General features: G+C 39.0%; 3 protein-coding genes and 1 long non-coding RNA gene across 7 annotated transcripts in view; 1 reads left to right on the top strand and 3 right to left on the bottom strand.

Annotated features, from left to right (window-relative positions):
- Nucleotides 1–16644, top strand: part of bcor (BCL6 corepressor) — a 105394-nt gene extending 88750 nt beyond the window's left edge. Inside the window, exons 11-15 of the mRNA XM_039746298.1 lie at nt 6545–6711; nt 7986–8131; nt 12725–12802; nt 13810–13960; nt 15699–16644. Of these exons, the coding sequence (XP_039602232.1) occupies nt 6545–6711; nt 7986–8131; nt 12725–12802; nt 13810–13960; nt 15699–15993 (837 nt within the window). The 3' untranslated portion in view covers nt 15994–16644. The remainder of the gene's footprint in view (nt 1–6544; nt 6712–7985; nt 8132–12724; nt 12803–13809; nt 13961–15698) is intronic.
- Nucleotides 16645–18346: 1702 nt separating this feature from the next.
- LOC120524653 lies at nt 18347–29058 on the bottom strand. Its single transcript, XR_005632805.1, has 3 exons — nt 28878–29058; nt 18938–19090; nt 18347–18496 (listed from the first exon to the last, which is right to left on the bottom strand). It is a non-coding gene; the product is annotated as an uncharacterized LOC120524653 (long non-coding RNA).
- A 170234-nt stretch (nt 29059–199292) lies between these two features.
- On the bottom strand, nt 199293–875861 carry si:dkey-100n23.5 (cyclic AMP receptor 3). Of its 4 annotated transcripts, XM_039745092.1 has the most exons (14): nt 875697–875735; nt 854564–854616; nt 850015–850061; nt 849645–849699; nt 800055–800111; nt 787815–787875; nt 758648–758735; nt 701460–701549; nt 686842–686880; nt 645010–645088; nt 531903–531950; nt 409111–409193; nt 251104–251251; nt 199293–202159 (listed from the first exon to the last, which is right to left on the bottom strand). In XM_039745092.1, the coding sequence occupies exons 4-14, from the start codon at nt 849690–849692 to the stop codon at nt 201992–201994; spliced, it is 909 nt and encodes a 302-aa protein (XP_039601026.1). In that variant the 5' UTR covers nt 849693–849699; nt 850015–850061; nt 854564–854616; nt 875697–875735; the 3' UTR covers nt 199293–201991. The 4 variants fall into 4 exon arrangements, with proteins under 4 accessions (XP_039601026.1, XP_039601024.1, XP_039601025.1 ...); XM_039745090.1 differs by lacking the exon at nt 850015–850061 and having other exon boundaries at nt 875697–875861; XM_039745093.1 differs by lacking the exons at nt 199293–202159; nt 251104–251251; nt 850015–850061 and adding an exon at nt 294470–294587 and having other exon boundaries at nt 875697–875861.
- A 96030-nt stretch (nt 875862–971891) lies between these two features.
- Nucleotides 971892–972972, bottom strand: mid1ip1a (MID1 interacting protein 1a). The gene has a single exon (XM_039745089.1). It carries the CDS (start codon nt 972434–972436, stop codon nt 971975–971977), a length of 462 nt encoding a protein of 153 aa, XP_039601023.1. The 5' UTR covers nt 972437–972972; the 3' UTR covers nt 971892–971974.
- Nucleotides 972973–1153433: the final 180461 nt, after the last annotated feature.

Genomic DNA, 1153433 nt, shown 5'->3' with positions numbered 1-1153433 from the left:
TGATATTGAGGACCCAAACGAGCATGTCCGCACTACACAGGTTCCCAAGAAGAGCTTTATTATTGTAATGACAGCAGATTCATCCACAGACAAAAACAATGACCATATAATAAAGTATATGGTTTTGTTTACATTCAAGAATATTTCTCACACAGATAATAAAGTGGAAAGCAAATATATTGACAATAAAATAATACTAATTCAAAACTCAATGGATTCTGAAGGTGTATTACTGTCTGTATAAATACTTAGAGTAAACTTTAGTAAACCAGGTAGAAATAGTCTTTATAACAGGTGGTATGATATGAGGATATTATTTTTGAAAGATTAATATGAATGGCCACTTTTACTTAATCATTTGACCCATGGTGCCAAGTTAGGAATAAAACACTCAAAAAAACTTACCTTGTCTTAAATAAGATTTTTTTTTTTTTTAATAATGCTTTCAAATGAGAAACATTCTTTAAATGAGTTCAAAGGTTGTTCAGCATATCCCTGTTATTTTGTGATGGAGAACAAAAGTTGAGTCGTGGCTATTTCAAAAAGATTGTGTGATGTAAAGGCAAACATGCACTGTGGCACAGTTGACTATGATCACTAAAACTGCATTTAGCATGCAGTGCTGGCATGGCACTATATAATCCCCAGCCTGACTTGCCCCCACAACACCGCCAAAATCATCATCATTCTTGTGCTGCATCCATTATTTAATTTTGACATTTGAAACTAGTGCCATGATGCCTTCAGTTCTCTCGCATGTCTGTCTCCTTTTATCTTTTATGTGCATTCTCAGTTTGATTGTTACATGGGTTGTGTGAACGGTGGTGTTGTCATAGGGAATATTAATTAGATGTTGTTTGCATAGAAATGAAGCTCACTGTTATGTGTCACGATACTGTATAGACTAAGTCTCGGATTGCATGCAACCGCAGTAAATAGTACTCTAAACAGAGGGTGGTGTATCACTCATCGCAGATTTTGCATTTGGACAGACTTTGTTAATTTTATTGCACAATCATGTGGACACCCATCACAAATAAGTCAACAACCCAGAGTTCAAGAAATACTCTTGGGTTGAGCAGTGGAGGTAAGCACATGGCAAAAGAAAAGTAACCAGTGATACTGCGGCCAATGCCTGAAGTTCTGCATCAGTCAGTTTCAGACATTTTAAAGAGTGCAAACTGTAGTGGTTAGTGGGGTAGCCAGTAGTTTTTGTATGGTGGCTATGACTGCCCTTTGCCACCACTTAGTGGTGCCATTGGTGGTAGTGCTGCTGCACATCTTCAGGTTTCAGGGAAATTAGCAGTATACATATTTATTTTAGGCAGTAAGGTCAAAAGACAAAGATATGCCCAAAGCATATCTAACTACATTTGCACATTCCCTTTATCTCGTTGCTTGCTGTACGTTTGCTAGGACAAGAGTACTGATTTCTGTAGTTCCCTAACATCTGGAAAAAATCCATTGATTTTTGAACATGCAAAGTTAGTCAATCAGTATTTAAAATGTATAACTTGACGTTAAAAATTAAAAATTTATGGAAACATGTTGCTTAACTGGGGCTGCCTAATACTCTGTCCAGGGTTAGTTTTTGTCTTGCATCTAATGATGTTTGGATCAGTTCTGCCTGCCTGTGGCCCTTAATTAGGTTTGAAAATGTTGCGTTGTTATTAGTTCATTATTTTTATTTATTTATTTATTTTTAACTATTAGCTAGTTTAGAAATGATTTGTTAACTTATTTACATTAATATGAATTTCTGTGTGTCTAATCCTGGTGTCAAAAACATTAAGAATGCAGTTAGTAGTTACACAAATTGATTGTTTAAACAAAAAAAAAAAGATGGCCAGGCTCCACACTTTACCACCCTTGATCAGTGTTGTGCCCAGTTGTCCCCTTCAATCCACTTGCACACTCTCCCGTCAACAAGCATTAAGTGGCTGTTGTGTTGTACACATGATCCTTGCGGTCATATGGCTCAGGTTATTTTCATGTCTTGGACAGACATCTCATTACCTTCAGCTGCTCTCCACGCTAGCCTGGTTAGTGCATGCATAGTAACAAAGCAGCTTCATGCTGTATCCTAGAGACCAAACTGTGAGTCCGTGAAAAGGGAAGAAGCAGGCATCTCAAATGTGAGGTTGCACCTTGAACTTGAAGGACAAGGTGCCTTAAAATTCAGACTCTGCTTCCTGTCACATGCCATAATTGTGTAACCCCCCCAAAAAAAAAACATTGATTAGAACTAAGGTATTGTTACTAATAAAACCTAAATGCACATGTGGCAAAATTTAATTTTACTTACCAGTTTTGCTTCTGGTCAATGTGTACATATACCTTTTATTTCTACCAGTCACTATGTTTTTATATTTGTGATTTCATATTCAGAGTTAGGTGAAACTTATTATTTTTCTGTTATTCATATTACTTATTCTCTAGATCATGATATTACCCTAGAGGACTCCAGTTCAGGAAAAGAATTTTTTTTCAGAGGTTCAGACATTTGCGTCTTTTTTTTTTTTTTACAGTTCTGCAATGAAACTGGTTGGACTCTCATAGCAACAGAATGTTACGTAGTCTCAGTGCTGCAAATCATGAACGTTTGGTATTCAAATAGTAACTAAAATGTGTCTTGCTTCTCATTTTAACTCTTGTGACCTTGCAGGTGTAAAGGAAAATTATTTGTTCTTACTGTATGCCAATGATTTTTTCCCTTTGAAAATGCCCTACATTTGTTATGTTTGATTGAGATAACTGGAAATAAAGTTACAGATTGTTAGTTGCTTAATAGGAAAACACTCTAAGTCAACATGGTGTATAGTTGCTATTATCTGGTCCTAGGGTTAAGACTTCAATACATTTAGATGCATCCTTTTTTTGCAATGGACTTGCACTGCATTTTGATGAGTCAAAAAGCCCTGTGACATTACACGAGTTTTAGAGTGATTTTCAGTCAGACATCATCTACATAATCTTGGCAAGTCGGAGGAGGCTGTGGTACACTTCCATGACAGACAGTCGTGTAGCTTGACATCCCCAGTGACTTGGTCTGATACTACTTAGTTGTAGTAATGATTTTTACAGCAATACTCTAAATTAACCGAAGGCTATAAATAGAATAATTTGAACAGGCTTTGCATAACACATGAGAGTAGTGTAGGGTTGCATAGCATAGTGGTTAAGACTGTGGACTTCAAACCCTGAATTTATGGGTTGAAATCCTGCTACTGACACTGACCAAGAGCAAGTCACTTTCACCGGCCTAAGCTCCAATTTGGAAACAAAAGAAATGCAAACAATTGTATCTCTGATGATGTTAGCTACCTTGGATAAAGGCACCTGGCAAATCAGTCAAATGTAAATGTAGTCCATTCTACTGCAAAGAATGCATTAATTAACTTCTCTTTATTCTCCATAGATGATTATATATATTTCAGCAAGTTTTTTGGTGTTGGTTTAATGTATATGGTAAATAATAGACTAGCGTCTAACACCTAAGCTGCATGCTTTTTGATTGCCTTCAGTACCTTTTTAAAAAGGCCATGTTACTGGAAAGACCTCTCGTCTTGTAAACATTTATCCTGGGACTGCGTGCAGGTCTTTGTGTGCATGAAAGTCTTTTAATCTCTGTCAAGCCATCCATGTTCCCTCTCTGTTTCTCTCTGTAAGAGGGCAAGCATTCATAGCTTATTTTGGTCTGCCATCTCTCAAACATATTGCGGGAAAATTACACACTTCTACCCAGGCCTGTATCATCTTCTCCATTTCCCTAGTTTTTCTGCCTCGCACTTTCTCAGGTCATCTTCTGCAGTTAAATGGATTACTGCCCTTTGGTGGTCTCTTTTCTCCCCCACTGGTACATCGTCATTCTGTTAGAATGTTTTCTCTTCTCTACTAGGGTCTTTTGGAGCCTTGTACTTGGTCTGTGCCACACATTCTAAAATAGATATCCACCAGGTCATCCATTGCCTATGGTATAAAATGTAAAACCTACTTGATGAATGTTTAAATCAATAATTCTAAACAAAGTTGTCCCAATATAATTTGCATACATTGTAAATTTTTAGCCTTATTTAGGGGGACAACTGGTCTATTGTGTGCTTTTTTAAAATAATATTCTTCTAAATAAAAAATGTACCACTGGTATTTCGTCAACCCCCAAGCCTAGCAATGCTATGTGGAAACAGATGATGCAGAAATACAATGTCCATTGAAAACTTTCAAAAATAATTTAGAGGAAGTGGTGGCTGTATTACCTATTAAACTGGAAAAGGATTTTCTTTCTGAATGTCCAAGGAATTAATAAAACTGTTGTGGACAGATGGGATGAGCTATTCTAGGGTTGCCAATCTGCAAAGAAGGAAAGAAATTATGAAAGCTCAGGTCGAGACTGGCAAATTTGCATAGAAATGGGAATTTTAAAGGATTGTGGAAGTTCAAAATGAGATGTTTTTGGCTCCAGAGTCTTTAATGTAGCCCTGCTCAGTATTTCTGTTACTGCTAAGTCAAAGGAGGGAATGAATCTGACCCTAGAACTTTGTGTTTGTTTAAATCTGGTGCAAAGACTGCTGAATTATACTAAACTATCTAATTAGAAGGTTTAATAGTTGTCTCAAAATATAGTGTATATAAAAATTGACAAAATCATAATTTGCAAGTTGGTTGTATAGGCAGATGGGACAGTTCTTTAGATATAGGCATCTTCTGACTTAAAAATAAGTAGAAACTGACAAGCAAGTAGACAGAACATAATTTTCACTTGTGTTGTGTAACGAATGCAAAGTTCAGAATTCCATTTTATTAACACAAAAGTAGTAGAATTCAGGTTCCTAGTACTTCTAACCGTAAAACTGTCAGAAAAGGTTTATGTGTAAAACATGCTCACCCTCTTCTTTCAAATCTATTGGAAGAAAGTGCTGGTCTTCTTCCTGTCCATTTCATGGCTGTTCATTAGCATGGTGTGTTGAACTACAGGGGGGCGGTGGGCACATTTTGTGATAAGTTGAAAATTACTTTTTGCAAACTCTACAAAGCTGGATAGTTGAATTTACAAATGGGAGTACACATGTGTAGTTTCAAGTGGGAGGATGATACTATATTCTTTTGTTAACCAAGTACTAGCATGAGGACAAAACCCGTCTCTTGTTAGTGAAGTGTTAAGGGGTTTTGCATACAGAGACAAGTATCAACAAGCAGTAGAATAGTAAAGTGCTTATGGATAAATTACTTATAAACCTTAAGAGATTAACTGGTTTGGGAAGGGAAAGTCTTGGATGAACTGTAATTTATGAGAAGACAAAAACCCTATATGTAAAAATAAGATGTGTTTCGTATTAATGTCATATTTCAATTGCTGTTATAATTTAAACACACAAACCATGACTAAAGACCAAGAATAGCAATGGAAAAAGAAGCCTCCAGTACATGCTTCTTTGAATTACATAAATAAACAGGTGCCACTTGCTTTCAAATAAATGATTGTAAAATATATTTTAAGGTATCTATTAATGCTATGAATTTTTTATACGTTGTAATTATAGTTTACTCATTAGTTTTGCCATTGTTTTAGTTTATTTGAATGGTGAACATTAAGTTCTTGACTTTAAGAAAGCCTTTCTTTCTTTCTTATATAAATGTATCCGCATTAATTCTGAGAAAAGCTCATACTTTCAGTTTTCTTTTTTTTTTTATTTTTTATAATCATTAGCCAGGATGAGACTGGTGCCATGGTATGACTGTTTGGACGGCTGCAGCAAACCTACTGGGTTTCTTTTTGTGTGCCCTCATTTTTCTTGTTTACTGTCAGGTTGATCCCCAGTGTTTGTGTCAGTGCTCCATGAAGTACTGGCATTCCTGCACAGTTGGCTCCTTCTATTTTCTGTCTTTTCTCATCTCCTGCGCTTTGCAAATATGAATAATTAGACATTGTTTATCTGGATACAAGGCACTTAAGAGTAAACTGAAAAGATTTAATAAGCTACACTGAGATGTTTAAATTACATCAAACATATGTGTTTGATATGTTAAGAATGTAAAATTTAAATGGGTCATAACTGAACATTCAGCTATATATGTTATACAGCTTTTTAAACGTTTTAAAAATACACAAGGAATTTTCATTTAGTCCAGATTAGGTTGTTTTTAGTATTCGGTGCACGAAGAGAAAGCAGTACTCAAACCCATTAAGTGAGGAGTTGTTTTGTAGTCTGTCAAATATGGTATCTGGGGTGATCATTTGTATGGTGCCCATCATAAACTGTGACCTATTGAATTCATTACATTTTTCATTGTAAGTGAGTTTGTCATAGTATCTTAAGGTTTTTACAATCCATTTATTTAAAAAAAAAAAAAGGTGGCAGCAAGTACTGACCTTTGTTTTTTGTTTAACTGTGAAATGAAACACTCAATTATTAACATTTAGTTGAAATTATTATTTTGAGTGAGGGAATTGCATTTCACACTGATTTTAGTGGAGTCAGGTGTGTCGTTATTTATGACACTTAATATTAATGATCCATTTCTGTCTTTTTTTGTTCTTTTCTAGGAAGTTGTCTTGTACTGTTTGGAGAACAAGGTTTGTGATGTAAATCACCGAGACAATGCTGGATACTGTGCACTCCATGAGGCTTGTGCCAGGGGCTGGCTGACAATTGCACAGCACCTACTGGAGTACGGGGCTGATGTGAACTGCAGCGCACAGGATGGGACCAGGTAAAATTATTTTGTACTGCTTTGTTATCCAGTAATAACATCATGTTTCCATAGTTGCACAAATTCTCAAAGTGTGTGACATGGTGTTGAATAATAAACTTATTCATACAATACACTATCGTCGTACAAAACAATAAGACAAAATGTCAGATTAAATTGTAAACTGAAATGATCTATGTAAAAAGGATCCTTTGCTGATTTAAGCTGTGGCTTTTAATATTGATACATAAAGATTAAGGAGTCCTTCCTCTCAAGTTTTGTATACTCAGATGAACTTTTAAGAACAAAATTTGAATAAGGTTACAAACATAATGAGGTTAAATTCGCAATTAATTATAATTATGATCTATAGAACATTTGTATAATTTAATTGAAATGATTATGCTAGTGTGGTATTACTGTATATTAATAGCTGCTTAATAATGTACTCCTTGGAAAATGTAAATTTGTTCCCAACATCTGCTGAAAGCATCACATCAGGAGTAAAGGGTTTTGTAATTTTTGTTTTTGACACTTTGCAGTCTTTAGCTGAATGTTGATATTAAAAAATGCATCTTGTACACCCAGTGACACAAAACTACAGAGCCTGAACAAAGGCTTTGGAAGATTAAATAAATAAATAATAAAGGGTTAAATCTTCTATAAAGCACACGGAGAAAAATAAGGCCTCGGGCATAGCAATCAGGAATCAGAATCTCTCTGTGAGGAAGAAAGGAAATGCATCCTCTATTAGTTCATTTTTCACTCCAGCTAAGTCCTGTAATTCAACAACCTATGGGCACTCACTTTATGGCAATTTCTCAAAAAGAGCATTGCGCAGACATGTTTCAAGAAGTGAAAGAAAAAACGGAAAATTTGTTGATTACTTGCATCTGGCAATAAGACAAACACCTTTAGTGTGCAATGTATTTACACATTTGAAAATATAAGTTAAATGTAGAAACGCAAGGCAGATGGATTTTTGAGTGGAATATCTCAAAGTGCCTCGATAATTCTGATTTACAGAATTTCTTATAGATCTGTCTGATCAAGCTGACATTTAGTTAATATCAGTCCTTGTGCAATATAAGGAAGCTAAAATGGATCCAAGGGCCCAGCCATAGTAGGCTATCAAAGCTGGCCTAAATCTATAGGAGAGCTTTTGATTCAGTTAGAAAGTCATGTCTGTAATTTTAAGAGCCTAAAGATGTTATGATTTCCCATGTATCACCTGAAAGCTCTGCTTTGTCAAGAATCAGCATCCACCTTATTTTCCCCTTCCTCTTTGTATTCAGACCTCTGCATGATGCTGTGGAAAATGATCATTTAGACATTGTTCGTCTACTGCTATCCTACGGGGCTGATCCCACACTTGCAACCTACTCTGGACGTAGTATCTTAAAGATGACTCACAGTGAGCTGATGGAAAAGTTTCTTACAGGTAAGAATCTCACTGGAATTTTCTTTTGTATTTTCAATTCTTCTTAATATCAGTTTAGCATTGTTCCACATTGAATGGTTATAGAAGCGGTCTTTTCTTAAGATTGTCTCTTTAGATGAGCATTTAATGTGCTTTAGGCTTTTTCTGTAGCTTAGCCAACTTTCATGATATTTGGAAGAGTAACGTTTTCCTTTTTGACAGATTATTGCATTTTTTTTAATCTTAGAAATCCAATGTTTGGCCTATTGCGTTGTTACTTAGTAAAACAGGAGAGACATGATTTTTGAAAATCTTTTCAAAATTTCACTACAGTTCACTTTGAATTTGCCCATTCAGGAGTTAAAGCTGTTTGACTAGTTCGCTAGTTATTGTCTGTTTTAAACTGTAGTCCTGCTCCAATCTAATAAAGTATAAAAAATGTGAGCAGGATTGGCAGCCATGGTTGGCAAGGCATAAGACTGGATGTGACTTAGTATGTATGCTTCTAGAGACCGGAGTTGACCTCGCTGTGCTTTTCCCCTCAACCAGCTCTTTTGTGTCTTAATCAGGATACGCTTCATTGAGCTAATGCTGTCAGTAGCTTCCATCTCCTCCTGTCTCAACAAGTAGCTCTCTGTTATTTCTATAAAAATAGGCAGGCCATTAGCCTACATGTCTTGATCCTTGGACAGAATCTACAACTGGTTTAGTCACAAGTAGTGTCAGCTGTGTACTTATTTCACAAGCAGATACTTACACTGCTGTCTCTTTCACAGCTTTGAATGTGATTAGTCCTACGAGCAACTTGCATTTCAGTATGCAGTAGTGTTTGAATTATGCAGCCTCTCACGAGTTACACTGTAGTCTTTTTTTTTTTTTTTTTTTAAAGTTATGGACTATCTGGAAATAACTTTTTAGTTTCTCTTGAACTGCGTTCTTCATTATGTTAACTGCTTTCCCAAAAACACTGATTAGAGTATAATCATTATTTTGATAGTTGCGTGCTAAATTCAGGCTGTTAAAAATGATCATTCTGTCCTCTTAGAACATCACTTAACTGTTCATCTCTATTGCTTTTGCTTACTAAAATTTGGAAGTATAAAAGTATTCAGAACTATATCCCCTTTTCTGCTGCTGGTAGAGTGTGAAACAAAAATTTAGCTCTTCAGAACAGCTTCCTGTTTCTTCCTTCCATCTAATAAGTGACCTAAACAGAGAGCAAGACAGACCTTGTGACACAAAAGCGCCTGACAGGATCACGGTCTCTGGTGCTCCAAGGCTAACATCGTGCTGCTAAAATGACATTTGTGTGTGCCTGCCGAAAAGATCGCTGGGTTGCTTGCGTGACCTACATTAGATAATGAGAAAGCAAGCAATCATGTTCAGGCAGCAAGAGAGCAGGCAGCAAAGTGCTAACGTTTGGCACCATGAGAGCCCATTCCCTGCGTCTACAATTAGGCCCCTCGTGCCATTCATTCCTTAATCATTATTTGCTATTTAGCATTTAAAATGCTAGCTTCCTGCTCTCTGGTTGCCTTAGTAACAGAGAACAACAGGATACGCGTGTGGCGCTTTTCCCCCCCCTCGCTTTCTTTTTTTCTTTACTACACTACTGCCAGGGAACATCATTATTTCTCATAGTTTGAATCAGGCAACATACGTTAAAAAAATTAATATACTTTGTAAATTGAGAAAAGAATAAGCAGCATCTGGAGAATGTGTGAATAAACAGTTATGCAAAGTTGAAAAAATGAATCCTTTATCTGTATCCTTTATCTGTATAGTTTTTCATGCATTTTAAATACATTCAATAGTTAGGTTTTTTGTTTTTGAAACTGAGTGTATTCGTTTTGGTATAGGAATTTTAGTGTTTTGCTATTCGTGTTAACTTTCATATTCCAGAGCTAGTTTTTAAACTTCATATAATGCCCATTGTTTTTAATGATGGCCTTTCATATGGGACTCCAATTCAGGACTCTTCAGGGTACTGTTAATGTTATAATCTGTAACGCTGCCTATATACAAACACAAATGGCTTTAAAGATGTGCATTTTAGATGTTCATTCACTATACTGACCTAGTCCTCAGTTTTCAGTTTTTTCACCTTTATTTGAGGCATGCAAGTGATGTTTGTTCTACATTTATATTAAGTGATATATAATTTGATCTATATGTGCAACATTAATTAGTTCTTAGGAGTACATAGAATCCACATTGAGGCATTCCTAAATTAATTGTCAGTTTCTTTGATGCTGTTCGAAACTCCTGTCCAGCAACTGTGATTATGCGGTGCTATAGATAAGGCCCAATGTCACAGTACTGGAGGAAAAATGAATTCATTCTTTTTTCAAACCTTCATATTCCAAAACCGAGTCATAGGGAAACATAAAAACAAAGACTGTTTTTTTGTTGTCTGATTAGATGAGTGTAGCCCATTTCTGCATAATCTACATGAAAACTAAAAGATAGGGGAAATTCCTTATTGCACCACAGAGAATCATTGTTTTACACTTCCCTTGCTTTATGCTATGCATAATATGTATTCTTCAACTTTGCTCTTTCTGTGAACGTATTTAATACATGAGAAGAAAAGTTCACAATATTATATAGCTCTCAACTACCTTTTCTGAAGCACCCTAATAACAGCCATTACGCTGCCTTCTGCTTCTGTGTTAATTAGTCAGCTCCCCACTGTGAGCTTGAACTCTGTGGTGTTCCTCATTTATATCTTTCTTGAGAGTGGTTATGAACGCTTTTGCATCTGCTTTTTTAAAAGCATTGTTTCCATATTGGAAGCTTTCTCCTGGTGTCCTCTCTGCATGCTTTTGCCTAAGCTCACAGTATGTCCTACCTTTGCACCTTTACTTGGCCAGCTTCCATCCCACTGCAAAGGTTGATTGCTCGTCTTTTGTTCCTTCTCTTTTGTGTATACACTTTTTTCCTGCGTACATTGCATTCTTCTTCTCCTCTTTTCATCTGAACTGCTTTATCAATATTCTCTTTGTGTTTATATCTATCCTCTATGGTCCTGCTGTTTCCTGTTCTGTTCACTGGTTATATATCTAGACCCTGTACTTTATGAATTTGCATGTGGTTTTCAAACATGGTGTATCTTGTTTATACATGTATGTGGACCTGTGTATGTTGTATAGAAGCACTGTAGTGATCTCCAATTTAAACAAAACAGTCATTTTGCTTAAATACAAATAGAATATTTTTTGCAATCATACATGTTTACCCTATTTGCGACTTATTTACCAACCATATATTTGATAGAACATCTTGTGACTGAGTGTATGTTTGTGTGCTTGAGTTCAAGGCTGGTTAGATATGCACTGGCTAGCGATGAGCAAAACAATTTGCACAGCATTGAAAATGCAGCAAAACTAATTGTGGTTTGCGACAGATGAAATTTCTGCACATTTTATGTCATCTGCAACCTTCCAAAGGCATGGGAAAACCATTTTATTCTATTACAGAGTGTGGAAAGAGTAGCACAGCTAGACAGCCCTTACTTACTTAACCTTCAAGCACTTTGAACATTTTTCTTCACTGTTAAAATCCATTTAGCATGGGTCATTGGCCATCTCCACCAAGTCAAAGGAAGAGTCCACACTTGCATTGGCTTGCAGAAGTTGGGGGAACTTGAGTATCAATGTTGTTACCACAGACACAAAGTAAGCTGTGTGAGGTGGAACTGAATATGCAGGCAGGCTGGCAGTCCATGTAACCGATTAGTCACCGGGAAGGAGCCCTGGCAGACGGAGGTGGCAGTGGTCGTAGCAGCAGCATTAGAGGGCAGCTAAATAGATAGTGATTCTGTCAGCAGAATATCCTTCCAGAAACAATATTCCTTGCTTTCTATTGCAAAAAATGTTCTAGTGATTTGCACATTTTAGGGACAATTTTGCGAAACTGTGCACAAAACCAATCTTGGCATTTTTACTCATTACTAGGCCCCATGGTCCTGAACTGGAATTAGTAGGCTTCAGAATGTTGTTATCTTCCATAGTGGATATTGGTTCCAGACCCTCTACAAAGCAGCTGTTAACAGTACATTGAAAGTTGAACGATGTCTAGATCTTTTTATGTGTGTGTGTGTGTATATATGTAATAAAATATATATATATATATATATATATATATATATATATATATATATATATATATAATAGTTTGTGTACATGTTAGCATATATGGAAAGATATTTTGAAGAAGAATACAAGTTATTTGTCTGTAACATTTGTAGCTCTGTGGACCCAGTTTTGTATCTTTATATGGCCTCTACGTTCTGTTAAGATTAAATAAATACTATTCTCCTCCAGGACCATTGCCTCAATAAGCTTTGTGAAGATTTCTAGCATTTTGATTTAACTATTGTGTAATCCTACAATCTGCATTTATATCATGTTTGGCCTTTTGAAACCAGATTGTTGCACATTTTTAATAAGGTGCTCAGAATTTATTTTCACAATTTTTGCTGAGTATATATCATGAATTACAAAGAGTATCCTTTAATCTTTCAGTGTAAAATGATTGATTTGAGAACCAAACCTTGATGTGAAGGCTTACAAACAGACTTTACCTCCTGCTTTTCTTGTTCATTTTTTGCAGAGTACTTTGCTGACTTGCAGGGCCGTTCTGACGATGATCCAGGTCTATACTGGGATTTCTATGGCAGCTGTGTTTGTGGTGAGTAAGGCTTGTAAACTTTTAGTAAACAATTCTAAACAACTGTGCTCAACCAATGTGTGTGTTTGTTTTTTTTCTTTTTTCAAATTTTTCTATAAAATATCTGTTAAAGATGTCTCATGCTTAAGAATTGTACCATGCCATTTTCTAAGCCCACTTCATCCTGAGCAAGGTTGTGGGGGCTGGAGACTATACCAAAAAGCATAACGCACAGGACCGAATCAAGCCCCTGTCCATAAGATAAAATTCACTATATCAAAACATTGAAAGCTGTCCAGTGCAGGAGAGGGATAGGGTTAAATAAGTAAAAAAAAAAAGTTCTCTCTAATGATTCAGATTTATGAGAGACCATGTTTCTTTAATTTGATAGCCTCTGACAAAGCAAAAAAGGATTCTTTCCTTGAGGAGAAAATTTTAAAATGTTAAAGAAGAAAAGGCTATTTCTTTAGTGGATGATGTATACATAACTTAATATTCTTGGATATATTTGAAAGGCAGTTTTATAGTTTTGGCACTCAATGTCTATATGGTTGCATTCCCTTTATTAATTCATAGTAAGCTACTGTGTGTGCTGAATAGAGGAGGAATGTTTTTGAAATGTGCACTAGTTGCATAAAATCTGTAGTAACTAGTGTAACAATAGATATGGGAATACCTAGATCTCATTCTGTGGACATGTAATAAACCGTTTTCATTTCTACTCTGAGCTTTGTTAGAATAAATGTTTTTAGGGATAGGCACATACAGTTTCTGCTGCAGGCATAAACAATAAATGAAGATATTAGTATAATTAAGAATAAGTTATTTTATCATATTATGAGAAAGGGGTTGCACTGCCATGTTTTCTAATGGAAATAAATGTTTTCATAAATTAGTTGTGTTTTTCCAGTAGAGTATCACTGGAAGATGGAGCTTATCTCAAGAGCAAACTGCATAAATAACTAGCTGTGTTTGACACGATAGTTCATTTTAGGATCTAGAATAAGAGTTTTTTTTTCTTTTTACAGAGCCATCTGATGATGCTTCTGCTTTTGATATTTTGGCTGACCCACCAGGCCCCAGTGATGATGAAGACAACTTAAAAGATGTCTTTGAATTTGAGTTTTCAGATCGGCCACTTTTGCCATGCTACAACATCCAGGTGTCCCTTTCACAAGGGTAAGATGCTCTTTTTTATATTTCATCTAACTGTACAAAAATGACAACTGCCTCATAATACCAGTCCTTGCTGTCGCCCCAGATGGTGCAGCCATTTGTAAATATTATAGGTTTAAGAAGGAAATCAACCCATTACTCTAAAATGTGTATACTACCATCTAGACAGAGTATATAAAATGTAAATTATTTAGGTAATAGCTGCAGTCTTTTTTTGTAGAATTTGACTTTTGATTGAATCTTCTGTAAGAAATACACTTTTTTTTTTTTTTTGCATCATAAAGTTTGTGTTGAGAGTTTTAAGGTGTAGGATATGCAAGAAGCAATGAAAGGCACTGAAGAATGCAACTAGTTCACAATATACATTGAATTTGATTGTTGGTTTGACAAATTACCCCTTTGAGTAATAATCAGATAATCCCATCAAAGACGACGACAAAAGTTAACATTTCACCCTCGTTATGGATCTGTTTTCTAAAGTTACATTTGCTGACTAGGCCCTTTTTTAATGAATATAAAGTATATGTTTTGCTTTACTTAATTTTTATTGGAGGGTGGAGATAGAAGGATGCCAACTCTGTTTCTGCTCCTTAACTTTACAGAGTTGACATCCCAAGGGAGCTGACGGTATATGCAGTTCATAGTGGGAATAGAAGCTAGAAGTTTTGCTTTTTAGAACAATGTGAGACAAGCAATGAGGACTTCAAAATACAAGGAAAGTGTTGTTTTTGGGCATATACCTCATAAATCTATTCTGTATAAAAATTCATGAACTTTGCTCTTTTTGTTTTTTGCCTAACATATCTTCAAATATATGTAATTATTCATTTGTATTGCACATGTGTTTGTATTGGTCAATATGTGTCTGGTAACACAAACCATAGTGAATAGCAATCCAGCTCAGCTTTTGCCATGCTCTCAAAGGTATTGCTTTTTTGACCAGCAAGACTTGAGCCATTTATCACCAAAATGCCATGCTTCCATTTCCATCATTTTCACCATGCTGCTAAGGCATAGCGCTGCCTACTATGCAGAGTTGAAGTGTCATATTGCTTGGCTAACTGTCATTGCTTAGTGGCAGTGCTCATTTAGACATTGATGGCAGGTACTATTGTCGACATAAGTGAAGTAACTTAAGACAAGAGGAAGACACTTGTTATTACTGAAGTGTATTTGAAAAGTTTAATTCTCAACCTGTTGTGGGCTGTGCAGGATTATGCTTGCTTCTAACTACCTTGTTTTGGACAGTAATGAACTAGACATTCCTTTCTAGTTTCTAAGTTTCATTGTTTTAGTTTTGCATACTGAATGTGCACATTGCTTTCTCGAATCCTTTCATAGATGTAAATCTGTCTTTTGCCAAGATAAGCATAACCATAAATGCAAAACAATAAAATTTCCATATAAAGAAATTTGGTACAGTGGGAGGTGATAGCACTTTTGCGCACAAAGTGTTAGCTACGTCACATTATAGATATATGAATAAGTTATTCAAATGCAAAATGGCATATTTACAATATGTGATGTATACTTCTATATTATGATTTTAGCAATAGGTTGAAGTTTCTCAAAAGAATTAGGATCATATTTTTGTAATAATGGGGACATGTCAGAATGGCTGTAGCTGGAGAATAAACAAATGGAAAAAAGAAAATCCTCAGTGATAGGAAGGGAAGATGTTCTGATGTACAGAATTCCAGAAGTTATCATTCTTATATGTATTTTTGTTTCCCTTTTACAGGCCCCGGAACTGGTTGCTGCTGTCGGATGTTTTGAAGCGGCTTAAGATGACTCCACGTGCATTCCGCTCAAGTTTCTCACATATTGAAGTGGCAACAATTTCTGAAGCAGAATTCTACAAACAAGCTTCTCTCAGTCAGCTTTTCTCTTGTACGGAGGATCTGGAGCCATTTGTGCCTGACAGCAAAGAACTTTTAGATTTGGTGGAATTTTCATCTGAGCTCAGTGGACTGCTTGGATCAACACTGGAGTGTTTGGACAATAAATGGGAGTGTATGCGGGTGAAACGGTCGTGACCTTCAAGAGACTTATTGACATGAACTCTTCAAAGAAAATGGAGCTTTTATTGTTATAAAGATTGCACATAGTGTATATAAATGTTACATATTGGAGAAAAATGACTTAGATAAAATCCTGCTATTTGGACAATTGAGATGATATTAGAAATGACATTTCATTTTATTTTTGGTGTTATTTTTTTTAATCTGTTTATAGATTTATTTCTTTTCTACTGGGTATTTCATAATCTTTTTTCCTTTAAAAATCTACACTATCTGGGGAGAGTTTTATGAACTTTTAAAATTTTATTTAAAAAGGAAAAACACAAAATAGGCACTAATTTTCAAAGGTGGTGCCCACAAAGGTTGTGTGATCTTAGTTCACTGTTCTGTGGTGTGTGCTTTACTGTGTTTGTTTACAGACTTACCTGCCTTTTAGGCAGCTTGAAATCAGAATATTTTTAATATGAATGGAGTTATTTTCCATACTAACCAGATTACCCTCCCTTTTTTGTTTTGCTGTTTTATTTTTGTTTGTCTCTCAAAACTCTGCCTTCAAAATAATTCTTTTATACCTGTGTTTTAGAATTTGTTTTTACTTTAACTCTTATTTAAAGATGAAAATTTTAAATATTTTTTCATGTGTTTTTTTTGTAAGATATTAAAAGTTTTAAAAAAAGGATTACTAATGAAAGCAGTTATACTGAAAAAAACTTGCTTCAGTTTGTAAATAGAAAAACAAAACACAGGAAGGTAATTACATTAAATGTTTCTGACTAGTGTGTGTCTTGTTTTTGAAAATGTGATCAGACTTTGTAATTAAAAAAAAAAGATCCCCCTTCATTTGTATTTATATTTTACAAAAAATTTCCTTTAAAAATTAAAATGGCAATAAAACATGTAAAGAGAATTTCAAACGGTATTGGAGGACTTGTATTTCACTTTGTTAAACCTCATTAATTGAAATCACGTTTTTATTATCTTCAAATGTGAATTGGTGTTTTATGATGCATTGTATAGTGACTTGTAAAAACTTTTTAAACTTAAGTTAGCTCTAAGGAAAAAAACATTTTCTATTACATTTGCTCAAATACTGTTGAAAGCATTTTAACAAGAGTTCAGGCAGATTTTTTTTTTTTTAATAAAGTAGATTGGCACAGAAAAATTATTTTGTATAAAAACACTGAGCAATAGCTTTTTCCAGAGTATATATTCCTTTAGATATTTAACAATGTAACATTGTGTTGAATTTTAGTGGCCACATACTAAAGTTTTCTGTAGGGTAAGCATTAATTGTTCAGCCATGGAAGCTGTGCATGCACTAGTTTGTGTTTTGGTGTCTAACAAGAAGTAGTAGTAATAATAAAAAAAAAATTCAAGACTGAATTGGACTTGCAACTATCTATAGGTCAGTGCAAGAGGATAGAGAGTTGCTAGTCAGGCTCTGGGTCCAGACTTCAGTAATGCCATACTTGGTTAAATCTGTATTATGTCTAAAATCTAAATCAGCTGGTGCAAATTTTCATTTAATTCCCATCAAATCCCCAAGTTGGTGGAGATGGCTTGGGATCTGTGCCATGTCACACACAAGATCCTGGGACCTCAGATTGAACTATTGCCATCTTTTCAGTCTGAGACTTCCCTCTAGGACAACCTCATCTTTGTATCATCACCACAAATACCATTTCAGTAGTAAGTTGTTTACTTTGAATACATTGATCAAACCTGCAGAGGCAACTTTGTCCTCTCACCAAGTCTTGCATCCAATCACTCCATTAGAGCTTCCATCTTTGGCTATATGGTGATATTTCAGCATTAAGACTCTTTATGACCCGAAAGAGGATTTGCTTCAGGCCATCTCAATCCAAGTCCCATGTGTTGAAAAAGAAGTTTCTCCGTTGTAGGGACACTGATTCTTGGCTTCACACAGCAACCGACAAAAGCCTCTGTACCCTTTGATTAATACCCTAAAAGATGCAGCATCCATTATTTTAGAAGTTATGGGTTTGGCTTGAATTAGTGTATAAAGTCTGGGCTGCCATTAAAATCCCAAACCTGGATTAACCAGCATGGCATTCTGCCCCAAATCTATGTCCCATATTGGTCTGTGAAGCCTCTTGGTCCACTGCGGAGACCTTGGTGAAAAAGATTTGTCATTTACACACAGGGCAGGGCTTACCACAAAGTTTAAACTATGAGGGGGAGTCAACCTGAAAGTTAGAAAATGGAACCTTTTATTCTGCTGGAATCCAGGTACTTCCAGACAGGTGGCACAAGTGCATTGAGAAGGGAGGAGACAACTTTGAGAAATTACATTATCAGTTTTATTAAGGTTTGTTCCATTTTCTAATAAATCCCATTTTCCAACTTCAGCTTGACTCCCCCTTGTACATTATTTTTTCATTGGGTGAGCAACAGGCCAAAGCTCCATACTAATTACATAAATGAGTTCAGCATTATATGGATTCATCCTTCTTGATGAAAAGAGATTCCAAACATCCAAATTTTTCACAGTCTGATACTGAAAGAAAAAAAATAGGAGTGAGTGCAAGCTAAGGAATAACTGTGGTACCAGGATAGGCACATCTTGGCAGTTTCAGAACAATATACTATGAGAGATGGGGTATGATCAGGGAGAGAAGTGGAGGAGTGCATCAGTTAGATGTTACAAAAAGTAACAACTGGGTGCATGGATGGGATGAGTATAGGCTATGTTCATTTAAATGTCATGGCCTGATCTCTGGTAGGCCAGACCTCATAATTTCATGATATGGTTAAGTATATAACATTCACCAAAATCCACAAACTGTTTTTTGTTAAAATGAGACAGACTCATTATGCCTCAATGGAGGAATGCTACTACTGGCACCTTAAACAGGTGCTGAAAATGTTAGCAGGCACATCCATGGAGGAAGACAAAAAGTTGTTTTCATCAGAATGGGGAAGAAGTTCCAGCCCATACCCCAGTTAGGAGGAGTTCTTGGGGCAGCAACAGACTGGCAGCTGAGCTAAATCCTTTTGTCAATCTTCATGTTTCCAGATACTGCTGTTGAGCCCTCCCTCTTGTGGAACCTGAGACATCAATGCAGTTGATCATGCTCAAGTTGACTTTTACCTGAGGAGAATCAATGGAGAAGGCCACATGAGAAAAAAAAGGGATAACAAAGTGGTCAATGTGTACTATAGACAGGAATGACATGCATGGTGTGTACCAATCAGGTTGGCTACAGCAGTTTTTCAGGCCACTGTCTCTGCATGTACATGATTTTCTTGCTATTATAGGAGGCACAGAAGATAAGTCAATGAATCAACTGTGAACTTGAACACAAGATCTAGGACACATTGTCTGATGCTAAAAGGCTCAAAACATCCAGTGACCCCACGTTATATCACTCATGATATGTCCAGATGAATAAGATATACTGTATGCCTTTAACCTATTAAAAGAAGGCCTACTCTCTTTTAGACATTCCCTCTGATGAATGTGCAGTAATACTGCTTTTATATGTGATACAAAAATTGTGCTGCCATTTGCATGAAAACTAGCATAGGAGATTGCAGTGGTCATCTATGCATCTCTTTAATATCAGCCATTGGCATATCTGGTCAACTGTCTAATAATGATATCCACACAGTACTGGACTGTGGTGACCTTGGAAGGATTATACTGCTCTGATAGCACATCAAAATTGCCATAATAAGGTTTTTGTCTTCCATGTGAACCACTAAATATCATATAGAATAAATGGTTGATCTTTACAAGGCTGTCTGCTGTATCACAGATTATACTGCTTGTATAGATACAGCAATGATATGATGCTAGCAATAATGGCTACAGGAAGTTTGTCAGGCTTGCTAGAGCGGTTCTGGAACATGCCAAAGAACATTTTGATAGGATGACTAATGAATTATGCAAAAGGCTGTGGCAGGCCCAATGCAAATACGTTCCATCTATGACACTGATGCGTTACCCTCTATAGAATGCCAGGAAATCCCTGAGACATGCGCTGATGACTTCTAAACATGGAACTCCATTATGATGCCTACTTCTGTTACCATGCCTGTTCTGGTGCTGGTTTGAACAACTTTCTTGGCCATTAGCTATCATCAGTTAATGCTTGTCAATGCAATTTCTTTCTCTAATGAAACAGAAAACTAATGGATTAGCACGTGGAGATTTAGTTAATAGTGTAATATGAACGACATTCTTTAGCTGCACATCACTGTTTGTCTCTTCAATTTTTGGGGCACATTAAAGTTTGTCATGTGCACTTAGTACAGTAAAAATTCTTAAATTCATATCTCTAAAATTACTAGTGGCGATAGAATAATACCATCAATGCACAAAAGACAACAACATCATATGTAAAATATATACACACAAAGAAGAAACTATATACTTCTTTGAGCATAAATGGAGATATCCAGGCTTCACTCCAGCATTTAAAGAAAGAATGGTATTGGTGAGCGTTCTTGACTTCAGCTAAGAGGAGATTTGTTCATTTAGGTCATCAGTGATGGACACTCCAAGAAAGTTAAAGCTCCTGACCCACTCAACACATTATCCTCTTCTGAAGATGGTAGGGTGGTCTAAGTGCTATTTCTTAATTAATATGACCATCTCCTTGCTTTTGCGGACTTGAACAGAAGGTTTATTTTCTTGGCGCCAGTGTATCTCTGTAAGTTGTTCTTCCAGTATATCCCAGCAATGGTGGCACAACATAACGAGAAATGAGATTACCATTTTATCAGAGTATTGATTCAAAGACTACACAAAGTATATTTTATTAAAGGGCGGTTTTGAATGTTGTCTTTATAAAGCACATTTCATTCCCATCCTTTAACCACAAACAATCATAAAAGAAATGTAGACGGGTCTACTGTACAAGCCTGTGTATTCTATTTTATTGGAGTATGAACCCATCAGTTTATCCTGAATTAAATACTCAAACTGTTAAATAGTGTCTTTTCATGGGTCAAAACAACCCTAACATTGCCTAGGAGTATAGTATTTCAATTTTAAACCAAAGCATATGTCTGTGATGCAATTGATCAGGCACACACCACTAGTTAGTGGTGGGAACTGACCCGATAACTGCATGGAATAAAGGCTATTGCCAATTACCTGCTGGCATACTCACTTCTTTTCCCATACTGTTGTGTAGTGCACTTTTTATAATAAATTATAAAACTGCTTAACTGGTCATTTACAAAAATGTGGCAGGAGTCCTAATACAAATACAAATTCATTGCCTAAGCGGAGGAGGTTTTCAAATATTCTTTGTCACATAAGGGTCAGCAGTTGGTTAAATGGTATTTACTTGCTAAAGAAAGACCTTAAACCCAATTTATCCTAGTCATTATTTTCAGTCTCATTTTCCAGAGCGACAATACAGTATATGTGACAGTACAAGATGGAAAAAATCTTCTAAAGCATACAAGCATCCCTGCAAGCCTCTGCTAGTTTTTGTTGTAATACCATTAGTTAGGAATAAGTTATTCCATCCAAATTAAGAAATTTGCTTGAGGATGACTCTGCAAATTGGATTAAAAATTCCTGTAATTTGAAGTAGTCTGCTTTAGAGTGTAAAAAAAAGTTAGATTTGTCTCAGAAAGCTTTCTTGTTCGATGTAGAATTCATAGTGGATTCTATGATGGTGAGCTGCCAAGGCCCTGATGGAGCAAAGCAGCCCCAAATCATAACATTTTCACCACCATGGTTTACAGTGGGTATCAGTATCTTCTGATCAAATGCTCTCTTTGGTTTTCCCCAAACACATCTTTTGGTATTACAGCCAAACAAGTCTATCTAGGCCTTGACTGTTCAGAGTACGTTGTTCCAGAAGCCCTCATCTTTGCAAAAAACTACAAAATCCCAGAAAGAAAGAGAGGAACCACCAAACCTTTTACACAAAATGGGCCAACAAAACTTCCAAAATCAATGGGAAAAGGAGGGAAGCACAAAAGTATAATCAAACAAAAAGAGCAAAGAAAAACTATTTCCTTAGCAAAGACTGGAGACAGTCACGTGGAATACAGTAAATATGCATAATTATAAATGAATATGATGAGAGTATTGGGGGAAATTACAAATGCAAAAAACCATGAACAGAGAACTAGTAAGGAAGCTGGGAATAATATGGTTTTACAGTAAACAAAACACACCAAAACAAAAACAATCCTAAAAAATGAATAACACCATTGCAATTCAAGAACTGCCAATGCACATATTTTTAAGCCAGTGTTTTCTGCTATTTTTTTTAAAACACAAAACATATCTATCCATCTTCAAAGCTGCTTAACCTTACCTAGCCAACAACATCAAATGCCAGGACATAATTGAATGTAAAGGGAGTATAAAAATATTGGACAAAATTGAGCGCCAACTAACTATATAATTATTTTTTTATATTACTATTTTTCTTCTCATTTTTTTTTTTGTTTTGTTTTAAAGTAGTGTCATCCATTACAGAACCATGAGGTCAAAGCTATCCTAGGTATAAAGGCAATTCATGGTGTAGGTACAGTAACAGATATGGGTAAATCAGGCAGCACCTTTACTGTGACTGGTTACAATGGAGCGGAAGAAAAGAAAGTGAATCAGAACATGAAACACAAAAGTTTTAAATAATTTATTCAGCAGCAGCAAATGCACTGGTGTAGAGTGAGGAAAAACTTTAGGAACATGGTGTTAACATCCACAGTTTAATAAGACAATTTCATAGGTTTACAAACTTCTCTGTGATTTTAATTGAAAATAGGCAATATTCTCAGTTTTGTTCAGTGGTAGTGCTGCTGCCTCACAGTAAGGAGACCCAGGATCGCTTCCCTGCGTGGAGTTTCCATGTTCTCCCCGTGTCTGCGTGGCTTTCCTCTGGGTGCTTCGGCTTCCTCCCACAGTCCAAAGACATGCAGGTTAGGTGGATTGGCGATTCTAAATTGTCCCTAGTGTGTGTGCTTGGTGTGTGTGTCCTGAAGTGGGTTGGCGCCCTACTCTGAATTGGTTTCTGCCATGTGCCCTGTGTTGGCTGGGATTGGCTCCAGCAGACCCCTGTGACCCTGTGTTTGGATTCAGTGGGTTGGAAAATGGATGGATCGATATTTTACAATATGTCAATTTTTAAATACATATGAATTTGGGTAAAAATTAACCATCCACAAATAGAGGTTTACTTATGGTTAAAACCTAAGTTTGCAACTGTTGTAGGCCCTTGCATATTCTTAATTTTGTGTCAAAGTTCACTTCTGTGGAGGATCAGCAGCACACAGCTTGTGAGAGGCATGATGACAACAGAGATGCAGGAGGTTTAGAGAGTCATGAGAAATTTGTATTATGATTTGGAGCCTCTGAAGCAAAATGGTGTGAGGTCCCAACAATGCTACATAAAGGCTTCACTGACCTGACCAGGCCAGGCCTTTATTGCCTGCCTGAAATAGACCTCACCCTCACCCTCACCCTCACTAGATACAAGAGTAGGGTAAAAAAACAATTTGGCTTGTGCACAGATGGGCCAAATAAAGAATCTTAAAAAAAAAGGATTTATTTTCAAAATACCCTAAAAATGCATCAAAAAATTTCCACAGAGCAAAGAGAGGCATAAAAGGAGTCACATACAAACCCACCATGAACAAGACCCAAAAAATACAATCCAGCAATCACAATACTTACACAAAGCAAAAGTAATCAGAACTGAAGAAAATCCACCAACAAACAGTAATAAAAGTCCAATGATTGATTCCCATTGACCTGCCTGTCTCTGTAGCATTTAAAGGGCAGATGGCCCCACCTCTTGGGGTTCCACAAACGTAGATCATGGAACATATTCACATTTAAAGAAACATTATACCAATACATAATCACATATGAAGCCAATACAAATATAGACATGAAAAATAACACAAAATGAGCAAAAACAAAATACACATAACTTAATCTCAATACATGACAAAGTGCAACATTATAAATATTAGAGAAATTGACAAAAATAGGCCATCAGCCTAAGAAAACTTGCCAATCCTATCCACCTAATTCCTCCAAAATAACATCAAGTCGAGCTTTGAAGGTCTGAAGTCCTACCGTCTACCACACTATGTAGTAAATTTATTCCTTGTGTCTATGGTTTTCTGTGTGAAGAAAAACGTCCTAATGTTTGTGTGAAATTTACCCTGCAAACGTTTCAAACTGTGTCATTCCTGTTCTTGTTGAACTCATTTTAAAGTAACAGACTTGATCTACTGGACTAACTTCTTTTATAATCATTTCAGTAATGTCACCTCTTAATCTTTGAATTAAACAGAAACAGCTCAGGGGCCTCGTGTATGAATGGTGTGTACGCACAGAAATGTTGCATGTATAAAACCTACATTTGGCGTAAAGCTACACACATTTCCACGGTACCTCATACCCTGTCGTACTCAAGTTCTCCGCTCGGTTTTGCAGACTGGCGGCACCCAGCGTCAAAGCAGTGCTACTGTTTCTATGTGGTTACTCTTTATTTTCCTGACGTGGCTTTATAAATACACTGAAATTAACCGCATATAATTTACTATCAAAATACCTGCGCTTCGCAGCAGCGAAGTACTGCCTTAATATTTTTATTAAGAAGAAAAGTAAACCTTTTTAAACTAAGATATTTCAGAGGCATTAGCGGTTGTCCAAAGGTGTAAAATATTTGGCCATTTCTGTACACTGGAAAGCGACAACTGAACAATTCAGTGGCAGCCATCAACTCACATGCAGAACCATAGGTGATGGGCTTAAGCATTTCACTCTTCTAGTGCTCCTGTGTAGTATAATTATCTCCTGTACTGTTATCAGTCCACACCTTGAACCTGTCCCAGTCGTTCAATACATAAGACACAATGTTCCTCCGGATATCAAGAGTGAGCCTGATATGGCCATGCAATATGTAACACAAAGAATGTAAAAGACAGGCGCCATCTCCGGGCATAAAAACCACTCGGTAATGACAGTTCTTTGATCGATGGTGATCACCTTGATAGACATGTTAATGGGGGTATGGTTGGAACGATAAAGGAAATGGGTTCCTGAACAGTAAACTAAGTCTAAAATACCTAAACAATAACTATAATCGTAATAAACAAACAACAGTGGAGAAGCTGTGGATTAAATAAAAAGGCTGCAGTTATCAGCAGGGAGACGTGAATACCGAGGCGAAGCAAGGAAGGGAATGAAGAGACCATAGCGACAGATGTCCTTATATAGGCAAGCAGCCAACAACGTGGGAGGCGTGGGGATGGGGGACCCAACGGCGCCTCACACAGCGACTGAGCTGCAGACTATGGACATACATATGTTCGTAAGTAGTATTCAGTTAGTATTGGGAACCCGCGTACCAAATTTCTTGAAGATGGGCCCATAGGTAACAAAGACTGTTGGAAAGTTCAATATGGAGGCCAACAGTGGTGTCATACCACCGAAAAAAGTACGTACATCAGTTTCGGTTAGCGCAGGGAAGCCGCCTACCAAATTTCGTGAAATTTCAGTGGACGTTGTCGACCGTTACGCGTAGAATTTCGAAATGAAACCTGCTTAACTTTTGTAAGTAACCTGTAAGGAATGAGTCTGCCAAATTTCAGCCTTCTACCTACACGGGAAGTTGGAGAATTAGTGATGAGTGAGTCAGTCAATCAGTGAGTCAGTGAGGGTTTTGCCTTTAATTAGTATAGATTACTGTAATGCATCTGATTGTAATTAACTTGTAACAATATAATGGTCCAGGGAATAGCCATAGTATTCCAAATACCATAACTGCTTTAGCGTTGTTACTCTCAATGCTCCTTCTTCTTTCAGCTGCTCCTCCCTTTAAGGATTGCCACAGCAGATCATCTTTTTCCATATTACTCTCACTACACCACTCAGAGTATTTATATCACTGTATCCGAGTGGGAATCACAGCAGCAGCTGATCGGAAAGAGAATTATCGGTATACAGCATCAAGCCCACGCTGCCTTAACCACGGCAAAACGTTTCAAAACCTTTCCTGAATGGACCTCACGGTTCTGAAACAGTTTCATCCCAAGAACTATAAACTCACTCAATCAATTGCTCCTTGTACAACTGTTTGTACTTAAGTACAATTACCCCACTGTAAACTTGCACTACAGTTATAATATTGCACAACCTGAGTCACTTTATAAAGCACATATTGTATTTACTGTACATATGATGACGGTATCATTTGTAAGATGAAATGCAGCAAAATATGTTGATTATAATATACAGATAAAACTTTAACTTAATTTAAATAATCTGTATTGTTAATAATTAAACATGTGAGGACACGGTGCCGCAGCGCATGCATGTTCACGTATTGTTCCTGCCTCGCGCTGTATGTTTGCTGAGACTGGCGCGACACTGGAAGGATAGATGGATAGAATAATTAAACACTTACTATGAAGATATTTCAATGTTCCTTAAAAGTTTTGAAGAATTGTCGGTGTAAGCTTACAGATGCCTTAACGTCTATTACAGAGCTAATTGTGTGGTGATTGGGTATTTGGGGAAAGAAAAGTAAGGACAAGAATTGAAGGTTAGTACTTTTGAAAGAGACAGTACTGCTACAATAAATTATTTCATCGAAGGTCGTGCATGGCACAGCAGCATCGCACCATCATGTTCTTAATAACATGCTTTCATTCCAATCATCATGAAAATTATATCATGTATACATCTCAGTATTTTAATTATTCAGAGAGCTGTAATATCACGAATGTAATGGATTCGGTGTCCTGTCAGAGAAAGAGAAAGAACGGAAGCACGTAGTGAATCACACACATACAGCACATTGAAAATCAAATACAAAAAGCATTTAATGTGCTACTTTAGTTACGGTGGGATTTGAGAAACTAGTAAATTAAATGATTTTAAGATGAAGTTTATGTTCTACTTTAATGACAAAATAAACTACGTGATTAAAGTGAATATTTCGAGATTGAAGTTAACATTTCATGCTTTTTTCCTACTCTGTGCCTTTTTTTCTAGCTGTACCCTAATAAGCTTCCATATGACACTCAGACGGTGGGCTATGTCTCGCCTTTTCACAGCGACTTTGATATATGACAACTTCCTTTTTATGTCGGGCACTGTGTGACTTTGTGAACTTGAGCTTGTTTCTCCAACACGCTATGTCACTCGATCAACTTCCTTTTGTTAATTATACCACTGTATAAAACAACAAATAGTATGTTTTTCTTTGCCTCCACTTGGTATTTGCTGAAAGTCTTATATTTTCTCTCTTGCTTTTGCCATTGCCTTTTCACAGAACACTGAGATTAAGGTCTATTTATATTGATTTGCATATTCAAAAAGGTGTAATTCTGGGAGGAGACGGGGTGGGACAGAAGGCACGTGCACTAGTTTTCACGCTGATCGGGATTTATGGAGTGGAAGAATGCGGAAGTTGGAGTTTGCACAGATGCCTGCATCTGGAATTTTCTGTGCGTAAGCACATTTCGGCTTTTGTGCTTACATCATGTTATAGTGCGAATTGTACGCACGGCGTTATACATGAGGCCCCAGCGCTTTTCATCTTTCCTCATAACTCATCCCCTGTAGCCCTGGAATCAGCCTACTTGCTCTTCCCTGGAATTCTTCTAGCACTGCTATGTCTTTTTTTGTAGCTTTTAGACCAAAACTAAACACAGTACTCCAGATGCATCCAAACTAGTGCATTACGAACCTTAAGTACATCCAAAGAGTTGTGCTCAACACATTGTATAACCTAACATTCTCTGAACACCATCTGGAAGTTGATAGCAAGGAGTCCACTATGACTCCTAAAACCTTCTCATAAAGGTATGCTTTTCAATTTTCAGACCTTCTCACTGTGTAGTTAAATCTAACATTTTTATTTCCTACATGTAATATCTTACATTTACTTAGATTAAATTTCATCTGCCACAAACTTGTATGCTGTCCAACTACCACTGTAATGAATCAATGGAGGTTAGCATATCTGCCAGTCCACCTAGCTTAATATTATATGCAAACTCAACCAGCTTGTTATTTATATGCCTATCCAAATTATTTACGAATTTAAAACTAACATCAAACCCTAGCACCAGTCCCTGAGGGTCAACACTCCTTACATCACCCAATTCTGATAAGTGCACCATCACCCTTTGCTTCCTGTGTTTTAGCCAATTTCACATCCACCTGCATTCTATACACTGAAGTCCCAATTCTTTTAGTTTAATGCCTACCCTCTTTAGGATCTTATAATTTATCTTAATTTCCAGAAAGTATTTCATATCATAAGCACCACTGCTATTCTATCCTCTTGAAAGAATCCCAGCAGGTTTGTAAAACATGACCTCCCCATCTGAAACCATGTTGTCTGTTGCGTAAACCTTCCATTCTTCTCCTGGAATCTTCACACCCTGAGCTTTACGTCGATCAGGATAATGAACATATGGTAATATGCAAGGATGATTAGATGCCAGACAATTTTGGTGGGCCAGTCAGGGTCAGTACCTCCATTAAGGAGAATTAGGAATTCACTTTGGGCACAGATCATAAGTTGGGGGGCTTGACCAGCCACATGGATTAGCTACCAAGGAGTCAGCTGGCACACTAATAAGCTTGGTCTAGGGTATAAAAGTACCAGCACTGGGGTCAGTCTTGACTAAAGTCCTTTTTTGTCCTTGTGCATACCCAGTTCATTTCTGTCTTCCCTCCTTAGGTAGAATGTCCTGACCGCTTTTCCCGAACAAGATGCCAGCCCACTGAACTACTTCAGAACACAAGATGATTCAAATGTAACATTCACAGATCTGTATAATACAGTTCAGGAAAGGTCTGGTGCATGGCAGGAACCAACTCTAAAGGCTCCAGTCGTTTACCAATTCTAAGTAAAAGGAAGTAAATTGAGGAAAAGTACCTGTTTGAAGAAGCTCATTCACAAGACACTTTTGCGCCAAGGGCTCGTGACTAGGTGTCGTCATTCACAATTACAGGATGACTAAAGTGTATTTTGTAAGATGCCTCGCTATATGGGATCCAAACCAGGAGGCAGACACATCTGTCTGGAAACACACATTCTTTAACAACCCCAACCCCCTAAGCTCAGCACAGTCTCAAGTCCCAGGGACTAAAGCAAATAAAAGCGTCTTAAGAGCACACACGTGAGAAGTCCCAGTCGGCGCAGACGCGCGAACTAAACAGCACACACGTGCAGAACGAGGATCATCTGCCGGCGAGCGCTAATCAGCTTACACGTGCGACATTCAGTCAAGTGTGGCTAAGGCGTTCAGACACACGTGTTACAGGTATCACCTTAAAGAGGCGCGTACTCGCTGGAACCGACCGTCTCGTGATCTTGCTGGTTTGGTAAAGAGAAACGGGCTTCTGGTGTCCTTCACATGTAGCAAACGATAAATCAATGCAGGCGTTCCGGCTGGCAAGTCTCTTCGTATTTCTGTCACCTAATCCCTCCCTCCCCCACCCGCCGAGGGTGAAAATGTGAGAACGCTGTCTAAGTGGCCTTGAAATCGGAACCTCCAAATTGCTAGCCCGTATTCTACCAGCCCGCACCGATGCTCTTATTCCCATATGCAACTCGTTCTGGTTTTTTTTTCCCCTCCTCCTTTTCGTGTGCGATCTCAAGTTCTGTCTCGCCCAGATGGTTATGCCGGGGCACAGCTGGGAGGATTTTATGCTTCCGTCTGCCATACTGACCTCAAGTAATCTGGCGAAAGAAAAAAAAGGAAGCTTGGACATTTTCGGATTGCTGGTAGCAGTTTCCAAGCTCTGACACACAGGCTGCGAGCGACTTGAAAACGCTGCAGTTTTGTCTGAGGCGTACTTGACGCATGTTATCCTTATTTGGACCATACAAGATATGATCAGCCGCTAAATTCTGTTTTCCCTGAACATTCCAAAAGAAACCCCCGAGCCTGCATGCCGCCAAAACGGCGGAAACAACTCTACTCCACGGTGTCCCCTGAGCTGCATTGCTGACAGTGGGACCACACGGGCCTTATTAGCCAAATCATACAATGACGCCATTTCACAGCCTATTCCCTAGTGGCCTTGCTTAAGTCAAGACCTACCTGGCACTGGAAGCTTTTACTAAATTAGTGCTTGCACTACCTACTCTGCCATATATCCTCTGGCCCCTCCGTAATGGGTGGGATGGAAGACGAGCTGCAGTAATGATTGAACAGCGCCTTCAGGGTCAGGCTAGGCCCTGACTGTTGGCAGTGTTTGTGGATGACTTACCAACCACATAGGTTGAGCAATTTCTTAAACATTTGTTTTTTTTTTAATTAGACATTCTAAGAATTGCTAACAGGAATGTTTCAGGAGTGCCTTGTTGTGTGTGTTTTTTTGTAGAAGTGGAATTTCTTCTGCGGTTGTGCACAAGTGATGAAGTGGATGAGTTTCCAAAATGAAATGGTTGGTCGGATAACAGACCTTTTCCATTCTACTTATACAGAAAATGTCATATTTACAGCATCACATATAAATTACAAAAAAAAATGCATACTGTTGCTGCTTTTACTTTCTGTGGAAGATATAAGTCGGGGTGTTGTACATTTATCAACCATTTCTTGTGATAGCACAATTGGTGGACCAAAGGCAGGGTAGCCAGGTCTCCAAAAATTCCCTATAGAATCTAGTCCAATACATGGACATAACCTCGAAGAAAAGGAGCAGTTGCGTTTAACTCTTGTTTCAAGAGAGATGGATGTGGCTGGGGATAAATACGCAAATATTTATCACCTCGTTCTGGAACTGTATGTGCCTTTGTAGCAGATGTGTTCTTTTGCACTTACTGGTCTTAAACTATGTAAAAACTTAGTTTAACACAATTGTACAGATGTTATGTTTTCTTTTAAAAATAGACAAAAAAAAAACTGTTTCTTTTTGAAAGCAAAATTGCAGCTCACAAAAATCCATTTTTTCCTGAGGAAACCAATCAAAAATATCCTGTGTGAGTGGAAAAAAAAAAACACAGACCCAGCAATAGTGGCCAAAGTGACTCTAGTAAATTCATAAGATTAGCGATTTACTAACAGTTGAGGTAGTAGCTCATTGTATATAGGCTTGTACCATGATGTCATAGATTCCACAAATATTCATTAGCCTTATCAAGTAACTCTCATTAGGAGCAAAGTCACCGTTTTATGTGTACGACATTAACAGTATCTGTGAATACCGGTAGTGAGAGGCATTGCCTAAGGATTCCATTTGAGCAGAAAATTTCAATGTTTAGTGTGAAAGAAATCGAGTAACAGTTATTTCCCATTTTTCTGCTGTTTAGGTATCACATGGCATGAAGGTTGCCTCATTTCCCAAGACGATTTGCCAAGTTTCATTTGTCAAATGGGCTATATTGAGAAAAATATGTATATTTTTTTTTTTTTTTGCATTACATACTCATGGATCTGAATCTTGAAATCTAGCTGAATCCTATCATTCCCAACTTGTGAACCATCTAGATAACTTTGTCAATCCTGTCTTCACATGACAGGAGTAAACGCTAACCAGTAACTGGGATTTGAACGGGACTTGTGAAAGGGTGCAAATGCTCAGTCAAATTTCAGGTGTGGTTCTAAGATCCTCGTGAAGTGAAAAGGAAAACCTGGTTTTGCCATTTCCAGGTATGCAAATGGATGGAAGAAACATTACCAAGAGTTTCATAAACTGAAGAGTTGTCCACTTTTCTAAACAGAATAGTAAGTTGCTTTTGTGTGCTTCTCAGAATTGATTGAGATGAACAGAGTGTGCAGGAGTGGTGGCGGCAAGCATGTTTGAAGTTGATGCACCGAAGTAAGGAACATGTTACCGGACTGGACAGGTAGACTTCCAGGTAAAATTCCAGGTAAAATTCCAGGTGCTTTATCTCAAACCCATAATTTTACTGTGACCTTTTAGTAGCAATGTCAGATTAACACCTGGTATATAAAAATGTGTTAATAGCTGTTGGCAGAGTAAACCTGCCAAGCCACACCTGGAGGATATGGCAGAGATCTGGAACTTGGTATTCCCATTGTGTGCATGCGTGCTGTGTTAATTGGTCTTCAAAGGTCAAGGATACCAAAGAAGATCTTACCAGCAGAGTAACTGCAAACCAGACTGTCACAGGTTCAGTCTCCATGACTCAACTACTGTGTGACCCTGGCAAGTCATTTCACTTACCTAAGTGTAGCAGTTTAGAAGTTTTGTCATTTGTGTTCACAAGAGTTACTTATTTTATAAACAGGTGTTTATATTTTTGATACTTCAGTTTTTTACCAGTAGGCTTAGCCTTCTAAGAGCCACTCCCAGAAGATTTTTTAAACATAAGTAGCTGTGTTAATGTTAGCTGGTGCATACTGTAAAGAACCATGGGATGGAGTTCATTTTGAAAGATGCTATAAATTTACATTTATACATGTTCCATCATAATTGTTATTGGACTGCATTTGTCTTTATCATAGTTGTTTAGGTCATAAGAGACAAAAAACGGCACCTCACCACAGGACTTACTAAGGATTATGGATCACTGTGGCACTTCAGCATAATTAGCCAACATATCTGCAATCCTCTTTGCACTGGGTCATTTGACTTCACTAGCAGCTGGGCAGTCTCTTTTTGTTATGACTGTAACCTCCTGCTCATCTTGTGTTCTTCTTGTTTCTCCAATGCATTTATCTTAGTCTCTGATCAAAAAAAAAAAACTATTGTGGGAAATGCAGCTTCGTGGTTAAGATGGGCTAAGTACAGCTGAAAAGGCCTCAGGCATTAAAACACATCTTATTATCCTTTTGGAGCAAGGATCATTATACATTTTGCTCAGGAGAGGAGACTAAAAATCTTCTGTGCTACACTTTTCCGTAGTGTATTGTAGCTGTAGTGGATTTGATTGGCCATGAAGTCCTGTATGCAGATGCATCCTTCAAAGTTTGGCTTCCCTCTATTAATACACATTTGGTCAATGGATTCATTTTTAGACATCCTTCATCACTATTCCAGTCTTGAAAATTAGGGACCTACTCCAGCACTCAACCCAGTTTCCATCTGTTCTTTTGCTCATTATAGCTTCCTCCCCTTGGTGATGAATTGAGGGACACCCTATTGCAGGTTAGCCACTTGGCACAAGGAAATCTACTACCCCAGCTGAGAGGTTATCAGTCATATTGATTGGATAACTGAAAGACCTTGCCATCTAACCATGAATAGTCTAAACTTTTTAAGGTTAGCAATAGTGAATGTTTTGTTTCTAGATGTCTATTCCTGTAGAATTATGGAAGAACTTGAGTCATGATAGAAACCGCTGCTCTATTTGATATGTCACCCAGAAAACCTTAGATGGCAGACCTGCATACTAAACAAGTAATGGCCACTTGAAATATAATTATATATGGGATAATTGCTATGAGTGGTTTTTGGGAAGCTATAGGTAGGGAGCCAGCACACTGCATTTTTTAACTGTTCAGTAGTGAGATGATTTGCATTTTGGTGACTTGACCTTTGCAGAGCCCATTCTCTTAAAATTTGTTAAAAAACATTTTCAAAGTTGAATTAGTTAAATAACTCCATCTATTCTGTATAATTAGTGCCTGATGTAAGCTCTTTCACACTTTTAAGAAGTTGTGTTAATGAGGAAGCTAATTGGACCAGCAGCACTATGACCTCCACTTGACCTCTGAAAGGTCAGACTAAACATGTCCCAGATAACAACATGTTAGCTATCAGGAGGGCGGATTTACCAAGTGCTTGTCCAGATATCTGAAAGCATGATTGCTTTTGGCTTTTTAATCTAAGGGGGTCTTTTTTCTTAATTGATTTACCTTTGCATCTTTAGAAACATTCCTTAATGGAAGGGGGAACATTGCTAACTGTTCGAGGTAGCCAACAAGCAAGGGATCTTTGATCTGTGCAATCTTAAATCTTATTACTTTGCTTATTGAAAGAATGCAGGCTGTCAGATTCATAGGACTGGTTGTTTTCCCCTAGCATTCAAAGTGTTCATTTAATATAACTGAGCATTTTTAGCAAATTTGAATCACAGTAAAATCTAGAATGCTTGGGTAAGATTCATCATTGCATTCTTTCCCCCAGATTTCTTGTTTAAACCGTTTAATTGTTAATTGTTATTAAAGGGTATCTTGTTGGTGCAATGCTTAATGTTTATACTAACAGACTGTTCATTTTATTCTTGGAGACAATCTTTTTGCGTATGTATAGATTTTCAACTCATATGCTAAAAAAGTGCTATTAGGTGATTTGGCAACTCTAACCCATTGAGAATGACTGTGGGTTTGTGAGAAAGTGTGCAATGTAATATGCCAAAGTGCTGGATTTTGACATTTATTTTTTTAAGGCACCTGTGGTACAATATTTTCCATATCATATGCCCATCTGACTCATGAGAAGCCTACATGCAGTTTAACATGTCCAAGCATGGAAGCTGGCAAAAAAAGCCAGCTTTTATAAGGTATGTCCTTGTGTCTTCTTCATAGTCGTGGAAAATATAGGTTTCACAGGAAACAGTCTGCATCTTAATCTGGAAGGTAGATCTATATCAGAAGGTGACAAGTCAATTCTGGTTATTAAGACATACTGCAATCATCATTTTCATTTGGATCATAATTTAGGCTGCTGTTTCACTTTCACTTTGCTCCGTGCTTCTTCATCAGTTACATTTGTTCTCTTTGTATGGTTTGCTGCAGCTTTTCTTTTTAAACTTGCTTTTCACTCCTTTTTGGCGATTCATGTTTTTCAGCTTTGCTAACTCTCTCAGCAGTACTTTTACATATCTTTTTGTTCTTATTGTACATCACTGACTGTTTAAATATACTCAACAACGCATTAAGAGTATTAATGTGAAAGGTCTTTTCCTTTAATTTCTGAAAAACAATGAAGTGCATTCACCTGCAAGTGAGCATCCTGTAATTGTAGCTGCCAGATGGACAGAAATTTTATATAGACCGCGGGACGAAAGATGGCTTCCTTACTATTTGCTTCTATAAACTTTGCTAACAATAATGGTACTATCTGAGTTGAAAACATTTTATAAACATCTACAAGAGAGCAATCCACACCTGCAAACTCTTCTGCAGAAAGAGAATTTAACCATATTTGTATTTTATTAAAAAAAATCCTTAATTTGAGAAAAATCTTCTTTACAAAGTGAGAAATATAAGGATTTCTTAAATATGTCAATTGTATTCATAAGAATTACTTATTTTATGTATTTATATTTTTGATATTTGATTCTTTACCAGTAGTCCTAGCCTTCTAAGAACTACTCCCAGAAGTTAAAAAAGACAAATTTTAAACATAAACATGTGGGGTATTGTTTTAGATTATTTCAAGGTCAATGATTGCCAGTATGATGGTATTTTTGATTTCTGATGTTTTACTTGGGATCCAGGCCTCTATGGACCACTTACAACCTAGTGACACAACTTTTCTTGCTTATTATGTAATTCGGTCTCATTAAGTAAATCATTACATTTTTATGAACACCCCCAACTTAGGAAAGCTTACTCTATTATGGACTTTTTATTTCTTTGTGCTCCCTAATTTTATTTCCTGCTACATTTGTAATCTTGATTATTGTAATACAAATGTTCTGTTTTGGTGTTTGATAGGTTGAATTTTATATTTTCTCCATGTGCTTAATGTTCATGGTGTAGACTGAATATTTCATTGACAGCACAAGTGCTGACATCAGGTCTCTGGAAGAGTTGCCCATGGCAGCGAGTTCATTGTGGAAATTACAGCAAATGAAATGAAAGAGCACAAAGTGGTAAAGGATGTTTTCCTTACTATTTCATGTTGCTTTGATTGGTGCATGAACAGGCATTACATATTAATGGCTTCCAAACTAGAATCAACTGATAAAATTCCCATTTCTCTGTACAACTTTCTTGTAGGAGTTGCTTTTATGAAGTTTGTCCTGGGATTAAGACTGTTTAGCAAGTGACTAAAAATCCCCAGTACACATGGTGTCTTTCGATGTGAATAAGAAGTCCTTAGCTTTTCTCCATGTTATTTTGACTATATCTATTAATTTAAGGGCGGTACAGTGGCGCAGTGGGTAGCGCTTCTGCCTCGCAGCTCTGTTTCCTCCCACAGTCCAAAGACATGCAGGTTAGGTGGATTTGGCGATTCTAAATTGTCCTTAGTGTGTGCTTGGTGTTTGGGTGGGTGTGTGTGCGCGCCCCCTGCACTGGGCTGGCGCCCTTCCCGGGATTTATTCCTGCCTTGTGCCCTGTGCTGGCTGGGATTGGCTCCAGCGGACCCCTGGGGCCCTGTAGTTGGGATGTAGCGGGTTGGATAATGGATGGATATTCATTTAAATTGTTTTTTTTTAAAGAGAAATGTATGTGTTGTATAGCAAGCACATTCATTGTAGATGTTGCTTCACAATCCTTGGTAACTAAGTTCAGATCCAAGCCTATTTCATTGCCAGTGTGGAGTCTGCATATTCTCATGTGAATCCATGTCATATACCCTATTAAATATTTTAAACTCCTCAAACAACAGGTCTAACCTTGACCAACTGTGAGTGCAAAGGTTGGTCACTGCCTTGCTACTCGAATAGTCACTGCTCCATCCACATCTGCATTAAATTATTCATAAACGGAACAAATATGTATAACTTGTAGTAAACCTAGATGCCCATTGCAAAAAAATCATTCAGTAGACAGATCTCCAAAAGCTACAATACATGTTATGGTGCTGTGAGGAAAAATAGGCCTAGATATCAAAACATTTAATAAGAAATTGCACTATGATCAAGGGATATCTAGAAGAGGTGGCGGTAGGATGCTATAGGGCAAGTGGTGGAACTCGTTAATTGATTGAATGGACCATTAGATGAATTTGTGATTTATGTGTGCATTGGTGACCATACACACATTTTATATTCACGTAAAATATCATGTTTATAACAAAAAATTATAAAGTAATGTAACTAGTGTTTCCTCTAATTTTATTTGCTGAGGACTGGATGTGAATAATATACAAACTGGTACTGACTGTACAGCAGAGCAAAGCATCCTTGGGGATTCCTTCATGGAACACTGAGTGTTGCAAATCACTAACACATGAACAACAAGCTATGAACCCCATGGAATACTGAGCCTCATGAATCACCAGCACAAGAATGATGACCCTTTGGGTCCCCCATGGAATTTCAGGAGTGGTGGCTGCTTTCAAACTGCTGCTTGGGTGGGGCGGTGAGCAGCTGTGCAGCAGTTCAAAATTGGCACCCAGAGAAAATCCATGCGACTGCGCAGTTTAGAGGGAATATAGAATGCAACCTTTGCGTTTTAGAAGAAAGGCAAGGTATAAAGCAGCACTTGTTGCTGGAACACCAGTCAATACAGGCATAGCTTGAAGATGCTAAATAACCAAACACATACATCTTTGGAATGAGGGAGCGAACTGGAGTGCATGAAAGAAAGTCCGTGAAATACAAAGGAGAACATGCAATGTGCACACAGAGTGCGAAAATGATATAAGGGAAAATTATTAAGCTGGGGCGCCATTGGGCTAGTTTTCATTTGGAAAAGCTTTTTTAAATTATGCTGCCTTCTCATTCTCTATTTTGTGAGAGGTTTGTTTAATGGTCCACAGCCAATAACATTTTTTGTTTTTAATATAAAGTGCATTGATTTCATATCTCTTTTCTCATTAAGTAACAGTTATAGGTTGCCTCCCAATTGCCTAAGATGTTGGCCAAAATGTTTGACAAGCTGAAATTACAAACATTTGTTATTTGTAACTGCAGTGCACTTAAGAATTCTTCTTAAAAAAGAAGATTATCACAGAATCCAGAGATTCTCTGCGGCAATCCAGCTTGGATAAGTGATTTTCTCAAAAACAATACACAAACTTAAACTACAAGTCAGCAGACTTAGACACCTCATGACACTGTTCAATAGGGTGAACCCTTTACAAGGCATTATACCCATGAGAACTGATCATTTCTGCAACCTGTTCTCTTCCATCCACTTACTTGGCAATGCATAAAAGCAGCTGTGCCCAATTATCAACGCCACTCTTGAAGAGTCTGAAACATACTTCAGTTGCAGCATTCAAAAGACTCAAGAGAAAAGGCTTTCCATAAAGAGTGGAACCTTGTGACATTTTCATGAATCTCCTCCACCCACGCTCAGTCAGTAATATGCAGCATTCATAGTCCAGTGCTGGCACAGTTGATCAGCACAGCTATACAAGCAATCCTTGTAATGACCATGGCCTGGTGCCTATTGAGTCGAAACTAGATGCTAATGGATTATTCAGAATCCTCTCATCCCATCTGTGTTCTTCTACTGGTGCTAATTTTATTTGACTACCCATTTGTTTTGGGGTGTCATGGTGGTGAAGCATTCAGTTCTGTTCCTAATTTCTTCCCAAAAATGTGTATGTTAATTAAATAGCAACTTCAATTTGGCATTATATGAATGAGTGCTCCCAGTGATGATGGACTTGCACCCTTAAGCAACTTCAAAAATGGACAAATGTTTGATCAACATAAGACAGCATGTAAAATACAGATAGATTGTTGCATATCTGCACAGTCTCATAATTATTGTGGGCAAAGTAAGCTAGATAGTGCTGTGAACCTTTTGATGGCACCCTGGTACAGGATCCAACATTCCATTACATCTCCATATACCTGGTTTGATCTTACTCTTCATGTTCAGTTTCGTTCAATTATTGTTCCAAAAGCCAGTCATATTTTTAACCTGACATTACTTAAAATGAAGGCAGGAAAAAAAGGAAATACGAATACCAAGCACAGGGAAACTGAATGAGACTAGACATTTATAAGCACAAGGAGGAAAAACTAATGCGCTTTACCCCAGGTTTCAGCTGCTCCCAGTTGGATGTCACCTGAATAACTAATAGGCACAGGTCCTTGATTGTGCCTGAGGCCATCTGTCTAGTCAATAAAACTGTAAAGGATGTGTTTAGGCTCCTATGGAAATAGCTCAGATGGGATAGCCTATTTGAATGATGCTCACTTTATACAGACTATCCATTCAACTGTTTACTGAACCAGCTTATCCAGTTTAGAGTTGTGGAGAACAACAGTCTAAACCAAAAGCAAACAAGTGAAAGGTAGAAAATAATGCTTAAATATTATACCAATTTAGATTCACCAATAAATCTAAACTTTAAAGTTTTTATGATGTGAGAGGGGCATCAAAGTAGCTGGTGAATGGAAGACAAGTCAAGCATTAACCACTGCGCCACTGTACAGTCTGTTTAGAATGGAGTTATATACAATAAAGGTTACTATTTTTAAGGGTGCTTTATTGTTATTTATTTTTATTTTTTGCATGCATGTTCTAGCATTTTGTCCGGTTAGAAATATTTTGCACTGCTCTGACCTCAGCCCAAGAGGACAGTGTATTGCATTATAATGATTAAGAAACAAAGAAAATGCCTGGCAAGAGACAATGTGTATCATGGCAAACTAGTGCATTGGTTCTGGACAGTGTGTCCATGTACAGGGACCTGTGCTTTCATTAATTTTTTTACATTCATTGCCATCTTCACTGCAGACACTGAACTTATAGCAGAATCAGGGGATCAAGGTAGAATCAAAAGGACCGAAAAAGGCATTATTTCACACCTATTGGAGAAATATTTTGCCAAAGCATAATGTTAACCATACAGATTTATGTGAATCTCATGTCTGCCAAATGGAAATCGTCCCATTCCAGCCCATCTACCACTATTGCCTGTCTACATAATAAGTTGCTTCAGCATATATTGAAAAAACGGAAAACAAGATGTTAATCCTGTCAAAAATGACATCTTGTTGAAACAATTTAAATGAAGAATTGGTTTAAATGAGAGGGCAAAAAAGAAACGAGAGCATGTTTCTTAAATTAAAAGTGGATGGGGGAGGGGTATAGCCTGTCCCTGTGAAACCATTACTCACGCCAGCCTGGGTCAAAGAGCAAGCCACAGGTAATTGCATTGGCAGTCTACTGCTGAGGAAGCATCCATTTGTTCCTTCACAGTTTTTGGTGGATGGATTTTCCTGGTGGTTGCAATAACAGAATGAAATAGTGAAGATGAGAGATTTGCACGTGTGTTGAAGGCTGCAGGTAACTAGAGTTGAAAGAGCCTACACAAGATAAAAAAAGACGAGGAGCTCAACAACATTATTATATCCATTATCTGGATGGCAGTAATTCGGTTTGATATTTTATCATTAGCTTTAGCAGGAGGATGCCTTGGTAGAAACTCCTGTCTTCTCTACGTAAAGCCTGTGTGATTTATAGGCTCCAGATTATTCATAGCAGATGCACATCTGTAAGGAAATGATGCATCCATTTTTCTTTACCTTTTGAGGGTTGGTGTTGTGCTGTTTTTTTTTCCAATGTTAACTGAATATGCAGGGCACTTTTTGATGCAGAGGTAAAAATTATTTCAGGTGAAAGACAGAGGCAATCCTTCATTTACTTAAAACTAGTTTAGCATGTTCCCATTCAGGTCCATCAGCATTACCCACATTCCTGGTAGGCAAACCCAAGAAGAAACAATCTTAGTATAATATGGTGGTGATCAGCCCACCCTAAAGTGTTTTGAAAACATTGTACAGGACATTGTTTTCAATGTTTAAAAAAGTTGAATAAATTAGATGGATATATTAACATAGTCTCAATTCTTCCTTAAAACAATGGTAGTTTTGGAACCTGCACTTATCCTGTTATATCATATGCAAACCCCGCCAACTCCCCTAGCCTCCCCCCCAAAACGCCCACCCCAAATCTATCAAGAATCAAAGGAACTAATATATTTTTATTCTAAAGCCAATGAACTTGAGGGGATTAATAAATTCTGGTAACAAATTAAATTGCTTGACAGTGTATTTTAAGATAGTAATGTTTTTAGTATGGGTTGGTGTATTGGTACCGCTGACCCACATCTCACGATATCTTGAATATTGGCACAAGCATTTCCAGAATGGACTTTGCATGTTCTCTTGGTATCAATGCTGTTTTTCCTATAGACTTTCTAGTTTTTCATCCCAATCCCAAAAATAGACATGAATTAAACTGTTGTCTCGAATTTGGTTGTGTGCAGATAAGAATGAGTTTGTGTGTGAGTGTGTGTGTGTGTGTGTGTGGTATGCAATGACCCTGTTCCTAATCTACGACTGGTTCCTATCATGTGCTCCATGTCACTACCACACTAAACTCAATACAGCAGATAAGATAAAGGATAGATGGATGATTGGACATCATTAGATTAGGAAACTTATTAATTTGGTTCTTGGAACTTGGGCTTTCCTGGAAAACAAATGTTTTGTCACTGGAAGTCTGCTAAATGTTTTAGAACATTGGCCTCAGTGACTAATAGTAGTATTGTCATTGTGTAGGTATGACAGGGAATAGAATGAACCTGAGTTACAGTCAACCTTATACACATTAGGACTTGAATAGAACAGAAGTTTTTTTTAGAACATAACATTTTCCTGGGCTTATTTGGATGAACACCCCTTGAATCCAAGTCCCAGTTTGGGAGTCACTTGCAGGCCTGCCTGCAAACAATCTACTGACAGTAACAACCCTGTTGCCTTCCTGCTGGTAAAATGGAACAAGTGGCACAAAAATCTTAGCTGTGGATATCACAGATAATTTGTTTCTGTGGTGTTATAGCTTATTAACTAGCACTTAAAGAGTAATTTCAGCGTGATGCATATTGTCTAGTTCTTGCCTGTTCAACTTGGTCCATAGAGTGCAATATTAGGGAAAGGTTTTCATTGCTGCCAGTGTCTTCCTGAACTGTTAAATCTGGCATCTTGTGTAACAATTCACACTGAGGATTCTTAATAAGCTCTCCATTTGAGTTTTGTCTTGGATTGCTTTTATATTTTGCAAACAGTAGTTCTATATGAGTTTTTTTTTCAGTCTAATTGAATTACCAATGTTACATGGCATTCATGCACAACAGCTTGGATAAAGGTAGGTTTTAAGAAAATACATTTATAAATTGGGATGCTTAGGAATTCAAGGAGATACAGTGGAGTGGTGTTCTAGTCGGACTTGGTTCCTGCCTTCCACATTATGTTTTTATGATAGCTTCCATCTTCTCACAACCCTGGGGCAAACTGTATAAAGTTACTGTATGTGTGCAACATTTAATAAAATACATTTAAATTTGTTGAAGGATGTTGAGAAACGTATAGGTGGCTTTTTGTTGTCTCTTGATTATGTTTCACAGGAGTTGCTTTTGCATTATGCTGAGTATGTTAATACCACTGATGAAACTCTGGAAGACCTAAGTGGTTCAAATTTAGAGTTTCATGTTTTCTAGCCATGGTAATTGGAGCTAAGACACCTTTGCAGGAGGGGTGCAGGGGAAATTTGAGAATGATTGCTACTGTGACACAATTGAATATGGCTTCATAACTTTTCTTTTTTTCCTAGTTCTGTTTAGAAAGTATGCAAGATAACAAACACTAACTAGGTTACATCCCTGTAAAACAATAATAAATATATTACACCATTAAGAAGAACTGACTTCTCTTTAAAAGAATATGTGAAAAGATTCAATCCTGTGCTAGCCATCCATTTTTATTGCATCTTTCTGATCAAGTATCTTCACATCTTTTCTTTACAAAGCAAATACTTCAAAACAATAATCGTCTGCATTACATGTTCAATTTTAAGATTGCATACATAATGTCTTTACAATTATCACATGTACTTGAGGAAGGGGAGGAGGAAGTGGAAATCTATAAAAAGACAGAAATGATTCAAGAGGCCCAGACCACCCTCACAGCATTACTTATGTGCCCATTCAGTGAAGATCCTTGCAACCCTGCCATGCTGTGTTGACAGAAGTAGTTGAGGAATTTGCACAGAATAGTGTTGTCTCTCACATGCCTCAGTTCTTAGGACTAGGAGGAGAAGAAACCACACATTTCAGAGGAAAGTCAGGATATTCACAACTAGGTGAGAGTGTGGAGCAATAAATCAACTGAGTTAATGTCTTTGAAGCCTTGTCCCAACGACTTTCAATGTCTAGGTCAGTTATTATGTACATCACATATTATTTAAATTGTCTTGTTCAGTGCATGAATAGTCTGAAGCAAGGGTCTGTAGGTCTTCTCCTAGATGACCACAAGCTCAGCATCCAGCCACGTTATTAAAATGAGGCCATTTTTCACCTTAAATAACTTTTTGCCTCATTAGACTTCTTAGTTCTGTATTTAAATGGTTGATAAAGTGCTTCATCTCCTTCAAAAAGCTGTATAACATAGCTTTATGACTTAATTTACCTGTACATTAAATATTATATGCTTTTTAAAAGCTTATTAAGAAATTGTTAAAATTTGAAATAATTAAACAAACAGGTGGAATTTTTCCCAAACTATAATCCCATTAGTTCATGAATATTTTTGGTAAAGTTCTGTACATATGTACCAAATCTGTACATGTGTAAACAGGTAGAGCTAGACAAGGTGCTTTATGGCAATGTTCATTAACAGATGTGCTGCACTGAAGGTCCAGAGACATTCATGGAAACTTCTGGTATGTTACAAATGTCTAGTAATACAACCCAAAATTTAAGTGAATGCAGGAGAAATATATTCAAAAAAAATATTGGGAGGGCAGTTTGGATGCGATGTTCTTCTCTCACAAGCTCAGTTGGATTTCCATCTGTATTGGGGAAATGAAAGAAAACAGCAGGACTACCCAGTGTGACCAAGCACTTTGCAAAATATGGGATAGTATAAGTACAGTACAGTCAATGTAACAGAAACGAAAAGGATAAACAGGACATATAAAAACACTGCTTTGTTGTATAATCTAATATGTTGTATATTCCTCATTATATTTTACCCATATTTAAATACCAAGATTATTGCAGTAGATTTTTCCAATTTGGTTATTTTTTGTGATAAGATATCTGGAAGAGGTGTTTTTGTGGCCATCAGGAGACACTTATCTCATGGTCTGTGTGTAGATTTCAAAGCCCCAGAACAGTGATGGTGCATTGTGCTGTAAAAGATCACATCATCTTTTGGATGAAACCTGAAACTGAGTTCCTAACTCTCTGTGGTCATAAAAGATCACTGGGAATCTACTGAAAAGCACAGAGTGATTTCCAATGTCCTAACTAAATTCTCCACCCCTTAGACATTCATTGTCCATCACTGGCTAACTACCCAACTCACCTTTTCTCTACCTAATAGCTAATATGTTTTGAGTGTAATGATGCATAAATGACTGCTGTTGATACAGCCACGTGGATGTTATGTATTTGTGGCAGTTGAAGTTGTTCCCCAAAGTTTATGTAAAGCACTTTGAGTAGGTTAGAACACTGCTATAAAAGTGACTACATTGTTTATTCAGTTATTATTATTATTATACTAGGGGGCTTACCCCCTGCTCGCTTTGCTCGCCAACAAACCCCCAAGGTCTGAGCTATGCACCAGCCACTTCACATCTCTGCATTGTGAAGAGGGGGGCTGAACGCACGCCAAGGAGATGTGGTCGCTCCTCCAAAACCCCCTCTTAAACGGTGATACAATGGGAAACAAATACAGTTTTTCTTTTTATCTCCTTTTTGCTCGATTAGCTGCTGGCTTGCTGCTGCCGTGCCACGTGATCTGCATCTCTTGCAGCGCTTTGAACATTTAACAGCCTGTACAGCAGCTGTCTTTGTCATCTACTCTTTGTCTTTTATTTCTGACCCCGGGAGTGGTTAAATCTTTTGGCACAATGTCTTGTCTCGTGAGATGTGAGTTCTTGATATTTTAGTTTATAATTTAAAAACAGAATAAGAATCTGAAAATCTAACAACACCACATTAAAATTCGATAAATTCTCAAAAGAATGATACTAAACATATATATGTAAGTTTTTAAATAAGCGCAATTTAAAGTGTGACAAAAAATGTGACATAAAAACATCACATAAAATCATTGCACTTTTAGGCTTAGGATTTTATATAGAGAATAGATTACTCAGTTTAAATCTGGAGCCTGACCACTGTTTATGTGGAGTTTACAAATTATACATCGGCTCTGAGGGTGAGTGGGCCCTGCAAAGGATGCCACCCAGTTCAGGGCTATTTCTTGCATTGTGCCCAGTACTGATCGAAAAAGCATCATCCACATCCACCTCCTCCAGTTAAATTGGACTGGATGAAAGTGATGGAACAATGCTTTGCCGGATTACATCAATTGGTTAATTTTTGTAATATGCTGGCTGTAAGGCTTATCATGCCAATAACTCAAACTTGAACCTGAATGATGGGATTGTTTGGTAGTCTATTTTATAAAATAGTAAACTCTTAAAAATAACGGTTCTTTAATAGCACTTTACTGGATTGTATGGTTCCTTGTACAACCATTTCTTGGCAAAGAAGTGTTTCTGTGAAGAATTGTTTTGCATAAAAAAGGTTTCGTTGGACTTTGAAAAGATCTCTAATACAGTATGTGGACAAATCAGAAGTCTTTAAAGTATAGTAGACTACCAAGCAGGATACAACAGATCAAGAAAACCTGAAAGTAGCCTGTGTTATTGTATGTAGCAGTCCTTTTAAATGATGAATTCACTGGGATTTCACAAACCTGTTATAATCACTTCTTTGCTATTTATGGTGGCTGGGATGGATCTAAATAAATAAAGGTTCTTCCTGGGACCTGCATGTGGATGATTCTTTTTTGAACCAAAAATGGCATAGTTCTGAAGAACCGTGTTAGCATTTTTATATTTAAGAGTTTAGATACTGTTACAGAGGACACCATTGCATTGCACTTTTCATAGCACTCAACAGTTAAATGCAAAGCTGAGCAAGCTATTAGGGGAGAGTAAAAATTAATCTCCAAAGCGTGATTCTGTGACTTTGTAGCACAGAGGGAAAGCAAAATTCTCAGCATATTATTTTTTCCTCCCACGGTTTCAAAAGGCGAATCAGAGAATTAACTGCAGTCCTTACAATCAGATGTAAAGTAAAAGTAATCAGAGGAAGAACATGAAGACAAAAAAAAAAACACTTGGAAACACTTCACTTGATTGTATAAATACCAAACATCACACATAGTACTGTGAACAATGGATGAGGACACATGACTACCAGCTTTCACATTCCTAATTGAGGATAAATTACTGGTTATAACGTAACACCTTGTTCAGTTAGGCCTCTTGCTTTACTGCTCCTGTTTTCAGTCAACAATAAAAATCTAAGAAACTGAAGATTCTCTATCATCGTTGTGACTTTAATGTATATATTCTTTATATATTTATTACAGAAGAAGGAGTGGAGAATGTTTAGGGAGTTCAAGAAGATATGGTTTCAGATCCCTGCCTATGTGAAGTCTGCATGTTCTCCCCTTCACTATTCTATTCTGGTAACATGCCTTCTTTCTTCTGTATTAAGTTTGAGCGTTTGGCACAGCGTGCTTATGTGGACATCTTGCCATCTTGCTCAGGACTGATAGATAGATAGATAGATAGATAGATAGATAGATAGATAGATAGATAGATAGATAGATAGATACTTTATTAATCCCAAGGGGAAATTCACATAATCCAGCAGCAGTATACTGATACAAAGAAACAATATTAAATTAAATAGTAATAAAAATGAAAAAAAATTAAAATAAAATTAATGTTCGCATTTACTCCCCCGGGTGGAATTGAAGAGTCGCATAGTGTTGGGGAGGAACGATCTCCTCAGTCTGTCAGTGGAGCAGGACAGTGACAAAAGTCTGTCACTGAAGCTACTCCTCTGCCTGGAGATGACTGTTAAGTGGATGCAGTGGATTATTCATGATTGACAGGAGTTTGCTTAATGCCCGTCGCTCTGCCACAGATGTTAAACTGTCCAACTTTAATCCTACAATGGAGCCTGCCTTCTTAACAAGTTTGTCCAGGCGTGAGGCGTCTTTCATCTTTATGCTGCCACCCCAGCACACCACCGTGTAGAAGAGGGCACTCGCCACAACCGTCTGGTAGAACATCTGCAGCATCTTACTGCAGATGTTGAAGGATGCCAACCTTCTCAGAAAGTATAGTCTGCTTTGACCTTTCTTACATAGAGCATCAGTATTGGCAGTCCAGTCCAATGCGGCTTTCTAGGGTTAAATGGGCACTGGTCACATTTGAGCTAACCAGGAACTCTCCTTCCAAAAGCCAACCACATACATGTTAAATTAGATTTAAAGAAAGAATTATTTTTATACAGACTACAAAAAGACACACATTGCTGTAGGGTGTGAACGGGAAGAGAATACAGGTAAAGTACTTAGCTGCATTGACCTCAAATTTTGACTCATATGAGGTTCAATACAAAGGTTAAGGGTGTCGGACTCAAGTAAAACTATGTGTTTCTTCTTTGTCATTTAAGTAAAGCCCACTGTTTTAATTAACCTAATGATCTGATTAATTACATGCGTTTAGCGTTTACGCAAAGTACTTCGCGCATGGCTCTGCACGGTTCATTTCATCAAACGTGGTGCCAAATGATCATCCGTTAAAAGTCCACAAAAATGATTAAATGCGGACAAACACACGATCAATTAAATTATTCGAAAGCCGCCGGTGGCTCTGAAGTTCAAGACCCTCTGGGGGCATAGGGTTTCTTTATTCTCTTGAAGCACCTCCCAGGCACACTTTAAACGAGTCCATGCTGTTTGCGATACGATTCATAATATTGTAGCGTCTGCAAATGGGCCCTCGCGATCGGAGGATAAGAGGCTGCACGCTGTCCTCGGCACGTCGAGCCTGCCGAAGGGACTGACTGGACACGACAGCTGCCAGATTTGGTTCAGCGCGCTGACGAACACGCAGAAAGACTGGGATTACAGTGTCCGAAAATTAACCTTGTTTTTCTCTCTGAAAAGACAGTGCTCCCTCCTCCCTCGGGGCTCTTTCAGAGCCGATTAGTCCCCAAACCAGTACAGTGGCGCTTTATGGTTTGTTCTAGGCATTTTTTCTTAACACTATCAATTACCTTTATAACACATATAAAATCAGCCATCGTTTAATTTTGCGTTTTCTTTTCTTAGACGGGCGGCAGCGCTTTCGTCTTTCTCACAGCTATTAAATCTCCAAGAGTAAGATCATTTTTAAAAGACAGACCATCCCACGTATGAGTATATAGCGCAATCGTACACAGCTTGATATTGGCATTTTAAATTCTTATTGTCCATCTGCTCTTTCCCATAATTGATTCTGAGCTTTACAATATTAGCTCCTATGCTAGACCGCGCTGTCGTATGCTGCTAATGAGGAGCACGTGTTTTGCCTATTTAAAGCGCAGCCAATTAATAACTAACGGCTCTTATTAGACTGATTGATCTTCGGGAATTCTCCGCACGCTCGGCTACGTAAGAAGGGGCTGCATTTAAGCAGATCACACATGGAAGCGCGAGTGTGCAATGCAACGCACTGTCCAGAGTTAGCTAAGTGTTCTGTTCTATGATACAGGGTTAGTCTCCGACTTCTCGACACCCTGATATGGCATAAGCATGTCTTTAAAATGAATGACAACTCGATGTATCCATTAATAAATTGGTGAACGTGAGATCACTCGGGAACGTTGATCATTTCAAGTTTTAACATCCTAAACCGAGTGCAGACTTCCACTATTCCTGCTGATGAAAATTACCGTTATATCTTTATCCATTACTCGATATAATATTTCTACATTGCAAAGACTGCAGCTGTGTTTCTTAAACTATGGGTCGCGACTCGCGTGATGTCTGACATTGTGTAGTGCTGGTTCATGAATTACAATAGTACTGAATGAATGAAACAAAATAAATAAAATATATACACAAATAAAATCATTGTGAAATGTGACAATAAATAAATGCAACACGAAACATGAGCACAAATAACTGAATATTTTCCTGAATATTTTCATTTGAATTATTTATGCAATTATTTATTTCAGTGACACCGCATGCAACATGAAGTTAGCCCTGAAATTAAAACTGTCCTTTCACTCGCCAAAGCTGAGAGAGCAGGTTCTAATGACTGCTGTGTTTTTTGATTGGTAAATCGTTGGTAGGACTGACGTAAACCTTCGGCCATAATGTACCAGCAGACATTTCAGATGCAAAATCTAAATGATGAATTCGGATCTTCATGAATTAAAGTTTTCGCTTCGCACAGTCAGTGTGGGCAACGTTTTCTTGCACGTATTGCATTGTCGAGGCGCACAGTCACAACTTTGAGCATGTGCATGACTCCCTGGATTCACCAGTCCAGCAAAGCAACACGTCCACTCTGCAGACGATACACCAGTCAAAAAACAGTATAGGATACAGCTGAGCCAGCTTGTGTGTGTGCATCTGCTGACAACCAAGGAGCACTGAGGTACAATGTATTGAATGCCATTCCAGAGAAAGAAGGAAGACCTGCGTTTTGGATCTCTCAAACAGAAGAGACACTTGTCTGTGGTATGTCTTTTGAATCAAGAAAAAATTGACAAAGGAAAGTAATAGGGTATAGACTGTATGCGGACATTCTATACCTGTAAAGTCCTCCTACAAACACAGGCACGGCCAGGCAGGAGACTATTGGCTGTCAAAATAAGGCAAACTTACAATATTTTGGAAATGTGAAACTGCTGAAAAGTTATGGAGCTATATAATTTGTCATCCCATATGTTAACTAGTTGTGTAATCTGACATCCTTAAGACAAGGAGACCAAGCAATAGGAGTCGTTAAATTAGACATCCAGAGGCATTTCTGGGATTGGATGGTATCGCCTTAGCCCCCTTTTATGCGTATATAGGAGCATTCAAAGGTGGTGGCAGAATTGCAGTATTTTGGAAATGTGCAACTACTGAAAAGTTGTTATGGAGTGATGTAATTTGTCATTCCATATGTTTTACTGGTCATGTAATCTGACATCCTCAAGACAAGGAGACCAAGAAGCAGGAGTTGTTAAGTTAGACATCCAGGGACATTTCTAGTATTTGATGGTATCAGGGTCTTAGACCCCTTTTATGGGTATCTAGGGGCATACTTCTTTGAGCTCCTGCACTCTCATTTAACTTTAAAGCATATCTTAATCACTAGTTGAACTGGAACCAGATTACTTCTGGGACAATTTTTGACACCTTCTACCTCATCCCAAAGCATTTTCAAGTAACATATAAACTTCTTTAAACTTTGTATTCGAGCACGTGGCCCCTTTATATTTGAGCATGTTGATATACGAATTTAACATGGTGTGGGCCTGGTTTTGGCCCTATTATGGTTTTAGAGTTTGCTGCTCAACATATTTTGTGATGAAAAAGTGGAGTGGAGGGAAGGATGATTTTTTCCCTGTGGCTCGATTTGGGTATGAATACCAATCCTAATGTGATGTGGGAGACCTTCCATGACAAGACCCTGAAGGTTACTGAGGGTTGTGTTGGTGTTAATGGTGTTCTCAGAAGGAGGTGTTTCATCTTGCAGGGCACCCTGGATATCATTGAGAGGAGTTGCAGCGCACGGCTCAATGGCAACTCTGGTCTGTACCGGGAACTGAGAGGGATGGCTGTGAGGGCTCTGAGGACAGATAAAGAGGCGTTTGTTAGAGGAATCTGTGAGCAAGTGACACACCATCTGTGGTCTAGCAACCCACGTCCTCCTTACAGAGGAATCGAAGCATATTGCACATCTGAATCTGTTCCTCTAAGAGTCGCAGTCAGGACGGCTGATGGAATGGTCCTTACGGATGACACTGCAGTTGTGACCCGCTGGGCTGGCTACTTTGAGCAGTTGTTCAAAGCTGATCCTCCAGCTAGGATGTTGGATATCTCTGGGTTCACGGTTCTTGAGGCTGATCCTCCAATTAGGGTGGTGAGTCAGCTGGGGGGAGGGGTGGGGGTGGACTGCAGGGATCTGGGGAATCTGGGGGTGAATTTCTCCAGGCTGGTGGTAAGGCTATCCTCCTGGCATTGCAAGCAATCTTTGCTTCCATTTGGGAGACTGGCATCATCCCAACTGACTGGGAAACAGGACTTGTTGTCCCTATCTGGAAAGGGAAGGTTGATCGCCTAGATTGCAGCAACTACAGGGGGATAACACTGCTCTCTGTGCTGGGTAAGGTCCTTGCTAGGGTCGTCTTCAATAGGATCCGTGATCACTTGCTCATTTACCAGCGACCAGAACAGTCTGGTTTTTTGCCTAAGAAGTTTACCATCAACCGCATCCTGGCACTGAGGGTTATAATGGAGTGCAAACGTGAATATCGGCAGAGTTTCTTTGCAGCCTTTGTTGATTTTCGCAAAGCGTTCGACACAGTTGATCAAACTGCCCTGTGGGACATCCTGAGAGTTCACAGGATCCCCTCGAAGTTGCTGGATATCATGGCCGACCTGTACACTGGTACTGTGAGTGCTGTGGAAATTAGAGGCAGGACTTCTGCGTTTTTCCCAGTTGATTCTGGGGTTCGTCAGGGTTTTGTTCTTGCTCTCTGTGCAATGCTTGTATGGACTGGGTGTTGGGCAAGGTCGTGGGGTCCAGCGGGTGTGGGGCATCTGTGTTGGTGAAGAAAAATTCATGGATTTGGACTTTGCTGATGACGCTGTGATCTTCGTGCAGTCAAGGGAGGCTCTGATTGGGACACTCGAGACACTGAGTGAGGAGTCTGAGTGTCTGGGCTTGCGAGTGTCCTGGATAAAAACCAAGATCCAGGCCTTTAATGATCTCTTGGACACAGCCATCAGCAGTGTGTCTGTTTACAGAGAGTGTTGACCTTGTCAAGAGGTTTACTTACCTTGGCAGTGATATTCATGTCTCTGGTTACTCTTCCTATGAAGACAGTAGACAGATTGGGAGAGCATGGGGGGTAATGAGGTTGTTGGAAAGGGGTGTGTGGTGCTCCTGATATCTATGCAAAAGGACGAAGGTCCAAGTCTTTAGAGTCCTGGTGCTTCCTGTCTTGCTATATGGCTACGATACATGGACACTATCCAGTGACCTGAGACAAAGACTGGACTCCTTTGGTACTGTGTCTCTCCGGAAAATCCTTGGGTACTGTTGGTTTGACTTTGTGTCGAATAAGCGGTTGCTCCTGGAGTCCCAAATGAGGCACATTACCTGCATTGTGAGGGAGCATCAGTTACGGCACTACAGCCATGTGGCGTGTTTCCCCGAGGGTGATCCAGCTTGTAAGATCCTCATTGTTGTGGACCTGAGTAGCTGGACCAGGCCAAGGGGTCACCCACGTAACACCTGGCTGCGGCAGATAGAGGGTCATTTCCTGAGGGTGGGACTGGACCACGTGTCTGCCTGGGGGATTGCCAACCAGGATCCCAAGTTGTTTCATTGTGTAGTGGGTGCAGCAATGCATTGTAGCAGTGCATGCTCCCCCAACTTGACTTGGTTCTTCGACAGTGGTTAAAATAAATGCACTCTTTTGGAGAGAAAGGAGGGGGGTCTGGCGATTTGTCCTCTTTGGGTTTTCAGGTTCTCTGATATTCATATATTGTTCAGACTAGTGTCTTTGCTCAATATGTCAGGGGATTAAGCCTCTGAAGTCCCCAAAACCCCCGCAGCTGAAAATCCCCTCCAATTAGAAGTAGTGTAAAATTACCTCTGGTATTGCGTATAACTTTAAGGTAAAATATTAGTATGAAAACCGAACACAAACAAGTAGCCACTTTAAAGACGTTGGTTTTTAACGTTCATTATAGCGTATTTTTCAATTAGGGCCACCCAAGGCAAACTGGTCCTAGGTGAGGGATGAGACAAAGAGCGGTTCAATAAACCTCCAATGAAAAATAAAAACTGTGGACAACGTTTTCCCTTGCCCGGACGCGGGTCACCGGGGCCCCCCTCTGGAGCCAGGCCTGGAGGTGGGGCTCGATGGCGAGCGCCTGGTGGCCGGGCCTGCACCCATGGGGCTCGGCCGGGCACAGCCCGAAGAGGTAAGGTGGGTCCTCCTCCCCATGGGCTCACCACCTATGGGAGGGGTCAAGGAGGTTGGGTGCAGTGTGAGTTGGGTGGTGGCCGAAGGCGGGGACCTTGGCGGTCTGATCCTCGGCTACAGTGATAAAGTAAAATATCTTAATTATGGTATGTAGTGGCCACTGGGCTATTGTTCCGAACAATATTTTCATTTTTTGACGCATAGGTTACTGTTGCATTTCAATCTGCAGGGCATATAAAAGGAATTTTACAACTGCTTGCCTGCAATTACCGAGATTACGGTCTCCCTAAAGTTATATATTTGAAAAGCAGCAGATGCTTGTTCAGCTCGTACCAGTACAAATGACACTGATTTGGTCGTTGCTTGTTAGGATGCTTTGATATTTTTAACCGATGTCTGTATTCTGCGACCTTTTAGCATTGTAATAAGAAAACTATCAATAAGAAAATAAAGAAATAGAGAAAGTACTGCAATACTCAAAGACAGAATATAACGCTTTCTGTGTTTCCACACTAAATCGCACACTACAGTAATGGAGCAGATTATTAGCCATCAAATCCAAAGTACGCAATTAAAAAGCCTTCGTTAGCTTTTAAACAGGGTGGCTCGTTTTTCAGTGCTGCTACCTGACAACCTAGGAACCCGATCTCGATTTGCAGCCTGGTAATTGTCTGGGTAGAGTCTTCACATTCGTACTGACTTTTTACCTTCTGCTTTATAAAAGTGCCCGGGTGTGCGAACCCAATAATCAGTTGTCAACCCATCCAGGGCTCGTTCTTGCATTTTACCCGACATCCACGCCACCAAGTAATTGACAAAACAAGTTAGTAAAAGAAACAGATGAATGATTGCGCAGATTCCTCGCTCTGTACTATGCGTTCTAAATTTAGAACCTCGTATTTGTTCGAGCGCGATCCTTACTGAGATGTATTTCACCCTGCACTGCTACTTGGAAGCCTTGTAATTTCTGTTCAGTTCGCAGCCTTGTTCATTTGCCTTTTACTCTGATCGTTTCGTTCAAGATTCTTCACTGGAAGCACATGAGGAGCTGCCTATTTATCTTTGTTTATTCTCCATTTTCATATGTCCACTGCATCCTTTCAGGGTAATTCCTTTTATTGGGTCATTAATTTATAGATCTACTTCTGTATGTACGATGGGTACAGAGGCCTTCCTAGTTTAGACACAAAAAGTTTCGTGGTTTTCTCAATTGTTAAGAGTCGGTATCTATAAATCACGGTGCGTTTGCTTGCCTTGTGAAACGCAACGTGAGTAGTGTAATAAACGTTAATTTATCGAAAAGGCCAGGATTATCACAGTCTGCAGTGCTCTCCCCCAAAATCGAGAATCAAAGAAGGAAAATCTGTGTAAACAAGTGCGAAGCGCCGCTCTCGCACGTCGGAAATGCGCCAGGGTTTGATTTGCAGAACACCTCCGCCCGCTCCAGACGTGACTTCCCATTGCGCTCCTGCTACTGGAGAACAGTCGGCTCAGGAGATTGATATTTAGCCGGATAATGCTCATCGCAGCATCTGGGCTTAATGGGATACAGATTCGCCGCGGAGATTAGTTTACCTTGAGAGAAAAAAAATGAGGCGGAATTTCGATCTAGCTTGTTAGGTGTATCTCTAGAGAGACAGAGAGGGAGAGAGACACACAGAAAAAAGCAGTACGTTGCAAATGAATGCACAGAAGCGCCGACAAAACGGGTCTGGGTTCAAGATCGAGAATCTGCAGCAATCCGTCAAACAGCGGGGATTAGCAACCAAAAGATGATCGCCCCGGAGAATACTTGGGGAGGTAAAGACAGCAACCATGAGATACGGCTGAGACAGCGCGTCTGACACAAACACAATCAGAAAAGGCAGGCCTAATCAGAGCAAAGTGCTGAATGCAGAGGTCGGGGAATTCTAGCCAGCGTAAGGGGAATAAAAGGAGCACGAAAATTCAGATTGATTTCATTGTGGCTCTCTCCTGCTGCACGGCTTACTCACACGCACGCCAGGGTTGACAGCTACTTCATTATCCGCATTTCAGGTCCCGCGTCTACGGCGCTTCCAATTGAGCGCTGGCAGCACGTTGTCTCGCGCCGAAAAAAGGTCGGAATCGGTGAAGAGGCATTTTAAAGAGCCGTTACGCTCGACATCAAGGCTCCCTTGGATACCCTTCGGATTGCTCGGTCTTATTACTCGCAGTCAACCTCCCCTGCACCCCAGGGTTCGGGATGACAACTCGGCCATTCACTCGAGTCTTTGATTGATTTATTTATTTGTATACAGTCGCTGTTTCATACCGGGGATACTCGAATTCAGGGGACGGCTGCAGTTGCTGCAGGTTTTCGTTCCAGCTACTCGTTAGTAAGCAGTTAATGGTATATAGCACAACAGAGTGTCCTTAATGTTAGTTAAATTGCTTTCAAAACCCAGAACTCCTCTTTATTACCTTTTTTCTTTAACCAGCAGTCATACAATAATGAGATGCACAGTGAGCCAATAGATGAGCTGATCTTTTTTCACCTGTATGTCCATCATATAATTTATCCATCCATCCATTTTCCCACCCACTGAATCCGAACACAGGGTCACGGGGGTCTGCTGGAGCCAATCCCAGCCAACACAGGGCACGGCAGGAACCAATCCCGGGGAAGGTGCCAACCCACCGCAGGACACACACAAACACACCCACACACCAAGCACACACTAGGGCCAATTTAGAATCGCCAATCCACCTAACTTGCATGTCTTTGGACTGTGGGAGGAAACCGGAGCGCCCAGAGGAAACCCACACAGACACAGGGAGATCATGCAAACTCCTCGCAGGGAGGAACCAGGAAGCGAACCCAGGTCTCCTAACTGCATAATATATCCATCCATCCATCCTCTTCCGCTTATCCGAGGTCGGGTCGCGGGGGCAGCAGCTTAAGCAGAGAGGCCCAGACTTCCCTCTCCCCGGCCACTTCTTCCAGCTCTTCCGGGAGAATCCCAAAGGCGTTCCCAGGCCAGCCGGAGACATAGTCCCTCCAGCGTGTCCTGGGTCTTCCCCGGGCCTCCTCCCGGTTGGGCGTGCCGGAACACCTCACCAGGGAGGCGTCCAGGAGGCATCCTGATCAGATGCCCGAGCCACCTCATCTGACTCCTCTCGAGGCGGAGGAGCAGCGGCTCTACTCTGAGCCCCTCCCGGATGACTGAGCTTCTCACCCTATCTTTAAGGGAAAGCCCAGACACCCTGCGGAGGAAACTCATTTCAGCCACTTGTATTCGCGATCTCGTTCTTTCAGTCACTACCCATAGCTCATGACCATAGGTGAGGGTAGGAGCGTAGATTGACTGGTAAATTGAAAGCTTTGCCTTACGGCTCAGCTCCTTTTCACCGCAACAGACCGATGCAGAGCCGCATCACTGCGGATGCCGCACCATCCGCCTGTCGATCTCACGCCCATTCTTCCCTCACTCGTGAACAAGACCCGAGATACTTGAACTCCTCCACTTGGGGCAGGATCTCTCCCCAACCCTGAGAGGGCACTCCACCCTTTTCCGCTGAGGACCATGCTCTGGATTTGGAGGTGCTGATTCTCATCCCAGCCGCTTCACACTCAGCTGCGAACCGATCCAGAGAGAGCTGAAGATCACGGCCTGATGAAGCAAACAGGACAACATCATCTGCAAAAGCAGTGACCCAATCCTGAGTCCACCAAACCGACCCCTTCAACACCCTGGCTGCGCCTTAGAAATTCTGTCCATAAAAGTTATGAACAGAATCGGTGACAAAGGGCAGCCCTGGCGGAGTCCAACTCTCACTGGAAACGGGCTCGACTTACTGCCGGCAATGCGGACCAAGCTCTGACACCGTTGTACAGAGACCGAACAGCTCTTATCAGGGGTCCGTACCCCATACTCCCGAGCACCCCCACAGGATTCCCGAGGGACACGGTCAATGCCTTTTCCAAGTCCACAAAACACATGTAGAACGGTCGGGCAAACTCCCATGCACCCTCCAGGACTCTGCTAAGGGTGAAGAGCTAGTCCACTGTTCCGCGACCAGGACTAAAACCACACTGTTCCTCCTGAATCCGAGGTTGACTATCCGACGGACCCTCCTCTCCAGAACCCCGAATAGACTTTTCCAGGGAGGCTGAGGAGTGTGATCCCTCTATAGTTGGAACACACCCTCCGTCCCCTTTTAAAGAGGGGACCACCACCCCGTCTGCCAATCCAGAGGCACTGTCCCGATGTCCATGCGATGTTGCAGAGACGTGTCAACCAAGACAGTCCTACAACATCCAGAGCCTTAAGGAACTCCGGCGATCTCATCCACCCCGGGCCCTGCCACCAAGGAGTTTTTGACCACCTCGGTGACTTCAGTCCCAGAGATGGGAGAGCCCACCTCAGAGTCCCCAGGCTCTGCTTCCTCATTGGAAGGCATGTTAGTGGGATTGAGGAGGTCTTGAAGTACTCCTCCCACCGACCCTAACGCCCGAAGTCGAGGTCAGCAGCGCACCATCCCCACCATATACGGTGTTGACACTGCACTGCTTCCCTCCTGAGACGCCGGACGGTGGACCAGAATCTCCTCGAAGCCGTCCAAAGTCGCTCTCCATGGCTCTCCAAACTCCTCCCATGCCCGAAGTTTTGCCTCAGCAACAACGAAGCCGCTCCGCTTGGCCTGCCGGTACCTATCAGCTGCCTCCAGAGACCCACAGGACAAAAAGTCCTATAGGACTCTTCTTCAGCTTGACGGCATCCCTCACGCGGTGTCCACCAACGGGTTCGGGATTGCCGCCACGACAGGCACCGACCACCTTGCGGCCACAGCTCCGTCAGCCGCCTCAACAATAGAGGCACGGAACATGGCCCATTCGACTCAATGTCCCCACCTCCCTCGGACGGGTTGAAGTTCTGCCGGAGGTGGGAGTTGAAGCTACTTCTGACAGGGGACTCTGCCAGCCGTTCCCAGCAGACCCTCACAACACGCTTGGGCCTACCAGGTCTGACCGGCATCTTCCCCCACCATCGAAGCCAACTCACCACCAGGTGGTGATCAGTTGACAGCTCCGCCCCTCTCTTCACCCGAGTGTCCAAGACATATGGCCGCAAGTCCACGACACGACCACAAAGTCGATCATCGACCTGAGGCCTAGGGTGTCCTGGTGCCAAGTGCACATATGAACACCCTTATGCTTGAACATGGTGTTCGTTATGGACAATCCGTGACGAGCACAGAAGTCCAATAACAAAACACCGCTCTGGCTCAAATCGGGGCCATTCCTCCCAATCACGCCCTTCCAGGTCTCACTGTCATTGCCCACGTGAGCATTGAAGTCTCCCAGGAAAACGAGGGAATCCCCAGAAGGTATGCCCTCTAGCAACCCCTCCAGAGACTCCAAAAGGGTGGATACTCCAAACTGCTGTTCGGCATACGCACAAACAACAGTCAGGACCCTTCCCCACCCGGCGGAGGGAGGCCACCCTCTCGCCCACGGGGTAAACCCCAATGCACAGGCTCCGAGTCGGGGGGCAATAAGTATGCCCACACCTGCTCGGCGCCTCTCACCGGGGGCAACTCCAGAGTGGTAGAGAGTCCAGCCCCTCTCAAGGAGATTGGTTCCAGAGTCCAAGCTGTGCGTCGAGGTGGGAAAACGTCGTCCAAGGTTTTTATTCTTCATCAGAGGTTTATTGAACCGCTCTTTGTCTCATCCATCACCTAGGACCAGTTTGCCTTGGGTGGCCCTACCAGGGGCATAAAGCCCCGGACAACATAGCTCCTAGGATCATTGGGACACGCAAACCCCTCCACCACGATAAGGTGACGGTTCAAGGAGGGGTGCATAATATATGTTTCTATAAAATATTAAAAAAAAAAAAGTGAAGGTTTGAAGAATAATGAAAAATGGATAAAAATATACCATGTGGTATATATATATATATATATATATATATATATATATATATATATATATATATATATATATATATATATATATTTATATAAATAAATATAATTTTTTTTTTATTTATTTAAATAATTAAGGGTCATTGAATCTTAAGAATCAAGTCAATTCAAATCAAGGCGAAATAAGTATGTTACATTAGAAGACATAATTAGCTATTAATGAAGAAAGTGGCTCAGCAGAAAACCTGCAGCCACTGCCACCCTCCAGGATGCGAGTTTGGCACCCTTTCTCTAATTAAAAATGTAATTTTTCCACTTAATTTTGCCTAATGTTTCTGTACCAAGTGATACTCACTTCACATAAAGTATTAAACATGTGCACACAGTTAGAACATAGGGGGATATGAATGCATATTTATAGTGTGTATAAATATCCACACATTCAATGTGGAGTCAAATTGTGGCATGTTTGCAGGGAGATTGTACTCCAGTGCCAAATAGTGCTTTGAACATTGAAAGGTGCTATGTGAATATGTCTTATTGCTATTATTACAAAGCATATCAGTAAAAGCTGGACGGTATGGAAAATGCAAATAAAACTTGGGTTTTCCACCCTCAATAGCAGATGCTATAATTAAAAGATTCAAGGAATCTGGAGATACGTCAGAGAGTAAAGGGCAAAGGGCACAATTCTAAGCTGACTGCCCATGATCTCTGATCCTTCTTTCAGCACTACATCAAGAACTGCCATTCATCAATAAGTGATATAACCACATGGGCTCAGGAGTACTTCAGCAGGTCTTTATCAAGTAACATAATACATAGTTACATTCACAAATGCCAGTTACAACTCTACTGTGCAAAAAGAAAGCTGTATATTAACAGGGTCCAGAAGTGCCATTGACTTCTCTGGGATGGACCATCACACAGGGGAAATGTGTATTTCATTCAGATAAATCAATATTTCAGGTCTTTTCAGGAAGAAAGGCATGTCATATCGCCTAAACACAAAGGTTGTAAGTACCACTCTGGACTTTTATCAGCTACATGTCCAAAAGCCAGCATTTGTGATGGTGTGGGGTTGTGTCCGTGCCATGGACATGGGTAACTTGCTCATATGTGAAGACAGCATTAATTCCAAAAAGTATGTAAAGATTTTGGAGCAACATATGTCGCCTCCAAGATGATATATCATCCTTGGATTCCCATGCATATTTAATAAAGACAACAGAAAAACACATTCTGCACAAATTACAAAGGCATGGCTGCATAAATAAAGGTGCCAAAGTGCTTCTTCAGAGCGATGGCATAGGAGAACCATTTTTGGTTCCCAAAAGAACCATTCATATGAAGGTGGACGAACGAACCTTTATTTATTTAGATCCATAACAGGTAAAAAATGATGATAACAAGATTTGTCAAATACCAATGAGCTGCTGATTTTTAACAACCTGTGTTATTATTTGAAGAATCAGGTTTCTGAATCAGTTAGTTTTCTTCTACATAACCCACTACACATTAAAGATTTTTGTTTTGTCTATATATTAGGAACTTATTCGAAGCCCAAAGAACTAACTTTATACGCAAAGAACCGTTCCCAGATTTAAATAGCTCTTTGTTAAGAAATGGCTCTACAAAAAACTACACAGCTTAGTAAAATGCCAGTGTAGGAAGAGGGTGCGGGTGCTCAACTGACCTGCCTGCAGTCCTGACCTGACCCAGAATGAGAGGGTGTGGCAGATTTTGAAGTGCAAAAGGGGGCAATGAAGTCTCCGTGCTGTTACACACCTTAACACTTGAGCTGGACAAAAATACACATGAAACACTCAATAAATTCATGACTTAAGTACTTGAATGTTTATTAAGGGTTGCCTAACTGACCCCTACTCTCTCTTGTTTTTTTTTCCGGTTTCTCTGTGGTGGCGGCCTGCGCCACCACCAACCTACTCAAAGCACCATGATGCCCCAGCATTGATGGACTAAAAGCCAGAAGTCCACATGATCATCATCATCATCATCAAGTCCTTCCGAGAAAACCATAAATACAAAGAGGACTGTTTCATTTATGTTAGGTAGATTGCCCAGAGGGGACTGGGCGGTCTCATGGCCTGGAATCCCTGCAGATTTTATTTTTTCTCCGGCCGTCTGGAGTTTTTTTGGTTTTTTCTGTCCCCCCTGGCCATTGGACCTTACTCTTATTCTATGTTAATTAATGTTGACTTGTTTTATTTTCTTACTGTGTCTCTTATTTTTCTATTCTTCATTATGTAAAGCACTTTGAGCTACTTTTTGTATGAAAATGTGCTATATAAATAAATGTTGTTGTTGTTGTGAGAAGGATATGCAATGTTACAAAGTAGTAAATTCTTTACTGTTGAAACATTTTTTTGGAATATTTGTTTATATTTGGAAAAAAAATACAATTAATTAGTTGTAACATAAATGACAGGCTGCTATGCTGTTTTCAGGTCAAATATCATTTACTAATCACTGCTTTTTGTTTTTATTTACATTTTCCAGACTGTGCCAAGTTTTTCCATTTTGAAGTTGTACTTTTATTACAGATCCTTTGCAAAAACGTGAAACTGTCATAGACACCTATACATCCATTTAACCCACTATCAGAAAAGCTTAATAAAAGACTGTAAAACTAATAGAATCCGTTTATTATTCAAAACTGGAGTGGCACAGATGTTAACCTTACTGCTTCACAGCTCAAGTAGAAAAGTTTTTTTCTTTCTGCCAGATGTCTGTGTGAAAGTTTTTCCAGGGAATTTCCTTTCCTCCAACATCCCAAAGACATTCATGTTAAGTTAACTAGACACTCAAAAGTGATGAAGTGTTAAGTGTGCCTGGTGATGAGCTGCCATCCTGTCCTGGGTTTGTTCTTGCCTAACTGACATTGCATTTAGGATGTTCTCCCCTCTCATCTTGACTCTTGAAATGGTTTAATGAATGGATATTTATATTAGGCGGAGTGGTGGCTCTGAGGCTAGAGATCTGCACTGGCAATCGGAAGGTTGCCGGTTCGAATCTCATAAAATGCCATAAAGGGACTCAGCTCTGTTGGGCCCTTCAGCAAGTCCCTTAACCTGCAATTGCTGAGCGCTTTGAGTAACTGATAAAAAAGCGCTATGTAATGTATTATTATTATATTTAGAATGAATTATTTAAAGGCCCACAAGTGACATTATATAACAGTACAATTCTACCAACCTCATCCTATGACTGGACAATAAGCAACTTCTCAGTTTTAGTATGCTTTATATGTGAGATGGCTAAATAGGCTTTTAAAACGCTTTTAGCGCTACCATCCTTGGGGGCTGAAAACTCAACAGCAGCTATTAGGCTTCTCAAAAGCATAAGAAGAAACCCCAGTTACCTGATGAAATATATGAAGGAGGTGTACACACTGTTTACAGTATAGTTCCTTTTTGGGATATGAGAGCAAGGACTGTCTGGTAGCATTGCTACTTGTCACCAGGGCATCAGAATGAGAACAAGAAGAAACATGTGGCACCAGGTACAGCAATTAACCTTACTTTAGGGAGACCAAACTGACAAAGGTTAAGAGTCTGCTTTGAGGACAAGTCTGTTGCAGCCCCTGCATCATTCAAAATCCTGCTGCTATCAAGACTGTGGAAGGACTGAAGAAGAGATGTAAAAAATGCAAATGAATATGGGAAGAGTTTCAATAGATTTCAATATAACGGACATTAGAAGGTGATCACTTTAATCTTGTATAGAGATTACTACTTGGGGACCTATTTTGGTCTTGAAAATTCTAGATTCTGACATTGATGTAGTTCCTCTAGCAGAATGAATTCTTCCATTAATTTATTTGCCTTCTGCATCGCCTTAACCTGCTTACATAAGATAGCGTGGGGGGCTCTGCACCTGTCCTATAGTATAGGTAAAAAACATTGTAAGATAGAATGGTAGGCACCCACAATCACAGGGCCCACACAATCCCATTCACTCTGGGCCATCTCATATCTTTGAGGAATCAGCTAAATAGTAAATCCAAACTCAAAAACACCAGTGGGAATTAAAAGGAAACAAGTTCAAGACACAAGAATGTCTTTACATAAATGGGTCATGGGAATCTGCAACAAACTATAGGGTCACATGGTGGAAGATTGAAGTAAAACCTTACTGTCTATTGCCAAATGTCCATGGGTTATTGAGACCCTTTGTATATAAGCTTACCAAATGATCTTGATGAACTAAAGAGCCTCTTACCTGTAAAAATTCCCTAAGTTTCAGTATATTTAAATGTGTTTTGTCACTCATCTTAAAGCATGTTGCTGTTCAAAATGCAGCTGTCCTGGGACTCTCTTGTGGGGAACAAAATGCGGAGAGCCAGATGTGGTTTACAGAAATATCAGGTCAGAGAACTACTGTACCTGACAATGTCAAACAAGGCCACAATCCTACCTAGAGACCGCATATGCAACAAATAGCCCAAATGCAGATGATGGAACCTTTGTGAACTTTCTTTATTTAAACAAAAGCAAAAGGTCAGAACATTAGAAGATTCCAAGCGCCAAAGTAACATCACTGCTTCCTCTGTGGTGTTGAGATTTACTGGAAAAGAAGAAGAACTCACCAGAGAATTGGAGTGTTTTTTCATTAAAGAAAGCAGACTTCCATGGTGGTGCTGATGGTTTCTAAATGTAGGTTAGTTGTTCCCGGAATAATTAGGAAACCATGTGGTGCTTAGTCCGACCCACTGGGGCAGCTGAGGGGTATGTGTCCATGCACTATATACTTTTTTTCACTCTTCTATGGCTTTCCCAGATATGCCAGATATACACTATAAAAATAAGCATGATTTCATGCATTTGGTTTGCATCAGAAAATAAGGATTTGTGATGACACTGAAAGGCCAATAAAGTTGCAGTTTTTCTCAATAACTGATGGCTCATATTTTTGCTTGTTTTTGAGATTGCTTAGTCAATATGGGGACTTAATTGCTGGTTGTCAATAATAAAAAAAAAAGAGGCCGCCTAGCCTCTGTGCCGTGCTTGTGTTATAAAAGACATATTGAACAAAAAAATGACTAATGACAGACAGATGTAGATATCCTGTAATCTTTATTCTGTATGACCATTGGTCTGGAATGTTCTTCCTCATATACACCAGAAGTCAATCTAGTTCTGAGTAAAGACTATTATGTCATCCATATGGAAATTCAGGCTTTAGGACGTAGTGTCAAGTGCTGTCAAACAAAGTAGTTTGGCATGAGCTCCTGTCAATACGGCGACAACTATCTTGTAAAATCAGGAGAGGTTTTATTCATTTATGACTAACACTGCTTTGAAATCAATGCAGACAATCATGGAAAGCTTGGTTTATTTTCAGTATAGATGGCCTTTCCACTGTAAATGCTTGCTGTCAGCAGGAAGCCAGGCACACTTTTGATGTTTTAGATTGTGACAGTGGGGAAAACTTGTAGCAAGCATTTGTCCCTCACCACCAAAAAAAAAAAGCCACAAAAACTATGAAAATGGTGTATTTTGTAATGCACATCTAGAAAACAGCAGGTGCCTATGCTTGTAGTAGAGCCCAGAAAAGCCAGGAAATGGATTCACACTTGTAGGAGCAGGCTGAAATTGTAGTAAGGAGGCATGTTAAAGTTAAACTAACCCAAAAATAGTTATCAGAACCACATACTGAAACACAAAACCAAGAGTAGTCAAATAACTGTTGTAAATATATTAGCATTAAAGAAACATAGTTGGAAAATTTGAAAAAGAGATTCCTTACTCAGATGCACATTTCTGGGTGTTGCCATTTTTTATACATGGAATAGCATAACACAAATGTGTTGCATGATCTCTGCAGCATGTGACCAACAACACGCACAATAGCCATAAACAACATGGCTGTGGGTAATAGTGGTGGCCATTCAAAAAGCAAATACAAAATGGCGTCACCAGAAAAATCATAAAGTATAGAAACACATAACAATAAAAACATGAATATTTTTAAAACTGAGCTAACAAGCTTAGGGATGTCTGCAAAACCATTTCACAACACATTTATTATAGAAAACCATAGATACTGATGACTGAATGGAGAGTATAAATGGAAAAGACTGCTACCTGTCTGAATCTACCTCTACAAGAGTTAACACTCCAGTCAACTGTTGGAGTTGCTCAGTTATAATATCTCTCCCTTTTCTCATGTCCAACTTCCTTCTCTCTCAAAACTGCCCTCTTTTTGTTCTTCTAGTAAGGCTTTGCCCCAACACACCTGCTGACTCAATGTACCTTCTGGCAGAAGAAACAGTAGCTTCAAACTTATTCCCATTGCCATTCCCAATGAAACATTAAAATTACTTCCACAGTTAGGGATGGAAGTGAGGAAACTTGGCTAGAACTCTCCATTACAGTTCATACACTCCTTTCTTCCTCTGGTCTACTGTAATCCTTAGGATCAGATCTATAAAGAAGCTCCTTAGATGCTTGCTCTAAACATGCAACACAGTCCCACTCATTTAAATCTATGAATGTGTGACCAGTTTTTGGTTTCCTAATCACTCTGCAAACCCTCAGTTTCTTTCACTTTCTCTTGCACGTTCTCTCTGGAAGAGGTGGATTGAATGTACCCAACAGATGCTGGCCCTCTTGCCCTTCAAAGTAATCGATAAACATTACAAATTTCTCCTTGAGTTGCAATTCTCTCTCCCCCTCTTTCTTTCCCTCTCTGCCTTTCGCTCCCTCATTCTACTTTGTTTTTGTATAAATTTCACTACATTGTCTTTCCAGGATACCCACTACACTTATACCCTCTTAACAGTGCCTGTCTTCCTACACTGACAAGTTTTTTGACCACCATTTATGACAGTACAGTTTTTTTCTATCTCATAGGGCATGACAGTGCCCTGTCTTCATCCTGTGACACCCAATTATATATGGTGTATTGTTACAGGGTGTCAGCCTGACAAGGTGGTGTCATTGTAAATAGGGGCAGAAAACAGAAGGAAACTGGACAGATGAGGAATTGTCTGTACTTTATTAAATGTACCCAGATTAGTAGTGATGTAGGTAAGTAGCCCTTAGAGAGCTGTATACCCTGTAGGTCACTATTCTATGGTGTAGGATATGGCCGGCCATGTACCCCGGCCAATACCCCCAAGCCGCCAGGTGGAGCCCTCCTTACAGCATGGAGGTCCCCAGAAGACCAGCAGGGCATTATGGACCATGTAGTTTTTATGCACCGCCCTGCTGGATGCCATGGGGGCCACGAGAGGGAGCTGCAGGGAGGACCGAAGAGTTCTTCATGCCCTATGACCCGGAAGTTCGTCATAGGAAGAGCGACGGGCTTCTGGGGTGAGAAAAAACATTATTTACCCTGACCCGGAAGGAATAAGGACTTGTGGACTGTTGGGAAGGAACACCTCCGGGTCAGGGAATATAAAAGTACTGTGGGAGCTCCCAGACGATGAGCTGAGTTGGGAGGCAGGGTGGCTAAGCGTCTGGGAGTGGAGGATTGGTTTATTGTATTTGTGATTATCATTGAGAATTGTGGAGAGGAGCGTGCTTTGTGCACTTTATTATTATAATAAATATCATCATGGATTTTACCTGGTGTCTGACGTATAGTCTGAGGGTACAAGGGTGCGAGAAGCATCTTATTCTATTACAATGGGTACTAATCTAACTGGAAGAATTTAGGAGATGGACAGAAGACCACAACAATTCCTCCATAACTGAGAGCACAGAGTGCATATTTGGAACAGTTGAGGCCTGTGCCCTGTTAAATGGAACAGTCAAGGCCAGAAATGGTAAAAAAGCAACTGGGCTCAGTAAAGACAGAAGTCTGTGGCTATCATTAGGAACGTGTCCAGCTGTCCAGTGCTTTTATTCCTTAGTCTTTTGTAAGTGCATCTTTTTTCTCATAACAGTGCGATAACACATGTCTGATAAGATCAAATTGTGTCATCTGATGTATTTCATTTATCATTACTTTTGTACTTGGTTAGTAGATGACCACAGTATCTGTTACTCTGTACAAGGTGTGTGTGTTTTTTCTTCAGTGCTCTTTTTGTGACAGCAGAACTTCCAATAATTTGATTTTGTTTGAGTGTTAGCCCAAGACTTTATAGAACATGAAAGTCCGAAGAGGGTTGATGTTCCTAATAGACGTATTCCATGGCATGTGGCAGTAACAGTTCCACTTAATTCTTTAGTTTTGCTTTCTTCCTCCTTGAATTAGGGTTACGGTTAGACACCCAAACTATTGTTGGTATGTGGCTACCTGTTTTAAACAGCCTTATCTGCAGATATGTTGTCCGTGACCAGACAGTCAATAATGTGTGGCAAGTGGAGATGGACCTAATAAAATGGACACTGAGCACACACACATACACTTACCAGTATGTGTACTGTCAAATTATCTCCCTCAGTTGTATTGATATGCATATTTTTGCAGATGCCACGTGAACTAAATCACCGGATGCTAAGAAACAAAGGAGATACAGAAAGCAGCAGGAAGACTACTTAATTGACAACAATGTTACTGAGCAGGTTAGATTACTGACTTACTATTATTAAATGCCTAGGAAAAATATTAATTTTTTTTCAGATACAACAGTATTTTTCTTTTGCTTGATTTCTTATTTTAATTGCAAATGATCTGTTATTTGTTATTGTACCAGCCGGATGGTATATCATTTTTTTATTGTGTCTACAAATTCTGTGCTGTTTAAAATATTTTGCCCCTTTCTGGATTTCAGGATTAATAAATATTTTCCATAGTGAATTTGCCAGATATTTCTTGGGGTGTATTAACACAAAGGGAACAGTGTGAAAGAAAATGAAACAAAATGCAATGTGGTGCTTTTTTACTTTTTTCAGTGTGCAAAGTTATGAATATGTACTATCTACCCAATGAACACGCTAATATAAAAAGAAGTATTAAGGTCAGCTCCGTTAATGCTTTAGATGGGAAATGTAAGGAATCTTCTGGCTCAAGGAAGCATAGTTCTGGTACTACACCCTATTTGGTTGTAGCTGCTGGAAGACAACATATGTGGCCCTACAAGCCGCATTTCTAGCCTTATGCACATGTTCCCTGTATGCCTCGCCAGGGAAAGCTAATGGGTGTCGTACAAAGTGACCAACAAGAATAGCTGTTCCCAAGTGTAGGTGACTGCTTGGGATCCTAACTAATTTAGAACAGGGTTAGGAGTATTATGGGGGTGTGGGTAATGGGAGGGCTCCTAAACAGTCATACTGCTTAGTGCCACAAAAAGATCAGTAATGGATTTGCTCACAAGGGTCTTCATCACTTACTCAGCACTTATGAAGCCAGAATTGGACCTCATACTATCTTGCTCTAAGAAGTAGACAGACATCATGTATAAATAAATCAGGACAAAAATGGAAAGGATAAAATGTGAGGTAACGCGAGTAAATGACAAGCAGGAGGAACAAGTTAGAATGCAGTAATCTTTAAGAAAAGTCAGCAAGGAAAGTCTTGCATGGTGCCTAGGAGTTTCTGGAAAGATCAGAGAAAAGATGATATCTCCTCTGCCACAGATCTGACTCTTTTAAACATTCATTGCTGCAATGGTACACACAGAGTATAATGGTTTCATCTGTGTATACATGATCTCAGATACTATATTGTAATAAGCCTTGAAACAAACCAACAATTACTACAGTGATGCTAAGCAAATACAAGGGTCAGCAGATAAATCAAAAATAGATAGATAGATAGATAGATAGATAGATAGATAGATAGATAGATAGATAGATAGATAGATAGATAGATAGATAGATAGATAGTGTCACACACGTGTGACTAGGAAGGAGGTGAGTGGACCAAGTGGAGGTAATACCAAACCAGGGGATGGCGGGATCCACTAAACCTACCTCTGTTATCTCTGCAGGCCAAATGCAGGAAAACCTATCCGATTTAACAACACCTCCGTTTCTGGCGTGCCAGACTGATGCCACTTCCAGTTCAGGTGCACAGTCTGACGTCACTTTCGGTTCCAGACAGATTACATCACTTCTGGTTCATGGCTTATAAAACCACCATCTTTCAAAACCTCATCAGTTCAGTCCTGGAACCTAAACATAGCAACTTTGTTTTCGTCACCCTTTTGCAGCCAGGGTCAATATACGGGTGGCTACCCCAAACCTTTATCGTGTGTTGAAATTACTTCTTTCACAATAGATAGATAGATAGATAGATAGATAGATAGATAGATAGATAGATAGATAGATAGATAGATAGATAGATAGATAGATTTGGCAAATGTAACTACCTGTGAAATCATACAGCAACTAGGCCTGATACTGATTACCTTTGTCGAATTCATATTTGGCCTTGCCATCACAGTAAAGTTTTCAATACACAGGTTCAAAAGCCACAATGCACCATAATCAAAAGAAATTTCTGAAAAACATTGGAAGAAATTGCTATCTTCCAGTTTCGAAAGGGTTATAAAGCCATTTCTAAAGGTCAGGGACCTCATGATATCCAACACTGAGTAACTGTCTAAAGTCTGGAAAAAAAGTCAGTTTTCCCAGGTGTGACCATCCTGCACAAGATCAATGTGACAAATGTACATAAAATGGCATTCAGGGTAAGGTATTAATGCTCAAAAATAAGGTCATGAGAACTCCTCTCTGGTTTACCAAAATGCAACTTAATGTTCCTCAAGGTTTCTAGAGTAATGTGTTATGGACAGACAAGTCAAAAGCTTAACTTTGCTGACAACCTCTATGATTCTTGTGAACAATTTCTCTCATCATAATTGATTGCATAGGGTGCGAGGGGATGTTTTTTGTTGTTAATTTATTCTGAGTGTTATTTCTGAGTTTTATATTTATACTGTTTTTGTTTTGCACTTCAGATTAATAAACATTTGATCATCCCCCTCCCAAAAAAGAAAAAAAATCTTTTGTCAGATATGATGGTGATAATACCATGACTTAAGGATGTTTTACTATATTAGGACCTAGATGACTTGTCATAATATAAGGAAATTTAATTTGTGTTCTGTATTAGAAGATGCTTCAGGAGAATGTCACTGCATTAATCCATTAATACATGAGCTGAAGCACATACATATGATGTAAGGACATACATACTATATGAAGCAAAACAATGTTCTGAAAAAGAAAAAAAAAACATAAACTTAATTTCAAAGCTGTAGGAGGACCAGAAATTAAAAGTTTCAGGCTCAAAAGTCACTTGGCTGAAGCAATGTTGTAAACAGAAGGGAAAGGAAATGTTTGGTGAGAGCCAGTCAATCTAAGGATAAGTGACACAGGTGGCCACTTAGGGCGGCGTCACCCAAGGGGTGCCATTTATGTAACTCAAGGGGTGCACGTTCTGGACTCCCTTTCCCCGTGGAATTCAAGGGGTGTACATCCCCTGCCTAATGCAGTCATCACTGTGTTTGGTAACATTTATTGCCGCTAAAATAACCAGTTCTTGAGTCCAAGCGCAAAATTGCTTTATTAGTCTGGACATTGGGTGTTGCCAAGTTTCTTTATGAAATAAGGGGGCTAATAATCACATTTCTGGTTATTTGTTCAGTAAGAGTTCTATTTTGCTAACATTAACTTTTGGTTAAATGCATTGTAGTATCCACTTTGAAAAAGAGGTGAAAAACTTTTTACTATTGCTGTACACACATGAAGTTTTGCGCTATAGGATGTTTTGTCATACAAGAGATTCTCAGGTTAATGGACATATTTTAAAAATACTATGTTCATTGCATCTTCAGTTAACTAAGTCATGCTATTGTAAGCCACTTTGACCCTTTTCAAAGATGCTTGTGATGTTCTAGTTTTATTTTGTACTTTCTTATAGTGTCACTACACTTGCCATTACACATACAAATATTTAATGAAATGTTGAGCAATTTTGTGATAAACTCTTCACCATGACTGCAAGAAAACATAAAAAGAGGGCATTGAATATGTAAAGCATTAGTATGTGAATTGCAGCTCTTTAACCCTTTAGTCAACACTGGCATTGTTCTCAGACTAACCATCACAGAGTTTCAGCTCTCCATTAGTTCAGTGATTCTTTTTCAGTATGGTAATTCAGCATTAAATTATGTGTATGATTCAAAGAATGTGAACATTAATTTTTATGCATTACAACATTTGTTATGAAATCTACCTAATCTGGTTCAGGGTTTTGGAGGAAGGAGCCAATCACAAAAGCACTGGGTGAGTTGTATAAACTAGCCCTGAATTGGACACTAGTGTATTACAGGGCACACTCACACACAAACACACTCACATTGAGCAAATTTTAAGTCACCTAATAACCTGACATAACTGGAGTATTCACAGACAAATTAATGTAGATGTGGGAAAATTGTGCAAATAATACAGAAATAGTGAGCAGGCTCTGGGTTTGAACCTAGAGCACATAAGCTTTGAGACCGCTACAGTTTCTACTGTTCTATAGTGCTACACCAATTCTAATGAAGCAACATTTTAAAAAATAAAGGCATTGTATAATGTGAAAAACCTAAATGTAAAATATACACCTCATGTAACTCTATGTGCAATTGCATTTTTAAATCTGTGTCATACCAGGTGTGACAGATAGGGGGCGCTATCGTTCCCTTGAACCCTTGTCCAAGACGCCAGACACCAGATAAAAGTCCAAAAGTAGACTTTATTCATACAGCACACTGCACAAAGCACCCTCCTCTCCACAATACTCATTAAATAATAACAATAACAATAAACAATCCTCCACTCCCAGACGCTTTGCCACCCTTCTACCCAGCTCAACTCGCCGTCTGGCAGTTCCCACAATCCTTTTATATTCCCTGACCCGGAAGTGTTTCACTCCCCAGTCCATGTGATCTCCTATCACTTCCAGATCAGATAAAAAGTCCTTTTCTTCACCCCGGAAGCACGTCATTCCCCTTGTCCATGTGACTCGGACGTACTTCCGGGACATAAGGAAAATAGTCACTGCTCCTCCCTGTAGCAACGTCTATCGGCCCCCATGGTATCCAGCAGGGCTGTAAAGGAAAACTCCAACGTCCATGATTCACTGCTGGCATTCGGGGACACTCCATGTTGCAGGGAGGGCTTCACCTGGCGTCGTGGGGGTATTGGCCGGGATGAATGGCCGGCAATCTATCACACAGGTTACAGAGCAGTTCAGTGGAAGGCCAGTTTTCAGGAAGCTGTTAGTCTAACTTCAACTTTTTTGTGAGGAAGATGTATATTTTTTAATGTTGTGGGATTTTATATTACTGTATTTTGACATCAATGCATACTTGGATATGAGTGGAGAGAGCTGACTGAACATTGCCTTACTCACAGGGCTGCCTGAATGGAATGCAACATTAATAGCATCCTGAAATTGATAATATTCACTAAAAATAATACCATTGCTTGCCAGAAGTGAGAATTATTTTTTTTCGTATGAAATTAAGCAACAAATGTCTCAAATGTACGAATATATTAGCCACCAAAATCCCAGGAAACGTTATTGATCGTTTATCTGGTACTACTCTTTTTAGGTCAAAATGAACCCTTTGCCATTAGATGTTAGCTCAGAGAGTAAAAAAGAAGTCCTTCTCCCTTGTTTGGTTAGCAAATTGCTAATCTGACATGTTATCTCATCTAATTATCTCCTAAAAACTGCTGTCTGATGTGAAGTGAGCAGGTGGTAAATCAAGTAAACAATAAGTAAACTACTCATTCCTGGATAAGTGCCATCAGCTATGCCAAAATAATTTCAAGGTTTCATGATGACCTTTCACTATTATTCCATGTCTCATTATTTTACCAATTTGTATTTATAAGGAAATTTATTTAATGAGTAATCTATATACAGTAAAAAGTGTCAGTAAAGTATATTTCAAGAATCCCAGTACATTTTTCATATTAGCATTTATCAATGAAAGTCCCTGAGCCCTTTCTTTAATTGTGATGTCCCATTCATGATCATTTAAATACTTGAGCTGCCTTGTATGACACAACATTTCTAGGTAGGTTTCTGTGCTTATTTACAGAAACATTGCCTTGTATTGGATCTAAGGCCCTGTTTCTGTGTTTTATGCATATGCTGTACTGTTTATGGTACAAACCTTCCACAAATGTGCAGGCTCCTTTATCATTCATAATGTAGCAACAAAGACCATTTATCACATTCTTTTATGAATCATTTCTTTATTATAACAAATAAAAAAGGTGGGAATGATTCCAAAATATAGTATCTTGTCAAAATAAGGAACAAAGCAACATTATTACTTTAATTTAAAAAGATCATACTTTAATAGGTGTTGTTTTTCAGTTTTGATGTCCAAAACAGATTTAGTTTTTAATTTTATGGAGCGAAAATTGCCTTGGTGTTGTAGGTTTTGGGAATTTTTCATAATTCTTGTTTGAAGTCATTGTTTAAGGTGAAATGGTTACCATTAAAGCATGACCATGTTACAGTTTAAATTAGCAAAGTTTCAGAAAGGTTGTTCTTTTATGCTTACAATGTGTTAAGGAGAAAGGGTCCCTTGATCATCTAGTGTATTGCAATATTAGCATAAAGTAATGCACAGCTGAAGAATGAGGAGGTGGCTGCCTCTCAAGTTTTTTTTCTTCAGTACTAAGTATTGTGAGCAGTTTGATCTTTGGGATGTTTTCATTTGACAGTTTAACATTCAAGGTTATGATTCTATGAAAAGCAAGGCAATGATGCTGAGTTTTCATTGTAGAATGTAATCTAATGTGACAGATGGGGGGCGCTGTCATCCCCTTGAACTCTCAGACTATACGCCAGACACGAGATAAAAGTACAATAATTTGTTCTATTTCGACTATACAGTGCACAAAGCACCCTACACTCTACAATACTCATCCAATAAACACTAATCAATAAACAATCCTCCTCTCCCAGATGCATTGCCACCCTTCCTCCCGACTCAGCTTGTCCATCTGGGATCTCTCACAGTCCTTTATAGTCCATGACCCGGAAGTGCTTCTGAACCCTCAGTTTATGTGACTTCCTAGCACTTCCGGGTCAAAACTTTTCTTCTTCATCCCGGAAGTATGTCTTTTCCCCTGTCACTGTGACTACTTCCGGGTTATAGGGCAAATTACAGTCCCAGGGCCTCCCTGCAGCGTCCTCTGGTGGCCCCCAGGGTATCCAGCAGGGCTGTGAAGGAAAACTCCAATGTCCATGATTCCCTGCTGGCATTCGGGGCACCTCCATGCTGCAGGGAGGGCTCCATCTGGCAGCCTGGGGGTATTGGCTAGGATGACTGGCCGGCCATACTCCACACTACATTATTTGTACACAGTGATCATTTGGGCATGGAGAAGATTGATCTAAAGCATCTCATAACAGCACTAATACAGTATCTAAACACAGGCTGCATAAGTTTAATGGCAGTAGGGATGACTCAACCAAAATGTGCATTAGTTTTAGGCAAATGACAAAAAAAAAATCTAAAAATGTGTTTTCATAATTGATTGCAGTATAAGAATGCCGGGCTTGCTGCTGCTGTATTAGATTCCTATATAATATGCCACTCTTTACTGTATAAGTGGCTCCAGGAAATAATGAATAAATGGACATATATTAAGAAATAATATGATTTCTCTGTCCTGTCCTGTTTCTCAGCTCCAGTGAGCTGAACTCAAACAGCTCACCCTGTTACTCCTGCCGCTGTCCATACTTTGCATCCCCTTATTTTTTGAGAGCCTTTTCATGCTATCATCTCTTCAGCTGTCCTTGTGATTTATGCTTTTTAATCTCAGCTGATTTTTCCTTTATACTTTCTTTCTCCCTTTTTTTTGCAAAAGCATCACCAGCCACCTCAAGAGACTATTCTTTGCTCCATGTAATTCTACCCTCATATCATGTCGTTCACTAATCTTCTCCTTATCATCTACTGCTGGGGAAGCTGTCTAAATGTACAAATCCACTTTGACACTTACCACCAATCTGGCTGCCCTAGTCTAAACTAGATTACTTCCAAGTAATGACTTGTGTCACTGGTGGCCTGAAGAACAAGTGTTCAAGTCTCTTATTTGAAGACTGAGCTATAACTGGAGATTGACCTCAGTGTCCATAAAGAAATCTCCAACATTATATAAACACAACCATTGCAGCTATATTAAATGACTTCTGTCAGATGATCAATAAGAAGCAATACAATAAATTATGTCCTCTGTACTGAACAAAAATGTTTTGTTATGAATTATCAATTGCCACAATTTCACCTCCTTCTTATAAGTAAAGAGTAATATTTTCCAGTGGCACCATAAAAAGTTTGAAAAGATGTGACACCACAGGAGAAAGAATCGATTCATCACTAAACACCAACAGATTGCATGTATGTACAGGTAGAAAGATGGCAACACGTCCTGTTTTGGTAATTCCAGAATTAGTTCTTCTGGTGTTTCAGTAAACTGGTATGGTCAAAAGTATCAAGCAATGAGAAGAGAAAAGGTAGTGTACAGGGAGATTCAGCATCAGTACTAAAGTGCCAGTAATTCAAAATGTGTACAACAACTGTTTGAAGGACATAGTGAGGCTAAAATCCTGACTGGAAAATTCAGACAGGTACAGTAGATGTCAAACAGGTGACGAAAAGATTAAATACTGGACATAAGTTAAGCTTGTCTCTGCTGGAACACAAGATATTTGCATGCCTATATGTTGCACAGGCGGAACTAGGCTGAAGGGACAGATTAATTATGTGTGTGATGAATGGAGTGACATTTATAAGACGTGAGCAGAGATGTGGGCAGATTATCCAGAGAGCAGGTGGACACTCTGGAATAAACGAGAAGGTCAGATTCATCAGATTTAGAAACAAGTGAGAAAGTAGAAAGGGGAGTTGCTGGGGACGGGGGTGTGGGGGTATGGCGGCTGGGATTAAATGATAAGATGGTTGATAGTGAGAAGTGGCCAGTCAGTATATGAAAATAATTAATATCTAGGAGATGTGACAAACTCATTGAATATCAATATAAAATCAGCACATCACAATGCTACATTTTTCAAGCTGTGTGTGAACGTAACTGACCTGCTTTCTATGGGCTAAGAGCAATGTTTGCTGTTATATACTTCAGGGTGCTAAGATCCAGCAAGAGGTTCTGAAAGGAGGAATGTGCACAGAATTAGTTAAACTGTTCCAGTGATGAGGTGCTTAATTATGCTACGCAGTGCATTGGTAAGGGCATGAAAAGTTGTAGGTTTATAAAGTCATTATTTTCACATTATATATAGAGTACAATGAAGTTCTCAATTGCATGTGCTCAACATGCTGCCACTCTCCACCACTAACTCAGATTTTATGTACCCCTTTCCATAAATAGCTATAGTACCTCGAAACATTTGTCTTCCTTACCTGTTGATATCTAAATAAGGTTGTTCCCCCAGTCTTCAGGGTGAAATGTTTTAACACTAAATGACTGAAATAATAAATGATTTCTCATTTAATTTGTCCCCTTGATTTGCAAGAATGTCCAATATTGTGGTAAATAAGACAACGATTTCCAGTTTTTCAAATTATGGTGCTAATAAAGTATCTATCTATCTATCTATCTATCTATCTATCTATCTATCTATCTATCTATCTATCTATCTATCTATCTATCTAATTAAGTTCACATACAGATAAGATATCACGTGTGAGTGTATTTACGTGTGAGTGTGCGTGCTTGTATGCGTGTGTGTGTGTTTGTATGAGTGTGTTCACTCTCCAATGGCCTTGAGCCCTATGTTTTCTAGGATAGGCTCCAGCTTCCCTGTGATTCTGTGGGTTAAGAAAATAGATGGATGAATGGATGGATGGATGGATAGGTGGATGCAAACTTAAGAAAGACACAACCAAACTTGTTTCCACATTACAAATTATATAGTATTTATCATGAAAATTTTAACTTCAACTGCTATATAAATAATGGTCCACTAGGGTCAAGTTTAAAAATAGATGGTAAGTAATTCCTATTTATAATTGATAATTGGCCAAGAATTCATATTTATTTTTTCATATACAGTATAAGGCTCCCAAAAAATCCAAATAATTCCATGATTTCACAACATGTATCTTTCACAGAATACTGTATATACCATGGAACTGCTATCATCTGCTTTGTTTGATTGAATACTTTTAACATGTTTTAATTAGTTAGTAATAATTAAAGATAAAATAGAAAAAAATAAAATTATACACTTTGCCTTTTTTAAATAATTCATGCATATCCTGATATCAAGTTTAAAAAAAAGGTTATGTGTCACTGACACATAATATACTGGAACCAAAAATTGGAATTTTCGTAATATGACTATTTTTTGTAATATCTGGGACGTACACCCTTGCTAATTCATGCATAATTTAGAAGTGCCCTTTCCACAAACGGGCACAAGGAGAAATAAGGATAGTAATCATACAAACACGTTTTTCTGAGGAACTATGGTAGTCGGAAGTAAGAAGTCTGTCACCATGGAAACACAACTACCGTTGGAACCTTTCTGAAAGTATTTGTGCACTTTCCACAAAAAGCTGATATTTTAAAAGGCTCTTTTAAACAGCATCCTGATGGGGACAGCATCGAAGGAGTCATTATTACAAAGTACCCCTTTGGAGGTGCTCAAATGAACACAGAGAAAGACAGCATTGTGACAAAGCAGAGCAAGCTGGATTTTGATGTTCAGGACCTAACAAGTGCTAGCACTGTTTTAAAAGCTGATACAAACAGCAAAATGAAAACTGGAAATATTGCCATGTGTATGGTTGTGGGACCAGATGCCTAATCATTTTGGTCACTAAGGAACACTGGGGACATTGGAAGGCTGAGCTGTACCCTGTAAGCAGATGAAAAAGGAATTCCATCTAAAGCACACAGATATCTATCCACAAAACTTCAAAAACACTTATTCCGTTCTAGATCAAAGGGAGCCTACTGGGACCTCTGTAAGCAGATCACAAAAATCAAAACAAAATCAAATGCAAAAACAAAAGCAATAAGCGTTCAGCTGTGAAGCAAGGCCCACAGAAAGGACACTGGGTCAGGCATTACAACAATATGAGGAAGTCAGACTTCCGCTCCCAAGCTAGTCTGTACGGTCGTGAAGGATTTACAAAGTGTTTGCTGTATACTTGCTTCACCTTTCCATTAGAGAATCCAGTTTCAAAACCAACAGAAATGCTGTATAATGGACAGCTTTAGGTCTGGCAGACTTCCATAGCTGTACAGATTAATTGACATCACTTTCTTAATGGTCATTGTAGTCCCAAAGTCAACTCTAGGATTCTTGTCTATTTATTTTTACATTCAAAAGAAGAAGATAGCGTGTTTTTTTCTTTTCTGCTTTCTATAAAATAAAATTGTATTGCTTTTCCTAAAGAATTAATGAATTAATGAATAAATGAATGAATACGTTAAAAGAAGTCATATTGCAAATGATAGTACATTTTTCCATCACCCAACAGCCAAAACTGACATTTTCATCAGTACCTTACCTTCAGACACTGAATTAAGTACTGAAATACACTGAACAATGGAATATGACTCTGCCACCAAATATGCCAAAAAATAACAAATAAGCCACTATTTTCAAGAAAACACCATAGTATTTCCCATTTAAATGTACTGTAAATATTAGCTGAGATGCAACCATCTTTAGTCCCATATTTATTTAGGTCATAATAGGAGATGCATTAATGTAACAAGCCTCCGCTTGTTTGGTCTCCACTTAGGAAACCAAATCTGTCATAAATGGTGTATTAATCAAATATAAATGACACAAGGCATGTAAAAGAAATTATACAAAAGGGAAAACAAAAACTAAAAAAAAATACAGTACACACTAACAGAAAAGAGAAAATAATTCTGTCATTCTAAAGCTTCCTAAACAGGTGTTTACCTTTTACCTGGTGGATCAACTCATCTGCTTCCCACCTTTAAAGTACTCTCTTTCTCATCCCCCATCTCTCTCTCCTTCTCAGTCTTATAATCATCACCTCCTCCCACCAGTATGTCATTGCCGAAAGCTCTCCTCTTGGTTTCAACAGGTTTTCTAAAGATGTTCTGCCTTAAAGAGACTTTTAACTCTCTGCCAATGTCATCTTCAGGTTCAGGGCCTCCCTGTCGATGCTGCAAGGATGCAAGGCTGGATCTGCACATTGTGACCCCTAGTGCCCCTGCATCCTGAATAACTCAGTTGTAATTAAAGGTGCTAGTCTCCAAGGTAATGTCCCTATCTATACCCTAAATAGCTGGAACACAGTCCTTCTTCTTTAAGTTAGGACTGTGTGATATATCCAAATGATTAAACACAACAGTAATAGCCTCCTGTTAACCCTTTTCTGAGCTTACCTTTGAATGGACAACATGACTAATCTTCCCCAGCTAAAGGGCACATACTATCAACTGTCGGCCAGGAAGTCTAGTGGCCTTTTGACTGCTCTTTTTGGCCACATTCTCTCCATCCCCTTCCTTCATCTCCTCCTTCTCAGGTCATCTAGATGGATGCCAGGGCACCTGATACATTGGTATCCTCAAGCTACATGACATGTGACACTTCACGATGGGCTGCTCTTTCTGGCTCTCTCTGTCAATACTGTTTTAAGTTCTGTCAACCCCTCATAGCTCCAGATTTACAGATTTCTCTCTCTATCTCTCTTCTTGGGTGGTATCGTGTAGGATCCTGACAATTCTGTACAATTCCAGTGTTGACCTTGTCCACAACAACCATTATATAAAAACTTGAATAAAGTGATTAAAAGACTGATACCACCAAAGCTGCCCACCCATGTGGAATATTACTTGCTGTGCTTGTTTCCAATGCAAAGGAGTAACATTTTAGTTTTAAATCTGTTACACAGTATCTATCATCTATTTCACTGAAATGTTTTCTTTTTTTGATGTGTGGTTAGAGATTGCTGCTGGTTGTCAAACACAGCTTACTGTTTCAAGTTTTTTTTCTCCCTTATATTCATGAACAACTACCTTCAGCGGTTGTTCAAAGCTGATCCTCCGGCTAGGACGTTGGATATCTCTGGGTCCATGGTTCTTGAAGCTGATCCTCCAATTAGCTGTGAACCATCCAATCTCACTGAGATTGCACAGGTGGTAAACCAGTTGAGGAAAGGAAAAGCTTCAGGGATCCAGGGTGAACTTCTCCAGGCTGGTGGTAAGGCTATCCTCCTGACATTGCAAACAATCTTTGCTTCCATTGGGGAGACTGGCATCATCCCAACTGACTGGAAAACAGGACTTGTTGTCCCTATCTGGAAAGGGAAGGGTGATCGCCTGGATTTCCGCAACTACATGGGAATAGCACTGATCTCGGTGCCGGGTAAGGTCCTTGCTAGGGTCATTCTCAATAAGATCCGTGATCACTTGCTTACCTACCAGCGACCAGAACAGTCTGGTTTTACGCCTAAGAGGTCTACCATTGACCGCATCCTGGCACTGAGGATTCTTATGGAGCGCAAACGTGAATATCGGCAGAGTTTCTTTGCAGCCTTTGTCAATTTTCATAAAGTGTTCGATTCAGTTGATCGAACTGCCTTGTGGGACATCCTGAGGGTTCATGGGATCCCCTCAAGGTTGCTGGATATCATGGCCGACCTATACACTGGTACTGTGAGTGGTGTGCAGAGTGGAGGCAGAACCTCTGTGTTTTTCCCAGTTGATTCTGGGGTTCATCAGGGGTGTGTTCTTGCTCCTACTCTGTTCAATACTTGTATGGACTGGGTGTTGGGCAAGGTCGTGGGGTCCATCAGCTGTGGGGCATCTGTTAATGAAGAAAGATTCACGGATCTTGACTTTGCTGAAGATGATGTGATCTTTGTGGAGTCAATGGAGGCTCTGATTGGGGCGATAGAGAGACTGAGCGAGGAGTCCGAGTGTCTTGGCTTACGAGTGTCCTGGATAAAAACCAAGATCCAGGCCTTTAGTGACCTATTGGGCACAGCTATCAGTAATGTGTCTGTCTGCGAAGAGAGTGAAGACCTTGTTGAGAGGTTTACTTACCTTGGCAGTGACATTCATGTCTCTGGTTACTCTTCCTTTGAAGTCAGTAGACAGATTGGGAGAGCATGGGGGGTCATGAGGTCGCTAGAAAGGGGTGTGTGGCGCTCCTGATATCTATACAAAAGGACGAAGGTCCAAGTCTTTAGAGTCCTGGTGCTTCCTGTCTTGCTATATGACCTGAGACAAAGACTGGACTGCTTTGGCACTGTGTCTCTCCGGAAAATCCTTGGGTACCGTTGGTTTGACTTTGTGTAATGGAGTCATTGTGAGGGAGCATCAGTTACGGCACTTACGGCCATGTGGCACGTTTCCTTGAGGGTGATCCAGCTCGTAAGATCCTCATTGTTGGGGACCCGAGTGGCTGGACCAGGCCAAGGGGTCAACCATGTGACACCTGGCTGCAGCAGATAGAAGGTCATTTCTGGAGGGTGTGACTGGACCGCATGTCTGCCTGGGGGGTTGCCAACCAGGATCACGAGTTGTTTTGTGGTGTAGTGGGTGTGGCAACGCACTGTACCAGTGCATGCTCCCCAACTTGACTTTACTTATATTAATATTCTAACTCTTTGTAGTGTAATAGGAAGGTAGTTGACTAGTCTAACCACTGTTGTCCATTTATATTCTATCTCTGTGATACTGTTCAAATCCTCACTAAGCAGGTCTCGGTCTACAAGAAAACAGCCTTTTTCCTTGAAATATCTTGCATGTGCTGGAACGTATTGGACATTTCACCAGGCAAAATGCTCTTAGAAAAAATGTTTGCCTATTCAGAGAAGCTGCAATGATGAAGCAAAGGTTATCTTGCCAGCAAATCGATAAGAAATTGGGTTTAGTATTTTAAATACTGTTGCCATTTACATATCACAATGCATGAACCATTCATATTCAAGCATAGTTTTAACTGGCTAGGCTAAACTGCTTCATTATAATATGTTTCAAGACTTCCGATGGGAAACAATTTAGATAAATACCACTGTACAACACTACTAAAAATATCTGTTAGTGTTTCGCTAGGATGATGAACATTTGGACGATATTAGGTAACAATTTGTTTTATTTTCGGCTGAAAAACCATTTTAATTCTGGCAAACCTGTATAACATGGGAATACAAGTATAAGCAGAAAAAAGGACATTTCTGTTTCGCTCCAAAAATCAATTGATAAAAACAAAAAAAAAAATTCTGTCTTGCTTATGAAATCAGTTGACAAAAACACAAGTTAGGCAAATTTTTTTTTTAAGAAATACAAAATCAACGTTCAAACAGAGAGGTGTCTAAGAGAGTATCAATGCTGGCTCACAGCTCCAGGAGAGTGGGTTTACATCTCAGTTTAAATCTGTAGTTTGCTTTTTCTCCCCATTAGTCTGTATCAGTTATTCTCCTACAGACATAACATGTGCAGATTTGTTAACTGGTCACTAGACATTGGTCTGTATGTGCATAAACATAACCTGTGACAGACTAGTGGGGTGACTAGAGCTATTTTCTGACTTTTCTTTGATTCTGCCAGTATAGGCTTTTACCCACATTCTACTGTATATTGGAAAAATCAGGTTTCGTTTAATAGATATTGAGACAGAGATAGAGACTCATGGTGACAAAAACAAATCTTGAGATGCCAGCTGGGTCACCCCTTTTAATAAGTTCTTAAATTATAATGAGAACAGTGCTGAGGGCACAAAGGAAAAGGGCTCTTGTAAGCCCAACTCTGAAATCACAAAAATAATGTTTCTTTGACAGCTTTGCCCACGGTGATGCAAGGTCCAGATCCTTTGGGTCTTGTCTGTCTTTATGCCATCTAGCCTAAAGGAGCATGGACACTCTATGCAAAGCAAAGGTGTTAGGTAATCTCTTTGGACTTTGGATCTAGACTGGGGTAAAAGAGAAGACATTGTTAGAGACAGCACCCTGAGGAGGTATGGCTTACCTCATCAGTGCCAAAAAGGTGGTCTCCTATTTTCCTTCCGGTTAAGATTGAGGTGACTCTTTTTCTCCTCCAACTTCCTCAGTCAAAATGGCGTTCCCCTTCAGCCAGTCAACTTTCAAGATAAACTGTGAAATTGTAAAGTAGGGACTTAATATTCGACAAGAGAAACCTGAGAAAATTAGTTAACCCCCCAACATTGGAAACTGGATTGTACCAGAGTTAATTTCAAGAATTCATGAAAATATGTACAGACTTGTTTAAAATGATGGTAGAAAAAATATATAAAAGTACATACAAGCATACAATAAGTCAGCTTGCCATGTACAGTATATATATACTGTAGATGTGTTTAAACTTTGCCTATATATTATTTCAATAGTCCACTGTAAATGGGAAATATTATTACTTTGTTATGAGATTTGACACAGCTATGGGTTATGGCTACAGATTAGCAGAATACAGCTTCAAATACAACAGAGACCTTTTCCTTCATTGGCCCAATTGCCCCTTTTCTCCCGTTAAGGGTGCATGCCTTTTTTGTTGTAAGAAATGGAAAAAAGGCATGTTAAGCAATGTTTTTATGCATTACATTTAAGTCATAGTGTTTTGCTATGATGTGAACAATTATTGTTAAGGTCCCAGGTCCTAGTAACTACAATCTTAAAAATAATGGTTCTAAAATGGTACTACTGGGTTTAGTGGTTCCTCATTGAAACATTTGTTGAGAAAGAACCATTGCATTCTGGGAAATGTCTATGCATATTGTGGCAAAGGCGCTTTCTAGGAGTTGACCCGACACAGACTGACAGCAGAGGTACATTTAAAAATTAACAAAAAGATTTATTTTCTTCACGGGGAAGATGTGCCCCACAGACACAACATAGTCCCCAAAGAAAAGAAAAACCTCACCACAAAACACTCTTCTTGCTCATCCACTCCTCCAAGGCAGCTTTTTTTTTTTTCGTCGTCATCATCATCGCCGCCGCCGTGCCGCCGCGCCGCCGCCGTCCTCATCCTGACTCTGGCGCGCGGAGTGGTGACTGTCAGCCCCTTTTATAGCCCACCTGGAAGTATTGCAGGTGCTCATTGACCTATTTCCGGCTGCACCCCCGAGTGTGGCTGCGTTCCCGCCCAGACAGGTTTGTTAGACCATGCATCTCCCCCTGGCGGTGGCCACAGAGCCCAACAGGAATGAGCTCTGGTGTTCCAAACTATTGGCCCCGATGCAACCCGGGGGGCTTCCAACAAGTGTTCTGGGGGACGTAGTGTGCATCCCATGACTGCTCCCCTGGATCCAGTGTCAAATGGGTGTCCCGACCGGGCATGGGTCCAGGCCATCTGCCACAATATGAAATTTTTTTTTGGGGGGCTTTGATAAGATTCCTAATATGTGGGCAAAAAAATCTTTGGTGCATACTAGGCTAAATAACAAAATACTAACAGATTAAGAAAGCCTCGTCTTAGCCTGTGTTATTGTATGCAGCAAGAATCCTTTTAAAATCAGGAACCCACTGTTATTTTACAAATCTGTCTTTATATATTCATTTCGCCTTATTCTTCCTTTACTTTTATACTTTTTACCAATGTCCAACATTCCCCCAGCCTCTTTTAATGTTTTTAAAGGAGTCAGATAGGGCTGTCCTCCTTCCTTGCTTTTTGTTATTCTCTCATTAGAGTCCCTGGAAGTAACTCTCCACAACTTAGACAATATCAGTTCCATATGGATTAAAAATACACCCAAAAACTTTCATTGTATATTGATGATGTTTTACTCTCCTTTGGTAATGCCCCTACTGATCATCTCCATGTCCTTGACCTGTTAAACATCTTTGAAGCCTTGTATGGTAATAAGATTAACTGATGTAAATCTGATCATTTCCCTTTGAATTATTTCTGTCAGTTCTCTGCATTGCTCTTCTTCATTCCTTGGATGGTGTTTGCAGAAACCTGGATGTGTAGATCTATGCTATAGTTCAGGAGCTTGTAGATGACAACTTTCACCTCATTATGAAGGGTTTCAGAGACTCCATTTTCTCTTAGTCATACCTTCTTCTTTCATTCCAGTCCAGACTGGCAATTATTAAAACGAATTTCCTCCCTAGAATTAACTTTGTAAGCTCATTATTTCCTCTTTCTCCACTGCGTAAGTTCTGGCAATATGTTAAGTCTCTGGTGTCTTCATTCCTTCATTTGTGACAGGTAGAATGGAGGTGTCCTCCTCCCAGATTTTTACCACCTTGCCTTTATTCTAAGACCAGTCTGGAGCTGGAACTGCCTTCTCTACCATTCTCCTTCCTGGTTTCCGATAAAAACAAAATATATTTTTCCCCAAATACTCAACTTAATTTCCATTTATTTCTAATAAAATACAATCCCTTTCTCCTACTGTTTATGTCATTGTAGCTTAGTCCCTTTAGATGTGGAGAAGTGCTGAAAAATTTATGGGTCTGCTGCCAAGATGACACCTCCACACTCCTTTATTCTACAATTCTGCCCTAAATATCAGAGGCTGTCCAATCTTACTCCTCCCCTGGGTGTCAGTCTGCTATATCTGTGCTAGGAGACACATTTAATGAGTCAACACTGGAAATGTTTCTTTCTCATCAGTCTAGGCATCCTATGTTTGACACTTCCTACTTTTTCAGTTTGCAGCTGAGGACTTGTGGAACACATGCACTCTTCTCCACTTCCAATTTACCCCTGCACACATTTGCTTCAACCCTTTCTCCTAAGTCCAAACCAGAGTATAGTCCCTACTACATCCTCTGCATCTCAAAACTCACAGAATCATGGTTATGGTGATCGACTATCAGACCATTCCCCACCCTCTGCGTTGTTTTGGCAAACAATCTTTCTAAATATCACAAATTGCTCACTAGCACTCACAATTTAAATTTGCCCACCGACTGTACCCTACCCCTGGTGACATTATCTTAGAACTAGATCCCCTATGTTATCTTTTCCCTCTTGAAGTCCCTGGCACTTTCCTCCACATGTTCTGGGAATGTCATCTGGCTCCGGCTCTCTGGTGCAATGTAGCTGAATCCATCACCATAATTCTTTCCCTCCCCATTGCCTTACATCCTCCAGTTCTTCTTCTCCAGGATATTTGTTCCCTTTCCTCATTTTCCTTTTCTCTCTACCAGCAGAGACTTTAAATGACTGCAAGCACTGCAGCTAAGTTGGTTTTAGGCTCTTGAAGGAAATCACCTGCAATCTGAAAGTCTTCATTTTACAGTTTTACTGTTCTTGATCTCAGACCAACAACTCTACCAACTCTAATATCCATAACTGGCTTCAAGGTGTTCAGTTGGTAAAGAAGTGCTTGGGGTTACTCTATGAGGCAGTTCCTCCTGTCCACATTTCCTTATTCTTTTTTTCCATTCTTCGCCACATGCTCTTGCATAGGGTGTGTGTGCCAGTTTATCTGTTGATTTTTTTTTATTGTATTTCTATTTATATAGCCATCTCAGGTGGAATATGGATTCTCCATTACTCTTTTTTCATTAAAAAATGCTATTGGAACCTGTAATTTCTGGAATCTTCATGTGGACGGTTCTTTAGGAAACCAATAATGGTTCCTTTATGGCATTGCCCTGAAGAACCACTGTAACACCTTTAAGAGTGCAGATGGGCATTACTTTATTTGCTTGTTTGTCTTAAGATGTGCTATGTTAGGAAAATGTAGTATATGCACAGTAGAGGGGGTATTTTATGATAATCTGAAATAATCATGAATTAGGAAAACCTTTTTTTTTTTTTTGCCAAGTTCCTAAATATTGCAGCGTTCGTAACGTCCCGACTCTACAGGGACCAACTCATCTGGAGGACAGGAATAACTGGAGAAGCCAGCTGTAAAGCAGCCACACGAGTAGAAGGTGTGTGCAGCCACATAACTTGCAGAGCATTTCAATCGCATCTCCCGACAGCTAAAGCCCATCGGCCTCAATGCCCAGTGGCCGGCGAGACTTGGATTTGGACTCTGGGTTTTGGTCGGCTCAGATTTAGGAATAGTGTGGCATACGGACTGCCCCTGACCCCCAGTCAGTGAGTGTGTGAGGCGACGTTGGGCAGCGTGTGTGTCGCCGCATAAAATAAAGGAGGCTCGGTGAATGCGCGGTGAACTAACCAACGGTCCTTTTCAAGTGTCACTGACCAGCAATCGGAGTAAAGTGGTTAATTCAATTTATCTGTCTTTCACGCCCCTGGGTTGTTGCAATGTTATAGTGTCGCTGAACTGACATCCAAATGTCCCATGGAATTAACATCTAAGAAGTAAATTTGGCAAAAGTCTGTGCCCAGGATTAAAATGTTAAGAAGTTCTGCTTCATAAACTACTCATTCTCCTCGTATGGTGTAAACGGTAAAGAGTGGCGACGTGTTTCTAGTTTATCAGCACGTGAAACATATGCACATGTGACAATAAAGACCTTATAATGACCATAAAAACACAACGAAGATCTGTTCTTTGTTGATTTAAGTCCCAGGTACCTTTACAGAGTTTTGAAAACAGCAAATGAATATAAAGTTTCAATAATTTTTTTGGCTCAAGTTAAAACAGAGCACAGCTCCCTGGTTTGTTCTAGGATCTTTAAATATAATAATAAAAAAAAACGTCCTGCTTACTGGTTGCAAACACTGATGGCCTTTTATTAATTAGCATGAGTTTTCAGCTTCAATTGTGCGGATTGGCATATCACGAGACGTTAGGGGGTCACAAGGGACACGCCCACCTCTCCTCCAAAGGCGCCCGTACAACAGATTAAAAAAAGGCGAGACGGATCGGCTCCATTTATCTAATCACGAAGCTGGCTAGCGCTCAAAAGAAGTTGGGCAGGCCATTTCCAAAGAGCGAGTGTGCCGCGCGAATCAGACAAATGCGTTCTGTTCGTTCTTCTTCCGCGAAGCGAGCGGGCTTTGGGTTTCATTTACGCACACACGCGAGCCCTCAGATTGTGTGGCTGGAGCCTTTCCAGGGCCCCTCGGGTAATGAGGCATAGGCCTTACAGTGTGGTTGCTTAACCTTTCATCAAGCAAGCACGCACTTGAGCAGCGGCTGGTGAGCTGCAAATGAGCTGTGACGACATGGCGCTAATAATGCTAAAGGGTTAATATTCTTTTAGGTTTTCTATTTAACAACAGAATTTACTGAAATCCGCAATGCAAAACTGGGTGCGACGCACTACAGTCGCTGCTTCCTTCTTCTATTTGTTTAAACAAATAAGCCTGCGCTTTCCGGGAGGACGCGCTTTGTTGTGGAGCGTGCGCTTGAATGGGAGGGGTGGAAGGCTAGACCCCGGGCCGATCCGACTCCGGGCGCTGGGCAGCCGGTCGCTCAATGGCGCCCCGTGACGCGATCAGAAAGGCAGACGAAGCTGCCTGCCCGCGGTTCACGCTCAGTCGGGCGGATGGTTCGAGCCAACTCGAGACTTTTTTTTTTCTCTGGCCAGGGAAGTCTGGACGGAGGCCAAAGCAAACCTTTACAGTCTAAAACAAAAAAAGCACTTTGTTTACCGTGATCGCCATTCAAACGGCGCACTGTTTGGTGTAAACTGCAGGGCGGATAAAAGCCAAGGGCACACTCGATTGGAGACGGCCCAAGGGGGGGGAGGGATTGCTGGGGGATGGAATAAACACACCCGTGTCAAAACCAACATTTCAAAGAAACCACCATCAACGGGAGGGTTTGCATGGATCGCCGAGCTGATGTTATCGAGCCTGTTTTTTTTTTTTTTTGGGTGGGGTCACTAACAGGTCATAGGATTTAATGCCCCACCCTGTCTCTACCACCTGCAATTAGTTCCCATTTTTGCTGTGTGTTCTCATCCGGCAAGCCTTTTCTTGGCTTCATCTGGCACTGTTACCATAACCTGTTTTTTGTCTGGTTTAACAGCACACAACCGCTGCACCACTGACGCACTGGAGGCAGCAGACAAGGGATGTAAAGAAATGTGATGGACAGTCGACACCCTGTGAGCTGTTGCTCTGGGAAAACAGTGAAGTTTTAGATGGGCATGCTAAATGTTAATAGCTGCTGTTTCATCATCGTTTAGTATGTCACACTTGATTTTCTTGTCTGGCATTTCATTACATTAAACCTTTTTCTAATGTAGGTTTCATTGTAACCATTTGGCCTTTCTCTTCTACCTGTAGTTGCTTCTTTTCCCGATTGAGTGTGTTTAAATGTTTTTTAATAATCTGGTTATTCAGAGAAATTCCATTTCAAAAATGCCATCTGTGCCATTATTCCCGTTGGAGAAACTGGGATATTGGTCTTTGATAAGCTGGGTTAACACACAGATTTTTGGAGGAGAAACTCAGGTATGTGGTCTTATAAACCCTTAACTGGGTTGTGGTTAGTGATTTCATAGTCTGCGCATGTCCGTTGCACTCTGTTAGCCCGTGCAGGTCTTTTCTCCACACACACTTCAAGGAGACAAATGTATACTGTAAACAGTGGAAGTGTCCACAAAGGTAAATTTCCTGAAATAAATGCTTGGGCAATCACATTATTTCTTCTTCTAGTTGACACATGTATGTCATTATTTTGAAAATTGTTGGATTTATGTTGATGATCTCAGCGGGACAATCTTTGTAGTTTACATACTTGTTTTCAGGTTCATTGTGGCCATTGATGGTGTTCAGTTTTTTTTTAGCACAGTTATCCGGGTGGTTTATTGTGTGGTGGGTGTGACCCTCCTCCTCATTTATGACATCAGAGGAATTTGCCTAAGGAGAATGCCACATAAAATTCAGGGTTTTTAAGTTTGTTTTTTTTTGTGCATGTAAACAGACTCATTTTCTGAGCATGCTTTAACAATACTATATTAATACTTCTTACTGAAGATGTTGACACAAGATGGAAGTTTGCTCTGGTAGGGATGACATTCCATACGCATACTGGTTTGTTAATTCAGTCAGCAGTTTATCAACACATTATTTTGTTGGACTGTGTGAGGAAACACAAATGGAAATTTCACAAACGGGGCCGGAAATTTAGGTAAGTTCCAGGCATTAGATTTACAGAAGTTCCATATGCACAAAATGACACCTAAAACGTGCATTCGCTACTTTCCTTGCAAAAGTCAAGATTTCTAAAAGAAAACATGATGGGAAAAGTTGTGTATATTTATGGCAACTCTGATTCATCTGTGCAGCACATTCTGAAGAAAGTGGGAAATGCAAACACCCTTGATCAAATAGGGAAATGCAGCCAAACCAGCTAATTAACGACTCATGCATATAATAATTCATATCACCAAGCAGTTCTTATAATGTGCATTAATGTGACCAAACATCTTAAACCTCTAAAGTAACGAATATAATGTATAGACTCTATTTTGGTTCCCTGTTAAGAATGCCAGTGCTGCAAATTTTGCACTGAAGAACTGTTTTTGTTTTTTTTTTTAGTTTATGTTGTCAAATCTCAGGATTATAAATCAGTACAATCGTTTGTTGTCAATAATTGCATCAAGTAAAAACCCAAGTCTGATTCACTCCCTGTGTACAAAAGCTGTAAAACTCCTGCCCTATAGCCTATTCATAGCCTAATGGTTTGACACGACATGGCCTGTTTGGTGCTGCTTCAAGACTATCCAAGTGGTCATATGTGATGGGAATCATTTCTGAGGAACTGGCAAGATTTTTTTTTTGCCCCTGGTGATGACTGGCTTATGTGCTGATTTAGGCTTCCAGGAGGCGTTGTCTGGGAACTTTGTGTCTAGTTGGCCCAACATTAGAAAGGCAGACTGCCCAAAATTGGGCTACACCTGTTCATATTCAGGTTTTAATAACGGTTGGCTTTCTGGCAACAGACACATGACAGAGGGAACTGGCAGACAGGTCAGGAATATCTCAGCCAAGGTTCATCTCCATCATGCCTGCTGTGCCGGAAGCCATAATCTGAGTGACGAGGCGCTACATTCATTTTCCGTGTGATTTGGTTGTACAGGCCAACATAAACAGGCAATTTGCAGCAATGTCTGTTTTTCCTAACGTCACCTTGGCAATTGGCGGTACTGGTATTGAAATAAGGACACTTGCCAAGAATGAAGCTGCTGTTGTTAACCATAAGCAGTATCGTTCAATTAACATACAAGTGATATACAAGTCATCTGTGCTGCTAAAATGAGACTAACACACATTGTGGCTCAGTGGGTCGACCCACCATTTATTTATTTTGAGGCAAAGTAACATTTGCTTGCTGATGGTGCTGTACATTATGGCTGGATGCACCAGGTAGGAGGCTGCTCAACCAGTCAAAGAATGCCAGCAGAATCATGACTGCATATGAAACAGATTGATTACCATGATCCACATATGTATCAGGATAACAACCGGACATGGTTTCAGATTCATTCATGTATGCTATTTTACAAGATTTACACAAGTAAGGTTTTATAAATTAACATTTTTTGGCATGCAGTCCTGTTTTTTTTGGTGTTCACATACTTTAACACTTGACTCAATGCAAAGTTTTACAAACGAGACCCTGAGAGTTTAAAAGTTGGCAGCACTTTCCACATAAAACTGAAGCATTGTAATGTTATTGCAAACCAATCTGGTATTATTATTTTAATTTCTCAGCTAAATATTGATAACAGGTGGTGCTGAGATCTTCATAGTGTTTGAATCTAAAGCATAGTCCACAGTAACATGGTTAAATTTGAAAATTCACTTTATCCCTCTATCCACCTCAACAACCTGAGAAGAAAAATTTTGGAAAATAAACTGCAAAGTGTATAAATTGGGTAAAACACCGGGTCTTATGCAGCAGTGTGGATGAAGAAAATGCAGCTATTTGAAAAATTTAATGTATAGTTACTCCATGCATTCACTCCATTTTTTTTTTTGTGATAATGCTGTTTGTGATCTCATCTTTACTGTGGGGGTAGTCATTTACTAATGTCTTTGCATCAGCCACCATGTACTGTGCTTTAAAACACTCAGATATTTCCCCTTATACTGTATATGTTATCGGAACTCCCAGTCTGATTTTTTCCATTCTGTTGGCTATGTGATGTTTGTTTGTATCCTTTAAAATCAGTTATGCCTTGTCTGTCCAGAGAGAGAGGTCTGGGTTGGTGTTTTCTTCAGGTGCCCTTTGTTTTCCTCATACTTTTGACATCTTGATTTATTTTGCATTTGCTACATAAACGCAGATATTGATATTGGCCGACAAACTGTTAATGCCCAATACCAAAGATTAATGCTTTTTTACTATTTCAGTAATGGTCTGAAAACACAATGCTTGAAACGAAAAAAGTAATTTTGAAATTTATCTGTGTAGTGCAAACTAAATCCTAGTTATTGCACCTTTTAAATCCTCTTGTTTTCACTGGGTGTTCATTCTGGGCACTCTGGTTTACACCCATAACCACAAAAACCTTCTTACAACTCAATAAATAACTGTAAATTGTTCAGGCACTGGACTGTACACAGGCAGACTGTGTTAGTGTGTGCCTTGCAGTAGACTGCTGTTGGACACTGAGTGGGTCCCTGCATTGTTCTATTGCTGCAGGGATATCCTGTGAATTTTTGAATTTCAGATTTAGGTAATAGAGTTGGAAAATGACTTTAATATTGTCTGGAGTAAATGGCTTGGTTATGAATAAAGTTGCAAATCTTTTGTCACCAAATATTGCTTATAAATTGTGATTGTACCACTGGTAAATGTTAAGTGGAGTATGTTTCCAAATGTCAGTTTTACTTTATATAGACTTACCTGATGAGCAGTTTGTGCTTTGTTTCATATCTTCAGTTAGATGAATAAAGCTGAGGCAGGTTTGTTAAGCAAGGAGGATTCAAGCTGTACAGAACGCAAACTTGTGTTGCATAATACTTTTAAGAGTATATTTAATCTTAGTGGACTTCTGACTTTGAAAACGCTATGATGACATTGGCTGACCTCCCAGTCTTTTGCTCATCTTTCTTTACACAGGTATATCATTGATCAGCCAAACGCACCGAAAATTGTCTATAGAATGTTGGGAAACAAGTTGGAAACCCATCACAGATCTCCATATACTCTGCATGTAAGGCCATAGTAGCAACTTCAAAGATTGTGAAGGAGTGGGATGTAATCCTGGATAGTGAGGAATGATCCTAGGAAGGTTGAGCAGACCATGGACACAAGTTCAAAAATATTTAATATTGGTACAGTTCAATTTATGGTGGTTCATCAAAGATTCAGAAGTTAAGGGTGCCCTGCTTTGTCTAAAGAAACTATTTTTTTTTTATTCACACCTTTGTTTTCAATATGAGCAGGAACATTTTTAGATTTAAACTTTCAGACAGGCTTTCTTTGCCTGAAGTGGAATGTGAAACCAAAGCTTTTATTGATGGTAAAACACTGGGATTCTATAGCCAGCCCACTCAAATCTCTTTTTTCCCCTCTGTAAATATTCCATAGTGAAGATCATTCATCAAATTGTACCTTGTATCCCTCAGCACAGATGTAGTGGCCAAAACGGTGGAAACATTTGGATGGATGTTGACAGAGTTTAATGAAAATGGATGCTTCCACGGTAACTTCAGTCCCCAAGATAAGACAATGCCTCAAAGCTATATAGAAATACAGTAGCTTAAATGGGCTGCTTGGACAATGACAAGACTGTTGTGACTTTAAAAGAAGGATAGTTATTAGAACCCTTGGCAGGAATTTCAGTGAGGAAAATGGTTCACCTGATGATATTTCATGAAGAACTTTGCGAAAGGTGGTTCTGATGTGGAAATCAGGGGTGGGAGGGGGTATTATTAAGACAAAAACGGGCAAAACAAGGAGTGGATTGGCACATGCCAAAGGAAGCCAGAGAGCATGAGTGTATTAGTGAATGGTTCTGGCTATCCAGTAAAGGCAGTAGTTGTATTTTCCTGATCCGGTTTAGTTTTATTAGTTGCTGTGGAATGACTGATGCAAGAACATTCTCCATGGGTAGATGAGCATGACAGTACAACTATCATGAAGCTATGGCCTCTTCAGTTATTAGACCTGAGCCTAGATAAGCATTTTTGGGAGGTTTTGAGACAACGCAGTGTTTCCTGCCTCCCTCAAAAATGTATGAGTGGGCCAGCTTTCTCATGGAAGAATTCTGCCACATCTCTCCTGCAGCATTCCAAATGCATGCTGCATACTAGCAGGTCTGGTGATAAGTAGTGCCATATTGCCCTATTATGATTGCATCATTTTGGTATTTCCACCTTTTATGGTCAAACAAGATATATAATTAGTGACTTCTTGAGGGCCACAAATTGTGTCAGTAATAAAATGAAAGCCTACTTAGCTTACTTTAGGCTTTTAGCTTCAAACTCTCTTTTACATTTCTTTCAAATGAGGAGATATAGACAGAACTTTATTTTTCCCTAGTGAGATATTTAGCTTTTCCAGTGGCTCAATTTCATAATAAATGAATGAATAAATAAATATAACAAACAACAACCTCCCTTAAATACATACCAGAAACACTAAAAAGAAAGGAAAACTCCTGACTTGGTTAAAGATAAAAAAGAGCTAACACAATCGCAGTGAGATATTATGCAGGCATATGGCCAAAGGTATAAAGGAGCCCCAAAAGTGTTTCTTCACATTCTTCTGCTAAAAAATCCATGAACTGAAAGTTCTCAGTGTCAGCGTGTCAGAGAGAGTGTGCAACATTGTTCATAATGGCACTCAGTTTTGTTTTAATTCTTTCCTTTGCTGCTACCCTCAGGGGGTTCAACATGTACCCCATAACTGGACCTGCCAGTTTAATTAGCTTGTTAATTCAGTGGGCCTCTTTTGAAGTGATGTTAGCAGCCCAGCACACCACAGTGTAAAAAATCACACTAGCCATCACAGAGTTCTAAGACATGTAGAAGATGTTACTGCTGACATTAAAGGAATACAGTCCCCTAATTAACATACTTCTCTGCCCCTTCGTGTATACAGTAGTTTCTCTTTATTATTAGCGTAGGCCAGCCTGTCATTGACGTGAACTCTCAAGTACTTGTAGCAGTGCACCACATCTGTATCCACTGACTAGACATAGAAGCTCTTTATTGTAATAAAAGTCAATGACCAGTTCCTTGGTTTTGTTGATGTTAAGTTGCTAACAATTTTTTCCACCACTGAACAAATTTCTCCATCTGTCTCCTATCCTCTTGTCCATACACCCCATTAGTGCTGAATTATCTGAGAATTTCTGCAAGTGACATAATCTGGTGCTACATCTACATCTGAGGTGTACAGAGTAAAGAGGAAAGGAGACCTGACTGTTCCACATGGTGTTCCAGTGTTGCTCACATCCATAGAAACACAGTCTTTGAGTCTCTCAAACTGCAGTTTGCCTGACAGGATATGAAACTGTAGATGCGTATTACTACACAATTCTTTAATGTGTGGCAGTGCTACTGACAGAAGTGAAACCAAATAATATATGTACCCTTGTCATGCCTTTCAAACTAATAGCACCCTAGATGAGGAACATGGGATTATTGGTTATGAGAGTATCACATCCCCAGTGAGAGTATGTATATAAGAATTTTATATTTTTGTTATTCCTGAGCTTCAGGATTTTTCAGTTGGAATCACCATTAATTTTGCTGAATCAGCCCGCAATCTAGGAGTTATCTTTGACTCTAGCATGTAATTTAAAGCGCATATTACAAAGTTATCCAAATCATGTTTCTTCCATCTTAAAAATGTTGGGAAATTAAATAAACAGAATTATGAAAAATTAATTCATGCATTTATTTCTAGTAAGATTGACTACTGCAATGCGGTGTTAACTGGATGTTCCAACTGTTCTTTTTACAGCCTCCAGTTAATCCAAAATGCTGCTGCAACAATTATTACAAGAACAAGAAAGTATAAACATATAACTCCAGTTCTTAAATCCTTACACTGGCTCCCAGTTAAGTTTAGGGCAGATTTCAAAATCCTCCTTTTAACATATACAGCATTAAATGGCCAAGGTCTGACTTACTTGTCTGAACTTATCATGACTTACAAACCAGAGAGCACATTAAGATCTCAAGATTCCAGTCTGTTTAAGATTCCAAGGATTAATAAAATAACAGTGGGAGGTCGAACTTTTAGTTACAGGGCCCCTAAGCTGTGGAATGGTCCGCCTGCTACTATAAGAGATGCCCCTTCAGTCTCAGCTTTTAAATCCCAGCTGAAAACTCACTACTTCAGTTTAGCATATCCTGACTAGAGCTGCTGATTAACTGTACAGACTGCATCTCTGTTGTTAGTCATTAGCACTAAAACATAAGTAACATGATAGTTATAATTTGTTACTAGCCCTCACCTATTCTGTTTCTTTTCTTTGTACTCAAATGTGGCACTCTGTGCCACGTCCCACCTGCCAAGTTGTTTTGCCTGCCTAAGGTAAAGTTATCCCTGATGGAGGATCGCAGGAATCATGGGGTAGAGGGGTATTTTCATCAGATTGGCTGGCAAGCAATGTTTCAGCTGTGGAATGGCCAATTGGGGGAGGCAGATTGATGGATGAGGTCTCCAGGATTCTAAACAAATCCAAATCATATTATGTGATATCATCTACTGCTAAATTCTGGTCCGTACTTGAAAAATTTTTATTTTTATACTGTGTCGAGGATTTGTTCTGATCTTTGTATTGTATTGTATCTTTTTGACACCCACTGCATGCCCAACCTACCTGGAAAGGGGTCTCTTTTTGAACTGCCTTTTCCAAGGTTTCTTCCATTTTTTCCCTACAAGGGTTTTTTTGGGAGTTTTTCCTTGTCTTCTTAGAGAGTCAAGGCTCAGGGGCTGTCAAGAGGCAGGGCCTGCTAAAGCCCATTATGGCATTTCTTTTGTGATTTTGGGCTATACAAAAATAAATTGTATTGTATTGTATGTTAGGTAACTTGCATAGCAATATCACTGCACAATTATAATTTGTTACTTCTAAGTAACTGGGGATCCATCCATTCACTGCCTGAACCTTTGTAATAAATATTTAGGATTTTGGACACAGATCCTATCCTAAAATTATCAAAAGTAGACACTAACACACCAAAGCCCAGTCAGTTTTAAGCTGATGTTCACCTAACATATACACACATTGTTGTAATGTGTGAGAAAAAACCCACACAAGCAGCTGTCAAGCTGACATTGAACCCAGTCTATCGGGACCTGTGGGCTGTAGCACCAGCCACTTTCCCACCATACCTCCCATGCTTACACTTCTGCTGTATTCCTTGATAGTAATGATGATATAAGATCTATTTCAGTCTCCTTAAAAATGCAGTTAACTATAACTACTAAATGTCTTTGGACCAATGTTTGTGGTGTGCAATGATTATTACTTATTACTGTCATTGCACCATTAGTCTGCCAAAGCATCATTAAACAGATTGCTGTAGCCAGGCTGGTGAGGCCCATTAATGGACCTTGAACTGTCCTGGCTGTGCTGATGCAGAAGAAGAATGGTGGCCTCACTTTTGTGCAGAATAAAGGAAATTGAATGCGGTGACCCGTAAAAGATTCTCATTCTGTTGCACTCATCGATAAGGCATTGGAATACATTAAATGCTCACATTGCTTCAACTCCCTGGATTAAAACATTGGCTACCTGCAGGTCAAAATGGCTCCAGAGACTTGCCCCAAGACTGATTTCTTAATTGGGTATGGGCTTTAGCAGTTTAAAGTAATGTCCCTCAAACTGAATAATATATCCCTCATATTTCAATGGATTATGGGCTGAACAACATTCTACAGACCCTCCCAAAAAGCAATTTTGTTTTACAGTGTTTTGATGGCTTTTGTTTATATTTTAAAAAGTCTGCACTGGCAAATGCTGTTTGTGCAGTAGAAAAAAACAATTCATGATGCATTACTGCATGCCAGATTTTCACCTACCATGCATGTTTAACCATTTCTGATTACCAGAATGGCACTTGAGTACACTTTTCTTAATATGTAACCAAAATTTAAAGCTGGATAGAATTTTATTTAAATTGAAATTAAGAAATAATTTAGAATTAACTCTAGAATTAACTGGAGGGTAGTTTCTTTTCTAAGACTCTTTTGCTTATCTGGACAAGATCACAGAGGGCAATATAAGCCTTTTAACAAGTTCTCCTAAGCAACAATGCTTGCAGCTTTAAGCCCTGGACTTATTCCTTCATACTTACTGAAGTTAGAATGTTGAATCAATAGGAAAAAATTGAGATAACCTAGAAATTGGCAACCAACATAGACCAGAACCCATGCAACCCATGTTGCATTTCTGATGTCAAAATCTCAGGATATATACTTAACAGAACATTTTTTACAAGGTAAATACAAAGTATTTATTGTTATTGTGATTTTTTTAAATCTAGTTGCTATGTTATTTTATAGGCTCCTCTTGTGTCTAAATGTCTGTTTACCAGGTGCTCAAAACAACGTTTGAATTGGTCTTTCTTATTTGGACTAATGTAAGTGTGGGTGTGAGCAAGAGTTGGCCGTGCAGTAGCCCCCCATCCCATCTAGAGTGGGTTTCTGCCATTTACCTGATGCTGCTTTGATAAAATCTGACCTAATGTCACTCTAAACTGAAGTGATCTGTTCTGAGAATGTTAAGTACATTGTGATTCTATTGCAGTCTTCCCTTACGTAGAGTGTGGCAGTTAGAGTTTGGAAGGTATCTTCTATTTCTTGTTTGTGAAATGTGGACTCTTTCTGTTAGACAATTTATGTTTAAAGTTTGTTTTATGAAAAGATGTATGATTTTATGTTTGTGTTTTAGACATATAAGGAGTTTAAATTGGATTTTTTGCAATGTGAATATACTTTTTTTTGGAACATTAAAGTGTTCAGATATTTTATTTGGGACTTGGATTGTGTGTACCTCACCTGCCTGTATAGAGAGAGAGAGGTTAGGAGCACATGCTGATACAGCACATTGTCACACCCAACAGAAGACAAACCAACTCAGGATCCCATATTAGGACCCAAGTGCAGCTATGCAATGGGTGACACCTCAGCACCACACTAGTTCAGATGGAGTGGAACAGTGTGAGGTTTTTTATGGTGGCAGAAGTGCCAATTCTGCAAGTTGGATTGCCTACATGCAGGGCTGGATGCTGATTAACGTCATACCCAGGATGGAGCAATTGCAGGTTAAGGGCCTTGCTCAAGGGCCCAACAAAGTAGAGTCACTTTTGGCATTTATGATATTCGAACCGGCAACCTTCCGATTGCCAGTGCAAATCCCTAGCCTCAGAACCACCACTCTGCCAAATTGCTATACTGCTAGTATAGTTATACTTTATTTTTTTTCTGATTAAACTTTACAGTTGTGCAGCTTTTTTTATAAAATTACTAGCTACAGTACCGGTCCAAAACAGGTAATAGAATGATAATGTTTGCTATCCCTTGCCCTACATCTACTTTCAGCGTCTTTCCTATTTATTTGTGTGTGCCTTAAACTCTCTTCAATAGTGCTCCCTTCCTTGAGCGTGTTCCCATAAATGTTGCTTCTTAGACCCTGTCATTTGTTTTTGAGGTGCCTGCCTCGCTTCCCGTCCAGTTTTATACTTCCTGTCTTGCAACTCTGTCAGCATGGCTGTTACACCTTTTACTCCTCCTCATGTGTCTCTTTCTTTGAATCACCAAAGCCAAACTGACCAGTCAGATTGCTTTGGGGGACTGGTCATACAGACCTTAGAGTTTCATTATACAGTAGATTGACAATATACAAGTTTAGTCTCCATATGTATTTTGAGTAATGCATATTCAAATGCTAGTTCATATATTATTAGTTTATTTTGGTTGTGTTATCTGACCACCCAGCAGATGTACTCACTGAAAGCTCCCAACTAGTAGGCAATTATACATAAATGGGCTTCATAAACTGGAAATGTGTTGTGTTTGGATTAGTGCTTTTGAATCTTCATACAGTAGCACAGTATGATCCTGTTAAGGTTTTGTATAATACCACTGATTTGTCATAGGTAAGTTTTCCAGCACTTGTATTTTTGTTTGCAATTAACGGAATTGTTGTATACATGCAAGATGATTTTTTCTTGTTTTTGTAGAGTGAACAAGAAGAGAGGTGGCCATTTGGTAAATTGCCAGGGTTGACAAGTTATTGAAATAAGAATTTCCACCAGACTAAGTCTTTATCAGCATTAGGTAAATATTCATATATACAGATAATTGAACATCTGAATAGAAATCTGCATGGAGTTGAAACAGCTCAAAAGGAAACCCAGAGAGCAAAGAAAAAGAAAACCTATATGGCTTAAACTTCTAATAAAGATACAAAAATAAAGCCTTGTTTTCACTTATGATTAGATGAGAGTTTGTGACGAGGATAGGTAATTGGTTGCAGTTATCTAAAATTATCTATGAAAAGAATGCTTAACAAGGTTTTACCCTTCTGAAACATTTAGAAGGACATGTGACGAATGCACAAATATAGTCATGATCTGACTCAAATATGTATTTTTACAGATTTTCACAGAATATGATAAAGAAAAAATATTAAAGTTTTGTCATGTTATATAGGTTTTATCATGCAAACTGGTGCTAATACACAATTTAACCAAAAGAAAGCCTGTCAAATCTTTTTGCATTTTCCTGGTGCATGACCTACTAAATAGTGAGAAATGTGCAGTGAGGTCTGAATATTCTGAAACTAGAAGGTAGTAATGGAGAAATTCAAATAAATAAATACTAGATTGAGCCATTTGAAATTACAGAAAGGAGAAAGAAAAAGGCAGGTCATTGGATTTGACTGCTGATAGGCACATAATGACAAAATGAAGCACATTAATTCTGCCTGAATCCAGGTAAAAGCACTGACAGATGCCTTATCTTAAGGTAAACACTGCTGAAGGTGATCGTTTTTGGGCTAAGACTTTTCAGTGAAGCAATGAAAAATTTTTGTTTTTAACATTGTGAATGGAATATTCATATAATTTATTTCTGATATACTCACATCAGGGGTTACTTGTATTATCCAGAGTAATACTCCAGTGCTTCCAGAGAATGGACGGAGAGTCAGACACTTGGTGGATCATGGGTAACCATCAGTTTCAGTCACAGCTAAAATCATGATTCAAAGTATGACTGAGCTCAATCAGATCCACCTTGATGTTTGTCATAGTCCCTCATCTTCCCAAGAACACACCTCTCAATTACATCCCATTACCAACAGCTTGCTCTCCACCTCTTATTCACTCAAGAGCAGCTAATTTAGCAGTTTGCCAGCTGCAGGCCAGACATCTGAAAACAGCTTGCCAACAGAAGCAATGACAATAACATCACCAGCTGCATTCTCTCTGTATGCTCCCTGCTTGCCTGCTAGTCACCTCCAGCTCCACCTGATACCTTGGACCCCTACGAAGTTGGACTTCCCATTATTCATTTTGGTGCTCAGAGTATCCTTGAAATTTGCCCCAGTAGACTAGGAGATACTATTCTTTTAGGGGGTCAGTGACATGTTTAACACTTAGCTAAGTTCAGCATAGCCTGCATGCTTAAAGATCCCATTTCCACCTTGATTAATTGACATGTTGAAATAACCTGAAGCTGTCTGCATATACTGCTATGTAGAGTCTGTCTATCTATCTATCTATCTATCTATCTATCTATCTATCTATCTATCTATCTATCTATCCATTGTGAGGTTTTCCCTTGAAAAAACAAGTCTTGACAAATATAAAGGTTTGGGGACCGTCCCCGTATATTGCCCTTGGACAGTATATAAGAAAAAGGAGATTAAAAGTCTTTGTTTGCAAAGGAACATTTGATAATTTACTCAGATTAAAATGTAGGTTTTATACAGTAAGGATTATGGGAAACAGGAAATGGTTGGCATGAAGTGACGTCAGATAGGAACCAGAACTAACGTCATTAGGATGAGCCGGAAGAGATGCCATTGGTGATGGCTGGAAGTGATGTCATTGGAGATGGACGGAAGTGATGTTGCGTCGGCCATTTTGTATACCCTGAAGTAGAGGTAATTAAATTCCTTCTGGCTTTCTGTGGAGAGAAGAGATTCAGGTAAGTACCACGTGACCACTCCATATCTCTCGATAGTTCACTCACCTTTAGGCTCTTTGACTGCCTCCTAATCGCACGTGTGTGACACTATCTATTTGGCCTGTAGGGGAGTCAACAGAGCCTCAAACTCTGGACACACCTTCATCCACACAAGTCCCAGTATCAAATAAATATTTTTATTAAATAAAAAGTCTTTCTTACAGGCTTTCCATTCAAAAATATGTACAAACACAATTTGTTGTCTCTTTTCTTTCTCTATTTCTCCCAGGTGAGCTTTGTCAACTTTCACCCGACTGATTCCCTGAGTGAGTAGAGACAGCTGCTTTTATTTTGGACCAGGCTTACTTCTGATGCTACAACATGGCATGGAAGAACCACTTCTGGGTCAAGTGGAAGCTTCTCAAAGTAGGGATAATTCTTCTCTGCAAATCCTTCAGATTACACTCATGGCACTCCACAGGGCTGTCCAACAGGACTACAATTTTCAGGTTGCCCTTTAGATATGTGCATGAGCGATCTAACAAAGGGACACCATTGCCTGGGGGAGTCAGTAGACCTGATAAGCAGTCTTCCTCTGTCCTTCCATTATATGAGTGTACTAGACATATAAAGGCCAATTCATACCATTTAGGAAGCCCATCCAACCCTGTCTGCTGTTACTCTATCTATCTATCTATCTATCTATCTATCTATCTATCTATCTATCTATCTATCTATCTATCTATCTATCTATAATTAGTCATTCCTTATCTATCTATCTATCTATCTATCTATCTATCTATCTATCTATCTATCTATCTATCTATCTATCTATCTGACATTTTTTTAAGTAAACTGTGGAAAAGTACATATCAGAAACACTAATAAATAACACTAAAATGTTTATTTCACTTCCTTTTTCATATGTATAGTGAATTTCCTGTCTTCTCACCATCCTTTTTTTGTTTTTCCTAAATTATTCAGAAGAGCTGATATCCAGCCTTGATTTCAGACTGCTTAGTGTACTTCCACAACTTTCTTTAAATAATACTGACAATACTGTGTTACCTATTACCTGCAATACTTCCTGTTCCTTACACCATTACTTATCTAAAAATTCAGAATTTTTTAGTTGTTTCCTTTAAAACAATATTGTTTTTATAGCTCTTTTTATCCATTGAAATATTTCCTTCATTATGTTACTGCTAATGGTTAGCTGAAGCACACCAAGTGTTATACTGTACACCAACTTTCTGCATAAGCAACATGGATGTGAACAACATGATATGTGTGTTAAAAAGCTGCTATAACAGAAAATAAGAAATTGAGGACCTAACCAAGGATCTCCATCTTTTTACTAAAGAATACAAAGCAAGAAGATATGAGAGCATAATTGTGCAATGTTAGCAGTTACTAAAGCACAATCAATATTCCCATTGTAGTATGTGATTGTTTCTTGTGTTTTCTTTCTTTCTCCCTCTCAATGAGTCTGTCATATTACCTAATGGATCTTCAGGCACCATCATCTTTTGGAGGCTTTTTATTGATGGATTGGTGGAAGTAGAGTCGGGCAATGCTTTAGGGTTTTTCTTGTATTTGATAAGGAATTTCTATAAGGAGAAAATTGGCAAAATAGTTAGCTCATTGACGAGGTTTCACCATTTCAATGCAGTCCATTGTTGTAATGCCACACAAAAGCAAAGGAGGAACTTATCCATCTTTTGTCATGTTCAAGTCTATATGTAGATTCATAGTTGTTTCCAGAAAGAAACTGCTCAGAATCTCATACACCCCACCCATTTCTATTCTCCTCTTGGATTATCCAGTCATGAAGGTAGAGCCTCCATACCTGAGCTAAGGGAAAACATCACTTCCCCCAACTAAACAAAAAGGGGTATGACTCCTAATCTGCAGCTGGAAGCATGTCACATTGCACAGTAACAGACACTCTCTCTCTCAGTCTTTATGTCACCTCCCTGTAATCATCCAGATTGCCGATGACTTTCCTCACTTTAGTTGAGATAGGCAGGTTGACCTCAGTTTTTGATAAATACTAGCATCAAAGCAATAACTTGAATTTATATCTTAAAAATATTCATCTGTATAACATATTGGTGTGTGTCTTCCTTGTAGCAATCCACACTTCAGATTGAGCACTTCTCCTCTCCTTACATTAATCGTACATGCACCAGTACAACTAACTACTTGTAGCAGTAAGGAGTGTTGAAATTGATATCAAAAATATAACTTGAAATAAAGAATGAGTTGTAGTTAACTGACTAGAATTAAGATAAATACCAACATCAAAGTTGAAAATACCAAGATCTGGTGTTTATGATATCAAACAGAGCTTCAAAGTAATGTTATCTCCTTATGCAAAGTGCTTTATCAGAACTAGAAATCATGTTACAGGGGACCTATGTCCAGTAAAGAAGATGACAAAGTTGCCAAAGTACTATAGCAATGACTTACAAGGCCCGATCTCACCCACTGGGATTATCAGGGTAAAAAAACAATAAAAAAATGTACAAGACGCCAAGAGTATGAAGGTCAACAGCTATCAATTTCCCCCATTTTTAAAACCCATGTATCCAAAGCAGGGCTGCAAAAAAAGCTGGAGCCTATCCCAGCAAACATCAAAAGCAAGGCAGGAGTAATCCCTGGAAAGAGTGCCAGCCTATTGTAGGGTGAACATACACAGACATTGGGGACCAATTTAGCATGATCAGTTCAACTAGCCTACATGTTTTGTTGATGTTCCTTATTATATACATATACCCTGCAGTTGTTCCTTGCGCCCATTAATAACTCAAAAGTGAATATGATTTGGTTGTTTCTATATGTTATTGAGAAACAAATAAATGTGAGAGGAAACCCATGTGGAAATGGGGAAGTCAGTGCTACCATTGAGCTGCTATGCTACCCTAAGGTAAACATTGTGCTCCATAATCGTTCTTCAGACCCAAAGCCTTTCTGGTAAACAATATATTGAACACAGCCACTGGCCTGGTGGAAATTAAATATTTTCTGAACTTTGTACTAAGGTTAATCCTTTAAAAGAAAAAATGATGGTGCATGTCCACAAGATGAAAAAGAACAAGAAACCAAAGGTATATGCAAAAAAGCTAGAAATGAGTTCATTTGGCCAAAGGCATCTGAAAGTGAAGATTTCTGGCAGACAACTCAATACAATAATGAGAGGAACTTAAATATTCCAATTCAGTCTTGTTCTTATAATAGGTCACAACATTTACTGTATATGATTAAAATGTACTGTTATCCAAATAATTCTCAAATGCCAAAAAAACAAAAATATTTGCATTGGTCAGCTCAGAAAGAATTCGATTTGACAGCAGTATCTTCCTATTAAAAACACACTGAGTTGGAGAAACGCCAGTACTGTAGATTAATTCTTTCAGAGAGTCCTTTGAAAATTGTACCCAAGGCTGTAATTTACCCCAGTTGTCTTTGAATTAGAAGACAGGAGGCACTGAAGGTAACTCTGCAGGTCCAATTAACACATTGAGTTAGGCTATTAGTCTCTGGGTGATAACCAGAAGAGACACTACGGACAATTCCCACATGACAACAAAATGTATCGGAGGAGTTCAAAATAAATCGTGAATGATGATGAGAGACATGTCCTTTAAAAATGTTTTACCTTTTTTCGTTGCACTGGATAGCTCCTTAAATAGTACCCAAAAAGTAGCCTGAAGGTTGTGTGTCCTCTTTAAGATGGCAGCACTGTAATAAAATCTGTAGAAATTTTGAACATAGTCTTTTAGAAACTGGTGGAGGACACTGTGACCTAGTATTGAAACTACCTATAGTATCTACAACCAATTTCAGTCATTCTTTTTGCCCTGTTTTATTTTGTACATACGTAATATTACTTTGTATTTTTAAACAAGGAATTGATCAGAAAGCTAGCCCCTCATTGTGTACAAATGATAACAAACACACTTGGGTCCACTCCTGTCATCTTTCTGATCAACTGCAGCACTGTGTGTGGATTGATTGCCACCAGTCTTAAACTTGTATGAATCATATCAAATGCAGTTGTCACAATACAGCTATAAGTATTCAATTTGACAGTATTGGGACACTCACTAATACTCCCAATCCCCCCTTTTTCACTCTAAAATCTCTAAGAAGAATGCAATTCTTAAGTCTTTTTTGCACACAGAAGGAAACTGGCAAAATGACTACCAATTTGGGGAACAAAACATTCCTTTTACCTCACACTTTGCTTGTTCTTCAAACTTTTTCTCTACTGGGAGCACTCACTCTGGTCAAGTGAGCAGATTTATCACTTCAATGACACTTATCCGTTATTGCTAACTTCAGTCAGTGCAAATGTGTTTATTTTACTGTGCAAATTGTGATTTACGGTACGTCAAACAGCTGCACTATAATGCATTCAATCTTATTGCGGTTTTCAAATATTATTAAAAAATAGTCATTTAGTTTTTGCAGACTTCACTCAGCTCAGGTATGTTAAGGACCTTCTAGATTTCAAGTTCTACTGCACTATTCCATATGTGTAACACTTAAGTCTCTAAATTTTATTATTTACCGTACATAAAAATGCACCTGTTCACCTTAAATGTTTCTCTCTTTCTATACAGTACATAGCACATTGATCAGGAGTTACTGGGTAATACTGACGGGCTCATAGTGGTTACATGACATTCCCTCTTCTACCTTACACATGTCTGTATACTTGTTTCCAGCACCATATGGTAACACCTTGGGTCCTTCTCAGGGTTTAGGAATAATATATCAAACCTCAAGACCTTCTTAATGATGCAGTGTACATAAGGAGAATGAAGTTAGACGCTGTTGGGGTTCCATTTCAGAAACAATGTGACAGTCTTTGGAGAGGGTTGTGGTACCAGGCCAGCAGTGTTTTGTATAATTTTGCTTTTTATGCTGACTGAGTAGGGGTGTAATGATTGCAAGGCTTTAACTACAACAAGTTTGATAGGTGTTGGGTTGTTGGACAATGGTTCAGTGAGTGGACCAAAAGGCAATGTGACCTTTGTTTTGTTGATGTTCCATATTATGTGCATATACACTGTAGTTGTTCCTTGTGTCCATTAATAACTCACAATTGAAAATGATTTGGTTGTTTCCATATGTTATTGAGAAACAAATAAATTAGATTTTACTATTTGTTGATTTGCAATCTTCTTGTATTCATATAAATTAAAGTTACTGGGAAAAGTTTGTCTGTAGAGGCAATGAACCCAAAGCAGAGCTTATCACATCCATAGTGTAAGGTTTTGCAATGAAAACCTAATTCAATACATGTTTAGAGCCACAAACCCTCATACCGAAATATTCTACCTTCTGAAGAGGTACACGGCCAAAAAATCACATAGAATAGGAAAGAAAACAATATGAAACAATGTATGACAATATACTGTGGTATACTAGTGCAGTCTTAACTACCAGGATGAAGCAGGGCATGACATTATGTACATATATAGAAGGACAGTATCTTCTCACACTTTGCCTGCTGTCAGCAGTCAGGACTGCCCTGAAAAAGCTGACAAATATTATAAGTGGTGATGGTTTTGTTCTTGAAGTATAGTTTTTTCTGTTTCAAAGCATGGATTGATCTGATTTTCTACTAATAAACCTCTCACTAAGGATGAGGCTAGTGCTGTTTTGTGTTCACAACCTCACAAGCTCTTCCTAGCACTCTTTTTTTTCAGACAATTTCAATAATGCACAAACTAAAGGTGGTAAAGTACATTTATCTCCTACTGTATTTTTATGAATGCAAATGAATGTTGAATATGCCTTAATATCTACCTTAATGTTTACAAATATCGTGTATTTTTCTGTGGCCCTGTTTGTACACTTAATTTTCTCAGATTTTATGGAATGTTTTTGTTAAAGTGTGGATGCATCTGTTGGGAATGTCTGAGCAACCAAATCGGGAGGATTTCTGAGTTCACCTTCCGCTCCTTAATACTGTATATAAGCTGAGACAAAAACCTAAACTAGAATTCTGCTTGGGCAGGAAAGTGACTAAACTCTTCCTATGGCTTGAAGTAACTGGACATTGTAACATCAGGACACAACCCAAAGACAGTTTCTACCTTTACACAGTATATATTATTATATTTCTATGGGTATATATGTGTTTTATTGTTGTTTTTTTGTTAATTTTGAATGATCATTTCTCTTATGTATACTTTTTTTCTGTTATTTGGTTAAATATTCACTATGTCTTTCAATTTAAGTGTGTTCCTTGTGTTATGTGGGTGGAGCCCACTATTTAAGGCAAGAGATGAGGAAGCTGAAATCAGGAGAACATTCTGGGGGTGAAGGAGTTTTGTGAGTACTGCAATTTCTTTGTTTTTGCTGTAGGATTGCCTTTTAGCGGCTCCTTTTTGCCTACTTTTGCTCTATTTTTCTATTTTTTTCCCCTTTATTTATGAAGATTCCTTGCTGCCCTTTTCATACAATTTGAAGACTTTCAGTTATCCTTCTTCTGGTGGGGCTTTTTCTATATTTTGGAACATTTTTAATTATTTTGCCAACTTCCCATTTTTGGAGTCTGCTATGCATGGAAGCCTCCAGTTAGCAGTTTTGAGGATAGCTGGATTTTGGGTGTGTCTCCTTGAGCAGGCTGTTTAAGTTAAGGCCCTGCCTTTATGGTCCTTTTAGGAGGCTACACAACTGTTTTGCTGTGTTTGCCACTCACGATGTTAATCACGATATATGTTTTAAACAAAAAATGGCACTAATAATATTAAAATTTTACATTCCATTGTCTGTTTTTTGTTTTGTTTTTCCCTGGCAGTCACAATATTGATACATTAGTTAATGCAGGTGTATTTTCTTTTAGCAGTATTGGGGGTGCAGAATTCAATCGAAGTTAACTCTTTAGTCTGCAAGAGGATATGGCTTTCGTTGCTGAAATGTACCTGTTGTAGGAGGACATTGCGATAAAAGGTCTGTGATGAAGAGTAATTTTAAATAAATTGTCTTGAAACCCAGAGTGTGCAGGCTCTGAATGGGTGCACGTGTAAATGTGCACTCGCTGCTCTGAGGTTGATTGGGGTGTTTGACTGATCATGCATTCATGTGCAAATGTGAGCGGATCAGTTAGGTGCTTCATTCACACCCCAGAGCTGGTGGAGGAGAGCATCTGCACCCAATCAGGGTTATAAAGGGAGCCTGCACAACAGAGATGGGAGACCATTGGAAAAGAAGGAGGAAAAAATGACAGCCCAGGGGATAACTAGAGAGGTGAACTGTCAGGAGTAAATCAGATGGCAACAGCAGCATCAGTGCATCAGGGGAGACACAGCGACCAGGCCCCGCAAGCAGAGCAATTAACACATCTTGGGGCGCCCCTGTTGATCCATGGCAGGAGTGGGGGTGGCGAACGAACTTCCCAAGCATCCAGGTAGTGCTGTGCTGGCATATGGGATGACAGAGGTCTGGCTGTGTGTGTCCCAGAAGATGCCAGTCGAGACAGACTAGACTGTAGTAGGAGAGATAGACATGTGGTGGAAGACCCACTAGGCTGGTTGAGAAGGAACTTACGGCAAATATGGCTTTACCTGGAACCGAACAACTGTTTTGTCTGGATTTTGTTTTAATTTTTCACAAGATACTTGGGACTTCATGGATTATTTATTGACATACAGCACTTTCTGGATACTTTCTCCGTTTGCTGTTTTAATAAAACCAACCCCTTACTGACTGTGTATGTCAGTTTGGCAGTTCATCCTCATTATCAATAGTTCTGGGTTCAAGAGGCAACCAGGGAGTGTGGAGTCAACTTGGACCATCACAGACAGCCCCTTTGGCATTGTGCCTATCAGTAGAATGTAAGTGAACTTAAACATACTCATATTTTATGCATAGTTCTCCCAAAGATTTAGAACTCTATTTTCTAAAAATCTATTTTCAAACCTGCTTAATTGAATTTACATTTTGGGGGGCAAACCCTTCCTGACAGCATTGGGCACAAGGCATGTGCAGGGTTACAGTTCATTGGAGGGCATTGACACTTGCACTAGGCCTGTTTGGAGCCAAAAATTAACTTAATCTGCAAGTTTTTGGGATGTGAGAGCAAAATTGGAAGGTACAGAAAAATAAAAACATACACAAGGAAAACATGTGGGTGCAGCGTATACAGGGACCAGTCAATATTATAACATAAAACTAATACTCTCATTGCAAATGTATGTGTGGACAGTGGACCTTGGTTTGATTCTTGGTTTCCTCTATGTACTGTATAGCTTACATATTTATCCTGTGTTTATGTATGTTTTGTCCCAGTGTCTGAAGACATGGTATTAGAATAGCTTTCAATTGACCATATGTTGGTGTTTGAGAAAGTGAACCCAGAGATGGGCTGACTTCCCTTTTTGTTCCAAACAGTTTCATTTATTTCATGTTTTGCTGCTGGTATAGGCACCTGCTCCCCAGATTTTCAAAAAGTTGTTAAATACCTGTTGTATTATTAAATGAACAAAGACAAATATGAATGATTGTTTAATGGAATGCTTTTACAGCTTCATTTTTCACACATATACTACATATTCAGGTTGCATAGTGTAAAATGAAAAATGTTTAATATATGATCAAAATTATTTATTACAACCTATTCTGGGATACCTAAAGTTAAGATGGCTGAATGCTTAAATTCAAAGAGGTGAGGAATGAAAATAAAGGGAGAAAGTACTTTAGACTGCTTGCAGAATCGTTCAAAGGATTCTGTATAAGCCAGAATAATAAATTTAATAGGCAATTAAAGCCATTTTTTATGAGATAAAGTAAAGTGCAACATTTCACTATTGAGACTCCAAAACAGCAGACAAAAAAAAAGATATGAGAAAGCAAATCTGAGCAAAGCATTGACTCTTCTTCATAATTTAAAATGGAACCAATCAGCCTTTGTTAATGTGGCCCTATCAGCTTCTTGCCGACCCACTTTTCTGTCTGAATGGTTTGTCCAGAAGGCTGTCAGGACACCAGCAAAAACAAATGACAATTAATCACGGGAAGTGCAGGAGGCAGAGAAATGAAAGTGATGTATCTGCAAAAGGAACGCCTCAGATATCACGCTGGACATTGAGGAGAGAGAGATTGATAGAAAGATAGATGGTAGGGGGAAGGGGGGTGTCGCAGTCTACCTTTGGTCCTTCTCTACTATTTTATTCATAAGATCAAATTCATGGACGTTTTTAGGATTAGTGCAGCTGCAGACTGATAAAAGCCTTGATTGTTTGAATCCATGAAGGTTCTGCATTTAGCCTACCCTGATGGTCACAAGGAGATGTGATTCACTCGTGGGGTGCTTCAGTTAATAAGATGAGTGGTAAGACATCTTGCTCAGTCAGAGTGCATAAGTGTGAATCTATGTGTGTTTATAGTCCCTTACTACTACTAGGGTGTAGGAATTCCAAAATATGAAGTAGACTGCCTGTTGGGAATGTCTAGAAATATATGCAACTGACATTTAAACACAGTGGAATATTTCTCATCTGTGCACAAAAGCCCCACAAGTCACTTTCAGCTAACAACAAAAATCTGAATGTGTGTCCATTAAAACAACAACTAAAAGAGATGCATTTGACTCACTTGCTACAATACCCGATTTTACTGCTCTCCTGCCAAAGAATTAAAACTTGAGATTCCAACTAAGAGAGTTGTCTGAGGACACAGTTTTATGATGTTAATGGAAACAGGGATGCACACGTACACATTACCATCTTATGTCTAAATTCATCCAGGTGGCAAATGAAAATAAGAGAAATTGCAAGTTTCAAATTAGTAATGATAGAGACAGTGTATCCCACTGCCATGGAATGTCCTGCCACATTGTTTTCTACCCACCTCATACCTGCAGGTAGCAATCAAGACACAATGCTTTGGAAAAATAAGTCATGCCTTTGGCAGGAATGGTTGTGTGGTCAGGCTACCTAGTGTGTTATTTTCTTTCTTTGCTGCCTCATAGGCTTTCCTAGGTTTTTTTTTGTGTGTGTGTGATGGGGGAGCATGCAGCTGATATAATAATAATAAATAATTAATTACATTTATATAGTGTATTTTCTGCGGTGGGCTAGCGCCCTGCCTGGGGTTTGTTTCCTGCCTTGCGCCCTGTGTTGGCTGGGATTTGCTCCAGCAGACCCCCGTGACCCTGTAGTTAGAATATAGCGGGTTGGATAATGGATGGATGGATGGTGTATTTTTAATCTATGAAAATTGCTTTACATAGACAGTGGGGAAACACTTCAACCACCACCAATGTGTAGCTTCTGCCCCATGATGGCTCTTACAGGGGACAATGACTCACGGCAAGAGTACTCTTAAAAATAATGGTTCTTTAATAACACTTTATGGTTCTTCATTAGTTAGTGTGGTTCCTCATAGGTCAGTTGCTTGACCGGCACCATTTCATTCTGGAAAAGGTTCTTTGCATATGTAGTTTGTTCTTTGTGTTTAGAAAAAACATCTTAAAGAAAAGAGCTAAAATCTTTAGTGCATGGTAGGCTACCAAGCAGGACACTAATAGATAAAGAAAATCTGGACTTTCCTTGTGTTATTGTATGCACTAAGAAACCTTTTAAAATCATGACCCATTGGTATTTTACAAATTCATTGACATCTTTTCATGTTTTTTATTGTATGGCACCTACTATGGTTCTAAATAAATAAACGCTCTTCCTGGGATCTTCATGGGGATGGGTGTTTCAGGAACCAAGAATAGTTTCCCTATGGCATTGCTATGAAAAACCCACTCTGGCATCTTTATTTTTAACAGTGTGGTGTCCTGCTATCTTAGACCCATAAGGTTGCCATCCTATGGAATCAGTTGTGCCATGAGTTCCAGAGCACAATGCCTCATGTTCTCTGGGCCCCAGCTGTAATAAACAGGGCTTTTCTAGGCAACTAAAGATGCTGGTGGTGCTAGTCATCCCTGCTCCTTCTTTACCATTATCTATTGTGCTTCTTAGTGCAGGACTTTCGTTCTGAAACACAGAAATGTTAGCACAGTAATACTGTATACCCATAATTAAGACCCTTTGAGTAGATACCATTGGTGCATTTCTTTCCCAAACCCTTTATGTTTGACCCGTTGAATTTAATTTAAGTAATCCTGCTAAAGGGTTAAAGCCAAACTTTGGAATACATAGAATAGAGCAACAACTAACATGGAGCATTGCATTTGCCAGTCACTGGGGAATCTCATACATTCAGACATATCTCACAAATACTAGAGCTACCTAGAGCAAAGCAATTAATTACATTTATATAGCGCTTTTGCAACCGGCTTTACATAGACAGTGGGAAACCACTTCAACCACTGTCAATTTGTAACATCCACCTGGATGATGTGACAGCAGCCATTATTGTGCCAGTACATTCACAACATTAGCTATTAGGTGGTGAAGGGGTGAGAGAGAAAGTCAGTTAGAGACAACGGATGATTAATGGGGCTAGAATGACCAGGCCATTAGTGAAGACATCGGGGAACATCATACTCTTTTTGAAACATGCTCAGGAATCTTTTATGACCACAGAGAGTCAGGACCTGAGTTATTAGTCTCATCTAAAGGATGGTGCCAGTTTTATAGCTCAATGGAACTTGGGGATCCACACACAAACCACAGAGAAAGCACCGCCTGATGGTCTCACCAGCAGTAGCCAAACGTTTTCCTAGATGATCTCTCATCCAAGTACTGCCCAGGCGCTAACATGCTTAGCTTTAGGTGAAATACTTGTTGTGAACTGCAGGTGGTACAGCTGCTGGCTGATATGGTAGTAGAACACGTGACTCTGGAACAGCGAGGCAGCAGCACCAACTGCTGTTCCACCAAGCCTCCCACATTGGAAGCAGGGCATAAATAGATTAATAATGGCCACTTTTGGCTCACATCTTCAAGCCAGCCTGCACACTGCCTGTATTGAGTTTGTAAGCTTCTATTGTGTCTGACTGGACAACTTTTTTCTGTTTCCCCAGAGACATGTGAGTCAAGTGTGGGTGGGCCCTGTGAAGAATTAGTACCCTGCCCCATGAAAGGACCTATTTCAAGTTCTAAATTCTCTGGCCCCCAGTGACCCTTTAACTGGACTATAAACTTTTGAAAGTGAATGAATACATGATTGGGGTGACGGGTTATTTTTCTAAATCGACTACCTCGACACCACAAAGGCAGTTGCTCTCGAAGTTCCGTTGTATATTAACGGCTGAAAGGCAGCGGCAGAAACCAAGCATTTCACGATAAAGCAAATCCAGATAGAACTGACAGCGCGCATGCAGCGAAAGAAACGACCTCAATTGTTCCTCTACAGGGCGACTGCTGAGCGAAGGCCCTGGCTCGGGCTTTGTCAGGCCTATCACTGTGTGTGTACCAGAGTAACACAAAGGGCCCCTTATTCCCGAAGTCTGAGGTCGGCAGGGCAACCATTGGCGTCAGCAGAGGTAGACGTGGCTTATCGCTTATCAATCTGCTTGTACAGAAGCTGGGGCGTGAAGTGGCAGTTGGGGATTCGCTTATGACAAAGATAAAAACTATCTTAAACTGCACGACGCTCTTTTCTTGCTGTGTGAGAAAAAGGCTCTTCGTATGAACGCGAATGAATCCGCCAGCCAGAGGTACGTTACAATATGTCATGTGAATGCGTGAGCTGCTTGCCAACGTAGTTCACCACTGATGCCGCACTGCACGATTCCGCGTGAGGATTTCGTGTGCCTGTGCCAAGAGCCAGAGACCCGAACGATCTTTGGGGTGTCTGGGCTTTTCGCCTTCTCATTCATTTTGCTTGAAGAGTTTAAAATGAAAGTGTGTAGGAAAGATCTCTCCGTGACTTCTAGATGCTCTCAGATCCTCGTCTTCCTATACGCACCCGACGCGTTTTATTCATCAGGTAAAAGGTGCCACTTTGGGATTTATTGTCTAAACCAGGAAGCCTTTTAATCACGAGCCTCCTGCTGCGAGACGGCACTGTAACTGGAGTAACTGATTTGCGCCCTCCCCCCACTAGCATATGCCCGCCCCTGAAGCGTTCGTGGCTTGTCGTAGACAGAAACAAAAAAAAAAGCACTCCATCGCTAAATGGTGTTGCACTTCTTGCTTGGTCTTTGAGAAATTTCTGCACTTAATCTTCCTTTTTCGCACCTCATGTATTCTCTCAGTCCTCATTAACACGTCCCTGCTCAAGCGCTATTACCGCCTTTTGGGTTTCATACGACTGTACGCGGAAATCCATTAAAAAGACCTTCATTAAAATCTGTAGACTGGTGGCTCCCAAGGACAGGACGGCGGCCTAATGAAGGTCCGGCCCTGACAGCTTAATTAAAACTGTGAAGGCTGCATTTGCAGTCACTAATCCCACCCTTCTCTATTTAGTGCCATCGGCATTAGTGCATTACAGTAAACAAAATATAGGCAGTATACAAAAATAGAGTTCTTGTACTCCTTGCATATTAACTCTGTAACCCTCGTAAACAATGTAAATTTATCCGTGTTCCAAGCCCTTTTTTTATTTCAGTATAGGTTCAACTATTTATAAAAAATAAGCAAAATTACATATATATGAAATACAGAGACTTTTTCCTTTGATGACTGCTCTGTTCATTAACTGGACCAGCCGAGGTTGGTACACAGCCTGATAAGACCTTATTAACTTTCCTCTTGCCCTATGGGTGTCATTGTAAATAAATGAATCCCTCCAACACCCCAGTCACGGAGGCTTTGGCTCTCAGTTTGTTTAGAAGTCTGGGCTCAAGCTTTCCTCACTGTGGCCTTGTCTCATTACCAGGGCTGCTTCCAGCATTGCCCTGAAGCCCTTCCTAATTTCCTATTTTGGAATTTCACAGCAAAGTGGGGTGAGGGGGGCGAAAAGGAATGGAGCTGGCAATTATGCAGCTCCACATCACTTTCGGCTTCTTAACAGCTCGTTGCAGCCGTTCTGGATTCGCTGATGTCAGCTCTCACTGTTGACATCCCGTGTGATTCTGATGAATCTGGAAAGCCAAATACGTGGAGCTACTGCAAAAAGTCCATCAGGATATTTAACATCCTCCCAGGAAGAGCAGGTGGGGCATCGATTTAATGCTTCATTCACAGGAAGGCACCTCTAACAGATGCAGACGGATGCTTCTAGCGTGAACGCGGGCCTGATATTTCGATTAGAGGCGAGTGCTCTCTAGAGAGCCCTCAGCCCTGCTCCTCGCAGCCGCCTAACTTCTGTCCAGACTTGACCTTGCTTAGCAGCGAAGGCTACAAGGTGATAAAACTGCTGACAACAGAAAGCTGAGACACAATGAACTGTGCTGTATGTCTCAAGTGTCAGTAGCAGGCAATGTGAAATATTCTATTAAAAAAAAAAAGACAAACTTGAAGTGGTAATCTCCATCTCTGAAGCAACAGAGAGCTCTCATATCAATCACCGTATAAGGGCTCTGCCCTGGTTTAGACTTCAAACGCTTGGCTGTCAGCCATAACGTCGTGCAGGAAGAACAGTAAAAGTCCTCAATGCCACCTCAGAACTGTCTTGGCTGGTCTGCACACTTGTGAACTAAATAGGAGCCATATATATATATATATATATATATATATATATATATATATATATATATATATATATATATATATATATATATATATATATATATATATATATATATATATATATATAATAATCTAATACACTTTCCGGCTTAGGGCACACCCTCTGTGCCTGCCAGTACCAACACAGACTCAGTGACGCCAGAGCATTTGAAATTTTGCGTGTCACAAACACACACACACACACACACAGGGGAAGGAAACAAACACAGCCAAGTTACTTTGAAGATGCCCATCTCACTAGGAGGTGCATCTGAACAGTCTTTCTGGGCTTCTCTTTCTTCATTGTGGACCATCTCAATCCTACTGGCAAGTATCTTACTACACTATTGAACTCCAAGCTCTGAGTGTGCCCTGTTCTCTATCTTCTACCTAGGGACACATGTCTAAGGTCATGGGTTAATTGAAGTGAACAGGCCAACGCTGCATTGAACTCAGACTGGTCCCCTTATGACCCTTAATATAACAAAAAGTGGGGGAAGACTGGTGTCTGCTTGTCACATTTAAACCCATCCAACTTAAGGAACCTTCTGCTTTAGCATCCAAGAAGGTGAATGTAGACTGAGGATAAACAGAAGGACATTTCCATCAGACTGGCTTCTACTGGATATTGTCAGGCTTTACTTAATACCATACATGGCCATCCTAGCTACTGAGTTTCGAAGATTTTAAGTGTGCACCCATGGTCAGCTTAAGAAATAAAACAAGAATGTGAAATAAGAATAGAAAAAATAGATTAACCACAAAATAAATGAAGTGCCCCATACAGCACCTGCATGCAGTAGCATTTCACAGATAAACACCCTTCTCACTTCTTGGCTTTTTTGTGCAGCTGGTGGTCCTACCAGCCAGTAGTCTTTTTCCTGCTGTTAAACTGCAATTTTCAAAAGATTATCCCAAACGAGTCTCTCACTGCTTCTGCCCCTTGGTGGCTCTAAACCATTCCCATACTGGTGATCTTACAGGGTACAAGGAGACAGAGCAAGTTGTGTTCTGCTACTTCAGACTCTTAAGGTAGCCACCCCATAGAGTCAGTTGTCTTGTGACTTACAAAGCTCAATCCCACATGTTCTCTGGACCTTTGGTGCAATAAACAGGGCTTTTTTAGCAGACTAGTGAAGCTGATGGTGCTGGTCATCCCTGTCCCTTCTTTTTCATTATCTATTGTGTCTCTTAGTGGAGTTTCTTCGTATTGGATTAAAGAAAGAGAAACAAAACATTATACCATCATTTGAAAACATGATGTTACTTAAAAGGGAGGTACCCTCTGAGTAGATACCACTGGCTCATTTTTTCCATACACTGCATGTTTGACCCATTTATTTTATTTGAATAATTATCCTAAACGGTTACAGCCTAATTTGGAACCTGTAACAGGGCTCTTGCCAGTCACTGGGGAAACTCATCCATCCATCCATCCATTATCCATACAGAAAACAATTCACAAATACTGGGGTCCATCTAGAGACAATGAATTGATTACTTAGCAGGATGATGCGATGGCAGCCATTTTTGCACCATTATGCTCGCTACACATTAGCTAATAGTGGTGAGGGGTGAGAGGAGATAGCTGGCCAATAAGGGACATGGGATGACTGGGGTGCAGAATGTCCAGGCAATTATAGGAAATTTAGCCAGGACATTGGGAATATCTCCCCCAGGGAAGATGCCCAGGGATCTTTTATGACCACAGAGAGTTAGGGTCTAATATGTTCATTTCCTCCCAAGGACGGTGCCAATTTGTGCAGCACAGTGTGCCTGTCACTGCACTGGGGCATTGGGATCCACACACAGACCACGGCGTAAGCATTACCAGATGGCCTCACCAACACCTCTTTAAGCAGCAAAACAAGCTTTTCCTAAAGGGTCTCCTACTCATGTACAGGCCAGGCCAAAATAAGCTTAACTTCAGGTGCATTACCTGTTTTGATGTGCAGGTGGTATAGCTTAACATATGAGACTTTGGGAGGTGGAAGACATATTTTTGTACCCTGTGAAAAACACAATAAAATTACAGCAAAAACAGATGGAAATGTGATACTAAAAAGCAGGACTGCTGAGCACTGTGCCACCATGCTACTGGCACAGTACTCCACAGAATTGTGGAGGCAGCACTCAGCAGTAACCTTTTAATAGCCTAAGGGGTGTACTACAGCCAAAATTAAAGAGATGGCATACAATGGTAGGTAATTTCGAGCTACATCTAATTGTCCAGCATTGACAAGTGTTCATCATCACCGTTACGTCGGGAAAGTACCGCAAATTCTAGCTATTATAAAAATAGAGTCCTTGTGTCCCCCACCCCCACAATGAAACACAGCGCTTTTCGCCGGAGAAGAAAACCACGCTCTCTTTTCTCTCAAAAATGGCCTTATGGAAACAGGACTGATCGTCAAAACTGTATAGGCTTCTTCAGGAACTAAAAACACGACATCATGTTAACAATTTAAAACCAAACATGTACCCCTGCCTTGAGGAAACCGTTTTTATTTCTCATTCTGCGGAATAAAGAGGCAATCTGAAGTCAGGATGCCGACTTCTGCTTTCGCAGCCGCCCGAGTTACGCGGCACAAGCACAGCTGCTGTATCGGAGCATCGCGCTGCTCAAATCCCAGCTCTCCGCGTAGTGGCAGCAGAGGCACGTAGGGGGTTAATATTCTAACCCACCCACCTCCCCACCCCCCCGCTGCAGCAGATCAGTATGCGACTGGCAGAGCTTCGCTCGCTGAAGTGCCAGTTTGGCCGCTCTTGGCACAGCCTCCGTCACTGAGAAATGTCACGCGGAGGAGGCGGCGATGTCGCTAAGCCGCCAGCGGGAGGCGAGCCCCCTTGCGCCGGATATTAAAGAGGATATCTCCCAAATGAAAATCGCCAGCCGCTGAAAAGAGACACCGTGCTGTACGGCTTCACCTCAGGTGATCAGATTTCCACCGCCGATCAGCGGCACAAAAGGAAATGAGATTTCGCCCCCTCCCCAACCCTCAGTGGAGGCAGGTCGCGCAGTAGGAAGCCAACTCTCCGGCACATTTAAAAAAAAAAAAGACAGGAGTCGGCTGACACACGTTTTCCTGTTCTCCCTTTGCCATTTAACATGTAAAATGTACATTTCTTGCTCAGTGACCTCTTGTGCTCCTCCACTGGCAGAGTCGGCCAGTCGCCACCATCTGCTGCTCAAGTTTTTTTTTTTCCGCTCCGCAGACACGGCTGCCTGAGCCGGCGCGGGAACTGCTGTCGCGCAGTCAGTGACCCCCTCCCTCCCCCGGGGCAGCACCTGTCAAGTCTGGCGTCCTCCTAGTGGACTCCTCCGCTCCTGTGGGAGGGGAACACCGACAGGACTTCAAAGACGGAACCCACGTTCAATGCCTTCCTTCACTAAGTGAGCCTTCTGCGTGCGAGCGAGGCCCCAAACGCTGGGAATTAATCCAAAAAAAAAAAAAATAGCAAAAAGCCGGGCGGCAGAGACTCTTTCATCATTCAAACGCCTCGCTCTCCAGACCCTTGTGGCGAAAACATACGAAGGATCAGAAAGCACCCAGAGCTACGTGTGGGCTGAGAGAAATGGGGCAGCACCTGTCACCCCCAATCTCCTCCACCCAACATCTGTGCAAACAATTAGCAGAAGCCAAGTCGAGTCCCCTCAAGGTAGATTGCACACTGAACCCGCCCAAAATTACACGACGGTGCGGGGGCTTGCACAAAGACGAACGTTTTTTTAAAAAAAAAAAAAAAACACAACGGTCTACTTACGCTCAATCATTAACTACTAGATTGCCAGGTGTTAGAGCGTTCTAGAACTCTCTAAATCAGTACCACAAAGTGGGCTTGGCGGGACAGAGGAACCCCTTTTAGCATGCTGACCTTAAAGACTGTGACCCCGGGCAGACGGAACTTGCGATAGTGGTGTATGATACGTAGTAAAATTCCCACCAATTCACCATCACTCACACTTTACTTATACACGTTTACCACCTTAAGGGATGACCGGCTCTCGGCTTTTGAAGGACAGATCTGATTTTAAGCTGCGAGTGTTCCGGTTTTAGTACTACACAATATTATTACCAACAACTGGAAAAACAACTGCACTCAAGGTTTGCTGTTGCACGATGAACGTTTTACGTGCACTAGCGGGCTTTCAGATATCCATCCATTTATTCAACCAGCTTCTTTCCTCGAGGTATGCACACGTAAGAAGGCTGAAATGCCCTCATAAAAAACCCACGGGATCTGAAATAATTTTAAAATAAGTACTCAAAAGCCTCAAGAGCAGCGGCACTAGCTACTGCGACACCCGGTGCCTCCGTATGTCCGGGTTTAAATAACCTAAAGCCCTTCTAAACCTCATACAAAACTAACATAACAGAGGCGCAGTGGAGGGTCCGATTAAAGCGTCTTGAACTCTTTTCACTGTCTTTAATCCTTCGCTCGTCCGTTGTATGGGGGAGGGGAATAAAAGGGTCAACCGTGCTATCTGTAGAAAGGGGTGGGGCCAGACTAACTAGGGCATTTTCTTTTTAACCATAAAAATGGCTCAACATTGACAAAACTAACAGACTGTAAAACACCCTAGCGTGTATTCTCACGGAAAAGACGCCCAATCGGGGAGTGGGGAGCACTGGTCCTGTCATGACGTACGAGAAATAACGGCCCTCAGGGCAGTTACTTGACAAGCCGCGGCTTTCCGAGCCGTCAGTCATCGTTGTGTCCTTTCTCCTTCCCTTTCGCGAGTTTGCATGTGTGTGTAGTTAGTTCAGAGGCACTGGTACGTTATTGATGCCACATTAATCATTGTCACACTCGCACACTATCATTCACGTACACAGAACTGTGCTGTCGGACGCTCCCTCTTCTTCTTCTTCTGCTTTTTTTTAATAAAGAATGCTCATCGGCTCTAAAGTGACTCATCCCCCAACTGACTCTCAGTAGCAGTTGTCACCTTTGAGAGTCCCTGTGTCAGGGACAGCCCCCCTTCACAACCGATGTGCTCCGGATAGAATTTAAAGGAGGGGGTTTTATGATTTGTTTTTCGGATTTACAGAAAATGCGAAAGCTGGTTTCTGAGTGGTAGCTACACTGTATGACTGTTAGAGTTTTGTTTTATTTCAAATCTATTTTTGTTAAACCCAATCTATCCACCTTTTAACACGCTTATCTATTTCAGAGAGCCGATGTACGCCTTGTAATGGAGGCACAACAAATCTTAATACAAACGTCTTGGGCACAAACTATCTTATTGTAAACGTATTTAGGTTATGGGGAGGAAACAAGAGTCAACCTACTCACACGCACAGATGAAACTTCGCCGGGAGGAGAATTTCCCCGGAGCAATGAAGACATAACGTTAACCACTGCGCGATCCTCTGATTGTCTTTAACCCATTTACTTAAAACTCATTACTCAACCAATTCTAAGGTCGCGGAAGGTCGGCGCCTATCGCGGACTGAAGCCGAGAACCGATCCTGGACGTGCGCCAGTTCATCGCAGCTCACACTCTGGCATGTACCCACACCCCAGGTGACCTAACACGTGTGCCTTTGGCATATGGAAAGAAGTCTGAATACCCATGGCATTAGGTTTGGAAAGGGGGGAGGATGGGGGTATCATATCAAACCGAAGAAATTTGCTGAACCTGGACTCGAATCCAGGTCCCGTGCATCCATCCATCCTTTATCCAACCCATCCATCCATCCATTTTCCAACCCGCTGAATCCGAACACAGGGTCACGGGGGTCTGCTGGAGCCAATCCCAGCCAACACAGTGCGCAAGGCAGGAAACAAACCACGGGCAGGGCGCCAGCCCACCGCAGGGCGAAGTCCCGTGCAATCTTAAAAATACTGGTACTTTGATGGCACTTTATCGAGTTGCATGGTTCATAGTTGAATCATTACGTGACGAAGAACCACTTAATTCTAGGAAGAATTCAAAGATATTACATCCCTGGGCTTTTTAAAAGATTCATATCTGGACACAACAAAAATCTTTAGCGTAGGCTGCCTGGCCGGATACTGACAGATCAAGAAAAACAGATCTTAGCCTGTGTTATTGTTGTTTTAAAATCATGAGCCCGTTTGAATTGTATAAATCAATTGTTATCTAATCATGATTATTTATGGACCCTGTTATGAATCTAAAGGTTCTTTCTGGAACCTTCACGAGTGAACCAAAAATGGCTTCCCTTTGTCATCACTCTGAGGAGCCACTTCGGCACATTTATTTTTAGGAGAGGTTCTGTTGAAGCAGCATTAATCAATATCATTACAATTTGCAATAGTAGTTTAGTGTTTTATTATTATTTATTATTATTATTCATACATACACTACAGAAATTCGCGTAATATGTTGGACTTGAAAAGACCATTTCTGCGTCTGCGCCGAGTAACCCTGAACAAATTTGCCTCATCGGGCATGGGGTCGGTGGTCCCACATTTTCACTTTGCTTCCGTCGCCTCCAATAATAATGATTAATAATTAAGTACATTTATATAGTGCTTTTCTCGCTACTCAAAGCGATGGTTCTCCTACTCCGTAACTGAAATCCACGGGTGAACACAACTAACGGACAATCTATCACTCTTTATTGTATACAGCGACATTCCTTGATATTTATACCCAGCCTCGGCAAAAAAACTAAGATGGGCGTCTGAAATACTACGTGGGACATGTTATGATAAAATACAAGAAGTAACAGCATGGGTCAGGAGTTTTGACAGGATATATGGGGGTGGGTTCATCCCGCTAAATGACCCACTGAATCAGGGCCTATGCACACCTTACATATCAGTAACACACATGATTACCACTAATTCCATAATACCATTCTTCGTGATCAAGACAAGAGCCAATCATTAGTTCCTCCTCGGGCACACTGACACAAACACACACTTGGGGTCAATTTGCAGTCAGCAGTCATCTAGACAAGAGAGTCTCTGTGATTCTGAATTACTCTGCTATGAATGCATGTGACCCGCCATGAAGCGGCGCCTGGTGCAGGTTGGCTCTTGCTTTACAGAGGCTGGTGCCGAACCCCCCACCATCCCGATTTTTTTTTCTCACATTATTTTGTTCTTTTTCGAACCGGTTTATTCCGATCAATTGCCACAGGAAACGGACGCCTTAATCGTCATCATCTTGCGCAAGGGAGGAACCATCTCTAGTCGGGATGCCAGGGCAAGTCATTCTACGTTTTCTAATGATCACCAAGGGAGCCTTTTATCTAATCCCATATTTGTCTCAGTTTTACAGAGTACCCTATCTCCACGTGTTGTTCTGAAATTATAAATGGATTTCTTTGCGATTACTCTGTATACGATAAGTATTGATTGATTATTTGTGCAACCGCGCATTTCAATAACAGGTGTGTTTGGACATTACTTTGTAGAGAGAAACTCCGGGACAACGCACAAGCGCTACGCAGCTGCCACCCTGGAATCCAAACGTGGCCCTCAGCAATTAAGGCGAAAATCGTTCTAAATATTCTCGCGAAGTCGCATCGTAATGCGGAAATCGAGTGCCCACGCTTGTTAAAAAAGACTTGAGAATGTAGGCTTAATTAGTTCACTCGCGGGTTCTCCCAATGCAAAAAACGTACTGACGAAGGCGCTATATATCCGGAGGATTAATTGATTGACACATATTAGCATTGATTGACTGAGGAAACAAGCCGTGAACTTTAGCTTTCAAGCCATCTGGCGTTTGCTTAGCTGGTATTGAGCAGATCCATGGCTTTTTTTCCCTCCAGCTGTTTCTTGAAAGACTGCAAGTTATCCGCTTCAGCGGCACCACTGGGCAGTTTGTTCCAAGCGCAGATGATGAAGGTGATCGGCTCTAGGTTATTGAGAAGAGGTGGGGGTAAGCTGAGCAGCCACTCGGCAACCTCATTTATCTGAGGTTTGGCGCTTTTTACCCACTCCACTCAAGAGGAACAGGAGCAGGAGCCTGGTCTGACGTCTTTAGCACGACCGGTGTTTTATGCTTAAGTGGATAACAGTTCAATTAAGATCTAATTGAATTAGAAGTGAGAACAGGATAGACGAGACCGCTCAGAACGAATGGATGATAGTGAGTGTCGAATTTTGAGAAACCTGTCACCGAATTGACGAGGTATTGCTCGTGTTCCAGAACAAAAAAGAGTGTTTCAACGGAGGCTGGTGATCCGCGAGTAGGTGGCCTCACCGGGGACACGGAGCGTTCTCGAGAATGACATCCGTCTGCACGCACGCACACGCTCGCTGTCTTTTCTTCCTGTCAGTTGCGAAAGGGGCCGTAATGACGCCAGTCACTTCTCAGCTGCACTTCTCACCTCTTTGCCAACTGGCAGCCGGGCCGCCCCCCTCCCTTCTCCCCCGCAGAGCGCTGCGCCGCTTTCGACGGCTGTCTTCCAAGTGCACAGACTTTGATAGATTATAATGGCTCCGGCATTTTTTTTTTTTTGCATGTCCCCAGTGCTGCCACCTCATCATTCCTGGCGTGCAAATCGCAGATCTGTGAGTGAGCACCTACAGAGCGTGGCAGGCGGTGAACGGCGCTCCTCCGGCTGACAGATTAAATGCGCTGCCTTGACTAACCGCGCTCAACAGCCCGGAAGGTCTCCGTGTCCTCGAGGTGGATGTCTTCTTCCCACCAGAGAGGTGACACGGGAGGAGACCGATTCCGTTTCGCGGAGGTGCCATCTTTTCTCGGCTGACACCAGCCTACAAGAATGTGCCCTACAGATCAGTTTCTCGGTCGGCAAACAAACACGCCTTCGTCTTAAAAGCGCTGCGCCAGTTCCTGGGGCCGAGACGATCCCCTCGGAGAGCTCTGATGGCAGGGTGAAAGGTGAAGCAGATATATTGAGCAGCGGCATTCAGGAGAGCCGTGTGAGGGGCGAAACACGATCTCGCTTCAGAGACGTGCGCAGCGGCCGCCAGCGATCTGAGCCTCGGCAGGTAATCGGGGCTGAGGAACGATAAGTAGAACAGGGTAGGGGCGCTGCAGGGCTCCATATTTGACAAGAAGCTGCTCTAAAATATGGAGCTGCTTCTTAGCCATTGATGCTACCATGAAATTAAGTATGCCACCGTCAAATGAATTTCCCATGTCAATGGATGCGTGTAGTAAAAACGAGAACCTCATACAATGTGTCATAACGTACCACACTGCGGTGTGTTTTTTATTCCTTGGTAATGGTAACCCACCCCACTTGAATTCCTATTAATACATCAGCCTGGGGTGGGGCTTAACCGGTTGCAGTGTACCGGGTTCAGATCTCAGGCATGTCACTTTTGTGTGGAGACTACACTTTCTTTCCATGTTCATAATCGATGGACTGGCATCCCAACAGTAACAGAGTTATCCTTTACCTGGCGCGGAAGCCATTATGGAAGGACAGTATGGATGGATGCACATTCGGGGAGGGATGTTATATCTTTTTCCACTTAGTAGGATGTTATAATGGATGGACTGGAGGAGACTGCCGGTCATGGCTCCTGTTTGGAAATCCCCACCAAAAGAATACTTCTGAAGGGCAGCCCTGTTAGGTCCCGTAGTTGACACCAGGGGGTGCTGCTGGCAGAAGATTCCATTATTTTATGGCGGTTCTACCTGACCCAGAAGTGCCTCTTGGTTGAAATGTTCTGGCACTGAAAGTATTCCCATGTCCAGCAAGAAGCCACCTCATCATACTCTGGGAAGAGGTGGACAGAAATTAGCTGGAAGGAGTAAATGAAAAAGAGAAAGTATTGTGCTTATTGTGGAGGTGAATCTGTAAAGGTCCTGTGAAGTAAAAGGTCTTTTAAATCTGGGACTGGTGTCTGTTTTTTTTTGTGTGTGTTTTTTTTTTTTTGTTATCGTTGGTGCTGGAAGAGAAAAAGTCTACTTAGATCCTTCTGGGAGAGACTACACATTGTCTTTAGAAAGCCTGTCAATGCAACTGGAAAAGTAAAGATACTGTTAGTGTCTCTGCCCCTCTTGTCCCTGGGTGGGACTGCTTACCTCATCACAGCCAGGAAGGAGATCCCCAGGCACATACGCTTGAAACAGGGGTCAATTTCCAGACCTTATATTTTGTTGAGTATCCTTAACTTGAGACTTTCAACAATGGGGTACGTTGTACTCGTCTGCAGCAGAACAATATCAAGTTCAGGTTCAAGAAGGCCGTGTTGTAAATTAAAAGCTCCCACTTCAGGCTTCTTTCTGCATTATGGCGATTATAATGTACATTATATACACTGCACTGTATGATCTCCTGGCACACAATAATGCTGTCAATGTACTGTGTGACTGCTAGATAAAAACAGTCTAACATGACTCATTTGTCTAGACATTTCCATTGACATTCAATTCATTTATATAGAGTATACAGCCAATATATCAATTTTCTAACCCACCTAACCTGGTTGCAACCACCTCAAAACATAGAGTAATCTGGCAGGACTTGCCCTGTATGGGATACCAGTCATGAATTTCTGTGGGCACAACTCAGCTGAAGGAGTGGTCATTTTTAAAACTGATTAATATATTTGTGTTTTGTGGTCTTTACTGAGCTCTGAGACAGTCTTCTTGGAGAGTGATGTATAAAAAGTAAATTGTTGTAAGAAACGCCTTTACAGGTCAGTAAACCTGTCTCTCGTATCATCTTCTTCTGCAGCTTACATCATGATGCACCGCACTGCCAAGTATCCCTGGGGGGTGCACCATGCTGGAATCAAGGCAGTACCAACATCACATCTAATCTGGCCTATTATGATATAATAAAGGAGACTGCGGTCAGGGTGACAGTGAACGTACCACTGGGTTCAAGCAACAGCTCCTAAAAGCTGACTTTAGAGCTAGAACATTCAGGGGTATCAATGGGTAATAGCTTTGAGACAGATGAATCGGAGAGGAGAGAACTATACAATGTCACATAGACGAGCAAGACATATTCCATCAAAATACTGGAATTTTGTACAAAAACAGGGAGGCATGCAAAGTCTGAGGTGCAGCCATCAGGTATGGAACTTCCTGACTTGGCACTGAATGTGAAATGCAGTTTTTAAATATTAATACCCTCTTATAGTATGGAAATTTAAGCTAATTCATTGATTAATCGATCTTTGATTTGTATGCAAATCAAGTATATCTACATAATGATTGTGTGTTAGGCTCAGGTAAAAGGCTAAATCAGACACTTCATTCCAAACTCTGTAAAGCTCATTAAAATCTGATTAGTTTCAGCCTTCCTTTTATATAGCATCTTTCACAAAAAACACCCACACAAGGTTTTTTATACAACATAAATGTTAAAAACACTATTCAACATAAGAGTTTCTTTAACAATGGGGGTTACAAGATGTTAGTGTAACATAACCAGAGCAGGGTTTACAATAATACTTCCATTTATGGATTCTGGCCTGAAGTGTTGGTGATGTGGGGGTTTCTTCAGTAATGCCTCACCACTTGGATCCTATTTCAGTGACTACCTGAGGTGCCTTCTGTGTGGAGTTTGGATGCTCTCCCTTTGTTAGCATTGGTTTCCTCCCACAGTCCATTGACATCCTGTTATGCCAACTGCATGGTGAAGGGCCTATTGCAATTTTATTAATAAAGCATAATGAATTACATTTTTAATATAGCGCTTTTGTAGATACTCATAGACAATGTAGAACCACTTCAACCACCACCAATGTGTAGTATCTACATGGATGATGTGACAGCAGCCATTCTTGTACTAGGTAATATGTGGTGAGTGAACTATCAAGTGGTAAAGGGGTGAGAGAGATAGTGATTTAACAAGGGATTGGGGATGATTAGGGAGCTAGAATTGACAAGGGTGAGATGGACAATGTAGCTGAGATATTGGGAAACACTGTGATCCTTCAAAAGGTACCCAGGGATCTTTTATAACCGGTTTTCATCAGGACCTTGGTTTTACATATCACTTAAAGGATGGTGCCAATTTTACAGCACCGTATCCATGTCACTGTACTCGGGCTATGGGATCCACACATAGATCACAGGGTAAGTTTCCCCTGACAGCCTTGCCAGCAGCAATCAAGCTTTCCTGGTTGGTCTCCCATCTGGCCAAGTCCAAATATACTTAGCTTCAGATGGATTGCTTATTCTGAAGGTCAGGTAGTATGTGTTTCCATAATCTGCCATGTGTCTGCTACTACCAGGATAGACTCCTGCCGGCTGTAGCACTTTGCTTGGCACAGCAGGTCCAAAAAAAAAACACCAAAATGATGGGATTGATCACAATTTTTGTCATTTTCAAAGAAGTATTTTTTTGTATGAAGGAATTTTAGATGGAGATGCTGCACCTCTGGAATGGCAAAGTGACACAGATGCTTCTCTAGGAGAGGTTGTGGCAGCACGTCTGTTTTTATTATCTGCTAGGTAGGACTTCCAGGCTCTCATTCTAACCATTTAGTTATGTTGTGCACCATCTTTCAAATTATCAGGTGCCTTGTTTTAGTGAGAACTATACAAAGATACATATATAAGGAGCTACTGAGAAAAAAAAAATCTGAATTAGGGCAAGCCGCCTAAAGTGGGGTGTTCATATGAAACGATTTACTTTATGAGGTAGAAATACATACAAAAATAGTTTCATTAAATAAATGAAACATTAAGATGTGTGCTTTCATTTAGATGTTTAAAGTCTTAAATATTCTCGATCACTGCAGAAATTTCTCATTCTTTTTAACCTTTTAACCTTACCTCTTAGGGGGCTAAAGGATCAAATACCAAAACTACTATCATATAGCTGATCAGAAACATCAAAATAGCATAAAATGACACTTTGTATTCCTATGCTTCGAATTCCCATTTTTTCGACGTTTCATAAAAAGGAGTAGCTTTACACACTGGTATTCCATTAGGGGGTTGAAACCCCAATAGCATCATTTCATGTGGCATGCACAACTTCAAGTACTTCTGATCCTTTTTACTGAAGACACCCGATGGTTTATTCTTTATTATGAGAGTGTAATTTCTTGTGGAAAATATGGTCCAAAAGAGCTAAAAATGAGGGGTTTTTTTGGGTCTAGAGGGCCAATTTTAGGGAGGAGGACCCCAAAAAGCTCGACATCATGCATAGATAAACATCAACACGAGTCGAAAGATACATTATGTATGGGGCTCGGACAATAAAATGAACTGATTTCAGAGCGTTCATAAGTCATTCGTATGAACAGAAAATTCTTTGAATCTAAGCCTGGGCAGGATGAGAGGTTTGTTCAGGGTCACATTGTGAGTCAACAGCGGAACTAAAATTGGCCAGTGACTTCAAATCTTGGTTTAATGTGTCGCCGAGACACTTAGCCTGTCTCGTCTCACTTTGACCTGTCATGGAAAGCGCTATACGGAGTAATTGTCCTTGGCTTTCTTCTTTTGAGCATCCAGGTGTCCGGGCTCTAGGCAGCCTCAAGCGTCGAGGCGAGCGCAGGCGGCTCTGTTTCTCCAAGGCTTGTGGTTAGCTTGCATGAATTGAGTTGAAGTGCGGCTTGGCAATCAGAAGCATAAATCAGCCGAACGAGCTTCCTGCCACAGCGGCGCGTCCTGCTCCGCACGCACCCTCCTTTATTTCTCCTCCGCGCGTCCCGCTCCTCTGGAAATAAAAACATCGCATCTGCGACGGCGAAGGCTGGGCGGATCCTTCCAGGGTTCATTGCCTCCCTGACGATAAGCAGGTTAATGAGCACTGATCGACCCGCTCCCTGCCCTGCTGGCTCAGGCTCAGTGGGCCCTCTCCTCGACATTCCCCATCGCCCTCATTTTACGACAGGAAGCACCAGGAGACTGGCTTCCAAACTGAAAACACAGATGAGCCCCAGGCCGCTAGCGGCCTAATAATTCAAGGGCTGCGTCTGGGGCCGTCTGATTATCTGCCATTTCTGCTGATAAAGACGGCGGCGGGTCGCGTCTGCTTGAGTGCCTGGGCCACCGACGGTGTCTGAGACCCGGTGGATCTGACATTCACTGGAGACACGGTGACCGCTTCACATGGCGGCTCGACGCCGCCTTTCAGAAGATGCCTATTCTGCTATTTATTTTCCTTTTATTTATGCCTCCGGTGGGCTGTGTCAACCCCTCGCACGGCAATCTGCAGGGCTCGCTCGGCGCTCTCACCACACAATAGGCCTTAATTAGGTTTTACAGCCTCTGCCTGCACTGCGGAGGGAGGACGGCTCAAAGACACACTCCTACAAGTTGCCTAGCTGGCGAAGTGCCAGCCTGGCAATATGAGCGGCGGCGCTGCGTTCTTCTCGGAAGCGCTGTGCCTGGAAATATGGGGCCGCATAACCTCTCCTGCACCGGCACCAGCTCACACGCGCACGCCCCTAGGGCGAACACACAACTTCAAATGCATTTTTTGTTTAGGGCCCAGGGCGCTTGCACAAGATTCTAGCTATAAGGCAATGACAGAAATAATTAAACACACGGGCAATCACGCACGCCCCAAGGCAGGCACCGACTTATTAACACGCACTCTCGCTCGCCCGAAACTCGATCAAGCACACCACACACGCCGATTAACACCCCCAAACCCGCACAAAGACTGGCACGTTCACTTTAGACATCAGAGGATGACAAACGAAGACACGCTGAATCACACATTCGTGCAAAGCATATTCCCAGACACACACACTCCCTAGGGCTACCACACAAACTGAATGCACTTTTGTATAGGGCTCTACACTGAAGCCAGAGGCGCACAGCATTTGCACACATTTCTAGTACTAACGCGATGGCAGACATAATTAAAACACAAGGGCACTCACACACGCCTTAAGCTAGACGCCGAATTATACAAACACGCACTCTCGCTCGCCCAAAACACAATCATGCACGTTACATACGCCGATTAATATCCCCAAACCCGCACAAACACTGGCACGTACACTTTAGACATCAGAGGATGACAAACAAAGACACACAGAACAACACACTCGTGCAAAGCACATCCTCAACACACACACACATTCCCTTGGGCTACCACATAAACTGAATGCACTTCTGCATACGGCTCTTCACTAAAGCCAGGGGTTCAGAGCGCTTGCACAACTTTGTAGTTATAACGACAAAATAATTAAACCACGTGGGCTCTCACGCACGCCCTAAGGCAGGCACCAGCTCACAAACACGCATTCAGACTAATGCACTCTCGCTTCCGCGAAACACAATCAAGCATCATGCATGCCGATTAATACTCACGAACCCGCACTAAGCCTGGCGCATATTTTAGATATCAGAGGCTGACAAACGCAGAATCACACACTCGTGCAAAGCACAAACTCACACACACACACATGCGCGGGCGCGCGCGCTCCGTAAGGCTGACACATCCTTGCCAATGCGCACACACAGCTGACACAGACTCACACTCGCACGCGGTGTCTGCTGATACAAATGAGGCGCAGCGGCACAACAGCGAGGCTGAATCAGATCTTCCCGAACTTCTGAGGCTTCAGCTCTCTCAAATGCAACGCCATGTCGCCAACTGGCAGCTCCCTTCCCGGAAATCGCATTAAAGAGAAAAGGGTTAGCGGGTGTCCCGCCGCCCTGAGAGTCCCCAAATTACAGTCCTTCTTGATTTACGTTCAAAGGGTTTTTTTTCCTAAAAGCATACACTGTACGTTTGTGTAGGTGGTGTACTTTGAGGTGTTTTTTTGTCACATTGCCACACGCACAGCCTTGAAAGCAAACTCTGTCCATCCATCATCGATCCGGCTGAGTCTATCTAGTTCAGGGTCGCCGGAGCTGCAGCGCTTCCCGTTGGCATCGTGTGCAAGGCACGAATCAGCCCTGGACGACTGCCAGTCACGCACACGCCCACACCCACTCCTACAATACGGGGCCAACTTCCAGTCGCCTGTAAAGCTAACCTGAGACCTTTTGGCATACGGGAACAAGAATGTGCAGAATGCATGCATACGAAGTCTTTAATTCAGGCCCATAAATTATCTGTCAAAGAAGGAAAAAATTGAATCTCTTATAGCAAAAAAGATTATAGACCTTTAATCTGTATTAAAAAGATTATAGTTTCTAATCGTCTATTATGAAAATTACAGAATCTGGTTCGATTATTAAATTCAAATCCATGTTTAAGACATAGATGTATATACAAATAATAGCGGGCACAATTCTAGAATTGAGCTCAATGTATGAAGGATGAGAGAACCGCAGTGGTTTTATGGCTGTTACAGAACTGTAATCTTCTTGAATGCGTTTGGAGAAAGTGAGCGAGGTAACATGATGGCGCAGTAGTTAGCGCTGCCACCTCAATTCCGTTACACTGTAATAGTGTAGAATTCACGCTTTTCCGCTGTGTGTGTGTGTTTTCTCTAGGTGCTCGAAGTTCACAAAAACGCGACTTTTAGGCTAACTAGCGTTTTTAAATTTATGTTGCATGTAAGAGTGATTGTGGGGGGCACGGAGGCGCAGTGGGAGCGCTGCTGCCTCGCAGTTTGGAAACCTGGGTTCGCTTCCCGGGTCCTCCCTGCGTGGAGTTTGCATGTTCTTCCCGTGTCTGCGTGGGTTGCCTCCTGGTGCACCGGTTTCCTCCCACAGTCCAAAGACATGCAGGTTAGGAGCATTGGCGATCCTAAATTGTCCCTAGTGTGTGCTTGGAGTGTGTTTGTGTGCCCTGCGGTGGGCTGGCGCTCTACCCGGGATTTGTTCCTGCCTTGCTCCCTGTGCTGGCTGGGACTGGCTCCAGCAGACACCCTCTATACCTGTGTTAGGATATAGCAGGTTGGAAACTGACTGTGAGCGTGATTGTGCCGGAGGGAGCCTGCATCCTGTCCAGGGTTGGTATTTGTGTCTTGTGTCTGTTGCTACCGGAAAACGCTTTGGGTCCTTGTGAATATGGCAGAATTGGAAAGCACGGTGGCTCAGTGCTCAGCGCAGCTGTGCTTAGGTGGTCTTGAAATCTACATGTTCTTCCAATTCGCAGGTGGGTTTTCCTCCAGGTATTGAGGATTTCTTTCAAAATCAACAGATGTGTCAAGTTAACTGGTGCCTTTGTAGATTAATCAAATGAGGTTGTGACTGGGTGAGCATGCCCTGGCATGCGCTGGCATCCACTCAAAGGCTGGCTGCCGCTTTTCGCTCTCGTGCCGTGGCATTTGTCTGGATATGTCGGTTAGAAAATGGATGAGTCGAAAAAAGTGAATATACTGTACAGTGTAAAGGTTATAGAAGTGAAACAATCTGCACATTCTAATTCTTATTAGGTCTTGATTATACATTGTAAATGTTAAAACGTTGTAAAAATCGAACATATGTCATTTTAATACATTAGAATTTAAACTTCTAAAAACTATTGAACTGTATTTTTATTGATAAAACAAACGTTTATTTTGAAAGATCACTTCTAAACCGAACTTAATCCGAATGCGTTTTACACAGACAAAAAAAATGGCCAGAGTGGCAAAGTGGTTTAGGGGCAGAAACTGAATCATCAAGCCTTAATGTTTAAGGTTTCATTTCATGACACTTTAAGCCTCACTGTAATTATTTGTGACTATCTGTTCTTGATTTCCTTTTCAGCCGGCTGATTTAGAAGCCACCGTGTATCCCTGGAGTAAATGTACGAAATACAGGTAGCTGCCTGGACTGGACGCCAGTATGTCACACGGCTAATTTGGAATCATTGGAATAAACGGAAGACGTTTGGAATGTTGGAGGAAGATCACTGAGGCAGTGAAGTCAATAGCCTAAAAAGGTGGCTGGGGAATTGAACAAGAGTTCAAGGTCATTGCGCTATTACAGTACGAACGTTATATGTACATGTTTTAATGGATGCAAAGAGATTAGTCGTTGTGTAGATTTTAATATTCAAAGCGTTAGTATTCGGGTGGTTGTTTATATAGTATACGTGATGGATCCGTCGAATCAAATGTATTATATTCTGACAGTCACTAGACGTCTCTTGGGGTTGCTGACATGTGCCGAGGGGTCGGTGGCTTAAGTGTTACGAGATACCCCTGTCTCCTTTTCCTAAGTTTAAAGTCTCCCTCCGGGTTTTCGCGATGCAGTTGGCAGCGGTCACGTTGCTTTCAACAGACCGGGTCCTTGACTTTGTTCCCTGCTGTTAAAGCCTCATTTGAAAAGAGATCCGAGGCAGGGCGAGACGCGATCGGCGGCCCAAGGAGGTAATAAGGTTGGAGCCAAATGACAAACAGCGGGCGGCGGCGGCGGCGGCGCTGCTTTTCTCTTAACTGCCGACGCGCATCTGAGAGACGCCGCGGAAGCTCATTCATTAAAATCTTAAGAGAGCGCAGTTCACGGCGTGGAGGACGAGGGGATCCTTCATTCCCGGACTCCCCTGGGATTTTTCCCCTCTCTCTGCATGGAGCGCTGTTATGTTTCATCCCCTCTTTTGTCGCTCCACAGGAATAAAAGCCTCTGAATAAAAGACCAAGAGATAGCGGAGAGCTGGCACAGACCACACCGCCTGAGATAACGGGGCCAAACAGCGAAACACGTTCTCGAATCTGTCATTTTTATCGCCTTTTTAATGAGATTTCCATCTAAGCAATCATTTTCTCATTAAAAAAATTACGTGCAAATATCTACACTACGTTTCATCCCCGTGGTATTTTGGCATTTTACAACACGAAGTGTCAGCCTCACAGCCAGAGAGCTGCGCGACCAGAGGCGGCCGAGATGAATTGGGAATTTCCAAGTGCAGACTACAAATTCAAATAAGAGAAGAGAAAGAGTAACTGGATTAGCAATTTGGTGTATGCTGGTTTTGGATGCTTTTATGCAAATCTATTCTTCACTAAGCCCGACCACTGTTGACGGACTATAGGTAGGAAACGGACCTGGACGGGACGTCAAGTCCGCATCCATAACGAACCAATTTAGAGTCGCCAGTTACAGCTTTGTGTTCTGGGATGAAGTCCTAGGAAGTGACTGGGACCTGAATCCGGGTCTTAACAGAAGTGACGCACCAGCGGTAATCACTGCGCCATCGTACAGCCCAGCTGCCATTTCAATTACACAATTTCTCAATCATGCGAAGTGAATTGTAGTTTGCGCATTACTTACTAACATGTCTGCCCTATTTACTATGGAAATACGTATTTTAAAAATCTTCCTTATTGATTAATAAATGGAACTTCATGACGCTCAGCCTTAGGGACCGTGGCACTGCAGGTAGCGCTAACATATCGGGCGCCTTGGGTCCGAAAGCCGTATCCTCTTGTTCTCCGCCTCCTACATCCCAAAGACATACGGATTGTGTTCACTGGTGATTCAATGCTGCGTCCAAGTCTGTTTGCTGTCTCGTACCCATTACCCAGTGGTGTATCCAGAATTCAGTTGGCCTTAGTGCAATGTCCTCGGCTGGACCGCCTATAGCTACGCAACTAAATGTCACCTTGACATGGATTAGGCGGGTTGGGGAATGCTGTGTTATGAATGTCCGCCATTGAGCTCAATGTCAAACAGCGCATTTCACAGTAACCTCGGCCCGTGTGTTCGAGCCAAGGATCATTACAGCCTGCGATATATTCTAAGAATGTCAAACAAACATTCTTTGTTTTATGTAGAAAGGCAGTGTGGTGTAGTGGTTAAGGCTTTGGATTTCAACCCCCCCTAAGGCTGTGGATTCAAGCCCAGTTGCTGACATTGTGTGCACATGAGCAAGTCACTTCACCTACCTGTGTTCCAGGTGGAAAATTAAGAAGAAATGTCACTTTTTGTGTCTCAATGGGTGCAAATTGCCTTGAATAATGCTGTCAGCCTAATAATGTATAGTGCCTTTCATCATCGAAATCTGCAGAGGTCAAATAACATTACAGTGCACTGCACTACCTAACATTGTGTGCTAAATACATTGCCTCCCAAAAAGAAAAAAAAAAAAAAAGGATATTATCTTTCATTCCAGACAGCCCTGTAACACAGTAGTTTATATTAAGGCTTCATGGATCCAGCTTCCTTAGTTTGAAACCTGCCCCTATAGATATTGTTGGTGTGGAGTCTGCACGTTTTTCCCATGTGTGTGGATTTTCCTCTGGGCATTCTGGTTTTCCTCTCACATCAGCAAACATGTGCTTGTTAGTTTAATTGGTAATTATGTCCAGTGATGGTCTTGCTTTGTGGTGGGCTGGCAACCTGCCCGGGGTTTATTTCCTGCCTTGTGCCCTGTTTTGGCCGGGATTGGCTCCAGCAGACCACCTATAGTTAGATTACAGCGAGATGGATAATGGATGGATGGTCTTGCTGCTTCCTGCCAGGGGCCCAGTACTGCTGGGATACTCTCTGGCTTTCGGTGACCCTGAATTGGATTAAGAATATGTCTTTCATTTTCAACAAATGCCACAAAACACTCCATTACCCCTGCAGGACATTGTATTTCTAGGGAATTCTGTTTTCATTGGCCCTACAGTAAACTGAGAGCCTGAGCGTAGCTCTTGATTTGCACCCATTGCTGCTAAAGTAGACCCAGTTCCCAGCAGTATTGTAATGGTTAAGAAAATATGTGGCATAGTTATAAAAGTTTTGGATATCAGATCTTGAGGTTGTGGGTTCAAATCTTGCTATGCTGAAACTGTATGGCCATGAACAAACCACTTCATTTGCCTGTTTCAAGTGGGAAAAAAACAAGCCTAAAAAAAACAAAAAAACAAAAGAGTTACAGCCAATTGTGCAACATTGTAAGACTGCTTGGATAAAGGTGTCCGACAAATAAGTAAATGGAAGGGTGGATGGATAGTGCAAATGTCACTGAGCATGTCATTTTATCTTATATAGCATCTTTCACTGTGTCACATCATATTATCTATTGATTGGGCTACATTCCAGAGCTGCTTCCTTTTGTTAACTGCTGGTCTCGGGTGTTATAGCAGCAGCTTGTTGGCCAACTCACATCATGCCTCAAAAAAAAAGGGAACAAAAAAAAAAATGAAATTTAGGTGGGAATGTGCAAGGAGTGGTGCTGGATGTGTCTCTCTTCATGAATTGAAACAAACAGGCAGAGGACATCTGGAGGTCAGGGAACAGAGAATAACATTGAAGCAAACAGGCCACCCAGCATTCAGTGAAGCGTAAGACAGTACGCGTGAAGACCCACTGTGATGTTTTTTTAGCTTTTTTTTTAAGTGCTTTGTTACTGCCCTTTGTTCTTTCTTCATGGCACTCAGCACAAGTGGACTGCATGAGCTACACAATTGTGTTTATCTGCTGTCTGATTTGTAGCTGCATAGGTGTGGCATGGCTGCCAGGGTAGCAGTTTATACAATGAATAAATGTTTGGAGAACCCCCATCCTCTGAACTGGTGCCAGTATACCAGAGATGATTGCAATGAGTACTGATAATCCAAGGCTTCATTATTCTTTGAGTCCCGGGCAGCACCAAAGCGATGTGGAAGAGGGCGGTTGAGACAGAAAACCTATCGAAAGAACCAGCTTTACTTTCCTTGCTATGCTTGTCCCAGTGCAGTCCTTTAGATTATAGATGGTGGTACTTATCCCTGTACCAGAGAATGACCACAATAATGCAATGTGGACTTGGCAGGGAATTGAAGGAGCTTAAAACGAAAAAGTTAAAGTGAGTCAGATTGGTGAACCTGCTCAGTGTCGAGGTCTACTTTGCGGAGGATGAAAGGCTTCTCTGCTCTCTCCTTGAAGCTGGCATTTGCTTCACCTCCTCCTCCCTGTTTTCGCGGCTGTAGGCAGGGATCCCCCAGACAGTGACATATCTTGGCCTGAACATGTTTTCTTTTTGGCCTAAACCATTGCCTGCTCGCGGGCTAAATACCTCTGAGCCGGTTGAATAATTCAGTCGTGTTATTAGTCAACTCAGACTCCTGCTTGAACTGGAAAAGGCTGCTCCCCTCCAGGGTGCTGGCAGGTTAGACGTGCCCTGCAGAAGGAAACTACAGAGCGTGCAGCTGCCAAGGATGGAGCTATGAAATTCATATTTAATGGCTCTCCTTGAACCCACAGAAGTAGCTTTTGAGAAGGATGAAGAAGGAGACCAGGGATTTTAGTATGACTCCTTATCTGGGCGTTTGACTTATCTCATTCTTTTCTTCAATGAGGAAGTCAGAAGCCTTTGTTTGCTTTATTTGATGAAGCTGGAGTCTTTCCTCGTATATATTTTATTTCCAGTCACTTAAGCGTGTGTCAGGGTGGTACTGACATTATGGAGGGGTTCATCATAGGGCATCACACTATGATAATCTCTAAAGACAAGGTTCAAGCTGAGTTGTGCCAGAATAGGGGCTCCAGCTAAATAAGTGGCGTGCCCACTTCACTCAGCAATGCATTAGTTATGTAAGGATATCATGCAGGTGCAGGCTATTTTGTATTCGGTGGCCCATTAAAAATCTTGCAAAGAGTGTAATAGAAAAGTACAGCTTCCTTCCATTTCCCAGTTGCTTCCTTTTAAACCACATGTGCAAACACACAGTGCTGCCACCTAGTAATGTGGTATGACCTTCCCCCAGGAGGCAGCAGTATTGATGTCCATCCCACCAGAGAGACCACATCTGTGTATTCAATTGTACATGAAGTGCCTCAGTGATGCCTAGTGGTTTGGGTAGTGGGCTGTACACCACTAAATCATTGATTGAACTAATGCCCTGATAACTTTACAAAGCCAGTTACCCAAATGAAAAAAAAAAAATGGGAGCAATAAAAAAAACCCTATAATGTGCATGGAGCTATATAAAATAAAGTTTGTTTGCTATTCATCGTGATCTAGTGGCTGAGGCCTTGAATGGTAAATAACAGTGCTGTCAGTTCCATTCCTCACCCTAATTCACTGTGTAGCTATAACACAGTCATCCTGTGAGCGCCTCCATCTGGTAAGATATATAAACTGCTCAAGTCTAATTTTAGGTTGTTATGGATAATACCCTATGTCAGCGTCATAATAAAACGTGAATTGTATAGTTTGACCTATTCATGCGGCTCAGTGGGCTTTCCATCTGTACCCAGTTATGGTTAAAAAATACCATACTATTCTCAAGCCCACTTAAACCCATGTCATATTAGACGACTTTTCCAATGATTTTCAGCCGCAGCCTTCATTTATGTAGTCTTAGCCAGTTGGTGTTATGCTCCTGGGAAGACAATCACCTAATGTGACATACCCAACCACTGAGAGCAATTAGTCTGCGACTGGCTCGGATAAAATCAAACCACACTTTAATCGGAGGGGCAGGCTGAATGTGCAAGAGAGCCGACAACCAATGAATGCACATATGGAATTTCATTAAACAGAATGTAGTGACCAGGAATACAGAACATATGTGTTTTGAACCTCACAAATAGAAGAGAAGCTTGTCTGTCTGATGTTTCAGGTTTCACGTATTAAATCAGAATGGGGCAAAAGTGCCAATACTGCAGCTCATCTCGCCGTGTGCTGTTAACCCTTTGCATAGCACCGCTCCATCAGGCAGTACATAGGTTTATCTGGACCTCACAGATGGACCTGAGACTACTCTGTCTGATATACTGGTATTTAAGTACCATGACAAAATGTAGGCAGTTGTTAAAACTGCACAGTGGCAGCTCTGTCAGGCAGCATAGTGGCTGTCAGAAAAAGGAGCAAGTATGGCTCTGTGGGAACGTTACAACCTGGTAGGTGAAGTAGACATGCCCAGAGAGTTTCAGTTGTGTAATCTGGCATGGTTCAGAGACGAGATCAGTAACTGCAGTTGGCATATTTGACATGCCACATGACAAAAAGTCTTCTATGTGACATCGGCTTTAATCTAATTCAGGACTGTGGGTAGTCTGTCCCAGCAGCACAGGGTGCAAGGCAGGAAATAACCTAGGCATGATGCCAATCCAATACAGGGCTTTTCTTTGTCTTTTTCTCTGTCACACACGCATGCACACTATGTGGAATTCCCCATTGATTTTACGTCTTTGGTAATGTGGGAGGAAAACTGGAGTCAGAGAAAGCTAATGCAGACACAGGGAGAACACGTAGGCTACAAAAAGACTGGAGCTTGTGGTTCAGCCTAACTTACAGTGGACCGATGTTTAGATTCAGTGTTGATCGAAGCTAATTAGTCGGGATGGACAAACGTCGCCCCTCGTCGTCCATAGCCTGTAGTTGGTATCAGACTTGGACAACCGGTGGTGAGAATGGGTGTCCAGTGCTCGTGCCCCTTGGTGTACAGAATAGGCGCACTTTCACTTTTATAAACAGCGTCCAAGGGTAACAGCCGCCACCCTGTATTATTAACGATTAATCTCCGGGGGTAGAGGTAGTTGATGTTTTGGGGGTGTGGGTGGAATGGGGGACAATTTCTGTTTGGAACTTCAGCTTGGTCCCCATTGGTGTTCGAAGTGCGCGCCCCTTAACTTTCATAAATGGCGCCCCTCTCTTGATGGCGCCCTGCCCGCACGCCTACGTCGCCTAATGGATTGGCTCTGTTAAGATTGCTACCCCGGTAATGTGCGCATTTTCCTCGTGTCTGCGTGCCCTTTCTCTTGTTACCACGGGGTTTCTGCATGATGCCTAATTAAAAGAAAAAAAATGCAGGCTCGAACAACTGGTGATGTAAAAATAGAATCGTGGCAGTGTGCCCATCGATAAGCGTGCGTCCCGTCTGGGGGTGGACTCGGAAAGATGCTACAGTTGAATATGTTGCTTCGGGAAATCGATAGAAGGACGTGTTAAGAGCAGACCATTTTCTTTATTGGTTTTATAATATTTTCTCCTCATTAGTATTTGCGGTGTTTGATGGGCTGCGTAATACTAACGTGCGTTCTATATTTAAAAAAAATGCCGCCGAAGAGCCACACATTTGGAGCCAGTCGTCCATGCAGAAGACCTCGTTGACTCAGCCAAACGACACACCTCATAAACATCCGCTGACCGTCAGCTCGTGAAGCCTGGCCGCAGCTGTTTTCCGCTGTCCCGTCCGTCACTCGCACGCACACAGAAAGGTCGGCGCGATCCGCCCTCGGCCAGGTCTTGTGACAGCCTGTGAGGCGCGGGGCGGACGTCCCATGACAGCCTCACCGCTCGTCTCGCCAGCTGGCACTGCTGCCCGCCTGTCTAGCCGAGCGTATAAACCCGAGGGGATAGCAGCAAACCCGGGTGGGGGTGTTAGAGAGAGAGAGAGACGGGGAATTGGCGGTGTGTGTGTGGGTTTGGGGGGGATTCTGGCTGCTCGCGGCTCACGGTGTTGGCTCGGGGCTTGTTCAGTTATCTTCACCGCAGGCTCGGAGTTTCGTTCTTGCCATTCTCGCTTTTCACATTTATTTCTCTTTAACACCAGAAGATAGCAACGCTTTTTTTTAACATATTCACGCTGAAAGCAAAGTGCTCCCTTGGAGCTCACGTTCGGAAAAAAAAAGCTTCTAGCTGGCAGAGATTTAAAACAGAGCGCTCAGATTTTATTTCTCTTTCCGATCCGTCCTTGGCAATTATGCTTTCCGTTTTCAGCAGTGTTTTGGTGAGTCATTTGTGGGGACACATTTTTACTGCGGGTTTGGGGTTAGTGCTGCCAGGCCAGAGCAGAGATTGCAAAAAGACGATAGCTATAGGAATAATGGCCAAGCTACCCAAATCAGAATAATAAAGGAGTTCAGAGATCTGACCTCGCCACCCGGCATTGGCTCACTTTCAAATCAAGCTCTTGTAGCACCATTCATAATCTACAGAAAAAAAAAGTACGCTACCCTTGAAATGCCACATTTCTTGCATTTTTGTCATACTCTCCCAGCATTTCATTCTTTTTGACAGACTCTTTCTTTGCTCCCTGTGTGCTGGTACTCATATCAGCTCTCACTAACAGCCCCTTCTTTTGTCCTTCCACCCTTTGTGTTTAGGGTGACTTGGAGGCAGAACCCATACCATTAGAGACAGGTGCAAGGAAGGAAACAGCAATGGAACTCCATTCCTTTGCAGGGCACATTTTTACCTGACAAGCTAAAGAAAAGTCTACAACATTATAGAATGTCCTCACGTTGTTCTAAACAAGTAATGGCAATGGAAGAGAGTAATCTGCAAGCTCCTGCCTGGTGTGAAGAATGAAAAAATAAACAGCCTTCATGCAGAAAGCTCCCAGAGGAAGAAAAACTCCAGCAGTCTGGTATGTCCCTGGGCATTTAAAAGTCAGCATGAGTGGCATATGAACCCTTCAGAGATGGCGGTATACAAGTGCACCAGGTCAACCTTCATGACTGTCACTTAAATTTGTACATTTAGATGAATTTGATTAGCAGGTGCTTTTATCCAAAGGTATCAACATAATCAGGAAAGTATCATTCTGTTACAGGACAAGATTACAAAAGTGAACAGTTCAGAGCCAAATGCAAGTGAGTTACAATTCCTTGGTTGCAAAAACCTTACAGCTAATATCAGTTAGACCCACGAGAGGGGGTTTACATTTTGAGTGCTTTCTTCAATCAATACAATCTTTATATTGTCTTTCATTGTGAGGAATATCCTGAAGTGTTTCAGAAACCTATTCAAAATTCAAATCATTCATTTGTTTCTCGATCTGATTATTCCATTGCAGAGCTGTGAGTGTCCGGCACCTATCCTTTCAATGCTGGGCACATAGCAGGAATTAGCCAACAGTGCTGTGCCAGTCTTTCGCAGGCCAAACCGGGTTATGTGTGGCAAATCAAATTAAGCAGTGTGTCTCTGTCTAACTGCATAAAAAAGAGTTGGTTGGGAGCAAATGGGGGCATTGGAGTACAGCCAGCAGAAGAGCAGATCACTGGGGACAAGGACAGATGTGTGCGAGGGATAACGCAGAGACAGAAAATTAAGCACCACAGATTTAGGATCATGAATGATTAAATCAAATGAAGGGAGGGCTGTCAGTTTTGATTGGAATGTACGGTGAAGACAGCATGAGGCAAGTAGCCTCACTGCAGGATACAGGGTGGGGCTGGGTTAATGTCCCAGTGTCACTATATAAGGAAGGTAAGACATTAGATGTACTGTATATTTATTTATTCAACTCGCTTGTAATGCTATTCTTTATTTATTCATTTAGCTAGTATTGATATTGTTTATTTTAATGGCGATTGCATGGTAATGTACCTGAATGCAGAGGTAAATTTAATTTTATGCTAATTAGTGTCGCATCCTCTGCTCCCTTATGCATCTTGCAGAGAAGACCCTCTGGCATAAGGGCTAATATCGGAGGCACTTGCAGTCAGCAGGAGAGAAAAGGTCGCTATTATGCAAAATAATTCATTTAACAGTCTTTCTAGTGATGACATAGCAGGAAAAAAATGGATGGATGGGTAGATTAGCATTCTTAACATTATTGTCTCAAAATGACAAGAACTACACAGACTGTAATGCTTGTCATACACACGTGCTTGGGAAACAATGTCAGGGCTTGTTAACTTGTAATTCCACCACAAACCAAGGGTAGGCACTGTCTTGTAATCCTTCTGCTCTCCTTCCTTCTGCAACCAATATGTAACCAGTCCATCACTTCCTGTTCCTAGGCTCCTAGACCTGACTATTCTGCCTCACCAAGTTCATAATTGGTCAGGCCGCCATCTTTTTCTAGTATGATTAGAGACTCGTCTGGAAAGGCATTTCTTTCAAGACACATTAATTCATATTTACTGTTTTGACACCATAATGTACAGGGGTTGCCTGAGGGTGACCCTACTCTTTTTCTGTGTCTCTGTGCTTTGTTTACATACTGCATGTCATGATTTTGGTGTTCAGTATAAGGACTATCCATCCATCCATTTTCTAACCTGCTAAAGCCAAATACAGGGTCACGGGGGAATGCTGGAGCCAATCCCAGCCAACACAGGGCACAAGGCAGGAACCAATCCTGGGCAGGGTGCCAACCCACCGCAGGACACACACAAACACACACTAGGGCCAATTTAGAATCGCCAATCCACCTAACCTGCATGTCTTTGGATTGTGGGAGGAAACCGGAGTGCCCGGAGGAAACGCACGCAGACACGGGAGAACATGCAAACTCCACGCAGGGAGGACCCGAGAAGCGAACCCGGGTCTCCTAACTGCGAGGCAGCAGCGCTACCACTGCGCCACCGTGCCGCCCGTATAAGGGCTAGATGTTCTTTTCTCCATCCAATAAAATGACAGAGTGCAATTCTTTCTGGATGAAACGGTGACATTTTCTCAGCAACCCACCCCCAAACCAGTTACACTAGTAATACTTTTGCCTTGTATTCTGAGCACCTTTTCATTTTTCTTGTGAAACGTGTAACACAGTTACGATGATAGTATATTGAGGAACAGAGAAATGTATAGATTTATATTGCAATATTTTGGAACTGGGTTATAACTTTGAGTTCTCAGCTAAATGATTTTCCGGGAGCAAGTCAGACATGTGAAGTAATGAAGAACAATGAAGGACAGACAGAGATAGTAACAGTTTTGGTAGAATAATCAACTTAAATTTCAGAATACAAAGGATGGCAGTTGAAAACTCATTGGAAATCAAAAGATATCATTATGCATACAGACAAAAAAATAATACAGCATAAATGAATATCTTGATACATAAGGAAAGGAAGTAGGACTGAACATTGCGGATATCTTAATGTTTTGAGAAAATGTGTAGCAATATTTATTGTTTGATAAGAAAGAATTTTGAAGCACTTAAGTATATTTGATATCATGTACTGCTGGTTTTTGTTTTTCTGCATATATTTTTGTGTACAAAACATAAATATGATCAAAATAAAAAAGAAAATCAGATACAGGTGGAACTTGAACCATGATGCCACTTAATTGCACACTTGATCGTCTGACTTATTTTGCCAAAAGTGTGTTGAATACTGGCCATTACACCTATATGAGCTTGTTGGTCATCCCATTCCAAAACTATGGGCATTAATACTGAGTTGCCCCACCACCTTTGTGCCTATAATATATTCATGCTGAACAGAAGAGGGCCTTCCCCAAACTGTTTCCTCCAAGTTAGAAGCTCATAATTATCTAAAATGTTGTTGTAGCATTAACAGTACCCATTACTGGAACCAAAAGGTTTAGCCCAAACCATGAAAAATAGCCCCAGACTATTGTCCATCCTCCATTGTAGAAACAGTATAGTCCTCAAGGTACTCTTCTCCTGGCATCTGCCAAAACATAGATTTGTCCATCAGACTGCCAGATAGTGAAGCGTGTTTCACCACTCCAGAGACCCCATTTTTACTGCTCCAGGGTCAAATGGTGACATGTTTTACATCAGTCCAGCTTACGCTTGGCATTGTGCAAAGTGATCTTAGATTTGTGTGCAGCTGCCCAGCCGTAGAAACCCTCATGTGACGCTTCAACCACACATTTCTTGTGCTGATGATGCTTATAGCAGCAGTTTGGAGCTCTCTTGTGAATAAAGCAACAGATAATTGGCAATTTTTACATGCTATGTGCTTTAGCAAATGGCACCTCTGCTCTTTAAGTTTGCATGGTCTACCACTATGTGGCTGAGCTGTTGATGCTCCCACTTCACAATAATAGCACTTTCAGTTAACCAGGGTAGATCTAACAGAGCAGAAACTTTACTCGCTGACTTGTGGTAAAGATGGCATCTGCATGACAAAGCCATGTTTAAAGTCACAGAGTTCTTAAGTACGACCCATTTCACTGCCAATGTTTGACAATGGAGTTTGCATGGTGACGCACTTGATTTATGCACCTGTTCACAATAAAACACTTGAACTGAATAATTTGGTGGTATGTTGAAATACTTTTGGCAATAAAGTATACCTTGTGGTCTATCTATGGTCTAGGATCATGTGCTGCTAACCCTACAATATGTTTATGTTAATATTAATCTTTACATTTATATAACACTTTTCTCAATACTCTAAGCAATTCCATGCAGCGAGGACCCAGGACACGAACCCATGATCTTCTGCTGCACTAACACTACACCACCTGCATAGTACGTTACGTTTCACTTGATTGTGGTGCCTGACTTAAAGCAGATCTTAAGCGCCTAATATCTAGCCCCATCTCCCTTTATAGGATATTTACATATATTTAGGCAATAGGTGGATGGGAAGGTTGGGCTGATGGGGCCTGAACATTCATTGGTACCTTAAAAGAGATAGGTGGAAAGGAAAGATAGACCAGTTCTCTTCTTCCTCTGATATGTATAGGATGGAATGGTCTTTGTGCATGTTGAGAACATACCTGTGGTAATTGTGACCCAGCATTCTCACACATCTCAGCATGAGGCAGTTTCAGACAAGGCAAAGAGTGTCCTTCACTGCACCATATGAGTCCCCAAGCCTTCTAGATTTCCTCATGCATATTAATTACCCTGAGGATCCCAAAAAGTTTTGAATGATGTGAAAGGCTGTTTCTGGGTATGGTAGCTTCTCAGTTCTTTTTCCAGGGCACTCCTAGAAGATGTGCAAGGATGTTTCCTCCTATGTTGTTCACCCTGGACAGTGATTGTATCTGTGTCTGTTAGCCATTTTTGCACAGACGTCCATTTTCACTGGTTCCTTTTTGCTAGGGGCAGAGTGCTGGCTCTAAGGCTAGGGACTTGCACTGGCAATTGAGGCTACACTCGGGTCCCAATCTGGGATCCTGAGTTGGTTTGTCATGTGGCGGGTGCAGCAATGCACTGTATCAGTGTGTGCTCCTAACCTCTCTCCTCTCTCTTTTTCCTAGGAGAAACTATTCCGTTGTATATTTTGTGCATTTTTGTAATCCCCATTTTGAGTGGGAACTGTGAAATACGACATGTCCTCTTTGATCATCCTGATCTTAAATAATTTTGATTATGTAAAATATGCATGGTTCACTATATGGTTAAGGGTCTAACAAGGACAAGATTTGAATGTGCAAGACCTGCAGACAGCCTTGATGTGGGACTTGTGGAAAGGCCTTCAGTGGCTTTTATTCAAGACCTTGATTTGATTTAGACGAACAAGTTGCCAGCTCGCCTGTGGCGTACAACTAAACAAAGTCTGTTGCCTCTGACTTACCCTCATCTTTGCGTTTGTTCCTTTTATTTTTATCCATTTAACCGACTCTCCTATGCAAACAAATTATAAAGCTCAAATGCCAGTACAATATTTTCCATAGTTCTATGCTCAGAGCGCTGGCAGACTAAGTGACTCAGTGAGGCTCAAACACTGACTCAGAGGTGGAGAGTCAATGTGTGTACCAGACAGACAACTTGGATTTTATATAGTGCCTTTTCAACAGTGAACACATTCCAAGATGGTATGCTTGTAAAAATCTTTAGTACAAGTGAGATGCCTGCAGGTCATACAGAGATGTGGGGGCTAAATTGCCACTGCTGTGCTTTATGCCTCCACTTCTATTCTGCACTGCCTGACTTGATTCCAGCCATGCTGGAAAATTAGAGGATGCCTGCACGCAGAAAGTTTGGCCTTGAGTCACTAAAACGTCAGGCGCTTTTGAATCTGCTGCTACATTCAGACTGAGATGCTGATGGCTGCTTTATTCTGTGGGCATACAAGTGCTGCTTTCAACGACTGACAAACACATTAATGTCTGGAGTCTTTTAGGAGAGTTCCATCCATCCGTCCACTTTAAAAGCCAACTTGTCCAATTTAAGTTGTTAGAGAAACCAGTCTGTATGATTGCAAGTCTTTGAAACACCAGCATAACACACAAAATTTACAAAGAAGATCCCCCAACTGGGAATCAAGTGCCCAAACATACGAAAGCACAACATAAGCAAGGAATAAAGAACTTTAGATTCGCTCAGTTAGCTAAATGCTGATTTTCCTGTTACCTGCATGCCCACCAAAACAACAGCTATTATGAATTGTTTAGATATCTAAGGAATCTCTCACTGACGGTAACTGATGGTTAAAGATTTTCCTGGATGTGTTTTTTCTTCCTTTCCAAGTTCAGTGTCTGGTATGCTGTTCCTTCATTTGTCGCATACCATACTGGTTTCGTAAATTGTTTCTTTCATTTTCCTTGTAAAAATGCTGACATTATATACAAGGGGGCAAGACAGAGGTTACATCTTAAGGCAGAATACTGAAGGAGGAATAACTACAGGCAAAAGTGTTCAGAAGGCAACATTTTAAGCAAATAGAACCACCCTGTTTCCAGCCCGACAACCTGAGTGATTAGTAATTTTCATTTCATCTTTATGTCAGCTTTCAATGGCCATTTTTTATGCTTGGATCTCCCCTATCCAGGGTAGTGTGCTAGTGCAGTGATGACCGCTTCTTCATTTCATTTCCTGACTTTAAACCCTGGCTGGTCATTCTCTGGGTGGAGTTTGCATATTCTTTGCATGTTTGGGTGGGTTTTTTCTCCAAAACTCCAATATTTCTTGTATATCCTACAGATGTGCTGGTTAGTTAGATTGCTAACCCTAAATTGTTAATGTGTGGATTTTGCCCTGTGATTGACTTGTAGGGTCTGCCTTGCACCCGATTCTGCCAGGATAGGCTCATGAATTGGATAAGTGGATTGTGAAAATGACAAAAAGTCCTTGCCAATGTCCTCTTAACATGATACCACCACTGTCCTCAGCCACACAAACACACACACACAAACATCAGTGGTGTGAGGGGGCTGCAGTTTAACTCAGCAAACTTGGCTTGTGGTTTCACTGATCAGTGGGAGGTAATTGCACTATGTATTGGGTCACAGTCTAGAGGCCACCCTGCCAAATAACCCCTAGGTGATAACATGGATGAGGAAACACTTGGTTACTAAGCCTCCAACTCTTTGTGTCTTTTGCATTCTGGTCAGACAGGCTCCTTTTAGCAAAATGTCCTTGTTTACTTCACCCTTACAGTTCATATCAGGACTACAAAGGATTTAGCCTGCCTGCTTCTGTTTAATAAATGGAGATCTGGTAATGATGACGCCTTTGTGAACGAGACACTGATTGAACAGACTACTGATTGCCAAGCGAAATCATATAAAAGTGAAGTAATAAACGCGCCGAGTTTCAACCCATTAGCGTTGCTCCTTTAAATGAGTCATTCGGAAGAATTTATGGCTCCCTTAACCGGTTCGCATTTGTGTTTTTGTTGTGCAGCCTCTCTGTTTTCTAGCAGCTGCTTGCCACAGTTCACAGGCTGCGAAACTTTAGATGGGATTTGTTAAATATCTCCTGTAAGTGGCAGTATTTTAATGGCCTCAATAAAGCACAAGTTAGTCTGAGTTAAACCCGGCCCCATCACTCTGACAGTTTACCTTCTCTTTGTTTCTTCTTGCCCTTCATTGCTTTAGAATGATTAACTGCTCCAGTTTGATTAATACATTCAGACTCTTCTGTAGATGAGTCTTCACACCAATATCTGAAATTTGTGGGAGCACTGAAAAAATGGAGTGCGTTATATAAATATAGTTACTACTGACAGATATTATCTGTAGAGTTATTAAAACAATTACATTGTCACAACTATGAATAGTCTTTCCAACCATCTATTTTTATGAACCCATTTTTTCAATTTAGGGTTGGAGGGATCATTACTTAAAAGTCAGGGATTATCCCTGTTTGGGGTAGCAGTCCATCACAGAGTCCATCCAAGCATTTGGGATCAATTCCACATTATTCATTAACCTAATGGCTTTGGGATGTGGGATGAAAAATGAAACCCCCTGAAAAAAACTCCATACTGCCAATGGCAGAATGAGCAGGAAAGACCATGAGGGTAGTAATAGTCATTGTTCTGTCATTTGTACAGAGAACTACAGCGAAACTCTTACTTGCATGTCCAAGTAAAATGGAAAACATCGGCATTGTCCAGTTCAAGAATGCATTAAAAAACAGAACTTCATTTAATTTAATGGAAAGAGCTAATTAGCTTATATGATTTACTCTTTATATACAGTACAAAGGAAAACTAGACTATGGGAGCATGCAGGAATAAATCCATCCATCCATCCATTTCCTAACCCGCTGAATCCGAATAGGGTCACGGGGGTCTGCTGGAGCCAATCCCAGCCAACACAGGGCACAAGGTAGGAACCAATCCCGGGCAGGGTGCCAACCCACCGCAGGACACACACAAACACACCCACACACCAAGCACACACTAGGGCCAATTTAGAATCGCCAATCCACCTAACCTGCATGTCTTTGGATTGTGGGAGGAAACCGGAGCGCCCGGAGGAAACCCTCGCAGACCCGGGGAGAACATGCAAACTCCACGCAGGGAGGACCCGGGAAGTGAACCCAGGTCTCCTAACTGCGAGGCAGCAGCGCTACCACTGCGCCACCGTGCCGCCCCAGGAATAAATCACACAAGCAAAATTTACAGATAGGTTTTAGATAGAGGTTATGTTTTCTTTTTAATTTTTTGAAAAAGAGACAGAAGAATATCTCTGTTAGAGACAGGAATAATAATTTTCTTACTTTCAGGATTTGCTTAATCACTAAATTACTTTTTCAAGCACAGCCCAAACTCTTTCTCTGTTGCTTAAAGTGGATGTTACATTATATAACTTCTAGTCATGGGTTGAACTTGCTGACTGCAGTTGCTGACCTCGTCAGCAGACCATGTCAATTAAAAAGACTCAAAATTGCCAGCCATATCAAATTCGATGATTGCGTGCCAGCCTTCCAGCATAGTCGTGTTCTCCCCTTCGGGTTAACCAGCATGGCAAGTTCAGCTGCAGTCTCAGTCCTTTTTTCTTTTCTTCCATTCTGTTGTTGTACATACAACATGCATGATCATTTTTGATATGCCTGTTTGTATGTTTTGTGTATGCTGAGCAGTCCACAAATCATGATTGCTCTCTTTTGACATAGGGTAGCTGAAATTGTGATTATCTGCTGCTGAATGAGCACAAAACCTGAGGTAATTTTTGGCAAACAAACAGTTGTGGTTTTTCATTTTACTACCAATTAATTATTGTGACCAAATGTACAGCTGCTATCATGACAATGAAATAGGAATGCAAGCAGAAATCACACTGATCCGTAACTGAGTTAAAAAATAAATGAATACAGTCAGGTACGGCTTGAAAGCAGAAGAGTGAAAAGTGCAAAGCCAGCAGGGAATGGCGTTATAGGGGTTGTATTGATAGGCTAAAGATCTCCAGCCAAGAAAATGGATACAAAGGTTTTTCTTATTGAATTTGGCTTGATGGAGTATGTTAGCTAGTTTACAATGAACAATGTAAAACAGTGTCAGTTGGGAGCTTATCCAGAAAACGTAAGAAGAGTCTAACGACATTTGAGTTCTTGGCTAGTAGCCTCATTGTACTTGGGGATAACGGCAACATAGCTACTAATGTGCTGGGTTTAAGACACAACTTTATGATTTCAAGAAATTCTTTGTTTTGGGTGATAAATTCTCATAAGAGATGCAAACTTTGGTTGATAGAACTATCTGTATATTTTGTTACAGGGAGAATGATCATTAATAAACCTGGAGTACATTAATATGATTTGGATTTTTGAAGCTCAACAGTGAAACCTGTAGTCATAGACATTGCTGTAAACTATTCAGGGTAGAAATCAGGAAACACTTCTTTACGCCCAGGGAAGTGGTGTGTGCATTTATGAATACTTGCTTAGCACTTACAAAGGAAATTATTTTGGATGTATTTGTCTATAGAGAGTATGCTTACAAACATATAAATCAGTTTTATGGATATTCATATACAAATTGTATCCTACTATTATAGAAAAAACAAGCTTCCCCTAGCCTAACCTAAAAGAGGAATAGATATGATGATGTAATAAGTTGTGTCATTTAAGTTTTTAATTTTCCTAGTAACATTCCACAGTCTATAGGATGATTGACTGCATTTTAGCTGTCTTTATCTTCTATATGCCTATTTAAGCTTAGGAATCTCTGTCTAGTCAGTGTGGTTCAAGTAGAACAGAAGGTTCACTTGCCTCTCTTCAATAGATACATGGAATTAAAAGTAAACATGTCAGTACTGTAGGTCAGAAGTGCTCTATTTATGGTAGGACTTTGTTTTTTTTATTTTTTAGTCTATAGAGGTTTTTTCTGCAATACATTTTATTATAATTTACTTTTAAGGTTATTATTTTTTATTGGTTTGCCACACACAAGCAGTTAGGAGACAACTTCAAGGCTTGTTTGATGGTAATTACCCTCTGAACCAGGGGTTGGCGCTGTCATCTAATGCCTTTCTTCTACCTTCCTCTGCAAAAAGAATGATTGACGGGTTGCCCTTCTGAGGTCAATTCTGGCCTGCGGTCTACCGAACTTGCCTGTTCCTCTACAGTACCTCCATTCTGAAACAGTCAAGACAATAGCCATCTGAAGAAGACCTAGTTTTGTTTCCAACATCATAATATATGAGAATCACTTTGGTGGCCCAAACCTTAATGTTCTTCTATTGTCATTTATTTTACACATCATTTTTGCACTGCTATTTTGCATATTGTTTTGAATCTCAGCCATTTTTGGATGGCCACAACCGTATCATTGGTACCAGCAGCACCTCAATGCTACCACATGATGACTGAAAGTTCCAACACATAAAGCCATCTGACAAACAATGACTAAAATTGCAGCACGCTAATCCTCTCATCTAAGTTCCTAGTTAGCTGCTTGAGCCTATCTAGGACTTTTTACCTGTTTTTTGTCTTTTTTGAATTTCTGGTTAGAATTTTGGGTCTTGCTGATTTCTGCTTCATTGTTTTTTCTGACTTTTGTTACAGGCTACAAGTCTCTGTATTCATTTCCTTGTTCTTTCACCTTTCTTGTCTTTTTTTCGGCCTGCCAGTTTCCATCTGGAGAAGAGTTTCTTTTTCCACCTGGTGTATGTGGATGCCTAACAGAAAGAAAGAATATTGTTCTACCTCAAGCTCACCCACACCAATGTAGATAGATATTTCTATCTAGTTTTGTTGCAACTCTGTGAGTCTCTTCAGAGTTATTTCCACAAACCTTTGGCCACCTCACATTGCTGACTTCTGATGATACTTTGGTCTACTGTCTTCCTAATCACTAACTCCTTAATTTAAATGACTTCTCTGAGCCTTTTACTTCCCTGATGGATCACTTTTATCCCAGAGCACCTTTGAGTGGGAGGCAGAAAATTAATCCAAGGTGGACAATAAAGCAATGTGATTTGTACAGTGTGGGGAGTTAAGTCTTAGGTGTTTTAAGTTGCTTGCTGTGGGTCAGGTCTCCAGCAGCAGTTATTTATGTCATCTGTTGGTTATATAAACACTTGCCTTCAGAAACACCAGGTTTGCTCAGTTTGTATTAACAGTGAAAAAATAAATAGAAAATAGACTAGTTTTGCATCTGTAAAAAAGAAGCAATGATGGACTCCAGCTTTCTTATATAATGGAAGAGAACAGTTTTAACAGAAAGAATCTGAAGATTTTCACTGAAAATGCTAGATGGAATTGTTAGGATGCAAGATTCAAGGTGAAGGAAACAAGCCTCTTCAGTTCTTGAGATTTGTAAGAAATGCTCCTGTTTTGTTGGCATTTTCTTTGTTAATATCTGTATGGCAGAAAGTGATCTGGTCAACAACTGACAGGGATCCACAAGCGATGTTCACGTAGAGGAGGGTGAAAATAGAAAAGTGTAAATATAGAAGATGATTAGGTTCGAGAGTCAAGACACTCTGAGGAAATTGGGCAGGCACTGACCATTGAGAGACACTGCAATGAAAAGTATGTACCAAAGAGACTTGTTTAGATCAGAATAGCACAAGGCAGTCTAGTCTAGTCTGAGAGTTAAGGTCAGCAGCATCAGAGATGACAAACAGGAGATAACCAAAGAAGGGGAGAGTATTCATCTATTTAGCCATACATTTACTGAATAGTTATTTGAATTGCTGCATTATGAAAGGACAGAATCTATCTTGGCTGCACTGGATTTAAGGTGGGAATCTTCTCAAGATTGCAAATTAGACATAGACCATCCTGACCTACTTGTTTTGAACCATGGAAGAAACTTGAACTATCTGGAGACATGTCACATGGATTGTGCAAATTTCACGAAGAAAGGGACTAGGGTGGGATTTGGAAGCAGAATTGTGGGGACATCAAAGTGTAGCCAACATGCTGTCCAAAAAGAACAAGGCAACTCTCCATTCACTGGTTCTTCTAGCTAGCAGCACAAAAACAGGAAAGGAGTGGAAAGTCTAATTTAAATACAGGTTGAATTGGGGTAAGTATAGTGCAAAGATGTCCACTGGCATTGTCAAAGGCAAATTACATAAATTATGAACCTTCTTCCACTTGTGGTCATCTGAGGTCCATCTGAGCTGCTTTCAATGGAGGGTGAATTGGCAGACTTGGAGAAGTAGATGGAGTTAACCAGGGGTTCACAGGTCTTCTTACAAGTCAATGACTTCCGAACTAGGGGGGTGCAAGTCCCCTGGCCTTTTCAACAATGCTCTCCTGTTATCTTTGTTGGAATTAAGTGAATAATCATGCCCTTAACAGCTATCAAAATAAACCCCAACAAAATCAAACTGGACGGGGTTATGCCTTGACCTGAACATGGCTTCTAGGCGTTCCTCACATATGCTAATTGTCTCCAGCCCTAAGTTCTTCTCACTGTTCCTTTCTGATCAGGCCTGTTAGGTGTGGTTTGCCTCTGGCTACACCTCTCTCCAAAATGATCAGAAAGTTGCTTATCTGCTGCTGTGTTTAAACAGGCTAACCTTCATTCTTTTCACATCCATTGTTCATGTCTTTAAATTGTCTTTTTTACACCCTGCAGCTCTGGTTTTGTTTGTATTTGCATTTAGTTTACTTGGATTTTAAGTATAATGAACATATTTATAGATGGAGTCCAAGCTTGCTCCTTTTATTTACTTACTTTTTTACTGATCATCTTCTGACCTTTTCATTTTGCTGAAGTGTCCTTGTCCTCTTGCTGCCAGTCTCAGTAATTTTAATCCATCCTATAATAATGTAGCTGGCCGTTCTTGTTCCCTTAAGCTTGTCTGAATCTGTCTTTATGAACTGAGCCATTCTCAAAACTGAGTTGACATTTAGTGCATACATTGGGTGAAGACACATTAAGGGTTGAGTTGTCATGAATTTAAGGGTTTGACATGTGTAGAATAAATTTTACACTAATTTTCTCTTCATTTTGGCATTGTTGTTATTTTGTAGTGTTATTTTTATTTAGTGCTACCATTTTGTGTGTTTCTTTATGGCTGAAGCCTGTGGACTTGACCCGGACACAGACAGGCGGACATGTTGTTCTTCAACCATCACACGTTTATTATACAAATATTTACAATATTTTGGTCACTCAGACCCAATTCAAATAAGTGCACACACCCCAATACTCAGTCCTGGCCTCACAATGCCTTTCTTCGGGTCGCCTCCACACCTCTCTCGTGCCTTGTCCTGCTTCCACCCAACTCCAGCCTTGAATGAAGGGAGACAGCCCCTTTTATATACTCCCGGGCGAGCTCCAGGTGGTTCCCGGCATTCCCCTTTTGGCCACGCCCCAGCGTGGCGGAAGTGCCGGCTGTTCTCCCGGCAGCTCTCCAGGTGTCCTCCTAAATCTTCCCCCCAGCACTTCCTGGTGTGGCGGAAGTGCTGAGGTCACAAGTCCCCAAGGCATTGGGGCGCCTCCTGGCGGTGACCACGGGCCCCTACAGGGTGGGGCTTCCATGCCTTGAACCCGTGCCCCCCAAAGCAACCAGGAAGGCGGCCCCCACGTGATCCCAGATGGGCACACGCCCACTTCCGGTCCTCCAAGGCGTCCCGGCCTGGTCGTCGCCCCTGGCATCCGTGACACTGCCCCACAGCCAGCGAAGACAACTCGGGAGGAGCGGCCCATCCAGCGAGGGCAGCATACCACCGAAGCGGGTCCTACTCCTGGGTCGCCGAGGTCCAGCCCTGTTCTCCCAACAGGGACAGGGGCAGAGACGCCACCTGGACACCACCAGTTGGTGTCCCCCTGTGCCTCGCACAGGTTGCGCTCCCCCTTCTTACCGGCACCCCGGCACCCCCTCCAAGGTCTTCACGCCCCTTTGGTTGGAGCCACTCGCTCCTCCGTAGCCTCCGTCAGCCGTGGCGGCAGCCCCTCGCCAGCAGAGAGTCCTGCAAGCAGACAGCCCATCCTCTGAGGGCAGGTTCCCAACACAGAGGGTCCTACTGCTTGTCCGGGGTCCGGTCCTGAAACACATAGAAACAAAAGGGCAGAGCCGCTGCCTGGACACCCTTCCCTGGCGTCCCCTTGTGCCATACACTGGCAGCGCTCACCCCTGTTTGGCACCCCCTCCGTGGGTTCCATGTCCCTCCTGTTGATGTAACAGACGGGACCGCCTTCCGTCCTTTCCTCCCCACCGACTTCGCGGGTTCCCTCTGCCCCTGCAGAGGGCGGCCAGCAATCGGACGTGAGCACCCAGCACCACGTCCTCCCATATCGGAGGAACCGGCACTCAGCCTGCCATTCCTCCTGACTCTCTGGGACGCCCTGATGGTTTGAGACTCCTTATTACAAAGAAAGAGCCTCTTTCCCGTCTGTGTCCCTACAGTGCGGCGCGAGGCCGCAGCCGACTCGGGGCGGAGAGCGCTAGGACCCGGGGGCACTTAGCAGCCCGTGTCCACTCAGCGTCCTCGCAGACTCCCCCCTCGCCACGCGTACAGCTTGCGGCGCCACACCTACTGTCAGAGGGCTGCTTACTTGAAGCTGATCTTTAGAATCACAGCCATGTTCAGCAGACCCTCCCTCATGCTGTACGGGGATGGCGAAACCTACCTTCCCCGGCATGTCGCTCCTGCTGGTGAATCCAGCGCCGCACCATCGGATCACCATCCGCAGGTCCTCTATGGACGCGACTGCCTTCCTCTCCAGTACCCGCATCTCTGCCTGGAGGGCACGTAGCACCTGGAATAACCGCTGCTCCACGGGCTGAAGGCACGCCTCCAGCTCCGACAGAGCAGCCGGCAAAGACAGGGAGTTAACCGACGCGGAGCCTACCTGTCTGTCAGCCTCCGACGCCGGCAACTTCCTGTGGGCCTCCTCCTCTGGCCCAATCGGGTCTCCCCCCTGCACGCGATGGACGTTCCTTGGTCCCGCCTCTCTGCAGTCATTGGCGGACACACAAGACACACCATCCAACCGCGTGCCTGTGAGGGGGAGGGACTTCTGGTCCGCAGCCATCTTGCCATCCCTTCCACGGCGGCGACGTGCATGCCGGCAGACTTGTTGTTGCCGGCGCCTCTCGAGCTGCAGCGTCTCGCTCTCCTCCTCCGAAGCTCTCGCGGATGCCATGCCGTCCCGGGCGCCTCCAGCAACGGCGTGCTTGTCGGAGCCCGCTGCATTCCTTCCATGCACGCCGCCCGCCGCAGCAGGGGAAAACAGCCCCCCTGCAGACCCCTGGTAGTCTGTGGGGTTTCTTTACCCCATGGGTGGGGTCCCCTGCTGCGCCGGGCCGGCCACAACAAAATTTTTTGATTCAGGTCCCCGCCTTGAAACAGGCGGAGCATCCTGCTGACTACGCCAGATGTGGACTTCACCCGGACACAGACAGGCGGACATGTTTTTCTTCAACCACCACACGTTTATTATACAAATATTTACAATATTTTGGTCACTCAGACCCAGTTCAAATAAGTGAACACACCCCAATACTCAGTCCTGGCCTCACAATGCCTTTCTTCGGGCCGCCTCCACACCTCTCTTGTGCCTTGTCCTGCTTCCACCCGACTCCAGCTTTGAATGAAGGGAGACGGCCCCTTTTATATATTCCTGGACAAGCTCCAGGTGGTTCCCGGCATTCCCCTCTTGGCCACGCCCCACCGTGGTGGAAGTGCCGGCTGTTCTCCCGGCAGCTCTCCGGGTGTCCTCCTAAATCTTCCCCCCAGCACTTCCTGGTGTGGCGGAAGTGCTGAGGTCACAAGTCCCCAAGGCATCCATGCCCTGAACCCGTGGCCCCCAAAGCAACCAGGAAGGCGGCCCCCACGTGATCCCAGATGGGCACACGCCCACTTCCGGTCCTCCAAGGCGTCCCGGCCAGGTCGTCGCCCCTGGCATCCGCGACAAGCCATATTTTGTGTGTTATTTTTGGCAGTTGCTGCTATGTAATCAGAAGTTGTGGTGTGTGGCCATTTCCTATATAAGATGGTGGAAGGTGCCGACAGTGTTCAAGTGCCTGCACCAAATGCTCGTATTCAACTAGAAAACGTTTTGTTATGTCAGCAAACATTTCCCATATAAGATGGTCGTAGTTTTCAAGTGTCTATAATTAACTAAAAAACCTTTTGTTAGAGAGGGTCTAAACCAGCAGCTCAAAGACACAAGCACCAATGCCAAAATGAGAGATAAAAATTGTGGTCAAAAATACAGAAAAAACATGGAAAACCTTCATAAAGAGGAATTATAAAAATGATTTTATATCTATTGCTCATATAAAGAAGTGCATTGCTAAATTACCTTTGATTCCTGGGGGTCCAGACCTCTGAGGATAAGCCACTAACATAGCATGAAGTGGTTCTGATATGAGAACAGAACATAGCGGAAATCAAAAGAAATTTAAAATGGTTGACGAAACTGTCCAAAAAGTTAGGTAACTTTTTCTGTAATTGAAATATCCTAAATTAAATGATATAATTACAATCAGAAGGTCAAAAATGACTGTTTGATTTCAAAAGCCCATGCAAAAAAGTGTATAAACAATAAAAACAGAACAAAAGACTTTTAGGGGACTAAGATTTTGGAATGTCTTCTGATTTTTAGTTTACATTTTGAGCCTTGGCAATTCAGTTTCTTTGATATTATGGTGTTTGATCCCAGTTTGTTTTTGGTTTTTTGGTTTACGTGTTTCCTTTTCATCTCCTGGTCATTGCCTGTCATTTTTTCAGTTTTGGCAGAATACAACCTTAGCATTGCAGATTTGTAAGCTAAATGGTTCCATAGTGCTTTTATGTGTTGGACATTCTGTGTGGCAATGACTTTTATTCAGCAGTCAGATCATCTCTTGACACCATTCTTCTTCTCATCCAAACTCACTTCAGCAAAACCCATGAATTTATTTAGAGTCTGCAACTAGACCCTTTTCAAAATTTTAATCGGGACTTTTTTGTAATATAAGACACCATTTTATGCAACAAACTGACAGAGGTATTTTAAATGAGCACTGCACTTTTGAGTTTTAATCAACAAGATCATAAAGGCACAGTAAGCAAACATGCGCAGCACATGCGCAAGCAAAATATGCTACACAGGTGCAGCTTAGTGAGTTACAAAGGCCTTTCCTGCACATCTGAATTTTATTCTTTTATTGAAAAAGATCATTTGGAAACATTTAGCCTGGCAATAAGCAACAGATATATTTTACAGTTTTAATACAAGAAACAAAAAAGATGTCTTTGAAGCGAGCACAGTTAATGGCACCTCTTGAACTTGGAATTAATGCAAGAATAAGCAGTTTTCATGTTCTTTCAATTCATGCTGGTCTTTCTGACTAGCCCTGCTGAAGCGTAATATGGCGTCCCAAAGCTGGCCCTGACAGAAGTATTTGTGGCTGCTTGTTTAACTAAAGGCCAGTTCTTTGCTTAAGCATTGTTGAATGAGCTGGTTTCGTCATGTTCTCAGTCTGTGGTGCCGCAAGTCTCTCCTAGTGACGATTACCAGGCTGTTCTGCAGTTTCGCAAAGACAGGCGTGGTTGGCAGGCCTAGGTGGATAAGCACACTTTCACTTTTTATTTTGTCTTATTACTATTTTTACTCATCTGCTTAAGCATCCTGTTATTGCCAAGTACACCCTGGTGCACCGAATTAGCTACTCACTTCTTGCTTGCCTTGTTCTTTGTACCCATGAATGCTCTGCCGCTGATGTTTGGAAGAAGAGAGGCAGAGAAATAATGAAGGAAAAAAAGAAAACTAACAAAGAAGTGAAATAATCAAAAAGAAAATGCTGAGCATGGCACTTTTACCTTAAATCTTAAACATCTGTATCCAACCACTTTTTGAACATGCATATTCCATATTAGAGTGTGAAGGGCAGGAATCAGCCACGGAGCAGACGCCAGTCCATCAATTTAACCATATTTGATCATCTTAGATATGCCAACTACTGTAACTTGGCAGCATGTCTTTGGGGTATTACAGCATGCAAAGCAAACCCACAATGACAAAACTGAACTGTGGTCCCATGAGGCAGCAGTACTGTGCCACCCTTATTTTCCCCTCAAAGTCATGTATGTTTTAAGCCACTTATAAAGTTTCAATAGGAGTGAAGTAGCTTTGCTTTGGTACTGTAAACCAATTTAATTATCTGAGCTATCTCCTTGTCCACATTGGAGGTGGGCGATGAAGAAATAAAAGAACCGTAAGAACTGCTAAATCAACAATAGCCATGACCATGAAAATACTGAAAGACTTAGCTATCATTAAACAGACCTAACTAAAACAAATTAATTTGCTTAATTCCTCTTCGCCACTTATGTGGCTCAACCCTGGACCATAAAGCAAGCATATGTGCATCAAAGAAATGCCTTGGAAATGTGGGTATGTAGGCACATTTGAGAATACCTTCGATAGCTCACCACACAGTTCAAAGCTTCTACACTAGAAGAACCTGATGGCCAGACAAAGCTGTCTATCTCAGCCAATGTCACACCACATGACTATGAGTCGTAGGGTATTTCAGACTTGCCAACTGCAGTTTCTGACCTTATTACTGGACCACGACAATTTACATTACTGAGAATTACTGGGTATGTCAAATTTGATGACAACGTGAATACCTTCCAGCAAAGTCAGGCTTGTATTTTTTTTAACAGCCAATAGCATTCTGCCCAATGGAGATGGTGCTGTAGAAAGCTTTATCAGATTCCATTCTGTTGTATGTATGTAAAAAACAAGACAGACAGAATAGCTTCTGTTTTGTTTGGGAGGTTCAAAAACACCTACATTCCTTATTCCTCTTTGCTGCATTATGTGAATTGTAGTTCCAGATAAGCATTCATTGGTTGTCAGCTCTCAAGCACACAAGCCCACCCCTATGGCTAAAGACAAAATGAAGCCATTTTGATGTTGTTAGGGTGAGTCGTCATGACTCATATTACACAATTAGTCTTCACAGGACGATGCTGTCGACTTTATCCGACTCGTTGACATTATGTAAATAAAGGCTACGACTGAAAAGTCAGCTAATGTGACATGGCCTTAAGGAAAACCAATCCCTCCTGTGATATTTTGGAAATTTGTCCAAAAGGAAGGATTCAGCAGAGAGATTCATTGGGCAAGGAAAAATCAAAGGTCAACAACCTAGAAGAGGAACTTCCAAATGTTGGATAGACCAAATGAATATCTTAGTTAACTCTCATTATTTTCATTACAAGAGGTTATATGCCTTGCTGAGGAACATGGATTATGGGCAAGAAAAGTCCAAAATGCAGTAGCATATTGATGATGTCATCAAACCATCATGTTAGGGTAATAGAATGATGAGGAAATTATGTTGGAGTAGTGTTCTGTCCAGGACCGGTCCTTCTTGTGCCTGTGTCTAAATCTGTTTAAACAGGCATTGTCTTTCTACAGCCCTTTAGTTCATAAATTAGGTTCAGAAGATAGATGAACAAAGACACACTGAGATAAAAAAAAAACATGGCAGACAAGTCATCCTTCCATCCATTTACTGAGCCCACGTAATCCACTCAAATGATCCTGCAGGACTGGAGTCTATCTCAGCAGCTCTGGCTGCATGATGCTAGTCTGTCGCAGGACACACTCATATCACTCCCAACTTTAGAGTCATCATCTCATGAAATGATAGAGGTCAGCCTGTTTAGTTTGAAATGGAAGGGAATGAAAACAAGAAGCTGTCTCAAGGTTCCAACTGCAGAGTTAAATTTGGAGTTCTTTGAGTCTGAGCTTACCAAACAGCCTCAAGGAAAAGCTATAAAGATCCGATCAGGTGGGCCAAGAAGCAGCCAGCAACCAGCTTCACTTTGGAAAAGGAGGGCAGAGCATTTTCTTGAGACCCAGTCAGCCACATGAAAAAACACCATTACTGCCAGGAAGAGAAGTGTAGACTTTAAAAGGTGTGAAGGGCTCTTTGACTGAGGCCACAGACAAAGCCGCCTTTAGGAAATCCTTTTTTTTTTTTTTCCTCCAGGAGTTTGTGGTGCAATTAAAGCGGATCAGGAATGTTTTTGGATCATTTTGGCTTTGTTTAGAAGGTCTCATTTCATTAGCGTGCTGGTTGTGTCAAAGCGTTCCACAGGCGCCCCTTCTGCAGCTGATACGTGTGAAACGCTGGCTCACGACACTTTTTTCCGCAAGTTAATTCCCATTTTTTTTTTATAGTACTACCCCCTTTCGTGAGGGCCATATACCTGTTTCCAAGGAGATAGTCTGCAGTGCGTGAGCAATTAGTTTCTTTCGCCTTTAGCTGAGCACTCGTCATATCAGTGCCATAGTATAACCTTCAAGAGAAATGAACAAGTAAAGATTTTCTGAACAACAGTCATCAGAAAAAGTGATCACTTAGTGTACATCCTTTTTACCTATTTTCTTTTTAAACATTTTTCCTCTGTGTGGATTTCTTTCAAAGCTTCTAGTTTCACTCATTAATGAAAAGTCCATTCCTGAACAGATATCTTGGCTATCCATATTAAAAAAAGAATAGCATTTTCCTCAAATTGATTTTCTTCACTCTGACTACCCCCTGCACCGTTCTGTTGATATTTCCCCTTCTCATGACTTTGTTACGGAGACTGTGTTCCTATAGTAAAAAAAAAACAAGTTTGGGACGAAAGTTTGACCTTTAAAGAGTTGTTTAGTTTGGGGCAAAACACCAACAGAAAAAAACGCAGCATCAAAGAAAACCTTTGGGAATGTTGCTTTCTGCAGGAAGCTGGAGGCAAACCGTTTCTCTTTTCTGAAAATGGCACGGTTCAGCAGCACAGGTCAATGGACTGTCAGGGCCGGAAAGGTGCCCTTTGATTAACACAGACAGCTACATACTAACAATAAGCAAAATGATTGGTTTGGATTCTTTCTGGCAAGCAGCCCATCCCGACTTGTTTGGACACTTATGCATCTGAACAGCTGCCACCAGATATAAAGCAGCCTTTGGGTGAAAAGGGCTAATATGAATGCACCTTGGCAGGGCATCAGTTTTGCCTTCTTCTTTGCATACGCTATTTGTATACTCCGCATCACTTATCGAGTCATTGAAAAGGAAGATGTAAGGGAAGAGCTGTTGGCAGAGCTGCAAAGCCCTCTTTGAATATAATCAGGCCGTAATATTACCTGAAAATGTCGGCGCTGTGGCGTAGCGAGATAAATCCAGGGCCAGGGCCTTGGAACGGATCTGCACCTTTTGCAGTTGGGTTTTATTCAAGGGCAGATCGTAATGGCTTTGCATTATCTTAAAAAAAAAAAAAGAAAAAGCCTGAAGAACAGCTTGATTTGAATGGACCAGCCGCAATTCTAAAGGCCCTCTCGTGACATTTCCTTCTGAATGAATCCCATCGTCTGCTAGAATGAAATGCTACAGAAAGCAGAAATTGTTTGCACAATGAGTTAGCTAGGAGGATCGAGATAAAATAAAAACATTGTATAAAATTACAGGAAACTGGAGCTGAGTGACCAACCTCAAAATGGTTCTTAAGAAAGGAGTGAATTTAGCATCCATCTAATCCGCTTACACAGTTCAGGGTTGCGGAGAGTAAAAGGATATCTGTACAACACTTGTGCAAAACAGGTGTCAGTCCACTCACTCAGAATCACTCATACTGGGCCAATGTGCTGCGTTTTCATTTAAAAACTGAATTGTTTTAAAATGAAATCGATCTCTGTCCACACTAACATTTTCACATCTTTACAAAAGTATTTTCATCCATACTAAAAGAGCAGAAAACACATGCGATGTAAGCTTTTGCATATACTGGACATTTTCGCAACATAAATGACTTAAACCAGGCATACACTGTGTGATTTTGGCACAGTTTCAACCCTGATTTGTAGTGGCTTGAATTTCAGCTTCATCTGCCATTGCTACACATGAAGTATGAGAGTGGTTTCTGCGCCTCATTTTTTCTCATGATTGGGCTATTGCATCATCAGAAAAATTTCAGTCATGATAGAATTTTTAAATGGCTGTCTTGTAGTGTGAGCTGTCTCATAGATGATTTTCTTATACAACTGTCAAATTTCCCAAAATTCATAGAGCAGCAACCACATTGAGTGTACCTAGTATACGTATAGTCCGAGCACTACTGTTGTGGCATATCAAACAGTTTGAATGTGTTCGTGCAGTTTGCTCACATAAATGACTGCCGACTTTATTGTGCAATATAAATTGTAACTTGACTTTGATTTCTAAAAAATGCACAAAACAATATTTAGAGTGCCACAGGATTATTTTATGTCCACTATGTAGGAATATGTTTTTGTTTCATAACAGAGTGACCAGTCAGAAATGAGACTTTGTAGTGAGCAGGATCCAATCAGGTAAGAGCTACATTATAAACATGACCCCACCAAAACACAATAGAGTCTGCATTTTCAGAAATCAATTTTAATCTGTCCACACTGAAATGTTTGCCGGTGCTTTCACCAGTCTCTGGCTCTGGTGAGCTTTTCAAAAGTATTAGTGCTTGTTGGTTGAAAACACTGGGGTAGTGTGGAAAAAAGGCAAGTACAGAGACTAATGTCTGCATTTTTAAATGGAAATATACTGGTAAGAATTAGGGCCTTGGAGTCATCATTAGTCTAACGTGCAGATATTTATGGTGCTGGAGGAAAGCTGAAGAACAAACATGTGCATGAGTAAAATGTACCAACCGTAAGTAGTCAGTAATAGGCTAGCGTTTTAATCAGGGAGCTTGGAGTTGTTAGGCAACAGAGCTACCAATGTGAAGGAGGTTACAGTTGAGCTGGGGACCTCACTGTGGTGGTTGGCAGTACCGTTACTGGAAGACAAGCCAGAATGACAGATGGGCAGTAAAAGGGTGTATGGCTGGGCAATATGTTCCCCTGGCATACTGGGTGTCAGAAGTGTAGTTTGAGCTGGTAGCTTTGGAAGGGGAAGGGAACCAGAGAGAATCGGCTTGACCCAGAAGTGCTTCTGGGGACACTTCTGATGTACAGAAGAAATATTCCTGGCTCTTGCGTTAAATAAAGCCTCTCCTTACCTTGCCAGTTGAGTCTGGAGTTGAGAGGTAAGTAGAGACTTAGAATAGCCTGGAATAAAGAAGGAAAGGCAGAAAACAATTAAACATATGTACCCTGGAGCAGTTTTAAAAGACCAGAAAGAGTAATTTTCCACACCTGAGGCTTGGTCAGTTGTACCCTGGGTCAAGGTGAGCAACCTCAGTGAGATTATAACAATTTCAGACAAAATTTTATTTTTTCATTTTAATTTGTATTTTTGGGTAACATTTATTGGTTTTAAAAATGATATTAAAATAAATGGCTCACCACTCTGCAATGTTACATTTTATTCAGATCGATGGTGACTCAGTGGTTAGTGTTGCTAACTCAAGGCTTTAAGAAACTTGGTTTAATTCCCATTTCTATGTAGAGCTCATGCATTACTTGCGCACTCAGAAGCTACACATCTTTAGTTGAATGACAAATCTGATTTTGGCTCAATGTGCACCTGGTAGTGGACTAGCAACTCGTCCAAGTTTGGTTACTACCTTATGCCCCATAATACTGTTCTTGGCTCAGACACCTTGGGACCAACCCTAGATTAAATTAAGTTGGTTCAGAAAATTACTTAATGGAAGGATTCTTTTATAGTTATTTTCTAACTTTAAAAAGAAAAGAGGACCTGTAGAAGTAGATAGATCCAGTCAAGACTGGTGATGCAGGTATTGTTATGGGGTTTAGGAAAGGAGTCCAGCTGTAAACCTCCTACCTAAAGACTGTTCTGGCAGTGACTATTTGAATTGCTGTGCCACTGTAGTCAAAACATCTACATGGGGTCCTAAAACAATGGCAGGACTGTAGTTAATGAAACCGAATTACCCTGATACAACAGAGGTCAGGGGGAGGTATGCTGTCTTATATGTGACAGTGTGCTACACATTTTATGGCTTGGAACAGACCTGTATGGACATATGGGGCCACTAGATGGTTTGCTAGGAGGACAGACCTTCCTTTCAAAACCCAATCCTAACCCCAAGGTATTCACAAAGACACTTCTTACCCATGGCCCCCATGCCCCTTCCAGTCATAACCCAATTGAACTTGGAGTCAGGAGGATGGCTTGATGAAGATTCATCTGGAGGGAGGAACTGAGGCCAGCACTTAGTGATGACTTTTGCAGTGGTATCAGATTGGAAAAATATGATAGGCATCATGCCAGACAGGCAATGGATTAAAGTCTGGCGTGCATTTCCCAAAAATCATTTTAAAGCTAGCAACATTATAAAGCTGTTTTTAAAGGTTGTCATAGGTTATCATAACTAAAGTAACATGTTAAACACTTTGTAATCTAAGTGTTTCTTGACTGACTCATTAATCAGTAATTACTTCTTAAACTAACTAACTCAGCCCAAACTACTCTATACAAGTCCAGAAATCTTAGTTTGTATTAACAACATTTTTTCAGACTACTTTAAACAAGAACGTGGTACTCAAAAAGGATGTCCCCTATCACCATTGCTCTTTGCAATAGCTATTGAACCACTGGCTGTCTACTTTTAAAATACATCTATACTAATAAAAGGCAAAGCCCTCACTGACTGACAGACTGACTCACTGACTCACTCATCACTAATTCTCCAATTTCCCGTGTAGGTAGAAGGCTGAAATTTGGCAGGCTTATTCCTTACAGCTTACTTACAAATGTTAAGCAGGTTTCATTTCCAAACTCTACGCATAACAGTCCCTGTGCTAACCAAAACCGATGTATGTACTTATTTCGGTGGTATGACTCCACTGTCAGCCGTCATATTGAACGTCCCAACGGTCTTTGTTACTTATGGGCCCATCTTCAAGAAATTTGGTACGCTGGTTTCCCAACGCTAACTGAATCCTACTTACGTACATATATACTTCCATAGCCTGCAGCTCGGTCGCCATGTGAGGTGCCGTTGGGACCCCATCCCAACGCCTCCCACGTTGTTGGCTGCCTGCCTATATAAGGCAGTCCGTCGCTCCGGTCACTACATTCCCTTCCTTACTTCACCACGGGATTCACGTCTCCCTGCTGATAACTGCAGCCTTTTTATTTAATCCACGGCTTCTCCACTGTTTTATTGTGTCTTATGTATTGAATGACTGGGACAGGTTCAAGGTGTGGACTGATGATGGTACAGGAGATAATTATACTACACAGGAGCACTAGAAGAGTGAAATGCTTAAGCCCTTCACCTATGGATCTGCATGTGAGCTGATGGCTGCTGCTGAATTGTTCGGTTGTCGCTTTCAAGTGTATTGAAATGGCCAAATATTTTACACCTTTTGACAACCGCCAATGCCTCTTAAGCATCTTAGATTCACAGGTGATGATATCAGTAGTGGACACTTTGATGTTTATGAATGTTTAAACTCTCAAAAGCTGGATGCGAAGTTATCGATGAAACCGGTTGTATGCTTACAAAGCTTGACAGATGCTGAATGTCACTTCAAAACAACAAGTCCTGCAAATACTGTCGTAATTGAAACAAACCATGAAACTCAAACCGATTATGACAGCAGCAATCCAAGCTGTGAGATTTGAAACAAGATTACTGTTCACATGGCCAACTGTACGTTGCATGCTCAAGAGTAAGCTCAGCGCACAGCTTGGTCATATTACAACCAGAGGGCCGAACTGACAATGTGGTATACAAAGAGATCCTTAACAAATAATTATTGGCATATTTTCCCTCAGTTTAAAAAGGTTTACTTTTCTTCTTAATAAAAATTTGAAGGCAGTACTTCGCCGCTGCGAAGCGCGGGTATTTTGCTAGTCAGAGATAAATGATAAATGGGGGTTTTAGAGAAGGACTTGGACCAGTGGCGTAGCGTAGTGGGGGCGACGGGGCGGCCTGCCCCGGACAGCACTTTTAGGGGGCGGCAAAATTTCACAATAAATAATAATTTAAATTGAAATACCTAAATTTTCCTCCACCCCGGGTGGCTGACACCCACGCTACACCACTGACTTGGGCAGAAAATATCACTATATGCAGATGATGTGGTACTGTATATATCTGACTCACAAAATTCCGTGCCAGCAGTCCAACAAGCACTAGCAGATTTTCAAAAGATATCCGGACTCAAAATCATTTTGAATAAAAGTGTTCCAGTGAACTCTCTAGCACACAATACTAGACTGGACATCCTCCCATTTATCTTAGCAGAGCATTTTAAATATCTAGGGGTAAATATCACAAGTAAATATAAATCTCTTTTTCAACAAAATTGTGCTGCCTGCTTGGAAAAAAGACGTGAACAGATGGTCCACACTCCATCTCACATTATCAGGGAGAATCAACACTGTTAAGATGGACATCCTTCCCAAGCTTCTTTTTCTATTTCAAGGTATCCCCATATACATTAAAAAATATAAAAAAAAAAATAGATTCAATCATAACCTTATTTATTTGGAATTAAAACATACATGCATCCAAAGGGCGACTCTGCAACGACCTAAAGCAGAAGGGGGTATGGCACTACCTAACTTTCTATTTTATTACTGGGCCGCAAATATACAAGCAATAAAGACCTGGACATCGACACAAATTGATGAACATACACAGGCCTGGTCTAAAATAGAGTTAAAATCTTCCAGTTCTTCTTTATATTCCCTGCTCTGCGCTCCAGTAAATACAAACTGTCGTCAATACACAAAGAACCCAATTGCCCTTCATTCACTCAGAATATGGAACCAATGTAGGAAGCACTTTAAGACAGAGAAGCTCTTATCTGTTGCCCCTTTACATGACAACCACTTTTATACACCCTCTCCAAAAAATACAGAGTATTTCATTTTTGGAAAATGTCTGAGATTAAAACATTTAGAGACTTGTCCATAGATAATGTTTTTACATCCTATAAGCAATTAAGCTTCAAATGTAAGTTCTCATCACACAATAATTCCACTACTTTCAAGCTAGAAACTTTTCTAAACAGAACCTGCCCATTTTTCCTCATCTTCCACCTATTTATTAAATTCCAGAAGAAATATTGATCAGTCTTGAAGACTCAGATAGCACCTCTACAATTTATACAAATATTTTAAAGTCCCTTCCTTTCAAAGTTCGCAGATTAGAATGGGAAAAGAATCTTTCACTTAATATTTTAGAAAAGGAGTAGAAGGCAGCCATGCACAGAATACACTCTAGCTCCAGATACGCAAATCATTCAATTTCATATCCAACTTAAAATTTTCTATTGAGCATATTTATCTCATTTAAATTGTTCAAAATGTATCCAGGGCAAGATTCTAGCATCAGCCCCACTGGGCCACATGTTTTGGGTGTACACCAAATCAAGATCATTTTGGACAAGTTTTTCAGTGCCTATCAGATAGCCTTGGTGTCACAGTCACTCCTAATCCATTAACAGCAGTGTTTGGTGATGGTCTTAAACGGAGAAGGACAAACCAACTGTAATTGCCTTTACTTTACTACTAGCATGTGGACTTATCTTGCTCAACTGGAAGAATCCCGCAGCACCTGTTTTAAGTCAGTGGTTAACTGATATTCTATAATATTTGAAATTGGAAAAAATCAAATTCTCACACAGATGATCTGTTCAAAACTTTATTAAAATATGTCAAGGTCTAATCAATAACATTTCAGAATAAGCTTCTATATCGGAGAAAAGCATAATCTTCTTTCCTTGCTGTTTCTTTTCAGAAGTTTTGGCTTTGTTCGTTGGCTCTCCTGTCTTCCTTTGGAGTGGGATTGAACTTCGGTTTGTTAAGTGATTTGATTGTATGGGTTATTATGTGCTTTTAATTAAAATAAATAAATAAAAACTAACTCATGCGCCAATTGTCATAGCAGACAATGGTGACCAGACACCATTTTCATGTCATACATTTTCACAGAAAATTTTGAAGATTTAAGCTAGATGATATATGCCACTTTCATGATGAAAAGATGTAATTCATTTGAGGAATTTTACATTGTAAACACTATAGGGCTGTGGGGGAGAAGAAAGGAATAGCACTCACACTATGTTGATGTAGGTGGCCCTTAAAAGGAACTTTAGTTATTCAGCAGCTAAAACCCAACTTCATTCTCCTCTTCTGTGTCCATTGCCCACACCAATCAAGAATCTCTACTGCTCACAAGTAAGCTCTTAGTCTCCACCACCTTGAGCTGATCCATGTGGGGATCAAGACCCTACTGATAACCTCATGCCAAGATTGAAGGATTTTAGCAGTAAGGAAATGCTCCCTAAGTGCTTCTGTCTCACTGGCACATGCTTTCTGTCCACTCCTCTGTTCACTGACTGAAATCTTCTTCTCATACACAGGCCAGAGGCATACACCCCTCTCATCTCTTCACCTCTGTGACTTCAACCTTTTCTTATTTATGGTGCTAGTTGGGTTATGGTGCCTAAGGCTGAAAAGGCTTGCATAATGATGAATTGCTCTTTGAGGGTGTCATCCATCCAAGATTACTCTTGGTCTTCTGTGCCTTCTTTAACTTGACTCAAAACTTCTCCATGCACTTTTTTCCAAGTTCAACTGAAGCATTAACAATATTTTTAGTTGCTACAACAGGTTTTACATTCAGATACCCCTAGGCTTTCAGGGAGTGTTGTTGGGTCCTCCTGCCTTATGGATCTTTGTCTTCTTGAGTATTTTCTTGGTTTCATTTTGTTTAGTAAAATCTATTTTTGTCTTTGTGCATCTTGTAACGATTTTGATGAGTGCTTTTATGTATTTGTGCAATGTAAGGTAGATTTGTTTCCTGAAATTTAGGTGGCACACTGAAGTTCAGCCTGTCTGTATTAACTTCCTAGCAGGTGAAAACTAAATCATTAGGTCCAAGAATAGCAGGCATGAGGTTCATTTGAATCCGAGGACTTTGGTGCCTTTCCATTTGATGTTTTGGTGGTTTTCCGTTTCTGCAATGATTTGGATCCATCTATGCACAAGCTCATTTTACAGCCAACAGCTCCCCCATTGCTCCATCCCTTCTACCGCTCATGGACACCTGGTCAGTGTACTATCTCACTCAGGTCTGGCATGTTGATGTTACTATATTTCATAGGTACATTTTAAAGTTCACTTAAATAATTATAACTGTTCATAATTACATATCAATCAGCTGAAAATAATCTATAGAATCTGTACTCTAAGGTAGCATGTAGCTTTACTTTGATGGAGATGTTTCATTTATTGCAATTGATTATGGAGAACAGTAGAAAAAAAGAAAATGGATACACAAGATTTGGGTGTTGGTTCATTTTGGGAAAGATAGTACAGCTTTAAATTAAGAAAACCTCAGGAGACTATAAAGATGAATTCTATATCAGTGTCTCTGATGAGCAGACAGAAACAGCACTCACAATTTATTTAAGTTAGATCAGTGGGTTGTATGATGACCAGCTTCTTGGAGCCCAGTTACACCTGCCTCAGTTTTGAATGTACAATCACCAAACACTTTTTAAGGATATTGTAGCAAAGTGGCTGAGGAATACAAAGACTTCATCTGGGGGCTACTTCAGCAGTGTTATGATGACAAGAATGGTGGGTTTCAAGGTGGACGTCTCGGTGAGAATGGATCTGTTTACTTACACATGCAGCTAACCTCTACACATCAGCTGCAGCATATTAGCACCATGTGGTGGAATTTCAAAAAAGTTTATAGATACTGTAAATACGCTTCAGCGGTTTTCAAACTGTTATGTTGTCGGGTGGCATCAGATTTTCACCTCAGTGGTGCTGTGCTGTATTGGTTGTATACAAAACACTGCTGTATATTGCAGTTAGAGCAGGGGTACTTCTGAAGAAAAGGGAGAAGGGATGGAGGTAGAAAATGTTAAAATCCATAATCTTATTGTAGAGGGTATATACTGGGATAGGCAAGCCATCATTACTATCATCTTTATATAATTATTTTGTTTTGTTCATTATTGATTGAACCTCATTGTTCTGGTGATACTGCATACATATTTGAGGAAATAAACACGCCATGCACAGTCTGAAGGAGTGTGGGAATTTCAAATACATTATGGAATTTACTGTATTTAGTCATGTTAATTTAAGAACTGTTGAAAAATAGCTGATAATAAAGAAATATCTTCACAAACAAATTACACATTGCCATCGGGCTCTCCAGGTAGTGTCCGAGTGTCTGAGCAGAGAATAAAGTTAGGTTCTGATGTGCGGACACTTCTTCTTTTCCCTATCTCATCCCACCTGTGTGCTGCTGAAAAGGTCTCTGTGTCTCTCAGTAAACAATAACACTGTGCTGTAATCTATAAAGAACAATCTTTTGTTTGGAAATGTGTAGGTTTTTTTTTAAATGCAAGTGTCTGTCATTTTTAATTGCGTTTGTCTTAGAAACAATAGGTGTCTGATTTTGTGCCAGTGTACTGTATATGCTTTGTCTTAATTGTTTATTAAATTGCTAGCTGTGCCACCCGTCTAAGATGGATTGAAGTCTAAGTAATCAACATACACCTCAGTGTTAATGTTTGCAGTGCACCATCTATTGAAATGTATCTTGTAATGCACAAAGTAGTAAAATGCATTGCATTTTTCATTCCAACCGATGGAGCATCACAAACATTTGCAGTAATAAAATATCTTCATATAAATGTATCTGTTTCTGATACCTGCCACCTGGTAAGAGATTCATAAAAGCAGTATCAATGTTTGTGATGCGCCATCTGCTGAAATTACAAATACAATATATATGTCTCTGTTATATGCCACTTGTTATGGAATTTATAAAAAAATAATAATAAATTACATTTATTTATCACTTCTCTCATTAATCAAAGCAATAAGATGTCAACCATTTCAACCACCACCAATGTGTAGCACCCACCTGAATGATGAAATAGTAGCCATTATTGCACCAGTATGCTTACCACGCATTAGCTATTAGGTGGTAAAGGGGCGAGAGATATAGCCAATTACAGACAGGAGATGATTAGGGGGCCAAAATGGACAAGACCATTATGGGTAATTTAGCCAGGGCATTGGGATCAACCCTACTCTTTTCAAAAGATGCCTAGTGAGCTTTAATGACCACAGAGAACCAGGGCCTTAGTTTTATATTTCATCCAAAGGACAACACCATATTTACAGCACAGTGTACCTGTCACTGCACCGAGCCATTGGGATCCATAAACAGACCACAGGGTAAGCACCCCTTGCTGGTCTCACCAACACCTCTTCCTGCAGCAATGTAAAGTTTTCCAAAATGGTCCCCCATCCAAGTACTGGATTGGCCCAAGCATGATTAGGTTCAGGGGGATGGCATGTTCTGAAGTACACATGGTATGGCTGCCCATTGTATTAATGTTTGGGATGCTCCATCTGTTGAAAGTATAAATGCAATGCTTATGTCTCTGTTATATGCCACTTGGTTAGGGATTATTAAAAGTAGTATTAATGTTTGTGATGTGCCATCCGTTAGAATGACAAATGCAATGCATTTTAAGACTACAAATGTTTGTGATGCACTATGTTTTAGAATGACAGAGACATAGCAGCCAGAGAGACACACAGATGAACAGACACACAGACAGTTATCCTTTTTGTTAAAGTGGATAATGCCACACTTACATATTTTGCTCTATTTCATTTCACCAAAACTGTTTAATTTAATGAAAGTCTAGTCAATTGATGGGTTTTAGTTGACTTTTGATCATTTATTTTTTTACATTTACACATAAAGCACCCACTTTTGAGTACAAAAATGTAACTCATACTTTATGCGGAGTATATAAAGTTGTTTGTTAATCTCTAAGATGATAATTTGTTTTACTCCTTGAACTCTTCTCCTGACTGTATTATTGTTTTTTTCTTTAATTATGCACTGTTTTTGTACTTTGGGTTTTATGGATGTTCATTCCGAATGTAGGTATTGCACTTCTGTAAGTCATACAGTATTTCATTAAACAGTAAAATCAACAGTAAATAAAAACTGAATATAAGTAAAACAGTCAGATAATATACATCCACTAGCTACTTTATTAGGTACACCTTGCTAGTATCAGTTGAGACCTTGTTTTGCCTTCAGAACTGCCGTAATTCTTTATGGAATAAATTCAGCAAGGTACTGGAAACATCTCTCAGTGATTATGGTCCATTTTGACATGATAGCATCACACAGTGGCTGCACATTTGTCAGCTGCACATCCATGATGCAAATCTCCTGTTCCACCATATCCCAAAGGTTCTCTATTGGATTGAGAGCTGGTGACTGTGGAGGCCATCTGAGTACAGTGAACTAATTTTCATGTTCAAGAAACCAGTTTCAAATGATCTGAACTTTGTGACATGGTGCATTATCCTGCTGGAAGTAGCCATCAGAAGATGGGTACAACTGCGGTCATAAAGAGATGGGCATAGCTAGCAGCAATACTCAGGTAGGCTGTGGCACTTATACAACGCTCAGCTGGGCCCAAAGTGTGCCAAGAAAATATACGCCACACCATTACACCACTGCCACCAGCCAGCACCATTGATACAAGGCAAAATGGATCCATGCTTTTATGTTATTGACGCCACATTCTGACCCTACCATCTGAAAGTCGGAAAAAAAATCGAGACTCATCAAAGCAAGCAATGTTTTTCCAGTCTTCTGTTGTCCAGTTTGGTGAACCCTGTGAATTGCAGCCTCAGTTGCCTGTTCTTAGCTGGCAGCAGTAGCACTATTTCAAGGTTCAACTTGTTGGCTCTTCTGCATAACTCAGTTGTACCAAGTGGTTATATGAGTTACTGCTGCTCACTGGACATTTTCCACTTATTGGGCCATTCTCTGTAAACCCTAGAGATGGTTGTGTGTGAAAATCTAAGTAGATCAACAGTTTCTGAAATATTCAGACCTGGCCATCCAGCACCAACAACCATCTGGGATCTGCACTGGTAATCGGTAGGTTGGCGGGTCCAATCCCATAAACACCAGATGTGACTCTACTTCCTTGGGCCCTTGAGCAAGGCCCATAATCTGCAATTGCTCTGTCCTGGGCATGACGTTAATCTGCATCCAGCCCTGCATGTAGGCCCTCCAACGTGCAGTGAAAAACCTGGGGGTTGGTGGCAGAATTATCACTCCAGCCTCCATAAAAAACCTCACACTGCTCCATTCCATCTGAACTACCGTAGTGTGGTGCTGAGGTGTCACTCGTTGCATGGCTGCACTCAGAACCTAATCTGGGATCCTGAGTTGATTAATCATGTGGTGGGTAGCTGTATCAGCACATGTTCCTAACCTCTCTCTTGTTTAACACAGTGGTAGAGAGTCGCGACATGTTGCTTAGATGGACTGGCAAGTAAGAATTTTATTGTATACTCTGTACTTGACAATACTGGTACTTTTATTGCAGCAGTACAAAACAATATGAAGCATTCATTACAAAACTACAACACTCAAGAAGCATAGTGGACAGCACCCAGTCAAGGCAGGAGTCCATGTTAAATGTAACGATGAGGAAAGATGGCATATGAGATCGCTGAAGTCATCCAGGGTTTGGTGGGGTAGGTCAGATTCTTTGATATTTTGAGCAGATGTCATAATGTTTCACATAGCCATTTCAAGGTTATGTGGGTAAAGAGGCCGCTAGACACTTGCAATCCAATACCACTTCCAGGCCTGCGTCCAAGCGGAGCATTGCCACCCTGGTTTACTTAATATAACACTGAAGGAGGTCAACTGTAAATAATTTTTTGCCCAGCTCCTCACCTCAGGCCTGTTTACTGTGGATGATCCTTCCTGAAGCAAGGGACTCCCATTTAAAATTACATGGGAGGCATTAGTCACTCCATCACAATATGGAGCAGGACATAAAAAAGAGAAATACAGAACACTCCCACAGTGTCATCACGTTACAATTAAAAAAAAGGACTGGAATTATGGCTAACCAAAGCAAAGCATATTCTGAAAAGCAGGATTTTGTATGGGTAGTTGTGTAAAAATTCAGATCTTTATAGAAAAAAGATGTATATTTTTCCCAATGAGCTACTGTTCTGTTTATCTGCACTGATTTGTTGCTCTCCAACACCTTCTGTTCCCATTTGGTTGACACCAGATTGAAGCAGCTTGCCTGCAGCTCAGGTACTAATACCAAGAAGTAAGAAAATGCCTGCAGCTGCCAGACACGACAACGGAGGAGTATATCAAAGGAAAAGCACTGCAAAACACAAGGAGCAAAACGAGGTAGTTATGGAGCGTGACATGCCATTTTCTGACGAGCCATTTACAGTGTTCATTTAGCTTCTATCATTTTAAGCGGTAATTCTGTTGCGCCTTGGTGTAATAATTGTCTAAGTCCAAGCAGACGTCTGGAATTTGATGACATCATTTAAAGAGATTAGGCGGAGATGACCACCTTCTTCTACCAATGGGTCTAAGCGACAGCTTTTAACTCACCTAATGGATTACTTACTGCAACTTAATGCACTGTGGCAAAACAAGCCTTGGAAGTTGACCTGTTTCATATTTAATAATTAATGCTGGCAGACAGCACTACGGAAGAAAATAAAAACTCTTGACACCTGAGTGCCAGCATGTACTGTCAAAGGTCACACAGTAGGGAACATTCGGGAACACTCCGTCTACACAGAGTCGGCATGTTTGGCCCCAAGCCTCCTGGCTAGACAATGAGGAAGGGAGGGATAGTCCATGCTGCTGTGAGCTTCTCATGGAGGTTAATACGATAGACGGGTGTGGATCCCATCGACATAAAGTATCCCTCCCTTCCTCATTGACTAGCCAGAGCAAGCCACAGGGAGATGGCTGTCATGCTCTTTGTATTCTTCAGATATACAGTCGGAGACCTAAAGGAGGACAGTCTCAGAGAAGAGGGACAAGGCAAGTGGGTGTTTACAGTCTGACTCACCTTGGCAAGTCACTTCCAGACTTGGGAAGGAGGGATTTTCTATCCTTTCCAAAACCAGAGAAGTCTGTTTTTGAGGATTAAGTGAAAGAAATGGGCATTAGTTATAATTCCAAGTTGTCATGGTTCCCTAAAGGTATTACCATACCAGTCATGATATTATGTGGCCTGTAGCCAATTAGAGTTTTGACTCGGGCCACTGAGCCATTTTGTTGAATTTGTTGAAAAGCATTAGTTATTTACACTTAATCAATAATCCCATTAGTATAATGTCTTTGGAAAAATTTGGCCTAAATTGCAGCTTCCTCAGGTAGGCACAGCAGCACTATGGTTAATGGTGCTACCTCACATCTTCAGAAGAAACCAAATCTCACTATTGTTGGTTCAGGTTATCCTCTCACATCCCAAAGGTGTGTGTGTTAGCCTGCGTTGGAGATTGTAAGCTGGCCTTATATGACTTAGCAGAGTGGTTGTGTAAATATTCCCTGTGATGGAGTAGTGTTGGGCTGGGTCCTGTCCTGTTTCTGGTGTCCCTGAATGTTCATGATCTGGAGTAAGAAGGTTCACCAAATGAGCAAAAGGGATAGTTCATTCATGTCCCCCCTTCTTTTTTTCTTTGTACAAAACTAATCTTTTAGTAGATGGACAACTGAATAATACATGTTCATTACAAATATTTATCAGAAATAATATACGGATGAAGAATATAAATGAAAATGTTGTGTGCAATGAATAGGCATCACAGGGTCTATTCACGCATGCACCAATGGGGCCAATTTAGAGTTGCAAATTAACCTAAGCTGAATGTCTTTGGGAGGTGTGAGGGAAAAAGGAGGACTCGGAGAAAATGCCACACAGAAAAGCAGACAACATACAAATCTCCCTCCAGACAATGACCAGGATGTTCTGGTCACCAGGGGCTACCCATACAGCAAGTCAGCACAAATGAATCAAAGGGAGAAGTTCAGCTACAAAGAGACGAAGAAAAAAAGCTAACAAAAAACAACTAATGCCGCTCATCACTTGAGGCCACAGGATTTCAACTCACAACACTCAATCAATCAAAAACAGTCTACGCATAAAGCAAATCTTTTGATGTCAAACCAAACGAGCTGGATGGAATGAATGGTCTTCTCCTGTTTGTCAGATTTTTTCAGTAAGAACTAAGAAAGTGGACTTAATTGGTGGAAATACTGTAATTGTGTTAGAAATTAGACATTCGAATAGCCATCATCTCATCCCTTCCATCTGCCATAGAAGTAGAGGGATCCTTTTTTTCATATAGAGGAGAGTCAGTCAGTCAGTCATTATCCAACCCATTACATCCTAACACAGGGTCACGGGGGTCTGCTGGAGCCAATCCCAGCCACCAGAGAGCGCAAGGCAGGAACAAATCCCAGGCAGGGCGTCTGCCCACGCAGAACGCATACACCCACACACCAAACACACACTAGGGGCAATTTAGAATTGCCAATGTACCTAACCTGCACGTCTTTGGACCGCGGGAGGAAACCCACGCAGACACGGGGAGAACATGCAGATTTCACGCAGGCAGGACCCAGGAAGCAAACCCAGGTCTCCTAACTGCGAGGCAGCAGCGCTACCACTGCAACTCCCTATAGAGGAGAGGTTTATTATAATTCAGCCAAGTGGTACATCCATCCACTTTTTATAGATATTGCAAGAAAGAGAGAGTGAGAGCCTAAGGCTACATAAGAGGCATTCTTGCAGAAAGAAACCCGACTGGCTTTTGGGCAGAGGGAGATCTCCTTTAACTCCACTTCTGATTTGAACACCTTGGGTATGTGGCCAGCATCTTTGCGTTAGGACATGAATTGGGGAGGGCTGGGGCCCTGAAGAATGATTTCTTGCCAGAGGAAGAAAGAAAATATACACACCCCTACAGTAGTGGAAAAGGACATTTTCAGAAAGCAAACAAAGCCAGTTCTGGACAGGTGCCAGTCCATTGCAAGGCCCATATTCAGATAATAATAAGCTACTCAACCTAACGCCCATGTTTCTGGGGTGTGGGAATTCACTGGAATATCTGGTGTCAGGAATGTGACCACCTGAGTGTGTTTACAGGAACTAAAATAACAGAACATTGCTGGGGGGTTTACAGCTGGTTCTAGGGGTGTGACACATTTGTCTGCTTCCTTCTTGGACAAGGGAGAAGAACTGTGACTCCTGCCAGACTCCTCCCACTGATCTGTGTTCTAAATTAATTCCTGCAATCCAACGCTTGTTGACTGTTGACAAGATGGCAACAACTTCACACCACACTTATCGCGCACATATTCCCTGGTGGAAGTGTGTTGTACACACTCCAACTAACTTCAACATGTCTTATACATTAAAAAATGTTTTTTTCAACCTCAGACCCCAACTGTTATTCATTTTTATTGCCTTTATTAACACCTGACAATATTAGGTGTAAATGTTATGCACACAATACCAACCAAAAAGCATTTGTAATTCCTGTCAGGTCTGCATCCACTCCTTCAGTCCTCTTCCTTATCTTCATTTTCCCATTTCTTATTACCAGTAAGAATGGAAGCTCAAAGCTCTTTGTACCCTGAATGTAGCCCATCCCAATAGTATACTTCCAGGCCCAGAGGCTTCGTTTGTTGGTGCCCACTTCCCCAGGACCACCGAGAACTTCTGCTTAGCTGTACTCCTTCACCAGTACACAGCAGCTACCAGTCAGGTAATAAAAGATAGGACTGGCTTTGATAAGATGCAGGAACCCTCCAGACTAACATAACACCAAGTCTATTATGTAACCCAATGGGTTCCTTGCCCACCTGTAATATAGGGTCTATTTCCCCCTAATTTTATAATTTATCAGACTTTATCTAGGAGCATTCTGAAGGCTGGTGGAGGAGTGAATAGTGTTACAGCCAATAATCTCTTCCACTTTTAGAGTCGCAGGGCTTTACGTGTGCGTTAATTTCACTATACTCTATACAGCAACACTATTACTACTACTACTACTACAGTACCAGAAGCCATTCCATCTTTACTTCAGAACAGCTAAGTAACTTTGGGCCTGGAAAATCTTGGGATGCTGCTGAGAAAGGTGTTGGTGTAGGCAGACGACAGGTGTTTACAATGTGGTCTTTGTGTGAAACCCAAAGTCCCAATGTAGTGACAGCGACACTGTGGATGAGATGTAAAACTAAAATCCTGTCTCACTTTGTTCATAAAACTCAGAAAGAGTAGGGTGTTTCCTGATTCCTTGGCTAAACTGCCCATTATTGTCTTGTCCATTTTGCCTTCACCTTTCTCTAACTGGCTAACCATCTCACTCCATAATCACCTAATACTTTACGTCTACTGAACATACTGACTCAAAAATGGCTGCTAACGCATCACCCAAATGGATGCTACACTTTAGTGGAGGTTGAAGTTGTTCCCCACTCTCTGTGTAAAGCATTTTGGAGTAGGTTAGAAAAGTGTTACGTACATGTAATTAATTATTATTATTACTACTGAGCCACCTAGTGACACTCAGGACAGGTTAACAGTGAACACTCAATATGGACCTGAGATAGCCTATAAATCGGTCAGCTTTTAACCAGACAGCCCTTCCTTTAGCGCTGGTTTAGCTTCCTGCACTCCGTTCTATTTTTGGGGGTCTCCCCCTTTGGGAAGTTCAGCCCCTGTCTGACAGATTATATGGCTGAGAAAGAGCAGGCCTGTGCAATTATGGGATATGGGGCCTAGTTACACACTAAGGACAGCTGGGCTCAGTTAGAGGGGACAGGCATATTCATAGCTGATTTTCATGGTAAACACAAAACTTATTGAAATACCTGATAAAGAATATGAATTCAGACAACTTTAGGGTTCCACACAAAGCCAGTGTCTCGGCAGCTCCAGATGACAAGCGCCGGTCGCTGTGGGCTCAGCACGGTCAACGCAGAGCTGTGTGGAGAAGAACGCAAAGTCTGTTGCTGAGCACGCTGCAGGCTTTACAGATTAACAGCGGTAGGAACAGCTGCTAAAAATCTGTCCTTGTGGCTAAATCCTGACCCCCTTTTTTTTTTTTTTGAAACTCGCTCATCTGCGTCCTTCTGCCCGCTGGAACCATCCCAGCGCACAGCGTTTGGCTTAATCTGTCAGAAATTTCAATCTTGCAAGGCTTGAAATTCAATACTCTGCGGCTGTGCCACCCAAAACCCGTTGCGCGTTGTCTCTCAGATATGCTGAATTGGCCACACTTTCTTTTATGCTAATACACTTGTCAGTATCAGATGTTCTTTTTTTTTCCCCCCCCCACTTTCCAGCAGCCATTCCTGCCCTGTTAGGCACTTGGCCCAAATTGGGGAGTGTAAGACATTAAGAATAAATGAGGAACTGCTGAGAAATGCAAGATCATACAATATTCATACTCACCAGTACAGATCGATCTGGTTACCTTGACACATACAATGCATTATATTGCAAATCAGACTTTACCTAAGAGCATTCCGAATGGGAAGGGGGCCGGGGGATATTGTTACAGCCAATAATCATCTCTTCCATTTTTAAAGGCGCAAGGCTTTAGGTGTGTGCTAATAATCTGGGGGACTTGATTTTAAATGTCAACTCCATTAGAAGCTGATTGGAAGTTACTTGGAGGCATTTCATGTAGATTTTACAATCAAAGGGCTTTAGACTCGTACTGAATAAATGGTTTGTTTTGAAATTGTGCCTGGCGCTTCTGTGATGCAGGTGAAAATCTGTCAGTGGGGTTGGAGTGGGTGTTCATCTTGTTGAAAAAAAGAAACATTTCAGAAAAAACTAAAACCACAGGTTCTGGGCATATTTTGCTACACTCTTAGCCCATAAAACTGCCTCTATCCATTTGCTGAGCTCACTTACTAATGGGTTATGGGGGGCTGGTGTCTATCTTTATGGCATCTTTAGCAAGGCAGCTCCCTATTCTGGATGGGGTGCCAGTCTATTACAGGACACACACACCACTTTAGCTAACCAGCAGGCAATGTGGTGTTGGGCTGAAGGCTTTGGACTGCAAACCCTGAGGTGTAGGTTCAAACTGACACTGCATGACCATGAGCAAGTCACTTCACCTGCCTGGATTCCAACTGGGAAAAGATTGCGGATGTTAGGAAGGCATCAGCCAAAGGGATAACATCCATTGATTTGGAATGTAAGTGGTACCAGATAAAGCTCACAGGGAGAGGATGCAAACTCAGCACAGCCAGTGACTGGGCCAGCTAGAGCTATGAGAAAGAATTACTAACTACCATGCCAGTCTAGCACCTCCTCTGCCTAAAATCTGTCTTAGAAAATAGTTTCTAATTAGCTCAAGAAAATGACGCCCCGTGCAGAATCCCTCATGACCGTGTCACCTGAAACTAAAATAAAAGAACTTTAACTTACGCCAGCTCCTTTCATTTTTTTGAGGACTTCCAAATGTAAGCCTCTAATTCTAATCATGTATTAGAGTATATAATTTTCAGACCTGCTTAATCCAGTTCAAGCTCACAGAGACGCAGGACTGGGTGCAAAGCAGAAAATGGACAAGGACTGTCTGCCCGTCTATCACAGGGCCAATTTGGAATTGCCACTTAACCTAACCTGCACATCATTGGAGACATTCGTGAGAACCCATAATACCTGCATGAAACCCCACAGAGACACAGGGAGAACATGCGGACTCCACATGAGCAACGTCTAGGCATAGGAATCAAACCCAGACCACTGGATCTGTAATGGAGTGGCACTAAGCTCTGCTCTACTGTGCCACCATCATGCCAGAAATCATACATTTGCTTAGAGGAACCATTTTGTCTTGCCAGCATTTGGTATGAAGAATATCTGGTGGTAATGCCATGCTTGTTCATGTGCCCAGGTGAAAGTTAATGCCATGCTGACAGATAATTTAAATCTTTGCATTTATATAGCGCTTTTTCTCACTACTCAAAGCGCTCAGCAATTGCAGGTTAAGGGCCTTGCTCAAGGGCCCAACAGAGCAGAGTCCCTTTTGGCATTTGCGGGATTCGAACCGGCAACCTTCCGAACGACAAAACATGGTGTTGAATTGGTTAATGAGGACTCAGTGGTCATCAAAGGAAGATTACAAGACAACCGTTCGCTTTTCAGACGAGAATTTGATTTTCCTACTTTACTTTTTGCAAATTCATGTTCACACAGGGCTGCTTCAGCTCCACCATGTTTTCCAAGATATAGGAACTAACTTCATTTCTTCAACAGTTCTTTTGGCAACTCATAATTTACAGCTTATTGCACAGAATAATTTGTAGCTCTGCATAGAACTACTTAGGGTGCATAGGGGGCTCCTAAGACAAATAGTTTCAGGGCACAGTGTGGAGAGAGAATTCAATCAGTTTAGGGGGAAAACGCTAGACTATTTCCCCAGTGTGTTAATTGGCAGTAGAGAAGCCCCCAAATTGTTTTCATAAGGGCAGTTGGCCTGAGAGCTAATATTACTCCTCAAGTGCTTATCATAGCTGAGCCATCAGATGACTAAAGATGTACAGGCTGACCTGCAGTAGTCATCATATGGTGACGTGCACATTCTTACTGACGTGTCTGATCAACTTGCAGCTCATCACCACTCTCCAGTGCCGAATGATAAAAAAAAGAATCTATTAAAATACAGAACTCCATGTTAGTTAATTAAACACCCACAAACTGAGTTACCTGATATAAACTGACAACCCTTTATGGTTTTACCAGGATGCAAATACATCCTTTAGAAGAAAGGTGCAAAAGTAGTTATTCAAAGCAATGCCATAGGGGCAACCCTCTTTGGTCCCCAAAAGAACCATCCATTTGATTTGTGACAGATCCTGTAGATAGCGGGTCTAACACACTTGTACTTGGGAGGGGGTATCATCAGGGCTCTGTGGTGGGTTGGCGCCCTGCCCGGGGTTTGTTTCCTGCCTTGCGTCCTGTGTTGGCTGGAATTGGCACCAGCAGACCTCCGTGACCCTGTAGTTAGGATATAGCGGGTTGGATAATGGATGGATGGATCTTCAGGGTTTCGATGTTTTCTGTAGTTCCACTCTGAACCACAGGTTGGCGCTGTAACTCAGATCTCTCCCTCTCCGTTCACAGAGTCATCGCACGCTGATGTCACTTCCAGCCACCCTCCAGAAGCCCCGCCTCTTCTGCCGATGAAGTATTTAAACTGGCAAGTCACCAGAACCAGGCATTCGTCGTTGACTTTCTTGTTTTGTTTGTAGCAAAAGATCTGCTATTAAAGAGGGTTCACGCTGTGGTGTCGCTGCCCCTCTTACGTCTCTTTTGGTATTCTTTTGCACCACGATTTCATGATAACAGATTTGTGAAACACTAATGGTTCCCCGATTTTCAAAGGATTTTTGCCACACGCAATAACGTAGGCTAAGTTCAGATGTTCTTGATCTGTTAGTGTCCTGCTAGGTAGCCTACTATACATTAAAGATGTCTGTTCGTCCATATATTAAGAACGTTGTCAGCATTCCTTTCATATGTAAAGCACCCTTAATAGAATGAAAATGGCCCTTCATCTAGTAATGATTCTATGAGAAACCACACAACCCAGCAAAGAGCCATTTTAGAACTGTCATTTTTACGAATGTGGGCTGCGTGCCCATATTTATCTTCACTTATGTCAAATGTCCAGAATGCACACATACTGTATCATTTATCAATGTTATTCGATCTAGGGCTGCTTTTCAAATTCAGTGTTTGAATATGGGGGGGCGTTGGTCCTGAGCTTTATATCGGCAGCATTGGATTAAGACATGGTGACAGACCATCATTATCAAAATGCTGTTTTTTTTTTGTAGCAAGTTCTTATATTTAGATGCAACCAAGCACCCAGTTCTACAGAAGATGCTATTTTTTCCTTCAAAAATTGAAGGCGATAAAACAAAACGTAAAAGAAAAACAATTATGACTCAGCTGGATGCAAATGTGATGCCAGTGACACAGCTGAGCAGCACCCAACCTTCTGTTTTTTGGATAATAGGCCCATTTATTTAGAAATGTTTTTGCAATAGAGCAAAGGCCAAAAATAGTGTCATAACGGAATCGGCGATTATTGTGTTTTGGGCTATTTTTGGACAAGGAAAGGCCGGATGGAGTTCTGGGGGAAAGCTGGGAGGTGAAGAATTTATCTAAAAGGGAAACGAGCTTCCTTTAGCAGCAACACACGCGCTTCCATTTGCCAGGTTTTTAATGGAACAGAACGTCTAGAAGTCCAACGAATGCCCGAAAAGAAAAAAAAAAAACGGCCTCTTGCGAATCTGTAGCAACGAGCACATTTTCTACTCCTAAATCTGCAAACGGCGATGTATAAAGTGGAGGCCTGTTGTAAATTTTCGAGATTTATGGGATGAGGAACAGCCCATTTTTCAACTTTATTACACGCCTGGCTTCCCAGGGAGGCGCCGCGCACCCTTTTCGCAGCTGTTTTCCTGCTCACCTTCTAGCGGAGCTGCTTTAGCGCTGCGGGGCGGCGGAGGAGCGCAAAGAGGACGCCCTCCGTGCTGGCCGGAAAAACACGAGGGAGTGGGGGGCGGACTGGGGGAGCTTGTTGGGGGGTGTCATTATTCCGTTACGTTTGCTTTCAGCTGAAACGAGACCAAGAAATCCAGGAACAGGCTTGAGTAAACAGCCAGCTTGTTTCTCTCTTTAGTCCTTTCTTTCCCAGCCCTTTTCAGGCAGACCGCAAGATTTATTACAGTCTGAAGTTATGGAAGAATTATCCGCTGGGAGAACTTCAAAAGAGCGCAGCTGCGATGCAGGCAGCACGGGGAGCTGCGTCCGCTTGGAAAGCGACTGGTCAAGGAAATGCTTGGGATTGTGAACATATGGGCACGGTTTTTCCCCTTGTAATTAATTTAAAGAAGAAACAACCGATTAATGAAGATAGATAGATAGATAGATAGATAGATAGATAGATAGATAGATAGATAGATAGATGGGCCACCCAACTGTGACGGCGCTATGTTACAAAGGGTTAATTGAGCTTTTCAGTGGTCTTCTCATCTCCTCAGTCTCCGTACACTGTGTGTATGCATCTCGATGCCCCTTCGGCCGCTGCTGCCTAACAACTTCCCGATGCAGGTTTAAATCCCGGTCCATTCATTGCCCGTGTTGAGCCGACACGTCCCCTGCTCTGGTTTACGTTCTGCATCCCTAAAGACACGGAACTCAAGTTATCCAGCGCTTCTGAATTGGCGCCCGGCTCGCGAGTTGCCTCTTCTTTGCGCCCAATCCTGTCAGGAATGGCTCAGACCACTAACGACTTAAAAAAAAAACGATCGAGTAGGTATGACAAATGGACGGATGAAAACAATTTCTAGACAGCTCGCACACCGGCAAGTGCTACTCAGTTATTATTCCGCACGTCCTAAAGCTGCGCTGGAAACACTTTTTTCATCTAATTCATAATGCAATATTCAAACCAGAAATAGTTATCGATTTATACATTGCCACACATGCTAGCTCTATCAATCAAATTCGGGGCAGGAGCTTATCCCGTCAGGAAACAACCGTGGAGAGCATGGCAGTCCATTGTTGCACCAGTTCACACAAACATCCACATACACACTGGAGCAGTTAAATAAACCATCACGTTTTTGGGCAGGTGGTAGAAAATCGGAATGCCCGAAGGGCACCCACGAACACATAAGGCGAGCGTGCTTTGTTTACACAGAGAATAACCTGAAGTGATACTCTGTGGGGAAGCGGTGCTAACCACTACGCCACCGTGCCGCTCACTCGTTTGTACGTATTTGTGACACTCTTGCGTAACAAGCCTCGGCTGATGATTCGACGTGTATAATTTTTATCAGGTAAATGAGCCTGAACTAAATGATCTGCCGTGTCTTGGTCCGATTCTTCCTACTGATTTTGTTCGTTTTTGCTGTCAGACCGCACACGCGGCTTTCGCCGCGCCGTTAAACGCCAGAGCCATTCCTTAGCCAGAGCGTACGAGACGCTGCGCTAATTGCTGGATGTCGGCACATTCAATCAATTAGTCACGGCAGTTCGTCTAAGATCCCCCAATACGGGTGAGACTGCAGCGCGTTTGGGCTTTCCGTTGTGTTTAATTGCTTTTTTTTTTGCGGAGCAGACGCCTGTGGTTCGCCGCCAGCCGTCATGCTCGACTCTCCCTCCAGCGGCAGCGCGTCTCTCGCCCGCACGATCCGTCAGCTTCAATGCGCACAGACGAAAGGGCTGCTGCAGCGGGGGACGCTCGCGCCTGCCGGCGATCTCGCGAACAGTCTCAGTGCTTGCTTAGTCGAGGTCAATAATCCCCTTCTGTGGCTCTCACCACACTTCTGAGCGCATCTGGCTCACCACCACGATACAGCAAAGGGCGGCGAGGTGGCACAGCGGTTACTCCCCAAGTCCTGCGTTCAAATCCCGACTCGAGCTCTGTCTGCAGGAACTTTTATACGTTCCGTTCGTGTTTATGAGATTTCGCCTCGCACATCCCAAATACGTTTGTCTTAAATTAATTAGCAGCTCGACTGGATTGTAACGGGGAGTCTGCCCTGCAATGGATCAATAATCTCTGGCTTGCACCCAGAATATTTTTGGGTAACGTTTTAAATTACTGGCGGAGTGCATGATATGATAATGTCCCAAAAATCCAAATAAGGGACATTATACCCTAAAGTATGGATGTGGGAGCTTTGGCCTTAATTTTTTGGGGGCCTAGCCAAACTAAATTACCCCCTAGAGCCTGGCCTAAATGGATTGTTTCCCAGCTAGGCTTGTCCCTGATGCTGCTGGCACAGACTCTGGATCAAACTGGTTTAAGAATGGAAAGACAGATGGACTACACAGTGATTGTCATCTTTGCCACTCCAGTCTCTTCCACAGTGACCTTTAAGACATTTTATTGCCATTTCTCTGCCCAGTAGCCCACTTTTCCATGTGCTTCAAACATATGGCAAGCTTCTACTAAAGACTATTAGCCAAGAGAGTAGGCTGCGTCGGCCAGACATGGCTGTTTAGTGCCAGAGCAGTGGGAATCTTGTGGTTAAAGTAATTCAAGCACATAAACTGTCAGGGGCCTAAAGAAGTAATTTCTTCCTGAGTTAAGGGCTCCCCAAAATACACAAATGTCTGCAGCACTGGGTTAAGTTACGGTGCAGCACACAGCATGGACATTGTGCACTATCAAAGTCTTCAATATCTCTCAAGGTTCCTCATGGTTTCGCTCCAGTTTGACATAGAAACAGAAACACGATTTTCTGGTGTGCCGAAAAGCTCCACATTCTAATATATCTTCATCTACACATATACAAAGCATAAATATTTTACACGCAATTTCAGAATAGGCCTCTGGACAGGCTATAGTTACAACACATATATAATGTTTAAGGATGTCAACGGGAAATTTGCATCACTTCTCGTATGACCCATTTTGTGCTCAGCTTATCCAGCAGGAATGGGTGAGTTTTAGGAGACATTTTGCTCTATTGCTGGGCACAGGTGCGATACTAGCTAACCAGAAAAATAATCTTTACACTACAACCTGACCCACATCTGTTCTGAGTACGCCCAATGGCTCCCCAATGCACAGTTTAATTCCCTTATGTCCTCAAACTCCTAGCACTTTGTTTTTATTCCTCTGATTTATTTCTCAGTATGACTGTTCTGATCCCTTACACCTCCAGGGATCTGGGTTCAGCTGACAACCTGACCACCATCCATGTGGCGTTTGCATATTTTTCCTTTATAGACTTTGGTTTCTTCCCACATCCCCTATTAGGCTAACTGTTGTATTGGTCCCCCTTGAGACTCTGTGCCCCTCTGTCTTCTTCCGAAATGGTTGTTGCTGTCACTAAGACATCGTCTGAATGCATAGTAATGGACTGAAAACACTCAAAGTTACCTTCTTTGGTTTGCTTCATGGAGAACACATCCGGTCAGCAGAAGACTGGTGGATAAGTACAAGTTGCTAATTGTTTATTCAGTCACTGGATGTTTTTTACTTTGTGCCCTGAGCTTGTGGGTCATGCTAGGATATGAACGAATAGGGAGTTTAAACTGTCATCTAAGGTAGAAGAAACTGGAACACATTGGTTTGATAAGGAAATGTACTGCCATGAGAGAAGGTAAAACTTCTTGGCATGAATATGACTGTAAGCTCACCCAGCAAAGGGCATTGCAGGGAACATGAAGGCACACATTTCCTGTTCTAAAGCAGGCCAGGCTTCCTCGTTTAACCTTATTGTTGTCATTCAATGTACACAAAACAAAATCTTTCTCAGAAGGGCCATGTCAGTGCTTAAAAAAAGTGAAAGATTCATAAAAAACGCTTGCTTATATGTAAGAGGTCATAAGACCTCCATGCCATTAGGTGGCAGCACATGATCCTGGGGGAGGATGGGCCCCCTTTATGGTTAAGGTCAGGGAGGACAGCCGTGGGCAAAGACTTTCTCCACAAAGTATTAGAGGACCAAGTACCTTTCACGACTGGTGTCAAGTCCCAAATCTAAAAGCCATCAAAGCCTGTGTGCAGGAGTGAAGGGGCATCACAGACAATTCTTGCCAGGTATTTCTGCAGTCACATCAATCTGCCCATGACTAGTACTGCCAGATACCTGAACATCCAAAGGAGCACACAGAAAGCAGGAAAGGAGGACAAAGGAAGACGCATCTGAAGTTTCCCTCCAGGGCTCATTCTAAGAGAGTGAGGTGGGGAGCATGCGCTGATAGTGCGTTGCTACACCCACCATGTGATGAACCACCTGAAATCATTACTAGAAAAACTGGCAGTATGTCTATTGTTGTTGACTTCAATGTTCTCCTCACAATGAGTAGATTTCAGTGCCTATTTATATGTATAAAACATTTGGGGGGGGGGCTGGATGGGGGGGTCTCCCTTGGAGTTTTGATACAGCTCGGTTCCCCTTTTGGAGATTCAAGCACACAGATATACCCTCTGTACATTAGACTAAAGAGCAGGGGATGTAGGATCTCCCACGGTTTCAAGTGAACTGATAGATGCAACCACTTACTGACGGTAAATTCAGTACCAGTGCTACTGGCCTGCCAGATGGAGGACGTGGTCAAAAAGGGGGACTTCAGGAAACCCTACCCAAGTTTCCAGTTCACTAATATGTTTATAAATGGATTTTGCACACGGGGCACAGTAAGAGAGAGTAAATAAGAGTGAGGTACTTTGGGAAGTGGACAAGCCATCCCAGTTTGAGGGACTGATGGCAAGACTCCTTCCACCCACCCCCAACACCATGGATCTCCGAGTCAGTTGGTTTTAAACATGACACTTTGACCTCTCCCTTACTTGTTCCTCCCTTGTGTGTGCTTTATCACCACAAATACACACACCCATTTTGACATTCTGGGATGCCCTGGATTTATTTCAGGTGTGGCCGGATGCCAAGCTGGTGCTTTCATAACTACGTACATCAACTGCCAAATCCCACATACCCTACGGCGCGCTGATGGCTGGCATTTTACTTTTCTATTATAAGGAACAAAAGCTGCCGCAAATGCTAGCGCTAAATGTATTAAATGAGTGACAAGTAGAGGTCAGTGGCATCTGTCACCACCTGTCTGACATTCACTCCATGGATCACGTCTAGGAAATGGCATTCACCCTGGGCTGATGATGAAAGCCAAAGCGTGACCGCCTTAAAGTGCTCGAATCACTCTCGGCTCCGTTCATCATTCTCTTGTGTTCTAGAAAGGAAAAAAAAAAAAGTTTCAAATTGCCCCTCTGCTTGTGTGAGGCTGTTATATTTTACGGTTTGTGTAGTAGCCTTCGAGCCCTAAATTCAGCGCAATCAGTAAGCCGAAGCCAAGCGCCGCTAATGGGCTCACCGCGGATCACGATAAGCCGGAGCTGGGCGACAGCGCTGGAAACAGTGAGATCATCATTTAGGACGGAAGACGCCTAACGATGCGAGTGCTTTCCCGTGTTTTGGCCGTTGGATGGAATGGAATGATTTGGCAGACGTGTTCCACAGTTTTCTCTGTCTTGTTTTTTAAACGAATCGGGGGTTCATTGCGTATTCGTAATATAACTGATTCTATCCTCTTTCGCTGATCTCTCTCTAAAATAAACACGTCTCTCCGTCTAAGAAAAAAAAAATAAATGAAATGTCTCTCGGGTCTTTCAGTAAGCGCCGGTCTTCCTGCCGTCTCCGCTCGCTGATGGCTCCGACTACTGCCGGCTGGCCTTCACAAGTGCTGTCTGCCCCCTGGGTACTGTTGAGAAGGAGATTACCGGGCTTAATGCGGACGCGCACCCGGGACAGTAAGCAGACAGGCGAGGAAATGTGGCGGCGCTTCACATCTACCGCAGGCACATGCGCATAATGAGCAGAGGCGGCGTGAAATATGGCTTCGAGCGCCCGGACCTCCGCACAACAGCGCTCCGCTCCACTAAATCCGGGGGGGTGGATCCGTGGGGGGGCTGCTCCGAAGTCTCGCGGACCTCCGCTTGACAGCACGCCGCTCGAGGTGGGGCTCAATCGAGCGAGCAAAGGAGGGGGAGGAGGGAGAGGGCGTGTGGTTGCGATCGAATGCGAGAGAGAGTGAGTGTGTGTGTGTGTGTGTGCGTGCGCGAGCGAATGAGTAATAGACAGGGCATATTAGCCGTAGCGATGAAGGGAGGGGGAAAAGGAAAGACAGGGCAAATCAAGAGTGGGCAACTCGGTAAATTGGACGTGCAGAGGGGGTCATCGTGGTTAAATTATAGGAGGTCAGAAGGGCTTAGAGAACAGAGTGACGGACTGGGGAAGAGATCGCTGGGGAACAGGGAACAAAAAATAAAATAAATAAAAAACGAGGGGGTCTCCAAGCTCCCGGACTCCGATCACACAATAGAGATTAAGCGAGGGTGGGAGAAAGGTCAAAGAAGGCGGAGTGGGAGACCGGGCACATCAAATGAGTTATGGGGATTAAGTGGGTCAGACTGATCGGGGGAGGTAGTGGTGGGGGAGATCAGACACAACAGCGAAAGCGAGATAGGACAAAGACCAGAGACGGAGAGTGCCGTCGCGAGAGATCGACAACGTTTTAATAGGTTTTAGCGATAGGGAGCGGGGCAGATCGGTGCGGGATGGATCAAGTGCAGCTAGGGGAGAGCGAAAAAAAAGGTCGAAGCAGTTGACTCTGGTTCTTGGCATCAGAAAAAGCACGAAGGGTAAAATGAGAAGTCACGGGACACAGGAGATGTGGAGGGCGGCCACGGCTAGTCAGATCAAAGGGGGCGGATAAACGTACCGGCGAGACAGACACTCCAGTGCACAGAGGACGAGCGCACTGGCACGAAGCGCCGAGCCTGGTGTGCCAGAAAGATCAAAGACTGAAGGCGAAGGGCTGGGGAGGTCAATGGTGCATTATAAGCTCGGTGAAAACCGAGTAATGAAGAAAAAAATATATAAGCCCGATTAGGTACTGCCCCCCAAAGTGCACACACATCAGTTAAGTATAATAGTCGAGCGGTTTAATGTATAACGAAATGCCACCGGTAAATAGAATGATTGATAATTACGGGTGCGTGCGGCGTCGCAAAGTACACGGCGCGCAGCTTAGCGAGCTGACAGATAAGCCTCCCACTTGAAAGCAAACACAAAAGGGACAGCGCACAGAGTGCGCGGGATGGGGACGTGAGGTGCTGCGGTAAAACGCGGCTCGATCGCAGCAAGAAAAACGTCTCTCCACCAAACGACTCATATATATATATATATATATTTATTTTCTTTCGGATAGAACCCACCCGCCGATGCGCGCTGCGTGGGCTAGGTCCCTAGTTCGAGCCGAGCTCTCCGGGGTACGCGACACTGGAGCTCCGCGCGGCGCTCCGCTTTGTTTGGAGACTCGCCTGTCGCTGTGGCTCGGGGGGGAGGGACGGTTTTATGAGGTGGCGTTCTCGCCTACGAGTTTTTTTGAGGAGCGCCGGGAGGTTTCGCACAATTGCAGTCAAGGCCCTCAAAGCATTAAATTTAATGCTTCCTGCTCAGTCTGCGCGTCTTTCATATCCAGCCAGCTGTGGGCTTCAATTAAAAAGAAAAAAAAAGAAGAAGAAAAAGGGAAAAAAAGGCTCGCTGCGTCGCCACTGCCAGTTGTCTGTTAACCTGCAGCGCACCGGGTCCTGGCCGCGTCCCAGCGCCTGACGTGCCTCTCCACAGACCTCCTATTAATCCTCTTGTCATGCGAGGGCGTGCTCCTCGGCTTTTACGAGCTCTGAAAAATAATTCACGGCCACGGCCCGTCCGCCGCGAGAGCGCAGTGCCGTACCGGGGGGCCGCGAGCGCTAAACTGGATCTAATTACGAGACAGGAAATCAGTCTCTCCACACGACAGGCGCAGGACTCGATCAGACAAAGCAAGCCATGCAAAGTTAATTACATATTAGCGAAAATTAAAATCCATCTGATTGTACATCGCCCTTTTTTTAAGCCCTCCTTTTATTCACAGCAGCAGGCAAACAACATTATCAAGCGCGGAGCGCGACAGAAATCGGCACGGGAGGGGTGCGGACGGCTTGCTTACTAAATGTCTAACCGTCTCCAGCTGGATAATTGCCCCTCATTGAAATATAAGCGAGGGGATTTTAATAAAAGTGTCATTTTCACGCACCCCTTTAGATAAAAAAGCGGAGCCGCGATGGGGGCTTTTATTATCCGCTTTAACCTTGCTACCACCCCACCCCGCGGCTCATTCATTTACTGTCTTGGCATTTCTGAATACCTAATTGTACCCTCTTTGAACACGTATAAAAGATTTTAACGAGCAAATCAAGTCCCATAAACACGGAGATGTCATAAATAATGTTTGTGCACTTAGGCCAGCTTTGATTTTTTTTCCCCAATGCGCAGTCTGGGGTTTGTTCCGTGCTGGATGCTACAGTTCAATTGCGTTCTTACCACAAAGGAAGAGCCGTAGACTGCGAAATAATATGGAAGACTACATTAAAATAGAAGAAGAAAAAGGAGAAAGGTAAATTATTGCTCGAGCTATTTATCATTTTAAAAGACCCACAATCTCGAGTTAGTAGTCGTCTTTGTGTGTATCCCTAGACTTGCCCGTGGGCGGTGAAGCCCTAGGTTCAAATCCGGGCTAGGATGCCTCCCGCATAGAGGTTTCTATTTTCTCCCCCTTCTTTTCTGCAGTTGCCCCCCTGTAGTGCGGAGTTCTGCTCTCGAGATGATCGACAGCGTTGAATTGCTCTGGTGCGAGTGTCATGTGATGTGGTAATCACCCTGTTGCTTTGACAGTCTGTCGCATTCTGCGGGGCGCTATATAAAATATTTTATAGGTTGGCCTCCCTTCTGGGGGGTACAGAGTAAAAGTGTAGTGGGGCAATCCGAATGTATAAACCATCCGTGAAAAGCAGAATGTGAGCTGGTCTACAACAAACTTTGAACCCAATTACTTTCAGAGGCCCCTTTCTTCTCTGAGAGCCGGAGCCTAACCTGCCAGCACTAGTTGTTAAAGCAAGCTTGACAGGACGCGCACACCCCCTCCCTTCCTAAATATAAAGGCGCTAACCTGATCCTTCACAGTGTTGACATAGGGAAACCCAAAAGAGCCATCCACATGGTGGTTCCAGAAAGATCCCTTATTTATTTGTCTAGATAAATAACGTGTTCCATAAATAGATTTGTGAAGCAATGGGGTTTCCACTTGCTGCATACAATAACAACGGCTAAGTTCAGGTTTTCTTCATTTGGTAGTGTACTGCTCGGTAGCCTATTATACATTAGAAATCTGTTTTGTCCACATATTAGCTGGCTGTTCCAAGCCCAAAGAACCCGTTTCAGATGCAAAGACAAGGGATGGAATGGCTCTTTTCAAGCAACAGTTTAATGGGGGGTTAACGTGGAACCACACGACCCAGTAAAGTACTATTTTTAACAATTACTTTTGAGAGAATACAGGTTCGGTTTCAGAGTGGACCCGCCATTGGGACATGGGAGGACAGTCCTCAGGATAAGCAGGTAGATAGATAGATACTTTATTAATCCCAAGGGGAAATTCACAAAATACCTCGGTGGGACCGCTGTCTGCGGCAACGGGCACGAGGCAGAGACCAGCGTTATTGTGCCTTGCCTGTCGCTCTGCGGGCACACTGACAGACACACCCTTGTGACATTACCGCAGCAAGGGTGTCAAGCGGGATGCTTTCTGACCACACCCGTCATCGTGCTCTCATGCCTCGAGGGCTTTATCTTTGACCTTGCAGCTTATAGAATGTGTGCGTCAGGAATTCGAAAGGAATAAACACGCAGCCTACACCCCCGCCCACCCCCATGAGCTCTCCACACTCATTTAGTCTTCAGGAAAGGGTTCCCGTTGAAAGGCCAGCATATTAGTCAAGTCAAAATGTGGAATCGGATCAGACAGGTTCAGTAATGGATGGGTGGCTTTCCGTTTCTTATTCAACTGTGTGATCATGATTGTCCCCAAAAAGGGGCCACATTGGTAAGGGATGCTCACTTCTGAATGTGAAACATTCTTGCTGTTTTTGACTAGCACCTTTCATGCCGCGTGAGTGACATTTTAAAGTCATAAAGCTTAATTACACTTCTTACAATTGACATTTTTAATATTTACCGTTGAAGCCAAGTGCAGAGGCATATGTAGTGAGTCAGTGTTAAGGAGGATAATGCTTACGTGTCCCCCGTGCTTTTCAATACTCCTTGTATGCTTCATTACACAAAACCTCAAAGCTGATTTACTCGTTTAGTTTAGCCACTCCTTTAAATTGTATTTTCTTTTCTTTTAAACCCTCGACTTAAGGACGGAAGGGAAGGAGAGGGTGGGTGCTCTGCAGCCCCACACACTGAGAAATGCAACAGTTTGCCAACATTTAAATGGTCTTCACTTATCCTTCAGGTTAAACTGGAACAGTGGCACTAGTTTGCCACCAAGTCGTGATAGGGAGGAAGCAACCAAACTGACTGTATAAAGCACATTGTGTTTGGATCAAAGATTAGATTTTAACACAACATTCAGCCATAAAAGTGCGATGTGCCAAAGTCCACTTCTCCATATTTACACACAACCTGCCACTCGTACTGCCTAAAATGACACGGAACGGCTGAGAAGTGACGAATGCATTGGTCTTGCTTGCAGCGCCATCTACTGGCACAAGAGCTGTTAGAATGAATTAAAAAAAAAAACACCAGCTTCCGTCGCTGCAATCCTTTGCTTGAGATTTACACCTTCCATTTTTTTAAGAGCTCCTTTTTCAGTGCAGGGCAATGGGGAGCAGGAGATTATCCCGGCAGCAGTGGCTACAAAGCAGGACCGCCAGTCCATTAGGGGCTGCACTCACCCACATTCACATGAATTCATGCCTTTGGAAGGGCAGCTGGAATGCCTGGAGCAAATACACTATTTGGCTGATAACTTTAGCCAAGATGACTTACAACATTTCAGCTACAATTGGTTACATTCGTTTCGTTGTCCCAAATGGAGTACAGGCAGGTGAAGTGACTTGCTCATGGTCACAGAACCTTAGGGTCTGAAGTCCAAAGCCTCAACCACTATTTGAAATAATACAAAGTATCCCATTATCTCAGATTGTGATCCTCTGTTGACACGTGCAGTATTTTATAAAGTGCAATACTGTAGTTGTCATACACATAGTTACATGTACAGAGCACTGTGAATTTTTTGTTTGGCTGACAGAAATGAATTGATTATAATGCAGAGCTTCAGTTTTAATAGAAAACACAAATCAGCTTAATTGCATGTAGATTTACAAGTCAGTTAATTTTTAGTTATTGTAAAACACATGATACTGCACTCGTGAGAAGGCACTATATGGAACACAGGATGGCTGATCAGTACTGAGTGGATGCTAAATGTATCCTCCCTTCCCATGTATTTGACTTCTCAGACTGTGATTATATTCAGATAAGGCTACTGGGAGAAACAAAGAATGACGTGGTTTGGAGCCCAGTGTTCTAGACAGAGAAAACCTGTAACAGAGACTTTTAGTGGGAGCATAACAATCTGGGTTGTGCTTTCCTAGAACTCACTGGGACTCTACAATAAGATGAGTAACGTTGCTGCTGAATGGGGTCTTTGCTTCATGACAGCAATAAATCCATCTGCAAATGAGCCTTTTCAGCAGATTATATTCTAGAAGAAACATGTTCAAGAAACATGACAGTGAATTGAGCTTACTGCAATAGCCTCCCCAGTCACGAGATCTCTTTAAAAATAAATGCAACAAGCAATTTGGAGTACAGATGTAACCAGACCAGGGCACACTGAAGTTGTCTTGGGCCAGTATCACTTCAGACACCTTCTTAACATTTGCCAATGGTTAAAAATATGTCTGCTGAAGCACATAGACACATGGTCATTGATGTCACCTTCTTGGGGTCTTTGGTTGTTTCTTGTCATTTAACTTTACACAAAACCTTTGCCCAGGTGACCCTGGTGACATGTGTTTAAGTAACATTTGTCTGCAGATCGCTCCTTCTGATCCATTTTGAGATGTTCTGTGCTGCCTGTGTGGTAGATCTCTTTCCACTTGCATGATCCACTGATACCCAGAAGATTGAGGGCCTTACAGAAGGACTGAGCAGCAAATCCCTCGCAGCCCCCTTCAGTTGGCAGGCACTGTGCATGTCACCCCTGTTTGCAATCCTGATATTGGCTAGTCTTCTTTCATACACCTCTTCCATTCTGTATTCCCAGGCCCTGTAAGTCCTAACATGCTTTGTTGCTTCTGAGAGCAGTACAATGTCTGGCCTGACTTGACTCAACATGGTACACCTAGGTCAGCTTCTAGCTGCCAGTCCACCACCATCCCGAGGAGGAAGAGTTTAGCTGCCTTTGCTGAACTTTTCACCTTCACTGATGAAACATTTGTACTGTCAAGCTGGGTGGTAGTGCCTGTATGGAAGATGGTAGTGGAGGTGGCCTCATCTATTGCTTTCATAATCTGCTCATAGCGCCAACAGTAGTAACCTTCCCCCAGTGCTGCTTGGCAGAAGCTGAGGATGTGCTTCTGTGTTTCTCAATTACCACACAGAGGACAATTCTGAGTCTTGGTTTTGTCCCAACAGATGAAGTTGGATGGACTGATGAGGATGACTTAGCCTGCCAGAGATTTTTTCAGTCCAGAACCTTTCCTCCTGCTGTCTTATCTGCACCAGTTACTGCAGCACATCTCCTCCACTATTGCTCTTCTATTTGACGAGTTGAAACCATTCTCTGTCTTAGGCCCTATCATAAGGAGGTATTTTAAATCTTCCAAGCCCTGATATTATTGGCCCCTTCAGTACATTGTGACACTGTCATACTTCAGTCTGCTCCATGCCTTCTCCTGCTCTCCACTTCCTCACCTTTACACTGTCCAGGCTGACCTGGAGTCAGTAGATTCTTTGTTCTGTAGCGCCTTAAACTCCTCATTGAACCGACTGTTGGGGAGCTTCAGCCTTTGCTCGGGCTACAAGAAAAGCATGGACAAGGACTGATTTAATAGCTGATCCTTCTGTCACAGCCCTTGACTACTGATGGCGGGACAGCAGGGGCTGCAGGATACCATCTTGGTAAATCTGGACCTTAAATTTTTCTGGCAGACCTGACTTGTTTACTCTTTCCAGTCACAACCCTGCCAAGTTACCTGGTTGGATGGTGTGTTCTTTAGGTTGCAGTGAAAGTCTTTAGTTTAAAATAAATGTGAATCCTCACTAAGTTTGCCAAAATGAAAGCATACCGGTTGTACATTATTTTCCTTTTATTCAAAACTAGCTGTGCTATCCATCTAAGACAGGTAATCAGCATAGACCTCGGTGTTAATGTTTGCAGTGCACCATCTATTGGACTGTATTTTGTAATGCATGTAGTAATTCAATGCATTGCATTTGTCAATCAAACAGTAATGTATTTGTTGTAAATGCATTACTGCAAATTTCTGTAATGCACCATCTGTTGGAACAACCAATGCAATGAATGTGTCTCTGTTATGCATCATTTAGTATGCGATTTGTAAAAGTAATGCTAATGTTTGTGATGCAGCATCTGTTGAAATGACAAGTGCAAAGCATTTTATTAGTAGAAATGTATGTGATGTCTGCGGTTGGCTGGTGCCCTGCCTGGGGTTTGTTCCTGCCTTGTGCTGGCTGAGATTGGCTCCAGCAGACCCCCGTGACCCTGTGTTAGAATATAGCAGGTTGGATAATGGATGGATGGATGGTATATGATGTGCCAACTGTTGGAATAACAGAGTCATAACAACCAGATGGAAATACAGATACACCAATACATACTGTTATCAAGGTGAATTTTTTATCGAGTTAGAATTATGGTTCACAGTAAGTTATTCATTGTATCTAAGCATGTTAAAAGGAAAAAGAAATCCTCAGGTCTGATGATCTTAGGCATTTTACCAGTGAAATCTTTACTTTTAAAGGAGTTTGCCTTCACTTTTTATAATTGGAGAAACAATGCATTGTTATTAGCTGTACACATTGTCTTATATTTGCATTTTTTGTTGAGTATTCAGCTCCATGAGATTGGATTTAAATCTGGCACTGTGTGGAGTATGCATGTCTTTTTTTATGTCTGGGGAGCTTTTTCTCCCAAAGTGTTATTTTAACTCGTGAATTTAGTCTGGCCTAGTGTAGTTGTCTGTATGAGTGTGCTCTGAAATCTTGCCCAAGGTTTGTCATTTCTTTTTGCCTAATGTTGCCAGGATAGACTCTCTGCAATTGTTGATATGGGTAAACCAGAATAGAAAATGGATGAACAGAGAGTTTTATTGCAGAAACAAATGACCTTAACAGTCCAGGGCAGAGAGAGGTGTTGCATTGGTCTCCCTGTGTTCTGCATATTCCTTGGGGCCACTTGTTCTCTCAGTGCTGTTCAAAGACATGCAGTCGGGCTGATTTGTGGCTCTCAGCCAAGAATAAGTGACGTGAGTATGGCCTGCCTGTGATGGTTTATTGTCCTGTCCAGGGCTCATTCTGGCCTTACAGCCTGATATAGACACACTCTCTCCTTGACTCTGTACCAGAAACATGAACTCTGGAAATGAATAGACAAATTAAAAATATATAGAGAAAACACAGAGTTGGAGGTGCAGTGTATGTCGACATCAATAAATTAAGTAAAAATTTCTATTTGAATGTCCTAACCGTGTGCATAGTAATCCCCACAAGTAGCTTTAAGTGCCAGTCCAGAAACATATGATATGATATGACCCAGATATTAAAAGCTGTTGACATTTTTGAAAAAGAAGGAAATTAACATTTTTCAGATATTCTAAACTTTATTATTTCATTGTGTTATATAAAAAGTAATACATTAACTAATGGAAGTTGGAAGACAAAGCAACATGGAAAATGCTACGGCTGCTGGACTGAAATGTTCTTCCTGCATTAACAAATAAAAGTATATTTAACTTGAGGATTCGAGTTTGGCAATACTAGTTTAAATGATGCAATTCAGGCAGATCTTAGAAATTACTTGAAAATATCTGGGAGATTTGAAATCAAGAATATTTACTCATACATGGTTCAGATTTCATGAATGCATCAATGAAAGTGGTAATTTGAATGACATTGTAAAAACAACACGCTTTGTCATCCGTGGTATTGGTATTGATTATCTTTTTTCATGGACATTTCAATTCAGATATGGAAAAGCAACGTGTGAAAAAGTGAGCTCTCCTGAGAATCTGCAGCAAAGTTCTGGAAGAAGCACAAGCAGACACGTTCAGACTATTTAAACTCAATCAGTTCTCTCCTAGTGAGTAATGGACTGACACGTGAAAGTGTTAAGTGTAAATTAAGAATGCAATGAGGTGTGAGGCCAAAGAGGTGGCTTCTGTAGATGAACCACTTGCCTTCATTTACGCTGCAGTTTTGTATCGGCTAGTGGATTTTTTAAAAATTAATTTCCTTTACCGTTATGAGCTTTTAGAACTTACCTTTGTGGTAGATAGTGTGCTGGCCATCTCTCTAATTCTAAGCTGCCACAATATACAACCAATGATAGTACCAAGTGTGGTGTTGCCCACAGTCTTTATTTCACAGAATTCATATGGCTAGCATACTAAACATTGATGACCAGTGTAGCAAAGACAAGTTTGAAAATGAAGCTTCAGGGTAAAAATCAGGTCAGGCCGCTGTGGGTCAACGCCCTTGCTGACAGATACAAGATGAATCAGTATGCGTAACTGTTGTTTGTGAATTTAACAAGCTCACAAATAGCAGAGGCTAAAAAATTTGGAAGATCATTGTCTGCACTGGATGGACTGTTAGTGCTGAGCACCTGAAATCCATCCAGAAAAGAGGGGTCAGGAGGTGTAATTAGAAAGATTTGATTTCTTTGACTTATCCAGCACTGCAAGGGGAACAAGAACCAACAATAGAAGGATAGGAAGAAAAAAAACGTGGACTTGTTAGAAGATTAAGCACGCTCTCAAAATTCAGCAGTTATCTGAAGGACAAGCCATTCGAAAATGCAACTACCACCATTAAAAAAGGTATCACAAATAATTAGGAAGCATGCTTCATGTGTTTGCTTCTTTTCATACTGATAAATGCTCAAAATGTATTTTTAAATCTTTGACCACAAAAAATTCTTATTGCACGTTTCAGGGTCTTAAACAATGTGTCTGAAAAATACTGAATACCCACACAGGAACAGGTCAAGCGTCCCTCATCCAGAAGCCAGCAAGTCCCGGCCTTCACACTCCCTCTCGTTTGCTCGCAATCGCTCTGTTCCAATCTAGCCAAACCCACCCCCACCCTCCGCCTCCCGCCTCCGGAACTCAGCTTGATATGTCCTCTGAATGTCTGATGACTCTGCAGCGGCATGGGGGGCTGCAGTTCTCTGACATTAAATATTAAGAGCTGGGAATTAATAATGAAGGCTGACAGCTCGTCTCCAGTGTCTCCCAGGCTGTCCTCTCCGCCTCACACAGGCAGCTCGCACTCTCGCTGGTGGAGCGGTGCCACCAATCACGCATCACGGCCCCCTGTCCTTAAGAGTCATCGCTGGGGAGTAGAAGAGCACAGCAGTATCGTCGTCTCCTGAATCTGAGGAATCTCCTTCAGCCCGGGGCATGTAGCGCACTGACCCAGGTCGGTACTCCTTTATCAGAGTCCTGTCACAGAAACGGGAGTGAAGAGCCAGCTGTAGTGAAACAAGGGAAAATAAATAAATAAATAAATAAATCGTACTCTTCCTGTGCCAGTATGGCCACTGCTTTCCTTGTGTGACCTACCTTTCCTTACACCCTTGGGATTTTCCACTCTTCTGCATACAGAATAGAATTTCAGCGAGGAATCAACACTGTCTCTCTCTGTGTTTCTACCTACTGCAGTGACAATGTGATTTGCCAACTCTTGCATAAAAGCCATATGTTTCATAAGATAACCTGAATTGCAACTTACTTTGTGAAGTGGATCTTTTTTTTTTTTTTCATTTATACGCAATAAGCAAAATGATGAAAGAATCCCTAAGTACAGAGTATAAATGTTGCACAGGCTCACTGCCATCTTTCCTTTCAAGAACAAGGCTGTGCAAAAGTATGACTTGTGCAAGGAAAAAAAAAAAAAAAACAATTAACCAAACTGTGCCCTATCACTTTTATTCTTTAAAGCAAAAATTCTCAAAACTAAAAGAAATGATACTTAGTGAAAGTGATACAAGCACAAAAGCAGGGAAACACAGGGAGAGAGAAGAGGTTCAGGAAGCTGATAATTTCAAAGTAATTGTGTGTCTTTGAGGAAAAAAGCAACTTCTCCATTTACAGAAATTAAATATTATTACATCTCCTAAAAAGTCTGCATATTTAGTTTTACTATATCCTGCTGCTACCATATGGGTTCAACAAAGCCCTACTAACAAGAGGTTGCTGCGAAACTAACAGCTAGTGTTCTATAGCCATCACACATAGCCTTCTCAGCCTCTGATGAATGGAAATTTATGTGGACCTAGAGGAACTCCATAATCAGAATTCACATCTAAGACCTATCCAGAGCCTCGGCATTTGATAGCATTTGAAATGAAACGTGAGAATTGAAAGTAGCAGTTTCTCACCAGTCTCTGCATTCTTACACAGTAATCTGCTCCCATGTCACAGTTTCCTGTCCTTTAGAACAGAGTGACCTTGCCTTCCCATTATTCTCTGCACTAAATGATACCAGTTGAATTTGAGGCCAATTATCTGGAATTGAGCAAGCTACTATATTGTCTCAAAAAAAAATTTTAAATCTACTACACTATAAACTTGTGTCACCCTCAGTAGTCGCTTAGCATCCAGACGGCCCACATTAACTTTGGTTAGGGTGTAATGGGGAAATTTTCATCACCTATTCACACAAATAACTCTTTGTTTTAGTAGCTGTGTAGGTCACTGTTGTCATCATATAACTTGGGCCCACCACTCATACTATATAGTAGGTACTAAAGCAAAGTGACAGTGGCCTTGCATGGAAAATTAGAGAAAAGGCAACGGATCTTAGCAAGGGCAGAGAAAGGAGGAGGAAGAGTGAGAGCATGAAACACCAGATGCTTTATCCAAAAACCTGGGTCCCACTTCAGAACCAGAGACTGAAACAGTATGTGTTCAAATGCCTGCATTCTTGCTAGTTTCATACTAATTCTTAAAACTGAAGTATAGAGTATTTCTACATACTTTTCATTCTAGCTCAGGAGCAAATTATTTGAGTGTGAATAGGAGATCATGGTTGGAAGATGTGAAATGGACTTTATGATTTGCATTTACATTTAATCAATTACCAGATGCTTTTATACAAAGTGACTTACAAAGAAGGTCAACATAATTGTGTAAACATCAGTTCAGTCTAGGAAAAGTGCTAAAGGGTAAGGATACAAAATTGACTATCACAAGTAAGGAGCTCTAAACCAAATGGACACCTACAAGACTATTGCTATTTTCTTAGCTACTAAGAACATAGCATCAAAAACTATTATCCGTTCCACAGATATGCACAGAACAAGAGTCTTCAAGTGCTATTATTATTTAGCAGATGCATTTATCCAAGGCAACGTATAACATTTGATATCCAATTTGTTATTTTTTTTTTTTTTTCCAATTAGCTTCCAAAGCCTTAACCAGAACTCCATATTAGAATCCTTATATAACTGGCTACAGTTTGACAAGACACACTTATGAGAGCAATGCCCACTCTTAATATCATGTGCATGGGTATAACCATTAATATGTTGTGATAAGAATTAAACCAAGACATCATAAAGATTTGGGGCAGCCATCCATATATTGTTTTCCCGGCTGCACAAATGTGCATAGTCCAGAGTCCACAACAGAACTGATTAAGTGGAGGTAAGATGGTGGTTTTAGGGGCTAGAAAAGGAAATGATGTCATCTATGCCGGAACCGGAAGTGACATCATCAGCGACGCTGGAACCTGGCAGGATTTCCCTGGAATGGTCTGTAAGAGACTGAGAGAGACAGTCAGCACACTGTCAGTCAGTATTACAGTTACTCAAGCCCTTTAGCTGCCTCTTACTCGCACGTGTGTGACAACGTGTAAATATGGTCCCTGCAGCACTTTGGCTGCCATATTAATAAAGTTTTTCCAGTATACATGACATGCCACACAGTCATATATTTTTACTAGGTTTACCACCAGACATGTTGTCTAAATTAACAGACTCCTACGAAACACCTCATACATTTTTGAGGGAAGACAACTGTTATTACTCATTTTTAGTTGGGCTAGTGGTCAGAGTGTTCACTGAAGTACCCCATCATAGGCATTCAAAAAGAGGCTGAGGTACAGAAAGTATGAAAATTATTCACCCTCTTGGACTTGGTAAGACTTTATAGTATTTTATCAGTATGAAACCATTATGTTTTTAACTGAATTTTTTTGCAACTATCAGTGTAAAGTACTCTATAATGCCTAAGTGAATAATATCCAGACATTTAAAAAAAAACAAAAAAAAAAACAAACCACATAATCGATGGCATACATATTCACACATCCCTGTGAGCAATGCATAAGTTGACACTGGGGATTTTTGCCCATTTATTCATGGTAGAATTGCTCAAGCTCCATCATGCTGGATGAGGATCATTTGTGAAAAGCAATTTTAAGTCATCTCACTTATGCTCAGTTGGACTTAGGTTTGGGCTTTGACTGGTACACTCCATGACATTAATGTTTGGTTTTAAGCAGCTCCAGTGTAGCATTTGCTGTATGTCATTGTCCAGCAGATCATCTACCAAATCTCAGTGCTCTTGTATACTTCAGCAGCTTTTACCTAAAATTAAAACTTAAGAAGTGTGCATGTGTAGGCAAACATTTTAAGTGTGCCATAAGTGTGATCTATTTTCCTGTCATCTTTAGCCAACTCACTTCTGTCTCTGAAGACTTGCCCACTTTGGATGACAGAACTAACTGCAGAATTCTTAGAAGTGTTGATTAACCTTAATCCATAAGAAAGAGTAGGACATTACTTGTTTTAATGGAGTACGTTTACTGGGTAATGGATTGACTCAAAACAGTCCTTCCACCTCCTAAAAATGTTTTCCCATCTTTTCAAAAAACAGTCTGAACAAGGCTCAATTTCCCCTCCTGAATGATATGTACGAAGAACTGGAGGCCACTCAGTAGTGTTATCTATAGTCTTTGAAACATTTTCCCAGTATGAATTGTTGCCTAGGTAGCTGCTTATATTTGATCGATTCTTTCAACACTGGAGTCAATCCAAGACTGACAATCTACAACCACCCTCTGGCCACCATCAGTTGAAGCCTTGAATATGGCCTATGCTGAATGTAAGGATTAGACCTTGCTATAAAGGCTCTATAGGTACAGTAGCTAGCATATGCTGATTTTAGTCGTATGTTTCTAAGAAACCTCATCAATTAAACGTTTTATAGTACCGTGCACTTTGAACAACAGCAGTTTATAGTACATGGTAGATAGATAGATAGATAGAGAGTACTTTATTTGAAAATTTGGATGTCACAAGTCACAGTGATGTATTACTGTAAAAGGTCTAAATAAGAAGGAGCCCAAGTTACATTTTTTCACATAAGTCTGCTGAATAATTTGTTTGCTGAAAGTATTTGCATAGATTGGATTGTTCCTAATGACTATCAATTTTGTCTTCATTCTCTGCCTTTGCTAATACCTCCAAAGGGTTGTGAGTACATCCGATAACTGTCTTCTTAATCAGCTTCTTGATTCGGTGGGCATAATAAATTGCACTAGACTTTACAGAGTTATAGAACATGTAAAGGATGTCATTGCCCATATTAAACATGCGTAGTCAACTCTGAGGTCACCTGGAAGATGGTTTCATGGTCTAAAGAGACTAAGAAAAAACAGTCTACTCTGGCCTTTCTTATATAGTTCCTCTGTGTTACTAGGCCATTTGTGTTGTACATAACAGGTGTGGCATACTGCCGGGACGCCTGTACATGGGAAGAACCAGAGCATTACCTACCTGGGAGTGCTAGGTAGCAGCCCCCCTATCTTGCAGTGGTGCCTTGGACTCCTGCAGGGCTCCATGGGAGCTGGACTTTGTTGTAGCCCTGCTGGGTTCCATGGGCACTGCCAGGGGGTGGTGCTGCTGCAGCTGCTGCTGAGACCTTAATTCCACTACTTCCACCACACCCAGAAGTGCTGCCAGAACTAGGTCAACAAGCACCTGGAGGGCTTCCGGGTGCCTTATAAAAGGAGCCAGCAGCCACTACTCTGGGAGCCTGGAGTGGAAGAAAAGACAGAAGTGTGCTTTGTATTTTCTGCTGCACTGGAACTGAGCTTTACATGTGGGAAACGGGGGAAGGCATTTCCCATGGGTAAAAAATAAAAAATAAAAATGTGTGTCCTGAACTTGTTTCCCATGTCTGCCTTTGTCGGGTTTGGACGGTGGTGTGCCCCCTGGTGATTCATACAGTATACACAACTAGTATAATAATCATAAAAAAATAGCAAAAGAATAAGGAAAAGCTTCGATATACAGGAGATCCAAAAATAAAAAAGATCTGACCACTGAGCCACTGTCTGTAAAGCTTGTTTAATTAGTTAATTCAGTTCCTATAAAAAATATTCACTCCCTTGGAAATTTTCTGTTTTTTTTACTGTACAACATTGAATAACAGCAGTTTAAAAAGTATTTTTTGACATTGATCAATAGAAAAAGACTCCTTAATGTCAAAGTGTAACTAGATTTCATTAAAAAAGGTCTAAATTAATTATAAATATAAAACAGAAAATGATAGATTGCATTGTTATCATTACTTTTAATATGATACACCTAAATCCTCACTGGAGCCAATTGGTTTTAGAAGTCATATAATTAGTTCAGTAGAGATCACATGTCTATAGGCAAGGGATTTCAGCTGATTGTGGTAGAAATGTACCTTATCTGGAAGGTCCAACTTGTGGTCAATCAGTATTGTGGCCTAACCTACGTAATGAAGACAAATGAACACTCCAAGCAATTCTGCAAAAAGGTGATTGAAAAACACAAGTTAGGAGATGGATATCAGAAAATGTCCAAGTCACTAAATATCCCATGGAATCCCATTAAATCAATCATTAGGAAGTTGAAAGAGTGTGGCACAGCTGTAAATCTGCTGACAGCAGATTGTCCACAAAAGCAGAGTGACTGTTGAACAAGACTAGTGAAGGAGGACACATATGAGAACTCTGAAGGAGTTACAACCTACAGTGGATAAGATTGGAGACTGTTGTGCATACACCAAGTGTTGCTTGGGTTTTTTTTTTTACCATTTGCAGCTTTACTGAAGAGTGGGAAAGAGGAATACATGGTTTAAAAAATGCACAAGACATCTCAGCTAGAGTTTGCACATGTGTAACTCTGAAGTCACCTGGAAGAAGGTAATAAAGACTGATGAGACCAACATTGAGACGTTTGGTAATCAGACTAAGGTTAGGTCCACACTACTGCTTTTGTTTAAATACAAAGACATTAGTCTCCACTTTCACCTACTGTCCACAGGACCCTGGAGTTATTAAAACCCGATATTGCAGAATTTTGAAAACGCTCTCAAGGGCTGTGTATTTCTGAAAATGCTGTCTCAGCATTGCAGTGGGGTGGGTGAAAACAAACAGATTTGAAAACTCAGACTCTATTCGCACTAGGAAAAGTTCATGCATATTATGTGTCCCTTCCCTGATTGGATCCTCCTCATTGCATCTTTTCAGTCACTTTGCTTGCCTTATTAAAATGTGTTACCCTTGTCTTTATGTAAATGCAAGCTGCAAACGAATGTCTAGTGTGGAGGGTACTGCTACTTCTCGTTTCTGTCAAATATGCACATGCTTAGTGTAGGCAAATGGTTAGGTTATAAGCATTTTTGATAATGTTATTGTGGGTGGAAATATGTTTGTGAACACTGTGAAAACGCTAGTATGGCCAGAGATCAATTTGGTTTAAAAATGCCATTTTTAATTGAAAACACAACAGTGTGGACATACCCTAAATGCCATGTCTGACATCAGCCAAACACATCACCTCATCAAAAACACATTGTTTTCACAGGTCCTAGAAGGCTTGTGAAGGTGGAAAGTAAAATGAATGTAGAAAAATACAGATAAATCCTGGAGGAAAAATCTGTTGCAGTCTGCAAGAAACCTGCACCTTAGGAGGAGATTTGTCTTCCAGCCAAAGCTGCACTGGAAAGACTTAATTAAAAACTATGATGTAGTGGGTGAGAAAGAATCCAGATCTCAATTTAATTAAAAATTAGTGGTTGGATATTGAGAAAGGTTGCTCACTCCCGATCCTCATGCAACCTGACAGAATTTAAGCAATTTTGTAAAGAAGAATGAGGAAAAATTGCAGTGTCCAGATGTGAAAAGGCGATAGAGACCTGTGTATACAGATTTAGGGCTGTTGAATGTGCGTCTACTAAATAATGACTTGAAGAGGGTGAACACTTGCTTGGTCATTTATTTTGTGTTTTATATTTGTAATTAATTTAGAACACTTTTTAGAAATGTGTTTGTACCGAGATAGAATCTTTTTCTGTTGATCAATGTAAAATAAAATTAGATTCACTTTGATTCAATATTATATAACAATAAAATGAGAAAACTCTTAAGGGGGTGAATCATTTTTATAGGCTCTGTAATTAAGTTCAAATTCATCATCCAGACAGTGGTTACTGCTGATGCCACATCATCCAGACAGTGGTTACTGCTGATGCCTTACAAGTCCAGAGGTCAGAGTTTTATTTCTGTCCAAGTAACTTTGTAGTTTTCATGTTTTTTTTCCTAAAGGTTTCCTATCACATTCCAGAAATGTGGTTACACTGATTCAGAGTAAATGAAAGTTGCTATATGTGTCTCAGTTTGGTTTGAGATAGACTGGCATCCCTCCCAGGACTGACTCTTACTTTGCACTACTGGCTTCAGGTTTAGATTCCAGCTCTGTTACACTCAAGTGGTGGAATGGGTTGGTAAAGAAAATCAATGGATAGACAAGCATTTATGTTTTCTCATTCGGTACATAAATCAGTTATTGTTACTAGATGAAACAAAACCTTCTTCATATGAAAAAGTCCTTTCTTCATTTAATGAACTCTACCTAATCACTAATGATGTTCACAAGTGCACTAATGGTTGGAGATTTGATAGATTAGGTTAATCAAAGTATCGATACCTATGAAGACCTGGAACTTGCCCCCATGTATCCTTCTATGTTCAGTTTCATTCGTCTGTTAAATTAGGACATACTCTTTAGTTATAGATGCAGGTGTAAGTTATTATCTTCACAGTTTCTACAGCCTCTATGTATTTTTTGCATTGTGGTGACCAGAAGTACTCCAAATACACAGTCGGCATGGGGTTTTATCATTATGTTCTCCAATTCGAGTTTTTATGATATAACTCTAAAATTTTATTTGCCTATTTAATTGCTTCTGAACATTGCCTGGAGGTTGTGAATACTGCATCAACGTAAACCACTAAATCCTTTTCAGAGATTACTTCTTGTAAATCTCCATTGCTCATTTTCTATTTATAATTAATTTTCATTTTATTTGCATGTAGCATCTTGCACTGGTCTATATTAAACTGCATTTTCCAGATTTGTTTTCAATTTTGAAGACTTAAATTGTTTGCCTTTCTCTTTATTTTACTTTACATCAGTTTTGTAAATTCTGCACATTTCAGAAGTTTTCTTATATATCTCAACATAACACATCATTGTTAATCTTAAAATGTAATGGTTCTCACAAAGATCTGTGAGGTACTCCCATCACGACCTCTTCCCATCTATATCTCTTTCTCTCTTTTTTGTCCTCTGTTAACCAACCTGAAATTAAGTATATATCAAAGTCATATGTCAATGGCTTTGATACTGAACTGTTCAAAAATTTTTTTGAAAGGAGAAATAAAAAAAATTTGTTGAATGTTTGCTTTTGTCTACTACTGTTATTGTCTATTCAAACATTAGGATTCAGATCCGCAAAGTTCCACAAGCACTGACTAAATGGCTTTGGAGTAGCAAAAAGGCTTGCTTAAAAACATCTCTGGTTCCACACAGGTTTACATATGACAAACTGTATGAATGGTTATTCCAGACTGTTCAGGTTCAGAGTTTTATAGTTCAGGGGTAAAATCTATACAAAAATTCTATAATGAACTGGAAACCAGTATACTGAAGCCAGCTGAGGGGTATTTAGTTTTTTTTAATTGTCTCTAAAATCAAACTAGTCCCAAAGGTAGATGACAGGGATTCAGGATGCTGTTGCAACATTCATATGATTCTTCAAAGTGAATGTTCACTCACAAGTGTCAAGAGAGCCAACAACACACTGTTTGTAATTCAAGAAACAACAAAAAAAATGGACTAGGATTTGTTTACTGGAAGTACAATACTAGTTCTGCTGTTTAGTTGATGGCAAATGTTAGCTATCAGCATGAGCGCCTATAGACATTTTTCACATTACAATATGACATTCACATTGTCCAGTAGGCTAGCAGCTACGTCATTCCAGGTACTAATCTGTAAATTCCTATGTCAAAAGCTTAAATGATCCAAGCAGGCTTCTTAGGTGTTGTGACCCTTGTGGTTTTTCCATTTAATTCTCAATGGATGATAGATAGATAGATAGATAGATAGATAGATAGATAGATAGATAGATACTTTATTAATCCCCAAGGGGAAATTCACATACTCCAGCAGCAGCATACTGATAAAAACAATATTAATTAAACAGTGATAAAAATGCACTGCAAGTTAAAAAATGCAAGGTGGAGAGTGTGAGGCAGGTATAACAGTCTATAATCTTGTATAATGTTAACGTTTACCCCCCTGGGTGGAATTGAAGACTCGCATAGTGTGGGGGAGGAATGATCTCCTCAGTCTGCCAGTGGAGCAGGACAGTGACAGTAGTCTGTTGCTGGAGCTGCTCCTCTGTCTGGAGATGATACTGTTCAGTGGATTCTTCATGATTGACAGGAGCCTGCTCAGTGCCCGTCGCTCTGCCACAGATATCAAACTGTCCAGCTCCATGCCTACAATAGAGCCTGCCTTCCTCACCAGTTTGTCCAGGCGTGAGGTGTCCCTGATCTTTATGCTGCCTCCCCAGCACACCACTGCGTAGAAGAGGGCGCTCGCCACAACCATCTGATAGAACATCTGCAGCATCTTATTGCAGATGTTGAAGGATGCCAGCTTTCTAAGGAAGTATAGTCGGCTCTGTCCTCTCTTGCACAGAGCATCAGTATTGGCAGTCCAGTCCAATTTGTCATCCAGCTGGACTCCCAGGTATTTATATGTCTGCACCCTCTGCACACAGGCACCTCTGATAATCACGGGGTCTGGGAGGGGCCTGGGCCTCCTAATATCCATCACCAGCTCCTTGGTTTTGCTGGTGTTCAGTTGTAGGTGGTTTGAGTCACACCATTTAACAAAGTCCTTGATTAGGTTCCTAAAGTCCTTGTTATACCAAGCCAAGGAATTGATCACGAGATTCAGTTTAGCATAATCCATTTAAAGTCAGTAACAAAAAAAGAACAATTTTCCTGACAAAATTAGAAGAGGATTTTACAATATCTTTTTTATGTTGTATTTCTATAAAGTCCACAAGTGGTATAAAGCAGGTGTTCACAAGGTCAGTCCTGGTGTATTACTGTGGCCACAGGCTACTATTTCAAACAGATACACAGATCAGTGGGTCACTTGTATGTTTCAGTAATCTTTTCTTATTCTGTATTTAAGGATCAATAACAGCAAGGAGCAAGTTCCAGAAAAACAAGTGATCCTATTTGATACAGCAAGGGAGAAGTCACAGCCACAAGATAGCGCCTCATTTGGGCTGCTCGTATCAGAATGGGACTGGCAGCTGAAGGTCATCCTTGGGAGCCAGATAAAATCTTTAAGAAACATTGCAGTAACCACTGTCAGGCCAGATTTGGTCCTGTGGTCTGAGTCAAACTAGAAATAACTGTTCCCTGGGAAGATTGGATGGAAGAGGCCTTTGAGTGAAAGGAAGCCAAGTATGAGTGTCAGAATGGTGGATGGTAAGCCCAATGTGAGCCTAACGAAGTGGGCTGTAGAGGTTTTGCAGGCCAGTCTCTATACTAGGCCCTCAAGATCCTTGGAATTGCAGGACTGCACAACAGGAAGGCCATCAAGAACATCATAGAAGCTGCTGAGAAGGCTTAATGATGGCTTTGGATTAAGAAGGGGGTCTCCGTGGAGCACACAGGCCACCTAGACACAAACTGGAGTTTGATCATCTCTCACTGGGTCATCCGAGCAAGGGTGTATGATGTTTGAAAGGCCCAAAACACCCGATGACCCCAGGAATCATCACTGATGATGTGTCCAGTCTTGCATCGGAAGGTGTTTGGAAATGCCTGTGTAAAAGTGCTATGATATTTGCATTTAGAAGAAATTGAGAAAGGTGTTTACTCTGTAATAATTTTAAACACTTAACTTCTTATACCATTTTTATTTCAATTCACTTTATTTTGTGGAAGCTGCTCCTTAAATTGTATTCAAATGCAGACAATGAGTGATAAGCAGTACAGATACAGGTGCAGATAGAACTGAATGTTAAAGCAGAGAAGCTAGTTCAATGTTATATTGATTTGTGTGCTAATTAGTAAGAAAAGAAAAGTGGTCCTCAAGTTCATTCCTGTGGACCACCTTAACTGCAGGTATTCATTTCAATCACCTTCTGCTTTTAACTGGATTCTTGCCTTTATTATGCAAGCTATTGTTTTCCAGTTTCTGCCTTTTTCTGCATCAAACCAGAAGTGACAAAATGGGATTGCTACATTTTGAGATGAATATACTGTAGCAAGCATGTGTGTGTGTGAAATTAATTTTTGTTCTTTTTCTTGCCATTTAAGCTTTTGTTCATTTTTATGTTCTGGTCATTTAGACATTTTCTTAGTAAGTAGCTCGCAAGTGAATTTTATACTGAAGTAGCTGCTTCAGTATCATTTGCATCTTTGTCTGCACGCTTCATCAAAAATTATCAGGACAGTATTTGTATGCAATTAAGGGAGTAAACTCCATAGGAAAAGGTGAGTTAAATACGATATGGTAAAATAAAGTTAACATTCAAAGATATGGCAAAAATGCAAATTTCTCAATTGTGTGTACATGTACCTATATTAACATATATTTCTGAATGCAAAATAAGAGAAGAAAAAAAAAACTAATTCAGTTTTACAAGTTGTAAAAAAAAGTTTCAAAATTGCATGGATTCTGAGATAAGGGACCTCTTTTCTGTCGTTATTAGTAGGAAATGTTTGACTCTGCTGTATATCAGACTGGTCTATAGCTGCTGTTTAATTCAAGCAAATGGAGCAACATACATGGGTGACAGGGAAGCAGCCCTGAAGACAGCATCTGACTTTTGTGAAAATGCAACAGTGTATCAGATTTTTTGTTTTTCAATTTCCCACCCATATTATGATGTATGGAATGAGTTTTCGTGATTTAATAAAGTTATACAAGAAATAAATAGACACAAAAATAGCACATTAATCCTCAACCTCTGCACCTGGTATATTGGGACGAGACTTCCACATGTGAATTCTATTGACCTAAGAAATTACCAGGCCATCCTGACATGTGTGAACAAGCAAATCCCAGCAAATTCCTGGGATTCTTAGCACATGTAAAATGGGCTAATGTCTGCATCGTCTGTTTGTAATCCTGAGCAAGCATTCTCCATTTAAGAAGAAGTTTAAGGTTCAGTAACTAGAGGCTCTGTGTTGACTACTGCCGGATGAATGACAAACAGACACTTGTCTTACTATACACAAGGTATATAGTATTTTAAGCTTCAATATTATCGGCATTAAATACTATAGAATTATATGTGCAACAACAGCATATTCCAGAAGGCACCAGAGAACTCACAATTTACTTTATTGTGACTTTATTAATCTTTCTGAACAAACAGTTATCTGCTAAATTTATATATGGAGAAAGAGAAGGTTGGGAGCATGCACTGATATAGCACCCACCACATGACAAACCACTGAGATTGGGACACTTCAGCACCAAACTGGAACAGTGTGAGGTTTTTATGGTGTCAGAAGTGCCAATTCTGCCACCAAACCCAAGTGTTCCCTGTAAATTGGAGTACCTGCTTGCAGGGGTGGATGCTGATTAACGTCAAACCCAGGATGAAGCGATTGCAAGTTAAAGCCCTTGCTGAATGGTCCAATAGAGTAGAGTCACTTCTGGCATTTACAGGATTTGAACTGGAAACCTTCAGATCCCTAGCCTCAGAGCCACCACTCCACCCGTATATACATATCTGACTAAGTTTTTTACAGCTAACTAGGTCTGATTCCTTGTCAAATCACTGGTTAGTGAAGTAGAGAACTGTGGAGGGTTATATGTCCTTGCATTTAATTATTTTTTTAAGTTTTTATTTTTTCCAGGGTATTCTAGTTTTGTAATTGATCCAAAAGACAGGCTAATTCTGTAAACTACTGATTCTAATTTGACCATGTATGATAGAGTGCTGGGTCAGTTGTCTTGTGAATTCTAAAAATCCCTTTCCATTTTTATCATCTATTATACTTAGATTAGAGGACCTCAAGAAAGGAAAAGAAAAAACAATTCTGTCATTGAAAGTGTGTTTAGTGTACCAAAGGGAGTGATTGTAAATAGTATGCTGCATCTTTTGGATGAGATGTTAAATCAGGGAGTTGGCTCTTTGCAGTCTCTATGGTACTATTATAAAGCGTGGGGACTGCTGTTTCCTGTCTTGCATTCACACCTTGTGTAAACCATGCCTTCCAGTTTACCTGTATGGTACAAACAGAATTATTTATTACATATGCACTCACACGCACACGTAATATATATATATATATATATATATATATATATATATATATATATATATATATATATATATATATATATATATATATATATATATATATATATATATATATATATATATATATATATATGTGTATATGTTACATGTGGTTGTAGCTGCTCATGAAACCGGTTGCTTTATTCTGACTCAACATTCACAATATGGGAGTTTATAAACCTTTGATCTTTTCTCATTTGTTATACTATCTCTTTTGCTGCTATTGTGGCTGCTTCCATTATTTCATCGGATGTCCTCTTAATGAATATGCAGGTTCATATTTGGAAGGACTGAGTGCAAATAGTGGCTTACTGCCAGTTGCGCTATGCTGGGCAGTTCAGGTTGCTGGCCTGCATTTGGGGTATTCCAGGAGACTTGGTTATGGTTCTTTCTGGATGTAGTTTTGTATTTCCTGTTGAGTTCAAGATACATGCTGTGGATGTCCATAACGATCTTATTACTTACTGTATTACAAAATATGTCATTTGAAGGATAGTACAAGAGATAAGTGTAAAATGTTCTTATCACAGCCTGAAAGTTCTTGCACATTCCAGACCAAAGTGTGGTAAAATGGATACTGTTTTCCATACCCTGATAAATGTCATGAATACCTGACAAGATGTTTGCACTGAGGGAGAATTCAAAAGATGGTTTACAGTAATCCCTCCTCGATCGCGGGGGTTGCGTTCCAGAACCGCGGGGGGCGACAGGTGAAAATCCGCGAAGTAGAAACCATATGTTTCTATGGTTATTTTTATTTATTTTAAGCCCTTATAAACTCTCCCACACTGTTTATAAATATTCCCTGCACAGTTATACAGCATAAACCCTTTGTATTCTCTTAGATATTAGGTAAGATTCATTGAAACTATGTATGTAAACACACTGTTTATATACAGTAAAACCTAAATATTGTTGTAAAGATATTGAGTGTCTCCGATATCACGTATGTTACAGCCATTACGATAGACAGGCCACCAGCAATAAATACGTACAATGCAAGAAAAATAGTATACAGTAAATGTGTGTACAGGGACACTAAACGTACATTCATGTACTAAGTACTGTAAGCAGAAAATTAATTATGGTTACTCACCAACAATGATACGACGACTTGTCCGATAACAATGAGTTTAATTTTACTGCACAACAAAGGAGAGCGTTACAGCCCTTCTAAAAGAGCCTCTTCAGACAACTGTATAGCACCGCCGTTGTTCTTCTTCCGGCAGTCTTCAATCCAAATCCCTAAAGCAGATTCCATCCGGACTACTGCCTTATTACGTCCAATTACAACTCATTTTGCACCCTGGTTAAAGGACACTGCGGCCATAGATCTTATATTCTTTTCCTCCTTTTTAAATAAAAAGAATCGTGAACTCATTGATGCCGTAATGGCGTCCTACAGCGGTGTAGCTTTTCCCTTCCTTCAACATATCCAAAACTTTTACCTTTTCGGCAATCGTTAGCATCTTCCGTTGGCGCTTGGGCACGGCCTATGAAGCAGTAGCAGGAGCAGATTGTTTTGGAGCCATAACGAAGGGCTTGACTATGCACAAAGATAAACACAAAAGAGCACAAAAGTTAACTCTTTACACAGTGAAACATGTTGATGCTGAATGAGCGAGACGAGACTTCCTGGTTATGCCGCGGAATCGAAATATGGCGCTCCGTCGCTGAGCCAGTCAGCAAACAGGAACTTAACTGCATGCTCTGATTGTTTAGCTTCTACACCATCCGCCAGTAGTGTCCCTTGTATGAAATCAACTGGGCAAACCAACTGAGGAAGCATGTACCGGAAGTAAAAAGACCCATTGTCCGTAGAACCCGCAAAGCAGCGAAAAATCCACGTTATATATTTAGATATGCTTACATATAATATCTGCGATAGAGTGAAGCCGCGAAAGTCGAAGCGTGATATAGCGAGGGATTACTGTAATCATTTTTTTATGTGATACAATCACAATTACTAATTGACATTATTCTCCTTTAATTAGACCATACATTACTTATAGAGTTTCTCTTAAGTTTTTTTTTTTGGTATTTAAGTTTAATTTGATAGATGATCATGAGATTGTGAAAGATGGACTGCAAGGTTATCTGGTGTTTCCCCATAATGTCATGTCTTTTGATATACTGGTGAAAATGCTTTCATACAGTCAAGATAGCACATTGTTTTTTTTTTTTATTTTGAACATAATAAATTGACTTCCCTAAGAGGAATTTGAATGTGTAACCAATGAATGTAATATGCAGAAGAAAAATACATAATTCAGATTAAAATACATTTACCTTCATTTTGTGTTGGGCATGGCTAGTAACTGGCTAGGTTGCTCTGTAACAGCATCTGCCATCCCTTAGAATGATTCCACATGCTGAACATCAGTAGCTACTGCAGGGGAATGTTGACTTTCAAAAGGCTGGTTTCAGACACCTACTACAGTATATCATGCCTAGCACTGTTTTAAGGTATTTTATGCTTTAGTAGCTGTATGTTATTTACGATATGTAGCAAACTTTAATTGATTTAGTCTCTGCTGAGACAATATTCAAAGCAACTGAGACCAGTGAAGTCAATGGTGACCTTTTATGGTGCTGAGTTAGACTTCTCACTCACAAGAAAGTAGTAATATGGAGGAAATGTTTATCTCATGCCTCTTTTTCACCTTTATGCTAGTCAGAATTTTGGTCTTAATCACTTTGATTACATAATATGCTTCATACACTTTTTCAAGGGCGGCACGGTGGCGCAGTGGTAGCGCTGCTGCCTCGCAGTTAGGAGACCCGGGTTCGCTTCCCGGGTCCTCCCTGCGTGGAGTTTGCATGTTCTCCCCGTGTCTGCGTGGGTTTCCTCCGGGCACTCCGGTTTCCTCCCACAATCCAAAGACATGCAGGTTAGGTGGTTTGGCAATTCTGAATTGGCCCTAGTGTGTGCTTGGTGTGTGGGTGTGTTTGTGTGTGTCCTGCGGTGGGTTGGCACCCTGCCCAGGATTGGTTCCTGCCTTGTGCCCTGTGTTGGCTGGGATTGGCTCCAGCAGACCCCCGTGACCCTGTATTCGGATTCAGCGGGTTAGGAAATGGATGGATGGATGGACGGATGGACACTTTTTCAAATAAGTCAGTGTCCTGGTTAGCCTTGGTGTTACATAATCAACCATTAGTAAGCTATACTGGAGACAAATAATAGAGTTGTTTAAATTTCTTAGATTGGGGCAAATTGAGTTTTTCTATTTGTAGCATTTCTACCACAACTTACTCAATGACACAATCCATTTCTTTATGTGGCTGTAATGACGTCTGCCTTACAAAATGCAGTGTTTTCTTTCAAGTTTCTGTGTAGTGTGAATAGTGGGTATACTACGGACTCTACTTTAGAGGCAAAGGTCCAATTTCTGTGGAAACATCTGCATATGTTTCCGAAATTCTCTTTATTTGTCTGATTGGGAGAACACAAGTAACACAAGCTTAACAAAGGACAGGAGTAAAGGCAGACACTGTATGTAGATACAGGTAAAATTCTGTTACAATGAACTGCCAGGGACCTAAAAATATTTTGTTGTAATGAAAATTTTGTAGTAATGAGATTATATATTTGTCACTATAGTGCTTTCTTTAACTTGCGTCTAGGCGTTTGCAATCATTTCAATAGCTTCTTTCCCGTTAATTTTAATCTCCTCCTGTCTACAAGTTATACTGATGATAATGTTTCTCAGCATTTCCTTGCGATAATACACTTTCAGGGTGTGAATGATGCCTAAATCCAATGGCTGAAGCACTGCTGTGCAATTGGGTAGGAGGAATTCAACGTGAACATTATCTAAATGCGGAAGCATGTTGTGGCCACCACAGTTATCAATCAGAAGCCGAATCATCCCTTTCTTCTTCATATTGTAAGGTTTCTGAACTCTTTTGGGATCATCCCCCACCCCCGACCCAACGGAACGACACACCGAAGTGCGTCCCAAAGCACAATTGCCGCGTCTGTGGAAGATTGTTTGCCCATTGCTGGGGCAGGGCAACAGCAAGCTCACAGCGGTGCACTGAGGCACCACAGAAGCAAATCCTAAAAGATCATGGTCGCACTATAACTCCCTGTCTTGCACCCCAAAAATGAGGCTAAGTCTCAGTACTTTAGCAAAACCAGCCTAATTCAGCTTGAAACAGGAACAGCAAGGTTATTTATTGTTGTGTGATCTGCCACTCTCCTATACACAGACACAGCAGTCAGGCAGGATTGTGGCCAAGTTAGTGGCCAAGTAATACTGTTCCCCGCATCATCCATCGACAGCAAGCGTTTATAGCGTGACTGCGATCGACTCGGATCTGCTTTAGCTGCGAGCTGCTGCAGTGTTGGGAGCCCACGATTGCCCCAGCAACTGATAAACTGTCTTCCATAGACCGGCGATCATGCTTCGGGGAACTATTCTTCTGTTGGCTGCTGTCTCTCAAGTGGGACAACACACCCTTTCAAACTTGTTAATTTTCCCTCCTTTCAAGCAATAATTTCCTTTGCTGGGTGATATTTCTGCTTTGCCATAATCCTTTTTTTCAACAGTAATGGCATCCTCTGAAGCATTTATTTTCTCTGTATGGCCTGGTGTCACTCATTGCATGACTAATTTTTAAAGTTTTTATCATGAAATGTTACTTGAGTTATAGTTAGGTCCATAAATAGACCTAGATGCAGTTGAAGTGCAGACTTTCAGCTTTAACTCAGTGGGTTGAACAAAAAGATTGCATAAAAATATGAGGCAACTAAAGCATTTTTTTTAACACAATCCCCTCATTTCAGGGGCTCAAAAGTAATTGGACAATTGACTCAAAAGCTATTACATGGGCAGGTGTGGGCAAGTCCGTCGTTATGTCATTATCAATTAAGCACATAAAAGGCCTGGAGTTGATTTGAGGTGTGGTGCTTGCATGTGGAAGATTTTGCTGTGAACAGACAACATGTGGACAAAGGAGCGCTCCATGCAGGTGAAAGAAGCCATCCTTAAGCTGCGAAAACAGAAAAAACCCATCTGAGAAATTGCTACAATATTGTGAGTGGCAAAATCTACAGTTTGGTACATCCTGAGAAAGAAAGCAAGCAATGGTGAACTCAGCAACGCAAAAAGACCTGGACGTCCACAGAAGACAACAGTGGTGGATGATTGCAGAATCATTTCCATTGTGAACAGAAACCCCTTCACAACAGCCAACCAAGTGAACAGCACTCTCCAGGGGGTAGGCGTATCGATATTAAAGTTTACCATAAAGAGAAGACTGCATGAAAGTAAATACAGAGGGTGCACTGCAAGGTGTAAGTCACTCATAAGCCTCAAGAATAGAAAGGCTAGATTGGACTTTGCTAAAGAACATCTAAAAAAGCCAGCACAGTTCTGGAAAAACATTCTTTGGACAGATGAAACCAAGATCAACCTCTACCAGAATGATGGCAAGAAAAAAGTATGGAGAAAACGTGGAAGAGCTCATTATCCAAAGCATACCACATCATCTGTAAAACACAGTGGAGGCAGTGTGATGGCTTGGGTGTGCATGGCTGCCAGTGGCACTGGGACACAAGTGTTTATTGATGATGTGACACAGGACAGAAGCAGCTGAATGAATTCTGAGGTGTTCAGAGACATACTGTCTGCTCAAATCCAGCTAAATGCAGTCAAATTGATTATGCGGCGTTTCATGATACAGATGGACAATGACCCAAAACATACAGCCAAAGCAACCCAGGAGTTTATTAAAGCAAAGAAGTGGAAACTTCTTGAATGGCCAAGTCAGTTACTTGATCTTAACCCAATTGAGCATGCATTTCACTTGTTGAAGACTAAACTTCAGACAGAAAGGCCCACAAACAAACAGCAATACTATGTCTAACAAGCAGAACTGCAGTATTTTAAAATAAAGCAAGAAGAAACAAATGAGGTAGAAAGTCTTATGGAGTTATGAGTCCAAATTTTTATTTTGTGCTTCACAAAAATACCAGTATAACAGAAGAGTCATCACAGAGAAGTACATTAATGCCAGTCTCTTGTTTTATATAAAGCAGTGGTGAACAGTGGTAGCACTGTCATGGTCTGAGGAGTAAATGATGACTTTTGAGAAATACAAACAGATTTAGATTCCTTATGCTGTACCTTCTGGGAAATTACTGAAAAAAATGTTTTCAGTCCAGAAACACACAACTTAGACCTACTTGGAGTAGAAGTCTGGACATAGAAAATTAACAGTGAAGACTGGCCACCTCAGAGTTCTGACCTAGACGCAACTGATGCTGTATGGGGTCACTTGGGCAGGAAATTGAGTAAAAACAGTGAAAGGAACAGTTATGGCAAATCCTGCTAGAAATTTGGAAGAATTTACCTCAGGACTATTTGAACATTTTAAACAGCAGTGTTTCATAGCTAGCTGCTTCACCTTTGCTTTTAAGGGCAGACCAAACAAAATATTGACTTGTTTAAAACACAAAACATTTGCAACTGTTATTTTAATGTTATATTGTATTTTCACACATAATTACATACTGCAGAGACAACCTGCATTAACAATATTTTTCTTGGGTGGCCTAAAACTTTAGCCTAGTACTACATGCCTGTTATCGACAGGAGCAACTCTTCATTATCCACACCAGATAGATAGATAGATAGATAGATAGATAGATAGATAGATAGATAGATAGATAGATAGATAGATAGATACAGTAGATAGATAGAGATAGTTTTAATGTTCCCTAGAAACTAATAAAGTATACTTTATTTATGTATGCAAGTATGAACGTATATGTCTGTCCTTCTACCCTTATGTGTTTTTCGGCTGAACCAATACTGTGTTAATTCACGTAATATGAACAACAGAACTACATGATTTATAAACCTCTGACTCCTCTACTGTCCTTCAGTTCTGAGGCATAGCATTTGCATATGAATATTATATGGTCTTTATAAAGTTGCACACAAAAGTAATTTCTTATTGAGTACGATACATAAAAAAGGAGAACTGCTTACTATAATTTGTTACATGATGGAAGTTTAAATAATTTGTGTCCACTTTTCAATAAATATAAAGAATCACAGCAAGATCTACTCTAGTTTAGTTTACAGCCAGGTTCAGAATACTCCTTCTAACTTTTTGAAGCTGTGAACCTAACAAACCACTTGAACAGTGGTCAAGCTTATACACAAAAGCATACTCTGCAATCAAAAGTTGTAGATTATCTTAAAACAATCCTATGGCCAACCAAAACCATCTTAGGCACTAGTATATTTATTTATAGGGTCCCCCATCTTAAAAATGTCCTCATGATAAGCTGGTCTCAGTATGCAAAGATGAAGACTCTATCGCAGCACAGTCCACTCATGATACAGATTCAGGTACTTCATCTTTTAGTATATCTGTGTACCTCGTTACTGCTATACTATATTCTAAAAAATGGACAAGATTTGCCATGTTCCAAAATACTTTTACAAACCAAAAAACAAAGCATATGGTTTTAACTTTGTTTATATTTTTACAATTCTTAATTGTTTCATATTAGATAAAGCCTTGGGACAGTCCACTGTCAATAATGCTTTATAAATTAATTGTCAGACTTTTTATTAAATTTTTATATGAGGAATGTTGTGTTGAATGATGTGTGCTTTACATATGCCTTCAGTGAGGTCAGAAATAGAACAGAAAAAAAAAACAGATTTTATTATAATTTGTAGGGGTACAATTAGACCATTGCCAAAGCAACTCATCAGCATACAATAATGCATAAAAGGATATCAGCAGTCTGTGGTGCAGAAATGCCTGTATAAGCCTAAACTGGAAGTGCACTTTACCACACACAGGACCCAATTCAGAAGACTGTTCAACATGATACGAGCCCAAGGTCAGCCCTACTGTAAAGTAATAATTTGACTGCTGCATAAAACCATGGCCAATTTATCAATAAGGAACTCTTACCATCTTCGGTACATAAAGCCAGGAGTGAGTCGTTAAATGAGATTATTGTATAAAACAAATACTCCACTTGTTGCTTTAAGTTTTAGTTGGGTTCCCCAAACTAACACAAAACATTATGACATACAGGAATTAAGTCATTTGTTAAACGCAGTAGGGATGTGAGCAAAAAAGGTGATGGGACCAAAACTCTGGGAAGGGAGGCAGCCTGGCTTGGATATTTTCCACTTGGGTTGGATTCAGAACAACAAGAGTGTGATCTTTTGGTGGCATGGGAAAGTTATGAGGAGAAAGCAGTATAGATAAGAGAGCAAAAGCAGAAGAATGAAGGAAGATGTGGTTAAATTGCTGAACAGGTGTTAAGAGTTAAGCAAATTTGGGAAAAAAACAATCTGAATCTAGTGTTTCATTCATTAAAATTATTGACCCACACTTTGAACTGACTGCTCCTTTATCCATACCTAAATTGTCAGGATTGCATAAATAATATTCAATTTTTATTTGTTTGTTTACGGTTTTGTTGTTTCTTTGTTGATATCATGATTGCCACCATTATGTGTGATTATTTTTCATGTACAGGACCATTATGTGTGTTTATTTTTTGTGGGTGCAAGAATTTTGGAGTTTATGGTTCTCAGGATACCCTCATGTGCTACGTGATGTATTAGGTCATTGCAATCATGTTAGTAAGTAAAATGTGTTGGAAATTTTTTGTAAAATAAATGAAAGACTTTGTGAGAAAACCTGAGTTTTGGAGCACTTTTTTTACCATTGAATTTTCAGTTTTGACTCTCGTTTTGTTACCAACTTTACTTTAAATGAACCGCCATAAACTTGACAAAACGTTTTGACATTTAGTGTTTCTGACCTTGGCTACATCTGGGGACACTTCTGAAATGTTTCTAAATTTCTGACAGTGCTTCACTCTTCTGTTTTACTGTCCCACAGTTTTGCAAAGGTGACGGTCATATTTACTGCAATTGCGCCTATGTCAGGATATGTATTTTTATTGTTTTTTTTGTTTATTTTTTCTTGTTTCTTTGTTGATGTCACATGGTTTTCTTTTATAGATCCCACCATACTGTGCATTTATTCTTAAGGGACAAGACCATTTTGTGTATTTGCTTTTCACGGGAACTTCCTTTTTGGTTACTAGACATACGGTGCATATAATCTGTGATGTATGAGGATCACAAGATGGGTGGGTGATTGGAAATACATCTGAAGTTTGCAAGAAAAATAAATGGAAGACAGTGAGAAAAGTACATTTTAAAAATTTAGCCTTGTAGCATACAATTTCCGGCTGTGACTCTAGTTTTCTTATCAACTAAATTTTGTGAAATGCTTAACACTTGATGTATAATCTTTTTGACTTTTAGTTTTTCTGACCTTGGCTATGTCTGGCCACACTTCTACAATGTCCGTAAATCTCCAACACTTAATTAATTAATTCAGTTCATATGGACTTTTTATGGAAAACTCCTGCTGTTAATAGCATGAATAAACTGGAACATAAATCATAACAGCACACAAAGATACATAACAAGATTAACTTCAGAATGAATTTAGAAAGACAGCTATTTTAGGCCAATTAACATTGCAAAGATCATGTATTATGTGTCAAAATAAATTAGACTTTGTAAACTTCAGTCATCATGTTTTCTTTCAGTTCTAGATGGTTCCACACTGGAACCAGCTGCATGGTAGTTGAAGTTTGGTTGTTTCCCCTTGAAGAATTCATTATGAGATGACAAGTAAACAGCACAATTAAATATAAGGATATCTTCAAAGAAAAAAGACTGGGGAGAGGTGTTTGGCTTTTACATTAGACACAAAATGTGCCAAATAGAAGGAACTGGCTCAGCAAGGCAAAATATCTGTAAGTGACATGGACGGATTCTATAATGTCTAGTGTAAATCAAAACAAGTTTGGTGTTTTCTCTTGTGAGAATTAAACCCTAATGAGATTGATAATTGCTCTAGTCAGAGCCTTGAGCATAAGTATGAACCATGTAGTTATTTCACTTCTACACATTTTAAAACAGGGTTCTCAAACTCTGGTCCTGGAGGGCTGCAGGTTTTGATTCTAACCCTTTTCTTAATTAATGACCTGTTTTTGCTGATAATTAACTTTCTCTTTTCTTTTAATAATCAATAAACAATTCATGTTGCTTGTCAGCCCATCTAGAGGTGGTTCTAGGCTTGCCAGTGTTGAAAGTCCATTTCCCACAATACTGACCAGGGTATGTGAGTAGGAAGATCTATGGATTCTTTGTGTTAATCAGTAGCATGGCTCGGAACACTGTAAGTATGAAGGAAAAGCTTAGTGATCACTGATACAATCTGGGTATACTGTTAAGTTGAAATGAAAATGTGTTTAACATATTTCTATGAGTTACATATTGTGATTGTTATGCTTTGTTTACATTTTCAAGTACAGACTATTGGGTACCAAGGTCATTGCACTGGAATTACCATCGTAGCATCCATCCTGAGAATTGTAGGAATATATTTGCCCACTGGAAAATAGAAAGCAAGGCCCAGTTAGGGGTGGTTTGGTATACATTTCCAACTTACAATTTGGTAAAGCTCTTTCTGTGGTTGCTTCATGGATCCAGTCTTATGGATTCAAGCCCCAAGACTGGTTGCTGTCTGTTTGCCTACGTTAGGGCTCATTTATACTTCACGCTCAGAACGCGTACGCGTCCGCATCATGGCTGCCACGCGTTCCCAGCGTTCATTTCACGCGTCCTCTGAGCAGGTCCTCAGAAATTAACGCGACGCGTTCGCGAGAAGCAGTACCAGCAAAAGTCGGGGGGCGCAGTGTGCTAAAAGTCGGAACGTGACGTCAGAGTCTCTGTTTACTATCTACATGTCACAGCAAGCCTCTATGGAGATCCTTCGGGGATCGATGTGCGCGCTTTGCTGTTTGATGAATGGTTCAAAGTGTTGAAGCAAAATGCCGACATACAGATGCATTCGTGGTGCTTTTATATTCAAGCGTCGCATATTCCCGATCGTAATGATACGATACATTTTAAAAGTCTCACATACCATCTTTTGTGTCGTCTTTTTTAATTTTTTTATTTTTGCAACTTAACAACAGCAACATAATGTATAGCGTTATATTTGAACTACTGAGAAAAAAATAAAGGACATGGTGAAAACGTGTATTTTGTGATTAAAGTGGAAATTTCGGCTTTAATCTCGAATTGTCCACTTTAACCCCGTAGGTTACTTTATCATTAAAGCAGGCCGTCGTAAACGTCATCCCAGTTTTTAATCGCTTCGAGCTTCTTGGACCTGACAGCTGCGGCAAGCAGCAAAAGATCACCATACAGAGCAAATTAAATGTATGTTATTCCAACTCTCTGCACATTTACAATCTTTAGATTCATACTTGATATCACTTTCATGATGAAATGCATTAAAGTGTGTATGTTACATTTTACATATAATTTCATTTAAATAATGAATACTGTTAATAATTACACACATGGGGGTGACACGGTGGCGGAGCAATAGCACTGCTGTCTCGCAGGGAGTTACGCTGCTGGTATTTCCTGCTTGGATTCCACACTGTGCTCCGGTTTCCTTCCAAAGATAAGCAGATTTGGGGATTTGGTGCCGCTAAAATGACGCTAGTGTATGTGTGTGCTTGTATTCACCTTGCGATGAGCGGAGACCTCGTCCAGGGATTTTTTCTCAGTCGTGCCCAATGCTTGTTGGAATGGACACATCCCTGGATTGATGGATTTAATCAATAAACATCCTTTTCACAGATATTGCGGTAAGGTGTTATCGGAATTTAATAGGTGTTTTAGGCAATTCACAACACAGAGAAGCCAAACATGTTCTCACCGTGATAATATCTCACACTGCCACCTGGTGGACTCCTCCAGATTTACGTAAAAGCACGCGCAAGTATAAACACTTCAACGCTTGCGTAGCAGGAGCGTCCGCTGCAGCATGCGTCGCGTCGCGTGAAGTATAAATGAGCCCTAATTCTCTGGATAGTCCTGGTTACTCTTCACGTCACAAAGAAGTGCATCCTAGGTTGACTAGTGATTCTAAATTAGTCCCATGTAGTTATGCCCACAAGGGAAACCCCAACGACAGCCCATGATAGCGGTGTTATATTATTCTACTTTTTCAACGTGGCTTTTATGAATCCCATAACAAATTACATATAACAGAGACATATGCATTGCATGGTGCACTGCAAACACTGAGGTCTATGTTGATTGCTTAGATTTCAAACTGTCAAGGATAGGGAGCACAGCTACTACAGTAAATATAAAATAATTACCTATTGAGAGACAATTTCAAAGAATAAATATGGATTATCTTTCAAAAGTGCAAAAGATGCCTAAAAAAGATAGATCTTTTTCTAATTGTTTTATACATATATGTATATTATACATAATAAAGTCTGGTACCTATATAAATTCACATTACAGTCCACAAAAAATAAAATAATGTGAAAAATATAAAGCAGCTACAAGTACATACCTCTAACTGGTGAGATAATTAACATCCTGATTTGATCTTTCCTGTCTTCCACTTCAACAAACTACATGTAGGATACAATATTCACTTTCATTTGAGGATATCATATAGTCTGAGATTAGATTATCATTGAATACACAGGGGCTACTCCCCCATGAACTGGTCAAAATTGTGTTTATTTCAAACAATTTATAAAGAAAGATGATTTGTTCTCCCCAACAACTATTCAATTTACAGACCATTTTACTGGGGACCTGTGAAGTTTTTCTTAATTTTGGGAAAACAAATACACATGGCTCATCATTTTATCTCTTTGCATGAGGTGTAGAAATCCACATTTGACTTCAAGTCTTGCCTTTGTAGGAATTTGGCTTATGCTACTGTGGCATGTCTTAAAGCGATTACAATGGAAAAGAGACTCAAGGCAGAATCCTAAAACCTAGGTATCTATGTATTCTGGGGCACCTATTCAGTATTGAGTGGGGAAAAAAGAATACTTTAGGTATTCAAAAAGAACAAATGATTTCTAATGAAAAAGGACAGTGTGGACTCTTTGATCTTCCCTCAAAAATAACAGGCAGTAGAAATCACATTAATGCAGGGAGAACTTAACCCTGAAGACAAACTAACCTTCAAAGGGAACTCTGTGAAGAAACCAGTTACTTCTTTGCTGAAATGATCTCTGTGGGCAGAAGTAGCATTTGATTTGGAAGAGCAGTGTGGGGATTTCATTTTTATATAACTGCTTTCAACATGCAAGAACCTCTGGGTTTTTTTTTTCCTGTTTTGTTATTATGTAAAGGAATGTCACTTTAATAGTTGCAAGAGATCATTGTTTCCTTTTTTCCCCACCTTTGGTTATATTATATATTGAACCCATACATTAGTAATTATTAATAAAAATGTTACTTTTGGTTTAAGAATCTCTGTGTGGAGTAGGTGGTTCTAAAGATTGCAGTTTTAAAATACTTTCTAAAAACAATTTTATAACAAGGTGACAAATTGTGATAAGGAGAATTAGGTGCAAACAGTAATGCATTTTTACAGGTACATTAATTGAGGGTAACACCTGAGCTTGTTAACTACAAAATCAGACAAATTTTAAAAGGCATTTAGAAAAAACAAAAATACTTTAAAAAGGATATTATAGGAAAAATATTAATTTATGTGGACATCATTTCATAATTATATTGCACATTCTGGCTAAGTGTCACACAGAAGGTTATATTGGAATGGACGAACAAGGCAAAAAAAATATTAAAATAAATGCAACTTTTTAGTGTGAAATAATACAAAATGACTTGCAAAGCAGTGGTTGTTAAGACAAAAAAAATGCCTTCTTAAGCTATGTATTTCATGAGAAAAAGGAATTAGTTGTCATTTACCGAATTATATAGGCTAAAATCCTGGTGATCCCGACCACAAAAAGCAGTTTCGATACAGACTAAACAGAAATCTTGGCACTGAAAGAAGCAAGGCTGATGTTTACCTCAGATACTATAATACAGAAGTTCAGAGAGCATTTAGTTTGAGTAAATCCTTAAATATATATCCCACTTGTCCTGAGAAGTGCATGGATTACATAGGTAGGCATTGGAAAAACCTGTTTTGTTTATTTCATGTGATTTTTATATGTTTTTTGGTGATGAATTCAAAAACGAAAACCATTTTTCTCCACCATGTTACATTTTTTCACGAAACGCAATTTTTGTCTGTCAGCTATAAGGTTTTGCTTTGCGCCCTCCCACACCATAACCTATTGTCTATGGGAGAGGAGCAAAAGCTTTAGATTTGTCAAAATTTTCAATTTCTGGTTTTCAACGAATGTCAGTGTTTTAGGGTCTCCTGATACCAAAAACACTGATATCTTGATGATGGGTGTGTGTCTGTGTCTTTTTCTCTCAGTTTCTTGAGGGTGGTCTAGAGTTAAAACAGCTGGCCAGAAAGATACCAAGCTCGAAACTTAAGCCTGTTATGAGATAACAATGTGCTGATTAGTTTTTGAGCCAAATTGTGCAAAAGTAAGAGGCACTCTAGAGGAACCCTCAAATACCGTAATTCTGTAGTTAATTATGAATTCTCATCAAATGCTATCGTAATGATATTTTAAGATCAAAAAGATCAGGATCAGAATGGTAAACAATTACTAAAATGTTGTAGTATAGTTTGGGTAACTTGGTTCCTAGGGCGCAAAGCCTACTGACGCTTATGTCCAAATTTGTTTTATATCATAGAATTTTACCACATTATGAATAACTAAATATCAGTTTTTTATTTTTATGTTAACTTATTTGAATTTTATACTAACATTAAAATCTATGTATGAAGCAAAACTGTTATTTTAATTCAATAATAAGATCAAAATATAGCTAGAATTGAACACGGTAGGGTGAGTTACAGAATCAGGTATCAGCATAAGAAGTCATTAGAGATAAAAAAAAAATGTGGCACCCAGAAACAACGTTCTCTTGGTACTGAAACAGAGAAGAGTTTGAAACTTATTTCAGGAAAGATGGATCCTTACTTCATTGCACTGACATAAACATCTTAGTATAGAAACTTGGCGGAAACTACAATTCAGAAGACTGGAGACTATTTAAAGAGTCATGTAAAAGAAGCCTAAAAGGAATGCGCCTTCAAAATGGTAATAAATATGCATCAATACCTGCTGCTCATTCTGTGCATTTGAAAGAAATATATGAGAAGTATGAAAATCTTGAGAAATCCTATTACAATGGGCACTTTTGGTTAATATTTGGGGAACTGAAAGTGGATAATACTGAGTTTGCAGTCAGGACATACACAATTCTCATGTTTTCTCTGTGAGTAGGACAGTAGAGCCAAGTATTGACATTGGGTTCAAAAGGAATGGGTGTTTAGATAAAAAGCTAAAACTTTGTTTCGAAAATATCATTAGACCTAGTTTAGTGGATTCAGATATAAAGTGTTCCTACCACTGCTTCATATTAAGCTTGGTTCAATGGAGAAGCTTGTTAAAATCCTATTAAAAGATGGAGCTTGTTTTTTGTATTTGTGTAGAAACTTTCTGGGTTTGTCTGCGGCTAAATTGAGAGGGCATTTTTGCTGGTGTGATACCAGCTATCCACCAGTCAGTGTGATACCACCTGATGAGAGATCAGGACACTTTTGGTTGATAGAGGGCAGTACAAGGTTCCAGGTTGCCCTTTAAAAGTAAAAATTGATTGGAAGCCACTTTCTTCTCCACAGTAAGTTATAAAAATCACAAGAAGATCCCCATACAAGAGGAGTGGATCATGTTGCTGAAAAATCTGCATAAGAGATTCAGCTCTATAAGACTCAGGGAATGCAGTGATCTTAGAGGCCAACACAGGGTCCTGAGACTTTAAAAACTTTCTCATTGCCCATTGCCTGACAAAAAGAGGAAACTTAGTAAAGAGGTAAGTCAATATAAGAATGGAATTCGAGAAATAAGGAGTTGATACAAGGGAGAGTTTTGCAGTTTTTGACAACTGTGGAGCTGCTTCCCTGGCTGGAACTATGTGCTGATACATAAAAGTAAGCCCAGAGGGACATCATGACATTGCTTTCATTAATGTTTCTTTTTCTTTGTATTTTAAATGATTTTATCCTTGCCTTGTGTATCAAGGAACACACACCATTTTTCATAGTCACTGCCCTAAATGGCATTTGTTCTGGAAATCATTGTGGGTGCAGAAGCAAGCCATGCTGCCTCCCAACTATCACAATACATTTTGAAGTGGAGGGAAGGTTGCATAAGTGTATCTGTTGTCACACACGTGCGCATGGGAGGCAGCTAAAGGGCTTGAGGAAGGGCAGTTCCGAATCATACCGGGTTGTGGCAGAGTGCCTGCAGACCATTCATGGGAGATTCCACCTGGCCATCTTGACATCACTTCCAGGACCGAGCATATGGAAGAAGACCTTGCCGGCTCTGGCCCCTGTGATGTCATGTCCGAGCTCAAACCTATGACTGAAGACCTTCCTATGCCCGACCCCTTTGATCTCACTTCCTGTCTTCCCCTTTAAAAGCCTCCACCTTTTCCTTATTCCCTCAGTTCTGTTTTGGACTCCGTTTTGTGCACAGCAGTGCTATCATTTAAAATGACAATTTGCAGCCAGAAAACCAAATATATACGGGTGGCTGCCCAAACCTTGCTATGGCTCTTTGTGGCTTTTGTGACAGTGTATATACTTGTGTTTACTTGTTCCCGATTTATTTATGGATATGAAAGTGCATTAAATGTAGGTAAATGTAAAGTGCTTTGTGCAAATAAAAGAAACAGCAAATACAAGATAAAAGATTCTATGCTACAGGAAGCACACCTTCCAAAGGATTTAGTTGTTTATGTTAGTGCAATATTATCCTCCAGGCATTGCTCAGAAGCAGTTACAATAAAATGTTAGTCTTTATCATAAAAACCGTAGAATAATATAAATCAAAGAGAGTTCGGCTGCAGTGAGACTGAATTTGGAAAACTGAATGCAATTCCAGTTACAATGTTATAAAAAAAATTGCAAAAAAAAAAAAAAGATTTGACTGTGATGCAGAGTGTAAGAAAACAGATTCAAGATGGAAACCAAGAAACTAAAAAAAAAACAAAAAGCAAAAACTTCATGTATTAAAGTACTTACACCCGCATCTTGCATTAGATCACTGGATGTGACACTGGAACAATACTGATATTAGTTAAACATAAAGGACAATTTCAAGTGATACTCCAAACTCAGCTACAAGTTTTCTTTTACAAAATTTTACTGCATGTTTCAGATGTTATTGTATTATTTTAGAAGAATGTAAAACTGGGTAACAAAATGTGAAGAACTGAGCTGTGTTATACAAGGAATGTATGTTCTGGCCAAACAAAGTCAGACAATGGCGTAAGTGGTGAGAAGCAAGAACAAAGCTTAAAGAAGATGGGAGTCACTGATATATTAAAGATACTGACTCGATAAACACATCTTGGAAAGTATTAAAGCAGGAGAATTAAGTACATTCATTTCAAATACATAAGAAATGGAGCAGACACATTTGTTAGCAAACAAACAAAATTTTGTAGCCAAATTTTATAGCTTAATGTTATCACCAGCAAAGGTTTACAATACTTGTTTCTCTTCATTTTCAGACTTTTAGCCTCATACTGATGTTTTATAAAATGTAAAAAGATTGGAGTTTCTATTTTGCAGTTCATCTCTCATATTCAAAAATGATAATGTTGTTAGTATTTTTAATTTGAACCATTTTGCTCACTTGTAAACCTGAATGCTGTATTGAAAAGAGACACCCAGATTGCTGATTTCTTTAAAATGAAGGATCATTAATGATTACCATAGAAAATGAGAGGTCAAGACTTGGTGGAAATTTGATAAGAGAACTGACTGGAAAATGAACAAGTTTAAAAGAAACCAATAAAGTTGTAGCCAGAAGGCAGACCAGAAAGTACAAAAGCATACTGAACATCAAAAATAAAAATGAGGCTAAAAATTCAGAAGTCAACAAAATGTCAAAGCAACATTAAAAATGATTTGAACAAGACGAAGTCTTTAACCAAAAATATTTGAAGATTTTTAGTAATCATTTTGGGTTTTTTTTAACTTATCCAAAAGCTTGGAAATAAAAAATGTAGTCCCGCTGTCTTCAAGTGATCAGGCACATAATCAACGTCCTCACTAGCCAAAACCATGAAAACTGAGTGCAAAAGGGTGGCAGGCACAATGAAGTCCTAATCCAAAATGGTGGAGAGGAGATACTATCATTTAAAAGATGACAATAAATAAATAAGAGAAAAACAACATTTTTTAACTCAAAAGAATGAAAAATGGTAGACAACAGAAAAATAATGAGAATCATGATGATCTCTGTCTACCAAATATGAAAAATGTCTAAATCTGAGATGGTACAAGTGAACTAAATTCCTTTGCACATATCAGTACTCTTTATCACAGTGTCCCGTAAATTAAAATATTTACTTGTGATTTCAACCACCAAGCTTAAGGATACCATACATTTTGATTGTTGAACATTAGCATTGGAGTTGAAGCAGTCGACTCTATGCCATTCAACTTCTTTTGAAAAATTTTTGGGAAAGACGCCATTGGTCAAATAACTAGACGGCCTTTTTGAGAAAGTGCTAAGAAAACAAAAACATTTCAGTGTTCTTTCATCAGCCAGTTTTGCACTATACTTAGAAAATCTAGTTCTGAGGAATGAATGATTATCAAGGTGCTCATGCTGCCTCATCTCAATGACTTTTAAAAACATGAACATGACAAATGAGAGTAGGCCATTCAGTCTATCAAACTTGTTAGGTTAGCAAACAGGTAAGTTGCCTACGTAGCCCACCCAAATAAGTTTTAAAAATTGTCAGAATATCTGTTTAAACCACAAGATTCAATATTTCCCATATTACTTTTTTATGAAAAAGAGTCTCCTGGCTTCTGTCTTAAATGCACTTCTCCTTAAATTTCATTAATGTCCACAAGTACATCATTCACTGTTTAACTAAAGAATTCTGATGAATGGATATTAAAAATTTTGCATGCATGTGGTTTTATTAAGCAACTGTTCTAGACTGATTCATATCAACTACTCTTTATTTTGTAATAGTTTCATGGATTTCTAGTACTTAATTACATTAACTTGGTACTGATCCATCTTAAAACAAGTTTGAAGTGTTATCTTGGATACTAAAGGTCCTGTGTTCACTAAGATAGAATGTTAGTCACTATGATAGTTCCTCAGGATCAAAAATCTTTAAAAGGCTACTTAAACAACAAAAAAAAAACAACATACTAATTCAAAATATGCAGGTAAAATGCATGCATATTTACAAATAGCTTTACTATCATTTAAAAGCTTTAAATGTTTTATTAATCATAGCACATACTGTATGTATAGTGCCTTGCCAAATTATATAGTCTTCAGTATGAGATTTCAGCTGATGGTGAATTACAAATAATAATTAAACACTATGTTGCAGACTCTATTTTCAATTCAAATAAAATGAAATATAAAATTAGATTTTTGTCATCAAACATCTTAATGATATAAATAAATAAATAACCTGAAACATGCTGTGTGTGTAATATTCAGCTCCCTGTGCCATGGTAATCATTTACGCATGAAAGAGATTTCCCTAATGAGTATATTATTGTTGTACCTTCATCCTTTTCCTGCATATTCACCACCTTTTCTGGAAGAAAACTGCAGTCTGTTTAGAAATCAAAAGTTTAAAAGAAAGCAGAAGACCCATTTCCCCCAGCCCACTCATTCATCAACACAGTATGCTTCTATTAAGCTGTGTGTCAGGCTTTATTGTTCACCTGACCAGGCTCCAATATCTTTTCCAAGTTAATGCACTTGCAGTCAGCTGCCAGTCTTTAGCACTTTTTGTCATTTGTTTCTTTATATTTCCAGGTTATTTTTTGATGAAATCACTTTTGGTAGAATACACAGGTTTTAAGATAAGGACTATATTGAACTAGCAATGTTTGCTGCTCATGGTGCTGGAGAGGGGCAATGTGTTGCATGTGGGTCAGGGAGCAAGTAATAAACTCTACACACATCACATTAATTTAACTTCAAACTTGAATCATTGGGTACACAGTTCATTTGGGAGAACAAAATGTGAAATTTAAGGCTAAAGAACATTTGAGACACTCCAAGATAAAAACATACAAACACATAGATGATGTGAAGTGAATGGAACAAAAATGACAGAATGCATTTGAAAGGCACTGTATATAAAAATCATCTTCTTTTCTCTTTTTTCTTTTTACAACAATACCATTTATAAGAAAAAATATTTGCATAGCTCCCTAAATTTCTTGTGGTGTATTAAATAAAAAAAAATGTAAAAACACAGGATTTTTCTAAATTTGTTTTTTGGCCTATAGGAAGCATATTTCTTTTTTCCTAGCTCTAGAAAAGATCCCACTTTGCGTATAAAAAAATTTAATCTAGTCCAATATCTCCTGACATTTCTAATAAAGGTCACTAGGCTCTGCAACAATGAGGAAAGAGCTAAAGCAAATAGATTCTTTTGTCTGCCACCCAAACCACATGTAACACCCACAAAATCTACTAAACATTTTTGCTGCTTTACCTTGAATGGTTTAAGTTAAATATGAATATTCAGTTACAGCTGCTAACTATACAGATAACAAAATAAAAAATAATATGTACTGACATATTGAGACATACAATTCAAAACATATTGTTTAAAAATTGCATACAAAATATTGAAATTTAGCAAATAAGACTTTGTAACTTTACATTAAATGCCCGTTAAAGCAATTCATACTATAACATTTTTAAACCGCTTAATCCAATTTAGGAGATGTGGAAGGTCAGAGCCCATCCTGGCAATAGAAAGCAGCCGTGAACGTGGCGGGGAGCTGGTCTTTTACAGAGCCCACATCCACGCATGTATTTTGGAAATCTAGAATACCAAAATAAAATCCCAAACAGATGTGGGCAGGAGGTGAAAACTTGCCATAGTTACAGAAAACAACTGGGGGTGGAATTCCAACTCAGGAGGCTGGATTGGAGAGGCAGCAGTGCTAACCACTGCACCACCAAGAAGCCCACTTAAATAATAAAAGAATAAAGATCAAATAGAGCCAGAACCTGACAGTATAATGTTTGAACATTCTTAACATGTCTGTGTGAATATTCTTCTGTAGCCCAAAAACTGCATGGTAAATAGCATGGGCTCAATGTCAGTGAGTCCACCCTGCTATGGACTGGTGGTTCATCCAGGGCTGATTAATGTCTTGGGCCTTATACTACCATGATAAGCCCTTGTGATCCTTAAAGATAGACTATATTGTTCAAGTAAACCGATGGATATAAAGTCTTTTGAAGTGATGAAGTTTGTGGATTGTCCTACCTGCTTGCTGATCTGGATGGGATGTCAGGTTTCTGCATACACACTCCTGTCAGACCTGACCTCTAAGTTGAATTAACTTAACAGTTGTTGTTTTGCTGAGCATCAGGTCTATCAGGGAATCAATGCTAATATCATAACAAACACATCTCTTGATTACTGTTTATCCTGACTCACATTGCATTGTCCCTTCTACCAAAGTGCTAAAGATGTTTTGTCTGAATGCAAGCATTATTGGCTGCTGTATTGCTATCAATGCTTCTGTAAAGAAATTAATGTTTCTTCCGAAATCAAACTCAATCAAACCATAACTATCTGCTCATCCGGTAGTTTTTCATTCTGCATGTTTCGGATTCAAAAATGTACTGAATCTAAACTCACAAGAGTAATTTAGTTTAATTTATTTTTTTTGTTTCAAATTCATGCAAAGAAATAAAGATTTAGTATTATATGGGTAAAAATAACATATGGCAGTGTGATGATTTTACAAATTATCCTAAAATAATATATTTCAATGAGCTTATATCACCAATCACCCCATTAAAATGGTAAGTGGAAAAATCTCCTCAGAAATAACAGGTCTACTGTGTCCTTTGGTTTTTGAGATGTGTTACAAATATAATCTCTTTAGCAGCTACACTTGAATTACTGCAATGGTTATGTCCTCTAATGCACAATCCAAGCAATGAAAGCTAGAATACCCTTATCAAAAAAGAACTGAATGTACTCTTACAACAATAGACTGCATTTCTGCAACTCAGGGCCTACATAAGATACTACAATACAGGAGTGGACTCCACACATTTTCTTGAATTGTGTTTACATTATCAGTATAGTAACAGTTTTTCCAAAGATCTGAAGGCAGTGAACTTAGAATTCTTTCATTCCTATTCCATACTCCCCTTGGCTGATCACACAACACCTCATAATTTCTAATGATTTCAAACCACTTATCTTTATCGGAAGTCCTCTTCACTGACTACCCTTTGCTCCATAATGAAGGGTGAACCAATACCATTGTTATCTTCATATTATCAAGTCTCTTTCTTGAGTAAAACTAGAATCATGCTGTCAGAACTTTTGTTGGACATTACAGTGTTTTCCAGGTCTGACCAAAAGGTTTCCCCACTCCCCTGAGCATTTTAAAATATTGTACACACAGTATTGTTATTGAAGTCAAGTGCACCTGATTAGTCAATGGTAAGTTTTTGCGGTTTACAGACTTATCTGACTAAAATTTTGCACTAGGTAAGATGTTGCATCAACTTTCTTTAGGCTTATTGTCACCTTAAACTCCAATTAACATCCAGCATGTTTTTTCATGAACCAGTGACAGTGATCCTCGCATCACTTGATGTCAGAATGAGGTGTGTCAGTCTAACCAATCTGTGTGAGTTTATGTAATAACAGTAGTATTGTTATACATGCAGAGTACAGTGCAATTCTTACTTGTATATCAAACCAACAAAGGCCTCATCACACTACAAAATTTTTCCTTTGATTTTCACTCACAGATTTATTTACATAATCTTAATTTGCCAGTCACCATGTAGTTTGACTGGTCTGTCAGTATGACCATGACAAAGTCAAATACATCTGATTTTTTCTTAAGTGGTAGTGGTGGGATCATTTGTATGCAAGAGCTGACAACAAATGAGCCCTCACCTAGAGGTACAATGCATACAGTGTGATCCAAACGAAATAAGAAACGTGAGTGTTTTGGACCACGCAAACAGAAGAGAAGTTTGTCTGTCTGGTTTCTCACGTTTGTTGTATCACCTTAGAATTGACTGTATCATCAGAGAAGCCTTGGCTTGTTTATGGGAAAGGGACAGTGCCCTACCACAGTCTAGTGTACTGTATCTTATGTGGAGAGCAGTCTGTATTGGGGTTGCTCTAAGGATGGCACTATAACAATTACCTTAACTCATCCTTGTGTACTTTGATTAACACTATGGGTAAATATAGCAAGACATATATTGCAGTTTTCAGCTCCAGTGGATATTTTGCCTTTTAATACAAACAAAACAGGTAATCAAAATAATATTCTTAAATCAGAAACGTAAGTTATATGGTGCATCACATTCAAAAAATACAATCAAAGCAAGGAGGTAAAGGTAATGTATCTGGACTGCATAATTCCCTTATATTATTATTTTTGGAGCTATTCAATAATAGTTGCATGGTGTTCTTTGTTAAGAGTCAGTGAAAGTGTTGGAGCACATTCTAATTTAATAGTATATCTACAGATTGTTTTATGCAACAAGGGTTTCTAGATGTCTTTTAACAAATCCAGGTACTAGGGTGTTGTACCATGTTAGCCATTATGATTAAAAGGAGTCATTTTGCTTGGCTTTTCTCAGCAAATCCAAGGAGATGTATGCCACACGTTCATCTATTCAGAAGGCTAGAGCAAACATTAGAATCTCTTCATCTTGTAGCACAAATACTTTTCTTTCCTTTGTTGATTGGTTGAGTTGTCCACGATGGAGTATCGCTTATTGTTTTGACAGTGACATGAATTTTTTGGAGTCAGTGGGAATTATTGTTTTCACTAGTCTTTAAACAGACCATTAAAGAGAGTTAATGTGTTTTTACTTAACACTCTAATAGCCTAGATGATGTCACATATAATAAGACTGATAAAAATGCCTTTCACTGCACTGCAAGCTCTATTTCTGCTAGTTTCTTTTCCCAGGTGATCACTACTTTCTGTGTTGCAAAATCCATTTTTTTTCAAATCGGGCCCTGATTATTTCTTTTAGTTTTATTTCCTTATAACTTGAGTAGCAAAGATATTTAGTTATGCATCAAATGCACAATACTCTGTATAACTTTAATGATTTCTGGGGGCCATAATATTTTCAAAAAGAGCATAAGACCCAGTGTTTGTGAGCACAGACTGTATTGCCTTACATTGAATTCCAAGGCATCTGAGTTTGTGCCAGCTTGTCAGGATGAGTAACGGATACCAGTGGCACAGGAAAACCCTTTGCTATCTGCAGAAATGCCCATCAGTTTGTTCCAAATGAAAGAGTTAGGTATGGGCAAACGCAACTAGAAGGAGATGAAGGTGGGCTAAACATTATAGCTGATGTGGAAGAATCAGTATTTAATGCTGCTTGGTTGAGGCATTTGAAGTTGCTATGGTGTTTGCAGATACTAATGTGACTTTAGCTCTTTTTTCAGGAAATGCACAGCAGTTCTTATCCATATCTCAGTGTTAGGGATGTTCATGTCATTCCAGTGTATAGAGACCCAGCTACTTTAGACTAAAAGAATACCTGATATTTTCAATGTCTTACTATGTGTTTAACAGTGACAGGAAACTGAGACTGTTTGCAGACAAACACTTTTTGAGCCAGGCTGCAGTGAATTACATGAAGCTGATGGATGTCTGCCTGCTAGTTAGTTGTTGCAAGACCCTTAGGAAATGCAGTATATTATACATACTTGACTATGGCTGGCACTGAGGAACTATTTGATGGAATATACCAGGCTATATTTGGGAAATCCTGAAGGCACACATAAGGTGGAAGTGTGCTTTTCAGCAATGGTGGAGGAATAACCAAACAGACTTTAAATCTAGGATGTGTGTGTTTGGCCAATTTCACCAACCATTCCTCATCTCTATCAGGGTTATCATTAATTAGGTTACGTCAGTTTTATGACAGAATCCAACTACTGGCTGTGATGACTTATGGGAAGTCTGTAACAAAGGTGACTTGTTGAACACAGCACTTGTTGAGTTATCATATGATCCTGGGTGTTGAGTAGAGGTTAATGTGTTTCTAGCAGTGCAACCAGTGATATCAGCTGGGGAAAGTGAATCTTCAAAAGAGGGATGAAGGACAATCATAAGTCTTTTCCACCACATGTTTGAGGCACAAATGTTATGCTATAAGCCAGCCCAAATCAACAGAATATCAAAGATGTCGAACTAGCTGGCAATGAACTGTAGGCAAGTAACCCATAGTGCAGGATTTCAATTTAGATGGATGAAAGCAGTAAGTTTGCTTTTCAGAAGGTGCTTTTGTAACTATTTTGGAATGACACAAAGATGTAGAGGGACAAATTCACAAATAAGGCAACACTGTTCACACCAATAGGAATAAAATGCAGAGGGGATGAAATGATTTGGATTGGCAGCAAGTAAAATGTAATGCAGGCTTCAGTACATGTTAAAGGAAATGAAATTGCTTACCTTCTACTTTGGATAACATGTTCTGTTTAACTTGAAGTTATTCCCATTACTTCCAAATGGCAATTTATAATAGAAATAACCTTCTAAAATCTTTTAACACTGTGCATGTTGCAAGGTTTTCACTTATACTTTCATCTCACTTTCTTCTATTTATTGTATTATCTTCTGATTTGTGCGGCCTTTAAAACTTAAGGCGCATCTACTATGTACTTATACGTCTTTCATTCACATCCTGATTATGTCCACTCCTTCCTTGCAAGGGTCCTGTCTTTGCCATATACAGTATTTTCTATTGCATTAGCCCTACTATAAGCTAGTTTTCATAACTGGAATTTTGGAAACATAACTTGTTTTCTCCCTCTAGTTATCTTGAAAAAGACTAATAATGCTTTTAACCATGCAAGGCAAGGGCTAGTTCAAATCTAAATTGTAGTGGTAAATGATAAAAGATATCCTTACCTGGTAACCTTAAAAGGCCATGGAGGTCGTTCCAGGTTGGACCAAAATTATGTTATTGCTGGCTATTCCAATCCACATGCTATGCACGTGGCAGTTGCAGATATTCATCATACCTTTCGAAATAAATTCTTTAACTAATTTGCAAGAGTGAATCAGCATCAGGTCTGGGCAATCCTAAGTAAGTGTTTTTACATGGAGGCTATAACCCAAGGTAATATACAGTGTATTTCACACTAGGCTGGATTTCTACTGGCAATGGGTTTTATGCACATTAAATGTAATGACTGCAGTTGCTAGATTTTTTCACCTTGAGAATGTCAGATTGCACGCCTAGAAATTGCAGGGATGACAGATTACATGACTTCTCGGCCCAGTTTCTGGTTTCAAATGTGTCACAAGCTTACCACATTTTGACAGCCAATAAATGTTCTGCCTGATAGTGTGTTTTCCAGGTATGGGGAGTTCAGCCACAGTCAATGCCCATCTTTTTTGTTTTTCTTTTCTATCATGGTACAAAAAATTGGACAGACAAGCCTCTGTTCCATTTTTTTCTTTCCAAAACAACAGTCTTTCTCCTTTCCCTGTGGTCGCATTGTTTGCATTGTACTTTCTGGTGAGATCTTGTTAGTTGTCATCTGTGAATGCCTGTGAATTTCCCCTAGGGATTAATAAAGTATCTATCTATCTATCTCTCTCATACACAGGAGCCATACCTACAACTTAAGTTGTGTTTGAGTTTGTTGAGATAAACATGACTGATGGTCACAGGTGAAAACTGTGATCTTGCCAGCTCACTAATATTATGTAAATGAAATCTATGACTGAACAATCCCTGAAAAAACTAAGTGATCCATTTAAAACTTTTCACCACTAGAATAAACCATGCTTCCAGGAGGACTATGTATTGATGATTACACTAAAAGTCCTTTTTTATGGGTGGTGGTATGGTATGTTAATTAAGATTTTCTTTACATTTACTGCTTCTCATATGGATTGTATGGAAGTTTGTGTATTTACAGGTGTGTCTATAGTTTTTTGCGATTGTCCTTTTTTATTTTTGTTTAGTATTACCTTGATATAAACTAGGTTACATTGTGTTGTGACCTCTTCCTTTCAGCTCACCACTATAACCCACTGAGAAGAAGGGCAATGCCTGCATGAGGCTGTTTGTTTAGTGCTGCTGGGCAGTGGGGGGAGCAGGTGTGCTGTAAATAAATTAGCAGTGCACACTAGACCAGGGCATCTATTCTTCTCTTTGTTTCTTGTCTGTAACAATGCTGAATTTTCACAGACAGACAGCTAGAGGCTCAGACATTAATGTGAAGAAGTTGGTATCATCTACATGGAAACCTCTGAGGGAACACAATATTTTTCTCTGTGCCTCACAAAACAGACATTTTTGCTGCTGCTGTTGTTGTTTCTGATGCGCTATGTACTTTAAAACTACACCTGCAGTGATATTAAGGGTATTACCACATTTACTGCTGTTAAAATATCAAGGATAATCACAGAAACAGAATTGATGCCTCCTTTGGCTCTTGGAGCACGAAGCCTCAAAAGCTTAATGTTTGATCAATGCAATATTTTAATGCTATGCATCAAAGATTCTCAAAATGGAAGCGCCTGAGAAAAGGTTCAATCTAATAGTTAATGAAGAATCACCACTGTGACTGTGGATGACAGAAAAGCAAAAATTATTTGAAAAATCCCTATCTCCATCTTTAAAGTGATATATTTACTTTTGTCATTATGTCTTAAATTCAAAAAGTCAGAAGGGCATTAGGGATGAGTTTTTAAAATGTTAGCTCTGTAAAGGCAAAAGAACAACAAAGGAAACAACATTAGAATTAAGAAGGTGTCATCTAGTAAAGCTTAATTTATTCAGTAGTGGTTGTGAGGATTACAAAGATGTTCAGTAAAATAAAAATCATTAAAATTATTAAAATAAACTTTAACTAAATAAAACTGAGAGGAGGCCCTTTAAAAACTGATCATGAAACAAACCCATTCTTCTCTTTTTAAAAGTCACTTTACTTTAGGGCTTAAGCTAATGGCTTGAACTTTAGGTCAAGGGGTTTGTCCACTAGTGAGGCCGAGGCCAAACGGGGGCTTAACACAAGACTTCTTATGAGAATGGAGAATCGTGAGGTCTGTGAAGTAACAGGGCTGCAAGTCGGGGTTAAATGTGTCATCCATATATTTATTCCTCTTTTAAAATGCTTTAAAGATATAATTGATTACTCTTTCTGATGGTGAAAGGTGCTTCATTTGATATCTAACTTGGAAAATTAAATTATTTGGCCTAGAATTTGTACCTTACTTTACTGCTTCAACAGTGCCAGAATGACTGACTTGAGAAATTTTGAAAAAGTTATTTTGATGTTGGAAATCAATATTGGGCTTTCTAGCAGTTTAGAAAATGATTCATTTTATTGTGTCAGACCATATTTACAACTAAAAAGTGAAAAATCGGGAGTGATGTCGCCTAGACTTTATACTCGGATATATGAGGAGTAAACTGCAAGAAAATGACTATATTTTTATATTATGTACATTAAAGAACCACCAATAACAAATCAAATCAAATTAATAATATATAGAACAATTATTATAAAAGTAAAGTTTAATAAATCAGACTCTGCATAAAAAAAGAAAATTTAGCATTTCATCAGGTAAAGTACCACTTCCAGTTAGCAGAAATAGCCCAAAAGTTGATAGAAATCTATGTTTTGTACCTAATATTTGTTTGCAAAACTTGGTTGACCTAAGTGAAAGCGTACTCAAGTTATCATATTTACATACACAGACACACAGACATAATTCCAAAAATTGTACTTTCGGACTCAGTTAGGTCTAAACCTTAGAGATTCATCAAAATCTTGAAATAGAATTTTTTGGAAGATTCCAATACTTTGCCCATATTTTGTATATGAGAAAGTCAGGGAGGTCTAAAATGTTGAGATTCATCAAAATCTTGATGTCGAATTTTTGGACGATTACAATACTTTCCCTATACTTCGTATATGAGAAACTAAAAATGTTAGGTCCAGTCAGGCGAAGTAGTTTGTGTGAAGGTTAAATCCAAGCCTGTCTATAGCTGGTATAGTTAAACCCAAATCCCCCAGTGCCCGTGGCAATTTATATCCAAATCCAATTGTATCTGTGGTAATTAATTAGGGTTCATTAATTAACGCTATAGCCAGTTTACTGTACATTTCATAACACTGTCCAATAATATGCAAAATTTTAGCCTTCAGTTAAGTATTGATGGTTGTTTCCAAATAGACCTTATTTACAACATCTTGAAAGCCATTTGTTGAGATCCCAGCACAGGTACTAACTACGTATAGAATTCACATGAGTTATATTCCATAACCTAGTACACATTAGGGGTGAATTGTAGCTATAATGTGTCCTGTGATGAGCAAGTATGTGTACCCTGTAGACTGGTACCGATCCAGATATGCTTATTGTATGGTGCTTATTGCCTCTGCATACCTGCACTTGGAAAAATAGGGAGCTATAAAGAAAAGAGAACCAAAGATAAACATAATAATATCAATAAACCCACCTTAATATAAAAATAACAGAACCCTTAATATAAAAAGAAAATTACATTAGCCAGACATGCATCCCTCAGAAATTAGTCATTTCCTAATTCATCCAGTATGTATGCCAGTACAGCATCTTACATTGAGCTGGAGTTCAGTGTACCGTCAGCAGTGTTTCAACATTATTTGTTCATTATATTTGATAGTTTTGTTGCAGATGTTTCCCTACACCTTAGTAAAGGTTCTTCTGTTAAAATTACAAAACAAGCAGACTACCTTCAGTAGTCTGTATTCCAGTATTCTGTCTCTTCACTACAGCTTATGCCAACAGCAATACATGGAAAATCATGCATCATTGGAATTAGTAGGAATTAAAAAAACAAAATGGGTTCACAAAAAAGCTGCAAAGTAAAAAACAGGTGTATAAGTCATATAAGACTACTCATGCCATTATGAATCAGAGGGCCTATGACAGCATGAGGGTAGCCATTAAGAAGGATACTGGGTAAGCTAAAAGGCAGTTTGAGAGTAATATAACATAGGGTGAAAAATGACTCAAACAGACTCTTCACATGTGAGGAAGTAGATAACCTTGCAGCAGTAAAAAGGACAACTAAGGAGGATTTGAGAGATTTGTAAATTGTAGAAGGAGAAGTACTGCTTAGATTACATAGGCTGAAATAACACAAATCACCAGTATCAGATAATATTTATCCTTATGTATAAAAAAAAGTAGTGAATACGTATAGAAACTCTTGACTCATATTTTTATGAAGTCATTGCAAACTGGAGAAATTCCAAAAGACTGGAAAATGGCAAATATTATCTTGTTATATAAAAGGGATGATTGGGTAGATCCAAGTAACTATAGACCAGCAAGCTTAATGTGTATAACAGGTAAACTAATTGAAGGGATTATTAAGGAAAAGACTGAAAAACACATGGCCAGAACAGGAGTTTTACTGAACAGTTAGCATGGGTTCAGAAGATGGAGGTCATGTTTTACTAAAATGCTGGAATACAGTGAGGAAGCAACAAAATGATAAGACCAAAGTGGTGCATGTGGTATTATTTATTTTGACTTTCAGAAAGTATTTGATAAGAGACCACATGAAAAGTTGGCAAACAAACTAAAAGATGTGCAAGGTTTAGGGTGTAGTGTGTGGATGAGTGTAGAATTAGCTAAAACACAGGAAGCAGAGGGTTACGGTGTGAGGAACTTTATTAACATTAGGCCATGTTAAAGAGTGGCGTGTCACAGGGGGCAGTGCTAGGACAACTGCTGTTAATATATACACACTACAATTCAGAAGTTTTAGAACGCCTCAGATTTTATGGATATGCACAGTTTAATGTCTTAATTTTTCAGGAAATCATAGAACAAATGAACAATGACAAATAAAAAATAAGTCAAGGAATCATTAAGTGTACAAAATTTTTGATTCATCAAAGTAGCCACTTTTTGCTGATATAACAGACAAACTGTGGTAACCCTTTTGATTCAGAATGCCAGTCAGTCAGTACAAGTCAGCAACTCTGCTTCCAGCAAAAGAACACCAGACCATCACACTTCTTCTTCCATGTTTGACAGTTGGTGTCACACACTGAGGAACCATCCTTTCACCAACTCAACGGTATGCAAACACCTTGCGTGAAGAACAAAATATTTCAAATTTTGATTCATCAATCCATAAAACATTCTTCCAGCATGCAGCAGTCCACAGATAGTATTTCAAAGCTCTATTCTGACCTTTAAGGAATGGCCAGTCAAACCTGCAGCACAAAGTCTCCTCTTCATAATAGAAACTGAGACTTTCTTTTTTCGACCACTATTAAGCAGTGCTTGAAGCTGTTGTGCTGTGAGGTGCCTGTCATACAAACTGGTGACCCTCAGAAACTTATCTTCTGAATGTGTTTTGACTTTGGGTTGGCCAGATATTTTCCTATCAGAGTTTCTTTCAGTTTCCAATTACCGTTGGATTGTGTAGGACACCTTACTCACTGGCATTTTTTTTTGCAATTTCTCTACATGAAAGGCCTACACTTCCTAGGGTAATAATACTATGTTTCAAACAGGTCCTCCAACTTGCAGGGAAAACTCTGGGGGATGGTGGTACAAATTGGTACTCCAGCCATTGTAAAAAACCTCACACTGTTCCAGTGTGGTGCTAAGGTGCCACCCACTGCATGGCTGCACTCTGGTCCCAATCCAGGTGGACTGTCTTCCTTATTTCTTTTGTTAAGTGCCATTTTCTTGTCATTATCAATGGAATTTACAACTTTCTACATTGTAATATTGTCCAAGTAGTACTTCAGAAGGTGTAGTAACACAGTCTGTTCCAACTCTGCTTGAAGACAGACACAAGGTTTTTAAGTAATCAATAGAACTTGGGACACCTGTGGAAATTGTTTGCTTCTACTTGCAATACTTAATTTACTTCAATTGCTGCAGAACATCTGTAGGTTGTAACCTATTCAACTTATTACATTTGAAAAAAAAAACTGGAAAAATTGTGGTCTTCTAAACCTTTTGACTGGAAGTGTAAGTGATTTGGATAGGAATATAAATTACATGTTGGATAAGTCCATAGATGATACCAAACTAGAAGAGTTAGCAGATAACCTAGAATCTGTTGAATCATTACAGTGGGACTTAGCATACAGGCTAGGGCAGATTTGCGGCAGATGAAATGTAAGTTAATATAAAATGTTACACATAAGAAGTAAAAATGTTAGGTTTGAACACACAATAGGGGGGTTTGAAAATTTAAAGTTCACCATATAAGAAGGATTTAGGAGTCTTAGTGGATTGTCTCTTTCTACTTCCAGACATAATATATAGCATAATTGTAGAATACGACGCCAAGGAGGTTATGCTCAACCTTTATAACACACTGGTGAGGCTTCATCTGGAGTACTGTGTACAATTATGGTCTCCAGACTGCAAAAAGGACATAGTGGTGCTATAAAAAGTCCAGAGGGGAGTAACTAGGCCGATTCCAGGGCTACAGGGGATGAGTTATCAGGAAAGAGTTAAAGAGTTGAGGCATTTCAATCTAAGCAAAAAGAAGATTAAGAGATGACATGATTGTGTTTAAAATTATGATCTTAATACAGTGTATCGAGACTATTACTTTAAAATGAGTCCAGCAACAACACAGGGACACAGTTGGAAACTTGTTAATGGTAAAATTTGCACAAACATTAGGAAGTTCTTCTTCACATAGAGAACCACACACACAGTTACCAAGTAGTGTGGCAGAAGGTAGAACTTTAGGGACCTTCAAAACTAGACCATTTTATTTTGGAGGGATTAAGTGGATAGGACTGGTGAGCTTTGTTGGGCAAAATGGCCTGTTCTAGTCTACATTTGTCTAAAGTTCTAAAGATAAGTATCCAGGCTTAGACTGGCTGCCAGTCCATCAAATGTTTTCTGTCTTCCTAGCACCAAAGCTTAATACCATAGCAGACCAGTAGAAGAGACTGAGATGGAGAGAGCCAGCAAATTCCATCAAGTAAAAAAAAAAAAAACAGTAATATAAAGAGCACACATAGTGATTAAAATATTGGGATTCAAGAAGAAAGGAAACTGTTCTGCTTCTTATTACACTGTCTAAGACACAGTGCTCAGAATGGGAAAGGTGGCCATCTCCTTTGCTGTCACCTGGCCATACATTGAATCAAAGATAATGTTCATGCATTTTATATTGCCATGATTTATTTATGTGAATCATAGAAATTATTTGTTTTCTGTGTGTAATTTGTGTGTTACATATGCAAGTGTTGCACGGTTTGCATCTTACTGTTAATACATTAAGAGCTTTGAGCATGAGTCCATGACAAGTACTATATACAAATCAAATTAACACCTGCAATAGTGAAACGTAGCAATACAGTGATTTGCAAAGTCAGACGGTTGGGTTATTAGGCCATAAATTAGACGTTGTAAAGCAAGTTATTCAAACCTCTTTTCGTCACTTTCAGCTGATTAATTAAAAGGTGTTTTTTCAAGCCAGTGTGTGGGAACAATTTTTAATGTAACGTCCCTACTGGCCAACTGCTGCCAGTTTCCTCAAATCCTAGTCACTTTTTTTCAAACGGCCTACTCTAGCTAATACACAGACAGGGGAGACAGACGGCATCTTAAAACTAAGCTCAAGAAAAGGCTTGTTTAATTAATCTTTCAGTGAGAAGGTATGGTACACTGCTAATTAAAGTAAAACAATGGATTTCCACTTGCAGCTGGTATCTTCTTAACAAAAAAGCTTGAGGTTTAAGTTAATAATTGCTAGATTATAAAGAAAAAAAGAAACTGCTGGTCATGACTTTACATAAAATTGTGGCCAACCTTAAAACTCTAAAATCAGAAAAAAAAATATGAGTGTACACTAAGAATTCATAGTATCATAAAAGTCAATTAAAAGTGTATCCTTTCTATGAGTGCAATGCATCACACGTCAGTATCAAAACTGCACAAGTGAAACACGATTAAAGATGTAGGCTTTATACCAGGGTGTGCAATTAAAACCAGGTTTCTGTCTCTTCAGATTTTTTTTCACATAGTATTGCAAATTGGCTTTTAACCCAACACCGCCAAATTATGAAACAATCAACATCTGATGGATATATTCACATTACAGTTTTAAAAAATAATAACCACAACACTGAGAAAACATAATGTCGACTGAAACAACATGCAAACCAATTTCCTACTGTACGTGTAAGTCTGATTTACTTTCCAAATGTTTCCTTCTGCATTACAATTTATTTTATAGCTATGCTAAATGACACAAAAAATATCAGACTCCAGTTTGCAGTGACAAGCAGTGTTTTAGATTGCATCTCTCTCTTTTAAAGATAGCATAGCTTGGTGAATGTGACATAGGACTATTTACCATAAAGATGTTAGTTTAATAACATCCATCAATGTGTGACCCTGACTAAACCTACCACGGCCGTACTTGTAAAAAAAAAAAAAAATTCAAATGGTAATTGTCAAGCTGTTTTGGATAAATAAGACCATAAATTTAGTTGTATCGAACTATCCAGAGAGAGCAGATTATTTTTCATTTATGCATAAAACTCTAAAAAAAATTGTGTTTCTAGGAAAATGTTAAAATGTAAAGTATAATAATCACTTAATCAAACATTACATAATAATTTACAGCCGTCTGGAGTTTTTTTTTTTTTTATTTTGTTTTTTCTGTCCACCCTGGCCATTGGACCTTACTCTGATTCTATGTTAATTAATGTTGACTTATTTTCTTTTCTTACTATGTCTTTTATTTTTCCATTCTTCATTATGTGAAGCACTTTGAGCTACTTTTTGTATGAAAATGTGCTATATAAATAATTGTTGTTGTTGTTGTTATATAGCACTATTCAGAACACAGCAGCATGCTGGTGCAGTGGTTTTCTTTGCTGCCTCCCAGATCTAGAGTCTTGGATTTAAATCCCTGCTAGAGCACTGCATTTCCTCTGGATACCCTGTTTTTCATCATCTAGTTCATGCATTACACCTAAACCTAACAGGATAGGCTACGCTCCAGCCCCCCATAGCCCTAATATGGATTAAGTGGGCTTCAACAATGCAGTGATAACAAGGCAAAACAAAATGTGGAAAAGGGCCACCAATGATCTTTATAATATATAGGCATATAATTGAATATATCATTACCAGGAATTTCTCATTTCTAATATTTAAAATCTCCTGAAATCTTCAGAAAATGAAGAACATCATATCAATAGGTGATAAAACATACTGAATATTAAAACAATAATGGTCAATAAGAGCATCTCATCTTGAAAGTAAAGAACAAAAATGCAACCTAAAGAGGTACAAGACCTATAAAGTACTCTTAAGGAATGGATAAAAACTCAGCTCTGCCTTTTTAGGGAATCAAAAAGTCACAATAAGCCAAAAAAGAGCAGAACGAAAAATAAATATATGAAACCTCAACAAGGCAATTTTCTTTCATTTAGATTCCCCCAATCTGTGAATTTCTTTTAACATCAGTGCCCCTTCTTCCAACCAATGTAGGCACTTTTGTATTATGCACAGTTGTACCCCAGGCTAAAAAATGATAGATTTCACCTTTAGCTGCAGTGCTAGTGTGAAAGGTGCTTAACTTGCTTGTTTGCTCATACTTCAGTAGGTGGCCATTTGTAAATCAATCATTAAGATAAGGTAATATTACCTGCAGGCTGTTGACACTAAGTTGGCTCCAGGTGTCTTTGTCCAAGCCAAACACAAAAGCATTGGCCAGACCGTGTAGAGGAGCAGAAATAACATGCAAAAGTGTCAATGTGAAGACAGGCTGGCTGGGGTAGAAAGCATTGTGGAGTCTGAGGGAAGAGAAGAAAGAAAAAAAAATACACACACAAAATGAGACATTTAATTTCACATCTGTTTCCCTCTTCATGTATAGCTAAAGCAGTGCCTATGAGAATCACAAACATGCTATATCTGGAGACGGGGTCCCCAGCATATTTCACAGGTAGTATTAAGGCAGACAGGCCTGTCATTTTGCTTCAGCCTTTAAATGACTGCCAGCGAAGGTGGCAAGGCGTGAGAGAACTGGTTTTAGTACCAAGGCTCCCTGTCACTATGAGACTGCCTGTGAACATTCCAATTAAATCCATTTATAATTTGTAAACCTGCCAACATAGAGTGTCTGCAGTTCTCAGGTAGGCCTCTACACGCCAGAAACAGATTCTATGGTATTTAATAGACTATTTAATGCATATCTTTAGCTATTTTGATATCTAATGACGATGCATTTACACTGTAAAATAGTGTTTTTTTAAACTGTTGTAAAAATATTTTAAATCCATGCACATATTTACACTTTATACTTTACAAAAATAAAATACAGCTGTTACAGATTAACTGACACAAAAATAGCAAAAAATAAATAATCTTAAAATAAATAATGTTTCAAACAGATGAGCAATTGCTTGTTTTCCATGAGTAGGAAAGGCAAAAGCCTTGCCATTTGTATATTTGACCTTTATTTCACACTACTCTGCTTGAGTGCATTTGCATCTTTCTGCACTGGTAGGATTCCTTAGAATTATACAAGATGGTATACAATGTCAAAAAGAATTGTAGCCCACTTATTTTTTATTGCTTTAAACAGAAATACATGGAAGTAACCACTACTATACAAAACACACACACAAAAGCACGGAAATGTATAAAATATCCACATGGTGTAACATTCAGGTGCATTTGGGGATGGAGGTAACAGTGCTGAAAGATGAAGCATTTTTTAATTTTGCCTATGTCATTAAAAAAGACAGATACATCACATTTTTTTTTTGCTTACAATTATAACATTTTTGAAAATATGATTCCAATGGAGAGTTATAATCTATCCAAACGTAACTCTACTACCATGTCAAACACTTGAATTGGGAGATTTATTTTGGCATCAGCAGTACCAAACAAAGATGAAAAAAGGAAAATATATCAGTCAAATATATTCTAAACTGAATTCTGAAATAGTACATTAATCAGTAATTAAACCCATAGGATGCTTTTGTTTTAAGATCCCTAAAGAATCCCTTTACAATGGGAAGTTTTCAAATTTCAAAAATGTATCCAGTATGTTCTACTCGAAATATTACAAAAAAAGAAACTTTTCCAGCAAACTTTCCTGAAGAAAAGTGTACCAAATTTGAGTGAAATTAATCCACTGGAAGCCAACTTGTTTCATACATATGGTCTGACGGACATGTTCAAGAATGTAGGTGCTATTGCATTTTACAGTAATTTACCTAAAAAGGTCAACAGAGCATGGAAAAGATAACATCATGCCACCACAGACAATTTTAAACACATGTACAGTGTTACAGGAAGTGTGACACAAGCCCTGGAGTACTGAAGGTAAGACAGGAAAACACTCTGGGAGTGATGTCTCACTAACACACACACACAGATGAAAATTACATCTGACAGTTGACAGCACAGCACATCTTGAAGTAAATAACATTTCAAAGTGAGAACTCACAAGACAACAAAAGGATTATCTGAAATGTGGATAGATTAATTGTATTAGACAGTGGTCAATTAATAAGTAAGGTGGTACCACTTAAATTTTGCAAAATGTGTTAAGCCAAGGGTAAACATAATTCAAGCACTCCCATTATAAAAAATGAAAAAAGAGCTTCAAATTGGCACTATAATTCAGTGATCTGAATGTATATGCTTTGCTTCTACTGAATAAGGTTCTTTTTTATAGACATGATTCAATATTTTAACCTCATTTAAGCTTAACATTCATAAACGTCTGTAAATATGAATCAAATATTCCCTTAACACGTCAGAGGATACACAAAATACATCAAAGCTTAAGACATTGTATAAATCAGGTTAATCAGGTACAGGGAGTGAAAAGGTGCAACGACAGTTCCACTAATACTACTGCTTTTTTTGCAAATAAGAATGAGTAACAGACATCCAGACTGCTGGGTCTGAAATTACGTCTCTCTAAAATGATCCCATGGGTGGCACAGTCTAGCTGGGAGATACCCATGAGGTTGAAAATGGTGAGTTAAAAAGCATGTTGACTAACTTCACACCAATGAAACTGGTGCGCTAGCAAGATGACTTGTGAATGTGCCACTGACAAGTGAAACTAGTGCATATTGGGAGCCTGAAATTGTCAAATGCAATCTGGCTTTCCCCTCTCAGTAGTAGCTCTCTTATTGGTGCTAAAAAAAGGACTATCTTACTGACTCAAAAAGATTCCTTCTGTTTAGCATATTCTGCCATAACACAGAATCTACAATATCTAGCTTTTTATATTCTAATACAATCCTACTTGTCCAATGAAAATTCTAAGCTGAGTGTCATGCCAGCACTGATAACAGTTTTATATGTGAAGATAGAGGAATTAATTTTTGATGAAAGGCTGTAGGATCAATGCCACTTAGCAAGACATTTGATTGGTTCAAAGCAAGTGCACTGGTACTGGATAGACCAAATGATTAAGATGAAGAAAGGCAAATTCAAAAGCACAACAGAATTTCTTCAGGCAAAATGTGACTAACTAGTGAAATTTTCCACCAGGGCATATCACTGGAGTAGGCACACTGGATGTTTAAAAAAAAAAAAAGAGCTTCAGCTTATGGTTCATGGCCATGCCAAGCAGCAGGTGATCTGTCGAGCACTTAGAGAGTTTTTCCTTTTCTGAATTCCTTCTATGGCTATATCAAAACTTGGGAAGCTGAACTTAACCTTAATAATACCCGGTAAATTTATGTGAGCTAAACTGAGTCCACTCAACCAAACCCTCGAAGTCAAACTGCTAATATTTTATAGTAATCACAATCTAATGATCTCAGAAGATCACAAGATGCAGACCTTATATTGCTTAAATTGCAAATAAAGTTATTTAAGGGGGAAGAGTTTGTACATTTTTCTAAAATCTGCCATAAATGCATGGAATATGTCACCTTTCTCAAGGTTTACAAATGTCTTTTTAAGATTAATTGTTTTGATGTAGGCTGCTTTAGGAAGAACAGCTGTTAAACAATGATATTTCAATACATGGAGATCTAATGTAGTTATGGCTATCATACCCACTTTATTTGTGTTATTCTCCCTGTCTTCTGGATGCTATGGCATTGCAATACACTGGTGAAGCTGCATTCACACTGCATGTACTCCTATTACAGGGTTGAACAATTACATGGGCAATACTGTCTGTTTTAACAGGAAAGGACACCCTTGTGTCATCTCTCCAAACTCAGAATAATCCCAAGGAAGCCAAAGTTTGAAATGTATTTGTTATAAATGACAAAACACACAAGGGAAAGAATAAATAGGGAGGATTCTTAGTAAAACAAAAAATAACAAACAAAACTCTGCCACTCTGGGTCTTTCTTCACAGGTATTTGAATCTGTGTTTAGCTAGATCAGTCTCCATGTTAACTCCAATCTCCCTCTCCCCTTCTCTCTTATGACTATGACCTTCTTTCTTTCTACACATGAGTATGTATCTCCTTGTTCTCCTAAATCCCGACTCAAATGGACTTGTGGCATGAGGTGGCTTTAAATGTACCTTGAGATTTCTAAAGGCAAAAATCTGAAATCACTTTAAGGATTACATTTGACCATTTTCTGGCTACAGGAATACTACCGTAAAACTTCATAAAGCGGTTTGTAGTGTTTCAGCACTTTTTAAAAAATGATTGTTGTTTTAAATGTCATAGGTTCAATACACAAAACAGAATCTGGAATTTTCTGATTAGTGGGGCTCAGATAAACGTTTGTGATGGGAAGAAACAAGAATGAGAATCAATGTGTGCATTAATCAGGAGCCTAATTTTAGTTGAATTCTTGGTTAAGCCACTCTTTTACTTTTTTCAAAAAAGAAAGTTTTTTCTCTGTTTTTAGGTTAGGTAAGGTTATACACCAGTTACTGCAGTACCACTGTTTTAAGTAAAATGTCATCTTATAAGTCACCAAGCTGAAGTGTGTGCAATAAACCCTTTCACTCCTGGAAGCCACCCATACAGTAGCAGTCAGCGCAATGGCAGCAGTGGATGATGTTATTAAAAGTGCAACACATAGATAGTACAATTTAAATCATCATAAAAATAACAAATGATCAAAAATATTCCAATCATGCCAAACACACACTGGGGATCAAGGCATCTGCTAACTGCCTATTGTCATGTTCTGCCCCATAGTATTTAGACGACAGATTGCTTCCTTAAGCCAGTTAATACCTAGTTGTTCAGGAGGTGACCTCTGAATTTCCTACCTAGGGACAGTGTGGTGTCTCCTAAGAGCCATGAAGCCTGTCAGTCCTCCATGCAGTCTCTCTCTCTCTCTCTCTCTCTCTCTCTCCCCCTTTCTGTTTAGGTGGAGGGTCAGGCATCTCTGGTATCTGCTGTGACACCTGCTCTCTGGTGCCTTTAGAAATACCATGTGCTTCCTACCTGGATGTTACTCTATCTCTCTCTCCAGCTTTGACATGCCTTCCATACTGGCATACCACGCGGTTCCCTGCACTGCAGTGCATGTCACTGTCTTTGGGGATTCCTGCAGGGCTACTGTTTGTCCATCAGCACTCTTGTCTCATAAGGTATTTTTTCACATTGATTACATGAAGAACCGGGACTGCACATTTTTGTGGTGAAATCTTTGGTCTACATACCTTTGCTTTTCTCTAGGAGACAAAGCTTTGTAGCTAAGCATTTTAAATTGTTAGGTATTTATATCATTTGGTTCTGAGAAAACAAAAAATGACAGCATGAAGTTTTCAAAAACACAGTTAGAAGAATACAATTTTGCTCAGTATTACAAAATGAATCACAAATATACTTCAACTCATTTGCATTTGCTTATTTGTATGATGCCTTTATCCAAGGCAACTTGTAACATGTATGATGCAACTGGTTACATTTCTTTTAGTTTTCCTATTGATGCAGGGGCAGGTCAAGTGATTTGCTCTTGGTCTCAAAGTGTAAAAAGCGGGATTTGAATCCACAGTCTTGGGGTTTGAAGTCTGAATCCTTAACCACTACACAACACTGCCTGAACAGTTCAAATTACAGCAAAGGGGAAAACATCTTGTACTTTGACTATAACTTAATGTTCTCCTGTGAATTTAGCGTCTCAATTTTTCTGTCAGAAAAGAACACTTTCAGAATAATCCAGTACACCACTATGACATAACAGTGGAAATCAAATACTTTTTGTCCAGGTTCACATTTTGTTTTAATGAATTTGCAGCTGCATCTGCAAAAAGCCCTGTTTCATTCTCACCTGGGGGTGTCTTTTATGTGACTCTGTGTGTCCTGCTCATGCTCCTCAGATTTTTCGCCTACAGTTCCAGGGCACGCCATTAGATTAATTTAGGGTCTTAATTAGACCAGTGTGAGGTAAGGTAAATACATGTCTTTTACCCAATTCTATCCTGACCAAACTTTTCTGAAAAGAACACTGAGAGCAGCATTTAATGCTCCTGTATAAGGACTGTTTATTGCAGACAAACTACTATCTAGAGTAGGGATTCCCAGTTTCAGTCTTAAATGTCTCAGTGAACTGAGTTTTTCACTCTATTCAGTTTCACAACTAGAAGCTAATCCTTCTTGGAAAAGAAACATATTATTTAATTATACTAGGGGGCACTGCCCCCTGCTCGCTTCGCTCGCCAACCCCTGTGTTTGGTTAATCAGATATACAATATAAATTTTTTTTTTCTTTCGAATTGTTTCAATTTCATTATTTGCACTTTTACATTTAAAGCTTCATTAAAAACATTATGTTTTGGAGACACATTGTGACAATGCAACGTATAACTACCAGTGAGTGAATATTGTTTCTGTTTCTCTAATAAATAATCCGACTTTTTCTAATGTTTGTCCCTGTGATTTATTGATTGTCATAGCAAAAGCTATTCTCACGGTAAACTGTAAACATTTTAATACAAATGGCATATCACGATCTCCTTTGGTGTGTAATGTTATTCGTGGAATATATACATTGCCTTTCTTTTTGCCTGTTAAAATTTGCATCGCTTCTCAGTGATCATCAATACACACCTGACCGAATTGTGTATTCTTTGAAATTCAACTTGCCGTTGCTTTAACTGTTGCGGGACCACAGATTCTCATAGCGTTTTGTGCATTAAATGATGTGAATGCGAAAAGACTTTGTTGTCTACTCTTTGCCTTTTATTTCTGACCTTGATTTGTCCTTCTCTTTTTTCAAATACACCTGGTTCCGATAATTTTGATTCTGATAATAAAAACCTTTTGTTTTGCGGTGATGCGATCTTTTCTATCTTTTCTTTGATACTGTAGTGACTGACATGATAAAGTGTCACAAAAGTTTTACTTGAACACTCGCTGACTTCATAACCCCTGTTAGGGATGCCAGGGGCCATGACCCGGCCGGGACGCCAGGAGGGACCGGAAGAGGGTCAGAGCCCTGCCTGGATCACGTGGGGTTCGCCTTCCGGGTTGCTTTGGGGCCACGGGTCAAGGGCATGGAAGCCTTTCCCTGTAGGGGCCCGTGGTCACCGCCAGGAGGCGCCCTGATGTCTTGGAGACTTGTTGCCCCAGCACTTCCGCCACACCAGGAAGTGCTGGGGGGAAGACCTTGGGTGTTACCCGGAGGGCTGACAGGAGGACAGCTGGCACTTCCGCCACGCTGGGGCGTGGCCAACAGAGGAATGCCGGGAACACCTGCTGCTCATCCGGGCACTCTATAAAAGGGGCCGTCCTTCATACATTCGAGGCTGGAGTCAGGTGGAAGTAGGACAAGGCAGGAGCAGAGAGGATGAAGGCGGCCCGAAGCAAGGCATCGTGAGGCCAGGACTTTGGGAAGGGGTTTGTGCACTTGTGTGGGTCTGTGTGACCAAAGGACTGGGGTCTTTGTGACCAAACAATTGTATATAGTGTAAATAAACGTGTGGTGGTTTGTGCAAAACAAGATGTCTGCCGGTCTGTGCCCGGGTGCCGTTGACACCCCAAACACAACTTTCTAGCACCTTCTCCAACCCCTCATCCCCCGTGTCTTGCACCCCCCTTACCGCATCAATCAATACCCCGCTATCAGTCTTCCGTGCTGTACTCCGCCCTCCCTCGATCGGACTGAACAGTCACTTAAAATCAAAAAGGCCTCAACCTGGCTGGGACGCTGCAATACTTTTAATTTTACTGGTTTCATTATTTCTTATCTGCCTTTTCTTTCTCTCCAACGACTTTGGGTCTCTATTCTCTGTATTGTCCTTATATGCTTTATACGTGTTGAGAGCATAGGATCTGTGTGAATTACGTGCTTTTACACAACTGACTGTTTTTTGATGGATTTGCGCTTATATGATATCTTTTGTAAGTAGGGCGTGTCTTGCAAAAATCTTATGTTCCACGTCCCCGCTAGACGGCCCTGGCACAGTCTCTTGGCACCAAGTCTCATGTTTACAAGATGCTCTGTGGCAAGTGGCTTTTGTTTCGCGGGTCTTTCAAAATGTCTTTCAAGAACTCCCGAGAAGATCACGTATCGTCGCCTTGCTTTTGATTTCCAGGATTTCTTTTTATAATAGATACTTTGAGAGAGCTCCCATCTACTGTGCCAGACTATTTTTAATATTGTACATTTTCCTTTTGTGAGGACACCATCAACATATTTAGTGGACTAAACTGATTAGTACTTTTCAGTCTTTCACTTTTATCGCTTTAATTTTTCCCCCTCAAATATTTACAGTCATATGAAAAAGTTTTGGAACCCCTCTTAATTTTTTGGATTTTTCTTTATCATTGGCTGAGCTTTCAAAATGGCAACTTCCTTTTAATATATGACATGCCCTATGGAAACAGTAGTAATTTCCGCAGTGACATTAAGTTTATTGGATTAACAGAAAACATGTAATATGCATCATATCAAAATTAGACAGGTGCATAAATTTGGGCACCCCAATAGAGATATTACATCAATACTTAGTTGAGCCTCCTATTGCAAATATAACAGCCTCTAGATGCATCCTATAGCCTTTGATGTGTGTCTGGATTCTGGATAGAGGTATTTTTGACCATTCTTCCATACAAAATCTCTCTAGTTCAGTTAAATTTCATGTCTGCCGAGCATGGACAGCATGCTCCACAGATTTTCGATGATATTCAAGTCAGGGTACTGTGATGGCCATTCCAGAACATTATACTTCTCCCTCTGCATGAATGCCTTTGTAGATTTCAAACTGTATTTTGGCTCATTGTCTTGGAATATCCAGCCCCTGTGTAACTTCAACTTTGTGACTGATGCTTAAACATTATCCTGAAGAATTTGTTGATATTGGGTTGAATTCATCCAACCCTCGACTTTAACAAGGGCCCCAGTCCTTGAACTAGCCACACAGCCCCAAAGCATGATGGAACCTCCACCAAATTTAACAATAGGTAGCTGGTGTTTTTCTTGGAATGCGGTGTTCTTCTTCTGCCATGCAAAAGTGCTTTTTGTTATGACCAAATAACTAAATTTTTGTCTCATCAGTCCAAAGCACTTTGTTCCAAAATGAATCTCGCTGGTCTAAATGAGCATTTGCATACAAGTGACTCTGTTTGTGGCGTGAGTGCAGAAAGGGCTTCTTTCTCATCACCCTGCCATACAGATATTTTTTGTGCAAATTGCACTGAATTGTAGAACAATGTATAGATGCACCATCTGCAGCAAGATGTTCTTGCAGGACTTTGGAGGTGATCTGTGGGTTGTCTGTAACCATTCTCATAATCATGTGCATATGCCGCTCCTGCATTTTTCTTGGCCTGCCAGACCTGGGTTTAACAGCAACTGTGCCTGTGGCCTTCCATTTCCTGATTACATTCTTTACAGTTGAAACTGACAGTTTAAGCCTCTGAGATAGCTTTTTGTACATGTTGTGATGTGAGATTTTGCATATAACTTGATAAATGTTCTGTATGTCTTTATTTATAATTTAGGCAAACCAATGTAATTTAGAGGTATTCGTGTTTGCCCCTGACCCCCCCTTTTACAACTGTCTCTTTATAATTTTATGACTGGATTTGGGGGGATGTGTCTTAAACCAGTTTGATGAATATTTCTCTGCTAAAGTCTTTGAACCCCCTGCAAGGAAGTCAGGATGTTTAACATAAGATTTTGGGGCAGGAGATAGGATGATCTATTCCACCCATTGGTCTGAGATATGGCTGTCTGGATTGGCTGGAGGGTTTGGACAGAAAACCTATAAATTTGCTTGCTCAACTACATTCTCTTTCTCTCTAACCAACATATGATGAAGAAACAACTCTCTTGCTAACCTGTGATGATGAAGACAACACAATGAAGAGCACAGCTCAGCAGCCATATTGAACAGGTGTAATGGAAGGATTTTTCTAAAGAGAGGGGGGGATCAAGAGAGCAGATGGGCGTTGGTCGCTCAGCGCAAAAACCAGCTTCAAGAAGGAAAAGTACTGGGAATATGGCCAGAGGGTCATGCTGACTTGTTTTTCACTTCAAGGGGCTTCACTACGCAATTCTTATTTTTGTGTGCCTCCTGGTACCAGGTGTTGTCATCATCAGGACCAAGTGCAAAACAACACCGCGTCCCGTGGAAAGGTGTGTGTGCTGAAACTAATCACTTCTGTATACACTGCTTACACGTAAGCCGCTTTGGGCAAGGACGCTCAATTAGTATATAAGGGAAGGTTCCGCCCTCAGTTTCTTTGGAGGCTCAACCGTGGGGACAGCGCGCACCGCCCGGTAAATTGGAAGGGCAAATAATAAGTTGATCCTCTGACAAGACTGACAAGCGGGCCCCCTCAGTCTACTGGTCTGGGATGATGGCTCTGTGCCTTTTCATATGTTTGTAAGTATTGTTTTGCTTTTGTATGTCTGCATTATATTGCATTATATGTGTTTAAATATTATAATTGAGTAAATAAAATAGAAGTATTGGACCTCTTCTCTCTGATTCTTTGCCTACTTATGTTCTAATCCCTGGAACCATTTTCCCGTAACAAAACAACAGGCATGCGGCTGAAAGCTGAGCACCAACAATGCCTTAACTAGAGACATTTTAAGTAACTACAAGTCTGTGTGCCACCTGAATTACACATCACCATTTTATCAGGTTGTATGGTTGCCAATATTTAAATATACTTTGCATTTTGTTATTATTTATGAATATTATCAGTAATACATTATATTATGTGTAACTTAACTCCTGCTTATCTTTTTACTACATCTAATTGCCTGAGGTTATAGATATAGAGGGGAAGGTAGGGTTAAGTTATATACAATAATACCTTATAAACAGTGGTAAGTTTGTGAGTTTAGGCATTCTAAGGCTACATATTAATAATACAATAGGGGAAAGTAGAGCAATATATATTACTCTACCAAGATAAAACAATACCCTTCCCCTACACCATGATACTGAACAATCTTTGTTTTCAGATCTTTTGAGAGTTGCTTTGAGGATCCCATGCTGTCACTCTTCAGAAGAGAGTCAAAGGGAAGCACAACTTGCAACTGACCACCTTAAATACTTTTTCTCATGACTGGACACACCTGTTTCTAAACCTCAAGGCTTAATGAGCTAATCCAACCAATTTGGTGTTGCAACTAATCAGTATTGAGCAGTTACATGCATTCAAATCAGCAAAATTACAAGGGGACCCAAATTTTTGCACAGCCAGTTTTTTTAACTAAATACTGCTTCACTAAAAACCTTTGTTTGGAAAACACCCCAGTTCTCAGATGTTCCTAGGAAAGGAAAGACATACCATGTTATCTTTTTTGCTGAAAGTAGAGATAATTATTATGCAGGCTGAGAGGGGTTCCCAAACTTTTTCATATGACTGTAACTAAAACAGATACATTGCTATGAACACACACTGGTGCTAACTAACTGTTGTCTCTGTTGTTTTTTGCATCTCTCTGTTAACTAGCAGTTAACTAGGTTAAAAATGCAATTAAAGACTCTGTATGCTATTTAATAGTCAAAGAAATGATTAGGGCTCTGAATTTTAACATGTGAGTGAAGTAATATTAAACTAAAAATGATGCTCCATTAGCAGGATAACTGATTTTAGTGAAGAAACTTGCAGCAAGGAAACCCTGCAAAGCTAAAGGTCCTCCAACACTGAGACTCAGAACCCTGGTATATAAAGAAATATACTCATTACATCATCATTTAATTGATATACAGTACAAACGTATATTCTTTAAATTATTTTTAACCATTTTTCACCAAACACTGAGAAAAACCACCAATATTCCTAACATCACGTTAGCATTGCGACGTTCTGTATGACATGAGGCTGCCATTTTCTGTAAGGACCGGTACACACTTCACACATGCCTTGAGAACTGACACTCATTTCTTGCATGGTGCATTTGAGGTGAGTTAATAATTGTCAAGCTTGGTGCAAACACAGATTACACAGATGAGTCATTTATGAAAGAAAGGTACAGTATCTCCATTTAGAGATATGAAAAAAGCTTTCAACATGACCACTCTGATATAGACAGAAACACTTTGACATCAAAACTCTTTAGAATACAAACTATTACAACACTGTAAATCCTCTCTTCTTTTAAACTGGAGACAGTGACCTTTCAAACACATTCTTACAGAACACGAGACTCTCCAAATATACTCTTCTTTGGCTGTTCAAATTGGCTTCAAATTCTGAAAGTGGGCGAAGCTATTATTTTTATAATTAGTCATTTCATAGGGATTTGCCTTTGTACCCAGTTTCACGTTTAGTGTATAATAAGGTTCTCAAGATGAAATGAACGAAAAATAAAGTACAGGACTAAAAAACAAAGAAGAAACCATTAGAGCACCAATATACCACCAGGCATTCCAAGGGTAAAGGAACACATTTTAGGGGAGGAAGAGGAGACATTAGTTGGTAGTATTTAAAAACATGACACACAAGAGAGACGAGGACCCCTTGAGAATCACTTGGTGATAATAATGCTGATAAAGGGTGAGCCACCCTAGGTGTTAAGGGAGTGAAATGCATGTGTTCAGGCAGGCACAAGGCCCGGGGTGGGTGGAAACTGACTTTCCTCCTATTTCATTTGAGCTTCGCATTTATGCTTGTTTTTCTTAAATACGTTGTTGTGAACCAAACCCCATCTGCTTGCTGATGGATACAAACACTTAATACCTTTTCATATATCTCGAGGGGATGATAAATAAAATTTATAACAAAAATTTGAAATATAGAAAAAGCTTACCACTGTGCTATGGTGGTAGCTGTTCTGCAGCTCTGTGAGCCTTACAAAATTAGCAGTATGACAGATTTAAAACTACCAACTGCTATGTCAGCCAAGCATCACAGTACGGTTGTAAAGTAAGTGATAGTTATTTTAAAACAGTTTTAGGAGTTTTCATGGCTGCAAACGCAGAAAAAGTTGTAAAAAAAAAACAAAAAAACAACACAACACAAAATGTTTGTTATGTAGTGTTGTGGACATTGCAACATCACCTGTTTTCTCTGCTGTTATACTTATTGCCACTATTTCAGCAGCAACACATCATATCAGCTATGACCATTTTATTCTGATGCGTTAAGTGGACATACATGCTGGCAAGAAACCTTCTGCTTGATCTTTCCCAGTCAGATGCTTCATCATAATGACAGCCAGAGGGTGGGCTCAGCCTACATGCTTTGTGTCAGCCTTTCCCTTACTATCCATTATTAATGAGATCATGCTTTCCAGATATTCTGAAGGACTTGAAAGGAATATGCTGGCAAAGAACAGACTTTTGCTTCAATAGAAAATACTAAGTTGTTACGGCAAGAGGTCATAAATATAGCATTATATTCTCATGTCCTAAAAGGCATTCTTGTCTCAGAAATGTACTTAATTTGCACATATTTATAAAGTAAAAAAGATGATTGAGACTATGGACCTCAATTATCCTTTAGATTTTAAAATCAACAGGCAGTACTAAATGCTGCAGCTTTACTCAGATTACTAGAAATCCTGTGTGATAACAATCAAATGCGAAATCTACCAAAAAGAGAACTACAGTAATACTGTAACTGCCAACAAGCACTAAGTAAGAGAGCCAATCAGAAGAAACTAAAGAGAAAAAGTAACTTTTCAGGGTGGATTTGAAAGTTGAATGTTGACAAGGAAAGTGGGTGCTATAAAATTGAATGAACAGTTGCTGAGAAGATCCCAGAAAGGCTTGAAATCTAGTCCAGTATAAGTTCTGTATCTTGTGTTTTTAAATATGGAAAGCAAGATGGGAAAATGATTTTCATTATGAGTCACAAAAGAAGTTTTTGTTTTAGAAATATGTTTAATCATCTCAAAGGACTCAATCCTATTTTCATCAATCATTTTTTATTTGGTCATCTGGTTTTTATTGGTGACACTAATTGTGTGGTCTGCAGAAATTGGACAAACAGGCAAAAATAATCATAAAGATTTATTTTACAAAGTTGAAAACCAAAAGCCTAAGGACAAAGATACTGGGAAGCTCCCTTCAACTGGCACAGTAAGTATCCCATTAAGAAGACTTTGGGTTGGGCAGTTACCAATGCAGTGAAATAAATAATGTTGAAAAACAAAGAGAAATTCTTTATTGTTTGATGGATTACAGAAGTAAAATAGAAAACAGCATTAGGCTGAACTCTTTGGAGTATGACATAATATTGTTTAAAAAGTTTAAAAATAGGCTTTTTTTTTAAAAAAGGAAATACATGTATTAAGTCCTGCAATTACCTACAGTATTTACTTCAGTAAGAACAATAATTATATTTCATCTACTACAGATTTCCGTTTCAGAAAAGACCACACAAAGCCCATCCATGCATTTCCTAGCTCTCTTATCCAGTTCAGCATCAGCCAAGAGGCAGAAATCAACCCTGGATGGAGCGCCAGTGTATCATATGGCAGACTCAAACATATTCACCACCCACACACACTTCTTCAAGGCTAATTTAGAGATGCCAGCAGTTCTAACCTGTGAGAAGAAAACTAACACAGACATGGGGAGAAAGTGCTGACTCCAAACATGAAGATGTAGTCAAAGAAATTTACTTAGGTAGAATACAAGCATTAGCTATAGGGAAAGGCAAATAAATTGCATTTTTAAAAGACAATATATTTTATTTTACTTAAGTATTAATCATTACCCTGTGATGGACTGGTGTCCTGTCCAGACATTGTTTCTGCTTTGAGCCCTGTGATTGCTGGGACAGGCTTCAGCAGCTCCTAAGCCCTTGAAATGGATAAGTGGGTTAGGAGAATGGATGGATGGATAAGTATTAATCATATTTCCCTTCAACAGCTACATACCTGTAAGCCAGAACTCCTTTTATTTGACACCATCAAGTGTACATTTTCTTTTTTTGCACATCACAAAATGAGGTGCTTATGCACTTTGTCTAGAAACACTATTATAAACCAGCCTGGGAAGCTTAAACATTTCTTTCCAGTCATTAGTTCAGTCCCTTGAGGGGTCAAAGGTTGAAGGTCTGACCTTTGGTGTAATTGATAATTAGTGGGTCAGACTGACAATAAACATGAGGGGGTATGTAAGAGGATGTGTGTGAATGGAAGATGTGGAAAGCTTCCATGGAGTGGCAAGGTGCTAGAGAAAGGTAATGTTATTGGCTCTCAAGCATAGCACGTCTCTGGAAGAGTGATGACAGTTTGTGAATTTAATTTCTTTAGTACAGGATTTGTTTAGCTTCCTTTCTTTAACGTTGTGTCTCATGTGCACTATCCTGAGCCCTCTGCAGTCTTATAAACCATTTTGGCAGCACTGGGATAAAATCCACTTGGATGCCAAGAGAGCAGATGTCTTAATCCTAAGGGATAAATTGAATATAAAAGTGGCATGCCATCAATGAGCATAATCTAACTTGCTGTATTTTATTTGTTATACAGTTATGCACACTGAAGGAGGCCTACTGCATAATTTTGGGCACCATCTCTCTTTGTATGAAGTGAATGCCATTTTGTGAACATTCAGTTAAGTGCACTAGCATGTCTGAAGTTGACTGTCAATAGTTGTTTAAAATAAGCTGATGTGCTTTGGAAACATACATCCATCAATTTCTAAACCTGCTTAATCTAACTACAGAAAAACAGGTTTCTGGCAGCATCAGGCACTTGGCAACAACCCACCCTGAATAAAATGTTAATCTTGATAAGCAAATGCATGTATATATTTTACTTAATTTGTCAATGAAGGCACAAGTCAAAATCATTTTGTCCCTTCAGTTATTTTCATTAGTGATCCTGTATCCTGGGTTTGAATATCCTGCGTTCGGACATTGTTCTTGTTGAACCTGCACATTTTCTGGCTATTCCTACCTTTCTCCCACATTCTCAAAGACTCAAAAATTAAGTTAACTAAACTGGCATGACTGTGATTGTGTGCTTTTGTTTCCTAGGCAATGGATTGACACAGTGTCCATGCTGTTTCCTTTCTTGTGCCCTCTCTTGACAGAATATGCTCTGCTCTTCAGAATTTTTATTATTACTTATTATTTGGCTGCCACTTTTATCCAAGGTGACTTACAACATTTGAGATACAATTTGTTACATTTCTTTTATTTTTCCGATTGGAGCACAGGCAGGTGAAGTGTCTTGCTCATGGTTACACACAGTATCAGTAGTGGGATTTGGACCCACAATCTCAGGATTTAAAGACCTAAATCTTAACCCCTACAACATACTATTTAATCTGAACCTGCTTAATCTGAACTGGTTAAAGCAGGTTTGAGTATATATGTTTGTCTATATTAGTTAACCTGCTTGTATGCATATACTTTTCTAATACATAGTCAAAGAAATATGGAGTATATTCACGGCACAACAGATGCAACATCAAGACAGGAAACAACCTGGTTGGGACACCAGACAACAATCACCCACATACTAGACCATTTTATCGTCACCAGCTAAACTAAAATACACATTTTGGGGAATATGAGAGGAAAAGCAGTGTACCTGGACGGGGTAAACCTATTCAAACATGGAGAAAGCAAGTAAGCTCCATAAATACATGCTGACCAGCCATGAATGTAAACTTAGTCTCCTGCAGTTGTTCATTAATACATTTGAAATTAGCAAACATATGTAAATAATATGAGGAAATATTTTACAAAATTATTGCTTAACCAATTGTTACTTACCTAGTAAGATAAGGAATCAGAAGATTTTTTTGTAAATTAAAAATGTTCTCAAATTCCAAAAGCAGGCAGGCCCAACTCACATTTGACAACTACCAACATAATTTCAGACCAAGCTGAAAATAACTGAAAGGTAATGATGGTAAACTTTTTAAAGACTGTACTTTACTCTTTAAATGTCTACAGTTTGCAAACACTATAGGATTTGTATGCAACGTGGATTCATAATTTTCTTATCAACTCAATTCATTTCCATACTTTTCAAGTATGAACAGATGGAAATCTTCAAGACTCATTTAATTTTACAGCAAAGAAAACTGAAGTGTACAATGTTTGCCTCGCTACTAAGGTGCAAAGGGAAATATTCATCATTGGAGCATGTCATCTGACTTTCCAAAAGGGTTTTCAGCCAGTGTTTGAAAAATAATTGTTTCTGCGGGTCAGTAAAATGTACATCATATGCGGACAGACAAACAGGTCAAACAGCTAAGCCATTTTCTACCAATCACGAAATCTTACCAGCACAAATGAACACTTTTCAATCAAGACTTGAGGCATGATTGGAGAGATAAGCCCTAAAAAAAGGAAGGAATCATTCATCTGGTTCTAATTAATATTGAAAGATGGCTCTGGCACATGAAGACACGGGTAAGGCTTACAATAGATGTAATTAAATTTCACACAAACTGCTGCCTCCTTCACCAGTGCACTTTTTGTAAAGTTGCGAGACTGTTTACTTCTCTTTTAATGAATTTTGTAAAATGAACGGCATGGTAAACTGCAGTCTGTTTAGGTCTGCTCTGCTGGACATATGGTTTGGGGACAAGTAACAACAATATATTCCATAACATGGCACTCTGAAATCCATTTAATCCAGATCAGACTCATGCACACACACCCAGACCCCCAATTCAAAATCACCAATTTGTGATCACACATGTAGTTGAGGATGTGAGAGGAAAGTCAGAGTGGTGGAAACCTTATACACATGAGGAGAGAGAGCAAACTACACATGGACAGTAACTGGGTGCAGGACGTGAACCCAGGATAATGGACCTGTGAAGCAACAACACTAACAAGAACCACATACTTTCAACTTGTAGGTGTTAAGTTGAGGAAAAATACATTTTCTTAATAGCATATGGTTGAATTAAATAACTCTTTCCAAAGTTATTGAAACATAATACTTTTTACCAGCATTTTTTAAACTAATAATTTCAACAATAAACAGCAATCATTTCATGCAAATAAGACAGCATACTACAGTTTACATAAATAAAACAGTTCTATCTATTTACTTATTTTTTCTCTCTAGGGATTTAAATTTCATAAAATGATGAATTTTCCTAAAGCTGCAAACACCTAAGGACAACATCTACCTCTAATTGCAGTTTTAAATGCAAGAATCATTACTACTATGATCTGCTATTCAGAAAAATAAATAAATAAGAAACCTTCAGGGAATTAACCTTACAGTGTTTTGTGGGCTCATGATTTTTCTTCTGTTCATTTCTAAACTAATATTTACGAGGAATAATGTTCTAATTGAAAGGGGTGTGTTTTTGAAAAATGAATTATATGCCAAATTGGCATCAATGTTAACCATGAGATGCAATTCTAGCATTTTCCTTTGCTGTTTTTAAATGAAAACCTTTAACAATGCAGAGGTATTGCATTTATAAAATCACAAATTACCTCTAGATTATAAATAAACTTTGATGGATTATCTTTTAAATATGGGTAGGCCAAGCAGGAAGGTTGGTAGAAAATACAGACGCAGAAAGAAAGAGGAAATCTTACACTGGTAGTGGAGATGCTGGGGACCTCTAAACCTTGTAGTTGAACTAATTTTCCCATAATGTTATTGGGCAGGGTTGCTATTAAAATAGAAAAATACAATTTTGACCTGGGAGGAATAGTATCATGTTCAACCAGAACACTAAAAGGAGAAGATGATTCCTGACACACCTTGTAGAGGTAGGTAAAGGCTATAGAAAATAGAGAGCAGAAAGCCTGGAGAGTATTAAAAGGCCACATATTGTAGTAGTATGCTGCAGTATGCTGTCCTTCTTGTTGTGAATATGCATGATGGACATCGCTGAGACTAATTGCTCCATTTTTAGAATGCTAATACATATTTTTGTGTATTTACAGTCATATGAAAAAGTTTGGGAACCTCTCAGCCTGCATAATAATTTACTCTACTTTCAACAAATAAGATAACATGGTATGTCTTTCACTTCCTAGGAACATCTGAGTGCTGGGGTGTTTTCCAAACAAATATTTTTAGTGAAGCAGTATTTAGTTGTATGAAATTAAATCAAATGTGAAAAACTGGCTGTGCACAAATGTAGGTCCCCTTGTAATGCTGATTTGAATGCATGTAACTGCTCAATACTGATTACTTGCAACACCAAATTGGTTGGATTAGCTCATTAAGCCTTGAACGTCATAGACAGGTGTGTCCAATCATGAGAAAAGGTATTTAAGGTGGTCAATTGCAAGTTGTGCTTCCCTTTGACTCTCTTCTGAAGAGAGCATGGGATACTCAAAGCAACTCTCAAAAGATCTGAAAACCAAGATTGTTCAGTAACATGGTTTAGGGGAAGGCTACAAAAAGTTGTAGAATGGTTACAGACAACCCACAGATCACCTCCAAAGACCTGCAAGAACATCTTGCTGCAGATGGTGCATCTATACATTGTTCTACAATTCAGTGCAATTTGCACAAAAAATAACTGTATGGCAGGGTGATGAGAAAGAAGCCCTTTCTGCACTCACGCCACAAACAGAGTCACTTGTATGCAAATGCTCATTTAGACCAGCAAGATTCATTTTGGAACAAAGTGCTTTGGACTGATGAGACAAAAATTGAGTTATTTGGTCATAACAAAAAGCACTTTTGCATGGCATAAGAAGAACACCGCATTCCAAGAAAAACACCAGCTACCTATTGTTAAATTTGGTGGAGGTTCCATCATGCTTTGGGGCTGCGTGGCTAGTTCAAGGACTGGGGCCCTTGTTAAAGTTGAGGGTTGGATGAATTCAACCCAATATCATCAAAATCTTCAGGATAATGTTTAAGCATCAGTCACAAAGTTGAAGTTACACAGGGGCTGGATATTCCAAGACAATGAGCCAAAACACAGTTTGAAATCTACAAAGGCATTCATGCAGAGGGAGAAGTATAATGTTCTGGAATGGCCATCACAGTACCCTGACTTGAATATCATCGAAAATCTGTGGAGCATGCTGTCCATGCTCGTCAGACATGAAATTTAACTGAACTAGAGAGATTTTGTATGGAAGAATGGTCAAAAATACCTCTATCCAGAATCCAGACACACATCAAAGGCTATAGGATGCATCTAGAGGCTGTTATATTCGCAAAAGGAGGCTCAACTAAGTATTGATGTAATATCTCTATTGGGGTGCCCAAATTTATGCACCTGTCTAATTTTGTTATGATGCATATTACATGTTTTCTGTTAATCCAATAAACTTAATGTCACTGCGGAAATTACTACTGTTTCCATAGGGCATGTCATATATTAAAAGAAAGTTGCCATTTTGAAAGCTCAGCCAATGATAAAGAAAAATCCAAAGAATTAAGAGGAGTTCCAAAACTTTTTCATATGACTGTAAATATTTGAGGGGGAAAAATTAAAGCGATAAAAGTGAAAGACTGAAAAGTACTAATCAGTTTAGTCCACTAAATATGTTGATGGTGTCCTCACAAAAGGAAAATGTACAATATTAAAAATAGTAGAAGCCCTTTCTGCACTCACGCCACAAACAGAGTCACTTGTATGCAAATGCTCATTTAGACCAGCGAGATTCATTTTGGAACAAAGTGCTTTGGACTGATGAGGCAAAAATTGAGTTATTTGGTCATAACAAAAGGAGCTTTGCATGGCAGAAAAAAACACCACATTCCAAGAGAAACACCTGCTACCTACTGTCAAATTTGGTAGCGGTTCCATCATGCTGTGGGGCTGTGTGGCTAGTTCAGGGACTGGGGCCCTTGTTAAAGTTGAGGGTCGGATGAATTCAACCCAGTTTTAACAAATTCTTCAGGATAATATTCAAGCATCAGTCACAAAGTTGAAGTTACGCAGGGGTTGAATATTCCAACAAGACAATGACTCAAAACACAGTTCGAAATCTACACAGGCATTCATGCAGAGGGAGAAGTACAATGTTCTGGCATGGCCGTCACAGTCCCCTGACTTGAATACCATTGAACATCTATGGGATGATTTGAAGCAGGCTGTCCATGCTCGGCAGCCATCAAATTTAACTGAACTGGAGAGATTTTGTATGGAAGAATGGTCAAAAATCCCTCTATCCAGAATCCAGACACTCATCAAAGCCTATAGGAGGTGTCTAGAGGTTGTTATATTTGCAAAAAGAGGCTCAACTAAGTATTGATGTAATATCTCTGTTGGGGTGCCTAAATTTATGAACCTGTCTAATTTTGTTATGATGCATATTGCATATTTTCTGTTAATCCAATAAACTTAATGTCACTGCTGAAATACTATTGTTTCTAAAAGGCATGTCATATATTAAAAGGAAGTTGCTACTTTGAAAGCTCAGGCAATGATAAACAAAAATGCAAAGAATTAAGAGGGGTTCCCAAACATTTTCATATGACTATAAATATTTGGAGAAGCCATTTTCTTTATTTTTATTTTGTATTTCTTCCACAGTTTTGTATGTATCTGCATAGGTGCACCCATGTTATTTACAGTTGCTGTGCATGCAAAATCACCACATAGGTGAAAAAAGGGGCTAAGGGTTTGTAGCTGTACTTGAATGTAGTGAGAAGTCAAGTAAAATGACACATTTTATTAGCCAACTAAAAAGATTACAATATGCAAGCTTTTGAGGCAACTCAGGATTACATCTTGCCCGAAGAAGGTGCCTGTGTTGCCTCAAAAGCTTGAATATTGTAGTCTTTATAGTTAGCCAATAAAAGGTGTCATTTTACTTGACTTCTCACTACATTCAAGTACAGCTACAAACCCTTAGCCCCTTTTTTCACCTATGTGGTGATTATGCATGCCCTCCAAGCTTTAAGATTATTTCTAACAGCTATACATTTTTCTGTATTAATTATTTTGGTTAGGAAAAATGTTTCGTTAGTCTGGTTTAGTACTCCTGCATTGTGTTTTGACCTATGATGTGTGTGTTATTCAGTATTTCTGGAAATAAAACTTTATCTTGTCCTCAATGATTCTTTCTGTTTATTCCTCCACAATGCCATCTATTATGTACACCTGACTCAAAGATCGCACTTACTTTTTTCAGTTCTCATAGTATCAGTTCGTCCAGAGTTGAGTGAGTAATAGGGCAAAGGCTTCCTGATGGTGGACAGCCCAGGTTTGTGAGTGAATGACTGACAGAAAGAGACGAGAGGGAGGCAAATGGAGAGTGTGAGAAAAAAGGGAGCAGTGGGAAAGTGGGTAAGTCATCCAAAACAAGCAAGCAAGCAAGCTTTCAAAACTGCTCCCTTTTTTCTCACACTCTCCATTTTCCAAATATTTTCCAAAAATCAAATTTTGCCATGTTTTTGGTGCTACCAGTAAGATGGCCTTGCCACTGTACAAAATATCTATATAACTTACACATGCTGGATGAATAGAATATTTTTTTTAATTCCTTACCACTGAATCCTTTCCAGGAAATGCTCATAAGGCTGATGTATTGGTTTTATCACAGAATCAACACAATGCCACCAATTTATTTAGAAACCCAATCCAAGAAATAAATAAAGCAACGCATTAGTCAGCTGAAGGCACCCGGCACAGCTGCTTTTAGAGAGCTCTTTTCAATTGTAGTGAGCTTGCAGCTCAGGGAGAGAATTAGCACAGCCAGATGCTAGTCAGATTTGTTTCACTTCTTATTAGCGTAAAAATAAATCAGCGCTACTGTATGTGCTCTTCTGCTCCAAGTAAAGGTCTACAGATGTACAGTGCAATTTCAAGGCTTAGGAGCAAAGGGCTTCACAGAAAATGAAATAAATGAACAAGGTATGTGTCAACTACTGAGATTCATGGCTACAAATGCACAATTTTATACTGTATTTATTTATTTTTGTAAAAAAGCAAAGCATTAAACACACTAGACATTTCAAAACCCCACCTTTCACAGCACTAAATTTCTGGTAAGAAAATGGTTTCCTGGGAACACCATGCACAAAGCTGGGACCCATCCTGTAGCAGTTGCCAGGTTCACCCATAATACACGAGGACCAAGCACTTAACTGCATGTCTTTGGGATGCGGCAAGAGAACAGTTTCACCATAAGAAACTCATTTGAACATGGCAAGTTACACACAAAAGGCAACACGGCCATCAATCAGACTAGTATACATGTTGAGACGGCAATGTTAAATGCTTTACTTCCATGTGATCAGCAAGATCAGGTAATCTTAAACAAGATTCAGCTGTTCCTTGGCAGTAGAATGAACATTCATGCAGGTTAGATAATTTATTAACTATTCTTTTAATTACAAAATCTGAGGCAAGCAAGTGGTACCTTGTTAATTAAAGATGCAGACAGCAGAAAGACTAAAATTAAAATATGCTCTTACAATGTGAACAAAATAATCTATATATATACATAATTCACTAAGGGCACGCAAGACAGAGAGCCACGCCCGCCAACTCTAAGACCATGGGATATGCTCGACAGAGCTTCGCCCGCCAACTGTAACCCTCCTCCTGCGACCACTGTCACTCTCGAGGCATGTGCACTGCCTGCTCATGTGCCCGCACGCAACAACTCACCAAACACAGCCTCAGTCGCTTTCGACTGTGCTACAGTCCATATGAGAGAGACACACACACAGGCGCGTGAGAGAGAGACACACACACAGGCGCGCGAGAGAGAGACACACACACAGGCACGCGAGGGAGAGACACACACACACACACAGGCATGTGCGTGCATTATTGCAATGTTACTTTTCTTGGTTGTTTATTAAATTATGGATTTTTCAAATGTTCATTTTTTTTCCTGTGCTTAAAACTCATTAAAAAAAGTGTCTTTAGCGAGCGGTTCGTAGCGCTATAGCGCAAACTCTTGCAGTGTTAGTTTTCTCTGTTGTTCAAGGTTTTCTCAGTGTTATTCAATGTTTTTACATTTAGTTTACTATTATGCTGTGCATTCTATGGTTTAATTAACTATATTTGTGCTTAAAAACTAAAAAAAAATATATATTTACATACAGTTAGTACGGTCTGGAATGGATTAATTGTATTTACATACAATCCTATGGAGGAAATTACTTCGGTTCATGACCAAATCGGTTTATGACCAGAGTTTTGGAACGCATTATGGTCGTGAACTGAGGTTCCACTGTATATATAATCGACCAAGTCGCCCAACCATGGAGTACACACGACAGAACCCCGACCGCCCACTCTAACCCTCCTGCCAAGTCATGGGGAACGCACGACAGAGCCCCGCCCGCCAACTCTCACCCTCCTCCCGCGTCCACCCTTGCTCTCAAGGCATGCACACTGCTTGCTCATGTGACCGCCCCCAAAATGTCACCAAACACATCCTCACACGCTTTGGTCTGTGCTACAGTTCACATGCAGCTGTGAGCCATGTTGACTGTTCAAGTAGATAATGATACGGCATATGCTAACGCCGCGGGTTGGCTAGTATAAAATAATGTAGATTCTCCATTGTTCAGGCATGTTAAAGTAACTGGAGATTATTCTGAGCATACCAGGCAATGACAACTGGAAAAACACATGGTCAGGTAAAGTAAGAGTCAGAACTGTGAGATCAAAACTAAACTGGGGCTATCAAGAACAAAAGGACAAGAAGAAAAATCAAGAGTCAAAGATAAAGTGAAAGTCAAAAACAAAAAACAAAATCCTAACCATAGGGCCTACTTGGAGATTAAGCTATTGGATGCTAAAGATTTTCCTGAAGATGTTTTTATCCACCAAGGGATAACATGCACTCCAAGTTGAGGCGATAACTAACAAGTAATGCCTGTGATGACATTGGCATGACGATTGAGAACCTGCAAAAAGTGTTGCATAAATAAAGAAAGCCAATATGTTGAAGTTAATTGTGAAAATAAGCACAGAAATGGATTTCTCGCATTTCAAAACCCCAGAATATGTAGAAAATATACGTATAAAAGGTTGTCCAATACTACACCTATAAAAAGACTGGCAAGTGTGTGAAATAAAGCATATCAATTATATATTGTTCCACTCAACCTTTAAATTTAAAAAGATAACTCCTTGAGCAGTTTAAACCTTGGCTTGAGCTTGGCTTCCTCCAAAATAGACCAAAGATGACATCTGTCAGTGATGACTCCCCCAGGTATTGCTTTTTGAACTTTATTTTTAGAGCAGCTCTTAAATAGTCTTTTTGGGAACATCCTTTCTCATTACTCCTCTCAAAGATTACTCCTTTAACCTGTGATCACATCAAAACTCCCCTCCCTTCTTAAAAATGTACTGTAACCTCTCTGGGAACTCCACTTTCAATTTCACTTGCAGAAGAATACACACTGGTCTCCATGGGAACCCAATGACCTATCTCCCCTGCTAAAGATCACGCTCTGTCATCCTAATAAATTTATTATCAGCCCTCCATGGAATGCTGTGCACTCACACTGAATATAAGGCTGCATTCTTTCTAACAAACACTAAAACTTTGTTCCACCCCAGATCTACTGAATGCAATAGTATGACTGTCTTCTTAGGACAGAAAATATTAGTTAAGGCATGTCCCATTCTTCACAGATATTTTCTAGGTGAAAGCTTTTCCACAAAAGCTCCAAAAGTGTAGTCTTCAGTGATGATGAAGTGCCTACTTTAATGTAACTGAAATATGAAAAGTCATAGAAAGAAGATGCAAAAGTATAAAGCCAAGATAAATGTATTTATAATTGACTGATAGTAACAGGGAACTGGAAATTATTTTTGTGGGATGAAAACTAAACAAAGTTTTCCATTTGTAACTGCAAGACAGGTTCATTTAAAATGAAAAATTCCAGACAGTCAAAACATATCCCTAGAAATGTCATCATTTTCACATGTACATTTACTAAATTTACATTAAATCAACAAGTCTCATTCTCATCCTTCCTACGTCATCCTCAGCTGCAAGCTGCGCCAGTATATGCTGAAGATTACAGCTACAGGAGGCCAGTAGAGATGTGGAAAGATTGAAGACAGAAGGAGCAAAAATTTGTAAATCGAACCAGCCAAGAAGCCAAAACCAGAAGTTTTAGTTTATAAACTGTTACTTCTGTACAACCTTGTAAGAGTGCCATGTTTCGTACGGTCTTTTGCATCCGTTAATGAATCACACACTTTTTTTTTAAAGAACAGAGATACTGTTGATATCAAGTTGTTGTATGCATACTGGCCATTGTGTTATCTTCATTTTGGAAATATAACATTTGCAACAACAATAGTGCTTTCGTTCCCATCACTTTCCTAATTCATTGTACTGTTGGGCAAGCCTCCAGTGCCATAGACTCGCTGGACCAAATCTTTTGAGACATATTTAACAGCTGTTAATCCGGACGAGGTGAGCGATGCTTGTAAAACTGACATACTCATACATTGCCTAGGTACCAAAGGTCAACACATCTTTAAAACCCTCAGAACTGCAGCTGGATATTCTGCATCAGTAATAATTCTGGCATCTCATTTCTTTATACCTCAAAGTGTCATCATTCGACAAATCCTCCAGTTAATGCCATCAGCAGCCGGGTAAGTCAGTTCATCAGTTTGTGGTTGACTTGCGGGGTCAGAGAGTCATGTGACAAATTTATCAGGGACCAACTCACAGAATATGGCAGTAACTCTAAAGTTCATGAAAGACTACTGATGGCAGCAGATGATATGTCTCTTGCGAATTGACAATGCATTTCAAAGTAAATTAGCCAAACTCATGTCATTACTTGATGTTTCTCGATTTCAGCACCACCCTGCCAACACAACAAGTAAATGACACATTTTAATTTTGGGACAGTTCTGAAAACAGCACTACAGGAACTATGGCCCTACCAGTCATAAATCCAGAGCTTTGAGCTATCCTTCAAAGGACAAACTAGCCAGAATTGTGGGAAACTTAAGCACTTTGCTAAAGTCTGTTGTTTGGCTCCTGCTTCATCTGCACAAATGGAACAATCGTCTACTACTGTTGGACACTGGGACAGCACTATGTCTGCTTAATTTGGAGATTGAGAAACAGTTATTCTCTCACCTGTCTCTCACTGGTCCTTTTGTTGTTCCTTGTGGTAATGGCCATGTTAAAACTGAAATAGCAGACACACTCTCCCTGCCTTTATGCTATGGTCATAAGTACTTGCCTGACTTCATATTTCATGTCACACACCATGGTGCCAACGTGTTAGCCCTGGACTTATTTAATGCACTGTGTTGTCTCTCAACTTTTAACCACCAGCCTCTGCTTGATCCTTCTATACGCCCTATAATCCAACCTCTCCGTTGAGTTCCCCTGGCTCTCCATGAGGGTGTTGCCATTGAACCATGCAGCCTGTAGGAGGCAGGCATCATAGAACCAGTTAATGCCTTGCCGTGGGTCTCAAATCTATAGAGAGCCCAAAACAAAAGACGAGAACTTGCGTCTGTGCATTGACCTCAAAGCTGTGAACAAAGCAGTAATACTAAGTAAACACCCACTGATAACTGGGGAGGAGCTCACCACCCAGTTTCGTAGCTCTAAATTATTCCATGAATTGGACCTTTGCCAAGGGCTCCTGCTTGTTTAGAGGCTGTCAGTTTCCTGAAGGTACAGTTCACATCTCCAACTGCCCTAGTTTATTTAGACGTCTCTTTGCCAAACATTGTTATGTGTGATGGTTCCAGTGTAGCACTAGGAGCAGTGTTGTCCAAGCAAAAGAAGAATACTGAAATACACATTGCCTTTGACTTCCAGGCTCTATGTCCAGCTGAACAAAAGTACTTTATGGGTAAGTATGAAGCTCTAGCTTGTGTCAGAGCTTCTGAATGGTGGCACATGTTTCTTTTTGTGAGGGCATTCATGTTATGCATTGATTATCAGACACTTAAAGCCCTATTGTCAGTATCAAGCACTGGACACAAGCCCCTTAGGATTTACAGTTGCTCAGAGAGACTCCAGCAGTATAATTTCACACTGCAGTTCACCCCTGCCCATAAAAATGTGGTGGCACATATGCTATCTTGTGCTTCCCCCTACTCCACCACAAACACAGGACCTGATATCAGCGAACCAGAACTTGTTCAAATATTATAGTCTCCACTGCAAGCCACTGGCTCCTTGCAGGAGCTACAACAGGCCTATAAACATGACCCTGCTTTCTCTCAGCTGCTGATTTGCATTCATACAGGAAGGCCCTCAGAGAAGGTGTTTCCATGCTACAGAATACTGGCTGAGCTGCACTGTTGGAATGAATTTTGTTAAGCCTGTTGGAATCATACAGTAATTCCTAGCTACTTCTGATCATTCATCCTGACCATGGCTCATGAAGGATATTTGGAAACTGTGGAAGTTTAACAGCTTTTTTGCGATCTGGAGTGGTGGCCTGGGATAGATAAGGATGTTGAACATCTTGTTGGTGACTGCATGCCTTGTAAGTCGGAAGACTGGTTCTCCTATTCCAACCATCTACAGCCTATAGTGTGCCCAGATTGGCCTTAGGAACTGTGACGATGTGGGTTCTGGCTCCACACTCCCTTTGATGTTGGAAGCACTTGAACCCAACACCGTCGATAATGTTGCCGAATGAGCTAGTCAATGGAGGCAAATTAAGCATCTGAGCAAGGGGATAGGTAGAAAGTGCAAAAGTGCTTTTATTTAAAATAGTCAACAAAAACAAAGTTCATAAATAGTGCAGTTCTTCAAATTCATTAAATAAATAATCCATAAAAAGAACGTGGAGTAAAACCAATAAATAAACACAACAATCCTTTAAAAACGAAGGTTAAAATCTTCTCCTGGAAGCAGTCTTTAAAACAACAAACAAATCCGGTGCTTTTCTGTATGCGTCTCACCTGCTTATCCCGTATGGGCCAAGCAGCAGGCAAGACGCTCTCTACAGCTGCCCTCCTCAAACACACGCAAGACTGGAGACCTCCCGATCCCTGGCTTCGGTTTGGCTCTCATCCCAGCCTCGAGACTTGGACTCCTTGGTCTCCAGGACGCTCACACCAAGGACTGCCACTCCAAGCCTCCCGACTTCCGCTGCCTTTCTGCGGCCTTCTGCGGCTCGTCGCTTTCACCTTGGTCACTCCCGCTACCTGCTCGCTCAGCGGGAGCGACATCAACACAAACACGTGGGTGTCGGCCTAACACCCAGCTTCCATGCAGCTGTCCACGGCTCATTCGCGCGCCGTCCGCTCGCTCTTCGCGGCTCTCTCCCTCTCACCGACCTGCTTCCTCTCCTGCTCCCGGTAACCTCCGTCCTCTCCTTTCCTTTCTCTCTCCGATCGTTTCTTTCTCTGTTCGATCGTTTCCTTTCCACCTCTCCGAACGTTTCTTTCTTCCCGATCGTTTCTTACACTACCCCACAACCGACTCGCGTCTTTTAAAACGTGAGGGGCCATCACAGCTGCAGCATTAGCCACGGGAGCAATCACGAATGTGGGCAGTTCCTCACCTGTGCACACGGTGAGAAACGCCCACATCGACGACGCCGCGCTGCTCTAACAACGCCCCCTCACGAAGCCGCCTCGGGTGCGATGATTATTTATTTAAAATCAATGGCCTTTTCTCCACGAGCTGTGGACCCATAACACCACAGGAACACCTGCAGCTGCATAAATGTGGGGAGTTCCACATCACACCAATGCTTTGTCATTGTGGTCTAAAGTTTGTACTCCAAGTGTTGTCTATAGGGTTTGTTACAACACGTAAAGAGAATGATTTTTTGGATTCTCTGTTTGCCCACTGGGTTCTTCACTCTGCAATCACCACTGACAATGGACCCCAGTCCGTATCATCAGAGTTCTCTTATTTCCTAGCCACCTGGATCATTCATCACATTCAGGAAGTTCTGCATCAACCCCAGGCAATGGGGGAGTAGAAATACTGAACCAGACTTCATTAATGGCATCCAAGCTCACTTGGTTGAGCTGTTCAGCTACTTCTAGATCATTTATGGCCTTAGGTTTCACACAATTCCTCAATGTCTCAGCAAAATACAGCCTTCAAAGACCAGGAAAGATGAAGTCACACCCTAATCAGAAGCATAGGGTGAGAGTTCCAAAATTCATGGCCCTTGAGTGGTTAAGAGTTTGTTGTCTCCACTGTGACCACAAACTGCAGTCTTTCTGGTCCTCACCTTTACAGTTTCCTGAGCAACTTGGCCCTGTGACTTTCTGCCTTTCTGATCACGATGCCACACAAGTAACCTCTGAAAACTGTCCCCATCAGTCAATACAGAGATAGAGAGTAATTTAGACCTGGACTGCCTAGAGGCCGTGTGCTCACTCCCCTTCAGCTCTGTCATACCTTAGGCTACAGCAAGCACCTGCACCTTGTCCTCGACTTGTTACAAATCGGTCTCAACCAGACTAACTATGGGACCATGTCACTTTTAACAGTAAAAATAATCCCTCTGAATGATTACAATAAAAGAGATGGCTGTTGTAGTTCTCTTGCTCCTGCATTGCATTTTATGATATTTTGGGGAGGCAACAAGTTTTTATTTGGGGGGGGGTTTGATTGTTACATCTGTAGAGCCTTGCAACAGTGCCACGTTTTATGCTGTCATTTCCATGCATTAGTTATGTTTTTCAAAAAATGGAGACACTGTGTCAAGTAAAGAGCTGTTGCACGTTCATTTTGGATATATATATATATATATATATATATATATATACACAGTGATCCCTCGCTATATCACGCTTCGACTTTCACGGCTTCACTCTATCGCGATTTTTCTCTCATACACACTTACGTCACTACGCATGCACTTTCTGAGAACTTTTATTTAAGCCCTACGATGGCACCTAAACGTGCTGCTATCTCTAAGCCTTCTGACAATAAAACTAAGCGCCGGAGGAAGATGCTTACTATCCAGGAGAAGGTGAAACTCTTGGATATGATTAAAGATGGCAATACCCTACAAAAGCCTCCTCACGCATATGAAAAGACAGCGCCAGCAACTGTCTATCAAGATGTTCTTCAGCCGCGCACCCAGATACCCACTGCCTACTCCTAGTACTCCTTCAGCGGAAGAAGACAACAACGCACCTGCTGAAGATACTGCACCACCTCTGAAGACTCTCCTACTGAGGTCATGCCTTCATAGGTTAGCGGTTGTGTGTAAGAACTGTGTGTTTGTGTGCAATTAAATGTACAGTACAATAGTCTACTATATAAAAGCGTTCGGGATTGTCCTTCCGCACCCGTGAGTGCAAAGCGTAGCGGTATTCCGCTTATTACAGACTTACTACTTGCGGCATGAGGTACGAAGCGACGCGATGTGAGCAGAGTTCTGGTGCTCTCATCGTTTCCTTGCTTTTGTGCGTGATGCGCTGGATAAATAGACAAAATTATGTCTCTGGAAATAATTAATGTTGATGGAGTACAAATGCCTCACTGCGTAGTAAATATCAGGGGAGATGGTGCTTGCTTATTCTCATCTATAGCTTATTTAGTGCATGAAACTGTCTTTAGTGGTACAGATTCGGGCTGACATTGTACGAATCCTACTTCGCGAAAATTCATTTATCACGGTAGAGTCTGGAACGGATTAACCGTGATAAACGAGGGTTCACTGTGTATATATATATATATATATATATATATATATATATTGTGACAGTAGGGGGCACTGTTGCTCCCTTGAACCCTCAGGTACCACACCAAACACCAGGTAAAAGTCCAATAATTATTATTTATTTTGATAATAATGTGCATCAAGCACCCTCCACTCCACACTATTCATTAAATAATCAATACAATAATAATCAATCCTCCAGCTCCCAGACACTTAGCCACCCTTCCTCCCAGTTCAGCACACTCGTCTGGGTTTCCCATCGTCCTTTTATATCTCCTGACCCGGAAGTGAATCCACCATACAGTCCATGAGTTTCTCTATCACTTCCGGGTCAGATACAAAGTCCTTTTCTTCACCCCAGAAGCACGTCATTCCTACTGCTCATGTGACCAGGACGTACTTCCGGGTTATAGGGTACATAGCACTCCCCAAGCCTCCCTACAGCGACTCCTGGTGATCCCCATGGTATCCAGCAAGGCTGTTTATAAAAACTCCAAGGTCCATGATGCTCTGCTGGAACCCGGGGCATCTCCACGTTGCAGGGAGGACTCCCTCTGGCGGCCTGGGTGTATTGGCCGGGATAAATGGCCGGCCATGGACCACAATAAATAAATAAATAAATATATATATATATACATATACACACATACAGTGCATCCAGAAAGTATTCATAGCGCATCACTTTTTCCACATTTTGTTATGTTACAGCCTTATTCCAAAATGGATTAAATTAATTTTTTTAATCAGAATTCTACACACAACACCCATAATGAAAATTTGAAAAAAAGTTTACTTGAGGTTATTGCAAATTTATTAAAAATAAAAAAATGAGAAAGCACATGTACATAAGTATTCACAGCCTTTGCCATGAAGCTCATAATTGAGCTCAGGTGCATCCTGTTTCCCCTGATCATCCTTGAGATGTTTCTTCAGCTTAATTGGAGTCCACCTGTGGTAAATTCAGTTGATTGCACATGATCTGGAAAGGCAAACACCTGTCTATATAAGGTCCCACAGCTGACAGTTCATGTCAGAGCACAAACCAAGCATGAAGTCAAAGGAATTGTCTGTAGACATCTGAGACAGGGTTGTCTCGAATTACAAATCTGGGGAAGGTTACAGAAAAATTTCTGCTGCTTTGAAGGTTCCAATGAGCACAGTGGCCTCCCTCATCCGTAAGTGGAAGAAGTTTGAAACCACTAGGACTCTTCCTAGAGTCATCTAAACTGAGCGATCCGGGGAGAAGGGTCTTAGTCATGGAGGTGACAAAGAACCCGATGGTCACTCTGTCAGAGCTCCAGAGGTCCTTTGTGGAGAAAGGAGAACCTTCCAGAAGGACAACCATCTCTGCAGCAATCCACCAATCAGGCCTATATGGTAGAGTGGCCAGACAGAAACCACTCCTTAATAAAAGGCACATGGCAGTCCACCAGGAGTTTTCCAAAAGGCACCTGAAGGACTCTCAGACCATGAGAAACAAAATTCTCTGGTCTGATGAGACAAAGATTGAACTCTTTGGTGTGAATGCCAGGCATCATGTTTGGAGGAAACCAGGCACCGCTCATTACCAGGCCAATAACATCCCTACAGTGAAGCATGGTGGTGGCAGCATCATGCTGTGGGGATGTTTTTCAGCAGCAGGAACTGGGAGACTAGTCAGGATAAAGGGAAAGATGACTGCAGCAGTGTACAGAGACATCCTGGATGAAAACCTGCTCCAGAGCACTCTTGACCTCAGACTGGGGCGACGGTTCATCTTTCAGCAAGACAACTACCATAAGCACACAGCCACAATATCAAAGGAGTGGCTTCAGGACAACTCTGTGAATGTCCTTGAGTGGCCCAGCCAGAGCCCAGACTTGAATCCGACTGAACATCTCTGGAGAGACCTTAAAATGGCTGTGTACCAACGCTTCCCATCCAACCTGATGGAGCTTGAGAGGTGCTGCAAAGAGGAATGGGCGAAACTGGCCAAGGATTGGTGTGCCAAGCTTGTGGCATCATATTCAAAAAGACTTGTGGCTGTAATTGCTGCCAAAGGTGCATCGGCAAAGTATTGAGCAGAGGCCATGAATGCTTATGTACATGTGATTTCTCAGTTTTTAACAAATTTGCAAAAACCTCAAGTAAACTTTTTTCACGTTGTCATTATGGAGTGTTGTGTGTAGAATTCTGAAGAAGAAAATGAATTTAATCCATTTTGAAATAAGTCTGTAACATAACAAAATGTGGAGAAAGTGATGCGCTGTGAATACTTTCCGGATATATATATAAGGTATACCACAATAGACAACACAGTCTTTAGTACTTTCTCCAGAGGTGAAATAAAAACACAACAAAACATAATTGAACTGCAAGGATGCAAACTTTAAGTCTCCAAATAGATTAATAGATCATATTGTACATGAAAATTACAAATAAGAATGGATGCATGACACATAAACATGTAAGAAATTTGGAGACTATACAAAAATATTGTTAAATAAAACACCTGTGGAAAATCCCTTCACGATCAAAAGTGGAACGTGCAGAAACAAAAATGACCTTTTGAACCTTCTGAAGACCCACTTCTTCCCCAGTAACAACTCATTTATTGGCTCATGCATAACTAGAGATTGAAAGTTAAAGAAAAGATAGTGAAAACATTATCAAGTAGAAAATATGCCTCACATTTGTGCATATTCAAAGTGTTTCAAGAAACTGAAGATTAATTCACTGTTGTATTTTCATAAATAGTTGATGAAAAACTGGAAGTACTGAATTTGTGGCTTAACAACCAATGAATGAAGAGAAAAATGGGTCTTTGATTCGGAAGCTCATTTCTGTTAAACATTTACATTTTTTTGTGTAGCATACCATTTTATCCAAAGCAACTTACAAAACAGGCTAACAATTGAGTACCATCAGACTGTTTAGGAACAAGTATTACAGGACAAGGTTACAAAAATAGTTGAAGTGAAGATATCAGAAAAAAGAACACACAAGTGAGTTACAATTCCTAAATAATAAAACCTAATATACAGTACGTTAGAAAGAAATTAATTGAACACAAGAGTCTTCAAATGCTTCTTAAACACATTGATGGGAGTCAGAATCAGGAATGGAGGTGGTCAGCTTGTTCTAGCAAGGAAATCTACATCTAGGTAATCTGGATTGAAAGTTGATAGCATACAGAGGTGGCATCACCAGACACCTCCTCTCAACAGCAGACCTGAGAGGTTGAAAAGAAGCATAGGACCTCACAAGAGTCTCCATATATAAAGGTGCAGATCCATTGACTACTCTGTAGGCAGTTATCAAGTATTTGAACGTCATATATGCCGCTGCAGGGAGCTAATGAGGAGAGGAGTGCCATGTGCCTGTCTCAGCTGTTTGAGCACTAGACATCCCTCTGTATTTTGAATCATCTGCAGCAGCCTGGTGACACATTCCAGTACTCCTGCCAGCAGTGAGTTGCAGTGGTCCAGATATAACAAGATCAAAGCCTGGACCAGGAGTTGGGCTGATCTTGCAGATATTGCACAGAGAGAATCTGTAAGACAAAGAGAACGTAGCAACATGGTCCTTCAAGGACAGCTGGTCATCAACCACCATCCTACAGTTGTATACGTACCGAACAAAGATGGGGTGCTGAACCGACAGGCCAGATGGAATGACAAGAAGTATGGAAGTATGTAGCGATATCAGTGAGACATGCAAAGATTCTAGCTGGTACCATGTGGTCCTCTGGAGGGAGTGAAAGGTATAGCTATGTATCATCAGCCAAGCCCTGATAAAAGAAGCCAAGGGATGAAATGATGGGGCCCAGTGAGGAAGTACACAGGTAGATGAGGGTAGTGTCCATCACTGATACATGTGGCACCACTGTACTTGTCTGATGCACCCTTGACATCTCAACATGCAAAAACACATGGCAGGATCTTTCCAATATGTGGGACTCAAAGCACCTAAGGACAGTCCCAGTGATATCAGCAAAGGTCAGACAGCATGGCAAGGAGGATCTGATGGTTGACTGTGTCAAAGGCAGAGGAGAGACCTAGCAGGATGAGGACAAATGACATGTTGGTAGCTCTAGCCTGGTGTAATGAATTGACAATGGTAAGTACAGCTGTCTCAGTGAAATTGTCTTTCCTGAAGCCTGACTGATTAGTGCAGTCCTGTTGTGTATGAGCAAATTTTCTGAAAATGGTTAATGAAGCAATATTTTAGCCCAAATTCACATTTTAGATGTTGACAGCTATTGTTCAGTGTTGATCTCCATTGAAACTTATTCTGTCAGTAGTTTTGTTACCTTCTTTTTCCATAGAAGCATGAGTTTAACATATTTTGTTGGCAATAAATAAATAAAAAAAAAAAAGTAACAAATAAAACAACTATTATTTTTGGGTGGAGTATTTCTGTACTGCTCTGCGCTCTGTCATCTCCAAACAATGCATGTCACCTGTTGGCTAACCTTTGCCACATGGAGGCTCCATATGTGGCATCGTCAAGATGAGCACCAACATGGATCACATGTTTACCAGCAGCTCCACAGTAAATAAAACTACCAGTCCAGGCTTCAGCAGTGGTTCCCAGAACCCAGGTATCCAAGATTTACTTTGTTTTCATTTTGAACCATCAAGGAGATCTATATTTTGATTTGTTTTTGTCTGACACCTCTACACAGACTAATATTCCTGGATAAGCTATCCAGAAGTTCTGGACTCCTTACAACATGTTTCCCATGGTAAGGTCATCATCCTAAATGGGAACTAAATTATTAATATGCATTTGTTGCATTTTCTGTTTGCTACCTTAGATGTTAGATTTTGAAGAATATCTATAATTAAATTTTTTTTTGATTTATAAGCAAACACTTACTTGAACCTCCAAGGAGATGTTGTGTAAAATCTATTTTATGTGACAAGTGTTGATCACCTAGTTAGTTAGGCATCCTGCTGAAATCACTGGATATTAGAAGCAGCTGTGGGACATACTAGGCTACTATGTGTAATTAGGTTGATTAAATCCAATTAAACAGATTATTTTAATCCCACCCGTGAAATCTTTGTTGAACCTGTGGTAGTATGCTCTTCTCTTTCAACTGGGTTTAAACATACACTTTCACAATGACAGAGGGGGCCACTTTAAAATTGATATAAATATCTCAATGGTTTGTGAAATCATCTTAAGTAATTCATAGTCAAAAATGTATAAGTATGTATGCTCTCAAACTGGCGATTAAGAAACCATTTATTTGTTATCTTTACAAGTGACCAAAAGTTTTCTTTGTACCACGACAAATTTGAAAGTCAGTCTGTGAGTGCCACAGCAATGAACACCTGAGACACTCTAGGGCTGGTGGGAAATCAGCATAGCTCCTTCAGGCTGACAGCTCCCTCCTGTTAAAAGTGGGAATTTGCTGCTTTAAATAAAGAGCAGGAACAGTAGAAGCTTCTTTATGGGTCTGTTCTTCCAAATAATGCTCTAAACAGATGGCTCTTCAGCTTTAAAGGGACAATGTTCCTCCTAAAAGTTAATCCAGGGCTCAGGATGGTATGTAAAGGGTGCTCCTTGATAGTGCTATGGTGAATGTAAGGTAGTATGAGGAAGAAAGTTCATTTTCTGTAGAACCAGAGAAAGACACAGAAAGAGGAATGGGATTTGACCAATGAGAATGCTTGGTAGAAGTTTGGGAGTTAGGAAAGTGAGGAAGCCACCCTATTTACAAATAGTAATCAAAGACATGTAAAGGCAGGCTCTGTGGAGCTGGAGGATTTTCTTTGCCTTGTCATTTCTCTTTTACAGCATTTCATGTTATCCCTATAATCATCCCTCCCCTGTTGTGTGTTATTCAATAAATATACCTTTTTCATAAATCCTTGGTGGTCTTGGCATTACTTCAGGTTTGGAGGGATGCCAGGCATTGCACGCCTGTTGCATTACAAAGACATGCCCACTAAGATTTGAAAAGGGAAAGCAGGGCCCCACAGATATAACAAAGCAGCATTAGAAATGGCCACAATACAGTGTCACTAGCAGAAGACTTTTTGTTACTGTCTATTATTTAAAAATGTGTACTGATTCCAACCTGAATGATTTAAAATGTATGCATAAGTACACAAAGTTTCAAGTCTCTTTTAAATATTTCTATAAAAACATAGTTAACACTATGTATTAAACTAGGATGTCGAATCTAGGTTTGCAGAAATGAATTTACACGACAGGATTGACAAGGACATTTAAGGCAGGAAATTGCCACTGGCGTTGAAAATGACCTACAGTACCTTAGGAGCTGAGAGATGGTAGGACAAAGATGGATGAAAAAAATCCATGCTAAATCTGAAGGGCTTTCAAAAGAGTCAATGAACACTGAAGTGAGAACACCAGCTCTCCAAACAGTGCCTGAGATTGAAAGAACTCATTGTCTCTGATGACCTGATGCATGGAGCCACAGATTTATAAATCGGTCAACTGTTGCAAAAATTCCCAGACCTAAAAGTCAGACATGTTTACAGCATGCGAAACAGATCAGATTTCCTTACTTGGGACGGCTAATTCTAATATTGCTTAAAAGAGATTTTAAAATAAAAAAGCACTGCAGTTTAGTTCAAACAAAAGCGGGAAAATTACTAATCACAAAAATACTGCAAAGCGTTTTGGCAAATTTCGCTAAGATTTGGCATTATGGAGTTATATGAAGTCTTTTTAACTTTGTTGACAGCAGGCCCTTTTTCTTTCTTATTCTTTTTTTGTTCATTTCAACAACTACCACTAGTCCGATCCTCAAGGATCTGCACTTGTTTGCTTGCTGCTCCGTGTTAAAACTACATAAAGGAGTGAGGATTTTCTACCTGAGGCTGCTTTGTAAATTGAGCAGCACACAATGAAATAGGGAGATCTTCTTTTTTCCTTTTCATAGCAAAGAGAGAAACAACAGGCTAGCAAATGCGACTGAGAATCCAAGCCCCCTCCCAACCCCCTAGCCCATTTTTTTCACGTCTGTGGGATGAGATCAGACCCTTGCCGCCGCCCAGAGCCACACTGGCAGAACAGCTGGATTGAACTAACAACACAGAGGCGGCCAAGGCTGACTGACGACACTCACAGTGCTGCAGTCTGCACTATAATCCCCTTTGATCACTAAAGCTGGGGTCACTGCAAGGTCAGCACTGACAGGCGGCTGTCCAACCCAAGGACAGACAGGGAGAAATTTATTAGATAGCAAGCATTTCATTTGCTCATCTTTGTGTTTTTTCTCTTTCTTTGTCTGTCTCTCCTCTATCTTCCCCCACACAAGGCACATCTGCATATGGTGGGAGAACAGCATGAATTATTTTGCATTCTAGTAGCTCTTCCTGGCTTTTAAGCAGTCAGCAGCATATAAGGATGCTGGGCTGGAAAGAGATTGAGCTAACGCCATAAGTAGCCAGCACGCAAAGCTGTGTGGTAACTAAGCATCTTACAGCCTGTACCTTACTGAGCCCTGACAAAAACTGATGGGATTAGCAGCACATTGGGTTCCATGTGTAGGAAGCAGCACAGACATAACACTTAGCCTTAAAGAACATGTAGCATTTCTCGTGTGTGGTTTCCCTTAAACATACTGTACCTGTTATGCACCTAAATCAAGTGTATAGGAAAGGCCTTTACTCATGATATTATTTATTGTATAATTCAATAAAGATATGAATTGGGAATTACCATATCTTGGTGCCTTTCAATAGAAAATCCCTTTTTCAATTAAAGCTTCTTTGCCATTGTCCTAAAACTTTAAAGATCCTGTTGTAGCAGGACTCTGTTTCAGATGTGCTTAAACAGGTGGACATTATGATGCCCTATTCCATTCTCTGCTCCCCTTTCTCTGTCATGGATGAGCTCAGTTGAGGCTGTTCACAGGTTACCATTAAGAGGCTGAATGATGATGTCTCTTTTCTATTGTTATGAAGAAGGAAGATTGAATGAGGTGGTGAACTCAGAAGATAAACCATCTGGGTGGACAGGATAAAACAGAGACAAATGGGCCTAGCAGGTATAAATTCCTAAAGGGGAGAGGATATGGTGAGCAAACAAAAAACCTGTGTTGAAAAGTGAACGTGCTCTAGATATACAAGTAAGAATGCCATACAATGATTTCTACTTGGAAGTATATTTCTGCTTCCTCTATTCAAAAGAAACAAACAATGCCTCGGAGTCATAGCAGAACAGGGGCTAAGTCAGAGAAAGGCAGGAAGTTTGAAATAATAGAAGCCAGATAGAAGACCAAAAGACTAGGCAAAAATCAAGGTCAAGAAACCAAATAAAGGTACTTTCACAATGTTGTTCTATAATCCCCTCTAATTTAAACTAAAAATGCTTTTGAATTTAAAGAGATGCCAGGAACAAGTGAGCTGCCATATTTCATAGGCTAGGAATAATGATTCAATATGTCATGTGATCATCATATACTGATATCATAATATATCATGATAGTAAACACATATATAGCCACACATAGAAAGTTACAAAAGGGTACCAAGTTTCTAAAAACAGAACACAAAATGTAAGTTATTGCTTTATGGTAAGATGGCAAAAAGAGAGCAACTTTCAAAAAAATGCACAAAACATCTTGGCTAGAGTTTAGTAGAAGCCAGATAGGTGACTCTCAAGTCAGCTGGAAGAAGGCTTTTGGAACTTATTGGCCTTCAGTCTAAACAACATGTATGGCATAAGCCACACACTGCATACTATCAAAACATATAGCATGGTGGTAGCTGTATCATGCTGTTGGGTTGCTTCTCTGATGCAGAACCAGGAAGGCTTGTGAGGGCAAAGGGCAAATGAATACAGCAAGATAAAAGAAAATCCTGGAGGAAAATTGAGGCAGTCTGTAAGAAACCTGTGTCTTGGGAAAACGTTAGCTTTCTACCAAGACAAAAACCCCAAAAATAAAATCAATGCTACCCAGGAATGGCTTAAATACAGTATATTATATTACAATTACTTATTTGGCTGATGTCTTTTATCAAGACAACTTACCACATTTGAGTTATACTGTACGTATTTACATGTTTTTTGTTTTTCCAGTTGGAGTAGATGGTGACACAGTGGCAGGTTTTGATGTCTAAAGCCTTAACTACTACAAGACACTGCTTGATAAAAACGACAATGTCAATGTCCTAGAGTAGCAGAGTCAAAGTCCACATTTTAATCCAAATGAGGATTTGTGACTGAACTTGAAAAAGGCTGGTCAGTCATGTTTGCCATGCAACCTGAAAAAGCCTGGACAGTTTAGCTTATAAGAATGGAGAAAAATGGCCATGTCTAGATGTGCAAAGCTGATAGAGGCTTGTCCACACAGACAGAAGACGGCCATGGCTGCCAAAGATACATCTACTAAATGCTGACTTAAAGGGGGTGAATAATTACGCTGATTTATGTTTCATATTTGTATTAAGTTTAGACCACTTTGCTGAGAAAAATTTTTACTCTGATATTAAAGTGTCTTTTTTATGGGTCATTATCAGAAAAGACAAATGAAATGATTCAATGTTGTACAAGAAAATGTGAGAACCTCCAAGGGGGTGAATATAAGGGAGTACCAAAAAATAACCAGTGTGACAGATAGAGGGCGCTATCGTCCTCTTGAACCCTCAGACAATACGTTAGACACCAGGTAAAAGTCCAATAATACGACTTTTTATTAATCAACAGTGCACAAAACAACCTCCTCTCCACAATACTCATATAATTACACAATACTCAATAACAATAAACCAATCCACCACTCCCAGACGCGTTGCCACCCTTCCACCCAGCTCAGCTCAACCCTCTGGGTGTCCCACAATTCTTTACAGTCCTTGACTCAGAAGTGTTTCGCTCTATCTGTCCATGTGGTTGGGTCAGATAAAAACTCCTTTTTCTTCAACTCGGAAGCATGTAATTTCCTCTGTCCACGTGACTAGGACGCACTTCCGGGTTGTAGGGAAAATACTCCTTGTTCCTCCCTGCAGCGTCCTCTAGCGGCCCCCATGGTATCCAGCAGGGCTGTGGATAAAAACTCCATTGTCCAGGATTCCTTGCTGGCTTTCGGGGAACCGCCATGCTGCAGGGAGGTCTCCATCTGGCGGTCTGGGGGTATTCGCCGGGATGAACGACTGGCCATATATCACACCAGATTTGATAAAAATATATATATATTTTAATACTTTTTACTTAATAATAATAATACTAATAATAATAATAATACATTTTATTTATATAGTGCCTTTCCCATGCTCAAAGCACTTAGAGAATTTAAAAAATAATGGCAGGGGATACAATATATAGCATTGTACAAATCAGATAAATAAATAAAGAAGATTAAGACAGTAAATTCCGAGAAAAAACCTAACAGAGAACACAATTGATGGTCTAGCACACACATACAGGTTACATGAGCATCTTGACAGAGAGGTAAACTGAGAGAAGGGTAATAAAGTCAGGTAGAGCTAAAAGCCTTCCTGAACAGATGAGTTTTGAGTTGTTTTTTAAAAGAATTCATGGAGTCAGCTGATCTGATTAATTTCGGTAAGTCATTCCAGAGTCTGGGCGCTATACAGCTGAAGGCCCTGTCACCCATGGAGTGTAGATTAGTGTGGGGCACAGCAAGATTGCCAGAATCAGAGGACCTTAGTGGGTGGGCAGGCACACAGTGATGGAGAAGGTTTGGCGCAAGCTCATTTAAGGCTTTGTAGATTATTAGTAGGATTTTATATTCAATTCTGTAAGACACAGGGAGCCAGTGAAGGCAGAGCAGGATGGGTGTTATGTACTCGCTGCTGCTGGTTCAAGTAAGGACTCTTACAGCCAAGATTTGAATAAGCTGGAGCTGAGATATAAGATTAGAAGGGGCACCTGCCAGTAGGGAATTACAATAATCAATGTGGGATGTAATAAAAGCATGGACAAGTTTCTCAGCATTAGAACAGGAGAGGAAGGAGCAAACACGAGATATGTTATGGAGGTGAAAGTAAGAAAGTTTCTTAATGTGATTTATGTGGGCTGAATAAGAAAGGGAGGAATCAAAAATGACACCAAAATTCTTTGCAGTAGAGGCAGGTCTGATGAGATCACCTCCAAGATTGACTGAAACTTTACTCTCCTTCAAAGTACTCTCCATGTGAATGAATGCACTTGTCCCAACGGTTTTTCCCACTGGTGGACACATTTTTGGAACTGACAAAGAGGAATGTTGTCCAATGCCGGCAGCGATTTTTCTTTGGCTTCCGCCATGGTACAAAAACACTTTCCTCTGATTTCTTTTTTCATACGCGGGAACAAGAAAAAGTCACACGGAGTAAGATCAAGTGACATTTCCCCTCGTTTGAAACACGAAAACCACTCATCACAAAGAATAGCGAGTCTATGTTAAATTTTGTTTTGTCTTGGGGAAAACTGCTACTGAAACTATAGTGATGCTTGAAACTGCTTTTAAAGAGGAAGCTTTAAGTAAAACACAGGTCTATGAGTGGTTTTCATGTTTCAAATGATGGAAAATGTCACTTGATCTTGCTCCTTGCAGCTTTTTCTTGTTCCAGCATATGAAAAAAGAACTCAAAGGAAAACGATTTTGTACCGTGGAGTAAGTCGAAGAAACATTGCTGCAGGCATTGGACAATGTTAATCTTCAGTAATTCCAAAAATGTTTCCGCCAGTGGGAAAACCGTTGGGACAAATGCATTCATTCACATGGAGAGTACTTTGAAGGAGACTAAAGTTTCAGTAAGTAAAAATGATTAAAACTATCTTTTTCCAATTCCGGTTATTTTTGGGTACTCCCTCATATATTTATAGGCAATGTATGTAGTGGAGAGTGAAACAGGCAAGTTTCCTTTTGCATAGTTTCATAAAATTGATACTAAATTTTATTTTGCAAACACCTTAACGTGTTTTGGTAACTATAATGAAAAGAACATTGCTCTTAAGAGTTTTAAAAAACTGAACCCTCTTTTGGACCCATATGCTTTATTTCTCAGAAAAGGATCCAAATGAAAATAAACAGGTAAAATTGTCCGAAATTCAACATGGCTAACCACAACCCACAATGAAACAAAAAGGTACTCTTAAACAAAAGCAGCAATTCAGTGAGGCAACGAAATCATTAAACAAATCAGTTGAGTAGAAAATGATGTACCTGCATTCTCAGATGAGATTTTTCTTTGGCTGGTGCAAAACTTTGTGCACTGTGATAAAGACTTCCTCTTAATAGCCCCAAAGAATTCCTACTGCCTGATGGGAACTGTCACCCCCACTTTGGCACTGCCACAAGGTTGTAGGTGAGATGAAAATATAAGGAGAAAGAACCCTTGGTGAAATTTTTGAAATGGCATACAACCTATACTTTTAGATGAACCAATGGCAACAGCCATTCAAAGTTTACTGAAAATCAGTGCATGTGATCATTGTGTCATTTGGTTAGCAAACAAAAAGACAAACATATTACAATTTTATGTATGCAGAAGCAATTTTTCTATCTTAACAGTTTTTCATGGAATGTTATTCAACAGGACAAGACTATGGGGTACAGAGAAAGTTTAATTCATCTTATTCTACACTCATACTGTCATTTGGAGACCTTACTGGTTGCATCCCTGATTTTAATACTTGCAGCTGAACAGTTTTTAAAAATCCATGGAGGCAAATAAAATATAGAATGTTTATTAAAAGTAAAAAAAAAAATATAAATGAATGCTATATTTTTAATCCCATTTGAAAATTAACCTCTAACATAAAAAAATTATTATATTAATAATTAATTAAATTTTGTAATCTGGAACATTAAAGGTCTCAATCATGAAGTCAAGAGGAAATAAATTCTCTCATATCTCAGCTCTTTGAGATCATATGTAGTACTTTTGCAGGAGACTCATTAATTAGTAAGGATCAACGTAGGCTGAAAGGAAATTGGGTGGGCCAAGTCTATCTATTTCTCAATAGTAAGAAGACTAGAAAAATTGAATTTTTGACAAACAAAGCAATGATTTTTGCCAGCAGGGAGATAATGTTGGATCCTGATGGGCACTATATTATGGTGATTGAAAAAAACTGAACAAAACTATATTAATTCTGATGAATATATACACCAAGGCTGAATTATGAAGAATTCATGGATATAGTTCTTGCATTAATTCCCACCTGGGTTTCTTAAAAGGTAGTAATAGATTTTAAAGATATATTAAACTCTGTTGTAGATAAATCCTTTACAACTGCTACTCTCTCAGTTTTCTTTGCATCATCTGTTTCTTGAGGCGATGACAAGAGACCTCCACCTAGGTCTACCTCCTGCTGCTGCTTTTGGGTGCTGTTTTGAGAGTGAGCCTTTTGCGCCTCAGTTCTTTAACTATTGCCCTACACCAGATCTCTTTAGGTCACCCTCTGTTTTTTTCCTGGGGTGTCCATCAAAGAGCTGTTCTTGATAATGAGTTGGAAGGCATACAGCATACATGTCCCAGCCAACTCCAGATATGCTTCTGGACTGCCTCTGCCATTGGAGCCATCCTCATCTTGTTTAGCAGTTCTTCTTTGGAGATGGTGTTTGGCCAAAAGATCTTCAGGATATACCACAGACATTTGGTCTGGATCACCTCCAAGTGGTCTTCCAGCAGTCAGGGCCATACAAAATAATGCTGAGGATATTGTTCTTGAAGATTCTGAGCTTTGTGTGGACAATGAGGCTAGTAGATATCCAAATGGACTTGGGCAATATGAAAGATTAGTTGGATTTGCTGATTTTGGTATTAACCCCTTTCTTCGAGTTGCTTTCTGTTGCCATCTTACTGCTTAGGGAGATAAATTCCTCTACATACTCCTGTGGCTTGTTATGTACTGTGATTGGGAGGGTGGTTATGGTGCTCCTCCTTAAAACCTGCATCTTCTTGTTGTTGACCCTGAGTCCAATGATGCTGGGTATTTCATTGAGGTCCTCTGCCTTTTGTTGGATGCCTTAGTATCTGTTTGACAGTAGCTCCAGGTCATCTGTACAGTCTAGATCCATTAAGAAAGAGGTCAGGGTCCATTGAATGCCCTGTCCCTTTTCCTGGGTTATGCTCTGCATGATTCAGTTGATGGCCAAGGAGAACAGTATTGGTGACAGGACACATCCTTGTTTGATCCCAGTGCTCACACTGAATGGCTCTCTTAGTTTATTGTTGTGGATAACTCAGCATTCAAAATTCTCATGAAGGGACTGAATGATGTTGACCAGTTTCTAAGGAATGCTGCAGTATCACAGGATTTTCCAATGCAGACTGTCAAAAGCTTTCTCAAAGATATTGTAAACCACATAGAGGGGGCTGATCCATTCATGGGTCAGTGCAGGATCTCCATTTTCTGAAACTAAGTTGTTCCTGGTGCAGAATAGTGTCTATTGCTGTCAATAATATACAGTAGGTTAAGACCTTGCTAGTAAGGGGCAGAAGGGTAATGCTTCTCCAGTTGTTACAAACCCTTAGGTCTCCCTTCTTTGGCAGCTTGATAATGATGACATTTCTCTGGTTGTCTGCAGTCGACTCCTTTTTTCAGACGTCTTGCTAGATGTGCTGTTGAATGTCTGGTGTCTCTCGTTCTTCTGACTTTAGCATCTCAGGGCACATGTCTTCTTCTTCTGTAGCCTTGCCATTCTTAAGTTTGTGGATGGCTTCCATCACATCTTTTACTGTAGTGTGTCCAGTTCCTCTTTTGTCTCAGTGTCTCAGTGATATCAGAAAGTGGTGGTTGACCTGGTTGGTTGAGGACAACTGCAACTACAACATCTAAACTGCCTGATAATCTCAGATTTTATTAAGGATGACTTTCTGCCAGAACCCTGGAAGTTTCTTTAACTATATTTAAGAGAGTATTTATTTTTCAATAGTACATTACAGTTACTCACAGAGTACTGTTTAATTGGTATAACTTGCTGTCCTTTCTTAAATCAATCATTGTTATGTTAGTCAATGCTTCTCTTACTCTAGAGCTTAAATCATTATTCTCTGCTAATGAAACTTACGTGTGACAACTTAACCCATGAATATTATCTGACAAAAATGTTACTAATTAATTTCTATAAAAATTTATTATTTAATAATTTATTATTTATTATTAATTACTGAAATGCCTTAAACTAATCAAGTATTTTTTAAAAATTGCTTGATGCTGCACCCTACAAAAAAAGATTGCAATTTACAAACAATATTCAATTTTTGTCTACAAAGGAAATAGAGCAACTAATTCTTAAGTAATGCCATTTTCATTATGAACATTGTAAAAATAAGTGTTACCAATAAGAAGGAAGTCTGAAATGTAAATGTAAAGATTAACAAATACACAGAAAAGCAGAAATGCAGCAAGGTAGGTAAATGCTATTTATTTCCAAAATAAAATAGAAATGACACAGCTCAAGCCATACTATATAGAGGAACTTTAAGGTTTGCAGGAATCCATAAAGCTACAAAAATCATACAAAAAAGGAATTTCACAGGTCTAGAACTTTAGAATATATATCTGCTGAATTAGCTCTGTTAATATTAAGGGCTAAGCCTGCTGTCAGTTATTGTTTTTTCAAAGTAGAATAAAAACCTCTTTGAGTGTGCGTCCAACAGACCAATCTCCCTGTAAACAATGATGTTAAGATCCTGGTGAAACTTTCAGGAATAGGAAAACAGAAGTACTCCTTTTCTGTAAAAGCAGACATCTATTATTATTAAACCTTTGATGATTGTTTAGTGTAATATACTACAGTACCTCATCTTCCGGAAGTAATGTTATATCTAGATTCAGGTTATTGATAGATCTATATGGGAACAACTCTTTGCTGTGCTACACAAATTGCATTTACATCCAGCATATGTGCATGGATTAAATTGTCATACTCCAAACCATAAGGCTCTGGTCCTATACACAATACAAATTAAAACGGTTTTACTCAAAAAGGAAAGTGTTTTTTCCAGCTATTGAACCCCTGACTACCCACCTCTGCAAACAGTCAGAGATTATGGGGGTTATAAGGTAAGGATCTGAACACATAAACAAAAACTATCTATTTATTCTAATGATGTTTTTTGTGCTCCAATTTACTGATTCACACTCAACACTGGCAGATGCATTGAATCTTAAAAGAAATCTTTTGCATCTTTGGCTTCAGAATTAACTTTAGTAAGGATTGTCCTGCACAACTGATATTAAACTGGATCTCTTTCCTCTTATTATCTCATAACCTTTTAAATACACAGTAGTTAAAATCACAAAAAACTTCAGGATCTATGGAAATTAATTTTTGTCAATTTGATGGAAAGCACTGAAGAAAGCATTTCTTAGACAACATCTCATGTTTTATATTAACTGGTGTGACAGATTAGGATTTTCTCGCACCCCTGTACCCTCAGACCACTCGTCAGACACCAGGTAAAGGTCCAAATAATTATTATTTATTATAATAATAAGTGCACAAAGCACGCTCCTCTCCACAATTCTCCAATAACCATAAACCAAATCACAAATAAACCAATCCTCCTCTCCCAGACGCTTAGCCACCCTGCCTCCCAACTCAGCTCGTCCGTCTGGGATTTCCCACAGTCCTTTATAGTCCTTGACCCGGAAGCGTTTCACCCTCTCTGTCCATGTGACCTGGAACACTTCCGGGTCAGATAAAAATCCTTCTTTTCTTCATGCAAGGAAGCACATCGTTCCCATTGTCCACGTGACTATGACGTACTTCCTGTGAGTACGGCAAATAGTCTCTGGGCCTCCCTGCAGCGACTCCTGTTGGCCCCCATGGTATCCAGCAGGGCTGTGCATTAAGTCCATTGTCCATAATTCCCTGCTGGCATTCGGGGCACCTCTAGGCTGCAAGGAGGGCTCAATCTGACGGCCTGGTGGTACTGGCCGGGATGAACGGCCGGCCATGTACCACACTGGCAAAATTAATATTATTAAAAAGAATATCCTCTTAACGTTTCTATATGCTTTTCAGACCATCCCTACATGTACTGTATATACAAAAATAAATCATGGATAATTCCATGTCAAATCAAACAATTTTACAGAAACATCATGCACTTCGGTCTCAAAAAATTCTAAAAAAAAATATCAGCTGTACCCGGGTTATCCAAGAGACACCCTGTAAAATTATTTTGATGTAAGATCAATACTTTCCAAGACACAGCCAATTCTGTGAGAGGAGAGGGGTGTCAAATTTGACACAGCTTTATTTTTTCATCAATTTCACAAGACCATATCTCAAGAACTAACCAACCTAGCAGGCTTAAATTATGGATACTGGTACATTAATAGGTATAGTACACAACAAAATCCAAATGTTTGATCCAGATGACACCACTTGGTAAGTGCAGACCTTCAAAAATGGAAAAAAAATATTTTGTGTCTTTGGCTTTGCCATGTTTAGGCTTTCAAAGTATGATTCTAACTGATACAGCCTGCTGAAATTTTTTCCATGTTTAAATACCTACACATGGCTTCTCAAAAGATTATAAAAAACAGTAAACCACATCAGGGTTTGACCAGCTCACCACTCAATTGTGAAACAAATCATTTTGGATGTAATTTTAAGACCAGCTTAATGCACTGTGGAAATGTCCAGATATTTTAAAAATTATATTTTCTGTATTCCTGGTTCCCTTCTTTCTTAAAAATTTGTCTTACTTTTCTTAAGCAAATCTTTAATTTTTACTTTCTATTCTAAACATGGGTTTAATTCACCATTTGTCAGTGATGATAATCATCAAGTTTTTCATCACTAACGTGGGTACAGGATTAATGGAAAAATAAATCACCAAAGGCACATTAAGCACAACACATGAAGTACACCTGCTTGATTTATCATTAAATACAACACTAGTTATAATTAAATGTTAACATCGTGGTATTGCAGCAGCAGGAATGTGAACCATTTCATTTCTGTTTCAATCAAAGTGCAGAGTGCAGGGCATCTTTGTTTTTGAGATCAAGATGGTACTGCCTCCCACTGCCCATTGTAAGTGCATTAAGAAGTGCAATGACACACTGTAATGGCTCTCAACCAATGGAAAGACTGTACAGGATAGTTTGAATGCAAGAAACATATCAGGATGTCTGATTCCACTTTACTCTTGTCACGAATCACACCAATCCAACATTTTCCATCATACATGTACCCAACATAGCCTCCAATAGGACATCAGGATTGTGATCGTGAGAGGACAGGATCTCAGCTGCTACTTCAGTGGTGACTATCTTCACCAGACCCCTGGCTGACTTTGAGTTTACTATCTTCTGTAGGGATGTAACAGTGGTATTCTCGAGTACTAGGTATTCTTTTGGCCATGCAGAATTGCATTCTCTGGTCAGCAATATGAAAAAAGTTCATATGAACCTGATATGATAAAAAGTTTGATATTTTTGATAACTTACTGATTGAAAACTTAATGATTATCATTATTGACACATGGCACATTCAGCTTATGTTTAAGGTGGAAAATAAATATATAAGATTTACATAATAAAAGTAAGGTTTGTGTTTTGAGAAAGAAGGGACAATGTAGAATAAATGAAAAATATTTTTTTTAAATCTCTGCAAATCCTTACATATCGTTAGAGTGCTCTAAAAATTAAATCCAAAATGATTTTTTGGATTTGAGAGGTCTGCTGTTCAAACCTGTTTATTGCTTTTTCTGCTGAGAAAAAAAAAATCAAAAGTCTGTGTTGGTTAAAAATATGTGTTTCTGAGGCTTAAACATTGCTAGGTCAAAAATTCTAATTCAATTTTGGTCAATTTCAAGGGGTAAAGCGTGTACCAGCGTGTACAGTCTAAGCCTGCTCAGTGGTTTAGTTCTTGAGCTATTGACTTGTGAAATTTCACGAAAAAAATGAGTCCGGATTAAATTGATACCCCGCTCTCCTTGGCAAACTAGCTGTATCTTGGAAAGAACTTATCTTACATCAAAAAACTTTTACAGTTTGTCTCCTTACTAACATGTATACACCTGGTAATTTTTCCAGAATTTGTTTTTTTTTTTGAGTCAGAAGTGCATGGGCCATTGGTTGATTTGATATACAATGACCCTCATATTTTTTTTATAAAAATTGACACAATTGTTGTGTTTGTTAATTTGGAAGACAAAGAGGCCACTAATAAAAAAGTTGGTCCTGTAAAGACTAAAGTATAGTGAGTGATAAAACTACCCAATTTGAAATTTTATTACTGGGGCACAAATATATGTACTTATCATATAATGATAACCCTGTCCAAACTCTTCTCTATATGCTTTACCCTGGGCTTGTGCATTTACTAAGTGATGCCAATTTACCTGTATTGGGGCAGCAACATTCATGCAAAATATGGTATCAATGTAAGAAGCACTTGAAAGCTGAGATGTTATTGTCAGTTGGCAGTACTGCACGATTACTATTTATTCCAGTCATCCTTACCCTACACCATGTACATATCACCCAGAAAAGTGACCTGGCATCCAAACTTTTAAAGCTTCAGACTGAAAATATATTTAAACAATTACATTGTAAATACAGTCTAGAAACAGTTGAAAACGTCCTTAAAATAAACCTGCTCAACTTTCCTAATTCTTTAAATATCCAATGATTGTATTATCTAGTGATAAAGAAGATTTAGATAGCATGTCCACATTTTACCAGTTTATCTGAAACAGTGCACCCTTAGACCCATGGAAACATTTGGAATATTATCTTTCAGTTACACCTAGCAGGGGAATATCCATTTCTGACCTTGGTGGGGCACCAGCTCAATTGCAGAATGAAACATAGCCAACGTCTTTCTTTTTTTTTTTTTTTAGAAATGCAGTCACAGTAAGGCATTATGCAGGGATACTGCTGTTTGAATAAAGGAGCCCCAGTAGCATTTCCTGACACACTTCTGCTGAATAATTCATTGGCTAAAAGTACTCAGTGTTAGTTTATCAGAGAGAAGACGTAGAGCATTGTTCATAATGGCACTCAGTTTTGTTTTAACTCTCCCTTTTTTTGCTAACTCAAGGGGGTCTGGACTGTTTCCCATAACCAAGGCTACCCTTTCAATTAGCTTGGGGATTTAGTTGGCCTCTCCTGAAGTGATGTTACCAGCCCAGCACACCACACTGCAGAAAATCACAGAGTGATAGAAGATGTCACTTTCCATATTAAAGAAACACAGTCTTTTAAGAAATTGTCGCCTGCTCTGCCCTCTATATCCACCTCTGTATCCATTCCCTAAACAGTGAATGGACATAGAGCATAGAGACTCTCTAGTGCAGGGAAAGTCAATAACCAGTTCCTTTGTTTTGCTGATGTTTAGTTGCAGATCACTCTTTCTGCACCAATAAACAAAGTTCTCCATCTGACTACACTATTCTCTGTCTCATCCCCTTACCAATACACCCCAAATGCAGAGTCGTCTGAGAATGTTATGCAAGTGACATGACCAGGCCTTAACATTTATAATCTGAGGTGTACAGAGTAAAGAGAAAAGGAGACAGGGCTGTTCTTTGTGGTTTTCCAGTGTTTCTCACATCCGTATAAGACAGTGTCTGAATCACCCAAACTAGCTCCTGACCAACAGAGAGGCCATTATCCAGGACACCATAGGGTCATCCACCTGCATATCTCTGAGCTTACCCCTTAACAGGGATGGCATTGCAGGCACTGGAGATATCAGAAAAAAAAACATCATCCTCACAATACTGCCATCATTATCCCGGTAACAATAATCCTCATGGAGCAGATATATAATTGCATATTCCACCTTATATATCCAGGTCCAGGTGGTCTACCACAAGAGGATTCTTATAGTCCAGGGTGAGCCTTTCAAAGGTCTTCATGTTGTGAGATTGTTTAGATAGCACTCTGTATTAAGTAGGAGTGGGATGGCAATAGTAATTTGATTTATTTTGATATAATATCGAATAGAAATGCATACAAATAGTATTGACTAAACTTTTTTCATATTCTGCATTTAATTCATTGCAATGCAATTCTTACAATTAATAGCATTTCAGAACATTAAATCCACACAAACTTTTGCTGAATGCTTTATACACTGTTTCTTGTTTCTGCATTAATGCTGGGACACTTTCACACTTTTACCAGAGTCTGAATATTTCTCTGCAATTTACAACATTAGAACAATCTAGATGAGAACAGGCCATTCAGCCAAACAAAGCTGGTCAGTCCTATCCACTTAATTCTTCTAAAAAAACCATCAAGTCTAGTTGAAATTCCCTCATTTAGGCTGCATTTGAATTATTTTGTCAATTTACTTCATCATTACTGGAGTCCACATTGCTATACTGCACTGTTTCATACTGTAGTTTTTTCTTAATTTTAAAGTAATTTAAGGTGGTAATCAATATAAAATACGATGTAAAAAATAAATATCAAATAAAATACATGTACAATATAAAACACATTCTTAACTGAGAAAATGTGTTTTAGAAAGAGGAGAACTACTACTTTAATTATATCAAACAAAAGGCAGGTACTGATTTACAATAAAGGAAACCAGCAGTCACAGAGGAACCCTTAAGGTTGGAAAGCCCTGTCATAAACTGTATCAGGAAAAGCAAAAATAAGAGCACTCCATTACAAAAAGAAAAATGCAAGAATGATATATTTTTACATTGTAAACATAAACTACTGCAACCCAATAAATACTTTTGATTTTAATCTATTATTGCAGGGAGGTTATCACATAATTCATAGCTGCATATTTTGTTCAGTCAATAAAAAATTAGAATATCTGTGAGTAATAGCCGGAAAATAATCTAATACATAAAACGTCAAGTTAAACGTAGAGGTAAAATATGAACATCCAACAAAAGCACTTTTTTGATTGGCACCTTTTAATATACAGAAGAGTATTCTGCAGCCCCAACCTTTTTGCTTTAAATCTTGGCTTGACGCATATTAATAGCTCAAAAGGAAAAGCCACAAAAAGCATACTAGGAAGTTGGTGCAGCATTTGGAGTTTTACACCATTCATTAAAGTAACCTGTTTTAAATATATGCTCAGGAGAATTTTAATACTATAAAAAAGTAAAAAGGAACATGTTTTGAAAATGCACAAAATGTCCAATAATACCACCTTACTCAGAACAGTCAGTAGTCAGTATTAGCAACCTTGTAAAAGTGACGAAGAGAAAATCTGTACTTGATGCAGTTTTGAGCAGTGAACCCTTTCTTCATTTTATTTTTTAATATGTTTTCATAAGGCATCTAGTAAAACTGGTAATTCAAAAGCAAAACAGCTCTGATCCACACTGACACAAAGGCGCTTTCATTGTGACCCTGTTAAAGACACATGATTGGATATTGGGTATCTTGTGTGTACAGCTGCTTCATCTTGTGAGGGAAAAATGACCATCAAACAAAGTAGGAAAAAAGGCTACAGTTTTGAAAACAACATCATAAAACCACTGAACTAGAAAAAACATCACTAAAGTCAGCAGATGCAATATTTGCTACAAAAGTATTCAATTCAAGTGTATTATATTCTTTCTTCCTCACTCAAATGACTCTTCTACTGTACTTCTTACGGATCCCTAGAGTTTAAAACTAACCTGAAACAGGAAGAAAGGTTTTGTAATGTTGTCAGCAAGGAAAGAAAAGACTGATTTCCATTTTTTGGATATTTAATTTTAAACAAGGCCATTCTTAATTTTTATTAGGACAGTATGCATTAGGAAAATTAACATTTTTCTTCAGAGTAACCCTGTAAAAGTTTGATCAAGACCTATTCTTTTTCCTTTCTTTCTCCAATGAACACATTTTAAAGAGTCATGAAATATAACAAAATATTATCAAACTCACACAAACCAGTTCATAGTTGTGGGGCCCCAGAGTCTATCGCAGCAACATCAGATGCAAAGCGAGAACAAGCCCTGGACAGGGCAGCAGACTTTAGCTATTATTCAAGACAATTCTCTTAAAATTACAAATATAAATTAAAAGAACTAAAAATGTAAATTTACGTAATGTTAAAAAGCAATTCATTCTTCACAAGGGATCAAAATTAAATTAAAAAAAGATTAAACAATCTATCTTTAAACACAGATTTCCATATTGCTGTTCAATGTAGCAAGCTGACATGAACGTTTTTCTATTTAGTCCTCAGACATTCCAAGACAAATTGAAAAAAAGAAGAAGAGAGAACTGTGTGCTGTGTTTTCAGGATTTAGTATGTGTTTAATGGAAAACAACCAGTAGCACTCCAAAGACACTCACCTTGGTAGCATTCTAATTAGGGTCCTCTAATTCTCCCCTTTAACTGACAATAACACATGGCTATTGATCGTTCTAAGCATTTTCCTGGTTCTCATCTTTCTCTTGGTCTGTTAAAGTCTAATACAACTCCCACCGACTGAACTGACTACATGGCCAAGTCTTTAGTAACAACTTATAGATGTCTGACAATCAAAAACCTTAAGGTCCTTAAATTAAAATTAGAGGGATTTATTCTTGTATCTTATGGAGAATTGCCTAGATGTTTCTGTAATAGAAATTCATATTGTAAAATATAAAAAAGAGCCTCATCTTAAATGAATCAGTATTCACTAATAATATGAAAGCTTAACAATGTGATCTTCTCATTATGGCATACACCAGATAACATGGGTCTACACAATGATGAAGTAACAAAAATTCTTTGTGTGGGAGATTAAAGATGAAGACATCTGAACTAGTGGTACATGTTGTTATAGATGAGTTTATTCTTGTTAAGTTCACTGCAGTACCATACCTCCTCCACTGTTTTTGTTTTTCCCTACATTCATCATTTTGTTTCCTTTTTCTTTTTCACATTTTATTTTATATTTTTTTATTTTTTCTTCAATCCCTTGTGTTTCCAGATATAGGGGCCTGCAGAAAATGGCCACTCTCATGTGCTGCAATTACCCTAGAAGCTATTTAAGACAACAGGCTTCCACTAACTATTTGCTGTGGCATTAGCAACCTTAGTTGCTATGTTCGTCTGCTTCTTTCTTGATGTTGAGATTCTTTTAGGGTAGATTATTGCTCCATTTCTTGTCCTTTTGAGATGTTAAGCTTTTGAATTTTAGCTTAGGTTTAGGTTTGATGTTTGGATTTTGGTAAAGTAGTCTAATCAAATCAATTTTTTCCACATATAAATTATACACACAGTACAATCTGTAATGCTTAGTTGGCTCCAATGATTGTGCCTTTAAGAAGAATATAAAAGGACAATAAAAATAATATGTGATTTTCTAATGGCAAAAATCTTTAATAGAATTACAAGTATGTAGAGCTGAAACGGCATTATCGTCAATAATCGATTATTAAAAACGTTGCCAACGATCACTTTCATCGATTAGTTGATTACGTTATTTGGCTTAAAACGTTTCGGCGTGCAATTGTGTCACTACTTCTCTCAGCTGTGAACGCACTTGAAAAAAGATGAATGGTAAGCAAGTGGCAGCAAAGAAGGCTACCTAAGACTTAACTCGGAAAGCAGAAAAAAAAAACATCGCGAGCTGCAAAATGTATAGGTCTGACTTCGTATGGCACAAGAACACATCGGAGATGCACTAACATTTGAACGGCAAACATACCGTTATAGGTTCTATGGAGGAGGAAGACTTGGCGTCATCCCGGTAAGTTGAATGTCACTTCAGCGTTATGTCATGTGATACCGGTATATGAGCACAGTGTTTGCTAGGCTAGGCATAATGACATGACTTTCGGTTTGTAGTGAGGAATAATTTGAGTCATCGTCCAGTCCACTACAATGCACTAGCAATTAAAACAGTAGCACATTCAACGGAGCTACTTTTACAGGCAAACTAAACGAATAAAAAAATGTGCCACTAGCGACAACACGTTCACATTTTCACTTGCCATATTTGGGCGGTTTTTTTTCTGCCCTGGTCATTCTTCTAAATGATGGTACTGCATTACAAACTTCCATTCACGTCTAACGTTTGTTCGTGTGTGTGGTCACAAAAAACGGCTGCGTAGAAACTTAAGCATCAGTCCAAGCAGAAAACCTTTTTTAGTCTAGTGTGCAAAGGAAATCAAAAATTCAGCGAAAGTTCAGCCAACGGCACATCCACCGCGACTGGAAGGCGTAGCGCTCATTCCGAGTCAAAAGGTAGGAACAGGGTGGAAAAGTGAAACTTAATGACTAGTTGGCTATCGGGATTTAACTGGCTTTTATACAGTCTGGAGGAATATGCGATAATGTGCAAGTGCTGCTGCAGCTAGTCTAGTTTAGCCGGTAAAACTGATTTTGTGCAAGATTACGCAGTTCACACTCTCGACAGCAAATCGCATGCGACAGGCTGCAGGTAACAGTGTGTTGGCTGAAAGCAAACGTGCTAAAGAATATATGGTGGTAAAGATTTCCAGACACAAAAAAGATCGAATGGTGATGCAAAAAGAAATTAACTTTCAGTTAAAATGAACTTGGCATATTACATAGCAAAGGGGAGAACTGAGTTTCATATACATGAAATCACTTGCTTTGCTGCAAATGGAAAATAGTCTGGACATTTCCCCAGCATATGACAACTAATTTCAAACATTACTACGGACTAAAAAAAAGGCTAATTTAGTCATGATGGTACAACAAATTCTTATGTGGTGGAATATTGTGGTGATCAGATATTTACACAATGCTTTGCCAGTAAAACTTCTTTTTCACAGAAACTGAAAAAAAGGTAACAACTTAAATGAATTTTAGAATTTCTATAGTAATTGGGAGGGCAGCCTGAAATCCCTGATGCGTCTGAAGTGGTAAAAACATTTTTGTGCCTTCTTCAGCAAGGTGTTGGTGTGTTTGGACCAGGTTAGGTCTACTGTGACGTGAACACCTCTTTGTTTTGTTTCTCCTAGTTTCTGATTGTTTATTTTTTCTGTTAATTTCTACTTAATTATTTTCTCAGTTTAATATTATTTTATTTATTATGTCTTTTTATGAGGTAATTATTGCTATTATTTGAATCAGCTTCCTGGTTCCTTTGGTTACTTTCTAGTTAAATTTAGCTTGTTGATCAATTAAAGACTTTTCTTGTAGCTTTTTTGAGTGTATTTTTACTTAGTTTCAGCCTTCCCATTGTAAGGTAATCATAACAATTACATTTTGTAGTATATATTTATGTTTAATTTCTTAAAATGCATTTTTGTTTATTCTTTGCATTCTTTTTTGTCGACTTGTTGAAGATATTGTGCTTCATTGAGGCCTGCATTTAGAAACTCCTGTTTCTGCGGTACAAAGGTGAATGTGTCAATTGATAGGATGTCTGATGACATTTTATTTAATAATGAATGACTACAGTGTTCTTTTTAGAACTTTACTTGTGAATTAATTTAGATATGACTTTAATAATTATGAGTTCGCTATCTACATCTCCTGACTACAATTTCTGCATTTGTCCAAATAGGACATTTCTCTGGATTGACTGATCCCAGCTTGTTCTGAGGTTATGGTTCCTATTTGTGTCCAAATTTCTGCCAGCTCAGCAACTACTTAAAGAAAATTACCAGCGATATATACTCTTGTTTAAGAAGAAGGTTTCATGGTTACAATAATCAAGTTGCTTAGAACTGGTGAGAATGAAGTGCAAAGCCTACAAAGCACTAAGCAAACACCAGAAGGCTTCAAGATTAAGCAGGGTAAGTTTCCTCTTAAAGAACTCTCCAAATAAGTAACAAAGAGTAACACGATCAATCATTGCTAGTAAAATACAATAAACAGGCACATCATGACAGCCTCTCATTCAGTAAAAAAGTCAAGTGTGAACTGATGATCAGGAGAGTAGATAAGACACATTTTTGATTCAAGCTATTGCTTATCATTATTGGGCGGCTCTCTGGCTAAAGGATCTGGGCTAATAAGGATCTGGTTCGAATCTTGGCAGTGACAGAAGGATTGTTACTGCATTAGACCCATGAGCAAGGCCCTTAACCAGCAATTGCTCCAAGGATGCTGTACAAATAGCTGACCCTGTGCTCAGACCCCCCAAAAAACTGTGTGTGCCTCTGGAGAGTAACTTAGGGTATGAGAAAAAAGACAAATTCCTAATACAAAAAAAATTGTATATGGCAAACAAAGGATTAAAAAAGATAGATAGATAGATAGATAGATAGATAGATAGATAGATAGATAGATAGATAGATAGATAGATAGAAACTTTATTAATCCCCAAGGGGAAATTCACATACTCCAGCAGCAGCATACTGATAAAAACAATATTAATTAAAGAGCAATAAAAGCATAGTGCAAGTTAAAAAATGCAAGGTGGAGAGTGTGAGGAAGGTATAATCTAGTCTATAATCTTGTGTAGTGTTAACGTTTACCCCCCTGGGTGGAATTGAAGAGTCGCATAGTGTGGGGGAGGAATAATCTCCTCAGTCTGTCAGTGGAGCAGGACAGTGACAGCAGTCTGTCGCTGAAGCTGCTCCTCTGTCTGGTGATGATACTGTTCAGTGGATTCTTCATGATTGACAGGAGCCTGCTCAGTGCCCGTCGCTCTGCCACAGATGTCAAACTGTCCAGCTCTGTGTCTACAATAGTGCCTGCCTTTCTCACCAGTTTGTCCAGGAGTGAGGTGTCCCTCTTCTTTATGCTGCCTCCCCAGCACACCACCGCATAGAAGAGAGCGCTTGCTGCAACCGTCTGATAGAACATCTGCAGCATCTTATTGCAGATTTTGAAGGACATTAGACTTCTAAGGAAGTATTGTCGGCTCCGTCCTCTCTTGCACAGAGCATCAGTATTGGCAGTCCAGTCCAATTTATCATCTAGCTGCACTCCCAGGTATTTTATAGGTTTGTACCCTCTGCACACAGTCACCTCTGATATCACAGGGTCCGGGAGGGGCCTGGGCCTCCTAAAATCCACCACCAACTCCTTGGTTTTGCTGGTGTTCAGGTGTAGGTGGTTTGAGTCGCACCATTTAACAAAGACCTTGATTAGGTTTCTATACTCCTCCTCCTGTCCACTCCTGATGCAGCCCATGATAGCAGTGTCGTCTGCGAACTTTTGCATGTGGCTGGACTCCGAGTTGTATTGGAAGTCCCATGTATATAGGCTGAACATGTCCGGAGAAAGTACAGTCCCCTGCAGCGCTCCTGTGTTGCTGACCACAATGTCAGATCTGCAGTTCCCGAGACACACATACTGAGGTCTGTCTGTAAGATAGTCCACGATCCATGCCACCAGGTATGAACCTACTTCCATCTCTGTCAGCTTGTCCCTAAGGAGCAGAGGTTGGATGGTGTTGCAAGCGCTAGAGAAGTTCAGAAACACAATTCTTACTGCAATATTGCTTCTGTCCAAGTGGGAGAGGGATCGGTGTAGCATATAGATGATGGCATCCTCTGCTCCCACCTTCTCCTGGTATGCAAAATGCAGAGGGTCGAGGGTGTGGTGGACCTGTGGCCTCAGGTGGTGAAACAGCAGCCGCTCCATGGTCTTCATCACATGGAACATCAGAGCGACAGGCCGGAAGTCATTCAGCTCACCAGGACGTGATACCTTTGGGACTGGGGTGATGCAAAATGTTTTCCAAAGCCTCGGGACTCTCCCCTGTTTTAGGCTCAGGTTGAAGATGCGCTGTAGAGGACTCCCCAGCTCCAACGCACAGGCCTTCAGCAGTCATGGTGATACTCCATCTGGACCCGCTGCTTTGCTGGCACAAAGTCTCCACAGCTCTCTGCTTACCTGGGCTGCTTTAATTGTGGGTGGGGATGTCTCTCCTATGCTGGTATCACCAGAAGGATGGATGGAGGGTGCAATACTCCAAGGTGAGAGTGGGTTAGGGTGGTCAAACCTGTTAAAGAAGTTGTTCATCAGATTTTTTCTCTACACATCTTTCTCGATGGTGGCACCCTGCTTCGAGCTGTAGCCAGTGATGATCTTCATCCTATCCCACACTTCCTTCATGCTGTTATTCTACAACTTCTGCTGCAGCTTTCTCCTGTACTGCTCCTTCGCCTCCCTGAGCTGGACTTGGAGTTCCTTCTGCATGCGCTTGAGCTCATGCTGATCACCGCCTTTAAATGCTGTTTTCTTTTGGTTCAAAAGGCTCTTGATGTCACTTGTAATCCATGGCTTGTTGTTAGCATAGCAGAGTACTGTTCTTACTGGAACTACAATGTCCATACAGATGTTGATGTAGTCTGTAGTTATATGGTTAAATATTTTTGGTTCACTGCTCAAAATTTGGTAATAGGTTAAAAGAGTGTAATAATGGTTCATCAAATGACATATCAATCTTTTATTAAAGAATACAGTATGCTGCCATGCGCATTATATTTTATTTCCAAATAGTAATGCAATGCAAAGGCACAATGGTTTATTTAGATATGCTTAGATATGTTTTAAAAGCAAAGACTTTACTGCTTCTCTTGTTATGCAGCACATAACCAGTACTATGTGGTTATTTACTGAACTAATGTCACAATTTTTATGTAAGACACACATTTATGTGCCCATATGGATTGCAAACACAGTGCATAAAAATATTTTTATATAGAATATTTTAATTCTGTGAAATACAGCACGAAAGCAATTATTTTAGTAACACTACTGGTCGCATGGTGAAAAAGATTCCTTGTTTGCTTCTGTCTATCTATCCATTGCATTGTAGATCCTACAAATAAGACTATATCACCCCTTCATGATATTTTTTAAGTAACAAAAATAATACAGCATACCTTAGAATCATACAGGTTTTCCATTTTCAGGACAGTTTCAAACTCATTTCAGTATAGCTGGGCAGCATGGTGAGAAATTTGCTGCAGCTGCAGAGTCCTGCGTTCTAATCACAGCCCAGGCATTTCCAGTGTGGAGTTTGCATGTTCTCCCTGTGTCTGTCAAAAAGTGACCCCAGGTACTACACTCTTCCTTACATATCCAAAAGATGCATTTGATGGTGGGCATTTGAATTGGAAACTGCAAATTGGTTAAATATGACTGAATGTTGGTCTGCCTGTGAGTGTGTCCTGCAGAAGATTAGCACCTTTACCAGGGTTGTGTGCCATCTTATGCTCAAATGTTATTAGGTTGACCTCTGGTTCTTTGTGGAAAAAATGAAGAAGGTCATAAAATAGATATATAGATTTTAATTTTACTGACATATTACTTATTTTCCTAAGTATGCACATCACTATTGCATTCATTTCAGTTTATTAGTAATTTATACAAATTAAAATGGCATTTGAAAAGATTCATTTTGTGAACTGTTCCACATGAAAAGATTCTACAATTGTTGGGAAACTGTTCCAGATACTCTTTCAGTTAGATAGATAGATAGATAGATAGATAGATAGATAGATAGATAGATAGATAGATAGATAGATAGATACTCAGCCATTCACCCATGGTTTGTAGGTCAATGGTCATAACTGAAATAACTTGATTATGAAGCTCTTCTAGGGCAATGTTTCTCATCAATAAAAAAAAAAAATCTGTACATTTAGCAGAGTCTCAATACTCAGATTATCCTCTGGATTTACATTACTAAGAGCTAGCATGCAATTCTTTGTTCTGCTTGCCTAGGAGTCTTGGACCAAATTTAGTGATTACCTTGAGATGTACATTAAGGACAAATTGCTGCCTGGCAAGCAAGGTTTAGTATAATATTAAGTCAATAGATATTTAGGACGAATGCTAAATTAAATGTTGAGGAAACAAATGTCTAAACACAGAGATTTGTAGAGAGGTTTTCTGATACCACTAAATTGATTGATCTGAGAAGTAAGTCAGAGCAAGACCAGTGCCTAACGACTTCCATTTTTAATGAATATTGTCCAAGGCTAGTGGTTCTTTCATGGCACGAGGGCATACTGGGAAACTGCATTATAATAGCATAGTTATTACAGTGGAAGAGCACAAAGAGCAAAGCTCCCAAAAAAGACAGAAAAATGTAAATGTTATATCAGAAATGGTGTTTTCTTGATACAACATAATCAATATAGCCATGAGTTTCCTCTACCTATGTTTGGAACACCAAAGTGCCAGAACATTCAGTAAGTGCATCAAAAGACAAAAAGAAGGGAAAAAAATAAATAACAAGAAATTGAGGAATCAAATAGATAAACAGGCTGCATTCAAAAACATGCTAGGGTCAGATAACAAACAAAACTGATCAAAAATGACTGAAGCTCTAAATAAAACTTAAGGTCATTTAGGTTTCTTTTCCATAACTATCCGTAATGATTGTGTTTATTCAAGAATATCTTCTAATGCTTAGATAAAGTAACCTAGTATGCTGCTATCTTACACAGGTGAAAAAAGATAATTTACTACATCATGGCAATGGGAATAACTAACATAAACAACATGGCTGCTACCATACAAAGCCTCACAAAATGGCCATGCCAGCAACTAAACAATTGAAAATGGCGTTGAATTGATATGATTGGTAAGACATTAAAAAAAATAAATAGTGTTTGAAACATCCAAAAACATGAAATACACAGGTTCCTTTGGTACCATAGTCAAGATACATGACAAACAGACAAAATGGCAAATATTATCCCGTTATATAAAAAGGATGACCAGGCAGACCCAAGCAACTATAGGTCAGCAAACTTAACGTGCATCACACACAAATCAATGGAAGAAATTATTAAGGATAAGATTGGGCAGCACATGTCAAGTACAGGGGTTTTTCTGAACAGTCAGCATGGGATCAGAAGAGGAAGGTCCTGTTTTACCAGCATGGTGGAATTCTATGAGGAAGCAACAAAGCTTGAAGTGGAGCATATGATATTGTTTATCATGACTTTCAAAAAGTATTTGATAAGGTCCCACTTGAGTAGTTGGGCATCAAATTAAAACTAGTGGGAGTTCAGGGTGATGTTTGTAGATGGGGGCAAAATTAGGTCAAACATAGGAAGCAGAGGGTTATGGTACAAAGGACCTTATCAGAATTGGCTGATGTTAACAGTGGTGTTCCACAGGGGTCACTTCTATGGCCACTGCTACTTTTAATATACTGTATATAAATGATTTGGATAGGAATATAAGGAACAAACTGGTTACATTTGCAGATGATATCAAGATAGGTGGACTGACAGATCATTTGGAATCTGTTAAATCTGACTTAGACAGCACACAAGCTTCAGGAGATTTGTGGCAGATAAAATTTTAATATAACTAAATGTAAGGTATTACACATAGGAAGTAAAATGTTAGGTTTGAATACACAATGGGAGGTTTGAAAATTGAGAAGGATATGAGAAGGATTTAGGAGATGTAGTGGACACTATGCTATCAACTTCCAGACTTCCAGTGTTCAGAAGCCATTAAGAAGGCTAAGAGAATGTTAGGTTATATAGAGTACAAGTCCAAGGAGATTATTCTCAAGGTTTACAATGCACTGTTAAGGGAGTTTTGGTCTTCAGGTTACAAAAAAGGACATAGCTGCATTAGAAAAGGTCTAGTGAAGAGTGACCAGGCTCATTCCAGAGGTAATGGGGATCAATTATGAAGAAAGATTAAAAGAGCTGAGCATTTTCAGTTTAAGCAAGAAGATTAAGAGGTGACATGAGTAAAGGTTTTAAAATTATGAAGGGAATTAGTACAGTGGGTTGAGACTGTTATTTTAAAATGAGTTCATCAAGAACACAGGGACACAGTTGGAAACTTGTTAAGGGTAAATTGTGCATAAACATTAGGAAGTTTTTCTTTACACATTGAACCATAGACACTTGGAGTAAGCTACCAGGTAGTGTGGTAAACAGTAAAACTTTAGAGACTTTCAAAACTAGATTTGATGTTTTTTTTAGAAGAATAAAGTGCATAGGACCGGCGAGATTTGTTAGGCTGAATGCCCTGTTCTCATCTAGATTGTTCTAATGTTCTAAAGAAAATGCACTTCAAATGTGCATTGTTACACTCCAATCCAGCAAGCTAACACAGACTGATAAAGAGCAGTGTCCTTTAAGAGCAAAAATCAATTTTTTATTTTAAAGAGAACTTCAGTAGTGAGCACAGTCACAAAATATTTAGTAAAATTATCCACAACAGGAGAGTATTAAAAGGACCAAGGCATAAAACAATGCAATGAATATTCATGCCATTTCCTTTTAACATCATATTTACAGAAAGCACACTTCTGCTCCAGACCCCCGTGACCCTGTATTCGGATTCAGCGGGTTAGAAAATGGATGGGTGGACACTTCTGCTCCTACTTTTCCTTAAACTACATGTATACTTTGATTATTGTACTTGTCGTAGGCTGATAAGAGATGATTTAATATATTTTTATTCATCTTTGCTTCAAGAATACTTCCTGAAATTCATAAAATAATAGAATTCAGTTGCTTCTTTAAGAATCAGGATAGATAACATCTAACACATACATTTTATATAGTGTCATGTAAACATCACTATATATATATATATATATATATATATAGTGAACATTGCCCCGGACACAGACAGGCAGACACTCTCGGGTCACCCAAGATACATTTATTTTTCATTCCTTTACAAAAGTCCATGCTCACCAGCCCAAATACCCTTCAGTCAAGGCCAATCCAATGCCTTCTCTTCTCTGTCTCTCTCTCTCTTTTCTTCAGACCGCCTCCTGCCTTCTCCAGACCTTGTCACTCTTCCACCCGACTCTTGTCTCTTCTGCAGGGAGGCGGCCCCTTTAAATAAGCACCTAGATGTGCTCCAGGTGTGTTCCCGGCAATCTCCCACCGACATGTCCCAGTGTGGCGGAAGTGCCGGCTGTCTCCTTAAAAGCACTCCGGGTGTCCCCGTTTTCCTGGTGTGGCAGAAGTGCTGAGGTCTGGGGTCTTCCTGGTATTGGGGTCCCCCTGGCGGTAACCCCCAGCTCTTTACCCGAGGCCTCCAGGGCGGTCGCCCCCTCGAGGTCTGGAGGAGGCACCAGCCCTCCTCCTGTCGTCTCAGGCGTCCCGGCTGGGTACCACCTCCATCCGGTTGTGACTATATATATACACTGTGTGCACAATTATTAGGCAAGTGAGTATTTTGACCATATCATCATTTTTATGTGTATATTCCAACTCCAAGCTGTATTAACTTGAATGCTTATTGGATTTAAGCACGTCAGGTGATGTGTATTTGTGTAATGAGGGAGGGTGTGGCCTAAGGAGATCAACACCTATATCAAGGTGTGCAGAATTATTAGGCAGCTAGTTTTCCTCAGGCAAAATGGGCCAAAAAAGAGATTTAACTGACTCTGAAAAGTCAAAAATTGTAAAAAGTCTTTCAGAGGGATGCAGCACTTTTGGAATTGCTAAGATATTGGTGTGTGATCACAGAACCATCAAACATTTTGTTGCAAATAGTCAACAGGGTCGCAAGAAACGTGTTGAGAACAAAAAGCATAAATTAGCTGCCAAAGATTTGAGAAGAATCAAACGTGAAGCTACCAGGAACCCATTATCCTCCAGTACTTTCATATTCCAGAGCTGCAACCTACCTGGAGTGCCCAGAAGTACAAGGTGTTCAGTGCTCAAAGACATGGCCAAGGTAAGGAGGGCTGAAACCCAACCACCACTGAACAAGAAACATAAGTTGAAACGTCAAAACTGGGCCAAGAAATATCTGAAGACAGATTTTTTTCAAAGGTTTTATGGACCGATGAGATGAGAGTGACTCTTGATGGACCAGATGGATGGACCTGTGGATCAGTAATGGGCACAGAGCTCCACTCCAACGTGGAGGTGGGGTACTGGTATGAGCTGGTATTTTTAAAGATGAGCTAGTTGGACCTTTTGCATTGAAGATGAACTCAAAATCAACTCCCAAACCTACTGCCAGTTTTTGAAGACACTTTCTTCAAACAGTGATACAGGAAAAGACCATGATTTTTATGCAGGCCAATGCTCCATCACTTGCATCGAAGTTCTCCACTGCGTGGCCAGCAAGTAAAGGCCTTAAAGATAAAGGAATAATGACATGGCCCCTTCCTCATCTGACCTAAACCCTATCGAGAACTTGTGGGCACTTCTTAAGCGCTAGATTTACGGGGAGAAAAACAATACACCTCTCTGAAGAGTGTCTGGGAGGCTGTAGTCACTGCTCCACAAAAGCTGATCGTCAACAGATCAAGAAACTGACAGACTCCATGAATGGAAAGGCTTATGACTGTTATTGGAAAGAAGGGTGGCTATATTGGTCATTGATTGATTGATTTATTTTTTGAAATGTCAGAGATGTTTATTTGTAAATTTTGAGGTGTTTGTTTATTATTCTCACTATAACAGATGAAAATAAACAAGTGAGATGGGAAAATTTTCATTTTCCTTTAGTTGCATAATAAATCTGCACACTAATAGTTGCCTAATAATTGTGCACATATGTATTCCCTGATGATGTTCACACTCACATTTCCGTTGTGAAACATTCAGGTTTCAGGTTTATTAACATTTTGGATTGACTGATAGCACTGTGTTTGTTCCATATTAAAATTAATCCTCAAAAATACAACTTGCCTAATAATTGTGCACACAGTGTATATATATATATATATATATATATATATATATATATATATATATATATATATATATATATATATATATATATATATATATATATATATATATATATATACTAGCAAAATACCTGCCCTTCGCAGCGGCAAAGTACTGCCTTAAAATGTTTATTAAGAAGAAAATTTAAACCTTTTTAAACTGAGGGAAAATATACCAATAATTATTTGTTAAGGATCTCTTTGTATACCACATTGTCAGTTCGGCCCTCCGGTTGTAATATGACCAAGCTGTGCGCTGAGCTTACTCTTGAGCATGCAATATACATTTGGCCATGTGAAAAGTAATCTTGTCTCAAATCTCACAGCTTGGATTGCTGCTGTCATAATCGGTTTGAGTTTCATGGTTTGTTTCAATTACGTTAGTATTTGCAGGACTTGTGTTGAAGTGACATTCAGCATCTGTCAAGCATTGTAAGCATACAACCGGTTTCATCGATAACTTCGCATCCAGCTTTTGAGAGTTTAAACATTCATAAACATCAAAGTGTCCACTACTCAAATCGTCACCTGTGAATCTAAGATGTTTAAGAGGCATTGGCGGTTATTGAAAGGTGTAAAATATTTGGCCATTTCTGTACACTTGAAAGCAACAACCAAACAATTCAGCGGCAGCCATCAGCTCACATGCAGAACCATAGGTGAAGGGTTTAAGCATTTCACTCTTATAGTGCTCCTGTGTAATATACTTATCTCCTGTACCATCATCAGTCCACACCTTGAACCTGTCCCAGTCATTCAATACATAAGACACAATGTTCCTCCGGATATCAAGAGTGAGCCTGATATGGCCGTGCAATATGTAACAAAGAGAATGGAAAAGGCAGGTGCCATCTTTGGGCATGGAAACCACTCGGTAAGTGACAGTTCTTTGATCGATGGTGATCACCTTGATAGACATGTTAATGGGGGTACGGTTGGAATGATAAAGGAAGTGGGTACCTGGACAATGTAAAGTAAGTCTAAAATACCTACACAATAACTATAATCATAATAAATGAACAATAAAACAGCGGAGAAGCCGTGAATGAAATAAAAAGGCTGTAGTTATCAGCAGGGAGACGTGAATCTCGTGGCGAAGCCAGTAAGGGAATGTAGAGACTGGAGAGACGGACGGCCTTATATAGGCAGGCAGCCAACGACGTGGGAGGCGTTGGGATGGGGGACCCAATGCCGCCTCACACGGCTATATGTACGTAAATAGGATTCAGTTAGCGTTGGGAACCTGTGTACCAAATTTCTTGAAGATGGGCCCATAAGTAACAAAGACCATTAGAAAGTTCAATATGGCGACTGACAATGGCGTCATACCACCGAAATAAGTACTGTGAACTTGAACCCAGACACACACAGACAGACATCGTTGGCTTCACCACACACTTGTTTATTTTACAATATTTACAATATAAAGTCAGTGCACTTCCCAGTGCCTCCAGCACCGTTCCCCCAAATGTCCAGGCCACACAGTCAAAATGCCTTTCTCCTGGCCGCCTTAAATAGGAACCTGGATGGGCTCCAGCTGCTTCCCGGCACTCCTCCGTAGCCATGCCCTAGTGTGGCGGAAGTGCCGGCTGCACACCCGGAAGCCGTCCGGGTGTCCCCTGTCGTCTTCCCCCCAGCACTTCCTGGTGTGGCGGAAGTGCTGGGCTCCAGGAATATTCAGGCACTGGGGCGCTGCCTGGCGGTGGCCACGGGTCCCTACAGGGCTGGGCTTCTAAGCCCTTTACCAGTGGCCCCCAACATAACCAGGGCGGACGCCCCCTCGCGGTCTGGAGGAGGCACAAGCCCTCCTCCCGTCCTCCTGGGCATCCCGGCCGGGCTCCAGCCCCGGCTGGATACCACAGTACATACATCGATTTCAGTTAGCGCAGGGAAGCCGCCTACCAAATTTCGTGAAGACAGGGCCATAATCCAACAGGGAAGTTGGAGAATTAGTGACGTTGGAAAGTTCAATATGGCGGCCGACAGTGGCGTTATACCATCGAAATAAGTACGTGCATCGGTTTCGGTTAGCGCAGGGAAGCCGCCTACCAAATTTCGTGAAGATGGGGCCGTAAATAAGAAAGTTCAACATGGCAGATGTTGTCGACCATTATGACTGTTACGTGTAGAATTTCGAAATGAAACCTGCTTAACTTTTGTAAGTAAGCTGTTAGGAATAAGCCTGCCAAATTACAGCCTTCTACCTACACGGGAAGTTGGAGAATTAGTGATGAGTGAGTGAGTGAGTGAATGAGTCAGTGAGGGCTTTTCTTTTTATTAGTATAGGTATATATATACTAGCAAAATACCAGCACTTCGCAGCAGAGAAGTAGTGTGTTAAAGAAGTTATGAAAAAGAAAAGGAAACATTTTAAAAATAACGTAACACGATTGTCAATGTAATTGTTTTGTCACTGTTATGAGTATTGCTGTCATCAAGGATTTGATTGTCACTAGGCTCACCCGCCTTTTAAGTTTTAAGTTGACTACTTCTTAAGGCAATTCAATACGTAGATCAATTTGATATTTTATACAAACTCATTAATTTGGTTATATTGCATTTGAGCGGTATTACTTTAATGCTCATAGTTTCTGTTATTTTTGTGATGAAATTTAAACTTTTTTTCAATATTGAGGTCGCCCTTTTGAACCCCCCTGATATTTACTACGCGGTGAGGCATTTGTACTCCATCAACATTACTTATTTCCAGAGACACAATTTTTTCTATATTTCCAGTGCATCGCGCACAAAAGCAAGAGAACGATGGGAGCACCAGAACTCTGCTCACATAATGTCGCTTCATACCGCAAGCTGCAAGTAGTAAGTCTGTGATAAGCGGAATACCGCTACGCTTTCCACTCACAGGACAGAAGGACAATCCCGACCATTTTTATATAGTAAGAAAGAAGAAGAAGATATCGCACAGTCTGGAGTATAAAATCATCTTTTACCTGGAAAAACGAAACTACAAATCCCATCGTGCATTGCAAAATGGACGGGGCGTGTGTGAAACTGCGTAGCACTCACGGGACGGAAGAACATTCCCGACCGCTTTTATATAGAAGGATTATTTCTTTCAATCAGGTTCGTATTTGGATGATGTGTTGTGTTCAAGATATTTCCGTGTTTGTGAACCGTTGTAAAGATAACTTTCCCAGTCCTGCAAAGTCAGTTCACATGAGCTACTCGGAGTAAATGCATCAAAGCTTCTCAGCTGTGCTTGTGCTAATTCGTGCAATCTCGCAATGTCCACAGCTTTATTTAATGTTAGCTTAGACCCGGCACTTAAAAGTTTCTCTCTCACTTTTGTTGAGTTTGTGCCAAACACTATTCTATCCCTGACCATCTCATCTTCGTTTGCATAAGCACAGTCCTTCACCAGCAATTTTAACTCCGCTACAAAGTGATGAAAAGTCTCGTTTATACCCTGCGTCCTCACATTAAACTTGTATCTCGTGAATATCGTATTCGTCTTAGGCATGACAAACGCCAGCAGCAGTGTGTCTATGAACTTAATTTAAAGTTAAGCTTTACACCCTGCTTTCCTATTCGTTTGCATAATCACAGTCCTTCACCAGCAATTTTAACTCCGTTACAGCAATTTTAACTCTGTTACAAAGTGATCAAAAATCTCGTTTTATACCCTGAGTCTTCTCATTAAAGTTGTATCTCGCGAATATCGTATTCGTCGTAGGCATGACAAACCCCAGCGGCAGCCTGTCTATGAACCTAATTTAAACTTTAGGTTTACACCGTGCTTTGTTCCCGCAGTAGCTGCACTTATGAATATGCTTGTATGAGTCACTCGTTTCATATTCTTTTGCTGCCTTCTCAATTGTGTAATGCGTTTTTTACACAGGTTTAATTCATCGAAGTGATCAGTACCCAAATCAGTACTCGTGAATCTAAGATGTTTAACAGGCATTCCCGGTATTAAGTTGTGGATTTGCCTGCGAATATTTAGCGGCAGCTTGTCTATGAATGTAATTTAAACTTAAGCTTTACACCTTGCTTTCCTATTGATATGTGTACAAAGGCTTGTTCAGCGTCAGAGGGTTTCCGCAGTAGCTGCACTTATGAATATGCTAAGCACAGTCCTTCACCCGCGAATATTTAGCGGCAGCATGTCTCCCTGACCATCTCATCTTCGTTTGCATAAGCACAGTCCTTCACCCACGAATATTTAGTGGCAGCGTGTCTCCCTGACCATCTCATCTTCGTTTACATAAGCACAGTCTTTCACCCGCAAATATTTTCCTTATATGGACAGGCACTCAATTACATGGGAGGTGTGATGATGCGGGACGCAACGCCGCCTCACACGGCGACCGAGTTGCAGGCTATGGCCGTATATATGGACATAAGTAGGTTCCATCCAGTTATGACCGTTACGCGTACAATTTCGAAATGAAACCTGCCTAACTTTTGTAAGTAAGCTGTAAGGAATGAGAATGCCAAATTTCAGCCTTCCACCTACATGGGAAGTTGGAGAATTAGTGATGAGTCAGTCAGTGAGTGAGTCAGTGAGTGAGTGAGTCAGTTAGTGAGGGCTTTGCCTTTTATTAGTATATATATATATATATATACATATATATATATATATATAGATATAGATATATATATATATACAGGTATAATACAAAATCCAACGTCTGGCTGTCTGTATGTCTGTCTGCTTTTCACAAGAGAACTACTTAACTGAATTTGGATTGGGTTTTTTTTCTATAATTTGTTTGAACATTCCAGTTGATTTTGCGACTTCTCTCATTGCACTAAATATCATAGTTTGCTTGTGGTACCAATTTATTTGTGTGAATCCGAGAGAGCAGCTGCATGCTGAGGGGAGGGGGACGGGGCACTCCTCACTCACACGTCAGCCTCCGTTTGACTCTGTGTACCTCTTGCCACGTGTTGCAGTGTACCTTGTCTCAGCTTAGCTAACAATTACCTGTTTTTTCAACAGACACTATCATCTGCATATTGTTAAGGGGTAACGTTTGACGTTTTTGAGAGATCAGAGCTACGTGTGTTTTAGAGGGTAGCCACTGATTTCCAGAAATATCACAGCCACATTCTTTTCACTACAAACAGGAGATGCTCCCCCATCAGAGCTGAACACGATTAAATACAGTGCCAATGTTTGATGTTTGAGGTACCTGCCTTTTAAAGTTTGTTCTGTTTCATTACTACATGGGTGGAGCTGCGGGGGACGGCTAGTGTATGTGTGTGTGTGTATATATATAAACTGCTCAAAAAAATTAAAGAAACACTTTGAAAACACATCAGATCTCAATGGGAAAAAGAAATCCTCCTGGATATCTATACTGATATAGACTGGGTAATGTGTTAGGAACAAAAGGATGCCACATCGTTTGATGGAAATGAAAATGATCAAGCTACAGAGCCCTGAATTCAAAGACGCCCCAAAAATCAGAGTGAAACAATTATGTGGCAGGCTAGTCCATTTTGCCAAAATTTAATGGCAGCAACTCAAAATTGTACGCAGCACTTTGTATGGCCCCTGTGTTCTTGTATACATGCCTGACAACATCGGTGCATGCTTCTAATGAGATGACAGATGGTGTTGTGGGGATCTCCTCCCAGATCTGGACCAGGGCATCACTGAGCTCCTGGACAGTCTGAGGTGCAACCTGGTGGCATTGGATGGACCAAAACATAATGTCCCAGAGGTGTTCTATTGGATTTAGGTCAGGAAAGTGTGGTGGCCAGTCAATGGTATCAATTCCTTCATCCTCCAGGAACTGCCTGCATACTCTCACCACATGAGGCCAGGAATTGTCGTGCACCAGGAGCCACTGTACCAGCATAGGGTCTGACAGTGGGTCCAAGGATTTCATCCTGATACCTAATGGCAGCCAAGGTGCCTTTGTCAAGCCTGTAGCGGTCTGTGTGACCCTCCATGGATATGCCTCTCCAGACAATCATTAACCCACCACCAAACTGCTCATGCTGAATGATGTTACAGGCAGCATAATGTTCTCCATGGCTTCTCCAGACCCTTTCACTTCTGTCACGTGCTCAGGGTGAACCTGCTCTCATCTGTAAAAGCACAGGGCACCAGTGGTGCATCTGCCAATTCTGGTATTCTATGGCGAATGCCAATCGAGCTGCATGCTGCTGGGCAGTGAGCTCAGGGCCCATTAGAGGACATGGGGCCCTTGGGTCACCCTCAGGAAGTCTTTCTGGTTGTTTGGTCAGAGACATTCACACCAGTGGCCTGCTGGAGGTCATTTTGTAGGGCTCTGGCAGTGCTCATCCTGTTCCTCCTTGCCCAAAGGAGCAGATACTGGTCCTGCTGATGGGTTATGGACCTTCTATGGCCCTCTCCAGCTCTCCTAGAGTAACTGCTTGTCTCCTAGAATCTCCTCCATGCCCTTGAGACTGTGCAGGGAGTCACAGCAAACCTTCTGGCAATGACACGTATTGATGTGCCATCCTGGAGAAGTTGGACTACCTGTGCAACCTCTGTAGGGTCCAGGTATCGCCTCATGCTACCAGTAGTGACACTGACTGTAGCCAAATGCAAAACTAGTGAAGAAACAGTCAGAAAAGATGAGGAGGGAAAAATGTCAGTGGCCTCCACCTGTTAAACCATTCCTGTTTTGGGGTCATCTCATTGTTGCCCCTCTAGTGCATCTGTTGTTAATTTCATTAACACCACAGCAGCTGAAACTGATTAACAACCCCTCTGCTACTTAACTGACCAGATTAATATCCCATAAGTTTCATTGACTTTATGCTATACTCTGATTAAAAGTGTTCCTTTAATTCTTTTGAGCATATATATATATATATATATATATATATATATATATATATATATATATATATATATATATATAGAGAGAGAGAGAGAGAGAGAGAGAGAGAGAGAGAGAGAGAGAGAGAGAGAGTTACCAAATAACTTCACTGAAAATTCTTCCTCAGAATCAAGCTTTAATTATTTTCTTTGAATGAGGATGCCTTTTTTGCTCTTTTTATATAATCTATTTTGTTTTACCATTAAACTTTGGTTAAAAAATACAAGATAGGATATGAAATGTATATACTTAGTGACAACTCTGCACAAGTTAACACAGATTTCAATAGCACGTCTTTCATGTAATGTGCCTGGTCTAAATACATCAACATTTGCAAGAGATGGGATTCACTTGCCTTGCTTCACTTTTAAACTTGTTTCCATAATGATAGTTCAAAATGCCAATTAATCCCTTCACTTGTGTTTTGACAGATTTTTTAAATTTACCAGCATCAAACAAAACATTTTTCTTTTAAATCTCAGAAGCTTTTCATCCATTCTGTTTCTAGGTGTGTGTTTATCACCAGCAGTGGCAACTCATGCTTTAGGTTGGGCTCTAAGGGTTGAGGATTACCTCATGAAATCACAGTAGAATTAGAGATAGCAGGACAACTAGCTATTTACAGCACAAACAAGTACAGTACTGTACTGCCTTCTGACAGGATTTTCAGATTTTGCTATCTCAGATCTAGTGGTTATTTAGTATGCAGCTTAATGCTGAATTCTGTTAATTGCATTGCTTCTCCTCTATTTCAGTGATGGTCAAGCACAAAAGATTAGTACCCTCCAACCAATGTCTCCATTTTTCTAAAGCTAATTTAAAAGCTAGTAACTGCTGATTTCACTATCCCACCCTCAATCTACCATGTGTGTTGTAAATGTGTTTGTGCTGAACTGTAATAAACTCAGTAATCTGAAAGAAGTCATTACGTTTTTTCTTGGATTTGTCCAAACCTTCAGTCTTAATTTGCATGGAGATATTAGAAGACTTGCAAAGCAAGCAAACTATCCTGAACAGAATAGTTCTGATTTATTTCAGACAACTGCAAAGGCATTTAGTATTCCACAAAGTATTAATTAACATCAGGAAACAGAGAAAATTTAAAGTAATTTCCTTTAAATAATACTCACAATATACAGAGATGAAACTGTGACAGGCCAAGGTTGGCCAACACCTCCTGGATATTCTAACATTACAGTATGTAGTAAAAACATTATTCAGTTCATTCAATGTTCAATGCCATGGTGGTTTTATGGGATGGGGCCTATGTGAGCTACCTCAAAGGTGAATTTATAATAATTCCTATCCTACCACTTAGCACTGAAGGTACATTTGGCTCAGAGAGATCATTTTGTTGAACAATTTTGTAACTCTTCATCACCTAATAATTTAAGAAGACACAGGATAAAATCTCTGGATCAGTCATCAGTCAGATGAAACAGTCAGATGAAACTGTTAATACGTAAGATTTTTAAATCCTTTCATATTTTTTATATATAGTATCAATTTAATAAATACTACAGACAAAATGTCCTTTATTATGTTTACTATTGTAGGGAAAATTTGCTGGAATCTTATAAATAAAGCTTTGTGTCTGTGGCAGTAATAACCAAGAAAATGCTAAAGATAATGATATAAAAATCATAGTTATATTCAGGTAGACTGAATGCAGTGCAGTTAAAAGTTTAAATAAATGGGCACATCTAAAGAATTTTGTCAAAGCAATGCAAACTCTGACGGAAGTGGACATATCCATGGAAAGCTAATGTCATCTTGGACATTGCTGATGATGTACTGTTAGACACGGAGTGTTCTTCAGACGTGGCAATTGGACATGACTAGTTTACCTGAGCATGCCAGAAGATATATATTTATATGGAATAGTAATATTGCAATATTTAGTGATTCAGAGCATCGTCAGGCATTTCTACTAACAAGGAAAAATAAGGAGCATAAAAAACTATAGTTTTGGCTTATTTATTTCTTAAAATATTTATCAAGGCTTTTTCATCACTCTGTATATGAAAATTAAATAAGATAATATCAAATAATAATACTTTTTCATTTCACAATACTACACTATATATATATATATGAATTTGCTACAATATTACTCTCCTAAGCAAATAAGCATACATCATCTTTAAAGTGCTAGCACTAATATCAATTGTTCTAACAAGAATTCTTGTGGCTTACAGAGAAAATACATTCTGGGATACTGTGAAAGGTAGCACAATGTTTAGCATATCCAGTTTCTAGGTTTGCCTATCCTGCCTGGTGGCTTTGTGTTTTTAGAGTTTCCACATTCTCCCAATGTCTGCATGAGTTTTGCTCCGGTTGAGCTTTTCTCTTACATTCCTAGAAAAGTGCTAGATAAGTTAAATGGTGCTTCCATATTGACATTGTGTGTTTAGTTGTGAGTGGACCCAATGATGGACTTGTGCCTAGTCTGTTTCTTGTCTTGTGTCCAGTGCTGCCAGAAAAGGCTTTGGTTGCAACAAGTTTGAGAAAGTTGTTATTATATAGATGACACTGAGATATTTACTATACCAGAGAATTTCTAAAATCTGTTTTGGGGATTCATGGTCAAAGCAACATTTTATATATTCCTCACATTAAAATGCCCCATCACAACAAGGATAATAATTGAAAACCTTGAATGCGGGAACAGCCACTGGATAAAAAGGCAACTGTTATAACTATACAGTGGGTGGAGTGGTAGGTCTGAGGCTAGGGATCTGCACTGGCAATCAGAAGGTTGTTGGTTCATATCCCGTAAAATGGCAAAAGGGTCTCTGCTCTGTTGGGCCCTTGAGCAAGACCCTTAACCTGCAATTGCTCCGTCCTGGGTAGGACGTTAATCTGCATCAATCCCTGCATGTAGGCCCTCCAACTTGCAGGGAAAAACTTTGGGGTTGGTGGCAGAATTGACCTCACACTGTTCCAGTCCATCTGAAAAAGTGTGGTGCTGAGGTATCACCCATTGCATGGCTGCACTCGGGTCCTAATCTGGATTCAGAGTTGGTTTGTCATGTGGTGGGGGCAGCAATGCACTGTATCAGTGTGTGTTCCTAACCTTTTTTTTATAACTATAAAATCCCCTGGACAGAATCCCAAGATACCTGTCATACCGGCAAAACTCACATCCCAAATGAAAGCATTTAATAAGAATAAATACAAATAAGGCAAACATTACTGTAGACACAGTGGCCACTCCTTTCTTATGGACAGCTATACAGTGCCTAGGTTGCATCAGAGTGAAAATAAAAGTAATTCATGCATTTTATGTTTGAAATGGACAAACAAAGCTATGTCTAAATCTAGTAAGTAAACTTGCTCTTACATACTGAATTAGCTGTATCTTTTTTTTTTATTTATATCTTTACCCAGGACTAAAGACAAATGCTCCTTTGACATTGCTGGGTATTTTTGTTAGTTTCACAACAATATTTGCCAGTTAATGAAAATTTCCCATCCTTTACTAGATGTTTACTTCAAATCATGTAACCAACTTTAATGAAGATAAATATCATTCTTAATTCTTATGATGGAAGAACAGTCAGGATTTAGTTACTTTCTGTCAGAATTGATGAACTGTAACTTCATGGTTTGTCTGTGGAGTGACTATACTGTTGGGACTAGGTATGTGAAAACTGGGGCTAGATTTGTTGTTGTTGTTTTTTGGATGCTTTAAGAATAAATAGTATAAAAATCTATACTGTATACTATAAGTACATATGTATTGTTAGGGATGCCGGGGCGACGACCCGGCCGGGACGCCCTGAAGGACCGGAAGAGGGTCTACGCCCGCCCTGGATCACGTAGGGGCCGCCACCCTGGTTGCTTTGGTGGCCATAGGTAGAGGGCTTGGAAGCCCAACCCTGTAGGGGCCCCAATGCCTTGGGAACCCTGGACCTCAGCACTTCCACCACACCAGGAAGTTCTGGGGGGAAGAGAAGCAGGGACACCCGGAGAGCTTCCGGGAGAACAGCCGGCACTTCCGCCACACGGGGGCGTGTCAGCGGGAGATTGCTGGGGAGCACCTGGAGCACATCCGGGTGCGGATAAAAGGAGCCGCCTCCGTTCATTCGAGGCTGGAGTCGGGTGGAAGCAGGATGAAGCAGAGGAGAGTGTGGAGGCGGCCCGAAGAAAGGCGTGTGGCCAGGACTTTGGGGGGTTTGTGTGCACTTTTGGACTTTGTAAATAGGATATTTGTAAATAAACGTGTGGTGGTGGAAAAAGAACATGTCTGCCTGTCTGTGTCTGGGTAAAGTTCACAGTATATATCTATTTGAATATTCCATGGCATTTTTGTATTCAGCATAGAAAGAGCTTTTTATCTTAAACATTGCAGTCATCCGGCACTGATTATACTGAAATACTGAAATTATTTATTTTCCTCCCATAGCCTGTTTTTTGTGGTTGTTAGACATACCTTTAAAATACCAATAATGATCACCTTCATACTCTTCACTCTATAACTCACTTTTTCTTATTACCTGATTTCCTCCATTTAAATGTCAGTCTTTTCTTGACTTGTTTCATGGCTGCCTATCCCCTTTTCTATGACCTTATTCTAAGTGTGTCCCCTTCACATTTGTAAATTATTTAAGCTAAGTGTCAACAATCAATCAATCAACATTTATTTATATAGCACATATTCATACAAAAAATGTAGCTCAAAGTGCTTTACAAAATGAATAGAAAAATAAAAGACACAATAAAAAATAAACATAAGTCAACATTAATTAACATAGAAGTGTGACCTCTTGTAAAAGATAGGCACCTCCTAACATGCAGCAGGCAGATAACTTCTTTAAATCCTTTCTTCCAAAACTCCATTAAGTCATCTTGATTGACCACAAAATCCAAGAAATAGCAGCAAAGCATGACTTTTTCACAGTAGCCACACTGTAACTCACAGTTATATTCTGGACTTGGATATGGAAAATGTAAGTCAGGTGGGAAACCATAATTAAGCACAGTAGAGGTTTTGATCTCCCTTTCCAATAATAAAATGGCAGATGAGCATCCCATAGAGTATTGGGCAGCAGAATAGTATGCTAAGAAAATTAGGGGCAGCTGGCCATGCCATTTGGACACTGAGAATATGATTAAACTGCTCCACTGATCCATTGTTTTGTGGATGCATCAAGGTAATATAAATATTCTGACTTCCCATCTGCAGGAAAATCTGATGCTTAATATTATGTGCCTGATTAGAAAGAAGTTTTACTAGAACTGAAAAATGAGTGAACAAATCTTAAGTTAAGGGCTTTCACTGATACATTTTCCGGGACAGATAGATGCATAGACTTAGGGGCACTTCATGAAATGGTCTATCACAACAATAACATATTGATCCTTTCTTTAAGATAATTAAAGTCGACCAGTGAATGAGTAGAAACACTCTCCATGTATGTGCCCTTTTGGTATTAGTATAAATGTTGTTAGGATAATCCTGGAGAACTTTACTGTGGTGTACACACATCACAGTCCCTGTAGTGATCCTCGGTATATCTCTGCCAATGGCGCTATTAAGGATTTAATGTGTCTGGAAATAAGATGTGCTCAGAGCCCACAATTATTCTGGAGGACTTGTTCCCTGGGGGATTTGGAGATCACTACTTGCCAGTGTAATTCACCAGTGGTAGATATGTACTAGGATCATTTTAGGAAATTTTCTTAAAAAGAAAGTAGGTTCCATTTTCCCAATATACCCTTAAGCTTTTTAATATGATGAGGTTATCATCTGCCCAGCTTGATATTTGTTGAGATTCACTGAATTAGGGGTGGATCTTCCCTCAGCCAAACCTGTCAAATCACAGCCCAGTCTAGTAAACTTAAAGCTCGTCTCTACAGTCTTGACTCATTTGCCTTCTCAACATCATGGACTCCCTGATTATCATATAGTTCATATCTCTTAGCTGCACATGGTCTTAAGGAATGGGCATCTGCGATGGACTGATACAGCCATTACCCATGGAAATTATAGGCATGGAGATCTTAATTCTCCTAGCTACTTTCTCCTTTAGATCTCAGACCACCATCCACATCATCATCATTCAGAGCAGAACAGTCATCTGTTTAAATGAAAACGTGCAGCTAATAAAGCAAATATTTTAAATTCTGGGCCATTACAGGAAGAATTCCCTGATTGGTCCCATAATTTCTCTCAGGTTTTGACAATTCTTGACTTTAACAAGCCATATGCCAAAAGGATGCCTCTGAGTAAAAACTGTTTTACACCTATATTCAAGTATGAATAAGGTGATAGAAGCACAAGAGTGTGACTGAAGTCCTATTTAAAACTATTAAAGGTTTACTGGCTGTCTTTTGGAAGCCCACCACAATGCATAGCTGATTATTCAAGGGAACTGCAATGGTGGCAAACCTGTGAAAACTGATCATAATAAAATTTCAAACCCAGGAACTCTGTGATTTAATTATGAGCACCAGGCTCAGACTACATTTATGTAAGTTATTTTAGTGTTGCTGGCTGACTCTATGACTCTGGAAGGCCACACATCTTTTAGCATCAGAAGTTGTTTCTCAGGAAGAAACTCTGGCCCAGATCCCTGTAATATGATGCTGTCTGCAAAGCTTCACATGCATTAATCATTTTAATCACTTAAATTATGTGTTGCTATCTTACACCTTCACCAGTTCTTATTAATTTGTGGACTGTACATGGAGCTCTGTGGAACTCAGTATGCTAAGGAACAGAAGCACTCGGCAGCAAAGCTTTTGTTTTACTAAAGCACCTCTTTAATTCTGCAGAATTTCTTTTTTTATTTATTAAAGATGGATCACCAAACTAGTGTCCTAACCTTTTTTGGCATCTGTACGTCCACACAGACTTCAGTTGTACTGTATGTTTTAATCTATTGTCTAATATTGTACTTTAGTTGGCATCTTTGGATATCTAATCTAATTATCAAAAGTCTTCCTATTTATCAGGGGATCATGCATGTACAGTACACCAAAGGAATTCCTGTTCTTGTGTTTTCTAATGAATCATTCTGGTCAAGTGTATTGACTACCTTGCTTGTGTTTGCCTGCATTTTGTATTTTGCCTTCTTTGTCTGTTATTGAATGCTGCCTTTTACTTGACATTTTTGTCACTTTTATATTTCTGGTTTACTTCTTGTGTCATGTTTGCTCCATTTTGGGTTTTGTTTTAGGAATATCCATCCATTATCCAACCAACTATATCCTAACTACACTATAATTAGTAACTTTTGCTTTACACTTCACTGTGTCTGTTTCCAGGTCAAAATTTATTGATCTACAATAAAATTTTTCTGTTTATGCTCAGCTACGCTTTGCAGAATACAGTGTCAGGCAGCCCACTCTTACCAGCTGTAGTGGCTATGCTGGGTGCCATGCTGTGTGCACTCTGACCTGTGTGAGGGCAGCAAGCCATTTCAAGCCTGACACTCTATTATTTTAGCTAAAATTTTCACCAGAAATGTAACATTTTTATTCAGTAGTCAAACTGGTATATACAATTTAAAGCAATGATTGCCATCAGGTTTAGTGTTTTTACTAAAATGTTATCCTTTCTAGTTGCAGTAAAAAATAGTAAAACATTAATGGAGCTAATTTAATTGATAGCTCTTCATAAACTTCTGCAGCATAGCGCCCAGGATCTGTAGCTTTTTCACTTTGTGGGAATGTATAGCAAATTTAATTCAGTGAAGCCTCAACAGGTTGTCCAGCTCCTACAGCATATTAATCTTTGGCATTTATATTTTATAAAAGCAGATATTCACAAGAGACACACCTTCATTAAATACCAATGTGTGCAAAGCCTTATAGTATTCCTTAAAGGTATTAGTTGGTTTTTTTTTTGTATTCTCTAACTTTAGCTGTTTCTGCAATAAAAATATCTGCAATTGCATTACAACTTTCCTTTTAGTGTGTTTTTTGAGTTATTTTCTCCAAGTTCATAATATGAATGGTTTGATGTAAAAATAGTTGCCCTGAGTTCTGCCTGATGGAAGGTACAGCAAGACAGAATGTAAAAGATGGCAAGAACAAGGAAACAAAGTTAAAAATAATTTTCAAAAAACTGTGTAAAGATCAAAAGCCTGGCAACAAAATAATCATCTAAACTGAATACCTAACCCAACATCTTACAGTAAGTCAAAAAACAGGCAGCCGTTTAAAATCCCTAAAGACTGAAAGCCATTACAACATTGTCTCAAAAGATCGATTTAATGTGTTATTGCTTTAGGAGATTATGTGAAAAAAAAACAAAACGGCCATGGGCAATAGAAAAAACACAAAATGGTGATGATCATGACCCATAAGAAAAAAGTGGAGCATAGCAATGGGAGATCTTGTATATTCTTGGTCAATCTCTTAAACCTCATTCATTAGCTCTCCTAGTTTGCAATATAGTTTTATGCAAACTGTACGAAAATGTTTACCCCTTCAAAATATTTAAATGCTCCTAGAGTATATCAGCAAATATTAAGGAAGGGCAATAAATTATTACCAATGAAGAAGTAATAAGAAGTCAAGCAAAATGGCACCTTTTATTGGCTAGCTAAAAAGATTACAATATGCAAGCTTTCAAGGCAGTTTAGGCCCATTAAGGTGACACGAAAGCTTGCATAGTGTAATCTTTTTAGTTAGCCAATGAAAGGAGTCATTTTGCTTGACTTCTCACTACATTCATAATGGCTAGCATGGTACAACACCCTAGTACTAATGAAGAAGTAATAATTTCAATAGATACTATGATGCACAGATGGGAAAAAAGGAAAATGAATACAGTAATCCCTCCTCGATCGCGGGGGTTGCGTTCCACAACCCCCGTGATAGGTGAAAATCAGCAGTAGAAACCATATGTTTGTATGGTTATTTTTATATATTTTAAGCCCTTATAAACTCTCCCACACTGTTTATAAATATTCTCCGCACAGTTATACAGTAAACCCTCGTTTATCACGGTTAATCCGTTCCAGACTATACCGCGATAAATGAATTTCCACGAAGTAGGATTCTTTATTTATAAATGTAATATTTTCGCATTTAGAGCATAGAAAACCTGTTTACCTTCTAAATACATTTTTTAACATTATTAGAGCCCTCTAGACATGAAAGAACATCCTTTAGTCAAAAGTTTAAACTGTGCTCCATGACAAGACAGAGATGACAGTTCTTTCTCACAATTAAAAGAATGCAAACATATCTTCCTCTTCAATGGAGTGCGTGTCAGGAGCAAAGAATGTCAGCGACAGAGAGAAAAGCAAACAATCAAAAATCAATACAAGCTGTTGGGCTATTAAGTATGCGAAGCACCGCATAAAGCGGCTGCAAGAAAAGGGGAGCAATGTGAAGGTAGTCTTTCAGCATTTTTGAGAGGAGCCTCCATATCCTCTAGGCAAACAGCCTCTTTGCAAACTGCCCCTCTGCTCACACCCCTTCCGTCAGGATCAGAGAATGTCAGAGAGAGTGAGAGAGACAGAGAAAAGCAAACAATCAAAAATCAATACGTGCTGCCAGAGCTTTTAAGTGTGCAAAGCACCGCATGGGAAGCATATTGTATATCATTGAGGAGTTTTATTTAATACGTAATACGTGCTCTGATTGAGTAGCTTTTCAGCCATCCGCCAATAGCGTCCCTTGTATGAAATCAACTGGGTAAACAAACTGAGGAAGCATGTAACATACATTAAAAGACCCAATGTCCGCAGAAATCCGTGAACCAGCAAAAAATCCATGATATATATTTAGATACTAGCCAACCCGCGGCGTACCATATGCCGCAAAATCAGGCCGGTTTTTAAATATTTTTTAAGCACTGGGAGAAAATTAATATTTGAAAAATCGGTAATGTAATAAATCAGCAAGAAAAGCAACATTGTAACAATGCACAGAACGAACCAACACACAATCGTCTGTGACTGAAAACTGGCGGACCGCAATCGGAAGAATGATCAATTGTCCAGGGCGGAGGTTATGGTGATGTGCTTTCGCAGTGACAGCATCCATAAGTCCCCTGTATTGCTCTACACGCAAATCTTGTTGATGTGAGCGAAGGTAATGTAGATGCGCGCCTTCTGTTCTGACATATGTGTCAACGATGTATTGCTGGAACAGTTTGCCACTGGAATGCAAGACACTAAATGAAGATCTCATGGCAAGCCTGAAAGCATAAAATTGGAGCTGTGTGACTCGCGTTCTTTTCGCGCTTCGCTTTTCCTCAACATGGGTTAATTGTATGTGCCAGCGTGGATCTCCGTAAGGGAATAGCAGTGGATAAACTATGGGGTCACAGTTCATATTGAGAACAGAGATACGCTTGCAAGCATCTCCCCTTGGATATATGCAAATGTCACGTTGTGCAGGACGTTCCCCGTCTTCACCTACAAACATAGCTGCAACATCAGTTTGACGGGATGGGGCGTTATACCTTCTCATATCCAGACGTGGATTTTCCATGAACACCATTTGTACAGCAGTAACAGGGTTACCGTGAGTGATAATGTCATGCATTTGCATGTAAGACTTTGTGAACGGATTAAACTGTTATATCATGTTGTCTAGTTGAAGCAACAAAATATCACTGCAAGCACAATTACATTGATTTTGCAAATGGTGACTGGTAGCCTCAGCAGAATCGAAGATATATAGCTGACCGTATTGTGGTGATGTGTCAGGATTGTTATATAAAGGAGAGACCTGGTGATAAATTTGACCGTGGATTCTGAAAGCATACGGCCCTTGTCCAGATGGTTGAGCGATGTGTGCGCCCATTGACGCGAAAGCTAAAGTAGTTGTATTTCCTGATATGATCACAGTAATTTCGGGACAGTGGCTTCTTGCCAGTTATGAGGTCTTCTAATAAAAGAGGGGATTTGGATAGCGGTGGCAAAGACACCTTGCCGGCATGACAGCACTTAGTGTAATGTCCGGATTTGTTGCCCTCTGCTGGCCAATGAAGAGCATTGCAAGAAGCACATAGTGCGGTAGGAAGGCCAATGTTACTGTATGTTCTTGGACGTGAAAGGCGGTATCTTCTTGAAAAGCTGCAGAAAAGTGAATGTGATGTTTGTGCATGAACGATTTAGTGCTGTGTTGACAATGATGGGAATTGGAATGAGTTGTGTCGAAGCATTGCTGGCAATGTTCACATTGCATAATTCGTTCAGTGGAGTGTGTTTTTAACTGCATGTTGAGAAATCTCTGCACTCGGAACGTTTTTGAACAAATCGTGCATTCAAAGATCTGTTTGGAACGCGTTTGCTCAGTGGAGTGTGTCTTTAAATGTGCTTTGAGATATTTCTGCCGTGTGAAGGTTTTGGAGCAGTGTTGACACTGAAAAGAATTCATCAGGGAATGTGTTTTGAGATGGTTAGTAAGGTATGTATCTGCGTGTGTGAAAGTGTTTTTTCGCAAATTTTGCATACACATCTTTGTGTTGAATGGATCTGCATATGGTTGTGGAGATCCATCTCACCCGTGAAGTCCTCGGTACAAAATGTGCAATTGAAGGTGAGAGTGGAATGAGTTCGTAAGTGTTTATTGAGAGCGCGAGTTGTCTCGAAGCATTGTTGGCAATGTTCACATTGCATCATTCGGTTAGTGTTGTGTTTTTTCAAATGTGCGTTCAGATATCTGTGCACTCTGAAGCTTTTGGAACAAAAGATGCATTGAAAGTCCTGTGTGGAATGTGTGTGTTCAGGGGAGGGTGTCCTTAAATGATTTTCAGGAAGAGGAGAGTGGGCAGGTGACGTCACATTAGTGTGGCGAGCGAGTGGGTGTGCACGCTGTGTGCACATACCGACAGAGTCAAAAGATGTCACCAGAAGGTTATCACGTGGGTATTTGAGAGGCATGAGAACCTCGTAATGCTCATGATCCAAAGGACCGCTAAAGAGCAGGGATATGAAGAGACGCTGGGCCGGATTGTAAACTCGAGGAGAGGCATTAAGATGTTCTTGGAAGTAAAAGCTGATAGTAGCTGGAAGGATTTGGGACATTGCCACAATTTCTGCCTCGCCACCATAGACTCTGGACGTATTCATGTAATCAGCGTATTGTTGAGCAGACTGTATAACAATGCCTCTGTGACTAAGAACAACGGACACCACGTCACCGAAGTTATCCCAGTGTTGGGAAACAAAGCTAACAGCCATGTTACGAAGTTTGAGAACAACAGTTTCGTCAATGACATTTCTCCAAAAAAACCTGACTGACAGAAACAAACAGTTACCTGAAGCAGGAAATTTCTATAACATTGAAAGAAGTGTTGTTTCCATGAAATACATTTGAAGCAGTAGCCATGGATGGCAAAAGAATAGTCAACGTGGCTCACAGCTGGGTTTGGACCGCAGCACAGACCAAATGGAGTGAGTATGTGTTTGATTAGCTGTTTGATTTGGCGGGCAGTGGTCTGAGGAGCGTTTCTGAGCACATGGGAGGAGGAGTAGAGTTTATGGGCGGGGCTTCGTTGTTCCTTTCGCATGGTTTTTCATGGTGGACGCGGTTGGGTGTCGAAACTGAAAAGAATAATGAAAAGTCAACGTGGCTTAGACGTGCATGTGGACTCCTAGTACAGATGAAAGGGGCTAACTGGGTGGTCGGTGAGTTTTTGCGTCCGGGCACATGGGCAGGCAGTGTGAATGCCTAGACAGCGAGGGTAGACGCAGACCGGTTAAAAAGGAGTGTTGGTGGGCAGGGAAATGTGTTCCGTATTTCTGCAGAAGCATCTAAGAAGACGCATGTTTGTCGCGGATGCGAATTGCTGTATGTAGCGTGTAAAACAGTTTGCTATGGTGCACACGGTTGTGCGTCGTAACCGAAAACTCGGTTTTTAAAGACTACTTACTTCATTGTGTTTTAACCTCAGTTGTAAAGGATTGTTTTAAAGATCCCATGGGATACTCCTCGCAAACTGTTTTACACGCTGCATATGGCGATATACCTCTGTGAGAAACATGCCTCTATGAACAGTCAACGTGCAGGTGCATGTGGCCTCTACGACAGACGAATATAAATAACGCTGTTTCTTCTGTGTCGTCGCGTCCGAGTTCGTGGGCATGGCTCTGCGAGTTGTTGTCGTATCCAATGGTCTTGGAGTTGGTGGGCGTGGCTCCATCCTGCGTGCGCCATAGGTGTCTTACTTGTCGGCGGCTCAGTGAATCCACGCCCCTTCCAGCGTGCTTTCCATGGTTGTCTTGCCTTAGAGAATTATATATATAGATGCTTACATTTAAAATCCGCGATGGAGTGAAGCCTCGAAAGTCGAAGCGCGATATAACGAGGGATCACTGTATTCTTATGATTGATTTTGAATATTGTCAGGATCCCTGCACCTCTTTTCTGACCTTAACAAGCATTTCTTTGTTAATATTTTTTTCATTTGCTTTGGTTTGGAACCATGAGAATTCGGGTGAAATCTGTCAAAATGGTTTTTGCAGCAAATATACTTTGTTTGCCATGACGTTGCACACTGAATATGTTTCTGGAAATTCACATTGCAGCCAGCTTAGGTGAACATTTTTTCCCAAACACCTCATGATGCTTTGCGAGCTTAGTGTGACATCACAGAACAGTAGCAGCTATCTGCAAAACTTTTATGCTTGCTTACTGTGATACCAGGCATGCACAGTGCGATTTTTAGAAATCATTGGGCTGTGTGAGCATGTTTAGTCTGACTGGCATGCCACGATGTGGGTGCTCAAGTTATATGTATACATTGGCCAGCGGGACAGTTTTACCTAATCATAAATTGCCATACTCTGCACTGAAAGTACAAAGAAAAGAAACAGGTGTAACTGGAGATATTAATGATTGAAGTGCGGACAATACACTCTTTTTATTTTACAGAGAGAAATGGAGCTTTGTAATCTTTGTAATTTGTTGTGTGTTTTTTCCAGGTTCTTCCTGTAAAATTTCCCAAGACTCTTTTGTCATTGGTCATTTAGTTTTATGTGTGTTGTTGTATGATATTTAAATTTTTGAAATCAAAAATGTGCAAATGAGCATGACAACAGTAATACCCAATGTACAATATACTGTGATCAATGCAAAATGAATTTTCGTAGTGACTTGGCCATCACTGGGTCGCAAGCACATGAGGAAAAATAAATGCCAGTTTACTGAGGTTGGTAGCGTGTTGCCGTACCCATTACACGGCACTACAAGGATTGGGTGACACCTCAGCACCACACTGGAACAGTGTCAGTTTTTTCTTTTTTCTTTTATCTATTTATCCTGCCACCAACCCCCACGTTGTGCTAAAACCACCCCCTGATCCTACCGAATCTTTTGACAGTGCTGGGTGTTATTCTTCTCCATCTTTAATCTCACATGTTTTACTAAGGAGAAACCCCCACTCTTCCATTTCAGTTGTTTTAACCTCCCAAACTCCCTTTTAGACTTTGTTGCTGTATGTGTGTCATCAGTGAGCTTAAAAAGGTAAAAATGGGTCCTGAAGCCACAAAGAATGAGAGACACTGCTGGATTTCCATCCCACATGCATTTAAAAAAATAAACACAACTTTTCATTATTGTCATTTGAGGGGCACATTAGCTGACTATAATGAGAATATTAAATGTATTGCTCTCAAACACATAACACTGATACCTGAGCACTGTACTACAATGCAAGTTATGTATGCAAATCAGCCATGTGCGCAGCCTTCCCAAAACAAGCCTTAAAGGAGCCCTCCCCCTTTCCCTCACCTTATCAGAAAACACAGGACATGTTGTGAAATAATAAAAACAACAAAACTATTACAAACTATATTACAAACTGCAACTACTACTTTTACTATTTACACAACATTTCTTTCTTGTTGATAAAAGAAGAAACTGTGAAGCACAGATACATCACAAACAAAAAAGACATTCTCACTGTGCAAGAAGACATTGCTTCAAACAATGGAATGGGCCAGTCCAAAGCCCCAGCTTTGTGGAACTCTATGAGCGCAATGATCTATATTTCATTTACTTATAGCTAATTTGTGGCTGTTTGTTGTATTTTGTTTGTGATATTCATTACATCTGTGGCATTTGTTGTTTGAAGTATAGCAGCACTGTGGTCAGCATAGCACATATTTGGCCACAATGATTCGTCCAGCATAGTTGGCAGTGACACAAAACAATTGCACCAGTATAATCTACTCAAAACTTGTCCAGTTCCTCCTTTCCCATTCACTTAAATGCATTTTGCAGAGTTTGGCAAATATTGCAATTTTTTGTAATTTTACCAAACTCATGGTGAAGTGAACTCTGCAATGTTCGCTCATCACTATTCAAGAAATATGATTATTTTCCTAACTGAAACTTGTTTTCACAATGTTGTTTTTTTTTTACCATCTTATCATTGTAATTCTCCCATGACACCATTTTGTTTAGCAGGTGCCGCCATTTTGGTTGACTGCTGCTAAGACAGGTCAGGTTACTAGGAGTGTTTCCCAAGGAGTCACCCTGAATTCTGTTATTACTGGTATTTAAATCTGCATTTTGCAGTTTGCTTTGTCCAAGTTTGTGGATATTTTGATAAATGACTATCACTTTGGTTGATTGTGTTCTATGGCATTTTGAACTTGGATTTTCCTCTCACTGTGATTTTGGCATTCCTCAATAACTAAATGTTTTAAGATTATTGACTTCCTGGTTTTACCCTTTGCTTTCACTTCTTTGAGTGTAATTCATCTTCTGGTCCAGCTCTTTAGTTGTGTCCGTACCACCTGGAGTGATGTTAGTAAATTTGACTGGATTGTGATCCTTGATAAAAATGTGAAATTACTGAGGCAGTTTTATATATTGTTGTAGTAGGAGATGTTGCTGGTCTAAAAGCAAGATTCAACGCACAATTAAAATGCCCCACTATTATAAGCTTATGAGGACTCATATGGGGAATTATTGTCATAAAACTTTAGTTTATCCAAATTATCCTGGAGCTGTATATACACTATCCTGCACAATGACACTGAATACTCTTTTGCAATAGCAGAGGTCATAACCGTTTCAAAAGATATATAAAGAAATGAAAAGTATGACTACAAACATAGATTGAGAAACACTCAGAATTTTCCTCAGGCTTTTACAGCGACAAGCCAGCAGGTATTCTCTGATATCATGTAAGACAGAGCATATGAACACATTCTAACCTAAAATATTTCATTTATGACATTATTAATAATAGTAATAGATTTTATTTATATAGCACCTTTCCCAGAGTCTCAGAAAGAACAACTGGATGTATGTAACACTGGATACAAATATGTTCTGCCTGGAACACTAAAACAGATAAATATAGTACATATAAAGCATTAAATAGTATAAAAGATAATGAACCAGAATAAAATACTAAATTTAGTACTAAAACGAAAAGCCTGAACAAATAAAATCTTTTGTGATATAACACACACACAAATTTTCCTAAGCATCTACACAGAGAGGTAAACTGAAAAAAGGGGAAGAATGTTAGGTTAAGTTAAATGCCTTCATGAAGAGATGAGTCATAAGTTGTTTTTTAAAAGAATGGTCTGAATCAGATGATCTAATTAATTTCAGGAGATCATTCCAAAGTCTGGGCTCTGTACAGCTGAGATCCCTGTCACCCATAGAGTGCAGGTTAGTGAGAGGCACAACAAGAAAGCCAGAACCAAAGGACCTCAGTGGGCGAATAGGAGCATAGTGATGTAGAAGATCACTGATGTAGTCCGGTGCAAAGCCATTTAGAGCTTTGTAGGTTAATAATAGAATTTTATATTCAATCCTGTAAGACACAGGAAGGCAGTGAAGGTGAAGCAGAATTGGTGTTATGTGCTTACTGTTGTTGTTTCGTGTAAGGAGTCTTATAGAGAGTTTTGAATCAACTGCAGCTGCGATAGAAGATTTGAAGGGGCACCTGCCAATAGGGAGTTATGATAATCGATGCAGAATGTGATAAAAGCATGGACAAGTTTCTCAGCATTAGAAAAGGAGAGGAATCAGCAAACATAGGATATGTTATGGAGGTGGAAGTAGCAAAGTTTCTTAATGTAGTTTATGTGGTCAGAATAAGAAAGGCAGGAATCAAAAAGGACACCAAGATTCCTTGCATTAGAAGATCTAATGAGATTACCGTCAAGAGTGATTGAAATGGACCTAATTTATTATGTTGCACTTCAGTGCTAATTTGCAGGAGTATAGATTTTTTGCAATTTAATTTTAAGGAGTTGTGCTCCATCCAGGTTTTAATTCCACTGATTATTACATTATTATTAATAAAATTGTTATGCTAAGCTGTAGTTGGAATCTGGAAAGTAAAGTTCCTGATTATTGTTACAAAGGTGGCCTTCAATCACCCATATTTAGCAGGTTCTATGTTTTCTATATACATTTTGATGATGTATGGTTATAATCTGACCTACTGATGATGAAGTGGAAGGATCTGAGAGTGTTAATGGAAAACATTACCCCCACCATCAAACTGTTTGTTATCCTTGCTGGCTTCAGAAGATGAATAATTACAAGCCTCCGATTGTCATTTTTCATAGTGCAAAATTTTGAGAGGAATATGAGCATTTCAGAATAAAATCATTTTCAGAGGAATTTACACTTTGAACATTTTCAAACAACTTAAGTGTAAATGGAGCTGCAAATAAATAAATAAATGAAAACTAAGACAAAAAACAGCAAAACATGACTAAATTATGCTTTAGAAAATGTCAGCATAAGGGTTAATCTGAAATCTCCACAGAAGAAAACAATGTAATAAACAGCTGTCACAGTAGGTGGGTTGGACAGACAGTGGGATGAGACAAAACCAAAATAAAGAAGTACAGAAAACATTCAGTAATGAAGGAAGAAGTTTAAATGCAGATGACTAAGAGCTGGTGTCAAATTTACACTTTTTCATGAATGCAGAGTTCCAGCCAGTGCTCCCTTAACTTGAGGTACCAAAGTCCTGCTCTGTTCAGAAGACCTTTCAGCTACAAGGGCACCCTAAGGACTCCAAAGCTAAAGTATAAGAATTATTAGGTTTATACACATATGATGCAATGGCAATCATTCCTTAGACTGACAAGAGTGCTTATGAAGCTTTTTTTTACTAGTTTTACATAAAAAGAAAGATAATGATGCAGGTTTGCATCAAGTATAACATGCTAGTCGAATCAAATGCAGTTGGCATTAGCTGGAAGGCTCAACCTCAGGGCGGAAATGACTTGGCGATGCAAGCCTGTATTCATCCTGGCGGATGAGCAGCATGTGTGCGGGAGGTCAACAGAACTCTCCTCATTAAAAACGTAGCAACAGGGCCAGGCACCAGCTGCTTCTGCTAAAGAGCAGGCTCCGAGGATAAAACGGCAGGATGTCTGTGCATCGAAAAGGCTGCACAGCGCACAAACAGAGGGGGACCAAAGAGGATTCATCTTGTCATAATCCTTTGTCATCAATCTTAGGCCTGGATCCATTCCAAATAATGGTGTCACTTTTTGTCGCTCAAATAGTGAACAGAGGACACTTGATTTGCACTAAATAACATTTTTTTGGTTTTATTTTTGTGTGTAATTTTACTAGTGATACTACATAGCTTGACATTCTGCAGAATTCAAAATGAGCCTTTTACCTCATCTGTACGGCTATGAATGTGGCAAGTGGGCTTATGTGCTTTGTGTGTAAAGCTCAGCTTATGGGGTCTGTGTTTGCTGTGCTGTGTGCTTGAGATTTTTCATGTATCTGTTTAACTGTGTATATATTTATTTTTAGATTAAACAAACCAGCTTACTCCTAAGAACTAGCTTTTGGCTGATGGTTAACAAGTTGTGCAAAACATTTTGCAGTGATTTTTTTCCATTAGCACATTTCTCACTGTGGGAACAGCTTGTGTCAGATTATCAGATGAGAGTTGAGAGGAACTGATAAAACAATACAATCAAATAAAAAAATAAATTTACAAAATAAGTTAGCATATCCCAAAACTTACAGTTCTATGTAAGAGAATTTTAGGAGCAGGTTACTTCCTTGTACCAAACTACAACATTTGATAAGTTGACTGTTTTGTTTGGATAGACGACAGTGCAGAAATTTAGTTTAAACAAATAGTGAAGCATGGCTAAAAGTGCCAGTACTGTTCACATAACTGAGACAACTCAAGGGCAAGCATTTATACTGCAGTATATATCAGCAATACTCGGGTGTAGAATCATTTAAACAGGGTTTGGAAAAGCTATAGTTGTTGCCATTGCTACCTGAACATTTCTCATTGTTTTTCATTGGCATTATAAAGTGTCAAGAATGGGTCACAAAGATGTACCGAAGAGTTCAAGGGGTAGAAACTTTATTGCTGTTCTGCCAGTTACAAACACAAGTCTCTTGCAAAGGTGAACCGGTCTCACAGGGAACAGCAACCAAACATGAGGCACCAACCCCAACTCCTGCTCAAAAGAACACAAAATCTTCTTAATCAAGGGGATCCAGTGGGCCAGCGGCAACGGCCGGAATGGCGGAAGTCTGGGGGAAGCCCCACGCGAGGTGCAAGTCACGCGGCAAGCCAGCAAGCAGGCAGCTGATCCCGCAAAGAGGTACTGAAAGAGTGTGTTTCTTTACCATTGAAAAACTGTTTAAAAGGGGGGGGGGTTTCTGAAGGGCCAGCGGCAGCAGTTACACCCCCATCCCCAGCTTTGTTCACTCCTTTGTGAACCAAGCGATCCGCAAAACTGACCCTGCCAGGTGAGAGAGGTCATCGGCATTAGCATGCATGACGGACAATACAATCCAACGACTATAAGCTTAAGAACCACAGTGTAAGACGAGAATTTGTATCCTTCTGTCTGTAGAGCCATTGAAGGGAAGCATGATCGGTTACCAAAGTAAACTTACGGCCCCACAAATAGTAACGGAGTGCTCCCACGGCCCATTTGATCATCAACACTCTTTTTGAGTCGGGTAACTATGCTCCCTGGGTAGCAGCTTTCTGTTTAAAAACGTGATTGGGTGCTTCTCACCATCAAAAACCTGACAGGATAGCACCTAAACCAAATGTACTAGTGTCTGTCTGCATAAAGATCTCATGAGAGAAGTCCGAAATCCAAACCTCTGCCCATAGAATAACCTAAATAGTGCATCTCAGACATACCCAGCTTACATTTCTTAGGGATAGCTGTCAATCCAGCCTGTGTCAAGCTATCTAGGACAGCCTGAAGCTACTCTAAATGTGAGTGCCAATCATTACTGAAAATGTTGACACCATCAAGATACGCCCTGGAATATTCGGAATGGGGACACAAAATCTGATCCATCATAAGCTGCAAGGTAAGAGGGGTACCATGCAGAATGAATGGGAGCCTAGTAAATTCATATAATCTACCAGGGGTAGCAAATATTGTCTTTTCACAACTGTAAGCTTCAAGAGGCAGCTGCCAGTACTCTTTCGTATGATCAAGAGTGGAGATGTACAAAGCCTGTCCAAATTTCTCCAATAGCTCATGAACATGATGCATAGGATAAACATCAAATTTGGAAACCTTATTTAAGCGTCTGAAATCAACACAGAACCGAATGGAACCATCAGGTTTTGGGACTAAAACGATCAGACTGCACCAGTCGATTTTACTTTCACGAATAACACCCAATTGAAGCATCTGTCTGACTCCATCACGCACCACACTCCATTTCGCCTCAGGTATCTGAAAAGGACGCATCTGCACCTTAACAACAGGCTTAACAACATGTAGTAATATTATGTTCCGCAAGAGTAGTAAAGCCCGGCAAGGCGGAAAAAACATCAGTGTTCCGACTTATCAGAGAGAGCAGCTCCACTTTCTGTGAGTCAGTTAAATCGGCACCAATGGCAACATCTGTCTATGACACAGCATCCTGGTGTTCATGCCACTCTTTCAAGAGATTAACATATAAAACCTGCATGGCTTTCCATCTGCCAGGTATCCTGACTTTGTACAGTAATTCACAGGCCCCAAAAGTTCCTCAACGACTGCAGGACCCTGCCATTTTGAGAGGGACATGTGCGGATTAGAAGGAATTAGAACTAGGACGCGATCACCAGGCTTAAATTTGCTCCATCTACTATAATGATGTTTTTAGGCATCCTGTTCACGCCACTGGTGCTCCACAGCAAAAGAAGAAAGCCTAGAAATTTGATCCTGCAGGAAAACAACCTGGTCAGCAAAACTATGTCCACTAGCATTAAAATGTACACCCGTCCATTCCTCATGAATAACATCCAAGACGCCCCATGGACGCCTACCAAACAGCAACTCAAAGGGATTCAAGCCCGTGGAAGCCTGAGGGAATTCCTGAACAGCGAACAGCGAGTCCGAGGACGTCGGGTCTTTATGAGCAACTCGCCTGATCATCTGCTTTAAAGTCTTGTTAAACCGCTCCTTCAGGCCATTTGTCTGCAGATGATAAACAGTAGTACTCACCTTTTTAATGGCAAGGCTGTCACACAGCTGCTTCATGACACGTGAAGTAAAAGGCATGCCCTGGTCAGTCAGAATCTCATGGGGAATGCCAATACGGGTAAAGATCTTACACAGAGCCTTAGCAACAGACGTAGAGTTGGCTTTCCAGAGAGCGGCCACTTCAAGATACCATGTCGTGTAATCAATCAGCATGAGAATATATTGATACCCATTTTTACTCTTAGGCAGAGGGCCAACAATATCCAACCCAAACTGCAGAAAGGGACCATCTAAAATAGGTATCAGAGAAAGAGGAGCCTCCTTGAGCAGAGACCAGCTGACAGTCAGAGCAAGAGTTACAAAACTGTTCGATATCTATGCCCATATTCAGCCAATAGAACAGTTTTCTGATGTGCTCCCTAGTCTTTTCAGTGCCCAGATGACTGGCCAAGACGTGTGCATGAGCCATCGAACAATACTATTTCCTTACGGACAGCCGGGACAACCAGCTGTTCAATCAGACTGCCCCCAATGCGATCAGAGATACCCCGATAAAGGAAGCTGCTTTTAACAAGAAAATGCAGAGTTTTGAAGCTGGGGGTCTCACAGTCCGTATAATAGGAGTCATTGGCGGCGTAAGCCTGCCTGAATGCAAACTTCAAGGAGCTGTCAACTTGCTACAAGCACGCAAAATCCACCTGCATGCTAGCCGATGCTTCTGGGGAGGCTGGGGCAGTGTCCGCCTCTGAAGCGGCAGAAGGACTGGGCAGTCACTCGAGAAAATCTGAGGATTCCCCCTCACTGAAGAGATCGGGTTCAATTTCCAGGTCAGTACCCTGGTCAATTCTGTTAGCCACCAGCCCATCCCCTACATCCAAATATCCTGGAAGAGTCGGCAACAGCATTTTGTCAGCCAAGACCCGAGGAACCTGGGTATTCCTCTTCCCAGCCAGCAAGGGCCAGGGGCAGGAATTAGATTTAGCAGTCTAGACTTTAAAGTTTCGTCCCTTTATAATTCAAAGGAAGCAACACAGTCTTGTAGTCCTTAACATCTCCATGAACACATCGTATGCTCACTCGCTCCTTGCCAGAGGAGAATGTGTGTCGCACAGCCAGTCACGACGAATCACACAGAAGTCACTACCTGTGTCCAACAATGTGGGGATCTGCCAGCTGGCCAACATAATAGACTCCCTGCAACTGTCTTTCTTTAGAGACTTAGAGGGGGCCTGAGAGCATCACATGTCAACCAAGCTGACTTCCATGGATTGAGCTGGGGTGAGTTGACATTCCCTAGCCACATGTCTGGTCTGACCACAGTGGAAACATCTGTACTCGGTCCCAGCGCCAGAATTCCCGTGACAGTGTCTTCTATTCGGAATACCCTCAGGAGGGCTCTCAACAGCAAGGTCAGCAGCCCTGGGTGCTTGTGCGAGGGAAGGGTGCCTGGCAGGGGCTGGCTGCTCCCGCCATGGCTGTGGCATGCATGAATGGCGATTGCCTGCAGGAAGTGTCTTGGGGGGCTGAGGGGGGCTCGGAGCGGGACAAGAGCATCCCCATTGCTTCCAGGCAGTCTGGGTGCCTTCCAATCTACGAGCCAAGACATCTCACGAGTCAATATTGTGCCACAGCAATTCATCTCGAAGTTCTTCAGCTATCCTGGACAGCACTGCATTGATGGTGACCTTTTCCACTATGCGCTCGAAGGTGTCTCCTCGGAACCAGACTTGGAACAGAGGAAGCTGGTCCTGCAGCTAAGTGTGGACGAGGGCGATCAGGGTCAAAGTGCTAAAGCCGGACCAAACATTCCTTTGCAGAGGAGCTTGAAGCTGTATGGATTAGTATTTGCTGCTTCACAAAGTCATATTCCCCAATTCTGTCAAGAAGGAGATTTCGCAAGTCTAGCAGGGCATCTCTAGATAAATACGGGGTGACGATGCAAGCCCAGTTTCGTCTGTCCCAGCCCACCAACACCGCCATAAACTTAAAGCTGAGGAGGAAACCTCCAGATCATCCTTGGGGCCCATCTTCACAAGCATGTCCCTGGGGTGAGAAGCTGGAAGAGGCGGCTGACCCTCCAGGTCCGGATGTAGGGGAACGTTCAGAGGGTCCAACCCTGGAGCGTTCTGAGGATCCATTTGTGGAACACCCCACCTGGTACCACTTGTCAAGCGTGGGTCACAAAGTTGCACAGAAGAGTTCGAGTAGAAACTTTATTGCTGTTATGCCAGTTACAAACACAAGTCTCTTCCAGAGGTGAACCAGTCTCACAGGGACAGCTGTTAAATGAGAGGCAATGGCCCAACTCCTGCTCAAAAGAACAAAAATCTTTTTCATCAAGGGGATCCAGTGGGCCGGCGGCAATGGTTGGAGTGGAGGACTTCTGGGGGAAAAGAGAAAGAGACAGGAGAGTGAGAGAGCACAGGATGGCAGCGGCTCGATCTTTTAAATGTTCATAGCCCTGCGTGTGGACCAAGATGCGTGGCAAGCCAGCAGCTGATCTCGCAAAGAGGTACTGAAAGAATGTGTTTCTTCTTCAGCAGCAGTGGTCACAAAAGTTACACTTACTGATAAAATTATTAGAAACACTATACTAATACTAGCCACAGCCTCCTTTTACTCTCAAAACAGCCTCAATTCTACATTGCATGGATTCCACAAGAACTTAGAAACATTCCCTTGAGATTCTGGTCCACGTTGACGTGACTGCAACTTGCAGTTTCTGTAGATTTGTCAGCTGTAAATCTCCTGTTCAACCACATCCCAATATTGTTCTATTAGATTCATATCTAGTGAGTAGAAAGGACACTGAAGATCACTGAACATATTGTCATGTTCATGAAACCAGTTTGAGAGAACTATTCATGCTAGAAGTCACCATTAAAAGGTTAAATTGTGGCCATGAAAAGATGTACATGGTCAGCAATGATACTCAAATAGACTGTGGTATTCAAGAGATGATTGATTGGTATTAGCAGGCCCAATGTGTGCCAAGAAAATAATCCTCACACCGTTACATTACCACAACCAGCCTGGAGTGGACAAAAGGCAGGTTGGGTGAATGGCTTCATAGAGTTGGGCACCAAATTTTGACCCTACCATCTGTGTGCCTCTACAGAAATGAAGATTCTTCAGACCAGGCCATGTTTTTTAAGTCTTCAGCTGTCCAGTTATAGTAAACCTGTGCCCACTGCAGAGCTATTCTTTGCTGACAGGAGAGGAACTCGACATGCTATTCAGCTGTTGAAGTACTCTGGTCATTCCCTTCTGACCTCTCCCATCAACAAAGCATTTCTATCCTTAGAACTGTCACTCACCAGATGTTTTTTGTTTTTCTCACAATTTTGAGTAAGCTCTAGAGATTGTTGTGCATTAAAATCCTAGGAGATCAGCAGTTATAGAAATACTCAGACCAGCCCATCTACCACCAGTAATCATGCCATGGTGTTTGATGTGACCATTAACTGAAGCTCCAGAGCTGCTCCCACGTGACTGGCTGATTAGATAATTACATATAAGTAGGTATACAAATTCTCTTAATAATTTGCTCAATGAGCATAGTTTTGCTAAGTAAATCCCGTATGTACGAAACTTTCTATTTTTAAGTCACATAAAGATGGAAAGAAATTTGTAACACCATACCATAAGAATAAATAAACACATATAGCAGTAATTGAAGAAGTCAGTAAATACTTGTGGAATACTGTGACCCATAGACCTTCTGCGGAAATGACATCATTGAATATGTCTCGTCACGTCACAAATGCAGACTGATACATTGCCTGCTGCCCGTGGACACGCTGAGATGCTATCTGCATAAGCTTTTTGAGCAAACTGCCTTTAAGAAACTGGCAGCTTTAACAGGATGTACAATTGATAGGTTATTTAGCAAATGCACAATTTAACAAATATGGAAGAAAAATATTATTTTTAAATGCTTAATTGCTAATATAAATGTAACACGTATTGTATTGTAACTGGATTTTATGCATGAAAAATAAAGTTAATATTGATCTTAACCTGACAGAATGCAAATTCAGTTACATATTCTGAACAAATTGATTAAACCACTTATAAAGGACAATATTACAAAGCAATTAATACATTACACCATAGTGTATACAGTACTAATATATGAGAAGTACTGGAGTAAGTAGTTGAGCATATCAGAGAAAAGAAGAGTACAAGGTAAAATTTTTATAAATTGAATGGCTTCAGCTTGATTTCAGCGAAATTTACGCTCTTCACAGACCTACACACTGTGCTAGTGAGAATATGAACAGCACAAGGCTAAAAGAGTGATTGACGAGAAATGTAGAGCTAGGCTTTCCGATAGTGACAAGGTCGGCTTCAGATGCTTTCATCTGTCTAACGGATTGTAATGAGGTCAGGAGCAGAGAAAGGTATTCTGGAGTGTTCGATGTCAGTGCTCAGGAGGTGAGCAGTAGATTCTTCAAAACGATTTGGAATGGGCAGAAAGCCAATTTAGCATCACCATTTAAAGCTGTATGTGATGTTACTGGCTAGAACACTAATGTGTAACATGCTAGATAGATAGACAGACAGATAGATACTTTATTAATCCCAAGGGGAAATTTACATACTCCAGCAGCAGTATACTGATAAAAACAATATAAAATTAAAGATTGATAACAATGAAAGTATAACAGACAGACAATAATTTTGTATAATATTAACGTTTATCCCCCCCCCCGGGTGGAATTGAAGAGTCGCATAGTGTGGGGGAGGAAAGATCTCCTCAGTCTGTCAGTGAAGCTGCTCCTCTGTCTGGAGATGATCCTGTTCAGTGGATGCAGTGGATTTTCCATTATTGACAGGAGCTTGCTCAGCACCCGTCGCTCTGCCACTGATGTCAAACTGTCCAGCTCTGTGCCTACAATAGAGCCTGCCTTCCTCACCAGTTTGTCCAGGCGTGAGGCATCCCTCTTCTTTATGCTGCCTCCCCAGCACACCACCGCATAGAAGAGGGCGCGCGCCACAACCGTCTGATAGAGCATCTGCAGCATGTTATTGCAGATGTTGAAAGATGCCAGCCTTCTAAGGAAGTATAGTCGGCTATGTCCTTTCTTACACAGCGCATCAGTATTGGCAGTCCAGTCCAATTTATCATCCAGCTGCACTCCTAGGTATGTATGGGTCTGCACCCTCTGCACACAGTCACCTCTGATGATCACAGGGTCCATGAGGGGCCTGGTCCTCCTAAAATCTACCACCAGCTCCTTGGTTTTGCTGGTGTTTAGTTGTAGGTGGTTTGAGTCGCACCATTTAACAAAGTCTTTGATTAGTTTCCTATACTCCTCCTCCTGCCCACTCCTGATGCAGCCCACGATAGCAGTGTTTATGCTGCTGCTTATGCATGGGTGCAGCATAAACAATGGAAATCCTTCATAAAAGCATGTCTTGGTTTTGGGCTGGGTTAAAAACTGGGAATATGGTTGTCATTTTAGTTTATGCAAAATTCACTTTTGGGTCTACTAAGACATTGGCCTTTTTGTGCCTTTTCCATAAAGAGTTGATTAAAAAAGCATATATTGTAGGCAGTTCTAGTGTTTGTATCAGAAACAACATGAGAAAGGTAAGGAAAGTTTAATATTCCAGTGTAAAAGATCAGGGGAGACTTAAGGCATTTTGCCACTGCTCAGTAAAAACAAAATGAGAAGTAGTTATGCTGGCAGATATCAACAATTGCTTTCTCTCTGGACTCTTGATTGAAAAATAGCTTGCTGGCTTAGTCCCATACAGTAAAAGGATTCAGCCTTTCTGTTTAAAGATGAAGACATAAATTTCCTTTCCACAGCCTGTGAGAGAAAGAGAGATGCACTATGAGTGGCCCACCGTGTATCCAGTGTACCACTCCAATCACACTAACCTGAAAAAAACAGAAAGACTTTTATAAAGGACCAGAGAAGAATGCAGTCAGAGTCACACAAAGCTCATTAACCAGAAGGCAATCTGATCTTTACTCAAAAGAAAAAGGGCAAAACTTAAATAGTCATCAAAATTCAGAAAGTGGTACAGTAAATACTAATTTTCGACAATAATCAAATTGTACATAAATCTCTCTGAATATGAAACCAATGCAGGGTACACTTCAAGGAAAAGAAGCTTTTATCTGTTGCACCTCTACATGATAGTTACCTTTTTTATCCCTCTCAAACCTACATAGCATTTAATCTTTAGAAAATGTCCGGGAATAAAACATTTAGAGAATTGTAAATAGATTTATGGTTTTGCATCTTATGAACAATTATATTATGCTGCACATCTGATCACCAGGGGCTCCAGGGTATTTAGTCCTAGTATTCCTGGTCTCCAGAACTCACTACCACAAAACATTTGAGACACAGATTCCCTACTCATTTTCAAATTCCATTTTAAGACTTATCTGTTTAGATTAGCTTACACTACATGACCTTAGGCTGTATTCTTATTTCTTTATTTTCTGTTCCAGAGATATCCAGTATATGTTGTGCATGGTTTTTTTTGTTGGTTATATGATTTTATTGTGTGTATGGTGTCTTTGTGTGTTAGAAAGGTGCCTTGAATTGAAATGTATTATTATTATTATTATTATTATTATTATTTAATTTAACCTTGAAGACTCGGACAGCATCTCAACAATGTATAAAAACATATTAAAGTCTCTCCATTTAAAGATCCTAGGTCACAGTGTGAAAATTTAATATCTCAGAGAAGTAGTGGAAAGCAGCCATGCATAGAATACACTCTAGCTCCTTGTGCAGAAAGCACTCAATCATTCAACTTAAAATCTTTCATCAATCACTTTTATCTCATTTACAATTGTCCAAAATGTATCCAGGGCAAGATCCAACCTGCAAACTTTACAGTCTAGCTCCAGGCTCACTGCGCCACATGTTTTGAGAGCGCACCAAATTAACATCATTTTGGAGAAAAATCTTTGAATGCCTCTTGGACAGCCTTGGCTGTGTTTGGTGTACTCCCAGACAGGCTTAAAATGAAGAAGGACAAATTGATTGTAACTGCTTTACTAGCATGTAGACTTATTTTGTTCAAATGGAAAAATCCCCACCCACATTTTATAAGTAAGTGGGAATCTAATGTTACATACAATTTGAAATTAGAATACATCAAATTCTCATTTAAAGGATCTGTTTAAAACTTTTTTAACTAATAAAATTTTAGAATAAGCATTTATATCGGGAAAAAGGACATTCTCCCTTTTCTGTTATTATTTTTCAAAAATTCCCCCCTGTTTTTCTCTTGGTGGGGGTTGAATTCTGCTTTATTAAGTTCAACTTGATTGTATGGAATGTTTTTTTCTTTGTTGTATAAGTTTGATTTGATTGTATGGAATGTTATTTTTCTCCAATAAAATAAAAAAAGACAGAAAGAAAGAGATCTTTTAAAGCCAGAGAATTCAAGGAAATGATTGCCAAAGAGTTCACAGTTCAACCAAGCAGCCTCTTTACTATAACTAATTTATTTACAATGGAATGCAAACCAAAACAGTTCATCAGAATTCTCAAATTAATATAAGTTGTGATAAAGGCTAAGCTGAGGGGTTGAGAAGGTTTGTCCAAGGTTAAACAAAACAGCAGCATAGTTAGAAGACTACTTTTTGATTTGTTTTTGTCTAGTTTAAGGTTACAAATGGTTTAAACTGTTGCATGTTTTATTTTAAAAGAATGCCCACTTATAAACACATGAAGTACAGTTATCATAACTAGCAAGCAGTGAACAGATGTTTTGGTATGATTACAACTTAACTTTGTACCAATGGTAGGCACTAATTTGAACAGAATCCACTTCCAAGCTTTCGTGGTGGTAAAGTCATCAATAACATCTGCAAAATCCACTTGAAAATCAACCTCTTGTTCCAATGGCCAGGATCACAAGTCTATTCAAGCCATTTTTAATTAAGATTAGTTTACTAAAACATTGTTTTACTCTGGCCACAGAGTAAAGTGCAAAAAGATACAGTGCAACACACACATCTGGGTAAATTCTTTGAAGCTTCATTGCAGGTACAGCATTAAGCAACTCAAGAGGTGTTACTTCATCTTTAAAACTGGTGCAGTGCACTGTATCTTCTTCAGGGGCTTCATTTGAATTCAAAGGCGGTTGTCAAAACACCAGATATTGTTACTAATGTCGTCATTACAGAAACAATGAATTTGTGTACAGACCTTTCTATCCCACAAAAAGCCCAGGGGCTGGGACAAATATTCTTATAAACCCCCCACATGGTTGGCACCCCGATCGGTATACTATACTACTTCACTTAAAATATTCTTTATAGTGCCATGTGCATGCACAGCTTAAGGGTTCTGGTGATTGTAATTCCCTGCCATTTCAGGTATACTGCATGCTAATGTCTTTTCTCTTCCTCCTGCAGTCCATAAGATTGATGGCTATACCACTGACGTCACTTCCGGCATCTGTCCACATGGACTTGCCTCTTTCTGCCAGAAGGACCTAACACTGGAAGATCCACCATCTTTAGTCAGTTCAGTAGAGAACCTGTTCTTGAGAAGTTGTCTCTGCAATTACATGTTTTTTTCTTTATTTTCAAATTTTCAATTATATGGGGTCTTAAGGGTGATGTCCCAATTCTTTACTGTAGTCTGTCTGATCTCTTGCAATAGTTAACAGTTACTGGTATCGCTCTCAAGTCCTCTTTTTTGACATACCATGCTGTCAACAGACAATGAGCTATGCATTGCTGCCACTGTACAAAGCTACTGTAGCTGGATTCTGCTGATCACGTTCTGTGGTGACTTTCTAGTTGCAACAATTGTCAGAATACTAACATCCTAACATCTTTAAAAATAGTAGGTTGACTTACAATCGGTACTGAAGAAGCACAAGACTGAAAGTGTGCACCAATCATTTTCATTATATAGTTTGCCCTTATAAATAAATTTAAAAACTGTGGTCATGTTGTCTTATAAGCAATCCTTCACTGGTGACTTTTCAGCCCATGTTGTCTGCTTTAATTTAGATGCCAACCACTTCACATATTATGAAGTGCCAGCCACTGCATGTATGATGCCCTGTACCTGGGTATAATCAACTTTAGCTAAAAATGAAAGCAGAAGTCATAACATAGACAAGTCATTATTAGCTGAATGTTAAAGTTGTGACTTTGCACAGTGAAAAAAGGCTATTAATAATATAACAGTTAGTTTATATAAGTAAAGATTTGCATTTTATAAGCATACACCACTTGGAACAGACATTGCATCCAAGTGTAATTTTGAAATCAGACCTTAAAAGGAAGAAAAAAAAAACATGAACATTCGCAAAGCTTTATAATTTACAGATAAATACTACAAAAAAAGAAAAATAATTTCTGGATAAAATTAAACAGTTATCTAGCAGTCAGGTGTAAGGTAGCACATAAGTGGATTTTTAAACGTTAGCCTGGCTCCTCTTGATCTGTAGACATATATGAAACCAATCAGCTCCATTTGAAGTGTGGTTTTATTTAAACCATAAACCATGCAGCTTTTCATTGTCTTATGGTTAAATACTCAGTAAAGACAGGCATTGATTGATATTTAGAACAGATACAGTAGGTAGGCACTATTGGCTAATATGTGTACAACTCAAAGGTCAAATGAGCTGTGGTCCATGGCCGGCCATTCATCCCGGCCAATATCCCCAGGTCGCCAGAGGGAGCCCTCCCTGCGACATGGAGATGCCCCAAATTCCAGCAGGGCATCATGGACTATGGAGTTTTCCTGTACAGCCCTGCTGGATAATGTCGGGACCACCAGGGGTCGCTGCAGGGAGAACCAGGGACTACTATTTGCCCTATGCCCCGGAAGTACGTCCGAGTCACATGGACAGGAGGAACAACATACTTCCGGGGTGAAGAAAAGGACTTTTTATCTGACCCAGAAGTGATAAGGAATCATGGACTGAAGGCTGGAAACACTTCCGAGTCAGGAACTACAAAAGGACTCTGGGAACTCCCAGATGACAAGCCGAGCTGGGTGGAAGGGTGGCAACACGTCTGGGAGTGTGGAGTATTGGTGTATTGTGTATTTGATAGTGTTTAATGAGTATTGTGAAGAGGAGGGTGCTTTGTGCACTGTTGATTAATAAAAAGTCAAACTTTTGGACTTTTACCTTGTGTCTGACGTCTTGGTCAAGTGTTCAAGGGAGCGATAGCGCCCCCTATCTATCACAGAGCACAACTAAAGGTTTATGGCAAGCATCTTTGAATATGGCATGGTCGTGGGTTCCACGGACACCTTCATTAATCCACCACAAAAACCATTCACTTCTGAGATTTATTTGTATGACACTATTGTGGGTATGTCAAGATTGGACAATCTTTCAAAATACCTCAACCCAAAGTAAGTTCTGGGGTAAGGTAAACAATGCTGATGAAAAGAGTCCAAGAGAGGCAGTTGTGACTTATATAGACTAGACTTAGTCAGCTAATAGTTGAGTGCAACAGTGAAGCAGAAAGAGCATAAGAGAGAATTTAAGGATATGCAACTTGTCCCATATAGTGTACAGCACCTAAGAAACCATCTACTTGCAGAAAAAAAAGATGTTGTAACTGCCTTGTGGTAAAGAGCACAATACTAGATGCTGGAAGATGAAACATACCACCTGGTCTGATGATTGGTGTTGATTTATGTTGACAGGATTACCATTACATGGAGAAAATCACATGATCTGATGGATTCATCCTTCAAGGTGTCAACAGACAGGCTGTTGATGACAGTGTAATGATGTGGGGTTTGTTACCTGATAAGAGAGGAGCAACATCTGATTGCCACAGGACACCTGAAGATCATTGTAGATCAAGTCCATCCTCTCATGGCAGAAGTGTAGATTTCCATTTTTTTAACTTGGAGTATATTCAATGCCACAAGGCAAACAAGAGATTGGAATAACTATAGAAACATGACTGTGAATTAAGGTTAACATTTTGGTAGTCTCCCCAGTCAGCAGATTTTAATCCAAAGAGATGGAACAAATAAATTTTGCAACTTTTAATTTGCACACACTGTAGTTTTGTGGTATCATCTCTATATTGCACTTTTGACACCTGACTGGTGCCATGTCTTCATGAATTCATATTGACTTGACACGAAATAGGGTCCAACTGGCTATAAAAGTATATGTGCCTAATAAAGTGAGATGTCAATGATTACTGTACTTCTGAAGTCTATCCTTTATTTGTCTAAGTGATTTCACTCAGTTTTCTTATAGGACCAAACTAGAATCAGTTTAAGCAAAATAGTTGTTATGCTAGTCTACTGAGGCAGTATGATTTTTAAGGAATGTATTAGAGGATACATTTGGAATTTAATCAATTTTACTAGCTTTTAACTTTGCATTTTGAGCTTTGCTCAACCATTTGATCCCTTGTTTTGATACTTTGCCTTGGTTTTTGACTACTGCTTTAAAAATTGCCTTTTCCATCTTTGCTTTTTTATATGGCATGTATCTTTGCTTTTTTGTAAATTTCCCCTTGGGATTAATAAAGTATGTATGTATGTATGTATGTATGTATCTATCTATCTATCATTAGACATTCTTTATATATCAGTCTGCTCAGATACTCCTTATCTATCTATCTATCTATCTTCTGTTTTTCGAATAATGGATTTGTTTAAATACTTTTTACACTTTATATTTTTTCAACATGTCTGCAAGTGAGCTGTGGGTCTGCCAAACTGCTTTTATGGTTGGGCTAGGGTTTTGTCCCCTGGCTTTATTTTCTTTTTCTGCATTTTTATTAGTTTATTTTATGAATTCTGTTAGATTGTATGTAATTGAATATATTTTTCTTTCTTTTTGTATTGTATTATTCTTTAATATTGTCTAGTTTATTCATTATTTTCTGTTTTATGTTAATTCTATCAATTATTATCCTTGGTTACGTATTTTAAATCTGATGTTGCAGCTGAGGCCCCAATTTTGGGAATATTCCTGATTTAGTAATTGCTATTTTTTTGCTTCTATGGCTTTTGGTCTAACACTCATGTCTGGTTTTGAATTTTATTGATTTTAGACTTGGTGCTGTTAGTTTTTATATGTTTTGCTCTTAGTATGCTTTTTTGAACATTTTGAAAAGAAAAAAAAATGTTAAGAATAATTTTTTTGTAATTTTGAACGAGGGGTTTTCAGAGTTCTCCTCTTATTGCATGTTGCTTCTCAAGTAATCATTGAATAATACTATAATAATTTCTAATAAATATAAGCATAATAAATACAAAATCAAACAGGTGCTGCTTAAGCAAAATGTAACCACTAAAGTGCAACAAACCTTCACTCTTACCAGAAAAAAGTTTTCTAATTAAAATATTTCTAGATTAAGGTTGACAATAGAACAACCAGATCTAATTCATATATATAAAAATAAATATACACAGTATATACCTACATTTTACCTAAACAGATGTACATAGCAACCTATTTAGTAGAAACAGTTTGATGTTATTAAAGTTAATGAAAACATACAAAAGCAAATAAAACAGTCCATAGCGAGTTTGGTTATGGTTTGGAGGAACAGATACAAAAGCTTTGCACTTGCTATAGACACCTGAGCGCAGGGCATTCTGATCTGGCTCCTCTTTCCGGCCATTGCTTTCCGCTTTGTCAACATACCAGCAGCGTCTGAAGCCAGTGAGTATCTGTTCTACCCCTGCATCCACTAAGGATGAAGTGTGGGAAAGCCAACAATAAAGGGGCCCTCCACCTCAAGGACACAAAGAAGCGCTGATGTTGCAGTTGAGCAACCATTTTGAAACTCTCAGGCTTTTGCCAGCTGTCTGCCAAAGTGCTGTTGTCATTTTTGGGGACTACCTTGTAGAAAAACCTGGACTATTCACCGTCTGTCCAGAAGAATGTTGTCTCCTCCTTTCCCAGGGTACATGCTTGGAACATTGTAAAATAAAAAAAATCTCTGTTTGTCCTTGCTAAGTATAAAGATGTGAATGCTATGGTTTTCCACATAGGAACAAATGATATTCACAGTCACCTGTCAGAGGTGCTGACAGAGAACTTTGGATAACTTCTGCACATGGCTTGTGAGGGGACTTGGTAGTCAACTGCTTGGATTGTCATCCCTGGACCATTTTCGATGCTCTGACATAAAGTCACAGTCGATTGTTTTCCCTCAATGCCTAGTTGAAGACTTTCTGTGCCAAGCACAGTTTTTCCTTCATCGGCAATTTTGATTTGTTCTATGGTGCAACAGAGTTTTTCTGAAGAGATGGGCTACATCTGAACATGAAAGGCATCCAGGTCCTCTCAGACAATTTTGCTAAGGTAATTAATTAGCTCTGACTATATGACATAAATCTTAATAATAAATGTACGTTATATTTTGAACCTAGTCAAGCCAGTTGTTGAATTATCTAAACAAATGTTTTATATCAAGTCACATTTAATCAGTCATGAACACATTTAAAACAGTATACAATGAAGGATTAATGTCCAGAATTTAATAAACATGCCTGTTATTAGTTGTTTGATGAAATCATGCCAAACCATGAATTATAAAATGACCTTACATAGCAGTGCTCTAACTAGTAAATTATTCTATGCAAAGAATAATGATAATAATGGTGCTGATTTAAAATATCTACATAGCTCTAGTATTGTTAACTATAAACCCTTGTTATGATAAGATCATTCTGCAGTGGCTTCACCTATAGATCTGCGCTAGATCAGCACTGCAGAAACACACCATGGTCTAAGCGTGATAAATGCAAATAATTTAATTGCTATTTCAAGATGCCCCAATACTCCGATATGGCTGTGTTCTTCTGAGACTTTAAATGTGGCTTTACTAAACATTAGTGTTTTAAAGTGTAAGAGTTTTCACATTAACAGTGTTATTAGTAAAATAGACATTTCTACATTGACGGTGACGGTGCAGCAGTGTTAATTGAAGCAGCACCTCCAAATTACAATTTTGTTTATTTGATTTGACAAGGTAAATAAGGCAGCAGTTTAGTGAGTATTTTCTTGAGGTGATTAAACTGTAAAGATACTATAATGTAAAGATTTCAGAATTATTCAAGGAATGATGCAGTCTTTCATATTGACTGTTTATAGGTGTCCAAAATATACTGCATCGTTTATTGAGGAATTCTCACAATTGTTATCCATAATCTATATATATATAATTCACTAAGGCAAAACACCCATGAAAAGCACGCCGGAAATGGCGTGGATTCACTAAGCCGCCAACAAGTAAGACACCTATGGCGCACTCAGGAAGGAGCCACGGCCACCAACTCCAAGACCATTGGATACGACGACAACTCGCAGAGCCACGCCCACCAACTCGGATGCGACGACACAGAAAAAACGGCATCATTTATATTCGTCTGTCGTAGAGGCCACATGCACCTCCAAACTACGTTGACTGTCCATAGAGGCATGTTTCTCGCGGAGGTGAATCGCCATATGCAGCGTGTAAAACGGTTTGCGAGGGGTATCCCATGGGATTCTTAAAACAATCCTTTACAACTGAGGTTAAAACACAATAAAGTAAGCAGTCTTTAAAAACCGAGTTTTCGGTTACGACGCACGACCGCATGCACCGTAGCAAACTGTTTTACACACTACATACAACAATTCACATCCGCGACAAACATGCGTCTTCTTCACTCACGGACAATTATATGTTGCTCTCTCCAGAGTTCCATATTTTTATATATAGAAAAGCAGCCAAAACCGCACAGAGCAATGAAAAGTCTACGTGAGTCGCAGGTGCATCTGGACTGTGCAAAGATGACAACGACTCAAGTGATGAGTTGGAGGTGGGCACATGAGCAGGCAGTGCATACTGAATGAGAAATCAGCAGACTAGCATGACGGAGGGAGCGGAATGGACGTCCTTCTCCTCTCCTCCCGTTCCACCCTCCGCACCTAAGCGCCGTCCACCCCCATCCCTCCTTCTGGCAGGAGAAGGCGCAATGGCGGTCCACCAGTTTTCAGTCACGGACGATTGTGTGTTGGTTTGTTCCGTGCATTGTTACAATGTTGCTTTTCTTGCTGATTTATTACATTACCGATTTTTCAAATGTTAATTTTCTCCCTGTGCTTAAAAATCATTAAAAAACTGGCCTGATTATGCGGCGTATGGTACGCCGCGGGTTGGCTAGTAATAAATAATTACGATAGGTTCTTATTTATAGGGGATTTTAGTTTTCATTTGGATATTCACTGAAATCCTAAACCAACAGAATTTATTAACTTGTTGCACTCAATTTATCATAGCTAGCACGTCAGTCAGCTTATGGATAATGGAGGTCACATGCTGGACTTAGTAATGTCAAAAGGATTAAAAATTGACGAGAGGCAGGTTGTGGATATCGGTATATCTGGCCATTTCTGCATTGTATTTAATGCAGAAATATTCATAACTAGAACTAAAGAGTACCATATTGTTAAAAAACCTTATTTTAACACATCTTCAGCATCTACGTTTTCTAATAATCTGTACGAATTTAGTACTTGTCCTAGAACAGCAAGCAGTATTACCAGTATAGTGGAATATTTCTTTTCAAAGGTGAGAGCTACAGTCAACATAGTGACCCCTGTTAAGAAATCATCTAGCACTAAAATATCTTGGAAAACTTGTAGATTGTTGGATCTTAAGAGAAAATGCCACAGGGCTGAGCATAAATGGAAGAAAACTAAATAAACAGTCCACTGTGAAATATTAAAGGCACATACAGTATTGCTGAATATAACAAAGTAGTCTGTCTTGAGAGGCAATCCTACTTTTCTAAAATTATAAATGATAATGCTGGAAATCCAGGAGTTTTATTCTCAAAGATTGATTGACATCTACACCTAGCTCATTCAGTGGAATGCCTCCTGGAAACTTCTAGTGAAACATGTGAGGCTTGTGCTACATTTTTAAACACAAAATAAAGAAACAGTATAGACATAATATATCCCTTAGAAATAATATAATACTTCCTTCCAAAATGAATCCTGTTGAACCTCAGCATGCTCTTTTCAGACAATTAAATTCCTTCACTGAAATGTTTTCCTGAAGCCCATTGAATAATCTCTCAACTAAAACCCTCCACTTGTGTCCTTAACCCAGTCCCTAAAAGATTTTTCAAAGATGTCCTGGATATGCTAATTGATACAGTACTTGACATTGTGAACTGAACATTAGATACCAGGGTCTTCCCAGTTTGACTAAAGACTGCAGTAGTTAAACCCCTGCATATGTAATAATCTCAACTCCCTTGTACTTGACAACTTTAGACCTTTTTCAATCCTCCCTTTTTAAGTAAAATTCTAGAAAACATTCTGTTCTTGATAAGTTTCAGTCAGGCTTTAGAACAAATCCATCCATCCATCCATTTCCCAACCCGCTGAATCCGAACACAGGGTCACGGGGGTCTGCTGGAGCCAATCCCAGCCAACACAGGGCACAAGGCAGGAACCAATCCCGGGCAGGGTGCCAACCCACCGCAGGACACACACAAACACACCAAGCACACACTAGGGCCAATTTAGAATCGCCAATTCACCTAGCCTGCATGTCTTTGGACAGTGGGAGGAAACCGGAGCGCCCGGAGGAAACCCACACAGACACGGGGAGAACATGCAAACTCCACGCAGGGAGGACCCTGGAAGCGAACCCAGGTCTCCTAACTGCGAGGCAGCAGCGCTACCACTGCGCCACCGTGCCGCCCCTTAGAACAAATCATAGAACAGAAACTGTACTGTTTAAAAATAGTAAATAAATTACAGGTTAATGCAGATAGAGGCCACATTGTCTGTTTTGTTCTTTTAGATCTGATTGCAGCATTTGACACCATAGACCATAGTATTCCAATAAAGTGCCTTAGTCAATAGGTGGGCTTCTCAGGCAGTTTCTAAAATGTGCTTTAGTTTTTTAAACATGTGGAAAATGCTTTGTTAGTTGTGGTGATTGTAGTTCAGAGGTTTATGATATTGTACATTGCGTATCACAAAGATCTATTCTGGGCCCATTCTTAAATTCAATCTACTATATTCTCCCTTAGGCCAGATTATCTCAAAACACAAGAAGAACTACCACAGCTATGCAGATGACAAACAACTTTACCTATATATAGCATTATACCTTGGAAGACACAAAGAGTGTCTGATTCAAAGAGAACATGTTGGAGAGCTTAACACAAATGGAGAAAAAATAAACTGATAGTCCACTATGAAATACAGAAGGCAAATATAACTGAATAAAACAACACAGTCCATCTTGAGAAGCAGTCCTATTTCTCTAAATGTATAAATGATAATGATGGAAATCTAAGACATTTATTCTTAACTATTGAACATCTTCTATACCCAGCTCACTCAATGAAATGCTTCCTAAAAACTACTAATGAAACTTGTGAGGCTTTGCTATATTTTTAAACAAAAAATAAATATTAAAAATAATACAGGACATCCCTCTGAAATTGATGTAATTGAATCCAAGCATGCCCCTTTATACGAATTAGATTCTTTCAATAGAACAGATCTACCCAAACTATGTAGAGTAATTTCTTAGCTGAAGCCCTCCACAAGCCTCTTTGACCCAGTACTAACTAGTGTTTTTAAAAAAAGTCTCCAATGTCCTTAATGATAGTGTACTTGACAAAGTAAACTCCTTATTAGGTATGGGGGTCTTCCCTGACTGTCTAAAGACTGCAGGTTTTAAACCCTTGCTCAAGAAACATAATCTTGACTCCTCTGTCTTTGATAACTTTAGATCAATTTCTAAGTTGCCATTCTTAAATAAAATTGTAGAAAAGGTAGTAATTAAGCCGCTAAGTGATTACTTGAATAGGCAGTCTATTCTTGAGAAGTTTCAGTCAGGTTTTAGAACAAACCATAGTACAGAAACTGCACTGGTTAAAGTAGTAAATGATCTGTGGGTTAAAGTGGGCAGAGGCCATATACTTATTCTCTTAGACTTGAGTGCAGCATTTGACACCATAGACATAAGATAGTATTCTTATAAATTGCTATGACTTAACTTAGTTTCAGTCATATTTAACAAGTACAAAACTCTTTGTTTGTTGTAGTAATTGTACTTCGAAGACCCATGACATTGTATGTGTTATACCACAAGGACCCATTCTGGTTCCACTTCTTTTTTCAATTTACATGCTTCCATTAGGTCAGATTATCTCAAAGCACAAGGTGAGCTACTGCAGCTATGCAGACTATACACAACTCTATTTATCTTTAGTACCTGATGACCCTGATGCTCATGCCTTGCTGGTACAATGTCTTAGCAGTATTTCTGATTGGATGAGTATTAACTTTCTCAAACTAAATAAGGAGAAAAAATTGTAGTGATATGCAAACATGGATATAGTGAGGATTTTAGAAATAAACTTGATCCCTCATGTTTAAAAGTGAAGGCGGCAATAAAGAATTTAGTGGTAATATTTGACTCTAAACTAAACTTTAAATCACAAATTAACCAGATTACTAGATCTGCATTTTTTCACTTAAGGAATATAATAAAAGTTAAACTTCTTATAACTTTACAAGATGTTGAAAAATTAATTTACACTTTTGTTCTTAGTCGATTGGATTACTGTAATGCACTCCTAACAGTACTATCTAAGAAAGATATCAATTTGTTGCAATTAGTGCAGAATGCAGCAGCAAGCATATTAACTAGGAAAAGAAGCGCATCTAACTAGTTTTAGCGTTGTCAGTTACTCGTGTCATTTAGAACTTTAAAATACTATTAATGGTTTATAAAGCATTAAATAATCTTGTCCCTTCCTATATTTTGGAATGCCGGTCCCCCTACACCCCCAAGTATCTTTAGATCTTCAAAATTCACTTCCTAAGAAACTACATGATCATAGAACTATGATATTCTTCAGGGATCTGTAATCTGTACTAATCTCCAGTTTTCTCTGCTGTCTTTTTTGGTTCCACCACCTGATCAAGGTACTATGCAGCCGCCTGTGATAACATAATGAAGGCGGGTATCTCAGCTGTCCACAAGATCAACTTCATCATGTGAAGCATAAAAACTAAGAGGACTTTGTTAGAAACACTGATGTTAGATAGAGTTCTCAATGCAGGCTGGGCAGTCTTTTGACCTTGGAACCCCTATAGATTTAGTTTTTTTTTATTTTTCCCCACCCTAACTTGTAATTGCTTAATCATGGGTATGATGTTAATCTGCATCCAACCATCCAATTTACAGGGAAAACTTGGGAGTTGGTGGCAGGATTGGCCACCGTAAAAAACCTTGCACTGTTTCTTTTGATACTGAGGTGTCTCCCGCTGCACTTGGGTAACAACCCAGGTGGTTTGTCACGCAGTGGGTGTTCATGCTCCCCACCTGTCCCAGTCTCTCTCTTTTTTTTATTTCTATCTTCCCGGCCATCTGACCTGACCTTTACTTTTTTGTACTTTTTTTTGTGTATATATATATATATATATATTGTCACAAGAACGAGACATTGACAGATAAAGAGTTGGGGCAGCCACCCGTATATTGTGGTATCCTGGCTGCAAAAGTCGTTTTCTTTCAGCACAATACAGAGCACTGAAGTGCACACAACCGAGTCCAAAACAAGACTAAAGAAACAAAGGAAAAGGGGCAGGTTTTAAAGGGGGAGACAGGAAGTGAGGTCGTATGGATCCGCACGTGGTCTTCCACCATTGGCTCGAGCGGAGGTGACATCAGAGGGACTGGAGCTGGTGTGGCCGACTTCCATTGGCTCAGTCCCGAAGTGATGTCAGGTGATCCAGGTGAAATCCCGGGATGGTCTACAGGCAAGGGAGAAAAGAGTCAGTGCACTCTGCCACACCCCGGCATGCCTCCGAACTGCCTTCACTCAAGCCCTTTAGCTGCCTCCCATGCGCACGTGTGTGACAAGATATATATATATATATATATATATATATATATATATATATATATATATATTATTGCCTTTCCTGAATTGGTTTTCTTTTCTTTTATCGTTTCTTGTAGAACTTTGAGATACATTGTTGTATGAAAATGTGCTATATAAATAAATGATATTGTTGCTGTGATGACCCTGACCTGTATTTCTGAATGGATGAGTAATAATTTATTCACACTACATAAGGGAAAAATACATCATAATTGTTAGTAAAAAGGGAAATAATGAGGGTATTAGAAAAAAACCTTGATTCCTTAGTATTAAAGTCAAGGTGGAAGTAAATACTTTAGGTGTAAACATGGACTCTGACCTAAACTTTAAATTACATATTAATCATATTACTAAGTCTGTATTTTTCCATTTAAGGAGTTTAGGAGCACGCGCTGATACAGTTTGCATTGCCGCACCCTCCACACGACAAACCAACTCAGGATCCCAGATTAGGACCTGAGTGCAGCCATGCAACGGGTGATACCTCACCACTACACTAGTTCAGATGGAACATTGCATAAATTAGACCTTCCATAACACTGCAAGATACTAAGAAATTAGTTCACGCTTTTGTTTTTAGTCGGCTAGATTACTGTAACATACACCTAACTGGTCTACCTAAGAAACACATCAATTGGTTGCAACTGGGCCAAAATGTAGTAGCAAGATTCTTGGCCAGAAAAATAAATTCTCAGCATGTGTCACCAGTTTTGGCATCATTATATTGGCTGCCCATGTCCTTTAGAACTACTACCAATGGTATTTATTAAGCTTTAAATAATCTTGCTCCTTCCTATGTTTTGGATTGCCTGTTCCACTACATTCCAAGTCGCAACCTTAGATCTTCAAATAGATGTCTGCTTATTATTCCAAGAGCCAAGCATAAAAGAAGTGGAGAGGCAGCCTTTTTCCTCTGAACACTAAAAATCTGAAATACTTTGTCATTAGTGATATGCCAGGCTAACACTAGATCATTTTGAAAAACTTCTAAAAACCCTTTTTTTTAATTTGGCTCTTTGAATTTGATTTGATATACTTTATTAATCCCCGAGGGGAAACTGTCTTTTCACATCACCTTGGAGGTCAGAGCGCAGAGTCAGACATTATACAGCGCCCCTGGAGCATTTTATAGCTACATTTTAATTCTACCTTTTATAAACTAGATATGCATAGAATTATCATACTCTTTGGTGAACCTGCGATCATTATTATTCTTCTCTGTCTTCCTTTCTGGTTCATCTGTGGTGGCATTTTGAGCCACCACCACATAATCAATGTCCAGTTCAGGCTCGTGTGATGTTTGAATGAAAGCACAAAACCCAAACTGTCATGAGTTCCACAACACTGAATCCTCTAAGATGAAAACAAACAAACAAAAAAAAAATAAATAAATAAATAAACAAATACTTAAGAACATTTATGTTTGGTAGCATGCCCAGTGGGGGCTTGGGGTCTTTTGATCTGGAAACCCTAAAGATTTAGTTTTTACTTTAGCTTTACCACATTTTTTTTTTTTACTTTTTCAGTCCACCCTGGCTGGCCAAATCACTAACTGTCATTTAGAGACTTATAAAAATAATTCCATACTTAAAGACTCTATTTCTGTTAATTTTTTATGAAACATACTGTATGTATGTGTACATAATTTATTTTTTATACTATTTATGCATTAATATTCTTATCTAATTTTAATTTATTTTTCTTTGAATTTAACTACTTCTTTGACATTTTATATTTACCTTTTGTATGAAAATGTGCTAGAAAAAAAAATGGTCTTGTTCTTGTTGTTGGTACCAGTTGGCCATACTGTGTGCACGCCTGCTTCAGTGAGCATGCTAAAAATATAGATTTTAATATCTGTGCATATAAAGGAAATAAAACATATCTTTTAGTGGAACCAGTCAACACAGGGTTGTATACCAAGTCAGTTTGGTACAGAACTGTGGTGACTACAGAATCTAATGTTTTTGTGTAACATGTAGTAGAACTTACATTATTAAAGTTACAGATAGTTTGCTTTTAACATCAGGATTTCTGATTAGTACAGTTGTACTCTTTTGTTTATTTAAAAAAAATATTGGCATGGAATTTATGTCATCTGTTCTTATTGCCATCATAGATTATTAAAAAGCATAATATCTATACATTATTAGTTCCACTTGAAATAAATTAACTAATACAATAACTTACAGAAGTCTGAAAGGTTTTATGTACATTGCATGTCCCAGTGGTGGTGTTGCCATGGTGATTTTATGCCAAGAATAAAAGCTTTTTTTATATATGCCAATTCATCTCCTACATTTGCTGTATATCTTGGAAGGTGTTTGTAGAGTCTGTAAGCACAGGTATGTTAGAATATCTTGGAGTGTACAGTACACAGTTGTTGTGCTAAGGCCGCTTTTCAAAGAATTTCAGGATGTGACAATGCAAACCTAGCATCCTGACTGCTGTCCAATGTGGCTTTATTAATGCAAAAGTAAAAAAAAATAACCACAGGAAAAAGTCACAGAAAGACTAAAATCAGACTTCTGTTACATATGAGGGTGACAATAATTAATGCTAAACATTAATAATCAACAAAGATTAGATAGATATATGATGACGCTGTAACCCCCAAGGCAATTTTAAGTCAAAGCTATAAATTTTATTTCTTCTAACAGCAGATATTTTCAACTTATACTTCATTAAATTTCTTTTTACGCTTTCATCACATTGATCACTAATGATGACCGAACTCCGCTGAATTCACTTCACCTTGAGTTCAGCAAAATCACAGAAATGTTCAGGAACTTCGCTGAATTCTGTGAAATGCATTGGATTCAATGGGGAAGGAGGAACTAAAGTAGCTTTGAGTAGATTATAATGGTGCAATGGTGTTTTAATTGTCCCGAGGGCTTGGGCAAAGTCTGTCAACAATTCTGAACTGATCCTTATGGCCAAATATGTCATATGAGTTGTGATAACCACTGCGCCACCCTACATCAAACAACAAAAGACACAGATGAAAAGAATACCACTAATAAAATACAACAAATGGCCACAAACTAGCAATAAGTAAATAGAATATAGATCATTACACTAAGAGAGTGCCAATCTTGGGGCACACATTAGCCATGCTCCAAAGCTGGGGGACTGGTTTATTCCATTGTTTAAAGTTATGGCTCCAGGCACAGCGGAAATATCTTTTTTGTTTCCCATGCTTCTGAGCAGATGCTTCACACTTTCTTCTTCTATCAGAAATAAAGAAATGGCTTGTAAACAGTCATAAATCTTCTGTTTTTATTGTTTCACAGCATGTCATGTGTTTTCTGATAAGGAGAAGGGGAGAGTACCTTTAAGGTTTGGTTCAAGATGGTTGTTGAACACATGGCTAATTTGCATGCATAACTTAGTCATGCATTGTTGTGTTTTTAGCGCCCAGTGATCAGTGTTATACGTATCTGTACTGCAAGTTTTTTATTTACTTTTTTTTAAAAAACCTGGCAGATTTTCTCAACTTTTGTGGCTTTGGGACACATTATTGCCTTTTTACATTCACTGATGACACCACATATGAGAACTGAAAAGCCCGGGCAGTTGAATCAACTGCGAGTGAAAGAAATGAGAAATGTGTGCGGTTAGAAATGGAGAAAAATATTGAGCAGCACTGTTTGGTGGATAGAGTGGGAGAGAATGGTTTTTCAACGAATCTCAGAAGCTGAAATCACATTTTTTGTTTTCCTCGTGTGCTTGCGACATAGCGATGGCTAAGTTGGCAATGACCTTACAGTAGGCTTATGTGAACGTTCTGTGCTTGGGTGTTACAGCTCTGTGCTTCATGTTGGCCATGCAAAGCATCGTGTGGTGTTTGGAAAAAAAAATGTTTGCTCTCCAGTCACAAAGCAAATTTTCAGGAAAGTGACTGGTGAACACAGCATATTAGCTACAAAAACTGATTTGCCAAATTTCACAGATCAACACTATTAATCACGTTCTTCTTTGTAAGCACGGTAATTGCACCTTTTACAACAAAAAGGAAGGGAACTCTAAGCTTCTTCGTTTGTTGTATGTTGATTACAGTTCAAGTTTCATTTCTACTTATCTGAAACATAGTGATAGCAATAGTATTGCCAGTTAGAGTACAGAGATATTACTACTTTAATGCCCTACCATGCAACAAATTGCCACCCTCTGACACAAAGATAAACAAGAATAAATTAAAATACAAGACCTAATTTTATTTATTTGAAAACTCAAACCATCTTACCTGATGTAATCCTCACCCCTATTTCCATAGCACTTGTTCAGTTGTGCTCCCAGTTTATGCTGCATGTTGTTTTCTGTCTTGTCAGTTTTGCATTCTATGACCTTACCTTTTATGTACTGTTGCTTCACACTCATTTCATTTAATGCTGTTTGAACTATAGGAGGTGTAACATACACCAACGCTATACTTATTTAAATATGTTCCATTTATACAAGGTGAAAAATATACCAAAAAAAGTATAAAGTATTAAAAATAAATAAGTGCTTACAGATAGTACGATAATACAATATATAGTGTAATTATGCACCATACAGTACTGAAAAAAATCTACATCAAATAACAGAACACTGTACAAGATGAAGTGTTTTAAATTATTAACGGTTATTCAAGTTTGGGTTTAAAATTGAATCGAAACCAAGCAACTTCAGTTATTATGCTACAGCTGGGATATGAAAAGTTTAATCTCATGTATCATGGCACAAGTTTTATCATGGTGGCAATTAATACAAACAAACTGTAGAATTTGGATTCTGTAATTTTATTTATTCATTTCGTTCAGAGATTATCTGAAATGTTTGAATGGGTTTTCCATTCTGCATCGTAGTGTTACCAAAGCAGAGAGTGATAGCACAAATTATAATATTTATAGTATTAAAGTAAAACATGTACTGTATACAAGTAACATCTTAGTCATTCTGAATTTCATCAAGCTTTTTAAAAGTAATGGCATTATTAGCATGATCTCACTGTTGTGGGTTCAAGTCATTTCAATGATATCTGTAACTAAAGAAATCTGAAATAGTTAACAACTTTAGACCCCAGGGCTTAGAGGGACCAAGACCAGTGGAACAGTAAGAGAGGGAGACAAAGAGGTGGAATTTGGAAAAAGAAGAAAAAAAAGTGCAATTTATTCGGCAATAGATACTTCAATCAATAGATAAAAAACACTTTCTAAAAATGTGAAAACAATAAACAGCTGGTAAAACATGCTATAAAAATGCACAATAAATATCTCAAATAAAATTGTGAAAAAAGCACACACTTCCATTTTGGGCATTTACATCAGAGCATACGCAGTCCGAACAAGCTTTCTCTTAATTCAGCCTTTAGTTTTGTTTTGACATCCCTCTCACTAAGGCTCAGAGGGTCACTAAGCCTTTTGTTACAACAGAATTCCAGAACATCTCATGCAGCAAAACAAGCTTTGTGCCCTTCGAGGAGACATCTACAATGGCAACCAAAATCCTCCAAAGACACATCATTCCTTCGCTGCTGACATAGACCCACATCCTTTCATGTGTATCTGAAAGGGCACATTTATTTATATGCAACAGGACACCACAGACAGAAACTATACTGTCCTGCAGAAAATCTGGTGAGGGCACATATAAAACTAAACTGTTTTGAAGCGAGTTGCATTCTCATAGTGCAGTTCATCAATCCAGTTTCACATGTTAGGTAAGCTTGGACAGAGCAAGCAAGGAAGATGAAACAAAGTCTAAATACCAGGCTAGCTCATTAAGAGCAGGTCATATTGATCTTTTGTCACCACAAAAATATAATCAGAAACTCATAATTGTTTAATCCTAGCCAATAATTTGTTTACTAGAAAATTATTTATTCAAAAACGCATACAGATTCTTATCTTGGTATCGGTATAGCACAATAAATTTGGCATCCATCCCCCCTTACCTATGTTCCTTAAATAGACTCTAGGATCTACTATATGTGATGAACTGTGCATTCTGTACAGAAATTATTTGGATTCTGCCAAGTCTTTGAAAAACATTAGCTGCAGCACTTAAATCTGAAACCTTACTAAAGAATGTATAAAAATATAAAGGAAATGTAATGTTTTAGCTTGAATTGTCATACACAGGCTTTGTTTCTTTCTCAAAGACAAGTCTTCCCCTTAGCATACAATTCATTGCACTTTCACTTGCTCTGAGGCACATTTGTTTGATTTTACTCTTTAACAATATCATCATCAATTGATGTATTGTATAAAGTATAATCTTACATTTTGTAAAAATATAGATCTAAATGTTATGAAATGTATACAGTTTCACTGAATCTTTAGCTCAGTTAATGTATTCAGTAATGCATGCAAAAAAACAAGAGGAATAAATTATTTTGATGACACACACTAATTCTTTTTGCTAATTATTTTAGCAAGAAATATATTTCTTATTTTTGATCAGTGAATGAATAGAAGCAATGATTATTCAAAGCTAAAAAAAATAATTCACTAAAATCTCTTTCTGGGTGGTGAGAAGAGCAACTCTAATGGGCTAGATAAGCATTTATTGTGGTCATGCTCATTCGGTATAACCCGTACAGCTCTCAATCTTCACAGCAGTTTGAATGAGACGTTAAGCTATTTATCTCTATTCTCCTGACCAGATAATTCAGTAGGCAGCATCATCCCACAAGCCATTCTGCTTGTTCACCTTGCAAAGGCACACTGGCTCACTGAACAGTGAGCACACTATGCTGTGTGTGCACGCAGTCATTATCAACCCATGCCTGCTTACGGCAGCTTTTGCCAGCTGGAGCAATAGTGACAGCTTTTCAAGCAAAAAAGGCATAGAGAAGAATGATGGAGCCTGTCTGCCCTGTCATGCAAGTCACCTGTCTTGTAGCATGCGCAGCTGTAACAAGAACACTTGCATGTGTGTTGGCCTGGTATGGCACTGGGTTTATAAATCATTCACACCATAGTCCTTTAGTATTTGCAACTGCTTGACTATAATAAAAGATATATATTTAAAATGTGAATATATTTTCAAAAAAGGAAACTCAATAGAGTACACTAAAAACTGATCATTACTCTATTGCTCTCAAAGACAATATGGAATTTGTTCATTTTTTTACCTTTATATTGCTTTAAATATTTTTTTATTTTGGTATATAGTATTTTAACTCAGAGCATTTAAAATGTTCTCCAATCAAAACACGACACATGCTATGCTAATTTAAAACAAATAAGTTGTTCGCTACCAGAGCACAAACCTGTCTGGAGGAGAAAACCCAAAACTGAAAAAAATACTGACTCAAGTGTAGTTGTGTTAATCTACTGCATATCAGTCCATCCATTTTTTTTAAATCAGTTCACTCTGATTGAGTGTTATGGGAAGTCAGAACCAAATTCAGCAGAATCTGGTGCAAAACTGGAACCAGCCTAAGATGAGTAGCCAATCTGTAGTGTGGCATCTTCACATACAGACACTCACCCCAGGCCAAAGAGCTCAAATTAAATTCTGAAAAAAATATAAGTGGAAGCATTCCATAAAAACAAATATTAACTCCTATGTTATATATGGAACAATATATTTAAAGATAGAGAGAGGTAATAATTTAATGCTACTTGGTAAAGATGTTTGTCACCAGCCTCTACCTAAAACTACCCTGATAAGCTTCTAGAGATTTTCATGGATAAACTTCACATTTCACTTTAATTTATTCTTCCAGCCACTATGTGAGAAACCGGACCTAAGTTAGGTAACTGGGAAAACAAAAGCCAGAAGCAGCATTTTTTCAAGTGGGTCACTAATTAAAGACCACAGACTTTAGATCTAAGTCATGGTGGAAATGTTCTGTTTGTAGTAGACAGGGCAGCAGATTTACTTTATTCACTGCTTTCATGAACTGGGTGTTGGGAAGGGTTGTGGGGTCCAGAAGCTGGGCATCTATCGGTAAAGAAAGATTCACTGATCTTGACTCTGCGAACGATGCTGTGATTGGGGCTCTGGAAATGCTTAATGAGATTCTGAGCGTCTGGGCTTGCGAGTGCTCTGGATAAAAACCAAGATCCAGGCCTTTAATGAGTGTGTCTGTTTGCGGAGAGAGTGTTGACCTTGTCGTGAGGTTTACTTACCCTGGCAGTGACATTTATATCTCTGGTGACTCTTCCTTTAAAGTTACTAGACGAATTGGGAGAGTATGGAGGGTCATGAAGTCGCTGGAAAGGGGTGTGTGGCGCTCCCGATGTCTATGCAAAAGGACAAAGGTCCAAGTCTTTAGAGTCCTGTTGTTTCCTGTTTTGTTATATGGCTGCGAGACACGGATGCTATGCAGTGACCTGAGATGAAGACTGGACTCCTTCAGTACTGTGTCTGTTTGGAGAATCCTTGGGTACCACTGGTTTGACTTTGTGTCAAACAGGCGGTTGCTTATGGAGTCCCAAATGAAGCACATTACCTGCATTGTGAGGAAGCGTCAGTTACAGCACTATGGCCGTGTGGCCCAATTCCTCGAGGTTGATCTGGCTCACAGGATCCTCATTGTTAAGAACCCGATGAAGCAGTATTTTAAAATTTTTGTTGCAGATCTACATTGTTTATTCAGATGATGCAGCATGTCCACCAAAAATATGAAATCCACTTCATCTAGCTCACGATAGTCCTTATTTTTCTCTTCCAGAAACAGCTTTACTGGGTTCAAAAATTCAAAAAATGGGAAAGCATGTTTCCTCTTTAAAGTCATCTCAAAGTGCAGTGGGGATGCAGATTACTGGGAAAGTCTTCAGTTCTGCTATCAGATTTTGAATTGTCTGTGATTGAGCGCATGAGTCCAAATAAAATTCACAATTTCTAGCATGGGTTTCATGATGTGGTCCAAGTTGAGCTTTTTAGACACCAGGGACCTCATTTAGGAGTGCGTAAAATTCGCATTAAAACATGGCATATGGACAAAGGTGGAGATCATGCACTTCTGCTCCATAAATCCTGGTCAGTATGAGGGCACACTCCCACAATTTTGCAAATATTAATATGCAAATAAATATAAATATCACCTTCCGTTCAGTGTTTAGTTAAAAGACAATGGCAAAAGCACATGAAAAAATCAAGAATTTCAGCCAATGTAAAATGGAGGCAAGGTAAAACATGCTATTTGCTGGCTTAAGCAGTGGTATAAGGAACAAAAGTGTGGCAGAGACACTGGAAAAATTTAAGTTCAGAAAGTTGCACCGTGCCTGAAATAAAAAAAGAAGTGGTCAGATATCACAGTTGACGCGTAAATGCAAGTTGCAGCCTGCCATTTGTTTATTCTGTTTCAGACAGTATACAAAAGCTGACTCCTGTGCGATAGTCAGGTGGTCATTGTGCTGTTGTGCCAAACTCGTTTTCGGGATCTGGCTGTGCATACACCTGTGCCTCATAAATTTCTGGGTGACCCTCTGGCTGTCTGCAGATGAATGCTGTTCTGCGTCACAAAATACAATATTGAATGCTGTAAAAGATGTGACCAATGAACTAAGGAATATAAGGGCTGTACTATGTGATATTGACCACAAATTAAATGAACTGGTTGAAAATAAATGTTGCATCTGATTACCTGTTTTTACATTCTAATTACATTCAAACGAAGTTGTAATGCTGTCCAGTTTGACTGATCATTTGGTGGGTCAGGGTCAGCTTCATCATACAGCGTCTCTTAAGGTACAGGCAAGCCACGATTGTGTGCCAAATTATATATACACCACTCTACATGCTTACACAGTGCAACACAAGAGCACTATAGAGCAGCACATTAATAGAGCAGAAATGCTTTCTATTTACATAAGCAAATGAATTGTCTGAAATCGCCTTTATAGTGTAGCGTTGGTACCGAGCGCCACAACGGATCGATTCTCTGCCCGTTATCCTTAAAAGGACTGCTTGCCTTTTGCTGCACTAGTTGGAAAATGCAACTGCGGCTATGTGGCATTGCCATTTTTTTTTTTATAAGCTCCCCTGCTATAGATGATGTAATGCCATCTCATTGTGTTGGTGATTCATCCCTGGCTGATGTAACTTGTCCGGCGTTGTTGCAATAGCGATGTGCAGCAGTTGATTGCTACAATTACATCTGAAAAAATGGACATTGCTGCAAATTACTCCAGTTCAACTACAGTGTAAGGAAATCTTATGTATCTGAAAGACAAGCGGATAATACCATCCTATACAGCTTGCATGAAGTGACGAAGTGATGACTGAGAAATACCCAATCATTCAGCAAGTTCATGACAAAAAGCTCCTGTGGCTAAAAACCCAAGAGTGGATAGAACTTGCAAAGGAGCAGGTAGAGCACAAATCCTTAAAGTCTGCACCAGTTCAGCACAAAGCCCCAAGGGGATAGCTCTTGGAAATCAAAATCAACTCAGAAGCCAGTCATCATCATCTATAAATAAGTGCATTCTTCTAATTCTTCCATTTGCGATGTCTTCTTACAACGTTAAAGCACCCATGGTAGTCGGAATAGTTTGGCCATTCTGTTCACCATTATATTGTTGCAGAATGATTACAATTGAATGAACTAAATTTGTAAACTGTATGCAATTAATTTTGGTGTATTTGATAAAACCCACATCATAGATGTGAATCTAAAAAAGAAATGGAGACCACAGAACCAGTAGCACTGTTTTGATGCTGGGTGCAGCCAGTTTGCAAAACCAAGCAGAAAATTATGTAGGCAAATAGGGAGGCTACCGCAAAAACGTGCGTGGCTTTACGGCAAGTTTAGTTTTTATATATATCAAAATGAGTGAAGAAATGATTGTGCGCAACATTTTTGTGTGTAGGCACCATTTATTCATGAGACCCCAGGTGCTTTTGATGGATGATGCATTGAAATTTTCAAAAAATCTAGGAAATGGTTTTCAGCTTTACATGGCCCCAAAAGTCCATTTGCAGATACCAACACAGATGGTACACCTTCTATAGCTATTGCTGTTCCTTTTTTTGTGCGAATTTCCCTTCTCAACTACAGTCATGAGTGTCTCTTTCAGGTTGATGCCACAGCTCCTGTCTTTTAACAGTATAATGTCAAGCAACCTTTCCTTAATTGTGCAGTCTTCTGACACAAAACACACAAATACTGCCAACTGTGGCTTATTTTGAATGTTGCAGGACTCATCTAAATCAATGATAAAATACATGCAAGGATGCAAGTGGGTTGAAGTATAAATCAGAAACCAATACCTAAACCAAATCACAAAACTGTGTAAATCTCTGTTAGATTCATAACTTTAAACTATTACCAATAACACTGTTTTTTCTTAGTACTTCTTAATTACAAACACTAACAGCATTTGGCACCAGCTTTTGAAACCACTGCACCAGTGACATCACATGGTACAAACACTGATGACCACAATGAAAGTGAAAACTTAACAACCAAAATATCATTACCCTTTCAAAGAACACATTTAGCAAAAATAGTAAGTGGGAGTCCTTAATGCTTAAAATACCCATAAATAAATAATATTCTCCCAATAAAAAATTATTCAGAGCAGGAAAAATTCATAATGCTTCCAGAATTGTAACAGGGAACAAATGAGGGTACTGATCAGGAGTACCTATGCAAAATAAAGCAAACAAAATAATAAATACAAGTAAGCAAAATAAATAAGAAAAAAAAACACTGAGTCAAAAGGCGAAAGAGGTTAGGAGTACAATGAGATAAGACTAGAAAAAACACCTCTATGAGAGATTCGAGTTGATACTCTATGAACAAGTGACTTGAGACAAAGAGGCTTGTTTAAATACTTGGCTGATCGATGAAACTAACCCCAAGTGTAAGCTCCATGGCAGGCAAAGTGGAAAGCAATGTGGCAGCAATGAAAAAAATCCTAAATTAGCATTAACTGCCATAATTCAGGGTGTTCATGAGTAATATAAGATTTACTTCATGAGGTAGTAGTACATAATAAACAAGAATAGTTGCGTTACATATTTGAAATATTAAAATATGTGTTTCAATTTAAATGTTTACAATGTGAATATCGTTGACTATAATGCAAATCTGTCATTTTCGCCCAGTGATAGAGGTTAAGTGCATACATTTTTGGCAACTGCATAGTAATTTCTGACATTCCACTTAATAATAATAATTCTTTACAATTATATAGTGCTTTTCTCATTACTCAAAGCACTTTACATGAAGGGGTGATAGCTAATTAGAGACAGGGGAAGATTAGGGGGGCAGAATGCCCAGGTTGTGATGGGCAGTTTACCCAGGAGTTTGGGATACACTATATTCTTTACATGAAGGATGCCCAGTGATATTTAATGAACACAGAGAGTCATATGTGGTATGGCTGCTGTAAATCTCACACAATCCAGCATTAGTTGTGATGTTCCAATTTTCCAGGTTTCATCAGTTCTTCCAGAAGCTGCACTATGGGAACCTCACTGAATCTTGAAACACATAGCTCATAAAATCCTTCTGTTTGTGGTTATCGTAATGCCTCTTAGAAATTCAACATTCCAGTTATATTGGTAGTTCAGTAAGATCATTTATGTCTGAACCTGGGTCACAACATGTTAATCCACTTTAAATTTCATCAGAAAATCTTTTTAAAAGCTGGAAGTCAAACTTTTATTCTTTCAGTGTCTAAAGATTTGAAATATGTGGCATATTCTTTTTCCTAAGACTGAAACCTAATACTAAAATGGATGGAATCATTATTTTTCATTACTATTGCTATAAATTAGAAAAGATACTCAAAACAGCATGAATGTCTACTATTTTAGACAGCAAAAAATACAGTGAGAGCCCTTTCTGTTAAACGAGAAATGATGTAAATGATCTTGATCCTTGCAGCTCCAATACAATATACAGCAATGAGGATTGCCCTCAACTTTTCTCTGAACAAATCTGAACCTCCCAGATCCAGAGTTGCAACTGCAATAATTTAACAAGTAACTTTGCCATTATTAAACTTTGACAAAACAAGTGAAACTATACAGGCTAACACTAACAAAGAGTATCACAGACTTACTACACTTTTTATTTATGTTCTTAGCTCACCACATTGCCTAAGTTTACAACTTTGTGGTAATCTGATGTGTCTAGTGTGTAAAACTGTAAAAGGTGAAAGGAGAGGTGCTTACTGATCTGGCAGTAACGTCCTCCTTAGATTGTTCTTGCCACTAAACATCCCCTGACAGAGAAACCCACTGTAAAAGTCAGTAAGGGAATTTACACCACTTCACACTGATGGTGCATCAAATGGAGAGTCTTGCCTGCTTTGGGTTCCTTGGATTACTGACTACACTTGGAGCTATTAACATCCGACTAAGGAGGAAGCAAAGCAGTAGATTCAAACCTTGGACACAGTTACATGTTTTGGTCATTGTCCTAAATGTTACTATATTAAGGAACTAAATTCTTTTACATAATATAAATGGCATGTTTCTGATAACCATTTAGTTACAAAGAGAATAAATCTTTTATGATTGGGCTTTATGCTATTACTAACAAAATACCCACGCTTTGCAGCGGAAAAGAAGTGTGTTAAATAAGTTATGAAAAAGAAAAGGAAACATTTTAAAAATAATGTAACATGATTGTCAATGTAATTGCTTTGTCACTGTTATGAGAGTTGCTGTCATCAAGGATTTGATTATCATTATTTCTTTTAATCAGGTTCGTATTTGGAGGACGTGTTGTGTTCAAGTTACATTCCGTGTCTGTCAACCGTTGTAAAGATAACAGGTTTCATTCATCGAAGTGTTCACTACCCAAATCGCTACTCGTGAATCTAAGATGTTTAACAGGCATTCCCGGTATTAAGTTGTGGAATTGCCTGCGAGTATTTAGCGACAGCATCTTTATGAACTTGTGGATTTGCCTGCGAGTATTTAGCGGCAGCGTCTCTATTAAGTTGTGGATTTGCCAGCGAGCATTTAGCGACAGCATGTCTATTAACTTGTGGATTTTTCTGCGAGTATTTGGCGGCAGCGTCACAAAGTTGTTTCCGTCTAGCTGCATCAGAAAATGTACCACGATGTCTGACATGCCTCCTTTTTACCGTTTTCTCACAGCTTGGATAGCTGCTGTCATAATCGGGTTGAGTTTCATGGTTTGTTTCAATTACGTTAGTATTTGCAGGACTTGTGTTGAAGTGACATTTGGCATCTGTTAAGCGTTGTAAGCACACAACCATCTTCATCGATAACTTCGCATCATAATAAACGAACAATAAAACAGCGGAGAAGCCGTGCATTAAATAAAAAGGCTGCAGTTATCAGCAGGGAGACGTGAATACCGTGGCGAAGCAAAGAAGGGAAAGAAGAGACCGGAGTGATGGACGGCTTTGTATGGGCAGGCAGTCAATTACGTGGGAGGCGTGGGGATGGGGGACGCAACGCCGCCTCACACGGCAACCGAGCTGCAGGCTATGGACGTATATATGTACGTAAGTAGGATTCAATTATGATCGTTATGCATAGAATTTCGAAATGAAACCTGCTTAACTTTTGTAAGTAACCTGTAAGGAATGAGCCTGCCAAATTTCAGCCTTCTACCTACACGGGAAGTTGGAGAATTAGTGATGAGTGAGTAAGTGAGTCAGTGAGGGCTTTGCCTTTTATTAGTATAGATTTAGTATAGTTTTGTACCTGTATTAGGGGATATTGAGGTCAAGGATACTGTTAATTTCATTATTTGCTTGAGAGAAAGATAGAAATAAGAAGCATGCACTGATACAGAGCACTGCAGAACCCACCACATGATGAACACCTCAGGATACCAAATCAGCTCCACACTAGTTCAAATGGAATGGAACAGTGTGAGGTTTTTCACAGTGGCTGGAGTTATTTGCTTGAATTTTGCAATAATTTCGATGTTGTGCTTTGTTTTGCAATGTCTTGGAAGCCACCTTAGGTCCTCAATTACTGCCATTTTGTAATCCCGTTGTTAGGTCAGCTTTCCCACGTTCCTAGAGTCATGACCTCTGAGGAGATGAACTGTGCTTAATCAACAAAATAGGATAAAAGGATGACTGGGAAGTAATTTTAACTCTTAAAAAAGACGTACAAAAATTTTCACTTGTTAACATTCGGTTTTGAGCTCTTGGTTGTTCTCTTGACATTGAATTTCATCTCTCATTTTGGCTTTGGTTTCCTTTTCCTCTCATACCTTTCTTATTTTCCTATTTCGCATCTTCTGGTTATGCCAGAAAAGTTTATCTGACAGTGTGCTGACAAAACAAAATAAAAATAAGCATTCCAGTGTAGTTATTGACACTAGAAAACAAACTGGAACTGAACCTGTGGGTTGAAGTCGCCTTGCATATTGACGAATGACTCATTCACTCTCTCAAATCACTGTGGAAAAAATGTTGACATGAATTGGTTTTGGGCGACTTTCATAAACTGTCCTACTGTTTCACTTTCTCAGTTATTATGAAAGCATGTAGAAACATGTCAAGATAAATATTAGCCCGTGAACTTGTTTAAAGTGGATCGTCTGAAACTAGAAGACAGGCAGCACACAGCTTGACTGGAATAGGTGAAGGTCAGAATATTTTTGAGCATAAACAGAAAAATTGGCAAAGCAAGATAGGGACTTTAGAAAGAAAAAAAAACTAAAAGAGTGATAGATTCTGATAGAACTTAACAAATGGGTTAATAAAGATACAGCCAACAGCATGGCATCATAATATTCTTTGCAAAATCAATGTCCCGATTATAAAACCTAAGGCTGCAGAAGGATTACAGGAAAGAGTTAAGGTTAACAGATATCTATAAAGTCATTCACCAGAATGTTGTATCTGCAAATGGTTAATGACAGTGAAGCAGAACTAGAGAGGCCAATGAACAGTCTGAATGATACGACTCAAGATTTCCAAATGAGAACTGGCACAAAGGTTTAAAAGGAACACAGTCTCATAAGCAAAAAAGTGTAAAAATAAACTACAGAGACACAGTGCAAGATGAAACTGATTGGTACTACTTATCAAGCAGTCGTCACAGGAAATAGATGATGTGAAGCCAAAACTACACATGGAAATTTCAATAGAAAGCATTCACCACAAACTTCAAGTTAGTGACAAAGTACAATGAAAATGGGCAAAAATGTATTATTCCTAATCAGTCATAAGCAAAACATGAAAATAAAAAGTTTGCTAATCTGAATTGTTTTCTTTATACAACTATGCATCATTTTAGACTAGGGGAACACATTTCAACGTTAATTATATAGATAAAAATTTATATTAAAATGTTTAACTTTTATTCTGATAATAATGATAATTTCTCCAAATATTACTGTTAAGAGGTTGGGGGTTGATTTTAGATCTCATGCTCTCTGAAAGATATGCAAAACTGTTTGTCCAAAATAGCCTGAGTATAGAGCACTCTCAAAATATCAGACATAGTGGGGTAGGCATCTGTTGACCATGGTCACAATTCAGATCTTGTCTTGTACAAGTTTCAGGCAGTTTAAATTAGATATATGTGCCTTTCCCACTCTGAAATTATAATTGAAGGATCCTTTTTGCATTGTACCCCAAGATCATTTAGTGGTAAATTACTTATAATTTGTAGATAAAACCTAGAAATGATACCCGGTGTGAGGCAGAGCCAGCAACATGAATGTGTTGACATGTGACATATCAAAAAAGATCACTGGGGCCACATGAAAGAAAATATGGAAGACTACAGCAGTGGCAGTGCCATGGGAGGGCAGCTGAGGAAAGAGATGTCCTCCAGTAAACGTCAAGTGAGAAGTAATGGAGGACAACACATTTCTTAATGTATTAGGCTGCCAATACCAGTGATGATAAAATGTCAGCCAAATAATGCCGTAAAGATCACACAAAATAAAGGTCTGTCAATATATTGTCATATAGTACAATCACAAAATTACAGTATTAAAAGATATGTCAAATTAACATCAAATATTTAATACAAAAAGCAGAAATGCAAATTGAATATTACTGATTATTACCTGTTCTTATCCTTCTTGACCCTTCATCAGCTTTCAATACTTTTAACTACTCCCTGCATCCGACCCTCTTGTGTCTTCTGATCTAACTCCTTGCCTTCTACATAGACTCATTCTACAGGTGTACCTCAAAAATCAGTGTTAGGTCCTCTTCTGTTTTCTTTAGGCAATGCCATTTCTTCTCACAGCTTTTCCTGCTACCTCTGTGCTGATAAAGTAAAGATCTTCCTCTCATCTCCCTCTTTTAACTCACAGGTTTCAGTCCAGATCTCCAACAATGGATTAATGGACATCACCTTAAAATTAACCTTTCAAAGCCAAATATCTTGCACTTTCCCTCTGATTCTCCTTCCTCAGTCTCATAAGCAAAAGAGTGTAAAAATAAACTACAGAGACACAGTGCAAGATGAAACTGATTGGTACTACTTATATTGTCTCTGTGCATTGCCCTTGAGGATGTCACCCTTTCACAATCAGTCTCATCGCTTTCATTCACCAAACATATACCTTCAATAACCAAGTTCTGTTGTTTCTTTCTATATAATGTTCAGAAGTTTTGACCTTTCCTCGCTAATCATACAACTCCTTCTTCGGGCACTGATTGTTTCTTGGCTGGACTATTGTAACTTTGTTCTGGTGGGACTTCCTTCAGATGCTATCAGACCTCAAAGGCTTCTCCAAAATGCAGCTGCTCGACTGGTGTTTTCTGTTTATTGTTTCACTTTTTAGTACTCCTCTGCTTCAGTCTCCCGAATGGCTTGCTGTTGGATCCAGTTTAAAACTCTTGTCCTGCCATTAAATTCTTAGATGGGTTCTGCTCCTCAGTATTCCTAATAAGTTGTTTTACCATATGTCCCTTTAAAAAGTCTCCATTCTGCCTCTGTCTGTCTGCTGACTGCACCTCCTCACGCCATACACGCCAAGATTGGGCAATATTTCTCCATTGTTGCTCCAAAGTTGTAGAATGATCTCCCTTTAGATATTCAAACTGACCCCTATTTTACTTGTGTTCAAGTGTCTTATGACAACACACCATTTCATTAAATATCATGGATCTGCTTAGATTCTCTCCTACAGAATACTGGCAGAGAGTTTAGGATACTGATTTTTGTCTTAATGCAGTTATCGCTATAATTATTTAGTAGTTCTGCTCCCTCAGGGTTGCTTTTTTTGTTTTCTTTTGCTTTGATGGTTGCACTTTCATTCTTGTATGTCTTATAACTTGCTCTGTAAGTCACCTTGGATAAAGGTGTCTGCTACATAAATAATAATAATTAATGATTTCCAATTTTTATTCAGTGGGTAAAGTGGTAAATTGTAATGACAATAAACTACTCCAAAATTGTGAGATGTACAAGTTCATATACCCTTTAAATTGCTTCACAAAAAATCAACCAATGGCTAACCTAAAAAGAGCTCTAACCTTCAAGCTCCAAGGTTAAACTGAAAAGTTCAGGTTTCAATTGCACATGCAGGAGCAAAGGCATGATGAGGCGAGTGGGAAGGCCTCTCCAAGGAACCCAGAGACAGGCTAGCAGACGAGACACTTGAATTATGAAGAGATCTATGAAATTTATGAACAAAGTTCATAAGTTGGTGAAAGTCTATATTAAACCACTTTCACTTTCTCTGTTTGTTGTTTGGATGTGGTGATAGACTAGTTTTCAACAAAAAACCCAAAGAAGCCTGCTGCAATAAACCAAATACGCTCATAACACAAGGAAAATGGAAGATGGATATATGCAAGTATATATTGTATAGATATACACATGTTTAAATAGATACAGAGGCAGGACAATAAAACAACACAAACAATATAGTTGTGCTAGCTTAGTTTGAACTTTTTCTCTTATATATAAAAAGGCACATAACTTATGAATGATATTTCTCAGCTTAGTTTGATCTTTTTTTCTTTTATGAAAAAGGTCACATGACTTATAAATTCTGATCTGATTCTGATTAGGTAGTTATTAAGTTTCTAGCACCTGCACTGTGATGGTGGCATTTATTAATTGGCTCACAACTTGCCTGCGCTGCTTTACCCATCCACACACAGGTCCTCTGTGTGTGTGTGTGCATGTGTGTGTAAGAAGCCGCTCTTGACTTTTTTTACTGAATTTTGGAAGAAAAACTCACTATGTAACAGCCAAAAACTATATCCTTCACAAAGGTTATTTTTCATTTACAGTAATACCAATAACCAGAATACATTAACTGTGCTTTATTTTAACTACTAAGTTATAACCAACAGTTTTCGGAAACAAAGTGGGTGTACTTATAGTCTGGTTCCTGTTTGCTCTGGGTACTTTGTTCCAAACATTCTGGTCAGGTTTCATAGGCACATGTGGAAGAATATTCAGCACTCTTTTCCATTCTTTGTTCAGGAATTCTTCTCCTTCTTCACCTTGGTGGCAGCCTTGGGTTGTGGGATGGTACTGCCATTTTTTCTGAAGGTTTATACACAGTGGCCTTGTTTACTAGCATAAAATTTACGTCTACTGGTTAATCAGTAAAGAGTTGACTCCCACCCTTAGCAATAAGAATGTATGGCTTTACGTATGGTCTCTCTCTCTCTTGCTTATGCACTTGCTTCACTTTTGCAAGGATTAAACTCATGGCGCCCTCGATGTAGACAGCCTTTCACTTTTTTGTCCAGCAGCAGTTTCACTGTATCTAAATTTGCTTCAGCCTTTGTTATTGACACATCCTAGGTGCCCTGCTATGGAGCAGAAGTTACGGGCAAGCCGAAAGCTGGGAGAACATATATAAAGCAAAGATTTAGTGCTTGCTAATGGATATAAATGTAGGAGTTGACATTTTGTCATTGGCCTTCTGGGATGCACATACAGTACGCCCAACCTTCTGGTTGACAATTGGTGCAAAATGTGTACATTTTGTATAAGAGACAAAGTCTTCTAGTACATGCACTCTATGAAAATTTTAAGTTACCTTATGTCAGATGTTATAATAAATTAAAAATCCTTTCAGGTGGTCCTTATGATATTAGTTACTGATTGTTGTACATCTCTGCACTTTACCTTCAAAATGGTACTGGATGCTTTGAACTTTCTATTTGTCTAGTGTAACAGCTGGGTATGGCAGACAAATTGCTAAATTGCTATCTCCCAGCTGCGTGTCTTTAGCCATTGAATCTACGGTTGACCTACTGCATGGGCCTATAAACAGTGAGGTGCTAAAGCTTATTATTCAGCTTCCGATTCTCCCAATATTCAGACTGCCTGAAGGGAACCGGAAAGGAATTGCATTTGCTGAAAGTTATTAATATTAAATGGCAATAGTGCAGCACCTATTTCTAATCAGCAATGAGAAAAGAGCATCTGCTGCATGCTGTCAGCTACTCCTCAGATTGCCAGTTAGACATCTGAAATTTCCAGCTGCATGCAAAATGAGCAAACTACGTAACTATAACACCTGTGATTAGGCCTTCTTGCCTCTGGCAAGTCAGGTGCTGAGCACTGCCAAACCTGCACAATATGTCAGTATTATGATACCAGTGACCTGAACTGTAATAGTAGGTTAGAGTGGAGTAGGGTAAGTGTGCTTGTTGAGGTGTGCATCTAATGAAGTTTGGAACTTTGTAAATGTGAAACTGTGTTGTCACACCAACATGTCACATGCCCTGTGATTTCTAGTTATTTAAATTGATATACTGCAGAGATGATCAGGAACTGCAGTCATCAAGGCTGATATCCCCTCCAACTAGAGGTCATGTAACGTGCCATCGATTTTATAGGTCTTTGTGCTAAGTTCAAAGCCAATTTGTGTGCAGTTTCAATGTGCTTTTGAGTGTTCAGATTAATTTTACTCCAAAGACAGTCGGGTCTAAATGGTTTGTGATACACGGCTAGGGACCTTGCCCGGTTGGGATGCCCTTTTGAGGAGAGGACTGAGGGAGTGGACATGTCAACAACAGTACCTCTCCCGGGACACGAGAGGGCAGCCCCCTTGGTTTAAATCAGGGCCTTCCGCCACACCTGGAAGTGCTGCCAGATGTCAATTAGGAAGCACCTGGAGCACTTCCGGGTGCAGTATAAAGGAGGCTGTCTCACTCAACTTGGGGAGCCAGAGTCGGGAGAAGTAAGGCGGCGCTTGCAAGTGAGGAGTGGAGGTGGCAGAAGAAAGGACTGAGTTTATTGGGGTTTGTGCATGGTTTTTGTGCCAAAAAGAAATAACGTCTATGCTCTAGACATTGTTGGTCTGTTTGTCTGTCTGTAGCCGGGCTGATCTTCTACAGGTTCTAATGCGAGTTAAAGATTCCTTCTGACGTCTTATACCAGTGACAGCTATTTAAAAAAAATAGGTGAGGCAATGAGGAAAAGACAGTGTGCTGCAGTGATGCACAAAAAGTGACATTAGTGACAGAGAATATCACTGCAATGATAACAAAGAAGCACTATGGAAGGCCATTAAGTGGCACGTTGTTTTGGGTCATGCCTTGTGCCCAATGCTACTGGAAGCACAATCTTTAATTAGCTTTAAGGGGGTCTGAAGATGGGTGGATAAATGATCATCTTATTGGTTGGCTATGCATATATTAAAAACTAGCCGGAGCCCGCTGTAGCATACGGCGGTGTAAGAAAAGGAACGGAAAACAGTGAGAAAGGAATTCAGTATAACAAAGGCTTAGGAAACCACCATCGCAGTATAACGAAAATAGCAAGGAGCGAAACCAATGCCAATGGTCAAGAGAGTACCTTCCTGTAGCAGGCTATGGAAAACATAGACATATATAGATAGACGCTGCATTCACTGTGTTGCCCTGTCGACACGATAAGTCAGTGCATCCGCACTATTGCGAGTGGTAAAAGTGCCATTTAAACTAATGCAGGTAGACGTGGAAACTGGGTTTTCTGATGAAAAAACAATAATGTTTTAAACAGTATCATTTACATACAACAGATTTTGTCAAATCGTTTACATGCAATTATTTAAATCCATTTATACACTAATACAGTAATCCCTCGCTATATCGCGCTTCGACTTTCGCGGCTTCACTCTATCGCGGATTTTATATGAAAGCATAACTAAATACAAACCGGATTCCAAAAAAGTTGGGACACTAAACAAATTGTGAATAAAAACTGAATGCAATGATGTGGAGATGGCAAATGTCAATATTTTATTTGTAATAGAACGTAGATGACAGATCAAACGTTTAATCCGAGTAAATGTATCATTTTAAAGGAAAAATATGTTGATTCAAAATTTCACGGTGTCAACAAATCCCAAAAAAGTTGGCTGGAAAAAGTAAATTTGAGCATAACGAAGAGCTGGAAGACCAATAAAAACTAATTAGGTCAATTGGCAACATGATTGGGTATAAAAAGAGCTTCTCAGAGTGGCAGTGTCTCTCAGAAGTGAAGATGGGTAGAGGATCACCAATTCCCACAATGTTGCGCAGAAAGATAGTGGAGCAATATCAGAAAGGTGTTACCCAGCGAAAAATTGCAAAGACTTTGCATCTATCATCATCAACTGTGCATAACATCATCCGAAGATTCAGAGAATCTGGAACAATCTCTGTGCATAAGGGTCAAGGCCGTAAAACCATACTGGATGCCCGTGATCTCCGGGCCCTTAAACGACACTGCACCACAAACAGGAATGCTACTGAAAAGGAAATCACAGAATGGGCTCAGGAATACTTCCAGAAACCATTGTCAGTGAACACAATCCACCGTGCCATCCGCCGTTGCCAGCTGAAACTCTACAGTGCAAAGAAGAAGCCATTTCTAAGCAAGATCCACAAGCTCAGGCGTTGTCACTGGGCCAGGGATCATTTAAAATGGAGTGTGGCAAAATGGAAGACTGTTCTGTGGTCAGGCGAGTCACGATTCAAGTTCTTTTGGAAATCTGGGGCGCCATGTCATCCGGACCAAAGAGGACAAGGACAACCCAAGTTGTTATCAACGCTCAGTTCAGAAGCCTGCATCTCTGATGGTATGGGGTTGCATGAGTGTGTGTGGCATGGGCAGCTTGCATGTCTGGAAAGGCACCATCAATGCAGAAAAATATATTCAGGTTCTAGAACAACATATGCTCCCATCCAGGCGTCATCTCTTTCAGGGAAGACCCTGCATTTTTCAACAAGATAATGCCAGACCACATTCTGCATCAATCACAACATCATGGCTGCGTAGGAGAAGGATCCGGGTACTGAAATGGCCAGTCTGCAGTCCAGATCTTTCACCTATAGAGAACATTTGGCGCATCATAAAGAGGAAGGTGGGACAAAGAAGGCCCAAGACGATTGAACAGTTAGAGGCCTGTATTAGACAAGAATGGGAGAGCATTCCTATTTCTAAACTTGAGAAACTGGTCTCCTCGGTCCCCAGGCGTCTGTTGAGTGTTGTAAGAAGAAGGGGAGATGCCACACAGTGGTGAAAATGGCCTTGTCCCAACTTTTTTGGGATTTGTTGACACCATGAAATTCTGAATCAACATATTTTTCCCTTAAAATGATACATTTTCTCAGTTTAAACTTTTGTTCCGTGATTTATGTTCTATTCTGAATAAAATATTAGAAGTTGGCACCTCCACATCATTGCATTCAGTTTTTATTCACGATTTGTATAGTGTCCCAACTTTTTTGGAATCCGGTTTGTATATAACGCAGATTTTTCGCTGCTTCGCGGGTTCTGCAGACAATGTGTCTTTTTACTTCCTGTACATGCTTCCTCAGTTGGTTTGCCCAGTTGATTTCATACAAGGGACGCTATTGGCGGATGACTGAGAAGCTAACCAATCAGAGCACGCAGTTAAGTTCCTGCGTGCTGAATGCAGTGTTAACCAGGAAGTCTCGTCTCGCTCATTCAGCATCAACGTGTTTCGCTGTGTAAAGAGTTGTGCTCTTTTGTGTTTATCTTTGTGCATAGTCAAGCCCTTCATTATGGCTCCAAAGATCTGCTACTGCTTCAGAGGCTGTGCCCAAGCGCAAACGGAAGATGTTAACGATTGCCGAAAAGGTAAACGTTTTGGATTTGTTGAAGTCTACGATTCTTTTTATTTAAAAAGTAGGAAAGGAATATAAGATCTACGGCCGCAGTGTCCTTTTAACCAGGGTGCAAAACGAGTTGTAAGTGGATGTAATAAGGCAGTAGTCTAGATGGAATCTGCTTTAGGGATTTGGATTGAAGACTGCCAGAAGAAGAACAACGGCAGTGCTACACAATCGCCTGAAGTGGCTCCTTTGGAAGAGCTGTAACACTCTCCTTTGTTGTGCAGTAAAATTAAACTCATTGTTATCGGACAAGTCATCGTGTCATTGTTGGTGAGTAACCATAAATAATTTTCTACTTACAGTACTTAGTACATGTACGTACGTTTAGTGTCACTGTACACACATTTACTGTATACTATTTTTCATGCATTGTACGTATTTATTGCTGGTGGTCTGTCTATCGTAATGGCTGTAACATATGTGATATTAGAGACACTCAATATCTTTAAAATAATATTTAGGTTTTATTGTATATAAACACTGTGTTTATATACATAATTTCAATGAATCTTACCTAATATCTAAGAGAATACAAAGGGATTATGCTGTATAACTCTGCGGGGAATATTTATAAACAGTGTGGGAGAGTTTATAAGGGCTTAAAATATATAAAAATAACCATACAAACATATGGTTTCTAGTTAGTGAAATTTCACCTATCGCTTGGGGGGTCTGGAATGCAACCCCCGCAATCGAGGAGGGATTACTATAATGGCAATTATTAATTAATTATAATAATAATAATAATTATTATTATTAAATAATTCCTCCTGTATAAGTAACATTTCTCGGACTCCTTTCTTCCATCTCCGAAACATTTCTAGACTTCGTCCTGTTCTTACTCAACACAGTACTAAAGTATTGGTTAATGCCCGAGTCACCTCACGTATAGATTACTGTAATGCTATTCTATCTGTCATCCCACAAAACATATCCATAAACACAATTCATTCAAAATTCTGCTGCCAGGATAGTAACCTGCTGTTCTAAATCCACTGAACATACTACACCTATTCTCTCTCAACTTCACTGGCTCCCTCTTAACTACAGAATACAATACTAAATACCGCTCTTAACATTTAAAGCTCTCCACAATCTCACTGATCTCCTACAGACTGAAACTCCTCTCGCTCACTCAGATTCTTATCTGCAGCTGTATTTTCTGTACCACACATCAAACTCTGTGCTATGGGAGCTCAAGCGTCTCTCATAGTGCTCCTCAACTCGGGAATTCTCTTCTCTCTCATATACATCAGCTCGATTCAAAACACATTTTAAAACTACCCTCAAAACTTAAGTTTTCTAACTGGCATACCAATTGTGAATTTTGCACTGTTACTGTCAGTTATCTTTCTTAGTTTGCTAATTATTGCTGTTTGATTTAGCCTTCTCTTTACCTTTGAGAGCGACGGTGGACGCAGAAGGAGGATTAGAGATGGCGGGCGGGGCTCTGTCGTGCGTTCCACATGACGCGAGAGGATGGTTAGAGTGGGCGGGCGGGGCTCTGTCATGCGTACCTCATGGTCAGGTGACTTGGTTGATTATATACAGTACAGTATATAGAAAAGCAGCCGGTATCGAAAAGAACAATGAAAGGTCAACGTGGCTCTGAGGTTCATATGGACAATAGCAGAGAAGAAATCGACTGAGGCTGTGTTTGGTGTGGTGTTCCGTGCGGGCACATTAGCAGGCAGTACGCATGCCTCGAGAGCGGGGGTCGACACGGCAGGAGAGTTGGAGTTGGCGGGCGGGGCTCTGTTGTGCGTATCCCATGATGCGGGAGGAGGGTTAAAGTTGGCGGGTGGGGCTCTGTCGTGTGTATCCTATGGTTTTAGAGTTGGTGGGCGGGACACTGTGAGTTGGCAGGCGTGGCTCTCTGGTTTGCGCTCACTGTCTTGCATGCCCGTAGTGAATTATATTTATTGATATGTGGAGGAGAGAAAATAAAAGCTGACCGACCCGGTAGCAATTTTAGTAGGGCATCCATTGAACTTAAAAGTATTTGTCTAGAAACAGAAACCAAACATTTTTTATCTGTAAAATACAGATAAAAAAAATCCAGTTGTCCACCAATCACTCAAAATATGGAACCAATGCAAGATGCACTTCAAGGCAGAGAAGCTTTTATCTGTTGGTCCTCTCAACAATAATCACCACTTTCAACCCTCTGAAACCTACACAGTATTTAATCGTTGGAAAACATCTGGCATTAAAACACTTAGAGAACTAAATATAATGTTTTTGCACTTTATGAATAATTACACTTCAAATGTAACTTCCTAACAACACAAATTTTCCAATATTTTCAAATTAGAAATTTTGCTAAAACCAAATTTCTACACCTCCTACACATTTTTATACTAGAAGTAATACTGATCAGTCTTGAAGACTCAGACAGCATTTCTACAATACATAAAAGCTCAAAAATATTTCTGTTAAAGATCCAAGGGGAAAGTGTGAAAAGGATATTGCAATTAACATCTCATGCAGCCATGCATAGAAGACACTCTAGCTCTATATACAGTGCATCCGGAAAGCATTCACAGCGCATCACTTTTTTCACATTTTGTTATGTTACAGCCTTATTCCAAAATGGATTAAATTCATTTTTTCCTCAGAATTCTACACGCAACACCCCATAATGACAATGTGAAAAAAGTTTACTTGTCGTTTTTGCAAATTTATTAAAAATAAAAAAACTGAGAAATCACATGTACATAAGTATTCACAGCCTTTGCCATGAAGCTCAAAATTGAGCTCAGGTGCATCCTGTTTCCCCTGATCATCCTTGATATGTTTCTGCAGCTTAATTGGAGTCCACCTGTGGTAAATTCAGTTGATTGGACATGATTTGGAAAGGCACACACCTGTATATAAGGTCCCACAGTTGACAGTTCATGTCAGAGCACAAACCAAGCATGAAGTAAAAGGAATTGTCTGTAGCCTTCCGAGACAGGATTGTGTTGAGGCACAAATCTGGGGAAGGTTACAGAAAAATTTCTGCTGCTTTGAAGGTCCCAATGAGCACAGTGGCCTCCATTATCCATAAGTGGAAGAAGTTCGAAACCACCAGGACTCTTCCTAGAGCTGGCCGGCCATCTAAACTGAGTGATCGGAGGAGAAGGGTCTTAGTCAGGGAGGTGACCAAGAACCCGATGGTCACTCTGTCAGAGCTCCAGAGGTCCTCTGTGGAGAGAGGAGAACCTTCTAGAAGGACAACCATCTCTGCAGCAATCCACCAATCAGGCCTGTATGGTAGAGCGGCCAGACGGAAGCCACTCCTTAGTAAAAGGCACATGGCAGCCCGCCTGAAGTTTGCCAAAAGGCACCTGAAGGACTCTCAGATCATGAGAAACAAAATTCTCTGGTCTGATGAGACAAAGATTGAACTCTTTGGTGTGAATGCCAGGCGTCACATTTGGAGGAAATCAGACACCGTGCATCACCAGGCCAATACCATCCCTACAGTGAAGCATGGTGGTGGCAGCATCATGATGTGGGGATGTTTTTCAGTGGCAGGAACTGGAAGACTAGTCAGGATAAAGGGAAAGATGACTGCATCAATGTACAGAGACATCCTGGATGAAAACCCGCTCCAGAGCGCTCTTGACCTCACACTGGGGCGACGGTTCATCTTTCAGCAGGACAACGACCCTAAGCACACAGCCAAGATATCAAAGGAGTGGCTTCAGGACAACTCTGTGAATGTCCTTGAGTGGCCCAGCCAGAGCCCAGACTTGAATCCGATTGAACATCTCTGGAGAGATCTTAAAATGGCTGTGCACCGATGCTTCCCATCCAACCTGATGGAGCTTGAGAGGTGCTGCAAACAGGAATGGGCTAAACTGGCCAAGGATAGGTGTGCCAAGCTTGTGGCATCATATTCAAAAAGTCTTGAGACTGTAATTCCTGCCAAAGATGCATTGACAAAGTATTGAGCAAAGGCTGTGATTACTTATGTACATGTGATTTCTCAGTTTTTTTTATTTTTAATAAATTTGCAAAAACCTCAAGTAAACTTTTTTCACGTTGTCATTATGGGGTGTTGTATGTAGAATTCTGAGGAAAAAAATTAATTTAATCCATTTTGGAATAAGGCTGTAACATAACAAATTGTGGAAAAAGTGATGCGCTGTGAATACTTTCCAGATGCACTGTATGCAAAAAATTCAATAATTCAACTTAAAATCTTTTATTGATCACACTTAATCTTGTTTAAAATTTTCCAAAATAAATGCAGGGCAAGATCCAGCCTGTAAGCGTTGCAATCAAGCTCCAGCCTCACTGGCCAACATGTTTTAGAAGACTTTTTTATCAAAAATTGTAGAATGCTTATAGGACACCCTTGGTGTTACAATCACTCATAACCCATTAACAGCCATTTGGTGGACTCCCAAATGGGTTCAAAGTGAAGGACAAATTGATTGTAATTGCCTACACCACTCTAATAGCACATATATTTATCTTGCTTAACTGGAAGAATCCCAGGCCACCTTTTAGTATACTATTTGAAATAGAAAAAAATCAAACTCTCACTTAGAGGATGTGTTCAAATCTTTTTTAATTAATAACATTTTAGAGTAAACAATCATTATTGGGGAGAAAAGACATAATTTTCATTTAAGAGTACTTTTTAGCATGATTTATATTTGCAGAAGCAGTCTGTAATGTGTTTTGCGACAATGAGATCCAGCCTTGAATGCCCTGTGGCAGTCTGAACAAACAGCAATACATACCTAAGGTAGCTCAACTAATCGGCCCACAGCTTAGGTGCATTTAAATGGAGTGCTGGTGGCACTTGGGTGTCTCAACTCAGTAACTGCCATATCTAAAAGCAATCTTGTGCCTAATGCTGATGTACCCAGTGATGAACTGACGCTCTGTCCAGGGTGGGTTTTTGTTGCTGGGATGATCTCCAGTCTCCTGCAACCTTAAATAGGATTAGGCAAGTTTGAGAATGTTTTGCTACCTTAAACATATGCACAGTTATTTCCATGTATAGCTTGTTTCTGGTTTGGTGCGGTTAAGGCTCTGGGAGCCTGTGTGATACTGAATTCTCTACAAACATCTTGATTGGATTAAGACAAACTATAAATTTATCCTGTCATCTTTGGTAGAACTGATTTGTTTGCTATTAACGCTGATCATATTGTGCATTGTCTAAAGTTTATTCATGATGCCAAAATTGACTTTAATGTGTACAAAGTCTGAAAGACTGTGCATACTGTGATGGATTTAGCAGCTGTTAAGAAACAAAAGGTCAACTTAATAGCATGGGGCAGACTAAGGGTCTGTGAAAATGTACATTGGAGAGCAACTCAAACTAGTAACAGACCACTATGAATGGTATTGGTATGTAACAGGGTACCAGCATGCAGAAATATAACCATCATGTACGGCTGGGTCTCTGGTGGAGAAGAGTTTGAGGATCCTGTGTTAAAGAAAGCACAGAGGATGTACTGCAAAGGAGGAGATTTATTCACTCCAGACACTTGGGTGCAGCTGAGAATCCATGAATGCACCCAGTAGGGTCCTGTTGAACTAAAAACAATGCTTTCAGATGTATGTGGTACCCAGCCACCTAGTTGACTTATGAACAGCAACTAGCAGTTTCTGTATATCAAAAACTGAAAGTATGGCATAATAAGACAAAAGACTTACTCGGGAGTTCAGTGCTGTTGGCTCCATTCATCAATTAGGGTCTTCATGTGACCCTAAGCCAGTCAGCTAATCTGTCTGTAACATATGGAATATCAGTGGCAGAGCAAGTGTGTTTGTGTCTGGAATTAGACATCTGAAGGAGTGTCACAATCCAAAATTTGTAGGTAGACACTTGGATAAGCTAAAATTCTTTAAAGTTGGAATATAAATGTTCTTAGAAAGCCCAGTTATGTCAGAATGCCTTTCTTTATTCTTATTCTCTTGCTTTTGACTTTTTCTAATTGTCTATACCTTTTCCATTAATAAACAGTATTAAGTACAATTTGATTTTAAAAAAATCAAATAAATACTACAAAGAAAATGTGTAGTATAGTGATAAGTTAACAACTTGTCACACTATAATACAAATAGTTAAATTTATGTCTGATAAATCTTGAATCACTTGAACCACTCTAAATTGGCAACAAAATTATTTCATTTTTTGTATAGCTTTAATCCATGCAAAGGACTGTTACCCTGCCCATGGGTTGGTTACTTACAAATGCTGCCAGAATAGGCTGTGACCTCCTGTGACCCTGAATTATATAAAGTGGGCTGCAGATTGTATATTATAATTAATACTAGACATGGAGGACGTTCCAGACACTAAAGAAGTCAATTTTTGTCTTTCATTTGAAAATATTTTTGAATTATTCAAACAATACTGGATAAATGGCTTACTATTAAATTATCTTGGTCTTTCAGGGGGAGCAACAAAGAGGAAGGCTGTGCCTGTAATTTGCCAAATTTTGGTGAGGTGCATTGTCTGACTTTATCATGGTGCAATCAGTCTTTTGCAGTGTGCCATCATATGCAGATCTTTAATTAGTTAGTGGTCCTGTTCTATAATAGGAAAAGAATCAATCATTGCATGTGCAAATGTCACCTGTGAATGAGCTGCAGAAATGTGATATTCTTGCGGGTTCCTTGCTGCGGGCAGAGTATTCGTAAAGTCAAATACATTTTTTAAGAGAATGGAATTTGAACCTTGCAATGATCCATAGAGAAGGGTGAGGTCTAGCATTGAATTCTATGCAAACCCTGATGGTGAAACATCACTATTTCCAGGTTTGATTGGCATTTTTGCCAGGGGGAGAAATGGGGGACTGAATTGGATGCAACACCTGCTGCTTACACTCAACCCATCTCTTCTGCCGTGGTCCTGGCAGTAGTGTGGCAATTTTAACTGTGTGGCACTGTTTTTGAACTTCAATACAGGTGCTGTTGGGAGACAAAGCTTGTTGACTGTTTCAGTGCTTAGTGCGCTCCATAGGAGTCTCCAATCCCAAAAACTACTTGATCATTGATTGTTTGTTAATTCCTCATGGCACTTGATGCTTCACAGTATGCCCAACTCCAGGACCATCAATCAAGTGTTTTAGCTTCATGGGCGACACATTTACAAAATTGCTGCGATTTATAAAGGTTAATCTCTTAATTTATATTTAACTTTTATGCAATGAGTTAAAACATATTTTTTTTGTTCAATTTGTTCACCAGCAGTACTGTATATGGTTCAAAAATCAGCAATTTAACTTCATCTTCAAATGTGATATTACTTTTGCAGGGGGTACGAATATAAATCAAACACTTCTTAGACGTGTTGGGCATAGAAAAGGTTGGGAACCACTGCCTTACTGGGAGAATTATGATGAATTAAAATAGTACCAATCTACATGCTATTGGCACCACCTGACAATATGCTCACCCATGTCATTAAAGCTTATTTGTTGTCTTAAAATAAGGCATTTGAGCAGTTGGTTTACTGTCTAATTCACAGTTTTGCCATCTAATTATTTGTCTTCATGCAAAGCACAACGGAAAGTCAGTTGATTGATCTTTGTGCAAATTGTCTATTAGTATTTTTCTTCCGATAAATCTTTAAAAACTCATAATACAAGATTTTTAATCCCACTTAATCCAATTCAGGGTTACAAACTGAAGTCTATCTAAGTTCAAGGCAGGAAAGTACTCCTTGATCAGGTTCCATGGAGTCCACTTACAAATGCTCATTTATAAAGACATGCATATCTTTAGGATATCAAAAGAGTACCAGTAATTTGGGCCCATGACACAGAAAGCCTAACCACTGTACCATTTTTGTAAAATGGATTTCAGGTTCTTCTGGTTAAGAATTCATCAAATGCAGATTGAGGGTTTTTTTATTTAATAGTTATACAAACCCCAATGTAGCGAACACAGCAACAAATTGTTATACTTTAGAAAAGTATTATTTCATAAAAAGGATTACATTTAAAAACTGCAAAGTAGAACATTAGAACAATCTAGATGAGAATAGGCCATTCAGCCCAACAAAGCCTGTTAGTCCTATCCACTTAATTCTTCTAAAAAAACATCAAGTCTAGTTGAAATTTCCTAAAGTCTTGCTCCCAACCTCTCTTACTGTCTACCACACTACTTGGTAGCTTATTCCAAGTGTCTATGGTTCTTTGTGTAAAGAAAAACTTCCTAATATTTGTGTGAAGTTAATGCTTAACAAGTTTCCAACTGTATCTCTGTGCTCTTGATGAACTCATCCTCTTTAATAAAACCCATGTGTGTGTCCAGGTGTCCGTGTGTGTGTATCTTCTGGTGAAGTGCGCATGCGCGGGGCTTGGTGCGATCTGCACGGCACCGTGGACGCACACACTGGGAGCTGGGCACACAGTGAATCGCATAGCCGTGGCCGCACATGATTAACAAATAAAGGACATCATTGCTGGGGAGACCATGGACGCACACACACTGGAAGCTGGGCACACAGTGAATGGCGTAGCCGCGGCCACGCATGATAAGCAAATAAAGGATAGCATTGCTGGGGTGCGTGCTGATTGGGTAGTTGCGGCCACGCACATAAAATCCATTGCTGGGGAGACGCCACACATACTGCCCCGCGTATGTTTACTAACTAACTATCTACTAACAACATGTCACCCAAAAAAAAGGACACGTCAAGTAGGACAAAAGACACAGACAGTCAAATCGTATATAAGCAACGTCTCACGGAAGAACGGTCACGTCAGCAAGTAAACATCAACAAAAGAAAGGCTGAAAGACAAAGAAAAATACGAGCAAATAGATCGATTGAAGAAAAAGAAAATAAGCGTCAGAATATTCCCCGTATTGATTTGGCTCCATCCTCTACTAATTTACCCTTTACCTTAAGAAGGCGACAATTTCCAGTTACATTAGCCTTTGCCATAACAATTAATAAAGCTGAAGGGCAAACCTTAGAAAAAGTTGGCATTTACTTGCCAGAACCAGTATTCAGCCACGGTCAGTTATATGTTGCATTATCAAGAGTTAAAAGTTTTACAGATGTTGTTGTCAACGTTGTAGATGGTCCTGAACAAGGCAAACTGTTGCCAAACTCAGACAGAGTATTTACAAAAAAATGTTGTCTATAATGAAATTTTATTGAAAAATTTCATGAGGTAAAAAAATAAAAACTTTTCCTAAATATCTTCTTCAGATATTGTGTATTACAGATTGTTACAAAGTTTTACACTAAGGCAATATTAATTATACTTACTGTATTGCCATATACGTTTCTATTTTACTTTTAATATTATTTTACTTTAGGCTTCTTGCAAAAATATTTTTAACAAAAAAAATTAAGACAATAAACAGAATGAGGTCAAGGTCCCTTGCCATTTAATATAGACTGTTCCTACTAATGTTTATGTAATACTGTTCTAGTGCCCATTATTGTAACGGGCTTAATGTCTAGTTTGAAAATAATAGTCTTGATCCAATGTATTAATTTCCTTCATAATTTTAAACACTTCAATCATGTCACCTCTTTCTTTTGCTTAAACTGAAAAGGCTCAGCTCTTTTAATCTTTTTTCATAATTCATCCTATATATCCCTGGAATCAGCCTAGTCACTCTTCTCTGGACCTCTTCTAGCACTACTATGTCCTTTTTGTTGCACACAGTACTCCAGATGAGTCCTCACCAGTGCATTATAAAACTTGAGCACAACCTCATTGGACTTGTACTCCACACATTGTGCTATATAACCTGACTTCTTAATGGCTTTTGAACATTGTCTATAAGATGATAGAGCAGAGTTCACTACAACTTCTAAATCCTTCTCATAAGGTGAACTCTCGATTTTCAGACCTTCCATTGTGTATTCAAACCTAACAATTTTAATTTCTATTTGTAATATCTTACATTTACTGACATTAAATTTCATCTGCCACAAATCTGCCCAAGCCTATATGCTGTCTAAGTCCTCCTATAATGATTTAATGTTTTCCAAATTATCTGCCAATCCACCTATCTTGGCATCATCTGTAAACATAACCAGCTTGTTACTTATATTCCTCTCCAAGTCATTTATATATATATTAAAAATAGGAGCAGCCCTAGCACTGACCCCTGTGGAACACCTCTCTTAACATCAGCCAAATCTGATAAGGTTCTTTGCACCATAATCCTCTGCTTCCTGTGCCTAAGCCAATTCTACACCCATCCACAAAAACTTCACCCTGAACTCCCACTTCTTTGATGAAAGGTTGGATATCAAACTAAAAGATGTGGACCTTATCAAATGCTTTTTGAAAGTCCAGTTAAATACCATACCATATGCTCCACTTATATCCTTTTTATTTGCTTCCTCATATAATTCCAGCTTGCTAGTAAAACATGACCTCCCTCTTCTGAACCCATGCTGACTGTTCAGAAAAAAACTCCTGTACTTGCTATGTGCTCCTTAATCTTATCCTTAATAATGCCTTTGATTAATTTTCCAGTGATGCACTTTACTTACTGGCTTACTGGCCTATAGTTGCTTGGATCTGCCTGGTCACCGTTTTATATAATGGGATAATATTTGCCAGTTTCCAGTCTTTCGGAATGTACCCAGTGTGCAGTGATTTCCTAAAAATATGTGTCAAGGGTTTATATATGTACTTGCTAGCCTCTTTAAGAACTGTAGGACAAATATTCTCTGGTCCTGATGATTTGTATGATTTCAGCCTATTTAATCTGAGCAGTACTTCTCCCTCAACCTTTTCCAAGTCACTCAGCACCTCCTTAAAAGTCCTGTTTACCACTGAGAGGTTATCCACTTCCTCACTTGTGAAGACCTCAGAAAAATGCAACTTTAGAGCATCTGCTATTTCACTGTCTATATCTATTAATTCCCCTTTACTATTCTTTGACTGTTCTTTTACTACTCAAATACTGAAAGAATCTCATCTTGTCTTCTTTTGCCTTATCTGCTATATTCCTCTCCAACTGTCTTTCAACCTCCCTGATATCCTTCTTAATGGTTGCCCTCATGTACTCATATGCCCTACGATTCACTTTGGAGTTATTAGTCTTATACACCTTATACAGAAGTTTTTTTCCTTTGCAGCTTCTTTTTTAAATCATTATTAACCTATTGCAGAGTTTTTTTTAGTTTCCTATTAATTCCAAATTTAGGTATGTATCTGTCCTGCATTACATGTAAAACATTTTTAAACCTGTTCCACTGCTCCTCGACTGTCTCCACACTTAAAAGCTTAACCCAGTCGATCCCCTTTAGACTTTGCAGCATCTGCTCAAAATATGCCCTACCAAACTTAAACTTAATAATTTTAGTCTTTGCATCTGCACTCTTTCAAAACACTGAGAACTGAATTATATTACGGTTTCTTGACCCTAGTGGTTCAATCACCTCTACAACCTCAATTCTAATTATTATTCTGATTATTACAAAATACTAAACCTTGACAGGCTTCACCCCGCGTTGCTGCTTTAACATACTGTCTTAAAAAACAGTCACTGATTACGTCTAAAAACTCCTGCTCTTGTATTCTGTCATTTGCAAGATTATCCCAGTTAATATTTGGATAGTTAAAGTCCCCATGACTATGATATCCTCCTGTAAACTTGCTTTTTTAATATTAGTAAAAAGATGTGTGTTGAAATTACTGTCTGCATTGGGTGGTCTATAACGCACTCCTAAAATAAGGCCTCTTTCCCTAATGCTTTCCAGGCGAAACCACGTTTCCTTACTAAGATGGGGCTCATCATCCAACTGAACAAGAGTTGCATTTAAATTCTGTTTGACATAAACAATAACCCCACCTCATTTTCTGTTTTGTTTATCCTTCCTAAAAATGTGTATTCCTCTGTGTTATACTCATCCCCATCTTTGTTATTTAGCCAGGTTTCTGTTATTACTATAATATAATAATTATGCTCTGCTACATACAACTCCAACTCACTTGCCTTATTTTTGATACTTATAACATCCTAGCATTAAGGCAAGATATTTGTATTACTCCTTTTATATTTAAACATTGGGTTAAAATTTACATTACTATGCATTTTTATTTTTGCACTATTGTTTCTTCCTCCATGTATATAGTTCTAAACCTGGTCTGTTCTAAACTCCCTGCAGTCCCCCCATTCCCTAGTTTAAACAATCCTAGACTAACCAACTCATACACCTCCTCCCCAATACATTGGTGACCCTCCGGTTCAGATGTAACCTGTTGTGGCTGAACAGGCTGTTCCAAAAGGAATCCCAATGCCATATAAACCTATTCCCTTCTAACTTGCACCAAGATTTTTAGCCAGGTCTCACCTGGACTGGTGTGTGGCACAGGTAGACTTTCAGAGAAGACTACTTTGTCAGTTCTGCTCCTCAGCCTGGTACCTAACTCTTTGAATTTGGATTGCAGAACTTACTACCCTTATGTATGTCATTTGTTCCAACATGGACAATGACAACTGGATCCACCCCCACTCTGGCCATGAGCCAATCCACCCTTCCACGGAGGTCTCCCTTCTGTGCACCCAGAAGGCTACACACCATATGAGACTCTCTGTCTCTGGAGCAAACATGTGCTTCAATCCCCCTAATGATTGAGTCCCCAACTATGACTACCTCTCTCTTTCTAGTTTTGAGGTGGCCTGTTGGGGTTCCTCATCCCTGCCTACCACCTCTGAATCTTCAGACACCATCCAGCTCCACAAGGACCTCAAAACAGTTTGACACTTCTGATTCTGGGGTTGATGTCCCCAGACAGTGTGCACCATTTACCTTGTGCCTTGTGACTGTGACCCAACTATCTCTACCTCTCTGGTCTGGAATCTCCTCCCTTGCCACCTTAGGGGTTCACACTATCTCACTAAAGGACTCCTGGGCCAGGTCTGCCAATTCTCTATTACAATGTTGACTAGCTAACCCCCCCTTCAGTTCAGTGACCCTGAGCTCGTGGTCCTGGATCAACTGGCATCTCCTCCAAGCTGTTATCTAAAGCGCCCAACATCCAACAGGACTAGCATTGCACTGGCCTCATTATTAAAGATTGATTTAGGATTGCCACAACTGCCTTAACTTTTTCTTTAAAATAATTTAACTTAAATGGTAAAACTAAAAAAAATTAAGCCAAAGAAATTAGATTATAGAACTGCTGCAGCTATTTTACACCTTCTGGCCCCTTAAGCTCCTGTAATATTGTCTCTCTCAACAGCCCGCTGTCTGTCCTTCTGTTAGGTTAACTTTACTTTTCTCTGTCTGTTCTACTAAAGTGCTATAAATAAGTTGGCTGCAACAGTGAATTCACATTGAGATGCACTTTCACATGGTTAACTCTTTTCTTTATGGCACTATGAATGTTAGTTTGTTAAAAGCAACAAAATAAGACTGATTTTAACATATGAGTATATCAGTATCTCAGTAAGAACATTGGGAATACTTCCCTGCAAAATATTGACACATTTTAAACTTTGTTCTATTGCTTTTAACAAACTGGCTTATATACAGATATCTCTGTTATTTGAGTCCAAGCTTTGTGGAGAAGAGAAGAGCAGTGTACATGAAACCTGCCTGAGTCATACAGTTAGTGAGACATGATAGAGAGGATTTTTTTTTCAATATATTAAAATAAAACAAGATATATACTTTGGTATTTTTTAAAGTAGCACATATTGTGTTGAACAGTTTGACTTAAACACACTTATGACTCATATGAGATATGTTTCAGATTCACTATGCAATGCTAGTCTTCTCTTTACACTGCTAGGACTCTAGTAACAGAGGTTACCCTATACATGCCAGCTTGTTAAAAGCAACTGAGCAAAGCTTAAATGTCTGAAGGCATATGCATTGTAAAGTTTTGCTTTTTTAAAAGGCAGTCCTAAACATGAAATATTCCATCCTTGAAGAACCATGGTGGCCTAATGCCGTACATATTGAACTATCCATGTTACCTATTATTTCATTATTATACAAAAAAATCCCTTTGACATAATTAATCTTTCATAAATTTCCATCTTACCATCAAGGTTTCTCTCGGTCATCCTAAAACTACAGTAGTTACAAACTTCTTTTCTATTGCTGCATTTCTATTGTTGCTGGGCAACTCTATTGCCAGACTGAAAAAAATTCTCTGCCATGTAACAGTGATTTAAATGGATAATTCCAGCACTCACTTAAAAGTTCACCTACACAGAAAAGAATACTTGTTGCCAGGGTTCCCAAATCTTCCTTTAACATTAGAGATCAAGACTATTCCGTCTGAAGAGTAATGATTAGTATATGCAATATTTCTACAATTCAAAAATGTTCCTTCTCAGATCACTTGAGACAACATCAGAAGATGGATTTTTCAAAACACATTTCAGATAGAGAACGGAAAACAGCCTTTGACAAGATATCTCCCTCATTGATTTGTGCAAAGCAAAATGTAATTCTATTAAAAACATTTTACATCACACACACCTGTCTCAACTTAAATGATCTAAAATGTACCCAGGCTTAGACTGTATACTGTGAACAATGTCATCAGGCACGAACATGTCTTATACATACAGTATGTGCTGGAAATGTCCCACACTCAGACCATACTGGGGAAAAAATCTGTGCCTATCTGTGAGGCAGTATTAGAACCACTATAACATCTAATCCATTTATACTGTCGCAGAGTTCAAAGCATCACCAGACGGGACCAATTAAAAATCTCTTGTGATTTCTTCAAATACATTAATCATTCATTGTCTTATTATTTAGTTAAAAAAAAACTCTCTATCCACATACTATGACACAGTAGAAAAGAGATGCTGTATTCTTTTTAAAATTAGACAAAAAAAAAAAATAAGTTTTCCATTCAAGGAACTGTCCAAAGCTGATTTAGAACTTGGCACAATATTACTAATGTTTTGTTAAAAGTAAGCATGCTGGGCCTCTGTAACACTCTAGATGCATTAGCATCTTGGGCCGACAACTACACAATGCGTTTTCTGATTTCACAGCTCTTAGAAGAGTTGGTAATGATGTTGAAGATGAATTTAATCTTGATATGAAATACTGCATTAATTATGAGATACTCAGTTGCTCTATACAATACTTATTGTAATGCATTCTTACAAAACTAACAAAGATAAGAAAAAACAGTACTTGTAAAGGTCAATACTTTTGAAGATCTTTTGTCTACATATACTGTAATTACAACAAAAAGAAGATGAGTAGCACTGTCCAAGTGAAACCACGTGACTCATGACTTTTTGAAAAATAACATGTCAAGCACCCAAGTTATTTTTTGTATTAGCCAACTTCCTAATTTAAATGGATAATAATACTGCAAGTACATGTGTGGCCTCTGCAATAGGCAAACATTTGTTCCTACCTTGCAACCAATGATCAACAACCTTGAACTGAATCAGTGGATTTGAGAATGATCTATTATGTTATATTATAATGTTAACAATATTAAAATACCAATAAGAAATATACTAGAAATAAACGTAACCACAAAAGTGGTCTTGGAAATTTTAATTTTTGGAGAAAACATTGGCTGAGAAATGGATAGGCAAATTATAAAGTCCATGTACTGTAAAGACTGAAAGACACTCATGGGCATAGACACCAGATGTTATCTGCTCTCCTTCTCTCTTGTTTGCTCGATCTGACTTCCTGCCTACTCTGCATCTTTAAACTCATTTTAAATGTTGCTTCTGTTGACATTCATTTTTCTCTTACTCGTTAATCCCAACATTATGAATAATCATACTAGATATTTCCTATTCCAAGTGTAATCAAAATATATTCTGCTAACTTCATTGTTGTAGTGTCACACTTTAAAAACAAAGTGAACTAAAAATGTTTTTAAATAAAATATAGGTGACAAAATTCTTCTGAAAAAGGTTTTTCTGGCACAAAAGGGTCTTAAATAAAATAAATACACAATTACACTGATCCATCCCTTATCTCTACATATTACAGTACATGCAGGAGAGAAATGTGCTCTTATTTTATTCTCGAACTGTATTCAGTACCATGTACCTGTAGCTTAGAAGGCAGAGCTCTATTAAACAGCTATATAAGTTATCAGACCTTTTGTAGTCATCATGGAAGTGTGTGGATAAAGGAGAGAAAGAGTTAAAATGAGCATTCCATTCAAAAATTGTATTTTGTATATGTTACTTACCCCATGTAGTTTGTAGTGTTGGCCAAGAAATTTTTTTAATGACATGTTTTTGTGCAGGATGGAGTGTCTAAGGTGACTAATGCTGGACAACAGTAAACAATATCAAAAATTTAACAAAAAAAATCTTATGCTACAATTGTCATATAATCCATATGTCAAGTCACCTAGTCGTATACTCAGAAAATCCCAAATCACATGTACTTTTACTAAAATAGTAAAAAATACGTGATTATATACCTGAAAAGTAAAAGAAGAATTATGCATCTTATCGCAAGTCAGTAATACATAGTGTCTGTGGATGTAAATGTTGTTCAAACGGGTTTCAAGTTGGGGAGCAGGCACTGGTACAGTGCGTTGCTGCACCCACCACACAACGAAACAGCTCGTGATCCCGGTTGGCAACCCCTCAGGCAGACACACGGTCCAGTCCCACACTCCAGAAATGACCTTCTATCTGCCACAGCCAGGTGTTATGTGGGTGACCCCTTGGCCTGGTCCAGCAACTCGGGTCCCCGTCAGTGAGGATCCTATGAGCTGGATCACCCTTGGGGAATTGCGCCACATGGCCATAGTGCCGTAACGGAAGCTCCCTCACAATACAGGTAATATGCCTCATTTGGGACTCCATGAGCAACCGCTCATTTGACACAAAGTCAAACCAACGGTACCCAAGGATTTTCCGGAGTCCAGTCTTCATTTCAGGCCACTAGATAGCGTCCATGTCTCGCAACCATATAACAAGACAGGAAGCACCAGGACTCTAAAGACTGCATAGATATCAGGAGCGCCACACACCACTTTCCAGTGACCTCATAACTCTCCATGCTCTCCCAATCCATCTACTGACTTCATAGGAAAAGTCACCAGGGACATGAATGTCACTGCCAAGGTACGTAAACCTCTCAACAAGGTTCACACTCTCTCCGCTGACAGACACACTGCTGATGGCTGTGCCGAAGAGGTCATTAAAGGCCTGGATCTTGGATTTTATCCAGGACATTCACAAGCCCAGATACTCAGACTCCTTGCTCAGTCTCTCGAGTGCCCCAATCAGAGCCTCCATTGACTCCACGAAGTTCACAGCATCATTAGCAAAGTCAAGATCAGTGAATCTTTATTCACCAACAGATGCCCCATAGCAGCTGGACCCCATTACCTTGCCCAACACCATGTCCATACCAACATTGAACAGAGTAGGAGCAAGAACACACCCCTGACGAACCCCAGAATCAACTGGGAAAAACACAGAAGTTCTGCCTCCACTCTGCACAGCACTCACAGTACCAGTGTTCAGGCCGTTAATGATATCCAGCAACCTCGAGGGGATCCTGCGAATCCTCAGGATGTCCTACAGGGCAGCTCGATTAATGAGTCGAAAGCTTTACGAAAATCGACAAAGGCTGCAAAGAAACTCTGCCAATATTCCTATTTGCGCTCCATGAGAACCTTCAGTGCCAGGATGCGGTCGACTTCTTAGGTGTAAAACCAGACTGCTCCGGTCGCTGGTAGGTGAGCAAGTGATCATGGATCCTATTGAGGACGACTCTAGTAAGGACTTTACCTGGCACCGAGAGCAGTGTTTTTCCCCTGTAGTCACCACAAACCAGATAGTCACCCTTCCCTTTCCAAATAGGGAAGATGAGTCATGTTTTCCAGTCAGTTGGGATGATGCCAGTCTCCCAAATGGAAGCAAAGATTGCTTACAATGCCAGGACGACCGCCTTACCACCAGCCTGGAGAAGTTCACCCTGGATACCACAGATTTCTGCAGCCTTGGCTCCCCTCAGCTAGTTCACCACCTGTGCAGTCTCAGTGAGATTGGGTGGTTCACAAATAATTGGAGGATCAGCATCAAGAATCATGGACCCGGAGATATCCAATATCCTATCTGGAGGATCAGCTTTGAACAGGTACTCAAAGTAGCTAGCCCAGTGGGTCACAAATGCAGTGTCATCTGTAATGACTGTTCATAATCACTAACTGAATCAAATGAAAATCTATAGACTGGTGAGGAAACCCATGTAAACACTGGGAGAACACAAAAAAAATCTCACAGAATGCACCCGAGGTTGATATGAAAACAGGAATACGCTGTGTGAGATAGCAATGCTGTTCAGTGTTCTCCTCTGTCATATTTAATGACATTTAATAAAGAGAAATTCATATCCAGAGAACTTTAGTTTAATTGCTTGTATCACTTAATAGTGAACAATTAAGAGTACAGAAAACACCTGTTTTCCTAAGCACAAGAAAATGTATGCTCCCTCAATGCTAGCTCTTGAAATATGACACTGACCTGACACACTTTATCCACACAAATGAGATGTTCACCAGTGAAAAAGTAAAATTTCTTACACTGTTAAAGTCAACCTCTTGATTTCAATCAAAAAATTCTATAAAATAAAAAGCAACTGAAAATTTTCTGCAAAGCCTTACTAAAACAGCTCCAAAGAACAAACCAAGAGTATGCTGATACCACTATCCCATAATGCATTCTGGGTGGGTAAACATGTACTAAGTTTAAAGTCACCATCATTTATTTTAAGTGTATACCTGAAATGAACCGTAGAAACACAAAACGTTGTTTAGTAACTGATGCCTTTAAGGAAGTAACTAGAAATAAAAGATGATAATCAATAATTTTTATATTTGCCTGAGAATAACTGCACAAATAACGACATTGACTTTACAGTCCAAATTCATATTTGCAAAGATCACTTTTTACATAATTGTAAAAACAATGTTACTAACAATATCCACTTTTTTCATCTTGGCTTTCAAATATTGAACAAAATCTGATAAACCTCTGTATGTATTATAAAGTGGAGCATTTGCATATACCACAGGCAATAATACACACATATATAACAGATGATAAATCCAAGTGACACCCTCATACAAATGTCACAATTTAACAATTAGTAACACTGAGCAGAGAGGAAGTTAATAAAGCAGTATTTTTAACACAAGAATAATAAAATAAGTTCATAACTACAAGTGCTAAATTAAAAATAGCTTATCTAATAATGCAAAACAAAAAAATGTGGAGCAGATTAGTATGTACACCTACTGTATATGGCCAGATGTGTGTATGAAGCTACAGTCTTACCTGTTAATGAGAGGAAACAGGGACACCAGCAAGTACACCGAAGGGTACCACTTCAGTGGTTTGATCTCTTGCACTAACAATGCCTGAAAAGAGAAATATCATAATCTTATTACTTTTCCTAACAGTATAAAACATTTTCTCCAGACAGCAAATTCTTGTGCTCAAATTAGTGTACTTATTTTTGGAACACTACATGTAAGTACAAAGTAGCACTAAATTAAGGAACCTAAAAGCGCATGGTCATGAAGATACAATCAGATCCTTACACATCCATAATAAATTAAATCATAATGCATAGCACATATTTCTCTGCATAAATTATGGCTTCAGTACATTATGACCCCAACAAACAGTAAAATGAGGTTGCATAAACTATAAAAATCACACATTGGACTTTAAAGCAAACTCAAGGGATTTCCAAGTTTTTTATTTCCAGGTGTATTTGAACATCTCGCCCAATGTGCAATAAACAAGTCCACATGTGCACAGAAGCGCTCCTCCAATTAGGAGCCACGTGTTGGCCTTGGGAGAGTGAAAGATCAGCCCCACAGCAACACATTCATTATTCAAAGGGCTGGAAGGGCTTGAAGGCAGCCTGTGCTGGGGCTGCAGTGCATGGGAGACAGCACATCACACACTGACAGGCTTTTAAATACTATTCCCATTCCAAAGGAGGAAGAAAACTGCCTGTACCATAAAAGAAACACACACACACACACACATGCAAACAAGAGCTGTGCAAGGTACATCACTTATAAAGAAGGGGGAAGACCTTTGCTAAAACGCACAAAAAAAATGATAATTATTTAAAAAAGCCAATCTAATCATGGTTGACTACAGCTGGTTTCTGAAATACTGACTGAGCATGGAAATCAGTTTAATGTCAACACAAGATGAATTCAACAAATGCCAGAGGTCCATGCTTGGTTTCTTCACATGACAAGAGGAGTACAGTAATTGGTTTCAGGATCTTTTATACTGCTTCCAAATTTTAGTGAAAGAGAGAAGTGTGTAAGAGTTTGGACACTTTGGCCAATGCTTAAGTTGTAATGAATCTCTTAAGTGAACAGAGGCAGTACAAAAACTAGGAGGACATCTTTCTATATATTGTATTTAATTTTACATACCCAAAATAATATGGTTGCCTTGTCTCTCAAACTATTTTGGACTTCTCTAATATTCTGCTGATATTATTCTAAGATTTTTCAGGTAAGGGAGACAGAAGTTTTTATCCTCACTTATCATGGCTCTGCAGAGTTTAGGTGTGTTGCAGGTTGATTATCACATGCAAGTATGAGTTCATTGCACTTTGTGCATATGACAATAATAGCAATAACAGTGTAAGAGGTGGTTTAATCCACCTGAATGGCTTCTACAGTTTTATGACTTCTTTACCACATAAATATTCAGTGCCAACATTTTGTGACATGCTTGAAATTTCTGAAAGAAAACGTACAGTGTGCAAAGTGTTGTGCAACTGCAAAATGTACAATTACAGTACTAAAAGAACTAGAGAAATGTCAATCAGCTGCTGTCACATTTACAACTTTTTAATGTTATAGAATAATAAGAATGAACAATAAGCAAACATAGCTTAATAGCTAGCTAAATGTTTATTGTCTAAATGCAGTTTGTGGAAACTTTTGCTAAGAAAAACAGTAGTTGATCATTCTTACGTCAAATTCATGTTGTAAAAATGCCAATTCATACTGTCATGCATATGTACTCTGTTCTTTTCTATAGTTTTTCACTTCAAATTAGGAACTACGTCATGATTGGCGATTTTCTCTGTGGAGTTTGCATGTTCTTCCCATGTCTTCATAGGTTCGTATTGGTCAGGCTGACAGGGGATTCCATGTTGGTGTCTGTACAAGTGTGAATGCGGGTAAGTGCATGGAATGGCCCTGTGATGGACTGGCACTATGGTCAAAGCTGTTTCCTGTTTTGGGCCAGTGCTTCCTCTGACCTTGAACTAGAGTAAGTAGGTTTGAGAATGCTATGATATATTGCAGAAGATGCCATTTTCCAGAGATTGACAACAGTTGTAGACCATGACATCATGAATGAGGTTTCTAGAACAATTTATTCTTGTCCAGCTGCCCAATATGATACTGTCTCTGAAAAATGTTTTTTTTTTTCATGTTGTCTAGCTGCACAGCATTTGGATGGTATTATTCCTCATCTAGATCATTTACACTGGAATTCTGTCCCGTTCTGAATCATCTTCAAACTTTGATCAAAACTATTATTAATATCAGCTTCTGGTGCTGGGTTTCTCCGTATCCTAAAGACTCTGCAAAACTTCTGGTGAAAGTTCATTTAGTCTTGTCTTAGAATTCTTCATATGGGTGTACACATGAGATTTTCCCAGTCATACAAGTTTAATGTAAACTTAAAACTCTTTTGCATTGTATAGCTAATATACTTACATTAACTTGTTTTTAAATTGTCTGATGCTTTCTATCAATTTTTGCCATCAATCATTTTCTATGTACAGGCAGTTCTTTGTTTAAAATTCTGACATGCTGCCAGAATATTTGAGGTCTTTTCTCTAGGTCTCACTGTATGTTATTATTTGGATAGCATTTTACCTCTTTGCATTATTTCACTTTGCATTATTTTGACAAAAAAGACACTATATAAAAAGACCACTTTATTCTGCCCCATTTTTTAATTTTTTTAACAGTATATCATTAAAGCACGTACAGAAGAAATATTGAAGTAATTGATTGTAAATGGAGGGCATACAGAGTATATACTTGTGTTATTTTGCCTATATGTATTCATTACAAAGTAAAACGTACATTATTATTGAAAAAATAGGTTAGTTATACAAAAAATGTTGTTTTAATATCTTCATATGACCTAAAGAAGAGTACTTGAAAAACAACAGCACAGTTACTTCTATTACTGTTTGACAAAAAACATTATTTTAAATCCAGACTGTGTGTATGAGATTCTGAAACAAAAGAAGCATCTTCCAGGCAGTAGTAGTTGCTTGCACATGTTTCAGTTTTGATAATATAGAAAATTAGCTTTTTGACCTCTCAACAGATGGATAGACTTCCTGTTCTGAATATATCGAGAGATTTTTTTTTTATCACAAATTAAAATAGCACTAAAAACCAACAGAGAAAACAACTGTGGCTCAAAAGTGATTTAGACAAAACTTCTTTGATTTTTTACAACTAACAAGCGCTAAAAATTTAACTGAATGAATATAGTTTCTCTACAACACTGAAGAAATGCTGAAGAGGCCATTCCTGAAATTAACATTAATGAGAAAGTTGCAAACTTTTTGAATTATTTTTAACAGACATGCAATATATTTTGCATATGCTTATTTTCCCACTAAGAATCCAAAAGTAGACTATCAAGACACTACGTACAAACACATTTCACTTTCGTATTGGACCTGCTGCAAAAGCCTTGTCTCGTCATAATCTTAAAATAGACAACTGCTAATGCCACATACTTTCAGCATTTCACGTCGGCACTCGTCCTAAATCAAGTGCAGCCATCAGTGTACAGATTCAGTTAGCAAACGGCTGAGAAAGACATTTTCTGCTCCAAACATGTGAGTGACTTCGCCAGCCTGAATTATTTATCACCCTTCTAGCACTCTCACAGGCTTCTCTCCAGGGCACACAGACCAAGAGAAAAGACGGGAGACTACCTTCTTTTAACTTTATAGGGTGTGCATTAAAACTCTGACAGGTACAAGCACGGCTTCAAAACTATGAAATAAACAAAGGGTCAGAAAGGTCCCCTGGCGAGTAATTTTTTTTCTTTTTTTAAATCAAGAACAACGTAAAAAAGAATAGTGCATAATATTGCATTTCTGTAGCAGAAAATATCACTGCTGGAAAGCTGATGATACTCTTATTTTACTAACCTTTCATAAATATTCATTATACAGTAGATGCTGCCAACCTTCTGTGATCTGATCAAAAACCCTCTATTAATGAACATATTTAAATTGTACTTCTTGGACTATTTATTTTCGTTTGACCCAATGTCTCTTTTTATAGTTTCTGAAATATACTGTTATGTTCTCAGTATTTTCTCTCTAAGAAGCACCTGCTTATTGAGGATAAATACAATAAACCTTAATTTCTCATTAATATACTACTTGCTTTAAAGTTGAAACACTTTTCTGACTGTCGTTAAGCAAGAGGTTTTTGGTAAGGTTCAGATTTGTCTTGAACATGTACTTTTTCAAAGGTACATTCAATGAATTTGTGCCTAAAAATATATGCTATATAACATTCTTGTTTATTTGAATTCCAGATTTTTAAGATGTTACATCACTTGTTGTTTAGTCCAATATACAGAGTAGCTGAATTAAGGAAGTGATAAGGGATGTCACAGTTGATCCTTCAGTATTAAAAAGGTTGCACAGGGAAATCACAGATACTGCAGCAACCCAGTTTTAGTGGCACCTGCACTATTTAATAGATAAACAGATTTTTATTTTGTGCTTAAGGTGGCATGGTGGTACATTGATTGGTGTGAATGTTGTCTTGTTCAGAGACCTGACCTAGACACACTACCTTCAAAATGGTTAGCTGTTTCAAATGTATGGCTCTCTCTGAATTTCTGCATAAGATTCTTGCACAAGAAATACAATGTATGGTAAGACAGTGGTTGGGCCTTTGATAAATAAGCTACATATTCTTGAACCTTCACACAATTTGATTTATGGCCTTAGTCATTTGAATCAACTGACTTTGTTGCATACCTAAAAAGCACCTTACAGAACCAGCAGAAGGAGCTAACTGGTTTCCTTAGAACTAATTCAGTATAGCTTAAATTTGTTTAATACCCATCAATGTAGATGCTCTCTGGAAGAACCTCTCTAGATTTAGATGTCCTACCAAATTTATCATTTCCCTACAGAAGCAGATGCATTCATATTTTAAATGAGGTCAAACAGAATTATGTTGTCACACTAACCAATTAAATCTGAATCTGATCCCCGACATTGTTCCTGTACAGTTGACACTGAATACTGGTTTGACAGCAAGCTTTTCAACTGAAACCACATGGCCAAGACAGAAGTAACTAAGACAGCTGTCACTGACTTCAAATACACATTATGCAACTTCTAGCCATGGGGTATGTCAGATTTGCCAAACACCGTTGCTGATCTTGTCACTGGACCTTGTCGGTTTACACGAATGAGAATCGCTAGATATGTCACAATTACCAACTGCATGCCAACCTTCCAGCACTGTTGTGCCCTCCCATTTGCCTAATGAAGCCCATAGCGTATAAAGGATTAACAGATAAATTATTTCAGCCACAATCTACACCCTTTTTCCATTCTGTCATGGTACATAAAATACAAGACATCAGATAGACGAGCTTCTCTTCTGTTTATGTTCTGTCATGGTACATAAAATACAAGACATCAGATAGACAAGCTTCTCTTCTGTTTATGTTGTCCAAAGCCCTCGTGTTCCTTATTCATTGTTGCTGCATATATATAATGTTCTTCCGGATTACTGTTACACTGATTCTGGAAGATCCACAGAGTCATCTGTAGAATAGACAACGTGACACAAACATGGTGGTATGCAGTAGGGTTGTGTTCCTAAAGAAGTCCCGACTCATCACCTTGCCCAGTGTTGATAGGAAGATTAGATAGACACATAAATAGAGAAAGGTGGTTTCCCTGGGGTGAAAAGTTGTCTAGATCACAATACCAATGATTTGATGAGCTACAAGTTGGTGGTTGAAACACTGGAGAGATACCATGCCCCAGCTAGTGTAAGAAACCTAATTCTGGATTACTACATTGATTTCAGATTGAGAGTCTCAGCAGAACCAATAACATCAGAGAGGCAGAGATTGGAGGAGGGAATCACCACAGATTGCACCATTTCAGTGAGTTTGCTTCTGCTGGCTATAAACATGCTAGTAAAATCACCCAAACCAGAGTGTAGAGGCCCCAGCACCAAATCTGGGATCCACCAACCACCAATCCCTTCCTCCTGTGGCCACTGACTCAATAGCTGGAGCTAGGAGGACCATGAAAGGGTTGGAGAGACTGATGAAATGGGCAGGATGATGTTTACGCCCAAAAAAATCATGGTCCCTAGTCCTGAAGAAAGGCAGAGTTATAGGAAAAATTTGTTTCTTCATCTATGGCGTACCGATCCCTGCCATCCCTGAGAGGCCTGTGAAAAGCCTTAAAATGTTCTTTGATAGCAGCCTCAGAGATGTGGCATCAATAAAAAAAAAACAACTTTGAGGTACAGGAGGCAGAAAGATTACACTAAGTTATGCCTCCCAGGAAAATACAAGGCATGGATACACCAACATTTATACCAACATATTGCAGAGGATCTTGTGACCACTTATTTTAAATGAGCGTCCTATATCCACCACCATAGTCCTTGAGAAGAGGAGATAGTTAGGTCTTCAGAGGAGTTTAATCAGCATCACTCTCTATGACAACACCTGCAAACTGAGACTCTCCTTGCAATACTATGTGGAGGAGTTCAGGGTAGTACATGCAAGGAAAATGCTGCAGTATCAAGAATCAAGTGACCCTAAAGTCTTGGGGGCAGGGGTAGCAGTCAAGACCAGCAGAAAGTGGAGAGTGGAGACAGCAGCGGCGTATGCACTGACACATAGGGACTTCGTGGGAAAAGTGACCAGAGGAAGAATGGGTCTTGGAATCCATTCAACTCCCCGTTATGACAAAGCACGTAAAAAGGTATTGCAGCATCTGATCCAGAAGGAGGGCAGAAATTGAGAAGGAACCATCTGGCAGCACAGTAGGGATGAGACAACAAGATGTCTGGATCAGTTGGGAGCAAGTTGTTGAGAGAAAACAACTCATGGACTGACTTCTGGATGGCAGAACCACACAACATCAACTTCTTGGTCCCTTTAGTGAATGATACCCTTCAAAGTCCATCCAACTTGTACCATTGGGGCATAGTGGAGAAACAAGTTTACCCATACTGCCATGGACATGGGACTCTGGAGCATATTTTGAGTTACTGTCCAAAGGCTTTGAGGGAAGGCCAATATTATTGATTATGATCAGGTCATTAAGACCATTGTAGAGAACAGCAGTAGTGCCATCACTGCATGGAAAAGGTCAAAACCCACAAGGCCATTAATATACTTAATTAGAGAAGTCAAAGTCAGGAGAAAAAGCACCATTTGGACTGCTAAACAGTGCACAAGACTTGCAGTTAATGATAGATTTGGACAGGCATCTTAAGTTCCTGTAGTACATTCCTGCAGCACTGTGACCAGACATAGTTCTGATATCAGGAAGTACAAAAAGCCTGCACATTTTGGAGCTTACTGTGCCATGGGAGAAGTGTCTGGAGGAGGCCTTTGAGCAGAAGAAGTGCAAGTACGAAAGCCTAGTAAGTGACTGCCACAGCCAATGCTATAGGGCAACGTGCAAGCTCATGCAGATAAGGTGCAGACTCTTTGCAGGTCAGTCTCTCTACAGTGCATACTCTATACTCTGCAACTCTGGGAAAGAAGGAGAGCCATCTACAACACCACAGATGCTGCAGAGTAAGCATCCAGGTGGCTCTGGTTCGGGAGAATACATCCGTGGGAGATTCCTTTTAGGGCATAAGCTGAGACTTGGTCAGCTTCAGCTGGGTTGCCTGGATGAGTGTCTGATATTTGAAAGACCCGAAATAGTCGATGGCCCCAGGTAACATCATTGATAATATGCCCTTGTTTAGGATCAGTAAATGTAGCATCACAACATAACTTTTATCCTCAATGACAATGATTTTGTAAGACTTTACTGATAAAATACTTGCAACTACTTAAAGGCATTAAACCTTTCTATATAACTGGCATTTTACATAAGGGAAATGATGAAATCATTGTGCTGTTATTTATGTGCAGTGGAAATGTACAAAATGTAGCAATCAAGATCATTTTTAAATTTGTAATTTCGCAGTGCTCAAGATGAAGTGTGTTTTTTTTTTTATTTGTTAAAATATATACACATTCAGCCCAGATGAAAGTACTGTATTAAGCCACCACAATCCTACTTGTACTCCTTATTTAACAATGTGACATTGTAAGATACTGTTAAAAGGCAAGTATTAAATTGGGTTTACTAATGCAGGTAATTGCAGTCCATTATCACTTTTATTTTTGAATATGACTTATTGTTACAAAAATATTTATTAAACAAAAATGTGATAACTGACTCTTCGACAGAGTAACTAAAAAATGTAAAATGCTCCAACTTTCATATCAGTTCAGTTAGTCCTGAGCCCACCTGCAGTTATGCCATGTGTACATTTTCTAACTTGTTTGGTGTTGTGAGTTATTGTTCACAGAAGTACAGAAATAAGAAAAGAGTCTTGCCATACTCCTTTAACCCATAGCTAGCGCTCACTATTATAGAAGCCTACAACTGAATACGTTTGTTTCTGTTGCCCTCTGACAGCACTAAACCCTGGCATAGTTTTAGATAATGTTGAGTTTTTTTGTTCTAAATGAATGTGCAATCATAAAACAAAACACATCTTGATTTCAATTGTTAATTTTAAAATTACTTATTTTTGCATTAAACTTTAAAATTTCACACTAATAATGTACATGAAAAAAAAGGAACGTGAACATGGCAATATAAAACATGTACAGTATTTAATTTTGCTTATTAAGGCAGAAGCAGGCAGGAGATTCAGCACTGCAATGGCCTCACACCAAGTTGTCAAGAACTCACATCCAGGCCCTCCAAAATCCCAAGCACACTTACTTCTTTAGCTCTGTTTTTTGTCATGATGACAGCTCCTCATCTTTTCTGAAAGGTTCTGATATAATCCAGTCTTAGATTTAAAAAAATGTATTAGTATGTTTTATAAACATTACAATGTGGCTAACTTAGCGAGCAGGAAAAATAAAACAAACGCTCAAAATATTATTTGTTCAGTTAATAATGTAATTCAAATTCCCCAGCCATAAAAAGATGCTTACATACAGAAACAAATGTTTCAAATGAAGCTGATCTGTGTTTATTTGCTAAATTCCTAGTAAATTCCTAGTAAATTTTGTGATCCTTTTATGATTTATGAAACCTTTCTTTTTAATTACGTAATGCTGGAGAAAATATAAAATACAGAATTTTCAGTGATTTACTAAGGATTATTGGAATTAAAGCTTAATGATAAACTTTAATTCTTGAGATATCCCTAAATTTGTATACATAAACTTGAAAAATACAAGTTTTCAATTACATGGCTAAATTGTTGACATTTAAATCATTTTTTTAAATTTTAGTCTATTTTCCAAATTTGCTTTTTCTTGAACAGGGCTGCAACCATTTGAAGATTATGTCAGGAGCACTAGATACAGGGTAGGAAATCTTACACATAGCCTCACATTCAGGCACGTTTGGTGAAACGTGACGCAACATTTAGCCTGACCTTCACAACTTTACAATTGGTCGGTGTACCCATTGAAAGCCATGTTAGTACAGTGATGAATAAACTTCATTTTGTATAGAGTAATAATTTAAAGTTTGGATAAGGTTTCTTGCAAAGTTCCAGATTGTGTAATATGGAAGGGCAAGAAGGGTCTTGATCAGGGAGGTGACCAAGGACACCATGGTTACTCTAACAGAGCTTCAGAAATCCTCTACTGACATGGAAACCTGTCGAAAAGATGATCATCTCACCAGCATTCCATTAATCAGTCATTAATGGAAGAATAGCTAAACTCTGCTTGAAATTTGACAAACAACACTTAAAGAACTCTGAGAGCATGAGAAAAAAATTATCTTGTTTGATGAGACAAAATTTGAAGTCTCTGGGCAGAACTGCAAGCCCTATGCCTGGGAAAGACCAGGGACTACTCATCACTTGTCTAATACCATCCCTACCATGAAGCATGGTGGTGGCCACAATCTGCTATGGCTGTGCTTCTCAGCAGCAGGGACAAAAACACTTTTCAGGATTCAGGGATGAATGAATTCAACCAAATACAAAGAGCTCTCTGAAGAAGATCTCCACCAGAATGAACACAACCTCAAACTGATGCAACAGTTCACCATTTAGCATGACAATGACCTGAAGTATACAGCCAAGACCATGCTGGAGTGGCTTCAGGGGACGTCTCCAACTGTCCTTGAGAGGCCAAGCCAAAGTTCAGCCTTTAAAACCCATAGACCATGTCTGGGGAGACATGAAGACAGCATTTTACAAACACTTCCAATTTGATCTAATGAAGCTTGAGTGGATCTGCCAGGAAGAATGGGAATAAAATGCACAAATCCAGGTGTGAAAAGCTTATAGAGACTTACCCCAAGAACACCTGAAGCTGTAACTGCTGCCAAACGGGCTTCTAGAAAGTACTGAATTAAGAAAGACAGATTTCAGTTTTTTGATTTTTATTAAAATTGCAAACCCTTCTGAATACATGGGTAAAATCTCAGGTTTATCCATTTAAAAATAAATCTACAACACAATAAATTGTGTAGAAAATGAAGGGGTCTGAATACTTTTTGAATCCACTGAAAGAAATAAAGTGAACGTATGATGCAGACTGTTTTTGAATGCTTTTGGTTAGATCACTGCAGGTCAAAGACTTTTGTGTATTGAAACAAAACAAATCAAAACCCTTACAAAATCCTTTTAGAGTTGCGCAATGCAACAGTAAATAACCCATAATCAATGGGTACATATGTGATATAGCGAAAATCTTGACAAATCATTTTTCCATATCACTAGGTTAAGAACAGTACTTCATCAGAAATGACTCAAGCACCATTAGTTTAATTTAAGCTAAACCATGTGCTGACTTAACAGGAGAAATCACATTAGCTCAGATTTTAACTCCACATGCAAAAGCCTCTAAAATGGTTAAAAGGCAATCAGTCACAACAGAAAAGAATGTTGTGTGGTGTAAATTCCTGTCTTTTCTAGTAAGCCAGCTTCCAAAGTCTCACAGACGTCCAATGAAACTGGTCTGGTAATCGCAGATCAGGCCTTACTTGACTGAAGGCCTTGTCACAAAGAACATAATTTGACAGCCTTGACTCAAAAGAAGCACAGAGACTGATATAATTCAATCTAAACGCATGTGACTCAGGCAAATCCAGGATGACTGAATTCATTGCTGAAGCGCTGTGAAGCATTCTCCTCAGAGACAGAAGCACAAAGGAAGCTTATCAGCTTTGACTATGGAGGCATTTATTAAGTTGCCACATTTATCAGTTTTCCAAAACGGAAGACAAGCCTTACATCTTTACCTTGTCCAAAGGATTTAGAATGCCTCTAAATGCAAACTACTGTATGACCAAAATCTTATGGAACTTCAGTCCAGCAAACAGTAAAAACAAAAAAAACAAAAACTGATTAATATAGGAAAGCTGTAGCCATGGAACACATGATGGGGAAACAAATGGGAGCATCAGACACCTGCCATCTGACTTTCGCAGTTTCCTGTTATACTAGTTTTGTCTACTGAGCTTCTTTTTGAGTTACACACAAACAATGCATGTGTAAATAAGTTTATATTTTATAAAATACATACATATCCATTTTAAATTCTTTCTAATTATTAATAAGACAATTTCACAAAACCAAATTAATTTACATATGTAAAAGACATTTGAAGTGTACAACAAATTCTTGTGAAAACGAAGAACAAAGAAAATGAGTAGAGTACCTGCACAAGGTGCCGTAGCATGCATACTATTCCAACTGAGAACATGTCATTATTAAATTAGTCATTACAGCAATTTAGTGCAAAACTGTGCTTCTGATAACAAAACTCTGAAACAATAAAATAATTGCACCCTGAAGTAGAGGTGAAATCTGCACAAAACCTGCTTACAAAAAACGTAATAAGTAAATAAGAATTTATTCCAACAACAGAGCAAAGGAATGCTACATTGTTCCATTAATGCTTCATTATTACTGGCTGAATCTCACAGTGATACAAGTGGCTATTTTTTATACATTGAGCTTTAATTTGAGTGCTCACTTTTGTAAGGACGTTGACCTAATAAAACGACGGTCATTTATTTGCCCTCAGAACAAACAATGTGTTAATGTTATGATGTATATAATGTTTTGTAACCTCTTTGAGTTTTTTCTTGTGTTTCTCACTCCTTTGTTGCTTGGAATAAATCTGGGTTTTTATTACCAAAGGAGTTCATTTCTGTCTTATTTTTTTCTATTTTCTTTAAGATTTTTGGCTATTGTTAATTTTTTATTATGTCATCTTGGCCCTATTGTATGCTGTTTGTTTCTCAGGGGGTTGGCCATACTAGTTACAACTTTGACAGCTGTTTGCAGCTACATGTTGCTTGGCTTTGTGACATGTGATGTCATCTCATTTTCCTTATTTAATTTGGCAAAGTGGATATTCAAACATTCTAGCTTTGGATCTCTAAGCTAAGCAAATAAAACTAAAAAGCACAGTGAGGGTAGTGAATAACCTTAGGTAACCACCTTCTTTTTTAATGGTTGATTTTGGTTAGAGATTTTGCTTTTGATGATTGGTTCCTCCAGTCCTATACTGTTTTCTGACTTTAGCCTGCTCTCTGACCGCAGATTTAACCTGCTTCCTTTGTGTATCTTTATGTCCTGGTAATTTATTATTCTAATCTTCATTGCAGGTAGCATAGTGGCTCAATGGTAGTAGCACTGCTGCTTTGAAGTAAAGAGACCCAGGTTCACATCTTAGGTCCACCCTGCATGGAGTTTGCATGTTCTCCCTATGTCTGTGTTGTTTTTCTCCAGGAGCTCCAGTTTTCTCCCATTGTCCAAAAACAGGCATGTTAGCTGAACTGGCGATGCTAAAGTGGCCTTGGTATGTGTGTGTGTTTGGTGTATTGGGGTGTATCTGTCCACCCTGTGATGAATTGGCAACCTGTCCAGGGTTTGTTCTTGCCTTGTGTTCTATGCTAACTTGGATAGGATCCAGCAATGACCCTGGTCTGGATTAAGCGAGTTGGAAAATGACATGCCATTTTCATTGCATATTCAGCTGCTTAATGGTGTCTGCAAAGCTACAGTTGAGAAAAAAGTGGTAACGGGGTCTCAGGTGCTGTAGTCTGCAGTTACTTCACAGTCCTCTATAAGATATTGCTGCTTCAGCCTCAGTGGCATTGGAGGTTTACTACTGTGTTCCTCAGGCCCCCATTTGTACTTTGTTATTTTGAAATTTGGTGTGTTATTCTTTTAACAATTTTTAGTTTACATTCTTTGTTTTTTTTTTTTTAATTTGCTGTTTAGACCTTGGCTTACTGGACTTTGGATTCCATTTTGGTTTTGTAACAATTTCTTTTGTTGCTTTTCTTTTGTTCTGAACATTGAATTATATTTTGGTGTTTAGTAATTTTTTATTATTTATTTATTTAAATACATTTAAATTAATAAATGATTAAAATATTGTGTGGAAAAGCATTCTCTGATAAAGGTAAATTATAAGACTGTGGCACAGGGTTCCCGGCACACGTCAATTCCAATGCATTCCATATTTGATGCAAATTATCTGGCTTAGGATACCTGCTCTGAATTGCTCATTCCATCCTAGGTCACAGATGATTATTAGCGAGGCCAGTGCTTCAAAGTGATTTCACTGTCATATTCCTGGAACCTTTATTGGAGTTTCACAGCCTTGGCACACAGATGATTATCTTGCTGAAACTATCCATTCACAGATTTTTGGACTGCTTCCACAATGCAATGACTAGCTACAAAAAGTATTCACTAATATTACACTAACGATAAAAAGTATTCACTTCCTTAGAAGTTTGCATATTTTACTGTTTTATAACATTGAATCCCAGTGGGTTTAACTTGGCTTTTGTTTACTTTAATCAACAGAAAAACACTGTTTAATATCAATGTGAAAATGGATCTCTGCAAAGTGGTCCCGAATAATTACAAATATGCTTTCTCATAGGCACTGTATCCTGTGACACTTAATTTTTTTCTCTGACATTATCAAGAAAAGCAACAACAAAGAAACAAACCTACATCATGACACTGCTACCGCCAAACTGTATTAATGACACAGACCAGAAACCATTGACTCATGGAGTTTGGCCAAATCCTAGCCTTTCTGACAGTGTAAATCAGCAGAAGGTGGAATTCATAACACCAGCCAATATTTCTCCAATATCTTGTACAATTTTGCTCATAGTAGGACTCAGTCACATCATCAGGCCTCTTAGTTCCATTATCAACACAATATAATGAGATGTGCATTCTGATACCTGTATATCCCTTAAGACAAGACTGCTATTTCTACCGATTAATTGACTGCTGGTCCTCACTTCTTGGGTGATGTCACTTCTCCATACATTGACCACACATGTACAGTGTATAGTGAAATTCTTGTGTCCAACCCAGGATTGGCTGCTCAATCTGGATATCTGCTATTCTATCCATTGTTCAAAGCAGTTGTCTTATAACTACACTATGTTTGTGTACTCAAAGCTCTGCAATATAGTATTTTTGCTCTCAAAACGCTTCCTGACTCACCAACCCAGATGGTACAGAGAAGTTAATCTTACTTGAGCAAACACTATAGCAGTGGAGTGTTGTACTGTGTTAGCCATAGATTGATACACGAGAAAGTAGGGTAAAATGGCACCTTTTATTGGCTAACTAAATAGATTACAAATGCAAGCTTTCGAGGCAGCTAAGGCCCCTTCATCAGGCAAGATGTACCCATTGCTGCCTTGAAAGCTTGCATTTGTAATCTATTTAGTTAGCCAATAAAAGGTGTCATTTGACCCTACTTTTTTCTTGTGCAAACACTGAATGAGAAAGTGTTTGAAAGACTATATCGACTAGTGCACAACAATCTGAATTGGGTAGTTTGGCATTTTCTGCATACTCTTATCACCTCATTAGGGGCACCTCTATACTCTATGGTTAAAATTTCTGTATAACAAAACAAGCACTGGGGCTTTGTCTTGTTACGTAACATGGAAGTCACATGGCATTTGATGTCATCACACCCTAAATATTTAAGAGGGCAGAGCATAGCTTCAGGCATCCAAGCATGAATTCATGGCTGATTTACTTATTTTTTAGTTAGAGTGAGGGCTAAAAATATTGTGCTTCAGTTAGGACTTTCTGCTATGTTTAACTATGATTTGGCATTTTAGCATTTATGTTTTTTGTGTTTAGTTCTAAAGTGATTCTCCAAGTAGTTTTGACCTCAGCTGATCCACCGAGTGAGGCTTCTGTTTGCTCTTTTAAGTCTGTCATTTCCTCAAACTTTGTCTTAGCACACTTAAGTTGAGTTTTCAAAAGAACTTTTCATTTTTCACATACATTTACTTGAAACCTTCTTTCAAAAAAGAAACATTTTTTATGAAATTCATATTCACTTTTACAGAAGATGCCAAGAAGCAAACTTGTTAGAATATCAAGATTGTAGGAAGAGTGCTCAATTTCATGGCAGATCATGCATGCCTCTTATAAACAGACACACATACTGATATTATGGCAGAAAGGCCCATTTGTGTTCAATGATGACTAAAATTCTGTTGAAAACTCGAGAATTTCAATCACATTGTAATATTTTTTCCTAAGCAATACATGTAGAAAGAAAAACAGAATGAGATGATTGGCATCACTGATTTTCATTTTGATGTGAATACTAAAAATAAAGCCAAATAAAGACCTGTAAAAACTTTTAATGGGCTGATTCCCAGGTAGGCTTACTTGGAAAACAGCAACAGCCACAGGCAGCAATGTGGATGACTAAATAAAATGATTTTCAGAACTTTATGAGCCACCTTTTAGTTTAAATTAACTGGAAAGTTGGAAGTTCATAGTGTTACAACTTTAGACAAAATGAACAAATTACTGAGGTGGAAACATGTAAGTAATAGTGTCCCCCTACCTAGCACATGGCCACAAAAAATATGTCTAAATAGACTATACTGCTTTAACAAGGTTGTTTATATTCCTTTTCATTATAACACCATCTCCTTACTTCCATCTGTGCCTAACAGGTGATTTCCACTTTAGAGACAGGAAGCTCAATATGGTGTAAAACGGCTGTTGCAGTTTTCTTAGACTGCCATGTGTCGATGTAGTATTCATGTAGAAGCAGATCTCTCACTATAACATGCTGTGCAAGTTAATTTACAGTGCTACTGCACATTAGAACCATGACTTTATCCTATGAGAGTTGCTTTGGATTGGAGAGGGGCTGATAATGTATTGATAATTGGGTGAGTAGTAACTTTCTCAAACTAAATAAGGAAAAAAAACAGAAATCGTAGCTGTCACAAAAATGGAAATAATGAGGATAATTGAAGAAAACCTGATTCCTTAGCATTAAAAAACAAGGTGGAGGTAAAGAATTTAGGTGTAATAGTGGGCTCAGACCTAAACTTTAAATCGCACACTCACCAGATTACTAGGACTGCATTTTTCACTTAAGGAACATTGCAAATTGCAGACCTCTTATAACACTGCCAGATGCTGAGAAATTTATTCACACTTTTGTTTTCAGTCGAGTAGATTACTGTATTGTACTTCTAACAGGACTACCTAAGAAAGACATCAATTGGTTGCAGTTAGTTCAGAATGAAGCAGCAAGAATCATAACCAGAATAACAAATCTGAGCACATCTTGCCAGTTTTAATATTGTTACATTGGTTGCCTGTGTTCTTTAAAACGGAGTTGAAAATACTAATAATGGTATATAAAGCTTTAAAAATCCTTGCTCCTTCCTGTATTTTAGAGTATCTGTCCCCCTGCCATTCCAATTTGTAGCCTTAGATCTTTTAATAGTGGCCTGCTTATAACAGCCAAGGAAAAAAGAAGTAGTCATGAGGACTTTTGCTGTTATGCACCAAAACTCTGGAATATTTTACCACTAGGGATATGCCAGACTAGAATAGATTTATGCATTGAATTATCATATTCTATAGAAATTTAAAATCATTACTAATCTCCACCTTTCTCTGCTTTCTTTTGCAGTTTTTAAAGTGCCACCACCTGATTGAGGCACTGTGCAGTCACCTGCTAATATGAAGGCAAGACCTAATGTGGCGAATCCTCTTGGACAAAGCCTGTAAACAAAGAGGAATGACTTAAGCACATCAGTATAGTTAGAATTCTAAGTGGGTCTGGGTGGTCTTTTGGCTTTGGAACCCCTGCATTTTTTTGTTTTTGTTCTCCAGCTTAACTGGAGATTTGTTTATGTTTTTCTGTTCTCTTGCCCATCTGATGTTACCATTAGACTCATCTTTAGAGACTTAGAATATATTACAGTACATATTAGAATCTACTTTTCTACTAATTTATGTTGTGTAATCTCATACTGATGTATTTTTTACTACTTATTCATTATTATTATTGCATAATTTAATTTGTTACTCTTTTCTTGTACCTATTTCTTTGACATCTTGTAAAGCACTTTGATCTACATGCTATATATGAAAATGTTTTATAGAAACTAGGGGGCTTTGCCCTCTGCTCGCTTTGCTCGCCAACCCCCAGGCCACTTTGCGTCTCTGCCGCTCGCGTATGTGGATTTCACTTTCAACAAACAACAAATCTTTTAATTCTTGAGGATACACCTTTTCATTGGGAAGGAACACTACTTTTCCCTGATGGCAACAGACTTAAAGTTTAAATCTGAACAATATATTTGATCTCTTTTCGCTGTTCCATTATTTGATTGAGTAATAATTTTCATTTGTTTGCGCTAATGCGATCTTTACTGTCATTTTTTTGAGACTTTTGAATTTTAGTACTTTCATTATCTCTAACCTGCTCTGCATGTGTATCGCACCAACGTTTTGGAACCTCTTTATGACGTTCTACTTTGTAATCTACTCTTTCTCTTTTATTTCCGGCCCCAGGCCAGGTTAAATCTCTTGGTACAAATTCTTGTCTTGCGAGACTTGAAAGTATCTCTCTGAAAAAGTCATGTCTCATCTCATCCCAGGATTTTTTTTATATAATAGAGAGTGAGGTCCCGACGCCCAGGAGGACTGGAGGAGGGCTTGTGCCTCTTCCAGACCACGAGGTGGCGTCCGTCCTGGTTATGTTCGGGGCCTCAGGTGAAGGGCTTGGGCGCCCAGCCCTGTAGGGACCCGTGGCCACCGCCGGGCGGCGTCCCGGTGCCAGAATATCCCGTGTGGTACCCTCCTCCGGTCCTCCTGGGCGTCCCGGCCGGGGACCACAAGAGATATGCTATAGAAATACATGTTGTTGTCATCCTATACTGGCTGGTCAACTTGAAATGTATAGAGAAACAACAAGGCCAAGATATTTCATTTAAGTGTTCCCCTCAAATCAAAGAGGACTATTTGCGAGAAAACTTCAGATACCTACAGTGTATTGGTGATAAGCAGCATTCAAGTGGTGAATGGTGCTTGTCAGCTGTCTCACAGAAAGGTCAAAGGTTGCTTTCAGAGTCACATAACCTTATTTTCAAGTAAAGATGCACTTCACACAATGAAAAGTGGTAGTCCTGACATATGGCTTGCAGACACCAGATGGTGTTGTGTGTCTAATGATGCAGCAAGGGTGTACATATACTTTATGCTACTCAGAGAAGCATAATCAGGTAAAATCTTGCAGTATTTTTAAAATTGTAAATGTTTACTATGACTGAAGGGATGTCTGGAAAAAAGCATAAACAAAACTATAAAAGTTTTCAAATTTTTTTTAAATTTTTGTCATGAACTTCTGAGTTTAGGCTGAAGATCGCCTTATTAACTGTCGCAAGTATGTATTTGCCTAAAGCTGATTACAGCCGCACTAGCCAATGAATGTCTTGGATGAGTTCTGAACTCTGGGAACTTGGTCGTAGGATTGATCCTGGACAGCTACATTAGTTTTAGGTTTTTACTGAAAACTCTGTTAGCCAGGGGCCCATTACAATCTTCACTTGAATGCCTGATGGAATTACTGGTTGTCTTCTGGGCTTATGTTAATGTATATCACAGGTGCAAAGTGTGTAAAATGTGAAAAATGTCAAAACCTGTATTATTGTGGTAACTTGTAATACAGGGAAGTTCACTCAGCCTCACATTGTAAGTTACTTTTACTAATATAATCCTGTTGGATTTTAAAAATGAACAGCTTACTTTAAGCTGGAACAAATACACATTGGTATTAATTATTTTGCTGAATCTATTTTTCCATCATTGTTTTTAAGTGATCTAATGTGTTCAGCTCATTGAAATGTTCTGGATGTTTCTGAAACCAACAGGCTTGGTCTGGGTCATAATACCACATTTGCTCAAGACCAAAGAGATCGAGCTGCCTTACCATGTCAAGAACGACATTTTCTTAACAACATTGTCCTCACAGATTCTAGTTTTAATTTATCTACACTGTAGCAAAGTAATCAGACCAGTACACATTATTCGAAATGCAGTTTCTGAGCACAGAATCTGCTTTTGGTGTCACATTGCTTTCACAAAGACTGACACTTTCTACATTCTTTCAGCTGCTTTTTAACATACTCAGCTTTAATACTGCCGTGCTTCATTGAAAATGCTTCTTGCAGCTCATTAGAATCTGCCTTATATTTATTATCCATATTCATATCACCTGCTTTTAAAATTAGTGTTTGTCTATATCATATTGTATTTTTCAAGTGTTTTGAATGTGTTTGCTTAGATACATGATGTTGTAAGCTGATGTAAAAACACAAAATTGACTCAGGAAACTAAAGTTGAAAAGTGGTAAAATAAGAGAATGCCTAGAGAAAATTCACTAAAACCTGAAGCACAAAAATACTGATAATGTAGTAAAAAAAATCAGCGAGCAAAAATCATGCCTACTGATTTTTGAGCCAGAAATCCTTTCTGCATAAAAATAAGATTCACAAGAGTCTCCTTCCTGAAGCGTGGGCTCCGAACACATGCATCTGGCTTACACGGATGACACAATTGAAGCTGATATAAGAAATGCAGTGCACAAAAATCACTTCCATGACAAGTATATTCCTCAGGGTAATAACCTTTCTAATAGACAATATGAAAAACTTTGGCACCACAATGTTTTAAATCTATTATTTGAACTTCAGACTCCTGTTTCACCTTAACCTCCACTAGTGGAAAAGATAAGCGACTGTAAAGAACAGGTTTCAGACGTTAATCCATTAATTTATTTTTCCACCGCTTATGAGCAGGTCGTAGGAGCAGTGAGGTCCAAATGTCCTTTTCTCTAGCCACCTTTGCCAACTCATTGTGTGGGATCCCAAGCAGTTCTCTGGCCATGTGGGAGATATAATCCTTCCAGCAAGCTTTGGGTGTTCCATGGGGTCTCCTCCCAGCTGGTTGTGTCTGTAAAACCTCCACAGAAAGGCATTCATATGAGATGCCTATCTCTAAGAGAGAACCCATCCACTCTACAGAGAAAGCTCATTTTTGCCACTTGTACCTGCAATCTCACCTTTTCTGTTATTACTCAAAGCTCATGACCATAGGTGAGGATAGGGCTGTACAATGACTGGTAAATCGAGAGCTCCTTCTTCCCCACTACAGATCGGTATAGTGAGTATATACTGTAACTGCGCTCATCGATGCGATTTTCCTACCGAGGAACATGCCCTCAAATTTGGAGGTGCTGCTCCTCATACCTGCTGCTTCACATTTGTCACAAACTGTCCCAATGTGTGCTGGAGTACACAGCCCGATGAAGCCATCAGAAACACGTTATGTGCAAAAAGCAGTGATGTGATTTTAAGGTCACCAAACTTGACCTCACTTTTCCCAACTACACCTTGAAATTCCATCCATGAAAAATACAAACAGGACAGGAGACAAAGCACCGCCCTGGTGGAGTCACCCAGCCACTGAAAACTGTGCTGATGTTATTCCATGTAAGTGCACACAGCTCTCACTGTGATTATATAGGGACTGAATAGCCATTATTAGGGGCCTTGAACCCCATACATTCTGAGCAATCCCAACAGCATCCCTTGAGGAACACAGTCATACACCTTCTAGTGTTGTACTCCCATGTCACCTCCAGAATCCTCATGAAGGTGAAGAGCTGGTCCAGCTTTCCATGGCCTGGATGAAATCCACATTGTTCCTCCTGGATCTGTGGTTCCTTGATTGGGATGAGTCTCTTTCTAGTTTCTAGCAACCTTACACTTTCCCAGGGGAGGCCGAGGAGAGTGATTCCTCAATAGCTGGGGCACACCCTCTTGTCCCCCTTTTTAAAAATGGGGACCACCACCCTGTGCTGCCACTCCAGTGGCACAGCTATTGATGACCATGCAACATTGAATAGTGTAAGAAAGGCGCTATATATGTGCCCTACCTGACAAAGACTGACAACAGAGGCACGTTAAAATAAAACCAAAAGGATTTACTTTTGTTCAGCTGGGGGACATGTCTTCTCCGTGCCCCTCAGCCACAGCATAGTCCCAAAAGCACAAAACCAAAACAAAAGACACACTGCTCTCTTTACCACCACTCCTCCTGGCAAGCGTTGTCCTCCCCCTCCCGACTTCGGCTCCTGGAGTGGTGGCTGCTGGCCCCTTTTACAGTTCACCCAGAAGTGTGTCAGGTGCTTGACCACCTGCCTCCGACTATACCTCCAGGTGTGGCCGAACTACGGTCCAGACGGGCCCAGAAACCCCTGCAGCGCCTCCTCGTGGCCACCCTGGATCCCAACAGGGCTGAGGAAAACTCCATCTCCCATGACGCCCTGTGGGTATCTGAGGAACCACAGTTACCCAGGGGGGCTGCCACCACGTGGTCCAAATGAGGTACTGCGCAGCCCATGCTTGCTCCCCTGAAACATATAGAGAAGGGGCATCCCGGCTGGGCATGGACCCCAGCCATTCGTCACAAAAGGCACGTCAGCCATGGCAGTCCAACAATGTCCAAAGCCTTCAGCATTTCTGGGCAGGTCTCATCTACCCCCAGGGCCTTGCGAACTGCAGAGTTGCTTAACTACCTCAGTGACGTCCCTCAGGAAGATGGGCATTGATTCCTCATCAGTTTCTGGCTTTGTGTCCTCCACAGAGGGCATGTCCATCGGGTTTAGGAGCTCCTCAAAGTGTTCTTTTCTCTACCAGACAACATGCTCAGTCCGGGTCAGCACTTCTCCAGCCTTGCTGAGACAGGCCTTGTTGAATCCCTGTCTTTCCTTTCTGAGTTGTTTGATGGTTTGCCAGAACCTCTTTGGGCCCAATCAATAGTTGCTCTCCATGGTATCTCTGAACTCCATGCGCAACAATGTTTTTGCTTCCCTGATGACCCAGGCCTCAGGCTCCATTGGCCTGTCAGTGCCACTCTGCTGCTTCGGGATTCTCTTGAGCTAACCATACACAGAAGGCCTCATTTTTCAGCCTGGTGTGGGAAAATCTATTTCAGAGGTTGGAGTTCAAAGTCTTCTGGCCTCTCCAAAATGTTCCCAGGCCAACCTCACTACTCACTTGGGTTTTCCTGGTTTGTCCAGTTATCTCCCCACCATCTGACCCAACTCATCAAAAGATGGTTGTCAGTTGACAGTTCTGCCCTCTCTTCACCCAAGCGTCTAGAAATTACGGCCACAAATCTGATGATACAATTATGAAATCTATTATAGATGTTTGCCCTGATGCTCTGGTACCAGGTACACTTATGAGCCACCTTACGTTCGAATATGGTGTTCATTAAGGACAATAAGAAAAAACACCACTCGGGTTTAGATTAGGGAAGTCATTCCTCCCAATCATGCCTCCCCAGGTGTCTCCATCATTACCCACATGGGCATTGAAGTCTCCCAGCAGAACTATGGAATCCCAGGATGGGACCTTTTCCAGCATCCCCTTTAACAACTCCAAGAAGGCCTAGTACTCCGAACTGACATTTGGAGCATAGGCACATATGGCAGTCAGATTGCTCCCCTCCGTGACATTCAGCCGCACAGATGCAGCCCTCTCATTCTCCGGGACAAGCTCCAACATAGTAATCAGAGGCAGGGTGTCTCAACAAGAATCCCGCTCCCACCAGGACAACTCCAGAGTACAGGAGAGTATGGGCTCCTTTGAGGGATTTGGTTCTAGAATGAAGTGAGTGTGTGAATGTGAGCCCAACTAAATCTAATTGGTATCCCTCCGCCTCACCCACCAACTCAAACTCCTTTCCCCCAAGAGAGGTGACTATCCACATCCCAAGACTCAGTTTATGTGTCTGGGCTCCAGTCTGCCAAGGCCTCTGCCTTCGACTGCCAACAAGGTAACACTGCACCCAGTCTCAATTCCTCCTGCGGGACATGACACATGAAAAGCCAGGTATAATCTAAAATGACTCGGAAGGGGCCCATTTATATAATGTTAAAGAAACATATTTCAAAATTGTATAAAGGGCTAATTTCTGAGATAGAACCTTCAGACAGATCTTTTGTATTTCAAGCCACACCTTCTGTTCCAGTTGAACTCAGGAGGGATCCTCAGTCTACAATTTACATTACAGAGCATCAAGGTATTCAGTGAAACTGGGAATGGAAGAACTACTTGAACCAGTATGTGAAGAGCAGGGTTAATAAATGTTCAAACATTCAAAGGGAGACATTACCAGGGCCGAATTTTAAACAAAAATATTCTTCTAAAGTTCAGTCAGAGTAAGTAAATCACATGACACAAAACAACGGCACATCTAAGAAATAGTTTGAGGTCTTGATTTACCCTCTCAGTATGACATTTACCCTGGGGTTGATTGCCAGAAGTAAGGTTAATCCATTATGCCTATCCTTTTACAAAAGTGTATCTCCGGAACTTTGATATGAATTGAGATCATCGGTCAGTAATGTTAGACTTAAAGAATTTCATGTACTTGAAAAATAATCTTTAATAAAAATATCTAGTAAGTCTTTGGAGAAAGGAAGTTTCCTTGGGGTGTGTGCTCCTGGCAAACCTTTTAACTACAACCAAAATAGTGGTATTTATTGGGAAGGATGAAGACTGCAAAAAAAGTCCATTATGACCTTTTCTTAATATCAAAATTGCTACTGAATGGGCTGATGTAAGCCAAACTTTTTCCCAAATTTCACCTACTGTAGCTCTACTGCAGACTTCACAAGCATGAACATCAGCCCTACTGCCATTAATCAAAAATGACCAACAATAATACTATTTTCATTAATTCCATGGTTTTTAAGATCCCTGCTATAAAGGTTCTATCGCCTCAAAATAAAACTTTTTTTTCCTGGCTGATTTAGGGACAAATTAAAATTCTTTAGTGACAGACATTATTTGGAGTGGGTTCAAGCTTAGTGATAAAATCTACAGGGTTCTAGCAGGTAACTGAATAAAAAACACTCCTTGGTCAGAATGTTCTAATGGATGTTCTGAGTCATCAGTTTTAAGATTTCAGCTTTCAGCTCTCTAGAAGATTATAAAATTAAATCTGCTGAAAAACAGTGGCCATCTGGCTTGGCATACATTAACTCTTTTAGAAGATTTTAAATACATCAGATTTTTTGTGGTCCACATAGTTCATGAAGGGATTGTTCAGCTACCTCTAGTAGCAATGCCTAATAATACTAAGTCCACTATGAGAAAACAGACACCTGAAAAACAAACGTGAAGTTTAAGTATAAAGTTCTGCTCTAAGTCATAAAAGGCCAACTCTAACATTTTAGACATGGTCAGTAAATTTTTTTTTTTTTAAATTAAATAGTCTGTGGTAATATGTACTAATCTATTTGCAAAAATGTCACTGATGCAGGATTGAAAAAGTGCTGGTGCATTGGCTAAACCACAAGGCAAAACAACATATTCATAGTGTCCACAAGTCATGCTAAATGCAGTTTTTCATTTGTCTAGCACTCTTATACAAGTTAAGTTGAATGCACTTCTCAAATCCAATTTAGTGAAGACTATACACCCTGTTATCTGATTTAATAATGCTGAGATTAATGAAAGTTAATAATTACTTTTTACTATAATTTAGTTCACCTTGAGGTTGCATGGATGTAAGGACCGTCTTTCTTTTCAATGAAGAAAAACCCAGCACCAACAGAACTAGTGGACGGGTTAAAAAACATTATTGATGTTTTCTTTAATATATTCATATAAGGCTTTAGACAACAGCTGCATCAATGCATACATTTTATTTTTAGGCAAAAAGGCACCTGTTAACAGATAAATTGCAGTCATAGGCTCTGTGCAGCAGAAGAGTAATTTGAAAGCCCTATGGAAATTGCCTATGTCACATACGTGCGCATGGGAGGCAGTTATAGGGCCTAAATGAGTGTGATTCCACACCAGACCAGGGGGTGGCAGAGTGCAGTGACATTTCCTCTCTTTCCACTGCAGACTGATTACGGCAAATTGCTCCTGGTTCTGAGGACACCACTTTCATTTCTGGCCCTGATGACATCACTTCTTGTCCTCTCCTTTAAAACCACCTTCTTTACCACATCAAGACAGTTCTGTTCTGGACTCAAATCTGCACTCAAATGTACACAACAATTTGCAGCCAGGAAACAATATATGGGTGACTGCTCCAACTCTTTTTGTGACTCACTTGTCTCTTCTTTGACACATAATTCATAATTTGAACAAAAGCTCTGACAAAATTAAGCGTTCTGCAGTTCCAGAGAATAAAAGGACCAGTAAACCCAATGATCCCACTGTTAATGGTAAATAAAAAGAGTACACAAAAAAGTTTTCCTTAGGCCAAAAAACAACTGTATATCTTGATTCTTCATGGAAAAAGCATAACCTGTGTATGGCTCTTATGTTTTTTTTCTTTGAAAGTAATGCTTGTTTTCCCCACTTTCATGGGTTCTGTACTTACATTTGTTCTAAAAGACTGCATAACTGTAATTAGTTTTGTATTTTTTCTTCCAATGTTATTTCTGTAATTCTAGTACCTAGTTTGAATGACACACTAATTGTTTCTTTCAAATTATCACCAACATCATGAATTGCCAGCTTACCACTCATAAACAGGGACACTTGAGCTGCTTCTACTCACCCTACCTTCTGTTGAAGTTTTAAGTTATTATATGACTCACTATTGATTTACTTCTTTACCTGCAGTCAAGTAAGTAATTTTGGAGACTCTCCCCCAACCCCCTTCTAACTGATCAAAAAACAGTAAGTTAAAATGGTTGGTTAGTAGTACAACTGTCAGACATCCATTACAAGGATTTATCAGTTACTGTCTAATGCAACTAAAATGCTTTCCTAGAAATATCACTGAAAATGTGTTTTAGCAAGGTAGTCCAACTCACTACTCATGGTGCTTGAGTGTGGTAACATTTTGCATAATGAATTAGTATGTGCATGTTGGAATTATGCTGTACTCTGTACCTGTGACAATAATGGCCATATACAAGTACAAGCCTATAATGAAATCACAAAGGTAATTTTTGATTTTTATCTGTTGTATAAGTGAGAAATTTATGAATTCATTGATTTATAAAGCCATTGTGCTTATCTGAGCCACCAGTGAAATGTTCAGGATACTGTATGTGGTTTTCTAATAACAATTGAACAATGACCTTTTCATTAAACACAGATTTGTTTCAATCTGGTTCACAATAAATATCAGAACAGCACATTCTCCATTACACTGTCTTCAAATTGTGTGATGTGTATTCTGTTGCATGTCAATAAAGGTAATGTAAATCTTCTTTAATTTCGAAAAAAAATCAGTTATTCAGGTCATGATTATTCTTCACAAGAAACATGTACTACAGTATCTAAGTGCTTATGTAAGTATGGCAAAGTCACTTCCCAAGGTGGTAAGAATAATCATACAAATATTGCCTGATGCCAAGAGCAGATAATGAAAACATTTTTAAAATAAAATTTGTGGACAAAATTATATGCACTCTAGACATGAGAAGCAAGCATATCAATTCAATATACTACATGTATATGAGTTACTTTCCAAGCCCACTTCTTTTTAAGCAGTTGAGCTTGTTAATATGTTGAACTAATCTCAGGACTGTACTCTGCAAGATGTTATCAAGAAAAAAATAAACATCTTGGTGCATGCCATGATTTACAAAGTGTGAAATAAACTCAGTTGGATCAAAAAAAGACTACACATTTAAAAAAATACCATTGAACATGCACGTGGCATCTTTCAAGCCATAAATGAATTAATAATAATAAATTCATCAAATTTCTGAATCTGCTTTTTTAAACAATGGGTGACTGGGTGCCAGAGCCCATCCCAGCAGGACCAGGCACACAGCAGAGAACATTCATTCGCACTCCTCATACATGGCAAATTAAGAGCCACCAACCCATTGAATATGATTATCCACTATGAGAGGTTGAAGGCTAAAATAACAGAATTCAACAACATAGTCTATCTTGAATGGCAGTGCTATTTCTATAAATTTCTTAGACCCTCCACCTGCATCCTTGACAAAAGACCCAATATCTGATGTGCTAACTGAGAGTGTTCTTGACATAGATCATACATCATTAGATAGATACTGTCTTAAGACTGCTATTGTTAAACCCCTGCTCAAGAAAAATAACCTTGACTCCTATTTTTGAACATTTTAGGCCTACTTCTAACCTGGTTTTCTTAAGTAAAATCTTAGAAAAGGCAGTCATTATGCAGCTAAATGATCACCTGAATAAGCATTCTGTTCTTGATAAGTTTCAGTTGGGTTTTAGAACAAACCACAGTATTGAAACTGCACTCATTAAAGTAGTAAATGACTTGTGGGTAAATGCAGACAGAGGCCATGTATCTGTTCTCATCCTCTTAGATCTGAGTGCCGCATTTGACACCATTGATCACAATATTCATAGAAATTGCCTTAGTCAGTGGGTGGGCCTCTCTGGCAGTGCCTTAAATTGGTTTGAATCCTACCTGGCAGGTAGAAAATTCTTTGTTAGTTGTGATAATTATACTTTGAAGACACATGATATTCTATATGGTGTTCCACAAGGCTCTATCCTGGGTCTGCTGCTCTTTTTGATTTACATGCTTCCATTAGGTCAGATTGTCTTAAGACATAATGTGAGCTACAACAGCTATGCTGATGACACACAACTGTATTTACAAATAGCACCTGATGACCATGACTCTCGTGTTTCACTAACACAATGTCTTACTTGTGTTTCTGAATGGATGAGTAGTAATTTTCTCAGAAAAAAATAGGGAGAAATCGGAAATCTTAGTGATTGGCAAAAATGGATATAGTGAGGATATTAGAAATATTCTTGATCCATAAGGCCTAAAAGTCAAGACAGAGGCAAAGAATTTAGGGGTAACTATTGACTCTGACCTAAATTTTAAATCACATAGTAATCAGATTACTAGGATAGCATTTTTCACTTAAGAAATATTGCAAAAGACAGATCCTTTATAACTTAGCAAGATGCTGAAAAATTAATTCACGCTTTCATTTTCTTTCAGCTAGATTATTGTACTGTAATGCACTACTCTCAGGACTATCAAAAAAAAGACATCAATCGATTGCAACTAGTCCAGAATGCAGCTGCCAGAATCTTAACTAGGAAAATAAAATCCAAGCTCATCTCTCCAGTTTGAATGTCACTACACTGTTATCCTGTGCCATTTAGAATTTACTTTAAAATACTGCTTATGGTAATAATCTCACTCCATCCTATATTTCGGAATGCCTCTCACCTTGCAATCCAAATTGTAACCGTAGATCTTCAAATGAGTGTCTGCTTATAATTCCAAGAGCTAAACTAAGAAGTTGTGAGGCAGCCTTCTGCTATTAAAGTACACCTTCAAAATTTGCGGGGGTTACATTTCAAGAACACCCGTGAATTTTGGGTGTGGTTAAAAAAATGCATATTTTTATAGTTTAAACCATAAATATACCCCTAAAACACTTACATTTAATTTCAAACTCAGCTTAATATATTAGCTAAAAAAAGAATGTAAAGGTAAACCTGTATACTGTACAGTACTGTACTGATATGTCATGCGCAGTGCTAGAATGTAAAATACCGATGTTACTGCTATATGTACTGCAATTCATGCAAGCATGTTTTCATTGCCATAAGCCTTAGAAGGAGCAGGGCTTTAACCCTTAAACTGCCACATACTTGTGGGTTAATGCATCCCTGGATGCCAAATACTTTTTTGCTGCACTTTAAGTAAATGTCACAATTCACAAAAAAAAAGTGAAATTTTAATGAAACACATTTATTTTCATGCAAAGAGCATCATAATTACTGCAACACTAATCATTTTACACACTGCTAATGAACTGTAAAACTATGTTTAAAACTACTGGAACAATATCTACAAAGTGCAACTGATGCCATGGATGTAAATCACCAAGCCAACTGTGCATGAACTGGCTGCACTCAAGCACACAGAGGTAAGCGCTGATGCTGGCAGGCTAGTCTAGTGCAGCGGCTCAATCCCAGGTACAGTGAGGCTGCAGTGCTGCAGGGTGTCATGCTTGGGTCACAGAAACACAGGAGATTGTAGAGACAGAAACTTTATTCAAACACTTCAAATAAACATGTGTCTTTCAGAAGTAAAACAAGCTAAGTATGCAGTTAGTTTTCGATTAAAGAATAGACAAACTTCATAGGGGAGCACAACAGGAGTGGGACCCCCAACAGGAGCAGAGGATGTCTGGGGTTGGAGAGAGACACAAAGCAATCAGCCAAAAAAGACAGGCGCTGTTCAGGCTTTTAAGTATGCATAGCATTGCATGAGAAGCTTATCACACAACAGAGCAGCCACAAGTAAGCCCAGCAAGTAATGGAGCAATGTGAAGGTAGTCTATCATTGTTTTTTAAGAGGGGTTTTTTGAAGAGCGTCTGTGTCTTCTAATCAATCAGCAGCAAGGAGAAATGAATAACGCTGTAGCGGTCCAGTGCCTCGAGAAGACAGTGATTTATTTATTTTTATGGTGGAGATTCTAGGAATGCACCCAGCCTTGGCCTGACCCGCACATACTCACAAATAGAGACTAAAACAAAGCAAACCGATAATCATACAGCAAATAAAGAATGTAATGAAAACAAAAGAAATAAATGAAAACAACGATACCACCCCTGTTCCCCTTACGGCAATTACACATTAAATGCAACAAAGCACAAACAAAACACACACAAAGTAAATCATGAAAAACGTTCATGAAAAATGGCAAGGGATGAAATGTAATGATGAAAATAGATAGTCCAGAGATCCGCACATTGAATGGGAACGTAAGGATAGTCCTACCGCTAGTTCCTAAAATGGTGAAGGCGAGTGGACGGATTTAGGAGTGCTCCTTTATTTACAAGATGGCCATGACTCCACTTACAGTCCTCATGTACACAGGCAGATGGCAGTCAATCCAGACGCACAAAATGATCCAGGACAAAATTAATAAGTACAGGTAACCCAACAGAAGGCAGACAGACAGGAACTTGTAACACAAATTACAAAAACTTTTTTTTTGCTTTTGGTCACCGCGCTGACATCCTTTGACCCCAACAACCCCAGCACCCTCAGCAGGTACAAATCCCGGGCAGGGCGCCAGCCCACTGCAGGACACACATACACCAATTTAGGATCGCCAATGCACCTAACCTGCATGTCTTTGGACTGTGGGAGGAAACCGGAGCAACCTTACTTTATTCTTTGTTAATTAGTATTGCCTAATTTTATTTTTAGATTCTTTTTCTTTTTTTTTCTTCATCTTGTAAAGCAGTTTGACCTATATCATTATATGAAAATGTGCTATATAAATAAATGTATTTGTTGTAAATCTCACTTACATTAACACATTTAAAAATTTGACATTCAAAAAACTACACAAATATTATTAATGATATTGAAATGACTGAAAACTTACTTTGTGGTTTTTCTAATAACTGTAATTACAGCAAAATAAGTACTTTCTTATTTTTTAAACCAACTGAAAAATGCATGCATGGCATAACATTCAGGTATGCTCTAGGCTTGGGTTAAGTGTTTGGAAAATTTTAAGAGCTTTTAGTTCTGTATTTATTTCATCAAAGAGACGTTTTTTATGAAATACTTTGTCACTGCGGTGTGTGTAACGCTTGATATAAGTCTGATTAGACCGTTACACTGCTATTTGTACAGAAAGCACATGCGGGCTTAAAATGCAGCCACACGGGCATGACTCCACAGCTGTTTCAACAGCTTATACTGACTACTGAAGATCTGTTTGCCAACAGGGGCATCCCTCTGACATGTAAAGGAGCAAAATACTGCATATAAAATATACAAGTTAAAGTGGCCTCTCTCAAGATAAATTTGAAGTAGCAATTGAAATTATAATGTTTCTAGGACTTTTTTAAGAACAGACAGTCTGGTGTGCAAGAGAGGGATCCTTAGGGTAGTAGGTGGATTGTATTTGTTGATCAGCAACATATTTACATTAGTTGTGGCTTTAAAAAAACTTTTGAGAAAAAAATACTCTTTAAGTAAGATTTATTATAGCAATACAATGTATCCCCCACCCACCCCTTAAACTCTGTCCATGGTACCTAGAAGGAAATAAAGTTAGACATATGAAGAAACATGCACAGTCCACACAAGTATCACCTGGATTGCAGTTCAAATCCAAGACTCTGAATCTGTGAAGTCCTGTACAAACTGGAATGCAGTTTAAAAAAAATAAAAGTTATGTAAAGGACATATTTTCATGAATCTGAAATATGCTACATAATTCTATGATTTTTTAAGGAACAGAAATCATGATGACTTGATGTTGGCCTGTTTTTAGGAGCTGCATTTCAATAGACAGCTAAACAACACAACATGCACTGGAGGAAACTGAAGTACCAAATATGCACAGAAACTTGGAGAATGTGCAGTCTTGGCAAAGTAAGTAGAAGTCTGTTTCCAAGTAACAACCTTTTGCTAGGCCAAGAGTACCCTTTAAGTTTTTGTCTACTAATATTGCCTAATTTAAAGTTTTCAGTGCATTTTACATTTTTAAAAGTGTTACAAGAAAGAATAAAATAATACTGACACTATATCTCTAGGTTGCTTCATTTATTACCTCCGATAGGCTCCAGTTCCTTTAACCTTGAACTGGTTTAAGTGGACTAAAAATTAGATGGATATGTGTTGTGAACGCTGACCCGGACACAGACAGACGGACATCATAGTTTCACCACACACCATTTTTTACAATATTTACAGTTTTCAATTATGTGCACTCACACACCCCAGTGCCTCCAGCACCGATTCCCCAATGTCCAGGCCACACTCTTCCAGTCTTTGTGCCTTTCTCCTGGCCGCCTCCCATCCTCGCTCTAGCTCCGTCTTCCTTCCTCCCGACTCTCGCCACGACTGCTGGGAGGCGGCCCCTTTTATGGGAACCCGGATGGGCTCCAGCTGCTTCCCGGCACTCCTCCACAGACACGCCCTTGTGTGGCGGAAGTGCCGGCTGCGCACCCGGAAGCCGTCCGGGTGTCCCCTGTCGTCTTCCCCCCAGCACTTCCTGGTGTGGCGGAAGTGCTGGGCTCCAGGGCTGTTCAGGCAGCGGTGGCCACAGGCCCCTACAGGGCTGGGCTTCCATGCCCCTTACCCAAGGCCACCAACATAACCAGGGCGGACACCCCCTCGTAGTCTGGTGGAGGTACAGGCCCTCTTCCGGTCCTCCTGGGCGTCCCGGCCGGGCTCCTGCCTCGGCCGGATGTGGCAGATGATGGTCTGGAAGTGGGGCGCCGCCTGGCGGTGACCACGGGCCCCTACAGGGCTGGGCTTCCATGCCCCCTACCCGAGGCCACCAGCGTAACCAGGACGGACGCCCCCTCGCGGTCTGGAGGAGGTACAAGCCCTCCTCTGATCCTCCTGGGCGAGGAGCCCGGCCGGGTGCCACAGTGTATAAATAACATCACCTAAATAGAAAGACTGAATGTACAGTGTTCTAATAGGTTCACTCAGTTATGTATTTTTGACATATCTGTACCTACCATACTGACGTCAGTTTTAGTGCACTGTGCATTAACTCTTAACTATCAATCTATTCTAATGTGAATAATTCATTTTTGTAGGCTCTTGTGTGTAATTAAATGTGTGCTGCATTGAATTTTGTTATTATGCATTTTGTAAAGTACTTTTGATGTGAGATATACAGCAGAAAACAATATAAAAATAGCTATTTACAGAAGAACAGGTTTAAAAAACTTGATAATTTGCTGTGTGCAGAAAATTTAAAGCACAAAGGGTAAAAAGAGTAACTCCTGATAAAAAGGCTAGAAATGCATATAATAAGTTGACCTTGCTAATTGGAAGAAAACAAAGAATAAAGAGAATAAAATACAAAAAGAGGATCAAAAGTATAGCCTAGTCTGTTTATTTGTTATCTCATTAGAGATGCCGAAGGTCCATGCTGTAGAAGTCTTCACAGTTGTTAGCCATGGAGCAGCACGTTCAACAGATTGCAGATTGCCTGCAGAGAGTAAAGAGGTCTCTTTCAAATCTGCGTGATATATAAAGGTAGCAGTAAATGAGAGGATGCTTCCTTTTGGAAATCCTGGATTTTAGGTTTTAGAAAGTAATACTGAAATCAAAAAAAAAAAAAATTTGTATTGAAAATTCAATGTTTTCAAAATGATTGGTTTTACCCTTATAGCTACTCACTGCACATATAGGAAGGCTGCTATATACAATATGATGCATTTAAAGAAACCTGGTTCATCCATTACTCATGTAGTATCTGATAATTCAGAATGGTAACGGATTTTCTGAATATTAACACAATTGACAACAATCTGTTGTTTACAGTTACAAAGCTTTGCACTAATAAAGAAATGTATTCCCATGCTTTCCTAGCAAGTAATTCAGAATAAAGACAGAATATTAACATTAACCAAAACCATGGGCTGTTAATGTCAGACTGTGGTATGTTAAAAAAAAAAAACACATTATTTAAGCAAAAAATAAGTGTACTATATAAGGAAAGTTAAATACAAATTAACCCAGATGAAACGAAAAAGCAGGGACAATACCGATGCCACATTCTCCCGAAATGCATTCAAAACCTTAGAAGGAGAGATTTCTTTCTATGTTTGCTACTAAATAACATTCTCTAAATACAGAAGGGAAACAAGCACTTGAAATAGGACATTAAGCAGATTGAATAAATACTTAATTGTTGTTAGTTTCTACTACTAACTCTTTTCAGAGAAAATTTGGTAGAATGAGGGCCCAACCATTTCACTAAAAAGAAAAACAACAAGCGTTAAGTATCTGGGGACAAATCAGCTGGTCAGGTTCCCCATTAGGTTGTTTGTTGTCTTAAACTGCATATCTCATAGAGTTGGAAGATACTGGAAGACTAAAATCATTTGTGGGTGACTGTGGTCATAACTGCACCCAATGATATATGATTTAAAACTCCATTCTGCTTATAAATAAAATTTGAAAAGCAAACCATTTTATTTATTCATAAAGCTTATTATTTGATTGCTAAAGAGGACTATAAATCTAAAGCCAAACCGATATGCATAATTCACGGCTGTTCATGTAACTAATTTATCAGCTGTGGATCTGATTTTATGCACACAAGCAGAAGCACGGACACTTCATCATGCTCTGAGCATTCATGTGGCTGAGAAAGGCCATGTGAAGATGTGCTCAGGAGTGTTAAAATTTGAGCAGCATATTTAGCTAAAACACCCAGCGCTTAGGCAAATTTAAACCTGACTTAAACAATGAGTGGCTAAATTATGCTGTCACTGCTTTTCAGAAAGTAATCTTTTCACAGCAGTAGGCTTAGTGAACTTATTTTCATTTTCTTCTGTTATTTACTACATTGCTCAATTACTAGTAATAATCAAGATGCACACATAACAGATGGGAAAACCATTTTCTTGTAGAAAGATGCTGGTTACTGTAAATGGTGGTTCCATATTAGTGGTGCATGAGGATGAGGATGTAAACTGTGGGGTGGACGGGCATTGTCATTCATCCAGTGCTGTAAGGATAGGTACAAGCCCCCACAATACGGAATTGGACAAAGCAGGTTTTTGAATATTAAGCTTTCATTTTTGAAAAATGTGCACTATTGTCAAACATTACTTAATTGATAAATCCTTTTCTTTCATATTTTGCTTTTATCACTGGGATAGCATAAATGGTTTCATTGAAGAAATATGGGCCTCTTTTTCACTCAGATTGCACAGATGTATAAAACTGGAGACATAAAACAATGCCTCGCCTGATATTACTGCCTCTTGGCCTTGTCACAAGCTTTCGTCTCTGTGCGGTTTAACATGTTTGCCCTTCTGAAGAGGTCACAGGCCCCTTCCAGCTAAAGGATTTTTTTGTCTGTCATGTCCTGCCGTCAACTGTTACCCCTTTATGTGGTGAATAAATACAGACAAGTGCTTTTCAAGGATTAAAACACCACATTATCAGCTGCTTGGTTTAAGGTCACCTCCTGCGTGGATAATTTGATCTTTTAAGAGCACACTCTAAATGGTGGGAACTCCTCCAATATTCTAGTGGGCTCAGTCACACACATACACCTTTTATCAAGGACCTGCAAACAGAAGGGGAATAAGCACCTGTTGTGGGTCTTGCATGCCAAATGAACCATTGCTGCCAGAACAGGTGTTGCTGTGCTCTTGCGACCTTCAAACATCACTTTCTCCCACCAGGCTTATTCCTGCTTGGATGCAGATCTGTGATCTGTTTTGATGTGGAGTACAGTTTGTGACATGCATGTTTTTGGTTTTGTTAATAGCCTTTTTTATACAGTATGCTTACAGTAGCCATGCATTGAAACCATATTTTGTTATTAGGCTTCATTTGATTAATAATTATATTTCATATACTTTAGTTGCAGGATTACTTGAAGTGGGGGATGCTTTGAAACTGTCATACTCCATCAAAAACTGAGCAGGTAATGATTTGGATAAGAGCTAGAATAACGTGATTAGATATCAATTTGTAGAGGAAGCCAAGCATACTCACAGGCAATTTTGCCTAAGTGTATCCTTTCATTTCTTCATTCCAAATCAGTTTAATATATTGGTCTTTGCAAAATGAGGCAACGTTTTTAGTGTAAACTCGCCACAAAAAGTTATACAATTCTGCCGAGTTCAAGTAAGCTAAACCCTCACTCATGAAAATAGCATTAAATATATTGCCTAACATGCAAACATGAAACCTGAAAGTCACTAGAACAGTCACATGGGTCAAGATTATCCAATGAGGCAATGACAAACAAGGACAAATACTGTATGTCTGAAACTTGGCGAGGGTTATTTTTTTCCAAACAATTTGGTCTCCTTTTCACCTTTATGTATAGCGATTTCAGTGATCTGCTCATGACAGGATATCACTTAACCACATTAAGTACCAGATGTTGTTGTACTGTGATTGGATCACTCACACCACATTCGTATTTGGCTAGGAACAAATAGCAAACCACATTTAACATAAGGAAGTGGGAATGCATTTTCTTTCCACATACAACAACCACATGAGTAGAAGATGATTTGAACACTGGTGACACATTTTAACGCTAAGTGTAAATGTAATCTGGCAAATCACATCCAGGTACAATTCAGAAACTAAAAATGCATATTAATAACAGGTGTAAATGGGGCCATTCATCCAATGACACTGCCAGTCCTTGATTTTATAGTGCATAATTAGCACTCTTCCTCCTTAAAGGGAACACGTGCTCTTACCTTCCACGTCAGGAAACAACTTATTATTTACGGTATATACTTATGCATAAGTCGGGTCTTGAAACACGAAAAATCGATCATAAAATCAAACCCCGACTTATGCGCCCACTCAAAAACTCTACACCTACTTTTTTTTTTACATCTTCTTGCCTCCACCAATCTCGCATCAGTTTCTCAGGCTCATCGAAGTTTGTTGCAGCAGCGTTGTTACCAATTTCTTTCGCCACTTCAACAACTTTTAATTTAAAACCAGCTTCATATTTTCTTCTGATCAAACGCTCCATCGTAGATAAGGGATGCTCTTACGATAAAGGTGTATGAGGATGTGAGATACAGAAAAAACAAAATAGTGCAAACTTTGCTTTGGAATAGTTCGGGTATTACCGTGTGATCATATTGGCACAATAGAGAGAGGGAGAGGCTAGGAGCACGCACTGATACAGCACATTGCCACACCATCATAGAAAAAGAGGCAGTGTGCTCAGTGGTTACTCTCTCAGGTGGGCATTAGCATATCATAATCCCTTGTACCGATATAGCATGAGTTTTCTGCATTCGACTTATATGACCGACATTACAAAATACCAGAAATCTATACTAATAAAAGGCAAAGCCCTCACTCACTCACTCACTCACTCACTCACTCACTCACTCACTCACTCACTGACTTATCACTACTTCTCCAACTTCCCGTGTGGGTGGAAGGCTGAAATTTGGCAGGTTCATTCCTTACAGCTTCCTTACAAAAGTTGGGCAGGTTTTATATCGAAATTCTACGCGTAATGGTCATAACTGGAAGCAGTTTTTCTCCATTTACTGTAATGGAGATGAGCTTCAACGCCGTGGGGGCGGAGTTTCGTGTGACATCATCACGCCTCCCACGTAATCACGCAGTACATAGAAAACCAGGAAGACCTCAAAAAAGCGCTCAAGAAAACATGCATTATATAATTGAGAAGGCAGCGAAACAATAAGAAGCGAGCGAGTGACATATACAACCATATTCATGAGTTCTGCTACTTCGGAAACAAAGCACGATGTAAACATACACTTTAAATTAAGTTCATAGACAGGCTGCCGCTGGCGTTTGTAATTTAGTGCCTGCCCATATAAGGCCGTCCGTCAGCGGCAATCCAATAGCAAACTGCCACGGGTAAATATTCACGGGTGAAGGACTGTGCTTATGGAGAGGAAGATGAGATGGTCAGGGTGGTGTTTGACACAAACTCAGCGAAACTGCGAGAGAAAGTTTTAAGTGCCAGGACTAAGGTAACATTAAATAAAGCTATGGACATAGCACGAGATGGCACCAGCACAGCTGGGAACCTTCGATGCATGAGTGGCTCACGTGAACTGACGCAGTGCACAGATAAAAAGCAACCGTTCCAAAGAGCTGAACAAAACCGAATTACACAATTGAAAAGGCAGCAAAAATATGAAGCGCCTGATAAGAATATTCATAAATGCAGCTACTGTGGAAACAAAGCACACGGTGGAAAAAGCCAATGTCCCGCTAAAGGAAGACAGTGTAAAAAACCCGTGCATGCAGTGTGTCAGGTCTCAGATAAAGAAGAAGACGAGCTGTTTATTGATGCAGTAAGAAACGAATCGATGAATGAAACCTGTCATCTTTACAACGATTGATAAACACGGAATGTAACTTGAACACAACACATCCTACAAATACGAACCTGATTGAAAGAAATAATGATAATCAAATCCTTGATGACAGCAACACTCAGTAACACTCACAAAACAAATACTGTATATTGACAGTCATGTTACGTTATTTTTAAAATGTTCCCTTTTCTTTTCTACCTTTTTTAACACACTACTTCTCCGCTGTGATACGCGGGTATATATATATGTATATATATATACCGATCTACATACTCGAATAATGGATACTTTATTCGCCATCAATGATTGTTTTGGTAAAGCCATACTCAGTGTATTCATTAGATGAACGGTAAAAAAGTAAGAGCGAGGGGAGGATGACTCATTGACGCATGCAGGCTGTAGTGCGCGTCAACTCTATCTGAATTGCGCGATCACATTTGAAAAAATATATCTTTTCAAGTTCTATTTAGTCCATATGTGGCAAACTCAAGGGCAGCGGGCCACATCCGCCCGTGTGTAATTATATCCGCCCGAGATCATTTTATATACTGTATTATTGTTATTAAAGCCCGGTATATGAAGCGCTGGTAACACAATAAACTACAGATCCCATAATGCAGCGCTTCAGCTGCCTTGCAACACTTACCGCTTACTAGAGTTATTGCGCACTGAGTTTGCACGGCGCTTTGGTGACTTTGAAGAACAAAAAAAGTCCATCTACATGCGGCTCGAACCTTGTGCATGTTTGGTAGCACATATCTGTGTGAGAAGCTCTTCTCAGTGATAAAGACTAACAAAACAGCACACAGGAGTCGCCTCACTGATGAGCACTTGCAATCCATCCTGAGAATCTCCACAACACAGAACCTCACACCAAACAGAAACGAACTTGTGGCCAAAAAAAGATGCCAGGCGTCCAGCTCTAAAATGACATATGAGCAAAGACAACTGAATGATTTGATTTGTTATTGCACGTAAGAGCGGGAGTCAACCGTTTTAACAAACAGCGTATTGCACTGATACGAAATAGCTGTGTGTGTATATATGTAGATATGTATGTATATGTATATATATGTTTATATATGTGTGTGTGTATGTATGTATATATATATATATGTATTTGTGTGTATATATGTGTGTGTATGTATGTATATGTGTGTATATATGTGTGTGTATATATGTAGATATATATGTATGTATATATGTGTATATGTATAGATATGTATATATATATATGTTTATGTGTGTGTGTGTAAATATATATATATATATATATGACAACAACACTCATCACTCACAACAGTGACAAAACAATTACATTGACAATCAGGTTACGTTATTTTCAAAATGTTTCCTTTTCTTTTCATTGCTTCTTTAACACACTACTTCTCCGCTGCGAAGCGCGGGTATTTTGCTAGTTATACAATAAAATCAACTCCCGTATTATCTGAAAGTATATACGGTATATCCCATTTTGGGCCTATATCTAGTTAGGTAAAAAATCTAACAGTCAGTAATGTACAGCTTTAGGTCTGTGGTTCTTCCTTTAGGAAATAAGAATTTCACCAAGGTTCTAGGGTCTTCATGAAAATTCTTAAAGTAAGCATAACTTTACGAGACTTGAGGTCATTCAACACTAAAAGCAAACATGTTTTGGCAAAAATTAGATGTTTCAATAGTTTTTTTTTACTTTTTCTGGTATAATTTTGATATTTAGACAATTAACAATGTCTGCCTTACTGTTGGCTGCTTATATTTCTAACATGTCTTAAGTCAGTTAGCTGCAAGGTTTGACAGTTTTCACTATGAGGTTTCAGTTTTTAACATGCTAAGGTAACATAACATGGAATGAAAATAAAACAAACAAACCTTAAATTAGCATTAAACTGATGCAAAGTTTTAAGGGAGACTGGTAGTGTCCCATACTCTGATATTGTGTTGCTGTTACATAGAATGATCACCCCAGCTCACCAGCAGCTAATGAACTTTTGAGAGAAGTGTGGAGCTTGGGGTGGTGTGTTAAGGTAAACATTTTTTTGCTACTTATGTCTTTTTACATATTTCTTTAGACATAGTTTAAGTGTTGTCATGCACATGTGCTTGGGGGATAATTTCAGAGCTGAAATACCAAGTGTAATTCCACTCCTGACCTCAATGTGTTTCCCCAGGACTGAAGATTGTCAACCTGAAGGGCTCTGATTTCAATTCTGTCTCTGGGATAAGCCCCATTGTGACAGTGTGGGTCAGCCTCATGCTACTAAGTCCCATTGGGAGCCTCTTCAACCTGCCACCACTGATAGTCATGACCAGGATGAGCTTGGCAGATGGGGACAAAACATACACAAACCAAGGGGATGGATGTCCAAAAGTTTAGTGCTTCAAAATGTCAGTAAAAAATCCATAAAAAGTAAAAGGTGCTGGTGGAGATTAAAACAGTTCAATAAATATTGCTTTTAAAATGTTGAGGTTAGAACCAGAGACTGTCCATACAAACAGTGAGCCCCAATGCTTCTATTTAAACCTAGCATCTCTTCCCCTTATCTTGTCCAGACTTTGCAGAAGGAGGAGACGCCTGCTGACAGGTGAAGTCAACCTTCTTATTTGGGTTCCATTCCCTGCTGCGCTTCCTTCAGGTATCTGCAGGGCAACTCAACAATCCCCACACAGCTCTTCCATTGCTCACCTTTGGCCCTTGTGGGGAGATGCCGTCAATCGTGCCACTCCTACTCCCAAGAAAGCACTCAGTAGGAATGCTCCTTTCATAGCCTCCAGCTCCCATTGCCCTGAGGCTCACTCCTGACCACCTGCCTCTCCCCATAAGCTTGGGCGCTCTTGATCTCCATCTCTGCTCCTGCCTCTCTGTCTTCCTTTTCCTTTTAACCTCCTTTGTGTTAAGAGTCTACCTTTCTCAGTGGCTTGCCAGTCTGTTTTCTCCTTTTGTCTCATCTGCATTCTTTTTTTCCTCCTCACACTCACGCTTCCCCTTTTAAAACAGGGCCATGGCACAGCTGCGTTGATCAGCAGCCCCAGCGCCAATTAGGGTCCGGGCAATCATGCACCTCGGCACTAAGCTCAGGGTCCTCGGCTCCCATATCATGTATGGGTACCGCCCTCACCACATTACCATGCCCACCCCCCACAAAGATGCGAGTGCGGCAATCAGAAACATGTATGTATTAAAATTCCCACCTTTTTCGGCTGTGGACTCCACTTTACTACACCCACCAATTTAACCCCGCCTCTTTCTCCCCGGCAGAGGCGTAGCTAGGGTTTTCAGTTCCCCGAGACAACTGAAGATTTCGCGCCCCCTCCTGTTTGCCAAAATGCAATGGGGAAGGGAAAGAAAATTTTTTAAAATGTATTTAAAATAATAGTATTTTAAGAAAAAAATTTCATATTTTTTATTTTAAATAGTTTAAAATTTTTAAATATTTTAATTTTTTAAAGCACTTTTATGCATATATTTTCAAGGTTTTGCTAAATTTATAAAGATAGAACGAAGTACAATAATTAAAACAACAATGGTAGTTCGAAAATATACTTATTCTAAAATATTATTCAAATATAACATTGCAAAAACTTAAACATTACATTGGATATAATAATATAATAACCTGAAAATGAAGTCAGTATCAAGTAAAAAAATAGTTTGATGTATAATGCTTTAAATGTAATTATTAACTTCAAAGAGAAATTTTTCTAGCCTTTGCTGCAGCAAATTTATCGATTAGGTCATCAAAATGTATGCTGTCGGTAACCTCCCGCTCCATACACTAATGCCTCATGTCAGTCGCACGACCGGTTTAATAACGTCAAAAATGTTTCTGGGTGGGAGTCAAGCATGTTAGAGTAGTGGTGGGGATAAATTATTGTCTGTTAGGTATATAGAACTAATACAGTACGTGCTTCGAAATCAGAAAGAGACAAAAAATATAGGAAAAAAATATCCTCATACTGATGGAGTGATGGACTGAGTAGGCAAATGTTTTTTATTTACTTTTTAGTGCATTTAAGAACAGAAAACATTTCATTCTAAAATTTCGTAACATCAATTTGGCACCCCATTGTTGCTGCGCCCGGGGACAGATGTCCCCCCTTGCCGCCTTCTTTAAAAGATTAAACTCTTCAAAACAACTCAATCACATTTTGGACTTGCATCTGGGATGACCTTAATGATGGCCTATTTTTGCATTGTTAACCCTTGCTGTTTCTTTTTTTCCCATTTTAAACCTCTGCAGCACACGGAGATCACCAGCTGGTGCCCTAACATTTTATCTTAGCTTGTCATTTATGATACAGTGCAAATAATTGTAAACTGATTATTCTTTCTTCAGAATGTTGTCTTCAATATTGTTGATTCCTGCCCTCTTTTAAAATTACTCACTCATACAGAATGATTATTCTTATAGCTTTCGAGTTAGCAGTTCTTTATCCACACTTTGGCATAAGTTCAGTAATTCAGTAGTTCATTTAGAAAGTGGATAGCTTTTCTGGTAGTGGGAGGCATAGTGGTTAGTGTTATTACATCACAGTTCTAGGAATGTGGGTGGGAGTTTTATTCTGGATACAGTTTAGTTAGATCCGGGATGCTCTATTCCTTGCTTTAATATACTATAAGTATTTAGTTTGGACTCTTCACATCCTCAAGGGTTTTGTGTTTAGGGGTGGTTGGTTTGAATGGGTGTGAATGTGAGCGTTGTAATGGACTGGCATCACATTTTCAAGATGGATTTAGTGCTGTCCTGGGTATAGGCATTGGCACCTCAAACCACTATTACTCCAAAAGCAGGTTATGGGGGCATGATTGGTTTACTCTACTGTTCCTGTACCCTTTTGCAATAACTGAATTTTGTTACAGCATATAGAAACAAATGACAAGCATATACTTTACTTTACTATTCCACACACGCTATAAATGTATGCTGTATAGGAGTTTCTAGTCAGGATTGAGAGAGTAGTGCAAAGAAATTCCCATAACACAAGACAGACCCAGAATATGGTTTTATGTGATAACTGATATGTCAAACTGACAACACTTTCAGCAAAAGATGAAATATACAGTATATTATTGGTTAAGTAAGTTAATGTTAACATTAGAAAAGTCTACACATATAGGAAAATTCTGGTATAACCCGCCAGAATTTTCACGTCAAAGAAAAACACTGTTATAGTTATAGAAAATAAATCATTGAGTCTTGCCCCTCTCTGTTTATCATACCCACATGGAGAGACTGGCCATGAAACTGGGGCCTTATACTAGTTGAATAATAGGGACATTTCCCTTTCCTCGGCTGAACAATAAGGTTTGTGACTTCTAAACTGCAGTTCAGAAGGTATCAGCTTGTACAGTTGTTGCAGGATCTCTTTCTTTCTCCATCCCTTGCTACCCCCTCTCAGCAATTACAATTAATCATTTGATAACTTTCTTATTTATTGGCAAAACTTTGGCCAGGGTCATTATAACTGTGTGTCTCTAGAAAATGTATTCTTGTTTTCTCCTTCATGTAAAGTTATGCTTGAAAGCTTGTGAACCCTTCAGAATTTTCTAGATTTCTGCATAAATATGACCTAAAACATCATCAGATTTTCACTCATGTCCTAAAAGTAGATAAAGAAAAAACAGTTAAACAAATGAGACAAAAATATTATCTATTAAGTAAAATGATCGAATATTACATATTTGTGAGTGGCAAAAGTATGTGAACCTCTAGCATTAGCAGTTAGTTTGAAGGTGAAATTAGAGTCAGGTGTTTTCAATCAATGGTATGACAATCTGGTGTGAGTGGGCACTCTGTGGTATTTAAAGAACAGGGATCTATCAAAGTCTGCTCTTCACAACACATGTTTGTGGAAGTGTATCATGGCACGAACAAAGGAGAATTAGAAAACACTGCATTCCAGCGTAAGAACCTTATCCCATCTGTGAAACATGGTGGTGGTAGTATCATGGTTTGGGCCTGTTTTGCTGCATCTGAGCCAGGACGGCTTGCCTTCATTGATGGAACAATGAATTCTGAATTATATCAGAGAATTCTAAAGGAAAATGTCAGGACATCTGTCCATGAACTGAATCTCAAGAGAAGGTGGGTCATGCAGCAAGACAACGACCCTAAGCACACAAGTCATTCTAACGAAGAATGGTTAAAGAAGAATAAAGTTAATGTTTTGGAATGGCCAAGTCAAAGTTCTGACCTTAAACCAATCCAAATGTTGTGGAAGGACCTGAAGCGAGCAGTTAATGTGAGGAAACCCACCAACATCCCAGAGTTGAAGCTGTTCTGTACGGAAGAATGGGCTAAAATTCCTCCAAGTCGGTGTGCAGGAATGATCAAAAGTTACTGGAAATGTTTAGTTGCAGTTATTGCTGCAAAGGGGTGTCACATCAGATACTGAAAGCAAAGGTTCACATATACTTTTGCCACTCACAAATATGTAATAATCGATCATTTTCCTTAATAAATAAATGACCAAGTATAATATTTTTGTCTCATTTGTTTAACTGGTTTCTCTTTATTTACTTTTAGGACTTGAGTGAAAATCTGATGATGTTTTAGTTCATATTTATGCAGAAATATAGTACTAGGGTGTTATACCGTGAATGCCATTATGAATGTAGAGAAAAGCCAAGCTTGCATATTGTAATCCTTTTTGTTAGCCAATAAAAGGTGTCATTTTGCTTGGCTTTCCTCTGCAGAAATATAGAAAATTCTAAAGGGTTCACAACCTTTCAAGCACAGTTGTAGTATGAAACTTGATGTTGCAAGGTATTACATCTTCTGGTACCTTTCACCGTTTTCTTAGCTTCTGAGACTACTCTTTTATCAGCTATTGGATAAAGCTAGGAGCTCCTTGCTTCATCGTTTTCATGATGTATGAGTGTATGAGTGTATGAGTATGAGTATGTTGCAAACTCCCAGAATCTTCCTTATGTTCAGGTATTTGACAGCAGCCATTATTTCACAGTTTAATCTAATAAAGTGGTACAGTTGATTATATCACTTTAAACTATGTTAGTAATTTCATCTTCCAGTTTTGTCAAGATGTACAAAGATGGTCTATTTAGGAGGAAACTGCAATGTTCTTTCCATTAAATACATTTTGGCCTTCCATCACTAATCAGCTATACTGTGTAGTCCATAATGGGGCTTAACATCTATTGTGACTAAATCAGTGTAAGTTAGTAAATGCACTTTGGTAGTGACTGGTAATAATACCTTATGTGGATTCTGTCACATTTTAATCAGCCCATGCAGCTGTTTGCTTAATAACGGGCTTGATTTAAAGATAGATTTTTACAAATAATTCTATCTTTAATACCTCATATATTGATATTATGTCCATACATACTGCCCACAGACAGTGTGCAATGATTTTTTTTCAGGATTTAAAATTTCTTTCAACCACATTGTGACCAGGACATTTCTCAAGGTAGGCCAAGTGGTTAACGTACTGATCAAGATATTACAGGGATTACAATTCACTCAATCAACTAACTACCCCTACAGTTATCTGTTCCCATAAGTGGCTAAGCAGGATTTCTCCACAGTGCTCCTTCACTGGCCTTATACCAGGGGTCCCCAATTCCAGTCCTGGAGGACCACAGTGGCTGCAGGTTTTTATTCTAACCCTTTTCTTAATTAGTGACCTGTTTTTGCTGCTAATTAACTTCTTCTGAATTCATTTTAATTGACTTTCTTTTGAAGACTCAGACCCCTTAATTGTTTCTTTTTCCTTAATTAGTTGCCAAAGAATAAAGAGATAAAAAATGAGCCAAAACATGACCAGCAAAACTGTGTCTATCCTACAATATCTGAAAATAAAAAGGGTGGAGGTCTCAGTAATGTTGATCTGCTCAGGTATACAAAACATTTTAACAGTGCTCTTAGAAAAGAGAAAATCAACAATTTCAGAAATGTCTGCTATTAAACAACAAGTGCAGCAATAGGCTATGGAATTAAAGAACAGGTTTAATTAACAACAATCAGCACCTGATGAAGCAATTGGTTGGAGTTTGAGGCCCTGACTTTGTTGGTCTTCTGTTGGCTCATTCACTTCACATTTCATTTCTGTTTGGGTGCCATATAAGGAAAGAAATGTAGCAATTCAGAAAAATTACACCTCATTTATACTGGTGCTTTGTCTATTGCCCTTTTGGGGTCCCCAATACACTTACAGGACATATCACTTCCTTGCAGATCCTGCTTTCCTCCCTTCTTCATGGTCTTAACAAGCTTTAAGCCTATACTGAGCTCCTTTTCCTTGCCTTATTCAACAGACTGTCTATCACATGTGAGATATGGCTGGCCATTCATCCCGGCCAATACCCCCAGGCCGCCAGATGGAGCCCTCCTTGCAGCATAGAGGTGCCCCGAATGCCAGCAGGGAATCATGGACAGTGGAGTCATAATACACAGCCCTGCTGGATACCATGGGGGCCACCAGGAGTCGCTGCAGGGAGACCCAGGGATTTATATTTTCCGTATAGCCCAGAAGTATTTCCAAGTCACGGGAACGGAAGAAATGATATACTTCCGGCTAAAGAAAAATAGAAGTTTTTACCTGACCCGGAAGTGCTGGATAATCACATGGACTGAGGGCTCAGAAGCACTTCCGGGTCAAGGACTATAAAGGACTCTGGGAGATCCCAGACGGACGAGCTGAGTTGGGAGGCAGGGTGGCTAAGCGTCTGGGAGATTAGAGGATTTGTTTATTGGAGAATTTGGGAGTGGAGGGTGCTTTGTGCACTTATTATTATAATAAATAATAATTATTTGGAATTTTACCTGGTGTCTGACGAGTGGTCTGAGGGTTCAAGGAAGCAAGAAAGCCCTAAACTGTCACACACAATATAATAGAGACTTCCTGTGAACACAGGGACATATAAAGAAGTAACATATTTAACATTAGAATAAATCTTGTACATTATAACTAACATTAATAAAATAATTTACAGGGTACAAAAAGTATAATTGATACAGAAAAACAAATTGCATTGAAAGGTTTAACCAATTCATTGTCTTTTCTATATCTGATAGACAGGTTCAACCAGCTGCTTCACAGCTTCAAAACTCAGACTGTTTAAAGTTTGCACATTGTCATAGTGGCTCCAGATTTCTTCCCATATCCAAAAGATATGCATGCTAGGTTAAATGGTATCTCTTAACTGGCCTGGGGATAGTAATTTTGGCTGTATGTATACATGTCCTCTGACCAGGATTGGGTTCAACTTTACAACCAATGTTGTATGGATATGACTTCAGCCCTCATGATGCTGAACTGGATTAGGCAGATTAAAGTATGGAAGGATTAAGGGGGTTTGAGTAACGGATGGACAGATATATTTATATATCCATTCATTCATCTATTCTCAGACCAATCCAAAACATATCATTTGTACACACGTGCATAAGCATTTTAGGGCAACTGTCTTCTGTGATGTTCATCTGAAACAAAGCTTTAAATTACACATGCTGAGAGAAAAGGGATAGAAGCAGCAGCCAGCTGTTAAAAGTCTAGCGGGGAATCTTCAGTCTTCCTTATTCTTCTCCAGTCCCTGGGAACAGATCAGGCACAGTTAACTGTAAGAATGCTGGACTAACTGAAGCTTCATGCTGGTATTTGTCATTGCTTGTGAAATTACAACTGCTGTGTTAAAGCCCACAGAAGTGACAATGGGACATTTTTGCATCAGATTTATCATCTTCTTTAATCATTTTGAAAAAGATAGTCATCTTCATCATTTTCACTTGACTTATCGTAAGTCTTACAAAACTGAGTGACCGAGAGGTTCTGACTTGATGAACTATTGAATTTGAAAATCTTACACACCTATGTGAATATGTTCTTTAATTGTTTCAACTAACTGTGTAGCCAAAATATAATATTCCATTCAGGTTTTAGAGTAACCTCATAAGAAAATCACTTTCTACTCAAGTCTATTATCAATGTCTCAGTAAAGAAGGTGAATATATTTAGACTTTTTACTGTTTTAAATTTCAAGCAAACTCTAAACAAATTTCTGATAGGAAAATCACACATTAACTCTTTCAGGACTGATGTCGACTTCTGTCGAAATTCAGGGATAGGGGATAGTAATCAGCTATAAACTGGGAACAAAACTCGTCTTTACATTTTAGTTCAAGTCTATATGCATGAAGGAGTGTTACATAGCTTTGTTGATTTGACCTCGATTCCATGTGCGTGCATGAGTAGTGAAGAGCAAACAGCCTCTATAATGGTATCGACACCTGGCAAGACTAAAGCAAATGTGCAAATCAAAATTCTCCATGGACGTTTTATGTATTATCGCTGAGAGTTTGATGCAAGTGATCTGGAGATGGATATTGAAAATGAAAGTGAAGTACCAGCATCAGCCTATCAGTCCCAAACTGATCGTGGTGCTGAACACGTTCGTGTAGCTGATACGCCTACAGCAGCATTCGCCTAGGAGGACCACCACTTACGATAGCAAGAGGTATAAAAAATATTACGTCACACCATGACTGCTGTGCAAAGACAGAGAGGTAGACGGCTCGCCCTGCATTCCTGCTGGCCATCAAGCCTCGCCTGCACAGCTACTGCTGCCAGAGATGCCAAACAGGCGCCAACAGCAGCCACAGCACACAGCAACAGATGTTTTATGTTGATTTATGTGTGAAACCAGTGCATTGTGTGCTTTTCAGAAAACTGAGTTTTTGGAAAAAATATGCAGCCCTCAAAGAGTTAAGGAATTTTAACATTACAAAATACAAAAAAATTTTGTGAAAGTGAACATTTTATAAAGCCTCTGTGCCTTATGTGACATGACTCTTAGTAAGGAGCCAAAACATGATAAAGATATCCAAATTATCATTACAAAAAATAATAATCTGTTATGAGATTTTGCCTCTCATGCAGATTATTGTCACCCTAAAGAGGAAAAGCTTAAGTCCCTTTTCTAGTACACATCAAAACAATGCCCTGGGACAGGATACAAATATCTAAATAACAAATACAAAACTTCCAAATCGCAAAATTTATTTGCAGTAAGTCAAGATGGACAATGGAACTTGTGCCCTTTGTTTAAAGCAAGCAAACGCATAACACATGTAACAGTTTGTAAACATACATTTCTTTACAATACTACAACATAAATGATTCAATGCAGTGACAAATTAAATGCATGTTATTTAGTTGCACTGTACTATTGACCTGAATGTTATTGGGAAGTAAGATCAAGAAGATAAGATAAGATCACGACTGACAATTACAACTGGGTTATCAGAGCTTTTTTAACCAGTGGGTTCAAAATCTGCCGGTCATCTCTGTTGGTGCAAATAACTGCGTGATTAAAAAAAAAACAATAAGAAATTTTGCACCAGTTTTTATACCATCTGTCAAAGTAATAGTAGCGGCCATAGATAATACTGGTAGTGCAAAGGAAGTGTGAAAAGCCAGGCATATACTGCAGCTGGGGGTGACTCATAAGAAGAGCAAAAAAAAAATCCACCATCACTGCAGTGTGTCCAATCAACTGTTCTTTCCAGGTTAACAGAGGCATCATCAACAAATGACGCTTGAAACAAAATTTTATTGTGATCCAGCCAAATGTTTCCATTAACGCTGGATCTAGGAATATTGAGGTGTACTTCAGGCTGCTGTCTCTCACTTCCTCTCTCTCTCTCCCAATGTCCACAACTAAAGCTGCATTTGATAATGCTTATGGGCAGGCCAGATAAAGACACTTGATTCTTAGTGAGGCGTCACAAGGACATTTGCTTTCTCTGTAACCATAAGCAAGGTTATGTGATCACTGTTATTGCCTGAGAAACTTCAGAGCAGTACATACATACAAAACAAAAACAAACTAGGACGAAAGTGAGAAACATAAGACTTAAAGAATATATAAAGTAATAGCAGACTGAAAAATTCAGTGCCAATTTTGAATGTAACTATTGTGGTATATGACCGGCCGTTCATTCCGGCCAATACCCCCACGCTCGACAGATGGAGCTCTCCTGGCAACATGGAGGTGCCGCGAATTCCAGCAGGGCATTATGGACCTTGGAGTCTTTCTTAATAGCCCTGCTGGATAATGTGGGCGCCACCAGGGGATGCTGCAGGGAGGCCCAGGGACTTATATTATCCATATAGCCCGGAAGTAATTCACAATCATGGAAATGGAAGAAATTATATACTTCCGGGCTGAGGAGAAGAGGAGTTTTGATATGACCCGGAAGTGCTAAGAATCACATGGACTGGGAGAATTAGAAGCACTTCCGGGTCAAGGACTATAAAAGGCTGTGGGAAACACCAGAGCGTTCAGCTGAGTTGGGAGGAAGGGTAACAACGCGTCTGGGAGTGGAGGATTTGTATTATTGATTAGTTGATTGTTTATTTATGAGTATTGTGGAATGGAGGATGCTTTGTGCACTTAATTATTATAATAAATTTAATATTTGGACTTTTATCTAATGTCTGGCGTCTGATCTGAGGGTTCAAGGGGTGACGACAGCGCCCCCTATCTCTAACACTATCAATCAGTTATCTTGTCAAATGGCACATTTCATAGTAAAAAAAGAAAAAAATCTAAAATATTTCATTCACCACACTTTACACAACAGAGAGACAACCATATCTTTATACGAAGTTAGGTTAACTATTGATACTACAACTTTGAGCCAGTGGGGATTAATGTTTTATATCTTGAAGTGTGAAGTTCTGATGTTGCTTTACTTGATCCCAAGGCTTTTTTACAAGACTAAGGCTAGATGGCAACATTCAAAAATCAATGATAAAAAAGAAAAATATTAAAAAGAATTAGACAACTATCATCTATTCTTATGAATATAAAATGTATGTGAAAGCCATTTATTTATATATCTAACTAGCAAAATACCCGCGCTTCGCAGCGGAGAAGTAGTGTGTTAAAGAAGCAATGAAAAGAAAAGGAAACATTTTGAAAATAACGTAACCTGATTGTCAATGTAATTGTTTTGTCACTGTTGTGAGTGATGAGTGTTGTTGTCATATATATATATATATATATATATATATATATATATATATATATATATATATTTACACACACACACATAAACATATATATATATACATATCTATACATATACACATATATACATACATATATATCTACATATATACACACACATATATACACACATATACATACATACACACACATATATACACACAAATACATATATATATATACATACATACACACACACATATATAAACATATATATACATATACATACATATCTACATATATACACACACAGCTATTTCGTATCAGTGCAATACGCTGTTTGTTAAAACGGTTGACTCCCGCTCTTACGTGCAATAACAAATCAAATCATTCAGTTGTCTTTGCTCATATGTCATTTTAGAGCTGGACGCCTGGCATCTTTTTTTGGCCACAAGTTCGTTTCTGTTTGGTGTGAGGTTCTCTGTTGTGGAGATTCTCAGGATGGATTGCAGGTGCTCATCAGTGAGGCGACTCCTGTGTGCTGTTTTGTTAGTCTTTATCACTGAGAAGAGCTTCTCATACAGATATGTGCTACCAAACATGCACAAGGTTCGAGCCGCATGTAGACGGACTTTTTTTGTTCTTCAAAGTCACCAAAGCGCCGTGCAAACTCAGTGCGCAATAACTCTAGCTTCGCAATAACTTGCAGCATCATAAGGAAGCGCTGCATTATGGGATCTGTAGTTTATTGTGTTACCAGCGCTTCATATACCCGGGCTTTAATAACAATAATACAGTATATAAAATGATCTCGGGGCGGATATAATTACGCCGGGCGGATGTGGCCCGCCCTTGAGTTTGACACATATGGACTAAATAGAACTTGAAAAGATATATTTTTCAAATGTGATCGCGCAATTCAGATAGAGTTGACGCAAGACTACAGCCTGCATGCCTCAATGAGTCATCCTTCCCTCGCTCTTACTTTTTTACCGTTCATCTAATGAATACACTGAGTATGGCTTTACCAAAACAATCATTGATGGCGAATAAAGTATCCATTATTCGAGTATGTAGAGCGGGATATATATATATACATATATATATATACCCGCGTATCGCAGCGGAGAAGTAGTGTGTTAAAAAAGGTAGAAAAAGAAAAGGGAACATTTTAAAAATAACGTAACATGACTGTCAATATACAGTATTTGTTTTGTGAGTGTTACTGAGTGTTGCTGTCATCAAGGATTTGATTATCATTATTTCTTTCAATCAGGTTCGTATTTGTAGGATGTGTTGTGTTCAAGTTACATTCCGTGTTTGTCAATCGCTGTAAAGATGACAGGTTTCATTCATCGATTCGTTTCTTACTGCATCAATAAACAGCTCGTCTTCTTCTTTATCTGAGACCTGACACACTGCATGCACGGGTTTTTTTTACACTGTCTTCCTTTAGCGGGACATTGACTTTTTCCACCGTGTGCTTTGTTTCCACAGTAGCTGCATTTATGAATATGCTTATCAGACGCTTCATATTTTTGCTGCCTTTTCAATTGTGTAATTCGGTTTTGTTCAGCGCTCTTTGGAACTGTTGCTTTTATCTGTGCACTGCGCCAGTTCACGTGAGCCACTCGGTGTACATGCATCGAAGGTTCCCAGCTGTGCTGGTGCCATCTCGTGCTATGTCCATAGCTGTATTTAATGTTACCTTAGTCCTGGCACTTAAAACTTTCTCTCGCAGTTTCGCTGAGTTTGTGTCAAACACCACCCTGACCATCTCATCTTCCTCTCCATAAGCACAGTCCTTCACCCGTGAATATTTACCCGTGGCAGTTTGCTATTGGATTGCCGCTGACGGACGGCCTTATATGGGCAGGCACTAAATTACAAACGCCAGCGCAGCCTGTCTATGAACTTAATTTAAAGTGTAGGTTTACATCGTGCTTTGTTTCCGAAGTAGCAGAACTCATGAATATGGTTGTATATGTCACTCGCTCGCTTCTTATTGTTTCGCTGCCTTCTCAATTATATAATGCATGTTTTCTTGAGCGCTTTTTTGAGGTCTTCCTGGTTTTCTATGTACTGCGTGATTACGGGAGGCGTGATGATGTCACACGAAACTCCCCACGGCGTTGAAGCTCATCTCCATTACAGTAAATGGAGAAAAACTGCTTCCAGTTATGACCTTTACGCGTAGAATTTCGATATAAAACCTGCCCAACTTTTGTAAGGAAGCTGTAAGGAATGAACCTGCCATATTTCAGCCTTCCACCCACACGGGAAGTTGGAGAATTAGTGATGAGTCAGTGAGTGAGTGAGTGAGTGAGTGAGGGCTTTGCCTTTTATTAGTATAGATTCAGAAAAACATTCAGACATAAAGTCTTGGGAAAAATTTAATATTAATTTTAAGTGTAAGCATCCAAGATCTATTTGAATATCAAGTGCAAGGAATGGGCTAATAAGTGTAGAAGGAGCATTGGATTGAAGAAGTAACCATATAATCTTAGTAGGCAAAATCTAAATAGGTATAGTCGTGATCAACATATCAAAGTAAGATTTAATTGGAAAAATAGTGCTACTGGAAATTCTGGATAAGACAATAATTATCACTTTTCCAACTGCCATTTTCATTTCTTACCACAGTACCAGTAGTGACAGGGGAAATATAAAGTGAGCTCCTGACTCATTATGCTCATTACAGATTTCATGGCAAAAGTTGAAGTGCAGGAGATTTCAAAGCTCGGAGGAAAAAGTTCATTGTACACTTTAAAAATTAGGCCTTCTAAAAAAATTTCCACCATTTTTATGGGTCTACTACCTCTGTGCTTCTTCTTCATGTCTAATGCGTAATGAACATACTAAGTGTGGTTGCTACTTTCACTTAGTACCAAATAATGCACCACTGTATACACACAGATTAATTCATTGGTATATTAGTGTACAAATTCAAAGGAAAAATGTGAACATTTATCAAAAAAAGTGTGAAAATTAGACCAAGAGATCAATGGACTATGAAGGAGCAGGCAAACATCATAGTCTAAAGTCAGGTTGGGTCCATAAATGGAAATTCAGGCTCACTAGCAACTAATACTATAGCAAAATGACAAAATCAGAAACCAAAAGGCAAAGAAGAGATCAAGAACTAACTAGAAGTAATCTCTAACAAAAAAACAAGAGTTAAAGCACATGGAAAAGGTTCTTTAACTTTACCAAAAAAACTGGGATTTCTAAATTAAGCAACCATCTTAAACAGGTGGGGAGTGACAACATAACATGCCACATGCTTTTTTTAGTCAACGTTTAGGTAACTATTATAACAACAATAAACAACATGCAGAGACAGTTACACAAATGCAGCACCTTCCACAAAACCAGAGCATAAAATGGTGCTGTGGTGATGTCACTGTAATGGTAAAAAAAAAAAAAAAAATATCAGTGTACAAAAAGGATCTAAAATGATATGCAGTGAAGAAATGTTACGAATGAAAAAAGAAAATGACATGCAACACCATTTTTAATTTATCATTCATATCACTGTATGATGCATATCAGTTTTTTCTTTTTGTGTTTTCATTTGACCCTGAAACTGCAATTTTAAATACTTCAATCAAATAAGGGGAACCTAAATATTCAGAAAGACATCATACAGCCAGTAACTTTGCGGTCTGTGGATTCCACATGTTTATGGATAAGGTTAAATTGACCCTGACATAAACAAAAGATGGCATGCAACTTCAGGGATGGAATCTGCAAAGAAGATAGCAAATACACCAGAATTACTAACGCGACACTCTCCCTGTATGAGAATATTTTCAGTTTTCACTCTCTCAGCTGTATTAAGCAGATTTATTTATTTTAACCTTGCCATATTTTGCAGTGTCTCTAAATGAGATCACGCTGTCTAGTTAGCATTGCCGATTACCATAATTGCTCTGTTTTTGGCCAAGAAACACATGCAGGGATAGGGACAATATGTATACCCCCCACAGACAGAGCTACTGAGCCCAGAATTGCAGTTAGCTTCCCAGATCTGTGAAGCATCTTCAAAACATGGAGTGAAGCAACACACAGCAATCTGAAAATAAAATGTAACTTGCAAATTTACTAATAATAGTCATATTTACGTTTACATTATTAAAAATATCCAGTCAGTTTGCAGGGTCATCAACTGGCATTTGATTTAAAACTATATTAATTACAGACACTTTAATATGCTAAGATTTTGTATTTTTAAGCTTGACAGTTTAAATTTATTATTACCGGAAGGTAGACAATGTTGCAGTGGATGTCACTAGCTGCCTCACATCTCTAGGGATATACTAGATTTGATTACTTTTCTTTTTCATTCAATCTGTGTTCACGTGATTATTCTAAATTAGCCTAGTTTAAAGGAATGTGGACGCACGTGTGAATGTGACATGCAATAAATTGCTGTCCCCTGCACTTGTGGCCAGTATTGCCTCAATACTTTCAGAATGAATCTGGAAACGCTATATTTGCATTGTGCATTGGATTTTTGAAGGCAAAGCAATGTTTATTGCAATAACAGCTAAACATGTACTGTAACAAATCCAAAATACTCACCTTTACGATGAAGGAAATTAATTATACGCGCAAATAAGTACATGCATGCAGCAACATATTGTTCTGAACATTTTCTGGTAAGGAAGACAGACATTTCAAGATAAGGTACAGAAAGTAGCTCATCTCAGTAATCATGGCACCAGAGAATGGAGACATGTTGCATGTTTATTAGCACATGCAAGCAACAATTTCACTGTACTCTGTACTCTGTAGATGTGACATTGACCCTATGAACCTATGAAGCTTGCTGCAACCCCATAAACATATAAACATGTTCAGAAAGCACATCAACAAACAAACTATTGTGGGATTACTTTTAAATAATTTGTTTTTTTCATTTTGTATGGCATACAGTATTTGGTTGGATCAATTTTCTAAAGATTTTATTCTATAATTACACATAATGTTTAGCTCATTTTTATCCTGCTCCTTAAATCCTAAAAAGGACACTTTTCTATGCAGGAAATTGCTGTTTATTGTTTTATGTATTATTTCACCTTCATTATATTAATCTGCTACTGCATTTTTGGAAGACCCTCTGTTATAGATTTCCACAGTCTAATACACAATTTATCAAATTTTTTTTGGCTGCATCCTCAATTTATTTGGTTGCCTATGGCTATCCTGTCTGATAGTGGAAATTCAACCGTCATTTCATTTATTGCAGAGAACTCACTGCAATTCAGTAAAAAATATATAGTAAATCTTTAACACTACTGCAAGCAGTGTTGATTTCTGCAACAACTAGTTGAATGACTAAGTAAAGCCACCACTTCCATAAAAGACTTTTTGTGTTAAGGACATGCAATACAGTGCACTATATATTTTCAGATTAAACACCATCTTGCCAGCAATATCATCAGAGCCATTTTGACAACCTATTATTGCAATGCAATTTGCTGTTATGGCACATGTGCACAAGCATGGAACAGTGTATGTAATGTTATGGCATTCATGTTAGTTTGTGGTATATTTAGCATCTGCTCTTCGTAATTTATTTTTCAAAGTAAAGACTTCTTACTCAAGGAGCCTGCTTTTGAGCTAAATATTTTTCTGGTTAGGTTTACTTGTGTTTAAATCTGTTGCCAGCTTTAATGACCAACTATTTGTCTTGCCCTCTTATTTCATTCTCAGGAATGAATCTATATGACCATACTTTTGGATCATCCTAATTTCTCCTAAAGCTCTTATTAGGGCATTACACTTTGGTAATGGTAATGAGTTGCTTTGGATAAGAGTCTACCAGCTTTGCACATTGTGATGTTATATAAAGTAGTTGTTGACCAGTCATCTTGATAAATTATTTTAAAAATGTTCAAATTACCAAAAGATCATCTGATAGGATTTTCTTCTGTATTCATTTCTACAGTAGTTGTTGACTGGGCAAATTGTGAACATCATTCATTTTAATTTTCTCAGGTAATTTTTATTTATTTATTTTTTTTTATTTTCTATTTAATGTATTGCCCTAAACTTGGAAGTCCAAAACCACATAAGTCCCTAAACACTATCAAAAATGCCCACTAGAGAGGGAAATCCCATCAAAACCCCCAGATAATGCACCAAATAGACAAAGAAGGACCATGTAGAATTTTTATAAAAGTAAAAAGGGTTATTTCCACAAACTGCCCAAAGGCACAAATGTAACTTTGCAGAGTACAAGTTGAGGAGCATGCACTGGTACAGTGTGTTGCTGTAGCCATTACACAATGAAACAACTCAGGATCCTGGTTGGCAACCCCCCAGGCCAGTTCCACCCTCCGGAAATGACCCTCTATCTGCCGCAGCCAGGTGTTATGTGTGCGACCCCTTGGCCTTGGCCAGCCACTCGGGTCCCCAGCAATGAGGGTCTTACAAGCCGGATCACCCTTGGGGAATTGTGCCACATGGCCGTAGTGCTGTAACTAAAGCTCCCTCATAATACAGGTAATGTGCCTCATTCGGGACTCCATGAGCAACCGTTCATTTGACACAAAGTCAAACCAACGGTACCCAAGGATTTTCCGGAGAGACACAGTACCAAAGGAGTCCAGTCTTCGTCTCAGGTCACTAGATAGCGTCCATGTCTCACAACCATATAATAAGACAGGAAGCACCAGGACTGCCACATGGTCGTAGTGCCATAACTGATGCTCCCTCACAATGCAGGTAATGAAATTGTTGTAACACAAAGGTAATCATATGTTGCACTTGGTTTGATTACATCACAAAACCTCCTTTCGCATAATGTAGTGTCATCTAGATGCACCTCTGTAAGGCAAAGTAGCATATTATGTGGCTCTTCAGAAATTGCTTCCTTCTTCCTTTCAAGCTGCAGAGACCATATTTGCATATCCAGTTAACCTGAAAGCCTAAATTGCCAATGTTTTCTCCATTCTCACTTTGGAACTTCTGAACATCTTTTAAAGTCACTCAATGTAATATTTTTGTAAAGTGACTTGAGTCACTGTGGCTTAGAGTTTTTTTTAGTGGTATGTTGTTCAACATGATTTAACCTTCATACTTCATACAACAGAAACACAATCAATTTTTCAGTTTTAGGAGTTTGAATTGATTGGTCCACTGTGATTGGAGACCTAAATTGAACTTTTAATGCTTGCTTGATTTTTGCTACAACAGACACTGGAACACTTTTACAATGTTGTATTTCAGTTGCATTTTGAATGCAAGAAGAACTTACACTAAAAAAATGTGTAAAGATGTTGCAACATATAGATTACTGACACTAGCTCTTATAAATTGTTATAATAAAGTGTGTGTGCGCGCCTGTGTCTCTCGCGTGTGTGTGCGTGCGTGCGTGCGCCTGCCTGTGTCTCTCTCGTGTGTGTGTGTGCGTGCGTGCACCTGCCTGTGTCTCTCGCGTGTGTGTGTGTGTGTGTGTGCGTGCGCCTGCCTGTGTCTCTCTCGCGTGTGTGTGTATGCCTGCCTGTGTCTCTCTCACGCGTGTGTGTGCGTGCGTCTGTCTGTCTGTCTGTCTGCCTGCCTGTGTCTCTCTCTCGTGCTCTTTCTCTCTTGCTGCACAGGGACTGCACAAAGAGAGACTGAACACGTGCGGAAATCATCGGCGTGCACAAACCGAAAGGGAAACTGGCTCGTTCGTATACCTAGTGTGTGGTTGTGAACAGATGCAAACGTTTGGCGAACTTTTTGGTCATAACCTGATTTGTACGCGTTCATGAACCGAGATTCCACTGTATTAGGTTCGTAATGTGTAAAATTATAACATAGTTTGATGTTTACTAGGCTTTTTCTTAACACCTCCCATTATCCGACATTTTCACTTATCCGACATACTGCCGGCCCGTTTATGTCGGATAAGAGAGACTCTACTGTAAACTCAAATGGACTCTAGCATAAATCATTAGCGCTCATACTAGTATCTGTTGCAAAAAAAAATCTTTTACAGATGTCTACCTATCAATTGTTACTTGCTTTAGGTAAGTCTCCTCAGACTCCCAAAGTTGCCGAGGGTTTTCCTGATGGCATATTTACACAAGCTGTTTTTGTTCAGGTGTTGTAAGAATAGTACAGGATACAAAGCCCAACAAAGACAATGTTCATGCTAAATAAAAATATTTTTTAAGTATTTTTCAGAAACAGATATATTTACAGCACCACAAGTACATATTATAGATTTTTTTTACAAATTATCTTGCAAAAATATTAAAAAAATAGAACAAATGCGTGTGATACTCACCAGCTGACAGTGTCAGAAACAGATATAAGATAATGATGACAGAAGTACAGTTAATCAGCCTGAACAATACCACATGTAACAAGTTTCAGGTGGGCTGATCACATGCTGTTAAGTATTGTACATACCCTATCATTACTCACACTGGTACTTCAAGTAAGCTAACAATGTTGATTTTTGTTGTCTAAAATGTACCGAAGATAATCAAAGAGTGAAATTATTCAAGTGGTTCCTGATACAAAGTAGTTACTGATTTTAAGACTGACTGCCCCAATACCATTCAACTACCTATAGCAACATGAAACCTGACATAGAATTGAAGTCTTCCACAGAAACATTATAAAACAAATATCCCATATTTTGAGCCAATTAATGATCACAGAAAATGCCTAGATCCACAAATAATAGCTATAATATAAACAATTGCATAACAATAATAATAATAATAATAACAATTATAATAATAATTATCTGCCTCGCAGTAAGGAAACCTGGGTTCGCTTCCTGGGTCCTCCCTCCGTGGAGTTTGCATGTTCTCCCCGTCTCTGCGTGGGTTTCCTCTGGGTGCTCCGGTTTCCTCCCACAGTCCAAAGACATGCATGTTAGGTGCATTGGCAATCCTAAATTGTCCCTAGTGTATGCTTGGTGTGTGGGTGTGGCTGTTTGTGTGCCCTGCAGTGGACTGGCAACCTGCCTGGGTTTTTTTTCCTGCCTTGCGCCCTGTGTTGGCTGGGATTGGCGCCAGCAGACCCCCGTGACCCTGTAGTTAGGATATAGCAGGTTGGATAATCGATGGATGGAATAATAATTATTATTATTACAGAGAAATAACTAAAGAAATGTAGTTTGAAATTACATTATTACTAATAAATTGATTTAAACACTTTGGATTACCAATACAATTATGGCTTTCCTGTCTTATGTATGTAAAATGCTACCTGGTATAATTTTCTATGAAAGAACAAATATAACTTGACTGCACATCCTATAGCAGTGAAGTGAATCATCCTATAATTGATTACATAACAACTGAACCTAGAAAGGGTCTAAACCTCTACAGTTAATTATGGTTACAACAGATCAGCCTGAAATTGCAAGTTTTCACTGGAAGGTAATAATAATTAAATGTTGCTTCCAATTTAAGTGCCTAAATTGCTAATTACTTATTCGAATTACCTATTGCAGTGTCTTCAAGTCTGCTGCATAAATCATAGAAGACGGTTCTATTTTTTAAGCAGCTCTGAGTAAACAGGACGTTCTCCAAATGTAAAGGCTATTTCTTCTATTGTACTAATTCTAAATACACCTCATGATTACCAGCCAATGATACTGACCTGTAATTAGAGCAACATTATAAAGGCGGAAAAGGCAGGGGTATTGAGAAAAGAATTGTACACCATGGTTCTAATTTTGCCCCTATATAAGACACTAATGAGACTTTACTTAAAAAAACCTGGTAAACACATTTAAGCTTAATAAAAAATTTTAAAAGAGTGAAGTTGTGAATAAAACTATTAAAACACTTACAGATGATAGGGACAAACAATGGAAAACAGGAGGATAAAGCATGAGAGATAAGATAAACATATTATTTACTTTATCTTTTTATTTTTAATGTGAAAAAAACGCTTAATTTCTGTTTATATACTGTATAGTTACTATTATTATTTTAAAGGACTGTTTTATTTATGTATTACTTTTAATTATTGTTTACTGGTTGTGTATTAAGTAATTCTTATTTTTATATTCCTTGTTTTCTTTGTACTGAGGCTAAGGGGGTGGGTTTAAACTAACATTTCAACTGTTCTAGGACTCTTAAAGGTCTGACATAAAACACCAATACCACTGCTATGAAACTAACTGCTAAGTATTATTGTTTGGCTCGCTCTTTGATTATTTGTATCTCCATTTTTTGTCATTGTTAAGTGTTTTTTTCTCTTCTTGATATCTGGTTTTTGAACTTTGTCTTATTTTTAAATTACCATTATCGAAAGCCAGATTGGATTTGTTTGCTTAGGTTTTCCTATTTTGGCATAACCCTTTTTGTTTTTCTTCTAGTTCATGAATTGTTTGTTATTAAATCTTTAAATATAAAGAAACATTGCTTTGTAATAGTGGGCTAGGGGTTTTGAACAGTTCCCATCTCTGTCATATTTTTCAGACTGAGCAGTTTCAGGCTGTAGAGGCCATGAATTTTGCCTCTCAAATTTGAGACAAAGCTGATTTAGTTTCTAGCTTGCATTTGGCGCTTTGCACCCTAATTGTGAAGGTAATGCCTTTTGTTGAGTTTTGTGATACCCGCAAAAGCATAACAGTATTAGAATTGGGGCAAACACAAATGGGTGAACAATTAGTTGCAAACTTATAGTAGCTTTTCTTTAATAAAGAAAATTTGGAAAGCATTTTCTCTTTTATATTGTGTTCTTTCTAGAACTGAATAGAATATCAACAGCAACCTATTAACTACTTGGACAGGCTGCATACATTGTGTGGTTTGTTTGGATTTACGTGAGAGGTACTCCTGTATATTTAATAAAGATTAATTGCCTGTTAATTGAGTTCTAATATTTAACAGCCTCCTATGATTCTATATATTTCTATTTATTTTTTAACAGTGGAATATAGACAAGGTGCAACTAGTATTACTGTTGTCTGTCCAATATATGGGCATAATATCTAACCTTTTAATCTTTAAATGGCATAGCATAGCTTTTGCAGGGTCTCGTGATTAGATAAAACAATGACAGTGCTGGTGAATTACAGGATGCATATTCAACAGAATTACAAAACAGATCCAAGAATAAAAGTGTTTAACTGTTCAATAAACAGTTGAACAAAAAATAACTGTAACATTTAATTTAATTATAAAATTAGAAGTTTAAACCTTCTATGGCTTAGGAAGAACCAGAAGACCTTTGGCCAAGAAATCCCAGAATCTTTCATCCAGTGGAGTCCCCTGACTTGCTTAGTCCAAATTTAAACAGAAATTACATGGATGAATGTGTGATGCACAGAGCAGTTCAAGAGAAGGCACAGGCACTTGGACAAAGCTCCACACCACTATTCTGTTCCTCTTTCTTTTCAACTCAATTCAGTCAAAAAAAAGTAGTAAGGTGCTATAATTTGGTGTTTTTTGGTAACCACCAAATGGTAGTATGAATTGATTCCATGATGTCTTAAGAGAATTAGGGTAGCCTTTCAAAAGCATATTCAAGAATAAAAGGGTATAATATTCTGAATCAGTTGCTTTTCTTAATACTGAAAATTTCATTAAGTGTAATATTTCAAGGAATAATATCAAAGAGTGAAAAATATACAGCAGTTCATTAGAGATCATGCAATTTATAAAAAAAAATTTACCAATACAATTTTGTACTTAAAGGTATAATGATAAAAAAAAGTCATCAATAATAAACACTGTAAAAATACACATATTTCTTGAGAACTGAACTTCAAAATCTTTATATTAATTTGGGCACAATTAATTTATTAGGCATTAACAAAATTAAGAGTCCACCCCAGAGTGTTAAATAAAGAGCAGCAATACAGAAACAGGATAACATAGATATTTTTTTAATCAATCTAAAGGATCCACATGCTGCTAGTTATCGTAATAGTGCACAAGTAATTGTTGGAGGTTTAAATGACAAAATATCTTTTTCCCTTCTGTTGCTTGATTCTAATAACCTTTTCCATACACTGACTCCCACCTTAAAATATATGATTTACAGTATATAATATAGCATTATGAATATGATAGGAAAAAGCATACATTTACACAGGAGATAGGATTCAGGAAGCAAACTACTTAGCCATATTCTTCAAGGTAATACTCCAACCCATCCACCTATCAGAGTTACTTTTTTCAATTAAATAGCTAATAATTTTGTGTAGACAGATGGAATATTTTTTTCCTGAATTTATAATGTCTTTTCGACTTTTTGTGATACTTTTTTCCATGGTCATCTGACCATGAAATGTTTACTCTGCAAACTGCATGTTGCTGCTTTTTCTTGAGGCATGTTAAGTTTTTAGAATACTCATTTGGAAAGAGTGCATCACAGTAGCATACAGGTTAGAACTACTGTTCCGCAGACCTGACATTCAGTGTTTGAATCCCTTGCTTTCCATGTTGAATTTATATATTCTTCCTATATATATGCATTGATTTTTTATTCTGGGTTACCCAGTTTTTGTACTTCATCCACAAAAGTTAACCAATTCCAAACTCATCAAACATAAGTGTGTGTGTGTGAATGGGCCCAGTAAGGGACTGGAACGTCACGTAGGTTAATTTCTGCATTATGCCCAGTACTGTCATGATAGCTTGTCGCCAAAGTAAACCTAAATTAGATTAGGTGGGCTTCAGAATATTAACGTTAATGGCTTAAAAATGCAGCCCATGGGAGGAACTACTGCTTTAGCAATGAATTACTAAAGAATTAATACACTGTTCCTCCCTGTTCAACAGACCACATAAAATGTGATGAGGTGACATATACCCACCTTTCTGTCTGTTTCTGTATCTTTGTCTCAATTACTTCATAATGAACAAATATGACATAAATACCATCAACCCATTAACTATTCCCACTTTATCTAATTCATGAAGGCCAAAGCTTATCCTTGGCAGCCTCTAGATCTAAATATTTTAAAACCATCTCGCGTACAGCATTTCTTTAAAACTGAGGAGTGTTAAGGCAAAGGGTGGTTACAGTAACTCCTAAAGTCTTTTCACACATAGTGAGTTACTGACATTCAGCTTATAAGATGAGGGAACAGAGGACCAATAACAAAGGAATGAGCTTAGACTGACTGAGAACAAGAGGAACAAGAGGTTAGTTATTATTTGTGTATCTGTTCCATTAAATTCTGCATTCTGCACCATGGGGTTTTCCTTGGCAGGCGCAATATGACTGAAAAGGGTCAGTTCCAGACAGTTGGTAAAATTCTGATTTGTTTTATTTAGTAAACATGCTGCTTAAAGGAAATGTAACATGCATGACATTTTAATTGTTATAAAATAGTTAGAAACAACCACACTGACCAAATAAATAGTGATATGTGACCCTAAATTGGCCTGGTGTAAATGAATACAGACGTGTGCATGACTGTATGTTGCTCAAGGGCTAATTTCCTGCTATGCACCAAATTATGACTAGAGCAGGTTATTGCCTTTTATACTCTTGTATTAGAAAAGAAGAGTCAGAAACTAGATGATTATATCAACGTATCATAATCAATGTATTCATCCAAGACATCCTAGTAGGTTAAATGTAAACTGTATACCGGACAAGTGTGATTGTGTCATGCAATGAACTGCACCCCCATCTGTTTATAATCTAATATTGAATTAGAACATCAATGGATATTGCTAACCAGCTACTTACAATCACAGTTGTCAATAAATATGAAGCTAAATTTGCATGGTAGGACAAGGATATATTTCAGATTTGGTCTTATACAGTAGAGAGAGAGAGTTCAGGAGCACGCACTGATACAGCGCATTGCTGCATCCACCACACAACAAACCAACTCAGGATCCAGATTAGGACCTGAGTGCAGCCAAGCAACAGTGACACCTCAGCACTACACTAGTTCAGATGGAGTGGAACCAGTGTGAGGTTTTTTTATGGTGACTGGAGTGCCAATTCTGCCACCAACCCCCAGGTTTTACCCTGCAAGTTGGTAGATAGTGAATGTAAAAAAATGTTAAGAAGATTTATATTAGATACATATATCTAAGATGTTTGCAGCTAGGTATATTAACTCTCAGATAGTCTTCAGAGTCAGTTCAACACTCTTTAAAACCAGACAGTGTGCAAAACGAAATACAACAAAGAAAATAGAATTAGAGGTTATAGGTCTTATAATACTGCTTTGAAAATGACATCTTGAATACTGTGTACAGTTATGATCTCCAGCTATCTATTAATCTAGAGAAAGCAAAGTGTTACTAGATTTATTCCAGGATTTTTACTGTTAAACAGTGATTAAACACAGGTACAGGAAACATATTTCTATATAAGAAAGGAATAAGCTGATGAGAGATTTTATTTTACATTGGTTCTTTAATAATAATAATAATAATAAATAAAGATGTGGTGCATAACCAGAAGCCGATTAAAATAACTAATTATATTTTATGTACAGGTCAGGTTGGGGAACATGCACTCATACAGCACCACACAACAAAAGAGCTTGGGATCCCGGTTGATAAACCCCCCTAGGCAGACACATGTTCCAGTCCCACTCTCTGGAAATGACCATCTATCTGCCGCAGCCAGGTGTTATGTGGGCGACCCCTTTGCCTGGTCCAGTCACTCAGGTCCTCAGCAATGGGGATCTTGCAAACAGGATCACCCTCTGGAAATCGTGCCACATGGCCATAGTGCAGTAACTGACGTGCCTTCACAATGCAGGTAATGTGCCTCATTCTGGACTTTATGAGCAACCACTCATTGGACACAAATTCAAATTAGTGGAACCCAAGGATTCTCCGAAGAGTCAAAGTACCAAAGGCGTCCAGTCTTTGTCTTATCTCAGGTCACTTGATAGCATCCATGTCTTGCAACCACAAAGCAAAACAGGAAGTAACAGGACCCAAAAGACTTGGACCTTTGTCTTTTTGCATAGATATCGGGATCGCCACACATTTATTATTTCCAGCGACCTCATGACCTCCTGTGCTCTCCCAATCCATCTGCTGACTTCATAAGAAGAGTCACCAGAGAAGTGAAATGTTTCTGCCGAGGTAAGTAAAGCTCTCAATGCCATCAACACTCTCTCTACAGACAGACACACTGCTGATGACTGTACCCAAGAGGTCATTAAAGGCCTAAATCTTGGTTTTAATCCAGGACACTCACAAGCCCAGACACTCAGACTCCTCTCTAGCAAGGTCCTCCTAGCAAAGAACTTACCCGGCACAGAGAGCAGTGTTATCCCTCTGTAGTTGCCACAATACAGGCGATCACCCTTCCCTTTCCAGATAAGGGTGACAAATCCTATTTTCCAGTCAGTTAGGATGACGCCTATCTCCCAAATGAAAGCAAAGATTGCTTGCAATGCCAGGAGGACAGCCTTACCACCAGCCTGGAGAAGTTTGCTCAGGATACCACAAATCTCTGCAGCCTTCCCTACCCTCAGCTGGTTCACCACCTGTGCAATCTCATGGAGATTTATGTACAACAAATGTTTAAGGTCATTGTCCTTATACAATGTATAAAAATATTTGTTTCACACAAGCAAATGTTGATATATGGGACCACTTACCTAGTAATACATTCAGGACATTTCCCTCAACAATACCAGATCTAAGGCACTGTTTTCCTGGACAGTAAAACGCAATTCCTGATTAAAGTTTCCAGGGTTTCTGGTGGGTATATTTATGTTTTTTTTTGCATCACTTTTGGCTTATTACACTATATAGGTCAGGGTTCTCCTTGAATATCATGGATTAACTACAAATAAACTGTGTCATTTACCCTAGTTATATTGGTCACTATGTTTCATTAACTAAACATAACAAAAATTCATTTCACAGTAAGATTTGACTTTCTGAACTTGCAACTTGCAGGACCATTCCATGCATTCTGCTAAACATTTGGATGATTACTTGTGCTAGCACTATGTAGTGTGAACAACCTAAAAATACAACCCACTAATGCAGACATTTACCCTCTCCATCATCATCCTAACTTTATGTTGTGTGAACTCAGAAGCAGTGCTCTATAAGCCTAAACCTGGCAAACCGCAGTGTCTGCTGGTATTTGTGGCAACATATTTTTCTTGACATGACTGAGATAGTTATATGGGCACCGCTTATGACTTTACATTTATGTGTAAACATAGTCAGCATTATGAAAACTGAGCATGTGAAATGCCGACAAACTCAGAAGTAATGCATTCCGATGATGGCTGCACACTCAGATTGCAGAGAACTGTTACAAAAGAAAACTGTTTTCTTAAAAATAAAATTATTAAAGGGCTGCATTTTGGGTTGCTCACTGCACCATTATTTGGCAAATCAAACTAACACTTAGAGATACCTGAAAATGAATTTTGGATACCTTAAAACACCATAAAACTTTTTGGAAATTTGAAACTCATTATCCGTGACCCTGTAGTTAGGATATAGCGGGATGGATAATGGATGGATTTCAAGATATCTCACAATACAATACTCTGAATTGATCTCTTATGCATTTTAAAATATCAATATTGAATTTGAGAATTCTTAAAATTATTTCCTGCAGAATTTCCAATTTTTCCAATAGGACTTATCTCTCAAAATGCATTTGAAATTTTAAAATAACAAAGTCATGTCGGGAAATGTTGAAATGCATTGAGGATATCTTAACATGGATAGGAAGATATTTTGATACACAGTAAAGCATTTGCAATATCTTTAATTGTACTGTATATTTAAGATAACTCAAAATGCAAAAGAAGCTATTTCAAGATATCTTGAAATACAATTGAGATATCTTAAAAATGCATTTCATTTGTCTCTAATAACCAAAATGGTGCAATTTTAACATATCTTGAAATTCATTTGAGATATCGAAGAATGTATTTAAGATATCTTGAAAATGAATTATAGATATCTAATAATATGTCTTTTTAAGATATCTGAAAATACATTTGAAGATTCCTTAAAATGCCTTTGAGATACCTCTAAATGTTCATTTATAGCATATTATACAATTAGGGTGTATACTTCTGCGGTATTGAGCAGTGGTAATCCTCTTCGATTCAACTTTAAAAAACAAGTTGAAGCACCTGGCAGATGATGTCATGCTCATTAATGTAAAGCCACCTCATTTTGCTTAAAAATGATTTTCAGCTTGTTTCCTTTTCTTTCAGTTCCACATAATCACCTTACTCAGTGTTGAATGCAAGGTCTTGTTCAGCATTATGGCCAAGCATTTCTCCAACTTCCTGTTGACTAATGGATACATCAACACCAGTATACAAACTGGAGGTATTCCCAATATCCCAGGATGTTTGGAGTACAAAGGCGAGCTGACTCTGCTCATTAGAGAAACCAGAAAAGGCAAAAGGGACCTGATGAAATTGTGACTGGATCTTACCAACGCTTATGAATAAATCCCACACAAACTGGTTGATGTGGCAATCGAGAGACACCATATTCCAAAGAAAATAAAGGTCCTTTTCATTGATTATTAAAATTACTTCAGGATGAGGATCTCTACAAGGCTAGTGATATCTGAGTGGCACCAGCTGCAGGTAGGAATTATCACCGGTTACACCATCTCTGCAACTCTTTTCACTCTTGCTATAAATATGGAAGTGAACAGTGGAGCCGGAATGTTGGGCCCAATTAGCAAGACAGAAATAAGGCAGCCACCAATCAGGACATACATGGATGGTGTAACAGTGACAACAGCAGTAGTTCCGGAAGCCAGATGGATCCTGCAGTGACTAGAGGATAATGTCCTGGGATCGCATGAGGTTTAAGCCAGCAAAGTCCAGGTCAAAGGTGCTGAAGAAACGGAAGGTCATGGACAAGTTCCACTTCAGACTGGGAGGAAAACAGCTATCATCCATAACAGAGCAACCACGAAGAGCTTGGGCAAGGTGTTGTAACTATAGCCTAAAAGATACAGCTGCCATCAAAGACATAAGCAACAACCTGAAAAGATGGCTGAAGGCAGTGGATAGGTCTGGGCCTCGCAGAAAATGTAAGGCCTGTATCTACCAGCATGGAATCCTACCAAGGATTCTTTGGCCCTTGTTGATCTATGAGGTACCTGTCAAGGTAGTGGAAGTTTTTGAGCAATTGGTCAGCAGCCATCTTTGGAGATGGTTAGGTCTGCCATACAGCTTCAGTAGCATATTATGGTATGGCAACAGCAACAAGCTAACATTCCCATTTAGTTCAGTGAGGGATGAGTTTATGGTCACTAGAATGAAATGAATAGCAGGAAATGTAATATGCTGAGTCAAGTGACCCAAAGATGGACAGTGTAGGGATCACAGTGCGGACTGGGAGGAAGTGGAAGGAAGCCGAAGCTGTGAGACAAGCAAAGGCCTGGCTTCAGCACAAACTCCTAGTGGGAACTGTAGCCCAGGGTAAAACTGGGCTCGGGGGTGTTGTGACACAGAGGTATGACAGTGCCCATGGAAAAATGAGAAGAGAGTTTGTGCTTTGAGAACTTCAAGCAGCCATCAAGGAGGAAACGAATTGCATAACAGTGGCCATGAAGCAGCAAGGAGCAATGATTAAGTGGGAGCAGGTTTTAGATCAGAAGATCAACTGGGAGGACATCTGGAAGGGAGATCCCCATAGGATTAAACTCCTGATTCAGGGAGTTTATGATGTCTTACCAAGCCCATCTGATGTTTCCTTCTGGGGTAAGACAGATTCACCAGGTAAAGGCCATTTGGGGTAGGGCCGATATCACTGGCAACATGATAAAGTGCTCAGGCCATTGGCAGAAGAGATCAGCAAGGGTATAAATGCCAGTAGAAGTGTCTGTGTGTCCATCAAATTGGTGGAATTTATTAAGGAGGGAGAGCAGCCAAGGCAGCTATTAAAGCACAGTGAGATTGGTCTGCTACACAGAGCATAGGTTTGAGTGATGTCAGGTGACCTAAAAGGCAAACCTGAATACCATCTCACATTATCATCCAGACCACATCGAGACCCTATATCCTTTTTAGTTAAGAGGCTACGAAACACCTAATTCTGGCTGAGATTACGGTTCCATGGGAGGAGAGGATGGAGGAGGACCAAGAGAGGAAGAAGGCAAAATACCAGGAAAAAATACCCACTCATACAACAATTTAAGCTTTCTGAAATTGTAGCATTTGATACAAGACTTTTTGGTGCATGCCATGCATTTTTCTCCCCACTAATAATTTTGAGAGTGGGGACCGGGTGAGTGGCAAGATTACTAGACAAAAACAAACCAAACCATCACTTCTGTGACCTGCTGTTTCCATTCCTAAACCATTGCTGAATTTTAAAGCAATCCAGGTTGAGGGAGCTCTGTCTTCCACTAGACACTTTAATCTCTTTAAACCCCAAGCTGTGCAAGGAGCCTCTTTAAAAATGAGCATGCAAACAGTACCTCAATGGGCAACGCTGTATAAATATCTTCAAACAGTAATAAGAGTAATAATAATCCTTGGGAATATTTGCATAGAGAAAAATTAACATTCGGCTTCAGAGCACACGGCAATGCTTTGCGAGATAAGATTATTCACAGCACACTCTGAGAAATATATTCAGGCACAATTGACGCAGCTCTGACAGGGAATACTAATGCCATACATCCCAAGGACTTCAGGTCCACCACACAGGTTGCAGAGTAAATGCCGTTTACAATTTTCATCACACTGAGGGATTGTGATAAATGGAACTTTGGGGTATTTAATTATAGAATACCATGGACCGGCTATGGCCATTTTTCCTGGCTGACTTTAAAGCTGAATTTGTCCTAAGCAATGAACAGTTGGAATAATTCATTTTAATTGGGATAAAGATTCAGAAGAAAATCTAAACCATTTTTTACCTCTAAGGATAATTTGCTTCAAAGGTTTCTTTCCTCTATGAAAAGGAATGTTAGTCCTCTGCAGACCTCACTAACTTACTGTACACATTTAAAATGTTGTGTGATTCAAAATAAATTACGTTAATTTATTTTGCTGTTGCTTTTATGCAAAGACTTACAAATCACAATTATTTACATATTTCTGCAGTTGTAGCACTACCATGTCAGAGGACTTGTTCAGGGTCATATGGCTGTAGGTGTGACTGAATTGGTAACCTAACAGTTTACAATGCAGTATCTTAGTTACTAAGCCACGCTGCTCACCATCATGCTGACTCTAGGGGGTCATGTAGATGAGCTAAACCCCCCAAATATCATGTCAAGCTTGCCCACCTATGCTTTTGGGAATAGTGTTATTTGTTGGATTTTTGAGACTTTATCATACATTGCCCCCTGTAGTATTTCCAAAGCCCTCATACAAATTTTAACAGAAGCTCGGGCCGCCCACCATCCACCTTATCATTATTGATATTAGTTGATCACATAATTCATAATTAATTAATTGCCCAGATGAGTGATGCATTATATATATATATATAATACGCAGAAATATATTGCCAGCACTGTCATAAAACACATCTTAAGCTTTGAAAATAATTCAGTGACATATGTACACAAACAGTACTTGACTTGTTTAAACACATTCTTTTATTACCATATAGAAAAAATAATAACAATTTTCAAGCATGAGAGTGATGGCCTTTTTACTTGAATACTTTCTGTAACATAAATAGCTGAACTATTTAGTTTTCAATTAGTTATGTGGAATAAACATTTTTTAGCATCCTACATTTGCTGTCATTCACTTATACATTAAAATGTGTTAGAAGCTAGTGTGCAACCCATAGTCCTTAATAAATGTTGTCTTGCAGATGTTACCAGAAAATATATATTGTATGAAATGAGGTATCATTAAAAATATGCACAATGTTCTAGAAAGAAAAAAGAATCTGAAGAAAGATTTATAACAGACCTTATGAGTTCCAACTAAACAGGCCACCTGCTTACCCAAGCATGCTGTTAAAAAACTGGCAAACTCTTAGCCCTGTTTTGTGTTGTCTGGGGTCAAAAAGCACACTTATAACCTAAATCTGCTTGTCTTCTACCACAGAACTACTCATATGCAGTATTTCTTCCCTCAGCAATATCTCAATCTATCTACTTTCTACTTGTGTTCTCTGCATCCACACTGCATTCCTTTCTGTTCTTGCACTTACAGTAATTCCACTTAACCCTGCTGGTTGGATTTACCTGATAACCTGTTGTGTTAGATAAACAAGGTTGAGGTCTCCATTAAGATGTTTGTGCACTGGAAGCATGTAGATCAGTCAGCAACTTTTTTTTTAAAGGAATACCAATGTTTGTTTGATACCTAATCAAACTGAAAAGCAGATAGACTAGAATGAAAAATTGTGTGCTTGTGAGTTCTGTATTGGTGCATTTTAAGTACATTGCTGATAGTTTTTAATTAATGAGTAGGGAGGGAACCTATGATGGATTGGTGTCCCATCCAACGATTGTTCCTACCTTGCACATGATGCTTGCTGGGATAAGCTCCAGCTTCATCACAACCCTCAGGATTGTCATGTTTGTAAAATGGATTGATAGTGTAGGGGGAAATGAATTAGATATTTTTCAAAGGAAAAATAATATTACCTAGCCATCAGTACTCCATTTCAGGGATGTGTTTAGACAGTGCCCTTCATAGTAACACACACACACACACATATATATACAATCATATGAAAAAGTTTGGGAACCCCTCTTAATTCTTTGAATTTTTGTTTATCATTGGCTGAGCTTTCAAAGTAACAACTTTCTTTTAATATATAACATGCCTTATGGAAACAGTAGTATTTCAGCAGTGACATTAAGTTTATTGGATTAACAGAAAATATGCAATATGCATCATAGCAAAATTAGACAGGTGCATAAATTTGGGCACCCCAATAGAGATATTACATGAATACTTAGTTAAGCCTCCTTTTTCAAATATAACAGCCACTAGGTGCATCCTATAGCCTTTGACGAGTGTCTGTATTTTTGACCATTCTTCCATACAAAATCTCTCCAGTTCAGTTAAATTTGATAGCTGCCGAGCATGGACAGCCTGCTTCAAATCATCCCATAGATTTTTGATGATATACAGTCAGGGGACTGTGACGGCCATTCCAGAATATTGTACTTCTCCCTCTGCATGAATGCCTTTGTAGATTTCAAACTGTTTTTGGGTCATTGTCTTGTTGGAATATCCAACCACTGCGTAATGTCAACTTTGTGAGTGATGTTTGAACATTATCCTGAAGAATTTGTTAATATTGGATTGAATTCTTACGACCCTTGACTTTAACAAGGGCCCCAGTCCCTGAACTAGCCACACAGTCCCACAGCATGATGGAACCTCCACCAAGTTTGACAGTAGGTAGCAGGTGTTTTTCTTGGAATGTGTGTTCTTCTTCCACCATTTTGTTATGACCAAATAACTCAATTTTTTGTCTCATCAGTCCAAAGTACTTTGTTCCAAAATGAATATAGCTTGTCTAAATGAGTACTTGCATACAACAAGTGACTCTGTTTGTTGTGTGAGTGCAGAAAGGGCTTCTTTCACATCACCCTGCCATACAGATGTTCTTTGTGCAAATTGCATTGAATTGTAGAATGATGTACAAATACACCATCTGCAGCAAGAAGCTCTTGCATGTCTTTGGAGGTGATCTGTGGGTTGTCTGTAACCATTCCCACAATCCTGCGCATATGCCGCTCCTGTATTTTTCTTGGCCTCCCAGACCTGGGTTTAACAGCAACTGTGTCTGTGGCCTTCCATTTCCTGATTACATTTCTTACAGTTGAAACTGACAGTTTAAACCTCTGAGATAGCTTTTTGTAGCCTTTGCCTAAACCATGATACTGAACAATGTTTGTTTTCAAATCTTTTGAGAGTTGCTTTGAGGATCCCATGCTGTCACTCTTAAGAGGAAAGTCAAAGGAAAGCACACCTTGCAATTGACCACCTTAAATACCTTTTCTCATGATTGGACACACCTTTCTATGAAGTTCAAGGCTAAATGAGCTAATCCAACCAATTTGGTGTTGCAAGTATTTAACTAGTAAGTAGTTAGTAGTAACTAAATACTACTTCACTAAAAATCTTTGTTCAGAAAACACCCCAGTACTAAGATGTTTCTAGGAAATGAAAGACATACCACTGTTATCTTTTTTGTTGAAAGTAGAGTAAATTATTATGCAGGCTGAGAGGGGTTCCCAAACATTTTCATATGACTGTATATATACACTAGGGGGCTCCACTCACCAACCCTCGTGCAGGCCCTATGCGCTCGCCATTTCCCGGACCTTCCACTTGTGAAGAATCGTGCTGTGCTTTTGGATAAACAAGAATATTAACTCTGTCTTTGATATCTCTGTCTTTTAAAACTATTATTGGTGACAATTCGTCACATGTTGGTTTATAATATATGTGAGTGTGGTCTTTCAGATTCATATAGAAATCCAAGAAAACTTCTTTGTCCGTGTTTTTCAGATAAATTTCGTGTAAAGTACGATACTTTTGGATGTATGGATTTGTATCCATTATTAGCTGTAGAATTTCTAATAATTCTTTAACTCTTTTGATTCTATGTTGCATCGCTTCTCTGTGATCATAAATATAAACCTGACCAAACTGTGTTTTTTTTTAAAAACAAACTTGTGGTAGCTTTGTTTGTAGCGGGAACACAGATTCTCATAGTGTATGGTCCTGAATCATGTAAATCTACATTTTGAGCATTGAATTATGCAAACAAAAACAGATTACCGTAGATGCAGATATTTTGCCTGTAGTGTTTGTGGATTTCACTTTTACCAAATAACAAATCTTTTATTTCTCATGAATGTGCCTGTTCATTGGGAAGAAACACTACTTTTCCCTGATGGTAACACGAATTAGAGATCTGCAAGTCTCCAACTTAAACTTTAAAGTTTTTTTTTTATTTTTTATTTTTATTTCCGGCGCCGCATCCGAGTGGCAGCCTTTCCAGCAGCTCCGTGTATGACTATCTTTTTACCTTTTTTTCTATTTTTTTTTCTCTATTTCGCTGATCACTTCTACCACTTTCTTTTATGTGGAATCGCTCCCTGGACACTTTTTACTATTTTTACTACTTGACATGGATTTTTACACTCCGAGACTCGCCTATTCAAGTAGTCAACTTAAAGCACTGAGAAGAAATGCTCATGTCGGTGTGGTTCCTTATTTACCTGACGGGGTAAGAAGACGATATTGGGGTAGCCGAGCCGGCACAAAGATAAAAGATAAGATAAAAATCAGGCAACTTGAGAGAAAATGGCGTTATAAACCGTCGGTGCCTTCTGTGATCCTGGGAAATGTGAACTCACTACCAAATAAGATCGACGAACTGGCTGTGCTGGTGAAAAATGTCAGAACCTACAGAGAATGCAGCTTGCTGTGTTTTAGTGAAACATGGCTAACAACTACCATCCCAGATGCTAACGTGGAGCTATCCAGGTTTAGCACAGTTAGAGCGGACAGAGACGCAAGTAGCTGCGGGAAGAAGAAATGAAGAGGACTCGCTCTCTATGTCAATATAAAGTGGTGCAACTCAGGACATGTAAACGTTAAAATCTCCAATTGCTGCAGGTACATCAAACGGTTGGCCGTACATCTGCGTCCCTATTACTTGCCCAGAGAGTTTGGACACGTGATTGTTGTTATTGTTTACATCCCCCCTCAAAAGAAAGCGGAGATAGCGAGTGACATCATCCATTCCACAGTTGCTAAGTTACAAACGCAGCACCCTGAGGCGCTTGTGCTAATCTCTGGAGACTTCAACCATGTGACGCTGGACAAAACATTACCTGCCTTCTCCCAGTATGTGGACTGTAACACCCGGGGAAATAGGACTATCGATCTACTGTATGCAAACGTTAAAGACGCATACAGCGCCACCCCGCTGCCTGCGCTTGGGAAAGAAGATCATAACCTGGTTCTGCTTCAGCCTCACTACAAACCAAGAGTGAAGGAGCTACCTACAACCACATGATCATTCAGGAAGTGGTTCCCTGAGGCAGAGCAGGCTCTGAGAGATTGCTTTGGAACTACAGACTGGGATATACTGCTGGGGTCACATAGTGAGAACACTGAAGAGGCTGTTGACTGCACAACTCATTACATCAACTTCTGTATGAACATTGTAGTTCCATACGCTGCTATGCTAACAACAAGCCATGGATTACAAGGGCCTTTTGAACCAGAAGAAAAGGGCTTTTAAAGACGGTAATCAGCATGAGCACAAGCGAGAGCAGAAGGAACTCCGAGTCCAGCTCAGGTCAGCGAAAGAGCAGTACAGGAGAAAGCTGGAGCAGAAGTTGCAGAATAACAGCATGAAGGAAGTGTGGGATGGGATGAAGATTACCACTGGCTGCAGCTCGAAGTGGGGTGCCACCATCGAGACTGACATGGAGAGAGCAAACCAAATGAACAACTTCTTTAATAGGTTTGATCACCCTAACCCACTCTCACCTCGGAGTACTGCATCCTCCAACCAGTATACTGCTGCTGGATTATGTGAATTTCCCCTATCTATCTATCTATCTATCTATCTAAAGCCAAACAATATTTACATACTTCTATCATATCACCTATGTCCATATGTTCGATTTTTGTTCGGTGCTCCATTATTTAACCGAGTAATAATTCCCGTTTGTTAGCGCTAATGCAATCATTACTATCAGTCTTTTGAGACTTTCGAATTCTAGTACTTTCATAATCACTAACCTGCTCTCCATGTGTATCACACCAATGCTTTTAGACTCCTTTACAACATTCTACTTTGTCGTATACTCTTTGTTTTTTATTTCTGCCCACGCTTGCACTTTATAAGAGCTGAGAGCACAGGAACTGTGTCTGACGATAACATTCACAAGAATGAGAGGTGAGTGGACTGTGGGTGTGGTGTGGCAGATGGCCGAGGCCCATGCCCAGCCGGGACGCCCCTTCAGTATATGTTCAGGGGGAGCAGCCATGGATTACTCAATATCTCCACCTTGTCGCTAGATGGCAACCCCCCTGGGTTGAATTGGTGCCCTGGTCTACCGCAGGGCTCCATGGGAATTGGAGTTTGGTGCAGCCATGTTGGGTCCCGCAGGCACCACCAGGGGGTGCTGCAGCTGGGACACCTGAGCCCTTATGGGCAGTGTTTTCACCACGGGTGAACTATAAAAGGGGCCAGCAGCCACCACTCAATGGCCAGAGTCGAGAGGAGGGAGACAAAGCTGCTGTGAGGAGTGGAGGAAAGGAAAAGTGTTTACTTGTGTGTTTTGGGACTTTGTTGTGCCTGTGGGACACGTGGAAGACGTGCCACACAGGTGAAGAAAAATAAAGGTTCACTTGCTTCTATACGTGCCTCCGGTGTCTGCCTGTGTCGGGTTGGCGCCTATATAGCGCCTTTGTTACAGTGGTTAAATCTCCTGGTACAAAGTCTCATCTCGTGGGACTTGAAATTATGTCTCTGAAAAAGTCATGTTGTCCCAGGATTTTTTTATATAATACACAAACACACATTATATATATATATATATATATATATATATATATATATATATATATATATATATATATACACAGTTGTGCTTGAAAGTTTGTGAACCCTTTAGAATCTCTATATATAACCTTTATTTGGATCTTGATCTTTGTTTATCCGCGAATGAATTAGAAGAAGCAGCACTGGATGGCAGTAGAGAGACAGCTAAAACATAGGCATTGCATTAAGAATCTCCTCCAGGCTTATACTACTGAAGACTGTAGTACTCCAGTCATACCTCAAAACACAGACATTCAATCTAAACAAATTGTTGTGCTTTAAATTAACTAAAGAGATCTTCATTTAGCATCGTGAAAACGAGACGGACTGTGAAAGGACAGAAGCAGAAATGCTCCTACACCACCACATAATTACGATTCGGACAGTGATTCCGAGTAGGCCATTCCTATTGAATCAATATCCAAGGGCTTTCTTTTGTAATTTTGTTTCCCCTATAAAAATCATAATGCTGTTCGACAAAGGGCCCAGTTCACGACTGGCAGCCGCGTTTATAGAGGGAGCCCTTCACAGACAACTTTAACACGTGCAACGAAGTTGGGCGCACATGGCTAGTTTTCTATATTTCTGCATAAATATCACCTAAAACATCATCAGATTTTCACTCAAGTCCTAAAAGTAGAAAAAGAGAAACCAGTTAAACAAATGAGACAAAAATATTATACTTGGTCATTTTTTTATGGAGGAAAATGATTGAATATTATATACAATGGTGTGAAAAACTATTTGCCCCCTTCCTGATTTCTTATTCTTTTGCATGTTTGTCACACAAAATGTTTCTGATCATCAAACACATTTAACCATTAGTCAAATATAACACAAGTAAACACAAAATGCAGTTTTTAAATGATGCTTTTTATTATTTAGGGAGAAAACAAAATCCAAACCTACATGGCCCTGTGTGAAAAAGTAATTGCCCCCTGAACCTAATAACTGGTTGGGCCACCCTTAGCAGCAACAACTGCAATCAAGCGTTTACGATAACTTGCAATGAGTCTTTTACAGTGCTCTGGAGGAATTTTGGCCCACTCATCTTTGCAGAATTGTTGTAATTCAGCTTTATTTGAGGGTTTTCTAGCATGAACCGCCTTTTTAAGGTTATGCCATAGCATCTCAATTGGATTCAGGTCAGGACTTTGACTAGGCCACTCCAAAGTCTTCATTTTGTTTTTCTTCAGCCAATCAGAGGTGGATTTGCTGGTGTGTTTTGGGTCATTGTCCTGTTGCAGCACCCAAGATCACTTCAGCTTGAGTTGACGAACAGATGGCCGGACATTCTCCTTCAGGATTTTTTTGTAGACAGTAGAATTCATGGTTCCATCTATCACAGCAAGCCTTCCAGGTCCTGAAGCAGCAGAACAACCCCAGACCATCACACTACCACCACCATATTTTACTGTTGGTATCATGTTCTTTTTCTGAAATGCTGTGCTCCTTTTACGCCAGATGTAACGGGACATTTGCCTTCCAAAAAGTTCAACTTTTGTCTCATCAGTCCACAAGGTATTTTCCCAAAAGTCTTGGCAATCATTGAGATGTTTCTTAGCAAAATTGAGACAAGCCCTAATGTTCTTTTTGCTTAACAGTGGTTTGCGTCTTGGAAATTTGCCATGCAGGCCATTTTTGCCCAGTCTCTTTCTTATGGTGGAGTCGTGAACACCGACCTTAATTGAGGCAAGTGAGGCCGGCAGTTCTTTAGACGTTGTCCTGAGGTCTTTTGTGACCTCTTGGATGAGTCGTCTCTGCGCTCTTGGGGTAATTTTGGTTGGTCGGCCATTCCTGGGAAGGTTCACCACTGTTCCATGTTTTTGCCATTTGTGGATAATGGCTCTCACTGTGGTTCGCTGGAGTCCCAAAGCTTTAGAAATGGCTTTATAACCTTTACCAGACTGATAGATCTCAATTACTTCTGTTCTCATTTGTTCCTGAATTTCTTTGGATCTTGGCATGATGTCTAGCTTTTGAGGTGCTTTTGGTCTACTTCTCTGTGTCAGGCAGCTCCTATTTAAGTGATTTCTTGATTGAAACAAGTGTGGCAGTAATCAGGCCTGGGGTGGCTACGGAAATTGAACTCAGGTGTGATACACCACAGTTAGGTTATTTTTTAACAAGGGGGCAATTACTTTTTCACACAGGGCCATGTAGGTTTGGATTTTTTCTCCCTAAATAATAAAAACCATCATTTAAAACTGCATTTTGTGTTTACTTGTGTTATATTTGACTAATGGTTAAATGTGTTTGATGATCAGAAACATTTTGTGTGACAAACATGCAAAAGAATAAGAAATCAGGAAGGGGGCAAATAGTTTTTCACACCACTGTATGTGTGAGTGGCAAAAGTATGTGAACCTTTGCTTTCAGTATCTGGTTTGACCCCCCTTTGCAGCAATAACTGCAACTAAACGTTTCCGGTAACTTTGATCATTCCTGCACACCGGCTTGGAGGAATTTTAACCGATTCCTCCGTACAGAATAGCTTCAACTCTGTGATGTTGGTGGGTTTCCTCACATTAACTACTCGCTTCAGGTCCTTCCACAACATTTCGATTGAATTAAGGTCAGGATTTTGACTTGGCCATTCCAAAACATTAACTTTATTCTCCTTTAACCATTCTTTGGTTCTTTGGTAGAACAACTTGTGTGCTTAGGGTCGTTGTCTTGCTGCATGACCAACCTTCTCTTGAGATTCAGTTCATGGACAGATGTCCTGACATTTTCCTTTAGAATTATCTGATATAATTCAGAATTCATTGTTCCATCAACGAAGGCAAGCCGTCCTGGCCCAGATGCAGCAAAACAGACCCAAACCATGATACTACCACCACCATGTTTCACAAATGGGATAAGGTTCTTATGCTGGAATGCAGTGTTTTCCTTTCTCCAAACATAACGCTTTTCATTTAAACCAAAACGTTCTATTTTGGTCTCATCCGTCCACAAAACACTCTTCCAATAGCCCTCTAGTTTGTCCACATGATCTTTAGCAAACTGCAGATGAGCAGCAATGTTTTTTTTAGAGAGCAGTGGCTTTCTCCTTGCAACCCTGCAATGCACACCATTGTTGTTCATTGTTCTCCTGATGGTGGACTCATGAACATGAACATTAGCCAATGTGAGAGAGGCCTTTATTTACTTAGAAGTCACCTTGGGGTCCTTCGTGACCGTGCCGACTATTACACGCCTTGCTCTTGGAGTGATGATTGTTGGGAAACCACTCCTGGGGAGGGTAACAATGGTCTTGAATTTCCTCCATTTGTACACAATCTGTCTGACTGTGGACTGGTGGAGTCCAAACTCTTTAGAGATGGTTTTGTAACCTTTTCCAGCCTGATGAGCATCAACAACTTTTTTAAAGCTGTCCTCAGAAATCTCCTTTGTTCGTGCCATGATAGACTTCCACAAACATGATGTGAAGTGCAGACTTTGATAGATCCCTGTTCTTTAAATAACACAGGAAGCCCACTCACAGCTGATTGTCATCCCATTGATTGAAAACACCTGACTCTAATTTCACCTTCAAACTATCTGCTAATCCTAGAGGTTCACATACTTTTGCCACTCACAAATATGTAATATTCAATCATTTTCCTCAATAAATAAATGACCAAGTATAATATTTTTGTCTCATTTGTTTAACTGGTTTCTCTTTATGAACTTTTAGGACTTGAGTGAAAATCTGATGATGTTTTAGGTCATATTTATGCTGAAATATAGAAAATTCTAAAGGGTTCACAAACTTTCAAGCACAACTGTGTATATATATATATACAGTATATATATATATATAAATATACTGCTCAAAAGAATTAAAGGAACACTTTTTAATCAGAGTATAGCATAAAGTCAATGAAACTTATGGGATATTAATCTGGTCAGTTAAGCAGCAGAGGGGGTTGTTAATCAGTTTCAGCTGCTGTGGTGTTAATGAAATTAACAACAGATGCACTAGAGGGGCAACAATGAGATGACCCCCAAAACAGGAATGGTTTAACAGGTGGAGGCCACTGACATTTTTCCCTCCTTATCTTTTCTGACTGTTTCTTCACTAGTTTTGCATTTAGCTACAGTCAGTGTCACTACTGGACACTGCACAGGTAGTCCAACTTCTCCAGGATGGCACATCAATACGTGTCATTGCCAGAAGGTTTGCTGTGTCTCCCTGCACAGTCTCAAGGGCATGGAGGAGATTCTAGGAGACAAGCAGTTACTCTAGGAGAGCTGGAGAGGGCCATAGAAGGTCCATAACCCATCAGCAGGACCAGTATCTGCTCCTTTGGGCAAGGAGGAACAGGATGAGCACTGCCAGAGCCCTACAAAATGACCTCCAGCAGGCTACTGGTGTAAATGTCTCTGACCAAACAACCAGAAAGACTTCATGAGGGTGACCCAAGGGCCCCATGTCCTCTAATGGGCCCTGAGCTCACTGCCCAGCAGCATGCAGCTCGATTGGCATTCGCCATAGAATACCAGAATTGGCAGATGCACCACTGGTGCCCTGTGCTTTTTACAGATGAGAGCAGGTTCACCCTGAGCACATGACAGAAGTGAAAGGGTCTGGAGAAGCCATGGAGAACATTGTGCTGCCTGTAACATCATTCAGCATGAGCAGTTTGGTGGTGGGTTAATGATTGTCTGGGGAGGCATATCCATGGAGGGTCACACAGACTGCTACAGGCTTGACAAAGGCACCTTGGCTGCCATTAGGTATCAGGATGAAATCCTTGGACCCATTGTCACACCCTTTGCTGGTACAGTGGCTCCTGGTGCACGACAATTCCTGGCCTCATGTGGTGAGAGTATGCAGGCAGTTCCTGGAGGATGAAGGAATTGATACCATTGACTGGTCACCACACTTTCCTGACCTAAATCCAATAGAACACCTCTGGGACATTATGTTTTGGTCCATCCAATGCCACCAGGTTGCACCTCAGACTGTCCAGGAGCTCAGTGATGCCCTGGTCCAGATCTGGGAGGAGATCCCCCACAACACCATCTGTCATCTCATTAGAAGCATGCACTGATGTTGTCAGGCATGTATACAAGAACACAGGGGCCATACAAAGTGCTGCATACAATTTTGAGTTGCTGCAATTAAATTTTGGCAAAATGGACTAGCCTGCCACATAATTTTTTCACTCTGATTTTTGGGCGTCTTTGAATTCAGGGCTCTGTAGGTTGATCATTTTCATTTCCATCAAGCGATGTGGCATCCTTTCGTTCCTAACACATTACCCAGTCTATATCAGTATAGATATCCAGGAGGATTTCTTTTTCCCATTGAGATCTGATGTGTTTTCAAAGTGTTCCTTTAATTTTTTGAGCAGTTATATATATATATATATATATATATATATATATATATATATGTATTATATAAAAAAATCCTTGGACAACACGTGACGCATAAGTTCCTGTCTTACACCCCAAAACACCAGCAAAACCAACTTTATTCAACTTGAAACAGGAACATCAGGGTTATTTATTGCAACGGGAGCTTGCAGTCTCCTATACACAGACACAGCAAACGGGTATAGTCGGTGCCAGGTCAGTGGCCAAATTATATTGTTCCATGCATTTATAATGTCCCATGCATCACCCATTGTCAACAACTGAGGTATAGTGTGATCTCGATCGGCTCAATAGTTTCTGCGGTGCTCTGCAGTTGCGCTGCAAACCTGTGATTGCCTCGGCCATAGACAAGCAGTCCTCCACACACATTGCAGTTGCACTTCAGTGTGCCGTCCCGTTGGGGGGAAACCTCACTATACATATAACATAATATTACCCAGCTTTTCATTTTATTATTTTTTAGCACCATAGTGATACATTGTTTAAGACATGCAGGCTTTATTGGACTTTTGCAAAATGTTATATTTTATGTTCAGACTATGAATAAAACATTAAATGCAGTAACCCCATTAATTAGCGTCATTTAACTTTAACCTTCCCTGTTTCTTTTATGACGTGCCCTACCAATTATCACTTTTTTATGTGTTCTATTACAATCACTTTATATATCAGAGTGGCATGATGGCACAGTGGTAGCACTCCTGCCTCACAGATGGTAGGTCAGGGTTTGCATCCCAGGATTGCCCTGAATGGAGTTTGCATGTTCTTCCTGTATCTGCATGGGTTTCCTATGGGGACTCCAGTTTCCTCCCACTGTCCAAAATTTAGGTGTATTAGCAATGCTAAATTGGCCTTAGTGTGTATTTGCCTTGCAATGGACTGGTACCCTGTGATGTACTGAGCACTGTTCTAGCTGGTATAGGCTCCAGCGCTCCCTGCGACCCTAGTCTGGAATAAGTGTGTTAGAATATGACATGAGATGACATGACTTGATGTATCATAGAATTTCTGGAAGCATCATTAATGAGATCTTGTATTTGTAGATTGATGTCGATCTCCCTGTTCATATACAGGGGATCCTTGGGTTATGACAAAGTTCTGTTCCTACAACAGTGATGTCACCTGAATTTTGGTGTAAGTCGAAACACACCCTAGCCTAAGTCACTTACCTATCCTAACACATTTGCAGAATCATAATATAGAACATAAAAACACAAGTAAGCCACAGAACAAGTTAAAGGATATAGATATACTGGATTGTACACTGTAGTAATAGAAAAAATGAAAAAAATGAGTGTAAAAAAATTCCTTACCTTTATTCCTTCTGATCTCTTTACAATGCCTAATTTCACTTCCATCATGATGGCTTTCCTCTTCTTTGAAGCAATAACATCTGAAGACTCTGACTTTCATTTAGGAGCCATGATAAGGACCAAAAAGTCACCAAACAAAGTAACACAAACAGAACACTTGTACCACGCGCAACCACACTAGTTCGACATCTCCCTCACTCATACGCAACGTTACTGCATATTCTTCAGTTGCGCGCAACCAAACTAGTTTGCACACGTAGTCTGTAATGGCGTAAGTTTTTATGGGAGTGAGCGTTGTAAACCCGAAACGTCTTTTGTCGAGGCGTTGTAACCCGAGGACCTCCTATATATGCTATTGTCTTACATACTGCACATTAAACAAAGCTATAAATAAAGCAAAATATGATGTGGCAAGCTAGAGACCAGACATGAGCATTTGTTTCAATGATGAAACTACTAATAGTGTAATGAGTGGGTTGTATGACCTGACGGTCTTTTAGTCTACCAGGTTAAACTGCTCATATCATGGAGTAGTTGAAGGTGGTACAACGGACCAAACTGAGGCAGACTTAGTGTTATTTATTAAACACCGTCTATTTCTAAACAACTGCAGTGCTTAGTATCCAAGTAAGTCCTTCCCATTACACTAGAAGGGAAGAAGGACTTATTGTAAAGAATATGCATTGTTTAACATCTTGGAGTCTACTGTATATTTAAAGTCAATATTTTAAACTGTCTAAAAGATATTATTTAAAGTATTTGAATTCACTTTGATTTTTGAAAATTAACCCATCAAAGACACTTGTGTATGCTTATAAATGCTTTTATTTTACTGAATGTTGGTTTATTATACTATGCATAATGGAAAATATATTTTCAAAAAGACTTTTTCAAATGTATTATCTTTTCTAACTACTATTTCCTAGTACTTAAAATGCACAGTAACACAGGGGTTAGATAAATTGATGTCTTAGATCGGCCCATAAGGAATGAGTGCTGACCTGTGTATGAATCTACCTGGTGATGCCATGTCATCCAGGATTGCTTTCTGGTTTGTACCCAGAGCTGTCAGGACAGGCCCTGGCTTCCTGTGATGGAGTAATGAATAATAGATTAACAGATGGATATCTGCTGATGGTTTACAAGGTTCCATTGTGGTTCCTGCTAATAACTTCAATGGACAAGCAGAATCTCAAGTATGAACTGGTTAGCATTGCTACAATTGAACCAGTTAAGTAACCCTGTAGATGTGCATTTTTCACATTTTTTTATCATTATTTTTTTAAACTAGGTATGGCACAATGGTGTAGATGGTGAATGGTGAATGATGTAGGCCAGGCAATGGAATTGTACCCTGTGTCTGGTTAGGTTAATAGGTTTCAGCCTATTATCTGATGCTGTTATTATAGTTTCCTGCCTCCTGTAGGTCCAAGTTGTTACACTGCTAACATTTGAAATCAAAATAATCATTGTACTAACTTATCAAAATAATTTTTTCTTGTATTTAGTTTTTCACTATAGTGGGAATCTACAATTTTACACTAAAATTGAAAACTTTCTCCCTCAGATACGAACTGAGGGTGTTTGTGAAATACTCTGTGGTAATCGGGGTCCTGTAAATGGTCCAGTGTTAGCTGAAATCTTATTCTGCTACTATGGAAAGAAAAATAAATTAGCTATGGATAATGTTACCAGTTATAATATGGCTATCTTATGAAAATAAATCACATTCTACAATGATAAATAATCTGCCAAACAAAAGCCATCTTGTACTTCTGGCTAAAGTCATGCAGAAATGACACTTTCATGATACATACATTCCTCCAAATGGTGTACAATTCTAAAATGGTTACATTGTCATAAGAATTAAGGTAATTGTGTGCCATGAACCAATTTGCCACCCTACCAGAGACCACCACCTGCAGCACTAGATAGGTAAGACTTGGAGTTACAAGACTAACAATGGTAATAAGTATATACTCTGTTGGTCGATATCACGAAGTGGTGGCTTTGTGGAAAGCTAACACATAGGTTGTTGCAGAGGCTCTGTCTGGGGCTTTTATTCGTATTGGCATTTTAACTGACCAGGGTAAGCACTTTACTTGCAGAGTAATGAAAGAGCTATGTAAGAGTCTTGCAATTAAAAAAACTGAGAACCCCTGTTTACTATTCTCAGATAAATGGCTGAACAGAATCATTTAACTGGACTTTAAAGCAGATGATTAGGTGTATGACTCACAATGACCCAACTTCATGGGACATTGTGTTTGCCCTTTCTCATGTTGTCCGTTTGTGAATCCCCTCAAGCTTCAAAAGGCTAAGTGCATTTCAATTACTTTTTGGCAGGTGACCACAAGGTTTGTTGGATATTAATTAAGAACAATGGATGGGTGTTCAGGCTGAACCTCGGAGTTTGAAATTTGTCGATCAGGTCACTCAACTGAAGGAAAAAATTTCTAAATTGTTCTCTATCACTGTGGAGCATCAACAGTGCATACAGGAGGAACAGAAATGTAACAATGATAGGAAAATTAAACTCAGTAAATTCAAAAGAAGTAATGAAGTTTTTCAAGGTCTCGCTGATTATTACAGGAGGATTATCCTGAATTTTGAGAATAGAGTCATCCCTTTAACTGACCTGATGAAGGGTCTAAAGAAGCATAGTATTGTCTGGGCAGTTGATTGTGAAAGGTCCTTCTCTGACTTAAAGATTGTTTTGTCTTCAAACCCAGTTCTGAGAAATCCAGATTTTTCTAAGGAATTCATTCTGCAGACAGGAGTCAAGTGCGCTGGGTTTGGCGGCTGTCCTCTCCCAAGTTTTTGATGGTGAGGAAAATTCCATCATGTATTTGAGTAGGAATTCTGTCGATTAAATGGGCTGTGGAAGGACTCCGTTATTACTAATGGGGTTGGAAATTAACCTTGGCGACTGATTATGTACCCCTCCAGTGGCTCTATAGACAGAAAGATACTAACTCCTACATCACTAAGTGGTTCATTAGCTTACAGACGTTTAATTTTATTGTCCATCATTGTCCTGGTTCTGCACACATCAATGCAGATGTCCTCTCTCATCTGACCAAGCCCGGTTTGGAATGTTGCTTAGTTCACAAAGGTGTGAACGAAGCTGAGGGGGAGGGTGTGACCACTGTCGCCACCTATTCACTGTTTCTGATGGGAGCAGCTGCGTGAAGACAGCTCGGTAGGTGGTCTGCTGTGCATTCCTCCAGGCCGGCACTAGCAGCTGCATGTTGACACTCTGTTAGTTGCACACTGACACTCTGTTAAACAGTAGACCAATGGCAAAGTAGCACAACTGCTTTCTGGAAACTCCCTCTTAGGATGTATTTTAATGGGAAAAAAGCACACTCTTAACTTGCCTTCTACAGCTCAGTTGCATGCTTACTGTGTAACGTGCTTGTCACATAATGTTTAGAACATTTAAATCTGAGTTCTCACCTGTCCTTTTCGGTCTCTCACTTCCTCTCTTCTCTAGATTGCGTCTGCCCCAGCCAGCATTTCTCAGTAGCTGAAACCACTCGAGGAAGAAGGCTTTGTATTCTCTTAATCTGAAGTAGAGAGCTAAAGCAGGACAATTGCCCTCGTTGCTGCTTGTATCTTGTGTGCTGAAGTCAAAGCTCCTGTTTTGAATAAAGTCTTAAACCTGTTCCTGTGTTCAACAATAGTTATTTCTCTTTGGAAATCAGGTCATGCCTTCCTATCTCTCATGCAACTCTGCGACCCAAGCTTGACTATATAGAGAAATTAATATATAGACAGTATACAGTATATTCTCCTTAATAAGAGGAAAAGTGTTTATGTGTCTGTCTGGTTGCTATGTCTCTGTCATTCCAAAAGGTAGAGAATCACAAAAATTTCAAGTCATAAAATGCATTGCATTTTTCATTCCAATGGATGGTGCATCACAAACATTTGTAATAATGCATTTTATTAATACATGCATGGTACACTACAAATGTTAATGTTGAGATCCATGTTGATTACTTAGATTTCAACTCATTGAGATGGGTAACACAGCTAGTCTATACATTTATATATAGGAACACACACTATAACCACATGAAAGGCAATAGAGTACATTTTTTACAATATTTGATATATCTTACCCTAGGTGTACCTTCTACACCATGCCTCATCATCCTCGTGTGTCTGAACCTCTCTTGCCCAGCTGTACATTTATGTAGTGTGTTCCCATAAAGGCTACTTCTTAGATCCTTTTATTTTGAGACGCCTTGTTTGCTTCCTGTCCACCTTTATACTTTCTGTCTTAGAAGGTGACTCTCAAGTGTGTCTCCTACACATACAGACTTTAGTGTTTATTCTTAAGTGTGTGTGTGTGTATGTATACGTATATATACTGTCAGGGATGCCAGGGGCAATGACCCGGCCGGGATGCCGTGAGGGACCGGATGTGGGTCTGCGCCCACCCTGGATCACGTGGGGGCCGCCTTACTGGTTGCTCTGGGGGCCAAGGGTTGAGGGCATGGAAGCCCCACTCTGTATGGGCCCGTGGTCACCGCCAGGATGCGCCCCAATGCCTTTGGGACCTGTTACCTCAGCACTTCCGCCACACCAGGAAGTGCTGGGGGGAAGATTTGGAAGGACACAGCCCGGCGCATCAGAGGACCCAACCCACGTGCCGCGGGTGCTGCATGCACACAGCCCTGTGGGGTAAAGAAACCCCACGGACCACCAGGGGTCCGCAGGAGGGCCGTTTTACCCTGCCGCGGGCAGGCAGCGTGCATGGAAGGAGTGCAGCTGGCTCCGACGAGCGCGCCGTTGCTGGAGGCGCCCTGGACGGCATGGCGTCCAGAGAGGCCACGCCGAGGAGGTTTCCTCAGTTGGACGAGTCCGGGGAGGTGAGTTCCCTGGCTATCGGCAGCCGGCCCGTGGGGGCCGGGCGTGTGTTTTCTTTTACAGGCAGGGACTTCCCGGATCTGCGTCAGTGGCGGGCGCATGCTGGTCTGCAGGGCTCCGGCAGCACGGCGGCAGCCGCGAGGGCTGCGGAGGAGGAGATGCTACAGCTTGAGAGGTGCCACAGCTTGAGAGGTGCCGGCAACAACAAGGCTGCCAGCAAGCACGTCGCCACCGCAGAAGGGGAGGCAAGATGGCCGCGGACCAGAAGTCCCTCCCCCTGACAGGCATGCGATTGGATGGTGTGTCTTGCGTGCCCGCCAATGACTGCAGAGAGGCGGGACCAAGGAATATCCATCATGTGCAGGGGGGAGACCCGATTGGGCCAGAGGAGGAGGCCCACAGGAAGTTGCCGGCGTCGGAGGATGACAGACAGGTAGGCTCCACGTCGGTTAACTTCCTGTCTTTGCCGGCTGCTCTGGAGCTGGAGGCGTGCCTTCAGCCCGCGGAGCAGCGTTTATTACAGGTGTTACGTGCCCTCCGGGCAGAGATGCAGGTACTGGAGAGGAAGGCAGTCGCGTCCATAGAGGAGCTACGATCCGCGATCCGACGGCGCTGCGCTGGATTCTCCAGCCGGAGCGGCACGGCGGGGAAGGTAGGTTTCGCCGTCCCTGTACTGCATGAGGGAGGGTTTGCTGAACATGGCTGTGATGGCAAAGATCAGCTTCAAGTAAGCAGCCCTCTAACAGTAGGTGCGACGCAACGGGCTGTGCGCGCGGCGAGGGGGAATCCATGAGGACGCTGCCTGGACACGGGCTGCTTTGTGCCCCGGGTCCAAGCGCCCTCCGCCCCGAGTCGGCCGTGGTCTCGCGCCGCACTGTAGGGACACAGACGGGAAAGAGGCTCTTTCTTTGTAATAAGGAGTCTCAAACCGTCAGGGCGTCCCAGAGTGACAGGAGGAGTGGCAGGCTGAGTGCCGGTTTCTCCGATATGATGGGACGTGGTGCTGGGTGCACATGTCCGGTGCTGGCCGCCCTCTGCGGGGGCAGAGGGAGTTCCTGAGGCCAGCGGAGAGGAAGAGAGTGTAGGCGGTGCCGGCGGTTCCACCACCAGGAGGGACATGGAACCCGCGGAGAGGGTGCTGAACAGGCAAGTGCCGGGGTGCCGAATGGAGGGGGGAACGCTGCCAGTGCGTGGCACAGGAAGGGTGCCCAGGCAGCGGTTCTGCCCCTGTGTTTCTCTCTATTGCTGGGACGGACCCCGGACGAGCAGTAGGACCCCCTTCGTTGGGGACCTGCCCTCAGATGTCGGACCACCTGTTGAGGGATCTCTCTGCTGGTGTGCGGGTGCCACCACAGCTGGAAGAGGTTGCAAGGGAACGAGTGACTCTGAACAAAGGGGCGCGGATGCATCAGAGGGGGTGCCGAACGAAGGGGCCCCAGGGTGCCGGTAAGAGGGGGGAGAGCAACCTGTGCGAGGCACAGGAGGGCACCAAGGGCTGGTGCTCAGGCCGCGTCTCCGCCCCTATTCCTGTTTGGAGAACAGGACCGGACCCCGGCTGTCCTGGAGTAGGACCCGCTTCGGGGGTGTGCTGCCCTCGCAGGGACGTGTCGCTATTCCCGAGTGGTCTTCGCTGGCTGTGGGGCACTGTCAGGGATGCCAACGGCAACGACCCGGCTGGGACAATGTGAGGGACCAGATGTGGGTCTGCGCCCACCCTGGATCACGTGGGGGCCGCCTTCCTGGTTGCTCTGGGGGCCAAGGGTTGAGGGCATGGAAGCCCCACTCTGTAAAGGCCCATGGTCACCGCCAGGAGGCGCCCCAATGCCTTGGGGACCTGTTACCTCAGCACTTCCGCCACACCAGGAAGTGCTGGGGGGAAGATTGGGAAGGACACCCGGAGAGCTGCTGGGAGAACAGCCGGCACTTCCGCCACACTGGGGCATGGCCGACAAGAGAAGGCCGGGAACACCTGGAGCTCATCCGGGAGAATATAAAAGGGGCCGTCTCCCTTCATTCGAGGCTGGAGTCAGGTGGAAGAAGGACAAGGCACGAGAGAGGTGTGGAGGCGGCCCGAGAAGAGGCATTTATGTGGCCAGGGCTGTGTGTTAGGGTTTGTGCACTTTTGGACTGGGTCTTAGTGACCATTTATTGTAAATAATTGTATATAATAAACGTGTGGTGGTGATTAAGAACATGTCCGCCTGTCTGTGTTCGGGTCGGCTCCACAATACATACATACATATATATATATTATGGTCACCAGGGGCTCACCAGCTCCCAAAATCCGACACATATAGACACCGGGCACAAGTCCAGAACAACACAGGCTTTTATTGAGGTGTGGAAAACTCTTTCCCTTCGTTTCTCACCAGCACCAAAGCACAGTACAGCAAATACAGCCAAATAAACAGCACTTTGCCTACTTTCTTCTTCTCTCTTTTTTCTGCCTCTACTCCTCCTACACAAGCTTCATCCTCCACCTCCCAACTTTGTTTCCTGAAATGAAGTGAGTCAGTCCTTTTCATGCGGTACCAGGGAGCCCTTCAGATGGCCCATGAGCATTATCTAGAAGTACTGCCAAATGTGGTGGAAGCGTAAAGCAAGGCTTTGCAGCTTCCCCTGGTGGCCCGAGCGGAAACCCCTAGGACTGTACCAAACTCCAACTCCCATGGAGCCCTGTGGGAATCCAAGGTGCCACTGTGACACAGGGAGGCTGCCATCTAGTGCTCTATGGGAGGCAGTGCCCTGTACAAATCTGGTCCCTCGGCCCTTCCTTTATGATGGCCTCTCCGCTGGGAAAGGACCCCAGCCATCCATCACTAAATATATATACAGTATATATATATATATGTGTATGTGTGTGTGTCATTTGACTTTACTTGTCTTGACTAACATTACGACAATTACTGACAGCAGGCAGGTCTCCACTCTCTTTCTTGAATCCTTGTCCTCAGGATTGTGAAACATGCACTCCCCTTCCCTGCCTGGTAGGCTGCTGCCATTCAGGCCCTTAGCCTGCCCAGGCTTTTACAGATATGCAGACAGCTGAACTTCCACCATGTTAAACCTATGAAGAGCTGTCTGATAGCTGCTACAATATTTTTTTGTGAACCCAGTTATAGGCAGCGAGTGATTTCTAACATAATAACATGTTTTGAACATGTATTTTCAGGACACTCCCACATATGCTTCTGATTTTCAGACTTTTAAGGGGGTAAAAGGGGTTAATTATGGAAAATAAACCAAACAGCCCAGGTATTTAGCATCTTGAACTAAGACTTTCAAAATAAGAACTGAGGGTTAAGAGAAAGTGCAGATATGTGTTCCATTTCTCATCCATTATCCAGCCCGCTTTATCCAAACTACAAGGTTACGGGGGTCTGTTGGAGCCAATACCAGCCAACACAGGGTGCAAGGCAGGAAACAAACCCTGGGCAGGGCACCTGCCCACCACAGGGGGCGCACACACACACACACATTAGGGACAATTTAGAATCGCCAATGCACCTAACCTGCATGTCTTTGGACTGTGGGAGGAAACCGGAGTACCTGGCGGAAACCCACACAGACATGGGGAGAACATGCAAACTCCATGCAGGGAGGACCCGGGAAGCGAACCCAGGTCGCTTAACTGCGGGTCAGCAGCGCTACCACTGCACCACTGTGCCACCCCCACTGCGCCACCATGCCGCCCATTGTTCCATTTCTGCCTATATTTATTAGGTTTCCAGATAAGTGGGGAAGAAGGGTATAGAACCATTCTGACAAACTGACTGAACAAGATAAAAAGCTTTCATATTAATCAACGTGCCACAGTTGTAGAATTACAAGGATTCCCTCTGATAGGCTAAAACTGCACCATGCCCACATGTGCTAGTGCCTGAATGTGAGTCAAAACTCTAGACTCGCTTTACCTCCCCCTCACTTGCTAAACGCTGGCAGACACAAAAAGCAGAGTATTACCCTAAGCTCAATTCTAATCTGTGGCCTTTCAGCCCACTCACACATGGACTCTTTCTTAAAGCGCTTTTCTCATCCAGTATGTCATGTGGATTTCATAAGGGGGACAAGCACACAAAGACAGTTCTACATATCCGTTTTCTTCTGGTTAGGGAGATGTGCTGGTTTTCAGAATAAACAATTAATTTTCTGTATCAATGCAAAAGGCAAATGACATTTCTGTGCAAGTAAGACTTCAAAGACAGGGGATCCAGACTGAGCTATGAGATTACAACACAGAAGAGAGATGAAAGGAGAGATGTGCAGTCATCTAACCTGCTTAAGTGCAAGCGAATACAATTACAACTAAAAACAGACTTGGGAGAAATTCTGTGTGCATTCTGGCAGTACAGAAATCACCATCAATGTTTTAATATTATAACAGGGTCCATTTTATTTCTTCGGAAAAAGTAAGATTTTCGGGATATAAAGGCAAAGACCTCTTTATATGATTTTGCAATTAGTAAAATAGTTTTTTTAATATTCCCAGAGTTAACATAAAAACAGTTTATTTGGCCCAGCCCTCCACTAGATGAGGGTGGATGTATGTGTTAGCGTGCTCTGCAATAGACTGGCATCATGTTCACCATTGTCTCCGGCCTTGTGTAGGATGCTGTTGGAAAAGACTCAGAACCCGTTGATCTTGTTAAATTACTAGCAATTTGTAGCTGGCTGTTTCATTATTTTCCTGGAAGAAATGAAGGTCTTTTAATTTTTCTTTAAAACTGGTAAGAACAAACAGAAAAAATATTTTAATGTAATTCAATTATAAGCTAAATTTGGGGAGACTTGCATCCTATGCTGATCACTTTAATTTAAATTTATATCAAATCTTCCATAAAAAATATATGTCAAAGAGCATGTTAGGGCTTTTTTACTTCAAGGCTCAAAATTATAGACTGCATGAAAAGTATTAAATGAAGGTCCACAGGGTTTGCAAAATATGACTGAAGACGACTGTAAAGAAATCATGGATTACCTTAAATGTATGTTTTGTTTTTAATGTTTGAAGTTACTTCCAAATCTTCAATTAAATAAAAATAAGACTTTTGCGCCACCCCTGTCAGGTTTATAAGGTTTATAGGATCATTGCTGTAATGAGTACAGTGAAATTCTTATTTGCATGTGCAACAAGTAAGTAGTGAGCAGAACTGCCTTGCTAACCCTTTGATTAAAAATACATTTTAAAAATGTATTTTAGTTGTGTTAGACAGTACAACATAAACAGACTGGAAAACCAGTTGAGGTGTTTGATTATTAAATGCTATTCAGTGACCTTACCAAACCCCTGCCCTCCAAAACTGTATACATTCATGCATTTGAGCGTTTGAATGAAAAGGTGGTGAAACACAATAAGTTATCATATTTGTTGTTTATATAGTCACTGTTTGTCATTGTTCCCACATTGTTATTTGAATAGAAACCATTGTTATTATAAAAAAAGATCCACTTGATGCCATTTCTATTAAAGTTATGTTTTTCAGAAATCACTCATAAGTACTCATGGAATTGAACTCACTTTTCATTTTACAGAGGCTAAGTAGGAATGTGAGGTCTCCCACTCTCTTTCAATGTGAGCTACTTTTTTATTACAATATTTTTTACATTTATTTTTAAGCCTTGTAAGTAGTGGACATTTTGGTCTTTAACCAATCAGAGTTTTCTACATCTATAAACAAGACTATTTAACCTTCACTCGTAGAACACGGAGAGTAAAATGCCTTCAGTAAGCAGTGTTTCACTTTAGAAAAATACAACATATTTCTGAACTGAAACGTTTATAGAAGGACTAAAAATTCAAATATATTACTCACTTCCTCGTCTTTCCAGCAAGTAAAAACTATGTAAAACTACATTTAAAAAGTGTGTGTGTCATTTTGTAACAATTTTGATATAATAAAATATAAGAAAAAACTTCCAGCAAAATAACTCTGATGCTTGTAAAAGATAGGCACACACTTGCCACACAAAAAGGTAGCATACAGCTATGTGATGAACTGCTGCTAACAAGTGTGATAATGTATTCAGGCAAAAGCATCTGACCCTCTGACCAGTGACATAGTAATTATCACACAGTGTTGTTTTGTCTCAGATGGCCACAAAATTTAGCAGGCAGTTCTTAGAGAGAGAGAGAGAGAGAGAGAGAGAGAGAGAGAGAGAATAAAGCACTGTCACACCACACAGAGTATTAGGCTTGGAGGCAGAAGAAAACAAAAATGACTGTTCTTTTGAGCCAGCTGATGAACACTGGTGTATTGTGCAAAGCACAGACACATACAGATTCTTCATCTTTGCAATGCCTAAACACCTCTGCTTTCTTCTTACCCCAGATAAGCAATGAAGTCACCAGCAAAGCGAAGGATTCCGAGTTAACAAAGAAAACGCGCGTCAACCAGCATTGTATTTACATTAAGAAGAAACTTGCAATAATTAGATTTACCACTTAGGGGCAGTGTTAACAAACTTTGCAATGAAATGGAAACGCTCTATCAGAGCCAACCTCAGCTAGGACAGGGTACAGGAGCAGGAGGATTCTTGGCACAGATTGTTTGAATTAATTAGATTCATAAAAATACAGACAGGTGGAGTACTAATAAGTCTGAATAATTCTATAGGATAGGGTTAATTTGAAAGTTTGCAAAATAACTTTGATTTATTTATTTATATATTTTACTTTAGATAGATAGATAGATAGATAGATAGATAGATAGATAGATAGATAGATAGATAGATAGATAGATAGATACTTTATTAACTCAGGAGGTAAATTACTCTTCACAATTAACAACAGATTAATTCTTCCACAGCCCAAAATCACACAAGGAATGCCTCAATGGGCTTTAACAGGTCCTATTTTTTGACAGCCCCCCGGCCTTGACTCTCTAAAAAAATGACTTTAGCATTTAGTTTAGTAACTACGCATTTGATTACATATGATTTGTATGTGACAAATACAATTTGACTTTGAGTTACTAAGATATTGTGGTGGACTATATATGATGTACTATAGCTAAGATTTAAGAATGAGGATAGTGGAGCACCAAGGGGACACATGGCATACTGAGACTGCCTCACAATTTTAAAATGTCTTTGTAGAGTTTGCAAATTCCTCCTGGACCTCTGTTATTTTTTCTGGGGCAGTCTATTTACATCCCACATCCCAATGAGTGTCTCTACACTGTACCTCTACGGATGATCGGGGTAAGGTGGATGTGTTTAAGTATACCCTGCTATGGAGTTATGATCCAGGGTAATTTGAGACTTTTGGTGAGGGGTTTCTGTGATGCTATATTTGTATAATTAACAGGTGTCAAAATGAATGAATGAAAGGATACTAGTCAAACACAAATGTAATAATAAAATCTATACTTTCATTAGTCTGCGTCTAAGCTCAAAATAGGTTATATACTAGCTTATAAATTAATATTATAATAAGGCTTATGGTAAATGAATCAGTCACTAAAGAGAAAAAAGGAATTACAAATAAGAGTGTCATTTTCTGACAAGTTAAACAATTCCTGTTATTTAACTACCAAGACACTTTAAATATATCTGTAGGTGCATTGATGGTTTACATATCAAAATTTATCAGACATTATTTGTCCTCAGACACAAACGAAGGTATCAGATTGAAAACAAACTTCAACTGTGGCTACCATATAAGGAATAACACTGGAAGGGCTGAAAAAATAGTTGTCTGGCCTTGATAGTTTTCCCCTCTGTGTTTCTCATTACAAAGACACAGCTTGGATATTTGTTTCCTATTATTGCAATGCAGTAAGAACCCAGACATTTTTGTTTTCATAATGTGCACATTGAAATTCCTTGGCAGTTACATGCCAACTGTGCAACCATGGAAGGAAAGTGAGTGTGATGGAAAAATAGGAACAGTGTGCTGTGAAAGTAAACCAAATAATGAGATAGAAATAGGACAGTTCTAAAAAAAATCACTTACTGCAATTTTAGGAATGCACATCTGTACTCACTTAAGAAACAGATTCACAGGAACAAAAATATCCAGTCCATGATGAAAATACATAAAAGGCGGCTGGATTTTACCTGGGCACAAAGAACATTCACAAAGCTATATGCCCTGTTGAACAGCTGAAAACCCTAAGCTGCTGGACAGAAAAAAAGTTTCTACCTACAGTATATATTACAAGTTCAAGGATGCTGAACGTTCTCTTCAGTTTTTCCATGAAAGTAAAACTTATATTACTGATATATATGGAAATTCTGCATCTCATAATTATTAGAGAGAGAGAGAGTGAGGTTGGAAACACACATTGATACAGCACGTTGCCACACTCATCACATGATGAACCACCTCAGGATCCCAGATTAGGACCAGAGCACAGCTGTGCAACAGGTGGCACCTCAGCACCACACTAGCTCAAATGGAATGGAACAGTGTGAATTTTACCTCTGAATTTTCCTTACAATTTGGAGGACCTGCTTGCAGCGCTGGATGCAGGTTAACGTCATACCCAGGACGGAGAAATTGCAGGTTAAGGGCCTTACTCAAGGGCCCAATGGAGTGGAATCACTTTTGGCATTTACGGGATTTGAACCAGCAACCTTTATATTGCTGGAGCAGATCCCTAGCCTTAGAGCCACCACTCCATGCATAATTATTAATGAAAAAAAAATCAGCAGATACAGTTTCTGAACCCATGTCCTCCATTACAGGCACAAGGCAAGCACCATCCTGAGACATTGGTCCACTATAGACCACATTCACTTTTACTAATACAAGATACGAATCAGGTTTAGGAAATAATCTAACGGACACGTTTTTTTAGTATGTTGGAGGAAATTGAGCACCAAAGAAAACCTATATTATTTGAAACATTTGAAATTCCATACATGCAATGACCAGGCCAGAAATTCCATTTTTTGTCCTTGGAGCTGTGAAGCAGTTGTACTAAAGAGACAAATGCATCAAGGTTGAATCCAACATTGTGCTACTTTTTGTGTTAAAATTCTGGATATCATTATAATTCACAATCACTTTACAAAAGTTCAAAATAAAGGCGAAGTCTGTAGCTACCAATTCACCAATTAATTTGCTGCTGTACCCATCCATCAATCTATTTATCGATTTACTAACCTCCTTAGGTTCAATATTGAGCAACCTGATACCCATTCAAGCAGCACTGGATTCAGGGTAGGAATCAACCCTAAACATGGTGCCAGTCTATCACAAGGCACACTATCCTGTATATGTCCAATGCTCATTCTACTAGAAATAATTTAGCATTGCCAACTAACCTAAAAGGGAACGACAGGCTTGGGAAGTTATAGAAAACAGGCCAGAAGAAAATCGATATGAAAACATTACATAGCCCAGATACAAACCCCAGACTCTGCAGCCATGATGCAGCATTACTATAGGTTTTTTTTTTTTTCATTATATTTGATGACTCCATGCTGTTCCTCCAGGTTGAAACATCAAGTTAAAAAAAAAAGTTTGTCACCCCATTATAAGGAATATTCATGCATCCTATATCTGTTATCCTTTGTCTGAGTTTTGCGGCAAATAGCAATTGGCTAATTCCAAGTTCTTAATGCAAACTAGTAATCTTAGCTATCCTCTTGAAACCCCACACAGTTATAAATTTTTATAATACACAACTGAGATTCACCTATTTTACAAATAAAGGTGAGATCTGCAACAGTATTTCTGTTTCAACCCTTTCAAAACAGAAAACTTGCTTTTATTGGCACATTGAGAGGTAAAGTTAGGTCAGACAGTGTTTAGCAACTAAAGCATTTTCTGTATAAGATTTTCTCTTCTATTTCAACCACACAGTATTTAACAAAAAATAACGACGTGCAACAGCCCCACTGTAGAAATATACAAACTGATTCATTATTGAGATTTATCAGATTTAAAAGTACTTTCAAGGAGGTTTGGTGTTGACTGCCAGCCTTATTATTAGTATAATGTTTTTATTATCACATTCTACTGGCAGGAGTTTATTGTATATGTTTCAATTTGTTGTAACTGTTAACATACAAGTTTTAGGTATTAAACGGTATGATCACATTGTGACGATGTGGGTTCTGGCTCCACACTCCCTTTGCTATTGGAAGCACTTGAACCCAACACCGTCGATAATGTTGCCGAGTGAGCTAGTCAGTGAAGGCAATAATTGAGCATCTTAGCAAGGGGATGGTTAAAAGTGAAAACAGTGCTTTTATTAAAAACCAACAAAAACAGTGTTCCATAAATAGTGCAGTTTCAAACATTCATTAAATAAACAATCCATAAAATCGAGAGGTTAAAATGATCAGGAAGCTGTCTTTAAAAACAACAACAAATAAGCTTGGTGCTTCTTTTCTGTATGCGTCTCACCTGCTTATCCCATACGGGCTTAGCAGCAGGCAAGACGCTCTCTGCAGCTGCCCTCCTACATCACACGCTCGAGACTGGAGACCTCCCGAACCCTGGCTCCGGTATGGCACTCATCCCAGTCCCGGAGAACTTGGTTTCCAACCAACGGCCAGGTCGCCCACGTTGGGGATTCCATCACCAAGTCTCCCGACTTCCGCTGCCTTTTCCATGGCCTCTCTGCGGCCCGTCGCTTTCACCTTGTCACTCCCGCTACCAGATCACTCAGCGGGAGCGACATCTACACAACCACCTGGGTGTCGGCCCAACACCCAGCTTCCTCGCAGCTGCCCACGAGCCGATCGGCGCTCACCACGCTCCGCGTGTCCGTCTCTCTCCTGCACCGCTTGCTTCCACGCTCCCTGTAACCTCCGTCCTCTCCTTTCCTTTCTCTCCGATCGATTCTCCCTCTCCGAACGTTTCTTTCTTTCTTTTTTTCCTTTAAAACCGACTCGCGCTTCTTTTTAAAAACGTGAGGGGCCATCACAGCTGCAGCATTAGCCACGGGAGCAATCACGAATGTGGGCAGTTCCTCACCTGTGCACACGGTGAGAAACGCCCACATCGACGACTGCCCCGCGGCTCGCTACAACAACGCCCCTCACGAAGCCGCCTCGGTGCGGTGATTATTTATTTAAAATCAATGGCCTTTTCTCCACGAGCTGTGGACCCATAACACCACACACATTCATTTTATTTTCAATTAATATTTTGAAAATAAGTTCATGGCACATACTGGTTATGAAAGACTGGGCCAGGCCATCCAATTTGTGGATTAGGTCAGCTAAACTGGTATCTTTCCTTTGTGCTATGTAATTTTCAGTATACTCTGTTTCCAAAGAAAGCATTCATTATTTGATGTAATTAATTTACTGTAGCTATAGAATATTTTTATGTTTTTTTACTCTTCAGCATTCAGCCTACAGGTTTTGTATTAAACAGCTTTAATCTAAAATATGTGCCTTTGCTGCACAAGCAAACAGTTTTGAAACATCTGTCCCTAAACACTTTCTTGGGTGATACTGTGATGTACTTCAACATGCTTACTCAAGCATATCATTCTGAGTCTCATTATTTAAATTTATTTTTACTTAATTGTTATGAAAAGTGTATTTTGATGGCAAAACCCATGAAAGGGGCACTATTAAATAATGACTGGCAGAATGATTAATTAATAATTAATTAATTCTATAGTTATCTCTATTAACCCAAAATTAAATGAATTTCACCCAATACAAGCACTGTCGGATAAATGTGAATTAGCTAAGAATGATGCATGAATCCAGGGGAGCATCATCTGAACAGAACAAACATTTAGGGAAAAATTAAATCTTGGGTACAATTACTTTTGCATAAAGGAAATTCTAGCAAATCATGTCATTTAAGATGATTCTGTTTGACAGGGAAGGCTATAATCTATAGAAGGAACTAATCTAGGAAGCTAGTTTGACACATTAAAGTATCCCCATTAAACACATGTCAAGCATCTGAAGTTAATCGTCAGCACAATAAAGCTAAACATAAAAAATAAGCAGCTCCTGAAGCCAGAGTTTCACGAATCAGGTTAACAAAAGGGTAAATTCTATCTTTCCCCACCCTCTAGCACTTTATTAATTCTGGCTGTCTGACACAAATGACCTTTATATTGATTAACACCATAAGGGAATGCACTTGTCACATAAGACGACAGCAGCTGAAAAGGCCTTTTTAAGTGATTTCAACCAATTTTACTTTAAAACAATGTTTAAATAATGAACATTCATAGGAGAAGGGGCTACCATTATTTAACATCAATCAATAGCAGACATATAACATAATGTCAAGCCCTTGAACACACAGTTGGAAATATAAAGGGTTAAAATTTTGGTTCAAGTCACAGTTCTACTTTTCCATTTTAATAACAACTAATTCCATAGGGAAAAAAACAAACAAATAGATGCATCTTGATTGTGCAGAACTAACTAAAAACAGCACACCAAAGTAATGAACTTAAATTTTAAAATGTAATGAGATATTCATTTAGGAGAAATTACATAATATGTGTCTAATTCTTCATGCATAAAGCATTACAACTACAGTGCATTTCAGAAAGTATTCAGACTCCCTCACTTTTTCACATTTTCTTAGGATGCAACCTTATGCTAAAACAATTTAAACTCAATCAAATGACACTGAAATGTGACAAAGTGAAAACAGGATTTTAGGAATTTTTATACATTTATTCAAAATAAAAAACTGAAATATCACATGGACACAAGTATCTAGACCCTTTCCTATGAAACTTGAAATTTTGCTCAGGTGCTTCCAGTGGATGGTCCACACGAATAACAGGTTGGGCTGGTCTCAGAACACAGTGGAACAATATAAGAAAGGGCAGGGCTGGGACCTTTTTCTTTGACTGTATTCTTTTAATGACGGTAGTGACATCCTTCACATCTTCTACAGCTCTGTGATAGCCAATGTGATTTTCTACACTGTGGTGTGCTGGGCTGTTAACATCACTTCAAGAGAGGCCAACTGAATCAACAAACTATTTAAGGTCTCAGGTTTAGTTTTCAGATGCACTCTACACCCCCTGGATGTAGTAGCAAAGGAGAGAATTAAAATAAAGCTGATTGCCATTATGAACAATGCTGCACATCCTCTCTCTGACACACTAACACTGAGTACATTCTGTCATCAACTGATACTTCCAGGAGCCTCTTGAACAAGTAACAGTAGATAGTCATGAATTGAAATGAGCCGGGCAAATGAGGACACACACATTCAGAAAGGGATTGGTGCAAAAAGTGTCAAGGGTTTCAATTAAAATTCAGTCCAAAATAAAAGTGCAAATAGTGCAGTGCAAAGTCTTCCATAAATAAATAAAAACATTGATGTGTCTGTGAGTTGAAATCCAGAAATAAAATTAGAGTAAAGCAAACAGTCATCAGGTTCTTAATGTTCCTCCTCTACACCCATATGAGCCCAGTGTAACTCCCTCTCTGTCTCCAGCTTACCCATAGTTCAGATCTTGTAGTCAGCGGATACCCCAGCAACTGTGGTCCTCTTCATTGACCCATGTCTTGGTTGCCTCTGTTGCCATCTGCCAGACCGCTCAGGTCAGGTTCCTTCTTGCCCCTGGCATCCCTCAGATCCCTGAGGTGTGCTCTACCACCAATGCACCCACTCCACTGTAACTTCAGCTGAGATATCTGCCCATAGAGCACTGATCCTTCCCCCTTCTGTGAGGTTAACTGCCTCTTGTTTGCTTGCTCTCTCACTGACTTGTTCTGCTTAACCACTCAATACTGTTCTGCCATGGTTCCCTTTCTTTCTCTGTTGTTTCTCTCTTTTGATCCCCTTTCTTTGCCATGCAGGCTCCCTTTATCCTGCCTCATTGGGTGCAGGTGTGATCCGTCGCCCATTCTGAGGTGTGAATGAGGCACCTAACTGATCTGCTTGCATTTGCACAACCAGCACCTGTTCAGAGTCTGCACCCTCCAGGACTAGATTTCTTACAATATTTACAAATCGTGCTTCACCAAAGACCTAATATCACAAGACAATAGTGTGTTGTTTATTTATTTGTTTATTTGTTTGTTTAAAGAGCCTCTGTAAAAAGTCACATTTCCCCCAGGGACAAATATAGTTAATTTGTTTGTTCATATTTCTTTCTTTCTTTATTTAACCTATCTATTATAATGATCATCGTCAAGATGCCTCTACATCTTGTTTGGAGTCCACATGTGGCAAGTTCACTTGATTGGACATGATTAGGAAAGACATATACCTGTCTTTACAAGGTCTCACAGTTGGCAATGTGTATCAGCACAAAGACCAAATCAAAAGGTCAAAGGAATTGCTTGCAGAGCTTAAATATAGTATAAATACTGAAGCACTGATCTGATGATGGCTAAACATTTCTGCAGCAGTGAAGGTTCCCAAGAATACAGTCACCTCCATAATTATTAAATAAAAAAAGTTTGGAACAACCACAACTCTTTTTAGACCAATCTCGGGCCTTGGCAAGAGAGGTGACCAAGAACTCAATTGTCTCTCTGGCTATGCTCCAGAGAACCTGTGTGGAAATAGAAGGAACTTCCTTGAAGGACAACCACCACTGCAACACTCCACAAATCTGCAGTTAATGGTAGAGTGGCCAAACGATACCTGAAAACCTGCCTAGGATTTGCAAAATGGCACCTACAGGACTCTCAGACTATGAGAAACAAGATTCTATGGTCTAATTAAACCAAGATGTCTGGCCTTAATTTTAAATGTCATATCTTGAGAAAACCAAGTACTGTACTTCTTTTCATCTGCATAATATTTTTCTAATGGTGAAGAACAGTAGTGGCAACATCATGCTGTTGGGTGTTTTGTATGTAGCAGGGAATGAGAAACTGGTCAGAGTTGAGAGAAAGTTGAATGGAGCAATGCTACAAAGATATGCACAAAAACCTGCTCCAGAGTATTCTGGACCTCAGGCTTGACCAAAGCTTCAACTTCCAACATGACAATGACCTTAGGCACAAAGAAGGTGTAGGAGCAGGAGTAGCTATGGTCCAAGTTTGTGAATGTCCTTCAGTGGCCCAGCCAGATCTCAGACAATCAAAAATCTTTGAAGAGACCAGAAAAGGTGTACAATTTCTATTACTTCATAACCAAGAAGATTCTAGACTAATCATTGCCAAAGGTGTTTCAACAAAGTACAATGCAAAGGGTCTGAATGTTTGTGTCTATATATATATATATATATATATATATATATATATATATATATATATATATATATATATATATATATATATATATATATATATATATAAATAAATGTCCAACTGTTAAACTATGTTCAACAAAATGAGCATCAGTTTAAAGAGTATATCAATAGGCAACAATGAGACAGTTAAAACAAGAAGACTATGTTCAGGCAGGATCAGTATGTGCCTGAGGGTTGTTTCACATTTGCAATATACTGTACTTGCAGTAGTTGCTGCTGCATGGATGCAGGCTATTAAAGGCACATAATCAATTACTGTATGTTCCAAAGACTATTCTAATCTTTACAGAGATCTGTTTTCACATTGACACTAAATAGTCTTTTTCTGTTGATAACTGTCAAAAAAGCCAAACTAAATCCACAGTGACTTAATAGTTGTGTAATAGTAAAATGTGAAAACTTCCAAGAGGGTGAATATCTGTTTTTCTTTCATAACTCTAGAACTTGAAAGATTCAGCTTCTAATTTGTATTATTTTTCACAGTTGGAAATTTGATATGGATTAATTTTGCACAAAATTATAAAGTTTTTCTTCACACAGAGAACCAGAGTCACATGGAATAGGTTACCAAGTACTGTAATAGACAGTAGGACTTCAGAGATCTTCAAAAGTTGATTTCATGTTATTTTTAGAGGAATCGGATTGGAGTTGGAGTTGAGCTTTGTTGGGCGGAATGACTTGTTCTCGTCTAAATTTTTCTAATGCTCAGGAAGAAGTCTGATTATGGCATGTGTGTACAGTGCAACATCCATCACTTAGGGAGATACCCTATTGTCTAGTATTGTTGGCTTTGTGCTTTTTACTTTTGTTTCGACTGTATTTTCAGTTTTGCTATTCATGTCAGTTACCATTCCTTGTGAATAAACTACTTGCCTGATTTTTGACTAGTTTTTCAGACTATGGACTTGTTTATTACAATAACATTACTTTATCACCAGTTACTACACGTTTCTATTTCAACTCATCCAAATTTATACTTTAAATGTAGGCTCACGTTGCTAGCCATGCTTCATGGTCTGGTATAGTTTCTCTTTACAGAAGATGACATGTATATTTCTGCTGCTGTAAATGAAGCAGTACTGCTTCGGACATTATCATATACAATAATACTTTATATAAAATTAAAGGATTATATTAATATACTGAAAACACTCTAACAAACCTAACAGATAAGACAAAAGGCAATAAAAACTGACTATTTACTGACCATTTACTTTTAAATACTTCAGGTTGAGCCGTTAGTGTCATGAACCAGACATCTGCACCCAAAATACAATGAGAATTCTGTAGTGATTGTGTTTTACTGAACTTGATAACACAATTTTGGGTCAGCTTACTCTGCTGTTATTAACAATTTAAGAAGCTAAGTAGTAGTTGAAGTAGTTAGTATGATCCAACTGCCTAGTAAATTAAGGGTATACAGTGTCTAGTAATTTTCTCTAAGATTTTGAGTTTAAAATAGTGCTATTTGGGATTTTTAAATCTTACGGACTTACAAAGATTTGTACATGAAATGGCAAACTATAAAGATTTCAATTATTGTATACAAAATCAAAATATGGAATTGCCACACAAAATAAATACCATAATAGTTTGCAACTACAAACAATACATTTCGCTTCATTCACTTACACTTCATTAGTGGACTCAATATATGCTGGAAATAAGTAGATAACTTGCTTTACATTTACATTTATCTTAGAATGTATACTTTATCTCTTTAAGTCTGATAATACTTTAAATTCTTTTAAAAGATCAACATTTTATGATTAGGGATCTGACTAGCTCAAGTTTGTGCATGGATACAAATCTGTTTTAAACACAATGAACCTATCTCGGAACTCAGTTTACTCTAATGTACAGTACATGTAAAAAAAAGCAAAAAACATTAAAACTACTGTCACATTACCCAGATCCAGCAGTTCCTCTAAATTTGGCTATTAGAAAACAAGGATGCTTCCAAAATCAATTATGACTCTGAATAACTCAAGTCACTGGCGGTAATAAAGATGATGTTTTTGGATCAACAGTCTTCAATGTATTTAATAAGAAGAGCCTACATGGAAGAAGCTATGGCTGAAAAATATCTTTGCTTGCAAAGTATTTACTACACATCTAGATGCTACTGTAAGTATGAAGAAAAAAGTCATATTGTCTGATTAGACTAAAGTGGAAAATTGTATCTTAAATGCTAAGCAGCATGTGTAGCACCAATTAAACAAAACACACTGCCAGGCGCAATGTCACATCATCCCCAAGTTAAGTGGTGGTAGCATTATGTTAAAGATGTTTTTTTAGCAAACAGGACTGAAAATCCAGTCAGGATTGATGGGAAACTTAAAGGAACACAATACAGAGAAATTCCTCAGTAACAACCTTGTGGAAGGAGGACAATGAGCAATTTGTGTGCAAAATGTTAAAATTAAGGTCAATCATTGCTCTCCAATTTGCTTTAAAGACCAATTCTACAAAGAGGAATGAGAAAATGTTGCTCCTTTCATGATATGCAAAGATAATATAGACTTACAAAAAAGATTCAAGCAGTTATACTTGCCAAATTGGGTTCAACACACCAGTTTTATATGTTTTATTACTTTGCTGCTAATTATTGTATTTATTTTTAACATACATATTTGTATGTAACAAGCAGAACTACCAAGGCTACTTCATCAAAATTGTAGGCATCCAGACCTTTCACATAATAAAAATAAGAAACAAAAGCAAATGTTTAAAAAACACATACAGTTGATAAGATCCTTTTAGTAGGCAAAGGCCCCTGATCTATCATAGACAGTTTTTTTTAATAATATGAATTTTTCATTCTCTACATTATGGGATGTTAAGTATAGTAAACAATACATAAAATATTATAAAATGGATTATTAACATAGAAAGGGAAATTGAAATTCAGCAATGTACATCAGACTTAAAAATATTGTTCTAGGTAACCCTTGACTTAAAAAAAAATCCACTGTAGATATCACAAGGAAACACATTGATAAAATGATCCTGCAGTGATGTGCATGTTTTATTTGAGTTGGCTTAGAGCTGTAGCAGTTACTGTAACAATTATGCAAAGGTAAATAGGGAAAAATATTAACATTCTGTGACAATAAAAAGCATGAAAGTCTTAACTTTTTGTTCTTAGTGAGAACTGCCACTGGGAATGGGCAGACTGTCATCTCTCTAAGAATGAGTATAAGCAGAAAGATGGGCGGCTTGTGTTGACTCTATCAGTGCAGTAATGAAAGAGCAAGCATGCAAATTAGCATACTTCAACAAATGCAGAGAAAATGTATGATTATTTGAAGTGTGTTACATGTCTAAATACCCTATAACATTATTTTTTCAAAACACTTGAAAACCAGACCTAGAACTAGATGTGCTAGCATTAAGTTGTTTCCATCAAAGAAACTGTAGCAGGTAAATACACAAAAGAAAAGGGAGTGATTTAGATTGCTGCACATCTGTTACAATTGACCACTGAAATCCATCCATTCATCCTTATGCCAGTTTCAGGGTGTGGGAGATACACCATATCTCAACAGCAAAGCATGAAAAAACTCCAGTTAGAGCACCAGCATATTGCAGGGCACACTCCACTCACCCACATCCACTCTCATTCATAATGGACCAATTTAGAGGCTCAAGTCAACCTAATATATGTCTTTGGAATGTGGAAGGAAACTGGAATAAGGAAGAAGAAACAGTGAAGACTTCACAGAAAGATGGGAGTCAAACCCAAGATTCTGGAGCAGTACATCAGCAGTATGGTCCTCTGGACTACCTTTCTACTAAATTCATCCTGACAGTTTTTTAATCTGCTATGTGTACAATCAACACATACATCTGTATTTTGTTAAACAATATCGTTTACCATGAAGAAATGCTTGTGAGAAAAAATAATTGTACACAGCAAAACAGAAAGATGTGTTTTTTTTTTTACTAGGGGGCTTCGCCAACCCCTGTGTTTGGTTGTCCGGATACACACTTTTAAGATTTTTTTTTCTTTGAATTGCTACTATTTCATTAGTTTCACTTTTATTTCAGAACTTCTGTAAAAACAATATTTGGAATCTTTTGTGTCCCAATATGCTGAATGTTTTAATGAGGTCCGTGAGACTTGTGTTTAATGACTTTGTACCCTAATTCAGGATAGGTTTCTCTGTTTGGAATTTCTGCACAGACAAAGCGATCTACATCATCAGCAGTTAGTAATGTTTTTTGCAAAGTAATCAAGAAATGCATGTAAGGCAAACCACGTTTTTGAAATTATCTGACTTAAACTTCAAAGCCTTACAATATTTACATACTTCTGACATATCACTGTTGCCCATATATCCAATCTCTATTCGCCTTTTCATTATCTCTCCGAGTAATAATTTCTCTTTGTTTGCGCTAATGCAATGTTTGCTTTCTTTTTTGGACACCGTCATTTTTTTCTGCTTTCATATTCTGTATTTTGCTCTGCATGTGTTTCGCGCCTATGTTTTTTTTGAGTCATTTGAATTCCAGTTTTCATTATCTCTAACCTGCTCTGCATGTGTTTGGCCCCCTTATTTTATAACCTCTTTATGACGTTTTACTTTGTTTTCTACTCTGTCTTTTATTTGTGACCTCGCTTTGTCCTGCTTTTTTTTAAGTGACACCTGGTCCATGGTGATTATTTTCCCTTTCTCGAGTAATAATTTCCGTTTGTTTGCACTACTGCGATCTTTACTTTCTTTTTTTTTATACTTTCTCATCTTCCTACTTTCATATTCTCCACATGTGTATCGCGCCTTTTTTTTTTGAGCCTTTCGAATTCCACTGCTTTCATAATCTCTAACCTGCTCTTCATGTGTATAGCGCCAACGTTTGTGAACATCTTTATGGAGTTCTACTTTGTCTATTACCTTTGTCTTTTAATTTCTGAGCCCAATTGGACGTGCTTTGCTTCAGTTCCACTTGTTAGGGGCTAATAATTACTTTCCTTATTTTCTGAATTTGCACCTAGATTATTTTTTCTTTTTTGCTCTTTTTTCTCTCCAAAGCTTTTGAGCCTCTTTTCTCCGTGCTGCTTTTTTCTTTGCTTAGTCGTCGACGTTTCATTTATAACGTATTGTCCTTATATGCTTTATATGCGCTGAGACCCTGGATCTGTGTGTGCTCAAATCCTTCACACGACTGAATGTTTTGCTGCCCGTTGTTTTATTTGATTTTGATTGTAAGTGGGGCGTGCCTTGCAAGAATCTCATGTTATATGTCATCGCGAGACTGTCCTGGGTTAATCTCTTGGTACAACGTCTCATGTTTAAGGTCCCTGCGATACGCTCCGTGGCCACCCTCTTTCTTCTCGTGGGTCTTTTAAGTGTCTTCCGTGATTTTAACGTGAAGATCACATCTGGACGCCCTAGTGTTTCTCTCCAGGATTTTTTTTAATAATAGAGAGATAAGACAACACAAATTGTGTTCCTAGCTGCACTAGATCTGCAAAGATGCATGGTATCACTGTTTATTATAAGGTAAAAAAAAATAGTATCTGAATGACATGTACTATATTTACAGTAGACTGAATGAATGCAGCAAGACATTCTGTTAACGGTATCCCGGTTCACTACTCACATCTGGAAAATGTAAACTCTATAGCTAAAAAATGTTACTTAAGAAAACAACTCTACCGCATTATCAACTTATTCATGATGAGTTGCATATTCTTATCAAGTCTTGTCAGGTTTGTATGATTGGCATGGGCTTGTGACAAGATCAGAAAACCCATGTAGGTATGGAGTGCTGTTGCATTATGGTATTAAGGAAGTGATAAGCAAAACTTTTGTAAAGGTATTGGAAGAAAAAGCAATGCAGATGATCATAATATGCAAAGTATAAGGAAGAATGACATGTACCACTGGCAACCTCAGGACTTTGGAGTACAAATGTTCAGATAGTGGCAAATTAATAGGCTTTTTAATATAGTTTTTAAATAAGCAGAAGGTACACACATATTGGCACAAAACAAACTGACCTCAATGTGTTTTATTCAGTTCCAGTTTCCCTACTACTTTCTCATCAAACACTCACAATAAAAATTCCTGGTCAGCTGTGACAGCTTTATCCCAGATTCCCTGTTCAATCAAGTGTTATACAAGTGAAAGACTGTGCTCACTCATTCATCCTATTGACCTTGTAACCTTATATTGTCATGTCATGAGTCTCTACGAATGAGGTCAGGGGTTGCCTAACAAAACCTGAAACTACCTCAGAATGTGTGTCCCGGTGGCAACAAATATTATGCATTAGCCACAAATAATTATTTTTCTCAAATGAACACAAACAGATAGACAAGTTCATTCATGTTCTTTGATAACAACAAATTTCTGATAAATTCTAAGACATGTTTATTAGAGATTCATCTCTGTACTCTGTTATACCCAGAAAAAGCTCTATAATTTTTATCAGTTATTTCATTGAAATCTGACTGTTGAACTATTTCAAGAATGTTTATTTTTTCTTTAAGTGTAGCAAATGAGTGGAAAATGTAACTTTAAAAGCATAAAGACTTCCATGAAGAACATGTAGCATGTAATGTGATCTGGGACATCTTGCATCACCTTGGGACTGGAAAAATCAAAGCTAGATGACGGTTTACTGGGGAAAAAAGGTCATCCATTTAAATACAGCAGACATTCACATAGAGTAAACACACAAGAACAAAATGATAAAACACCTGTCTGCCCAGTGTGGGACACCCTAAACAGATGGTCTTTGCAGTTGTGCCAGTAGCTAGCCTGAGTTCTTCAAGCACACCTCACACGTTAACTTTGTTCTTTTGCTTTTGTCTTTGATGTTAATTAGGCACTGGATTAAGGGTTCATTCAAGTGCACTTCTCAAGTCACTTCAGAAAGGGTAACATACTGGCTAAAATTGTTAGAATGTAAAGCCATAAGGTTACAAGACATTGATTAATTGGATGATTCTGAGCAGGTTGCTTAATTTGCCAATTCTCAAGATAAAGAAATACGGTAGCAGATATGATTTGTAAGTCCCTATGGGAAATCATATCACCTAAAATAAATCAACATCATTTTTTCTTTTTAAGAGAGACGTTTTCTCACATAGTAAACCATCAACAAGCAGGCCAGGACAATAATGCATATCCCTGACCTGAGATGTAATAATGCTTCTTGTCACACCACATGTCCAACAGGGCATTTACTGTAGCATTGGTGCCGTAACCTAAAGGAATAAAGTATAAGCGGATATTTTAAGAACATACCAGACATGGAGTTTTATTTCAGAGGTGAAGGACAAGAGCCTCTAGTTTTACAAAATGCCAGCCCAGTCATCTGTGTTGTGGAATATGGTCGGCTAGTCATCCCGGCCAATACGCCTAGGCTGCCAGGTGGAGCCCTCCCTTCAGCATGGAGGTGCCCCGAATGCCAACAGGGAATTATGGACAATGGAGTTTTTATCCACAGCCCTGCTGGATACAACGGGGGCCACTAGAAGGCACTGCAGGAAGGAACAATGATGGTTTTTCCTACAACCCGGAAAGTTCGTCCGAGTCACATGGACAAAGGGAATGACGTGCTTCCGGGTTGAAGAAGAAGGAGTTTTCATCTGACCCGGAAGTGCTAGGAAGTCACATGGACAGGAGTTCAGAAGCACTTCCGGGTCACGGGCTATAAAAGGACTATGGGAGATCCCAGATGTGGGCCTGAGCTGGGTGGAAGGGTGGCAACGTGTCTGGGAGTGGAGGATTATGGAGAATTGTATTGTGATTGTTTAATGAGTATTGTGGAGAGGAGGGTGCTTTGTGTACTGTTTATTAATAATAAAATCAATATTTGGACTTTTACCTGGTGTCTGGCGACTGATCTGAGAGTTCAGGGGGATGATAGCGCCCCCTATCTGTCACACTGTCTTCTTCAACCTGTCTAAATATGCCAACAGAATTACAGGTACTGGCAACCACCTTTTTGGGGGATAAGTTACACAAAGAATGCAATATGTATTCCTTGAGAATGAAATATGTATTCCCTGATGGCCTCCTGTTTAAAATAAAGTACTGGTGATCTGTCTTACAAAGCCTAAGAATGTTTTTAATATGCTTGAGGGAGTTTATTCTCCATGAGACCATGGTCTTTTTTTTCTCAGTTTCTTTTTACTCCAATATAGCCTCCACACAGTACTGTTAACCAGTAAAATAAATCCTTTACTTTTTAAAAGAATCCTGGAAATAATCTTAACAAAACTCTTACCCATGAATTTCTTTAGCTGATTATAATGTGGTCGATGACCATAATACTGTATATAGTATTCTCACATGAGAACTACAAGTATCAATATTCAATAAATGGCGATTGTGCAAAAGTAGTTTTAATAATAATGATCACTAGTGATAATCAAAGCAGGCAAGTTTTAATTCTCATTTAGCTTTGCCAGACTGACACTAAAATTGGTTTCATTGGCAGTTTTGTAGTTGTGAAACATAAAACTGACCAAAAAGAGGTTTGCGAGTTTTTAAGGTTATTTTGTGGGGTGGAAAACAAGGAATACTCCTCCCTAAACACTTGTTCACATGTCTGTGTTTACCTGTGTACCTTCTTGGAGCTGCACAATACATGTAATCTGTTGCACACCTGTCAGTAGGCTATATGCACACTCTCATCCAGATTCCGGATTCAGCTGCTGCACTTAACATCCAATCGCTTCAACAGTTGCCCAGACTTACAGTAAAGTACTTAAATTGAATTATTCAAACAATTACAAGGGTAAGATCCGGACATATTAAAAACTTACATGGAACAAATATGTGATTACATTGGGCTTCTTTAAATAAAAAGAACTTCAATAATTAGTCATTAAACTTTATTCAGGGACAGGTGAATATGTATGTAGCCTCAATACATAATAACATGAGTCTGCTGGACAACTTTCCCTGTAAAAAAGCAAATGTCTCTGTCTGAGCCAGCAAACAGAGAATGCCAAACCACTGCTTCATTGTAAGGGTCTCAATTTGTTTCCTCAGTTGGAGGTTCTCCTCTATGAGAGACATGTTTTTATCAAGTGCTAGGTCAACAACTGGTGGATCCTTTTCCTTGGCCAGTGTGCCATCCTCCATCAATAACTCTCTCCTATCCCGAACACCCCCGTCTTGCATGTGGAACGGAGAAACTGTTCAACACAGGAACTCCTCCTTTCTTCAACAATCACAGCCCTGTCTCAGACCCTGGTTCATGAAAATCCTCTTTTTCAAAATACTGGCTACAAACTCGGGTATGGGGAATAAGTTCTCTCTCTGGATAGCAATGATCCATTTAGATTGGGTTTTCGCGTCAGAGGGAAATGTATGAAAACTAAGTACCTTGTTGTACATACTGGAAGCTTGACACAAATCACAACTGCAGTATGGACAATGCAAGTGACTCAGCTGACTGAGACTCCACTGGAAGTACGTCAGCATTGCCGTGTGCATATACTCGATTCAATCCTATTTATGCCTCTCATTCACATCACCTTTGAGGAGCACACTACGTTTTTTTTTGTTTGTTTTCTAAATGTGATGTGCCGCATGTTTTCTACAAAGACACACCAAAACACCCCATTGTGCAAACTAAAAATCTCTGTTCTCTGTTCAACGGCAGCCACTCTTTCCTTCCTGAAGGAGAGGTTGAGGAGTCCTTGAACTTCAAGTTTCTTATCTGTTGCACATGCTTGCTTAGGAATGCAGTCTTCAAGACTTTCATCACAAATGACAAAGCCATTGTACTATGAGAACATATCTAGTGGCTAAAAAAAAAGTCTACACATGACAGGAAATCTTTTTTTTTTTTTTACTGGAGAGCTTTATTTAAATACTAAATGACAGGCAGGTGCATGCTGAATTAATGCATTTAAATGCTCCCAGACAGGAACTAAATGCTTTTCTTCTTATGGCAAAGGCAAAAATTTTGCTGCAATTTTTTTTGCAAAGCAGATCACAAACATTTTTCTGCAAATAAATTTTTGCACAAATTGTTTTGCTCATCACTAATGATGACAACATTTTTTTTAGTTTGGCATCTTTAATCAAAAGCACAAAAACAGATTTATCCATCCATCCATCTTCCAACCCGCTGAATCCAAACACTGGGTCACGGTAGTCTGTTGGAGCCAATCCTAGCCAACACAGGACACAAGGCAGGAACCAATCCTTGGCAGGGTGCCAACCCACCGCAGGGCAGACACACACCCACACACCAAGCACACACTAGGGCCAATTTAGAATCACCAGTCCACCTAACCTGCATGTCTTTGGACTGTGGGAGGAAACCGGAGCGCCCGGAGGAAACCCACGCAAACACATGCAAACTCCACGTAGGGAGGACCCGGGAAGCGAACCCAGGTCTCCTAATTGCGAGGCAGCAGTGCTACCACTGCGCCACCGTGCCGCCCAAAACAGATTTAGGTCCCTTTTTAAAAATAGGAATATACTCACCCTCCCCTTCTTGACAAAATTGAAAGTCCAACACATAAAAATTACTGTGTACATTGCTGAAAATGAATCTTAAAAAAGTGGGCCTGATTATAGGGCAAAAGTCAAAGACACAGCACTGCACCATAATTTAGCTGCAATTTCCTGCATAGCACTTTTAAATTCAAGTTTATTCTCCAACGTTAATTTTCTCTTTAAAAGTAGCCTCCTGCTTCATTAAAATTATTATTATGGGTGGAGTTTTGAAGAATTATACAATTATCATCTTTACATTTATTATATTGTTAAATAATAATAGTAATCATTTCAAACAATAAGGGTTTTTTGTGAAACCCTACTGCTTTTAACAGTTATGGGACATCTTTTCCAAATATCATCATCTTTTCATGGTAATATTTCTAAACTAATGCTATGGATGGTATATTTTAGCATTACTAAGATTGATGCTTGGCTTTCTACTTTGAAGTCACATACCCCTTTCCCCAGTATAGTTACTGTAAATCATTTCCACGCATGTAAGGTATAAAACACTGCAAGCACCTCTGTGTGGTCTACTGAAATAAGCAATTAAAATCCACAGCAGCAAACAAGCCAATGCCAGTTCTTCTGAATGTCACCAGGCTTTCAAGGGTGTAAGAGAAGGACATGCTGCTCAAAGAGCGTGGGATGCACTTGCGCTCTTCAAAATAGGAGAGGCTCTGCTGAGTGAACAGCTGCTGCCACAGTAAAAGAGAGAGGAATAGCAGATGATTACAGACACACATCAAGTGGTATGTCAGGTCGACCTTTCCACTACTGAAAAGCCTGAAATGTTACGTTACTGTAGACCTTTAATTCCGTGAATGAAACTCATTAAAATCGTAAAGATAAACTATCAATGGAAAAAAAAAACACCAGAAGCAAGAAACATTCCTTTAGAGATTATGTTACAGTTCACCTCACAATTATACAGGAATATTAAAATCTATCAATCAGTCTTTATATAGCTCCTTTCAAAATAATTAAAGAACATACAAATTAATTATGAAGTAGAAATTAGCCTCATTATTGGAATGAAAAAGAAGATTTTGCGTTTTCATTTTTCTAACTAAGAATGCCATTACAACTGTTCATAGTAAAATACTCTAATTCATTTTTTTCAAATCTCCCGAGTTTCCATTTATCACTTAATTCATACAAGGTTGCTTATCATTAAGTGCAGCAAATCCACTAATTACTTTTCTGAACCCACCTTTTCCAAGACAGGTATGTAGGGATTCAGAGCCTATTCCAGTGTTATTGGCTGTAAGGTAGTAACTATCTTTGGTAAGGTGCACAGTAGGTTATAAAGCACATACCCGCACACTGCCTCAAACTTTAAATCGTTCAAACAAATGTCATTTCTTTGGAGTACATGTAAAACTATGGAAAATATAACATTCTCATACCCTTTAATCTAAAACAGGGTCACAATTAACAAGAGTCTATCTACATAGCACTGGGTCCAAGCCAGATACATTAGAATAATTTTAATGAGAACTAGGGTGCTCCGACCTCTGCTCGCTTCACTCGCCCACCCCCGGGTTTGGTTTACTGGATATACAATTTAAAGAGATTGTTACTTTCATGGGAATTGTTACATATGCATTATTTTCACATTTACTTTAAAACTTTTGTAAAAACAATACTTGTCCTTTATTTCCTGCCCCGGGCGTGGTTAAATCTCTTACTTGCAGGACATATAACACTACTCGTGTTGTGAAGGATGTGTGGCTGAACGTAAGCTAAGGAGAAGCGGTCGGATCATCTGCTGGTTTGATGCTGCTGGCGAGCTGCGTGTTCTGCTTGTCGCCTGTCATTGTTTTAAGAGCCGGGAGCACATGAAGTGTGTCTGCCAAAAGCATTGAAACAACTGTTAGGTTAGATGTCCGTGAACTTTAATTTTAAATGTTGTCTCACTGCCTTGTCTCCTGTGACGTTAAAGTGTTTCTCGCAGGACATCAAATTGTCTTCCGAGAAGATCATGTCTCATCTCCCTAGTCTCCCTCCCAAGATTTTTTTTCATAATAGAGAGACAGGCGATTCAGCCCAAAGTGGCTTATCAATCAAATTGACCTCATTTTTCCAAAGTAACATCAAGTTGAGTTTATACTTATAACGGAGTCTGTACACCGTGTAGCAGTAGAGAATGAAGAGTCCACCACATTTCAAAGGTCCTTCTAATCAGCTGTATTTTCAAACCTCCTATTGTGTAATGCCCTACATTTGCTAACATTAAAATTTGTCTGTCACAAATTTGCTCATGACTGTATCAGTCCACATCCCTCTGTAATGATTCAACACTTTCTAGATTATCTGCCAAACCTGAACAGTCCATCACTCTATCATAGGTCCCACTCTTGCACCCACCCACACTTACACTGGCCCAATCTTTAAATTACTAATTAGACCTAAAAACACAAGGAGAATATACAAATTTCATACAGACAACAACCAGCCACAGAATATGAATGAAGGATACTAGATCTGCAAGGTACCAGTGCTAACCACTGTGACACCAAAGTGCCAACTATAGTGTCATCTGTAATGATTGGGGCAAAGGCACTGTTTTTTTATTTACCCCTCTGCTCCACTGTTTCAAATTACAAATCAAACAATTCGGACGTGATCAAAGTGCATATTGCTGACTTTAAGTTAAGGGTATTTGCATACATTTCAGTCACACCATTTAGAAATGACAACAATTTTTATATGCTGTTCCCACCATAATGTTTGGGACAATTGGCATCACAGATGTTTGCGACTACTTAGGTGTGCTTCATTAGTGCAGGTATAAGATACTGTGGCTGGCTACCTTTCTAGTCTGTAGTTGCCATTCTTCAACTTGAGGACAAGAGCTCTGCCAATGAAAGTCAAAGAACCCATTATGAGACTGAAAAACAAGAATAAACCTATTAGAGACATCAGTAAAACCTGAGGATTACCTAAATCAATTATCTGGAATATTATTAAGAATAATCGCAAAGGGATTTGTACACAAAGAAAAACCTCCACTGCTGATAACAGAAGAATTTCACTATAGTAAAGAAAAAGCTCAAAATGCCTCTTCGACAGATTACAAACAGTCTTCAGGAGACAGACGTGGATGTGTTAGAAAGTACTACCAGCAGAAGACTTAATGAGAAGAAATACAGAGGCAACACTGCTAGATACAGACCACTAGTTAGCCACAAAAATAGGATGGTCAGATTACAGTTTGCAAAAAAAGTACTTAAAATAGTCTGCAGAATTATGGAAATAAGAACTTATGGACTGACGAGACAAAGATAAACTTATATGAGAATGATGGCAAAAGAAAGTGTGGGGACAAAAACAAACTGCCCAAGATCCAAAGCTTACCGCCTCATATGTTATACATGGTGGTGGGGGTGTTATGGCTTGGGCATGTATGGCTTCCATAGGTACTGGCACACTTATCTTCACTGACAATGAATACTAAGGTGTAGAGAAAAAGTTCATCTGTTCAGTTTCCAGTAAATGCCTCCAAACTCATTGGACAGTGCCTCCACCTACAACAAGACAATGATTCCAAACTTTTTAAAGCTAAAAAATGGAAAAATCTTGAATTGCCAAGCCATGTTACCCAATTTATATTCAATTGAGTATGCCTTCCATATGCTGAAGAGAAAACGTAAAGCAACAAGACCCCCACAATAAGCGGGAGCTGAAGATAGCTGCATTAGAGACTTGGCAGAGTATCACCAGAGAAGATACTCAGCACCTGGGGCTTCATGTATAACGCCGTGCGTAGAACTCGCACTATAACATGGCGTAAGCACAAAAGCCGAAATGTGCTTACGCACAGAAAAATCCAGATGCAGGAATCTGTGCGTACTCCAACTTCCATGTTCTTCCACTACATAAATCCCGATCAGCGTGGAAAGTAACGCTTGTGCACGCGCTTTATGTAACACCCCAACTCCTCCGAGAATTACGCCTCTTTGAATATGCAAATGAATATAAATCCCTCAGCCTTCTGTAAAAAGACAATGGGAAATGCATGGGAGAAAATATAAGAATTTCAGCGAATACCAAGTGGAGGCAAAGGAAAAACATACTATTTGTTCAAATAAACCGTGGTATAATCAACAAAAGGAAGTTGATTGAGTGACATAGTGTGTTGGAGAAACTTGAAAGCTCACGTTCACAAAATCGCACAGTGCCGGAAATAAAAAAGAAGTCGCATATCAAAGTCGCCGTGAAAAGAAGAGTTGTAGCCCACTTTCTGAGTGTCAAATGAAAGCTTATTAGGGTACAGAGAAAAAAAGGCACACAGTGGGGAAAAAGCACGAAATGTCAACTTCAATCTCAACATTTCCACTTTAATCAGTAGTTTATTTTGTCATTAAAGTAGAACATCATAAACTTCATCTTAGAATCGTTTAATTAACCAGTTTCTCAAATCACATCGTAATTAAAGTAGCACGTTACATGCTTTGTTTTGTATTTGATCTTCTATGTGCTCTATGTGTGTGAATCACTACTTGCTTCTTAAACCGGCACTCTTCCTCTGACAGGACACATAATCCATTAAATTCATGATATTATAGCTCTCTGAATAACTAAAATACTGAGATGTATATGTGATATCATTTTTAGGATGATAGGAGTTAAAGCACGTTATTAAACATGAGTTTCACGGGGAAGTGATTGTGTGCGACCTTCGATTAAATAATTTATTGCAGCAGTACTCAGGGGCGGCTCTTGGCTTGTGGTGGCACTGGGCAGAGGAAGAATCGGTGGCCACTTCCCGCCAATGTCAGTAAGGTAGCTTATACACGGTGGTTGGCCACGTCCGTTGCGGACACTGCATAGCCGCCTCGTGCTCATGACACAAGCATTTAACATTTGCCGAAATTTGTTGCTGCGTTTTTAGCCGTGTTGTTATTTTCTCTGTTTTATATTCAATATATATTGGCGTAGCCGCCACTGCATTCCTTGCTTTTCTTTCTCCAAGTAACTGATCACCACACAATCAGCAGGACCATTGAAATATCTTTGTAGTACATGTTTAATTATTCTATCCTTCATGACACTCCCAGTGAAGAATATAGATTATTTAAATGAAGTTAAAGTTTTATCTGTATAATATAATAAACATATTTTGCTGCATTTCATCTTAAAAATGATATCATCATCATATGTAAATACGCGCTTTATAAAGTGGCTCAGGTTGTGCGATATTATAACTGTAGTGCAAGTTTACAGTGGGGTGATTGTACTTATAAGTACAAACAGTTCTACAAGGAGCAATTGATTAAGTGCATTTAAAGTTATTGGGATTAAACTGTTTATCAACCGTGAGGTCCGTATAGGAAAGGCTTTGAAACGTTTTGCCGTGGCTGAGACAGCGTGTGCTTGAAGCTGTATACCGATAATTCTCTTTCCGATCAGCTGCTGCTGTGATTCACACTCAGATACAGTGATGTAAATACTCTGAGTGGTGCAGTGAGAGTAATATGGAAAAAGATGATCCGCTGTGGCATCTCCTAATGGGAGCAGCTGAAAGAAGAAGAAGAAGGTGCAGTGAGAGTAACAACGCTAAAGCAGTTATGGTATATGGAATACTATGGCTATTCCCTGGACCATTATATTGTTACAAGTTAATTTCAATCAGATGCGTTACACTAATAAACAATATGCGGTTAGTTTCAGTGTATTTATAAAGCCGCATCAGGAAAATAAGGTGTAACCACACAGAAACAGTAGCATTGCTTTGACGCTGGGTGCCGCTAGTCTGCAAAACCGAGTGGAGAACTTGCGTATGACAAGGTATGAGGTACCGTGGAAAAGTGCGTGGCTTTACGCCAAGTGTAGGTTTTATACATCGCGATTTGAACGTGGAAAAGTTCTTACGCAACATTTCCGTGCGTAACCACCGTTTATACATGAGGCCCCTGGTGATGACTATGAATCGCAGACTCATGGCAGATATTACATACAAGGGATATGTAACAAAGTACTACATATGACAAAATTAATATACCTACAATTGCTATGTCCCAAATGGAGCAAATACAAAATGAAACATGGAACCATGTCTACAATGCATCTACATTCAACTATAGTTAAGTAACTAATCATTACTTGGCTAAAATCCATCTTAAAAATACTCTGTCAAACTAAGAGATTTCTCTGTGCATTGGGCACGTCATTTCATTTGGAGTGCTACATGCATTTATTCTTGTTTTACTGGCTGATTTTCAGTCAAATGTGGCCACATTACTTTGCTCGGGAAGGATCATCTCTTGAAGACTGTGATAATGCATCATATAACACATCTGAAAGGGATGTGCCCAAGAAGGTTAGTGGCAGCCCTTTGAGGAACTGATGGTTGAATTAAGTATATTCTTCTTCCCAATGCTCTTTTTTCCTCAGAACCATATGTGTGTCACTTCAAGAATAAGCAGAAGCAAGCTATTGGGCATCCTTTAACATTTTTGCATAGAAAGTGATATAAAGCCAAAACACACTAAAGAAAGAACACTTACTTTCTAGTTGATTGTTTCCATTCTTGTTAAAGTAGGCTATATCTGTAATACTTTTCATCATAAAGTCCCTTTGATCTAATATGCTATTAAATGTCATCCACAACTACTTAAAAGTGATTCAGTTTTGAAATTGTCAGAGTGCATGTCCTAAACTTAAAGTACAGGTTTCTGGTCTGGAGGGCAAAAAAATATTCACAGAATATTAGAGGTGATTTAGACTAGGGAAGAAGTCATTCACCAACTCCTTTACAAGCGTCCTTCAGGCCAGGAAAGAGTAACAATCCACTTGTGAGCCAAGAAGAGTGCTGCCCAAAGGGAGATTTCTTTTCACTATGACCACATTAAAAATTCTCTGCATCCAACAGATTTCAATTGTTTCAATAGAAATTTCTGGCAAAACCATAAAAAAGTTAACAAACTGTTTTGCTGTGTATTTGGTAGTAAGCAAACAATCCCACAGATTTTTTGTTTACTTTTTCCTTTGGGTAAAGGACAAGTGGCTTTGCCATTGTTATTGGCTATTTGTGTATTTTATATTCCAGATTATCATACTACAAAAAATCACTGTAACATGAAATATTTTTTACTAACCCAAATTAAGAGAGACCATTTTAACAACACCTTAAAGGAATTGACATTCAGAAATCCCAGAAGCTTTTTGGTTTGGTCACAACAGAGTATAATATGTTTATGAATCCTGAGTTATTACGTATATCAAGTTCAATTTTCAATTTTATTTAATGATACCATAATATGGTTTAATATAAAGGAAGTTAGCATTACCAGACATTCTTTCATCTTTAAGCCAATCATTAAATGTACAGCATATTTGTGTGAAGGGCAAGATTGTGTGAAAGGAATGTTTTACCAGAGATGATTGCTACATGTTCACCCAATTACATGGCAGCAAATGTATCCAGATAGAAGTACTGAGGCTGTGCGATCTATAATGACACATATGGTGCTCTGCTACAGCCTTTTCAACGATGCAGGCATTGATCAGCAGGTCAGTGTGGAGGTGACCTCTGGCCTTGGATATAACTCTAGAAGGGTACAAGAGGTATACAAACATGGAAAGGGATTCTGAAACAAGAATTCCCTTGGCAAGGGGACAAGGGACCAATATATAAGTGAGAGCTGTAGGAAAGCTGCTTTAATGATACACAGAATGGTTATCACTCGATTACTAAGGGCCATATGGGGTTGTTAGGTGTTTTAAAGTTTAGTATGCTTTACTTGTCTCTGTTTGCTAAAATTGAAATTCTACTTTAGACCTTGATTTTTAGTGCAGTTTGGGTCTGACTGCTTGATAGCACCAATCAGTGAGAAATGTAACACACCTAATCCAAATTTCCAGCTTAGAAACTCCCTAATGTAATTCTTAAAGATATGTGTAAAAAATCAAAGTTGTCACTGCATCTGAATAACATACACTGTCATTTTAACTTGTTTCAAAAATATAAACTTACCTTTCTCCTTTCTCTTTCTGGGTCATATGTCCCAGACCACAATAAAACCTGAAGAAACAAAAACAATTACAGTTTAAATTAATTATCTCTATTTTGCATTATAATATTATTTAAAAACTGTGAATTTCTTAATTGAGTATTTATTTTTTTGTACAAACAGGTTGTAAGGGACCTTGGATTATATCCTGAAAGGAAAAGGAGCTGGTTAGTTACTCAAGTCAGATGGCGTGCCAGTTTATTACGAATGCCGACCTAAATGGAAATACCATCAGAAATATTACTTTACAGATATAAACAAATATAACTTTTCTTGTAAGTGAAAGACAAACATTGACACCATGTATGCAATTCTGTAAACCTGAATAAAAAAATATAGTATAGTGTAGTATGCTTTTTCAACAAATAATTATAGTGCCAAAAACTACACATCACCTAAAGATATAAAATACGTGTTGGAACACCAAAACACTAAAAATGGAGTTGTCAGGCACATGTGTCAAGGCTGTATTTTGAGGGCTGTGCACAGGTAGGAATTGGGGCCATGTGTCACAGTTGTTAAGAAACTTTTCCCTGTCTAACCCTAGAGAAGACATCCAACATCACTTCCTCATCAGCTCCAGAAGTTCTTCCCCTTCCGCCCTGTCATTTATATAAGAAAGTAGTACACCAAAAGTGGACATTCATTTGCAAACCTGTGTCTGAGGGAGATGAAACCTTTTTCTCAGAAGAGAACTCTAGAGAATGAAAAATCAAAACACAATTGTCCCACCCTGTTAACATTTCAAGTCTTGAACAATTATTATTAAACAAGGATTCCACTATGGTCCTCAACTCTTCATGCCTGTGTCCTTTGTGTTTTTACATAAAAAAATAAATAAACTACAATATTAAAGAGACAATGTTGGGGAGTAAGTAGTGTGTAACCATATCACAATGAGGTTTGATTCTGGCGTCAAAGGTCTACTGCGTGCATGTTTTCCATGGCCTTACAAAATGTTAACTGGTGACAAAGAATGTGAGTGCTGAGAAGGAGAATGACTTGTGTAAATATCCAAAGATTAATTCTGCTTGTAGCCTCTGCTTTCAGTCTAATCTATTTTTTTTCTTTTCTTTAACATATGTGAACATTTCAATATTGTATCTTCATTTAAAAACTCTGTAGATAAAGGTGATGGCTCTAATAGCTGGTATTGCCCCTATTGGCAGAAGCAACCTCAAGTAGGCATTTCCTATAACTGCCTAACGGTCTCGGATGTCAACTTGGAGAAAATTTGTCTGTCGTCCATGAAGAATTGTTTCAACTGTATGATGTTCAATGGGTGTCATGTGCACACAGCCCATTTCAAATATTCCACAGCATCTGAATAAGATGTGGAGGAGTTCAAATATCTCGGGGTCTTGTCCACGAGTGAGGGAAGAATGGAGTGTGAGATCAACAGGCGGATTGGTGCGGCATCTGCAGTGATGCGGGCTCTGCATCGGTCTGTTGTGGTGAAAAAGGAGCTGAGCCATAAAGCAAAACTCTCAATTTACCAGTCGATCTACGTACCTATCCTCACCTATGGTCATGAGCTATGGGTAGTGACTGAAACAACGAGATCGGGAATACAAGCGGCTGAAATGAGTTTCCTCCGCAGGGCGTCTGGGCTTTCCCTTAAAGATAGGGTGAGAAGCTCAGTCATCCGGGAGGGGCTCAGAGTAGAGCTGCTGCTCCTCAGCATCGAGAGGAGTGAGATGAGTTGGCTTGGGCATCTGATCAGGATGCCTCCTGGACGCCTCCCTGGTGAGGTGTTCCGGGCATGTCCAACCGGGAGGAGGACCTGGGGAAGACCCAGGACACACTGCAGGAACTATGTCTCCCGGCTGGCCTGGGAACTCCTCGGGATTCCCCCAGAAGAGCTAGAAGAAGTGGCTGGGGAGAGGGAAGTCCGGGTATCATTGCTCAAGCTGCTGCCCCAGTGACCCGATCTCGAATAAGCGGAAGAGGATGGATGGATGGATGGATCTGAATAAGATTCATATTTGGGCTTTGATTTAGCAATTCCAAAACCCTTCTTTTCTTTCTTTTCATCAGTTCCTTTGTAAAGTTACTGGTATATTTAGGATCACTGTCATATTGCAAGGGCCATTATCTGTTAAGCTTCAATCTTCTGACAGTTGCTCTCACAACATCCTTAAGTACAAACTGGAATAATGAAAAATACAAAGTAGATTCTGAGATGGTAAACTGTTCAAGCCCTTCTGTAGCAAAGCAGCTCCAAGCCATAACATTTCCACCACCTTGCTTTATAGTTGCTATCAGCTTCTTGTGATCAAATGCTGTTTTTGGTTTTCACCAAACATGTCTTTTGATACTGTAGCTAAATAACTATCTTTGCTTCTTCTGTTCAGAGTACATTGATCCAGAAGTGCTGATCTTTGACAAGGTATTCATGGGCAAACATATTTCTGCCCTGATGTTGGTTCTGTATGGCTGTACATGTGAAATTTGCATTTGTTTATTTAAATTGTATAGTGGACAACAAAATGTAAATGTGGCATGATATCTGTTATATTATATCACCTTTATCCATAGATGCTGTTCAAATTAATATTAAATCTATAAATGCTGTTCAAATGAAGATCAGATTTTAAAATGCCCATGCATGTTAAAAAAGCATGTAAATAGTTGTCATGTAATTTTTTAACCCGCTTTATCTGATCCTAGCTAGCATATGGAGCAAGGCAAGAACAAACCCTGGACACGGTGCCAGTTCATTGCAGGGTGAATACACATATGCATATACACGCATACACACACACCAAACACACACTAAGACCAATTTAGCGTTGCCAGATTACCTAAACTTGCATGTCTTTGGACTGTGGGTGGAAACTGGAGCACCCACTAGAAACCCATGCAGACGGTGAGAAAATGCAAACTCTACACAGGGAGGACCCGGGACAGACCAATGGTCACCTCACTGTAAGACAGAAATGCAACCACTGTGCCACCATCCGGCCCTTTGTTTGGTTGTGCTTACTTTTTCACATTACTCTACAAGAGAAAAAATATGCAGTATGCATATGCTCATGTATAATAATGTATATGCAGGACAGCACAATTGTAATGTGGTTAATACAGATGCCTCAAAGCTTCAAATCACAACATGGTCACTGTCTGTGTGGAGTTTCCATTGTCTCCCTGTGTCTGTGTGGTTACTTTGGGTACTCCAGTTTTTGCCTGTGCTGTGAACACATGCATGTTAAATCATTTGGTAAATCCTGAACTGGTGCATAAGTGGACATGTGTGAGTGTACAATCCAGAGTTGGTTCCTGCCTTGTACCTGATGCTACCCTGTGACCCTGAATTGGATTAAGTGACTTTATTAATGGATTGATGACTTATCTATAAATTGTTTCAGATTTTGATATAAATAAATGTGTTTTACCATAGTGCTGCAACATGTTTACCTTTTTGATTAGGAAAACTTGAAAGTCTCGGCTCATTGTTTACTCTTATATATAAATGGCCCTCCTTCCTCTAACATACTAAGTAACATAAAGCAAAGCATTGTTGTTTTGTCTAATTTTTTGAAAGTGTAATTTTGTTCACAGCATGTAAACAGAACAGTTTTCAAGAAGACATCCTAATGAGAGGAAGAAAAGACAAGGCCGAGAAGGGGGCAACCTTAGTAGGTGGCCTGAGTCAGAAAATGTTGCCTGGGGTGCACTTCAGTGCAGGGTTTGGGTAATCCAAACCAAAAGGCCTGTTTAGACAGCCGTTTTGAGTTTAGTCAACATTGTAAAATGAAAAAAAGACTAAGCATCACAGATTACATCCTCCAAGCTGTTAAAAGGCAGCAGGGATGCTCAGTATCGCAGTCCTATGATTCTGCTTTATTTAAATAAAGTCTGGGAAGGATAGAAACACCTTTGAGTGTTTGACACTTAAATGGGAACAAGTGTTTGGAGACATACTGGAACTAAGGACATTCAGAAAACATTTAGAAATGTCATAAAGGTGAACCCTGACGGACAAAAGTTGGTTTGTAGGACCTCTGTAAGCCTAAAGGCTGAAAGGAGAAGCAAGACTGTCCTGAATGGATTAAGCCGAACAGATAATGGACACATATGGGCAACATGCATGCTAGTACAGCAAAGATTTGGTGTTGGTTTGTCCAATTTCTGCCTTAGTTAATCATAAGCACAGAGTAGTAACCAATCCAGCTCAGAGTGTCAGCTGCCTGCAGGTCACAGCCACATATGCAAAAACATATATAGCCATAAACGGCCAATTTAGAGTTGCTAATTAACCTAACCAGGAATGGTTTTGGATTGGGGGAGAAGGCCAGTTCTCAAAGAAAGACCTCAGTGACACAAGGAGAACATGAAAGAGGTTTGAACCCAGAAGTCTGCAGTTGTGAGTCAAGAATACCAACAACTATAACACTGTCTCATCCAGGAGTATATAAATTAGAGTAAATGCGTAAAATGTGATCAAATATAAATTTAGAAAAATAACCATTATTAAGATTTATGGCACCTCCAGTAAACCACTTAAGAAACTGAACCGGGATGAGCAGAATAAATATGCTGAAGACAAAAGGTCAAATAATTTTAGTCAAAACTACATCACTCAGAATTAGCTATGATTTATTAAACTGATTTGGCAGAAACTAAAGAGCAAGAATTGCATCTTTACTTTGGAATTACTCTCTCAATGCTGTATGTGCAATGTCCCACTACCTCTTTAAATGGCACACTTTGATTAAAAGTGCATATTCAAGAGAGACAGAGAGGTTTTTTGGCCACTGTTTTTTCTCTTCTTTGAAGCTTTGCTTTGGACGAGTGCTTCCAGCTCCGTCTGTCTCTGTGTCAGAGCTGCACGCAAGAAAAGTTGTGTATGCCATCTGGTTTTGTTTTTTTGAGCAGAAGTGCTAATGCATGATGCGTTATGACATGCAAAGCATCCTGATCACCAGAGATAAATGAGTAGTGAGAGAAAAGGGTGGACTTGCTACATACTCAATGGTTCAGGCAATTTTTTTATTATCTGATTCTTTTTTAATACAATGAGATTCATAGAGACTGCAAGGAGTGATAAATCAGGTGTGGCAAAAGAATGCTGTATCTGTCAAAAATCTTGTGGCTCAGATGTGATCAAAACTTTCTTTTTGCTGTACTGTTTATTCTCTGTATATTCACTTGCTGATTATGTGAGAGCTAAATCTGTATTCTGACAAAAATCAGTTCTGAGATGATGGACATACTGTATATTTCAAGGGTGAGAGAAGAGAAGTTAGCAAAAAAGTTCTGAAAAAATGTTGTGACCCTTTTTTAATAAGGAGAAAACACATCAGTGATGTGGGTCTAGACTATAATAATTCCTAACGATTTTAGAACCGGTGGCATTCTAAGCTCTTCAAACAGGGATGTTTAGTCATCTACTGAAAGAAAAAAATCATGTTTGTTCACTGATTGTTACAATTTAAAGAAAATTGTTTCTTAATGGTTTCTTCTGTAAACTTAAACTGTCTATCAAATTAATACTCAGTCAAACTTGGAAGACTAAAGCATTAAGCATTATATTTTAGACATACTGCAAAAACAATGAAATTATTATATAATTTGACACCTATGGTAACATTCAATGTATAAAAATGAGTAATTTCAGCAACACAACAGTTTATTGTACCAGCCCTATCACTACAGTAAAATGAGATTTGCCTTTAAGAAATGTTTAATACAGCACTTCTAAATGCATGACTATTCTGTCCTTTTTGAAACAATCAACAATTTTAGTTGAGTGCTAAGATTAGGCCTCAGGATGTTTCTAAATGCTGTGAAGAATTATTTTACTCTGCAGGACAAAATTTTCTTGAATTAAAATTCATACAAGATAGAATTGTTGTTGTGTGGTCAAAGGTTATAAGAAGAAATAATAAAAAGAAATTGTGGTTTAAATTAATGAATATAAGCATTTGATTATAAATGCCAAGAATGCAATGGTAGACAAAAACTTAAAGAAGGAGCCACCAATGACCTTTCTGTCCTAAAGGTAACAATGCCAAAAAGACATGGTAGTCATAAGTGATTAGTGAACTCTGTGGTGTTAGCTTCGCTGTGAGCTTGGTGAAATCGTGGAAGTGTTCATAAACTTCCTTAAACTCTGTAAAATGCACTGACGTCAATGAGGAAGGAGGAAATGAACTAGCTTTAAATGACTTATGATAGTGTTGTGGTCTTTTAAGTGTCCCTAAGGGCTAGTGAAAATATCTGCCAAGTATCCTAGACCAAATATTGTGGCCAAAAATGTGACCTGAGCTAGGAAGCAGCAGTGCTAACCACTGTGCCATCATACCTCAAACAACATGCAGATGAAATGATAAGCAGAAACAAAATGGACACAAACAAGCAATAAGTTAAAAAAATATAGGTATAATTGTGGTCTCAGAGTTCCGATTGTCAGTGCACTTGTTGGCCCTCTTCCATTATATGGATTTGCAACTGCTGTGTTGGCTACAGAGACTTGAAAATCAGTTTGCACTACTCTGCACTGGCACTTCTCTTTTTGAACTTTGGAGTACCAGCAGATATTGTATGCATACTGGTATACCCAGAAAGCCTGTAATACGTTATATACTCATTGGGCTCTGATATGCTTAATGCAACAAAGAAGAAACAACGTGCAGAACAACAAAGTATTTCCAAAATATTATCATTATGATCAGCTAATAGACCCCTTAAGTTAAAATGCTGCAAGTTTTAAAAAATGTTTTTCAAATCCAGCTAGAGTAGTGTCACGCATGCATGAAATGTGAGGTAGAATACACTTAACAGTATGAATGCATGAAAGTTCTGCATATGGCTGCTACAGCTTTGAGATGTATCGCTAGCCTTGGAAAGCCCCACGGGTGGCTGGGTAAAATAAAATTAGCCAACTGCATCGCAAATATCCAAGAAAATATTTGAAGATATTCTCAGTAGATGCTTTGCCATCAGTGGTTTGAACTAATGTGGACCATTTATAAATTTGGTCTTTGAAGGTTTCTGCTGTTTCAATATTATCGGATGAAAAGAGAGTTCTGAACAAGTAGTTTGCAGTATTTCCAATGTTACAAAGTAGTTAACAAGGTGGACTCTAGGCTACAAGATAGCTGGTTCAATCTGCCTGGGCATCAACCACGTCAAATGTGTGTAAACAACAGTGCAAGACATCTGCATTTTTTTAAAATTCAGTAGAGTGGTGTTCATCACTTTGGTTGTTTGTTTGATTCTTGGCTGCTATAACATCCAGCAGTTCAAGTTTTGAATGCTCTCCAGATGGTGCAACTTCACTGCTCTGTACAGTTCTGTCTCAATTCATGCCTATTTATTTTATTTATTTTTTAAATAGCAGTTTTGTGATAGAGATTAGCTTTACATTTTTAGAGACCAACACTTTTATAAAGCAGTTTCAGGGTGATTTAGGCCGGTAGGTTAACAGAAGCAAACACAGGCACTTAGATATTTTATTGTTCGCTTCTAGGAGCTACTATTAGGGATCAGTTAAACTTTTTACTGGGATTAAACTGTGTTCTTTAGATGGTTGATACGGGTGACTACAGTGCTGGCTCTGTTACACAGGTGAACTACGTGGTTGCCTAGGGTGGCAAGGGGCTTGGAGGCAGCCATTTGACAATATACACAAATACCACTACACTAACACTCAGACAATGGGGACAAAGTCTTCATTTTAATGTACATATTTAGACCATGCAAGGAACTCCAAGGGGTTCCCTCCCGCCCTTCAAAAAATGTACATTTTTACAACACTCACAATCCCCTTAAATCCCAATTTGATTTCATCTACGTAGACCACACTAGATGGAATAATAAACTGTGACCCATTTTGGAAGGGAAATCTGGTCATACTACCCAACCCCAAATCACTTCCACGCAACATAAGTATAGCAATTGCCTTTGAGACTGTGTGGTTTGGGCACAACCTTTTCACCTTCACCTAGAGCAGCAAAAAAAACTAGAGTGGGCCCTGGGAGAGTGATGAATCATTAGATTTGAGGAGGGAATATAATCTATAGGGTGAGAGTTCAAATGCTGACCACTCAAGGAGGGGCTCTCCTCATTTGGCTGCAACAGTATCTGCAAGATCCCCTAGATGCCTAAATATTTACAAAGAAGACATCCCATTATTTATAACTAGCAAAACACCCGCACTTTGCAGCGGAGAAGTAGTGTGTTAAAGAAGTTATGAAAAAGAAAAGGGAACATTTTAAAAATAACATAACATGATTGTCAATATACAGTAATTGTTTTGTGAGTGTTATGAGTGTTGCTGTCATCAAGGATTTGATTATCATTATTTCTTTCAATCAGGCTCATATTTAGAGGATGTGTTGTGTTCATGTTACATTCCGTGTTTGTCAACCGTTGTAAAGATAACAGGTTTCATTCATTGAAGTGTTCACTACCCAAATCGGTACTCGTGAATCTAAGATGTTTAACAGGCATTCCTGGTATTAAGTTTAATTTAATTTAAACTTAAACTTTACACCTTGCTTTCCTATTGATATGTCTACAAAGGTTTGTTCAGCTTCAGAGGGCTGTTCCTTTCTTACTGCATCAATAAACAGCTCGTCTTCCACTTTATCTGAGACATCACACACTTCATGCACGGGTTTACCTTTCCCAGTCCTGCAAACTTTAGTGAAGTGGTTCAATTTACCACATTTTTTACACTGTCTTCCTTTAGCTGGACATTGACTTTTTCCACCGTGTGCTTTGTTTCCGCAGTAGCTGCACTTATGAATATGTGTGTATGCATCACTCGTTTCGTATTCTTTTGCTGCCATCTCAATTGCGTAATGCGTTTTTTTGTTCAGCGCTCTTTGGAGCTCTTGCTTTTTGTCTGCGTACTGCGTTCACAGTCAGTTCACGTGAGCCGCTTGGAGTACATGCATCGAAGGTTCTCAGATGTGCTTGTGCTATCTTGTGCGATCTTGCGATGTCCACAGCTTTATTTAATGTTAGCTCAGACCTGGCACTTAAAAGTTTCTCTCGCACTTTTGCTGAGTTTGTGCCAAACACTATTCTATCCCTGACCATCTCATCTTCATTTGCATAAGCACAGTCCTTCACCAGCAATTTTAACTCCGTTTCAAAGTGATCAAAAGTCTCATTTATACCTTGCGTCTTCTCACTAAACTTGTATCTCGTGAATAAATATCGTATTCGTCTTGACAAATGCCTCGTAGTGGCAGCGTGTCTATTGGATTGCTGCTGATGGACGGCCTTATATGGGCAGGCACTCAATTACGTGGGAGGCGTGGGTATGGGGACGCAATATAGGCAGGCAGCCAACTAAAAGGGAGGTGTGGTGATGAGGGACGCAACTCTGCCTCACACGGCGACCGAGCTGCAGGCTATGGCCGTATATATGTACGAAAGTAGGATTCAGTTATGACCGTTACGCGTAGAATTTCGAAATGAACCTGCTTAACTTTTGTAAGTAAGCTGTAAGGAATGAGCCTGCCAAATTTCAGCCTTCTACCTACACGGGAGGTTGGAGAATTAGTGATGAGTCAGTCAGTCAGTGAGGGCTTTGCCTTTTATTAGTATACAGTAATCCCTCGCTATATCGTGCTTCGACTTTCGCGGCTTCACTCTATCGCGGATTTTATATGAAAGCATAACTAAATATATAACGCAGATTTTTCGCTGCTTCGCGGGTTCTGCGGGCAATGTGTCTTTTTACTTCCTATAGATGCTTCCTGTTTGCCCAGTTGATTTCATACAAGGGATGCTATTGGCAGATGACTGAGAAGCTAACCAATCAGAGCACGCAGTTAAGTTCCTGCGTGCTGAATGCAGTGTTAACCAGGAAGTCTTGTCTCGCTCATTCAGCATCAACGTGTTTCGCTGTGTAAAGAGTTGTGCTCCTTTGTGTTTATCTTTGTGCATAGTCAAGCCCTTCATTATGGCTCCAAAACGATCTGCTACTGCTTCAGGGGCCGTGCCCAAGCGCAAACGGAAGATGTTAACGATTGCCGAAAAGGTAAACGTTTTGGAATTGTTGAAGGCTACGAATCTTTTTATTTAAAAAGTAGGAAAGGAATATAAGATCTACAGCCGCAGTGTCCTTTTAACCAGGGTGCAAAACGAGTTGTAAGTGGATGTAATAAGGCAGTAGTCTGGATGAAATCTGCTTTAGGAATTTGGATTGAAGACTGCCAGAAGAAGAACAACGGCAGTGCTACACAATCGCCTGAAGTGGCTCCTTTGGAAGAGCTGTAATGGTCTCCTTTGTTGTGCAGTAAAATTAAACTCATTGTTATCGGACAAGTCATCGTGTCATTGTTGGTGAGTAACCATAATTAATTTTCTACTTACAGTACTTAGTACATGTACGTACGTTTAACGGTCATAACGGTCGACAACATCCGCCATGTTGAATTTTCTTATTTACGCCCCATCTTCGCGAAATTTGGTAGGCGGCTTCCCTGCGCTAACCGAAACCAATGTACGTACTTATTTTGGTGGTATGATGCCACTGTCGGCCACCATATTGAACTTTTCAACGGTGTTTGTTACTTATGGGCCCATCTTCAAGAAATTTGGTACACGGGTTCCCAATGCTAACTGAATCCTACTTATGTACATATATATGTCCATAGCCTGCAGCTCGGTCACCGTGTGAGGCGGCGTTGGGTCCTCCAACACCTCCCACGCTGTTGGCTGCCTGCCTATATAAGGCCGTCCGTCGCTCCGGTCTCTACATTCCCTTCCTTGCTTCGCCACGGGATTCACGTCTCCCCTGCTGATAACTACAGCCTTTTTATTTAATCCACGGCTTCTCTGCTGTTTTATTGTTCATTTATTACGATTATAGTTATTGTTTAGGTATTTTAGACTTACTTTGCATTGTTCAGGTACCCATTTCCTTTAACATGTCTATCGAGGTGATCACCATTGATCAAAGAACTATTACTTACCGAGTGGTTTCCATGCCCGGAGATGGCACCTACCTTTTCCTTTCTCTGTGTTACATATTGTGCGGCCATATCAGGCTCACTCTTGATATCCGGAGGAACATTGTGTCTTATTTATTGAATGACTGGGACAGGTTCAAGGTGTGGACTGATGATGGTACAGGAGATAATTATACTACACAGGAGCACTATAAGAGTGAAATGCTTAAGCCCTTCACCTAAGGTTCTGCATGTGAGTTGATGGCTGCCGCTGAATTGTTCGGTTGTCGCTTTCAAGTGTACCGAAATAGCCAAATATTTTACACCTTTCGACAACTGCCAGTGCCTCTTAAACATCTTAGACTCACAGGTGATGATTTCAGTAGTGGACACTTTGATGTTTATGAATATTTAAACTCTCAAAAGCTGGATGTGAAGTTATCGATGAAACCGGTTATATGCTTACAACGCTTGACAGATGCCGAATGTCACTTCAACACAAGTCCTGCAAATACAGTCATCATTGAAACAAACCATGAAACTCAAACCGATTATGACAGCAGCAATCCAAGCTGTGAGATTTGAAACAAGATTACTGTTCACATGGCCAACTGTACGTTGCATGCTCAAGAGTAAGCTCAGCGCACAGCTTGGTCATATTACAACCGGAGGGCCAAACTCAAAATGTGGTATACAAAGAGATCCTTAACAAATAATTATTGGTATATTTTCCCTCAGTTTAAAAAGGTTTAATTTTCTTCTTAATACAAATTTTAAGTCAGTACTCCGCCGCTGCGAAGCGTGGGTATTTTGCTAGTTATACATAAAGATCAACAGCTTGCATTTGGAGAGGGTTGTTTCCCATTGCATTTTTCCCACTGAATGTTTATGTAGTTTTCATTTTCCTGAGTGATATAATGAAGCTGAACACACTGGCTTATCATGGTGATATTGTGCTATGTTGATAATGACAATAGACAATCAAGAGGAATGCAAAAAGAATAAAATGATTCCACATATACAGCATGCTGGCATAAGAGTGGTTCTGTCCAGTAGCCATCACGGTACGATATGAATGAGAGTTGGTTTGTCTTGCTTTAAACAAGTTTATTTAAAATACATGAAACAGTCAGAAGACTCACAAGCGCCACTTGTTACATTGCTGATCACAAACTCTTTTGATCAAATGATTTCTTTTTGATCTTTTGGCCAGTCAACCCAGCTCTTAGAACAAATCTTTATCCTAAAATTGAATTTTAATTTCTATATTTTCTTAAATATGCTAAGCTAATATGCCAAGAGTTTTTATTTTTTTTTAACCTTGCAGACTTGCTACAGATGTGGACATATGGAAATTTACACAATGCATGCATGTTCATTATTTAAAGGAAGCACCCATTGTTTCTTGCTTATAGTGTCCATTTCATTTTCAACTGCCTTGATTATAGTTTCAGTTTCTTTCAAACTTTTCCTGTATTAACAATTGATTCAGTAACTATTATGCTGTTTTAATGAACTGTATTTAACCAAGCCAATTAAGCAGTGTGATGTCTTGCATATTCCCAAGCTTACCTTGTTCAATGCAAAAACAAATGTTTTTCTCAACAGTTGCCATACAAGTGGTCAGGCAATGGACATATTTTTTGCTTTATTCTCTTGTAGCAAAATGATGACATTCTTGAACTTCACTGTATGTGTAATAAAGAAAAATCTATTCAAACCAATTGGCTAATATCATATTAAGAAAAAAAAACACAAATATAAAATGATCGTGATGTGAGAATAATCCAAACAGACCCAATCTTGCTTGAAACTCTTCAAATTATTAGGCTTTAATAGAGTATGTGCTAAAAGTCTTTTAAATTTGCTTTGAGAAGGAGTATACTTTTTCATCATAAGTTCGTATTTTTAATTTACATTTTGATTGAACATTTCTATTTCAACTTCCTTAATTTTATGTTAACTATTTGAGATTATTTTCTATATTTGAATTATTTTGGCTGTCTCCTCAGCATTTGTTAGACCTGATTAGTCCTTTATGCTGATGTCACTTGGAAATTTCACAAGTTAACTTGTGACTTCTGAAGCAAAATTGTCACTATAAATTGGGAATGGTAACAATCCTAACACAGATTCTGCGTGACTCCACTAATGATATCACTCCAGATTGCACATTCTGTTATCTGAAATCTAAATGTGTTCTGTATGTTAAAAATGTCTACAATCCTCAGGATTAGTCTTTTACTTGGAACAGTGTGAAAGTATACTAGGAAATACAAATAAAATAATTCACCGCATACAGCATGCTTTGTTTTTATTTTCTCTACAACCTATGTTGTCTATTCAAAAAGGTGTTATAAGTTTTAGGTAGAATATTTAATCTAATTCTAAGGTTGCATTATTTAAATATTTCTGCTGTTCAATTGTATTTCTGATCATCTTAATCCCCAATTATAATATTATGGCTTATATTCTTAAAATACTTGTATCTCTCTAGTATTATACAATATGTATGATTAAAAACTTGACAAATTATTAAAATAATCTACAAAGGACATCAAAATATAATTGGTAAAACACAGGACATATCAAACATTTGATAAGCCACAATAATATTTACATTAAGATATGCTTACTAAACTATTTGTATACTGATGACCAATGAACTGCGGTGGGCTGGTGCGCTGCTAAGGGTTTGTTTCCTGCCTTGTGCCCTGTGTTAGCTGGGATTGGCTCCAGCAGAGCCCCATGACCCTGTGTTAGGATATAGCGAGTTGGATAATGGATGGATGACCAATGAAATATTGATGAACAGCCTAACAGGTAAATTTGAGAAAAAGAAAACAAACACTGGGACAGCAAAACTAAAATGCAAAAGACTAAAATTGTTAGTTGTGTTTGGAATGTTAGCACCTAACAAATGGACTGAGGGAAAATACTACAGAAATGACCAACCACAAGGTATTCACTTCACATCAATACTCTGGAATGGTACGATTGCTCTCATTAGAACACTTGAGGTGACTGGAAGGTCGATATTGTTATGCCAGTCATGAAAAACAAAAATTAGTCTGAAAACTCACAACATTCCGCCCATTTTTTTTTTTCCCAAATCGACCACACCCCAAGTTTTCCACTGGCATAATGTTTTATGAAGCCAACTGAGAAATGTGTGTTTATTCCATAGACAAAAAGATTTCATTTTTAATTTCTGAAAGACGGATAAATAAACTCAAAAGCAAAACAAACTGTTTAGAGCACAAAAACTAGTTTTCAACTAGAGGGCTTAAATGCCAGAATGGAGTTACAAACTTTGTTCTCCAAGAATATCTTATTTAATAAACACAGCTATAACACAATGACAAAACCTGAGTTGAGACTTAGGAGTGAGAGTAAAAACCTGAACACTAAACTTTCCACCAAAACTATTTCAATGATTGAATCCATATCTATAACAAAGCCTTGGCACCGCTGAAATGTAATTTATCAGCTTGTATCAGGAGGGTAGCTCTAGCAACCAGGGAACATCTTTAGAAATAAAATGTTCAAACAAAGAAATAAAGTTGAAACTTTTTAAATTTTAAATTAAACTTTCAAAATATAAAACTCTCATAAACTAAAAAAAATTATACAGGCCCCAAAAAAATATAAACAGACATTGGTTAAAACATGTATTGTCAGTTGAAAGCGCTATAAGGGTCAAAGTAAAGGAAAGCTAGTATCAGACAATAGCCCACCAAACAGATATATTAGTGGAATTGTGCAAAACAAACACAACTTTAGCTATATGGAAAATCTTTAAAAAAGAACAGACTAATATACCATAATTACAACCATCACATCCTAGTAAACACTTAGATGGACTTCCGCCCCGTCTAAGGATATTTTATGACTTGCACCCAATGCTGCTTGTGCAGGATCTAGTCTCCTGTATCTCAGTAATGGATTAAGCAGGTTTGTGAATATTAAGTTATTGCTTTTTACCAAAAGTACTCCTTATAAATTTCTTGTGACTGGCTCATTTTTGCATTGGTACTCATTTAGTCAATTTTTGTGGCATATCTATATCTTCATCTGCAGTTGAATAACACAGGTGCTGGTATATAGAGGCTTTGAGATGTCTTGGCCTTGTACCACACTGGCCAGTGAAAAAAATAATCATAGATCAACCATTGTCAAAGTTAATGAAAAAGCTTTGTACCTATTATTATTCAAAAGGATGGACTTACGCATCTTTAAGAAACCGTTGGCAAAATGTCCACTTCTTTCTTTACATTACCTTTATAACTCAGTGTCAGCATTAACCCTCCACTCTATGATTCAGCAAGAGCCTGGTTTTAATTTACAGCAGAAACCCCATTGTCTAATGTATGGCCCATAACAAAAAGCTGAAGCGACCTTTCTACTCCAAAGGGTAACTAATGCAAGACTGTAAGAATGGAAGACATCCATTACTGAGTTTAATGTAAGTGCCATAATGAGTTCAGCCTTGCCATAAGGACAGGGAGATGCAGAAGCAAGGAAGACCTACATAAAAGTCACATATCCAACACGCTGAAGTAAAGAGTTGACTGATCGCCATTGTTCAGAAGACATATTTTACGTTAGCTAAAGAGGACCACTTTATATGAAATGTCAAAGACTGTAACTGTGGTACAGTCAGTAACTGCAATGTACAATCAAAAGTGAGAGAGAAAATTTATTGGAACAAAGAAAGACAGACAAAGCACAATCAGCATCCCTTAACATGCACCAGAGAAACACTATGTGTGTGTGGCACTGATGAAATCAGGAACAAGAGTTTCCTCTGTCCCTTGAGATGACATGAACTGAGCAAACAATAAATACACTGCTTTATCCTTCTGTTTCTGACATTAGTACTGTTTGTAACTTTGTGGTAGGTCAGTGAACATATTATATTAACACACACACACACATATATATACTGATAAACAGCCGGCAGCTCAATCCGGCCGGGATGTCCCTGAACTGGAAGAATAGAGGAAGGCAGCCTTTCCAGGACACTGCCTCCCCCAGGACACTAGGTGGCAGCTCCGCTGGACAGTAGCTGCACCCTGGATTCCCTCAGGGCATCCTGGGACATGGAGTCCGTTTTCGCAGCCCTGTTGGGTGCCGTCAGGGGGAGCTCATAAAGGACTTGGGACTCCTACTTTTCCTACAACCTGGAAGTACTTCAGAGTCAGGAGGACAGAAGCCCACAGTACTTCCGGGCTGCTTGATGACTGATGACTGAATATATAAAGGAATGATCGAGACCCTGCAAGCGGAGCCGGAGTTGGGAGGGTGTGTGACGGAGCTGCAGGGTGTGGAGAATTATTGTTGTGATTATTGATTATTGTGAATTGTACTGGTTGGGGCACTTTATTTAAGAAAATAATTAAAAATTGGCTTGGTGCTTTTAAACGTGTGTCCTGAAAAATCTGTCTGTTGGGTTGCACAGTGCAACAGCGCCATCTAGCGTCCACTATATATATATATATATATATATATATATATATATATATATACTAGCAGAATACCCGCGCTTCACAGCGGAGAAGTAGTGTGTTAAAAAAGTTACGAAAAAGAAAAGGAAAAATTTTAAAAACGTAACATGATTGTTAATGTAATTGTTTTGTCATTGATATGAGTTTTGTTGTCATATCTATACTAATAAAAGGCAAAGCCCTCACTCACTCACTCACTCACTCACTCACTCACTCACTCACTCACTCACTCACTGACTCATCACTAATTCTCCAACTTCCCGTGTGGGTGGAAGGCTGAAATTTGGCAGGTTGATTCCTTACAGCTTCCTTACAAAAGTTGGACAGGTTTTATATCGAAATTCTACGCGTAATGGTCATAACTGGAAGCAGTTTTTCTCCATTTACTGTAATGGAGATGAGCTTCAACGCCGTGGGGGAGTTTCGTGTGACATCATCACGCCTCCCACGTAATCACGCAGTACATAGAAAACCAGGAAGACCTCAAAAAAGCGCTCAAGAAAACATGCATTATATAATTGAGAAGGCAGCGAAACAATAAGAAGCGAGTTCTGCTACTTCAGAAACAAAGCACGATGTAAACCTACACTTTAAATTAAGTTCACAGACAGGCTGCCGCTGGCATTTGTAATTGCCGTGGGGGGCGGTGTTTCGTGTGACATCATCACGCCTCCTACGTAAGTACGTAGAGAACAAGGAAGAACTCCAAACAGCGATGAGCACAAAACGCCATTTCACAATTGAGAAGGCAGAAAAACATTATGAAGCAAATGATGCATACAAGCATATTCATAAGTACAGCTACTGCGGAAACAAAGCACGGCGTGAACCGTAAGTTTATATTAAATTAAGTTCATAGACAGGCTGCCACTAGCGTTTGTAATTTAGTGCCTGCCCATATAAGGCCGTCCATCAGCGGCAATCCAATACAAACACTGCCGGTAAATATTCACGTGTGAAGGACTGTGCTTATGCAGAGGAAGATGAGATGGTCAGGGTGGTGTTTGGCACAAACTCATTGAAACTGCGAGAGAAACTTTTAAGTGCCGGGTCTTAGCTGACATTACAGGAGATGGCACCAGCACAGCTGGGAACCTTCAATGCAAGAACACCAAGCAGCTCACGTGAACTGACACAGTGCACAGACAAAAAGCAACAGTTCCAAAGAGTGCTGAACAAAAACCGAATTACACAATTGAGAAGGCAGCAAAAAAATATGAAGCGTCTGATACATAGAATCATATTCATAAGTGCAGCTACTGCGGAAACAAAGCACACGGTGGAAAAAGTGAATGTCCCGCTAAAGGAAGACAGTGTAAAAAAAAAACCTGTGCATGCAGTTTGTCACATCTCAGATAAAGAGGAAGACGAGCTGTTTATTGATGCAGTAAGAAACTAATCGATGAATGAAACCTCTTATCTTTACAACGATTGACAAACACGGAATGTAACTTGAACACAACACATCGTACAAATACGACCTGATTGAACAAATAATGATAATCAAATCCTTGATGACAGCAACATTCAATAACACTCACAAAACAATTACTGTATATTGACAATCATGTTACGTTATTTTTAAAATGTTCCCTTTTCTTTTCATAACTTCTACTTCTCCACTGATATGCGGGTATATATTTAAATGTATATATATACCCGATCTACAGTACATACTCCCGCATAGACAAGCCACATGCTGTGGCGCAATTGTAGAGTCTTCGCTTCTAATGCTGTCATTCGAGGTTCGATTCCAGAGGGATGCACTGAGTATGTACGCGCTACCGATTCATTTTACCTTCGCATCTCCTTGGTTTGGGACGTATGAAAAATATTAGGTTAACGCAGAAGCATGTTACGTTATTTTTAAAATGTTTCCCTTTATTAGCACAAGCACAGCTGAGAAGCTTCGACGCATGTACTCCATAACGCGTTAAAAAAATAACGCATTTAATCACACTTTCAATTCCAAGCAAGCGGAACTTTTGTCAATGCATGATTTCCTGGTACATCCATTACACTGATGCCACATCACAGCTACAAAAATGTTAGAGTCGGAATGAAGCGCGTTCCTACGACTGATCATTTCGACTTCCCGCGAAGCCTTGATAAAAGCATGGTTTTGTGCACACTGAAAAGCAAGCAAAATTAGATGCATTACAGAAAGCGGACTTTGTGGCTCTTACTGGGGATCATTGGACTTCCGTGACCGTTAGTAATTCTAATTACATCTAATTACAAAATGTTCAATGATCACACTGTTTTAGCCTAATGTACAAAATAATTTTGGCTAAGGTTACTCAGAGTTTAAAGATTAAGTTGGTCAAATTACCTTTTATGTTTCTGACTTATTTTTTAAGAAGAAAAACTGCACTTTATGTTGAAATTTTGGTTATTATTATTTAAAGACAATACTATTCTGAAAATCTACTTAAAGTACTTAAACTACCACTTTATTTTTAAGTCTGCCCAATTTTAACCGGGGATGATATTTTTGTTTCTGTTTTGAATTCAAATGCAGTTTAAAGGCTTTTTTTTTTTCCAGAAATTAAAACAGCTTCAGTTTACAATATTCATGTACTGTACATGTCTATTATTTGATTCTGTCGCCCACTAAAACACTTTTAAATTAAGAAAAAAAACATTTGCGATTTGGGGCAAATTTACGTGTGCGATTACATACGATTAATCAAGATTAATTCTTACACAGCCTCTAATTAATTGGATTAATTTTTTTAATCGAGTCCCACCCCTAATATATATATATGTAGATTTGTATATATAAAGTGTATATACAGTATATATGTAGATGTATATATACAGTATGTATATATATGTGTGTGTGTATATACAGTATGTATATATATGTATGTGTGTATATCTATACTAATAAAAGGCAAAGCCCTCACTCACTCACTGACTCACTCACTCACTGACTCACTCACTCACTCACTCACTCACTCACTGACTCATCACTAATTCTCCAACTTCCCGTGTGGGTGGAAGGCTGAAATTTGGCAGGTTGATTCCTTACAGCTTCCTTACAAAAGTTGGACAGGTTTTATATCGAAATTCTACGCGTAATGGTCATAACTGGAAGCAGTTTTTCTCCATTTACTGTAATGGAGATGAGCTTCAACGCCGTGGGGGCGGAGTTTCGTGTGACATCATCACGCCTCCCACGTAATCACGCAGTACATAGAAAACCAGGAAGACCTCAAAAAAGCGCTCAAGAAAACATGCATTATATAATTGAGAAGGCAGCGAAACAATAAGAAGCGAGTTCTGCTACTTCGGAAACAAAGCACGATGTAAACCTACACTTTAAATTAAGTTCACAGACAGGCTGCCGCTGGCGTTTGTAATTTAGTGCCTGCCCATATAAGGCCATCCGTCAGCGGCAATCCAATAGCAAACTGCCACGGGTAAATATTCACGGGTGAAGGACTGTGCTTATGGAGAGGAAGATGAGATGGTCAGGGTGGTGTTTGACACAAACTCAGCGAAACTGCCAGAGAAAGTTTTAAGTGCCAGGACTAAGGTAACATTAAATAAAGCTATGGACATAGCACGAGATGGCACCAGCACAGCTGGGAACCTTCGATGCAAGTACACCGAGTGGCTCACGTGAACTGATGCAGTGCACAGATAAAAGCAACAGTTCCAAAGAGCTGAACAAAACCGAATTACACAATTGAAAAGGCAGCAAAAAATATGAAGCGTCTGATAAGCATATTCATAAATGCAGCTACTGTGGAAACAAAGCACACGGTGGAAAAAGTGAATGTCCGCTAAAGGAAGACAGTGTAAAAAAACCCGTGCATGCAGTTTGTCACATCACAGATAAAAGGAAGACGAGCTGTTTATTGATGCAGTAAGGAACTAATCGATGAATGAAACCTCTTATCTTTACAACGATTGACAAACACGGAATGTAACTTGAACACATCGTACAAATACGAGCCTGATTGAAAGAAATAATGATAATCAAATCCTTGATGACAGCAACATTCAATAACACTCACAAAACAATTACTGTATATTGACAATCATGTTACGTTATTTTTAAAATGTTCCCTTTTCTTTTTCATAACTTCTACTTCTCCACTGCGATACACGGGTATATATATATAAATGTATATCTATAGCCCGATCTACAATACATACTTTAGCATAGACAAGCGGTGGCGCAATTGTAGAGTCTTAAGCCTCTAACGCCGACATTCGAGGTTCGATTCCGAGAGGGATGTACTGACTATGTACGCGCTACCGATTCATTTTACCTTCCCATCTCCTTGGTTTGGGACGTATGAAAAATATTAGGTTAGCAGAATCATGTTACGTTATTTTTAAAATTTTCCCTTTCTTAGCACAAGCACAGTTGAGAAGCTTCGATGCATGTACTCCATAACGCGTTAAAAATAACGCATTTAATCACACTTTCAATTCCAAGCAAGCGGGAACTTTTGTCAATGCATGATTTCCTGGTACATCCATTACACTGATGCACACATCACAGCTACAAAAATGTTAGAGTCGGAATAAAGCGCGTTCCTACGACTGATCATTTCGACTACCCGCGAAGCCTTGATAAAAGCATGGTTTTGTGCACACTGAAAAGCAAGCAAAATTAGATGCATTACAGAAAGCGGACTTTGTGGCTCTTACTGGGGATCATTGGACTTCCGTGACCGTTAGTAATTCTAAATACATCTAATTACAAAATGTTCAATGATCACACTGTTTTAGCCTAATGTACAAAATAATTTTGGCTAATGTTACTCAGAGTTTAAAGAGTAAGCTGGTCAAATTACCTTTTATGTTTCTGACTTATTTTTTTAAGAAGAAAAACTGCACTTTATGGTGAAATTTTGGTTATTATTATTTAAAGACAATACTATTCTGAAAATGTACTTAAAGTACTTAAACTACCACTTTATTTTTAAGTCTGCCCAATTTTAACCAGGGATGATATTTTTGTTTCTGTTTTGAATTCAAATGCAGTTTAAAAACTTTTTTTTTCAGAAATTAAAACAGCTTCAGTTTACAATATTCATGTCCATGTCTATTATTTGATTCTGTAAGCCCACTAAAACCGTTTTAAATAAAAAAAAACATTTGCGATTTGGGGCAAATTTCGTGTCGATTACATACGATTAATCAAGATTAATTCTTACACAGCCTCTAATTAATTGGATTAATTTTTTAATCGAGTCCCACCTAATATATATATGTAGATATATATATGTAGATTTGTATATATATGTGTATATATATATATGTATGTGTGTATATGTGTATATATATATAACTGTATATATATATGTGTATAGATGTGTATATATATATATATATGTTTATATGTATATATATGTTTATATATGTGTCTCTGTGTGTGTGTATATATATATATATATATATATATATATATATATGCCAGCAACACTCATGACAATTACAAAACAATTACATTGTCAATCATGTTACGTTATTATTAAAATGTTTCCTTTTCTTTTTACTTCTCCGCTGCCAATCGCAGCTATTTTGCTATATATATATATATATATATATATATATATATATATATATATATATATATAAATAGATAGATATGACAACAACACTCATATCAATGACAAAACAATTACATTAACAATCATCTTACGTTATTTTTAAAATGTTTGCTTTTCTTTTCATAACTTCTTTAACACACTACTTCTCCTCTGAAGCTGGTATTCTCTAGTATATATATATATATATATATATATATATATATATGACAGCAACACTCATCACTCACAACAGTGACAAAACAATTACATTGACAATCATGTTACGTTATTTTCAAAATGTTTCCTTTTCTTTTCATTGCTTCTTTAACACACTACTTCTCCGCTGCGAAGCGCGGGTATTTTGCTAGTGTATATATATATAACTGTGTATATATGTGTATAGATGTATATAAAATCAATAAATCAAATCATAAATCAAGATGGCGCCGACTGTTGAGGCACGCCGTCCGCTCTAGCTTTTTTGTTTCTTATTAGTCCTGCTTTTTCCTCGGCTTACCTGTTCCTGTGATGCTCTTCTTGACTCGATCATTTCTTATGATCGCCTCACCCTTCTGGCTCTTCGAACGAGTGTGGGGATTTCTCAACATCTGACCCCTGAGTTCAGTCAAGCCTTTGGCCGACTGTTTGAGGAAGTCCCAGCTTTCCTCATCACTGCCTACGGCTTGGCCAGTCGCCGATGGAAACGCCCGCCGGGTAAGCGCGGTGGCACCAGGGCTCGGCTCCGAGCTTCCCGGATCCTCTCTAGGAACAACTCTCCAGGCTCCCAACATGAGGTAATGTTGCCGGAATGCCATTTGCCCTCGGACGCTCCGATGTACCTCCCTGCCTCGCTCCGTCACGCCGCGGGGTTGAACTTTAACAACCTAAGCCGTATCATGACAATATCAACCGCCACGGCTGGTACGTCTCTGTTGACGTCCTCCCAGCCCGGTTCGTTTCGCTGATAAATGCCAGATCGGTCGTGAACAAAACTTTCATCCTGAAAGACTTTTTTCTTTCTAATGGCCTGGATTTTTTATGTACCACTGAAACCTGGTTTTTACCGGGCGAGACGCTCCCACTCACTGAAGTTTTGCCTCCGGGATGTTCCTTTATCAACACGCCGAGCGAGCGCGCGTGGCTTATTGACCTTATTTAAATCTGATTTTATTTGCAACCGCCCTTCCTTTCCCCTTTCATTTTCCCCTTCAACTTTTGAGCTCAGTATGTTTGAACTAGTCTGCTCACCACCGCTGCTGTGCACACTCATTTATCGCCTCCAAAATACAATAAGAACTTTTTAGATGAATTTGCAGCTTTCCTGGCTGATATTACCTGCAGATATGATCGCTTCCTTTGTTTGGGTGATTTTAATGTCCATGTCTGCTGTCCCCTTAATCCTCTAGCAAAAGACTTTCTGGACATTATTGACTCCTTTGGTCTCTCTCAACTAGTGAACAGACCAACACATGGACAGGTTCACACACTGGACCTGGTTCTTTCTCGGTCTCAGAATCAGTGACTTGGACATTCTACCTCCCAGCTTTTCTGATCACTCGCCTGTTCTGTTTAATCTGGATTTGGTCTCTGTTGAGCATGGTAAATCCACCACCACTCGTCCCTCCGTGTCATTCCCCTCTGCTGCTGAAGATTTTACAGCTGCTTTTCACCAATCTCCACATCATGTGAATCCACGGATGCTGATGTTTTATTGCAAACTTTCCACACTTCCTGCTGTTCTGTGATGGATGTCGTAGCCCCACTCAAACGGAGACAATCCAAAGTCAAGCATGACCCATGGCTAAATGAACAAACTCGCTCCATCAGGCAAAACTGTAGGCGGCTAGAACGTAAATGGAGGAAAGATGGTCTCACTGTTACCTTCGACTGCATGAGAGACGCGTGGTCCCAATACCAGAGAGCGGTCAGAGGTGCAAGGAACCGTTTTTTCGCTGACATCATCTCAAAAAACTCTGGCGATCAACGTGTCTTATACAAAACACTAAATGCTGTCCTCTCTCCAGCCGTAACTGTTTTCTCTGCTGCCTCCACTGCTCTTTGTAATCAGATCCTCACATTTTTTCTGGATAAGGTCACGAACATTAGATCCCAGATCTCCATTTCTTCTTCTGGCTCTGTTGATTTAGCCGCTCCTGCACGGTTCCCTCACCAGCTTTGAACCTATTTCGCTCCCCCATCTGGAAAAAATCGTTGCCTCAATGAAGCCTTCGGGCTCTCCGGACGATGTGGTGCCGTCCAGACTGCTGAAAGATGTGTTTCCTGTGATTCGATATGATGTCCTAAAGATCATAACTAGTAGTCTATCCTCGGCTATAGTTCCTCATGCTTTCAAACACGCAGTTGTACATCCAATTGTGAAAAAACCTGATCTTGACCCTGCCATTCTTTCCAATCTTCGTCCAATCTCCAAACTACCTTTCTTGTCAAAAATACTAGAAAAAGTAGTTTATGAGCAATTAACTCATCACCTACAGGACCATCAGGTAATGGATCTTTTCAGTCAGGCTTTAGGCCCCAACACAGCACAGAAACCGCGCATTTACGTGTCCTAAATGACGTCCTTTTGGCATTGGACTCAGGATTCCACGTGGTTATGGTTCTTCTCGACTTATCTGCTGCTTTCGACACAATCGACCACGACATCATGATCTCCCACTCAATCCTGGGCTGGTGTATCTGGCTTAGCCCTCGACTGGTTCAGGTCATATTTCTGCAACAGGACTCTCAGAGTCATGCTAGACGATTTTTCATCTGAATCAGTCCCACTCCCATGTGGGGTCCCCCAGGGTTCCATTTTAGGGCCACTACTTTTTTCAATCTACATCCTGCCTTTAGGTGCAATTTTTAGAAAGCATGCAATTTCATATCACCTATATGCTGACGACTGCCAAATTTATTTCTCCCTCAAGCCAACTGACTCCACCAAACCTCTCCTCGACTGCCTATCTGACATTAAGGACTGGCTGGCTGTAAACTTCCTTCACCTGAACGATTCAAAACCGAGGTCATTGTTTTAGTCCCGACTGCAAACAGGCTCCACCCCTTGGCCTCGTTTCTCTTCCCATTCCAGTAACTTCGTCTGTCTCCAATCTTGGAATCAAAATGGATACGCTCCTGAAAATGGATGCTCAAGTCAACAGCACAGTAAAATCCTGCTTTTTCCATCTAAGGCAAATCGCCAAACTCAAGCCTATTCTTTCTAACCACCTCCTGGAATCAGTAATTCATGCATTCATTACGCCCCGGCTTGACTACTCTAATTCCTGCCTTTTGGTATCAGTAAAGCCACACTTTCTAGACTCCAACTGGCTCAAAATGCGGCTGCAAGGCTTCTAACTGGAAGTAGCAGAATCCAACACATTTCACCAATTTTGAAAACCCTTCACTGGCTGCCGGTTAGATTCAGAATCGATTTTAAGATTCTCATCCTAACCTATAAGGAATTAAACGGTCTAGCCCCGCCTATTTGAGTGTCTTGCTCCATTGTCACAATCCCCCTCGTGTTCTTAGATCCACAGATCAGCTGCTCCTAACCGTTCCCAAGGCACGTTTTAAAGCTCGTGGTGAAAGGGCTTTCTCCGTCTGTGCACCCAGGCTCTGGAACTCCCTGCCCTTAGTGGTTAGGCAACCGCTTCAGTTGCCACATTCAAATCTCGCCTAAAAATGCACTTCTTCACATTGGGTTTTAATTCTTAACCTGTTTCATTTTCCACTTGTCTTTTGCCATTTTCTCTATTTTATTTGGTCCCTTGACCTGTTTTTAGTATCTCTGTTTTAATTCTCTCTTAATGTTTATTTTTAATATTTTGCTTTTAGTCCTGCTTGTTGTAACTGTACAGCTTTGGTCAGTTGTAATGCTGTGTTTTAAGCGCTCAACAAATAAATATGGTATGGTATGGTATATATATATATATATATGTTTATATATGTGTCTGTGTGTGTATATATATATATATATATATATATATATATATATATATATATATATATATATATATATATGCCAGCAACACTCATGACAATGACAAAACAATTACATTGTCAATCATGTTACGTTATTATTAAAATGTTTCCTTTTCTTTTACTTCTCGCTGCCAATCACAGGTATTTTGCTATATATATATATATATACATACAGATATATATAAACATATATATATATATATATAAATATATATATATATATACAGATATATATAAATATATATATATAAATAGATAGATATGACAACAACACTCAATATCAATGACAAAACAATTACATTAACAATCATCTTACGTTATTTTTAAAATGTTTGCTTTTCTTTTTCATAACTTCTTTAACACACTACTTCTCCGCTGCGAAGCGCGGGTATTTTGCTAGTATATATATATATAGCAAAATACCCGGAATATATAAATGATTGTTGGTGCCAGACGGGCCGGTCTGAGTATTTCACAATCTGCTCAGTTACTGGGATTTTCATGCACAACCATTTCTAGGGTTTACAAGGAATGGTGTGAAAAGGGAAAAACATCCAGTATGCGGCAGTCCTGTGGGCAAAAATGCCTTGTTAATGCTAGAGGTCAGAGGAGAATGGGTAGACTGATTCAAGCTGATAGAAGAGCAACTTTGACTGAAATAACCACTCGTTACAACTGAGGTATGCAGCAAAGCATTTGTGAAGCCACAACACGCACAACCTTGAGGCGGATGGGCTACAACAGCAGAAGACCCCACCGGGTACCACTCATCTCCACTACAGATAGGAAAAAGAGGCTACAATTTGCACGAGCTCACCAAAATTGGACAGTTGAAGACCGGAAAAATGTTGCCTGGTCTGATATCTCGATTTCTGTTGAGTCAGAATTTGGCGTAAACACAAAATGAGAACATGGATCCATCATGCCTTGTTACCACGGTGCAGGCTGGTGGTGGTGGTGTAATGGTGTGGGGGATGTTTTCTTGGCACACTTTAGGCCCCTTAGTGCCAATTGGGCATCGTTTAAATGCCACGGGCTACCTGAGCATTGTTTCTGACCATGTCCATCTCTTCATGACCACCATGTACCCATCCTCTGATGGCTACTTCCAGCAAAATAATGCACCATGTCACAAAGCTCGAATCATTTCAAATTGGTTTCTTGAACATGACAATGAGTTCACTGTACTAAAATGGCCCCCACAGTCACCAGATCTCAACCCAATAGAGCATCTTTGGGATGTGATGGAACGGGAGCTTTGTGCCCTGGATGTGCATCCCACAAATATCCATCAACTGCAAGATGCTATCCTATCAATATGGGCCAACATTTCTAAAGAATGCTTTCAGCACCTTGAATCAATGCCACGTAGAATTAAGGCAGTTCTGAAGGCGAAAGGGGGTCAAACACCGTATTAGTATGGTGTTCCTAATAATCCTTTAGGTGAGTGTATAAAGTCAGCGCTGGAATATATAAAGTCAGTGCCGGAATTTATAAACTCACTCCTGAATATATAAAGTGAAAGTCAAAATCTATTGATTGAAAAGACCCTGAACTGAACTAAGTTAACAAAAACGTATTCAGAAAAATAAATTAAAAAAACACTGTTCGGTTAATGTTTTGAAAATGATGCATGTGCCCTGCCTAGGATTGGTTCCTGCCTTGCGCCCAATGTTGGCTGGGATTGGCTCCAGCAAACCCCCGTGACCCTGTGGTAGGATTCAACGGGTTGGGAAATGGATGGATATTCCAGCGCTGACTTTGTATATTCCGAAATATTCCAATGCTGTCTTTATATACTCAGGTTTTGACTTTATATATTTGGGAATGACTTTATATATTCAAGTTTTGACTTTATATATTCCGACAGTGACTTTATATAATCAAGTTTTAACTTTATATATTCGGGAATGACTTTATATATACAAGTTTTGACTTTACATTTCTATGGTAAAGAAAAAGTTATGCAATGATGACTAAATTCAACTTTCATTCCTAACAAAGATATTTCTGGCGACTAAATAGAACCTACTCATATCCAAATTCGAGCTATTGAGCTGTCGCCTGCCTGCCTGAATAAGTCACCCTCGCTTCGCTCTTACTTTTTGACCGTTCATTTAATCATGGCTAGTGGCGGAAAAATTAAAAAATGGAAGGAGGATTACACTGAGTATGGCTTTACCAAAACAATTATTGATGGCGAATCGATTATTCATAAAGCTTCAAGTGGTGATTTGTTTTTCTGTGTTAACCTCATATTTTTTCATACTTCTTCTCAAACCAAAGGGGTGGGAGGGTAAAATGAATCGGGAAGCGCTGATCAATGCAATCGGTGTACCAGGAAATCATGCATTGACAGAAGTTCCCCTTTGTTTGTAATGCAAAGTGTGATTAAATGCGTGATTTTTTAACACGTTATGGAGCACATGCATCAAAGCTTCTCAGCTGTGCTTGTGCTAAGAAAAGGAAACATTTTAAAAATAACGTAACACGATTGTCAATGTAACCTTTTGTAAGTAGTGCCTGGAGAATTCAGTGTGGAGAAACTGTAGAGACAGCGTGTGTATTAACTTGTGGATTTTTCTGTGAGTATTTGGTGGCAGCGTCACAAAGTTGCTTCCGTAACACTGTGTTTTAGCTGCGGAGCACAGCTCAGAGCGAAATGAGGTGAATGGGAGGGGAGATGATGACGTGACTCCCCCACCCGCCTTAACTGTCAATCCCCCACAAACACAGTCTCTCGGAATTTGCATAAGCACAGCCCTTCACCTGTAATTTTAACTTAGTTACAAAGTGATCAAAACTCTCGTTTATATCCTGCGTCCTCTCTTTAAACTTGTATCCCGCATTACCCGTGGGCATGACAAACGCCAGCGGCAGCCTGTCTATGAACTTAATTTAAACTTTAGGTTCACACCGTGCTTTGTTTCCGAAGTAGCAGCACTCATTAATATGATTGTAAATGTCAGTCGCTCGCTTCTTATTGTTTCGCTTCCTTCTTAATTATATAATGCATGTTTTCTTCAGCGCTTTTTGGAGCTCTTCCTGGTTTTCTACGTATTACGTATTGCGTTGACAGTCAGTTCCCGTGATTACGTGGGAGGCATGATGATGTCACACGAAACTCCGCCCCCCACAGATTTCAAGCTCAACTCCATTACAGTATATAGAGGAAAATAGCTTCCAGTTATTACCATTATTCGTAGAATTTCAAAATTAAACTTGCCCAACTTTTGTAAGGAAGCTGTAAGGAATGAGCCTGCCAAATTTCAGCCTTCTACCTACACGGGAAGTTGGAGAATTAGTGATGAGTCAGTGAGTGAGTGAGTGAGTGAGTCAGTCAGTGAGGGCTTTGCCTTTTATTAGTATATATTATATATATATATATAATATATATATATATATACTGCTCAAAAGAATTAAAGGAACACTTTTTAATCAGAGTATAGCATAAAGTCAATGAAACTTATGGGATATTAATCTGGTCAGTTAAGTAGCAGAGGGGGTTGTTAATCAGTTTCAGCTGCTGTGGTGTTAATGAAATTAACAACAGATGCACTAGAGGGGCAACAATGAGATGACCCCCAAAACAGGAATGGTTTAACAGGTGGAGGCCACTGACATTTTTCCCTCCTCATCTTTTCTGAATGTTTCTTCACTAGTTTTGCATTTGGGTACAGTCTGTGTCACTACTGGTAGCATGAGGCGATACCTGGACCCTACAGAGGTTGCACAGGTAGTCCAACTTCTCCAGGATGGCACATCAAAACGTGTCATTGCCAGAAGGTTTGCTGTGTCTCCCTGCACAGTCTCAAGGGCATGGAGGAGATTCTAGGAGACAAACAGTTACTCTAGGAGAGTTAGAGAGGGCCATAGAAGGTCCATAACCCATCAGCAGGACCAGTATCTGCTCCTTTGGGCAAGGAGGAACAGGATGAGCACTGCCAGAGCCCTACAAAATGACCTCCAGCAGACCACTGGTGTGAATATCTCTAACCAAATAACCGGAAAGACTTCATGAGGGTGCCCCAAGGGCCCCATGTCCTCTAATGGGCCCTGAGCTCACCGCCCAGCAGCATGCAGCTCGATTGGCATTCGCCATAGAATACAGAATTGGCAGATGCACCACTGGTGCCCTGTGCTTTTTACAGATGAGAGCAGGTTCACCCTGAGCACGTGACAGAAGTGAAAGGGTCTGGAGAAGCCATGGAGAACATTATGCTGCCTGTAACATCATTCAGCATGAGCAGTTTGGTGGTGGGTTAATGATTGTCTGGAGAGGCATATCCTTGGAGGGTCACACAGACCGCTACAGGCTTGACAAAGGCACATTGGCTGCCATTAGGTATCAGGATGAAATCCTTGGACCCATTGTCAGATCCTATGCTGGTACAGTGGCTCCTGGTGCACAACAATTCCTGGCCTCATGTGGTGCGAGTATGCAGGCAGTTCCTGGAGGATGAAGGAATTGATACCATTGACTGGCCACCACACTTTCCTGACCTAAATCCAATAGAACACCTCTGGGACATTATGTTTAGGTCCATCCAATGCCACCAGGTTGCACCTCAGACTGTCCAGGAGCTCAGTGATGCCCTGGTCCAGATCTGGGAGGAGATCCCCCACAACACCATCTGTCATCTCATTAGAAGCATGCACCGATGTTGTCAGGCATGTATACAAGAACACAGGGGCCATACAAAGTGCTGCGCATACAATTTTGAGTTGCTGCAATTAAATTTTGGCAAAATGGACTAGCCTGCCACATAATTTTTCACTCTGATTTTTGGGCGTCTTTGAATTCAGGGCTCTGTAGGTTGATCATTTTCATTTCCATCAAACAATGTGGCATCCTTTCGTTCCTAACACATTACCCAGTCTATATCAGTATAGATATCCAGGAGGATTTCTTTTTCCCATTGAGATCTGATGTGTTTTCAAAGTGTTCCTTTAATTTTTTGAGCAGTTATATATATATATATATATATATATATATATATATATATATATATATATATATATATATATATATATATATATATATAAATAATAATTAGGGTTAGGCCAATAAAATCAGAGTTTAATTTTCTCCAAAGTTTTCTTGGTGCCCAAATGGCCTCCTAGGAGATGCGTGTGTGCTAATTTACAGACTTGCCGCCAGAAGGTTCGGGGAACTAGCAACAGCTTCTGCATCTCCCCCTCATGCTCCGCTAGCTGATAATATAACAGATCATTCTCTTAAACAAAGTGAGGACCCTGTGGCATGGGTTGATGAGTGCACTGGCCATTGACAAGAGCAACTGCATTTTTTGTGAATTTTAGGGAATCGTCATTCCATTGTTCTCTTTTAAAGGAAGCCGGTGTTTCTCTAAATTGAAAATGTAATTGGGAGAGACAGTCAGGACCAACTTCAATGGGCATGGTTTCCTTCCATCCCACTGTGGTGTTGGATGATGATGTTTCCGCTCATGACGGTCCTGGAAGTATCACATCACACTGAGTGGACGCTTTGCCTCTCTCTGTCGGCTGTTTACACTGTTTGGAGGCAGTTTGAGACGCTTTTTATCCATCTATGGCTAGGCCTAATTTTAATGTAGGAGTGGGAAGTGCTGATCCGCTTTTGATTTTCGACCAGTCCCGCCCCAGTATCTCTGCAAATGCTAGATTTGGAAGGACCGCCATGGCTAATTTCACTAGTGATCCTTCGCAGCTGATGAAACGGGCGGCAGACCTGTACTGACGGGTTTCCCCATGGATACAGGTTAGACTGGTCGATGTCTTAAGCGACTGTCACGGAAGCACATATCGGCAAGCAACAATAGAAATGTTGCTACCGGACTCAAACAAGGCCTCGGTTTTATATCCATTTACAATAACCACACCTGTATGCGGAATTGCCAGAGGGCTGATCAGAGCACACCAACACTTTCCCCAGCTCCATTCCCCCTCGTCCCTAAGTAGGTTACATGCCCGCAAATCTGGGGCCAATTCGGCTTACAATGGAGGGGCTGAAACCTTGGGACGTAATCCATCTGGCCTCGACTAAGGGACAGTTCTGCCCTCTCAGATTGTCAGGTTGTCCGCTCTTTTTCTATGAGCTCCTCTATATTTTTAAATTGTCACCAGACCAGCTGTGTAAAACCTTTAGGCCTTTATGTCAGCATCTGTACTAATCACTCCTGTTTTTTTCCTTATCTTTCATCTTACAGACCGACACTTCGGACGCAGGTCTTGGAGCCATGCTGAGCCAAAACATTGATTTTGTTGAACTGCCCAATGTGTATCTGAGTCAAAAACTACTGGAATGTGAAACCATGTATGTGGCAGTAAAAAGAGAGGCCCTAGAGATTAAATGGGCTATTAAACCACCTGAGGAACTACTTCCTGGGTCGTGAGACCACCTTTACAGTGGATGACTCATCATACAGATTCAAATTCCTGAGTCACCATGTGTTCTTTGACTTTCAACCTTTTCAGCCCTACATAATTGGGGAACTCTCCATGCCAACGCCAATGCTCTTTCTTTGGTACATAACCTCACGCATTGAATCATCTGACCTGACAGGCAAAGGAGACAGTTTAAGGGCTTAGATAACAGTAATTCTCCGCCAATCCAGGTCATGATGCTGTGTGAGAATCCTCTCTTTTTCTCCCTCTACAGGTCAGAAAATTGGCAGTACTCCTCCAATGACGTCACTTCCAATGTCTGTCCACCTGGACCCACTTCCCGGCAGCCATATGACCACTAGAACTACCATCATCAGCAGTCTGACTAATGAAAACCAGGAGACTCAATATATTGTTCTTCACACACGTCTTCTTTCATGCCTTTTATGTGCATTTAATAGACAGGGCAGACCTTCCAGGTGCCCCAAATCACTTTCTTTGTCCTGTGCTTTTCTTACAAAGGAGACTGCTATACAGTGGCAGCAATTTCAGCCTGGAGTCTTATTGGGTTTGATGTGACAAGCTTTCAAGTCAAGTCAAGTCAAGTTGGGGAGCATGCGCTGGTACAGTGCATTGCTGCACCCACCGCACGATGAAACAGCTCGGGATCCCGGTTGGGATGAAAAAAAAGAAAAAGAAAGATGTGATGCATAACTAGAAGCCAATTAAAATAACTTTAATTTTATTATATGTACAAGTCAGGACAGGTCAAGTTGGGAAGCATGCACTCGTATAGCACCACACAACAAAAGAACATGGGATCCCGGCTGACAACTCCCTCAAGCAGACACGCGGTCCAGTCCCACCCTCCAGAAATGACCTTTAACTGCCACTGCCAGGTGTTATGTGCGCGACCCCTTGGCGTGGTACAGCCACTCGGATCCCAAACAATGAGGATCCTACAAGCCGGATCACCCTAGGGAAAACGCTCCACATGGCTGTTGTGCCGTAACTGATGCTCACTCACAATGCAGGTAATGCGCCTCATTCAGCACTCCATGAGCAACCGCTCATTCGACACAAAGTCAAACCAACGATACCCAAGGATTTTCCAGAAAGAAACAGTACCAAAGGAGTCCAGTCTATGTTTCAGGTCACTAGATAGCATCCATGTCTCGCAACCATATAACAAGACAGGAAGGACCAGGACTCTAAAGACTTGGACCTTTGTCCTTTTGCATAGATATCAGGAGTGCCACACACCCCTTTCAAGTGACCTCATCACACCTCCCCCATGCTCTCCCAATCTATCTGCAGACACGGTCGACACTCTCTCCGCTGACAGACACACTACTGATGGCTGTGCTTAATAGGTCATTAAAGGCCTGGATCTTGGTTTTCATCCAGGGCACTTACAAGCCCAGACACTCAAACTCCTCGCTCAGTCTCTCGAGAGCCCAGATCAGAGCCTCCATTGACTCCGCAAAGATCACAGCATCATCAGCAAAGTCAAGGTCTCTGAATCTTTCTTCACCAACAGATGCCCCACAGCCGCTGGACCCCACGACCATACCTAACACCAAGTCCATACAAGCATTGAACAGAGTAGGAGCAAGAACACACTCCTGACAAACCCCAGAATCAACTGGGAAAAACACTGCGGTTCTGCCTCCACTCTGCACAGCACTCACAGAACCAATGTACTGGCGGCTGATGATATTCAGCAACCTCGAGGGGATCCCGCGAACGCTCAGGATGTTCCAAAGGGTAGCAGGATTAACTGAGTCGAACGCTTTACAAAAATCAACAAAGGCTGCAAAGAAACTCTGCTGCATATATAACACTTAATGCAAGGATGCGGTCAATGGTAGACTAGGCGTAAAACCAGACTGTTCTGGTCACTGGTAGGTGAGCAAGTAATCACGAATCCTATTGAAGACGAACCTAGCAAGGACCTTACCCGGCACCGAGAGCACCCTTTCCAGATAGGGACGACAAGTCCCGTTTTCCAGTCAGTTGGGATGATGCCAGTCTCCCAAATGTAGGCAAAGATTGCTTGCAATGCCAGGAGGACAGCCTTACCACCAGCCTGGAGAAGTTCAGTCTGGATACCACAGATCCCTGTAGCCTTTCCCCTCCTCAGTTGGTTCACCACCTGTGCAATCTGTGAAACTGGATGGTTCACAGACAATTGGAGGATTAGCCTCAAGAATCTTGGACCTAGAGATATCCAACGTCCTAGCCGGAGGATTAGCTCTGAACAGCTGCTCCAAGTAGCCAGCCCAGTGGGTCACAACTGCAGTGTCATCCATAAGGACCGTTCCATCAGCCGCCCTGACTGCGACTCTCCAAAGAACAGATACGGATGTGCATAATGCTTCGATTCCTCTGTAAGCAGGGCGTGGGTTGCTAGACCACAGATGGTATGTCACTTGCTCACAGATTCCTCAGAGCCCTCGCAGCCATTCTTTTCAGTTCCCAGTACAGACCAGAGATGCCATTGAGCCGTGCACTGTGACTCATCTCGATGATATCCAGGGTGCCCTGTGAGATGAAACACCTCCTTTTGGGAACACTGGGAACACCAACACAACCCTCAGCAACCTTCAGTGTCTTGTCACTATAGGTCTCCCACATCACATTAGGATCAGCAGTCGCACCCAAATCCGCAAGTTCCTCACACAAACTGCATGCAAACTCGTTAGAAACAGCCTGCTCCTGGAGTCTGGCCAAGTCCAGGCTCATTTTCCTAGCAGGTGGTAACATACTGGACCTAAGCTGGCTCTTCAGAGTAGCAACAACAAGTCTGTGGTCATAATTCACAAACTGGGCACTTATGTGGACCCTGCAGTTTTGCAAGAGCCTCCAGCGTCTGCCCACGAGTATTGGAGTACCAAGTGCAACGATGCAGCTCAAGGCGCTGGAACAAGGATCCAGCAATTTGCAGCCCCTGACCTTTTGTAAACTCAAGGAGCATGGAGCCACTTTCACCATGATCACCAGACCCATGGGGACCAAGACAATCCTCATAGCCAGCCATTTCACTGCCAGTGGCTGCACTGAAGTCACCAATAACCAGAGGAGTGTCACATCGTGGGCATCCATCAACCACAGAGTGTAGTTGCGAATAAAATGTCTCCCTCACCGAGACATCACTCACCGCGGTCGGAGCATACACTGAGACAACAAACAAGGCGTCCAGGGAGTGCCGTAATCTGAGTCCCATAATACGCTCGTTGAAAGTAGTGACATAGGACACCATCAGAAGAAGCCAATCCACTACAGCAACAGCTAATCCCCGAGGACGAAAGCCATCAAAGCGACCAGACCAATAAAAGGTGTATCCACCTACAGAGATCTGGCCAGACTCAGGTCTGCGCACCTCGGAGAGTGCCATCACTGAAATGCAGAGTTTACGCAGCTCCTCTGACAGCAGAGGAAGATGATCATCTAAAGAGAGAGACAAGATGTTCCATGCGCCTACCCAGATGGGCCGCCTCAAATTGGGACCCGAGTGTTGTCGTGCAGCGGGCGACGTCTCAGCAACACACCAGTTCTGATCCTGCAATTTGGAGGACCGCTTGCAGGGCCGGATGAAGTTTAACGTCATACCCAGGACAAAGTGACAAGCTTTGCACACCTGGATTTAGGGATTTTCTGCCATTCTTCTTTGCAGATTTTTTCAAGCTTTGTCAGGCTGGATGGAGCCTGTTGGTGGACAAGTATTTTCAGGTTTTCCTAGAGATATTTGGTTGGGTTCAAGTCTGGGCTCAGGCTGGGCCACTCACGAACGTTCAAAGAGGTGAAGCTAAGTCACTTCAGTGTTGTCTTTGTTTTGTGTTTAGGGTTATTGTCATGTTGGAAGGTAAACCTTTGGCCCACTGTGAGATACAGAGTGCTCTGGAGCAAATTTTTCATTAAGGATCTCTCCATACATTGCTCCATTCAGCTTTCCCTCAGCCTTGTCTAGGCTCCCATTTTCTGCTGTTGTAAAACAACCCCAAGCACAATGCTGATATCACCATGTTTTATCACTGGAATGGTATCACACAGATGATGAGAAGTGCCTGGTTTTACCCAGACAGGTCAGACCAGAGTATCTTGTTTCTTTTAGTCCTTTCAGTGCAAGTCCAAGCAAGCTTTAAAGTGTTGTCTGCCGTTTCTGCCATAAAGCCCATATTACTAGAGTGTTGCTGTAATGGTTATTCTTCTGAATGTTCCTCCCATCACCAGATAGTTTCTGTAGCGCTCATTCATAGTGACCATTGGGTTTTTGGCCACCTCTATTTACCATGGTCTTTCTCATATGCTTTCTCATATGATTGCTCATTCTGGCCAAGCAAAAAACTGTAGAATGACTTCTGGTTGTTCCAAACTTATTCCATTTAAGAATCATGAAGTCAATTGTGCTGTTGGGAAACTTCAATGATGCAGACTTTTTTTATAGTCTTCCCCAGGTCAATGCATCAAAACAATCCAGCCTCTAAGCTCTGGGGGCAATTTCTGTGACTTCATGGCTTAGTTTCTGCTCTGATACAGTTTGTCAGATGCCAGACCTTATATGGACAGGTGTGTGCCTTTCCTAATCATGTGCAATCACCATAGGTGGACTCCAGACAAGGTGTATAAACATCTCAATGATGATCAATTGAATGCGATGCACCTGGGCCAAATTTCAAGTGTCTTAGTAAAGGACTTGTGTCAATGTGAAATGTAAGTTATTACGTTTAATAATTTTGCAAATTTGTACTGACCGTACTAAAATCTCTTTCATACTGAAGATGGATGATTGTTGGAGGTAAGTTAGGTACCATGTTTATGAAACGTAAAGGAAAAAAGACTACCAGTATAGGAAAATTGTGTTAAAGAGTGCATAGTCCAGAATTATGATGTCTATCCATTAGTTATGAAAACAAGCTAAATGTGTAGCTAAGTGTACAATTTATATTTATTGTGTAAGGAAAAAAGTTAATCAACAATGGACCTTTGAGACTTCTACAAAGAAGAATTAACACACCAATTGTGTAATGCATAAACCACTAACAATACATGCATGCAAGTGCAGTGATACAAAAGTCACAGACTATGGACTATTGAGTAGTAGCATAATGTGGTATAATAACTCAGACTATCCTTTACCATTTTTTACAGAAACAGACAAGTGCTCATACATTACATGTCAAAAGGTAACTACTTGTTTCTGTGCTTGGGTTCAAGAATACTGGCAAGTTAGTTATGGTGTATTTAAAGTGGGTTGAGTTTGGTACAAACACCATGTAAGAAGGCAAGATGAATGATAACCAATAATATTTAATACCCAATGTTTCTTAGTGACCCAAGTCTTTTGATGATACAACATACTGCAAAGTCACTTCCTATTGGTGTTGTTACTACCATTAGACCAGTAGTGATACACACAAGCTATATAAATGTTCAAATACAAACACTCAGTATATATGGGGAACAACTTGATAATTATTGACTAATTGGAAAAATCAGTTGTTTTTCATAAAGTGAGTCTCAGGGTTCTATCTATGTGAATTTGATATGTTCACCGCAGTCTTCACGTGGGGTTCTTCGAGGGACTTTGCTCTACCCCTTTAATATTGATCAAACACATTTTTAAAAAGTTGATGGGAACTCCTACCTGTCCATTTTGTGTGCTTGCCTGTTTGTGAATGCCAGGCAATGGTCTGGTATCTAATCTCAGGAGCCAGTGGTCTGGTATCTAATCTGAAGGTGACTCGGATGTTGAGCATACAGCTGCAGATATAGGCTCTGGCTCCTAATAACTTCTGAACAAGTTTAGCATATTATGAAAAAGAATGCATTTATGTAATCTTTCCAAAGGATGATTTCAATTTCACATTTTTATGCTTTTCCCAAATTATGTGTGAATGTATATATGCTTTTTCCGCTGTAATAGATGGATAGTTCTTGGAATGAATAGTGATGAATTATTGAACACTGAATAAATCATGTTACCTACTGACCAAAAATATGCATTAAATTGAAACTATAGTGTTATATGAGCTTTAATAATGATCGGTGAGGGTTGTCTTATCTAAACAGTGGCAATATTAATGAGCCACATCCTTTCATAATTCTGCCTTAGTACTGTAGCCTCAAAGTTTTGTCTATTCATTCTCTTCAGGCTACAATCAATAAATTGCTTGAAAACAAAATGAGGTAAACAGTTATGGAACAAGTTTTGTCAAAAACTTTGAACAAATTATGGTAAGCTTATTATATTAAAGTTGACTTTGCACTTTTCTGCAAAGACCACTTGCTCTAATAAATTTCTTATAATTTGTACTAACTATGCAGCAGTAAAGCTGTACATGATTTAAACACTCCAAAGGGAATAGTGCTTAACATTTTTACTCAAATTGTTTATTTGTTTAACAATTTATCTAATACAACTAAGTCACAGTAGACTACTTACAGAAAATAACAACATTCAACATCCACTCTATGACCACCATTATAAAATTTTTTATTCAACAAACAACATCTAATCCAACCCATTTAAATAAATGTTTCTAAGACATCCAGACAATCACAGTAAGTGATTTACAGCATATCTACTTTACAGGGATTCACCGGGTAAAAAGGAAAAGGAGTTCACTCTGAATTTATATCCATGACTAGCTTAAGGCAGCACACAGATATTTTGCTTTCACGTGAAGCAGAGATTTGAGGAAAAATAACAAATGAAAGGTTATTTAAAATGTAATATCTTCAAGAACACAAGGCTTAAAATGGCATAAAAGCTTTCAAAAACAAAATGAAAGTAATCTCCTTTTTTAAACAAAACTACGGTTTTTCTACTGAAAGGAAAGCTGTTTCAAAACAAAGTGATTAAAAAAAGAGAACAACATTCTAAAAATTTTTACTGTTCTTAAAAATCAGACAGGTACTCATGGGCTCTTCCATCTTTTATAACACAAACTTGATGGCGCTCTAACATAACAAGGGACTGTGTTAGAAAGCACAAACACAGACCCACTCATGACACAAAATGGCAGAAGATATCCTTATATATAATTTGATACTATCCGTATGTATGGTGTTCGTGTCAATACCTCGACCCAATACAAGTTAGAAACATACAATTGGACTCTGCTTCTGTAGTTAGAACATAACGTGGCAAACGTGGATGCAGTGTTGCATGATTGGCTAAGAATGTTCGAATGCTTCAGTGACGCCGCTGGATGGCCGAGTATAGTAAGTCAGTGTTGGTTTAAGCAGATAACAGTACGTTCGGTTGGTTTTTGGAACGTAGGTTTGGTGGGGCATACTTTCCAGGACAAACATCGTCAACTGACTTAAACCCTTCGACAGCTCCGGAACCGTAAGTAATTCAGAATGTATCGCCATTTGCTTGTTATGTCGAAATCTATCTATCGGTTTTGGCATCCGTCCTTCTGACATCTATTGGCAAACTGAGCAATGACGGCTGGGTATTAACAACGGTCATTATTTAAATTTTAGCTGATCTCAGATCTAAAATGACCACACCAACATAAGTATTACTCCAACTCTGAATAGAGTCATAAAATACGGCTTGTTTTGAAAATTTGTTTGCCAGAAAAAAATCAAATGAGGTGCACCGAACAGTTGAGTTCATGTCTTGCAGCCCCGTTTAAACAGGAAGCTCTTCATTACATCAGCCAAAAAGGTCTACTTTAAGCACAAATCAGGGCCATGATAACAAAATCATTTCAAGGACTTAAAAAAACTAATAATTTTTTGCAGAGAAAGTATGGATTTCACAAACGTAGAATTTGTAGCCGGATTCGATTGGGCTCCCAGTCGCTAGTAATTAAATAAAATTGTAAAGATCAATATATGAGGGAATCACAACAACTCTGTGACAACATCAGCCTTAAGGGTAAGCAGCTAAGCTTACTGACTTTAGTTAACTTTGTAGCAGGGCTACATAAAATGTTAATTGTCCTTGTTCTATGTTTATAAGTTTTCTATCTGTCTGACCTTTTTCCCCATATATTTAAATTTATGTGAAGAAGCGATTCCCTCTGCAAAAAGCAAGGATGCCATCAGTAGTGACATTTAACCTTTTCCTGGAGGTAGGGACTTCCTGTTATTGTATTTTGTTTTCTAGTTGCGTATGTTAAACAAATTCAATTTAACAGAAATAGAAAAAGAATACATCAGGAAAGACTTGGATCACGAAAAGCTTTGTAACATCACTGCTCTCACTCTCCAAAAGAACAACCCATTGTCACTTCTCATCCAGTTAGATGTGGCAGTTAAGTGTTTTTTGTTTCCCACAATCCACTAGCCATGGGTTTCTGGACTCTGAGACTGTTTTACTTTATGTTTCAGAATAACCACGTCTGAACTGTGTTGTGTACTTTTTTTGCTCAACTGCATTTGACGACTTTCATCCAAGTTTTACTTCCTACAATACTGTGTTTTTATATTAGACTTTGTGTGCATATGCATTGTTCTTTGTTATGTGATTATTTATGTTTTGTAAATAAATAAAGAAAGAACAGGGACTGATTTATATTTTTTCTTTATTTTTACCATTCCACATATTTGCATTTATTTCAGGATCTGTGAATTCTGAGTGTGATTAACACGTCAGCTTAATATTATATTTACTTTAAATTTACAAAACCTTTATTTTGACATGTTTATCTGTATTTTTTTCATCTCTGGAGTGGGAAATTTATGTAAAGGTTGGGTGAGACATTTAAAGATAAGTATGTTTTGGCGTGGCCAAGTCTGGACTTCATTGTGTCACATGATGTCCTCTGAGCTTGTGTATGGCTATTACAGCTTGCAATGCAAACTCTCATAAATGTTTTTCTTCAAGATGTCAGACTAATTGAATGTAGCGAACTCTTTACCCTTGCACTTAATGGAGTTGAGAGCTCTTTGTGTTAGAGATATTATCAGCTAGTTAGATCTCTAATGCATCTGCTCAGTGGCACAGCGGCTAACATGAGTTTGATCTCAAGTGGCAGATAAGCTGAACTATATATTAAAGAGCAAACCCAGTCCCAAAAAGAAGAAAAATTAGTGGACCAAGGGTAGTTGCATGCATGAAACCTAGACCAGACATTGCCTGCATACATGCATATCCTTATTAAATCCTGCAAATTGCCTTACACAAATTTTTATTTATTCATGCTGTTTCTGGTTAGTGTTAACATCCACCTTACTGATCATTCTGTGACTGGCCTGATGTTGGAAGCATACCTCTTTACTGTGCATCCACACACTAAGTTGGGTGCTGATGAAATATACTTGGTCTAAGAAAAGACAATGGGAACCAGTCTTCCTGAGCCTTTTAAGGGTTCCTGCCATTTGCACAGTGAAATCACCAGATTTAAAAGAGCAAATATATACCTTAAGTGCTTCATAATGATGCTGATAGCCATGTCATGCCACTTCTAGTTTTGTATTATGTAACAAAAAGAATACAGAATTAACAAGAGTGTGGTGCAGAGCAGTCATCTGATGGATTCAATTCACCCTACTGAATTTACTTTTAATATTGCTATGCCTGATAGTACACAGGGTGCAATACTTTACTGAGAATGAGTCTTCCAGTACATGCAAGTTGGAAGACATCAGCATGCCATATTCTGCATGTTTTCCATTGCAGCTCTGGGAGATAGTCAGATTTGCTCAGGGTCACACAATATGCTTATGAATGAACACTGCCCATTTCAGAGACAAAAACAGCAGAGAGGGGAAACAATTGTTGGTATCAAATGTTAGCATATGAATATGGCAATAGGACAACAAATTGCCAAGACAGCCCTCATCCTAGACTGTTTTTTCTTTTTCTTGTGTAGGGGACTGTAGCTGCCAGAAGGAAGCTCTATAGACTGTTTAAATTACCCTAATTGGACTGTTAATTGCCATATGCAAAAGGCATGTGGTAATCATGGTTAATTAGGGTCTAAATGTGCTCAGGTGGGCGAGTTTCTCTTTCAAAAAGGAAGGCAGTAGGGCAGCAGATGGGAGGAAGTCCATAACAGCCTGGAGGAGATGAAAGTGAAGTACAAACAATTTAAAGCAGCCTGGTAATAGCCAGGAAATTTTGAGGGCCAAGCAGCAGTTCTCTAGAATTTTAGGTGTCAAGCTGGAAGGTGGGGGCTAGGACATGGTATTGTTATATGATTACGTCATATTTAAAAGCTATAACTGTTTAATAACTATGGAACACATAGAATTATCGTGATTCTCAGCCAAATCTTTCTGTTTTACATTTTTTATTCCCAGGGCAAAAGCATTCATAAATATTAAAGACATAGAAAAAGAAAACATTTAGAGTCAACCATTAAAAAGCCACTATGCAGGAATGTACCATTTTCAAAGTCTGAAATACACAAACATTTTCACTCAAACAATAAAAGATGTAATAATTCCAAAAAATATATATGATTTAATATGAAAATGCAATGCTACTCAGAATTCTTAATAAAATGTCTTTTCTTTGAAGTTAATGAACTTAATTAGTCATTTAAAACAGAATTAAAGAAGTCGTACACAAGGTGAAGCCATACTTGAATTTCCTCTTAGGAGTTTGTGCCACCTGGTGGTTAACTTAAATAACGTTGGATTTGAAGAACTTCAAAGCTTCTTTGCAAATGAAAGGAAGCAAATATAATTGCCGTTTGAAAAGGAAACAGTCTCAAAACCTCTGAAAAGGTCAATTTTTGAATAAATGAAGGAGAAAAAATGGCAATGCATCTCTGCAGCATACCAGATAATATGGTCAGCTGAAGTCCCTTACAACTATGCTTAAAAGAATGGATAATGCGTAGATAAAAAAAAAAATGGAAGATATGGCAAAAGAAAATTGCTGTGTTAATGTTCCATTCGGCTTGAGTAATTAGAACAGATTACAAAAACGTCATGCTGGGCCCCAGTGAAATTAACATTTAAAAATAAAATAGTTCAAGTGGTGCAAATGGATGGTATTAGAAATGGCACATGTCCTAAATGATAGTACCAATGATGTAGTTTTTTAGTGTTTACTTGTTTTAACATGATGGAAAAAAATCAGGTGGCACTGCGCCAACACTTTGTCAGTGTTTCAATAGTTTTCAGTAGCAATGCAAAAATTACCCTGTAAATACTTGGAGACTTCAAATGAAATGCCTTACTAGCTAAGAAAACAAGTACTGGCAATTTTGTTTTATTATAATCCAAGAAGGCAGCACAAACAGTAGCGCTTTTGCTTTCTTTTATAACTGAACAAAGGAAGTTGTTTCTACAGTGCAGGCAAGCGTGAGTCAATAACAATGCAGGCAGAAAGATGACCAAGGTTAGCACTCCCTCGCACACAGGCTGGGTAGAGTTTCAGCTTTCACATCTGCCTCCTTGATCAGCTTCAGTCCTTCCGGAGAAGAACGTGCTCACACAACCAGAGCGAGAATCAAAGGAGCAAAGCATTTATCGTGCATACTCTGCAGGATATGGGCCCAATGAGGGAACAAACAGAACTCTCCTGATCATTACCCACAAGCAACTTCCTGAAAATTGCTTATGATGTACTTCATTGTATTACGGAGAACCTTTTTATTTTATGAAGTAATAGCCTGCAGCTCCCTCCTTTACCACTCTATATTTGGGCAAGATTTCAAATTCTCAAGTTTTCAGTTATTGATCCTACCATTGTTTACTGCCACTAGCTATCTTGTAAAAAATGTTTGACTGTTATTAAACATCACCCACATACAGTATAGTGAGCCCTTCCAAGGTCTCTGATAGTCAGGTAAATTTTATTCATTTCAACCTGTCAAGTTTGAGAAGCAGTTTTTGCAAGACCATTGGAATTTGATGGCTGTTCAAGAAGGGAATGACCTTGCCCTTAGAAGTTCTTAAATATTAACATAGCAGAGGCCATAGTCCTCTCATGCAAAGGTCCTTTAGTAGGCACAATTCCACAAAAAAGTCTAAATACTGTGAAATATTAAAAACTCAAACTAAAAACTGCCAAAATTCATTCATAATCTATAAAGAAGGCAGTTATTAAATGAAAGGTGCTTATATTAGCGCTGGAACATTTTAGCACAGGCTGTACATCTGAATGACGTATTATTGTTAAAAGTAAGTCATGGACAAGAGTAGGACTTTGCAAGTAGGTCTTCCTGCATCCCATTTAAGACATTTTTAATCTATGTATAATTCCTCAATAAAATTTAATTTTTGAAATGGTTTTGATTATTCTCATGTAAGAAGCATCATGCAAGTGATATCATGTTATAATTGGGTGCCTTGCCAAATAAATCTTAGCAACTAAACACTACAGATAACTCCCATACCATCTTCTGGTGTCTACTGAATCTACGCCTACTCTACTTCCTATTCTTGTCTATTGAACATTTATTATAGCTAACATCCAAACTGTAAACTTACTAACTCTTGGCAGGAGGTTGACATGATCCATCCTGAGTTTAACTTCAGGAGTTATATTAGAGTTACTTCTAAACCTACAGATTGCCCAATTAATGTTTGGGCCAGTCCTTAAGATAAAACACTCCTACAGCCAATGTTTTCACTGCATCTCTGAACTCTGTTCTATAGTAAAGGGCTAAGCACACGAATAACTGGTCAAAGGCTGAATGTCCATTGCCACTTAAAGCATTCAATCGAACAGAACTTGCAGGGATCATCTACTGTACTTATTTGGTGGAAAACTTCACAATTTATGTAAATGAACTTTGGCACTGTCTAATAAAACTGTTAGTTTAATATAAAAAGAGGCAATAATAATTAAGTGCAATATTAATGCAATAGGCTTGTGTCAGGGAGTGCTGCTTATGTTCGGCAGTATGTCTGCAGTATGTCAAAGCTGACTCAAAATAGCCTTCCATTCTCTGCCTATCCAAGATTTTTCATTTTAACCTACTCCATTTTCATGGTGCTTACTACAGTGCAGTTTTCAGATAAAAGGTCACAACCTGCATCCACCTCGCCTTAAATCCCATCTTTCCAAAATCCATTTAGCCATTATCAATAGTTCTTAATCCAGGCCAAAGTTCTATAGACTTGATCCTATCCTAGTAGAATTGAGCATATAGTGATATGCAGAGGGCATACTTTACAGTTACTATACGTTCATCTACAGCTAAGATCAGCAGGTACATAAGGTCTTGAGGGAAACGGGACAGGTTTAGTAGTTAAGTAGAATCCATAGAGTTGTACATTCATTAGACACAACTTACATGACATGTAATGCATAGCACTCCATTTAATTTACCAGCACCATACCTCTATCTAAATCATCCATCTGATTCACTCTTGACTGACCCAGTTAAATGAAAGACAACTATATAAATGTGAAATGTTTAAGATATAACCTCTGGTCTTAAATTTAAAATGTTATGGTCAAATCAGCTAATTTATACATTTTTTAATGTAAATAAACAATTTGGATAGGAATGTAAGTTACAAGCTGGTTAAGCTCACAGTTGATACCAAGCTAAGTGGACTGGCAGATAATGTAGAATCTGTTCAATCACTACAGAAGGACTTGGAAAACATACAGGCTTCGGTAGATTTGTGGCAGATGAAATTTACTATAAGTAACTGTAAAGTATTACATTAGGTTTGGACACACAATGGGAGATCTAAAAATTGAAAGTACACCTTTATGAGATGAATTTAGGAGTCAAAGTGGACTTGCCATTTTCAAGTTCCAGACAGTGCTCAAAAGCCATTAAGAAGGCTAACAGAATGTTAGGTTATATAGCATGATGTGTGCCGTATAAGTCCAGTGAGGTTATGCTCAAGCTTTATAACGCAGTGGTGAGGCCTCAGATGGTCAAAAAGGACATAGCAGTGCTAGAAAAAGTCCAGAGTAGAGCGACTAGGCTGATTCCAGGGCAACATGGGATGAATTATGAAGAAAGATTAAAAGAGTGTTGCCTTTTCAGTTTAAGCAAAAGAAGATTAAGAGGTGATATAATTGAAGAGTTTAAAATTATGAAGGGAATTAGTACAGTGGATCAAGACTGTTACTTTAAAATGAGTTCTCGAAGTACAAGGGGATACAATTGGAAACTGGTTAAGGGGAAATTTCACAGTTGTTCTTTCTTCAGAAAACCATACACACATGAAATTAGCTACCAAGTAGTGTGGTAGACAGTAAGACTTTCAGAACTAGACTTGATGTTATTTTAGAAGAATTAAGTGGATAGGACTGTCATCTAGACTGTCTAGATTCTAATGTTCTAATGTCAAGTTCTTACCAAGGACACTATCAATTTATAAACTCCTCTCCAACAATATATTGTGATCAGAATCGAACAACCTGTTAAAAAATATACTTGCAAAAAGGAAAAAAAACACATTAATATGTCCAGATGTAAGGGTTCACTAAAGGCCATGGCCCATTAAATGACTTTTCCAGCCATTTTCATTTCATGACTTCATTTACATAACCTTAGCGAGTCAGAGGCAGTCGCAGCATGGTCATGTTGTCTGACATATCCAGTGACTCAGTCCAACCAGTCTGTCACTTGATCCAACAAAATCAAATAGGTTTGATTTTGTCTTAGATTGCAAGGGAAAGCTAGTGTGTGTGTGTGTGTGTGTGCAAGAACTGCCAACTAATAAGCAATCCTCTAGAAGTACACTGTATATAACGCAGTGACAAAGAATATTGAATGCAGGTGTTTTGGACCCGACAAACAAAACAGGGACTTGTCTGTCTCACATCATGTGTTTTATGTACCATGAGAGAATGGAAAAGAACAAATGGCAGGGATTGTGTCTGAACATAATTTGCCTGTACAGCCTTCACACATGAACTGGCTCCATCAAGCAGTATGGTAATGGCTGTCAGAAAAAGTGGTAAACTAGGTGATACTTTGGAAATGTGAAACAAACAACACATTAGACATTCACATAATCATAATCCCATCTGTAGGTCATTGAAAAAGGTGTACACTAATGAAGTCAATAAAGCTTAATTTATACATTCACAATAACAATAATACAAGCAAAAGATAAAATTCTGTATTTTGGAATCTTCATTTTGACAAACATTAAAAAAAAAAAAGATGTCTGCCTCATACTGTCTCAATATTTATAGAAGGTGTTAAAGTCTTACAGATGAACACAAATTTCAGAAGGAAATGAGCATTACTAAGTTATAGACATAGGCAAACGTTGAACTATGCAAAGACAGAGTACATATTTGCAAGCACTCACATGTCCATGCATTGCATAAAGGAATGCACAACTGTGTGTGGTCAGGCACAGAAAAAAAACACACTTTCCTACAGTATCATGGATGTGAATGAGGACATATAAAAACATGAACAGTTTTTCTCTCTTCTCTCCTTTATTCTCTAATGAAGAAGTGCATGGTAATAAATGATTACAGCCATGTACACTCACATGTGTTTAAAGGCAGTCTGTCATGAAAACAGACATAAGGGAAAGCTGAATTCTACAAACACTTATGGACAGTCACACACTGGGCTTTCCAAGACCGAGCTACTGGCATCATACAAAAAAAGCAAAGACTTGCACACAAGAATGCTCACTCAAACACACACCCACTCATAGGGGCATGATTACAGGACACGTATAGAAACACACACACACAAACTGTATATAGTCCTGAGGGGTTCAAGGACAGCACTGATCACTCCAGTGGCAGAAAGATGGCAACAGATACGGTGGCACTACAGGAAAATGAAAACCCACAGCGCTCTCCTGTGGCTCCCCACACAGCTTTTCATGAAAAGCATCAATTTGTCAGTGCAGGCGCAGAGGGCTGACTCAGCGGGAGGCAGGGTTTATGTAACCCACAGCAATCTATTATTACAAAAGGGGCTTTCAGAAAATCCAGAGAGCAAAGGCGCAGCTGGGGAGATTGATTGTACAGGCAGCGGAAACCCTTCAGGAGAGACTGCTTCCATTAGAGGCTGCTGCCATCCACCAATTAGAACAAAGGAGACAAAAAAAGAGAGAGAGCACAATCTCCTCTTAGCAGCCACAAGTACCAGGACCATACAGATTTGCAGAATTACTGCTTGTCAATTAGGCTGTGACCAGCAGTGCCAAGGCAACTCTGCCCAGCCCCACTTATTTTATACTTTGCTTTGAAGCTCAGGAGGAAAAAAATAAAACTACCTTACCACCAGTTTTCTTTGGTATCCAAATACCTATCATATATCTTTCTATTCAGTTAAATACATTTTGTTAAATAAGGAACAACCAAGCAGATTAATAAGATAAAATAATTAGTCTGTTCTACAGCTTTAGGTAAAACAGAGAAGTCTGCCAAATATAAGGGAAAGTGCTTTCAAGAAGTGGTGTTGGGACATAAATGGGAGATTAACAACCTACTGTTTGTTACAGAAAAAAAACCAACCTGGAAATATATGTTTACTATTCACAACTGTTTATAAGATGTAGTATTTAACTATTGGAGGTAAAAAGTTTGTTTGGAGCAGGACGCTAAAAAGAAACAAATACAAAGAAAATAACATAAATGTCCCTCTTTAAAAATGGCAACACATAAGTTAAATATCAGCTAACGCAAACAGTTGTTTCTCATAATTTTATCATTACGAACTTTGTGAAGGATTGCCCTATGAAAAAGAACACACAGCTCCTTAAGGAATCTGAAATAGAAAAAAATGACAGTGGTAGATTGATGGTCATTTTGTGTATGAGTGTTGATGGGCAAGGGGCCACCAGGAGGCAGCAGGGCATTGCACTGCTATTAGTGCCACAGAAATAAATCCAAGTAGGAAGCCAATGAGATTATGTCAGGACGCTAGACAGCAGCAAATTACTGTCATGTGGGCTGAAGATACAGAGTCTGTGACCCAGTTGTTATGGGTTCCTAGCCTTCTGAAAATGAGAGTGAGGTCTGGATGGAGAGCAGAAAGCAACACCAAAATGACCAATGGAAATAAATATCTTAGAAGATAGCAGTGGGACACAGCTGCCAATGACAGACAGAGTAGCCAGCCTTAGAGACACATACATTTCAATGTTCACTCTGAACTTTGAGGTGTATGTTCATGAAGAGTGTCACACACGTGCACATGGGAGGCAGCTAAAGGGCCTGAATGAGAGTAATTCCATGCCAGACAAAGGGGTGGTGGAGTGCAGTAATTTTTTCTCTCACTTCTCTGCAGACCACTTACAGGAAATTCCACCTGGCCCTGATGACATCACTTCCAGCCCTGGAAGCCACTTCTGGATTTTCTGGCACCATGGATGATGTCACTTCCGGTCCTGGGCCCAATGACACCGGTCCTATTGATGGCATCACTTCCGGTTCCAGCCCTGCTGATGACATCACTTCCTCCACTCTCCCTTAAATCCACCATCTTTGTGACAAGCAAATCAGTTCTGTTCTGAACTCCAACCTGTACACTTATTACACAAATTATTTATTCAATTTTGCAGCCAGGAAACAATATACAGATGGCTGCTCCAAATCTTTTTGTGGCTTATGTCCAGTTTGTGACAAGAGACATCAGGGAACATTCTAAAGAGATGCACTTAGAGGTCTGCTGTAGTGTAGTATATAACAACACTACTGTTAACAACCACCATCGCAGGTAGTAAAATGTTAGGGGTTTAGAGAAGGTTTTGTACAGGTATGGTGAATATGTCTAAGCGAAACCTGAAGTACTGTTTTTTGTTCTTCTCAATCTAAATAGAGCTCAGATAAAAATGTCATGTTCTCTCATGTCAACATGGTAAATTAAAATCAATTCACTTAAAATAAGTTGGCCTGTAGGCCCAGTGCTTTGCTAAAGTATTTAATCGCCATTTTCTGGATTTCAAATGATACATGAATTAATTTATAACAGCGTTTTTTTAAATCCAAAGTAAACAATTTAACAAAGTATATTTATGAAAAAAAAATAAGAGCTGGAAAAATACTGCTTACACAAGTATTCCAACCCTTTAAGCTCTAAAAGCTTAAAGTAACAAAGTGTTCCCAAACAAGACACATTTATCTCTCATTTGAACCTAATTGAATAATTAGTTTCTAGCAGTGAGCAATTAGAAGAAAGGTCATATCTTCTAGATATAAAAATCACTCTGTGTAGGGGTCATTAACCAGACTGTGAACCTACTGTGAAAATGAAGACTAAGAGGCATACCACAGAAGTACGAGACAAAGTGATATAAATGCATAAGTCAGAAAAAGGGTACTAAAATATCGAAGTGCTTGAATGTCCCAGTGAGCTCTACTGGATCCATCATCAGGGGGATAAAGAGGTGGTCCATTAAAACATAGTGCCCAAGCAACATGGTCTTGTAAATGAAGTAACACAGAAGAGAGCTAGTCACCACTCTGAAGGAACTGCTGAAGTCAACTGCTGAAACTGGGTTACATGTGCATGAGTCCATATCAAGACCTCTTCACAATAATTGCATATTTCAGAGGGTGACAAGGAAGAAGCTATTACTTAGGACTATGCTATAGAGCATGAAAAAGATAAAATAAAAGCAAAATAAAGCTTTTCAGCCAAAATCCAAGGTGTTATATATACCACTGTCCCAACAATGCTCATGCTTCAAAAACACAATCTCTCCACTTAGGTATGGTGGTGGCAACATAATGCTGTGTGGATGCTTTTTATTTGCAGGGACTGGGAATCTCATTAATACTGATGGAAGGGTTGATGAAACTAAATGCAGAGAAAAACTAAAAAAGAATCTGTTCCTGTTGGCTGAGAAGCTGAGGTTTGGAAGAAAGTTTGCCTTCTAGCAGGATAACAGTCCCAAACATAAGGCCAAAGCAACAATTGAATGGCTCAAAAACAAAAAAAAAATGTATTACAATGGCCTAGTAAAAATCCTGATCTTAAACCTAATTGCAATCCATGGCACTCTGTGATGCCCTGTGTCCACAACCAATGGGGACTGACTTTTACCAGAACATCAGTAATCATGTGCCGAGATGAACCTGGGCAAGCAAGGGGGCCAACAAGACTTCACTTTCAAAAATGTGCTATTAATAAAAGAAAGAATGTATCCCAAAAGTACGGAAGTGTATCAGGGCCACGGTGAAAAAAAAAATACGGACACAGTGAAGAAAAAAAAAATCTAAATGTCGAGATTAAAGTCGACATGTTGACTTTATTCTCGACATTTCCACTTTATTCTAGACATTTACGTTGAGATTCAAGTCGAAATGTGACTGTATTCTCGCCGTCTATTTCGAGATTAAAGTCGACATTTCCACTTTATTCTAGTAGTTTATTTTGTCAGTAGAATGTCGCAAACTAAACTTCATCTTAAAATAAATGTTTAATTTACTAGATTTTCTCAAACCCCATCATAAATTAACGTAGCACATTAAATGCTTTATATTAAGTGTTCCCCGACCCTGTTGTTAATCTCTACGCGCTTCTTAAACAGACTTCCTCTTGAACTGAGAGGCGCCGGCAGCGATCGCCGCACATTGACTTCATGATATTCCTGCTCTATGAACATTCATAATACTAAGATAAATACTTGATATCTTTTTCACAATGAAATGCATTAAAGCATGTATTAAACATGGGTGGCGGGGGGCACGGTGGCGTGACTGTAGTGCTGCTCCCTTGCATTAAAGGGTCCCCCAGGTGTATGTTCAGTGTAGAGAACTTTATGGCAGGTGTGATGAGGCTCCAAAAAACTGGACATAGGAATAGGTATCGCACAGGTTTAACTTACAGTGGTGTGAAAAACTATTTGCCCCCTTCCTGATTTCTTATTCTTTTGCATGTTTGTCACACAAAATGTTTCTGATCATCAAACACATTTAACCATTAGTCAAATATAACACAAGTAAACACAAAATGAAGTTTTTAAATGATGGTTTTTATTATTTAGGAAGAAAAAAAATCCAAACCTACATGGCCCTGTGTGAAAAAGTAATTGCCCCCTGTTAAAAATAACCTAACTGTGGTGTATCACACCGGAGTTCAATTTCCGTAGCCACCCCCAGGCCTGATTACTGCCACACCTGTTTCAATCAAGAAATCACTTAAATAGGAGCTGCCTGACACAGAGAAGTAGACCAAAAGCACCTCAAAAGCTAGACATCATGCCAAGATCCAAAGAAATTCAGGAACAAATGAGAACAGAAGTAATTGAGATCTATCAGTCTGGTAAAGGTTATAAAGCCATTTCTAAAGCTTTGGGACTCCAGCGAACCACAGTGAGAGCCATTATCCACAAATGGCAAAAACATGGAACAGTGGTGGACCTTCCCAGGAGTGGGAAAATTACCCCAAGAGCGCAGAGACGACTCATCCGAGAGGTCACAAAAGACCCCAGGACAACGTCTAAAGAACTGCAGGCCTCACTTGCCTCAATTAAGGTCAGTGTTCACGACTCACCATAAGAAAGAGACTGGGCAAAAACGGCCTGCATGGCAGATTTCCAAGACGCAAATCACTGTTAAGCAAAAAGAACATTAGGGCTCATCTCAATTTTGCTAAGAAACATCTCAATGATTTCCAAGAATTTTGGGAAAATACCTTGTGGACTGATGAGACAAAAGTTGAACTTTTTGGAAGGCAAATGTCCCATTACATCTGGCGTAAAAGGAACACAGCATTTCAGAAAAGAACATCATACCAACAGTAAAATATGGTGATGGTAGTGTGATGGTCTGGGGTTGTTTTGCTGCTTCAGGACCTGGAAGGCTTGCTGTGATAGATGGAACCATGAATTCTACTGTCTACCAAAAATCCTGAAGGAGAATGTCCGCCATCTGTTCGTCAACTCAAGCTGAAGCGATCTTGGGTGCTGCAACAGGACAATGACCCAAAACACACCAGCAAATCCACCTCTGAATGGCTGAAGAAAAACAAAATGAAGACTTTGGAGTGGCCTAGTCAAAGTCCTGACCTGAATCCAATTGAGATGCTATGGCATGACCTTAAAAAGGCGGTTCATGCTAGAAAACCCTCAAATAAAGCTGAATTACAATAATTCTGCAAAGATGAGTGGGCCAAAATTCCTCCAGAGCGCTGTAAAAGACTCATAGCAAGTTATCGCAAACGCTTGATTGCAGTTATTGCTGCTAAGGGTGGCCCAGCCAGTTATTAGGTTCAGGGGGCAGTTACTTTTTCACACAGGGCCATGGTTTGGATTTTTTTTTCTCCCTAAATAATAAAAACCATCATTTAAAAACTGCATTTTGTGTTTACTTGTGTTATATTTGACTAATGGTTAAATGTGTTTGATGATCAGAAACATTTTGTGTGACAAACATGCAAAAGAATAAGAAATCAGGAAGGGGGCAAATAGTTTTTCACACCACTGTAAATATTGTTTAATTGTTGGGTTCGTTATGTGGTGAACAGAGACACGAATGTAGAATTCAATGGATGTTCTTCTGAGCGGGCTTTCTTTATTGCATGCATGCTGTCTCTATCTGACGTACTAAACCTCCAGTTCCTATCCTTTCTTTTTCATTCTCCACATAACCAATCAGCACACAATAAACGTCTTTGTGAAATTAATACTACATTAAAACTATACAAACGTAGACCTCAGAGTTTTCCATCCATCCATCCATTTTCTAACCCGCTGAATCCGAATACAGGGTCACGGGGGTCTGCCGGAGCCAATCCCTGCCAACACAGGGCACAAGGCAGGAACCAATCCTGGGCAGGGTGCCAACCCACCGCAGGACACACATAAACACACCCAGCACACACTATGGCCAATTTAGAATCGCCAACCCACCTAACCTGCATGTCTTTGGACTGTGGGAGGAAACCGGAGCGCCCGGAGGAAACCCACGCAGACACGGGAGAACATGCAAACACCACGCAGGGAGGACCCGGAAGCTTAACCGGGTCTCCTAACTGCGAGGCAGCAGCGCTACCACTGCGCCACCGTGCCGCCTGCCTCAGAGTTTTCAGAACTTCAAAAAAAATCTTCGTTATACATGTTTAATTATGCCATCCATTCAGGATTGCATCCATCCCAGCAAGCATCGTGTGCGAGGCAGGTGTAAATCCTGAATGGGGCACCAGCACATCGCAGGGTGAATACGAGAAACACATACAGTAGCAGGGTCAATAATACATAACAAAACCCCACATCCTACATGACTTTGAAAGGAAACTGAAGTACGCTGAGTAAACCCACCCGAAAAACATGCAACTTCAAGGCAGAGTACACCCAGGACCCCATTGCTGTGAGGCAGCAGTGCAACCACCAGGCCACCGTGCCCCCACATGCTTTAATATACACTCACCTAAAGGATTATTAGGAACACCTGTTCAATTTCTCATTAATGCAATTATCTAATCAACCAATCACATGGCAGTTGCTTCAATGCATTTAGGGGTGTGGTCCTGGTCAAGACAATCTCCTGAACTCCAAACTGAATGTCAGAATGGGAAAGAAAGGTGATTTAAGCAATTTTGAGCGTGGCATGGTTGTTGGTGCCAGACGGGACGGTCTGAGTATTTCACAATCTGCTCAGTTACTGGGATTTTCACGCACAGCCATTTCTAGGGTTTACAAAGAATGGTGTGAAAAGGGAAAAACATCCAGTATGCAGCAGTCCTGTGGGCGAAAATGCCTTGTTGATGCTAGAGGTCAGAGGAGAATGGGCCGACTGATTCAAGCTGATAGAAGAGCAACTTTGCCTGAAATAACCACTCGTTACAACCGAGGTATGCAGCAAAGCATTTGTGAAGCCACAACACGCACAACCTTGAGGCGGATGGGCTACAACAGCAGAAGACCCTACCGGGTACCACTCATCTTCACTACAAATAGGAAAAAGAGGCTACAATTTGCACGAGCTCACCAAAATTGGACAGTTCAAGACTGGAAAAATGTTGCCTGGTCTGATGAGTCTCGATTTCTGTTGAGACATTCAAATGGTAGAGTCAGAATTTGGCGTAAACAGAATGAGAACATGGATCCATCATGCCTTGTTACCACTGTGCAGGCTGGTGGTGGTGGTGTAATGGTGTGGGGGATGTTTTCTTGGCACACTTTAGGCCCCTTAGTGCCAATTGGGCATCGTTTAAATGCCATGGGCTACCTGAGCATTGTTTCTGACCATGTCCATCCCTTCATGACCACCATGTACCCAGCCTCTGATGGCTACATCCAGCAGGATAATGCACCATGTTACAAAGCTCGAATCATTTCAAATTGGTTTCTTGAACATGACAATGAGTTCACTGTACTAAAATGGCCCCCACAGTCACCAGATCTCAACCCAATAGAGCATCTTTGGGATGTGGTGGAATGGGAGCTTCGTGCCTTGGATGTGCATCCCACAAATCTCCATCAACTGCAAGATGCTATCCTATCAATATTGGCCAACATTTCTAAAGAATGCTTTCAGCACCTTGTTGAATCAATGCCACGTAGAATTAAGGCAGTTCTGAAGGAGAAAGGGGGTCAAACACCATATTAGTATGGTGTTCCTAATAATCCTTTAGGTGAGTGTATTTAAAGTTCTGATCGTGTGCTGATTGGTTATGTGGAGAATGAAAAAGAAAGGATAGGAACTGGAGGTTTAGTGCATGAGATAGAGACAGCACGCATGCAATAAAGAAAGCCCGCTCAGAAGAACATCTATTGAATTTTGCATTTGTGTCTCCGATCATATCACGAACCCAATTACACAATATTTAAGTTAAACCTGTGCGATACCCATTCCAATGTCCAGTTTTTTGGAGCCTCGTCACACCTGCCATAAAGTTCTCTACACTGAACATACACCTGGGGACCCCTTAATGCAAGGGAGCAGCACTACAGCCACGCCACCGTGCCCCCCACCATGTTTAATACATGCTTTAATGCATTTCATCGTGAAAAAGATATCAAGTATTTATCTTAGTATTATGAATGTTCATAGAGCAGGAATATCATGAAGTCCATGTGCGGCGATCGCTGCCGGCGCCTCTCAGTGCAAGAGGAAGTCTGTTTAAGAAGCGCGTAGAGATTAACAACAGGGTTTGGAAACACTTAATATAAAGCATTTAATGTGCTACATTAATTTATGACGGGGTTTGAGAAAATCTAGTAAATGAAACATTCATTTTAAGATGAAGTTTAGTTTGCGACATTCTACTGACAAAATAAACTACTAGAATAAAGTGGAAATGTCGACTTTAATCTCGACATACAGTAAATGGCGAGAATAAAGTGGAAATGTCGAGAATAAAGTCAACATGTCGACTTTAATTTTGACGTAAATGTCGAGAATAAAGTGGATATGTCAAGAATAAAGTCAACATGTTGATTTTAATCTCGACATTTAGATTTTTTTTTCTTCACTATGTCCGTATTTTTTTTTTCACCGTGGCCCTAATACGCTTCTGTACAAATGCATTCAGTGCTATCAATAAAGAATTCTTTCTTAAAAACAAATCATGCTTTCAAAACAGTGTTTTAGGGTGCTTCCATAAATAAATAAATGAATTGAAAATCCTCACAAAGTTCATTGAGAGGTTCAAAGGTATTGTATTTTTTTATATTCACATCAGAATGGCACGAATTAAAAGATATGTAGCCTGCCACATCCCAATCTGCCACCTTAGCCAGTGCCCCACAGACCAGAACTACCACTATGATCAGTAAAAGGAGCTCCTGAACTGCCACCTCAGTCAGTAACCACACCTCACCCTGTTGCCTTGCCATTAACAACTAATGCTGCCACATTTTGGATAACTAATATAAGCTCTTATGGCCTTTCTTGTCTTAAATGCTCCCTTTCATAGCTCAGCAGACTTGATCACTGCCACAACACACAAACCTTGCAACAGCCCTTGGTCATGCTCGTTTCAATTGATCAACAGATCCAATGCTGCCCAATAGTGTCCTCTCTCTCTGCCACGGATACCCCTCTGACTGACAAGTGATCGCTTCTTAACTCCTCTCTTGAACTACTCCCAAACCTTGTAAAAAATTTCTTTTTCTACCAGCACTAATCCACTTCCTTAATTTCGTCTTGTCTCCAGCTGGTGCCCACTAATTACCACACCACTATTTAACCAGTAATCAATACATTAAGCAAGCTCATGCATTCATGTACGCATCTCTATCAAGCATGAGTTAAGCAAACTGGCTGTGAATAAAATCAATTAAAACCATTAAATAAATTAATACTTTAAAACACCCCCAGATTTGACTTACCACATGCTCATTGAACCAACCAATCTGCAGTGTGCAAACCTGGTTCATACTTACCTCATTGACTTAAGGCCAAAACGAGGCCCTTCTAAATACTGATGTGTGGGGTCCGAACACTTATACAAGCAGCATTTTCCAGTATTTATTTTTTGTAACACTTTTGACAAATTGTTTACTTTAACTAATGAGAGCTATGTATGAACACTTAGATTGTCAATAAAATACCTTTTGGTGGAATACGTTTGTATATTTTGAAATCCAAAGAATGGTAATGACTTTCATTGGACTGTATGGATATGTAAATACCCCTGTCTCGAAATTTTTGTATCAATTCCAAAATAACATGGTGGAGAAGGAAGGTCAGAAATACAGACATAGACAAAGAGAAAGATTGGAGGTAAAAGAGACTGTGTTTTAGGTTATTCAAATAATGGGAACATTAGAACTCAGGCTTTTCTTTGCTTTATGTCTAAGGAATACCATATGATACCAACTTTGTGTTGTCCTCTGCCACCTGTTCAGTCTGTACCTAAGGCTTCAGAAAGTGCCACTGCTGTGAAAAACATCCTGCATTGTTCCTGTTGTAAAGAAGGCAGGCACTACTTCACCTAATGACTATAGACTAGTGGCACTGGCGTCTCACATCATGAAGACCTTTAAGACACTGGTCCTGGACAATATGAGTCTTCTTGTATTAGATAGCCTGGACCCACTGCAGTTTGCTTATCACACAACGATTGGAGTGGAAGACGCAATTATCTATCTGCGCCACAAGTCTTATTCTCACATGGACAAAGCTGGAAGCATTGTGAGGATTGTATTATTGATTTCTCCAGTGCCTTCAATACCATCCATCCATTCCTTTAAGGGGTAAGCTCAGAGATATGCAGGTAGGTAAGCATGTGGTGTCCTGGATAATGAACTATCTGTCAAGCAGACATGTATGTCTGTTTGTGAGGCTCAGTGACTGTGTTTCCGATATGGATATGAGCAACACTAGAGCACCACAAGGAACAGTCCTCTCTACTTTTCTCCTTACTCTTATTGGACTATAAATATAACAGCAGGCCATGTCACTTGAAGAAATTCTCAGATGACTCTGCACTTATGGGATGTATTGAATAAAGGGGATGAGACAGAGTATAGGAGTCAGGAGGAAATGTTTGTTTCTTGGTGCAAAGACAATTGTGTGCATTTTAACATCAAAAAAACCAAGGAACTGGTTATTGACCTTCACTGCACCAAAGAGCTTCTATGCCCGGTCACTATTCAAGGACTGGATGTAGCGGTGGTCCACTCCTACAAGTATTTGGGGGGTCCACATTAATGACAGCATGGACTGGTCTTGTAACACAGAGGAACAATAAAAGAAAGGGAAGAGCAGGCTGTGTTCCTTTTAATGTGGAAAGTGACATCATTTACATCTACTATAACTCTTTGATGGCAGTGCAGCTTTCTACACTGGTGTGCTGGGATGGTAACATAACTTCAAGAGAGGCCCACTGAATCAACAAGTTAGTTAAAATGGCAGGCTCAGTTACAGGACATAGTCTTGACACCTGGAGGTCATAGCAAAGGATGGAATTTAAAACGAGTGCCATTATGAACAATGCAGCACATCCTCTCTCTGACACAGTAACAATGAGTACTTTCAGCCGTCAGATCATTCAGCAGAATAGTGTCAAGAAACGCTACTGGGTCCATAAATATTTGGACAGAGACAACCTTTTTCTAATATTGGTTCTGTACATTACCACAATGAATTTTAAATGAAACAACTCAGATGCAGTTGAAGTGGAGACTTTCAGCTTTAATTCATGGGTTGAACAAAAAGATTGCATAAAAATGTGAGGCAACTAAAGCATTTTTTAACACAATCCCTTCATTTCAGGGGCTCAAAAGTAATTGGACAATTGACTCAAATGCTATTTCATGGCCAGGTGTGGGCAAATCCGTCATTATGTCATTATCAATTAAGAAGATAAAAGGCCTGCAGTTGATTTGAGGTGTGGTGCTTGCATGTGGAAGATTTTGCTGTGGACAGACAACATGCGGTCAAAGGAGCTCTCCATGCAGGTGAAAGAAGCCATCCTTAAGCTGCAAAAACAGAAAAAACCCATCCGAGAAATTGCTACAATATTACGAGTGGCAAAATCTACAGTTTGGTACATCCTGAGAAAGAAAGCAAGCACTGGTGAACTCAGCAACGCAAAAAGACCTGGACGTCCACGGAAGACAACAGTGGTGGAAGATCGCAGAAACATTTCCATGGTGAACAAAAACGACTTCACAACAGCCAACCAAGTGAATAACACTCTCCAGGAGGTAGGCGTATCGATATCCAAGTCTACCATAAAGAGAAGACTGCATTAAAGTAAATACAGAGGGTGCACTGCAAGGTGCAAACCACTCATAAACCTCAAGAATAGAAAGGCTAGATTGGACTTTGCTAAAGAACATCTTTAAAAGCCAGCACAGCTCTGGAAAAACATTCTTTGGACAGATGAAACCAAGATCAACCTCTATCATAAGAGCTAAAAGGGCTCATGGAAAGAAAATACAGAGTAATTTTCAAGATCACAGGAACAGCAGAAGATTGTGGCAGGGAATTAAATCTGTTACAGATTACAAAACAGTTTCTCACCCCTGTGATGATAGCTTCAACTTTCTGAATGACCTAAATAAGTACTTTGGACGGTTTGAAGCATTGAATGACACATCACCAGCGAAGGCCACCCCTCATCCTGACGAGAAGGCACTGTGTCTGGAAACGGATGATGTTCTCCGGACTCTGAGGAGAATTAATTCAAGGTAAGCTGCAGGACCAGAGCAGATACCAGGTTGCATACTCAAGGGATGTGCGAAGTAGCTGACACATGTCTTTACGGATATATTTAACATCTCCCTGTGTTAGGCTGTTGTGCCATCTTGCTTTAAAACCTCAGAAATTATCCCAGTTCTGAAAAAACCCACAGTTACAACCATGAATGACTATCGCCCTGTAGCCCTCACACCAATAGTGATGAAATGTTTTGAGAGGCTGATCAAGGACCACATTATTTCTGTCCTACCCTCCTCATTTGACCTACTCCAATTCGCCTACCGCTCCAACCGTGCCACTGAGGACGCCATATCCATTACACTCCACCTCTTGCTGGAACATCTGGAGAACAGAGACACTCTGGTCCGCATGCTGTTTGTTGACTTTAGTTTGGCCTTTAATACTATCATCCCTCAGAATCTTATTAGCAAACTTGGTCTATTGGGATTGAGCACACCTCTGCAAAACTGGATATTGGACAGGCCTCAGTACGTACGGGTAAGGAAGAATAAATCAGACACCATCTACTTGAGCACAGGTTCTCCACAGGGGTGCGTTCTGAGTCCCCTCCTCTTCACACTCATGACTCACGACTGTTGTGCCAAGTGCAGCACAAACCACATCATTAAGTATGCGGACAACACGACGGTGGTGGGTCTCATTCGAGGTGATGAGGAGGGGGATTACAGAGAGGAGGTGAAGTTATTTGTGAAATGGTGTGATAAAAACAATCTGATACTGAATGTCGAAAAAACGAAAGAACTGGTGATCGACTTCAAGAAGAAACAGATGACACACACTATGGTCTACATCAACAACACTGCCGTGGAAATTGTGCAGTCTACCAAGTTCCTGAGAGTAAATGTGACAAACAAACTCAACTGGTCCCTGCACACCTCCTCCATCACCAGCGCCTGATCTTCTTGGGGAGGCTAAAGAGGGCCCATCTCAGCAAGTCAGTCCTCGCCACTTTCTACAAAGGGACCATAGAGAGTTTGCTAACCAGCAGCAGCTCTATGTGGCAGAAGAGCTGCAGCGCTTCGGACTGGAAAGCACTGAGGAAGGTGGTGAGGGATGCTGAGAGGATCATGGGAGCCCTGCTGCCTAATGTACAAGACTTGGCAAAACAACGCTGTCTAGCCAGAGCTGTGCGGATCTCCAGAGACCCCACTCATCCTGCCTCTGAACTCTTTTCCCTCATGCCCTTAGGCAGAAGATACCGTAGCCTGAAACGCAGAACCACCAGGCTTAAAAACAGTTTTTTTCCTACCGCCGTTCGTCTTTTAAATACCATATGTTTTTATTAATGTCTTGTGCATCCTTTTTGTTCTGCTGTACATATTGGATGTTCTGCTGAATGACAAATAAAATTGAATTGAATTGAAATGGCTTGGGCGTGCATGGCTGCCAGTGGCACTGGGACACTAGTGTTTATTGATGATGTGACACAGGACAGAAGCAGCCAAATAAATTCTGAGGTGCTCAGAGACATACTGTCTACTCAATGCAGTCAAATTGATTGGGCAGCATTTCATGATACAGATGGACAATGACCCAAAACATACAGCCAAAGCAACCCAGGAGTTTATCAAAGCAAAAAAGTGGAAGATTTTTGAATGGCCAAGTCAGTCACCTGATCTTAACCCAATTGAGCATGCATTTCACTTGTTGAAGACTAAACTTCGGACAGAAAGGCCCACAAACAAACAGCAACTGAAAGCTGCTGCAGTAAAGGCCTGGCAGAGCATTAAAAAGGAGGACACCCAGCATCTGGTGATGTCCATAAGTTCAAGACTTCGGGCTGTCATTGCCAGCAAGGGTTTTCAGCCAAGTATTAGAAAGGAATATCTTTTTGTTCAACCCACTGAATTAAAGCTGAAAGTCTGCACTTCAACTGCATCTGAGTTGTTTCATTTAAAATTCATTGTGATAATGTACAGAACCAAAATTAGAAAAAAATTGTCTCTGTCCAAATATTTATGGACCTAACTGTATCAAAAGCAGTACATCTAAATAATCCATCGTTGTGACTGTGACAGTCAAGCCAGAATTGTTCTTTCTCTTGAATTTTCTTTCTTTACAGTTTGTGTTCAGACCAAAGTGTTTGTGTTACTTATTAATGCATTTATTTATTCACTTACTTATCTACCTATCCATCCATCCATCCATTTTCTAACCCGCTGAATCCAAATACAGGGTCACGGGGGTCTGCTGGAGCCAATCCCAGCCAACACAGGGCACAAGGCAGGAACCAATCCTGGGCAGGGTGCCAACCCACCGCAGGACACACACAAACACCAAGCACACACTAGGGCCAATTTAGAATCGCCAGTCCACCTAACCTGCATGTCTTTGGATTGTGGGAGGAAACCGGAGCGCCCGGAGGAAACCCACACAGACACGGGGAGAACATGCAAACTCCACGCAGGGAGGACCCGGGAAGCGAACCCGGGTCTCCTAACTGCGAGGCAGCAGCGCTACCACTGCGCCACCGTGCCGCCCCCCTTATCTACCTATTTATGCATTTATTTATTTAAAGAGCTTCTGTAAAAAGCACAGGGATAAACTAAGAAAGTTAATTAGTTCGCTCACTAGTTCGTTCTATCTATCTATGTTTTCCCTTTGTCTATTCCTTTTATGTGTCATCTTATGCAATAATAGATTTGTTAGAGGCCAGCATGGTGGTGCTCAGATACCTCATGTATTATGAAATTTTTAATTAATATATAGTAGTCTTTTACAATTTATTACAAGTGTGTGTGTGTATATATATATATATATATATATATATATATATATATATATATATATATATATATATATATATACAGTAATCCTCCTCGATCGCGGGGGTTATGCGTTCCAGAACCCTCCGCAATAGGTGAAAATCCGCGAAGTAGAAGCCATATGTTTGTATGGTTATTTTTATATATTTTAAGCCCTTAGAAACTCTCCCACACTGTTTATAAATATTCTCCACACAGTTATACAGTAAACCCTCGTTTATCATGGTTAATCCGCTCCAGACAGATAAATGAATTTCCACGAAGTAGGATTCTTTATTTATAAATCTAATATTTTCGCAGTTAGAGTATAGAAAACCCGTTTACGTTAAATACGTTTTTTAACATTATTAGAGCCCTCTAGACATGAAATAACACCCTTTAGTCAAAAGTTTAAACTGTGCTCCATGACAAGACAGTGATGACAGTTCTTTCTCACAATTAAAAGAACGCAAACATATCTTCCTATTTAAAGGAGTGTGCGTCAGGAGCAGAGAATGTCAGAGAGAGAGAGAGAAAAATAAACAATCAAAAATCAATAGGGCTGTTGGGCTTTTAAGTATGCAAAGCACCGCGATAAAGCAGCCGCAATGAAGGGATCAATGTGAAGTTAGTCTTTCAGCATTTTTTAGAGGAGTGTCCGTATCTTCTAAGCAAACAGCGACTGTGCAAACAGCCACTCTGCTCACACCCCCTCCAGCAGGAGCAGAGAATGTCAAAGACAGTGAGAGAGACAGAGAAAAGCAAACAATCAAAAATCAATACGGGCTGTTAGAGCTTTTAAGTGTGCGAAGCACCACGTGGGAAGCATATCATATATCATTGAGGAGTTTTACTTAATACGTAATATGTGCTCTGATTGGGTGGCTTCTCAGCCATCCTCCAATAGCGTCCCTTGTATGAAATCAACTGGGCAAACAAACTGAGGAAGCATGTACCATAAATTAAAAGACCCATTGTCCGCAGAAATCCGTGAACCAGTGAAAAATCCATGATATATATTTAGATATGTTTACATTTAAAATCCGCGATGGAGTGAAGCCACGAACGTCGAAGCGCAATATAGCAAGGGATCACTGTATACAGTATGTATATATAAATATATACACATATACAGTATATATATATATATATATATATATATATATATATATACCTATATATATATATATATATATGTACACACACACTTCATGGTCGGCCTATACACTGGTAATGTGAATGCTGAACCTCTGCGCTTTTCCCAGTTGATTCTGGAGTTCGTTAGGGGTGTGTTCTTGCTCCTACCTTGTTCAATGCTTGCATGGACTGGGTGTTGGGCAGGGTAATGGGGTCCAGCGGCTGTGGGGCATCTGTAAGTGAATCAAGATTCACTGATCTTGACTTTGCCAACGATACTGTGATCTTCCCGGAGTCAATGGAGGCTCTGATCATGGTTCTTGAGAGACTGAGTGAGGAGTCTGAGTATCTGGGTTTATCAGTGTCCTAGATAAAAATCAAAATCCAGGCCTCAATGACTCTTGGGCACAGCCATCAGTAGTGTGTCTGTATGCTGAGAGAATGTCGATTGTCTCGAGTGGTTTACTTACCTCAGCAGTAACATTCATGTCTCTGGTGACCCTTCCTATGAAGTCAGTAGATGGATTGGGAGAGCATGAGGTCGCTGGAAAGGGATGTGTGGCTCTTGCAATAACTATGCAAAAGGATGCAAGACATGGACGCTGCCCAGTGACCTGAACTGAAAACTGGACTCCTTTGGTACTGTCTCTCTTCGGTGAATCGTTGGGTACTGCTGATTTGACTTGGCATCGAATGAGAAGTTGCTCATGGAGTCCCAAATGATGCACATATTACCTGCATTCTGAGGGAGCATCATTTATGGCACTATGGCCATGTGGCGCAATTCCCCAAGGGTGATCCATCTCACAAGATCCTCATTGTTAAGGACCCAAGAGGCTTGACCAGGTCAAGCGGATTCCCACGTAACACCCGGCTGCATCAGATAAGATCCTTATTTCTAGAGGATGGGACTGAATCGCATGTCTGCCTGGGTGGTTGCCAAATGGGATCCCAAGCTGCTTTGTTTTGTGGTGAGTGCGGCAACATGCTGTACCAGTGCATGCTCCGAAACCTGAACTGACTATCAGTGTAAAGCTTTAGAACACCTCAGTTTTTCCAGGTTTTCTTAAAATGTAATCAGTTGAAATGCAATGAATGATCTAAAGCATTGAAAAGGTAAGCAATAAACTGCCAGAAGGTTAAATTTAAAGATCAGGTTAGCAAAAACAGAAAAAGGAAATTTCAGAACAATACAAATGGACCTTCTTCAGGAAACAAATAATAGGTTACAACCTACAGATGTTCTGCAACAATTAAAGTTAACTAAGCCTTGCAAGTTTAATTAAACAATTTGCACAGGTGTCCAAATGTCTGCTGATTAATTAAAAACCCTCTGTTTTTCTTAAAAATCCCAGAAAAAGAAACAGAATTGAAACAGAGAAAAAAAAGTCATGAGAGTAGTAGTGGGAGGTGAAATAGGATGAGCCAGCAAGAGTGAGTGAGATGCAGCATGGTTGTTATCCCCACAGAGAATCAAAAGATTGGTGCTCTAGGGTCGGATCGTCCCTGCTGATTATTTTTAGAGGAGCAGGTGCGATCACAGTGGAGTCCTCTTTAGGGATCCAGGGTCCACCAGGGAAGAGAGAAGGAAAACAGGAAGACAACTGACCCTGAGCAGTCTGGCTAATGCCAACTGAGGCTGCCAAGATTGGGGTTGGTGGGGTTGGTGGAGAGGGCCACAGATGCTGGAGTCTCTGCCGGCTGAGCAAGTCATGAGTGATATGGAGAGACAAAGAGGGAGTTCTGCTGGGCTCGAGTAGGATGAAAGAAGAAACATTGAGGACCTGATGACAGTTTATTTGTGTTTGTATTTACTTTGATTTTAACTCTGGATTTTAACTCACGAACTGTCATTGTTTTTATTGGATTATTCACTTATTTATTGATTGACTCTTCGAATCACTGCACTGTTTTCACTTTGCGTTTGTTGTATTGTAATAAAAGTACTGTACCACTATTCACACCAACCCCTTGTTGAATGTGTCCTCATTTCCAAGGCTCAACTTGTCCGAAAGTAACTTTGAAGCATGGAGCTAACTCAGACTGTCCCAACTGCACGTAATAATGCCTTGGAAAAGTATTTTCCATTTAATGGTTTGTCCATTACTGCATATAAAGGTGTTCAAACAAAATCTGTTAGATAAAGGGCACCTACATGAACAAATAATACATTTTATTGTATTCTTATATCAAATGAAAACAACTTATCCAAATCAAACAGGCATTGTGTGAAAAAAAATAATTGCCTTCCAATTAAATCAACCCAAGTAAAGGAATAATTGGAGTCAACTGATTGAACAGAGAAAGATTTGATTACAGCCGGTCCTGGTCAACATAAATCTCACTTATGTTGACTCTTACCATCAGAGTTAAGTTGCCAGCACAAAGATTAAAATATTACATAATGCTCAATCAAAGCAAATTATAGAATCTATCAGAAAAACATGCTGATATCTATCAGTCTAAAAAGGGCTACAATGCCACTTCAAAAGCTCTGGGACTTCAACTATAAAGAGATATATAATATCCACATGTGAAATATTTGGTACAAAAGAGAATCTTCCCAGAAGTGGCTCACCTATCAACTTTACTTTAAGGGTAAAGAATAACATCATCAAGAAAGTTATATAAAAAAATAAAAAAAAACTCTAAGGAAATATTCAATTGAACTACAGGCTTCCCTTACTTCAGTAAATGTTAGTCATGCATCTCTGTGATCTCTATACTTTTTGAGAGAAAGGTCCATGGACAGAAGAGACAGAAGACAGAAGTGGAATTTTAAGGAAGAGATGGTTCTATTATATGCAGCATAAATCAAATACAGCATTCCAAAGTGAGACAATCAAATCAGTGATGGGGTAAGAATACTTTACTACCACAAGACTTTGATGAAATGCCATATTTGGAGGAACCATGAGTTTTGCTCTGTATAGGAAAATTCCAAAGAAGAATGTCTAGTCAGCTATCTTTCAGCTGAAATTATAGTTGAAAAGCAGTTGGGTCATGCATCGAGACAATGATCCATAAACACAAAAGTAAGTCTAGAATAAAAAAAAGAAAAATTCAAGTATTTGGCCTGTCTTGATCAAAGTCCAGACACACACCCAATACCCATGCTGTGACAAGAACTGAAACAAGCAATATTTCTGATCAAAGCAGTTCTGTAAGAAAGAATTGATTATGATTCCTCCATAGTAATGTAAAAGAGTGATACTGAATTACAGGAGGTGACTATAATCATTGTAGCTAAAGGTGTTGTAGTAGTAAAATATTTGTTCAATTATTTATTCAATTTGGTACCCTTTACTAATAAATTACATTTTGGTTGAAGGCTTGAAAACATTGAGAGTCAGAAATTTGCAATAATGGAAGAAATCAGGAAGGAGCAAATACTTTTTCAAGCCTGTGTATGTATGATATTCTAATCTCAGCTGTGATATTCTATAGATACAGTCACCAGGGGCCTCATGCATAACACCATGAGTAGAATTCACACTTAAACGTAAACGCCACACTTAAACGTGGCGTATGGACAAAAGCACAAATGTGCATACACACAAAACATATCCAGATGCATAAATCTATGCGTATGCCAACTTCCACGTTCTTCCGCTACATAAATCCCAGTCAGCATGAAAAGTAACACATGTGCATGTGCCTGCTGTCACTACCCCAAACTCCTCCCAGATTTACACTTCTTTGAATATGCAAATCAATATAAATAGCCCTTAAGCTCAGAGTTCTGTGAAAAGATAATACAGGGGAAAACAGAAGAATTTCAGTGAATACCAAGTGGAGGCAAGGAAAAACATACTATTTGTTGATTTAAACAGTGGTATAAACAACAAAAGGAATAGAGTGACATAGAGTGTCAAAGAAACTTGAAAGTTCAAGTTCTCAATGTCGCACAGTGCCTGAAATAAAAAAAGAAGTTGTCAGATATCAAAGTTGCCGTGAAAAGGCGAGTTGTAGCCCACCATCTGAGAGTCATATGAAGTCATATAAAGCTTATTAGGGTAAAAAGAAAAGACAAAAAACAGGCACACAAAGGCAAAAAAAAGCTTGAAATGTCAACTTTAATCTCGAAATTTCCACTTTAATCACGTAGTTTATTTTGTCATTAAAGTAGAACATCATAAACTTCATCTTAAAATTGTTTAATTTACTAGTTTCTCAAATCCCATCGTAACTAAAGTAGCACATTAAATGCTCTGTTTTGTATTTGATCTTCTATGTGCTCTATGTGTGTGAATCACTACGTGCTTCTTAAACGAGCTTTCTCTTCCTCCGACAGGACACAGAATCTATTACATTCATTGATATTACAGCTCTCTGAATAAATTAAATACTGAGATCTATATCTGATATCATTTTCATGATGATAAGAATTAAAGCATGTTATTAAACATGGGAACACGGTGGCACAGTGATAGTGACGAGCTGGTGCCCTGTCCAGAGATTGTTCTTGCCTCATGCAAGATGCTTTCTGCGCCGTGCGCTACCTTCAATGAAATAATTTATTGCAGCAGTACTGTCTCTTTCGAATGTAACAACCTCCATTCCTGTCCTTCCCTTTCATTCTCCAATTACCCAATTGCCACACAATCAGGTCTGTAATATATGTCAAGCCATCTATAAGCTTAGAACACAGATTCTTCAAAACATTTAAGGAACATTGAAATATCTTCGTAGTGCATGTTTAATTATTCTATCCATCCAGTGTCGCGCCAGTCCCAGCAAGCATAAAGCGCAAAGCAGGAACATCTCTGAACGGGGTGGCATATCGTCGCTAGCACTGCAAAACTGTGTCCTCACATGTTTCATTATTAACAACTAGCCAACCCGCGGCGTAGCATACGCCGCATAATCAGGCCGCTTTTTAAATGATTTTTAAGCACAGAGGAAAAAATAAACATTTGAAAAATCCGGAATTTAATAAACCACCAAGAAAAGTAACATTGCAACAATGCACGCTACGAACCAACATACAATTGTCCATGACTGAAAACCGGAGGAGCGCCGTCGCGCTTTCTCCTTCCAAAGCGAAGGACGGGTTGAACGGCGCCGTTCAGTACGCACTGCCCGCTTATGTGCCCGCCCCCAACTCCCTACCTGAGTCGCTTTCGTCTGTGTACAGTCCACACGCACCTGTCAGTCACATTTACTGTTAATTTTCCAAACACCGCCTCAGTCGGTTTCCACATTGATTTTTCATTGTTCTTTGCGGTTCCAGCTGCTTTTTTTTATATATAATCCACCAAGTCACCCGACCATGGGGGGGCTTTACAAAAGGCAGGGACGTAATCAGTGCGAGCGTATGACCTGCACGTACTGGGGAATTTCTTGTTCGTGGGGAACAATTGGAAGCCACGGTCTCCATCACGAATGGGGTTTAACGGCTTACCCACGCCGGGTAGACACACGTTGATCCATTCAGTGTAGCGCGCGTGCAGTACAGGACATACAAGTGCATCACAGACCTGTTAATGCTCAATCTCATGTGGCTGAAAGCCACTTGTCCCTCTAAGAATTTGGACGCCGACCGCTGTTGGGTCGTGTAACTATTTAGCAGGCGGGAGTCTCGTCGTTTTCGGAAATAACCAGCCAAATCACTCCACCAACTAAAAACTGCCATGCACCACAACCCACAGAATCGAGAAAGAGCTATCAATCTGTCAATCCTGTGCGTGTCCGGGCCGGGTGAGGTTTCCTGTGTTGAGTCAAATGAAGAGAAAGGCTCCACACCTGGTGGTGCCCTTCCGTCAATTCCTTTAAGTTTCAGCTTTGTAACCATACTCCCCCCTGAACCCAAAGACTTTGGTTACCCAGTTGGCTGCCCGACGGGTCATGGGAATGACGCTGCCGGATCGCCTGTTGTGGGGCCTGCATTGGTGAAGCAGGTGAGACGGTAATGAAACAGAGGCACAGGGCTTATTGGTTTTTAAAGACTGCTTCCTTCATTGGGTTTTAACCAATGCACGGAACGAACCAACACACAATCTTCCGTGCGGCGCTCAGGGTGGAATGGGAGGAGAGGAGAAGGACATCCACTCCGCTCCCTCCGTCATGCTAGTCTGCTGGTTTCTAGTTCAGTATACACTGCCTGCTCATGTGCCCACCTCCAACTCGTCACTCGAGTCTTTCAACAGTCCAGATGCACCTGTGACTCACGTAGACTTTTCATTGTTCTGTGCGGTTTTGGCTGCCTTTCTACATATAATCCACCAAGACACCCGACCACGGTGGGAGGGGGGTGTGTACAAAGTGCAGGAGTATCTAAGAAGACGCATGTTTGTTGCGGATGCGAATTGCTGTATGTAGCGTGTAAAACAGTTTGCTATAGTGCACACGGTCGTGCGTCGAACCGAAAACTCGTTTTTTAAAGACTGCTCACTTCATTGTGTTTTAACCTCAGTTGTAAAGGAACGTTTTAAGGATCCCATGGGATACCCCTCGCAAACAGTTTTACACGCCGCATATGCCGATTCACCTCCGCGAGAAACATGCCTCTATTATCAGTCAACGTGGGTCGAAGCTGCATGTGACCTCTACGACAGACGAATATAAACGACGGCGGTTTTTCTGTGTCGTCGCGTCCGAGTTGGTGGCCGTGGCTCTGTGAGTTATCGTCGTATCCAATGGTCTTGGAGTTGGTGGGCGTGGCTCCTTCCTGCGTGCGCCATAGGTGTCTCACTTGTCGGCGGCTTAGTGAATCCACGCCCCTTCCGGCGTGCTTTCCATGGTTGTCTTGCCTTAGTGAATTATATATATAGATATAGATTATTTAAATAAATTAAAATTTTATCTGTATAATGTAAAACACATATTTTGCTGCATCTTAAAAAAGATATCGTCATCATATGTTAATACTCACTTTATAAAGTGGCTCATGTGCAATATTATAACTGTATTGCACGTTTACAGTAAGGTAATGTACTTATAAGTACAAACAGTACTATAAGGAGCACTTGATGGACTGATTGAGTGCATTTAGAGCTCTTGGGATGAAACTGTTTCTAAACCACGAGGTCCCTACAGGAAAGCGTTTGCCGTATGGGAGTAGTTCAAATAGTGCATGGCTGAGGCAGCATGTGCTTTTGATACTGTATACCAATAATTCTCTTTCTGATCAGCTGCTTGAGAGCTGTGATTCCACACTCAGATACAGTGGGGTAAATACTCTGAGTGGTGCATTGAGAGTAACAACGCTAAAGCAACTATGGTATTTGGAATCGTTTGGTCATTCTGTGGACCATTATATTGTTACGGATCATTTACAATCAGATCCCTTAAACTAATAAACAATATGCGGTTAATTTCAGTGTATTTGATTATGCCATCAGGGATGTGCATCTAAAAAAGAAAGAGAAACCACACTGGAACAAAAGCATTGCTTTGACACTGGATGTCGGCAGTTTGCAAAACCAAGTGGAGAACTTGCGTACGCCAAGGATTTAGCTGGCGTGAAAATGTGCGCGGCTTTACGCCAAGTTTAGTTTTTATACATCGCGATGTGAGTGTGGAAACGGGAGTACGTAACAATTTTGTGCATACGCACAGTTTATACATCAGGCCCCAGGAGTTTAAAAGGAGACAAACTTTACATTTGTATTGAAACGCTAAACTAAACTTATGCACCCATTTTAACTAACAGTGCAAAGCCCCTCTTCTCTATAACAGATCTTGGACAAGAGTCAAAAAATGTGGTCACATACACAAAAAGTATTAATTTATTTGAGATTGGAAAAAAAAAGTTCATCTATACTAATAAAAGGCAAAGCCCTCACTGACTGACTGACTGACTGACTCACTAACTCATCACTAATTCTCCAACTTCCCATGTAGGTAGAAGGCTGAAATTTGGCAGGCTCATTCAATACAGCTTACTTACTAAAGTTAGGCAGGTTTCATTTCGAAATTCTACACGTAACGGTCATAGCTGGAACCTACTTATGTACATATATACTGGCCATAGCCTGCTGCTCGGTCGCCGTGTGAGGCGGAGTTGCGTCCCTCATCGTCACGCCTCCCATGTAATTGAGTGCCTGCCCATATAATAGAAACATTCTGCCGCTAAATATTCACGGGTGAAGGACTGTGCTTATGCAGACGAAGATGAGATGGTCAGGGTGGTGTTTGGCACAAACTCAGCGAAACTGCGAGAGAAAGTTTTAAGTACCGGGTCTTAGCTAACATTAAATAAAGCCGTGAACATCGCACGAGATAGCACAAGCACAGCTGAGAACCTTCAATGCATGTACTCCGAGCGGCTCACGTGAACTGACTGTGAACGCAGTACGCAGACAAAAAGCAACAACTCCAAAGAGCACTGAACAAAAACGCATTACACAATTGAGAAGGCAGCAAAAGAATATGAAGCAAGTCACACATACAAGCATATTCATAAGTGCAGCTACTGCGGAAACAAAGCACACGGTGGAAAAAGTCAATGTCCAGCTAAAGGAAGACAGTATAAAAAAAACCCGTGCATGCAGTGTGTGATGTCTCAAATAAAGAGGAAGACGAGCTGTTTATTGATGCAGTAAGAAAGGAATCGATGAATGGAACCTATTATCTTTACAACTGTTGACAAACACGGAATGTAACTTGAACACAACACATCCTCCAAATACGAACCTGATTGAAAGAAATAATGATAATCAAATCCTTGATGACAGCAACACTCATAACAGTCACAAAACAATTACATTGACAATCATGTTACGTTATTTTTAAAATGTTTCCTTTTCTTTTTCATAGCTTCTTTAACACACTACTTCTATGTATGTATATATATATATATACATATATATATACACACACCCCGATCTACATACTGTCAAATAAACGAACCACATGCCGTGGCGCAATGCACGAGGGTTTGTCTCTAGCGCTGACGTCCGAGGTTCGATTCCCGAGAGGGGGTGCAGTGAGTGTGTACGCCTATTAGGGCGAAACACGTGTCGCATACTCTTTGCATTATTTGACAGTAAAACTGTTTCAACCATTCTATGATCTGCTTCTCGCAACTGAAAGAGGGCACCGTGGCAGATGGCGCTGAACAGGCTCAACCTAAAGTCAACTCTGCAAACCAACTCTTACACCACAAATATGGTTGTGTATCCAGTGGTTGCACCTAAAAACAGTACTTTAGAAGCACTTTTCCAAAGATATTGCAGGGAACCTGAAATAAGATTCTTCTATGGTCTGGATTTGAGGTTCAGCTAGTCGATGGAGTCTTCATTCCAGTATCCTGGCATAGGTTTTCCCAGTAAGCCTGAGGAGTGTGATAAAATACACCCTCTTTAAAAATGAGGGATTCCACTCCAGTATACCAGGCTTACTAAATTCTTTGCCAGACACTGCCCCCATTATTCATGAAATCTGAAAATGTGTGTTAACCAAACTTTCCCCACAATATACTTAGTAAGGATTTATTTAAAATAGGAGTTTTCCTTCAGTACACAAGTACACAGGTTAAAGCTCCCTTCTTCAGACTAAAAGAACACAAAGCCTTCTATTTCGAGCAGGTCCAGTGGCTCAGAAGCCTAGCTAGGGCAGACGCAGTCTGGAGGAAAGAGGACAGGAGAGTAGGCCAAAGAATAGGTCAGCGCTCAGCTTTAAATATTCTAAACATCATGCGACAAGCGCTTTACACAGTAAGCCTGCAAACCTGTAGCAGATGCTGCAGAGGGCAAGTTAAGAGGGTATTTGTTTCCCATTGAAATAATGTCTAAGAGGGAGTTTTACAAAGGGAAGTTGTGTTACTGAGAAAATGCAGCAGAGAGGCTACCGTGTTGTCTTTGTGCAGCTTTCGCCACCATAAAAGACAGCAAAACAGCTGTGACATCAGTCATAATATACAGTATATAGTTTCACTGGTCAGATTTCACCCACAAACGTGGCCTTTCCAATGTAGAGGTTTTTAAACATCTTTCAATCTCAGGGAGTTGGACCCAATCAGAACACATGCTTTATGTCTCCACTGAGGAGGACATATACACCAGGTTTAGGAGTTCCTCATATTGTCCCTTCTACCTCTAACCAATATCATCAGTTGAGGTTTATGTTTTTCCAGTCTTTCCTAGAATAGTCTGGGTGATCTCCTGCTTACTTTTTCTGAGTCATCAATTGGTTTGCCATAACTTCTTTAAGGGTGCCTGTAAAACTTTTTATGTGGCCTCATCATACTCCAACCAAAAACAGGCTGTCACTTATGTCTCTGCTGTGGCTGAAATCTTTTTGGCCTACCACTCTCGCAGTCAAATATTGAGTCACCAAATAGATACTGCCAATCTTCTGGCCACAGATTCTTATAGCTTCCTCCACTACTGAGGTCTTGAACATAGTCTATTCATATTCTAAATTTGGTTGATATTTCTCACCTCTTGGATGAGCTCCAGCTCCTTCCCCACCAGAGGAGTCCAATTTCACATCCCAAGAGTGAGTTTGTAGTACCAAGGTCTGGTATGTCTGCCTTTCACAGAATGACAATGTACCTGACCCAGTATCTTCATATTATGGGTGGAAAACCCACAAGGTGGTGAATGTACTAAATTATTATATTATATTATATTTAATAATACATTACAACTTACAAAACACTGGTGAACATCTGATTAACTATATGAATGTGCCACTGAGGGTCACAGACAGCAACAGTATTTTCAGGCACCATTTAGCAGAGAATGAGACATTAATTCACTAAATAGTATACACATGCCAACATCCCTAATCACTCAGTGCAAAGGAACAATTTAGAGTCACCAATCAACATAAGAGAATGCATTTTAACTGAAGGGGTATATATTTGGTGTCAATGGAAACCTGCATGAAAATAGGGAAAACATACACATTTTACACAAAATTATATCAAACCTGATTCTAAAATGTCCATGTGGAGAGAGCAGGTATCTCAATTTGGCTTGTGTACAGCAGCCACATACCACTAAAAAGGAATCCTTCATAGACCTGAACAATTCATTCAAAAATTTAAAAAACACTCATTAGATCTTTTCTCCTTGTTGTAATCACTTGGAAGACAAGTACTCTTCAATTAACAAAGTAAGATTACTTGAGAAGTAAGGCTATACAAAACAAAATCATGATATGAACATATGCAATGTCACAAATGCAAAAGCTAAAAAGCTGGTTTTACTTTACTGTGAACTTAATTACACAGATCATCATATGCTGAGGTACTTGACTGCTGTTATGTATGCTCTGAAGGCATGGTGAATTTCCTCTGATAGTAAGTGCTTAATTTGAATATATTGTACTAACGTCTAAGCTCTGCTACTGACTTGTAAAGATGTGAATTCCAACACTCAACGCTACCTGTTCTTTTCTTACTGCTCCCTATATACCAGGGGTCCTCAAACACAGTCCTGGAGGACCGCAGTGGCTGCAGGTTTTTGCTTCAACCCAATTGCTTAATAAGAAGCACTTATTGCTCAAATAACACTTCTGCTTCACTTTAGTTGTCTTGCTTGTTCAGATTTTGGACTCTTATTGCTTATTTTAGTCTTAAACAGCTGTATTCTTGGTTTTCAATTGCTCCTAATTAGCAATAACATGCAAATGACAAAAGAGAGCAGCATTTCTCCATTTAGCTTGTTACCATTTACACCTGTGTGTATTTATAATGCACTATTGTGTTTAATTAAACACTTAGAAGGAAAGTGAAGAGAAAAAAGTGAAGGACTGAGAATTACTCATCTATTTTAGCCTTAAAATCATTTAGATGATATCCTTAGAAAGGGGAAGAAAATCTAGGATATGAGAATGACCTGGCAAAGCAGAGTTACAGCACTAACAAGCCATGAAATTAAATTATTGGCAAGAATTGCTTTCTAATTAAGCAACCGGGTTAGAACAAAAACCTGTAGCCACTGCTGCCCTCCAGAACTGTGATTGAGGACCCCTGCTATATATCAATCTGAAAGGCAACCAAGATAGTTGGACACCATGCCTCTCACTACTGAAAAGACCAGTTATACTGTAGCTGGTGTTAGTGAACACTTGCTTAGCTTTGTGGATTCCACACTTTGGAAGACTGTTTGTGAAGCACTATCAGTGGTCTTTCTTAAATCACACATAAAAACTCTTATACTTTTAACTGCTTATGCCTGTAGATATATATTCTAATTTGGTTCTTCAGTGCCAATTGTACTGATCTTGACTTTGCTGTATTGTTATCTCATGTTGCAATTCTCTGATTTTGGTTCATGCTTTTTTGAACTGCCAGTTCAGGTTTTCTTGATCTTTTTATTTATAATGTCTTGAATAACCTTGTTTTTTGTTTTGTTATTTTAAATTGTGTTCTTGTTTGCTTTACAGTATCTTAGGATGTGATGAGTACTGTACACAAGGGCTTCATGGTAGAAAACAAAAATGAAGAATGATAGCTACAAATGAAGCAAGAAATACAAAACATGTTACTTTATGTTGATTATGTCAAATAGCAAGGAAAAAAAAATAACTCTGAATTACAGATTTGTTTAATTTATTTTTGAACTGTTTACCATTGCTAGGATTGAAGTTTTATAGATTCAAAGTCGTGAATTTGAATCCTATTCCCATTAATGATTGTGTGGGTTTTGGTATTTGGTACACAAAATGAAAACAAATAAAAAAAAACAGGAGATGGACAAGATAAAAATCATTGTCATGAAATATTCTGGAGTCAAAACTGACAGTATCAAAATACCTGGTAACTGAAACCCAATCCATAATCAGAAATCATAGTCAAGATTGAACACTAATTTCTTAAACCTGGTAACACTATACCACCATTCAGAACCGTTTTTTGTTTGTATTCGTAATCTTGGACAACCAGGAAGTATGCAACACTGACCTTTATACCATTATATCAACAACATCACACTTGGCAAATTCCTGCTGTCCCATTCTAACAAGCACAAACAAAAAGGTGACATTTTGTGAGCAAACATATTTTAGGACCTAAGAAACTGTCTTATTTCCACCATACAAACAAACAAATTATTTCCCCATGCACCAAACAAGAAAAAAATGAAGGAAATACAGCATATAAAACCAAAAAATAAAAAGTAAATTCACAATACAGTCTTTTTTTTTTTGTTACTTTAGCTTTCCTCCTAAAACTCAACACATGTGTATGGTTAATTAGTAAAACTAAACTGGTCTGGCAAAAATACTGTGGGACCGTGTGTGAGTGGTACTGACAACATAATTATTGCCGTTCGAGTGAGGTTCTTGCAGCTGCCAGGATAAGATCTGGCTCCTGCAACACAGAACTAGATTAAGCAAGTTTGAAAATGTATGGCTTATTGAATACTTATTCAGTTCTATTTAGGATGCTCATTTCTTGTAGTCTCCTCAATTATCACCTATATGCTAAAGTTCATTATGAAAGAAAAAAGTGTCATTGGTTGAAATTTAACTTGGGGATTGGGCTTCATCCACTAAACAACATTATTTTGTAAGGTAAGCAAGTACAGTGGAAAGCAAAGCCATCCAATCAAATTTACCAAATGTTTTAATGAATTACTGACAATATGGGCTGAAACTAGGCAGCAATCAGAATGTTAGCATGGATTCTATTTATGGCAAAAGAACAAACTGAAAAGGGAAATTTCATAGGTAATTTCAAGAAAGAATCTGATAGATAGATAGATAGATAGATAGATAGATAGATAGATAGATAGATAGATAGATAGATAAATATTTGGACAGTGACATTTTTTTTCTAATTTTGGTTCTGTACATTACCACAATGAATTTTAAATGAAACAACTCAGATGCAGTTGAAGTGCAGACTTTCAGCTTTAATTCAGTGGGTTGTACAAAAAGATTGCATAAAAATATGAGGCAACCAGAGCATTTTTAACACAATCCCTTCATTTCAGGGGCTCAAAAGTAATTGGACAATTGACTCAAAGACTATATTTCATGGGCAGGTGTGGGCAAGTCTGTCATTATGTCATTATCAATTAAGCAGATAAAAGGCCTGCAGTTGATTTGAGGTGTGGTGCTTGCATGTGTTTGCTGTGAACAGACAACATGTGGTCAAAGGAGCTCTCCATGCAGGTGAAAGAAGCCATCCTTAAGCTGCGAAAACAGAAAAAAACAATCCGAGAAATTGCTACAATATTACAAATGGCAAAATCTACATTGGTATATCTTGAGAAAGAAAGCAAGCACTGGTGATCTCAGCAACGCAAAAAGACCTGGACGTCCATGGAAGACAACAATGGTGGATGATCGCAGAATCATTTCCTTGGTGAAGAGAAACCCCTTCACAACAGCCAACCAAGTGAACAACACACTCCAGGGGGTAGGCGTATCGTTATCCAAGTCTACCATAAAGAGAAGACTGCATTAAAGTAAATACAGAGGGTGCACTGCAAGGTGCAAGCCACTCATAAGCCTCAAGAATCGAAAGGCTAGATTAGACTTTGCTAAAGAACATCTAAAAAATCCAGCACAGTTCTGGAAAAACATTCTTTGGACAGATGAAACCAAGATCAACCTCTACCAGAATGATGGCAAGAAAAAAGTATGGAGAAGGCGTGGAACAGCTCATTATCCAGAGCATACCAGATCATCTGTAAAACACGGTGGAGGCAGTGTGATGGCTTGGGTGAGCATGGCTGCCAGTGGCACTGGGACACTAGTGTTTATTGATGATGTGACACAGGACAGAAGCAGCCGAATGAATTCTGAGGTGTTCAAAGACATACTGTCTGCTCAAATCCAGCTAAATGCAGTCAAACTGATTGGGCAGTGTTTCATGATACAGATGGACAATGACGCAAACAGCCAAAGCAACCCAGGAGTTTATTAAAGCAAAGAAGTGGAAATTCTTGAATGGCCAAGTCAGTCACCTGATCTTAACCCAATTGAGCATGCATTTCACTTGTTGAAGACTAAACTTCAGACAGAAAGGCCCACAAACAAACAGCAACTGAAAGTCGCTGCAGTAACGACCTGGCAGAGCATTAAAAAGGAGGAAACCCAGCATCAGGTGATGTCCATGAGTTCAAGACTTCAGGCTGTCATTGCCAGCAAAGGGTTTTCAACCAAGTATTAGAAATGAACATTTTATTTCCAGTTATTTAATTTGTCCAATTACTTTTGAGCCCCTGAAATAAAGGGATTGTGTTAAAAAAATGCTTTAGTTGCCTTACGTTTTTATGCAATCTTTTTGTTCAACCCACTGAAGTAAAGCTAAAAGTCTGCACTTCAACTGCCTTGGAGTTGTTTCATTTAAAATTCATTGTGGTAATGTACAGAACCAAAATTAGAAAAAAGTTGCCTCTGTCCAAATATTTATGGACCTAACTGTAGATAGATAGATAGATATTGACATAAAAGCATCACAGGATTTAAAATAGACATATTTATTCATTGGGCTTGCAATATAATTAAAGCAAAAGGGATGCATGGCTTTAATTATAATTTGGAAAAGGGTTTGTGGTAAAAATAATGGAAATATTTAAATTATAAAAAAATATTTCAAAACAGTGACTGAGATTGATGAAAGTGTAACGTTATGAATTGCTTTTTTTTATTATTTTATATGATTGTAATACATTTTTCTTTGGTGTTGTTTTTACTTGAATTGGAGTATTAGAATCTGTATATTATAAACATATCTTATTTCACAGTTTAAAATGATCTTGAATTAGCTGACATATTTTAACATTTTTTTTTTGTTTGTTTGTTTTGTTGACTGTGACACCATTTTGGGTGCCACTATTTTGAACGTTTACCAATACTTTCTACCTATGATCATGTTTGCAACAGTTTATGATGTCATTAAACCATCTGACATAAAAATGGCATCAAACAGAATTTTTAGTATCCCTCTCTGGACAATCCTTATAACAAAATAGTCTTAGTGTTAGTCAGATTTAAAGAGATTGGCAGCAGGACTTTGTTCAAGTTTTGGCCTTACTTTTGTTTATTTCTTTAATACTTGCCACCAGTGCAGTTGAGAATTGGTTATCTGCATTCTGAACATATTTCCTTTTACATATTAAAGTTATCTAATCAGAAAATCATTTTAGGACATTACTAAAAAAAAAAATGTTCTCCTATTATTGAATGGACTAACTAGGAAATTGTTTTCTAGGGTGGTAGCTACCTCGACAATTGCTTGGTAAAACCAAAAAGTTTAATTTGTTACTCGATAAACACCTTATCAAAGGAATATGCAGAGTTTTACAATCCAGTGTTACCCCCCACTTCTTCTTACAATTGTGCCATTGACCCCCTTTCAGTTGTTTCATTACCTAATGGAATGGGTTATCCCTCATATTGTTCATAAACTAAGGCTATGGATGATTACATACAAGAAAACCTGGCCTATGATTTTATCCGACCACCATCCACCTCTATTGGAGCTGGAAATTCTTTGCATGTTTTGACCCTGTATCAATTGTCATGATTTTGGCAAGATAAGAACAGTTATCCATTACCATTCATCTCATCACTTCTTGAGGTACAGGTTCTACTTTTCGTGTTCTAAGGGTCATCCTGTTATTTCAGTTACTCTGAAAAGGTTTTCAAATGGTTCTCATTTAATTTCCAAAAAGCACTTACCTCTGTTAAGCAACTTGTGGATATTTTCATCCATCATTATTTCAGACTTTGGTAGTGTCCCTAACCATTTCCATTGAGTACAAGTTGAAAATATGCTTCAGTGTCCCCCTCATGCCATCAAATGAATATGCAGGAGTGTCTGTGCTGCTCCAATAGAAGAGGCTGGATAGACTGGAGAGGACATCTTAAACTAATTGTATTGAAGTTTAGCCTGTCTTTACTGTAACCAAGAGATCCCACAGTCCAGATTCTACCAATTCCATGCACCTTGGTGGTTCATCCACATCACACATTTGAAGACATATTTCCTCCACTTTTGTACTCAGCTGCTCCTGTAGAAAAAGTTTACATCACCCTTATAACACAAGCCTTCTTTGTTGTTACATGTTTGAAGGGTACTTTTATTTTGGCAATTAACAAATTGTTCATTCCAGTTTTAAAACCATGCCCTGGTATAGAATTTATATAAGGCAATTTGCACCAACAAGATGGTCTGCTCCCTAGGTACTGAAGATGATAGATCCAATGTTAATTATATTGCAAATTAGCATTTCTTTGTATTGGGGCTTATGTCCAAAATAAAGCCATTTCATTTGGACTTCTCTCGGCTATTGCTATTTTTGTAAGTGCTGAATTGCACGGACCTCGATTGAGTTATCTTTATTCAATGTGTTCTTACCTGAGAAACGACAAACCCTCTCCCTTGACCCTTATGATAGTTTGACATTCTAATAGCACCAAGTCTTCCCTTTCCTGGTGACAGTGGCCTAACAAGAAGTGAAAGCATATTTCAAAATGTTCATTAATTTCCTAAGCTTCTTTCAGTCCTCTCTTCTGTCATGGCCAAGATACCTCCTGAACAGTGGACTGGCTGTATTGAAGTACTGTATGTCCCCTTGCACAGGAAGTGTTAAATTCTTCTTCAAGATTGCAAATAAGGAGTTTCGACTTATTTTTCCTTCCCTTATAATGTGATGCTGATCACCCAAGCAGGATGGCTCAATCACATCCTGATAAAGTACTTGATGCTGCTCTCTAAACACCCAACTGCACACCATATATGACTAGCAGTCATTGGATTTGTGGCAGGTATGTATGCTGGTATATCCATGTTTTGATTTTCCCACAACAACTTGACTTATCCACTGTCTGCAGGTATCCAGCTCTGCTCAAAGACATGTATATGGTAGATGCTACATTTCTTGAAGGTCTTACTCAGGCTTTTTACATTTTTTTCCAGCCTTCTTCTTCCACAGAGAGGTGAAATTATTAAGCCTTTTCTCAGCATAACAGACTTTGATTGATCTGTAAGCAGATGATGAGTTTTTTTTCAGGTCCAGGAGGATCTCTATGCATCCTACCATTTAAATTGTGTCAGTCACAGGGCAGCTATAGGGTTATGATATGGGCAATACCTCCCTTGAGCATAAATGATTGAGACACATTCTACTTTTTGACTCCAGGGCCATTCCTACTCCAGACTGATGACATCATTTCTTTTGTCCTTGTCCGGAAGACCCTTCCCTTCTGCTGATATAAAGAACATAATGTACCAGAACTGACATCAACTTGTGGAACCCATGTGGATACATCGATACACCAGAAGCGACTCATATCGAATTTTTCAATGACCTCAAGGTGTTTTGTGCATTTTGTTAATCTGTGCCATTCATTTTTAATTCACTCTATGGGGCAGACCCTTGGGGTATCCCAACCCTCTTCCTGTGTTTTGTATCTTTTCTTACAGTAGTTGTTACTATTAAATTATCTGTAAATGTTCTGACAGCTGCCAGACTTAGTTGGGGGCCCTTAAACACCTCAGTTGTCTTGGCCAACTTTTTAAAGCTGATAGCAAACCTTTGTGGTAAACCAGATTGATGTTGTTACTGTAAAATAATAACAATTTTCAACACCATCATCCCTCAGAAGCTCATAGGAAAGTTGAATCTTCAAGGCTACAACACTTCTTTATGCATCTGGTTCCTGGACTTCCTGATGGAGAGACCCCAGACAGTTCATGTCAGAAACACCATCTCCAGTACCATTATGCTGACCACTGGTTCCCCCCATGGCTGTGTATTCAGCCCACTTCTGTTCACTCTTCTGACTCACAATTGTACAGCTGCATACAGCTCCAACACCATCATTAAGTTTGTGGATGACACAATGGTGGTGTATCTCACCAGAAATTGGGATATGTATTTTTACAGACTGAAGAAATGACGATTGCCAGACTAGTGCAAGTGCAATAATCTGTCTCTTAAAGTGAATATAAAGAAAAAGATGATTGTTGACTTTAGGAAGGCCAATGCTGTCCACACAACCTACTGCAAATCAAGTGCTCTGTTGTCGGATTGTCAACAGCACCAAATTCCTTGGTGTGCAACATGGCAGCTGACCTTACTTGGTCAATTAACACCATCTCCATAACCAAGAAGGTGCAGCAGCATCTCCAGTTTCTTCTGTGGTTGAAGAAGGTAAGCCTACCTACCTCCATACTCACCACATTCTACACGTGCTCCACTGAGAGAATTCTAACAAGCTGTCTGCTTTGGGAACTGCAGTGTCTCTGACCGTAAGGTCCTACAATGGATACTGCACACTGTTGAAAAGATAATTGGGACCTCTCTGCCCTCCAGCAAAGACATGTTTATAAACCGTTGAACAGTAAAGCCTATATCATTGTGAAGGACTGCTCCCACCCCTCCCATGGTCTCTGTGCCACTTCCATCTGGCAGAAGGTACGGTAACATCTGAACAGGTTCCACCAGATTCTGCAATAGCTTCTACTCTTTGGCTGTCAAGACTTTGAATTCTGTGCTGCCCTCCTGCCCTCAGATGTGCTACTAGTAGCTGATTTATATGCAGTACATTTGTTACACTTATTACTACTGTTGTTTTCATTAGTTGTTATTATTTATTACTATCTACTCATTTACCAATTGCTTACTTATATATTTGTAGTTCTTTACCTGTTTTACAATTGTCCTGTGTTTATGTATATGTTGCACCATGGTCCTGGAGAATGTTATTTCATGTTACTGTATGCAGCAATATTGAGCATGGGTGGTATGACAATAAAGTCACTTGACTTGACATGATGGAGATCAAGGGCATCCTTCACATGCATAAGAGATATACAGCTACATGCCTGGCCAAACTACATAATTTGTTGACATCTGAAGTAAAAAAAAAAAAAAACAGTACATACAAATTCACACAGAAAACAATCAAAAACATTTACTTGTTTAGTTTTTACATTTTTTAGCTGTACGTTTAGTATTTTCATAAAAATACAATTGTTTCAGTTTTATTTGCTGTTGAAGAAGTTGCGATCATCATTTTTTTTACTTGAAATGTGAACAAAATGTCATTTGGCTGGGGTGTACAAACATCTGTATGGAATTGTAGATCCATTAGCAACACCAAGTTCAATCCAAAGTACGGTTAAATCTTCTCTCATGTGAAAGTCGGCCCAGGCACAGACAGACGGACATCATATTGTTCACCCACACACCGTTTATTGTACAATATTTACAATATTTCGTGCTCACGTGCAACCCCAGTGCCTCTTGCACCGATTCCCCCAAGCCCAGGCCACACAGTCCTACTGCCTTTCTCCTGGCCGCCCCTTATATAATGCTCTCGGATGAGCACCAGGTGTTCCCGGCATTCCCTCCTTGGCCACGCCCCAGCATGGCGGAAGTGCCGGCTGTCCTCCCGGCAGCTCTCCGGACACCACATTAAGTCTTCCCCCCAGCACTTCCTGGTGTGGCGGAAGTGCTGGGCTCCAGGGTTCCTCAGGCACCAGGGCGCCGCCTGGCGGTGGCCACGGGTCCCTACAGGGCTGGGCTTCCAAGCCCTGTACCCGAGGCCCTCAACATAACCAGGACGGACGCCCCCTCGCGGTCTGGAGGAGGCACAAGCCTCCACACCACACCACACTCATTTCAAATGCTTCTCTGATCAAATAAGGGATGATTTCTGTATGTTCAGTACAGCCTGAAACCTGCGCCATACCACGCTTTGGTGCTGAGGTGTTAATAAACCTGTTCTTTGGCAGATGCTCTGTCAACCTTTAGGAAATGGTGCTAAAGTTTATCTTGCTATAAATGGTTCTAAGCTGTTTAATGTTTGTTTTTCTTCCTTCGGAATCCATACCCTTTTAGTAAAGCTCCACTGTTGTGCTACTCCGCCCCTCTTTAATATCATTCTCAGTATCCTCCTCAGTCTTTGAAGAACTTTAGACAACCTCTTCTAAACATTTCTGGGTCTCCTGGTCCCTGGACATTCAACTCAGGTGTTCACTGTTAAAGGCTGCTATAATTTCCTTTCCCTTGCTAGTTTACATTTAATTTCGATCTTCACATGTGTTATCCTACCAAGAGTTTACTGCATCATCAGTTTTCTATCAGTTTGCAAATGTTAAGTATTTTGTTTTATAATTAAATGTTTATAAAAGAAATACCTGTTTAACATTACATAATAGTTCATTAGCAGTAAAATTAATAGACTAACTACAGATCACGGAAAACAGGAAGTAACACATTGTTGAGATGTATATACTTTCTTAATACTATAAGCTATATATAAAGTAGAATGGCTAATTTATGAGTTTAATTCTATATTTCTAAAACAGGATAGCAGGTACAGGTAATTGCACCTTTTAGCATAATTTTTATTTAGTATTCAATTGCTTAGATAAATGTAACACAATATGGAAAACATACTAAAAAGTATTTTAACTATTCTCTCTATTAATTAAAGACTTTTAAGACAAATGGTGTCTGCATCGCAGCCATTAGGTTTTTTACAGAACCAGCCCAAAAGCCATTATCAGTAACTGATTTTAAAAAGAAGGATCAAATTAAGTGCATAATATGATCCAACTGCTGATCCCTCACCTCATCAGATACTGCACATTTAATGATGGCCAACAGAAATGCCAACCTGAATCTGGAAACATAAGAATTAAAACTCGCCGAGTATTTAACCCTGCCATCATTAGTGTGCTGTAAATGGTAATTGTTGCCCAGAGCCATTTCTTAACTATTACGAGACTCCACAGTCAAAGGTTTTGATTTTCTTTTGTGGTGCTGATTTCATCTCATTCTAATAGGAAGACAGTCAGCCAGGCAGCCCTGCAGGAGTCTCATTTTAGCAGCTCTGCGTGCAATCTTAATGAAATGAGTTTCTCATTACAAAGCAGCAGGGACCTGGGTGCTAAAGTGTTTACTGCAGACCCACCACCAATACACAATTGAAAGAAGAGGAGGGGAGACAGAGGGCATTTTAATTGAAATCTTTTGGCATTTACCAAACATACACTTCCACAACGTACTAATTGCTTGAACTGAAATGTATATCTTAAACTTAAAAATAACCTAGTTAAGAGGCATATTATATACTAATTTTCTAGTATGTTTAAAATGCTATTTATATGGATGTGTGGATTAATTGCAAATATGATGCGCTGGGGAGTGATAAATTGGATTTTACGTATAACAACAAAAATATAATGTTTATAATTATTACTGAGGACTACGATTAAAGAGGTACCATCCGTTTATCCATTTCTGTCCTTTAGATTAACTAAATAAGTAAAAGCATGCCACAAAAATGAATTTAATAAACAATAAACATCAATAATAGAAATAATACAAAAATTATTCTGAAGACTGTCAGATCAGCTGTCTTGGAAAACTAACGCCAACCCATTGTGAAACACTTCACAAACCATATGTGACCCTTTACTATTTAATTCACGACTCTACACAATCCAAAAGCAAGCAGCCTGCGATTCATTAACACTAGAATCCCTGAAGCCTATGAAAAAACTCATATTCCCGGACCACCTTAAATCCCTTCTCACCTCTCCATCAGCGTCTTTTGTGTTGTAAATGTGTCGATCAGCACAAGCAGCAAGCAGCCTGCTGTCCCATCCCCTGCCTTGATGGACCTCAGCTCGGGCAGAAAGTTCTCCCAGGTGAAGCCAAGGCTCCTTATCTGTGTGTGAGATGCCTGGAGTTGTATAAGGTAAATATTACAGTATATTGTCATTTGAAAATAAATGCATTTCATGTGTGTTCCATGTCTACAAAGATCTGGGTAAGTGTAGGATGAAAGGAAATGCGAGGCAAGAAATGCTGAACACATACCTAAAGCAGAAACGTTTCCCATGTTATACTAATAATGACATGAAGTGTATAATGTGTGAAGATTTTAGTCCAAATATGAAATAAACATGTGCACTTTTATTCAAGAATATAACCAAAGAAAAAAACAAGCATTCGATTTACATGTTACTGACAATGAGTTAAAAACACAAGCTGAAATGTCAATTGACAGGAAGTTGAAATATATTTCTGAATGGTGTAGAGGTAACAAAAGACGCTAATGGAGAGGTGCGAAAGAATTTAAGGTGGGCCGAGATTATGAGTTTTTTTGTAGGCTTCGGGGATTCTAGTGTTAAGAAACTATGGCCTAATGCATTGTTTCTAAGACACCATCAACTTGCAGGTCACAATATGAATTGCAGCTAGCAAGATGGTTTAGATTATCAACTATTAACTATGATAAAACTGACTACTCTTATTCTGACCAAATACCATAGGTACAGAATCACTAAAGATTTATTTTTGTTTCTAGGCAGGGGCTGAATTATTTTTCCATTTCAGTGTGGCAAAACATCCTTTTCTTTAACAAATTTGACTTTTTCTTGCAGAAGATGATAGTAATGAAGTCCACCAATGTTTAAAAAGGCTATATATAATACAATATGGCACACTTATATTTCAAAATTAATACTCTCATTTGGCATCTCTCTCTGCAGCAGTGACTACTCTTAGCAGTTCAGTTAGTGAAAAATCACTACAGCACAGGTCTCTGACAAGCTTCTTACACCTGAGGTGTTGAGCATGAAACTGCACCATGGTGCAGCAATAGGTTTTAACCTCTAATGTGCGACCAGATTATTTTAAATCTGACTATGAACATGTTAAATTCTGCTTCACTGTAAAATATTTCTTAAGGTTAAGAGCCCACTAACTTATACAGTAGGTCAGGTCACTTGTTTATCCTTAGATGACACATGTAGTCTTCTCTCCTATATTTTAAAACAATAGGAAAATGTACCAGAATGCTGGAAGATGAGGTAATATTTGACTAATAAAACATAAAGATTTAGTGATATACTCTACCTTAATTTTATATACCTCTAAAGAGGGAGCATGGAGTATTCAAGAAAAGTAAACTTTCTATTTTTTAAAATGTGTTTATTTAAGCCAGCATTGCTCACCTAGTAGCAGTCTTTTCAGGTATATACTATTTCCAAAAAGAGTATCACAGTTGGGCACTTTTATTTTCTCTTATTAATTCTTAAAGCAGCCAGTAAACAAATTATGAGCCTGTCCTAAATTTTTTGGACACTGTATTAATCTCTTTGGGGAAACTGTCTTTTCAAATGATCACTGGAGGTCAAGACACAGGGTCATTCATTGTACTGCGAATCATTTTCAGGTTAAGGGCTCAATGGAGTAGGATCCCTTCTGGCAGTAACGGGATTTGAAAAAGCAACCTTCCAGATACAGGCACAGATCCTTAGCCTCAGAGCCACCACTCCACCAATGATATGTGTTAAATATTGTATAAATGACATGGATATCTTAACATCATGCATTGCACAATACAAGGGCATGTTTTGTAACAAGGGGATGCACAAAAAGGCACAGATGATAATATCATGAAGAAGAAGGTATAAAAAAAAGTAAGAAAATGTATGAATGGCTTAATATTCACATACTTAGTAAACTGTTATCAAAATTGCAGTATTTATACATTTACGTTTTAACAGAGTACAGAAATGTGAAGACATGGATAACCTCCAAGTAGTAACAAAGACTGCTCAGGAGGTGATCTGGAAATTATAGAGGGAGAAGTGCTGCTTGGATTAGAAATGCTGACTTTAAAAAAATCGATGGGACAGGATAACATTTATCATTGAGTGCTCAAGAGGTTTGCATATACAAACCCTTCACAATATTTTTCAAAAGTCACTGTGCACTGTGGAGATTCCTAAAGACTGGAAGATAGCACATATTATCCTATTACATACACAAGGTGATAGGATGGATCCAAAATAGCTATGTGTCAGTAAACTTAGTTTGCATCACTGATAAATAAATGGAAGGAAATATTATGAAAAAGAGTGAGCATCATATGGCAAAAACATTTACATTTGTGTTATACAGTTAAGGGAGGCTGAATTTTACTAATATGCTAGAATATATGAGGAAGCAACAAATGATATGATACGAGTGGTGCATATGATATTATCCATGTTGATTTCCAAAAAGGTTTTCATAAGGTCCCACATGACAGGCTAGACACAAGACTAAAGAAGTGGGATTTCAGAGTGCTGTGTATAGATGGATACAAAATAGGCTGAAGCACAGGAAGCTAAGTATTTTGATGACAGGAACCTCATAACAATCAGGTCATGTTAAAAGAAGTTTTCCTCAGTGATCAGTATATATAGTGTATATATAAATGATCTGGATAGGAATATATGGATAACAATACACTTGTAAGAGACAATCTTAGAAAGTTAAAGTTTTGAGTTAAACTCATATTAATGTTTGCTTAATTTGAATAGAACATAAATTTCTTTCATAGTCATAACTTATGGAATATTATTTTCCCCCTATAACTTAGTAAGAGATACACTGTTAACACACACATCTGACGAACAGCTAGTTAATCAATTCAAAGAGATGCAATTACAAGAACGGGATCGCTCAAAGTCAAAAACACGAAAGAGGTCTCCCTCAGTTAAAGCACGCCCTTGATATTAAACTTGATTCTTTAGTCCAGAAAACTGCAGCCGCATCATCATCTTCTACAGCAGTGTTGATTGAACAATCGACACTCGATAGTATCCTACAAATGCTACATGAACTTAAAGTGGAAAGACAGGAACAATCCACAACTAGTGCAATAACAGACACTCAGAGCTCCAGAAATGATATACAGTGATCCCTCGCTATATCGCGCTTCGACTTTCGCGGCTTCACTCCATCGCGGATTTTAAATGTAAGCACATCTAAATATATATCACGGATTTTTCGCTGGTTCGCGGATCTCTGCGGACAATGGGTCTTTTAATTTATGCTACATGCTTCCTCAGTTGGTTTGCCCAGTTCATTTCATACAAGGGAAGCTATTGGCAGATGGCTGAGAAGCTACCCAATCAGAGCACGTATTACATATTAAATAAAACTCCTCAATGATATACGATGTGCTTCCCGCGCGGTGCTTGATTGTTTGCTTTTATCTGTCTCTCTCACTCTCTCTGCCTGACGGAGGGGGTGTGAGCAGAGGGGCTGTTTGCACAGAGGCTGTTTGCCTAGAGGATACGGACGCTCCTCTAAAAAATGCCGCTTTATCGCGGTGCTTCGGCATACTTAAAAGCACGTATTGATTTTTTGATTGTTTGCTTTTCTCTCGCGCTCTCTCTCTGACATTCTCTGCTCCTGACACGGATTCTTTGAAGAAGAGGATATGTTTGCATTCTTTTAATTGTGAGAAAGAACTGTCATCTCTGTCTTGTCATGGAGCACAGTTTAAACTTTTGACTAAAGGTTGTTATTTCATGTCTAGAGGGCTCTAATAATGTTAACAGTGTGGGAGAGTTTATAAGGGCTTAAAATATATAAAACTAACCATACAAACATATGGTTTCTACTTCGCGGATTTTCATCTATCGCGGGGGGTTCTGGAATATCAGAAGAATCAAGCCGAATGTCATAAAGCAATCACTGAAATGGTTAAATCATTAACCAAACAAGAGAAAGCTACTAATCCAACACCTCCAGCACCGCGTGGTGAAATACCATGCAGACAGATCCCTTTATTTTCAGGTGACCCACTGGCTTATGCAGACTTCATCAGAGCTTTTGATCACGCTGTAGGTGATGTATTAGCAGACTCACAAGATAAATTAGATTACCTGATCCAGTACACCAGAGGGTCTCCTCAGGAAATGATTAAAGGCTGTTCACGAATGTTACCAGATGCAGGCTATTTAGAAGCCAGAAAGTTGCTTGAAAGATATTATGGTAATGAGTTATTCGTAGCAGACGCATATCTCGATAAAGCATTGAAATGGCCTCAAATAAAGCAAAACAATGGGGAGGCTCTGTGAGATTACACTAACTTCCTCTTAATCTGCATGAACACTATGAATGACTCAGGGAATGGTGATTCAGGGAGTTCAATAACAGTCATAACGTGCGTGCTGTGCTTACGAAACTTCCATTTTCTTTGAGAAACGAATGGATGAGGTATGCTTACAAACTTCAAGAAAATAAAAAAAGATCCAGCATACCTGAACTAATTAACTTTTTGCGTCGCGAAGTTGAAATGCTGCTACACCCTGTGCACAGTGCCATTTCACAAAGCTACACTTGTATAGAGAAAAAAGAAAAAATCGAGAAAGCCAGACCCCTTCAGAAGTATGGGCAGAGATCAGGAGGTATTTTCACCACTAATGTTTCCGAGGAAGCCGAAAGGGAGACTCAAGAAATCTCTGTCAAAAAAACTGTTAATGATACATGTGCATTTAAAGAACCTTGTGCCTTTTGCAGTGGCGAGCATATCCTCGCCGAATGTAGAAAAATCAAAGAACTGCCACATAAAGAAAGAATTGACTTTTTAAAATCTAAAGGTTTATGTTTTCGCTGTCTCAAACAGGGTCATCTAAGTAAGAACTGTAAAGAAAGAATGAAATGTCAGACATGTTCCTTACAGCACCCAGATATCCTGCACATTAAAAGGGACAGTGGAGCAGTATTTAAAGCTACGGCTAGTGTGGCAACATCTACTGAAATGGAAACCGAGACTGGAACTTGTACCTTTACTGGGGCCAGAGAAGAATGCGCACTTCAAGTAGTTCCTGTTAAGGTAAAATCTAAGAAAAGTGAAAGGTATGTAGAAACATACGCCTTTATAGACCTCGGCAGTACAGTAACAATTTGCACTGAAAGGCACCAGAGACAATTGAGCCTTCAAGGGAGAAGGACGCAAGTATTTCTCAAAACTATGAGTAATTATGATGATTCAAAATGCTAACCCAATGTTCTGTTTTATCAGATTTACAAGTCTGTGGTCTCAATGATGTTGAATATATTGATTTGCCAAAGGTCTTCACACAGGTCTCCATTCCAGTGAGCAGAGAAAGTATTCCACTACAAGAAGATATCGATAAGTGGGCATATCTTAAAGAGGTACGTCTATCTTATATTGACTCTGAAGTTGATATTTTAATAGGAATCAATTACCCAGAAATCTTCAAGCAGTCACGAATCATACCTAGCCAAGGAGGTGGACCCCACGCCATGAAGACTGCACTTGGATGGGTAGTTGGTGGACCATACAAAGAGATAGATGACCTCACAAAACAAAATGGTAAGATGTCTAAACATTCAATCAATCGTGTGTCAATAACAGAGATTGAAGATATGTTGCTGCAACAGTATAACACAGATTTTCCAGAGCGCAACTGTGAAGAAAAAGAGGAAATGTCACAAGAAGACATCAAGTTCATGCATAGCTTCAGAATCTGTGAGACTAGTAGGTGGCCACTATTGTTTAAATTTACCCTTGAAGGATGAAACACTTAAAATGTAGAATAACCGCTGTATTGCTGAACAGCGTGCTATTGGACTCAAAAGAAAATTGAGCAAAAATTCAGGTTTCCACGAAGACTATAAAGCCTTATGAAAGACATTATAGACAATGGTTATGCTGTTAAAGTACCCAAAGAAAGCCTGAATTGCAATGAAGGCAGAGTGTGGTACATCCCACATCATGGTGTGTATCATCCAAAAAAAAAAAATAAGATTCGAGTAGTCTTTGACTGCACTGCCACCTACCAGGGGATTTCACTTAATGAACAATTACTAAAAGGCCCTGACCTAACTAACACACTCATTGGTGTCCTTACAAGATTCAGAAAGGAGCCAGTAGCCTTAATGGCAGACATTAAGTCAATGTTCTACCAAGTTAAGATACCAGACAAAGACACTGATCTTTTACGTTTTCTATGGTGGCCTGAAGGTAATCTAAGTAAAGACTTTGAAGAATTCAAAATGACAGTACATCTTTTTGGTGCCACTTCTTCACCCAGTTGTGCTTCTTATGCTTAGCGTAGAACAGCCGAAGTTGCAAGAGATACAGTACATTTCCTGAGGAAGGTTAACACCGTTCTTAACAACTTCTACGTGGATGACTGTTTAAGGTCAGTGACAACAGACAAGCATTTAAACTGACAAAGGACCTCCAAGCTCTATGCCTCAGAGGGGGATACCATTTGACTGAGTGGGTGAGTAACAACAGAGCACTTCTATTATCCATACCTGAAGAAGACAGAGCTCATAAACAAAAGGACTTAGATTTGAGCCACAGTCTCCTTCCCACAAAGCGTGCCCTGGGCATCCAGTGGTGCACAGAAATGGACAGTTTGAAATTTCAGATTAACTTACAAAACAAGGCTGATACAAGACATGTTATTCTGTCTGTTGTTAGCTCAGTTTATTATCCACTTGGTTTTCTAGCACCTGCCTTACTGCCAGCAAAGCTTATTCGAAGAGACTTATGCAAAGAGAAATTTGGGTGGGATGAGGAAGTAGACGTCAAACACATTCAGAAATGGAAAAATGGATGGATGATTTGAAGTTACTTACAGACTATAAAGTGAACAGATGCTTCAAACCTATCGGGTTTGGAACCATAAAGACAGCACAATGCACCATTTTGCAGATGCTAGTGAAGATGGATATGGCACTGTCACTTACCTTGTCTTAACCAATGAAGAGGGCAAAAGGCATTGTTCATTCCTGATGGGCAAGTCAAGAGTTGCACCATTGAAACAGGTCACGATTCCAAGAATGGAGCTGACAGCAGCCGTTGTGGCAGTAAAAATGGACAAAATGCTTAAAGGTGAGCTTCAAATGCCCTTACAAGAATCTACATTTTGGACTGACAGCACCATGGTGCTAAAATACATCTCAAATGAAAGCACTCGATTCAAGACTTTTGTTGCCAACAGAATCTCCGTGATCAGAGATCATTCACAGCCTTCACAGTGGAGGTATGTCACATCTGCCCTTAATCCGGCTGATCAAGCTTCTAGAGGGCTAAGCATAGAAAACTTTCTCAAAAGCACCACATGGTCACATGGTCCAAGTTTCTTATTGAAGTCAGAACGTGAGTGGCCAAAAAGGACCAGATAACTGAATGATTCACTTTTTGAAGATGATCCAGAAGTTAAAATTTGTATAGTTAACACGACAAGAATAGAGGAGGCAACAGAACCCATCAACAAACTAATCACTTACTTTTCAGATTAACATTGCTTGAAAAAAGCAGTGGCTTGGTTCCTCAAGTTTAAAGACATCCTGTTGCACTTAAGAAATGAAAGAAAAACATTTCAACTAGAGGTCAGTCAGACTAAAGGTAATCCAAAGAACAAAATCACTCATCACAAAGCACATGAAAAGGTACAGACAGACTTTAAAACCAAGTCCAGTTTCTCTAGATGACTTAGTTAAAGCTGAAACGGAGCTTATCCGTCTAAGTCAACAGCAAGAATTTCCAGAAGAATTAAAAGCTCTAAAGAAAAAGACTTGTGTTAAAAAGAACAGTCAAATCTATAAACTTGACCTGATCATACAAGATGGAATACTAAGAGTTGGAGGAAGACTCTGCAAAGCTGCAATGCCCGAAGAAGCTAAACATCCCGCAATTCTACACAAGCATTCACATGTTGCTTCTCTCATATTACAGCACATTCATAAATGTATCGGACATTGTGGGCGCAACTATGTGCTCGCACAATTATGACAGAAATACTGGATACCTCAAGCGAATTCAGCCATCAGAAAAATAATTTCAAAGTGCACAACGTGCAGAAGATACAATGCGAAAGTAGGTGAGCAAAAAATGGCAGATTTGCCAGAAGATCGCCTGGCACACAACCAACCACCGTTCACTAATGTTGGAGTCGATTATTTTGGCCCCTTCATGGTCAGGTCAAGAGATACGGAGTAATCTTCACATGTTTAACAACCAGCACATAGAGATCGCACATAGCTTAGACACTGATTCTTGTATCCAAGCTATACTCCAATTTACGGATAGAAGAGGACAAGTTAAAATCATGCGCTCAGGTAATGGAACAAATTTTGTTGGAGCAGAAAGAGAGCTACGAGAAGCTATTAAAAAATTGGAACACAAAAAAATCAGCGACGCTATGGTGCAGGAACAAATCAAATGGATTTTAATCCACCATCAGCCTCTCGTCAAGGTGGAGTGTGGGAAAGACAAATCAGAAGCATAAGAAAGATTTTAAATTCAACACTAAACCAACAAACACTCGATGATGAAAACCTTTCTACAATGATGTGTAGAGTGGAATCAATACTCAATAACAGACCTCTTACAAAGACATCAGATGACCCAAATGATTTGGAAACACTCACACCCAATCACTTGTTATTACTGAAGACAAAACCTGAAATACCACCTGAACTCGTTTCAGAAAATGAACCATACCCAAGAAGACGCTGGAAACAAATTCAATACATGGCTGATTTGTTTTGGAAAAGATGGACAAAAGAGTACTTGCCAGTGCTTCAAGAACGTCAAAAATGGCTTGCACCAAGAAGAAATTTTGAACCAGGAGACGTTGTTCTAATTGTAGACAAAGCTACACCTCGCAATTCCTGGGTAATGGGTCAACTCATCAAGACAATGTAAGAGCCAATCTTAGAAAGTTAAAGTTTTGAGTTAAACTCATATTAATGTTTGCTTAATTTGAATAGAACATAAATTACTTTCATAGTCGTAACTTATGGTATAGTCTTTTCCCCCTATAACTTAGTAAGAGATAGACCCTTCTTACTATAACTGAGAAACAGTGTGATAATAAGCTTAGTTGTGGTAAGAACAAGTCCCAGTAAAGAGGGACTTGAAAGACCCATTTTCAAGTTAGAAATGGGATAAGCATTTAGTTTTCTGACCGTTTTGAAATGGTTCAGAAATGTAAAGTAAATAGTAATGATTTGAGATGTAACAAGATTAAGCTTAGAATTGAACTTTTCTTAACATTCATTTTTCTTTTTTTTTTGGTATTTTAATTTTGTCTTTTGTGCGAACTGTTTTATTTTGAAACTTAACTAAACTTTTAAAAATGAAGATATTTTGTCTGTGGAATCATTTCTGCGCGTCAGGCTTTTGTTGAATCCCATTATTTTGAGTTGAAGCTGCTGAACTTTCGGTAATTGTGGGAAATCGCAGCTACAACGCTGATTAGATAGATAGACAGACATAGAGACAGTAGGAGACCAAGTTCATACACAAAATGTTCTGGAACATTTTGTAAATGTTGGAATTCCCCAAGATGAACTGAATATTCTTACTTGGGAAAGGAAAATTAAGTCATCCATGCCCATTTTGACACTGCAGGAAAGGTGGCATAAAAGGGAAAGTGACAAAAATGGGACGAGATAAGCAATGACAGTCAAGTAACACAGCAATTTTCTTAAATATAAACGCCTGTATCTTTTCAAGTAAGAATTCCTTTTGCAGACATGTATTTGTACAGTAATAATACTTATTTCAAATAGTGTTTCTAAGGTATGGAGCGCTCTGGTACAGGCAAACACAAAATCTACTACAGAGTATATGTTGTTAATTTCGAAATCTGACTAGAACTACTTCACCTTTTATCAGCATGTCATCACATGCACCTAGCATGATCTATTTGAGGTTTTTCAATTAGGATGTGGCACCATTTTTCCATGAGAAAGTCAATCTGTTTACAATTCGTAGATGGAAATGAAGATTGTTAGTTGGTATTCCTATGTATATTATACACTGAACTATTAATGGGATTCAGCTTTGTTGAGCAAAACATCCAAGAAAATTATGCAGTTTTACTGTTGAGTAAATTACGATAAATTAATGGCAATATATGTGCTTCCAGAACTGGAAAGTAACAACTGGGTTGAGGAATTAACTCTTGATAAAAATGGACAAAAAGTCACAATATGTTATGGATACAGAATGTACTCAGATCCTTTCACTTTCTGCATACTTTACTGTGTTGTACATTTCCTTCAATTCAGACCAGTCTCTTTGACTAACACCCCCAAAGCATGATGCTGCCATCACCATTGGGATGAGGTGATAAGCAGCGCCTGGTTTTTGCCAAACATAGTGCTTGGAGTTCTGTCCAAAGAGTTCAATTTTTGTCTCATCAGACCAAAGAACCTTTTTCCTCAGACTACCAGAGTCATTTAAATGCTGTTTGGCAAATTCCAGCTGGGATGCCATATGCCTTTTCCTTAAGAGTGAGTTCCATCTAGGCACTATAAACAGGTATGTGCCTTCCTAAACTAAGTCCAAAGAACTTAGTTTGCCACAGTGGGCTCCAAACAAGTTCTAGACACTTCTTAAGTATAATCAAAGCAAACATGATGCACCTAACCACAATCTGGAATCCTCTTAAAATAAAACCCTTGTGTGCATCCAGTGTCCGTGTGTGTGTGTGTCTTCTGGTGAAGTGCGCATGCGCGGGCCGCGCCGCACATTGTACCGTTCCCGCCCATGCGCCGCACGTGGACGCACACACACTGGAAGCTGGGCGCGCAGTGAATGGCCTAGCCGCCGCCGCCACACACGATAAGCAAATAAAGCACACACACTGGAAGCTGGGCACACAGTGAACGGGTGCGCATGATAAGATATAAAGGACACCATTGCTGGGGAGAGTGCTGATTGGATAGTCGCGGCAGCGCACATAAAATCCGTTGTTGGGGAGACGCCACACAAAATAATCAGTTGCACCCCCCCACAGATTAAAATACTTGCTGGGGAACTGCACAGTACTTGCTGGGAAGACGCCACAGGCACGATTATAAGCAGCACGCCACACATTACATCAGTTGCTGGGGACACTCTGATTGCCCACTGTTGTGACAGAAAATTAAAGTCATATTACAGACATCAAAGCCAGTATTACTGTCAGAGAAAATTACAGGCATTTTATGGAAATGCAAACCAGTATTATTGCGAGAGAAAATTAAAGACATATTAAAGGATGCATATTACAGCCACATACAAGCCAGTATTACTGTAGGAGAAAATATTACGGACGTATCTACTAACAACATGCCACCAAAAAAAGGACACGTCAAGTAGGACAAAAGACACAGACAATCAAATCCTATATAAGCAACATCTCCTGGAAGAACGGTCAGCTCAACAAGTAAACATCAACAAAAGAAATGCTGAAAGACAAAGAAAAATACGAGCAAATAGATCGATTGAAGAAAAAGAAAATGACTGTCAGAAAAACGCTAAAAGAGAAAGACTCAGAAGAGCAAACATTAGAAAAGGTTGGCATTTACTTGCCAGAACCAGTATTCAGCCATGGTCAGTTTTATGTTGCATTATCAAGAGTTAGAAGTTTTCCAGATGTTGTTGTCAAGGTTGTAGAGATTCCTGAACAAGGCAAACTGTTGCCAAACTCAGACAGAATTTTTACAAGAAATGTTGTCTATAATGAAATTGTACAGAAAAATTTCATGAGGTAAAAAAAATTGAAAATTTTACCTAAATATCTTCTTCAGATATTGTGTCTTACGGATTGTTACAAAGTTTTACACTAAGGCAATATTAATTATACTTACTGTATTGTCATGTACGTTTCTATTTTATTTTTATTATCATTTTACTTTAGGCTTCTTGAAAAAATATTTTTGACAAAAGAAAAAATTAAGACAAGAAACAATGAAATTGTACAGAAAAAATTCATGAGGTAAAAAAATTGAACATTTTACCTAAATATCTTCTTCAGATATTGTGTCTTACAGATTGTTACAAAGTTTTACACTAAGGCAATATTAATTATACTTACTGTATTGTCATGTACGTTTCTATTTTATTTTTATTATTATTTTACTTTAGGCTTCTTGAAAAAATATTTTTGACAAAAAAAAAATTAAGACAAGAAACAGAATGAGGTCAAGGTCCTTGCCATTTAATATAGACTGTTCCTACTAATGTTTATGCACTACTGTTCTAGCGCCCGTTATTGTAACGGGCTTAATATCTAGTATACTATAAAACGAAAGGGTCTGAATGACTTAATAAATAAGAAATTTCAATACATTTTCAAACTTTTCTAAAAACATGTTTTCATTTTAAAATTATGGGTTATTTAGTGTAAATAGTAGGGAAAAATAAAATCAGTAAAGTTTGTTCTTCCATAATTATTTTAAAGAAATGCATAGAAATGGGTAGCAAGCAGGTCAGCAGAATGAAGAAACTGCAGAAAATGAATCACAGCTGAGAATAAAATTCAAGAAACTGTCACTGAAATTGCCCACATTAAAGGGTGAGGTTATCACAATCTACTGTTCACTGAGGACTTGACACTACAATTATAAGGGCTACATCACAGGATGCTAACCTCTCATCAACAACAAAAATATAATAGAAAATAATTGGATAAAAACTTGTAAACTAGTGCCAACTTAAATCCAACTTGAATAAATGAGACAAAAATAATCAACTACTGAAAAGATAGCAAGGTAAAAGTTTAGAGAACCATACAAGGAACAAATGATCCAAAGTGTACTTCATAACTATGAAACAAGGTAGAGACAGTGTCACTACTTGTCATGTATGATCACATGTGCTTTAGCTCACTTATAATTATCTATACATATAAAGGAGAGTTGAGATCCGAGAGACTGTGTTTGTGTGTTTGTGAAGGGACAGAGCATTAAGGCGGGTGGGGGAGTCACGTGATCATCTCCCCTCCCATTCACCTCATTTCATTCACTTCATTTCGCTCCGAGCTGAGCTCCGCAGCTGACGCGGTCTTGCCGTTCTTTTTCCTTAGTGTTTAGTCCTCTCTCCTTTACTGATTTATTGTTTACTATACGCAGTACTTACTGAATAGTATTTTTTCCTTTAGTGTTTCTACTTAGTGTTTCTTAGTGTTTAGTAGACGCGGTGTGCCGTTGTTCCCGGCAGTGTTGCGGTTTACTGTTACTTTCTACTTTGTTTTTGTACTTTAGTGTTTAGTAGACTTTTACTTCATCTCATTTACTGTTGTTTTTTACTGTTGTTCCTGGCGCTGTTGCACTTTTTTACGTTACCTCATTTAGTGTTTGGTAGACTTTTACTTTATCTCATTTACTGTTGTTTTTTACTGTTGTTTCCGGCCCTGTTGCCCTTTTTTACTTTATCTCATTTAGTGTTTGGTAGACTTTTACTTTATCTCATTTACTGTTGTTCCCGGTGGTGTTGCCGTTTTTCCCGTTTCTATTTTTTATGTAGCATGCTCACGAATTAGTCATAGAGAAAATTTATATATTTTGGCTCCAGGAGGACAAACCAAAAATGTTGTATATAAAGAAGCTCTATAAGTCGCATGTAGATACATAATTATTCCAACTACAGCGACTGCAGCGAAGCGCACGTGGTCTGCTAGTTGACAATAAGACTTTGCAGAATTGTTTTGATTTTGTAAACATGGGAAGGTTTATAGATTTCTTAGTTCTATATGAATATGCAGTAGTCATAAATGTGTTTATCAAAAAAGAGTGGATCTGTCTGAGAAGTCAATCTACTTACATAAATATTTCACTACTAGGGGGACAAGGCCCCCCGGCGCCTTTGGCGCCCAACCCCCAGTTGCAGCCAGAATATAAGTAAAATCTGTAAATGTACAAAAGAAAAATGATTATTTATTGTAGTCAAAATGACAAAATTCTATAAACATGTAAAAGAAAAATTAGTTATTATTTAACGGAGTAAAAATCATGAAATGAGAATAAAATATTTACTCTCTTACCAATTGGAGTGTTCCCGTTAAACTAAGGTCCACTATGCTTGATGAGTATTTATAAGAGACTAAATAAACGATCCATTCGTTTTAACTGACATTCTTATAAACCACGACTTTCTTGATATTTTGGTTTATAATTTAAAAATGGAATAAGAATCTGAAAATCTAATAACATCACATTAAGTTCGATAAATTCTGAAAAGAATGATACCAAACATATATATGTAGGTTTTAAAATAAGCCAGATTTAAAGCGTGACAAAAAAGTCACCTAAAATCATTGCACAAAATCTTTGCACTTTTAGGCTTAGGATTTTATATATAGAGAATATATAATAAACCATTGATCCTCAACATCATCTGTAATTTAGTGAAGACTTGTAGCAATGCAGTTTAGGTTGGTAATGTGGACACATACAAAAAATGTACCTAAAATTCTGGAAAGCAGTTAAAGTTGACAAAACCCACCACTGGGATAAGTTGTAAACAGAGTACAGCAGTATGTATGATGCATATAAACTGCCTGTAGAAAAGCTAAAAAAAATACTTACTAATAGTAAAGAAAAAAAAAATAAACACTTATTCTTCCTGGGATGAACTTAAAGTTTTCAATACAGTTTTTATCCATAACTCATACAGTTTTTCAACAGCCACACATACTAAAAACTGCATGTTTTGAATATTTCCTGAATGTATTGTCTGGTGTTACATTTAAAGTATATATGATGTTTGACTTACTGCCTATGCTTGTATTTAATGTCTGATGCTGGTACTGTACTAATACACTAATGGGAGACATATGTTTTGTTATATATACATCTGACCATTTTTTCATACAGGAAATCAAAGGTCAAGGTAGGCCAGGACAAGTACTGGTCTCTTCAATCTTCCTTCTCTTTTGCTACTAGCAACGTTAAGACAAGTTTCTTTCAGAAGAGGACATGCAACACTTCTGATACATGCAGCTTTTTATTCGCTTTAACTTCTCTCCTCAACAATCCATCACCTCCACTATCAATCGCCTTGACTGTTGATAACATTGCAACCTTTATTCAAGAAAAGGTGGATGCTAACAGCAGTCAATTTTCATCTCTCCAACTGGGCAGTCTGCTCCCTCCTAAAAACACAATATTCTCCACTTCTTCCCCTCTATTCACCTCTGATGTTTCCAAATTTCTCTTTGATCACCACACTACCTGTCCTTCTGACACCATCCCCTCACTTCTCCTCCAGGCTGTCTCTCCTTCGCTCACTTCTGTCATACATCATCAATACCTCTTTCAGCACAGGTACCTTCCCTACTGTGTTGTAACAAGCCCTGATAACTCCCTTATCAAGAAGCCCAGACTTGATCAATCTCAAGAAGATAATTACAGACCACCTTCTCTTGTCTTATTTCTATCCAAAAAACTTGAGTGTGCTTTCTCTAACCAAGTCTCATCCTTCCTTCTACAGGACAGACTGCTTGACCCTAATCTATCAGGCTACAAGAGAGGCCATTCCACTGAGACAGTTCTACTCACTGTTGTCAACATGTTATGACTGGTTTGAGCTACCAACATGTCATCTCTCTTCTCTTTTGACACAGTTAACCATTAGATCCTTACTGCCACTCCCTCTCTGACCTTGGAATCACTAGTACTGCCCTCAGGTGGTTTGAGTCCTACCTCTACTGAAAGCATGAGGGTGCCCCAAGGATCAGTGCTGGGCCCCCTTTCTCTTCTTCCTATACAATTTCTAATTTCTCATCGTTAGCCTGTCTCACATGGTTTCTCATATCAGCGTTATGATGATGATATGCAACTTTACCTGTCCTTCCCTCCAGAAGACCACACGTAATCAGCTAGAATCTTGGCATGTCTCACTGCTATTGCAACCTGGATGGCATTGCAACCTGGATGATAAAGCACCAATACCAGCTCAACCTAGCAAAGATGGACCTTCTTGTTATCCCAGGTCATTCGTCTTTTCAGCTTCCACCTTGTTATCGCCAACACCCACCAAATCTGTACTCAAACATGGGTTGGTGATTGATGACCAGCTATCATTCACTGATCATATTGCAATGGTCTTTCATTATTGCAGACTCACTCTATACAACATCTGCAAGATCAGATCATATCTGCAAGAATATGCAGCAGCACATCTGGTGTTCAACCAGCCAAGTTGTCACTCCTTTCATGTCACTCATCTTTTCAGATAACATTGGCTCACTGTAGCAGTACATACAAAGTTTAAATCCTTGATGCTTTACTGCAGACCAGTTAGTAGGTCAGCATCTATACATATGGACATACTTGTGAGGTCAAATGCCCCTTCTCACCCACTCAGGTCTGTGGATAAACAGCATCTGGTGATGCCACAAATCCAAACTCTTTTCATGTGTAGCTCCTGGAGGAACGAGTTGTTCATTCTCATTCAATAATCAAGACTCCTTCAATGTGTTTAGGAAGCGTTTGAAGACTCTTCTTGTTCAGAGAATTTCTGTCTAAACATCTCTTTTTTAGGTTTTTGTAACCTATGAATTATAACAAACTTGCATTTTGCTACAAGCTCTGCAATTGTGATAATTAATTTTGCAACCCATAACCTCTTGCCCCTTAACACTTACTCCCCAGACTGATATTACTCGATTATGTGTGCCTTTTTTGTAAGTCACTTTGGATAACAGCATCTGCTAAGCAAATAAATGCAAAGGTAAAAATATAAAGTAGGAATAAAAAAATGAGTTATATTTTTTAAATGATAAAAGCAGATTTGCATCTTGTATCCTGAGATAAAATCAGATTCTGACAAGCCCAGATATATTTTGCTGCGAGTGCCTATGTGTCAAAATTTTGTTTACATAGATTTCATCTGTATATTGTGCTTTGATTAAAACGTGTGTATTTTATTGTGATGGATGGAAGTTTACATTTAAAACCTGCTTAAAAATATTTTTAACGTTGATCTTTGACTATAGTCTTTTTGATGTAGTTTTACTGATTATTTCTTATAGTTCAAGCTCTGTTTCATATGTAATTTGCTATATATAGCAAGTGTTTTCATTGGTTTATCAGGGTGTTACAACGTACCACCAGTCAGAACATTTAGTGTAGTGCAACAGTAAGAAATTAAGTAAGTGTTGCTGCTTATTTCCTATCTACTCCCTTTCTTAAAGATGAAGAGACCCTTATGTCTTCTGTAGCTGGACCTCAGTGCTGTGTGTCAAGCCCAGGTCACTATATCTGCAGAAGTTATTAACTTTCATTGTTTTTGCCCGACTACTTTGTGTTTTGCCTGTCAAGGAGTTCTAGACCAAGTTGCATGGTCCAAGACATAAAGTCATCAACTGACTTGATGTGGTCTATTACTTGTAGTAACGTATTCAACTACATGACAGCCAGCTAGGTGTTGTGCTTTTTTTTTCCATAAGGCACACAGATTTGGGAGGCTGGGGCAGAAACATGATAAATATCTCTATTTATCTGTTGTTACTTTAATTTATACAGTGTACTATTGGATTCATGTTGAATCATAGAATAACTTTTGCATATGATACTTAATATTTTTTTACTATCCCAGCTAGCACAGGATGAAAGGTGGGAACAAACCCCGGGACTGGGTGCACCAGTCTATTGCAGGCGAACATACACACAAACAAGGGCCAATTTAGTGCCACCAGTGGGAGGAAGCCAGAGCACCCAGGGGGAAACCCATGAGGACAAGGGTAGCAGATGCAAAATCCAAACATGGAGGACCAGTGATGCGAACCCCAGTCTCCTTAGTGTGAGGTAGCAGTACTACCAATATGCCACCATGTTGCCAATTACTGTATATGTTATTTTGAATTTAATAAATGGCTGGCTTTCAATTTCAGAATGCTGTTCTATTAACAGTAAACTTGCATGAGCTTAAAGGTTTTGCTGTTTTCCCTCTTACATTTTTGTCATCTTTCTTAGAATTTGGTTTACATAATTGCCCAGAGGAGAAAAATAATTTCTATGTATGACAGTTCAAATAAACATAAGACTTCATGCAACCAAACTACAATGGCATAGCATATTCTTTAAATAGATTTGACATTGTGTGATTTACAGCTGGTAAGACTCTCAGTTTCAATCCTTAATTTCTAAAAACAATTCATTTCAAAAGTGTAAAATACACAACTCTAATTTCACTCATGCAGGCTACACTGTACTGATCTGAAAAGCATGTACAAAAGCAATGAAAGATGCTTAAATGGTAATTAAGAATAAAAATCAAGAACCCCCACACACCCACACCTGATTATTACGTTTCAATAGATGGTTGATGAATTGGTTATGTTGTTAACAAGCTGACAAAAAAACTGTCTCTTCCCAAAATTTTTATACTTGAACATCAATGGGTTGTTATTTTCTTTATTTCTTAATAGTCTCACCTATGTACAGTATATGCATCTGCTTCCAATATAATTTGTATCCTTCATTTACTCACATATCAGGCATACAACTAACAATTACCTTCATTTAAATCATGCAGGAATGATTCAACATGCACAGCCAACTATTTAATACATTGCAAACATAACAACCCAATGTATCACCATTATTACACAGTAAGTACAATATATTCCTTTAAAACTTTCATAATTTTGCTGTTCATGGTCAGTTTTCTCCTTTCAAATCCTTTAGTTTATGTATGAGAGACAGGAGTACTTTTCATAATTCACTTGCTGGTTACTTTGAAGTTTTACCAAGTTATGCTTTGATAACCCTTGTGATATTGGTCTGCTGAAAAGTTTGAAGAAGGTACAGAATTGTGAAGAGTTATGATGATGAACTGTCAACATAATCAACAAGCCAGGTATTTTGAATATGAGCATTGATTTTCAAACAATTTCGAATGGTTCTGTAGATAGATTAAAGTTTATTCAAATCTGCTTTAGGGCTGTGTTATGCCTTTGTATTAATAGAATCATTGTATTAATAGAATCACAAACACCAAAGGACAACTTGTGTAGTGCTCTTGATTTGGACTAACAGATGAATTTTGCTGGACCAACAACCTGTAGCAACTGCAACTCTTCAGATACTGACTTTGGGATGCTAGGAATATGCTAATATTATTTTCAAATCTACACAGTATGTTCAGAATTGTTGGCAACATTGGCTGAGTAGATGCTATCAAATAATATTTAATGTGAAATACATTTGCTTTTTAAACTGTACACATTGTAACCTTTTTCTTCTGAATAAGTTAAACAATCACTGTGACTTGTGCATGCAGTACATACTGTATAATGCAGTCATTTTACCAGTGATAGCTTCTGTATATGCAGTGAAAATGGAATTTCCTTGTACTTCATGTGTACATACAGAACATTCAACAGTGCAAGCACTCACATGAAACTTGAGCATTAATGGAGGTATATATATATGTATTGTCGGCTGCAGGGTCGCACCAGCTTCCCAATTCCAACACAGACAGATATTCGGCAAAACATGGGCTTTTAGTTGGCTGTGAGGAACTCTTCCTAATCATTTCCCACCTGCAGTACACATACACAATAATAACAATAAAGCACTCTTCTTCTCTTCACTCTGTCTGTGTCTTTCTGCCTTCACTCCTCCTCCAGGAAGTGTGTCCCTCTTCCTCCCGACTTTGGCTCCTTATAAGTAATCTCTGGAAGTACTTCCGGTGTCCTGAAGGCTTGATCCGGGAGCACCTCATGGTAAGACTGGAGCCCACACGAAGTAGGGCTCCCCAGTTCCCGCAGCACTCCCTGGAGACACCCAGGGAATCCATGGTGCTGCTGCAATACAGGGGGACTGACATCTAGCGCTCTGGGGGAGAAAATGCCCTGTGCATGCTCTCTTCCCAAGTCTTTTCATCTCCTGGGCATCCTGGACAGGTAAGACTGTTGGCTATCCCTTATATTATGTATAAATACTTGCAACCACTTATGTCATGTGACTACTTTTTCTGTTTATTGCCAGATTAATAAGGTAATTCCCAATCAGTTTCATTTTCCTAGCCTCATAGTCCATTCATATCATTGATTAACTGTTAACTGCCGTTTAATTCAGCAGGAAACATTACTTTTGGAGGAGTGTAGACCATACTAAGAACTGCAAGAGTTAAGCATTCACAATAAATGATTAGCATTCAAGAGATGCAGGCAACTACGGAGAGCAAGTCGATATTTCAAAAGACACATGGGTTAACGAATCTACTCTATGAGAAAAGCTGTGCAGTTTTGAACAAAATGTACATTCTAATGTGTGACCCAATCAAAAGCTAATACATGCTTGGCAAAGCCTAAGGCTGACACAGCTATATGGATGGTTTGCCAAAGAACAAGCAAAGTAAAGCAAGATGGATTTGCTTCATCTTGTTAGGTCAGCACCAAGTCCAGGTTCGTGGAAAAATATTTTAGGACAATCCAGCATGATAGAGTGCTGAATCCCCTTCTATGCTCCTTGTTCACTTCTGACTGCATGACCAAACACAACTCTGATTTCATCATTAAATTAGTTGATGACACCAGATTCATAGGCCTGAGTATCAACAATGATAAGACAGTTTATAAAGAAGTGGTCTATCTGCTGGCAAAGTGGGGCCAGAAAAACAACCTCACCCTTAAATAAAAAAATAAAGGAGCTTGTTATAAATTTAAAAAAAAAACAGATCACATTGCAATTTACATCAGTAAAGAAACTGGTGAAAGAGTATTTTATTGCTCTTGGAGTGATCATAAGTGACAAACTGAAGTTAGCATTACACATTTTTACGTTTGTCAAAAAGCTCACCAGCGCCTCTACTTCCTCAGACATCTGAGAGCACCTGGCATTTCTCCATCTGTTATCACAAACTTCTACAGGGGCACAGTAGAGTCCACTGCACAGCCAGCATTACATCCTAGTATAATACCTGCTCATTTCAGGATCATAAAGCACTGCAAAGGATCATCAAAGTGACAAAGAATATTATCAGCATCTAGCTGCCTTCTATTCAGGACATGTATAAAAACTGAAAACTGAAGATCTTAGCTATCCTGCACAGCCGCTTTTCTCACTGCTCCTTAGGACCATAGGCACTTGCACCAGTGGTAAGTACAGCAGACTTTGAATTTATGTATTTTTTCAGTATTTTATTTGTGTCAATTACTTTGAGCAGACTTGCAAGTAAGTACGTTATTGTACTGTGCACATGTGGTAATAAATACTGATGACATAAAGTTTGGACTTTGTTTCTATTCTTGGCTTAGATGCCTTTTGGAATGTTTGCCTATGCTTCTGTGGCTCTTTAAGAAGACCATGTCAACCATAATCTCTTCCTTGAAGGCATTTCGCCTAAGATAATAATCTGCACTTTGATTTGAGCCTACATTATTAAAATTGTCTATTCCTAGATTTTTGGTGCTAATACCCTGGTAAATTACTTAACAGGTAAGATTTTGGGATGTTTAGTTAGAAAGAATTTTTTCAAACTTTAACATTAAATCTTAGTTGAAAATACAAGTATATCTCTGTGCAGAAAAAAGTCTAGCAGCAATGACATATGGTAAGGTGGGTTGTTTAAAACATAGCGCAAGTCTAAAGGTGGTAATCAGAAATCCCAAGGTCACATGGCATTTGGCCATTGACACCTTTTTTCAGTAACCCAAAGGCATACTCCAGGACAGTTGTATTTCTGTGTATCTTGTATTCAAATGGCATCCTATTCTGGACAAATTCTTGTCTTAAGACTAATTATCGCTAGCTATGACTCTTCTAATTAGGATTAGTATGGTATGAAAATGGATAGACAGAATTCACCTTAATTTTTCAAACACAAAATTATAGTTTTACCTTTTATCTTCCTCTGCCTGGAGGTACACTGGTGCATTAGGATTCTAAAGATAAATCTGACTCACCGGCAACTCTTTTTAAATAAGCTGGATTTAGCAGAAAAATTATCATTAATGTACTGACCCTGCACTCCACTGATTACATAGTGAGATCTCAGAATAAGAAATTATTAGAGCAACTATTGAAGGACACTTAGTTCTCATTATACCTGCAAGAGCAGTCAGTCACTGCTGTGATTTGACATCTGAAGTGGCAATTTCAACTTATTAAGACAAGCTAAATTTTGAAAAAGGGTGCGAGCAAGTGAATAAGTAGGGTAATTGAAGGAGAAAACAAAAATCGTGAAATAGTCCGGCAGAAACCATCTTGACACCTTGCTTCACAAGTACATATGCTAGTGACAGTGAAAATGAATAACGCATAGAGCTACGTGAGGTTAAAAAGTCAAGCGGCTAAACCAAAATTTGGCATGACAGAGTGGTCTGTGGCCTTCCAAGTATCTAAACAGCAATTGAGGATTCATTTTTTTCTATGCGCTATATATTTAATGGACATCTAGAGACATTCATATTTAGGAAATTTATTCATTGCACTTTCTTTTGACAGCTTCTCAAGATTAATAAACCCTCTTTGCTGCTGAAAAAAATGGCAATAATATGGCTTGTACCATATTTATGACATTTGGCAAAACCTAAAAAAACTAAATAAAATCTCAATTGAAGTTGAGATTGCCATAAATCCATACATTCCAAAGTAAGATGCATATTTTGGGTGACAAAGATTTTAACTGTTGCATAGTTAATTTAAATTTCAAACCAGCATTGCTAGAGGCCTCATAAGTACAGCGTGAGCCAAAAAGAAGTACCACATTTCTCAAGGTCAGTGTGCGAGGTAAAGGCAGCTGAGAGGGTTGGGGTGGGGTTCTTTGACAGTAGTTTTCAGTACACAACATGCCTAGGTTTAGTGCACACTGTGCTTTTGCTGTCAAAGCGTTCTTCAAAAACAACAAATCCATCATCAATATGCAACATGCCTTCCGAACGCACTTCAGCATTCCTCCGAACGGTGACGTCCCAAATCAGAAAACAATTCTTCAGTGGGTGCCTAAATTTAGACAGATGGGAACAGAAAATCTCCAGGCCATTCTCGGACTGTACGAACGCCTGAAAACATCCAAGCTGTAAGGGCATCAATTTTGCACTTTTCTAGATATTCAGCACATAAACACGCTTCTTCCTTAGGCATTTCCAGCACATCTTTGAGGAGGATTTTGCATGAGCACCATAATTTCCATCCATACAAAATGATAGTACTGCAGGAACTCACTGAGAGAGACTGGGAGAGCCGTAAAGAGTTGTGCGTGAACATTCTGCAAAACATTCAACAAGATGCCATCATCATGTGTAACAACAAGGCACATTTTCATTTGAATGGTTGAGTAAACAAGCAAAACTTTTGCTTTTGGGCTGAAACCAACCCTCATGAACTTCATCAAAGACCCCTGCACAGTAAATATATTACAGTTTTGTGTGCAGTTGCAGTATTTGGAAATGTAGGCCCTTACTTTTTTTGAGGAGGGGGGAGCAACAGTCACCGTCACTTCAGAACGTTACATTGAAATGCTAGAGAACTTTTTGCAGCCTCAACTGGAAAAAATGAATGTGATGGAAGCCTGTTTTCAACAGGATGGAGAAACAGCTCAAAACGGATCTATGCAAGTTTTGCGGGAGATGTTACCGGGGAAACTGCTCTCCCTGCGCGGCGAAGTTGGGTGGCCTTCACATTCGCCTAATCTCACTCTGTGTGATTTCTTCTTGTGGGGCAATCTCAAGTCAAAGGTATACACACACCAACCTCAAAACCTTGAAGCCCTTCAAGGATGCTATTCGCCACACAATCACTGCTATTCCCCTTGAAATAGCCAAACAAGTCATTCGTGCATTCAGAAATCATCTCGAAGAGTGTATCGCTAATGATGGCCACCACCTTGAAGAAATAATTTTTAAATCCGTGAAAAAAAATCTATCTTTCTTGTGTCGTAATAAAATGTATTTTATCTTGTACCGTTTTTGTAGAATAAACTTTGAAATGTGGTTCACCCTGTATTTAGAGTATTAACAATTTTTCATACTTCTTTCAAAAAACACACCTACATAATCATTCTCAGACGTTTTAAAATGTCTCATATTCCAGCTACCTAACAAGAAAAAATGACAAAACAAAATACAATGCAGCAAAAGCAAACAAAACAAAGATTCCATTCCATATAAGTCATGTGTAAAAGTATACCTCATCGAATTACATAAACTAATAACAAATCTCTTCGTCGTCTCCTCACATTCTTGATTTTTTCCTGTGGGAATCTGAGCAGCAGTCTTCCACATCCTTCACATCTTTGACTGATTGAGACGCCTGTCCCTATTTGCACTATTTTCACTGAAGTCAATTCATTCATTGTTAGCTATTTGTGCTGAATGTGGCTGGCTTCTATGCTATAAACCAGATTGTCCAATAGCATTTTGTTTAGGTTCCAGGTGGAGATGTGAGAAAATTCAATTAAAATTAAATACACAAGACCTACTTCAATAAACCATATTGAATAATGCAAGATAATTTGACGAAGTTTTGCCTGTTGATTAGTACTGTACTTGTGACATCACTGAACCTATGAATTCATGGACAGACCTGCATATATGTAAAGATTTCTCATAATTTAAATGTCTTAATCTAACATTTTTTAATAAAAGAACTGTTTTAAAAACTAAATGTGCAAAGAAATCTAACACTCATATTCATGCAGAAATATAAATATTGCTATTAGAATTATTACTTGGAATACTACAATGCAGACATCTCCATTAATGGAATGGTTTCATTAAGAAAAATTGATTACTTGTTGCTAAATTGTTTGATAAATACTTTGATAGTCCTTTAACATATTTTTAAACAGATCATATGTAGTTCAGTGCAAACTACAACCATCATGATACATGAATAAAATCAATATCATGTGACTGTGTGTACAGAAGGCACTGTTCAACAGCTGACATACTACCAAAATATTAAAATTATACATAAGTGATGGTTAAGAAATAACATATTCTCATACCCACTTAATCCAATTCATAGTCACAGGGAAACACTGCATGCAAAGTGTTTTTCTAACCTGCACTGGAGTGATGATCTTTGCCCATTACTAACGCTCATTTTACACTTTGGAAACATTTTATAGTTACTAAAGATTTACTATATAAGTAGGCTCTGTCCTCTCTTTGGCGTTCATCCCTAGAGTTCTTACTTTGTCTCCAGCACTGGTAGATATCTTCCCATTTGATTGTTAGCCCATTAACCACTGCAGCCAGTGTTGAAGTGATAATCAATAGCACTCTGTGCTGTGAATGTAACATTTGCAACAACATTTATTTATATTGCAAAATTTCATACAACAATGTAGCCCAAAGTGTTTTACAAGATGACAAAGAAAAAGTTGCAAGAAAAGATAATAACATTAAAGAATAAGTAACAACAAAATACAGTATGGTCAAATGGACAAGAGAGCAGAAAAAAAAGACTCCAGTTAGGCTAGAGAAAAAAGCAAAATCTGCAGGAGTTCCAAGGCCAAAAGACTGTCCACCCTGACTGGGCATTTTACCTAACATGAATGTTACTATATATATACCATACATGACAGACGGACATCCCGTCTAAGAGAGGTGAAGAATTCTTACCCGAACGGTTTCACTTAGGGGTGCACTCACTTTTCTTGCCAGAGGTTTAGACAATAATGATTGTGTGTTGAGTTATTTTGAGGAGACAGCAAATTTACATTGTTATACAAGCTGTACACTGACTGAAATTGTATCAAAGTGTCATATCTTCAGTGTTGTCCCATGAAAAGATATAATAAAATATTTACAAAAATGTGAGGGGTGTAGTCACTTATGTGAGATACTGTATATTAATAAAGTATCTATGCTGCCAAAAATAATAAAATATAAAGTTTTTGAAAACTGGCGACCATCCTTCACTTACCTAACTCTTACTGTCTACAACTTTCCTCTCTCTTAGTAATGTGAAACAATCTGAGTTACAGTTACATGATGCAGGTACAACACAACATGAAAAATTATAAAACTGTGCCCATATTTACAATATAATGATATTGATAGACATAGTTAAATAATAATGCTTTTTTCACATACTTTGGCTCATTTCTTAGTCATGTAATAGTACTAAAATATAGTTTTCTCAAAATCCTTAAGGTGCTACGTTCTACTATTATACTTTATATCTTTTGTTGAACTTTCTTATAAACATTTAGCATGTTAGTTGATATGAAAGCAAAACACTTATGAACTTCTAGCTTTAATTAACATATACAAATTATTAATATTTGTCTATAGGAAATGGCACAACTGCATTGCATAGTCTGTTGAAGATAACAGAAGATTTAAGATTTTTGATATGCCAAATGTAAACAATATGAAATATGAAGTTAAAGTAGATTAATAAGAGATTTAATTAATAAAAAGAATAACCAGTGTCTTACCCTTTCTTTGGCAACACAGATGATACGAAGATAGCACAATGTCATCAGGAAAATTAAGGTGAAAAGAGGAACATACCATCTGCATAAACAGAAAGTGAGTAATATTTATGATGTGTTTTAAAAGCCTACGTAAGTAATAATAAAACAAAAATTGTTACAGAAATCTAGTCATTAACAAAGCTACTTGCATGGACTAGCAAAATGATGTTAATTGCAGTGGTGGCACTTATTTGATATCACAGTTTAAGCTGTTGTATATTCTACCTTCAATGTGAAAAGAAAACATCATGGATAAAAAGGCATGATAAACAGATTCTCAAGACATCATGGGGATAAGAGAGAAATATTGAAATGTACTTCCAAATGCCATGTGAATGAATCATCACAATGCACTTTCTAAGTCTGGGATACTGATAAACAAAGCAATATGTTAATTACCACTTGCAACTCTCTGGCCTGAGATCTAATTGGAAAGGTAAAACTGGTCAGGGGCATTGATTTGTATTCAAACTGTATTTCAACTAGGTAAGATGCACACCTATTTAAAAAATAGATTTTCAGAAAAATACTTAAATAAAAAAAATTACAAGTAAATATTGTTTTAATCAATTTATTAAATAGTAAAATTCTAAAAATGTATACTGGTAATTAAAAGGAAAACTCTGGTATAAAATAACATGAGTTGCACTTTCTATTCAGAATTAATGAAGCTTCATCATTTGATACCATTATCCCAGAAAATGCCATCTTTTATATTTCATATATATATATATATATATATATATATATATATATATATATATATATATATATATATATAAAATGAGCTTGTAATTACTGTATTATACCTAGGCTATTTTTTATGAGATTCTTATGAGAAATCACTTGATAAGCCCACATATGTGGAATTCACTCAACCACCATAGGCCCATGTGAGTGTGCTTCCTGTGTCTGTTTAGCTGTAAAACATCAACTTCTGAGCATTCAGGGCATTTTTGTGTTCTTAGGTGTGTGTTTCTTATGTTCTTCTGCAGATTTTGCAGATGTTCCTCTGCCAATTGAGAGATATAATCTTTCCAGAATTTCCTAAGGCCCAGGATCCATCTAGCCACTCCTCCTAATTCAGAGGAGTGGTAGTCCATTCCAAAGTCTCCCTTAAATTGTAGAGATTCTCATCCTGTCATGGAAGATGAGTTTAGCAACCCTTACATTATTTTGGACATTTGTGTTTGGAATCTTATAGCAGCTGCTCACTTCTTACATTGTGTAAAAGAAATCACATTTGAATGAGCAAAAGTGGGCAATATCATCCATAAGATGCAAAAATGCAACTCTTAGATTCACAAACTGGATATTCTGCATCTTGATATCCCATGCAGAAAAATAAAAAGAGGAGAGGAGAAAAAAACTGCAGTTTTGAGTCGAAAACAATATAAGACCACATTGGAATTAGATGACTTACAACCACATATGCAAACACAAGTCTTGATTCTCAATAAATTATGCAGCCAAGCCACAGCTTTGGATTTTTAAAAAATCTTGAAGCATCTTCTACAAAATAACATGGTAATAAGCTGTTTAACAATTAGGCAGGACCATAAAACTCCAATGACTTCAAAACATCTGTAGAAAGAAACAGAGTCAGTCCACTGTCAACTGTTCCACAGCCAGGATATAATTCACTTTCCTTCTTCTTGATCTAAAGTTCACCTGTTTGACACGGTCAACCTTCCAGACCCAGGAATAGGGTTTTCTAGGTAAGATGAAAACTGCAATCTATCGGTAACTGGAACATACATTTTTTCCCCCCTATAAAAAAATGGGGAACATCTTCCAAGCTTCAGATTCTGCTTTCCACGAAAATATGTAGAGGCAAATTCAAAAGATTCCTGCAATATTAAGTTCTTCCAATATTTAATTCACCATTATGGCTTTGCTGCTAATAATGGCAAACTCTGTCACAGAAATTAATCCAACACTTCAAACTTTCCCCAAATATAATAATAATAATAATAATAATAATAATAATAATACATTTTATTTATATTGCGCTTTATATTTAACAATCTCAAATTACTACAAAATAAGAATAAATTAACAATACATATACATATACACTGGGAATTAGGAATTTCTCAAATAGGCCTCTCCACTTCACTACAATATCCCCAGTTTTGTTAAACATTCCCCTTCCCTAATGCGAAAAGCCTGGATGAAACCATGCCTATCTTTCTTGAGAGCATAAGAAGTATTTCATTCTGGCATCACCAAATACCACAATAAAGTCAAGATTATCTCAATAATATCACAAAAAACCTTCCTGCTAATAGTGCAAGGATATAGTTTTTCTTCAGTTAGACAATTACCTTAATACCAGTGTCTATCAATGGATCCAAGGATCGCTGTCATGACAGGTGACAACAACCTCCACTATTGAGGTTCTTGTTAAGTTTCACATTTCCACATAATTCCTCTTATGTTTAGCATTAATTCATATTAAATAGAGACATCTGGTAGATGTTCTCAGTGTACCTGTAAACACCTGCTTTAGTCTTCCAAGTCTGTCTTGTAAACCCTATGTTCATATAAGCCAACTCACTATCAAGTAGTGATTAGATGATAACTCGGAACCTTTCTTTATCCAACTGCCCAGGATGCATAGCCTCATACCAGAAGCAACTACAAAGCTGGTCACTTGCCTTGGGTCCAAGAAACTCCGAGCAACAGTGTCCTTGAACATGGTGTTTGGTAAGACCAATTCATGACTAGCACATGAATCCAGTAATGGGCAATTGCTCAGATTCAAATCACGCAGGCTATTCCTTGTAAATAAACCTCTGCAGGTATTTCTGTCACACCCCACTTGATTGTTATTCTCTCCTAGTAGGACTACAGAGTCAAAAGGCGGTGGCACCCCTTAGAGCATCAGGATACAAAATCCCTAAAAAGGCTGAACAATCTGACTACTTGTTAGGGGTATACATATACTGTAAACAACAATCAACCAAACTCTCTCTGCAACTCAAAGCTATGACACTGTTACATGCAGAAAAAGACAGCTGCACTAGCTAAAGGCATCGCCTGTGAGGAATTTCCAGAAAAGGAATGAAATTACCCTTAAAATCTACTTCCACAGTCCCGGGGCCTCATGTAGAAACGGTGCATACGCACAAAAATGTTGCGTAAGAATGTTTCCACATTCAAATCGCGATGTATAAAACCTAAACTTAGCAGAAAGCCATGCACATTTCTACAGTAGCTCATACCCTGTCGTACGCAAGTTCTCTGCTTGGTTTTGTAGAGTGGCGGCACCCATCATCAAAGCAGTGCTACTGTTCCTGTGTGGTTATCCTTTCTTTTTTAGATCCACATCCCTGACACAGCTTTATAAATACACTTAAATTAACTGCATATTGTTTATTAGTTTAATGCATCTGATTGTAATTAGCCTGTAACAATATAATGGTCCACAGAATGGTCAAACTATTCCAAATACCATAACTGCTTTATCGTTGTTACTTTCACTGCAAATCAGATACCACATCGGATCATCTTTTTCCATATTACTCTCACTGCACCACTCGGAGTATTTATAACACTGTATCTGAGTGTGAATCACAGCTGTACAGCAGCTGATCGGAAAGAGAATTATCGGTATACAGCATCAAGCACACGCTGCCTCGCAGATCAGAAACGCACTCAATCAGTCCCTCAAATGCTCCTTGTAGAACTGTTTGTACTTATTAGTACAATCACCTCACTGTAAACTTGCACTACAGTTATAATTTTGCACAACCGGAGACACTTTATAAAGCACTTATTTACATATGATGATGATGTCATTTTTAATATGAAATGCAGCAAAATATGCTTATTATATTATACAGATAAAACTTTAACTTTTAACTACAATGTAATGCAGCGCTAGCGAGTCGCCGGTGCTCCATTCACAGATTGTTCCTGCCTTGCGCTGTATTCTTGCTGGTGCTGATGCGACACTGAAATGAGAGATGGATAGAATAATTAAACACGTACTACGAAGATATTTCGATGTTCCTTAAAAGTTTTGAAGAATCAGCATTCTTAGCTTACAGATGGCTTAACGTCTTTTATAGAGCTGATTGTGTGGCGATTGGGTATTTGGAGAAAGAAAATTAAGGACAGGAATTGGAGGATAGTACATTTGAAAGAGACCGTACTAATACAATAAAGTATTTCATCGAAGGTGGCACATGGAGCAGCAAGCATCTTGCTTGAGACATGAACAATCACTGTGCCACTGTGTTCCCATGTTTAATAACATGCTTTAATTCCTATCATCATGAAAATGATATCACATATACATCTCAAAATTTTAATTATTCAGAGAGCTGTAATATCACGAATGTAATAGATTCTGTGTCCTGGCGGAGGAAGAGAAAGCCCGGAAGCACGTAGTGTTTCACACACATACAGCACATAGAAGATCAAATACAAAACAAAGCATTTAACGTGCTACTTTAGTTACAATGGGATTGAGAAACTAGTCAATTAAACCATTTTAAGATTAAGTTTATGATATACTTTAATGACAAAATAAACTACATGATTAAAATGGAAATTTAGAGATTAAAGTTGACATTTCAGGCTCCAACTGTGTGCCTTTTTTTTCTCTGTACCCTAAAGCTTTCATATGTCGCTCAGACGGTGGGCTACAACTCGCCTTTTCACGGCGATTTTGATATCTGACAACTTTTTTATTTCGGGCACCGTGTGACTTTGTGAACATGAGCTTTCGAGTTTCTCCGACACGCTTTGTCACTCGATCAACTTCCTTTTGTTGTTTATACCACTGTTTAAACCTACAAATAGTACATTTTTCTTTGCCTCCACTTGGAATTCGCTGAAATTCTTCTATTTTCCCATTGCATTTTCACAGAAGACTGAGCTTAAGGGCTATATATATGGATTTGCATATTCAAAGAGGTGTAATTCTGGGAGGAGCTGTTGGCGGGACAGCAGGCGCGTGCATGTGCATTACTTTTCATGCTGACTGGGATTTATGTAGCGGAAGAACGTGGAAGTTGGCGTATTCACATATTTATGCATCTGGATTTTTTTTGTGCATAAGCCCATTTCCGCTTTTGTCCGTATGCCATGTTATAGTGTGAATTCTACGCATGGCGTTATACATCAGGCCCCAGGAGATTGTCACTATATCTGTGGAGCAATCCAACCCCTACCATCAATTTCCGCTTCTTACTGACCCAAGAATTTAAATGCCACTTCTCAAGAGCTTGTTTTCATTGCCAAGAGGAAAGTATGTCTGGATCTGTCCCAGTTTTACATGCTTCTTTACCAACATTGTCCCTGTCATTGCACTGCATGAAACCTTTTACCTTGTAGTAGTTGAGCAACCATTCAATATAAGATTCACCCAGTTTTTCAAGAGGAATATGACAAGACTAATGGTATCACATGGGCACTAGATGGTTTTTGGTGAACAAAACTCACATGCTTAGACTCAGAAGTAAACCATCTTGAGTCCTTAATCTTCAAAAGTCAGTTCAAGTCTGTTTGATTGTTCATTTAATTTAATTACTGGATATGACACAGCACTGGAATACTGATTTGTTCCTGTCATCAGTAAAAGCAAGCCTTATTGAGTAAAAAGATAAGGAAAAAAGAATAGTACAAAAACCATAAAGCTTACAATACCAAGTGCTGCATACATTAAAAATGCAATGTAAACAATAAAATATATGACAGCATGGAGTAATGCACACAATATAATTTTTGAAAAGTATTTTCTTGGATGTTGTTGTAAAAGAAGAAGCAGAGCCTAGACTCATATGTGATACTTGTAAACCTATATCATCACAAATTATTTAAGAAAGGAATCCAGAGCTGCCAGCCATTTCTGTCAATGTCAACTGCTGCAAAAGTCATTAGGATGTGGGAGAAAGTACACACTAGTTCTAAGCCAGATGCCAAAGTGATGGATCAGACCTAAGTAGGCAATATAGGCAAGCTGTCAACTCCAGCAGGTAGAAGAATAGTGGTGCATGCCCACAGTTTTTGCAGTAAACCAATTTAAGTTACCTCCCCAGAATGCAAAACAATTTCAGCTTATGCAATAAACCATTATACTTCTTCACTGAATGGCTGAAACAAGCTTCAGTTGTTATACGAATCAATGCCTTTCATCTAGCTATCCTTGTCAATGAGGATCATGGTGGAGATGTACATAATACATCAAGTAATAATTTAGAGGAATATTCTTCTTTGCACCTATTGATGCCAGAATTGGTTGTCATCTAACTGCCACTACACCTGACCTTCACCTTTAACCTCCTGGGTGGTCACATGGTTGTTACACATGGCTTTTTTGGACTAAGCCCAATTGGACAAAGTTGGTCACTTGGTCACCAGGTGCTTCCCAGCAAAACACACTCCAAAGCTTGGCTTCAGGAGTGGCTTCTAGTATCAATGCTTCATGTGAGGTTCTCTTTGAATTATTTATGACCATCAAGATGGTCATTAATGAATTTTCTTTGTTTATTCTTTGTCCGATAGTGAACTAGCTCAAGGAACATTGGGTCACACTAGATATGTGTGAAAATCCATACTTAGAAAAATTAAATGGGTAGTAAAGTTTTCCTGGGAATGACTAGTTGATACTTCTGTTAAATTCTGTATTTCAGGAGCAGAATTAAAATGCCCTGCTTAAAATTTCAGTAGCAGAGGTAGCTGCAGGGAGTTTTTGCCAGAAAGTTGGTACCTGTCATGACCCAGCTGATGGATTGCAACTGGAGGTGAAGCTATAAAGTTGAAGAAAGTAGTCTATCATGCAATGTTTGCAGAAAGATCACCAGATTGTACTGAATGATTTTGACACAGTAAAAAAGATGCAGTCTCAGAAGATGTCAAACTAAATCCCACATAAGGATGAAATTTGGTGAGAAAATATATATTTAGATGGCCTTGAAAATGTTCTGGCAAACAATTCCTTGATTCAGAAAGGTTAGCTTGGACATTATCTAATCTCTTTTAAGCATAATGTATAAATAAGAATATTGAGAGATGAATGGAGCGCTCTGAGGAACTCCTAAACCAGAAGCAAACATCCCCTTTACAGTAGGTAGTACCAGAAACATGGGTTGGAGTGGGGTCCATCTCTTCAGCAATTTTTAAAAGGAGTACTATAAAAAAATGACATGTTCCAATTACCACAATCCTCCACCTCCCTGTGAAAGCCTATGACAAGGTACTGGAATGAAACCTCTTCCTGAAAACTGAACCTCAGAATCCAGAAGGAACAATATGGATTGTTTTTTGGCCATGAAACTGTGGACCTACTCTTTACTTTGTACAGAAAAACAATTAACAATTGGAAATGGAAATGAAGGAAGGAAATGGAGAAAGTCAAAGGCTCAGGCAGACTCAGCTAAGTACCATACCCTTCTTGCATCCTTTTCTTCTGCAACTGTCAATACTAAGATACAGTGCATCCGGAAAGTATTCACAGCGCATCACTTTTTCCATAGTTTATTATATTACAGCCTTATTCCAAAATGGATTAAATTCATTTTTTCCTCAGAATTGTACACACAACACCCCATAATGACAACATGAAAAAGGTTTACTTGAGGTTTTTACAAATTTATTAAAAATAAAAAAACTGAGAAATCGCATGTACATAAGTATTCACAGCCTTTGCTCAATACTTTGTCAATGCACCTTTGGCAGCAATTACAGCCTCAAGTCTTTTTGAATATGATGCTACAAGCTTGGCACACGTATCCGTGGCCAGTTTCGCCCATTCCTCTTTGCAGCACCTCTCTGTTGTGTCTTACAACATTCAACCTTATATAAAATTGAGAAACGCAGTAAAATAGCCGCTTTCCATGTTTTTTTTTTTTATTACTTTTTGTATTACCCAGAAAAACTTATATTAATGCGCATATGCACACATAATGGTTAACAGTATATATACACCACAAAAAGTAGATCCACTAACACAATATACATAACAACTCCTCCTACGCAGCACTGAAGCTATATCTAAAAAAAAAAAAATATATATATATATATATATTTTCACAAATATTTTTAACTATAACAGCATATAAAATTTAACATTCATATCTTTTACGAGGTTTCCTAACTCTGTGAGGGTAACGTCTAGTGCATGTTGAGCTAGAACTACCAACTGAGTCCTGACTGTCAGGTTGCGTTGTTTCCTGGTTGTCTGTGGTGATGGTAGACTCCTGACCATCACACTCTGGTACAGCCATGTCCTGCGATGAAGTTGGCTGTGTAATTTCTTCCTGTTGGTGGTTGTCAGAAGGAGTAGTGTCTAACAATTGATCTGTATGTCGATGCCAGACAACATCATCCCCAATGTCTACAGTATAAGTCAGTGGTCCTGTCTGCGAGGCAATGACACCTTGCTGCCATGACCGGCCACTGTTATGATAATAACGAGCCAAAACTCTCTGACCCACACAAAAGGCACGTAGGGTTTGTGACTTTTGACTTTGATTCCAGGTGGCCTGCTTCTGTTGGACATGCCTACGTAGGTCAGGTTTCATCAAGTCCAGACGAGATCTCAGGGGATGGCCTAGACAAAGCATTGCAGGTGTTTGTCCGGTAGTCGAATGGTAGTGCTGTTACGATAAGCCAATAAAAACCTGGGCACTTTGTGTTGTAGTGATATTCCTACAGATGATATTGCCTTAATGGACTGTTTGTAGGACTGCACAAAACGCTCAGCAAGACCACTCGTTGCAGGGTGGTATGGTGCTGTGGTAATGTGTTGTATTCCATTTTTCCAGAGGAAGGTTTTAAAGTCCTCAGATTAAAACTGGCTACCATTATCACTTACTATTTGTTATGGTACACCTGTACACGAAAACAAGTTACATAGGAGTCCAATAGTCTTTATGGAAGTTGCTTTAGTGGTACAAAAAACCTCTGGCCACTTAGAGTGGGCATCTACAACAATAAGAAACATCTTATCAAAGAATGGGCCTGCATAGTCAATGTGTATGCGCTGCCATGGGGTGGTGGGCCATTCCCAGGGGTGAAGTGGTGCAGACGCTGGTGACCTTTGAGTCTGCTGGCACCCATTACATGACTTTGTGAGGTCTTCCAGCTGGTGATCAATGCCAGGCCACCAGACATAGCTGCGAGCCAAGTTCTTCATCTTTACCACTCCTAAGTGCCCTTCATGTAGCACCTCAAGGAACTTGGTACGAAGTTTTGGTGGAATTATAACACGTGTGCCCACAAAATGCAACCTTGACTTACAGACAGTTGGTCAAGTCATGATGAGTAGGCTAATAAAGTTGCATTGCCCTTGGATGGCCAACCTTTAACTGTCAGTTCATAAACTTTAGAAAGTGTTGGGTCACAGTGCGTCTCTCACTGGCTGTCAGAGCACATGACTGGCAATGAGTCTACCTGAGCCATTTGGAACATGTCTACTGGTTCCACTAAATTCCTGGGTTGTGATAACTCCAAGGGAAGCCGCGACAGTCCATCAGCATTACCATGATGCTCTGTACCCTTGAATGCAGTAGTGTAAGTGTGGGCCCCAAGAAATAATGCCAATCTTTGAAGTCATGCAGGAGCCATACTTGGGACACACTTACATGGATTAAACATGGACAACAATGACCGATGATCAGTCAGCAAGGTAAAATGTCTCCCATATAAATACTGGTTAAACTTCTTAACTCCCCAAACCAAACTAAGGGCTTCTCTATCAATTTGGGCATAATTACACTCTGCTGGAGTTAAGGATCTTGAGGCAAAGGCAATTGGACGTTCCGTCCCATCAGTGAACTTATGTGACAATACAGCACCAATACCATAAGGAGAGGCATCACATGCAAGCTGGAGTGGCAAATTGGGGTCATAATGAGTTAGCACATTGTCAGATGTCACAAGAGATTTTGCCTCTTTGTAGGCACGCTCACAGTCTTTAGTCCAGCACCATGCTGTTTCACTGCGCAGCAAACTGCTTAAAGGATGCAAAACAGTCAAAAGATTTGGAAGGAACTTGTGATAATTAACCAGTCCCAAAAATGACCGCAATTGAGATACATTTTGGGGTTTCGGTGCTTTCAGAACAGCTTCAATTTTGTTTTTTACATTTATGTAAGCCTTCTTTATCTATTTGGTGTCCACAATACTCAATAGAATTTTTGAAAAATTCACACTTATTTTTGTTGACTCTCAAGCCAAAGTCTGCTAATCTATTCAGGTCTTTTCCTAGATTCTCTAGATGCTCTCTGTCATCAGCCCCTGTAACAAGAATGTCATCAAGGTAGCAGGAGTGCCAGGAATGCCCTGTAAGACTTGTTCTATGGCCTTCTGCCATATGGCTGGTGCTGAAGCAACTCCAAAAACCAAATGGTTATACTGGTACTGGCCTTTAGTAGTGTTAATAGTCAAATACTTTTTTGGATGAGTCCTCTACTTCTATTTGTAGGTATGCTTGTGCAAGGTCAATTTTTAAAAACTTTTCTCCTCTGCCCAGAGATGCAAAGATATCATCTATACGGGTTAAGGGATATTGTTCAGTTTTTAACACTGGGTTCACTGTCACCTTAAAGTCACCACATATGCGCACAGTGCCATCACCCTTAACAACTGGAACAATTGGTGTCGTCCATTTAGACCATTCCACTTTTGACAGTATGCCTTCCCTTTCTAGTCTTTGCAATTCTGCTACTACTTTGGGGCGTAGGGCATATGGCACTGGCCTTGCCTTGTGAAACCTTGACACTGCATTATCTTCTAATACAATCTGGGCTTTCAAATGTTTTAATGTGCCAATGCCATCCCGAAAAACCTTTGCATACTGTGAAAGTAGCTCTTTAAAACTTTTATTTACGGACTGGTTGCTTGACTTTTCTAAGGTTTGCATGGCTTTGATTGACTGCCAATCCAACTTTCTTCAGCCACTCACGTCCCAACAGTGGTACACCCCCTTTTTTTAATTACATAAAGTGGCAATGTATGTGTTTTCCCTGTATATTTCACATTTACATTAATTGTTCCCAAGGGTGCTATTTTCTCACCAGTACGTATATGTTTTCAGCATTACCGGGACTGTCTCCAGGATGCAATGTGCAAAATGTTCCTTATAATCCTTATAGCAGATCACTGACAGGGCTGATCCTGTGTCCAGCTCCATCTTAAAAGGCACGCCTTCCACTTCAAGGGACACCCACAAGATTCCTCTGTCGGCCTCTTTAAGTGCATAGATATCAAAGCAAGCCAGCTCGTGTTCAGATGAGTCTGATGTGGTAGTATTTATTCCGTGCACATTTTTATGTTTCTGCTTATTCTTTGTGAACTTTTTGTCACGTGGGCGGGTTTTACACATTTTCTGAATATGCCCTGGTATCTGACATTGATGACACACTTTGTCTTTAAACCAGCACTCCGAAGCGTTGTGTGACCTTTTCCCACATCTGTAGCAGGGCGCATTTCTCGCGTGTGTCGCTTCCAATTTATGACATGAACTGTCAACTGTGGGATCTTATATAGACAGGTGTGTGCCTTTCCAAATTACGTCCAATCAACTGAATTTACCACAGGTGGACTACAATTAAGCTGCAGAAACATCTCAAGGATGATCAGGGGAAACAGGATGCAACTGAGCTCAATTTTGAGCTTCATGGCAAAGGCTGTGAATACTTATGTACATGTGCTTTCTCAATTTTTTTTATTTTTAATACATTTGCAAAAATCTCAAGTAAACTTTTTTCACATTGTCATTATGGGGTGTTGTGTGTAGAATTCTGAGGAAAAAAATGAATTTAAACCATTTTGGAATAAGGCTGTAACATAACAAAATGTGGAAAAAGTGATGCACTGTGAATACTTTCCAGATGCACTGTAAGGTTGTATCAGAATAGAATTAACAGATCTACCGACACAAGCTCACTGTTCTCCGCTTTCACCTCCCTTCTTAATCCTCCTCCACCTCCTCCCCAACTTCCTCGTCTGCTGATGACTATGCCATCTTTTTTTCAGATGGGGTGGCTGCTATCAGCAGTCAGTTTACACCATTACTGCTACCAATGCAATCTCATAAGCATCACCCAACATTCTCCATGTTCTCTCAACTATCAGCCATTGATATTTCCAACCTCATCTCCAATCACCCCACTTCCTGTCAACTTGACCCTATCCCCTCACATCTCCTTCAGGTCATCTCCAGCTAATTCATCTTTACAATTACACACGTCATTAACACCTCACTCTGCTCAAACACATTTCCAGCCATTTTCAAACATGCTCTGTTAACCCCATATCCTCAAAAAACCAACACTTGACCCATCCCAAGTTAACAATTATATGTCTGTCTCCCTCCTTTACTTTCTTCCCAATACACTTGAATGTGCTGTTTCTAACCAGGTCTTTTCCTTCCTTGCATAGAATGGACTGCTCAATACTAAACAATCCGGCTTCAAGAGGAACCACTTGAATGAGATGGCTCTAGTGACTGTGGTTGATCAGCTACGATTTGCGAGTTACCAACATGTCATCAGTCTTGATCCATCTAGACCTCTCCTCAGCCTTTGACATGGTCAACCACCACATCTTTCTTGCCACCCTTTCTGACTTTGGCATCACTGTGACTGCTCTCAGATGGTCTGAGTCCAACATTTTGGGCAGATCCTACTGCGTGTCCTGGTGAGAAGAGTTGTCAAAGGCACATCCGACATGTGTGGGGTGCCTCAAGAATCAGCTAGGTCCTCTACTTTTCTTTCTGTACACCACCTCACTGGGCTCCATCATCTAGTCCCATGGGTTCTCTTATCAGTGCTATGCTAATGATACACTGCTGCATTTGTCATTTCCTCCTGAGGGTATCACAGTATAAATGAGAGTCTCTGCATGTCTTACTCGTATCTCAACCTGGATTAAGGACCATCATCTACATCTCAACCTGGCAAAAACTAAGCTTCTTATGATTCTAGCCAGCCAGTCTGTTCAACTCCCCATCTCTGTACAACTTAGCTCTCTGTGGTTAATACCTGTCAAGACAGTATGCAACCTTGGGGTAGTGATTGCTGAGCAGCTATTGTTTTCTGACCATATTCCTGCTGGCTCTTGTTCATGCAGGTTCATGCTATACAGACGTTATTTGACAGAATACTGCAGCACAACTTCTTGTCCAAGCTTTAGTCTCATCGTGTCTCAACTACTGTAACTCACTTCTGGCAGGAGAACCCACATGTGTTATCAAGCCACTGCAGATGTTCCAGAATGCATTGGCCTGTCTTGTATTTAACCAGCTGAGAGGCACATTTCATTCCTGTCTTCAGGTCACTGGATTGGCTCCCTGTAGTAGCACATATCAAGTTCAATTCCCTGATGCTATACTACAGAGTAGTCAGAGTGTCAGCACCTGTCTATATGGAGACACTGATGAGATGCTATGCTCCTTCTCACCCACTCAGGTCTGCTAGGGAACAGCATCTGGTAATGCTGCCTATGTGTGGTATTGAGTCTCAATTCAGACTCTTTTCCTGTGTAATATCTAGTTTGGTAGAATGAGCTGCCACGTCCATTCGATCTGCTGACTCCCTCAATGTAAGTAGATAATGTAAGTAATGTGTAATGTAAGTAATTGAAAACTCATTTGTTTTATAAACATCTATTTAATTGATTGAAGAAAAAAAAAAAACTTTTCTCTGTGATCTTTCATACTGTTGCTTGATTTGTTGTTACATTAATTGCTTTATCAATTGTTAACCTAAATTTGTAAATTGATTACTTATTACATCTTTTCACTTGAGGCAATTGATTTTTGCTACCTGTCCTACTCTACTTGCTGAACAAACTGAACCTAGCCTAAAGTTACTCAATGATGTTTACCTCTTTGTAAGTCACATTGGATAAAAGTGTCTAACAGGCAAATAAATGTAAATATAAATCACATACACCATTGTTATCTGGGTGATGTCTGAATAATATGTTTTTTCTGTCCCACAGCTGTATATCATTTTATCTATTAATTTGTGTTATGTTTGCAAACTTGGCATTGTAAGTGGATGTTGAACTCTACCAAGAATGCATCTTGTCTCTTCTCCTGTACATGATACTACAGAAGAGTATATTCTTAAACTTGATGATTTACATATATTCAAAGAGAATTATAAGCATGTATGAAAATAAACAGTATATCCTAATGCATGCTAGTATAGTAAGGGTTAAATCACAAAAAAAGCCTGCTTCTGCATATTTTATTATTTTTCTCTTTGCAGCTGCAAACCACCAATATCTTGCTCTTAAGTTTAAAATTTCAGTGAAGATCATTGTGTACTTTGAGACAGCTAAACAGGCCTTTGTTTTAAGTAATGTTGCTACAAAGAGTTTAACTATGAGAGAAAGCCAAATAGGCCACTTACTTTCACTTGCAGCAAATAGGCCTCTGCCTGCCTGTCTGCCTGCTTGGGCACTAACATGAAGTGATAAGCCAAGAAAAGTGTGTTCTATACAAAACAGCACCATTGTCTTAGAGATGCAGATGCCTAGACCTTTGAGGGATGTTTGTGCAAACAGGAAAATTATTCATTTGAGTAGCCCAGTATCTTATGTGTGGGTCCTCCTGATACCAACTTGCTGGTGGGAACTGATCAATAAGCAGGTCTCAGACACCTGCACAGGGTATGAATTAATGATGGCAATTTCTGTAATGTGATGGATATTGTGTAATGGTGGGTTTGAACATTAGGTAATGATGCGAAGAACTAGAAGGAGGAGAGTATTTTGCATAAGTGAATTATAATTAATGTAAGCTTGCTGAATTTTCCAATTGTTCATTGCATGAACTGAGACGGCTTTATGAGCTCTGCAATTGTTTCCTATTCTATGCAATAAAGTCTGAATTCTGACTGCCTTTCTGAAGACTCTGCTTGTTTTTTACTGAAGATTTCTCTACATCAATACTCATGGATGGGATTTCATGCCACAGCTCAAGACTGGCAAGTAAGATGTTTGGGATCATGAAGATTATATCTCTGCTGTGTGTAGGTAATATTGTTTTGCTCCATCAGACTGTTAGCTCCAACATCTATTGTAATGGCTCATAGTTGAGTGTGGTGCATTTGGGATGAGAATCAGCACTTTGAAATTTAAGGTCATAGACTCCTGCTGAGAAAGAGTGGTTTGTTGTCTTAGCTAAGCAGTGAGCAGCTGCATCAGGAGGAGAAGGTCTTTGGAGTCTTGCTCACAAAACAGGAAAGAGGTAATTGTGATATTGAGCAATGAATAAGCGCAGGGCCAAAGTATTACAGATGTTGTAGTGTATTGATGAAGCAGGTGACAAATTCTTGGACAAACCTTTTGATTTAACATTGAGTCTGAATTTCCATATGGTTGTAAGCTATGAGCATAACCAAAAGCATGAGATCACAAGTACATGGGGCTAAAATTAGTTTAAGGTGAAAATCTGAGGGCGCAAGGTCCGGGGAATAGGGTGGGTGGGTAACAAAATCCCATCCAAAGGACACAAGCAGGTCCTGAGTCACACGAGCGGTATGAGGTCTGGCGTTGTCGTGAAGGAGGGACACACCACGAGTCAGCATTCCCCTCCTTTTGTCTTTAATCTTTTTTTTCAATTTTTTTAGGGTCTCACAATATGTTTCAGCTTTGATGGTGGTCCCTTTGGCCATGAAATCCACCAACAAAACCCCTTTTCTGTCCCAAAAGACAGATGCCATAATCTTCCGCTCTGAAAACTGAACTTTGAATTTTTTGGCTGATGGGGAATGGGTATGGCGCCATTGTTGGGACTGCCTTTTGGACTCAGGAGTATAGTGACATACCCAAGTTTCGTCTCCAGTCACAATAGAGTCAAGGAACACCTCACCCTCGATTTCATAACGCTGAAGAAATTCACGTGCAGCCAAAACGTGATTTTGGCGATGTTCTGGAGTCAACATTTTTGGCACCCATCTTGCACTCAGCTTCCTGTAATCAAGTTTTTCTGAGACAATTTCACCCATGAGACTTCGTGAGATGTGTGGGAACATTTCATGAAGGGTATCAATCGTCACACGACGATCACTGGGAATTTTTTCATCAACTTGCTGCAGAAGCTCTTCTGAAACGAGAGACGGCCTCCCACTCCTTTCTTCGTCATGAGTGTCAGTGCGACCTACTTTGAACAACCTAACCCACTTGTAAACATGCTGACGTGACATTACCTCAGGTCCATAAGTTTGCTGACGATGGATCTCGGCCGCGGATTCGCGACTTAAAGTGAGGAACTTGATGACCGAACGAATCTCGCATCGGCGGTAGGTGGAGCAAACGGCCTCAGCAGAGGTTGACGAACTCGCTTGCTGTGATGACATTTCACAACTGACCGAAGCGGTCCCGGGCTTATTTTGACCGTTAGGACCCCCTACACGCAGGTATGCCAACCTTCGAAAAAAAAAAATTCCCTGCACCCTCCAGGGCACTTGTAACCTTTTTTTCTGGATATCCCTCGTATGTATACTAAAATACTACTTTAATTAATTAAAAATTAATTTTATAATCAATGTTAATAGAAAACTCGCACAGAAATAATTTATTTCTGTTGAAATTCCTTATGACTAAAGTAATTATTAATATGTAGAATAATTAAAAATAATGAAAATGTTACTCACTAATACAGCTTTAAAAGTAGAAAAAACAAGAAATAATTCAATATTGTCAGAGAAATATTTCATCCAAAAAATTATATTTTATGCTATATACCCCATGTAGTTTGTAGCGATGGCTCAGAAAAATTTTTAATCTCATGTTTTCATGCAGAATGAAGATAACAAAATGTACGACTAAATAGGTACCCTAGGTAAACAATACTGCACAACAGTGGACAATATCAAAACATTCATTAAAAAATTCCATGTTACTCATGTTGCATACTCTACATATCATGACATTAAATTGTATGCTCATAATGTCCCAAATAAAATACTGTAGTTTTACTAAATTTTTGTTAAATAAACGACTTACTGAAAATGCTCTGGGGTACAAAAATTGAATGCACCTAAATGAAAATTAGCATTTGACTTGTAGCTCTGCCTTTCATTGTTATATTTGTATTCATATCCACAACTAGAGTATCACAGACTTATTTATTAGTAAGTTTGTAAAACTGCACAGGTGAGTTTGTATGTTGCATATTCTCTTTGACTGCATTATCACAATGTAGTTCTCATCTCTCAGTGAACTTTGTAATATTGACATCATGTGAAACACATTATTAGCCATTGAATAAGGTTTTAATGGGCTGAACTCATGACCAATGAATAAGGGTGAGAGGCAGGTCTTCAATTCAAATATATGGGCACAATCTGGGTATATTCCATTTTCATTCATGAGGACTTTTTTTTTTTTTAATAAAGGTTTATTTAACAGTATTTTAGTAAAGATCTATGTTTTTGAGACAAAATACAACTGAATAACTTGTCATGTGGATTATGCAACACAAATAATGTGAGATATTTTTTTCTTGTCCAGCTTTGGTCACCATAGATGCATATTTCATCAAAAACTTCACTCTGCATAAAAACATGAGATTTATATTTTGTTCACAGATCACTACAAACTACATAGGGTAAATAACATTTTAAAAAGTCAGTTTTGAGCGCATTATTCCATTAAGATTTAATTTTCCTGATTTCAAACATCCAAACTGAAGAAGACTACAGTCACAAAATAATCTCCTTCAATGAAAAACACAAAAAACATTATGACTAATGAAATGTAGAAATTATCACATTGAGAAAAAATATCTGAATAGTTAAAGCAATGGTTTTCCCAGAGGTATCCTATAGCTGTAAGAACTGGGCAAACAAAAAACAGACCAAAGAAAAAAAATCAATGCTTTTGATCTGTGAAGCCGGAGACAACGGTATATACACAATGGACTACTAGATGTACAAAGCGGTTAGAGGTAAATCTGAAGCTGAAATATTTTGATCACACTAATAGAAAACAAGCCTCTCACTTGAGAAAACAGTCATGTTTATACAGTAAATAAAAGAAAGAAAAAGGTAAAAAATAAAATGCATCAGAGATACTGAAAGAAGAAGAAACCAATAACCAAACTGAAAAAATAGCATCAGATTCTTCTTCACTGGCTAAAATTAAAGATCTCTCAAAATAGTTATATGCTTAATATTGGTGTGATAATTTATATTTAGTACCAGTTAGTTATAGAATGAGAAGGCATTTTACTTTGAACCAGATGAAGCAACACAAAACTAAATAAGCAGAGCAAAAGTTTATCAACAGGCTTATTGATAGGAATAAAAGAATAATTTAAATATAATGAATGGCACACCCCTTTCTTTCTACCTTATGTTATAAGACCGAAATGTTAGTTATGTGGCAACCTAAAAATGCACAAGAGAAAGAACAATGGTACATTCTCAGTAAAACATGCTAAAAGCAAGAGGCCAAGTAGTGTGTTCAAATACTATGACAGCAGTTTCTTACTGAATACAGTAATAAGCTCTGGCACATCACAACCCTGAATTGTATTAACTGGGTTTGTAAACTGAATGATTAGATTGTATACAATCTGTGCCTTCTATGACACAGCAGAATTGTTTGTAAGATTATAACCTCCGCAAAAATGTGATGTTTTAATTGTGACAATGATTATAGGAAATATATGTGAAGTACTAAAACAATAGTACAGAAGACTTTGGGGAGCTCCTCTTAACAGAATGATATTGCAAACAGCCAATCAGAGTCAACTATTTTCTAGACTAACAAATAAAGACAGTGTACTATGAGAATAAGTTAGTGAGGTAACTTATCACATTCTCCAAACAATTATTCATTGATCAAATCATGAAAAACTCTTCCTAGAAAACAACGGGCAGTTATGTGCAATAATTCTTATTACCTAAATTGTAGCGGAACACTAACAAAACTAAAAGAAAAAAATACATCAAGACAAAACTCTGTAATTGTATTATCTATTGTCTTAAAATAGTGAGGTAATCTCCTACAACTTTCTTTAGTGCAGTACCATTCAATTTCAACAATAAAATATTTATTATGGTGGAACAATGAATAATTCAAAAGTGAATGAAAGTCAAAGAAACTCACAACAATTATTTAAACATTAACATTAAAACTGATTTCAATGAGTTCAATAATTCAAAAGACAGATATTTACAGCATGTTAAAGAACAAAAAGGATCAACATTTAAAGTATGAGGCAACTGTTGACTGGCTTAGTGCCAATATGAATATCCCTGAGGTTGGAGCAAATGTTTCCACAACCAAATTAATTTAGTTGAGTATCACAGGTGTCATTGCAAACAAATGTCATCCTTAAAGCTTTCTGAGCAATCTTCTTTTGGTTGTGAACTAGGAAGAAATATTTTTAATCTACTTTGATAGACACCTGTTTGAATGTTTTGTTCAAAAATACTATGTTTTAAAGCACATACATAGTAGCAAGATAGGTCTTTGGGTGCTGTGGTCATAACCTGCAATCCTCTTTTTGTTTTTGCATTTTCTTCTTTGAAAGCAATATGTAAAGATTTTTTTAAAAATATCAGATATCTTGTGGTGTAGTTGAGTACGTTCTTTACAGCAGTTACATGCTATTCTTTTAGGATTTAGATTCTGAGTTTGTCATGTGGAAGACAACATAACATAACATTCATTCTCAAACCTGCTTATTAAGGATCATGGTTAACATAACCAATCCTAGCTGGGCTGGGCTAGGTACAAGACTTGCAAATACACGGGTAGCTAAAAGCTGTTCTTCTGTTTTGAATGACCTGTGGAATATGATGATGAATTCAATAAATGCTTAATCTAGTGTCAGAGAGTTCTTAAGAAAGGATAAAAAGCTACTGTATATAAAAAATGCAATACATACAATGGCAGGTAATCAAAATAATATACAGTAATGAGATGCGTGGAGAATAGAAACAGAAACAGCAGACAATGTTGCATGTTTCCTCTCATACCAACTGAGTTAAAAAGCCAGGCAGTACTACATCTGAAAGAAACATCCCCTTTTTAAAATAGTTAGAGAAAACTATCATTGTATTTTCTCACACTGTAAACTGAAATGTTATGAATGTTTAAATTAAAGATATAGATTCAGCAAACTATAGATGTAACTAAGGGCTGAAATCCTCCAAATTACAGGTAAAAAACAATACATTATTTAGAGAGTAAAGGGAAAAAGATGGAGACACATATTTAGTGCTGTGTAGTAACTATAATAGTATGCTCCAGTGATGATTCCTGAACAAGTAACTTAACCAAACGTCACTAATTGTATAACAAAAATAAAAACACAATTAGTGATATACTAATTCATTACTTGACTGTTCCTAACTTTATTTAATGGTTACTGGAGCTTTAAAAATATTTTATATATTGTTTTGTGTTTTTTACACCCTGAAATACAATGTTTTTTTGTTGTTTTATTCTTATGTTAGCTATTTATCTATTATTATGTTAGAGATACAGTCATATTTATTATTTTACAAAATAAAACAGTACAGGGAGCCAGCCTTACTTAATCAACAGTGCTCTAATCTAATGGATACTACTCTAACATTAGTTTTTGCTGTTTATTTACTCCATGTTTGTATGTGTTACAATAGTTAGGTCAGTTTTATTTTTAAATTACTATGTTTTTCTTATTAAAAACTATATCAAATCTTGCTGGTTGGTGTGTTTGAAATATCACAGTGCTAATGTAAATTGTGTAGCTGTTTAACTTCTGAATTCATGCTTACAGTTACTGGACATTCTCTCCTTATTTAAATGTTCAAAGGACATTTGGGGGGTCATTAATGTATTTTCCAACTTGTATGTATTTGCCTGTGCTTACTGCTTAAAGAGTAATTTATGAGTAAAGCAATTATTAATATGATTATTCTTTCCTGGAAGTAAGGAGTAAAGTAACTCCATTATAAGCTGATAGAGGTCATACAAAGTCTTTAATTGATTACTTTATTTGGGCAACTACTCCAATTTTGGTCAGCAGATATTTTCAAATAAAAAACTGAAACATGCTGTTACAGAGGTTTCTAGACCCCATATCCATATTTGCTTGAGTAATTGTTTGGTGTAATAAGTGCTTTGAATGCACCTGCTCACTGTAATTTCCAGAACAACCCTCTTTAAATTATGCTACATATATTCGATTGAATTGAGATTGGAACTCTGACTTGGCCACACAAGGACATTTCATTTTTTAGTTTAAAGTCAGTCTGGTGTTGCTTTTGCCCTTTTTCCTAAATCAATATCTTGATGAATTGTGAGTATTTTCATAATCCTTTACTATTTTTAGCAGACTGAAACAAACTGCCTCTAATATTTTCTATTCCAAAAATTAAATAAAATTAAAATTTTTGGAGGGAAAAAATACAATGAAGGGGAAAAGCTTTAGTTATTGTAGCCATGGTTTTCATTTATAGCAGAGAACAAATTAAATGGCCTACCAATACTGTTAACATAGTTAACATTACTTAATACCAATGAATGAACTAGTGTTTTACTAGTATTTAAGCTCACTGTATATTAAGATACCACCTTAGGCAGCAGTGTAGTGTAGGGTGTAAGACTTTGAACCTTAAACCCTGAGGTTGCAGTGTCACTGTACCTGCCTGTGCTCCAATTTCAAAAATAAAAGCAATGTAACCAAATGTTTCAAATGTTGTAAGTCACTGAGGATAATAGCATCAGCAGAATAAGTGAATGCAAAATGTATTCTTTATTTCTCTTTACCAGAGAAATGATCTTGGAAGGTATAGAACAATCATGATGAAAACTCAGTGTCAAATATAGTTCTCAAAATTTAGTGAGTATTCAGACAAACCAAAATTTCATCCATTTGATTTAGGAGATACCATTATTGTTCTATTACCTGAAGAATTGACAACTACTACAAAAGTTTTATTTTATCCTAAATTAAGTACATATCAAAAATATATTCACTAACTCACCACTTTGCTTTTTAAAGCAATTAATTAATGGTATAAAAAAGGCAATATCCATCATTTTTACTGGTACATAATGAGTGTCACTAGCATATAAATTAATATTAATATTGCAGTATGTTTCATCAAGGTCTCTACCAAGCAGACATTTTGCAGCAGTTTCCATATGTGCTGTCTAAGCTCTTCTGCAGAAGCACAAACAAACAGGCAAGGTTGAGGACCAGAAAGAAAGTGGCTGGCCATGAAAAATAAAAGCAGCAAAAAAAAAAAAAAAATACATCAAGCTTACTTCCTTACAAAGTCAGAAGTTGTCCAGTACTACTTTCACCACAGATTTGGCAGAAATCATTGGGTACCTGGTATATCCATCTAAAGTCCTGGGAAGTCTTAAAAGAAGAAACCATAATGGAAGAGTTACAACCTAACATACATTTCTCCAAGATGGAAATTAAGCCAAATGACTCATGTACACATTAAAGCACATGGACCAGAGTGGAGAAAAATGGCAGCAAGTGCTTTGGACAGACAATTTCAAATTTGAAATTATTGTCTTTAAACAGAAGGCAGTTTGCCACCGAAGTACTAATGAATGGTATATGGGTAAATATCTGCAGGCATAGTGAAGCAAGGTAGTGGTTCCCTTTAGGTTTTCTGAAATGTGAGTTAGTTATTTGATCAAAATTGATGCCCCCTTTTTACTGAATTAGAATGAAACAATGATTATTTTTCCTGTAGAACATCAGATGATGAAATATAGTTCCAAACTTGAGTTAAAAGGAAGCAGAAGTCTAACTAATCTGTCATCAAGAGCTGAAATGCTAACCAAAAGCCTAAATACCATAAGCAAGTTCATTAACCAAAGAATGTTTTATCACAAGAATCACACACCAGCACAGTTTTTATCCTATCGTAGATTACAATGTATATAGGTAACATTTATAACCTTGACCCCTAATTACATGTGAAACATAACTGTTGAGATTAACCCTGGCAATGTCTGAAAAAAAAATTAAAGAAAATACATAACCCCCTCCTACAGTGTGGGCTCTGAACACAATAACCAGGCTTAAAGGAGTGTTTAAAATAGAAACCATATTACGAAATGCATGAATTTCTAGATATCCAGGACCATCCTATGGATCATAACCTTTTCAATGTACTAAGTATTTTACAATGGAACCACAACTACAAGAATCAAGAACAGCCTAGATTTCATATCATTATTAAAAGCCATCTGCCAAAAGAGACAGTGGGGGAAAAATAGACACATACTACAGATTAAGCCGAACCGATTTAAACTGGAATACATTAAAATTGGAAAGGATCTTAAAGTGAACTGTCAAACCCAAGCTATATGAGATAGGACATACTGTATTTGTCTAAGAAACACATAAGGGTGGATATAATGTTGTACCAGTTTATAGGATGGAACCCTCAGGCAGATGTCTCATGTAGCCACACCATCTGCCCTATTTAGAAAACAAGAGCAATTTTTCATTTAATGTCATAAAACCGTTTAGCAGAGGCTCCTGCCCCGTGACATTCTTTTGCACCAGCCAACACATCGTTCATAACCCAACCATATATACGGCTAAACAGAGGAATTAACCATAGGCAAATCCAAAAGAAAACTTTATAAGGGCTTTATAATATATGTTTCAAGCAAATTTGGCCAAAAGTAATTGGTCTGACAGAATGAAAAGTACAATGGGGAGACTTTTCCAAATCTCAATATACCCTTTCAGTTTCGCCGTTCACCTCAGGGTGATACACTACATGGAGGTTAAATTAACTGTGCAGTCCAAATGACAAAAATTGTGGAGGAAGGAAATTCATGTAATCAGACAATATGTTTATGAAAAATGCCAGCAGAAGCTTTGTCAGAAGGAAGTTCATTTAGCAGAATAAAATCAGCATACTTGGAGAATCTATCTATGACTACCAAAACAGTGGTAATCCATTAGAATGAGATAGATCAGTAATAAAATCTTTTGAAATTATTTCCTATGGACAAGAAGGACTAGGAATAGGTTGAAGTAATCCAACACATAATCATGGATAGGATTTTCCCCTGCAATGAATCTCAGACCCTAATACATAATCTCTAGTTTCTTTATACAGTTCTCCCATCTGAAGTATCATTTTTAGAATAACTACAGTCTGAGAGATACCAGGATGACCAAACATGCCAGACCCATGTGTCCAATCAAGAACCTTACTCCGTACCTCTGATAGTACTTGAAATTTACTATTTGGGAGTTTATATGCACTGAGGATTGAACCTTCAGCTGCTTGTATTATGTCTTCTAACTTATTGGGGAAGAAACAATAGTAATCCCCAAAAACTTCTCAGTTATAAGAAAATATTTCAGATCAGATGGCACTTCATCTAGACTCACAAATTTGAGAGGAAGCATTAGCTTTACTATATTTCTTATCTGAACGATAACAAATACTAAAGTTAATCCAACTAAAAAATAAAGCCCACCTACTAGACAAGCCTTCTATCAATTCGCGATTTAAAAAAATGACACATTTTTATGATTTGTAAATATTAAAGATGGAATTTCACCCCTTCAAACCTACATGTCCAATGGTAATTTAATAGCCAATAATTCTCAGATATAGAGATCATAATTTTATTTAGCAAAAGAAAATTTGTTAGAGTAAAAGGCATGGGGTGCACTAACCCTGTATCACAAAACTTTTATTATATTACAGCCAGAACATTAATACTTGATGTGTTTATCTCAACAATATAATAAGAGGGGGATCAGGGTGTCTTAATGCTAAGGAACTAGTGAATAAGGTTTTAAAATGTTCAAAAGCTTCTAGTGATTCCTTCGTCCAAAATATTTTTTTATGGACTGATAGGGGGTCAAAGGAAAAATTACAGATCTAAACTTTTACATAAAGCATTGATAGTAACTAGTAAACACTACAAAATGTTGCATTTATTTGAGTATTCCAGTTTTTAACAGCTGTCTACTTTGAATGATCCATAGTCAAACCTTTACAAGAAATTTCATAGTCCAAAAATAATAAAATAATCCTTGTGAAACTATTATTATTAGTGTTCAATGAGATACAGATAAAAATAAAACTTGTTTAATTATATTCCTTTTCTTCACTTAATATTTCAGGATTAAAAATTATAGTATAGTATAGTTGCATTCATGTATTGCAAGTTCACTGAATAGAAAATTAATTTTGTTAAATGGATTTGGAAGAAAGACTTTTTATTGACACAGTTTATGGGCTACACTTAGTATATACAGTATCCATTACATAACTTCTAAATGCCATAGGATGGCTAATCAGATTGTAGCATCACTGTGAGAACTATCAAGACCAAATGCATGTGTTACATTTAGGACAAAACTCCAATGTCTGCCATTTAAAGACAAAATGGCTTATATAATGATTTAACAGAGTCCTCGGAAAGTGAGCAAGGAGAGGTATTCTTAGAAAAAAACCTGTACAACCTACAAAAACAAAGTTTCTGCAAAAGTATTAAGCAACAATTAATTTACATACACTGAAGCAACTTAATTATTGCTACCTGCAAAAATCAAATCGAGTAACAAAGTTAATGTATTTCCTCACATTACAGTAACAAACATGACATCTTCCAGTTAAAGACATAATCCTAGAAAAATAAAAAAAGCAAACATTTCATCTGTTAACAACAAAAACTAAAATGCAAAGTATTTGGAAAATGTATTCTAAGAAAGGTTTATTTAAATTCACACAACTGATGTCTAAAGAAATAAAAGAGAAAATAAATCCTACTTATTCACTGATGGCAAGATAATGAGCAAATTTTAGCCTAAATGTTTCGTCCAGCTAGTTTCCCTAAGGAGATACTGAACATCATATACAATGATATGTTCAAAGAATAAAACATATAAAAAACTTATTGTCTAGGGTGAAACCAGAGAGTACACTGCACAGGGTTTACATGCACTAGAAATGCAATAAATGATTTTGTTACATGCAAAATAAAAATAAATAGATGCATGGGTTCTTTTGGTTAAAAGACCATATATTTATTCTGTTCAACATACACATAATACATTGCTTCAGGGACCTCCCAAAACAGTAACTCTTTTGTTATGATGCAGTATGAAGTAATAGAATTTTACAATATTATACTACACTGAAAGAAAGAACAGAGTAGCAATCATTCATTGAAGCATGACATCCAGATTCTTAATGATGTCTCTAAAATAATATTCAACCTCTAGATTGTTCCAACTTCTAATGTAAACTTCACTCAATCACAACCAATACTTAACTACCATGGACAAAAAGTAATGCAAAAAAGACAATTATCATTCAAAATCCTGAATCTTTGCACTATGCAGAGCACTTTATAAACATCTATGACTTTGAATGTAATACATTTCTTCTCTGAAGTTTGTGAACACCTGCATTTATTTTCACATTGCTATATTGTGGTAATGAAGAGCCAGCTGCTGAAATAACTGGTAAAGAAATCAGTCTGAGTATGCTAGTTTTACTCTTAAAAATAATCAAGATATTACTTTAAATAATCATTATTTTAATTATTTATTTAGCTATAGTGGGCACACGTATGGGAAATGCTTTAACCTTTTTAACTGACAGATAAACAGTCTAGTCCTGAAAAACCTCTCAGGCAGTGTAATCTGGGAAAAGCTGAAAGACAATGCAGGACCTTAGAATGTTTTGCATAGCATGTCTGTGTGCAGTTTGGTCCAGGTTTTGATTCCCATGGGAATCTACCTTGAGCTTCTGTAGTAACTTTCCTGTTATTGAGAAACTTTAGACAATAAGCTAGGTTTATGTACTCATTTTGGATGGGAAGAGGGGAGAGGGTGGTTGACCATTTAAAAGAACTATTTCAAAAACTGCCTCAGTTCAGTTAATAGTTTAGTTTACTTGGTGCTTATTTGCAAAAAGGAGTGATTGGTTGATTTGATGCCTTTCAGACACTTTAAGAGGATGCAGAGACATTTAAACAGAGCTTTCTGTCTGCTGAGATGCTGCATAAGGATAAAATAAGTAGACTGATACAGGTATGATGTTACAGATAACAAATACATAGCTGGTTTTGACATTTCTACCTGTTCCCCCATAAACAGAAGAGTCTAAGTGATTATGTTGTTATCTTTTGTGTTAGATGCACATCTCAGGTGATCTAATCACCATAACCTGCTCAACTTTGAGATGTGGAAAAAACAATCTAGAGCAAAAAAAAACAAAACATGAACACTTTGAGGCCATACAAACTCAGCTCTTAATCTAGGACATTCCAGCTATGAGCACTTTGCCAGCCAATATTAAACAAATATGGAAAAAGAGAAACAATTCAAAATTAAATAAGTATATAAAAAGCGTAAAACTACACACAACTGAACTGGGAAATACTAGTCAAGTTACAAGAGGAAGCATTAATCCAAAAAGGTCTTGACATTAAACCTGTCACCAAAACTCCAAACTCTCCTACATACTACAGGGCTATCTCTATATGCTAAAGAAATGTATACATTTTTTTCTGACCAGGGAGAACTTATCAACATTCATAAGCTACTATTTTGCACAAGCCACCATTCCACTCCTACCACAAGTGCATTAGTATTAGTTTGCTTACAAAAAAGAGGCCTCTTTTATATAGTATGGAGAGATGTGTTTGCTGACGATATGATCGCCTTTTGGGGACAGTCGCGGTGGGTCTTGTGTAGACTGGTGAGACGTCCCGCCATTAATCGGCTGTGATGGCACTGTCAGTCCTCCACTCCTGTGCGTGTCTTCATAATCCGAGCTGAGGACCTCATAATCGTATACGTGCAAAAGAAAGTGTGAATCGCCTTAATATTATTTTGCCGTGGTGTAGAAAAGGGGTCCCGTGTTTGCACTTGTCTGGGCTATAGCGCAGGGGGAGGATGAAAAAAATTAAAAGTGCTCACTTTGACTTAAGGCAGAAGCGCAGTCAGCGTCTCAAAGGCCGGCACAGCTATGCACGCGCGCTGGCTGCTCGACTTTTGCTGGGCAGGAGAACCCAGTTTTTGCAGACACGTTCATGATATCAAAAGTCTCAGCGCTCTTTGGAGGTCATTCATATATATATATATATATAGCAAAATACCCGCGCCTCGCAGCGGAGAAGTAGTGTGTTAAAGAAGTAATGAAAAAGAAAAGGAAACATTTTAATAATAACGTAACATGATTGACATTGTCATGAGTGTTGCTGTCATATATATGCCTGCCTGAATAAGTCACCCTCGCTTTGCTCTTACTTTTTTACCGTTCATTTAATCATGGCTAGTGGCGGAAAAATTATAAAATGGAAGGAGGATGGCTTTACCAAAACAATTATTGATGGCGAGTCGATTATTCATAAAGCTTGAATTGGTGATCTGTTTTTTCTGTGTTAACCTCATATTTTTTCATACTTCTTCTCAAACTAAGGTGGTGCGAGGGTAAAATGAATCGGGATGCGCTGATCAATGTAATCGGTGTACCAGGAAATCATGCATTGACAAAAGCTCCCTTTGCTTGTAATGCAAAGTGTGATTAAATGCATTATTTTTTAACGCGTTATGGAGCACATGCATCGAAGCTTCTCAGCTCTGCTTGTGCTAAGAAAAGGAAAGATTTTTAAAATAACGTAACACGATTGTCAATGTGACCTTTTGTAAGCAGTGCCTGAAGGATTCAGTGTGGAGAAACTCTAGAGACAGCGTGTGTATTAACTTGTGGATTTGTCTGTGAGTATTTGGTGGCAGTCTGAAGAAGTTGCTTCAGAAGACGGCGTTAGCTGCGGAGCTCAGCTCAGAACGAAATGAGATGAATGGGAGGGGAGATGATGACGTGACTCCCCCACCCGCCTTAACTGTCAATCCCCCACAAACACAGTCTCTCGGAATTTGCATAAGCACACCCCTTCACCTACAATTTTAACTTAGTTACAAAGTGATCAAAACTCTCGTTTATATCCTCGTCCTCTCATTAAACTTGTATCCCCGCATTACCTGTGGGCATGTGAAACGCCAGCGGTAGCCTGTCTATGAACTTAATTTAAAGTTTAGGTTTACACCTTGCTTTCTTTCCGAGGTAGCAGCACTCATGAATATGGTAGTATATGTCACTCTCTCGCTTCTTATTGTTTCGCTGCCTTCTCAATTATATAATGCATGTTTTCTTAAGCGCTTTTGGAGGTCTTCCTGGTTTTCTACGCACTGCGTTGACAGTCAGTTCACGTGATTACGGGAGGCGTGATGATGTCACACGAAACTCCGCCCCCCCACGTCTTTCCAGCTCAACTCTATTACAGTTAATGGAGAAAAATACCTTCCAGTTATGACCATTAGGCGTAGAGTTTCGAAATGAAACCTGCCCAACTTTTGTAAGTAAGCTGTAAGGAATGAGCCTGCCAAATTTCAGCCTTCTACCTACACGGGAAGTTGGAGAATTAGTGATGAGTCAGTGAGTGAGTGAGTGAGTGAGGGCTTTGCCTTTTATTAGTATATATATATATATATATATATATATATATATAGTCACGCGTGAGTAGGGGACGCTGACGGACCTTGATACGCCGGGAAGACATTCGCCGGCAGGGAGTGGCGGGTACTAACCTTTCTCCTTTATTTCCTACAGAAAAAAAGACACTCCTCCGCCATAAGCCTCCTCCTTCCCGCAGCACGTTACTTCCGCCCTTCCTCCATCCACTACTACTGACGTCATCAGTCCCATCTTCCACCATGGTTCCTTCTCAGCATTCCTCCACTTCCAGCTCCTCCTCCATAAAATGTCCGCCGACGCCATCTTTGGTGTTGTGCAATTTGTGAAGAATATTATTTCTTGTGTATGACCTGTTTATTGATTTTGCTGTGGATAATTTTCCAGTATACTGGGCTGGAAACCCCAAACCTTTATGTTGTCTGTTGCTTCATCTTTTACAATATATATGACAGCAACACTCATCATTCACAACAGTGACAAAACAATTACATTGACAATCGTGTTACGTTATTTTCAAAATGTTTCATTTTCTTTTTCATAACTTCTTTAACACACTACTTCTCCGCTGCGAAGCGCAGGTATTTTGCTAGTTATTAATAAACAGTCTCAAAACACTTGAATGCTGTATCTAGATTAGTGCTCAGCTAGGGAACAAAGTTTCACCAGATTTGAGAAAAGATTATTTTTCAGCTTTTAACAATACACATAACTCATATGTGTAGCTGTGATTTGAATATAAGGCACAATATGAGCTGTCAAACAATACTCTTTTGAAATGTAAACATTTGACACACTAGAAAACAAGATTAGAACTGAAGGCCAGGCACAAAATCTAAGAGCGTCTTAGAAAAGTCAGGTTACATTTTTGTAAATTATATTTCAAAAAGATAACAAGAGTGCTTAAAATTACTTGCTCACCTACTTGTGAACTGTCTTTGTATTGTGTGAGTACCGTATTGTTGGAAGTCTTTTCTCTGAGCATAGCCTCTGGACACAGTTGAAGAGGTACCAGAGATTCAGGTTTGGCAGTATTGATGTGACACCTTCATATAATCATAATTTCACAACAAGCAAGTGGAATAGTGGCTTTATTCTAATTGAAGGACAAAAGAGGGATGATTTACAGACTATAAATCCATATATAAACATATTTTTCTAACTGGAACTCACAAGTGGGGCGTGGGTTTAAGTGTGGTCTGTGATTACAGAACTTAATTGTTTTTGGAATATATGGAATTGATTGTGTTTTTCATTGAACAGGCTTGTCTTAATTTTGTTTCACTAAAAATTATATTTGATTATCATATTATAACACATATTTTGCAATGTATATTTTGGTAAAAATAAAACATGAATTTAATTAAAATAAAATAAAATAGCTAAAACTCTTGCATGTTCCACCTCGCTTGTGAATTAAACGTTAGTCCATCCCCTCAGCTACACTGTCTTAACCAGCATCTTAAGTTTTCAATGAATAATATTCTACCAACTTGTGCAATTGATTATGAAAATATGAAACAGTGTTGTCACCATAAAGAGTGCTGTACTACTACTCATTATGGGAATAAAAAGTAATTGTGGTGAAAAAGACATTAAGAAACTTAAGTCACATTATGAGTTTTGTTTTAACATATGCAATTTTTCGGTTCAAGCTCAAGAAAAATTCTGCATGAACATGTAACATAAAAATAAACACTTAAAGAGATTCCCACAATAAAAATAAAAACAAAGCTTTATACAAAATGTTTTTGACTGATTATAATATGTACTAACAGGCAAATCATCTTCTTACATTTCCCTCATGGAATTAAAAAATATAAGTTTATTGTAGAGATAAATATGGTTAAATAATGAGTATTTTTGGGTTTCTCATTCTACACAATACTCAGATTTATACAAACAGTGAGAATATACTAAAGATGAGTATCATGACAACCCACCTAAAGATGAGTGGATGAAAAGGTCAATGACTTAGGAACTTTGACAGTCATGCTGTCAGAATTTTAACTGCCAATTGTTATACTGCTATACTGAGAACCGTATGAAATAGAAAACTGCAGGAGAAAAATCCCACAGAAATCAACAAATGTAATTTTTTTCAATGATAAAAAAATGTTGGCTTAAGTGTGACTGCTTCACATATAACTAATATTATTTACAGTTATGATTTGTAAAAACAAAGCAGTTTGCCAGTAACTTGTTATCTGGTGGATTAACCACTTCTAACTGCTTGCCATTATTCGATGCCTTCAATAACAAGAAATATTAAGCCAGACCCTGAAAACAGCAATATGAATTAGTTAGCCAATAAAAGGCGTCATTTTGCTTGGCTTTTCTCTACAAAAATAACTCTTACATGAAGTTGATGTGGCCACAGAATCTAAAATTAGATCTACTCTGCAGGATAAATTCTCCACAACCACATGTTGATAAGTGAATTACACCAAAAAATACTGCTTCCTTAGCTGCATTCCTTACCAAGCAAAATCCCAATATCAACCAGGAGCAGCATGTTTATGTGGATATTGAAACATAATCATTTTTATGTACCAAAGAAAGACTATATACTATGAGATGGATACCGTGCACATGCACAGCAAAAAAATTATGGTTGTTCATAGCATCCCTATGAATAAGCTTGTGAAGGGTTACTGAGAACGACAGGTGTCCCTGCTGTTTCATAATACTTTGAAAAGCTTTGATGTAGCAGTGAAGACTGCACTTACAGAAAAGATCTGCCAAAAGCTGTCTCCCTTTTACTACTCTGTCGCTCCTCACAAGCCACTTCCTGCTGTGCTCGCCCACGCACAGGTCGCACATCAATCACACCTATTTAGTGCACCGGTGTCTGCTGTGAGCGATTGGCTGCGGGTAATCAGTTCTATAAGAATATGATCTGCAGGCTCCATCAGAGGCATTCACACTGGATTTCATGATTGAAATTGAGTAAATTGTTCCTTTGTTTGGTCCTACTCTATGCAAGTTATAAGGCTCATTTTATTTTACATTATCTCTGTAGCAGAGAAGTCAATTACATAAAAACAATGTTGAATTTAAATAGAATTAAAGGACAAATATAATTGAAAGTATCTTTAATTTGAAATGTGTGCTAACAATAAAATTACCCTTAAAAGTTCTATTTGAAAACCACATTTAAAGTGAATCTAGTCAGGTACAGTATAGTGTTATGAAATATGTAAGAGGATATTGATTGATATTTCAGTGATGGGGAGGCTAAATCTTGCATAAACTGTAATGTGGTATTTATATTTGGCAGAAACAGGTTTCATTCCATTAGTTTTCCTCCCTAGATTCAGAAACCCTTGGGAAATATGCATATTCATGATACATGTAATACAATTTCATTCTAATAGAATAAAGGTAATGCCAAAATCAAAATGCATGGCATGCCTTCTAAAAGGTCACTTCACACTACACTTAGAAATGAAACTATAAATATTCCATCATCTGCTGCTACTCTGCTATAATGCACATCTCTGTCATACAAGACAGATTCCTTAGGTAGATTTAGCAAACACCCTTCAATGGTGATAAAAGGGTGTACACAAATCAGGAGTGAGGCAGGACCAGAGAATCAAGTCCTAATTTCTATGAGTAATTTATGTGTACATATGACGCTGCATTATTATAGGACATTAAATGCTTACTGTAATCATTTCAAAATATTGATGAAATGTTATCATCTCATAAGATAGTGATACTACTTTTACCTGGAAAACACATTGTGAATTATGACTGAAAAAAAAAATTTAAATCAAGCATAAATTTCAAGACAGATGTAGAATCCAAAGTCAGAAACACCAATACACAGCACACATGTGTTGAAGGGGCACCTTCTGGGCTCATCAGAGGTAAGTACTACCACGCTGGGACATAGGGGAGTGCTGTTGTTGACAGAATCATCTCTTTTTCCATTGACAGCTCCAAGAAGATGCCCAATAAGGGCAACAAACTTTGCCGCTTCTGGTCTAAGGATTACAAGACCTATATGTTCCCAGAAGAAGGTGTCTCATTTGGGAAAAAGCAGACCACCTGATAAAGCTCCAAACTAAAGAATGACCACTTTTCAGAGCTATCTTAACCTTTGCTTTGAGGGCCCTGTAAGCTAATAACTGTTTTGCTCTTGTTTGCTCCATTGTGCACTTGTTTATTTTTGCCTTGCAAGCACCGTTATTGAAAGAGGTAACCTGGCTAACACCCCAAACAATTATTTTGAACTAGTGTGTTCCCATGCTTGACCACAAAAACTATTCATTAGGACACTGGGCTACAAAATGCCTGCATGTGCCACTGTAAAGAAATTATAAGCTTATGAAAGTATGAAGACAGGATGTTACAACTTGCTTTCATAAGAAAATCAATTAACTCATATGCTGTTGGTGAAGTTAGAAAATGATTTAAGATGTATTTCAGCACTAGACTGGGTTGACCTGGGAATCAGAATACCATGGCCTTGTATGCATTTTCTGTACTTACATAAAACAACTTTAGGAATGTCCAATTGTTCCACAAAAAAAAGCTTAATCAAATGGTTTCTCTTTTTTATTTTTATTAAGAAAACAGTCCATATTAGCTACCCTGAAACACATAATTTGTGCTACACTACTGTATATAGAATTTAATGATAATAATTTTCAGTTGGTGTGGTAAACATGCAATTAACTGTACATTACTAATTAAATTAGACATTTAATATTTACATTAAACAGAAACATTAGGCTGTCATTTTATACGACAAAACAACATGGTCACAATAAAAGATAAAACTGGTGATTAATTTTAAGTCAGTATTCATTGAAAAAAGAATGAAGCTCTCATTCCTAGTTATAGTTGTAAAATGATGATTACTCCCTATAAACCTTGATTCTTCTTTGCAATAAATGCAATACAAGTATGTATGCATTTATTTTAAACACAGGTACACAGCTTGAATACCATCCTAATTGTGAAATTTATTTTGGCTATTCTTTTTATTACCAATTACTTTAATTATTTAGTTGAAAGAATACAAGCAAATTATTAAATCATATTCTTTATAGTGCTGCATATAAACCTATGTTCAATTGATTTGTACCTTACTTTAGTCAATACATTTGTTGCTAAATGTATATGTCCATAGGAAAATTAAGTAGCACTTCTAATAAAAAGGTAACACTTTTTTATGACTCAATATGCTGACCAGTAAAATTGCAACACTGGGAAAAATGCATCATATCAGTCTCAAACTTGCAGGATAAATAGGTCATGGTGGAATGTGAAACTGAGGTGCAGTACATATGCAAATGATTTGTGTGAGTTATGTCCCCTGGACTGCCACAGCAAGTATAAAAGGCACCTGCAAAGGGAAGTTCACTGAGTAACTGCTGACAGTTAAAGTACTCTTAGGGACCAAAAATGACCGGGCAAGGAGGACAGTTGCCATGCATTCAGCTCTTGGACTTTGAGCAGGAGGGAATTTTGGAAATGTGTTGTGTTGCAAAAAATCCAGTAACTAGAGTATGACATCATTGGGAAGAAGAGGGATAGAGCCACTGAAGTAAGGGGTGTGGAGCACCATGACCCAACAATAGGCTCCTGGAGGCATGCATCTGAAGCACCACACAGTGCTAGCACCAGATGTTATGCATCTTACACATTTCCAATACCTTGATCAGTCCATGATACATTACAGAGGTGTTGGTCAAAGCACTGCTTACTTATCTGAATTTATGATTACTTACAACCCAGAGCACACATTGAGATCTCAAGATGCCTGCCTACTTGCTTCTTCTGGCAGTTCCAAGTTGTGTATGAGATAGAATGTATTCGTGGTTAGCAGAATAGTTTTGTGCCTTGAGATGTTTTGGTTGCAAAAAGTGTGCCACCACAGAAAAAGAGGTTGAGAAATACTGTACTAGAAACATTTGCTTTTCAGAATATTCAGCAAATAATACTGACTACATAAATTTCAATTATGTAAGTCAAATGCCAAATTAAAATGTTTTACATTAAACTGGTGTATAGTAATCTATGTTATATTACACATACCATAAAATCAAGCATGGGTAAAACATGAGTTTAATATTGCAATGTCATAATCTGAAATTCTGTTAATGCAATATGCATACCTTTAAGAACTACAATGGAAAATTGTGCAAGTGGACAGTGACTTGTACTGTCTGTACAAAACTGTACTTCAAAAACATTCTAATAAATTCAGAAAAGAATTGTAAAATACAGAAACTGCCCAGTTAAAAATTTGTTCTGGACCAGTTTTTGAACAACTAGTCTACCTTATGTTGTATAACCAGCAGTATTCTACCATTAGCTGCTTAGTTAAAAAATTGTTCTGAAACAGTTTTGGAACAAACAGATTATCTTATGTTGTACAAACAGCATTATTCTACTATTAGAAAGAAAAAAAAAACAATGTTGCGTTCAGCTCTGTCCCCACACAAATAACCTGCTCTTAAAATAACGGCACATTTTGTTAAGCCTTACGTTTTTAGCATAAGCCTATTAAACTAAACAAACTGAATATTTGAAATCGTTGTTTTTTTAAACAATTGTTGTTATTTTACAGAGTTCAGGGCAGAAACTGGAAAAAGAAAGATGACAGGATTCTTCTCCAAAGTTTGAATAGGATGGTAAAGGAAAAATTCTGAAAATTATTTCTAGTCTCTTGTTTGCATTTAAAAATCTGGATTAGGATAAAAAAAAAAAAAAAAATTTCTGCACTTTAAAGACACTGTGTACCCATAACCTGTTTGACAGAACACAGCTGGGTTTCCATATCGCATTACACCAGTGTATTTGAGTTCAGTCCTGTGGAACCCCCATGGCTGCAGGTTTGTATTCCAGCCAGTTTCATATTCAGTTTATTTTACTTTTAATTTATACTGTTGTTCAGATATTAATAAGAAATGCATTAATATTTACACCTGTTTAATACCTTTAATACCTTTTTGATTTACCATCTTCTGTAGCGTTTGCTCTTTTAATTATATCCAAATGCAGATGATTAGCAATAAGCAGTAAAAATAAGAGTAACACACTGACTGTGAAATTGGTTCAGATAAAAGCCCACAGTTACAGAGGTTGTCCAGTAAACCACTGCATTAGACCAATGAAACATGCAAGCTAGCACATGACATTCTCCATATTTACAATATGAATACAGTACACAGCATGAATTTAGAAAAGTATATGCAAGATGCAATTACACTCAAGTTTATTTGCTATATTTAGTCTTCTTTAAAGGAAAATCTACTTTAAAAACAACAAATTCTGATAATGTAATAAAAACATAAAATCTTAACAGATTTTCTTTTCTGCTTAAAGTTTAGCTGCTGAGACTACTGTGTTTAAAAATGTTGAACTTTAGCTTGAGCTTCGAGGTGAACTCAAAATTAATACAAGACTTACTTTCAAAGTCATAAATATATCTGCCAAATGTAATTAACTTCTGAGCAGTGGTCTACCTGTTAATGATATTAGCTTTAAAAAATGTATCTTAAAAAGCTCAAAGCTGAAGAAGTGGAATCCCAATAAAACCATATCACTGCTCAAATTTATCAAGCATGTTAGAGTAGGAAAATAGTCCTAACCAGTTCAAACATTAAAGAGTGATGCAAATTATGTCTTACTTATTGGTGTAGGAGCAAAAGTGTTTTTATCAGTTTTCGTAATTTCTAAAACTACTCTTAACTTCACCAGGCTTTAGAAAACTTCTAAGCTGTTCCAAATACTTAGAAGCTGCCAGAAGAAGGCATTCATTCAGACATCAGCATACACATCCCAAAAAATACAAAATGTTTTGGAAAGTTTTGGCAAAAGTGAGCTTGTAAAGAGATATCAATTTGACACAGATGGAATAATATTTGTAACAAATGTTGTACATCAAATTTTCTAAGTATGTCAAATCCAACCATTTCTCAAAATTTCCACTTATCTTTGATTGCCCTTACAAAGCATTACATAATACATAGATTAATTAATTTTCCCACCACTCCACGTTAGGTAATGTTAAATCATGCTGCATTCATGCAAATCAGCACTCTACTAAAGATCATTGCCCCAAGTGTGGATGAGCATGCACATTTGAATAGCAAGTGAGATCAGAGTGTCAACATGGATGTTAACTATATTTGATAACCAGCATATTACCCTACTTTGAATATTATTATTATTATTTTAATCTTTGTGGTGAAGTCTTAGCGTTAATACCAGAAAACTACAAAGTGTCATCATGATTTCCAAGACTTTCATGAGTGCCAGTTTGTGGCTCAGGGTGCTGTAAACTCATAAATGACGTCATTTATTCTTAAAGGTGTACTCCTACTCTATGCTAGGAGTAAGTGTTGAAAGCTTCACTAATAGTTCTCATGTCCTGCTCTGAGGTAGGACAAATTCTTATCCTAGTTAGTCTAAATTCCAGGTACAGCTCTTAGGAATACTAGTTATCTACAAGGTTTTCTCTGAACTGGTCCATTTGTGCTTAAATGACAGTGTTCTGCAAAATTTTTATCACAGGCATACTTCTTTCAAAAAATGCTCTAAACATTCTAAGAGTATGCAAATCTAATTAAATCCAGGACTACACAACTCTCAGAAAGCCTGTAAGATCTGTTTAGGGACAGTCAGAGAATTAAGAACTTTCTCTGCTTACTGCACTTGTCCTATTAGGACAGTTAGTTGCTTTGCGAAAAAAATGAAAGTCTGTTTATTACTAAAATTGCAAATACTGTAACTGGAACACCAGCTAGTTAATCTAAGTTGTAAATGTGGAAGGTATGTGTTGTGTTTTGCTTGTGCTAAGTCTCTTCCATTTAAATGAATTATGGAAGAATTCATAAAATATTACTGGAACCATATGGCACATATTCAAAAGTTTAACATCAGTTAGGTTTGTTAGAACAGCACACTTTTTTAAGATGGAGCCAGTGCAGGATCGCTTTCAACTGAAGGCATAATTTCACGTCAAATGGCCATTTTACAGCAGCTGGTCTCATTCAAACTTTGCCAAAACTAGTATGACGATAAAACTGCCACAACTGGGAAGCTTTTGAAATACATTACTACTCCAGGTATGCCAGCACTGGTATGCTATATATTGACAAATACTGTATTCCTTCATTGGGACAAATCTGACCAAAGACAAATGTGTGACCAATCAACTACTACTACTGTGGGACCACAGTAACAGTACCTTATCATGCTAAAACAGCTGTAGTCAGCCATTAAATAAAATAAATAATAGCTAACACTCACCTTAAAAACCTTTTTTTTACTGTTTATGTGAAAATATTGCTGCTGTAAAGTTAAAAAGTGCAAAAGAAAATCTCCATTTGTAGGTCATTTTCCTTGATATCATACTCTATCTAGTACAATAATTATGTTATCAGGGATAATATTTCTAAATTATTTTTGAGGTGGTAAGTTAGATGAGATTATTGTGAACAGTTAATTACATTACATACTATATAAAGCATGCAGCATACAGTACAGGCCAAAAACATTCCTCAAAGTAATAATTACTGCTAGGACGTTTTTTCACCACCTTTCAATCCTCCAGATGTTTTTAAAACCGATGATAGAATGTAAAAGATTTGCCTCTGGTAAGTCTGACATAACTTAAGATCAGCACAACACAAACATTAGGCAACTCCTCTTACTGAAAACAATTATTTTATATACTCCTAAATGGCAAAGAGATTACGGTAAATAAGTTAAAATGTTTCAACAAAACTAAAGCAGGTGAGAGATTTGAATATCTGACTGACTACAGATGGATATTTTCTATAAATTTAAACAGCATTATATTAAAAGTTAGATCCATATTAGGAACCCATAATGTACAGACAGAATGAGTGAGGAATACTGCTCTATCTTGCTATACCCTGTACTGTATGGCATGCAATCATACCGTTTCAGAAATTTTACGTAATGTGGCTAAACTAGCAAGAAAATCCAACAGCTGGAGCAGTAAAAGGAAGATTGAAATGGCATGCTATCTGTGAAAATCCAGCAGGTAGAGCAGTAGAGGATGAATTGGCAAGCTATTTGCAACGACCATGGTTAAAGTCTCTGTGAAAATCTTAATAGTAGTAAGAACATATCTTGCCATTAATGACAATTCTACTTAATAGTAATATTAATAAAAAAATGCTAACCTAAGAAACATAGTATATCATAATATATCAAAAGTGGTTGTTTTGGAAACATTTTGCAAAGCTTTTTTCTTCTTTTCAGAACTTCATTGTATTTATAGTGGTAATGGCTAACAGACTAATAAAACAAATTGCATTCAGGTAGTTTAAACTTTGATCATACATTACCTTCTGTTCTGTCTTGTGCATAGCACAGCAGACATAATTTAAATTGCTGCATTTAAAGTGCAAGCACAGTAGTCATCTGTGTGATGTTTGCATGTTCTCCCTAAAGTGGGTTTTCCTTCGACTTTCACAAAGACATGAATGGATCTTTATTGCAGTTTCAATGAAAGTCATGTGGTGAGACTGAATATGGCTTTTAATATACTTACATAAATGAAGAATGGAGCTCGCCTTTTCCTTGATACTAAAAATGCAGTTTTTGTGCTGTGTCCTCCATTAAAACGGTGGATGGGTATGTAAAAAAAAATATTTGTTGAAAATATTTGTATTTGTCATTGATTAGAGAGTAAGATTTCTTTATTTGCATGCTTTTGTGAGGATATGGCAAACAGGAATCATGGGTAAGCACTTACTGCATTATTCTATTTTAATTTCATATTATTTTATAATTATATTAGGTTAGTCTTCTTATTTTAGGCACCTAAATTAATTTATAAATTTATGAGGGGTTGTGTGGTAAGATTATGACTATAATGTCACCATCACTATAAATTATCTGTTGTGCAAATGGATTAAACACAACATTACCCATGGCAAAACATACTGTTACTGTATGCAAAGGAAATTCTTTGCCCTTCTGTAACACGGATTAGATCATTTTAGAGAACTGTGTAAAAGGAAAAAAGAAAGCCTATTATATCCCAAATGGTATTTTTTTCTGAAATGTCATATCTCACCATTCTTGTGCTCCTTTCTCATGACCACATGTTTTTACTTTCAGATACACCCATAATACATCCAGTCTGAAGCAATACCTACTTAGAATAATGCAATTGACTTGCCATTGTGAGCTGATGAACTTTCCAACATCCTTCACTATAAACAGATTGAAGCCAGCATACACCACATGTTCCATTCATCCATCTTACAAACCAGCTTATTCGAAGCAGGGTCGTGAAAAGCTAGAGTCCATTTTAGCAAGCATCGGGTGCGGAATCTGGAACAATACATGGACAGGGTGCCAGCCTATCACAGGATGATCTCACACACATGCATACAAATTGGGGGCAATTTAACATCACCAAAAATCTAATCTGCAGGTCTTTGGACTGTTGGAAGAAAACCTGAACAACGAGAGGAAACCTATGCAAACATGGGGAGTATATGCTGTTCTTGTACACTGATGTGTACATTAAATTCAAGTTTTCTGTATTCCCTCACTTCAGAAAGGTGAAACCCAAACAATGATTTAAGCACAGGCTCCACCCTTCATCTGTGAAGTGTTATTACTAAAACTCTGTTGAAAATGGAATCTGCCATTAAGTATATGTGATGTACTTGACACACAGAAATTTTCACAGCTAAAAAAGCATTAAATCCTATGGAACAAACAGTATCCTGTAGATACTACATTCTTTAGATTACCAATTTCATATTACATTTCCTATTAAGTTTCTAAACAAAAATATGTATTTTTCTACTATGATAACAAAATGAAGTGTTTACAGAAAGTCTAAAACATTATAAGCATATATAAAGCATATAAACTCAATATAATCAGAACAAATACTTTAACAAGTTTTCCAAAACAGTAAGTGAATTACAGAAGTATTAAATAAACCTAAAGATGTACAAGTGAGACTAAATTAAGCACTTTATCATAAACAAATGCATCACGACACCTTTTGGTTAGTTTTGCTTGCCAGGCTCGTATGACAGTAGCTCAAACATGAAATACGCAGGCAGAGGTCATCCTGCACCTTTTTCTTTGCAGGCACTGTATATGTTACTACACTAACATTATATGTTCAATGTAGAAAAACTGCTTCACTAAACAAACATTTTTTAGAAATATGGAATACATCACCAATGAGTTTAAATGGCATACCATGTAAGGTCTGAATTTAGTTTATGTACAGTAAATTGGGAAAACACCAAAAATAAAAACAAAAAAAGCTTCAAAGGTTGCTATGGACAGCAAGCAAATATACTGTAGTACTTACATGCCAAATCTCCAGGCTACATGATCATCTGTAATCCAGCTAAAAAAAAAAAGTAGAAATATTTACTAAAATGTTTCTCACAGTTTTAGTACTTGTATAAATTAGTACACACCTGAAAGCATATTCATATTTAGTATTAAACTTAATTTACCCATCATACATGAAATTCCATATATAAAATTGAGTTTTTAGTAGTAAAATGTTACTGTCTTGTTGAAAAAATGTTACATTGAAAACCTGAAACTGAAATTTTTATTCTGTCAAAATACATTCCTTACATGCACAATTATACAAAAATATGTGTTAATTTATCTGCTACAGATTGGTCACCCTAAAATTATTAAAAAGAATGCTATTAAATTTTAATCAATTACTGACTAACAAATTATGTGAAATTGTAAGGTCATAAAATATCAGGTGCATCAAAGCTTTGGTCAGTCCTTTCATTAGTTCTTTATTTGTACTTGACTTGCACTTTACTTTATTCTTCACTTGTTCCTTTATAGTTTATACAATAGTCTTAATTATAAAAAAATTACAGAATTAAAGTAAAACAAAAGATATTGTTATAATAGTGCATAATATGCTTAGGTTTTTTTTAGCATCCTCATATCAAAAAACAACAAAATGAGTCAGTACTGTGATTCAATTGCATTCTCTGATAAATAATATCTCTATTTTAATTATAGTTTGCAGAAATAAAGATTTGAATATGAATGAACACCCAAAGTTATATTAATAATGCAGTATTCATAGTACAAATGCTATAAGAATGTACTATACAATTTCACTACAATAACACTTAAATATTAGAAGACAGTTGCGTATCTGCATCTAGTCACATGAGAAAGCTACTAAAAAGAACACACACATCAGAGGAGGTGATGGCGATAACACACTTTACCGGTTGGACTATTTGTAGCTCTGGCTAACACAACTAATGATACTAATATTCCTAAAAGACTTTAGAATTCAACAAAGCATATCTTTAGAAAGCTTGGGATAAATTGGGAAGACAAACTGAATCTTCATAGCTTGGAAAAAGTAATACAAGAGAACACTTGACAGGGGAATATATAAAGAGGAACAAATTTAACAACAGATATCTCTTAAGAAACTGGGATCCATATTATAACAAATTCATAAAATTAATGGAAAAATGCATTAATACAATTAAATAAAATTACAGATTCCAGTTGGATAGACAAATTAGCATTTATTTTTCAAGCACAATTATTTTAACATAGTGGCAATTGGTAGAGGGTTTACTGGGGGTGCTGAACTCTATTCTGCATCATTCAGTCAAAGCCTTAACATAGCTTCAGGGCATCACTCTTGCAGGTCACTCTCATCCATAAAAGATCAAATAAGTGTCCCCACTACTCAAGCTAATCTTCCTGACTTTAAATCATGGGAGAAAATTACTGTGAACATGTTTACCACTATGAAACCATACTAGCTGAAATGTATACACTAAGAAGGTTGTTAACTTATGGATTTAACTCTAGGATATTTTAAGAAAGCACACATGATGTCAGAAGCTGAACTCAGATTTCTGTCTATCATTTTGCAACCTTAAAAACCATAACTGCTACTAAACCACAACACATTTCTGGTGTCTTTACCATATAAAAAAGAAGTACAGTATGTATTTATAAAAATGGAATAACTTAACTTTTACTTAAAACTTAACCATTTATCTTCTGGTGCTTCACTTCCAACTTCCTTTTTTTTTGGTGATTTTAATGTTCTGGCCTACTATTATCAACCTGGACCAGATGTTTCTTTTCACTGTCATTTACTGTGTTGCTTGTGTTGGGATCATTGCCTGTTTGTCTGGCAGTTCTTAGTTTCAGGTTTCCTTGACTTTAATCCAAAGCAGCACATTGGTCTAACTTGTACTTTAAAATCCTAGAGAATACCTGTAGCTGAGAGCCGAATACAAGCGGAGAGTTTTTTCTTCATTTTAAGCATTTGTGAACCTATCACACAACAGAGAATGAAAAATCACCTGTTAGTGAAGCACTCCTACAGGCTGTGTTATTTTTCTGTGTTCTAACTACACAGCAACTAACAGATCTGGAGACAGTATAGGCGGGTCTGAATGGAACAAATGCCCTCTCAACTGTGTGAAGGACTGTGCTTATGCAGAAGAAGATGAGGTGGTCCGGGTGGTGTTTGGCACAAACTCAGCGAAACTGCGAGAGAAACTTTTAAGTGCCGGGTCTTAGCTAACATTAAATAAAACCATGGACATCGCATGAGATGGCACAAGTAGAGCTGGGAACCTTCGATGCATGTACACTGAGCGGCTCACATGAACTGACGCAGTACACAGACAAAAAGCAACAGTTCCAAAGAGTGCTGAACAAAAACCGAATTACACAATTGAGAAGGCAGCAAAAAAATATGAAGCATGTGACTCAAACAAGCATATTCATAAGTGCAGCTACTGCGGAAACAAAGCACACGGTGGAAAAAGTCAATGTCCCGCTAAAGGAAGACAGTGTAAAAAAAACCTGTGCATGCTACAGTGTGTCACATCTCAGATAAAGAGGAAGACGAGCTGTTTATTGATGCAGTAAGAAACCAATCGATGAATGAAACCTGTTATCTTTACAACGATTGGCAAACACGAATGTAACTTGAACACAACACATCCTACAAATACGAACCTGATTGAAAGAAATAATGATAATCAAATCCTTGATGACTGCAAAACTCATAACACTCACAAAACAATTACTGTATATTGACAATCATGTTATGTTATTTTTAAAATGTTCCCTTTTCTTTTTCATAACTTCTTTAACACACTACTTCTCCGGTGCGAAGCGTGGGTATATATATATATATATATATATACAGTAATCCCTCGCTATATCGCGCTTCGACTTTCGCGGTTTCACTCTATCGCGGATTTTAAATGTAAGCACATCTAAATATATATCACAGATTTTTCGCTGGTTCGCGGATTTCTGCAGACAGTGGGTCTTTTAATTTATGCAACACGCTTCCTCAGTTTGTTTGCCCTGTTGATTTCATACAAGGGACGCTATTGGCGGATGGCTTAGAAGCTACCCAATCAGAGCATGTATTACATATTAACTAAAACTCCTCAATGCTATAAGATATGCATCCCGCGCGGAGCTTGATTGTTTGCTTGTCTCTGCCTCTCTATCACCCTCTCTGACATTCTCTGAGCCTGACGGAGGGGCTGTTTGCACAGAGGCTGTTTGCTTAAAAGAAACTGACGCTCCTCTAAAAAAATTCCGCTTTATTGCGGTGCTCGGCATATTTAAAAGCACACGTATTGATTTTTTGATTGTTGCTTTAATCTCACTCTCTCTCTCTGACGTTCTCTGCCTGACGGAGGAGATGTGAGCAGAGGGGCTGTTTGCACAGAGGCTGTTTGCTTAGAAGATACTGACGCTCCTCTAAAAAATGCCGCAGCAAACTTAAAAGCACAAGTATTGATTTTTTGATTGTTTGCTTTTCTTTGCGAGCTCTCTCTCTCCCTCTGAAATTCTCTGCTCCTGAAGAGAAAAGGATCTATTTGCATTCTTTTAATTGTGAGAAAGAACTGTCATCTCTGTCTTGTCATGGAGGACAGTTTAAACTTTTGACTAAAGGGTGTTATTTCATGTCTAGAGGGCTCTAATAATGTTAACAGTGTGGGAGAGTTTATAAGGGCTTAAAATATATAAAAATAACTACACAAACATATGGATTCTACTTGGATTTTTGTCTATCGGGGGTTCTGGAGCATAACCCAGCGATCGAGGAGGGATTACTGTATATATATATATATATATATATATATATATATATATATATATATATATATATATATATATATATATATAAACCCCGATCTACATACTTTCAAATAGACAAACCACACGCAGTGGCGCAATGGATGAGGCTTCGTCTCTAGCGCCGATGTCCGAGGTTCGATTCCCAAAAGGGGGTGCACTGAGTGTGTACGCCAGATGACCCCAAAATTAGGGCGAAACACGTGTCGTGTACTCTTTGCATTATTTCACAGTAAAACTATTTCAATATATATATTTATACATACATATATATACACACACACACCTACATATATATCAGCGCTTCCCGATTCATTTTACCCCGCACCCCCTTGGTTTGAGACGTATGAAAAAATATGCGGTTAACGCAGAAAGACAGATCACCAATTGAAGCTTTATGAATAATGGATACTTTATTCGCCATCAATGATTGTTTTGGTAAAGCCATACTCAGTGTAATCATTAGATGAAGGGTAAAAAAGTAAGAGCGAGAGGAGGGTGACTTATTCAGGCACGCAGGCGAAACCACAATAGCACGAGGGCTCGATGTAGTGCGCGTCAACTCGATCTAAATTGGGCAATCACATTCGAAAAAATATATCTTTTCAAGTTCTATTTAGTCGACACAAATCTCTTTGGTTGAAATGTAAGGCGAATTTACTCTTTACATTTCTATGGTGAAGAAAAATTTATGCAATGATGCCTACATTTAACTTACATTCCTACCAAAGATATTTCTGTCGACTAAATAAAAATTAATTCTATTTAAAATATAAATAGAACTTGAACAGATACGATAGTTCATAATATCCACGCAGACTTGCACGTAAGAGCGGGAGTCATCCGTTTTAACAAGCAGCGTGTTGCACTGATATGAAATAGCCTGTCGATTTAATTGTTTAGGAATGGATAAATAAATTAAGATTTTGTACAAATAATGTTTTTCATTTTTCTTCCTTGATGGATTCTGGCACCCCCAGCAACAGTTGCTCGCACCCAAAAGAGTATATATATATATATATATATATATATATATATATATATATATATATATATATATATAGTCAAAAAAAGAAACGTCCTCTGACTTTCAACTGTTTTTACTTTCAGTAAACTTAATGTGTAAATATTTGTATGAACACTAAAAGAGTCAACACCATAAGACATAAACTAAAAATGTTTCACAATGTGTCCCTGAATGAAGGGAGGCTCAAAATCAAAAGTACCAGTCAGTATCTGGTGTGGCCACCAGCTGGTTGAAGTACTGCAGTGCATCTCCTCCTCATGGACTGGACCAGATTTGTCAGTTCTTGCTGTGAGATGTTACCCCACTCTTCCACCAAGGCACCTGCAAGTTTCTGGACATTTCTGGGGGGAATGGCCCTAGCCATTGATCCAAATCGATCCCGCTCCAGGGTACAGGCCTCGGTGTAACGCTCATTCCTTGGACGATAAACACGAATCCGTCCATAACCCCTGGTGAGACAAAACCGTGACTCATCAGTGAAGAGCACTTTTTGCCACTCCTGTCTGGTCCAGCGAAGGTGGGTTTGTGCCCATAGGCGGCGTTGTTGCTGGTGATGTCTGGTAAGGACCTGCCTTACAACAGGCCTACAAGCCCTCAGTCCAGCCTCTCTCAGCCTATTGCGGACAGTCTGAGCACTGATGGAGGGATTGTGTGTTCCTGGTGTGACTCGGGCAGTTGTTGTGGCCATCCTGTACCTGTCACGCAAGTGTGATATTCGGATGTACCGATCCTGTGCAGGTGTTGTTAAACGTGGTCTTCCACTGCGAGGATGATCAGCTGTCCTTCCTGTCACCCTGTAGCGCTGTCTTTGGCATCTCACAGTGCGGACATGGCAATTAATTGCCCTAGCCACATCAGCAGTCCTCATGCCTCCCTGCAGCAATACCTAATGCACGTTCACGCAGATGAGCAGGGACCCTGGGCATCTTTCTTAGGGTGTTTTTCACAGTCGGTAGACAAGTCTCTTTAGTGTCCTGCGTTTTTATAACTGTGACCTTAAATGCCTACTTTAGAGCTGTTAAGGTCTTAACGACCATTCCACAGGTGCATGTTAATTAATTGATTATGGTTAATTGAACATACATGGAAAACATTGTTTAAACCCTTTACAATGAAGATCTGTAAAGTTATTTGGATTTTTAAAACATTATTGTTGAAATACACAGTCCTGAAAAAGGGACGTTTCTTTTTTTGCTGAGTATATATATATAAATATACTAGCAAAATACCCGCGCATCGCAGCGGAGAAGTAATGAAAAAGAAAAGGAAACATTTTGAAAATAACGTAACATGATTGTCAATGTAATTGTTTTGTCACTGTTGTGAGTGATGAGTGTTGCTGTCATACATATATATATATATATAAATATATATATATAAACATATATACATATACATATATATATATATATATACATATATATATACATACACAGTAGTTTCGCGGCTTCACTCTATCGCGGATTTTATATGAAAGCATAACTAAATATATAACGCGGATTTTTCGCTGCTTCGCGGGTTCTGCGGACAATGTGTCAACATGCTTCCTCAGTTGGTTTGCCCAGTTGATTTCATACAAGGAACGCTACTGGCGGATGACTGAGAAGCTAACCAATCAGAGCACGCAGTTAAGTTCTCCTGACTGAGAAGCTAACCAATCAGAGCACGCAGTTAAGTTCCTGCGTGCTGAATGCAGTGTTAACCAGGAAGTCTCGTCTCGTTCATTCAGCATCAACGTGTTTCGCTGTGTAAAGAGTTGTGCTCTTTTGTGTTTATCTTTGTGCATAGTCAAGCCCTTAGTTATGGCTCCAAAACGATCTGCTACTGCTTCAGGGGCCATGCCCAAGCGCAAACGAAAGATGTTAACAATTGCCAAAAAGGTAAACGTTTTGGATTTGTTGAAGGCTGCGATTCTTTTTATTTAAAAAGTAGGAAAGGAATATAAGATCTACGGCCGCAGTGTCCTTTTAACCAGGGTGCAAAACGAGTTGTAAGTGGATATAATAAGGCAGTAGTCTGGATGGAATCTGCTTTAGGGATTTGGATTGAAGACTGCCAGAAGAAGAACAACGGCAGTGCTACACAATCGCCTGAAGTGGCTTCTTTGGAAGAGCTGTAACACTCTCCTTTGTTGTGCAGTAAAATTAAACTCATTGTTATCGGACAAGTCATCGTGTCATTGTTGGTGAGTAACCATAATTAATTTTCTACTTACAGTACTTAGTACATGTACGTACGTTTAGTGTCACTGTACACACATTTACTATACAGTATACTATTTTTCTTGCATTGTACGTACTTATTGCTGGTGGCCTGTCTATCGTAATGGCTGTAACATATGTGATATCGGAGACACTCAATATCTTTAAAATAATATTTAGGTTTTACTGTATATAAACAGTGTGTTTATATATATAATTTCAATGAATCTTACCTAATATCTAAGAGAATACAAAGGGATTATGCTGTATAACTCTGCGGGGAATATTTATAAACAGTGTAAGGGCTTAAAATATATAAAAATAACCATACAAATATATGGTTTCTACTTCGCGGATTTTCACCTATCAGGGGGTCTGGAGCATAACCCAGCGATCGAAGAGGGATTACTGTTTATACACACACACATATATACATACAAATATATACATATATACACATACATCCACATATATATATACATATCTACATATATACACATACATATACACACACACACATATATACACACAAATACATATATATATATATATACATACATATATATATATATACACTCTTTGGGGTGTGAGCAACTGTTGCTGGGGGTGCCAGAATCCATCAAGGAAGAAAAATGAAAAACATTATTTGTACAAAATCTTAATTTATTTATCCATTCCTAAATAATTAAATGGGCAGGCTATTTCATATCAGTGCAATACGCTGTTTGTTAAAACGGATGACTCCCGCTCTTACGTGCAAGTCAGCATGGAAATTATGAACTATTGTATCTGTTCAAGTTCTATTTAAATTTTAAATAGAAGGAATTTTTATTTAGTCGACAGAAATATCTTTGGTAGGAATGTAAGTTAAATGTAGGCATCATTGCATTCATTTTTCTTCACCATACAAATGTAAAGAGTAAATTCGCCGTATATAGACGAAAAAATAGGTTCCAGTTATGACCATTACGCATAGAATTTCGAACTGAAACCTGCCCAACTTTTGTAAGTAAGCTGTAAGGAATGAGCCTGCCAAATTTCAGCCTTCTACCTACACGGGAAGTTGGAGAATTAGTGATGAGTCAGTGAATCAGTGAGTGAGTGAGTGAGTGAGTGAGTCAGTGAGGGCTTTGCCTTTTATTAGTACATATATATATATATATATATATATATATATATGTGAGTATATGTATATATGTAGATATGAATGTATAGGTATATATATGTTTATATATGTGTGTGTATGTGTATATATACAGTGATCCCTCGCTATATCACGCTTTGACTTTTGCGGCTTCACTCTATCGTGATTTTTTTCTCATACACGCTTACGTCACTATGCATGCGCTTTCTGAGAACTTTTATCTAAGCCCTACGATAGCTCCTAAACATGCTGCTTTTTCTAAGCCTTCTGACAATAAAACTAAGCGCCGGAGGAAGATGCTTACTATCCAGGAGAAGGTGAAACTCTTGGATATGATTAAAGATGGCAATACCCTACAAAAGCCTCCTCACGCATATGAAAAGACAGCGCTAGCAACTGCCTATCAAGATGTTCTTCAGCCACGCACCCAGACACCCACTGCCTACTTCTAGAACTCCTTCAGCAGAAGAAGACAACAACGCACCTGCTGAAGATACTGCACCAACCTCTGAAGACTCTCCTACTGAGGTCGTGCCTTCATAGGTTAGTGGTTGTGTGTAACAACTGTGTGTGTTTGTGTACAGTACAATAATCTACTATATAAAAGCGTTCGGGATTGTCCTTCTGTCCCGTGAGTGCAAAGCGTAGCGGTATTCCACTTATTACAGACTTACTACTTGCGGCTTGAGGTACAAAGCGACGCGATGTGAGCAGAGTTCTGGTGCTTTCATCGTTCCCTTGCTTTTGTGCGCTATGCGCTGGAAAAATAGACTAAGTTATGTCTCTGGAAATAATTCATGTTGATGGACTACAAATGCCTCACCACGTAGTAAATATCAGGGGAGATGGTGCTTGCTTATTCTCATCTATAGCTTATTTAGTGCATGAAACTCCGTCTTTAGCGGTACAGATTTGGGCTGACATTGTACGACTTTGGACAGGCACTTGAGGGGATAAAAAAAAAAAACTTAGGTTTTCGGGAGATGTTATGAATGGGCAGTTTGATGTTCTCATTCCCTACACTTACATGCCTGATGTACACATGGAGCGCACATAAATTGAGGATATAAGTCAGTCGCCTTAAAAGGCGAGTGCGCCTAGTAATATGATATTTGTAACGTCTAATATGTCTTATTTTCTCTTATTTCGTCTAATATATTGGGTAATACGAGTGTAATGGTGACTAAAGGGTGTTATTTCATGTCTAGAGGAGAGGGCTCTAATAATGTTAAAAAACGTATTTAGAAGGTTGTAAACAGGTTTTCTATACTCTAACTGCGAAAATATTTGATTTATAAATAAAGAATCCTACTTCGCGAAAATTCATTTATCACGGTAGAGTCTGGAACGGATTAACCGTGATAAACGGGGGTTCACTGTATATGTATTTGTGTGTATATATATATATGTGTGTGTATGTATGTATGTGTATGTATATGTATGTGTCTATATGTAGATATGTATATGTATATATGTATATATATGGATGTATGTGTATATAAGTATATATATATATGTATGTATATATGTGTGTGTGTATATATATATATATATGTGACAGCAACACTTATCACTCACAACAGTGACAAAACAATTACATTGACAATCATGTTACGTTATTTTCAAAATGTTTCCTTTTCTTTTTCATTACTTCTTTAACACACTACTTCTCTGCTGTGAAGCGCAGGTATTTTGCTAGTATATATATATATAGCAAAATACCCGCGTCGCAGCGGCAAAGTAGTGCCTTAAAATTTTTATTAAGAAGAAAATTAAACGTTTTTAAACTGAGGGAAAATATACCAATAATTATTTGTTAAGGATCTCTTTGTATACCACATTGTGAGTTCGGCCCTCCGGATGTAATATGACCAAGCTGTGCACTGAGCTTACTCTTGAGCATGCAACGTACAGTTGGCCATGTGAACAGTAATCTTGTTTCAAATCTCACAGCTTGGATTGCTGCTGTCGGTTTGAGTTTCATGGTTTGTTTCAATTACGACAGTATTTTATTTCATAAACATCAAAGTGTCCACTACTGAAATCGTCACCTGTCAATCTAAGATGTTTAAGAGGCATTGGCGGTTGTCGAAAGATGTAAAATATTTGGCCATTTCAGTAGAACTGAAAGCGACAACCGAACAATTCACCGGCAGCCATCAACTCACATGCAGATGCATAGGTGAAGGGCTTAAGCATTTCACTCTTCTAGTGCTCCTGTGTAGAATAATTATTTCCTGTACCGTCATCAGTCCACACCTTGAACCTGTCCCAGTCATTCAATACATAAGACACAATGTTCCTCCGGATATCAAGAGTGAGCCTGATATGGCCGTGCAATATATAACAAAGAGAATGGAAAAGGTAGGTGCAATCTCTCGGTAAGTGACAGATCTTTGATCGAAGATGATCACCTCGATAGACATGTTAATGGGGGTATGGTTGGAATGATAAAGGAAATGAGTATCTGAACAATGTAAAGTAAGACTAAAATACCTACACAATAATTATAATCGCAAAAAAATTAACAATAAAACAGCGGAGAAGCTGTGGATTAAATTAAAAGGCTGTAGTTATCAGCACGGAGACGTGAATCCCGTGGTGAAGCAAGGAAGGGAATGTAGAGACTGGAGCGACGGACGGCCTTATATAGGCAGGCAGCCAACAATGTGGGAGGCGGGATGGGGGACCCAACGCCGCCTCACACGGTGACCGAATTGCAGGCTATGGACGTATATATGTACGTAAGTAGGATTCAGTTAGCGTTGGGAATACTTTAGTACTGTGTTGCATAAGAACAGGACGAAGTCTAGAAATGTTTCAGAGATGGAAGAAAGAAGTCCGAGAAATGTTACTTATACGGGAGGAATTATATAATAATAATAATTTTTATTATTATTATTATTATTTAATAATTGCCATTATTAGTGTATAAATGGATATTATTATTATTTAATAATTGCTATTATTAGTGTATAAATGGATATAAATAATTGCATGTAAACGATTCACCAAGATCTGTAAATGATACTGTTTAAAACGTTATTGTTTTTTCATCAGAATACCCGGTTTCCACGTCTACCTGCATTAGTTTAAATGGCACTTTTACCACTCACAATAGTGCAGAGGCGCTGACTTATCGTGTCAACTGGGCAACACAGTGAATGCAGCATCTACCTATATATGTCTCATGTTTTCCATAGCCTGCTACAGGAAGGTACTTTCTCGACCATTGGCATTGGTTTCGCTCCTTGTTATTTTTATTATACTGCAACGGTGGTTTCTTAAGGCTTTGTTATACTGAATTTCTTTCTAAACGTTTTCCCTTCCTATTCTTACACCGCCGTATGCTACGGCTTCGCTAGTATATAGAGTATTAATTCCTTCCTTCCATCCATCCATTTACTTATTTGAACAAGTCCAAAACAGTATATATTCTTATGAGCATATAGTAGTGGATTGTCTAATTGGAAGGCATTAGACAACTAGCCTTACAGTTCCAGAGTCCATGGCTAAAACCATAGCCAAGTGAGATGTGATGAGTTTGCATGTTCTCCTGATTTGACTTTGTTTACACTTTAAGAAGTCAATACAATAGTATGGAGATATTTTTATGAATGAATTAATTACTGCTTATTTAATTATGTATAATATTTGACTATATTGTATTATAATAAATGTAACATTTTTTGTTTATTTTGTTATAAATTTAAGCAGAACATTTTTAGATTTGCTTTATCCAATTTAGGATCATAATATGATAAAGCCAATCCTGGCATCGGTCCATTATACCCCGCAATAGTTTAGTTTTAGAATCATCAACTTACCTATTTTGTACATTTTTGGGAAGTAACAGGAAATACAAAGAACTTACTGAAAGACACTCCAATGCATAAGGAAAACGTGCAAACTTCACAAAGACAGCAACTGTGCACAGGATTAAAACCTCCTTGGCCGAACTGAACTGTACTGAATCAACAATAACTGTGCATCCATTTTTCAGATTTAATTGATAAAAATTTAAAACTGTCAATAATTTCACCCAAACCAGGCTGTAATAAACACCCAGAATCCTGAATTGGGGCATGCAATCATGATAAATCAAAACCCTGCCAGGCAGAAAAACCTCTCCAGTTCCCAGTATTTTATTTGGGGTTGCCACAAGCAAAGATTTCTTGTTTCTTTGCAAAAGCAGAAAGAAAATGTTTGAACTTGATATACAGTAGATGTTTAATGCTATGATCTGTCCGCTATTATTTTCCTCTGAACTATACATTTTTAAATTTAAAAATAACAAATGCAATACAACTGATAACTGTGGAACCCATTTGCACAACATGAACATGCCCCAAAACTATTTGGATATGAGCTCATAAAGCCACATCACATTATGTAGTTATGCCAAATTTACCTTCTCCAAGTTTGTTCAACTCTCTGTCAACATAATTTATACCACAAAACATACAAATAAATTGTTACCACTTATGATTTAAACTCTACATATACAATCATTCAGGTTGTACTGCCAAGAGAGGCTGGTATCACTTTACTACATTATCACAATTGATGCAGTTTAATTAGAACCAACTTACTCCACACAACAACTGAATATTTCGTGCCAAATGAAAGTATACTAATTTTCTATATGTAATGTTTGCTTTTGCAAAGACACTTCAAATCACTATGCCATAATGTCATTTCATTTTTTATAGATATATAATAGTGGGTAAAAGAGACACCCACAGCCTGACTTTGAACAGATCACTCAACAACTAATAATGTTTACAGCTAATAAGCAGGTACAAAAAAAAAAAAAACTTGTAGAAAGCAATGGAACTAAACAAGAAATTCTAAGCAGGTGATTCTACCAGTATTTCTCATAGTATTTTTAAACTATTTATTAAAATTCTAATCAGATTGGTAAAACCTTCTAAATTTAGAAAAAGTAAATATGAAAGATAGTGGACTGATAGTTTACTAAAAAGTACATAAAAGTAAACTGTTACAGGACTTAAAATACATGAAAAATATTAATTTCTTTAAGTTGTTTTGTTTGTTCAGGAAAAAGCTTCTCTTTAACATCTTTTTAATCATACAACCTTTCTGTATCTTTCTACAAATGCTAAAGACTCACTCCACTTAAATATTTATATATTATACTGCATATATCACAGGGGGTTGGAGTATATTATGGCAGTATTGGGCACAAAGTAGCACCAATGCTGGACAGGGTGCCAGCTCAATGCAGAACTTACTCTTGTACCTCTGAAACACACACTCTCCGTAGCACCATTTTGGAATTGAAAATTAACATAAAATGCAAGCTCTTGAGAACATATGTGAAAAAGAGTACTTGGAGGAAACCCATACAAACACTGAGAGAATACTGAAACAACTAGACTAGACCAGCAAAAAATCAAAACCCAAGATGCTGAATTCAAAAGGCAACAACCCTAAACCCACTACCAATGTGTATCTTCCAGTATAGTAAGCTGTTATATGTTTCTGTTATTATGTTTGTTAAATCTTATTAATCAAAGGCTGTATGGCTTGGCTCCTGTTTGAAAATCTTCATTTAAAGGTTTTACACTATCCTAGACGATGAATATTTTGTTTAAAAATTGCAAACTGTGTATCCATTACTTCCACTACTTTTAGACACACCTCTGAAATATCTTTAAACATAGATTCTTAATGCAAAAACTTTAAAAAGAGAAAATATATAGAAACAATAAAAATTAAACATACAAACTGTAATTGACTTGTGCCCAATCCAGGGTTGTTTCTAGACTAGTCGCTGATTATTATTTGCAGATTATTAAACTAATTTTGATTTAGCTTGTTCATTAAAAATATAATTATTAAAAAAGTATTTGTCTGATTATCAAGAATCATGTTGTTCCTTTTCACTTTTCTGCATTGAATAGAAAAATACTCTTGTATACATTATATAATGTACTGTCTTATTTTTTTGGAGCATACTAAAATCTCAGTAAAGCAACATAAGACAGACCTTAAAATAAAGTTAAAAAAAAAAGTAAAGGCGTCCCAACCATCATTAAATGGTACTGCTCTGTATGACTTTAACCAAGAACAAGACTATACATTAATACAAATTCTATGTTGTGTGTTAAACACTTTTTTTAGAAGATGAATAATTTTTTTGATTTGTTTTCCAGTATGACAGAACATGTGAGTACGTAATTACCCTCTACCATCACAGTAATTCCTGTGTTTTCTGCTTAGAGAACACAATAGGCTTTAATGCAAGCTGAGCTAAGCTTTGTGAATAATCTGCCCTCCATCTCAGAAAAGCAGCTTTCTTCGTCAATGCCGGCATTCTAATGGTGCCAAGCCTCTTTTATTGATGCCAGCAAATTCTGTCAGTGAACAGAATTTGCATTATATTAAGACTAAGAGATTAGCCTTACCACCATACACCAGCTGGGCCATAGTAATCTTTGAGAAGGGGTAGACATGACATCACAAATGGGATGCCCCAGGCTATTAAATGGTAGAATCTACAAAAAAGAAAGAAAAATGTTAAATTAATTTAGTGAACTTCCAAGTGTTTTCATTTGTATTGCCTAAAAATGTAATCAGCTTAATTTCAATCCCAATTGAATTTTCTAAGTTTAACTTGTTCTACAGAATTTTATGTTCAATAGTCTAAAAACATATACACATCCACACACATTCCACTTACACAAAATATTTCTACATTCATAACAGCCAAGTAACTTCTATAAGTGATGGAGACCATCACCTGTTGCTGGACTCATCTTTTAAAACACAGAGGTTATATTTTCTGTTGTATTTGTAGTCTTAAATTCTTTATAAATCTTTGGAAACATCAGTCTAACAAGACTGCAATTCTGCAGTTGGAAATGTGACAACAGGCAATGAAAAAGGGTAACCGCAGATTTGCCATGCCAAAAAGGGATGTTTTAACCTAGATAGGTGACAAAAAGCACTGATAGTTGCTGATATTTTACATATTGTCTTTCCAGGAAGTAACTTCTCTTGACTGTATTAAATTTGACAGAAGACATTAAGCTGAATTCAGTGCAATATAGAGTATAATGAGCTCAGTTTTGTCTCATTTATAGGAAAAAACAAAACCATTACAGGCAATGTGTTTAGTTAAGAAGGACACTGAGGCATACTACATATCACAATTTAAGAGTAAATTTTCAAAATTTGCTAGACCTGTTTTCATATTTTAGGATAACAACAGATGACACAGAAGACAGCATAACATTAAACAGGTCCAACAAATTACTAAGTTCATACTTTCTTATATTTGAAGAATTTCCAAAAATGACTAAAAAGCCACCTTTTTGAGATCAGTACACGACATTCTAAAAATGTGCTTTTCATTTTATTCAACTTTGACAGTTCACAGTTTCAACCAGAGTGGTAAAAAAGCCTGTACTTTTACTCTAGCCAAACTCACACCATGCCAATACTTTTACAAATATAATGCTTAACTTTTACATGCCAAGTAAATTCTACAGTCTGATTTAGACATTACACAGGGAGAAAACATGTCAAGGTTGAAGAATTGTTATGCAAAAAAAGGTTTACAGAAAGCACATACAAGATTTTGGCTACTAAATTAAGCAACCTTTTTTTCCTATTTATTGTCTATACTAACTATTCAAGGACACCAGGGTTGAAGCCTATTGTAACTGCATGAAGGGGCCAACTCTGAACAGGATTCCAATCTATCATTGTAGGGCACACTTGCATGAAATTTCATACTGGGTCAAAACATAGTTGCAGTGAACCTAAAAATTATTTGTGGAAACTGGAGTACCAGGAGTGACTAGATGCAGGTTTTAAATCCAGCCAACTGGACCTGTGAGGTAAAAACAAACTAACTACTCTGGAACAATATAAATTCAAACAGTAAATACAGTATATTAGGAACAACAGCTAGTAATAAAGGAAAAATAAATTATAATTTTTAGTACAGAGGTGCTTGAAATTTAGCGAACCCTTTGTAATTTTGTATATTCCTGCATAAATATGACTTAAAACATCATCGGATTTTCATGTCCTAAAAGTAGATATGGAGAACACACGGTAAACAAATGATACAAAAATACCATACATGGCCATTTACTTATTCAGGAAAATCTTCCAGTATTACATATCTGTGAGTGGCAAAAGTATGTGAACCTAGCAGGTAATCTGAAGTCGAGTTTAGAGTTAGGTGTTGTCAATCATTTTCATGGTTATCAATCAGTGTAATGGTGGTCAGGTGTGAATGGGCACCCTGATACTATCAAGGGCTTCATCTTCATACATGTTTGTGCAGTATCAGTGTATCATGCCACAGACAAAGGAAATTTCAGAGAACTTTAAAAAAAGAACTGTCCATGCTCATCACACTGGGAAACACATTCAGACAGTCTGCATACAAGTGAAGGAAGTTTAAGACTATTGTTAATCTCCCCAGGCGTGGTTGACCAACAAAGATCACTCCTAGGGCAAGGCGTGTGATTATTGGCGAGGGTAACTTCTTAGCAACTAAAAGTCTCTCTCACATTGGTTAATATTAATGTTCATGAGTCCAGCCTCAGAAGAACACTGAACAACAATTTTTGCTTTCCGAAAAACCATTACCGCCCATCTACAGTTTGCTGAAGAGCATGTGGACAAGCCTGAAAGCAATTGGAGTAATGTTTTATGGACGGATGAGCGCTTTTGTTCAAATGAGAAGTGTTATCTTTGCAGAAAGAAAAACACTGCATTCCAGCATAAGAACCTTATCCCATCTGTGAAACATGGTGGTAGCAGTATCATGCTTTGGGCTTGTTTTGCTGCATCTTGACCAGGACTGCTTGCCATTGTATACAGAAAAAAAAACAACGACCCCAGGACACAACTTGTCCTACCAAAGAGTGGTTGAAGAGGAATAAAATCAAGGTTTTGGAATGGCCAAGTCAAAGTCCTAACCTTACCCAAACAGAAATGTTGTGGAAGGACCGGAAGTGTGCAGTTAATTTGAGAAAACCCAGTGACATTACTGAGTTGAGGTCATTCTGTATGGAGGAATGGGCTAAAATTCCTCCAAGCCAATGTGCAAGACTGATCAAAACCTACTGTCTAATTGCAGTTATTGTTGCAAAATGGGTCACACCAGATGCTAAAAGCAAAGATTCACATAAGTATATGACTTCCATAGCTCAACTAGACCAAAAAGAGCAAAAAAAGGTTCACTACAAGGATGAGAGAAATGCAGCATAACCCAATGTGTAGACTATAAGGAAACACTGCATACTCTGTTGAAGTTTTACAAAATTTGGCAAAATTATGTGTTAAATATTTAATTAAATAATCTAGATTAGCCTGTGTGTGTATGTAGATACAGTATATACACTGTATAATCACCCATAAGCTTTTACAAGCCATAAAATGCATGTAGGAAACACAAGAAAAACTCTAATTTAATTTCCTTAAGTATCTGAACAAAGAAAACTAACTGATTTAGTGTTTCATTATCAGGACTGAGCCAGTATTACTTTACCTGGATTTAATGTTCATTTCTAGGATGGCGCCTCCATCTCAGACGTCCCAGCTAGCTTTTCTGAATAATTGATTTGATTGCAAGAACCTGTTTGAAGTTGTCCATAAAGACATTCTCCCTGGCCTCAAAACACTTCTCATACACCTGGCCCTTCACTTCTACAATAGAAGAACATGCTGCCTTTCTAGCCTTCTGGTGCCTCTAAGTCAAACTTATAGACCTATAGCTCTTGGGTTGCCTCAACAACAACCTTTTGGTCACAGCTGCTTTCAATACTGAGGTCTTCAATAGGGTCTACTGACACACCATCTCCTTGGTCTCTACTAAGGTAAAGAAAAAGCTCTACCAATGGTAATAGATGAACTCACACAGAACAGAGGCACCCAAGAGTCCTTCCAAGGTCACCATCTTGATAACTCTCCTGAATTTAAGATGAGACCATTTGACTAAAAGTCAATCAATTATGTCTGACCCATTATATGCTGGTACTAGGTAAACACATAGAAACTTTGCATTTCAACACAGTGTTTGGTATTAACAATCTATGACTATTATGGAAATCAAGTAACAATTCACCTCTCGGATTCGGATCAGGCAGCCATTCCTCCCACTATCTGCCCTCCAGATATCTTAATCACTCCTAATATGAGCACAGAGGATGCTCAGTGGGGCTACATAGTCAGCAGGCAACACCTCTTTGACAGTTCACTGTCTTTAAAAAGACACAATATGTTGGGTTGCTGTTAAACAAATATATAGAAAAAGATGTCAAGGGCTTCTTGTCTACAACTCAAAGCACATTGAAGAGGCCTTCTAGTACACAAGGATAAACTCCAGCTGAGGGTTGGGAACATCCCACTAAGAACTCTTGCTGTGAAAAAAAATTCCAGGTTGAAGTAGGAAAACCTTTGATTAAGATATCTCATTCCTGAGCTAATATTATGAATAGAGGTGAGCCCAATTATATCTATATCTCTGTATTTCTTATAAACAGCCATGCAGTTCACACATACAGTATGGTTCTTGCCCTAAAGAGAAGTTACATTCCATGTCCCAATAGCAAATTTTCATTGCTATGGTCTAGTGTGTCTGGGTGTGTCCCATAGCAGGATGTTAGCAGGCAGGCATAATACCGCAAATCTATCTCTTCCACATCAATTTTTCAGACTGAGACTCACAATGTTATTTGGATCACCCAGTCACTAGAAGCTCAACTGCAAAACACCACTAACATCACACCTGATTCCAGGAGAAGATCTTAGTATGTCTGTTCTCAAAATACTTCACTTATAGTTGTTTATAGAAATTGTATGAGTTCTATTTTCGGATTGATATTGGTCTGGTACATGCTTTTTGACAAAATACCAAATGTAACTCTATCAGGCAACATAGCTCTAAAGATCATTGAGACATAAACAAATCTACACTACATCAGCATCACAATCTTATGAAGCTTGAATTGTATAACAAAATGGATCTTTGTTATAAGACACATTTTCAAAATAGGCAAGGATACAAAATGTGTAAAAAAGTTTGGAAATACCAGAAAAGAAGCTGAAATTCAATGCTTAAGGAAAGAGAAATCTCTCTTTCTCTATTTTGCTTATGGTGACCATGATCTTTAATATCAAAAAAGCTTGATGATAAATAAACTAATAAGAAATATACTATACATAGCATGGAGAAGAAAATAATCAAAGAATGGTGGGTATGGTATGAATAAGGGTGTAATCCAAAGTTAGTAATAAATGAGTAAACTTCATTGAACTGGTTTCCGAACTGCCATAAATTTATTGGCTCGCAGTTTTATTTCACTGGTTTTGCTCTGATGATAAATGCAGTTTCACACAAAATCAAATTAGAAATTTAGGTGGCTGTACCTTGATAAAGTCAGTAGAAAAACATGCTTTAAACAGATAAGTGGCCACCTAGAATTCACCTTGGCATTTTAAGAGTCTTTAAATCTTGCAAGAAAAAAATGCAAATGCTGTTCTGCTCTTGTCAAAAGTAATCTGATAGATTGCATCTTTAACCAGAACCAAGCTTGTTAACATTACCAGGTAAATGCTTGTGATAAGTTAAAGGCTACTATACCACTAAATAAACAACACCGTTGAAATAAAATGCCAGGATTATAGGTTGTCTAAATTTTTTTTTAACAAATTAAGAATTAACTCATTTGGAAGCAATTATTTTTTAACGAGAAAAATGTTCCTTTGATTCCGGAGGTTAGTCTATTTTTAATTTGTTTTAAATTCATCAGCCAAATCATTTATTAACTGTCCACCCTCCTCACAAAATGATTCAAAGAAAAATCTGTAGGCCATCAATAGGAGAACACCTCCCAAGTTTCTCCGCCTGGCCTTGTATACACAGAAATTAGCAGCTGTCAGACCTGCCAGACTCCAAATGTTATGTGAAAACTCAGGGTTGTCAGGAAATCAATTTCCCTTGCATTTCTCTAAGGAGATGGCAGGGTCCAAGCTAGATCAGTGGATTAATGAGCCGCTGCTGCACTCAGATCTTTCACATTTGCCATTTGCTTTGAAAGTTGGCCAGCTGGGCACAGACTACTGTTCTGTTTTAATGTCTATTATGAGACATCTCATAAGCACAGAAATGGGGCTTTAATTTCCAGGTGTCACACTCTGGAAAAGACATACATAAAAATTAAATGGTATTATAAAATATAGTTATTTAGCATAAACAAAAATGTTTATTAAGGTGGCATGTACCTTTAATAAAATAAATTATGTACTTAAAAATTGTGATTCTAAAATGGCACTTTACTGAGTGGGTGTGGCTTCTAGTAGAACAGTAGAACCATTGCTTGCCACTAAAAGCTTAGCACAACAGGCAATGCCCATTTTGTAATACACTTATGAAATACAAAATGTAACTTTAGCTCCTTTAAACAAAATTATCTCGTATCACTACCTAATTACAACTGCCATGATTATTCCCCTGCCAATGTAGTCACAGGTTAAAGCTTAGATCAGTGGGACACCATGCCAACTAGCAATTCTCTTACCAGTGTCATCAGTAAGTATATCAAAATCGTGTTAACATTGTCAGAAATTTAAAATTAAATCTAGAAAATATCATATGTCATTTGAAACAATCCTATAAGGGGTTTCTGAAAGAGTCTTTACATGCAGTTGTAATAAGAATATAAGTTTAATGTCACTGTGCTCTATACAAAAATTATTTTATAAATTCACTCACATGTATAGGCCAGGCCAAAGTTACCAGACAGGGGCTTTTAGCATTTAGAACTGCTAGGCAAGCATTTGAAGAGAGAAGGTTCAACTACGAAAACAGGCATTGTACTATTTCTGTATGTTAGAGATGGAATTAAATCCTCTCCTGTGCTTGTTTGGAACCTAAGTAAGGGCCTGCACATGGAGAAAACAGTATATAAAGACTTGAACAGCAGCCAAATACTTCGAAGCCGACGGACGGATGGGTGATATTGTCATCCATCCTGATAAGCCTTCCAGCACAGTGACAAAAAATGGCAGACTGTATAGATCAAGATCCCACCTTGGTATTGTTATTATTGGCTTCCCGTCTGTAATGCTGCGTAAATCGTCAGTAAAGAAAGCGAAGTTATTTTCTCTTATGTGATTTTTACCGCTGTATCACTATGGAAGGGATATTGCCTTTTAATATCATATCTATATAGTTTTCGGTTACTTAAAACGCCGCAATTGCAAAACTTATTCCAACAAGGGAGCTATATCGCCCCCTACAGAAACAGCAGTAGATTCTCTAAAAATCAAATGTGATCAAAGAAGTAATTCAGCTTACTTTAATGAAGACACACAATGCCTTAAAAAAGAAAAAGATAAATGAAAGAACATTTTAAAAGTGGTTAAGTTAAAAACTCTGAACTGCATGGGCAGACAGTATTACAAAAGATAATTTTTTGACCCGAACTTAACGCCATTACATATTAATAGATGAAAATAACCTTAAAGTAGCATTTAAGGAATTTACTAATTTGAAAAATGGGCAGTCAGAACTGTCACGTAAAAACTAAACAAATATTAGCAGAACATATTTTATAAATATCTTTAGTGTTAAAATAGATACTACAAGATTCCAGCTTCTAAAGTCAAAGTAGACCTCCTACTATATGCTGTTCATCAGACTAAATTCCAACAAAACTAGTGAAAAACATCACCATGCTTCTAAACACATCGATTTTTAACATTCTTAATGTATCAGTATTCACTGGCACACTGTGCTTGAAGTGTGCCAATACTAACCATACTAACAATTCTATGTTTTTCTGATTGTAGTACTAGGAGATGTTTCTGTATATCAGCAATGTTTAAAGTCTGTTTTTCTGGATTGAAAGAAGACAAATATTTGGGTTACCTGGTGGGTCGTGGTACTGTGAAGCCGCAGTGCTCTAAAATAGATGCCATTTTGAAATGGCCCCATCCGCGAACCAAGCGGCAGGTCCAAGCATTTCTAAGTTTAGCCGGGTACTACCGCCGGTTTGTACCACACTTTTCAGAGAGAGCTTTGCCCTTGAGTGATTTAACAAAGAAGAGGTCTCCCAACATTGTGGTATGGACCGATACGACGGAAGCTGCATTCAGTGACTTGAAAAGAGTCCTGACGTCAGCACCTGTTTTGAAAGCACCAGACTTTTCACTTCCTGTTATCCTCCAGACGGACACTTTGGACACAGGCCTAGGAGCAGTGCTGAGCCAAAGCGTCAATGGTGCTGAACCCCCGTCATATTCCTGAGCCGGAAACTGCTGGATCAGGAGACCAGGTATGCAAAAGTGGAAAGAGAGGCTCTTGCGATTAACTGGGTGATTACACAATTGAGGAACTATCTATTGGGTTGGGAGTTTACACTTGTCACGGAACATGCACCTTTACAGTGGATGGCTCTGCATAAGGAGTACGACCCTCGAGTCACTAGGTGGTTCCTTGATCTGCAACCTTATAAGTTCTTATTTGTTCATTGGAAGGGTTCTCTCCACACCAACGCTGATGCTCTCTCCCGCATTCACGACCTCTCTGTCCAGGACAGCCGACCCGATGGGTCTGGGCTGAGGGGGGGCCCTGTCACACATGCGTTTTTAGGAGACAACTAAAGGGCTTGAATACATGTAATTCCATGCTGGACCAGGGGGTGCCGAAGTGCACTAATTCTCCCTCTCGATCTTTTACAGACCATTCTAGGGAAGTCCTGCCCGGCTCTGGGGAAGCAAACAACATCATATCCAATTCCGGTCCTGATGACATCACTTCCTCCACTGCCCTTTAAAGCCGCCATCTTGCTTCCAGTTAATCAGTTCTGTTTTGGACTCAGTTGTGTGAACATGTCTATTATTTTGACGCAGTTTTTCAGCCGGGAAAAATTATACGGGTGGCTCCCCCATGTCTTATGATCGTTCTTGTGACAACTGGCACTACTACTTGTTTGTTTTTTGTCATGGTAAGGTCACTCTTTCTTTCACTGTTCTGTATCAGCACTTTTAACAACCAATAGATACACACACCTCTCTCCATCTCCAACCTAAAATCTGTCAATTTCAAGGCTTTACATGCATGAGGGGTACCCTTCCGGGTACCGCCTATTCTTTTTTTTCCATTTTTTCTAATGCTGGCACAGTTCCAAATGCACTAATAGTAATCGTTGTCAGAACATCATTAAAAAATTAGATTAAGAGACATAAAGGCACAATCCTTATTATAATTTGATACTATCCGTATGTATGGTGTTCGCGTCAATACCCCGTATGTATGGTGTTCGCGTCAATACCCCATATGTATGGTGTTCGCGTCAATACCCCATATGTATGGTGTTCACGTCAATACCTCGACTCAGTACAAGTTAGAACCATGCAATGGGACTCTGTATCTGTAGTTAGAACACAACGTGGCAAACGCGGACGCAGTATTGCATGATTGGCTAAGAATGTTCGAATGCTTCAGTGACGCCGTTGGATGGCCGAGTATAGTAAGTCGGTGTTGGTTCAAGCAGGTAACAGCAAGTTCGGTTGGTTTTTGAAACGTTGGTTTGGTGGAGCGTACTTTCCAGGACTAATATCGTCGACTGACTTAAACCTTTTGACAGCTCTGGAACCATAATTAATTTAGAACGTATCGCCATTTGCTTGGTATGTCGAAACCTATCTTTGGGCAGTTCGGTTTTGGCATCCGTCCGTCTGAAATCTATTGGCAAACTGAGTAATGACGGCTGGGTATTAACAACGGTCATTGTTTAAATTTTAGTCAATCTCAGATCTAAAATAACCACGGCAACATAATTATTACTCCAACTCTGATTAGAGTCAGAAAATACGGTTTGTTTTGAAAATTTGTTTGCCAGAAAAAAATCAAATGAGGTGCGCCAAAGAGCTGAGTTCACATCTCGCAGCCCCATTTAAACAGGAAGCTCTTCATTACATCTATTTTAAGTACAAATCAGTGCCATGATAACAAAATCATTTCAAGTACTTAAAAAAACAAATAATTCTTTGTAGAGAAAGTATGGATTTTACAAACATAGAATTTGCAGCCCGATTCAATCGGGCTCCCAGGCACTAGTAATTACATAATTACATTTCTAAAGTACTTAAAAAGCAGTAGTCTTACAGCTTCAGTCTTCACACACTCATTACAACTTCTTCAGAAGTTTCAGATTAACTTTCACACAGTACAGAAACAACATTCTGATGTCCTTTAATGAAGGATATGCTACATTATTAAACAGTACACATTTATTTCCATTTTTAAAATCATGTTGAACTGCCAGAGTTTTTTTGTGGTTTGGCTCATACTTAAATACAAAACAATTTCAGTGTGTATATAAAAGTGACAACAGTTCTTCACATATGGTATCCACCAGAGATGAGTACCTGGGCTCTTACTATTTACATGTTACTCATTATCCCTATTGACAATACTCCAAAGGAGCTGGAAAAGTAATAATGATGACATGAAAATCCACCACCAGTTAAAAATTGTGAGTCATACTCTGTCTCTACTGATGAATCGCTCAGTCAGCTGCTACCCCCTCCCAATGGACTTATCCTATGAGATTGCAGTAGTAGAATGTGTACTGAAGATGTTGGAAATTATATTCAGGGGGTCCGATGGCCAGCTGATAATCTGTAACAGAGCTTACTGTACAGTTGCGCAAACTGATGGTGACATTTGAAAAACAAACGCACAAAATGATTTACAATGGTGACAATACACATACTGTAACTTACTATGCCTCATGGTTAGTCAAGGCTGCTTCAAATTCATTTGCATTACAATTTGTTTTCTTCATTCATAAGAAAAAAATGCAAGTTTCTAGTTGATAATTAATTCAGATTTAAATGAAAAGAGACATTTTAGGGTTTTGCATGCACCTCTGTATCTGCAGAATTGCCAGAAGTTAAAACAGCTATAACCAACAACCCTCGTTTCATTCATTCATATATAAATGACACTTAACTATACCTTTCCATCAGGCCAAATGGCATTTCCCCAGTTGTGTTCTTAATTATTTGTATCAGTGAGTGAAAAGATCTATCGAATAATAACTGCTTCTCTTTAAACACTAACAAAATGGAAGTGTTATTAATTCTAGGAAATGATACAGACAGCAAAAAGTTACTGTCATTTTTCTTCCTCCTTTAAATTTTATTAATTAAAACATCACAGTGACATACATATCAAACAAGAATGCAATCAATACTATATCCCATGCAATTATATTTCATGTCAAGCTCAACAACCCTCTGATACCCAGTACAGAGATCTACAGATGGTGATAAAAGAACATAATGTGATGTATTCCATCATATACAGTATACTGAGACATCAAAAATAACTTACCACTTGTTTCTTTTAGAGGCAGTATTAATAAATTATTGATAAATTCTGAAAAGGCTTTTATCTGTTTTTCATATACAATTTCGATTCTGTCTAATTCGGAACAAAATAAGAAATTATTTTCAAACTGAATAATGGAAAATTAGTATTCTACCAACTAAAGAACCTTAGCAGTGCTGTGTAAGTTATCATTATATATATCAAGGAACACACAAGATTTAATTTCTTGAGGAATGCTGTTTTTGTTTTCCTTCCCAACACTGTCAGTTGGTCATATCTCAATATTAATATTACAGAATTTTACATTGTTATGATTTGTTTCTACTTCTTCTTCTGAAGGCTCCTGTTAACAACAGCAGATCATCTGTTTCCATATATTCCTGTCCTCTGCATCTTACCCTGTCACACCCACCAAGTGCATTTCCTCTCTCACCACATCCATAAACCTCCTCTTAGCTATTCTTCTCTTCCTGTTGCCTGGCAGCTCCATCCCTAGAAACCTACTCCCAATATAACTAGCATCTCTCCTCTGCACATGTCCAAACCAATGCAAACTGACCTCTCTGGCTTTATCTCCAAACCGTCCAACCTGAGCAGACCCTCTTATGTACTCGTTCCCTAATCCTGTCCATCCTTGTCACACCCAAAGCAAATTTTAACATCTTTAACTCTGCCACCTCCAGGTCTGTCTCCTGTCTTTTTGTCAGTGCCACCATCTCCAACCCATAAAACATAGCTGGTCTCATTACCATCTTGAAGACCATCCTTTTCACTCTTGCTAGTACCCGTCTGTCATAAATCACTCCTGACACTCTTCTCTATCCACTCCACCCTGCCTGCATTCTCTTCTTCAACTCTACTTCACACTCCCCTTTACTCTGTACTATTGATCCCAAGAATTTAAACTCATCTACCTTTGCCAATCATAAGAAAAGGCTCAGAGCCGATCACTGATGTAATTCCACCTCCACCTGCCGCAGACCTCACCACTGTCACACTTACATTGTGCATATCTTGTACCACTATTATATACTTCTCTGCCACTTTCTCATATAATATCACTAACTCCTCTCTAGGCACCCTGTGAAGTGCTTTCTCTAGGTTCACAACCACACAATGCAACTCCTTTTGGCCTTCTCTATACTTCTCCATCAACACTCTCAGAGCAAACATCACATCTATAGTGTTCTTTCCCAGCATGAAACCATACTGCTGTTCACTAATCATCACCTTCCTTCTTCTCCTACCTTCCACTTCCACTCTTTCCCATAACTTCATTCTCAGACTGATCACTTTTATCCCTCTGTACGTACTACAGTTCTGCACATCACATTTATTCTTAAAAATCAGTCATTGGTTGGGTTTAAGATTGGTTTACATTAAATTTAATACTTAAACTAATGTACCCGTACATAATCCCATGGGGTTTCAATCTCCACTAATCCGAACCCTGAACTCCACTTTACAATCTTCCTTTTTCAATTTTCACCATTTCATCCTTGGATCTGCCCTCATTCTCCTCCACTTATTGATCTCCAACATTATCCTACAGACTACCATCCTATGAGCCCAACTATGCTTTTCTCTTCCACCACTTCTCCAATCTTCTTCAAACTGACCCTACAGTATAGGATATAATCCATCTGTGTGTATCCTCCTCCACTCTTGTATGTCACTCTGTGTTCCTCCCTCTTCTTAAAATACATATTCACCATAGCCATGTCCATCTTTTTCACAAAATCCACTATCATCTGACCTTCTTCATTCCTGTCCTTGGCACCATACCTACCCATCACCTTCTGATCCTCTCTGTTCCTTTCTCCAACATGTCCATTGAAATTCGCTCCAATTATCAGTCTCTATCTCTTGGGAACACTCTACACAACTTCATCAAACTCACTCCAGAAATCTTCTTTGTCATTCACTGCACACCCAACTTGCTGGGCTGATGCATTAATAACATTCATCATCACTCCTTCAATTTCCAGCTTCATGATTAACACTCTGTCTGACACTCTTCACATCTAAAACTTTTTTGACATACTCATCCTTTAGGATAACCTCTACTCCATTTCTCTTCCCATTCACACCATGGTAGAACAATTTGAACCCACCTCTGATACAGCTGACCTTACTCCCCTTCCATCTGGTCTCTTGCACACAAAATATATCAACGTTTCTTCTCTCCATCATATCAGCTAACTCTCTCCCTTTACTGCCAACATTCAAAGTTCCTACCCTCACTTCCACTCTTTCCTCCTCCTTCCATCCTGCCTCTGGGCACGCCTTCCCCCTCTTCTTCTCCTTCAGCCAACAGTAGCCCAATTTCCCCCAGTACCCTGTTGCTTAACAGTACTGGTGGTGGCTATTAACCCAGGCCTTGATCGACCCAGGATGGAATCTGTATTGTTGTCCGCATATTGATCTGACAAAATTTTACACTTGATACCCCTCCTGATGTAACCCTTAAATTTATCTGGACTTGGGACTGGCACGAACAAACACATTGGTTTTTGCATCCCCCGTGGCTGGGTTTTTGTAATAATTTGTTTATACCTGCAGTATATTAATAACTGAGATTACTTGTTTTACTGTGTGTTTAATGCAAACTGTATATTTATGAATATTGTATTGTTTCTTAATTTAATGTAAGTGCATTATAAATGCAAAATATTTAAACATACTGAGCCTGTACTCACTGCAGAGCATTATATAAAATAAACCAAAAAAGACCATTCTTGTTAAAATAATCCTAAGAACACAAGACACTGTGCTGACTATACAACAAACACTTAATTGAATGCATGAGTGTGGCCTGCAAATGACTGCTGCCCCAGGTGTCAAGGGTTGGTTCTCTCCTTATGCCGAATGAGGTAAAGAAAAACATTGCCTTTTTATTAGCATTAGGAGGATTGGTGACTTATGAAATGGACGGTTTTACCACTGTCACACTTGCAAATGCAGGTAAAATTCTGTTACAACGAACTCCCAGGGACCTAATGAAAATTTTGTTGTAATGAGATTCTGCATTTGTTACTATAGTGTTTTCTTTAACTTGTGCCCAGGCGTTTGCAGTTATTTCAATAGCTTCTTTCGTGTTAATTTTAATCTCCTCCTGCCTAAAAGTTATGATGACGAGAATTTTTCTCAGCATTTCCTTGCGATAATACACTTTCAGGATGTGAATGACGCCCAAATCCAATGGCTGAATCATTGCATGTTGTGGGCAGCACAGTTATCAATCAGGAGCTGAATCATCCATTTTTTCTTCATATTGTGAGGTTTCTGAACTCTTTTGAGACAATAAAACCATCCCCCGCCCCCCAGCACTCCCCACACAATGGGAACAACACACTGAAGTGCGTCCCGAAGTGTGATTGCAGTGTCTGTGGAAAATTGTTTGTCCATTGCCGGGGCTGGGCAAAAACAGGTTCATAGGTTCATAACACAAAAGCAAATCATAAAAGATTGGGGTCGTGCTATAAGTCCCTGTCTTACACCCCAAAACACAAGGCTGAGTCTCAGTACTTTAGCAAAACCAGCTTTATTCAGCTTGAAACAGGAATGGCACACTTATTTATTGTAGCATGATCTGCGACTCTGCTATACACAGACACAGCAGTCAGGTAGGGTCGTGCCCAGATCAGTGATCAAGTAATTCTGTTATCTGCATTGACAATGTACCTTGCACCACCCATCGAGATCTTTTCTGTTTACTTTGCTGGAGAGATGCAGCATAGCTGAGAGACGCAGCATAGCTTACAAGGATTCCATATTCCTTTGAAATAAGGGGATCATACTACTGGCTGCTTTTCCACAAAGTGCAAGGAGCACATAAAGTCTTTGTTTGTGGCTTTTTCAAATTTAGTCTGGTCCTCCCCAACAGTGGGTCAAAATCAAAGTGCTGTGCAATGTCTTGGGAACGAGTTCTTTATCTTTTCTTTCAAATTACTGTTAAAGGAGCAAATGGTTCCAGAATAACATTTTTTCAGGCGTGTGCTGCATGGCCTCAACTGAGTAAAGTTTGAACTGTAAGTAAACTTGTGCAATTAAAAATAAATAAATAAATAAGAGCACTAGGTGGTCCTCTTTTAACTATGGATAATAACTTTAAAGCTCCATGGTTAAACTGGAAAGTTCAGGATGAGCATGGCCACACTCACCTGAGGGTATAGAGAACATTGCAGGGCCAACTGGCCCAACTCTTCAGCAAGAAACAGATCTGTAGCACCTGGTATGGAGACAATTTCCCATAAGAGAAGAAGCAATATTTTCTTATATTTTTTCCATTAAACATATGATAGAAAATAGGAATAAAAATTACTTAAGAAGGCAAAGTGTTGTAATCAACATTTTAATAATAATTACTGAGGAAAGTGTATTATTTATTTTGCACAAAATTTGGTGGGGCTGTACCCTAGTGGCCCATAATACAGAAATGCCATTGACTACAAGTAGGCTGACAAATATAAGCACTGATCTTCAAAATTAGCATGACAATTTATTAAACTGATAATGCAACTGTCCTAAGCACTGCTTATCGAACAAACATTGATCCAAGGATGTAAAAGCAAAGTACACATAGGGGAAGCAGTTGTTAGTAAAGTACTTCTCCCTTTCTGATGGGCATTTCTTTGTCTTTGTCAGTCTCACTGTATTTGCCATGGAGTCTGTCTGGCCAGGCAATGGGCCACAGTGCCGGCCCGCTGTACAATATATATGTAGGCTGACCTTTTGCTTTGGTATACAGTGTATTGTCCTGCCACCATTTAGTTTCTAGTTCAATCTCACTTACACACATAGCCAGTCCAACCTTCCCAAATAGTGTTTATCCAATACACATTTAAGTGAGGCTTTAAAAGTACAGTTCATATGTGGATGAGAGTTCTTAGTAAATGAAGATGTGCTACATTCTCCACTGGCATTTCTTTGTGATTGTCAGACTCGCAGTCAGAATCATTGAGTGAGTCTGGCAAGCCAATGAGCCTAAATATGGCCCTATATTCAGGCCTTCCTCTCACTTTGTCATGCTCAGCAGTGTCTTCTGGTTTCCTACTGTCTGTCACTGAAACGCTTCTTTTATTTGGCTTGATGACGACCACTAGTTGCAGGTCTTGATTTACTTTAAGGCACACCAGTGTATATGAATTTCTTTTACGATGAAATGTTTATGTCATAGTTGGCGGTGTTCAGATGGAGTAGCTGTTCTTCTTGTCATTGGTATTATCAACCTGTACAATGTACTTCGCAGCAAATAGCTGGAAATGTGGCCATCGTAAGACACAGAAACCCAAATCACTCTTTTGATAGTGCCGCCATCTTTTCCATGAGCTAACAGCATCCAGGACTTCATTTTGGTTTAGTCTGGAAGTCTCTGATTTACACGTGTGATGAATATGATCACTGCGGTGGGCTGACGCCCTGCCCAGGGTTTGTTTCCTGCCTTGCACCCTGTGTTGGCTGGGATCGGCTCCAGCAGACCCACCAGATCATCATCATGAACTCTCACCCTAGTTCTTTACCTGTCAGGTATATTGTATGAACAAACATTGGATCAGGTGGTGTATGCAACTTTCATGAAATACAGCACCCCCAGTCACCCTGTTGAGGCTACTGTAGTGTTCTGTCGCTGAGGGTGTTTTCATGCCAGGCATGCACTCTGATTCCTTGGCTGTTCTGTGTCAGCTATGTCACAAATTATATTGTGCATCAGCTTAGGTTAAAATTACATATGACAAGCTTTTTTGTGAGTGTGTACTAGAACTTAATTATATTAAGGTGGGGTGAACAACTGCTTAGAGTGTCTGCTTTTTGGTTTATGTAAATATTAAAGTTTGTAGTCAAGGCTACTTTATCATAGTACACAAATTAAATAAAATATTACAAAACTCAACAATGAATGAATTGTATGAAATGAAGTCTGTAAATGAATAATATTATATTTTTATTATATTTTATTATATCAATTAGCATTTAGATGTAAAGTCATCTGAATTCTTCATGCAATTTTCTATTCAATAATTAAAATGAGTTCTTCTTCATCAAATTATATTTCATGATTTGTGGAAGAAGCTAAAACCACCCTTCATGGCCTTGACTAAGAAAATAGCTCCTTTGTTAAAAGGTAAGTTGTAGTAAATTATCCTATTCATTAAATAAAATTATCATGCTAAAATGTCATTAACTATTAAACCTTCATTCCTTAATATATGAACACAGAACTTTAACATATATGAGTTAATTTCATATTTACACTTTTAAAATGATTTAAATAAGTAAAATACACACGCGGAATAACTTTAAGTTGAGGTCTAATTATAGTCCCTATACTGTATGTTGCCTACAAAATTATGTATACTTAATTTTGGTTCAGTTACACAAGTCATGTTTTGGAATGTCCTCTAAAGGGATTTTGGGCAGCAGCTATAAGTAGGTTTGCACTTTAATGTAGGGCTTCAGCACAGAGATTGCTTTAATTGGTAAGACAAGATTATTTGCATAGCTAATTTGACATAATGGGAAAGACCCTATACAGTTTAATTTGATTATAATTTTAAGTTTAAAAGTTACAATTAAAAATACTGTTTCAAGTTTCTAAAGTAATTTTCCCAACAGCCTGAATTTATTACAATTTGAAAGGAGTTATATTTTTTGTCTGGTGCTGATGTTCACTTTACTTTGGTGCTTTGCCTGATAATGTAGTACTGGGTTACAATATAACTGATTTCTCTCATTTCCAAAATTTTTGTGGATGTTAATGTATTAAAATATGTTCACCTATCCAAATATTTCAAGATTGTATACAATTTTCTCGGCGCAAAGTTTTTTCTATCTCAATTCTTAAAAATATTGACAATCAAGAATGCAATGTTCCTAATTTCCCTTAAAGGGCTTACAGAGCACTAGGGTATTTTTTAACATTATGGTTAGGTGCAGTGTCATTTAAATCACTAAAATTTTTAAAAGATCAGAATATCTTCATCAAGAAAAGTCACTTAGTCTAATTAACAAAAAATGCACACGTTATCTACAACAAACTGTTTTTTCAACCTTTTTTTCAGTTTTTTTGCACAAAGTAGAGAAGCTTTCTTTTGAATGCAAGTTACAGCAAACATAATTATATAATTTGGTTAAAAGGGTTAGTCATCACACCAAGGGAAGACACACAAGACATTCACTGATAACCTTCCAAAGAGATGTTTTAGTGTTTTGTTTACTTAATGTCTTTATTGCTTTGTGACTTACTTCATCAAATTCCCTTCCCTTGTGTTTCTATTTAAACATACAGTAAAATAATACCATAGAATTTGTAGTCTGAAACTCACAACGGGACTTCATTTTGATTGGTTTGCCAAAGTTTCATGGACTGACATGTTACGGTGCTTTACAGTAAATATGTTAAGGTATATAGTACAGATATGTTTATTTAAAACACTTTTAGAAATAACAGTTACCATTGTTGATGTTTTACATGGTAAAGCTATTATTCACATTTTACATTTTGAATCTGGGAAAAAAATTGTAACTTTGTTTTGCAAGTCATTTTTCAGCCTCACATGTTTTTTTCCATATACAACATAATGGAGTAGTAATATTATGGTAATCTTTACTTACAATACAATTTATTTTTATGTAGCCCAAAATCACACAAGATGTGCCGCCATGGGCCTTAACAGACCCTGCCTTCTGACAGCCCCCCATCCTTGACTCTCTAAGAAGACAAGGAAAAACTCCCAAAAAAACTCTTGTAGTGAAAAAATGGAAGAAACTTTGGGAAAGGCAGTTCAAAGAGAGACCCCTTTCCAGGTAGTTTGGGCGTGCAGTTGGTGTCAAAAAAGGGGGTAAATACAATACAATGCGGAGAACAGAACACAAGTAATCTTCAATACAATATAAAAGTGCAATAGAAATATTACAAGTACAGAGCAGAATTCAATAGTAGGTGATATCACATGATACGATTTGATTTGTTCAGAGTCCCGGAGACCTTGGCCATCAAGCTGCCTCCCCCTATTGACCATTAAAGAGCTGAATTAGCGCTGGGTTAGCCAATCCAAAGAAAGGACCCCTCTACCCGATGATTCCTGCGATCCTCCTTATTTGTACAGCAGTTTCAAATGTAACACTGCAGTGATAATTAATTGCTTTGACCATTTACAGGATTAGCAAAACATCTAAACGATCTAAACACCAGAACACCAGAACATACTAGTTTACAGAACAAATTGCTCTTTGTGGAACTATTACAAGATCTGTCTTTTTCCTGCTCTGTAAAGATACCCTTAGTTTCCTCACAAGTTCAGGTCTGGCCATTGTTAACATCAGGCATGTTTCAAATGCACTGCCATATAAAGAAGCAAACTAACAGTAAGGTGAACCATTATTTGTAAAGAAGTTTCACATAAGATTTGAATCATTTCTTTGACTAAAATATTTACAAAAAGGTACTGTAAACATTCTGTTCTTTACTTTGTTTCAAAAGAACTGTTTTAACTTACTGGAATTGTTTCCTTATAAAATATAGCTTCCATTAGCTGCAGTATGATAATAAACCACCTTTAATGCAAAATTTTAGCTCCATTCTAGAAAAAATAAGTAAAAAACATTGTATTATGGTTGATTTTATTTAAGTATATTTTTTTGGTTTTAACTGAAATACCTTTCTGCTTTCTCTCCTATCAATACTAGGTCATTAAAGAAATATCATGAAATTTGATATGCTTTTTGATCTATAACATAAAAGTCTTCATGAGCAATTTAAATATTACATGACATATCAGTTACAATGATTCTGTGGCAATGTGCACATATGCTGTATGTATTATATGATGTGTTATATGCATTTGTTAGCTTGCTCCGTTTGAAACCTGTTCTGTGCAATCTCAAGTGCTGATTCATAAATCCGAAGGAGAACTTTAAAGATCCCATAATTATGGAAGCTGTTTAAGATTCAGAACACAATTTTTACACTATGTATCTTGTAAAAAGATATTTTAATGTTTGTTCCACAATTTTTAAATTGTGCCAATACTCATATAATTCTGTAGTAAGTGCATGATGAGAAAAATTCCTGTATGGCATAAGCACATGTAAGCATTCCTTAAAAACGAATACACAGTTTGTCTGAAAGAACTAACATCTTTGTATTATATGGCTTGCTGAAATAATCAATAGAAATCTTTTTTTTTTTAAGACAATGAGAAATTTCTTTCTTTGATACAGAAAAATATTAATTATCCATGCATCAATTTTTTAGACCACTTGATCTAACTAAGAGACACAGGGAGCAGGAACTTCACCTGACAACATCAGGAGTAATGTAGGAAACAACTCTAGTTAGAGCAAAAATTAATTGGAAGATTTATCTCATTATTTATTAAATACATTTTAAGAAAAACTTTTAAAACACCTAATGGGAATATATAGTAAATCTTTTAAATGAATAAGTAATATCACATCCTTTAGCAGCTATGAATGCAAAACTTAGTCTCTCAATACTTTTTTAGAGATTATATCTCCATTTTTCTACAAAACAACCTAAAGTGATACAAAGTCAATGACTGTCTTTTATGAACAACCTGTTTTTGGCCTCACAACAAAATTTGTATTGATGTAGGGTAGAGATTTTGATGAAGCCTTTCAAAAACAATTTTTCCCTCTGTATCCATTATTTTTTATATATGTTTTCTAGTTGTTCTGTTCTTTATGATGAAAAAGTCAAGTGATGGAAATTTTAAAGTGAAGCTGAACAAAACATTCAGACAATTGCGGTGGTTGATATAGAAAAGCACAGGTGTCCTAACCCAGATTTTGGAGGGCTGCAGGTTTTTGTTTCAACCACTTTCTTAATTAATGGCCAACTGCCCTCCAACCTGCAGGGAAAACTTGGGGGTTGGTGGAAGAATTGGCACTCCAGCCACCATAAAAAAAACTCATAGTGGTTCCATTCCATCTGAACTAGTGTGGTGCTGAGGTGTCACCCATTGCATGGCTGTACTCGGGTCCTAATCTGGGTTTGTCGTGTGCTGGGTGCGGCAATGCACTGTATCAGCGCGTGCTCCTAACCACCTCCTCCTCCTCCTCCTGTTGTCATTAAAGTAACCTTTTTATATTGTGTTAGTTTTATGTGACTTGCTATTAAAGTTATACCTATCTAAATTGTTCCCAGCAGTCAAACAATAATAAGAAGCCAAGGAAGGAAACTGACGACCAGATAACTTGATTCAGTTTGCTCTTGTGTGTCCATCATAGAATATCTGCTTCAAAAAAATATTAGAAAAGAAAATGTCAAAACATGAGATACTGATCGGATCTGAGTCATAATATGTGTTGGTGGCGCTCTTAGAACAAAGATAATCATTACTTTTGGAAATACCTGGAATGCAAGAAGAGTACACTTACAAGATATAAAACTTAATAACATGTTTCATTAAATGAGAGAAATAGTTTTTAGCAAAGAAATCAGTTTCAGCTAAAATGGTTGCCCTCCAGGAAGCGATGCCCCTGAGTTAGAAGGTCAAGTGTTTGGTCACTCTGAATCTCATTATCATTTGGATGGTGGTTAAAGAAAAAGGAAACAATTAAAGATTGAGGATTTAACAAGCAAGTCAATCAAAATTAAGGCAAATGATTAATGTTTAATTAACAGCAGCACTTGGTTGTTGATTAATAAAATGTCTGGAATGAATACCTCTCACCACTGACGTTCTCTAGAAATTGATTTTGACCCCCCTGCACTAAAGGGTAGAGGCTGTTAAACAAATTCACTGGGCAAAACTAAAATATAAGTTACTATAACAATCAGATGATCGAAACCTAATTAATGCTTTGACAGATGTTGTCATGAAAAACATTTCTTCTTATAAGTCTTTCCTGTATTTTAAACAAGCAAACATATACCTCAACTTTACATAGGATGGCCAATATTACATCATTTGTCATGCTATGCATATGTCAAGTGCCTAGCAAAACTCGTCATGGTGACAAAATTTTGGCAATCTTGATGTCACTAAAAAAGTAAAATTAGCAAAATTATAACAATACAAGAAATATCTTATTTCTTAAACTCTGACATTCATATGGTTGCCATCCCTCAGTATTCACTTCTGGTTCAACTTCATCTCACAGAAGGAAATGCCTGATATTGTCCTCCAGAATATACCACAATATTCAAATCACCTGCCTAATATTATGCAGGTCCTCCTCATGCCACCAAAAAAGCTCTGACCCATCAAAGCAAGACCTCTGACAGTGTCCTATGGTATCAGGCATGAAGACATTAGCAACAGACCCTTCAAGTCTTATAGGTTGCGAGGCAATGCCACCATGGGTGAAGATTGTTTTTCCAGAACATCCCACAGATGGTTGATCAGACTGAGATCTTTAGAAATGTGGAATCTGAGTCAACACCTTCAACTCTTTGTCATGTTCCTCAAACCATTCCAGGAACAATTTCTACCATGTAGCAGGTCACATTATCCTGCTGAAAGGGGTGTATGTGGTCTGCAACAATCATTAAGTAGGTGGTACATGTCAAAGTAACATCCACATGAATGTCAGGACCAAATGTTTCCCAGCAGAATACTGCCCAGAGCATCCCACAGAGCATGTTTCTGCCAGCTTGCCTTTTTCTAATAGTGCATGCCATCTCTTCCCCAGGTAACCGATACATACACACCTGGCCATCTAATTGATCTAAAAGAAAATGTGATTTGGCAGATCAGACTATTCTTCTTCTACTGCTCCATAGTCCAGTTCTGACACCCATTGCCTAAAAAATCTAACCCCTTAACAGGCACCATTTTAACAAGATTATCAGTGTTATTCACCTCTCAGTGGTTTTAATGTTCTGGCTGGTCGGTATATTTTGGTAAAGTATTAAATTCAATTTTCTCAATAATGACAAATTGTCAAAAATAATGGTATGAAAACAGTCCCAAATAGTTGTATTTATCTATTTATTTATTTATTTATTTATTTACTTTATTATAGTGGACAAAAAGATCAATTAAACCCAGTGCTCAATTATTTTATTCTTAACTTGTTCAAGTTAAAGATCATTGTTGCTTTTCTTCCTCTCAAAAGCTAATTGGAAAGAAACTGTATAAATAAAACTTTCTACTGAATGCACTAATTCCTCTACATAGTATAAATACAATAATGTCTATGTGGGTATATAAACACTTTTTTGGTAAGGTAAGTATCAGTTTTAGCAAAATAAGGATTTCATAGTAAAAATTTAAACTTTAAAAAACTGCAATCACATATATAAATGTTTGAGCATCACTTTAAACTGGTGTTATGATATTTAAAATATACCAGTTCAAATTTGTTGGCTACATGCATGTTTTCTATATTGTCATTAGTCATTCAAAAAAAATGTACTGCAAAAGCAAAAATTCAAAGTGAACTGAGGCTGAGATGCTGATGCTGTTTGTCTCAAGTTAACCTTTTTTTGGCCCTATTACAAAATATATATACAGAATGTTTAAGGCAGTATAAACAAATAAAAAACTTAAAATATCTATATTATGAAGTAGACATAAAATTGTGTGTATATTTCACTTTTGAATACATTTGTAAAGGAGCATCAACATCAAAAAGAAATGCCTGATGCTGCATTATAAACACCTTTCACACAAGCAGATAATGCCAGGAATTTACAGGTGAATTTTCGGGTCAAATACATGTGTGAACAAAGCCATTAGAAGTAGGGCTGCTCCTTGTCCACAGAACAGCTTATGTGTACAACAGCATAGAATCTACCTGTGCCTGAAATTGTGCTTGAGACAGCCAGAACACCAAGTTAATCTACTCTTTTGATGGAAGTGCAAAACACTTTCTCAAATATCTTTTTAGAATTTTCTATGAATGCTTAATTGGGATTCCAATCTTGAAACTGAGCTGAGCATGACACATATAAACAGTTAACTGAAAATGCTTTGTGAACCCAAGAAATGGAGCATGGTTACTCTGAAAGGCAACCCCATCTGGCAGGAGAAAAATTCTTTTAGAAAATGAGAAGCTCAAGACTTACAATCATTAACTTAGCTTATAAAAAGATAAGTGCACCAAAATCATAATAGGAAACTCAACCCCAACAGCTACAAAATTGCCTTTACAGAACCTTTCACTCCTGGAATCAAGCAGTCAGATCTGTAGAACCTTTTTGATAAGCTGTCCTTTGATCAGGTTCTTTGAACCTCTGTACTCCTAAACATGCATCACTGAAAATACTAGGTAGTTAATACAATGCAGCCCGACTCTGGTATACTGTACTGTATACATTTCTTGATGTAACATTCCTAGTCAATATGTCTTATCTCTAGAAAGAAATTTGCTGGCAATTGGTTTAATTAATCATTCATTTAATCTTTCATCTGTAATGCCTGCTTCAAGATCATGATCAAAAGCTAGACCACAATTGGATTTTTATAAGGATAACCTTTCAGAAAATGAAGACTGCAATTGAACTTCATGTCAGAAATACATTTCTGAGAAAGAAGGATTTTATGCTTTAGGAACTGGATCAGAATCCCTCATGTTTTAGCCCTTTACAGAGAATCAAATGTCAAGGTGTGTATTGGACTATTATTCTAGAGTTTTACTTGTGACCAAATACTGATGAAGTACTTGCAAGAAATGAAGAATTACAGTGTTATACATTCTCCTAGCTAGAACTTATTTCTACAGCAAATGCATAATATTAACTAAACTAGTAAAGGATGACAATGTGAAAATATTTATAATATGTATATATTTATAATATTTATAATAACAAAACCTCAAATAACATAATTTTCAACTATTTTAATTTTCTATATACAGTACATCTTTCTAGATACAAGTAAATCACTATTACCACTGCAAACATACAAAATGCTGAGACAGCATATATTTATGTGATATTGCATAAATTGAGAAAAGTGTGCAGCTCTCAGTATCTGTATGCAGTTGAAAAATCATAGAAACAAAAATGTCAGCTTGACCACCATTGACCGGATAATGCTATTAGAAAGGTATTGTTAAGATTACGTCCATATTAATTAGGTTGGAAATGCTTTGTTTTACAGTATGGATGAATGGATGGTGTGAGATGTGGCCAGCTTGTCATCCCGGCCAATACCCCCAGGCCGTCAGATGGAGCTCTCCCTGCAGTATGGAGGTGCCCCGAAGACCAGCAGGGAGTCATGGGACATGTAGTTTTTATACAAGACCCTGCTGGATACCACAGGGGCGGCAAGAGGGAGCTGCAGGGAGGACTGAAGACTTCTTTGTGCCCTATAACCCAGAAGTGTGTCAGAGGAAGAGCAACATGCTTCCGGGGTGAAAAGAAAGGACTTGTACCTGACCCGGAAGTAATTCAGATTCACATGGACTGGGGATTGGAACGCTTCCGGGTCAGGGTATTTAAAAGGACTGTGGGAGCTCCCAGACGACGAGCTGAGCTGGGTGGAAGGGTGGCAACGCGTCTGGGAGTTGGAGGATTGTATTTGTGATTGAGTATTGTTGATTTATGAATATAGTGGAGGAGAGGGTGCTTTGTGCACTGTGGCAATTTAATAAAGTCATCATTTGGACTTTTACCTGGTGTCTGGAGTCGTGGACAGGGGTTCATGGGCGTGATACGGCCCTAAACTGTCACAATGGATAGATAGATCCCAAGGGGAAATTAGCCTTTACAGGAGGTTAAGAAACATTGAAATATTGTAACAACCAACAACCCCCTCAAACATGAACATTAATTACAAAAAAGTAAAATGTCTGTGAGAGCAATCACAGTGAGGAATTATAAAGGCATACTGCTGTATTTATGAAGGGGTCTCAGTAGTGTTTCTTGACACACTTTTGTTGAATAATCCATTGGCTAAAAGTACTGAGTGCTATCAGAAGTGTCATAGAGATGCTATGTATCATTATTCATAATAGCCATCAATTGTTTCTTCATTCTCTCTTTCGCCACCTCCTCCAGCAGGTTGACAGAATAACTACTACTGAGCCTTTTTAGATTTCTTGTTGATTCTGTGGGTCTCTCTTGAAGTAATGTTACTGGCCCAGGACACCACAGCATAGGAATTCATGCTGGCTTTTATGGAGCTATAGAACATGTAAAGGATGACATTAAAGGAATGTAGAATATAGTACTAGGATAAAGAGAGTCTGTTCTGCCCTTTCTTATATGGATCCTATGTGTTAAAAAACCTGTCCAGTATGTCACTGATGTGGACCCCAATGGACTTGTAGCAGATAGTGACACACACTTCAACAACAAAGAGCAAAACAAAGGAAATGTCTGAGGTTTAAATGATACTGGTTTCTCCAAGATCCTCTTTCCTTCCTCTCTTTATTTGCACTTTATTCTAATTTAAGGTATTTGAGGTAGTGAAAAATTTATGATTGTTACATTCTATCACATTTACCTAAAGATACTGATTTAAATGAAGATCAAGTCTTGATATGTCCACATTTATTAAAAAAGAAAAAAAATTCATGAGGGTGTATTTATTTTTTGCATGGCTGTAGAGGCATTTTGGTGTGGTGAACATCAATAACCACTTAGTTGTTCTTTATGTTGAGTTGCAGACCTTTATTGTTGTGTGTAATAATTATGCAATTAGTAATTATAACTGCATTTTACCTGAAACTGTCACAGTGCTTTGAGCCTGAACTAAATGAAGAGCACTATACAATATTAAACTAAACTGAACTGAGAAAACATTTGCTGACAAGACTAGTTACTTTGCTGCCACAGTATTAATGAATTTCGGTCTTACTATAATACAATAAATCCTCAATCATGTTTATCTGCTTAACACAAACAGCTGGTGTTTCACAGACTTTTTAAACTGATATAAGTGCATTTTTCATTACATATTTAACATCTGTAAGGTATTGCACTCAATTCCTTCATTCATAATTTATGTAAACTAACTTTCCTTCTGTATATTTTACAAGATCCTGAAAAATAAATTATTAAATAGTTAAAGCTCCATGTAATTTTATGACTTGCAGTGCCATTAGAATAAAGAGCTTTCTGAAATACCTTAATTATTTTAGTTAAAAATTTTATTGAATTTTATGTAACATGAAGTTTCATATTTATATAAAAAGAAAAAACATACACACTATATTTTTATTATCCACGTGAAATTATCAATATTTATATCTTTGTGCCAATACAATATATTTACATTTTTATATATATATGAAATTTATTTATTTATTTAACCCACCCCCACCCCAATCGTATCAGTTTCATCAAAGTGAACACCTGACATCCACCACCCAATTTACAGAGTAATATGACAAAATAGCCCATTTTTAATTAGTTCCAAATCTTTAACAAACAAGCAAAAAAGCTGGCATGCTTATCTTAAAATGCCATTAATGATTTTTTGACAAATGAAAAAAAAAAAAAAAACTTAAACTGCTCCCTGCAGAAAAAATATATAATATTAGACATTAAGCCCATTACAATAACGGGCGCTAGAACAGTATTGCATAAACATTAGTACGAACAGTCTATATTAAATGGCAAGGGACCTTGACCTCAATCTGTTTGTTGTCTTAATTTTTTTTTGTTAAAAATATTTTTGCAAGAAGCCTAAAGTAAAATAATATTAAAAATGAAATAAAAACGTATATGACAGTACAGTAAGTATATGTAATATTCCCTTAGTGTAAAACTTTGTAACAATCTATAATACACAATATCTGAAGAAGATATTTAGGAAAAAGTTTTTATTTTTTTACCTCATGAAATTTTTCTATAAAATTTCATTATAGACAACATTTTTTGTAAATACTCTGTCTGAGTTTGGCAACAGTTTGCCTTGTTCAGGACCATCTACAACGTTGACAACAACATCTGTAAAACTTTTAACTCTTGATAATGCAACATATAACTGACCGTGGCTGAATACTGGTTCTTGCAAGCAAATGCCAGCTTTTAGTAGAGGATGGAGCCAAATCAATACGGGGAATATCCTGACGCTCATTTTCTTTTTGTTCAATTGATCTATTTGCTCGTATTTTTCTTTGTCTTTCAGCCTTTCTTTTGTTGACGTTTACTTGCTGAGCTGACGTTCTTCCAGGAGATGTTGCTTATATACGATTTGAGTGTCTGTGTCTTTTGTCCTACTTGACGTGTCCTTTTTTTTGGGTGACATGTTGTTAGTAGATAGTTAGTTAGTAAACATGCGCGGGGCAGTATGTGTGGCGTTTCCCCACCACCGGATTTTATGTACGTGGCTGCGACTACCCAATCAGCACTCTCCCCAGCAATGATGTCCTTTATTTGCTTATCATGCGTGGCCGCAACTATGCCATTCACTGTGTGCCAAGCTTCAAATGTCTGTGCGTCCACGGTGCCGTGCGCATTGCACCGTGCCCCGCGCATGCGCACTTCACCAGAAGACACACACACAGACACCTGGACGCACACAGGGGTTTTATTAAAGAGGATTTTTTTTCTTATTTTAATTATAGGAGGTTGGGTTAGAATTCTTTCATTTGGTAAAAATTATTGTTTGTCTTTGCTATAAAACAATAGTTTTTCATTACACACTGTTATTCCATCTGGTATTACTCTAAATACTCATGTAAAAGGTTTGAGGAGTAAATTTAGATTGAACACTATCTATGCAAAAAGTTTAACCCAAAATTATTTAAATATAGAATTCCTAAAACATATAACCCAATTAGCTGTGTTCCTAATTTACACCCAGGGAAGTCTGTGTCAGTTACACTGCCATCAGTTACTTCAGTGTATCAGAAGCACCATGTAACTAAGTACTTTTCGGTTTATAATACTGAGGGTTTTCTAATTGTTGCCACTTTAGTGCACCTGTCGTTAAGTCCATGAACACCAATACAGCTGAAAGTGATTAACAATGACTTCAGCTGCTTAACCAACCAGAAAATTATCAGACAGGTTTAATTGATTTCATGCCAGGCCCAATAAAAAAAAAGTGTTCCTTTAATTTTTGTGAGCAGTGTATATATATATATATATATATATATATATATATATATATATATATATATATCAACCAAGAGCTGATATTATTAACAGTAATGTAGTGGTTAAGGCTATGGAACTAGAACTTCAAATACCGTGGCCATGAGCAAGTCACTTCACCTGCCTGTGCTCTAAATGGAAAAACACAGGAAATGTTAACAACTGTATCTTAAATGTTGTAGGTCACATGGATAAAGGCACCAGACAAATAATAATTAATAATAAAAATATTAGGACACTGAAGATGCTTACTCCTGAACATGTAATGCATAATTGTCTATGTGGGAAACTTTGCTGCATTAGTTCAACTTCTGCATTTTTCTGCTTTTCCTAGGGACTTTGCTTTTGTTGATGGTCATTGCAAAACACTGTTTTATGGGAAAGTGTTTTCTTTTTAACTGAAGTGGGTAATAAGTAGGATTAACATGAACCCAGCCTCCATTTTGAAGTCGGTCCCAAGCCCGGATAAATGGACAAAGTTGGCATCAGAAAAGGTGGCAGGCCATAAAAATTATACCGAAAAAAAAACCCAACCTTAATTAAAAATTGGAATAGCTATGGAAGAAAACCAATAGGAATACTGTGAAATTTGAATATAACATTATTATTGTTTTATGTTTACAATTTTCATTGTTTACACTATTCTTTCAAGTACACTGCACCTTTCAGTGTTTATCATCAGTTGTATGTAGTTCTCCTTTAAAGTCTGCAAATGTGAATGTACTGTATATGTAAAGCAGTGCTTGTACTAGATATACATAATTGCCAGTATACTACAGTATGTATTACACTGATGTATTCATGTGAAGAGGAAGGGGCGTGGAACACTTCCTATTACAAATTTAAGCACCATGTAAAACTGATGTTTTTCCCTTTGGGTTTGTAGAATAGTGATTGGAAAGTGTGGATGAAGAGGTTTAACATTAATATTTTAAAGTTCACAATCGAAGAGCGGGGGTTGAAAGGGGGTTTTTCTCAGCATAATTTAGTATCATTAATAAATAAAAAGTAAAAAAATGTACTGAGAAAAAACACATCGGCTAATTTTCTTTTTTCTATAATGTAATCAAATTTCAATCACATCCATCAAGGGATTTTTGACATTTTGGGGTACTTAGTTTTCATATTGTGAAGGGGATTTACACCTAAATATTGATATATCAAAATGTCCTTTCTTACTGGATATTTACTGACTTAGATGTACCATCCTGACATGTTTAAGCTTTTTAACTAAACATGAAATAGTGCCAAGTTTGCTCCATATATAAATTGTTAGTAGAATATACTGCCTATACTTCAGACAAAACTGACTGGTATTTCTCCAGTGATAGATAATGAAGGAAGATGAGATATGTTAGGTGGTTTACTTTTAATAAAATTTTAATATTGTACAAAAATACAGTGTGTTGCTAGCGAATTATATTTATTAGGTACTACTTCAAAGGATGCAAACACACAATTTATATAGAAATCTCTATAGTAAAGGTCCATATACCTAGTGTCTTCCATAAATTTTAAACTGTATTAAAGAATGCCGAAACAAATTATAATCATACATACAGGCAGCTGATAGGTACTATATCTTAAATGGGTAGTAGTCTATAAGCCAAATTTAGTTCTATACAAAACACACTTCAGTATGTTTCACTATCCATGTAATGAAGTTAATAGCTCTTAACACTAGAATTACCAGAGCCTACGAAAAAACTCGTAATTCCGTCCCACCTTAAATCGCTTCTTAAATCCCTTCACACCTCTACGCCAGCGTCCTTTGACTTCTAAATGTGCTGATAAAGAGAAGCTTCGAGCAGCCGGCTATTCCATCCACCCACCAATTTAGAACGTGCACGAACTTCTCTCAGCTCATGCCTTGATTGAGTATCTGGGAGTGAAGTGGAGTTTTAGAGTGGAAATAATAGATCGTTGTTTGGAACACATGCATTTCATGTCTGTTCCGTTTCTACAGTAATCTGTGTCAACACATTGTTAAAACAGAAACGTTTTTTTATATTCTAGTAGTAGATGACAAAATGTAGGCATAAACTATATAATGTATGAAGCCTGAAGTCCAAATAGCAAAGAAATATTTTCACAAGAATAACACAATTGCGCTTTTATTCAAAAATATAACTGCAGAAACAAAAAGCAGCCTTAACATGCGACATTGACAGCACTTTATTGTAACTGCCTCCGTGGTTCAATAGACTCAGCCCCCGCTTGGGAATCAAGAGGTCATGAGTTTGATCCTGCGCCCCTCCGTTTTGAGAACAACGAAGCTGCCTTCTTCGTATCTCACCGTCACTTGATTTTCTTTTTATTCAGTTTTATTGAGTGTTCCTGCCAGTCCCCGCATGTTGCTGTATGCTGTTTCTTTTGTACTCCAGGACATGCAGAGGAAAGAATGGTAAAGACCAGTAACTTCGGCGCTATATGCAATCATCAGACACTCCCCATCTGCCCGTGTCGTTCAAACACAGGAACATATATTGGTGTAAAAGTATAACAAAAGTGCACTTTTATTCAAGTGCACTTTTTCCATCGCTTTTTCCTGTAAGAAGCAATGTACACACTTCTCTCTATGCTGTGGTTTCTATTACACACCTGAAAGAAAGAGACAATACATGTGAAAATATCCAGCATACAGCAACATGCGGGGACTGGCAGGAACACTCAATAAAACTGAATAAAAAGAAAATCAAGTGACGGTGAGATACGAAGAAGGCAGCTTCGTTGTTCTCAAAACGGAGGGGCGCAGGATCGAACTCGGGACCTCTTGATTACCAAGCGGGGGCTGAGTCTATTGAACCATGGAGGCAGTTACAATAAAGTGCTGTCAATGTCGCATGTTAAGGCTGCTTTTTGTTTCTGCAGTTATATTTTTGAATAAAAGCGCAATTGTGTTATTCTTGTGAAAATATTTCTTTGCTATTTGGACTTTAGGCTTCATACATTATATAGTTTATGCCTACATTTTATCATCTACTACTAGAATATAAAAAAACGTTTCTGTTTTAACAATGTGTTGACACAGATTACTGTAGAAACGGAACAGACATGAAATGCGTGTGTTCCAAACAACGATCTATTATTTCCACTCTAAAACTCCACTTCACTCCCAGATACTCAATCAAGGCATGAGCTGAGAGATGTTTGTGCACGTTGTAAATTGTTGGGGGGATGGAATAGCCGGCTGCTCCAAGTTCTCTTTATCAGCACATTTAGAAGACAAAGGACGCTGGCGGAGAGGTGTGAAGAGATTTAAGAAGCAGTTTAAGGTGGGACGGAATTACGAGTTTTTTTGTAGGCTCTGGTAATTCTAGTGTTAAAAATGTCCTATATTAGTTATCTCCTTCATGAATTGTATATCATCTTTGGAAACCATACTGAGTACTGACAGTGTCTTTCCACACTATATGGAATTTATCCAACTATAATGATTGTCTATATATTCAACAAAGTTTGGGTACCCTTTAAACATATGTTATTTGGCATTCTTTATCAACTGTCTGGGGCTAAATGGCATTCCACTTCAGAGTTTTTTCATTAATTGTCGCTAAATGACAGAGTTGATTCTAGTAAGTACTATTAGACCAAGTGCCATTATGCTGATTTTGTCTGATGTAAAAATACAGCAAATACTGCTCATAGACATTGTACCTTTATGTGATAATATTTGTTTTAATAAATGGATAAATACCATCCCCAACATATTTAAATGCAAAACTGAGGCATGTTTCTTTATTGATGTGAGCTGGAAAATATACACTAAATAGAATCCATGGCACCATTAATATTAAAATTTCTTCCTGAGTCTACTTGGATGTTCCTCCAGGCACCCTGGTTTTAGTGATACTCCAATTCATTGGACACCAATTCTCACTACAAAAGAGTTGGTCAGTGAATGGTAAATTGGTCGATCATAAAAAAAAAAAAAAAATCAGCATTTGCTTTTCGAACCTTTATGGTAATTTCACTGTAGTTCTCCTTTACACAAAGTATTATGGTTGTTGAGTTATTGTCGAGTTTGTGCACATATCTTTTTCTTGCTGAAAATTTCCCTTAAATAGAAAGTTGCAAGGTAGACTTTACCAGAAAGTGAAAATATTAGTACATTAACCTTTAAATTAAAGAAAGTGGAGTAATAAACTGAGAAAACAGAATTGGTAAAGTTGTGGTGTGCAATTACACAAACAGCAAGAAAGGTGGCTTTTTAAAGGTTTATACTGCATTATTTTTTTGTGTGTGTCACATAGTACGGGTAAAAATTCCATTATAACAAACTCCCAGGGACCTAAAAAATATTTTGTTGTAACGAATATTTTGTTGTAATGAGATTCTGTATTTGTTACTATAGTGGTTTCTTTAACTTGTATCCGGGCATTTGCAATCATTTCAAAAGCTTCTTTCGTGTTACTTTTCATCTCCTCCTGCCTACAAGTTATGCTGATGAGAATTCTTCTTAGGATTTCCTTGCGAAAATACACTTTCAGGGTGCGAATGATGCCCAAATCCAATGGCTGAAGCGCTGCCGTGCAATTGGGTGGGAGGTATTCAAAGCGAACATTATTTGAATGTGGAAGCATGTTGTGGGCAGCACAGTTATCAGTCAGGAGCCGAACCATTATTTCTTCTTTTGAGTTCCCCCACTCCCCACGCAATGGTAATGACACACTGAAGTGTGTCCTGAAGCGTGAATGCAGCGTCTGTGGAAGATCTTTTGTCCGTTGCTGGGGCAGGGCAATAGGAGGCTCACATTGCTGCAGTGAAGCACCACAGAAGCAAATTATAAAAGATCAGGGTCACACTGTAAGTCCCTGTCTTGCACCCCAAAACACGAGGCTTAGTCTCAGTACTATAGCAAAACCAGCTTTATTCTGCTTGAAACAGCGTGATCTGCCACTCTGCTATACACAGACATAGCAGTCAGGCAGGATCGTGGCCAGGTCAGTGATCAAATAATCCTGCTAAAGTATCTGCATTTACAGTTTACATGCTCCTGACCTTGCATCACCCATCGAGATCTTTTCTGTTTACTTTAACGAAGAGACGCAGCATATCTGTGAGCTTGCTATTGCCCCATACAGACGCGGAGATCGCACTTTGGGATGCTCTTCGGCTTGCTGTCTTGTTGGGTGAGGTCCCAAGAGAGTTTACAAACCTCACATTTTCTTGAATGAGTGCTGCATTAATAGGAATGTTTCTTGAACGAGAATCACTGAACCACATAAAAATGGCTTTTTCGATGTCTTCAAATGCAGCAGTTCACATAAGTTTGGAGAGATTTTTCTACTTTTTTTTTGCTCTGTCTTTCAAGAAAGTTGACAGTGTCGATGGCAAAATTCTGAATTTACTGGCAACTTTTTTTTTCTTTTTGCAGTAATCGAGAGCTGCAAAAAATTAAAGTTTTTTTTCTAATAATGTCAATGTTAATGTCAATTTATTTATATAGCCTATTTAAAACAACATAGGAATGCTATGGCCAAAGTGGTTTACAATAATAGAAGAAAAGAAAACGAACAAATAACATAAATAACATAAACAGAAATAAAATATATGAACACAAATAAAATACATAATAAACAGAAGTAATGTTACATAATCACAAGTGAATACAAATGAGTCTTTAATCTTGTTTCGAACAGTTCAATTGTAGATGACTCCTTTATATGATGAGGTGAAGAGTTCCACATGCAAGGGGCAGCAGCCGCAAAAGCCCTGCCCCCCTTGGTTTTATAATTGGTACGAGGGACAACAAGAGACAACTGACCAGAAGATCTAAACACTCTGGATGGCTGGTGTAAACACACAATTCAGATAAATAGGCAGGAGCAAACCCATGTAAACATTTAAAAACTACGAACAAGATTTTAAAATCAATTTGAAAACTGACAGGCAGCCAGTGTAAAAGAAGCTAAAATAGGAGAAACAGAGTCATACTTTCTTGCCCCAACCAGAAAGCGAGCGACAGCATTCTGGACCAACTGTAACCTGTGTATCAGGGATTTGTTAATCCCAGAATACAGCGACTTGCAGTAATCGAGGAGAGAAAAAATAAAAGCATGAGTAGCTTTCTCAAGATCCCTAGAAGATAAAAAAGGCTTGTTCTTACCTAATAGATAAAGCTGGAAAAAGCAACTCTTGACTACAGAATTTACTTGTTTCTCAAAAGAGAGGTTACTGTCAAAGATAACACCTAGTTTGTGGACTTAAGGTTTTCAAAAGACAGAGAAAGAGCCGAGAAGTCCAAGACCAATTTGGGCCTTAGCTGATGGACCCACTATATGCACCTCCGTTTTATTTTGATTCAGATCAAGAAAATTATTAGCCATCCAGGATCTTAGTTCAGAAAGACAGTTGTGCAGTTGATTTATTGCAGAGTTGCAGACAGGAATATAAACCTGAGTATCATCAGCATAGCAGTGAAAAGAAATGTTAAATTTCCTAAAAATATGAACTGTTATCGTTTTTCCTTGTCTGCCATTTTTATAGGAGGGTGACAATGAGTTAAATTCCAATGGATGTTTTTCAAATGTTGACGAACAATAAGTAAAAGGTATTCTGAAAACCGCAGGAAACAAAAAAGGCAAAAAAAAACAGTATGAGGAAAGTTCGAAGAAAGCAAAAAAAACTACAGTGTTTCTGTTTGAGGATCGTTGTCCACAACTGAGCTTCAGCCACAGAACTAACTGCTCTGTAGATGATTCATTCAGGCATTTCAAGGTCTTTTGTGCACTTTGTTGTAATGAAAGTATCTGCTGAATGTACTTCGTAGTAATAAGACTTCTATAGATTCGTGACATATGGGGAAGCTGTCAGGACCATAAAAATACTGCATTGTAATTAAAATTTTGTTGTAAAGATATTCGTTATAATGAAATTTTATCTGTATATGTTTTGGCAAGAAATAAGTACTGCGTGATTCAAACGGTAATCTGTATTTACAATATCTCAAGAATTAAGATTGTCTAGCTGGTACACAATGCAAAAATATATACATTTTTTAAATGCATGTTTAAACAGAAAAAAAGCTATAGTGCCAATAATGGCTAAAATGATAAAGAAAAGGGAAATCAGAACTGGCCAATCCAGTGGTACCGGCCCTAAAAAACACCTGATTGGAGTAGGTTACTGTATTTTATCTAGCTACTGTAAATTGAAAACAGTTTGGGTTTGTTCATGAATGAGCCATGTAGTGGACAGTGACTGGATGACTTTGATTTATCCAGTACAGCGTGAAGATGATTCATAATGTTGTCATTTCGCACACTTCTCGATGGTCCAGGATTTTTCAGGTGATTTTCTATGTAATAAACTGAATAAGTTATAGCGTAATGAAAACTGCATAATTAGATCTGGACCACCCTATACATCAGACGTGTTGACATCTGGTGCCTTCCTGCTATGATAGCGTGTACAGTGCTGTGCAGAAGAGCTCATCTTACCCTTTTGTCTTCACCCTTCAAGAATGTCTCTGAAACACTAATCTGATGCAAGTGCTGGTGATATAGTAAAGAAGAGAAAAACCATCACCATTTAAAATAAAGTAGAAATAATAAAAAGGTCAGAAAGAGGTGAAACTCCATCATTCATTGGCAGAGCACTTGGTCACAGTCGGTCAACAATAGCATTTAATAAAATAATGTACCTGTTCATACTTACATACAAATTCAACTTAAGTACAAACCTACAGTCCCTATCTTGTACGTAACCCGGGGACTGCCTGTATATTTATTTGAACAGAAATTCTAAATAGGATATAAACTGAAGAGTTCTAAAGTACCTGAAATGCCAACAATGACATTTCTGAAGACAATATGTTTATCATGAACATGTCACTGGGATACAATTGGGGTAAGGTAGGAGAGAGTATTTTTGTAATTTCTTGGCTAAGGACATAGGGACTTTGAAGGGTAGACATTAGTTAATTCAGTTTAACATATTTCACAGAAAATAATATAAATTAGCAGGTAAAAATAACAATTAAAATACTACCATCTATTCTTCTTATTAACTCCCTTATCAAAGGCATGGTCACAAGGTAAAATACTAACAGGAAACCAAACATATACAATGTTTCATTCCAAGTACAACAATCATTTTGATATTAGTATTTTTTCACACTTAATTATAAAAGTGTGATATGATTTAGCTCTGAAGCTCTTTACACACACCTGTAGATTTCTTTTTTCTGATTACACTAGCACTGTAAATTCGTAACTAAATAAAAAATTAAAAAGATTTACACTCCTGTCTAATACTATTGTTAATCTGTAAACAGAAAGGATGTAGCTTTATTAAATCTGTACACCTAAAGTGTATAAAATAAAAGTGTGAAATATACAGTATACCACTTAGATATAATTTACAAACAAGTACTTCTGCACAAATGACCAGGGTCACTTGATCTTTAAATCCTTTCCATTCAGTAAATTAAAAGTTCCAAACAGGGCAGAAGACAACAGATTTCTGGGACACTACATGGAAAGAAAAAAGATCTAGACTTAATTTATAATTCACTAAACTATGTATATTGTCTGGATAGAGATAAACTGTTGAAAATAGAAACTCAACTAAAACATTCTTAATGGAAAAAAATGAGAACTCATTATTATATAATTATAAAACACAGCTTTTTTTCCACAGCTTCATCAGCTCCTTAATTCAAAGAATCAGTCCATATTCCATATTCATATATCAGTCCATATTGGTACACCTGTTCCTTAAATGTAGAAGTAAAATTGAATAACACAAAGACAAATGTTAAATATTGCTCGAAGAAATAATATGGTATAAAATTCCTGCTGACTTGCACAAATTTGCTGGAAAAACTGATTGCTTGCATGAATATATTGTAATGCTCACTGGAATAATAATAATAATAATAATAGTAATAATAATAAAAAGGCGCTGTGACTGATGTTGCTGCTTGAAGCTATGAGAAGGACTTCTAGTTGGACTGCATATGCAAATGACCTGCAGATAAAAACAGGACTGCTTGGTCCTGATTTTCTTTTGGACTAGTGAAAGTCTGCAGAAAACTATGACATTGATAAGAAAATCAGGGGAAGCTGTCAGTAAGCGCAAGCAGGCAGGCAGGTGTGTCCTGGGGCCAGGGCAGCAGCCCTCAAAGTCACAGCATTGGGTGTGGATTATACATAGCACGTTATCTCCTTTGCTGTTGTTTTGGTGTTATTAAATAAGAACAACAAACCTTGTTCACCTGGCCGATACTTTCTTCCTCCAGATGTTGCACTGCAGAGTTGCAACAATATAAATAAATGTACACAAAAAAATCTCACCCTACAGCTGTGTTTCTCAGTACTTTGCAATTTGCTTTACTATGCTTTGGATTTATAGATCTCTGTGTGAATATATATAAGCTTCTGAAACTGCTGCAAAACTGCGGCACACAACTTTTCAACACTGTTGAAGAAGAATATAAACTCAGTGCATCGCTTTACACAACACAAAAGGAGTCAAGAGACTGGAATCCACATTGCCTTGTGTCTTTGTGTGACAAAGTGTGATAAGTAAGTTGAACAAGAGTATTATTCCATTTCATATTACATTTTTACATGGTGAAGTTTAACCTGAATGAGTCCAACATGTTAATTTTTATTAAATGTGGAAAGAGCGAAGAGTACTGTTCTGGTGTGCAAAATCTGCAATTTTGTATCTATATTTCCATTGTATTTTGCTCAAGTCAAAGAAGATTAATTTAAATACAGGATATTTGCAGGGGCAGTTTTAACATCAAAGTATCCAGTTATCCTGAATTGTACAAATAATCGAAGCCCAGTAATATCTGTTGCACCCAGGACTAAACTGGCTTACAGCTTGGGAAAGGAAGACATGCCGATGCTTCAAGCTGTATCCGATTACTTTACAACCTGCGAACAGAAGGAGATGCAGTAAGGCTAGAAATTTGCAAACCAGTTTACAGCTTGGGACAAGAAAACATCAAAAACTTTTTTTTGGGAAACAGTCATACTCAGATTAAAGAGTTTCAGCAAACTCATCTATCATATTGACAGCCAGCCAGTCAGGTGTATGTAACAATCACATGTTGCAAATAAGCCTCATCTGAGAGCAACTTCAGAAGAGGACAGAGGAGCATCGTCTGAAGAGGGCAAGAGCGACGTAAAGAGGAGAAGACAGAGCAATGTGCGACCGTTTCATCTGATCGTCAGCTAAAGCATTTCTTGAATTTCGATTGTTAAATCAATGCCACCCTGAGACATTCATCTTTGGCACCTTTTATTTTCCATAAGCTTTTTACAAAAGACTACATATATCCAGACTTTACTATCTTATGTCTTATTTTCTATTATTCCTTGTCCTATTTGGTATTGTTATTCATGTAATAAAAACCACGCTGCTTTTAACTTTGTATATTTTGTTTTCATATCTAGATTGATTGAAGTAATAAGGTATATATTAAGAGCACCTGAAGCAAGGTTTATTAAAGCTGAGAGCTCCACCCAATAGTAGGGAACAGTACGTAAAGTAAGGCATTCTTGGTTCCTTATTCCTGAGACCAAAGTAATATTTAGGTCTGAGATATATTTAAAACATTGTATGTTGTTTGTACCGATATTAAGTAAGTCTCTTGAAGTACTAAGACAGTGACAAGTTGTGCTTGTTATATTCAAAAGGCATTTGTTTGGTTTAAAGGGCTAGAGATTAACCACCTGTGTATGCGTCATTCAAAGGGCACTGTTGTGGTTAGGATCTGTCTGTCTGTGTATATCTATGTGTATGTATTATTCTTAAGGTGTGACATAGACCAACCTGGTAACAAACCTAATGGGACAATTTTTTGTCAGTATTTCTCTTTCAAACTGACCTCCTTACTTCTTTTCTCTCTTTCCCAAAGTGTAAGCCTAAGACTGCTTGTTAAACATATGGATGCCCTTCACAAGAGGCAGACAACTAACTTCTTTTAGTGTTTTTATCCCACATCCTAGTAAGTCAAACTATAAATTGTGAAAATATGTAAGAACTAACGACTGGGAGCCCGATCAAATCAGGCTACAAATTCTACGTTTGTGAAATCCACACGTTCTCTACAAATAATTATTTGTTTTATCAAGTCATTGAAATGATTTTGTTATCATGGCACTGATTTGCACTTAAAATAGACCTTTTTGGCCGATGTAATGAAGAGCTTCCTGTTTAAACGGGGCTGCGAGACGTGAACTCAGCTCTTTGGCGCACCTCATTTGATTTTTTCTGGTAAACAAATTTTCAAAACAAACCGTATTTTAAGACTCTAATCAGAGTCGGAGTAATAATTATGTTGGCATGGTCATTTTAGATCTGAGATCGGCTGAAATTTAAACAATGACCATTGTTAATAATCAGCTGACATTACTCAGTTTGCCAATAGATGTCAGAAGGACGACTGCCAAAACTGAACTGCCCAAAGATAGATTTCAACATACCAACCAAATGGCGATACGTTCTAAATTACTTAAGGTTCCGGAGATGTCGAAGGGTTTAAGTCAGTCGAAGATGTTAGTCCTGGAAAGTACGCCCCACAAAACCAACGATCCAAAAACCACCCGAACTTACTGTTATCTACTCGAACCAACACCGACTTACTATACTCGGCGGTCAAGCGGCATCACTGAAGGATTCTAACATTTTTACCCAATCACGCAATACTGTGTCAGCATTTGCCACGTTATGGTCTGACTACAGTGGCAGAGCCCCATTGCATGGTTCTAACTTGTATAGAGTCGAGGTATTGACACGAACACCATACATACGGGGTACTGACGCGAACACCATACATATGGATAGTATCTATACTAATAAAAGGCAAAGCCCTCACTGACTGACTGACTGACTGACTCACTCATCACTAATTCTCCAACTTCCTGTGTAAGTGGAAGGCTGAAATTTGGCAGGCTCATTGCTTACAGCTTACTTAGAAAAGTTAGGCAGGTTTCATTTCGAAATTCTACGCGTAACGGTTATAACTGGAACCCACTTTCTTATACTGTCTATGGCCATAGCGGGCAGCTCGGTCGACATGTGAGGCGGAGTTACGTCTCGCATTATCACGCCTCCCACGTAATTGAGTGCCTGCCCATATAAGGCCGTCCCTCAGCAGCAATCCAATAGAAACACTCTGCCACTAAATATTCAGACGAAGATGAGATGGTCAGGGTGGTGTTTGACACAAACTCAGTGAAACTGCGAGAGAAACTTTTAAGTGCCGGGTCTAAGCTAACATTAAAAAAAGCCGTGGACATCGCGAGATCGCACAAGATAACACTTTCACAGCTCAGCAGCTTCGATGCATGTACTCCGAGTGGCTCACGTGAACTGACTATGAACGCAGTACGCAGAGAACAAGCAAGACCTCTAAAGAGCGCGAAGACTTGATCACGTAAACATGTCTGCAAAAAGAGGCGTCTCCTGCACTGCAAAAATAATATAAAAGTCGCGTGCGCGTAGCTGTGCTGGCCTTTCAGATGCTGACTGCGCTTCTGCCTTAAGTGAAAGTAAACACTTTTAATTTTTTCCTCCTTCCCCTGAGCTGTAGCCCAGACAACTGCAAACACAGGATCCCATTTCTAGACCGTGGCAAACTAATATTAAGGCGCTTCACACTTTCTTTTGCACATATACGATTATGAGGTCGTCAGGTCAGATTATGAAGACACACACAGGAGTGTGTTAATGTTTAACTGTTTAATAACTTATAGACTACATTTTATTTTTTTTCCCTTGTACTCAGTGAGCGAACCAATGGGTGATCAGTTTTATATGTATATATACTGTATATACTGTATATATACTGTACTGTGTATATATATATATATATATATTTATATATATATATATATATATATATGAATGACCTCCGAAGAGCGCGGAGACTTTTGATCATATGAACATGCGCACAGCTGTGCCGGCCTTTGAGATGCTGACTGAACTTCTGCCTTAAGTCAAAGTGAGCATTTTAAATTTTTTTCCTCCTTTCCCTGAGCTATAGCCCAGACAACTGCAAACACGGGATCCCTTTTCTAGAACGCGGCAAACTAATATTAAGGCGCTTCGCACTTTCTTTTGCACGTATACGATTATGAGGTCGTCAGGTCGGATTATGAAGACATGCACAGGAGTAGAGGACCGACAGTGCCATCCCAGCCGGTTAATGGCAGGACCGTCTCTCCAGTCTACACGAGACCCACCGCGACAGTCCCCAAAAGGCACTCATATCATCAACGAAGATGTCTCTCTGCACTACATAAAACAAAAAGGCAAGTTTCCTTTCTTTACATCTTTTTTCCTTTTATCCCAAACCAAACCCTTTCTCTCTTAACACTGCAGAGGACACAAAACTAATTTTCTTTAATTGCTGGTAATGCCGGTAAGGCACATTACCAGAGGCAGAAATTTGGACGTTCACATAGAAAATGTAATTTCTATACCACAGCCGTTGTGTAGCGCCTTTCAAAAGGGATCGAATACCGAGAGATCATCCATATACATTTTAGCTGCTGTTACTACTACTTACCTGTTGTGTTATACCGTCTTTAAAATGTAGTTTACCCGAAACCACTCCAGTAGTGCTCAATGTATCTTTACTTCTTAAAACGTTAATGCTTTACTGTTTAATAACTTATAGACTATATTTTTTTTCCTTGCACTCAGTGACCAAAGCTATACACACACATATAGACACATACATATATATACACATATATATACCTGTGTGTATGTTTGTGTATATATATATATATACACACACACACCTATCTACATTATAAAGTGTATATATAGATATAAACACACACACACACATACACACACGCACACACAAATATATATAATTCATGTGTGTGTATGTGCATATGTATGTGTGTGTATATATGATGTACACAGGTATGTATATATACATATATACTGTATGTGTGTATATGTAGATATGTATATATATATATATATATATATATATATATATATATATATATATATATATGTAGACTCAAACCGATTATGACAGCAGCAATCCAAGCTGTGAGAAAACAGTAAAAAGGAGGCGTGTCAGACGTCGTGGTACATTTTCTGATGCAGCTAGACGAAAACTAACTTCGTGACAATCATGTTTCGTTATTTTTAAAATGTTTCCTTTTCTTTTTCATAACTTCTTTAACACACGACTTCACTAAGATATATATTTGTGTGTGTGTGTATGTATATATAATGTAGATAGGTGTGTATATATATATATATATATATATATATATATATATATATATATATATATATATATATATATATATATATATATATATGTACAGCTATGTGCCAGTAATATGGTTAGAAGCACAGGTCCAAGTAAAACCTTCCTGGTACCATACAATATTTGGAAAATAAATGTAAAAAAAAGTTGTGGGGATACATCTATAAACTACACTTGTTAGTTTATCACAGGTGCTCAAACTTCACTAGCCAAACATAGCTACAGATTAAATGAAGAGGAAGGTAAGATTTTAAGTCACTGAATGAGAAAAAGAAAAAATAATTTCAATATAAATCCAGGCATCTGATGCACAGACAGCTAAATAAAAACACTGAATGCTGAAAATAACTGAGACTAATCCATAGATGTAGAAGTTTTTATGCATGTCAAATCAGATTAAATAAAAGAATTGCATATGCAGAATGGTAGCCTTATAATGAATATCAGACACATCATCCAGGTAGTAAAAAAAAAAGAAAACAATTGGTCAAGGGACTGAATACCTTTACAAAGCACTATGATTCATTTTAAGAATGTTATGGAGCAACAGCAAATTTTGGCTCCATGTGCCAGAAAGCAAGAGGCAGAATCTGTGACAAAAACAAAAAAAAATCCCTATTATCTAGAGCAGCATTTCCCAAACTCGGTCTTGGGGAACCCCTGTGGTTGCAGGTTTTTGTTCCAACCAAATTCCTAATCAGTGAGAACACCTGATAACACTGATCTCATTTGATTAGCTGGTATTTTTTTTTTCTTTTATTCGACATTCAGAAAAGCCCAGCAGTTTTACATTTATAAGACATTTAGAAATATTTCTGCTTTTGCTATAGATTTAAATGCTTAACTCTCTTTTGTTGATTTCATTATATTTTGCCCTTTCTCTGTGCAGTTTTTCTCCCTTCATTTTATCTTAATAATGACAATTTAAAATGAGCAGATCAGACAGCCAGGCAAACAACACGGAATATCAAAAGCTACTTTAGAGTCAGACCCACTAATTAGTACATAATGGATTAATTAAACAATTAGAAGACCTAGAAAAGTAGAAGGAAAACCAAGATGAACATACTGTTAAAAAGAAAAAAAATACATTATTCCTATATTACTGCTTGGTACATTTTAATATTTTTTTAGCAAACTTAGTTTTCTAATTTCTATATTGTTCTCTAAACACAGAACTTGGGAAATACAGTGCATCCGGAAAGTATTCACAGCGCATCACTGTTTCCACATTTTGTTATGTTACAGCCTTATTCCACAATGGATTATATTAATTTTTTCCTCAGAATTCTACACATATCTCTCCATAATGACAACATGAAAAAAGTTTACTTGAGGTTTTTGCAAATTTATTAAAAATAAAAAAATTGTGAAATCACATGTACATAAGTATTCACAGCCTTTGCTCAGTATTTTATCGATACACCTTTGGCAGCAATTATAGCCTCAAGTCTTTTTGAATATGATGCCACAAACTTGGCACACCTATCCTTGGCCAGTTTCGCCCATTCCTCATTGCAGCACCTCTCAAGCTCCATCAGGTTGAATGGGAAGCGTTGGTGCACAACCATTTTAAGAATCGGATTCAAGTCTGGGCTCTGGCTGGGCCACTCAAGGACATTCACAGAGTTGTCCTGAAGCCACTCCTTTGATATCTTGGCTGTGTGCTTAGGGCCGTTGTCCTGCTGAAAGATGAACCGTCACCCCAGTCTGAGGTCAAAAGCACTCTGGAACAGGTTTTCATCCAGGATGTTTCTGTACATTGCTGCAGTCACCTTTCCCTTTATCCTGACTAGTCTCCCAGTTCCTGCCACTGAAAAACATCCCCACAGCATGATGCTGCAACCACCATGCTTCACTATAGGAATGGTATTAGCCTGGTGATGAGCGGTGCCTGGTTTCCTCCAAACGTGACGCCTGGCATTCACACCAAAGAGTTCAATCTTTGTCTCATCAGACCAGAGAATTTTGTTTCTCATGGTCTGAGAGTCGTTCAGGTGCCTTTTGGCAAACTCCAGGCGGGCTGCCATGTGCCTTCTACTAAGGAGTGGCTTCTGTCTGGCCACTCTACCATACAGGCCTGATTGGTGGATTGCTGCAGAGATGGTTGTCCTTCTGGAAGGTTCTCCTCTCTCCACAGAGGACCTCTGGAGCTCTGACAGAGTGACCACTGGGTTCTTGGTCACCTCCCTGACTAAGGCCCTTCTCCCCAGATCGCTCAGTTTAGATGGCCGGCCAGCTCTAGGAAGAGTCCTGGTGGTTTCGAACTTCTTCCACTTATGGATGATGGAGGCCACTGTGCTCATTGGGACCTTCAAAGCAGAAGAAATTTTTCTGTAACCTTCCACACATTTGTGCCTCAAGACAATCCTGTCTCGGAGGTCTACAGACAATTCCTTTGACTTCATGCTTGGTTTGTGCTCTGACATGAACTGTCAACTGTGGGACCTTATATAGACAGGTGTATGCCTTTCCAAATCGTGTGTAATCAACTGAATTTACCACAGGTGGACTCCAATTAAGCTGCAGAAACAACTCAAGGATGATCAGGGGAAACAGGATGTGCCTGAGCTCAATTTTGAGCTTCATGGAAAAGGCTGTGAATACTTATGTACATGTGCTTTCTCATTTTTTTTATTTTTAATAAATTTGCAAAAATCTCAAGTAAACTTTTTTCACATAATCATTATGGGGTGTTGTGTGTAGATTTCTGAGGAAAAAATTAATTTAATCCATTTTGGAATAAGGCTGTAACACAACAAAATGTGGAAAAAGTGATGCGCTGTGAATACTTTCCGGATGCACTGTAACACATCACTTAATTAGCCCAGGAGTTCAATTAAAAACAGAAGCTGGTTGGAATAAAAACCTGCAACCACAGGGGTTCCCCAGGAACGAGTCTTGGAAACTATTATCTAGAGGAATTACTTCATCTTTCAACTGTGCTCAGGTTGTAATTAAAACTATTTTCTATACTGAAAACCACTGGAGTATTCTGAAACTCATAATAAAAGTTAACAAGTCATCTGTGATTCTGTATCATGAGCTAACCTACTCTGATTGTTCACAAAATCTTTAGTTTCTGCTGCACTACATTAGTGGAGACTGGTGGGCATTTTTCACAAATTTACAATGAACCATAAATATTCCGTATCATTCAGCATTATAGAATTTTGCACAGTTGTTGGATGAAAATCATATTGTACCTGAAAATGTGCAAAGACACAAGGATGAAAGTCTTTGCACATGGTTGATATTGTGCCTGTTCATCAACAAGTGATTGCAACCATTTTCACTGTCTGTAGAGAGATTGTAGCATTAACTGCACTCTCACCTTATACTACAAATAGAAATTTGCTCCACAAGGCAGTAAAGCTTTGGAGGCTCACTCTGCAGTGAAACCACCTCTGAAGCTAGATTGATAACAATCAACAAAATAGCACTGCTGCATGTGGTTAGTGTGCATGGAGGTGTGGGGAAGAGTATATATTCCAAGAATGTAAGCTTTTAATAAATTTGTATTGCAATGAACCTTAAAATAACTTAAATTTTTAGATAATAAAATATAAAGGTGTAACAATACTCAAATCTCACAATTCCGTATGTAACTTGGATTCAGGCCAACAATACAAAATCTCTTTGATATACCTATGTGTCATGTTGTAATTAACAAGGAAAGCCCAGTTTTAAAAGGCAAGAGGTAAGAGGTGTATGAAGTACAAGCAGTAGAAAATGAAACAATTTAGCTCAAATGTGGGAGAGGAAGCATTACTAGGTAGTATCTTAAAACAAGAGGCAGTGGCAAATTCTTGTGGACAGAAAAGGTAGGTACAAACACAAAATGAAACAAGTACTGAGAGAATGAAGTGTCAGTCACACCTGAGTGGATATCTGACAATGTAGTCACATATGGAGATTGCTCAAAAGTTAGTTTAGCCCTGTTTGTTTTGTTATGTGAATAGGTATTTAATGCTGTGTTATACATGTCACTTTATTCTAACCTTTCTGTAGTAAACACAATGAGACGCTGAAACATTATGTGCCAAGTGCAATTCACTTTAGTTTTTATTACAACATACTGCTAAAACAGGAGAGCACTACTTCCATATTTGCTTTATGCCCTAATAATACCATTGTAGTGAAACAAATACAATTTCATGAAAATCGGAGCTACTGGTATACTGCACACATTGACACCAAGGCAAGCTCTTGCTCTCTGCAATACAAAACAATAATACTACTAATAAAGAGCTCCACCACTTTACATTCAAAATAAATAAATAAAACATGAGGCAGACATGTATGTTCAGGTGCTGATAGTAGAGATGATCTAAAGCCAGGTAGAAAGCAGTCCAACATATATTGTCATTACACACATTTGGCTTTGCTCACTTACAACAGGTCAATTTTGAGTTACAATATATATTTTTAGAATCATTAAACACATTTTCCTCCAAACAGTGTGAAAAAAAACGGATTCCTTGGAGTAAACAATCACAAAAATTAAAGTCACATGAAAAATTCACAAAAAAAAATAGTATTCAATTAACAAATTTGTATCCAGACACAGAGTAAGTGTGTCAAGGACTATCACATTACAATCAGTGCTCTGACTAGAAGTTGCCCAAAGTCATTCCAGAAAAGGTCATAAACTCTTGTCCTTTGCTCCACTGTAACAAAATGCATACTCCATAGTTACCTTAGTTGAAGAAAAGAAAACCTGCTGAAGACAAACTGGGAATGTTTCATCACGTGCCCCAGCTTAAAAAGCAATCAGACAAACCTGGTAAAATGTCTATCAGTGGCTGTTGTGCTGAAGTCCACAGGTGTATATGGTTCAAAAAATGAAACACCTCACATACCCTGTGTCATGAAATTGTAATGTATACATCCAAATTTAGTTATACAAAAAATATTAAGACTTCTACTTAACTGGACACACATTTTAAAGTGAGAAAAGACACACAGCACTTTCAAGAAATAGTTCTGTTACTATAAGTGAGTATGAATAAGAGCTTTAGCAATATCATATCTTGACAGTTGATGAGTTATACATGTTTGCCAATTAACTGTGATTGAAGCCACCCACAATAAATCACATTTCTTCCTAAAAACTTTTGAACTAATAGCTCTTCCTATTAGCTTCTTCTCCCTAAACCTCAAGCTATATAACATTCAAGACTACAGAAACAACACTTCACAAAATATTTAGGTAATCAATAGGGAAGAAAACTACAGTATACAGAAGTTACATTAACAATAACAATACTAAACCTTTAGGAACTAATAACTACTTAATTCTCCTCTAATGCTATTATTGCAATCTGTTGACATTTTAATAACCTTTTCACATTTACCTCACTTTGTGTGACAAATATTTACTGATTAAGGTAGCTTATATGATTATGATTTAAAATATGTACTTGTCAATATTAGTTTGTTTCTACTTTAACTGTTAAAGACATTTGTTAAAACATTGACATAACCCAACAGCATACTTTGAAATGTAAATATTTTCAAGATTTGCAAGCCTTGCGCAAAAAAGTCACTCATTCCTGTAAAATTATATCAAAATAATTTAAACAAGACATTTCATTGAAGAGCTTCCCATTAACTGAATAAAAAATCAGGTATTTTCTCATTTCTTGTTGTAGTATTTAAATAAGGAAACAGGTTTGAATAAAAAAGAATACTATCTGCCCACACTGTAGAAATATGACAAGAATGAATGAGAGAAAAAGCAGATTATTTCCTCTAGCAGCCTCAAAGACAGTGAAAGACTTTCTAATTTTAAAATACATCCCAAATTAGGCTAATAAGCTTAAACTGCTTGACCAAGATTACTTACCATACAATTCTCTTCCCTTCACAAAGTTAATAATATTCAAAGGGTCAGAAGAAACCAACCTATTATCTCATGTATTACAGTACTTGCTTATTTAATGATTCATCAGAGCAAAGAAAAGGCTCAGCCACATTTGCAGCACCTACTTGGTGACAATGCATTATCCACCATCAATCTGAGCACTTGCATCAGTAAAAATAGGGCCATAAATGAATTCACATATTACACATATTTTTAAAGTTATTTGTTCTTGATGAAAATACTCCATTTATAGTCCAAAGACTTTTGATTCAATATACAATTAAAGATAAAGGATATTCACATTACTCTTCTTTTAAGATTAAGCAAATTGATGACTAAAAAGCTTAAAACAATTAAATTAGGAAAAGAAAACAAACTTTAACAGTTGTGAAAGGCAAAAGCAGAATAAACTGGTTAAGATATTAATTCATAAAAAGTATTTAATTCTCTTACATGTATCATAAGAGAAAAATGGAAATATTGTAAATATAATTTAAAATGAAATCTTACTCTACTCAATGCTAGAATTAATTAATTATTGTGCAAAATGTGTGAATATAAATCTATGATTATAGATTTACTGCCACCCAAAATAAGTAGATGGGAGTGAAAATGTGGTTTTTAAGAGATACAAAACACAATCGCACCAAATTACATGAGATTTAGTAAGGAGTCAAAGTTTATGAAAAAATGAATATTCAAAATGGAAGAACATAATCTATACTAATAAAAGGCAAAGCCCTCACTGACTCACTCACTCATCACTAATTCTCCAACTTCCCGTGTAGGTAGAAGGCTGAAATTTGGCAGGCTCATTCCTTACAGCTTACTTACAAAAGTTGGGCAGGTTTAATTTCGGAATTCTATGCGTAATGGTCATAACTGGAACCTATTTTTTCATCCATATACTATAATAGACTTCTGCTCGATGTAATTTAGTGCCTGCCCATATAAGGCCGTCCATCAGCGGCAATCCAATAGAACCACTGCCGCTAAATATTCACAGGTGAAGGACTGTGCTTATGCAGACGAAGATGAGATGGTCAGGGTGGTGTTTGGCACAAACTCAGCGAAACTGTGAGACAAACTTTTAAGTGCCGGGTCTTAGCTAACATTAAATACAGCCGTGGACATCGCACGAGATGGCACCAGCACAGCTGGGAACCTTCGATGCATGTACACCGAGCAGCTCACGTGAACTGACGGAGTGCACAGACAAAAAGCAACAGTTCCAAAGAGTGCAGAACAAAAACCGAATTACACAATTGAGAAGACAGCAAAAAAATATGAAGCGTGTGATACATACAAGCATATTCATAAGTGCAGCTACTGCGGAAACAAAGCACACGGTGGAAAAAGTCAATGTCCCGCTAAAGGAAGACAGTGTAAAAAACAACCCGTGCATGCAATGTGTCACATCTCAGATAAAGAGGAAGACGAGCTGTTTATTGATGCATTAAGAAACTAATCGATGAATGAAACCTGTTATCTTTACAACGATTGACAAACACGGAATGTAACTTGAACACAACACATCCTAAAAATACAAACCTGATTGAAAGAAATAATAATAATCAAATCCTTGATGACAGCAACACTCATAACACTCACAAAACAATTACTGTATATTGACAATCATGTTACGTTATTTTTAAAATGTTCCCTTTTCTTTTTCATAACTTCTTTAACACACTACTTCTCTGCTGCGAAGCGCGGGTATTTTGCTAGTTACAAATAAAAGCAATCATTATTGGAGTTTACTGAGGGTGGTCTGTCTGCCGTTCTGTATACTTCCTCCACTTTTCTGTATTTTGGGAAAACTTGGCAATGAGACACATACTTTCATCTCATTCACCATTACTGTCAGCCAAGTCTTTTCTGTGTCATTCTTTCGCCACCTCCTCACAGTTCACCTTTTCTCCGTCCAAGTACGGAGTTTTAGAAAAGGAGAGCAGATGTTCATGAAGGAAATTACATTAAAAGGATGGACCACTTTGGAGATAGTGGGGACATGTACACATTTGAAAAAGGAATTCTGTAAGGTTAAAGTTAAGGCTGCTGCCTTTCCAGCTGAAAAAAAAGACATTGGGAGCTGCAACCTATTTCTACTGTTTCCAGTCCAAGATTGTTAAAAGCTTGCCATTCACACCACGTGTTTCTGAAGATGAGTATATGTGTAGAAGCTTTAAAAATTATTGTTGTTAAATAACTGATGATCATAGCCTCACTATATGGCTGGATGACATACGGAATAAAGCTTATGGTGTCATGAGGTGAAAGAGTTTATGGAGGCTTCAGCCTTAGTCTGAGAAATGCTCAGGGTGAGAGGATTCTAGACTTTGTTGCTGTAATGGAAATGACTTTATGTTACAACCTGCTGAAAAAATGAGGAAATGACAGAAAGAAATAAAATAAATTTAAATATACAGGTAAAATTCCATTACAACGAACTTCCAGGGACCTGAAAAAGATTTTGCTGTAATGAGATTCTGCATTTGTCACTATAGAGCTTTCTTTAACTTGCATCCATACATTTGCAATCATTTCAATAGCTTCTTTCATGTTAATTTTAATCTCGTCCTGTCTAAAAGTTAAGTTGACGAGAATTTTTCTCAGCATATTCTTGTGATAATACACTTTCAGAGTGCGAATGATGCCCAAATCCAATGGCTGAAGCACTGCTGTGCAATTGGGTGGCAGGAATTCAACGCAAACATTATCTAAATGCAGAAGCATGTTGTGGGCAGCACAGTTTTCAATCAGAAGCTGAATCATTTGTTTCTTCTTCTTCATTTTGTGAGGTTTCTGAACTCTTTTGGGATCCCCCCACCCAACGGGAACATCACAATAAAGTGCGTCCCGAAGTGTGATTGCTACGTCTGTGTAAGATTGTTTGTCCATTTCCAGGGCAGGGCAACAGCAGGCTCACATTGTGCAGTGAGACGCCACAGAAGCAAATTCTAAAAGATCATGGTCATGCTATAAGTCCCTGTCTTACACCCCAAAACACGAGGCTGAGTCTCAGTACTTTAGCAAAACCAGCTTTATTCAGCTTGAAACAGGAACAGCATGGTTATTTATTGTAGCGTGATCTGCCACTCTCCTATAAACAGACACATCAGTCAGGTAGCGTCGTGGCAAGGTTAGTGGCCAAGTAATCCTGTTCCCTGCATTTGCAATGTTCCTTGCATCACCCATCGAGTTTGCTTTGGCGGAAAGACGCAGCTATCTGTGAGCTTGCTGTTGCCCCGGCAGCATATAAACACAGATGTGGTGATCACACTTTGGGATGCTCTTCAGCATGTTGTCCAGTTGGGGGAGGTCCCAAGAGAGTTTAGAAATCTCACATTTTCTTGAATGAGTGCCACATTAATAGGAATGTTTCTTGAATGAGCATCAATGAACCACATAAAAACGGCTTTTTTGACGTCTTCAAATGCAGCAGTTCGCATACATTTGCAACCCGAGATTTTTCTTCTTTTTTTGCTTGGTCTTTCAAGAAAGTTGATAGTTTCGATGGTAAAATTCCAAATTCACTAGCAACGTCTTTTTTCTTTTTGCCGCAATCAAGAGCTGCCAAAATGTAAAGTTTTTTTTTTTTTTAATATGAACTGTTATCGTTTTTTCATGTCTGCCGTTTCTATAGGAGGGTGACAATGATTTAAAATGTTTTTCAAATGTTGATGAGCAATAAGCAAAAGGTATCACTGTAAACCACCAAAAACAGCAAAAAAACAGTATGAGCAAAGTTCAAAGAAATAATTTTTTTTTACAGTGTTTCTGCTTGGGGATCGTTGTGCAAAACTGAGCTGCGACCACAGAACTAACTGTTCTACGGATGATTCATTTAGGCATTTCAAGGTCTTTTGGGCACTTCGTTTTAATGAAAGAATCTGCTGAATGTACTTCGTAGTAACAAGATTTCTATAGACTCGTGTCATATAGGGAAACTGTCGATATTCGCTGTAACAGAATTTTACCTGTAGTTATAACTTGATATACTGCAAGTCAGTGTGGTAAGTAGAATGAGGAAAGTGTCAGAAGTAAATTCATTAGCACACAAGCAAAGAGTGGGTGAGGTTTCTGAAGTCCCAGGTTTGAATGCTGAGTTTAACCTTTTAACAATTTGGCAGAAAGCAGCAGAAGCACACTGCTGCTCCTGGACAAAGGGACAGGTGAGACAAAAGAAAACAAGATAATATAATGCTGTTTTAGCAAAAGTAATAGAGGAGAAAGTAAAGATGTGTTCAGGATTGGCAAAATAAAAACCGATAGCAAATGGTGAAGGCATACTCAAATTTGGGCTAAGAGGAAAAGGTAAATAATATGTATTTTATGTCAAGTTTCTGTTTTACAATAATAAACCCTGAGTATCATGCGTGTTGTTAGACTTAAATTAAATGAGAAAGCTACACCCTTTGTGTTTTGTGCACATTTATTAAATAATCAGCCTATTAAGAAGGCAACACTTTGTTATATTCCAGTTGTTAGATGGCAGACAATGCATAAAAGAAGTCACCTTATCTACATGTTTTCTTTGTTTAGTGTAAAACAGCCGATGGAGTAACACAAATTTAAGCACAAGCCCAGTATGTTTATGTACATTAAAATTATACTAGAGAGTTCTTGCCAAGTTCTGAAAAATCTTTAAACAGATCCTTATCAAGAGAATTTGATGCTTTCTAATTTGAGATACCACTGCTCCCCCAATGAGTTACAGAAGGTGGGTTAACATTCTACCAGTTGAGCAAAATATAAGTCTTCATACAAGTAGTGTTGCATAGATAACATACGTGATTTATCATGCTACACTTTTAGAGCATCAAATACTGCAAAATATTCAAATATTGCTGCTAAGACATTTGAAGTGATTTTAGATTCAAAGCTGCCTGAGAGATATACGGAATTTTTTCCCAAAATTTTCAGTTGAGGGTTATTCCAGAAACGTGACCTAGTGATGCAGATGCCTGATGACACTGCTCACAAGTTCAGTCTTGTCCTGGTTACATTTTGACAATTTCAAATGAGATATTGTTGATGTGATTGATTGAAGTTTTTCAGTTGAATTATGGAGTATTTAGGACATATTGGACTAGAATGTATTTTTTGAATAACTGCATTGCATTCCTTTTCTTTGAATTTAATTAAAATTTCTCTGTATTCAGGTTTGTAATATTTATATCATTTGTATATCTCTTCTCCTCATACTTAATTTCAAAGTTTAGAATTTAAAAAGGCATTGTTGATCTTTTTTGGGATAATTCAAAGTGATTTTCAGGGAGGGTTTTCCTTATTAGGTATGCCTAAAAGTGCTAGTACTGATCAATTATACTAAGCCTTTCTCCCATTAAGACATGCAGTATTGTGTTTTATTTTTTTTTTAATTTACCTTCTGTATCTTAGTACTTCTTCACAGAAGAAGATATGACTCAAGAGAAGTGCAACAAGTATTTTTCAAAACAGTTGTCTGGTTAAAACCACCTGCTAATAACTGATATGAGACATTCTTGAAGTTTGGAACTCATGATTAAGCAGCCATGCAACTTAAGGAGGCTATCACCAGTACACCGTTAGCATGGTGTTCTGTTACATAAATATAAAAAATCTAATCAATTTCCTCTTACCCACAATTTAATGGCATTTACATAATATTGTTCATTCAAGGCCCCCTTCTGCCAGAAAGGAAGCTTGTTTAACTTTACAGTCAAAAATGTTATAACAGAGACAATCACAAAATTATTTGATGTTAATTTTAACACTCCTGCAGTGTAAGAACAAAATCAAAAGAATGTTATAAACTACCTAGACCCCAGGTTGTATTCCCTAATTCTACAACTTACTTAGTTATCAGTCCAGAGTCTCCATTAGGTGTCTTTTGAAAGAGTTGCTTTATGTGAATTTTTGTTAACGAATTGACAATTTATAAGATATTCCATTGAGTTCTGATATATCTCCTTGTTTATTAACAATTGATACGAATATCCACTGTGTCAATGTATTTCTCTTGTATGTTAAAAGCAACGTTTTTACATGACTTGCCACTTGACATTAATTGATCCTGAAATGACGACAGCCTTCATGCTGACATTACTTTCAAAAAACAAAAATATTAAGCATTTAGGAATATTTGATAGTAGCCTGGAAAAATAATTCATTTTTTCTTAGTTCACATTGAATTACTTTAGTTCAACCCTCATCCTTCATTATTTTCATCATTGGAAAGAATTTTACACCTAAAATTTTCTTGAACAGGTTTCTTGGATTCTGTTTTTGAATACTGTACACTGTTCTGTACTGTTTCTTCATGGTTGCACTTCAGAGATTTTTCTTAATTTTTGTTTGGTTTTTTTGGAAACTCAGGGTTACACAAGAAAAGGAAAAGGTGCTGCACTGTAATCACACTTTCATTTCTCCTCTCAGTTCTGAAGAGCCCACTCCTAAAGGGGATTAATGATGTCATAACTTCTTGTCTTCCAGCTGACAAGACTATTAAATGGGACGTGGACAGAAAGTTGTCATTATTTGTTTTTTTGACAACCAGAGTACAGAAACAAAAGACACCACAACAACCCCACTTTTGATTTGAAGTGTTGGAGACCCTAAAAGCAGAGGAAGATAAATCCACACCACAGACAAAAAAACTTGCGACCAAGAGTACTCTACCACAAAAATATTCTTCAATGAATCCTAGAGCAATGACAAGCAACATCACAAAGCATCAGAAATCACGGTATAGGACTGAAATCATAAAACTTTTAATCTGATCCTATACATATTAGAAATATACTGTATATAAACAGCTAGCAAACAGCAAGTAAAAACCTGCTTTCTTATGTTTGATTTTTTACTGTGACAAGTTTGTGACTTCATCAGATAAACTGGTTTTAAAAAGATTTTAACTATTTTGGGGACAAATGCCTTAAATCAGAACACAGAGAGTTAGTTCTTTCTTACCCACAGTTGTGTATTAGAGCAAGTGAAAACTGACTGTGACTTAAATTTAAAACTCCAAAGGGAAACACTATTGTAAAAAGCTAGTACAATAAAATATTTCTATATCAACAAAGGGCAGCCAGACACTACTATATTATACAGTATGTGTCTCTGTCTTGCCCATCTTGCATCCTGTTTGTTTTATCTCCTTATACATCTATCCATCTATCTATTGTAACAAAGGCGCTATATAGGCGCCTGACCCAACACAGATGGACACGGAGGCACGTATAAAAAACACAAAAGACTTTATTTTTCGTCGGCTGTGGAAAACGTCTTCCCTGTGCCACACAGCCCAAACACAGTCCCCAAAACACAAGCACAAAACAGTTCTCTTCCTTCCTTTACCACCACTCCTCAAGCTTCGTCTCCTACCTCCCAACTCTAGCTCTTCGAGTGGTGGTGGCTGGGCCCTTTTATAGCCCACCCGGAAGCATTCCAGGTGATTAACCACCTGGTCCTAATTGCACTTCTGGGTGGGGCTGAAGACTCGTTCAGCCAGGCTGTGGGAAGCAGACAGCCCCCCTCTAGCGGCCACCCCGGGCCCCAACCAAACTGTGGAAGACTCCATCTCCCATGGAGCCCTGTGGGTGGTTGGGGAATTACCGTCAGCAAGGGAGGCTGCCACCAAGCATCCCGGGGGAGGTATTGGACTGCCCATGGCGGCTCCCCCGGAACATAAGCAGCAGGGGCATCCCTGCCGGGCATGGGGCCCGGCTGTCCTTCACACTATCTACAGTATATGCATTTATCACATTTCTATTATCCTGTATTAAGCTGTATTGATCTGTTTCATAAATTTAGTGTGCTTTAGTTACCTTAATATAAATCTAACAACTGGAAACACCACCTAAAGGGAAAGGTAAGGAAAAAACATGTAGGAGTTTCATCAAACTGTTTAATTAATTATTGAGCTTGTCAAAGGCTAAACTGATAACAAATTATCGATTAACACTGATCAATTCCTATTTTCTCCCACATTTTCCTACAATGCAAATCACGATTAAACAACTTTTTGTAAAGTAAAATGCATGCTAAATTATTTTGGGTGCCTGTACTTCTAAATTAAATTGATATATATCGGATACTTACATTTCCAGCCTCTCTGTTCTCTTTTCTTTCACCAAGTTAAGGTAGAGATTTAGGGTAATAAGACAAACCCAAGCCAAAGCACTCCAATCTACAAGAAAGAAAGATAAAATGGTACATTTACAACCAGATCCCTAGATGTCCTCAAAGAATTACCACTTTGTTTAGAAGCAGAAACTTGTTTACTACAAAATGGTTTCAAAATATGCTTTCAAGATTAGCAACATTTCACACCAATTGAATAATTGATAATTTAATTGATAAGAGAAAAAGCTAAAAAATCTGTAACACACTACCTATTACTGTACAATAAAACCTAAAAATTCAGACATAAGCATCAGTAGGCTTTGTGCCCTAGGAACCAAGTTACCCAAACTATAACATTTCAGTAATTATTTATCACTCTGATGATGATCTTGCTGATCATAAAATAGCTCATTACGATAGCAATTGACAAAAAGAATTTAGAATTTATTCAGAATTGGGGTAATTGAGGGTTCCTCTACAGTGCCTCATTACATTTCACGATTTGGCTCAAAAACTAATCAGTACATTGTCATCTCATAACAGGCTTAACACTAGAATTACCAGAGCCTACGAGAAAACTCGTAAATCCGGCCCACCTTAAATCCGTTCGCACCTCTCCGTCAGCGTCTTTTGTCTTTTGTTCTAAATACCTATTCTTGAGGCAGAATACAGCTATTTAGATCATCTTTAGTCATTAACATTTGTTTTATCACCACAAGAAAAGTGACTCTTTTCTTTGCCTTTTGCACAAAGGCAATCTTTATTATCTTCAACCACAAAGGCTCCAGATAATTTGCAGGTACAACTGGATATAGATTGACATCTAGGTGAGAAGATGAAATCAGGTGGTTATGTTAAAATCAGCATAGACTGCATTAATTGATGCAGAACTGTATATATATATATATATATATATATATATATATATATATATATATATATATATATATATATATATATATATATATATTCATATTCTATTTGTGGATTGTTCATCCATGTTTTAGCTTTGTCTCTTAAGCATATAACAGTTACACTGGGGCACTTCAGTAAAGTTATGCAAATTCTAAACATGTAGTAGTGTTATCTTTAAGAGAAAAAAATAAATGGGAGATACCATGTACCTTAGGTGTTAAATGATACCAAAATTTCTACATATTTTTGTATAGTGCCTTTACTGAGTACAGGTTGAGAGTATTTAGATACAGTGTTGTTAAAAAAAATTTGCCCTTTGCCATTTTCTCTAAAATATCTAGCAATTAATGTTTTAAGTATTTAACCAAACCGTTACGGTAAATAAATGGCACCATAGTTAACAAATAACATATTTTATTCATGTCATTTATTGAATGAATAGTGATATGCAGTACCAGTGTCAATATGTAAAAAAGTAATTGTTTCCTTATACTTAATAACTGGTTGCAGTACATTTAATGGTCATGATTGCCACTAAATACTTCCAGTAATTCAATGTTGGTCTTTCATGTCACCTTGGAGTAATTATAATGCACTTTTAGGCAGAATTGCTGTAAGTTGAGTTGGGTCTAGAGCAGAGCCGGACTGACATTTACAATCAGCGGGAGCTTTCCCTGTGGCCTGCTGCCTCACCTGGCCTGGCCTGGCATTCACAGCAACCAGTAAAATAAAATAATGATGAAATTATATGTTATTATAGTGGAAAACAAGCTTGCATTATTGCTCTGTAGTGGGCACAAATCCTCTTGGTTTAACTTTGGAGGGCTTCTTTTCTGGTTTCTGGTTGGATGGTCTCTTGTTTTTGTTCAAGTCAAGTTTTGACTTTGTGTGCATCTCGCGCTCTGATGGTTAAACAGGAGAGCTCACGATGAGAGGTGCATTCGTCTGTTGCTTTTGTGATTAAAGATATATTTGAAGATTTTTTAAAAGTGTATAATGTACTTTGAATTATATTTGGGTGTTTTATGGGTTTTGGTATTTGCAACTGTGTATTTATTTTATTATTCTTTCAAATTTTAATGAAGTGCAGCGTATGGTCACATTTTTAACGTTTTTTTTTTCCTTTTTCCCTCAGAGTGACTGAATAGCCACACTAAATGTTTTATTTTTTTATTAAAGAAAAACGTATGTAAGTGGAATGATTTGTATCTTTAAATGTACCTGTTGTTCTTTATTTCATTAATAATATGTTAATGAATGTGTCTTGTTTTTACATTATTTTAATATTTTTAAAGTGTGTCTCCCACGCTCTGACAATTAAACCTTAGCGCTATGATGAGGGAGTACCAGTATAGGCTACACAAAATGTTTCATAGTTTTTTGTTTATTATGTGCATTCTTTAAAACATGCTTGACAGAATTCTGTGGCACTGTGACATTTTTTGAGTCTTTTGCCTACTGAAGAAATTCAAAGTGGTCTTTTTTGACCAACACTTTAAACTTTGTGGAAGAGGATTCAGCATTACCACTGACAGTGGCTGTGTAGATTCCAGACTCACAGTTGAAATTGCAAACATAATCTATACACTGTGGATTCCACTGACAACTACTTTTTAAAGATCAGTGCTTTTTGGATATTTGCTTTGATATAAATATTATAGACCTACATGGTTTATTTATTTATGAAGTGGTGTTCCACACTTTATCAGAGGTTGTCTTGAGACTAATATTTAAGAGGGAAATGTACATGTGCCGGTCATAAAATTAGAATATCATGATAAAGTTGATATATTTCAGTAATTCCATTCAAAAAGTGAAACTCGTATATTAGATTCATTCATTACACACAGACTGATGTATTTCAAATGTTTATTTCTTTTAATTTTGATGATTATAACTGACAACTAATGAAAGTCCCAAATTCAGTATCTCGGAAAATTAGAATATTGTGAAAAGGTTCAATATTGAAGACACCTGGTGCCACAATCTAATCAGCTAATTAACTCAAAACACCTGCAAAAGCCTTTAAATGGTCTCTCAGTCTAGTTCTGTAGGCTACACAATCATGGGGAAGATTGCTGACTTGACAGTTGTACAAAAGACGACCATTGACACCTTGCACAAGGAGGTTAAGACGCAAAAGGTCATTGCTAAAGAGGCTGGCTGTTCACAGAGCTTCACAGAGTGTCCAAGCACATTAATAGAGAGTTGAAGGGAAGGACAAGATGTGGTAGAAAAAAAGTGTATATGCAATAGGGATAACCGCACCCTGGAGAGGATTGTGAAACAAAACACAATCAAAACTGTGGGGGAGATTCACAAAGAGTGGACTGCAGCTGGAGTCAGTGCTTCAAGAACCACCACACACAGACGTATACAAGACATGGATTTCAGTTGTCGCATTCCTTGTGTCAAGACACTCTTGAACAAGAGACAGCGTCAGAAACGTCTCGACTGGACTGCTGCTGAGTGGTCCAAAGTTATGTTCTCTGATGAAAGTAAATTTTGCATTTGCATTGGAAATCAAGGTCTCAGAGACTGGAGGAAGAGAGGAGAGGCACAGAATCCACGTTGCTTGAGGTCCAGTGTAAAGTTTTCACATTCAGTGATGGTTTGGGGTGCCATGTCATCTGCTGGTGTTGGTCCATTGTGTTTTCTGAGATCCAAGGTCAATGCAGCCGTCTACCAGAAAGTTTCAGAGCACTTCATGCTTCCTGCTGCTGACGAACTTTATGGAGATGCAGGTTTCATTTTCCAACAGGACCTGGCACCTGCATAAAGTGTCAAAACTACCAGTACCTGGTTTAAGGACCATGGTATCCCTGTTCTTGATTGGCCAGTAAACTCGCCTGACCTTAACCCCATAGAAAATCTATGGGGTATTGTGAAGAGGAAGATGCAATACGCCAGACCCAACAATTCAGAAGAGCTGAAGGCCACTATCAGAGCAACATGGGCTCTCATAACACCTGAGCAGTGCCACAGACTGATCGACTCCATGCCACGCCGCATTGCTGCAGTAATCCAGGCCAAAGGAACCCCAACTAAATATTGAGTGCTGTACATGCTCATACTTTTCATGTTCATACCTTTCAGTTGGCCAACATTTTTAAAAATCCTTTTTTTGCACTGGTCTTAATTGATATTCTAATTTTCCAAGATACTGAATTTGGGACTTTCATTAGTTGTCAGTTATTATCATCAAAATTAAAAGAAATAAACATTTGAAATACATCAGTCTATGTGTAATGAATGAATCTAATATACAAGTTTCACTTTTTGAATGGAATTACTGAAATAAATCAACTTTGTCATGATATTCTAATTTTATGACCGGCACCTGTATGTGTCAAAGCTGAACCTACTGTCTCCTCATTCATAGAAGATTACAAGACAAAATGGTGTTTGTTGGTATTTTGAGTCTGTGCCTGTACAAAAAAACTGATGTATATTGTGTGGCCTGGATTAGACTTGGGATTCCCGGCCAGAATAAGCTTCCTAGTCCAGCACTAGTTTAGAGTATAAACTATTTGTTTCTGGTTCTACTACAGCATCTCTGTTTTAGTTAGTTACGATCTTTGTCAGTCTAAACTTTAAAACTTTTCAGCCTTTCTAATATGGACTTCCTTTTGTGTTTTGGATCATTGTATTACTGCACGAGTCAACTACACCAATGTTTAAGCTTAAACTTTCACTTTATGAAGGACAAATCTTCCAGGTCCAAAGGCAGCAAAAAATTCCTACTGACTGTTAGTATGATGTGTTAACTGTGTAATGTTGTGTTTGCCTTATACTGGACATAATAAGACCCATGTTCGCTATTGTCTCAGCTGTCTATCAAAGGTTGGGAAATCATCAATGTGCTTTTTGTAAAATGAGAGGCAAAAATTTATCTTCTTCATGGTTAGCAATACGTCTGACCATGCTGCTTGCCAACTAACTTTATTTTTGTACTATGATTGTGTAGTCATGAACACTGACCTTCGCTAAGGAAACAGAAGCTTGCAGTGAATTAGATATAAAGTATTTTTAGGATGCTTTGTGACATTCTGTATGATTTTACACTGCACCCTTAAAGTAATTTTAGTCGGTTGGCCACTTTTGGGAAGATCTGTTATTGATAATGGAAAACATTTGGAGAATATGGCTCTTAGTGTGGTTTGGTGGGATCTGGCTAACAGATATCAGTAATGTTTTTTTTCATATCTTCAAGATTTCCTTTGATTGGGCCATTATGTGCATGTTGAATCTTTTTGCAGGCAACATGACTCTGATGGAAAGTGTCAAAATAAGTGAAATTTCCACTTCATTCAGCAGGGCAGACTTCAAAGAGAATGTCAGTAAACATCATAAACATATCATGATAACATAAGTCCATCAACATTAAAACTGATGTCATCAGTTGATGATGGAAGTGAGGAAAACATAAACTCCAGTCAACAACATTCCTAAAGAAAATGAAACTATAACAGAAAAACTTACAGTTCCGAAGAACTAGGTGAACTAGCCATCCTGCCCCATTGGGTATTCTATAGTATCAAAAGTACATGGTAGATCATTTAAAAAGAAACATATTAAATGAATGTATTGTTTAACCACAAGGCTTTCAAACTTGCTGGTATCAGTTTCTATACTCAAAAGTACTTGTTTGGCACTATAGCAGTGACTCCAAGCACTGTAACAGGGTATTCACTTTATTGGTATTTACATGGTTGCTGTAGGTAAACAGGATATACATTCACTTGGCTGGCTTAGGGACTCCTGGGTCTAATGGGTAATATTATTTTGAGAGTAAATAACAAAAACAAAACTGATTTAAGCTTAAGCTGTAATAATTAAGAAGCATCAGGACTGACAAGTATGCATAAAGGGTTCTAATGAAAGATGTAAGAAAAGTATCAGCTTGATTCAGTTCTATACACTGTAGATTATGGAAATAGACGTCTTAGTCATGGGGTGGCCCTCAGTTCCTCTGTTGAAACAATCCACTACAAAGACCCACAAGTTACAGAGGACAATCTGTTTATGTGACCAACAAATGCATGTGTCAGGCTGATTAGTAACTCTAAATTATCCTGCAATAGCCTGGTGTTTCATTCTGATTTTGGCTCTTGCTTTTTACTGAAATGCTGCACCCAAAAACCCTAAACCAAACAATCTATTTTTATTAGGGGAATTAAACAGCAGCACCGAGTGCTCTTGACAGTGGTATAGTGAAAAAGAGGTTACACGTTCTGACAGCGACTAGGTGATTTCAGCATGGTTATCTGGGTTTGATGCAAATCACCCATAACTAAAAACATAAATAAACTAGATATTCATAGCATTGAAATGCAAAGTTTGGTGCACAAGCTATGAATAAAGCTATGAATAAAGTGGTTCAATTTGGCAAGGTCTAAAGTAAGTGCTAACACAAGCAAGACAGATTTAGAAGCAAAACCTATACTGTAAGAGCCAATCTTAGAAAGTTCAAGTTTTGAGTTAAATTCATATAAATGTTTGCTTAATTTGAATAGAATATAAATTTCTTCCGTAGTCATAGACAATGGTATAGCCTTTTCCCCCTATAAGTTAGTAAGAGATAGAACTTTCTTGCTATAACTGAGATACAGTGTGATAATTGTGTCAGATGTTGTTTAGAATAGGTTCCAGTACACAGGGACTTGAAAGACCCATTTTCAGCTTAGAAATGGGATAGGCATACAGTTTTCTGATCGTCTAGAAATGGTTCAGAAACGTCGTCATTTTGAAATGGTTCAGAAACGTTTGAAGTTATTTGCAACGATTTAAAATGTAACAAGATTTAAGCTTTGAGCAGAACTTTTCTTAACAAGAATTTTTCTTTTTTTTTTTGCTATTTTAATTTTCTTTTTTGTGTTAACTGTTTTACTTTGAATTTTAACTAAAACTTTTAAAAACAAAGATTTTTCTCTGTGGAATCATTTTGGCGCATCAGGCTTTTGTTGAATCCCATTTTTTTAAGTTAGAGCTGCTAAACTTTGGCAATTTTGGAAAAATGCAGCTACATATACCGTTATTTCTAGTAATATGTAAAGAGATTTCTATGAGTAATAAGCAAACAGGTTTGTTTTGATGAAAACCTGAATATCTAAAGGCAATGAGGCAATAATGTAGCAGAATAATGCAGGCTTGGAGATGTTGGCACATTTTCACAGTCAAGAAGTTGGAGGAAAGAACTAAAGTGTTTTTCAACTAATGCACCGTGGAAATAACAGTATAGTGCCCCTGGGTCCTGACCTGAGAGTGACATGCTCCTCAGGTGGTCGAAATCTGTCTGAGGAGGGTCCTTCTCATCCACACCCGTGCCACAGCCGCCCCACGTGACTGCTGGGCTATGTGTTCAGTCATCAACGCTGAGTAAAACCAATTTGTTCTAGCACCTTCCGCACTCAAACCCGTCCCTCCTTTCACCCTTTTTCCCCAGGGTTTCCTCCACTAGCTCAGATGCTTCATTTGTATAATGGACTACGCCTTCTGAAAACACAGTGCTCAGTAGCTCTCCAGCCACATGGCACTCTGCATTTCCAGCCTAATAATTACAGTTTATTGTTTCGTAATATTAAAAAAATATATACATGAAAATGCGGCCTGACCAAAGCACAGCCTAAGGTGTTTGCCTGATGGACAGTCCTGGATGCGGCAATATTTTTTAAGACGTTAAAAAGACCATGTTAATTGGAAAAATTAAAGTGTTAACTTTCTCGGGCCTAATGTAAATTTTGTATGTGTGTATATACAGTATCTCACAAAAGTGAGTACACCCCTCACATTTTTGTAAATATTTTATTATATCTTTTCAGGGGCGACACTGAAGATATGACACTTTGATACCATGTAAAGTAGTCAGTGTACAGCTTGTATAACAGTGTAAATTTGCTGTCTCCTCAAAATAACTCAACACACAGCCATTAATGTCTAACCCACAGGCAATAAAAGTAAGTACATCCCTAAGTGAAAAATGTCCAAATTGTGCCCAAAGTGTCAATATTTTGTGTGGCCACCATTATTTTCCAGCACTGCCTTAGCTATCTTGGGCATGGAGTTCACTAGAGTGTCACAGGTTGCCACTGGAATCCTCTTCCACTCCTCCATGACAACATCACGGAGCTGGTGGATGTTAGAGACCTTGCGCTCCTCCACCTTCCGTTTGAGGATGCCTCACAGATGCTCAAGTTTGGCCTGTTCAGCACCTTTACGTTCAGTTTCTTTAGCAAGGCAGTGGTCGTCTTGGAGGTGTGTTTGGGGTTGTTATCATGTTGGAATACTACCCTGGGGCCCAGTTTCCAAAGGGAGGGGATCATTCTCTGCTTCAGTATTTCACAGTACATGTTAGCATTCATGGTTCCCTCAATGAACTGTAGCTCCTCAGTGCCGGCAGCACTCATGCAGCCCCAAACCATGACACTCCCACCACCATGCTTGACTGTAGGCAAGACACACTTGTCTTTGTACTCCTCACCTGGTTGTCACCACACACGCTTGACACCGTCTGAACCAAATAAGTTTATCTTGGTCTCATCAGACCACAAGACATGGTTCCAATAATCCATGTCCTTAGTCTGCTTGTCTTTAGCAAACGGTTTGTGGGCTTTCTTGTGCATCATCTTTAGAAGGGGCTTCCTTCAGGGATGACAGCCATGCAGACCAATTTGATGCAGTGTTCAGCATATGGTCTGAGCACTGACAGGCTGACCCCCATCCCTTCAACCTCTGCAGTAATGCTGGCAGCACTCATACATCTATTTTCAAAAGACAACTTCTGGATATGATGCTGAGCACGTGCACTCAACATCTTTGGTCGACCATGGCGAGGCCTGTTCTGAGTGGAACCTGTCCTATTAAACTGCTGTATGGTCTTGGCCACAGTGCAGCAGCTCAGTTTCAGGGTGTTGGCAAACTTCTTATAGCCTAGGCCATCTTTATGTAGAGCAACAATTATTTTTTTCAGATCCTCAGGGAGTTCTTTGCCATGAGGTGCCACGTTGATCTTCCCAAAGATGTCCTTACGACCAAGGGACGCCCTTCACCTCGGATATGTTCAGGGAAGTTGCCAATTTACTCCGTATTAAGCATCTCAGAACCTCAGTGTACCACCCCCAGACAGACGGGCTCATGGAGCGCTTTAACCAAACCCTGAAACAGATGCTCCGCAAGGTAGTCAACGCGGACGGTAGGAACCGGGATCAACTTTTACCGCTGGTGCTTTTTGCCTACCGGGAGGCCTCCACAAGGTTTTCCCCCTTTGTGCTCCTGTATGGACGCCAGCCCCGGGGTATCTTGGACGTATTAAAAGAAGGCTGGGAAGGGGAGGCCTTTTCCTCCACTAACCTCCTAGAATATATTGCGCAATTACATGATAGACTAGAGAAAATCTGGCCCCTCCTAAAGGAACACATGTCGAAGGCTCAAGCTGCGCAGGCCCGGAATTATAACAGGAATTCCTCCCTATGCAAGTTTCAGCCGGGAGACCGTGTAATGGTGCTTGTGCACACTTCCCATTCCAAACTATTGGACCATTGGCAGGGCCCCTACGTGGTTAAAGAGAGGAAAGGGCTCGTCGACTATTTAGTCCTCCAGCTAAACCGTTGACCGAGTGAGAGGGTGTATCATGTGAACCTTCTGAAACATTGGAGGGCTAGGGAAGAGCCTCACCCCTCCTAGCCATCCCTCTCCCTTTTCTCGGTGAAAACCAAGCTTAACCTCGGAACCAATTTGACGGCCCACCAACGACAGGAGCTAGAAGGAGCAATCAGGTCCGTCCCAGAAGTGGTCAGTGAAGCACCAGGCCAGACCTCGCTAATTCAGCACGACATAGTGACGGACCCGGGGGTGGTAGTCAGGGAAAGACCCTGACATGCTGAGGTGGAACTAGAGGTACAATGAATGTTGGACTTGGACATCATCAAGGAAAGCCATAGTCCTTGGTCCAGTCCTATCATCCATAACCAAGCCAGATGGCTCCTGGAGATTCTGTAATGACTTCAGATGTCTGAATCAGGTCTCCAAGTTTGATGCCTATCCTGTGTCCCGAGTAGATGAGCTCCTCGAGAGGCTGGGGACAGCACGTTATCTGACAATTCTTGACATGACAAAGGGATACTGGCAAATTCCCTTAACAGCATCTACAAGAAATAAACAGCCTTTAGCACCCCTAGCGGACACTGGCAGTACAAGGTCCTTCCATTTGGACTGCATGGGGCACCAGCGACGTTCCAGCGCCTGGTAGATGGAGTGCTACGGCCTCACCAGCCCTACTGTGCCGCCTACCTGGATGACGTTGTCATCTTTTCCAGCACCTGGGAGGAACATGTGTTGCAGGTATTCGCCGTTCTCCTAACACTAGCGAAAGCTGGGCTTCGTATCAACCCTCAGAAGAGATTTTTTGGCTTGAACGAGGCCAAATATTTGGGCTACCTGGTTGGAGGGGGAATGGTGAAGCCACAGTTGTCCAAAGTCAAAGACATCCTGGAATGGCCCCGACCATTAGTCAAGAAGCAGGTGCAAGCTTTCCTAGGGTTAGCGAGCTACTATCACCGGTTTGTGCCTTATTTCTCTGAGAGCGCCACACCCTTGACCGACTTAACAAAGAAGCAGGCCCCTTACCAAGTGGTGTGGAATAGCGTGATGGAACAAGCATTCAGTGACTTAAAGATGGCCCTAACAACAGCACCGGTTTTGAGAACCCCTGATTTTTCCCATCCTTTTATCCTCCAGACTGATGCTTTGGACACAGGTCTGGGTGCCGTGTTGAGCCAAAGCATCGATGGTGCCGAACACCCCGTAATGTACCTCAGCCGGAAACTGTTGGATCGGGACACCAGGTATGCAGCGGGAGGCCCTGGCCATCAAGTGGGCAGTAACGTACCTGAGGTTCTACCTATTAGGGCTTGAGTTCACCCTAGCGTCAGACCATGCGGCTCTCCAGTGGATGGGCTCTCCACAGGGATACGAATCCTCACATCACTAGGTGGTTTTTGGACCTGCAGTCCTACAAGCTTACCGTCACTTATCGCCAAGGTATCCTCCAGGCCAACGCTGATGCTCTCTCCCGACCTCTCGGTTCAGACCGCCCAACCCAACCCAATGGGTCTGGGCTGAAAGGGGGGGTCATGTCACGCAAGAGTGCATAGGGAGCAGCTGAAGGACCCGACGCGCTTAGCGACCACCCATGCCAGGGGACGATGGAGGTGTACTAACCTTTCTCTCTCTCTTCCTGTAGAAAAGACGAGGTGCTGCCGCCATAATCCTGCCCAGACAGTCAAAACATCAACACTTCCAGGTTCCTACTTTCCCTCCAGTCCCACAATGATGACATCTTCTAACCATCCACCATCACGCCGTCCCAGCATTCCACCTACCAATTTCCGGTCCGACTACTTTTAATGTCCGTCCTCCCACTGTTTTGTTGTCTAATGAATTTCTGTTTAATTCAAAGTTGGACCTTTTTGTTGCAGTATATATATATATATATATATATATATATATATATATATATATAGTATATATATATATATATATATATATACTAATAAAGGCAAAGCCCTCCTCACTCACTCACTCACTGACTCATCACTAATTCTCCAACTTCCCGTGTAGGTAGAAGGCTGAAATTTGGCAGGCTCATTCCTTACAGCTTACTTACAAAAGTTGGGCAGGTTTCATTTCGAAATTCTACGCCTAATGGTCATAACTGGAAGGTATTTTTCTCCATTAACTGTAATGGAGTTGAGCTGGAATGGCGGGGGGGAGTTTGTGTGACATCATCACGCCTCCCACGTAATCACGTGAACTGATTGTCAGCGCAGTGCGTAGAAAACCAGGAAGACCTCCAAAAGCGCTTAAGAAAACATGCATTATATAATTGAGAAGGCGAAAAACAATAAGAAGCGGCGAGTGACATATACTACCATATTCATGAGTGTTGCTGCCTCGGAAAGAAAGAAAGGTGTAAACCTAAACTTTAAATTAAGTTCATAGACAGGCTACGCTGGCGTTTCACATGCCCACAGGTAATGCGGGATACAAGTTTAATGAGAGGGCGAGGATATAAGCGAGAGTTTTGATCACTTTGTAACTAAGTTAAAATTGTAGGTGAAGGGGTGTGCTTATGCAAATTCCGAGACTGTGTTTGTGGGGATTGACAGTTAAAGGCGGGTGGGGAGTCACGTCATCATCTCCCTCCCATTCATCTAATTTCGGTCTGAGCTGAGCTCATGCTAATGCCGTCTTCGAAGCAACCGTCAGACTGCCACCAAATACTCACAGAAAAATCCACAAGTTAATACACACGCTATCTCGAGTTTCTCCACACTGAATCCTCCAGGCACTACTTACAAAAGGTCACATTGACAATCGTGTTACGTTATTTTTAAAATCTTTCCTTTTCTTAGCACAAGCACAGCTGAGAAGCTTCGATGCATGTGCTCCATAAGCGTTAAAAATAATGCATTTAATCACACTTTGCATTACAAGCAAAGGGAGCTTTTGTCAATGCATGATTTCCTGGTACACGATTACATTGATCAGCGCATCCCGATTCATTTTACCCTCGCACCACCTTAGTTTGAGAAGAAGTCTGAAAAATATGAGGTTAACACAGAAAAACATCACCAATTCAAGCTTTATGAATAATCGATTAAGCCATCAATAATTGTTTTGGTAAAGCCATCCTCCTTCCATTTTATAATTTTTCCGCCAATAGCCATGATTAAATGAACGGTAAATAAAGTAAGAGCAAAGCGGGTGACTTATTTAGGCAGGCATATATATGACAGCAACACTCATGACAATGTCAATCATGTTACGTTATTATTAAAATGTTTCCTTTTCTTTTCATTACTTCTTTAACACACTACTTCTCGCTGCGTAGCGGGATTTTGCTATATATATAATATATGAATGACCTCCAAAGAGCTGAGACTTTTGATATCATGAACGTGTCTGCAAAACTGTGGTCTCCTGCCCAGCAAAAGTCGAGCAGCCAGCGCGCGCATAGCTGTGCCGGCCTTTGAGACGCTGACTGCGCTTCTGCCTTAAGTCAAAGTGAGCACTTTTAATTTTTTCATCCTCCCCCTGCGCTATAGCCCAGACAAGTGCAAACACGGGACCCCTTTTCTACACCACGGAAAAATAATATTAAGGCGATTCACACTTTCTTTTGCACGTATACGATTATGAGGTCATCACCTCGGATTATGAAGACACGCACACAGTGGAGGACTGACAGTGCCATCACAGCTGATTAATGGCAGGGACGTCTCACCAGTCTACACAAGACCCACGCGACTGTCCCCAAAAGGCGATCATAACGTCAGCGAACACATCTCTCTATACTATATAAAAGAAAAAGGCAACTTTCCTTTCTTTACACCTTTTATCCCAAACCAAAGCCTTTCTCTCTTAACAGTGCAGAGGACACAAAACTAATTTTCTTTAAATGACGGTAAGGCACATTACCAGAGGCACAAATTTGAGCGTTCACATAGAAAATGTAATTTCTATACCACAGCCGTCGTGTAGCGCCTTTCAAAAGGGATCTACTACCGAGAGATGATCCATATATATTTTAGCTGCTGTTAGTTACTTACCTGTTGTGTTACACAGTCTTTAAAATGTAGTTTACCCAACCACTCCAGTAGTGCTCAATGTACCTGTACTTCTTAAAAGCGTTAATGTTTTACTGTTTAATAACTTATAGACTATATTTTATTATTTTTCCCTTGCACTCAGTGACCAAAGCTATACACACACATATAGACACATACAAACATACACAGAAGTATATATATGTGTATATATATATATACACACACACACACACCTATCTACATTATATATATATATATATATATATATATATATATACACACACACACACACACACATACATACATACATACATACATACATACATACATACATACACACATATATATAATTTGTGTGTGTGTATGTATGTATGTGTGTGTATATATGATGTAGATAGGTATGTATATATATATATATGTGTATATGTAGATATGTATATAGATATGTAGATATGAAGATATGTATGTGTATATATGTGTGTATATATATATATATATGTGTGTGTGTGTGTGTGTGTGTGTGTGTGTGTGTGTCAATCCAAGCTTTGAGAAAACAGTAAAAATGAGGCGTGTCAGACGTCGTGGTACATTTTCTGATGCAGCTACGAAAACAACTTTGTGACGCTGCCGCCAAATACACAAAACAATTACTTTGACAATCATGTTACATTATTTTTAAAATGTTTCCTTTTCTTTTCATAACTTCTTAAACACATGACATCGCTCAAGCTGGTATTTTTATATATATATATATATATATATATATATATATATCACAGCTTACACTCATAACAGTGACAAAACAATTACATTGACAATCATGTTACGTTATTTTCAAAATGTTTGCTTTTCTTTCTCTTTCCTTCTTTAACACACTACTTCTCCGCTGCCAAGCGAGTAGTATATATATATATATATATAGATAGATAGATAGATAGAGATATATATATATAGATAGATATGAGAACAACATATATATATATATAGATACTGTAGATATATATATATATATATATAGATAGATATGAGAACAACACTCATATCAATGACCAAACAATTACATTAACAATCATGTTACGTTATTTTAAAAATTTTTCCTTTTCTTTTTCGTACCTTCTTTAACACACTACTTCTCCGCTGCGAAGCGCGGGTATTCTGCTAGTATATATATATATAGTGAAGGACAGCCGGGTCCCATGCCCGGCAGGGACGCCCCTGCTACTTATGTTCTGGGGGAGCCGCCATGGGCAGTCCAATACCTCCCCTGGGACGCTTGGTGGCAGCCTCCCTGGCTGACGGTGACTCCCCAGCCGCCCGCAGGGCTCCATGGGAGATGGAGTCCTCCACAGCTTGGTTGGGGCCCGGCGTGGCCACTAGGGGGAACTGCCTGCTTCCCACAGCCCGGCTGGATGAGCTTTTAGCCCCACCCGGAAGTGCAATTAGGACCAGGTGGTTAATCACCTGTAGCACTTCCGGGTGGGCTATAAAACGGCCCAGCCACCACCACTCGGTGAGCCAGAGTTGGGAGGAAGAAGGAGACGAAGCTTGTCTGGGAGAAGTGGTGGAGCAAGGTGGAGAATTGTGGTTTGCTGTGAGTTTGTGCTTTGGGACTGTGTGGCACGGGGAAGACGTGTCACACAGCTCAAGAAAAAATAAAGCCTGTGTGTTTTTGTACACGTGCCTCTGCGTTGTCTGTGCCGGGTCAGGCGCTATATAGAGCCTTTCACAATATATATATATATATATATATATATATAAACACATGTGCAGTTGGGTATCATCTTCTTAGCTCTGCTGAGGTAAATTGTACCACCCCAGGATGCATGGGGGTCGCACTCACATTGTTTCATCAATATAATTCTTTATATTAATGGCTTATTCAAAATGGATATCTGTAAACTTGTATTGTGATGACTTTTTAAATTAATTTTCTACTTTTGCTCAAAATGTACAAACTCAGAATCAGTTGTACAGCCGTCTTTTTCGTTGTGCCACCATGCATCTCTTTTGTTTAGTTTTGTTTATAAAATAGGGTCATCCGGTTGGCACTCCAATACTCGAAAATGACTCCCTGCACTTCAGCTTTGAGCCTTTTTGTTAACTTTAAGAAAACACAAAATTCCTGGGGTTCCTCAGTGCATTATTCATGATCATTGAATACTTAAATAATGTAACATTTGAAACATTCTTTAGGCAATCTGCATTTGATTTTTAATTTTTTCTTTTACTTTACAAAGTAATTATGATACATATACTTTGAAGTGTTCTTTATAACAATATATTTAAAATACATATGTAAACAATCATCCTCCATCAGGCCACAGATGCCAAAAATAGTTAACTTATTTAACAATCTGGGGCAAACTGATCATGTCAGTCTGAACTATTAATGTGTAGGCTGTATAAATAAACAACACAAAGTTAAACTAACAACTAGTACTGTCTTCTATGAGAAAAATCAAAGCAGGTTAACAGGTCATATTAACCTTCAAGGTTCAAAAAATTTATTTACAAAGTCCTTGAATCTTTAAAGATTCATAACTGAAATACAGCTTTTTTAATGCAAGTAGTTATATATTTATTGTTCTAATGGTAATGATGTCATGTGAATTTCTCTTTTACCTCCAGAAGCAAAAAAAAAAACAAACTAATATACCGTACTATAATAATGTCAACTGGCATAATCTACACTGATACATTGCATATTATTTCACATTCCTCCAGGTGAGCTTAAAAATATTTTGTTGTTTCACATTGCTCTTCCCAAACATTCTGGGGATATCTGTGTACTTTTGTTCAGATTGTTCTCGGGTATATATTGAAATGAGGTGATAAATTATGAGAGGTCCCTTTCAAAGAAGCAAAAGTGGCAGCTAACGTTTACTCCGTTACTTAACCTAAATGTGGGCCAACTAGCTTGCATAGTTAACTTAAAGCTACATGGAAACATTCTAAGCATACCAATGTGATATGTTGTTCACCCACTGTTTATTTTGTAGGTGCAAAGTGACGAAAGTTAGAATATATGAATGTCTGGAAGGAACTCTCACAGCTTTGTCACATTTTTTGTATTTAAATTTCTTTGTTAGTATCCTTTATTTATAAATTGGGTACAAATGGGATGTTCTTAACTGGATTACGAGACACTTATTCTTTGAGCATTTGAGACACATCTGAAAATGCAACATTAAAAAGAGTCTGATAGGATTTGCTCCCATAACTTATGCAAACTTGTAATTTCAGTCAAATGGTCTTCACTTCAGTGGCATCTGGCTACAGGATCATCTTACAAACAATGCATAAATGTCCCATAGGTACCAGCATCTACTGTAAATCCAGGCATACTGCTAATGGTTTTGCAAATTATCTGTTATTGTTTCTTTTGTTGATCGTAGAAAAATGCATAACAGGTACAAAACAACACTGATGCTTTCCTATACTAATATAAGCATATACCAAGATGCTTTTTTATAGCATGCCTGAAAATGTACATAAAAACAACACATTATTCTCATACTACATAACCTTTGTCTTAAGAAGATAAATAAAAGTGTGAAAGTTCTTAACACCTTAGTAGGTAAGTATTCATTGGTTTATTTATGAAACTATGCTAATTAGTTCATTCCTGCCCTTACTATATAGGATATTGGTGAGATATTTCTTTCTATTAAGTTAATCACATTAACTAATAACACGAGGCTCAACCATCTTCTGAACAAATCGGAGGTCAAATTTGACAACAAACTTCTGAATAAAATTAATGTCACCAATTCCTGTTCTGCCAAATTCTGGCAGATATTAGAGATATTAAAGAACCAGGAAATGGGACATAGTCAATTATAACCGGCCAAGTTCCTTACTATGAAGTCAAAAAAACAATTATCAAACCACTAAACAAAGAACTGAAATTCAGAGTGAAGGTTTCTTGAACTACAGAATCTAATAACAACAATTCCATGTTAAGAGTTAGTTTGTATCCACAGTCTCCTATAACCAGGAGGTGCAATGAGCTGATGTTTATACCGCCACAATGTTGATATCACCCAACACACACTCGGGTCATTCTGGCATAGAAACATTTTAGGAAATGATCCCAAAATGGTATCATTCAACAGAAAACAAAATGATATCCATTAGCTACAAAAATATTAATGAAGCAATACATAGAAGACTCAGTAAGAATTCAGACCCCTTTTCACTTTCTGCACGTTTTATGGTGCTAATTAATTTTAAATGGATAAGTTTGCCATTTTTGCCCTTTAATCTACACTCAATTAGCCATAATGACAAAGTATAACCACGTTTTCAGAAATGTTTGCAAATATATGAAAAATCAAAAACTATAACTTGATTGGAGTTTACCTGTGGCAAACTAAATTGATTGGACAGGTCTTACAAAGGCATACATCTGTGTATATAAGCCTATTTCATACTGCATATCAGGACAAAAACAGTCCAGGAAGTGCAAGGAGCTCTCTGTGGACTGTGACGACGCGGGTTCGGCTCCATGCTCCCTTTCAGTTTCTGGGAGCCCTTGAATCCTATACCATCGGTAATGTTACCGATGAGCTTAGCAGTGAGACAACAACAAAGCAAGGGGATGATGTACAAATGTGCAAAGGTGCTTTTACTTAAAAACAATCAAACTAAAAACAAAGTGTTCAAAATAAGTGCAGTGCTTCATCAAAAGAGTCATTAAATAAATAATCCAATAAAAGCAAGTGAAAACGTGGAGGTTAAAAAATATAGAAAAAAGTCTTCTGAAAACAACGAGTTTAAAATATAACAGGAAGCATTCTTTTAATAACCAACAACAAGAGGCCCGGTGCCTTAATACCTTCGACTCCCCTGCTACCCCCGTCTGGGCTTCTCAATAGGGAATGAATATATGCAGGTGGGTCATGGTGGATTACTTTCTGTTTTAGAGTTAAAATTTACAAGAGCTAAAGACTAGCAGCAAGGATATTCATTCAAAAGCTAAAAGTAAAAATATTTTAGTAAATTTATATTTTATTTCAGTTAGTCTTTCCAGCTACTTTGATGGCTTTGTTTAGTTTTAGTTTTTCATTTTGATTTTGTAATTTTATTTCCGTTTATGAAAATGTTTTTTTTTTTATAACAGTTTCAGTTTTCATTTTAGTTTTGGTTAACTATAATAACCTTGCTGGGCAAGAAGGGACTTGGTTAGGTCATCTGCTGAGATGGAGGAACCTGCTGAAAGGATGACAATCTCAGTATCACTTCATCATTCAGGTTATTTATGGTAGACTGGCTTGCCAAATGGCATTTAAAGGACTTTAATGGCATAAGGAAAAAGATTCTCTGAGACAAACACTGAACTGTTTAGGCAGAACTCCAAGTACTACAGTATGTCAGGAAAAGACCAGGCACTGCTCATCACCTACCTAATACAATCCCAAAAGTAAAGTGTAGTAGTTGCAGCACCATGCTGTTGTGGTGGCTCTCAGCAGCAGGGAAAGGGAAACTGGTCAGAACTGAGGGAAGGATGAATGCATTCAAATACAGAGGGATGGATGAATGAAGGACTGGTGCAATAGTTCACCTTTTAGCCCTACAATGGCCTGAATCATACAGCCAAGACAATGCTGGAGTGGCTTTGGGGCACGTCTCTGACTGTCCTTGAGTAGTCCAGCCAAAGCCCAGACTTACTCCCCATAGAACATATGTGTAGAGGCAGACACTTTCCACCAGGTATAATGAAGCTTGAGAGGATCTGTCAGGAAGAATGGGATAAACTGCCCAAGTCCACAGTTGCAAAGCTGGTGGAGTCTTATCCAGGAATACTCAAAGCTGTAAAAAGCTGTAATTCCTGCCAAGAAGGTTTCAATAAAGTATTGAGTTAAGGTTCTGAAGGCATATTTGAATGAGTAAATTTAGTTTTTGATTTTTTAAGAGATATTCAAATTTGTCTTAAAAGATGCTTTCACTTTGTCATTATGGGTTACTGAGTGTAGATTGATGGGCAAAAATGGAACATTTATTAATTTAAAATAAAATGCACAACACAAAAAAGTGTGCAGAAACTAAAGAGGTCTGAATAATTTCTGAATCCTCTGTATATATGAATAGGATGGCTTTAAGTCCAAATACCAGCTGTCTTGAAAAGTATTCTGCAATTTGCACAGTATTATACTTTCTTCAGGGTTTGTTAATTTTCCCTGGACTCAAACAATTGTCTTTTAGGAGCTTGTATTCCTCTGTGTCTCTCAGGTGTTTGCAGTGTGTTCACAACACAACATTTTTCCACGTTTTAGAACATCCACAAAAGTTTTTATCTCATGTTTCTACCTAAAACAGTTGAAACAGCTGAAACAGACTCAAACATTAAACACTATGCAAACCTGAAAAGTTTCAGTTAGTTTAAACAATTATTTAAAAGTTCCCTCTCTCTCTACAGTATTTTTTTTAAAAGTAGAAGGGAGAAATGTTCTGCCTAACATGAGGAAGTGTAGCAAGTTTGTGGGGCTAAGTTAATGGTTTTGCTATTCTACAACAACCTGCATTGTCAAGGCTAAGAGCCTAGTGAAACTGGAGGAGTTAGTGTGTAAGATAGTGGAGTTAAGATTCATCCAGCTGGACTCCTTCCCTGATGCAAAAAATATCACATTGCAGGCTAAAGAGCAACTTGGGAGAATATGTAGGTACCAGAGTCTGTTATAGATAAATACGAATGACACATGAAGGAAATAATGTCTGTGAAATAATAAAGCCATGAAAAATAGAAAAGTTGATGTCTGTCACCATTCCGCTAAATCCCTCACTCTTTGGGGACTATACCTCTCCATTTGTTCCACAGGTTATAGTGAAAGATTAATACACATGCATTGTTTGCCTTTTGGGTTTAGTGCAACTCTGTTTCATCTCTGTATGCAATTATCCTTTTAGATGTCTCTTTAGATAGCTGTGTGTTCACATTTAGAGCTAACTGTAAGTCCTTCTCAAACAGTTAATTATCTAATGGATGTTCATGTGGAGGACTGAAAATGTTTTATACATACGTGTATTGACCAGCCCATCTTCTCTTCTAAAAAACTTTACATTTTCAATTTCTTTTTTTGCAAAATCTGTAATGTAGCCCTTGCCTATGCACAGTATGTATAAATACAACTTCTATACATGCAATTTGTTTAGTTAGAATTACACTGGAAGCACTTTTTTGAAAATAAAGTGCTACTTCATAATATCATAAAAGATATACAAACAGCATACATACAGTACATAATTCTTTGCTTAGCTAAATATGCCATTAAAGGGCATCTGAAGCAAAACGAAAGTGTTGGTGTCATAGTTTTTAATAAATAAGAAACCAAAGTCCAGGGTTATGGCGCATTAAAATAAAAAATATAAAAAAATAACACACCATAAAGCCTTTGCATACACTTCCATTATAGAGAAAATTACACAGGTGTTTAACTTAAAAACTATACAGGGAAATCAGTGACAGGCTCAGGATTTAAAAGACAAAAGCTTCTGGTTTTAATCCATTTCCTTAAGGAGATTACACAGTCTACATTCTGAATCATGGCAATTTTCTGAAATTCTGGAGTGTATGTGTTTGGCTTAACAAAAAGTACCATAGTGTAATGTTAAAAGCCGATTATTGTTTTGACAACAAGTTCACAGATCAGCAAACCCAGCAGAGATTTTTCCTCACATTTTCTTTAATATAGCTCCGCAATGCATGGTCTAAAATAAACTATAATAGATTTTAATTGTCTGGGTTCACTGATGTTGGTCAGCTGACCTACATAGATTTATCAAAATGTTATCGTAAGTAAATGTGGCATGGAGTTCCTTCAAAAACCTGACTACCTGGATTCATATCATTTGCTTGGTCGTCGTTCATGTGTAGTCTGCACGTTCTACATGTGTCAGGTATTATTGCTACTGGAATTACAGCTTTCATCCTACATCTCCAAAGACATGCAGGGTTGATTAATTGGTGGTTCCCAAATTTTTCCCTGAGTATGTGTAATGAAACCATCACAACCTGGATTGTTATGTGTTTTATTAAGTTTGTTGAAAAAATATACAAAATTAAAAAGTTAACTTTAACCTGATTTTTAATTTGATTTCCATGTTGAAAATAGGGTAATTTTAAATTGTATTTTTTAAAATATGTCCGTAAAAAAAAAGAATGCAAAAAACGGACTGCATTTTAATTCCAAAGTAAAAATTAATTGGCCAGAAAATACATGAAGCAAATACCAAATATAACTTTTTTTTAGATAATGATCCACTACAAAAGCTACAAAATGTATTTAGAGTTCATATGCTTCAAGCACAGGTCACAGTTAAAACTTGAGAAGTAAATTCACATGAAAAGATATGTATTACAGTATTGATTAAATGAATCATGTACAAAAGATCATACATTTTAGCATCATCTTCTTGAGAACTGATACAAAAAAATAATCATTTGATGCTTCATATTCATTCAATTATGAATTTAAAAAAGTCACCTTAAGTTGAACTTGAGGCTCACTACAATAAATTATTCTAAGGCATGAATAAAGCATTAGAGGATAAAACTGCTAAAACATCAAAGAAATTTAGTGTTCTACTTAAGTCAATTAAGCCCCCTAAAAGAAACAAAATACATTAAATTGTGCGTATTTTGGTAAAATAGTTCAAAGATTTTTTAACTGTATTATACAGGTAGATTTTATTTCAACTTAACAACTGTAAAGCCACTATTTTGCTAATCTATGCCAAGACTAATGTTTTACATATTTGTAAATCAAGGATATGCAAATACATGTATAGCAGGCATAGTGTACAACATGTTACTTTTTTTAGCTTAAAGCTAAACTGTAAATTATTATGTGTCTTTAGCACTAGACTATTAGCTAATTATGAAACAATAGTCTTCGTGAATAGGATATATGTATTACCCTGGCTGTTTAATGTGTTTTCCTGAACATATCAAACTTCTAAACTTGAAATTCAGCCCATTAGTGACACAGGTAACACTTTTTAATTGAGTTTCAAGAAGTGAAGAAATTTTGAAAAGCATCAAAATGTTGGTTTTGGTGAGGAAGCCTAAACTAGTTTTAATCCTAAAACATGTGCTTTATTTTACAGCAATTAATGAAGGTTGGGGGAAGTTCTAGTCAGTGATGATCCTGAAGAAGAAAGGTCAAATCAATGTTACAGTTAAAAAAAGAACACCCAAGAAATGGGAACTTTGACATAGCTACAAATTAGCACCTGATATTTAAATATGGTACAGTGGAACCCTGGGTCACGAACGTCTCGGACCACATACAAATCATGTTACGACCAAAAAGTTCACCAAACTTTTGCATCTATTCATGACCACACACTCGGGTGACGAACAAGCCAGTTTCCCTTCCGGTTCGAACACGACGATGATTTCAACATGTTTTCAGTCTCTCCCTGTGCATTCGCTGTGAACTCTTTGTGCTCTATTTCGTTTCCCTCCCGGTTTGTACGCGCTGGTTATTTACGCACGTGTTCAGTCTCTCCCTGTACAGTACATTGTTCTTGGTCAGACGTGCATCACGTCAAGAGGCCAGTTTTAAATAAACAATCGCAGCGCTACAGCTGCTAATTCCTGTTCATAAATAGAAGCGCGAGGCCGGCTAAAGGGAGGAAAAAGAAAAGAAAGACAGAGGTTGCGGAGTGAGGAAGTAAGCAGGAAGCAGTGTGGAAAGAACCGGTGCAAGTGAGCGAGCGCATGCTCGCAGGCAGGCAGCTAGACAGTGAGCCCAAGCAGGGATGTTTGACTGACACTTGGTGGGGCAGAAGGAAGCAGTTGCTCCAGCTGAGCGATCAAGGAACTGGAGTGACCAGAAGAAGGAAGGCTGGCCGCGTAAGGCCAAGAAGGCAGAGGGGGTCACCAGTTAAAGAATGCACCAAGCTTGTTTTTAAGGAGACTGCTTCCAGCATTGTTTTAACCTCGTTGTATTTAATGAAGACTTTTTTCTATTGGATTATAACCTCCACTTCACTTCTGTTTTTATGGGATTATTTATTTATTGATGGATTCTGAAAGCACTGCACTTTATTTAATTTGGACTTTGTTTTTGACTGTTGTTTTGTTGATTTTAATAAAAGCACTTGGCACTTTTTGCACCATCCCCTTGCTCCATTGTACAGTAGTGGCTCACTGTCGTCCTCATCGGTAACATTACCGACAGTGACTGGTTTAAGGGCTCACGGAAGCAAGATGGGAGCATGCAGCAAACCCGCATCATCATAGACTTTACTTCAAAACTGTAATCTCCTCTCCACCCATTTCCTCCTCACTTCCTTCATGCCAGAACTTGACTCATGCAAGGTTAGTTTTCTTGGTTGTTTATGGTTAGTTTTTGTATAAATTAAGGATTTTTCAAATGTTTGTTTGTTTGTTGTTTTTCCCTGTGCTTAAAACTCGTTACAAAAAGTGTTTACAGCAATCGGTTCGTAAGGCTATGTGTAAACTCCTGCAAGATTAGTTTCCTTGGTTGTTTATGATTAGTTTTTGTATAAATTACAGATTTTTCAAATGTTCATTTTTTTCCCTGTGCTTAAAACTCATGAAAAAAAAGTGTTTGCAGTGAGCGGTTTGTAAGGCTATAGCGTGAACTCTTGCAATGTTAGTTTTCTCTGTTCATTGTTTTCTCGGTGTTATTCAATGTTTTTACATTTAGTTTACTATTACACTGTGCATTCTATGGTATAATTAACTATTTTTGTGCTTAAAAATCTTTAAAGAAATATATTTACATACAGTTTGTATGGTCCAGAACGGATTAATTGTATTTACATACAATCCTATGGGGTAAATTACTTCGGGTCACGACTAAATCGGGTTGCGACCAGAGTTTTGGAAAGAATTACGGTCATGACCCGAGGTTCCACTGTATATTACATCAAAGAAAATGTTGTTTTTTTTTTTTTTGCTGGTCAAATTTATCAATATGCTTATTTTTATGTGCAGTTTACACAGGCCAGATTAATGTTCTGCCCATGTTCATTCTGTTCTGTTTGTTGTTTAGAGAGTAGTATAATAGAAATAGATATTGATCAAATTTTTTATTACCATTACTTGAATAACTGTACCCAATTGATCGCAGATGCTGAGGCTACTTACACACACTGGTATGATAACAAATGGCCACAAACATCATATTTATAGAAAGTTCACTGCAGTTTAGAAATACAGCAATATAGTTTATTTTAAAATCTAACAGTAATTTAACAGTAAAGTAAAAATTAGTGTATGGACTGAATGCCATGATTTTTGTAGCTCACAGCTGTGTTGTTTAGTGAAACGCGTCATTATAAAAGATTTATTGAAGGAATGGTGTCCTAGTTTTGACCATATTTTTGCTTGGTGCTACTTAGGAGAAATTAAATTTAACTTAATGCTCATTTTGCTTTTATTTTCTGTACAGTATTCTTTTTTGTACATTTGGCTCTGAAGATCAAATTACTTCTCCACATAATGTTCTTTTGACTTTCTCATTTCGATGAATATAACATTTCCCTTTGACTTTTTTCATTAGTGTCTAGTGTTTGTTTATTACTATCTATACTACCAAAAGCTTTAGAACACTTCAGTTTTAACAGTTTCTATAGGAATGCTAGCAGTTTAATGTCTTAATGTTTTATGAAATCAAGGCATAGAACAAATTAACAACAGGAAATAAGAAAATAAGTGAAGGAATCATTTAGTCTACAAAATTCTATTCATATTTTTGATTATCAAAGTTGCCGCCTTTTGCTGATATAACAGCCAAACTGTGGTAATCCTTTTGATTCAGAATACCAGTCACACTGTGCAAGTCATCAACTCTACCTCCAGCAAAAGAACCTCAGACCAGCACATGTTCTCCTCCAGGTTTGACAATTGGTGTCACACATTGAGGAACCGACCTTTCACCAACTCAATTGAGTGTAAACACCCTGTGTGATGAACCGAAGATTTCAAATTTTGATTCATCAGTCCATAAGAAATTCATCCAGTGTGCAGTAATCCACAGCCGGAATTTCAAGGCCCTATTTTTTACTTTAAGGAATTACTTTCTTACTTCCACTCACCCTGTCAAACATGCAGCACAAAGTCTCATCACAACTGAATTTAAGACTTGCTTTTTTCGCCCACTGTTAAGCATTGTTTGAGGTGCATTTCAAGTAATCTGGTGACCCTCAGAAACTTGTCTTCTGATTGGATAGGGACTTTGGGTCTGCCGGATCTCTTCCTATCAAAATTTCTTCCAGTTTGCAATTGCCTTTAGATTGTGTAGGATACTGTACTCACTGACACTTAGATTCTTTTTTTTAAGTTTCTCTAAATGAAAGGCCTACACTTCTAAGGGTAATAATACTCTGTCTTAATTAATTTGTTAATTGCAGTTTTCTGGCCATTATCACTGGAATTTACAACTTTCTACAGTGTAACATTTTCCACGTAGGACAGTGTAGTAATACAGTCTGTTCCATCTCTGCTTTAAGACAGAGGGTTTTTAAGTAATCAAGAGAAGTTGGAACACTTGGAGTTGGAGCAAACTGTTTGCTGCAACGTGCAAGGCTTAATTTACTTTAATTGATGCAGATTATCTGTAGGATGTAACCTATTAGTTGTTCCATGAAGAAGGCCCATTTGCAATATTCATAAATTTCTTTTTTTCATTTTTTACTAACCTAAATTTTAAATTTGAACCTATTATATTTTACTGCTTACCTTTTCACCACTTCAGGTCATTCATTGCAATTCAACTGAAGAAAAACTGGAAAAACTGAGGTGTTTTGACCGTTAGTGTACATATTTGCTGTATTCATTTTCGGATGTTGCACACTTTTATGCTATGTACTAAAGTCACTTAAGTATGCAAGCAATTTGCCATGCTAGTGTTTAGATCTGGCAGTGCCATGCTGACGATGTAAAGGAATTTAAGGTGGCCTGGGATTATGAGTTTTTTCATAGGTTTCAGGGATTCTAGTGTTAATCTTTTGTTTAAACTGAAAAGCTTTTTTAATATTTTTTCATAATTCATCCCCTTCAGCCCTGAAATCAGCCTAGCCACTCTTCTCTGGACCTTTTCTATGGCTGCAATGTCCTTTTTGTAGCCTGGAGACCAAAACTGCACATAGTACTCCAGATGAGGCCTCACCAGTGCATTATAAAGCTTTAACATAACCTCCTTGAACTTGTACTCCCCACATCGTGCTATATAAGCTAACATTCAATTTGCCTTCTTAATGACTTCTAACACTATCGAAAAGTTGACGGTGTAAAGTCCACTACGACTCCCAACGTCATTTGCTGCTGAGGTTCCTCGCACCATCACCCTCTGTTTCAGAATTGGCTGATGTTAAGAGTGGTGATCAACAGGGGTCAGTGCTAAGTAATTATGTATTTGCTATTATCTACGCCTCAAATTTAAATTTCTGAATTTTATGAAGATTTCAATTTTGTATGTCTTTTCACTATGATGCTGATAGGTTTCTGAGAGCATAACGCATGCACTATGTTACCTATGACATTATTGCAGTCATTATATATAAGCTGCTCACTTTTAGCAAGCAGTATTTGAACAATACATTTTTCAAAGGAAGTATGTTGCCAAACACTAGTACTTGAGCAAACAAATCAAAGAAAAACTTTACGGACTGAGTATTGTTTTACTTAGACTTCAACCTTACAAGCTTTTATTGATAGATTCTTGCTTCAACCCCCACTATTCTTTTTCTTTCTGTTACACAGAAAGACTTCTTTCAACCTCCGCCACTAATTGTTCAAACTTTCCAATTGGTCATGCAATTTACATCCTGCTCAAACATTAAAACAACTTTGGTCAAAATGTACCAACAACAATACTAACAAAAAAGAGACTAACTGTACACATAACACCAGTTTGATTCACAACATGAATCATATTCTGGCATGATTTATGTTTAATACTTTTAAATATAAGCAAGACTCACCCAAGCATCTGCATATATTTCAATATGCCTGTCACTATTTCCTTGAAACTGTTCACACAGATCTTGCCTTTTCTGCATGCACAGAATGAGGTATACATTGAATTCAGAAATTTTTCAAACCACTTCACTTTCTGCAAACTTTACTGAATTGTAGATTTAACTTTATGTAGATAAATATGCAATTTATAGCCATCAATCTACACTTAATAACCTAAAATGACAAAGTAAAGGTCAAAAAGGTTTGTAAATGTATTAATAATCAAAAACTGAAATCTCTATTTCATATAAATATTCAGACCCTTTTCAATGGAACTTCAAACTGTGGTCAGGGGCATCCTGTTTGCTTTAATTATCCTTGAGATATGTCTAGAACTCGATTCCAGGTGGTTCATCATGGGGTGGGTGCAGCAACAAACTTTTATTTCAACTCATTTCTTAACTAAAGCTAAATCTCCTGCTTTGTATTTACCAAAATAAAGTATTCTGTTTATAGTACCTTTTATCATTAGTCTTTGTGAAAAATTCCACCCAACCTATAGTTTACTCTTCCGGAAAAATCAATAGAATTGACCTTCTAGATTTTTTTCTTTATTTTAGAGAACAAAATACACTCAGTAACACACAATTTTGTCCAAAATACATCCACATGAACACAACAGAAGTACAACCAGTGTCTTAAAAAACACACAAATAAGAAATAAATCAAATTAAAATAAATATTTTAATATTTCTTAAAATAAAATTATTTTAAATACAATGTTTATTTTTTTTTAAAAAGCAATTATATGATGATGGGAAGGTAAAAGTGGCACCAATTTAGCTTATTTTTGATTATATATAAACAAGATCAAGGTCAAGGTTACTTTATATGACCTTGAAATATCTTTCAGTATTTTAATGAGAAGGTAAAAGTGAAAATATTAATCATTTCTTGAGACAGAATGAATCCAGAGCAAACCACCTAATAAAAAAGAGATAAATTAACAGCAGATTGACATTAAATTAAGAAATTTGCTAGAGAAAAATCCTGCAGCCACTTTGGCCCTTGATGACCATGATTTTTAACTCATGTTCAATATTTTATACTACTGTCTACTTCCATAAGTAAAAAAATTAGTAACTTGTTCAGTGTTTCCGCAAAAACTGTATCCACTGGAATAAGTCTGGTAGAACTTCACTTTCACAAAGCTACTCTTGGAATGCCATGTGGCATGATGTCTGCATTATATATCATAACCATGGGCTCCAAGGACATGTACTCTACACATTACAATATAAAACTACAATGTCCTATTTAATCTCACACAAACACTGCCAAATTGTAGAATGTGAAGAGATGTGAAGAGAATGTGAAGATAATCTAGTCATTAATTACTTTTCAGCAACACCAAAGCAAACTATTCCCACTACTTTATAACAGAATTCTTTAACCAGTTTAAACAGAAGACTTTTCTTGGATGTTAAAATACCAGTGCTGATGAATAATAAATTGTAATATTCTTTTTATAAATAAAACAACATATTATGTAACTGAAATTCTAAGTTTCTGTAATTGAAAAGGATATATTATTAAAAACTTTTAAATTCACACTTTCATGTTTCTCAATCTTTGTTTAAAAAAATCAGGAATACAGCTGTAACTTTAGAAGTCAACAGATACTCACCAAAATATGTTAGCCACCAAGCCTGGAAATTGCATAGGGATCCATCTGGACGGATGTCTCCCTAATACACATAAGGAAAAAATATCTGAATATTTTCTTTTCCCCACATTTTAACAGGAATGCAAAGTTTAATTTATAGTATGAAGACAAGGTTTTTAATCAAATAAATTCTCCCCAACACTGTGGCTTCAGATTTGCTCCAATCATATTTTTACTTTCTCATATACATAGTACAGTATAGGGAAAGTATAGCAATCATGAAAAAAATTCATCCTCAAGATTTTGATGAATCTCCACATTTCATGCGCTCCTGAACATGTTTTGACCATTTCAGCAGTTTAGACTGTTAGACTTAGTGTAAGTGTTTGTCTGTGTGCATGAATGGAAACATGATAACTTGAGAACACTTTAAGCTAGATAAATGAAATTTGGGATATAGGTGTCATATAAAAATAATAGATTTCTAAGAACTTATGAGCAACGTACATCAACCGGAAGTAGTACTATACCTGAACACATTTCAAATTTTTTCAATTAAACTGGTACATAGTTTAAATAAACAATTAATTGAAATTTTGTATAGTAGTTTTTCATGTGAAAATGCATTATAAGAAATGAAAAATATCATCTTTAGTTAGGGTATGAAACACATAGATATAGAATTTCACCTTAATCAGATAACTAGAAATAATATCTTAACATGTATCAGCACTATTACATGTGCATTACTATAATTATATAAATAGAGATAAATAATAAAAATTTTTGTATGACCATTACATATCATTAGATATAAATTTTGATCTTGATCAGGTGACTGGCAGTGGTATATTACTGACCAAAAAAAATCAGATGTAAAATTTCAGTTTGATCGAATTAACAGAAGTAGTTCTTTGCAAATATAAACCTGTATTATAAACAAAGATAAGCGATTGAAATTTTGTAAGAAACACACAGATATGAAGGCTTCGTTATAATTGGACAACTGGAAGTGCTATCTACTTTACTTGAACAGGTATAAAGAAAGCTGAGTAGAGAACAATCCAGATTTTTTATGCTTTATGAGTGATGTTTTACAAAAGACTTGCAAATTGACACTCATCAATGCCCTTAACAGAATAACTAACTATAGTTAGTACACAGAAGTATACTTCCAATGTTTGGTATAGATTATTGTGACACATCTGGTATAATAAAGGTTTATTGCCTCATAGGATTGACATTTTTATAGGCATCAAATTTGTGTCTATCTTTTTTACCCAGAACTCTGGATTTACTAGAATGTACCCCACCACTTTAATTGACTGGCAACATGTCAATATGCTTTCCTGACAGTTGATTCTGTGATATTGTTGAAGTAGGTTTATCATATTTCGACATTTAGGTACTTGTTATTTTTTTACTTTATGCTTTTTTTTGGTTTTGTGCTTAAAATACAGTACTTTTAGTGATTTAATAGTGTTTGTGAAATTATCTTCATTGTGCTGGTTCTGAATTTCCACGAAAGGTTATTCATTCATTAGTGAAATTACACAAATTAGTGTTAGTAAGTATTTGTGTTCTATACTTATCACATATGAACACTAACAGTTGGTAAGTTTCTTTTTCATTGTTACACCTTATTTTGTCAACAAAAGAAATTTGTTTTATTGGTAATTGCGATCAATGAAATCATTGTTTTATAACTTTCCAGTAAGATATCATTTTTAAAGTATACTGTAGATATTTTTAAAAATTTTGAAATTTACATACCATACCTTTCTGATTTGCGCTACACATTTACTTCTTTGTCCTTACATTTAATTCCATGAATTATGTTATATTTCATATATGTTTTGATTTTTCATCAATTTTGTACTGTGAATTACTATATTTAATTTTTTATTTGAAAGTCACCATTAAAAAGCAAACAGCATCACAAAGGCAGAAGAAAATTAATCAGTTGTATACACGTTTACGCTCTGATTTTTAATATAAACTGAATGAAAGATTTAAGACAGGTCTAGTATAATATATAATTTTAGGAATATCTAATTATTCATCTTATTTAGTAAAAGTTTATTAACTATGCTGCACATATTATTTAACTTATCAACAATGCAAAGAAATCACATGGTACAAACACAAAATAACACTGTAATTGGACATTTATGTAATCAGGTAAAAGAACTATCAAATAAACTTGTAATTTGAATTGGGACAAGTTTTGTTTCACAAGTTGACATATTCATATAGTCAGTCAGTCATTCTCCAACCTACTATATCCTACCACAGGGTCACGGGGGTCCGCTGGAGCTAATCCCAGCTGGCACAGGGCACAAGGCAGGAACAAATATTCTACGTATATGAGAAAGTCAAGTAGAGAACACTCCAGATTTTTTAGAATAAAGGTAAAAATAAAATTCTTCCCAAATAGTTTAGAGAAAGTATACGTGTTAAATACAAAAGTTACATAATTCTTTGTGAAACATAGTTTCTTTCTTTCTTTCCATACTACCCAATAAAATAAGTATAATACATAGTTGTAATGTGGAAGGAAGAATTGGCCAATTACTGACATAAATGCCAACAACTCTATTGAAGGTTGACAATTGATACTCCCCTAATGAACTTCCTCCTTGGCTGGTTTTAGAGGGATATATTGACCTTTACATATCCACAGTTGTCCAACATGCCCTCGACTTCTTAATGATGGGCTTCACATTTATACAGTACAGTACATGATATACAGTATTCAATGTCTTAAAAATTCCTTTCTATCCATATCCTAATCTGCAACATCCCATTCATACTTTATTAACTCAGTGTAGACAACAGATGTTTATACACTATGATAACAAGAAATCTTCATGAACGTTTTAAAGGACCAGTCGATTTTAGTTAGGCCTAATCAGAATCACAAAACTTGGAGAGAGGTAAAGGGCAAATTTTCTGCTAGCAAGGTTTGGAACATGACTGTATATATCTGACCATTGAACAATCCCTATTATAAAAGGAGTACGCTTTTATGTAACATATATTAGGCATTCAACTTTTTATTTACTATTATTTTCCATAAAAATTATTATCTTATTTCTCATTAAAATATATTATTATGATAGTATTAAAAGTGAAAATGATCTAACATTATTTGCCTTGATTTCATCCTTTACATCAACTAAGACTTACATTTCAGTAAGGATGTGTTCAAAGTTTCTTAAGGTGATCAAAATATTTTTTTATACCATTATATAGAGATTCCACTCTCTTACATTCTTCATTCTATCATGGTGCAGCTGGCAAGAGTGAATATCTGATCATGGGTCTATTTTGGGCAATAATGCATCCACTCCAGTAAGTATTAATACAGGAAATAAAGATGATAACATATAAAATAGGAAGGGATTAATAAATGGCAAATAAAATAACTGCTACAACTAGTTAAAATCTTTACGGCAGCCTCAGTAGCCCCTGTAATACATTTGTACTATCCTAACATAAAATGTCTTCTGCTCTGACATGCTCAAACTAAAAGATCTCTTTATTTTTTAATTCAGAGTGTGGGTGTCCTCCTACTAAAGGCTCTGCCTCTCACTTTACATTTACTTATCCTTGGAAATTTAAGGATGACTGCATCTTGAATCCATAATGCACATTCTAATATATATGAATGAATAAATTCTGTAAGATAACTGAGCCTGGGCCATTTACAAATGTATATGTTGAAAACAGGATTTTAAAATACACCTTAAAGTTAACTGGATGCCAGGGTGGAGTGCCGGATGCCACTGAATGCTTCTTAGATACTTCTTAGATGTAGGTATAATTTTTGTGGGAGCATTTTAAATTATCTGCAGAGCACTAGGCAAAGAATAGTATCCCTACTATAAAGATATAATTCACAGTTGATTCACTAACTGACTCAATCTCTCACTCATTAACAAAAGTACTATTTCCACTTTAGCTAAAAGGATAGCAGGATGGTACATCTAGAGCAGTAGGTATCCACTAAGAAAAGTCATTTAATATATAGAAAGTCTGTATGCAGCAAGCTATCAAAATTAAAATTAGATAACAGTAGTCATCATGTTTTGTTTATCAAAAGACATTGCTCTGATTAAAACTGAATGCAGTGAAGGTTATAAAAATTATTGTTAGTCAGGGTAAGAGAAGCCATTCCCTCCTGCAATTATTCTTCCTAAGTCACATCATATTCACTTTATTCCAAATGTAAGACAAAAATCAAAATGGATATGAAACAAGCAGAATTTTTTACACACACAGCCAACTTGTGGTAGAACTATGAAAGCATACTTGAACAAAATAGATCATTATACTACATGAGGAATATATGCTAAAAAGCAGATGCTTGCAATGATGCTTCTTTAAAATGATGCTTCTTTAAAATGTCACTTTAATTACAATACTTACCTCAAGAATGGGGATGCCACTGCTCAAGAACTGACTCTGGTATCAACAATATACAGTAACTGTGTGTTACTATCTACTGTACTTCTCAAGCTTGTTTTATATTAACACTGTTAAATTTATTGGTTTTATATATCAGCACACCAGAACTACCAAGTTGTGTTTACATTAACTTTATAATCTTATGTTACTGTCATTTAAGATTTTACCATGTTCTTTAATTTTTACATGCATTATTTGTTTTCCTAATAGAGCAGAACCCCAATTTCACATTCTCATGTTTAACATTTCCCAAATTTTACATTTTTGAATGGCAAGTAGTGTCGGGGGCTGTTTTTTCAGAAGGAACATTAAATTTGAAAAAAAGAATGAATGTTTGTGTTATAGTGTAACTTTATTTTATAAATATTTCTATATCAGTGATTTACTGTATTAAAAAGTACAGTTACACACATTTTATAAGTCTGTTGTATTCTTAGTGTAACAAATAAAAATAAACACTACATTTTCAATTTTCCATTTAATCCAGCATGTAACAAATTCATAATAAATTTTAAACTGGTTTTCTACAAAATGATGGTTGCACTGCCCTGTGTGTAAAGGCAATAACAGGATAGCGGTTGGCATGACAAGGTGCATTTTTCATTGAACTGTTAATTGAAATGAATAATTGCAATTAGGATATCAAAGGCAATAACAGTGAATTATTATTTTGCCCCAATCATGATCCCCTATTAAAATGTTCAATTCACCGAATGTGTCACATAAATGTGCAGCATATCAATGAGTTACATACTAGTAGTGTGGTATAGACAATTACAATCAACTTGTCCTTCTCCACTTTAAGCCCATCTGGGAGTACACCAAACACTGCTGTTAATAGATTAGCAGTGATTGTGACAAAAAAGGCTGTCTGATAGGCATTCAAAGATTTTTGTCAAGAATGATACTAATATGGTGCACACCAAAAACATTTGGCCAGTGAGGCACGAGCTAAATTGCAAAGCTTGCAGGTTGGATCTTGGCCATGATACATTTTGGACAGTTTTAAATGAAATAAATATACTTGATAAAAGATTTTAAGTTGGATAATTAAATGTTTTGCACATTTGGAGCTAGAGTGTAGTCTATGAATGGCTGCCTTCCCCTCCTTTTCAGAAATGTTAAGTGAAGATCGTTTTCCCACCATACCCTGGGATCTTTGAAAGGAAGGGACTTTGAAATGTTTTCATATATTGCTGAGATGCTGCCTGAATCTTCAACACTGGTCAGTATTTCCTCAGGAACATAACTAGGAGGAAGGTGAGGAAAATTGGGCAGGTTCTTTTAAGCAAAATTTCTAATTTGAAAGCAGTGTTTTAATCCTGGATGTTTTGCAAACATTAATAACTGTATAGGCTTGAGAGGGTAGTAAAAGGTGATTATCATGAAGAGGTGCAACAGATAAAAGCTTCTCTGTCTTAAAGTGCTTCCTGCACAGGCTCCATATACTGAGTGACAGATGGACAACTGGATTATTAGTATATTAACAATAATTTACATTTACTGGGGCACAAAGCAGGGCATATAAAAAATGTTAAGCAAGATTTTATTTCTATTGTACAGTTGGTCCTGGTTGTTTGATGCCTGGTCAGAACTATTTGTTGTACCCTCAATCAACGATACAATGCCAAGTAACAATATATTATTTACCCTGTATAATTCCAGACAGCTAGAACTCCCAGACAAAGAACTTGTGCTCTGAGAACTTTGTGTGTGACATGACTTAAGGTGCCTCAGTGGGGGATGAGTGAGCTGGATGCCTGCTGCCAGTAATGATTGAACCATTTGCACAACAAAGACGCTGATGACAAGGTGGTCTGGCATTACAAATTTTTTTGAAAGGAATGGAGAACAACATGATGGAGCACCATGCTGTAAGGCAAAAGTGATAACTAAGTGGCTTGGGGAACAAAACATCTAAATTTTGGGTCCAAGGCCAGGAAACTCCCCAGACCTTAAAACTAGAATTACCAGAGCCTACGAAAAAACTCATAAATAACACTATACGCTATAACAGAGGTAAACTCTGCTCCCTTCTACATCGGAGCAAGAATGCACATACCATTGCGTGCATACTAAAGTGTCAGCAGGCACTTTTCGTGGCATTACACACATTTTTGAGCATGCCCTCTGCACACTACTTGTGACTTTAGGAAGTAAGTAAATGTATGTAGAAGGGAGCTGAGTTTACCTCTGTTATAGCGCGTCTATGTGAAAACAGCAGTATCAGATGCGGGGGTAGGGTGTGTTTGGGCTCGTGAACACGGCCAAGATAATAAAACTGACTAATAAAAAATAAAAATAAAAAGCTAACCTTTACAAGTATCATAAATTACACCGGCTGTTACAGACTGAAATCAAATGTATGTTTTTATTCTAAAATAGTAAGACTAAGAGCAGTTTACTTCTCAAAACGGAGTGGTGCAGGATCGAACTCGCGACCTTTTGATTCCCAGTCGGCAGCCGATTCTATTGCGCCATGGAGGCAGTCATAATAAACAAGTGTCAATGTCGCATGTTAAGGCGGCTTTTTGTTTCTGCAGTTATATTTTTGAATAAAAGCACAATTGTTGTGTTAGATTTGTACCTTCTGTGAAAATATTTCTTTGATATTTGGACTTCAGGCTTCATACATTAAAAAGTTTATGCCTACATTTTGTCATCTACTACTAGAATATAAAAAACATTTCTGTTTTAACAATGTGTTTATACAGATTACTGTAGAAACGGAGCAGACATGAAATGCGTGTGTTCCAAACAACGATCTATTATTTCCACTCTAAAACTCCACTTCACTCCCAGAAAATCAATCAAGGCATGAGCTGGGAGAAGTCTGTGCACGTTCTAAGTCGGTGAGGGGATAGAATAGCCGGCTACTTGCAGCTTTTCTTTTATCAGCACATTTAGATTAACAAAAGACGCTGGCGGAGAGGTGAGAACGGTTTTAAGAAGCGATTTAAGGTGGGACGGATTTACGAGTTTTTTCGTAGGCTCTGGTAATTCTAGTGTTAATCCCGTTGAGACCGTGTGGTCAGCCCTCAAGAAGCAGGTGGACAAACAAAAACCCACAAATTCTGACAAACTCCAAGCGTTGATTATGCAAGAATGGGCTGCCATCATTCAGGATTTGGCCCAGAAGTTGATTGACAGCATGCCAGGGCGAATTGCAGAGGTCTTGAAAAAGAATGGCCTGCAAATATTGACTCTTTGCATAAATTCAATGTAACTGTCAATAAAAGCCTTTGAAACTTGTTCAATTCTTCTAATTATGCTTCAGTATACTACAGAAACATCTGGCAAAAAGATGTAAAAACATAGAAGTAGCAAACTTTGTGAAAAGTAATATTTGTGTCATTCTCAAAACGTTTTGTCATGGCTGTAGTTGACATTGGGGATAAAGAGGCCTTACTCTGTCCCAATATCCCACCTAAGATCATTGAGTTCTTGTTGCCCACATCACACGCAGTTTTACTTCCACATTCGCTGTTGACTAAACCCAATGCTGCAACACAAAGTCCTGACTGATCCATCCCTTCGCCTTTCTCTTCCAACACAGTCTGTGGCAGGCCGTAACATGAACTTGAACTGGCTTAGACTCTCATGTATCTTTAGCTACCTTTTCCTTCTCTTTCTGACCCCTTTTTCTCCTGCTCATGCTTTGAATATACTTGTAATTGAATCCTCCTGGGTATCTCAGACAGATAATTAAAAAAAGCTAAATAAAACTACTGCCAGCAGAGCAATGTTCTAGACGTCTATCTCTCACAACTAACGAGACCAACTGAATTTCAAGCCTTTCAGTCAAAAAGTTTGGAATGTGCCAAGAAAACTAGAAGTTCAACCCAAACCATATTGCAGCTTGCACTGTGGAGTTATCAATGGCCAGACCAGACAAGAAATTCAATCAACACCTGTATGTCTATATTCTGCCCTTTCAAAGGAGTGGAGAAATGAAGACCAGTAAAGCAGCACAAACGGGTGTAATATACCCAGTACTCCTCTCTATTATGGCCAATTTTACAGAATCTGCTTGGCATGCCTGTGCTCCAAAACCCTCACTTCCAACAAACTTCTATCAGCATTCAAAAGGGCAAGGTTTATTGCACTCCCCAAACTGGGTAAATCAGACAATGTGCCTGAAAACTACCACCCAATTTCATTACTTTCCATTTTCTTCAAAGTACTTGAGAGACTGCTATACATCAGAATCAGTTCAGCTACTTAGACAGTCATTCCTGTTGAACAAATACTTACACTTACAAACTTTACTGAATAGGGATTTTAATGTCAATAAAAAAAAAACACCTGTGGCTATTATTGACCTTACAGCAGCAAATGACACTGTCTGGAAGAAGGGATTGCTCTACAAGGTCGCTAATCGCATGCCTCAACTCAGCAATAGTTATTTCAATGTACACCTGAATGATAACCATAGTGTAACAATGTTAACAAAGTTCAGCAATGACCTGCCATAGGGCTCAGCTCTTGCACCGTTAACAGTTTAACCTTTACACTTGTCTTCAACAGCATCAAGCAAATTAAACTATGTTGATGATATGGTATTTGCATATCAACAAAGTGGCTTTCATCATCAAGAGTGAGTAACATTAACTGACTTGGCCTCAAAAATCACTGCAAAAAGTGGGGCCTTAAGCCAAGCTTCACAATGGCAGAGATTAGGTCACCTCCTGCTTTCACCTTAATAATCACCTAGCCAACAGACAACTGAAAAGCATTGCTTAATGGATTTACACTGAAACAGAGTTTCAGCCCTACGTGTCTTGAGGTCACGTGTGACAGATCTCTGACGTAAAAGGTTCACATCAGCAAGACAATTGGCTTTCACTTCTTGAGAAGCACCCATCAGTTGAATTCAAACATCATTCTTGGCCCTCATGTACTCAGTAGGAAAATACTGTGCTGTGTAAGGCTTAACGACTAACACACCAAGGACATTGACATATAACTGAACACCACCATAACAGCTATTACAGACACCATTTGCTCAACACCTAGTGAGTGGCTTCCTGCCCTCGGTAACATTGCCATACCACATCCCTAGTACAAAGAATGTTTACTGCAGGAGTGCAACAAAATGATTAAAAATATTGCCTGTCTGAATGACATCTTCAATGCTCCACCAATTTAGCTAAGGTCAAGAAAACCATCACTTGGCCTTGCAGAGGAACATGCTTCACTGGGCTTCAATCTGCAACAAACATGAGAAGGGCTAATAGCAACCAAAATAGCCCAATTTTTGAACAACACAATGAGGAGTAACCTTTCAAGAGTTTCAGTTTCCAAGTAAAGCAGTTTCAACAAACATCGAACAGAGTATGGATGGTGTAACATCACAAAAGTTAGGCAAGATCTTTCCACCGACTCTAGTTGTGTCAGTGGACATCCATAACAGTCAACTGATGAAATGTTGCTGAATTGTCGCATATTATCATTACAGCTGTAAATTGATGGTGACTTATTAATTCAATTTTCGATTTGTACCCGAAGATTTGTGATGTGATTCGATTCAATTCAAAATAATAACACCTGTGCCTTTAACAAAAATGTATTTTCCAAAAATTTAACATGTCTGCCTACATAAACTAATTCTCAATAGACTATAATAAACTAGTGGTTTTCAAATGGGTGGGGCGCAGCAGACCTGCCCAGTTTAATATGCTTAAAAAATAAAGTCTGATTTTAAAGATTATCTTTAAATTATTTCAAGTAGTTTATAAATAAGTATAATTAAAAAGATGACAAAAACTTGTAAGTGAAACATTCAAGACTAACAAAACAAAGTATCTATAATTTCTTTGTCCTAAATGCATTATTTTAGTTTACAGTGTAACATTTTGATACAAGTATCATTTGACTAAATCAAAACAGTTTAGTGCAGGGGTTCCCAGGTTTTTATTAAGCCAAGGTCAACCAAAGCATTATACCGTTTGGTCATAGCTCCCCTCTAAAATAAACCCTATGCTGAAAAGTAGAGCACAATCTTGGATCTCAGCTGCTGCTTCTGTAAATTCATTCAACATACTTAATGAACTAGGCTTTATGTCAACTACTTTAGGTTTCTGAAAATCGATTTTTAAAATGTTGCTTCAGAAAATTGAATAATGTGAAAGGATTGATAAAATTTGTTATATAGATTTAATCTAACAGTCCTAATTATCATATTGGGGCAGTGTGAACTATAATGCCAACCGATAGGATGAAGTAATCACCTGTCATAATGAAATCAATCTGTGAAGAAGCTGAGCTAAATTTCAGTTTTTTTTTTATTCACTTTTTTAAATAGATTTTTGTAAAATCCATACAATAAATAAATAAATAAATAAAAACATGAACCATGCTCTAGTTGGTATTCCTCTTATCTTTTATTAGAAAAAAATGGCTGGATATAAGATTAATTGGAATAAATTTCTTTTGTTACTACTTAGTACTAAATGTACCACCAATTGTATGCCAAACAGCATTCATTTATCCAATCAATTTACATATTTGGAGACACATAATAAGAATAAAATTCTTCTTCAAATTACCACCACGTATTCAGGTTCTTAACTGTTTAGTCTTTTTTTCTGCAGTCAAAATGGTTACTGCATATTACCTGAAAATGGTCAGTTCTGCGATCCCTCTTATATTATTTTCATAATATCAAATTCAGATTACAACTCTAACTCATGCCAAAGATGTCATGGCCTCTCTTCACCTGACTTGGAATTATACCTTTGTGCTTTTATCTTTTTTCCCTTGAGTCATTAATAGCTAGCCTCCTCAAACTAAAGATCTTGTAGACTTCAACTACTTTTGAAAGATGACTTGAGTCCATACAGAAGTGCCACATGCAAACTGTATTTAATAATTATCATCTGAAGAACATCTATGTACATAGACCTCCTTGACTTCTCCAAGACATTCTTGTGCTTGATCATATTTCTAACAGCTCTAGACTAGACTGTACATAATTCAGGAACTATGTGTTCACTTCAACTTCTCATCCAACCTTATTTTTATTGTATAATCATTGCAGGTTATACTTTAAAATCAATGGTGTGTTTTTTTTTGGGACATGACATTGCATTTACATTAAAGCCTAATCACCTGTTTTCACATCGAAAGATAATTCATAGAACATTCTTTCTCCAAGAAGGTGTTAAAAAATTGGTCATATCGTCATATCTGCTGCTTGATGTCATTCTTACTGACTTGGTTTTCCAAGTACTTTTCTCCATATGTTATGGGAATATTCTTTTGTATTGAACTTTGAGTCTATAGTGTCTAGTTTGCTTCTCTGTGTACTAAACTAGAAAATTCCCCTTTCCCATTCAAAAAGACATTTTTCTTATTAGGTTTTGCAATCCTCCTGAACTGAAGATTGTTCAACACTGGTTTTATCTTTTTTGTTTAACTTATTTAGAAATGTCTACTGCTACAGTTAATAACTAGGCATGATAATCTCTTGTTAATGTTTTTGAAAAATTTGGCACTTTTTAGTGATATCTTCTTAAATCCTTTTCCTTCTCTGCTCTCTAGATGGGTAGAGGAGTGGGAAGACGACCACATTTATAATGAGATGTAGAACTGCATTAGTTCTGATTTATACTTAATTCATTAATTGAAATCTTTAAAATCAAAAATAAAATAGAATGTCTATTTTACAAAAATAAACAAAAGCTGTTGTTTTAGATATTTATGATAACATAAACACATTATATTTCAGTGTTACATTATTTACAATAAGGCTTGTAGGATTTAAGAGAAAAACAACACACATTCACTTACCATGAGATAGGCAACACTATCCAAAGCACCAGCAACTGTCAAGCTCAGTATCATCTTCTGTTAAGAAAAAAATGCTATTATTAAAGTAATAAACATGCTACTATTAAAGTCATAAACTAAAACTTTAAAACAGATACAGTTGGTAATGTCTGCACAATATCCATTCACATATATAGTAGTGGAAAGAATACAGTTGCATAAAAAAATCACTGCTAAATTTGCTTTGAGTAATTCAAAGGACCTAGTTTCACTTTTATTTAGTGTTTGATTAGAATCAGACCCTATTCTGATCTGTATGTTCATCTGGTTGCTATGTCTCTGTCATTCCAACAGATGGCATATTACAAACTTTAACACTGATTTTAAGAATCCCATATCAAATGGCATATAATGGAGACATATGCATTATATTTGTCATTCCAACAGATGATGTATCACAAACATCTATAGTAATGCATTTTATTACTACAAGTGTATGTGATAAGCCATCTGTTGGAATGACGAATGTAAACCATTTTATTACTACATGCATTATGAAATATAATATATATATATTTATAGATGGTGCACTGCAAAGGTTAATGCTGAGATCTACATTAATTACTTATATTTCAACATGTCTTAGAGGGGTACCACAGCTAGTCAGCAATAACTACATACTGTAAATTTGGGTTGGCATCATGTTAGTATTCCTCAAAAAAGACAAGGCATCTATAACATAATGCTTGCTAGTAAGAACAGATTAATATAGGACATGTAAGTATTTCTGAATTTTCAAAAAACAGTTAAACTGAAGAATATTCTTCCTAATTGTACATACATATATACAGAATAAGCAGGCTTTTCAAATTCCTTGGGAATGCAAAAATCTAAAACGGGAATGTGGAAACAGCACATTTTATCTGATGCAGTCTTGACAATCATATCCGTTTACAGAGGATGAGATCATTTACTGCACTTTTTTATATACTGCATGTCCATAAGTAAAATATGAAGTTGGAACAAATCTTAGCAAACTGATTTATCTACATTAAAAACAATAAAAACCTAAAGAAAGCAGACTTGCTAACAGTATAAGACATACTGTGGTTCGAGATGTTAAGGGTTATGCTCCACTTAATAAAGAAAATTCCTTTACTTACCCTGTGTTGTTTGTAATGTTTAAACTCATTGTACCATAACTAAATTAACCTAGACATGTAACTAAATAAAGCTTCAACCCCATAATTTAAAATGTAAGGAGAGAAAAGTCTTGGGTTATGATCATGTTTGCTTTAATTATTCCTAAAATATGTCTAGAACTTGATTAAAATCAATCTATGGAAACCTAATTTGACTGAACAGTTTAGAGAGGCACACATCTGTGTAGATAAGGTCCATAATTCATACTGCATGTCAGTTTAAAAACTAAGCCGTGAAGTCCAAGGAACTCTCTGTAGACCTCCATGATAAAATTGTGGTAAGGCAGAGATAAGAGCAAGGGTATACAACCATTTCTAAAGTTTTGAATGTTATCAGGAGCACAATGGTCTCCATAACTGTGAAATAAAGAAATTGGTCTACTGGCCAAACTAACCTGGCAAAAAGAGCATTAGCAAGGGAGATGGCCAAGAACTCAATAGTCACTCTAACAGACCTTCAAAAGTCCTCCGGTGAGATAGGAGAACCTGTCAAGGAGGACAACCATCTCAGCAGCACTCATCAATCAAGCATTTAGACACTCTTGAATAAAAGGCATATGATACTCGGATTTTCCCCAAACACCACTTAAAGAACCCTGAGAACATAAGGAAAAAGATTCTCTGGTTTGGTAAGACAAGAATTGAATTCTTATTAGTATTGCATTCAGCAAAGACTAGGCACAGCTCAGCACCTGCTAACACCATCCCTACAGTGAATCATGATGATAGCAGTATCATGCTATGAGGGTGTTTCTTAACAGCAGGGACAGGATGACTGGTCAGAATTGGGGATGAATATAGTCAACTACAGAGAGGTCCTTGAAGAAAACCTGCTCCAGAATGTATGTGACCTCAGATTAGAATGACTGTCTGGAGTTTTTTTTTTTCTGTCCTCCTTGGCTAACGGACCTTACTTTTGTTCAATGTTAATTAGCATTCCCTAATTTTATTTTCTTATTTATTTCATCTTTTTTTCTCTTTCTTCATCATGTAAAGCACTTTGAGGTACATCATTTGTATGAAAATGTGCTATATAAATAAATGTTGTTGATCACCTTTCAGTAGGATAATGACCCGAAGTCAACAGCTAAGACAGTGCTGGGGTTGCTAGGCTGTTCTTGAGTGGCCGAGCCAAAGCCCAGATTTATAATTCAGAGAACACCTGAAGATGGCAGTTTATGGACACTTTCCATCCAGTCTAACAGAGCTTGAGACAAGACTGGGATAAACTGTTCAAATCTAGATGTGCAAAGCTTATAGCTGGACTGGGTGAAATGGCAAAAAAAACTTAGCTGTGTTACCCGGCCTCAAGTACCACAGCTTAATCAGGTATATCAGATGTGTTATGTAACTAACTAACTGCTTTCCTGCTCACAATACTTGTAAGCTTATTTTTTATATTTATTTTTTAAAATCAAAGGCTAATATTATTGTGAGGTAGTGTAGTATAGTGGTTAAGGCTTTGGACCTAGGACTTTAAACCCAGGCGTTAAGAGATTTAAATCCTGCTACTGACAGTGAGTTACCACGTGCAAGAAACTTCAATTGTATATTCGCCAATTGTTAAAACAAAAGACATGTAACAAATTATATCTGAAATGTTGAAAGTGACTTTGGATAACAATAATAAAGATCAATAAAAAAAAAAAATCAACAAATAAAAAAAAAAATCAACAAATAAAAAAAAAAACATGGCAGATAATTTTAATTTTTTAATAACAGTTCACAATATTACACCTGCTTAGCCTGTCATAAAATTCAACTAGATAATGCGATACAAAATATGAGACAAGCAATAAATTATTTGCCATGCAAGATCAAAACAATTTAAAGACATTAACACTGGGGATTCCAAACTACCACCCTCCAGTAGGCTCTATGCTTCCACATTGGCATTTGCAGGACTCAATATTGTGAACTTTTAAATCCTTCAATAAAACAAATTGATATGAAGTAGAAAATCAAGTGGAAGAAATTTAAGGGAAAACCAAAGACAGGTACACTGAACAAAACAACACTAAAAAGGTCCGGAACAACACCTGAATCTATTCCCTTGAATCTATTTGTTCAAGAAACTGGAAAAGACCTTCATCAGGGCTTTTCATTATTTTATTTTTTTAAAAAGACATTCTCCGCACCCTGCCTGGATCTTATATAACCCACCATGACATCACAGACTTTGCATCATGTGGTACACATGTCCTAGCAGCACACTGCACCATAGGAAACAATAGGAATATTAACTCAAAATGTCAAAACATAAACAAAAATAAACACAAACAGAAATCCTGTAAATTTGAATCCAGACATTCTCCTGTGGCTCACATTCTTGTATGGATGTCAGCTGCAGGATTTAACCTTGACCTATGCCAACATGGCAACCTTTTCCCTTAACCTCTCTTAAAAAAATCATACCATTGACAAGACATTAATATAAGATCTTTTACAATGATGCTTATTTACTTCAATACACAAAAACTATAATTAACAAATTGACTGCAGAGTTGTGGTCTACTTTAAAGAGTGCCAATCAGTATCTCTTGTCATGTGAGCACTACTGAAGTTACAAGTAAATATTGATGTGTTCTCAAGCTGTAGAGCCCCAATTAAAAATTGTGGATAACCTTCCAATTTCAGATATTTATGATTTTAAAAAAGTTTTATGTTCTAAACCTAAATCTGTGATGCTTATTAGTGAAAGAACCTAATTCTGAGAATGGACAGAAATTACTGCTACAACTTTCAGCATGTCCATGTTTGGTATATAAGATTAGGGGTTTGTCCCAAATAATTCTGGGGAGTCTCTGGGTTAAACATCTTTCTGATGCTGTTCAATAAATTTTTGTTTTATTCAATAAAGCATCCAATATTAAAGATCGATGTTTTGAATATAAATCAGTATTATTCATTAGTATGATGTACAGTAAGTTAAATCCTAGTTGAAACAAGGAGTTAACAATCCGCTTCTACTAGTTTAAAAATGGGAAATCTGTGCATATTGCTATACTGATTCTATGCAATGACAGGAGAAGAACAGTTTAGTTTTCACACTGATGTTATACATTTGATAGTTTTGTGTTCTTTGAGAGGACATCACAGTGTGCTAAATGACTAAGATAAGGTGGTGGGGGCTGCACAGTTGCAGATGTGGGTATTAGTTACTGGATGCAAATAGGGAATGGGATAGCAGTCTTAAAGATCATATATTTTCAAATGTATGGAATGTTTCTGTACACAAAATGGTACTATTGTTTGTGTATTTTAATTTATTTTATTTTTTTGCTTTTGGAGAAGAAACTCTTTTCAATGAGTGTCAAAAGATAGAGAAGTCAAAATTACAAAATATGCATTACCTATATAGGTATCCTACCTCATCTATTTGACAGTATCACATAGTACTTCACACAAGCACTGCCTACTCATATTCTGTGTTAAACCCAGCCTCTTACTGATTAAACTATTTTTATCCTTAGGACACACCCAGTCAAGTCATAGAATCATTATCAGGGTCAGCATTAGCTCAAAGGACCTTAATTCTTAAGTCTTTAGCTCCCTTTAAAGTACTATGTCTTTGAGGGGACCTCCATGCTGTCTACCCTGGTAAAGAGACAGTAAGGCCCTGTGGTGTTGTGGGTCCACAGCTCGTTTAGCAGAGGGCCAGTTTTTAAATAAATAATCACCGTTTTCGCGGTGGCTTAGCGAGGGGGATTGGGCCATAGCAAGCCACGGGGCGATCTGCGGTGTGGGCATTTCTCACCGAGTGCACAAATGAGGGACTGCCCACATCCGTGATTGTTCCCATGGCTAATGTGCTGCAGCTGCTATGGCCCCTCGCTACATAAAAAGAAGCGCAAGTTCGTTGAAAAAGGGGGAATGAACAGAGTAGAACAAGAAAAAAGAGAAGTAAACGGAGGTTGGAGCAGGAAGCAGTGAGGAGGAGAGCGCAAGTCGGTGAAGCAGGAAGCGGGCGAGCGCTCGCAGGCAGCTGAAGGCAGCCTGGGTGTTTGGCCAATACCAGGAGAAGTAGTGGTTGTGGTCGCTCCCTCAGAGTTTGTTTTGTAGGGCGGGAGTGACCGGGAAGCACAGGACTCTCCGCGGAAGGTAGCGGGAGTCGGGACTTGGGACGTGGTGTTCCCAACGTGAGAACCTTGGTTGTAGGGAATTCCCAAGTCGCTGTCTGGAGGAGCCGACCGGAGCCAAGGATCGGTAAGGCAACTGACAGCAGAGGCAGGCACAAAGGTCAGCTGCAGAGAGAGAGCGTCTCCCTTGTTGCGGGGCCCAGATGGGTGAAGCTTTGAAGTTGGGTGAAGTTTAAAAAGAAGGCACCGGGTTTGTTTATAGACTGTTTCCTGTTGGACGTTTTAACCTCGTTTTTAAAGGATTGCTTTTTCTATTGTGTATTTTTAACCTCCATGTGTTTTAATGGATTATTTATTTAATGACTGAATTTTGGAAAGCACTGCACTTTATTTATGGATACATTGTTTTTGTTTTGATATTTTAAATAAAAGCACTTTTTCACTTTTTACCATCCCTTTGCTCAGTTGTTATCGTCTCACTGTCTAGCTCATCGGTGACATTACCGACGGTGTTGGGTTGAAGGGCTCCCGAATAGCGATGGGAGCGTGGAGCCAAACCCACATCGTCACAGGCCCCATTTGTCTTGTTGTGGCCAAGGGGTGTTTCTTCCCCGGACTCACTCTCTCTTTTAGGGGACATTCATTCCTAGCAGCTTCTTATTTGCCTGTCTTGTAGTATTCTTGGAAAAAATTACACATATATGGACTACACTCCCTGTGTGCTCCTCTGCTCCAACACTTGCATATGCAAAACTTCTCCTAGCTCCTTTAGAAAAATTATCTTTAGATAACTTGGAAAAGAGGTCCCTTAGATAAGTTATCCATACCTTAAGGCATCCTGTTTGTGCCCTTAACCCTAGAAACATTCTACCAGCTGAATATAACTTCAGAAATTCAATCCTTAGATTGAAACTGAAGTCCATATTTGAATATACTCTGATATGACTCCCTTTTCTAAGAATGTGCTTTTTGTGAGAACACTCAATTTGATTTTCTTTTTGGTGGGTGCTGAAACTTATCTTTTTGTTTTTTTTCTTTGTATTTCTATTTTTCTTTTGTTTTGTCTGGATCTATTTTAAAGTAAACTATTGTTTATGATATGTTTTTATTATTTATGTGATTGAATAGTAGTTGTTGCAATGTTTGAATTTTCCAAAATAAATTAAAAGTAAAAAAAAAACAAATTTGAGTTTTTATGTGTAAAATAATGTACTTGAAGAACCTTACATTTGCAGTGCAAGCTATAATTTAATAGCCATAAATGTAAGATAAATGCACACTGTTGCCATCAAGTTGTCAAATGTGTAAACTGACTTGCTAATGCTGGATTAAAAGCTTGCTTAAAGAAGAAACTTTGTGTGAACCTGAAATAATGCAAAAAAATGACTTTCCAACGTCATGAAATTGTTTATATGAGATTTAAATTCAAAAGTTACAGGCACTTTTTATCATTTGTGTTAAAAATACAGTTTATTAATTCATGTGTTGCATTTGTCACAACAAGTGATAAGGATAAACTAGAGTTCATGCTGTGCCTTTGCATTAAAGACATTAAAAAATACTTTCATGAAACAATCCCATCTCATTTAGTGAAAAGGATCAATTTCACATTTAATTCTGTATGAAGGAATTTGAATAAATTGCATTTAGAAATTGTTTTATTTTTGTTTTTCCTTTTGTTTGACTCATAAAAAGCAAAATAGTGCAGGTGAAAGTGCAGCTGATAAAGGTATTTTAATCCTGACTGCGTAGAACTCGTGAGTTTGCAATTTTCATCATGTCCACGTGGAACTTTTTTGAGTACTCTGGATTTTCAACCTAAACACATGTTTCATAGGTTAACTGGGAATTATAAATGCATCTAGTTAAATTGTTTTTGACTATTCAGAGCTCATTTCTGCTTTGGGAAGTCTCTGGACCTTTGTGACCCTAAGGCTGGATTGAACCAATGAAAATCAATGGATTGATGATTATGTGGTCCCTGTCATGTAATTTGCTGTATGCTAAAAATGATGTTTATGTCTGATTGATAACCACTTCAGTTCAATTCCTTTATTGTTCGTCTTAAAACAAGTACATGCATAGTATGGCCAAATTACAAAGACATAAGAATGCTGGTCTACATTTCACCTATGATTATGTACTGCGTATGCAGTTCCTCAAAAAGGCAGGAGTAAAAACTTAAATGTATGATCAGGCACATTTTAATTTACTCTCTTCTCTGTATAATGTAAGAGTCCATGGTGCTGTCCAACAATTCTGTGGCACATAGAATATTTAGCACATGTTCTCAAAACATAGTAATATTTTATTAGTGTAGCTAAAAACATAAATCATGTAAAAATTTAAAATACAGGAGAGACAGCCAATAAACAAAATAACTAGTGAAACTCCTTTTTTATTTTTTTCCAAAAAATGAAAGTGCTTTTTTCTTTCAAAACTATAAAAACTCGAAAGGTTGTTGCTTCACTCAAGATAGATAACTAGTGCAAATTTGACTGTACTGTAACTATGGAAATTTAATGACTTATTTCTTTCCAAAAGAGATTAACCAATCCAAGGGATTAAATTTCACCGGAACTAAATGCAAGTATTAACAGCTTCTATAAATTAATACTATGAATTTAGGGGATTAACTACTATAATAAATCAAGTGTCACACATGACATATTGATTGAAATATAAACAAGTTTAATTTGTGCTTCAGTGAAGATGGATGTTATCACAGTGCATAGAGTTATTATACAGGAAGAAAACCACTCATGATAATTAAAAACGGTTTAAGAAAAACTGTTTATGGTCAATATGCCACCATATTTAATACCTTTATAAAGAATTTCCATAAAGTAAGTGAATTTTCTCTTAAAATAATAATAATAATAATAATAATGTAAAATTAAAATGTTATGATTTTTACATAATATGCAGGTTCTCAAATTTTTCATTTATTTACAAATTTTTTTCATATTACATGCTCATTACAAACGCTTGTACAGAATAGCAGATGACATTTTTAAGACACTATGCCTTATAAAAGTCAAAATAATCGACCAAACATAATAAACATTGATATTTCTACAAAAAAAATATATCCATGGTATTATACTTGCATGGCAAGTAAAGTAGTTAGACTGGAAACTCTGAATTATCCAGAATGAGTGAGTGTGGCCATGCCTTGAGAATGACAAGCACCCTGTCCGGGATTAGTTCCTTCCTTGGTCCAAAAGGCTTGGGAAGATTTAGAGAATAAATTCCTGAATGGAACCAATGGAAAAGAAAGAAGGAGGCAATATTTACTTGAACAGTCAAAGGTCCTTTATTGTTAGTCATAAGCAGATCAAAGATGTAAGAGAGAATTGCATTCTGTACATTTTCATGTATCTGCAGTTCCTACGCAAGCACAATCACATCTCTCTATTATAATTTAAAAAATCCTGTGAGACAGAGACTTTTAACATGAGATTCTTTCAAGTCACGTCATACTTACAACCTTTGGAAGCAAGTCCCGCGAGACAAAACTTTGAGCCAAGAGATTTAATCATGCCTGGGGCCGGAAATAAAAGACAAAGAGTAGATGACAAAATAGAACGTCATAAAGAATTCAAAAACATTGGCACAATACACATGCAGAGCAGGTTAGAGATAATGAAAATACTAAAATTCGAAAGTCTCAAAAAAATTATAGTAAAGATCGCATTAGCGCAAAGAAATGGAAATTAATACTTGGTGAAATAACAGAACAGTGAAAAGAGATTGAATATACACTCACCTAATGGATTATTAGGAACACCTGTTCAATTTCTCGTTAAGGCAATTATCTAATCAACCAATCACATGGCAGTTGCTTCAATGCATTTAGGGGTGTGGTCCTGGTCAAGACAATCTCCTGAACTCCAAACCGAATGTCAGAATGGGAAAGAAAGGTGATTTAAGCAATTTTGAGTGTGGCATGGTTGTTGGTGCCAGACGAGTCGGTCTGAGTATTTCACAATCTGCTCAGTTACTGGGATTTTCACGCACAACCATTTCTAGGGTTTACAAAGAATGGTGTGAAAAGGGAAAAACATCCAGTATGCTGCAGTCCTGTGGGCGAAAATGCCTTGTTGATGCTAGAGGTCAGAGGAGAATGGGCCGACTGATTCAAGCCACAACACGCACAACCTTGAGGCGGATGGGCTACAACAGCAGAAGACCCCACCGGGTACCACTCATCTCCACTACAAATAGGAAAAAGAGGCTACAATTTGCATGAGCTCATCAAAATTGGACAGTTGAAGACTGGAAAAATGTTGCCTGGTCTGATGAGTCTCGATTTCTGTTGAGACATTCAAATGGTAGAGTCAGAATTTGGCGTAAACAGAATGAGAACATGGATCCATCATGCCTTGTTACCACTGTGAAGGCTGGTGGTGGTGGTGTAATGGTGTGGGGGATGTTTTCTTGGCACACTTTAGGCCCCTTAGTGCCAATTGGGCATCGTTTAAATGCCACAGGCTACCTGAGCATTGTTTCTGACCATGTCCATCCCTTCATGACCACCATGTACCCATCCTCTGATGGCTACTTCCAGCAGGATAATGCACCATGTCACAAAGCTCGAATCATTTCAAATTGGTTTCTTGAACATGACAATGAGTTCACTGTACTAAAATGGCCCCCACAGTCACCAGATCTCAACCCAATAGAGCATCTTTGGGATGTGGTGGAACGGAGCCGTGCCCTGGATGTGCATCCCACAAATCTCCATCAACTGCAAGATGCTATCCTATCAATATGGGCCAACATTTCTAAAGAATGCTTTCAGCACCTTGTTGAATCAATGCCCCGTAGAATTAAGGCAGTTCTGAAGGTGAAAGGAGGTCAAACACGGTATTAGTATGGTGTTCCTAATAATCCTTTAGGTGAGTGTATTGTTCAGATTTAAACTTTAAGTCGGAGACTTGTAGATCATCTAATTTGTAATACCATCAGGGAAAAGTGGTGTTTCTTACCAATGAAGTGGCGTATCCGCGAAAATTAAAAGATTTGTTGTTTGGTGAAAGTGAAATCCACATACGCTGTCACGCTTGGATCACAGAGTTGCACAGATACACAGGAGATTTTAGAGACAGAAATGTTATTCAAAGCTTGAGCTCCATGTGTAGTCTAAGGGGATAGTTCCGTCTCTCAATTAAAAGAATAAATAATCCTCCTCTTCATAGGGGAACGCCTCAGGAGCTGGACCCCCAACAGGAGCAGAGGATGTCAGGGGGAGAAGAGAGATAAGGCAGTGAGACAAAACGACAGCTGCTGTACAGTCTTTTAAATGTTCAAATCCAGTAGCTGATCAAGCAAAGAGGAGGTAGAAAAAAACTGTATTTGTTTCTGATTGTATCACCGTTTAAGAGGGGTTTCGGGGGAGCGACCGCGTCTCCTTTCCTCTTCACAACGTGAGTGGCAGAGACGCGAAGTGGCTGGTGCATAGCACAGGCCTTTGGCGAGCGAAGCCCCCTAGTATTTACATAATATCAGCAGAATTTTGTCTGAGGGCCACTGTGCATTAGGTACTCTGTTGTATGTTGTTGTTAATTACATGCTCAGACTGATATTATGCCAAAAACTTCTTCAAAAGACCCATAATCCCAGTTCTGAGAAATTAGCCTGTATAATACATGTGTGCACTGAAACGTGAACAGAGAACACTTTTTAAATCTAAGAATGCTTTCTTGCAAGAATTCTTACAGACAGTTGTGCACGTATCAGGTCCTTTTTTTAGGTTACTGAGAGCTGCTGCACATGTTGCAAAGTCAGTGAAAACCCAACATTAATGGCCTTTAAAGTTTTAAAAACCCACAGGCATTACACAGAACACCTTTTGTCTATAAAACACTAGGTGATGGGTGCCATGGGATAAATGTTCTATTCTTAACTTGTGATATTATAGTGTTGATTGTCATTACACTTTTTTCTTACTGTTCACTTAAAAAAATTAATAAAAATTATTATGTTGATAATTTGGGTACCAAACCCTGAAATTGTAACTAGGAAAAGTGATTTAGAAAATAAATGGATTTGTTAATATTTTATTTCTCTGTTTAATTTAAGCTGTCTGTTTCACAAAAGCATTCATTTCCTTTCAGAAATACTAAAATGTTTGTATACTTATAATTAAGTAAAATATATTCTACTTTTATAAAAAGTAAAAAGTTAAATATTTAAATAGTTCTAAAAACTGACAATGCAACCGTAGACTAAAATTTCTTAATTCCTATAGCCTTATTCAGTACAAGCATTTCTCCATTAGCTACTTGTTTTATGTTTTTGTACATGGCAATCTACCAGAAACCAAACCTGGACAATCAAGATCAAAAAGGTCCCAACTCTTATGTATAGAAGCTCTCACTCTGTTGGAGTGCTTCATAGATCAGATGAGCAAATTAAGCGAGAAAAATGAGGATGATTACAGACACTGCAAAGCATAAGATTAGAGCACCTAAAGAATTACTGCTGTAGGAGGCACATTGTTACATTTGTTGCACAATAGGCTACATGCATATTCTGTATATGGTAGTGCTAACAAACTTCCAGTGAAATTTCGGCCAGCTCGGTATTTCTATTGTCCATACAGCAGTTATGATTTTTGTTTAATGGTGAGAATGTCCGAGAAAAAGAAGTGTGCGTACCTTTATGTCGCGCTTCCAGTAAGTACATCAAGGTACTTAATTTATATAAGTTTCCACAGAAACCTGATCTAAATAGATCATCACTAACAGGACTGTGAGCTTTACAGTTAGTTCCATACTTGAGTTTGTAGACCGCATTTTAAAAAAAGTGGATTTTCACAAGCCAGAGTCGAAGACAGGCGGTGACTGTTGAAGAAGGATTGTGGTTACTGCACTGTTTGAGTGGAACAATTTCTCCATTCCACTTTGAAGACTTTGGAAGAGGAGAAAGTGACCGATGGAAGATAACACTCCGGGCGAGGAGGTGGATGATAAAATCCTCAAGTACTACGACAACACTCCAGCTCCGGACTCAGCAGTTATTGATCAAGCCCTAGATGAAAGCATGTCTCTCAGAGAGGAGATCCTCTAGCTGAGAAAAGAAATTGAGATGCTAACAATGATGCTAGGTTTTGCATTCACCGTTTTGCTGGCTCAGACAGAGACATTCACTTTTTTTCAAGGTAAGATGTCCATCAGACTCATATTATTATGTATTATAGCACTGGCGCTGAGCACCATAATGGATGAACTCTCTGCCCTTTACATGGCTCTTTGAGGTGGCTTGCTACCCTTAAAAGGGCTGTTTGCCTTTTACCGCACTAGATGGTAAAAATGTGTGACTGTACAGAATTGCCATTTTTACAGGTTGTGACAGATAGGGGGCACTATTCCTCCCTTGGACCCTCAGACATGACTCCAGACACCAGCTAAAAGTCCTAATATTGACTTTATTAATAATGCACAGTGTACAAAGCACTCTCGTCTCCACAATACTCATATAAATAATCAACAATCACTACAATAACAATCCTCCACTCCCAGACCTGTTGCCACCCTTCCTCCCAGCTCAGCTCACTCATCTGGGATTTCCCAGAGTCCTTTATAGTCCCTGACCCGGAAGTGTTTCCAAACCCCCAGTCCATGTGATCTCCTATCACTTCCGGGTCAGATAAAAAGTCTTCTTCTTCACCCTGGAAGCACGTCATTCCTCTTGTCCATGTGACTCGGACGTACTTCCGGGGCATAAGGCAAATAATCGCTGTTCCTCCCTGCAGCGCCTCCTAGCGGCCCCCATGGTATCCAGCAGGGCTGTGAATAAAGACCCCAATGTCCATGATGCCCTGCTGGCATTCGGGGCACCTCCATGCTGCAGGGAGGGCTTCATCTGGCGTAATGGGGATATTGGCCGGGATAAACGGCCGGCGCCGGCCATATATCACAAGGTGCTGATGCCATTGAACTAACGCCACCTAATTCGTTTCACGACTCATCCCTGGCTGATATACAGTAACATATCCAGCATCGTTGCACTATTAAGCTTATATACATATTCACCTGCCCCTGAATAAAGTTTAATGACCAATTATTGAAATTCTGTTTTTTAAAGAAGCATAACATAATCACATATTTGTCGCATGTACAGTTGTGCTTGAAAGTTTGTGAACCCTTTAGAATTTTCTATATTTCTGCATAAATATGACCTAAAACATCATCAGATTTTCACTCAAGTCCTAAAAGTAGATAAAGAGAAACCAGTTAAACAAATGAGACAAAAATATTATACTTGGTCATTTATTTATTAAGGAAAATGATCGAATATTACATATCTGTGAGTGGCAAAAGTATGTGAACCTTTGCTTTCAGTATCTGTTGTGACCGTTTTGCAGCAATAACTGCAACTAAACATTTCCAGTAACTTTTGATCTTTCCTGCACACGGGCTTGGAAGAATTTTAGCCGATTCCTCTGTACAGAACAGCTTCAGCTCTGGGATGTTGGTTGGTGTCCTCACATTAACTGCTCGCTTCAGGTCCTTCCACAACATTTCGATTGGATTAAGGTCAGGACTTTGACTTGGCCATTCCAAAACATTAACTTTATTATTCTTTAACCATTCTTTGGTAGAACGAATGTGTGCTTAGGGTCGTTGTCTTGCTGCATGACCCACCTTCTCTTGAGATTCAGTTCAAGGACAGATGGCCTGACATTTTCCTTTAGAATTCTCTGATATAATTCAGAATTCATTGTTCCATCAATGAAGGCAAGCCGTCCTGGCCCAGATGCAGCAAAACAGGCCAAAACCATGATAATACCACCACCATGTTTCACAGATGGGATAAGGTTCTTATGCTGGAATGCAGTGTTTTCCTTTCTCCAAACATAACGCTATTCATTTAAACCAAATAGTTCTATTTTGGTCAATCCGTCCAGAAAATATTCTTCCAATAGCCTTCTGGTTTGTCCACATGATCTTTAGCTAACTGCAGATGAGCAGCAATGTTTTTTTTTGGAGAGCAGTGGCTTTCTCCTTGCAACCCTGCCATACACACCATTGTTGTTCAGTGTTCCCCTGATGGTGGACTCATTTGCCAATGTGAGAGAGGCCTTCAGTTGCTTAGAAGTTACCCTGGGGTCCTTTGTGACCTCGCCAACTATTACACGTGCTCTGGGAGTGACCTTTGTTGGTCGACCACTCCTGGGGAGGGTAACAATGGTCTTGAATTTCCTCCATTTGTACACAATCTGTCTGATTGGTGGAGACCAAACTCTTTAGAGATGGTTTTGTAACCTTTTCCAGCCTGATGAGCATCAACAACTCGTTTTCTGAGGTCCTCAGAAATCTCCTTTGTTCGTGCCATGATACACTTCCACAAACATGTGTTGTGAAGAGCAAACTTTGATAGATCCCTGTTCTTTAAATAACACAGGGTGCCCACTCACACCTGATTGTCATCCGATTGATTGAAAACACCTGACTCTGATTTCACCTTCAAACTAACTGTTAATCCAACAGGTTCACATACTTTTGCCACTCACAAATATGTAATACGATCATTTTCCTCAATAAATAAATGACCAAGTATAATAGTTTTGTCTCATTTAACTGGTTTCTCTTTATCTACTTTTAGGACATGAGTGAAAACCTGATGATATTTTAGGTCATATTTATGCAGAAATATAGAAAATTATAAAGGGTTCACAAACTTTCAAGCACAAATGTAAGTTCATAGTAGACACAGATTTTTAATACATCTGGATCCTACCTTTGTAATTGTGGATGTAGCTTGAAACATACAGTTTGAAGTCCTTCTCCTTTTCAGCAAGCTCCCTGACGTGTGGCACAATGTTTGAACAATTCGACTTATGTATGTCATTTAATTTAAGCTTTGTCACATCTTGAAGCGATCGAGCGAAAAATGCCGCTATGATATCAGCACCGGAAGTGCAGCAGTTGGCTAATGTGAAATCCGTAAGAAAGTGTGCATATACCCTATTAGGCAAAAGAATGTAAACACCTCACAGATCTGTCCAGTCCAATATTTACAGTAGATGTAACTCACCACTGCAGTGAAATGGTTATTAAAAGAGATACAACAGCATTTTAGGCCGGTTTGTACTTCACTTGACGTGACACGTGCGCCTGTGGACACTGCTGCTACTCTGGAAGATTTCATCAGGTGGCAGTGAAAAATATCATCACCGTGAGAAAACAACGTTCGGGTTTGCTGTGTTGTGAATTTCCCAATATATCCATTAAATTCCCAGGACACTTTGCCAAAATATCTCTGAAAAGGATGTATGTTTAATGATTACATCCATCAACCCAGGGACACATCCATTCCAGCAAGAATCATGTGCCAGGAAGAAGCAATCAACGGACAGGGCATCAGCTCATCGCAAGGTGGATAAAAGCAGAGATATACTCTATTATTTTAGCCTCACCAAATCCCCAAACCTGCATGTCCTTGAAGGAAACGGGAGCACACTGTGAAAATCAATCAGGAAAACATGCAAACTCCAGGAAGGGAACACCAGGGTTATGAATACCTACTGTGAGGCAGCAGTGCTTCTGCTCTGCCACTGTGCCGACCCCCACATGTGTATTAACAATATTAATTATTTAAATGAATGTTGGGAACATGCACTGATAACGTATTGCCGCACCCACCACATGCTGCACAACCTGGACTGGGTCCCGAGTGCAGCGGGTGACACCTCAGCACCACGCGGGAACAGTGTGAGGTTTTCTATGGTGGCAGGAGTGCCACTAACCCCCAAGTTTTCCCTGTAAGTTAGAGGACCTGCTTTCAGGGCTGGATTCAAATTAACGTCATACACAGGATGAAGCATTTGCAGGTTAAGGGCCTTCCTTTAGGGCCCAATATAGTAAAGTCACTTCTGGCGTTTGCAAGATTCAAACATGCAACCTTACAATTTATCTGTAAAATGTAACATACATGCTTTAACACATTTCATCATGCAAGTGTTATCAAGTATAAATCTAAGGATTCTAAATGAGCAAAGAGCTGGAATATCATAAATCTAATGTGTACCTTGTGGCAATCTCTGCCTGCCGCTGCTGTCAGCGCAGGAAGAAGCCCCAGAAGCACGTAGCGAATAACAACAGGGGCAGTTTTATGATGACATTTATGAGGTTCTACTTTAATGACAAAATAAATTAGAAGATTAAAGTGGAAATTAAAAAGATTGTTTAAAATGTATCATATCATTATGACGGAGAACATGTGATGCTTGAATTGCCTATGCGAGAAATAGGATAAAGAAAAGCACCATGAATACATTTTTATGTCTGCATTAAAGTTTGATGATGTGCTTCACCACATTGAACCATTCATCAAACATCGAAGTACGCACATTGATCCTATAGAATCTCCAAAGTGGCTTGCTGTCAAATGTTGATAGTAAACAAAGAGTCTGATGTCACGTTTCAACTTGAACACACTGTGCCAGATGATTTTTTGCTGGTACTGTACTGCAAAATTCACATTCATTTTTACAAAAAAAAATTTGCCTTAATTTATATGGATGTGCACAGAGGACACGTTAAATGAACGCATGGCATTAATGATGCGTGTGCATACGCGTTCTTAGCATAAAGTATATGCCGGCCATTAGATGATCGCCTTATAGTTAAGACATAAATCTATAACATAGAATTTATCTTAACACAGTAACTGGGCAGACATTTAAACCCTGTGCAGCAAGTTACTAGAGACGAAGGAAATAAATGATACATTGTAGTACTGCAATAATTTATGACACAATACATAACTGACACACAACTATCAGAGTTGTTTTCCCTTTTTTGTTCTTTAATAATATGACTTTTTATCCATTATTGAACTTAAAAACAACAAAATGGCTTGTTTAAAATTCCATAAATGGTGCACCAGACTCTTTACTTTTTATTGCAAGAAAGGAAAACATGTAGCACAGATTGACATTATTCTTTTCTATTTTTGGTATGGCTACAACACAAATGCTGGCTTAAAAAAAGAGGCTGCCAGACACACTTATTGCCAGCTAAGAAAGTCTCAGTTCCCATGCCAGTGTGCCCCTCACCAGAATGCAGCCTTTTTGCCTTATCAGAAAGGATGATCGATACCAAAGCATGCAACATCACAGGCATATCTGTAGGAAAAACATGATTTACTCCCAAAGGACCATAACTCAAGGATGAGTAACAAAACTTTGCACCAATGGTCAACCAAAAGGAGAGGCATATGTGCACCAAAGAAACCAATGGCAAGGCCTCTGTTCCATCCTTTGAAAACCCTTCTAAGACCAAGATCATCACTGTCCTCTATCACCTTACTGCTCAACTTGGCTACAGCTTCTGCTTTATAGAAGAGACTGCAGCGCTTAGTGGGTTCTTTAAAAAGGTTGCAGCAATCTCTCCTATCCCAAATGGTAACCAGGACAAACCTGTGCAAATGCAATAATGTCTGTAACAGGAGTTGTACAGGGTGGCATTAGTACAAACTCGACAAAAATAAAAGTGTTTAAGCAGAGGAAGACTGTATATGTAAAGCCAAGCATTCTACTTGCTAATAATGGGGGCTGATCGATCACCAGCCAAACCAGTAGGTGTAATTTTGCTACTGTATCAACAAGAGGACCAAATTGGTGTGTTTGAACCCTAAATAGAAACTGCAGTACTGATCACAACCAGAAGATGCAACGAAGGTGAAGAAGGAGATGAGTTTCTAAAACAACGAATGAAAGACCTCTGAAGATTCTTTAATGTTTCTGTAGAAATCCTACTAGGAAAGAAATAAAGATTTGCTTACACTGAACCATAAGTATGCCTACTATGATTCCAAAAACTATTCCTTGTAATTTAATAGAGGGGATAAACCCTTCTAAAGTATTATGATATTGATGGCACTGTAAATGAACGGTAATAACTTTATGAAAGAAAAGTTGTGGTTATTATAAGTTTCTCATCCTAAATCAAGTAAAACTGCAGAGCAGCTTCTCACGATCACATATACACACACACAGACAGGGGTAGATGAGTCAATGAAGACTGGCTCAGAGCAAAGAAACACCATGGTGCTGGAAACAGAAGCTGAAAAAAATGGCTAATTGAATGATCAGAATTCATAAATTATATGCCTTTTTCTATAGGAAAGAAAAAGATCTGTCTAAGTAAAGAGAATTCATAAGTTATGTCATTTTCTATAGCAGATAAAAAAGGTAAACTAAGCTTTTACTATTTTTTATGTTGTTTGTTATTGGTATTTTGTATTGTGGACTTGAACCCGGACACAGACAGACGGACATCTTAAGTTCACCCAACACACCCTTTATTTACAATATTTACAATCAGTTCACATGCACCCCCAGTGCCTCTTGCACCGTTCCCCCAATGTCCAGCCCTCACAGTCCAACTGCCTTTCTCCTCCTGGTTGCCTCCTTTCCTCTCTCCAGCTCCGTCTCTCTTCCACCTGACTTCCGCTCTCGATCGGCCGGATGCCACAGTATGTACTGTATACATCTATATAATATATACAGTAACTACTGTATCTACATACTGTACATACATACTTACATAAATACATACACACAAACATATATACAGTATATAGTGGAAGATCAGCCCAGGCACAGACAGACACCCAGGCTCACAAGTCCAAAAACACATACTGTTTATTTTATTTTCTTTTATTGCTCTTTAGCCAGCACACAATTCTCCATAACAGTAAACTCAGCCCCATCTTTCTTTCTCTCTCTCCCTTCTTCTCTCTTCTCTACCACCTTCACTCCTCCACTTGAAAGCTCTGTCCTCCACCTCCCGACTCTGGCTCCCAGAATGGAGTGAGGAGGCCACTTTTATAGTGCACCCAGATGTGCTCCAGGTGCACCCGGATCCTTTTCTGGCAAAACTTCCTGGTGTGGCAGAAGTGCTGCAGTCCAGGAGCTCCAGAATTGTCCAGGTGCCCACTGTCAGAAGCCACAGGTCCCCAACAGGGTTGAGTTTCCAAGCTCCAATCCTGTGGCCCTGATGCAAACCCAGAGGGGCTGCCTCTCTCATGTCCTGGGGGAGGTATTGTCTCTCTTCTGGTCCTTCCATCCTCCAGGCGTCCTGGCTAGGCAAGAGATAAATATATATATATATATATATATATATATATATATATATATATATATACACACACACACACGCAAATTATATGAACAAAAGTATTGGAACACCTGACCATTACATCAACAGGGACTTTAATGACATTACATTCAAACACATAGACTTTAATATGGAGTCGCCACCCCCCGCCCCCCACTCCTTTGCAGCTATAATGGCTTCCACGAGATTTTGGAGTCTTTCTATGGGAATCTGTGCCTGTTCATTCTGTAGAGTATTTATGAGGTCAGGCACTGATGTTGGACAAGAAAGAGAGAACAGGTTTCATTCATCGATTCCTTTCTTACTGCATCAATAAATAGCTCGTCTTCCTCTTTATTTGAGACATCACACACTGCATGCACGGGTTTTTATTACACTGTCTTTCTTTAGCTGGACAATGACTTTTTCCACCATGTTCTTTGTTTCGACAGTAGCTGCACTTATGAATACTCGCTTCATATTCATATTCTTTTGCTACCTTCTCAATTGTTTAATGCGTTTTTGTTCAGCGCTCTTTGGAGCTGTTGGTTTTTGTCTGCGTACTGCGTTCACAGTCTGTTCACGTGAGCCTCTCGGTGTACATGCATCGAAGGTTCTCAGCTGTGCTTGTGCTATCTCATGCGATGTCCACGGCTTTATTTAATGTTAGCTAAGACCCGGCACTTAAGTTTCTCTCACAGTTTCGCTGAGTTTGTGCCAAACACCACCCTGACCATCTCATCTTCGTCTGCATAAGCACAGTCCTTCACCCGCGAATATTTATCGGCAGAGTTTTTTTTATTGGATTGCCGCTGACGGACGGCCTTAAATGGGCAGGCACTCAATTATGTGGGAGGCGTGAAGATGAGGGACGCAACAATGCCTCACACGGCGACTGAGCTGCAGGCTATGGCCGGTAGATATGTACACAAGTAGGTTCCAGTTATGACCGTTATGTGTAGAATTTCAAAATGAAACCTGCCTAACTTTTGTAAGTAAGCTGTAAGGAATCAGCCTGCCAAATTTCAGCCTTCTACCTACACAGGAAGTTGGAGAATTAGTGATGAGTGAGTGAGTGAGTGAGTGAGTGAGTCAGTGATGGCTTTGCCTTTAATTAGTATAGACAAGCAAAATACCCTCGCTTCGCAGCGGAGAAGTAGTGTGTTAAAGAAGTAATGAAAAAGAAAAGGAAACATTTTGAAAATAACATAACATGATTGTCAATGTAATTGTTTTGTCACTGTTGTGAGTGATGAGTGTTGCTGTCATATATATACATATATACTGCTCAAAAGAATTAAAGGAACACTTTTTAATCAGAGTATAGCATAAAGTCAATGAAACATATGGGATATTAATCTGGTCAGTTAAGTAGCAGAGGGGGTTGTTAATCAGTTTCAGCTGCTGTGGTGTTAATGAAATTAACAACAGATGCACTACAGGGGCAACAATGAGATGACCCCCAAAACAGGAATGGTTTAACAGGTGGAGGCCACTGACATTTTTCCCTCCTCATCTTTTCTGACTGTTTCTTCACTAGTTTTGCATTTGGCTACAGTCAGTGTCACTACTGGTAGCATGAGGTGATACCTGGACCCTACAGAGGTTGCACAGGTAGTCCAACTTCTCCAGGATGGCACATCAATACGTGTCATTGCCAGAAGGTTTGCTGTGTCTCCCTGCACAGTCTCAAGGGCATGGAGGAGATTCTAGGAGACAAGCAGTTACTCTAGGAGAGCTGGAGAGGGCCATAGAAGGTCCATAACACATCAGCAGGACCAGTATCTGCTCCTTTGGGCAAGGAGGAACAGGATGAGCACTGCCAGAGCCCTACAAAATGACCTCCAGCAGGCCACTGGTGTGAATGTCTCTGACCAAACAATCAGAAACAGACTTCATGAGGGTTGCCTGAGGGCCCAAATGTCTACTGCGCCCTGTGCTCACTGCACAGCACCGGGGAGCTCAATTGGCATTTGCCATAGAATACCAGAATTGGCAGGTCCACCACTGGCGCCCTGTGCTTTTCACAGATGAGAGCAGGTTCACCCTGAGTATATGTGAAAGACGGAAAGGGTCAGGAGAAGCCGTGGAGAATATTATGCTGCCTGTAACATCGCTTAGCATGACTGGTTTGGTGGTGGGTCAGTGATGATCTTGGAGGCATATCCATGGAGCGACTCACAGACCTCTACAGGCTAGACAACGGCATCTTGACTGCCATTAGGTATCAGGATGAAATCCTTGGACCCATTGTCAGACCCTACGCTGGTGCAGTAGGTCCTGGTTTCCTCCTAATGCACGACAATGCCCGCCTCATGTGGCAAGAGTATGCAGGCAGTACCTGGAGGATGAAGGAATTGAAACAATTGAATGGCCTTCACGATCCCCTGACTTAAACCCAATAGAACATCTGTGGGACATTATGTTTCGGTCCATTAGGTGCCACCAGGTTGCTCCTCAGACTGTACAACAGCTCAGGGATGCCCTCATACAGATCTGGGAGGAAATGCCACAAGACACCATCCGTCGTCTCATTAGGAGCATGCCCCGACGTTGTCAAGCATGCATACAAGCTCGTGGGGGGCCACACAAGATACTGAAAAGCATTTTGAGTAGCAGAAATTAAGTTTTTGAAAAATGGACTAGCCTGCCACATCTTCATTTCACTCTGATTTTAGGGTGTCTACACAATTGAGCCCTCTGTAGGCAGAAAACTTTTATTTCCATTAAAAGACTTGGCATCCTTTTGTTCCTAAGACATTGCCCTGTCGTTATTTGTATAGATATCCAACTTCATATTGAGATCTGATGTATCTAATGTGTTTCTTTAAAGTGTTCCTTTAATTTTTGTGAGCAGTGTATATATATATATATATATATATATATATATATATATATATATATACACACACACACACACACATATATAAACATATATATATACATATCCATACATATATACATATACACATATACTGTCTCACTGAAGGCATCAAAACTATGAATGAACACATGTGGAGTTATGTACTTAACAACAAAAAGGTGAAATAACTGAAAACATGTTTTATATTCTAGTTTCTTCAAAATGGCCACCCTTTGCTCTAATTACTGCTTTGCACACTCTTGGCATTCTCTCGATGAGCTTCAACAGGTAGTCACCTGAAATGCTTTTCACTTCACAGGTGTGCCTTATCAGGGTTATTTAGTGGAATTTCTTGCTTTATCAATGGGGTTGGGGCCAGCAGTTGTGTTGTGCAGAAGTCAGGTTAGTTGGACGATCAATTATTTTTCAACAGGACAATGGCCCCAAACACACCTCCAGGCTGTGTAAGGGCTATTTGACCAAGAAGGAGAGTGATGAAGTGCTGTAAATGGTCATGAAAATAAAGAAAACACATTGAATAAACACACACACACACATATATATATATATATATATATATATATATATACATACACAGACACATATATACAAATATATACACACATATATATATACATATCTACATATATATATACATATACATACATACATATATATCTACATATATATATATACTGTATATAGCAAAATCCCCACACTTCGCAGTAACGAAGAACTGCTTTTAAATTTTTATTAAGAAGAAAAGAAAACCTTTTTAAACTGAGGGAAAATACACCAATAACTATCTGCTAAGGATCTCTTTGTATACCACGTTGTCAGTTCAGCAGTCCGGTTGTAATATGACCAAGCTGTGCACTGAGATTACTTTTGAGAATGCAACGTATAGTTTTGTCCAGGAGGAAAGCAATGCTGCCTCAAATCAATGGCAACCTTTTGTAGGGTGTGTCCCTGAGACTTATTAATTGTCATCGCGAAGCAGAGCCTTACTGGAAATCTGAGGCATTTGAATTGAAATGGGAGATCAGAGGGTATAACGGTGATTTTTTGTTTGTTTATTACGATTATAGATATTTATTTCCTTCTTTAGCTGACTGCCTGCTCATATAAGGCACTCCGCTGGTTTTCTGTGAAGCAGCCTTTACACAGCTTCTCCGCTGTTTTTATAAACGAACGACATATAAAGCCATCCTTTTTCCTTGCTTTGCCAAGGAAGCCGCCTTTTTATTTAATCCACGGGTTCTCCGCTGTTTTATTGTTCGTTTATTACGATTATTATAGTTCTCTTTATATATCACATTGTCAGTTCAGCACTCTGGTTGTAATATGATGAAGCTGCGCGAGCTCACTCTTGAGAATGCAAAGTATAGTTGTCCAGGAGAAAAGCAATCTTGCCTGAAATTAATGACAACCTTGTGTTGGGTCTGTCCCTGAGACTTCTTACTTCTCATCGCGAAGCAGTCTTACTGGAAATTGGAGGCATCTGAATTGAAATGGGAGATCAGAGGGTGTAACGGGGATGCGAGGAATACATTGAGTGTGGAGAAACTCTAGAGACAGCGTGTGTATTAACTTGTGGATTTTTCTGTGAGTATTTGGTGGCAGCGTGACAAAGTTGCTTCCGCAAGACCGCGTTAGCTGTGGTGCTCAGCTCGGAGCATATTCTTTTCCCACCTTGTCAATTGTGTAATGCGTTTTTTGAACAGGTTTTGATACATGGAAGTGATCACTCATACTGCGTTCAGTCAGTTCACGTGAGCTTCTCTCTTTTGTGATGTTGCGATGTCCACGGCTTTATTTAATGTTAGCTAAGACCCGGCACTTAAAAGTTACAAAGTGATCCAAAGTCTTGTTTAAACCTTGTGTCTTCTCATTAAACTTGTATCTCGCGAATAAAGTATTCTGCGTTTTTCTTCAGCGCTCTTTGGGAGCTGTTCCTTCTTTTCTACGTACTGCGGTCACAGTCAGTTCACAAGATTATGTGGGAGGCGTGATGATGTCACACGCAGCTCTGCCCCCAACGGCCATCGAGCTAACATCCATTACAGTATATGGAGAAAAATAGGTTCCAGTTATGACCATTATGCGTAGAATTTCGAAATGAAACCTGCCCAACTTTTGTAAGTAAGCTGTAAGGAAAGCCTGCCAAATTTCAGCCTTCTACCTACACGGGAAGTTGGAGAATTAGTGATGAGTGAGTCAGTCAGTGAGTGAGTTAGTAAATGAGGGCTTTGCCTTTTATTAGTATAGATATAGTGTTGGAGACAGCTGGTGGGGCGACCCGACCGGGACACCCTGGAGGACTGAAGGAGGGCTTACGCCTTCCCCAGACCATGTGGGGGTGACCGCCCTGGTACCTTTGGGGCCCACAGGTACAGAGCTTTGAAGCTCTACCCTGTAGGGGCCCGTGATCACTGCCAGGGGGCACCCCTATGCCTTTGGAGCCCTGGACCTCAGCACTTCCGCTACACCCGGAAGTGCTGGGGGGGGGAGAGAGCAGGGACACCCGGAGTGCTTCTGGGGATGCAGCCGGCACTTCCGCCACACTGGGGCCTGTTGGTGGAAGATTGCCGGGACACACCTGGAGCACATCCGGGTGATTATAAAAGGGGCCGCCTCCCTTCATATGAGAACTTGAGTCGGGTGGAAGAAGGTTGAGGTCTGGGAGGAGGCAAGGAGGCGGCCTGAAGGAAAAAGGCATACAGTGAGAGGCCTGGACTTTTGGTGACTTTGGGGTTTGTGTGCACTTTGCTGTAAATAGTATGTATATTAAACGTGTTGTGGGTGATTCAAACGTGTCCGCCTGTCTGTGTCCGTATATATATATCACAGGGAGCTAAATCAGACAAATAGGGAGAATGATCGAGGACAGGAATGTTTCTGTCAGTCAAAAACTGCTTTATGGAAAAAGAGATGTTGATTCATTGTTAGATTTTTTCACCCGACATTATCGCGGCAACTCGCATAGTGATTGTTGTGCAAATACATACTCGGCCATTCACAGGATATACTTAGCCGGACGGCGGTTTGAGAGGGCGTGAGGGAGGGGATAAAGTTCTATAATTCACGTCTGGCCAACCTCCAGGCGGTTTTCCAGGATAGCCCAAAGCCAAGTCCTGTTATTTTTGTGCCTCACCTTGTATATATATTGTCCTAGATGACTGGGGACCCTACCCAGCTGGGACGCCTGGACGGTCCCCGAGATGGACGATGCCTCCCCTGGGCCACGAGAGGGCAGCCGCCCGGGTCTGCTTAGGGGCCACGGGAACAGAGCTGGGACGCTCACCCCTATGGAAGGACGTGGCCACCGCCAGGGGGTGCCCAAACGGTTATGAAGTCCTGGATAGCAGCACTTCCGCCAGAAGTGCTGCCAGAAGAAATCCCAGGGGCACACGGAGTGCTTCCAGGTGGTCTCCAGACACTTCTGCCACACCAGGAAGTGTCGTCAGGTGGAGCACCTGGAGCTCATCCGGGTCATTATAAAAGGGGCCACCTCCCTCCAGTAAACGAGCCGGAGTTGGGAGGAAGGAGATGGAGCTTGTGAGGAGGGGAGTAGAGATCAGAAGAAGAAGAGAAAGAGGAAGAGAAATAGAGAAAGGAAGAGAGTTGTTGGAAGGCACTGTGGTGCTTAGGAGAAATAAAGGAGTGTGTTTTGGACATTCTGCTGTATGTCTGTCTGTGTCCGGGGGTATGCTTTCCACAATATATATATGTGCAGGTGTGTGTCTGTGTAGGAACTTACTACAAATATCCAATCAACTAAAAGTCAATTTTCACCATACTTAGAAGCACTATTACAAAAACAATGAGGAGAACCCATGACTGTTCCTATAAGTCATTAAAATAATGCAAAGTAATTAAGAATGTAATTTAAATAACAGAACACCTAACAAGAACACTACTACAGTATAGAATGAGAAGGTAAAATAAATATTTGCACGTTTCATCTTGCATCCGTTTTTCTAATACCTTTATAATTGACTGATATCTGTTTGGCATGACAACTGAATATTAATGGAGGGGCTGGATAGGCACCATAACAGCCAAAAAAAAAACTAATAAATCACAAATGGCAAAAACAGATATACTGGGAAGATATAATCTATTATTAAAAGAATTAGTATCTGGAGACCACTAAAGTACACAAATTCCATTTTATATTAATATGATAAAGGGTTCATCACAGATTATATATATTTAAAGGTGTGCTGAAGTAGACGATATTCACATCAGTCCTTAGAGTAATAAATTCTGCAGGTATACTAGAAGACCTAAATTGCAGGTTTTATTTGTCTTTTATTCCAAAAGGCAGAAATGGTTGCTGGGCAGTTGCTATTTTATAGATTACTACAGGGGTGTCAAATTCAATTTTATTAAGGGACAAAAATAACACATTATATACCTGATACAGCCTGGAATATATCAACAAACACTTCCCCTACATTTTATTTACAAACAAGACACATATTTTCTTTTATGTTTATCACAATTATACTGTATATTCTACCTCACATCCGTCTTGAAACTGTAATTTGTCTTTGTCAAGCTATTCTTGGGAATTGCACCCGGAAGTGCTGGGGGGACGAAGACCAGGGACACCCGGAGTGCTTCCGGTTGCACAGATGGCACTTCCACCACAAAAGGGAGTGCTGGCTGAAGTTCATTGGGAGGCACCTGGAGCATGTCCGGGTAAAGATAAAAGAGGCTGCCTCCCTCCATTCAGGGCTGGAGTCGGATGGAAGAGGACAGAACTTGGAGGAGAGGAAAGGACTGGAGGCGGTCAGAGAAGAGAGGCATTGCATAAGGCCTGGACTAAGGGTGATTGGTACAGGAGTACTGGGAAGTGTGCACTGTAAATAATGAATAAATGTGTGTTTGGGTGCAGACCAGCGGTGCCTGCCTGTCTGAGTCCGGGCTGCTTGCCACAACATGTAACAATAACAACATAATAAGGAGGTTGATTAATGGTAGTTCTATTTTAAAAACAAAATAACATTTTTAAAAAGAAAATAATATGTTGGCTACATTGTATGATCAATTGTTTTCTATACTTTTTACTACTTTCACAGACTGTTCACATTTAAACTAATGTACTGTAGAATGCTAATAAGATAAAACAAATATAATATACATATACTAAATACACGACTCAAAAATTAGTAAGGCTATAAAGTGTATATGGACCTGTTCAGGGATTAGGCACAAATACAGCCTCATATTCTGAGGATAAATTACAGGCACATAGTACAAGCAATCCTTTTAAAACCATTCCTCACGGTAGTCCACTGTACCTAAAAAATAAAGGAATAAATGGCAAGAAAAATCCACAGTGTGCATGTATCCAAAATTTACATCAAGCCATTTACAAATAAGGATGGAATGGAAGATAAAGGACACACTTGCTAAAAAAGGATACAGTGCTAAAAGAAAACCAAAACTATGAACTTGAACCTGGAGAAAATAAAGAAAGTAGGACATTCAGCTAAAGATGATCCTGAGATTTGTAAGACTACCTGTAAAGAGCGCCATGGTCATTATATAAAATTAAGTAACAGTGATAGTCCCAACACAGGCGAAATCCAGGTACATCCATTTACACCAGCATTATTACGTGCACCATGATTGACAGCACCTGACCATGTTAAAAAAAGAGATGTAAATGCACTAGTGATGGAGCACAAAGAGTTGATCAGAAACAGATTCTGATCATGTTTAACACAATTGAGAATATAAACACATTTTCTATCAACACTCAACAACCAACTCAGAGAAAAACACTAAAGAATCATGTAGCGTGTAGGCAGAAGTCAGGTAAAGCTGCAGGAGGTACGGTGCTGCAGTGCTACTGTATTTTTATTTGGTTTACTCCAAGTTCTAACTCCCTTATGCCCAAACAATTTCATTAAATGAAAGGAGAATGCATTGAATTTCTGTGCAATGGATATATATATATATATATATATATATATATATATATATATATATATATATATATATACTGTATAGATGAAAATGGTATTAGCATCCCAATCAGACACAACTTCAATTTTCAAATGCAGTAGATAATAAGCTACCCACACAAATACATTTCATTCTATGTACTCTCATGAACAAATTATCATTTTGAAGTAGCCAGGCAACATTTTTTTCTCAGACAAAAATATTACATCATTAAATTAATATTACATACTTACACATTCATACATTATATTCATACATATACAGTCTATATGTCCATCCATTATCCAACCCGCTGAATCTGAACACAGGGTCACGGGGGTCTGCTGGAGCCACTCCCAGTCAACACAGGGCACAAGGCAGGAACCAATCCCGGGCAGGATGCCAACCCACCGCAGGACACACACAAACACACCCACACACCAAGCACACACTAGGGCCAATTTAGAATCGCCAGTCCACCTAACCTGCATGTCTTTGGACTGTGGAAGGAAAACGGAGCGCCCGGAGGAAACCCACGCAGACACGGGGAGAACATGCAAACTCCACGCAGGGAGGACCCGAGAAGCGAACCTGGGTCTCCTAACTGCGAGGCAGCAGCGCTACCACTGCGCCACCGTGCCGCCCTACAGTCTATATGTCTGTATGTAATAATATATACATATGTATCAGTTAGTATTAGTTTAACACAATAAAACAATGAGGGAAGTGTTGATTTATCTGGGCATCCTGAATAAGTTTAGTCAAATTAAGGTTTTTATTATTATTAGTCAAACATCATAGCTATACCTTAATTTTTAAAATGTGGTGCCTGATACCCTTGTTGTCTGTGAAAGTGTTTGAACAAACAGTTCTTGAGTGAACGTTGCATAAAGGTGGACTAAAATACACACCAGGAGTCAAGCACAAGAATGCACTTGAGGAGAATAAACCTGGGAGAAACTGCTTCAAAAAAAAAAAACATCTCAAAGTCTACACAATGTAACACACAATACTAGCCACTTTTCAGTCAGCCTGCATTCTAATGTGCATTTCTAAAAATCAGCCATACAGTAATTTTTAAAGGGAAATAAACCCTGTTTTAATTCTACATTTTTACATAACAAGACAAGTACAATTATCTAGTCTTCAACAAGTCCAAATAATTTGGTAACTCTAAGCACAGGTAATAAACACTGTCATTATTAAAATAATAAGAAATAAAAATAAAAATAAGCCAACATGCGGAAGCTTTAAGTGAAAAAGTAAGTACATCCATAATACCTAAGAAGATAATTGCAATCAGGTGCTGCAAATCATGTACACTTGATTATTTGAAGATCAATAAGAGCTACCATCTCTATATAAACAGAGAAATAAGAACCATGAGGTTGCTGGAAAGGTGTGTGCGGCACTCCCGATATCTATGAAAAATGACAAAGGTACAAGTCTTGAAAGCACTGGGGCCTCATGTATGAATGGAGCATATACACAAAAATGTTCAGTGCGCCTGTTACCATGCTCACATCGCGATGTATAAAAACTAAACTTGGCATAAATCCATGCACATTCTCACACCAGCTCAATCCATTGCAAATGCAAATTTTAGGATCGTTTTGCAAACTGCCGGCACCCAGTGTCACAGCAGCACTGCTGTTCCTGTGTGGTTTTGTTTTATTTTTTACATTCACATCCCTGACACGGGTTTATCAAATACACTGAAAATAACCGCATATTGTTTATAAATTTAAGGCATCTGATTGTAATCATCCTGTAACACTAAAATGGTTCCTGGAATGGCCAAACTATTCCAAACACCACAGCTGCTTTAGCGTTGCTACTTTCAGTGCACCACTCACTGCCTCAGCCATGTGCACATTCTATTTGAACTTCTCCCATTTGACAAACACTTCAGAGCCTTTCCTGCATGAACCTTGCGGTTCAGAAGCAGTTTCACCCCAAGAGCTACAAATGTACTCAATCAGTCCATCAAGTGCTCCTGGTAGAACTTTTTGTTAACTTGCACTACAGTTGTAGTACTCCACAACCTGAGCCACTTTATGAACCATTTGCACTATATATGTACATGTATATTGTACTTAAGCTTTCATATTGTGTATTTTTCATTGTTTTTATTGTATTATTATTATAATTAATTATATTGTAGCGACCCGTGGAGGAGTCTTTTAAGATTTCGAGCCGAACTCTGCCGTGCACCTCTCGAAGCTGTCGGCTAGCGGCTTGCCAGCGTCATGCGCAACTGCACCCAGCTCTTTAAGAAAGAGAACACTCGTGCCCCATACACCGCACGACTCCGAGTGTCTCGGTAGTTTGCTTAGATAAAATCTTAGCAATAAAACAGCTCTGTCCTGTTGTATCTTTTATTACAGAAGATAGTCAGAAACAAAAGCTCAACATTATTGCTCGGCCATTGCCAAGGTCACGCACAGAGACACATTTCAATAAATTGGTACTTTTTACAAAATAAATAACCCCCGGACGGCGATGTCCCAAACCCACCCAACCAATTAAATACAAACACACCATTATTTACAACACAAATGACAATACGTAAATGTCGACATACAATAAGCTTTTTATAAATTACCCATAAATTCCCCACAAACTATTTACATAAATTACCCATGAGGCGTCACTCCAGCGCTTGCTGCGGGTTGTTACACAGCCCCCTCCTAAGAGGGTTAGTGTCCCCACAACCCTACTCATCACAGATAAAATCACGTAAATGTCCTGGCCGTCGACGGATACGCTTTGTCCTGCCGGAGGTGCCGTCACTTGTGTCGGGCTCAGTCCTGTCAATGTCTGACTCGGTGCCGGGGGTGGAGGTTGGAGAACCGCTTGTATTTTCGAGTTGTTGTTGTTCTGGGGCCAGTGGGTGGTATGGTGCTAAACGGTCCTTGTGCAGCACCACCCGTCTGCCTCGTCCAGGCATTGGACTCGGAAAACGACCTCCGATATTTTGTCCAATATTTCCCCCGGTCCTTGCCAATGGTGAGCTAGTTTTGGGGACAATCCCCGTTTCCGTTGCGGGCAAAATACCCACACTTTGTCCCCTGGCTTCAGCGTCGGGCCATGAGCCCGTGAATCGTAAGCCCGTTTTTGGCGCTCCAGCTCCCTCCAGGGCCTCCCTGGCCAGTCGATGAACGGTGTCCAGCCGCTCTTTTAGCCGTCTAAAATAATCCATTTCGGGCCCACCAATAATCTCAGGCTCAGGGGGTGAGCCAAACACTAATTCCACCGGCGCGAGTAATTCCCTTCCAAACATCAGCCCGCTGGCGTGCATTGGCTCGACTCCTGCACTGCTGTCCGATATGCCCATAGGACCAAAGGCAAATGTTGGTCCCAGTCCCGCTGGTGTTGACTGGTCAGAATTGCCAGTTGAGTGGCCAGGGTGCGATTAAATCGCTCGACCAATCCATCACTTTGTGGGTGAAGGGGGGTGGTCCGGGTCTTTTTCACCCCCAGTCGCTGACACACCTCCCTGAACAAACGGCTCTCAAAGTTCCGCCCTGATCGCTGTGGAGCTCGTCCGAACTCCAAATCAGTGAACATTTCATCCACGAGTTTTGGGCAGCTGTGGGGCACTCTGATCCGAACTGCATACGCCTCTGGCCATTTGGTAAAGTAGTCCATTGCTACCAAAGCGTAGCGATTTCCGGCTTCCGTTACAGGAAAAGGACCCAGTATGTCCACGCCAATTCTCTCCATGGGTGCCCCGACCAGGTATCGTTGCAATGGCGCGTGAGAACGTTGACCAGGTCCTTTTGTGCAGTGCAGACGTCACAGCAGTGGGCGTGTAGCTCTGCGTCTTGCCGACACCCGGGCCAATAAAACCGCTGCCGTAGTCGACGCACTGTCTTAGCGTTCCCGTAATGTCCGGATCCAGCCGCTCCGTGGACCCATCGGAGGACCTCGGCGCGCAAAGCCTGGGGAACCAGTAGTTGTAGCGGCCAATTCCTCCCGGTGCGTGCCACCGCCTGTAGATTACGCCATCGTGCAACTCCAAGTTGCCCAACTGAGAGTGGAGTATTTTGAGTTCAGGCCCCTGTGGCGACACGGTTTGCCAGTCGGGACGTTCTTGTGTCTCCAACCAGCCCTTTACCTTTTCTAGTGCTTGATCGTTCGCCTGTAACTGCCTCAATTGGTCAATAGTGTACGGCTCCCCTACTCCAACAGTGTCATCTATCCTTGCGGATGCGGACGATGGCCCCAGCCCCCTTTCTTCCTGTCGGCGGCAATATCGACATTCATTGCTGAGGCATGGACGCCTGGAGAGGGCATCAGCGTTGGCATGCTGCCGTCCCGGTCGGTGCTGTATCTCAAAGTCATATTCTTGTAGAATCTCCATCCACCTTGCCACCTGGCCCTCTGGTTGCCTGAAATTCAACATCCAGGTGAGGCTAGCATGGTCAGTCCGCAGTGTGAACCTAGTGCCCAATAGGTAGGGCCGAAAGTGCCGTGCCGCTAGGATCACTGCCAACAGTTCCCGCCGAGTGACACAGTAATTCCTCTCCGTCGACTGAGGCTGCAGCTGTAATAAGCTATCACTCTTTCTCCAGCCTCCCCCTTCTGTGAGAGCACGGCCCCAATCCCCACATTGCTAGCGTCAGTGTCCACCACAAAAGGTTGGTTGGGGTCAGGGTACGCCAGGACAGGGCGCTGACGAGGCCAGCCTTTAACTGTTGGAAGGCGGCTGTGCAGTCCTCCGTCCACCCAAACTGTTGGCCCTTACTCGTTAGTCGGTGCAAAGGGCTGGCAATGGTCGCAAAGTTTTTTACGAATCTTGGTAGTAGGAGGCTAAACCCAAAAGCTCCGCAGTTCAGTGATATTGGCTGGTGGGGCCAGTTGCTCACGGCAGTCACCTTCGCGGGTCTGTAGCCACCCCACTCGCTGATTACGTGCCCTAGAAACTGAGTCTGTCGGGCGAGAAGATTGCATTTCTCAGGGTTTAACCGCAACCCGGCGCTACGAATGGCGGTCAGGACCTCCCTTAAATTGTGCACCGCCTGGTCAAAGTCTCTGGCATGAATCAGCAGGTCATCTAAATAGACCACACAACGGGTTCGGGGAATGTCTTTTAGGACCCGCTCCATTAGTCTTTCAAAGCGTGGCGGCGCATTACAAAGTCCAAACGGCATTACCTTAAACTGCCACAGCCCTTGTCCGATGGTGAATGCAGTTTTGGGTCGGTCCTCTGCTGCCAGTTCTACCTGCCAATATCCACTGCGCAAGTCCAAAGTGCTGAACCAACGGGATCCAGCCACATAGTCCAATGCATCATCGATGCGAGGCAATGGGTAAGAGTCTTTTCGAGTGACTGCATTTAATTTACGAAAGTCCACACAAGGCGCCAACCCCGTTTTCTTCCGCACCATGACCATGGGTGCGCCCAGGACTGTCCGAAGGCTCAATGATGTCGTTGGTTACCATCTCGCGAATCAATTCTTCGGCAGCTTGGCGTTTTGCAAGAGGCAATCTGTGGGGGCGCAACCGAATGGGGGCGGCGTGGCCAGTGTCAATGTGGTGTTTGACTAACGAGGTTCTGGTGCAGTCCTCTTCTCGAGCCGCAAAATGTCCACAAAGTCGTTCAATACTTTCTGGAGTTGCTCCTGCTGTGGCGTGCTCAGCTGTTCACCACTTCGATGGCCCAATTCCTCCACAGCAGCAACCGTCTCAGTGGATGGGTGGTCGTGTGAGGAAAACCGTTGGGGAGCACTGGTCTGAGCTGCAATACTCTCCTGGGGTCCTCTTCAGTCCCTGCATCTTCCGAACAACGGTCGGAGCCGGTGAGCCGTGGTGTCCAGGCAAATCCAAGCTAACAGCCCTTCCAGGATGATTCCAGCCCGATTGAGCGACACAGTCTCATTACCTACGCAGAGGATGGCCCTGGACACATCAACACATGCTCCCCAGTGGGCCAGCAAGTCTAACCCAATTATGCATTTGTCTTTAATGTCCATGAGCCAGAATTCGTGGCTGGTCTGGCTCGTCCCTACTACTACAGTCAATAGTTTCTTTCCGGGCATTTTTGTCCGTTCACCCGTAACCGTCGCAGTTCGATGTTAGAAGGAGTCCAGTCTTTTGGAAGAGGACCAGCTGTTTCGGCAACACTCCTCTCTGTAATAGACAAATAGTGGACCCGTGTCCACTAAGGCACTACATGGCCGTCCGTCTATAATGCAGTCTAGGTATAGTCCACCTGAAAACCCACAGCCCCACTTTAGGGCAGTCATTGCGGAGGGATGCTGAAAATTGGGCGAGGGTCCCTCACGGCCTCACTCCAAGTCGTTTCCCAAGGTGATGTTGTACGAGGCAGGGGACTTGGAGCAGGGCAGTCCCTGGCAAAATGCCCTGGTTCTCCGTGATCGGAAACAGCGGTCCGATCTTTGTCTCTGTCGGGGAATTGATGATGGCTGGGCGACTGACCTCCACACCCTCAGGCTGGTCCCTTTCTACCACTCGCTCAACTGCTCTCGATAGCGGCTTGGGCGTGATGATTGACGTGCGGAGACCCAAACTGTAGTACCTCTTCAGCCCGTTCAGCCTCCCGTAGTGCCTCGCTCAAATGTCTGGGCACGACAGACAGACATGCTGACGAAGACGCTCTGGTGCAAGGCCCGCAGGAAAGCATGAAGACTGAGTTCTTCCCTTGCTGCTGTCGAGAAAGTAGGGTAACCTTTCCGTACATAGACCCTGATGTCAGCTGCAAATGCTCCCACACTCTCACCTTCACGCCGATGTCGGTTTGTCAGCTCCTCCCTGCTGTGTTCCGCTGAGGTTCTCTGTCCAAAGCGACGGGTGAGAGCATCGGTGAGGGCCTGAAGATCACGACACTCCTCAGGCGGCAGGTCGATGAGTACCTGAAGTGCGGGACCCTCCAAGGCAAGGGCCAAGTGTGTTGCAGCTTCCTCGCAGCTCCAACCATTGTGAAGAGCAGCCAGATCCACTTGTGCAAGGTATGGCTCCAGGGGCGTCAACCCGCTGTATCGTGGCAGCTTAGCGGGTGACCGTGTGGGGAGGACCGGCCGACTGGTGATTTGGGGTGTCGTTGCGGCAGCTACAGGTTCATTCCGGCCGTGCCTAGAAGATCGCAACACTGTCCGGGGAATACTGGCACCCTCAGGCCAGTTTGTCCTTTTTCTCCGTGCAGTTCTGCTGATCAGGCGCTCCAACATAACGCTATTTTCCGAGATGGCACGCTCTATTTCTTCAAGACTCTGTTCCATGACGGCGTCTTCTAAACAGCCTGGTCTCCCACTTCTGACACCAATGTAGCGACCCGTGGAGGAGTCTTTTAAGATTTCGAGCCGAACTCTGCCGTGCACCTCTCCGAAGCTGTCGGCTAGCGGCTTGCCAGCGTCATGCACGCAACTGCACCCAGCTCTTTAAGAAAGAGAACACTCGTGCCCCATACACCGCACGACTCCGAGTGTCTCGGTAGTTTGCTTAGATAAAATCTTAGCAATAAAACAGCTCTGTCCTGTTGTATCTTTTTATTACAGAAGATAGTCAGAAACAAAAGCTCAACATTATTGCTCGGCCATTGCCAAGGTCACGCACAGAGACACATTTCAATAAATTGGTACTTTTTACAAAATAAATAACCCCCGGACGGCGATGTCCCAAACCCACCCAACCAATTAAATACAAACACACCATTATTTACAACACAAATGACAATACGTAAATGTCGACATACAATAAGCTTTTTATAAATTACCCATAAATTCCCCACAAACTATTTACATAAATTACCATGAGGCGTCACTCCGCCAGCGCTTGCTGCCGGGTTGTTACAATATTATTATTTTACCATTTTATAGGAAAACAAGTTTATGGAGGTTTTGTATATTGAATCTCATTGTACCATACAATAACATTAAGGGAATTCAATTCAATTCATTAGAAGACAGTGCATATTTAAAGATGATGACAACTGGATTCTAAGTCGATTTAGATTTCCAAGAGCCATCTTCTTGAAGCTCTTGATATCATTTTTAAGATAAAATGCATTAAAGTATGTATATTACATTATACAAGTAAATTGTTAACTTCATTTAAATAATGTATACTGTTAGTAATTAAACACACAGTGACGCAGCGGTAGCAATGAGCTGGTGCCCCATTCAGGGATTGGTCCTGCCACAACCCTGGATGGACAGATGGATGGAATAATTAAACATGTACTATGAAGATATTTCAATGTTCTTTAAATGTTTTGAAGAATCAGCGTTCTAAGGTAACAGATGGAGTGACATTTATTACTGAACTTATTGTGTGGCAATTGGTTACTTGTAGAAGGAAAAGGAAGGACAGGTCATTATGTTTGAAAGAGACAGTACTACTGCAATAAATTATTTCATCGAGGGTCGGGCATGTCCCAGCAAACATCTTGTGGAAGACCAGGAGTAATCTCTGAACAGGGTGCCAGCTCATTGCTACCACTGCACCACTGTGCCCCCTTGTTTAATACATGCTTTAATTCCTATCATCATAAAAATTATATCAAGTCTACATCTTAGTATTTAAATTGTTCAGAGATCTGTAATATCATGAATATTATTTATTCTGTGTCCTGTGGGCAATGACCCACTTTTTCACGCTGACTTTGATATCTGACCACTTCTTCATTTAGGGCACTGTGCAACTTTCTGACTTGAACTTTCGAGTTTCTCCCACTATGTATCACTCTATCAACTTCCTTTTGTTGTTTATACCACTGCTTAAGCCAATAAATAGTACGCTTTTCCTTGTCTCAACTTCACATTCCCTGAAATTCTTTTTTCACATGCTTTTTCCATTGTCTTTTAACCGAACACTGAACGGAAAGGGCCATTTATATTGATTTTCATATTAAAATATGCAAAATTCTGGGAGGAATCGGTGTGGAGCAGCAGGCGCATGCACAAGCATTACTTTTCATGCTGACAGGGATTTATGTAGCGGAAGTGTGTGGAAGTTGGTTTATGCACTGTTTTGGGCATATGCACATTTCCACTTTTGTCTGAATGCCATGTTTTAGTGTAAATTCTATGTATGGCATTATGCATGGGGCCCCTGATGCTTTCTGTCTTGCTATATGGTTCCGAGACATGAATGCTATCTAGTGACCTGTGACGAAGACTGGACTCCTTTGGTACTGTGTCACTTCGGAGAACCCAAGGTTACCGCTGGTTTGCCTTTGTGTTGTTTGAGCGGTTGCTCATGGAGTCCCAAATAAGGCACATTCATTGTAAGAGAGCGTCAGTTACCCTAAGGGTGATCCGGCTCTCAGAGCCCTCATTGTTGAGGACCCGAGTTGCTGGACCAGGCCAAGGGGACACCCACATAACACCTAGCTGCACCAGATAGACGGTCATTTCTGGAAGGTGCGGACTGGACCACGTGTCTGCCTGGGGGTTGCCAACCAGGATCCCGAGCTGTTTTGTCATGTGCTGCATGTTCCCCAACCTGACCTGACCTGAAGTACAGTCTGGAACATTAAGGTTTGTGGTAATACAATGTCATAGACAAAGTAACTTTCATTTGTAAGAATCTCAGAGAAGAAATTGAAGCCACTGATGTGTTTTGGAGGGTTAAGTAGCAATTTCCAAAATATTTGAAGTCCATTATTTTACAGTAAGAAGGATAATTTATAAATGGAGTATTTTTAAGACAATTACCTAACTGCCCAGGAAGATGTACCCCAGCAAATTTACTCAAACATCAGACAATGTGATGGTTCAAGAAAGTCAAGAACCAAAAAGTTGCATCCAGGAATCTTCAGGTTCTAAATTAACACTGAATGGTCACAGTTGTATTTATTTATAATTAAAATAAGGATGAACAAGTATAATTTTAACATAAAGAGAATTGGGTAAAGCTGTATCTCTAAAAAGAGTACAGCTTGACAAAGTTGCAACTGAATATATCATAAGACTTCTGGAACAATGAAGACTGACAAGACCAAAATGAAAAACAAACACAATTAATACTACAAGAACCAACCTTAAACAAGGTTGGGGGGAGATGAAGATTTTGTTTTATGTTGAGACCATAAGTCCCAAATGTCTTAAACTAATTGTGTCCACTATAAACTCCTCGTTAAACTGCAGTATTCTAGAAGAAAACATGAACACATTTGTCCAACAGCTAAAGCTTGACAGAAATTGATGAATGTCTAGATCTCAGTTCAACAAAGATGTGTATAAAGGAATGTGATAAAACTTCAATTAACCGAATAAGTATAAGGAGGACCAAAATTGCTCCAATAATACATAAAAGAATAACAAACTCATACATATAAAAATGATCATTTCAAGTGACTGATTAAGGTGGGTTAAGAACACCCATTTTGACATGCGGCTTCTGAATGTTGCCTTATTTTGTTGAATAATGACAATGTAAAATCTGCTATGTACAGTTTGTCTTCTGAGGTTACATTTATCTAATATTAGGACTTGGTGAGGGAAATGGAAATGTAAACCATATATTTCAGAGATGGTGCACTTATTAAGCAAAAAACTTGGATCACTCCAAAAAAATATTTTTAAATCTAGTTAGTATCTGGTAGTTGAATCATGGCAACTGACAAGGCTGCTTGGATGATCAGTGAAACGTATCTACCTAACAAGAAAGAAGTCCAGTTGCCATAGCTAAACTAACAGATAATTTCACTTAGATGACTGAGAATCTTCACAGACAAAGTTAGTTAGTGTTTATTTACTTGTCAAGACACTACAATATATAACAGTAGAATGAACATAAGAATTGATACAGTAATATCTTCTAGTTTTAAAACAAGCCAGTATTTTGAATGGCCTCAATCTGCCGTATCTTAGTGCTATGATAAATTCTTTTAAGCTTCTTAACGGTTCAGTTATAGCTCTTTTGACATTGGCTGCTTTTTCCTCATTTCCCTGTCGAATTAATCTGATGCAGGGTAAGCGAATTTGAATTTAGAGCTTAGAGGTGGTCAATCTAATAGTGTTGGTGTTCCACCTGCTAAAGAATGTCTTACTTGTGTGTGCAGGGTGTCTGGCATTATTACTGGTGCCAAAAATTGAAGGTTTTAAATAAATAATTTTTTTTTTCCAAAGTTACACCTTGATGAATTAAAATTTGTTCACAATTCCCAGCAGTGATCATTTCATTGCTTTGACCAAGATCCCCTACAGCACAGACCAAAATACACACCCAGAATGACAGTCAAAACTGTGCTTCACAGAAAGCTACAGAGTAAAATCAGCATACTACCCACTTGTCTTATCAAATCTTCATGAAGCAAAAAATTTAAAATTGGAATCATTACTACATAAGACATTCCGACAGGGGTGTTTTGCATACTACAGTCCCATTGCTTTGTTGACTTTCTGCAAGGACTGTTTCTAAGCTGCAACACGTCTTATAAGACCATTTCTTTTAAGATTTTTTTACATTGTTAAAGCATTACTTGGTGACCGATGACTCTGCGAGCACTAGATATTCTTCTAGTTTTTTTCTTCTAGTTTTGGGATGCATGCCCTTTAGCACTTTCTGTAGATTTATGAGTTGTTTAAGTCCCTTAGTATGTTTTATAGCTATGACAGTGATGTCACTATGATGCCATCTTGTTGATAATTTACAAGTGCCACTTTTTTTTGTCCTAGTTTTGCATGACCACAACTATGCTGTTTATGTCTACAAAATCTGTTACTAGTTTCATAATATCTCTCTTACATCTGTTACTGTACATCTTTGATACACAATCCATATTTAAGATGGTAGGACTTTATCCATGTATTTGTTTTATTAGGATAAACTATATGGTGTAAGGACCTTTTTGCTCGCTCTCTTTTGACTTCAGTTTTTGCTTAAGTGTACTGAACTTTTAACAATCATTACTTTTGACTTCATTCTGGTATTCTGGCTCTATTGTCTGTTCCTGACCTTTTCTCAGCACGTCCAGAAAATCCACTTTGGTGTGTTATTGCTTGATGTCTGTACCTTTGTTTAATATAAAACCATGATTTTATGTCTGTCAAAGGTTATCCATTTCCAAAGCTCTTGTCAAAGCACCCCAGGATTTGTGGTTACTAGTCAGTACATCTATTTATTTTCTAAATTACACCACTAGCACACCTGGTTCAGGTAATCATTACTTAATTAATGTAAATCAAGTGTACTGTTGGTGGTATTTAACAAATAACATAAAATTCCTGGAGTACTTCGACTAGAGGTTTGTTAAGCAAACCTGGACTATTCTAGTCATCTCACAAGATTATCAGTACATTTCTGGGAAATTAAAGAAATTCTTGTTATTTTTTGTCATTTTGATGTTTGACTTTATTTCAAAAAACACGAATGCTAAAGAGAACTATTTATTTTATTTGGTCTGCCAAGACCTTTGCACAGTTCTACCTTTTTCCACATGACTAGATGCAGTTGCTGGTTCTTAAAGAAAACAGTTATCCACACTAAAACCTACCATGAAAAAATTAGTAGGAAACAGTAAATGAATTTTAAGCATGAAGAAAAAAATGGTATTTTGTGGTTTCAATAGTCGTTTGTCAGTTATATTGTAATTAATGTGATTCTGAACAGATTTTAAAAACTTTGACATAATGAAACTTTAAAAATGGCAAAAAAACACCAAATTAAATTATGATAACTTAACACCCAGTATCCTACATTTGATACTTTATCTTATTATTCAGAAAGAACATCACAAGCACTACCAGAGATATTGGTAGTAACCCTGAAAAGAAACACTGAGTGTTTCAGATATAAAAAGACTGTGAGTAGAAAAGCTTTCAATTATTTACATACAAAAAAGGTTTCAAAAGGGTCAGAAGTGCCTCCGATAAAAGCTAGAGCAATTAAAGGATTAGTATCTAATTTGTTAATTCTGATCTAAAGTCTGATAGAAAACTCCTTTGTACCATGTTCCTGTTACTGGCAAATTACATTAATGAACCAAACAGTAACTTGGTCACACAACCAGTAACTGGAAGGTCATCACTAATTGAATTACCCGGTCCTGTCAAGGCAATTTGCCTCAGTGGCCGGCTGATGAAACACTGTATATAATCATTATGTGGCATCTCACAGAAGAGAAGCTTCAAATGTAATTGATTGCAGGTCTGATTCACAGCTGATCCCCAAGAGACTGAAATTGCCAATGATAGATTGCATTACTGGAGAGGTGTAGTTGAGGGTAAAAAGCATCACAGTGTACACAAGTTCTATTTATAGATCAACACCTCTACGATTAAATAAAAGTGGAAAGGATGCTTTTTGATGAGAGCATCAAACTATAATTAAAATTAAATCTACATCAACCCTTGTTGAAATACCCTCCTTGTATAATTTTTTGGTGTGTTTTTAATACTTCAGTATGATTATTTTAATCACTCTTCCCACATTTTGGTTTTCTATTTGAATTATGCACACATTAATCTCTTCAAAAAGTCTATTGCATTAACCTTAAATTTTCTACCAGATTATTGCTGGGAAACACTATGAAAGCTAAGCTGTCTCGGTTTCTTTGTTCCTGTAGACCTCTTGCATTTTTGCCAGCATTTTTCCAAATATTCCACCACAAATATATAATGGGCAGATCTACACTATCAATTCTGAGTCACAGTGCAGAAACGTTTGCATCAGATGAAATGTTCCATTTTATAAGGCAGTTCATGTTAATAGACAGTCAGTTGCTGCAGTAAAAATGCTAAATCATGTGTAAGTATTCCTGACAAACTTCTAGCACTCTATTGTTTTCACTCCTGGTACAAATAAATAAATAAATGTCATTATATATTGGATGTGCCATGTTAGTAACAATATTTCTTGTTACAGCAGCATTGGGTATGTTAATCAATTCACAGTTATAGCCTTGTTGGTTGAATAATTTTACATTGGGTGTAGATGAATCAATGAAATATACTATAACTGTTGATTTGCTCAAGAGAACTTGGTCTGTTAAAATGCAGAGTCTTTCTCTCATCTGGCTAACACAACAGTTTTTCCATTGATGGTATGACAAATTTGACAGATAGCTTGGGAAAGGACTTCATCATACAGGACATATTTCAGTTACGGAAAGTGTAACAAGACTTAAGTAAGATAATCATAATAAATGAAGAATACTTCCAATGAAAAGGCAAAATGGTTATTTTGGCACCTTATTGAAGAGTGAGAGTAACTTACAATGACAGTATCAGCAATGCAAAAAATTTCCATTTTGCTAACACAGGGGTATACACCTGACATGTGGACCTCATCAGCTTAAAAAGCTCTCCTCTTTTTATAATGAATATAGAGTCTCACCAATTACTACATTAAATAATTCAACAAACTACACTTGTCAACATTAGCACTAATAATACACATGGCAGACACACAAAAAATAAAACATAATCCTAAATATCTTGAGTATTCATGTAAAAAAATGGGGAGGGAGACAACATTTCCCTTTTGCCCAACTACAGTTTAGGCTTTTGGTCTTTAAAAATATAACAATAAATCTATGATTTTTAAGCAATATGACTTATATATATAACTCATTTAAACTACAGATGTGTGTCAGAATCTTTTTTTAAATTGCCAGCGTAGGGGAAAAAGACCCCTATTTGTCCATGGCACAAGTTTGCTGAATTACTGAAACAAACTAATAATTAAAAAGTTGATTTTATTTTTCTATTATTAAACAAGCTTACATTTATACAATATGAAAATGCATTGAAATACTAGTTTATATTTTATTTTAGTTATACTCAAGATATACAAGTAAATAACTTTTCTGTATGGTGATGTTTCAGCAAATTATCATTTTATACTCTGTAACAATTACGGTTGTCTTCAAAATAATATCAGGTTTATTTATGTTCAGCACAATTGCCAGCAATGTTATTGTCAATTTCAGTTTTAAAAGCAGTCATTTTGCCACTTATTGTAATTAGAAACTAATATTTTACACAAAATGTTAAAAAAGGATTATACAAAAAAAATCCAGTAAGCATAGCTATATCACTACTTTGAAAGGAAAGCAAACTGACAAAAATTCAGAATGCTAAATCTTTAGGAGCAGGTAACCTCCACAGTGACCAGATTACTGACAATATCCATTAGTTTCAGCATGCATTATCTGATAGAGAAGGACATGGCAGAGGTATCACAAGCAGAAGGATACAAAGGGTGAAGGGTATAGTGACTGTTACATGGAAAGGAAAATAAATCTGAATAAATGAATGTGGTCAGCTCTGCTAATGAAAATCGGCTTCTCTGTGTGCATGTTGCTTAGGTAAAGCTGTTAGTCTTTCAGAGGGCGTGCCAGTTCAAACAGTCATGCCGGCTTTAATGGGCTTGTGCAGCCTAAGCAATCCATCTCACAGCACCTGCCATCTATCTTATTCTTCTCCCCAATGACATGTCTTGCACCAAACCACCTGCTTCAACAGGGATGATTAGGAAGCTCATAAGCAAATCATGTTCTCTCCTGGACTGGGGAATCAGTTTTTAAACACATATGGCTTTGTCCCTTCTCTTGGCCACCTTTGAGTAAGAAAAGGTTGTATTTCTCAAAAGGCACTATTCTTTTCAGTGTTGCTTCCTGTTTTCCTGAAAGCAATACAGGACCCAAAAAAGCATGCGGAACTTGGCTTAATAACAAAATGCTGCCACAGAACTAGTGTACTAGATTAAAAGCCCCCAGAAAATGTATAGATCACACAATGTTTTGCAGTGTGTTGCCATTATCTCAAATTTGTTTTAAAACACAAAGTTTTAAAATATCCCCAGCAAACTCCACAAAGACAGCAGAGAAGAATCACAGACTTTTTCCTAGAGAGACCAGTTCCAAATAACCTTCATCAAAACACATGTCTGCATGGGCTGGCTTTACTAATATCGTTTTGTGCTTCAATGCACAGGAGGAAAATTGAAAATTGAAGTCTAATGAAAAAAAAGCAGACAGACTGAGAGAGATCCTAGAGGGAAATGAATTTGACTCTAAAAGGTAAAATACTTAGATTCCAAACTCCAACATTAACAAATGGTTCTGTATGATAATTTTAAATCATATTGTCCAACAATAAGAAATAATACCACTGGAATCACAGTGCCCATCTTACACAATTTAAATAATGATGTGAAACAAAACATTTTTCAGTGTTTGAAGTCCTTGATATATTAATTTCTTCATCTGTAGATTGGAAACTGAGACAAATTACACAAGTATTACACATTTTATAAATTTTCTGATTGGAAAAAATGAGTATGCCATGAGGCAAGCTGCTTTGAAAATTTGACTTTGCTCTGCTAAAGTAGTGAGTCATTATAAAAACACAAACTGCATTAAAACATCCAGTGCCACAAATATCAATTTCAAAAAGTGTAGTATCAAAAGACAATAAAAAAATAATGCACATATGTATATTTCTGATTTACTGCTTAACTAATCATTTAAGATATTCCATATATAAAAGCCCAGGTCTATCCACCATTACTTGCTTATTATTATTAACTCAATGCAGTATTCATATATCAGTTGCATTTTCACACAGAAACAAAAACATAGAGAATGTAGGAGATTGCATTATGTTTGTGGGACTTTTATGGTATTTTAGTTTGAAATGGAACCCTTTGTGTTACATTCAGATGTCACCAATCCATTTGTGACTGTACGAAATCAAATGATAAAATTAACAATAATTAGTTGAACTAGATGGAGGTCTCCTTGACTGCATTATTCGGCTCTACTTATTTATGCGAGTCAGCCTTTTCCCACATGAAGATTATTAAATCCAAATAAATGTAAATGCAATAAATGTGACCATAAATGTATTGAATTGTTATTGTGCCATAAAGGTTATTCAGTTATGCAAGGTACAACAACATGTATTTTATGTATAAAGTATACTCAGTATATATATATAGTGCATCTGGAAAGTATTCACAGCGCATCACTTTTTCCACATTTTGTTATGTTACAGACTTATTCCAAAATTAATTAAATAAATTTTTTTCCTCAGAATTCTACACACAACACCCCATAATGACAACGTGAAAAAAAGTTTACTTGAGGTTTTTGCAAATTTATTAAAAATAAAAAAATTGAGAAATCACATGTAGATAAGTATTCACAGTCTTTGCTCAATACTTTGTCAATGCACCTTTGGCAGCAATTACAGCCTCAAGTCTTTTTCAATATGATGCCACAAGATTGGCACACCTATCCTTGGCCAGTTTCGGCCATACCTCTTTGCAGCACCTCTCAAGCTCAATCAGGTTGGATGGGATTCGTTGGTGCACAGCCATTTTAAGATCTCTCCAGAAATGTTCAATCGGATTCAAGTCTGAGCTCTGGCTGGGCCACTCAAGGACATTCACAGAGTTGTCCTGAAGCCACTCCTTTGATACCTTGGCTGTGTGCTTAGGGTCATTGTCCTGCTGAAAGATGAACCGTCGCCCCAGTCTGAGGTCAAGAGTGCTCTGGATCAGGTTTTCATCCAGGATGTCTCTGTACATTGCTGCAGTCATCTTTCCCTTTATCCTGACTAGTCTCCCACTTCCTGCCGCTGAAAAACACCCCCACAGCGTGATGCTGCCACCACTATGATTCACTGTAGGGATGGTATTTGCCTGGTGATGAGCGGTGCCTGGTTTCCTCCAAATGTGACGCCTGGCATTCACACCAAAGAGTTCAATCTTTGTCTCATCAGAACAGAGAATTTTGTTTCTCATGGTCTGAGAGTCCTTCAGGTGCCTTTTGGCAAACTCCAGGTGGGCTGCCATGTGCTTTTTACTAAGGAGTGGCTTCCGTCTGGCCACTCTACCATACAGGCCTGATTGGTGGATTGCTGCAGAGATGGTTGTCCTTCTGGAAGGTTCTCCTCTCTCCACAGAGGACCTCTGGAGCTCTGACAGAGTGACCATCGGGTTCTTGGTTACCTCCCTGACTAAGGCCCTTCTCCCCCGATCGCTCAGTTTAGATGGCCAGCCAGCTCTAGGAAGAGTCCTGGTGGTTTCGAACTTCTTCCACTTATGGATAATGGAGGCCACTGTGCTCATTGGGACCTTCAAAGCAGCAGAACTTTTTCTGTAATAACCTTCCCCAGATTTGTGCCTTGAGGCAATCCTGTCTCAGAGGTCTACAGACAATCCCTTTGACTTCATGCTTGGTTTGTGCTCTGACATGAACTGTCAACTATGGGACCTTACATAGACAGGTGTGTGCCTTTCCAAATCATGTCCAATCAACTGAATTTACCACAGGTGGACTCCAGTTAAGCTGCAGAAACATCTCAAGGATGATCAGGGGAAACAGGATGCACCTGAGCTCAACTGTGAGCTTCATGGCAAAGGCTGTGAATACTTATGTACATGTGCTTTCTCAATTTTTTTATTTTTAATAAATTTGCAAAAATCTCAAGTAAACTTTTTTCACGCTGTCATTATGGGGTGTTGTGTGTAGAGTTTAATCCATTTTGGAATAAGGCTGTAACAAAATGTGGAAAAAGTGATGCGCTGTGAATACTTTCCGGATGCACTGTGTATTATATATATATATATATATATATATATATATATATATATATATATATATATATAATTTTTAATGTAGGTAGATCATTTCAACCTGGTCATTTTAAAAGTAGCTTGCAAGCTGAAAACGTGTGGGTACTCCTGGCTTATATTAATGCGCTTTCTGACACTGCTTAAAAATTTTTAATAATGAGGAGATCAGGTGAGTGATGAAAAAACTATGTTCTGATTGCACACTTCCCTGGTGAAATTTACACAAAAATGTGCATTGAGCATGGGAAAGGAGCTATATAAATAAAATGTATTATTATTAAATGTAACTTAATTCAGTATTTAGTACATTGCAGAGATAGTGCTTTTACATATATGGGAGAATGGATGACAAACAAGTAATACTACATACACATCAAACAAGTGTTTGTGCATAATGAAATCATTTAATGTTCAGTCTCATCTATCCAACATACATTTTTTCAGAAATCTCAGGTGCCAATTTATCTACCTCCTTGTGTTTCTTTTTAGGAGCATTAGTTATGTATACCATCTCAATTATGCTGAAATAATTTTTGAGAAATGCCATTTTAACTAAGGATGATTTTCAAAACTTCTGCATAATCAGGCACTAAATATATATACTGTATGTTTTGATAGCATATCACAGCAATTTGACTGTTTTCAGAATCATTTGATATTTGATTGAAAATGCAAACTCTGTAAAAGTTTCTGTATATATGGGAGCTTTCTTCTTTCCAAAAGGCAAGATGACACATGTCAATATAGTGTACTAGGATAGCAAAACACTTTGTATTTCAAAAGCTCACTTTAAATGTAATATTATAACTAGAAACTTGCAAACAAATTTAAAGTTGTATTCAGCATCTTTAAAGTTTTAATGACCACATACAACTCAAAGCTCTCTGAAAATATGTTTGTATTATTATTCTCATCTTTTAATATACACTTCAGGTATTCATTAGTCCTGTAGTTATAACTACTCTTACTAATTAATTAGTAATATACAGTCTTGATTAGTGTCCATTGTGTTAACATCTAAACTCTGTAGGTTAGGTTATAGGTCATATACATGTACCTGTGCAATTAAATAAGTTAAATAGGTTTAATTTTAATTAATTGTAAATTGGCACTCAAGGACAAAATACTTTTATTTAAAAGGGACATTTTTTATTCTATCCTTTAAGAACTGTTTTCCATTTCTTCATTATGGCTTTCTATTCTTTGATTCATATTATACAGGGTGAGCCAAAATGAAGCACCACATTTCTCAAGGTCATTGTGCAAGGTAGAGGTAGCCAAGTAGGTTGGGGTAAGGGTCCTTCGATAAACGATCCCTTGCAGTTTTCAGTCGGCAACATGTCTTGGTCCGGTGTGCACTGTGCTTTCGCTGTCAAGCCATTCTTTAAAAACAATGAATCCATCATCACTACAAAACGCGCCTTCCGAAAGCACTTACGCATTCTTCCTAGCAGTAACATCCCAAATCAGAAAACAATTCTTCAGTGGGTGGCTAAATTTAGACAGAGGGGTACAACATTGAACAGAAAATCTCCAGGCCATTCTCAGACTGAATGAACACCTAAAAACATCCAAGCTGTAAAGGCATCAATTTTGCAGTCTCCTAGATGTTCAGAGCAGCAAACATGTTTCTGCCTTAAGCATTTCCAACACATCTTTGAGGAGGATTTTGCATGAGGACCTTAATTTCTGTCCATACAAAAAAATGGTAGTGCAGAAACTCACTGAGAGAGACTGGGAGAGCCATAGAGAGTTGTGCGCAAACATTATGCACACTGTTCATCGAGATGCCATCGTCATGTGCAGCGACGAGGCATATTTCCATTTGAATAGTTGCGTAAATGAGCAAAACATTCGCTACTGGGCTGAAACCAACCCTCATGAACTTCATCAGAGACCCCTGCACAGAATTTGGCATTGAAGGCCCTTACTTTTTGTGAAGAGGGGGGAACAACGGTCACTATCACTTCAGAACGTTACATTGAAATGCTACAGAACTTTTTGTGGCCCCAACTGAATGTGGTGGATGCCTGGTTTCAACAGGATGGAGCAACAGCTCATACGGTGCGAAGATCAATGCAACTTTTGCGGGAGATGTTTCTGAGGAAGCTGATCTCACTGCATAGCGATGTCAGGTGGCCTTCACGTTCTCCTGATCTCGCTCCATGCAATTTCTTCGTGTGGGTCTATCTCAAGTCGAAGGTATACACACACCAATCTCAACACCTTGAAGCCCTCAAGGACACTATTCCCCTTGAAATGGACAAATGAGTCATGTGAGCGTTCACATATCATCTTGAAGAGTGTATCACTAATAATGGCCACCAACTTGAAAAATTCATTTTTAAAACACAGTGAAAAAAAATCTATTTTGTATACCCTTTCTAGTGTCGTAATGATATTTACTTTATCCTATAGCATTTTTGTAGAATAAACGTTTGAAATGTAGTACTTCTTTTTGGCTCACCCTGTATTATGTGGCTTCTAAATCATTGCTTCTGTATTATTTTGACTCAGGATTTTTCATTTTTTAAAAGTCAAAATTACAATTTGATTTCTATGGAGGTTTTTCCTGTTAGTTTGAAAAATCAACAACTACTTTCTTACAAGCAGTTTCTATTTGTTACTATGCTCTAAATAAAAATTTCCTAATATATACATAACATTTGTATTGAAAAAAACTTTTATTCATTGAGTTAATTTTATTAAAAAATATTTTTTAGGACTTTGAAGACTAACGTTATGAACAAAGCTTCAACACTTTTGTTATTATGGCTAAAAGAAATTTATGTTCTAGTACCTTTCTCTATAACTTAAAAATGGACAAGGCTAGTAAAATCTCTTACCTGCGCCAATGAGTTGTATTTTCGAAACAGCCATATTACAAGGAGCATGAAAAAGCTGCAGGAAGATTTTTAAATTAGTTTAAACTATGCTTATTATAACAAAAGTTATTTTTAAGAAATACATAAAAATAAACCAAGACTGAAATTTCACAGCAGATTTGCTAAACAAATGGTGAATAATTATATATAAAAAATAAGTTTAATTTACTATTTACTTGATTATCTGCAATTAAAGTTTCAAAACAAGCAAATTACAAGCAATGAAAAATTGTTCACAATAATTCCAAACCAACAGTAACTATTAGTATTGCAGAGACAGAACAGGTAAATGAGAAAACGTGCTGGATGAGCATACTCTATATCTACTCACAGCTGTTCATAGTTAGTTAGAAGTTGTGCATCTAAAACAGAATATTTCTAAAAAAAAAAAGCCATTAAAGCTGCAGTTAGGGCATTACAACATAGTAGAAGAGCAAAAGTAAAGTTGGATTTTCTTATAAGCAAGGACAAAGTTTGCACTTCTCTTACATTGCATTTCTGTAGGACCACTAGTACAAAAACGGTGACATTAATATGAATGCTTGATAATAAAAGGAACATGTATAACACAGTATTTGCTGTAGAGCTGTGATTTCCTTATGGCTTTCAATAAAATCGCATACTTCGGACAGTGAATATGGTCAGACTTTTCATGGGTAGTAGTTGCATACAGAGGGGAGTCTAAAAGGTAAAAAACAAATGTTGGTGCTTTTTGAATTGGTTTTGTATGTAAGGTAATAAAACATTCATTCAAGTTATTCCTGCCCAGAGTGAACTCAGATTAATGAAAGGGACACTTAGGGCCAACGACTTAAACAGTATGGTTGATCATCAAGATTTTAATTTCCTTGTCAAGTATAATCTGGCTCTTGTCATCAAAGGGAGCTATCCGCATACAACTGGGGCCAGGGATGTAGCCCACTTGCCACCTGGATGCATGCACAACAAATCCTCTGTAATAATAATGAAAGATTTATTACTTTTTACAAGGTGTTTCTATCTCGTTAACAGAAGAAAAAAAATGCAAAACATTTGCACAGATAAACGAGAGACAGTTGGCACAACTTTTTGTTAAAACATTCATATTTGAAGGTGCTTTGCACTTTCTTGTTTTCAATCTATCTGTACACTTTTTCTTCCATCAAACAGATAGAAAGGCCTTATAAATAGTAATAACTACATCATAACTACTGATATTTCATAGAATCTCATTTGTTTTCGGACTCAAGAAAGGGGAGGTTGGTCTCCTATAAGGTTTGTTTGACTTTAGAGAATATGGACCTATAGTCCTATATAAACATCTGTAGCAGAGCAACGGGCATTAAGAAAACTCCTGTCAATCATGAAGAATCCACTGCATCCACTGAACAGTGTCATCTCCAGGCAGAGGTGTAGCTTTAGTGACAGACTTTTGTCACTGTCTTGCTCCACTGACAGACTGAGGAGATCGTTCCTCCCCCACACTATGCAACTCTTCAATTCCACCCGGAGGAGTAAATGCTAATATTACTCAAAGTTAACGTCTGCTTTTACATGAATTTTTAATTACTCTTTAATTTAATATTGTTTTTTGTATCAGTATTCTGCTGCTGGATTACGTGAATTTCCCCTTGGGATTAATAAAGTATCTATCTATCTATCTAGTGCATGGCTTGAAAGTTGGCTGCAGCTCTGCAAGCCAGGACTTCAAGATCAGTTTGCACTACATGTCTGTTTTGTACATTACTTGCACATAACAGACTCAAAATGTGCGTACACAACTTTCCATACAAAATTCAGTATTTATAAAAGAACACCTGATGGGAAAAAGCAAACCCATCAGTATGCAACATTTTGCAGAAACTGGAAAATAACAACAACCTTAATCAAGTAGAGGAATACAGCCAAACTAGCTAAATGATGACTCACGTGCGCAATAATTCATATCACTGAGCCGTTATTATAATGTGCATTGATGTGGCAAACATATTAAAGTTTAAAAGTGATAAATATAATATATATAGATTATATTTCAGTTCCATTTCAAGAGGGCCAATGCTGTGTACTTGTACTGAAGATTTTTTTTGTTTTTCATTCAGTTCAGCCTACCAGTTGTCACTTCTCAGGATTAGAAACAAAAGCAGATGTGATTCACTCTGCATACAGAAAGCTCTAAATGTCAAGACCTACTGCCTATTCATACGTATTCATTCATCTAACGGTTTGATGGCTTGGCACTGCTTGAAAATAATGCAAATAGTCATATATGAAAGGAACAAGCTTTTAAGGACCGGTTGCGTTTTTTTTAATCATGGTGATGGCTGACAGAGCAACTCACAGAGCCTAATGAGAATGACACTGCTTTTGTTAACCATGAGCAGTGACATTTCATTACTACACAACTCAACTGTGATGCTAAGATGAACTTGACGAACCTCATGCCTTGGTTGCCTGGGTCAACCCATGAGTCATATATTTCAAGACAAAGTAGCATTTGCAAGACAATTGCTCACAATGCTTCTGAACGTGACACTACAGTAACTAGCTGGACCCATAGTTTATCATATGGCCTAAACTATTCATTATAACAGAAATTATGTCATTAACTGCGCCAGGCAATAGTGTCTTCCAATTCAGAAGCTGGCACCTTACACCTTTCCCAGTTGAGTATAACATTTATAATCCAGCAGTAAAAATGCAATGAACAATAAATCAATACAGAACAACCATATATCTACTCTCTCTATATATAAAATACTAAGCCTAAAAGTGCAACGATTTTATGTCGCTTTTTTTGTCATTCTTTAAATTTGGCTTATTTTAAAATCTACATACATATGTATGGTATCATTCTTTTCAGAATTTATCGAACTTTAATGTAATGTTGTTAGATTTTCTGATTCTTATTCTGTTTTTAAATTATAAGATAAAAAATAACAAGAACTCACATCCTGCAAGACGAGGCTTTGTGCCAAGAGATTTAACCACGCCTGGGAAAATAAAAGACAAAGAGTAGGACAGCTGCTGTATAGGCTTTTAAATGCTCGAAGCGCCACACAAGATGCAGATCACACGGCCTGGCAGCAGCAGCAACAAGCCAGCAGCTGATCGAGCAAAGTGGAGGTTTAAAAAAAAAAACTGTATGTTTCCCATTGTATCACCATTTAAAAGGGGTTTTTGGAGGAGCGACCACGCCTTCTTGGGGTGCGTTCAGATCCCCTCTTCATAACTTGACTGGCAGACATGTGAAGTGGCTGCTGCATAGCGCAGGCCGGGTGGGGAGGACAGGGCGTAGGGGGTTGGTTGGTGAGCGAAGCAAGCAGGGGACCCCCTAGCTTTTATAATATTCTCCTTATAGCCAGCTAATGTATCCATCCATTATCCAACCCGCTATATCCTAACACAGGGTCGTGGGGGTCTGCTGGAACCAATCCCAGCCAACACTGGGCGCAAGGCAAGAAAAAATCTCTGGGCAGGGTGCCAGCCCACTACAGGGCGCGCGCACACACACACCCACACACTAGGGACAATTTAGGATCGCCAATGCACCTAACCTGCATGTCTTTGGACTGTGGGAGGAAACCGGTGCACCCAGAGGAAACCCTCACAGACACGTGGAGAACATGCAAACTGCATGCAGGGAGGACCAGGGAGGCGAACCTAGGTCTCCTAACTGTGAGGCAGCAGCGCTGCCAGTGCATCACTGTGCCTCCCCCAGCTAATGTACCCCTCAAATGATAATACTGTAGGGGTGCAAATCCAGCTGAAGTAGTGATGTAGCACATGTGCGAAGCATATCAGGCAGTGACTTGTGAGATAAACGTGAGGTATTGTATGCTTACAGTACGAATGTGGTAAAGTTCTATGCATGGCTGCTACAATTCTGTAATCTCATTAAGGCCTTGTAAAGCATTAAAGAGAAATGGGAAAAAAATCTTCATTAAAGCCAGCCACATGTCAGATTTCCAGGAAAATATTTACCAAACAAGGTCACTGGTGAGCACAGCATTTTACTGATCACCACAATTGCTCATTAACAAGAATATTAATGTTTTCCGGAATTACCCTGGATGATCCTTAAGAGTATGAAACAATTACTATGGACTTATGTTCCAAACATGGAAGTGTTTGGCTAATGGGGCTCATGTTCAAAGAAAATCATTCAAACATTAAGCATTCTAAACTAAAGTAAACCATCCTGGTGAAAATATTTTTTTTGCAGATGCTTTGCTATATCAGGGCCTGGGTGACTTGCCTATATCAGAGTAGCTGAAAAAAATGTAATTAAATGACTTACAACTGTGTAGTCAAATTTAAAACCTTAACCATACTGAGGTAATGTACCAGGACTACAGATAAGCATTCTCAAAAATATATACAAATTGAAAACCTAAACAGTTCTATGAGGAAAAGCAATCCAAAGTTGTGTGAAAGAAGTTAAAAAACAAGAAATGTATGATTAGAGTTACTGGTTAAATTATTAAACACAAGAGGGCAATTGCTTTTCATAGTGGGACTGGGACTTCAATAAATAGATTAAATATTTGGAAACGTTTGTGTTGTTTGCTCAGCTATGATTTATCCTTCAATCCATTTTTTGAACCCGATCAATCCACTGTGAAGCCCATCAGAGGCTATACCAGGGTCAAAGCAAAGCAGAAACAAACTCTAAATTGCATTCACTAAGGAAGCCCCTTCTACCTAAAATCCACTTTTGTCAGATGATCTGATTTCACCTTTAAAAATATGCAATAATGAAGAAAGTCAAAAGAGTTCTAAAACATGTTCACATCTCTATATTTGTGTTTATTATTTCTCTAATGTAAACTCAGGTTGGAATATAACATTTTCATAATTACCACATTAACATGAAAGAACAAAAAAAATGTGGATGAACTCACCAGCCTATTAAAGAAAATGCAGCAGTGACCCGTTTAACCACAATGATTGTGACCTAAAGGAGGAATAGGTAATTTATTATTCTAAATACTTACTTGAATAATTCAAGCGTATCTTGTGGCTTTAAACATTTATTTAAACTTTTAATTTACTAAGGATTAATATATTTTGAATGCATATCCTGTTTTTTTAAAAAAAACAAGTACATATTTTTTAAAGATCTACTTTTCAAAGACAGTTTTTACATATAGCTACATTTAGACTGTTCATAATCTACTTTAAGTTTACAACAGATCAACTAAACAAAAAGGAGAAAGTACCATTTGGAACAGTTTTTGTGATCCTTAGCTATAACTACATACTCGGATAAAATGTAAATAACAATTCATAAAAGAAAATTTAACATTTTAAGTATTAGATTTAAAAAAATGTAACAATGATAAACAACCCTTAAGTACTCTTTTTTTAGAAAATGTATATAAAATATATTAATGAAACTACAAATATACATTCTATGCCACAAAAACTAATATAAGTAAAATTATTCTTCATAAATGAATAGTACACTAAAACGTCAATTTTCCAATATTTATCTTACTTTGAGTAATATAAGGAATAGGCCTGGATAAAAATATTGATTTTCCAATTAATCGTTATTTTTTGTTTAATTGATTCAATATCGATTCTTAAAGTCTCAAGACGGCTCTCCTGAATCTCCAGCCTGCACAATTAGTGTCTGTAGATTTTTGCTCCTCTTCATTTTTGGCATTCATTCTGGTAGATGTTGATAATATGCCTGTTAAGACTTTCTATGGAAAAAGCACTTTACTACATCGCACAAAATAGTGTGTCCTCCTCAGCTGAAATCACCACCTACATATAAATCAGATGTGTGGATTTACTGATAGTAAGAAGCCCTTAATCCCCATTCGCTAACCTTTTCCCAATCAAACCCCTAAATCATTTCTGGGAACAAGGGCATGCTCTGAAAGGGTTGGGACCACAGTTGTAAAGCTCAAACTGATGACTTGAAGCATTTCTGTAATATACACGGCCAAGCTTACATTTAAAGAACCTTGCAACAATCAAATTTCTTGTCTTTTATAGCACAGATAATTTATTGTAAGAGATTCCCCTTGCTTCCAAGGACCTGCAATCCTACTCCAAAATGGTCACTAAACATATCTTTTCAAACTGCATTTTCAAAGCCAAGTTATCTATCAATATAAATTCATACAAATCTTTCAGTGTCATGTTGATAGTAAAAGGTAATTCTGCTTTTGGCAATTTAACTGTATTGTAATTAAATAAAATAAGCTTAAAAAGTAAATCCACTCTGAAGCCAAAGAACACTTGACTTCTGATGAATTGCATACAGTAAAGTGGTGATAGGGGATGCTGCTTCTTGGACACAATATTTTGTGTTTAAACCCAGCATCCCATCATTGATTGCGTAGACATTGCATTCCTTTGATGTTTGTGTGAATTCTCTTACCAAATCACCAAAAATGTGAAGATTAGGTTAATTAGCAACTATAAATTAGCCTTATGTGGGTATATGTGTGCGAGTACTCCATGGATTAATACTCTGTCAAAGGCTGGTATCTTAGTATGCCAGATGTTGCTGGAATATGTAGATTTCAGCCACAATCACCCTAAATTATATTAAGCAAGTTTCAGTAAGTTATGATTAAAATTTGAATTCCATTAGTGGAATCCTACACAACCATAAATCCAAAGAAGGTCTGGTTTTGAAATGGAAACTCGCATTTACAAAATATTAATAAGTTGTGCATGAAAATATAAAATCATTGTAACTATGTCAACTCAAATGCATATTTCTTTCAAATGTACAATTTAGCCAAGACACATCTCCAACATAGTATTCATGGAAAGAGAGGTAAAAAAAATCTATAACAATTTAATTACCAGGAGTTCAAAAAGTACGGAAATCATCCAAACCTACATGAATTCCAAAAATCACAGGCAAAAATGCCCTTCCTAAACTTCTGAATAGTTTTTTAACAAATTAGCTCCCTAGTAAACTAAATAATGCAAAAAAACTGTTTATTTTTAGTAAATTCATAAGCTTGGCAAGTTCATCATGATATTTTACTGCCACCTTTGTGACATCAGGTGATGCAAATCACATGATGCTCAACTATGCCTAAAAACTATAAGCATTATGGAACTGTCCATAACAAAAATAGTGACACCCATGCCAATTCAAAATATGGCCATGTAGTGTAATTAACTACAAAGTTACAGTGCATCCGGAAAGCATTCACAGCGCATCACTCTTTCCACATTTTGTTATGTTACAGCCTTATTCCAAAATGGATTAAATTCATTTTTTCCTCAGAATTCTACACACAACACCCCATAATGATAACGTGTAAAAAGTTTACTTGATATTTTTGCAAATTTATTAAAAATAAAAAAAAACTGAGAAAGCACATGTACATATGTATTCACAGCCTTTGCCATGAAGTTCAAAATTGAGCTCAGGTGCATCCTGTTTCCCCGATCATCCTTGAGATGTTTATGCAGCTTAATTGGAGTCCACCTGTGGTAAATTCAGTTGATTGGACATGATTTGGAAAGGCACACACCTGTCTATATAAGGTCCCACAGTTGACAGTGCATGTCAGAGCACAAACCAAGCATGAAGTCAAAGGAATTGCCTGTAGACTTCTCAGGCAGGATTGTCTCGAGGCACAAATCTGGGGAAGGTTAAAGAAAAATTTCTGCTGCTTTGAAGGTCCCAATGAGCACAGTGGCCTCCATTATCCGTAAGTGGAAGAAATTCGAAACCACCAGGACTCTTCCTAGAGCTGGCCGGCCATCTAAACTGAGTGATCGGGGAGAAGGGCCTTAGTCAGGGAGGTGACCAAGAACCCGATGGTCACTCTGTCAGAGCTCCAGAGATCCTCTGTGGAGAGACCAATCAGGCCTGTATGGTAGAGTGGCCAGACGGAAGCCACTCCTTAGTATAAGGCACATGGCAGCCCACCTGGAGTTTGCCAAAAGGCACCTGAAAGATGACTGCAGCAATGTACAGAGACATCCAGGATGAAAACCTGATCCAGAGCGCTCTTGACCTCAGACTGGGGCAACGGTTCATCTTTCAGCAGGACAATGACCCTAAGCACACAGCCACGATATCAAAGGAGTGGCTTCAGGACAACTCTGTGAATGTCCTTGAGTGGCCCAGCCAGAGCTCAGACTTGAATCCGATTGAACATCTCTGGAGAGATCTTAATATGGCTGTGCACCGACGCTTCCCATCCAAACTGATGGAGCTTGAGAGGTGCTGCAAGGAGGAATGGGCGAAACTGGCCAAGGATTGGTGTGCCAAGCTTGTGGCATCATATTCAAAAAGACCCAAGGCTGTGATTGCTGCCAAAGGTGCATTGACAAAGTATTGAGCAAAGGCTGTGAATACTTATGTACATGTGATTTCTCGGTTTTTTTATTTTTAATAAATTTGCAAAAACCTCAAGTAAACCTTTTTCACGTTGTCATTATGGGGTGTTGTGTGTAGAATTCTGAGGGAAAAAAATGAATCTAATCCATTTTGGAATAAGGCTGTAACATAACAAAATGTGGAAAAAGTGATGTGCTGTGAATACTTTCCGAAAACAGTGTAAGTACAACAAACATCCTGACATAAATTACATTGCTAACACAGTTAACATCCCCAACACAGTTAACATCCCCAAGAAAGCATGCAGAAACATTTTTTCCCAATGATGCAGTGCAAAGCAAAAAACATGAGTAGGTAAAACAGGTGCCATTACAAAAAGATAAAATTAACTTTGAAAATAAATATTTAAAATCTATGAAAGAAAAAAGTTCTCAAAAAAAGTAGGAACATTAGAACAATCTAAACGAGAACAGGCCATTCAACCCAACAAAACTCACCAGAAAGTTAGGAAGTCACATAAGAAAATTTCCAAATGTAACCAAAAACACAAAACAGAAGGTGGCGATGTTGTAACAACATAAACCGCTAAATCCTTTCTAGAGGTTGCTTCTTATAAGACAGTGCCATCCATGACATATTTATAATTAATTCTCCTTTTGCCCATTGTGTAATACTTGGAACTAAATTAGTCTACATTTTATGTGTGTTAGCCTAAATTTGAGGACCGTGTATGCTAGCCCTCCAGTTTTAGCGGCACATGCTAATTTCACAACTTTACCAACTATATGAGAATCACTGTCATTAAAGTAAATCATAAAAAGTTATGTTACACATTCTGACCTCTGAGGAACTCTACTGGTGACACCATTATAGCCGCTTTTACACTGCAGTTATTTGCAAAACAGAAGCAGTACTTCTGAAAAGTCAACAAAACACAAATACATACTGTCTGCATTTCCATTGAGTGATTTTATACTATAAAAGTCTGTTTTATCATCTGAAATTAAAAATAACAGCTGATATGATGGATGTTGGTTCTGTTATTTCAATTAAGTCAATTAACCGGTAGCGATCTAAGCGAGTGAATACAGTAAACGGAAGGAGAACTCTCTATACTTGGCAGAGGCCACGTACTAGGGATTTCTTTGAAATCGTCTGCAGCAATTTTACTGAGGAGCTGTGAGTACAAACTTTTAGGATGAGCAGTTCAACATTCATGGAATTATGCAGCGTGATAGGCCCTCTTGTGTCCCCTCCTGAGTTTCTTAAGAGTCCCTGGTTCCAGAAAAAAGTTCCTGCATTGGGAAAGCAGACATAATAACTGATACAGCCAGCTTTAGAACTAAATGCTACAGATGAAACCTACACTGTGCTTAGGAGGTATTTTGTTCTATTCCACCTTATAGACATATTTGTTAATTAATATTTCAGGGAAGTTTTATATGAATAACTAACTTCAGATCAGATCACAGTATTTCAATAAGATGGAGGGAAGGACTGATTTGGCTATTCTAAAATGTGAACTTTCAGATTTTAAAGCCACTCTGTTAGAACAATAGAACAATTTTGATAAAGACAATTCATTTGGCTCAACAAAGTTTAACAATTCTATTTGCATGAATTCTCCAAATGCCAAGTGAAGGTTTGAAGTTCCCTAACATACTGCAGTCTACCACACAAGTTGGTAACTTATTCCATGTATCTTTATTTCTGTGTGAAGGAAAACGTTTTAATTTACCCATAACAAGTTTCCATCTGTATCCATATGTTCTTGGTGCAGAACAAGTTTTAAAGTACAAGTGGGATGCACTGTACTAATTAGCTTTATGGCTACTATCTGGATGTAAAGAGTGAAGAGCCAACATAAATGAATAATCCACTGCATCCACTGAACAGTGTCATCTCCAGGCAGAGGAGTAGCTTCAGTGACAGACTTTTGTCACTGTCCTGCTCCACTGACAGACTGAGGAGATCGTTCCTCCCTCACACTATGCGACTCTTCAATTCCACCCGGGGGAGTAAATGCTAACATTACTTAAAGTTACTGTCTGCTTTTTTTTTTATTTATTTTTTTCATTTTTATTACTATTTAATTTAATATTGTTTCTTTGTATCAGTATACTGCTGCTGGATTATGTGAATTTCCCCTTGGGATTAATAAAGTATCTATCTATCTATCTATCCTAAGTTGTACTTTAACAATTTAGTCCTCCCATTGTGTATTCACACCTAACATTTTTTTTCTGTAATAGCTTATGTTTACTTGCATTAAATTTAATTTTCCAAAAATTTCAGCAAATCTGAATTCTGTTCAGGTCACTCTGTAATGATTCAATTGACTGACATTTAATCCAGTTTAATACAATCTGCAAACTTAATCAGTGTGTTAGTCACATTTTTTCTACATCGTTTATATAAATTAAAAATAGAAGTGGTACTAACACTCACAGGAGATCTTTGCTATCACCCCATGACTGCCACCTTCTTGGAGCACATTCTTGCAGGGGTTATTACAAGATCTGAATTTCTCCTGCCTGTGCCTTATCTTACTAACTTTAGACAGATGGATGGTCATATGTTTAAAAATGCTATTGTATAAAATGCTATTTTTTACCTTCAAAATCTTATTTTGTGAACCTGAAAATGTTCTGTGTGATTCATCAAGAAATAAACAGAGAAACAAAACTGTAGAATATTTTTACTAGATAGTACAGCTCAAACTTACACCTGAATTTTATTTAATTAACTGGAACACCTCACTCCATTGCCCACTTTTTCTAACAATTCACATACTTCTTGACTTTGAACATTTAAATAATATTTTTAAAAAATAATAATTTTTGAGTAGTAGAAATATTTTAAAAAATCCAAAGGTTTCACAAACTATCATTACTATACGCACAACACAATTACTGAGACTTTTGATAGCATGTAGCTTCTGTACAGCACAAGTATGCTCAAGAAAAGCACAGAACATCTTTTAGAATTCTCACAATATTCGGCCACCAAAAAGCTTAATTCTAGATAAATTTATTAGATTTTAATATGATTGCAATAAAAAATGTAAATGATATTTCTATGTCTAAGATAATAATCACATTAATTTGTAAATAATACAGCACTGAAAACTGTAAATGAGGAATAATATTTAAACAATTAATGTTCTAATATATCAAAATGAGTACAAGGAAATGGAACACGATCTTTGTATGCTTACCTAACTCCTGTATGTGCTGAGAATTTCATTAGATGTAAGCAAAGTCAAACTTCCAAAACAACCTGAAGACTGCACCCTCATGCCAATATTGGTGCACAAAAAATCTCAAAATAATATACTTCACAAATTAATAATCAATATAAGGCACCAGCCTCCCTACAAAACTGAAGACACTGCTCTAATACCAATTTTGGCAAAAAAAAAGCACTCAAAATGCATTTAATTAATAATCCACAGTAGGCATCAACTAGTACAAACAAAAGCAATCAACTGGTAACAGGAAAATAAAAATTAAACATGTAGGGAAATTCATATTTTACCTATAATATTTCTTTTACAAGAGATAGTACATTAACCTTAAATCATGAAGCCCATCCAAAACTACTCATCTTGGATTTTGTATTTTCTGGTCAATACACATTGATCCTCATACATATATTAATAAAAAAAAAAATAGTAATAAATCTGCATTTTGGATCACTTTCCGCATATATTTCACCATATGTATCTAATTGTACAATTCATGATGAGCACTATCTTTGATGCCATTTCACAACTTTTCAGTAATATTTGATTTGGCTGTAACCCTCAGCCGAGTGTTCAAGGAATACCCTTTAAGGTTCTTTGGATAAGATTCCTCTGCTTATGTATGGTTAGGTTTACAAATTCAAGGTTCTCTCTTGAGTGGCAGGTATTAACATTTTAATTTACAGACTTTCAAGCTACAAGGGAAACTTGTTTAAACAGTATTTGACTATAACTATTCCTATTGTTACTTTACATTGCTTCTAATAAACAACATATTACACAATCATAATCTTTGTTAGTCTATCAACATATTATTTGGCATTGCCTGCTTTCTCATATTTCTCCTCTTCTTTCCAATGTCTCTTTTAAATTCTTGGGTCTTGTATGTTCCCATGAATCAGTGATGCAACATACCATATTAAATTCAATTAATCCAAAATATTTTAGTTTCCATTTGAGTTTTAGACACATTAAGTTTTTGGAGTTGAAGTTTGGAGTTGCATTGACCTTTTTATTCATTAGAAATAGTGCAGTCCTTTGAAACTTTTGTGTGTTCATGCACCAGATCTGCAAGCCCCTACTTGTCTATTATCTTTTCAGTGCTTGACCTTGCACCTATGATGAAGGTAGTGACATTACTGTTGTCGGCGATTTTTATTTTGTTCTGGAATAAAAAAAAAAGAGTTAATTTAGCCTTGAGCTTATTTTGTCTTTTTTTGCAGTCCAGTCTTAACATTAATTTAATAAGTATTAAGTCTGATAGCTTATTCACACCTAGAAGTATGCCGTACCTAATCTTTCAAAAGCTCAGCTTGTGCCTGTGAAACGGTAGTTCCATGGGTTCCACATATCATGTGAATGATTCTTTTAGCACTGTTCCAAACCATGGTCTGCACATATTCTTCTGTGTTCCAGCTTTATACCAAATAGCTAAGCTAATATGTGAATTTAAAACAAGTAAAGCCAAATACATAGGGATCTGGTTTTCCACAATCATGAATTGGGCAATTTCGATAAGAAAATTGATGGGTGGACGCAGAAAGGTAATAATTGACTAGCCTTCGCTTTTGATTTTTCTCTATTTGCATATTTGGCAAGTAGAAAGTAATAGCCATGAGATCAAGAAACCAGCTAAAATATAATGCTTAAGAGGAATATCACAGAAGTACTGACACTATGCTTATTGAAGTACAAATCATACTGTATAAGTAAATGTCTGAACAAAGCATTCAAATTTCTGCAGAACAGCAAATTTACCTGGATGAAGCTTTTTACATACATACAAGAAAAAATATCCTGAAAACCATTTATATGTGTACTTTAACTTTGCAAGAAATGTCAGTTAAATACACTCTACTGAAAAAATATACTCCTGTTCAGGAATTTACAATATCCTGCACATTTACAATAATTTCTAATGGCTCGCCTTATCTGTCAACTCTACGTTTCCTTACTTCAATTTAACTTAATTTAACTTAATCCCGATACTCTGTATGATTCAATTTCCTCATAATAACTACTCATGGTGGCTCTAAAATCCGTACTGACCCCTACTCTCTTTTCTGTTTCTTTTTCCGGTTTCTTTGTGGTGGTGGCCTGCGCCACCTCCACCTACTCAAAGCTTCATGATTCTCCAACAATGATGGATGGATTAAAAGGCAGAAGTCTACATGACCATCATCATCAAGCCCTTCCGTGAAAACCCTAAATCCAAAGAGGACTGTTTCATTTATGTTAGGCAGAATGCCCAGAGGGGACTGGGCGGTCTCATGGTCTGGAATCCCTACAGATTTTATTTTTTTCTCCAGCCGTCTGGAGTTTTTTTTTGTTTTTTCTGTCCCACCTGGCCATTGGACCTTACTCTTATTCGATGTTAATTAATGTTGATTTATATTGTTTTCTTTTTGTGTCTTTTATTTTTCTATTCTTTATTATGTAAAGCACTTTGAGCTACTGTTTGTATGAAAATGTGCTATATAAATAAATGTTGTTGTTGTTGTTGTTATTCCAACATGCCTGTAGCACAGCTATGAAAGCTTTTTTTAATTTACTTACTTTGTGGTAATCTTCACAAAAGGAATGATATGCATCCTAGCCCTATTTTCACACAGTTTTTGTTTACTGATCTCTTTAAAGGAGGATTATTTAAACTAGATTTAGAGGTGGAATATGGAGTGAAGAACTAAGAAATTAAGCACTCATCTGCCACCACTAATCTATTCCTTATGTCACTGGAAATTTGCAGTTGAATGTCACATGGAAACTAGTTGTTTTTTTAGCAATGAGTATGCATGAAGTCAGAGTGAAATAGCTTAAAATGTTATAGACTTTATTTTTACCATAAAGGAGAAGGAATGAGATAATGGATTATTCCATGGCAAATCAACCAACAGCCAAACACTTCAGACACAAAGATTTTTGGAAAAATTACCAGGTGTACCCATGTTAGACAGGAGACACCCTATAATTTGTTTTCATGTAAGATCAGTATGTTCCAAGGTGTAGCCAGTTTACCAGGGTTTGGGTGTTGATTTTATCCAGCCACATTTTTTCATCAAACTTTACAAGTAAATAGACCAAGAACAAAACCACTGAGCAGGCTCAGACTTTGCATGTTGGTGCATTTATTGGTATGACATGTGACGAAATTAAAACATTTGGTCCAGATAAACCTGCATGGTCAAAGCAGCTTCCTGATATTGACAAAAATTGAAATCGAGTTTTTGGCTTGGCTATGTTTAGGCCTCAGAAATACATATTTGTAACCAACACAGACTTTAGATGTTTTTTTCCTAATTAAGATAACTATAAAGGCATTCTAAAAAAGCAATAAATAGAAAACATTATTAGGGGTTTAAACAGCAGACCTCTCAAATCCAAAAAATCATTTTGGACTTAATTTTCAGAGCACTGTAATGGAATGTGCCAATGTGCAGATAATTTTAAAAATATCTTTCATTAATTCTACATTGCCCCTTCTTTCTTAAAACACAAATCTTATTTTTCTTATGCAAATCTTTCACATTTATTTTCCATCCAAAACATAGGTAGAATGCACTGTGTGTCAATAATTGTAAGCTATCAAAAATGTCAAACTTTTTTATTGAGAATACCACTGTTACATCTCTACAGAAGATGACAAACTCAAAGTCAGCCGGGTATCGGGTGAAGTCAGTCACCACTGATGCAGCAACTGAGATCCTGCTCTCTCACGATCACACTCATGATGGTTCAAAAGTGTCCCTCACATTAGACCGGTGTCCTCTTGGAGGCTATGTTAGGTACATGTATGATAAAAAATGTTGGACTAGTGTGATTCATGATGAATTAAGTGGAATCAGACATCCTGATATGTTTCATGCATCCACACTATGCTGCACAGTCTTTCCACTGGCCACCGAGAGACAATATTTGTTGGGTGCCATTACAGTGTGTCAATGCACTGTTTACTGCACCTACAATGATCAGTGGGAGGCAGTACCAAAGGTGCAGTATTATGTTGATCTCAAAGACACTGCACTTCGACTGAAACAGAAATGAAATGCATTACATTGCTGCTGCTGCTGCAATACCAAGATCTTAATATTTCATTATAACTAGTGTTGTGGGTTTGGTTATTTATTAATTAATCCCATACCCAAGTTAGTGAAGAAAAACTTGACGATTATCATTATTGACAAATGGTGATTTATTTTTCATTTTGTATTAAATTTATTAAAAGCATGTAACATTCCATACAATCAAGTCAAACTTAACAAACCTAAATTCAGGTCAACCGCCCCCCATGAAAAAGAGATGAAGGCCAACACTCAGAGTAAACCTTTTGAGAGTAGTAAAGAGAGAAAGGAGTTTTCCTCCCCAATATAAATGCTTATTCGAAAATGTTTTTTATTAGATCCTGCCAGGTTTTTAAAAAGGTTTGAACAGATCCTCTAAGTGACAATTTGATTTTTTCCAATTTCAAATACAGTGGTACCTCGGTATACATCTGCTTTGGAGTAAGTCCAACTTGGTATACGTCCTGTTTGGACATGAAACATTTTGCTTGGTATACAACCTTTGTTTGGACTACGACTTGTGTGCTATCCTTGTTTACCTCTCTCTTGAGACAAAGCCACGACTGCCCACGAGCGTCAGTACGGCAGTTGCTAGCATTCAGTGAACAACCCGCGTGCTACCTGTTGTATATGATTGTTCAATGATGTTTTCGTCCATTGCTTTATGTTCGGGTGTTGATTGCTACGGTCTGCGTCTTTTGAGATGTATTACATGCTGGAGGGAGGGGTGTGGTTTAGAAGGCACGCTGCATGGGGAGTTGGTTAAACATGATTCAAAATAATCAGCATTTGAAACGTTATTCTGAGTGTGTTGCTACTTCAATCTAGAGAACACTACACTACCCTTGTTTACCCCTCTCGAGACAAAGCCACGACTGCCCACGAGCTTCAGTACGGCAGTTGCTAGCATTCAGTGAATAACCCACGCGCTACCTTTGCTTACCTTTCTCGAGACAAAGCCATAATTGCCCACGAGCGTCAGTACACCAGTTGCTAGCATTCAGTGAACAACCTGTGCTATAACTCTCTGTGAATTTTCACGTAAATTTGAATTGATTGTTGAAAAGTATGAAGGTGGCATGTGTATCTGGGACATGGCTACCGCATACTGTATGCAGAGAACGACAGTATCTACAATTGTGAAAAACAAAGACGTTATTAAAAAGTAAATTGAGGTTAATTTTTCATTTATTTCATCTAATTGCTTTTGTATTTATGTATTTTAGTATTAAGCAGTGTTTAAATTATTTTATACAATATCATCAATGTATAATATGCCAATAACAATAGGATTTTTTTTCAAGGGAACGGATTAATCATTTTCCCTTTATTTCTCATGGAAAAAGTTTGTTTGGTATACGTCCTGTTTGGTATAAGTCAAAGGATCTGGAACGGATTAAGGATGTATACCGAGGTACCACTGTAGTATATAACATCAGTTACACACTGACTTAAAAGAGGTGGGTTACGATTCTTCCAGTTGAGTAAGATAAGTCTACATGCTAGTAGTGAAGTAAAGGCAATTACAGTTTGTTTGTCCTTCTCCACTGTAAGCCCATCTGGGAGTACACCAAGCACAGCTATTAATGGATTAGGAGTGATAGAGACATCAAGGCTGTCTGAAAGGCATTTAAAATATTTTTTTCCAGAATCATGTTAATTTGGTTCACGCTGAAAACATGTGGCCTACTGAAGCTGGAACTTGATTGCAACATTCGCAGGTTGGATCTTGCCCTAGAAACATTTTGGACAATTTTAAACAAGATAGATTTTAAGTTGAATAACTGAATGCTTTGCATATATGGAGCAAGAGTGAATTCTGTGCATGGCTGCTTTCCACTCATTTTCTGAAATGTTGAGTAATGGATTCTTTTCCCACTGTACTCTGGGATCTTTAAAAAGAAGGGACTTTAAAATGGTTTTATATATTATAGAAATGTGGCTCTAAGACTCATCAATATCTCTTCTTAAATAGCAATAAGGTGGGAGGTGAGGAAAATTTGGCAGATTTCGTTTAGCAAAGTTTCTAATTTGGACATAGTGGAAATTTTGTTTTAATGGAAAACTAAATTTGTAGTGTAAATTTGTAAAGACATTATTTAAATAAAAATCTCTAAATGATTTAAACCCATATGTTTTCCAAACATTAAAAATTCTGAAGGACAATTGGGTTGTTAGTATATTGACGACACCTTGTATTTACTGGTGTACAAAGCAAGGAATATAAAGAAGCACTGCAGGATTTCATTTCTATGACAGACCCAGCTAGTGTGTATTCATCTATAGGTGTCAATGTCCAGGTTTTTATAGCTTATATGTTTGACACCCAGTATTAAAATTGAAAATTAGGTACAGCCATGCTGCCCTTCTGATTTAGGTCATTGTAGGCTCACCCTTTGGATGTGTGGATATTTCAAATTCCAAATAAATTTGGTTATGATTGAATGTAATTTCCTAAAAAATGGTTAATGTATATGAGGATGTTTTGAAATAGAAACAGAAGCTTAGGGAGGATATTCAACTTGATAGTGTTAATTCTCCCTGCTAAAGTAAGATGGAGGGTAGACTATCTATGCATGTCTTCTTTAATATTGTCCCTGCAAACAGCAAAATTTTATTGAAAAAGAGCTTTATATTTATTTGTGATGCTCACCCCTAAATATTTAAACTGATCTGCAACGATAAAAGGGAAGGTGTCCAATTTAATGTTGTTTGCTAGAGAATTCACTGGAAAAGCACACTTTTGTCCAAATTAACTTTGAGTCCATATATCTTTTGAAATTCTGTTAGTACAGTTAGGGCTGCAGGCACAGAATTTTGTGGGTCTGATATATACAATACCATATCATCTGCATATAGTGATATTTTCTGTTCAAGTCCTTCTCTGAAAATTCATTTTATCTCTGATGCATTTTGAAAGTAAACAGCCAATGGCGACTGCAAATAGCAGTGGTGACAAGGGGCATCCTTGTCTAGTACTGCGTTCTAGTCTGAAGTAGTCTGAAATAATGTTGTTAATACAAACTGCATCTTTTGGACTGATATACAGCACTTTGATCCATGCACATATGTTCAGGACAAATGGTGAATTTAACCCATGTTTAGAATGGAAAATAAAAATGAAAGATTTACACAGGAAAAGTAAGACTTGTATGTATGATACAGGAAAAATCTTTTTAACAATGTCTGGAAATTATCCCAGTGCATTAAGCTGGTCTGAAAATTAGACCCAAAATGATTTTTTCACAAATGAGAGGCCAGTTAGCCAAACTCTGATGTATTTTCTTGCTTGTCTATAACCTTTTGAAAAACTCTGTGTAGGTAGGTAACTAAATATGAAAAAAAAAAAATTCAGCAGACTGTATCAGTTAGAAGTAAGCTTTCTGAAAGCATAATCATGGCAAAGCCAATGACGCAAAATATTTTTGTTCCATTTTTGAAGGTCTGCCCTTACCAAGAGGTGTCATCTGGATCAGACATTTTGATTTCATTACATACTGTACCTATTAAAAGTACAAGTATGCAAAATTTGAATCTGCTAGGTGGTTTAGTTCTTGAGATACGGTCTTATGAAATTAAAAAATAAACTCGGGTCAAATTTGACACCCCTCTCCTCTCACAAAATTGGCTGTATTTTGGAAGGTATTGATCTTACATCAAAATAATTATACAGGGTATCTCCTGATTAACATGGTACATATGGCATTTTTTCAGAATTTTTTTAGACTAAAATGTATAGGATTTCTGGAAGATCGGTTAATTTGACATGGAATGACCCTTATACAATTCATTTTGTAACTTCCAAGGTCAAAGAAATAACCTTCTCTTCCTTCCCACTAAAATATTAAATGACCTCTGTTCACACCATTGTTTCACTTTTTACAGCAATTTGTCCCAAGATTAATCTATGTGATCATCTATTTTTTCCTCTAAAGGTGCCAACACTACAAGATCAACTTAACAATTTCTCTTGAAACTAATTGTAGCATTATTTTAGTTTTGTCCCATATATTGCAACAGATTTTGTGAAGAAGCAATAACAAATTGCTGTCAAAAAAAAAATCAAAGGACTTCCTGCATCAAGATAGCCTGCTCATACTGTTCATTTATTATAACCTCACCAAACCTTGGCTTTACAACTTATTCAAGAGCAAAATCGACAAAAAACATCTTGAGAAGTTTCTGGATGAAATATTAAAACAACTTACCTATTAGCTAACTAAAGCAGCCGAGTAAACTCAATTTTCTCCATTTGTTTGTCAAATGTCTTCTCTTAAAAAAGGAGCTTTTTCCAACTTCTTCCAAAAATGATTTATACTAATTTGTTACTCTCAAAATAGCATGACTGATACAACCTCAACAATGTTATAACCATCCTGAAGAATTTTCAGAAACGTCACATTCATAATGACTTCAACCAGTTTAAGTCACTACAAACAGAGAAGACTACAAATGTAACACTCAGTGACTTTGTCAGTGATTCAGTCTACTTTAGTAACCCTAATCAAAGATTCTGAACACCCACAGAAGACACATTACATTCATTAATTATTTCACCAATTGGGATATTAACATATATCAAATCACTTACTGAAAACAGAAGAAAAAAAACTTACAGCTGGTTAACAACATGCACGCCAGTAACTCTACTAACAATACAATACTGTTATCAAAGGCAATTAGTGGTGTGGCATTAAATTTTTTATGTTCCAGAAGCTTCTGAACTGCTCTCCAACACAGAGTATGACTGTTTTGAAATCATTCTCTTTGGTCTTAAAAACAGGAGCACATCTCATAAAAAGAATTTCAGTATATTTCTCAATACTAGATTCAAACAGTTCAGCATAGGAAACAGCATGAGCATTACACATTCCATTATTCACAGACCTTGCCAGGTTGTGCTGTCTTAGCATCAAAAATTATAAACTATCTTTTTATCTAGCAGGCAGAACAAAATACTAGCATTAACTCAAGATAACCACACAAAGAAATAATATTGCAATCACTATGCATATTTGTTGAGAAGTCAAGAAACTGCTATTTTCAATTAGAAATCCATAATAATATGTGAATGAAAAAAGTAGTGGCATTTTTTTGTATCAGTAAAAATACATTCACAAACAGTTAAGCATTATTATTATTCCACCAAAGAGTATATTTTTCTTAAAAAGATTTAATCAGCCATACTTGTTCTAACCTCACATATTATTGTACACTAGCTGTGCTACCCATCTAAGGCAGGCTAAAATGTAAATAATCAATGCAGACCTCAGAGTTAACACTTGCAGTGCACCATTCAATACATACAGTATGTCTCTGTTATGTGCCATTTAGTATTGGATTTGTAAAAGAAATGTTAATGTTTGTGATGTAACATTTATTTGAATGACAAATGCAATTAATTTTATTACTACCAATGCTTGTGATGCACCATCTTTTGCAATAACAGTGACATAGCAACCAGAAAGACACACAGACACTTATGCTTTTATTAAGGTTGATTGTACATATTATGTGCAACATTCTTCTGTGAATGTGAGCAGGTTTCCTGCCTATAAGACTACAAATGTTAATTACAATATATTTGGTGACTAAAGGTACCTGTATATTTGAAAAATGGAAACAAGATACAATAACAGATTTCCTAAATATTGCTATATGCAATGTGGTTGAGAGCAAGCTACTGGAAAAACTCAAGCACACATAACAAATGGTCCTTGTTCACATTGAAAGTGTTTCCATTTGGCTTACTCTGACCAAGCATATTCACATTTGAAGAAGCAAAAATGCACAATTTAATGTTGCTAAATTTGTATTTGTCAATGGCAATGCCACAAAAAGCAAGAAAAACCTTTAATAGTCCCTGTGCTAGAAAGCAGTGTGTAGAAAAATGAAAGATACTAAAAAACACAGTGTGAAGGTTTGATTTTATTGTATACAGTTCAATACTACCAGCGTAATGCTATCATAAAACCATAACTGAGAGGAAAATATTTAGAAAAGCACAGAATCAATTGCAGGCATTTTAAAAAACTGAATATATTTCTTTATATGATGAAACATGGACAATAATCTGAATTCTTAATGGAACTTTTTCAGATGTGCTCAGATGAACAGATTCTTTGAGTCTAGTTGGGCTGCTTTCAAATCACATCAACTGTTAATACACAGAAAAAAGGAAGGGATAGGAACGAACAATAAATTACAGTTCTGCATGTCCCACAGACATCACCTCATAATTTTTAAAATCATCATTTACAGACATTAATTAATTTCTTGGTAATTGTAATATAAATGTAAGCTGCAATTTGCACTCAGTCACTTTATCTTCTTTTTACAATTCTTGTGAATTCAGAAGAAGGGGAAAAATGTACAAATGGTTATCACAAGACAAAGAAAGACCAAAAACAGATTTTTAAATTTATGGTCCACTGTTAAAATGCACTGCAAGTTTCAGCTAAAAAGTGTGATTTTCATCACATAGTGATTTTTCTTGACAGTTCAAAAATCTAAAGAATGAATGAGAATACATACATTAAAAAGTTAAAAGATATATGTTCATAATGTGACCTTATTTAGAAACAAAATTTCAACACTGTCTTTAGGGATAAAAAAAATAGTCAAATTTCTATTTTTTTACCAGTGCACTCCCTGTTTAATATTAATAAATCCTATTTAAGAAACTTGCAACATTGTTTGTATGGAACAGGAAGAGGATGCAGATGAAAAATTATAAAATTGAGGCGATATAGCTGTGGTTTTACCTGATACTCACTTTCATTAGTGGGTTATTAGTGTGTGGCGAACAGCTATGCTAAGGAAGTAGACAGGACAGAACCAAAATGGCATGCATCGTTACAGAAAGAAGATCCAAGAAAAGCTCCAGTATAAAATAGTTCCATCTGCCCTTGGTCAACTGGTTTTTCACACCCACTTTTGGCACTTCAACAATGTATCAAAAACAAAGAAAAGAAAAGTTGACACTGGCAAAATACCCCAAGTTCAGACACTCTATTAATTGTGATTCCAAATACACTTTAAGATCCAGTTCCAAACCAGCCCTATAACAAAACAACATAAAGAAAAAAAAGAATGGGAAGGACTTGGTAGTATTGAAACTGCAAAGATTTGAGATAACTAATAAACAGAAATATAAGAAAGTACAGCAACAACTCTAACAAGAATATATTTTGCATAAATGAGTATCTGAGACTTTGTTTAAGTGCTAAGACTAATGGGGGCTTTTTAATACTGTAATATTCAATGCAAAACAGGAGCACCAGTCAATCATATAAGGTACTTTCATTCATAAATTCAGATGCACTACTATTTGGTCAATTGAAATTCTTATTTAACTTAAAAAAAAATTAAGTACTATATATACATATATCCCCGTGACCCTGTATTTGGATTCAGCGGGTTAGAAAATGGATGGATGGATATACATATATATATATATACATATATATATATATATATATATATATACATATATATATATATATATATATATATATATATATATATATATATATATATATATATATATATATATATATATATATATATATATATATATATATATATATATATATATATATATATATATATATATATATATATATATATATATATATATATATATATATACATATATATATATATATATATATATATATATATATACATATATATATATATATATATATATATATATATATATATATATATATATATATAGAGAGAGAGAGAGAGAGATATAGAGAGATAGATAGATATAGATATAGATATATATATATATAGATATAGATATATACAGTATATATCCATCTACTGACTGTACTTGCTTGGTGAAACTCAAGATCATAGATAACTATAGCCTACCGTGTCAGCATTAAGTATAAAGCAAGAAACATCCCTAAATTATATCATAAAACATTTACTTGTGCATCTATATACACTCAGATAGTGTATGCAAAGTGTTAAAATTACAGGTTTTATTTGAATGTTAGACTACTTTGTGTTTACTCTCCGAAAAAAATAACTTCTGCTGAATGAAAGTCCAGGCATTCAACTCTTAATTCACTACTTGGTCTGTGGTGTATTGATACCTCTTTTTAGGTGCCACTAAGCAGATCAGTTAGTAGACATATAAAGTAGCAACATTTGGACAACATGGTATGTTTAGGCAGATATTGTCACAGCTTTAGTTTGTCCCATTACATCTCATAATAGCAAAGACTGTTTATGACTGAATCTCTCTCAATACATGTTCAAGTATCTGTGAATCCCAAAACACCAGAGCATCACTTTTCCTTCTGTTGGTTACTCTCTGGTTCACAGCGAATCTCAGAAAGGCATCACCCTTGTCACAACAGCAATTCAAATGATGCTAATGGATTTCCACATGATGTTGCATTTTTTTTGGATAGCTGTCTTGTAACCTACTGTGCACAACAAACCTTATGGAAAAAAAAAGCTGTCTTGGAGAATTTCATAACCAGAACTGTGACTGATTTGATGATGGGCTGTTACCTCATCAACAGTCACATGCCTTTATGTCAGAACCATGTCACTGATACATTTAAAACTGTCAGCAGTAGAGGATGTGGACAGGAGGCCTCTTCATTCTTAACGTTTGTAATTTGTACAGTCATTTTTGAACATTCCAATTTATTCATAGTCATTTGGCACAGGTAAAGCAAAGTTTCCTTACGGAGATAAAAGTTCATAATGAATATGTGCTCTTGATACACATCCAGCCCCAAAATAATGGATAACAGTATGCTGCTCTTCTGTGGTGCATATGAAAAGGGGACCAACCAATTTAAAAATGGTTTTAACACAGTAAAATACTATATAACAGACCAGTGTCACAGTAACTTTGATAAAAACCAGCCACTGCAGACAAAAAGATACCCTAAAATATTACTCTGGATACCTTTTGATTTAGCCCTGTGTTTTAACAATCTGAAAATATTTATGTTATTTGTTAATTATCAGAGAAACACAGTGCAATACTGAATTTGTGAATATTTTGCCACCATAGCATTAAACAAATACAAATACAACAAATATAACTACATTCTAACTGTGTCAACAAAGAACAGAAAACAATTAGACATTTTTGCAAAATAAAGAGAAAACAAGACAAAATGATTTAAACCATGAAGCATTTTATACAAGAAGTACTGGCACTGTAAATATTCTGCAATGTTATTATAAAGACAATTTCCATCTGTCCCACCTCTAAACTCCAGACAACCCAATATAATTTTCTGCAATTTTAATTTCCACTATTACTGGAAGAAAAAAAGCAAAGCCCTGAGATTTTTTTTTTTTTATTATTATTTGGTTCAGTGTTCTGTTTGCACTATTACTTTAAATAAAAGGAGATAAAACGGAATTCTTATCAAAAGGTATAATTATTAAAGATGAAAATGCTTTTTACTTTTCTTGTGGGAAATTAAGAGTACTGAAGCTATTTAAGTTGGGAGAAACCTTGTTTTTTTACGTGAGATTAGATGGTGTCTGAAACTGTCCATTAAAAAAATTGTGTTGTTTTGTTGGACTCTCTTCAATATTCCTTTCATCATTATTAAAATGTTTTTATTCTTTTTTTTCAATTTTGTAAACGTTTTTGAGCTCACAATGACAGCACAGTGCTTTATGATAAGTGTTTGTATTTTTAATAAGACTGGTTAAAGTCAATTTATCATCCTGAACACTTACTCACTTCACAAAATGCACAGTGGACATTATAATTGTGCATAATAGGACGGTATTTATTTGGTGGTTAAAACAGCCCAACCTCCCATCAATACAGTGCATTTACGACCTGAGCTACTCGAAGAAAGCCTACTCCTTCACACACCACGTCAGTGAGTTACTCGAGCCTGTAGTTAGTTGTTTCTGCAGCAGTGGGATTAGCAACAAATACTTTACATTGTAATGTAAACTGAATTTAATATATTAGAGATAAAAAATACACTGATGTCGTACTCATTCTAGTACTGAGTAACTTTTAAGTTAATTTTCTCCTTAATTGAGGTCACTCAGAATTATTTGTAAATAAGAAGAAATTATTTTAAAGCAGAATAACATATTTTATTTACAAACATTTTGATTCCCGGTATATTTAAGGACGTTAACAGTTGACGAAGTTTAAGGATAAGAAATAATAAGCATTTATGACAATCTCTTAGGAAAAAATAACCTCCAGGCTATCACATTATTTTATGCCTCATCCTGATTTCCATAGGGTCAAATATGGTGCTATATCCGTTATGTTTCTTCAGTTTAAAAGAGTACTGTCAGTTTGAAATAAGCGGTTCCTGTTCCCATACAGCCAATGGGCCTGGTCAAATCATTGAAACAGGAGACCGGCTAACTTATTTTCTACTTACACATCTGTAGTCGTCAGAGTCTGCGTTGAAAACTGTACAGCGACTGCCGTTTGTGAAATATTTAACGCTTTCAATTACCATTTTGAAGTAAAAGAAAAAGCAGCCTTCAATGTTTATGATTGATAATTGCGAAAGCTACATTTTGTACAGCGAGAGGCTAGGGACAAAAAGGTTCCATAACTAAGAAACGAAAACTGCGCTGCTGCTTCGCCATTCTCCTATAAGCGCAAGTCCCAAACCCGTTCGTTGTTTATTTCTTTACTTTCTTTGGTACCATCTTTCGATGAATTCTTCATATGTAATATACACATTTTCTGTTTAAATTTGAGAAGAAAAAATCTTTCTGTACCACTTCGGGAGAACATTTTTTAAACGTTAAATGACTAATTTTTCTTAGATTGTTAAATTACTCCAGGCACCGCTGCGAAGCTATTCCCGATAGTATAGCCTGCTGCAAGAATCTGAATTCGATGTCTGTGTGGCGTTTTCCCTTTTTTTGCTTGCGAACACGTCTGCTGGGAGTATTCAAAGAGGTATGGCAACTTGGGTTTTCAGAATTATACTAGCACGTTAGTGTACGGGAATGTGCCCAAAGATGGTATGTATAGTAGTCTAATTCAGCGTTATTTCCTGACTTGCGGCTGATGCTGCTGGTGCCTTTGTACGCTTCTTTTAACACTGGAATGGAAATTTCATCTAATCATTTTCTAGTCCAATTCAGGTCACCAGGCTGACAATGGCACACACTGCCGCACATAAACTCATACGGGGCCAATTTACAGTTGCCAAGCAACCTAACAAGTCCTCGGGATTTGAGGGAAAAAAGGGTTGAAGTGCAGTAAGCATTTGTTTTAGTTTTCTGTTTTACCCCCTTAATAAGTCTGATTACATAAAATGCACGTATAGATGTTTAGCATGCTTTTGTTTTTCATGAATTAATGCTTAAAGCAAGCATTATAGACTTGTTGCACATGATGCAGTTAACAATCAAAAACAGCTTTTATATAATTCAAGGTTTCTGAATTATTCTCATGTATTTAAAAAATAGTAAATGTGTACAAAAGTGAAAGTTCAAAAAACTTGGGATGCTGTATAAAATGTAAATAAAAACCAATGTAAATTGCAAATGTCATAAGCCCATGTTTTATTTACAATAGAACACAGAAAACATCAAATGTTTAAACTGAAAAAATGTACAATTTTAAGAAAATAATATCACTTTGAATTTGATGGCAGCAATACATCTCAAAAGAAAGTTGAGACAGTGCCATGTTTACCACTGCGTAGCTTTCCCTCTACTTTTAACAAGAGTCCATAAATATCTTGGCACCGAGGAGACCAGTTGCTGGACTTTTGGAAGAGGAATGTTGTCCTGTTCTTGTCTGATATAAGATTCTAACTGCTTAACAGCCCTGGGTTTTCTTTGTCGTTTTTTTCATTTCACCAATGTTTTCAATTGGTGAAGGGTCTAAAATGCAGGCGGGCCAGTTCAGCACCCAAACTCTTCTACTACAAAGCCATGCCATTGCAATAGATGCGGTTTAGCATTGTCTTGCTGAAATGTGCAAGGCCTTCCTTGAAATAGACATCATCTGGATGGGAGCATATGTTGCTCCAAAACCTGTATACACCTTCCAGCACTGATGGTGCATTTCCAGATGTGCAATCTGCCAATTCCATAGGCACTAATGTACCCCCAGGCAAGTAATTTGTCTCAACAAAGTTTGACAGTTCTATTTGCATTAATTTTCCAAATGCCAAGTCAAGGTTTGAAGGTCTCTAATATACTACAGTCTACTACACAAATTGTTAACTTATTCCATGTATGTTTATTTCTGTGAGAAGGAATACATTCTAATTTTTTTTCAAGTTTCCATCTGTATTTATATGTTCCTGCTGAAAAACTAATTTTAAAGAAACAGCCAAGACTGACTTCACTAATTCGTTTCATTATTAAAAAAATAGTAATAATTTTACCTCTTAATCTTCATCTTTCCTCATAGCTCATCCCCCACAATCCTGCAATCATCCTAGATGTTCTCTCTAGACATTTCCTAGGATTGCTATGTCTTTTTTATAATATTAAGATCCACACTGAAAACAGTACTCCAGAAGAGGCCTCATCAGTGCTTTATATATCTTAAGCATACATTTCAATGTCTAATCCCTTTCATTTACTTACATTAAATTTCACCAACCATTAATCATTACATCCATATGACAGAGTTTTACAAACAGACTCAAGCCATGAAACTAAAAGATATAGAACAACGATCCTTCATTGAAGGAACTGACTGCTATTCAGACAATGCTTGCAGTTGATAACCCTAAAAAGGACCGTGCATTCTCTTCTATCTAATCCTACCGTTGTTCTGCTCTTCTGCTTCTATCAGCCATGTTTACCAAATAACCATAGCTGGCTGAAATCACCAAAGGGTATTGCTTGACCTACCCTCCAAACATCTGATAAAACGATCGATTGTCCACTGGCTGACAACACCATGGGGAAGAGTGCACACGCCTTTAATAGTGGGAATTACCACACTGCAATGGCCAGATGTCCACTTGCTGCATTGTTTAAAGTTTGATCAGCTCTCTGTTAAGGAGCTCTGTTCATCAAGTCACCCAGGGGCTTGTGTGGGACTTGGTTACTGCGGTGGGTTACAACAAGCATGGTGACACCAATAATGTGTCACCTCTACAAACAGTGGTGCACTAGTCTAAGCAAATCTCCATCACATTCCAGGGACACCTCTGTTACAAAATATTTAATAAACAAAAACAAGATATCTGTCTCTTTGGTAAAGTAATTTAAAAACTTCCCCAACCTTCAAAACGGTTAAAACAATCCCTAAATGTACCCAAATGATTGGTACAATTTCTACAATTACAATAGTAAACAAAAAAAGAGCAACATTTCTGTCATTTATATATCATTAATGAAATCTGTGTACTTTTTTTTATAATTTTGAAGTTTTAGATTTGTGATAAGTGAGATTCACTTTATATTATGAATAATTTACAATTACAGATATTTGACTTGGAATATAATGTAAGTATGTAGCAGCATGGTTTGTCTGCAAAGCCAAATTCTACCCATGTTTATTCCCTAAGGGCATTACTGGGCCATTTATGGTGAGTGACTTTAGTCTTTTGGAGTTGATGCATCCAGATCTTCCTCAGTACAACCTGAATTGAACCCTTACATGCATGGCTGAAAGATGAACCCCTTTTCAGATTTTGCCACCATCATCAGTTTAGTGTCAGTCTTTTGTTCCAGGTCATTAAGCAGTCTCCTTACCCATTTCTAACATCAGTCTAACAACCCAATGGTGATGCTGGAAAATGATGAAAGAATGGACTAGCACTAAACTTTTATGGTTTGTGGCCCTTAAAATGATTGTTTGTTCTCTTCTTTCCAAACTAGCCTTTTGTCTTCTCTTCCACATCTAGCATCCACCCTGCTCACGTGGAGTTTAAAGAAACATCTGTCTTTCTTGCCCTGTTTTGCTTCCCAACAACATATGCCTATCCACGACAGGATTCTTCCTGGGACTCAGAAAGAGCAAAGCCGATGGATCTTAATAGTCTTATGTGTTATTCTATTCTCAAGTGCCATCTACTCTTATCGCAATCTGCACAGACTCCTTTATTGGCCAAGCTAGCCACATGACTCTGCCCCTTTTACGTGATCTACCTAAGAAAATATTTTTGAATAGCAAAAGGGAATTTGAAAGATGTAAGTTGTCAGAAAAACAATTTCAGTCTGAGTGCAGAAGTTTTGTAGGTTTGGTTGTTGAAATGTACATTTTGCAAGTTGATATTTTTTCATAGGTCTTCTTACTTTCCTGCTACATCCAAAATACATGTAATGTATTTTAAATTATTTGGTGACTATATATTAATTAGTATGGATAATATGCATTACTATGCACTGATATGAACTGGCATGCCATCTGGTTTTAATTTCTGTTTTGTGTCCAGTGTTTTGCAGTAGGTTATAGCTCCAGTAACCCTGAACTGGATTAAATGGTTTTAAAAATGAATTGATGCATGAATAGATGAGAAGTGACCAATAGAGTTATAAGATAATTCAGTAACAGACAAAGTAGCTTTATAGCATAGACAAGTCCAGGGTTGCTATGTTAATTGCATTTATCCAAGTCACGACTCTAGTCAGCAGCATTGTGAACTTGTTGATACTCTGAGTAGAATGTTGACCAAAAAAGAATCACAATAATCCAACTAAGAGTTGGTGAAGGTGTGACAGAATATGTATGCATTGGATAAAGGATATAGGATCTGACTTAAACAGAAAATGTTTTGACTGTATCTGAGTAGTGATGTGCAAAGCTTAAAGTGCCTTTTGTAGGACTCTAAAGCTAATTACTAGTGAATGTTTTTGCAAGCATTTAGATTAGATTGGAAAGAGTCAGGACCCTTAAAGTTTATTGGAGATCCCACCAGAAATTGGTTAGGTCTATTAATGTCTATATACCATATATAATTATTCAGGCATTCATATGCACTGATGTCATTGATTCGGGCAGTGAGCCTTTCTGTGGTTGATATGCATTCTTATTGATTTTCAAATAAACAAGTAAGAAAAGGGCATGCTGAGTAATTATGTTTCCCTGCAGATATATAAGAAAAGTGGACCAACCACTGAACCATATGATGTTACCAAAGACAGAGATTTCAGAGAGCTGGTTTCATCATCAACTTGGTTGCATAGGCACATAATGTAACTACCAGACCAGAACAGTTTTTCATTGGTTTTAGAAGGATACTTTTGTTACTTTTTTAGGGATATTTGAACTTGTTAAACCATCCATAGTTATTAAACAGTGCTTAATACTTTCCAGAAACAACTTTACTGACACCTGTAGCTTTACTTTTTCATAAGTCTGTCCTTAAGTTGGAATTTTGCACATCTGAACCATTGGAGTTTCACATAATTATCTATGGAAAACTGCTGAAATATATATAATGTCACATTCTGAAATTACTTTATTAACTCACCTCAGCATTTTATCTAGCACTATTACTGCCCTGTATGTACTGTTTAAAATATGGAGACACCAAATATGTGCATTTCAAATGAAGTCTTACAAGTGCATTGTACAAGTTAAACATAAGAACTCTTGTGTTCCCTTCCCTGAGGTAAACTGTGTGATCCATCATCCTGTTAACTGTTTTAGTCTGACTGTGAACAGTCACCAGTCACAAGGTATACTCTGTAGCTATGAGTTCTTAGTTGTGTAATTCCATCTGAACTTTTTGCTTCCAATAAGTAAAATTGCCTTTAAAATAATAAGTAAACGTATTTATTTGACACATATCTATCCAAATCTATTTATACACGTTCATCTGTAATAATTTTGCTATCTGCAGTGTATCATCAAATGGTCCTAGTTTTGTATAATCTGAAAATTGACAATCATTTCTCCAAAAACATACTGCACATGTTAGGTTATTTGGTGATTTGTTTTCTGAATTAGGTAACATTACTTTTAATGTCTCTTATTTCAGAAAAAAATATCCATTCTTCTCTGTATTTAAAGCAACTTTTGCCCTTTTTGTCTTAAAATCACCCTGTGTTGCCTTGTCTTTATACTTTGTTGCAAATGCGGATCTATTGCTTGTTATGTATGTTCAATCATGACTCAAATTCTTTCACCTTAAGCAGCTTTTCATCATGATTCTGACTGTTTTGATTTTCATTAATTTTTTTGGAATAGGTGTTGGTGAGACCACCAGAAGACACATACCCTGAGGTCTGAATGGGGATCCCAATGCCACACTGCAGTGATGGGGACACTGTTCTGTAAAAATGGCTCCATCCTTCAGATGAGACATAAAACCGAGGGTCTGGCTCTCTGCAGACATAAAAGATCCCTAAGCATCCTTCATAAACAGCAGAATGTGTACTGATGTCCAGGCTAAATTGCCCTCCATGACATAGTCATTCTGGCCCCCTAATCATCCCCTGTCTGTAATTGGCTATCTCTCTTAACACTTTACAACCTAATAGCTCAATTGTGGGGAGCATACTGGCGCAAAAATGGCTTCTTTCACATCATATAGGTGGATACTACACATTAGTGGTGGCTGAAGTGGCTCCCAACTCACTATAAAAAGCACTTTGAGTAGTGAGAAAAGCACCATTTAAATTATTATTATTATTATTATTGTTATTATTTCCTTCTTTCTTGGTAATTGCCACAGTGGATACAATTGTAAATAATCCCCACAATGTGTTGCTGTACCTACAAAAGTTTTATTACATGTGTCAAAAGTTTATTTTGTACAAGGCATAGTAAGTTTTATTCAGGTCACAGAGATAATGTTATGTTTACTCGGACAACAGTCTTTTGCCACATGATCTACAGTTTCCAAAAGCCTTCTTCCAAACCCAGGCATCCAGATACAAGTATTTGTTCTTTCCTCATGTGTCCTTTCTCTCTTTCTGCATTCTTTTGGAAACTACATTGTAAAGTGCTTCAGACATTAATGTCCACTGGACAGGTCCTCCCATCACAGAAAAGTATGGGGTTTTTTTAATTAGGTTTTTGGTCATTTTTCTGACCAATGCCCTTCTTTCTTGTTGCTGTAAAATGAGTCTGGGTGAATTGTTTCATTTTTCTAATGATGAAATTAAATGTGTTGCTGAGAACAATCAACATTATTCTAATGACCTTCATTACCCACCAGTTTAATGAGTGCAGTGTTTGGACACCTACATGTGTTTTATTTTATAGTTTCCTTTCATACACGCACTGTTAACTGTAATACATTATATTATGTTTAATGTTTCTGAGTAATGATTTTAATGCATAGATGTTAATTTCCAGAGATGAAACAAAGTTGTGATTTAAATCATCATTTACATGTCACCAAGAAAGTCATGTAGTAGTTTGGTTAACTTTTCTGTGGTAAGCCTTTTATTGAATCAAACAAGTGCAAGGTCAATTACGAGTACAAGACTTTGATAAGAAGTTAAAACAGCAATGGAAGACTGTTCTCAAAAATTTATTGAATCAAGTACATAAAATGAACAATTACAACTAATTAAAATAGTAAAAGAGGTAAAAAGAGACCCACCCAATGAGGCAAAGATTAAAAAAAGGAAATGTTATAAGTGGTAGAGCATCTGATAAAGATGATGGCTAACTATTGGCCAAAAAATTAAAAGCTTAAAGATTAAGACCAAAAAATATTAAGAGATCCATATTTTGCTAGCCACTAACCACCCAGCTTTTAACCTGATGAGCAGTAAATTTTGAAACTGGATGATAGGTTATTATGTAACAATGTTAAAAAAAGCACAGGTTATAGAAAGAAAGACTTCAATAAATAGGAAGAAAGAAACTAAGGGGTTTTACAAGAGGTTAGTGCCATCTTGGAAACAACAGTGCTCAAGAAGCAAATTCCCTGCTGTGCAGAAGTGAGCAGATTATATGGGGAAGTAATATCAGTAGAGTCAATTACATTGAGAATGTTCTCTAAAGTATTAGTAAAACAATGCTTGCAATTAAGATGGACAAACGGACACAGCAAATGAGGTAATAAGCTGATCAAAGTAAAATCAAGCAAATTAAAGATTAAACTTTTAAGATTCTAACACTAGCAAGTTAAGTAATGTCAATTTATTCATTTTCTGATTTGTTACCCAGGGTTCTGAAACTGTAAACTACAGTAACTACACTAACTGCTGCATCTCTATGCTGCAAACAATCAGAATATGTATATTTTATTGGTCTTTGAAAATCTTTGGGTTCCGTTCCCATCCTGGTGGCAGTACAGTTTAGCTATGATTAATTGAAAAAAACCTGAGGTAGTTTTAAAGTCAGACTATCAATGAAAAAACCCAGGTCTTGAACATTATGGATGAACCTATGGTCATAAGATAAACACAGAAAGATAGATGGGAGCCTCAGGAACAGTGTGGTGTGCCCTGGTCACGGACTTACCTGGATGATGATGTGGTTATCTGGAGATACAAGCTATGATGGGCTTTTGCACCTTGCACTAAGGTGTGTGATCAGAAACATAAAAGGACCCTAGTATATCTAGTAACTTCTATGAAGCAAAGATCTTAGACCATGGTGTGCTGTAGCCGGCAAGAAGAGTTTGGTATAGCTGTCTCATAAAAAAGGCATACACAACAGCATTTAAAATGTGTTTTAAAATTGGCACTATGTTGTATTGAGCTACATGATTATATAGCGAAATTACTTTGAATTTGTTTACATTGCTGTATGTGTAAATGTTTTGTATCAAATACACAGTACTGCTATACACCATTACTCTTCTTGCCTAGAGATCCAGTATCTTGTGTCTACCCACAAGGTCCTGAATACTGTTCAAACCTCCTCTATGAGTACAAGCCAGCACTGGAGGTTCGATGTCAGGGGTTTTCTTGAAAGCCATCCCTTTACCCTACTCGGTAGGAAAAAACATACAGTAACTGTATGCCAAAGAGGATTCAAATCCCATAAATGGGTATTGACGCTTCCTAAAGCACAAGTTCCCCTTAGTAGTACCCCAGCAATGCCTGCAGCCTGATACACAACTTTGTTCTTCCTTGAAGTAGAATAGCTTAGCACTTAAGCCCTAAAAATATTGTGTACATCTTTCATTGAGGCAACTTATTTTCTCTGAGGTGACAGAGAAACCAAGTCTCTGTGAGTGATAATATAGAGTTTGCCTGTTCTCCATGTTACCATGCGTGAGGGAAAGTATAACAGAGAATTTAGAGTGGAAAGAGGCCGTCCCCTAACTGTTTGTGGTTAAAATATCTTTATTTGTGAAATTTATACAAAAATATGTGAATATAAGAAAACATTAACAAGGTCCTTTGCATGTGATGGGGCCCTGAAGCTTAAGTATAACATTATTTCTAAAGCTTTTAGTGTGGAATGGAAAAAGTTTGGGACCACAGTAGCTCCTTATAGAGTTTGCCATGAGGCCAAACTGAGTAGGGTTTTGTGAGGGAGGTGACTAAAAATTCAATGGTAACTTTAACAGAGCTTCTGAAGTCCTCTTCTGGGAAGAGAGAACTTGTCTGTAATCTGATTATTTTAGCAACATTACATCAATCAGTCTTTCAGGTGTTTATTATAGAGGGGCTAGACATAAGCCATTCTTAAGTTAAAGACATATGACCACCCATTTGCCAAATGACCTTTAAAGTATTCTGCAATTCTCTGGTCCGATGAGACAAAAATTGGACTCTTGGGTAGAACTCCAACTGCTATGGCTGGTGAAGACCAGCCACTGGTCATCATCTATCTAGTGTGGTAGCAGCATCATTATATGGGGGTGCTTCTCAGTGGTAGGGACAGGTAAGAACTGAAGTGCGGATGAATGTAGCCAAACACATAGATTGTTGAAGACAACCTGCTGTTTTCAGCATGACAATGACCCAAAACATACAACCAAGACTATTCTGGAGTGGCCTTGGGACAAGTCTCTGACTTTCCCTGAGTGGCCCAGCTATAGCCCAGAGTTAAACCCCTTATAAGCCCCATCTAATCTCATGGAGTTTGAGAGGATGTGGCACAAAGATGTGCAAGTGTTCAAAGCTTGTAGAGATTTACCTAAGAGGAATACTCTTCGTATGCCTCACTACTGTTATGGCACTAATTCTGAAAGCAACATATAAGGTGGCTAAACACAGGAGAAGAATGGAATTAAAAAATGAACTTATGAAAGCTTAGTTCCAGAATTAACAGACAGCACCAGTGCATTCCTTATTGTGAAAAACCCACAGTACCATTTACATATCTAGACAAGTAAATTTATTTGAAAAGAAATACATTTTAAAATACTTGTAATATCACAACCTTTTTTAGCTTTCATTGGGCTGTGCAAGAGACTATTGTCCAGGGGACCCAGCGACTAATTCTAAAAATGACCTGAGTGAATTCTGCTGAGGGAGCATTGGTATTCTTTGTAGTACCAGCTATGACCTCTGCTGTGTTGCTGTGATAGTCATGCTTCCTGAGCACAGAAGTTTCCCTGCCTGACCTTATCTTAAATTTGAAATAAAATGTGAGAGTTCAACCACTGAAAAGAGTCAAGTGTGAAGTGTCACAATATGGGTTGTATGTTTAATTTTTTCCAACTGTTCCTTGGATTCTAAAAATTGAGTGTGGTTTTTGGAGTTTCTGATGCCAAAAAGTCTAGTGCTTATATTCCTTTTTGTTCTGTTTGTCTCAAAAGGGCACAAGACACTGTTGCTGGGAGCAGGTCATGAATCAAAATGTTAAAATTGTGTTGTCTTTTAAAGCTGGTGCCACAAATACATAATTATCCAAGATCTGGATTTGTTAAAGAATGACCTTTGTGCCATTGTTAGTTTTTCAGTTTACTGATTATGACTTTTTTGTGTTTTCAGATTACAATTTAGACCTTGTTTTGTGGTTCTAATTACATATAGACTGTTTTGGATTATGACTTACCACATTGTTTTCTAACCACGATTCTGGCTACATGCTCTTGGCTTTATGTTATTTTTGTCTTCCTAGCTATGAACCTAGCTCCATTCCATCTCTTGATTCCATTTTCTTTCAAAACTGCTGTGGCTATGTGCAAGCACTATATAATCAAGAAAAGTCTCATTGCTGGAATAACCACTTTCAATCAACCACAACAAAAAATCTTTAATCAAGTTTTTAGTCCCAGACATGGAGAATATTCTAATTTTCACCATAAGTGAAAGGAAAATAGTTGAGAATTCAATGAAATATGGAAAGGGCACAGTGTTCTCCATTTGTCAAATATGGTCTCTTTCTCTTTCACCTGTATAGTACAGTTCATTTCTGTAGCTTTAAATAGGGTTTTACAATAGCTTTTAGCTCTTATAGTAGAATTTCTCTTATGCTGCAGTTCTTATTGCTTTGACCTGTCTCTTAGGTGGAGTGCCTGTCATGTAGCTGCCAGAAGTAAAACTGACTGTCCCTGTTCCTGTTCTACCCTTATAAAGACTCTGTGCCATGTGACCAGAAGGGGCAGTACTTAAATCCCTGTTCTTGACCTCATAAAGTTTGTCAAACTTTCTGGATTTTCCAGTTGTCTCCTGAGATGTACCATCGTATAAATAACAACGTCTCCTCCTAAAAAAAAAGAACACAATTTAACCCCTTGTGCCCTAAGGGGTTTTTAGGCATTATTGTGCCTAATATATACCCAAAAATAAATGGATATTTTTCTGCTTATGAGCTGCAAATGGCTGAAGAGTAGTGAGTAGACACCACATTTTGAAAATATTTATATGATTAAAAAACTTTTTTTATACCAATATTAACTAAATAAAAAACAAAAGCAATTTCTCTCCAAAAAACTGGACATTACATAACCAAGACATTTTGTGATGCACAGCCCTGGAATCAGTTTTTTGTGCGTCAGTCTTTCAGGTATCAATGTAACAAAGTTTACATGTCATATCTCATAGCATTTCAAAGTTATACTCTTTGGCACAAGTTGTTCCCTTTTTTAGAAACATTGTATCCCTTTTTGGAAACATTTAGTCTCTTGCACCAAAACAATCCCTCAAAGTATGTATTGTAATTGTAGTTATATATATATACTCAGCAAAAAAAGAAATGTCCCTTTTTCAGGACTGTGTATTTCAACAATAATGTTTTAAAAATCCAAATAACTTTACAGATCTTCATTGTAAAGGGTTTAAACAATGTTTTCCATGCATGTTCAATTAACCATAATCAATTAATTAACATGCACCTGTGGAATGGTCGTTAAGACCTTAACAGCTTACAGAAAGTAGGCATTTAAGGTCACAGTTCTAAAAACGCAGGACACTAAAGAGACTTGTCTACCAACTGTAAAAAATACCCAAAGAAAGATGCCCAGGGTCCCTGCTCATCTGCGTGAACGTGCATTAGGCATGCTGCAGGGAGGCATGAGGACTGCTGATGTGGCTAGGGCAATAAATTGCCATGTCCGCACTGTGAGACGCCTAAGACAGCGCTACAGGGAGACAGGAAGGACAGCTGATCATCCTCGCAGTGGAAGACCACGTGTAACAACACCTGCACAGGATCGGTACATCTGAATATCACACCTGCATGACAGGTACAGGATGGCCACAACAACTGCCCGAGTCACACCAGGAACACACAATCCCTCCATCAGTGCTCAGACTGTCCGCAATAGGCTGAGAGAGGCTGGACTGAGGGCTTGTAGGCCTGTTGTAAGGCAGGTCCTTACCAGACATCACCAGCAACAACGCCGCCTATGGGCACAAACCCACCTTCGCTGGACCAGACAGGAGTGGCAAAAAGTGCTCTTCACTGATGAGTCACAGTTTTGTCTCACCAGGGGTGATGGACGGATTTGTGTTTATCGTCGAAGGAATGAGCGTTACACTGAGGCCTGTACCCTGGAGCGGGATCGATTTGGATCGATGGCTAGGGCCATTCCCCCCAGAAATGTCCAGAAACTTGCAGGTGCCTTGGTGGAAGAGTGGGGTAACATCTCACAGCAAGAACTGACAAATCTGGTCCAGTCCATGAGGAGGAGATGCACTGCAGTACTTCAAGCAGCTGGTGGCCACACCAGATACTGACTGGTACTTTTGATTTTGAGCCTCCTTCATTCAGGGACACATTGTGAAACATTTTTAGTTTATGTCTTATGGTGTTGACTCTTTTAGTGTTCATACAAATATTTACACATTAAGTTTACTGAAAGTAAAAACAGTTGAAAGTCAGAGGACATTTCTTTTTTGCTGAGTATATATATATATATATATATATATATATATATATATATATATATATATATATATATATATTTTGTAATATATATATATAAGTCATCAACTTTAAGTCTTTAGCTCAACAGTCAGTTGCAATTGGAAGCAACCTTTTAAACGTAATTGCTTAAGTTCTCTCCAAGTTGTCAAAACTGATGGGTGTTAAAATTTTACTGTAACGATTCAGCAACACAAAAATGGCAAAAGGTGTGGATCTTCAAAAACTGAACCACAGTGTAGGCCAGAATCCTCATCAGGGTGCCCTGATAACACTCCAGTGCTGCCCAAGCCCAAGTTGCAGACCTACAGGCTGGCTCTGACCTACATTGGACCAAATGGGGCTTGGCTTCAGAAGTTCACAATTATAAGAAATAATCCCAAAAATAATCAAAATGCCCCACAAGGGTTGGAATTACTGTAAACGTCTGGACTGTAGAGAGATGAGCAACAAAGAATCTTTAGAAAAAGACGGTCTGTTAACAAAATCAGGGAATATAAAAAGTAGGCAAAAAACAAAAAGGAGGCAAAAATGATTTGCCTCAAAGGCAATACACAACAAATTGCAAATGTACAAATCAAGAAATCAAAGAAAAGACTGAAGCAAAATCCAAGAAACAGAAATAGAATGGCAATGCTCACAAAACAAACTGACAGCTCCTTTAAAGTACATTCAGTGAACTGCCAGAATTCACTTTCCCAGCCTGCCTCTAAACACTGGGGCAGTTCTTTAGCCATGAGGTAAGGATGGCCCTATCACTGGGGGATCCACCCACAAAACACAAGAAACATAATAGAACATCATTGCACACATAGAGACTAAGTAATAAATAAACAGAAAAAAATAATAGAAACCCCATAGACAAATAATAACTGGACAGAACAATATCAATAGAAAAAATTAAAGCCAGTAAAGAAAAAGACAAAAAAGAAATTAACAGAAGCCAGAGGAGGGTCCATGGCTTAAGCATAAGATATACAAAGTTCTAATTTACTCTTTTTAAATGTGATTTAGGAATGTATCTTCACAAAGTTACTATTCCTGTCATAAATGCTTGTGATGCTCAAGTGCCTGCAGCTTGGCATTGTCTTGTACCCTGAGCATCAATAGTAATGAAACTTAGATGGACTAGTATGATGAGGACACAAACAATCAATAAGTTGGCACAAAACAGTGCATTGTGTGTTTTATTTCAACAAGTAATCGATTCCTAAACAGTGCATTCAAATATCTTCTCAATTAATAAATATATAATTCATGATATGAAGAAATACTTTTATATAGGAGTTAAAATCAATCCATAAATAATTAAATCCATACAAGAGTTACAATCAAGAATAAAACCAAAAAAATAAAATTGGGTTACTTTTACTGCTGTAAGCCTGTGATACCATGTGTACTGGGAATGTGGACACCAAACTACACACTGGGGCATTGTTGTAATTTGGGACAGAACAGGAGCAGCATAAGAGATTTAAGACACAGAGCAACAGACAAAAATACTGTGTTTCAAAGAAAAAAGGTGCATTTTATTTACACATGTAAGGACAGAATACAGTGTCATTCAGACTTTGTAATACAGTCCATAAGCAGTGACACACAAAAATCAATAAGGAAAACATGGTAATTATTTACAATAATTACAGTGAAATCCAATGTCCCCAAATCAAAAGAACAATGTATTTACTCTTTGAAAAGCATTCTTCCCCTATTATTATGTTGTTCAGGAAGTGGTTGCTTAAAGCACAAAAACAATTAGCAGTCCCAGAAACATCCACAAAATATTTCCAAAAAGACGAATTTGTATATAGAAAAAAGTTCACCAAAACTTAATCAATATAAATAGCTCACCCAAAACCTTTCAATGACTGGGAGGTATCTATAACAAGCAAAAAGAAAAATATGTATAAAAATAGACTAAAGCTGTTTAGCAACTGTTGCACACTGAAATACTCTGTTGCGTCTCTAGTCGGTCTACAAACAAAAAGAAAGATGACCCCTGCAGGCAGCAGAAAGTGCCTTTTATACTAGTGGTCATTACTTTTAACCAATCCTGAATCACACTGCTCCCTCCCTCCAAATCTGGTCGATGCAGATATGTTCCAATTGCGTGTTATGCCATAACCCCTGCAAGGCCTGTATTAAATTACATGGTGGCCTCACATGCGCTTGCAAGTGCACCTACAATGTCCTTTAACCAGCCAAGCCAACCCTTTCTCTGAATTTACTATAGTAATCACTCTTTCATAGTTTTCACTTGGGATCTCCTTCACCCAAATAAAGAATGCCTTAAACTAAGGCTCCATACTTGTTGTTCTACAGCAACAGTTGGCTCTGAAGGCGCATTTTGACCTGGCATACATGAACATCCTGAACCCGCATTTATACAGTGTGGTCCTATCAGAGCAAATTAAAATGTTTGCGGAAGCGCACATTCAACACTTCTATTGTTTAATAAGGTATGCCCCTTTATCATTCGTTGTTTTACACTACTCTTAAACTTTTTTCTTTAAATTGGTAATGACTGGCAGGCACATTACAACAGAGCCTCAGTGACTCTCTTTTTCCTATCTCATCCCCACTTGTTAACAGGGTCTCCTCTGCTAGTCTGAGACCCCGAAATGTGCTTGTCAACCATTCAAACAGCTTTCGCCCCTTGCCACCTCAGCCAGTCACCATTAGAATGCCTACAACTGAGCTGTGTCATTCTCACCACCATCCCCGGCATGTGCAGGATGATCCCTCAAAGTCGGTCAGATGATCCTGCATCCTAGATGCTCAGCAGGAACAATCCTAAAATGCCTAAAAACCCGCAGAGCATCAATGAGGAAACCGGCATACAGTCAGTCAGTCATTTTCCAACCCACTATATCCTAACACAGTGTCACGGGGGTCTGCTGGAGCAATCCCAGCCAACACATGATGCAAGGCAGGAAGCAAACCCTGGGCAGGGCGCCAGCCGACCGCAAAGATTACTATGCACGTGCCATAATTTTACTCCTGATTTTTCTGCCCAGCTTGAAAATAAGTCTTTGGTGACCAATAGATACTTTCACACCACTGTAGTTATGACTTTCTATATGCCAAGAGTGTGTCCTACTGTTTGTGTTTTCAATGGCTGCTTTGTTGATACACACTGCACTGATACACACTGTTGATAGTACTGCACTTAAAAATAATGAAAATGATCACTGTAGGTCCTTTTACTGTACTCTTTGGAGTTATTCCAGATGTGTTTAAATTATCTGATGATAAGGTGACAATTTTTACACAATTTTTTTAGCACATTAACTAATTCCCCTCAACTGCAAAAAATCCCAATACACCCTTTGTGACGTAATGGGAAAATTATGTTTTTATTATCTAAAACTAGGAAATAAATGGAACTACAATTTCTTTAGAATATGGCAACATTTCATTAATGTTATTTAAAACTTACTAAGCTAAGCTAACCTCCTGCTTGTATCTCTTCAAAACTCCTATTGTTTTAATGACCAAATCACCACATAGCACAGTGCCACCCATTTTTATTATTTTTTTCTTTTTATTCTATTACTTAATTGCTTTAGGCTCTGGGTAAGGATGGAAATTTCATTGAGGGTTTTTGATTACATATTTATTGTTTCAGTAAAATGGGATTGTTTTTAGCTCTGACTGAACAGACTTTTTAATCATGTACATTAGTTTTAAACTAACATTTGAATGTCATATTATTTAACATCTTTCATAAAGTTTTAATCTGAAATAAAGTTTAATATTAAAATTAAAAAAATGAAACACAAAAACTTTTAAAGACTCGAATATTTTAGCCCTTCATCTTATTCCTTGACTATACACTCCTGCCACACCATTAAAATTCTGTCTAATGTTACTAAGAATTAATTTGGATCCACTAGGACCCGTAGGTTTACAATGGAAGTCTTCTCTGGGAGTACAAAAAGCAGACTTGAAGAAAGACTGAGTGGACACACTGCAGAACAACAACGTTCTTTTTATAAGAGACAAATATAACAGAATTCCTGCTATACTGTTGGAAAATAATTTTTGTTGTTGTTTCCTGTTCATCTGCACTTCAATAAATGCCTCAATTCAAAGTTAAATAAAATTCCTTTTTTTCACTCTTTAACATTATTGTCTATAGTTTAAAATGAGAATGAGTTAGTATGTGGCTTTCATGAAAATAAAGAAGAAAAACTGAGCAAAATAGAGATAAATTACTAATAGCAAAGAAAAGCCTTAGGTGGAAAAGTGGGGTTTTTGTTTAATACTGTTGCCATATAACTCCATACACCTAGCTCTTATCACTATCCTGGTCCTGGTTTGTGTGTAGCTTACCCATGCCTGTGTGGGGTTTCTCTGGTTACTCTATTTTCCTTGCACATTCAAAATATGTGTATGATAGGTTGATAGCTTAATTGCTTACCCTAATTTGGATCGGTATGAGTCAATATGGCATCCCATCCAGGGCTGATTCTTGTTTTGCCCCCTGATGCTGCCCGGAAAATGTGTTTCCCCCACCTCTATAATAGAAATAATGGGTTCAGAAAATGAATGAAAGGATGGACTAAAAAGCATATCCCAGCTAGTGAATTAATATTCATCATTACTGTGGAGGCAGTATGGCCAAGTGTTGTGGAAATTAACAGAACTTTACATAATGAGCATGTAAAATGCCTTGCTTTGTTTCTGTTTTCATCAGGACTGGATTATTCTTCTAAATGAACTGCTGCTGATTATTGTGTTTACTGTATAATAAAACAATAAGCTTTCCATCTCACAGCTTTTTGTTGGAAGTCTGATCTAAACCTTCACATCATCATTACAGCTATTGCTTCTTTAATTTGCAGCTCTTCATCAATTCTGTTTGCATCTCCTGTTAAAATGACTTGGCTATCTCTTTTTGAGCAGCATCTTGGACACCTTCTTTGAACCGTGTGAAATCAAAATAATCAGTTAATACATGATACATGCCATTGAAATTGAAGCTATGATTTTGTTTTTGTTGCCATTTCTCACATTTTATTTTGAAATAAAAGTTAAATTAGCAAGACTTTATTAGTAACACAATAAAGATTGCCATTTTATTGACAGTTTATCTTAATATGCATTTTTATTTAGATAAGGTTATGTAAGGTTTTTTAATGTGGATGAGCACCCTGAACTTGTTGTTTAAGTGGGACTTGTAACAATCAGTTCCCCAGGCCACCAGAGGACTCTGTGGGTTAGGGTTGCACTCCGGAGAACAGTTACACTGTATAGTATTGGGTACCTGTAAGGAAATTCCTCAAGGAGACCAACAAACCTTTGAATGGTGGTTAGTTAACCTGAATGCACCTATGAAGGGTTATGTAGAAGCACTCCTGGAGCTAGGCTTAAAAGCCTTTTTTAAAATTTACACTGGGAACATGGAGTTGTGAAGTTGTTGTTAACATCTGGCAAGAAGGTCAAAGGAATAAAGCAAAGGAAGAACTGTAGTGTGTGCAGTGGAAGTTGTTTGGAAGTGGATAAGTGGACCAACCAGCCTAATGGGAAGCCAAGTGTTGGAAGGTGAGACAGCTTAGGGTTTATTGTTTTAATCCTTTATGTATGTTCCTTTTCTCTGTTCCTGCTATTCACTACATTGATGAATAAATTACCTTTGCTTTTTATGACTTTAGATTTTCTGCTTGTGATTTGGATGTGGGAACAGATCTGTGCACCCCCTTAAGTACACAATATATTTGCGGAAATATTGTCATACAAGAACAAACTGATGTGATAAATTACATTTTGATCATTATTGGTATCACAGAATGAACATTATTGGTGCTGCTACCTCAAACCTCCTGAATCCTTTGCTAATATTTCATCTCTTTGTGCAGTTTTTACATTCTCGTTATGTCCGAGTACTTCTCATCAGATAAATATTTTTCTCTCTATATTACAGTCATCCTGGCACACATCTGTAAAGTGGACCTTTGTCATGAACTGTCCAGGGCAAGCTCTTACCTTTTTTTTCCAATGCTCTTGAAATAGACTCCAGCTTTCCAAACTTTTTGTTGAATTATTAGGTTGAGAAAATCAGTAGATTCATAAATTATTGCTGACTTGTTGATGGCATCTGCCCCCTCTCCATTTTCATATATTCTTTGTAGTGATCACTACTGTGCACTCTCATATAGTCCTGCCAGTCAGAGTAATGTGTAGGATGTCAAAAAGATAATCTGTATCAAATAAATAACAAAGGAAGCAGTGAATAAAAGAATAAAAAGCACATCACAAATAGAAAGAAAAAAAATATTGCTGTCCCTCTGTCTCTACCCTTACAGGTTTATTTCTTCATCTTACAGGTGGAATTACTTGCTCACCACAGTACTAAAACAAAACACTGTCCTTCACTCATTTCCTATTCTTTGGCTTGTCTTCACCTAAGCATTTGTCCTCACTTTTCTCCTGATTCCAGTCTCAATGTCTCTGACTGTGAGGCAGCATTTAACCCTTTGCTCAGATCACTTGGGGCATAGCACCAGAACCACAGTTAAGGGCACCCCAGACTTGTTCTATGGACACGTTTGATAGAACTCCCTGTAATAACATCTGTTGTCCCTGTACCATTAATGCCATCCAAAGGTCAAGACTGCAATAGCTGTATACACTGGTAGAGAAGATGTGTAAGCCCAACTGTCCTTGCCTAAGCCTATAATAGCCTAAAGTATTACCACTCTGACATTTCCTCCCTGGCCTTGCTTTAACTCCTAGGTGGAGGACAGTGTGTTACCTGGTTTACTGCTGCTTGGGCCATCTTTTCGAACTCAGGACATTGATAGTCATGATGAAGTACAATGAGTACCCCTAACAAGGAAGGTTGGTGCAAATGTTGCAAGTGTTTTAATTCAGGCAAATCAGGCACTGTACAAATAACATAGTAGAAAGTTCTCTTAGTAAATAAATAATAAACAAGCCATAAGTTGGTTGAAATAAACAGTTATATCATGGTCAGAATCAAGTACTTTTTCTTTGTTCCTGTGGATATTGTGTCCCTCTCCAGAATCTGTCTCCTTATCTCATCCATCTAGTCTGCTCAGCTGATGGGAGTGCCAGCAAGCGTGATCAACCAATTTGAGCTCAAGTTCCCACCATCAGCCATTGTCATATGTGGGGACATCTGTGCCCTGCTCCCTTGTTCCACCGCCATCTTTCAGCGTCCACTGAACCAGTGAGAGAGAGAGATTGGCTGCTCATGCACCTCTCTGGTGCGCTGCAGGAGTGACTCTACTACTGAAATGTTCCTCTGCAAGGAATTCCCCCAAAAGCCTTATCTCCATTCCACTGCACCTGGCTCATCCTTGACCCCGACATTTACTTCTCTGTCTTTTTGTCTCTTCCTTTATTTTACATCCATTCCTTTTTGATTTCCTCCTTTTCTTGTTTTTTGATCTGTTGTTCTCAGACCACCTTTTTCCCCAATGAGAGCAGGTATGCCAAACGACCCACTGAATCTCGATGAGGGAGAGCTGTCTCATGCATGTTAAGAGCAATAAGTATATTCCCTCATTAAGATGTCTGCAGCCGCAGGGCTTTCCTCCTGCACATCTACACCAACTGTGTCTGTGTTACCTCACTGTTTTTAATTGGAATAAGTACCGCTATAGACCCCTAACTCAGTTTGCCACAAAAATGCATCTCTACAGAATACTGGGTTGCCAGTTCTCTGGTGTCTGGGTGGTGTATTGTTTGCTTCAGTCTAATCTGCCACCTTCGTTCTTCTGTGTGGGTGTTCCTGCCTCAGAGTCATCTAATACAGCGATGTGATATGCAGAAGTGCCATTAGGACAGAATATGTAGTGTCCCTGTCAATGTAGCTTTCTCTCTGCTACCTAGAATGTTGATATGTCCTGTCCATGTATTGCATACTGCACATTTACACATTAACTTTCCATTCTTCTTACATATTTATGGCTACGTGCTCACCTTACTTTCTGAAATGTCCAGTCACTTCACATCAATGTAATTGTCTTCTGTTCAGATTTTATTGGAAAATGCCAGGATTGCTGAACACCCTGATGTAGTGACAGTCTCTGAAAGAGTACAATAAAGATAAATGAAATTTGTAAGCACCGCAAGCAAGAAATATAAAATACAGAAGACAAAAATTCAAGAGAGTCTATAGCAAGGTTACAAGAAGGGAAAGAAGAAATGAACTTAACATCTCAGTAGACAAGAATGAGCAGTTAAGCAGTTTTAATACTTTGGTTTTCACATCTATGACTAGCTCAAAAAATAAAGACGCCAAAATTACAAAAGGCAAAAGTGTGTTAACAGGGAAAGGGTACTATATGTTAACACCTACTGTATGTGTTACTGTACAAAGTAAATTTGTGTGGTGTTATAATGACATGATTTGAGGAAGTTCTGTTCTAAAACAAAGGCAAGCTAAGATTCATTCGCTTAAACAGTACTAAAGGAGGAAAAATCATTCATCTGTCTTTCATGCAACTCATCAGTTTCAGGGTCCTGGGAAGCTGGAACCTGCCCCTGCACCACTGGGCCCAACCGTGGATGTGGCACCTGTTAACTGTTAAGAGGAGATGAATGGCACAAATAAGTCACGTTATGGGCCATTGACAAAAATGGAGAATGTGAATGATTTGTGTCTGTGAACAGAACACCAGCAAAGATATGTGATCGCAGTCAGTTAACTAAAGCCATAAATTTTAAAGAAATGACACTTTAAAATCAGTACTGAAAAAGTGTAAGTTGTTGTGGCAAACACTCCTTAAGAGGAATTGCATTCAAAGAGAATTAGTAATGGGAAAATGACCATAAAATGAGCAGAAGCAAATGGTAAAATGCTTAAATTAAAAGAATTAAGCAGATAGGGGACAGAATGCCAATAGAGTCAGGAATAACCATACATCAAAGCCAGAAATACAAAATCAGAAGTTGAAGAGAATAAAAATGTAAAAGTTCTCACACAACATTGTTTATAATTAACTCTAAGTAACTAATATAACCAGTGCTTAAAGTTTTCTGCTACTCACCCCCGCAGATTATCATAACCTCTTCCAATTTCAGCTTAGAGTACCAGCACCTTTCCTTATCATACAAGTGAGTACTAGCACCTCTTCACTTATTTTCATGATGAATCCTGTTTCCCGTGGCTCTCTGATCAACTATCACGTTAGCAACAATGCAACAATCTGAGTTTCACTGTAACATTTTGATTGACTGTCACTGTGTTGCCATACATATATCTATACTAATAAAAGGCAAAGCCATCACTGACTCACTCACTCACTCACTCATCACTAATTCTCCAACTTCCCGAGTAGGTAGAAGGCTTACTTACAAAAGTTAAGCAGGTTTCATTTCGAAATTCTACGCGTAACGGTCATAACGGTCAACAACGTCAGTCGTGTTGAACGTTCTTATTTATGGCCCCATCTTCACGAAATTTGGTAGGTGGCTTCCCTGCGCTAACCGAAACCAATGTACGTACTTATTTCGGTGGTATGACGCCGCTGTCAGCCGCCATATTGAACTTTCCAACTTCCCGTGTAGGTAGAAGGCTGAAATTTGGCAGGCTCGTTCCTTACAGCTTACTTACAAAAGTTAAGCAGGTTACATTTCGAAATTCTACACGTAATGGTTGACAATGTTCGCCATGTTGAACTTTCTTATTTATGGCCCCATCTTCATGAAATTTGGTAGGTGGCTTCCCTGCGCTAACCAAAAACGATGTACGTACTTATTTCAGTGGTATTGTTCCACTGTCGGCCGCAATATTGAAGTTTCCAATGTCACTAATTCTCCAACTTCCCGTGTAGGTAGAAGGCTGAAATTTGGCAGGCTCATTTCTTACAGCTTACTTACAAAGGTTAAGCAAGTTTCACTGTCAGCCGCCATATTGAACTTTTTAACGGTCTTTGTTACTTATGGGCCCATCTTCAAGAAATTTGGTACGCGGGTTCCCAACGCTAACTGAATCCTACTTACATACATATATACGTTCATATCCTGCAGCTCGGTCACCGTGTGAGGCGGCATTGGCTGCCTGCCTATATAAAGCCGTCCGTTGCTCCAGTCTCTACATTCCCTTCCTTGCTTCGCCATGGAATTCATGTCTCCCTGCTTATAACTACAGCCTTTTTATTTAATCCACGGCTTCTCTGCTGTTTTATTGTTCATTTAGTATGATTATAGTTATTGTGTAGGTATTTTAGACTTACTTTACATTGTTCAGGTACACATTTCCTTTATCATTCCAACCGTACCCCCATTAACATGTCTATCGAGGTGATCACCATCGATCAAAGAACTTTCACTTACCGAGTGGTTTCCATGCCCGGAGATGGCACCTACCTTTTCCATTCTCTTTGTTACATATTACACGGCCATTTCAGGCTCACTCTTGATATCCGGAGGAACATTGTGTCTTATGTATTGAATGACTGGAACAGGTTCAAGGTGTGGACTGATGACGGTACAGGAGATAATTATACTACACAGGAGCACTATAAGAGTGAAATGCTTAAGCCCTTCACCTATGGATCTGCATGTGAGTTGATGGCTGCCGCTGAATTGTTCAGTTGTCGCTTAAAAGTGTACCGTAATGGCCAAATATTTTACACCTTTCGACAACCGCCAATGCCTCTTAAACATCTTAGATTGACAGGTGACGATTTGAGTAGTGGACACTTTGATGTTTATGAATGTTTAAACTCTCAAATGCTGGATGTGAAGTTATCGATGAAACCGGTTGTATACTTACAACGCTTGACAGATGCCGAATGTCTCTTCAACACAAGTCCTACAAATACTATCGTAATTGAAACAAACCATGAAACTCAAACCGATTATAACAGCAGCAATCCAAGCTGTGAGATTTGAAGCAAGATTACTGTTCACATGGCCAACTGTACGTTGCATGCTCAAGAGTAAGCTCAGCGCACAGCTTGGTCATATTACAACTGGAGGGCCAAACTCACAATGTGGTATGTCCTTAACAAATAATTATTGGTATATTTTCCCTCAGTTTAAAAAGGTTTAATTTTCTTCTTAATAAAAATTTGAAGGCAGTACTTCGCCGCTGCGAAACGCGGGTATTTTGCTAGTATGTATATATATATGTTTATATATGTGTGTATATATAGATATATATACAGTAATCCCTCCTCGATCGCGGGGGTTGCGTTCCAGAACCCCCCGCGATAGATGAAAATCCGCGAAGTAGAAACCATATGTTTGTATGGTTATTTTTATATATTTTAAGCCCTTAGAAACTCTCCCACACTGTTAACATTATTAGAGCCCTCTAGACATGAAATAACACATTTTAGTCAAAAGTTTAAACTGTGCTCCATGACAAGACAGAGATGACAGTTCTTTCTCACAATTAAAAGAATACAAATATATCTTCTGCTCTTCAGGAGCAGAGAATTTCAGAGAGAGAGAGATAGCGCTAGCAAAGAAAAGCAAACAATCAAAAAATCAATAGGTGTGATTTTAAGTTTGCCGCGGCATTTTTTAGAGGAGCGTCAGTATCTTCTAAGCAAACAGCCTCTGTGCAAACAGCCCCTCTGCTCACATCTCCTCCGTCAGGCGCAGAGAACGTCAGAGAGAGAGAGAGAGAGAGAGCGAGATTAAAGCAAACAATCAAAAAATCAATAAGTGTGTTTTTGGAAGCACCGGCGATAAAGCGGCCGGCATTTCTTAGAGGTGCGTTCGTATCCACTAGGCAAACAGCTTCTGTGCAAACAGCACCTCTGCTCACACCCCCTCCGTCAGGCACAGAGAATGTCAGAGAGGGTGAGGGCAGAGACAAGCAAACAATCGAGCACCGCACGGGAAGCATATCTTATAGCATTGAGGATTTTTAGTTAATATGTAATACATGCTCTGATTGGGTAGCTTCTAAGCCATCTGCCAATAGCGTCCCTTGTATAAAATCAACTGGGCAAACAAACTGAGGAAGCAAGTACCATAAATTAAAAGACCCATTGTCCGCAGAAATTTGCGAACCAGCGAAAAATCCGTGATATATATTTAGATATGCTTACATTTAAAATCTGCGATAGAGTGAAGCTGCGAAAGTCGAAGCGTGAAATAGCGAGGGATTACTGTATATATATATATATATATATATATATATATATATATATATATGACAGCAACACTCACAACAGTGGCAAAACAATTACATTGACAATCATGTTACGCTATTTTCAAAATCTTTCCTTTTTTTTTTCATTACTTCTTTAACACACTACTTCTCTGCTGCGAAGTGCGGGTATTTTGCTAGTATATAAATATATATATATACTGTATATAAATATATACAGTATATGTTGTCATGCTTGGGTCACACAGTTACACAGAAGACTACAGCAGGTTTTACAAGTAGTATAAACTTTATTGCTGTTCTGGCAGATACAAACACAAGTCTCTTTCAGAGGTGATCCGGCCTCACAAGGAACAGCTGTCAAACTTGACACATCGGCCCCGACTCCTGCTCAAAAGAACACAAAGTCTTCCTGATCAAGTGGGTACAGCGGCTTGGTAGCAGTGGCCGGAGCAGAGGGAGTCTGGGGCAAGAGAGAAAGGAGAGTGAGAACTCAGGATGGCCATGGCTTGGTCTTTAAAATGTTTGAAGCCCCGTGCGAGGAGCACATCATGCGGCAAGCCAGCAAGCCTGCAGTTGATCCTGTAAAGAGGAGCTGTAAGAGTGGATTTGTTTCCCATTGAAAAACTTTTCAGAGGGGGTTTTTGATGGGCTGCCGCACCCCCTGTAGCACTAGTCACTATATATATATTTATATATATACAGGACATGTGTACACCGTGTGCACAATTATTAGGCAAGTGAGTATTTTGACCATATCATCATTTTTAATGCGTATATTCCAACTCCAAGCTGTATTAACTTGAATGCTTATTGGATTTAAGCACGTCAGGTGATGTGTATTTGTGTAATGAGGCCTAAGGTGTAGATGATAATGTCTATACTTAATGCTCTGTTAGAAATCAATAATCAACCAGAATGTTCAAACAAAGTATAGAAAAAACCCGATCTAAATTCATTAAGTACAGTAGTTCTGTTGTGAAAAGCAGACAGGCATACATACAGACAGGCAGATTTTTTATATACACAATTATATATATATAAATATATATAGTATAGTGCCATATACATACACACACACATATATATATATATACTTATTTATATACAGTATGATTTTTTAACATTACAAAACAATAATACTAAATAGTTAAGTGTGTACCTAAAGAATTACATAAACACCTAGTACTGTATTTATATATTACCTTTAAAAATGTTATGAAATAAACATTTCATTTAAAAGTTGCCAAACACATAAGGAGAAATCTTCTTTTCTTTCTTTCTGCAAACCAAAACTTTTAAAAACTCCCAAACCCAAATACCTGTTTTTAGTAAATTTTGCTATTGTAGACTCACACATGAAATGTATTATACTGAAATGAAAACTCTTCCCTTTTGCATAACCTATTGTGATGTTGTATTTGACATAATCTACAAAGCGAGATTCGGACAGCGAAACAATGGCAGTGTGATGTGGTTGGCCATACATGTAGTTTAATTTCACTGTGCACACTATATGTGACAATAAAACTGAAATAACCTGATCACACTACTTTTTTCAGTACATAGCCTTGCATTTTTGAAAAAGCCAACACTATTGTCTACCTGGATATCATCATTAAGTTTGCAATACTAATCAAGGATAAGCGTTTAGTGCTTTTTGAAGTAAAAAACACACATACGCTGCAAATTAACCAGTGCAGCCAAAGCAGAATAAACAGAATAAAGCGAGATTTTTTTCTGTAGCAAACAGAGATTTTGTTTTTCAGTACATGATAAGAACAGGATGGCACTTTTGAGTGAGTAAAAGTAATTAGTAATTTTTCGTTAGTAGACATTTATTCATTTAGGATTGCCAATTCACCTAACCTGCATGTCTTTGGACTGTGGGAGGAAACCAGAGCACCCAGAGGAAACCCATGCAGACATGGGGAGAACATGCAAACTCCTTTGCAGCATACAGTGGCATAAAATATCATTACCCAGAACCATTGTGTAATATATACATAAACACAGCACAAGTAAAAGACAAGTAGAGAACTATGCTATACTATTAATAATAACAACAACTAATAATGGAAACAACAGTAGTAACAGATTTACAGTACTCTATATAAATATACTACTAGGAGCAGACCTGAGGGGAAAGCAGCAGCACAAAATTCAGAGTCTGAATGGTCAAGGTTTTGAAGCTGTTGCAGAAACTGACAGAACAGGTTTGGATGGTACCAGATAGAAGTGGGGTGAAGGGACTGTGAAAAGGGCTGAAGTAGACTTTGCAGTTACAATGCTTGATAAATATGTCTTTACTGAAGTGTTAAGAGGTCCCAATGATCTTCTGTGCTACAATCCATTGTAATTTCTTGCAGTCAGAAACACGATGATCCCTCTGGTAAGAACTCTCTTAATGGTGCCTCTGTAGAACTTGGTGAGAATGGGAGGAGAATGCCTTCCTCAGCTGCCGAAGGAAATGGATACAGTGTAGACAGCTTGGGCATTTCTGAAGTCATCAATCACCTCTTTCATCTTGTCCATGAGACATATTGTTGCACTTGCATCAGTCATTGTATTCAGTAAGCTGACCCATCACCATTGCTGATGAGACCCTCCACCACTGTGTCATTAACAAACTAAATAATGGTGTTAGGGCTGTATGCAGCCATACTGTCATGAGCCTGCAGACTGAACAGACATGGGCTGAATATGCCGCTCTGGGGTACCAGTGCTTATTAAATGGTGCTCAACATGGTTTTTGTAATGTAGAGTGTCTAGGCTTTCTCTGTCAGAAAGTGCCAGATCTAGTTGCATGCTGAAGTGTTGTAGCCTACCTTATCTCCACCCTCAAATATTCTGGGGTAAGCTCTACTAAAAACCAAGGTATAATTCACACTCTGCTGGCTTTGTTTGTAATATCTTTTCAGCACAAATGGCCTTTGAAACATGTCCAGTTCTGATGATGAGAAACAGATGGATTACAAATAATGCTGCTGTACACAATAATCATCACAATCCATCATAGAGATCACACACCCACACTTTGTTGTACAGGTTTTAAATCGTTTAAAAAGAAAATTGTTACTTTCATTATGTACTGGGTAGTAACTTACTGGCTAATGTTAAATTGATTTCCAAGCCCTAGAAACTAGTTGGGTATACACAATATTATTGTTGTGCATGCACTTTCTTAAAACTATCAAAGAGGTTACTATTATTTTTAGGTCTCTCCTGAAAATGAATGAGTGGGGATTGCAGTGGACTGCCATTCTCTTCTCAGTAGTTACACCCAATGTTACCAAATAAACTTCAGCCCTGGCAACCCTCTTTTGGAATAAGCTGGTTTGTAAATCAATGGATGATTATAAACATGAACAAAGTGTGCAACAGCTACATACAACATGTGTTTAGTTAGCATCCTTCCCCTGCATTCCGGTATATACAAACTTTTAGTAAAAATATTCTTAATTTGTATTTATTTTTTGTATTTACAAATATGTTCATTTTTTGCTGGTCAAACAATAAAACAAACAATAAACCTGGCCATTTTTTTGTGTTTATATATAATTTTCAGGACAAATAATTACCCTATAATTTTTAAAATGAACACTTAAGGTGACAGTATTGTTGGGTACTTTCCAAATCATACCAGAATAATTTGGCAGTGGATGAAAAACAAATCTATTTGTGTAAATACAGATAAAAATAGAATGCTAAAAAAATGCTGTATCTGAAAGGGTGGCCTTGACATCTAAATTTCTTTTGCAATCGCAATGCAAATATTTATATTGACAATCCTTGTTTAGATTGTGTGTGTGTTAGCATTTTTATTAACAGTAAACTGACATTATACCTGTGTTAGGGTATAAAATGCTTAGTGAACCATCTGTGCTTACAAATGAGCAACAAGCCACCCTGTTTTTCCATATACCCATGACTCAGATTAAGCTGTGCTGAACAGCATTTTGTGGTGTGTTAAATACATTAGTCAAGAAGTTTGTTACACCCTCGCTGCTTATTTTATAGTTGAAAAATCCAGGGTATAATTGTGCAGTGTTGTATTTTTCTGTCTCACAATATTTGAATATTGGTTTGATTTGTGCCTGGTATTCATTTTATGTACAATATATACATGTTCAGGTTGCCTTGTTTGTTTCCTTTATGGACTCCAGATTCAGCTCAGAATTATTTTTGTGCTTTGTTTGTATTCTAATTTAATACATTTTATTGTATGAGCTTTATGAAATATATTCCCATGCAACCAGCATTGTTGGGACATTTGAACAAAGGGGGTTCACATGAGATATCCCTTAAACCCAGAAAACAGATTAAATAACTGAAAATAGAGTGGTTTATTAAGCAAATAACTAATAAGTATCAAGATAAAGGAATATAACAATAAACTTTTGGCCTTCCAGGTCTTGATTGAGAGGTAAAACCCTGCCTAAATCAGTTTCTTACCTGAAACCAACACAATGATACTCTCTTTTTCTCTCCTCAAACACCTTCTGTTAAGCTTATCTTGCTTTGGTACCACCTGCCAGCCTACAGTTCTCCTTCTGACTCAGTTTGAAAGATCTTCTGACCAAGAGTCCCCTTTAAGCCCCAGCCCTTAAGTACTTCAAGGATCAGTTTTGATCTTCCAAAAAATTGCTGCATTCACGTGCTATTGGTGATTTCAGAGCTCTGACTTGTGATTTGTTATTAGGGACTTATTCTGGTGTCACGGCAAGTCATATATATATATATATATAACAAAGTAGTGCACAATAGGCAGTGTAAGTGACATCAGCATGAGCTGTACAATAACAGCAAATATAATATATAAAAATATACACAGTGTATAGCAAATAGAACTGAACGCATGCCTAATAATCATTAAAACTAAATATTAATTAAGGAGGTTGTTAGCAAGAGACTGAGGTGAGTTAACAGATATGATTGTGGGGTTAGTCAATGACTATTTCCTAACCCTAGCTTAATATTAGTGGTCCTGATTAAAGTATAATTTCATGCTTGTAATTTTCTGGTATCTGAACAACATGTTACAAGTAAATAAATCAGTAGTTTGGTATCAATGCACTATGCGCTTGTAAGTGTTAAGTATGATAAATAAGAATTGATTTAGTTGAATTTAATGCCACTTTCATATTTATCCCATATGTTACCCTCAAGCTGGCTTTGAATGTAACTTTGAGAAATCTTCCAAATACCTTTAACATATTACTATTAAATAGATTTATTTTATTACTTATTATTTCTGATACTTTGCTTTATATCATCTTTAAGCCTTTAATAAAAAAAAGTACAGTATTTAATAGATGGCACACATGGGTGAGTGTCCCTGTAGGAATATGTTCTAGTCCAGGCAAGGAGAAGGAGAAGCAGCAAGAAACAAAGGATGTTCTCTATGCTGGCATCACTGCCAGGAAAGGTTTAAGTCTCTTACCTGCCCGGGAGAACAATATAATGATTGAATCAGGGGAGTTAACCAGCTAGATGGCAGCATCCCTGGGTTAGGATTCCCACACGGATATACACAGGGTATGCAGTGACCTGTAGTCCCATAGGGCAGCCTTTTTAGGTTCCGTGGGGGCTAGGATTAGTAATCCCTACTTTGTGGGGCTTCCATTTTACCTGGAAGTGCTTTCAACGGTCTATACACTAGGGTCCTGGGTCCAAGATAAAAGAATCCACTCCACCTCATCCTGGTGAGTTTGAGTCGAGAGGAAGAAAAACAAAGCCTGCCTAAGAGAAGTGGAGGAAGAAAGATGGAGGAAGGAAGAGAAAGAGAAAAAGAACTGTGATAATCTTGGATTCATTATATAAAAAAGCATTTACTGAGGTAATTTATTATAATAAACCTTTTTCACCTGAGACTTGTGTCTGCGTGGTTGTGCCTGGGGTTTGGGGTACTGCAATGCCCCCTACTGCTCACAGACAAGCCATCTGTTTGGATACATTTAGTTAATATTTAGTCAATGTATAATCATAAAAGGTTCACACAATGCATTTACTTAACTGATCTTTACTTTTGTTTAAAGAGGTTTAAAATTTGGAATGGTCATTTGGGGACTACCTAGACTAGGGGTCACCAACTCCAGTTCTGGAGGACAACCGTGGCTGCAGGTTTTCATTCTAACCCTTTTCAGAATGAGTTACCATTTCTGGTGAGAGTTGGACTCCGCCAGGGCTGCCCTTTGTCACTGATTCTGTTCCTAACTTTTATGGACAGAATTTCTAGGTGCAGCCAGTGCGTTGAGGGGGTCTGGTTTGCTGGGCTCAGGATTTGTTCACTTCTTTTTGTCCTGTTTGGTTCATCAGGCCGTGATGTTCAGCTCTCTCTGGATCGGTTCAAAGCCAAGTGTGAAGTGGCTGGGATGGGAATCAGCACCTCCAAATTTGAGAGCATGGTCCACAGCTGGAAAAGGGTGGAGTGCCCTCTTAGGGTTGGGGGCAAGATCCTACCCCAAGCGGAAGAGTTCAAGTATCTTGGGGTCTTGTTCACGAGTGAGGGAAGAATGTAGCAGGAGATCGACAGGCGGATCAGTGCGGCAAAGCTTACAATTTACCGGCCGATCTACGTTCCTACCCTCACCTATGGACATCAGCTATGGGTAGTGACCGAAAGAACGAGATTGCAAATACAAGCGACTGAAATGAGTTTCCTCTGCAAGGTGTCTGGGCTTTCCCTTAAAGATAGGGTGAGAAGCTTAGTCATCCGGGAGGAGCTCAGAGTAGAGCCACTACCCCTCCGCATCGAGAGGAGTCAGGTGAGGTGGCTCGGGCATCTGATCAGGAAGCCTCCTGGACGCCTCCCTGGTGAGGTGTTCCTTCCGGGCAAGTCTAACCAGGAGGAGGCCCCGGTGAAGACTCAGGACACGCTGGAGGGACTATGTCTCTCGGCTGGCCTGGAAACACTTTGGGATTCCCCCAGAAGTGCTAGTAGAAGTGGCTGGGGAGAGGGAAGTCTGGGCATCTCTGCTCAAGCCAATCTCGGATAAACAGAAGGGGATAGATGAATGGATGGATGGTGACCTATTTTTGCTGCTAATTAACGTCTTTTGAACTAATTTTAATTGATTTGCTCTTGAAGACTCCCTTAATTGTTTCTTTATCCTTAATTAGCAGCCAAAAAATAATGACATACAAAATGAGCCAAAACAACTGGTGTCCATCATACAATACCTGAAAATAAAGAAAGATGAAAGTCAGGAATGTTGATCTGCTCAGGTCCCCTAAACATTTTTATAGTGCTCTTAGGAAGAGAAAATCAACCATTTTGGAAATGTCTGCTATTGCACCACGAGAGCAGCAACAAGCCACGAAATTAAAGAACGGGTTTAATTAACAACAGGAATTGGCACCTCATTAAGTAGCTGGTTGGAATGAAATTGGTTGGAGTTTGAGGGCCTGACTTAGTTGGTCTTCTGTTGGCTCACTCACTTCACATTTCATTTCTGTTTGGATGCCATTTAAGGAAAGAAATTAAGCAATTTAGGGGAACGATGAAGAATTTCAGGAAAACATCTTAAAAAAGCAATTCAATTATAATGAATTCACAAGAAGTTAATTAACAGCACAAACAGGGCACTCAATTAAAAAGAGTTAGAATGAAAACCTGCAGCCATGGTGGTCCTCCAGGACCAAACTTGGCGACCCTTGACCTAGACCATCTAGAAGAATAAAAAAAACTTTTCTATTAGGGTGAAAAATACTTGGGGACAAAATTATTCATTATTTCTCTTAGAAATAATTTATTTCAATAAAGATGTTGTGAGATGTGGCCAGCTTGTCATCCCGGCCAATACCCCCAGGCCGCCAGATGGAGCCCTCCCTGCAGTATGGAGGTGCCCCGAAGACCAGCAGGGAGTAATGGGACATGTAGTTTTTATACAAAACCCTGCTGGATACCACAGGGGCCGCAAGAGGGAGCTGCAGGGAGGACCGAAGACTTCTTTGTGCCCTTTAACCCGGAAGTTCATCAAAGGAAGAGCGACAGGCTTCCGGGGTGAAAAGAAAGGACTTGTACCTGACCCGGAAGGGATTGAGAGTCACATGGACTGGGAATTGGAACACTTCCGGGTCACGGAATATAAAAGGACTATGGGAGCTCCTAGACGGCGAGCTGAACTGGGTGTAAGGGTGGCAACGCGTCTGGGAGTGGAGGATTGGTTTATTGTTTGTATTATTGTGATTATATACTGTAAGTATATTGGAGAGGAGGGTGTTTTGTGTACTGTGGATATTTAATAAAGTCAAGTATTGGACTTTTACCTGGTGTTTGGAGTCGTGGACAGGGGTTCAAGGGAGCGAGAGCACCCCCCTATCTGTCACAATGTGAAGGAAGGTAGGTTAAGGAGATGAAACATTAAACTCTGGATTTGTAATTGAGAATGTTTAAAGCATTTCATTCAGTCCTTATTTTGATTTTTTTTAAAGGATAACAAAGCTGCATTTTGCAATCAAACCTAACACATGGTAGAGACAGACTACACCTTTACACTTAGTGGTATTATTAATATACATTTGCTTTATATAAATAGGCGGCATGGTGGTGCAGTGTTAGCGCAGCTGCCCCGCAGTAAGGAGACCTGGGTTCGCTTCCTGGGTCCTCCTTGTGTGGAGTTTGCATGTTCTCCCTGTGTCTGCGTGGTTTCCTCCGGGTTCTCTGGTTTCCTCTCACAGTCCAAAGACATGCAGGTTAGGTGCATTGGCGATCCTAAATTGTCTCTAGTGTTAGCTTGGTGTGTATGTGCCCTGCAGTGGGCTGGTTTTGTACCCACGATTTGTTCCAGCCTTGCGCCCTATGCTGGCAGGGATTGGCTCCAGCAGACCCGCGTGACCCTTTGTTAGGATATACCATGTTGGAAAATGACTGACTGACTGACTGTTTTATATAAAACACATCATAACAAGCAATTCAGTCTTTTGAACATTTTTTTGGAAATAGTTGTTCTCCATATAGCAAGACAGGAAGCACCAGGACTCTAAAGACTTTCGTCCTTTTGCATAGCTATCGGGAAAGCCACACACCCCTTTCCAGTGACCTCATGACCCCATGCTCTCCCAATCTGTCTACCGACTTCATAGGAAGAGCCACCAGAGACATGTATGTTACTGCCTAGGTAAGTAAACCTCTTGACATGGTTGTGAGACATGGACGCTATCCAGCGACCTGAGACAACGACTGTACTTTGGTACTGTGTCTCTTTGTAGAATCCTTGGGTACTGCTGGTTTGACTTTGTGTTGAATGAGCAGTTACTCAAGGAGTCCTGAATGATGCACATTACCTGCATTGTTAGGGAGTGTCATTTACGGCACTACAGCTCCTATGGTCACTATGGCATGATTCCCCAAACGTGATCCGGCTTGCATTTTTGAGGACCCGAGTGGCTGGACCAGGCTTTGGGGTAACACCTGGCTGTGGCAGATAGATGATAATTTCCAGAGGGAGAGACTGGACTGCATGTTTGCCTGGGGGGTTGCCAACCAGAATCCTGAGCTGTTTTGTCGTGTGGTGGGTGTGGCAACACACTTTACCAATGCATGCTCCCCAACCTGACCTGACCTGACCTGACTGACCTGTTATTCTCACTTTATTCTTACTGTGGCTTAAATGCCCTGAGTTTGAACTCCATTATATGGACTCCCCATGTAGAGTTTGCACATTCTCCACAGCTTTTTAATGTTTTTTCTCCCACAGGTCCTCCAACTGTCAGGGAAAACTTGTGGGTTGGTGGCAGGATTGGCACTCCAGCCAAAGTAAAAAAAAAAAAAAAACACCTCACACTGTTCAAGTGTAGTGCTGAGGTATCACCTGTTGCACGGCTGCACTTGGTTCTCAATCTGTGTGGTTAGTAATGTGGTGGGTGCGGCAATGTGCTGTACAAGCTCATGCTCCAAACCTCTCTCTCTCTCTCTCTCTTTCCTTCCACATCCTGGACATGTGCAGGTTAGGTTAACTGGCACTACTAAATTGGCCCAGGCTCACTGAGTTTACCATGTGATGGACTGAGGCCTTTTCCAGGCTTGGCATCTACCTTTGTGTATAAATGCTGCAAGGGCAGTCACTGACTGTCTGTGATTCTGACCTGAATCAATAAGAAAATTTATGGATGAAAAGATGGTTAATTATGTGCCATATATATACACATATACATTTAAGCTCTGCTTATTTTTAACTGGGAGCAGTATATAAGGTTTTTCTATACAACTTATTCAAAAGTTGAATCTATAAAAGTATGTCTTATATTATGCCTGAAGAGTTTTGTTCTAATATTTGTCACAATAATGAGACATACTCTGATAAAGGTTTGGGGCAGCCACCCGTATATTCTGGTATCCTGGCTGCAAAGTAATTTTTTATCACAATACACAGCACTGATGTGCATACAAATGAGTCCAAAACAAGACTGAGGGAAAAGGGAAAAAGGGCAGGCTTTTAAAGGGGAAGACAGGAAGTGAGGTCATAAGGATCGGGCCCGTGTTCTTCAATCATTGGATCAAACCCAGACGTGACATCACAGGGGCCGGAGCTGGTAAGGTCTACTTCCATTGGCTCGGTTCCGGAAGTGACGTCAGGAGAGCCAGGTGGAATCTCCTGGGAATGGTCTACAGGAAAGGGAGAAAAAGAGTCAGTGCACTCTGCCACATCCTGGCATGCCTCAGAACTGCCTTTACTCAAGCCCTTTAGCTGCCTCCCATGCGCACATGTGTGCCATATTATATAACTGATTACACACTATACATTCTAAGGAAAGAAGAAAATTGTCAAGAAGTAAATAAGAAAACGCTGCAGAATAAAAAGCATTCAAGTGAAGTTCAAGGCACCCAGTGACAAAAATATGGTAAATGTTAAGCAGTGAGTTATGCATTGAGGTAGTATTTGTGTGAGGACAAAGGTAACTTGTTTATTCTTTTTCACTTTGTTCCTAAGATCCTTGAATAGCTGACTGAATAATTATAGTTTGGAGTATGAAAAAAAGAATAGGATTGCATATGAAAGTGTAGATACATTCTGCTTAATCCTTTTCAGTATCGAGGAGGTCACAATGCCTATAAAGGTACCACATATTCAAATTAATGCATTCCTTTGTGCAGTGATAGATAGATAGATAGATAGATAGATAGATAGATAGATAGATAGATAGATAGTGTGATGGATGGCCGGCCATTTATCCCGGCCAATACCCCCAAGCCACCAGGTGGAGCCCTCCTTGCAGCGTGGAGGTCCCCAGAAGACCAGCAGGGCATCATGCACATTGGAGTTTTTATGCAAAGCCCTGCTGGATGCCGTGGGGGCCACAGGAGGGAGCTGCAGGGAGGACCGAGGGCTTCTTCGTGCCCTGTGACCAGGAGGTTCGTCACAGGAAGAGCGACGGACTTCCGGGTTGAAGAAAGGGACTATCTACCCTGACCCGGAAGGAATAAGGACTTGTGGACTATTGGGCAGAAACACTTCCAGGTCAGGAGGTATAAAAGGACTATGGGAACTCACAGACAATGAGCTGAGCTGGGTGGAAGGGTGGCAACGTGTCTGGGAGCTGGAGGATTGGTTATTTGTGATTAGTATTAGTGATTTATATGAGTATTGAGGAGGAGAGTGTGCTTTGTACACTGTGGAAACAAAATAAAGTCGATTTGAGGACTTTTACCTGGTGTCTGGAGTCGTGGACAGGGGTTCAAGGGAGCAAGAGCGCCCCCTATCTTTCACAATAGATAGATAGATAGATAGATAGATAGATAGATAGATAGATAGATAGATAGATAGATAGATAGATCTTTATTGTCATTGTCACTTTTACAAAGGAACAATGAAATTGAAGGTGCAGTCGACTCAGTGTGAGGCATAGGAGTGAAAAAGACAAGAAGAGAGAAAATAATAACAAACCGAATAGTAATAAAAATACTTTATAAAATATACAAATTGCACTAGTCGACTTAAGGTCTATATTGTACATTGGGAGAATGATATGGAGCAGTTTTAATCTGAGTTCAGGGTCATGATTGCTTTTGGATAAAAGCTGTTTTTAAAGTGGTTTGTCCTGGTTTTCATTGCTTTGTATCTCTTGCCCGATGGCAAAAGCTGGAAGAGGCAATGACCAGGATGTGATGAATCCTGTGAAATGTCTATTGCTTTTTGCGGCATCAGGAGGTGTAGATTTGTCCCAGAGTGGGGAGGGTACAACCAATTGTTCTCTCCGCTGTCCTGACGATCCTGTGGAGCGCTTTCCTTTCTGAGGAAGTGCAGCTGCTGTACCACACACATGAGAACACTCTCAATGAAACTGTGATGAAGGCAAGGAGCAGATTTTTGGGGAGATTGTTCTTTCTGAGGATTCTCTGAAAATACAGTCTCTGCTGCGCCTTCTTCAGCAGCTCCTTGGTGTTGGTGCTCCAGGTCAGGTGATCCTCCAGCTCAATGCCCAGAAACCTGAACATCGAGACCCTCTCCACACAGGCCCCGCGAATGATGAGTGGTTGGATGTCAGTTTTGTTTATTCTAAAGTCAATAACAAGCTCCTTTGTTTTTGTGGTGTTGAGGAGCAGGTTATTGACTGTGCATCACTCTGACAGCCGCTCCACCTCATCCCCATATGCCAGCTCACCACCTTGCGCGAGATGAGTCCGACCACTATCGTGTCATCCGCAGACTTTATGATCTTGTTGCTATGGTGTGTGGGGACACAGTCATATGTGTAGAGGGTGTAGAGGAGCAGGCTGAGCACACAACCCTGCGACGTCCCAGTGTTGAGGCTGAGAGCAGTGGATGTGTGGAGACCCAGTCTGACCCTCTGGGAGTAACCAGACAGAAAGTCCAGTATCCAACTGCAGGTGAGTGATGGAAGTCCCAGATCTGCCAGTTTGGACATCAGTCGTTGTGGGAGGATGTTGTTAGACGTTGAAGTCTACAAAGAGCAGTCTGGCGTAACTCCCCTGCTGCTCCAGGTGGGTCAGGGCAGCATGAAAGGCTGTGGCCACAGCGTCCTCCGTGGATCTCTTTGCTTTGTAAGCAAAGTGAGGTGGGTCCAGATCTGCTGGCAGGCAGGCGATGATATGACTCCGCACCAGTTTCTCAAAGCACTTCATGATGACAGATGTGAGTGCCACTGGGCGGAAATCATTCAGACTGTTCGAGATGGATTTTTTTGGCAGCGGAACAATGATTGAGGACTTGAGGCAGGATGGGACAATGGCCTGGGACAGGGACTGGTTGAAAATCCTAGTGAAGATTCTGGCCAGTTGATCTGCAAAGTCTTTCAACACCCGTCCCGCCACACCATCAGGTCCTGCAGCCTTCCTCTGGTTCAACTTCCTCATCACCCGCCTCACCTCACACTCTTCCACCATGAGTATGTTGCTGTTGTGAACAGGTGGCTGTGATGGAGCTGCTGTTGGTGTCGCCAAAGTGGGCAAAGAAGATGTTCAGCTCCTCTGCCTGAGAAGCGTCTCCCTCAGCGGCCAAGGAGTTGCTGGATTTGTAGCCGGTGATGTGCTGGACACCCTGCCACACATGCCTGGTGTTGCCGCTCCTCAGATGGTCCTCTATTCTCCTTCTGTATGCTTCCTTGGCCTCTCGGATTCCTCTCTTCAGGTTCACTCTGGCTACATTGTAAAGAGCCCCATCCCCAGACCTGAAAGCAGTATTCCTAGTTTTCTGCAGACTCTGGACATCCCTCGTCATCATCAATGCAGTACCTTAGCAATTCCCTGGAAGCATACATACTCCTAACATGTTTAGTATCTCATACAGAAAACACTAAACACACATCTAGTTAACCTTCCATCCTTTCATTATTTATTAAATCAATATTCGAGTTCATGGCTGTAGAATACTGAAGCCAATGGGTCAAACCATACAGCCTTTATAGGTTTGTACATGATCACCAATACATGGGAATTTTGGAGAGCTATAAAATTAATGTAGTTGGAATCTGGTTGGAAGCTAAATTACCTAAGGAACTCAAAATGACTTGGGGAGAATGTCTGAATACTTTTTTGAGACAATGAGTGATTTGGGATTAGAACCAAATGTCTGCAAGCTTTGAGACAATAGCACTAACCTTTGTGACACTGCACCACCCTGTTATTAACCAGCAGCTATAATATTGAATTGTTCTGTGCTCAACAGTTTCCTGTTACACCACATGCCTGCAGCACTTGAAACTCCAGTTAAGCAAGGTGATAAGGTTCATACATAGTGAGGTTTAAACAACAAAATTCCATGACACTTGCTCAGTGTTTTCTTGGGGGGAGAGTAAATGAGGAGAATATTTTTCATACCAACAAACACTTGAAATGATTTATTAATGTATTTTAATACACACTTACACATGGTGCTCTTTTTAGTTTTTGGTTAAAGCATTAATTTTGCCTTCATTAGGATAATTCATTTTGTTTGCCATCATTGATCAAACTTGCCAATATAATTTGGGAGGAAACTGGACAAAATGCAAATAGGCATTTGGAGAGTAAACAAATTCTTTACAAGAAGGTGCCCAGGCCAGAGATGGACTCTATGTCTCTATAGCCCTATATTTGCGACACTAACTACTGAACAATCCAGTAAGTAATGGTTACCCAACAACTAACATAATATAGCATTCTCTAACCTACTTAACCCAATTCAAGGTCTCTGGGTACAAGGGGACAATACTGGTTCAGGAGCAAGGCAGAAACTTTACAGAAGCAGAGTATCAGTCAATCAAAGAGTTTTTATTTTAGTACTTTTGGATACACAGAAGTGCAGTGATTAACAGTAGTATTTTACAGTGCTTGGGACCTAGGTTGGGATTTTTACCCTGGCTTATTTATGGAGTTGAAATTCTTTCTCTGGCTTGGACCGCAATAGAAGTAAAATCCTGCAGTACTTCTTTGTATTCCTTGCTCTGTGCTCCAATAAACACACGTTATCGGCAATACACTAATAACCCAATTGTGCTCCACTCACTTAGAATCTGGAACCAATGTAGAAAGCACTTTAAGACGGAGAAGCTTCTATCTATCGCACCCCTGCAAAAGAACCACCTCTTTCAACCTTCACAAACATATGCAGTTTTTAATATCTGGAAAAAATTTGGAATTAACTTGCTTAGAGATCTTTATATAGACGTCTTTGCATCCTATGAACAATTACATTCCAAATTTAACATTCCAGCTACACATTTCTTTCACTATCTTCAAATCAGGAACATTGTTAAACTGAACCTTCCAGATTATCCTCATCTTGCACCCTCATCCATGCTAGAAAAAATATTGTTCAATCTCAAGGACTTAGACTCCATCTCTACAATATATAAAATCATTTTACAATCCCTCCCTTTCAAAGATCCAAGAGGACACTGGGAAAAAGATCTCTCAATTAATATATCAGAAAAGAAGTGGAAAATAGCAATGCAGAGAATTCACTCGAGATCCATATGCGCAAAGCATACAGTTATACAACTCAAAATTCTATATCGAGCACATCTGTCTCAACTAAAACTCTCCAAAATGTTTCCAGGGCATGATCCAACCTGCGAACGCTGCAACCAAGCCCCAGCCTCACTGGGTCACATGTTCTGGGCCTGCACCAAATTAACATTATTCTGGACAAACATTTTTAATTACCTTTCAGACAGTCTTGGACTCACAATCCCTCCTAACCCATTTACAGCTGTGCTTGTGGTTCTTCCAGAGGGGCTTAAAGTGGAGAAAGACAAACAAATTGTGATTGCATTCACTACACTGTTGGCACGCAGACTCATTCTGATAAACTAGAAGAACCCAAACTCTCCTCTTTTAAGTCAGTGGGAAACCGATGTGTTATACTATTTGAAATTGGAAAAAATCAAATACTCAGTTAGAGGATCCGTACAGACTTTTTTCAAAACATGGCAGGATCTAATCAGTAATATTTTAAAATAAGTTCATAAAGCACAGAGAATTTATTAATTTAGGTATGTTTACAAGCCTTAAATTTTAACACGGCTTGGCTTGCTCTCTCTCTCAGGGGTGGGGATCAATCTGTTCTTAACTCAATTTTTCTTTTTGTAAAAACTCGATTGCTTTTTTTATGGTTTTTAATAAAATTAATAAAAAAACAAAATAAAAAAAAAGAAATACTTTCTCTGTGGTTATATGTTTTTTTTCTTGCTTGCTCTGGTTTTGTAACACATCTCAAAAACACGCATTAGTGATTGTGCATTGGTTATTGTAAATTATACAGATATGATTAAGTGTTGGCTTGTGTGCTGATATGCCCAGCCATGGACAGCCAGCACAGTACTGAATACAGCAGGTTACAAAATGCATGAAGAAATGATAAAATACTTAAATATGTGTTTAGCATTTAATAAGTTACAGTGAATTAACGTCAGTTGAATACAAAAATAATAAAATTTAGCAATAAATTGAAAAACCTAAATATTTTTTATAAAGGCATTACTTAATAAGGGAAAGTGGTTTGCCTTAACTAAAAGCTCTTTTTTTCTTTATGGGTTTAATAGACAAAGTGGTAGCAAAACTGTAAATGGCATTTTGACATGTAGAGGCTATTTGACTTAACAGCAGACACATTCATAAAGAAGCAGCACTAAAACAGTGTGAAGAAGAAGCACAGTTAAACTTTCAAATCAGTAATTTTCTGAACAATACAGCAAAGTTCCTCAGGACAGGAGTCTATGCAGTATTTTACTTTCCATCCATCCATCCATTCTTTTGCTGGTCAGGGTAATGGGATTCCAAAAAATATTAGCAAAAGGCACAACATTGTCCACTGCAGAGTGTACACGTATTTAAGACTGCACAATTTAGAGTTACTGTAAATAATGTAAATGATTGGAACTTAACTGAATGATTTGTGTGTTCTTAACCCTACTTCTAGTATAAAGATCTTACATAACATTTTTAAACCCACTCAGTGTAGTTTAACATTGTAGCATTGGGCTCTAGGAGGGAACCAGGCGTGCACAGCCCACTCATGTACACAGTCACAGGGTCAATTTAGAATAGCCAAATAACATCATATGTAATAGGAAAAAATTAAATAACTGGAGAAAAAAACACTCGGCGACAGGGAGAATGTTTACAATGTTTAAATGTTTTTTAGCAGTAAACGAGGACAGAGCAAAAGGGATGATTCAGGGGTCAGAAATCTGTAAAGGCAAGATCATTTGCCAAAGAAAGCTATAACCAAAATTGAAGTTACAAAACTAAAAGGTAAGTTGATAACCAAGATTTTCCAAACACTGACTTGGAAAACTTTCAACTAACCAAGTTATAATCTAATTAATTTTTTAAATAGATTTTTGATACAAAGATATGATAACATAGGATAGCATTTGACACACCCGATGTCAGAAGCAATTACATCATCAGCCATGAAGTAGCTATAGGAGTGCCGTTGTCAAAACAATATGGCAACTGGAATGAAAACGGTTAAAAGAATGGTACAGAAGTTAAAACTGTAATGCAAATGAAGCCAAACATTATTCATAACTAAAAGGGAACTCCACAATAAATAATCCTGTCATGATAATACAGTGTTCCCCGCTCAATTGCAAATTCTCCCACCATAGTTTCAGTTACCTACATTTGAAATTTTAAACTAAAAAATCCCAGAATTAAAACTTCATAAAATTGGATTAACCACAACATGCCTATCTGAACAGTGCTAAATGGCATCCAGCATGAATGATCCTGTTGCTCACTGTTTTTCCCATTACCTGCTCCAGCCATCAAGCCACCCTACCTCTCACTATTAGTCACGCTATAGCATCTGTAGTAAATGTTATCCATGCTTGTGGCATCACTGTAACTTTTATGTTGCTTAATATTGCTCCAAAGCTCAAAAGTAGTGATGCTTATAATACTCCTAAACCAAACAGAAGGTGTTTGGAAAACTATGAGGTTTGATTTAGGAACAGTTATGTTGGGCAGAATGGTCAGTGGGGTGCTGGGGAGTTTCTTGGACTTGGAACCTCTGCAGAATTTTTTTTTCTCCAGCATAACTGGTATTTATTTTTTCTGTCATCTTGAGCATATGACTTTACCTTCTTTTTGTTACTTATTCTTTAATATTACTGCCTAATCTTACTTGTTTTTCTTCTGTTGTAACTTCTCTTTGGCATCTTGTAAAGCAGTTTGAGTTACATTTTTATATGAACATGTGCTACATAAATAAATGGTGTTGTTGTATTAGGCTCTTTGTTTAAGTGAAAAAAATCAAAATTCCTGATGTAATATTGAAAGATAAAAGTTGAATGCTGAAGTTGCCAGAATGAACAACAAGAACAAATCATCATGAATTGATAAAAGAGAAATATGAAATTTGTGGTAGTTTTGCTTGCTCTCCAAAAGCTGGGAAAGTTACATCCCTAATGCGTGATAAATACAGTATATAGGGTTCGGTATTATCTGACGATTTTACTCATCCATAGGGAGTATGAAATGTATCCCCCACAGATATGTGAAGACTTCTGTGTACTATTAGTGTGTGATGAGACAGTCAGCCCAAGTTTAAACATCAATGGTCAGGTTTCACTCTGCCATTTTGTATATGGATGTATCCATTTTTCCTATTTTTGTTCATATTTCATGCTTTCGTTTTTTAATATTATGACAGCGGCATCAGCATACCATCATGTTGTGGGTCTTTTTTTTGTTTAGGTACCAGCATTTTGTAGCACAGATGCATGTGTATAGTTATTGATGAGTGAAAAAGAGAAGTTGTGGTTCACATACTGACACTAAAATACATTTCACAGATGATTTCACAATTGGTGAATGTGAACCTCACTTTCTAAAGGGTTTAGTGTAATTTTGTGGATGGAAGACAAGGAATACTTCTTCCTAAAGCCTGCGTCTACTTGTGTTCTTTTCTGCAGCTGTAATGCATGTAATCTGTCACACAACAGTAATGTAAATTCTAATTTTCCCCCTTGTTACATCTTCATGGAGGAGAGTAATTCATTTTTCTAAAATGTGAATGGCTATGTATTTTTCAAACAAAAACCATCGAGCATATTACTGTTTTTTTGCCAATGGTGAAATCCCATTAAATGGAAGAAATACACCCCCCACCCATTACCCAGCAGCCACCCTTTCCAATTTTTTGATACCTGCAGAAGGGGTTAAAGATATTCACTGCCCAAGTGCTGTGGGGCATCAAGTTTCTTTTTGTCGCTGATTTGTTTTTTAGAACTGCAATCACCAAGATTGTCATTTTAATGGATGAAATGGGGACCGTGCTACCAGAATACATCTAGAGGCTTTAAAAATGTCCATAAATGACTGGAAATGAGCTTAGTGATCTACTTTTTTAATACAGATCTTTATTTAAATACTTAGTGACAGGCAGACGCTGCAATATTAATACATGCAAATGCTTCCAGACAGGACTAAAAACCTTTCTTCTTATGTCAATGGCACAAATTTCAGTGGAAGTGAAATAAAATTTGTTTATCACATTTCATGTGCAGTGGACATTATGGTTTGCTGTGAATTCCATGTAAATCATTTAGCTTATCAATCTGTACTGCCATGTTGTTGGTAGAAATGACACCCCCATTGCAAGTCACGTAATTTGGGACCTGCGATGGCAGTGTGCATAACCTGGCCTCCTTGGTTTCTCAAGGAGTAGATAGTATTATTACTTTTACTTTGTTCTTAAATTTGTTTTCTATCTTTAATGTTTTCATTTTAGCCTATTCATTATCTGACTCCTTTTTTGATCTTTGCCATCTTCTTAACATGTCTTTTCCTTAAACTACCAATCTGGTTAATTCTCTAGTTTAAAAGAGGCTAATGGCAATTCCAAGAAAATTTAATGTTTAGATTCTCTTGCCCATTTCTTTGAGTACATTCTTGATTTGCAGTTTTGGCTTACTTTACGTGGTCCTTATCTTTCTATCAGTGCTTTGACTTATTTTACTGTCCATGAGTTTTCCTTTGTTTTCTCCTTTCAAGCAGACCGTCTCTTGGTCTTGTTATGTTTCCATTTCAGCATCCATATTGATGTGACTGAAAACTATGAATTAACTGAACATGTACCACAGTGTATGTAGACTTTCAGGTATATTTTGATAAGTAACCTCATGAGAGACTGCTGTAGCAACTTACTTTGTACACATACCTTTCTGCTCATGGTTGCATTAGTGTTCCAGAAACTAAAACAAAGGTTCAAAACAAAATTAAGGAAAATATGAACCCATAATTATCACAACATTGAAAGGTTAAATCTTATTGTGCCGAAAGTCATGAATAGGTTCTAATCAGTATTTACAAAAATTGTTGCCTAGCAAAGTGGCTCATAGAATCTTAGATCTTGACTTTGTATTGCATGGAAAACGCTGGGCTATATGAAATAGATAACCAATGTGCTGATTAAAGGTTTATGCCCTTTATATCAGTCTTCTCCTTTGTTCAGATGTTCAGCATACAGATCTGAAACAAATTAGAATAATGCAGTTATTGTTCTGCCAAGGTAAGTACTAGGGATTTTTTTTTGGCAATACTATGCCAAAACTTATCTTGGCTGCATCACACAATGAGTAGAAATTAACCCTAGAGTGGGAGTCAGTCCATTGGAGAGCATACTAATGCATAACCAACAGAGGAGCAATTTAGATCACCAGTCCAGCTAATATGCACATCCTTTGGGATGTGGGAGATAAATTATTGTGCCTTCAGGAGACAGTTGTTAGTACTGTGGTCTCATAGATGCAGGGACTTGGGTTCAAAATTAACCCTTTCTATGTCTGTGTGGAGTTTCTTCTTACCTGCATGAATTTTTTATGGATATACTCCAAAATAACAAGTGTGTTTTTGTACTTAAATTACATTCATCCATCCTCTTCCAACCCTATTCTGGACTAAGCAGATTAGAAAATGACTGACTGACTGACTGACTGATCCTTTTCCAAATCACTTAAAAAATAAGTTTGTTATTTTTCAAGTTGAATTTACTGAGTTTATTCTTTAATTTAATTCAGTGTCCTAGTCTGGAGTATTACTTCAAAATGAAGGCATATATTCAATTCTTTAAATTTTGAATGTGGGGATTAATTAGATTGGCTTTGATGTGGAATGGTTATTTGGAAGTTACAATCCTTTCGAGCTGTGGTATAGTGGTCTGCTTTTTAATTAATTTTCTAGGCTAACAGTAAAAGACACAGTCAGTCCTTGTTCAACCCGCTATATCCTAACATAGGGTCATGGGGGTCTGCTTGAGTCCATCCCAGCCAGCACAGCGTGCAAGGCAGGAACAAATCCCAGGCAGGGCGCCAGCCCACTGCATGGGCACATACACTCACACACCAAACACACACTAGGGAAATTTAGGATCGCCAAAGTGCCTAACCTGAATGTTTTTATACAGTGGGAGGAAACCAAAGCACCCGGAGGAAACCCATGCAGACACGGGGAGAACATACAAACTCCACGCCGGGAGGACACAGGAAGAGAACCCAGGTCTCAACTTCTTCTTAATCTCGAGAGAGAGGTTAGGAGCACGCACTGATACAGTGTATTGCTGCACAAACCAACTCAGGACCTAAGTGCCGCCATGCAGCGGGTGATACCTCAGCACCACACTAGTTCAGATGTAGTGGAACAGTGTGAGGTTTTTTTATGGTGGCTGGAGTGCCAATTCTGACACCTGCTTCCAAGATTTTCCCTACTTAACTACTTAACTGATTTTTTTCTATAATTCCCTTGAACATTCTGGTTGATTTTGCGACTTCTCTCATCATACTAAGTATCATAGTTCGCTTGCTGTACCAATTTATTTGCACGAATCCGAGAGAGATACAGCAGGCCAAGGGGCGGGGCCCTCCTCATTCTCATGCTAACCTTTCAGCGCAACTTAAATCCGCTTAACTAGCAAACAAAATAACTCCTTAACATATTTGGATCTGGCTTTTTTCTAGAATTTGCTTGAACATTCTGATTGATTTTGCAACTTCTCTCATCGTGCTAATAAGAATCATAGTTCTGATGCAGGAGAGATATATTCGCGCTAATCCAAGACAGAGACTGCAGGCCGAGGGGAGGTTGAAGTGAAATGTTAGGAGTGGAGAATTGGCCTACCTCTGCGTTTTGGAGTGTACCTTGCCTCTGCTTAGCTAGCAATACCTTTTTGTTTATTGATTTTTAAAGTTTGTCAGACTTTCACTGGAAGGAAAAGAAAAACAATGTAACTTTAAAAAATGTTTTAAACATTCATTCATTAAACTGTTAATATACACTAATTAGATTTTTGGTGCATTTTAGATTATTTCAAATGTAGTTTTTGGAGGAAAAATATTAAAGGTTAAAAATCAAGGCAATATTATATAAATAGTTTGGGGATGGTTAGGGTTCAGCACTAGCTTTAGTTAAACATTATAATCAGCCCATATGTCCAAAAGGTGAACTTTTTTGAAGCAGTATGGCAGATGGGGACCATTGTAACAGGGGCTTCACAACCAGCCAAACACTAGAGTGGTCAAGAAATACAGATAATGGTGCCATTATTAAAAATATAAGTAAAAAGGAAGGATCATAATGAGAACCCAAAGTGAAAACAAATCGAAAGGAAACAAAACCCTGATGTCTCTCTGACTCCTAAATGGGTAATAAGTGGATCTGTTTGATAGGATAGCTTGGCTTAGCTTCTATAGACAGGGTAGTTCTCATTTGATCCAGGCCCTCTAGGCTTGAATTTCCACAAATGGCACCTGACAGCAAAGAAACCCCATATGTCTAGGTTTAACAGCTCTAGACCATATCATCAGACAGCTTTCCAACAGTTTGTTGATTTCCATGAACAGGAAAGTCCAATTCATTCATTTCTGTGATTGTGTGTTTGCTTTCATTTTAAAAATATTACAATCTCTGGTTTTACTTCCCTGAAATGCTTCTCTCTAATTAGATTGAGGGCCAGGTATTGTTACAATGGTTTCCTACCCTGTATTGTCCTGAAGGAATTATATATACTTCAGTCTAACCTGCCTCTCTCTGTTTCTCAAACTGGTGCACCTGTCTACTGGTCTTCTGGAACATCCTTTACAGCACACAAATAGAGTATATTACCTCCACACTGGCTTATACAGGAACGTTTGGTGTATCCCTTTTTTCCCTCAAGGAGGATCTCTGTCAAAGTTAGTCTTACCTTGCTCCATAACAGTTACGCTTTTGTACCTGGCAACCTCATTTCCCTGGTACAAAAATGGGCAGATTAATTAATGCTTTCTATAGCACAACACATTTGTGGAATACTCATACTTTATTCCAACATACTATAGACACTGTGCTAATTGGTAACTTACTAATTTTTATGTTTTTTTCAGTCTTTCTGGTTCGTAAGTCTCCTAATAATGGTAATTCAAGTAAGTGGTAGCATACTGCTTCTCCATAATTATTCTACAATGTATTAAAGTGATTTGGTGAAAAACCATTCTGTTCTAATGCTGGTCATATTATAGTCTCTATTTGTTTTTTGGCCCCTAACAAAAGAGTGGAGGATTAGCATAGTCAAACACTACATATAGACTATGATATTTTCATTTTTAAATGAAAATGATCTCTGTCCACACTAGCATTTAAGTATTTTAATCCATACTAAAATGCATATGACATAATGCATAATTTGTCCATCTATACTGGGCATGTGTGCAGCATTAATATCTTAAAACTGGCATACACCGTGTGATTTTGGTATGATTTTAAGCCTGGTTTGCAGTCACTGACAAATTTTCTGAGTTGCTCCAAATTTTAGCTTCATCCACTGTCATTTCACATGCATTAGGTTGTCGCACAATCAGAAGAATTCTGTCATATAAGAAGTTTCAGCATTCTTGTAGTCTGAACAGAGTCATGATCTGATTTTCTGATGATGCCATCAAATTTCCCAAAATTAATTGTGCTGCTACCTCAGTGAGTGCACACATTGTATACTTTTAGTCTGAGTATCTATATCATGACATGTCAATAAGACCAAAAGTGCTTAAACATTTTTAGCACAAATACGATTAGTGACTCTGTCTTGCAGAGTGAATAGTCATTTTAACAAACTATCTAAAAATCACAAAAAATACAATTTAGAGGCATAAAAGTAAAAAACACAACAAACACCATTTCAAACAACATTTATTCATCTGCTGGAATTTGTTTTTCTTCTGTAAACATTGACCAATCAGGGAAGGAGATATTTTAATGAGCTGGTCCAATTAGAGAAGAGACACGAAATCACCAGTCGCCGCAATGGAGTCTGAATTTTCAGAAATCTTTGTTTTTACCTGTCATTACAGAAACACTGCCTGCATTTTCATAAGTCTCACTGCTTTCAGAAGTATTAATTTTTGTTGAAAACTGAAAACTGGGACAAATATCTACATTTTTAAGCAAAACATACTAGTGTGGATAGGAAAAAAGTCACTGCAGGACAATGAGAGGAAAAGACAACAAATAAGGCACAATATTTGCTGGTCGATAAAATCATGTAATCATGTTGTGGCCTGAATCCCCAAACCCAAACAAAAGCTAGTTAGGCCAACACCAAATACCACTGGCATGTGGTCAGGAGGGCCCCTTTAACCCCTGCATGGAAATACTTCTGGGTGAAGTCAAATAATTCTTCCTGGGATCAACCTGACAGAACTCCCTTTAGTTACCCCAAGTGTCCCTGGATTTCTAAACCACAGTCTTCTAGCAAAGGGCCAGGCAACCCCCTGGACACCAGACCATCATGGTAATTTGCAGGTAAATATGTATTCTACCTAATGGCACACATAAGGACAAAAGAACTTTGACAAATGAGAGGAGACCATTCAATCTATCAAGCTCATTTGTTTAGCTAATAGCCAAGCTGTTCCAATATCTTATCCAGATACTCCTTAATAGGCTGTCAGGTTTTAGATTGTGTCTTCACAATATCTTCTTTAAACTGAGTAGAATATAAGGACTTATTCACTCTCTAAATATGTGGGTTACATTTCTATGGTCTATGATTTTATTTCCATCTGTGTTAATTGTTATTTCCATCTGTGGTAATTGCTGTTATTACCTTGCGGACTTCCTACTTGTGGATTTGTTGGGCTTAAATTTTATTAGCCTTTTCTCCATTTTCATAATAATGATGTGTTTTAAAGATGAGCTGTTCAATTTCTTTAGTAGTCAAAAAGTTAAATTCTGATTGCAAAACTTGTTTTTTCCTATAAAGTGCTTCATTTGGAGACCTGGTGTATTCTAGATCTATTTTGATAATTTTGCTGATTAATTCAGACGCCTTCTTGGTTTCTAATTTATTGTTGCAAGAAAGATATGAAATAATCTGTCCTCTTAAAAACGGCTTCAGAGTTTCCCAGAGTATTCCTGCAGATACCTCTGGGATGCATTTGTTTCCAGAAAATAATCAATTTGCATGGATATGAATTCTGTACAGTTCTCATCAGCTAATGACAGGGGGTTAAGATGCCAAGTACGAGATGAGTGCGCGGGGCATAGTATTTAAGCTCCATGATTAGAGGGGCATGGTCAGAGATAACAATGGTGTCTTACTTACAAGATTTGATAATGGGCAAAAAAATATTGCCTATGAAGAATTAATTATTCTTGAGTAACAATGATGAATTTGTGAGAAGAAGGAATATGCTCTTAGATTAGGATTTAAGAACCTCCATGGTTCTCTTATGGGTCTGATAACTTTTGATCTATTACAAACTTTGTAATTATTTTTGCAGTATTAGATGTTATTACCACTGTAGCTGAAGACCTATCCAGGTCTGGATTTAAAATACAATCGTAGTTTCCAGCCATTATAATTTTATGAGTGTTAACATTAGGAATAGAAGTGAATACATTTTGGATGAAATCGCCATCATCCATATTAGGTGTATAAATATTTATCAGAATCACTTTAATATTAATTATAATTGCCCATCACCATGATGCATCGCCCTTCAGGATCACGCTGACTCTACAAATGGTATAGTTCTGTGTATTAAGATTCCCGCACACCTAATTTTCTTTATATAGCTGAATTGAAAAATTTGGCCAATCCACTCCATTTGCAACAAAAACTGGCCCTTACTTATTAACTGAGTCTCCTGTAGAAATACTACCTTGTCATCTAAACGTGTTAAGTAAATGAATAATTTCTTTTATTTTATTTCATGATTAAGACCAATGACATTCCAGCTCACAAAACTCACTGATTGGTCATTGTAGTCTTGAGTTAAATTAATACATTTTAACATATCATATCTTTGACCTAGATTTCATATTATTGCCAGGTGTCATGGCAATGAAGCCTATTGTTATTTTTGCACTAACGGTTATTGGGGTAGAAAGAATAAACAAGAAACAGCAATGCTCTCTTTCTCCAACCCAACTCCATTTTGCCTCACCAGTGAGGCAGACCATACTTCACAAAGTCCCATTCCTCTGAAATGCCAAGAGACAGAGCATGTCCAGAATAAAAAAAAATATGTCATGCTTTTTAATTGTCTGTACGCAGTGGTTAGTTGATAAAAATGTGTTAACATAAACCACTTAATGCTTTTTTAGAGATTGCTTACTTTATCACAGTGTATCCCATATTGTACTGTATTTAGAATTGATATTCCTTTTGTCCACATGTAGTACTTTGCACTTTTCTACATTAAACTGCATTTTCCAAGAATTCACCCAGTTATGAAGCTTTTCCAAGTTTTTTTGAATTGTTTTTGCTGCCTCCTTTGTGTCTGACATTCCTCATATTTTAGTAGAATTGGCACATGGAACTCCAGATATGTTTCTCATCATCTCCCAAGGTCCTGCACTTACATTAATGATCCAAAATCACTTGTTCCTGGGCTCTATACACCATGATTAGGGCAAAGTACCCCATGTCACTAGTGGCCTATTGTAACTGCCAATTACACTATTGCTAGCACACCAACTATCTGTGTATCTTACAGCCTGATTCCTGTCTAGCACCACGGCAGTTTTGTTGTAATTGCAGACCCTTCCTAGCTCTCTTTAACACATGCTTTTTGAAGAGCTACACCATCTACTCTAACAAGAATGCATGGTGATAAAGAAGAGGATTGTAAGCCTTGATTTAAATCTAGAGAATAATGGGGTGTCTTTTTTTTATTGAAATCTAACTTTTTAAATAGTTTGAATGTTGTTTTCCTGTGCCTTTCTTTGTTTGCATTAGCTTTAGCTGGGTGGCAGTTTTATTTAAGGGAATTGCATATGTATATCATTATATTGTACTGCTTGTCTGTAACCTTAAAACCCCAGCAAACAAATTATTTTGCACTGTCTCCCAATTGAAAACTTTCCCGAATTCCCAGCATCTCATTTTAAAAATCATGCAGCCAGGATTACATATAAAATGAGTGCCTATCCTGATTGACAGAATTAATCTGTACTGCCTCCCTTTCAGGCCAAGTGCAGGCACTAAGTGTTATAAATATGGTTTCATTTTTATTTATTTTTTGTTCATTTTCTCAATTGTATATAGACTTTGTTTAAACCTTTTTATTATTGTTTTGTTTTCCCTCTTTAACTTGTCATGTGTTATGCTTTTGTCTATCCGGTTATTATCTTTGCCTGTCTGACTACATTCTAGGGCTTGTGATCTTATCATCTTTTGATGTCTTCCTCTCTCACAGTAATTCCAGAGTACGTACATGAGCTCAGAACTCTAAGCATGAGCCTCTCCATTATCAAGAGGCAAGAGATGCCATACTCCCTCATCTTGTGTTTATATCTTTGCCTCATCTTAATGGGTCTATGTAACATTTCATTAAAATCCTCTGTTGCTCAAATTAAATCTTATTAGGATAATCACTGTGTAATGGCCAGCAGTACCAAGCTCATCAGAACTATATTAAGTATCAGTTATGCATCTATTTGTACACCTATAGCTTTAGAGAATTGTATCCTTCAGAAGTCTTCCTCACAATTTTTCATAATGTCCCCCTAGAAAATACTAACCAGATGCTAAAAATGGTAGAGAAATATCTTTAAGTATGAGTAATGTCATACTGATCTTTTTTTCCAGGTGTTGCACTTCAGCTGTCATATCTAAATCATGGTCCAGCTGTTGCACTAGTCAGCTCATACCAGTCAGTTTGGGCAGCCTGTCCTTGAACTAACACACACCATACTGGAAAACGTCTTCTAGTGACAGTTTCTGGTTTAAGCCAGTTATAAGATGTAAATGATTTATCGACCAGCGGACTGTCATAAGTCACAAAGTATGGAAGATGAATGTAAAATTAAACTGTTTAAAGCAGGCAGGATTTTATTTCACAGATTTTTAACATAAAAAGGTGTCGGTTTTCACTTTGTTCTCCATGATGACAGATTAGAATTCTTAATAGGATGTGAGGTCCTTCTGGGTTTAATGTGTATGCTATGACATACAAAGTTTTTAGGGGGCACAAATTCTGCAGAGAGGGATTGAGTATTAGCACATCTGTATTTAAGTTTTTAAATTGAAAAGCAATGCAAATACAAGACATTTTGTAAACTAAACTGAAAAAACAACAACAACAAACTCCACCATAGATAAATTCATAAAGTGCAAAGTAATTCAGAATATCATCAACAGTAAATTTAATAAACCTTTTTGCTGGACAATTGCAATAATATTTTTGTAAACAAAACAGCTCTATTAAAATTGCATTCATATTTTTACAAGCTTTGCTAGCATCTATATATGTAATTCACTGTCCATGGCAAGCAAGACGCACGCAAGACAGAGCCATGCCCACCAACTCACAGAGCCCCACCCACCAACAATTTGCTAACCGGCCGACCATGGCACGCAAGACAGACCATGGGATACGCACGACAGAGCCCCGCCCACCAACAATTTGAGTGAGAGCGAAAGCATTTCCCAAGAATGTTTTCATTAATCAAGAATATGTAATTCACTAAGCAGCCGACCAGGGCATGCAAGAAGCAGCACGCAAGACAGACCATGTGATACTCACTAAACAGCCGACCAGGGCACGCAAAAAGTGGCATGCAAGATGGACCATGTGATACGCATGACAGAGCCCCACCCACCAACAATTCAAGTGAGAGTGAAAACATTTGCCAAGAATGCTTTCATTAATCAAGAATGACAGTCGGAGGTTCGAAGACGATCAGATACCGTCATAGTTCCGATCATAGATGCTGCTGACCGGCGAGGCGATCCGGCAGCGTTATTCCCATGACCTGCCGGGCAGCCAACCGGGAAACCAAAGTCTGTGGGTTCCGAAGAGAGTATGGTTGCAAAACTGAAACTTAAAGGAATTGACAGAAGGGCACCACCAGGATTGGAGCCTGCAGCTTAATTTGACTCAACATGGGAAACCTTACCCGGCCTGGACACGGAGAGGATTGACAGATTGATAGCTTTATCTCGATTCTGTGGGTGCTGGTGCTGGTGCATGGCCGTTCTTAGTTGGTGGAGCGATTTGTCTGGTTAGTTTCCGATAACGAGCAAGACTCCCTCCTGCTAAATAGTTACGTGACCCCCGAGCGGTCGACGTCCAACGTCTTAGACCAGGGGTGCCCACAATTTTTCGGCTTGCGAGCTACTTTTAAAATGACCAGGTTGAAATGATCTACCTACATTAAAAATGATTATATACATATATATATATATATATATATATATATATATATATATATATATATATATATATATATATATATATATATATATATGTATATATATATATATATATATATATATATATATATATATATATATATATATATATATATATATATATATATATGAAATATACTGAGTATACTTTATACATAAAATGTATGTTGTCGTACCTTGCATAACTGAATAATCTTTATGGCACAATAACAATTCAATACATTTATGGTCACTGCAGTATTTGACTCTCATAAATAAGTAAAGCCAAATGATGCAGTCAAGGAGCTTTTGAATTCAGCCGAGTGAAAAATGACGTCTGTCCGATTACCAGCGATTTTAGTTCCCTCTCCTTTGTCTTTCACAGATCGCTTTTTGTGAACAATTCCAAAGTGCCTTTCCACATTTTCCTTCTTTGGAATAGCAATGATAGATTGACAGATCAGACAAACGCACTTCGATTGTGACATTCCAATTCCACATCCAGCCCATACCCTCCCCAAACAATTTTTTTAAATCCCTTCTTTAGTCGATATAAATTGGAAGGCTAACTAGATCACAGCCGGAGTTTTGCAGTAGCTCGTGCGTTTGATTGTGTGTGCGAGATGACCAGTGTGTTACAAGAAAAGAGATCTCAGACTGGCCGCCCTGTTTGTCAATCAAGTGGCAAACGGCATAGGGAGGATATATGCTAACGTTTATCATATATCGTATATGACTAACGTTAAAAAAAATTTTTTTTTGAATGCAACGCGATTGACCTGCACTACCTTGGCGATTTACCGGTCGATCGCGATCGACGCATTGGGCACCCCTGTCTTAGAGGGACGCCGTCCAGCCCTGTCCCTCGCTCTGGAAGGTGGGAGCGCGACGACGGTCCTCTACTTTTCGGTCGCGGACAATTGTATGTTGCTCTCTTCAAAGTTCCATCTTTTAATTCTGTTACAATTATATCCTCAAACCCACCCCATTTGGACAACTGCGTCTTTCAGGAAGTGTTCACCCATCAATACATAATTATGCGGCGTGGGTTGGCTAGTTATATTATATATCACATGAAAATAGCTGCTGCTGAAATAAAGTTATTTCTATTAATGAAAATAATACAGAGATTTTCAGAGATTTTAATAATTTAGTGAAAATGTCTTTCTATTCCTCTTTGCCTGTAGCCCACTATGGGTTGATGGACTTTAAACCACAAACTTACTATTCAGGCCTCACCTTTCATTTAATGTGTAACACTGACAAGCTCACTTTGTCTGTCTATCATCCAACTCTAAGAAATATATACATAAAAAATTGTATTTTTGTTCATATATATGACCTTGGTTAAAAATCACTACCAAATAACAATTTGTAGGGAATAAAAACTGAAAACCCAACAATAAAACTGACATCCAATGCTTCCAAATTCTGATCCTGTCTAATTCTTCTTGCCTCTGACCATATCAAATCCTATAATTCCTAGTGTCTCCTTTAAAAGGACAATTCCAGGATTACATCTAAATAGTGTTCCCATCCTCATTCACTTAATTGTTCTGTTTTAAGGTCAAGTCATGTCAGGTTGGGGAGCATGCACTGAATTGCCGTACCCACCACTTGATGAAACCGTTCGGGATCCTGGTTATGCAACCTTCCAGGCAGACATGTGGTGCAGTCTCCCCCCATCATGATGCAGCCAGGTGTTACAGCCACTCGGGTCCTCGAGGATTCCATTAAACCAGATCACCTTTGGAGGATTACGCCACATGGCCTTAGTGCTGTAACTGACACTCCCTCACAGTGCAGCTAATTTGCCTCATTTGGGACTCTGTAAGCAAGTTGCGTTCAACACAAAGTCAAACCACAGGTACCCAAGGATAATTTAGAGAGACACGGTATCTCAGAAGTCCAGTCTTCATCTCAGATCACTGGATAACGTCCATGTCTCGCAACCATATAGCAAAACAGGACACACCAGGACTCTGAAGACTTTTACCTTTTTCTTTTGAAGAGATATCAGGAGTGCCACACACGCCTTTCCAGCGACCTCATGACCCCCACATACTCTCCCAATCCATGTACAGACTTCATAGGAGGAGTCACCGCAGACATGAATATTGCTGCTGAGGTAAGTAAACTCTTTAACGAGGTTGTCATTCTCTCCACAGACAGACACACTGCTGATGGCCGTGCCCAAGAAGTTATTAAAGGCTTGGATTTTGGTTTTTATCCAAGATACTCACAAGCTCAGACACTCAGACTCCTTACTCAGTGCCTCCATTGAGTCCACAAACATCACAGCATCATCAAGATCAATGAATCTTTCTTCACCAAAAGATGCCCTGGAGTCACCCGACCCCATGACCCTGCCCAACACCCTGTCCATGAAAGCACTGAACAGAGTAGGAGTAGGAACACACCCCTGATGAACCACAGATTCAACTGGGAAAAACACAGAGGTTCTGCCTCCACTGCACACAGCACTCACATTATCAGTGTACAAGCTGGCAATGATAGTAGATAGATGAAGTCTCAAGATGTCCCACAGGGCAGCTTGATTAACTGAGTAGAACATTTTATGAAATTAATGAAGGCTGCAAAGAGACTCTGCAGATATTCTCATTTGCGCTCCAAGAGAACCCCTAGAACCCTTTTTACACCTAAGAAATCTACCATCGACCGCATCCTGGCACTGTTTTAAGGGGTTATCAAAATACATAGTGCAGTCCTTAGACATGTTCTCCCAGGTAACCCAGTCATGGCAGATTTGTGTTTAAGTGGCACTAACTAGAAGATCCCCAAGGACATTTTGTTTTCATCCAGAGCCACCTCAATACTTTTTCTATTGATTATGTAATAGTCCTAGATGGAATGATCTTCAAACCAATCCTGATCATCATACACCTTGCTCTCCAGCCCTGCCGGGTGTAGGTGTAACAGTCCAGGTGCAAGCAAGAGTAGTGAGCTGCCACAGAGCCAGTCTGATGTATCACACATAGAAGCATACCAATGTAACTTAGAAGCTGTGTTTGTATTTCAAAAGGCCTCCAGTTTTTGGCGGATGTTTAACCATCGACATTGCAGAGCAGATACCTGTGAAGAGACAATTTTTAACTTCCAGAGATAAATATGATGAACAAAAATAAACTACATTAACCATTTAGTTCTTTAAATTTAAATCTGCTGTGCATCAACCTGCTCTTACTTGCGAACTGTTGCAGCTGTAAGCTTAATCTTGGGAGAACCAGAGGTCCGTGTGTTTTCTAGTACTTTATAATACAGAGAACACAATGTCTATTTTTGTGAATACCAAAAAAGGTATTTGTTTTAAGATGTATTTAATAGAAGCCTCTTTAAGTAATACAAAATTGACTAGCCTCTAAAGATTACCTTGGGAGAATCTTAACAGAATGTCAACAAACTGTAGCAAATGAGTCCCAAAAACAAAAATCCAAGTAGAATTGTCAAAATACAAAGCATTAAGGGACTGCTTGTTTTCTCAGCCTTTACAAGGCTGAAGGTAACCCATTGAGGGTAAAAGATAGGTGGCCCCGCCTCTTGGGGAACAACCCACAAAACCCATGGAACATAATTTGAAGATACGTAGTATGGACGCTAGTTGGCACTGCTGTTCCTTAAACCCAACAGACAGACACACAGGACACAGGTAAAAGCACTGAGAAGTATTTTTAATTCTTTTTTTTTCTCTAAACAGTGTCCTAAGCATCACATCCACAATAAACAGGCAAATAAGCACCACAAAGCACAATATTCTCTCTCTCTCTACTGTTTATCCTCCACACCTCCTCCCAACTCAGGTTCACATGCTGGATGTTTTGCAGTCCTTTAAATAGTCCTTGACCCAGAAGTGCTTCTGTTCTTCCATCCATGTGACCTGCCAGCACTTCTGAGTCAGACGGAGAATTCAAGTTTTTAATCAGCCTGGGAGTACTTCGGGGCTTCTGTCCTCATGATCCATTAGGACTTCTGAGCTAGGTGAGAATTTATTCTCCCACCTTCTTCCCACAGCGTCCCCTGGCAGCACCCACAGTACCCAGCAGAGCTGTGTATTTGGTCAAAAAATGTTTTCCATTGTTGCTGCTGCCATTGCTCTGAAAAATCACGGTATGTGACATCACTGTCAAAATGTTGTTAAGGTCAGCACTGTGCACTTTGTGGTCATCTGAGACTGCAGATACTCTAAAGACAAAGCGTGTGTGTTTCTTCTGGCAGATTTCTCAGATAAAATTACTTTTGCTTTGCTTTCTTTTCCATGACTCTAGTTTAGTGTTTTGGCTAAGCTATTGTTTTTTTTTTTGCTGTTCCAGTTATGAACTTATGGCCCATTATTTTGATAATTTGCTTATCCCTTAGACAATCTGAAATTACCTCTCAGCAAACTTAAGCAGAACAGCTTGGGTCAGCTGTTTCTCAAAACAGGACAATCACAATGTGATTGCAAAGTACAGCTCAAATATTAACCAATAGTAAAGCAAAACTGATGAATAAATAACTGCTTGGAATGAATATGTGAGACTTACAGTATATCTTACTGGAAGATTAAGAGGAAAGTGTCCTTCTTTTGTTAACAGATGTAATTGGAGGTATCTGCCAAACAAGCTATTTGATTCCGGAGCAACAAAGGAGAAATTGTATCACTATCACCAAAAGCAAGGACTGCAACAGCTATGAGCATAGTGTCAAGAAGGACATTGACATGACTTATGCTGAGCATTGCTCCTACTGTCAGCAGTTGGGGGATTTTTTTGTTTTTTTTAGAATGACATGTCTTTTTCATACACTAAAACTTAGTTAAGTTTAACAGCATACATGTTACTCATGCTCTCACTTTCACCCACTTTTAGTAAAGTATATTCTCATTTCCATCTGTCAAGCTATACTCATTGCATGCATTTCCACTATTTGTTTCCACGATTTTAAGCACACATAAAGAAATATCTTTAATGCTATTAACCTCACTGTTTTATCTCTGACAGTAAACATTGTTGATAAATTCCTTCAATATTATAGCGAGAGCCATAATAATTATAATAATGGTTATAATCAGACACCAGTGAAAATTAAGGGGAAGTGCATTTATGACAAAAGCCAGGAAGCATTGCTTTATATCAATTGTAACAAATTACAAAGTCATGTAGTTAAAGTGGACCTTGACAACGTTTAAAAAGATTTTGGATGAGATATTGGAACAACTAAACATTCACAAATTAAATGGGTTTGACAGACTAAATGTCAGACTTCTTATGTTGTTTATCCTAACTTAAAGCCAAGGAGTCCAAGATATATCAAATGCAGAAACATTTACTGTAATCTACAGTTAAACAAATACGTTGACGTATTTTATATGCTTTATCAGTCTAAGAGGCAAAACCTGCAGAAAAATCATATTCAAGAACATTCTGAAAATAATTTTATGTTTCTGGTCTTCACCTGTGGTCTAAGATTTTTTTCTTTGCTTAAATGTATGATAGCCCTCTCTGAACTTGCATTGATGGGAGAGCTTTGAATAAAATTACTATAGAAAGCAGCTATCTCTTTTCTAACACTGTTGCTTTTGGAGCAGGTCAATCCTTTCAATACTGGATTTACACTATGTTGTCAGTCTTTTCCACATAATAGACTGGGATAAATGGAAAACTGCACTCAATATAGCTACTGTTCATTATGAATATTTGGTAATGCTTTATCATTTGGCTTACACGCCTGCATCTTTTCAAGCTTTTGTAAACAACATTTTTCAGGAAATGCTAGTTTACATTGTAGCATATATTCAAAGCATGAATAGGAACACATTCAAATTATCTATCAAGTGGTCTCTCGCCTCTGAGTGCAAAGTTTGAATGAAAAAAGCAAAAATTGTGAAATCACTTAGTTATTATTTTCTAAAAGAAATTACATTGCTAACAGAATGGAAAAAATATGATGAAAAATGAAGAATAAGAGGTGATAAGGTTGTGGGGTTTATCCTCACATTTGCAGAGCTCTGAGTTCACATCCAAGCCAGTCCTGACTGGTTATTTACTAGCAGAATCTGGTATTAGGCAGGAAACAGCCAGTTACAGGTCACACCAAAACTCATAACTGAACAATTAACGAGCAAAAAATAATGTCACCCAATATCTTTGGGATGTAGAAAGATAAAGCAAAGTCTCTTGAGAAAATTCTCAAAGATACTATGAGAATAATTCAGTGATGCGGTGATTCAGAAAATTCCACACAGACCGTGACCAGGCCAGGACTGTAACCCAGTAATCCAAACGTGTGAGATGTGTCAATCCACTAGTGCCAACCCAATAGTAATACCATCCTAATCATTTTTGTGTTGTAACATAATAACAGTCATACAATATGCCAGAGGTACAGACCCATTTCACTAATAAACAGAGAGGCTAAGCTGCATGCAAAAATGTTGTTGATTTAATGATGTGTGTCTTTTATTAATTAGTGTTGTGATTTGCTTTTGTTCTAAATTTATTACAACTTTAAGGCTTTTGAAGGTTGCTAAATTTTATTGTGATAACTGTTTTTGAAAAAAAAGAGCGTATTTAGAGATGTTAAATATTTTAATGTCCTTTACACTACAACATTTAGTTTTCTGTAGGTGCCACCATTTGGGTTTGGTTACTAGATACTATCATATACATGCAACTAGGAGAAAACTGCAGATCTTATCAGCTGGTAATTCCTCCCTGAGTCAAGGTTTGGCCCTATCACTAACATCCTCTTCTTTTCTTTTCTCATACCAGAAGACTGACGGCATAAGAAACAGTGTCATCACTTTTGGTTTTGAGCAATTGAACAACCAACATAACAGATCAGTTTGCCAGAGGAATGAAAAATCAAACAATAGATCTTCTAAATATCTTTTTGGTGGTTCCCACACAACAATGAGATCATAAAGAAATAAAACTGAAACACTTGCTTTTGTTTCATGTATCTCATATTTTTCTCCTGAGAAAAAAATACCTCAGGATTGTCAAATGTGTTTCCTCTTAGGTTTTAGCAGAGATCTCAGCAAAATCATACAATGAACTTTGATTTTCCAAGTAGTTTCTTAATATTTTCTTTGCAATTTGAAAGTATGTGCATTGTGTACTCAGTTATATATGGTGAAATATATGGACAGTTGTTTGTCATAAAGAAATGCTTTAGTATAACTACAAAACTGTTACTATTACTTGTTCTAATTTATATTGTTGCGCTACAATTAGAATTATTATTAAAAGGTGGGTAATGTAACATAGTGGTTAAGATTATGGAGTTTAAACTGTGAGGTTGTGGGTTCAGATCTTGCCTGACCACCAAATGGAAAAAGAAATGTAACTGATCATATCTCAGATATTGTAAGTCACTTTGGGAAAAGGAATCAGTCTAAAAAAATAGATGGACTAGAAAGAGATCTCACAAAATATGCCATGTTTTTTTCAAACCAAATTCTCAATTTCACCTCCTTTTACTTCAGTTGTATCTTATGTCTCCTTTTTTGTCTAAAGCTATTTCCTCTGTGGAATTTTAGGGGAAACATCTTTGCCAAACTTGATTCTTAAATGAAACATAAATGTAAATCTCTTTTAAATCTCATGAGCCATCAAAGATCAACCCTTTGTGCAGTAAAATTCTCCTATGGGTATTGACTCCATTACATCACAGTACTACCTTTTTATATTCTTGTCATTTTGTTTTCTTTTTCAAATCATCCGTTGGTGCCTTCACACTTTATTGTTGTCTGCCCTTTGTCTTACAACACATTGCTATGAAGGACAACATGCGGGTTAGAGATATATAGGTCATCCCAAGTACTTTCTGGTTATCCAATAGCTTGTGGAAAGAAGCCTTTATTGTGTTATGTGCATTTTTATTTCCTGGTTTTTTGGTTATGAACCTGTTTTTTGATATTTTTTAATAGATTTTTTTATCTACTTTTAAGCTTGACAGCAGATCAAATCAGCTTTGACTTTTGATGAACATATCTTTGGCAGTGTTTTCTGACTATTGCACAGCTGCACTTGGATCCTAATCTGGGATCCTGAGGTGGTTTATCGTGTGGTGGGTGCAGCAATGCGCTGTTTCACTGCATGCTCCCAACCTCATTTCTGATTCTGTTCTTTCTGTGAAAAAATAATTAGTGCACTCTGGTCAAATTTTATTTTTTTGCTCACAGCTACCCTTAGATAATATTTAAAGACCACACACTGTGTTTTTGTCACATGAGTCTTGGGAAAAAACTTTATTTATTTATATATTATTTATTTCAGCAAGGAAAACCTATTCTTATTTATTCATTTACTCAAATTCCTTACTTTAACTGTTCTATCATCTGAACATCCATCCATCAATCCATTTTCCAACCCGTTGAATCCGAACACAGGGTCAAGGGGGTCGCTGGAGCCAATCCCGGCCAACACAGGGTGCAAGGCAGGAACCAATCCCGGGCAGGGTGCCAACCCACCGCAGTCATCTGAACATGTAATGCCTATTCTTCAGGCTTTTTCATCTATGCAGAGCATAGTACTAGAATCCTGTACCGTGTTAGCCATTATGAATGTAGTGAGAAGTCAAGCAAAAGGACACCTTTTATTGGCAGACTAAAAAGATTACAATATGCAAGCTTTAGAGGCCTAAAGAAGGGGCCTGAGTTCAGTGGCGTAGCATAGTGGGGGCGGCAGGTGCGGCCCGCTCCAGGCGGCACTTTTTGGGGCGGCAAAGAATTACTGTATATTTTAGTCTTTTAAATTGAAATACCTAAATAAGGGGGCGGCAAAGAATTACTGTATATTTTAGTCTTTTAAATTGAAATACCTAAATAAGGGGGCGGCAAAATATTCCTTCGCCCCGGGCGGCTGACACCCACGCTACGCCACTGCCTGAGTTGCCTCAAAAGCTTTCATGTTGTAATCTTTTTAGTCAGCCAATAAAAGGTGTCATTTTGCTTGACTTCTCAGTACATCTATATAGAGTGATATTTTTCTCTTAATAAAGATTGAACTGATATGTTGCATGTGACTAAATTAATTTTAAATGTTATATAATGGGGAGGCACTGTGATGCATTGGTAGCACTCTCAGTATTTGCACCCTTGGTCCTCCCTGTGTGGAGCTTACATGTTTTCCCTGTGTCTATGTTTGTTTCCTTTAGGTGCTCTGGTTTCCTCCCACTGTGCAAACACATGCAGGCCAGGTGACTTGGCAATGCTAATTTGGCCCTAGTTTATATGTGTATGTGTTGACCCTGTGATGTCCTGTCTATAGTCTGTTGCTAGCTGGGATAGGCTTCAATACACTCCCCATTGGTTAAAAAATGACATGACATATTATATAGTATCTCACTTTGCTTCACCTCTCTGTGATGTGTCTGACACAGGAGCGCCATGAAAAACCTAGGCTCAAGAAATGGTGCTCCAGATACCTCAAGGTGTCTTGTGTTGACTCACGTGAAAAGGTCAATGTGGCCACATGCACCAAGGACTGCCCTGTGAGATCTATGGAGAGAGCAGACAGGACTTCCTCATACCTTCATGTGATCCAGGATGACAGAATAAAATAATGAACTGGAAGAGTAGGCATTCTTGTCCAGCTGCAAACCAGGAAGGAACTCCATACTGCAAAGGGTGTATTTTGGCCACATCTGAGAATAAATCCATAATAATAAAGAAGGCTAAAAGAAAGCCTTAAGAAAATATGTTTTTTATTTTAAAAGAACTGGACACAATAAATGTTAAGACAGCAAAGGAGACTGCAATGAGCTAAAATGACTAAATAAAGTACTTCATTCATACTTAACATGTCACAGGTGTAGCATCATTTCTCTTCCTGGTGGTCGAAGGAGTCCCTATGTGTCACAATAAATACATATTCATTTAATCTAGGTCCAATCTCCTTCATTGGAATTCTGCTTGTAAATCTTTTAGCTTCTTAATAACATCCCTATAGCTTCTAATTTCAGGGATATATGGCTGTGCTTTAGATTTATTTCCATCTCTAAATTTTAAAGCCTTCTCCAATTACTTGCACATTTTAGGTAAAATTAGATCTCTTTTCATTACTGGGACTAATCTCTGCCTGTATCTTCCGAACCTACATTACAATTGTAAAAACATAATGCAGGATGAAAAAAAAACCAGGATGCCCCTTCCTATTCCCCCTAATAACTGACAAGGTCAAATCAATGATTTCTGAATTTGTGTGGAATGGAAGGAAATCTCTTAAAAAGGAAGCCGGCCTCACTCTTTCTGCGCTGCAACAATAGCAATGAGCCTTCACTGTATGCTTTCTGCCATCTCAATTTAGCTCTTCAATTCTTATCTCCTGACACACCATTGAAAAAGCATAAGAAGCTTTTTTTAATGTGAATCTGATTCTTCCCTCAGTCCCGAGGCTAAGGTACTATAAGAAATGGTTTGACTCAGTATTACTTTATGCTAGTCATACATAGAATAGCATGAATATTAGTTGGATATTATGCTGAGTGATATGACACACACATCCTCCTTTATTTAATAATGATGTTTTTCTAAAAAATGGTTGCTCCGGGGTACTGCATTTGCTTATTGGGGTATATATTTTCCTTGAAATCTGCCAATTTCAAGACACACAATCAGACTTTATCCACCTTTCTACCTTCTGTTTTTCTTACAGGTCCAGTCTTTCCTCAATGTCTATACTGTGTAGTTAAATTCAAAACTACCCTCCCACCCCAATATACCCTTTTGTCTTTCCTCTCTTTTGTTATTTACTCCATACAAAGCCCTCCCAGTTAAGCATAAATGGCAGAAATTTTGTTTAATCCACAGATGACCTCATGCTAGAACACAAAATTTCACCAAATGTGTCACTGCTCTAAAATCCATTAATATTAGCACACCCAGTTGCAGGTTACATACCTTATTCTTGTAAATAATACAAAATGGGACTGACTAAGTTACCCTTGTTCCAAAACTGCAACTGATATAATTTCTAACAATTGTGTTAGCATCAAATAATGATTTTAGTCATCATTTCTGAGTCTTGAAATTCCCCCATAGCCTCATATCTTACTCCTGCTTGATGTGTTTTCACTTTTTAGTTCATTAAGTTGCCCATAGTTTCCAGAGGGACATCCCTTAAAGAGGTGGCACACCATTAATGAGTGACCTCTTTCTGTAACTAAGTTGACCTGAAGTTTCCTGCAGCTTAAACAAAGAAAGGAAGTTTGAAGTTAATTTTGGATTTCCTTAATTTGAAGGAAAAAATAAATGAATACATTTACACAAAGCATCTATAAAACAATCTTGGTTATTGGCACTGTCCATGTTAGGTGTTATAATTAATCCATCACATAGCATAACATAACGTTGTCATTCAATTCATGGTTGGGGAGTGTAGGTGGATTGAGCCTAACCCAGTGATACTGTGTGCAAGCCCAAAATCAGCCCAGGACTGGGTGCACTCAGTCACTCACACACACACACACATACAGTCATACTCACACAGTATAATTTTGGAAATGACGCTGCATTTCTTTTTGGGATGTGTCAAAAATCAGAGTACCCAGAAGAAAATCCACATAAACAAAGGAAAAACAAACAGTAACTACAAGAAGACCACATAAGTGTAAGATTTAAGCATAGCATGCTAAATGCATAAGGCATTAGTGTTATCCACTGCACCACACCTACAGTTAACTCATGTTTCACAACTGTTTGTTTTTCCAGCTGTGCAAAGTATGTGGGTGTAAACCGCGCTTCACTATACTTAAAAAGAATGAGCTTAGGTGTGCCATACACCATAAAAGAAGCGACCTTAAATAAAGTTACACACCATTGTACATTTTTAGAATATGAAACATTGGTTTAATAAAAGGCATCTTATTTTAGTCAATTGTTTCTACATTTTTTTTTAAAAGAAGATGTGGCACATTTTGGATCTGGATGATAGAAAAGATGGGTGGCTACAAGAAAGGAACAGGGAGTTGACAATGTAATAACAATGAGGGGTTGATGCACCTCGTCAGGGGCCACACAATATTTATGACATTTCCATGGGATAGTGTACTCGGTTTGACTTCAGGCTGCCCCTTGAATCTAGTAAACTGCGACCCCAGAATATGGTAGAAGGTGATTGTAAGGGTCCATCTGAGACAAGAGAGAAAGAGGCCTAGGGGAGAACAAGAGAAGTGAAGTTTCTACTTGTGTTCTAAGGAAAATTGATATGTAGTTGTTATGCAACAGCCAAGGTTTAATCTTTGACTTATTTGAATTTTCCTCTTTTTTATTCATTTTGTTGCTTCTGAATTATTATTTTTGATGTGATTTTTGTTTTATGTATTTTTTACTGTTATATTTATTTATTATTTAGTATTTGGTATTTTGTATTTAAATTGTTGGAATATGTTCCTTGTATTCTGCATAGAACCAAAATGATGCCCTGGATTTAAATGGTTCAGAAACACTTATAAATAGCCCAAATGCACAAAAAATGCCCTTTAAGGGAGAGAAAACCACAAATAGTCTAGATATAAGAGGAAAATAAAATATATATTTTTTTTAATTCAAAGAATTTCTTAAATAAACAAAGCAAAAACAGAAAAACATGGCAAAAAAGACCAAATCAAGGCAAAAAGGATTTAGCTGAAAAGGCAATCCAATATGAACAAATCTAAAACTAAAAAAACAACAGCAAAATCCAATAAATAGTAGCAACAGTTCAGTAAACCAGAAAATCCAATCAATGCTCACAAAAAACTCTTTACTACACAAACATCAATGATATTCTGAAGGTATTCACCTTTTCCATCTGAATATAAAGGTGGACTGTGGTCCCTAAGAAGTAATGTAAAAGTGGACATTGGACTTTCAAACTCAGAATGCAAGGAAAATATTCAAATAACTTATAAACATAACACGTAAATACTAAATAATAAATACATATAACAACATTAAGAAAAAATATGTTAAAAAAGCACATGACATAGAATTATTCAAAACCAACAAAGATTTTGGTTTGTGCTTCCTCTCAGTCATGTTCCCAAAAAGCCTACTTCTCAAACTCTGTCATTTCGAGGCCTGTTATTTGCCTTTTTCCATAGTAGACATGGCCCCGTTACCCACTGTGAAAACATCATTTGTATTCTTGCAAATACATCCTATGTCTGAAGGTGACTCTCAGCATTCCTCCCACCCATTTCCTCTTGTGTCCACCCCTCTTGCCCAGCGCATCCTGTCTTGATTGTGTTTGACCAAGCAGCCATAGCAAAACTGATCAATCAGATTGCTCAGAAGAACTGGACACATAGACGAACATAAGCGTTTTATTATATAGATATATAAAAAATCAAATCACACCATCCTCATGTCAGATAATCAGAAATTGTACAACTCTGACCTTTACACTTTTGATTTTTTTGATGTCACACACTTCTCTTCCAATCAATGGCATAGCACTTGTCAACAGAATGCTCCCAAAATGTTGATGCTTATAAGAAAAACAAGAAGGTGCTGCAGTAGAATGAAATCCATGTTTAACTTTGTGTAAGACACATTGCACTGAGCAGTGATAAGTCAAGTAAAATGACAACTTTCATTGACTAACTGAACAGATTACAATATTTAAGCTTTCGAGGCAACTGAGACCCTTTCTTCAGGCAGGTTGTAATGATATATTAAAACTAGAAGTAAACTTAACCAGTAGATTCTTTGGCCTCCAATCCCCCCAAAAAATGTCTGAAGTATTTTCAGAGACAAAGGAATAGCCTTACAAAAGTAAGAACAAATGCCAGATCATGACATCTTATAGAACACAGCCACCATGATGTCTTTGGTTATATGACATGTACAGTACCTCACTCCCTAGCAACCATAAAGCATCATAGTGACCACAAGAACAAAATGGCTGCACCAGAAACATCGAATGGTGGGACTCGTAGAAGCAAATACTAAAACAGTGAAATCCATAAAAACTAGAAATAGAAAATAGTTTGATCAATGCACATCAATGCAAACTATTGGCACCAATGATAAAATAATTTTGCAGCTCCAAAAATAACATCAAATTTATAATGTTGAAACAAACAGTAAAATAAAAATGAAAAAAAAAATGAATACATATGCATACCTAACACATATCTGTTGTTCTTGTAAAAACACAAATATCTGTCACATATTTTTAATGTAATCACACTAGTACTGTCTTCTTTGAAGTTCTTCCTTGTAATGGAAAAGAACCGGGCTGAAGGTCTCATTCTGGTTTCCAGTGGTTTCTAGTGCTAGTGGAATTTGCAGGGATTGAAATTGTTGAGAACAACATCCTCAGGATTCATTGAAAAACTTGAGTTAGATCAAGATCCATCCAGCCATCCATCCATTTTCTAACCCGCTGAATCCGAATACAGGGTCACGGGGGTTTGTTGGAGCCAATCCCAGCCAACAAGGCAGGAACCAATCCTGGGCAGGGTGCCAACCCACCACAGGACACACACAAACACACCAAGGCCAATTTAGAATCGCCAATCCACCTAACCTGCATGTTTTTGGATTGTGGGAGGAAACCAGAGCGCCCGGAGGAAACCCACGCAGACACGGGGAGAACACGCAAACTCCACGCAGGGAGGACCCAGGAAGCGAACCCGGGTCTCCTAACTGCGAGGCAGCAGCGCTACCACTGTGCCACCGTGCCGCCCCTAGATCAAGATAGACAATCTAAAATGCTATAGGTGTTGGATTTTCTGAATATGTTTAAATATTTTATCTAGTTAAAACAGAACTTTGATAATGGCAAAAAATTTTAAAAGAGCCTTGCTGTAGACCTTTAGCACAGACCCCTCTGTGGTCGCCTTAGTCACAGGACCCTGTGGCGTCATTCAGGGGACTGTGGCTAAAGGTGTTAGTGACATGGGTTTGCGAGGCCCTCCTTCTGTTAGAAATAGAAGTGATACTGATGTTCAATGCTCTTGAATGCCATTGATTTTTTTATTAGGCTTCTTTGTTTGATCTTTTGTAAAATGTATGTACGCCATTATTTTTTATTATTAGATTTTGTTGCAGCATTTGCTGACATTTTGTAAACATCTTAACTCACCAAACCTAATAAGGTAAGTTTCAAAATATAGCATCGTCTGATATAAATCGGGGCAGTACAGCAGCGCAGCACCTCATAACAAGTCAACAGGAGTTTAAGTTCCAGGTACGCTCTGCATGAAATTTGTATGTTTTCTTTGTGTGTCAGACCCTCCTTAAAAATCTTCACTTACCTAGAAAAATGTAGAACTTTAATAGATACAAAACTATTCTGTCAGCAGTTTGTTCCCTCACTAGGTAGCTTGGGGACTGATGACTGTTTAATGTTACTCTGATTTGCCTGTGTCTCATTCTAAGTGTTACTCTTTACCCAGACCCCTATGTTGGATGAAAATAGTTGAAAATGAGATTCAGCCATGAATAACAGAAAAGGTGAACTACTCACAGACCATTTCCCATTTGTTTCTTCCATTAATTTTAAAAGCCAATGATTTCCTACAGGCTTTAGGCAGCCTGATTAGTTTAGCGAGCTGACACCCAAGCTTCTGAATATTTCACAAAGACATCCCAATATCTCACCATTTAATTTAAATGGTGATCACCATGATCTACGATTAGCAGTGGCTGACAATTTATTCATTGCAATCTCATTTTAAGATCCTAGCCTATATTTTAATTGGGTTTTCCAAGTAAAAAAATGTATGATGATCTTGACTGGTAGAGAAACAATGTGGCTAATTAGCCATGTGTTGCAGGCCTGAGGACTTGGCAGATGAGCTCTTAACATAGCATGCAAAGTGCATGATGGGACAGAGTTGGGGGAGGGGTTCCATATTCTTTGTTGAAAACAAAAGCCTATTGAACTGGAAAAAAGTAGAATAACTAGATGAGTCTGTAGCTTTACTCTGGGATGACTAAATTTTAACCAAAACATAGGCAGCTCCTGGTGTTTAAAATAGTGAAGGCGGAAAGCTACTGACAGTAGATAAGAAAAAACGACATTTGACTGGCTGTATAAAAGAAAACCTAGGCAAAAAGAAAAAAGTGAAATAAACAGCACGCTTGAGATTTGAGATGCAGGCTTAGGCCTGAAATGTCTAGTGATGTGGGCCGCCCTTAAGGAAAGGCTGGCACACTTTCTTCTTTGTAAATGTGATAGCTTCCATATCATTAAAGATGTTTTTCATTTTACTTACATTTTACTTACAAATGATTGCTGCTGCTTGTTTCTGTTTCATTCAGTAAGTATTACAGATTTTGTTGATCTTATTGCCTTCAAGAATAAGGAAAGAGCTGGAATTCTCAAAAACTCCAAAGCAAAGAAGGCACAATGACCTGCTTTATGGTGCTTGCTATTTATGCCAGTGGCACAATCTATGCGGTAGTTTTATCCAGCTCAGCTTAGCGAAAAAAGCTTTTCAAAGATTAGATAAGGATAATCAGAGGGAATCTGGCTATTTGCTTTCTTCCACACAATGCAAGGCAAATTAATAAATAAAAAATGAACATATGCTTGAATCCTTTTGGCGTACACTTCCATCCAATTAACTGCTCTAATTACAGCAGTAACTCTCTGCTTTCAAAACTGAAAATACTTAAAATCTGTCTTTTTTTTTTTATTTTTCTTCAGCCAGCAAATCACCTGCCGCTTTTGTAGCGTACAGTTAATAGACGCTCTAATGAGTACTTTATTACATACCAAATTCATGAAGTCTTGACATGAATCATCTTGACCTTTAGCTTGATACAATTTCACTGGTCTGCATTTAGAAATACAAAAAATGTCATGTCATATTCGACTGCCAACCCTTTAAGCTTCTTGCTAATTTTTAAATTTAAACAAAAATAAACTGCAAACTTAAAGAAGTGTTATTATTTGAATGTGTTTTCTATTTACTGCAGAACTGTACAGATTGGAAACACATAGAGATGTGCATTGTAGAAACTGCAACCCAGATTTCCATTCCAGGTTTGAACTCTTTTCTCTAAAAATAATGCCTCCAATTTTGTTTTGCTCACATTTAATTTGATTTTGCTGCATGGGTATATTCTGGCATAATCTCTGTGATAAACCGACATCATTTCCAACATTGTTTCTGGCCTTCTACTCAGTGCTGCTTGCATGGGCTCCTCAACCTGAAACTTTTAATTGAATTAGACAAACCAGAAAATAAATGCAATGGAAAATAATTTACATCATAATATTATCATGTATTGTAGATGGATGGGATGTAACAGGGTGGCACAGTGGCACAGTGGGTAGCACTGCTGTCTCACAGTTAGGAGACCCGGGTTTGTTTCCTGCGTGGAGTTTGCATGTTCTCCCCGTGTCTGCGTGGGTTTCCTCCGGGTGCTCCGGTTTCCTCCCACAGTCCAAAGACATGCAGGTTAAGTGCATTGGTGATTCTAAATTGTCCCTAGTGTGTGCTTGGTGTGTATGTGCGTGCGCCCTGCGGTGGGCTGGCACCCTGCCCGGGGTTTGTTTCCTGCCTTGAGCCCTGTGTTGGCCGGGATTGGCTCCAGCAGATCCTGGTGACCTTATAGTTAGGATATAGCAGGTTGGATAATGGATGGAGGGGATGTAACAATTTAGCTACTTGAATTGTGGCCATGCAGTTTAGAAAAATATTAATGAGTTATATCACAGAATACTGTACATATAGAGAGAGGCCTTAACTTAAACAGGGTTTTCAGCTACATAACACTAATTATAAATACGGGGTATGTCATTAATTATCCAGACTTCTGTGATAATTTTGTTTGATTTGGCAAAATAGCTTTCCCTGCATCCATGTGGAAATGTGGTATGACTGTGGTCACAGTGGCTAGGTTTCAACCTTGATCAGTCAGTTTCTCTTGTTGTTTTCCTAGAGTAACCATGGCTGCTCCACTCTCAATGTGAACCAAAGAAGAGCAGCAGGCAGGTATCTGCTTTTTATGGCCTAAAAATATACAAGGTCAGAAAACCTTGTTGGTTACCACCTCACTCAATGTCGTCATTGGCAGTGGTCATATACAGTAGTCCCTCTCCTTCTTCATGCTTAAAACTTCTCTGACCATTTTTGAACTTCTCAATCAATTTGTAAACACTCCGTTCTGGTAATACACTATTTCCATATTGTGAAAAACCTTTTATGGATATCAGCCCCTCGTACAACTTCTGCCTGTAAAAAAAGTACTTGCTACTCTTCTTGGTGTATATGGACAGCAGAACAGCAATGTTTATTCCTAGAAAACAAGAGAAATGAACTGATCAAGTTCCGCACTTTGCTGTTGTGATCACAGACACACTATTCATCCACATGTATCTGAGGAAAGCTTTACAGATAACCCAAACAAAATTATCATAAAAGTGTGAAAAATGATTCACCTCATATGTCAGGTATGATTCTAGCACACATAACGTGTACACCATAAATATGAAAGTATAACACAGAAGAGTTTAAATATCTACTGCTATTTTCTGACATACAATACATAAATTGGTATTCATTCATCCGTTCATTCATTCAGTCAAAGTTCTCTGTCTATGTTTCCATTGCAAGCTTAAACTAAAACTGATTTGCTGATCTCACGGGATTGGTCCTATATATGCTAAAAATACATAGCCTTTGTATATAAAAAAAAACAACAAAAAAACTCTTGTTTAATATCTTTTATTGTACCCACTTTATATTTGAGCATAGAGTTGATATCATTACAGATGTATTCCTTGTGTTCATTTGATGTGCTCATTCTATATCAAAAAGTGAGAAAAATTAACAGTGATAGGAGACCTAAAAGTAAATTCAGCACTTCTTTGGACTGACAAAATTTAATTGACCCATTGAATTAGGTATATAGTGTGTCATCGAATATGGGAATGACACAGCACAGAAATCTGAAAGGTTGGGAAATTAGCCAGGTCATCCTGTTTAATTTCAGTAAAAGGAAAGCAAAAGCAGTGCATAATGGTGTGGACTCAATGGTGAGCTATAAATAGCAAAAAAACAGCCTTGATAGGTGAGGATTAGCCTACCTTTGATGAATGTCTCAGTCTAGATGGAACTCAATCTTGCTCTGTCCAGTAATAGATGCCCCATTCTGGGGAGGCTGGGTTTATAGCACTTTGACTAGAAGGGCAGGGCATCTTCTACAGGGACAGTGACCCCTGTAGTTTTGGTGTGATATGACATACCTCTGATGAGCCCTGAAGGTGCTCCTTCAATGCACATACGTGACAAATGATTTCTTTCCACTTAAAAAAGAATAATGGCTTGACCAAGAACTCACTGGATGAATTATATCTGAAGTGGCCTAGGAGCACCTTTAGACAGATTTGGAAAATAAGGTGGCGATCTGTCCAACTTGGCCATTGCAACCCTCACCAGGACAAGAAAAGGGAGAATTGGTGACTGTAATGTAATTGTTGTACAGTTCTTCTTAAATACAGTGAAATGTCCTGATGAGTGTTTTTTAAGTTGACTCCAATTAAAAAAAAAAAGTTATTCACATACTGCGGTGGGCTGGCACCCTGCCTGGGGTTTGTTTTCTGCCTTGCGCCCTGTATTGGCTGGGATTGGCTCCAGCAGACACCCGTGACCCTGTAGTTAGGATATAGCGGGTTGGATAATGGATGGATGGAAGATATTCAAATAAACTGAGATCTACAGAAAGTGGTCAAAAGACAGAAGCAGCTGCTATGAGCAAACCTGATCCTATTTCTAGTACGTTATGAATGTAAAACTATATGAGAGAAATGGATTGGTGGGATTCTGTTTAGTTCTGTTTTTGTTACATAACAGATCTATGCAAAAGGAAATATTTGATTTTTTCTGTATATCTAGTGTGGTGGACAGCTGGAACCCATGGCTGGCCTGGATGCCTCTTTGACACTGGGACCGGGGGAGCAGCCATGGGATGCACACTATGTCCCCAAGAACGTGTGGTGGCAGCCCTCCTGGGTTACATCAGGGCCACAGGTGTGGGACTTCAGGGCTCAGACCTTTAGGGCTCCGTGGCCACCACCCAGAGGAGCTGCACAGCTTAATGAGCCTGTGTGGGCTGGAATGCAGCCACACCCGGGAGAGCTACAAAAGGAGCCTGTAGCCACTACTCAGCGCACCAGAGTTGGAAGGAGGAAGACAAAACTGCTGGGAGGAGTAGTGGATGAAGAAGAGTGTGTTGTGGTGACTTTCTTTTTGGGTGTTTTTGGAACTGTGTAGGGCCTGTGGGACATGAGGAAGACATGCCCCACAGCTGAAGAAAAAATAAAAACCTTTTTGTTTATTTTTATATGTGTCTCTGCTGTCAGTCTGTGTTGAGTCGATGCCTATATAGCACCTTTGCCACACTGACTTTACATATGCCAAATGCAACATAACCAAAGAGTCTGGATGTATATTTTCCTTTTTTTTAAAATGTGTATATCTGCATGCTCTTTTGTTTGTTCTTTTTGCATTTGGAGACCAGCCAAGCAAATATAATAAGCGTTATCTTAGAAAAGAGTAAGCTTTTGTTCTGTTAAAGGTAACAGACCATTTTTTAATTAAACATGCCCAGTCATTTGCAAATGAAAAGCCTCAATCTGAAATCTCTACAAATAAATCAATGAGAGATAATATCAAGATAGATTCTGGAAAAGATGCTAGTGCCTGACACTGGGTTCAACTAAAGATTATTTAATGGATTTAATCTACTAATGCCTTTTTTGTCCTGTGGGCTGTATATGATATAAACATGTGATGTATCTAAAATAACCAAAAGGAAAAACACATTTTGCTTCTCTGTTAAAATCATACAAACATTTTTAATAATAACAATCAATAGAATGACATGCTATTCGAAGAGGAACTGAAAAGCAATATTTCACACATACATTAAGGAAACTTGATGCCTGCTAGTTGTCGCATGTTTGGGGATTTAGGAAGCTGTAGTAGTATGGTCACATATGCAGAAGGGTAGTGAACTTCTTACTTGAATGGCCAGTGAATATGTGAAGTGTACAGCATGAAACACTACTGTGAAGGAGGTTCACTATCACCACAAGGAAAAAGTTGTTACCTAGAGGAGTAAATGGTACTTTTTCCATCCCATGAATGCTACTTAAAAAAGACATGACCCCAGTTATATCCTAGGCTCAACTGTCTGTTATGTGTTAGTGCGGCTTATACATTCATTTATCACAGCAGCAGGCTGATCTTGTCTACACAGTCTAAAGCAAAGTCTATCAATGAAATAATAGTAGTCCTGGCCTTGGACTGGGTAAATACTGGTGGACATAGGTCAGCAGCTAACAGTGCCATAGAAGATAGACATCACCATTTTAAGAGCAGATGTGGTACTGGGGTCTTACTCACATCGTCTTACATACTGTATATTTTGTGGAGCTCACAGTCCCTTGGAAAGATACTATGCTCCAAGCCTTTGAGTGGAAGAAGCTGTAATATAGCAAGCTAGCAAAGGAGGTAGACCAGTAAAAGCAGGAAAGTAAAGATCTGTTCAGGTGGAAGTTGGTTACAGAGGATTTGTAGCAACATCTAAAGTTAGCTTACTGAAGCACCTAGGGATCAGTGGTCAAGCCCTACATCGTATTATCCAGATAATGTCAGTGGTTGCAGAGAGGAGTAGCCAGCCAAATGACCCCAATTGTATTGTTAAATTAGTGAGCAATGCAAACACAAATGTGGGTGGTTCTTGGACTCCAGATCTCATTACTGAACCTACCTAAAATGTCACAGGCCAAATTAGCAAAAGGTTGAGGATGGTAGGCACCCACTTGATAACCTAATTTTCGTGTTTGCACAGCCCCTATCATTGTGTAAAGTGGAGCAAGAATATGTGCAAATCTTCACTATTAGGGGAATCTTTGAGGTGCCATATTCTACTTAACATCAGTTCCTGTGTATTTGGAAACTAAATTTACCTGGTGTGAGCATACAGTATGTGTATTATAAATGGGTTCCATTTATTCATTATGTTTGGAGGAAATAATTTATAAGACAGTAATGACAGACAGTGACACAATAGTGACTATGAGTACAAAAAAAACTTTTTATGATATATTATACTGCATGATCTTGTATGAAATCTCTGTATTATATAAAAAAAAATCTTGGGTCGAGACATGATTTTCTTATTAGGCATATTGATTTAAATGTAATACCTATAACACAGACCCCTGGTTGGACTTGTTGCAACTGGTAACATATCTTTCTATATTGCCTTAAGGATCATAAGCAAGTAGGCTGCAACATAGTTTTTCTTCTTCAATTACAAAATGCATGAAATATGCAAAAACAAATGTTCTGCTCCCAGCTACAGTATCATTGAAACACACACAACAAAAAAATTGATTTGTCCTATAAATGACTTTGTCTACATAAAACTGTGACTTTTATCATTAAAATACTGCAGGCAAATGGATGTAAAAATAAAAATTTTAATTTTTTCTGTTCAGGAAAGTCTATAGGAGCAATTTTGCTTTAAATGAATAGGTTCTTACTATTTTACACTAATAATTACTGTGCTAGTTATTGTGTTTACAGACTCTGACACAAGGACTGAAATCTAAATTTGGATTGCATCACAATCACATTTTTTCTCTCGCTGTATATATACTCTGTACAATTGGTTGAAAAACAAGAAAAGTGATTTGACACAAAAAACATGATAATGTCTTTATAAATATAAACAAATATAAATATAAATTAAATACATCATAAAAAAGATTCAGGCAAGATGGCGATGTGGTGTAAGAGGCGGGCTCAGGGGACTGGAACCTAGAAGTGACATTATTTGTCATCCTGTTGCTGATCTTCAGACCCGCAGGAGAGATGAGAAGAGAAGTATTAGGTGACAGTGCCAATCTTCAACTCAGGGTGGAACTACCATGAGACAAGCCCTTCAGTTGTATCCCAAGCGAACGTATGTTACAATGTATACCATGTTATATATAGTATATATTCAACCGAAAGAAGCTATAGCACATCCCTGGCTCAGAAAACTTCCATGAGAGACCCAGTTAAAGAAAAAAGTCCTAGAAAAAACACACAGGAATAAGTAATACACCTAGGAGTTAAAATTATAATAACAAAGATATAAAATAAAAGATCAGAGCCTTCCTTGGTCTACTTTACACAACAGATTCTTCCTTTCCTTTCGTGTGGGTTGGCAGGTCCAGTCCTATCATGAAAAAGTCATGAAGCTCATGATGACCTCCATCTCCTTCTTCCACAGCGACTCTGGCAAAAACTTCCTCCTGCCAGGCAAGCCATTGTCCATTCTGCTAAATCCAAGCTCACTAGATATATTGCTGGCGGCTTTTTTAAGACTGATCTTGGGAGTACTGTATGTACCAAATCATCCCTGCCCTGTATTGTGCACTGTGCCCACCTGCTGGTTTATGTGTATTTGTACTGTATTTGACCTTTTTTCTCTTATCTTATTTGTAGTATTTATTTATTTATTTATTTATTTATTTATTTATGCTGTTTGTTTACTCTCCTGCTATTTATCTCCTGCTACTGTATTTGTTTTGTACCTCACCACAACTGTGGCACAAGAATGTCACTATAATCTTGCAGTGTATGTGACAATACAAATCTATAATCTATAATCTAATCTAGTCTAATCTTTTGATTTACCCTGAAGTGCCTCTGGGCCCGAAGTAGATCTACAAAAACCTCAGGGGTCAACTATCCAGAGTCCAGTTTGGCAGCCCCAAATGTTCCTGCTGGACTGCTCACCCATTTTAAGTAAATTGGCTGGATCACCCTGTGGGAGTTTGTATAGTATGAATATCAGCAACCTCATGCTATTACCAGTTATAATAGTGGAATATGTGTAGAATTTTATTGTACAACCCCAACTAACATTCTATTATAACGATGTCCATGGAGTAATAATCCTTTTTACTCTGTCCCACTCAGGCATCCTTGCTGAAACAAATTAATATTGGCCTTCCTTCCAGAATAATTTATTACATTTATATAGTAGACAAAAGTACTATACTACTAAGTCTATACTATAGTAGTATAGACAAAACTTCTGTTGTGAAATGAGTGTCCGGTGAACAGAGTGTATCTATAGACAGTTGAACAATTAAGTGTTGGGGTAACACTGAGAACAAACTGGACTCTGCACCACTAAAGGTTGTATCCTCCAATTCTGTTTTTGATGGACTTTTAGAGTGTGGACTGTGTGTTTTCCTTTTAGGAAAAGGAAATTTGTTCTTGATATTGTTAGATTTTGTTTATGTTCATTTATCTTTTTCATGTACTTATTATTGTCTAGTGTAATAGAAGTTACTGTTGCTTTTCCTGACATTACTGTTGTGTCTTTCATTGTGTGTTTACTCACCGCCCAATTTAAAGAACACTGTGTGCTATTATTGGTACATTTCAGGAGTTCCCAATCTCTTAATAAACTGGGTGGCGTAGTCGGATATTTAAATGGTGTCTGAGTTAGATTACCTGTAAGATATAGCCAGCAGCCATATCACCCTGTAGCCCTAGACTGGTTGCCCACGGAAGCTAAGCAGGGTTGAGCCTGGTCAGTACCTGAATGGGAGACCTTCTGGGAAAAACTAGGTTGCTGCTGGAAGAGGTGTTAGTGAGGCCAGCAGGGGGTGCTCACCCGGTGGTCTGTGTGGGTCCTAATGCCCTAGTATAGTGATGGGGACGCTATACTGTAAAAAAGCACCGTCTTTCGGATGAGACGTTAAACCGAGGTCCTGACTCTCTGTGGTCATTAAAAATCCCAGGATGTCTTTCGGAAAGAGTAGGGGTGTTACCCCGGCATCCTGGCCAGATTTGCCCATTGGCTTCTGACCATCATGGCCTCCTAATCATCCCCATACACTGATTGGCTTCATCACTCTGTCTCCTCTCCACCAGTAAGCTGGTGTGTGGTGGGCGTTCTGGCGCACTATGGCTGCCGTCGCATCATCCAGGTGGATGCTGCACACTGGTGGTGGTTGAGGAGATCCCCCCCTTGTATGTAAAGCGCTTTGAGTGCCTTGAAAAGCGCTATATAAATGTAATAAATTATTATTATTATTATTATTAGAAACTTGTATGTTATTCCTGCTTTACCTAGGTCTTCTGGATAATGTGAGTTAGTACAAGCAAAGGGACAAACAGTTGCCTGTTTGCCCTTAAAGAGTCTAGGTAGTGTAGTACATAGCTCACCGAATGCTAACTTCTGCAAAAGAAACTGATACCTCTGATAAAAGAACCTCTGCAAAAACAGAATTAGTTTCTGATAGCTTAGTCCTGCAGGTCTTGTCTTCAAGTGGGGCTAAAGCCTTTAAAACACCAAAAGCTAATATTGGAAAAAAGGAGACAGAAGTCTATGGATGTCGAGATTCTCATGATAAGCAAAACATTTAGGAGTCACATATTTGTGTTGCATGAGATGAACTCTTCTTACCAGGCTTCAATGGGCTACATAGCCTAATAATTTAATAATAATTCATTACATTTATATAGCGCTTTTCTTAGTACTCAAAGTGCTATCCACACAGGGAGGACCCAGGAAACAAACCCACAATCTTCCACAGTCTCCTTACTGCAAAGCAGCAGCACTACCACTGCGCCACATGGCAATGATGTTCCCATACCAGTGTTTACCAGACTACCAAACCAGCCACTGTCAGACTCTGAAGAGAGGCAAGGATTGGAGTGTATGGCAGGTAGTAGCAGTGGAAGTGAATTTGAGGGAATCTCTTCGATGCCTCAACCATTAAGCCAAAAAGAACTCAATGACCTGATTCAAGATTTACATCTGTCCAAGCAAGCATCTGAACTTTTAGCGTCCAGACTTAATGAACAAAATCTTATAAAGGCGGAAGTTAAAATTACAGCCTATTGGACAAGAGAAGAGAGGCTTCTCCCATATTTCAACCAATAGGAAGAACTTGTATACTTCAATGATATCCCTGGAATTGTACTTCAAATGGGACTAACAGAATATCGACCAGAAGACTGGCGGCTTTTTATACACGGCTCCATTAGAAGCTTGAAATGTGTTCTCTTGCACAATGGTGACCGTTATGCATCTCTTCCCATTGCTCACTCAACAAAACTTAAAGAAGAATATGAAAATGTAAAAATCGTATTACAGAAAATCCGTTATCATGAACATCAGTGGTTGACTTGTGTTGATCTGAAGATGGTGAACTTCTTGCTTAGACAGCAATCTGGACACACAAAATACCCATACTTCATGTGCCTCTGGGATAGCAGGGCAAAGCAAGATCATTGGACAAAAGTGTCATGGCCTACAAGGGAAGAAATGATTGTTGGTGCTGCGAATATTATCAACAAGCCACTGGTGGACAAGAACAAAATCATTCTCCCACCACTTCATATTAAGCTAGGATTGATGAAGCAATTTGTTAGGGCTTTGGACAAAATGGGAAATTGCTTCAAGTACATTTGTAGATCATTCCCTGGACTGAGCATGAAAAAACTAAAAGCTGGAATGTTTCATGGTCCTCAGATTCGTAAACTCATGAACAATTCCAATTTTACCAAATACATGAATGACACTGAGGCTTCGGCCTGAAAGAGTTTTGTCTCTGTTGTGAAGAACTACTTGAGTAATCACAGAGCAGACAGTTATGAAGAACTGGTGCAAGATATGCTTGCTAACTTCAGAAATTTGGGAGTTAATATGAGCATAAAGATGCATCCATCCATAGCCATTTAAACAGATTTCCAGATAACCTTGGAAACTTCAGTGAGGAACAAGGCGAGAGGTTCCACCAGGATATGAAGGTGATAGAGGAGAGATATCAAGGCAGATGGGACATACAAATGATGGCAGAATAGTGTTGGAGTCTCCAGCATGATTGTCCTGATGACACACATAAAAGGAAATCACATAAACAGCGTTTTTGAAGCATTGACATTAACTATTAAATATCTCAGAAGCTAGAGCCAATCTGGAAAATCCAAAGTCAAATTCTTAATCAGCACCATAAACTTAATATAAAACCATTCAGACATTGTTGGCACCAAAATCACTGTATAGCAATGAATTATCTGAGGCAAAAATTTCAAATTTGGACTTGTCAGTTGAGAACACTTGCTGCCTCTTTTCCTGTGTTTTTGCACATATATGTACGGGTCTCTTGACTTTGTTTCCACTGTTAAAGAATGGCTTTTCTGCAGCAAGTCTTCCATGAACACCACTTCTGATGAGGCTTTGCCAGACTTTAGACAGGTATGTTCTGGTGCCAGTGGTTTGTTTGAGTTCAGAGCTGTTAGCAGTGCTGGACTTATATCAATTTCAAAGAGGTATTAGTTTGATGAATCTTCTGTCTGCTACACTACCTGTATTTCAGGCCTACTATATACCTTGTCCATTTCCTTGTGCTTCTTCAGAAAAACTTGAACAGCCTAACTTGAAACTCCAGTCTGGTGAGGCCTTACTGATGCAGAATGAACCTCCTTATGTCTTAATGCTATGCTGCAAGAATTAATCACTTGAAGGTTAAACTGTCCCATCTATCAGACCCTTACCTTTCAGTTGGGCTTTTCATTTTCATTGCTTCTCCATTCCTTTCTGGTTCAGTTTTTCAGTTCAGTTCAATCATCTCATGATGTCATGTTGATCTTGTCTCTTTTTAAAATCCTACACTAACCCTAGATACTTATTCATCATTTTTACCCCAAAAAACTACTCTGTTATTTCATATAGGATCTTCTTAGCAAAGTACAAACATTTCTCAGCAACATGTAATTTTGTTTGTAAAATAACTGTGTAGAAATTTGAAGTTTACTATTTTTTCTACTGAGACATTAATGCAGAGGACATAAAAATAAATATCTAGGCCAAAATGTATGTAAAAAACTAAGGGTACTCAAGACTTTTGTACAACACAGTATTTACAGTATACACATGCATATAGATAGATAGATAGATAGATAGATAGATAGATAGATAGATAGATAGATAGATAGATAGATAGATAGATAGATAGATAGATAGAACTTAATTTGTATATATTTCTGTTATGTTCACACTGAAAAGGAAAGAAGGTTAAAGACACTTTGCTTTGGCTGTATAGCCTTCATCAATTGTGCAGTTGAAAAGGAGAAAATAAGAGAGTAAGTGAGGAAAAGCTGCCATTAAAAAAGATGAAGGGTGAGATTAAAAGGTTAGTTGGTCATCAAGACCAGGAGAAATGTGTAATCCCAGGCTGAGAATGAGTTGAGGTTCTTCTGTTTTTCTTTGAACAGTGTCTTTAAAGCCTTGTCAAGAACACAAACAGAGAGATCATTTTGGCTGTGATCAAGGGATGTGAAGTGTTCTACAATAGGCTTTGTAAGGTCTTTGATTTTAATGGCTTGAACATGCTCCTTGAAACAGTCTGCTGTCTGTATAATATATATTGACAAAAGTTAATAAGCAATGCCTTGAAAGGAAATATTGATTTAATGAGAGTGCACTTACAAACATATAGATAATGGCAAAACAAGAGAGTTTCTGAAATAATGTCCACCCATCTTCTTGTATATTTACCAATTCATTGAAATACAAGTATGGATTTTTGTTTGTTGTCCTGTTTTGTCAATACAAATTCAGACTGTTTTCCATTATCTATTAGCCCATGAAAAGCAATATACATACTAAGACAGACTATCTCAGCTGTGCAGCATTATTTTAGAGAGTAAAAACTTATAATGGGATGCATTTTCATTTTATTCTTCCATCCATTCTATTATACACTTTCGTCCAGTATAAGCACCTGGGAAGATGAGCCTATCCTAGTAGTCACATCTGTTCAATATACAGTAGATTCGTCAATTGAAATGGTCTTTGTCCTGTCTTTGGACTATGGGAGAAAAGCAGAATTCCATGAAGAAACATACCCAATATGTCAAACTGAAAGCATTCCATCTTAGAACTGAATTAGGATCCAAGTACTAAGAGGTGGCAGTAATATCTGCTGCTCCATTGTATAGCTAATAACTAACTCTATTCAACTACTTCTTGGAAGAGAATGTAGCGCCCATTTAAAAAATTTGTTTTGGGTTTTAACACTGTATTGATAAACAAATTACTTTTCTTTTTGTTTTACAAATTACATTGTGGTCCGTCAGAAGAAATTCTATCTGAATGTTAACAGGCTCTTTGAGACCCCCATTATCACACACAGGTTAATAAAATTGTTCTCGCTTCTTGGGTGTGGTTCAGATTTGCAGATACCCTCTGGTAAGCAACTCTTAACTTGATCCTATTGATAGAGAATTAAATTAGGTGAAAACCTTTACTGTTTTCACTTTACATGCTTCCACTGGGATCTATCATTAGGAAACATAATGTTAATTTTTTGTCCTGTGGGTCTCTGGAGGCAGCTGATAGGTACCGGCAGGCCAAGCGAACGCTGCCGGTTGTTGCTGAGGCAAAACTTCGGGCATGGGAGGAGTTTGGAGAGGCCATGGAGAACGACTTTCGGACGGCTTCGAGGAGATTCTGGTCCACCGTCCGGCGTCTCAGGAGGGAAGCAGTGCAGTGTCAACACCGTATATAGTGGGGATGGTGCGCTGCTGACCTCGACTCGGGACGTTGTGGGTCGGTGGGAGGAGTACTTCGAAGACCTCCTCAATCCCACTAACATGCCTTCCAATGAGGAAGCAGAGCCTGGGGACTCTGAGGTGGGCTCTCCCATCTCTGGGACTGAAGTCACCGAGGTGGTCAAAAAACTCCTTGGTGGCAGGGCCCGGGGGTGGATGAGATACGCCCGGAGTTCCTTAAGGCTCTGGATGTTGTAGGACTGTCTTGGTTGACACGTCTCTGCAACATCGCATGGACATCGGGACAGTGCCTCTGGATTGGCAGACCGGGGTGGTGGTCCCCTCTTTAAAAGGGGACGGAGGGTGTGTTCCAACTATAGAGGGATCACACTCCTCAGCCTCCCTGGAAAAGTCTATTCGGGGGTTCTGGAGAGGAGGGTCCGTCGGATAGTCGAACCTCGGATTCAGGAGGAACAGTGTGGTTTTCGTCCTGGTCGCGGAACAGTGGACCAGCTCTTCACCCTTAGCAGAGTCCTGGAGGGTGCATGGGAGTTTGCCCGACCGGTCTACATGTGTTTTGTGGACTTGGAAAGGCATTGACCGTGTCCCTCGGGAATCCTGTGGGGGTGCTCGGGAGTATGGGGTACGGACCCCCTGATAAGAGCTGTTCGGTCTCTGTACAACGGTGTCAGAGCTTGGTCCGCATTGCCGGCAGTAAGTCGAGCCCGTTTCCAGTGAGAGTTGGACTCCGCCAGGGCTGCCCTTTGTCACCGATTCTGTTCATAACTTTTATGGACAGAATTTCTAGGCGCAACCAGGGTGTTGAAGGGGTCGGTTTGGTGGACTCAGGATTGGGTCACTGCTTTTGCAGATGATGTTGTCCTGTTTGCTTCATCAGGCCGTGATCTTCAGCTCTCTCTGGATCGGTTCGCAGCTGAGTGTGAAGCGGCTGGGATGAGAATCAGCACCTCCAAATCCGAGAGCATGGTCCTCAGCCGGAAAAGGGTGGAGTGCCCTCTCAGGGTTGGGGGAGAGATCCTGCCCCAAGTGGAGGAGTTCAAGTATCTCGGGGTCTTGTTCACGAGTGAGGGAAGAATGGAGCGTGAGATCGACAGGCGGATCGGTGCGGCATCCGCAGTGATGCGGGCTCTGCATCGGTCTGTCGTGGTGAAAAAGGAGCTGAGCCGTAAGGCAAAGCTCTCAATTTACCAGTCGATCTACCTTCCTACCCTCACCTATGGTCATGAGCTATGGGTAGTGACCGAAAGAACGAGATCGCGAATACAAGCGGCTGAAATGAGTTTCCTCCGCAGGGTGTCTGGGCTTTCCCTTAAAGATAGGGTGAGAAGCTCAGTCATCCGGGAGGGGCTCAGAGTAGAGCCGCTGCTCCTCCGCATCGAGAGGAGTCAGATGAGGTGGCTCGGGCATCTGATCAGGATGCCTCCTGGACGCCTCCCTGGTGAGGTGTTCCGGGCACGTCCAACCGGGAGGAGGCCCCGGGGAAGACCCAGGACACGCTGGAGGGACTATGTCTCCCGGCTGGCCTGGGAACGCCTTGGGATTCTCCCGGAAGAGCTGGAAGAAGTGGCCGGGGAGAGGGAAGTCTGGGCCTCTCTGCTTAAGCTGCTGCCCCCGCGACCCGACCTCGGATAAGCGGAAGAGAATGGATGGATGGATGGATGGATGTTAATTTTCACTCGTATGCAGATGACACCCAGTTATACCTTTCATTTAAATCAAATGAAGTTTCTCCGATGTTATCTTTAATTAGTTGTGTTTGCGAATTAAAGAAGTGGATGAATGAGAGCTACTTGTCTTTAAATACAGATAAAACAGAGATGTTAATTGTTGGAGGGAATGATGCTGATCACAACAATATTCTGTCATCATTTAACTCAGTTGGAATCCCAATTAATTTTACTGAATCAGCCCGCAATCTAGGAGTTATCTTTGACTGTAGCATGTCATTTAAAGCGCATATTACAAAGTTGTCCAAAACATGTTTCTTCTGTCTTAAAAATGTTAGGAAATTAAGGCACTTTCTAAATAAACAGAATTCTGAGAAATTAATTCATGCATTTATTTCTAGTAGGATTGACTGCTGCAATGCGGTGTTCACTGGATGTTCAAACTGTTCTCTATACAGCCTCCAGTTAATCCAAAATGGGGCTGCAAGAATTATTACAAGAACAAGAAAACACAAACACATAACTCCAGTTCTTAAATCCTTACACTGGCTCCTGGTTAACTTTAGGGCAAATTTCAAAATCCTCCTTTTAACATATAGAGCATTAATTGGCCAAGGTACGGCTTACTTGTCTGAACTTATCATGACTTACAAACCTGAGCGCACATTAAAATCTTAAGATGCCGGTCTGCTTATGATTCCAAGGATTAATAAAATAACAGTGGGAGGTCGAGCTTTTAGTTACAGGGCCCCTAAACTGTGGAATGGTCTGCATGCTACTATAAAAGATGCCCCTTCGGTCTCAGCTTTTAAATCCCGGCTGAAGACTCACTACTTCAGTTTAGCATATCCTGACTAGAGCTGCTGATTAACTGTACATACTGCATCTCTGTTGTTAGTCATTAGCACTAAAACATAAATAACATGATAGTTATAATTGAATACTAATCCTCACCTATTCTGTTTCTCTTCTCGGTACTCAAATGTGGCACTTGGTGCCATGGCCCACCTGCCAAGTTTTTTTGCCTGCCTATGGTAAAGACATCCCTGATGGAGGATTACAGGAATCATGGGAAAGAGGGGTCTTTTCATCGGATTGGCTGGCCCAGCACTGTTTCAGCCGTGGAATGGCCAAATGGAGGAGGCAGCTTGATGGCTGAGGTCTCCAGGACTCTAAAAATATCCAGATCATATTATATGATATCATCTACTGTTAAATTCTGCTCGGTGCTTCTAAAATTGTTATTTTTATACTGTATTGAGGATTTATTCTGTTTTGTGTATTGTATTGTATTGACCCCCTTCTTTTGACACCCACTGCACGCCCAACCTACCTGAAAAGGGGTCTCTCTTTGAACTGCCTTTCCCGAGGTTTCTTCCATTTTTTCCTACAAGGTTTTTTTGGGAGTTTTTTCTTGTCTTCTTAGAGAGTCAATGCTGGGGGGCTGTCAAGAGGCAGGGCCTGTTAAAGCCCATTGTGGCACTTCCTGTGTGATTTTGGGCTATACTAAAATAAAATGTAATGTATATACATAAGGTAGAGGTTTTACAAAGTTTCCACATGCTGCTTGAAATTGGGCAACTATAGGATCATATTATACTGATTACACAAGAAAAAACAAGGCCATTATGAAACAGAAGTGGAAACTGAGAGTTGATTAAATAAAGGGAGACCAGTTCCAAACAAAGTATGAAAATATGAAGCTCCTTGATTAGGAAAGGCTACTCAATTAGAGTAGCAAGCACCCAAAACAGCAAGCAGGGAAAGCCCCTCACTGCAATTTGGCCTTATGTGCTTTGTGCTTTATCATCCATCAAGAGTGAAATCAAAACAAATGAGACCACCTTACAGTATGTCTTGTTGTTATGCTGTAAGAATTTATGATTTAAAGATTAAACTGTCCCACCTACCACACCTTTACCTTTAAGTCTGACAAGATTGCCAAGTTTCATTGCTTCTCTGCCCCTTTCTATTTCAGTTGTGGTTAATCTAAATATATACAGTATAAGGCTCTCAGTGTAAGGAGGTACAGTATACATTATTAATACATTGTGCACACTTTCAGGCTGCTTTAAAAACCAAGCAAAGTTTTACATCCTATGCACAGAAACCACATTCTGTAGTAACTCAAAATAGGGAAGTATTTTAACAATGGTGGAAAAAGTTCAGACTAAGAGGTAGTCAGTGGCCCACAAGGGTTATGACTGTGATCTCTTATTACACTGGTGCCACTGAAGCCCATGAACATCCTACTTCTTCTAAAATGTTCTTCTCTTTTTCAGTGACCTCTCTGACAAATTTATGTTCAGTGGCTTTATAGTCCCACATAAGTTCCATAAAGAAAATTGCTAGAGCACATAATCAGCAGGGATATGTTGCTCTTTTCATGATTTTAGCCACATACTGTATAGAGGTTTTGCAAGAATTTGGAACCTTTACAAGAATCACCTAGAACAGGTTTAGGGTTGTAAAGTCAGTTTTTTTTTCCTGGTACTTTAACTGGAATTATGGTTCCATGGAATGTACCATCCATCCATCATCCAACCCGCTATATCCTAACCACAGAGTCACAGGGGTCTGCTGGAGCCAATCCCAGCCAACACAGGGCGCAAGGCAGGATACAAACCCCGGGCAGGGTGCCAGCCCACCACAGATGAAATGTACCATAAATTTAAATTTCTAATGGATTAAGGTTTATTATATTAAAACAAGAGAAAGAATGGATGATCAATAGGTACAGGGCTCCTGCTTAAAATGTCTCACTTAATCTATTACCAGAAACAAGACTTGAAATGGACCCAGCCACAAGCTAATCTGATATACTACAGTATATAGCCAAAATGTTTTTGGACACTTAAACATCACACTCTCTGGGTGCCTTGTCTGTTGTCTCAATGTATGCTCTGACCATGGTGAGTGATGTCTCGGTGTGGGAGAGATGTTATTTGCAGCTTCGCTTTGTGTTGACACTCCTCTGGTCATGGGTGACTTCAATGCAACCACTGACACTGACAGGGCTGGCTGTGAGGATTGTGGCGTTCCCCGTGAAACTGGCCTCATGTTCTTTGACTTTGAAAAAGGTCAGGGGCTGTTGATTGCTGGATCCTTGGTCCAGCACCCTGAGCCGCATCATTGGACTTGGAACTCTGAAGATCCAGCTTAGGTTCAGTAGGCTACAACCTACTAGGAGAATGAGGACCTGATCAGACTCCAAGATCAGGCTGTTTTTAATGGGTTTTCACACAGTTTGTGTGAGGAACTTGCAGACTTGGGTGCGACTGTAGATCATAATGTGACATGGGAGGCCTTCCATGACAAGACTGTGAAGATTGCCGAGTGTTGTGATGGTGTTGCTGGTGTTCCCAGAAAGAAGTGTTTCATCTCGCAGAGCATCCTGGATATGAGTATGCTTGATGGCAACTCTGGTCTATACAAAGAACTGAGGAGGATAGCTGCGAGGGCTCTGAGGGCAGATAAAGATGGGTTTTTGTAAGAGGAATCTGTGGGTAAGTGATACACAATTTATGGTTTAGTGATCTATCATCCTACTTACAGAGGAATCAAAATATTATGCACATCCAGGTGGGAGATGGAACAGTCCTTACAGATGATGCTGCAATTGTGATCCACTGGGTTGGATACTTTGAGCAGCTGTTTAAAGCTGATCCTATGGCTAGGATGTTGGACATCTCTGGGTCCACGGTTCTTGACGCTGATCCTCCAATTAGTTGTGAACCACCTAGTCTCACTGAGTATGCACAGGTGGCGAACCAGCTGAGGGTAGGGAAGGCCACAGGGATCTGTAGCATCCAGGATGAACTTCTCCATGCTGATGGTAAGGTTGTCCACCTTACATTGCAAGCAATCTTTGCTTCCATTTAGAAGACAGGTGTCATCTCAACTGACTGGAAAACAGGAGTTGCATTCCCTATCTGGAAAGGGAAGGGTAATCGCCAGGATTGCGGCAACAACAGGGGGCTAACACTGCTCCTGGTGCCAGGTACAGTCCTTGCTAGGGTCATCATCAATAGGTGAGCAAGTCATCATGGATCCTATCAGTGACTGGAGGAGTCTGGTTTTACACCTAAAAAGTCCAGCATCCTGTCACTGAGTGTTCTCAAGGAGAACACACTTGAATATTGGCAGAGTTTCTTTACTGCCTTTGTCAATTTTCGTAAAGCATTCAACTCAGTTGATCGAGCTGCTGGATATCATGGCTGGCCTGAACGCTGGTACTATGAGTGATGTGCAGAGTGGAGGCAGAATCTCTGCATTATTCCCAGTTAACTCTGGGGTTCATTAGGGGTATGTTCTTACTCCTACTCTGTTCAATGCTTGCATGGAATGGATGTCAGTCAGAGTCATGGGGTCCAGCAACTGTGGGGCATCTGTTGGTGAAGAAAAATTATTAAATCTTGACTTTGCCAATGATGCTGTGATCTTCGCAGACTAAATGGAGGCTATGATCAGGGCTCTCAAGAGACGGAGTGAGGAGTCTGAGTGTTGGAGCTTGTGGGCGTCCTGGATAAAAACCAAGATCCAAGCCTTTAATGACTTCATGGGCACAGGAATCAGCAGTGTATCTGTCTGCTGAGAGAATATCGACTTTGTTGAGGGGTTTATTTACCTCGGCAGTGACATTCATGTTTCTGGTGACTCTTCCTACGAAGTCAGTAGACGGATTGGGAGAGTATGGGGTAGTAATGAGGTTGCTGGAAAGGGGTGTGTGGCACTCTATATACAGTGCATCCAGAAAGTATTCACAGCGCATCACTTTTTCCACATTTTCTTATGTTACAACCATATTCCAAAATGGATTAAATTCATTTTTATCCTCAGAATTCTGCACACAACACCCCATAATGACAATGTGAAAAAGTTTACTTGAGGTTTTTGCAAATTTATTAAATTTCGATGCACCTTTGGCAGCAATTACAGCCTCAAGTCTTTTTGAATATGATGCCACAAGCTTGGCACACCTATCCTTGGCCAGTTTCACCCATTCCTCTTTGCAGCACCTCTCAAGCTCCATCAGGTTGGATGGGAAGCGTTGGTGCGCAGCCATTTTAAGATCTCTCCAGAGATGTTCAATCGGATTCAAGTCTGGGCTCTGGCTGGGCCACTCAAGGACATTCACAGAGTTGTCCTGAAGCCACACCTTTGATATCTTGGCTGTGTGCTTAGGGTCGTTGTCCTGCTGAAAGATGAACAGTCTGAGGTCAAGAGCACTCTGGAGCAGGTTTTCATCCAGGATATCTCTGTACATTGCTGCAGTCATCTTTCCTTTTATCCAGATTAGTCTCCCAGTTTCTGCCGCTTAAAAACATCCTCACAGCATGATGCTGCCACCACCATGCTTCACTGTAGGGATGGTATTGACCTGGTGATGAGTGGTGCCTGGTTTCCTCCAAACATGACTCCTGGCATTCACACCGAAGAGTTCCATCTTTGTCTCATCAGACCAGATGGTCTGAGAGTCCTTCAGGTGCTTTTTGGCAAACTCCAGGCAGGCTGCCATGTGCCTTTTACTAAGGAGTGGCTTCCGTCTGGCCACTCTACCATACAGGCCTGATTGGTGGATTGCTGCAGAGATGGTTGTCCTTCTGGAAGGTTCTCCTCTCTCCACAGAGGACCTCTGGAGCTCTGACAGAGTGACCATCGGGGTCTTGTTCACCTCCCTGACTAAGGCCCTTCTCCCCCGATCGCTCAGTTTAGATGGCCGGCCAGCTCTAGGAAGATTCCTGGTGGTTTCGAACTTCTTCCACTTACGCATGATGGAGGCCTTTGTGCTCACTGGGACCTTCAAAGCAGCAGAAATTTTTCTGTAACCTTCCCCAGATTTGTGCCTGTCTCAGAGGTCTACAGACAATTCCTTTGACTTCATGCTTGGTTTGTGCTCTGAAATGAACTGTCAACTGTGGGACCTTATATAGACATGTGTGTGCCTTTCCAAATCATGTCCAATCAACTGAATTTACCACAGGTGGACACCAATTAAGATGCAGAAACATCTCAAGGATGATCAGGGGAAACAGGATGCACCTGAGCTCAATTTTGAGCTTCATGTCAAAGGCTGTGAATACTTATGTACATGTGATTTCACAGTTTTTTTTATTTTTAATAAATTTGCAAAAACCTCAAGTAAACTTTTTTCATGTTGTCATTATGGGGTGTTGTGTGTAGAATTCCGAGGAAAAAAATGAATTTAATCCATTTTGGAATAAGTCTGTAACATAACAAAATGTGGAAAAAGTGATGCACTGTGAATACTTTCCGGATGCACTGCAACTCTAAAAAAGGACAAAGGTCCAAGTCTTTAGAGTCCTGGTGCTTCCTGATTTGCTATATGGTTGTGGGACATGGATGCTATACAGTGACCTGAGACGAAGACTGGACTCAGTGTCTCATCGGAGAATCCCTGGGTACTACTGGTTTGACTTTGTGTTGAATGAACGGTTACTCACTGAGTCCCAAATGAGGTGCATTACCTGCATTATGTAACAGGATCAGTAGTGGCACTACTGTCATGTGGTATGATTCCCAAAGGTTAATGTGGATCACAGGATCCTCATTATTGAGGACCTGAGTGGTTGGATCAGGCCAAGGAGATGCCAACGGAACACCTGGTTACGGCAGATAGATGGTCATTGCTGGGGTGTGGCTACTCATAATTATAACTGTTGGACTATTACACAAAATCTGAAATGATAAACTCTTAAATTCAAGCTACTTACAAGCCTTGAATGTTTAACAAATAGTGATTAGCAAAACAATCAGCTCAAAATGTTGTTTTGCTCCAAAAAAAATTATAAATTGCTAAACAAGTGGTGTTTCTCAACCTGCAAAATACATACCATGGGAAAATTAATTCTAATGGCGAGTGTGGCAATGGGAGAGTGGCTACAGAGTACTTACCCACAAAAATTTGGAAGGTGCTTTTCCACTGCTAAAATCCATTGACCTGGATATGTGGTCGCCAGCAAGTTTCTGGAAGGATCTTAGTTTGGAACAGCTAGTGGAGCTGGGGAACATGAGGGCACAAGGTGTTCCCACTGACCCCATATAAATGGAGACCGGTGGAACTAGCAGTATGAATGTGCAGGGAGGTAGTACATTAAAGTATGTAGAACCAGCATAAATGGAACCGTGAAAAACAGAGCTGGTGGCAGCAGTACTGGAAGACCACCAAAGAAGAAGACTGAGGTTTCAGCCAATGAATAAGCCTTAGGAAGCAATATTTCTTCTGTCTCCAGAAACTTAAAAAAATTCAGTTTAGTTTTGCAATTGGAAAATTGCATGAAAAAATTATTTTAGGGACAATTTTGCAAAACCGTATGAAATTAAACTTACCTGTTTTGCTCATCACTTTTTCCAGCTTTATAATGTGTCACAAATAATATCTCATCATTCTTATATGATGGAGCTAGAAAAATTGAAGAGCTGCTGCTTAAGCAAGCTGCTGAAAATCAGAAGGGACAGCCAGATCAGCTTGCACACTGATAAGACCTGCACCATCCACTGTGTACTGAGGCTCAGACGTGTAACACTTGTTTTCAGTTTTCTCTATATGGTGAAAAATATGAAAAAGTACAGTGATTGTAATTTTTTCTCAATTTATAGTGAAGATTACTTAGAAGCTGAACAAAAAGTGAAAATGTTTAATAATCTGTTAACACCTCTTTTATCATTTGCATTTGTAAACTTTTACAATGAATAGTTTCAGTTTGAGATTTGGCACTGAAAAAAGATCTGCAACTAATGAATAAATAATAAGTAAAGATGTGAAGCATTACATGATTGTTGTTAATGACTGATTAAATGTATTATATTGACGCTTAACTATTTGAATTACATAAACTGATAATCTGTTAAGCATTATATTAGTCTAATAATGACATATTAATGAAAGCTATTATTTAGTGATTGTTTTCTAACTAATTCCTTGTGAGCTATCGACATTTGAGTTGCAAATGGAACATGGACACATTTCATTAAATAAAACACAAGTGGATATCTAGGGAATAGTAATGGAAACCAGAGGTGTGCTGATGATCACCTGATAAAATATCACCCACTCAAAAGACAGTGTCTAGTTAGTATAGAAGGTCATTTGAAAAACATGTGTTTTTCTATTCCAATGTAAAGGAACCATCTTACTAACTTGGCTGGTTAGTGTCCCAATGGGGCAACATGACTAAAACAATTTTTGATTGTCACTTGCACTCTGACACACCTTTGGTCTTGATAGGTATTTCAAAGAAGGAAAAACCTAGACGAGACACCAGTATACTACATGGCACAATCACATGAAAGCACCTAATATACATAACAGAGGACTCCAATATTCTTAATCATTGTAAGTAGGATAGAATATGACTTTAATGTTGTTGCTAATTATTCATCTTTTCTTTATACCTACTTTACCCAATACAGGACTGAAGGAATTCACAGCTCATCCTTGGGAAACAAGACTCTGAATGATATAGCAAACTGACACTCACACCCACTGCTCCACACAGGCACCAATTTAAAAGTTGGAGGAAACAGTGTAACTGTAGAATTGCCACTCAAGCTTAAGGAGTACGCTCAACATTCAGACTGTGATGGTGCTGGGTAATGAAGTCATCCTCCTTGAGCACTGATGCAGCAGTGCTAACGACTGTGCCATAATGCAACGCTTTAAACTTTAAAAAAAAGAATCTTAATAGGATTTCTTACTACACCTTGTTTCTCTTTCAAATCAGATAATTAGTAAACATTTCTTTTCAAGAGTATCAGCACATTCAGTACTTGTAAATGATACTTACAAAGCATATTGTTCACTATTGTTGATGTCATTTTTGGCCAGTTTGCATATATGCTGAAAGTTCTAAAATACATGTGTGAATTAAAGGTACTTCATATTAATGCATTTTCTGAACCTCTGTATTTGTTCACATGGGTTAAGGTGATTGAGACTCCATTCTGGTTACAGCAGGTACAACACAGGAACCAAAACTGCCCTGGACTACAGTTCTTTGTAAGATACACACAAGAAGACCCTCACACTTACATACATCAGGTAAGTTTAGAATCAATAATTAAAAATAACACTAACCAATAATCTGTTATTAAACAAGGGGTTTATTTCAAGGTCTGAATGTTAAAACTTGATGCCTTTCAGTAAGGGGACTGCACACATCCCTGTTTGAATGTCTAGTAATACTGCAGGCTTTATTTTTGTGTGTATTACTTTATCATAACATCCTCAAGCTTACTAAATCCAATTTAGAGTCATGTGGACCGGCAACTATTCCAGCTTGATTGGGCACAGGGCAGGAATAGGATGGAAGTCCATCACAGAGCCCAGATATCCACACAGTGCCAGTTTTGAACTGTCATTTAATCTAAATGGCACGGTTTTGTTTTGTTTTTTCCACCTTAGAAGAGTACTCACAGAAATGCCAATGCCAACCCAGAGAGAGCGTACAAACTTCACATGAATACTGACTTGGTGTTGGCTATGAATCCATAAATCCAGGATGCCAGGTCTGTCAGTCCACTCTGCTAACCCTCGTGCCACTCAGCTTTAAACATTTTTCGCAAGTTGTTAAGTTAAATAATTACACACAGATCCAGATGCAAAGTAAACACAGCTTTTAAAATGATAGTTGCCATTTAGTTTAAGGTGTCAGTCCCTACCAACTGTGAAACCACAAAGAATAATTCAACTTACCAGTTCATTGTCTCACATCCATAGAAAAAAACATGAAGTTTTATACTTTGTCAGTCTCATTACAACAGAACTCATGTTTAAGCATTTCAGGGTAGGCATATGTTAAACAAATAACTGAAAGAGCTACATGGCAAGGCATGCAAATAAATATTCAAACTGTACTGAAGAAGAAAGTCAAGTTGCCAAGAGAATTATAAATTTTATTATTTTCTGTACAATATATTGACTTTAATATTCTCTAGCATATAAAAAAGTTTTAAGAAAATTACACTTAAAATAAACCCCACTATGATACAATCAGATATGGAACCTGTCAAGACTATTATTAATCAGAAAATAGAATTATCATTCAGTTCCATAACGTTCATGACTTAAATAGTGGTGTCATTGGCTTTTTGAAATCAAACAGCCTCGTCATTTTAGTACTACCACAGCACTCCTTATTTGTAAATCTCAATGGATCATCATGGCCGCGAATCAAGTTTTCTCAAATTATTTGGGTTAATCGATAAAGATCGTACACAGCAGAATTAAAACACAAATTCTTTCTTTTCTTTCATCACACGGTAAATAAATATGCAGTGATTTTTGTGCGCTTTTCAGTTTCCTGCTCTTTCACAAAAATGACAGCTCGTGTGGTACCGGGAGGAGCACAACTATACTGGTAATAGTGCAAATAAATTAAAAAGGGAGGCCGCCAGCGCCCGCTGACCACGCCTTACCCAAACCGTTTTAATGTAACAGCAGCTTTTGAGATACTACAATGAGGATTCGTTTATTTGGATTATGTCTTCGCAGAATTCGATTTTTTTTTGCTGAGGTAATGTGCGGTTCTCTACCTACAGCACACTATGATGTCGCGCAGAACACGATGGTTGACTGCGGTTGTCAGTGTCCCCAGCCTCCGATCCCGATCTCCTGCTTGTAGCGGTTCGTCAGGGTGTTGGCCTTGCGCGTCAGCTTTGACAGCACGCTGTGCAGCCCGTTTAGGTGGAAGTGGAAGAGCTTCTCCAGATTCTCGTCGCCTTCGTCGCCCTCCAGCACCATCTTATCCTTTTTGCGCTCGTCTCCCTGCAGGACGCCCCACTCGATGTCGTTGCGTATGGACTTGAGCAGCACGTAATTGCTATACATGTCCCGTTCAGAGGCGGAGGAGGAAAAGAAGTTGGCGGCTCCGCCGTTGCTCACAGGGTTGTTCACCTCATCTTTTCCTTCATACTCCAAAGGCACGTCTCTCAGAAGACTCGGCACCATAACAATTTGGTCCATATTGTTCACCGCTCCGATGAACCTGTTCATTGCATTGAGGAGCGAGTGTTTTTGGTTGTGGGATTCCGAGATCTGCATCATTTTGCCTTGCTCTCTATGGAGGTAGAAGATGTGGAGAAGCTTTCGTCTCGCGATCACGACCCAGCTCTTGACAGCACAGCCCTTCCTGTCTTTATCAGTGCCTCGGGGAGATTAGATGAAGCAAATGTCCGGAATTCAGTTAGTGTGTTCGACCGCTTTTCCCACCTTACAGACGCCACTCATGTTTTATTACTCCTTATGGCAGTTCCCATCAAAATGCCCAGCATGGGACAGCGCTTCTTAAGATTGAAGAAGGTGGTGGAGGATGAAAAGACAAGGGAAAGCCCACAACGTGCGTCTGACTATCCAACAGAATAAAAAAAACGAATCGTGCGATGTGTAAAGTGCTTCAGATTAGCTGCCTGTAGCGGTGGATCCGGCCCGATGCAAGCAGGTGCGCTTAAAGATCTTTCTAGCGCCTTCTCTACCACCCTTCCATCGAAGCCGGATACAAATGACCTGAAGTAACACGCAAGGCCGATTAGTCTCTCTCTCTTTCTCATCCCCCGTTTCGATGGCCCCGCCCCCGTCTAGTAACGAAATCCGCCGAGCCCTGTACATACAGCCCGCCGCGCATACAAAGCCTGTCGTTAGGGTGTTACGTTTCAGATTCGCCGCCCTCCCCACACCGTCCCTAGAATCAGCCCATTCTGCAGTACTCGAAAACTGCCTCACTGGCACGGCTTTCGATATGAGAACAACGTGGAATACAAATGACAGGGGATAATGCAATGAATACACCCCGGATCTTTAATGGGGTACCCTAAAATGTCGAATGGGTCAGACAGGAAGTCGTTTGCGTAATAAGGAGTTCCCGACATTCCGATTGCATGATGAATAAGGGGACTGTAATTGTAAAAAAATGATCCAATCATCACGATTTCAACACAAATCTTAAAAGGGTATTTTGCTTACCCCTTTTACAGTAATAGTTTTTTTTTTTATATATCAGGTGTATTTTTATGCACTGCCTTTTTAAATCAGATCCAATATTTTCTAGTCATTCTGCATTTTCTTCTCCTCCTCCACCAGCACACCTTCAATTAGCCAAATTAGGTATGCTAATGGTGGATTTCAACAAACCTGTTGTGGTACTTTTAGGAGGGATTGGAAACCTTGCTCAGATCAACGGTTGCAATCACCACTTTATTACCATCACACCCTCAATGTGAGTCAAATCCCGAATCATAATACAGCTCTACATTTTAGGTTTATATCTTTGCATCCAGTCTGTGAATGCATACATAATCTACACTAGTGAATTTAGAAAATTAATAAGTAAATTCTATCACTTTGGTCTACATGACTATAATCATTTTCTAACAACTTTTTAACATTTCAATGAGCAATTTTAACATGTTTGAGTTGATTTGGCACAAGTGCAAATGACTAAAAACACCTGCTCTTTTAGGCCACCTTAATTGTGGCTTACAGTCATGTGACGTATTCATTTTCAAACCTGTCCTCATCAAGATTGCTCCATTTTATACAGCTCCATCATCAAACTTAACAGTTCTGTCATCCACTCCCTATATCCATTATAAACACAACTGCAGAGAGTCAAGGCCACTCAGCATCAACATGAAATGTCATTACTTGATAAGGTATATTATTTAGTTTAGGCCAAGAAAAGACTTCCTAAATATACTGATAAGAATGTGAGCAGAACATGCAAAATTCAAGCAGAAAGCAAGCAGCGAGGAGTTAATGCTACACTACCTGGCATCTATAATACTTATTTGTCTTCTGTAAAAATATGGATATAATGATGCACTTGCTACAGAGGCGAAATGTCTTCAAAATTTTCCTTAGAGATATACTTGTTACTTATGCATAATAATTGCAATTTGATTTTTTGTTAATCTGGAGCAACACAGGCTCTCGCCCCCTCTTTAACACTGAACTGGGTCAGAAAATTGATATTTTTTTTTTAATCCTTTGGAAAAAACAATTAATGTTCTACCAATAATGCTGCATATGTGAAACTTAAATTTATTTATCTGTTTATGTTGTATGCAGTGTACCAAATTGATCAAAATCAACATATTGAAATACCAAATTTAAAACTACATCTAGACCACAAGCTATTTTAGATGTGTGCAATTATTTTTTTCCTCTCCCATGTTCATTATAATAGTCAGATAAGTACATGACAAAAATACTGCAGTAATTTTTTCTGACATGTCAATCATTTCTTTACATCAATTATTCTCTAATTGTTTTTTTTTCTCTCATTTCATTTGAAAGGATAAGGGATATAACTGCTGGCATTTAAAATAAGAATCCAAGCACCATGAAAAATGGAGTATAGATAATTTCAGGCACAAGTGCTGGATTTCATGGAGAACACCTAGTGGGCTGGCTCACAGTGCTTGAGGTCAAGCTCAATTTGTGACTGGCTTGCTTTATGTATGGTGTGCATGTTCTTTTTGTTTCCATCTGGGGACTTTGGTTTCCTTAAACAGTCCAGTAACATGCTGTTTTGGTGATTAGTATTGCTCAGAGTGCAGGAGTATACACCATGATGGGCAAATGTCCCTTTCAGCCATGCCATGTGTCCTATGCTAACCTTTAATCATTTAATCATTGTTTTATAATTAGTTTAGAATAACTCAATTGAAATTTAATATTAAGATCTAAATTTAATGCTCATTTTAATGTGTTTTTATGCTGTTTTAAAATTTGAATATATAAACATTACTTGTAGTATGTTTTTATTTGCAGTTTTACTAACTACCAGTAATATTTGAACCCTCTGCTGTATTAAGGTGTTTTAGACTGTGAATTTTAACAGATTTTTTATATACAGTTTATATTTTATCTTAAAACAAGGTTAGCATTTTATTTTCACTATAGGTAAAACGCACAAACACAAAACACTTTAAGTCCATTCACTGACTTAATATCTAGTGGTTATAGCCAAAGGGTTTATCAGACAAGTGCAGATATTCCATATTATTTTAACTGTCAATTGCTCATTCAAGTCTATCTGTAATACTAGAACTCACTGCTGAACTGTAAAGCAACCTTGCTAAATAATCACATTTAAAAACGGGTGGGATTAGTTATTCACTAAAAACGATCTTTGAAAAAAAAAAAAAGGGCTGCTGAGTAATTCCCCCTTTGTGTCCTGATTATGTTCCGTGGAACACCTTGTGATGTAACAGATGAGCTCTTTATATACAACTTTCGTGCATTTGCAAAGCTGCTTTAACACGGCAGCCACTTTTTTTTTAGGATACCTGAAAAAAAAATGCCAGCATATTTTAGAAACATTGAGTGCTGGGTTGGCGTTACGTAAAATGCCGAACAAATTCTTCAAGTCTGTTCCACCCAGGAGAGAGAGAGAATATATAGGAAATGCGTGTTAATATTCAAATCCACTTAAAGAAGCTTATTTGTAGTTTAACTTCTGAGGAACTGAAAATATTTCTGAATGGTATCTAACCTAAAAGCTACATAATTTCAACAGAAAAGAATACATCCCGCAAAGTTTAAACTTCACATTTTTGCCTTTCAGCAGGCGAACACGAAAGGCCTCCTTTTTGTACTTCCCACGCCACCGAAAAGTATCCTATTAAATATTCATACGACAGGGCATCGGCCCACAGTCTTACCCCCGTTTTTAACCAATAAGCGACTCGTCAGACACATACTTCACGACTATTGGCCTTCCCCTAACAGAAGACACCGCCCATTTGATTTCGCTGTTTCCTTGGCGACCGCTGTAAGCCGTGGCTCATTTTCTGCAGTGTGACTGTGAGTGGAAACCATCACTCAGCAGGCGGGGGAAATATGACTGTTAAATTCGGGGCCGATAGACGCGTGTCATTTTTCAAAATATTAAGGAACACTAGTTAGTTAGTGATACCTTCTAAAACGGCGCCATTTTAGTTGTTTTCGTAAACACTGGCTGCTGCGCTTAATTCATCCCCCGGAGGCCGAGTTTTCGAATAGGGCCGTCTTCATTTATGAAGCGTGGCTTTCAACACATCTGTTTCACGCCGCTCGACGATGTCTGCCAGGCAGCCCCCTCCCGCTGCTCTGCTGTCTGCCAAGGCTGTCGGCTGACATTTACGGGATCCGCTGTGCTGCGCGCATGTGACCTAATTAGGCAGGGCAGCGGCTAATAATTATTTTCAGCGCTTGCACGGCTTGCGTTCCTCGGTAGTTTAACCCATTTAAACAATTGCAGAGAATCATTCATAGAATGCTGAGAAAGCCACATATCTTAATTTCGGGAAAGGCAGATATAAAACCCGCAGACGTTTAGCAGGGAAAGTCGCATGGCCAGTGAGCCTCACTGATGATAACAAAAAACAACATTCTCAAATTCACATAATCAAATTAAGGGTCATGATGGGCAAGAGTGTATCCAGACAGCAGTGAACAGTAGGCAGGAGTCAATCTTGGAGAGGATACCAATGAATTGTAGGGTCCAGTCGCGCATACACTTACTGCATTATCTCGGATTCTGTCAAATTTGGGATATGGGAATAAAACCTAGATGTGCACAGAGAGAACATACAGATACTACGTGGGCACTGTCCAGGCTCAGAATTAAAACTGACAATCATGCTGTTTTTTTTTTCTTAAAAACTACATTTTCACTGAATGTGTTATTTAGTAAGACAATATGCATTGTTTTCCCTGAGAATTTAAAAATCATATTGTTTTTTTTCAACAAAATTGTATTCATGACATTGAATTTGCAGAACTACTTTCTGTCTGTCTGATTAAGCCAGTGATTTGAAACATTATATTTGAGTAAGACTGCACATTTAAGTGATTATGTGGATTTACAAATTTTACTTGTGTGTATGCTCTTCTGAAACACAAATTTTGTTGTGCAAATGCATCAGTTATTCTCCCTTGATTCACCAAACAGTTAACTATTTAAAGGAGTTCAATGTTTTATTGTACATGACAAATACACTATATGAAGATAATGGGGAAAAGGAAGAAATATCTTGTTTGCTTTAATTTTGTGATCCATTCAATACTTATAGCAACTTCAGTTTTTACTCTTCTCAGGCATGACTTTAGAAGCTTTACACCCTTTTGGTTGGTAATTTTAAAAGCATCGGTGAGACAAAATTTTCATTTACAACAGGACTCGGGACCTCTGCTTGAGGACTAAACGATCAGTTTAAAATATTATAGTATTTCGTTGGCACTAGTCCTAAGGATGTTGTATCAGTAAATTTGCAGTCCTTACACCAGCTGAAGTTTTGTACAACTGAAGCAAGAATTTAGATGTATTGGGCCCCAGTCACTGTTCCTTACCAGTGTCTCAGTCTGTGTGATTGTTAATTTGGTTCTAGCAGGGGATTTCTAGGATGGCTTCCCCAACTTATGGTGAAGCATCAGTAGGGGGGGTTTAGTGTAACAGGACTGTGTGAGCTTGTTACTGAGTGATACTGATGTCACAAGTGCTGCAGTCAAAAGAGTTGTTGAGTTGTGTATGGTTTGCACCAGGCAAAACAATTTGCATTTATGATGAACAGTTTTTTAAAATCAAACTAAAGAATCTTTGGCTTCACTATTTAATCTAACTGTGTAGTTTGTAGGTTCTGTTGGTGTTTATGTGAATTTCATACCAATACTCTGAGTTTCTGTCATAATAGACAGACATGCATTTTAGACTATTTGGTAATTCTAAATTGGATAAGTGAGTGACGGTGAATGCATGAGCTGAAAGTATCACAAATGGCAGTCTGTCACCTAGGGTTGGTTGTTGTTTGTGCCTGATATTACTGACATAGAGCCATCTCAGGGATACAGAAGGCAAAATCAGTTCCCAGCTGCACTGGGCAAAAGGCCAGAAACAGACATAGACAGAGCAATAGTCTACTGAAGGGCCCACTTACACATCCATCCATGTTCATACAGTGCCATTCTAGATCAGTCAATTAACCTAAAGCCGATGTCACATTTTGCAACGTACATCAGATTTGCATTTGCTAATCTAATTGCTGACTGAGTGCCGATCTTCTGGTAGAGTCTTGCCCGCCCATTTTTGTTGACGGGGCGCCTTCTGTATGAAGGGCTAACAGCTACAGTGAGTTCAGTCACAATCTAGGCCTTTTTTATCTTTTTACCATTCTGTCATGGTATTTAAAACATGAGACATCAGAGAGACGAGCATCTCTTCTCTTTGTGAGGTCCAAAACACATGCTTGTTATTCCTAATCGCTGCATTATATGCATGGTATTTTCAGATGAACATTCATAGGTTGACAAAGTCATGCACACAAAGAATCTGTCTCTATGACTAAAGACAAAATCAAACCTTGTTGATATTTATTGGAGCCGGTCACAGGGTAGTTGCATTGATTCAATGAGTATGTCACATTAGCTGACGAGCTCCAAAGGTGTGTGTTGCTGACTGCCACTGACTCCCTAAAATTATGTAAATTAACGACTACAATTGAAAGTCACTGGAAAAGTTGCATAATGTAACACAGCCTTAACTGGCACATATTTAATGATCTAGGAAGAAAATTAGGGCACCATGAAGGAAGAACTCAGGGGTAAGATCAAAACTCCATACAGACAACATCAAACCCAAGACACTGGATCTCTGAGGCAATAATGCCAACCACTGCGTTACCATGCTTGTAAAGGGGAAAATGGCTTTTCAGAACAGATTGATGTTGATGATGATGATCCTTGGTAGTTCTTTAATTACTTGTTTCCTCATTGCATGCTTTTAATGAGAGTTAGGTATTTGGTTTCCTATATCTTCATTTAAATAACTGCTAGTATTTCCATTAGGACATTAGAGGGTGATTTGTGCACCTAAGCAAAAACAAAAACACGTTTGTCAGGTACTGTAAATAACCGGATCCTGCAGAGATCTTGCTCATTAAACATGAACTACACCTGTGCCTGCTCATTAAGAATTACATGCTTTTAAAAGGCTGTCTAGAAAAGGCTGAGAATGTGATGGAGTATATTCCTGTGGGCTAAATGTCATGGTATCAATGCACATGCCTGATAAATTTCACATTGTCGTTTAACTATAGAGAAAGAGGAAAACACAAAATGTAATTAGACAAGGAGTTCCTTTGCAAGCATTTAGGAATATCCAATAATTACACTTTTTTGAAGTCAAAACCTGGAGTTTTCTGAGAGCTATTTTCAATATGCTAATGGATTTATTGGACAGCACAATGTCACTGTGGTTAGCATGACTGTCACACAGATACTTTCTTCTGGATCGTGGTAGTGGTATTGTCATGCAGAGTATAGCGAAATTCTTACTTTCGTGTCACATCGATATTCAATACGTCATCACTTTCTGGCACTCTTTGATAACAATTAAGTAGAACTTAATTTTAATTAATAGAAAACATAACTTGGTTTGCCTGATGTTAGCAAGTTGATACTTCTACATGGGTTCCTTGTGAATGGGCCCTGCAATTTATTGACCCGTCCAGGGCTGGTCACTGCCTTACGAGGTAAAAAACTGTCCTTCTACCTCTATTTAAGCATGTAATTTAAAAACATTTAACATTTAATTACTCAAGAAATTAAATAGAGTGAACATTGTGTATCTTAACATCAATAGACTGAGTCAGCTTCCTTTTGTTTAATTCATGTGAGATGGATTCTTTATGACAGCAATGCTTCCAGTTCTGACAACCATATCTAGGTGGTGCTTCAAGGTGTAAAATACATATGATTAAAATATGCTCTGATTGTAAAAAAAATATATGTGTGATTGAAAAAATAACACGTTCATATATTCAGTTTTCTTTAAGTATACTGTACATTTGATTTTACTAATGCTTTTATGAAAATGAGTGCTCATTCTTTTATAGAGAAATGCTCTGAAGTTCATAACAAGAGCAATCCATGTGGTGTAAGTCAACTAGAAACCCATCTGGCTTCATAAAACAGGCCAAAAATAAAGAAAGTAGGCATCATTTTAGATACAAAGTTAAGCTTTAAATCGTGTATTAAGCAAATTAGTGTGAAAGAAACATTGAATGTGTTAGATCTCTGATGTCACTCCAAGATTTTGAGAAGTTAATTCATACTTTTGTCCTTGGCCATCTAGATTACTGTAATACATTCCTATGAGGAATACCTGAAAAAGATACAACTTGGTTGCAGTTACTGTAGTCCAAAACACAGCAGCAAGAATCTTAGCTAAGTAAAGAAAATCTGAGCATGTCTCGCTAGTCTTAGCGTCATTACCCTGGGTGCCTGAGTCCTTTAGGAAAGAGTTTAAAATACTGTACTTTTAATCTTTTATATATATTTATACTAGGGGGCTTACCCCTGCTCACTTCGTTAGTTTTTGTTATTAAGTTGGGTATTTTGATTCTGTACTGTTTTATACAACTTGTTTTTTAATTTTCACCTTCTTTTGTAACTCTGCTTAGATATCACTAGTGTAAAGCACTTTGAACTACTTCCATTTATGAAAATGTGTTTTATAAGTAAATATTGTTGTTAATGCTGTTATTGCCACCTTTTTGGGCTTCTTTCTTTGTACCATCATCATCATGTCTGTGATGTTTTTTGCTACTGATTTATATTCATTGCTTTTCATTTCTGCCATTCAATGCTTTATATTTGATATTTACTGGAAAATAACTGTCTTTCTTCATCAGCTAGTTTAAATATTCTTTTACAGGGATGGTGCAGTCATATAATGCTATACACCAAAAATCTCCAATCATGATAGGGAGGACTGCGGCATTACTGTTCCCATGTGCAACCTGCACTCTAGAATATAAAGACTGATTGTGATAAAATGCCTGCCAGCAAATTGTTTTATTTTTTTCATTTACTGGTTGGTTTGAGGTGGCAGGTTAACAGAGAGCACTGGTGCGTAGAACATTTTCCCCTTCTCCGCTGCAGAGTTCCTTCTGACATAAATTGCTTCTGCCTAAGATGGATCTTACTGCTCGCATTAGTGTGCCAGTGTGCACATCCTGTGTGTGCTGCCTATCTAAATCTGTCAGTTTGGCAATGCCAATGCCTCTGACTGCCAGGCCTTCCCTTGGGCTTGCAAACCTGAAATCCCAGAGGCCCTCTATAAACTGCTCAGTCATGACCTGACTGTGCATCTTAACAGGCATCACTGGATAAGCCAGCCATCCTAAACATTTCAATTACCCTGCAGATTTCATTAGCATCTTAGCAGCTGCACATGTCTGGCGACTGCCATGAAAAAGGTCTCTGGAAGTGTTTTTGTTATTTAAGCAAAAAGACTTGAAAATGCTACTACATGCAGTCTCATTATCCTCTCATTTCATTAAACATTGGTGCAACAATGTATCATGCAGGCATAAAGAGATTTTTTTAAAAAATATGTTCCCTTTTAAAATAATGTATGTTTTCAATATTTGTTTCAATCTAAATTTAGTCTATCTATCTATCTATCTATCTATCTATCTATCTATCTATCTATCTATCTATTGTGGTAGATGGCCGTCTTCATATTCCGGCCCACACCCCCAGGCTGCCAGGAGGAGCTCTCCCGACAGCATGGACGGGCCCCGAATTCCAGCAGGGCCTCATGGACTATGTAGTTTTTATGCACAGCCCTGCTGGATTCCAAGGGGACCACTGGGAGTCACTGTCGGGAGGCCCATGGACTCATATATGCCCTATAACTTGGAAGTGCGTCATAATCCCGTGACAGGAAGAAACAACGTGCTTCCGGGGTAAAGATAAGGACTATTTACCCTGACCCAGAAGGAATAAGGACTTGTGGACTGTTGGGCAGGAACACCTCAGGGTCAGGGAGTATAAAGGACTGTGGGAGCTCCCAGACGGCGAGCTGAGCTGGGAGGAAGGGTGGCTAAGTGTCTGGGAGCGGAGGAATTGTGATTGCTGTAGTGTTGGTTAGTTGTATGAGTAGTGTGGAGTAGAGGGTGCTTGGTGCATATATTTATAATAAAGAATAATAATTATACCTTTACCTGGTGTCTGGCATGGTACCTGAGGGTGAAAGAGGTTGATAACCGCCTCTACTGTGACACTATCTATCTATCTATCTATCTATCTATCTATCTATCTATCTATCGTGACAGATAGGGGGCGCTATCGCTTCCTTGAACCCCTGTCCAAGACTCCAGACATCAAGTAAAAGTCCAAAAGTTGACTTTATTTTATTAGCACAGTGCACAAAGCACCCCTCCTCTCCACTATTCTCATAAATAAACACAATTCTCCAATACAAACACAATCCACCACTCCCAGACCCGTTGCCAACCTTCCACCCATCTCAGCTTAACGCTCTGGTGTCTCTCTCAGTCTTTTATAGTCCTTGTCCCAGAAGTGTTTTGCCCTCTCTGTCCACGTGACTAGGAACACTTCCGGGTCAGATAAAAATCCTTTTTCTTTACTCCAGAAACACATTATTCCCCTTGTCTATATGTACTTCTGGGACGTAGGGAAAATAGTCACTGCTCCTCCCTGCAGCGCCTTCTAGTGGCCCCCATGGTATCCAGCAGGGCTGTAAAGGAAAACTCCAATGTCCATAATTCCCTGCTGGCATTCGGGGCACCTCCATGCTACAGGGAGGGCTCCACCTGGCTGCGTGGGGGTATTGGCCGGGATGAATGGCCGGCCATCTATCACACTATCTGTCTATCTATCACATAGTAAATTTGATCAGAATGAAACAGCATCCCAAGTTGCATAGAAACATATTTGTAACAAGTTAGAGCTCAAAGTAGCCTTCTTGGGGACACATACAGTAGCTAATTTAGCCTTGTAGATGTGCTACTTAGTCAGAATTTCCCATTTCTCTTTCTTTTGAACTGCCTATTTACTGATATTGATGGTGACACATTTCCTATTCTTAAAACAATCTTTTTAGTTATTTCAAGTAATTGATTGTGTGTGGTTGTTGCTCCCCAGAGGAGTCTTACCATCCCCTACAGTTTTAATTGTCATCTGACCAACTTTGTATAACATGGCCACACAGAAATAAAACTTTTTTTACAGGTAACATTGCTCACTGAGGCGCACGTTTGTAATAAAAGAAAGAAGTCTGCTATGCAAAAGATCTAAATGAAAGTTTGGATTGATTTACTGTATCTGCAGTCATGCCAACCTTGATATCAAATTCAGATTTTTGGCTTTATTAGGGATTTTGAGCACAATGAAAAGTCAAGTCAAGTTGGGGAGCATGCACTTGTACAGTGCGTTGCTGCACCCATTACATGACAAAACAACTCGGGATCCTGGTTTGCAGCCCCCCAGACAGACGCATGGTCCAGTCCCACCCTCCGGAAATGACCCTCTATCTGCCGCAGCCAGGTGTTACATGGGTGACCCCTTGGCCTTGCCCAGCCACTTGGGTCCCCAACAATGAGGATCCTACGAGCCGGATCACCCTCGGGGAAACATGCCACATGGCCATAGTGCCGTAAGTGACGCTCCCTCACAATGCAGGTAATGTGCCTCATTCGGGACTCCATTAGCAACCGCTCATTTGACACAAAGTCAAACCAACGGTACTCAAGGATTTTCTGGAGAGACACAGTACCAAAGGAGTTCAGTCTTTGTCTCAAGTCACTGGATAGCGTCCATGTCTCGCAACCATATAGCAAGACAGGAAGCACCAGGACTCTAAAGACTTGTACCTTTGTCCTTTTGCATAGATATCAGGAGCGCCACACACCCCTTTCCAGCGACATCATGACCCCCCCGTGCCTTCTCAATCCGTCTACTGACTTCATAGGAAGAGTCACCAGATACATGAATGTCACTGCCAAGGTAAGTAAACCCCTCAACAAGGTCAACACTCTCTCCGCAAACAGACACACTGCTGATGGCTGTGCCCAGGAGGTCATTAATGGCCTGGATCTTGGTTTTTATCCAGGACACTCGTAAGCCCAAACACTCAGACTCCTCACTCAGTCTCTCGAGCACCACGATCATAGCCTCCATTGACTCCACAAAGATCACAGCATCGTCAGCAAAGTCAAAATCCTGAATATTTCTTCACCAACAGATGTCCCACAGCCGCTGGACCCCATGACCTTGCCCAACACCCAGTTCATACAAGCATCGAACAGAGTAGGAGCAAGAACACACCCCTGAAGAACCCCAGAATCAACTGGGAAAAACGCAGAGGTCCTGCCTCCACTCTGCACAGCACTCACAGTACCAGTGTACAGGTCGGCCATGATATCCAGCAACCTCGAGGGGATCCCGCGAACCCTCAGGATGTCCCACAGGGCAGCTCGATCAATTGAGTCGAACGTTTCGCGAAAATCGACAAAGGCTGCAAAGAAACTCTGCCAATATTTGAATTTGCACTCCATGAGAACCCTCAGTGCCAGGATGCGGTCGATGGTAGATTTCTTAGGCATAAAACTAGACTGTTCTGGTTGCTGGTAGGTGAGCAAGTGATCACGGACCCTATTGAGGACAACCCTAGCAAGGACCTTACCCAGCACTGAGAGCAGTGTTATTCCCCTGTAGTTGCTGCAATCCAGGTGATCACCCTTCCCTTTCCAGATAGGGATGACAAGTCCCATTTTCCAGTCAGTTGGGATGATGCCAGTCTCCCAAATGGAAGCAAAGATTGCTTGCAATGCCAGAAGGACAGCCATACCACCAGCCTGGAGAAGTTCACCCTGGATACCACAGATCCCTGCAGCCTTTCCCCCACTCAAGTGGTTCACCACCTGTGCAATCTCAGTGAGACTGGGTTGTTCACAGCTAATCGGATGATCAGCCTCAAGAACCTTGAACCCAGAGATATCCAACGTCCTAGCCAGAGGATCAGCTTTGAACAACTGCTCAAAGTAGCGAGCCCAGTGGGTCACAACTGCAGTGTAATCCGTAAGGACCGTTCCATCAACCGCCCTGACTGCAACTCTCCGAGGAACAGATTCTGATGTGCGTAATGCTTTGATTCCTCTGTAAGCAGGACGTGGGTCGCTAGACTACAGATGGTGTGTCACTTGCTCACAGATTCCTCTAACAAATGCCTCTTTATCTGCCCTCAGAGCCCTCGCAGCCGTCCTTCTCAGTTCCCGGTACAGACCAGAGTTGCCATTGAGCCATGTGCTGTGACTCCTCTCGATGATATCCAGGGTGCCCTGCAAGATGAAAGACCTCCTTCTGGGAACACCTATAACATCAACACAACCCTCAGCAACCTTCAGGGTCTTGTCATGGAAGGTCTCCCACATCACATTAGGATTGGCATTCATATCCAAATCTGAAAGTTCCTCACACAAACTGCGTGCAAACTCATTAGAAACAGCCTGGTCTTGGAGTCTGGCCAAGTCCAGGCTCATTTTCCTAGTAGGTGGTAACCTACTGGACCTAAGCTGGATCCTAAGAGTAGCAACAACAAGTCTGTGGTCAGAATTCACAAACTGGGCACTTTTATATACCCTGCAGTTTTGCCAGAGCCTCCAGCGTCTGCCCACATATCACAATGACAATTAAAAAAAATATATTTTAAAGTCTTACTGATCAAGTTTTTAACTACGTTTTGCTCATCATCTCCCTTTTTGTCATTTTGGTTATTGTCCAATTCTTTTAATTGTTAATTATTTTCAATGTTATTTGTAGCCAAAGGGGTCTGGGCTTTATATGGAATACTAGCCCTGCACCTTGGTGCTGCAGCTATGAGGGCTATGTTATCTGAGGGAAATGAAAGATTCCTGTTTGCCACAGCTCTTCACTGCTGCTAGTTTGCATATACTTGGCTGTGTTTTCAGGCTTCATCACTCAGTTCATCTCGTTGTGTTTGGACATTTTTATATCGCTTTAGTCTCAGAATTCCCAGTTTTTGGCTTTAGCCAGAGTATGGTTAAAATAGCTTTGTTCGGATGTGGACACTAAACAAAATAATAGTGACAAGGATTTCTGTTTTTTTATTTTACCATTTTTTTTATATCTGTAAGAGCCAATCCTAGAAAGTTAATGCTTAAAGTTAAATTCATATAGTATTTGCTTGACTCCTATGAAGGAATAGCTATTACAATATTGTATAGTATTTTAGCCCCTGTAAGTTAATATGAGATAGAACTTTCTTTCTAATCTACAATACAGTGTGTTAATTGAGTCAGTTATTGTTTAGAATAGGTCCCAGTGCAAGCAGGGACTGAAAGACCCATTTACAGTATGAACATGGGATAAGCATACAGTTTTCTGAATGTTTAGAAATGGTTCAACTGTAAGCAAATTTTCATTGCTATATCAATTTTTTCTCTATTTATGTGTGAATTGTTTTACTGAATTTTTACTAAAGTTTTTAAAACAAAGATATTTTGCATGTGGAATCATTTCAGCACATCAGGCTTTTGTCAGAATCCCATGAAGCGTACTGAAGCTGTGGAACTTTGGTAATTTTGGGTAAACCCACCTACAGTATCCTTAAGAAAATACAGTATATTCTGGTTTTGCAGTTTGATTTATTTATTGAGAGTTTATACTTTGAGTTTATTTTGTTCTTTTTTGTAATTTTTTTTTTGTATTTGCAGTTGTTTATTTGCCTGTTTTATTTGGGTAATGCTAATTTTGTTATTAGTAATCACTATTTAATCAACTTTTAGTATGATTACCTGGTTGTGTGAGTAACTAATTTTCATGGATTTTTCCTTGCTTTAAGTTTATTTAATTATTGTTTTAATAACTGATTTTTTTGTGTTGAACCAGGAGATGTGTGCAAAAGGCAAAAAAAAAACAAATAAAATATAAACAAAGAAACAGAAACCCAGACAAAAGGCAAGAATCAAAGTCAAAATTCAGGCAAAAAGTTGAAAACCAGGTAAGGCATGAAAATCAGTCACAAAGAGAGAATTTCTATTTCAGTTTAAAGGATTTATCCACAGATTGGATAAAGCTTGGTGCAACTGCTGACCTTTTACCCTGTTGTACTGATGAATTTGAGGTCACAACCCTGGTGACAACTCTGTTAGAAAAGCAGGATGTTAACCCTAATGACGGTTACGCAAAATGGTGTCTACTATAGAAAAAGGCTAAAATTCAGCCCTGATCAAGACAATAAGTGGCCTTTAAGTTTGGGATTGTTTCAAGCTTTTGGCCTTCATTTTAAGAATAAATCTCATCAATGATAATTAATATGTCAGTTCAAGTAGCTAAGCTTCTGAAAGTTCAGATGCAACAAACATCAGCAGACAGATGAGGCTACCAAAGCCAGTACTAAGAAACAGCATGTCTGCTTGTATGAAGTTTGTAGGAGTTCTCCAAGATGTACAGAGATTAGGATAAGATATGTTTTTGTGTTGCGTTGAAGTAAAGTCCAGGCCCCGCTACTAAAACTAACAAAGAATTAAAAATTAAATACTGTAGGTGGATGATTTGGTAAGTGACTATTGATACAGTAGGTGTTTGTCCATGATCTAAATAAAGGAAACACAGGAGGCAATATTGAGATTCAAAATTATAACATGTCTCTTTTCTTCCTTCATGTTCTCTGTAGGAGGACTTAAACCTTGTTCTGACTCTACCCCCAGTGTGCTTACTTCTGGGATGCTAACCCTTTATCTTATCTGCAAAAGCCTGTTAACAATGTTTAATCAAAATAAAATGCAACAGATGTGGGGTACATCAAAACCAGTATAACACCATTAGAGAAACTTAATTCTGGAAAAGGCAACTTCATGATGATTAGCATGAAATATCTGTGGCAAATGCACAGACCAAACATAAACTATGCCCTTATTGACCTCGGTTAGTATACGAGTTTGTCAGACATATTTTTACAGGGTAGTTTAATCATCATACTAAATCTAGGGATCACTAGTACTGTGATATGTTGTTTTGTGTGATACCTGGGTTTCTCTGTCAGTGCACATGTGTGCACTCCAATAAATTCTATAGTGTACAGTACACAGCTGCCATATGTACCCTGTCATTTTTCCAAATTTTTCATATTCATCTCCTCCATGTACTGTCTTAATACTGGTTTATTAACACATTAATATATTTTAGAATATTTTACATATTCTTTGTAAATGCTTATATAGCAATGTAGTGATGTGCTTACATGAGTATATTCACTCATATGACCTTATTTGTTTGGTCTTCTGCCAGTATAACTCCACATCAATGTGAGGTCTCAGTTTAGACATTATACAATTTTCTCAACAACTGACACTGTATTGCACAAGATTATTATGGGTCAGATTTGGAGGCTGATTTTTGTCAAGAAACCAGAATTGTGATTACACAGGTTAAGGTTAAAGTTCTGATAAGTAAGTTCAAGGTGCTCAAATTGGTCATAGATCAAAGTAAGGTAAACAAAAGATAAAGTCTGGTTTATATCGCTGTCATTGCCTACTAGCAAAGCACACCTGAATGTCAGTGTTTAGGATATTACTTTCATTAGGACAATTTTCATCTGTTTTTAGTACGGAAATAAGTTGTGTAAATGTGCTTTATGCTACACACATGTTAGGATCACCTTTAAAACTTAGAAGGGTAAATCGTCAAAGATTAATATTTTAAAGGAATGCTTGACCAGGAGATGAGCAAACAAAGGGAGCAGGCAACAACTCACAGTCAGAGGGACAGGCTGAGTTCAAGAAAACTACAAGTGAAAATGTATACCTGTAATTACCAAAGCCTAAAACTACCTCTAAAAATCTTTAGGCAAAAAGGAGATACAGTATAAGTATATCAAGTATATTTTCCTTTTTTATTGTTGTATATTAATTTTATTTATCATGTTTTTTGTTTTAATTGAATGTACAGTATATTTATATTGCTTAATGTAAATATAGCCAAATTGTTATGTATTGTGTTCATGCCCTTTTATGTTACATTTCTTGTTTTGTGTGTGTGGAATCTCAAGAGGTTTGTCCTGATGATGTCATCACTAAGTGGCTTCTGCCTTTATATTCAGGTGAAGGTGGAGCCCCTCAGTGTTTCAGTGAAACTAAAGATTATTGTGGGTATCATATTGTATTTTTTGGTGTACTGAATTTTTGCTACTGTTTATTGGATGTTGCTATTAGTTTCTCATTTTTATTGTTATTTGTCATTTTTCCATTTTTGTTTTTTTTTAATTTTTATTAATAACTAACCCTTCATTTATAAAGATTTTTTGTTGGCAGGGGTTTAATGGTATTCTCTCCCTTGATGGATATTATTTTTGTATATTTGGGGCATTTAAGGTATATTTTTTAATTTTATGTTTCTGAATCATTCTTATCCTCTGGGGGGCAATTAGTCCAAGGACAGATGACTGTGTACCTCAGGGCAACTGGCCTTTGGTTCATGGTTGCTTAATATATATATATTCATAGCAATCCCATTCTGCCACCCAAAGGACATGCTCTCTAGAAGTGGGTTCTCACGAAAGAAAAAAATCTAAAACACAGCTCTTGAAATTAAGTATTTAAGATGAACGATAGGTAAAACAAAAAGAGGCGGAATGAGAAAATAAATGAAAGAATCTGTAAAGATTAGGAAATACAACCACTCATGGAATCTGTAGAAATACAACATAAAACAGCTTCTATATTATATGGACATATAATATAGAAGATTGCAACAAGTTATCCCATAAAAGTATTTTAAAGGAAGGGTGAAGGAAAGACACTGAGGGGAAGATCTAGAAGTATATGGAAGAAAAAAATCAAAGAAGCAGCCAGAAAGAGAAGTGAAGCCCTGTACCTCTTTATCATTTTATGTGCTAATAACAGAAATAAAGCAAAGGTTAAAACTAAAATTACAATAATGAAGCCATAAATAAAATATTTGAAGAAGAAATTGTGAAAAATACCCTGCAATATCCCAAAGCTTCAATACTCCAGTAACTATGACACCATCATTCACAGCAGATGCTTGATGACTTCCCTGCTGCAATGGCAGTGATAATGTAGGTATTATGATCCAGCCAATTCCAAATCTCAACAAAGGGTAAAAACCTCACTGCCACACCAGTCCTGACCTAAAAACAGCAGGCTTCACCTCCTGATCTCCTTGGGAAGCCTAGCCTCCAAACTGTAGTTGTAGGCTGACAGCCAACACAGGCCCAAAGCATGTCTAAGAAGCCAGAAAAATTTTTGAAGACCACAAACCCCTGCCCCAAGGAAACAAGCAAACGTCCTTCAATATTTTTAAAGACTTATAAGAAGTATGAAACATATACAAACAATGCAAATGTAGTTGTAGCAAAGGAGGACTGTATATCTATGAGGATTATGGCTAATTTATTGGATGATATATAAAAAAGTATACATGTATTTGAGTATGTGTGTGGTTTCTGGTCATTAAACACATACTGTACTTTTTTATTGATTCAATATAATATGAACTCTTAGTTATTACAAATGAGTTTTTGTCTATGTGGAAATGACTATCACACATGCGTTTCTTTCTCTCAGCTAACATCTCATAATACTACGTGATTTCATGAATACTGGGACATGCACCCTGAAAGTGACACGTACATTCCAGTTGGTGCTGCCTCTCTAAATTTGCCACCCCCAAATATGCTATACATATTTGCTATTCACTTTAGACAGCAGATAAATGAAACTGGTAGTTTATTACAATCAGAGTCTTGAAGTGGAATTTCTGGAAGGGCAATAAGTCGAGCAATAGGCCTAGTGCAGATTCTATCCTTCACTTTCACATCTGTAGCTCTTACACAACTATCTGGATTAGGAAAGGTTTTAACAATTTGACCTGTTAACCAGAGCACTCTGGGTACTTGAGGATCAAAAAGCATGATTATTATTATTACTGAGAGGTCTTCAGGATCGCTGTACTACTTCTGTCTGGCCTATAAGCTGAGTAGGTAGTATTTTATAAAACTGCTCAGCGAGGAATTCACAATGATTTTACCTTTGCTGCCCCATTATCTCTTCTGCAGAATATACAACCTAAGAAGGGAGCTATCAAGCAGCCCCCTCAGCAGGAAACTGGGTGTAACTGGGTTTAAGTCAGCAACATTTTATGACACATATCCAAGAGGCTTATTCTTCAGGATTCTCTCTATTTCAATGAGAACTGTACTTTTTCAGATACTGACTTTGAACCTACTGTGGTGTAAAGAGCATGCTTCACACACCTGATTTTTCTCTACCATACATCACCAAGATGTGCATGTGGTGCACCTAGTGGATTGAAATGAAAAATGCATTTTTGCTCCACAGGCTGTTTCTGAAGCTCTGGATTGAAGGTGGTGAAAGCTTCACTTAACTTCCTCTTTCCACAATGAAAACTTTTGCCTTGGTCAGACAGTAATTGATATGGTGTGCCCTTTCGAGTGATGAACCTTCTGAACACCATTAGGAAAGAATCCGTAATGAAACTAGGGTGAACATCCAGATGGAGACACTTGAGGATAATGCTCCACCTTTTTTCCAAAGCAGTCCATGCCAATCCTGAAAAAGGCAGGTTTGTGAAGCCTCAATCTTGCTGGGGGTAGGTCAGCCATTTTAGGGACAAGAGGCTTTGCCTCCCACTTATGGCAATCAGTACAATTGTGTTGGAATTTGTGAATGGTTTCTCTGTCTCTGAGGATCCAAACATTTCTCTTTATTTTGGCACACACTCTCTCAGACCTGAATGACAAAGTTTGGCATTATATTCTTGAATAACTAATTTAATTACTGGATGGTGATGATCTAAAACAGTGATGGCGAACCATTTAGAAACCAAGTGCCCAAACTGCAATCCAAAACCCACTTATTTATCGCAAAGTGCCAACATGGCAATTTAACCTGAATACCACCTAAAACTGAACACCAGCATAACCAAGGAGCTGGTGGTGGATTTTAGGAGGCCCAGGCCCCTCATGGACCCCGTGATCATCAGAGGTGAGTATGTGCAGAGGGTACAGACCTATAAATACCTGGGAGTGCAGCTAGATGATAAATTGGACTGGACTGCCAATACTGATGCCCTGTCTGTCTATCTACTGAGCTTTTAGTTTAGAAAAGCAACTCATACATTAACATCTCTTGTCTTAAAAGAAAAACATAATAACAGAGCTTTCAATGATACAAACAAATTTTTGTTGAAAGGTTAAAGTTTGCATTCGGTATGCTTTTGAACAATTAATGTGCTTTTTGCTGTTGTATGCATGCTGATAATTTGTCTAACCTTGGCTCATACTTTGTAAGTTTGAGAGCAACACATGCAGCACTCAGGTCATCTGTTAGTCTGTTTCTGGTGTCAGATTTGATTTAATTCAAAGCTGAAAACAGCTGCGCACAAGCATAAGATGTTCCAAACAAAGTAAGGAAAGCAATCTCAAGTGCCTTGATTGACTTAAGATTATTTGGCAGAGAATTCCACACTTTAAGGATTTCATTTTTATAACTAACTGTGCTGTCCTTTGTCATCCCTTCGATCCTCTCAAGTGTTTCACGAGGTCTTCCCTATTAAGCTCCGCCCCCAAAGCTTCCATTATATATTACGGGTCGTGGATCAGGTGTGGCGATTAGCAACTCCCGGCAATAATTACAGATGTGGACGACTCCTCACCTGTGCGCTTAAGTGAGGACTGCCCGCATCACAAAGCTCCCGGAAACCGCTCCGCCACTCTACCATAACCCCCTTTAAGCCACGAGTGCGGCAATTATCTGTTAAAACTGGCCTTTTAAATTTTGAGCTGTGGACCCGCTATACCACATCCCTTCCAACCCCACCACGGGAATCACAGACTCAAAAGGCTGCAGTCCGTGCCGCACCCTCAAGCAGCATGTGTGCCCGCCTTACCCCAGACAGGAGAGGAAGGAAGCGCTCAAATTGGGCTGCTGGGCAGAGGGGCGGGTGATGTGAGAAAAGTCCTCCGGCGCGCGTGAAGAAGGGGAGTGGTGAGGGGAGCAGCCCGGCCCCGCATTCCTCTGGCTTTATAGTAACGAACTCTGTGCTTGGGCGACGGCGCGTGTGCCCACTGAGAGGGCTCTGAGTGCCCCCTTTGGCACGTGTGCCATAGGTTTGCCACCACTGATCTAAAACATTATGATGAATTGATGACAGCACAATCCCTACAAAGTGTTGCAATCAACCTCCAACTTGAATAAGTGACAGGACTCATCAAACTCTGGTGCTAAAGTAAGAAGACAATTTGTGACAGGAGCATGCTTTCCAGTCTTCAGCAATTTGTATTCCTCAGGAAAACTGTCTAAGTGGGAACTTTGAAATATAAGAATTTCTGACATTCGATAATCTACAGCAGTTGGAGAATTGGTCTGTTCATCTGTTCTGTTCTGAACTACAGCCTCCACCAGCTCCTTTCCTGGGGTTAGGAATAAGGGGAAGGACACTGTGATGCTGCAAAAAACACTCATCCTTCATTCTGCTTCATTTTCAGGAAGAACAGCAGTCTGCATTATTGACCATTCTGAATTTGGTTTACAGTATAAATGAATAGTGGTCCTTGATTCCATCTGTGTGGTACAGGCAGTTCAGCATTCAAACTCAGGTGAGATCATCTGCTGGTTTCCTGCTTGAGTCCACTTACTTCCAAGAATAACGACCTGTTAATTCTTGAATTTCAGCTATCCTGGTTCCCACAAATAGCTTAAAATAGCAGGATTCAGACTATAACCAGGATAACACAGCTGTTGAATCAGACCCCAGAACCACTTGGTTGATTGTTAAGCTAAGTTAATTTTCTACAAGTCTGTTAGCAGTGCTCCATTTAAAGAGGCACACTACTCTAATCTGGTTATGGATTGTTGATGCTTTGACACCACTCTAGATCGGGCCATAATAAAGGTAAGATGAATATTGCCATCTTTGTCTTCTGTTCTTAGGTAAGAGACAGACCTTTAACCTTGCTCAGAGGCATCACAGAATATGGGAATCTGTCTGGTAAGGAGAAACAGGTCTTCATCAAGTGGTCTATAACATCTCTTTCCCAAGCATTCCAGGATCATAATAGATGTTCAGATAACATAGGGTCTCAGTCTTTTTGCTTATCCCATATTTTCTGGATTATGGCATTGGTACTTTTGGTAAATGGAAGAATTAACCCCAAGGAATCATAGTACTCACATTGTGAGTACTTTGTAAATGTGGCACATAGTTATAGTAGTCTTCTATACTGGATGGTAGTTGTACCTGAAAGTGCCTGAAGAACAGTGTCACTTTAAACCCATTGTGGATTCTGTAGAATCTGACCAGTCCTGGGACAACCATAGTTCTGTGCTGCTTGAATGAGCTACCTGTGGCAGATGTTCTGTTATCCTTCGAAAATTACTAGCCCAGTGATGAAGGTCAAATCCAGCAAAAGACAGAAGATCTATCAATTTAACTATCAGTTGCTTAGCCTTCAGGGTTGATGGTAGACTTTGCAGATAGTTATTCACAAAAAGGTTCCTTTCTACTGAAGATCAGATCTCATCCTGTAGTCTGGTGTTGTCCATTTCATGTTGCTGGAGTGCAAAAATTTTACAACAGAAGTACAGTGATCCCCAGCTATATCGCGGTTCAGCTATTGCGCCACCACTATATCACGGATTTATTATTATTATTATTACTAGGGGGCTCTGCCCCCTGCTCACTTCGCTCGCCCTTCCCCAGGTTTGGTTTTCCGGATAAACACTTTAAAGAGATTGTTATTTTCATGGGAATTGTTACATATGCATTATTTTAATTTTTACTTTAAACGTTTTGGAAAACCAATATTTGCCCTTTATTTCCTGCCTCGGGCATGGTTAAATCTCTTTCTTGCAGGGCTTATAACGCTGTTTGCGTTGTGAAGGGGGGGTCTGAACGTATGCTAAAGAGATGCGATTGATTCACCTGCTGTCTTGCTGCTGCTGCTGGCCATCTGCTTGTTCTGCTTGTCACACTTTGCGTCAATCATTTAAAAGCCTGTACAGCAGCTGTCCTTTTGCCACTTCATGTCTCTGCCGCTAGCGTTCTAAAGTGGGGGGTGAGGGCTGAACGCACACTAAGGAGATGTGCTCAGATCATCTGCTGGCTTGCTGCAGCTCCTGATGGCGAGCTGCGCGTCCTGCTTGTCGTTGTTTTAAGAGCTGGGAGCACCTTAAGTGTGTCTGCCAAAAGCATTCCAACAAGGAATAGGTTAGATGTCTGTGAACTTGTTTTAAATTGTTTGTAAGTAGGGCATGACATGCAAAAGTCACTGTGTCACAGGTTTTGCTTCCTAAGGTTGTAATGTCTAGTCTCGCTTGTTGTCAATGTGTCTCTCTGAGATGATCTGGTCTTGATCGCTTTGCTCAACTCCCCCAGAGGTGCACTACGCTCCTGCCACTTTGCATCTCTCCTACTCGCATTGTGAAGAGGTGGAGCTGAACGCATGCTAAGGAGAAGCGGATGGATCAGCTACTGGCTTTGTGTTGCTTCTGCCAAGGTGCATGTTCTGCTTGTCGCACTGCGCATTAATCATTTAAAAGTCTGTACAGCAGCTGTCCTTCTCATGACGTTAAAATGTCTCTCGCAGGACGTCAAATTGTCTTCCGAGAAGATCAAGTCTTGTCTCCCTGGTCTCCCTTGCAATATTTTTTTTTTTAATAGAGAGATGTTACTCATATCCTTAGCCCAACATCCACATATCTTATGTGTTTACAAATTTTTACTATGTGGAAATGACTATCATTTACATGTGTTTACATGTGTTTAAAGCATGTGGGAGGGGTATTTTAAGGCTTAAATTATAAAAAAAATGTTTATTCATATGGTCTTTCTATATCGCAGATTTTCACCTATCGCTGATGGGTCTGGAATGTAACTTACACGATAGGCGGGGGATCACTGTACCTGCTATTCATAGATATTGGGGGAGGTGCCATTTTCCAGATCACACCATACAAAATGGAGACGTTTATCTTCAGAATACTGCACGGTTATTCCCATTATGCTGAACAATATGGTTAGGAATAAATCACAAGTCTTCAGAGGATATCATTCTCCCTGCTTGGAGCTTAACAGCATATTCAGCCCCTTCCAGCTTTTTCATTTCTTCAGTTTAGGCAATTGCCTTTGCAGAGTCCTTTGACACATGCTTTCAATGGTTCTCAAACTGGGCATAATGGCTTCTTAGTATGCTTACAGACAAGGCATGTGTTTCTTGCACTGCTGTGGCATGGCATAGTGGATTACACCATCTACCATTACCTTTATCATTTTTGCCTGTAATAGATCAATGACCTCTTGATCTTGTCTAGACCTTGTAATGACACTTTCATTTCTGTGAGGGAAGATGTCTGCTAGCCAGAGTTTTCCAACATTTCTGAAGAGTTCAGACACTGAAGGTGTGAGAGCAATATGAAGGCATTGTTGTGGTTGAACCTTCTCCTTTGCAGTCAGACTGGGCCTTATAATATCCACCCTAATCTAGTCTTAACTGCTGCAGGACCCCCTGGTGGTCCAAGGTGCACAGGTTCAATAGGAGTAATCAACTGTGGATGAACCACACCAAGAGGTGGCATACTTTATGAAAAGGATGCAGTGGAAGGCCTTTCAAGATGTTGTGCAGTTGCTGCAGATCTGCTATTGGGTACAAAAGTTTTTGAAGGCTCAACTGTTTTGATTGTCATGCACGAGCGCATGGGGAGCAGCTTAAGGATCCGACGCGTACTGCGAAACCTCATGCCAGGGGACAACGACAGGGTACTAATCCCTCTTTCTTTGTTCCCTCAGGAAGAATGAAGCAGCACTGCCATGAATACACCCGGACTGGCTAAACCACAAAACACTTCTGGGTTCCCTCCATTTCCTCCTGGTCCCCATCTGATGACGTCACTACCATCCATCTACCACCGCGGCTCCTTCCCAGCATTCTGTGTCCACTTCGGTTCCCACTCCATAAATTGTCTGACTGTCATTTGATTCTTGCCTGTTGTTGAATGGGCAAAACTGACCATGAAATCTGAGAACTGTGTCACAGTATACGGGACGGAAATCCCAAACCTTCAAACTTTCTTGTGTGTTTCTTTTACAGCTGTAAAGGCTATTATGATAGGATAGCTCTTGTGAGGTTGTGCAGCTGAGGATATTCTGAAGGACATTGAAGTACCATGTAGTGTCTTCACATCTTGCCTAATGGTTCTTAACATTAGGTCCTTGAAATCCTAACTTTTAGGTGGCAGCAGAAATAAGGATAGTCCTCTCAGACCCATCATCAATAATATCATGCATGTCTAAAACTTTATCTTGGTATTGCAGATGATCTTCGATTATTTTAAGAAGGACAATATTTTAAGACATATCCAGGTACAGAGTTTCATTGATAGAACTTACTAGACATATTTCTTCCTCTGCTTTTTTATCATTTACTTCATGCAGAATTCAATGGTACTTCTCATCGCAGAGATGACATTGTTTCTTCAATGTGCACTGAGCAGCTTGATGGGTCCGTCCACACCTTTAGCATCTGTTCTTAGTTTTAATCCAGTTGATTATCTGCTCCTTGTTGAGCTGTTGAAATATAGAGCATTGACTCAGGTAATGCTCAGTGCTATCACAATATAGGCAGAAAACTTTAGTGTTCTCAGGCCTCTTACTAGGAGACTGTGGCACAAGTATTAATGATGTTGGATAACTGGAAGTGAACATTGCTCTGTGCCATGAAATATGGTGGTTTGTCGGGTTTGCTCTCCTGGATTTCTTCTGATGTCTAGGCTGTATATCATTTGATCCTTTTTTCCTTAAACTCTGCTGAGACCCTCATAGGTTTTTCACCATGATTCAAACATAAAACATTTTGCCAGGTCTAGGAGAGTATAAATTGTACCTGGTTGGTAGCACATTTGCCTTCTAAAAGACCATTGCAGCTCTGAAGGTAGTTTGGTTAGCAGGCAAACAACATGGGAACCACAACATAGTTCTATATCACCCTCTGGATCTAAGGTTTGGAGTAGGGTAGACCTTTCAAATCCTGCTGCGTCACTAGGTTGAATGTCAGGCAAGTCCAGAATTACAGCTATTTTACTCAAGGCTATTTGATAAGCTTGTCTAAATCTTTCAGTAAGTTCTGCCATGGTATCTGTGTAAGATCTAACTAATTTCAGGAATGAATCAGCTAGTATATGTGCCTCTTCTAGTGTCAGATAATCCAACAACTTCCGATGTTTAAAGTGCTTGGTGAAACTGTGTGCCAGTAGGTTTCCCAGAGCTAATGTGAGATAAGCAAACTCACTTGGGTCCCTGTGGATGAATTTTGAAATTGTTGGCTTTGGACCCCTGTAGGTTATTTCTTGCCTAATAATACTGTTCTGCTGTGCTTTTGGGGCAGAATGCACTATGGGAGGGTAACAACAGCATTGTACATTAGGTACTGAATAGGTTTGGGTCAATGCTTGTGGCTCTGATTTCTGGAGATCTTTTTAGTAAGAATATGCAACAGAGAATTTGGTTACAGATGGCGATGACTTAGAGATCCATACATAAGAGAAGATTCTTCATGCAGGTGTCAAATGGCTCAGGGTTCTGGAACCATAACAGCTTTCTACTCACCTGAAGTTTTATGGTGAATGAAATTTCGGCCTGTATATCTGTGAGGAGTTCAGAACATGTACTGTTTACTCCGAAGTGTCAGAACACTGGTAAAGGATTCAGAGTATTCCACATGGCAGCACAGAAGGAAATTACGGCTAATTTATTGGATGATATACTCAAATGCATGTATACTTTTTTGTAAATGTGTGGTTTCTGGTCATTAAACTCTTAGTTATTACAAATGACTATTTCTCTATGCAGAAATGACTAGTATGCATGAATCTTTTTCTCTCAACTAACATCCCATAATACTACATGCTTTCGTGCATGGTGGGATGTGCACCTTGAAAACGTGCATCCTGCCTCACTAACAGCAGCAAAAACAAAAAGAAAAAGGAAACCAAAAGGTTTGCCTAAAACAGCAAACACCAGAGCAAACGAATCAAAATGCATGAACCAAAAACAGCACCTTATATGAAAACAAGAAGTCAAACAGTGGGAAGCAACAGATGTTATAGTTGAAATATCTATGAAAAGCAAGTGCAGAACAGTAGGGTCTTCAGTGAAAATCTAATTTAAAATGGTGCTGGGATGATATCCTCACCATAACAATTAAAATAAACTACCATAGTAATTACCTGTATAAGTACAGTGTAACTACGAGTTATTACTCCATACTTACTGTGTAATTCAAAGTAACACTATAGTTAATTACTCAGTTGTCATTGTTATTCCACAGTTTATAAAATTACAATGTGACAATTTATCACTGATCCTGCCTTGTGCCCTGTGTTGGTTGGGATTGGCTCCAGCAGACCCCCCGTGACCCTGTAGTTAGGATGTAGCAGGTTGGATAATAGATGGATGGATATACATATTATCATCAGGGCTCTCCTTGAAGGTATGTTCAGTGTGCTTGACAATCTTGCACTTTTCCATTTTCTACAATGGAACACATTCACATTTGATCTGTAAAGTGCCTTACGATGGCATGCTCTGTAAATATGGGATGACAGATTTGTACAATTTCTCCAGTTTTCTCTATTACTTGTGTCATTGCTTCATGTCTTCCTGTTAGTCCCTTCAATTTATTTTTCTTATAAAGTTTAATCTCAAATGCTTTCTAAATATTTCCTTTGAATAATTCTCACTCTACCTGGTCTTCTTAGAATATGCTTGAGTTATTGCTTTTTCCATTAAGAACAGTGTTCCAAAGCATTTGAACTGTAAATGAAAGCGTTAACATTTTTATGAATGTGGTAGAGATATTAACAAAGGTTGAAACAAAGATCATTAACACAAATCTCAAATTCAATACAAAACCAGAATTCTAAATCTAATTTCATTTTGTCTCTTGCAAAGTCTTCCATTTATTTTAATTCAAAGTTATGATATCTTTAAAACTGCAAGGCAATCTTATACAGTATGGTTGTTATAACATCAGAAGTCATGAACCACATGCATCATGTGTCTAGAAAGCATGTTATATGTACACACAAAATGGCAATGCCCAACCAAAATGGTGCATATTGTGTGGTCGCCATAATAAAGATCGAAATATAAAAAACATACAAAAACACAAACAAAACTTCATCTGTGCAGTACTGACAATATCTGTCATATTTAGCAGGGATAAACATGACCACTTGGACAGATATGTTGAAATTGTAGCAGTCTAAGGTATACTTTCTTAAAGAACAAAACCAAACAATTGTCATTGTCATGAACTAAAGTCATTAAAAAGAAATTTGTTAAATCAGTCACCAAAATCTTTTAGAGAAATAAACAAAATTATACTTGTAACAAAAAAAACCTGCAATCTTTCTTTAAATATTACCTTTTTATTTAGCAACTAAAGTTTGGACACTGTGACATGCAGGCTAGCCCCACCTCTCCCCTCATTCATTGGTCAAGAGTCCTATTTTGTTATGTTTTTTTCTTCATGAAAACATAAGATTAAAAATTTTTCTTTGTCGCCTCTACAAACTACATAAGGTAAGTAACATATAAAACATATGCTGTGTCTTTTGGGCAGAGTATTCTTTTAAACAAGGGAACTACATGACTTACTTTGGCATTTTTATATGTGAGACATTTTCTGAGCAAGCATTCTGTATATAATGTATTATACATTGTAACACATGTGTGCTTGTTAGACAACTTCAGGACTTGTTGAACAGTAATTGCACCCTAAGTTGAGTGTTGGTGCTATCATCTAATGCTTCTCCTTTTCTTCTACCTGTAGACCAGAAGATTAACAGCACAAAGATAGCTAATGTTACTTCTGGTTTCCGGTCTCCTGAACCTTACCCTTCTGCCTCTGCTGCCTTATAACCAGCTCCACTGCCATCTTTCCTCAGTCTTAAATGGAAATCGCATGTGAAAAGATGTCTTTGACACTTTGTCACCTATTTTCCTTTTTGCAACAACCTTCAGTTATATAAGGGTCACCACTCAATCCCCCAAACCTTTATGCCCTTCTCTTGTTTGTTTTTTTGCAAGGCAAGCAAACTTCTACACAGCAAGTAGAATCTTTAGTTAACAAAAACAATTATTGATTAAAAAAATCCTAATAATTATAAACAAAACAGACTTTTGTAGTTGTACTTGGATTGGGTAAAGGGTAAAATTATTGCTTGTGTGGATGAGAGCAGATTGATCAGGTGAGACCAGTTACCTGCAGTTTTCATTGTGCCGCACAATCAGTGTGCCCATGTCCCTGCATATCTCTCATCTGATTGTTCTTTACACTATGAAAAAGGTGCATGGCAATCAATAGGAAATCATTACCATTTCGATCAATTAATGATCTTACAATCACTAACAATTAAGGTAAATGTACAGTTACCTTACAAGAATACAGACTTGGAAATGTTAAACAGATGTGGTGGGTTAAATCAAAATTCGTGTTGGGATACACAGCAATATTTTATGACATTAAGCTTACAACGTTTTCATTTCATTGCATATCAAAGACTTTTTTTGCCTTTGTAAATCTAATTTCTTATGAGCATTTCTCTCAAAGTAAAGCTCAAAATCTTTTTTTCTTAAAAAATACAAAGCCCACCCCTAAACAATCCCAAAATAAAATGACCTATTATATAATGTTGCATAAAACACTCATTTCAGGCACAGATTTCAACTGTGTCGTAAATCTCCATCTGCTGCAAATTAAAAAGTGGGCACGAATCATGTGAGGTGCACTTGAATGTTATGTGAACATTAATGCCTGCTGTTTAAGACCTTTACAGTAGTGTCATAGATGGCAGGGTTGGACAGGAGTTCTTGCTAGAATGGTTGGTACCCACTTGGCTCATGGCCATTTTAAAGAATGAACAGTGGGAGACTACTTTATAGACCCAAGTACTCCCCTAGTAGGCTGAGTGACAGCATCCCTCTACTGAGGCTCCCATTTGGACACCCAAAGTGCTACACATGAATTGTAGCACTGTTGGGGTCCTTGGATGTCTCTGGAGGAATTTGCTCAGGGGAGGCACCCTGTTATGTGGAGGATCCACCTGGCCAGGATACAGCACTAACATGCCAGAAGTACTCCTGGGTCTAGCTTATCCGCCTCATCCAGGAGAGTCGAGTTTGGAGAGGAGGAGGAGGAGGAGGAGGAGGAGGAGAAAGAAATAAAAAACTAGTGTGTGTATTTTATTGCCAGTATCTCCTACAGTGGTTTAGTAATTGTTGATTAAGTACTCTGTTAAATAAACAAGTCTTAAACAAGATTATAACCTATATGTGAAGCAGTTGTGTTCTGATTTTTTGGTGTGTAATGCACTCTACATGTCCAAAGTATGTATCATCTAGGAAACTTTCCCTCTAAAATACTAGAAAAAGTAGTTGCCAATCAGCTTCAGTCACATCTTACGCATTACAATTTATTTGAGAAATTCCAGTCTGGTTTCCGCACTGGTCATAGTACAGAAACGGCACTAACGCGGGTTGTAAACGACATTCTGATATCCTCTGATGAAGGAAACTCTACTGTAATTATGTTATTAGACTTAAGTGCAGCATTTGACACCATTTACCATTCTATTTTACTGCACAGGCTAGAAAATGATGTTGGACTTACAGGTACCGTGCTTGCTTGGTTTAGTTCTTATTTATCAAATCGATTCCAATATGTACAGAAATGTGCTGACAGTACTTCATCATTATACACAGAAGTTCAATATGGTGTCCCGCAGGGCTCAGTACTGGGACCTTTACTGTTTTCACTTTACATGCTTCCACTGGGATCTCTCATTAGGAAACATAATGTTAATTTTAACTCGTATGCAGATGACACCCAGTTATACCTTTCATTTAAATTAAATGAAGTTTCTCCGATGTTGTCTTTAATTAGTTGTGTTAGTGAATTTAAGGAATGGATGAATGAGAACTACTTGTCTTTAAATACAGATAAAACAGAGATGTTAATTGTTGGAGGGAATGACGTTGATCACAACAATATTCTGTCATCATTTAACTCAGTTGGAATCACCATTAATTTTACTGAATCAGCCCGAAATCTCAGAGTTCTCTTTGACTCTAGCATGTCATATTAAAGCACATATTACAAAGTTGTCCAAATAATGTTTCTTCCATCTTAAAAATGTTAGGAAATTAAGGCACTTTCTAAATAAACAGGATTCTGAGAAATTAATTCATGCATTTATTTCTAGTTGGATTGACTTCTGCAATGTGATGTCCACTGGATGTTCAAACTGTTCTTTATACAGCCTCCAGTTAATCCAAAATCCTGCTGCAAGAATTATTACAAGAACAAGAAAATATGAACACATAACTCCAGTTCTTAAATCCTTACACTGGCTCCTGGTTAAGTTTAGGGCAGATTTCAAAATCCTTTTAACATATAAAGTATTAAATGGCCAAGGTCCGGCTAACCTATCTGTACTTATCATGACTTACAAACCAGAGCGCACATTAAGATCTCAAGATGCTGGTCTGCTTTTGATTCCAAGGATTAATAAAATAACAGTGGGAGGTTGAGCTTTTAGTTACAAGGCCTCTAAACTGTGGAATGGTCTGCCTGCTACTATAAGAGATGCCCCTTCAGTCTCAGCTTTTAAATCCCGGCTAAAGACTCACTACTTCAGTTTAGCATATCCTGACTAGAGCTGCTGATTAGCTGTACATACTGCATCTCTATTGTCAGTCATTAGCACTAAAACATAAGTAACATGATAGCTAGAATTTGATACTAACCCTCACTTATTCTGTTTCTCTTCTCGGTATTCAATGTGGCACTTGGTGCCATGGCCCACCTGCCAAGTTGTTTTGCCTGCCTATGGTAAAGTCATCCCTGATGGAAGATCGCTGGAGTCATGGGAAAGAGGGGTCCTTTCATTGGATTGGTTGGCCCAGCACTGTTTCAGCTGTGGAATGGCCAAATGGGGGAGGCAGATTGATGGATGAGGTCTCCAGGACTCTAAACAAATCCAAATCATATTATGTGATGTCATCCACTGTTAAATTCTGCTATGTACTTCTAAAATTGTTATTTTTATACTGTATTGCGGATTTGTTCTGTTCTGTGTATTGTATTGTATTGTATTGACCCCCTTCCTTTTGACACCCACTGCACACCCAACCTACCTGAAAAGGTGTCTCTTTTTGAACTGCCTTTCCCAAGGTTTCTTCCATTTTTTCCGTACTGGGGTTTTTTTGGGAGTTGTTCCTTGTCTTCTTAGAGAGTCAAGGCTGGGGGGCTGTCAAGAGGCAGGGCCTGTTAAAGCCCATTGTGGCACTCCTTGTGTGATTTTGGGCTATGCAAAAATAAATTGAATTGTATTGTAAGAAACACATGCAAGTAATGGGATTCTAGTAAGTCACTGATTGTAATGGGATTGCAAGAATTTAAACTATCATGCATTAAATCACTTCATTACTATAAAGTCAAGTCAAGTGAGGTGGTTTTATTGTCATACCATCCATACACTTCATTGTAGCATACAGTCGTAGGAAATAATGTTTCCCAGTACCACAGTGCAACATATACATAAACACAAGACAAGTGCAAGCAAGACAGGTGACGAACTATACTATAATAGATAAATAAATAATGACTAATAGGTAAGGGGTTAGATTGAAATAGATAATACTAAATAAACATATCAACAACAACTAAAATAAAAAACAGCAACATGTGTAATCATTTACTGCATATAAATAACTACTAGGAGCAGATCTGAGGGCAGGGAGAGAGCACAGAGTTCAGAGTCTGGAAAGGCAAGGAGAAGAAGCTGCTGCAGAACCTGGTTTGAATAGTACCTTCTGTCAGAAGTGGGACAAGAGATGGTGGGAAGGGTGGACGAGGTCCTTCACAATGCTGTGGGCTTTGCAGATGTAACACTTTAATATAAAGATAACTTTAATGAAGAGCAGAGAAATACCAGTGGTCTAACTGCTGTATTTGCCAAACCAGACAGTGATGCAGCTGGTTACAATGCTCTTGATGGTAATAATAGAGGGAGATAGGCTTGCCTTCTTCCTTGGCTATGGAGGTGGTGTTAATTGAATATATATAATTAAATATATCTCTCTATTATATAAAAAAATCTTGGGTTGAAATGTAATTTTCTCGGAGACACTTTAAAGTCCTGCGAGACAAGAAGGACAGCTGCTGTACAGGCTTTTAAATGTTTGAAGCACAGCATGACATGCAGATCATGCAGCACGGCACAAGCAGCAGCAGCAGCTCAGCAGCAAGCCAGATGATCGAGCATAGAGGAGGTAAAAAAAATGCATTTGTTTCCCATTGTATCAATGTAGAAGGGGTTTTGGAGGAATGACTGCATCTCCTTAGCGTGCGTTCAGCGCCCCTCTTCACGACGCGACAGTCAGAGACGTGAAGTGGGTGGCGTGTAGCGTGCCCCGGGAGGGGGGTTGTGGGGAAGGGGATGGGTGATTGAAGCGAGCAGTGGGGCAAAGACCCTAGTAATTTATATAATCAAATTACAGTAATGTGAACCTTTCACTACATTACTCCCTAGCTCCAACTTGCAGGGTTGGTGGCAGGATTGGCACTCCAGCCACTGTAAAAAAACTCACATTGTTCCACTCCTTTCGAACTGGGGTCCTGAGGTGGTTTGTCGTGTGATGGGTGCAGCAATGCCCTGTATCAACACATGCTGCCAACCTCTCCTCCTCCCCTCTCTCTGGTGATCAGTGATTAAGGGACTGTACATGAAGTATTGCTGTGGTGAAATGTACTTGTATTGGTTAAACAGGCTTTATCAAACCTGGACCATGGTGTGTGATAGATAAGTTTCATTATATGTATTGTTTTAATAAACAACAATATTCAGGTGCATAACCAGATGCGAGGTCAGTTACTGATCAACCAAGAAGATTTGTTAATTTAATAAAGTCTGTCTCACTAATACTTTATCAGACCACCCACCCTTAAGTAAAGAACTGCTTTCTGTTTTCTATCTTCCATGCACATTACTTCAGTTTATGAATACTTTGAAAGCATATGCTCCTCATGTTCCTCTTCTTTTATGGTCTTTTGTAACACACTGCTAATTTTTATTGTAGATAAATGTAAACTTTAATCCCAAATCTCTTCCTCATTTTTGTGCTTCTGGTGCATTATGATTAAAAGGTACGGGAACAGGAAAGTTGATTTATGACACTTTCTTTATTGCCTCTCAAAACCAATCTTTTTTTTTTATTAGAATTCTGCTAAATTCTAACACTAAACCATTATTGTTTCTTTTAAAAGCTTTTCATTCTGTATTGGACTAGGCAAGGTTTAGAAATGAAAGAAAAAATAATGATGGAGAAACAAACATTTTTATTAGCAACTTAACAAATCAATAACTATTGTTACAGGAAACAAAACACATTTCTGGTCAGGAATGTGTCAACTATTGTCATTTTTTGTCAGGTTCATGTCAACATGCATGTCACCGGAAGATGAGTTAATTTAAGCTGTGGTCACATAGAAATGATGTGACAAATGTATATGACAATAATGAAACCAGAGTGTCATCACAGAGCACTTCTGAATAGGTTGCCAGGCAATGGAGCCAACAAATAAGGAAAGCTGTTATTACTAAAACCATGAGACCACCATTTTAAGTTGTTTATTAGTAATTGGCCAGTTTGTTTATACATTTTCTAAGCAAACAGGTTTACCAATGCATGTTTCTCTGGCAACCCTCCTGTTTCCATAAGCAAAGGACTTATACCTTCAGCATGGTTTCCCCTACCTTCCCTTTACTTATTGAAACCATGTCACCTGAGTGGCCATTTACTGGTCTTTGGGGTGTTCACTTTTGCTCAGTGCAGCTTACTGTGAATAGGACTCAATTCCATGTTGTAGTCTTAGTCAGCCCAGCATGTTCACATATGTTGATTGAGAATGCCAGTTGCATGAAAAACGAATAGGAAATGGTAGAAATAGACATTGTATTGTGAAGATTATGTTTTCAGTTTAATGCATGTAAACCTTTATAATATACACTGTATGAAACCAAGGACACCACAAGTCATGAAACCTCCTTTCTATTCATTTCATTATCAACATATTTTTTAAATAATGTACTTGCTGTGCAAGATTCTAACATCAATGGAAAATACTGGTCAATTCCAATGAGACCTGATAGTTTCCCTTCAAGAGATCTCCTACGATGCAATAATTAATAATTCACATGTGTCCGACTTTTCCACCAAGCTGCCTACTGGGACAAGGCTTATGTATCTTGTTTCGATAGCTTGTTTTGTTGTCTAAATTAATGAAAAAACACACTGGAAGCACAATAACAATTGCTGAATGACCCAATAAGTGGCACCACAATGGATACACTCTTCACACCTTAAGAATTGTTTACACATTCTACATCCAGCCAATGATTACTCTATTCGTCCATCCATCTATCTACCCATCCATCCTTCCATCCATCCATTCATTTTTAAATATACTTATTCAGCTACATAAGGGTTGTCAGCATTGAACACAAGGCAGGGACAATCCCTGGATGAAGTTTCAGTCCATTGTAGAACACAAACACCTTACTCTTTAATGTAGAGTCACTAACTCTTTTTGAAGAAGGGGAAGACCCAGGGTACCTTGAGAAAATCCCCACTGATACACAAGAACTTGAAAATGCCACAGTCACTGCCTGCGCTAGAATTCATGCTTAGTTTTCTTGAGCACTAACAGCACTAATACTGTTCCAGCCTGATTTCTTTTGTAAAAAATAGATATTTCATACAACAAGATATAGGAATTTAGGCAGACTCTAACCCTAACTTTCTGTCTCTTCTTGATTCTGCTCATCCTCCTTCACTATTTTCTTAACATTTAACTCTGTCATGTTTGAAGTGTTTGTGGCCATATTGTTTCGCTTTGTCATGTTTGAACCCTGTGTAAAGCACAGGCAGTGCTAGAGGGGGGTACAAGTGTTGAGATTATTTTTAAGTTCAAATGTAAGAGGAATACTCACTGAGTGGCTATACAAGCCATGATGAAATGCCTCCATGTCCATCCTTTCTAGAAAGAACTAAGAGGAAAGTGGGAACTGTAAACTACCAGAAGATGAATCTTCATTAAAAAATAAGCCAAACGTCTAAAACAGAGATCTGTCCTATCTTTCATCTAATCCTAGAAAGAAACCAAAATTCAGCACACTAAAGTCAAAGAAAGAAATACACTTGCTAACTCTCAGATTTGTCTGTAATCTCGGATGGGCAGGAAGTGCCTTACAATATGCAGAACTTTATACCATTGCAGTAGTGAACCACAGATCAGGACCTCCTCGGCTAACTCCTCCAACAACAGTCACTGCATCGATTAGGAGAAATTCTGAATACCAGGTTTCTTTCTGCATTTGTATCTAGGTTCAGTGGTACAGATACCCCAGATACAATCATGGTGTACAAAGGCTGACCCTGTAACTGACTCTAGGGTAAACTGAGGGATTATTAGCGGTGTAAGCTATGCCATTAATGGTTAATTAATTAATTAACCATTGGGTTGATTCTTGAAATTTGTGCTGAACATGAATGACCTTAAAACTAAGCCAAAACAAAAAATGAAATGTTACATTTCAATTCCTTGAATTTCAAAATCTTAGAAATGAAATCTCACTTTTAGGCACAAAAATAAAAATGCATAACAGAATGAGACTCTGCTGTTGGTTTATACTCCTGTGGGCAGAAGAGGTAGAATGATGGTGGAGCTTTTTTATTATTAATTCTACATCCCCATCATTGCTGATGGTCATAAGCTCTGTGTAGTGACAGAAGAATTCAGATTATTTAGTACAAAGTAACCAAAATGAGGTTCCTTTGAAGGGTTATTGGGATCACTCTTCATGACAGTGTAAGGAGATTTGCAATGAGGGAGGGCCTTATACAGGTATGTGAGTTATATAGGGCTTGTATATGTATTCACTAATCTCCTTATGCACTCTGGGATAAATCTGGTTCTGGTAATTTGTTAAATTTCAGCCCTCCTAAAAATGTGTAACCATCTATGTTATACTCATCTCCATCTCTGTTATTTATCACGGTTTATATTAGTGCTAAACTATCATAGTTATGATCTGCTACATTCAGCTCCAATGTACTTATGTATTTTTGATACTCCAAGTAATCTATGTTTACTGTATTAAGTACTTTACTTTGGAACTTCTTTGGGATGGAAATTAAGGTACAATGTGTATTTGTTATTACACTACTAATTGTCATGACATGTGAAATTATAAACCTGGCCTCTCCTAAAACCATTACACCATTTAAGAGTGTGATCCAGCAATGTTGTCAGGGTTATAGCATAACCCTCCAGCCTGTTGAGTAGAGCACATGGCCCCTTTTTAAGGAAGTCTTTGAAATAGAATCTCAGCCTTCACAAGAATGGTTCATGCACACACACACACACACACACACACACACATATATATATATTGTTACACAAGTGTGCATGGGAGCCAGCTACATGGACCAAAAGAAGGGAACTCCAGGCCAGGCCGGAGGTTGGTGGGGTGCACTAAACCTTCTCATTTTATCCCTACAGACCAGACACGGGAAATTCTGCCTGAGTCCGAAAATGTCACTTCCAGTTCTGCTCTGAAGACATCACTTCCAGTAGAGCATCAAGTCAATGAAACAGAGGGTGTTGTTAATCAGCTTCAGCTGCTTTCCTGTTAATGAAATTAACAACAAGTGCACTAGAGGGGCAACAATGAGATGACCCCCAAAACAGGAAAGGTTTAACAGGTGGAGGTCACTGATATTTTTCCTTCCTCATCTTTCTCTGATAGTTTTTTCAATAGTTTTCAATAGTTTTGCATTTGGCTACGGTCAGTGTCACTACTGGTAGAATGAGGTGATACCTGGACCCTACAGAGGCTGCACAGGTAGTCCAACTTAAATAGTAATAAAAATGCATGTAAAAGCAGACAATAAATTTAAATAATGTTAGCATTTACTTAACCCGGATGGAACAGAAGAGTCGCATAGTGTGGGGGAAGAACGGCTCTGACCGTTCTTACATAGAGCATCAGTATTGGCAGTCCAGTCCAATTTGTCATCCAGCTGCACTCCCAGATATTTATAGGTCTGCACCCTCTGCACACAGTCACCTCTGATGATTACTGGGTCCATGAGGGGCCTGGGCCTCCTAAAATCCACCACCAGCTCCTTGGTCTTGCTGGTGTTAAGGTGTAAGTGGTTTGAGTCGCACCATTTAACAAAGTCTTTGATTAGCTTCCTGTACTCCTCCTCCTGCCCACTCCTGATGCAGCCCACAATAGCAGTGTCATCAGCTTAACTTTTGCACGTGGCAGGACTCGAGTCATATTGGAAGTCTGATGTATATAGATTGAACAGGACCGAGAAAGTACAGTCCCCTGTGGCCCTGTGTTGCTGACACAATGTCAGACCTGCAGTTCCCAAGACGCACATATTGAGGTCTGTCTGTAAGATAGTCCACAATCCATGCCACCAGGTGTGAGTTTACTCCCATCTCAGTCATCTTGTCTCTAAGGAGCAGAGGTTGGATGGTGTTGAAGGCACTAGAGAAGTCCAAAAACATAATTCTTACAGCACCACTGCCTCTGTCCAAGTGGGAGAGGGATTGGTGTAGCATATAGATGATGGCATCCTCTGCTCCCACCTTCTCCTGGTATGCGAACTGCAGAGGGTCGAGGGCGTGACGGACCTGTGGCCTCAGGTGGTGAAGCAGCAGCCGCTCCATGGTCTTCATCAGATGTGACGTCAGAGCAACAGGCCGGAAGTCATTCAGCTCACTAGGACGTGATACCTTTGGGACTGGGGTGATACAAGATGTTTTCCAAAGCCTTGGGACTCTCCCCTGTTCCAGGCTCAGGTTGAAGATGCGCTGTAGAGGACTCCCCAGTTCCAGCGATACACCATCTGGACCCTCTGCTTTGCTGGCACGAAGTCTTCTCAGCTCTCTGCTCACATGGGCAGCTGTAATTGTGGGTGGGGATGTCTCACCTATGCTGGTATCAGCAGAAGGATGGTTGGAGGATGCAGTACTCCGAGGTGAGAGTGGGTTAGGGTGGATCAAACCTATTAAAGAAGTTGTTCATTTGGTTTGCTCTCTCCACGCTCTCTCGATGGTGGCACCCGCTCGAGCTGCAGCCAGTGATAATCTTCATCCCATCCCACACTTCCTTCATGCTGTTGTTCTGCAACTTCTGCTCCAGCTTTCTCCTGTACTGCTCTTTCGCGCCCTGAGCTGGACTCGAGTTCCTTCTGCACGCACTTGAGCTCATGCTGATCACCACCTTTAAAAGCCCTTTTCTTCTGGTTCAAAAGGCCCTTGATGTCACTTGTAATCCATGGCTTGTTGTTAGCATAGCAGCGTACTGTTCTTACTGGAACTACAATGTCCATACAGAAGTTGATGTAATCAGTTGTGCATTCAACAGCCTCTTCAATGTTCTCACTATGTGACCCAGCAATATATCCCAGTCTGTAGTTCCAAAGCAGTCTCTCAGAGCCTGCTCTGCCTCAGGGGACCACTTCCTGAATGAGTGTGGTTGTAGGTAGCGCCCTCACTCTTGGTTTGTATTGAGGCTGAAGCAGAACCAGGTTATGATCTGCTTTCCCAAGCCAGGCAGCGGGTGGGCTGTATGCGTCTTTAACGCTTGCATACAGTAGGTCAATAGTCCTGTTTCCCCGGGTGTTACAATCCACATACTGGGAGAAGGCAGGTAATGTTTTGTCCAGCGTCACATGGTTAAAGTCTCCAGAGATTAGCACAAGTGCCTCAGGGTGCTGCGTTTGTAACTTAGCAACTGTGGAATGGATGATGTCACTCGCATCTCCGCGTTCGCTTGAGGGGGGATGTAAACAATAACAACAATCACGTGTCCAAACTCTCTGGGCAAGTAATAGGGACACAGACTTACGGCCAACAGTTCGATGTCCCTGCAGCAAGTGGAGAGTTTAACGCTTACATGTCCTGAGTTGCACCACTTTGTATTGACATAGAGAGCGAGTCCTCCTCCTTTCTTCTTCCCGCAGGTACTTGCGTCTCTGTCCGCTCTAACTGTGCTAAACCCGGTAGCTCCACGTTAGCATCTGGGATGGTAGTTGTTAGCCACGTTTCACTAAAACACTGCAAGCTGCATTCTCTGTAGGTTCTTATATTTTCACCAGCACAGCCAGTTCGTCGATCTTATTTGGTAGTGAGTTCACATTTCCCAGGATCACAGAAGGCACCGATGGTTTATAACGCCATTTTCTCTCAAATTGCCTGGCTTTTATCTTATCTTTTATCTTTGCGCCGGCTCGGCTGCCCGAATATCATCTTACCTCGTCAGGTAAATAAGGAACCACACCGGCATGAGCATTTCTTCTCAGTGCTTTAAGTTGACTACTTGAATAGGAGAGTCTCTTTAGTGTAATAATCCATATCAAGTAGTAAAAATAGTAAAAAAATTAAATAAAACAGTAAAAAGTGTCCAGGGAGCGATTCCACATAAAAGAAATTAGTAGAAGTGATCAGTGAAATAGAGAAAAAAAGGTAAAAAGATAAAGTCATACACAGAGCTGCTGGAAAGGCTGCCACTCGGATGCGGCGCCGGAAATGTCAAATGACCTCCATCAGGCCACTGTTGTGAATGTCTCTGACCAAACAATCAGAAACAGACTTCATGAGGGTGGCCTGAAAACCAGACATCCACTAGTGGGCCCTATGCTCACTGCCCGGCACAGTAGAGCTCGACTGGCATTTGCCATAGAATATTAGAATTGGCAGGTTGCAACACTAGTATCCAACACTGCCAGGCTGCACCTCAGACTGTCCAGGAACTTAGTACGATTTTGAGCAGCTGCAATGAAATCTCAGCAATATGATCTAGCCTGCCACATCATTTTTTCACTTTGATTTTCAGGGTGTCTTTCAATACAGTCCTCTGTAGGCTGATAATTTTCATTTCCATCAAACGATGAGGCATCCTTTCATTTGTAACACATTACCCAGTCCATATCAGTATAGATATCCAGAATTATTTTTCCCATTGAGATCTGATGTGTTTTCAAAGTGTTCCTTTTATTTTTCTGAGCAGTATATATATATATTTATATATATATATATATATATATATATATATATATATATATATATATATATATATATATATATATATATATATAATAGCAAAATAGTGGATCATGTAGTCAAACAGACAAGAAATGGGATTTGAAGTGGCAGCTTTGCCACTGAGCTCAGTAAAGAGCTGACACTAAAGAGATTTTCCATAATGTATTGCAGCAGCTTATTGCTAGATCAAGCTAAGATATAATAAACCTTAGTGTGGAGATGTGCTCTTAAAGGTCCTATTTTAAGCCTTAACAGACGATCTTTCTGTTCAGCAGAGCAGGGGGTGTCATGACCAGATGACACACAATTCACACAGTCGCATCTCAGAAACAACCTGCATTCTCCTGAAGGGGAACATTGATGCATGTCAAGAGATTTTCATTGAAGTAAACAAGCTTGTTATGGGGTTTGCAGTCTGGCAGTATAAGAAATGAGAAACTCTGGTTTATCAGTGAATTGCCATATTATATGTTTATTATACATAACTATTTCTCATGAAAATCAAATTTTAACTTTTTTTGTTTTTCTTTTCTTTAGTGAACCAGAGGACATCATGTCATTTATAACTGACTATTTTCCACACCCCCTGTCTCTGACCGTCATGTGTGAGGAGTGGTATCTATTTGCAGTCACATCTCTCACTCACCCTCACAGTTTCTTATATGTTCCATCTCCTAGTGCCCTACCCAAGAGAAAGGATATGGTACCGGAGGATATTGTGTAGGTAAACTATAAGACATAAAAGATAGTAAGTTGGTGGGTCTCCTTTACTAAGAACAGCAAGCATATTTAATTATCAGCACACAAGGAAAGCCAGTGAAAAGTATCTGTAGGTCTGACCATTTGGCAATCAGAGAATTGAAGAGTCTTGTCACAGGCATGAAGGATGTACTATAGGTGTGCATTAGCTTATCATTCAGCATCATTTTATTATTTTTGGCAGATTCACACCTTGTGTTGCCTTACTACTATCCTCAGTACTGGAGAAATTATGTAATGTTATAAATTACCCTAAATAGTGCTGTCATTTTTAATAATTATAGTAGAATGTCATATACAGTGGCAGTCTAGATTATTTTGCACCTTAAGCTAATCTTATTAGTGGGCCAATCGACTGTTCAGCAGTTAACCTACTGTATGTGGATGGGTTTTCCTCCCACATTGTGATCTGCGCCCCAGGCCAATGTCTAATTCCCCTTAATGGTGGTCCTGGCCATGGTTATATGTATGTACTATGTATTCCTTCCTAAAATAATTTTAAAGCAAAAGTATTATATTTCAGTTTTCTTGAAAATGTTGGAATCACTGCTTTGAACCAAGATAGTGTGGAAAGTAGACCCTGTAACTGTTCACTGATCAATGTGTTCAGTTGTATAAACCAATTTTAAATAAACATTTAACTCTTTAAATAACCCACTTATAATAACTGTCATCCAGTGGCATTTTTAGTGGGGTCTATACTAGATCTTTCCTTTATGTGTGCAGAATTCTCTAACGTTAACATTAAAATTTACATTTATATTTTTTTACTTAGTAGATGCTTTTAGTCAAAGTAACTCAAAAACTGGGTGACCATAATCAAGTTACCATCGGTTAGGGGTCTGTTTTGAAACAAGACTTGGTTATAAAAATAAATTAAGCGAGAGAAAGAACTCTAGGCCTTATCAGTAAACAACCATTAAACAAATCAAAGCACAAGATTAGATAAACGTACCTTAACTGCACAAGAATCTAGCATCCAAACCATTAGCATTTATAAAAGTATTCACAAAACAGAAAAGTCTTCAATTGCTTTGTAAATACACTGAGGGAGTCAGCTGTCCATGAACGTCAGCAGGTCTTCCCACTAACAAAGGGCTACACATTAACATTAACTTTCCTAACTAGTAATATCTGTTCCTCTTTTTCTAATAACTAGATAGATGTGCAGGTTCACGCATTGTTCAGTCACAAAACAATTCATCAAAAAAAGTAATGGTGGTGTCGAGTCCATCACAAGTGTCATTAGGTTGTCAAGACACTCCCTGACATCATCATAATCTGACAAAATAGGGGGCAAATGGCAAAAGGTCCTGAACTTTTCATACTTCTTTAATGACTTATGCTGGGCTGCAGCCTTCAAGTTCCATCACTAAACTGCAAAGTTCAAGAAGCACATGAGCACACATACAAGAGGGTTAACTTAAAACACTGCAGGGCCAATTGGTCCAACCGTTCAGCAAAAAATAAGCTTGCAGCACCGGGCAGGAAGACAGTTTCATACACTACAAGAAGAAATATATTTTTTAGCTAGCTAATTACATTCAGTATGTAATAGAAAACTGGAAAAAATTGCTTAAGTATGCCAAGATGGGAATTGCTATAAGACAATTAATAAAAGGTTAAATTACTAAGGGAAGCTTATTATTTATTTTGCACAACATTTGGAGAAGCTGTGCCCCACAGAACCTTAATGCAGAAGTGCCACTGCTGTCGTGCTACATTTTCAATATAAAGATACCTAGTGTGGCAGATGGCCCGGACCCATGCCTGGTCAGGATGCCCCATTAACACTGGATCTGGGGGAGCTGTCATGGGATGCACACTACAATCCCCCGGAACACTTGTTGGCAGCCCTCCTGGGTTGCATCGGGGCCAATAGTTTGGAACATATTCCTGTTGGGCTCTGTGGCCACCGCCAGGGGGAGCTGCACAGCCTAATGAGCCCGTCTGGGCAGGAATGCAGCCACACCCGTAGGTGCAGCCAGAAGTAGGTCAACGAGCACCTACAGCTTTTCCAGGTGGGCTATAAGAGAGGCCAACAGTCACCACTCCAGGAGCCAGAGTCGGGAGGAGAAGGACAAAGCTGCCTTGGAGGAGTGGAGGAGTGGAGGAGTGGAGGAGTGGAGGAGTGGAGGAGACAGAAGAGTGTTTTGTGGTTTTACTTTTCTTTGGAGGTTGTGGGGACTGTGTTGTGCCTGTGGGACATGGGGAAGACGTGCCCCACAGGTGAAGAAAATAAATCTTTGTTTATTTTACGTGCCTCCGTAGTCAGTCTGTGTTGAGTCGACACTTACTGTATATAGCACCTTTGCCACACTAGAAACAAAATTTGTGAATTTGAAAACAAACGTTTATCTGTATTCTCAAATGCCCTTCTACTTGCTATGGTGGAAGTGTTCTTTAAAGCTAATCCACCAATCAATCGCATTAAATGCAAGTTTTTGTTTTTTCAATCTGAATAGCTAATGTCAAAGGTACTAGAGTTAATATACAATAGCTTATAAATGCTTACTGGTGTGGTCTTTTGAATGCTCATTTTGTTTTCTAGCTCTTTCTGGTTGATTTTATTTCAATAAGAGTCCAACAGAATACAAAAGAAAGTCCACACCATAGCACACAATCCAAAATAACAACTGCTTATTACTACACCACAACTGGCTCATCGGTACGCACAGTACCTTACACATCTCTGACATACAAATCTTTTGCACAAGCACATCATAAAATAATGCACTAAGCAGAATGCTACTTAAGAGCAAATGGTTGATATGTAAAATCTGATCTGTCTTGTTCTGGGTATGTACAGTGTTTGGTGTGACTTAAAAGGAGTGCAGAATAGAATCAGCAGCTAATCTAAACTCACTCTAACCTTTTTAGAATTTTCTTTCCTTTGGTTCAAGTCCTACCACCTGAATTAGTCCCACTCTCAACTTCGTGGTGTTCATATATGAAGTATGTTTCAAGAGACCTGTTCGCCTGATAATCTTTAAGGTGGCTTCTTTTCAGTTTAGGACCAGCTTCAAAGACCAAGTCACCCTCCTTCAAACCTTTGAAGCATTTTTGAAGATCTTCTGAAGCTGTGCTGCACTTGGGAAACATTTGCCTTTAGAACACTTTTTGTTGTAGTTACGGTGTTCGGTCCCAGGTAGAAACTCAGCCTCTTCTTCAGGTCATCCTAAAACTGAAATTCTTTTTCAATGAGTTGCTTGTTTCATAGCATTACTAAGTCTTCTCCCAGGCATTAGCTACTAAATTGTTTGCGTAGAGCTGTAAGGCCACCAGGGGGCACCCAATGTAAGCTCAGAAAAGTAGAGCACAATATTCAGACATCAAGGCGATAGAAGTGCAGTAGGGATGGAAATAAAACTAACACTGAATATTAGTTCTTGCCCTTCCACATACATGTATTAACTATTAATGAATTGTATTTCACTAATTGCAGGAGCCATCATGTCAAAAACACATTTCAAACTACAGCAATTCTGTATTCAGTTGGATCCACGAATACTCATTCAGGGGCAAATCCATTTAGTTTGCCTTTTTAGCGCTGGACCTGCAGCAGAATGCTACCATGGTGGTGACTGGCAACATGACATGGCCATTGAATATGCATATAAGGATTTGGTCAATATGAGGGAGGAATCTGTCTTGGAAAATGTGCCAAAATTAGGATGCTCTTCAAGACAGGTACAGAGTTAATGAACAAATGGACCCAGAAACACTCAGAGAGTGCTCTTTCTGGTAGAAGAAGCACTTGGAAGAAAATGAGAAGAAAACACACTATAGGGGAAACTGCTAATATGTTTAAGGATTAAAATATGAAAGTGCCTATATACTGTATATGGACATCAGATGACTAGGGCCTCATGTATAAACGGTGCGTATATACAAAAATGTTGCATAAGCCCATTTCCACACTCAAATCAAGATGTATAAAAACTAAACTTGGCATAGTGCACCGCACATTTTCATGCCAGCCTCAGACTATGTGTACGCATGTTTCTGCTCAATTTTGTAAATGGCCGTCACCCAGCATCAAAGCAATGCTATTGTTTCTATGTGGTTTCCCTTTCTTTTTTATATTCACATCCATGACAAATCAAATACACTAAATACACATTAAATACACTTTATCAAATACACTGTAATTAATTGCACAAAGTTTACAAATTTAATAAATTTAATAAATCTGTAACAATATAATGGTGCACTGAATGGTCAAACTATTCCACCTACCATGGCTGCTTTAGGGTTGTTAGAAGACATTACAAATGGAAAAATTAGAAGAGAGCTCTATTGAGAGATTATACTAATTTCTTGTCTCATGATGATAACTGGCTTCTAAGTTGATTTAGATTTTCAAGAGCTATCCTCTTGGAGCTGTATGTTGAACTGGCGCAGGCTTTACAAAGGCAGAGTTTGAGGAATTGTGCTCTGCCTGCTTTATTGCAAGGTCTGCCCATCCTCGGGGTTTTTAGCCACAGAAGCTTTTCAATGTGAACTGATTGGCTGAACAGGTATTTCTCAGTCATCTCTGAGTCACATATCAATAAAAAGCATTTCTACTCTATTAATGTGCAAATTATCTGTGATGTGAAAATGTGTCTCATTAATGTTGTGGTAAGATATATACATATCTTCCCAATAATTGCAGCAGCTCACTGCTCAAACGGTGTAAGCCCTGGAATTCCACCACCTAAGAGCTGTTCGGTCTCTGTACAACCGGTGTCAGAGCCTGGTCCGCATTGCCGGCAGTAAGTTGAGCCCGTTTCCAGTGAGACTTGGACTCCGCCAGGGCTGCCCTTTGTCACCGATTCTGTTCATAACTTTTATGGATAGAATTTCTAGGCGCAGCCAGGGTGTTGAAGGGGTCCGGTTTGGTGGACTCAGGATTGGGTCACTGCTTTTTGCAGATGATGTTGTCCTGTTTGCTTCATCAGGCCGTGATCTTCAGCTCACTCTGGATCGGTTCGCAGCTGAGTGTGAAGCAACTGGGATGAGAATCAGCACCTCCAAATCCAAGAGCATGGTCCTCAGCCGGAAAAGGGTGGAGTGCCCTCTCAGGGTTGGGGGAGAGATCCTGCCCCAAGTGGAGGAGTTCAAGTAACTCTGGGTCTTGTTCACAAGTGAGGGAAGAATGAAGCATGAGATCGACAGGCGGATTGGTGCGGCATCCGCAGTGATGCGGGCTCTGCATCGGTCTGTCATGGTGAAAAAGGAGCTGAGCGGTAAGGCAAAGCTCTCAATTTACCAGTCGATCTACACTCCTACCCTCACCTATGGTCATGAGCTATGAGTAGTTACCTGAAAGAATGAGATCGCGAATACAATCGGCTGAAATGAGTTTCCTCTGCAGGGTGTCTGGGCTTTCCTTTAAAGATAGGGTGAGAAGCTCAGTCATCCGGGAGGGGCTCAGAGTAGAGCCGCTACTCCTCCGTATCGAGAGGAGTCAGATGAGGTGGCTCGGGCATCTGATCAGGATGCCTCCTGGACGCCTCCCTGGTGAGGTGTTCCGGGCACGCCCAACCGGGAGGAGGCCCCGGGGAAGACCCAGGACACGCTGGAGGGACTATGTCTCCCGGCTGGCCTGGGAATGCCATGGGATTCTCCCGGAAGAGCTGGAAGAAGTGGCCGGGGAGAGGGAAGTCTGGGCCTCTCTGCTTAAGCTGCTGCCCCGCGACCGACCTCGGATAAGCGGAAGAGAATGGATGGATGGATGGATGCTTATACCACTGTTTAAGCCACCAAGTAGTATGTTTTCCTTGCCTCCATTTCACTGAGCAGGACCTCCATTTGGTATTCTCTGTATTTCGTCTTTTTACACATGCTTTTACCATTGACTTTTAACAAAACACTGAACGAAAGGGGCTATTTATTACGATTTGCGTATTCAAATAGGTGAAATTTTGGAAGGAATCAGGGCTGTAGGTGCATGTATGTGCATTAAAATTCAAATTGATTGGGATTTATAATGTGAAAATGCATAGAACTTTGCTTATGCACAGTTTTATGCAACTGAGTTTGTTTGTGCATATGCACATTTCTAGTTTTGTTCGTACACCATGTTTTAGTGTGAATTCTATGGAAGGCATTATGCATGAAGCCCCAGGTCTTTAAAGCAAGAGCAGCGGAGGAAGCAAATAAACTTACACTGCCTTCATGTCAATGGTCATAATAATAATAATGCTAACAACATATGACACATTGTTGCAGACATCCAAAATGGAAATTCAGTTTTGTATGCCAAAATATTTATTTTAGAACAGACATCAAAAAGCATATAATGAACTCTTTGTGAATCTTAAAATAATGTAAAGTTATCCCTCATTATCTGATTCAAATCGATTCCTGAAAAACACTTGGAAGAGCAAAAAACTATTTTCTATTAATTTCAATAGGAAGACTAAACACTTTCCCAGCCCATCAGAAACTCCCCAACCAATTTCCTCAGATATTACTGAAACACCTTTAAAGACCTATGTAACCATCATCCCTTCATTTCTCCGTAATTTGAGATAGTTCATTCATCAATAACCTAATTAAGAAACTGTTAATGAGGTCATTAATATGAATGTTTCTGCACATTAGCTCAGGTTTAGGATATGGGTCTTCACTCTCATGACTCACAGTTTGGTCAGCACGGAGGACTTGTCTCAAAGTAAAATGTTTTTATGAAAAAGAAATTGTAATACATTTTCAATTGCTTTAACTGGAGCAGTATCAAGACAGGAGCCTGCCGTGTTCATCTATGCAAAGTTCAGTTAGCCTAGAAAACATTTTATTGCCATTCTAAATCATTTGTCTCATGTAATATGCATGTTATTGTAAAAATGCATTATTTTAAAATTAAGTAAGTATTCTATCCTCAGTGATTAGTTCACATGAACAAAAGTCCTTTATTTATCATCAGTAATAACATTACAGCATAGTAAATGTGCAATATGAGATTCTCAGTTTGTTTGGGAAGAACTTGTTTTGAGCCAATTTCTTTTTAAACTGTGATATTTTTATGTCACGCTAGTTGCTTTTCCTAAATGCTTTTTGATAATGCCCACAATAAAAAGCTCCACATAAGTTAAAACTGATTGCGGTACGTGGCCAAAAACCTCATTCTTTACTAAGCTCTGCCAAAAAGTGCTGTCAAACATCAGATAGACATTTATGCAAGCAGAGATCCATTTTCATATCAATTTTCCATTTGAATGGAACATAGATGGCTGCATAAATAAACATATTGGTATAAAAATAAATGCAACATTTTCTGGAAAAAAAATTTAAAAGGATAAATTGTGCACTTTCACAAAATGTTGTCAATTTATTTTTAGCTTTCTGATCAGCAATACTATTTGTACAGTGAGGTGCTGCAACTTGTCAAACACATAAAAGCTTTTCAGATGTAGTTTTACTTAAAGTGGTCCCAGTGGAACAATGCCTGATCCAGTCACCTTTAAAAGGTCCTCAATTCAAACTTAGGTGAAAGCAAAGACAAAGAACACATTTTGTCAGTTTTCTGTGTAATTCCTTAGATGTCACCAGAAGCAAGCGGTGATCCTTTGGCATGCTGCAGGCCTCCATGTTATGCACCAATGTTGCAAGTCACCATGGATTAAGATGTTCCAATGTCTCCTGACTGTAGTTAAGGTTAAACTCTGGGAGGGAAAAATGACTGCTCAAGATCTGGTTGCTCTTCTGTAACCACAGTAGAATAGGAACAACACATCAGCCCATTCTAACTGAGCCGTTGTGAGATCTTACATCAGTACTGCTGCTTAAACAAGCAAACAGACAAAATGCCCGCATCAGTGCCAGGACAATGAGGGGCAGGCTCAGTCCCTTCTGTAAAAATCGGATAACAACTTCAGAAGCATGGGCTCATTGTCTCAGTCTCAAGCACTGGTGGCCTCCAGAAGCGGTCACAACAAAGAAATTCAAGATGACATTTGTTAATGCTCACCATTGTTATTATTTTCTTCTTGTTTTTTGGTGTTGTCCTGTTTAGACTTCCATCCATCCATTTTGTTTCAATTTTTTATCATTTCAGCAATACAGTGGTAATTTCAGTCAAACAATGTAAGTTTTCCTATCACTAAATACAGTATATGTATATATAGAGCCTACAAAAGTATTCACCACTTGTAAGTTTTCACATTTTATTACACTGTAATATATTATTGAATTACAGTGGATTTAATTGGGATTTTTTGACTTTGGTCTACTCTTATTTTCAAAGTGAAAACATATCTCTGCTACGTTGTCTAAGTTAATTACAAATATGAAAAAAAAAAAAAAAAATGATTGCATAAGTATTCAGCTTAATCACACCTAAATCACGACTGGTACAGCCAATGTGTTTTAGAAGTCACATCACTTGCTTGATGGAGATCACCTGTCTGTAGTCCAATGGTTTCAATTGATTGTAGTCTAAATGCATCTTATCTAGACAGTCCAGCTTGGGGTGAAACGCTATTGAGGCCTAACCTACACAAAGAAGACAAAAATAAAACTCAGTCTTGACTCTATAAACACAGGTTTGAACATCAGGGCAATAGAATAACACCATGCATAGAATTCACTCTAAAACATGGCATATGGATAAAACTAGAAATGTGTGTAAGCACATAAAAATTCAGACGCATTAAACTGTGTGTAAGCAAAGTTCCATGCACTTTTACTTTAAAAATCCCAATCAACAGGAAATTTAATGCACATGGACGTGCCTACAGCTCCACCCTGACTCGTCCCAGAATTTTGTCTATTTGAATATGTAAATCAATACAGTATAACTACCCCCTTCCATTCAATGTTTTGTTAAAAGACAATGGCAAAAGCACATGAAGAAAACAAGAATTTCAGTGAATGCCAAATAGAGGTCCTGCTCTGTGAAGTGGAGGCAAGGAAAAACATACTATTTGCTGACTCAAGCAGTGGTATAAGCAACAAAAGGAAACTGATGAAGTGATACAGCATGTCAGGGGCACTCAAAAGTTCAAGTTCGGAAACTTGCACAGTGCTCGAAATAAAAAAGGAAGTGGTCAGATATCAATGTTGACGTGATAAGGCGAGTTGCAGCCGACTTTAATCTCTAAATTTTCCACTTAAATCACATAGTGTATTTTGTCATTAAAGCAGAATGTCATAAACTTCATCTTAAAATTGAGAATAAATATAAATATAAATAAATATAATTTACTACTGATTCTGACACCACACCATAACTAAAAGTAGCACGTTAAATTTTTTATATTGTAAGTGTTCCCCGACCCAGTCGTTAATTGCTACGTGGTTTGCGCACAATGCTTGCTGGGTTGGGTGCGACCCTGGATGAATAAAGTATTACAGCAATATTGTCTCTGTCAATTGTACCAACCCCCAATTCCCGCCCATCTGTTTTCTTTCTCCAAATGACCAATCGCCACACAATAGGCATCTGTAAGAAATGTAAAACCAACTGTAAGCTTAGAATGTCCATTCTGCAAAACTTTCAAGGAAAATTGAAAAATCTTAATTTTATATGTTCCATCCATCCATCCATCTACCCATCCAGGGTGTGCCAGTCCCAGCAAGCATCAAGAAACAATCTCTGGACAGGGTGGCAGCTCATCAGTGGGTGAATACGAGCACATACATACACTAGTAGGGTCAATTTAGCATCACCATATCCCCTAACCTGAAAGGTTTTGGAAGGAAACTGAAGCACATGAAGGAAAGCCACCAGGAAAACGTACAAATTACAGACACACTGTGAGGCAGCAGCGTTTCTGCCATGCCACCATGCCCCTACGTGTTTAAATATTATCAGTATACATTATTTGAATGAAGTTAACAATTTATCTGTAAAATGTAATATGCTTACATTAATTCTTTTCATCATAAAAATGTTACCAACTATACATCCTAATGTTATAACAGCACACAATGCACACAATTGGAAATCTAAATCGACTAAGAAGCCATTCAACATCATGGAACAAGAAGTCAGTATGATCTGTAAATACACACTCTCTTCTAATTCTTCCATTTGTGATGTCTTCTAACAACACTAAAAGAGCCATGGTAGTTGGAATAGTCTGGCCATTCTGTGCACCTCATATTGTTACAGATTGATTACCATCAAGTGCCTTAAATTTGTAAACAATGTGGACACTGGCCCGGACACAGACAGGCAGACATGTTGTTCATCACCCAACACACTGTTTATTTACAAATATTTACAAACTGTGCACTCACACCCTAGTGCCTCTTGCACCAATTACCCCAAGTCCAGGCCTCACAGTCTCTGTGCCTTTCTCTCCTGGCCACCTCCAGTCCTCACTCCAGCTCAGTCCTCTTCCACCCGACTTCTGCAAATGACTGGAGGGAGGCGGCCCCTTATATTCAGCTCCCGGATGAGCACCAGGTGTTCCCGGCATTCCTCCCTTGGCCACGCCCCAGTGTGGCGGAAGTGCTGGCTATCCTCCTGGCAGCTCTCTGTGTGTCTCCCAAAGTCTTCCCCCCAGCACTTCCTGGTGTGGCGGAAATGCTGGGCTCTAGGGATATTTAGGCACTGGGGCGCCGCATGGCGGTGGCCACAGGTCCCTACAGGGCTGGGCTTCCAAGCCCTTTACCCGAGGCCCCCAACATAACCAGGGTGGACGCCCCCTCTCGGTCTGGATGGGGGAACAAGCCCTCATCCGGTCCTCCTGGGCGTCCCACAACAATATACAATTAATTTTGACGTATTTGATAAATTTTGCATCATGGATGCAAATATGAAAAAGAAATGGAAACTGCACACTAACACCATTTACAAAACTGAGCAGAAATGTGCGTACGCATGGTCTGAGGCTACCATGAAAAAGTGTGTGTCTTTAGGCCAAGGTTAGTTTTTGTACATCTTGAAGTGAGTGTGGAAAAGGGTGTATACAATATTTTTATGCATACATACCATTTATACATCAGGCCCCTGGACGTTGCTCTTTTTCCAAATTCTTCTTTGCAAAACTACTCAAGCTCAATAATGTGATCAAGAATGAACAGCCTTTTAAGTGTAGCAGAAAAATTCAAAAGTGTTTTCCTGTGTGTGTTTTATTATTTCTATGTGAATCTATTAGTGTCATGTGTGTGCCTTTAATACTGTATGTAGCTAAGTTGTTCTATACATATTGTGTTGTAAATAGTAACCAAGGAAACGATGAGATAATTGCAACTAAATATATTTTTTAAGAGTTTACAAATATGAAGTTTCTCTTCAGAAATAAATGTTTGTCAAAGACTTTTAATAAGTTTAAAAGTCAAATGTTTAAAAATTTTGGACTTTAGATTGTACTTAAGACATTAAAGAAGTGACTAGAAAATGCTATTCATTTTTGTGCTGATTGGGGTAAATTGAAATGATTTAAATATGATATACAAAGTATAAATTAATCTACTTTACTTTAGATCGACAGTCTGCCTTTTTAATCAGTCTGCCATACTGCACTGAACAAGTGACATCTCCACCAGCTCTGGTGTAAATGAAGGATGCCCATCACTGGATGTACAATAAGTCATGCCTTTTCATTATTATTTTCCCTAAAGTCAGCACAAATTCTCAACTGGATTGAGAGGCTGACCATGACGTGGGTACTCCAGGACATTAACATTGTTGACAAGCCTTGTCTTTGTAGCTTTGGCTTTATGATTGGGGTCATTGTCTGTCTGGAAACAAATCTTCTCTCAAGATGCATGTTTCTTGAAGATTTCATCAGGCAGTTGTTCAGTATTTTGCTGCATTAATTTTGCCCACTACACTCTCAAGCTTTCAGAGACTGCTACAGAGAAGCATCTCCAGAGAAGCATTGTTCAAACATAATATTTAGTCTGATGACCAAAAAGCTCATTTCTGGTCTCATCAGACCACAAAACCTTCTCCCAGTTGCCAGAGTCTCCTATGTGCCTTCTGGCAAACTCTAGCTGAGATGTCAAATGTGTGTTTTAATAATGGATTTCTCTTTGCCACTCTTCCATAAAGCTTCAACTCATGAAGCACATAGTCACAAGTTGTTGTATGCCCAACTCCAATCTAAACCAAACACATGAATCCAGGTATTGGATTGAAGAAATTGTCACACATTCAGACTTGAGGATCCCCTGAGAAACATTACCACTCCAGGGCTTGAGGAAGCACTGTCACTGATGGTATTGTGTTCTTTTTTCAACACCCATAAGAAGATGCCCAGTGAGGGCACATGCAACTGGCCATGACGCCCCATGCAAATCCCACCCCTTCAGGTTGTTTCACCATAAAAAGTGGCGATACAGAAAAGTAATGTCCTCAAAGTAATCAGAAGCCAAAAAAGTGCAACTGATGAAGCATGAAAAGGCAAAAAAAACAATACTTTCCTGACATGATTTCACCATTTTTTGCTTTATGCCTTGCACACATTTCTTTATATTATTTTTGAATTTCTTTGGATTTTGTTTCAATTAAATCTGTTTACTGGTGTGGTACCCCAACATTTCCCTCTGTTCTCAACTGCCTCCTTGCTACCAAGAAGTGTGTTTGGGGCTTTGGCTTTTTTTTTATAACGTTTGGATCTTGTGATTTTAGATTTTATTACTTGCGTATCTCAGTTCGCTGACTGTTGGTGCAAATTTTTGCTCATTATTTTTAGTTATTAAGGAGTTAATCTTGTTGTTTATCATTATGTTCATGGGGACTTCATTGCAGGTCCAGTTAATGCTCACAGCTCCTTTGACTTTGCCAATAGCATTACCTAAGTGTGTCGTCACAATCGCTGAGCCTCTTTAAATATGGCATCATGTTAACACAGGAGTTAAAGTTTCTGGATTCCCAAACAAAGTTCATTGTGCATTTTGCAATTCAAATTCTTTTATGGAGTCAAGACCCTGTAATAATAAGTTAATTTTCGAATCATACTTTCCCACTATCTATGTTTTTCTCTGCCCTAATCACAATAGCAGATACATTAGCGAAAATCTTTTAGTCTATATGATTCACTGTATGGTGTTTTGTTTTGTTTTTTAAACACAGTTCTGATATATTCTTTTCAGTAAAATAAATTAGTGGTGATAATTCTGATAATCACTTTTAATGTAATTCAGAAGTTTGTCGTTTTGATGTTAGTGCTATCCCATCCCACGCAGACTTATGTTTTTTGCAGTTAATCCAATGTGATTTTAAATTGTTAAGTGCTTGATAATCGTTTATTCTAAAGAAGACTGATTATTTCTGCATTCTTATGAGTACAGCATTAAATAGTTAATTCTTAAGTAACTAATTTACGTTTTTCATCTGTTGTCTGTAATAATTTTGTGGATTAGATTACAATGATCCCTCATGTCTGTTCCTTTTCTCTGTATTCATATTGCAAATAGTGTGACATTAGTATATTTCCTTATATTTGTGGCAGGTAAAGTATGCAATTTAGTCTCTTGTGTGAGTTTTTTATTGTAAAGGTCAGAGGTGGGCATTCACGAATGATTAGAGATTACAGTGTCCATAGTCACACATAGTTGTGTGAATGAAAGCACACTATATAAACAAAAAGTGTGCAGTTAATATTATTGGTGATTATAAATTTATGGTTGAACATGCTAGGAACTGCAGAAACAAATTTTCTCATAAGGTCATTATCTGTTTGGAGAAAATACATTAGCCAGAATCAATTCTGTCGTATATAGTGTTCCATCAATTTGCAAGTCTTGGAAAAAAAACATTTGGCCTTGTGTCTTCCAATTTATTATCTGGTACTCATTCAAGGTCACACCATTCTTTGGGGGAATTTACATTTGTCATTGGTGTCTTTATGTACTATCAGTTAAGAGAATGTGATATAAGGCACACAACAGACATTAATGTACAGTATAATGAAAATAGAGTTTAGAGGACAGAAAATGTGACTTTATAGTCCGGATCCCCAACTCCGGTCCTGGAGGGCCCCAGTGGTTGCAGGTTTTTATTCTAACCCTTTCCTTAAATAGTGACCTGTTTTTTGCTCCTAATTAACTCCTTTTGAATTAATTTTAATTGACTTGCTCTTGAAGACTCAGAACCCTTGTCTCTTTTTCCTTACTTAGCAGCAAAACAGTAATTAGATACAAAATGAACCAAAACATGACCAACAAACTGTGTCAATCATACAATATCCGAAAATAAAGAAAGGGGAAGGTCTCAGGAATGCTGATCTTCTCAGGTCTCAAAACATTTTAACAGTCCATCCATCCATTCTTTAACCCGCTGAATCTGAATACAGGGTCACAGGAGCCAAACCCAGCCAACACAGGGCACAAGGCAGGAACCAATCCTGGGCAGGGTGCCAACCCACCACAGGACACACACAAACACACCCACACTAGGGCCAATTTAGAATCGCCAATCCACCTAACCTGCATGTCTTTGGATTGTGGGAGGAAACCCACACAGACAACATGCAAACTCCACGCAGGGAGGACCCGGGAAGCTTAACCCGGTCTCCTAACTGCGAGGCAGCAGCGCTACCACTGCGCCACCATGCCGCCCCATTTTAACAGTGCTCTTAGAAAAGAGAAAATCAACAATTTTGGAAATGTATGCTTTTGCACAATGGGAGCAGCAACGAGCCATAGAATTAAAGGACAGGTTTAATAAACAACAGGAATCAGAGCCTAATTAAGCAATTGGTTAGACTGAAATTTGGTTGGAGTTTGAAGCACTGACTTAGTTGGTCTTCTGTTAGTTCGCTCACTTCACATTTCATTTTTGTTTAACGGAAGAAATGAAGCAATTCAGAGGAATGATGAAGAAATTCAGATGAACAGATCTTAAAAAACAAGTCAATTAAAATGAATTCAAAAGAAGTTAATTATCAGCAAAAACAATGCGCTAATTAAGAAAATGGTTAGAATGAAAACCTGCAGCCACTGGGTCCTTCCAGGACCGGAGATAGGGACCCCTGCTTTATAGTATGTAACAAACACACCACACCACCAGATAAAAATGTTCTGAATGATGATCAGTAGCACTTAATCTGATGTCAAAGTACATGATTTTTCCAATGATTTTCAGTTGTAGATTTCACTTACATGATCATAGGAAAATCAGAGTTATAGACTGTCCCAGCATTGCACAGCTTTTCCTGTCAGCTGTGGAGTGTGACACGCTCATGAATTTAGTCATAGCAGTCTTAAATATCCAAAGCACACTGCTGTGACAAAATTATATTGATTGGATCTTCTTGTAGCAAGGTCTACATTATAAGGATAGGCTTTTGTGTCCAACAGAATTAACAAACAGTGAGTGTTCATCTGCTAGGACAATTCACAACTACAGCAAAATAATTAAAGTTTTGGACTATACAAATGGAGTACAGGTTTATGGAACTTTGAAATGAGCTAAATTATTCATTCGATATCATTTGTTTATTTTTGTTCAATGCTCCTTTTGTGATTCTATTTGTTCAACATTGATTGGTTTTCAAACCGATTTGACCTCATAGGACTTTAAATGGGACAATACCTGATCTGAAATCACAACAAAAAGTTGTAAAGGAATGGTGTAATCAGTCACCCCTTGCAATTCCTACTTGTATAATCTGACGTGCTCAGGGGCAATAAGATTAAGCAGCTGCAATCATTACATCTGACATGCTGTTTCACTAGCCCTGCGTAGTTTGAGTTCTGTAGTTTAACGCCAGCCCACAGTACCCAACCTGATGTGAAGTGGGGGGTTGAAAAACAAATCTGCACATTTACAATGTCTTTGACTATTTAGAAATGTAAGTCACCACCGTTTTCACCTTCCTTAGTAAGTTACCGTAAGATGGCCATCTGTAAACTATTTGTAAATGTGGTCCCATGGATAAGCTAACAAGAGGATTAACTGACTGTTTTATATTGCTCTACTCCCCGCTATTATATTATTAATATGTAGCCTTAGAATGCCTAATCTCACAGACTTACCACTGTTTATAAGGTATTATTGTATATAACTTATCCCCACCTTCCCTTCTATATTTATAACCTCAGGCAATTAGATGTAGTTAAAAGACAAGCAGGAGTTAAGTTACACATAAAATAATGTATTACTGATAATATTCATAAATAATAACAAAATGCAAAGTACATTTGAATATTGGCAACCATACAACCTGATTAAATGGTAATGTGTAGTTTCAGATGGCACACAGACTTGTAGTTACTTAAAATGTCTCTAGTTAAGGCATCATTGGTGTTCAGCTTTCAGCCACATGTCTGTTCAATATGGCTGAAGCTGTGCTGTGCTCTTCATTGTGTTGTCTTCTTCATCACAGGTTAGCAAGAGAGAGAATGTGGTTGAACAAGCAGATTTATAGATTCTCTGTCCAACCCCTAGAGCCAATACGACATCATGATACTTAAAGGCCTCTGAGACAAGCCAATTCCAAACAGCCATACCCCAGACCAATGGGGGAAATAGAACATCTTAACACCTGCCCCCAAGCCATATGTTAACGTAACTTGGCTTCCTTGTGGGTGTTGAAAGACTCTAGCTGAGAAAGACTCATCAAACTGGTTTAAGACTCATCCCCCAAATCCTGTTGTAAAACCAAGAAATGGGGGGGTTAAACACTAAATTACAGTGCTTTGCCTAAATTACAAATAAAGACATACAAAATATTTATCAAGTTATATGCAAAATCTTACATCACAACACTGACTAATTATTAATAAGACTAATTATAAAGATAATTGCAAGTTTCATAATGTTATGTGATAGTATGAATATATCTGGCTTTGGATGTGTTAGGTTTAGTGATTAGCGCAGCAGACAGGTTTTGAATTAATTTCACAATCACAAATTACTAAACTCTCTATTTTGCGTTTTTTTTTTTGTTGTTGGTCTTGTAACTAGGAGTCCCAAATTACATAGTCCCAAAAAAACTTCCAAAAATGCTCAATAGAGGGGGATATCACAGCTAATCTCCAGATAGTAACAGGGCAGACAAGAGTCTTTTCAAATTAGAATATTTATTCTTCACAAAACTGCTTGTAGCAAGAATGAATTGGAGCACAAAAGGTTAAAAATGAGTTGCCTGTAACAACAAAGAAAACAAGACTCAATACAAATATTCAAAGATTTGTAAAGTACAAAGAAAGCAGAGGGTCAAAAATCTAGAAATTCAACAAATCAAACAAACACAATTAAATTCACCACTTTCAGAAACTTTCAAAATGAACCATCAGGAACTGTGGTAGACCCTTTGGAATTATAGTGTGGAGGCCAGTTCCTGTCAGGGATTTGGGAGATGGCCTTGCCCACTTGGGGGAACACCCACAAAACACGCGGAGCATAACACAGACAGCTTACATTCATGAACAAAATTAAAAAACAAAGAATAATGCACTGAATCAACAAAAGTAACGTTAATATAATCAGCATAAATCAAAGAAGCAAAAATGATCAAAAGAAACATAAAACATGTATTTGAACCCCAGCCAGAGGAGGAATCCTGGTTGAGACATGACAGTGTTTGTGGTCAAAAGCACAGAATACGATTTCTTAAAGCCTTGTTTGCACTTCTGTGTTTACTTTTGTTTTATTCTGCAGCTGTATAACAAAGGTAATCCACAGCACATTCGTGAAATCAATATACAGTATTTTATGGCCCTTGCTCATCACCGTAGAGTTCCAGTTGCCATAGAGGAATGTATCTTGTACAGTTTCTGTCTCTGATAAATCTTTAGGATTGTGATTACCAAGACATTATAATTTGTCATAACTGACAAAGCAGACATCATACTTACCATTACAACCTATGCCATGGAATTAAATAACAAGCACTGTTAAGAGGAAAGATTGACTTGTAATTAAGAAGCTGGGTTGAATCAAAAATCAGAAACTGCAACCCAGCAAGACTGGACCTGAGGACCATCGATGTACAGCATACTGAGCAGTTAGATTGAAGTATAATAGGTACAGATGTACAACTTTGTTGTTTTTCTTGAATATGATCAATGTATCAGTATCAACAAAACGGGCAGGTAGCAGGTTACTTAGTTCTTCAGTTCATTTCAGCTTTAAAGGCATGTTTTGTCTTGGTAGAGTAATCTATTATTCTGCTTTCCTATTTTGCATTATTAATGTGTATATTAATGTCAGAATGCCTCAAATCTCATAGACCTACCACTGTTTATAAGGTATTGTACCATATAACCTCTCTCCACCTTCCCTTCTACATTTATAACCTCAGGCAATTAGGTGTAGTAAAATACAAGCAGGAGTTAACTTACACTTTAAATAATGTATTATTGATAATATTCATAAATAATAACAATAAGCAAAGTACAAATGAACACTGGCAACCATACAACCTGATGTTGATGTGTTGTTGACTTGTAGTTACTTTAAATGTCTCTAGCTAAGTCCTCATTTTGGTCAAAACAGGCTACATGCCTGTCTCAATATGGCTGCTGAGATGCGCTCTTCATGACAATAGTGTGACAGAGAGAAGCTTCTTCATGGTAATGTTTGTAAGAGACAGAGGGACAGGTAAAGCAAGCAAATTTATAGACTCTCTGTCCAAACCCTACAGCCAATAGGGCATCGTGGTACTTAATGGCTTCAGGCAACTTTAGGCCAATAGAATTCTGGTACGACGCAATGGTTTCACGCCTGCCCCCAATACCATTTGTTAACGTGAAGCTTGCCAGGTAGTTGGCCTCCATGTGGGGGTTGATTGAGAGAGTCCTGCAGAGAATCACTTACCAAACTGGTTTTAGGCAGTTCCCCCAACCATGTTGTAAAATTACAAAGACTCAGTCTTTAAAAGGGGGAGTTCTTAACCATCAAACCATTGCTGTTCTTATCAATAATAACACTAATGTCTGAGTTACAAATAAACACATACAAAACATTGTATAACTATAACTATTATATTTACTTGTATAAAAAAATTCACAACCCAACAAGGCATCTTTAAGTTTGTGATCCCCAATATGGTAATAACTGGCAAAGCAGGTATCATATTACCAATACAATCACAACAAATCTCATAATTAACAAATTTGTCTACACATAACAGGAGATGACTCTGGTGCTAATTGCTTTGCTATAGATTTTTTTAAACCTTAAACGGCAGGCTGAACTTTTCCTAACCTTTCATCTGGTGTCAATTGCACAAATTTTGCAAGTTGTGAATCAAGACATGTTCTGCTGATTATTTTTGAAGCAAGACTTTACATTTCATGTGGATTTTTTTTCTGACACAACTTAAGTTTTTTTTTTGACTCATCTTGTAATTTGTATATTTTTATAATGAATATATAGAATAATATGAGGAAATGCCTTTTAGATGCCTTGTACTTATTAATGGAAGAAAAGAGGGAACCCACAGCAACAATAAATATGTTTTTTCAATTTGTAAAGTCATAGGAAAAGCATGGATGGATACTGCAAACTTGGCTGGGTGTCTTCTGTGTGATAATCACTTATTCTCCCCATATGCACATTGACCTCCCTTAGAGAGTTGATCTGATTTTCTTGGAGTCAAAGTTGCATTTCAGAACAGCTTTAATGTTATCCTCAAACATCATAAAACATGAAATTAAAGGACCAAGGCCCAAGGCATTCTGTTTTGTTCCCTTTAATAACAGTCTAAAAAATCTGCTACCTCACAGACTTTAAATGACAACAGTCTTATAAATGAATGTGCCTGTATGTGTTTTCTTATTGGTTTTGGTCATTATGAATGATCATTTGTCTTATATGTATATTTTTTTCTTCTATTTGGTTGAATGTGCACTGTGCTTTTAAATGTCAGTAAGTTCCATGTGTTTTGTGAGTGGTCTCCCCTGGAGCTCCTCTCAACCCTATAAATCCAGAGGGTCTTCCACAGATCCTGGTGGTTCTTTTTGAATGCACTTAGGAGTGGTGAGTTGTTGTTTTTGATTTTTGTATAATTTCCTAGATTTTCAAACCTATGCTGTGCTTTTTGACTACGGTTTGGATTCTGTTTTGGGACTTATTTTGCTTGGGATTGCCTTATTGCTGTAGGCAATTCCTTTATGTATGTTGAAATTGAAGATCTGCCTCTCCCCCTTGTTTACTGGTGAAGAAATCTGTCTTTCATTTAAATGCACAGCATTGTGGGAATGATGTCTTCCTTGTTGACATTTCTTGAGGAGCTTTCAGGAAGTAATCATTAATATTATTTTAGCAAAAATTGTACACATTTTGTATGTTTTGACCATACAAATGGAAAGCAGACATGTAGATTAAGCAACACAAATTACATGAGTATTTTTTTCTCCATGGACATTTTTTACTTTGTTCGGCACTTTCTGGTTTTAATTCCCAATTGACATCACTGAGTTTGAATATTGAATATTGAATATTTAAATTCTTCACTTGGCGATTCTAAATTGGCCCTAGTGTGTATTGGTGTGTGGGTGTGTTTGTGTGTGTCCTGTGGTGGATTGGCACCCTGCCCTGGATTGGTTCCTGCCTTGTGCCCTGTGTCGGCTGGGATTGGCTCCAGCAGACCCCCGTGACCCTGTGTTTGGATTCAGCGGGTTGGAAAATGGATGGATAGATGGATAAATTCTCCACGAAAACATGAGATTAAGAATTTTTCTTATCCACTGCTGCAAACTACATGGGGTTAGTACCAGTTAAAAAATCTCATTTTTTTGGTGCAGTATTGCTTTAAAGGTACTCTCTGCTGGCACAAAAGAGACTATAGTGCTTTGCACCAGGGCATATCACTAGGACCATCCATCCATCCATCCATCCATTCTCTTCCGCTTATCCGAGGTCGGGTCGCGGGGGCAGCAGCTTAAGCAGAGAGGCCCAGACTTCCCTCTCCCCGGCCACTTCTTCCAGCTCTTCCGGGAGAATCCCAAGGCGTTCCCAGGCCAGCAGGGAGACATAGTCCCTCCAGCGTGTCCTGGGTCTTCCCCGGGCCTCCTCCCGGTTGGGCGTGCCCGAACACCACACCAGGGAGGCGTCCTGGAGGCATCCTGATCAGATGCCCGAGCCACCTCATCTGACTCCTCTCGATGCGGAGGAGCAGCGGCTCTACTCTGAGCCCCTCCCGGATGACTGAGCTTCTCACCCTATCTTTAAAGGAAAGCCCAGACACCCTGCGGAGGAAACTCATTTCAGCCGCTTGTATTCGCAATCTCGTTCTTTCGGTCACTACCCATAGCTCATGACCATAGGTGAGGGTAGGAGGTAGATCGACTGGTAAATTGAGAGCTTTGCCTTACGGCTCAGCTCCTTTTTCACCACGACAGACCGATGCAGAGCCCGCATCACTGCGGATGCCGCACCAATCCGCCTGTCGATCTCACGCTCCATTCTTCCCTCACTCGTGAACAAGACCCCGAGATACTTGAACTCCTCCACTTGGGGCAGGATCTCTCCCCCAGCCCTGAGAGGGCACTCCACCCTTTTCCGGCTGAGGACCATGCTCTCGGATTTGGAGGTGCTGATTCTCATCCCAGCCGCTTCACACTCAGCTGCGAACCGATCCAGAGAGAGCTGAAGATCACGGCCTGATGAAGCAAACAGGACAACATCATCTGCAAAAAGCAGTGACCCAATCCTGAGTCCACCAAACCGACCCCTTCAACACCCTGGCTGCGCCTAGAAATTCTGTCCATAAAAGTTATGAACAGAATCGGTGACAAAGGGCAGCCCTGGCGGAGTCCAACTCTCACTGGAAACGGGCTCGACTTACTGCCGGCAATGCGGACCAAGCTCTGACACGGTTGTACAGAGACCGAACAGCTCTTATCAGGGGTCCGTACCCCATACTCCCGAGCACCCCCACAGGATTCCCGAGGGACACGGTCGAATGCCTTTTCCAAGTCCACAAAACACATGTAGACCGGTCGGGCAAACTCCCATGCACCCTCCAGGACTCTGCTAAGGGTGAAGAGCTGGTCCACTGTTCGCGACCAGGACTAAAACCACACTGTTCCTCCTGAATCCGAGGTTGACTATCCGACGGACCCTCCTCTCCAGAACCCCGAATAGACTTTTCCAGGGAGGCTGAGGAGTGTGATCCCTCTATAGTTGGAACACACCCTCCGGTCCCCCTTTTTAAAGAGGGGACCACCACCCGGTCTGCCAATCCAGAGGCACTGTCCCGATGTCCATGCGATGTTGCAGAGGCGTGTCAACCAAGACAGTCCTACAACATCCAGAGCCTTAAGGAACTCGGCGTATCTCATCCACCCCGGGCCCTGCCACCAAGGAGTTTTTGACCACCTCGGTGACTTCAGTCCCAGAGATGGGAGAGCCCACCTCAGAGTCCCCAGGCTCTGCTTCCTCATTGGAAGGCATGTTAGTGGGATTGAGGAGGTCTTGAAGTACTCCTCCCACCGACCCTAACGTCGAAGTCGAGGTCAGCAGCGCACCATCCCCACCATATACGGTGTTGACACTGCACTGCTTCCCCTCCTGAGACGCGGACGGTGGACCAGAATCTCCTCGAAGCCGTCCAAAGTCGCTCTCCATGGCCTCTCCAAACTCCTCCCATGCCCGAAGTTTTGCCTCAGCAACAACCGAAGCCGCGTCCGCTTGGCCTGCCGGTACCTATCAGCTGCCTCCAGAGACCCACAGGACAAAAAGTCCTATAGGACTCCTTCTTCAGCTTGACGGCATCCCTCACGCGGTGTCCACCAACGGGTTCGGGATTGCCGCCACGACAGGCACCGACCACCTTGCGGCCACAGCTCCGGTCAGCCGCCTCAACAATAGAGGCACGGAACATGGCCCATTCGACTCAATGTCCCCACCTCCCTCGGGGCGTGGTTGAAGTTCTGCGGAGGTGGGAGTTGAAGCTACTTCTGACAGGGGACTCTGCCAGCCGTTCCCAGCAGACCCTCACAACACGCTTGGGCCTACCAGGTCTGACCGCATCTTCCCCACCATGAAGCCAACTCACCACCAGGTGGTGATCAGTTGACAGCTCCGCCCCTCTCTTCACCCGAGTGTCCAAGACATATGGCCGCAAGTCCGGCGACACGACCACAAAGTCGATCATCGACCTGAGGCCTAGGGTGTCCTGGTGCCAAGTGCACATATGAACACCCTTATGCTTGAACATGGTGTTCGTTATGGACAATCCGTGGCGAGCACAGAAGTCCAATAACAAAACACCGCTCGGGTTCAGATCGGGGCCATTCCTCCCAATCACGCCCTTCCAGGTCTCACTGTCATTGCCCACGTGAGCATTGAAGTCTCCCAGCAAAACGAGGGAATCCCCAGAAGGTATGCCCTCTAGCAACCCTCCAGAGACTCCAAAAGGGTGGATACTCCAAACTGCTGTTGGCGCATACGCACAAACAACAGTCAGGACCCTTCCCCACCCGGCGGAGGGAGGCCACCCTCTCGTCCACCGGGGTAAACCCCAATGCACAGGCTCCGAGTCGGGGGGCAATAAGTATGCCCACACCTGCTCGGCGCCTCTCACCGGGGGCAACTCCAGAGTGGTAGAGAGTCCAGCCCCTCTCAAGGAGATTGGTTCCAGAGTCCAAGCTGTGCGTCGAGGTGAGTCCGACTATATCTAGCCGGAACCTCTGACCTCGCGCACTAGCTCAGGCTCCTTCCCTTCAGAGAGGTGACATTCCACGTCCCAAGAGCCAGTTTCTGTAGCCGAGGATCAGACCGCCAAGGTCCCGCCTCGCCACCACCCAACTCACATTGCACCCAACCTCCTTGGCCCCTCCCATAGGTGGTGAGCCCATGGGGAGGAGGACCCACGTTACCTCTTCGGGCTGTGCCTGGCCGAGCCCCATGGGTGCAGGCCCGGCCACCAGGCGCTCGCCATCGAGCCCCACCTCCAGGCCCGGCTCCAGAGGGGGGCCCCGGTGACCCGCGTCCGGGCAAGGGAAAACGTTGTCCAAGGTTTTATTTTCATTGGAGGTTTATTGAACCGCTCTTTGTCTCATCCCTCACCCAGGACGAGTTTGCCTTGGGTGGCCCTACCAGGGGCATAAAGCCCCGGACAACATAGCTCCTAGGATCATTGGGACACGCAAACCCCTCCACCACGATAAGGTGACGGTTCAAGGAGGAGTATCACTAGGACCTTGTCACACAATTCATGATGTCCCATGTTGCAGTTTGCTTTCTGATTTAATTGAATTAAACTCCAAGTGAAATCCATTACTGGCAAAGCTTTTTTTTTTTGTTTAATTGAGGACGATTGGCTTGGCTTTAACAGTGGCCATTTGTAACACTTTGTTAGTGCTTTTCATAAACAGGGTGTCTGCAAAACATTTATTTTTGTTTGTAAGATATGGCTGAGCACAATTTGCGCCATATGTTTGCTCATTTAAAATTTGTTCCAGTCATGATACCTTCTAAAAATATTTTCAAAAAGCACTCATCTCATCTCATTAGACTCAGTAAATGTAACAAACGTAACAGGTGTTAGAGAAGTGACCTCACCACTGCTGAAGACACTCACTAAAGTGGAAGCCAAGAGAGTGGGATGCAAGAACCCGTTAGATCTTTTAGTACATCCATCTGTCCATTTTTCTCAATCCTACAAAAGTTGTTGGGAGTTGGAGAGGAACCCGGCTGCACTTTGAGCAAAACAGGAGTGAGCCAGGTCACTGATGGGCATGATACATTCAATATTTTTCAAGTCATTTATTCATAATCATGATACAGTAGATATTTGTTTGCCACATGAATTTATTTTCAAAAGTGAAGCATATTTTTAAAAACTTAATAAAATAATTAACCTGCTCTTGTGTTTTATAATAGAACTTATGGGTACTGGTGGTCCCGTTATAAGAGTAAGCCTTAAAATTTACCTAATACATCCACTTTAAAGTAGCAAATATTTCAGTTTAAAAAGTATGCCATTCATGTTTATAAAGCATTCTTGTGGTAATGAAAGGACAGTAGAATTAATACTTTTTTTCACAGATTCTTAGATAGATAGATAGATAGATAGATAGATAGATAGATAGATAGATAGATAGATAGATAGATAGATAGATAGATAGATAGATAGATAGATATTTGTTATCTTTTTCCCCCATCCCCCAAGTTGCAATTGGGATGAAAATGCTTTGGACGTTCCTTGGGTCCGTTTGCCTATACAGTGACAGCCTTCCATTGATGTATACCCAATCATTTTACACCATAACACTTCAAATAAAACTCAATCACTAAATGCCACTAAATAACTTTATTTGTCTCCTGGGGAAATGTGGCTTTTTTCCAGGAGCCCTTTAATAAATAAATACATGCTGACACCCAGGAGGACCGGAGGAGGGCTTTTGCCTCCTCCAGACCGCGAGGGGGCGTCCGCCCTGGTTATGTTGGGGGCCTCGGGTAAAGGACTTGGAAGCCCAGCCCTGTAGGGACCTGTGGCCACCGCCAGGCGACGCCCCGGTGCCTGAATATCTCTGGAGCCCAGCACTTCCTGGGGAAGACGACAGGGGACACCCGGACGGCTTCCGGATGCGCAGCCGGCACTTCCGCCACACTGGGGCGTGGCTACGGAGGAGTGCCGGGAAGCAGCTGGAGCCCATCCGGGTTCCTATTTAAGGGGCCACCTCCCTTCAGTCGATGGTGGAAGTCGGGTGGAAGAGGACGGAGCTAGAGAGAGGTCGGGAGGCGGCCAAGAGAGAGGCACAAGGACTGTGAGGCCTGGACATTTGGGGAAACGGTGCTGGAGGCACTGGGAAGTGCACTGAAGTAATAATTGTAAATATTAGTGTAATAAACATGTGTTGGGTGAACATAAGATGTCCGTCTGTCTGTGTCCGGGTTCAAGTTCACAATGCATAATAAATAAATAAATACACTATGGTCCAAAAACACACCAGAATAACTAAGAAGCAAGAAAATCTGAAAAAACAAAACTTCTGACTTGGCTGTCTCAGTCAAAGTACTATTTTCTTGAGGTAAGGATATGTTTGTTGTTCACTTCTCTCCTTTCAGTGGCAGTTGTGTATGGTGTTATGACAACTCAACACGGACTCCCATCCATTTGCATTCTGTGTTGTTAATTTACATACTGTACAAAGCAAGATGCACAGCAAGTGGCAGTGTGGTGAAAAGAGCACACTGCCATCTACATATAATGCATAAAAGTAGTGTCAGGGTAATGGGTAGTGGCCAGCAGACGGTGCTAATGAAATCTTGATGAACCTTACTAATTGTTAAGAATAAAGACCAGACTTATTTCATTGGGCAGGAGTGATAAGCACAAAAATGACATTTATTTCTATAGCACATTTTCATACAAAAATTGTGTCTCAAAGTGCTTTACATGATGAAGAAAGAGAAAAAAGACAAAGTAAGAATTAAAATCAGAGAACACTAATTAACATAGAATAGAAGTAAAGTCCGATGGCCAAGGAGGACAGAAAAAACAAACAAAAAAAAAAAACTCCAGACGGCTGGATGATATTGATAATAATGATACTGAGGACCCTGAGAAGTGTTAAACCGGGTGGTTAAGCACACTACATAGACAAGCAGGTAATGCCTGCATGGTGGACAGGAGTGCCATGGTGTTTATTTCTTTTGTTCATGGATCCCTCTTCAGTATTGCTATCCCTTTGAACATTACTATGGGCTCAGAAGTGTAGGTGTCCTACAGCCATAAGAGGAAGCTCTAGACATATAGCCCATGGTTTCTACATAGAATTCATAAATCAGGAATTGGTGTAAGATTGGGAATTATAAAGCCAACCCTCTCACACCAGTGTAGTAAGCTGGAAGTCAGAGCTAATGGGAAGAATCAGGCCAGTGTGAAACAAAGGGAGTGTGATAGCTGGAGGGAGCTGTGATGGGAAAGACGTGGAAAAGTGTACCAGACACCCAATGTGGTAGTGATGCTCCACAGTCTGTGTACGGAGGCATGTGGGCATTGGGTTTTTTGGTTTGTGTTTTTCCTTTATATATTTTTTGTTTCCCCCGTGCTGCTGCTAACTGTGTATAATAAAATCTCTTTTTGTTAATATTTTGGTCTGCTTGGTTCAGAGGGTTTATAGGGTCATTAATGTCATATCGGTAAATATACAGTGAAATTCTTACTTTCATTTGTTAATGAACATGCAATACATCGCCATTTTCCAGTACCATGTTTAATAAGTAAAATGACCTTAACTTGAAACTTCTGCCTTCATAACATTAAATAATAACCATACCTCAAAATCTCTATCTTCCTCATCTGAAAAATCTCAGAGAATTACTATTACATTCTTTCGATGTCCCATTCAATAGCTCTAATGGCAGGGGAGGGAAAGCCATAGATGATGATGATGATGAGGCATTTGTTGAGAAAGAAGAAGAATGGTTTGTCGAGGAAGAAAAAAATGAAGAGTGGTTTGTTGTGGAAGAAGAAGGAGACAAAGAAGAAGAAGAAGACGAAGCAGAAGAGTGGTCTATCACCAGGTACATTCACAAACCCACTCAAATAAGGTCAATTTATAATCACCGATAAACCTAATCTGCATATCTTTCAGATGCCAATGGAAAACTAGAGCTCCCAATGGAAAACTCACCTAGACACAGAGAGACAATACAAACTCCAACAAGAAAAAGAGACACAGCATTCTAAAGTAATATTAGAGAATCTACAAATTTCCTGAGTTTTCTAGCCTAACATTTTTGGTGAACATCCAAATGTTACAGGATGAAAACTAGAAGTCTTCTTTTGTTTATTTTTGAGGCAAGTTGTGTCACCCAAGACAACTGCAGACACATTTTAAAGAAGACGTGTGTAAAATACAAAAGGTCATCTCCTCCTCATTTACTGAAAATTGTTAATCAAAATTAACTTTGAAACAAGCTCAGAAATGATCAGACTGTTCCTGTTAAAGTTTCAATGTCAGTTAGCTACAGTAGATCAAGTTTTATTGAAGGTCATAAAAGATCATAAAAATGGGAATATTATGGCTAAAGGTTTTATGTTTCTAATAAGAAAACATGTTCATCATCTTGGTATAAGCAGATGCCTAATCATAACTCTTCCTCATTTTGGATCAATTTATTGATGACACTCATTCTCTGTCGTCTCTTTGTAGTTTCCACTCATCAATTAATTTTCTAAAGTTTTTTTTGAGAATGGAATCAGAAGGAAACAAAGTCTAAAAGCAAAGGACCCAAGGCAAGAACCAACCTGGGGCACAATGGAAGTCCATCCAGTGAGCACATACACTTCACTCAGCAACCCACAGCCACCCTTCAACTAGAGAACACATCCTTGGGTGGTTGGGGGGGGGGAATGGAGTCTCTAACGAATAAATATTAAGACGTCACACTCAAGATGACCCACTTATGAATCAAATAAGGGTTTGGGGTCAGGAATTCTACCCTCTGCACCCTTCTATTAATTGTTTCTTCTTCCTTAAATAATTTAACAGATTGCTCTGTAATTATTATAAAACTGTAACTGTTATGACCCTAATCTTGAATAAGAGCTAAATCAGCTACAGGGCATTCAGAGAGTTTGCAGACTGCTAAATTTTTAACAATTTTTTATGTTATGTTTTTTTAAGTTAAGTTCATTAAAAAAAAATTTCCATATCAAAAAAGTCATTATGCCAGAATGACTAAGTGAAAACAGGATTTTAAATGAAAAAACTGAAATAACACAATGACACAACTACTCCAGTCTTTTCCTCAGTTCTTCATTGAAGCACCTTTGGCAGTGATTATGGCCTGCAGTCTTTTTGGGGATGATGCAAATAGCTTTGCACATCTGAATTTGAAGATTTTCTACCATTGTTCTCTGCAGATCCTCTAAAATTCTGACAGTTCGGATGGAGACCATCGGTGGGAAGCTATTTCAAGGTCCCGACAGAGATGTTCAAATGGGTTCAAGTCTGGTCTCTGTTTGAGAAATTCAAGGACATTCACAGAGTTGTCACTAAGCCACTGCCTTTGCTTTGTTTTTTAGGGTCATTGTCTTGTGTCTTGTTACAAGTTAAACCTTTGGCCCAGTCTGAGGTTCAGAGTGCGCAGGTGTGGGGTTTCATTAAGGATGTCTCTGTATTCTGTTCATTTCAGTTATTCCCTTAACCCTGACTAGTCTCCCAGTCCTGGCTACTGAAAAACAACCTTAAAAGCATGGTGCTGCCTCCACCATGCTTTACTGTTGGAATGGTATTGTGCAAGTGGTGATCTCAAAGCTCATTTTAAGTCAATACCAATACATTCATTGCCTGATCCCTTTATTCTGTTGCAGGGTTGCAAGGAGAACTGGCCATAAGGAGGGAGCCAACTATACACAGAAAATAATCTATTATCAAACACAATGTAGTTCACACTATAGTTGTGTGGGTCATGGTCTTCCTCAATAGAATTTGGCAGTAGTAATCATATGACATGACACCAGCCCATGACAGTTGTCAAGAATATATTGTACATACATACCCAAATGACATTCACATTTAATGAGTTATTTAAGAGTCAAAAATGACCTAATATACCTGATACCTGGAGAAAACACTCAAACAGACACGGGAGACAGCAATTAGAGAGTCAGCAGCATTAACCATTCCCACCACTATTCCGCTCCAATTTCATTACATTCAATATCCCATTGCATTCTGTATTACTTCTGCATAGTGTCAACAGGAACAACAGATCCATGTAGCAGTCTTCTGCTAATTAAAATCATGAATTCATTATTACTGTGAGGTTATCCCAGTGAGGATTATGATGCATTGAAGCAGATGGGTGGTGCATGAAGAAGTGGACCACTCTTATTCTAAAAGTTTGTGCATCTATACACATTCATCTCAGCACATGAGATGTTGTTTATCTCTTGGTGTTTGATGTCCTTCCAAGTTCTCTTGTCCATCTTTGTAATGTGACCTTAGCTCCTGCATGATGTTAACACAATTAAGACTATATTTGCAAATCATGGAGTGCACATTGACATAACCTTAATAACATGTGTTGTGATAATTGTTGAGTTGACTTATTAGGACTTTTTTCCAAACAATCTGCCTTGTCCAAGACAATCTCTGGAGTATGGACAGAAGGGTTTCCTGGTTTCGTGGTATTATTCACATGCTACTTTTTCACCAGCTACTAAATTATGCATTTCACAGGAACACTCTAGACAGGATATTACTTGCATATGTTACTTTAAAGGAGCCGGTATGAGAATCCAGCTGCATAACAGAAATATGTTTTTTTAAGGCATACAGCATGTCTTCTCTCAAACAAGCACACAGATACTATAGCAGAACTAATAAAACAAAATGCTAACAGAAACAACCTCTAGTTTCACCTAACTATGCTAGGAAGACAGCCATTACAGGATCCATCTGGATAATGAGGTGGTAATTAGCCAATTCAATAAGCGTAGGTATGTGTTCTTCATCCTTTACATGTAGAGATGCCTGGGAAAGTGAATTTGGACTGTTAAAGAATGAGGCTTACTGAGTACCAGATTAGGCAAGAATGCAATCATTCTGAACACCTTAGACAACACTACATTGAATATATATAATGAAAGTAAGGGACACCCCAAGAGAGGATACGTTTTAGTTTTGTTTCTGCTGATTGTCTGTCTACAGAATAACATTAAAAAGAACCTTGAGAGTCCCATCCCTTTACAGTGTTATGTTAATTGAAAAGAGTCACCCTTCTTGTATATAAAGAAATGAAAAACTAGAAGCAGTAGTGTAAAGGCAGTGAGCACCCAAATACAAATATAAATAAAAATATGTCTGAGATGTTATGTTTAGTTGTCATTGACTCATAACTATACTGACCTGTTTGCTTGTGTTCAGTCACAAGAATTCAAAGACACATGTCAATGAAAATCTTCTGCTTGGTTCATTCATTCCCAAGCGCTGGACCACTGACTTGCTCTGTACCCTCAATGTTTATCTTTTCAGATGGCCCTTTTTTCACTAACAATGGTTTTCTACATCTCTGTATCTGATGTCTTTTGGCTTTTTTCTCTCTCACCTTCCCACAAATCTCCTTCACCTCTTTCACAGTGAAATCGCCAGTGTTACATTAACACTTTAGGTGTTAATATTGTCCTAATTAACACTTCAAGTGTAAATGGAACAGTGGTGATTTTTCTGATATCTTTAAAGTTGAATCCTCTTCAAAGGAAAACATGAAGGCCCAAAAAGCAAAGTATTGTATACTGCATTATTAATGTCTAATTATTCATCCATTCTTTTGTTGGAATGCTGTTTATAGACCTCAGTTCAGCATTTAAACATCATCATTCCCCAGAAGCGCATAGAGAAGTTGAATCTGGTAAGTTACCACACTTCCCTGCACAGCAGGAACCTAGACTGTCCAAAAGACAGACCCCCAGACAGTTTGCATCAGAATCACCATCTTCAGCACCATCATGCTTTGTACTGGTGCTCTACAGAGATGCGTACTCAGCCCACCTCTGTTCACTCTGCTGCACACAACTCTAACATTATTATTAAGTTTGCAGATGACCCAAAGATTGTGGGTTTCTTCAGCAATGGGGCTGAGAAAGATTACAGAACGGAGATTTGACAGTTGGCAGGCTGGTGCCACGTGGACAAGATGGTTGCTGACTTCAGAAAGACCCATGCTGTCCATACCCCACTACACATTGTGGACTGTGCTGTGGAGTTGGTCAAGAGCACCAGATTCATTGGTGTGCTCCTGGCAGCTGACCTTGATCAATTCACAACCACCTTTATAGCCAAGAAGTTGTAGTATCTCCACTTCCTTCAGCAGCTAATGGAGGCAAGGGTAACTCCTCCATTCTCACAACATTCTACAGGGGTGCCATCAACAGTGTTCTGAGCAGCTAAATCACCATCTGGTTTGGGAACTGCAGTTTCTCTGACCACAAGGTCCTTCAACAAATAGTACACACAACAGAAAACATAATTGGATCCTCTCTGCCCTCCATTAAAGACATCTTTATTAAGTGTTGCATCCACAAAGCCTACAACATTGTAGAGGATTGATCCCACATTTCCCATGGTCTCTTTACACAACGTCCATCTGGCAGAAGGTACTGTAGTATATGAACCAGTTCTGTCAGGATCTTGAACAACTTCAAACTCTTCACTGTCTGAGCTCTGTGCTGCCCTGCTACCCTCAGATCTGCTACTAGTAGTACATTTCTATACAGTACATTGTTACACCTGTTACTGCTTTATTATTAGATGCTGATATATCTATTTATTACTACCTACTGTATTTTGAATTATTACCATCTTCTTATTACCTATAATTTATTATTAATTTATCTATTATAGAATAGCATAGTTCTTTACCTGTCTTGCACTTTCCTGAGTTTATGTATCTGTTTCACTGCGGCCCTGGAGAATGTTATTTCATTCCACTGCATGTTGTAATACAGTGTATGGATGGTATACCAATAACATCACTTGGCTTTACTTGACTTGACTTGAAAGCACTTCATTTTAATAGAGGGGTACAAAGACTGGAGCCCACTTTAGCTGTATGAAGTGCTAGATAAGGTGATGGTCCATCTCTCACGCTTACTCCCAACATGCAAATTCTAATTTATCTTCAACTTATCCTGCACATCTGTGCAATGTTGGAAGAAACAGAGTACCCAGAAAAAGCCCCTGCATCTAAGGAGACAATATGCATCATGGAAATCACTGTTTCCCAAGAAACATCAGCAAGTTGACCAGGTGTTTTCAGTAAAGCTCATGGCAAGCACTTCTGAGCTATCAGACTTATTGAGTTCTCTTATTCAAGACATGGTAGCCAGTGTTTGAATGAGATGTTAAATGGTTAATCATTAACTGGTGCATGGTAAAATAGAGTAATTTCTACTAATTCCTTACATGTTTCCTCTATTACATCAGTTACCTATAACATTTCCCTGTTGCTTATCTCATACTACTCCTTGTATGTTTCTCTGTTAATCCTTCTCACGCATTAGAGAAACAAGGGAATCACAAGTACAAAAATTTGCCACTGACAGTGCGTCAAGTCAACATTAGCCTATGTAAATGGTACAAGCACTAACCCAAACTCAAAACAGGGCAAACGTTGAGTTGCCCGTTAGTACAAGTTGAACATATTTAGGGATGTGGGAGGAAAACTTGTATAAGCTCAGGCAAAATATGCAGACTCTACATCAACAACAACTGGATGTGATGTTTGAACCTGGATCAGTAGATTCATAAGGCAGCAATGCTAACCTCTGTGGATTTAAAACATGTGTCATACCTGTGAGGATGTAGAGTTTCATATCTATATTTCTATGTGTTGGATATTTGAGAAAAGAACTGGAGACAGGCACTAGCAAAGAACTAGGTGCTCCCTGATAAATTGTTGTATGGCATTTTTTGGGTGCAAGCAAACCTGTCTATCTATTTGAACAATCTGAAAAGCCCTTGTTTCAGAAAAAAACATAATTTAATTCATTTTTATATGCGTAATTACTTAAATCTGTTTAAAAACAAAAAATCAATCCATTTATTTTTTTAATTTGATCGATCCACTTCAGGGGTACAGGAGGCTGCATTCTCATTTATGGGCTGGGAGGTCTCTTGGCATCAGAACCCCTAAAGGGGGGTATTTTCCGTTCATCGCTTAAATCATCTGAAATCAGATGCCTCATCTTGGATGAGTTAATGCCGGTGAAACTCATCCGGGATAAATCGTTTTTTCAAATTAGATTAGTAGATTAGTCTAGCTAGCTGGATCTAATCATCCGTGATGAAAGCGCGCGCCCGCGCTGATTGAAAAGCCGATATATATTGAGTCTAGAAAACTCTTTGATAGGCTGCAACAAAATGACGAAAGAACGGGCGCATTTTTTCACACAAGTGGAGGAGGACCTTTTACTCGAAGGATATGAAGAATTTCAATATTTAATATGCACAAGGGGTAACACTGCAAAAGCAACCCAAACCAGAAAAGACGGCTGTCAAAAAGAGGCTGACAAATGAAACGCCAAGTAGTGTGCATTGTACTTACTGAATGCAGCATTTCATTTCTGTGTCAGATGTAATAATTCCAGATCAAACGTGAGCACAAGGAGAACATGGGAACAGGTTAAAGTGAAGTACATGAAAAACTGTTAAATATTGGTATATAACTATTTAAAGAATTGTTGACATAAAGAATCATATATTATATGAAAAACATACATTTTAAAGTTAATAAGAAGGCAGACAAGCAAAAAACAGGTGGAGGTCCATGCGGTCCAGACCTAACCCCTGCAGAAGAGTTGGCTCTCCAGCAAAATGCTCATCGCTCTGTTTCTGAGGGCATTCCAGGGGGAAGCTCTTCCTCAGAACCAGTGGCAGGATGCAGTGGTCACTTCATTTCAGGTAAAAGATGGTCATTGCATATATTTGTCCTCAATGTGTGCCCTAGGTATGTTCCATATATACCTCGTTTATTGTTGGGTCAGTTGCAGGGAACGTCATATAGCCCTAGAACTTGTGTCTGACCAACGAGATATTGACGAAGGTCAAATATTTCATGAAGACACTGTGTCTGATTATTCATCAGGAGGAGAGGTACATTTTCCAAATAATGTTTGATCAAACTCCACTCTGATCAGTCCCATGTGCCACAATCACATTTGGAAATCCTGGGTAATGAGAATGTTAGGCTGATTGTGAGATCGTGCAATGGCATGAAACGCTTCTTTTATTGTCTGCACACGCAGGTGTCCAGGAAACACTATGAAAAACCGAAGGAAATATTTCAGAGCCAAACAGACTTTACGAATTGCCTGGCAAACTGCACTTTTAGATAGATTTTCTGCCTCGCCTACAGTATATAAAAAGTGCCGTTTGCAAAAAAAAAACTCAAAGCAATGCATACTGTCTGTGTGGTTGTGTGAGCCCGACTTTGCCTAGTTTGACTTCGAATATAAGGTGCTAATAAATCTTTGAGGTACAATATTCCCCCTCGGCTAAAGCGGTATCTTTTGAAAAGAATTTCATCTGGGAGCAATAAAGGATTTTGCCGATCGTGCAAAACCCTCTCTATATGAAATTCTCTTCTTATAATTTGAGCACCGATATCAATTAGTCGCCCATTCATGAACGGCAAAGCCATGACTGAATGAATTCCATGCACGGAAACTGATTAAGTGTGTGAACTAATCCTTGTTTACACAGAACAAACCTGCTCCGAGTAGGTTTGAGGATTTGGACGTGCTGCTATAACAACACATCCAGCAAGAGTTTCGAAAAACCGACAGATCAGGGATCACGTCAAATCGTCAACAATTACATCCGGCTAAAGGAGTAATCCACGTACGAAAAATTAATCAGACTGCAGGTTTTTACAGAACTAACAATAAATATTCATATTAATAATCATTATAAACTCTGTTCTGGAATGTTCCCCCATTCACTTTCTCTGCAAGGTCTCCTTTAGCTCTTGTTCTGTATGCAGACCTCCAAACTGCTGTAAAAGCTGCCGCACCTTAACTTTAAATTCTTGGAGGATCTCACTGGAAATTACCTGCCCAGATGCTCCTTATTTCTTAATAATTAAAGAAAACCTTTGTTTTAATTTAAACTGCACCCATCTCTAAAGTGAACATTATCCCAAAATGCTTTGCAATTACAGAACTTTAGAGCTTTATGTTTATATCCATGTTTCACAATTGCAGTACAGGCAGGTTAAACACCTTGCTTGGGATCATGCAATGACTCCGGGGGCTCTCTGGTCTAACACCTTACCATCGAGCCTATTTAACATGCATCATTCCCATGTGAGGCCTATTTGACCTTAATTAGCCCCACATGCCCCTTCCATATGGCAGCTGGGCAATTTAAGCATAGCAGCGTCATTAATCAGCCCCTGGCTGCACCCTGACAACTCATAAAAGCTAAGAGGACACCCTTCATCAAAAGGGAACGCAAACACAAAAGCTTTCCATAATACCAAAATAGACAGGCCAGTAACAACACAGCTTGCAGCCATTACCCTGTGTCTCTACCCCTTTGGACTTCAGTGCCTGGTGTTGCAATGACTGTTCACCCCACCCAAACACATCTCTTGCAACATAACATGTTCTGCAAAGAAGCAGAGAAAATTCAATCCGTCAAGCGCTGCACCTTTTCCCTCTTTTACCCATTTGTCACACAGTTTGCTTTTCAGTTGGACGTGTGACACTTAAGCACCGCTAATGACATGTTTAATGGCACCAGGCTAAGACAGAAATGAACATAACAAAAGTAATTGCACAGATTCAGAATTAGACTCTTTGACTCACAGAATATTTTAAAATGCTAAAGTTTGTCAGGTAGCCCATATTCTGCTGATCTTAGGTGTTTATTCATATCTTTAGCATTTTTTTCTTCTCTTTTCTTTCACCATTTGTCTTAACTTGGCAAATCTGGTTGTCTATGGGATATAGCTGGTTATTAAAATTATAAATGATATATGTGCCTGCTTTCTGTTTTCCATTCTGTCCTTGCTGGAATACCTCATCTAATTACTTGTTGACATCCCTGTAACCTTGTGTAAAGGAAAAACTGGAATATATATGATAAAAGGGACAGGACATCATTACATTTTCTAGCAAGTCCTTGTTACTCATTACACAGACCAGACTATTATAACTTCAACACACCTAAGAAGCGCCTCATTTAGAAAATCTTGCATGGCTTTGAGTGTGAAAATATGCACATGGCAAAAAAACAGAAAAATTTGTATACCTTAAAAGAAAAATGTATATAATCTTTATAAAACAAACAATTCTATGCAATTTACTGTTTACAGATCAAAATCACCTTATAAATATGAGTCCCTATTGCTGTTACAATAAATAGTACAGACTTTATGAAAAACGGAGGGTTCAGCCAGTTACTTTACTAATAAGCAAGAGACCACATACAGAACAATCACATCTATCAAAGCTAATTTGCCTCAGAATGAATGAATCACTGGCTGACCCAGGCCACAGAGGCACAACAATTCTCATCCAAATCTTTGCATCACAGATGACCTGTGTGGTAATATATTGTTAACAAAAGCAGCCTCATTCTTGCTAGGCAGTAAAAGTGCTCCAGGTACATTAGGAGAACAACACACAGCTGCAAATTGCCTTTTTTATGCTGGCAAAAACATGTCATGTGTTATGTACAGTATTTGCATCCACAGAATAAGAAAACTGGATGAAGTGCCACTCAGTTAATGGCTTCCAGCACAGCGGGTATAGATAGAGTGATGCTTGGCTGACATATTCCTGACGTGATAACCTGGAGAAGTGACAATAAGTATACTAAATAGTAACTGGCCAAAAACAAAAAAAGTTCTTCAGTGTAGCATTGGCCCTTTTAAAAGGAAACTAAAGTACAATCTGTACAACCTATTCACCACTTTTGAGGTTAAATATTTTTGTCATGTCAACACACATAATAATAACGTCTCAGTGATATGAATTATTATGCATGTGAGTCATCATTTTGTTGATTTGGCTGCGTTTCCCTACTTGATCAAGTGTGTCATCACTTCTCAATTTCTCTAAAATGTTGCATATGCATGGGTCAGAGTTAGTGTAACTATATAGATATTCCCTGTGAAAGCTAGGGGACACCAGTGAGCCCCAAACCCTAAATATGAAAACACCAACAGAGTCCCAAGTTTAAATAAAGGGTGTTTATTACACAAATACCTCCTCTCCTCTCTCTACCACACTGCTCTGATTTGCCTGGACAAGGCAGCGCAGTCCCTTTTATTGAGGACCCGGGAGTACTTCCGGTGGCAGAGCTTTTGCCCATTTGAAGTACTTCGGGGTTATATGGAGTGTAACTCCCTTCAGCACCCTCTTTCGGTACCCACGGACCCCAGCAAGGTTGCGTTTCTAGACTACATTTCCTAGCATGCCCTACTAGTTTCTGACCGTTCACCGATTTCTAGGGCCACTGCCATCTAGCATCCTGGGAGAGTAAATAGCCCTCAGCTACAGTCCTTCTCTGCCATTCTCTTCTATCCTGGTCAGGGAAGATACAACAAATATTTGGCTGGGACGCCTGTCCATTTACCTGGGGCTTCCTGTCTGGGTGAGGAATCTTCCTCTCCTTCATATAGGATGTCCGAGTATCCATCTTGGGAGTCTTGTTCTGGTACAACACCTTTCTCTCTCTTGGCAGGAATGCCTTTCGATCCACTTGGGGCCTTTCGTCTGGGCAAGGAAACTTCCCCTCTCTTGGTGAGGATGCCCGTGTGGCACTTATACCACCCCATCAAGTTTGCATGGAAAGTTGTGTACACGCATTTCAATCCTTTTTTATGTGTATAAAGTTGTATAAATGAGGGAGTAGATGTGTTATCAACTTAGGCTAACATTCAGCATTGTACAGCTAATAGAATGCCAAATATCATTCAAAAATAAAAGCACCATAACACACCTTCCACTGTTTATTTGTTCCCATGTTTCCAGCTCACTCGTAAGAAATACAAACTGAATGTGCTTTGAAAAAGTATCCATCCCTCTTTGCATTATTTGTAAGCTGTATGCTATTTTTATTTTCCATCTAATCAATGAAACAGTGCCAAATCAAAAGAAACGAGTTGCTAGAAAAGAAAGTCAAACTTGTGAGATAAGTACTCCTTCTGTCACTGAGTTCCAACAGTGTAGTAGAGATATCCGAAAATGAAAAGAAAAAGAAGACAAAGGAGAATTATAAAAACAACAGAGAGATATAATTAGAGAGAAGTACAGATTTGAGGAAAGGACCATCTGAAAACCATTTAACATACCTTGGAGCTCAGTGCAGTCCATCATACAGAAATGGAAAAAAAAAATCTACATTCACAGCACATAGGTCAGGATCACCCTTGAAACTTAGTTGCTGAACAAAAATGGTGCTTATCAGATGTGCTACTATGGCACCAACTGTTACTCTGACTGAGGGAAGTGTGGCAAGGAAGAGGCCCTAGCTGGAAAAAAAAAAAACAAAACATACCCATAAAGAATTTGTAAAACCTTACTTCATAGATACTGCAGCAAAGATGTGGCAGAAAGTCTTGTGGTCTGATGAGGCTAAATCAGAACATTAAGTTTTACGTGTGAAGTAAATCAAATGCTACACACCGGCCAGGTCACACTGTCCCCACTGTAAAATGGGGTGGAGGCAGCGCCATGATGTATGAATGCTTTTTAGAGTCAGGGACTGGCAATCTGGTGATAAAGAGTGTTCGATTTAAAAATAAAAATGATGTTTTAAAAGTTAAATCCCTTTGATTGTTGTTCTGATGATGCTATAAAAGCAGAATTGATGACATAAATATAATGGCAAATTGCACTATTATTATCCCTTAGGTTTTGTTCAAATAGGATTGTTCATTTCAGTTTTGATTACGTTCTAACTTTGATTCACAAGTAACGTGTTCTGTTTTGTCTCCTGGTTGCCTGGTTTAGTGGGGTCTCACAGTCTTTAGCCATTGTTGTGCCAGACCATGTTTCAGTTATCACTTATCATTTAATCGATCCCATTAATCATCGGGCACACATTTGTGTCCTTACAACAGTGAAGATGGTGCAAAAACAAAAAAAAACGATGAGAGCTCAATGCTATCGTTATACCTGTGTGTCTAAAAAGCTTATAGACAGAAGCAATATGCTGGGTGGTGACCAAGGTTATAGTCACTGGAGAGTTAGAGAGATGGAGTTTCATGGTTGGTTGAAATTGCAGTCAAAATGAATTTTTCTGAGTTATAGACACCCCATTTGCATAAGAAAGGGAAAAACAGGCAGTAACCTCAATATTCTTCCCCAGTGTTCCCTTGAAATTTGCCCCTGCAAAGATTGCGGCAGACCCATGCATCTGAAAATGGATGCTTGCTGATATTGTTACAGCACTGACAAGTTTAATCAACCTGGGGATGAGTCACCAACAGTATGACATTCCATCATTTAATCGAGCAGTTTCAGAGCCTATAAAAAACAAAATCCTGCCAAGGTCGTATATGAATTCTAATTAGTGAGGTAACAGCGAGTAGTATTCCAGTGCCACTGTCAGGAACTCGAAGTCCCAAAGTGCATACGTCCAAAAAGCTCTACCAAAAATGCCCCACTAAAGTGGGATGAAAAACATTGACTAAAAATAAAAAGGGTCATGTAGAATCTTTATTGAATAAAAGATTTATTCTTCACCAAAAATGTTTTCTATTAACAATGATACTCTGTGGGACACAAAAGACAAAATGGAATTGCCTATAATAAGAAGGCAACCCAAATCAAACAAGTTCCAAAGCAGATTCCTTAAGATTCAAAACACAGAGCAGAAGGTTGAAAAAATTCAGAAATTCACAAAGCACAAGAACTCACCAATAGTAAGTACATTTTAAATGAACTGTCGAAGATCCTCTGGATTTATAGGCGATGACTGGCAGGTGGCCCACAACACAAAACACATGGAACATAACAAAAGCAGTTTACATAAATACATGATGCACATACCCACCATAAATGAAGGAATCAAGAATGAATAAAAGAGACATGCAACATGAATTAGAAACTCAGGTTGAGGTATGGCAGTTACATTTATGTCAGAAGTGGGACAAGGAAATGACCTACAGTGTAACTTAGCAAAGCGCTGAGTTCCCCAGAAACCCAAAAATGGACTCACTGTGCTGTTCTGAGAAGTTGCTGGAGAATTTCATGGCAGACATCCATCATCTCTAATGCCAGTTGCCGCTCCTCCACATCTTTTCCAACTCCTACGTTTGCATCACACTGGGCACACAGTCACTGCTGGAGCTTGGGAGCTTCAGGCTCATGGACTCAGGGAAAAGTTTGGCAAATTGAGTTCCCTCTTGTCCCATGTGAGCAGTGGAAGCAATCCTGATGGTAAAACTCTGCAGGCACAGGATGAGGCAGATCAGGGAGACATTATAGAGTAGGAATTAAGGGAGAGTCTCAAAGCTGAGATCTGAACCTGGAACAAAGTTTGCAGCATCAGTTAGTGAAGGAAGACAGTAAAGAGATACATCTGCAGCTCCAGACAAGGAGGTTCTTATGCTCACTGGGACCAGCGACAAGAAAGCAGTCAGTAGCTGGAACAAATGTTGGCTTAGTAATGCAAAACTAAAAAGACACTGATAACAATATTAACCAAATGGCTTTTAAGTGATTTTTTCATTTCCTCAATTAGCTTTTAATAGATTCGTGTCCTGATTGGCAATTAGATGCCACCTTGTTGGGCTGCTGCTTTATATGGTGGCTGGACTAGAAAGGGTAGAATGGTAGTGTTTTTATCAGTCAATCTTGCTAGGGTACCCCTAGATGCGCACGTGTATCATCATATACTGTATAATGTACAGATCACCATAAAAACTGTTAAAAACCTCTGTCACACCACATTAATACATGACACGTAAAATCTCTGCTGTGTTACCTGACAACTAAGTGCTAAAGACAACACCATGCTGACGTGTCTTTGTCACAGGCTTCATGAATACAGCAGAGGAGAAGATCACTCCATTGTTTCATTGCAAGGAGTTGTAAGTGGCTCCTGGGGACAGGAAGGGCTGACAAACCTAGGGATGAGTCAGCATTAGTACAGTATGAGTTGGCATTCCTTTGTACAAATGAGCAGCTTCACAGCCTGATGCAGGGAATCCTGTAAGAAAGGTAAGCATGCAGTAGTCACATATGAATTATGAACTAATGCAGCAGCAGTGAGCTGCCTTTCTAAGGATAATGAGCTACCTGAAAGAGTGATGTAAAGAGTGAGAATCTCTTGGCACTTCGTGCCAGCATGCACTGGTGTTACACTATTTAACCCAGTGGTTCTCAATTTGTGGGGTGTGAAGATGTGAAAAAAAGAAAACAAGAATCAAAAATATGAAAAATACATCTATTGAAACCAAAACAAATTAACTTAAACTACATTCTGATACTAGAAAAATACAGTTAGGTCCATAAATATTTGGACAGAGAAAACTTTTTTCTAATTTTGGTTCTGTACATTACCACAATGAATTTTAAATGAAACAACTCAGATGCAGTTGAAGTGCAGACTTTCAGCTTTAATTCAGTGGGTTGAACAAAAAGATTGCATAAAAATGTGAGGCAACTAAAGCATTTTTTTAACACAATCTCTTCATTTCAGGGGCTCAAAAGTAATTGGACAAATTAAATAACTGGAAATAAAATGTTCATTTCTAATACTTGGTTGAAAACCCTTTGCTGGCAATGATAGCCTGAAGTCTTGAACTCATGGACATCACCAGATGCTGGGTTTCCTCCTTTTTAATGCTCTGCCAGGTCTTTACTGCAGCGGCTTTCAGTTGCTGTTTGTTTGTGGGCCTTTCAGTCCGAAGTTTAGTCTTCAACAAGTGAAATGCATGCTCAATTGGGTTAAGATCAGGTGACTGACTTGGCCATTCAAGAATTTTCCACTTCTTTGCTTTAATAAATTCCTGGTTTGCTTTGGCTGCATGTTTTGGGTCATTGGCCATCTGTATCATGTACCAATCAATTTGAGTGCATTTAGCTGGATTTGAACAGACAGTATGTCTCTGAACACCTCAGAATTCATTCGGCTGCTTCTGTCCTGTGTCACATCATCAATAAGCACTTGTGTCCCAGTGCCACTGCCAGTCATGCATGCCCAAGCCATCACACTGCCTCCACCGTGTTTTACAAATGATGTGGTATGCTTTGGATAATGAGCTGTTCCACGCCATCTCCATACTTTTTTTCTTGCCATCATTCTGGTAGAGGTTGATCTTGGTTTCATCTGTCCAAAGAATGTTTTTCCAGAACTGTGCTGGCTTTTTTAGATGTTTTTAGCAAAGTCTAATCTAGCCTTTCTATTCTTGAGGTTTGTTAGTGGCTTACACCTTGCAGTGCACCCTCTATATTTACTTTCATGCAGTCTTCTCTTTATGGTAGACTTGGATATCGATACGCCTACCCCCTGGAGAGTGCTGTTCACTTGGTTGGCTGTTGTGAAGGGGTTTCTCTTCACCATGGAAATGATTCTGCAATCATCCACCACTGTTGTCTTCCATGGACGTCCAGGTCTTTTTGTGTTGCTGAGTTCACCAGTGCTTGCTTTCTTTCTCAGGATGGACCAAACTGTAGATTTTGCCACTCGTAATATTGTAGCAATTTCTCGGATTGTTTTTTTCTGTTTTCGCAGCTTAGGGATGGCTTCTTCCACCTGCATGGAGAGCTCCTTTGACCGCATGTTGTCTGTTCACAGCAAAATCTTCCACATGCAAGCACCACACCTCAAATCAACTCCAGTCCTTTTATCTGCTTAATTGATAATGACATAACGACGGACTTGCCCGCACCTGCCCATGAAATATAGTCATTGAGTCAATTGTCCAATTACTTTTGAGCCCCTGAAATGAAGGGATTGTGTTAAAAAAATGCGTTAGTTGCCTTACATTTTTATGCAATCTTTTTGTTCAACCCACTGAATTAAAGCTGAAAGTCTGCACTTCAACTGCATCTGAGTTGTTTCATTTAAAATTCATTGTGGTAATGTACAGAACCAAAATTAGAAAAAAGTTGTCTCTTTCCAAGTATTTATGGGCCTAACTGTAAATATAGAGTTAGATAAATGTTGATAAATGTTAAGTAGGTTTAATAAAATATGCATCTATGATATATCCATCCATCCATTCATTATCCAACCCGCTATATCATAATATATCATTAATTAAAAAATAACAAATTGTTATTAGTGGGCTCCTTTCAAAAAAATGTTTTTTGTGAACTGTTATGAAAACTCAGGTCGCAAATACTTAAAGGTTGAGAAATGCTGATTTAACCAATTGATGGTATCATAAGAATTATGATAATAATTTAGCTAATAAGCTCAGTCCCAGGCAATGGCGTAGCGTAGTGGGGGCGGCAGGGGCGGCTCACCCGGGTGGCACTTTTAGGGGGCGGCAAAGAATTACTGTATATTTTAGTCTTTTAAAGTGAAATTCCTAAATAAGGGGGCGGCGAATTTTTCCTGCGCCCCGGGCGGCTGACTGCACAGGATGTCAACAGTTATATAAATTGGAATAAGGAGATAGAGTAAGGTTGAAAAGAAAACTAAGATCAACCTTTATAACAAAGCCAGGATGTGTAATAAGAATTGTAGAAAACGATTTAAAAGCCACTGGTACACATAACTGGAGCCAAAATAAAAAATGTAAATCAAGTCAGGAACAGAATAAAATTCTAACCAAACAGCTTTTACATAAATCACACAAAAAGAACTCTAAATAATACTTTGAGTATCCACAAACTTGGACAAACTGGAAAGTGTCTGATGCTGACCTTTATACCTTTGACTCCATGATGTTGACCTTACCCAGCCTAAAAAGAAAATAAAGATCGCAAACTGGTTGCACCAAAACCAAAAACAAATTGGAGAATGATATTAATTTTTAACATAATGAAAAAAACATCTATTCCAATAATAAATGTGATGACTAGATTTCATGACCTTGACACCCCACCCCTAAATAAGGTCTAAAATATTTTTATAGGACACAGAAAGACTATAAATAATTTAAAAGAAAAGTCTATGATATTTTACAATTAATATATTGCAACTACTGACTTCTTTTTTTAATAATTGTGGTAGAGATAGGTGTACAGTGATTGCTCAGTGATTACTAGTCCAGACTAAGTCACCCTAAATAAATCTTGTTAGCTAAGGCTATGTTCACACTAATATGCCATTTTTAAATTAAATGAAAACAATCTCCATCCACACTAACACAACCGACGATGCACATGACATAGATGTTTGCCTACACTGGGTATCAGTGGAAACATCCTTGAAGTGATGGTAATGCCATCAGCTTCACGAGTAAATGTAGCAATGAGTATATTATTTGCTTTTTGCATATGTATGCAACATTTAAACTGTACAAAACACAATTTAGATGCATAGAGGTAAGCAACACGACAACCACCATTGAAAGCATCTCCTTTACACCCTCTGGGTAGGAATATGGTTTTCTCACATCAAGGTAGACCAACCAGGAAATGAGACATTGTAATGAGCAGGATCTAATCAGGAAAACACTACATAATAAGCACAAACAAATCAGTGTATGATTAAAGTCTCTGTTTTTAAGGCTACGTTTTTATCAATCCACATTACATTGCAAAGCCAACAGAGAGTGAGATGCAAGAACCTGTTTGCTCTTTTAGTACATCCATCTGTCCATGTTTCTCAATCCTACAAATGTTGTTGGGAGTTGGAGAGAAACCCGGCTGCACTTTGTGCAAGACAGGAGCAAGTCAGGCCACTGATGGGCATGATACATTTAATATTTTTCAAGTCATTTTATTCACAATCATGATACAGTATATATTTTTTGACACATTTTTAAATCTTCAAACAACAACTAATCTGCTCTTGTGTTTTATAATAGAACTTATGGGTATTGATGGTCCCATTATAAAGAAATGCCTTAAAATTTACCTAATACATCTACTATGAAGTAGCAAATGTTTCAATTTAAAAAGTATGCCATTCATGTTTATGAAGTATTCTTGTGATAATGAAAGGAAACTAGAAATATTTTTTTTTCACAGATTCTTAGATAGATAGATAGATAGATAGATAGATAGATAGATAGATAGATAGATAGATAGATAGATAGATAGATAGATAGATACGCACACACACACTGTGGTCTGATCACATCCCAAAATAACTAAAAAGAAAGAAAATTTCTGACTTTGTAGTCACATTGAGGTATTATGTAGACGAGTTGCCATTGGTATAAAGAAGCCCCATTGGTGTTTTTTACCACAGTTATTCTAATGAACAATTCATTGGCTGAAAATATTCAGTGTTAGTGTGTCAGTGTGCAGCATTATTCATAATAGTACTCAGTTTTGTTTTAATTCTCTCCTTTGCTATGATGTCCAAGCGTGTGTCCTATAATTGAGCCTGCCACCCCATATACTTGAAATGTGCAGTTAGATTAGAAAAATATGTCTTTATAAACTGGAGTACAGAACAGAAGTTATTGACATTGTTAAAAATGTTGACCTAGAGGAAGTGACATCAGTATGACTGAAACCAGAAGTGACGTCCTTAGACTCCTTTGGCTGCTCTGCAGAGGAAAAATAGAAAGGATTAGTGTACACTGCCATCCCCTGGTCCAGCATGTAATTACATCCATTCAATCCCATTAGCTGCCTCCTATGCTCACGTGTGACAGCAGATAATATCTAATATCTGCATTTTTAAAAGAAGTTATAGTATTGTGGATGGAGCGTAAGTTTGCAGTTTTATTTGCAGTGTGATCCTGAATATAGTAAGTAGGTAAAATGAACAAATAGGGGTCATTTGTTGTATACAGTATATCCCTAGCACTACATAACAAGCAGACTGATCGAACAGAAGTCCCTGCTGTCAGTGTAAGGCTATGTTTAAGCCACTGGACTAATGTGTGCCTTCATCTCTATATCAAGTTGTTTGGGCCTTGAGCCCATTTAATTAAAAATAAAGAAAAGGAATGGACATTTCAGCAGATTTGTTGTAGACAGACCTCAATAGCACCTCACACTGCACATAATTCCTAAAAGGTGTCAGTTTGCAAAAGTAATTAAGTAATCAAGTGACCCATTACTCACACTGCTCTCTCTTGCCAAGCCTGTCTGCCTAAAAGAGCAGTGTAACACTGCATCACTGTGGGTCTCATTTTAATCTTGATCTCTTCACTACATCTTGATCTCCATTGCGGTAACCAGCAGAAGAATTTACATCTGATTAGCAATATTTTATGGCACTAATCCATCTGAAACAAAAAATGGTCAGTAAATCTAATAACATACGTTTGTCAGGCATGGTCAGATATAAATATGCAGTGGGCTAGAGAGATGGAAAGCAACAGAGATTAAACATTTTTCTTTAAAGAAGAGAATTAAAAAAAAAAAAAACCTTGAAGGGAAATGTGAAATCAATGGTAATTATCAGTGATGCGATCCAAGCAGTAGCGGCGTGCTAATCATTTAGGGATTAAAGGATGTTAATTGGATTCTTGAAGCCAGAGTGAAGCCAGCCAGAAAATACATGTGCTAACAGGGATGAACTCAAAATTCTGAAACTTCACGTGCTGCACTAAGCTCTCTAACAACAGAGCCTTGATTATCTGCTATAATTAAAGATCAAGCTATTCTGGATTTTCAGATTATCTGATTAATCAAATGGCACATCGTCCCAGCATGGTATTGCTGTGTTGATTCTGTAAACGCAGCTAAGGTGCTGTACTCTAGGAAAGGTTTACTTGGGTGAGGTAAGTGGCAGGCTAGGATCTTTCTGGAAACGCTTAATGTAACCTCATACTTAAAGAAGAAGTCCTGTCTGTTTGGGTTTATGTAGACTTTAATCCCACTGTATATACCTAGGTGTCATGGAACTTGGCAGCACTGATGTTTTATCTCTTTTGGTCTCTCAGTGCTATTTTGGGGTTTAGCATCTCCTGCAGTATGTGACGGTGGCTTTCTGGTCATCTCAGGCACTCAGACATGCTGTCAGGTCAATGGTGATGTAAAGAGACTCTGAATGCTCAGAAGTGTGGGTTTGTTTGTGTCCATTCTGCATTTCAATGTCTGTGGGTTCAAACTTTGAACCTGTTGCTACCACAGATCCTAGCATCTCTCCAGTTGCTTTATTTTTTGAGTTAGCTTTTTCTTGGGTGAGCACTGCCCTGGACCAGCACTCTCATAACCACCCCCTGCTCATAGGACTCTTGTTCTTAAGTGCTATATAAAAGAAATGCTTAAACTTGACTGTTGGTTAACTGGATAAATGCTTCAGTTGTTTCAATCAATCAGTCCATCACTATGTTATGTCATGCTTTCATTGTGATCACAAAGCACTTTATCAAAAGATGCCATCAGACTGACTGACAGAGTGCATCGAAGTCCTTACTAACATGTGGTAATCTAAAAGTGGTACTTTGCCCATAATTAGTGAGTAGAACCTTTGTCTTTAAACGCCATCACCAGACTGGGGGATAAATCTGTGCACCTGCTGGGTTTTCATGCCATGAATATGATTTCCCAAGAGCAGCCTTTAGACTTGATGCAAATGCTGCCTTGACCAAGCTGCTACTCTTTTGCAGATTCCAAGTAAGGTCAGTTACTGAGGAAATGGTGATGTTGTAAAACTTAGAGGTTACAGTGTCTATAAAAAGTACTAACCCCTTGGAAGGTTCCACATTCTACTGTTATACAACATTGAATCACAGTGAATTTAATGTGGCTTTCATGAGACTGATCAAGATAAAATACCCTTTAATGTCAAAGTGAAAACAGAAGTCTGCAAAAAGATGTACATTAAGTATAAATATAAACCACAAAAGAATTGATTGCATAAATATTTACCCTCTTTAAGTCAGTATTTAGTAGATGCATTTTTGGCAGCCATATCAGAATTGGTCCTCTCTCTATTAGCTTTGTACATCTAGACACTGCCATTTTTCTTTGCAAAACTGCTCAAGCTCTGATGGCTTTCATGGCTATTGTGAGTGAAGAAATTTTTTTCATGTCCAGATTGATATCTGGACTCTGATTTAGCCACTTCAGAACATTAACATTCTCATTTTTGATCCATTCCTGTGTAGCTTTCACTTTGTACTTGGTGTCATTGTACCCATGTTTCAGGTTTCTTGCAGACTGCACCAGGTGTTTTTTCAGGATTTCAGCGTATTTTGCTGCATTCATTTTGCTCTCTACCCTAACAAGCCTTCCATGTCCTGCTGCAGAGATGCACATCCACAGCATGATTCTTCCACCATAATGCTTCACAGGCAGGTGGTGTGTTTTTGATGATATACATTGTTTAGCTTACCCCAAACATGACATTTAGTCAGATGGTCCAAAAGCTCAATCAGACCATAGAACCTTCTTCCATGTGCCTTCTGGCAAATTCTAGCTGAGATGTCAGGTGCATTTTTATTAATAGTGCATTTCTCTTTCTTATTCTTCTATAAGGATGTGACTGGTGAAGCATCAGGGCAATAGTTATTGGATGTACAATCTCTCCAGTCTCAGTCACTGTAGCTTTGAATTCTTTTAGAGTTATCATAACTCTTTTGCTTGCCCCCTTCACTTATCATCTTCTTGCACAATGACTCAGTTTTTTTGGACGGCCTGCACTAGATAGATTTACAGCTCTGCCGTACTCTTTCCATTTCTTAATGACTGATTTAACTAGACTCCATGAGATACACAGTGACTACTGTAGGTTGTCTCACTGCATGCTGGACCTTCCAAGTACAGGTGCATTTATACCACAACAAATTGAAACTATCTGACTATATTAGACAAGTGATCTCCACTGAACTAATTAGATAGATATGTGAAATCTAACCAACTGGCTGCACTTGTGAGGATTTAGTCATGCTTGGAGTGTGTCATATTGTGTGTCATATTAAAGGGGACAAATACTTAATGGGAACAGTTATTTTGTGTTTTACATTCGTGATTAATTTGGACCATTTTGCAGAGCTCTGCTTTCACTTTGACTTTAAACAGTCCAGTGTCAACAAAAAAAAACAAAAAACAATTAAATCTACTGTAATTCAATGTTGTATACACTGTAACCATAAAAAGTGATACTTCCATGTGAGTAAATACTCATATAATCACTGTAAATAGGGTAATTATCTTCAAAAAGCCTAATGCTTCAATATTGATTATTACTGTTTAGCAGTCCATATATTTTACCAGTGATATACTGCAGGGGTCACATAGTGAGAACATTGAAGAGGCTGTTGACTGCACAACTGATTACATCAGCTTCTGTATGGACATTGTAGTTCCAGTAAGAACAGTACGCTGCTATGCTAACAACAAGCCAAGGATTACAAGTGACATCAAGGGCCTTTTGAACCAGAAGAAAAGGGCTTTTAAAGGTGGTGATCAGCATGAGCTCAAGCGCGTGCAGAAGGAACTCTGAGTCCAGCTCAGGGTGGCGAAGGAGCAGAACAGGAGAAAGCTGGAGCAGAAGTTGCAGAATAACAGCATGAAGGAAGTGTGGGATGGGATGAAGATCATCACTGGCTGCAGCTCGAAGCGGGGTGCCACCATCGTGAGAGACGTGGAGAGAGCAAACCTGATGAACAACTTCTTTAACAGGTTTGACAACCCTAACCCACTCTCACCTCGGAGTACTGCATCCTCCAACCATCCTTCTGCTGATACCAGCATAGTAGAGACATCCCCACCAACAATTACAGCAGCGCAGGTGAGCAGAGAGCTGAGGAGACTTCGTGGCAGCAAAGCAGCGGGTCCAGATGGAGTATCGCCACGACTGCTGAAGGCCTGTGTGCAAGAACTGGGGAGTCCTCTACAGCTTATCTTCAACCTGAGCCTGGAACAGAGGAGAGTCCCGAGGCTTTGGAAAACATCTTGTATTACCCCAGTCCCGAAGGTATCACATCCTAGTGAGCTGAATGACTTCCGTCCAGTTGCTCTGACGTCACATGTGATGAAGACCATGGAGCGGCTGCTGCTTCATCACCTGAGGCCACAGGTCCGCCATGCCCTCGACCCTCTGCAGTTCGCATACCAGGAGAAGGTGGGAGCAGAGGATGCCATCATCTATATGTTACACCGATCCCTCTCCCACTTGGACAGAAGCAATATTGCAGTAAGAATTATGTTTCTGAACTTCTCTAGCACTTGCAACACCACCCAACCTCTGCTCCTTAGGGACAAGCTGACAGAGATGGGAGTAGATTCACACCTGGTGGCATGGATCGTGGACTATCTTACAGACAGACCTCAGTATGTGCGTCTTGGGAACTGCAGGTCTGACACTGTGGTCAGCAGCACAGGAGTGCCGCAGGGGACTGTACTTTCTCCGGTCCTGTTCAGCCTATATACATCAGACTTCCAATACGATTCGGAGTCCTGCTGCAAAAGTTTACTGATGACACTGCTATTGTGGGCTGCATCAGGAGTGTGCAGGAGGAGGAGTATAGGAAGCTAATCAAAGACTTTGTTAAATGGTGCGACTCAAACCACTTACACCTGAACACCAGCAAGACCAAGGAACTGGTGGTGGATTTTAGGAGGCCCAGGCCCCTCATGGATTCCGTGATCATCAGAGGTGCCTGTGTGCAGAGGGTACAGACCTATAAATACCTGGGAGTGCAGCTGGATGACAAATTGGACTGGTCTGTCAATACTGATGCTCTGTGTAAGAAAGGTCAGAGCCGACTATACTTCCTTAGAAGGTTGGCGTCCAACATCTGCAATAAGATGCTGAAGATGTTCTACGAGACGGTTGTGGCAACTAACCAAACTAAGCAAACTCCTGTCAATCATGGAGAATTCACTGCATCCACTGAACAGTGTCATCTCCAGGCAGAGGAGTAGCTTCAGTGACAGACTTTTGTCACTGTCTTGCTCCACTGACAGACTGAGGAGATCATTCCTACCCAACACTATGCGACTCTTCAATTCCACTCGGGGGAGTAAGTGCTAACATTATTCAAAGTTATTGTCTGCTTTTACATGCATTTTTATTACTCTTTAATTTAATATTGTTTTTATATCGGTATACTGCTGCTGGATTATGTGAATTTCCCCTTGGGATTAAAAAAGTACAGTATCTATCTATCTATCTATCTATCTATCTATCTATCTATCTATCTATCTATCTATCTATCTATCTATCTGTCTAACACTTACTGAAAGCTGGGTGGCACAGTGGTGCATGGTTACCTCAGTTGCCTCATAGTTTCAGACACATAGGCTTGAAGTCATTCTGGTCGCTGTCTATTTGAAGTTTGCTTGTGCTCCTTTTGTCCATGTGGGTTTTTCAGGTATTTCTCAAATACTAAATTCCTGTAAATTAAATTAATTGGTTACTCAAAACTGGCCTTGTCTGAATGTGTGACTTATATCAAGGACCAGTTCCTGCTTTTGAGCCTAATGGTGCTGGGATAACCTAAACACACCAGACGGATTACATTAATTTATTTTTAAAAAATCACAGGTATTTTGCATATCCATATTTTTAATGTTCCTTCTAAGTATGACTATAATGTTTTGTATACAGTAAGTGAAGTCTGATTATACCAATGTGCATATGTTGATTAATCGAAAACTACTGAAATTCAAATGTAAACATATGCATTGCACTTAGTATAACTGAACACCCTCTATATGCCATATAATAAGGATATGGATTTTCATGTTGTTATGGCATTCTCATTTTTCCTGATATTGGTAACTAAAGTTGCAAGAATGGGAAAAAGAAAAAAATCACTTATTCAAAAGGAGACTCACTTGTATGTGGGATGTCGAAAACATTGCTTAAATTTAACTGATTGTTCAGTTTTTCTCAGTTTACTTTTCTGAATCTTTTTTGCTTTTCGATCTCACGTTAATCTATTTCAGTGGACTGTCAAGGATGGTGGATTCTAACCCAGCACCATCTGGTGCAAAGAAGAGGCCAACCCAGGTGCCAGTCCAGAGCAGGCTTGTTTAGATTTGCCAGTTCACTTAACATGCAGGTCTTTGGTCACACTTAGATACAGAGAATGAAACAGCAATGGTAACCGCTTCACTAAACAAAGGGATTTGATTTACCACTGGATGCAAAGAGCTGCATTAAAAGCTTTTATGACAGAAAACACTCCTGTATTATTCAAGATAGTTTTAAAGCGGTTGGCTTTTTTTTTTGTAGTTCTTGCAATCTTGTGGTGGAGGGTGTAGCACACAGAACATCTTCCTGTAAAATGGTGATAATGAGGAAATGCAATAAAAATTTAGATGAATATGAAATTATTGTGTTAGTCAAATCTCTGCTTTTTGTTTACTTCTCTATACAATATATACCCCAATTAATGCATTTTTGCTTCCATTCCAGAACTCTGAATATCCCATTCTGTTTAAATTCTGCTCCAATTATGTATAAACAGCTTGACTGCATGATGTCCTACTGTGGCATCAGCCTTGCATTATTGTCTTTGATTCTTTAATTTCCATTTGTACTGCTTTTGCTATTTGGATTTTCTTGCTTTGAGTCTTACTTTAATTTAATTTTATTTGTTTTCTTTAGCTTTTTCTTAGGCAAAACCTATTTTTCCTCCTTTTTGCCCCGTCTTGCCTTGTTTTACATTTTCCTGAATCTTCAAATATCTTAAATATTTAAAATGTAAAGGAACTTTTTCATTGTCCTTTAGACAATTGGTTTCCCTCACCTCCAGTGTTTGGATATTTATGTGCATTGTTGATATGGAAAAGTCTTGGGGTTATGCAGGGCAGAAATCTGCCCTTTGAGTTTGGGGCTAGGCTGCCTAGGGTGAGGCCTACACTGTATTGAGAACAGGTCTGGCTTTTTTTGTCCATTTCTGAGCTTTATTGTGGCCGAATTCACAGGAACATGCTAGGGCAGCATCTAGTAAATTATACCGACTTTCCATATTTAAATGCCACAAGCGGGATTAAATCCAAGAGCTTTCATATCTTTTGAATAGAGGTGTTTTGCCTCTTCTGGCTTAGCTGATTTACTGAGTCTTTCTCCAACTCTCAATATTCAATCTTGCAGGACTGGGGCCAGTTTGATTTTACCTTTCTTTACAAGTTGATTTTTGCACAAGGCTTTAACCTTCTCTGGGTAGGCTTGTAGTTGACTGAGGCGAATAAGTTCGTCTTTTGCTTTAGAAAAGTAATTTAGAGACAATGGCTTTAGTCTCATTATCGATTTGTAGTCCTTCATATGTTCTGTGATTAGTGTTTTTTGTCTTTCTGGGCTGTGTCCAGAATGACTGACTGTATATTGAATTGCTTTTCTCTCTTCTTTCAGACACAGTAGCACTTCTTTGAACCTAAAGAACCAAGCTATTGCTTTGTTTAAATTGTACCATTCTGAATAGTACTCCACAAGTCTTTTCACTGGTTCAGTTTTTTCTTCTACACTTGCAAAATTCACTACACACCTTTTGATTTCCGGATTATTGCTAGTAAACAGGTCCACTTCATCCAGTCTCTTAGGCCACTCACGTTTTGGTTGTAGCAGGAAATTTGGGCTTTGTATCCAAGTCTTACTTTTGATGAATCCTCTTGATGCCTGATCCGCAGGATTTTGTGAAGATGCGACATACCTCCATTGCGAGGGTTGTGTGTGCTCTCTTATCACTGCGATTCTGATGCCAACAAAATTTTTGTAGCGTGCACTTTCATTTGCAATGTACCTTAATACTTTAGTGCTGTCAGTCCAAAAGATTGACTCTTGCAGGAAATCTGCAGTTCTTGTTTTAACATTTTGTCCATTTTGACTGTTTCCACTGATGCTGTAAGTTCTAACCTTGTGATGACAGATTTTAGTGGTGCCTCTCTTGATTTCCCCATTAGAAATGAACAATGTCTCTCATTTTCTTTGTTAGTCACAAGGAGGTAGGAAACAGTGCCATATCCATTTTCCAAGGCATCTCCAAAATTATGCATTTGTGTGGTCATTATTTTCCCAAATCCAGGCAGTTTAATGCACCTGTTTACATTGTAATCCACAAGTAGCTGCAAATCGTCCATCCATTTTTTCCATTGCCGAATATACTTAACTTCCACTTCTTGATCCCGTGCATATGTCTCTTTACACAGTTCTCTTAGAATAAGCTTGGCAGGCATTATGACTGGTGCTAAAAATCCAAGTGGGTCATATATTGAACTGAACACTGACAGAATACAGTGTCTCGTAGCAGGCTTATCTTGCAGCTTTACTTGGAACTTGAAACTATCAGTCTGTGTGCACCATTGTACACCCAAGGCTCTTTCAACTGGTAACAAATCATGACTTAAGTCTAAATCTTTTTGATCTTTTGCCCTGTCTTCTTCAGGGATGGACAGCAAGACTGCTCTGCTGTTACATATCCATTTTGTAAGATAAAATCCTCTCTTTAAGCATGGAGCTTGCAGATCTTTGGCCAATTTCATGGCTTGTTCTTCTGTGGCAACTGAGTTTAAACAATCATCAACATAGAAATTATTTAACACAGTGTTAACTGCTTCCTCTGAAGCTGTGGTTCTTAAGTGTTTCTCTTTTTCAAGGGTTAACTGTTCAGTGGGTACCTTGATGGCATATCCATCCATCCATTATTCAACCCACTATATCCTAACTACAGTGTCATGGGGGTCTGCTGGAGCCAATCCCAGCCAGCACAGGACACAAGGCAGGAAACAAACCCCGGGCAGGGCACCAGCCCACCGCAGGGCGCACACACATAATGCACCTAACCTGCATGTCTTTGGACTGTGGGAGGAAACCAGAGTACCCGGACGAAACCCACGCAGACATGGGGAGAAACATGCAAACTCCATGCAGGGAGGACCCGGGAAGCGAACCCGGGTCTCCTAACTGCGGGGCAGCAGTGTTACCCACTGCACCACTGTGCAAATTTTGTAATCCTCATGGGATGATTGCTTGGCGCTTTAAGAGTCTCATCTTTAAGAGGCAGATTAATGCAACAGTGTCCATCTATTGGCCTTGCAGCATCTGAAGCTATGCGGATGAATTTAATGTCCTCCTGTGACATTTCCTCCTTTTCCTCACAACTGTGCTCTGGAGAGTCTATATTGTATTGCTGGAGTAGCATTTGTTCTATCTCCATTATTGTCACAATGTTGACTGAACATCTTTGCAGTCTTTCTTTGTCTGAGTCTTTTATCAATCCATTAACAATCCACCCTCAGAATGCATTCACAGCATAAAGTCTTTCATCTTCACTGTGTGTGATGTGCCATGGTTCCATGACTTTGCGAGCATTTGTACTTAACAACACAATATTATTGCTTTGGTCAGCATAAGACAATTTCTTGACATCTTTTTCTTTAGGGATGTTCTCCCTTTTCACTGTTACAGTTCAGTGTGTACACTTCTGGTGTATCAAAAAATTTATTTTCTTCTATCGCACCGGCTTGTAACTCCATTAGGACCGTACACTTTACTAATTTCTGTCTATTTACTGTGTCTCTTTCAACAGTGCTGATGCAGATATGAGACTTCCCTCCTGAAAGATTTAACTGCTTTTGCAAACTTTCAGTGCAAAAAGTAGCTGAGCTGCCAGAGTCTTTTAGAGCATACGTTTCTACACATTTTTAACTCGTTTCGGACTTAACTTGAACTGGAGTCACAGCTAAGACACACTGTTTACCGGCCCTGGTATCAGAACAAGTCTCTAATGGCTGAAAAGAAATTTGGGCAGGAGAAATGTTCTTCTCTTCCGACATAACGTTCTCCTCTTTAGGAGGTATGGCTTTATAGTCAAGGCCTTTTTCCTTTTTCATATGCAGAATTACTGGATGTAACGGAGAGCATATTTGGCGTTTAATCTTTTCTTCACAGTCTTTACTAAAATGTCCTTGTTTAAGGCACTTAAAGCATAAGTCTTTAGATTTTAAAAAGTCAGTTCTACTTTCATAAGTTAAATTCTGAATTGCACTGCATTCGTTAAGATCGTGATTTTCATTGCAAAAAAAGACAGTGCTTACTAACTTGACTAAGGTGTCTGTATCCATTTTTTCACCTGCAGCAGGAAAGTTTGTAACAAAGCTGCTTTCTCTCTGGACGCCTTTCAAAGGATACTTCTCTTGATCAGTTTTGTCCTTTTCCTTGTCGAAGGTATGGCTTTGTAGAGCTGAGCTGCACACGGGATTCAAAGCTGATGTTTGTTTGTCCAGAACGTTCACTGGATTGGCGAGAGGGGTTCACCTGCTCTCCGTACTTTCAATACTCTGTACTTTGCATTGCATTTAGTAGGTCTTGAGGAGGTTTGGAGACTTTAGTAGGAAAGTTATCATTATTTTCAAATTGTTGTCCACTTTGTAAATTGGGCATAATGTTTGTACATCCGCCAAGAAAGTTTGCATAATCTTTCTGACCTTCTCCATCATTTGGCTTTATTTGTGGCCGCTCTTTGTCTTTTCATTTTCCCTTTTGAAGGTATAACTTGGCTAGGAAGCGCCATACATTGGATCCAAGGAAGCCGTTCTTCTAAAAATCTATATAAGTCAGCAAGACCTGGGGCCTCATGTATAACGCCGCTGTGTAGAATTCTTACTATAACATGATGTAAGCACAAAAGCCGAAATGTGCTTACACACAGAAAATTCCAGATGCAGGAATCTGTGCGTACTCCAATTTCCACGTTCTTCCGCTCCATAAATCCCGATCAGCGTGAAAACTAACATACGTGCATGCGCCTGCTGTCCTGCCTAGTCTCCTCCCAGAATTACGCCTCTTTGAATATGCAAATCAATATAAATAGACCTTATGCTCAGTGTTCTGTGAAAAGGCAATGGCAAAAGCAAGAGGGAAAATATAAGAATTTCAGCGAATACCAAGTGGAGGCAAAGAAAAACGTACAATTTGTTGGTTTATACAGTGGTATAATCAACAAAAGGAAGTTGATCGAGTAACAGCGTGTTGGAGAAACAAGCTCAAGTTCACAAAGTCACACAGTGCCCGACATAAAAAAGAAGTTGTCAGATATCAAAGTCGTCGTGAAAAGGCGAGACGTAGCCCACCATCTGAGTGTCATATGGAAGCTTATTAGGGTACAGCTAGAAAAAAAGGCACAGAGTAGGAAAAAAGCATGAAATGTTAACTTCAATCTTGAAATATTCTCTTTAATCGCATAGTTTATTTTGTCATTAAAGTAGAACATAAACTTCATCTTAAAATCGTTTAATTTACTAGTTTCTCAAATCCCATCATAACTAAAGTAGCACGTTAAATGCTTTGTTTTGTATTTGATCTTCAATGTGCTCTATGTGTGTGAATCACTACATGCTTCCGTTCTTTCTCTTTCTCCGACAGGACACAGAATCCATTACATTCGTGATATTACAGCTCTCTGAATAATTAAAATACTGATATGTATACATGATATCTTTTTCATGATGATAGGAGTTAGAGCACGTTATTAAACAGGGGAACACAGTGCGTGATTGTGTGCAAACTTCGATGAAATTACTGTAGCAGTACTGTCTCTTTCAAATGTACTAACCTCCAATTCCTGTCCTTACTTTTCTTTCTCTAAATACCCAATTGCCACACAATCAGCTCTGTAATAGACGTTAAGCCATCTGTAAGCTTACAACAACAATTCTTAAAAACTTTTAAGGAACATAGAATAATTAAACACGTACTATCAAGATATTTAAATCTGTCTGTCCTTCCAGTGTCGCGCCATCCTCAGCAAATATACAGCTAAAGGCAGGAACAATACGTGAACTTGCTAGCTCTGCGGCACCGTGTCCTCACCTGTTTAAATATTAACAATACAGATTATTTAAATGAAGTTAAAGCTGTATCTGTATAATATAATCAACATATTTTGCTGCATTTCATCTTAAAAATGATATCATCATCATATGTAAATACGTGCTTTATAAAGTGGCGCAGGTTGTGCAATATTATAACTGTAGTGCAAGTTTACAGTGGGGTAATTGTACTCATAAGTACAAACAGTTCTACAAGGAGCAATTGATTTAGTGCATTTATAGTTCTTGGGATGAAACTGTTTCTGAACCATGAGGTCCATACAGGAAAGGCTTTGAAACGTTTTGCCGTGGCTGAGGCAGCGTGGGCTTGATGCTGTATACCGATAATTCTCTTTCCGATCAGCTGCTGCTGTGATTCCCCACTCAGATACAGTGATATAAAAGTGCTGCAGTGAGAGTAATATGGAAAAAGATGACCCGTTGTGGCAACCCTTAATGGGAGCAGCTGAAAGAAAAAAAAGAAAGTGCAGTGAGAGTTACAATGCTAAAGCAGTTATGGTATTTGGAATACTATGGCTGTTCTCTGGACCATTATATTGTTACAGGTTAATTACAATCAGATGCATTACACTAATAAACAATATGCGGTTAGTTTCAGTGTGTTTATAAAGCCGCGTCAGGAATGTGGTTCTAACAAATAAAGGGTAACCACACAGGAACAGTAGCACTGCTTTGACGCTGGGTGCCGTCTGTCTGCAATACCGAGCGGAGAAATTGCGTACGACAAGGTATGAGGTACCGTGGAAAAGTGTGTGGCTTTACGCCAAGTGTAGGTTTTATACATTGTATAATTCTGTGCGTACGCACCATTTATACATGAGGCTCCTGGTCTTCTTCTTTCTTTACTTTCGATCTTTGCTGCTTTGTTTTGCCAGAGCTCTCGTAGCTATTGGGGAAGCTTTGATGACATAATAAGGATATTTAAATTGTTTTCAAATTTGTTTCCGTTCTTTAAGCCCAACATAACACTTTCACAATTACCAAGGAAGAATGTGTATGCCTTTAAGCTATCTCCATCTCCTGATGGCAAATATGCGCAGTTCTGTGCAATGTTTCTAGGTTCGCCTTTGGTAAATTGTACTAAATACTTTAATTTGTCACCAGGATTACTCACCACCTGATCGATGATTCGATCAAATGCCATTATAAAGTTCATATAAGTCAATGGATCACCATCAAATATTGGCACTTTTATATGGGGTACATTAGGTGCTTGTGCCTTGTTTTGTTGTTCTTTCGGTTGATTATAACATTGTCCATAAAGCTGTTGTTGAAAAGGTGCTGGCGCTTTATTTTGTTGCTGTTAAAGCGATTGCTGATGTTTATTTTTGCTTTCATTCATATTCGGAAAGTTACAACTGCTTGCATCTGGTGGCTTTTCAAATTTCAAATTTCAGATCTGGTTTCTGAGGAACATTATAAGGATCCAGTCTATTTGGGTTGCGATTGCGCCCTTTAAGTGCTCTCAGTTTCACATCTGATGCTGCAGTTTCTAGATTCTGCCTCTAAAGCCAATTGTTCTCTTTTAGCCTTCAGCTGTGCTTTCAACTGTGCTTCTTCTACAGTATATCTAGAGCCTGTTGCTTTCTTTGATTCTCTGCTTTAATTAATAGCACAGCGTGTGCTACCTCTTGAGATCTGATGGCACTAATTAAAGTAGTGGCTGAGCTTGCACTACGGTTTAGATTTTGCGGAGATTTGGGAGACCTTTGCCAAATTAGCTGCTGAATTTATACGACTTTTACTCTGAATGGAAATCTGAGAGATATTGTCTACTGGAGAAATGTCTGGAATGTCATTCATTGTTCTGTAATCCCTGAATTGGTTAGCCGAAAAGTCGAGCTGTTGATTGAGGCTTTCATTTTGGCGTACTTCAAAAACCCAATCCATTGTATTTTCCGAAAATGTACGAAAAGTTTCCATTTTTGCATCAAAGTCCTTTTGTAACATTTTCCGTGTATTTTCGTTACTCTGGAAGGATAAAAGTTTGACGTTTAACCTTTTATATTCCATTCTCAGGTCAAAGAACGATTCTCGATAGTTGATTTTATATAATCACAGTTAAATTCATTTTTTTGTAAATCCGTTACGGTCTTCATCATACTAGATAATTGTTGGTATTTGTTTGGTATTCCATTTCTGATTGAAGGTTAGTTGTCACTGAATTGGACGGCTTTCTGTCGTCTTGGAGATGGTCCTCTATTGAAGCGTCATGATCGTTGTGACTTCCGCTCACACCTCTGATACTTTCATTGTCGGTTCAAAATTTCTTATGGCTCCTGGATTCAGATGCCATGGCGATCCCACAAGGTACTGTACATAAAATCCTTTGTAATTTATACAGTCTCGCGAAGAACACTAGCAATTGTCAATTATGTCCAACTCGGATCAAAGACAAAGATTAAAAGTACCTGTAAAGTCTTTTCAGGTTGTTTTTTTTCAGGCGTAGAACACGCAGGTTTGATTTCTTTTATAATCCAAGACAATTTCAAGCTTTCAGTCCTAGGCTGGTTTTTAAACTTTAGGCAGGTTTTAAACTTTAGTGTAGCAGCCGAGACATAAGGTGTTGTCAAGCACGGGTAAACGCGTGCCAAAAGAAATCTCATAGTCCAAAAGTTTGTTTTTTAAAACATTTAGTGAAAGTTAAAAGCAAATAATCCACACAAGAATAAAAGAAGAAATAGTTACACACGTAGAATAAAAGACAAAAAAAGAAAAAAATGTATCTTCTATAAACTTAGCTTTTCTTGAGAAACTTTAGTTATTTCTATACTTAAAAGTTCTTTACTTCTTTCTATACTTAAAGGTTCTTAATTTCTTATATACTTAAAGATTCTTAGCTTCTTTTTTCTATACTTAAAGGTTCTTAATTTCTTCTTCTGTATGCCTTAAGCATACAGTTCAACTCTTAAATAAGTGCTGTTTTACGAGTTACTTCACACTCAAAAGGCCCATAGGCCAGTTGGCACGGTTTAAAATCTTATGCCTTCCATGCCTTCCATACCTTACTCATGGCAAGGCTGACTGAAGAATATTGTTTACTCAAAACTGTTAGAAATGGCAAGAATATACCAATACAATTCTATTTACGGGGGTTATAGGAACCTCCCATAATTTACGCATTGTCATCTAGTAAAATATTCATGAAACTTATAGAACTAGGAAAATGGTTCTTACAGCACTTTATGGATATTTCTCTGTTCCTTTCTGTTCTGGTCTTTTTTTTTTTTTTTAATTATTTTTATTTTGTGCAACGGTTTCTGACTTTGGTCTTGCGTTTCAGGCTTTGTGAAAGATCAGTTTGTCCTTTGTTGGTAACGATCCCTACTTGTATTTTGTTTCATCTCCTGATCCTGTATTTAAAATCTTTTTCACTGTCTCTTATTGAGGTAGTACAGTGACGTTCATATATAAAGTGTATTACTTGCAATTTAATTTTTGTTTCAATTTTCATTTGAGTTGCTAATGTTTGTTTGTCCACAGCTATTACAATAGCTACAGACATTGCATGTACAGAATATTTAACTTGAGTAAATATTTATAAATGTTTTCTTGAACATTTCTGAATCTGTTAAAGCAACTGAATATTGGAGGACATGAAAGATATAATCATATTACAGTTTTTTGAGCAGTGTTTATTAATAAGATTGTAACGGCCGACCCCTTACCCAGCCGGCAGCTACACCTCCAAGACCTGTGGCCTGGATAAATTAGTGAGGTGAATCTTATAAAATCAAGCTGTACCTCTAACAAATACAATTTTCCCCACAATCGACGGGTTAAATATAGGCACGCAACAACAGATATGTAAAAATAGGTGGTTAATTATATTAAATGGCAAACAAAACACTACTGCACATTTCACACGTAGGGAAAATATATATATATATCCAAAAGATGACTTTATTCTCATGCAACAGTGCACAAAGCACCCTCCTCTTCACTATACTCATTAATGAACACAATACTCTACAATAAACAATCCTCCACACTCCCAGACGCGTTGCCACCCTTCCACCCAGCTCAGCTCGCCGTCTGGGAGCTCCCACAGTCCTTATAGTTCGTGACCCAGAAGTGCTTCTGAACCCTCAGTCCATGTGACTTCTTAGCACGTCCGGGTCAGATCAAAATTCTTCTTTTTCTTCACCCCGGAAGCATGTCATTCCCCTTGTCCATGTGACTCGAACGTACTTCCGGAGCGTAGGGCAAATAATATTCTTTGCTCCTCCCTGCAGGTCCATCTCGCAGCCCCTGTGGTATCCAGCAGGGCTGTGGATGAAAACTCCATTGTCTAGGATTCCCTGCTGGTCTTCGGGGCACCTCCATGCTGTAAGGAGAGGGCTCCATCTGGCGGCCTGGGGGTACTGGCCGGGATGACAAGCCGGCCATAGACCACAATATATACCTCTACCAAAGCAACAATGTGACACCACCCTAAATTTACACAAAAAACACTCCCTTGCCCCTGTAACATATAACAAACAACAACAAATAACAACAATGAATGAAATACGGAATGAATGATCGTGAACTTGAGTCAGAGTATATTACTGTCCTGTATGCGGATGACTGGTCAACAGATATGTGATGTGTTTGTATTTCCCGGAACAAATGGAACAACCTCACTGTGAATCCTCTGATTTGTGGTGGATGATGTAGTCCGACCCTGGGATCTCTGGCAATGAGGTAATTGAAGCAAGTCCAGCAGAATGAAAAACAAACCGGTTACCAAAAGCACGATTGTAGAACACAGCAGATAAAGATGGTTCGTGGTCATGAAAATGAAAATCCTCATCTTTCTCCTCTCCTCTCTCTCTTCTTTGTTCCCTCCTGATTGTTTAAATTGTTAAGAGTCGGATGTAATTGATTGTGATTGAAAACGGGTGCTTTCCATCTTGGGGCTGTGGTCTCTTTCCATTATCCGTCCCCACTGTATTTATGGGGACGACATTCAGTGACGCACACATAAACAGCAAACGGGACGATGGGAACAACACGCACTTAGTACTAACATTGAAAACACTATTACTATGTAGCCCCGCTACAAGATAATGAGTACCAATCATTTGTTGTTGTTGTTTTATTTATTGGGAATTAGTGAAAAACAAGTCTCATTTTGGTAGCTGTAATGCTTCCACTTCAACTGATCTATAGTCCCCTCACACTTTCTAATGCTATTCCCTGCTGATTCTTCTCTGATACCAGCCTTTCTTGTAATTCTAATGTAAGTCATCACTTTTTTTTTTTTTTGTTGATGTTGGTTCAGACATTTTGTGGATAACCACCAAAAGCCTAATTGTTCATTTTCTCATAACTGAAGTGCTGTACTCAAGCAATTTCTTTGTTAAGCAGGTCTTTGAGTGATGTTGTTGCTTTTGACAGGTTTGCAAAATAGTGCCAAAGGTAAAGGCTTATAACTTGCATTCTCCACATACCACAAATACATGAATAATACTGGTGGCTTTCACATCTGCTGTTTTTTTCATCTGATGTCTCCCTCAATAGTTTCTTCTTCTTTCATAAACAACATGCCTCATTCATTTTTAAAACACTACTTTTCAGGATTGTTATGGCTTTCTGTTGCTTTGTCTCATGTCCTTCTGTTATGTTTTTACAACAATCCTAATATCTTTTTGAAAAACATTGAGTGCACCTTGTGGACCTCCAAGGTGGGCACTGCCACCCCAACCTGGCACAGACAGACACAGAGGCACAACTGCAAAACACACCAGACATTTTATTTTCTTTTTACCTCAAGGTAAAAATGCCTACCCCCATTTCCCACAAGTCTAGCACAGTCCCAAAAGAACAAGCACAACGCCATACTCTTCGCCTTTTCTTTCTCTTTTTCTTCTCCACTCCTCCAGACTAACTTCATTTCCCTCCTCCTGACTCTGGCTCTTGGAGTAGTGTCTGCTGGACTGGGTGCTCCGGCTGTGGCAGAAGAGACACCAGGAAGGGCTCAGCAAGAGCTGCAGCACCCCCTGGTGGCACCCATGGATGCCAACAGGGCTGTATCAAACTCCAACTTCCATGGAGCCTTGCGGGAGTCCGAAGCACCACTGCAACCCAAGGGGGCTGCCACCAAGTACTTTGGGGGACGTAATGGTCTGGCCACATTCCAGCGTGAAGGCATCCAGTCAATCAGTGAAAGAAGTTTCATACTACTTTACACTATGTTGTAAGCTTCACAGTATCTCTTTAGAGTTTATTTGCCAGAAGTTATTGGCAGCAGCATACAAAACATCACTTGAAATCTAGGAGGTCTTGTTAGTGCTGTGTTGCTGGCTAAACACTGAAATCTTACTCTGGTTTTGTGTAATTTTCAATTATCTATACTATATTATGCATGTGGGTGCAAAAGTCAAGCAAGCAAAAACCTGTTCAAGAATCTTTATAAATAGTAAAGGAAAGAACTAAATTATGCAGCAGCGCACTTTGCCTTCACTGTAGCATCAGGGAACATGGTCTCATCTTCATGCAGGGTCTAAAAGATTACCTCCTTCTGTCAGGTCACCTGCTTATAAAGGTCCAAGACTGTGCTGTGGAAAATCTTTCTTCCATATACAAAGATGTCATTCACGGAGAGCAGATCCAGAACAATTCTATATTTACACACAGATATGCTTAAATGTTTCAGTCCATGAAGTGAACAATTAATTAAGCAGTTGGTCTGCTTTAACGCTTTTCTGTTACATTACCTAATCTAATAAATCACCTGACTCTTAATGTGCATAATATTCAGGGCTTTATTATCTATTCCACTCAACAAGTGCCACCAATATTTTTAGATTCCTGTTTACTCTCCCATTAATCTGAATATCGTCTGTCCTGCAGACTTTTCTGTTGACTTAATGCTGCTTCATATGAAGGATATTTGGGCTTTCCCATTAGTTTATCCTTGTTTTCTAGATGGGTGTTTGTTACTCTTTTACCTCATTCTAACCATGGAAAATCAAGCTGGTGGTTTCTATGAGATGAGGCAGACCTTGCATGCTGAATCTTTTAGCCAAATTTGGTTAACCCTTTAGTTACCTTCGGACCTTTTCCTTATGTTTTAATAATGCATTATTACATCTTAATTTAAGTGTATACTTGCAATAATTTGTAAAGATTATATTGCGGGTGAGACTAGGCATGACCTTCTGGGGACTGCTTAGAGCTTTAATAGAACCATATTGATAGCAACAGTGCCTCTTCCTGCTGTGGAGCAGTATTAATAGCCTTACCTGAGCCTTCCAGGTAATCCCTCATAGCACATCCATGAAAATACAGAATTCTTTTCTCTAGGAAATTAACATCTTACATAGACTAATTACATTATATACAGATACTTGATCTGCCAACTAATTTACACCACTTTGTATTTCTGTGGGGTATCACACAGACTGGCCACTTTTGATACTTCTGTACGGGATATTAGAAGCCACCGGCTCACTTACTGTAAAAGTGGTAAGCTTGTTTTAACATCAGCAATATTTTGTTAGAGCTTTGGATTTTTCCCAGTCTTATATTAATTTATTTTAGTAATTTTCATGTTTTTGTGTTATTTCTGTAAGTATTGTATAATGTTTGTTAAATATGTACTGTCCCTTTAATTTTTCTGCCGTCCCCTGTACTTTGTGGGAAGAGTGAGGTGAGGCCTCTGTGATATTACTGCTGATGTTTCCCCTTTCTAACTTAGGAGTCAGAAGCAAGACCTACAGTAGGAGTGGTGCATTGAGACTGATTAGAGTTTATTTTGTAAGTAGAGAGTTTCGTTTAGGTTTACTGATTCTCTGACAGAGATTGGAATTTAGACATCTGTGCCTCAGGATTGCTGATTAGGCAAATACAGTTTTATTTTCAATGTTTTCTTATATTTTTCTATTTTGTATTAATACATATCTTCATTTATTAAGATTATTGGTTTGGATTAGTGTATACAAGCCAGAGTTTGACGGTTCTCTCCCTTGTAAGGCAGTTTAGGTTTTTTTTCTAACATTTTTACTATTTAAAACTTTAAAAGCCATTTTCCCAATTTTGGGATTGCCTAGGCTGAAACTCGCAGGTAGCCGTTGTGGGACTAGCTGAACTGGGGTGAGACACTCCTGGGCTGACCAGTAGAGGTCATGGCCTGCTTTTATGGCTTTTTTTGGAGGCCTCAAAGCAAATGTTGTGACTCCATGAAATAAGAAGTATAACCTTTGGATGTAATTGCATCATGTGGGCCAATTTTAGTGCTCTATTTGACATTTATTAAGTAATACCAACATTATGAGCAGAAAACATGATTTTCTTTTCTTCATTTCAGAGCAGAGATAGGCTAAAGGCAGCTTCATTAACATCACCCTGTCACTGTCTACTATTGCAGCTTGAGTTTGTCAAGAGAACCGATGGCACAAGTAGGCCATTTTGAGGGTAAAACAGGTGTCAGGCATGTGAGTTTCACATATGCAACAGAAGGCGTTATTACAGACGGTGTAACCCTCTCTCCGGTCTCCCCTGACTGATTTAACTGTGCACCAGGGAGATTGAAGAGAGGGTTATACCATCTATAATTTTTTCTGTTCACGTTCCCAGGTCTGAGGAAGTCCTATAAAAAAAAGACAAAAAATAGTAAAAATAATACTGTGCAATGAGAATGTTGCCCTCATGCAAGTACCACCTCATCCCACATACCAGCCATATATATATCTGTTTTCATAAAGCAAACTATAAGGTATTGGAAATTGCATCTTAATAAATGGATAAAAGTTCAAGATGGGTTCTGATTTCATAAACATGTATACTTATGTTGGACCACAAGCAATGAGTAAAAGCCAACACATACCAGTAAACACATACATGTAAATGCTCTGAGTAAATAAATATTAATTTGGCAGACAAATAAAAACACATTTGGCCTCTCTTTAGGCCTTAATAAAAGTCAGACATTATGAGCCCAATATGAACTGTTAATGTGAAACAGTGAGCTGGCATAGGCTCAATGAGTTTAACAGCAGTCTTGCTTATGTCTAATGGGGTTCACTAGGTATGACCCAATCCCCTGCCACAAGTCAACTGAAAATGAAAACAACTGGATTCACAATGATGGCTTTAGTTCATTTCCTGACCCCTTGTGCACTAAAGTTGCACATGAAGTGGTTAAATGGAATGAAAGGAATATAGTCAGTCAACATTTGTAGCTTAGGGTGTGATGAAAAGTTAAGAGAAGTTAAAGGCTATCTGTTGTTCTCCTAGGTGACCCTCAATTCACTGTAATTGCCAGAGAATTCCAATGATTTGACAAATGCTAGTCCAGTAGGTTAAGATTGAAGATGATCCTAAAATTGTGGAAAGAAAACATAAGAAAAAAAATCAATTTATGCTCTAACGTTTACAGTGGTACATAGGCTTGTTATTGTCAATGATGAATTTATAGACAGTGCAGAAATTCAAGGCATTCTGGCTGACTGGAACTCTGAAGCAGCAACTGTAACACCTACACCACCACACCCCACCATACATTGAAAAACATGCATAATACACCCTTCAGCACCCCACCTGCTTATGGTAGTATACAGAGAGGTACACACTGGGTAACCTGACAGATCCAAGCCACTTTAATTGCTATGCAAGAGAAGTTACATCCATCCATCCATTATCCAACCCGCTATATCCTAACACAGGGTCATGGAGGTCTGCTGGAGCCATTCCCAGCTAACACAGGGCACAAGGCAGGAACAAATCCCGGGCAGGGTGCCAGCCCACCGCAGGACACACATACACTTATACACCAAGCACACACTAGGGACAATTTAGAATCGCCAATGCACCTAACCTGCATGTCTTTGGACTGTGGGAGGAAACTAGGGCACCCGGAGGTACATAAATAATATATAAATCTATAAAAAATAAAATTATGGTCGCTGTCAGTAACACAAATGATACAAAGAATTGCTCGTATTTCAACAGATTTTACTAACCCTAAACCTTAGTATGGCTTACCAATTTGTCCTTCATCTCCTCAGATCTTTCAGCCTTAAAAATACCCACCTGCCTGTTACATACTCTCTGCTACTAATCCCAGTGACCCTGATGGAGTCATATATAACAGCTATATTTTAGGGGAACAAAAACTGTTTTCAATAATAAAGTAGATGCAATGAGAATGTTTTGTCAGGAACTTGTATGATTCTAAATCAGGGGTGTCAAACTCCAGGCCTGGAGGGCCGCAGTGGCTGCAGGTTTTCATTCTAACCCTTTTCCTAATCAGTGACCAGTTTTCACTGCTAATTAACTTATTTTTCCCTTCATTTTAATAGTTCTGTTTTTAAGGATTCAGTTCTCTCAATTGATTCTTTTCTTCATTAAATGACAGCCAAACAGACATGAGACATGAAACAAGCCAAGAGATGACCAGCTAAATTGGGGCTGCAAACTCCAATCAATTTCATTCCAATCACTTTCTTAATGAGAAGTCGATTCTTGCTGTGAATTATACTCATTATTTAATTCCATGGCTTGTTGCTACTCTCATTCTGCCATAGCACTGTCAAAATGTTTTGGTGACCTGAGAGATTAGCCTTACTGAGACCTTCACCTTTCTTTATTCTGTGATGGGCACAGGTGAGCTGATCATGTGGCCACTTGTTTTGTTTCTCATTATTATTTGGCTGCTAATTAAGGAAAAAAGAAACAACAAAGGGGACTGAGTCAAGCTATTTAAAATTAAGGCAAAAGAAGTTAATTAGCAACAAAAACTGGTCACTAATGAAGAAGATGGTTAGAATTAAAACCTGCAGCCACTACAGAGTTCGACACCCGTGTTTCTAAATCATTTTTGGCATTTGTGGACACATTACTATTGTCATTTTATTCTTTTATGTCTTTCCATTGCCATTTTGTGAGGGATTTTTTTCATGAACTCCACATTATTGTTGCTGATGGCAATGTCCATTGCCAGTCATGTAACTTGACAGTGATGTAATGTGACGCACAACACAATTAAGCTTTCTATCTATCTAGAGCCTGCACTTTAAGTAATGTCACCTGAGGCAAGGCAAAATTTTGACACCTCCTTTTTATCCTTATTAGGCGTGAGATGACACAATATTAGCTTTAAAGCAAATTAACAAATTTTACAAAATGACAAAGCAATCAAAACAATATGTAAGGATTATAAACATCAATATCATCCACCAACTTATAGCTTTGAAATAAGGGTATGTTTTGATTCTGGGAAGCTTGCTGTGTGGCAAGGTGATACAAACATTTAAAATACATTTTTTAAAGAATGTTTTGTCAGGAACTTGTGTGATGTCATTCTAATTCATTTTTGATATTTTGTGGGCATGTTATTAATGTCATTTTGTTCTTTAATGTTTTTTCACTACCTTTTTGTGGGGTATTTTCCTCATGATGTTGATGACAATGTCCGTTGCCAGTCATGTGACTTGACAGCAATATGTCACATAACGTGATTGAGCTGTCACTATAAAAAATGTCCTATTCGTTCGATCTTGGGATTGAAGAAGCTAAAACAAACTTAAAGAAGTAATAATGAATAAAAGGTTGATGTTAGATTTAGGGGTGTGTGCCTTCTGCTTTCTTTTGATTTCAGTTCTGGTTAATTCGAATTTAAATGTGCTACGACATCTGCCTGACAAATGGAAATCCTTTTGCTATATCACCCATTTTATCCCGATTAATTAGCTAATATCTTCTGTCCCTCTGAACATTTTCTTCAAGAATTTTTTACAGTCAGAATATCCCAATTCTGTTAATGTGGGTGGTCAAATGACTTAGGTTAGCAAAACCGTGTCTGTCATAAATGACCATGGACCTCCCAGAGGTTTATTATTTCTAGCAATGCTGTTAACTGTAGTTTGTTTTTGCTCTCCTCAGTTGTCTGTTGTTTACAAGAGTTTATATTACCTCAGTTTTGTTATGTTTAACCAATGAGATTGATTTCTGTTTTACTGCTTGTTTATGCTGCTATCTGTGTTTGTGTATGTAAATGTTATAAGGTTTAGTGCTTTACTGTTATCTTAAAGTTGTAATATGTATGCACTCTGAGGCTTTACTCAGTGAAGAACTCTATGTGAGAATAAATGGAATTGAATTGAAATTGAGTTTCAGGAACTTGAGTAAGCCACTTGAGATCTTTGCAGTGCTTCAGTTGCTGATTTTTGACTAGTTGTTCAGAAGTTGATGTTTTTCACTTGCTAATGCTCTACATGCAACTTTCCTTCAAATTCACTCCAGAATTATCAAAACCATGGAAGTGATATCAAAGAAAAAATATTTTCTAACATTGTTTTAAAATATTTAGTCATACAATTCAACCTTTACTTTTACATGTTTCTTACGTTTTACAACATTTATTTATATAGCACATTTTCATTCAAGTGGTGTAGCTCAAAGTGCTTTACAAGATAAAGGAAGAAAAGTTTCTAAAAACTAAAAATAACATTAGGAAATACTAAATAACAAAGAAGAAAGTAAGGTTCGAGATCCGAGGTTTTAAGATATACATTCATTGTATATTATTTTATTGTTTGGAAAAACAGAAACCTCTTTTGATTTTGCCTTCAGTTTTCTATTGCTGTCTTCTATATTCTGAAAATTAAACTGTTCACATTACCAGTTTCAAAACCGTCATAGTGTCTATCTGTCCTGGATCGTTCTTTATTAGTTCTCAAGTCTGACTTGCTCCTGTGTGATTATGTAGCTGAAAGTTTAAAATGATCATTCCATTTAATAAGTATGTCATTACTATTCTATAAATGTATCTGTTTGTATATGTACTATTCAGATATAACAGTACTATCTATTCCACAAGAAAGACAAAAACTTAAATTACTGCTATTATAATATGAGAACATGAAGAAAACAAATATAGAAAACAACATTCTCCCATAATCACTAGCCTGCTGCAGGTATTTTTGTATATAGAACAATGTAGATACTCTTACATTTTGTAGGTCCTTCTTTTATATATTTGTTTTCCAGATGCTGGCATATCAATCAACCTTGATCCTTGAAAGCAGTTCTACCTACTGTATGTTACACTGAAGGTCTTCCCATCTCTTAGTCATATGTAATATAGAGCCACGTAGGCGTACAGCCAAGAAGGTCTCTGGGATTTTGATTTCAGGCCAAGTCACCTATTGACCTGAGGACACTTGTTGCTCCAGGCTCTCACTCTTGGGTAGAGAACTTGGATGTTAAGCCTGGGAAAAAATAACAGCGAGGCCTGAGGCATCCATACAGTACATGTAAATTAGAGCAATATATCAGGATAATCACTGTTTAAATAGATAGATTAAAACACATTAAAACATTTACTGGACACACACTTTCAACTATAGCATGGTCACCCTTATTTTATTAATTAGGGGGCAAGTGATATTCACTGGAGTAGGCAAATAACGAGTCAACCCATCTTTATCTTTCTTTAGAAACTTACTTGTTCCCAGATCTCTTTACACATACACAGTAATAATAATAATTCTTTGCATATATATAGTGCTTTTCTCACTACTCAAAGCGCTCAGCAATTGCAGGTTAAGGACCTTACTCAAGGGCCCAACAGAGCAGGGTCCCTTTTGGCATTTACGGGATTTGAACCGGCAACCTTCTGATTGCCAGTGCAGATCTGTAACCTCAGAGCCATCACTCCACCATAGCCCTAGAGGAACCAGTGCCCCATGATAGCCTTGCAAGTCAACTCCACATCAAATTATTATCACAGGAGAAAACAATCTTTTAATTTCTTAACAAATTTAAGTATTTTTGGGCCATCTCTAGGAATTTTGTTGTTTTATGCAGGATAACAGTCACAACAGTATTTGTTGCCTTGGATGAGTGCTTATTGGGATTATTAGTTGTATCGTCCATACAGAGATACATTTTCACATTAGTAGTTATTGTTTGCACCATATAAAAAGGCAGGTCATTTGAAACCTTTTTTTTCATTTAAGCACTGAGCCACTTTATGATTAGCCATTTGGGTTGTGGCCCCTAAAGGGCTCCCTCAAACACCAGGCACAACTCAGCCAACCACAGATTGAAGTTTAAATAAAGTTATTTATTTTACAAAATCACCATCAAGGGGTTGAAACTGGTCCAGCACCGTATAATATTCAAAAGAGCACTTCCATCTCCTTCTGCTTGTCCTCTGTGAGCATTGTCCACTGCCCACTGACTCTGATCTTCTGAATGGATCTGAGGTAACTTCTTTTAAACAAGACCCAGGAGTACCACGGGTGTCAGAGTGCAGCCCGTGTCAAGCACTTCCGTGTCAGGCAGAAGCTTCCCAAAGTAGAGAGAACTTATTTCAGCAGCTCCCCCAGGGACCCCAGCAGTGTTATCCTTCGAGACTAAAGGTTCCATGACACCCTGCAGTTGTCCAAATTGGGAGGCAACTGAAGAAGCACTGCCACCTCCCATTTTGGGAGATTAGCTATCCCATTAACCATCCCAGCCGAGTTGCTACTTCCATTGCAGTATCTATCCATTATGGCCTCTCAGCCAGGTAAGGCAGTACCCTCCAACCTAGTCAGGATGCCGATCCTTCTGTTTCACCATTTAAAAGGGTATATTTTGAGCTGCAATGAAACAAAAGACTATCGCAATGATATTTAACTCTTTAATTTTTTTTTTGCTTGTAATGTCTTATCATAGAAGTATGTTTGCCTGGAAGGACTTAATTGATTTAATCTTCCCGCTACTCATTATAAAAGCTCCTCATTTCCCAGACACACATTTTACTTGCTGCTTTGGTGTGGGCTGAATGCAGCATTTTTCAATTCTCTGGGTGGTTTTACAGGAACAGCTGGACGCAGCTGCTCTGCCAGAGAAACCACTGAGCTGAACAACTGAAGTACTACTGAAGTGCTTCTGGGGGGTCAGGCACAAGTGTGCATGATGATGTATCAGCCAGAAAGCTAGCATTAAATTATAACGGAGCAATGCTTCAGTGCCGACAAACAAGGAGCCACTTCATCACATAAGCAGACAGCGTGCTACATTCAGGTAAACCTTTCTCAATTAATTTCAAAACACTACTACTAAAACATAAAATAAAAAGAAAATCAGAGCTAACACCTCGGAGATAAGACTTTGAAATATAAAAGAAGTGAGCTCACCATCATAATCTGGGAGAAAATCCTAATAAATAATAACCATATGATGCAGCACTAGGTTTGAATTTCTTCCTTTGTGTGCCTACGTTTTTTCCAAGCACTCCAGTTTTCCAATTGTGGCTCACCATGCATGTTAGGTTAAAGGGCCTTGGCAGGATACCTGAGGTGTGTGTGTTTGCGGAAGTGTACCATGAGATGGACTGACGTCCTGTCCAGAACTAATGTCCAGTGATGTGAGGCTGAGGTCCAGAAACTGCTAACAGCGAATTAAGTGATTGCACTAAATGTACAAACGGATGGCAAGAATTTCAATGTACCTAAAAATCTAATCTGTTCTTCTGTGCATTGTATGGAGTTTTGCAATGTGATTATATCTGGACATTTTGGAAACTGGTATTTGGACAGGGATTAAAATGTCTAATCGTGATTAATCGTAGACAATCACAACAATCGCATTGTTATCTGCAAAATTCCCCTTTACATAGCAGCAGTTAAAATATTTCTTGAAAATCTCGACATAAATATTAATGTAATCAAACCAAATATAAAACCAAAGCTATCTGCCACTGCCAGGGCATTAACATTTTAACTAGTTTGTTTTAGAAAAACAAGTGAGTCCAGAGCCACGATCACAACATTATAACAGGCACCCTCGGAGCAACAGCAAGTTAACATTTCTAAATCTGTTTTTTTTTTATTATGTGAACAGATACCAGAAGAAACATTTTCTTTTACCAGGGAGCAGCATAAACAGTCTATGTTCAGTAGCAAATCTTTGAGGGCTAATATTTTTTCCGAAAAACTCAGTTTTCTGAAAAGCGTACAAAGCAATGGTTTCACACATTAATTAACATAAAACGTATGTTGCTGCCTGTTGTTCCAGCTGTTGGCGCCTGTTTACAGTTTGCAGAAGCAGCGGCTGTGTGGGGGGCAGCTCGATGGCTAGCAGGAATGCAAGGTGGGCTGGTTGCCTGACTCTTTGTGAAGACAGGTGCGCGGGGGTGGCAGTTGCAGTGAGATGCAATATGGTTTGTACCTCCTGTCATCATAAGTGTCTGTCCTCCCAGGTGGCCGTTGCCATAGATACATCAGCTACATTAACATGTTCAGCACCACGATCAGCTGATGCCGGTACCTCACTTTCGTTTTCGACCTCCATCTCCAGATCACTTGTATCAAAATCGGTCTGATTCAGCGATAATACGAAAAAAAGTCATCCACAGATTATTTTGCTTTGATCATTCACTTTGGCATCTCTCCTCATGCCATTTTAGAAGCTGTTTGTTCTCCACTATTCATGCACATGCAGGGAATCGAGGTCAAATCAGTAAAGCTAACTTTACTACTAGCAAAAGCGTATCGAAAGCGCTATAACAAGATCACTGATCTCTATCGATCGCTAGCAAGACTTAGGCTTTCAAAATAATATTAATAATAAACTGCATTAACACACAATAAAATAATTGTTGGCAGTAATTAATTAATGCGTTAACGTGATAATAATGCGTTAACTTGCCCAGCCCTAAATGTAAAGTATTTCATTCTTTCAAAAATTCAAACATAACATTCTGAAACCCCATAGTCCAGTTTTTGTTATAATCAGGTTTTTGTTTTTGATTTTTTTATTAGTTCCCTTTAATCTCAAAAAATTATTTGGGGGCATTTTAGGGGTCAAATAATCATTTTGTCACCTTTGTTTTTGTGCTTGATACATATTTAATGATGTTGAAAATAAATAACAATCTCTTATGGTACCATTTTTATTTTGCTTATGCCAAACATTTTAAGGTTTATTTGTTGATGGTTGCTATGCCATTGCTAAGTAGTCAAGCTCAATTGTGTAGCGTGTGACTTCGCATCACTTATGTGTTCCTTTTTTATTTTTGGTTATAGAAGTTTCCCACACTGTTTCCTGACTACAATTCTTGAAGCACATTCTGAGCTCTGTTTGCTCATCATTAATTTTTATTTATATTTATATACACACACACTGCATAAAAAAATTAAGGGAACACTTAATCATTACAGTTTATCACCAAGTCAATTAAGCTGCACTTAGGGAGCATAAGCTATTGTGAATCAACTTCCCCTGGTTTGGTGCAAATGAAAGTGACAACACAACCCCCAAAAGGGGAATGGTTTTGCAGATGGTGGCCACAAGCAATTGCTCTGTCCTTATCCTTCCTGACTGATTCCTCTCTAGTTTTGCCTTTTATAAATATAGCAAAAAGAAAAAATACAGAAGAAAAAGAGTTGAGTCTCTAACTGAGGCCTTGTTTCATTCCCAGTATAGAAGAGATAATATTAATATCATGTCAAATCATGATCTGAAATTGTTAAGCTTTTTTTTGTGTTTCAACAACAACAACATTTATTTATATGGCAAATTTTCATGCAAATGTAGTTCAAAGTGCTTTACATGATTAATTGAATATGCAGAGCATCAGGATTAAATTAAAATGAAGTTATGAGAAAGCCATGTTAAAGTAATGTGTTTTTAGCAGTTTTTTAAAGTGCTCCACCATATGAACCTGGCAAATTCCTATTGGCAGGCTATTCCAGATTTTGGGTGCATAACAGCAGAAGGCTGCCTCACCACGTCTTTTAAGTTTAGCTCTTGGAATTCTAAGCAGATACTCATTTGAAGATCTAAGGTTACGATCTGGAATATAAGATGTCAGACACTCCAATATATAAGATGGAGTGAGATTATTTAAGGCTTTGTAAACCATAAGCAGTATTTTAAAGTCAATTCTGAAAGACACAGGTAACCAGTGTAGTGACATCAAAACTGGAAAAACGTGTTCGGATTTTCTTTGCCTAGTTAGGATTCTAGCAGCTGCATTCTGCAATAGTTGCAGTTGATTTATGTCTTTCTTGGGTAGTCCTGAGAGGAGTGCGTTACAGTAATCTAGTTGACTGAAAACAAAAGTGTGAACTAATTTCTCGGCATCTTTCAATGATATAAGAGGTCTAACTTTTGTTATATTTCTTAAGTGAAAAAATGCTGTCCTAGTGATCTGATTAATATGCGATTTAAAATTTAGGTCACAGTCAACAGTTACCCCTAAATTCTTTACCTCTGTCTTGACTTTTAATCCTAATGTATGAAGTTTATTTCTAATAACCTCATTATATCCATTATTGCCAATCACTAAAATTTAAGTTTTTTCTTTATTTAGCTTGAGAAAATTACTACTCATCCACTCTAAAACACACGTAGGACATTCTGTTAGTGAAACAAGAGTCAGGGTCATCAGGTGCTATTGATAAATACAGTTGCGTGTCATCAGCATAGCTGTGGTAGTTCACGTTATGCCCCGAAATAATCTGACCTAACCGAAGCATGTAGATCGAAAAGAGCAGTGGAGCCAAGATAGAGCCTTGTGGAACACCATTTAGAATATCATGTGTCTTTGAGTATAATTACCATAACTAACAAAGAATTTTCTACCTGCCATGTAGGATTCAAACCAAATTAAGACACTGCCAGAGAGGCCCACCCACTGACTAAGGTGATTTCTATGAATATTGTGATCAATGGTATCAAATGCGGCACTCGGATCTAAGAGAATGAGAACAGATAAATGGCCTCTGTCTGCATTTACCCGCAAGTCATTTACTACTTTAACGAGTGCAGTTTCTGTTCTGTGATTTGTTTCAGGCTCAGAGCTCCATCCTTGTCCAAAACAGGCTGACAATAAACGTTGACTATTGGTGTTTCACGTCATTAAGTATGCAGTTAAGTGGATGGTACAGAGCTTACAACTTTTCAGCCAGGATTGATAACACTTGTCCTTCAGGAGTTTCTCATCTGCTCTAGGGGAAATTACATCAACAACGGTGCAATACTCTTTTCCTTCCCTGGAACCTGAACCCATAAATGTGAGACACTCTACATAGTTGCATGTGTGATTCACCCCCCTTTAGATCATTCCAGTGTAAAGTAGTGGATCTGCCAAAAACGCTGTGAGTGTGAGAAAGGGCATTTGCGTTGGCATGTAGCATTTCAGAAGGACAAAAGTACTACCAAGAAAATATAGAAATATCACCATTTCATCTATGTAAATAGTATTATTGGCACTATGGGATGTCAGACGCTGAAAGTTCACCAAAACCCTGTGCAGCCCAAAGGGAAGAATATGATACTGCCAGTGGCCACTAGGGATAACAATCCATTATATAAGTGCCAGCTCCCATTGTTTGCTTGGGTGTCAATATGATTGGACCTGACCAGGGGCTGTTATTCTCTTCTGTAACACCATTTCTATTATCTTTTGAATTTTCAATTCAACTTCTGGCTGCTTGGCTTCAGGAATCTGGTTGAGGTGCTCAAAAACTTTTGCAACGTTTGAAAGGAATATCTATAACAGCTAAAGGCACCAGAGGGGCTTTTGCCTGAGTGGGATTTATTGCAATTGGCATTCCAGGCAGGAAGCACAAAAGCACTGATCCAGGCAGAGCGTGAATTATGTAATATAATTGTAGGAAGCTATGACCATTTAGTCATTATACCCCACTGGTCAAATGCTTAAGCCATAATAGACAGGCTGCATTCATACTGCCACTTATGACATATTTGTGCATGTACTTCTGTTGTCATGCCATATGTAGCAAGGATCTCCGTTTTAACAACATAATCAGAGTCAACCCAAGCCATTAAATTATAATAAGTCTGTTTTTCCTCACCATGCTAGAATGTATACTCACTGTTCTTTAGGTCATTGATGATGATCAACAATCCATCCATCCATTTTCCAACCCGCTGAATCCGAACACAGGGCCATGGGGGTCTGCTGGAGCCAATCCTTCCTTTAACAATGAAAAAGAAAGCCAAAATTTCATTTTTTTTTTGTAGTGGGAATGAGGATCTATGTGGCTGTTTTTGCCTGCACTTCTGCCATGTTAGTTAGTTGATTAGCCTCCTGGATCTATAGCTGTTGTACAGTCCCAGCCAGTTTCTGTACTTCTGCCACAAGTTTCTGTGGATCAGACATCTTCTCAGCACAATCTTCTTGACTCCACTACTGTAAAAAAGGACAAGACAACAGAAAAAGAGTTTGGGCAACAGCAGGAAACCACCTTCAATGTTCTGTATAGAAAAGGACCAAAAACAACATTAATCATCAAATAGGGATTGGAGATAGCTGACATTCCCATTTTTCAGGCTCATAACCTCATCTAAAAATCTAAAACCCAGCCACAGGAGATGCACAAACCAGTGTGTTTCTTCGTGCTGGTCCCAAGGGGATGGTTACATTAGGAAGGGCATTTAGTGTAAAATTTTGCCAGATCAATATGCGGACAATGATACAAATTTACATACCGGATTGGTTCAGGCCTGGCTTAACAATGGCCGCCACCAATACTGTTAGCCTACAGGGTGCTGGTGGAAATTGGGCTACTGTTGGACGAAGAAGAAGAAGGAGAAGATGAATGGGGAGATGTGTCTGGAGGCAGGAGGAGAGGAGAAAGGTAAAGAGAATGGAACTGAGGGCAGGAGCTTTGAATTTAGGCAGTATGAATGGTAAGGGGAGAGAGTTAGCCGATATGATGGAGAGAAGGAAGGTTGGTATACTGTGTGTACAAAAGAATAAATGGAAGGGGAGTAAGGCCAGGTGGATCGGAGGTGGATTCAAATTGTTCTATCATGGTATGGATGAGAAGAGAAATGGGGTAGGGGTTATTCTAATGGACCAGTAGGTCAAGAGTGTTTTAGAGGTGAAAGAGTGTCAGACAGAGTAATGATTATGAAGCTGGAAACTGATGGTGTGATGACGAATGTTGTCAGTGCATATGCCCCACAAGTTGGGTGTTCGATGGATGAGAAAGTGGTGATTGGAGTGGATTTCAATGGACATGTAGGTGAAGGGAACAGAGGAGATGTGAAAGTGATAGGTAGGCATGGTGCCAAGGAGAGGAATGAAGAAGGTCAGAGGATAGTGGATTTTGCAAAAACAATGGGCATGGCTGTGGTGAATATGTATTTTAAGAAGAGGGAGGAACATAGGGTGACGTACAAGAGTGGAGGAAGGTGCACACAGGTAGATTATATCCTATGCAGAAGAGTTGTTCTGAAGGAGACTAAAAACTGCAAAGTGGGGGCAGGGGATAGTGTAGTCAGGCAGTATAGGATGGTGGTCTGTAGGATAACTCTGGAGATCAAGAAGAGGAGGAGAGGGAAGGCAGAGCAAATGATCAAATGGTGGAAGTTGAAAAAGGAAGACTGCAAGGTTGAGTTTAGGGAGGAGATAAGACAGGCACTGGTGGCAGTGAAGAGTTGCCAGACAGCTAGGCAACTGCAGCAGAAGTAGTAAGAGTGACAGCCAGAAGGGTGCTTGGCATGACATCTGGACAAAGGAAGGAGGAAAAGGAAACCTGGTGGTAGAATGAGGAAGTACAGGAGAGTTTACAGAGGAAGAGGATGCCGAAGAAGAAGTGGGATAGTCAGAGAGATGCAGAATGTGGACAAGAGCACAAGTAGATAAGGCACAAGGTGAAGAGAGAGGTGGCAAAGGCTAAAGAAAAGGCATATGATGAGTTGTATGAGAGGTTGGACACTAAGGAGGGAGGAAAGGACCTGTACCAATTGGCTAGACAGAGGGACTGAGCAGGGCAAGATGTGCAGCAGGTTAAGTTAATAAAGGATAAAGATGGAAACGTACAAGTGAGGAAGGTGTGTTGAGCAAATGGAAAGAGTACTTTGAGAGTCTGTTGAATGAAGAGAACGGTTGGATGATGCAAGGATAGTGAATCAGGAAGTGCAAAGGATTAGCATTGAGGAAGTAAGGACAGGTATGAAAAGGATGAAGAATGCGAAGGCCGTTGGTGCAGATGACATACCTATGGAAGCATGGAGGTGTTTAGGAGAGGTGGCAGTGGAGTTTTTAACCTGATTGTTTAATGGAATCTTGGAAAGTGAGATGATGCCTGAGAAGTGTGGAAGAATTGTACTGGTACTGATTTTTAAGAATAATGGGGATGTGCAGAGCTGAAGTAACTACAGGGGGATAAAATTGATGAGCCACAGCATGAAGTTATGGGAAAGAGTTGTGGAAGCTAGGTTAAGAAAGGATGTGATAATTAGTGAGCAGTAATATTGTTTCATGTCAGGAAAGAACACCACAGATGCGATGTTTGCTCTGAGGGTAGTATAGAGAAGCCCGGAAGTATTTGCATTGGATTTTTGTGGACTTGGAGAAAGCATATGACAGGGTGTCTCGAGACAAGTTGTGGTATTGTATAAGGAAGTCGGGAGTGGCAGAGAAGTATGTAAGAATTGTACAGGATACGTACAAGGGAAGTGCGACAGTGGTGAGAACTGCAGTAGGAGTGACGGATGCATTCAATATGGAGGTGGGATTACATCAGGGATTTGCTCTGATCCCTTTCTTATTTGCAATGGTGATGGACAGGTTGACAGATGAGATTAGACAGGAGTCCCTGTGGACTATGATGTTTGCTGATGACATTTTCGTCTGTAGCGAGAGTAGGGAGCAGGTTGAGGAGACCCTGGTGAGGTGGAGATATGTTCTAGAGAGGAGAGGAATGAAGGTCAGTAAGGACAAGAAAGAATACATGTGTGTGAATAAGAGGGAGGTCAAAGAAATGGTGAGGATGCAGGAAATAGACATACAAGATAGTAATGAGACCAGCTATGTTATATGGGTTGGAGATGGTGGCACTGACCAGAAAGCAAGAGACAGAGCTGGAGGTAGCAGAGTTAGAGATGCTAAGATTTATATTGGGTGTGACAAAGATGGACAGGATTAGAAACAAGTACATTAGAGTGTCAGCTCAGTGGGAGACAAAGTCAGAGAGATGAGATTGCATTGGTTTGGACATGTACAGAGGAGAGATGCTGGGAATATTGGGAAAAGGATTTTAACAATAGAGCTGCTAGGAAAGAGGAAAAGAGGAAGACCTAAGAGAAGTTTTATGGATGTGGTGAGAGAGGACATGCAGGTGGTGGGTGTAACAGAGCAACATGCAGAAGAAAGTACGAAATGGAAGAAGATGAAGAAGAACCTCATCTAAAATAGGTCCAAAAATGAATGTTGACTTCCAATGTTTCAGGTTAAGTATGCGGTAGAGCAGAAAGCACTGGGCTTGTGGCATTTTGGCCAAGAATAATATCTGTCCTCGGGGAGATTCTTGTCCGTTCTAGGGAAATGGGAATTACATTAATAATGGTGCAACACTCTTTTCCATCTGCCAACAGAATCCCTGACCCATTCCCATGAGACACGCTTCAGGCTTGTTTGTGTTTGCTGTACATCTAGGAGGTAGACCAGATTACTCTGAGAAAACCCATTGTTGACATAGGATACGTGGGTCTGGAAAATGGTCTGGATGAATGATTTGGACCCAAAACACAGAATTTATTAGGCAATAGTGCTCTCTGCATTTTACATACTGTATATGCAAACAACACAAACCAAAACATTCCACATTTTTACAAAATAAAGATTTTATTTGGAAGGGCTGTAAGGCAATAAGTCTCAAGTTCTTAAATAAATACTCTGTGATGTCTTTTTTCCTCTGAGCCTTGGGAGACACATTACAAGGGTGAAAGGCAGCAAACATTTGCTGATGTAAAAGACACTTCATGAAATTAAACAATGCAGCTTTCCAGATTTAGTCTTGCTTTCCTTTGCTTTCCTACTGTCTCCTCCTAGCTGTGATGCATAACATGTTTTATGCAAGCAATTTGATTTTTATAAGATTTTTTTTTATCCGGATTCTGTTTTTGAAGTTTAATTTGTTTCAACAAAGCTGTAATTTGTTTTACCTGACATGCTCTGCATGTATCACGTGATAGCAATCATCAAAAGTGATGCTATAAATTTACCAACATATATATTGTGAACAGTAGAGTGTGCCAGAGATCGCCCAACCCCAGACACAACCTCACAGACTCAAGTCCTGTTCAGATAAAACTGACTTATTTAGACAAATACCTTCCACAGATGCTGCAGAAGTGCAATAAACACAAATCTTACTACACTGTCTTGTTCTCTTCTACTCCTCTGCGCCTCACACGTGAGGTTAGTCATCTTCCACCCAACCCTGACTTACCTAGATTGAGGTCGAGCGGCTTCTTTTACCCCAGACCGGGTGTAGGTAGTAGTGCTAGGGTCTGGCCTGATGGAAGTACTTCCAGGTCAATTGGACATTCCATAAAGGAAAAATAAGGAATCCCTACAGCATCCCCTGGTTGTTCCCACAGAACCCAAAAAAAGCTGTTTTAGGGAACTACAATATCCAGAGTACCTTGCAGGTATCTGTAGAGGTAAATGTATATGTAAAACCCATCACTACAATTCACATATTATAACAGTCATTCTGTGAATGTGCCTTTGTCACAGGGTCTTGCATCCATCCATCATTTTTCTGAGCCTGGTTATTCTGTTAGAGCTGGAGAGCATCCCTACAACTTTGATAGTAAGGCAGGACCCATCCCTGGATGGAAAACCAGTGAATTACAGTTTTATTCCACTATACAAATCCAACTGTTACTGGAGTCATAGTCCATTTTCCAAGTCTTCTTTTTGCCATAATTGAGTTGCTGGGTGCCAAACCAGAATTGAAAAAACTAAGGAACATAGAGCATTCTAACAGTCATTCATAAACAGCAAATTGAGAGTTACAAATTATCCTAACACCATGTGTTCAGGATAAAAGAGGAAACAGGCATAATGTGCACACACTTTTCATGAAGTAAATGAGTATTAAATTTAACCCAGGTCCCAACAACATGTGTACTACAATAATTATCACTGGGCCTAAACTGAATCTCAAATCTATTTAGTCCTGTTTATTGTCATGGAGGACCTGGTGGTGGTCAACACAAGTGAATTGAGAAAAGAAATGATCACCACGCTTTAAAAGAATGGGCGGTGTGTGATGGTTAAGCTGGCATTCATGTGGTATGCAGGCAAATCCCTTAGTCACTAAACTACACTGCTGTGCACCTGAAGAAGACGGCACTCACCCACCAGCTATGGCTCCAAACAAACACGTGTGGATCAGACAGTCATAATGTAGATGCACACAGAGGGATGCAACACACTCAGAAAAAAAGAACCTTGCTATATTTTACAAAATAGGATATGAGTCTGCTTACTCTCCTTCTATGTTATTAATTTCATTTTATGTCCACACACAGTTTTACAAGACATCTTAACCTGTGTTAAATGCCTTCAAAGATATGGGCATTTAGCTTGAAGAAGCATTCCCTCAATTTTTTTCTTCAGGCACAATCCATTACTCATTCTCTAAAAATCAGATTAAAGAGTGCCACTGATCAAGATAAATTCCCTCTTTATACAGAGGCACCAAATCCCCCAGAATCCTAATCCGATTCCTATTATTCAACTTCAGGATAATGGATTGTTTCAAATTGTGCTAATTGGCTGCTTTTGAACTGCTAAAAGAATCTTAGCACAGTTTTCATTAGTTACAATGTTACAATTTATTTACTTTTTTCGTCACATTGTGAAAATAACCATGAAGAAAAATGAAGAACAGCAGCAAAGCCACTATTATGAATTAGAGTGTATTCTATTTGACACGTGTATTTAATATAAGGGAGGGAGAAGGAGGAACTTAGAGAATTTGCCTTGGGCAGCAAAGTGATTGAACCTTGGCATTTTCCCCAAAGGTACAGTCTGAATGATGTATTACCTAGTGTATCCTCCTAGCTGTGATGCATAACATGTTTTATACAAGCAATTTGGTCTTTTATAAGGTTTTTTGTTATCCAGATTCTGTTTTTGAAGTTTAATTTTCAGTTTGATTTGTTTCAACAAAGCTTTAATTTGCATTACCTGACATGCTCCGCATGGATCATGTGATCACGATCATCAAAAGTGATGTTTAAAATTTAACAGCATACTGTATCTATTGTGGGCAGTAGAGGGCGCCAGAGATCACCTAACACCAGATACAATCTTACAGACACAAGTCCCATTCAGATAAAACTGGATTATTTACACGAGTACCTTCCACAGATGCTCCAGAAGTGCAATAAACACAAATCCAACTACACTGTCTTGTTCCGTTCTCCTCCTCTCCACCTCAAAGGCAAGGTTAGTCATCTTCCACCCGACTCTGACTCAACTAGATGAGGCCGAGCAGCTTCTTTTATTCCAGACCGGGAATAGGTAGTTGTACTAGGGTGTGACCTTTTGGAAGCACTTCCGGGTCAAATGGAAGTCCCACAAAGGAGGGATTAGGGAATCCCTGCAGCATCCGCTGGTTGTCCCCACAGAACCCAACAAAGCAGTTCTAGGGAACTACAATATCCAGAGTACCTTGCAGGTATCTGTAGAGGTAACATTGCCCAAGGAAGCTTTTATTGTCTTTGGGGAGCCTATAGTCCTCCCAGGTTATCTCCCCTTCCTTCCATTATACTGTCCTCCCGGCTGGTTATTATTCCTGGGCCAACCCACATGGGATTCCAGTGTACCCGTTCTGGCATTGGCATCTTCTGCCTGTCTTCTGGGGGAGATAGGATCATTTTTGTTCTGTTTCTTCTGGTGGCATAGGGCTGTCCTCCCCCCTGCCATACTCCTTCCTGACCTTTATGCCCACTCATGTGTGTCGTCCACCACAATATATATATATATATATATATATATATATATATATATATATATAGTATAACAGACAAACAACAACCCCCTAAACACACAAAACAACTGCTGGCTTTGGTAATAAAGAGCTGCTGCTGTCAATAACAGGTTTGTAGGTGGTGGTAAGATGGTGAAACCTGTACAGGCGTAACACATTTTTATATTTAAAGGCATTAACATTTGACTAGAAAAGGTCCAGCTTGTCATGTCCACAAAAGCTGCCTGGTTGAAGACATCAGCATTCAGAATGACCCATCATAAGAATGTTCACACTATGCCCGTTATCCCTCAGTGCTAAAACAATGTCTTGAAAATCTTTAGTGCAGAGAGTTTTACTTCCAAATAGGTCCTAGCATTATGTTTTGTTTTGGTTTTGCCCTTCATTTTTCCTCCAACCTTCATTTCTCATTTTGACCATTGTCATGAAGTTCCTTGGGTTCAAAAGCACCGTTCCAAAAACATTTTCAAAATTCCCCACTAGAGGGGAAGGACACTGTCAAAATAACCCATTTAGAAGCCCAAAGGGCCAAAGCAAAGCTTGACAAAATAAAAGGTTTATTTTCACAAAAATGACTACAAAGTACAAAGCTCTGCAGAGCACAAGGAGATGCCTGAGTAGGCGAGGCAGATGCAGCAAACAAAGCTCCAATACAGAATCCAAAGGCAGTGGTCAAAATAGAGCAGAGGTTCAAAAATATCTAATAACACAGTCCCAATATGAAATACAGAAATCGAAGTCAAGACGAAGTAGTGGTTCAAAAAATCATAAAGCACAGTTCCAAAACAGAATCAAAAACAAAGCAGAGCGTCAAAATTTTAGAAAACACAAAACACATCAATAGCAGAGTAACTCAGCAAAACGCCCCAGGGTGTTCAATGAACATCAAAGAATCATGGGGAAGCCCTCCCATAAATAGGACTAAGGGCCATTCCTAGTGCTGATAGGCAGGTGGCCCCGCCCCTTGTGAAACCACCCACAAAGCACAAGGGAAAAGGACAAATGAACACAAAGAAAAATGTGCATAATGAACAAAATAAACCTTAATACAAAAAAATAACATAAAAGGACATAAATCAAACAAGAAACACAACTTTGAACACCAACCAAGGGGAAAATGTTGGATGAAACATGACAAACATTTTCACTTCTGCATGCCTGGTATATTTTTGGTTGTAAAGATTTGGACTCATTACCTGTCCTGATTATGTTAAAGTCTGTATAATAATATTAATGTTAGTATAATATTAATCAATATTAATATCATATTAATAGTTTGACACTAACATGTTTCTTAAAATTAGTAGGTTGGACCCAGTGAAACACCAGTTGTTATGTAGCAGTTTGAATTGATCTAATATTTTACTGTATTTTGTAAACTTTTTTTTATTATTTTTAATGTTTTCATGTTAATTTAATTGGTTTCCTTTATAATTCTGTAATTGTCTATTGACACTTGGAGCAGGATACTATCATTTAATTTGAGTATTTGTGTGTGTTGTTTTCTTGTTGAATTTTTTTTATTATTTTTCTGGACTTTTATTGGGATTTGTTTACTGTGGATTTCCCTTTTGAGGCCATATTTTCTCTGTATGTTTACATTTTACTAAAAATAAAAAAAAAACCTTCCATTTATAAAGATACTGTGCGTACCTTTTTACACAAACTTAGAATTTACAGTCATCCCTTCTTTTGTGGTGCTTTTCAAATTGTTTTGTCAGCTCCCAGTAATTGAAGCCTGTTCTATTTCTAGCCAGCAGGTAGAATATGGGGCCTGGAATAGATTTAAGTGAGCCTCTTCTGGGCAAGTTATTCAAGTTGTTTCCCTCCTTTTGTGGGTCTTTTGTTATATTTTAAGTTGTTTTGTCAGCTCATCCTATTTGTGGCCTGCTCTGGTTCTAGACAGCAGATAGCATATGGGGCCTGTCTCAAATTAAGTGAGCCTCTTCTTGGAAGTTTTTTCAAGTTTCTTTTCTTCCTTTTGATGGCCTTACATCTCTTTTGCAGGTGGGAGACTCAGCGTCTTAACACTAGTGGTAGAAGAGCAGACATTGTAATGAAGTATCTGAAGTAACTAGATAATTTCCAACCAAATGAGCAGCAAGCCCATTTTTAGCTGCACCTCATACTTTGTGTTATACAGAACTGACAGACTGGTACTGTGCTTAGTGATTATACCTGGTTTTCACCCAATGATTGCTGGGATAAGCTCTAGCTACCCATGACTCTGCTCTGGATAAGTGGGCTAGGAAGATGGATGGGTGAATAGGTTATATAGAAACATCTTTCTTTCCATCCTTCTCCTGAAGCTCCTTATCCTAACTTAGGGCTGGGGACATCCTATTTTGGCAGCACTAGTGTCAAAGTTGAAAAGAAATGAGAATAGCAGGGCACACTCACTAACTTCCAGACACTTCAGAGTCCCCGATTTACCTAAATAACCTGAATATCTTTGGGAAATGGAAGGCATCAGAATACCTGAAGAAAAATTCCACAAGCATGAGAACACGCAAACTCCAGACAGAAGGTTCTCTATAAGGAAATTGGACCCTGGAGCCTGGAACTGTGAGTAAGCAGCACTGTCACTATGTCCATGTTCTCTCCACTGAAACAAATAGCAATTTTGCTTACTAGATATATTAAGTTCTTCAATAAATACAAATAAATAGAGTAGCTACTAAGATTGGGAGTTGCCAGGAACCTCATGATATGGCATACTCCAGATACGTTTGGTAATGGTGATTTTTAACAATTTGGACTATTAAGAATTCTGATTCGATTCTGATACTAGTCGTTATCAGTTTTACCTGTTTCATGTGACTTAGGTTGAACTTGGAATTATATTCCTGTAGATTCAAGGCCTGTCCAGAAAGTTTTACAATATCGTCTTTTATTGCTAGTGATTTATTACTTATCTGTTTAAACATATGCAAATGAAAACTAGATCTTCTATTTGCTACACTCATTTTTTTTTACATAATCTCCATCAATTTCAACAGTCTGGCAACAGCAAGAAACAGGAGCATTAATCCAATTCGTGCATATGTCTTGCACTCTCAGAAGGCTCTGCAATTCTTCAATAACCTCGTCACCATGGATGACATTCTTAACGGCTAAAAAGAAGTGAAAATCTAATAAGATTAAGATCTAGACAGTGGGGTGGATGGGACAGAATAGCATTCCTGATTTTTCTAAATGTTGTTTGAATGTTTGTAAACAGTGCTCAAACAAAACATTTTTTAGGATTTCTTTGTATCTATGCATGTTCATTACAGATGTGTTTCTTGTTGCTTATTATTTAGGTATTTATGCATTTAGATAGATAAAAGTTAAGAAAAGAAATGCTTCAAGTTTTATCAACACAGAAAGCCCTTGCAAGAGTCCTGTCATTGATGGCAAATGACGAGTCAGAGGAAGACTAATGATGAACAACACAGTGCCAAATGATACTTCTGATGCCATCAGATCCTAAACATTTTGAGCAGGGAATTGTAAAGGGGCAGAGCTCAGACTAGGAGGAGGAGGTTGAAGATGAAGGGAGACATCAGCAGAAAAATGTTAATGTGGTCATGGATTATACTCTGTAACCTGTTATTATTTCCGAGGTTTTGTAAAAATTATTAAAGCATTAAAAATTAGGTTAAAAAGATGGATAGTATTCAAATAAGAGATATTCAATAAACATTTTCCCAAATATGGTTATTTTTGGCTTGATTTTTACAGTGGTGTGAAAAACTATTTGCCCCCTTCCTGACACAAAATGCAGTTTTTAAGTGATGGTTTTTATTATTTAGGGAGAAAAAAAACTCCAAACCTACATGGCTCTGTGTGAAAAAGTAATTGCCCCCTGAACCTAATAACTGGTTGGGCCACCCTTAGCAGCAATAACTGCAATCAAGCGTTTGCGATAACTTGCAATGAGTCTTTTACAGCGCTCTGGAGGAATTTTGGCCCACTCAACTTTGCAGAATTGTTGTAATTCAGCTTTATTTGAGGGTTTTCTAGCATGAACCGCCTTTTTAAGGTCATGCCATAGCATCTCAGTTGGATTCAGGTCAGGACTTTGACTAGGCCACTCCAAAGTCTTCATTTTGTTTTTCTTCAGCCATTCAGAGGTGGATTTGCTGGTGTGTTTTTGGGTCATTGTCCTGTTGCAGCACCCAAGATCGCTTCAGCTTGAGTTGATGAACAGATGGCCAGACATTCTCCTTCAGGATTTTTTGGTAGACAGTAGAATTCATGGTTCCATCTATCACAGCAAGCCTTCCAGATCCTGAAGCAACAAAACAACCCCAGACCATCACACTACCACCACCATATTTTACTGTTGGTATGATGTTCTTTTTCTGAAATGCTGTGTTCTTTTTACAACAGATGTAATGGGACATTTGCCTTCCAAAAAGTTCAACTTTTGTCTCATCAGTCCACAAGGTATTTTCCCAAAAGTCTTGGCAATCATTGAGATGTTTCTTAGCAAAATTGAGATGAGCCCTAATGTTCTTTTTGCTTAACAGTGGTTTGCGTCTTGGAAATCTGCCATGCAGGCCGTTTTTGCCCAGTCTCTTTCTTATGGTGGAGTCGTGAACACTGACCTTAATTGAGGCAAGTAAGGCCTGCAGTTCTTTAGACGTTGTCCTGGGGTCTTTTGTGACCTCTCGGATAAGTCGTCTCTTGGGGTAATTTTGGTCGGCCCGCCACTCCTGGGAAGGTTCACCACTGTTCCATGTTTTTGCCATTTGTGGATAATGGCTCTCACTGTGGTTCGCTGGAGTCCCAAAGCTTTAGAAATGGCTTTATAACCTTTACCAGACTGATAGATCTCAATGACTTCTGTTCTCATTTGTTCCTGAATTTCTTTGGATCTTGGCATGATGTCTAGCTTTTGAGGTGCTTTTGGTCTACTTCTCTGTGTCAGGCAGCTCCTATTTAAGTGATTTCTTGATTGAAACAAGTGTGGCAGTAATCAGGCCTGGGGGTGGCTACGGAAATTGAACTCAGGTGTGATACACCACAGTTAGGTTATTTTTTAACAAGGGGGCAATTAATTTTTCACACAGGGCCATGTAGGTTTGGATTTTTTTTCTCCCTAAATAATAAAAACCATCATTTAAAAACTGCATTTTGTGTTTACTTGTGTTATATTTGACTAATGGTTAAATGTGTTTGATGATCAGAAACATTTTGTATGACAAACATGCAAAAGAATAAGAAATCAGGAAGGGGGCAAATAGTTTTTCACACCACTGTATATACAGTATATGCTGGATCACTAAAGCCCAAGATGTGTAATAGTGTGTCCTGAAATTAGCATATATACAGTATAAGGGTTAAACAAAATGACAGAGATAATAATGCAAATAAACTAACAAGAATGAAAGCAAGCTTCTGATTGAAAAACTAATGAATGATGCAGAATCTGCATCCAAAAATAACTCAAAAATAAGTATTGGAGCTCTGTGGTAATGCATGACTCTACTCATTACCAAATTTAAGTTAAAGAAACCTTAAACTGAACGGTGTTATTTATAAGGGTAAAAGTATGGCACCGTAAAGGAAGGGTGCTTACTGTTTGTGTGTTGAAGGTGCTACCTGGGAATGCGGGCTGTCTAGCGGGTAAGCACCGTGGGGCACTGTGAGTCTGGACACACGTGGAGCTGGTATAACCCCAGTATGGGCTCCTCCACACATGTTCAGTTTAATATACCAGTGTCCTCACAGCCTGCCCAGTGCCGGCGATTTAAGGTGTGGCACGCCTAAAAGAAAAAGCCGGCATTTGTTTAGGTTGAGTCAGAAATGGGGATCCCGTATTGTGAACAGATGAGATTTACTAACTGATGTGCCTGAGTTTAGCATAACTGTTGGTCGTCCGGGGGGGGGGGCTTACATGTGCGCAATCGACAGGGGTTCAATTTTAAATAGAAAGTTGCTCAGAGCATGTCACGGTGTATGGCATGAATGTGCCAGCGTCTACCTAGATAGGTGCATGGAGAAGACGGGGTGGGGTGGCAGGCTGGCTGGATAATCTTGCTGGTTATATTTATATAAATTTGGGATAGTTTTGATTTTGGGATTAGTGCAATTGTTTTTTTTCTATTTGTATATATACATGCTTGAATTTTTTTTCTTGTGCAATTTTTTATTTACTTTATTTTTTCTCCTGTTGGAGGAGCTTCTCTAGGCCAAGATAAAGAAAGAAGACTACTTTCATTTTTGGAGTGTGCATGTGTGTACTCTTTGTAGAAGTGCACTGTTTTGTTGTAAATACATCATTTTCTTCTTTTTTTGGTCATTTTTGTTTTTATTTACTTTTGAAGGAGTGTCAGTTCTGAAGGACTGTGAAACCAAGCCCACCTGACACTACTGCATTTATTTGTTGTACAGCACTCTTGTAAATAAACATGCACCTTTCAACCTAAAATTTTTGTCTGGGTCTCTTCTCTCCGCTGATTCTGTTCGGCTCATGAAGTATCAGATGTACAGAGTATAGGCTGGGGTCACTTTCCCACTACATGGGATATCACAATCCCTCAAAACAACAAAAAACTGCAAAAAAACCTTAAATAAGTAGTTCAGTCATAACCCTGTCAGCTGATAATGGACTGACAGTCTTAGTTTGTAGTGTGCCAGAAAACTGATTTAAATTTTACAGTTTTACAACTTGAAAACTGTGTATTAAGTGCACATGAAAATAAAAACAAATAATTGATGTAGGCATGGACAGAGCATTTAGTGTAGGAATGCTAATGTCTGTGGTGTAATCATCATCTTGTTAAGGCTGTGTTTTAATTTGGTTATATTCATAATTTAACCCAGATTTATTCAGTGTTCTTTACATTTTTACGTATTTATAATTTTGCTCTGGATCCTTCACCTGAATCACTTGTTTAGGGCTTTTAGGTGTGACCCTTATTTAAGACATCCCTTGTTATGATGGCTAGAATTTTTTTTTTCATTTTCTGAGCTTTGTAAATTTTTTACAATCTATTTGAATTTTTGTTATTCCTACATATAGTTTTGGTTGAGACTAATTCATTACTAGCAGGAGTACCCGGTGTTTTCCAGGAATGTATAATGAATTTCCCCAATGAAAGAAACACAACACAGAAATAGAACAAACATTTTTCTGATTCACATTTTATTGTAATAGGTAATACAAGTGGTTATTCCAGAGCCTTTGGAAACACTATTTTTTTCCCCCTTGTGGTGCGAAAATGAACAAATTCTGAGGATTGCCCACCCTAGAACATGCTACGTAGAGTTGTCCGTGTGAAAAGCATGCATTTTCCAAATTGATGCCTGCAATTTCAAGTGATTGCCCTTGAGCCTTATTAATTGACATAGCAAAAGCCAAACAAACAGGAAATTGAAGCCATTTGAAATCAAAGGGTAAATCATTTGGAATCAGCGTTATTCTTGGTATGAAAACATTTTCATGTCTTGCGCAACCAGTTATGATAGTTATTGATGGAAAAGTTGCCGGCATTTCAAGATGTGATTCTCTTCAGAAACTCTACTCATTAGTCGGTAAGCATTAAAGTCCATCGCACTGAGTTTCTTGCCAGCAACAGAGTTGCCTGTAGATGGATCTGTTTGTGGAATTCCAAAGTAATACACATCTTGGCCTTGCCAAATGATTAGTGGATACTGAAGGGCATCATACGACCTGTATGTGGCTGCCACACGCTGAAGATTTCTCTTCCTTTTCCCAATGATAATGGCCCACTTCTCAAAGTCATTGCCTACCATTACAATGGCAACCTCATCAAGTGTTGGAGCATTGAATCATCGGTGATGCTCTCCCTGTGGCATTTTGTCAGCTGTTATGACAACTTTATAATCATCTGTTGACATACATTGAAGTGCAGTCTTGAAAAAGGTGACATATGTGTTGTTCTCATGAAGGAATCATTCTAAATCCATCACAATGTCCAGTTTCACATTCGGTATTCTGCTGTATCTGTGATGCACTGTTGTGGAAATATCTCCCATGAAGTAGATCTGAAGGAACTCAATTGCCCCATCAGTTAATGGAAGTAATTATCCTATTGTATGGTAAACTTGACCTTGCTCTTTGAATGTGCATGAACCCATCTTCTCGTATTTGTTTAGTTGCACCAAAAGAAGTCATTTGAAAACAGGAATTGTACTTCCTGATGTTGTTCAAGAAATACTTTGAAATTGGTGTTGATCCTGACATTAAAGAGTGTAGAGGCTCAGGTGGACGAAGTAGAGATGGCAGTATCACCTTCCCATTTGAGAAATACAATCCTGGTGACTCTCCTTTCCATTTTAGAGCTCTACAATGAATACAGATATGATCCATTCAGCCAATAACAGAGACAGGATGTTCATGATATGCAACCTGTCGGTTATATGCAAAAGCCATATTTTTTAAATCGTGCTGCATTTGTCCAGGTGTTGCGTCAGCAGCCCTTTGCCTGTTGGCAGGCAGCCTGGTTTCCCTTTCTTGAGATTTTACATCTGCTCTTGCATCAGATATTTTTCCCAACCAAACATACCCCATGACCTCCTCCTGGTCACAAAGGAGCCCCATGCCCAGTTTAGTGGAGATTGGATGCCCGGTGCAGATTTGTATGGTGGACAGACAAACATACATCGACTCTGCCCTTCCCTTTCTTCAAATATTTCATCCTCTCTTGCATCAGCAGCCCTTCTTCTGTTGGCAATACGAGGACGTGTGCGGAACTGTCGGTGAAAAGGTGCCCTGTGCTTCACCCCGAACATTTTTCCCAACCAAACATACCCCATGACCTCCTCCTGGTCACAAAGGAGCACCATGCCCAGTTTGGTGGTGATTGGACACCCGGTGCAGATTTGTATGGCAGATTATATTTGAATCGAACTGTGATGCCATCCTGTTTTTAGAAGCTGCCATCATTTTGGTAAGTTCTTGCTATGACATGATGACCCTTTGTTAGGAGACATAAACTGAGAAGTTGCATACATGGTTTCTTTAGCAAAGTAATATTCAATCTGTTTTTCACTTTGTGTTTATGTGGATATTCTCTAAAACTTTTTTCCTAATGCTTAGAATAGATTTTCTGATTACAAACTGCAGGCTTTAGATTTTTTTTTACTTTGATTTTGAGTTCATGTACTAGCTTGACTCAATGATTTGTTTTCTAGCTAATATTTAATCTCCTGGAGCCTCATGCATAATTCACACTAAAACATGATGTACGGTCAAAAGCAGAAATGTGTGTATGCACAAAAAAATCCAGATGCATAAATCTGTGCGAACGCCAGCTTCTAAGTTCTTATGCTCCATAAATCCCAGTCAGCGTGAAAAGTAAAAGAAAATACATGTAGTACAAACATGTCTGTGCATTGTCTTATTGAACGTATCAAAGCAAGTGCGGACTTGAAAAAACGTTGCATGTCCGCACTTGCTCACGGTGGGACGAGACGATATTTGGTATTAGCAGAATCTACTGTATCAGTCTTGTACAGTTATGCTTTCTTTAAACACTATAAATTGGTTCATTTGATGTGACATGTACTTATTTGTGATTTGAACTTTGAATATAATTATTTATTGAGGAGCAGTACCACGAAAAATAAAATCAGAGGACACAATTTATTTATTCGAGTTTGAACAAAAATCTTCTGTTTCAAGTAAGTACATACTTTATTGTTTTTTTTATCATAGGGGCTGTCGAAATTGTTTATTAATAAAAGTTGTTATTTCTTCAGATAATAATATGACTGAACCAAAAAAGAAATACAGACAGTACAGCTTGGACTATTTGAAGCTAGGATTTGTCCTGTCATTATTAAACAAACATTTACCAATGTGCTTCATATGTGAAAAAGTCTTTAGCAACGACGCTGTGAAGCCATCAAAACTGGTAGATCACTTGAACAGAATTATCCCTGACAAAAAAAGAAAAGATTTGTCATACTTTCAATCACTTTCAATCAGATAAAATTCTGAAGAGAACTACGATGGATAATTTGATTGTTTCATCATCGAAGCAAAATAATGATGGATTAAGGGCATCATACAACATGTCCCTACTCATCGCAAAGTCTGGTGAGCCGCACACTATAGGGGGAAACTGATTCTACTGGCCGTCGCGGAGGTATTGAACACTGTACTTCACAAACCTGCTCAAAATGTTAAAAAAAGGATTCCTTTGAGCAATAACACAGTTCAAAGACGTATCGACAAAATGAGTCACGACGTGGAAAACTGCTTGTGTAATCATTTGCAAAAAAGTTTTTTCCCTCCAATTGGTCAAGTCAACATTACCCGGTAATGAAGCTGTGTTGCTGGCGTATGTTCGATTTATACAAGATCAGGAAGTGCATGAAAAGCTGCTTTTTGCTAGAACTTTAGAAAATGACACCAGAGGCTAATCGATTTTTAATTTAATGGAACTATTTTTCAGGGAAAAAGCGATTCCATTGACAAATATAATATCTGTTTCGACAGATGGAGCACCAGCTATGGTTGGTCGTTATCGCGGTTTCATAGGTTACCTGAAACAACACGTACCCTGAAGTGCTTGCAGTTCACTGCATAATCCATAGGCAACATTTAGTAGCCAAGAACCTTAGTGACAAATTGCATCAATCACTTCAATTTGTTATAACAGCTGTGAACAAAATTCGAAGTAACACATTGAACACTAGGCTGTTATGCGAGGAAAGCAACGAAGATTTCTATAGGGTGGTTCTCCATACCGAAGTCCGCTGGCTTTCAAAAGGTTTATGTTTGGCAAGATTTTTTGCACTTTATCAATCTGTTTTAGACTCTTTAGAAAACAAGGATTCCATTTTGAAAGAAGATTTACTTAAGAGTAAAACAGACATTGCTTATTTAACTAACTTATTTGGCAAATTTAATGATGTTAATTTACAACTGCAAGGAGACAATTTGAATCTCATCAAAGCATATCGACCTTTGTTGCCAGATTAATGTTTTTTAAGCAAAATATTACAAGATCTGAGCTTTCCCAGTTCCCCAACTTATTTAAGATAGGCACAATCCAAGAAGGAAACATCTTCCTGTATGTCAACCACTTGGAGGCTCTTCACTTTGATTTCAAAACTAGGTTTGAAGATATTCTATCATTGGAAATGGCAGACTGGATAATAAACCCATACACTACTAGTGCAGAACCAAATACAATTTTGCATGATGAGCTGATAACCAACAGCATGTATGAGGATCTCAAGGTACAATTCAAGCAGGGTTATCAAAAGTTTTGGCTGCAACAAGATATTCCACTTCTGTACCCGGCTCTATGGACCGTTGTACAAAAATATATGCTGGCATTTCCATCATCGTATCTGGTAGAGAGAGGCTTCAGTGTAGTTTTAAACCTGCTTCAGGACAGACATTGATTGCATATCACTGAACGTGGAAATTTGAGAATGCAACTCACTAATTTAAAGATAAATTGTTGACAGATCACCAGGTGCACCCATCTCATTAAATTCAGTTTTCCAAGCTAATTTATTTGGTATTCTTATTTTTATAATTCTGATTAAAATATTTCGTTGTTGTAATTTTGTTGATGTTTAATTATGTCTGAATATGTTGATATTTCACTTCATTTTTATGTTTAACTAGCAGAATACCCGCGCTTCGCACCGGAGAAGTAGTGTGTTAAAGAAGTTATGAAAAAGAAAAGCAAACATTTTAAAAATAATGTAAGATGATTGTTAATGTAATTGTTTTGTTATTGATATGAGTGTTGTTGTCATATCTATCTATTTATATATATCTGTATATATATTTATATATATATATATATATATATATATATATATATATAGCAAAATACCTGTGATTGGCAGCGAGAAGTAAAAAGAAAAGGAAACATTTTAATAATAACGTAACATGATTGACAATGTAATTGTTTTGTCATTGTCATGAGTGTTGCTGGCATATATATATATATATATATATATATATATATATATATACACACATACATATATATACATATACATATATACACATACTGTATATACACACACACATATATATACATACTGTATATACACATATACATATCTACATATATACTGTATATACACATATATATACAAATCTACATATATATATCCACATATATATATATTAGGTGGGACTCGATTAAAAAATTAATCCAATTAATTAGAGGCTGTGTAAGAATTAATCTTGATTAATCGTATGTAATCGACACGTAAATTTGCCCCAAATCGCAAATGTTTTTTTTTATTTAAAAGTGTTTTAGTGGGCGACAGAATCAAATAATAGACATGGACATGAATATTGTAAACTGAAGCTGTTTTAATTTCTGAAAAAAAGCCTTTAAACTGCATTTGAATTCAAAACAGAAACAAAAATATCATCCCTGGTTAAAATTGGGCAGACTTAAAAATAAAGTGGTAGTTTAAGTACTTTAAGTACATTTTCAGAATAGTATTGTCTTTAAATAATAATAACCAAAATTTCAACATAAAGTGCAGTTTTTCTTCTTAAAAAATAAGTCAGAAACATAAAAGGTAATTTGACCAACTTAATCTTTAAACTCTGAGTAACATTAGCCAAAATTATTTTGTACATTAGGCTAAAACAGTGTGATCATTGAACATTTTGTAATTAGATGTAATTTAGAATTACTAACGGTCACGGAAGTCCAATGATCCCCAGTAAGAGCCACAAAGTCCGCTTTCTGTAATGCATCTAATTTTGCTTGCTTTTCAGTGTGCACAAAACCATGCTTTTATCAAGGCTTCGGGTAGTCGAAATGATCAGTCGTAGGAACGCGCTTTATTCCGACTCTAACATTTTTGTAGCTGTGATGTGTGCATCAGTGTAATGGATGTACCAGGAAATCATGCATTGACAAAAGTTCCCGCTTGCTTGGAATTGAAAGTGTGATTAAATGCGTTATTTTTAACGCGCTATGGAGTACATGCATCGAAGCTTCTCAGCTGTGCTTGTGCTAAGAAAGGGAAAATTTTAAAAATAACGTAACATGATTCTGCTAACCTAATATTTTTCATACGTCCCAAACCAAGGAGATGTGAAGGTAAAATGAATCGGTAGCGTACATACTCAGTGCATCCCTCTCGAATCGAACCTCGAATGTCGCATTAGAGGCTTAAGACTCTACAATTAGCCACAGCGTGTGGCTTGTCTATGCGAGTATGTATGTAGATCGGGTATATATATACATTTATATATATACCGCGTATCGCAGTGGAGAAGTAGAAGTTATGAAAAGGGAACATTTTAAAAATAACGTAACATGATTGTCAATATACAGTAATTGTTTTGTGAGTGTTATTGAATGTTGCTGTCATCAAGGATTTGATTATCATTATTTGTTTCAATCAGGTCGTATTTGTACGATGTGTTGTGTTCAAGTTACATTCCGTGTTTGTCAATCGCTGTAAAGATAAGAGGTTTCATTCATCGATTAGTTTCTTACTGCATCAATAAACAGCTCGCCTTCCTCTTTATCTGAGATGTGACAAACTGCATGCACGGGTTTTTTTACACTGTCTTCCTTTAGGCGGACATTCACTTTTTCCACCGTGTGCTTTGTTTCCGCAGTAGCTGCACTTATGAATATGATTCTATGTATCAGACGCTTCATATTTTTTTGCTGCCTTCTCAATTGTGTAATTCGGTTTTTGTTCAGCACTCTTTGGAACTGTTGCTTTTGTCTGTGCACTGCGCCAGTTCACGTGAGCCGCTTGGTGTTCTTGCATCGAAGGTTCCCAGCTGTGCTGGTGCCATCTCGTGGAATGTCAGCTAAGACCCGGCACTTAAAAGTTTCTCTCGCAGTTTCAATGAGTTTGTGCCAAACACCACCCTGACCATCTCATCTTCCTCTGCATAAGCACAGTCCTTCACCCGTGAATATTTACCGGCAGTGTTTGTATTGGATTGCCGCTGATGGACGGCCTTATATGGGCAGGCACTAAATTACAAACGCTAGTGGCAGCCTGTCTATGAACTTAATTTAATATAAACTTACGGTTCACGCCGTGCTTTGTTTCCGCAGTAGCTGTACTTATGAATATGCTTGTATGCATCATTTGCTTCATAATGTTTTTCTGCCTTCTCAATTGTGAAATGGCGTTTTGTGCTCATCGCTGTTTGGAGTTCTTCCTTGTTCTCTACGTACTTACGTAGGAGGCGTGATGATGTCACACGAAACTCCGCCCCACGGCCATCTCTAACTCAACTCCATTACATTATATGTAGAAAAATAGGTTCCAGTTATGACCCTTACGCGTAGAATTTCGAAATGAAACCTGCCCAACTTTTGTAAGTAAGCTGTAAGGAATAAACCTGCCAAATTTCAGCCTTCTACCTACACGGGAAGTTGGAGAATTAGTGATGAGTCAGTAAGTGAGTGAGTGAGTCAGTGAGTGAGTGAGTGAGTGAGTGAGAGCTTTGCCTTTTATTAGTATAGATAAAGTGATTTCAATATTTGTACTTACTTTGAATTTACATATTTATTTCATAAATGTCAAAAATGTTAAAAAAAAACTCTGCTCGTATTTTTTTGCTTTAATTTTCGTTAGTTCAGGTTTCGATATTAAATGTTGCACAAGATAATGCCATATTCCGTAGTCTTTTTTATCTTTTTCAATCATTAATTACACAATTAAACCAAGAGTTCCCAAACATTTTCCGTCCGCAGACCCCTTTACCAAAAACGTTTAAAACTGTCGACCCCCTAGTCATTTACTTTACTTACTCAAAATTAATAAATTTGTACAGTACTCGATATTAAATATTTCACTAGATATCAAACTTTTCATTTTAATCACTTGTAAGTAATGATTGAAACGTTTTCGCATATGAGGCACATTAGTAAATGTTTGTTTGATAATGACGGGACAAATCCTAGTTTCAAATAGTCCAAGCTGTACTGTCTGCATTTCTTTTTTGGTTCAGTCATATTATTATCTGAAGAAATAAAAACTTTTATTAACAAACAATTTCGACAGCCTCTGTGATAAAAAAAAAACAATAAAGTTTGTAGTTACTTGAAAAAGAAGATTTTTGTTCAAACTCGAATAAATAAACTGTGTCCTCTGATTTTCTTTTTCGTAGTACTGGTCCTCAATAAATAATTATATAGTATTCAAAATTCAAATCACAAATAAGTACATGTCACATCAAATGATGTTTTATGAAAGCATGACTGTACAAGACTGATAGATTCTGCTAATATTGAATATCGTCTCATCCCACCGTGAGCAAGTGCGGACATGCAACATTTTTTCATGTCTGCACTTGCTTTGATACGTTCAAAAAGACAATGCACAGACATTTTTTCATGTATTCTTCATGTGATTCTTTTAATGACAAATTTTACCTTTTCATTAACAAGTTTGGTATGTAATGTGTTTTTATCAAAAAAGTGTTTTTTGAATTATTTTACTTCTTAATTAGGTACCTATTGAAATCATAGATATTTTGAAGTAACAAACAAATAGCAGTAATAAGGGGTTCTATTTTTGCTGTCGTCGACCACCAAATTTTTTTATTGAAACGATCAACCCCTATAAAGTTCAAATTGACCCCAGGGGGTCGATATTGACCACTTTGGGAACTCTTGGTTTAAATAGTGGTGTAAACAATAAAAGGAAATTGACTGAGTGACATAGAGTGTCAGATATCAAAATCGCCATGAAAGGCAAGTCGTAGCCCACTGTCTTAGTTTCATATGAAAGCTTATTAGGGTACAGAGAAAATAAAATAAAAATAGGGACACAGTGAGAAAAAAGCTCAAAATGTCAACTTTAATCTCAAATTTTCCACTTTAATCACGTAGTTTATTTTGTCATTAAAGTATAATCATAAACATCATAAACTTCATCTTTAAATCATTTAATTTAACTGTTTCTCAAATACCATTGTAACTAAAGTAGCACGCTAAATACTTTGTATTGTATTTGTTCTTCTAGGTGCTCTATGTGTGTGAATCACTTCTTAAACGGACATTCCCTTCCTCCAACAGGACACAGTATCCATTACATTTGTGATATTACAGCTCTCTGAATAATTAAAATACTGAGATGTATACTTGATATCATTTTCATGATTATGGAAATTAAAGCATGTTATTAAACATGGGAACACGGTGGTGCAGTGATAGTGACAAGCTGGCGCCCTTTCCAGAGATTGTTCCTGCCTCCCACAAGATGCTTGGTGCGCCATGCATGACCTTCGATAAAATAATTTATTGCAGCAGTAATGTCTCTTTCAAACGTACTAACCTCCAATTCCTGTCCTTCCTTTTCTTTCTCCAAATACCCAATCGCCACACAATCAGCTGTGTAATAGATGTTAAGCCATCTGTAAGCTTAGAACGACGATTCTTCAAAACTTTTAAGGAACATTGAAATATCTTCATAGTACATGTTTAATTATTCTATCCATCTGTCCTTCCAGTGTCGTGCCACCTCCAGCAAGAATACAGCGCGAGGCAGGAACAATCTCTGAACTAGCTAGCGCTGCGGCACAGTGTCCTCACATGTTTAATTATTAACAATATATATTATTTAAATAATGTTAACATGTTATCTGTATAATCTAATTAACATATAATTTTTAAGATGAAATGCAGTAATATATTGTCATCATATGTAAATACCTGCTTTATAAAGTGGCTCAGGTTGTGCAATATTATAACTGTAATTGAGGTAATTGTACTAATAAGTACAAACAGTTCTACAAAGAGCACTTGATGGACTGATTGAGTGCGTTTATAGTTCTTGGGATGAATCTGTTTCTGAACCACGATGTCCCTACAGGATAGGCTCTCAAGCATTTGTCGTATGAAAGCAGTGCAACAGACAGTGCGCATGGCTCAGGCAGTGTGTGCTTGATGCTGTATACCAATAATTCTCTTTCCAATCAGCTGCTGTAGAGCTGTGATTCCACACTGATATACAGTAGGATAAATACTCTGAGTGGTGCATTGAGAGGAACAACGCTAAAGCAGCTATGATATTTGGAATAGTTTGGCCATTCTGTGGACCATTAGATTGTTACAGGTTAATTACAATTAGATGCCTTAAACTAATAAACAATATGTGGTTAATTTCAGTGTATTTGAGAAAGCCACATCAGGGATGTGGATCAAAAACGAAAGAGAAACCACACTTGAACAAAAGCACTGCTTTTACGCTGGGTGCTGCCATTTTGCAAAACTGAGTGGAGAACTTGCGTACGCTAAGCATTTAGCTGGTGTGAAAATGTGCATGGCTTTATGCCAAGTGTAGGTTTTATATGTTGCGATTTGAGTGTGGAAACGTGCGTACACAACATTTTTGTGCATACGCACCATTTACTGTATACATGAGGCCCCTGGCAATTCTTCTATTTTCTTTTGTGCTTGTCTTGGTCTCTGAATGGACATACTAGTACAATGACATTAAAGAACTAATCTTTTTTGAGGCTTGTGCAGTGTGTACTATGTTTTATATTGCATTCTGCCACAGTCCTTAGCCATCATCTTAACTTTACTTAAGTAGCTGCTGTCTTTGGAAAATAGCCTATCAGTAAATTGTTTCAGCAAAATGTTGGTGGCAACAACTAGCCAATGGCTGACTAGGTAAATGACACCAAGCACTTGTAGCCTTTGTAGACATATCAATAGGAAAGCAAGGTGTAAAGCTTAAGTTTAAATTAAGTTCATAGACTCGCTGCCGCTAAATATTCACAAGCAAATACACAACTTAATACTGGGAATGCCTGTTAAACATCTTAGATTCATGAGTACCGATTTGGGTAGTGAACACTTCGATGAATGAAACCTGTTATCTTTACAACGGTTGACAAATATGGAATGTAACTTGAACACAACACATCCTCTAAATATGAACCTGATTGAAAGAAATAATGATAATCAAATCCTTGATGACAGCAACACTCATAACAGTCAGAAAACAATTACATTGACAATCATGTTACGTTATTTTTAAAATGTTTCCTTTTCTTTTTCATAACTTCTTTAACACACTACTTCTCCGCTGCGAAGCGCGGGTATTTTGCTAGTCAAGTAAATAAAATTTAATAGCTTTGTGTAGGGCAAGGTGTTTTTGGCTATTTTGGTACTCTCCTTTAATGTAGTATTATAAGACTTATGTTGCAATGTAGAAGTATTCCATTTTGTCAATCCAATTAAATGCATTACTTTAACAGTCCAACAGATATCACTCTACAAACATTAGATTCACGAATATTTTCTATAAATGTCATGTTATACTGTAATATATTGGAGAATGGCAGACCACATTGACTGATTAAAGGATCAGGAGGTGAACTAATTTCAAAAACAGCACACGTGTCATACCTGGAAGGACTAAAGCTATGTTAGAGATGAAATTGAATCCTATCCTTGCCTTGTTTGGAATGGCATGATTTACCTATGTGGGGGCCTGCATGTGGAGAAAACAGCATAAACGTCTTGGACAGCAGCCAAACACCTCGAAGCCGAAGGAAAAATTGCAAACTGTATACATCAAGATCCCACCTTGGTAATTGTCTTGCCATTTGGCTTCCTCATCTGTTATGCCGCGTAAATCGTCATTAAAGAAACAGTTTAAAGAAAAAGTTATTTCCTTCTATGAGATTTCTTACCGCCGTATCACTGTGGGAGGGATATCGCCTTTTTACATTATATCTATATAGTTTCAGGTTACTTAAAACGCCGCAATTACAAAAGAACTTATTCCAATCAGAGAGCTATTGACCCCTGCTGGAAATACTTGGACAAATAACTTGATGTGAAACTGGCTTAAATACTGTTATGCTAGGGACGTTACGATATGTGACTTGCAGTGGACATGACCTAGCAACTGCAGCCTAAAATGGCAGTGAACATAAAAATGGAAAATAGTGAGGCAGGAAATACAAAACATAACAATAACAAATTCGAACATCTTCATAGACGGGAATAATACCGAACATAATTTCCAATATCAAGAACCCTTAAAAAAGTATTCCTGTATTTTAGAAATACATTTATAATAGAGTTTATGTTATATTTTTTATTTTATTTTGGAAAAAGAGACATCTTTTTAAAGTTTCTTAAATCATTACCCCAAGTTTAGTACACTATTTAATTTAACATTTTGGGTTGTCCAAATCATTTTTTTACCATAAAGCCATTTTTTTTTTATAATTTTGGTATGGTTGCTGCCATTTTGTAATTACTTTTCATGTCTATATCCATGTTGATTCTTGGATGCTGTGCCCATTGTGAACATATCATGTTATGCCAATGTGACATGTCACCTCAGACCCTGCACCTATTTAAAATGCACTCTGCATTGCTTTCCATCCAACTTCACTATTTTTAGGAAATTTATTATTTTGTGTTTGTTCTTGACTTTGATTTTTGTCTCTCCATTTTGGCATTGACTATAGATCTTTTGATTCGCTGGCTTTGATTTCTGAATTGTTTTTGACTAATGTCACCACTAAACTTTGACTTTTGGTTTCTTCTTCCTCATCAAAACACAAACAAAGGTTATTTTGGGTATTCTTCTTCAAGCCACAATAAGATCTTCTGCATAGATTCTTGTAACTATTCATGGTGCAAAAAAGCAAAAAATAATAAAACAACCCCCATATTTGCACTCTATTTATTTGTTCTGTGGAACACCCCCAGCCTGCTCACCACACTATCTATCTATCTATCTATCTATCTATCTATCTATCTATCTATCTATCTATCTATCTATCTATCTATCTATCTATCTATCTTGTTGGGTGGTCATCTCTTCACATGCCCATGGCATAATATTTACATTCACTAGGCACATTGCCAGCTATATAAGATGGCGGCACAGAGCTTCTGTTTTCTTTCCATTGAATCTTTAATCTTAAAACTCTCAGCCATTTTCTCTTTAACATTCATGGAAGCTAAAAGGTACTTCTAAGAAGAGTTTAGTGTTAGGCACTCGTGTTTTGACTTTTTAAAAAAATGACATGTATAATGTCTCTTACTTGTCTTCCTAGTTTCAGAATGCCACCTGTCATTTTACTTCATTTCTGACATTTCCTTTCTGTCCATTTTTAGCCTGCTATCCTCAGCATTGCCCCACTAATATTCTAATTAGTCTCATAATATACATTATCAATGATTCAGAGCTACAAAAATACTGCAATACTCTACTGTATTGATTTTCTAGTTAAGACCACAATTAATGTAATCTGTGTACCTACATGTCTATTGGTTGGAAAATTAAATTTCAAAATAAAAGTGAATGTAATAAATCATTATTTTGTGGCATTGCTGCATAGCTGCTACAACTGCCATTTACACCCTGGTCTAATTTCTGGCTGCTATTGTGTGCAGTTTACATGTTATCCCATTATCAAAATATGAAGACTGAAGAAATGAAGAAGGTTTGAGGTTCCACATTTGTAAAAGCTGACTTACTTCAGAGATGATAGATGATATCTGTAAGTAAAGAGGTGTACAGGGTGTCTTTTACACAATATAAAAAAATGTGGAGATTGTCTTCCTTTTTTCTGACATCACAAAACGATCTGAGGCCTTTGGATATCCTTTTAAAGTGCACCATGTGTGTAAACAGGAGTAAGCAAAGAGTTTACCATGTTTGTTTTAGGTGGCCAAAATTAGAATTATAAAGAAGCACATAGGTTCAAGATTTCTTTTATATCTTCTAAAACTGTCTCCGGTTGAGCTCCTTGGATGAGAAAAATAGACAAAAAAAGATGTTAAAGGGGCCAGTAGACTGACTAATCAAAAATCTTTCATCAAAGAACAGGCTAAGGTCAAAGCCTCAGAAAAAAAGTACTCCAAAAATGTAGTCAAAAGCAATGCTGAGTGATAAAGTCAGGAGACACAAAATCAATATTAAACAACACAAAAACTTAGATTAGATTCAACAATAACCTCATTTATTTGGAATTCTAAACATCCACGCATCAAAAGAGCGACCCTACAAAGACAAAAGGCAGAAGGCGGCATGGCTCTACCTAACTTCCAGTTTTATTACTGGGCGGCAAATATACAGTCGATAAGAACCTGGACACAAATAGAAGAACATACACAGGCATGGACCGCAATAGAAGTAAAATCCTGCAGTACTTCTTTGTATTCCTTGCTTTGTGCTCCAATAAACACACGTTATCGGCAATACACTAATAACCCAATTGTGCTCCACTCACTTAGAATCTGGAACCAATGTAGAAAGCATTTTAAGACGGAGAAGCTTCTTTCTGTGGCACCCCTGCAAAAGAACCACCTCTTTCAACCCTCACAAACATATGCAGTTTTTAATATCTGGAAACAATTTGGAATTAACTTGCTTAGAGACCTTTATATAGACAACGTCTTTGCATCCTATGAACAATTACGTTCCAAATTTAACATTCCAGCTACAAATTTCTTTCACTATCTTCAAATCAGGAACTTTGTTAAACAGAACCTTCCAGATTTTCCTCATCTTGCACCCTCATCCACGCTGGAAAAATTATTGCTCAATTTCAAGGAGTTAGACTCCATCTCTACAATATATAAAATCCTTTTACAATCCCTTCCTTTCAAAGATCCAAGAGGACACTGGGAAAATGACCTCTCAATTAATATATCAGAAAAGGAGTGGAAAGTAGCAATGCAGAGAATTCACTCAAGCTCCATATGCAAAGCATACAATTATACAACTCAAAATTATATATCGAGCACATCTGTCTCGACTAAAACTCTCCAAAATGTTTCCAGGGCATGATCCAACCTGCTAACGTTGCAACCAAGCCCCAGCCTCACTAGGTCACATGTTCTGGGCCTGCTCCAAATTAACATTATTCTGGACAAAAATTTTTAATTACCTCTCAGACAGTCTTGGACTCACAATCCCTCCTAACCCATTAACAGCTGTGTTTGGGGTTCTTCCAGAGGGTCTTAAAGTGGAGAAAGACAAACAAACTGTGATTGCATTCACTACACTGTTGGCACGCAGACTTATTCTGATAAACTGGAAGAACCCAAACTCTCTCTTTTAAGTCAGTGGGAAACTGATGTGTTATATTATTTAAAATTGGAAAAAATCAAATACTCAGTTAGAGGATCTGTGCAGACTTTTTTCAAAACATGGCAGGATCTAATCAGTAATATTTTGAAATGATTTCATAAAGCACATAGAATTTGTTGATTTAGGTATTTTTAAAAGCCTTAAATTTTACACCGTTTGGCTTGCTCTCTCTCTCAAGGGTGGGGATCGATCTGTTCTTAGCATAATTTTTTTTTTTTTTGTTAAAACTTGATTGCTATGTATTGATTGTAATAAAATTAATAAATAAATAAAAAAAAAAACAACACAAAAACTTGATGCTTTCCAGAAACTTGGACAATGGAAGATGTGCAATACTGACCTTTATACTGCCACACATGTGAAAACAATACATCCCACACTGGAAAACAAAATCATGGTGTGATGGCACTTTAAATATTTTTAAATGGTGTGATTTGTGGATAACAGACTTGCACAGGAGAGAAGGAGGTGAGTCCAGGTTTCTGAAAAATCAGCTTTATTGTTTTGAAGACAGGAACATTCTCAAAGCATTTATTCATATGGTAGCTGTCACTCAAACACACGCAGCATGTAAAAAGTGACAATGATGTTGTCCCTGCATTAGCCCCCTTCTAAGATCAAAAGACTAGATAGCTTTCCTGCACAAGACAGGAGACAGAAAATGAGAGCAAGGCCTGGTCAGTGGTCAGTTTTAAATATTCCCCATATCAGCTATTGGGCAGCAGACACATTATGCGGTAATCACATGCAGTTTCCCCAGCGGCAAATAACCAATCCCTGTCTACATTAACAGTTACAGCCAACAGCACAGTTGGGGGGTTGTCAGAGTCTCAAAAATCTCACAATGTAAAGGGCTCTAAATTACAAAACCAACTGCAAAAATGGATGTAATGTACACCGAAATCCCTAAAAAGAAGAAAACAACCAAGAAATACTTGGTAAACTTTCACAGATTATTGTAACGTTTATATTCATGACACCCATATTTCTGTTGGTTTAGCCCAACTGGTTTCAAACAGATAATAATACTATTTGAATTGTTAAAACATCACATGTTTATGTTTGAGTGAATGTACAATCTGTGATTAAGCAGAAAACTTTTTTGGCATGAAAATGTACTTGTTGTAAAAATCATCTTACAGTTTTTAATATTACAATAACACTATAATAGCAAATAACACCATATACAATACTTAACATACTTGGTATTATATGCAACAAGTCAAGTCAAGTCAATTTGGGGAGCATGCACTGGTACAGTGCGTTGCCGCACTCACTACACAACAAAACAACTCAGGATCCCGGTTGTCAGCCCCCCAGGCAGACACACGGTCCTGTCCCACCCTCTGGAAATGACCCTCTATCTGCTGCAGCCAGGTGTTACGTGGGTAACTCCTTGGTCTGATCCAGCCACTCAGGTCCCCAACAATGAAGATCTTACAAGCTGGATCACCCTCAGGGAAACGCGCCACATGGCCATAATGCCGTAACTGACGCTTCCTCACAATGCAGGTAATGTGCCTCATTCAGGACTCCATGAGCAACCGCTCATTCGACACAAAGTCAAACCAAAAGTGCCCAAGGATTTTCTGAAAAAATACACAGTAACAAAGGAGTCCAATCTTCGTCTGAGGTCACTGGATAGCGTCCATGTCTCACAACCATATAATAAGACAGGAAGCACCAGGGCTCTAAAGACTTGGACCTTCATCCTTTTGCATAGATAGCGGGAGCGCCACACACCCCTTTCCAGCGACCTCATGACCCTCCATGCTCTCCCAATCTGTCTACTGACTTCATAGGAAGAGTCACCAGAGACACGAATGCCACTGCCAAGATAAGTAAACCTCTCAAAATGGTCGACACTCTCTCCGCAAGCAGACCAGGACACTTGCAAGCCGAGACACTCAGACTCCTCGCTCAGTCTTTTGAGCACCCCAATCAGAGCCTAAAAATTCTACCATTGACCGCATCCTGGCACTGAGGGTATTCATGGAGCACAAACGCGAATATCGGCAGAGTTTCTTTGCAGCCTTTGCCGATTTTCACAAAGCTTTCAACTCAGTTGATCGAGCTGCCCTGTGGGACATCCTGAGGATTCGTGGGATCCCCTCGAGGTTGCTGGATATCATGGCCGGCCTGTACACTGTTACTGTGAGTGCTGTGCAGAGTGGAGGCAGGACCTCTGCGTTTTTCCCAGTTGATTCTGGGGTTCATCAGGGGTATGTTCTTGCTCCTAGTCTGTTCAATGCTTGTATGGACTGTTGTTGGGCAAGGTCGTGGGGTCTAGTGGCTGTGGAGCATCTGTTGGTGAAGAAAGGTTCACGGATCTTGACTTTGCTGACGATGCTGTGATCTTTGTGGAGTAAATGGAGGCTCTGATCGGGGTGCTCGAGAGACTGAGCAAGGAGTCTGTTATATGCAACAGCAGGAGAAAAACAGTATAACACAAATTATGTCAGAGTAATATATAGACCTCTCACAGCATCAGGAATCTGGGTGTTAGTTGTTGTTGGTGTGAAACTTGCACATTATTCCTATGTTTTTTCTGCTCATGTAGACTTTGCATGTTCTTTCTGTGACATATGGGTTATGCTAATTGGACACTCTAAATAATATAAATATATTTTGCTGTAACTATGCTGTGTGATGGATGTGTATATATGTGAAGTGTACCTGTTGTCTTTTTACACAGGGCTGGCAGCTGCCATGGTCCACTGCGGGACACACTTATACACACATACATTTCGTACTAGAGGGAAAATTTGGAGACACCACTCTGACTAAAATATGCTGGAAATCGTTGGGATGTGCTGAAATGTATCCATCCATTTCTGAGTCCAGTAGAGGTCGGAGGGAGATTGAGGCTATCTCAGAAACTTGTGAATTTCCCCTTGGGATTAATAAAGTATCTATCTATCTATCTATCTATCTATCTATCTATCTATCTATCTATCTATCTATCTATCTATCTATCTATCTATCTATCTATCTATCTATCTATCTATCGAAACATCAGAGCAAGACATAAGTGTCCATAAATACAGAATCCATTAGTTTAGTCATTGAGTCTCACAAATTTAGAAAAGTGCCTGCCCTGATTGGTTTCTGCCTTCAGTTCCCTGCTGCTAAGATGGCTCTGAACCCACTACCCTGAAATTGGTGCTAACAATTAATAAATTGCACATAAATACAGTACAGTTATTATAATCCATATGAAGACACACAAACATTAATGATAGCTGTGCTACAAACATGATGTAAGTAAAGTTAACCTTCCCTTATCCAGTGCTGTCTTGGTCAGTGGGTTTTGATTTCACCATGGTGACAGCCATAAGTGTTCTTGTCTGTGCCGGCTACAGTCTTTAATGTAAATGATTAATGGCCTCCAGGCTTCTTATCAGGACTGGGAGATGTGATGGGACCTCTCTGTCAATATTCAGTCCTCTGCTCTGCAGACCCTTGTTTACTGAAAGCAAAAGAAGAAATATTAGTAATGCTTCCCTTTATACAGTACATGAGGCTTGGGATTTCACAATGCAATAGAGGTCTTTCCAACTGCACATAACATTTTATTTCTGCCATCTTCTATTCCATTTTGTCACGACTGCTTCTGTTTGAAGATGCTACCGATCTGAGACAAGTTTGCTCCTGGGGCTGAGGCTGGTAGGTAAGATGGTAAATAACATCAGAATTGTTTTAAGCTCACATTGTCAGTGACAAAAAAGCCCAGACTCACAGCAAGGTTCCAGGCTCATCCAAACTGTCCCAGGGAGATGTTACAGTTTTGCTAATGTTTGCTTGTTTTTGTACTTTGTGTTCTCTATTTCTATGTACAGAATGTGCTTAAGTTAAATAGAGTTTAATTTTATTAAGCTAATACAAATCAAACAACAACACAGACATGCAGCACAGGGACAAGCGATTGCCATTCCTGAATGGCCCATAAATGACCAAAATAAAAAAAAAATAAACTTCAACAAGCAGTATACCTCAATATCGCTAAGACTTCAAAGGGCAGAGTGTTAAGTGGGCTAGGACTGTTATAAAATTTAGTAGTCTTAGTTTTATATTTGTTCCGCATTTTTAATTCTTTATAATAAATCTTTATTTTTTTTTATACACTTTGGTTTCCATGGTGTTACTCGGGGCTCAGGGATGCTATGAGAATTTTAACTTTTGTTCAAATTAACTTCAACTTGATGAATGAGGTCTCCAGGACTCTAAACAAATCCAAATCATATGTGATATCATCTACTGTTAAATTCTACTCCGTACTTCTAAAATTTTTATTTTTATGCTGTATTGAGGATTTGTTCTGTTCTGTGTGTTGTACTGTATTGTATTGACCCCCTTCTTTTTGACACCCACTGCATGCCCAACCTACCTGGAAAGGGGTCTCTCTTTGAACTGCCTTTCCCAAGGTTTCTTCCATTTTTTCCCTACAAGGGTTTTTTTGGGAGTTTTTTCTTGTCTTCTTAGAGAGTCAAGGCTGGGAGGCTGTCAAGAGGCAGGGCCTGTTAAAGGCCATTGTGGCACTTTTTGTGTGATTTTGGGCTATACAAAAAATAAATTGTATTGTGTATTGTAATTAAATCAAAGATGGCAATATGCAAATGACAATGAAGAACACAGTAATGGCTTTATAAGTAGGCTATCTATCTATCTATCTATCTATCTATCTATCTATCTATCTATCTATCTATCTATCTATCTATCTATCTATCTATCTATCTTTGTCTTGGTAGAGTTCTATATTACTCTTCTTTCCCCTTTTGTATTCTTTATTGTGTAGTCTTCGTCAGAATGCCTCAAATCTCATCGACTTAGCACTGTTTATATTGTATTGAACGTTATAACTTTACTCCACCTTCCCTTCTCATCTATAACCTCAGGTAATAACATTGAGTAAAAGACAAGCAGGAGTTAAATTACTCTTTAAATAATATATTTTTGATAATATTCATAAATAATAACAATAAGCAAAGTACAAGCAAAAACTGGCAACCATGCAACCTGATAAATGCTGGTGTGTAGTTTCAGGCGGCACAAAGACTTGTCAGCTACTTTAAATGTCTCTTGTCAAGCCATCATTTTCTAGCTTTCTTCAGGATAGACCGCATGCCTGTCTCAATGTGGCTGCTGAGCTGTTTTTCTCTGAGTGGTCTTCTTTTCAGTCCATGGTGTATGAGATGCTCCTTTATCGTAATGGTTTGAAGTACTAGGGTGTTATACCGTTTTAGCCATTATGAATGCAGTGAGAAGTCAAGCAAAATGACACCTTTTATTGGCTAATTAAAAAGATTACAATATGCAAGCTTTCAAGGCAACTCGGCCCCTTCTTCAGGCAACATTTAATCCATTACAAGCTTGCATATTGTAATCTTTTATAGTTAGCCAATAAAAGGTGTCATTTTGCTTGACTTCCCACTACATCCATAATGGTATGAGAGGGAGAGGGAGGCATAAAGAAAGTAAATTCAAAGATTCTGTGTCCAAAGTTCTCTGATTCATACCAATCTGAAACAACCATACTTCAGACCAATTGGGGAACACAATACCTTTCACGCCTGCCCCCAAAACCATTTGTTGAGCTGAGCTGCTTGCCAGCTAGGTAGATTGGCCTTAAATGCAGGGGTTGGTTGAGAGAGTCCTGCAGAGAGTCACTTGCCAAACTGGTTTTAAGTGCTGTCCCTGTCATAAAATTCACTATCCTGACTCAGTCCTAAAATGGGTTAGTATGCTACTGACTTGTATGCAGACATGCTATCATATGTGCTTTTCTGTAACCATTGTAGGCTGCCACTAAGGTCACCAGTGTGACTATGAAATTTGAAACATCGTTGAATTTATCTCAGATTTTTTGTCATTAAATTGATTTTTGCCTGGGTTCCAAAGCCATAAGATTGATATATTAATGAAAAATATTTTTGCTTGTCAATCCATCAGTGAGTTAATAAGAGACATGTAGTTTTAGATAGATAGATAGATAGATAGATAGATAGATAGATAGATAGATAGATAGATAGATAGATAGATAGATAGATAGATAGATAGATAGATAGAATACACACCAGAAATACTAAAAAGAAAGAAAAACTTGGCTAAAGATAAAAAGAGCTGCTACTGTCACAGTGAGGCATAATACTATTGGTATAAAGGAGCCCCCGTCATGTTTCCTGACACCCTTCTGGTGAATAATTTGTTGGCTGAAAGTCCTCACTGTTAGTGTATCAGGCAGAGGTTGTGAAGCATTGCTCATAATGGTGCTCAGTTTTGTTTTAATTCTGTCCTTTGCTATGACCTTAAGCAAGTCAAGACTGCATCCCACAACTGACCCTGCCCTTTTAATAACCTTGTTGAACTGGTGGGCCTCACTTCAAGTGATGTTACCAGTCCAACACACTAGAGCATACATAATCACACTTGCCAGCACAGAGTTGTAAAACAAGCAAAGGATGTCACTACCCACATTAAAAAAGAACAGTCTCCTAAGAAAAAAGAGTCTGCTCTGTGTTTTCTTATTTAGTTCCTCTGTGTTATCAGGCCAGTCCAGCCTGTCACTGATGTGGCGTCAACAGGTTTTTATAACAGTGCACCTACTCTACAAGCACTCCTTGAATAGTGACCAGTGTAGAGGCCCTTGATTTGCTGATGTTAAGCTGCAGGGAATTCTTTGAACTCCAAGAGACACAGTTCTCCACCTTACTCCTATACTGTGTATCATCACCCTTATCAATGCACCTCGTAAGTACAGAATCATAAGAGAATGTCTGCAAGAGACATGACTTGCCATTATATTTATAATCTGAGGTGTGGAGATGAGAAAAGGAGACAGGACTGTTCCTTGTGATGCTCAATTGTTTCTTACATCTGTATCAGACAGTCTTTGAGTCTCACAAAGCAGATGCTCCATTATCCAGGACACCATAGGCTCATTCACCTGCATATCTCTGAGCCTACCCCTAAACAGGTCTGCCTGAATGTCATTGAAGGTGTAGAGTCTGAATTGTAAGTATAAAACATTAAGGTTTTTAGGCTACTTGGTAACTTTCTGATAATTGTAGGTGCTATTTAGTAAGACGTTGCACAAAACTGACAGCCTGTTGTCAGATAACAAGCTGAATAACAGCCATCATGTTGGAAGCTATATTGTGTGGTGCTGAATGCACTGATAGTCATGTAAACCACTGTATTACAGGAAAAATCATATAAAATGGTAATACTTTGCTATGTAAAGAGAAATGTCTTTAAATTGTGTGGAAACAAAGGGAAAGATGAGTCTTTTGGTGCAAAATGCTGTACGAAGGGCTTTGAAGAGTAATAAAGATTTCTGTGATGAAGTTTCCTCCTGCCTGATTTCTGAGTTGTCCAAAAGAGAGGTTCTAGGTCTCAACTTCCACAAAGGCACTGGAGAAACCAAAAAAAAGTGCTGCCAACTTCGTCCAGGTCAGGATAAGCCTTGTGCAGCAGACAGATAATTGCATCCTCTGCTCCAGTCTTTGTCCAATAGGAAAAATGCAGTGGGTCAAAGTGAATATATAGATATATAGTTAAGAGGCTTGACTGAAAGTATGTGAATCCTTCCTTTTAATATCTTAGGCAAAGAATCTAAAAATTGCATAACCTCCCGTACTGTATTTAATAACATTAACTCTAAATATATATATACTAGCGACTGGGAGCCTGATCGAATCGGGCTACAAATTCTACGTTTGTGAAATCCATACTTTCTCTGCAAAGAATTATTTGTTTTTTTAAGTCCTTGAAATGATTTTGTTATCATGGCACTGATATGTGCTTAAAATAGAATTTTTCGGCCGATGTAATGAAGAGCTTCCTGTTTAAACGGGGCTGCGAGATGTGAACTTTTTTCCGGCAAACAAATTTTCAAAACAAACCGTATTTTATGACTCTAATCAGAGTCGGAGTAATAATTATGTTGGCGTGGTCATTTTAGATCTGAGATCGGCTAAAATTTATACAATGACTGTTGTTAATACCCAGCCATCATTACTCAGTTTGCCAATAGATGTCAGAAGGACGGATGCCAAAACTGAACACTGCCAAAGATAGATTTCGAGGTACCAAGCAAATGGCAATACATTCTAAATTACTTACGGTTCCGGAGCTGTCGAAGGGTTTAAGTCACTCAACGATGTTAGTCCTGGAAAGTACGCCCCACCAAACCAACGTTCCAAAAAGCAATCAAACTTACTGTTATCTGCTCGAACCAACACCGACTTACTATACTCAGCCGTCCAGCAGTGTCACTGAAGCATTCGAACATTCTTAGCCAATCATGCAATACTGCGTCCCCGTGTGCCACGTTATGTAACTACAGAGGCAGAGTATTGACGCAAACACCACACATACGGATAGTATCAAATTATATATATACAGTATATAGATATATATATATAGTGATGGAATAAAGTCTCCAAAACAAATATAAAGGTTTGGGGATTGGCCCCGTATATTGTTTTTTCAGGTCAAGATGATAAATGAAATATTTTATCAGACATTCGACAACTTGAACTTGAATTTACACAAATGTATACAAAATGACTACAGGAAATGACGATAACAGGAGCCAGAAGTGACATCATCATGGCGGGACCGGAAGTGACGTCGTCAGCGGGAGCCGGAAGTGACGTCATCATGGCTGGGCCATAAAGTGACATCATCAGCAGGAGCCGGAAGTTTTGTTATGAGTGGTGAAGTGTATGATGAACCATAGTCTTTGGGGTTTATTGTTTCTGGTATGTGATTATTTCTCTTCTTTAGTTCTGTAGGATCAGAAAGAGAGGCATTAATACCATCATACACACCCCATCTTGTAAACATTCACTCACCTCTGGGCCTGTTGATTGCCAACTGCCTAACCCGACACAGACAGACACAGGAGGCACACTTTTAAAAGCACACAGATTTTATATTTCTTCACCTCGTCGCAAACTTCTTCCTTGTTTCCCACAGGCACAACATTCCAAAGCACTTAAGACACAATACACAAAAACATTTTTCTTCTCCTTCTCTTTTCTCCTCCACTCCTACTCGGCAAGCTTTATCTCCCTCCTCCCGACTCTGGCTCCCTCAGTACTATCCTCTGGGAACTTTTGAAAAACCCAATAAAAATAGAATAAATCCAACAAAAAAAATTTATTGACAGCAATTGAACCACTACAACTTGCCTTTTAAGAGACAGTAATCCAAATTAGCAATGTCTGAAAATTACGTCCTGTAGATGGCGTCCTCCTGTACTTATGCATTCTTCCAATCTGCTGTTGAGGTTCCCCATTGATTGCTACAACATCTCAACTGGGATATCACGAATTTCGTCTTGAATTCTTTGTTTCAATTCATTCAGTGTCCTTGGCCGAGTCGTAGGCGTGTTTCGAGGGAACCTGACCATGACGCCCTATGTTGAAAAAACGTCGGAACTCCCTCTGTGCACCTTCCAAACTATCATTATTTTTGTAAAACATTTTTATGGCGAAAGCACGCTGTCAAGGTCCCTGTTCCACAGTACTGCCAACTGTACATGGCTGCCACTACGCATTTCAAAAGTTCCCATTTTTCTGTGTCACCCTGTATGGCACCCAGAAGTGCTTCAGGTGCTCATTGCCCCATTACTGGCAGCTCTTCCTGGTGTGGTGGAAGAATTGCCCAAATGGACTCAGGAACAATTGAAGCGCCCCCTGGTGGCACCTATAGATCCCAACATGTATGTAGACAACTCCATCACCCATGAAGCCCTGCGGGAGTCCGAGGCAACACTGCAACCCATGGTGGCTGCCATCTAGTATCCCGGGGTAGGTAACACCCTGACCAGACTTGCTCCCCCGATCCTTCCAGCAAAGATGTGTCTTGGCCGGGTAAGAATCCCAGCCATCTGTAACAATATACTGTATATACTGTACATTTTTATTTTTATTCAAAAACATCTTCAAACAGCAAGTCAGCCAATTCTATATAAAAGATTAAACAAACCTTTTAATTTCAGTTGATGCTGACACTTCTTTTTGAAGGATAGAATAGTTCCAGGGCCCAGGGTCTTAAATACTAGACCAGAAAAGACATAACTATTTTCCTTGGAACAGCATACAGTGGAACCTTGGATTGTGAGTAACTTGGTTTGTGAGCGTTTTGCAAGACGGGCTAAAATTTTTAAGAAATTTTGACTTGATAAACGAGCAAGGTCTTACAATATGAGTAGTATGTATACACTTTTTCTTCTCTTCCACGTATCGTTCCATTGGGTGGAATCCCAAAAGAGTTTAGATACTCACTCACACCAGCCATGGTTCTTTTCAAAGGTAAAGTGCAGGTTAGTTTATTTTATGTATTTTACTTTATATTTTGTATTAATCATTTTTATATGAATAGTTTTGGGTTGTGGAACGAATCATCTGAGTTTCCATTATTTCTTATGGGAAAATTCGCTTTGATATACGAGTGCTTTGGATTACAAGCAAGTCTCTGGAATGAATTATGCTCACAATCCAAGGTTCCACTGTATTTCATTTGTGGAGCTGTATGTCAGTACTGGATCCTTCAAGCTGATATGTGAGAGATTCATGGAACTATGTTCTGTTCTCTCTGGACAACACAAATGTACAATTCAGCAACTGCTAAAAAGAGGTACTATTTGTTCTTAGAGCAATGCACTGAATACCAAGAAAGCCATCTATCAGCACCCAGAAGCTGTCGCTGACATTTCAGATAATTTGGAAAGAAGTGCTAACAAACTGACACAGCAATTATCACAATACCAGACCATATCATTTCATGCCATCATGATCTTTGTGATTTGCAGGCTACTGTTTCACACACTACTGCTATTCTTAGACCCACCATATACAAATGAGACGTGATCAAAACAGTTTGAGCTTGACCTATTCTGAGAAACAATAGTAAAACCAAACACTCTGATAATAGGGGGCAGGCATTGCATTTGTATATGTGTCCTGCTCTTCAGATAACTCAGTCCGGTAACTGACAATAAGAGGACTTTGTTAGAACCTCAGGAGTTCCCAAGCTTGAAAGTCCCAAAAATACTTCAAATGCCCATTACATGGAGAAATACCATCAAAAACCCAGTTATGCACACAAAGGGAAACATAAAAATAAAACATTATTTAGGCAAAAATGCTTTGAGGCATGAAATAAGTTGTGAAAAGCACAAAAGGCACAGCCAAAGTTACCAGAAAAAGCAATGACAATCCAAGGCAAATAAGTTAAAATCACAAATCTAGAAGTCAGTATTAACAAATATGGTCATAAATCCAGTGAATCAAATAAACTCAAAAAGCACAGAAAAATCACAGTAGAAGCATATTCAATGAACCGCAAGGGACTGTGGATTTTTACGACCTTTATAGAGCTGAGGTTTAAAGTCTCTTGAAAGTGTTTGGCAAGTGGCCCTGCCTCTTGAGGAACCACCCACAACACACACGGACCATAATAGAATACACATAGAGCTAAAGAAACTAAATAATCAATATTGTTAACATAAAATATAAACAAAATAAACATTAAAGCATTTGAATCTCAGCCAGGGGGTTAAAACATTACAGACATTTAATGTTGAACTAGAATTTGGTGTTATTAAAATGTCCAGCATGTTTGAAATTGAAGACATTTTCAATGTTCTAGTTTTTTGGGTTAATGAATACCCGTTAGTGGTCACAAAATGATCTTCTGACCTAACCACAGTGAATCTGTTGTTCTTCTTCTGATTGGAAATTCACCTCTCTTTATTTCATTTTGTATATGCTGTGCTTATCCATCCATCCATTTTTCCAAACCCGATTATCCAGAGAAAGATCACAGGGATGCTGGACCCAATCCCAGAAATCATTGGGCACAAGGCTGGTAAAATTCCTGAACAGAGTACCAGTCCATTACATGTTAAACACATGCCGGGGCTAGTTTTGCATAACTGTACATGGTGCTTATGCAAAACCAAAATCAAAATGCTCTGTGATAGAGTGGAGACCTTAATCTATATATTATGAACTGACACAGGCACTCCAGCCATCCAAACCCGACACACCAGACTCTAGGCATAAGTTTAACACACACAGCACACATTTATTTTAGAGGGGATGAGCTTCACTCTAGCTTCCCATAGCAGTACAGTACACAAAGCAATGCAGTACTTTCTTCATTCACTTTCTTTCTGTCTGTCTCATTTCTCTTCTTCGACTCCACTATTCCTCTGGCAAATTGCATCTTTCTTCTTTCCGACTGTGGCTCCCAGAGTAGTGGCAGCTGGCTCCTTTTAAGCCACACCCAAAAGCACTCCAGGTGGCCAATTACCAAGTTCCAGAAGTACTCCCAGGTGAGGCAGAAGCCTGACATCATAGGGCTCTGCAGCCTCCGAAGCCTTCCCTGGCAGCAGCCACAGAATCCAACAGGACTGCAGCAAACTCCAACTCCCAGTGTGCACTGCAGGACGTCTGTGGCACCACAGCCACCTGGGGAGGCTGCCCTCTACCGTCCCAGGGGAAATAATGTCCTGAGCCTGCTCTCTATGTATATATTCACAACCAGTCAAAAGTTTTAGAACACCTCAGTTTTCCCTCAAATTTAATCAGCTGAAATGCAATGAATGACTATAATGGTGAAAAGGTAAGCAGTAAACTCGCAGAAGTTTAAATTTAAAGTTTAGGTTTGCAAAAACTGAAAAAAGGAAGTTTCAGAATATTACAAACGAGCCTTCTTCACGGAAAAACGAATAGGATACAATCTATGGATGTTAGAACATTAGAACATTAGAGCAATCTAGACGAGAATAGGCCATTCAGCTCACCAAAGCTCGCCAGTCCTATCCACTTATTTATTCCAAACAAAAACAAAGTCGAGTTTTGAAAGTCCCTAACGTCTTACTGTCTACCACACTACTTGCTAGCTTATTCTAGGTGTCCATCGTTCTTTGTGTAAAGAAAAACTTCCTAATGTTTGTGCGAAATTTACCCTTAACAAGTTTCCAACTATGTCCCTGTGTTCTTGATGAACTTATTTTAAAATAACAGTCTCGATCCACTGTACTAATTCCCTTCATAATTTTAAACACTTCAATCATGTCACCCCTTAATTTTGTTTTGCTTAAACTGTATAGGCTCAGCTCTTTTAATCTTTCCTCATAATTCAACCCCTGTAGCCCTGCAATCAGCCTAGTCGCTGCTCTCTGGACCTTTTCTAGCGCTGCTATGTCCTTTTTGTAGCCTGAAGACATAAACTGCACAAAGTACTCAAGATGAGGTCTCACCAGTACATTATAAAGTTTGAGCACAACCTCCTTGGACGTGTACTCCACACATTGTGCTATATAACCTAATATTCTGTTTGCCTTCTTAATGGCTTCTGTTCATTGTCGTGAAGTCGATAGCTTACAGTTCACTATGACTCCTAAATCCTTGTCATAAGGTGTACTCTCAATTTTCCGACCGCCCATTGTGCATTCAAAAAAATGTTCTGCAACAATTAAAGTAAATTAAGCCTTTCAAGTTGAAGCAAACAATGTCCCAACTTCTGTTGATTACTTAAACACCCTCTGTCTGTCTTAAAGCAGAGTTGGAAGAGACTGTGTTACTACAACCTTGAATGTACTACTTGGACAATATTACAGTGATAATGGCAAGAAAACAGCAATTAACAAATGAAAAAAAAGGGTCACCAACTTGTGTGTCAGGAACTTCACTGGATATTATAAATGACTTAATGCAATGCTAAATTTCCTTCTGTCACAGATTAAGCATACATGTAAGTAAATGGCGTAGACTCTGCTTACCTGCCTTTTCTCTGAAACAACCCGCACCTTGAGGTGTTTTATAATTATTCTCAAACTATCAGATAATTAGGCAGGACCTTGTGACTGTTCTTATACAAAGATTCTAAACTACAATGAATTTAAATCAGAAGTTCATAATACTTCAAGTGGTGTTGCAGTCAGCATGGTCGCATTCCACATCCCCAGAACCTTGATACTGAAGTAATGTGAAGCCAAACACCTTGAAATGTTAAATCCAGGGTTGTCTTAATGCATGAGCACCCTGGGCAGTTTCCCAGGGGCCCCACGATCATAGAGGGAAGACATCCAGTGATCCTGGGTCTTGAGCTTGTATGTTCAGAATGGACAACAAAGACTAAGTAAGAAAAAAACAGCCAATAACCAGTTAATCATATTATGGACTATGAATAGAATCATTCCCATTTATTTCCAATTTATTGCATATCTGGTAACAATCCTTTCTCCTATAGAAAGTATGTTCATATGTAAAAAAAATGGATATAAATCTAGAAATAAAAAAATAATATATACTACAGTGTATATATATATATATACATATATATATATATATATATGTATATATATATATATATATATATATATATATATATATATATATACTAGCAAAATACCCGCACTTTGCAGCGGAGAAGTAGTGTGTTAAAGAAGTAATGAAAAAGAAAAGGAAACATTTTGAAAATAACGTAACATAATTGTCAATGTAATCAATGTAATTGTTTTGTCACTGTTATGAGTGTTGTTGTCATATATATATATATTATATATACACACACACATCTCTATATACAGTATATATACATATACACATATATATATACACACATATACATACACATATATATATATATATACATATATATCTATATCTATATACTGTATATCTATCTATATATACTGCTCACAAAAATTAAAGGAACACTTTTTTTATTGGGCCTGGCATGAAATCAATTAAACCTGTCTGATAATTTTCTGGTTGGTTAAGCAGCTGAGGTCATTGTTAATGGGCGGCACGGTGGCGCAGTGGTAGCGCTGCTGCCTCGCAGTTAGGAGACCCGGGTTCGCTTCCCGGGTCCTCCCTGCGTGGAGTTTGCATGTGTCTGTGTGGGTTTCCTCCGGGCGCTCCGGTTTCCTCCCACAATCCAAAGACATGCAGGTTAGGTGGATTGCCGATTCTAAATTGGCCCTAGTGTGTGCTTGGTGTGTTAGTGTGTGTCCTGCGGTGGGTTGGCACCCTGCCCAGGATTGGTTCCTGCCTTGTGCCCTGTGTTGGCTGGGATTGGCTCCAGCAGACCCCCGTGACCCTGTATTCGGATTCAGCGGGTTAGAAAATGGATGGATGGATGGATGGTCATTGTTAATCACTTTCAGCTGTATTGGTGTTCATGGACTTAACGACAGGTGCACTAAAGTGGCAACAATTAGAAAACCCTCAAAACAGGACTGGTTTTACATGTGGAGGTCATTTCAAGTTTCTCCCTCTTGATCTTTTTTGGCTGGTTTTCCACTCATGCTAGTTTTGGCTTGAGTAATTATCTCTATGAGGCGATTCCTTAACCCTACAGAAGTTGCACAGGTTTTCCAACTTCTCCAGGATGGCACATCCACACGTGCTGCAGCAAGAAGGTTTAATGTGTCTCCCAGCACAATCTCCAGAACATGGAGGAGATTTCAGGAGACTGGCTGTTATTCTCGGAGAGCTGGACAGGGCCGTAGAAGGTCCTCAACCCATCAGCAGGACCGATACCTGCTCCTTTGTGCAAGGCGGAACAGGCTGAGCACTGCTCGTGCCCTACAGAATGACCTCCAGAGGGCCACTGGTGTGAATGTCTCTACCCAAACAATCAGGAACAGACTTCATGAAGATGGCCTGAGGGCCCGACGTCCTGTAGTGGGCCCTGTGCTCACTGCCCAGCACCGTGGAGCTCGACTAATTTGCTCAAGAACACCAGAATTGGCAAGTCCGCCACTGGCGCCCTGTACTTTTTAGAGACGAGAGCAGGTTCACCCTGAGTAGCTGTGATAGACGTGAAAGAGTCTGGAGAAGACAAGGAGAACGATATGCTGCCTGCAACGTCGTTCAACATGACAGGTTTGGTGGTGGGTCAGTGATGGTCTGGGGAGGCATATCCATGGAGGGACGCACAGACATCTACTGCGTAGGAAATGGTGCTCTGACTGCCATAAGGTATCGAGATTAAATCCTTGAACCCATTGTCAGACCCTACACTGGTTCAGTAGGTCCTGGTTTCCTCCTAATGCACGACAATGCCCGGCCTCATGTGACAAAAGTATGCAGGCAGTACCTGGAGGATGAAGGAATTGAAACAATTGAATGGCCTTCACGATCCCCTGACTTAAACCCAATAGAACATCTGTGGGACATTATGTTTCGGTCCATTAGGCGCCACCAGGTTGCTCCTCAGACTGTACAACAGCTCAGGGATGCCCTCATACAGATCTGGGAGGAAATGCCACAAGACATCATCCGTCGTCTCATTAGGAGCATGCCCCGACGTTGTCAAGCATGCATACAAGCTCGTGGGGGCCACACAAGAAACTGAAAAGCATTTTGAGTAGCAGAAATTAAGTTTTTGAAAAAATGGACTAGCCTGCCACATCTTCATTTCACTCTGATTTTAGGGTGTCTACACAATTGAGCCCTCTGTAGGCAGAAAACTTTTATTTCCATTAAAAGACTTGGCATTCTTTTGTTCCTAAGACATTGCCCTGTCGTTATTTGTATAGATATCCAACTTCATATTGAGATCTGATGTATCTAATGTGTTTCTTTAAAGTGTTCCTTTAATTTTTGTGAGCAGTGTATATATATATATTTTTATATATCTATATATATGATCTATCTATCTATCTATCTATCTATCTATCTATCTATCTATCTATCTATCTATCTATCTATCTATACATATATAGATATAAATATATATAAATATAATATATATAAAAGATAACTCCTGTAGCCACAATAAATGCCTTTATTTTATAGACAAACCAGGGATGAACAACTTCCTTTCTACTGCAGCCACAGCATGACACACATAAAAAACATCAATAATAACTCATAAACTTGCAATATTATTTAGGAAAATCGCAACATTTTACTCACCAAAAATTCAGATTATTTGTAAACAAAATCCATCGTCCTCTCTTTCCTCAAAAACAGTTCAATTACTCTGTCGTACGGATTATCCGTGCGCTTCAGTTACATCAAAACCTCACTTTCTATCGTCATTGAAGCTAATGCTGAAAGGCGAACCCGCCCTATGGTATTTCTGGCATAAGTTTCAATTCGCTTTAGGGCTGAAAATGTCCGCTCGACAGAAGCAGTGTACACAGGAATGCTCACCGCCAAATATACCAATGTGAACAGCTGCCCCATGCTCTCATTCAGATTTTTCTGATGAAGGAAGTCAGGGAGATTAGTGAGAGATTTTCCTGCAAAATCATCCATGGCATACATTACAGTCAGTTCTGTTTTTAGCCGAGACAGATCAAAAAGCGCTCAATGGCTCTTGTGTTAAAGTGGAGAAGGCTGCATGCATGAAATTTTTCTTGTATTCCTGAAACTTCTGGGGCTCGAGAAGCGTGACAAACATCAGGTTTTCGTGGTCTTGAAATCTGGTCTGTGTCTGGCAAATAATATTGTCCAGAATCCTGCCATGGAGTTGGTCGTAGTGCACGCGACGATCTTTCGATTCGCAGCGTTTGCGGTGCATTCAGTGGCCTCGGAGAGTTCCTCATATTGGCTTCTATCCAATCAATGGGTCTGAATACAGTGACATTGCCGTACGCCTGCTAGAGGGCCCTACTGACACCAACTCAAAATCTGATTGGTTGAAGCAACAGGTTAATCAACATTTATTCTGTGTTAGAGTGCTTCCACAACAGATTGTGAAATCCTCTCTGCCTGGCAACAAATGATGGCTGAAATGTGATTGGTTAAATATTTTAATACGAAACTCCGCCTCCCACGGCTATCGAGCTGTATTCTATTACAGTATATGGACAAAAATATGTTTCAGTTATGACCATTACGCGTAGAATTTGGAAATGAAACCTGCCCAACTTTTGTAAGCAAGCTGTAAGGAATGAGCCTGCCAAATTTCAGCCTTCTACATACACGGGAAGTTGGAGAATTAGTGATGAGTGAGTGAGTGAGTGAGCATTGCATGTGGTACAGCACTGTTGGGTTCCTTGTGGGCCGCCAAGGGGAAGCTGCAGAGCCTTATAATGGACTTCCACCACACCTGGGAGTGATTCCAGGTAATACTAATGAGCCACCTAGAGCACTCCCAGGAGTAGAATAAAAGGAGCCGCCTCACTCCATTCGAGGAGCCAGAGTCAGGAGGAGGTGGATGAAGCTTGCTGAAGAGAAGTGGAGGCAGAAGGACTGGGAAAAGGAACGGACTGGCAAAGAGAAGGGGCTGTGCTTACTTTGCTGTACTGTGTTGTGGCTGTTATGTTGCTGTGGGGAGCAAAGGAAGTGCCCCCACATGTAAATAAACAGTGTGCTGTGTGGCAAACATGTGTCTCAGCCTGCCTGTGTCGGGGTTAGGGCGGCTATATGCACCCCAGGGGTTCATAACAGTTCAGAATTAAAGATTTCACATATGTTGTCGAATCTACCTAATTCAATATCAGGTCTTGGTATGACAGCCTGTCCAGCCAACATCAGACATAAGGAGAGAACCATTCCTAACTGAGGGACTGGCCCATCAAAGGGCTCATTCACATGGGGCAAATTTAGATTCACCAATTATCATAATGCACACTGTAATTTATCTGGGTTCCTGGGTGTTAAAAAGATTTCTACCAGGACCTCATTTACTATGCCTGCAGTCTCATATTTTATTTCAAGGTGAAGAGAAGGATGGGAAAAACTGGGAAATTTCAAAAACCAGAAAACAGGATCAGCATCAGAGTGACACGGAAAAACATGGTGCTGATGCTTCACAGCACAGATCACTTCCTCAGCTGGCCGTTCTCAGCAGAATTTAAAGTTGTCCCCTGTAGAACCAGGGCTAGCATTCTGCTTTTGGTTATAAGCACACCCAGCTACCTCTTGAAAGAAAAAAGTCTTGCCAGGTAAGTCCTCTTTGTTAGCCTAATTCAAAATACAATGGAGAGTCTCTTAAAGGATTTTTTTTATCATAGGAGGTTGGAGGTCCAGAGATTTGTCTTGTGTGAAAATTGTAACTGCAAGGTTATGTAAAGCTGATGTCACATTACTCAACTTCTAGTCATTGCTTATGCCAGAATTGCTAACTGCATTGGCTAATCTTGTTGCTCGTTCATGTCAGTTTACTGAAAATCTCTGACCATGTTGTATTTAACAACTGGGTGCTGACCTTCCAGCACAGTTGTGCTCACCCTTTTTTTGATAGCTAATGATGTGCTACCTGATGGAGCCAGAGCTGTACCAAGGGCATGGTGAGATCAACTGCTATCTCTCCTTCATTTTTGTTTTATTCTGTTATGGTACATAAAGCACAAGACCTCAGACAGATGAGCTTCTCTTTTGTTTGTGAGGTCCAAAACTCCCATGTTCCTAATTCCTTGTTGCTGCATTAAATGCATTATACTGTATGTGTACATGTGATATGAATTGTATGTGCACATAGAACTCGCCGCTACAACTAAGTCAAAGTGGGCAGTACACTAGTTGGAGTGAGTTGCTGGACATGTCACATTACATGACTGATATGATTTGCTAAGGTTATGTAAATGAAATTACTGAAAATCGCTGGAAAAGTTATCTAATGTGACATGGCCTCTAGCTGTAGCTGGAAATCATGACTGACAAGTTTTTTACTGCCTGGAGATGGACCACGTATTGCACTTCTTAGCCTCTCTGAATGAAACAGTAAAAGTGATTGCCCTTTCTGGTCACATCTTGCTATCAAACTAAAAACAAGCTGGAGAAAAATCCAGGGAGGCAGAATGTGCAGACTCCATACACATCCCAAAGGAGCACAGGATTTAACCGTAGGAAGTTGGACCTGTGAGGTAGAAGTTCTAACCACTGTGCCACCCTTTAAAATATGTGGGATATGATGAGCATAGTGAGCTTCGTCACCATGTAGTTTGTTACAAAACCAGATAAAATTTAGGTTGACGCTTGTTTTATATGTCCCAACAATGAACTAATTCGGTAATAAAGTGACAACTCTGCACAAGTATTGGCCTTTATTTAAATATGGTTATATATATTTGCACTTACTTTGCTCCTGGAACAAACAGAATCAAGATATGGGGAAGGTGTAGGGCACTACAGGCTCAATAACTATGATGTTTTATACCGTTGAGCTCATGACAGGCCTGTGTGTGTTTTTTTCCCTTGCTGGCCTTTGGGTGACACTGCAACACTGCTGCTGTATTTGGGTTAAGTGAGGAGAGGCGGGGCAGGGGTGGAGCCAGATGCCAATGGTGTTGTTCTTCTTCTGAGCTGAAATTGAAAGTAGACAGTGGTTAGGTTGCTATGCCACATTTACTGTAACTATTTTCCCTTTTGTTTCTTTTAGGTCAGCCTCAGAAAAGACAAGCTTATTTAAGTGTTAATGCCTGACACTGTATATTTTTAAGGATGTATTTCTATTTGTACGTACATTATTGTATAATGTTATTTCATTCATTTACGTATTCATTTTTCAGACTTGTTTATTTATTGCTGTCCAGGGCCTGTATTTATCAAACATCTCAGAATTGCTCCTAGGAATTGCATTGAAAGTTGGATTAGGATAAGAATTTGCCCTACCTCAGAGTAGAGCATGAAACGTAGTTATGAAGTGTCCTACTCCTACTCCCAGCTAGGAGTAAGAGTTTGCATTTGAGAATGAATAAAGTCCTGCTTTTGATACTTATGATGAAGTTTTGTAGTTTCCCTGGAAATCATGTAGTTGTCTGATGCAAATGCTTCAAAGATGATGATAATAATAAAAATAATAATAATAATAAACGAAAAGGAAGAAGGAAAATATAATAAATTAAGACACTGCCACTTCACAACAACATCATAATTATTACTGTAAAGACTGCTGAAATGGACGCACACACTGAATAAGTATAAATCCTAATAATGGGCGCGTTTATTCAACAATGAATGATCCGCAGATGTACTTTCAGAAGAATCACCATCCTTCTGTCATTGCCATAGGAAGCAGCTTGTCAACAGCTAGTCTGAAATTAGCCACAGCTGTATGCCATATTCTCTCTTCTGGTGCATTGTAGTGTGCCTATCTACATGATCTCTCCCCTTTTTTATTTTTCTGTTTATTCAATGCCCTGGGTTTCTCCACCTGCCTTCTTGAACCTTCTTGGACTTGTAAAGAGTCACGGAAATGTTCCAGGGGTTTGTGGAATGCAGAGTTCACTGTATTCGTGTGACATTTCGCTGTCAATCTCCCATCCTGCCTTGCTTATTATATTCAGGGTAATATACTGGCTTTACAGTACATTTTGCTTCCATGACCACAATTCACAAATTTGTACTCTTCTACAATTGAGGCAGTAATGTGATTTGAATGAATGCAGCTTGTTTTAAAATTACCTCATGTGGATTTGTTGGGAAATATCGGAATCTGTGTATTACCACACACGGTTATAAGGGGGTACAAAGTTTGGTGCAAAATTCAAGAAATACTGTAGTTGCTTGTGACATACCCAAGTCATTGCTATTGCAAAGCTGCTTTTACATATAATGTTTCCATCATTTTCATTTCAGCAAACAGTTCATAGATTTACCCGTAGATGGAGTGATCACGTAATGTACAGTATAAGATTTGTTATGAATATTGTTTTATCTCGGTCAAATCGATATCTATTTAAGTTCAATGTTGTCCAGCATTTCCAATACATTCTGCCTTTCCTGGGATGTATGTGCCAATCTCTGCCTGAACGTCATCTTTTGGCAGCTCCTAGTGTGTTAGGACAGCCCGTGAGCTCCTAAATTCTAATAAAGTTAGGAGTAGTTTCCTATATTAGGAAAACATAAAATACTTCTATTCCTATGAATAGGACCAAATTTGCATTACTTTTGAGATGTTTTCCTACTCTGTGATGCTTGATAAATATGGGCACAGATCTACTAAGGTAGTATAAGCTTACCTTTCTATAAGTCTAACATGGTCTGAGGTGAAGATCCAGACTAACTCGACCCTGAGAACCCATATGGACTTAAAACAAGGATCGGCATTTCCCTTGCCCGGGAAAGGGTACCCGGGGCCCAACCCTGGAGCCAGGCCTGGGGGAGGGGCTCGCTGGCGAGCGCCTGGTGGCTGGACCTTCGACCATCGGGCCCGGCCGGGCTCAGCCCGAAGGAGCAACGTGGTTCCGCTCTCTTGTGGGCCCACCACCTGCAAGAGAGGCCAAGAGAGGCCATAGGGGTCGGGTGCAATGTGATATGGGTGGTAGCTGAAGGTGGGAACTCTGGCGTTCCGACCCTCGGTTGCCGAAACTGGCTTTTGGGACATGGAATGTTACCTCTCTGGGGGGGAAGAAGCTTGAACTGGTGCGAGAGGTTCAGAGGTACCAGCTAGATATAGTCGGGCTCACCTCTACGCATGGTCTGGGATCTGGAACCATTCCTCTTTAGAGAGGCTGGACTTTGTTCCACTCTGGAGTTGCTGTGGGTGAGAGGCGTCGGGCAGGAGTGGGCTTGCTTATGGCCCCCCAGCTTGAGGCCTGTACGTTGGGGTTCTCCCCGTTGGACGAGAGGGTTGTTTCCCTACGACTTTGAGTTGGGGGAAGGACTCTGACTGTTGTTTGCACTTATGCGCCGAACAGCAGTTCAGAGTACCCAGCCTTCTTGGAGTCCCTGGAAGAGGCGCTGCGAGGTGCAGTTCCTGGGGACTCTATTATCCTGCTGGGAGACTTAAATGCTCACGTCGGCAATGACAGTGAAACCTGGAGAAGCGTGATTTGGAGGAACGGCCTTCCTGATCTAAACTCGAGAGGTGTTCAGTTGTTGGACTTCTGTGCTGGTCATGGATTGTCCATAATGAACACCATGTTCGAGCATAAGGGTGTCCATAAGTGCACTTGGCACCAGGATGCCCAAGGTTGCAGGTCGATGATTGACTTTGTAATCGTGTCATTAGATCTGCGACCTTATGTCTTGGACACTCGGGTGAAGAGAGGGGCTGAGCTGTCAACTGATCACCACCTGGTGGTAAGTTGGATCAGATGGCGGGAGAGGCTGCCGGACAAACCAGGCAGATCCAAATGAATAATGAGGGTCTGCTGGGAACGTCTGGTGGAGGAACCGGTCAGAAAGATCTTTAACTGCCACCTCCGGCAGAACTTCAACCTCATTCCTTCAACTGTAGAAATTATTGACCGGTGGAAGGAATACTTTGAGGATCTTCTCAATCCCACCAGCATGTCTTCCTTAGAGGAAGCAGAGTTGGAGGACTCTGTTAACAGGGGCTGAGGTCGCCTAGGTATTTAAAAAGCTCCAAGGTGGCGGAGCCCCTGGAGTGGACGAGGTTCACTCTGGGTTCCTCAAGGCTCTGGATGTTGTGGGGCTGTCCTGGTTGACACGTCTCTGCAACATCGCATGGACATCGGGGGCAGTGCCTCTGGATTGGCAAACCGGGGTGGTGGTTCCCCTTTTTAAGAAGGGTGACTGGAGGATGTGCTCCAACTATAGGGGGATCACACTCCTCAGCCTCCCAGGGGTGCTGGAGAAGAGAGTTCTGTCAATGGTCGAATCTCGGATTCAAGAGGAACAATGCAGATTCTGTCCCGGCCATGGAACACTGGACCAGTTCTACTCCCTGGCCAGGATCCTGGAGGGGGTATGGGAGCTTGCCCAACCAGTCCATATGTGTTTTGTGGATTTAGAGAAGGCATTCGACCGTGTCCCTTGAAGCATCCTATGGGGTGTACTCCAAGAGTACGAGGTACAAGGCTCTTTTTTACGAGCCATCCAGTCCCTGTACAGGTGGAGCAGGAGCTTGGTTTGCATTGCCGGTAATAAGTCGGACTCGTTTCCTGTTGAGGTTGGACTCCACCAGGGCTGCTCTTTGTCACCGATTCTGTTCATAAGTTATATGGACAGAATTTCTAGGCGCAGCCAAGGAGGGGAGGGGGTCTTGTTCGGTGACCTCAGAATCTCGTCTCTGCTATTTGCGGATGACGTGGTTCTGTTGGCTTCATCGGACAGTGACCTCCATCTCTCACTGGAGCGGTTCGCAGCTGAGTGCGAAGCAACGGGGATGAGAGTCAGCACCTCTAAATCCGAGGTCATGGTTCTCAGCCGAAAAAGGGTGGAATGCTCTCTCCGGGTTGGGAGCACAGTACTGCCTCAAGTGGAGGAGTTCAAGTATCTCGGGGTCTTGTTTTTGAGTGAGGGAAGAATGGAGCGGGAGGTTGACAAATGGATCGGTGCGGCATCCGCAGTAATGCGGGCTCTGCAACGGTCCGTCATGGTGAAGAGAGAGCTGAGCCAAAAAGCGAGGCTGTTGATTTACCAGTCGATCTACGTTCCTACCCTCACCTATGGCCACAAACTTTGGGTAGTGACCGAAAGAGCAAGATCGTGGATACAAGTGGCTGAAATGAGTTTTCTCTGCAGGGTGGCTGGACTTTCCCTTAGAGATAGGGTGAGGAGTTCAGTTATCCAGGAGAGACTCAGAGTAGAGTCGCTGCTCCTCCGCTTTGAGAGGAGTCAGTTGAGGTGGTTCGGGCATCTGGTTAGGATGCCCCCTGGACACCTCCCTGGGGGGATGTTCCGGGCATGTCCCACTGGGAGAAAGTCACGGGGCAGACCCAGGACATGCTGGAGGGATTATATCTCCCGGCTGCCCCTGGAACGCCTCAGGGTCCTCCCAGAGGAGCTGGAGGAGGTGGCCGGGGAGAGGAATGTCTGGGCTTCCCTGCTTAGGCTGCTGCCCCCGCGACCTGACCTCGGATAAGTGGTGGATAATGGATGGATGGATGGATGGATGGAAGGTCTAACATGGTGGTCAAATAGAATAAGTGGGTAAGACATTCCTCATATAGAATAAAATACTAAAGTTAAATTATAGTGTTGTATTTTGTGTCCTTTATGAAATTCTGTCATATACTACAAACTGTTGACACTACCAAATATCAACTACCAGAAGTTATTCTATTTTTAATTGATTCATGTAGAGCAGGGTTTTATTTTTTATTGTGAACCAATCTTCTCTTTCTTAGTGTCTTTGAGAAACATTCCTTGTTAAATGCCTTGATAATTACCAGAATGGGGGTCATATTTCTGCCTTTGCTTATTCAACCCATGGCAAACCACCACAACCCACTTCCAAAAATATCAGAGACTCGTTCCCATTAAATACAACGGTAACTCATGACCCAGTGGTGGCAGAATGTGACCCATGTTGGGTTGACACCCATAGTTTAAGAAACCCTGATTTAAAGGCTTCCAAAACATTCTGGTTACACCTTGATATTATAGAGCTTTTGTGCACTGACCAATAGTTGAAATCCCCTTGTAAATACACTGGATCCTCCATTGTGCCACCTGCTGCTGCCTCTTTTGCCATCCACTGCTTGATTCTCTCAGCTTTTCTATGCTGGCCATGTTTATGCCCCCAACCACTTACCCGCCCAACACCAGCCAGCGTATTTCAAGTGTATGTCTTTGATGCTGCTACAAATGAAAATTATATCTATATGCTAGGTAAAGAATTGTATGATAGATGTTTCCATAAAAGGCACACCATAAAATAAATGTGATTCTAGGTAAGGTGTTGTGTTGTTGAGTGCTGCTACCTCACAGCCCTAGGAGACTGACTTCCAATGCTGACCTCTACACTGTGGTGTTGGGTTTGCTTCTTTCCCAGGTCTGCTGAGTTTTTCTCAGCTTCTCCAGTTTTCTTGTCAGATCCCCAAAGAATACCAGGTGTGGTAGACAGTAGGACTTTATGGACCTTCAAAACTGGACTTGATGTTATTTTTAAGATATTGGGTCAATATGATTGGCTAACTTCTTGGCCTTTTTATGTCAAGATTATTTGAATGTTCTAATGAGCAACTTAAATTCATTGTGATGTGTAAACCGGCCCAGTGTCTGCACATGTGAGTTGGTCCTGCATTGAACTGGCACCCCACCCAGGGTTGGTTTCTGATGCTGCCAATATATGCCCCAGAATCTCCTATAGCTGTGAAACTGAAACAAGCTTGTTCAGAAAAATGGATGGGTTTGGTTCAACATTGCAGAAGCAGAAATCCTCAGTGGAGAACAGACTTGTCCCACTTAAACCAAACTTTCATGCCTTGACCCTGTTGTAATTTTGCATTGCATTTTATGATGCAACATGAAGGCCATAGTTTTTATGCAACTAGCCATTTTAAATCAGAATAGTATAAATTAAAGACTTGGCTCAAAGCTTGAGGGTAAAACACTAAGTTCCTGTTTTGCAAAGTCCTCTCCTTTGTACAGCTGACATTAACAAAGTTCATGACTTCTGTTGGCAGCCTTCATTAGCAAATTCCTGAAAATAAGGAGCCTGCTATTGTTTGCACTCCTCTCTGGCTGCTCCTGGCTTTCTCGTCAGGTTTGTCTCAGCCTTCACTGAGGGCTGCTATTGATGTCATTTTCTGGCAAGGAAAGCTGTAAGCACACAGGGAGATTTACTGTGCTCAAACGGAATCATTCATTTCTCATTTCTTTATTTTTCCCCTTTGGAGGACAGCAGCCAAGTGTATCGCCCTTTCACATTGCAGCATTCGGCCTCCGCCAGCGGCATCCCCTAAAAGGCCTGCCAAAACACTTCAGCCTTGTCCAAAAAGACAACCCCTGACTCGCAGTACTGGCTGTCTCCCAAATGAAAAACGGCCACGCATGCCAGACGGTGCTGGCTTTGACAGGGATTGCATTCTGCTGAAGGCACATGGCAGACACTCATGCCAGCCCAGGCCAGCTGCCACCCCAGGTGCATTTAACATTCTTGGGTATTTTCATGGCAGGTAACAAGCCAAACTATGAAAACCGGAAAATATGTAAACAGTGTATGTGTGTGGCTGTGAATATTAAAAAACATGCCTTAATAAATATATGTGTGTGTGCGTGTGTGCGTGTGTGTGTGTGTGTGTGTGTATGCATACTGTACATCTAACATAACATTCCCAAACCCACTTAGTCTAATTTTGGGCTACAGGAAGAATCAAGCATAAGGCAGAAAAAAGAGTAATTGTGTGCATTTATATGTGCATTGCAAAATAAATTACAGAGAACAAAGAGTTGGTGCACAGCAGTGAACCATGTATACTTAGCAGATTAGGATTTTGTAAAAAGACAAAAAAACAATAAATTGTCTTTTCAAACGTGGGTTTTCTATCGATCCCCAACAAGATGACGTCGGAGCGAGGTTTCATTTTGGAGGACAGTAAGAGGCAGGTTCAGATGATCAGGAACCAGAAGAGACATCATTGGTGTTGTGACTGTCAATCACTGCTTCTGCAGATGAAGGAAGAGAAGTGGCATTAGGCAACAATGCCAACCCCTGGTTGGGAGTGTAATTACACTTATATAAGCCACGAAGTTGTCTCCCAAGCACATGTGTGTGACAGCATATTTATATTTATGTCTACAGTGTAGGTATATATTATGTACATACTTTATATATAAAAGTAAACTTCTGAAGATCTTGCACGGATTTGCAGCACATCAGAATATCCTGTTTAATTCTGTTGTTTTTGTTTAAAAGCATATGGCAAAATAAAGCATATGGTGGTGTGACACTGTGGTGTCCTGCTCGTGGGCTCGTCTAGTGACACTGAAGATTTGAAAATGTGCTGTGTGGATGTGGGGCTGGGATTAGATCAGGCTTTGCGTGATTAGTTGGGGTCTCCCTGATTTAAGGCAGAATTAAAGAGCAGTTCAGCCACTGTGCAACCTACAGCTTCTTCCCTGTGTGCCTTTTATGTTGGAACCAGAAAGACAGAGCATGTGATAATATATACATATACATAGGAGCAAATGGTCACACACTGTATATAAGTGGAGCCAGCTTATGCTTAGTGGGATATGTAGGTATTGGTATTGTTTATTCTACAACATTAACTGCCTTGATTTTTCATGGTTCCTTCCACATGGCTCCACATGCTATCATTTGCTTTACCTGTATACCTCCGCCACACTTGCAGTCAGAGACAGTACCATTTGCATTTACTTTTGCCAGCCCCATGAGATGATCCAAACTAGAATCTTTAGGGAGCCATGCTCCCAGGCCAATGGATTTTAGCCAAGGCTGTCTGTTCTGGCCTCCACTTCCATTCTCTGCACAAGTTACTACTACTAACCTAAATGATTCTACTTCAAGGCATTCCTTTTCTCCAGCTTCTAACCTATTTATAATCTAAAGATATTGCTTTACATTTATTGTGACATACTGGGTAAATTGTATTTATTATTTTACAAACAATAATAAAATAATTACAAATATCTAAGCACTCATGTATAAAAGCTGCAGTGTGAATGATTTTAACAAGGATGACTATTCTAGATAGAGAAATTGCATAATAACTTGCTCTAGTGGACAGGAATTTTGACTAAAATATGTTCTTTTCTATTGACACACTAATTCAACACATGTAAAATAGAAGTCGAAAACAGTTTTGCGAATTATCTAAAGGGCCTAAGACTTTTGTACAGTACTGTATATTATATATACTATATATCTCTATATCCATATTACATATATATATATATATATATATATATATATATATATATATATATATATATATATATATAGTAAGAGATGGCCGGCAGCCAAACCAGGCTGGGATGCCCAAAAGATGGAATGATGGGGGAAGGTGGCTGTTTTAGGGCACTGCATTCCACAAGACACTAGATGGCAGCTCCACTGCTCCACTGCTCCACAGCATTCCCAAAGGACGCCATGGGACTTGGAGTTCAATATCTCAGCGCTGTTGCGTACCATAGGTGCCACCAGGGGTGCTGTGTAAGAGACATATGGCATGACATTTCTGCCTGACCCAGAAGTGTTGCAGACCACATGAGCGAAAGAGCAAAAGTACTTCCGGGTTGGCCAATATAAAAGAATGGGACTGACCTCACAAAAATGACCCAGAGTAGGGTGGTAGGTGGATGAAGCTTGCTGGGAGGAGCGCAGGAATAAAAAACAAAGAAAGAAGAAGAGTTGCCTATTGTGCAAAGTATTTACTTGTGGAAGTGGTTGTGGGGAACTATTGTGAAGAGTTTCTCTGAATAAAATCTTTGTGCTTTTAACTCGTGCCCTGTGTTTGTTGTGTTGGGTTTGAGGAGCAACAGTGCCCTCTAGTGTCCACTATATATATATATATATATATATATATATATATATATATATATATATATATATATATATATATATTAGATTTAGATTGTTATCACATCCTGCATCGATTATTGTAACTCGATGCTGGCAGGGGCCCCTTCTAATCTTATATCACAGCTCCAGCTTATTCAAAACTCGGCAGCAAGAGTCCTTACTCGAACCAGCAGCAGCGAGCACATCACACCCATTCTGCTCCGTCTTCACTGGCTCCCTGTGTCTTACAGAATCAAATAATATGCCTCCCCAGACCATCACTGACCCACCACCGAACCTGTCATGCTAAACGATGTTACAGGCAACAGAACGTTCTCCTTGGCTTCTCCAGACCCTTTCACTTCTGTCAGATATGCTCAGGGTGAACCTGCTCTCCTTTGTAAAAAGTACAGGGCACCAGTGGTGGACCTGCCAATTCTGGTATTCTATGGCAAATGCCAATCAAGCTCCATGGTGCTGGGCAGTGAGCACAGGGCCCACCAGAGGATGTCGGGTCTTCAGGCCACCCTCATTAAGTCTGTTTGTGATAGTTTGGTCACAGACATTCACACCACTGATGCCTGCTGGAGGTCATTTTGTAGGGCTCTGGCAGTGTTTATCCTGTTCCTCCTTGCCAAAAGGAACACATACCAGTCCTGCTGATGGGTTAAGGACCTTCTACGGCCCTGTCCAGCTCTCCTAGAGTAACTGCCTGTCTCCTGGAGTCTCCTCCATGCCCTTGAGACTGTGCAGGGAGACACAGCAAATCTTCTGGCAATGACACGTATTGATGTGCCATCCTGGAGAAGTTGGACTACCTGTGCAGCCTCTGTAGGGTCCAGGTATCACCTCATGCTACCAGTAGTGACACTGACAGTAGCCAAATGCAAAACTAGAGAAAAAACAGCCTTAAAAGATGAAGAGGGAAAAATGTCAGTGACCTCCACCTGTTAAACCATTCCTGTTTTGGGGGTCGTCTCATTGTTGCCCCTCTAGTGTACCTGTTGTTAATTTCATTAACACCAAAGCAGCTGAAACTGATTAACAACCCCTCTGCTACTTAACTGACCAGATCCCAGAAGTTTCATTTACTTGATGCTATACTCTGATTAAAAAAGTGTTCCTCTAATGTTATGAGCAGTATATATATATATATATATATATATATATATATATATATATATATATACACACACACTGTATATATTGTTGGAGGATGATTTGGACATGGAGTCAGGGATTAGGGTACAACCTTGGCATCCCCTTTCAATGTTTAAATGAAAATAATAATGGTAAACCAAAAAAAAAGACTGTAATCGCCTCCATCATTTCTGCTCCTTCTCTTTGTTGTCTTTGCCATTATTAGGGGTGGCCAGTTTTTCTCCCTGCATTGGGTCCATCAGATTGAACACCCTCTACATTTCTCCGGCTGAATATTTACTGTTCAACGTCAAAGGGGCAGAGCTTCTAGTGCCTGAAGTGTGGTTATGAAGCCTCTGGGTTTTACCACTGAGAGCTGTAGGCAAAATGTGAGAAATGGTTAGCAACAGCACCCCCTTTCATCCTGGACTGGAATCTTTTATCTTGACAGAGCCTGGTCCCCTAGGCATACATGTGTAACAAAACATATAAAATAAAGATGAATTTAGGTACGGGCACATGATTCAGGACAAGGGATTACATGTAAAATGTCCAAAAAAGTCTACACTGGTCCCGGACAATTACCTGGACACCTTGGTGTAGTTAAACAGGTGCCTCTTTAGGGTGAATGTGTACTGAACGGACAATAAAGTAGACAATAATATTAGTAATGATACAGAAGTTCCATCAGTAACAACAGGTACAAAATATCCCATAATGTTAAATTACACGTGACACCCTATTTTGTTTTTAACACAGAATATATAACTTATGGCCCGCTGAATGTAGAATTTTGGCAAGGGCTTTCCTGAATAGAGGAAAGGAGGACATACAGTATTTTAAAGATGTGCAAGAAGAGAGGATGGCATTTTTCAGTTTGCTTGGTGAGTAGGTGATATTGGCAACAGGACTAACTATTCTACAGCTGCACCCAAAGGGTGATTATTTATATATATATTTTTTATTCTTTTTAAACTTTTCTGGTTCCTTTTTGAAGTCTGACTAATTTCTGCAATAAAGTGTCTTTTGTATTTTTATACTTTTGGCTTCACTGACATTATTGTAGATTTGGGATAGCTTAACAGTGCCTGCTACAGGCCATTATATGTGTGTGCATATACATCTATATCTTTCTATCTATCTATCTATCCATATATATATATACTGTATAGTGGAGGCCAGCCCCGGATACAGACAGACTGACAGACACTGAGACGTCTATAAAAGCACACGTTTATTCATGTTTTCACAGTTCTCACACACATAGTGCTCCTGCACTAATCCCCCTTTAGAGTCCTTCAGCAGGTCCTTTACAGCCTCCATTCCTCTCCACCAAGCTCTGTCCTCTTCCTCCTGACTGCAGCCAACGACTGGAGGGAGGCAGCCCCTTTTAAGTCCACCAGGATGTGCTCCAGGTGCCTCCTGACAAGCTTCCTGCGTCACTTCCTGGTGTGGCAAAAGTGCCGCACGAGCACCCAGAAGCACTCCAGGTGTCCCTGGTATTCCTTCTGCCAGCACCTCTGGGTGTGGCGTAAGTGCTGACGTCCTGGGCTTTGCAAGGGTCTGGGTGCACCCTGGTGGTGACCACAGGCCCCTATAGGGTTGAGCTTCCATGCTCCATTCCTGTGGCCCCCATACCAACCAGAGCAGCTGCCCTCTCGTGGTCTGGAGAAGGTGTAGTCCCCTCTCGGTCCTTCCAGGTGCCCTGGCTGGGTGAAGCCCCCAGCCACCTACAACAATATATGCCCAGTATCCAGGTCCTTCCATTGTTTAGGCGTCCTGGTCGGGCAAGGGCGCCATTTGTACACCACAGTATGATATGTTATATTATACAAGAGAAACAAGATAAAGGGATGGGGACCTCCACAGCACCCTTCCAAACCAAAAATAAAGCCATCAATAATAACAACATAGCAAGTTAAGGACCATTGTGATCTAATATTAGAAAATCCTAAATAGGAGGCTTTTCTAAAATCAGAATTGTGTCTTCCTCAGTTACAAGGTTT

Source organism: Polypterus senegalus, chromosome 2, assembly GCF_016835505.1.
Source record: "Polypterus senegalus isolate Bchr_013 chromosome 2, ASM1683550v1, whole genome shotgun sequence".
Lineage (NCBI taxonomy): Eukaryota > Metazoa > Chordata > Cladistia > Polypteriformes > Polypteridae > Polypterus > Polypterus senegalus.
This window is presented reverse-complemented; position numbering and strand designations above follow the sequence as displayed.

Bases quoted from the DNA above. Each gene is read 5' to 3' on its own strand.
- mid1ip1a (XM_039745089.1), bottom strand. From the start codon at position 972,436: ATGATGCAGATCTCGGAATCCCACAACCAAAAACACTCGCTCCTCAAT.
- si:dkey-100n23.5 (XM_039745090.1), bottom strand. From the start codon at position 875,777: ATGGTAATTGAAAGCGTTAAATATTTCACAAACGGCAGTCGCTGTACA. The intron at 849,700-854,563 runs GTGAGTTCATCC...ATCTTCCTGCAG, and splicing joins GCATTTTCTTTAATAGGCTG to CTTTTTCATGCTCCTTGTAA. The intron at 251,252-409,110 runs GTAAGACTGTAG...CTCTTCCCTCAG, and splicing joins CTGTTTCCTCTCATTAACAG to ACTCCACAATGCTTTCTACC.